Below are 1,143,012 nucleotides of genomic sequence, written 5' to 3' on the forward strand. Positions count from 1 at the left end.
TCTGTAAAGTAAGAATCTGTACCTGAACTGAATTATAGTGTTGGAAAAATTCCTTAAATTTAATGTGCGGCATTGCACACCCTATTTTTCAAATCATATCTGTAATTTATTCCAGAGTCTGCACCATGCAGATTGCTCATTATTGTAAATACATTCATCACCATTAATTCTGATAGAGCTTTACTGTCATCAGCAGAGTATTTTGGACCTCAGTTTGGAAGTCTTTTATAAAGCATAAATCAGAGAAAATCAGGATGAATTCAAACTGTTGCTAAATTTCTTCATGTAATTTAGTTGTATATATAATGCAGTGTGGAGAAAGGTCAATGGTAAACAAGCTGTACATTTGGTGGCCTGGCCAAGGAGAAGTAAAAGCAGGATCACAGATTTACTTGCATCATCCATGCCCAAAGGTACTACCTTTTAATTTATAGGCATATTTATGCATGTGGATCTCTAAATCCTTGGTATCTGTTAGGCTCCTTCCCAATGTTTACATTGTTGTAGGGTTTTTTTAATGTTTGAAAAGTAATCATGGGAAGTTGGCACACTAAAGAAAAACCAAACAAACAAACTAAAACACCAAGCCAGCTATAGTATTTCTTCTACTTCCAAAAAAGACTTTGAGCATAAGGGCACCAAAGACATTCTGTAAAAGAAAAAAATAAATGAGTGGTTGCATGCTAGGATAGTTTTTAAAACAATCCACTCCACCTGCCCTGTAAAAATGGGCAAAGGTCAACTGGGTTGGTAAAGAGCATTGGAAAGGGGCATTGGGTGAGAATATCGTTCATGATAAATTGATACTTTCTGAATGGCCACGACAGAAAGATTCCACATGGTAGAGGATACAGTATTTCAATGAACACTGTATTGTGAACACAATGAATACAATGAAAAAAAGGGCAGTCATTTCTGAGATTGCCTATGATGTGTTCTCAACATTCTGTACAGGTAGTCCTCACTTAATGACCATTTGTGTAGTGATGGTTCAGACTTACGATGGTGCTAAAAGACTAACTTACAACTGGTGCTCACACTTATGATCATTGCAGCATCTCCACAGTCACATGATCACGATTTGAGTGCTTGGCAACCAGTTTGCATTTATAACCATCACAGCATCCTGTGGTCATGTTACCACCATTTTTAGCCTTCTGGCAAGCAAAATCAAAGGGAAACCCGTTGATTCACTTAACAGACAAGTGGTTTGCTTAACAACTGCAGTTATTTGCTTAATGACCGCCACAAAAAGGTCATAAAATTGGGTCGGTTTCACTTAATGACCAATTTGCTTAGCAACCAAAATTTCAGTCTCAGTTGTGGTTGTTAAGCGAGCACTATCTGTACTCTAAATATTCCATGGAAGAACATAGGGCTTTAAGAGCATTGTGCCTACTAATCTTAGAAGAAAAAGATATGAAGTGAAATGGAAACTTAGTTTACTTCCTATTGGCCATGTGTTAGCTTAAAGGCTGTTTAAAAATGCAAAGCAGTATAAGAGTGCAGGATTGTAGCTTCTTCAGTCATTAAATACTTCATTTGTAGATCAAAAAGAGGCAAGGATGCTCTATTTCATCCTCTTTCATCCCAGAATCTGCAGGGCAACTCTCTTTGTGCAGACTTTCTAATCCTGCAAAGCAATTCAGCCTATCCAGACCTTCCCCAGCAACATGACCATGTAGAAATGTATCCCTAGATGAGCTGAAATATTTAATACCTGATGAGAGTTAATGCAGCCCATGACAATAATACTGATGTGATGCAATAATAAACATTACAAATACAATCTCTTACTTGAGATAATATATCTGATTCCATCCAAACTTGATTGTGTCAGCTAGAGTCCTTGGCTAGCATGTCATCAGACAGAATACCCAAGGCCACCTCAATCACAAGTCAAAAACAGCTCACTGCATAAAAGCAAAACAGTTCAAGCATTACAAGAACAACAGGAAAGCAAAAGTTTGCAATTTAGGTATTGCAATCTGGGCAGGTTAAAACCAGACTAATGCTAGCTGATTCAACTTAGATTATTTGCCATAACCTTGGAGGCAAATTCTGCCAAATGTCAGACAAAATCAAGCACAAAGCAGGGACACTTCTTGGACTCAAGTTCATACATTATATCTACAGCAGCACATGTAGACATCTTAGGCAAGCCATCGGAAGAAGGAGAAAAATTGTGGTGAGTACTGGTTTGTTATGTCATCAGTGTCCATAAATGTGTATTGTTTAACAATTGAAAACAGCAAAATATATTTTATCTTTGACTGCAGCAGTGTCTACGCATTTCTCCTTTCATCAGTCAACCACTGTCTGGTTTGACAGACAGACAAGCAAATAAATAATGAAAAGCAGGGCCATAAGGTAGATAAGAACTAATTTTACCTTAGTGAAATGCTACTAAATGTCATACCAGTTCCAATGGGATAATTGCAGATCCTCTGCCTGTGTGGTATAGATCTTTCAGGGTCTAGTCAGAACATAATTCAAAAACTGAATTGAACCACAGTTATACAGAATACAAAAATCAGTTGTGACCCAACTTTAGGGAGAAAAAGGCCATGAAGAGCTGCCAAGAGTGACAGAGGGTGCCAATATGCCCTTCTGACCCCCAAAGAAATGCATCATTCTTGCTTACAAAATTTCATAGACAGCCAATCCATATATTTCTTTAGTTTTTCTAGGTGCTGGAAAGCTCAGTGTTACTTTTCTTCAGTCACCTTTAGTGCCACATCAACAGGACAACAATAACTGATGGCAAGCTGATGAATTGCAGCTTGAAAGTCAAAGCCTTATAAAGGTGAAAAGATCCCATAAATATTGCACAGAAAATATTTTCCTCAGCTGAACAGACAGAGGTATTCCCTTCTCCTTGTCCTTCTCCTCCTCCTAGTTCTTCCTTGACTGATTTTACTTTTAGAGGGCTCAATCATTCAACCAATTCAGAGGGGATTTGTAATGGCATGTGGGAATGACCTTGGCAGACAGGAAGAAGATCCTCAGACTATACAAACCTCATGCAAAAGGTATCTCAGTCCATAGAAGCAGAGGGGGTGTGGGAAGTATTTCAGAACGGACCCTCCCTTGTCTTCTGCAGAGTAAAAGGAAAGGAGGGGAGTATCCCTTCTGAAATGCTTCCCCCACCCCTCTGCTTCTGTGGACTGAGATACCTTTTGCATGACAGTCTTCTATTCTGCAGATCTTCCTCCTGTCTCCCAAGGTCATTTCCACATACCACTACAAGATTACAGCTGCCTCAGCAGTAAACCATTTGAGTTCCATTGCTAGTTTTATAATTCAGCACTGCTAATGATTACTTATGATGGCATGGTTACACCAAAATAATTAAAATTGAATTTTAGTTCTGAAACAAAGTAAAAAGAGATGAAGTTTTGGAAAATGAGGAATATACTCCCAAACATTTGGACTGTATTTTTATTGGATGTATTGTTTTAGAAAAAAATGCATAATTTCCTCTCTTCCTCCCTTCCTCCCTTCCTCCCTTCTTCCCTTCCTCCCTTCCTCCTTTCCTCCTTTCCTCCCTTCCTTTTTTGTCATCATCAGCAGGCAGCTATCAACCATCATTTTTTTTTCTGCCAGAAAGCAACAGTATCAGTTCTGATTGAGGTAACCCCCCTCTTTTTTCCTTTCCACTGTTTCTGTTCACAGCAGTCAACAACAATCCACTGAGGAGTGAGGCTGGATCACTATGTCCCAATGTCCTTGAGATCTTGAACCATATAAATATTTGAAAATAAATGCAAACATATGGTACAAGGAGAAATATTATATTGAGATTGACTGTAATGGAGTGACTAAAATCATTAGAAAGTTCAAATGTTGTTAAAGTATTTGTAATCTACTGCATGCATTTGGATCAAATTGTTATGAATAAATGACACCATTTTGGTGGAACTTTGATTTCCGCAATAGAAAGCCGATTTCCAAATATATCAGAAAACAACTAAGGATGCAATGCTTTCCCATCCACTCATATATTTAAAATTCTGCACTTTGCAGACTCTCCTCAACTCCTGGTGTTCTGCTTTTTCCCACTTTCAACATAACCTTTACACCTCACTTAGTTAATTAAGCTGTTTTCCAAGCAATCTACCAACCCACCCTTGCAAATTAATATCAATGCCCAATATATTTATAGCCAGCTGCACAGTGAAAGTTGTTTTATCATGGGTGACATTGTTTCTTTCTGAATGTGGATTTAATACATTTTTATGCCATGATATTGGTCAGTGTTAGGTGTGTCCAGGCCGTTTCTCACATTTTAAAGAAGAAGAAGATGATTTAATAGCTGTTGCCAGATGTTCTTTTTCCCCTTGAATTACATACCATGCAGGGTACAGCAGGCTGACAGAAGCCTTTGCTGAAGAGAAAATGAGGGCATCAAGAAAATACTTTATAAGAAGGGCAAATTATCCTTCAAGAACTGAGAAAACCCATACAACTGAAAAGCATCTGTGTTGATTTTATAATTTAGTGTGGGCTGAACTCAATATATTTTGCTTATGAAACAGAGCCCTAGAAGTCCTTGAAGCAGCACTATCTGTAGACACTATGCAATGCTTAGCTTCCTCTCCAACAGTGGTAGAATGGGCTGTAAGCTCATAGAAATAAATATACAGAAAATATAACTTATTGACAGAAATATGAAATTTAGAGTTTAGTTTTCATGCAGAAGATGAAGTTAATGATGTCAAGAAGAATGCTTCTAATAAAGGTAAGAGTAAGAAAATGCAAACTCCTAACTTTATAATTAATGATAGTATGCATCCACTATACATTGGGTACACCATTCCTTGATGTTGTGTTTTGGGTGGTGGAGATAATACAGCTTCATTGCTTCACTTAACTCAGTGGGATGATGGGCTTGAGCAGGAGCCAATCCCTTTCAAGTACTAGCTTTGCATATGAACAATGCAAAGTGAACTATGCTATTTAGAGGCTGTGGGCCAAGATGTGAGCCCCTTTGCTTTTTAATTCTGCTTCAAGGAGACACCTTGCTTGATGTTTCATTGTCCTAATGTGGGGCTTTGAAGCTGCACACAATCCTGCAGTGTAGTTTCTTTCCTAACAGACTTTGATGAAGCTATCAACTCTTTACCTGAAGAATATCAACACTGGAAGAAGACTGGGAGTTCCTCAAAAGCAGTTCTGTTGGCATTTGATTGTTTTTTGCAAGGACCAAGCCATTGAGATTACTATGGTAACAAATCACTCTGGCAGGGTGAACAGTCAAACTTAAGTATCCTTAGTTTTGGGGGTGAAAAGGCATGACCATATAAGGTAAAGGCACCTTATTTGTCTGGAGGCAGCTTGCCTGGGCTTGTTAGTTTCAGTTTCCTTTCTACCTGCCTTCCTCCCCATCCTTTCTGAGCATGTGTGAATGCACAGCTTGAAAATATGTTTTTGTGCTTTCTGTAAATAAATGTGTTTTTATAGAAATGCCTGGTGTGTGATTTTTCTGATCTCTCGGGCCAAACGCTTTCCAGCACACTCTGACAAATTCCTCCTAAGACCCATGAGACTGATGAAATAGAAAGATTTCTATATACGGTAAGTTGTTGTTGTTTATTCGTTTAGTCGCTTCCGACTCTTCGTGACTTCATGGACCAGCCCACGCCAGAGCTTCCTGTCGGTCGTCAACACCCCCAGCTCCCCCAGGGACGAGTCCGTCACCTCTAGAATATATATACGGTAAGACAACTCATATAATACTTGTGCAATTATTGTTATTGATATATGCAGCCATAGCAAAAGGTACATTGGTTTGTATCTTGATATTTAATGGATTGATGAAGGATGAATTGGACATGGTTTTTGAACAACTAGAAAGTCACAGAAAACACAGCAAATAAATGCAAATAAGGAAAAAGCCAGATGAATAGGTACAGTAACCAGTACAGAAAGGATAAAATAAATGACCACCATCGCTATACTTGGGTATCAATCTTTCTCTTTCTCCCCTTATTGTTATTGTTATATGTATATATCTATTCCACCTTTATTCTATACAATTCAATGTGGTGTACATAATTTTGCCTCCTATTTTCCCCACAATGAACCTAGAAGCTGGTTTGGGCTGAGAGAAAGTGACTGGCTCAAAGTCACCAAGCTGCCTTTCATGCCTAAGTGAGGACGAGAACTCATGGTCTCCTAATTTCTAGTTCACCACCATAATGATTACACCAAACTGGTTCTTAACTGCAGGAATGTAAATAAGGAAATGGTTAGAAATATTTATGAGAAATAATAATAGAGAATGTCAACAAGCCAGGAGTTTCCATTTCTTTGGAAGTAACAGTATGTACTAAGAAAACCATGAGAAAACAGCAACAATGCAATCTTCTGTCAACAAAAGACAAGCTTTTTATAACAAAACACTACAAATTGTTCAGAGTAACAAGCCCAGTTTATTAGATAAGCTACTAATGAACCCTTTTTCATCTGTTGGCTGTTTATATCTTAGGTTCCTCCATTTGTTTCTCTGCCTCCTTATAATCTCTTGCACCATGTGAGGATAACTACAAACATTTAATAGGTTGAACATTTCTTAGCAGTGAAAGCACAGCACGTCTGTGCTATTTGTTAAAGCAGCCTGAACATGCCATTGTCAGCACTTCAAGGTGGGCCAGGTCAAGAAACAGACACTGGATCCCAGAATGCTGCTTCAGTGCTGTAGGGGATAATGATAGGAACTTGAAAGCTTCTATCTGTCTCATCTTATACTAAACAAAATTAAGGCTGAGTTATTTTGAGTTTCTTTCTCAAGGATGGTGTATTCTGATGTCCAAATCCATCCTTAATTACTCCTTACCATGCCAACATCAGCTTTGAATTCTTTACAGCTATTCACTTGAAGGTGGAAAATAGATTAAAATTGTATGTGCTCAAAAATAAGCATATTACAGCTTAAAAAATTCCAGTCAGTCCTCAAAACTCAGAACCACCCATGGGTGAAGTGGCTCCACTTCCATGTACAAATGGCCCCACTCACTTTGAGGTGCTCAATCTAACCCAAAACTAATTGTAGCAATAAAAAAATGTCCACCCTCGTATCATGACTTACCAGCTCTGAACATGCTTAGGTGCACTTACATCTATTACAGGCGTATCCAGTTATTTACAGTTTGAACTGCACACCTACATGCTAGCAGACAAGTTCTGTGGAATTGTCCGAGGATTGTAAATGAAGAAAACTTTTTTTAAAAAAATGAGGAAATATTCATATATAGAAAGAGAGGGGGAGAAATGGAATTGAACAAATTTCCACTAGAAAACAAAATAAATAACATTAATAATATGATTCTAGAATAATGGAAGCCAAGTGGTATAATCACATTTAGACCATCTGTCCTTTTTGTATAATTTATTGTTGTTTCTATCTATCACTCCCCATGTCTGCTTTGACTGGTTTCTCCCATTATCACAGTCAGGGCAATATCTCTGACAGATCAGAATAATATAATGAAGCCTTTTGAAATTCCAAACTATCCACCAAGTTATATATGGTGTATGTTGTTTTTCCTTAAGGGTCTTGATTGTGATTTTTAAATGGTGGAAAAGTAATTTACTGGCCTCACGAAAAGAGAAAAGAAAAGAAAAGAAAAGAAAAGAAAAAGTAATTTTACAGACCAAATTGAAGACTAAATGATGAAATCAGTATACTCCTTTTATATTTAACGAGATCCCACTTTATCTATTATGGATTTACAAACCATACTTTGCCTTGCTTATTTAGTTCCTTTGAAGCTGTTATCAGTGGGAGGTAATCTACTGTATTCTTACAGAATAGGCTGAAGGAATAGTGAAGATTGTAGTATTTATATATAAAAGCCACTTTTATATATAAAAGCCAAGTAGAAAGCTTGATTACAAGAAACAGCTTTATGTAGGTGCAAAAACGTTCTGCTTCAGAAATACAGCATTCTAGAAAACTCCAGACATCCCATTCCTCTTCTGGACCATTGCTGATATGAGAGGTTCAGCAGGTTTTTGGAAATAAATCCCCTGAAATAGAAAGGGCTTCATACCTCCAGCACTATAAATCACATTCTATTACAGATTATTTACTTCCAGAAAACTTTAGAGCACTTCCCAAAACAGCTGGAATTGTATGGTATGAAGGAAGCATGAACCATTCTACAGTTCCTCGGAATGCACTGTCTCTGAAACAGAGTTAAGCATTTTGCACATACAGTACCAAAACAGATGTGAAATTATAAGCAAATAAAAAAGTGGCAACAACTTCAGAAAGGAAATACTTTGTTATGTGACTTTTTTGTGCAAAAAGGTCAATCTAATTTGTAGAGAAATATCTTAAAACCCAGTCTATTCACCTGAATAAAATGTATCATAGAAGGTATATTAAAATCAGATTACTTGCAGTATAAGTCATGAATTCATATTGATTGCTTTGTGCTACACAACCACGGTTTTTGTAAGATGGAATTGTTGACTCAGGTTAGAAACTTATTCCTGCATAGAGTCTGAAACAGATGTTAGAAAACCATCACTGTATTTGGCTGCAATGCAAAGCACAGTAATGGTGGATGTCTTTAGCAGCAACAGAGAAAATATGTGCATCTTATGCATATACAGATGTCTATCTTCCCTTGTAGGGTCCAAAATGGATTGAATATGATATGTACATTCCAAGGCTATATCCCAATTTCTCTTAATATGCCAGGATTTCTGAGTTAGGATATGAAATCATTGCTTCCCACTGAGTTCAAAGTGACTATTTGTTCCATCTTTGCCTTGGAAGTTTCTAAATCTCAAGACTGCTAAGTGAGATTCTTTTAAACAGAATAACCTTTACAGGACATTTTCAATGGATTCATCTCAGGATCTGATTTACCCTCTCATCTAGTTCTCATTGGCTAAAAAAGCATTTTTGCCTACACATTTATGTTAGATAATATGAATTCTTTTAATAATTGCCAATGATAACAGTTCTTCATATACTATATTTTACTGACAGTTCACCAACAAATGTCACATTCATCTTCTAAGAATTTTTTTTACAAGTATGTATTCTTTACATATTCAGTTAATGAACAAAATGCAGTGTATGAATTGGTGAATTATGATGGAAGAAGCAAGAATGATTTGCAAGGATAGACATGTATAGAGAGGTATAATAAATGATGCTGGTGTAAACTAATTTGGCTTATTATTTCCTGGCTCTATGTATTATTCTACCTCTGTTGCTACATAATGTTGTTTGCCCTGAAAGGGAATAGCATTATAGGTCTGTATGTATCTATGTAAATATTCAGTGTCTGAGAAAGAATAAGACATATTTCATTTATTTTTTTTTCTCTTGCAAGTGGAAATGCTATTGCTTGTAGTGATTCTCAAAAGTTCAAAAGCCAAAGCGTGTCATGTCTGAGCTATTACACTATGATTCGTAACTGGCTAAAAAATTGCTCAGAATGTACCAACTGATATACAAGAGATTTGCTTATAGATTATGCAAAATTTCTTTCAGAGAAATCTTCTTCTCAATCTAAGTCGATGTCAATAATCCTTCTAATTTGATTGGAAATGTTCTGGTATATTTACCCATAAAATGTACTAGTTGGATTCATGAACAAAGGCATTCATTTTTAGGAGACTGTAAGAAAAAGAATATTTACTTTTGTAATCAGGATAAGTAAAGAATTCCAACAGTGGCATAAATCAGCGCAAACACTTCCTAATGTTTCAGTTAAATATTTTGCAAGCAATAAAAGATAGCAGCTGTCCCCTAGCAGAACAGAAGAAGAAAGAGATTCCCTAGCATCAGAGTAATTTTTCCTAGTTACTCAAATTCAAGAAACAATTTCTCTTGAATATGGAAATGTAGGTTTCAGTTGTTCATAGGAACAATATTCTGAAAACTAATAACCCTCCTTTCTAAATTGAATCGTGAAGTGGACAAAGTTAGTTTTCCACAGAGTAAACTTCCCTTTCCACAACATGTTAAGACTTTTAATCATATATCATCTAATGCCAGTGCCTACAAACACACACACACACATACACATACAAACACACATTCAAGTGTTCTCTAAACTTCATTTGGCAATTAGATATTCATTATATATCAAATTAGTTTGATTTGTTAATTCTGAGAACAGCTACCTTCATCACAAGAGCTTTAGGGTCACATTGTGTGAATTGCAAAGCAATTAGTTAAAATCCCCAAACAATTAATGTATATATTATATTCAGCAACTTTGTAAAACATGATGAGCATAGATGATTATGACAGAGTCAACTATTATTAACTCTTCAGAGATGCCATTTGTTTTAGGCAATTATAAGGGATATAAAGATCATTATATATTCATTTGATCTTTGTTAAATTATACAGCTTTATAAAATATCAAGTCCTGACATTTAAAGCTACAACAATCTGAAGATTTGATACATGTTGTTGTATACATGGGAAAAGAGTAAACTGGACTGTCATTTCTCCATCACCCATTCACATTGACTATATTTCATGAATAAAATATTTGCATGTGAAAAGATTTATATACTGGCTTTAAATTTATGACCATAAATCCTAAAAATAAAAATTTCTGAATAATAAAAAAAAGCCTTAACACAAAAGAAGAAAAGCAAAAATATGGAGAAAAGAGAGAAACAACCTTGTTCAATCATGAAGCCCTAATTAAAGAAATGTATTGCATTTAAATGAACTCTGGATCCAAAGGTGAAGCAGAGTAATTTAGACAATATTTTCAGGGTGTTGGCATATTGGAGCTAATCTAATTCTATTTTATTCCACATAGAAAACTCCAATTGCTGACTGTATTTCCCAAATGTAGGGATTAACTAGCAACACTCTTCTTAAAGTCTCTTTCTTAAATATGAGATAACAACAATGAAGAGATAATGGTTGGATTTCAGCAACTGAAAGTGTCTCATCATTTCAGAGCTTGCCTAACAAAACAGTTGAGCAGGGCTAACACAATCCTGAAGTAAAACAAAAAAGTAAGCCTGTTGCATTTCTCCCATGATAGATAGTGGGATGAATTAAGATTTGGTTTGACTATTTCATCTTTGAAATGAATGAATGTTGGCACAGAATCAGAATGTAAGAGTTGGAAGGAGCTTGGAGGTAATCCAGTCTTGCCTGCCTGCCAGAATCCACTATACAGGGTCATAACAGTTGCTCGTCCTGCCTCTGTTTCATATGCTTTCAGTGAAAGAAAGTCTATCACCTCCCCAGATTGTGTGTTTGACAACTGAACAACTCTTATCAAAATATTTTTTTTTCTGAACTTTTTTTCTGAACAATTCTGTCTCTTCTTCTGACAGCCATTCAGGTTTGAATAAGGAAATTTGTGATTGAGTTCATAGCAAAGCAGGCCAAAAAGCTTCCATACTGAATCTTCTGGGTGAATAGTTTTCATCAGGTTTGAATCCTAGGAAAAGACATAAGTAAGATGGATGTTTTTTAGAGCTGTGCACAAATCCGACACTTTATTTATGGACAAGAAATTGATGGACTATTTCACTCAATTTCAGAAGATCCTCTCCAACAGTTTTTGAGGATAAGGTGCACCTGCAGAGATGATATATCTATTTTCCCCCAGTGCTGTTTGTGCTTCAACACATAGCACCAGCAGCAGAGGCCAGACAACAGCTAAGAGGCAGAGACCAAAGTTGGTGGTGTGAAAAATGCTTTGAATCCAAAATCTCTCAAGTTTTAAACAGCTATTCTAATTTTATCAAGAGTGTCCTGTGCTGCTCCAACCACTCTGGAAGTGTTTTGAGCTTGAATAAGCTGCGTTTTGGGCAAAAACATGATTTTGGGATTCAAAATAGTGCTGTTTCAAGTTCAGACTATTTCTGAAATAGTTGGAACAAAACACTTCTAGTAAAGTCAATGAAGACTGTTTCAAAATTGAAAGCAGTGTTTAAAGCAATGCCGATTCCACAGCTCTTTTTAGTGGGCACATCTCTGTGTGTTTCTTAAAGATGGAAAGCATTTCTGAAACTTTTCAAGATCACAGAAGGCATAATTTTAAAAAATGAGGAACATCTATTCTGTTTCTTTAAAACCTGAAAAAAAGTCTTGAAGCATGTTTCTTATTATATATTCATTTCCTTTTTTAGTGCAGAGCTTATCAATTTTAATGGGATGTAGGAGTTTGTTAAAGGATGAACTGCTGTTTTTGTAACATTCAGCTATTTTGATATTTCTTCTTGGTTGTAGTGAGTGTTGAAATTTCATGTGAAGTTTCATCTAAAAATTTCTAGTGATTTCTCTCCAAGTGTTCAAATGTGACATCTACCTATTTCTCCTCTTCATTAAAGGACAGGGTACTTGCTTGATTAGTGAAAGTGAAAAGCCACAAAAAATGATCAAACATACTTTGAGAAATGCAAGTTTAGAGTTATGAGAAAATTAAATAATGAGAAGAAATGAGCAACCAATAACAAGGGGCCAGAAACAATGAGAGGAACCACTACATTTGTAGAGCTCCTCGTAATGAACGTATATCTAATGCGATTTATATTTTGGCATATCCAGTTTTTTCTAAGATTAGGAACCCATCAATAATATGTTTTATATGGAAACAAGCCTACCTTTGGATTTTTTCAACATAGAGGAATTTAGGAAACACAAAATACTATTTCAGTTCTAATTTGAAGAAGAAATGAAAGATGACAAACTGTTTTCAGTACATTGAACACTCAAAAAAGGTTGATAGGACGCAGTGAATTCAAACAATCACTTATCATTAAAATAATGTATTGGTTGTTTTAGAAGGAATAAGTGAGGATTTGGACTTGGAATTACATAAATCATTTTTTAAAGAACTAGACTGGTAAGTTATTGGAACAGAAAAGAAAATGAAACAAAATGTGTCACAGGGAAAGTGAATGAAGTTGACTAATTTCTTTACTGCCTTCTTGCTGCCCCAGCATGTAACAAGCAACAAACAGGCCCTAAACCAATTCTGCATGTTTTTTTCCTGCTCTTGTTTTTCTTGTTTTTTCTTTCCTATTTTGAAATCCATATATTTGAAATGATTGACATATTAAGGCTTTCAGCAAGCAAATCTTTTTCATGAGATATTCATCATGCTGCCTATGTGTGTCATGTAAATTCTCCAGTGTGATATTGCTATCAATATGTCAACTACTAAATTATGCTCTTGTTTATTTTAAACATGGGGGGTGTGGTGGCTCAGTGGTTAAGATGCCAGGCTTGTCGACCAGAAGGTTGCAAGTTTGGTGGTTCAAGACCTGAGCACTGCGTGACAGAGTGAGCTCCCGCACTCGCCCCAGCTCTTGCCAACCTAGCAATTCTAAAGCATGCAAATGCAAGGAGATAAATAGGTACCGCTTCGGTGGGAAGGTAACAGCGTTTCCATGATTGTCATGCTGGCCACATGATCTGGAAGTGTCCTTAGACAACGCTGGCTCTTCAGCCATGGAAACGGAGATGAGCATCGCCCCCTAGTGTGTCATTAGACATGACTAAATGGGGATCTTTACCTTTTTTTAATTTTTAACATAAATGTATAAAATTAATCTTTTATAAATAACAACTGCATCATATTCTGCATTGCTGTTGTTAATAATAATAATAATAATTTATTAAATTTATATGCTGCCTGACTCCCAGTGATTCTGGGTGGTTTACAATTGTTAAAAAAATTTTAAAAAACAAAGAACAATGCAGGAAACATAAAAACAACACAAGACAAAGGGACAACAATAGCAGATGGGAACAGAAAGGAAGAAAGAAAGGGACATCAATCAACCTCTCCAAAGGCCTGGGAGAAGAGTCAGGTCTTTAAGGCCCTTCAAAAATTCCAGTAGGGTCGGAGCCATTCAGATTTTGGGGGAAACCTCATTTCAGAATGCAGGTGCTGCTACAGAGAAGGCACGCTTCTGGGGTCCTGATAGATGGCATTGTTTAATCGCTTGAACCTGGAGCATGCCAACCCTGCCAGATCGAACCAGTCAGGCAGATACTATGGAAGGCAGTCCAAGTGACCAGGCTTTATGCCATGTAGGGCTTTATAGGTAGCAACCAGCACCTTGAATCACACCTGGAAGCAAACTGGCAACCAGTGCAGCTTGTGAAGCAGAGGTGTTACATGGGCATATCAAGGCATGCCCATTATTGTTTCTACCACTGCATTCTGGACCATCTGAAGCTTCTGGGCAGTGTTCAAGGGCAGCCCCATGTAGTGCTCATTTCAGTAGTCAAGCCCTGAGGTGACCAGGCTATGAATGACTGTCTGAAGGGCTCCCTGATCTAGGAAAGGATTACTAGAATTAATTAGAAATCTTTGCCGTATTGGTTTAGCTGATGGGTTTGCACTTTTTAATATAAATGCTATTCATTTCCTTATCGTGTTGTGGAAAAAATAGCAATCCACTATAATATGAACCAAAGGAATGGAGATCCAAAACAAAGTTCCTTTATTGAAATACCCTAAAACAATGATTACTGGTCCTCCAGTAATGACTGAGATCTCTGACGATAGATTTTTAAAGGATTATATAGGACATAGAAAAGATGCATCAACGATCACAAATAATTGATTATATTACATAAAGAGGAAGAGACCCCAACTCTATATCAGCAATAAGATAGTCAACCTGATTTAGCCTTGAGACTGGTGCCCTAGTCTTGTTGTCCATAATCTACATTCCTTTCTACTTCATGATAAGGTGACCCTTTTCTATTTATTATTTATTTATTTTATTTTATTTATTTATTATCCTGCCTTTATTATTTTTATAAATAACTCAAGGCAGCGAACATACATAATACTCCTTCCTCCTCCTATTTTCCCCACAACAACCACCCTGTGAGGTGAGTTGGGCTGAGAGAGAGTGACTGGTCACCCAGCCAGCTTTCACTCCTCAGGTGGGACTAAAACTCCCAGTCTCCTGGTTTCTAGCCCATTGCCTCAACCACTAGACCAAACTTCTTCCCAAACTGCAAGTTTGTTCCTTGTCATCTGGTTTCTGCTTTGTTCCTCAGGGTCACTATAAACCAAGCTAACAAGGGTATCCTGATTCCCAGCAAATGTGTTAGTTCTACTCAGTTTTCTACTGACACAAGAATTGTGATTTAAATATAAAAATTAATGTCTTAGCTAAAAAAAAGCTACTTTTAAAGAATTTTAACTTTTAAACTCCACGTTAGGCTAATTATGTAGTATGTTGCAATATAAATTATGTCATTGTGTTCATATGCATGCTGCATGCTCCTAGCAGAGCTAACCTATAGCTTAAATGTAGTAGTTGTAATTGTGTTGCTTTGTGGAAAGTAATCAGGATCAGCCCAAGCACATAGCATGAGAAAAGACAACTGTTTTACAGACAGATAAAGTGGGGCAATGAATTCTGCCATTTATTTCTCTGCAATCTTTCACAAAGCATTTTGCTCCCAAGAAAGATCTTTTCCAGCCCTAGAGGCGATTTGGGGTGGGCATATATTTAGCATACAGATGAAAAGCTGCAGGGATGTGGGGAAGGGATAGTGAATCTATCAATGTGCTGCTTTTGATAATATGGTTGAAACTCCATTCTTCATTGTGTAATTGGAAAGAAAATTGATTTTAGAACCGTAGATCTGTGTTACATGTAGCTTGAACCTGAAAGGGGGACAAAGTATCAATGAATCTAGTTTTTGAGAAACCCAACAAAACACTTTTAAAAGGGGATCTATATTTTAGTAGCTTAAAGGCAACTTTTAAATGTTTCCTATGCTTCTGCATAGTCAAAATAGTAAATTGATTGCTTTGGCTCTGTTTTTGTTCAGCTCTCTCATTCCTGGATAGCTACCATCCCAGCTGAAGAGGAATCATTAACCTAGGAAATTAAGCATAACAGGACTGGGAAGTGTCTCTTGCTAAGTATAGCTAGAAAAAAAGCTGCCGATTTTGAGTCAGCTGGAGCTGGAAGGCAAACAGCTGACCTAAGGAAGCATAAAATAACATATTCAACTTATTGAACATTTTGTTCTACCACTAATTGAGAGAATTGCATCAGAATACAAGACAAGACCAGCTGAATGAGGCCAAAGATATGCATGTCTATATTTTCACATTAATTAATCAGGTGACCTTGGAAAGTCCATAGCAAGATAGGAGTACAAGAATTACTTTCTGCTTGGCTTCCAAGCATACTGCCTTTGCTACTAGAAGTAGCATTATAACTATCATTAGACCTAACCAGTCACAACTGTATCTGCCATGATTTTGTTAGTCTTTTTCTAAAGCCATCCATACTGGATAGCCATTATATTATAGGAAAGCAAAGATGTGCTAAAAGTTTTCCACCACTGACCTTCCTTGAATGGCCCTGAAAGTTTTTCCCACCCAGGCTTAATATTATGCAATTTTAGGAATGTCCTCTTACTAACCTTTGTTGTAGCTAAAGAAAACCTTGTTAATGAGGAGTTTGCACCCAAGATCATTTGGTTAGCCTTCTTGCATTTTGTCAGTTGTATATTATTAGGTGCATTAGCTAGAAGTGTACATACATGCATACAACTATTGTGATCACATTATCAGTCTGCAAAGGCAATTATGAGATTGGCAGTGTTATGCATAAAATAGTTTCACATTACTGCATTACTTAGGGGTACAATTGAGGACTCTATTGATAATTGCTTGCTATAGAGAAAGAACATGGAGGATTTGAACATTGGTTCAGGATCAGCTAAGATATATAGGCTATAATTGTTCAACTTGTTTAACAGGTTGACATTACTCAAAGAAGGAATGTTATGTCACTTCTTATGCAGTTACTGGCATAGTTTAAATTGAATGGATATGACAGCACGTTCCAAAACATGAATGTTCCAATCCAGCAGATGGTCCAGGAGACATGAACCAGATCGATAAGGACCAATAATAGCACCTGGACCCTCTTGGAAGTAAAGCCAAGAGCTTATCAGGATGGATCATGTAATGCTCCTGAAAAGTTCCAAAAGGCCTTCATTCGAGTGAAAGAGAAATAGCCAATCCCAAGCTTGATCTTGGATGATGGGTTATGTAAACTATGCATCAGACCAATCAGCATCTAGATAGTCTGTATGAATCAGAGTCTTTAAAAGGCCTAAATGTTAACTATGATGCAGTTAAAATTTAGAGTGAACACCAAGAACAAAGGTACAGACCTTGGATGTTCCCCTCTTATCACTATAGAGTTATAATTTTGTCACTTTAGGTTTGATTACTTTAGGTTTCTCATTGTACTGTCCAACTAACTAGACTCTTCCACATGTGGGTAAAAATATTTGTATTCAGAAATATAAAAATACAAAAATATAAAACTAATTTCTGTACTCAGATACCTAATATTTTGGCCTTGCTTTTTGTAACACTTGCTTGCTCTTTGAAATAAAAACATTGGCAATTATTTTGGATTATGAATTTTCTCTTTCTGCAGATCACCAAATCCCACAAGAATATATGTGAGAGGGAAATGCATTAGAAAGAAGCAGCTGCAAAAATTAGAAAGAAGTGAAAGTGTATTTCACAGCAAAAGTTGTCCCTAGTTACATATTGGAAACATTCTAAGTATGCTTTAAGGTCAATTCCATCTGGAGAAAGGTGAAATTCTCATGAAGCACTCTCAGTGTTTTGATTAAGTTTATTTCTGGTCACAGAATAACATGTTGGTGTGCCCATCCTAGGTTTGCAAAGTGAAAGTTATTCAAAGAGACACTCAAATGATGAGTTGCCAATCCTTGGAGGTGTGACAATTGCAAATCTATTCATGTTTGTTAGGCCTTCCTTAGAAAATGTGCGATGCCTAAGTGACACAACCTAACTCATACCCAATTGGTTTGTTGGAAGAGAAAGAGTTCAAAATGGAAACCAAATCAAAAGAAGCAACACCTTTGGTGAAAACTTTGAATGACTTGTGGAATCCCTTTGCTGTGAAAATACTTGAAATGGAATCACAAAGCTTTAAATCCTTACAATTTCAAACAGCTATTTTAAGAGCATTGTGATAAAGAAGAGTCACAGATCATGGAAAGTTAGTTGCTTTTATTCACATGCACAGAATTTGGAAGAATGGTAGTGAAAATACCCTCTTTTGGGGGAGATGGGCGGTAATTAAATTTGAATCATAAAATAAATAAAAATATATTCAAGATGGGGCTGAAGGCTGAAGGAGAAATTAGTGGACCTAGATAAAATAGCATATAGAAAATTCCTAGACACTCAGGTTAAAATTGACAACTTAAATGGTATGTTGCTGATGACAAAAGCAGGAATTTTTCATGGTTGATGTACTTAAAAATTCTGGAAGAATAAGAAGTGATCTAGAGAAAGGAGGAACCTTGAGAAAGTTGGCACAATTTGGAGATAGTTAGATAGATAGATATTGAAATATGACACAGAAGTGGACCAAAACAACATATGATAAAATGGATGCAAAACTTCAAAGAAGTAATCACAGTACAACAAGGGGAAGACCTATGGGGAAAATAAAATTTATTCCAAGATACAATTTAAGGGGAAAAAAAGTGTGTGTGTGTGTGTGTATTACAGATGGCATAACAGATCATATAACAATAAATGTTGGAAATGCAACAACCAAAAAGGAACATTTTATAACATGTTGTGGTCATGTAAAAAAATGGAATGACTTAATAACTTTCAATGATCACTGTAAAGCACAAATGTTAGCAGTCGCACAACAATGAAAGAGAAGATGAGAAAGCATCACTAAAAAGTTTTTCTATATTTTTCTTACTCTATAGCTGTTTTTAATTACTTTGTGCTTTGTATTTTTAGCTGCCAAAAATTGTTTAAAGCTTAAATAATAATAATAGACACAAAAGTGGAGAATTGGGGATTAGTGAGGAGAGTGTAAATGATTCCAGATAAGCTGATGGAAGAAGATAAGCTGCTGCAGCACACAAATTTCAAAAGCTGCAGCAATTAGCTCAAACAACTGCCAGGGAAATTATGGATGCCAAGGTTCATATAGACAAATTGAAGAGGGAATTGTTGCAGGTAAATGTTGAAAACTGGGTATAAAAATGGTTTGTAATATTGTGATTCTCCCACACAAGGGGCTAAAGGAAAAGTTGCTGCCACAACCTATATAAATACAGCAGAGCTACCTGGGTACCAGCAACTCCACCAAGGGTCACTGAGGTGCAGTTCATAAAAAAAAAATTGCCGTGAAAAATCAAATCCCCCATCCCTGTGTTGATCCCTGGGACAAGGACACAGACTCTGCAACGTCCTGCCTCAGTTCTCAGAACTGTCAAGCATGAGGTTCAGAGATGCTTCCATTGTTGCCTCTGCTAAAAATTACAGAATAGCATTAGGAGAAGTGTGTGGGAAAGAGAGAAAATGGATTTGTGGGATGGCAAGCGCAGAAAATACAGACTAGCAGAACTCAAAGATCAGGCATGGAAATAGGCAGGGCGAGTTGTAAGATAGGACCTCAAGAATCCAATCTGGTGAGCCTAATTAAAAAGAGGATAGATATGGATTATTGGGGGATGCAAAGCCATTGAACAGTTGGTTAAGCAACTAAGAGAATTAGAAAGTATAGCTCAGGACAGGATAATGCAGGGAATACTGTATATTAGATACTAAAGGTATTTTCACTTCATTTTTGAGTAATAATCACCAACATGGTTCTTTATTCATTGATAGCAATTCACATTGGCTTAATATTTTCATTTGGTTATTTGTCAGTGAACCAGGATCCCATTGGCTGATCAGTCACCACTGACTCAGGACTCAAACTCCATCTGTATCAATCAGTTGCTGTCATATTCATATAGAAAAGGAGAAAGATAGATTATTTTTGCCCTAATATACATGACTTTATACTTAGAAGGATACAGTATATTGATCTTAGTCTTTTGAGTCTAGTGTCATGTTATGAATTCAATCATTTATGATTGTGACCTATAATCCCATGTGATAATGGATTTGTGGGTTCTTAAAGTACAGACTGTTATTTTAACTTTAATTTGTTTACATGCAGTAACACTTGCCATTGTAAGGTTCATTTTCCCACTTTGGAAATGTCACTTTGGACCTCTTTAAAAATCATTATGTATCTTTTTTTTTAACCATTTGGCCATGTCACCGCTTACTCTAACTGCAGATCATCTACTGTATGAATAAGCTAAAGAGCATTAGCCCCAATAGACTCAATAAGAACACTGTTTCTTCCCCACAACTATTTATGCCATAAGGTTTTGCAGAACTTTGGGTCTGGCCCTGACAAAGTGCTTCAGAACATGAGGATGCACAAATATAAGCATCTGCTTGAAACTTTTTAAAGCAGCTGTGTCCTTTCCAGGAGTACATTGCTGCCCTCAATAGCTAAAGCAGCTACAACGTAATCCCTAAAGATGACTGCAGGTCAGCTTTAAACCTCTTCATGAGAGATTGAAGACTGAAAGCAGTGGTGATGTGGGAGTGCTGTTACTTATCTTCAGACCTTTGGTTTTAGTACAATTAGCTAGCTAAAGGACAGTTTTTAAATTGCCAATTTTCTTATACAGTAAATTTCACCAGCCTTTTCAGCAAAACACTGCAATTTCAATTAAGCGTATTGTAACTAATGAAGAATAATCTTTGACGAACAACATATTCATGGTACTGAAATGACCGTCTCCTTATATGAGTGCTAGTTATAATTTGAAATAATTTTTGTCTTGCAAACTTTTGTGAGTGCAGATTTGAATTTCCTAGATCTAGAAAGTTCTAGGTGGTCTTTATAATTCATTGAGCACAAAAGCATATTGAACAAGTACCAACTGTAGAAGCAGAAAATGCTTATTACAAGTGACCGGCTTTTTTTGATTAGTGGGCACATTAGGAATTTTGAACATGCTATGAGCATTAGCACAAAAAACAAAAGCACATGGGTAGATGTGACTTGTTAGCAGATAGCAAACTGCTCCTTCTCTCTTGTTCTCAGTTTCTGCCAGCTCACTATATCTCTGACTTTTTTACCAGTAGGTGGGCAAATAAAGGATGTTGCCATTCCAAACAATTACATTTTTATTTTGTTTTTATTTTTTCTTTTCTAAAAAAAAAGTATTTGGATGATCTAGAAGCATTATGAGGAATAATGATGATGCATAAAACTGTTGCTTTGCTTTCTAGTATGCTAGCATTTTTATCTCTATCTACCTCTATCTCTATCTATCTATCTATCTATCTATCTATCTATCTATCTATCTATCTATCTAACTATCTATCTATCTGTACACTGAGCCTCCTGACTGGTAAAGGATGTAACTATGGTGCCAACAGGTTCATGTTGAAGATTCAGAACTATCAACTAGTAGCAGCAACTGTTTTCATGTTGACTTACCATATAAAGGAGGAATAGACTATTTTCTTTTAAAAATATACTCTTTCAGAGATGTCATTGAAAAGAAACCTACAGAAGTTGTTAATTATAACTAAAGAGGCTGAACCTGTGCCATTGGACAAATACCCCTGGTGCTTATAATCATTTGAATAAATTAATTGAAAATTATGCCTTGAATTGCTTCAAGTCTTGAACCTTTAATAAATCTTTGTATTTGTTGTTGTTTCAGTCTATCACCTTCAAATGTCTTTCTCAAAAAAGTATTCAGCACGAATATTCTTCTGTTCAGTAAAGCATTATTTTTCATGTGAAGCATTTATAGAAAGAAGGATCAAAAGTTGGCATAATAAACTCCTAAAACATGGATATACTCAAAGTGTTGCTTTTCCCAGTATTTCATATGGGACTGAGTTTTAAACGTTTAGTTTTTGCTGTGCATGTTAATAGCTTAGTAAATGTCACCTAGTTTCAAGGGTCTATGTTTATTATTGAGGACATCCCTTACTGAGATCACAGCCTAAATATTTAAAATATTTATGCCTCATTTTCAAACCTCTCAGTGTATTAAACACAACAACAGAAACTTGTGATTCGGACTGGGACTGATGTGGTGTGAATTGAAAGTGATATAAATAAAAAAAACAGTAGAACAGAGGTGAGCAATGTGTGGTCCTCCATATTTTGCTGAAATCAACTCTTGCCAGCATTGGCTATGAACTCTAGAAGTGCTTGTGAACATCTGAAGCATCAAAAGATTCCCATTCCTATAATAGAGCAGGACCATACAAAAATAAGAGTGGTCCAACAGAATCATTTGCACAGAATAAACAAACAAACAAACAAAACAAATATCATGTTTATTTTGTTCATTTGATTTAATTTATTGAAATGTTTTTTATTCTGGTATTCTACCTGAGAGCACTTAGATCAGTTCAAATATTACATGTACGAGATCATGAAGTAGGAAAGCTTCAGTTCTCATCTATTTAGCAGTCATGATAACTATATTTGCTTTGCAAAAATGGAACTTTTAATCATTAAAAGGTAGACCAAAATGTGGAAGAATTTGTCCACTGTTGCTGAGATTTAATTACAAATAGTTTCTTATCTCTATAGAAAGACAATCTAAACATTGGTGGAAAACCCAGGGATGACAATAGCCCCTCAAATATTTGGATGTGGCCCCAGAGCTACAATTGTTAGAAATAAAAACAAATGTGTTAAACCTTAGATAAGTTTAACATGTCTACAGTGGCAAGAAAGAAATCATAAAGGAAAATATCAGTGTTCATCCTTCTGATCACATTATTTTGCAACTCCAGGGAATACATTGCCCAATTGGAAGTAGTCCAAAACAACTTTATAAGGAAGATCTTGGGCCTCCCCCAGGGCACCCCTGCTGCCTATTTAAGGATGGAGGTAGGACTACCTTCCACCGCTGTTAGACTACACCTTGCATTGTTGGGCCACTATAAGAAATTAGAAAGCCTTCAAGAATCCCATCTTGCCAAACTCTGTTTTCTCCATTACACAGCTGGGAATCAGTGGAGGTAGGACTACCTTCCACCGCTGTTAGACTACACCTTGCATTGTTGGGCCACTATAAGAAATTAGAAAGCCTTCAAGAATCCCATCTTGCCAAACTCTGTTTTCTCCATTACACAGCTGGGAATCAGAGGACTAAACTTTTGTCACCCATTTTACAAATCTATTCCCTACCATCTTTGGGAGAACTTAAATCTTGGAATAGACAAAATATTAGAGATTGGCTTTTTGAAAGAGATGCTAATAAAGACACAACTGCCTTACAATCATCCACATTTTCATCCTGGTACCATCATTATGAAAAACACAGAAGCCTCTCCCAGTACCTGGTTAACATAACTGGTGCTTCACTGAGAAGGGCTTTAACATCCCTTTGCCTGCAGATCATGCCCTCCGCATATCTTGAAGGGAGGTTTTGTAAGCTCCCTGTCAAACGACGCCTCTGTCCTTGTGGTGTTGGTCAAGTGGAGGACATTATCCATTATGTCCTCCACTGCCCCATTTACAAAGAGATCAGATCCAAATTATTAATGGCAGATGAAATGAAGGGCTCTGACCTTGAAAAACTGATTTATCTTCTTGCAGATGTATTTCCAACTGTTGGCAACCAAGCTGCTACTTTTGCTCTGCTCTCACTTAAACTTAGGAAGAAATATTTAAGTTCGTAGTTGTAGCTCTGGCTCTATTTTGTTGTAACCTTTTTTATATTTAATGCTTCTTTTATTATTTTATTTTAAAATTTCATTATTTTATTGTTATTATATTTTACTGTATTTTATTGCATTCTTATGTTATGACCTGTGGTTACAACAATCAACTTTAAAAAAAAAAACTCTAGGGAATATAAAAATAAAATTGCTAACAGCAGTAACTACCACCACTCTTAGTCTAATATTGAAAGTGCAGTCCCTAGCTAAAAAAAACATTGCCACTCCTGGTCTAAACCTTTTGTGCACTATTACTGCTTTATACAAAATTCATCAATCAAGTTGCCATACTACTTTCAAAGAGCAAACCCTTTTGTACTATTTTGTACTATGACACAGGAGGTAATCTGCATCACCAGCTCTGCTTACAAGCTATATAAGAAGTAATATAAACCATCAGGAGTACTTTATATGAACAGGTCCCAAGCACTGTAAATTTAATTAACAGAGGTGTTAATTACCTCAAGTGTTAAGAGACTTGAAGGAATGGGAAAAAACAAGTAAGTATAATTCTGTCATGCTAATAGGGAAAAGTGTAACACTTTCAACAAAGGAAAGCAAGGCAGAATGTTTTTCACAATGAAGGAAAAATCCAATAGAGGAGATATCTGTAGCTCAGCGTTGAACTGTGGAGTCCTTGGTACTCTCTGAGCTTGGCTGTTTGCTTGCAGATGTTTCATTACCTGACTAGGTAACATCATCAGTGTTAGTGAGTGAGGGCTTTGCTCCCTGTTTATATACAGTAGCTTGCCCTGCCAGAGTTGGTGGGGGTGTGGTTTTCCCCTTGGTAGTTCCTTGATTGGGGTATTTTTTCCTTGATTGTCTGATGTTAATCCCTGTTTATCTGGGTGTTGGTTGCTGGAGAAGACGTGTTCTAGTCTTTTTGTTTCCTTCTTAGCTTTTTTACTGTCTCTTTTGAATGGTGTGCAATGCAGTTTATCTCTATGTGTCTGTTGATGGCTGATTTAACTGAATGCCAAGCTTCCAGGAATTCCCTAGTCTTTTTAGATTTAGCTTGTTCTAGGATGCTCACATTTTCCCAGTTGAAACTATGGTTGAGTCTGTCCATGTGTTATGAGATTATATCAACCTTAACCAAACACTGTCTTTGGAATTAGCTAAAAAGCCTCATGATTATAATGCAGATTCATGAAAAGATAGCCTAAGAATCAAGCTTTAATTATTAAGAATAAGGAGTTCAGCAATACCATTTCATATAAGCATTCAATTGGCTTTGTTCGCATGACACAAATGACCCAGTCAGTTTACTCAGATTGCTGTAAAGGGATGGCTAAGTCTTTTGTGTGGTGGGGTTTTTTTACAGACCATCCAGCAGAGTGATGGTGGTTGTGTGTCTGTCATGTTCTGCCTGATTTCTTTTTTGTTGTTTTTTGCTTTTCCTGCCGTAGGGAAAAAAATAAATAAAAAACTCAATAATGGCATAATGGGCAATACTATCCTGGAATAAGGCTGGTAAATTGTTCATTTCATAATGGCTGGGCTAACTGCTTTCTAAAGCTTAGGAAAAGCAGCTTGGAATCACCTGGATTTCTTAAATTTCAGGTCTGCACTTAATTTGGTCTGTTGTAGGGCTGTCTAAGAATATACATTACCATTTCTTGCCACATGCACTTTTGCAACTAGGCAGATTTTGCTAATTAACTTTAAGCTCTTGACAGAAACATATTAGTGCTATGCACATTTAAAAAAGGGATGCTTCACTTCAGCATAGTTTTATTTGAAGCATTTCTTGAAAGAATTTTCATAAACCAGCCCCACCATTTCCAAGAATAGAGGCAACCATATTTGCCAACCTCACAGATACATCAAGTTATGTTGAACTTCAACTCTCGTCAGCCTCAATCTATAGTACTTACCAAAGATAGATAATGTTGAAAGCTGGAGCCCAAATATCTGAGAGCATACATTTGCCTATTTCTGATATATTATATTGGATTTTCAAAAGGAATTCAAGATTTTCAAGATAATACTGCACACCTCTCTTGGCATGAACAGACCTTTCAAATCAAAATCAGAATATTCGTTTCTATGGAAGAGACCTTGTTACTCCCACAAAAGGCTAATTTGTTTCTGCATATATCATTAATGGAAGCAGTGCTATATCTCTTGTCCAGGCATTCTATAACATTGTTCCCACCAGCTTGGTTAATTCTGAGGTTTGAGACCTGTTGTACTCGGGTACACCTGAGTGTACTGAATTGCTTAAAATTACACCTCCAGGTTGCCCACAATCAAATTTAAAAGCTTTATGAAATCAGGTGTGATTCTTGACTGGGATGATAATGTGAGAAACTAACCTACTGCTTTTTCAGAGTACTAGGTCTATTGACATTGGTTTTGCCTCTGATTTCTATTGACGCGTGTAACACTCTTGGCAGAAGGAGCAGCAGAAAGTAAAGTCCCCTTTCAGGAGGAACTTCTTAAAATTTGATTTTGGAGGTGCATTAAGAGGAGCATGGCATTTGTGTATACAGATAGTCCTTGTTTAACAACCACAATTGGGACTGGCAATTTCATCGCTAAGCAACAGTCATTAAGTGAAACATCATATGACTGCGATGAGCTTATGACCTCACTTCCACTGCAGTCATTAAGCAAATCACCTGTGGCTGTTAAGCGAGATGTCACGTGACTGCGACTTGCAATTTTACTGCCAGCTTCTCCATTGACTCTGCTTGTCTCAAGCTGGCTGTGAAGTGTGCAAATGGTGATCACGTGACTGTGTGATGCTGTAATGGTCGTAAATGCCTGCCAGCTGCAGACAGCCTGAATCTCAACTGTGTGACCACAGCGACACTGTGACAGTTGTAAATGTGAGGACCTGTCATAAAGTTACTTTTTCAGTGCCATATCTTCAAACGGTCATAAAACAAGGCAGTTGTTAAGCAAGGTCTACCTGGAAGAACTACCCTGCTGCTACACCAAGCCAGGGGGTGGGGCATGGTTGGAAGACCAGCTGGTTCTGAGAGAGGATATGACTCTTCAGGTTCAGCCATTTTTTTTCCTCTAGAGTGAATAATTAAAACAACTATCACCACCATCACCTTGGGCTGTAAAAAGAGTGAATACTCTTGATCAGCGTATTGCTAATAATACTTAGTTTCAAGAAATGTACACACGCTCAGCCTCTGAACCGGCCCCCTGTTGATATAATGGAAAGTCTGGACAATATGATTCTGTGTGATCGAGGTCTAAAAGGGAACATAATTCTTTTGAAAAAATGTATGGCTGCAAGTTTGCTTGTCTGGCTTTTTATTTTGCTGGACTCGTATGTTTTATAGTTTTATGTTTTTCTTATTTTGGTAAAAAAATTCTATATGTTTTGTTCTCTATTGTGTATTAAAGCAATAAAACAGACAAACCCCACCTCCTCAGCAATGTGATAAAGTGGATCTAGAAACAAGAACAAAGGTGCAGGACCTCTGGGGGAAGACACCAGCTGAGCTTTGACTAGATTATTGGGACATTTCTGAGTCAGATGTGATAATGGCTTTCTAAAATTGAGAATTGTCATAAGTCCCAGATTTTTGAATAAAAGCTTTTATTCTCTCTCTCTACAACTAATATTAAAAACAGAAAATGTAAGTTTTCAGTGTAATGCAGGAATTAAACAACTACATCTAAAAGTGTACAGACCCATGACAACACACTTTATTCTAATACTAATACTTTTATCCCTTTTCTTGTTTAATATAAAAGCTGCCAAAGACACCACAGTTCTAATTTGCTTAATGACTTTCTGTTATGTTAGAAGGTACATCTAAATAAGAGAATGCTGTTCAGTAAGAACCACCAAAGCAATACAGAATATCATTAGTATTTTCTTCTGTGACCTTCAGAGTATGTTTATAAAGTACGTGAAGTGAGTGCTTCTTTATGAATTTATTTATTTTATTTTATTTATCAAATTTTATCACCGCCCATCTTCCCCTAAAAGGAAGGACTCTGGGCAGTTTACAATAAAAGCAAAATATAAAGTTCAATACAATTATAAACACCATCAATATAAATAAATAGACAATAAAAATATAAATGTGCTAAAATCCAGATGGCTAAAGATTCCATATCAATCCATGAGTCAAGGGCCATTCTAGGGGGCTAGCCATCCCCAAGAATGACTATTCCCCTTCCCGCTCCAGGCATGCTGTCAAAACCAGGTTTTTAGTTGTCTTCGAAAGTCCAGGAGCGAGGGGGCTTGTCTAACCTCTGGGGGAAGGATGTTCCAGAGGGTGGGGGCTACTGCAGAGAAGGCCTGCTTCCTGGACCCCACCAGGTAGAATTCTTTTATAGATGGGGTCTGTAACATGCCCTTTCTGCATGACCAGGTGGGACGGGTTGATGTGATAGGGATAAGACAGCCCCTCACATAACCTGGCCCTATGCCATGTAGGGCTTTAAAGGTCATAACCAATACCTTGACTTGGACCCGGAAGCAAACTGGCACCCAGTGCAGCTCATGTAGCAAAGGTGTTACATGTGCCAACCTTGGGGCACCTAGAATTGCCCACGTGGCTGCATTCTGGATCAGCTGTAGCTTCTGGATATTCTTCAAGGGTAGCCCCATGTAGAGCACATTACAGTAGTCTATATGGGAGATGACCAGGGCATGAGTGACTGTTCAAAGGGCCTCTCAGTCCAGGAAAGGGTGTAACTGGCACACAACATGAAGTTGAGCAAAGGATCTCCTTGCCACAACTGCTACCTGCTCTTCAAGCAGGAGTTGTGAATCCAAATTACACACCAGGCCCCCAAATTACATGCCAGGTCTGTCTGGGGCAGTGCAACCCCATCCAGAACCAAAGATGACAATTTCCCAGATACCATGGAGCCATTAATTCACAGCCACTCTGTCATGAGTGAGGATGGCGAGCAGGGGGGCTCCCATCCAGCTGTGAAGCGCATGCGTAGTACTGAGGAATTAGGTGGCCATTCAAAGAGACACAGATCAGGCCCACCTTAGTCTTTGGGGTTTATATGTCTGGGTTTTCCCATGCTTCTTCAGTTTGTTAAGATTCTCTGTTATGTAGCAGTAATAAAACACTAGAGACCTATTCCTTGTCTCAGCGTGGTTCCTGGCTGTTAGGACACACTCCATCTTACCAGGGTTCAGCTGAAGCCTGTTGTTCCCCATCCAGGCCCCCACAGGCCCCAGGCACCTGGAGAGGATGGGTCACAGCGTCACTTACTTCACCCAGGATGGAGATGTATAATTGGGTATCATCAGCATACTGAAGATACCTCATCCTGCGGTGATGGATGATCTCACCCAGCGGTTTCATGTAGATGTTAAAAGGAGCGGAGAGTACTGAGCCCTGCGGCACCCCACAAAGAAAAGACCGTGAGCCAGATCTCTCGCTCCCTATCAACACTGGTTGGGACCAGACTGGCCCTAGAGGAAGGAGGTGAACAAGCACAGAACTATGCTGCCCATCCCCAACTCCCTGAGCCAGCCTAAAAGGATGCCATTGTTGATGGTATTGAAAGCTGCTGAGAGGTCAAGAAGAGCCAGGATGGAGGCACTACCCCCATCCCGCTCCCACCAAAGATCATCCATAAGTGTGACCAATGCTGTTTCCATCCCATAACCAGGCCTGAAACCTGACTGAAAGTGGTCTAGATAATCCATTTCATCCAGAATCCTCTGGAGCTGCAACACCACCACTTTCTCTACCACTTTCCCCAAAAAGGGGAAGTGGGAGACTGGACGAAAATTGTCCAGTACAGTATGGTCCAGCAATGGTTTCTTGAGGAGGGGCCACACCAGTGCCTCCTTAAAGGCTGCCAGAAACACCTCCTCTGTCAAGGATTTATTTACTATCACATGGACCTAACCACACATCACCTCCTGAGTTGCCTTCACCAGCCAGGAGGGACATACATCTAATTGGCAAGTGGTGGCATTTACAGTCCAGAAGATCTTGTCCACTTCCTCGGGCCCAACAGGATCAAACTGTTCCCAGATAACTGGGTAAGTACATTCCCTGGGCATCTCCCCAGACCCTGTCAAACACTCAGAGTCCAACTTGGAACAGATCCAAGAGATTTTATCCTGCAGATGCCCAGAAAAATCCCTGTAGATGGATTTCTAAGTTCCCTTTCCCCAAAAGGGATTGGGTGATCTTAAACAGGGCCACTGGGCAGCATTCCATGGATGCAATAAAAGTGGAGAAATACTGATGTTTCGCTGCTCTTACTGCCACAAGGTAGGCCTTAATAGTGCCTTGTGTTCAGTTGGATTCGGTCTTTGTCTTCCTCCAGTAGCACTCTAGATGTATCCTATTTCTCTTCAGAACCCTTAGCTCTTCCTTAAACCAGAGGGAGTGTCAGGTCTGATGGGACAAGAGAGGCCTCACAGGCATGATCCTGTCCAAGGCCCCAGCTGCCCCCCTATTCCAGGCAGCAGCCAGGGCCTCTGCTGCTCCATGCAGCAGATTCTCGGGTATAACCCCCAGCTCCCTCTGGAACCCTACCGGGTCCATCAGTTGCTGGGGGCAGACCAATCGAATGGGTCCTGCCTCCCTGTGGAGGGGGGTGGCATAAGAGAATTTCAAGGTCACCAGGGTGTGATCTGACCATGACAAAGGGGATAGGTGTAACCCTCCTCTCAGATTACATTGCCACTGCTCTGACAAGAAGACTAAATCCGGCGTGAGGTCACTGTCTCAAGCTGCGTCCAGAATAATCTGAGACAGGCCCATGACCACCATGTTGGCCATGAACTCCTGAGCTGCTTCTGAGGCCCTCCCCAGGGAAGGCAGATTGAAGTCCCCCAGAACCATAAGTCTGGGGAACTCCACCACCAACCGCGAGACAGCTTCCAGCAGCTTAGGCAGGGAGGTTGCTACACAGCAGGGAGGCTGGTACAGCAGCAACAAATTGTTACCAACTGCCTATCTGTTAAGGTTTATTTTGCCTATTGTTAAGGTCACACAGCTACATTCTTGGGATAGAGCAATATACACACTTACCAAGCCAACAGTAAAAAAACATGGAGAAAAAAGTTTATCCTAGGAACATGTTAACCAAGTTCCATATGAAATTCCATGCCATTTATAACTTTGCCAATAGTAAAAGTGATAAAATGGCAAGGAATACGTAATACATAAAAGTGTATTCAATGTACCATGCCTGAGTTTAGAAATCTGTAGGGGGAAAAAAAAAACTGCCATCATGGATATTTGCAAGGGACATAATCACAGTTCTAAAATATCCTCAACAAAATTAGCTTTGAACTTAAAGAAAACTTAAAGTAATCTCAGGCAACAAAATTTTTATTCATCACTGTAAAATATTTAAGAATCAAATAGCTTTTACTTGTCCTTACTATATCGGAGGGAGCATAAAATCTACTCCATTTCTCAAGACTAGTTTTATATGCAATTAAAAGTTGATAAAAGTGAACTTTTCCTTCAATATGAACCAAATATTCTTCCATGAGTCCATCTTGGATGTGCACACAAAGACATAACCACATTCCCATAGTCTTTTTCTACCCCCTTTCTTCTTTATCTGATCTATGAATCAAGGGGACTTAAATGAAGCAGGTTTACCTAATCAACACATACTGTACACACTGTAGAAATATCAATACCTTTGCTAGTTTGGTTGTTGCTTATAATATTTGTTTTCCAATATTGGAACTACTGATCTTAAGTAATGGTGATGAGACAGGTGGAAGAAAAAGAGTTTCATTTTATTTTCAATAAATTCACTTTAAGTTAAAATTGTTTATGGTATACCATTATATTTTATACCACCCAATAAGTCATTTATACGCAACGTATGGACCACAAATCAAGCATGATTTTTTCAACATTAAGCATGTTTTTCTCAACAGCCACTACTAGTTCAAATCTACAGCTGAATTCTACAATCGTTTTTTGAAACTATCTTAGGAATGCAATGTTTGTTTATGGATTTTCTTGCTCTGAAGCTGTTTCAGAACTGGTGCCATTGGAACAATTTTTTTTTGCAACAGCTGAGATGCACAATTCTGTGAGCAGATTCAGATAAGATCTGAGATGCCAATTATATATTTAAACAGAAATAGAAATTCATTCATCTAAAGCAATTCAGAAGGTTGCTACCTACTACATGATCTTATTGCCAGATACATAAAAATAACCAGAAGAGCAGAACATTCAGTAAAGCAACCTAAAAACAGCAACGAGACATTCATTTCATAAATAATTACATCCAGTACATGAACTAGGCAACCTTTGGTTTAATCATTAGTAATAATAAAATGCCTGAATGACCATAGGAATAAAGAATTGCCCTTTAAGACCTGGGAGGACTGCGTGCAAATCTTAACATATCTGTAGATTCATTGGATAATCTTAGACAATTTGACATCTGCAAGGGGAAATTAAAAAACACACACAAATATCTGACATTTTCTGTTGAAATTTAGACATTTGAAACTGTAGACATTTGAAACTGCATAAAATGTTATTGATATTCTTATTAATAATAACTTATTTATGACATGTCTTTACTATACTATTTAACAAACATGAAATTTAATAAAACACCATGAAACAGGGAACACAAGAACATCTGCACTTATTTAAGTCAACAAGTTAAAATCCCAGGCAAAAATAGCAGGCCAACATTGTCACTAAAATTATAAGTTTGCTTGAATATGACTGTTTTAGCCAACTGCAAAGGGCCCAAGTACTCCTCTAGAGGCAAAGGTTTGCAAAAGGTTGCAGCTCCCCAGAAAAAGTCTGTGTTGTTCCACATTCCTCTAACCTCCAGTTGGACCAGGATCCTAAGCATCATTTCCCTCAATGATCATTCAGGGCAGAGTATAATTGGAAGAGACTGTTTCTAAAAGAATAATAATAACCTTGCTCATGTTAAAAATATTTTTATCTATGTAATGATTTGATTATCAGTTGCTGTTTCTAAGAATTTCCCTAAAAATCTATTTCAGGATTTGCTGTGCTTTAGGACAGGGGTGTTTGGAGGGTACATTTGTCAACAGCATCAAAATGGTAGGTGCAACTTGGTGATTGAAGCCTTACCTAATTTTTAACTTCCATTGATACATCACATACATATATAAAGGGAAGGGGCTCTGATCCCCCCAGCTGTGCCCCCCAATTCCAATGCTGTTGACTCCCTGTCTGAGGGTAGTCTGATTTAGATATGTTGGCAACTTTGGAGATTTCCTATAGCTTTCTTGATGGATTATGGACAGCAAGAGAAGGATGGTCAAGCAAAGTAGAGGTGGGACTTGCCAATAATATACTTAAATATTGCATTGAAAAATAAAGAAACAGATGCTTTAGTTTCCCACTATCACAGAACTTGGAATTTCCCATAAGGGTGAAAAGATTGATTTATACATATTCTGCCTAAAAGATGAGCACTGAGAATTTATCTTAACTCTACTTCCATTCTTACAGACATCTCTATATCATAGTCTAATCATACGAGATGTCGTATTGTGCTTTAGGTGTTTGAGAGTATATTTCATTCCCTCACTGACCCAGTATCTATTACTTGTCTATGAAACATATTTGGCCTGAACCTCCTATATTCAATAATAAAGAGGGGTGTAGATTAATCCTTACTGTGGAGTGCTTCCTAGGTCAAACAAAGATAGATGAAAATCTGCAGTCTGTGAAGAAATATTGGTTACCAGGAGTATAGCAAGTTAAACAAATAAGTAATATAGTGTTTTTATCAATCTACGACTACTGTTTGTATGATCAAAGTAATATATGTATTGGTGATATTTTTGGCCCTAGATGCCAGAGTTTTCAGTGCAATCCCCCAAATATCACACAATCTTAAACAGTTTTGCAGCAGTCCAGTGGGAGTCACTTTTATTTTAAGGGCTGCTAGCACTGTTTAAAGTGCTGGATGTTGCCCATCACTAATGAATATCCTCATGCTGACTTCTACAGTTTAATTATAGTAACTTCTAATCAAGATGGTGAAATAACAAAGTTCTCATTCAATTTGCTTTTTATGAAGTTGATTGCCACAGCAGGTTTTGGGTAATTTAATCTATTGTATAGAATCTACAAGACATGAACATTTCTAATTTTTCAAAAAAAGAAGTGGGGTTTAATATTTGTCACTATTCATAGCAGCTGCAAAGAGGCCTCGTGAACCTTGACAAAAACACATTAATAAAGTGAAAAGGTATATTTTCATCACAACTAATAAATTTTATCAGAAATCTACGCATGCAAAACATATTTAAGCCTGTAAGTATATTTCTGGCTGGGAAGTTTTAAAACTAACATAGTCTTTATAGTACTAAGTGCTGCATATAAGCCTAGTAGCATTTTCTAGTTTCAAGGACAAAAGAATAAATGTTATAGGTAGCTGTGACACCTCTTAAATGCATATCATATACAAATTTATGTATATACTTTTTACCCCGTTCAGTTTTCCTTGTGATGTAAAGAACACATATGTGCACTGAAATCTTGATTTCAGAATTTTGTGTTACTCTTTGGAACAAAAGAAAAAGGTGTGTAAGAAATGTGCTTGCAAAAAATTAGCATACAAGAAGTCTACAAAAATGCATACCTTACTATACATATGATTAAAAACACACTCATGTTATTGCAAATTTCCTCTCAAATTCAAAGGAAAATATATTTAAAAAGCACTTACAGCTGAAAATAATATTTTTCCTAGTGCTCAATGTACAGTATGTCAGCAGATGATTCCATCTGATCCTATGCACTTGTAATAACTCTGAAAGAAGTGCAAATGATAGGTGTGCAACTATTGGTACATGTATAGCATCTCATCTCTAATGTACATGCCCCTTTCTACATTACATGATAGCATTTAGAAAAGTGCAACAGAAACAATCTGAAGTGGCTTGAACAAGGTCAAACAGCAGGTTGATGCTTCAAGCTCTTTTTAAAAATGTTCTATTTATTCAAAAGGCTACAATGCATTTGATTACCGTCAATCATATTTATCTGTCCACAGCTCAGATGCTCCAAGTCCCTAAGCTCAGGATCTCGATAGAAATTTAATTAAGAAGTGTTATTAATCATGTGCACAAAACTTGATTTGCAAATTGTCCCCCAATGCATAACTTCTTAAATTCAATGAACTGAAAGGTAATGGTACACAGTAATGGCTACAGAGCATGATATTTTTGCCATACAGGAAAGGATGTTAGGCAACTATGGTTATTTTTATTTATTTATTTACAGTTGCCTACAGATGCACATGTGATCTGCAGCAAAACTCTCTGGCACAATGGTGTCTGGGCGATTTATGTGGCCTCTCTTTTCTATACCACATTTCTTGGGGGAATCTTTCCCATCCTATTTTGGAGTTAGTGTCTTCCTTACTAACAGATCTGCTGAACCTTTAATAAATCATATTCTTTGAAGTTTTGTGGTTTTATATAAGTGAACTTGTTTATTTCTAGGGGCATCTTCTGCCCCATAGCCCTAAAAGGATAAATTTGAAAAGCCATCCCATTATAAGGATGCTTAGGATAATCTCCATTAACATACTATTTAGAATTCTTATTCTATTCCTCAGGATTCACAGAACAAACAGTTCCAATTAGTGTGACAACAGGCCTTACAGTAGCATCATTAGGCAAAAGCACCCTCCTGTTCCAGTCTAGGGTCATGGTACTACCATCATTCAAGGTCAGTACTAAGGCCTTGTCATGTTCTGGTAAAAATTAAGATTTCCAGAAAGTCATACAAGACTTGGAAAGAAGACGTGGAAGTTACAAGGACAAGGGTCAATACTAGATGTTTTTACCACACAACAAAGTATAGCTGATGCTGGTAACACAACTAGTTGCAAAAAGTAGACTGCTTGGGAAAAATGATCTATTTCTGAGTAGATACTACTCCCAAGTTAATCATAGTTAGCTGAAAAAAACTGAAGAAAATTTAGCAAGAATATAATAAGATCTTCAAATTGAAGTAGTGTCTACAGTGTCCTTGTATCTTGCCTTAATTTTGAGGTGACCTCATCACTTCCCATTTGCTCTGTTCTTAGAAAGTGTAATACTTTAAACACAGATATATACAGTGCAGTTAAATCTGATAATCAGTGAATAATTACAGAAGGAAAATTAGGAGCATTCTAATAATTTTTCATACTGTATTTCTTAGAAGCCCAAGTTGACAGCAGATCCCTAACCACAAACCTTAGAATCACAGAAACAAACTCAGGATAAAGAGACTCCAGTCAGACAAATAACATGACTTCCACTGTTATTTTTATATTTGGAAATTCTTTTAGTCCATACATGTTATCTAGTAGGTAGCCATTACTTATGAACTTGTACATCTTGGATCCCTTTGGCAGTTGCAGTTGAATCTATCATTCATTCATTCATTCATTCATTCATTCATTCATTCACTTGTTTTTCTATCCTGCCTTTATTATTTTTATAAATAACTCAAGGTGGCGAACATACCAAATATAATTATTCTCAATTATATTACACCGAGAATAAATAAATAAATAAATAAATAAATAAATAAATATATCATGTGATTTTTAGGGTAGCCACAAGTATTATTAAGGGTGTCAGGATCAGAATGTCCAAATATTTGCATTTCTGTAAAATGAGGATAGCAAAATAGATGAAAGGGACCAGGCCCACAATTAGGGTCTGTGTCACCTGGGGCAAACATGGATTCTGCACCGCCCCATGGGTTGGTGAGGGAGGTGTTAGCAAGTTTTATTATTCTATTATACATTAAATTAATACAACTGATTTTAAATTCAGTATACAAATACTATTTTGTCATTTTGGTGCCTCCCCCCAGCATGGTGCCCAGGGCACATGCCCCACTTGCCCACCCCAGTTGCAGCCCTGAGAGGGACAGACTAGAAGGTCCTAGCAGGGCTGGTCCCAAAACATGTCTAACCTTGCCAGATTGTTCCAATGCTGTGTAAAACGGGTCTCTACATTCCTAGGAATTTTGAGAAATAATCATTTACTCCCTTTCTGTAAAAATGCCTACAGCTATATTGCGCTGAATTCAGAACTTGCTAAGTTGGGTTATCTTAATATAGGTTGGGTATCTCCGCACATATACATTTTAATCTTATTGGCATAGATATTTTTGCTAACTGAGGAGGAAGGTAAACATGTCTATAATTTTATCCTGTAGCACACTGCACATTCAAGTGAATGACTTTAATAGAATATGCCATGGGTGTCAGGATCAGAATACCCAAAAAACTTCATAATTACAGAGGCAAGATTTTCAACAAAACAGTAACAATTTTGCAAGTAGCACCTCTGATGCTTTACACAGGGTGCTGAGAATTGTTAGTAACTGCTTTCTCACAGAATAATGCAGTATTACTGATTGATATGCATTATTTATTTTCTTATATGTTTATGGCAACAGTGCTTCTATGCCTAATAGTACTTTAAGACAAACACTTCAACACAGATCCATTTGCTAGTCATTCTCTTTTTCCTACTGGGTTTTCAAAATTATAAGGACCATATCTTACAATATCAATCATCCCAAGAAGAACATCTTAAATGGTTTTTATGCACCATTTGACTGTGAATAAATTCAGTGAAATCCATCTGCAGTATTAAAAGGCATGACCTTGGACTTTCTGTTTCTTATAAAGGGCAGATTCCCATTGTCTTCAAAGACATTGCTGTTTTTGTAAAAGGAGAGGAGGAACAATTGCTGCATGCGATTCAAAGCTATTCATCTTGAAGTGTATTCTTTTTATAAGTATCTGACTTATGAAGTCCTAATTTCTAATGTTGTGGATGGCATAATGTGGTGTGAAAGTTGCTTTCATCTCTGTAAAACTTGAAAGGTTTATTATTTATTACCTTGAAGCACTTCAGAAGTGCAGTTCATGAAAAAGTTCATGAAACCGAGACAAATATAAGTCAGAGTCAGAGCAATGACAAGGTACTCTTGACATTTTGTTTATATGTTTGTTTTTATCTGATACTTAAAAGGAGAAGTGTGTAGTGACCAAATGATTAGGGAGCTTAGTATATTATACTTAGCTTGGGAGTACAAGAAGCCTACTCCTTAAAAAATGACAGTGGACTGTGGCCATACATTCAATTTTTCTCATACTGGAGGAAATGTGTTCATATTTGATAACTGTCTTATGACATGCCATGAGTGCCAAAACAGAAATGAGTGGAATTGCAAGCCCTGTCGTCTAGTCCAGCATTTTATTTTCAACATTGACTGCCAATCTAACTTATTCTTCCAGTGAATGTATTCTATTTAGTCCTAATTCCTGTTGATATAAATAGCTTTAGCAGTTTAGAAGCAAGAAATTTACTACATCTAATGGAGTTTACCAAGCTACTAAAGCCCGTCAAAATAACTTCCTACCAATGGCATCCACAGAGGGAGTCAAACTAGTCAGGCTGATAAAAGCAGTGGTATGTCATTACAACACAACTCCATCACTTTTGTGTGTGCACCATGACATCACATATACATTCAAAAGGGATGTAGCTTGTGACACAATACCAGTTTCATCACTATTCCACTTGTAATATCTGCAGATTTTTTTGTGAAACTTATTACATTTGTTTCGGAGAGGCTTATTGTTCATCCCCATGCAGCTTTATGCTGAAAGAAGTGCAGTTTTCATATTATCACTAATTCCACATGTTGAAGTAAACATGTACATCTTCTTTCCTGCATCTTCTTAAGTCTCTATGGTATGCAATTACCTTCTTTATAACAAATCACCCTTTGCTTTTCAACCATTACATAATATAGTCAGCCACATATGTGCTTTCTGGTTAGCTCTACACAATCAGAAACAAAAAGAATGATAGACCACAATATGATGTCTTCCATTAGTCAGTGATGAGGTTCACTATTAATTTTGAAGTTTGCTCAATCATGAAAGCTCCTCTAGTTGAACTGACATACTCCTTGGCCAATGAGAAGCAGACATGAGAACTAATCACTTAGGAAACAAGGCAAGTTAGACTTTTTAAAAAAACCTACAGATCTAAAAGTATACAGAGAATCAACAAAAGAGAAGACACATAGTCACAAATATTTGCAGCCAGTTTTGAAGAGGGTTATGATTTTGTGAGGTTTGTGTGTGTGTGTGTTACATTTTATTTTTTTGTTTTAGAGGGGAAAAAAAGTTAGAAATCTGCCCCATTTAGGAAATGTCACTGCTTCTTTAGGTTATTTGATCCAAACTCTTTGTCTTCTCTGTCCCTTCACTGCAAGAATGAATTTACAAGTCCAATAGTCCAGAACTGGGTCAAAAGGGTAAGAGGTCTTCACTCTGATGACAGGTAAGAGCAAACATCTTGAATTTTGGATACATTCTTGGCTCATTGGAAATCTTTGGCTCAGAGTTGGCTTTTAGCAAGACTTGCAACAATGTAAGACCAAGGTTCATGAAAGTATGGAATAAATATAAATCCAAAATCAAGTATATCTACTTAAAAAGAAATCATGCTATAGTCAGCTCTTTTTTCATTTAGTGATGATTGCTGATGAATGTGGCTTCATTTCAGAACTTGATGAACTTGTATATAGATCTGGATTACATTTCAAGGAAATGAAAGTTTAATACAAAGAGAGATGGCTTCAAATATTATATGTGCCTAATTGCCTACAAAGAGATGTTTAGAGGTAGAAGCCAAGAGCAGTTACTTAGCCTTTCCCATAGTCTTGAATTTGTCACTGGCACCATGCTGTCAGTGCTGATCATGAATCCCATTCATCCAGGTTGGGCTGTAAAAATAGAATAAGCATGTCTCAACAGGGCGGATTTTACTTAGTAAAAATGAAAGAGGGAGAGGGAGAGGGAGAGGGAGAGGGAGAGGGAGAGGGAGAGGGAGAGGGAGAGGGAGAGAGAGAGAGAGATCTTTTATCTTGCCAGCACTTCATCAAAATTCTGATCATATTGCCTTCATTTCAGACTGTTTCATTTTTCCCACTTTTATTCATTTCTTTCTCTTCTCCCCTTCTCCGATTGCATCTCTGTCTACTGCTCTCAGAAAATCACCTCCTTCATATTGCCAGCCAGCTCAGTATGTTTTGCAGTTGTTCTCAAAAGAAACAGCTTGTTGCCCCCTGCAAGAAGAAAGCAATTGAACATTCAAAATAGATTAACATTTTAGGATCAATTGAGGCGAAAGCTCCATATTGAATTTATTTTTCTCACAGGTTGTAGACCAAAGTGTTCTGTCAACTCTCCAGAGCTGCTGATCACCATTCTTTGCAATTCGAAGCTTGTTCTTTCTGTACGATGTGGATTATATTTATGGCTGCAGCCTTTCTCCATAAAGACATTTATTACAAGAGAATAATTAATGTGAAGCACTCATGGTGTGGGACAACTAATGTATTTGTGGGAATTTAAATTTCTACACAGAACTGACAAAAGTTTGTTTCAAAATGTTTATAGATTGTTGACAGCGAGTGGCTGGAATCCTTATTAAGCTGCATGAGGTCTCATAATTGGTTTATTCTCTTAAACTGTATGTTACTCAAAAGCTATGTGGCTAAAGGACAATACCCCATCACTAACTCTCTCTTGTTTCTTTAACAGGCCATAGAAACATTCAGAACTCTGTACAGCTATTTAAGACCTGATTTTCCTCAGCCTATTGATGCCTAAATTGAACCAATTCTTTTGTTCCATTGGCATATGGGCATATTTTATCATAAATGAGAGAATAATCAAACCAATAAACTGGTACAGCCACAGAATGGATAATGTCTCCATTTAAACTGGTAGCTGTATCAGTGGCTGTTTAAACAGCAAGTAGAAAGGCAAAATGTGCAAATGGGTGAGATTCCAGCTCATTTATAACTGGAGAGCTCATTCAAACTGATTCATTCAGATTTTAGGTGCACATTTTAATACGCTAAGTTATGCAAGTGTGGCACTATTTTTTATTGATACTAAAGATTTCTTTTTAGAAGAAATCTTGAAAGGGGTAGAAAAGGGGAACTGAAGGGGAGCATTTCCCCCTTACTGGCTCTCATTCAGTTTGAAAAAAAGAGATGTTTCTCTTAAAGAAGAAGAACATCCATGGGTGAAGTGTAACGTTCCTGCACTAGTTTCAGACTGGCTAAAGCATTGTATGAATGGCAATATGAAGAAAAAATTGAAAGAATGATCAAATACCATAACAATAAGGCAGAAAAATGGGTGCTTCTTTCACAGAAGAAACCTTTTGAAAAATTGCAAGGACTTGTTCCTGTCATTCCTATTCTTTATGGTAGGAGGGATTCTTCAACTGAGCAAGTTCTGTTAAATCATTATATGTAACTGATAGGTTTCTTAGGTTTTTTAAAATTATTATTATTATTTCTTACTGCCATTCTTCACATAGGGGCATTTTACCCATAGGTTCATGTTGTACAAACCTTTCCGGTTTAAATATAAGGTTTAACCACAAGCCTTTCTTCAGGAAAAGACTTGTAATAAGTATTTTATGGTAAATCTAATAAGTAAAACTATTTAAAAGGCCATTTTAAGTATAATACAGAACATCTCATAACTTCTTAGGGAGTACAGGACAGAGGCTGATGTATCTTATAAATGCCTCTTGAATCCTGTAAGGCATCATCCTTCAGGATAGAATTACTCCATACTGATGTTCTCCAGAAAAGAAGAATCTTAAATGAAAAGTAAAGTTCTGAATATTTGTTCTCTAGCTGCATTTTCCATTCTTTGTTGACAAGGAAATCAGAGACACTGATTAGAGTAAGGAATTAATAACCATTAAAGGTTGTTTTAAGGTTGCACAACTACTTTTTCCAGGTTAAACCATCCAGTATGAAGCACTCATATTGTCACAAGTATATGGACAAGTTTGATCAGAGGGGACAGTATTTTTGTTTATTGCTTCCCTCTCTCCCCATGAAACAGTCCCTGAGCTGGAAGATTAGAGAAGCACAGACATTGACATTGTTTCATAAAACTTTAAAACAATGAAAACAAATGCCACTTGGGCACCTGTGATTATGGGATTTGATACTGAGATCGTTTTTATTCATTCTTACTTAATGGATCGTTGCATCATAATTTATTTTGGTTTTATTATGTTTTGATATTCTGTGTTTTTATTGTTGTAAACTGCCAAAAGTAACAAGGTTTTGTTGTGTTTAAAGTAAATAAATAAGCAAGCAAGCTTTAGAATAGCTAAATTGATGTTACTATTTGCTTTTAAGCTTGATTTCAAGCAAAAGTGGGGTGTGGGGATACATATGTACAGTAAATATTGTTCCATGCAAATATACTAGGGGATGTTCATAATGGGTTGAACACATGTATAGCTGTTATTTACTTTGTCCCACTTGCCTGAAGTCAGTCTGCCTCTTAGGCCACAATAATTAATCATAATCCATATTTTTGAGACTATCAGCTTACTGGGCTTTGAGTCATACATTTGTTTTACCTATGATTGCTGTAAGAGGTTTGATCCCTCAGCTGGCAGTTTCCAAAAGTGTGCCCTAGTTGCAACATGACATCACACTGGCTATGTCCTAGTGACTTGCCTGCCAGGCATTGTTCTTCTGTCATGACATCATTGGTTCAAATGGAAAGAATCTAGTGCTGTCATGAGTACTGATGGTGAGCAGGAGGGGGCCTCTATTCAGGGGGGAAAACGCATGCGTAGTACTGAGGAATTAAGCAGCCATTCAAAGAGACACAGATCAGACCCGCCTTAACTTTTGGGGTTTATCTGTCTGGGTTTTTCCCACGCTTCTTCAGTTTGTTATGATTCTGTTTTATGTAGCAGTAATAAACACTAGAGACCTACTCCTCTTCTCAGCTTAATTTCTGACTGTTAGGACAAGTGCACAGCCTTCTTCATAAAATACAGAGCAAAAGGAAACAGCCATCCAGCCATCCCCACTCCAGAAAAGGAACAAGTTGCATATATTATGGAGCAACCATTGCATTTAGGGGAGCTTGTATCCCCACAATCACAGCTTTTTAATATCAAGTTACAAATAATTGAATCTGAAGAATTCTGCCTTACCTGAATGTCATTGTGACTTAACTATCAGGAGCCTGAAGAGTTGACTTAAGCTTTTTGTTGGAATCCCAGTGAATTTCCAGTGAATCCGGTATCTGGATGAAGGTGAACCCTCATTTCTATGTGGCAGCTATGTCCTGCTTACCAAAATGTCATAGTCTTCCTTGTAGTGGCCAAGTAGCTGAGTTGGGAGTTTGCTTTGAATATGATCAGTTTCAAGGGAGTGATCCAGTGTCGATTCATATGATAAAAATATATGGTTATAGGTGGCTATAATATGTAGCTATAACATGTAGCTATATTACATCACAGAAGCCCAGGTATGGATATACTTAAATAAAAAACCTGTACATATACATGCGCTGCTGGGAGAAGTCCTCGGTTACATGACATGTGGTATCACCAATACACTGATGATACCCAACTGCACATTGGCACCTAAGTACAGGTGTCAGGATTCTGCCCTAAATGTTAAAAGGCTGTGGGGTTCTTGGCAGGGAAGAACAGGCTTCAGCTCAAAGCTTAAAGACTGAGTGGCTGTGGGTTTTTGGGCCCCACAGGTCCAAGAACTGGAGAGTTTTCATCTTTGCCTCTGAGCAAGTGGCTCTGTCCCATTCAAAATTAATGTGTAATTTGGGGGTCCCCCTGGACTTACAGCTCCTCCTGGAAGAGCAGGTCACAGCTGTATCCAGGAGGCCCTTTGCACAATTTTATCTTGGGTGCCAATTGTGCCTGACGAGAGGTGGGGGGGGGGCTACTCCTGGTCACTCATGCCTTAGTTACCTCCTGACTGGATTATTACACTGTGTTCTATAGAAGCTGCCCTTTAAGACAATCTGGAAGCTTCAATTGGTCCAGAATACAGCAGTGTAGGTAGTTATGGGCATTCCTCATAAAGTCCATGTGATACCTCTACTCTGTGAGCTACAGTGGCTCCCAATGGGATTCTGGGTGTAGTTCAAAGTTTATATCACTTATAAAGCCCTACATGGTTTGGAATGTGTTATTTGCAGAACTGTCTTTCCCCTAGTGTATCTGCCTGTCCCTCCACCTCAACAGGGAAGGCATAGTCCAGGTCCCCCATTGAGACAGTCACCTTATGAGGCCTTGGAGGTGTGCCTTCTTGGTGGTAGCTACTGCTTTTTGGAATCATCTGACCCCCAGTATATGGTTGACTTTGAAAGTCTTTAGAAGGGCAATCAAGACCTGACTCTTTGCTTAGGCCTTTGAATCTAGATGAGTTCCAATTGTTGAGTTGCAGTGTAAAATACTTTGGTCAGTATTTTTTGGTATTAGAAGATTTTTAATGTATCATGATTTGAAGTGTATGGATGGGATTTGAATTTGTAGTTGACTTTTTATATGTTCCCAATAGTTATTTTGCTGAGTTGGGTACCATATAAATTATGTGATGTGACATGTGCATACATGTATGTGCACACACACACACACACAGTATATAGTCCATGTCTGCAACTCCTTAATCACAGAACTTGCTGCCCTTGTGGGCTACAGCTATGCAATCCCAGGAAAAGATACAATTGTTTTAAGGAGCTGCAAATAAATGCTACATATGTTCCAAACATTAGACGGATGTAAGAAGAACTAAGCAATTTAATCAATTTGAAACATCAACTGCTGATACTGAAAAAAATATTAAGATTGTTCTAAAGTTTGTTTACTAGCGTTTATATGTTCTTATTATGATCATAAGATTTAATTCAATTTTTGCTAGCCTATTTTGCCCAAGTGAAAAATCTGGATTATTTTTAAAGGGATGCACAATGTATACATAATCCCAATGAGAACACCAGAGTTTAGATAACTGAAACAAGGTCATTGCTTCCCTGATATCATTACAATTGGTATGTCAGCCTATGTCTACTTTCTTAGCAGCTAGTCCTAATAGATTTAATATGACTTACTCCCTAAAAGGTTTGGATCTAATTATGATTTAAGCCATAAATGCAATGTGATACAAGTATCCTAAGAAAGTCTTGGCTGCAGAGATATCCCAAAGCAACAGGTAATATTTGGTTAACAACCACTCGTTCAGCAACTGTTAAAAGTTACGATGGTTCTGAACGAGTGGTATATACGACCATTCCTCAAAGTTCCAGTCATCACAGCACTCCCGTGGTCATGTGATAGTGATCTGGGTGGTTGGCAAGTTGCTCACACTTATGACAGTTGCCATGTCTCATGGTCATGTCATCACCATTTGCAATCACCCCTGCCAGCTTCACCCAAGCAAAGTCAATGGGAAAGCTGGCAAGGAAGGTGACAAGTAACTCCTTTTACTCCTGTGGCTTTTCCTCCTGAGGAGTCCAGCTACCGTGTATTAGTATGAGCCTGCAGTGGCTCCCTGTGCACCTTCCCCCAGCCAGCAGCAGCCACCCCTGGCCCAGCCATGCTCCCACTGCACCACAGCAGCCACATACCTGCTCACTGGCCTGCTTGTGAGCTGCCTGGGACTTGTGACTTCCTGCCAGCTTCCCCATTGACTTTGCTTGTTAGAAGCCAGCAGGAAGTTGTGAGAATGTCCTCACTTAATGACCCATGATCCTTGCTTAACAATGGCAATTGGGACTGCTGAAATTGCCATAACTAAGCAATGCATTATGTGACGTGCTTTACAACCGCATCACTTAACAATGGAAATTCTGGTCCCAATTTCTGTCATTAAGCAAGGACTACCTATACTGAAATGTAATTTTTAACATGACAGGTAGATAAACAGTTATATACATGACTGGAGAATAATTATATTGGCAACATTTAATTTGAGTTGAATTTAAATGTAAATGAGTTGAAACCACAATTAAATTACTTCTGGCCAGGTACACTGTTGTGAAGTGTGGCCCCTGGCCTGCCTCTCAAAGGCCAAGTGAAGCCCTTGGCCTAAGCTGATAAATGACTGAGGCTACTTGCATATTTAGTAGAAAGCAACTAATTTCAGGCCATGACAAGTTTGAAAACATTGGTTCACAAATCTCTTCCATGTTTCCCCATTGATCTGCCTTTTAAAAAAAAGATCTGCTGGTCTATTTTTAACAAAAAAAATATTTCTTTTTTCTTGTTCTGAAATAGTATGCTATTTTTTAATGGTGTACATGTACCAAATTTCTTTAACATTTTACTTTATTTCCAGAAGATAACATAAGCAGAACTCATGACAGAATGAAATGATGGAATAGTAACCACCTATGATTCCTAAAGGAAACAACAAACTAACAATAAAAATAACAATGTTTTGTTACTTGAACAAAAGGCCTGAGGACAAGAGTCTTGTTGCTTTAAAACCTACACAGAGATAAAAGAAAAGTGTATTATATTACATTATATAGTATTTTACTTTCAATCAAACATAACAACATTTTAAAAACAAAAAGAGCAAACTGCTTCTACCTCTGCATTGCTTGGGGTTTTCCACAGAAGGAAGGGGAAAAGAAAGAGTTATTCTGGGATTTAAGAAACCCTCCAGATGCAATATGAAAACACTAATAACCAGGCCCAGCCAAATTACTCCAACTTAAGTTGCATGGCATTTAAGGCCAGTCTAGAACTGAAGAATCAGAATTTAACAGGTGTCCTTCTAGAAATATTAATCAATAAATTCTGGTGTTTATAATCTTCCAAACAAACTGCCTCATGCTCAGTTCAGCCCTGCATAATTTTTTTTTCTCACTTAAAGACAAACCTAATAAATTATGGCTTAGCTGCTGCACAAACAAATTGTTATTACTTCAGACAGGAGCAAGCAACCTTCATGGGGCTGGGGGCTGCATATCAAAAAGTAGATGGAGTGAGGCAGAGAAATATGAAAAAAAAATCATTCAATTTAAATGTTACTTAATGTGAAATAATTAATGCAGCTAACATGATTGCTGTTCATGTATAAAATAATTTCCCCCTCCTTCACATTAAAAATTATAATTAGGCAACAACTTTTGCCCAGGAACTCAGTGCGTGAAAGGTTCAAAACTTAAAATAGCTTCTGCCACTACTATTTTTATGAAAATGCCTAAATATGAGCATCAGGATCCCAGTCTTCTTTTATAAGGGTCAGCAGCCCACACATCACATTGTTTTCAAAAGCTCTCAATGCAATGTGCTGTGGCCCTGTGTAGTCTATTCGTCAACTGATCAGCAGGTTGTAGGGACTGTTGGTCAGTGAGAAGAAATGTTTTCTCTTTGGTTCAAACAAGGAAGGCATAAATCAGTTTGGGGGTTACTATTTGGCCACAACTTCATTTTGGGCAAGTTAACTAATAATAGAGTTGGTCCTGTGCTAAGAACAGTGGGTGCGAGTGATCAGCTTGGCCCAGCATGATAAGTTCTGCCACTTTCTGCTTCTCGACCAAGTGCCAGGAAATGGTATTTTCTTTTCTTTTCCTTACCTTTTTAATCTGATCCAGAAGAGCTAAAGAAGATGAAATCATCAGGCAGGAGCTATGGTAAATATGATCTAGACAGAACATCAAATCACCATGGCAAAAGGGAAAGGATAGCTTAAGTCAGCTTCATTTCTATCTGGTTGACATATGGGAGTTTAGCAGCTTAAGGTTACAGGGTTGAAAAGCCTTTAGTCTGAAATTGAAATTTCTTTTTCCCCCCAAAATCAAGCTCATATCTGACTCCATTTTCCAACAACAAAATCTGCATGGTATTTCAAATGCATTTTCCTATGCTGTACTTGACCAAAGGGCTCCCCAATGTAAGACGTGGCTAGTCTCCAGAATCTCACTATCACTTTATATGCAGGTGATCCTATTTATAGATTATATTTGTATCCCACCCTTTCTCTTGTAATCTTGTAAGCTTCATTCAGTTCTTCTTTCCCCATTTGATTCATTACCTGTCATCCAAATTTGTGATCATGAATATGGGAAAAAATTCTTTTTCAGCCTCCAGTAAGACAGCTGGCTGGCAATCTATGATAGTGCTGACATTAGTAGGTAGATGTTTTCTCTATGTTCACTTGAAAGGGAGGCCAATCCATAAGTGCCAGACCTCTATAGCCAAGGCGCCACATTCAGGAAAGCCCTCCCCTATTACTACTGTACATCCATAAAATAACTTATCTGGAAGATCCAATTATACAGGAAGGCCAATAGGAGAGGAAAAATTCCTCCAGGAATTTTAATTACAAGTTTTCCATCAATAAAGTTGAAAGAAAGAAAGACAATTAATATAATCAAGGAAGCTTAAAGCTTCTGTTCCAAATATCTTAAGATAACTTCTGAACAACCACAGTTCAGATATATCCCTCCTTCAACTACCATCAACTTTCATCTATCCATCCATCCATCCATCCACAGTAGTGCATAAACCTGTAATATCAGCCCAAATTCTGCCAGCTAACTTTTGCACCATCTGAAGCTTCCATGTCACCTAGGTGTGCCCATGTCAAGATCGTAACATTTTTTTCCTAGCAGAGATCTTGCATTTTCTTGCTTTATCTCAATAATTCAGCTGGTAAAATCTTTTTACTATTAATTTTGAGAAAAGCTTCACTTTTTGTGGCTGCTACATGACAGACTAGCCACGTGAAGAGTTTATAGCAGCCTCATTATATGAAGCAAAAGCTCCATCAGCACAGGAACCCTGATTGTAAACAAATAATAAATAAAATAAAATATAAATGGAAAGCATATTGATGGGAAGAATAAGAATCACTCAGGAATTCTTCTAAATTGATTGTAATTATGTTTCCTCAGAAGTTCCTTTGACATTTATTATTATTACACGTATTTGCCAATCAGTAGGTTTAAACCTGCAGCCTTCCCTTTCTCTCTCCTTTCTCTCTACTTCCCACACACATTTACTCATGTAGAAAGCATCCTTGGCTTTTCTATCTATATCTAGATATTGGGGGTGGAGGATAGAGAGGAGGGTGTGAATTTCCAACTGTAAAATTTAGCAGAGCAGTTGTTTAACTTTCTAAACATCTGCAAATGAGCCTATCTTTGGTGAAGTAATTAAAATTCCTAATTAGGTACACCTTGCAGCTTCTGTTAGTCTTAACTGGCAATAATGCAGCAAGAGTTTGTTACCTGTTTTTAGAATTGTAAAAGGGGTAGGAGAAAGAAGAGGGAGCGACTTTTAAAAAGAGAGTAAAGAAGGAAAGAGGTGGTTTGTTTTTGTTTTTTTTAAATCTTTGCTCCCACACAGTTCAGAGAGTTCACACAAAGAAGATCCCATGGCAACAGCGAGTCCCACAGTTTGCTCTATACAGAAACACACAAATCCAAGAATAGATAATGCATCATCGCTTTTTAAAACAACCCTTCACTAGAGAAATTTCTGGGGGAAGGCGGCTGATTAATGCCGAACTTCTACATCAAGCGTTTCCTCCCGGCGTTTTATCTTCGGCGTTCATTTCCACGGTACGGGATAGGGTGGGGCGAAGGACAAAGGAGCTGTTCGGATGATCTGTCCCCGAAACAAGTGGGTAGTAATGATTCTTTCTATGCCGTCCCTTTCCTCAACCCCCCTGCCTCTTCTCTATGAAGGCTTTGCAGAGAGGCAGTCTGGCGTCGATTGGCTAAGACTGAACTATCCATTGGGTGGCAGTAACAGTTTCTTTATGACTTGCAGCAAAGCAGAGGATGCATTCAGTCAAATGAGCCAATCTTGTAGAAACACTGGAATCATTTATGCATTGCATTGCAGTTTCTCTTCGTCCTCCTCTTTCTTTCTCTCTTGCACCCTCGTTTCATCCCTCCTTTGTCGCCTGCCTTAGGATATTCGGGGCGGGTTGACGTTTTTCATCACGACTTGCTCTTTTGGTTTGTTGATTTGTCATTTTCACCGAAGATTAGCATCATTCAAGGCAAACGGACAACTGTGGGGTTTTCTCCCTCCCGCTTTCCTCTTGGTTTTTTTTTTTTTTTTAAAAAGGCCTTCTGTCGATCGAGAGTTTTAGGACCCAGGAGACAACCTCGGAAACAGCAGGAGCTGTGTGCTTTCCACATAGCGGTATAGTGCAAGGAAAACCCCGTCGGATTCGTTATTGTAGGATACTTGTGAATATACCCGGGATTCTGGCTTCTTATGGCTGTATGGTTTGGAATTTTTACATGTGCTCTGAGAGGTTTTGAAAAGGCTCCATGCTCATAACCCAGGACTCCTTTTCTTGTCCTACAGCTCACAGACTTCTTCGCTCATCGATCTTTTCGTCTTCTTCACCCCCTTCTAGCAAGCTTTTCCGTCTCCTTTTGCCTTTCATCTTCTCGGCTAATTTTAATTTGGGCTTCTCACCTGGATTGTACCATCGGTGAACAACCTGGCCACTTTGAGGACAAGCAGGAAGCAAATCTTGCAAGGGATCTTTAGCTCTTCATGGAATTATCTGCTTGGATGGTGAACTTGGCGCTTGTAAATGGGCATCTCCTTTCCCTCCTTAATTGTTAGCATTAGAAGAAAAGAATCCAGAGGAGTTCTTAAACACCGTGGATTCCCTGACTACGTATTGTAATGATCAGTACTAATCTTACTGACTGATACCGGGAGAAGAATTTTTGCAAGACTGTGGTGGGTAAGATAATCTTCTCCTTCTCCCTCCCCCTCTCTCCCCCTCCCCCTGCCCCAACCTATGCAAAAACCAATCAGAGATATTGCTAAACTTGGCAGCTTGTAATTGAATTGACTACTTTCATGATTGCTGCATTTCACTTGCTGGTGTGTGTGTGTGTGTGTGTGTCAGAGGAAGATAGAGAGAGGGATTGCTCTGCTATTATTAGTTTAGTAGAAGAACTGCAGTCGGTATTTTGGAGAGTGCATGTTGTGATAAATCAAAGCATGGGCAAGCCAACTCACCACCTGATGTGGGAAATCAGCTTGAATGCAGTCTGAATAGACATTCTTCCACGTCCTTTCCACCTTCCTCCTCTACGTGACATATTTTGGAGCAGAACAGAATCTACAGCAGTCAAAGGAGCACTCAGTGATGGACCCTCTTTAATGTAAAATGGGTTATTATTTTATTTTTCCCCAAACCTCTGTGCAGTATTATCTTAGAACTGCAATAGACATTGACAGCCCTCGTTCTGATCAAGTTGCAGAAGTTTAAAGTGCCTAATCTGGATTCATTGGCATTATGAGGTAGTGGGGATTAATGCTGCTATGGAGACTGGCATTGCTGGTAAATCTGACAAATGGAACATGTTTTTTTTTTCTTTAAGGAAGGTACACAATGTTTCAGATGGTTCTCTGTTGCTTTGTATTCCCCCTGTTTGAGAAAACATTGCTATTTCTTGCCCACACAGTTAAGTTATGTCTTGATACCTTGAGACCCAGCCATGTGCAAGAGAGCTGGAGATCAGTAAGGAATGATATGACCTCAGCAGCTTTGCCCAAAGCTTACTGGGGCAAATGTGTCCAGGGCCTTGGTAGATCAGAAAGATATCAGAGCCAGTATTCCCTTGGTGTAAAGCAAGATCCATCGTTCGACCTTTTTCTCCATAATGCATTTTGATCATAGGAAGAGTGGAAAGACTGTGGGAATCAATAGTGATGACGTGGTACAATACACTGCACTGCAATGCTAAACTTATACAGGGTGTGCTAGAATGTACTCCCATGTACAGCTAATGGTTCGCCCTTAATGGATGTGGATGGTAAGATATATGCAGTTTGAAAAGGAAGATAGATTGCTATAGCTGAGCACAATGAACTATTACGTAACTTGAATGCATCTGATAACATCTTTAGTCTAGCTCTTAGTTGCCTTAACTTTGGAAGGCTACTGATAACTAAAGACAAGGAGAGTCAATTTGATATCAAGGAAAGTAAATGATTCCCACCCTCCCCGGCACAGTTCTCTCTGGGACGATGTCATGAAAAAGTAATTAGGACGTTACATTTATAACTCAACTACACCTGCTTTCAGGACAATACATAAAAATGTTCAGCCACACACAGAGACATATATAATCCGACCCATCTGTACTGCACATTTCAGTAGATTTCAGGCTGACTGAATTCTATTCAGAAAGGTTACATAGAATAATCAATGTAACCTGATTTTTGGGGTTAAGGTTAAGGACTTGACACACCCCAAACAAGACTAAATAAGACTCCAGTTAAGACAAGAGCCCTAGAATTGTTTGATGTAGTGGCATACAAATTTGACAACTAAATAAAACAAATATAAAAGCACCAAGTCTCCCCCACCCCAAGTCCCAGGATCCTTAGATCATTGTGGGAATAAAGGCATGGCCTGTCTTGGTGGCAAGAAAGATGCCCTAGAGCTTTAGCTGGTTATTAACCAAAAGCCTTGTGCAGCTTCTTTGCTGGTCAAGCACTCTAGCTAAGTCTTTAAGTTACAAAACAGAACCTTTTGTGACTTAAGGTCATGATAATGATGGATCTTCTAGATTATTGATAAATCTACAACTACATGAAATAAATAGCTAATTAACATAGTTGGGGTCCTTGCATATCCCATGTAGGCTAATTGTTAGATTGTCCCCCTTTATACAAAATGAATGCACTAAAGAATATATAATAGGGGCCAAGTAGAGTTTGAAAAACATTATCCACCTCAGGATGATGGTATATTCAATTCTTAGAAACTTTGCATATGATACACAAAGCTTCTTAGCAGCCTGGAGTCACATTCCTTCAAATACATTCTTTGTACATCTTTATTTTAAAGTGGCCCCCTGGGTCTATTCTTTCTTTTTTTCTAGGACAAGCTGAGACATATACTAATAAATTGAATTAATGCAGGCTAGAGATTGGGACTGATAGAATACACACACAAACATAATTAACTCCTGTTTCCATCCTTCAGGGGTCAGAATAACACTATGGCAACCCTTAAGGATTAGTGTGCCATTTTTCAGGAATGTTCCTAGCATTTTCAGAATTTTTCTCCAGCACACCTTACTATGTATATCCTAATTCTCAAATTACTTTAGGATTTCCTGCACTGCTTCGTCAGAACCACAGTTCTCTAGAGAACCTGTTACAAGCCAATATTTTGGTATGAGCAAGGATTCAAGAGGGCAGTTGTGGAGGTGGGGCTAAGATGAATCTATATATTGAAATCATAAATTGGTTTCATTGGATTTGATGAACTAACTAGGCATAGAATTGGATTAAACTACTTTCAAATTCATGTTGTTTCTTTTATTTATAATACGTATAAATATACTATTACATAATGTTGAGGTTTCTACCTGCTACAAAGAGTTAATATAAAATGTAAATTATTCTTCTGATAAGTGAATGCTTATATGGGAGCTTTCTCAGTTGCTGGAGCTTACAAATAGAAATCTTCAAACTTGTATTCACTAGGAGACAACTCAAGGCCGAGTAAATTCAATAGTAATTATGTCATCAGCATCAGCCTACAAAGAAAGAGTTCTTAATGTTTCTGAAATGGTAGACAGAAAGTCTGCTTTTTAAAAAAAGGTATTAAAAAAACTGTGGTGGATTTTTTTTTAATAAGCAAGTTTATTTCCCTGTTGTATAGCAAATTTGAACTATGGCTGATAATGTTTGATCTATAAATCACAGCCATCTGATTCACAGAAAATTCCATTAGGTAAATTTCTGATTAAACTTGTGGACAATAATCAGTTATTTTATGCTACAAATAATACCAATACTAGAGTAACATAGGTGTAATATGTTAAATGTTATAAAGTTTGACACTATTATAGAGCACAGCTAATTACTGAAAATATGTCTGATTTTCAATCTGCTTTCCAATATAGTGCTTTCTTTTTGACAGTCTCCCCACTTTTTTTACTTTATGACAAAGGAGACAACTCAACTTGGATTAATATGATTTAAAGAAAAACACCTCAAATTATCTGGTGGGGCTTAAATTATAAAGAACAATTATAACAACCAGACCATTTTCATAGCTACAGATAAGGGTTGTGTCAGCATTTTTATTCTTCTATAAATCTGGATTGGGTTGCTATCTCTCATGTTAGGGACCAAAGAAAGAAGTATTTACACTCAGGACTTCTAAAACCAGACAGTGAATCAAATTTTAGTGAATCAAATTAGTAAGCCATGCCTTTCAGGTTATACATACTGTAAAATCTTGGAAATCTGCCATGTATATTGGGGTGCCTGTGTCTGTGTGTGGGAATAAATCAATATAGTTCACCAATTCAATTATATATACATTTGACTTTTACAGTACAAATAAATCTAGATTAGAGATAGGCCACATGAGGTATGATGATATAATCAATGCCTTTATTGACTGGATGTGCTTTGATTAACAAAGTTGAGAGGACACTCAGTCTTCAGTATGAATCTTCAGATGAGATGTGAATATACCCTCTGAATACAGTCTAATAATACATTATCTTCTGATTCAGAAAAGACAGTGATCATCTGCAGTTTTAAGCACCTGATGCTTTCTGTTGTCTTGCTTGTCTTGGTCTGCTGGCTAATTATCTGCAATATAATTATAAAATCTGGCTAATGAGTGTTGTAATATACTTAGTCATTTCTAATATGTGTGTATGCAGTTGCACACACTGAATCGACACACTATCATCTTGTAATTTATTTCAGGTGGGAATTTAATACTGTAGACATAGAAAGCTTTGCCATCGATAACAGTATTACTGTATCTTACCAGAAATGTATGAACAGCTTCCTGGGTTACTTCAGAATTCACAGATTCTCAGTGCTGAAGACAGGGTTCTATTAAACTGAAAGCATTGGCTGTTACTGGCTAGGACAGCAGAATTTGAAATATGCAGGCTTTTCTTTCTGTTTTCATTCTCTGGATTTTACTAACATTCATCAAGCCTGGTAACCTGAAAAATGTTCACTTGTCATAGTATATCAGTCTTCTACAACCTGATGTCCTCTTAATGTCTTAGGCTTACCACATTAATTTTGACTAGAATTCTGGGAGTTGTAGTTACATTGTATTTTCACTAGTTGGTAAAGCTTCACTAGATCACACTGTCTTTGTTAATAAATTGTTTCCTCTGTAACTTGCAGGAACCTATGAAATGGCTGAAGATATCTCAGTGCTAGTAAATATACACAAAAGAGAAATCAGAATGATTATAGGGCTAAAGCAGCTCTTTAGAGAAGGAAAACTACAGCGTCTAAGGTTCTTTAGCTTGGGGAGAAGATGAGTAAGGGAAGACATGATAGATCATGTGTAGTATGGGAAAGGTGATATGTGTATTCTCCTCTTACAATGATATAAGACAAGGTCATCCATTAAAATAAAATATAGGTAGATTCAGGACTTGATCCAGTGCATAGTTGAACTGTGATTATGGCTACTAACTGACATGTTTTTAATACGGCACTAGATAGATTCATGAAGGATTGGGCTAACAATCTTGATAGCTATTTACTTCCTCTGGAATCACAGGTGGTATGCCTTGAATAACAGATGCTATATTCCTGATGTATTAAAAATTAATGCATATAATTCAGTCTGATCAGCCACAGGAAGAGGAAATTGGAAGTTTCAACATCTTCAGCCTACAAACAGCAGAATTTTCTTGAATGACTCATCTATTCTAGCCATCTACTCTTATGGATTATAATGAATCCATAAATAGCAAAAAAGGGGAAAAGCACTGGCTGATCAGTCAGCAAATGTGAACTCTGTAGTTGTTACGAAGTTACACAGAAGCAAACAGAGCATGTGAGCCAAAATGCCTTAACCAATTTAATATAAGGGTGACATATAGAAAAGGAGTCTATCATAAAGATGATGAAATGAATGTATATTTGCTTAAGAGGGCCTCAAAATTATTTTTTAAGGTTTTTTTAATTCTGTCTTTATTTTTATAAATAACTCAAGGTGGCGAACATACCTCATACTCCTTCCTCCTCCTATTTTCCCCACAACAACAACCCTGTGAGGTGAGTTGGGCTGATTGAGAGTGACTGGCCCAAGGTCACCCAGCCGGCTTTCATGCCTGTCTTGTGTTACTGCTAATAAATGTATACAGCAAAGCTTAAGACACCTTGAACTGAAAGACAAGATTGTGCTCTTCACACAGTAGCTTCTACAAGAGTTGGCTATTACTGTAACACTAGTGATGGGCAGACTATCTATTGAAGGTCTCTATCAAGCTTTAGAGCTAAGCAGCAGTTGTGCTCTTCCCACAGAACTCATCTGTCCAACACCTCACCATGACTCAACAGCTCCCTGAAATAGATGCTTACGTTTGACTAGTAGCACAGTAGCTATGAGCGTATGGTAAAAACATTACTTATTTGATGAAAATTGCATTTTTGAGCTGTACCAAAACATAATAGCTGAATTATTTGATTTAAAATATATCTTATTAAGTATTTTTCAGAAAAGACAAGGAAAAAATTAAAAAACAACAACAAAGCAAATAAGAAAATTACAGGCATCATAAAATTGGGTTAATTTTTAAAAATATTTCTTTCATTTTAAATAACTGAGCATATTATCATTTTAAAAACTACAGGTCATTATTAAAATCTAGGTGAGATAGAAATATGAACAGCAATAATCAGAACAGTGTAAATGATAAACTGAAATTAAGAATTACAGTGATTATTATTCAAGCAGTTGAAGAACTATTCTCATCTAGCAGATCATTGAAGATTAGAATATTAAGACTATCTTAAGAGAAATCAAATTTTGCATCGGCACAAATTTTGGACAAAAATTGTACAAGCCATATATAAAATTATAATCTAAAAATGGTTTTGAAACTAAGTTAAATGCTGTGTCAGATTTATTTTTGAAATTATTTTGGACATTGAAGCATACTTGTATAACATAATTAGCCATTCATTGGCAAAAGAACTATACATACATTCCAGTTGGAAGTGTAAAGTATTTTTGCAGTAGTTACAACTTCACTGAATTTTTAGAATTTCCATAGATCTAGAATATTGAAGGCTTATAAGGCTACACTGTCCAAAAATAGAAAGATTACTTCTCATGTTATTTCTTCATTTGGTTGCCACAAATTTTTTAATCACGAATCATTTTTGTTTAAAAGTTTTCATAATGAATGCATTAAATATATTCTAGGACTTCCTACTACATAAAAAAAATATTTTTTAAAAAATTAGTATTTAACTAGAAACATCTACCTTCATCCCTGTTCTTATCCATTTATTTATTTATTTATTTATTTATTTATCTAATGATTTTTTTTTCCTATTTAGCCTGAAAGATACAGTGCAACTCTCTTTTGTTTTTCCTTAGCAATCTGGGATTCAAATGCATTACTGTTTTCATTTAAAAAATAAAAATCTTATCCGACTTGTACGATATAAAGTGTGAATGCAGGAGTCCAGGTAATGCTTGACTGGTTCTGTTTTATGTTTACTTGTGAACTCTTTGTTAATTAAAGTGAAAATGACATTTTCTTCTGGGTGTGTTTGTGTGTGTGTGTGTGAGAGAGAGTTCATTGCTGCAGGTTTCAATAAACAACACTTTCCTCAGAACTTGAATATTCTGATTTAAAATAATTTAGTTTTAAGTTTTTTTTCCCAATACACCTTCTTGATTAACAGACTCCTTAAAAAAACCTTCTTAATTCTGAATTCCTTTTTAAAAGGATTACTGGGTATAAGATTCTATCCCCTTTTCTCCCAATGAATGACATTTTGCAGTTTATTTTACTGGCAAGAAGTAGGATTCCCATCTCCATCACCTTTCCCTACCTTTTAGTTCCTTAAATGTGTACCTTTAGTTAATTGCTTGTGCAGTATAACTAAGGGCTATAGAAATACTTTTGGATTTGAAAGATAAGACATTCTTTGTAATATAAAGATAATATAAAGATAACACATTCTTTGTAAATGGCCAAGAGTCCCTCCTTTTGGGGGGAGATGGGCAATAATAAAAATTTGATAAATAAATAAATAAATATGCAAAAAGCAGTGAGATTATTGAAGTTTATTTAATTGCTTTTGCCTTTGAGTGAGATTGTTATTATCTAGCAAGAAAGGAAATTCTGGAACTCTTGATATGGAAAATAACTGACAGCTGTGCATAATTTTGGCATTCTCTGCATTATGAATAGATTTTCAACCAAATCTATATTTTCCATTACGTAGAACTATATACTTGCACTAGATTATTTGCATATATAAATCTTATATAAATATTTATTGGGTGGCCATCACATAATTCTATCTAATGTCAATTTTAGACTTCTACATTTCCTTTGCTGGAGTCAGCCCTGCACCTGTATCAGTTTACTGAGGAAATATTAGTAAACTGAATTTGCGTTTTTGTAGAAAAACATTAATGTAGCATATGGGGGAAGGAGCGAAAAAGAATCCATTAATACAATTGAAACCTTACTATAAAAAGTAGCAATATATAGACCACAATTTATTAATTACAGCAACAACAGCCAGCTAGTTGATAACCACAGGGATGGTGAATTAAGTATGCCTGCCTTCTTGAGTGCAGTCATATGCGTAACTATCAATATTAGGGAGGGAAGGTCAAACTTCAAGTTCTTGAGTGGGTCAGCCCATGCTTCTCCCCATCTTGGCCACTGTTTGAGGGTGCCATGTTCTTTCCATTTGCTGACCACTGCCATGTATTCAGCCAAAGTTTCAAGCACATCCTGACCATACAAAACAACAATGCATCAAGAACATCTTTAGAGGATTGATGGGTGGGAATTCAAATGAAAAGGAATAATGGAATCTATTGGCAGCCCTGTTAATACACTGATGCCTTTAGAGCAGTTGCCCCTTACTTATCTTCAGCCAGGTCTTCAGGCTGAAAGGGGAGAAGTTCCTTTCCTGGCATATCAGGTTGAGGAACATATTTTCTTAACTTCAAAGAGATTCTGTGAGCATTGGTATGAACTTATAGTGAACTGAAAACAACTAAGGGAAAAGATGAGTGGAATGAATTGCTAATAGGAAATGGCTTTTGAGAAAATAAGTTTTTCCCTGCTTGACTATAGAGGGAAAACTGATGCAGGAACAGGAAAAGTTGTGTTCTACAATGAAGCAAAGTAAAACCAACAATGCAGATCAGGTTATAATATTATTTGGAGAAAAGGGTTCAACTGAAAAAAGCAGGATAGAAAAAAACAATAGAATATAAAGCAGAAAACTGAGCTGCAGAGTAAATATAGAAGTTTAACAAAGTAACAGTCAAGAATGATAAAAAAAAAAGCTGGCAAAAAGCTTTACTCAGAGCTTATAGGGAAGAAGAGCTTTGTGGTCCCATCCTTCTTTGCACTTGCTTGCACTTAACCATGAAACCATGAAAGAGTCATGCTGTGAAAATAGCAGTATGATTTCTTGTCCTTATAATGTTGCTTTTAGGTCAGCCCCCACCCATGAATAACATAGTCTTAAGACATCATTGGCAATACCAGCTTGGAAGTAGAATTTTTCCCTTATATGTGGCACATGCATCAACCAGGACAGCATGAGTTTGCAGTGAGTCTGAATAGATGCCAAAGATGCCAGATAGCGATTGGCAAAGGGGACAGCAGATTTTATCTGAAATTGTTATGTGCTAATTCAAGGTTGGCAAATAGCATTTTAAGTAGTGAGAAACTATTTTAGGTTTGGTCATCAGGAAGCTGATGGAACTAAGCAAAGAGGTCTGAAGGTTCTAGATTTGTTTAAATTCTCCTTTCTGTTGAAAGGAGATACAAGAGACTTGCAGTGATGATGTTACCTAGCTGGATAATGAAACATCTGCAAGCAAACAAGCTCAGAGAGCACCAAGAACAGTTCACCTCTGAGCTATATACACTCTTTTATATTGAAATAAGGTACATACAGTATGTTCTTTTGTGATCTTGACAGGCAAAACATGCTAGTTAAGTCGAGAAGTGAAGGATAGGAATGCATCTATTTGTTAAGTAAAGTAACATGCAACCATATCACAGGGGATTGGAAGCAAAACCCAGTTAGCCTCTAGCTAACTGTAATCTTAGGAGCCAACACTTGTTAGTATTTTAGAGAGCAGTAAGCTATGGTGAAATCATCCAGTAAAAACTCTTCATCCATTTTATATTTCCAGTTCAAGATTTTTTAGTAATGATTCAAGATGAAATCAGTATGAAAGTTTAATAAAATATAATCCTAAATTTGTCTTCAACAGTTACTTATTTTAAAATAAGTTAAGCAGTTACTAAATAACTTGGGTCTGTCTGTAGCTGTATGGTTTTCTTTTTTCTTTTTTAAATTTTATTAAGTTTCAAAACAAAGATAAAAGCTATACTTTAGCACATAATAAAAATAACTAAGTACAATTACTCCTCCCCCTTATATTAAAAAAAAATCATATAGACCTCCTAAACAACTTCCCCCCAAAGGATCACAAATATTTAATTATTCCCTTCCTATTACTATTCTATACATTTCTGTCTACTATAACAAAAATCAAATTAAAAAGCACATAACTTGTCTGCCATTATACTTAATAGTTAACATCAGTCAAACCCTAAAAGCAATCCAGATAAACATTCTTTAACCCTTATCCCACTTCAAAATAACCCAGAATGTTTACATTTCTCCACAATGTGCACAGAGCTTTTCTCTTGAAAAAATCAAACAGCCCAACTGCCCCCCTCAAAAATTCCAGCTTCTCCTCAAAAAAAACTCCCATACATAATGACACTTCTTTTCCATGGCATTCCACCAGGAAGTCGATTTCACTTATTGTTTGCAGATCTCTCTCTCCCTTTCTCCAACTCCACTATCCAATCTTCATCCAGCATTTCAACAGAAATCCCAATCTCATTCTTAAAAGAAACATTTCTATCACTGTTGGATTCCTCGATTCCATCCGCCACATCCTCAACCTGATGGCACATTTTAGATCTCATATTTTCCACGATGTCCTGAATATCTTGCATAAAAACTTGGTAGAAGTCAGAAGAAATCTGTTTAAAATCTTGGTGGAAGTCAGAAGAAATCTGTATAAAATCTTCCATGTCTCTTGCAGTAGATTATGGTACCCCCTAGGAGCTTAACCAGTGAAAGTTGAAGATATGGAAAAGTTCCAAAATGTATTTACACAAGTGAAAATGAGATAAGCAGACAGTTCCTGAGGGTAAGTAGGAACAGAAAGCTGAAGGCAAATCAGCTGATTCAGCATGTAGGAAAATGCTAATATCTTCAAATTTAATACAAAAATGATAACAGGAAGACAATTGTTACTCTCAATCCTGCTTTATACTTGGAAGGAAAATGAAGTCCAAAACCTAAAAAAGATTTTTTTAAAAAGTAATCCCAAAAATAACAATAAGCACCAAGAAAGCCAGCTTCTCCTTGATGTAGAAAGCCTCTCTTAGGGTGTGTGTGTGTGTGTGTGTGTGTGTGTGTATGTATATATATATGTGTGTGTGTGTGTGTCTGTGTGTGTGTGTGTTGGTGATTTAGAAATGGGGTGGCTGGTCTTAGTGTCCCTTTAAGGCTACAGCGTAGCTTGGAAAATGATGACGGCTCTGTCTCTCAGATAAAAGCTTTTACCTGTCGAACGTGAAATGCTGTTTGCGATCTTCTGGCTGCAAGCAGCAGTCCGGAGGACAAATGGGATGATTCAAGGCATTCTCCTTTATCCAGAGAATATTTCTGGGCTTCAGGAAAACCTGCCTGAGCCCCAAAAAAGTTGCTGCGTTGTCAGCTCCATCTGCTTAGCCCGTGGGCAGAGCTGCTGAGTTCACCATTGCCCACCGGAAGCCCTGTACCTGTATGCTTTTCAAAAGACTGCTTGCTGAGAAGCAGCAGAAATTCCCCAGGCAATGGAAACAGAAGGGGGGAAAGCATCATTCTTTTTTGTGCTGCTTTCAGGTGTGAATGGATGGGAAATAGATATTCTATATTAAAGCAGCAAAAAAAATGGGACATGTGTATAAAATAAATTGAAGATCATGTATATAGATGCTTAGAAGTACCAGTGATTATGAAAGAAGAGGTTCTTCTCTGGGATTCTTAATGTGTGGAGCGAAATACTATATCCTCTATAAATGTAAACGCTTAGGATACATCCAGCCTTTACTGTAATAATTGGATATAGCTGAAGAGACAAACAGGTTACACCCAACCTTAGGCATGGCATCCAGAACCTTTCCAAAATTGCTGCTAAATTATAATTCTTAGTGTAACAGAAAAGAAGTGATCATATCACCTGTAAAAAAAATTAAATTAGAGAAATTTGAAATAATAAAATCTAGCTTTTGGACTACTTCACCCTTTACCTTGGACCCTCCCACTTTGGGGAGTGAAGACCCTCATGTGCCAATCAGATACTAAATGTGGCACATCCCTTCTTTGAGGCAGCTTTCCCCAACCTGGGACATAACAAAAGTATGACAATTCCCAATCAGGATGACCAGAAAGGCTTTGTTTTTATTATTCAAGGCTTGTGTCAGGCTTTATGATTTCTTTCATGTTACTGTTACCTTTCTGTTTGTTTTATTTTACACTGTTAGCAGTTATTACAAATAAATAGATCACCTTAATTTTTTTTTAAGTCAGAAAACCAGGGGTCACCCAATGAAATTGAATCCTGGAAGAATCAAGACAGAAAAAAGGAAATATTTTTTTACACAACATGCAATTAACTTTGAAATTCACTGCTGCAAGATGTAGTGGTGGCTACTAGCTTGGCTGGCTTCAAAAAAGGGTTTGACCACTTCATGGAAGTCCTGGGGATAAATGGCTATTAGCCTGGATGGCAGTGGGACTGCTTCTGAGGGCCATCTGCTGGGAGACTAGTGGCTTCCTTGTGCAGTTGGTTGGCCACTGTGAGAATAGACTGCTGGACTAGATGGCCAGGGATCTGATCCAGCAGGGCACTGCTTATGTTCTTACATGCTTGAACTTTTAAATACATGGTCCTATTTAACAAAATGCATGCTTGATTTTACCAATAACAACCAGTAAAAGGTTTGCAATACTTAGAGTGATTTATTTTCCCCACCTCAAGGCAGAAATATTTTGTTCAGAAGAGGGATGTGTGTGTGGTTTTGGGGTCAAGTTGATTGTGCTACTGTACTGATTACGTTTGAGAACATATATTGGATGCTGTCACAAAATGACTGCAAGGAATGTTTCACAAAACACCAATTTTATCAAAAGATAAACTAGTGAGCTTGCTTTGTTTGCTTGCTTGCTTTGCTTTGTTCCCTCTCCTCTTCCCACAAAGATGCTCCAAACCTATCCAGCTACATTTTAGGAGGTATGTAGGCACATAGCTAGAGAACATGCAGCAGAAGTTATTTACCATTTTTATTTTCTCAAAAGGCCTACAAGGCCTATGCAGCAACCAAAAGCATCATTGGGAATAAAGATGATGCTAAAGGCTGGTACATCTTGCTAGCTTCCCATTTTATTTTAATTAAAGCCATCGTTTTTAAAAAATGAAAGTTTGGTATAGCAGGGAGCCTTGGAGATACCAACAGAGGTATCTGTGGACACTCTGGTGCTTATGGCTACCAACTTGCCTTTCTTTGACCTAGAAAGATTAAGCTGCGGAGAACTTGAGACAGGATCTTTTATGAGTAGCAATCTAATCATATGACTTCTTCCATAAGGAGAACAAATCTTTTATGTTTAAGATGGTCCATGAAGATTATAGCGTTTCAACAAGTTTTTCATGGTTTTAATCTTATTTTCTGATTTTAGTCTTATAAATTCAAATGAATTCAATCTTTAATACGGTCACAGACCAGAATTACAAATTAAAAAAAAAAAGAATACATTGAAATATGTTAAAATACATTAAAAATACATTAAATGAAATGAACAAAACTTGATAATATATTTACAGATTAATAGAGTCGTCAGTGGGCAGTTGAGGTCTGCCTAATTTGCAGACAGTATAGCAAAATTTAGCTACGTTTAGGGAAACTAAGTCATTCTGATCAGATAGCAACAACTGAACATAAAAGAGATCAGGATTTCCTGGATATTTTATCAAATGAGGGGTTATTAAGTGGGTTTGTGAATCCTTATAAAGAATATAGTATAGCAGGACATGTTCTATAGTTTCAATAGCCCCTTGTCCACAGGGGCACAGTCTCAACTCATATGGGACGTTTTTGTAGCGGCCCTCCAAAACTGCTGTGGGAAGCACATTACAGCGTGCCAAAGTAAGTGCCCTCTGAAATTTGGAGACAGTTATATGATTTAGGTATCTCGCTGGCTTATAAGAAAAGGCTTGATCGCCCAAAAAAACACTCTTAGGCAAAGCTGACTGGTCCTGCTGGATTTCCAGGTCTTTGATACACTGATAAATAGGTGATCGTCATCATTATCTGTTATTTTTCACATTTTATTGAAATTAAAATTAGGACATACATCTAAATAAAACAAAAATTCTGTGGATCTTTCTAATTAACCACAGCATAAACATGTCCTGCCAACACTGTTTTTTCTCCCATTTCTCCATGATGTTGCCTTTCTCTTGTCCCCAGGCTAAATCTGTTCTCAGTACACCAGGTTTAAAATAATTTGTTTTCTCCTTATTCCCACATTATCCAAGGACAGTCTGACAGTGTCTACCTTCCTACCTACCTATCTACCTTCATTACGTTGGAGGAAAGTTGGATGACTTGCAGTGACTGGGAACAAAGCCAGTCAAGACAGAATAGGGATCGGCAATGGGATCCACAAATTTCATGCCAGTGTTATTCTGAGTCAAGGATAGGTGCTCAGCTCACTGGTGGAGCAAGACCCTATCACTGTATTTGTGACATTGACACAGTTCATATCTATTAAGGCTAAGCATTTTTAAGTAACAGTGATATCAGTGGAACCTCACTGAACCTAACTGCACTGGATTTTGTCCAGAATGTCTTTTTCAAGTGTGCTATAGGACCTTGAATACATTCATAGAGATTTTAAGGCTAGGTGAAAATGAATGTCGTATTTTATTTTTTAGCCTGTTTATTCTAGTTCATAAAAGGGACGCGGTGGCGCTGCGGGTTAAACCGCTGAGCTGTCGATCGGAAGGTCGGCGGTTCGAAACCGCGGGGCGGGGTGAGCTCCCGTTGCTCGTCCCAGCTCCTGCACACCAAGCAGTTCGAAAACATGCAAATGTGAGTAGATTAATTGGTACCGCTTCGGCGGGAAGGTAACGGCGTTCCGTGAGTCATGCTGGCCACATGACCCGGAAGTGTCCTATGGACAACGCCGGCTCCAAGGCTTAGAAACGGAGATGAGCACCACCCCCTAGAGTCGGACACGACTGGACTTTACGTCAAGGGAAACCTTTACCTTTACCTATTCTAGTTCATAGGAAATTTTCTATAAAACCTGTGCAAAACGCACAAAGACTTTATTGGTAGATGATGTGTCACAACGTTTGAAGTTATTCAGCGTTCACTCCCAATTAGAGTGTTGTTTAGGCATTCACCATGCCCACAAATAGGCCTGCAGAATTCATTGGCTTTGCATTTATCAAATTGCAAGTGCTTGATCTATCATCCGTCATAGGCTAAGTAATGAATGTATAGCACTATTCGCGTTAACTTCCCCATATCATTTATAATCCGTGAATCTTGATCTTCCCATATTTTCCATGAAATAAAACAACAGAAGGTTTGGAGGTTTTGTCTCTGAGCTTGTTGAAGAGAAACCACAGTTAACTATAATGACTAAAAATGGCTTCTTCCCATGTTTTATTTAATTACCATTATAATATTGTAGACAATGTTATGATGCTCTTTTCATTTTAGTAGTGCTTCACTAATAATTTAGTGTAACTCAAAGAGCATTTTAGCAATTATTAAGTTTGCTTCCTTTGTTTGAATTTGTAAAGAAATTGAATGGCCCTCACTGCTAAGGTTGTGGTCGTATGCATTAAGCTTCAAGTGGCCTTTAAGAACATACCTCTGTTACAGTGGCATGCCATGTTCTCTGGGTAGATGGAGATAATGGGATGAACATGCAGAAGAAGTGCAATAACTTTAATAGTGGCAAAAATCGATTGCAATTCTGCTTGTAGCTTAGAGTGAGAGAGCAGCGATTACTAGTGCTGTAAGCCACCTGTCTAGAAGCAGCCATAATTTGCAAAGCTATATGTCTTTCATTAGAGATCTGTCAAGGGCATATCATCTTGCAAATGAACGGTCTTAAAAAGATGTATTTACCCCCAAACCAAAATACAATCTTGAGAGCCAAAGGCACTGCATCAGAATCAGAAAGTGGCCCATAATATAATTCTGTAATATTTTAGAGATATGCTTACTGAAATTGGCTGAGTTGCTTAGGGCATATTTCTGACAAAGCAGGCAAACTAAGATGAGGGATCCAGAACAGACTCTAGATCTTGCCAAGTAATTTGGAGTTCTGGAGTTTGAACACATTCAACTCTGTTTTCAACTGCTCATATAGAATAAATGGAAAGCTAAGACAGAATAACTGATACCATTTAAACACAATGAGTTTTTAAGGAGTACATCTATGTCCATGCTTTGAGGAGAGATATTCAACCTTTTTATTATGTCATGTTCAACCTGCTTTTTAAAGTCTGTAAAAAGCTGCATCGTAATGTTTTAAGGGCTTTGCTGGATCAGTGAAAGAAATTACTTGTTTTTGATTTGTTCCTTTTCCTGATATCTGATTCTAGTTGCAAAATGAAATCATATTCCCTGCTTGGGGACTCATTTGACTGAAAAATCGTGAATTTTATGTGATTGATCCCTGCAGCTAACTTTAACATAGAATATTTTTTCTGGCATAATAGTATTTGTGGAAGAATAATATAATCATGAGGTTTGGAAGGACCTTCAAGATCTTCTATTCTAATTCCTGCCCAAGGCAAGAACTCTCATGCCATCCCAGATAAATGGCTATCCAACCTTTGTTTGAAAGTCTCCAGTAACTCAGCACACACATTTTCAGGAAGTAGGCTTTTCCACTGCTTAATAATTTTTACTTTCAGGAATTCCTCCTAACTTTGAGTTTGGAACTCTGTAAGTTTCCACCCATTTGTGTCTTATCCTACCCTCAGGCACTATGGAAGATAAATCCACATCCTCTTCCCTGTTGACACCCCTTTAGGTCAGAAGACTGCTATCATGCTTCCTCTTGGTTTTCTCTTCTTTCAGGCCCAGCCCAAGAGTGACAAAGAATCAATCCAGCCAAACTTCAGTTCTTTATTTGCTCACATTGTATAGACAGAATCTTGCCAGACTAAAGCTACTCTACCTAACCTAAGGGGAAATAACCTGGGAAGGCTCTAGAGCGGGGCTCGCCCGGACCTCTTAGTCTTCCCACATCCCATCCCTGGACTGTGTTTTATCTTGCCCTCCTCCTTGGAATATGCTACCTCCTTCCTGAGAAACAACAGCATTACTAAAATCTACCATATCACCTCCTCCTTTGAAGATACATTCCATAACACCAGGTCTCTTCATCATTTTGCATAGGATTTAGACTCCAAGCCCATCACCATCTTTGTCACTCTTCTCTGCACACTGTCCAGTTCCACAATATCCTTCTTATATTGTTGAAACCCAAACTGGACACAGTTTTCCATGTGTAGTCTAACTAGTGCAGTATAGAGCATAACTATCAGTTCCTGTGACCTCGACATTATTCCTCTGTTGGTGCAGCCCAAAATTGCATTGGCCTTTTTGGCAGCTGTAACACACACTGCTGGCTCATGCTTAAAGAGTGGTCTACCAGGACACTCAGAAAAAGGTACTAATCAAGTAACATTACTGTAAAACATTAAACTTCTTGGTGCCAGCCAGAAAAAGGCATGACTATCCTCATTTGCATAATAAGCTGAGATGAAAGTTCATCCTGTGAGGGTTCTTCGTTTTCCATGGACTGGACACACCACAGTGTAGAAAATAACTGTAGAAAATAACTTTATTGTAGCACACACCTTTCCTGTTGCCCTGAGTTAACTCCACCCTCATAGGCTTTGCAAGTTGGTGTAGCCACATAAATACGTCTTTGATGGTTAGTCCTTAAAACAAATAAAAGTCTTAAAGGTTGTAAAGTGACATACAACCTTTGCCTCCCTCCAAAAGTTCTTGCACTTGTTGGGATTAGGTGCTACCTCAGCATGGCTGCCCCTCTTCTGGTTGCTACTGAGCTCCAGGCCAAGCTCTAAGCCAACCTCCAGGCAGGAATCACACCACAATAGGCTGCTTACTGTAGCTTGTGGTCCTGGCTGTAGACTGATAGTCCTCTTGCCTGCCTGTAATAGCCATACATTCCAGATTCACTTCCTGCTTCTTCATCTGTTGTTGTCTCTTTCTTTTCTCTCCTACACACTCACACTTTTATAGGCTAAGGGCCTGGTTTGGGTGAGGCTGTCTATGGATGTCGGCACGTTCCTAAAAACTCCAGGATGTGGTTCAATTAGCCTGATGCCTGAAACGCCAGCATGGATGTTTGTGAGTAAACTGTGACTGGGGAATGAATGAATGAATGAGCCCGCTTATCAAGTTTCTGGGGTGGTAAACTTTTACAGTTTCCCCTTTTGGGAAAAAGCATGAGCTGTGCTGAGCCTTGAGGAAGGTGGAGGTGGAAGTGGAAGGATTTCTGCCTGGCTGCAGCTGCTTTTCCCATGCGCAGGCAGCAACCCCATCTTCACTTCCTCAAACATCCTAGGAACATCAACACTCATAATATAATGACCCTAGTATAAATTAAAAGCAAAAGAATAGCTGCACAGTACTTGAATAGCATAATATCTACTCTGATCCTGCTCATTTTCCCGGTCAGTACATAAATGGTGCTTCCAGCGAATGTTTTACATGCTACTGTCCACCATTTATGCCATAGGTATTAAGTTTTTCCCTTTACTGTTCTTCACACATTTGCTATCTCTTTCTTCTTAACATGTTTTCTGTTAAGGAAAAAAAAAAAGAAGAAACAAAGGAAAAACACAAAAGGTCCCAAATGGAAGAAAATGATGTCTGGATATAACATTCAGAGGCTGTGGCAGTACTGTCATCCAATAAAAGTCTCATGTGAAAACATCTTAACCATGAATTTCCAAGTGCACTTACTGTCCTAATGAAATCAGCAGGACAATATTCAAGTTGAATAAGCTTGCATAGGAATATACGGTAAATTTCTCACATGACTGCTTAGAGAAACAAGATTTAATGGAATACCTATCATAAACCGATGCTGGTGTTACAGAGCAGTGTTGATTGAAAGGCCTTTATATGTCCTGGCTTTGGGGGGAAAAAACCTTTCCCTTTGGAACACAGCTTTTGTATAGTGGCATTTCCCTTTCTGCTCTTAAGTCTAAACCAAGTGTTACTACATGTTAAGGAATATATAATATTTGTGACATAGATGAGGTCTATGCCTATGCACGTGAGAAATGGACAGAAACAAACAAAAATAAGTTGAAATGATAATATAACTCCAATTTTAATGTACTCTGCTATAGAATATAGTGCCAGAAAACTGGAGCAAATCTTAGTCAACTGGCATCAGCTTGGCAATCAAATATTAAACAGTAAGCAGATGATAAGTTCAAAACAAACCCTTAGAAGATAACCCATAAGTTAAAAAGAATTATTAATGTGATATTTAGAGATTAAATGTTCACTTAAAGAGAACATCTCTAATTGAAGAAAGGGAGAATTGGAAGAGAAAGAGAAAACAGTAAGTATACTGTACATCTACTAAACCTGCATGGAAAAATTATATAGAACTCATCTCTATCTTTCAATCGTCAAGCCCAAGGACTCAGATGCTTGGCAGGAAAGAGGGAGAAAGGCTAGTGGTACCAGGTAGAGAACAAAATCAAGAGTAAAGCAGCAAGAGGGTGAGCATCCTCATGGTGCAATTAGATTTATGACCTAATATCAGAGCCAGTTTCATCAGTCCAGCCTCTTTAATCTTCCATTGAATTCTAATAGGATGCTGGGATTTTATTAATCATATCTTTGGAATTTATCTTACTGGAAAATTTACCAGGGACCTCTTAGAGTAAAATCATGTGGTCTTAGAACACAATCTATTTAACAATAGAGGTCACATCTTTTTGGCTGTGGCTAGAGTTTTCATGGATGCCTTTTGAACATATCTGTCCTGGTGAAGTATTCTTGGAACCAGCATTGATTTTGTCTTGGTCTTTGATTAATGAGATTAATGGGCCACTTACTTAGGATGGCTGGAATTTGGCTAATACAACTTCCGTCTGATTAGTCATGAAACCTAAACTCAACTCTTTTTTTCCAATGTGTCCAAGTCTGTAAGTCACATTAAAAACTATATTTTCTTTAGTTCTGCTTTTCCAAACAATATGCCCATATGAGGGATTGCTTCACTACGCAAGCCATCATATGACCCATGACAGCTGGAACAATTGCAAAGCATTAATGCTGAGATGGGCAGCTATAGAAATCAATCAATCAATCAATCAATCAATCAAATAAATAAATAAATAAATACATAAAGATAGATGATAGACAGACAGACAGACAGACCTTGGTCAACAAGTGACTTTAAGTTTTCTGATGACAATGTCCTGGCAGAGAGAATTGCTCTTGTATATTTCTACTTAAAAATAAAAATGAAGCTTTTTCACTGCTTAGTGAATTAAAAATGTGAGAAGACTGCTTCAGAATACTGGTGTCATGGTAACTGTGGCACCAAAGAAAAAGGGGAATGCACATCCCATTCCATCTCTACATAACAGAGCAGGGCTAGACAAAATTATCATGCTGTTGATCTGTTTAGCAAGACTCTGCTATTACTTACACTGAGATTGCAAGCAGACAATCAGCGCTTTGACAGATACTACCACTTTCTCTGTGGTTATTCATCTTTATTTATTTACAGCTTTTACCCTACTCTTCAACCAAAAAGCTCCCAGAGTGCCTTACGTAAAATCAATAACAAACAGCAAGACAGTCCCTGCCCTCTCCTTACAATACAAATGACGGGACAGAAATTGTAGGCAAAAAAACAATGAGAGACATTTACACAATTTAAGGTTTCCAGGAAATCCATTGCCTATCTAGACTGTAAAATTGCCTTCAGCATCTTGGCCTTATCTAGATGCATTAGATTACAACCCCTATCATTTGTGCTGTATTGGAATTATATTCTAACAATACAAAAGGCTTCAAAGTAGAAAAGGCTGTTGTAACATGATAAAGGAGTCTGAAAAACACTTTTTCAGACTAACACATTTTATTAAAAGACATAAGCTTTTTAATATGTTAGCCTGAAAAGATCCTACAGATGCCTTCTTATGTTTGGTTACCCTAAATGAACATGGTTCTCCTCCTACGAAGTCTCTAAAGTGATAAAAGTTTCATAAAGCATTGGCCAGCTAACAACCAGCTCTCTGTGAAAGTATCAATATATCTGTATCTATATCTGTCTATTTAATTACCCACTGTCTCTCATATTTACTTAGAAGTCTATATAGGAAGTATTCAAAGAAACTGAAGCGAGCCCACAAATATGTAACAAGGATAATTAGAAGACAAGAAGTTCTACAAGGAGATTGAAAGAACTGGGAAATGCTTGGCCTTAACAGAAGACAGAGCAGGGATGCGATATCATTCTCTGAACACCTGAAAAACATTACACAGAGGAAGAACTAGATTATTCTCTATTCTTTTAGCATGCCAGATATGAAATAATGGATTAAGTTTTAGGGGGCAGATTCTGGATGACTACTATGAATAACTTGGCAACAATAAGCACAGTACAACATGGAATTGCTTAAACAGAGAGGAGGTGATCTGGGTGAGTTCAAATAAAGAAGTGTTTCTCAACCTTGGCCGCTTGAAGATATTTGGACTTCAACTCCCAGAATTCCCCAGCCAGCATGGGGAGTTGAAGTTCACCCATCTTCAAGCGGCCAAGGTTGAGAAACTGAAATAGAGGCTAAGCAACCATTTGTCAGGGATGCTTTGATTTTCATTTCTGCACTGAGCAGGAGCTTGGACTGAATGGTCTAAATCGGAATTTCTTAACCTCATCAGCTTGCTGGCTGTGGAATTCTGGGAGTTGAAGTCCACACGTCTTCAAGTGGCCAAGGTTGAGAAACACTGTTCTAAATGGTCTCTTCCAGCTCTATGGTTCTTTGAATTAAGAAGCACCCACTAACCTTGAATCAAACACTAAAAACATTCCTCACAAATGCCTGTGCAACACCAGCTGTTTACACCTAATTGAGGAATGCATGAAGCCTTAAAGCAGAGAGAAAATGGGGTGTGCATGGTGGCCCTTCTCTCTGTCCCTCCCCCTACTCTTATACAGTTCCTACTTCCTTGAGTCACACTGATCCACAAGGCAATGCTTTGGGATGTAAAATAATTTTACTGATATATAAGTAGCTATTCTTCTTGACAATGGTTAAATAGAGACTGTTCTCAGACCCTGTTAGTCAGTGCAACCTACAGACATGCTTCAGAGTTTAGGAGCACAGTTCTGTCTTTCACCCCAATTTGGCCTTTACACATTTCTTTGAATGGTTAATTCATTTCTTTCTTACATTTCTGACGTTATAATAATTTAAAACCGTTTGAGTTCCACAATCAAAATGATTTTTAAGGCCAATCTGGACAGAGTTACAAAAATCCTTCTAAATTGATTCTAAATGAAACAAAGCAAGCATGAAGAAAAACTGGAGGGAATGGGGAGTATACCAGTGTCTTTTCCCCGTTAAGTCAGAAAATTTACATCCTTTTGAACAATTGTACTTTTGGGACATTTATGTGTTTTTCTGGTTTTATTAAAAGCAGACAATTTTTGGACCAAAGGTACTATGAATAGAAATGTAAAGCTCCTTGGCTCATTCCAGATAACAAGGACTGCTGTTAACATTTATCCTGAAACACCTTGTTGCCAAGATCCAGGGCACTGTATGAAATACTAACCTTAACAGAGATATTAATATTGCAATGTTTGTTAAGTGAGCAAACACACCATGTGAAACTGTCAGGCTCTTTTTCCCATCAATTTCATCATTAATATTCATGTTGAGTCTCTTGAAAAGCATTATTTCGTCATTTTGTTTATGTCAGCACCTTCTTTGTACTGGTTAGGATGCAATTCTATATACAAATACTTGGCAGCAAGTCTCAGTGAATTAAAGGGCTTTGCTTTGATGTAAACGCTATTTATACTATTTCAATTAAATGGCTACCTTGGCTTTCTCCCAAAGCAGTGTTAAAATGCAAAGTGATGTTAGGAATGTTTAATTAAAACAAAAAATCCTTCTGCCTTTTATGCAAACATTCATCAGGTTTGTAAAAAACTCTGAGAAGTAGCATGAAATGTTACTTTTGTTTTCTGAAATTACACTGGTTTTTTTCATAGAATTCTATTTTAATGTTGCCATTGTAAGGCTTCTTTTTCATTGTTTTTTTGTTGCTAGGCAATCTATATTTTTAATAATGATTTTACTTTTGTATTGTAGATTAAATGTGTGAATGTCTGTTTTGATCAAGATTTTATATTTATAGATGAAGGTACCTATATTGTAGTAGTAGCTTTTATTATTGTCATGGACCAGCTATCATAAAAATCAATATACATGACCCCACCATCCCCATTCCCCAAAAGTATATATACTACAATATATACTTTTAGTTTATTTAAAATTTATATTTTATCATCTATTCATCTATTATATTATATTATATTATATTATATTATATTATATTATATTATATTATATTATATTATATTATATTATATTATATTATATTATATTATATTATATTATATTATATTATATTATATTATATTATTACTGTATAGTATTTATCACATTGTGGTTAATTGTTTTTTTTACTGTAAACTGCCCAGAGTCCCTCCTTGAGGGGGAGATGGGCAATGATAAATTTGACAAACAAACAAATAAATAAATAAATGCTGTATTTAAATTGGAATGAGGTGGGAAGGGGGAGGGAAAGACAGATTTTGTTATGCAGATGCATGTTATATATCAGACAGATTACAAATACTTTTTTTTTTTCCTTTTTGGTGCTTTCTAGTTAGTCTTGACTCCAGGCAACTGCCTGGGCAAGCCCCTGAAGTTTTCTTCGCAAGATTTCAGAAGTGGTTTGCCCTTTCCTCCTTCCTAGAGCTGAGAAAGAGTGACTGGCCCAAGGTCACCCAGCTGGCTTCATGGCTAAAGCAGGACTAGAACTCACAGTCTCCCACTTTCTAGCCTGATGCCTTAAGCACTGCACTAAACTGGCTACATGGTTACATTATAGTTGCTAATTGTTAATTGAGAAGGTACTTATACTTTGTCCCACATATAACATGCCACTGCAAAACCAAACTGTCTTGCCCCCCTCTTTCCTCCCCACCCTACCTCGTCTTATTTTAAACCCTATATCACTCTGGCTATCCTAGGCATCTGATGAAGTGAGGTGCAGCTCATGAAAGTTCATGCCTTTTAATAAACTTTGTTAATCAGAAAAGGTGCTACCAGATTCTTTCTGGTGTTTTGTCCCATTAAACTTGTTTGTGTTGTGGAGAACAGAGCTGCACTGTCAGGGTATAAGAGGACAGTAATGGACTAGTAATTAGCCTTTCTTCCTTTTTGAGTGGGAATTGGCATATGAAGTTATTTATTTTAAATATATATGAAGTAATGGATGCAATCTTACATACCATTAAGAGCTCGCTTTGTTTTTATGTGTCATGTCCTTATGACATTGACCCTGCTTCATTCTCAGATTGCTGCAGAGGCTGACAAAAACTGTCTTTAGTTGTTCTATTATTAAGCTAATCTTTGCCCTCTTCTCTCAAACATTCATTTCATCCTAAGACAATCTACCATAAAGACCGCCTGGGCACTGTGCTCCATGCCTATTTTGGCTTGGATGGCATGGGATACTGTATATCTAGCTTACATACTCCTGTCCACATGGAAATTTTATTTCTGTTTTTGGTTTTACAATGGGAATCAATTCAGTACTACTGTGCCAATTGATGGCTGGTGGGGAATAGGAGAACATAGGATGAGTGGGAGGGAGCTCTGTTCATCCCTGTGTGAACTCTGTCTGTATAGTTTTATTCTTCTGAATTGGAAATGTTGATATTCCATCAGATAGATACATTCATGTTAAGAAAAACAAACAATATTGTTTGCTATGGTAAGTAGCCATAATTCCATCCTATTACAAATCTGTTGGGAAAGGCAGCATTGTGAAGAAATGAGGGAAAAAAAAGTATTTACCATTTCCCTTAAGAGAAAAGTATCCATTCAGATCCAAAGTGTGACCACCATAAGCCTTGGTGCCATTTCTTCAGTGGACTGTCAAGCCCACACAACTTGCTTCCAAGGAGAACTTGCTTAATTAGGTTCAGCCTCCCTACAAAACTGCATTGGGATGCACAAAATAAAAAAAACAAAAAACAAAGACATTCTGAATTAAGACAGAAGAGGCAGCAAAATCATTCAGGAGGTGGATAGACATGTGACTCCCCAAAAGACTGCCAATACATGCTTACTCATGAGTAAGTTGATTGTATTAATGATGAAATTTCTACTGAGTAAATATGCCTAGTCTCATAAATAAACTCCAAGGGTGCTTACCATACTGTAGAAATATATAGAGACTAACAAAATTCATCCATTTTTGAGACATTCAGTAAAATCTCCTAAAACTGTTTCTTTCCTGCATAATGAAAGCAGAAGTAATTCTAAATATTCTAAATATTAAAGAGGAATAAAAGAGGAAGAGAAGAGAAAAAGGCTTTTTTAAAAAAATTATTAACACAGGACTACCAATCTCTCAGGAAGTCAGTAGTCCCAGGTCAAAGCAAACAAACTGTATTCCAGATGACTGGCCAGGGGTCGTAAGAGGTCATGGACCCCAGTCAGGTTCCACCATGCATTCCTTAGAAACATTGGTGATTACTTATCCTGCTCTGGATGGTGCTGGGTAGGAATGGAAAGGAAGCTGGGAAATTTACCAGTTGGTGCTCTGAAACTACTCCACATTAAATACATAAGATAGAAATCACTGCCACCCCACTTCTGAGGCACAGTTGTGTTCAACCATGAGGCAGCACAGATTTGGTTAACATACTTTTCTGCCAACTCAAGGACAGAAAGAAAGCTTGTTAACAAAACTATTAGGAAGTACTCTAAGCCACTTCTGTAAAAACATGATTTATTAACAGACCCTAACAGTTTGATTTCCTTATAATACCACACCATAATGGGTGAATTTACACACAGTGCTAAAATGAAAACAAATAAATTTCATTAGTGGGATGTGTGAAATAGGAAAAATATCAGTTTTTCTTCTCACTATTTACAACTGCAAAACATGAAATGATTTCCTAGTTCAGAGCTTTGTTCCCCATATTATGAACTGCAGGAAAGAAAACATCAGCTTTGGCTGTTGCAAAAATACAATACAGCATCATCTACAGTTCTGGGAAAGAGCACGTGCACCTTCAGCACTGGTGTAAAAACAGCCATTAGTACTGAAACATTAGCGCATTTCTCAGCCATTTTGTGACATAGTGTCTGATCCTTTCTATCCTACAAACACATTTCTGTATAATGAAGCTTATTACAAAATCCAACAACTCTGCAAGCTATGACAGTTTTCAGTAGCATCTTAACTGGATGGAGAACTTCATTTACAGTCATCTTCCATGTGCTGCATCAATATTTATATAACATCTATGAACTGTTTGGAAATTAGAGCGGCAACACTAATGCTTACTGCAGGAGTAAAGCAACAGTGCATTTTTGTTGGATGGCAAAGTAGCAGGTGAAAATTATACTGACAGAAACTGCTGGTACTGCTCCCCCTTCAGGAGAGGGCCTTATGTTCAACACAAGCCACCATTTGCCCTGAGTCCCTAGAAAATATTATTTTTGCGAGCCCTTGGCATCTGAATAGATGGCTGTTCAGCCATTGGCTCCTGAACTGGGTGACTGATGTGGTTATATTCACTGTACATCTCAGATAATGTGTGTGCCCCAAAGGACAGATTTTTACCAAGCTTTCCATATCAGTCAAGGCAAGGCCTGATATGGAAAGCTTGGTGAGATAATTTTCTGACTGACATCTTACTTAGAAATGCAAATACAATTTGTATTTATTAATTGTTTCAGCAGAGATCTTCAATTGTAGTATTTTTGGGAAAAGGTATTAAAGCAATATGTTACAAGACAGCTTGGGGTTTCCCTTCTATTCTTATCCTATGTCTTTGGTTGGTACCTTGATTCTACCCAATTGGGGGCCATATAAACTGTCTCTCCCCACTTGTATCTATCTGTCCTCTTAGATCTGTCAGGAGAGGCGTACTTCGGGTCCTGTCTGTTTAGAGAGTGTCATCTGGCAGGACCCGGAATAAGAATCTTTACTGTTTTGGCACCCACCCTCTGGAATATCATTTCCCTGGAGATTAGACTCATCCTGACCTTGCTGGCTTTTCGTAAGACCTTGAAAACTCGGTTTTGTCATGGAACCTGAGCACCCAGATGTGTGGCTGAGCTCCATCATGATTGTGCTAATTGTTGTTTTTTCTTGGCTGATATAAGTTACTTATAATTCTGTTACGTGGTTTTTATCTTATTTTTAAGTATTGTTACTGACCAAAGTAATGGAGATGGGTTGCCATACAAATTGAATGAATGAATGAATGAATATAATGAGTGATGATGATAATAATCTCTTAAGAATGGGAATGTTAAATTATATTTGGTGTAAGATGTGAAGCCTGGGGAATGTAGCACATTTGGTACCTATTAGGAATACACTGGATGATTGTCCTTCTGCTCTGTTGTTAGAGGATGCTATATATGTATCAGCCTCACCTGGACTATTGCGCTTTCAGAGATTGCCAATCGAACAGAAAGTCAGAAACCTTTAAACTTTTAAAATTTGCCCTCCAGAAATTTTACTGGTTTTAAGGATATCAGTTTGCCCATATAATGTAGTTTCTCATCATAATCAATTTCCAACACAAAGTCCAATCTTGCTAGATTCTCTTTTTATATGTTCTAAAATTTGAAAGGAGTTTTTGATCTGACACAAGTACCTACTTATCAACAAATGAGGGCAAACGGGTGAAAGTCGGTCTTGATTGATTGATTGACTTCGTATGCTGCCTGATTCCTGATGACTCTGGGCAGCTCAGAACACCTAAAACAGAGAAATACAATTAATAACAAGTTAAAAATAAAAAGATTTTAATGACAAACTGGACTGGACTGACAAACTGAAGAATGACAAACTGGACTGGGTTGAAGCAAAGGGATTTCACTCTCCCTTGCCAAAGCCTTGGGTGAAGAACCAGGTCTTCATGGTCCTTCTAAACAACAGCAGGGTGGGCACCATCTGTATATTGGGGGGAACCACAGAAGAGGGCAGATACTGTTACAGAGAAGGTACTCTTCTGGAGTCTTCATAGATGACTTTGCTTAATTGAAGGAACCTGGAGTGCTCCAACCCTGCAAGAACAAATCAGCCAGGCAGATACTATGGGAGATCAGCAACATGTCAAGTAACCAGGCCCTATATATAGGTTTTGATGGGATTGGAATTTATCCTCATTAAAGAAAGAGGAAGACCTGGGGATATCTGTGGACTGGTGCTGTAAACTGGTGTATTTTTCATGCTGGTAAATAGATTAGGGTTTCTGTTTTCAGGTTCAAAGCCTAAATAAATTGGGCTTTTAAATTTCACTGATTTCATTGCATATAAGCAAGTTTAAGCTTGTGGCACTGTAGTAGAATTCATGCAGACAAATGTATTTCCAAATATGTGTTTATTATCACAGCTTTTATACTGAGTATTTCTCTAGAATAAAAATATACTGTATTTATAAAGATTTTCAACACCATATTACGGTAAGTACAATTTGGACTATCTTCCCAGTGCCATAGTTAAATAAATCCTAAAATTAAATTACAGAATGGAAGAATTGAAAAGGACCTTGGAGATCATCTGGTCCAACTCCATGTTGAGTGCAGGAATCCACTAGCAGCGTGTCCCTGACAGATGTCCAGCCAGCATTTGTTCAAACCTTTAGCAAATTATAATCCCCCATCTCCTGAGAAAGTCTGTTCCACTTTTAAATAGCAATTGTTATTAGAACATTTTTGCTGATGTCCAATTAAAATCTGTTTCCTTGTAATTTAAGCCCATTGTTCTATGTCTTCTGGAAAAACTTTGAACAAATCTGTTCCACTGCCACCTGACAAACCTTTATGTACTCAAAGAAAGTCATGTTTTCCCAGAATCTTTTTTTTTCCACTCTGAACATATCCATTATTTATAACTTCCTCCCATGTTTTTCTTTCAACGTCCTTATCATGTTGGTTTCTGTCCTCTGGACATGCTCCAATTTGTCAATGGCTTTCCTAAAATGTGGTGCCCAGGCCTAGATGCAAGATTCCTGGTATGATGCAGCTGAGATTCGTTTGCTTTTTTGCAGATTCATCACACTGTTGACTCATGTTCACTTCATGAACCATCAAAACACCCAGATCATTTTCACAGACACTGTTGTCCAATATAGTCCCTATGGTCTATACTGTTGTCTTTGATTTTTCCTACCCAAGTAAAGAAGGTTGCATTTGCTGAAGTTCATCTTGTAAGTTTCAGCCCATTATTCAAGCTTGTCAAGATCCTCCTGAATACTGATTATATCTTCCAAAGTGTTTCCTATCTCCCAATCTTTGAGTCATCCACAAATTTGAAAAACGTACTTTCTTACCTTTCACTCATGTAATTTATAAATACATTAATATTTGTTTTTATGTTTATAAATACGTTGAACAGTATATGTCCTGAAGTATGTCACTTGTTACCTTCTTCCACCTTGACCCAGAGCTGCAGAAGTATACTTGGTTAGGATTGTCTAACCAACTCCTTATCGATCTAAAAATGGTTCAGACCATACTTTGCCATCTTCTCTACTGATATTTCAGGTGAAATTTTAAGAGCTTTGCCAAAATTGAGGTATAGTGTACCCACTGCTGTTAACTAAAGTTATCATTCCTAAACTGATTCTGACTCCATCTAAGCCAGTGTTACTCAACCTTGGGAGACTGGCTGAGGAATTCTGGGAGTTGAAGTCCACACATCTTAAAATTTCCCAAGGTTGAGAAACACTGATCTAAGCACTGCCTTTTATTTTCCTAGTTTTAAATAGTTTTAGGGGAAAAGTATTTCTAAAGCCTGCTAAAGAAAAAAATAATAAAATTCTTCCAAATTATGTTAGTAGTTAATAAAAGGAAGTTGTACAGCTAATATATTAAATCATTTTCAAGAAATTGGGAAAAGAATGTAGAAAATTAAGCCCAGTCAAGAATGCTTGAACACCTTTGAGAGAGGTACTGTATTATAATAACGTGATAAAGTGAAGAGATGGGAGATTCATTCAGACCATACTTAACCTCTACAAGATGTATTCATATCTGCTAAATGGACAAATACAGGGAGAATAAAGCCATCAGGGGTTTCTTTTCACCATGGATATTTATTACCTTTAATATTGGAGGCAGTAAGTTTCTGTATATGAGTTTCTGGAAAATATGAGCAGGTAAGAAATATATCACTCATACCTTATTACAGGATCCCTAGAGAAATCTTTTTCACCACTCTTTGGCATTTGAAACTACATTAGACTGATCACAATGGTTGTTAGAGGATAGTATTAAAGTAATAAGTAGTCATCCTTTTGTGCATTCATCAAATTTGGAATGTTGACTAGAAAATAGGTAAAGTAAACTTCAGGAAAAAGTACAATTCCACTTTATTTTCCTTCTAAAGCAGTCTGACATAACATACCCTGTTAATCCTTAATTATATTTTTAAAATGATTTTAAGTGTTTTAAAAATGATTTCTCAATCTAATGCCTTTTCTTCTGCTATCGGTTCAGAATTTCACATTGTTTAATCTTGAATTATTTAGCAAAATCTCAGATACTGAACAGCTGTTTGTTGTTTTTTTGACCTGCAGCCTTTGAACAGCAGCAGCCTAAAGAGTACAGATTTTGGCAGCTATAAACTAGGTACAGCTGAACCGTGTTTGCAATTTATTATGTAGGTAGAAAATTGTATCTGCTTGTTTTCATTTCCCATTATCCCTTCACTAGTGCATCTTATTACAATCAGTAAAAGCTTCATGAAATCTAATAAATTAGTGAAATATTTTCAGAATAAGCTTTTTTAAAATAAAAAGTATATGCTGTTTACCCAACAGGAAAGTATAAAACACAACATCAATTTCATCTCGATATGAATACATATATAAAAAAAGCTTCAGGATAAAACTTTAGTAAAAATGGCTGCTTTTTAATGGCTGAAATCCAGGATCCAATTATATCAGCTCAGATCCAAATACACACAGATGTATAACAAACATACAATGTATAACTCAAAAGAGATTATAATCTATCATATTACATTTGAAGACCAACACATTCTGTTCTGCTTATTAATTACCGATTCACTTCTTTCAGTGATTTCTTTCCACCATCTCCTTTTAGTCATATCTATCAGGAGGTTTGTGGGGTATGTATCACAAGCAGAGGTTTCTACAGCTAACAGTTGCAGTTTAGGCAGTACAAGGGCAAATAGGCCTAACAAATTCATCTTTTGCGTATAGAAACTACATGCTTTGGAAGTATCTGAAGGTGACTAAATTCTATTTCTGTTCTATTTCTGGTCACCTCGTCCAGGAACCTAAGGATCTGTAAGGCCATACAAATCAAAGGAAATCAAGTAAATAAATAAATAAAATGTATGTTATCCTGCTTAGTCCAACAATAAGAAAACCAATGCAAGATGTATGTATGTGATCCTGAAAGAGCTTGCAATGAAAAATAGGAACCTTATCCATTTCATTCAGAAGAAGCTACTGGAAGTAATAATGGTGGTGACCATTTGGTCACTTAATGGCTTTGGTGGAAGAAGCCCCTTGTCCCCTTGGTGAAATGGTATGGAGTGACCATTCATTTCATTCTATTTTTTGGTTCATAGAGCAGTTAGTCCTTTAATTAATGGATGTCAGCCCTTTGAGGCTTACCAGGTCAGGAAGCAGATACCACAAAGACTACTTCAGTTTACCAACTTCTACATTATCATGCTTTATAGCAAGCCTATGGGCAGTCAGAAATCAGTATTATCTGATCTACTTTGTCATTGATTTTAAGGATTGTAAATGATAATGAGGTTGCAGGGAAAATCTAAAGAATGTATTCCATAGGTAAATATATTATGATGGCTTGTGACAACTTTGGACTCACCATCAATATTCAAAAGACTGAAGTCATGCACCAGCCTGCTCCTCATGCACCATACACAAAACCCGAAAATCACAATCAAAAGGCAGAAACTATAGGCAGTGGACCAGTTCAATTACCTTGGCAGCACCCTCTCCTGAGTAGTGACCATTCATACAGAAGTCAACTGCAGAATAGCAAAGACAAGTTCTGCATTTGGTAGATTGTGCTCCAATGTGTGGGAACATCGAGGAATTAGTCCAGCAACAAAATTTAAGGTCTATAGAGCTGTGGTACGCACTACACTTCTGTACGCCTGTGAAATGTGGACTGTGTATTGAAGGCACGCAAAACAGCTCAACCATTTCCACATGACTTGTCTTTGCAGAATATTAGGGATCAAATGGCTAGATAAAGTACCAGACACTAAAGTTCTCTCTAGACTGAGTCTACCATCAATTCACACACAGTTGATAGCACAGACCCAGTGGACAGATCACATCATCCATGTGCTGGATGAGTGCATACCCAAGCAGCTCCGTTTTGGAGAACTGTCTTCTAGAAAATGCTTGGAGGGCATGGAGGGCAGAAGAAACATTATAAAGATACATTAAAGGCCTCCTTGAAGTCTCTTGACATAGACATGACCACCTGGAAAATTCTGGCACAAAATCGCTGTACCTGGTGTTCCCTCAACCATAAGGGCTGTCTGTCATGGTTCCTGTTCCAATGTTCCTGTGAACATCATAACCAGTTCCCATGCCATGCTGGTGCTGACACGTGTCAGCAGGAGGGCGCTGCTCTTGTTCTTTGAACCGGGCACTGATGTAGAGACTTTGGAATGTCTATTTGGGTTATCTCGCCTTTTCAAGGACACTTTCCCGAAGACCGGCAGGAACCGTTAGGAACACCTGCAGGCTTCGGGGAGTGGATTCTTACTGACTCTGGGGGGAGGGATTGGAACTGTCTAAGCTTTAATTGTTTGAAAGACCCATGTTTTTGCCATTCTCAGCTTTGCTCTTGAACTTGAATACTATCCAGTAATAAATCAGATATCCATAAGCTTCTTGTGTGAGTCTGGTTGGAAACTTGGGTAGGCGTTCATCACACTGTCAAGCTTACGAAGTAAGATGCACCGCAGAAGCACAACATAAGCACAAACTATGCAAGTCTAGAGTCATCAGTGCAACAACTGCAGTGTCTACACATGTTTGCCCAACATATGCCAGGACATTCCATGCTCAAATTGGCCTGAACAGTCATCTTTGGACACCACATTTAGTTTTAACATGACTAATGGTGTCGAGGTCTTCATCTATGATGATTGATGATCAATATATTATGACTAAACTTTTTTGACTATTCCAAATTAGCACTGAAGTATATAGAGTAGAAGCTGACAGATAGTGAAATTGCTTTCCATCTTCTGCATTTTAAGATTTGGGATAAATTTTACTCAAAATTCACTTACATTGTCCCTCCGTATTTGCCAGATACCATGTTTTAATCCACATAATCCACTTAATAATTCTATATTAAAATGAGAAACCTCTGACCTATGCACCAGATATACTGCATGTGATTCTTCATCTGATCCAGCAATGTCTTTCCAGGGACCCTGACCTTTATAGAAAAATAAAAGCTTGCTTTTTCTATTAGCCATTTATTTATTTATTTATCAAATTTTATCACTGCCCATCTCCCCACAAAGGAGATCAGATAACACCTAGAGCTATGCTTGCTTTGAAAACAATTTGAAACAGGAGCTTTTGAACGTGTAGGTTATGAATGCAGCACCTCCTTGAAGTAGCTACATTTTCTTTTAGGCTTCTGCATGTTCTTGAAAAAAAGAGTCACATTAAAGTATGGCTGCATTAATGATTCAACTAATTCTTGAGAGACTTTTTAGGTTTGCATGAAAACCTTGGGAATGATGCAGCTGCTTTTAGGAGGTGCTGCACTTTGTTATGAATATTTTTCAAAGCATGATTAGCCTAATAATAGCTTTTCTCTGTTCTTCAGTCAGCTACAAGGAAGAATGTTGTATAGATGAATTGCTGCTAAAAATATTTTGTCAGAAAACTGCTCCATCTCTAAACATTTTGAACTCACTATACCCTCTTTGAATCATCTCTGATCTTCCTTCTTCCCACATTGAATCAGGCTTCTGTTGGTATCAGTAGATTTTGTTTTGAAGCCTAATATCTGTGCAACACAATTTTAGGGAGGGAGGAATATCATTTATTTGTAAATACAGTTGTATAAATGAATGGGTGTGCTTGTATTAATCTGTATGTGCATAATCACACTGGGGGCATGTGCCAGCAATTGAGTTCTAGCCAAATTTACAGTAGATGTGGCTAAATTTCTAGCCAAATTTAGATTGTTACATGTGGCCCCCAAAAAGCTTTTTCTAATACAATCTGATCTTTTGGGTGAAATCGGTACCAAATCCAGTATAATAATACAATTATAGTTAGGGACATTTTGCTGGAAAAAATGGTATTATTTTCAGTAGTTCTGCAATTATTAATGAATGTTGTACTCCACTGCCTTGAACTTTGCAATCTTTATAAAACCAAAGAAAAAATGCAATCCTACTTTTCACCCTGCCAGGAATGGAGATATTTGCTATAGCTCCAAAATGCTAATTCCTGTACAGTAAATGTTCTGCAATTCTCCATTAAAGAACACTATCTGGAAAATAGAATGGGTATGTACATCATTATAAAATTGCACCAAATGGGATAGCATATTGATACTTCAGTGATGTTTCACTCATATTTTAATCTTTGTATAGCTATTTTAATATATCCTTGGAGAAATTTGTGATTACCTTATTTCTATGGGTAGTATTTGAGAATTAGTCTATGACAGTATGACATGCATTGAAATATTAGTTAATTTGTTCCAGTTTTATGAAATATATTCTGTAATAAGAAGCAAGAAAAAAGTATTCTGCAATTTTACTGTTTTTCTGTACTATATGCATATCTTTTCTTAATATACATTTGTATTTTATTAAACTGTTCCAAATATAATACAGTTTATGGGAAGTCTAAAATTTAGGAAAGTACAAACTCTTTGACCAGAACAGCAGATTCCATGAATTATATACCCATTAACTGCATGACAAATAGTGTTTTGGCCTATCATGTCAATGCCCTTCAGGAAAGAAACTCTGGATTTATTTTAGTTTCCTACCAATGTCTGTCATGTTACTTGGATGAACTAGAAGCTTTGGATTGTTCAGATGCCTACACAAATGCCCCAATTCTATGGTACGAATGTGCTGCATGACTAGGTTTTCATGGCTAGCAACTTACAACAAAAGAAGAGATCTTTGCTTTATCTTGAAAAAGCAGCAACTGAAGCAGCAGTAACACTGAAGACTTGGGATGTTAGCATCTCCTGTTTTTCTCCAAAATCAATGATTGTCTTTCAGGATTATTCCAAGGAGTAACAGTACTCCCACCTTTACCTTCCTCATCTAACTGACTGGAGCTTTACAAAAAAAAAAGTCAGATAATATAGCCATATCCCTCTTACTCGAATTATATTTAAAGAAGCCTTATTTACTCCAGAACAATAGGCAGAATCCAATATAGCCAGGTACATAGGTACTGTAGACATCTCCAGCTTCCCAACTAACAGAATAACCTATCTTATTTTATTTTATTTTATTTTATTTTATTTTTAACCTAAATTATCACAGATTTCAGGAAGAAACACCAACATCTTGAGAGATGCATTGACCTGATATACTTTGGCCATTAGAAACTGATTGATTAATGCTTTTCATTTCATTTTGGAGTTCCATGGTGTGTCTTGTAGCATACTGAGTGTTCTGCAGTACATTGCTAATTGCAACTTATATAGAGACATTTTCAATGACTGTATAAAAGTGTGCATAAAAATAAAGTTGAGAATCACTGCTCTATCCTGTATGTGCTTGTTCTCCAAATAATACTTTACTATGTCAATTGTTTCCCTAACCTCATTGTTTTAGAGTTGTTGCTGCTGAAAATAATTATTCTGTGTTACTTATTTACTTAAAATGTTGTGTCCCATTTTTCCTACTTCAGAAGAACTCATTTGGGCGTTTTAATCCAATATTAACTGGTTTGGAGGTATTGGTATTACCAAGCAGGTAGAATTTTAACTATTTAAATACATATAATGTATTGAATAATGCAAGTCAATGCTGGCCTGAATACAAATAAATAATCAAAACATTATAAAACTGTGAAACATGTACACATATCTTGGATTATTTTTGTAAAATGCCACGAGGAATGGAATGTGAGTGAGAGAAAATCTCTATCTTCTTTATCCATTGCTAATTGTAGCTACTAAGTGGATAAAAAATAAAATATCTACAACTTGATATTTTATCAGGCTGCAACCAGTTGCACTTGATATTCAATTTAACTTTTAGGATGCTATCCTATTACTCAAAGCAAGGTTATTTCCAGGTCATCTCAAACACTAAAGAGAAATAGTGGAGAAAGAATTTTTGAGGATGGCAACTTGAAGAGATTTCAGCAGCTGCAGTGTCAAAACAAGGCTTACTTTATTATTGCCTTAATAAAGGCTATTGAGCCCAGAGTACATAGTATTTGCCTGGAGCCTCAGACTGTGTACAAGGAACATCCGATTTCCTCTTTGAAAGTTCTGTTTGGCTACTCTTGCCAAATCACTGGCCCATTTTTCCCATTATTTTTGTTGCTGTGACTTTTCACTGTATAGTCAACAAAATGGCTCATTACCTTAAATAACATAAAATAGCGACAAATAAATGGGTAGAGGACAAAATTCTACATAGCACTGAACAACTTTCATGCCTATTATGTCTGTGAAAGGAGACTGTGCAGCCAGACAGGACTTTCTGAAGGGCCGCAATAATGTATATTCCAGCCTTTCTTTTCATTTAATGAAACTTTCTCTTTAATATTTACATACATGACAAATGAAGACCGCCACCCTCAGTCATTCCTACATTTGGAAGGGGAGGGGAGGGAGCAGCTTTATTCATTAAAGAACATTATATATACTTGGCTCTGTGCTTTCCTAACATGTATAGGCTCAGAACCAGCGATCAGATTCCAAAGATTATACTTTGTATAAAAGGAAGTGGAATCTGTGCTAATTTTATACTAGTCTATACTTTATGCTATTTTAGTGGAAACACATATATATTTTACACACACACACACATATACTATAAATGTATTTGTCACTTATTGAGATGGGTGGCTATATAAACTGAATTATTCATACACACACACACATACATAGACACAAACACACACGTTAAAGTAATCCATATACATTTAGCTTTGTTTTCATACCTATTTGGGAAAAGAATCTGAAAAGCTATATACAGTTATTCTTAATTTTAGATAACACTGATGTTAGATAAAACACATATGCTATTTTAGAGGAAATTACTCATATACGGTATATTACAGACACACACTATAAATATAAATTTATTTGTAACTTGTTGAGATGGGTGGCTATACAATTATTATATATGAGAGCCAGCTTGGTGATGTGGTTAAGGCAATGGGCTAGAAACTGGGAGACTGTGAGTTCTAGTCCTGCCTTAGGCATGAAGCCAGCTGGGTGACCTTAGGCCAGTCACTTTCTCTCAGCCCTAGGAAGAAGATAGTGGCAAACCACTTCTGAAAAACCTGCCAAGAAAATTTCAATGACTTGTCCAGGCAGTCTCTGAGAATTGGAGATGATTGAATAGATAAAAACACACAGACACACACAGACACCAAAGTAATCATATATGTTTAGCTTTGTTTTCATAACTGGGAAAAAATCTGAAAAGCAAATATACATGTAAGTTACTTTTAATTTTAGATAACACTGATATGTTTAAGATATTAAAATATACATAAGGCATAATATTAATGTTTACTTTCTAGTCATCATGTGGCTAATTATATGGTGCAGCTTCAAAGGGGTAGCCTATGCAATAAAATTCAGATACAGGCTAATAGCAGTTGTTGAAGTATTAAATCCTAAACATTTATTTATCTTGGATTCTGTATGTTTAACTTCTTGAATGTTTGCTTGGGTATTATAAGGTCTGTCTTTCAGCTGCTTTATGACTCTGGTATAAAACATTATTATGGAAAATTTTGGAAAAAATGTATTTTAAAGTTGCACACACTTCTGCTTCTTATCAGAAAGAGATAATTCTCCAAATACCAAACGTTAGTCAGTTAACTATATGCCTTTGCAGTGTAACAGATGCTTGACACCATTACTGAAAGAAATTTCCATGCATTTATCAAGGTCTTACGGATGCATACATAAATAATGTAATGCCAGAATTAGCCTGCATTATGCCAGTGAAGAGCAGTGAATCATTTCTTTCTTCACTAAGCTTCGTTGAAAAAAAAGTGCATTTATAACTGAAGTAAGAAAAATCGAGTTAGTTTTGTTCCCCAGATCTGGTGTATGAAGGCTATTTTCCTGTGGTAGTAGAGGACCCCCAAACCATATTTCATACCAAAAAAGGCCCAACTTTTTTCAGCAGACAGTAGCATCAAACCTTGCAGTGGCATTAGAGAAGCAAACATTCAACATTAGGTAGGACCTGGATAAAACATGAAAACAAATCAATATGGACAGTCCCACATAACTTAATATTTGCTCTCATTTGCTCAATGTATATTAGAGTTTGGTGGCCAATTTTTCAGGACTCTGAGAACTGAACCCAGGACTTTGAAGACCACGAACCATGAAGTCTCAGATAATACACCTCTCATATACATACATACAAACATACATACATACATATGTTAGTTTATTGCCTATGTAAAAATTCTCCAAAGCAATGGTATCCACCAGATAAGGGAAACGATTTCCTGAGTTAGCTGTGGTTTTCACTCAGATCTATCCCTCACTTGGCCATTTGTACTAGAACAGAAATATATCTTGGCACAAACTTTGAAATACATATTTTCTCAGAAGTTTTGTTTTCTTTTGTTTAGGTAATAGTGACAAAATAGTGAATAGGCAATAGACAAAAATGACATTTATTGTCCTTGAAAATTTGCTGGCAGATTAGCAGTTTCTTCTGTTGTAAAGGTCTATTTTAAACTTTTCTTTCCAGTATGGAGGGTGATAAGTTTGAGTTGCTAGACTTCTAGGTATTGATTTTTTTTTATCTCTCTCTGCTTTAAAAGTGAATGAGGTATCTGTGATGAAAAGCAACATTATATATAAAAAAGAAGCTAATTTTAGAGACTGAGAATGATTTGAGATAGAAAAGTGGTCAATTGAGAATACACATTCTCTCTCCAGATTGGTAACTTAAAAAGTTTAATAATTTGAGGCCAGTATGAAAGTCAAGGAAAGGACATACTAAAGGACTCATTTTAATTGTTCAGTCCCCACGTATACCCACTTGAACATTAGCACTGATATTTTCACCCATATTTTTATAGTCAGCACTTAGGGGACTAAATATGTTACATTATTTTTAATCTGTAATTAATGTTATTTATGTCACTCACTATTTAGAGGTGGGTTTTTTTTTATGTTCTGCATCCTAGGAATATTTCTATGAAAACTGAGATGTAAGTATAACAACAAGAGCTTTGATATATACAGTATAACAGAAAACTTAAATGGATAAATACAATATTTTTTTCAGTATCCACATAACTGGATTTTGTATCTTTTGGCCAATAAGGCAGAAAAGATTTCTTTCTGTTTAAATGGAGAAAACCTTCAGTAGTCAAGACTAACACAATAGACAGAACTGGCAAACTATCTCTTTTGAAGAGTAATTGTTCTACATTGTTCATTCTACCCCATTTTGAAAGGCCATTAAAGTCACAAAACATTTTTCAACTGACCCCAGCAGACAGAAGATCCATTGCCATGGATGTCACTTTCATGGCTCCTTTGCAAAGGAGTACAGGCTGAAATCCTGAATTAATATACCCACTGAAATAGAGTGAGAGGAAAGATCGGTAGGATTTATTGGTAGACGTTGGGATGATTTTTAGTACATCAGCAAGGGCTTATGACTCAAATAGTTTAAGAATGGAAATTACAAGGTTTATTTATTTTATTAATTACATTGCTACACTTTCTGAAATCTAATTATTTAGGTGTAAATATATACTACTATTTGGAGGTCATATTCAGTGAACTGATTCAGGAAACTATAACAATCATAAGGGAATTGCATTAAATTATCTTATAGTAATCTTATTATTTTTGTTTTTGTTTTCAGTTTTTGCCTTTAGCAGATTGACAGTTATTTCCAAAGAGATTTATAGTTAAACTGCTGAAGGGGTCAAGGGAGCTATGCTGTAGTTTCTGAATTATAGCAATGTGAGCTATACCGCTAAAATGATGGTTCAGGATTCATTATGGGTTTCAACTTCTATTATGCTATGCTAAAACTTTCTTTTTCCTAGAATTTAGGGAAAATCCTGGCTTCATTCAAGCTGGATAACCCTGGCTTTAGAATTAGCTTCTGATATTTTTATTAGCTATAATTTATAAAATTAGAGCCAGTTTGGTGTAGTGGTTAAGGTGTCAGGCAAGAAACCGGGAGACCATGAGTTCTAGTCCCATCTTAGACACAAAGCCAGCTGTGTGACCTTGGGCCAGTCACTTTCTCTCAGCCCTGAGAAAAAGGCAATGGCAAACCACTTCTCAAAAACCTTGCCAAGAAAACAGCAGAGACTTGTCCAGGCAGTCCCTGAAAATCGGACATGATTGAACTGATTAAAAAAAAAAAAAAAGCCTATCACATACTATGTTTCTGTCAATCTCAATCTTAAATCCCACCCATTTACTCTTCTCTTTATAACTGCCTGGTAGAAAATACATCTTATTGTTGGAAACAATTGAGTTAGAGTTTTCTAACCCTGTCAAAATCTGCATTCCTGTAACTTAAATCCATTATTGGCCTACAATATCAGTGCAGATATAATTAATTCAAGAAATATAGAACAGTTCTCAATCACACATACCCCCCCCTTTTTTTTTTTGTCCCTTTGAGTCAATCTTGATTCCTGGCAACTACATGGATGAATCCATGCAGCTTTCTTAGCAACATTTTGAGAAGTGGTTTGTCACTACCTTCTTCCTAGGGCTCAGAGGGAGTGACTGGCCCCAATCACCTAGCTGGCTTTCAGGACTAGAACTCACAATCTCCCAGTTTTTTAGTCTAGTACCTTTAACCTCTACACCAAACTGGTTATTTCTGAATTTAAATTATTTTATTTAAATTACTTTAATTATTCTGAAACTCTCCAGTATTATTTTCACCAACAAAATAAACTTCCCTCTGAGGTCTCTCTCAAAATTATCATTCTGCTCTTTTAAGGCTATGTCAAACATTTCATGAGGGTTTCATATGGTTTGACCATAAGAAGAGCTATGGCCTATTAATTTGCTTTTGCAGAAAATAAAATTATTCTGAAACTACACAGATCCTTTTGGACTCCCAGTGCAAGTCCAATGCTCAGAGGTATGGCGAGGATTAATGTTGGATTGATCAGCATGATCATGAGTTGTGTCATTTTTGCAATATAAAGTTAGAGATGTAATACGTTAAATTACAGAAACAGTATAGTTCAAGATCCTTCTTAGAGCCATAAGCCATACTATGGCTGAGGAGCTGGAAAGGGAAATTTGGAGATTGAGCTGTACCAAAAATACAGAGTTAACTAACTAATATGTTCATTTGTGATATTATTTACTGCTATAGTATATTGTAGTAAATAATACTGCTACAGCATATTGCGTAGAGGGACGTGGTGGCGCTGCGGGTTAAACCGCTGAGCTGCTGAGCTTGCCAACCGGAAGGTTGGTGGTTCGAATCCGAGTGACGGGGTGAGCTCCCGTTGCTAGTCCCAGCTCCTGCCAACCTAGCAGTTTGAAAACATGCAAATGTGAGTAGATTAATAGGTACCACTTCGGTGGGCAGGTAACTGCGTTCCATGTAGTCATGCGGGCCACATGACAACAGAAGTGTCTACAGACAAATGCCGGCTCTTCGGCTTTGAAACGGAGATGAGCACCGCCCCCTAGAGTCAGACACAACTGGACTTAATGTCAAGGGAAACCTTTACCTTTACTATAGTATATTGTAAATTGTTAAAAATACACACTACAAGGTCTGAATCCATATTTTTAAGAAGCTATCCAAATGTTTACTCCCCACAGTAACATATAACTTGGAACAGAGTTATGGCTTGAATTCTGCATCAATAGGCAAAATTCCAGAGGTAATTCTGCCACTGTTGTTTCTTTCTCTCTTTAATCACCAGCATTCTGACACATTATATTATCTTCTGAAAGCCACTGAAACATTAGAGCAGCTAATGTTCTTTCTTTGTTTTATTATCTGAATTTCTTTATAAATCACTTTCTGCTTTCAGCTACTAAATGTGTCTCTTTCAATATTTAACAGCAAGGTTTTTCTGTTTTGCATCATTTACACACTTTTCTGAGATACCTATGGGTGATGCCATTTTGTCGCTTTTTACATTTCCATGAAAATTACATTGCCTGAAATGCAATGTACAAAGAGCCTTGAGTGACCATTTCTCTCTCTCTCTCTCTCAAGCTACTTTATGAAATTTCTGGACAGATGTATATTGAGATCAATGAAGTATCTATAAAGCAATGGGGAACTGCAGAGTTCTGCAAAAGAAAAGTAAAGCGTTATGTCTGGGAAGAATATAATCATGCTTCCAGGGTTCCCGGAGGAATCAGTTGCTCAGCAGGAGCTCTTGTGCACTTCCCACCGTAACCCTGTCAGCTGCCAACCTGTCCTTGCCACACCTCAATGTCTCTATTGTGAGTGATGAGCAGCAGAAGACCTCCCTCTGCCAATTATTTAGGCTACTCAGTTTCTTGCTAGCAGCTATGTTATGACTGTGACTACTGCCAGAGGGAGAAAAGCCTCATTATTCCCTTCTCTTTTGCACACTATTGAGATTGCCTAACAGAATTAGCCTATTAAAATGCATTTATGGTCTGAAAAGGGTTCATCCAAATCTATTCTGATGTTTATTTTCAATCTTCTCATATGTTGGAGTCAGCATTATTTATTACGACTACTACTTTTCCCCCCTGCGTTTTACACCCTCAAGTCCTGCAGAGCCTGCACAATGAAATAAATGTGAACTTGTTTCATTTCTTTTTTATCCCTTGCAAATAATGAACACAAGACTTATTATGCTTCAGTTGAAAGGTTTAATTTCTACTACTTTTAATTGAAAGCTGCTTTACCATTTTCATTGGTTTGCTCAGACTAAGTTCTGGGGGAGGTGGGTCATTATACCCTCCCTACATATGAGGAAATGAGACTGAGATATAACGGTTCACCAAGGCCAATTTTCCAATGTTTGGTTTAACTCCCCTGTTTACTGGAATTTTAATTTTTACAATACCATAGGATTCAATAGAACAACAATGTTGTAATAAAAGAAAGTCTGTAGTGGTGATCACAGCCAGAGAACTTTTCCACATTTGCTGCTGAGACCATAAAATTATGCTGAAACTAGTTTGAGAACTTATATGCAACCCTGCCTTGTATAAAGAAACAATTGCTGATCTCCACTCTGCACAAAAACTGTTGGATAAAAAGTAATTGATTAATTAACTCAAATCCAGATGATTGGGGATTAGGAAAATTCACTTTCCTGCTTCAGAAGCCTTGGGATACAGTGCCAATCATTTAGAACAGACTGAAGGATGTAAAACAGGGAAGGGGAAAAAAAGGCTTGCGACAGAATCTTAGAAGTTCACTTGTTCTAGGTCTATTTTGGGAGAATTGTGTTTCTGGTGTGGTTTTTTATGGGCTTAAATTTTCCTCTGACCTGGTAAGAACTGTAGAAATATTGCAGATGCACCCTTCAGTCTTTCAGATAAGAAAATATATATTGTTGATCGGCTTTGTTCAGATAGACAAGGGCAGAAGGAATCCTTGCCCAGTACCCAGTCTGAGGGCACAGTTTGTTCACCTTGCTCATTATCTGAAATGTCTTTACTGTTGTTGTTGTTTATTTGTTTAGTCGCTTCCGACTCTTCGTGACTTCATGGACCAGCCCACGCCAGAGCTTCCTGTCGGTCGTCAACACCCCCAGCTCCCCCAGGGACGAGTCCGTCACCTCTAGAATATCATCCATCCATCTTGCCCTTGGTCAGCCCCTCTTCCTTTTGCCTTCCACTCTCCCTAGCATCAGCATCTTCTCCAGGGTGTCCTGTCTTCTCATTAGGTGGCCAAAGAATTTCAGTTTTGCCTTTAATATCATTCCCTCAAGTGAGCAGTCTGGCTTTCTTTCCTGGAGGATGGACTGGTTTGATCTTCTTCAGTCCAAGGCACTCTCAGAATTTTCCTCCAACACCACAGTTCAAAAGGATTGATCTTCCTTCGCTCAGCCTTCCTTATGGTCCAGCTCTCGCAGCCATATGTTACTACAGGGAACACCATTGCTTTAACTATGCGGGCCTTTGTTGTCAGTGTGATGTATCTGCTCTTAACTATTTTATCGAGATTTGTCATTGCTCTTCTCCCAAGGATTAAGCGTCTTCTGATTTCCTGACTGCAGTCAGCATCTGCAGTAATCTTTGCACCTAGAAATACAAAGTCTTTCACTGCTTCTACATTTTCTCCCTCTATTTGCCAGTTATCAATCAAGCTGGTTGCCATAATCTTGGTTTTTTTGAGGGTTAGCTGCAAACAAGCTTTTGCACTTTCTTCTTTCACCTTCATCATAAGGCTCCTCAGTTCCACTTTGCTTTCAGCCATCAAAGTGGTATCATCTGCATATCTGAGATTGTTAATGTTTCTTCCAGAGATTTTAACTCCAGCCTTGGATTCCTCAAGGCCAGCTTGTTGCATGATGTGTTCTGCATACAAGTTGAATAGGTAAGGTGAGAGTATACAGCCCTGCCGTACTCCTTTCCCAATCTTAAACCAGTCCATTGTTCCGTGTCTGTTCTTACTCTTGCTACTTGGTCGTTATACAGATTCTTCAGGATGCAGACAAGATGACTTGGTATCCCATACCACTAAGAACTTGCCACAATTTGTTATGGTCCACACAGTCAAAGGCTTTAGAATAGTCAATAAAACAGAAATAGATGTTTTTCTGAAACTCCCTGGCTTTTCCCATTATCCAGCGGATATTGGCAATTTGGTCCCTAGTTCCTCTGCCTTTTCTAAAGCCAGCTTGTACATCTGGCAATTCTCGCTCCATGAACTGCTGAAGTCTACCTTGCAGGATCTTGAGCATTACCTTACTGGCATGTGAAATGAGTGCCACTGTTCGATAGTTTGAACATTCTTTAGTGTTTCCCTTTTTTGGTATGGGGATATAAGTTGATTTTTTCCAATCGGATGGCCATTCTTGTGTTTTCCAAATTTGCTGGCATATAGCATGCATTACCTTGACAGCATCATCTTGCAAGATTTTGAACAGTTCAGCTGGGATGCCGTCGTCTCCTGCTGCCTTGTTATTAGCAATGCTTCTTAAGGCCCACTCAACCTCACTCTTCAGGATGTCTGGCTCTAGCTCACTGACCACACCGTCAAAGCTATCCCCGATATTGTTATCCTTCCTATACAGCTCTTCTGTATATTCTTCCCACCTTTTCTTGATCTCTTCTTCTTCTGTTAGGTCCTTGCCATCTTTGTTTTTGATCATACCCATTTTTGCCTGGAATTTACCTCCAATGTTTCTAATTTTCTGGAAGAGGTCTCTTGTCCTTCCTATTCTATTGTTTTCTTCCACTTCCGCGCATTGCTTGTTTAAAAATAATTCCTTATCTCTTCTGGCTAACCTCTGGAATTTTGCATTTAATTGGGCATATCTCCCCCTATCACTGTTGCCTTTTGCTTTCCTTCTTTCTTGGGCTACTTCTAGTGTCTCAGCAGACAGCCATTTTGCCTTCTTGGTTTTCTCTTTCTTTGGGATGTATTTTGTTGCCGCCTCCTGAACAATGCTGCCAACTTCTGTCCAGAGTTCTTCCGGGACCCCATCTACTAAGTCCAGTCCCTTAAATCTATTCTTCACCTCCACTGCATATTCCTTAGGAATATTCGTGAGCTCATATCTAGCTGATCTGTGGGTCTTCCCTAATCTCTTTAGTCTGATCCTAAATTGTGCAAGAAGAAGTTCGTGATCTGAACTACAGTCAGCTCCAGGCCTTGTTTTTACTGACTGTACAGATGTCCGCCACCTTTGGCTGCAAAGGATGTAATCAATCTGATTTCGGTGTTGTCCATCTGGTGAAGTCCATGTATAAATCCGTCTCTTAGGTTGTTGGAAGAGTGTGTTTGTTATGCAGAGTGAATTGTCTTGGCAAAATTCTATCAGCCTATGTCCTGCTTCATTTTGTTCTCCCAGGCCATACTTACCTGTAATTCGAGGTGTCATTTGACTGCCCACCTTAGCATTCCAGTCTCCTGTGATGAAAATAACATCTCTTTTAGGCGTGTTTTCCAGTAGGTGCTGCAGCTCCTCATAGAACTGCTCTACTTCAGCTTCTTCAGCATTTGTGGTTGGGGCATATATTTGGATCACTGTGATGTTAGATGGCTTGCCCTAAATTCGAATTGAGATCATTCTGTCATTTTTGGCGTTGTATCCAAGCACTGCTTTAGCCACTTGACTATTAATTATGAAGGCTACTCCATTTCTTCTGTGGTTCTCTTGTCCACAGTAGTAGATCTGGTGGTCATTTGATGTGAAGTGGCCCATTCCAGTCCATTTCAGTTCACTGACGCCCAGAATGTCTATCTTTAATCTTGACATCTCACCAATAACTACATCCAATTTGCCCTGGCTCATAGATCTTACATTCCAGGTTCCAATGGTGTGTTGATCCTTAGAACATCGGATTCGCCATTCGCCACCAGCACCGTCGGCCGCTAGCCGTCCTTTCGGCTTTGAGCTAGCTGCGTCATCACGTCTGGGGCTAGTTGAGCTCATCCTCTGTTCCTCCCCAGTAGCATTTTGACCATCTTCTGACCTGGGGGTCTCATCTTCCGATGGTATACCGACATATCTCTGGTTGTACTGATCCATTTAGTTTTCACGGCAAGAATACTGGGGTGGGTTGCCATTACCTTCCCCAGGGATCGCATTTAGTCTGACCTCTCTGTCATGACCTTCCCGTCTTGGGTGACCCTTCACGGTTTAGCTCATGGCATCATTGAGGTGCTCAAGCTCCAGCACCACGACAAGGTAACGATCCTTTGCTGAAGGTCTTTAGTGTACTACCAGTATATTCATGAATGAAAATGGATCAAACTGGTCCATTTTGTTCTATCAAATTGGTCCACATCCAAACATACTTTTGGGTATGAAGAATCCTAATAAAAATCTTGCTCCCAGTTCAGAGATTCATTTAGGGAAAAAAATGTTTCGGCAAACCATTTAAATTAATAAATAAACGTAAAGTCATTCAGGAGTTGAAATATATTGAGAAGGGACAATACTGTGAAAAACAGAAGGTGAAATACAAACCAAGTTCACTCAGAAGAATACAATCTGAAGAAGTGGAAACTAGAGAAATTATATTATATTGGGAAGAGGACAGGAAATCCAAGAAAGGCTGTAGCAAAGGATGGCAAATTTCCAGAAAGATGGAGCAGGCTTAGAATTAGAGCTCAAGCTGAGAATGGAAGCAAACTCAAACAATTGCCCCTTTTTAGTCAAGCCTAAATCAAGGCAAAAGCTTTGGCTTTATATTCCCATCTTGATTAGACATGGACATATCCGTCCCATTGTTGTTCTAGCACATTCAGTTTTTTAAAAAATTCAAATTATTTTTTTCCCATTTATGAAGATCTTTGCAGACTGTGGTAAAAATAAGCTAAATTTTCACAGATCCACACTGACAAATTTAAAATGTACAGATGTTCCCAGAGTAGAGAGGACCATGATGTGTTTGCCTGATGAATAGCTGTTAAATATGAAATGCTTCTCAGGAAAGAAATGACAGTACCCATTTAGCACTGCCAGTCTAGTTAAATACATGAGGATATAACATAGACTTTAGAAATAAGTATTCAAAATCCTCTATTAGATTAAGATATTGTTTTTACTATCATATTTCTTTTTAAAAATCACATTCCTATTGTCCCGTTTGCAAGAAATTACAAAAAAGGAAAGAAAAAAAAAATCCAATTATAGCTTCAGCTAAGACATTTTTGCATCCCTCCATCTTCACACCCTAAATGAAATTATTCTGAATAATTTAGAAAACTGTGTGATTAAGTTTTAGATGTTCTTACTTTCCATTAATAGTAAATAGGCAGACAGACAAGGGGTTACTTATCTGAATTTCTGTACTGAAGTTAAAGGCTTCTCCATTGACATACAAGAACTTTGTTATATATCCAACATTCTGGAAGAACGTGCAGTGACTGAGGTGGCTCAAAACACTTGGTTTAACCTTTTGTAGCAGCACCTAACAAAGTGATGCTAATTTTGAAAAAGCTATGCTTTGTCAGACCTGCTGTATCTAGTGCTTGGATTCAAGACCATTCAGAAATCCCAGGGCTGTAGACTAGCCTGGAAAACATGTTTATGAAATCAGTAGGAGTCAGGCTTGACTTGAGGAAGTTTTTACTTTTACCATAATTAATTATTTTCCTTAATTTATAGTAATTAATTTTCTTTATTAATTAGCAAGGCTTGAAGCATATTTTAGTCAATGGTCTGTCAGTTTGAAGTAAAAAACAATTCATTATTCCATTTGCCTTTGAATTTCCACAAATAGCCTATTTTTTATCAAGAGGACCATAACACTTTTAACTGTATGCCATTTTCAATCAATGCACTCATTGATTTTTCTGTACTAGGTACATACTGTTTTGTTATAGCTATAATTTAAGTATATACTGTAGACAATACCATAAGCATCTGTTTTGGAGTATTATAAGCTATATGGACATTAACTCAACAATTATATGGTTCTTTCACTTCTTTCATCTCTCTCATCCCTTATTATTTAAGTAATTCATGCAATAAAGTTTATACCTAGCCTTTAGACCAATAACTAATACGTAGATGCAGAGCATCTCTGAAATGCAAGCATCTTGTATTAATCAATGTATTGTATTAGTTTCTTTTGAATCTAATTTTATGAAATAATGCTGAAGAATCTAAATAATATTGTAATGGTATGTGGGAAAGACCTTGGGAGACTGGGCAAAGAGATGCTGCCTAGGGAACAGTTAAGAGACAGCATAACCCACAACTGGATGCTGGGTGGGTCAAGAGGCTCAGAAGAGACCCTCCCTAGTTTCTCATGGTGTAAAGGAGATGGGGAGGATTGAAAAAAACGCAGCAAAGACCTGCTTTGACCACTCAAGCAATAAATAGAAAGGGCAAGAAATTTGTACTTTCAGACTTGCAAGATTGATGTCACCCCTCCCAGGTAAACCAGACAGGAAACATGCCTAGATGAATTATTTCTACTTTATTGTAAAGCTACATTAACAGAATCTTGCAAGTCTGAAAGTACAAATCTCCTGCCCTCCCTATTTATCACTTGAATGGTCAGGGCGGGTCTTTCCTAAATTTCTTCTTTAGATTGTTACCCTCTCATGGACTTGCTTTCTTTTTATCTGATAGTTGCCTAGGCAGCATCTCTTCCCTCTGCTTTCCCAGGCCGCCCTCCCATTCCATCACAGTTGCACTGCTCTCAGTAGACTTCTGGGTTCAATTCAAGGTGCTGGTTATTGCCTATAAAGCCCTATATGTTGTGGGGCTAGGTTGTTTGGGGAATCACATGTGTGTGCTCATCCCACTAGATCTGGTGGCATGCTCTGGGTCCCTTCTGTGAAACAATGCTATTTAATGGGACCCAGGAGACATGGCTTCTCTGCCAAAGTGCTTGCCCTTTGGAGCAGCATTCCCCTGAGATTCAGATGGCTCCAACTCTGTAAGCCTGTAGGAAGGCATTACAAATCTTGACAGTTCTCCCTGGTGCTGAGGCCAGAATGTTAGGCTAGTTCAAACTTTGTGGTTTGAGTGAGAAATGTTGTTATTGTATCATTTTTGTTATATGTCCTTTTGGATTTTGTTGCTGAGTTTCCTATCTTGGTTTTTAATGTGTTGTAGCTTCCCAGAGTATGAGAACAAGATGAGTAGCTGTATAAATTATATGAATGAATTATATTAAAGAGTGAACACATTTCTGTTAGTATGTTATTTTATTAGGTAAGTTTGCATTAGCATGTGAGATAAACAAATTTCTACTTCCCCAATTGGGGTTTGGAAGCAAAACATGGAAATTTAATCTTTCATTTAGCTGAATATTTGGGATATTGTATTAGTGCTAGGGCTTTGCATTTTTCTAGGTAAAAAAATGTAAGAATCACGGCAATTCCTACATTTAGAAACACATACAGTTTATAGTACATGAATTGATATTTATAAGTTTATTCAGGTAACAGATAGAAGCATTATTTGATAAACATGGATTCAAATCTTCTTCATATTATAAAGATGCCACTTTCCAGCTACATCACACTTTTCCCTTAATCATCAATAACAGTTTGAATGCTCTGGAGAGCCAGCATGCCATTAAACAAGTGCTTAGTATGAGAAAGTCAGCTGTTATGCTGCAGTAACATTGTGGGCCACAATTTTAAACCAGTATGACAGCAAATTTAATTGGACAAATATTTAGAAACAAGTATAAGGTAGAGAAAAGATTCAGGAAAATGCAAACAAAATATAAACTAGTGACATTTAAAGAAAAAAAAAACTTTATAAACTCTGATTAAAATGTCACATGAACAAAGTATTCATACAAACAAAAGTATTATGACAAATAATGACAAGAATAATTTTAAACACTAAACTAAATGAACCAAAACTCTATCTATCTATCTATCTATCTATCTATCTATCTATCTATCTATCTATCTATCTATCTATCTATCTATCTATCTATATCTTCTGTATCTAGGAATGATAGGTTCTTTTTGTGATAATCAGTAGTTCTCTTTAAAGCATTTGCCACTATTTCCTAACAAAACAGATGGATCAATAATTTTGACTTAATTCCATCTGTGCCATGCATCCCTGAGAAAGATACTACTGAGGATGAGCCTTTAGACTCAGAATCTTCTACAGAGTAGCTGGCTTTGTATAAGTCTGAGTTTGAAAATTACAGTGTGTCTAGATCTTCACACTGCTGGGGAGTGACTAATTGAATCAGAGGTAAAAGTCAAAGTATGGCTTAGTCCTAGTAAGAAGAGGTGCTTGAGGATTGAAATCCAGAGACCTGGTACATGACTAAAGGACAGACGGAAGGAATTATCTTTCTTGATCGAGTGATGGCTAGTAGCTGATGCTTGGGTGTTGTCAAACCGCAGTTCCTAAAAGTTAAGACTGAAACAATATTTGGATACTGGCCTTGGGCCCTCTCTTACTGTCATACTTTTTCTGTATGACTTGGCCTCTGCTTCTTGACCCTGGATTGTTTTGGAAGCTTGCATTATACTGTGAATCTGCCTGATGCTTGCCTCTATTGGAAACCTATTTTTGTCCTATGGCCTAATTTCTGACACTGCTTATAATTGACTTTGAGTGCTTTGCTCAGTCTGTAGCCTCTTGACCTAGCTTACTGCTAACTTGGTGTTCTGTGGCTCTGTGTGGCTCTGTTCTTACACAACAGGAGTAGAACACCTTGTTTCACCAGTAATAAAAATCTAATTGCTCAGATACAAGGGTCAAAGTATATTTACAGTAAACAATATGCTTTTATTCAGTGTATTAAACACAAGAACATATGCATTACAAATATGTTGTCATACAGGTTCGATTAAGCTACACACATTTTTACTATATATCTTACAAATAAATGCATATGCATTGTCCTCCAGTCAAGTCAACCCTTGACAGTGGAACTATCTTAACAGTAAAAGTATATGAATCAGAAAATTTCTAGAAACTCACTGAGACTTTTAATGAGACAATTTCAATCTTAGACACTTCAAAATATACCGACTTTGCTGGAGTTCTAAGGAGACAACCCAACCTACCCACCAATTTTCAAGGATTCTTTTTTTACTCCATCTCATCAAAATTCATCTTTCTAGCCTTGAAGGCCAGAAGGGATTTTTTAAATCTCACACATTCACATATACAGTAAATCAGTAATAAATTTATAGTACATTAAATGATGCACACTGTGGTGTTGTAAGAACAACCTTCCATTATTTTTCATAGATATTACATCTCCTATTTACATATCCCTTTAAACATATATAATTGATAGAGTACAATTGTCCTTATGGGTAGGCATTTAGTAATGATGGCTCATAAGGAATTGTAAGGTCTTAGCAAATATGACCATAGTAGATTGTAATTATGTACGGCTGGTATGTTCTTGAACTATCTTGCTCCTGTTTTCATGAAAAAGGAAAAGAAAGAAAAATGATCACAACCTCTATCTCCCTCCCAATGAATATACTTTGGTAATAGCTACTGTTGTCAGATGTGTTGGTCTTAGACAAACTTTTTGTTCCGTGGGAGCAATAATTTTGAGATAGTTATGCAATTGCAAAATGTAAGATGATGCCAATGAAATATTTTAAAAAGTATTTCATGTCAAAATCTGCTACAGTAATTTATAAGATCCCAACTATTTATATTGAAGCAAATACAAAATATGCCTTTGGATCTGCAGATTTCTTAGAATCAGGTCCTCTTTTGTTCATCATTTTTTAAATTTTGAATTTAGTCCCTGTTGGTGTATGGCTGGAAGTTAGTCTGGGAAAAGAAAAAGACTAATACAATAATTCTAAATGGATTTCTATTGGCACCCAACTTTGGCACCAGAAACTGTAGCAAAGGATCTCTGTAATAAATCACAGAAAAATGATACTTTCCACTTCAGTGGTATGTCATGGGGTGGGGGAGGGGAAGTGGTTAAAAAAAAACAGAGATGGTTTGGAGGGAGTTGAGGGTTGAGTCCTAAGAAGCTAATTATAATAGCCCAGTTGTTAGGGAGCTGAAGGATGAGGTCTAGTTTTACTTTAGCCAGTGGTCTACAAGGGACAGCAGAAAAATGAGATTATATAGCTGTTGGAAGCTGTTGGAAGAATTCTGTTAAACATTACTCACTTCACTTAAAGCCTTCTAAGAACCTTTTATCCAGAAGAACTCTGCTCTGATCAGCTATTGCTGTGCAAGTCCTTTCAAGAAATCTCACTGCCAGGAGGTTAAGAAAATTTGTCTGCTTAGACTCAAAATATTGTTTGCTGCCTGGTATCTCACATAAAGAGACTTCCAGTTTCTTCTTTGGATTTCCCTTCTTTCTCCTATGTTTTTCTATATCCCTTTTGATCTCATATGGCTAGACCTCAGCTATAAGCATTGGCCCTTAAAGGGATAATTGCAGATAAAGGCTAGGCCAAGTTACTTACTTCTTTTTATCTTTCTGTGAGCAACCACCACTTAGAGATTGCACACCTGGCCCCTTTACACAACAATGAGTGGCAGAGTGGCTTGGTCCTTGCAAAAACAATCAAATGCCAACACAATGTTCTTTGTGACAGTTACAATAAACATAGTCATCCATGAGTAAGTCAAAATCTGCATGATGTCAGGGTCACAATCAAAGCTGTGCCCTTTTTGTTGCTGTGAGAGGCTGTGAGAAACAGGCAGGGGAGGAGGAGCTCAGTGGGCATGAGAAGAGGCAGCCCAGGCCATAGGTGAATGAATATTTCAAAGAGACTGTTTTGCTATAAATCTGGCCAGGAACTTACTTTTACAATTTTCAAGGTTATGTTTTTACCTTGACTAGCACTAAAGATGCTTTCCTGAAATCAACATGGTCTTGCTTCTTGAGTTTGCCAGTTACATGTGGCTTGACAGGATATATGGCAATGTTGCATGCATGTACAAAAGGGTAGGGCTTCAAATGTGATCCTACGCTTACCATATTGCATGTTTTGACCTCTTCCCACAGACATCACTAATCATAAAGGTTTTGTCAGTTTTAATGTATTTGTGTTAAATACACACAAAGACATGAACACAAACACAAGTGTTAATACTCTATATATGGAGACATCTATCTTAGAAGCTTAAATCCAAAATTTTTAGAGCCATTCTCCATGTTTCTTGATAAACTGCAAATGCACTTCTCCAGCTGGCACTCAGCTATATCTCTCTTAAGGTTGTTTTGTGACTTAGATTACTTACATTCTGGTTAAAATAGATATTGTATGGTGAGCTTACACTCTTGGATAGTCACATATCTTTCTTGGAAAAACAAATAGATCCTGATTCAGTTTCCTGTAAGTTATCTCCACTAGTTATATGGTCATTGTGTCCAGATAAAGCCATGGAGATTCTTTGGGCTAAATGTCTTGGACCTAGATGTCCAAGAAGTAAAGAAATTCACACCTTCTCTACTGTGAGCTCATATATGCTTCTTTTGTTGCAACTAGATTTTTTGGTAACCTCCATGCCTGACAAAAAAGCATTTTTACTGCCTTGCCCTCAATGATCATAATAGGTAGATACAACAACATTGCCTACTAGGATCACTTCTACGTGTGCTCAGACACCAAAGCTGAGTTTGCGGCACAAAGGTTACTAATTTGCCACTCATATTACACCTGGCGTCTTGAATTTATTGAAACACTTGTTAGCAGGCATTCTCACCTCTCACAAACAGTAATAACAAATCATCTACTGCAAGACCGATACATTGAAATATCCAAGAAATTTATGAAAATTTTAACTGTAGTAATGCCTATCAAAGCCTAGGGTCTTGCTCTATAATTAGCTAAGTATGTTTTTTCTGTTTACTATTAAATTCTTTGATGGCATTGACTCTCTTTCTGCTTATATACTGTCTGCTAGCCATGACAATTTCTACTACTCTCTGTTGAGCTCCACTCATTTACACAACATTTGGTCTCCAATGTGTATTTCAGCTATCAAACTCAGTTGCTTACATGCTTTTCTTTCTGTCAGTTATAGTATACTCTTGACTGATTTTGAAATGGGAATTCGGCTAAAAAGTAAAAACATATATAGAATAAGCACTATATATTCATTGGAAAATAATGGTGGATTTTCCAGGAAAGTAAGATTTTACAGTGTTAGCATTAAAGGGGCACATTTATTGTGTGGATCAGCATCTGTTCATTGATTAGGATAGGATAGATATGCTTCACTTCTGAGCTAACAAAACTATTTGTTCATATGATGTGGCCCTCTTTTTTGCCTAAACATTTTTTCACATATTAAATGCTTTAGGTGACTTGGCAGTTTTTGCAGATGTTCATGTTCTTTTGAAATATAAAGGATGACAAAAGTAGGAAAGGGATAAAGGAAGCAGTCATTTTGCACTCTATGTTTGTGAAATGGTTGGCATTAACAGGATGGAAGGAACCCCTTTAAACTTCCCCCTCTTTCCATCCTTGAACAATCTGTTGCTTGGAATTTTTTGATTAGCTGACTATTCAGAAATTGGTCTGTGTACATAATTCTATATGTTTAATTGTCTGTATAGTTTTTCCTCTTTAAAATTTAGGCTGAATATAAACTAATTAAGTTCACAATATACGTACACAAAATGTGAGCTGATTAAATATTAGTTTAATTGAATGATGAATAGTCATGTCCATTCTTCTTTTTTTTTCTTTTTTCTTTCTTGAGAAGTAATAAGAATGTATTCAACCCAAACTGTAAATTCTGATAATTAACTTGAATATATCTAAAAAAGTAATGTGATTATTCTATATGTTCAGATTCAACAGTGAAGTTGAAAGTTTGCATATTTGCTTTTTCTGGAGGCCTTTCAGCTCCTTCAATCAAGTGCTTATTTTAAAGCAACTTATAAGTGCTCCCCAAGCATCTTTCTAACACAGCATTTGCTCTATCATGCAGCATGCAATCAATAATTTTATGTTTGAGCAGTACTGATATTTTTGCTTTGAAACAATTACAAGCTGGTCTTGCAATGTGTTTAAGATGGTGTGTTAATTATGGACATCAACAGAGTTAGAGATTGGAACACAATGTCCTTCTGTTACCACCATAGCACCCCAATGAGAAAATTCTAATATATTTGGTGTTGTCAATTAATGGGGAAATATATTTCAACAAAAGAAAATGGAGAAGGCAAGCTACTTCAGTCTAGTTTGTGCCTCTAAAGAACAGCCAAATAATTGCAGTATAAAAGCACAGAGATCATGTACAGCAATTAGAGTGAATGAAAATAAACTGTTACTGAAATGCAAAACATATAATCAGACTGAAGACAGCTTAAAAAATAAAAGACAAAGGAACTTGATATGAAGGATCCATTGTGCTAGTGGTGCTGGATTTTATGTGGACCTCAAGGTAGTACGTTGGTCCTTCATTTTCTCATAAGATAATCTACTATAAAACCCTTCTATGGATAATCTCCACCGAGAATTTCAGAGGGCAAATAGTAGAAATGCAGGATAGTACAATGACTTTTTTAAATTATTGAGTCAGCAAGTTCAATTTCTATACTTGGACATTGGAGGTTGAAGTAGCAAGGCACCAAATTAAATTTGGCATGTAGATTTACCATTCTTGTTTAAAGCTACGGTGAGCAAATTTATTTTTTGAGTAGCTGTTGCAGGATGAGTTCATTGATAGAAAAATTGAGTGCACTGATCTGATACCAGGCCCATTGAAGCTCAAGAATGCAATACAAATAAAATAACTGGGCGAAGTTATTAAACATGACACTATTTGGAGGTTTTTAAATAAATACTTCGTTACAAGCTTATTTTTCCAGCTAATGTAGCTACAAATGTTACTGGGGTCAAAAATATTTCACAATGTGATATACTAAGCTACCCAGTTTTATTTGGCTTTGCTTTTGGATATTGTTGCATTAATATTCAGAAATAATAGTTGCAAAAGTTTTTAAAAATGCAGTAATTATGAGTTATGACTTGCAGCTATAGCTACAGCAAGTCTCCCTTATTTCGTAATCATAAAAAGACCTAGGTACGTTCTAATTAACCTGGTAATTTTAAACTTGGATATAATGGAGTTATAGGGCTCCCTTTAGATGGCCAGGTTATGAAGCACATAATTACATTTTCTCTCTTCCCAGCAGAATTATGCTTTACAGCTGTTTCTACCTTTCTGCTGCATTAGAGGAAAAACAAAGAAAAACACTGCTTAGCAAGTCTTAGTTTAAAATATATACAATTTTGAATACCTATTGTCTTGCATTTTAAACTTTAGCCCATCCTATGGGCTAAATCCATTACCAAATCCACACTAAACACTTCATTTGCTTCCAAACTTCCAAACAAACTTCCAAATGTGTTTTATCAATATCCTCCTCTACACATTTATAATTAGATAATAAGTAAAGATTACTTATATTTAAGTACGTTTTCAAACCATTGGAAAATATCCCCGTCTTCTGCTTACAGGCCAATAAGATAAGATTATTTGATTAATGAAGGGTTACCTAAGGGATAAACCACACAACCAGGTTGCCTTAGTGTAATTACAGGTCAGGAACACCCAAACATAGTCCTTCACCCATCCCTAGCCCACTGAGAAGGCAACATACACATGTCTCTTCCTGCTATGTATCAAGCCTGTTTTATGACTTGGGTCAGATCAAGTCTGGTTGTGCCACCCAACTGGTTCACCTGCTGCTTTTCATTTCATTGTACACAATCTCTTCTATTTCAAATCACTACTGTGCACTATGATAGGAATGTCCCTTTCCTCTGTCACAGGTCATTTCCTTCTAAATCTGGACCGTAAAAAAAAAAAAAAAAGCAGGATCACCAGTGAAATGGCAAAAGGCTGCTCTTTTTTTTTTTTAAAGCAGGATCATCACTGAAAAGGTGAAACTGGATTTTTCTTGTTATTTAAAACAACAACAACAACAACAATAACAGGGTAAAAATGGTAAGAGTTCCTCCATCTTCCCTTTCCAGCAAGCAGACAGGAATAATGGTAAAACTAGTCAATAGATGCAAAAACTTTCAGGAAAGTCAATTGATGAGAGCTGATACAAAAGTTCTATCAAAGAAGTAGGGGAATCCACCAGTTGGGGCCCATGGTAAGTGCAGTCTGGACTGAATGGCAGGGTATCATCATGGCCAAAATAGAGGATAGGATTGAAATCTGGAAAGGAATATCTTAAGGCAGCTTCATTTCTAGCCAGTTTTGAATGGGAAACAAGTAGCTTAAGCCTGCTGTTGTGAAAGCCTTTGTTCTATCTATTTTATTTTTTATTAAATTTATAAGGCTGCCCAACTCACACATGGTGACTCCAGGCAGCTTACAGAATTAAAAACCATAAAAACCTAATAGACACACCACCACCACCACCACCACCACCACCACCACCTCCCACGGCACCAGACACATTCATACCAGCCACTTGATGGCTCTGAAGCAGCTTGAGGTCCCCAGGCCCATTGACAGAAGCATTCTTTATGACCTTCTGGAACAGGAGCAAGGAGGGGGCCAATCTTATATCCAGGGGAACGTTGTTCCAAAGGAAGGGAGCTACTACAGAGAAGGCCCTTTTCCTTGGTCCCACCAGATGTACAGTACCTCTCTAACTGACGGGACCTGCAACGTGCCCTGCCTCCCCACTCTGGTGGGCCAGGTAGATGTGACTGGGGAAAGGTGATCCTGCAAATGATTAGTTTAGTTTAGTCTAAAATCAGCCATTTCTGCATTTGTCCTGTTTTTTTTAATTCTCTACATATTCTCCCAAATAGAACTATATACAAATCTTAGATTTAGAATTCTAGAATTTAATAAAAAACTTCCAAGTGTGTTCTATCAATATCCTCCTCTACACATTTATAATTAGATAATAAGTAAAGTTTACTTATATTTTGTTTTCAAACCATTGGAAATTTTGCCCTTCTTCTGCTTACAGGCCAAGAAGATAAGATAATTTGATTCTATTACTGCTTTATTCCATTCAAAGTTTATGTTACTAACAAAGTTATACTTAATATAACAGTTTTAAAAAGCTGTAATAACATGAATATCTGTCCTAACAGCCAGGAACCACGCTGAGACAAGGAATAGGTCTCTAGTGTTTTATTACTGCTACATAACAGAAAATCCTAACAAACTGAAGAAGCATGGGAAAAACCCAGACATATAAACCCCGAAGACTAAGGCGGGCCCGATCTGTGTCTCTTTGAATGGCTACCTAATTCCTCAGTACTACGCATGTGCTTTACAGCCTGGATGGGAGCCCCCTGCTCGCCATCCTTACTCATGACAATATCAGACCACAATATATTGGGTGTTGTTCGGAGGAATATAACTAAGTTGTTTTGGGCTACTTGGCTGAAAAAAAAACAAAAAACATACAGGCACATTTCTCTTCTGTTGTGTGAACATGAGAACAATACTACAAGAGGAGGCTGTCACGAGGGCATACACATTTTATGAAGTACTTCTTACATGGAGGCTCTGTATACAGAATAAATTATAGCAATGATTACTATTCTCAGTACCCTATAGAGATGCAACTTCCTGTGGCACAATCATACATGGTGTTTCTGTCTCCCTAATGTAATCTGATCAACTATTAGGATTTGTTTAATAAAGTCCATAGACATTTTTGAACAAAATTTCATGCTGGTTACCATATCTCCCTCTGAACACACACAAGTTTGAATTTACAGTATTTCTGGAATATATTATTTTCTGCTCTGTTTCTTTGTTACAAACTGCCCTGTAAATCTAAAGATGCTTCCATGAATATTACTTGTAAAACATACAGCATGAAGTGACATAAATATAAAATGTGATCAGCTAGATCTAGAAATTTCTTTTTTATAGTTTTTTTTAATGTAAAGAATTGTGTTTTCTATATTAGAAAACAACTGTTCTGTGTGTTCAGTATGTTATGAGAACAAACCTGGCCACAAGCCAGTTTTAAGTATTTCCTGTTGCATCCAGCCACCTGTTTCTGATATTCAGAACATGTTGCAAGCAAATGTGACACCATATTTCCACATACAGAGAACTAGAATTAGGATTCTGATTTGTTCCCCCCTATTTTCTATGCTATTACTTCATAACAATGCTTTTATTATTAGGACTAGTGTTAGATGCAAAAACGATTTGGGTGTCCAGTGGACTGTAAAATGCATGTGAACCAATAATCAGATACAGTTGTAAAAAAAAAGCAAATGCAACTTAAAGCTTCATCAACAGTAGTATTAGTCACGAGAACTCATTGTTCCTCCCAATTCTGCACTGGTAAGACCACACAAAGAATATTTTTTAAAGTTTTCGTACCCTAAGAGAGACTTTCTACAGTAAGAAGAAGCGGACTCTCTTGGTGCTTATCACTATCTCTGGACTAAATTTTTAAAATATTTTAAAGTTTTGGCTTGTTTTCCCATTTAAAGACTAAGGAGAACTGAGAATAAATAATTGCCTCCCTGTTATTATTTTTGTGCTAAATTTGAAGGATTTAGTATTTTCCTACTCGTTGAATTTTCTGTTTTGAATCTCCAGCCTTCTGTTCACTTTCCCTGAGAGCTGCTTATTAGCACACTTTCTCTTGTTTCAATTTCATTCAGAAGCTTTTCATTAACTCATTAACTCCTATCTGCACAACTCAAGTTTATAGGGAGCACCATAATCTACTGCCTGAAACATGGAAGATTTCAAGGAGGCTTTTTCAGAGTTCCGTTGTGAGCATAAGCAGTCTTTCAAAGAGATCCTTGCAGAGTGCTGTCAAGCTGTTCTGCAAAATTTTCAGGACATTGGGGAGGAGATTATTTCTAAAGTGTGTCATCTGGCTGAAGATGTTATGGAAGAAGATGAGATTTTGGCAAGGATGGAGATGTTTCTACTAACAGCGAGACAAAAGTAATGCCAGGCAAAGACTACATTGTGGTGCTGAAGGGGTTAAAGTGACAGTCTGAGCTGCAAATTAGGGGTTAAAGTGACAGTCTGAGTCACCCTTCCGGGGGAGACAGGCAGTGACAGAAATGTGAAATATTAATTAATTAATTAATTAATTAATTAATTACAGAGGGAGTTGTTTTTCTGAGGGAATGTTATGGGAGAGAAGATAATCTGTTTTGTGGGAGTTTTTTTGCTGAGAAGTCTGAGTTTTTAAGGGGTCAGTTGGGCTGTTTGATTTTTGCAAGAAAAATGCCTTTGGTGTAATAGGGAGATATGTAAATGTCTTGGTATATTATGAATTGGGGTAAAATTTTAAGAATGTGTAATTGGATTAATAATGAGGTTATTATGATTCATTTCTCTTTAATTGTTTGGATTAAGATTTAGTGGACTTTTTAAAGGTTTGTTTGATTTGTAAGATTTATATGGTATAATAATACTAATATGGTTTTTAGGTTTAATAGGGTTAAGATTGCTGAAGTATTATTCCTTATAAAAGTAGATAATTTATATGTTTTTATAATTTGATTTTTATTATAGTAGACAGAAATATATAGAATAGTGGTAGGAAGGAAATAACTAAATAAATATTGTTTTTGGGGGGAGGGAAATTGATTTATACACACACACACACAGTGTATATATATATATATATATATGTGTATATACAGTATATATATACACAGTGTATATATGTATGTGTGTGTATATATATATATATATATATGTTTGTGTATGTATGTATATGTACATATATACACATACATACACAGTGTGTATATGTATGTATGTATATATATATATGTTTGCGTGTGTGTGTATGTGTGTGTGTGTGTATATATCTTTTTCATATATAAGGGGAAGGAGCAATTGCATTAGTGATTTGTATATGTGTTAATGGAAGTATTGGATTTATAGAAAAAAATGTGACCTTGGTTTGATATAGAGTAAGGGATTATGGAAAGTGCTTTATATTCTTGTTGTTGAAAGTCAGAAGTCACTTCTTTATGTAATCTTCAAAATACTTTTTTCTTGTGTTTACAAAAATGATGTCCAGGTAGCCCTTGTTTAACAACCATTGCACCATCCCCATAGTCATGTGATCACAATTCAGGTCCTTGGCGACTGGCTCACATTTGCAATCAATTGCAGTGTCCTGTGGTCACGTGATTGAGATTTGCAGCCTTCCCAGCCAGCTTCTAACCCAGCCAAATCAATAGGGAACTATTGATTCTCTTAATGACTATGGTAAAAGTGGTTGTAAAATTGGGTCTGTTCATCTGTTGCCTCACTTAACAACCACATTGCTTAGCAACCAAAATTCTGTTCCCAATTGTGGTCATTAAGTGAGGACTACCTGTATAAACTCCCATTCCCATCTAACTACATACTGAATGAAGACATCCAGATTCTTGAATAATCATATGCATTAAGAAATATCCAGGAATACATCTTATACAGATCCATTTATTAGGGCAGACAATTGGACTTTATTTTATTTAAAATATTTATATAGCCAGCCATCTTAAAAACAACTCTAGGTGACTTACAACCAATAAAACAGTATGATACAGCCAGATTTATGGTATAGCACCAGCTAAGATCCCAGGGCAGGGAAGGACGGGTGGCGGTTGTCATCTGGGAGACTCTAGTGGCCTTCGGGGCACTGCTCCACAAGTGGCCGGTTGTGGGACCCTGTTCTTCAAGTTGCGTTCCTGAGAACAGTTGGGAGTGTTGCTACTGTACCAGCCTCCCTGCTGTGTAGCAACCTCTCTGCCTGAGCTGCTGGAAGCTGTCTTGGGGTTGGTGGTAGAGTTTCCCAGACTTATGGTCATGGGGGACTTCAACCTGCCGTACCTGGGGCATGCCTCAGAGGCAGCTTGGGAGTTCAGGGCCACCATGGCAGCCATGGGCCTATTCCAGATTATTTGGGACCCAACTCAAAACAGTGGCCTCACACTGGACTTGGTTTTCTTGTCAGAGCAGTGGCAAGGTGATCTGAGGAGAGAGTTACACCTGTCCACCTTGTCATGGTCAGACCATGCCCTGGTAACCTTGAGATTCTCCTATTCTGCCCCCCTCCACAGGGAGGCAGGACCCATTCGATTGTTCCACCCTGGTGACTGATGGACCCGGTAGGGTTTCAGAGGATACTGGGGGTTATACCCAAGGATCTGCTGCATGGTCCAGCGGAGGCCCTGGCCAGTTTGGTTCCAGTTCCAATTCAAGGTTATGACCTTTAAAGCCCTACATGCCATGGGTCCAGGTTACCTGAGGAACTGCCTCACCCCTGCTACATTGACCCATCCCACCCGGTCAGGCAGAGAGGGCATGTTATGGACCCTGTCCATGAGGGATTGCCAATTGGCAGGACCCAGGAGAAGGGCCTTCTCTGCCATGGCACCTGCCCTTTGGAATAGGCTCCCACTCTCTCTGCCTTCTGGAAGGGGGTTAAGACATGGTTATGCCACCTTGCTTGGGATGGGAGGGGGGATAGCCATTCATGGGAGTGGTTGGCACCGTGATCGAGCCAAGGATAAGATCTTATTACCATATTTTATATATTCTGCATTTTTATTTTGTATCTGTATTTATGTGTATTCATACCTATATTTATATTATGTTGTAGTGTTTTTAGCAATTTGTCATTTTATTATCTGAAAGCTGCCCAGAGTCGTCATACGTGAGATGATCAGTAGAGAAATTTGACAAATAAATAAAATAAATAAATAAATAAAGCAATATAAAATAGCATAAAACCTTCAAGTATTATTACTTACCTATTAGTAATGGAAGAATATTTTCCTTAGCACAAATTAAAAGTGCTACCTCATTCTATAGATAACATGCATTAGCACCTACATATTAGGTTGTTATTCAAATATGTGAATAGTATATTTGCATTTTTAAAACATTTTGAAAAAGGTTTTGACAAATAGCTCTGGAACAGTTTTGGCAGAATCCAATTAATTACTTATGAATTATTTTGAATATTTGCTTCAGGTTTGAATATCTGAGGGACTGACTAAAATATATTTTGTAAGCAGAATCTTACTCGTTAGTATCTTGAAAAATTGTCTAATTTTTGTTTATGCAAGAGTGTGAAACCACCATTCCCAAACTGGTGCTTTCTGTATATACTGTACAGGTTGGGACTGATGGGAATTGTGTCTTCAGCACATCTGGAGGTTGGGAAGGGCTGTTACATTTTATTACAGCACCTTAAAACATTATATATTTAACTCAACTGAAATGAGTGAATTTTCCAAATACATGTTTAGCTTGTTGATAAAATCTTCCTAAATCACTTGCTTCAGTATTCTGAAAGCTGGATGTCAAGTGACATACTGTATGCTAAAAAATGTATGATTCATGTATGACTCATAGAGAATATGAAGAAATAATTATGATATTTAGACTTCCAAGGGGAAAAAATGAAACACATGATCAGAATTGTTTTCAATGTTTATCAGAAATATGTGGGATCTTGTTTAGAATTCTAAAATGTATCTAAAAAGATTAATACCTCATTTATTTATTTATTTATTTATTTGAAAGCACAAATTTCAAATGTTATTGGGAATTTGGAAAGCAATTAAAACCTGATTATGTCACCATGTCTTCAAGCAGGAGATGATTTGAGAGGAATTCCTCATGGATGAGAATATATGTTTATATGGTTTATGATTCCTCAGCATAGGAATATATTAATATGTATATTGTTTTGTTGTTGACTATTTTCACTATTTTAACCTTGTTTGCATATCACAGAATTATAAGCTGCTCAGAGTTGGTTGATCAGTATATAAGCCTAGTGAACAATCAATCAATCAATCAAGTCAGGATAAAAGAACAGCAGTAAAGAAAATAATAAAATACAATACATAAAAACATGTTTATCAGAAATTCTCTTCTCCCTCCCACCCATGGATAACATCATCCATTTTTATTTTATTTATTTATCTATAAGGCTTAAAAGCCACTCCAGTCAAAGCTGACTCTGAGTGCCATGCAATTCTCCACCTTCATAAAATCATATTAAAAGAAAATTAAGCATGACAATACAATGTTATAACAATATAATTATATAGGTGAAATCAGTAAGGAAAAAACAAAACTAAAAATGTAAAAAAAAAATCTGGGATTCACTGGACTAGCAATTAAAGCACAAATTATCTCCAGAGGGAGTAGTCATATTATTTGAGCCCCCTTGACCTAATGGAATAGTCATGTTTTAATGGAGTTCTGAAGGTCAGGAGAGAAGGAGCTGTTCTGATATTGGAGGATAAGCTATTCCAGCCAAGGGGCCACACTTATACAAAGAAATAGTGGGTTTTGGTATAGTCTGCTGTACCAACCTAGTCATAGTTTATAGAATCCCTGGGCATTTTTTGGCCTGGACACTGCAGAGGAGATTGTTAATGATATTGTGTCCCTAGGGCAGATGGGATCTGAAACCTTCTGTGGTTTCTTTATGTCTCGAAAGGGGAACGTTTAAGTGAAATAACACCTTAACATTCTTCGCAAATACTAAAACAAAACAAAAAACAAACATGCTACATTTTGGAGGATTTGAGGGCAATTTCTGACAATGGTATCTAGAATTGGCTCTGGCCTTGGTACTCTGAGGAAGTGGATAGGGTGCTTTATGGACAGATTCTGCCCATGTAGCCTACCCCTCCTGGCTCCTTGGGTGATTGGGAGAAATGGTGGCAGACTGTATTTACCTCACTGTTGTGAGGTGATGCCGGTAGCCTCAAGAGGCCCTCCTCGGACCCATTTGTATCTGATCACTCTCCCTTGGTCCCTAGTCTTATTTTTTAAGGATAAATTATTAAGACTATGATTGGTGATGTCAGGGAACCCTACAGGAACTGGATTATCTGTACCTGTGTTAGCTGGGATTCAGGATTGTATTTTTTTACCTTCAGGCATGTAATTGAGACAGTACTGACAGCTCTGTTCACTTATTTCTGATTGGGAGAGTGTACCCTTTCTGGTCCTTTCGGACATCCCCACAGCTTTCAATACATAAGTCATTAGTATCCTTCTCTACAGGGGTTAGAGGACTGTTTTGCAATGGTTCTGCTCTTTCTTCCACAGGTGGTTCCAGTCAGTGATAGTGTGGGAGGAGAGATCAGCCAAATGCCCCTTTTTTTGTGATGTGCCACAGTTATCTGCAAGATAGCAAGCTGGATACCTGCCACAGTCCAGAGATAGGCAACTCAGGCAGAACATTTAGAAGCAAAGAGTCCTTTTTACCTAAAGCTAAAGATGGCAACTGTAACATACGGTAATTGGCAAAGGTCGAGACCAGGAATCCAATAAACGAACACAAATCCAAATGAAAAGATGAGAGATGAGGTGAGGATGAGAAAAAAGGTGAGTTTAAATCATGGCATGACAAGGGAAACACGGCAGAGCTGAGGCTTGAGAAGTTGTTGTCAGCATTTTCTCTCAGGGAGGGAGGCCAAGAAATAAGACAAGCTGAGCCACCACCCAGATGCACAGCTGAAGAATGTTACTGATTAAGTCTACTCTCCTGCCAGCCTGTCAAACTTGCCCAGACAGAAGCTTCAATTAGTCCAGGATGTAGCAGCCTAATTATTGGCAGGGACGGCCAGTATGAGCATGTGACACTAATGTTCCAGGTCCTTCACTAGCTATCAGCTTCCATGTGCAATTTGAAGTTCGGTTTGACCACTAAAGCCCTATGTGGCTTGTGTCAGCCCCACTAAGTAGACTAGATAAGGAATCAACTCCACAGGAAAGCTAAGACTACTTTTATTGAGAGTGGCTCAATAAAATAATAACAGAATCTTGAAAGTCTGATTGTGCTGCACCTCTTCCCTTCTTAGGCCCTTGCAATTTAGGAAGGTGTCTGTCTGAGCCACTTCTACATATTTTCTGCTTGTTTTGGACTATGTTTTATTCCTTGTCACTTTGATAATGAAACTGTGTATCTCTGTCAAGATTATCTTCCATACTCTCTACAGCTTGGCACTGAACTGTCTCTAGGATTGTTTCCTCTATTCACTCTTGACCCACTCAGTACAAAGTTCCCTGGCAGAATCACCTAATAATGACTTATTAATACTATTTCCCTAAAAGTTTGATTATGAGGGTTAGAAGGCCTCAGTCCCTCATAATCCTTCAAATTATTGTTTTAATTGGAAGCTATCCAGAGAACAGTGACCTCAATGGCAATTTTCCTGAATATTTCAGAAGTCTCATTTTAGGGAGGACCAATCCCTAATCTTCATACATTTTATGGTTTTGAGTGTGCATACATGGGATATCTTATGAACTGAAAGAATATTAAAGAGCAGATATAAAGTATTATGTTATATAAAAGTTAGGAAAATAAATGGAAGAACTGGTTCATGACACAGAAATCAAACTTCTTACAAAGTCAAATGTCAAAGTCACCAGTCAAGCAGAAGTTAACTATGTTTATATTTGATTCATAGCATACAATGTTGCAAGTAATTTAAAACCTATGAGCAGTTCAATTTAATGGAAAATTTATTCCAAGTAAGTGTATATAAACTTGTATTCTCCATCAGCTTTGGCTGGATGGAGTTTAAATGTTCCTTTTCCTTCTGGGAGAATTTTTTTTTACTGCCTACAGAGGATTAGAGCATTGTTTATAATTTAGGCTTAAGTAATCAGTTAGTAGCTGTTACATTTAAACCTGTACCACAATAAAAATGATGTGGGAAGTAAGATATAGAATATCTGGCTATTCAAGTTGGATCCTTGTAAAATGCTATTCTTGTCTTAACAGAACCTAAGCCATTAGAACCTAATGTACTATTGAGAACAGGAATATGTTGAATTCTCTAGAGGATCAACAAATCTATTTCAAACTAGGCTATGGGTAAGATGTTCCTTTATTTCCATGGCTCTTTTCACTTTTCCTTTTCCCCTTGTTCTGCATACCTGAATAAACTCTGTGTTAATATGCCAGACATTTATTACATAAATGGAAAAGTGTATTTGTATTTATCTTCTATAATTATCTTTCTTCTGCACACCTAGCTAGCCAGAGAATATCTAACACATTTCCTCTCTGATTAGTTTGATAAAGAGTTTGTATGTCCAAATGCCATGATCACTTCCACCCTTCCCAACAGCTAGAATTGGCTATAAAGAGTTTTTGATATAATTGTCTACACCAGCAGAATTATAATATACTGGTCAAAACTGAACCACACAAATTACCCTGGCATCTGGCTTCTTCATATGAATACTCTGCAATCCTTAATAGTTCCAAAGATCACATAACAGGAGTAAAATGTTAATTGAATGACTTGATCCTAAGCATTGATTATGGACCAACAGCATTCATCACTCACTGCTTTCAATATATACAGTATATAGTATTGAAAGTACAGTGTGAATCACTTTATAATATACGTTGAAACCATATGAGCAGAGTTGTCAAATAAGCAGATGTGAACATAAAGATGTATGTTCCAGGTGGTGGGGGGAAGGAGTGTCCTTAAAGGTGGTAGTACCTCTCAATGAAGAAAATAATATCCTGGCAAACACAGCAACATCTAAAAGAAGTACATAGCATGGAATTACAGAATATAAATGGCAATATAATAGATTATGCTTTTCATCTTTTTTCCTTATGGTTAAAATTTGTCATTGGTTGGCAGACAGAATTCCTCCAAGGAACATATTTATTTAAATAAGAAAGCTTGCCTTCTCTCACTGAAGAACAATCAAAATGATAAATACATGCTTCATTAAAAAAGAAAAGAAGAAAAATCTAGGAAATATTAATCTGACAGAAATGTTCAGCTAATCAACAACTGTCCAATTTAGGCAACATATGAACAGTTCCACTTGTTTTTTTTTCTCCTTTCAAAAGCTGTAACTATTAGACTTTTAATTACTTAATTTTCATTTTCTATGTGCAATAGGAACAGTTTAACAACAACTGCAAAAGTGATTAATGAACCTGAGGAATAAATCAGATTATGGTTAAAAATACTAATGTATATATATGGAAGAAAATCTGCATACACACCCTTCCATATTGCAGTTTCCTGGGAAACATTTTCCAGCATATTAAGTGCCTGATTATTTGTGAATTAATTATGAATTAATTTAGCTCCACATTCTTCTTAATCAGTTGAACAAAGTAGATAGGCTTTTAAAAACTGGAATTAAAGGAAATACTGATAGCTTAAGGTTTGAAAATACAGGTCAGAATTAACAGTTTCCAAGTTATTTTATTTTTATGCAGATAACTCTTTGAAAGCAACTATTGTTAGCATGGCATATGCTTTGCTCATCTGGCAAATCCATTCTCTGAGTATGCACAGAGAACTGATGCTGCACCAGAAATTCAACAGTACATGTGATCCATGTAAGGATGCTGTATGAATGTGATTTTTATAAATTCATATTAATAGCATGTGAAGATCAGGACCTAGCCATCCAACCACGGTGTAATTCTGTGCAATTTAAATCATTAACTTTTTACTTGATCAGGAAATGTATGCACTTACAAACGTATTTTCTGAGAAAATGTTTTTTAAAAAAAGCAAATGCTACAATACAATTAAGAGAAAAAATACATGAAAATGGCATAGATCTGTCATAGGTTTGCCCAGCTTTCAAGTGGACAAATGAGGCTTGGAGCAAGCCTTTATGGTCCAGCTTCAGGAATGGGGGCAAATGCTGGAGCACTGAGCAGGCAGGATCAAGGCACAATGTGTGTAACTGCATAGAGGGCTTACTGAGAGTCAGTGTCAAGCATACTTTGGAATTATGCTCAGGTTGGAAATTAGCAGTAAGAAGATGGAGTGCAGAGCACAAGGAAGGTGTGTGTGCAGGCAGATTGAAAAATGTAACTCAAGAAAAGAAGAACAGTTATAGGGAAAGAGAGTGTGGGATCTGCATTTGCATGCCAAGTTTGCCAAGAGCCAAGGAGAGATGCAAGGCAAGGTTAAGTCATCTGGGTCAGAGGGTATAATGAAGTCTTGGAAAGCTGAGTGGGTAACTGGAGACATGTCAGAAGACAATCAAGGTTGGGAGGGTGGAAAGAGACAGGAAATACAGAGCATGAGGCAGATGCCAAAGTTGATTCCACTAAGACGTGCTAGCAGTGTTGTTTAAACCTTCTCCCAGTTGAGAGTGCACAGCTATAACTCCTTTTGCACATCTGGTGCCAATGATCAGGCAGACAGCCTACCTAGTCTGGGAGAGACTTGCCTCTTACTTACCAGTTTGTTTCCCTTATAAAGTGCAGGGGTATTGGTAAAATAAAAGACCCAGGTAGTCTGCCACATCTCCTGGTACCCACATTGCTGGGGGAGGCTGCTGTGTTAGCAAAGGAGGAGACTGGCCGCCCTGTGTCCAGGGAAACTGAGGGCTCCTCAGTGCAGTGCATCCAATCCACCAGTGTCTCTAGGCCTGCTCCTTGGACCATGACAGTAGGAAAGCTACAAGAAAGGACCTCTTCTACCTTCTGGTAAAGAGCTTCTGAAAATAAAGACATTTTTAAGTGGCTTTCTCCCGTGACATTCATATCTGGATAGGCTCATATCAAGATAGGATGTATCTCAGTAATCAGTTGAAAAGCAATTGCAATCAATATGCATACTTCATTTCCTCCAAAAGATGCAAATAAAATAAATCCAATTTAGATTAAATTGCATTTCTCTGGAGAAAGATAAGATTCTTTATAACCAATTCAACTCTAGTAATTTGGTTAATAAATCATGTGACTTTGATTAAACAATAAAAGTTTTTTTCTTCATTGAAAGTAATTTAAAATCATAAAGTTGGAAGCAGCCCTTAGTCCAAACTTGTTCAGTGAAGGAGTTTAAATAAAGCCATTCCTAGCAAATACTATGTATTTCCAGACTTTGCTTAAAGTATTGTAACATGACTCCATTATTCTGTGTCCTACATTCTGGGATAAAAGAGAAAGGCTCTTGGTCTTCTATGTGACATTCTTTAACTACTTTATTATCATATCCACCTTCAGTCTTTTATCAAGATTCAACATGTATAGTTCATTCTTTGTTTCCAATTCTCTCAATCGTTCTTGTTGACTTCCTTTGAACCTATTTGTCAGAATTCTTCTTAAGAGCTGGCTTAGTATTCATAGTGGGGGTTACAACAATGCAAACGTTAGCGAATGATTACTTCATGGTTTAGAAACTAAAGAAGGCTAAAATTGCCTTTTTGATTACCACATCACAATTATTACATATACTCACCCTTGTGATTAACTAGAATTTTCACATGCATGCACTAAGACCGAAATGTATATATGAAGTAGATAACTTAAATAAAAAAGTAATAACCAGTTAATGGATATAAATCACCTTTATAGAAAATACTCTGCATGAATCTGAATTAAATTAATAAAAATGTGACTATTCAAAAGGAGAAATAATCCCTTTTTGGTTAACAGAAATCTTACTTTGCTAAGTATGAACATTCTGAATGTTTTAAGTGGATAACTGTCCTAACTACCAGGAAACACACTGAAACAATGAACTGGTCTCTAATATTTATTACTAGTACTTAACAAGAATCCTAACAAACTGAAGAAGCGTGGGAAAAACCCAGACATATAACCCCCAAGGGTTAAGGCGGTCCCGATCTGTGTCTCTTTGAATGGCTGAACAGTTCCTCAGTGCTACACATGCGCTTGACAGTCTGGATGGGAGCCCCCTGCTCGCCATCCTTACTCATGACATCAACTGTCCCCACCCCCTTCTTCCTTTAGTTTTTAAAGTGATTTATTTGGGGAATCTATAGAAACACAGACATCTCCCATATGGAGGTATAGAGAATTTTGAATAAATGTCAGTCAGATCACATTCTAATACGTGATAATTTTGCTGGAAGCTTTTAATTATCTTTCAATTTCAATTTCAATTCTGTAGGAATTGATTCTACACTCAGTTTGGTTTCACACAATCTGCCTATTACACTTGGACAGATATTTTTTTTTCTCTTCAAATCTCTTCACTTTGTCCTTTCTGGGATAAAAGGTTGTGGCTGAGATAGAGGTATGCAATAAAATATATATTTATATTTCTAAATAGAGTAAGTTTAATGAAGGACTATGCTGATAAAATATGTAAAAAACAGCAGTCTGCTAGCTATTGGAGGAAATACTAGAAATATGATAATATAAAGTTGAAAATATGGTAATTTAAAGTTTTCAAAAACTGAAGAGTAGTCCATTACATATTCAGAAATATCTGATATTTTATTTCTCATATATTATTCTTTTATAATACCTAATAACAGGATATGGTAGAAAAAGTTCTGCTATTCAAAATCTCACTCTGAATTTATATATAATGAGGAAAACTGGGTCAGAAATCTATGAATAAATAAAATGTCTTTCCTATAGCAAGAATAGCTTCCTTTTATGTAGCAGTGGTACGACACACAAATACATCATCATCTTAGTAAATCCATCCTCTCCCCACCATATTATATAATTGTTTTACCCCTGTTTTCAGCCCCAAAGTCTCTTGGTCCCTACAGATATGTCTTGCCAGCAGGTTTTAAATCCAAAGACTTGTCATAGCAGAAGAAATGAGCAAAACATTCAAACTTAAGCACCATTTTCGAATATAACGAAGTTTTCATAATTATCACCTTGAATGAAAACTGCTGGACTCTCAACAGACCTCATAGCTCCACTTACATTTCCTACTTTACTGCCACTTGGTCATGCTTCTTACAAGCAAGTCACTGGTCCTTTTCCTTCCTAATTTCCCACATTCATAGAGAAGGTGACTAAAGAGAATATAACTGTGTTAAGATGAATATACAGTCTTCTGCAGTGTGAATCCTGATAGTGCAGGATTTGTGGCTGGGAAGGCTATGCAATCCACTCAGTGATGGTTGAAATTATAATGTTGCCATGAGTTAAGCATTATTCTGAAGTAGCTCCTTGAAACATTAAGGCAGTTGTGTCTTCTTGAAGGGTTAGACAATTTTTTTTAAGGAGAGTTGATGGTGGTCTGTACATGTATATGCATGTATGGAAGACACTTTTGCAAAGCACCTTTCAGATTGATTTGCAGAACCCTAGTAACTATGTTCCTCCTAAATCTTCAGCTATTGATTTTTCCCATTAACATGGACAATCAGAACACATTTTTGTTTTTTGTCTTTTTTATGCATTTTAATGCTTAAGATGGATATCCTCTATGTATAAGCCTTAATTTATGTTCATACTACAAAAAAAAAAGCTTTTCCTATTGAATATTTACGTGTCATGTAATTTTTATTTGTCATTTGTAATTTTTATTGTCATAACCATGTTCATTTTTGGTAGTCATTGCTTTGTTTAGTTCATACCATTCTTCTGATATTTCTATCTGCAGCAACATTCCAGGAACAGTACTTTTTCACTGGAGTGTTTGAAATATATATCCCCTTAATATATACTGGTTGTAAATGGGGTAGTTTTTGATAGTTGTTGATTTCTTGGGCATACCTGGGGAGGAAAAACTTGTGATAATTGGAAAAGTCCTTGACATGATACATCAAAGAATTTGACTGTCACCTTGGATACACAGTATAGACATACAATTTTCAAGAAATTCCTTATTTCTTCTGCAATTTATCTGGGCAATTACTTGGAAAAGTTTCCAAATTTATGTAGGTGAAATTTAAAGCCATCATCATCTTCACTTATATTTCTCATATAAACTTGACAGTTTGGGGAAATTCCATTTCACTGAAGGCTCATGTGGAGTACTTTTTTGAAGTAGCATCGTATAGCAAAATGTCTCTACTGAATCATTGAATAGCTACATTATTCACTTAGGGAAGGCCAGTTCTGGATATGGGAAGTACACTTTGAAATGTGAAGCATTTTGGTCAAATAAAAGATAGCATCTTTATTTCTGTGAGGTTTCAGCCTGCATCTGACTCCGAAAATGGAATTTATCCAGAGTCAGAGGGGGAAACCAAAACTGATCAGGAGAGGCTTGAGAAAGCAGAACCAGGAAGTGATTCAGCAGAGCAGGAGAAATGGCAACCGGGGATTGTACAAGCTCCAGTGGGGGATTTAAACTCTCCAATCAGCTTGCAAGACAGGAGAGCTGAGAAGTGTGTGAACCAAAAAGCAGCCCGATTGACTGCTGGAGAGAAAAGGCTTGGAAGGGATCAGCATAAAAGGCAGACGCACGAAGAGCAAGCTGCTGGAGACAACCGATCCTTCGAGCTTGCAGCCCTTGCAGAAGAGTCCTTACCTGCATCGGAAGCCTCGTCTGTGGCCAGATTGGAATCAGTGCCAGCATCTTCTACCGCCGAAGATTTGCCTTCTGCCCAAGCTGCTCCATAGGATCCTCTTCCTATCTTTCCAGCTGAGCACAGCTTCGCATCTAGCTCAGGATCTTGTCGCCATTTTCCAGTGCGAATCAGGTGTGCATCCAGCCCTGCTCCTAGCCCTCAGCCATGCCTAGGATCTCTAGTTTGGTCCAGTCCTGCTTCCAAGCTCCAGCCTTGTCCAGGATTTCCAGTCCAGTCCAGCCTCATTCCAAGCCCACAGCCTTGTCTAAAATCTTCAGTCCAGTCCAGTCTTTCTCCAAGTCTTCACCCTCGCCTAGGAACTCCAGTCCAGTCCAGCCTTGTTTCAAGTCTGCAGTCTTTCATCGAGTCTCCAGTCCAGTCCAGCCTTGCTTCCAGTTCTCAGTCTTACCTAGAATATCCAGTCAAGCCCAGCCTAGCCTCCAGAGCCAAGCCTCGTCCAGTGGTTCCAGTCCAGTCTCACCTAGCCTCCATGCATCAGTCCGGTTTTACCTACATGCCAGATCATGGATCCTTACCTCCAGTTTCTGCCTTTCCATGCTCTCTAGCTTCACCAAGTCTGCCAGCTTTGATCAGAGAGTTAGCCAAATTCTGCTTGCTGTTCTGCCACAGTCCGATCCTGCAGTCTTGCCTGTTCATCCATCATTGCCTGGGTGGTCTTGATTAGAAATATCTTGCGTTACTATTCACCAGAACTCTATTACTGTAAATAGTTGTTTTAAATGAAGAGTTTTGATAATAACTATGTCTGGCCACCTCACAGTCTGAACAGGACAATTTCTTTGTTTTGTGTCACCTCTGCAGTGTAAACTGTTGCATTGTTAGTTGTGCCCATATTATGTAGCCCTCTTTTATATCGGTAGCCATGATATAATTAATTGTTCAGATCATTATAATTAATCACTGTTAGTTTTGGAAAAAAATATGCTATGATACACTAGATAATGATGGAAAGAACTAAGGATCTGTTAAACTTGTATATCATAATATAAACGTGTTGGCTTATGATTAAACTATATATACTGTAAGAAATATAACATGTAGCACTTACTTCAGGGGACTTCTTTTGGCTTTAAGGCCAAATTGGCTCTGTGTGAAGATGATTGAACTGAGTGGCAGTAATGAGTAGTGGCATTTTGAAAATTTTACATCATAAAGCAAGTACACTTTCAACCGGTAATACATTTGATCTAGTGGTTAAGTCTCCAGGCTAGAAACCAAGAGATTGAGAGCATGCAAGCCGGCTGGATGACTTTGGACCAGTCTCTCTCTCTCAGCCCAACTCACCTCACAGGGTTGTTGTTGTGAGGAAAATATGAGGAGGAAGGAGTATTAGGTATGTTCCCTTCCTTGAGGTGTTCATGAAAATAATAAAGGCAGGATAAAAAAACAATCCAAATAAATAAATAAATAAAATATGTGTCTAAATAAACTGCCAAATCTAACCATATCTATCGAATAGCTAATTTTAAATTGATAAACTGCTTCTGTAGAATTGCAATAATGGCATTTCTAAAGATAGATATATGCATTTTTTTTGCCCTATGGTTTGGAAATTTTCTGTCAACGGTTTGTAGTAGCTGTTCATGAAAAGGCTGGCTAATTAACTGAAATTATATGACTTCTCATTGATATGAGGAGAAAGAAGTGAGAAATGTGAGCATTGCTAATAGTAACTCTAGTAATGTCTTTTGATGCTGGATGTCATATTTGACAATTGACCAAGAATATTCTAACAACCTGATTTATAGGGAATTTTCTCCTAAAATCTTTCTACAGACCATGTCAAAGGACACCCTCACACAATTTCCAGTCCTCAGTCCTTTGGAAACTACTTGGAATTCTCTTCCACAAATAGCAAAATTGCACAGAACTCACAGAAAATGACATTAATCAGAACTCACTGACTTTCCCTACAGCTGATTAGTTGGATGACATTCTTTACACTTCCTATCAGTGAGCCACACCATAAGTTACCACCAGATATGGAATAACTGACTTCCCTGCTCTACTTAGAAAGTAAACTTTCATTTCATCCCCTCCCTCCAGGCTGATGTAGCTGTGTGCATTTGTTGGCTGGTTTGCAAAGGAATGTCTGAATATCGCTGTAGTGGATACCCATAAGGGAAAAATTGTGTGTTTGCGTGTGTTTGCGTGTGTGTGTGTGTGTGTGTGTGTGTGTAAACTAAAAGAATTGAAATAATCCAGGGCTGCAATTCTTCTGTTGCATTTAAAATCTCATGTGAATGTGGAAGATGTGATGATAACATTTCATCAATTTTACTATCAGACACATATCTAACCACATGACAATGTTTCATGTCACCCCTATGTCTTCTTCAATATAGGAAGATACTAGTTCTAGAAACATACTATTGAACTAACATGGAATAAGGTTATGGAAGTAAGAGTAATAGCTGGCTTTAGTTCAGAGCTTAGAAGTAGGGTGAGGTAAGGCCTCCCACAAAGTCTGCATGATCTACAGCAATTCAAGGAAAAATACTGGCATAGTTTCAAATAACAAGCAAAGTCAAAAACAATTACAAAGTACAAATTAGTACAAATTACATTGTGAAATCAATCAGGACTGGAGCCAGTCCTATAGTTAAAACACTGGTGAAGAAGTACTCTCAGGACCATTTTTTTCTCTCTTTTTAAGAAATTAATAGCAAAATGTTCTTTTACTAGATTGAAACATACATGCATGCATGCATGCATGCGCATATATATATATATATATATATATATATATATATATATATATATATATATATATATATTGAGAATAAAATGGGAGGACTAGACATTAAGGTAAGATAATGGAATCTATCTACTTTATTTTATAAATGTACTGGCCTACTAGATAAGAGGTTTGCAGTTGACATAGCTTGTCTTCAGTAAAGCTCATATAATATCCGTATAAGAAAGCTTGAGTGTCTACAATGTACAATAATAGGTCACAAGCAGATTAACAAACAAGTCAAATCAACAATTTAGAACAGTCATCCATGTTCCAACTAGTTGGCCTATTGCTAGTACATACCTTTTTTACTAACTTGATTGAGATCAATTATTACATTATATGCAATATTCTCTCTATATTTGTATCATATGCTGATGTTGCACCAGAAGTTATGGCAGCAATCTTTTTTCAGATGCTGGGAACATTGTTTAAAAATGGCCCAAGTCTTTACAAGATTGCTAAATTTTATGAGAGTAAGCAATCTCACACCTAAGATTGTGATATCTCATCTAAATGCTAAAATTCTGGCAAGAACAGTAAAGTCTTATAACATTTGATATCTCAACAGATTTTAGCCTTGTTCAGTCCATTGAACATGTAGTTAGACTTTACAATAAGCTCCATTTTTCTATTGGAATAAAACTATAAAGAGATATATATGTCCTTAGCAATGGCTGCAAAAAAACAGGGTCCTATATCTGTGCTGCAAACACAGTGAAGAGATAAAGAGATACAGAATCTAATTCTTTGCTGTATCTAGTATTTGTATGAGATCCTGCAGTCCAGTTATGATGAGTCTAACAATAAATGACTTAAGAAGCAATAATATTTTAAAAGATTAATTTTTATGAAGCTATACAATGCATATTTTGAATCTACCATGCACCATGGATAATACTTCATAATTCCAGGCTATATCATTTTAATTTATTAAATTGTTTCTTTCATTTAAAATACAAGTTTAGTGAAGTTGATCTATTTCTAAACTCAGATTATAAGCAATTCTTGATTTGCTATAAAACATCTTCCATAGTGCAAGTTCATGACAGCAACTACTTTTGATTTTTGTCATCACCTTTTTAACAGTATGATGGTGAAAAGTAGAATATGGCATATCTGATCTGCTATGGTGGCATTTTGCTTACTTTAGTTTGAAAGGCCTAACTCAGCCGTGATCATTGTCATCTTTAACTTGTGTTTCCCAGGAAACTGGAGAACATTTTTATATTGTATTGGTTTGATTTTTCCCCACTCCTTTTTTATTTATGTATTGCTGGTTTGTTTTGTTTAAAAATCTATGGTATAAATCACCACCACTGTACTTTCATTCTTTTTTATAAATGCTTTTTTTAATAGAAATTTAATGCATACTAATTGTGTCTAATGCATACTAATTGTGTTTATTTTACTAACTTACTTACAAGCCTTAGAGATGAGCACAGGTATGCTAACTGCATGTGAATTGACTTCAAAGAAATTACACATTTCATTACAGTTTTAAAAGCCTAAAATGATTAACATTTAAATATTATTGTCTCTCTAATTCTGATTAATACTTTATCGAATATTTTTAATTTTTGATCTTCAAGTAACTATTTCACATAATCTGGGAATTATTTTATTAAATTAAATAAAATTACCTTCCACTATTTTTCCTGAATCCTGGCTGCCATTGTTCCTAAAAACTTCTGATGCTTTTTTTTTTTTTGAGTGGGGGAGAGATCAATAACTTTAATCCATTGTAAGGAATGTACTGAACATCATAGGTTACTTCATATTACATAGGTAATATTCCCATTTAGTGATTTATAGCATCACCTAAGATCATCCAACTATCATTCTGACAAAATAATAACAGTAATAAAGACAAGCTTTATATCACATCAATAATTGGGTGATGCTATGAAGACACTTTAAGTCAGTAATAGGAAAATGGCCATAGATACATAAGGATGGGTAACCTCACCAAGCTTTAGGCCAAAATGTTCCATATCCTCACTGTGGATAGCCAAATTATGCCAATAGGTTGTAATGTCATTAGGTGAAACTTCAGGACAGAAAAAAAAAAATCCTTTGTTCTTGTTCCTCCCATGAGCCAAAATGACATAGCTAGAGAGCATCATTGCTCTCTGCAGTGGAGAGCTACTTGCCTTTAATTCAGTGAAGGGCTGGGACTTTGGCTGAAAATGTGCAGACTGAATGGGGAAGCCATGTCTGATCTACAGCAACAATACCGGCAACATGGTAGCAGTTCCTAAACCCTGATTCTGAGATCTTATATTTGCTACAGTGTTCAGTTATGCTAAAATTAAAAAGAAAATGCCTTAGCTGACTATGTTTATCTATATAACAAGATCATTTTGGATAAATATGATGAGGATGGAATGTGTCCACTGTTGAAAAAACCCAGGGTGCTGCTGTCTGTCTTGTCAGACAGCAATGGTGATTTCATTTCCCATCAGTATTGTGCTTCCCATGCTTTATCAGTCTGTGTAAACTTGTCTTTAGCTATTTTCAGGAGAGGAAAGCAAAATGGGTAATCTCACACTTTTTTTTCTGTCAGAGATTGATGTTCTAAGCAGATGTCCCTGCTAACCATATAAAATAATGAAATGTGCTGTAACTGAATGTTGCCAATTAACTAATAAAGACCTAAATCAGAGAGAAGAATTGTACAGGGATTTAAAGAGAACATGCATTTCTGAATCTGTTCCAAAAAATAAAGAAGGGATTAATTTGTTCTTACCAAGTAATGTCGATAAGATGATGAAGTCACAATGCACTAAGAGAAATGCAGTATGTTCATGGAACTTTGCATGTATCTGATGCACTGGATTCATTTAAGGTTTTATCAGAAGCACAGTCAAATGAGCCAGTCTGGTCTAGTGGTTAAGGTGCTGGTCTAGACACCAGGAGTCTGTGAGTTCTAGTCCTGCCTTAGGCATGAAAGGTGAACTTGGGCCAGTCACTCTCTCTCAGCCCAACTCACCTCATAGGGTTGTTGTTGTGGGGAAAATAGAAGGAGGAAGTAGTATGTTCGCCGCCTTGAGGTATTTATAAAATAATAAAGGTGGGATAATAAATAAATAAATAAATAAATAATTCAGCTTAAAAGAGCAACTACTTTGATGTTTTTACCTTTGTACACCAAGCCAATAAATGTGAATTTCTTGTTTAAGACTACATACAGTAACTGTGTTAATGTTTTTATTATCACCTTTTCCTCCCAACTCCCTGGTAACAGTTGCATTGTTTGTTTAATCAAGTTCTGGTGGCCTCTTAGAAGAAACTAGTGTGCCAGACTAAGTGGAATGAGATATGCATCAAATGCAGATGACTACTAAGTGTGTGGAATTATGTTAATTTTAGTGAATACTCACATTTTGTATAAGTTAATTAATTCTATTTATTTATTGCAGAATGTAGGGTAGATATTCAAAGTACAGCTGAGTTTCAAGAAGAGAATCTAAAACTTAAAAGTGAATAAATAAAATTTTATAACGTATTGATCTATTAAATATTAATAAATCATTAGATGTTTCAAGATTTTCATTATTCAGGACAGAACTGGGGGGGGGGTGTTAACATCAAATACTAAATCACAAACTAGCAATCATATTTTACCCAAGTAGCAAAGTCAGTGTGCTTAGTTTTAAGTCACTGGGTGATGCACATTCATAAAATTTGTAAATTGAATGACCTATGCTGAAATTAACCAGGAAGAAGTATATCATGTAAAGACAGAAAATTCAAAGTAGGAAAGGTAATGGTAGCAAGTCTAGTACAAGCAGAGGTAATTCTAAATAGTTTCACAAATATCAGATGAAAGGTCTGGTTGGTCTTTATATTAAGTACCATGGATAGCACCCTTACAATAAAGTGGACTTGGAGCAATCTGATTATGAGTTTCCTGCTTAAACTCTGAGCCAAGATTTTGAAATTCCAGCCTTCTTTTATATAAACACCATTGCCTTTAAGAAAATGTAGATCTGCAGAGTGGTAGTAGTTGGCGATTTTCCACAGGGTGATATTGATCATATTACAGTTTCCTAGAGTTAAATGATAGCATGTGGCTTCCAGGTCGTACATTGCTGTCCTATTCTACTTCATGTTTCTATATCCTGGCATCACTTTCCAGGGGTTCTTGATTATGAGCATGATAAAAGGTATTCACTTAGCTTTTTAAAAAGTAAATTGTGAAATTACTGAATCACAAATAAGTATATTTTTTTTCCCTAAGCTCAGCCTCTGGGAAACATCACTTCATCTAAAGGTATCCAGAAAATTACTGGACAGTTAGTGTAATTAAAGATAACATAATCAAATATAAACCTTGCTGAATCAAAATGGCATATGCAACTCCTCTCACTATTGATTTTAGGAGATTTGCACAAGGTAGTGAAAGGGGTGATTTGTTAGACATTGTTCTTCTTAGCTTTAAAGATTATTCAAGAAGCTTTGTTCAAACATTACAAATACAGAAACTCAACATGTAAGAGCTCTGTGTAACTTTACTTGAATTTGTTTGGAATGTCTGTGATAAACAAGCTTCCCCAGATCAAACTGTGCCTAGGCTGGCTTTTAGAAAAGCAAGAACCTGCATTCTTAGCAAATTGGATTTTCTGGAAGCCAAGGCAAGCATGGTTGTACCTTTGAAGGCTTCTCTGCTGCAAACATTTGCACTTTCTGCAGGAAAAAAGATGTCACTGGAACAATTTTCCCAAGATAACAGGGGATATGCAGATCATTCATGTGTTCAGTGCTCTCATTAATGATGTCTGAATAGGGATAATGTATTTTACCATATTTGCCATAGTTGTGACAGATATGTACTAAGGCAATATAGGCACAGTACCTGAACAGTACTCCAGGAAAGGTGAATGCTGTTCACAGGCTTGCCCAATGTGAAAGAGAACATGGCGGGGAGGGCAGTCTTTTATGCCCCTAGCTAATACCTATAAATGTAAACCTGAGAGTAAGTGGGCAGCTTGTACTGCCTAGCATCTTCCCTTTGAGTCAATATGTATATGATGAGATTTTCCAAATGCTATAAGATAGAGACATTCTGTTTTGTGAGATTTGGCCTTCCCAGCATCAGGAAAGTCTCCCACACTTTGGAAAATGTTGCTGCTGGTGGCCAGTTAGCCACTAGGAGTGTGTGTTTAATTTGATTTGTCTCTCTTACTTTCACACTATTTTTCCCCTTGCATATATAGAATGAGAGGTGCTTTGAATAGTGTTACATTGGCTTTGATGGGGCATTTGTAAATGTGTACGGAGCAGTATGCATCATAGTAGATATTTTCTGTCACTGAACATCCATTATTGATGGATGTATCAGAATTGGTACAAGGGAGAATGATGATAAATGAAGCTTTGTATCTTCCATAGGATTTATTTACACCTATGGAGCAGAATATAAGTTGCATGTGAACAGATGTAATCGTGTGCTCCTGAGACTCGCAATGTATCTGACATATGTAGCTATTAATATTGATTGTTAGAAGATTTTTCTGTTGGACTTGTTTCATAATCAAGTAGTTTTTCTTTACTTTCCTTAGAACAACATTATGTGTGTAGGTAAACCAATAGTCATGGACATCTAAGCCTCTTTTGTGGAACAAAAGGGAATGAAAACAACATGGTTGCTTTAGAAACTGTATTGTTTAAAATGAGCAGTTTTGTTAGCGCTGCCATGGAAATTATAACTTGAAAGCCAATTTTTTCCCCAGAGCATTGTATGCTTTTATAAGCTTGTGCAAGCCTGAAAAATTCTGCATGTCCATGGAATATTTTTATTCAGATCAGTATCTCTTAATCTGTTACCTTGGATTTCTCAGTTCACATATCACATTGCTAGAGCCTTCACAACTGAGATGCTGGTATAAATTTGCTGAATAATTTTTGCTTTTCCTAAATCAGAATAAAAAAATATCAGAATAAAAATAATCTATATTTTAGATAATATAATTTTTAATCATAAAAACTTTTCTAACAAACCTCTGTCTCTTGGACAAATACACATCAGGTGCAATAGTGTGGACAGATGAGTGAAAAATTATTTTAAAAAGTTGCTCACTACCTAAAGAATTTCATAATCATAAAAAGCATAGAAAATTATTAGAAATACAAAAAGCATTCCAATCTATCAGTATCCTGAAAATGAATAATAGCTTTTAGGACTGAACTAGATATTAAGAAAACATATATAGTGTGATTAACAGTATCCTGGTTGAAAACAAGAATTTTTTGCACCATCTACCTTTTTTTTTCATTGATAATGCCAAGGATTTAACCTGGGCCTATACAGGTAATCCATGATTATATTTTCATAAACTATGGAGGAAAAATAATAGTCCCTGTAAATGTTTATGTATTTGCCTGAAAACTGTAATGGTTGCCTATTCTAAAACACTATCAGACTCATGAGCAGGAATTCAAAGATACCTGATTTATTAAAGAATAGTATGCAGGATCACAGAGAAAGCTGAGAATGATAAAAGCGCGCCAAATGCAAACTAAAAACCCTCGGAGTAAATGAGATCCCTCCCCCCATAGAATCTTCTCAAGTTCACAATCCCAGGTGCTCCTAACGGTTTTTGATGGTCTGCGGGAAAAGTCCTTGAACAGAGAACATAACCCAAACACATTCCATTGTAATGAACACAGATACAGAGCTTGGTACAAGGTTTCACAGCAGCTCCCTCCCAACAGAAACGTGCATCAGCGCCATGGCATGTGAAACATTATGATGTATACTATACATTGAAACAGTGAACATGACATACTGCCCCCCCAAAAGAAAGAAAACACTAAGCAGCAGGCTTCAAAGGATAAGCAAGGTGGAAACGGCAAACTAAATCAGGAGCGTGAACATGGACAGCAGACACCCATTCAGGACGAGGAAAATGTTTCCATCGGACCAGATACTGGAGAGCCTCGAAGCTTGCAAGAATCAATGATCTCGACCTCAAAGTGCTGTTGGCCATCAATCATGATCAGAACAGGAGGAGGAGGTTGGGAGGAGCGGTGGACAGGCTTGAGCAAGCTGCAATGGAAAACAGGGTGCAAGCTTTTCAAATTGTGAGGCAGGTCCAATTTAACAGTAACTGGATTGATAAGACCAACAATAGGGAAAGGACCAATGAACTTGGGAGCAAGTTTTTTAGAGGGTTGTGGTGACTTGATAAATTTGGTAGATAGATACACCTGATCCCCAATCTTGAAGTTGTGTTATCAGCCAAAGCTTGTTGAATCACCGGCCAGGAATCAGCCAGCTTAATAGCCCAGTCAGAGGCAGAACATGTTTGGGAAGTGGGTTGTGGCAGTTCAGGGATGGGAACAAAGTTGTGACCAGAAACTACACGAAAAGGGGTTTGCCCGGTACTTTGTTGTAAGCCACTTCAGCAAAAGGTAGTAACTCCACCCAATCGTCCTGATGGTAGTTAATGTATGCTCTGAGAAATGTTCAAGAATGGAATTCAAAATCTCAGAACCATCAGTATCAGGATGGGAAGACGTGGATAGCACTTGTTTGGTGCCAATCAATTTTAAAAAATGATTTCCAAAACTGGGAAGTAAACTGTGTCCTGCAGTCACTGACCAAATGGGAGGGGCTACTGTGGAGGTGGTAGATGTGGATGAGAAATAGGCGCACCAATTGTGGGGCTGACGGGATGGATGCACATGGAATGAAATGTGCTTGTTTGGAAAAAAAATATTTTACAACCCAAATGACAGTTTTCTTCTGACTGGGAGGAAGATCCACAATAGAATCCATAGAAATCTCATCCCAGAGATGGGACGGGCTGGCCACAGGCTGTAGAAGCCCCTGTAGTTTCCCCCCCCTTACATTTTGACATTGCACAAACAGGACAGGAAGCCACATAGTCTTTTACATTGCATCTCAAGGTAGGCCACCAGAATTGACGACGAACCAAATGTAATGTTTTGACAAAACCAAAGTGCCCAGCAAGTTTATCATCATGGGAGTGCTGTAAAATCTCAGCTCTTAAAGTTTCGGGTACATAAAGGCGGTGTTCGACCCATGCCAGACCGTTTTTGAAGGAAACAGTGTCTTTATTAGCTAGCAACCAAGTGTCAGATTTCAGTCCCTGGAGAAAGTCTTTCTGTAACTGACAAGGAACTTGTACCTTACGCTTCCCAGACTGGGCTGGGGGCGGGGTTGCTTGCGCACGGGTCTGGCTCCGAGTGACAGGAACCAAACCCAGTTGTGGTTCAGTGAGAACATCCCAACCACATCTGACCCCTGGTCAAAATCCTGAGGTAAACGCAAAAAAGCATCGGCCAGAAAGTTTTTCTTTCCTGGGATAAATTTTAACTGGAAGTTGAAACGACTGAAAAACTGAGCCCAGTGAATTTGTTTAGGACTGAGACACCAGGGGGTGTGGAGGGCTTGCAAATTCCTGTGATTGGTCCAAACCTCGAAAGGGCATTTAGCGTCTTCAAGGAGGTGACGCCAGGCTTCCAAAGCAGCTTTTACAGCAAACGCCTCCTTTTCCCAAACATGCCAATGGCGTTCGGTTTCAGAAAATTTTCTGGACAGATAAGCGCATGGTTTTAAGTGATTTTCAGAATCTCTCTGTAACAATATAGCCCCAACTGAGGAGTCAGAAGCATCAACTTGGATCACAAAGGGGCATTCAGGATCGGAGTGCTGTAGAATAGGCTCAGCAGTGAAAAGGGTTTTTAATTTCTCAAATGCTGCCTGGCATTCAGGTGTCCAATTCAACACTTCCCCAGGGTTTTTCACTTTGCATGGCTCCCCCAAGCCCTTGGTATGGAGTAAGTCAGTGAGGGGCAAAGCAATCTCAGCGAACCCCTGGATAAATTGGTGATAGTAATTACTGAACCCTAGGAAACGTTGCAATTGCCTCCAGGAGCGGGGACGTTCCCAACTTAAAATCGCCTGGATTTTTGCAGGGTCCATTTCAATGCACTTGTCAGACACCCGATAGCCCAGATAGTCAAGTTGGGTCTTGTGGAATTCACATTTGGAAAGTTTGGCATAGAGTTTGGCATTTCGTAACACCTGTTTGAGGAGGCCTTTGTGTTCCTCCTTGGTTTCAGTGTAAATGAGAACATCATCCAAATAAACCAGGACCCCTTTAAACAAATGATCATGTAATACTTCATTAATCAATTGCATGAAGACTCCGGGTGCCCCTGCCAACCCAAAAGGGAGGACTTTGTACTGAAATGAACCCAATGGGCAATTAAAAGCAGTTTTCCACTCATCTCCAGCTCTTATGCTGATGCAGAAATAGGCTTCACGAAGATCGAGCTTGGAGAAAATCTTGCCCTTAGACAAATGAGCTAACATGTCCTTCATGAGTGGAAGATGGTACTTGTTGAAAATTGAGATGGAATTTAACCCTCGATAGTCCGTACAGAGTCGAAGCATGCCATCTTTCTTTTCCTGGAATAGCACAGGGGCCCCAACTGGGGAATTTGCAGGTTCAATAAACCCCCTTGATAGATTTTTGTCAATAAAGTCCCGTAATGCCTCAAGCTCCTTCTGAGTCATCAGATAAATTTTTGGCTTGGGCAATTGAGCATTGGGAACCAACTCTATCGCACAGTCAGTTTTCTGATGGAGGGGTAGCTGATCTGCTTCCATTTCCCCAAATACGTCTGCAAAGTCTTGGTATCGATCGGGCAAGCCTTCTAAATGTGCCAAGTTAGGACGCGGCATGGCGATCGCAGCCCTTCCAACCCCCACACATGCAGCTCTCTCCGCTGTAGGAGCTTGGTAAAACCCATCTTTAAAAGTCACAGTTCTGTGTTCCCAGTTTATATATGGGCTTCGATAGGTCAACCGGGGGATCCCCAGAATTACCAAGGTATTGCCAACAGGTGCTACTACAAATTTTAAAGTCTCACAGTGGCTGCCCATTTGCATACGACAGTTCCAGTGAATTGGGTTGCTGCCTCCCCACCCCCCGCCGTTGAACCATCCAACTGTGTGAAGATCAAAGGCTGCTGGAGGGGGAAGCTAGGCAGGTCCAAAGCAGCAACCAGATCAGGGTGAATTAAACACCTGGAACACCCAGAGTCAACCAAAGCCCAGACCTCTGTAGTTTTTGTGCGGGAGCCCAATTTCACTTTTACTGCTAAAGTGGGACAGTCAGCACTCACCATCGCATCTTCACGCCCATCCTCCTCCACCTGCCCACAGGCCCTCTTCATGGCACGTGGCTGGCATTTCCCACCGGCTCCTTAGAGTCATCTTCAGCCTCTCCTGGGAAGTAGAATACTTCCTCAGTGTCGGCTGCACCTTGGCTGCTGCCATCCGCTGCAGGGGGGGTGCGATTTGGCCGGCTCAATCTCCAGCCTTGGCTTTTGGGCAATCAGCTGCTTGATGCCCTTCCTTTCCGCATCGGAGACACTGACCTCTCACGTAGTGCCGATCTCTCTCCTCATCCCAGGCTCCCCTCATGGTAGCTGGTGGTTTTTCAGGTCTTCTGGTTTGCATGAAGGTATGCTGAGCATGCTCAGCCTTGCCTGCCAGACAGATCCATTCATACAATGACTCTGGGTCATCCCTACCCAATGCCCACTGTAGGACGTCCTGGTTGAGTCCCTCTTTAAACCGTTCTATTAAGGTTGACTGAGACCAGTCGGGGATTTTCCCAGCTAGAGCCTTAAACTCCAGGGCATAATCAGCTACAGACAGTTGGCCCTGGGTAAGATCCTTCAGTGCTTTCTTAGCTCTTGCCTTGGCCAGAGAATCCTCAAAATGTAGCTTTAATGCCCACATGAAGTCCTCGAAATAATCAAGTGCAGGGGAGTCAGCATCACTTAATTGAACATACCAGTCAGCTGCTCGACCCTTCAACTTGGTGGCAATGGTAGTTATCTTAGCCTCTTTGGAAGGGAAGTATGCTCCAAACTGCCTCATGTAACTTTTAGCATTAGTTAGAAAGAAAGATAACTTGGTTGGATCCCCATCAAATTTGACAGAAATGTCTCTCACCCCCACTCCTGTTGGAGTGGAATTGGCGGCTGCTTGAGTGCTTGGGTCCCAGGTTACAGTAGCTCTCCCTCTTCGGGGTAGGGACACTGGTGGTCGAGCCCTGCGGGGTGGAGATTCATCCCGGAGCTGTCTCTGGCCCTGCTCTGCTGGCGGTCCGGATGGGAGGATGGGGGATGGTTGCGGGACGCTGGGATCTCCTCCGCGCCTCCGCTGCCCCCCCAATGACAGAGACAGGTTTCTTAGCATACACTCCATTGATTCTATTTTGGCCTCCATCACTCTTAGCCTTTCAGGGGTTTGAGATTCCTCCCTCCCTTGCGTGTTAGGCTGTCTCTCTGTTGATCCCGTGGTAGATTCTACGTCTGGGGTCAGCGGGAACCAATACTTCCAGGATGCCTGGGACGTCCCTGGCTGGGGTTCTCTCACTTCATCCCAGGTGATCAACTCTGCAGGCGATTCGCTGGGTGCCGGTTGCTCTGGTTCTCCCCCATCGTCAGATTCCTCTACCTCAGGACTGGAACTCGATTCCTCCCAGAAATCTGAAGGTTCTGGGGTGAGGCTCAGTTCTCCACTCTTGACCATTGACTCGGGCATCAAACTAGCCGTCTCCTCAAGTCCCCCGGTCATGAGCTTGGACTCGGCCATCGTTAACTATTTTCCCTCACAAGAAACTGATCTTGGTAGGAGCTAACAGTACGACTTTGGTGATTCTCAGCTTTATGTAATGGCTGCCTATTCTAAAACACTATCAGACTCATGAGCAGGAATTCAAAGATATCTGATTTCTTAAAGAATAGTATGCAGGATCTGTCATGAGTACTGATGGCGAGCAGGAGGGGGCCCCTATCCAGGGGGGGAAACACATGCGTTTCCCCCCCTGGATAGGGGCCCCCTCCTGCTCGCCATCAGTACTCATGACAGAATCACAGAGAAAGCTGAGAATGATAAAAGCGTGCCAAATGCAAACTAAAAACCCTTGGTGTAAATGAGATCCCTCCCCCCATAGAATCTTCCCAAGTTCACAATCCCAGGTGCTCCTAACAGTTTCTGATGGTCTGTGGGAAAAGTCCTTGAACAGAGAACATAACCCAAACACATTCCATTGTAATGAACACAGATACAGAGCTTGGTACAAGGTTTCACAGCAGCTCCTTCCCAACCAGAAACGTGCGTCAGCGCCATGGCATGTGAAACGTTACAATGTATAAACTACATTGAAACAGTGAACATGGCAAAAATATTGTTTTGAGGGAAAATAATTTAGATCTCTTCCTTGGCTTGTTTTTGTTTAAGGAATAAAAAATGGAGATAAAAAAAATGTGAAGCTTTGACATAATACAAAATTTGACTTCACAAACTGGGATTTTCAAATTCATTATGACCTATAACAATTCCATGTGAATTGTTTTTCATTTTTGTTTTCCATTTTTGCTCACAAGCTTATCTGGGCTTATAAGCTGTATAGCTGCTCATGAAACATAACTTGTCATGCCTATGGTGCATTTGATGGCTGGTTATTCAAGGGTTGTATTTGGCAATTTTTTTCAGTTCTGGCTGTTGAGGAACACTTGGTCTCAAGGAAGATTTCTACTAGGATGCTACTAAGTATCTTGTATTTGAAATAATGATATAGTTAATATTGGTTCCATGTACCAGGTGTAACTGCTGCATTTACCAGCACCTGAAACTTCTGATACTCTTTGTGGGTAGCCTTGTATTATATCCTGCTTTCTTCTCTGGCAAGCCCAAAGGCTGCTGAACATCAAGAATCCACATTGCAGAACTTTACCTTCCAGATATTAAAAGTTTAGAACTAATCCTTATATATGTTGATGGAATGTGAAAGGAACAGCCACTCTAATCAGATTACATCTTCAATTTAAAAATGTCTCTTCCACATGCAAAATTGCCTACATATGATTTAACTTGGTACCAGTATTTATTGCCGGATCCCAAATGTTCAAGAATGGTTGCAGTTGATGTGCTAACCATAATTGTGCAATTGTGTGCCTTACTACCACATTATTCCTACAGTATGTCCGATGCCTGTGCTAGATCAAAAAGCATGTCAAATTGTGAATCTTCTAAAACAGGTTGAATCTCAACCCTTCATTTTCTCCTGACCAAAAGGATTTCTCTTTTGTTTTGGGGATGGGGATATGCGATTACATTTTATAATAGTTACCACTTAATAAAGCATCTTTTTACTCTTATAGTGCTTGACAGCTTTGCAGCCTGCATCTTGCATGTACCTGTTTATTGATTCACAGGAATATATGTATCTATAACAGGGCTTTTGTGTCTATTTCTCATAAATTGCATTCTGACAAGTGCCAAGGAGCTACTTAATTTGGGGGATGTGTCTATGGGTCTGTGCGTGGGCTTGTTTTTTTCCCAAATGAGGTGTAATAGATGGTTGAAATGGTTTTCTAAATACTGATAGTTTGTCTTTATAGAAATGCTGGGCAGGAGTTGAAATATTGGCAGTGTACTTTATCCTTTGTTCTTGTGTCAAAATGTCTCATTGGACATGGCCAATAACCTTTCCTAATTCTCCTGAAGAATGGTGTACTGGTAGTAGTTTAGCAGTTGTGTAGTCAGCCTCGCTTTATACATAGATAGAGACTTTTACTATATGAGCCAAAATGTGGGTACTTGTTCTTTTTCTCTTTGTAGTCTGTCAAAGTGGTTCTACTTAGAATAAGAGCTACTTATTCACTGAGGCATGACTGATGATGCAAGGAAGAGGAAAATAAATAGACTTATGAAAAGAATCAACAAATCCAATGGATTCACACTGTTTTTCATCAAAATACATCTGAGGTAACAAGAAAATTAACCTAGCAATTAAGTTCCTCCTGTGTTCATAATCATTACATCATTAAAATTTATTTCATGTTCCTGATTTAAATAACATTTCACTTTCTGTGCTTACTGAACTAATTTTGGACTAAGCCCTTTAAGAAATCTGCAGCATTTCCCCACCTTAGTACTGTGATTTAATACAGGAAGATTGTTTGAAGTCACAGAACCAAGAACAGAACTTAGACACAGAACTTAGTCACAGAATTAAGCATGATGATTTTAGGTTTGAGTCTGACCCTGACTCTGAAAATAAAACTTACCTTGAGCCAGAAGGGGAAAGCAAAACCTATCAGGAAGGAATTGGGGAAATAGAAACCAGGAGTGACTCAGCAGAGCAGGAGAAATCGGAGACGCTGACTGGACAAACTTCGGAAGGAGGTTTTTATCCTCCAATCAGTGCTCAAGAGAGGAGAGCAGAGAAGCGTGTGAATCAAAAGGCAGCCTGATTGGCTGCAGAGGAGAAACAGTGCATAAAGGATCGCTTAAAAAGGCATGTGCTCCAAGAGCAAGCTGCTGGAGACAACTGATCCTTCAAGTTCACAGCATCTGTGGAAGAGTCCTTACTGGAGTCGGGAGCCTCACCTGAGGCCGATGCAAAATCAGAGCCAGCTCCTTCTGCCATCGCAGACCTGCTTTCTTCACATGCCGCTCCAGTCGAGCCTAGTCTTGCCGTTCCAGCAGAGCACAGTCTTGCTTTCAGTTCCAAGCCTCAGCTCGCTGTTCCAGCCAAGTTCAACCTTGCCTCCAGATTCAAGCCTTGTCTTGTTGCTGCAGCCAAGTCCAGCCTTGCTTCCAGTTCCAAGCCTTGTCTTGCAGATCCAGCCAAGCCAAGCCTTGAGTCCAGTTCCAAGCCTTGCCTCACCATTTTAGCCTCGTTGTCATGTGCGCCGTTTCAATGTATTTGATGCATCGTAACGTTTCGCATGTCATTAATTGGATGCGTGTTTCATTTGTCTAGGGAGGATGGGAACGCTTATATTTTGGCTTTGCTTTGGAATGTGTTTGTGTTATCTACTGCGCTCAAGGTTACTTTCCCAGGCTAGCAACTCTGACGATTGCTAGCACCTGTGCCGGGCGGGGCTGTTATGAGGGAGGCGGGATACGTTTGAAGCAAGGGTTTAAGTTTGTATTTGGCGCGCTTTTGCTCATTCTCAGCTTTCTCTGTATTTGCTTTTAGTACTCTAATAAATCAGATTTCATTTAGCATCCTCTTGTGAGTCTGAGTATTTGGGGCTGGGGCAATCATTACATAAAGCTGAGAATCTCAGTTCCTAACTCCGCTGGCCCCTGTCCAAGGAAGACAAGCGTCTAACTTGTGAGGGAGAGAGCCCGCGATGACCGAGCCCGAAATCGTGATGATGGAGGAAGGGGAACCGGACTCGACCGTGAGGCCGTCCGGCCGACCGTCCCAAGGAGGGGAGCTGTCCGCCATCAGAGAGGAGGCGAGCTCCGGGTCGGAGAGCGAAGCCGGGGGGCTGAAAACGGCCCCGGAGACCACCGTGAATTCTCCGGGTGAGCTGCTCACCTGGGATGAGACCCGAGGAGATGCCACAGCAGCGGGGGGCCCATCCTGGAGGCAGAGATACCCTTTATCCCCCAACGTGGTGCAGGTGCAGCCAACGGAGGGCTCACCCACTCCGGATCGAATCAGAGTGCTGGAGTCGAAAATGGATTCGTTGGAGGCTATTCTGAAACAGCTGAGCTTGGATGTAACCTCGATGCGAGAGCTCCGGGAAGAATCCAGCCAGAGGCATTCAACCCCTTCCTCCCAGGGGCTGACCCCGGAACGGCGACGGGTGGTGCGGAGGCGCGAAGGGGACCAGTCGGTCCAGATGGAAATCGCAGCAGCGCCCGGGCGATCGCCCCGGGGCCCCGTGCCGCTCCGAGTCAGGGAAGCACCAGCCGCAGCAGCCCCGGTGGTGGGGCGCAGCCCGGCGGGAGGCGGTATGCGAGACTTCCCTGTCAAGTTTGATGGGGACCCGACCAAACTCTCGTTCTTCCTGACTAATGCGAAAGCTTATATGGAAGAATGGGGGGCGGTTTTCCAATCGGAGAAGGCAAGAATCATCACCATTGCCACCAAACTGAAGGGGAGGGCGGCAGACTGGTATGTCCAGATGTGCCAGTCGGAAGCGCCTGAACTGGAAAATCTCAAGGAGTTCCTCTGGGCGTTGAAGCAACACTTCGAGGACCCCTTAGCAAAGGAGAGAGCAAAGCGAGCCCTGAAGGAACTCAAGCAGGGGTTCCGATCAGTGGCCGATTATGCTTTGGAGTTTAAAGCGCTAGCTGGGAAGGTGGATGACTGGTCCCAAGCAACCATTATCGAGCTCTTCAAAGATGGCTTGAATACCGAGGTGCTGCGCTGGTCCCTGGGGAGGGACGACCCATACACGCTGAATACCGAGGTGCTGCGCTGGTCCCTGGGGAGGGACGACCCATACACGCTGTATGAGTGGATCCTGCTAGCAGGAAGGGCTGAGCATGCCCAAGAGGTCTTTGCCCAGCGGAAAACTGTCAAGTCGGGGCGGGAGATGAAGCCCAGCCGCCCATCGACCACCGGGGGAAAACCGGGACAGCGACCCTGGGACGAGGAGCGTGAGAAGCGGTATGCCAAAGGATTGTGCCTGAGATGCGGTAAGGAGGGGCATCGAGTGGCAGCATGCCCGAAGGCAAAGGTGGAGGAACGGCCCGGAAAACCGCCGGCGAAGTCCCCTGCGTTGCCGAGGAAACAGAAAGCTGCGGTGGCTGAGACCGAGGGAGACGATGTGATGTTCTACGAAATTGAAGGGGAGACCGAAATCCCGCAACCGGCGGGAAACGCCAGCCACCTGCTCTAAAGGACGCCGCTGGGCAGGTGGTAGAAGACGGGCGCGAGCCTCCAGCGGTGAGTGGCACTTACCGCATACTCATGGTGAAATTGAAATTGGGTTCACAAGTCAAGACGGTGGAAGTATGGGCCATGATTGATTCGGGGTGTTCCCGGTGTCTGATGCACCCCGACGTGGTGGCGGCTTTGGAGCTCCCCACTTTTCCCCTACAAAGACCCATCGCATTTACTCAATTGGATGGGTCCATGGCAGGGGGCAAACCGGTCACCCATTTTACAGGGCGGGTAGCCTTGCAACTGGGCAGTCACCAGGAAGGGTTGTCTTTTGTCGTGGCTCCCGTAGGGGGCCCATTGGTGGTGTTGGGGGTACCATGGTTGGTGCAGCAAAACCCCCAAATAAACTGGGTCTACCGGACCATCACATTTAGGGATGGGTTTTATCAAGCGGCAGAGGGGAAGGGTGCCCCAGAGGAGATGGTGGGGGTTGCGGCAGCTGCGACTCCGCCTTACCCGGCCTCTCCTCTGGAGGGCTTGCCGGCCGAGTACAGGATGTTTGCTGATGTATTCGGTGAAAAGGAAGCTGACCAGTTGCCCCCCCATCGAAAGACGGACTGTGCCATAGAACTGTTGCCCAACACTCAATTGCCTAAACCTAAAATTTATTCCATGACGCAAAAGGAACTGACTTTGTTGAGGGAATTTGTGGACAAAAATTTGGCGCGCGGCTTCATTGAGCCGGCGAATTCACCCGTGGGATTAAATGCCGTCTCAATTTCCAACAAATATCCCTTGCCATTGATAAAGGACATGTTGTCACATCTGGCCAAAGGCAAGATCTTCTCTAAACTGGATTTAAGAGAAGCCTACTATCGTGTACGAATCAAGGAGGGTGATGAGTGGAAAACTGCATTCAATTGCCCGTTGGGAGCCTTCCAGTATAAGGTGTTGCCGTTTGGGTTAGCTGGGGCCCCTGGGGTATTTATGCAATTAATCAATGAAGTTTTGCATGAACATCTGTTTAAAGGTGTACTGGTGTATTTGGATGATGTATTGATTTATACGGAAACCATGAAAGAGCATGTAGCTCTGGTAAAGAAAGTCTTGTGTAAACTCAGATCTGCTGAATTGTATGCAAAGCTATCCAAATGTGCCTTTCATCAGACCCAAATTGACTACTTGGGGTATAGAATTTCTGATAAAGGTATAGAAATGGACCCTGCCAAGGTGCAGGCTATCATGGACTGGGAGAGTCCCCGTACCCGCAGGCAACTTCAAAGTTTCTTGGGGTTCAGCAACTATTACAGATTATTCATAAGGGGGTTCGCTGAGATTGCCTTGCCCCTAACGGACCTGCTTCGAACGAAAGGGGTGGGAGATACTAGACGAGTCAAGAATCCCGGAGCGTTGTTGAGGTGGACGCCTGCTTGTCAAACGGCGTTTGAGCGGCTGAAAGCAGCTTTCGTCAAAGAGCCCATTTTACAACACCCTGATCCCTCAAAGCCTTTTGTTGTACAGGCTGATGCCTCCGATTATTCTATTGGCGCATTGTTGATGCAAAAAGACGAGGCAGGATGCCTCAAGCCCTGTGCATATTTATCCCGCAAGTTCTCCGAAACTGAGAGGCGTTGGCATGTTTGGGAAAAGGAGGCATTTGCAGTGAAAGCTGCATTAGAAGCTTGGCGGCATCTGTTGGAAGGGGCTAATCACCCCTTTGAGGTATGGACTGATCATAAAAACTTGGAGGCACTTAGTACCCCTCGAAAACTGAGCCCTAAACAGGTTCGTTGGGCTCAATTTTTCAATCGATTCAATTTTCAGTTCAAGTTTATTCCAGGGAAAAAGAACTTCTTGGCTGATGCCTTGTCAAGGCAACCTCAAGACTCTGGGGCGGCGCCAGATGTGGTGAGCACCCTATGGTCGGCGCCCCAATTGGGCATGCAAGCTGTGACGCGTAGCCAAACGCGCGCGCAACAACCGCCTACCACAAGCGCTGCTCAGCCAAGCACTTTGTCAATTCCCTCCCAATTGCAACAAAAGTTTTTAAAAGAATTAAAAACGGATACTTGGTTGCTTGCGAATAAAGACAATGTTACTTTTGACAGAGGCTTCGCTTGGAAGTCCGACCGCCTCTACGTTCCTGAAAGCCTCCGAAAAGACGTGTTAACACGTTCACACGATGACAAACTCGCAGGTCACTTCGGGTTTGTAAAAACATTGCACCTCGTTCGGAGGCAATTCTGGTGGCCCACATTACGTGAAGATGTCAAAGACTACATTGCTTCCTGCACTGTTTGTGCAATGTCCAAGCGCAAGGTGGGCAAGCCCCAGGGGCTGCTGCAGCCAGTAGCAGCCCCCTCTTCCCCTTGGGAAAAAATCTCCATGGATTTTATTGTAGAGCTACCTCCCAGCCAACGCAAAACGGTCATTTGGGTGGTCAAAGATTATTTCTCCAAACAAGCCCACTTTATTCCCTGCGTGTCCATTCCGTCAGCGCGTCAATTAGCCCGCCTATTCCTTGTACACGTGTACAGGCTACACGGATGTCCCTCCCGCTTGATTTCAGACAGGGGTACACAATTTACCTCTCAATTTTGGCGGGCGTTTCTCAAGCTGTTAGGCACGAAGCAAGCCCTCTCCACGGCTTGGCATCCTCAAACGGACGGTTAACTCCACTCTAGAACAGTACCTGCGCGCTTTTGTGAATTATCAGCAGGACAATTGGGTAGACCTTCTACCATTTGCTGAAGTGGCTTACAACAATGCAGTGCATCAAAGCACTGGACAGACCCCGTTTCGGGTGGCTCTGGGTAAAGACTTTGTTCCTATCACTGATCTCCCACAACCTCCTGCAGGTGCGGTCAATACAGATGATTGGTCAACACAACTGGCTGACTCTTGGCCAATGATTCAAAATGCATTGGCTGATGCTCAAGCGGATTATAAATTGTATGCTGATCGAAAGCGGGCCCCCCAACCTGCATTCCAAGTTGGGGACTCAGTGTACCTTTCTACCAAGTTTATCAAGTCATCACAACCTTCAAAGAAACTTGCACCTAAGTTTGTGGGTCCTTTCCCAATTGTCGCTCAGATCAACCCTGTGACTTTTAAACTTGATTTGCCTCATAACCTGAAACGCTTACACCCTGTTTTTCATTGCAGCTTACTCAAACCGACTATTCCTTCTGATCGCTGGCATCGACAACCTCCACCTCCCACCCCCATCATGATTGATGGTCAGCAACACTTTGAAGTTAAAGAAATTTTGGACTCTAGACGCCTTCGCAATACTTTGCAATATTTAGTTCGCTGGAAGCATTTCCCTCATCCTGAGTGGGTCGCCGCATCAGATGTGGCTTCCCCAGTTCTAGTGGCCCGTTTCCACTCCGCTTATCCCTCGAAACCAGGTCCCTAGGGGTATTTTTGGAGGGCGGTATGTCATGTGCGCCGTTTCAATGTATTTGATGCATCGTAACGTTTCGCATGTCATTAATTGGATGCGTGTTTCATTTGTCTAGGGAGGATGGGAACGCTTATATTTTGGCTTTGCTTTGGAATGTGTTTGTGTTATCTACTGCGCTCAAGGTTACTTTCCCAGGCTAGCAACTCTGACGATTGCTAGCACCTGTGCCGGGCGGGGCTGTTATGAGGGAGGCGGGATACGTTTGAAGCAAGGGTTTAAGTTTGTATTTGGCGCGCTTTTGCTCATTCTCAGCTTTCTCTGTATTTGCTTTTAGTACTCTAATAAATCAGATTTCATTTAGCATCCTCTTGTGAGTCTGAGTATTTGGGGCTGGGGCAATCATTACACTCGTCCTGCCTTGTCTCCAGACCCAAGCCTCAGCTTGACGCTCCAGCCAAGTCCTCCCTTGTCTCCAGATCCGAGCCTTGCCTTGATGCTCCAGTCAAGACTTGCCTAGCCTCCATTGTCTAGCCTAGTCTAGCCTCCATGACCAGTCCAACACTTGTGCCTCCAGCCTCCTCCTTGCCACAAGAGTGACTCTGTGCAGCTGACATAGAATAAACATGCCTACACAACACATAATGAAAATATTAAGATCAAACATGAAAATTAATCTTACCAGGACCTGTTAGGGCCAAAGAATACTAAAGCCCACTACCGCTTCTGCCTTTGTGTTATATGAATTGCTATATCAACAACACAGGATTGGCTATTTTATAAAAAAAAATGACCAAAGTACAAAAAAGACAATTTTTTCTTTTTGTTTTGTTTGTTTCAAAGTTGTAATTCCAAAAGACTCAAAAGGCAGTGTATAACAATGATAACATGGCTCTCAGAAAGATCCCTAAGACCTCAGAACAAAAACATTAAATCACATTAACCAAAATCCATTAAAAACCTAATACAAGAAAGAAAGGGCAGCCCAGCACCCTCTTAACACCCCAAAGCATGCTGATAGATACATGGGCTTGTGAAATGATAATAGATTGGTGACCAAGCAAAGCTTGGGGTAAACTGCTCTATAATTTTGGGGCTGCTACCAAGAATGATTTCCTCTGAGATCCAATGCCCTTAACTTTCCATGGGTGGGATTGCTAAGCATCCCTTCCAAGATGAACACAAGGATGGAGCAGATAGTCCTTTTGGTACATGGGAGTGGAACCATACAGGGTTTTATGGATTAAAACTGTTACTTTGAATTGGACCTGAAAATCAGTTAGTAGCCAATGCTGTGACCAAAGAACTATCATGCTGCTAAAGTAGCTAAGTTCCACCAACAGCCAGGAGCTTTATTTTGGGCCAACTGCAGTTTTGAAACCTCAAAAGTAGTCGTAAGTCAAATGTGTTGTAATAGTCTAAATGCATGAGAATGAGAGCATGTCATGAGGGCTTCCCAGTCCATAAAAGGCTGAGCTGGTGCATCAGCCATGATCTTTCAGAACTTAATAATCCCTTATAGTAGCAAAGTCACATTATTCTTAATATAATGTAGATTATATCTTTGTGTGCTGATGGAGATATATACTGTACATCTTTACTTTAGATAATATTTGGTTCCTTATTAATTGTTGCTAAGGATACATGTTCTTTCAAATGCAAGCAAGAAAGGAAACAGAAAGAAGTATGTTATTGCAGTGATTATCAGCTTGAATTAGGGAAATGCTGTGACTTTTTCTTCAGATTCTAAAATAATCCAAGACAAAATTTCTTTCTTCCCCTCATTGCTTTCCCAGATGCACTCATTATTTTAAACCAGCATTTCTCTCTCTGATCAAGTCATACTGAGAAGTATAAAATGTCAGCCAGATAAGCACAGAACAATTAGTATATCATTTGATGGGGAAGAAATTCAAGAACATAAAACAGGATTCTGTTCCTTACTAAATCCATCCAATTGGAGCAGCTGAACGTTATGAATCCTTAGCTTTGTGAAAGGAAAAAGATAGTATTGTTGATTATTTCATGTAAGCAAGTTATTATTGCTTAGTGTCTGAACCCTACATTTTCTCTAAGCCAAATGCTTTACTGATCTTTTCACACGTCCCCACTATCATCACATGTTAAGTGAAATTGCAATGTCATTCATTTTGGCTGAGTGACTCAGGCAGAATTTAAAACTCTGTAAGGTTTAGAGATCTGTGCAAAACCTGTGAAAGAAAAGGTCCATTTGCTCTACAGGAATATAACTTCTGCCTCTTCTCTGGCTTCTCTGCAAGTAATATAATTTAATATCTGTATCAAAGGCCAGTTGATTGCATCTTTTATCAAGAACACTAAGGGCTGCTGTTTGAGTGTGGGTTGGCGTGTGTGTGTGTTTAAATGCATGGTCCATCTGTTCAGATGATATATAACTTCTAAGACTGATTCCAGGAGTGGTTTGCATTTTTCCACTTGTTATTCATTTTTTTTTTTCTATGTACTTCCTATTGGATCACGGATCCAAAAGGATGTCAGTGAAATCTTGAATCAAGACAAAATGTGATTTAAAAAATAACACTTCTTCAAAAATTTCTCCCTAATCTTTTTATAGAAGGTAAATAGTAGGGTGAAAGGAGGATGGAATGAAAGGCAGGGGTTTGTGACTGTCATTTCTAGCTTCTAATCACAGATAAGAGCTTTTCCTGGGATTTAAAATCACAGAGGTTTTTTTTTCTTTTTCTGAAATGTGTTGAAGTGACATATGACAGAACTGTTCCAGTGTTGCAGAACAGTGGGAAAGTGCTTTTAGAAACCTTTTCAGGGAAACTGGGGATACTGAAGTGACATTTGTTTGAACAATGCTGAATGTTCTAGGTTTTCTCCCTAGCTAATCTTATATTCATCATCCACTCATGCTACTGCACCCTCTAAGATGTGGCTGCCCATTGAATAGGGTAAGAACACTTTTTTTTTTCTTCATTCATTATAATAGAGTAGCCCCTGCACTGACTGGTAGAACTTCCCTCCCCTGTGCCCCATATGTCAACTTTATTAGATATTTTCCAGACTTGCATCTGTGCATAGATGCCATTATTAGGATAAGCCAGATCTGAATGTGAGACAATTCCCTTGTTGTGGAACTTTTTTAGCTTATCAGGACTGTTTCACCTATGGTATCTATATGGAGTTGCTTTTAAAGAGAGTTTGGAAACTTCAACAGATGCAAATGTGCCTTCCATGTTATAGAAATGGGTAGATGATCAAATCATGTGCTGTCGGTATTACATTGTATTGCATTGGTTAGGAATACAATTCCAGGCCACTTTTGATGGGCTATCATGGATGTCCACAGGAGGAGCAAATGATGACATATGCATGGTGCCATAATCATGAAAACCCCATATTTATGTACTTGTATACAGTATATGTTGTGATGCAACTGCAGCATTTACATAGTGACACCAACCTCAATGTGTCATTATTTTGATATCACCATGGTTTGTTATGGATGTTGCTGTTTGTTATGCTGTTTATCTTTGAAGTTTCAAGTAGTTCAGGACTTCATTACATTTATACTGGCCCTCTCTCATATCAGGCTGTCTGCATTTCTACAACAGCTGAGTCCTTATAACATGGCTGCCAGTATTCATATCTAGTAGTTTTCAAAGGTACTTTCACCTTTGTAAAATCCTGTGCCAATTATGCTATGAATAGAACCATCATGCTGCCCTTTGAACAAGTTCTATAAAATATTTGTTCCCTTTCCATTGCTTTTTCCTAAATGGATTTTATTGGGTTGCAAGATTATTATTTTATGTTTGTGTTGTTGTACTGGGTTAGCATTGGCATTTGAGTTTTTGAAAGGTACTATATTTCTATGTTGGAAGCTAGCTTGGAAACATTCTTTCCCTAAAAAGCAGTTTACACATATTTCCTTTACAAATTATAATTATTATAATTATTTTTAAAATATTTATAAAAACACTGAACAGAAGATCAACAACAGCCTTCCTTAGCTCTTAGAATTATTAATAAATGTTTTTCGGAGGTTCTGGTTGTTGATCCTGTTGTTGTTAGGATCCCCCCTTTCAACACGTATTGATGCATCTGATACAAGCAACTTGGGAAAAATTATCGGCAGTCCTCCATTGCCGATGGGGAGCTGTGTCTAACAGGATATGCTTCTCTGCTGTAGTCCCCATTCTGTGAAATAGTCTAGCCCTGACTCTTTTGGTTTTCTGGAAGCAGGCTAAAATGTAGTTGTTCCAAAGGACTTTTTAAAGACCTGGGGATAGTGCCCCTGGAACTGTGTATAGGTTGCTATGTTTAAATTAATGATAGCAGGTTTACTTTTATATTAATTATCACACTATTATACTGTGGACATTTTATTTTCTATAAAATACCAAGATTCATATTATTAAGGTGGTCTAAACATCAAACAAATAAATAAAACCGACAGTATCATAATAGGAACTAGATTTATGGTTGAAGCCTGAGATTTGAGACTGTACATTCTGAATCTGGAAAAAACATGTTTCCTACCAGATGATGATAATGGGGTTTTTTTGGTCTGGCACAGTAACTTTACTACCAACTATAACACAATGTCTTCATTGTGGGGAAATATATTTTGCATGAGAACTTCGTTGCAACACACCCAGTGGCTTTGTGTGAATGATGCCATCATAGCGTACCTTACAAAGCTCTTCCCACATAACTGGCAGCATTTCAGTTTTGTGAAAAAATGCCTACAAAGTTCTTCTGCTTCACAGAAAAGCAATTCCATCTCTTCTGGATATGAAGGACGTTAGAGTTGTCCTCCAACTGGTTTAAATCCATGCTGAAAAACTAGAGCAGATACTTTAAAAATAGATCAGGAAGCCATCTAATCGGAGACCCTTCTTTGAAAGTGGACAATTTGCCCTTTGTTTCTGGATCAAATGACAAGGCAATCCAGGCAGGTTGAATCAAATTGCAAAAAGAAGTTTGGCAATTTCTTTGCACTTAGCTATCCAATATTTGATATATTGCAATAATAGCATACAGTAAAATTATAGTATTGGGCACAGTGCAACCAGAAGCCGATTGAATTTAAGACAGCTTGGTTCAGAAAAAGGATTATTAAAAATTGCAGAACACATTTCTTTTTGTAGAGCCGTGCTTGCTGAAGATTATTTTTTCCTTTTGTATTCCCCAATGTTTTGTTAATTTTAGTAACACGAGCCTATTTGTTTGTTTGCTGCTTTTTTTTAACATGTGAGGGGAAGTTGAAAGCAGAATGTTTAATACCTTTTCTTTATAAAGTTCAGGTACTTTAAGGAAAAAAACAGTATAACTCAAGGAAAAGATTAAAAGGAATAAATAACACTAGCATAGGGTTATCTAGTTTTGGGTCAGGACGCATAAGATGTCTTCCTTTTTCACTTTCACTAGGATGACTTTGCACAGTGATAAACATTTAAAGCTTTAGTGGAACTGCAGGGGGTAAAGCTTTAAATGGTTTTTACTTTGGAAAGAAAAGTAATGCTGGTGAAAGTGGTGAAGAAATAAAGTTCCTTTTTTAAGGTTTGGCTCAATGTGTTCTGAACTCTATCACATAATTCTTCACAAAATTATCTTCTAAAGAGTATAAGGGCTTGCTGAATGGTGTGGTTTATAGCATTATGTCTAAATTTGGGTGAATATGTCATGCCCTTTATCACAAGCTAGCAGCGTTTCCGGATGCTAATAAAATGCTAGGGAGGGAAGAGCCTCTAGGTGATGAAGAAAGCTTTAGAGGCCTCTCTGTAATTGTCAGTTCACTCTTACATCTGGGCTAACATAAGGAAAACCATCCCCAGTGGACTTTCTAAAGGATAAACTGAAATCTTTGAATCTCTTCTCCACTTTCTCTTATGTTGTGTGAACAGAATATTACTAATCTGTTTTACAAAGCTGAAGGGTTACAGAGAATTACTGAGAAAGGATATACAGTACGTATGCTAGCTTCCCTAGCTAAGTGCTCTGTAGTATAATTCCCAGAATTCCTAAAACATTTGGAGGGTGCCAGGTTGTGGAAGGCAAGTATATGTGAAACTTATGAATGTATTTTTGGTTTTTTTGCATAATAATAAGAGCTCTTTTCTGAACCACAGTTGCATGATCATCTCTGAATTGTGTATCTAGAGGTGGCAATGCCAGGTCATGAATCTGTGTTTCTATAACACTTTTGGGGTTGTGAGTCTGTTCCACAAGAAGAGCTAGCTATTAAGCCTAAATCATCTTGGAAGAACTTAGTCTGATTCTATTGCCTTTTCTATAGAAATCTCTCTTCTGATTTTTAGTATACACCAACTTTTTTAGTTTGTAAATGTATCTCTGAAATCACCTGAGAAAAAAGTTGGTTAGATTGAAATATGAGTTGTCAAAGCTCATTATGTGCTTTTAGGACTGACGTATTTGATTATCTTCTTATATCTTGGTTACAGGCTGCAAGCTATATGTGCGCACCATGCATCCATCCACCAAAGTTCATTGTAACTGTTTTTAACAATAAAATGCTGATATGTCATAAGAAATGTTTTGGATGCAAATATGTAGCTGTGTACTTTTTAAAAAGGCTTAGTTCCCATAAATTTTTGTTTTCATCTTAATATCGAATGAATCTTCATGTATATAAAGATATTGTTAGATCCTAGCCCAGATGGATCTAAATATAGCCCATTCTGCAATCCTTAACTAAAGAGTGATTATGTATTTTTATCAAGTGTCAAAGAACCTTTGTAACATAGGTTGGACACAAATGTATACGAATGAGAAGCAAGAGGAGGGAAAAACAAAATAAAACGAAAACTAATAGAGCCTGAGATGATACTTTAACTCCAGTTTGAGAGAACATGCATGATGATTGGGAAAACAGAGGAAGAGTTACTATAGCAGTGCATGAGCAATGCAGGTGCAGAGCAGCAATAGAGAGGGGGGTGGGACAGAAAGAGAGAGACAGCGAAGAAACTTGGCGGGACAATGGATTTTATTAAAACCAATCCATCCCTTTTACTCCCGTCTGAACACTATAAAATTCTTGACTATGGGTTTGGAATTCTCCTTTATTGGAAAATATACACATTTTACAGTGGAACCAGTAGGTAGTTTCCTGCTTTATTTAACAATAATAATGTCACACTGTTCTGATTATAGCCAGAAGTTCCCTTGGGTTTTTTCTTTTCTCTTTCTTTTTAAATAGGCCCTTGCTGGTACAGTTTCCTTGGTGGACCTAGGGTTGGTTTTATCTTTGGTCATCTCCTTAGGGTGAGTGCAGTTGGGCTTATTTGATGTTTTAATAGAAGGTGAGCCAAACTCTATTTTTTTCAGCATGCTCAAATCTATTTTCTCCTTTGACCTGTGTGCCCAAATACACACATTTGTGTGTCCATGTGAGGGATTACTTCATTATACATCAAATCCCATTCAAAGTATTGAGCAGATCCAAATCAGATTTTTGTTTTGTTTTGCTTTGAGATCAGGCTAGGTTGCCAAGGTGCTGCCACTTGTAAAAATATAGGCAATTTCTAATTAGTGATATTTATTGATTCCCAAACAACCTCCTCAAGTTTCATTTTAGGCCAAAAGCATTTATTTCAAGTTAAATAATGCTTTAAAATGTTACACTTGCTAAGAACATGGCCTTTGACTCAAAAACCTTTGCAGTGCAATAACATGTGATGTAAAGTCTACATAATATTTTCCCTGTTTCCTTATCAATACATGATGGCTTTAAGTATGCAGCAACTGAATTTCAGTTTATCAATCAGCTATACAAAAGAGTAAAATAAATCTTCAGTGGGAATTGATTATATATTTCCTTTATAAACACTGTATATACATGCATTGTTTCAAGAATGTGTGTGCATGTGTGTGTGTCTGTGTCTGCGTGTTTTTCTCCCAGAATCCTCAGAACAGGAACCAGTCACCACCACAGTAGCAGACATCCAACAGCATGTCAAGAACATGAAGAGCTGGAGAGCACCTGGCTGGGACATGATCCACATCTACTGGCTAAAGAAACTAACAGCAGTGCATGAATGCCTAGCAGCACAGATGAACCAGCTGCTAGCAGCAGGCTCCCAACTAGACTGGCTAACACAAGGAAAGACAGTGCTGATCATGAAAGACCCCCACAAGGGAACAGCATCGTCCAACTACTGGCCAGTAACCTGCCTCCCCACAAAATGGAAAGTCCTATCAGGCATTGTAGCTGCCAAGCTACAGGACCATATGGGCCAGTACATGAGCACAGCTCAGAAGGGCATTGGGAACACCAGAGGCTGAAAACACCAGTTGTTCATAGATAGTTGCCCAAGACTCAAGGTCTAGACAAACCAATCTGAGCACAGCTTGAATTGACTACAGGAAAGCCTGTGACTCAATGCCACTCACATGGATCTGTGAATGCTAAGATCCTGTGGGACTTCCAGATCCAGACAGACAGGAAGGTACTGGCCAATCAACCAGACATCATAATAATAGACAAGGACCAGAAGACAGCAGTGGTGATAGATGTAGCAGTGCCAAGTGACAGCAGCATCAGGAATGTGAGAAGCTGGAGAAGTACCAGGGCCTGAAAGAGGAACTAGAGAGATTGTGGAAAGTGAAGGCCAAAGTGGTCCCAGTGGTGGTAGGAACACTCAGGGCTGTGACTCCTAAGCTGGGAGAGTGGCTCCAGCAGATTCCAGGAACGACATCAGAGCTCTCTGTCCAGAAGAGTGCAATGCTAGGATCAGATAAGATACTGTGCAGAACCCTCAAACTCCCAGGCCTCTGGTAGAGGACCCAAGTGTCAGCACCTGATCATTCGAGCATTCACACATACACAGTCAAGAAGCTGGATCTCTTTGAACTGTTTTAATGAAGCGTAATGAACGGCACAGAAGGCAAGCTGCAAATAAAGATTTCCCACTCAAACCTAATTTAAAACTACATTCCCTTATCTAGTCCCCTTTTCCACAAAGCATGTCACTCCCACTCCCATCCAGCTGGTATTCCTGTCATATCTCAACCCCGTGTCCTTGATGTGCTCCATAGCAGTAATAAACCATTTTACACTCCAACTTCACACACCCCTCCCATCTGGCAACATGAGAGAATGAAATGATGGGAGATGCCCTGATAAGGGTTTCTGTGAAACCTTGGATTGGGGGATCTGACATACTGCCCCCCCCAAGACAGATTAAAAAATAATCAAGCAATTGTTAAGTAAATGAAACAATAAGGCTAGGCAGGAGAGGGCTTAGAAGGATATTATCATGAAATTTTTTGGTTAACAGAGGAGCATTAACATGACATGCATTAACCCACTCAGGATCTGGAAAATGTTTCAATTGAATTAAGTACTGTAAAGTTTTGTGAAACAAACAAGAATCCAGTATGTCTTTAACTTCATAATGCTGGTGGCCATCGATCATGATGGGTGGAGGGGTTACTGCAGGCTGGTGCCACTTAGAACATTCTGGTGCAGGTTTAAGCAAGCTGCAATGAAAAACAGGGTGAAGTCTTTTTAGGGTGGGGGGTAATTGCAATTGAACAGTCACAGAGTTAATTATCTTAGTAGTGGGAAATGGCCCAACAAACTTGGGAGCAAGTTTCTTTGAAGGTTGTTGGGAGCACAAGAATTTGGTGGAGAGATAAACAAGGTCTCCCACTTTAAAATTCCACTCAGGGCATCTGTGGCAGTCAGCAAACCTTTTCTGAGTCTCATGAGTGTGATCTAATGCTTGGCGGATGACAGGCCAATTAGCTGAAATTTGCGCAGCCCAGTCTGCCACGGAGGAGTCAGGCAAGGACTGCAGCTGGAGTTCAGGTATTGGAACAAAGTCCTGGCCATAGACAATGTGGAAAGGAGAAAACCCAGTGCTTTGGTGAACAGCATTATTATGAGCAACCTCAGCAAAAGGCAGAAGGTCGACCCAGTCATCTTGTTGAAAACTAATGTAGCAGCGGAGGAATTGCTCTAGAGTAGATTGAGCTTGTTCAGTAGCCCCATCTGTGGCCGGATGGCTCGACAAGCTGAGAGATTGTTGGACCCCAATTAATTTCAAAAATGCACGCCAAAATTTGGAAGTAAATTGGACACCTCTGTCAGAAATTACGGGGTGGGACACCCAAGAATTTTATAGATGTGCGTAAGAAAGAGCTTGGCCAACTGCTGAGCTGTTGGGATTTTAGTGCAGGGTATAAAATGAGCCTGTTTGGAAAACAAGTCAATGAGAGTCCAAATTACAGTTTTATTCTTACTCTCAGGTAAATCCACAATAAAATCCATGGCTATTTCTTTCCAGGGAGCCTTTGGGGAGGCTACCAGTTGGAGCAGTCCTTGCGGTTTCCCCCCCTTCCTCTTTGCTTGGGCACAGACGTGGCATGATGTGACGTAGGATTGCACGTCAGCCCACAGGGGGGCCCACCAAAATTGGCGTGTCACCAAGTGCAAGGTTTTAGTAAAGGCAAAATGACTGGCAGATTTACTATCATGGGAGCACTGCAAAATTGTTTTGCGAAGAGACTCAGGAATGTAGATTTTGCCATTAGAGTACCAGATGTTGTCAATTTCAGTTAATTGGGCTTTGTTACATTGTAGCCAGGGATCCTTAGGCAGCGCCTGAAGCAGTTCCTCTTTTAGGTCAGCCTGCACTTTCACTTTCCCAGCTACTGCTTGTTTGCGTGTTACGCATGCCATCCCAAGCTGCTTTTGTGAGAAAACTGTGTCTACAACTTGTGTTTGTGCCTTGTGATATTGAGGGAGGTGAGAAAGCGCATCAGCCAAAAAGTTCCTTTTTCCCGGAAGGAAATTAAGGGTAAAATTGAAACGGTTAAAAAATTGAGCCCAACGAATCTGTTTGCCATTCAATTTCCTGGGGGTTTGCAAGGCTTGGAGGTTTTTATGATCAGTCCACACTTCAAAGGGACAAGTTTAACCTGGTCTTTGAAATTGTCAGAATAAATCAGAATGTCATCTAAGTAAACCAGGACCCCCTTGTACAAATGCTCATGAAGGACCTCTTCAAAGGGACAAAGGGCACCTTTTAATAGATGCCTCCAGTGTGTAAGAGCAGTTTTTACAGCAAAAGCCTCTTTTTCCCAAATTGGCCAGTTGCGCTCCAAGTCAGAAAACTTGTGTGACAGATAAGCGCAAGGACGGGGGAAGCCCGTTTCATCTTTTCGTACTAAAAGTGCCCCAATAGCTGAGTCAGAAGCATCTGCCTGTACAATAAAGGAGCAAGTTGGGTCTGGGTGGGCGAGAATGGGCTCTCTTGTGAAAAGCAGTTTCAAGTTGTCAAAAGCTGTCTGACATGCAGAAGTCCATGTGAGTTTGGCCCCAGGGGAGGTAACTTTGTGGGTTTCTCCCCTCCCCCTAGTTTTTGACAAGTCAGTGAGAGGCAAAGCAATTTGAGCAAATTGGGGGATAAAATTTCTATAGTAATTGGTGAAACTGAAAAAACTTTGAAGTTGCTGCTGGGTGCGTGGGGGTTCCCACCCCATGATGACTTGGACTTTAGCAGGATCCATTTCAACCCCCTTGGAGGAAATACGATAGCCCAAATAGTCTACTTGGGACTTATGAAACTCACATTTGGAAAGTTTGGCATACAGTTTAGCATCTCTCAGTTTGCTCAAAACCTTTTTTACAAGTTTAACCTGGTCTTTGAAATTGTCAGAATAAATCAGAATGTCGTCTAGGTAAACCAGGACCCCCTTGTACAAATGCTCATGAAGGACCTAATTGATATATTGCATAAACTCTCCAGGAGCTCCTGCCAACCCAAACGGGAGGACCTTATACTGATATGAACCAAGAGGGCAGTTAAACACTGTTTTCCATTCATCCCCCTCCCGAATCCAAATCCAGAAATAGGCTTCCCTGAGGTCAAGTTTGGTGAACCATTTTCCTTTCAATAGGTGCGGATGCATGTCCTTCATTAAGGGAAGAGGGTACTGATTAGTAATTGAGATGGCATTTATTCCACGGTAGTCCGTACAGAGTCTCAAAGAGCCATCTTTTTTCACTCGAAAAAACACAGGGGCAGCCAAAGGCGAATTGGCAGGCTCAATGAACCCACGCGCTAAGTTTTTGTCAATAAATTCCCTTAGGACGTTTTTTTCAGTCTCGGACATGGCATACATTTTAGGTTTGGGTAGTTTAGCCTTTGGGTCTATCTCAATGGCACAGTCGGTTTTTCTATGAGGAGGCAAGAGATCGCACTCTTTCTCATTGAAGACATCAATAAAGTCTGCATATTCAGGTGGAATGCCAGATTGTGGCAAAACTACAGGTGAGGATGAGTAGTTGAGTAGGGTGCCAGCTACCTCCCCACTCTGTTCTGACATTGATGACAAAGAAGACCCTTTGGTGAGTGATGATTGCCCCACCTTATTGGTGAAAGTAGAATTAAAAAAACTTAAGAACCTGACACAAAGCCTTTCTGGAGTCCAGAAAAGAGGTTTAACAACTCCTTTGTTAAACAATAAAGCACCTGAGTCCCAATCTATCTGTGGCTTTCTGCATTTTAACCACGGGAGTCCCAGTATGTTAGAGTAGTTGGCTATAGGGGCTACAATGAACTGCAAGGTTTCTTTATGCCCCCCCCCCCCAATCTCATGGCTAAAGTCTCTGTCCAGAATTCCACGGGACCCCCGTGGGCAACTGAGCCATCCATCTGTGTGAAAATAATGGGATTTTTAAGTCTCTTGGTTTTTAGGCTCAGAGGGTCAATGAGGGCAGGGTGTATTAAACATTTGGTGCACCCAGAGTCTGACATTGCTGTCAAAATGGCTTTGTGCCAGGTTCTTAAGTTTTTTTAATTCTACTTTCACCAATAAGGTGGGGCAATCATCACTCACCAAAGGGTCTTCTTTGTCATCAATGTCAGAAGTAGGCACGTTGTGCCCTGGAGTTGCCACCTGCTCATGGGCGCAATTTAGAACAGGTGAAACTCGTTTCCCGCCGGCTCCAGAACCTCTTGGTCGGAGTCTTCGCCTGAGTCCAGCTGAGCTTCCAATTCGGGTTCTTTTTGAGCCAGTGTGCTTGCAGCTGCTGCCTTGCATCTGGTTGGTGGGGTTTTAGTTGGTTTAGTTGCTCCTTTCATTGTTTCTGGGCATTCGGCTGCTCTGTGTGTGTCCTTCCCACACTTGAAACAGGCGCCTTTCTTCCCGGTTCTGTCTTTCTGCTCATCCCTATCACAGAATGGTCTTTGCTGGGAAAAGGAAGTTGACTTGGTGCTGCTGTATTTTCCCCATTGCTTGAGCTCGGAGCTGCCTGCAGAATTGGTACTGGGTGTTCTCTACCTCCCCTGCAAGGCAGATCCAATCCTTCAAAGTGTGTGTGGGGGGGTCTCCTCGGCAGAGTGCCCACCTTAGGATCTCTGGCTGCAACCCCCCCCCCCTTGAAATAGTCAATCTTAGTGGTTTCTGACCAGTCCATAACTTTTCCAGCATGTGCTTTGAAATCCATGGCATACTCCGCCACAGTTCTCCCCCCTTGCCTAAGCTGTTGGATACCTGTTTTCACTCTCATCTTATCCAGAGGGTCCTTGAACCGGTCTCTCAGGGCTCTCATGAACTTCCGCAGGCTACCCAGTTCTGGGGCACTAGCATTGTGCAGTTGCACAAACCACTCAGCAGCTGGGCCTCTGAGCCTGGCACCCACTTAGCTAACTGCCTTGTACTCAGTGGGGAAACAGGAACCGTACTCCCTCATGTATATGGAAATGGTGGTGAGGAAAAACGCCAACTGTTGTGGGTCGCCATCAAACTTGACCTGTATATCCTTTGGGGCTGTGTCTGGGTTGCCCCGCTGGCCAGCGCTTTCCCCCCATCTCCTTGGCTCTCTGGGTGGCCTCCACTCTGCCTGCGCCTCACTGGAGACTCGAAAATCCCGAGTTGGGGTTAGGGTACGCCATCTTCCTTGCACGACTGGCAACTCTGCTCTCGACAGCTGAGTTGATATTTCTGCCAAGGGGTATGCTGTGGTCTCCAGAGTTCTCGATACCTGCTGCAAGACCACTTCCATGGCAGACATCTTGGCTTCCAAATTGTGGATGTCTTGGGGAGTTCCAGTAGGATCTGGAATGGTCCCATGTGACCCCAGACTTCGAACTACTACTTGCGTGTCCACAGGTAGAGGAGGTCTTCCCTCTTCTTCTCTGGCACCGACCTGAAGGTGCCCCTGTGGTTCTTAAATAATAACACTCAGTATCTGAGGTTCTGTCACAAAATTTAGGGAGTGGAGGGCACTTTCCAACTCCATCTGGTTGAGCCAGGCTTCCACCTCGCACTCACTGTCGCCACTCCCCAAACTCTACTGTCTCAATTTTTTCTTCTGCCACTTTGGCATACAGCACGGTTCTCTCCGACGATGGCAGTGGCGATGGCTGCTTAGCCTGGGACTTTCTGTGTTTAGGCATGGTTTGTCAAGTCTCAGCTGACTGCTTGCTCAGGAAGAGTTTTCGAATTATGGATTTGCAGCTTAATATCAGCACCTGATCATTCAAGCATTCACACATACACAGTCAAGAAGCTGGATCTCTTTGAACTGTTTTAATGAAGCATAATGAATGATACAGAAGGCAAGCTGCAAATAAAGATTTCCCACTCAAACCTAATTTAAAACTACATTCCCTTATCTAGTCCCCTTTCCCACAAAGCATGTCACCCCCCCTCCCATCCAGATGGTATTCCTGTCGTATCTCAACCCTGTGTCCTTGATGTGCTCCATAGCCATAATAAACCATTTTACACTCCAACTTCACACACCCCTCCGATCTGGCCACATGAGAGAATGAAATGATGGGAGATGCCCTGATAAGGGTTTCTGTGAAAACTTTGATCGGGGGATCTGACACCAAGATTGAGGAAGACACATACCACCCATAGAGGTGAGAAGGGAATATATATCTTGATATATCTATCTCTACCTATATATTTATCTCTCCCTCCCTTCCCTGCGGTGTGTGTGTTTGTGTGTGTGTGTGTATGTGTTCAACATATTTCTTTGTTTATAAATACCTGTGTTAGCTAACAGGCTAGTTTAACGATTCTCTTAATATAGTTAATAGTATTAACTTTTAAAAAGTCTTCAAAAAATCCTTTCAAAATATGCTCACTAAATACTGTATAGATTAAACTTACAAACAAAAGGAAAAGGAGAGCCTCACAGGTTCTTAAATCAATCCCATTGTGTTTAATGATTGTATTTGTTATAGTAGTGCAAAATAAAGTGTTAGATTGCTCTGAATCTATTTGATCTTGTCTTCTATATTACAATAGGCAAAAGCATTCTGAATTATTGTTCTCTATAAAGAAAAGTATTTTTGAACCTACATAATACTAGGGATATTCCCCTACATTTTGCAATTAAGTCTATTCCTATAACTTAGTTTGGAATTCTACATACTGTAGCTCATTTATTCTTTACAGTTTATTTATGAGGAATAAAATAATACTTTTGCATACAGCTTTCATACAATGTGCTATGCTAAATGCAATGAAGTATATTAATTTACTGACATTAAGGAATTATTTTATGGGCAGAAATGCAAAATATAAATCATATAAATAAAACAATACATAAAATGGATTTTGGACTTCCACAAATGGGAAGTCAGATGGGATTAATGGAAATTAACACTGAAAATATAGTTTATTGCAAGTAAGAAAGCAATATACAAAATCCTAACTTTGTATGTATAATGATGGGCTTTGAGCTGGAAGTGACTATCTAGGCAAAATCTATTCTGAGAGTCATTAAGAAAAAGAAATGAACAGAAAACTGCCAATGTTATCATGCCTTTATGCAAATGTATGTGGTCACCACCAGTGCTGACTTTAGGTTAAGGCTAAGTATGCACTGGCCTAGCTTATGGGGTATCAATGCTACCTCTCCTTCTGAAAACAGAGGCCACAAGAAAAAATGTTTTCATTTTATCTACCTTTAAATAATCAACCTTTCATATTTTTAATACAGGATTTTAGGTATTTTTGCACTGAGGTTTAGCAGTTTTCAATTGACTATAATTGGCAGCCCTTTTCCAATGCAGTGGTGGATCCAGCTGTAGCTGCTAAGGTTAAGTCACATGGAGCAGATGTTAAATTAATCATTCTAACAATGTAAATCTTTGCATCGGTGGGATGTGGTGCCACCAGTCAATGTGGCCTAGGGGGGCCATATACCCTTGAACTCTGGTCACCATTCTTAGAATACTATGCCCAGTTCTGTTAACAGAACCATAGAAAAAATGGATAGAAAATGTTGACCCAAATGATCAACATCTTGGTCAGGAAAGCTTACATTGTTTGAGGTTTTCTTAGCTTATAAAAAATCAAATAACAATGTTGTTTATCTGTCAAATTTATATGGTCACCCATCTCACAAATGTGAGTCCGGGTGGCATACAATATAAACAGCAATTAAAACATTATGTTTGTTGTTTATTCATTTAGTCGCTTCCAACACTTCGTGACTTCATGGACCAGCCCGCGCCAGAGCTTCCTGTCAGTCATCAACACCCCCAGCTCCCCCAGGGATGAGTCCGTCACCTCTAGAATATCATCCATCCACCTTGCCCTTGGTCGGCCCCTCTTCCTTTTGCCTTCCACTCTCCCTAGCATCAGCATCTTCTCCAGGGTGTCCTGTCTTCTCATTATGTGGCCAAAGTATTTCAGTTTTGCCTTTAATATCATTCCCTCAAGTGAGCAGTCTGGCTTTATTTCCTGGGGTATGGACTGGTTTGATCTTCTTGCAGTCCAAGGCACTCTCAGAATTTTCCTCCAACACCACAGTTCAAAAGCATCAATCTTCCTTCGCTCAGCCTTCCTTATGGTCCAGCTCTCGCAGCCATATGTTACTAAGGGGAAAACCATTGCTTTAACTATGCGGACCTTTGTTGTCAGTGCGATGTCTCTGCTCTTAACTATTTTATTGAGATTTGTCATTGCTCTTCTCCCAAGGACTAAGCGACTTCTGATTTCCTGACTGCAGTCAGCATCTGCAGTAATCTTTGCACCTAGAAATACAAAGTCTTTCACTGCTTCTACATTTTCTCCCTCTATTTGCCAGTTATCAATCAAGCTGGTTGCCATAATCTTGGTTTTTTTTTTGAGGTTTAGCTGCAAGCCAGCTTTTGCACTTTCTTCTTTCACCTTCATCATAAGGCTCCTCAGTTCCTCTTTGCTTTCAGCCATCAAAGTGGTATCATCTGCATATCTGAGATGGTTAATGTTTCTTCCAGCAATTTTAACTCCAGCCTTGAATTCCTCAAGCCCAGCATGTCGCATGATGTGTTCTGTGTACAAGTTGAATAGGTAGGGTGAGAGTATACAGCCCTGCCATAGTCCTTTCCCAATCTTAAACCAGTCCGTTGTTCCGTGGTCTGTTCTTACTGTTGCTATTTCGTCGTTATACAGATTCTTCAGGAGGCAGACAAGATGACTTGGTATCCCCATACCACTAAGAAATTGCCACAATTTGTTGTGGTCCACACAGTCAAAGGCTTTAGAATAGTCAATAAAACAGAAATAGATGTTTTTCTAAAACTCTCTGGCTTTTTCCATTATCCAGCGGATATTGGCAATTTGGTCCCTAGTTCCTCTGCCTTTTCTAAACCCAGCTTGTGCATCTGGCAATTCTCCCTCCATGAATTGCTGAAGTCTACCTTGCAGGATCTTGAGCATTACCTTACTGACATGTGAAATGAGTGCCACTGTTCGATAGTTTGAACATTCTTTCGTGTTTCCCTTTTTTGGTATGGGGATATAAGTTGATTTTTTCCCATCTGATGGCCATTCTTGTGTTTTCCAAATTTGCTGGCATATAGCATGCATTACCTTGACAGCTAAAGGCAAAACTGAAATACTTTGGCCACATAATGAGAAGACAGGACACCCTGGAGAAGATGCTGTTGCTAGGGAGAGTGGAGGGCAAAAGGAAGAGGGGCCAACCAAGGGCAAGGTGGATGGATGTTATTCTAGAGGTGACGGACTCGTCCCTGGGGGAGCTGGGGGTGTTGACGACCGACAGGAAGCTCTGGCATGGGCTGGTCCATGAAATCACGAAGAGTCGGAAGTGACTAAACGAATAAACAACAACACCTTGACAGCATCATCTTGCAAGATTTTGAACAGTTCAGCTGGGATGCCGTCGTCTCTGGCTGCCTTGTTATTAGCAATGCTTCTTAAGGCCCATCCAACCTCACTCTTCAGGATGTCTGGCTCTACCTCACTGACCACAGCATCAAAGCTATCGCCGATATTGTTATCCTTCCTGTATAGGTCTTCTGTATATTCTTGCCACCTTTTCTTGATCTCTTCTTCTCCTGTTAGGTCCTTGCCATCTTTGTTTTTGATCATACCCATTTTTGCCTGGAATTTACCTCCAATGTTTCTAATTTTCTGGAAGAGGTCTCTTGTCCTTCCTATTCTATTGTCTTCCTCCACTTCCGCGCATTGCTTGTTTAAAAATAATTCCTTATCTCTTCTGGCTAACCTCTGGAATTTTGCATTTAATTGGGCATATCTCCCCCTATCACTGTTGCCTTTTGCTTTCCTTCTTTCTTGGGCTACTTCTAGTGTCTCAGCAGACAGCCACTTTGCCGTCTTGGTTTTCTCTTTCTTTGGGATGTATTTTGTTGCCGCCTCCTGAACAATGTTTCAAACTTCTGTCCAGAGTTCTTCCGGGACCCTATCTACTAAGTCCAGTCCCTTAAATCTATTCTTCACCTCCACTGCATATTCCTTAGGAATATTAGTGAGCTCCTATCTAGCTGATCTGTGGGTCTTCCCTAATCTCTTTAGTCTGATCCTAAATTGTGCAAGAAAAATTCGTGATCTGAACTACAGTCAGCTCCAGGTCTTGTTTTTACCCACTGTATAGATGTCCGCCACCTTTGGCTGCAAGGGATGTAGTCAATCTGATTTTGGTGTTGTCCATCTGGTGAAGTCCATGTATAAATCCATCTCTTAGGTTGTTGGAAGAGAGTGTTTGTTATGCAGAGAGAGTTGTCTTGGCAAAATTCTATCAGCCTATGTCCTGCTTTGTTTGTTCTCCCAGGCCATGCTTACCTGTAATTCCAGGTGTCATCTGACTGCCCACCTTAGCATTCCAGTCTCCTGTGATGAAAATAACATCTGTTTTAGGCGTGTTGTCCAGTAGGTGCTGCAGATCCTCATAGAACTGCTCTACCTCAGCTTCTTCAGCATCTGTGGTTGGGGCGTATATTTGGATCACTGTGATGCTAGATGGCTTGCCCTGAATTCAAATTGAGATCATTCTGTCATTTTTTGGATTGTATCCAAGCACTGCTTTAGCCGCTTTACTATTAATTATGAAGGCTACTCCATTTCCTCTGTGGTCCTCTTGTCCACAGTGGTAGATCTGGTGGTCATTTGATGTGAAGTGGCCCATTCCAGTCCATTCCAGTTCACTGACGCCCAAAATGTCTATCTTTAATCTTGACATCTCACCAATAACCACATCCAATTTGCCCTGGCTCATAGATCTTACATTCCAGGTTCCAATGGTGTGTTGATCCTTAGAACATCAGATTCACCGTTCACCATGAGCACCGTCGGCTGCTAGCCGTCCTTCCGGCTTTGAGCTAGCTGCGTCATCATGTCTGGGGCTAGTTGAGCTCATCCTCTGTTCCTCCCCAGTAGCATTTTGACCATCTTCCGACCTGGGGGTCTCATCTTCCGATGGTATACCGACATATCTCTGGTTGTACTGATCCATTTAGTTTTCATGGCAAGAATACTGGGGTGGGTTGCCATTACCTTCCCCAGGGATCACATTTAGTCTGACCTCTTTGTCATGACCTTCCCGTCTTGGGTGGCCCTTCACGGTTTAGCTCATGGCATCATTGAGGTGCTCAAGCTCCAGCACCACGACAAGGTAATGATCCTTTGCTGAAGAAAACATTATGTAGAAAACCATTAAAACAATTTGGCATAAATATAAACAAGATCACAAAGGAATGCACCAGAATCTTACACATAATACAACCAGCTCACAGGCTCCCTGTTACCCAGGGCTCCCCAGGTTTGCTGAAAAAAAAAATGATTTGAGAGATTTCTGGGGCTAATCTCACCTCAGAAGTGAGATAGGAAATAGAAATCTAAGGCAGAATATGCTTGCTCATGAAAATGACAATTACTGTTGGCTCTGAGTACCATCCTGTAAAAGATTATCCCCCCCCCAAAAAAAGGCAATTAAAATAATGAAGATATAGCGCAGCTTAAGTATAACAACTTCAGTTTTTGATAAGCAGCAGAAATCAATGAACAATTGGGGGATCAGATTGATGCTTTGATGCATTTATGATAAGGAGTTCAAAGAATATAGCCTAATACCTTGGCTTTAGGAGATGATTACCTTTATATAAATTTGTCTACTGCTTTAAGTTACAATACTATGCATTTAATAATGCATAAAACAGTTTAAATGCTTATGATATTGTTTTTTTAAAAAAATCTTTATTGTTTTATATTTACTAACAATGTTTCCTTTCAGGTTTTTTAAGATTTTATACCTTATATGTGTTGAAACAATTGCAAAAGAAGAAATGTATTTTTCTGTCAAGTCATATGTCTCCATTCATTTGCCAGACATTGAATACTTCTGTTTAATATTAACAATATTTATAGAAGTGATTCTTTTTCAATACAATGACAAACTGGCTATAAAGAAAAGTACTGGGGAATTCAAAACAACAGAATGTGTGATTAAATGCATCATGGTACTCTTAGGATTTCGATAAATAGCAAAAACAAATATGAAGACTTTTTAATAGTCTAATTTAACTATATAATATTCATATATTTTGAGAAAAAAAATTACCTCTATTGTATTAAGAGTTGATTTAGATGTTCCTGAAAGGTCATGTCTTGCTTTAATTTCAGTCCAAATTAAAGCAAAAATAAAGAAACTTATTCCACCATAGCACCATTGAATAAACTCTTAATAGATGGCCATGTTGATTTTCAAATATCGCATCTAATTTTACAGCCATTTCTCTATACAATTTCAATAAACTTCACAGGATAATTACAGACATTGTAAATCACTGATGCTTGAGTCCTTTACAAATTAATTAAATGATGGCAAAACCTTGTAGAAATTGTTCTGCTCTGAAATCTTACACAGTAGTGGCTGCCTCTAAGTACTAAGGTTGACTTGTCCTTGTACAGAACAATTATTTAGAGACTCTAAAATGCTTTGCTGCAAAACTAATTCTGCAATCTGTATTATGAGCAAAATTTTAATTCCATTAACAGTGGTTAATTTCTGGAACCTTGCAATACTTCACATTTGCTTCCATAAAGGTACTTGGAGCTTGTGGGGCTACGAATGTAGTATTGGTATCCTTTCAGGATTTGCATAGCTACTAAGTTAGGAACACCCCTTGTGTAGCATCAGATATTTGAGCCCTGGGATTCCCAGATCCCTAGACTGAGCTTCCCAGCTTCAGAAATATCTCTCATTCACCTAGAGAGCTTCAGGCAGAGGCAGATGAAAATAGGGTGTTCATTTCATATTGCTTTTAGAAGATTGGGCTGGTTTTGCTTCACAGAGCAGCATCAAAGGAGTGTTTCATTCAAAGTTTTGCTGAATTGTTTCTCTGAAGCTTCACACAGCCATGTCACTTAGGAAAGCGATATAATAGGTTAAATATAAAAACTATATTTCAGCTCAAGGCTTTTGGAGCTCACAAAATGTGAAACAGAGATAATCTGTAATACCACAGCCACTGGTGCCCAGTTCTCTGAAAGCATTATAGGATTTGGCATCAATTATCACTGATAAAACATAAATTATAAATGAATAAATTGCTTCACCATGACACAGAAGATCTGAAAGTGGCTTGAGGACAAGTTGACATGAATTGATTTAGTTACAGTGAATGCCAGCTGAGTGAATAAAATGATAGTGTCTTTGTATCAGAAGCTTCTATGAAGCTTTGTAAGAGATACCAAAAGCTAGTCAGCTGGAAAATCATGGATGTTTTGTGCAAAGATTTAGTAAGACATGCATAATGCTTCTCAAATCTCTTGCTATTGTCTAACATTTTATTAGATGTAAAGCAATGTTTCTGAACCTTGGCAACTTTAAAATGCATGGACTTCAACATCTAGAATTCAACCTCACTGGCTGGGGAATCCTGGGAGCTGAAGTCCACACATCTTAAAGTTTCCAAAATTGAGAAACACTGATGTAAAGAATCATTTAAAAAATATTAGATGTCTACTAGATATTATTGTTGTATTGTCTTGAAAATGGGTTGGAACATATGAAATTCAAACAGTGGCATTCCAAATTCATCTTAGACATTTAGTATTGCTTTATTTAATGTATTTACATTTTTAATATGAAATACTCTCCAGGATTTGGCAAACCACAGGTACCAGTTATCCATATTTCCAACTGCCAGGAAATTCAAGATGACCTCTCCCAATGACACCAAATTTCATAAAATTCTCATATTTGTGAGATTGTGAAAATGCTACCCCACACTATTCAATGAAAATATATAAGTCTAACAAGATTTAGTAATCCTGAAAAGTTGATCACTTTTTTGTAGTCCACCAATGATGGGATTCCATGTTATTGAACTTTACTAATCTTGTTTCGAAGTGGAACACATCTATTTTTTATCATCGGTATTTTTCCATTATTTGTTTAGTTCATAACTCAAATTCTACATAATAATTTTTAATAATGTTTATTAAAGTTTTAAACAAGATTAAAAACTAACACAAACTAATGTAAAGTAAGAAAGTAAGAAGGAAAGAAGGAAATCAAAGAAAAAGCAGAAAGTGCAAGAAAAGAAAAGAAAAGAAAAAAAGGTTAAAGAAAAATAGAAAGGCAAGAAAGGAAATATATAAGGAAGGAGCTTCCAATATTCTTCACAGCAGTTATAAGTACAATATATTTTAACCTCTCTCTCTAACAATACATCATATTACTCTTCTTTCCATAATCTGTCCTGTCTAATTATAAAAAACCATAAATCACAAGTTCATTTTTTTTCATTTTTATGCAAAATGTCCATAAGAGGCTTCCAGTCACCAATAAACGTAGATAATGTCTTTGCTTTAATCAAAGAAGTCAATTTATCAATTTCAGCAAAATCTGTCAAATTCGCCAACCATAGTGGGTAGTGTTGAATCTTTCCATCGCTGTGCATATAGTAATCTTGCTACAGTAATCTTATATTGAAACAATCTTCCATGTTTTTTTTTTCCTGTTTATCTATTAATCTTAAAAGGAAAAGTTCTGGTTTCAACTGAATATTTATCTTTAATATCCTCTGTATGAAAGTATGCATTTTTTAGCTTTTTTAGATGTCTATCAAGCAAGATAAAATGTCCCTTCATGATGTTCACATTTTCAACATACATTTGGAGTGCCTTTATACATTCTAGATAGTGTCATGTTGTCATGTACCAATGATAGATCATTTTATAAAAATTCTCTTTGAGATCATAACACAATGTAAATTTCAACCCTTTTAACCACATATTTTCCCATTGATCCATCTGCATATTATAATCAAAATTCTTAGCTCACTTTATCATACATTCTTTAACCCAGCATTTCTCAACCTTTTGACCCTGGAAGAACTCTTGAAATATTTTTCAAGTCTCAGGGAACCCCTGCACATTCAGGTTCTAATATAGGCCACAAGTTACAAAATTATTATATTTGTTTCATGTGTAGGCTTGTATATATGCATTAACAGTGTTCTTAAACTAAAAATAAAGAATGAATTGCCTCTTTAATGTGAAGTTGCCCAAATTTGCCCAAATTTGAAATATTTTTTTTAAAGTGTGACCTCCCAGGGAACCCTCATGACCTCTCATGGAACCCTAGGGTTCCATGGAACCCTGGTTGAGAAACCTAGCTTTAAGCTGTTCTTCCTCTGTTTCAAATTTCAATAAAAGTCTGTACATTTTAGCAAATACTGTACATGCTCATCATCAGTGTCAGGCCCAGCCCAAGAACAATGAAGAATCAGTCCATTCAAACTCCATTTCTTTATTTGCTCATACCATCTAGACCAAATCTTGCCAAACTAAAGCTACTCTGCCAAACCTAAGAGGAAATAACCTGGGAGATCTTTTGGGTAGGGCTGTTCTGAGCCTCTTCATTTTCCCACCATTGTCTCCCAGACTGTGCCTCCTTTTACCTCCTCCACCTCCTTGGAATGTGATCCCTCCTTCCTGAGAACCAGCAGCACCACCGAAATCCACCACAATCAGTACGTAATTGTATTTCAAATTCTGATTTACTTTGCATAAGTCTTTTTATCCATTTTAAATCTTTAAAGTAACAGTAAATGGGAAAACCATTGACAGCTACTGTATATCCTTCTGCTATGAGTTCTCTTGATTTAATTTTAAATTCCCCTTGGTAATTACATCAACCATTTATCTTTATGTGCCATTTCTTTTCTATAATATGCTTCTTGAGGTGAAATCCATAAAGGTGTTTTTGGCCACAGCCTGGGTTTATCTCTATTCCATATCCTCAATACGTCATTTCTAATAAAATGATTTTTAAAGTCCATATTAATTTTAACTTTATCATACCATAAATATCCATGCCATCCAAATCTCAGGTGGTGACTTTCTAACCGTAAAAGTCTCTTGTTTCTCAGCAACATCCATTCTTTCATCCAGACCAAACAACAAGCAGCGAAATTCAATTTCAAATCCAGAAGCCTCAAATTCTAGGTATAAAACATACAAAAAGAAGTGAAAATATGCACCAAGTGCATATCAGGATGTTCAAAACATATTGAGAAAATCACTTGGAAAATTGCATATGCTGGGAACAATGTGCACAGAAATTAATATTTTAGACTGAGTGTACCAATATACACTTAGGAGAAATTACCATAAAATTGCATAGATATGTTCCTTCAGACTTTATAAATTTGCAGATTGGTTATAATGAGCCAACATAAACTTTCTTTTGAATAAAGGAGAGTTTAAACAAAATCAAAACTGCCAGCTATTGTTCTGCATCAGAATTTTCTCAATATTTGTAAAGTCCAATTCATATAAAATATGTCCATGAATGAACGAACGAACGAATGAATGAATGAATAATAAATGTGTGTCTGTAGAGAGAGAATTCTACATTCATGGTAGGAAAGTTTTCATAAGACATCAACTGATATATCTTAAGTTTATTGGTCTGCTATGTCATCTGCCTCAATGAAGTAGTCTACATAGAAAAAAAAAAGTATACAGCATTCAATTCTTAAGCCAGATATTTTTTTTTCTTTAAAGAGCCATAGGAACATCCACAATCTAAATATGTGCATACAACATTGAGATGCACATGTAGGTTGACAAAATTGTCTAGTATATGGAATAGAACCCTCTGAAAAAATGCCAGAGAAAGCATAACCCTGAGAAAGCATAATCTTCTGAGAAAGTAGGCTATGTCAAATTATACAGTGATGATATATTTAAAATTATAAAATGCAGAATATTTCTTAAATACAACACTTTAAAATATAAAATCTCTCCTTTCTATAGACAAAATTTAAGTAACTGTAATGGTATGTGGGAATGACCTTGAGAGAGGAGGGGAAGAGATGCTGCTTAGGGAACAATCAGATAAAAGAGGGAGGAGCCTGCAGCTGCTTAATTGTCAGAGAAAGAAACTTTGGAAGGATCCGCCCTAATTGTTCAGGCTGTAAAAAGAGACAGCAGGAGATTTGTACTTTCAGACTTGCAAGATTCTGTTAAAGTAGCCTTACAATAAAGTAGAATTAGCTCAGCTAGTTGTTTTTCCTGTCTGGTTTACCTCGGAGGGCTGACAATAACATATATTATATAAAATAAATAACAGGATGGATGAAGCGGGGTGGTGAGTGGGTAGGTCAAGGAGCACTTTCAATAGTCAAAGGTATTAATCCCAGGGTAAGCTTATGTTACTTAATTGGGAAGACATGATCTGAGTGAAATACTTTATTCTATTTATTTATTCTATTTGTTTGTTTGTTTGTATTTCAAATTTCTGTCACCACCCATCTTCCCCAAAGGGGGACTCTAGGTGGACTGCAACAAAATAAACAAATCAAAACCATAAGACATACATTACAATACAAACCATCATTATAAATAGATAAATATAAGATCCATGTGGCGAAAAGCTCTCATTCAGTAGGGAGGGCACTATAATGCCAGCCATTCCCAGGAAGAGCTATTGCCCTTCCCATCCCAAGCAAGGCAGCAGAACCAGGTTTTCAAATTCTTCTGGAAGGCCGGGAGTGAAGGGGCCTGCCTCACCTCCAGGGGCAGAATGTTCCAAAGAGCGGGCACCACTGCAGAGAAGGCTCACCTCCTGGACCCCATTAGATGGAATTCCCTTGCTGACGGGGCCCTCTTTGCATGACCGGGTGGGATGGGATATTATATTACTTTTCTCATCTCAGAATTTTCCCCCGGTAAAATTGCCTAGAATCTCTCCAGTGGGAGGAGATGGGCGGTAACAAATTTGATAAATAAAATAAAAATAAAAAAATACTTTTTGGTCTTAACTTGTATTTCATTACTATACTATAGGTATGATTCAATGCAGTAAATGAGTAAATCCCATTTGTGCTAAAATCTGAGCAAACAGGAATAGGACTGAACCATGTCTGTGGGTATGCAACTGTGAGGTGATAAAGTCCAAACACCTTGAACTTACTATGAGTTATTTTCTGAATTTTAGCTCAAATTAAAGTGCCTCTTATGATTTTTATTTATTGTTATTTTAATTTGGTAAGATTTTTTTTTATAATGTTCCTGAGAGAAAAGCAGGGGTGCAAACATTAAAAAAAAACCCACACACAATAATTAATCTCTTCATCATTGAACTGTTAATTACCAGTGGGGATGGTCACTTCATTGTAAGAGTTTCAAGTTAATTAGCTTTATATTGCTTATTTTGCAGTAGTTCTTCATTTGTTAAAATATGAAAGTAGTTCTTTTCACACAGGGAATTTTTATTTATTCTTCTGGGGAGCACTATAGCATGAAAAATTTAACCCATGGGGGTTAAAAATGAGAGATAGATTTAATGCTTCATTAACGTAGTGCAAAGAGAATGCAACTTTACTTTCTCTGAAATGATGAAGACTGCTGGGGGACTGCCAGTGAACTGTCATATCTGAAGTGTCTCTTGCTGAAGTAGAATTGTCAAAGGACACTTTAGGACTACTGTATCTACTGTTACTTTATGATTGCAATATGCTGTAGTAAATTCTCCAGAGAAAATCTGGGATTTCCATTCACAAGCTCTCAGTGGTTTGAATAATAAAAAAAAGAGCTTCCAGTAGTCTATACTTTCTGAGGGCAGAAAATTGAACATCTAGGATTAAAATCCTGATCTCCACCATTTCAAACCATTTTGGCATTTTAATAACAGTCCAATGGAGTTTGTACTGTATTGAATATATGCTGTATCTGCCTTGTAAAATCTTTTTCAGTATAATGATATGCAAATATCATCTCAAGTCATACAAATATTTGATCATCCAAATACATTAAATATTTCAGGAGTTAGAGAGAGAGAAAGAGAGAGAGAAAGAGAGAAGGAAATGATTTTTCTTTAGGAGTTGACTTAAAACCTTGTTGTGATATGAGCTGATCTGATTCAATTTGAATTTAAGATTACTTACTGACCTCTAAAAATCTCACTGCAAGTTTGTAAAATACTTGACTTAGAATTTGTCATGTCAGAGACTAAGGTCTCTTATAGACCACCTTGATTCACTTCACCTTCTTAGGGAAGATTTATTTATTTGTCATATTTATATAGCTGCCCATCTTGCAATCAAGTGACTCTGGATGGCATACAAAGTTAAAAACAATTTATACAAGTTAATATTAATATTATTAATATTAAAAACTTTTAATTTATAAAAACCACAAAACTAAAACAGAATAAAAAAGAGATTGGATGAAGAGCAGCAGTTAATTTGATGGGAGTGATCTCAATATTTCTCCAGTCCCCTGGGGTCCTCAGGCCTGCTGACACAACCAGGTCTTGAGGGACCTCCAGAAAGTTAAAGGGGATGAGGCCAGCCTCACTTCAGGGGAAGGATGTTCCATAAAGCAGGAGCTGCAGCCAAGAAGGCCCACTGTCTAGAACCCACCAAATGATGCCCCTAGCCAATGGGACCTGCAGCATGCCCTCTCTGCTGAATCTGGTGCGACAAGTAAATGTAATTGGAGAGAGGTGTTCCCTCAGATAACCCAGTCCCATGCCATGTAGGGCTTTAAAGGTCAAAACCAGCACCTTGAATTGCACCCAGAAACAGACTGGTAATCAATGCAGCTTGCAAAGGAGAGGTGCAACATGTGTTCTGCTAGAAGCACATATAACTGCCTGCACTGCTGCATTCTGCACCAGCTGAAGCTTCCGAATACTCTTCAAGCCCCACATAGAGCACATTACAGTAGTATAACCAGGTGGTGACTAAGGCATGAATAACTGTGACTAGAGCCCACCGATCTAGGAATTGATGCAACTGATGCACAGTATGAAGTTGAGCAAAGGCCCTCCTAACCACAATGGCCACCTGTTCCTCGAGCAGGAGTCATGAGTCTAGGATAACACCCAGATTGCACACAGGGTCTGTTCAGCTGGGCAGTGAACCCCATCGAGCACCAAAGTATAGTATAGCCAGTCTTTGGATCCTGGCTTACATATTTGTTTCCCCACATCACTATAAGGACTAGTATTTGAGCATTCTCTGTAATCCAGACTTATACCAATGTGTTGGTCATGAACAGATGCGCATGAGCAATGAAAGGTGTCTCTATGCCTCCAGCACTGTTTGTGGGGAATGCTGCAGTATAGTCCTAGAACTGGACTATAAGCCCCCAAACCTAAAGCCACTCAGTCTTGCTAGGGTTCAGTTTAAACCTGTTGTTCCCCATCCAGACCCTCATAGTCTCCAGGTACCTGGATAAGATGCCCACAGGATTGCTTAGTTTGTCAGGGGCAGAGATGTGTAATTGGGTATCATCAGCATACTGATGAAACCTTACCCCTTGGTGACAGATGATCTCACCCAGTGGGCTCATGTAGATGTTAAATAGGAGCTAAGAGAGCACTGACCCCTGTGACACCCCACACAGTAGGAGCTGAGGGTGGGATCTCTCCTCCCCAATCACCACCGACTGGAATCAACCCCTAAGAAAGGAGGGGAACCAGCACAACACCGTGCTGCCAACCCACAATCCCCTGAGTCTACTCTGAAGGATACCTTGGTTGGTGGTATCGAAAGCTGTGAATAGGTCAAGTAGGGCAAGGATGGATGCACAACCGCTATCTCACCCACACCAGAGATCATTCAAAAGCATGACTAATGCCTTTTCCATCCCATACCCGGGTCTGAATCCTGACTGAAAAGGATCTAGATAATTTGTTTCATCCCGGATACTCTGAAGCTGTTGCACAAACACCTTCTCAAACACCTTACCCAGAAAGGGGAGGTTTGATACTAGATGAAAATTGTCTAGTATAGTGGGGCCCAGTGATGGTTTCTTGAGGAGGGGGCAAACCAAGGCCTCCTTAAGAGGTAATGGAACAACCCCCCTCACTCAAAGAACAATTTACTACTGCTAGAACCCACTCACATGACACCCCCAGGCCACCTGAACCAGCCAGGAGGTGTATGGGTCTAAAGAGCAGGTGGCTGGGCTCACAGTGCTAAGGACCCTGTGCACTTCATCTGGCCCAATAGGTTCAAACCGTTCCCAGATAACTGGGCAAGGCTGCTCCCCAGGCACTTTCTCCGGACCTGCAACAAGGCTAGCATCCAACTGTGAGAGAATTTGAGCAACTTTGTCTGACAGATGCTGGACAAATTCTTCCACACACCCCTGAAGAGGGCATGTGTCACCCACAGAATGGCTATCTGCAGATGCAATAAGGGTGGAGAAGTACTGATGCTTCTCCACCTTTACTGCAACAAGATAGGCCTTAATAGCATTTCTAACCTGTGTCTGATCAAGTTCGTCCCCTGTAGAATGCCAGCGATCCTCTAGATGTCTCTTTTCTCATTTCAACTCCCTTAGCTCCTCTGTGAACCAATGGGAATGCCAGGATCCACGAGACAGGAGAGTTGCATAGGCGCAATCTGACCCAAGGCCTCCGCTGCCCTCTTATTCCAAGTAGTGACCAAGGCTTGAGATGGACCATGCAGCCAGTATCAGCCATTCCCTCTTTTCAATTGTTTCAAAGGCTGGATTCACATATTGTGCTAAAGCACAGTTTGCCTTAATCATAGTTTGTTGAACAAGCCAATGTGGCCTGGTTTGTACATCACACCAGCTCATAAACCATACCTTAGAAACTATATCATGTGTGATATATGAGTCAGCCATTCTGTGGAGAAATCTCAAAGGAAATTTATTTCTCCTCTGCTTGGTGATACATTTCTACATGTGGGGAGGTGAAAACAGAGTAGGTTGTACATCATTAATTAACTGAATATTTTCTATAGTACACAATGGGCAGAATAGCAAAAATTGGCTAGCTTGTTCTTGTCAGCCCTTTTAACAAAATAAGATAAATCAAATCAAATTATTAAATTAAATTAAATTAAATTAAATTACAAGCCAAGACACTTACATCTAGGATAAATAAACACTGGACCTGCTTCACTGACTTTAAAAATCAGCTAAAACATATGGGTGAACTTGGGCCAGTCACTCACTCTCAGCCCAACTCACCTCACCAGGATTGCTGTTGTGGGGAAAATAGGAGGAGGAAGGAGTATTAGGTATGTTTGCCACTTTGAGTTATTTATAAAAATAATAAAGGTGGGATAATGAATGAATGAATGAATGTTGAGTATGCAAGGATTTTGCCTCACATACATCCTGTTTTTAAATTCTATATGGTGACCTGATATAATAATTTATCTCAAACTCCAAACTGCAAGGCATAATTAAAGAGGCATGTATCACACAGAGTTCAGTAATAAGTTTTAAAGCAAGTATTAGGAATAAGGTGCGGAATCTTGGAGGACTATGATAGGAGCCTCTGGGCTTCTTTTATTAGTTCATTAACTGTGTTTCTTTGGACATTTGAAGCTTTTCTTCCCAGGCTTTTTGCAGTCTGAACTGAAGGGCCATTTATGAAATAAGCTATTAACAAACCATTTTCCCAACTGTTCCTCCCATTTTTTTTTTCCTCAGCATCCTTAACATTTTTCACAGTGAAGTACTGCTTCTTATAGTTTGTAGATTTAGGACTCCTTCATCTTCCTTAATTACGAAGAAACTTGGACGGAGGTTTCCATTAGAAACCCTGCTATGTATAAACATATCAAATAAAACAATTATGTTGTTAGCCTTTATTACAGGGTCTTCTCAGTCAGTAAGTTGCAAGAAAAACATGCAGGTCAAGAAAAACTCTTCAACTTTTCAAGTTGAGAGTGATAAATAAAGCCAGAAAAAGTTAGCAATCACAAAGTAGATTGAAACATAAAAGAAGAGGTAGTAACTGTTGATTATTCTATAATGGTTAGATCCTACTAAACTCTGGCTTCACATTTTAAGACATATTCAGAGAAATAGGAAAGCAAGTACAACAATAGTGCACCAGTAGTGATAAAGGAATTAAGTCTTAAAGAGAAAGACCAGGGAAACTGGGGAGGGTTTAGCCTTGAAAAAAATGTCTAAGGGGAATATGATAACACTGTTTAAAGTCCTGAAGGGATATCACACAGAAGAAAGTCAAGCCCTGTCTCTGTTCTCCCAGAGTGCAGGCCATGGAATAATGGTCTTTATCAGAAAATTGATTCTGGTTGAATAATAGGAAAACTTTCTATCTGTAAGAGCAGTCTGATAATAGAACCAATCACCAAGGGAAGTATGTGTTACCTTTGCTGGATGTCTTCAAGCAGAGGCTGGATAGCCATTTATCAGGGATGCTTTAATTTGGGTTTCTGCATTAAGGAATTGGTTGGACCTGAAGGCCTAATGTTCCTTTCCAATACTATGATTCTTTGATTTTCTAAAAGATAGGTATGAAACTAAATGTTTAAGGAATGGTTGGAGGAGTTGCCCAGTGTTACAAAGTCAATAGGATCTGATGCTTTTATGAAAATTATGAAAGCAGTATCATGCCATCATTTTTTTAAAATAAGAATTTTATTAAGTTTGAAACAAAGATAAAAACTACAAAAAGAAAAAAAAACTACAAAAAGAAAAAAAAACTAAAAGTGTGAAACACAAGAAAAAAAAGTAACATATGAAGATAACATAAAGAGGTGGCTTCCAACTTTCAACAAGACTATACAGCAATTTCCATAATGAATCCCTTACTCTATCAAACCAAGATCACATTATTTCTGTAAATCATTCCATTAGCACATTATAAAGATCACTAAACACATTGTTCCTTCCCCTTATATTAAAAGAAAAAGAAATATATAAACCTCCAAATTAACTTCTCTCCACAAAAACATTTATTTAATTATTTCCTTCCTACCACTATTCCATATATTTATATAAAAACATTTAAATTGTTTATTTTTATAATTAATAATACTATCACAATCTTAACCCTATTAAACCAAAAACTAAACTATTATTATTATATCTTATAAATCTTAAAAATCAAACCTTAAAAAGCAATCCAGTAAATCTTAATCCAAATCATTAAAAAATGGAATCATGTAAGTCTTAAAGTCAATCCAAATAAACATTCTTAATTCTTTGTTGTTTATTCGTTTAGTCGCTTCCGACTCTTCGTGACTTCATGGACTAGCCCACGCCAGAGCTTCCTGTCAGTCGTCAACACCCCCAGCTCCCCCAGGGATGAGTCCGTCACCTCTAGAATATCATCCATCCACCTTGCCCGTGGTCGGCCCCTCTTCCTTTTGCCCTCCACTCTCCCTAGCATCAGCATCTTCTCCAGGGTGTCCTGTCTTCCATTATGTGGCCAACGTATTTCAGTTTTGCCTTTAATATCATTCCCTCAAGTGAGAAGTCTGGCTATATTTCCTGGAGGATGGACTGGTTTGATCTTCTTGCAGTCCAAGGCACTCTCAGAATTTTCCTCCAACACCACAGTTCAAAAGGATCTATCTTCCTTTGCTCAGCCTTCCTTATGATCCCGCTCTCGCAGCCATATGTTACTAAGGGGAACACCATTGCTTTAACTATGCGGACCTTTGTTGTCAGTGTGATGTCTCTGCTCTTAACTATTTTATTGAGATTTGTCATTGCTCTTCTCCCAAGGATTAAGTGTCTTCTGATTTCCTGACTGCAGTCAGCATCTGCAGTAATCTTCACACCTAGAAATACAAAGTCTTTCACTGCTTCTACATTTTCTCCCTCTATTTGCCAGTTATCAATCAAGCTGGTTGCCATAATTTTGGTTTTTTTGAGGTTTAGCTGCAAGCCAGCTTTTGCACTTTCTTCTTTCACCTTCATCATAAGACTTCTCAGTTCCTCTTTGCTTTCAGCCATCAAAGTGGTATCTTTGCATATCTGAGATTGTTAATGTTTCTTCCAGCGATTTTAACTCCAACCTTGGATTCCCTAAGCCCAGCATGTTACATGATGTGTTCTGCATACAAGTTGAATAGGTAGGGTGAGAGTATACAGCCCTGCCATACTCCTTTCCCAATCTTAAACCAGTCCATTCTTCTGTGGTCTGTTCTTACTGTTGCTACTTGGTCATTCTACAGATTCTTCAGCAGGCAGACAAGATGACTTGGTATCCCCATAGCACTAAGAACTTGCCACAATTTGTTATGGTCCACACAGTCAAAGGCTTTAGAATAGTCAATAAAACAGAAATAGATGTTTTTCTGAAATTCCCTGGCTTTTTCCCTTATCCAGCGGATATTGGCAATTTGGTCCCTAGTTCCTCTGCCTTTTCTAAACCCAGCTTGTACATCTGGCAATTCTTGCTCCATGAATTGCTGAAGTCTACCTTGCAGGTTCTTGAGCATTACCTTCCTGGCATGTGAAATGAGTGCCACTGTTTGATAGTTTGAACATTCTTTAGTGTTTCTCTTTTTTGGTATAGGGATATAAGTTGATTTTTTCCAGTCTGATGGCCATTCTTGTGTTTTCCAAATTTGCTGGCATATAGCATGCATTACCTTGACAGCATCATCTTGTAAGATTTTGAACAGTTCAGCTGGGATGCCGTTGTATCCTGCTGCCTTGTCATTAGCAATGCTACTTAAGGCCCATTCAACCTCACTCTTTAGGATGTCTGGCTCTAGCTCACTGACCACACCGTCAAAGCTATCCCCGATATTGTTATCCTTCCTATACAGGTGTTTTGTATATTCTTGCCACCTTTTCTTGATCTCTTCTCCTTGCCATCTTTGTTTTTGATCATACCCATTTTTGCCTGGAATTTACCTCCGATGTTTCTAGGTTTCTGGAAGAGATCTCTTGTCATTCCTATTCTATTGTCTTCTTCCACTTCCATGCATTGTTTGTTTAAAAATAATTCCTTATATCTTCTGGCTAACCTCTGGAATTTTGCATTTAATTGGGGATATCTCCCCCTATCACTGTTGCCTTTTGCTTTCCTTCTTTCTTGGGCTACTTCTAGTGTCTCAGCAGACAGCCATTTTGCCTTCTTGGTTTTCTCTTTCTTTGGGATGTATTTTGTTGCCGCCTCCTGAACAATGTGGCGAACTTCTGTCCATAGTTCTTCCGGAACCTTATCTACTAAGTCCAGTCCCTTAAATCGATTCTTCACCTCCGCTGCATATTCTTTAGGTATATTAGTGAGCTCATATCTAGCTGATCTGTGGGTCTTCCCTAATCTCTTTAGTCTGGTCCTAAATTGTGCAAGAAGAAGTTCGTGATCGGAACTACAGTCAGCTCCAGGTCTTGTTTTTACTGACTGTATAGATGTCTGCCTTCTTTGGCTGCAAGGGATGTAGTCAATCTGATTTCGGTGTTGTCCATCTGGTGAAGTCCATGTATAAATCCGCCTCTTAGGTTGTTGGAAGAGAGTGTTTGTTATGCAAAGTGAGCTATCTTGGCAAAATTCTATCAGCCTATGTCCTGCTTCGTTTTGTTCTCCCAGGCCATGCTTACCTGTAATTCCAGGTGTCATTTGACTGCCCACCTTAGCATTTCAGTCTCTTGTGATGAAAATAACATCTCTTTTAGGCGTGTTGTCCAGTAGGTGCTGCAGATCCTCATAGAACTGTTCTACTTCAGCTTCTTCAGCATCTGTGGTTGTCGCGTATATTTGGATCACTGTGATGTTAGATGGCTTGCCCTGAATTCGAATTGAGATCATTCTATCATTTTTTGGATTGTATCCAAGCACTGCTTTAGCCACTTTGCTATTAATTATGAAGACTACTCCATTTCCTCTGTGGTCTTGTCCACACTAGTAGATCTGGTGGTCATCTGATGTGAAGTGGCCCATTCCAGTCCATTTCAGTTCACTGACGCCCAAAATGTCTATCTTTAATCTTGACATCTCACCAATAACCACATCCAATTTGCCCTGGCTCATAGATCTTACATTCCAGGTTCCAATGGTGTGTTGATCCTTAGAACATCGGATTCGCCATTCACCACCAGCACCGTCGGCTGCTAGCCATCCTTTCGGCTTTGAGCTAGCTGCATCATCACATCTGGGGCTAGTTGAGCTCATCCTCTGTTCCTCCCCAGTAGCATTAATTAATTAATGCTTAATTCTTTAGCCTACCTCAAAATATACCAAAACATTTACATACCTCCATATTACAAACAAGACATTTTTCATACAGAAATCAAACAGCCCAACTGCCCCCTTAGCTAACTCAGACTTCTCAACAAAAAACTCCCACAGAACACAGTTTCTTCTTTACCCTAACATTCCATCAAAACAACAACTCAATTAGTAATTTACAACTCAGACTGTACCTTTAACCCCTTCAGCACCAAAATGTAATTGGCACATGGCAGTTCAACAAAAGCTTGAATCTTACTGTCAGTAGAAAGAGCTCTATCTTTGTTAAAATCTTCATCTTCTTCCACAACATCCTCAGCTAGATGACACATTTTTAAAACTGATATTTTCTGCAATGTCCTGAATATCTTGCAGAATAGCTTGACAGGTATCATAAAAGGTCTGTTTAAACTCACAGCAAAGCTCACAATGGAACTCTGAGAAAGTCTCCTTGAAATCCTCCATGTTTCAGGCAGTAGATTATTGCACTCTCTAGATACTTGACTAGAGAGAGTAGGAGTTAATGAGTTAATTGTTAATCTTCAAAAGTTGTTGACATAAGAGAAAGTATGCTAACAAGCAGCTCCCAGGGAAAGTGGAAACAGAAAGTTGAAGATTTAGAACAGCAGATTCAACATGTAGAAAAATATTAAATCCTTCAAATTCAATACAAAAATAATGACAGGGATACAATTATTTATTCTCAGTCCTCCTCAATATCCAAATGGGAAAACAAGCCAAAGCTTAAAAATATTTTTAAAAATTAATCCCAAATATAATGACAAGCACCAAGAGAGATTGTTTCTCCTTGCTGTAGAAAGTCTCTCTTAGGGTACATAGCATACATGCATGCATGCATGCATATATACATATATACATATACACATACACACACACACACACACATATATATATATAGGCTGATTTAGAAATGGGGTGGCTCAATCTAGTATCCCTTTAAGGCTACAGCGTGGCTTGGAAATGATGGCATCCCAGGTTCCTGGTGGCTCTTCCCAATCGGCATGAAAGCTGTTTGCAATTCTCAGGCTACAAGTCACCATTCTGGATGGCAGATTGGATGATTCTGAGTGTTTTCTTTGTCCATGAATGCACTCTTGGTCTTCAGGAAAAAGCCTGCCTGAGCCCCTCCCCCCCCCAAAAACCCCACCACTGTCAGTTCTGTCACGGAGCTCGCGGACACAGCTGTTCAGTCAGTCATGTCCCCACTGGAAGTCGACCAGGATTGTGCCATCAAAAATGCAAATTCTTCCCCTTTCATTTGTGCCTGAGACATCACAATGCATGTACAGAAGCACCTGTGTCACAATGGTACAACTCTGCTTCATCATTTTCCCCCTTACCCCACACCCTGATGCTTCTTCCCAAGATACAGTCTTCTAACCACATAGTCTTGAGCTGATGGTGGAAAGAAAATGCACAAAGTGGAAGTCAATAAACCAAAGTCACAGGCACTGTTTTTTAAAATTAAACATATAGTTTAAAATCACCCAGACCTGTATAAGAGATAGAAACATGTACAGTTAAGATAAGAAACACAAACATACATAAAAGTAAAAATAATTGAAAATATAGACAGATCTGCAGCAAAAATAGAATAGCGACAAAAGCTTGGGCAAAGAAATATATGAAATAGTTGATGAAATTGCAGTTGCACCAAAACGAAGGAAATTCCAGAGAAGGGGAACCAAGACAAGAAAGTCGCTTTTTGGGTAACTGACATTCTGGGTATTTTTCATTGCAAATATCTTTAAAGCCAGGTTGGTATATAACAACCTGGCTTAAAGATCTTATTCTTAGATATAATTAAGCTATAATTATCCCTTGAGATCTTACAAATTGTCAATAACAGTGCAACTGGCCAGGCAATGCAGGTTGCTGAGAACCCAGTCTTTAATTGCACAGGGTAATGAAATGCTTTAATTCTGCATCTGAAGCATCTGGATCATATTCAAAGACAGCTCCATCCAGAACATAATAGCAGTCTTTACATAAAGCTACTAAGTCCACACATCTTAAAGTTGCCAAGGTTGAGAAACCCTGTACAAAAGTATGGATCAGTTTGTCTAGGCTATTCTGGTCCAGAAAGGAGGTGGTGGGCATTCCTTGCCACTGAGGCTACCTGGCCTTCCAGTGATAAAGCTCAGTCAGGCTATGCACTTTCTCCTTCAGATAGTCATATACAGTCAGATACCAATAAAATTATCCTCAAAGATGCATAGCCTGTATCACTGCTGACAATACTGGACATAGAGGGTCTGGATCAAGGCTCAACCTTTCACAGAGCTTGCTGATGTCCAAATATTTTCACTATCTAATAATACAATAACTGAAAGTACCTTAAATCTCTCTTTTTAGGCTTACAACTTCAAAGCTTAAATAATGCTGCTTGATTTTTTATTTCTGGTATCAGTTAATAGTTGCTAACCTATAATTAGCCTGTATATAACATTTAGATAATTTATATGACAAAGTATTAAAGCCATCAGCTGAATATCATCATAATTAATTTATCACAACAAGCATTTATGAGTTTTGTCATTAGTATAAGCATGCCTTGAATTATCTTGACTGATGAAGTGACCTATACAAAAAACATTCATGAGACTTATTGGAAACATAAATATGTTCCGGTGAAATGTTTGCCTGTCACCTTTCATGTCTGGTTGGTGGTATATAATAATTGTGAACCAGTACTGCCTTGGTAGAAAGTATACTGTGAATAGGTAAAAAGATAAATTTTAAGATCTGCAAACAGAAGTAGAAAGATAGTAGCTTATGTGAATTGAAAGGAATGAATGTTTATCAAAAGAAGGAACAATAGTTGGGTGTAAGAAATAATTTTCCTCATCTTTTTATATGGAAGTGGAAGTTGGATATGTCAGGGGAAATGTTTGGTGATTCATTTTATAATTTGGTACTTTTGGTACCAATATTTTGTAATTTTGTGGGAGTTAGTAAGTGGGATGGGTTACTTAATTATGTGGAAGAATTGGGGCCAAGAATGAATGAGTACCAAGTTAATAAAGGTTGAAACAAAAGTGAATTATCAGAACAAAAGAAGTATGCTTTGGTCATATAAATGGAATTATAGAATTGCAAAACAAATATATGAAGTGAATGGGTCAAGATCAAGGTTGTGTTTGGATGGTATTTAAAGAATGAAAGACAGTGTATGGATTGGTATGAATGGACATAGTGGAAGCAAGGATAGTTTAAAAGGATTTTGGAAGAGTGTAGTGAATGGTATTAGTGTAAACCAGATCTAGTTAGCTTACTTTTTCTTTTCTTATCTCATGTCCCTAATTTCTTGGCCTTACTATTTATTAATAAGTACTTAAATACTTTTCCTAATGTTGCTTACCATGAAAAAAGAATAGTGACATGAATATGTAAGATACCTATTTTTTAAATGTTTCTTTCCTCATAAAATTGTTATGATTTGTCTTTCTGCACAAAGTAGTCTTCAAGAAAGAATCATGTAATGGATTAAAGGACATGTTATTAATTTTTTTATATACCTGATCATTTAGGGTCCCATGAGCAATAATGGGGAGGGAATAGTGAGTGAGAAAAGAGTGTTATATTCTTTAAAATAATATATTTATTTATTTTGTGATATATTTATGATATGCAAATTGTAAAGAACTTTCAGCCATCGTGGTTTTTATTATATTTATTGTATTATGTATTATAGCGTTTTATAGTTTTATATTTATATTTATGTTTTATTGTAAACCACCCAGAGTCCCTTTTGGGAGATGAGAGGTGATAAATTTGATTGATTGATTGATTGATTGATAGATTGATAGATTGATAGATTGATAGATAGATAGATAGATAGATAGATAGATAGATAGATAAATAAATAGGTTCAGTCTTTATTTTGAGGAGATACCCAGGGAACATACTTACCAGGTTATCTGGGACCAGTTTGATCCTGTTGAACCCAAGGAAGTGGACAGGATCCTTCAGACTATAAATGCTACCATGTGCCAATTAGACCCATGCCCCTCCTGGCTGGTGAAAGCAGCACAGGAGTTGACATGTGGCTGGGTCCAGGTGATGGTAAACACATCCTTGAGAGAGGGGGTGTTCCCAGCAGCCTTTAAGGAAGCGCTGGTGTGCCCCCTCCTCAAGACACCATCGCTGGACCCTACTATACTGGACAATTTTCGCCCAGTCTCCCACCTCTCTTTTTTGGGGAAGGTAGTTGAGAAAGTGGTGGCTTTGCAGCTCCAGAGGATTCTGGATGAAACAGATTATCTAGACCCCTTTCATTCAGGTTTCAGGTCCGGTTATGGGATGGAAACGGCATTGGTTGCACTTATGGATGACCTCTGGCAGGAGCGGGATGGAGGCAGTGCATCTATCCTTGCTCTTCTTGACCTCTCAGTGGCTTTCGATACCATTGACCATGGTATCCTTCTGGACTGACTTAGGGCATGGGCAGCGTGGTTCTGTGCTGGTTCACTTCCTTCCTCCAGGGTCGGTCCCAGTCGGTGTTGATAGGGAGCAAGAGATCCGGCCTGCGGCCCCTCCTTTGTCGGGTGCCACAGGGTTCAGTACTCTCTGCTCCTTTTTAACATCTACATGAAACCACTGGGCAAGATCATCCGTCACTATGGGGTGAGGTATCATCAATATGCAGATGATACCCAATTATACATCTGCATCCCAGGTGAAGTAAGTGATGCTGTGGCCACCCTTTCTGAGTGCCTGGGGGCTGTGGGGCCTGGATGGGGGACAACAGGTTGTGGCTAAACCTGGGGAAGACGGAGTGGCTGTGGATTAATAGCTCCTCAATTTCTGGGAAATTGTCATCTTTAGTTCTGGATGGGGTTACACTGCCCCAGACAGACCTGGTGCGTAACTTGGGGGTCCTCCTGGACTCACAGCTCCTGCTTGAAGAGCAGGTGGCAGCCGTGGCTAGGAGGGCCTTTGTGCAACTTCGTGTTGTGCGCCAGTTATGCCCCTTCCTGGAGTGAGAGGCCCTTCGAACAGTCACTCATGCCCTGGTTATCTCCCATATAGACTACAGGTGGATTGCAGGTTTTAAATGCTTATTGTGCATTTAAATGCCCATTTTTAAACTCCAATTCTTTGACTGGATATTCAGTGCAGATTCATTTCTAGTATTAGTTTAACTAGTCCTAATGTCACACTGCCATAGACATAATTTTCATTTACTTGATTTCTTTGTGCTTTTTAAAAAATGATGCTTCTTTTTCATGTCATAGCTGGCATGAGAGTTATGCATAGCAACTTTCACCCTTTGAATTGGCTCTTTACCAATGGTAAAAAAAAAGATCAGAAAAAAATGGTCATAAGAAACTGAATTATATAAATTTGTACAAAATTGTGACTATTATTTTGAAATTGAAGATAAGTAGGAAAATACTGCTTTTATTTATTTTTATTTTTCTTATTTGATTCTTCATACACATTTATGTTAATTCATTAGATTGTTCTATATAGATTTTAATATATTTGAACTTTTTGAATTGTATTCATGCATTTTGCATTTTTTATGTTTTTAAAGTTTAAGAAAATTAATAACTTAAAGATAATATATTATAGAATTCTGTGATTATTTTTCTTTCAGATCAAAGAGACATTAGAGCATGAAAAATATCTTAAAATGTAAACTGTGAATCCTGAGCAGCTTTTTACAGCATATAATTATGATTTTTAGAATGATATACATTTTTTGACAATTTTGTCAAGATCTTTAAAGAGTAAAACTGAGGCACAGAACTGAGTATAAATTCAGAGTTAATATGCTGATAACTCTGCCCAAACAGGGTTTTGTGTTCAAGCTGATAAGCCCATTTCTAAACAGCCCTATCGATTTATATGGTCTATTTGTAATAAGTGGAGAAAAGTTAATAATTAATAGTCAAATCCCAAACATTAAAAATTGCTACCTAGTAATGAAGGGGTAGGCAAAATTTAGCAAACAAAATTTAGCCATTTTGAAACCGTGTGTCTTCAAAGATACCTTTTATTGTTATTGTGCAGTATGTTCTGGCATTTGGAAATGGGAAAAGAGTTTAATCTCCTGGAATTTCCTTAATAAAAATATCCTGTTGTTAGAAGACGCCCAGTCACTTGTAGCCACCCAGAGTCACTTGTTGAGATGGGTGGCTATAAAAATTGAATAAATAAATAAATAAATAATATTTTTTTGCAACTCGCCAAGTATTCAAAAAAGTTTTACATGCTCCAGATTTAGTGTTAATCTTTTTGGGGAAAATTAGGTGTTACCTTGGAGAAGCACAGGAACTACCCAGAGTGACCAAATAATATAAGAACCTTAGGGTGGATGAATTGTAATTTATCAACTACATTTATTTACTATTTTTCCTTGCCTCTTCTGACTCCATACCTGTACTTCTGTTTTGCCAGTGCTTTATAGTTTTAAATTTCCTTCGGTTATAGGTAATGCTTTCTACCACAGCCAGACCTCAATGGCTGTGGTTGGCCCTTTTATCACAGTGAGACTTTATCCCTTGATCTTTAAATGCTATTTAAAAGTCAGTGATTCTTTTGGATAATATTTGTCAGGATCATGCAGAGCAAGGAAGTGATTCTCTCTAGTATCCTAGAGACTGAAGAGATCAGCATCAAGATTTCCTGAAGCATCACTTAGTGCAGTGACTGAAAAGATGGAACTTGACTTACAGAAACATTCAATTCAGGCCCTCAATAGTGTGGCATAGCTTTAGTTGCATCTGATCTGCTTTACTTCTGCATAGTTTTCTTTCATTTGTACACTTTAAAGTATTTATAAATTCTGAATATCAATCTAGGGCTCTATAAATCTGTTTTCAATAACTGATTTGTTTGTTTTCTGTTAACCTTTTCAACTCTTCCCTTCAAACTTTGTTGATGATGGCTAATTGGACCTTCTTAAGGTCTCAGAAGGAGATCCAATAAAACCAGTTACAAGCTTGTTTCGAAAGAACTGGTAGAAAGAGTGACTGTTTCCCAGAGTTTTATCCAGTTTTATAATGTTTGGAGGGTTAATACTTTAGTTCTTTCTAAAATAGCAACTGTGAGGTTGCATTAAAATATCTGAATTCTTCTTTGTGGCTAGATTTCTATTGTTGCTGCATTTCTATTCTTTCCATTTAAAATATGAAGATTGGTCAGCATGTGGTATTTCCATCTTTCTCTGTAAGGTGACTGCACAATTATTTTTTTCCCTTTTCTGTATTTGTTTCATATACTAAAGTCTAGCTGATACACATTTCCTGTTTCCTGAAACTTCCCCCACCCTCATGATACTTGTTTTTAATATCTGAAGCCAAAGGAGACTCAGGAACCTTTCAAATTCCTTTCAGATATGTTTGTTGAAATGTTTGAAGCAAAGAGGTTGAAAATACTGTTGGCGCTTTGGTCTGTCTTCTATTGCAGATGTCTCCATCAGTCTGCAACCATGCTGGCTGATCACTCTTCCTGATCAGAAAAAGTCTAAGGGGAAGAATGCTTTCTCTTGCAGTTTAATTGAAATGTGAGAAGCCAGAAAAGTTGCAGACTGCTGAACAAATGATATCAGTACATCATTCAGAGTTGCTGTGAGTTGGCCATTCAAGTTGAATGAATGAATGAATGAATGATTCAGTGAAAGATGGGATTCTCTCTCTCTCTCTCTCTCTCACACACACACATATAGCACAGTCTCCTTGTTAGTAAAAACAAACAAAGAAACAAACAGTCAGAAACTCACTTCAACCGTTTGACTATTAAAAGCAATTTCTTATCAAACTGAATGAGAATTGCCCAAAGAAATTCTGAAGATTTGGTACAGCACTACTAGAAATAAACATACAGCTACCAAAATTTAGATCAAGTCTACTCCCCTTAGCCAGCCTCTGTGTTCAAGATACTAACAGCATAGAAATGTACACATAATCGATACCCTTCAGTTTTGCAAAGGGAAGGTTTGGAGGGGATTCTGATTCTGTAACAGCCAGACATGGACCACCAGCTGTGATCCCAAGCCTTCTTTCTTTGTGTTAGATTCTAGATTTCACACATGTCAGGTGAAGAAGTGTTCCATAACCTGCCTCAATGTATTCCAGCCTCAGTGTTTGGGGGGGGGGCAGATATGGAAGTAAGTATTTAGACTATATTAGAATTATTTCACTGTATAATTCGAATAATAAGTTACTGTATGGGAATGTCACTTTCTTCAAATAAGAGCAACAATCTAAACATAAATTAGTATTTTGTTTCTAGGAAGGCACAGCTGAATAATGATGGCTTAAAAAGTCTGATTCACAGCCTTAGACTTGAATTACAGAAGTCTGCTGAAAAAAATAGCCATTTAAATAAAATATTGTGGACCATAATTCAACACAGAGTTAAGCATACTAGACTCCCATTGGTTGCGATATAATTACAATTAACTTTGTTAGATTGTGCTGTGCATTCTTCCTTTTAAGAAGTATAATTTCCTTCTCATATGTACATCTATATGAACATTTCTATTCCTCATAAGAATGAGATTTTACCACTTTTTTAAAGGACAATAGTATTTCTGGAACATGTTCATACATTGTTTGATAGTTTTAATTTGTAAGTCAACAGGTGGGAAGGAGGGTCTTTATTATTTTAAAATTAACTAAAAGTAATTTTAAAAATGATTAACATTCTTTAAATATATAGAGTATACTAAAGAGTGAATTGATAGTGTCATCACAGCATGTTTGTATCCTTTTACTTTTTTGACTCTTAAAGTTCTATGTAATCAAAAGCCAAGGAGATATTTCAATTATGTCTTGTTTTTGCTTTAGGGAACAGCCTTGGAAAACTAGAAGATGAAAATTCAAATTCCTCACTTAATGCTCTTCTATGCTGGTCTTGTTCAGAGTTTGAAGGTTGTGACCAAAAGGGGTTCAGGTAAGAAGACTGTTTTCTATTCTGCCAGAATGTATGGAATTGAATGTATATGTATAATGTGTGCACTTAAATGATCACAAAGGAAAAAAAATGGCTTTTTGTGGAAAAAAAGATTCTTCAACCTCTTACATTTGCTTTACACACAGTACTAAACATAATTTGTTAGAAATAACTTTCAGTGGGTTAATTGAAGACAAAGGATTGGATTCTAATCCATTCATGCTTATAACACACCTAAAGAAATTTAATAATAATAATAATCAAAATCCAATTGATTTTAGTGAGTCTGCTCAATTACTAAATCTGGAAACAAATTTTACAGATTATGGATGGTTAAAAACAAAGATCTATGTTATATAGTTTTGCTGATGATGTACATATTTTCTATTGAAGTAAAAGATTCAGTTTTGGAAATGAGGCTCATAATAAACCTTAAATTTGTACTTATTGGGTAGTAAGTGTTAAAAAGCATCATTATTAAATTCATGTTACTCTTATTGCATATTTAGTTTTTTATATGCTGCTTGCAAATTTTGTATTCAGTTGGTTGTTCAATTGTATGGTGGGTTCTATTATAGCTTTAATATATGGATTATATATATTATAACAAATGTTATATTACAATATATAACATACCTATTAGTTAATTATGAATTAATTATTTTTAACCAGATGTTCTGAGTTGGGTTAGATTCCAGTTTTTCAGCATATATCTATCAGTGGAATTTAGAACATTTATTTATTTTTTTAAAAGTAGTATATGTATCGTGAAAATCAGTGCTCAGTTAATCCAGATTATAAATGGAATCTATTGTTTGAAATGGTGTTTATAATCTATTAATTGGACTGTATATAAGTCATGATACTGTTCTTTACAAAGATATGTATTACACACAGATATTTTAGTGATGTAAATGAGCCTTAGCAAGCAGTTTTTATTTTTTTGAGAATATGCTTAATTCTCAGCATGGCTTTCTGATACTGATATCAGAAAATGCTACTGAAAAAATACACCTTGCAGATAGTAAGATACTTAATTTTCATAATAATTAAGATTCATGATAGGTATTATTCTTTCGTAGCAAATTTGCTTGTTTTATAGGTAACTTAACCTTTAAGTCAATGCTTCCCAAACCTTCTCCTTCATTACCCCAAACTGCTTATCAGAAAGTCTACATTTTTTTACCCAATGTAGATAAAACACTTTAATTCAATTTAAATGTCCCTGTTGTGATTGGGTAATAGGTTCATGTGCCATTGCTCAAAGACAAACTACTTTTACCCAATTTTGGGTAATTTACACAGGTTTGGGAAGCACTGCTTTAAGTTATCTCTTCATGCAACTCAAAAGTATAAGTGAATTTAGGCACCCAAGAATTCTTGTGTCAGAATGTCCATATTTATAAGCACCATTGCGTTCTAGCATTTTAAGGTAGTGACTAGTTCCTTACAGATATTTTGTAGGAAGTGCCTTATCAGCATCCATGACCCCTATAAAGTAAATATAGAAGCTCCTAGAATGAGATTTTTTTGTTGGAGAAACAGTCCATTAGGATGTACCGTTCATTTTTAACAATATCCTCTTGCCTGTTTCCAGGCAAGAATGAATTAATGGATTGACTGATTGATTGAATGAATTAATGATTGAATAATGGCATATTTATTAATACATAAATACATACATAAATAATTCTGGCTGAATGAGTTAGGAAACCCATTGTATACTTGCAATCTCCATGGGTTCTAGAAGGGAAAAACAAGTTTTAGCTAAAATTCATACAGCCTCAAATTCTTCATGATTTTGTTATTAAAATACCAAACCTACAGTATATCTACCTTTAGCTAGCTATCTTGTATATTAGAAAGGTCCCATCCTGGTCTAAATACCTGTATCTTTGTTCTACTTACATGATAACTTAAAAGGAAATTTATTCACCCATATCTTGATTTCTGCATGAAATGATCATTATATTTATCTCATTCAGATGATGAGCCAAGAGCTGGAGAAAAACATTGGATAATGTGACATTTCTGTATATTTTTTCCTCATTTCTATTTCATAAAAAGTTAAGTTCTTTGAAGCAATTCAAAACATACTCTTTGTTTTTTAAAACAGAAATTGTTGGTTCCTTCTTTATTAGTGTAAAGGGGTCTTTTTGGAACTGAGATAAAACAAAATATAATTGGATATACAGTATTTCTGTCTGTTATTTAATATTAAAGTTTGTTGTATTGTTATTAAAAAGAATCCACTGCCTACCTTAACTATTCTGTTGCCTAATACATTATTCTTTGGGGAGAAAATGGAGATAAAATTGTGCATTCATAACTTTGTGTATTGTTAATTAAACTATAATACATACCCTCACAAAAAAATAAAGTGTTATGTGCAGTCTTGAGGTGTAGATAGTACCTGTGCTTTATGGGCTATTATATTTATATTAACAAAAAGCACTGTTCTACATTTGCTACCCATTGCCAAAACATTCTGGAGTCTATATCTACTACTGTCCTTTCGGTGCCTCGTTAAAAATATTTCAACATAATTTTTGTGAAACAAAAGCTGTGAAAGTTCTAATATTGATTTTTACCCCTTTGATCTCCATAGAAGAAGAAGAGAAAAAGGAAAGGAAAAAAAGTACCTAATTTTGGTTTTGTTGACTGATGAAATCAGCACTTTTGTGGAAGTGTTACAGTGCCACTGACATTTGTCCTGATGGAGAGTGAATGTTAGAACTGGATTTGAAAGCATAAACTTATTTAGAATAACTGTTTTATTCTTATTTTTTGAATGGAATCCATTAAAAGAAAACAAAGCTGTAGCTGTGGAGGAAAAAAAGAAAATGATTCTAGAATGTTTCCTTGAGGGACATTTCAGCTATTTCATAGACATCTTTACCTTATAATTGCAGTAGGAAGATTTGTAACATCATCAATGTCTCCGTGGAAGAACGGTATTTGTAGCAATATTTCTAGCAGCACTGGAGATATTTCATTATTTTTTTTAATTGCTAACATTTATGGGGACTCTGTTTTAGTCCCTGGCCTTTCTGATTAGGGCTGAAATAATTATATTCCCTTGGAAAGAAGATTCCTGAATTTGCATCTCTTGGCGTTTGTTATTTCTAGAGATTAAACACGAATATTTACTGAGAAGTTAGTTCCTCAATATTCTATAGAATGTACCCTTGGAAAAGTACAGATGCAATTACAGGTGTAGAGTGCATATTGGGCATTGCTAATTGTATTGTGTGGGGTTTATTCTCAGGATTCCAAACTAGCTATGTAAACTTACACATGTCTAGGACTACCAGATCTGGTCTGCCAAAGTCAAAAGCATTATTAGGTGGCAACCATGAGAACACTCTGTTGAAAAGTGATGATAATAGCATTATGTTTAATTACAACAAAACTATTACAAAGTTGTATGTGAAGCATGCAAGGGGGTTAATGGGGAGCAGTGGGAAGATAAGAAATTAGTATTGCCACTGTAGTTGTCATTATGAAGATTCTTATATGGTGTCTAGATCAGCATACCATCGTAAGTTGACAGTATCATCAAGACTGGGCTAAACAATTGCTAGGTCTTCTATGAGCCCAATAAATGTGAGTTCCTATATTGAACTTTTGTTTACAGAGAGCTATTTAATAATGTATTGAAAGGAAACAAAGTGCTTTCTCTCTGATAATATTCTCTGTATATATTCTAAAACCCAAGAGTGTATTTCATCAGGTAATATGTAAATCAGTGATTATTTTATTCAGATTAACATGTGATGCTTGTTTCCCCCTTTTCCCATGTCTTTCTCTTTTTATAGATAAACTCTTGTCTTCATCAATTACAATATAAATAAATTTCCATTAATACCTTCTTCATAAGTAAGACTGCATGCAGATAGCTACCTCCTAGGTTATAATTGTTTTCAGGGTAAAAAAAGTTTTGTATTCTAGACTTTAGGGAAAAGCAGCATGCTCATTATTGAACTAACAACTAACTGGGTCTAACTCCAGTTAGATTATTATGACTTCAGAGGTTTAAATCGACTGGTGAGTCTGGGGGCAGGAACCTTTAGGGGTGAGGAGAAAAAAATGTTTCTGCTGTAGGAAGCATTATCCTCTCTCCAAGATCCAGACCAGGACAATCAGTGACGTGGTCCTTCTTTGAAGTGAATGCATCATGGATCCTTCTGTAATAGGCCAAGATATAAAATAGTAATTGATGAAATGTGCTGGTATAGGCATGCAAAGAAACATTTGGCTTGCAAATTACTGCTTCAAACTTTTTTTCAGTTTCTCATACAATACTAAAATTATCTATTCAAATAGTTTCTTAATGGCATACAAGGAAGTAGTTTTATATTGCTTATGAGGGTGGAACTATATACTTAATAGATATTGTTATAATATTTCCTAAATGACAGTACATAAAGGGGAATAATGGTGGGCTTTTCTTTTTGAAGTTGCACAACATTTATCAAGTTCAGAGTTCTAATCCATAGCTAATATCATTGCCTCTAATATTCTAGATATCAAGCTATCACTATTCTAGATATTGAGATATCAATATTCTAGATATCAGCTTGATAATTTTATCAAGTTCAGAGTTCTACTCCATGGATAATATTGCCAGTATTGGCAATGTTTTCCTTCTGCTCCTTCTCTCCTCTAGGTAGTGAAAGAACCTATTTTAAAAGCAGAAAAGAAGCCTGTGGTGGTTCCATTAGCAAGTAGCTATGCCTCTTATTTATGTTTAGCCAACTTTATTGAAGTGAGTTCTAAATAGCTTGGCTCCCATGGTTTCTCTGAAGGTATCTTGTTGAGCAGTTCAAATTAAACTGTAAGCCAAAATAAAAACAAATGTGCTTCTTGGTGGGCACGTATTTTACATCTCTACTAATTTACAAGAATTTGGTTAAACTCCGACATGGTAATTTCATCTTGATACATCTCAGAAAGAGTGGTTTATTAAATTTTATTATATTCCCCCCTCTGATTGAACCACTAGGTACCTATTATAGAGGACTAGGATTTGTTGATAATGGAGAGTTGACATGCTAATCAAATGTGAAGTAGACCAGAAAAAAAGGAAAAAATAAGCAATTTCTCTTAATTCTATCTATATCTATCTATAAGGAATGCTTAATAAAATAATTGAACACTACAATGCCATCTAGTGGTTTTGAAAAGATACTAAATAAACAAAACTAAAAACAAGGGAAGAAATATAGACAGGGGAGTAAAACAATATGGGGCACTTTATTAAGTTATTCTTTTCATATTGACTAGTCAGTATGTCAGTTATCGTTTAACCAATTAATTTAAAATGCACATTCCCAGTCTTAATTTCTTGCCACTGTGATGGCTTAAGTGGTAATTCTTAAAGCAAAATGTTAAAGTTATATTAGACTATTGTTATTAACTCAGTCTTCCTGAATAAGAGTTTCTTCACATAAAAACAGATTGTGTTGTTATTATAGGATTATATATTTTGGAAAACCTTTTCTTTTATGCCATAAATTTAAACTGTTAACAAGTTGATTATGAATTATATTGGACCTTTGTGTAAAGGCTTTTTAAAATATTTGTTGTGTTTAATTTTAAAATAGTACATCTGTGTGTGTTTGGGAGCATGGCACAGGACTTTGACTTCAAAGAAAACTGTTTGGTAGTTTTCAAATTTATCAACTGAAAACTGTAATAAAAAATGGAGGAATGCTTTGGAGAACATATTTTGATTTTCAGATATACTACCTATAGTGGTAGCCGGTATAGCCATTTCAAGGGCATATACTCCAGCAACATCTGAAGGAATGAAAATTCTGCATCCAGGCTTTATTCTTATTATTTTAATGGTTGCTAACAAGTGAGTAATAACGTCCATTTTATGTTATGTTATTTATTCTTCCATACAATTTCTGAGTATATCACTGACTCTTTTTTATGATTTCTATAGCATTGCTGCTTCTCTACTTTCTCGTGGCCTTCCCTTTCCATCTTTTTCTACTTTCATCATAGCAGCTTTTTTAGCTACCATGTTTTACTGAGCTTATTAGCCTTCACTATATTCTTTGCCTTCTTTCTATGTCAAGAAAATGGTAATTGTAAGCATGAGAATTAAGAGATTAATAAAGACTTTATTAATAATTGCAAATTATAATATTTTTTCTTACTATTCCTGAGCAGTAAGCACACAAATTGAAGGCAGCCGGTCTATCTCAACCACTTAGGGTTTTATGCCAAAATTGTACCTTTTTTTTAACCAGTTTTTAAAAAATACTTTACTCATTCAGAAGGAAACACTAATGAGTAGGTCTTTTTGGGAAAACAGACAAAATGTGCATGAAAATTACATAAGGAACATTTTAGCATTTCCAGTTTGCAGTAGGGGAAATTATTGATGCTTTTCCTCAAAGTAATTTTATTGCTATCACCTTTATGCAAAATAAGTATCTCCTATGTTTTAAACATGTCTTTTAATCTCCTTTTTGAAAAGGTCTCTTTCTCTATAGTTTCTAAGGCAATTACTGGCACAATCTGATATTTTAATGTATGTCTTGGCACAAAATATGCCTTCAGTCAGTCTATATTTTTACTGTAAAGATATGAATGCTGTTTTTTTTCCTTTAAATAAACCTTCCAGGTGAAGTGCTGTAGCAAAAAATCACAGCAAGTCACATAATTATTTGGATTTATTTAAAACAGCCTTCTTTAACTATGCCTTTCCGATATTTGGGCTGCAACTCCTATCATCTGCTAGCTGTAGTTCAAGCAAAGTTGTCCTTTCAGGGAAGTACAGTCCAAAATAAATATAAACCACTTTATCACCACAATCACAGTCAGTGAACAGGCTTGATATTGAACTTTCATTTTAGTTATTAGATCAGAGAGGAGATAACTTTTCCTTCATCTTTGCCTTGAGTCATCTTCCAATTAAAGTCCTTCTTCTCAGTTTAGGGAATGCAAATGAGCTTGACCACTGAAGAGCAATTGGGTTGACTTCCAATGGACACTTCAGAGTATTAACTATCCAGATCTGGAAGTTATTGGAATTATCCTGCAGAGAAAAATAGAGAACACTAACTGTGTCATGCAAAAGACAGCTCTCTGAACTAGCCCTCCTTTTTATCCAAAATGAAGTCAAGAATGAAGGAGATCTTGTTCTAACTACAATATTCATCAAGAGCAGCAGACCAGAAAACAAGCTCAGTTTGTTTGTTTTAAGTGAACAGTTATTCTAGGTGAAGAAGCCAGAAGAGGAAAGGAATAGAAGATATTTACTACCATCTCTTCTTACTTTACATGCATCCCTCACTGCAATATTTCTCACCACTTGTAACTACTATGAAAGGAGTCTCTTCACTTGTTCTGAGGTAGTAATCAAAAACATATTCATGTCCATCATTTTTAAAAACTTTATAATAAAATCCAAGTAGAAGCGGGTGAGGGGGAGAAGTGCTAGCTCACACCATGGAAACAGAAGGGAAAGCAGGAGAGAGATAAATCAAAAATGCTACCCCAACTTACCAACTGTTCCTAACAGAACTGTCTACATTTTTCTCCTCTGGATTTCTTGGCTAGGAACTGATTATTGCTTATTATTGATTGTTTCAAAATCATGCATGACTGTTTTAAAGTTTTGTTTTTGTTTTAATAATCATTTTTAAAATGTTTTCCACTGTTTCCTACTTAAAGACTCTGTAACTGGAAATACTTTATTCCAAAATGAGAAAATAAAAGTTCACTCACACAGCTTAAATGTTGGGCTTTTCTTCATGATACAGAATTTTCTATCTACCCAAAGTCCCTTCATGAAATTTCAAGGAACTTCTTCAGGTGTCTGATAGGGCTAAGGAAGTTTTCCAGAAATGTTGATGTAATGGAATAAGAAATTGACCACACTGAGTATGGCAGTAGGATGCCCTATTGCTTTTGTTGCTTGCTTGCTTGCTTCCTTCCTTCCTTTTTGCTTCTGCTCCCTCTACTGCATAGGTAGGTCTTTCTGCATCTGTCAGATTTTCAGAAGGCCACAGTGGTTATGGTTCTCCAGATGGTGCAACAAAAATGGGAGGTCTGTCAGTGAATTGTCTCATGGAGATAACTAGAAGAGGACTAAAGGATTCTTACTATGTTGAATCAACAAGTTGGCTGAGATTAATTATATGCCCCCAGAAAGCCCCAATTTCTTGAGGCAAAATTGAATTCGTAAAAAGATAGTTAATCGCATTTTAATATCTGATTCCCCTTAATTAAGATTATTTATGTTGTTCAGCTTTCCTTAGATACAAGGACAGCAAGGATTGCCCCTTATGATTTAAACTTATTTAATCTGCATATTGATTACATTGTAGTGAAATACACTGCAGGCTTCAGGATTACACTCTTTCCTAGTAGATTTTCATAAACAATGTATCATGAAGGTGAGATAAGAATTCTAGTATGAATACACTGATGAGTTTCTTTATGTGAGAAGCCACTTACCTGGGATAACATATGATGGCATGTTTTACAGCAGGGAATGACTCAACAAACACTTTCTGCCTTTTCTAAAATGGCTAATAAAACTATTATTTAGATATTAAGACCCTGGTTATTATTCTAAAGGTTTGTACAGTATACGGAGTAGATCATATGGATTTAAAGCTGACAAAATTTGCAGGAGCTCATGCCACCAAAGTTATGACTCATAATATTTTTCTTTCTGAAGGTGTTATATGAATAGAGAGGATTTCTGTACATAAACATATGACATATACTACAAATTTTATAAGAGATAGCTCTTACAGGTATAAGTCCTAGATAGATGATTTCTTTTAAAATGGTGCCATTGTATATTTTTCAACTTATTTATTTTATATTTCAGATTTTATCACTGCCAATCTTGCATGAAGTGACTCTGAGCGGTTTACAATCAAAGTCTATATAGACTTACATAGACTACAACTTAAAGTCAGAGTCTACATACAGTAGCTACTCAAGAATTAGTCAAACTTTCATTTAGACTGCAATTTTACAATTACTTATTTTAGAGTAAGGCCCACTGCACTAACCTGGGTCTTAGTTTGGAGCACAGAATGATAGTGTCAGTTAGTGGCATCTGTCAGGCAAACTCCAGTACACATTTGAAAACAAATCCTGTTGAATGCCATATGCATTTTCTTGGCCAATACATGTATCATTGTGTGTTACTACTTTGGATAAAATAATTTTTATAAGGAATTACCAACATTACATTTGTTTTGTTCTCAAAGTCTAAAGTGTATTTTGGTTTACAGTCAGAATACGTATTAAGTTATTCTGAATATTTCATTTTTAAAAAATAATAAAAAAATTAGTTGAAAGACCCTTCAACAATAATTGGAAATACATAGTCAATATGAAGCTATTGTTTGAGGTAATATTTAACTGAGTGCCTCATGTTTAGCCTCAAATGAAGGCAATACAGAGAAAGGCATGATCAAATTATTTTACCCTTCACCAAACTTTTAAAAAAGTAATTGTAGATAAAAGGGCATGATAATTAATCAAATTGTAGCCTTTCTCTCCTGCCTCCTTTTATGACAGCAAAAACTTTCTCCAACACCTGGAAGAACAAAGCATTGTAAGTAAATTGTTTAAACTCTGTTCAGATGCATTTTTTCCTACTGTGATAGGAAAACAGACTGCTTGAATCATACTGACCTGATTAATTTTGTACATATCTAAGACAGTGGGAGACTAGTATACTGAGTGGCATGTGGATTATGTGGAGTGATGCAAAGAGGTATAACTGTTGTGTGAAAATGTCATTTTAGTTTGGTACAATTGTAGGAAAACATTACATGAGTTATACCAAGCTAGCTAATTTTTCAAATAATCAGATTGGATGGGTTTTATTAATCCAGACAAGTTCTGTATGATTGGCATCTAATTACTCTATATTGCAGACAGACTATTAATGCCCGTATTGTCTTGTGGACACAGCATCTCACAAAGCTCACTCCTCACTGCTATTAATATTGGTGCAAACATTGACAGTACAGTCAGTGCCTTAGTATTTTGCTTATAGACCAATTTGTTATTGGGGGGAGGGGAAAACATTAGTCCTTTTATCTTATTGTAATGTGCTGAAAGGCTGCAGAAAATCTACTGAAATAGTTATCAAATATGTACTAGAAGTGTGCAAATTCAGAATGTTCTTATTATAATGGAAATGTTCTGATTATTCTGAACTTGAAATGCTTTGCACATTAATAAGATGTACTATATATAAACCACTGGGAATCTGTGTCCCAATTTTGTCAAACTCTAGTCCCTAGCACCCCCAACAATTATGGCTAATGGTGATGGATGCAATACCTAAAGGACCATAGATATTCATTTTGGTATGCAGTATAGAAAATCAGAAATGGTAATCTTGTTTAATGTCCTACAAGATAATGAATCAATAGGTTTGACTGGAAATCAAAAGTGAAAAGCACATGAATATCTCAAAGTCAAGAGATAGCATAAAGGATGAGGATGGAGATGATGATAATGATAATCCTGATTCCTTTTTTTTCTAAGATTTTTTCTGCCACAATTCTTTTTCTTTCCTTCCTGCTGCATTCAGAATGGAAACTTACATTTTTGAGAAGGTATTTTCAGCTTTATATGGCAAGTGACATTTTCACAGTTTAAGCCAGTTCACAAGTTTATTGGCTGAATCCCTGACCATATACAAGATAGAGAGGACAAGTGACAGCTCACCTCTAATAAACTAATGGGGTGAGCTTGGCTATCTCTCCTGTCTCCTGCAACTTTGGCCATTTTCAGTATTATAAAAAGGCTCAGACAGTTGTGGAGCACTATTTCTATTCTTCAACTTTTTTGTCAGTCCATTCTAATATACCTGGAATCTGTTTCACATTACTATTCCAAGTTAAAAACTAAAATTATATTAAACCTGAATAATTATTTCTGTAGTTTTTTGTTCAGTTATCCACCTATGTTTTCAGTGCAAAATCCACTAAATCATCCTGACAGATGGTAATACAACCCTCATTTGAAAGGAGGATTCATCCACCACTATTAAGATTATTGCATTGCTCAACAGCTCTTATTATTAGGAATTGTTCTGGTCATGAAACCCTTTTCTTCCCCTGTTTGAATTTTGGAATTATGTTTGTTCTTCTCTGGCCTTCTGACCCCTCACCAGTTCTTCAGGAGTTTTCAAAAATTATAGCTGATAGTTCTGAGATCACTGGTGCCAGCTTGTTCAATACTCTGGGATATACAGTCATGTGAAAAAGTAAATACACCCTATGTAAAGGTTTTTTTTTTTTTAACCATATGTAGATATATAGATATTTTAACTTCATTCAAACAGTTTATAAAGATAAAGGTGATGTAAATGAACAAAAAAACCATGAAAAAATGACTTTGCAATCATTTATTCAGCAAAAAATTAACAGACATGCCTTTTCCTTCTGTGGAACAAGTACACCTTTGCCTCTAATACCTGGTATTGCTTCCTCTGGCAGAAACAACCTCAGGTAGGCATTTCTTATACCTGTCTACCAGTCCCTGACATTGACTGGGATAATTTTTTTCCCACTCTTCCATGTAGAATGTTTTCAGCTGTGAGATGTTTGAGGGGTTTCTTTCAGGCACAGCCCGTTTCAAAGCACCCCATGGCATCTTGATGTGATTTAGATCTGGGCTTTGACTTGGCCATTCCAGAACCCTCCATTTCTTTTCTTTCTTTCTTTTTCAGCCATTCCTTGGTGGATTTACTGGAATGCTTAGGGTTATTGTCATATTGCAAGGTCCCCTTTCAATTGAACTTCAATCTTCTGACAGATGGTCTCATATTATCTTCAAGTTCCTCTGGTACAATGAATTCATAGTGGATTCTATGATGGTGAGCTGCCCAGGCCCTTAGGAAGCAAAGCACCCCAAACCATAACATTTCCACCACTGTGCTTTACAGTTTGTATCAGGTTCTTCTAGGGAAATGCTGTCTTTGGTTTTTGCCAAACATGTCTTTTGACATGGCCCATACTGTGGCCAAATAACTCTATTTTTGCCTCATATGTCCAGGGCATGTTTTCTGATTCCTGTGTTGCCAGCTAAGTTAGAATTTGCAGGACAGATTCCAAAGCATGCAGACATTAGAAGGGGTACCAGGACCAAAACAAACAGCATCATGTTTATTTAAATTGTCTCCATTATGTCAGCCTTTCAAGGCAGTCCAGACAAGAAACACCAACCATGAGTATTAACACTTCCTTTATTATAAGGTTACAGTAATGGAATCTTGCAAGTCTCAAAGTACCTCTCCCCTCCTATTTTTACTCTCCCGAAAACTAGAGAGGGTCCCTTCTGAGACACTTCCTTCACCCCCACCCATCCCTTAAATGACTCAGATTTCATTTATCAGACCACTGTCTAGGCTGCTGCTCTTCCTCCTGTCTCCCAAAGTCATTCCTACATACCATTACGTATTAATTACTTACAGCACCAGGGGCCCTTCCTCCACCTACCACAGTGAGCCCAAATAGCAAGGATGATCTCTGGAAATCAACTCACAAAGGTGTTGCATTAGTTGGGAACTTTTATAGCTCTACAACCTCCCTTTGCCTCTCCACCCCCAGAATAGCTTAGGCATCAGTAAAGGAAGGTTACATATTAATGAGGATTAAGTGTCTAGTAGGCACTGAGCACCTGCTACAACAAAAGAGGGAAATAATTATCTAATTGGAATTAGAGCAAAAATTTTGTTATCTCACAACCTGCAAGAGTGAAAAGGAAGAGCTAGTTTATCTAGGCATCCTCTTTTCCAGGTGTTAATTGCAAGATGCAGGTCAATCACAGGATGAAGCACATTGTTAGAAAAATCCTGGTCTTTGCCTAGGTGTTCACAAACAAACTTTAGTCTTGCCCTGATATTATTTTTGGACAGCAAAGGCTTCTTCCTGGCATACCTCCAATGTAGAACTAATTTATGCAGCTTCTTTCTGGTGATAGACTCATGTACTTTGGCATCAAAAGTGGCAAGAACTATCTGTAGGTCATGTGATGGAATTCTGTGGTTCTTATAGATTTCTTTCAGCATATTTCATTCCGCTTTCAGACTGAACTTGCTGGGATGGCCTCACCTGGCAAGCTGGCAGTTGCTTGAAATCTTCCGCACTTGTTGATGAACTTCCCGACAGCGGATGATTGATGTCCAATTGTTTGGCAATCTTTTAAAATCCCTTCCCAGATTCATAGGGAATATGAATCTATAACCTTCTTTCTGAAGGCCTCAAAGAGCTCTTTTGCCCTAGGATACCACACAGTTCAGAAACAAATAAAAAATCAAACTAAATGTCTGGTACTTAGATTAGTCAGATTTGTCCCAGATCCTCTCTAACAAAGTTCTAATCATTTGCACCTGCTCTGGTGCATCTGATTCTAATTTTAGGTATTTGAGGTAGTGATAAATATAAAGTACTTACTTTATGCACATGCAAAATTGCATTTATGTTTATTTAAATTACACAATGGACTACAAAATATAAATGGTGCATGATATTTGTTATTTTATATTCCTTTATCTATCAATATAGTTGAAATGAAGAGCAAAAATCTGTATGTTGAAATATGTTGGAAAAGTAAAAAAAAATCAGTGGGATGTAATTACTTTTTCACATGACTGTAAGGAATTTAGTTCTGTAGACTTAAATTTGTATAAAGTAGCAAAGTGGATTTTTATAATACCTTTATCAAACCAGCTTAGGAGGGAAGATTTCCCTCTTCTGAAAAAAGACAGTTACGAGAGATGTATGAAGTAGTTCCACCTCCTCTGCCATTATTAGTTTTATACCTTCCATGTGCAACAGACCAACAGCTTTCTTGACTACATTTGTACTTTGGAGATACAATATTCTATTTTGTATTCCTCATTGACTTCATTTATTATGAAGTTTGGCCTTCCTGACTCCATTATTCATGAGCTTTTTCATGACATTACAGTCATGAGCTACAGTCTGTCATCCTCCTTAGTTATTAGCCATGGCTTCTAATTCTCATACATCACCTTTTAGTCTGTCTGTCTTTCTTTCTTCCTTTCTTCCTTTCTTCCTTTCTCTCTCTCTCTCTCTTTCTCTCTCTCTCTCTTTCTCTCTTTCTCTTTTTCTTCTAATTCCCATATATCTCCTTAGGTTCCTTCCTTCCTTCCTTCTTTCCTTCCTTGTGAGCTCACATAAAAGCTATTGACAATGGGATTAAAATGCTAGCAGAATTAGGAAAAGGGAAAAAAAGGATATGTAATTAATATATATGTGTTTGTGTGTAATGATAATGATTTTAATTTTAATGACATTAATATGGTTGTATATGCTGTGTTTTATTTTATTCTGAAAAGCCATGTTAAGTGCTGACAAAAAAAGTCAGGATGTAAATTCATAAATGAAAATTCAGTGCTTTCCTAGTGAAATAGTGAGGCAGCACATTATTCAAACATTAAGGACTTAAGCTTGGATGTCAGGGCCCTAGGTTTAAGGAGCTAGGAATATGGGAGACAGCCTTTCCCTATTCTGTCCCAAGTTATAGAATCCATTCTCTCAAGAACTACATTTAATCCCATTCCTCCTGCTTTGAGGAAAGGAATCAAATCCTTCCACTTGAGCTAGACATTTTCAGTTTGAGTTAGTTAAAAAGATATATTGATTTTATGTTTTTTTTTAAACATTAGCCATCTTAAATGTTCTATGAGCAGAAATGTGGTATTAGTAACAGCAGTAACAGTGGTATTTATTATTATCATGATTATGATTATTTCATATACTCTGTGTTCACACAGAAAGGAAGGAATGCAATTTATCTGTGGTAAGAGAACGACAGAGTCCCCTACTAATTCCTGTGAGAAACTTCCTTTACAGAATCTTGGAGAACTATGAGAGGAACCTCCAACCTTCTTTTATTAGTGAAAACATTTAGGCAAAATATATTGGATATTTTGAATATCATCTTTCTGGGCTTTCTGAAAGCTGGATTAAGCTGCCATTTATAAGATAGATACTATTTAATTCTGCCATTTGTTGATTGTTAATGTCCAGAGCAACTTCAATCTATCTATCTATCTATCTATCTATCTATGTATCTATCTATCTATCTATCTATCTATCTAATTTTAAACACAAGAATAAGACTAATACAAACTAAAATAGAGAAAAAAAATAAAAAACCTAAAAATGCAAAAAGAAAAAGAGTAGCAGGAAAATAGAAAAGGAAGAAAAAAGATATAAAGAAGTGGCTTCCAATCTTCTTTACAGCAGTTATAAGTACAATTATAAATTGACCTCTTTCTCTAAAGTTAAATTGTGACTCTCTTCTTTCTATAATCTATCCTATCTAATCATCAACTTCAATCTCTTTCTCAGCCACCCGACCATCTCTCACAATACTGTTCATAAGGCAGAATGAGTATCTTCCACCCTCTTGGCTTGATGTCTCAGGCTGAGTAGTCCTAAAGAGAGGAATTGAGATTGTTCTCACATGGGAAATATTTTACAACACTGTTTGACTTATTTCAAGCTAATGTTTATGATTTACTGAGCATTTCTAAGAAAATCTGCCCCCTCGTGCCAAGAAAAAATAAGTTTGATCATTTTCTGGGAAAAAAGTATTTTAAATTATTTTTATATTATGCTATGTCCAAAATAATGTGAATCTGTGTCTATATGCTGTATTGTAAATACACCTTTACATAATGTTCACTTTTGTCCAAATCTAATGAAAATGTATAGCATTCCAATTAATTTCATCAGATAATATGTAAGATGGCTCCAAATATTTTATCACTTAATTTATTTTCCTTTGTGATTTTATTCCTTTATTCTTTCCATTCATTCAATACAGTCTAAGGAGACCATTCTCATAAAACTATATTACCAAGAGAATTAGAGACTTTTGATGTAGAATTTCATATTTTACTCTTGTTAGTGAAGAAGCTGTTCCTAATAAGTTTCTACTGTCAAGATAAGGAACATGCTTGAACTCCATATTGGTATCATTCTCCTACAGAGAAAAAAACCTCTGTTCTATATTCTACCTTCATTAATTCTGTCCTTACAGGTTATGAAAGTTATAGTATTTAGCTCTTCCAGAGTTCCTGGAATGATAACAATTTCTTATTCTTCCTATATATCTAAAAGAGTTGAGATAGCAAATAAAATATCTAGACAATGCAGTCACAGTTGATTAGATTATTGCAAGTTTCTTTCTATTATAAAATAATGTCTTTCCATAAAAGATAGAATAATCATGTCTGTTCTTTTGTTAGAATTCTATGCCATTCATATTAGTAAAAAAATGACATAAGGTGAAAAAGCAGTAACATTTAATGCATGTTAAAATGCTATTGAAATAAGCAGTAATGGATTCATTTGCCATTATTAATGAATTCAGCTAGTTGGTGTAAAATTATAACCTAAAACATGGAAACTGTACAATTTGACATTTATCGAAGACACAGACATGTTTCAGATTTTGTTTCTACTTGGTCTCAATCTTCCTTTGGATATTTTATATTTAATTAATTAATGTTAATTCATGTCAACATATTAATGTATTAATATATAGTAGTAAGAGTAGTAATTCAGATCCTATTTTCACCTAGATTTCTCCTAGGAGCCTGAAGTTCCATCTTAACCAGTCTCATTTCAGTAACGGTTTTATGTTTTATTTTATTGTCAGTTTTTATACTCAATATCCTACATTTCACATTTGCTATAATCTTTTTATTTCATAATTAGTGTATCATACTAGATTCATGATTCATTCTCCTTCAGCTCCTTGAATGACTAATGAAATTCCGATTTCCATAAGGAGTTTCTTGGGCTAAGCATTTGCTCTGTCCCTAAACAGTCTCTTTTCTTCAGAACAACTGAGAAACATGCCTCTGCCCTTAGCGTCTTCCATGCCATACTGTAGCACCACTAGCATGCATGTAATTATCAAACATAGCAGTTTTCAATATATGTATAGAGATCTCAGTTGCTGACTCCGATGCCCCACTAAGATATTTTTTGGCAAATATAAATTACTCTTTAAAACATTTGTGATGGTTTATGTACCTTATTAGAAAGAGACAATGTGTGTGCTGTGTTCATGTGGTTAAATTACCACAGCATTCTGTCATGTGTTGCTTTGTTTTTTAACTTGATAACAACATATAATCAACGTGCTGTTCTGATCATCTCACTGGTATGGATTAATGATCTTAAATTGTATCTGCTGTAGGCTAATCTGCTTAATTTGGCAAGCAGAGTTCAGTTAATCTCCATAACTGTAAACACAATATACTAAGATGGTATTAATCTTAAGAGATCCTGTTAGCCTTCTAAGAGAAGCAGAGTCATTGCTTACAGTATGAAAAGGCACGAATTGAAGGCGGCTTACTGACAGGTGCGTTCTCATTTTTGTGTATTTTCAAAGGTCACAGCTGTTGGACTTGTTACAATTGTATTAGAACCTTCCAATATCTACCTCTCTCTCTCTCTCTCTCCCCTAGTACACAATAGGATTGTGCATATCCTTCAACACATACTTCTGAATACACAAGAACACTTACAAAGCATATTTTTTTGAATTGTTAATTGGCTGTCTTTTTTTCCAGCCTTGTGCAATTAAGTCAGAAACTCATCCTGATTTTTTAATATGCATGTGCATCCACAGGCATATTAAGGAAAAATGAAGACTTACTGTAGTTGCTATTTTTTTAAGGTACTTCCACACTGCTATTGCAGTATGATCTGTAATTATAGTCAAACTTCCCAGTCTTGAAATGCTGCAAAAGAAGAGCAGAAGTCTTACGTGGAACTGCCTCAACCCAATTCCACACAAAAGGAACATAAAATAAATTGATTCAATGCCTTCCTCCCAAATTACTTCATGTTTGGTACATTTGTCTGGTCATTTGCAAACGGACCCTAAAAATTCCACTGATGGCAACTTGAAGAGTTGTTTTGCCAACTTTCTATATGGTAGAACAGGATGGTAGAGCAGGAATAGTTAACACTTGAACCTCCAGAGTCACTGGATTAAAAAACAAATAAAAGTGTGAAATTCATTTTAATATGTCTTAAAATAAAATGCAGCTGACAAAACATAATTTAGCTCAGTTCTCAAACACATTCATGTGAACTTATCAGTGCAAAGTCCTGATATAGAAATGCTCATAGTTCCCCATGTTGAATTGAAATGCTCTTTTACCACCAGCTGCTATTGTTCTCTTCCTCTAACAGATGAATACAGTGTTTTTATCATTTTAATAGAACACTGTGCTATTGGCTTCTAGGGAAACAAATTTTAGCCACTTTCAGTCTAAATGCATAGGAGAAAGGATGCTCTGTTTTTGTTTTAGTTTAGGAAAAGAAAAATACTGGAGTGTTGGTTTTTTTAAGCAAGGGAAAAAAAATTCACTCCTCCCCTGTGCAGTGTTTTATACAGCATCTCTTTTCTATTAGTCCAGCATTTAAAATTAACTATCTTATTCTACATTATGAAAGGCTTCCAAGTTCAATCCAGCACTTTGGATGGAGGCTAGAAATTAATTTAGAGCATGGGTAATTGGGGAAGGATAGGCACAACATGCTATAATGCTCAGACTCAGTTATCAGTGCTCCAGTTCTGCCACTGGAATAGTTTCAGAACTGTTTTCATAAGCATGAAATAATCTAACCCGAGCTTACAAAACATTAAAAGCAAGCAATGCACCAGCAAAGCTTGTAAAAGGCATCTCCAGAGACTGTGTCCAATTAATTTATTCTGAACCTGACACTTCCACTCCCAGTGCTAAGCCAGTTCACTTTACTGGTTTAGATGAAAAAGGGAAATAGACTTGGGTGTTATGTATATATTAATGGCTTCTCACCTGATGCATTTGGAACATCTCCAGATTAGAAATATAATGAGATAAAATCCCTGATTAATCACAGTAGATCATTAGTTCTATGATGTTATCCATCCTACATACATTCACAAGCGAAAACTGCACTGATCTGCTAGACATTACCAATATTTGGCAGCTATTTTTTTTTCCTGCTAAAAATTAGAATGAAAAGTCCTAATATTGTTTTTTTTTTAAAAACCCAACAATTGGTGAGGTTACTAATTTGTACCCAAAGCAATGTATAGTTAGGGATGTCAATCAAAATTACATTTCTGGCAATTTATTTTAGACAAATTTGAGTTATAATTGTACAATGATATTCAATAATATAATTAAATTCTAACTATATTAAAAATAATCCAAGTAATTTTATTACTGTTTTTAAAGATCCCCCTGCATTCATTTTTATATTCTTCATAAAAATTTCTTTTTCATTTACTGATAAAATTATCCATTACTAAAAGGTATTTGTTACCCTGTATCCAAAGATCTCAGAACTCAGTAAATCACAAACGAAATATAAGTATGTGCATGCACACACATACACACAGAGTGGTAAAGCATGACTTTAAAAGTAATTTAAAAGCAACAAAAACTGCTTTTAAACCATTTTAAGAAACCATAAAGATAAAACTATTTTAAAATTACATAACCACTGAAGCAGAAAGTACTGTAAAGGCTTGGGACAAGAAAAAATATGAGATTAAAAACATAACAGAATAGATTCCAAGGAGGGCTTTGTGTAAGGATATTTAATAGCTGGGGCTGAACAGAAACTTTTTGCATCACTTTTGAGAAAGGCCATCTAAATATGAGTGGAATCTCTACAATGTTGTACACTCAAGAGTTTCTCCAGAAGAGCACCATGATCAATAGCGAGCTATGGAAGCATTTGGAAAAAGTATATTAGCATGGGCAAGGCACCGCTCTTGAAAGTATTAAAGCAGCTATTCCTCTGAATGGCTTGCATGATGTCTATGTACTACTGCCTATTGAGTGGCAGTTTCAGCAGAGGTATTTTTTGTCTGTGTACAAACATAGATACAGGTACCCAGGAATAGCCTTGAAAACACTGTGCAAGCCTTCTAGAGCACACAGCTGCTTTTAACACAGCTCCTTTAGGTTCATGCTACTATATTGCTTTCAAATACTTCTCAAAGCATAATGTATACCTGTGCCCTGCAAAGCACAGATATATTATGCTCTGCATGTTTTAGAATTTGTAGAATTAAAATAATTCTTTTATGAAGTGCTCCAAGCTCAGAAATAAGATCTGTGTGCCTAGTGTTCACTTCTAAAAGTCGAAACTGAATATACAAACAAAAGCACTCAATATATTAATATGCACAGATAGCAGTTCTGAGCTTGTAACCATTGGTTTCCCTAGCAACTGATTATAACATCAGATACTTAATGCTATATCTACTAGAGATATCAGATACTGAATATGAAGTATTAAATATAGAATATAAGGCTATTTGCTTTAAATAATGACTATTAAATATCTGCTACTGCACATGAAATAGAAAATGCTATTAAATATGCTGGTGGTTTGACAGAGTGAAGGAGGGGAGTTGAGCAGGCAGATTAATCAGGTTTAGGGCAAACTAAACAAAGTCAGGGGCATCTTGAATATTATATTGAATATGCAATTACTATAAACTAAGAGAAACAACAATTCTGTTGACTGACAGCCAAAGCTACTAAAAGATGAACAATCAAGGTATCAAGATGCTGGATCAATCAATATTAATTAAAATATTTATCAAATTATTTATAATATTTTATCAAATCCTTCTTTTCTGCTTTCTTTCATCCTACTCTTTTATGCTGTGATTTTTTTTTTTTAATGAACTGATGAAACATTTTTCTCTGAGGTTCTCAATCACCCAGTGTTCACAATAAGAATTCTTAGCTTCTCTGTAATCCACATGCCACAGGACATGTTGCATTTCTAAAAGCAGAAGATGGTCTTCACTTTGAAGGAAGACAACTCAACAGTTGTTATGATTGTCATTTACTTTTATTGGTTTCTATAAATGTTTGGCAAGTTCTCCTTCTCTGGGTTGATCATAAGCTGAAGGATTTTATCTATTGCACAGGGCAGCATTAAGTTCTTCAACAGTGAAGGTAAAATAATATGGCTGAAGAGAGAGGTACTGTACTATACATATTATTTGAGCGATGTGTTACTGTAATATGACTATAATTTACTAGGCTTATGAAAAAGTTCTTGAACCATTAAACCTGGTTTATTATACTCTAAATGTTGCAGCTAGAAAACGGGAGAAATAAAGGACAGGTCAAACCTATTAACATGTCACAAAACAGACCCACGTTCACTGATACTTACTGTTCCATATTTATGTGAGGCAGTCACAGAAAACCATCCAGTTCTAGCAACACACTGACAGACTGCAGCTCATCTGGTGGTAACCCATTGCCAGAATATTGTATGCTGTTGTGCATAGCATGTTGTGCTGTGTATAGGTCTGGATGCATATTTTGACCAAGCAAAGTTTGTTAAATCTTCTTTTTTTTTTTGGTAATTCACTTTGTGGGTATTAGCTTTAGTCTTGCGGCCACATTCATCCATAATTTTAAAATTATGGATTTTAAAAATCCATAAGAAATAATTTTTTAAAAATAAATAATTTTAAAATTAAACATAATTGTTTTTATTCAAGTACATTTTTAAATGCATGTGCTTTTGAAATATACTGTATTTCAAAATGTGCCTTTTAAAATGTACTGCGATCCTTTCTGAGCCTAAAGCTGTATCAGAATGTTAGGAACACCCAACATTGACAGCAAATTGTCCCCTAAATTCTATTCTGCATCTTATAGAATTAATGATTAAATTTCTGTGAATATTAATAAAGGACAAAGTCCTCAAGTATCCCTATCTCTAACACACTTTATCAGGAAATCCATAGAGATTTCACAAGGAGATATCAATCCCATGCTCTGATCAGGGCCAAAATAAGGACACCATCCTGCCAAACATAGTTGCATGAATTACTTATAAAGAAGAAAACATTATTTTTTTGTCAAGTGAAGTTGTTTCTTGCTGCCTTGAAAACTTTTAATCATAACAGGAAATGAGAAAAAGGAAAAGGTACACTTAAATATTCTTCAACAATAAATAATAGTGTTGAATAAACCTTAAACACATCTCATGATGGCTTCTTTTTTTCAGAAGACATTCTGCAAAAGGTGGTGCATAGATGAATCATCACAGTACTTTCTCTTGTTCTCACTGATGTCATAATCAGCAAATAAACTTTGATGTTGCTTCTAAATATAAATAGAACTAAAACAAACAAACAAACTTGGCCAGAAAATAACCTTCATTGAAATTTCTTTCTTGTAATTTCAATGTATTTGTGTTTACTAATATGGGTAGTATTCATTATTTTATCATTTTAGTTTTTTATTGTGCCATCCATCCATCCATTGAAAATTTCAGTACACTTTTCAGAATATTTATTTGCTTGAAATTGAAATCTGTGCAATCATTTAAAGACAAGTCTTAACCCAGCTTTAAAAGTTCTATTGCATTTTGTCCTGCCTTCCACATTCTCAGTGAAGCAGTGAACTGAAAGCTGCAAACCTCAATGAACTAGCTAAAAATTGGCTAAAAATCTTCCATCTGCCATTTGGAAAGATTCCTTCTTGTATTTCACTTTCTAAATTACAGCAGATTGCAGGTGAACTCTTCCCGTGTTCAACTTTGCTGTCACAAATAATCACTGCTATTATCAGAGTAGTTTCAGAAAATAATCTGTACTTAATAATTTGAAATGCCAAAGCACAATGATATTTGCTTATGTCTGAAAAATGGTCCTGGGATTTATATTTTGCTAATATATTCTGCCTTTTTTTCCCAATATATATTCATTAGTCTGTTTCTTTTCTCTTTTTCTAATTTTAAAAGAAGCATACTGACTTTTGCTCAAGCAACTCATGTAAAAAAAAAAAACTTCCTGTTTTCCCCCTTTTAAGATGGAAATGACACTTACCTTGTGTTATTTATACTGCCTTCTTGGAAAACATGCAGAAATAAACAAACTTCAAACACTGAGATTTTCTTCTTTTCTTTCAAAGTGAGCCTTGGCATCAACAATGCCTTTTCTCCTTGTTTGTGCATTACTAGCAGTGCCTTCATACTGAAAGGAATTAACTTCTGATGACACTCACAGCAACAATGATTGGTCTTGGGCTACCAAACTGGAAATTCAGAAAGATGAAATAGGAGCTGCAACCATGACAGATTTCAAGTTTCATCTAATTCTGGTACCCTGATTGGCCTAAGAAAGACACTGAGAGCACTGGCTGATTACTATGTTTCAGAAGCTTTGGAAATTAATTGCAAGAAGACAAAGGTGGTGGTCTTTACAAAATGACCTAAAAGACATATTTGGAAATTAACAAATTATCCTCTTAAGCAGGTTAAATCATGTAAATGCCTAGGCATAGTCTTTCATGCTTATGACTTCATGCAAAATGCACAAGGAATATATAACGTAAAAAGCCCAGAGTGCTGCAGCAGCATTGCAATTGCTCTTCTCTCTCAAGGGACATTATTTATACCTACTGCACTCTGAGTGTATTCAGGTAAAGTTAGAGCACGGCTGTTATTCAGTGCCCAATTAAGCCCATACAATTTCTTTGCTTCTTTAGAAAGTATCCAGGCCAAATGTCTTAGGAACTTATTCTAGACTCCTTTCTGTGTCCCAAACATGATTGTTTGCCATGTCGTCAGCTTCCGTAGGATCAGGCCGAATGCTTAATTATATATTTTTACATACTGGTCCATAATACACTTTGCCCTTGTAGATTTGCACCTCAGATTCTTATTGGTAATTTTTTTCATCAATCCTGGTCAAAAGCAACAGACCAAAAAAAAAAAAAATCAGAGCTCCTTGGATTTTCCTAAACTCAACTCTGCACAGACAGGCATGAGTGTTCCAAAACTGCTTTGAGGCAGCGGATTAAGTACATTGATATCCAATTAGACCTGGCATCTCTTCCCAAGGTTATACTTTTGACTAGATCCTTCACCCTCCTTAGATTTGCTAGATATTTAAGGCAAATCAGAATCCTTAAATATGGGAGTACATTCTTCTGGGATACATACAGTAGATAGATCCCATTTTATGCTGTCAAATATTCAGAGTTGATAACTCCACATTTCAATAAATTTCTGGGTCATTCTGGCCAGTTTTATTTACAGTTTTTACTTTCAGTTACACACAATCTTGTTATTCTAAGTGTAGCTACCTTTTGTTATGTTACAGGTAAAATGCACAATCAGCTGATTGATAAATCTAGTTATATAGATTTACATTATTGAGTTTATTATGTAGTGGTCATTGACCACAATATAGATAATTGCTTCCTCCTTCCTGAAGGAGTATGACAAGAGCTCTATTCTCCCCCATCTAGTCAAAGTTTTCTTCTGAGATCCTTCCTCATGGATGGACCCAGAGGAATTAAGGGAACATTTGTTCATATAAGGTTAGTGACAAGGATGAGAAGGTGAAAAACTGAAGGCTGAAAAACCAATCCCTTTGAATTCTATATAAGTGTTGATTCCCAGCATCTGTTTCTTGTTACTATGGACTGATTAATTTCTATCACATTGCAAGAGATAAATATGGGGGAAAGGAAGGAAAGGAGAAGACTAAGGTAGTTTATGGGACAACTCACTTCAACAGGTCCTCATGCAAATAACTGTACTTCCTTCTCTAGAACCCCCACTCACTCCAGTGCTAGAGTCTTGTATCAGGTTCTTCCGGAAGCACCAATCACCAGCCAGTTTTCAATAGACAACACTGCCAGTCTCTGTTTTGTTTATTTAGTTTTTGTCAGCCATTCCTTCTTCCTCTTCTTTCTCCTAGAAGAAAGAATGTTCTTATAACAACATTCCTAAAACTGATTAAAGGAAGCTGGAATTTTAGAGTGGTCATTTATTATGAAGAAAAGAGCAAACATGCATTTTTGAAATTTCCTTTTCTAAAACTCACAAAGTTTTTATAGTGGTGTGCATATTGATTGTGTATTAAAATGGAATATTTGACTATCACAGATGTCATTATTTTATTGCATTTTAATACACAAAAACAATGAAATTAACTACAAAAATGCAAGAACAAATCATAAATAAAATAGACATAGGAAGTTTGGGAAGAACCTGGAAGAGGTGCCTGTTTGATTTGTTATAGGGTGTTAACTGGAACCTCCCATGAGACTTTGACCACTGCTGATACTGAATTTTCCATTATTTCTATTTTCAGTATTAGATGGGGCTATAGCTACCAGTTATCAGGGCTAGATATTTTCTTTCCCTGTCAGAGAAGTTGATATTGACTTCTGTGATTTAGCCTTCATCACAAGTTGGTTCTTTTAGTTCATTCCTTTCCTATAGTTTGTTTCCATCTGGATTTGGAGGGTGTTGGAGCCACCGAACAGTGTCTGTTGAGGGACAAGTAGAGGCTGGGCTGTTCCAGTCCTCAAAGGGGAGTCCTTTTAAAGCTTGTGATGGGGCTTTGACAGGCCAGTCCAGCTCAATAATTGGCAAGCCTATCATTCTTCCAGCTTACTGATGAGCTGAGACTTCTGATAAGTCAAGACTTCTGTCATTCATAATGTCACACTTCTTATGAACTGATAGTAAATTGAAAGCAGTTAGGATACCCAAAGATTAGTTCCTTGCTCCAATGCTACAGCAGACTCTGTATGCTCTATGGCATAATAAAACACCAAATTCTTTATCTCATTTGTAACTATTTTGCCTGTCATTTGCCACAGCTGGCACCATTACCTGTCTTCTATACAACATCTGTGGTCCAAAGTGCTACAAAAACAGAATCTTTTCAGTGCTAAAGGATATCTCTATCCATCGAGGAGTGAAAGTGAATGTTGCTGACTCCCTACCTCAAGACTGTCACATGGGCAATTTAAGCCTAATGCTTATAATTACAGTGCATGGTCTGAAAACACTGTACAACATACGTTACAAAACCATTCATTCAAAAGATTAATTAGCTTCACACAATTCTGAAGTTCAGCTAGAACTGATTATTCAAGGAATTGATAACATGCTCAACTGAAAATTGCTTGCATTGGAATTACTTGTGCTTGGATGACAAGAATGGGGTTGTATGTACATATGTTTTGGAGAGATTTCCCTTTCACAAGGCATTTAGCTGTCTTGCAACTATTAATCATCCCAGGTCCTAAAGCAGCTGTTTTCAGATTAATTAGAAAGAATCCAGGAAATAATTCAACTGAATGTAACTCTTGTGTAAGTCTGTTGAAAGCAATTAAGAGTAAGTATAGTCATTACTGAGGCTGCCAGAAAGTTTGCCAAAGGCTGAAAAGTTATAAACCACTCTCCTGACTCTCTTGTTATAACCATCTATCCTTAACAGTGATTGGAAAGACAGAGAGTTGGAATCCTCAAAATTGGGTTAAAAATTAGGCTATAGAATGGTAATAAGGAAAGAAGAACAAGAAGTTTTTCAAAGCAGGAATGGGAGAACAAGGAGAAAAGATACTGTGTGGTCTCTGAAGATTGTCATGTTTTTAGCCGCAGGCAGTACACCATACCTCTTCCTACAGTGTATTGGATTCTTTGGCCTGTATTAGATTCCTGTTTCAACAGAGCCATCTGTAGTAACCAGGAAAGGATAATTCATGGTTCAGGCAATGGAGAATGTGACTGGCTCACGTGACTCATTAAATCCAACAGCAGCAGAGCACCAGTTTGATCAGGGCAGCTGTTTGAATTAAGTAAATATGCTTGCATCTTTTCTATTTATTTTTCAAATAGTGAGCCCTGTTTAAACTCTGCAAGAAGATTGTTCATATTGATTAGCAGTATGACATTCCATTAACACTAGTTGTGAGAATTCAGAGTGGGGGTTTTTTGTGTGGGGAAGGGAACTTGGAATCTCATCCTTAAAATAGTATAAATATATGTTTTTAGCCACATATTCATATTCATATGTATTCCTTGGCCAGATTATGCTACTTCAGGACATTCACAAAGATCTACATAGAAAATAATAGGTCAAAGTGAAGCACTCATTGGATCCAACAAAGTCTTACAAAGTTCAATCTATTTCCCATAGAGGCAATAGTCTCCATCATACTCCAAAGCTAGAGGTTCATCATTCTTTGTAGCCACTGATAGAAAATCTTGAATTTGAGGACTTCTACCAGCCTTCATAAGGGACGCGGTGGCGCTGCGGGTTAAACCGCTGAGCTGTCGATCGGAAGGTCGGCGGTTCGAAACCGCGCGGCGGGGTGAGCTCCCGTTGCTCGTCCCAGCTTCTGCACACCAAGCAGTTCGAAAACATGCAAATGTGAGTAGATTAATTGGTACCGCTTTGGCGGGAAGGTAACGGCGTTCCGTGAGTCATGCTGGCCACATGACCCGGAAGTGTCTATGACAACGCCGGCTCCAAGGCTTTGAAACGGAGATGAGCACCGCCCCCTAGAGTCGGACACGACTGGACTTTACGTCAAGGGAAACCTTTACCTTTACCTTTACCTACCAGCCTTCATGGTAGCTTCCAATGTCTTTGCATATTGCTCTTTTTTTTTTCATAATGTGCAGTATGTGGTGAACAGAGGTAAGCTTTGTAGGGGTTCATGACTTATATACTAGCTTAACTTTCTCAGCAATGTTTTTTAAGGCAAGCCCATGTTGCACACATGGGGGAAACTTGAAGTAAAAATAACCAAGGACCTCCTGATGTTAGATGGAAAAGAACATCGTTCAAAGCCATGGAAGTTAAGTCTTGATGATTTTGTAAGTAATTTTCCAATCTTTATCATGTGCTATCTCATCCATACCCATGAGTTTCAAATGGATTTAATCATTATCTAAGCATAAGTCCAGAACTGTATGTGGCTGCTAGACATGAGTCCAAGGTCAAACACACTGAATCTAACAGAGTAAAAGATGACTGATTATCATCTCTTTGTTGGTCTTGGCCAAAGAAATATGTTTCAATAACTAACGCCTTGGAACAGAAAATTTACTGAGCTGTCAGAATCACAGCTGGCCCTTAGGTGCCAGCCATCAGAAATGCCTCTGCAGATTTCTTATTGTTGAGGAAGGTCTTACTTATTAATAGCCTGTTGACTCATAAGAACTTCAGTTTTTCAGTTTTCTTTGTACCTTTTGTCTTCTATTCTCCCTTTGACTGGAAATGATTTACCTTGTGAAACCACCTGTTCTGCCTAATGAATTCCAGAAGTAATTTGATTCTAGGCTTCCCTAACACAAAGAAATTGACATTTTCCTCAAGACATCCTGCAAGAATGAATGTACTGTTCAAAAGGCATTGTATTCTACCAGCTTTCTAGCAAGACCAGTCTGGTCAGGATGACAGCTTGGAGAAAGAGCAACAATTAGCACTCAGTAGACGGCCGAGTACCATTAAACTGTCCTAAATTTTTCTTTACAACTAACTATTTGCCAGTAAAGGACTTATTAACAAGTAAAAGGAAAGAACTAATTTGCTTCAAGTGACTTTTTTTGACTAAAGTGATGAAAACAGGACTAACTTTATGTATCGCACTATATTAAAGCAGTACCTCAAGATGCAACAGGTGACTTAAGAAAAATGCTTTTCTCATTTTACTGAATTTGATGGGTTCCTTGAGAAATGTTGAGAAAATATCTTTATGAGAACAATGCAGAAAAGGTTTAGTTTGTTGGGAAATGATATTCATCATTTTCATAGAATTGTACGTAACTCTCTTGAATGGACTGGATTTAGAAATTAAGCCATCACGGGATGTGTGATTGTGCGTGTATTAATTTCAAAATCAGCAGGGAGAGTCCACAGTTTATTTTCTAATCAAGCATATCTATTTTTTCCATAATAATGATTGTATTGAATAAGTATATAAAAACATACAGTTTTACCTCCACAGTTGATTTCAATAGTACTAAGTAGCTGAATTTCTTCTTTGGAACTTAATCTGATTTTGGTTCTCTTTCAATACCATGACCACATGCATGTCACTTTTCCATATGTCAGGCTTCACCCCAGGCCATGGTAGTATATTTCAGCCCTCTAGACATTTAGGTCCTTATTCAGCAACTGACTTAACTTGGCAAAAATATGGCTTATCTGCAATATTTATTGAAGGCAAGAATGAAGCCTTTAGTACAATTAATAACCTATGAAGTGCTGAAAAGGCAAAATATGTATGTTTGTTTGTTTATTTATTTATTTATTAATCAAATTTAGCCACCGCCCATCTCCCCCAAATATAGTTCTCTGTTTCAGAATTTAAACTCTAGGTTGCTTTAGTCCCACCTTTCTGGTTTAAGAAATACTTGGATATTCTTTTAATGACAGCTGAACTATGTTTGCATAATGGTTCTCTCTAGCTTGGCAGCTGCTGGTTGACTTCATGCAAGAATCAGTCCTTATACCATATTCTAATTCCATCAGAGAATGACTGTATCTAAAATACTTAATCAGCAAATATATTTTATGCCTATGTAGCACTCATGGCACTTAACTACACTTAAACTACATATTAACCAGAAGCACATAATACGCATAGCATCCTTTTCAGACTATAAGATGGCCAGGCAGATGTATTAATAAAATTCTTTATTGAATTAACTATTTACAATAGCAAAAGTTCTTGCAGTATATTAGACTGTATAAAACAATCAAGTTCACCCAGGTGGCAAGGAACACTCAGGCAACACTGCAGGGTCAGACCATGGCAAGACAGTGAGGCAGAACTTGGCCAATCTTCTGATTGAAGCTGCAAGACTGGAAGGAGCTAGAGTGCATGGCAAAGAAGAGGCTGAACATTCAGATTTGAACCCTGGCACGCAGGCTGGATCAGGCTGGTACATGGAGGCTAGACAAGGCTAGGCTTAAATATCTAGGCAAGGCTTGGTTCTGGAGGCAAGACTGGACTGGGCTGGAATGTCTAGGTAAGGCTTCATTCTGGAGACAAGGCTGGACTGGACAGGACCATCTAGGCGAGGCTTGGCTTGGAAGGCAAGGCTATACTAGACTGGGGGTCTAGGCAAGGCTCGGATCTGGACGCAAGGCTGGACTGGACTGGAGCATCTAGGCAATTTTATTCATGTGGTTTGTATGAGTTATGAGAATATTTGAAGTCTCTTGCCTTGACACATCCCTTGCCATGACCATACATATTTTATTTTTTTTCTCTTGTGATAAGTCATACATTGTATGTGGATACCAGAAAAAGGACCAGAAGTGTTTAGAGGATGAACATATTTTAATTTTTTAAAATAATTTTTATTGAAGCTTTTAATTACAATAGTAAAAGCAAATATAAACTAAACTCAGAAAAGGAGAGATAAGGGGAAAAAAAGAATAAAAAGTACAGGGAAAGAAAAAGAAAAAAAATATATTTAAAGTAACTTCCGATCCGTATTACAACAAGTATAAACAAACTTAACTCTTCATCCCTTATAAGTTACAAACAAATATTTCTTCTTCCCATAATCCATCCCTTATCCATATGCAAATCCATAAATCATCAACTTTTCAGTTCTGGTCTCAGCAAAAAGTCCATAAAGGGTTGCCAGAAAGGGTTATAGAAATTTACAGATTTATATTTTAACCTTGGTCAAACAAACCAACTTTATACTCCTTCCTTTTACTTCTAACAATCTTGATCTTTAATTCATTCAAATGTTGTAATAGGATTTGATCTCTGTTCAATTTTTATTTTTCCCACCCCAAAGGCTTCTTTGAGACTTTAGTAAACCTCTTTTGTAAATCTAATAAAAAGTCATTCAGGTCATTTCTTGATTTATCATTTGTATTTGCACTTTAATTTTTCAGGCTTTAACAGCTTCTTTTATATATCCATTAGAAAGTCCTCATTCGGGTTATTCTTTTGGCTTGTCATTTGTGTTTCCACTTTAGTTGTCTTTTCTGTCTTATAATCCACGCTTTTTTATTTTCCAATATTTCTGGTTCTAATATTTCTACATCAGACAAAGGTTGTTTTACCTCTTTATCTTGTAAATCTCTCTAAAGAAAAATATTTTCTTTCACATCTGTCATTCCTTCATTAGCATGTTTTGAACTTAATTTATCCATAGAAGCAGACATCATTGCTGACATGGTGGCTGCTAGTTTCTGACCCCATTCTTCAAAAATCTCCTGGAGTATTTCAGATGTCATAATGTTTTGTGTCATTTCGTAAATTTCAGTACTAACCAAAACCAAAAAGCAAGCTTTCATTTTTTTTTTCCTTTTCCTTTTCTGCCTAGAATCTTTAGTCCCCTCTAGCATCCAAATTCTGAAGTCATAAAGTCTAAAATTTCTGTTATGACTTAGGATGGACAAAACAATTTAGTTCCCATGAAAGGCTGTTTATTTATAGAACAGTTTACAAAATCTTATGGTAAATGTCCTAATATTCCAAACTTACCTGGTCTCTTAATTTGTTTATAACCTTCTTGGATTAGAGTCTTATTTAGCTTTTTACTGTTTATTTCCAATTCTTTAAATTCTTAAGCTTATAGTTATTTTTTTATTTTATTCAAGAATGAAGATAAACTCACCAGGAAGCTTTTTGAACTTGCCATTTTGAAGATCTCTATTAGCCTTTAGATAGTTAAATCAGTAATTTCTGAAAGTAAGCTTAGAAAGAGAGGTTAGCAAACCCAGAATCCTTTAAAAGGCTCTGCTATGGTTGAGAGCATGATGGCTTATCCCTTGTTTTGCAGTGCTCAAACCAATGGAAATCCACTGTCCTGCAGTCTCCTTGTGAGAAGCAACCATCCAGAGCACATGTAGGTAATCTCCCATCCCCTCCTTATCTGGAGAGGTTCTGTGGGACCAGTCTACTCACTGGCTCCTCAGTCTTTGCCGTGGTTGTCGTCTCTGCTCTTTCAGAGACATGCTAGTTCACCATTCCTCCCTCAGAAGTCTGCCAAACATATTTTAAATATGATGAAATAGTATAGATGTAGTTTTATTTGGTATGTCTGAGTATTTTTAATGCCTCAAGTTTCTGAACAGATATGCTATAAATCTTTTTTAATATCTATTGCATCAGTCAAGTGTGATATTAAATTTTCTATTAGCCTACATAAGAGACATATTTACTATTACTGTATTCATCCTCAGACATTTTATGAAGTTTAGAATTATGCAAGATTAGATAATTGCTTTATCTAACTGTGAGGTTTAAAAACTGTTTTATATTGAGAGTAAATACCTTCATGCTACATGTCAGCATGCTATCAAATTGCTTCTGTTATATAGTCACAGTTTAGCAAAGATCTTTGCTTCCTAGAGTCTGTGGAAAACAAAAATCTAAGCCATTACCTTGATTGATGATAGATAGATAGATAGATAGATAGATAGATAGATAGATAGATAGATAATATTGGACCCCCATTCAGAAGTTTTCTTCTGCAGCTCTAAATATCGGTACTCAAAATAGCTTTCTTCCCATCTATGTCTTTCATATGACATTGGTTGCTCATTCAGTACAAATACCGTATCTATAGTGGGAAAGATGTTCTGGCTTCCAGCTTGCTTAAAAGTTAAACATCCATATAGCTACAGTGTATGTGTGATCATTCACTGCCTCTTCTACATATAACTGTTGGGCTGATCTGATACTAGTCTTATATTAGGTCTTTTCAGGTGGAAGATTATTATTTTTTTATTCACTATTAAAAAAAAAAAAGGAAAGAAGAGTGAAGATGGTTTCTTGAGTTCATATTCTCCCATTAGCCAGTGGAGAATTGGTTGCTTGATGGAAAGATGGAATCCTGTGAAAGGGTAGCAATTAATATATTCAGTGAGGGGAAAAAAATGCTGCAGAGATACGAGGTACAAAATTTGGGCCTAGGTGAAATCATTAAAAAATCCTCCAATTGTTGGAACTGTGGAGAGGGCTCGAGATTACAAATGGCTGCATTGAGGTATAATGGAAATGTTTTCTTAAAAATGGTTAGCAGATCTGAATGTATGGTTTCCTCTTGTTTTAAAATCTTTCATGCAAGTGATTTTTTGTAGGATTTGAAGGTTTGGCCTGTAGCCTCACAAAACTTTGAATTAAATGTTACAATTCTTATGATGGTTTCTGAATAACTTGTAAGAATGGTGTGACTTTTATCTGCCGTTAATCTTAGAAACAACTGCTGTTTGGGAACCAATGTTAAAAAGCCCATTCTTAGGTGGTTATGCATACATACAGAGAGCATATTTAAATTCCCAGGATGATCTGAAAGCTATTGAAATCACTAGGATCCTGTCCAGGTATGAAGATGACCAGGAGAGGCCCTTTGAAATAAGCCAACAGTTCCAGAAGCCATCTCCAGCAACATGGGAGAGGGGTGCTTTTCTCTTACATCGCTGCTGAGCTATGGAATGTGCTACCTCAGAGGTTACACCTAGATAGCTGTTGCAACTATTTCCTCTTTCCAGAAAAGAGTCAAATCCTTCCTCTTCAGCTGCATTTTTGATTAGGGTAACAGTTTTAGCTAATTCGACTTGGTTTTAGACTATTAACCACTTTAAATGCAATACACATACATACAAGCACACACACAGCACACTGGGGATGTTACCCTAGACAGAATTATATGTTGCCCTGCAATATTGTTTACACAAAGAGTTAATTTCCAAATCAAATGTTACACGTTGACGCATTTAATATGTAAGAAAAGAATTAAAAATTGCTAGAAAAACAAAAATTACACCTGGTGCAGTTAATTCCTATCCCTAAAAATGCATGCTTTTCTTGCATATTTAAAGATATATAGCAGAAAAAAAATGCTTATGCCATGTGTTGTTCAAAGAAAAAGTACATATTTTATACTTTTTAATATATGTAAGTTATGAATAAAATGCTAGATAATTCAGCCCTCAACTGTTAATGCTGATTATGTTTTACTATAGTTAGACTACATTTTTTCCCCAAAAATCGCTGACTAAAGTAATTTTAAAGTGGTCATAGTTCAAAGATAAGGTAAATTTTATTTATTTATTTATTTCATTTTTATCCCACCTTTATTATTTTTATAAATAACTCAAGTAGCGAACATACATAATACTTTCCTCTTCCTATTTTTCCCACAACAACAACCCTGTGAGGTGAGCTGGGCTGAGAGAGAATGACTGGCCTAAGGTCACTCAGCCTAAGGCAGGACTGGAACTCTCAGTCTCCTGGTTTCTAGCTTGGAGCCTATCTTTGCTGCACATAAAGATAAAGTGGAAGTGTAAACTGAAATGATTAATCCAAAGTACAGATGTCTGTGGCCTAGAAATATCTCTAATTCATAAATATTTTAATAGCTTTTGCTTACAGATTTAATCTCATTAGAATTGCATAAGAATCCTAGAGTACTCCATAATAATTTTACATTATCAGCATTTGTTTATGAACTGTTAATTTATTTTAAATATGTAAAATATGAATCAGAACATAATCTGTTGGTTACTAAATCCATATTTGTATTTAGTACATGGATCCAGCTAATCTTGGAGAATTTTAACATGCGAATGCAGTGTCATCTAGATTCCAACTTCCTGCTCATAAGTTGCCTAATTGGATGATATACCAGCCATATTCAAATATTTTCTGGCAACCCCAGGCTTCCTAGAAGCATAACAGTTAGGGGATCAGTAATAGTGGGCCAGCTTTGGTGGAAAGCTGTTTGTGCGTCATGTTCTCCGTTTCAATGTCCTGTATACATCGTAACGTTTCACATGTCACTCTTCTAATCTGTGTTTCCCTGTTGGAAATTTCCAGCCCTGCCAGGCTGTAATCTCTGGAATGCATGTTTGGGTTGGTGACTCTATTCAAGGTTACTTTCCCAGGCCGGTGTATAACGATGGTTGACATCTGGGATGGGGTGGTTGCTACGATGAGGCACGGGGCGGAGTTGGCCTGAAGCAACAGTATTTGATTTGTATTTCACGCGCTTTTGGTTTATTCTCAGCTTTGTCTGTATCTGCACACTATTCCTTTAATAAATCAGTTATCTTAAAGCTCGGGCTTGTGAGACTGAGTATATTGGAGTAGGCAACCATTACATTGTGTTCAAATCTGCCCTCCTTTGCACAGAAACAGAAAAGTACAGAGCTTGTTCCAAGGTTTTACCAATTCATTGGAGCACCAGCATATATTTATAGGGGAAATCCTTGGTAGATGTTCAAGGTGCATTGGCGGAATGTGGATTTTTTTTTTTTTTTGCTAAAAGTAACAGTTCCAACAATTAAACTATCACATGCAATAATTTTGCACTGAGTTAACAGTATATGGAAAGTAGAAAATCTTATCACCAAGTAAGTCATTGGAACACATACTTAAAAACATGTGAGTAGATGCTATACTGAATAGTTTAGGACTTTGACCTTGGAAACCATAAAAATATATTTTTGTTTGATTATGTGCTATTCAAGTCAGTACTCACTCTTAGTATCCAGGTAGATGGATTTTCTCCAGACAATCTGTCCTCAACCTGGTCCTTTACCACCACTGTAACTGAGTCCATCCACCTTGTAATTAAAAACAAAACAAACAAACAAACAAAAAAAACACCAAGGTATAAATCTAATAATATATATGTTTAGTGGAATTGTTTGTGAGCATATTTGTTAAGCCACAAATCTGAATTTGGAATTGGATTATTAATAGGCTAGAACATTTTGTTTGGGACTGGGAAATAATACCTCAGGTACCAGATGGAATATATAGAAGCAAGTCCTTACAATGTCTGCAATTCCACAAGCATTGAAGACAGTATTTTATTAGTTGAGAGAGAAAAGAGTACAATCTTTATTCTGTAATGAGATCAAAATTGTCTTAATTAGTTATTTCAATTCTAAGCCATTAGTAGTTTAAAAAGAGAATCCAAGTCAGCAGAAGATATTTGCCTAATTATAATTATAGACCTCAGATATTACTGTGTAGTTCTATTTATTCTGGAGTGAAAAGCACCACACAACTCTATCCCCCTGTATACCAGCTCTCAACATATTTTTGACACCATTTTCTGACTGATTCAATTTCTGACTATAAAAAAATGATAGCTAACAAAGATGTTCTATAACACCATTTCACTGAAAGAAACGGTGAGATGTGACAAGATTATGGTGGTTTGGAGTAAACAGGAGAACTGAATTCTTTTAGCACGTCTTGTTGCTTGGCTCTCTTTCAGTCAGTCAACTCATTATCTAACCTATACAACTTTTATTCCACCTATATCTAAATATATATTCCCTTCCTTCTTTGGGCCTATTATTTCTTCCCCCATTTATCTGTATCTCAGTTTTCTCTTACATTAAAGCTCTATTCAGAAATTATACCTCTATGGGATACACTAACACAAGTAAGAGGAATGGGAGTCCATTTCTCTTAATGTCTGATCATGCCAGGTTGAATGGAGAGGTCTGAAACAAGCCCTAATTATAGTTGCTTGAAAAATGTTCCTACGACCAGAAGTTCTGATCAGTTTTCCCAGTGATTCATGAACTATAAATCAGTCCTGATTTAAACTGGAGATCTGTGATTCAGCAAGAGCATAATTTGATTCAAGTTTGTGATTTGAGATTTGAAGGTAAACCAATTCAGCTTGAGTCACCTTCTTTTGATTTTTAAAGATTAATCCATAGGTTATACTGGAGAAGGATCAAGACACATGCAACTGCTTCATTATTTTTCAGTAGGGATAAAAATATCCATAATTTATAGGACTATCTTAGCCAAGTGTCAGTTGGATATTTTTAAGGGTTTAACTGTAATAGCATGTGTAATATCCTCCCCGCCCCTGCACCTTTTTAAGGCAAAGATAGCAGGCATAAGGAAAAGACAGCACAGCAGCCTTGTCCAACAAAGAACCCAAATTCTGCTGACCTGGTACAGAAACTATCTCAATCTAGCTTAAAAGTGAAAACTTTCAAACTTTCTTTTTTAAAAGTTCTTATTTTCCACTGGCTTCTCTGAGGTCTCTCCAGGGACGCGGTGGCACTGCGGGTTAAACCGCTAAGCTGCTGAGCTTGCCGATCGGAAGGTCGGCGGTTCGAATCTGCGTGACAGGGTGAGCTCCCATTGCTAGTCCCAGCTCCTACCAACCTAGCAGTTCGAAAACATGCAAATGTGAGTAGATTAATAGGTACTGCTTCGGCGGGCAGGTAATGGCGTTCCGTGTAGTCATGCTGGCCACATGATCACGGAAGTGTCTATGGACAAAACGACGGCTCTTTGGCTTTGAAACGGAGATGAGCACTGCCCCCTAGAGTCAGACACGACTGGACTTCATGTCAAGGGAAACCTTTACCTTTACCCCTCTGAGGTACCATGCTTGGCATGATATCGCAGAATGTCCTTTCATGGAACATCTTCAAAGTCTCCTTTAATCAAGTCTTTAATGGTATCCTTTTAAGGCTTTATACAATCCTTGAGTATTTAAGTATGTATTTTCCTCTAAAAAATCCAATTACATTTGAGTTCACATATTTGTCCAGGGGGTATGTGTTAGGTAATTTTGTATATAGATTCATATAGATACCAAGTCATAGTGTGAAAATGAGATCTGAGTGCAGAAAGTAGGTTACAACTACAATTAAGAAGTGAGACTGAGATAATGCAGAAAACTTTTCCTCAATGCTCACTTTTTTTTCTTTCTTCAGAATAAGCATAGTTTATGAAGAACTTATGCTGAGAGAGAGAGAGAGAGAGAGAAGTGCAGAATCTGAAATCTTGGACTGTTCTATTTGTTCATTCTTTCTGATAGGCATGATTTGTTCCTAGTTCTTTTTTTCTTCTTTCTTTCTCTCTTTAAATATGATGTTAAAGTGAAAGATCCTAAAGAAACAGCTACAACACTTCAGTGTCACAAGAAGGTGACTGTGATTTTTAGTTTAACTAGAGGCAGCTTCATTGTGTTCTTGCTTCATTGTGCTACCTTATGCTTAACTGCCTTTGGGTGTTAAAAAATATACAAAACCATCTTCACTAGTGTGAAAGCTGTTGAATGCATTATTGAATTTGCAGCTTGAATCATTGCCTGAAATGTAGCATGAAGGAGAGTTACTTGAAATCAGTGTCTAGGTAAATGTGCCCTTCAGAGCTACTTTTCTCATGGTGACCATTGAAGAGGGTTAAAAAAAAAAAGCCTATGGGGATAAAAATTAATCAATAATGTCATGAGTACGGATGGTGAGCAGGAGGGGGCCCCTATCCAGGGGAGAAAATGCATGCGTAGTTTAGAGGCCTTGAACTGTCCTTCAAAGAAACTCAGAGCAGACCTGCCTTGAGTTTTGGGGTTTATCTGTGTGGGTTTCCCACGCATGTTCAGTTTGGTAGGATTGATGTCCTGACTTAAGCAAAAAACCATGGAATTAGTTTCTAGTGTTTATTATCTGCTCTAGTAGACAGAATATCTTACCAAACTGAAGGAGCGTGGGAAACCCACAGAGATATACCCCAAAACTCAAGGCGGGTCTGCTCTGGGTTTCTTTGAAGGACAGTTCAAGGCCTCTAAATTACGCATGCATTTTCTCCCCTGGATAGGGGCCCCCTCCTGCTCACCATCCGTACTCATGATGTATACTCTTCTAAGGTCTAGCCTTGGTTTCTTTCTTAAAAATATGCCAGAACCAAATATTTCAGTAATTATCAGGAAGTTACATTACAAAGCATTTGATTGACTGAGTGGACCTCGAAGAAATAAGGTCATTCAAACTGTCCTAAGGTGTGTCCTCAAAATAAGCATAAACCTAATAATAGTAACATGCCCTTACCAAGGTGGAATAATACCAGAAAAAGAATGTTCCATATAATAAAATTCATGGCAGCCAAACCAGTAAACAAATATTCACATGGAGGCAAATTAAATACAACATCCTTTCATAGTTAAAATATCTAGTGATCTGACTGACTATGTATACATCTGAAATTACTGTAAAACGGGGATTAACTCAGGGGGTGTCACAATTAATGAGAGCAGGATAGGATAAATAGGCCAAAAACAGAATCACTAAGGAAATAAAAATGGTAATTTAACCTTTTTAAAGTTGTCACATTTTCACATGATGCAGGAAGGAGGAAAGTGATTCCAGATGTGTTAGTCAGAAAAGGTGCTACCAGATTCCTTCTGATATTTAGCTACCATAGACTAATAAGGCTCTCCTCCTATAATGTCCACTATAAGGGGAATTCCTAAGGTTGATACTCATCATGCAATATTGCAAAAGTACAAGAAGACCCTCCCCCCAAAACTCAAGCACACAGGCAATTATGCTAGACAACAGTGTTCAGTGGACAAATGCTTGTCAGGTTCAAAGACACCGTCTTCAGAATCTGTTGTGGCTTGGCCACCAAAATATTCTGAATCCACAGAAATGCTGTATTAGCTGAATTGCCTGATGAATTACTGTTCTTTAATTAATAAAAGCCAAATAAAAGACAAATGAAAACTCAGTTGTGACAGGACAACTCTTTCCAGGACATCAGATAAAAAAAGAAGCAGAGATGTAGTTCAGTAACTTGAACACAAAGAGGCATTCAGGTACAGTTTCTTCATTAAAGGATGAAAAAGAACCTCCATAAAAGAATCTGGAAAAGTGATTAAAAAATAGTTTACAAGTTGGGTAATATAAGACATTAAAACAGGTAGAAGAATAGGATATAGGCAGGAAGAGTACTCTAAGGAGAAAGCTCCACTGTTTGTGAAACCTGAATCTCCAAAACAGAGATAAATATAAATGCATAGATAATAGGATAGAATAAAATGGATAGCACAGGAAGTTAGTGACAGCAAGAAAATGAACTATATTTACTACTTCATTAGAAAAAAAATTTCTTCCAAAATGTAAACTGAAAGGGTTCCTAGGGGACAGTGTATGTCCTGATCCAGTGGTGAATAGTGCTAATAGAGAATAAAACATGGAAAAAAGCTCGCCCAAGACTGAAAGAAATCCTGTATTGCATTTTGCAGGTGGCAGAAGTACTTATCAAAAGTGATGCTATCAGTATCCCAGCCTGGGGAAAGGGTGTTTCCCAAATGGCTTTCTAGCTATCTAATCAGGATCCTTTTCCAGCCCAGGAGAGTAGACATTCACGGTTTCAGGGTGGCCTTCAGCACATTTTAAATCAGAAGCAACCTGATCCAAAGTGACCTTGGTGGCATTAAAAAACAAGTCAGCTAAAGAAATGGTAGTAGTAGACCCTAAAGGAGAAGAAGAAGCAAGAGTAGACAAATTTGCAAGGCACAAAACTGAGATGCCTCTAAAGATACAGTTGAAAATGAATAATGTGAGACAAATAATCATGTCACGTATCATATAATATCAGCTAGATAGAAGTCACAATGGTGTCAGAGGTAGAGAATATATCAGTGAATGATCTGATAACCCAGAAGGCAGAGAAGGTACAATATGTGAAGATAACACCCAGTAAAAAGTTCTGCCTACCCCATATTTTGTTAAGATATGAGAAAAGAATGGAAAGAACTACCACATCACCACTACTTCCTACATTCCCAGACATTTTGGATACTTTCACGTGCAATCTCAGTCCTTGACACTACCTCTGAAGATAACTTATCACAAAAGCTGTTGTTGGTCTCTCAAATCATGAGCTGTGCTGATTTGTCATTCCCAACCAGTCATGCAAGTCACACATTGTAACCTTGTGCAAATACCTTCACATGAATGAAGCATAAAATAGTAAGCAGTGTTCCAAGACAAGGCTCACAGTTGAAATCATTAAGATATAATTGTAAAATAAAAATGATTTCAACTGCACAGTCTTGTCCATAAAATACACTTCCAGGTTTTAAATATCTTTACTACAATAATTTAAGGGGTTAGAAGCTGTTTTGTGTGTATGTGTGTTTTCTTCTGGATAGAGTGAGCTCACACTCTTTCAGCTTGGCTAGTCTAATAAGCTTCAAGGACACAAGACTACAGCTATGTACTCAGTCCACATTATCAGAAGCAACTGAGATAAAATTCTCTAAAACAAAACTGCCTTTACCAAGAAGACAACAAAATGGATCCAGACTTTTTTTAAAAAAAAAACAAAAACCTGCATTTGTAATCAGCTAAATATATAGTTAGACTCAACTGAACAGAAGAAAACAGATGGTTTGATTCCAGTAGCCTTCAATATTTTGGAACTCATAGGAAATGTTGAGAGCATATTATGGGCAATCTAAGAAAATATTGCCAAGATTGGCATAGCCAATCACAAGACCCTTCCATGCTAGAAGGCAACAGAGGTCTTTGATACAATGCTCCCACTTTAGTTTCTACAAATGCCTCTGTACTCTGTGTGGAAGCCCTAGGCATTATTAGAAATAAGGCTGTGCTTGAGTCAGAGCCTTGCTTTCTAGCACATCATATTCCCATTTTTTTTTTAAATTAAAAGAATCTTAAACATAAAATTACAGAGCTTGGAGAGTGCCAGTGGACACCCATCAGCTCTCTAAATAAGAAATGGGTAAGTCATTTGTTTAAATATTATAGCTTTTATTTGCATATCAGACAGTTCTCCCTGCATAATTTTATTTATTTATTTATTTGTTTGTTTGTTTGTTTATTTATTTATTTATTTATTTATTTTCTATCCCACCTTTATTATTTTTATAAATAACTCAAGGCGGTGAACATATCTAATACTCCTTCCTCCTCCTATTTCCCCACAACAACAACCCTGTGAGGTGGGTTAGGCTGAGAGAGAGTGACTGGCCCAAGGTCACCCAGCCGGATTTCATGCCTAAGGTGGGACTAGAACTCTCAGTCTCCTGGTTTCTAGCCCATTGCCTTAGCCACTAGACCAAACTGGCAAATAATTGACTATTTACCAATCGTAGTTGTACCTGTCTGCCTGATATTGTCCCTGGCAGTGTGAGAAATGTGTAATAGCATTGGACAGAGAAAATTATGCACCCACTGACCCAGTGAAGCTAGCTCTGGAAATATCACAGGAAGAATTTCTGAGTGACATAACTTAAGGAAATAATTTCTAATGTTGTATTTTGGAAATTAGTTTTATTTACTTTTGAAATATTGCAGACTAAATGCCACAAGTTAATCAACATCAGCTTATCATCTTGTCCTACTTGTGACAATGGCATGGGGATCATGATAATGATATGAATATCAGGTTAATGAAGTGCAAATTATAGTTGTAGCTGGGAATATTTAAGACGTGTGTAAATTCTTAATAAAACCTTTTTTAACTAATAGCAATGTAGGCATGATGTTTTATTAGACTTTTCTCACAGAGCATTGTTGCACCAAGATGTTTAAAGAAACACTGTGTTTCTGTTGTGGGTTGCTGAAATAATTATTCTCTATTATGCACTCCGGGAACTTTTCATTACTATCTATATGAGCTTAGTGAATTGAGGTCTAATAAGTGTAACCAAACCTTTGTTGTCCCTTTCTTATAATTTTGAATTTGGAAGGCAAGGATGGTAAAAGGACCTGAAGATTTTGGTACAATATGTTCCATTGCAATGTGGGACTGTCACACAAATGTAAATTATATAAATCGGTGACTAGTTCTTATTATTCTCTGAAGTAGGCATGTAACTAACAAAACACAATAAGAAAGTAAACTTTACTAATCTGGGATATTGCCAATGTATTTTTTTTCCTCAAATGTATTTCTACTGTATATGTATGTCTGTATTTTTAGATTCATACTACCATTTAGATGTATGGCCTTTTAAAAAATGTTTTTATAATCATCACGATTACCACCACCTCCTCCTCGTCCTCCTGCTCTAAATAATCAAGAGTTGTATTTCAAAACACCCCAATATATCAACATCTGTGGTATACTAGTCATATACTGTATATACTATGGGAATACTATGTTATTTAAAATGAAGAAATATAAATCAACTTTTGTATTTATTTATTTTCCTGTGAGAAAGGATAAGTGCCATGCAGCTAAAACACAAACAATAATTTTAACACTTGAACATGTACATATGCTTTAAAAAAATCTTTTAAATTTCTGTATTCTTTTAAAAGTTTAACTGAATTTGTACACTCTCTTAAATTTGTGTATTTGGCTAAGGTCATAGGATAGCCCTGAAATAGAATATCTAGATTTGCTTCCTTAATTATGGCTATACATGCTTATTATCAGTCTTTTCAGGAAAGCTTTTGAAAATGAGCTTCAGCAGGTAGTAGCATCTTGTTGACCTCATCCATATTTCAAAGCTAAGCATAGTCAGTTTAAGATAGTAGTTGGATGGGAAACTACCAGGTATCTAAGATAGACCAGAAGACTGAAATATATCTTGGCAAAAGATAATGATAAATCACTTTCATATAGTTGCCAAAAACTGCAGTCATTGGAAGTTGAGCTTGACTCAAAATAAGACTTTACTTTTGAAAATGAAGAAGGAAATTTTTGCTTGCTCCCCAGGTAATGATTCAGTCTCTTTTCCCAAGCTGTGTTGCACTCACTTTTTCCCTGAATTTTGTGAAGAGCTATAATAGAATTAAAAAGGGTTTGTGTTTTATCAATACTTCATTTATAAGTGTTTTCTTGTTATTTCTTTGGTTCAATTCTAGTTGGTCAATACTCTGTACAGTTCTGAGTTCTGCTGAGGTCTCTTTTAGATATTAGATAGCAAGAGTTACAGCCAAATTTAAGATTCTTGAGAATTGAGAGGCATTGAAAACTAGAAAAAGGTTTTCTAGAAGTATCCTATCCAAGCACAATTTAGAAATTTGCTTTTTATGTCCTTTATTCTCACTGACTGTCCGTTATGCTTCAATACAGAAACAATTTGCAGCTGAAATCTGTAAAAATCCATTGTCATGGACTGTTCAGAAAAACATCAGAATAATTAAATGATCAACTAATACCAATAGAAAAAAAAACAGTTTCCTTATCAAGGTTCTGATTACTAACCCAAGATGAGTGATTTTATATTAACATTCACTGAAACTTCAACATACAAAATAACATGTTTGATTGCAGGATTAATGGTGTCATCCATCACTTTCCATGAAACTCCTTCTCAATTTAACAATGTTTGTGAAGCAATAATGGGAAACCTGTACAAAGCTGATTTATGCAGATAAAGTGGTCTCTAAGTTAGGACCACTGAGCAGAAGACACATTGTTGATAATGTTACGGCTATGAATTTATTTTGACCAATCAAATTAAGATAACAGTACAGGGGCAAGTACTTCATTTTTTCTAAAGATCAGAAATAGGGCAGATATGTGCCTAAAACTTTAAAGAACCACAGCAAGCCAAAGTAAATAATAGTACAAATGAATATGCATTTAATATGTCTGTCCTGATATTTACAGATTTCTAGGTAACCAGATTTAGAATTTGAAGAGAGCAAAGGTGTACCACCTAGCTTAAAATGAAGAGAGATGGACCTTCATGGACTTCAGCCTGGCTCAGAGGGACACTTAGCCAGTCTCCTGGATCATATAGTTCAATGTTATTTTAAACAAAATGATAATATGACTCTGTACATTAAGTGACCTTGGCACTGAAAAAGCTTAGCAGAGTTGGGAGACACCAGGAGATTCCTGGAAGTGTGTTTGTTTTTAAATCACTCTAGAAGAATGCAGTTGCAAGCCACTTTAGTATCATTACTGAGAAAATAACATGGATATGTCCATAGAGCTATTAGGAGTTGACTCAAGGAAGATTTTTTGCATCTCTGAGAAAGAAGAATTAGAACAAAGATATATATTTTTTAAAAAAAAATTCTTGGCACTCTCCAAGAATTGGACACAATTGAATGGATAAAAAAAAGTACATTAATGTATTTGTCTTTCATTATGTGTTTCCCTCCCTCTCTCTCAGACAGACAAAAAATGATACACATGGCAGGAACTTAGTTACTTTGTCAAAAATCAGTAGCAACCACTGCACTTTTAGTGTAGGGGAGATACAAGTAGTTGCTTTTAAGTGGGCTTGCATTTGGGCAATGCATACAGAGCAATTGCTATCCGCCTTGTCAATGTGTGAATTCATTGCCATATATTTCTTCATTATCTGACAATGTTTAAATGTGTTCCATGGGGAAGGGGCAGAGGCATGGCAAATAAAGTACTTGATGCCTTGCTTCAGAGAATAGGAATATATAGACCATGATTTTGTTGGTTACAAGAAACATAGGTTTGGTGCAGTATGGGGCCCCTACCTGGATTCAGTGCACTGTGTATTAGCCTACTGATGGCAAAATCATATTCTCAGTTCACTGTCTGATAAGCACAGGGTTGGCATCATAAATAATCTGGTCTCCCTGTGAGACGTTTATGTGTTTACATCACATCTTGTGCTGGAAACTGGTGCAGCTCTGCCTGCTTCTAGTAACCTGTACCAGTGATTTCTGTATCTAAGATGCTCCGTTGCCACTAGTCAGTTTAAGTTATCTCAGTAGAAATGACCCTTTCAAGACTTACCATAGGCACATTTGTGACTGGATGACCACATAAGAATTGGATTAAATCCCTTCCCTTTTTTTGCAATATGCCTTCCCATTCTTGATCTCTCTTCTCTGCAAATGTTGCATTCAAGCTATTTTGATAATGCTATATAATGACATCACAGAAAGGTACAGTTTGGAGGGAAAACGCCATTCCAAGAAATGTACATCTTCTTTCAAAAATAAAATAGTTTGTATGGTTGTGTTAGAAACAACATCATCCTCAAGATCTTCAGCATCTTTGAAAAGACTAAACCTGTTAACTTTCATTTAGAAATTTATTCTCTCTCCCATTACCATACCTTCAGGCATTATGCAACAGAGCCTCTGCATGCCTTAATCTGTCTTTTAAGGCATCTTCATTTTTCATTCATATTTCTGTCTGATTTTCCCCCTAACATACCTTTGACTGCCTAGTCAAAAGAGGAACCATCATGGGCTGTGATGAAAAGCATAGCAGCCTGCATTACAATGACTGAACTGAGTACAGTTCTGGCAGCAGAATAACCCAAGAGTGATCGTTATTAGTTTAATACAGAGAATTAGTGCCTTGGTCCTAGACAACATGATGAAAATTCCTAAAGAAGCACATTTTATCAGGCTCCTCCTGGTTGTTGAAATTGTGCAATTTTTGGAGTTTGGGTTCAACTCTTTGTCACTCTCTAATGTAATTATGAAGACTACTGTACTTTCATTTGGAGTAATAGTTTAGCTTTTCATTGTATTCTGACTTGGCACACTGCCAAGCACACAGTGGTCTAAAGCATGAAGATCTTAGTAGCATTTAGGAATGAACAAGGGGATTTTATCCTTTTTTCCTTAAAGATTCCTAAATGTTTTTCTGTGAATTTTGGGTGGTTTGGATCACTTGGAGTTTGAGGAGAAAGGCAATTGCATGGGACATTGGTTTTCTGAATATAGATGATACTAACTTAAAAGAGCCCCCCCCCCCCAATATGAGGGGGAAACCATGTAGCATGCAGCTGCTCTTGTTTACTTCCTTCCTTCCTTCCTTAATATATACGTAGGATACTGTATATTAACTTTGAATAGTCTAATCTAGCCTGAGAGCACATACAATATATGGCGGAAAGTGTGTTAGAAAGAAGCTTAACCATTTTTCCTAGCCTCCCTGTTCGTTTGCTTTTTAAAACAATCAACCTTTTCTTCAGACATCTTAGCATACACAGAATGAATATGCATCAGAAGCAGAGCCTTTTGTGTATGTTGTATTTGGGAGAAACAATGTGAGCAATTGCCCTGGACACTATAGATTCCCAAAGTATGTTTCTATATTTGAAATCAAATGGAACACTATTTTTCCCTCAAGGCAGTCAGGGAAACTAATCAATTGAAATATAATTTCAGGATTTTGTATTCCTACCAAAATGGGTAACTTAGGCCATTAATTTGAAGGGAAGGAGAAGGAGAAGGAGAAGGAGAAGGAGAAGAAGGAGCAGCAATAATGGCATAGGATGAGGATTGTTTTCTCCCATGGAATATACTCCCATTATTCTTCCATTTTCAGGATGCTTTTAGAATTTCTTTTAAATTGTTCCATAATTTAAATAAGATCCAAGAGGAAAAGCTATTTTATTCTTTTTTTAAAAAAACTTAGGCTTTAATTAAAATACAAGGAAGCTGTGAGCTGTGGTTTCTTGGAGGATTGATAGAAGAGTGGAAGGTGGAAGACTCACATAAACATCTCATCTGTGTCATTAGGAGAAGGCCACCAAAAATGTTCTTCTCCATTAAAAACAATGGGACAAAGAATGGTTGGGAAAACACACACACACATGCATCCATGCATACACATATGAGATTATTACTAGGTATAACATAATTCCCTTGGGTTATTTCAACTTCTGTTTGATAAGTGATGAATGTAAGAAAATACAGTAACTGTCTAAACTTCAAGGCAAGGAAGCTTGTTGTTTTTTCCTGTCTATCTGATATGTGCTAGGTAAGGTGAGCTAGAAGTAAGTACTTTAATTTCAAATAGTTTTAAAATATTTTGTAGCAGATATTCCTCCAGCTGTATCTGAAAGTATGTTTATGCTATCATTATATACTTTTGACATAATATCTTATAACTGCAGCTTCTAGGATTTGGTTTATAGAAGAGAATGTAAAGTTGCTTTATGAATGTTGTGTAATAGCTTCAGATTTTGGCATGGTTTTTACCAGCAAAGTGTATTTATAATAGGATCAATGTTGTTTAGTTGTTCTAGTAAACTGAGCAATCCTCTCTAGACTGTGAAGGCACTAGAGAACATAGATTACTTTTAAAAGAATTGAAGCAATTATATAGGAAGCTTGGGGAGAGAAGCTAATCTCTTAATTGTACTTTCTGTAGGCACCCCTTGCATATTTACCATGTCTTTGAGGGCAGAACAGCCACTAGAATTAAAATACATTGTCAGTAATACTACTCACCAGTGACAGAAACAGCAAGGTCTAATTATCCAGAGGTTTACCTGCTGTATATAATGAACTGGTTCTCTAGTTTAAAACATATAAGACATCACTGAGATGATTATGATTTGTTAGGTATCAGCTTTTGATTCTGGTAGTTTTTGCTAATATTCTGTTGTGATTTCTTATAGAGATTTAAAAGGATATATATGCAGTAGATTGGGTTCAGCTTAAACTGGAACAGGGACTATTTTTTCCCTAATGTAAATGATGTTCCAAATGAAATCAAATGTTAAAATCATTTTATTTAAAAAATCATTTTATTTCATTCATTTTATTTCCTTCCATTTAATTAATGGGGTAATGTCCAATAATTTGTTCTGGCCCAGGCTATTAATTTATGATAGATAAAATTATTATTTATGGTGGTCAACTAGTTTGACTAGTATGAATGTGGCCTAAGGATGAGTAGGAGCAAAATCTCATCTTCCAACAGGCCTCCCAGAAACCTGCCCTCCATTTTGGATTATGAAATGACTGACAAGGGTAGTGCACGTGCTCGGTATCCCATAACCCATTGTACCCAATGCCCAAATTGAAATTGTTGGCATCAGCTAGCTGGATGTAATAAAAATAAATAGATGCATTTTTGTCTCAATATTTGTATTTGTGTGTATTTGTGTGTATTTGTGTGTATTTGTGTGTATTTGTGTGTATCCTACATAAGAAAGATAAGAAAAATAATAGCTTTCTTTCCTTTATTTCTTTCACAAAGATGTAAAATTATTTATTTATTTATTTTTCAAATATTTCAAATATTTCTGTCACCACCCATCTCCCCAAAAAGGGGACTCTGGGCGGTTAAAATTAGTATATAAAAACCTTTACTTTGCACATTTGTGTATCATATGCATCACAGTCAAATCTGTTGTAGACCATTCCAATGTCTACTGCTAGGCAGTATTTCTATTTTTGATGGGCTTCCAGACCTCTTTTTATATAATATATGAGGAAAAATATTTTTATCGTGAATAAAAATTGCCATCTTCTACTCTGAGGAAGAAGAATGGGGAAAAAAGCTTTATCTTTTTTTCAAATTTGGAATAGGTATGAGTGGAAATATTTACAATTCTGTTCTTATTTTGATGGCATGTACTATCTGTAATCTCTGCACAAAGGCAATAGAGTAGACCATAGTATGCAAATGTATGGTCTTTTTCTACAGCCCTCATTTCCTGGGGCAGAAAAAATTATACAACTGTCCCATTTGTAGAGAACCACAAAAATGGGATTGGCTTCTAGAATGGCTTGATTTGAAAATCCCACCTCCTGGACTTCCTTCTACCAAGAAGCCTTCTTTCTCAAAGTAGTAAATCCACTGATGTACCAATTTCGACCTCTTTTTATTTATTTTTAGTGGAAAGTTTTGTACAGATTTTTTTTAATCCATTCAATCATGTCCAATTGTTGGAGACTGCCTGGACAAGTCCCTGCAGTTTTCCTGGCAAGTTTTTTCAGAAGTGGTTTGCCATTGCTTTCTTCCTAGGGCTGAGAGAGAGTGACTGGCTCAAAGTCACCCAGATGGCTTTGTGCCTAAGGTGGGACTAGAACTCAAAGGCTCCTGGTTTCTAGCCTGATGCCTTAACCACTACACCAAACTGATTCTGGGGTAGACATTATGTTTGGGTTAATACCTGTGATTGGCTTTGTATGATTCTAAAGTAAGTTAGTATAATATATAATATATCCAATTGTAGGATTTGATGAAATTATTTACATGTTGTAGTTTGGGGGGTTGTTTTGTTTGTTTAATAGGTTATTATGTTCAGGCAAAGCATACATATTAACTGAAAAGAAAATTTTGGTAAATTGCAATAAATTGAGAAGTACATTCATTTGTAGGAAACCAAACGTTGCCATTCTTCTGGCATGATTTTTTTATTGTTAAAGATCTTCCCATGAAAAATGCTTAGCTTTAGCAGTTTTGCTAGAAAACATATAATATTCACCCATAATTAACAAGTCCAAAAAGAAAAAGTTAGGCTGAGATAAGAATCTGTAGGGTTCCATCATTCTTCATTTAATCATACTGTAATAATGCTTGTAAATTATTCATTCTAATCATGTACTGTCATTTTCCTGGCTGCATCCAAGATTAATACATCCTCCAGTGAGGGTTGATTTGTTTATGCTACTGTTTATTCATGGGATATTTACTCAAATGAACCACAGACATTATTGATTTTATTTATTTATTTTCAGGCAGAAGCTTTCAGACTCTAACAATACAATTTTGATTGTGAGCAAGGTTCCTGATATCTATAATGAAAAGTTTTGAATGTGTGGATATCCAAAGGATTGGTGAGGACTCAGAAATGTCATGTGCCATCATATTTTGTGTCCCCTTTGGGGAGCATAATAAAATAACAGAAAGCATATATATCAGACTAAAGCAAATTATGTAAATGACCTTTATAGTTAGAAAAGTACTAACATTAATATGGGTATGGTGTGTATAATGACATTTATAAAATTACTTGGTGACTATGTTTGTGCAAATACACATATATGAATAAGAAAAAAGACACAATGAAATTATATCTCTGGCATGAGGCTTATAGGTGTAGGCTGTGCATATCTGTTTTTAACCATCCTTTTACATGTAACATAATTATTCAATCCTTAAACATTATGCAAGGCTATTCCAAAATATGTACTGTACCATTATCGTTGTAGATACATATATTTTTCCCCTGGGCAGCCAGTCAGAATTATCTATAAGAAAAACATTTTCATATGATTTAAGCAGAAGAGCCCTGTTTAATTCAAGAGCCCTGTTCAATATGATTTAAGCAAGATGAGCCCTGTCAAGAAGAGCCCTGTTCACTAAAATTCAGGCATTTCTGTATCTTAGTTTTAAATATAAAGTGGGTGCAAAACAGAAGCTGCTGCTCTAAGACACTAATGTTGATCAATTTTATTGCCACTGATGAATTTTGCATTCAGTTTTAATAGGCTGTTGCCTAATCTAGTATTCTTTAAAGTATGTGATGCAGCAATTTTATATTAGAATTTAATTGTATTAGTGATTTGCCTGTAGCCACTTCAAAAAGGGTTTGCACTTTCATTAGAGTTATTACAATTTGCTAATATTCTTCTCTGTAAGATGTCTCTATATGCAAATGAGCCCCCCATTTAGATGCATTCACAGCCTATAAAATGCAGTCATCATCTTGAAATAAAAGGAGAATTGTAATATAATTTGACAGGTTTTTCTAGAGAAAGTAAAAATAAAGTGCCTTATTATTACTTAGAATTATTTATTATATTTAGTAACAACCTCAGTTCTTAAGATAACCTGCCGCAGCTGTAGATCAGATAATTATGGTTTTATGTCATGGCAAGGTACATAAGTTTAGATATCCTGAAGTTCACAATTAAAGATCAGCCCATTTGCACTTTATCAGCTATTGGTATTGTGATAGATGACCAATGAAATGAAAAATGTGAGATAATTATTTCTAAACTCCTACGTATGTCAAAGTGCTGGAATTCCTTGGATTAGATTTCAGAGTATCCCATTTGCAGTTTATCTTTACTTCAGTTTTCTCAATTTTCAGAAGACTTTGGTGGGCTTCAAAAGCTTTGACAGTGGTCTTTTCCAATTCAGTATAATGCCATGCAACTTTTTAAAATCAAGGAATTTGAAAAGGCCATTTGGGGCAATTAAGTTCAAGCCCCTGGCTTAGTACAAGAATCCAAATTAAAATATAGCCAACAAACAGCTGGCCAGTATCTGCTTGAACATATCCTGTGGAGGGAAAATCACCACTTCTCTAGGGAACTGGGTCTATTGTTGAACTGCTGATTCTGTTAGGAAATTTTCCTAACATTGAGTTAACATGAATCTCTGTAACATGAATACACTATTTCTTGTCTTATTCTCTTTGGAATGAGAGAGAAGATGCCTTTGTTCTTGGTTATATCTTTATAATGCAATCACATTTATTTATTTAGTTATTTATTTAAATTTATTGGTCGCCCAACTCCTGTGGATTTGGACATCACCTCCTCATTCTTCCCTTTTCAAGGCTAAACTTGCTGAGTTCCCCATGCCATCTTAGCCACTCTGATTAGCAACCAATCTTGCTAATCAGAATGACATGGGGGTAATTTGTCAAATTTTTTATTGAAGTCAAACTTCATTACGTCTCTAATATTAGCATCACCTTATTGTTGAAAAATGAGCATCTGCATTCACAGTCAGAAAACTGACAAAGTAGCTCTCTTCTGTCTGTCTGTCTGTCTGTCTCTGTTTTAGAGCTTTCAAGTATAGTACTCTCAAGTATTGGCTGATGAAGCAGCTTTCCAGCTTTTTATATTTACACACACATACACACACACACACTTATCTAGCTATCTATCTAGCTATTTACGAACTCTCTGGCAGATATGCAAATCATGTCCTTTCCTTCAAGGTAAGGGAAAGAACTTCAAGAAATAAGGTCTTGACACATTATGCTTGTAACTTTATTTTTCATTATCTTTTCATGGAGGAAATCAAGAGATATTTATAGCTGCTTCTGTGCCATAGCCAACACAATCTCCTTGTGTTCGTGTATTGCATTCATATTTTAAATAATACATGAATAGAGGTATTCCTTATGTTTACTATGTGAAAATGGGTAGCTTGATTATATGAAGCTAGTCCTTCTTTTGTACACATTTGAACGGGAATACCTGAGGGATCATGCCCACCACTACACTAACCTATATCTAGAATGAGAAGAAGAGACCATTCTGTGAGTTCTGCTTATGGTGGAAGAAAAGTAGAGATCAAGCTTTTTTTCTTTTGTTTTAAGTAAGAGTGGATGTATCTTTTTATAACTTAAAACTCCAGTTGTTCTTGTCCCATTTGTAAGGAAATTGGTGGTTTTGGGAAGTTCATATATAAAAAAATAACTACATTTGCAGCAGCTTAGAGAAATAAATATTATTTTTCTTGATGTTTTCTTCACAAGGGTTATCTTCTATTACCAAATATAATAAAGTTTTAACAAATACATTGAGGATGTTCTGAATGTTTTTGTGAACTTCACTTGAAGCTGTGCCTCAGAAGGCATATGGAATTCCTTGTTTAACATGTCATTCATGTTAATTCAGAAACAAGTATCTAAAATAATTATTTTGAAATAGGACATGTTCCTGTTTCTTGATTTAACTTAGAGAATTAGGTGAAAGAGATTTTTTTAGACGAAATAGTAGCTTTACAGAGCTTGGAAGATTGTTGATAATATACTTATTATTCTTCAGTATATTGTTAACTTACTTTAATAACATCACTATTTATTGTATTAATTTATTTGAAGATATTAACAACTTCTTTCATTGTAACTTATTCCAGGATGATACAAAATCATATTGAAGCCAGTTTGGTGCAGTAGTTAAAGTGCTAGCTTAGAAGGCAGGAGATCTCCCACAGACATGAAAGCCAGCTGGGTGACTTTGGACAAGTCACTCCCCTCAGTCCAACCCACCTCACAGCATAGTTGTTGTGGGGAAAATAGGAGGCAGGAATAATAGGTATGTTACCTCTGTGCGATGGAGGGAGGGAGGGAGGGAGGGAGGGAGGGATGTTGGGATAACAATCTAATAATAATGTACAAAATACTCAACATAATGCAAATAAAAGTAATGTAACATTCAAACACTGTTCAATAATGTAATTTTTAAGAAACAGTTTAGAGGCAACAAATCTATAACAAAACTTACTTAGGCAAAAACAAATTTAAAGTATTTCAGTGCAAAATTCCTTTGGAAACAGTTGCCAAGTTGGCTGTCACCAGAGGAAAAGATACATCCCTTGTACATTCACAATATACTATGAAAAATTATGTATTTCCCTTAGACCTCATAATGTATTTCTGATTAGGTAACGTATACTGTATATTGTGATCTAAAGAAGTGTTTGGAGGTTTGGAGGTTTGGAGGTTTAATATTAACTGTGCAATGGTATGCTGCAATATTTCACTAGAACAGAAACTAAATAATGTCAATAAGGTTGTCTTCAGTCTTAGTTAAAACTAAAGATCTTTTTGGAATAATTAAGAGAAATCTTAACAGAATACTTTTTAAAATTGTTATTTGACTAAATATTTTTGAATATATTAAGTAATTCAAGTTTTTATGCTATTAGAGGAATAAAATGCAGAAATATTTAGTTGGTGATAAGAGTGTTTAATATATTATTGTATTGTATTGTATTGTATTGTATTGTATTGTATTGTATTGTATTGTATTGTATTGTATTGTACTGTACTGTACTGTACTGTACTGTATTGTATGTCTCCGGTCAACTCCTCCCATCAGGGTACTCTGGGCAGTTTACAATAATTAATTAAAACAACAACCATAAAATAAAATAAAATATACAAATATAAAATTACTCTAATAAATAAATATAAATAAGAGTAAAAAAGTAAAAAAGTCCAACTGGCAGGAGAATCTAAAACAGCCCAAGTGTGGGAGGAGTGATCTATAGCAGCCATTCCCATGTAGATCTATTCCCCTCTCTGCCCCAAGCGAGGTGGCAGAGCCAGGTCTTCAGACTCCGCCGAAAGGCCAGGAGCGATGGGGCAATCTCACCTCCGGGGGAAGCATGTTCCACAGGGTGGGAGCTACTGCAGAGAAGGCCCGCTTCCTGGACCCCACCAGATGAAATTCCCTTACAGACGGGGTCCGCAGCATGCCCTCTCTGCACAATCGGGTGGGATGGGCTGATGTAATGGGAAAGAGGCAGTCCCTCAGGTAACCTGGCCCCATGCCATGTAGGGCTTTAAAGGTGACAACCAACACCTTAAATTGGACCCAGAAGCAAACTGGTACCCAATGCAGCTCGTGCAGCAGCGGTGTTACATGTGCCCTTCTAGGGGCACCAAAAACAGCCTGCACGGCTGCATTCTGGACCAGCTGAAGCTTCCGGATACTCTTCAAGGGTAGCCCCATGTAGAGTGAATTGCAATAGTCTATATGACAGATAACAAGGGCATGAGTGACTGTTTGAAGGGCCTCCTGATCCAGGAAGGGGTGTAATTGGTGCACAGCACGTAGCTGCACAAACCTTTTATATATATAAGGTTTGCCAGCAAATTAGATATATTGATAGATTGGAAGGGTAGTGTGGTAATTTCAAATATATCTGAATTGTGCTCAGTGGGTTTTAGAGGGGATATTACTAACATAAAATTTTTGAATTTGAGACTTTTGTTGTTGTTTTTCCTACTTGAAATTCACAAAAATAAAAAATCAGTTTTTCAGACTTCCCATTTTCTTATCCACAGACAAAAAAAGAGTAACAAAATATTAGTTTAAAGAAAAACATGCTAGAACAGACTATTTTTTAAAAAAAAATGGCTTATGAACTTTAGCTTATAAGTATACCTTTAGAATCAAGTTGCTTTTGATTTCCAATGTAAAATCAATGTGTAAGTTTCATATGAGGCTTTTATTCAGCCCCAAAATAGTCATTTAGAAATAGCCTTTGTTTCAAATTCCTCTCCTGAGATTTCATGATAAACTCCATTAAGGCTCTCATTTACTCTTTCAAACAGTGAGACAGCAAAGTTCTAACAACTATTTTTTAACATGATAAAATAATTGTCTGAAGGTTTTGGCAGAATGGGAAATGAGTATAACTTTGTAGAAGTGATATAAATTATTCTGTGACAAGAATTTAATCCTATTACTAAGCAAGGTCATAAAATCAGACAAGATGTACGGTGTCCATTCTACAGAATGTTAATAAATTTCTTCCAGATACCAGATGCCTTTCTCTTAATCCTTCAGAGCTATTCATCTTTGTATCAGCAATGACATTCAGTTTCTTCATTCTATTTATTTATTTATATATATATCTACGTTGCTTTAATAGAATGGTCATTGTGAAAGTTATGTACTTTTTTCATTCATGTCATGGAGCAATCCCCATGCTTCTGTCCCTGGCTTTATTTTTAATTTTACTTTAATTCTGTTAGAATAGGTTCTTCCATATATCTGACATTATTCTGTAATGCCTTCAAAAGGATATGTTCAACAACACCACAGGGGGGAAAAATGATTTCACACAAATTATGCTGTAGACCAGATCTCTTAAAAAAGAAATATTAAATATTACAGAATATATAGCAGATTGTAAGCCTCTTTCAACTGGATGCCTTCGAAATGTTTTGGATTAACTCCTATGTTGGATGGGTGTGATGGGAGTTGGAATCTGAAAGGTTTCAGTTTGGTGAAGTCAATTATATGTGATAAAAGTTGGACATAATCCTGAAACAAAGTAAAGAAAGATTATAAATAGTAAATACAAAAGATACAAATCCAAAATAAATCATATAGCAATCATTTGACAATTACATCTTTAAAAACACTTTACTTTTAAAATTTATTTATTTATGTACAATTTTGATAACCTACTCCAATCCAAGGACTCTGTACAATATGAGAGAGAGAGAGGGAAAGGAAATTAAGATAATTAAACTATCTCTACCCAATCCCAGTAGATACAGGTCCAAGACAATGAAATAAGATTCATAGCACGATAGAAAAAAAAAATGTTTTGCACCTTTATAAAATGCCAGGATGAACAGTGTTGCTGGACCTCAGGAAAAGCTAGTTACGGGGCAAGCTACTATGGGAAAGGCCTGCTATTTTCTATCTGCAGCCTTCTTGTGAGGGAAGGACATTATTCAGGCCTTAATAATAATAATAATAATAATAATAATAATAATAATAATAATAATAATAAGTGATTCACTGTGAAGCCCTTCCATGAAATGTTCTTATCAGATTGGCAGTTTCTATCCTGGTAAGGCAGTTCTTGTCCCAAAGCATTGGAAGGACCTACTAGATCTGATTCCAGATGATATAGGGAGTTGCAAGGAGGAGAAGGGAGAAAAATCCTGTGGTATGATTTTTTCATAATGTTGGCTATAATCCACATTTTCTTCAGTTACTGCCAGCTAATAATTAATAACCAGTAAAGGGAATGAGTGGGCATTACTATTCATAGCATGATTATTCATTCTGCATTACTAACAGCCTTTCCAGAAATATTAGAAATAATAGGAGAAACTTCAATAATGACAGCAATGCTTAAGAAGCATGCTTGGTGAAATAATTGTGCAGATGTAGCATTACAATAATTTTGTTCCATTTAATTAAAATGTCATTTTATTTCAGATAGTCTAGGGCCATAAAGATGTCTGCTTGTATATTTTCATAACCACAATTAACTTTCCATATCTATGATGTAATGATTGCCTAAACCCAAATACTCAGTCTCACAAGCTCGGGCTTAAAGATAACTGATTTATTAAAGGAATAGTATGCAAATACAGAGAAAGCTGAGAATGAGCAAAAGCGCGCCAAATACAAACTTAAAAGCCTTGCTTGTGGGCAGGTCCCGCCCCTTCGCCCGTCAGGACGCTCCCCCTCCCAGGTGCTGAATGCCGTGAGACGCGCCTGGGAACGTAACCTTGAACAGGAGCGCAAACCCAAACATGCATTCCAAGCCCTGAAAACAAGAGAGTGCAACAGAATGGAAAAACCCCGGGTGAAGGGATACGGAACAGAGAATGACATGTGAAACGTTACAATGTTAACCAGACATTAGAATGAGAACATGACATATTGCCCCCCCAAAAGAAATCAGGGAGCCGGTTTGTCAGGATAGGCAGAGTGAAATTGGGCTACAAGACGAGGAGAATGCACGTCTGGAGCAGCAACCCATTCAGGATGAGGGAAATGTTTCCAGCGAACGAGGTATTGTAGAGTAGAGCGCTGGCGTCTGGAATCGAGAATAGATGCCACCTCGAAGTGCTGCTGGTTGTCTATCATGAGGGGAGGTGGAGGAGTGGGTTGCGGATGCCAACGGTCCGATGACAGGCAGGGTTTGAGTAAGCTACAATGGAAAACAGGATGTAAACGTTTAAGGTTGTGAGGTAAGTCAAGTTTAAACGTAACAGGGTTGAGCTGAGCAACAATTGGAAAAGGACCGACAAATTTAGGACCAAGTTTTTTAGAGGGTTGTGGGGACTTGATAAATTTAGTTGATAAGTAGACTTTATCCCCGACTGCAAAGGATGGTTCTGGGGAACGCTTGGCATCAGCATGGCGTTTATAGGTAGCTTGGGCATGGTGGAGAGCGAGTAAAATATTAGACCATGAGTCTTTGAGAGAGTCTGCCCAGCCAGCGAGGGTGGCTGGGAGTGGTTGAGGATGAGGAAGTTCAGGAATAGGAACAAATTCACGTCCAAAAACTGTTTTAAAGGGAACTTGACCAGTGGTTTGATGAATGGAATTGTTGTAAGCGACCTCAGCAAATGGGAGTAGATCGACCCAGTTGTCTTGTTGGTAGTTAACAAAAGCTCTGAGGTATTGTTCTAATGTAGAATTAACCGCCTCTGTAGATCCGTCCGTTTCTGGATGCCAAGCAGTAGAAAGTGATTGTTTCGTACCCAAAAGTTTTAAAAATGCCCGCCAAAATTGTGACGTAAACTGTGTGCCTCTGTCACTCACCAAACGGGCGGGGATACCGTGGAGGCGGTACACGTGGATGAGGAAGAGGCGTGCCAGCTGTTGTGCGGTGGGGATAGAAGCGCATGGGATAAAGTGGGCTTGTTTGGAGAAAAAGTCTTTGACGACCCAAATGACAGTTTTTCGTTGACTAGGGGGTAGATCAACGATAAAATCCATGGAGATATCTTGCCAAGGGACAGACGGAGTGGCCACGGGTTGAAGGAGACCCTGGGGCTTGCCCGGTTTGCGCTTTATCGCCGCACATACAGGGCACGCAGTGACATATTCCTTTAAGTCTTTGAGTAAAGTGGGCCACCAGAATTGGCGGCGAACGAGGTGCAAAGTTTTCACGTAGCCGAAATGCCCCGCTAGTTTGTCATCGTGGCAGCGCTGGAGGATGGTTTTTCGCATTGCTTCGGGGACATAGAGACGATCGTTGCGCCAGGCAAGATCATCGGTGAAAGTTAACATGTGTCTGTTGGTTTGTAACCAAGTATCTGTTTTAAGGTGGGAGAGCAACTGTTGTTGCAAATCGGAGGGAATTGACAAGGGAGGCGAGCCGCTGGAAGGCGGAGCGGCTGGAGGCGGAGTCGATTGTGCTCGGGTCTGGCTGCGAGTCACCGCTGCCAGACTTAATTGTTTGTCGGTCCAGACGGTGCCTTGGACCGTTGGCCCTGGGCCAGCATCTTGGGGTCTACGCGAGAGTGCATCAGCCAAAAAGTTTTTCTTGCCTGGTATAAATTTAAGAGTGAAGTCAAAGCGGCTGAAGAACTCAGCCCAGCGCAGCTGTTTCGGACTGAGTTTTCGGCTGGTGCTTAGAGCTTCCAGGTTTTTATGGTCAGTCCAGACCTCAAAAGGGTTGGAAGTACCTTCCAATAGGTGTCGCCATGTCTCTAAAGCCGTTTTTACAGCAAAAGCCTCCTTTTCCCAAACGTGCCATCGTCTCTCTGTTTCAGTGAATTTGCGAGAGAGGTAGGCACAGGGTTTTAAATCGCCAGATTGGTCAGATTGTAACAAGATTGCGCCTATGGAAAAATCAGAAGCATCGACTTGTACCACGAAGGGTTTAGAGGGGTTTGGATGCTGTAAAATTGGTTCTGTGGTAAAAAGTTGTTTGAGCGTTTCAAACGCTAGCTGACAGGCTGGAGTCCATTTAAGGAGCGCGCCTGGGTTCTTCGAACGTCGCGTATCCCCCTGTCCTTTGGTTTTTAACAGTTCCGTAAGGGGGAGGGCGATTTCTGCAAAATTTTGGGCGAATGCCCGATAGAAATTAGAGAATCCAAGGAAACTTTGTAATTGTCTCCTGGTGCGAGGAGGCTCCCATGCCACAATAGCTTCTACTTTTGCAGGGTCCATTTCAATGCCCTGAGCTGAAATTCGGTAACCTAGGTAATCAATTTGCGATTGATGAAACGCACATTTTGACAGTTTGGCGTACAACTGTGCTTTTTCCAATTTAGCCAATACTTGACGCACCAAGTGGATATGTTCTGACATGGTTTCAGTATAAATCAATACATCATCCAAATATACCAGTACCCCTTTAAATAGGTGGTCATGCAAGACCTCATTGATTAACTGCATAAAAACCCCGGGTGCCCCAGATAAACCAAAAGGTAAGACTTTATATTGGAAAGCCCCAAGAGGACAGTTAAATGCTGTTTTCCACTCATCCCCTTTCCTTATGCGAATGCGAAAATAAGCTTCTCTCAAATCCAGTTTTGAGAAGATTTTGCCTCTGGCCAGATGTGATAACATATCTTTGATCAGGGGCAAAGGATATTTATTTAATATTGAGACCGCATTGAGCCCGCGAAAATCGGTACAAAGTCTTAATGACCCATCCTTTTTTGGCCGAAATAGGACAGGAGCTCCTACCGGGGAATTTGCCGGCTCAATGAAACCCCTAGCCAGGTTTTTGTCAATGAACTCCCTTAGCGTGGTAAGCTCTTTGGGAGACATGGGGTATATTTTTGGGTGAGGCAATTTTACATTTGGTAAAAACTCAATGGCACAGTCCGTTTTTCGGTGGGGTGGCAAGCGATCCGCTTCTTTTTCCCCAAATACTTCAGCAAAATCCTGATACTGATTGGGTAGTCCTTCAAGAGGGTGAAGCGTTTGCACAGTGGTATACGCTACCCCCCCACCCTCCATGTCCTCCAGTAAGTCCTTTTCGGGTACTTTGTAAAATCCATCTGCAAACGTTACAGTTCTATGGAGCCAGTTGATGAAAGGGTTTTGTTGCACAAACCAAGGCATTCCCAGGATTACTAGAGGGCCCCCCACTGGAGCTACCACAAATGGCAGCTTTTCTTGATGGGAGCCCATCTGCAAAGCGACCAGTCCCGTGGAAAGATTGACTGGTTTCCCTCCCGCCATAGTTCCATCCAACTGGGTGAAAATCATGGGTCTTGCCAAAGGGAACGTGGGCAGTTCGAGAGCTGCTACCACGTCAGGGTGCATTAGGGAACGGGAGCAACCCGAGTCTAGCATAGCCCATACTTCCACAGTTTTGGTTTTTGAGCTCAGTTTAACTTTAACAGTCAGTGTGGGGAAGTTTCCACTCACCGAATCATGGTTACGCCCGGTTTCTTCCACCTGCCCTAGGGCGCCCTTCAGGGCAGGTGGTAGGCTTTTCCCGCCGGCTGCTCGAATTGCAACTCTTCCTCCTCTTCTCCGAAGGATAGGTCGGGGGGGTCCAGTTCTGCGAGGGCCGCCTTCAGTTTTCGCGGTGGAGCAGGAGCAGGCATCTTTACCGTGGGTTTCGTCTGTCGTTCCTCAGGACGGCGTCTCGGGCACGACGTGGCTCGATGCCCGTCTTTCCCACATCTGAGGCACTGACCCTTGGAGAACCGTTGCTCCCTCTCCTCTTCCCAGGTTTTCGGTTTGGGGCGGCTGGCAAGTCCAGATGTGCGCGCTCCTCTAGCAAGACGTGTTTGTCTAAGCTCTTTGGTATGGGCGTAGGTTCGTAGGGCATTTTCTGCGCTTCCCGCCAACTGAATCCACCCATATAACGTTTTGGGATCGTCTCTGCCTAGCGCCCATCGAAGGATTTCGGGTTCTAGCCCCTGCTTGAACAATTCGATGATTGTTGGCTCAGACCAGTCTTCCACTTTTCCTGCTAAAGCTTTAAACTCCAACGCATATTTAGCAACTGAGAGGGACCCTTGGTAGAGTTTGCGCAGGTCATTTTTGGCCGTTTCTTGGGCTAGGGGGTCTTCGAAATGCTCCTTGAGTGCCCACAAAAATTCATCGAAGTCCTCTAACTCAGTTGCCTCAGCTTGGCATAGTTGCACATACCAATCCGCTGCCCTTCCTCTCAGCTTGTTGGCAATGAAATTGACCTTGCCATGTTCAGACTGAAAGTTCCGACCCCAATCTTCTATATAATGCTTGGCATTCGTAATAAAGAAGGAGAGCGTTGCGGGATCCCCATCAAACTTCACTCCAAATGGTGGGAAGGTTCTTACCGGCTCAGCTGGCTGTGGCGGTGCCGCGAATGACAGCGTACGCCGAGCCCCCACAAGTGGTCGATCCCTAGGGGGTCTTGCCTCTCGCTCTCCCCTTTGATGGGCTGATCGAGTCTTACTTCTCCCCCGGGTCGACAGGGTGCTGTGCCTGGGGTACTGTGACGGCTCTTCCTCCCAATCCTCCGGGGTGGGCTCTGCCACTCTGGGCTGATCCTCTCTGGGTAGATCCTTGAGGATCGTCACTATTAAATCCATTTTATCTTCCAATGCCCTCATACGGGCCGGAGTGACCGGCTCCTCCGGGGGTTGGTTGGTTATCACCACCTTCGGTGACAAGGGGACTTCGTGCTCCCAGGCCAATTGGGGAGACCCCCTCCCCGTGGTTCTTTCCATAACAGATCTCTGTTCACTCCTGAGACTCTCCTGTATGGATGTCAGCAGCTCGTCCAATTGGGTATCTCGCAACTCCCGACGTGCTGCTCTTTGCGCTCTCGAGGTTAGCGCTGGCCGGCTTTTGGCCACCTCCCGCTCCTCTTCGCCTCCCTCACATACGCGAAGTTGAGGTTCGGTCATCGCTGGCGTTCCCTCTTATCCAAGGATTGGATGGGGCCAGCGGAAAATGGAAAAATGAATTCTCAGCTTTATGTAATGATTGCCTAAACCCAAATACTCAGTCTCACAAGCTCGGGCTTAAAGATAACTGATTTATTAAAGGAATAGTATGCAAATACAGAGAAAGCTGAGAATGAGCAAAAGCGCGCCAAATACAAACTTAAAAGCCTTGCTTGTGGGCAGGTCCCGCCCCTTCGCCCGTCAGGACGCTCCCCCTCCCAGGTGCTGAATGCCGTGAGACGCGCCTGGGAACGTAACCTTGAACAGGAGCGCAAACCCAAACATGCATTCCAAGCCCTGAAAACAAGAGAGTGCAACAGAATGGAAAAACCCCGGGTGAAGGGATACGGAACAGAGAATGACATGTGAAACGTTACAATGTTAACCAGACATTAGAATGAGAACATGACATATGATAACTCTATATTCATTTCAATAATAGTTCAAAATTAGGAGCATTAGAACTGATGCTTCTATGGCCACATATATTTATTCACTACATAAAGTTAGAAAACGTAATAATCCATAAAAAGTTACATATAAGATTTGACAAGGATCCATAACTACAAATAAAATGCATTACATATTATTTCTCTAACACAAATTGGCTTTTTCAAGTAATAATTTTAATAGTCAGAGCTAGTTCTTGCTATGTTCTGTACCACCCACACAAGCCCAGTTTGCCTGAATTCATGTAAATTTACTGGAATTTTATATTTAAACAGGAAAATAAACTCACTCGTTATGAATTGCATAGCGTTTCTGATATAATGGATGTCTGAACTTCAGTATTATCACACCAGTCTGGTTTATGCATTCCTACAAAAAGACAAACATGGAGATGAATGCCCAGACTTCTGTAGATCCCTTATCTAAAACATATATTTTGAATCCTAAACTCTTCAATACACTAAATCTATATTAAGCATGCTCCAGGATGTCAGATAATGGAACAATTCACCGCTACCACACACAGCTCTAACCAAAATGTCCATATCAGAATAATGTTCATCTTTTTTTTTAATTTTACATCTAAAATCTAAGTCTATAGTGCAGAATGATGATCTTCACACAATTATACGCAATCTAGTTTGTTTCATTTGAAATTATTGTACAAGTAGTTGTTCAAAACTGTGCCAAAATCATGGTCAGTACAAAATGAAACTAACCTAATGGTTAAGAGGTTTTTTTTAACCATTCCTATATACTGCTCACCCCATTGCTTTTTTTTTTCTCTCCCCCACCCTGCCCCCAGAGGGTGATAGTGCTCTACTTATTCTTTCCTGCCTTGCATTCCTATTGCATCTCAGTGAGCTATAAGGAATGATGAGCCAGAAGATGCCTTTCTTCTCAGTGGTGTCCTCACACTGTGGAGTTCCATTCTCAGCAGGCAAGATGATAATTTCTGTGTTCGGTAGCAATTTAAGGGTTTTAAATGTTATATTTTCTTAAAAAAAATGCCCTAATATTTTAGATGCTGTTAAGGCTTGTATGCTGCTGTATTTCTGTGTAATTATTTTATAATATTTTACACTGTGGCTGCTTTTATTTGACATGAAGTTCTATTTTGGAAAAAAGTACTAATGAGGAACGAATCCTTTATAAATAATACAGTTCTGTATTTGGATCAAGTGCTTATTTTAGTTATACATAGAGTGCCAGTTTGATGTAGTGGTTAAGACACCAGGCTAGAAACTGGGAGACCTTGAGTTCTAGTCCCACCTTGGGCACAAAACCAGCTAGGTGACCTTGGGCCAGTCACTTTCTCTCAGCCCTAGGAAAGAGGCAATGGCAAATCACTTCTGAAAAACTTTGCAAAGAAAACTGCAAGGACTACTTCTACTTAGAGTTTCTTTAAGGTAAGGGCTTGTCTGCTTTTACTGTGTCCAATTTGGGCACTCATCTACTGCCTTACCCATGCCTACAGACATATACAAACCACTCCTTGTTGATCCATACTGGAATTTTCTCAGGCCTCCCAATACCTTGAAAAGCCACTCAAAAATTCTCTCCTTATTGGTATGACTAGGACTCTATCAGATGGTCCAAGTACCCTGAAATGCCTCTACAAATGTCACATTTTATTGAGCTGGGCCCATCAGTCACCCCACCATCCATTCTGTTAAACCAGGCTTAAAATATGATGGTACCTCTGTGAGATAAGTCCCTAAGAATTTCTGATTTTTGTTTCATGGATATCTCTCCAAGACTAGTCCTAAACTGTCACAGCAACACCCCTGTCAAGTTGGCCCCCAAGATAACTTATATATCTGATTCACTCACGTTCTACTCCCTCAGCATGGCTATGTCACAAACATTGAAGTTAAACCCCTTTAATGTTAATGTTAGAGTTGGGTGCATAAGGCTTGAGAATTAGATCAGGGTCAGATCATTCCTGGAAAATAAGGTTAGATTCTCCTTCTCCTTCTCCTTCTCCTTCTCCTTCTCCTTCTCCTTCTCCTTCTCCTTCTCCTTCTCCTTCTCCTTCTCCCTCTCCCTCTCCCTCTCCCTCTCCTGGAGTGCTTTCCCCCTTTTTAAAACTGAGGATGAATCACCCCATCACTTCATCCCTCATCTGTCTGATAGTTCATTTCATTCCTCTGTATCACATCCTCATTTTCTCTTTTGTATTTTGCTCAACATATTTTCATATCTACATGGGCATAGTGACAGTTGGTCGTCAGTATTTATTTTCTGCTTTAGCTATTTTAACCTTGTTGCGATTAGCTAGCATCTTGTAATTTACCTGCAAAATCTAAAGAGGGCAGAGTGGGGAGCAAACTGAATAGATTAGAGGCCCAAAGAACTTTTGTAAAATTATGTCAAAGCACAGCAAGACTCAGTGCTCTTGATACACTTTCTTTCATTTTGTACGTTGCTATCAGGAAAATAGATATTTTTATTTGAGACTTCCCAAGGAATCTCAAGAGAATCTGCATTTATTGCAATGAAAGGACCTTTTTAAAAACAATTCTTAAAGATATAGCTTTATTGACCATCTTTATATAATATTAAGCCCTGCTGGCATTTAATAGTATTTATGATCTTTATTCTCAGGCAGTTCAAAAGTTTCCCATCTGAAATCAATCCCTTCAATTCTTGTTTCGCTGTGTATAATCAAAATGCTGGAGAATATAGAACATCCCACTTCTGGGGGTACCTAGTCCTAGGTTTAGAAATATATTTTCACACACAATCAAGACTTCTCTATTGGTGAGTGGACCTTACTGCTTTATCAATTCCTGAAGTGTGGCTTATGCATAAGCATTCATTGTTCAGCAGGTTCTTTTAACATGACATTACTGCAGTTATTAGGATTAATGCACCATACTTATTGTACAGTTCTAAAATGAAATTATTTCTCAAAGCTTTCAGAATTTGTCAGATACCAGTGTTTAAGATGAATGCTCAAACTGAGGGGGAAAAATCTTACTATTTCTATACTGCCTGTATCGATCCACATATGCCAGGATATGGCAATATAAATGCAAGAACCAATAAGAGAAAAGTTTGTAAATCACCATGAGTTTTCATTGGCTAAGCACAGAATTTAGTATTTAACATATCTATGCATTTTCCCAACCTCCCTTTCCTCAAGAACAAAACTTTTTCTCAAGGTTTAAGCTGTCTGGTAGAGTGCCTCATAAACCTGTCTGAAGATGTTGACTCTGTTTCTTCTAATTATGGATTTCACTTCTGTTCTTTTGAAAAGCTTGCTGAGTCTCATTATCATTGTCACTAATATTTTCAGTATTATGGTCTTAGCTTTAAGCAGTATGATCTACCTTGTACTACGTTCTAGCATTGTCATATATTTGCCCCTTTGTAATTCCCTTCATATTTCATTTCTTTAGTTAGCATTCTGGAACCCATGGTAGAAGTCAAATTAAAACTCCATAGGTTAAAACTAAGCTTTAAGCCAGTATATATGATTTTATTTTGTTTTGGTTGGTTTGTTTTTAACATGATTTATGCTTATATTATAGACAGCACCACTGTTGCCATGTTAATAGGATAACTTTATTCATCACTGAAAGAAGATGAATAGTAATATGAAATATTAGTAATAGTAATTAGTAATAGTATTTATATTAGTAATATTAGTAATTAGTAATAGTAATATTGGATTGCACGTGAAGTTAGTTACTATTACATATGAAAAAAGTGAAAAATTGAGCATTGAATGAAAATAGTTGCAACTCCGTAAACTAAATTAAACCACACTGAAAATTGCATTTTTTTAAAGAAAAAGCTTTGCCTTATATGCTGTAATTTATCTCCAAATTAATTCTAATTTTCTTACTCTTTTTAATCTTGAACTTTGTTCATTTTTTGAAAGATAATGCTCCAAATCAGTGTAATTGCTTCAGCAATACTTTTTGATTCAGAGAATATTACTTTTGAAATAATTTTATAAATCATGAACCATATAATGACGTTATAGAAACAGCAATTCAGAAAATATTACTGCTAATAATGCAATCATTTAGATAATCGTATAATAGTTTTTTCAGTGAAATATGTTCAACTTTTTTAAAGCCGGTATAGCATTTCTTATCATAAGTACAAATGGATGCATAATCCCTTTTGAGAAGCATGATATAAAGGTCTCTGGAGTTGTCAAGTATATTGTCATACTATGTGGTGAATGATATGGATACATTGATTTTTTTCTCCTTCTATTTTTAATGAAAATGTCTAACAATCCTGAAATGTTGGAACATGGTTGTTGTTGATTATTGTCAACTTTTATAGGTATCAGACTGCTGATAATTTCTAAATCCATGTCTCTTCATAATTTTGGACCTAATGAACATTTGGACCTCCATAAAGTCCTTGTTAAACAGTTGTAGAAAGCAGAAATTCTATTACTTGGGTTAATTATAATGAAACAAAGAAACAATTTGTTCAAACTCAGGTATGTTGTGATAGATAAGTATATGTTTATCTCATTGTTTACAATTAATAAAGTATCTTCAAATGCCCATTTATATTCCAATCAAGCACACACATTAATTTTATTTCCCTTGGATTTGGCGGAATTGGAGAATGGCATGCCGAAAGGCAAGGTGGTGAGTGTGTCTGGGTGCTGGAGGTCACAGCAGCTGAAAGCCTTGGTGTGGTGAGCAGCAAGTGGTGAACCGCGAGCCTGGGGCAGGCCTGGGGGTTCCGCAGTGAGCAGCAAGCCTGAAGTGGAACAACATGGTGGCCAGTGAGGCGGCAAGCCTGGAACAGCCCTGGGGGAGTTCTGAGGCTGCAGATCAAGATGATGGGCAGTGAGCCTGGAGCAGCCCTGGGGGTTCCCCGAGGCCAAGGAACAGTGCAGTGACCTGAAGAGTAAGCAGTGGCTCGGCACCCCAGGAGCCAAAGTGGACGTTGAAGGGCATTTGGCCCCACGACTCAGCTCACTGGGAGTGACAGCAGACTGCACAGACTCAAGGAAATATTGGGGGAGACTAGTAAACTCCCATAGGGAGAAGTTGGTGTCCCTCCTATGTGGTGAGTAGGTGCTCCCTTCTGGGGGTGAGAGACAGGGAGGGAGCTGGAAAGTGGATGAGATGTGAGTGGATTCCTCCTTTCTTGAGTGAGAGTCCTTGGTGTTTGGTACTGGTGGTGTGTTCCAGCCCTTTGTGCTCAAACCCGGGCCCTGGACAGCAGACCCATCAAGGTCCTGGCTTTCAGCTGCTGCTTCTTAACACCAGGTCAGTCAACAAGAAGGCTCCCCTCATACATGATCTGATCATCGATGTGAGGGCAGACCTGGGGTGTATTACCGAGACCTGGCTGGGCCCTGAAGGGGGGGTGCCCCTTTCAGAAATGTGCCTGGTCAGGTTTATGGTATGGCACCAGCCGAGACCCCAGGGCAGGGGAGGAGGGGTGGCGGTTGTCATCCAGGAGTCTCTGGTGGCCTTCAGGGGTGCTGTTCCCCAAGTGGCTGGTTGTGAGACCGTTTTTCAAGTTGGGTTCCCAAGAACAGTTGGGAGTGTTGCTACTGTACCAGCCTCCTGCTGCATAGCCACCTCCCTGCCTGAGCTGCTGGAGACCATCTCAGGGTTCGTTGTGGAATTTCCAGACTCATGATTCAACCTGGTGTCCCTAGGGCATGTCTTAGAGGCAGTTCAGGAGTTCATGGCCACAATGGCAGCCATGGGCCTGTCCCAGATTACTTGGGGCTTGACTCAGGACAGTGGCCTCACACTGGACTTGGTTTTCTTGTCAGAGCAGTGGCAATGTGATCTGAGGGGACAGTTACAGCTGTCCCTATTGTTGTGATTAGATCACACCCTGGTGACCTTGAGATTCTCCTATGCCATCCCGCTCTGCAGGGAGGCAGGACCCATTCAATTGGTCTGTCCCTGGGAACTGATGGACCCAACAGGGTTTCAGGGGGAGCTGGGGGTTATACCCAAGGATCTGCTGCATGGACCAGCAGAGGCCCTGGTTGCTACCTGGAATAAGGAGGTGGCTGGGGCCTTGGACAAGATCACACCTGTGCAAACTGTCTTGTCTGATCAAACCTGACACTCCCCATGGTTTACAGAGTTGAGGGTTCTGAAGAGGATTAAGAGACATCTAGAGTGCCACTGGAGGAAGGCAAGGACTGATTCCAACTGAACACAAGCTACAGCCACTATTAAGGCCTACCTTGTGGTGATAAAAGTGGTGAAACATCAATATTGCTCTTTCTTATTGCATCCACAGAATGCCACCTGATGGCCCTGTTTAAGATCACCCAATCCCTTTTGGGGAAGGGGGATTTAGGAACCCATTTACAGGGCCAGGCTGAGGAGCTTGCTGTGCATCTGGAGGATAAAATTGCTCAGACTCATTCTAAGTTGGCTGCCAAGTGTGGAGCAGAGTGTGGGGAGATGCCTAGGGAGCGGACTTGCCCAGTTATCTGGGAACAGTTTGATCCTGTTGGGCCTGAGGAAGTGGACAGGGTTCTTGGATCTGTAAATGCCACCACTTGCCAATTAGATCCATGTCCCTTCTGGCTGGTAAAAGCAGCTTCGGAGGTGACATGTGGGTGGGTTCAGGCAATGGTGAATGCATCCTTGGGGGAGGGAGTGTTGTTGGTATATTGTTTTCTGCTACAGAAATTAATGTTATCATGATAATTGAGTACTTCCTTAAGTATCGGCAGGGTGAAGAGGTCAAATTTAATTGTCCTCTATTTGGGTGTTAAAAGCTGCATTGCCTGGGGGAGGAACCTTGCCAGGACTTGTTTTAGTTTGTTTCCTTTCTACACAGCCTCTCGGCTCACTCCTCTCTGAGCATATGTGTGAATGCACAGCTTGTAAAATGTGTTTTTGTGCTTTCTGTAAATACATTTATTTTTATCAAAATTCCTGGTGTGTGATTTTTCTGATCTCTGGCCAAATGCTTTCCAGCATTCTGCCACAGGTTATGGGCCCAGTAAGCAGTCCAGTGAACCCCCAAAGAGACCAGAGAGATCAGCTCCACACCTCATGCACATTTTAAAGGCAGACAACAAAGACCTGTGAAGATTTTCTTTGGAGCCACCTGGAGATTTTCCAGCTACTGCCAGTCTACAGGACAAAGAAGCCAGCTGAGGTGACTTGCAAAAGAAGGAAGAAGCCATGGCTACCTCCCAGTCCTCAACGATTCCTATTGAGTGCCTATCAGAGACCAACTACTTGAATTGGGCCCTGAAGATGGAGATGTATCTTCACAGAGAGAATCTTTGGCTGCCAATTGGTGAACAAACCCCCCAAAATCCCAGTGCTGAATGGCTGAGACAGGATGAGCAGGCTAGAGCCACCATTATCCTGGGAGTTGAGGACAATCAGCTAGTGCATGTGAGAGGTATGCAGTCTGCGAAGCAACTGTGGGATGCTTTGAGAGACTTGTATGTAAAGGCAACAGCAGGGAGTAAAATTACCCTGACAAAAACGCTGTACAAAGCCTACCTTGCAGAAGGAGATAGCCTTCCTGAGTATCTGCATTATATTCAGCAGCTGTTTGTTGAGTTGCAGGAGAGAGGGATGAAATTTACACCCCTCACAAAATTGTATATACTGCTGTCCTCATTGAATGAAACATGGGACATGCTGATTTGTACCCTGGAGGCTATGCCTGAAGCAGACCTCATCCTATCGTATGTAACACAGCACTTACTCGCTGAATGGGAGAAGAGAGAGGAACGATCCCCCTCCCATCTATTCTGGAAAGCTGCAGTACCAGAAAAGAAGGGAAAAGAAGGGAAAAGAAGGGAAAAGAAGCTGAGGCTACAGCACTAGCCAGCCAGCGATGCTTCACTTGCGGTTCAGCTGGACATTTGCAGAAAGACTGTGCCTTGAGACCCAAGAGTAGAAAGACAGAGAAGAAGAACACAAGGGCAACACAGAAGAAGGCTCTTCAGACAACCCAAATTGCACAGGTTTCTGAGAAGGGTAATTCTGATGTATGGGTATTAGATTCTGGGGCCAATTGTCATTTATGTCATTGTAAAAACTCTTCTGTGTCACTGTCTAAAACTGAAAGACAAAGTATGTCTTTGGCTGATGGGTCTATGACCAAAATTATGGGACAAGGTGACTTGTATTTATCCTGCTTGGGAGAAACTGTAAAAGGTGTGTTGTATGTTCCAAATCTACAGTCAAACATTTTATCGGTGGCACAATCGGTTGTAACAGGGTATATCATAGCATTTAAGAAAAATGGTTGTGAGATATGTAAAAATTGGAAATTGTGTGCTACTGGTATGTTAAAAGACTCCTTGTACATTGTGCAAAATGCAAGGAAGCCAAGCTGCAAGGCTGTAGTTGGCAACATGCCATATCATGACCAATGTGTACACCTGATGCACAGGAGATTTGGTCATGCTAATTTCAAGTATATAGCACAAATGCCACAGCTGTGTGCTGACCTAAAGATAAAACCCTGTGATAAATACTTAGACTATGTAGTTTGCAAAGAATGCAAAACACTAAAAGCTCCTGTGAGTAAGCACAGTGACAGAGTTACAACTAGACCTCTAGAAATTGTACACTCTGACATTCTTGGACAAGCCTTGGACAAGCAAGGTAGCAATGACCATCACTGATGATTTCTCAAGATACACATTTATCTACATCTTAAAACATAAAGATGAGGAGTTTGTGAAATTGAAAAGTTTTGTGACATGGGCAAATGGAAAATTCCCTAGGCCTGTATCTGCACTCCAATGTGATAGAGGAGGAAAGTACCTTTCTCACAAATTCAAAAGGTTCCTAGCAGAAAAGGGGATAGAACAAATTCTTTCTAACCCTTACACCCCTCAGCAAAATGGTGTTGCTGAAAGAAAGGGCAGAACCTTGCAAAATGCAATGGGATGCATGCTAAAAGATTCCAGTTTATCGTTTAAATATTGGGCAGAAGGAATATCCACTGCCTGTTACGTACAAAACAGATAGTATAACTCTGTGATTCAGGTCACCCCATTCCACTTATTTTTTGGTGTGAAACCAAAGATAAACCATCTTAGAGTGTTTGCCAGCACTGCAGGGGTTCATATATCAAAACAGCAGAGAAGGAAAGGAGGCCCCACAACAAAGAAAGCCATCTTTGTTGGCTATGAACAAAGCCAGAGGAGCTACAGGTTCATAATGGGAGAGAAATTAAAAATTAGCAAAAGCGCTTCTTTTGCTAAGCAAAACTGGGGGAGATTAAATTCTAGCTCTCCAGTTGATCTATCTACAACAGAACAGCAAGGAGTTGCTGATAGTGACCTTTGCCTGGGCATTAAACCAGAAAAGCAAACTGAAGATCTGTCTGATGAGATAGATGCTTCTCAGGAAAGTGATAGGAGTCAAAATTTAAGCCCTGTATTACCTTGTAGGTGTCAGAGGAGTAATAAAGGCGTTCCTCCATCACTTTTTCAGGCTGAAACAGTAAAGGATTTTCACATATTCACAGAACCTGAGTCCTTAGAACAAGTGAATGCTTTACCACCTGAGATTGCACAAAATTGGCATTCTGCCATGCAACAGGAATTAGCATCCTTGAAAGAAAATAAAACATGGAAACTGGTAAATCTACCTCCCAATGAAGGCTGTCTAGGTTGCAGGAGGGTTTTCAAACTGAAAAGAGATGCTGATGGAAAAATCCAAAAATATAAAGCAAGGTTGGTTGCAAAAGGGTTCACTCAAAGGAAAGATTTAGACTTTGACAAGACTTTTGCACCAGTTACTCAAGGTGAATCAATTAGATTACTGTTAAAAATTGCTGCACTCAAAGGAATGTCAGTTCATCACTATGACATTCAAACACATTTCTCTATGGTGATTTAGACCACAAATTATATATGCAGCAACCCCCTAGCTATGAAAAAGGAGAGAATCTGGTCTATAAACTGCAGAAGTCAATCTATGGATTAAAACAGGCTGCTAGATCCTCGAACCAAAAATCAGATGAAAAAGTGTAGAATTTTGGTTTTGAAAAAGGAAAAGCAGATCCATGTGTATATGTGAAGAAGGACAAACAAGGCTGTATCTATCTGTGCATTTATGTTGATGATTTGCTGCTGTTCACATCAATAGAAAAACAAAGGCTTGATTTTGAAGCCTGCATGAAAACCATTTCACATTAAAAAGCCTTGGAACAGTAACAAATTACCTAGGCTTGGAAATACACAGGGAGAAGGATGGTAGTTTTCTGTTAAGCCAAAGGGGAAATAATGTTAAATTATTGTGAATCAAAAGACATGATTGCTGATATTTTAAGCAAACCTCTTGTTCTACCAAAGAGTTAACAAAGCAAATTGGTCTGCATCTCATTCTGTCGCATAAAAAGGGGAGTGTTGGTACATTGTTTTCTGCTACAGAAATTAATGTTATCATGGTAATTGAGTACTTCCTTAAGTATCGGAAGGGTCAAGAGGTCAAACTTAATTGTCCTCAATTTGGGTGTTAAAAGCTGCTTTGCCTGGGGGACGAACCTTGCCTGGACTTGTTTCAGTTTCCTTCTTTCTACACAGCCTCTCAGCTTGGCCCACTCTGAGTGCATGTGTGAATGCACAGCTTGTAAAACATGTTTTTGTGCTTTCTGTAAATACATTTATTTTTATAGCAATGCCTGGTGTGTGATTTTTCTGATCTCTCAGGCCAAACGCTTTCCAGCATTCTGCCGCAAGTGTTCCCAGCAGCCTTTAAAGAGGCACTGTTGCATCCCCTCCTCAAGAACCCATCACTGGACCCTACCATTCTGGAGAATTTTTATCCAGTCTCCCACCTTCCCTTTCTAGGGAAGGTGGTTGAGAAAGTGGTGGCATTGCAGCTCCAGAGGGTCCTGGATGAAATGGATTATCTGGACCCTTTTCAGTCAGGATTCAGGCCTGGATATGGGATGGAAACAGCCTTGGGTGCACTAATGATCTCTGGCAGGAGCGGGATGGAGGCAGTGCATCAATCCTGGCTCTTCTTGACCTCTCAGTGGCTTTCGATACCATCGATCATGGTATCCTTTTGGGTCAGCTCAGGGAGTTGTGGGTGGGTGGTGTGGTTTTACACTGGTTCACCTCTTTCTTCCAGGCCTGGTCCCAATCGGTGTTGATAGGGAGCGAGAGATCTGGCCCGCGGCCCCTACTTTGTGGGGTGCTGCAGGGTTCGGTGCTCTCTCCACTCCTTTTTAACATCTACATGAAGCTGCTGGGTGAGATCATCCATCACCACAGGATGAGGTACCATCAGTACGCTGATGATACTCAACTATACATCTCCATCCCAGGTGACATGAGGCTGTTGCCACCCTCTTTCGGTGCCTGAAGGCTGTGGGAGTCTGGATGGGAAATAACAGGCTTCAGCTGAACCCTGGCAAGATGGAGTGGCTGTGGGTCAGGGGCTTCCGGGTATCTGGGAACTTACCACCTTTGGTTCTAGATGGAGTTGTCTGCCTCAGACAGACCTGGTGTTGAACCTGGGTGTTCTCCTGGACTCACGGCTCCTACTCAAAGAGCAGGTAGCAACTGTGGCCAGGGGAGCCTTTGCACAATCTCATGTTGTGCACCAGCTCCACCCCTTCCTGGATCAGGAGTCCCTCTGAATGGTCACTCATGCCCTGGTCACCTCCCACATAGACTACTGTAATGTGCTTTACATGGGACTACCCCTGAAGAGTATCCAGAAGCTGCAGCTGGTCCAGAATGCAGCCACATGGGCAGTCTTGGGAGCCCCAAGGAGGACACATATAACACCATTGCTGCGTGAGCTTCATTGTGTACCAGTTTGCTTCTGGGTCCAATTCACTGTGTTGGTTATCACCTTTAAAGCCCTACATGGCATGGGTCCAGGTTACCTGAGGAACCGCCTCACCCCCATCACATCAACCTATCCACTCAGTCAGGCAGAGAGGGCATGCTTCGGACCCTGTCCATAAGGGATTGCCAATTGTTGAAGGACCTCCAGGAGGAGGTCCTTCTCTGCTGTGGCACCTGCCCTGTGGAACAGCTTACCCCCAGAGGTAAGACAGGCCCCCACTCTCCTGGCCTTCCAGAAGGGGGTGAAAAGATGGCTATGCCACCTCACTTGGGATGGGAGGGGGGATAGCCATTCTTAGGGCTGGCTGGTAATGTGATCATGCCAAGTACAAAACCCTTGTGCCATCTTGAATTTTACATTTTATATCTGGTATTTTTATATTTTTATTGGTAAATTTATGTATATTTATATTGTATTGATTTTATATTGTACTGTTTTTATTGACTGTTATTTTATTATCTGTAAGCCACCCAGAGTCGTTGTGTACAAGATGGGTGGCAGAGAAATTTGATAAATAAATAAATGTAATTTAAATATCACAACTCTGTCAAAAGATATGTTAATCTTTAGACTATTTATTCTATCCAATGATTCTATCCATTAAAAACCCTAACTTCAGTTATATTATTCTTCCTTTTGTAGTTCTTCTTAATTAGTGGTAATATACAGTATTTTGTATATTTCACATCTATTATATGGGTTTTAAATATTATTTTATAATAGCATTCATTAGTATATGAAATTGCATGTTGCAAAAGATAAGAGACACAACAAAATGTAATTTTTGGAGATTTTAAGTAGTGTCTGAAGCAAATTGCAGTGACTCCAGATGTAGGACACTACACAGTGGCATTATCATGCAAGTGCTTCCATTACATCCTTGCATCCTAATACAAATATAAGTTATATCACTTGTGTGATGATGTCATCACTGTTTCATCATTTCTCCCTCCTTGTGGATATACTATCCTTGTGGATATCAGTGTTTGGCTTTTATTTAAGAGAAAATTTTTTTTGGCATTTTCAATTTTTTTTTTTCCAGTCTCATATCTTTTGTTCTAGAAAGATAAAATACATAAACTGGATCTCAGGTGTAGCAGCTTCTGGCAAAAGGAAAAGAGAATGAAAAGAAGCTCAGATAAGCTTGTCCTATCTAAGAAAGAACATTATTCTTCTACCTAATACATTACAGAGTGGAGTTTCTGTTAATTTTGTTCTCCCTTCTATAGAAAATTACTGTAGAATACATAAAACAACATGGAACAGTGAATGATTCCTAATGGAATTATTGCTTCACTTTAGGAGCAAGTTGTCACGGCATAGGTCTCAGACACTGAGTCTGAATCTGATTCTGAAGAAACTGCTCCAGCAGAACCTGTGGAATGACAGCCTCAAGAGACAAAAAGCCAGGAATCACCTGGGGCTGATCAGGCACAGACACCACCTGAACAGATGGAGTAGTCAGATGATGATGATGATGTCAGGTCTCCCAGCCCCACCCACCCAGTGAGTAAGGTGAAGAGCAGAGCGGTGGCATTCTATGAGGCTTCTTGCCAAGCAAGTAAATAAATATCTTGATTAAAGGCAGCTGGCTGCACAAAAGTGGCAGCCATGACCCATGATCCTACATGGGAAGCAACTGTCTGATCTTTGGCTCTTGTGTGGTGTTTATGTGGATTCTGCTCATGAAATTCTGACTTCTAGACTGTCTGATAGCCCTGACCTGGCTCTTGGAAACTTGGACTGAATTTGGTCTATTCTTCTGCATACTCCTGTTAAAAGCAAACCATCTGGGCAAGCTTCTTCTAAAGACTCTGTTCTGGTTTTCATTATTTGTTATGTCTTTGACCTTGAGTAAACTGCGAACTACCATAACAACTGAGTAGGTATTTGAAACTGGACAACACAAGTTGAAGCCTCTCAATATCAGAAGCAGCTTCTAAAAACATGAATGAGTTAAGAGAGATGTCTACAGTCAAAGCTCTGTCACCAGATCCAAGTGGAAGCATCCATCACCAATCACAAAGAAGAAAACAATGAAACAGATAGCTGAGGATGACTTCTTCCTGAGAGGCTGTAATTCCCATTTGTCATTGACTTTTCACCACCATACATATAATATTCTGTTTCCAGGTACGTATCTGATCCTGAGATGTGACAGAAAAACTGACAAGTCTGATCGGATTTCTGATCACCCTTCCTACTTAACCATGTGAGCACAATACCACTTAATACAAGATTTCCAGTGTGACTTCATGACTCTGGGCAAAGGGTCCTGGGGCTCAGGTAGTGTTTACATTGTAACTTCCTATTCAAGGCAAAACTCCAGCAATAGAAAGGAACATTTTTCAAGCGACCCCGGATTGCCTTTCTATTGTACACTGTTCTAATGTTCAACATCAGAAATACATATTTATGGCTCCAGTGACTCAGTGAATTGACTTATGACTAATGGATCAGTTGCTTCTAGATGTAGATTATGGGTGGATGGTTATAATGAAATAGAAACATACTTTATTGAAACTTTTCTATATGTATGTGTTTGTAATCTAGATAGGTAGATATGTCATGAGTACTGATGGTGAGCAGGAGGGGGCCTCTATCCAAGGGGGAAAATGCATACGTAGTACTGAGGAGTTAAGCAGCCATTCAAAGAGACACAGATCAGACCCGCCTTAACCTTTGGGGTTTATCTGTCTGGGTTTTTCCCATGCTTCTTCAGTTTGTTAGGATTTTCTGTCTAATGTAGCAGTAATAAAGCACTAGAGACCTATTCCTTGTCTCAGCGTGGTTCCTGGCTGTTAGGACAAGATAAGTAGGTAAACAGATAATTACATATTTATTGGAAGCCCTTATATATAGAATATTATTTCTGTAGTTGCATTCTTTTCTTTTCTTTTCCAGTTGTTTTATTCCTGATTGCAAAATGCAGCTACTGCAAGCTGACTATGTGACATAATTCTTGGTTGCATTAGAAATAAGGATTGAATGAGGGAGACATGTTACCAGCATTCAGGCACATTAAAGGCTGACATGGGGAAGATAGGTATTTCATTGCCAAAGAATGAACCAGTTTTCATGGCCAAGTGAAACCATTTTTCATTGCCAAAGAAACTAGGAGAAGAAGGGTTACAAGTTGTAGTTACCACATTTTGCATAAATATAGAGAAGAACTTCCTGACTGTAAGATACATACAATAATGGAAGTGTCTACTTTTGGGGATTGTGGGTTCTCCATTTCTTGAGTTTTTAACAAGAAGCTGGAGAGCCACCTCAGATTGTCTTCATTTTCTTGCACATTACAGAAGTTGAAGTAGATTATTTTTGTGGTCCAGTTTTATGATTCTGTGATCTAATCTTTTTTCCAATTAATGTCCATTAATCTCATAAATATGTGTGCTCAGTACAAAACATTAAAGTACCTCTCCCCCAGGCAGATTACTGGCTATACTTGAGAAGTGGGGGGGAGGGATGATTTACTTTAGTTTTCCCCTCTGAAGTTTGAGGTAGATCTGTGATTTCAGAGAATAAGATCTAACCTCAAAATATATTTATGTCCCTTGTGAAAGCTTTCAAGGCTGGTTCCTTTCAATACTGATACTACTATGTTGGAAATGGCAAATTGAAACATGTTGAAGTAAGTAAAATCAAGCATAGATTGGCTGTATATCTTCTGAATCTAAAGACATTCTGCCCTCTAGTTCACCTCTAAAACTATTCTAAGTCCTGAAGCTGATATAGCTTCCTTCTCCCCAATTTCAGCAGCACAGAATTCCTAGAAAAATCCAAGGAGGGTGGCCAGCAGCATAGATATTGCTTCTGCATCATTTACATCTTATTGAAATGGCTGTAATTTTGGTGTTCTTTTATATATTTTTGAAATACATATTTTCACTGAGAAGCATTTAAAATATTTTAAAAATTACTAAATGTTCTTTAACATGCTCATTTATAATCTGCTGTATAATTGTTTGATAAGTATTCACTAGCTAAAACAAGAGGGAAAATACTGCAGTTATTCATTTAAAATTTTCATTGCTTATATATTTTTGTGAGCTGGACTTTTTGTTCATTATGATTCTGCTTATTCTCCATCCCTACAAATGGTTCTAGAACATACTAGCAGTATCGGGAATTATGCCATATATTTTACATTCAAAATTATATTGAAATGAAGTAACGGGGCCATCTGTATCTATTTGAGAAATAAGACATCTAATTGAGCAATTTAAGCTCAATAAAGCCCCTGCTAATGACCTTATTGCCACTGAGGTTTTAAAAAATACCATTTACTGATGGGCCCCAATCTTCACAGAATTGTTCACATTTATTGAGACATATCCCAGAAGACTGGGGCACAGCTATCTTAAAAGACTGGGGCACAGCCATCATTGTTCCAATCTATAAAAAAGGACAAAAGAAAAATCCATCCGATTATCATCCAGGCTTTTGAATATAATCTGCAAAATCTATATTAAACATCTATTTGAGAAGCTCTCTGATTGAATTGAGCATAACAATATCTTAGCTGAAGAACAGGCTGGATTTAGGCCAGATCTACTATAGACCAAGTAGTAATATAGCACTTAGTAGAGAAATACACCTATATATCCAAAGGCTGTCTTCATGCAGCTTTTGTAGATCTTAAATCTGTTTTTGATTCCATATCAAGAAAACTATTGTGGAAGAAGTGTTGTCTACCAACATAGACAAAGAATTAATTTTATTAATATATAAATGTTATAGCAGTACCAACCTGAGGGTTAGATATGGTCCCCAAGGGCATATAACTAATTCATTCATTACAGCATTATGAGTAAAGCAAGGATGTATTCTTGTTCCGTTACTTTCTTTTACATAAATGAAGTTATAGAATGCATCAATAAAGGCAACTTTTGTCCTCCAAAACTAGCTGATAGATACATTTCAGTTCTCCTGCATGGTGATAAAATGGTTATTCTGTCATTGTCTGTGATGTGGATGTGAAGGGCCCTTAGATTCCTTTCTCAGTGTTGTGGAAAAGAAATATTGATGATAAATTATCAAAAAACACAAATTCTGACTTTTAACAAAAGACCTAAAATTCATAATTGGTGTACTAACAGCAATAACATAGAACAAGTGAAATGCTTTAATTACTTTGGAGTTAGTTTTCATTTATCAGGAAGTAGAGACCCACACCTAGCCCACATTTCACAGGTGACCCAGAGGAATGCTATAGCCATACTGTCATTTTATTCCTCTAAAGGTGGACACTAATTCCAGGTGCCCTAAAACTATTTGAGGTAAAAGTTGTGGCTTAACTACAGTACAATATGGGATTCAACTGGAGCCTTACACTAACATAACTGCAGCAAAGAAAACACAGTCCAAATTTTTAAGAACAATCCTGCAAGTCTCTGGATGCATGTCAAATGAAACTAAGGTTAGAACTAGGAATTATAAAGATAGAGGCCACAATATGGATTGTTATCTTTAACTACTGCCTAAAACAACAAATGGGCCTCACATTCCTGGTTAAGAGGGATAACTTCCTATCTACCTGGAAGTTAACCGTCAGAGAAAAACTAGCAGCCTATGGCTTCTCTAATGAGGCAATACAAAGGATGGGATACAACCAAACAAAAGGATCACTGAAGGAGAAGATCCTTGACACAGGATGGCAACAAGTTATTAGCTTAGTCTGCAGACAACATAAATCTTGGAAACTGTCTTTCATCATGAGTCCAGCTGATTACTGCCAATCCTTAATAAAAATAAATCATAGACATCACAGTTGCCTGGCTAGATTCAGTGTACTCCCTTTAGCAGTAAATGATGATAAATAAATAAATAAATCCTTTCCATGAACAACTTTGCCCCTGTTACTCCCATGCCATAGAGAATGTGCAGCATGTTCTGTTGAATTGTAATTCCTATTCAGATTGTATGATGTATTAATCTGGCCTTTTGTAAAGCAACTCCAAGGGAGAAATCACTGGTACATCACCTACTTCCTGGCAGATCATAAGATCACTATAACCCAAAATGTAGCCAAATTTTGCCTTGCTGCAAAAGAACAAGTCAGCAGATATTATCTAATAAAACAACATTTCTTTGATACCTTCAAAACGTTGTCTTCTCCCTCTCCCCCTCTTTATTTCTTCCCTTTTAACTCTTTTGGAGAACTTTGCGTAAATATGCACACTTGTACACATGCTGGTCTAGGACCATAAAAACTTCCTCTACCTACCTTTACTGACTGAGTTAATTTAAGAGAGAATATACTGTATTCTGCCCTTAGTGGGTTTGGGTGACAGACAGATATATAGATTTATAACTTTCCACTAACATTAAAAGCATAACAGATAAACCCAGAACTGAAGCAATAGAATATTAAAAGACCTGGGTAAATAAATATCCTTCCAGCTGCCTCCTAAGCACATGTGGCTTCCACACAAGTGATAATTTAGTTCACAATTAGTCCACAACAGTAAAAGCAGAATTTCCTGTTAATGTTAGCTGAACCCAAGATGGATTTGCAAAAGATGCCCAGATAACTTGAGAGTGTGGCATGGAAAGTCCACCAACTGGCAAATAATACTTTGGACAACTCCTATTGTGGAACCTGTTGATGAGGTCTGAATGGTGATCTCTTTTAGAGCTATGGAGCCAAGTTCCAAGTGCTCAATAGCCACAGGGAAAAACTCTATGATTGGCTGCTGATACCTGGTCTTGTTCTGTCTCTTGGTTGCTTACAGTATATGAGCAAAGTCATTTGAATTACCTGATTGGCATAGATATTCAGGAAAAGTCTGTTCTGTTAAGCAGCATCTCTGAAGGGTTTCAAGCACAAGTTTTCTTCAGCATTTTTACTTAACACCTTTTTTTAACTGAAAATGTTGGAAAGTGAACCTGGGAGTTTTTATATGCATATAATAGCTAATTATATAGCATTTAACATAGATTTACTTGCTTCATTGTGATTGCCTCACATTATCTATACCTGTTCAATTTGTTTCATACTATATATAAAGCAAAGTCAATGTTACAGCTCTTAAATTTATATAATACTCCAGATAATATTCTACAATTGTACAATTCCACCAATATAAATCTAACAAATAAATAGTTTCCACTCTGCTAGGTTCAGACATTGTCATAATGAAATATGTATCCAATTTAATTCTGCTTAGATCTACTTAAACCTGAATGGTTCTTTTCCAAACTAATGCTTGTCTGAAAGGTTCATATGTTTACATCTTAAACATATTTTTTACTCCATGTCTAAGTACACATTATCTTGAAATAAGTCTAGCCAGAATTAATGAAACATACTTCTAAGTTACCATATATAGGGTTGTGCTGCTAAATCTTTGAAAGGACTAAAATGTTCCCAATCACTCTCAGTCAGGGCAATCTTTTATGGCTGCTCAATGCTGGAGAGCAAGACTGGAATCTAGGAGAGCTTTGGATAAACCCACTACACTTCCTTTGCCCTTCTTCAGCATTGGACTTTCAACAGCAAATGGTAGAAAGAAACATTTAGAGGCTTATTTAGGAAGACATTTCCAGTATCAGGTTTTTCTCCTCCCAAGTCAGTTTGCTCTCTCCATGCTTCCAATTGCATTTTAAAGGCTAAAATAACTAAATATTCTATGGTACTTTCTGCGGAACAAGTAAATGATCATAAAATGATATTTGACAACATCATTATGGATGGACATTTCTCAAGTTATTAGTCTTCATTTCATTTTTCCCCACACTGACATATTGTTTTAAAATAGGGATTTTGTTTGAAATATTGTCTGCTTATCAAAAAAGAAAAAGTGCAGCCATGTAGCTGAATGTCTTTTATCATTAGCATTTGCTAGTCTACAGAGATGAATAAAGACAATAAATTATATCCATATCAATTTATGACCAGTGTATTTTACTTTATGTGTCTCCTGTGATCTTTTAGTAAGGAAATGTATGTGGTTAGTAAATATTTCAGAGTGCTAAATATATCAGCATTATTATGTTATGTGATTATTTTTTTCAGATCAGTATTACATAATCCATATATTATTTTTTTTAAAGGCTAGTATAACTCTGTAATTTCCCATTTGCCAGTCAGTGTTAGAAGATAATAATTGTAGTACTGATATACTCCTGTCATTCAGTGGGAAAGGATGTCATTAACTGAACATTTCTTGTGATTATTTAAATTGTTTACATTAACATAATTAAAGTTATAGTTCTCTTAATCCCTGTACCAAAATTACATAAAACAGAATTATCACCTTTTAAATAACATAAAATTAACTGGCATTAATGAGACTTAAATTGTCATGCCTCATATTATGTAGAATTAGTTAGCTAATGATCTATAAATTATAATTAAAAAAAACTAATCTGAAAGTCTAAAATGACAAAAAGATGTCACTTTGTGAGCAGTATTTAATTGTCTATTGTAATCAGGAGAATCCACAGTGATAGTTGCTGGCTACAAAATGGCAGGCATGAACATAAAAAGAGGTAGAAATTTGATTTCTTGGTCATGCCCACCATTTTAAAGCCAGGGACTCTCACTGCTGATGTCCCTGGTTGTAATAATAATAATGGTTAGTAAATTAAAAGATAGAAGGAATATTTTTCAGCAAGTCAAATCATAACTGAATGTTCTATAAGTGCCACCATTTGCAATTCCAAAGGAGAAGGGATATTTCATTTCAAGAACTATCAAATTCACCATTTCTGTCCATACTATTTGACCAAGATGTACATAATAGGAAAAAGCCACCTAATTGGTTAAGCTGCCTTAACAAGAAGGGATATAAGAAAGACAGCTGACTAAGAAAAGTAATATTTTTAATCTAGCCAGATCCTATTGAAGATCCAGGAAACCTAAGGCCGCTAGTGAAATGTGATGTAAATAAAATACAGTAATTATTACTTAAAAACAAACAAAGACAACATTTCTGGGAACCTTCCACAGGTTAGTTGGAGGTAATGGCCCTGTGGAAGGGGAGAGAAGAGTCCAGCTGAGCAGGCCTCTGTGGTCACCTTCCCTCCTCCCTCTTTCTTCAGAGATCCTTCCCACAGGTCAGTTGGTGCTAATGGTCCGGTGGGTGGGGGGAGAAAGAATTCCACTGAGCAGGCTTCTGTGGTAGTTCTTACATACCTCCCTCCCATCCATTTAGAATTATCCCTGGTCATATATCAAGCCACTGAATCCCATCTAGCATTTGGCAGAACTTACCAAAATAAGCTTTCCAAGGTACAATATTCATCTTTTACCCAAATTTTTCAGTGATATAATATACTAATACAATCTTTTGTCTAATTAAGATTAAATCAAGAGCAGAACATTTTTCTTTCTCAATTTCTGGAAGATCTTTCCAAGATTACCAGTTAGTTTCCCAAAAGATGTTAGAAAGGCCAAGGAAAAATGCATTTCAACCATCAATTTGATTTAGAGGTTCAAATCCAATTATGAAATTTAGTCAATTTGATTTGGATTTTAAAATTTATTCAGAAAAAGCCAAATTAAGAGTCAGGAGTATCTGATTAGCTGAAAGAATTGGGAGGCATATGATTCAATTTGACAATTTGATTTTACTTTTTTATTTAATTTGGAAAGTTTATTTGACTTGTTTCAATTGCATCATCTTCAAACTATATCTACAAATTAAATTTTGCCCTAATACTTATGTGTAGCAATTATTCATTCCTATTCTGATAACACCACTGTCCATGCACAGGCTCTGGTTGGCCATCATCTTTTTTCTGTCCTATGCTTCAAAAGCTTTGCTGAACTCAAAAACATACATTACATTCCCATGATTAACTAAAGTGATTACTCTTTCAAAACTGAAGGACAAATTAGTATGACATGTCTGGTTCTTGATAAAACCATGCTGGCTCATGACAAGTAATGCAATATTTTCTAAATGTTCACAAACTAATAGAATATTTTGCTGAATTAATCTAACATTAAGATCATAACAAACATACTTTATATTTATGAAATGACCTCCAGGGAATTCCATGAGAGACTGTGCTGATATCTAATCAGTTGCTAACTGCCAGTTGACAGCTTTCTCCTATTTAAATTTTTTGCATCTTTATACATCTTGTTTTTCTAATAATTTTGGGGAAATATCTGTTACCTTGTTCCTGTGTATTGACATAAGTCGGTACAGGATTGCTTCCTTCAGGACGGAGTTTAGTTTCCTTGGATCTAACACCAGAATTGCTTGCTCAAGGCTGTCCATTTCCCTCTTCACTGTTGGAGCCATGAGGAGATCTCTTTACCTTTAACTCAAACATGGGAAACTTTTCCTCTGATGTGGGTTGCAAAAGAAGTACTTGGGCCTTCTTCCAATCTCATAGTATAGGCACCAGTGTGGGATCTCTACCCTGTGCCAGAGTGGGTAAAATTACTGAAAGCCAACAAGACTGTGGATTACAGTATCAGTCAGGATCCTGAGATCTACCACCACTATAATACTTAAAGTGTTGCCTAGAAACTCAGGCACCCTGAGTGGTGTGGAGCTGAAGGAATCTATCCCTGAATCTGAGAGAAAAAAAAACAATTTAACCTTTGGAAAGGTGGCTTTTTCATCCACCCAAACATTTGAATCACCAAGTAATTTAGCCAAAGCAAAAAGCATTTATTAAGTGGGGGGGGGGGGTTCAAGTCTTTATATAGGGCACAGAAACAAATGATACATACATTCACTATATGTGATATGCCAGAAAGCAACTAATCAAACAATAAAAGACATTACATGTGGGAATTGAACAATAGAAAGGAGGGATTCCAGATAACATTCCACAAGTGGCAAATTTATGGGTTACATCATTCCCTTTCCCAGCCAGGTTTGTATCTTTCTTAAAACTTGTGAGTGTATTCAAGGACTTTCAGAATACACTCTCTATTGTTTAGTTGCTGAAAAGACTAGTTTGTGCACATAAAAGAAAGAAATGGTTTTGGCTATAAGGAAAACATGGTTTCCTGAACTTCAAAAGGAGGCATGGATGCCATGCTAACATCTTTATTAAAAGGCTAATAATGAAGCCTAAAATTCCAGGTAACAATTCCCCCATTTGTTTCTCAAACTATTAATAGTTTGCTAAACCATTTTTATACTTAGTGAGCAAGTGAGCAGTTAGTATTTGAAACTGCATAGAGTCTATGGTTGCAGCGTGTTGTGGAACAGATTTTAAAGAGTAATTGCAGCATTGGGTGGCAGGCAAACATAAAGAAGGAATGCATTGCATAAGACAACATCCAGGTACAAGAAGAAGAACCAATGTAGTAATAATAATGCCAAGTATTACTATATTGGTTTTCCTTGTTGTACTTGGATGTTTCTTGAAAATGTTTCTTGAAAATGTTCCCTCCCTCTAGTTAGGAACTATTCTAGCTAACTTCTGTTGTTGTGTAATTAAGCCTTCATGAAACATGCAGACAGCTTTGATTAATGTACATACAGACTCCCAATGCTCTACTAATAACTAATCTAAGGCCAGACTATTTTGTAATACTACGTTTCAGAGGAAGGATTTCATCCTGAAGCAGCTTATGGCTCTGTCAGGTGTCATTAATAAAGGCTTCAAAAATTACAGACAGATTTATAATAAATACAGCCAAATTATGAATGTCTTTATAGTTCATAGTTTATTCTGTAATTGCAATGCAGGAGCAATTGCCCTCCATGTTCTATAGTTATGTCTAAATGACTATTTAATATCTTGTGGTAAGACAAGATGAATCCCTCTTGACCATAGCCAAGAAATAGTACAAATTCCTTGCCAGGACTTCAGTAGATTCTTAAAACCATGAATGCTGCAAGTCTACCACAAACCATCAGGTGATCTGGTGCCTTCAGTGTTATATGTCAAGGTCCAAGCAACATTCTTTAATATTTAAGTGTCGTTTGGCTATTTGCCCTGTGCAGGTTTGCATTTTAACATTCCAAGGTGCTTCATAATTAGCTGGATTAATACAAGTATGGCAGGAACATCATTTCTGTATTCGAGCTATTAATGTCCTTTGAAAACAGATTGGGGCATTGGAGTGTTCCTGAACAACAGTTAAATCAAATGCAGTAATGTGATTTACCCACCAATCAGCACTTAGAGCACAGGAAAAAGAGGATATCCCTTATCTCCATGGAGTCTGCAAGGAGGAAATCCAACGATTTTATTTTACAGGCCAGCATTTTTGATTTCATGCAGCTTGGGCTGAACAAGAGTTTTGCTCTGCCAGTCTATCCCACCCCTATTTGCAGCATAAAAAGATTGCAAAAGAAGCAAAAGTCCAACAGAAATCATGGTTGCTTAAAAGTAATAAGTCCACAAAGATTTTTTTAAAAGTTCATCAAGCAAGTTTCCAAGAATATGACAGAGTCAGGAACAGTCCATTCTCTGCCTGTAAGGAATCCAGGAACCCTTTCCTTCCACAAGGACAGTGGCTTTGGGTAGTCAGCAAAATCTGAAATGGACCCTCCCAGGTTAGATCGAGACTCTTGCAATGGAACTTTTAAGCATCATAAATTCTCCTGGCTGGAATGAATGGAGGGTCACTCAGAGGAATTGTAGCCCCAACCACCTTCCAGAGATCTCTGTGCTGCTTCTGTAAGGAGAGAAACTGTTTGGCAGTTAGTTCACCGCCCCCAACTATGGATGCGCTGAGATGGCAGGGATGCTCCCCTTTGTGAGTCCTTGGCCTAGAAGAAGCTCCTGGAAGTTACCACATAGGTTCCAGGAGCAAGCCAGTCTACAATAGCTTGGGTACAGAGCCTTTATCTGTAATCTCAGGAAGCAGAGTGGCAGGATTCAACGTTGTACGCTGCTTCGAAATCACGTTTGAAGTAACTAGAAGCTCTGCTTCATAAGTGGCCAAATACTGATATGCAAAGGCTTGAGTCTGACACTGGAGGAGAATGGCAGCAACCTCATGAGGAACAAAAACAGTTAATGGAAAACCCATAACCGAGTCTTTTGATATCTGAACAGGAAGGAGAATAGCAGCCAAAGCTCTCAGGCACCCTACTGCGCCACAAGCAACAGGGTCCAGCTGCACAGAACAGGGGGCTACCAGTCACTCTTTAGTAGTCAGAGTCACAAAAAGTTTAGTCAGCTTGCCAAACCCTGGTATCCAAGGCTTTCAGAAACCTAGAGTTCCAAGTAAGGCTCTCACCTGGTGCTTGATAGAAGGCAGTAGCAATTGAAGAATAGCATCCATTCTGGCAGGGAAAAGTTCTCTTGTGCCCAGGTATGCAATATAGTCCAGGTAAGTGACTTTAGGCAAACAAAACTGTAGCTGGGCTGGTAAAGCTTTATGACCCCATTCTGTGAAACTAAAGAGTCAAATCCTTGGGTCTCGGTAGTAGGCTTCAGCAGGTTTTAAAAATATAGCATCAGTCTAGGACCATCCCCAGAGTGACTCAGGAACATCTGCAAGCTGAGGAGGTAATTGAAAAGGCTCTACTGACAATGTAAACAGAGAAGCTAACAGATAAGCCTGATGGTAAGGAAAAGTTTAGGCCAGCTGGGGTACAGTGGATAATGACTCTGTTTACAAATTTGTCAGGTAAAAGAAAGGCATGCTTTGAAAACAATGTATCAGTAGTGGTTGTTAATGCACAGATGTCCTCAACATCAAATGTTTTCCTCCCATTTCAATTATCCTTTCTAACCCCTGCAATTCAAAACCAGCTTTCCTAAGGTGCACAGCCAACAAAGAAGCAAACACCTGCAGTCTTTTCCTTCAATCTGTAATGTGACGTAAGGCTCACCTCTATCAGAATATTCAGTGGGCAACACTGCAGCTTCCTTAGCCACTTCCTTTCCCTTCTGGTCTGCTCATCTGGTACAGGGCTAACAAGCTGATGCTGCTGCATCGGAGGAGTTGGCAGTGGAGAAGGGAAGTTCTGGTAGTTTTTTTTTTTTTTTTAAATGTGGCCTGAAAAGAACTATAGCCACTGGAAACAAAGTCTTAATTCAACACAAATCAATTCTTCAGTCTCAAAAATGCAAGGATAAGGCAATCTCAATCTTACGTGGTTTGTACTCTGCACATGTAGAGAGAGACTGTGAAATCTTGGTGCAAATTCAAAGGATTGTATTTAATGTGTGTGAAAGTATTGCAAAAATCCTGAAAAGGGTGGGGGGGAGAAAGGGTTTTTTTTTTTTTTTTTTTTTGTGAGACCATATTGTATTCCCCCTCCTTCTGACCTTCAGTCAACGAAACAAGCAGGCAAGAGTCAGGCTGAAGGAGGGGGGCTTTGAGCCTGGGTGAGACTAAGGCAAATAGGGGGGAAAAAAAAACCTCTCATACACTTCAAACAATGAAGAATAAATGGCAGCAATAAACAACAGAAACCTCATCATGACAAGTATTAAAAATAATAATCGCTTCACCTCTTGATTAACAAATATAAAACTCTTCATTCCACAACCCACCTCATAGTAATAAATAAAACAACGCCGTATCCCTTCAGCAAAGGATCGTTACCTTGTCGTGGTGCTGGAGCTTGAGCACCTCAATGATGCCATGAGCTAAACCGTGAAGGGCCACCCAAGACGGGAAGGTCATGACAGAGAGGTCAGACTAAATATGATCCCTGGGGAAGGTAATGGCAACCCACCCCAGTATTCTTGCCGTGAACACTAAATGGATCAGTACAACCAGAGATATGTCGGTATACCATCGGAAGATGAGACCCCCAGGTCGGAAGATGGTCAAAATGCTACTGAGGAGGAACAGAGGATGAGTTCAACTAGCCCCAGACATGATGACACAGCTAGCCAAAAGGACGGCTAGCAGCCGACGGTGCTCATGGTGAACGGTGAATCTGATGTTCTAAGGATCAACACACCATTGGAACCTGGAATGTAAGATCTATGAGCCAGGGCAAATTGGATGTGGTTATTGGTGAGATGTCAAGATTAAAGATAGACATTCTGGGCATCAGTGAACTGAAATGGACTGGAATGGGCCACTTCACATCAAATGACCACCAGATCTACTACTGTGGACAAGACGACCACAGAAGAAATGGAGTAGCCTTCATAATTAATAGTAAAGTGGCTAAAGCAGTGCTCGGATACAATCCAAAAAATGATAGAATGATCTCAATTCGAATTCAGGGCAAGCCATCTAGCATCACAGTGATCCAAATATACGCCCCAACCACAGATGATGAAGAAGCTGAAGTAGAGCAGTTCTATGAGGATCTGCAGCATCTACTGGACAACATGCCTAAAAGAGATGTTATTTTCATCATGGGAGATTGGAATGCTAAGGTGGGCAGTCAAATGACACCTGGAATTACAAGTAAGCATGGCCTGGGTGAACAAAACGAAGCAGAAAATAGGCTGATAGAATTTTGCCAAGACAACTCAGTGTGCATAACAAACACTCTCTTCCTGCAACCTAAGAGACAGCTTTATACATGGACTTCCCCAGATGGACAACACGGAAACCAGATTGACTACATCCTTTGCAGCCAAAGGTGGCGGACATCTATACAGTGGGTAAAAACAAGACCTGGAGCTGACTGTAGTTCAGATCCCAAACTTCTTCTTGCACAATTTAGGATCAGACTAAAGAGATTAGGGAAGACCCACAGATCAGCTAGATATGAGCTCACTAATATTCCTAAGGAATATGCAGTGGAGGTGAAGAATAGATTTAAGGGACTGGACTTAGTAGATAGGGTCCCAGAAGAACTCTGGACAGAAGTTTGCAACATTGTTCAGGAGGCGGCAACAAAATACATCCCAAAGAAAGAGAAAACCAAGAAGGCAAAATGGCTGTCTGTTGAGACACTAGAAGTAGCCAAAGAAAGAAGGAAAGGAAAAGGCAACAGTGATAGGGGGAGATATGCTTAATTAAATGCAAAATTCCAGAGGTTAGCCAGAGGAGATAAGGAATTATTTTTAAACAAGCAATGTGTGGAAGTGGAAGAAGACAATAGAATAGGAAGGACAAGAGACCTCTTCCAGAAAATTAGAAACATTGGAGGTAAATTCCAGGCAAAAATGGGCATGATCAAAAACAAAGATGGCAAGGACCTAACAGAAGAAGAAGAGATCAAGAAAAGGTGGCAAGAATATATGGAAGACCTGTATAGGAAGGATAACAATATCGGGGATAGCTTTGACGGTGTGGTCAGTGAGCTAGAGCCAGACATCCTGAAGAGTGAGGTTGAATGGGCCTTAAGAAGCATTTCTAATAACAAGGCAGTAGGAGATGACGGCATCCCAGCTGAACTGTTCAAAATCTTGCAAGATGATGCTGTCAAGGTAATGCATGTTATATGCCAGGAAATTTGGAAAACACAAGAATGGCCATCAGATTGGAAAAAATCAACTTATATCCCTATACCAAAAAAGGGAAACACTAAAGAATGTTCAAGCTATCGAACAGTAGCACTCATTTCACATGCCAGTAAGGTAATGCTCAAGATCCTGCAGGGTAGACTTCAGCAATTCATGGAGCGAGAATTGCCAGATGTACAAGCTGGGTTTAGAAAAGGCAGAAGAACTAGGGACCAAATTGCCAATATCCACTGGATAATGGAAAAAGCCAGGGAGTTTCAGAAAAACACCTATTTCTGTTTTATTGACTATTCTAAAGCCTTTGACTGTGTGGACCATAACAAATTGTGGCAAGTTCTTAGTGGTATGGGGATACCAAGTCATCTTGCATGCCTCCTGAAGAATCTGTATAACGACCAAGTAGCAACAGTAAGAACAGACCACAGAACAATGGACTGGTTTAAGATTGGGAAAGGAGTACGGCAGGGCTGTATACTCTCACCCTACCTATTCAACTTGTACGCAGAACACATCATGCGACATGCTGGGCTTGAGGAATCCAAGGCTGGAGTTAAAATCTCTGGAAGAAACATTAACAATCTCAGATATGCAGATGATACCACTTTGATGGCTGAAAGCGAAGAGGAACTGAGGAGCCTTATGATGAAGGTGAAAGAAGAAAGTGCAAAAGGTGGCTTGCAGCTAAACCTCAAAAAAACGAAGATTATGGCAACCAGCTTGATTGATAACTGGCAAATAGAGGGAGAAAATGTAGAAGCAGTGAATGACTTGGTATTTCTAGGTGCGAAGATTACTGCAGATGCTGACTGCAGTCAGGAAATCAGAAGACGCTTAATCCTTGGGAGAAGAGCAATGACAAATCTTGATAAAATAGTTAAGAGCAGAGACCTCACACTGACAACAAAGGTCCACATAGTTAAAGCAATGGTGTTCCCCATAGTAACATATGGCTGCGAGAGCTGGACCATAAGGAAGGCTGAGAGAAGGAAGATAGATGCTTTTGAACTGTGGTGTTGGAGGAAAATTCTGAGTGCCTTGGACTGCAAGAAGATCAAACCAGTCCATCCTCCAGGAAATAAAGCCAGACTGCTCACTTGAGGGAATGGTATTAAAGGCAAAACTGAAATACTTTGGCCACATAATGAGAAGACAGGACACCCTGGAGAAGATGCTGATGCTAGGGAGAGTGGAAGGCAAAAGGAAGAGGGGCCGACCAAGGGCAAGGTGGATGGATGATATTCTAGAGGTTACAGACTCGTCCCTGGGGGAGCTGGGGGTGTTGACGACTGACAGGAAGCTCTGGCGTGGGCTCACGAAGTCACGAAGAGTCGGAAGCGACTAAACGAATAAACAACAAAACGTCTTATCCAATTATCAGCAAAAAGTTCAAGTATAAAATTAGTAATTAACAAATATAAAACTCAACTTTCTATGTTTCAACTTTTAGCTGTAAACAAAACCCGTTTAAAAGCTATAAAAGGGTCCCGATATCCTAGTATAAAGAAACCAAACCTAAAATTTAACCTAACAAAAAAGACCATTTCTCGCATTCCAAATGCCAGCCATTCCAGAGAAAACCACCCCAAATAGCAACATATCCCATCAAATAAACATCTGAACTTTAAACTATTCACAAATATAAAGTAATCCCAGCAATCTAATATAAAAAAGACTAGAATTTAACCTAACAAAAAGAGCTAGTTTCTCCTTTAAAAAAAAAATATCACACTTTAGACACAAAGCATTTAGATACTAAACAATTGGAATACAGAAAATAGCTATAAAGTAAATAAATAAATAAATAAATAAACACCAAATAAGCAAGTCCAGTATTCCACATATTTCCAGTCAAGATATCAGCAAATCCAAAAAGAACCACCCAGAACAACATGTCCCATTTTAACCCTGGTCAAATAAGCCAACTTCGTATTCCCCTTTTTAACATAGAACAGTCTTTCTTTGTAATAGTTGTTGATCCTTATTACAAATTTCTTCCATATTTTTTATTATTCCCATTGCTCTTTGGGTCTTTTTTATTTCCTTCTTAATTTTTAGAACCTCATACAGTTTTATCTTTGCATCTGATGACAGGTTATCATCCAAAGTTTCAGTCATGTTCTTCTCAAGTGGAATTTGTTGTATATCCTGTTCTATAACATCTTGTTCTGGAGACAGACTGTTCCCAAATACACATAACATAGCTGCCATAATTGGTTCGAAGTCTTGACACAGTCCTCAGTGGAGTTCCTCAAAGATATCTCTTAATAATTTATTTCCCATGAACATGCATTTATTCTTTAAAAATAATTTTAAAGTTAATATTCAAAATTCAATATTCAACATTTCTGATCCCTTAGTGTTTTAAAAACTTTCTGTAGCCAAAACTTTGTCTTGCTTTTTGCAGTTTATTTTAGATTCTTAAAAGTGATAAAAATGAATATTTCTTATAGTAAGGATTGAAGGCAATCACTCGCCTGGTATTTCCAGTCTTGTCCCTTTGGAAGTGTCTAATGTCTTTGAAACAATTAATGAGCAATTTCTGAAGGTAGTTAGCAAGTGAATTGCACAAACTTAGTGTGTCCTTTGAAAGGCTGCGTCTGTGGCTAGAGCAATTATGGGGAATTCCCCCATCTCCTGATTTCCTTCCTCACCTGAGATGGCTGTCTTCTGGTCTCTTCGTGAGGAAAAGGAGCATAAGGAGAAACAGCTTGGCCAATCTTGTGTCTCTCTCTTTTATCCAGAGAGGATGGAAAGAGCTAATCTACTAAACAGCTCCTTTAAAAAAATCTGCAAATATTGGCTCCGCTTTTTCATGGAGCTGTCTTCAGTCTGCCATCTTCCCTGGAAGTCCAGAAACCTCTTTCTTTCTTCTAATATGCACTCACAATGCACAATACATACACAAGACTTACATACACACCAGAATAAATGGTGGATGCAGGCATGGTCAGAGATTCAGCTTTTAAAGGGATACGCTCATAATTTCCAAACTTTCTCTCTGTAACATAACAGTTTCTCAACCTGACATTTGGTTTGATACACATGCACACACAAGTCTACATACACAAATGCTTATAGTCAGAAAATATTGCTGCCATCTCTCTTTCTCTGTCCAAAATAAAAAAGAAGAACAATCTATCACAGCCTTGTAGGGACACAGGAATTCTTCCTCCCTACTTCTCATCTGGGAGATAGAAATGCCTAGTCCTGGAGTAAAGGTGGGGAGGTTTGTGTGGAATTCAATCAAAGCATTCAATAGGGAGACAGGTAAAAACAAAGATATAGTTCTATTATTTACATATTAAATAAAACAAAGGCTGATTATTCTGACTGTAACGGCATGGTAGTAGTGTTTGGGTACCAAATCATCTATTTGCTTTGATGGTTTCAAATTATAGTCTTGCAATAATCACCCTAATGTTTCTAATTGGCTTATTACTCTATCTTGAGCAATATTTATAAGGAAAAAAAATACAAATGCCAGTGGCCAATTAATTCACAAAAAGAAAACGGCTATAGCTTTAAGATCTTTTTTCATTTTTAATACTAAGATGTGCATGCTTAAAAATTCTTTCAATGTTTGGTGTAAAACGCATCATGAGTTTCATCAGAGCTCTGAACAATTGGTTTCTTGTATTTCTTTGAGTACTCTTAATAGGGTTATGTTTGCTTCTTGGCTGAATTACAAGGAAAGGTCTCAAGACGGTGTTACAGGTGGCTTCTGGACTGCAGGGACAAATTTCATCCAATAGTTGTGCCCAACAATACCAGTAGTTCTGTTCTTCTCACCCTCCCAAAAAAGTTTCAAACATTTCAGTAGACAATAAAAATTTCCACATTCTGGCCAATTTGTCTACCATAATTTTCCAAAAATCTCTGTTTCTGTTTAGAAAAAAATAGCTTGTTTCTTATCTATTCCAAGTTGAACCGGGAGCTTTCTGGCATACCAAGCCTCTAGGAATTTTTCTTTAAGTAAGCTTTTAATATGATTCTGAGAGGAAACAGTCCAGCTTCTCCTGTGGTAGTGTCAGCTGCTTTCAGTTGTGCTAGCCTTTCTTGTTGTTTTTGTGATTCTGTTGTCTGCCATCTAGCTGATTTATTCACCAAGCAGGTAGCCCCAGAAGCTTCCCCCCCATGCCCAAACACTCCCAATCAGATACCCAATCTGCTCTGTCAGAGCTACTTACAGCGCCTCCTCCAAGTGTAGGACAGTTTTGCATACTAATCTAATTCAGGTACTGTAGCTAAGCATTTTTTCCCCATAATATTGAATAAGCTTACACAAATCACACCATTTCCTCTTACTTGTCATCCTCTTAAATACAAGAGGAGCCTAGTGGAAGTTTCTGCTTCCTGTGTAAGTAAGACCCAGTTTCTTTAACAGTATCTTGTTAAAAGTTTAACCAAGATGGCGACCGCAGGCAGACTCTGGGGGGGGGGGGTGAGTTTGAGATTGCCCGAACTGCAGCCGCAGCCTCCGTTTGCGGTTTGAGGTTTTTATGGGGGTTGAAGACAACAATCCAAGCCCAAATTGGGAGTTGGCGAAATCCCGCCCCCTGGACAGAGTGGTAGGAAGCGGTGGGCTCTGTTGCAACAGCCTCTTATTGGAGCCAGAGCGGGAGTCGCTCCTCCCTCCCCTCCTGTCCTTGCCTCCACTGGAGCCCCTGGTTGAAGTGGGTGAAGCAGCAAGCTGCCGGACAGCTGGCAGCGAGGCATTTGGGTGACTGGCAACCAGGCAGCTGGCAGTGTGCGGCAGGCAACCGGGCGGCTGGCATCGAGCGGTGGGCAACCGGGCGACTGGCAGTGAGCAGCAGGCAGCCTGGCAGCTGGCAAGCAGCAAACCTGGGAAGCTAGCCTGGCCTTGGCAGGGTGGCAGAACCAGGTGGTGCGGTGGACTCTGTTGGCCGGAAGAATCTGGCAGCGGTAGATCAACCAGCTGGCCAGGGGTGTTAGGACACAAGACAATGGACAATGAACAAGAGGCTAGAACTGAGAATCTGGCAGACTGGGAGTTTGAGGCACCGATGAACTGCAGCACGATAAAGCAAGCCGGGCAGTCTTGAGAAAATCGAGATAGAGATTATAGCAAATTAACTGACCATCCCTTCCTAACTGTCCCAGGATATAATTAGGCTATTAGGGATCCCGAAATGGTGAATGGTGGTCCCCTTCAGGTGTGAGAGACGTGAGAGGGTGCCAAGGTTTGGATGAGTAGTGCGAGAATACTCACCTTCTTGAGTGAGAGGCAAGAGGTGAGGAGTAGTGGTTGGGTAGCCCCCCTGCTGGCTAGTGCGAGAAGCTGAGTGGGGGCACAGTGTGTGAGTGTGGGCGGTGGTTGGGCTCAACCAGTGCTGAGAGCATGAGCTGGTGCACTAGGGGGGCCCACCATTGCCCTGTGATTTTGTGTGGTTGTGTGAACGAATGGAAGGGTCCCTATCCTTAACCAGCGATCTTAGGAGACCAAGAGTGGGGGCTAATGGACCTCGAGATCCCGGGGGTTGTAGGGTGGGGCAGGTGATTGAGGTGGTGACAGATAGGGGACAATATGATGGGAGCCAGAGGGCGGGTCATCATAGAGGAAGATGCCCTGGTGCTTGTTACCTGTGGCATGTTCTGGCCCTCTGTGCTCAAACCCAGGCCCTGGACAGCAGACTCGTGGTTGTCCTGACTTTTGGCTGCTGCTCTGTAACACCAGGTCAATAAACAACAAGGCCCCCCTCATATGTGACTTGATCACAGAAGAGGGGGCAGACCTGGCGTGTATTACTGAAACCTGGCTGGGCGTTGAAGAAGGCGTTGCTCTTTCAGAGATATGCCCGGCTGGGTTTCGAGTCTGGCAGTAGCCGCAACCTCACAGCAGGGGAGGAGGGGTGGCTGTTGTCATCTGAGAATCCCTAGCGGCCGTCAGGGGCCCTGCTCCACAAGTGGCCGGGTGTGAGACCCTGTTCTTCAAGCTGAGTTCTCGAGAACAGTTGGGAGTTCTGCTGCTGTACCAGCCTCCCTGCTGCATAGTGACCTCCCTGCCTGAGCTGCTGGAGGCCGTCTCAGGTTTGGCAGTGGAGTTCCCCAGGCTTATGGTGTTGGGGGACTTCAATCTGCCTTCCTTGGGGCTGGCCTCGGAAGCAGCCCGGGAGTTCATGGCTACCATGGCAGCCATGGGCCTGTTCCAGATTATTCAGGACCTGACTAGAGACAGTGGCCTCACTCTGGACCTAGTTTTCTTGTTGGAGCAGTGGGAAGACGATATGAGGGGAGAATTACGGCTTTCCCCTTTGTCATGGTTGGATCATGCCCTGGTGGCCTTGAGATTTTCTTGTGCCGCCCCACTCCGCAGGGAGGCAGGACCCATTCGATGGGTCCACCCCTGGCAACTGATGGACCCGGCTGGGTTTCAGAGGGAGCTGGTGGTTATGCCTGAGTCTCTCCTGCACGGTCCAGTGGAGGCCCTGGCTGCTGCCTGGAATAGGGAGGCAGCCAGAGCCTTGGACAGGATCGCGCCTGTGCGGCCTCTCTTGCCCACTCAAACCCGGCACTCCCCGTGGTTTATGGAGGAGCTCAGGGTTTTGAAGAGGGTTAAGAGATGCCTAGAGCACCACTGGTGGAAGACAAAAGCCGAACCTGACCAAACATAAGCTAAAGCCACGATTAAGGCCTACCTTGTGGCTGTAAGAGCGGTGAAGTGCCAGTACTTCTCCACTGTTATTGCATCTGCAGATTGCTGCCTGGCGGCCCTGTTTAAGATTACCCAATCCCTTTTAGGGAAAGGGGAGTCAGATTTCCATCTACAGGGCCATGCGGAAGAATTTTTGTGGCACCTGCAGGATAAAATCAGTTGGATCCGGACCGAGTTAGACTCCAAGCGTGAGACAGAGTCGGAGGAGATACCCAGGGAACGTACTTACCAGGTTATCTGGGATCAGTTCGATCCTGTTGAATCCAAGGAAGTGGACAGGATCCTTCAGACTATAAATGCTACCACATGCCAATTAGACCCATGCCCCTCCTGGTTGGTGAAAGCAGCTCGGGAGGTGACATGTGGCTGGGTCCAGGGGATGGTAAACACATCCTTGAGAGAGGGGTTGTTCCCAGCAGCCTTTAAGGAACCACTGGTGTGCCCCCTCCTCAAGAAACCATCGCTGGACCCTACTATACTGGACAATTTTCGCCCAGTCTCCCACCTGCCCTTTTTGGGGAAGGTGGTTGAGAAAGTGGTGGCTTTGCAGCTCCAGAGGATTCTGGATGAAACGGATTATCTAGACCCCTTTCAGTCAAGTTTCAGACCTGGTTATGGGATGGAAATGGCATTGGTTGCACTTATGGATGACCTCTGGCGGGAGCGAGATGGAGGCAGTGCATCCATCCTTGCTCTTCTTGACCTCTCAGTGGCTTTCGATACCATCGACCATTGTATCCTTCTGGACCGACTTAGGGAGTTGGGGGTGGGTGGCGTAGTTCTGCACTGGTTCACCTCCTTCCTCCAGGGTTGGTCCCAGTCAGTGTTGATAGGGAGCAAGAGATCCAGCCTGCAGCCCCTCCTTTGTGGGGTGCTGCAGGGTTCGGTACTCTCTCCGCTCCTTTTTAACATCTACATGAAGCCACTGGGTGAGATCATCGATCACTACGGGGTGAGGTATCATCAATATGCAGATGATACCCAATTATACATCTCCATCCCGGGTGAAGTAAGTGATGTGGTGGCCACCCTTTCTGAGTGCCTGGGGGCTGTGGGGGCCTGGATGGGGGACAACAGGTTGCAGCTGAACCCGGGGAAGATGGAGTGGTTGTGGATTAATGGCTCCTCAATTTCTGGGAAATTGTTATCTTTAATTCTGGATGGGGTTTCACTGGCCCAGACAGACCCTGTGTGTAACTTGGGGGTCCTCCTGGACTCATGGCTCCTGCTCAAAGAGCAGGTGGCAGCCGTGGCTAGGAGGGCCTTTGTGCAACTTGGTGTTGTGCACCAGTTATGCCTCTTCCTGGAGCGAGATTCCCTTCGAACGGTCACTCATGCTGTCATGAGTAAGGATGGCGAGAAGGGGGCTCCCATCTAGGCTGTAAAGCGCATGCGTAGTACTGAGGAATTAGGTAGCCATTCAAAGAGACACAGATCGGGCCCGCCTTAGCCTTTGGGGTTTATATGTCTGGGTTTTTCTTCAGTTTGTTAGGATTTTCTGTCATGTAACAGTAATAAAACACTAGAGACCTATTCTTGTCTCAGCGTGGTTCCTGGCTGTTAGGACACATGCCCTGGTTATCTCCCATATAGACTACTGCAATGCGCTCTACATGGAACTACCCTTGAAGAGTATCTGGAAGCTACAGCTGGTGCTGTAGTCACGAAGAGTCGGAAGCGACTAAACGAATAAACAACAACACAGCTGGTGCAAAATGCAGCTGCAGGGGCAATCTTGGGTTTCCCAAGATCAGCACACATCACTCCTTTGCTCCACAAGCTGCATTGGTTGCCAGTATGCTTCTGGGTCCAATTCAAGGTGTTGGTTATCACCTTTAAAGCCCTGCATGGCATGGGTCCAGGTTACCTCCTCCCCACCACATCAGCCCGTCCCACCCGGTCGTGTAGAGAGGGCATGCTATGGACCCCGTCTGCAAGAGAATTCCATCTGGCGGGGTCCAGGAGGTGGGCTTTCTCTGCAATAGCACCTGCCCTTTGGAATATCCTTCCCCCAGAAGTGAGATTAGCTCCCTCTCTCCTGAACTTTAGGAAACAGCTGGTTCTGTAATTATGCCTGGGATGGGAGGGAGAGTAGCTATTTCTGGGGATGGTTAGTTTCTTAGAAGGACCCAGTTCTGCCTGCAAATCATAAAGAACTTTTAACAGTCGAGGTTTTTTATTGTATTTATTGTATCTGTATCATAGGGTTTTATATTTTTATATTTTTATCTAACTTTTATTGTAAACCGCCCAGAGTCCCTTTTGGGAGATGGGCAGTGATAAATTTGATTAATAAATGAATAAATAAATAAAAAGTTTAAGGAAGCTCTAGGAATCACACCACACTTTTTAGGGAGCATAGGTCCCTTGAGCCATGAGTTCATCAGGACATCATTCACCATAGTTTCAAGAAACATTATCCCAATTCTACATCTCACAGGGACATTCAATTGGTTTAAAATCAGAAGTGGAAAAGACTGGATTCCTCTTGGGTCAAAAAAGGGGAAGGAAAAGGGAAACTGCTCAACCTCACAGGAGGTTGAAGTGTTTTCTGCCCAGTATGCCAGTAAAATACATGTGTTAATCATGTTTACATTTTATGGGCATGTAAAAATTAATAACAAAATATAATGTGTGGAACAGTCCTAAAGTAGGACTTTACTGAAGACAGGCAAGCCATTCACTTTCCAGCACAGCTACGGGGTGAATTAATTACACATTTCTTAATTTCATCTCATTATACACTATAGCAGATTGTAAACAACATTTAAATTACAGTGACAGTATTGAATGTTGGTAAGATATTTTTTCTTCTTCCCTGAAGAATTAGAAGCAGTGTTTTAAATTTAGCTGAGATCAGTTTGTACTGATTCCTTTGCACACAGGATGCAAATCATTCTTTTGATTTGGGCTATGTGTCTCTCATCAAACTGAAGGAAAAGATAAATATCTTCACCAAATGCAAAGAAAATTATATTCAAAGAAACACGTATTAAACCTTCCTCCTCTGGAGAAAAATGAAAAAAAACATTCATTTTATATGGTTTTCAGGAAATAGTTTTCATAAAAGTAAAATGAAAAACAATAAATTATAGGAAAGTGTAGCAATAATAACAAAGAAAGCTTGATGTTTAGCAGAAGGAAAAACAATGGAGAGTGTGATTTTGTCTTTAATTTCAGTGTTCGTTTAACTGGATTTGCTATTTTCCCTTCATGTGTAAACATAACTGTACTTCATATACAGTAGGATAAAAAATTAAGTAGATTCATAGAAAAAAAAATTATTTTAAAATGTGGTCTTGATTATATGGACATCTTAGCACTTAATTTATGTCTCCAAATGAATGTTTGAACCCAAGTATTTTATTGACAGTGGTATATCTGGCAGTAGTATAAAGTTCCCTAGAAGAACACAGGGTGCACATCAACTATATTCACTGTAGGGATGCATACATATGAGCCTTACTGTGTCCATTAAAATGATAAATAGCAGGGTTTCTATTTTATGTGCTTCTGATTAATACACTCTTATGTACTTAGTGAGAGGCCAAACACTACTCAGTCTTTGGAGGGCTTAATGATGGGAATAGTAGCAGGAGGCCTCCCATAAGCTAGCTACTTCTGTTCCCACACATGAAAAAATGGGCCAGAATCATGCTGGTGAACATTGGTAATTTAATTAAAGTGGTGTGATCCCAGAATAGATTAAATGACATAAATATAGGATAGGGATGGGGGTGAGGGGAGTGGTTATGAAGCACATAATGTGTTTCCCATCCCAGGTATAGAAGAAGGAATTAAATATTGAAATGTAAATGTATTTTAGAAATGAATGCCAAGCCAGGGATAACACCTTATATTTTTGGTACTGAAAATGTTATTTATATTTATGCAGAATATGCATAAGGTTTAGAGTTAGGATTTATAATGTCTGAGTCCGTAAGTTATTTGCAGTTTAACCTACTGTAATTAAATATGCTTAGGCATTTTTCCTTATCATGTTTATTTAAAGAACTGAAACTTGTGCTGCAGATTATCATAAATATATGTCTCAGGATTAAAAGCAGTAACAGTATTTTTAAGTTAATATAAGACCCTGTCCCATTCACAAATGATTATTTGGGAGGGGGGGTAGTTTTCCTAATGAATAAATACAGTAGATCCAGAAACTGTACTTCTAGTTATACTGAAGAGCTTTCATCTGTGCTAAGCTTTAAGTGGATGTTGATTTCTAGCACCTAATTGTTGTTTTTAAAAGAGAGTGATGGCTTTTGGTATTAAAGGCTAACTGTTCTCAAAGATTTCTCAAAGTAATCCATGGCAGAGCCATAACAGATCTGTAAAGTAAGTCTGATTTAAGGTCATTTTCATACAATAATTACTTAACATGAAAATCTGAGCTGTTACAACCACAAGAGATGTGCCACTAACCAGTACTAAATGATTAAATCTAATGTTAGATTTTCTGTCTGCCATGCAACCAGTCCAGCAGCCAGAACTGGAACTAATAGAGAAAGTTCTCAAGAAATCCATCGACTTCTGAGAAATAATTCTTGAAGAAAAATTAGGAAGACATCACTAAAGAAATTCAGTGGCTGTTTCAAACCCTCTTGTGCTTGATCGCTTCTTTTCAATTGGAGAATGCCATCTGCCTCTTGTTTTTGAAACAGTCAAATTTCCAGTGTGTTATTGTTCTTCACTGATTCTCAGAAAAGTAGTATTTTAGGGGTGCTCTATATGTTGTGGTAGGACTCTAAAATTCCACCGTATTATGCTGTGATTAAAGCCTATATTTGCCAGGTTGAAAGTGCAGTGTCCAAATAGACTATGCTTGCTTGAAACATAACTTGAAGAGAAAATTCGTTGTTTATTTGTTTAGTCGCTTCCGACTCTTCGTGACTTCATGGACCAGCCCACGCCAGACCTTCCTGTCAGTTGTCAACACCCCCAGCTCCCCTAGGGACGAGTCCGTCACCTCTAGAATATCATCCATCCACCTTGCCCTTGGTCAGCCCCTCTTCCTTTTGGCCTCCACTCTCCCTAGCATCAGCATCTTCTCCAGGGTGTCCTGTCTTCTCATGATGTGGCCAAAGTATTTCAGTTTTGCCTTTAATATCATTCCCTCAAGTGAACAGTCTGGCTTTATTTCCTGGAGGATGGACTGGTCTGATCTTCTGGCAGTCCACGGCACTCTCAGAATTTTCCTCCAACACCACAGTTCAAAAGCATCAATCTTCCTTCTCTCAGCCTTCCTTATGGTCCAGCTCTCGCAGCCATATGTTACTACGGGGAACACCATTGCTTTAACTATGCGGACCTTTGTTGTCAGTGTGATGTCTCTGCTCTTAACTATTTTATCGAGATTTGTCATTGCTCTTCTCCCAAGGATTAAGCATCTTCTGATTTCCTGACAGCAGTCAGCATCTGCAGTAATCTTCACACCTAGAAATACAAAGTCATTCACTGCTTCTACATTTTCTCCCTCAATTTGCCAGTTATCAATCAAGCTGGTTGCCATAATCTTGGTTTTTTTTGAGGTTTAGCTGCAAGCCAGCTTTTGCACTTTCTTCTTTCACCATCATCATAAGGCTCCTCAGTTCCTCTTTGCTTTCAGCCATCAAAGTGGTATCATCTGCATATCTGAGATTGCTAATGTTTCTTCCAGCGATTTTAACTCCAGCCTTGGATTCCTCAAGCCCAGCTTGTCACATGATGTGTTCTGCATACAAGTTGAATAGGTAGGGTGAGAGTATACCCTTTTTGGTAATATCTTTTTAAATACGAAGAAAGAAACCTGTTCCTAAGTTCAATGTACTCAAGCATTATGGGATATTCATTGTGAACATTAGTAGTACAGTGTACTCAAGCATTCTGGAACATAGTTCTTTTTAATGTTGTCTTCCGATCTCTTTCATTCCTAATACTATCTATTGAAGCCCAAAGTAGAATTATAGAATTGAGGTCATGCTGTTCCCAGCTATTGAATATGCTCTGAAAATGTGATAAAAGATGATTACCTTAAATTATCAAAATTTCGCAGTTTATAACTGCAGCAAAAACGCTGGAAACTACATATAACCATTGTACATATTAAGGTTATTTTAATACAAATTATACAACTCAGTCATTATACTTTTCTGAACACCAGAAACAATAGACCAAAAAGACCCAGCTATATTATTTAATATTAAAAGTAACTCTTCTTGAATATGCCTTTAGTTTTCAGGTCATAACAGTAAATTAACTTAAAATGCTATTGTTGAATCTGTATTTAAGTAGTGGAAAAGTTTGGACCTTGTGTGTGTGTGTGTGTGTGTGTGTGTGTGTGTTTGAAAGTTGTATGTATGTGATTTTATGAAGCTTTAAATTCAGAATTTGGCCTGTGGTAAAATGTTTGTAAACAGCTTATTTAGCAACATCTATACTCTTTCTAGATAAAATTATATACATAAATAATTATTTATTTCCGGAAGTCGATTGTCTTACATTCAATGTTATCTTCCTTCCAGAAATCTGAAAGTCTTTAATGTTTGATGGTTTTGTGTCATACTTTGGGATACTTCTAGTTCTATGAGATGGTCAAACCTATGGAAGGTCTTAGTTATTAAACTGCTTAGTATGTGTGGGCTGGTGTTTATGTGTATCAACTTCAAAATCAGTGGTGTAACCTTTGGATTACTGTATTGTCTATCTTTTACCTTTCTGACTAGAGGTTAAAAATATGATAATTGGGAAAAGCTTCAGAAATAAATTGTACCTACTTTTTCAAGTTCAACCTGATCTGCATGTAGCAAGACTTTAAATATCTAGGTGCATTTTTCAATCCTTTGCAATATGGGAAAATGAAATTAAAGCTATTTCAGTCTAGGCTTACAAGACAGCAGATGGAATTGTTTTGGGCTTAGGTTGCACTTTTCACCGCATCACTCTGGAAATGGATCTGGCTTATCCCCATCAAGGTCATCTTCTTTACTCTATACATGCAGTAAAGGAAATGATATTATAATTCAAAGCTCTGGCTGATAACTAATCCTGTGAATATTGCTTATTTCATCATGATTTAGTCCCATTGAATTCAGTGTAAGCTTTTCTAATAGGCATGTTATTTTAGTTCAAATACTGACATAATATTTCTAAGTAAGCCTTCTAGCTTCATTTATTGATATGTTAATAGTTGTCTGTAGTGGACAATTTCTTATTTATTGAATTTTAAAAGCATTAGAGTAAACTTTTCTTGGAAGACCTATATTAATAATAGGAAATGAATACACACACACACAAACACACACACTGTTGAACTATTATAAAATATTACATATTTATTTAACTTATAAATATATATAATACGTAATCTCACACAGTGATAGGTGGTTCACAACCACCAATAAAAACAATGATATCAGACCATTCTCACCAGGCACCAGACTATATATACTGTGGACCTCCTGACTTAGCCCCATCCTAGCCCAATCCTTGGGTGAAGAGCCAGATGTTATGGCCTTCCAGAAAGCTAGAATGTTACCCACCACTCAAATTTCAGGTGGAAGACTATTCCAAAAGGCCTGGAGCAGCTGTAGGGAATACATGCCTCCTGTTCTGTGTCTCTTTGAATAGCTGCTTAACTCCTCAGTACTACTCATGCATTTTCCCCCCTGGATAGGGGCCCCCTCCTGCTCACCATCAGTGCTCATGACACCTCCAAGGTCCTAGATGACAATGTTTGAAGGAAGGGACATGAAGCATGCCTACCCTATCTGAGCTGGAGGATAGGTAGATACCCTTGGGGAGAAGCAGAACTGCAAGTAGCCTGGCCCTCTGCCATATAGTGATTTAAAGGTGATATCCAGCACCTTGAACTGCACCTGGAAAGCAACTGGGAGCCAGTACAATTCATACAACAGTGGTGTAATATGAGCAAACTGTAGATTGCCCAGAATAGCATTCACCGCTGCATTATGGACCAGTTGCAGCTTCTGGAGGGTCTTCAAGGGCAGCCCCATGTAGAGCACATTGCAGTCATTCAGTTGGGAAGTATCTAAGACATGAATGACTGTGACCAAAGCCTTCCAATCCTAGAATGGGCACAGTTGGGTACAATTGCATAATTTAAGCAATTATGCTTACATGGTAAAACTAAACTAAACCAAACTAAGGAAAAATATCTTTAAAAATATTACAAGGAAACCAACAATTTTAGCCATTAACTTATCAATCTGCTATCAATCTGCTTAAAATATGAGAATGGACCAACATAGGCATTGCTGTTGTGTGTGTGTTTGTGTGTGTGTGTGTGTGTATTCATTTTCACCATACTGATTCTTTCCCACAAATATAAAGGTATCATTGGAGTAATAACTGAAGTATTCTATTCACCAGAAAGTATACTTTCATACAAATGTTATTCCCCAACTATTTAATCAATTCTGGATAATAAACAAAGCCTAATTTTTACCTACTGTACATCCTTTGGAAGCGTCTTACCAATAGACATAATATTAGACTGTGTGTTTTGTGTGTGTGTGAGATGCTTGATATACTTCCAGCAATATAGGATTTACTCCCTTCTTAATTTTTTTTTTTTGGGGGGGGCACAATTTTATAGTTATTCTATGATCCTGGGACTTACTAGATTTCATTATATCAACAGTGTCCTAAATTTCTGTTCTATTAGTAGTGCAGCTATTTCTCTAATTGTCTTCATTGTAATTCACACTTTTTTCCTGCCAGGAGGTAAAAAATATTAACTTATCACAAAGGAAAGTCGTAAATGTATCCTAAACAGTCCCCAAATGTGTTACTTTTTTTTTTCAAATAATTTGAAAGTTATCTTTAGTTGTTGTTCAGCAGAAAAAGCCTTCCAGCAAAGAACCGTTGAAGTACCACCTCCCACAAGTTGTTGCTGTTGTTGTTTTCTAAAACCAATGACATTACTACTGGTACATGATCCGAACTGAACCAATATTGTATTTCTCAACTAGGTTAACCATTGATCAAGATGTTGAAAAATAATTCAGTCTTGAATGTGTGCCATGTGGAATAGGTATACTCTTGCATTTCTGGATTAAACTATCTTTATATGTTCACTAGGGGACACAGTGGCGCTGCGGGTTAAACTGCTGAGCTGCCGAGCTTGCCGATCGGAAGGTTGGTGGTTCTAATCCACATGATAGGGTGAGCTCCTGTTGCTAGTCCCAGCTCCTGCCAACCTAGCAGTTCGAAAACATGCCAATGTGAGTAGATCAATAGGTACCACTTCGGCGGGCAGGTAATGGCGTTCCATTTAGTCATGCCAGCCACATGACCACGGAAGTGTCTACGGACAAACACCGGCTCTTTGGCTTTGAAACGGAGATGAGCACCGCCCCATAGAGTCAGACACAACTGGACTTCATGTCAAGGAAAACCTTTACCTTTACTATATGTTCACTAAGTTAAATTATATGATATCTTCATGAACAATATACCAATTCTCAGGCCTTCTTTCTAGTCCTCCTTATCTAAGAATAGTTGTATAGCTCAACAGGACTCAGTGCTGCTCACAGTTGTAATTGTGGGTCTGCTATGTTACAAATGCAAATGCAGCAAATGTTTTAACCACAAGCCCATTCAGCTAGAAAAGTCCCATTTCATTTTTTAAAAAAATTATAAATTATGATAGATTATTAATTACACTCATCTAAAGAATCATCTAGTCATTAACAGAGACTAGTTGCACTGGCAGGAGATAAGAATGTCCTTGGAATGCAGGTTAAAAAAACACCTTGGCTGAAAATTTTGTTATGTTGATATTTTCTGATCCTCTCCTAGTCCCACAGTGTCTCTATGTATTAAATTTGGTGTCTTGGAAGTTAAGAAATGTCCTCTTTCTTCCTATTCCCGAAACCCTTAGGGAGTTCCTCTATTATTGTCTCTCTAGTTGATACTGTAGACAATACTACTCATAATAAATTAGAGCTCCCATGTTTCTTACATTTATCCAATATATAGAGTGAACATTTGGACAAGTTTTTTTTTTTTTTGCTATGGTTCTGGATGTTAGAAAGAGGTTACTTTGGGCTCATATGTCATGATATCCAAGACTGCATACTATCCTCATTGGCCTTCATGGAAGGAATTATGTACAATGTTTGCTTTCTAGAGTTGTTCTAGCCTGGTCTGTACTAAGGATGTCAGCAAGTTCTTTTGATTCAAATCAAAAGAACTTGCTTCCAGTAGTTTGGAAACTACTTTAAGGGGCTCAATCAAAAGACAATTAAAACAAAAAATAGATACTTACTATCTAGTATAAATTAAAGCAGAATCCCTTGCAAATTGTTTCCATGCAGAAATGTTGCTGCTTATAAGGAAGGAGAGAAAGGAAGGTTAAGGAACTTTGGGAATCAGGGGGCTGACCATGAATGAGATTTTTTTTTTTTAAAGTTTTCTGATTGGTTTATGGAAATAATCCAGGATCTTGGAAGATTTCTCATCGTTTTTTAGTTAATCAAGGGTGAAACAGTTAACCCATCTGTACTTATTTTCTTTTCCAGTTGTTTATTTGGTCTATTTGCATATTGTTCATTTATAAAATTCTGTTCACATAGTAATCAGTTCATGAACAGTCTCATCTGAATATAGGTAGCAGGACCATCTATGAGGAAAGCTTGAAACGTTGGTTGATGCATGAGTTATTATTTGGGCTTCCTCTTGTATCCAAATTGTTTTGGACTTGTTTACAGTAGCCAGTCATCAAGTGAATAATTCACTCTGAGGTAACCACCTCCCAAGCAATCCCTGTGTAGTCCTGGTAAGTGTTCAGTCCCTTTTTAAAAAGCTATTAAAAAGGAATTAGCAGGACTCTTCTGAAGATGGTGATACCAATTAAAGTGATGCAAGCCTTCTCAAAGCAATTGTTCTGTGCTGATTGCTTAGCCTAAAATGAATTCACATTTAGTGTTATTACTCTGCAAAAAATTGTTAAATGAACTTCTTGCATCTATAGTCTTCTATATATGAGACAGAAGGAGTGACAAGATGTAATCTATTGGCCTATCTATCTTTTTTTTTTTTTTTTAGATTAGAGCTAAACTAAACCTGCATGTCTAGGCTGCAAAGATCTAGATGATCATCAGATGATGTAAAGAGATGCAGGAAATCTTAACCCTGGTGGTCACTTAGTGATCATATAGAATTAGAATCTAATGTGCCTTTAGATTAAAAGTGCAAAGATGATGAACTCCTTGTTTTGCAGGATAGATCAATTTGTCTATCAGCTTCAATATTTTGCTGAACTGTTTAAGCCTGAAAAAAATTCATCATTCTATATTTGAGGAAGCTGCAATAGTTTGCCAGAACTAGAACTTTGGTAAACTAGAATTTAGTTCAGCAGTGTTAACCTATGATTAAACATCTGCTAGAGCACATAGAGTTCTAGCATATGGAAGCTGGAGACATGGGGTTAAGCTTATGTGCATTCAATTCTGTCTAGAGATCAAAGATGTTTATGCTCATGCATCTATATGTTTCTGATGCCGAGAGTTCCATTTCTGGTATTTCTCTCCATATATGCTTCCATATTGATTGAGACAATCAAAGTAATAAAGTCATTATCCTTTTTCTGGTTGGTGAAAATAGTAATTGTTATAAGTTTCAGATTAGACCATGGCTAACTTGGCAGCATAAGGTAGCTGCTGAGGAGGCATATGCTGGGACAGTGTGGTAGAAGATAGGACCCTATATGTGTGATGGGACAATGTGGTGGGGAACAGGACAGGATGTGTGTGATCTATACCAAATCACATTCCCTTCAAGCTACCCTGTTGATCTCAGTTATAGTGAAGGATAGCACCTTCTGGTGATAGTAAAAGGCCAGCTTCAACTGAAAGTCCTCTTGGCTTCTGTTTATGAAGAGGAGAGTCTTGCATTTGGCTTAAGTAGAAAAAAAATACCTTGTTCAGGATTGGTATCCAGAAGTTCTCTTTTTGAGTTTATATGTTTATATTGTATGTGTGCGTGTATGTGTGTGTGTACACAGAGCATATGTAGCAGTCATGGTATCTGATTTTATGATTTAGTTTCTTTAATAAGAGCTGTATTTTAAATAACTCCCAACTCACTAGATGAGGTTAATGACATGTTGAAAATCCCCTCTCAGGAGATAAGATTCTGGAAATTCTATCGTCGTCATCATCATCATCACCATCATCATCTTGCTGAACAACATTTCTGAGACCTTTGAGAAGAAAATAATCCACAGAGAGTTCTTATAATACCATTTCCTGTTCTTAGATTAGGCATGGAGCATATATTCCTTGGCTGAAAAGGAAATAAACAAACATTGTTTATTGAAAAAATCTTCTCCCTGTGTGTTCCCCTATGTGTGAGAGCATAGAGAAGCATTTGTGGGGGAAATGAACAGCAAGGAAAGGAATCTTGTTTCCCTTTATTGAAAACTTTGAAGCGAGCCATTATTCGTTATACCTGATGGAAAAGAGCCAATATCCTCTATTAAATCCAAAAGAAAAAGATAGTTATGCACCAGGTTAAAGCTGGAGCTGTTGGGGTGGTGGGGTGGAGGCAGGGAATCATCCCTTATCTTCATTGTCCACAATATTCTCATTGCCTTGATGGTGGGATACAAGCACGACTTCTGGTATTTTGTTTGCTTTCCTAGGAAGATTGCTGACAAGCTGACAATCAATCTACTTTAAAGATCTTTCTTTTGAAGTGGAAGCAGCTGGAGGGCTCATGCCTTTCTTTATTTTAGAAGAATAATTTGACATGCATGGCACTTTGAGAACACAAATTTCAGCAAAGACATTTTTCACAGAAGACAAAAAGAGGACAAAACAAGCCCGCCCAATGAAGGAAAGCAAAACTCGCTTATGATCAATATTGTTGATAACCTTTTGCTAACATGTGTTAGAACTTCCCTTTCCAGGCCTTAATCAAAAATCAGTCTTTGCAAACTACGGGGCTGAAGCCATGAGCATTTGAACAACTTTTAGATGTCCAGAGGCTAGATTTTATTCAAGTTGCCTCTTCCTTCTCAATTGGAATTTTCCCATTTATGTCTATAGCTATATCACATTTATAAGCATTGCTAACATTTTAATTTCAGAGTCTCTTAAAATTAAAAGACAAAATGAATTTTGTTGAAGCATATTCATGCTTACTGCTTCACAGATTCAGTTACTTTTCTACTGCTTCTGATCCTGCCTCAAACAATATTCAACACCGGAAGCTCCCTTTCATTATTATTATTATTATTATTAATATTAATAATAATAATAATAATAATAATAATAATAATAATTTTATCCTGCCTTTTTATATATAACTCAAGGTGGTAAACATGCCTAATATTCCTGTCTCCTATTTTGCCCACAGCAACAACAACCCTGTGAGGTGGGTTGGGCTGAGACAGAGTGACTGGCCCAAGGTCACCCAGCTGGCTTTCATGCCTAAGGCAGGACTAGAACTCACAGACTCCTGGTCTCTAGGCCAGCACCTCAACCACTGCCCCAAATAAAAACAGAATGCCTAGGGAGGTTGAGGGGTGTGATGGGCTCTTTGACATTGGCATTAGCTGTTCAATGGTTATCACGTCATTACATTCTGCCTTTCTTTTGGATGGCAAAGTTAATTTTCCTTTGGGTTTCATTCACTTCTTAAGCTCACAACTTTAATGACACTAGCAACAAGCTTTGTTCTCACTTGTGCTGACGGAAAGTCCATGTTAGTTCTGCCCACACTTCTGGGAGTTCAGCTCAGCTATCAGCAATCTGAGTATGGGCTTAAGCCTGACTATCAGGTACAGATTCCTGGATCAAACCTTAGCTCTAAACTCTGTATGACTGGAACAGGTCTGAATGAATCCCAGGCTAATACTTATAGCCGATGGCTTTTAAGCAGTTTTTGAAAAGGGGACAGGAAGGCTAGAATCCATATTCTCTGTGGCTTGTTTATCTCTATAAACTTTGCCATGTTGTTCTGTTGCAACCTATCAAGCCAACAATGAGCAATGGCTTTCTCAAAGCTTAATAACCAGCTTTGAAACTTTTCATGGTATACCATAAAATCAGGGATTAGAGGTGGCAATATTATGTTACTCCACAAGTCAGTAGTCATTCTTCAGTATCATATCAAGCCAGGTACCTGACAAAAGCAAGAAGCAAAACAAGTTTTTAAAAAATTGACCTTTAATATTGAAGTAGGATACATTCTGTATTGGTTCAATCAGCACAATTTAGGCTTTTTGCTAGATAATTTGGAAGCTGCTGTACTTTCCTTTTCTCAACTGTATTATAGCTGCCTGAAAAGGTGCACAGGGAATATTTCAACCATTTATTGCAGTGAAGTCTTTTAACATGTCTAGCTGAAACATAGTGTCTAGCAGGATTCATGTAGTCTTATATTCACAGGGTACAATGGGGAAACATACTCTTTCATGCTATTCATCACATTCTGCCAAAACATGGAGCAGCTGCAGCATTTTGATAGTTCCCCATTGCATCCTATTAATGAAACTTTTTTTAAAAATCAAATCGTTTTATTCTTAAAGCAAATTCTTTAATTAAATAATATCTTCTTTGAATCTCAGATCTCCAGTCTGATTCAAATCAGGGCTGATTCAAACAGCCCTAAACATTTTCTCCCTTTTTTTTCCTCCCTTCTTTGGCGCTAAATTTAGATATGACAAATCAAAAACAATTTATTTCATAAGAGTGAGTTCAGATAATGTTGCCATTCTTAATTGTAGAGATCATTTGTGTCAGGGAATCAGCCAGAGCACATCAATCTTTCTCTCTCTTGTAACTCAACCCTGTACTCAGGAGTTGGCAGTGGAAAGAATCAGAGAACAGACTTGCATAGATGACTTACTTTTATAGCAGCAATAGTGAAGACCTAATAACAAAAAAGATGCTCGTAAAGTTCCAGGATTTAAAACTGACATCTCTTTCTCCTGCCCATAAATGCTAATTGACTATTTGCTGCTAGTTTCTTAAGCTTTGATATGGACATGCCTGGGCTCAGGCTTTTTACATGGAGCCTTGCCAGCTTCAGCCCTCATTCCACCTCCTCTGTTTTCTCCTCCCCATGCTTTGAAGATGCCAGGAACACCTTGCCTGGATATGTTTGTCATTGCCCATCCCATATCTCTGTATTGCTCCTTCCCCACACTATAGACAGTAGCTGTAATTAGCCTGAAATGGAAACATTTTAAAGGAGATGTGAAATGAAAGATCAATCAGAGGTAAAAGTTTACATGCTAATCATTTATATAGCAACAATGATACTGTTTCAAGGAAACATTTGTACACCCTTGCTATAACCAACTATCTAGTCTTAAAATGCTGTCCTGTTCACTCTACAATTTTGGTGAATAGCAGTTTAGTTGTCTAGGAAGAAAAAATAAGCCATGACTAAAAAGCATAGAAAATGAAAAAGACTGACAGAATACAAATCTAAGAAAGAAACAGGAAAAGCTAAACTGGTGCAGGAGTAAGCAAAAAGCATATCAGACCAGTGGTTTCTGAAAAAAAGAAAGAAAGAAAGAAAAAGAGCAAGTAAGGATATAATGGTAGTACAAGGATCACAAAAGAGAAAGGTTTCTATAATTAAAGGGTTGAGAAAATATTTATGCTAGCTATCCCTCAAATGTTATTTTTTGGCTGAAAGAACTAAAAAGAAAAATGTGCATTTTGCAAATGTATTTGGAGAGGGTATGAGATTGGTTGGTGTGTGGCAGGTTTTGTACACCGATTTTTTTCCCCCTTATACATCTACTATGAAATTTAAAGTTTAATATATAAGAAGTGCCTTTCTGGAGTATCAATAGCAGGAAAAAAAATAGAGACACATACTGCTTGTAAACATAATATAGTTTACAAAGAACAGAACAATTAGTATCCAATTACTTGCAATTCTTGATTTGTAGGTAACTTTAGTATTATGTTTTCAAGAGTTCACATTCTGGTGAACAAGGCTCCTTTAGTTAGCTGCATTTTCAAAACCTGACGTGTCTTAGCTCCAGTTTTAGAAAATCAAAGCAACTGGAAACTCTGCCAATACTTCTTTTTTATAGTAGGCGACAGAGATTTGTGTATCTTTTGCTTAGAGTTAACCTGAATGTGAAATCAAAATAAGGGACTTTGTTATTACCTCACAGAAAGAGTCTTTTATAGTCCTTAATTTGTTTTCTCAGAGATTTTCCCATTGATTTTAATTAAGCCAACCCTTAGCTTGCAAAACTACAGAACTTAAAAAGCAAGGAGGAAAACAACAGGGGTTCTTTTTTTCCCACCTAAGAATTCAGTAGAAGTGTATTTAAATATCTTTATGGTTGACATGCACTTATTTTGAAAAGTTAGCAATGTAATAAAAATGGTAATGCAATAGAAAATTAGCTGACATTAGTCTAAAATTAAACTTTTCACTATTGCAAAATCATCAGCATGATACCTAATTATGATATGGTAGAGCCAACAGTGTGATCAAGATCTAAATATATTTAGTTTTTAAATTAAGAACAAAATTAAAATATTATAAAATAAGTTTCATTTATCCACAGTCTTTAATTTACATCTTTTTAAATAAGATGTGTCATTTCATTTTTACTGAACTGTTTTGATTCAAAGCAGTGTACTATCGTTATCGAACACTGAGCAATATCTTCTTCTGAGCATTAATACAACAGAAAATTGGATGAAACTAGGTTCTAGGTTTATTAAAACTATAGCAAGGGATCTGCAAATGGTATAATCTATGTGGGTCTTAAATTGTTGCTGGGTACGTTGACCTGTCTCACTTGCAATCTCAGAAACATCCCAATATCCATCCACATTGAGACAATTGAAAACAATTGTATTGGGCTCCATAGAGAAAGCCTCATCCCAAGCATAATCTAGGATTTGAAATAATCAGATAGAGCAATACTTTTAAAGAATGTAAACTACCAATACTCATTTACTGTAACATTGATTTAATGAATAAAAGAACAATGTCAGTTATATTAACATGATGTACTGAAGGTGTTTGTATTATGGAAGAGCTCAGATGAACTGTAGAGAGCAGAGGGAATGGGCTTGAGGGACAGGAGGAAGAACTGCTACCAAGACAATGGTCAGAGAAAAGAAGACTGAGTCCAGGGCAGGAATGTAACCTGAGTAAACATCTCAGATAAGATCCCCCCTCCTCCAAGTTCTCACAAAGATAAAGGGAAGCACATTCAAACTTGTAAGATTCTGTTACTATAGCTTTCGATACAAGTAGTACTGACCTATATGACATTGGATTCCTAGTCTGATCTACTTTGAAGGGCTGATGAGCATTTTACACAGGATCTTTTAAGAATGTCAATAAGGTTCTGTCCCTGTCAGCCCTCCCAGGTAAACCAGGCAGGAATCACAACCAGATGAGCTAATTCTAGTTTATTGTAAGGCTACTTTAACAGAATCTTGCAAGTCTGAAAGTACGAATCTCCTGCTGTCTCTTTTTATAGCCTGAACAATTAGGGTGGATCCTTCCGAGGTTGGTTTTCTGACCGTTAAGCTGCTGCAGACTCCTCCCTCTTTTATCTGATCATTCCCTACACAGCATCTCTTCCCCTTATGCCTCCCACATACCATTACAATTCCTGACCTTTGAATATGTCTTGGATGATGACTTTCAATTCTTCCATGTTCTCAGTGCTGACTTAAGCGTGCCAAAGGGAGAATGGACTAAGAATCTTGAAAGAAGAGTAATCCATAGCAATTTGCTGGCAGTCCAATTTGTCCTTCTAAATGATAGGCACTACTGTTTCCATTACTAGAACAGGATAATTCACTGAATAATGATTGTAGCAGAACTGTGAGGGTTCTTTGCTTTCCAAGGACTGGACATACCACAGTGTAGCAAATCTGTACACAATGCTTTACTGCAGCACATACCTTCCCCAACAACAGGGTATTGTTTTACTCCACCCTTCTAGGACTTGCAAGTTGCTGTTGCCATGTAAATACGTCTTTCTTTAATACTCAGTCCTTTTGACTCAGTCTTTTAATACTTAGTTCAAAGAAAAGTCTCAAAATCTATAAAGTTGTATAAAACTTTTCCAAAAGTTCTTGCTCTAGTTGGAATGAGGTGCTGCCTCAGCGTGCTTGTTCCTTTTCTAGTTGCTGCTGAGCTCCGCACCATTCTCTAAGCTCTGCTCTTAACAGTGTTGCTTTTGAGCACTCCAGCTGAGCTCCCAAGCCAAGTTCCAGGTGGGAATCCCACCAGGATATGCTACTTACTGTCGCTTGTGGTCCTAGCGGTTGACTGATAGTTCTCTTGCCTACCTATAATAGCTGTCAGTCTCCAGACTCCACTTCCTGTTTCCTTGCCTGCTTGCCTGCTTGCCATTTTCCTATCTCCTTTTCTTCTACACATCTATACCCAGTCTTGTCTCAGTGTCTGCTTTTTGGAAGCTAAGGGCTTGGGTGGAGTGATGCTGCCTCTGGACATGGGCACATCCTTGAAAACACCAGGGTATGACTCAATTAGCCAGGCCACTGGAATGCCAGCTTGGATGCTTGTGAGTAAAGTTGTGAGTTAATGAATTAATGTATGAGGGAAATGGGGTGAAAAGCATTTCTGCCTGGCTGAGGCTACTTTTCCCAACTTCACTTCCCCACAAGAACAACTCGCTAATTTTGCATTGTAATGGCCATACTCTTTCCTCTAAACTATAGTTGGATAGCTATAACTATCTGAGAAATGCACTTAAGTGAAATTGGGTAGATTTTTTTTAATACATGGATATTAGTCACCTAGAAGAGCTAGCAAACTTCCAAGGGTCAGTCTTAATATGAACACAGTATATGAAAGGGGTAGATTTATTTATATATTATCTTGCCTTTAGTTTTGGTCAACTCAAGCTGGTGTCCATATTTAATGCTACCACCTCCTGTGATGAATGCCTACCCAAGTCTCCAACCAGACTCACACAAGGAGCTTATAGATATCTGATTTATTACTGGATAGTACGCAAGTTCAAGAGCAAAGCTGAGAATGGCAAAAGTCTGGGTCTTTCAAACAATTAAAGCTTAGACAGTTCCAATCCCTCCCCGCAGAGTCAGAAAGAGTCCACTCCCCGCAGCCTGCAGGTGTTCCTAATGATTCCTGCTGGTCTTCAGGAAAGTGTCCTTGAACAGGCGAGATAACCCAAATAGGCATTCCAAAGTCTCTACGTCAGTGCCCGGTTCAAAGAACAAGAGCAGCATCCTCCCAAACAGTAACACGTGTCAGCACTAGCATGGCATGGGAACTGGTTACAATGTTCACAGGAACATTGGAACAGGAACCATGACATTTCCTGCTTTTCCCCCAACAATAACCCTGTGAGGTAAGTAGCGCTGACAGAGAACGACTGGCCCAAAGTCACCCAGCCAACTTTCATGTTTAAGGAAGGACTAGAACTCATGGTCTCCCAGTTTCTAGCCCAACATTTTAGCCAGTACACCAAAATGGCTGACAGCCTTAGTCTGGTAACTAAAGTTCCTAATTAAACATATAGTCCATTTGGTTAAAAAGTGCTTGGAATAACACATTTTGTCTCTTTCATTGTAAATCTTGTGCAGACTTCTCCATGCCTCATGATGGAATGTAAATAACCATTTACCTTCCCCTTTGGTTCCTGATAAACTAAAATAGAACCATTTTTTAGATTAATAGTAGTATTCGTATTTAGATAGATAGACAGACAGACAGACATCTTCTTTCAATAAGTCTGGCATTTTACAGCTGCATCACACAATATTCAAACAACAAAACCTATAAATATTTCCATTGTGGGTATTCAGAATATACATGGGATCACTTATTTGAAATCACATCCTGCCTTCTCTAAGATAAGATCTACATGTAACTGATCTATTTGCTGTTTTCTGAGTGATACCTTTAGCTTTTGAATGAGCAATCCTTACACAAATTTAGTAGCAAAATAATCTAATTGTATGCTTCATATACTAATATCTATATCTATATCTATTAAAATAAGTTTGTTCACCATGTATGAGCTTATCTGGCCAGTATTTCATTTAGTATGATTGCAAGCCAAACTTTTGTATGGCTCTGCTAACATACAACAGCCAAACCAAAGAGTCCCAATGAATTCAGCTGGATATATCGCTACACTGTGGTAGTAATTTGAGATTACTAAATTGTACAAACTTCTGGCTGTCAGCTTCTGTGATTGTCACTTTTATTTATTACTTTGGAACATAATTGTTCTAACAGCTCACTATCATTAAAATTTACCTACACAGAGAGATAATACTATCTTAAATCATATGAAACCAAGAGAACAGATGACCATAAAATCATATTTTAAGCAAAGTAACACCATGGTACATTTAAAAGCAGTATCTTAAAATAGAAAATCTAAAAGCCTGTATTATTGGGAGAGAAAAAAAACAGGTATACAGTGAATGCTGAAAAGATATAAAAGTCAGTGAGAAGAGACAAGCATTCTGAGAAGATAATTTGAAGGAGCTTCTTTACTTAAAAAGCCTTATCCCATGTCACCATCAATTATTTCCTCTCTGAAGGAGAACAGATAAAATCTCCCAACAACATAATATGTAAATGAATGGGAAATTTTAAGGGCAATCCTTAAAACACATCTACAGCTTTATAGGTCAAACTAGCATTTTGAACTTTTGTCTAGAAATAGGTTACAAAATGCTAAAAGAATATTATAAACATGGATTGTATTCCATGTATCTGATCACAGCCTTTCATCTGGTATGTTGAATGTACTACAGTACTTGGAGAAATGTGTGCTTAAATTATGCAGTGCATTGCTGAGTGCATATGGTCAAACAACTATTGTCAACATTGGATAGCTCCTGTTTTGGAAAAGATTTTAGTGCTATGTTCTCAATTTAATAGACTACTAACATTTTTATATAATGTGATATGAGCTCCCTTCCCGTTTCATGCCTCAGTAACTTCCAAGTTATATTATATAATGAACATTATTATACATTTATGTATATTTGTTTCTTTTATTCAATTTATATATTCAATTTATATATTCAATTTATATTATTGAATAAAACAAACAGCTCATCTTTCATAAAAGACTCTGGATGGTGAACAGAGCTAAGATCATCATCATCATCATCATCATCATCATCTTAATTAAATAATAACTTTAAAAATACATTAAAAAAAAAGAATGGCTGCCAACAATAACCAAAATGTGAATGTCACTTTCCCTTTAAGTATTATTAAGAGTTATCTAAAATCACTGCAACTTTATAAGACCCTTGGTGGATTTTTTTTAAAAAAATCTTTATAGTTACATTGAACCAGTAACCAGGAGGAGCCATGTAACTAGTTTAATCCTGTTGGAACTTATTAGACATGGGTACTTTAATATTATTCTATGGGGCTCAAACCCTCTAATTGTATATTATTGTATACAATTCATTAGCGTTAACAGCTAACAAGGTCCTAAAACTATATGAAAAATATAGTTGGTCTATAGTGCAGTTGTAGATTTGCTTATTAGTACTCAGAGACTTAGCTGATATATAGAGCTTTTGCTTTGCATTCAAAATTGCTAGAAAGCTTCTACCATCAGTCTTGATGCTCAATTTTTAACTGACTGTATGTCATTTGGTCTTTGAGTGACATACTGGAAATGTCACCAAAAGTAGGTGATACCAGACAAGTGGTTATGGTCAAGACAAAAATGAAATGAAATAAAGTGAAATAAATTTAAACATCAAATAATCTAACACTGTAAATTTAGAGCAGTGATTTTGAGCAAATAATTTGTTATTTAAGTTATCTGTATAGTTAATTAACTATAAATTAATATTATTATTCTGTGTGTATTTTGTCTTATTCAAAATGGCAATTTGGCAGCAACATTTGGAGAAGCTTTGGGGAGTCACATACCAGGTTTTGGGGTGCAGCTCTGAGATCACAGTTTGTGCAGGTCTACTGTAGAGAACATTTTGCTCAGTGAATCTTTCAACTGACTTGGTATGAAATAGCTTTCTTAGTACCTAATACAAAATAATTTAGAAAACCCTTTGGTTTTAAATTTGTGCTGAATAAGCCTTTCCAGTATACATGACATTTTCAACAGGCATTACTAACCTTGCAAACAGTAACTTGTATAACAAAATTCTGTGCTCTACATTATTGATCCCAATTCACAGTATCATAATGATCATATATATTTCTGTAAAAATAACGACTAATCTATCAGGTCTGAAGGGTATCTGGTAGTCACTTAATAAGGCTGACCCAATGAAGCTTCAAAGATTGCTTACACATATCTCTTTCATTAATCTAGCAGAGTTGGCTACTACTTTTTCCTTTGTTTATTGGCATGATCTCTGGGCAAAATTTCATGTTTTCAAAACAATGTAATCAACATTAAGATATCCAGGGTCTCATGTTGTCTTTTCATTCTGTGGAACATTAGTAGCCATATTAGAAACATGAAGAATAATGTGAAACCCATGTTATGGAGAAAAATGTCCCTTCTACTGATCAGAATAAGTAATAATGAATACAGAAGGCTTACATTAAGTGTAATGATGGGGTAAGTTGACTCCAATGTTAATGCAGCATACACTTCATTAAATTAATGTGGCATTGAATGAGGAAAACTTGTATGTTGAATGTAAGCAATGTCTAAGGACAGGATAAAGGCAATTTGAAATGACACCTGGTTTGCTATAACATAATCCACAAATCTGCAACTATTACATTTAACTTAATTTCATTAAAAATATGCATTAGTCTGGACAGTGCAAATACTATCCATTTATATGGATTCTCACAGGAAGCTTCTGTATTGTCATTTAAAGTGTGAAAATATACCTGATTCAACTACAGTTTACTGTACTGATTAATAGTACAGTGCATAATGTTCTATATTAATTTGTGCAGGGTATTTTTACTTCTGGGAAGAGATATTCCTCATTGTGTGAAATAAAGTGCACAATTCTTCTAGTTTCAGGTTCTCCAGAACACCACTTTGGTAATTATAAACAACCATGATAGTAATTTCATTTTAAGTTATTACTTGTGTGACAATTTAACACTACCTCTTGTATTAACATCAAAGTATTTTGTGTTAATTTAAAAGTGTAATGATTTTTAATATTACCATCACATGTTAATAAATATCTTTTGGCACACAGCTGGAGTAGCTATAATTCCCTGAAAAGAGTCTACTTAGCTTTGCTACCTATGTGTGAAGTTTGGCTAAGTTGGGAAAGCAGATCTTGTGTCTATTTCTGGGCTTTGCATGGAATTATGTGGAACATACATTAAAAAAAAGAAAAAAAAGATTGCTCTCTTCTTGGAAAAGATTTTGAGTCTTAAATGGTTCAAAGGCTACTAGAAGCCATGCTGAAGGCTTCTGTGGGCTGCTTGTAGGCCTCTTGTTTTGTACTTAATTATTTATAATGTAATGCAATGTAATATAATTCATAATATACAGTATTACAATAGAAATCACAATTTATTCTTTAAATTATCAGAAGATATTCATGGGTATTATTTACAGATTCATAAGAGCATGTAGTCATAAATCAAGTACTGTACATTAAGCTCTCACTTAAAAAGAAAAAAAAGAGAGAGAGAAAGATTTAGAAATAGCAAATCTCCAATCTACGTTCTAGAACCTATTCTAGGTAGAGGATTACCTATTTACTTACTTACCTCTACCTATCTGGTGGAGGATTATAAAAATAATATTGCAAATCATTAAAGGGAGAAAGGAAAATACTAGCATTGATAGGAACAAACTACAGGATCCAAGTCTCATACAAGTAAAACAAGATGTACAGGTAGTCCTTGTTTAGTGACTGACTCATTTAGTGACCATTCTCACTTCAAAGAAAAACATCCAAGCCTGGTTACATTTTGAGAAAACCTACAGACATCAAGTCTGACAAAAGCTTGTGGGAAAATGTGTTATGGTCTGATGAGACCAAGATTGAACTTTTGGGCCCTCCTGTCCCTCAAAAGTATGTTTGCAACACTACACATCACCAAAGGTACACCACACCCACAGTGAAGCCTGGTGGTGGTAGCATTATGCTTTGGGGCTGCTTTTCTTCAGCCGGAACTGGGTCTTTAGTCAAGGTGGAGGGAATTATGAACAGTTCCAAATATCAGTCAATTTTGGCCCAAAACTTTCAGGCCTCAGCTAAAATGCTGAAGATGAAGAGGAATTTCACCTTTCAACATGACAATGACCCAAAGCATACCTCCAAAATACGTTTTGGCTTCACCAGAAGAAGATCAAAGTTTTGGAATAGCCAGCCATTCCAGACCTGAATCCAGTTGAAAATCTGTGGGGTGACCTGAAGAGTGCTGTGCCCAGGAGATGCCCTCGCAATCTGACAGATTTAGAGCGCTTCTGCAAGGAAGAGTGGGCAAAGATTCCCAAGGCAAGATATGTCGTGCTGATAGACTCCTACCACAAAAGACTGAATGCTGTCATAAAATCAGAAGGTGTTTCAACGAAGTATTAGTTTAAGGGTGTGCGCAGTTATGCAACCACGTTATTCTACTTATTTTTATTTTTTCAACCTAAAAGATTTCAGTTTGTTTTTCAGTTGAATTGTACAGCTTGTATGTTATATTAAAGGTGCAAAAAATTCTGAAGTGATCTATCTTAGTCTAATTTTTTTACATCTCAAAAATCTGGCATTTTAACAGGGGTGTGTAGACTTTTTATATCCACTGTACATATCTATCTATCTACAGTATCTATTTATCTATCTATCTACAGTATCTATTTATCTATCTATCTACAGTATCTATTTATCTATCTATCTATCTATCAATCATCTATCTAAAATAATTTGGAAAAATATATAAATATCATACAAGTTTGATCTTATGTTTTAATAAATATTTCTTAAAATAGTACACACCAGGATTTGTGAAAGTGTTTTGAATATGACCCAATTTGTATTAAGAAATAATTAGGTACCAGAGATGCCCTTTTCAGTATGCAAAATCTAGCAGAAAGCTGTAGAGATGTAATTATTGATGTTTATGCTTATTTTATTTAGTATGAACATGTATTGGATCAAGTGGAGCATAGCAAATTGCTAGATGTATTAAAAATTATAGGATTGGTGGTTAGAGCCATATGCATTGTTATGAATGCATACTAAAAGCAAACAACAGCTCTTAAAAAGGAGAAGAAAGTAAGTCAGATATTATGTGCAATATGATAAGGGTGCATTATCAGCCTTGCTTTTTAATATATTCCAAAGCTAGTATAAAGGCTTCTTTAGAGAAATGTCAAAAAAGGTATAAATATCGATAGCATAACAATATATAATTTAAGTTATGAAGATAACACCTTCCCATTAGCAAATGCAAGCAACATTCACAAGTTTTATTCAAGTATATTACTCAGTGAATATAAACCAAAGCAACAAAAATAATAGTTATCAGTAAAAATAAAAGCCCTGAGCTGAATATTATGCTAATAGGAAAACAAGCACAGAGTATGTGACAATATAAATACCTAGAATGCATTTTGAATGAAAGATGAAACATAACAGGGAAATAAGAAGGGTTGAATAGGCTTTTTGAAGAATAAAGACCTTGCTTGTGGTTGGGAGTCAAGACTAGAACTTTCTTGGTGGATCATTACTGTTATGTCTTATGAGTTCTTCTGAAAACCATGGGCAGTGACCTAATTGATAGAATAATAAAAGTCTACTTAATTATAAACAACCATAACATCCTACAAAATCCTTGCAAGTTTATTGTTGTAAAAATATTTATTTTATGAGGATGATACCTTTCCATTAGCAACACCACTTTCAATTAATGTCACTGGGAGAGGAACAAATTTTAAAACTTCCAATAGTCTATCATCTACTCCCAATTCATTAACAGCTTTTTGGCAGGTGTAAAATGTTTGTGTATCCTTGATGCAGGAGAAGTCTGCCCTTGGCACTCCAGCATAGAGAGATAATGACTATACATATAATGCTTGTGGGTTTTGGAGCTGAAAAGTTTGCCCACTGCAATATACATAAAACTACATATATAGTTACTAGTATACAGGTTATAAACCGATAAGAGAAATTCACAGCGAAGGGCTATAAATTAGTAGTATACAGTGGTAGCCCTTCTCTTTGAATTAGTCCTATAACTTTTTACAGAGGTCCAGGTTGGTGACCATTGCTACATGTTTTAAAAGCCAATTTCATAGTTTGCCAAGATACTGTGTGAAAGTCTATTTATTAGAAATAAATCTTATAAATCTTGTAACAGTTATTCAGTCTGTCTCCTTATGTTGTGTGTGTGTGTGTGTATGTGTCACACATCTGACAGAGAGGACACTATGTTATTATTTTTCCTTGAAATTCAAATCCAATTAATTAATTTTGAAATAGCTCTGATCTTCTCAAGGAACTGTTTATAGGTAATGTCTCTGTGCAAGCAAGGTTCTATGAGAGTCCCTTAAAACAGAAAAAAAAAAATAGATGCAGCTTCTACAGATGGGTTGTTATTGTTATTCATTCATAAGCTTCTTCCACAAATAATAAAGGAGTAATTAATTAATATGAGATGTACCCACATATATCACAATCAATCAATATTCTAATGATTCCCAAGACTGAATCATCTTCAGATCGGAATATTAGTATGAAATAATCAGACAATTCATTTTCCTAATACTGGAAGAAGATTTTCATTTAAAAACAAAAAACCTTCTATTCTTCATAATTATTCCAGAGCATTAAAATCAAATATGGTTGGAGGTGTTCATTAAGGTAAACACAAATACAAGGACCTGAAAGGAATTACTCTGTTTTCCATATAAGTTAAAATGTGGTTGTTCCCAAGGTATCATTAAGGACATACTCTGTTTTCTTTAAAAGAATTTATTGAAGCCGTGCGAGGTTATGCAAAGTTCATCTACTGACTTCTCTGAAGGTTAATTTTTATGAAAACTGAACCTAAGGGTGTACTGAAGAAATAAGAAAAAAACTCTATTACATTGCTTTCTCTTTGTTCAAAACATGTCCTTAATTGTATAATTTGTCAAACTCTTTGCATTAAGAAATAAAAATCCAATAAGAAAACAAAGGAAAATACAATAGAACTTTAAAAGCTAAGAAAATAAAGGTATGTTGGTTTCATAAAAGGTGAAAGGTATGTTAGTAAAGGTAAAGGTAATGTCAATGTTTCCCTTGACATTAAGTCCAATCATGTCCGACTCTAGGGGGCGGTGTTCATCTCCGTTTCAAAGCCGAAGAGCCGGCGTTTGTCCATAGATGCTTCTGTGGTCATGTGGCTGGCATGACTAAACAGAACGTCGTTACCTGCCCACCAAAGCGGTACCTATTAATCTACTCACATTGGCATGTTTTCGAACTGCTAGGTTGGCAGGAGCAGGGACTAGCAACGGGAGCTCACCCCATCACGCGGATTCGAACCGCTGACCTTCCGATCGGCAAGCTCAGGCACTAAAAAGGAGCTGAAGGAAGGAGTGATGGTTGTAATGGTTAGAAGTGTGCTACCTGTGATGACAGTAGGGAATTATTAGGGGTGGGGGAATGGTCAATAGAAAGATGTGGGTTGAAAAGGATGCTTTTTGTTTTGCTGATTCCACCCCATATCTATCATGCATTTGTCTGTACAAATTTTTTCCTTTTGTGAAGTGATTTCTTACAAGCTAGACCACAGTAGCCCTTTTCTAAATTGGAAACTCCCCCAATTTATGCCTGATTTTTTAAAAAAAAAATCTGTTCAATTGTCTACAAATCTTGGAGACTGCCTGGACAAGTCCCTGCAGTTTTCTTGGCAGGGTTTTTCAGAAGTGGTTTGCCATTGCCTTCTTCCTAGGGTAAAGAGAAAATGACTGGCTCAAGGTCACCCAGCTGGCTTCATGCTTAAAGCAGGACTAGAACTCATGGTCTTCCACTTTCTAGCCTGATGCCTTAACCACTACACCAAATTGTCTCTCCTACTGTATGCCTGATTAAGTCCAGAAAATTCCAGAGCTGTTCTGTAAATTAGGATGTCAAAATAGAAGACAGTGACAACCTTCTGTAAGTTTTCTGCCATGAAATCTTCATAGATGTTGTAACCAGTTGATCTAGTCATCATATAGTGCAGAGCATGAAATAAGACAGTTTAAAAAATCATGTAAATATAACCAAATATAATCAAGCCAATACTATATTTTGGGGAAAAGGAGTCTGCTGTGGAGATTTTCCCCTGCCTAAAAAAGAGTATTGGAGATTGTTTTTTTTTTTTTCCTGGTTTAATTCATTGTTAAAATATGTTAAGCTCTGCACCAAAAAAGAGGGGAGGGGGGAGAGAGACAGAGAGGGAGACATACAAAAGGAAGCTTTATCTTGAAATAGTTATTCATATATGCAAACCACAGCCAAGATTATTCAGTGGTTACTGCTACTTATAAGAAAGATTCTTTCATGTTTAGAAAGTCATCTTTTTCATTTGTTGTCAGAAAAAGAATAACAACTACCCTCTTATAAAGAGAAAATGACATGAAATATGAATGTGTTGCTTGTGTTTTTCTATGTCTATTAATAATAAGGGAACAAAATAGCGATTGGGTTTCTTTTGTTCATTTGCTTCTTTTACTAAAAGGGAACATTGTATGATGGTGTTTTGATTTTTGTTTGTATAATTTTATAAGTGCTATTGTATGTTTTTCTTCTTGTCATCCATGTTCATTTCAGGTAGGCAAGTTTACCCATAGACTAATGCAGCTTCATTTAACTGTTGGGTAGAATAGGCCGAGGAGATTTTCAGGGAGCCAGGTCCATATATTGCTAACACAGTTCCATGTTAAGCAGTAGGTAGATTGGACAACAGGGTAATTCTCAAAAGCAGAATTATCTGTGTGGTGAAGAATGCTGTTCTGTTTCCAGATAATTTTGTCAGTGGAAAGGGCTTCAACCACTTCCATGCCATTTTACAAGATTCCATCTTACTGAAGGTCCTCCAAATCTGGTATTGCATTGGGCAGCCACATTATTGCTGTTGTTATTGTTGTTGTTTTATTTTGGAAACAAATCGACCCTACCTGAAGTCTCTGGTATATAGATCCTTAAAGTCTCCATACACTTTTGGGCTTTCGGAGGCTTTGGGGCAGAGTGAAGGTTGAGCCCCTGTTGGATGGGTTATTTTGGTTATATGTAATCTGGGGAGCCACTCCTGATTCCTTTTTTCTCTTGTAATTTTCTATTTTACTTTTTAATAGTAAGATGTCCAGATTCATTGGGAGTTGGGTGGCCTGTAAATTGTATAAAATAAATAAAATCCTAAAACCATCTATTTCATAATGTTCAGTGCCATATTTGTTTAAAAAACATTTGTTTCCACAGACCATAGCATACCTGGATCTTTTACTCATACATATTATCCTGAATTGAAAAAATAATTAGGAGATATATATATATATATATATATATATATATACATACATACACATACATACACACACACACACACACACACACACATATACATACACACACAGACACTACTAGCCAAGTTACTACATGTGCTTTAATTGCAATTCTGAATACATTAATTATTGACACAATTCAAGTTTATTTTTAAATAATACCAGATAATGTCCTATGTTTAATTAGCCAAATTCATCATTATATAGTACATATTACCATTCCACCAAGTCATAGTAGAATTCTATGAAAGGAGCTATGAAAGTTAAATGGTTTATGTATCAGTGCTTTTACCATTATTTATGTGAGGAAATAATCGATAGCCCTACCACTCTAATCATTTGGTCAATGCATATTAAGATTGTATCAATATTAAAAAGGAAGCATCATCACAAAGCTGAAAATGGTCAAAGAAAGGTATATTTTAAGATGTTTTCTTGCTTTTATGATCCAGTTTGTGAAATACAGTAAGTAATGGTATTAAAATGGTCAAATGAATGATATATATTCTCATAGGGCTTTGTGGTCTTCTTTTTGTTAACCAGGGCAGAATTTGCTGAAGGTGCTGAATAGTAGTGTCGATGATGCCATTTTGCTGAGCTAGCACAGACTAGGCTAAATGAGAACACAAGAGCTATAAATTTAACAAAGTGTTCATTTTCTAAAGTGACTGCTTTATGCAGCTGCAAATGGAAGGAAACAGCATCTAACTCTCTGGCGCGTGCTCTCTCTTTTTCTCCTGCACAAATAAAAGCTTTAGCAGTGAAAGACTTCATTTAGTGCTTTTGAGCTCTTAGCCAGATCTCTGCTCTTAGCTCAAATATATTATGTAGATATGAGAATAGATTATTTAGGGATGTATCTGAGTACAGATTGCCTGTTGTTATTATTGTTTTCTTTAAAGCCTGTCTCTTTTAGCAGCAATCTAGCCTTCAAAGTGATTGGATTGCTATTATGTATTCCATATTAATGATTTAAGGTGTCTCACTACTACATATAGGTTGAGGTTTTTATAATTATTAATCTTTCTTTAGTAATGCTGGAATTTATGTATTTAATGGTTAAATGAAGCTATGAATTATGCCAAAGGACCTAAACACATTGCATTCCCAAACTGTGATTCTGTTCTTTCTAAGGGATTGTAACCTCATCAGAACACATTTCATCTTGCTTTCATCATTTCATCACGATCTGCCCATATCAGTAGAATCTAGCTTTTTTCCTTTCGAACAGCATCTCTGCTTTATTTGGAGATAGAACCCTGTGAAACATGATAGGTCAATAAAGTAGCTGTTGACCTTCTGGGTGTGCTTTCCAGAAAGACCAGAACAGTGCCCCCAAGGTTTAATCCTGCCAGGAATACAGATATCCTGTTCACATCATCAAGATGTTCAAGCTGAAACATTAACATTTACAGTACCAACGTGGATCTTAGAATGTCTAAGAAAATAAAAAAGATCTTCAGTTGGTGTGAAAAAGGCTATAAAACGGGTACCAGGAACTTCTCTGGGGAAAGTATTTTAGAGATACCATCACCAAATGGCCTTGTTTCTGCCTCATTGGATGGGCATCTGGAAAAAGGCCTCAAGTGAAGCTCTTAGAGTAGAAATGCATGATTTCTAGATTACTGTGTCTTTGCTAGGTATTTGGTGGAGGACACTGAATGGGAAATATGCATGAAATGGTTTAACAAATTTCAGAACTTTCAGAATCAGGATGAAATCCTTGTACTTGTGGTTTGCTTACCATTAAGATCAGACCATACAAGGCTTTAAATTAATGCCTGCCTGCCCACCTTCCTCAAAGCTTTGCCTCTTCTTTAACAGTGGCAGTACTGCAATGATCAGCCCATAATGGTAGTTCTTCAGCCTCATAAATAGGGTATTGAAAATAAACATGATGGCTGTTTCTGCTGATGGCAGACATGTCTCTAGGTGGAAAGAGCATTTCCAGTCCATAAAGATGATCAAGACTTTTAGACTAAAGAAAGAAAAGTATAGATATAGATTAGATATAGATATATAGATATAAATATAGATATATAGATAAAGATATAGATATAGATATAAAATTTGTACTCATAGTTTTTAGAGGTATGTAAATATTTTTGATATAAGGTTTGTAATTCAAGACTTCACACACAGAGTAATTGCTGGAAAGGGAGGGAGAGAAGGATGAAAGAAGGAAAATAGCTGAAAAGCAATCATCAGCTATTCTTTTTAGGCTAATACTTCCCCCCCCCCCCGCCACCCCTTTCCTTACCTTTTAAAGGTAGGGATTTATTTGGATAAAAGAGAAGTTAAATGCTTTTCAGATAACTCTAAGAAACTAAACTAGGCAAATGCTACAGGAATTTCTTTTCAATGCTGCATCATTACCAATAATAGCTGAAGTGCAATATCAACATACTAGGGAAAATATTCAAATTGGAAGAATATGCAGTAGTTTCACAACACACATGTGACAAAATCCAATATGAAATCATAAGACATGTCTGAGTATTAGAGAAAAGTACTGTGAAAAGTCTTGGAATGCCCCCTTCCTTCAAAAAGGAATTGGACAGGAAGCTCTGAATTGTATCAATACATGGAAGATGGCATCTAATGTAGGTCATTGAATAGAAGTGACCGAGTGATTCTACCACTCCATGGAAAAACGAATGGATTTATTTTTGCAAGCAAGAGAAGGAAAGGTACTTTTGTAAATAAGATGGAAAAGGGAAAGAGGCAGGTTTAGGGTAACAACATTTACATGATCTTACTGTTAGAATTTTGAGGACCCATGAGACCATAAGAAAAATAAGCCAAGCATAAGCCTCATACATCTAGCTAAAGGGGATAACATTTTGCCTGGAGAACTTACAGCTGGCCAAAGGAGATCTTTTCAGGACAGTTGTTCCTGTCTTAAATTACCTCAGGGCTTCCTGGATTAATTGGGAATTTGCCTCCTCCTAATTAATGTATGATTAACCAAACTGGGAATTGTTGGATGTGAGTAGGATGCATATAAGCTTCAACTATATGTCAAGGGAGAAAAGGTAAGCTAAAAAGACATGAAGTGTTAAATTAGTAGACAGTTCTAGGAAACTTAAAAACCCACTGAATAATGGTTTAAGACACTTGGATGATGATGATGAGGATGATAGTGATGATGATGATTTAGTTTTATCCAGTGGCCAAATGGTAATGGGGAAGGTGTTGTATTTTTGAGATGGGTCACAACCACAGATAATCCTCTGTCCAAATAATATAAAAGTTTTCAATGAACTTCTACGTAGATGATCCTTTTTTGATTGAAATAAGAATTAAGTGATTAGGTATCTATTTGTTAGGGTCACATCACTATGGCTGTTATACTAGATCTAAAAGTTTGGCACATCATCTGAGTTGGACACTCACTGATTAACCTTAATGGCCAGAACTATGACCGGTAGCTTAGCTCTCTTTATCATCCTTATCATCCTTATCTGTTCTTTCCCAGATTGTTGACTGCACTAATCATCCAATGACAGCCAGTTTGGTGTAGTGGTTAAGTCATCAGGCTAGAAATTGGAAACCTGTGAGTTCTAGTCCTGCCTTAGGCACAAAGCCAGCTGGGTGACTTTCTCTCAGCCCTAGGAAGGAGGCAATGGCAAACCACTTCTGAAAAACCTTTTCAAGGAAACTTCAGGGACTTGTCCAGGTAGTCTCTGAGAATTGAACATGATTGAACGGATTAAAAAAAAATCAATATGTGAGACAGATTCCAGAAGTCCCAATTCAGAGATCTTTAACTTAGAGGTCAATTTGTTTCAATGCAATTTATTATGATCAAAGATCAGCAAAAACTTGCAGGTCAAAAATCCAGGACTCCTTGATGCTAATCATGATGTCTTTTTATTAGAAGAAACAATTTTTGTTTGTTTTTTAAAAAAAGAATGTGTATACTATAAAAAAAACCCACAAAAACACAACATTCATTCATTCATTCATTCATTCATTCATTCATTCAGGTAAAGGTTATTAAGAATCACTTTGTGGATATAGTTAAAAACATGGAAAAAGTAGTCAAATATAACCATCTTTAACTGAGTTCTTCTTCAGTATCTTTATGTCATGTAACTTGTTCATCTGATTTCTCACATATTTTATTTTTTACAATATTTAAATACCCCGATCCAAAGAAATATATAATGATGAAGGTTTGTTCTATTTTTAGCCAGAGATATACCAACCTTTTTACTGCCTAAATATGATGCCACTTCTCTCCATTCCATGTACCAAAGTCTGAGAGATTGAAGCTGAATACTTTTGCAAGATTGGTAAATACATCTGAATATATTGGGCTGGGATGGGGGTTGAGCTGAGAGACTGTTTGGTCTGATGCCTGGGCAGAAAGTACTTCTGTTTTTGTCTTTTTATGGAAGTGCGAGGACTGGCTGTAAGTCACTTTTTTCAGCACTGTCATAACTTCGAATGGTCACTAAATGAATAGTCATAAGTTGAGGACTACCTGTATAATCTTTGAAAGTCTCAGTAGAACTGTTGCTTTCCCACACAAAGGAAGAAGCAAAAGTCAATCTGAATATTAAGAAAAAGGCAGTGGAGGAGAAGAGCTTTTTTATTAACTTGTTTCATAATAGGACTATGGATTAATGGTCCTATATCAAAAAGTGAAAACAAAAAGTATTATGCCTGACTAGCTGGTGGGGTGTAAGAGAGTGTGGAATGAAGCAGGAAGAAGACGTAGAGTTCACCACAACCTGCCTGCCATTACTTCTGAACAACTAAATTGGGTGGCAGAGAAAAGGGAGCTGAGGAATCCACTAATTTCCACCACAAACTGTCCCTCTTTAAAACTGTAAAGATAGAATCACTGACCAGTCTCATTGCTGATGTATAATTAAATTTAGCTATAGGGGTAGCACAATATATGCCTACTAATTCAAGGATTGGAGAAATGTACCTTGTGTAGAAGTGCCACAGTATGCTTGGTTTCTATTCTAGGAGTTGCAGAACAGGCTTTGGGTCTTTTCTATGGAGGAAGAAAATCCCTAAATTGTTCCAAGGAATTATTTGAGAATAATCACTGCTGACCTTCCCCAGCATTTGTCACCTAGGTTAGTTGCTTTACTGTCTCGTGGCAGGCCCTGCTCTGCTGTTCCCAACTCTGCCTAGCTAGTAGTAGTCTTATGGCTTTGGGTGGGTCCTCCATTAAAAAAGTTGCTCTGAGAGGGGCTCTGACATTTTCCATTATACAATTTAAAAACTAATACTGTTTGAAGAATGACAGAATGTTACCATAGAAATGCCCCTGCTGCTGATTGATGTGCTCCAGCATGACTTGTTCTTGTGGCAAAGATGAATGTTATTGATCGATGTAATGCTATAGTAAAAATAATCTGCTGTCAGCAACTGTAAGAAATGAGGAGAAAAGGATGTGATAGTATGTATATTGACTTGCAATTTAAGTTATGGGATCTTCAAGCAACCCAGTTTATTTATTTTTTATTATTCCCCTTAACCTACTCCAAAAAGGTATCTTACAATTGACAACTATATACAGAAAGAGATACAATTAATCAATATATTTAATATTGATTCCTTGTGTCTCTTTCAGGGTATAATTAAGCATAGCTTTTAAGTATATATCATTGTTTTCCAACTAAGTCACAGAATCTTTGGAATTCCTTAGATGCTCATTTACTCAGTAAAAAGATCACAAATGGACTGACCCTGAAAATAATTAGTCTTTTACGCTGTCTTCCGGAGAAGAAATGGCAGACTGAAGAAGGCTCCACAAAAAGCTGATGGAGGACAAGGAGGAGACTTGAGATTGCCCACAAGTGCTCCAGAAAGTTGCTCCTTGTAAGGAGACTGCAAGACAGTGGTGTCTGGCAGGTTTAGAGCTCTGGGAGATGAGGGAATAGCCATCTTGTTCAAACCGCAGTCGGTGCCTTTGAAAGGACACTGGGTTCACATACTTCCTTTTCTAATCACTTTCAGAATTGCTTGTTAACCGCTGTTCAGCTATTAGGAGCCTTTGGATCGACAAGTTTTATAGCACTGTGTGAGTCTCCTTCAATCGTTAGTGAAAGATGTTTTAAATACAAGTTTAAGGACTTCAAAAAAATTAGTTTTGGAATAAACAGCAAAAGGGTGATTAAAACTTTGATAAGGTTTTAATCAAGGGTCCAGATAAATTTGAAATAAGAGTTGGAATTAATTATGAAGAATCCTTCCCATGGGAAAATGCTTTTGTTTTGAATTCTTTTAAAATATATATAATAAGATAAAGAAAAGACTTTAAAAATTGTACACTAGAGGGAACTAGAAGGAACTAAAGATTACAATTAAAGGAGAAGAACATTCAAACTTGACTTACAAATTCAGAATGAAGCAAAATATTTTAACATTGGACATATTGAAGGATATTTTTAACAATGGACCCAGAAGTTAATTTTAAGAGTGTCTGTCATTAAAGATGGACTATGTTTAAAAGATGATATGGAAGAGGAACAAGTGTCACTTCACAAAATCAAGACTGATTTGAAAGTGGATTTTAAAATGACAGGCTACAAGAATGACATGGAGAAAGATGTTGCATTGGACATACAAAAGCAACTGGCTGATGTCCAACTAACTTGGTGGTCCAAGAGTAATAGGCAGCTCTGGGGGTAGTTGGTGACTTAAGACACTCTCTCCACCTTTTAGTTTCCCTCTTTTATATTCTGTTTTTTTTTTTTTTTTGCACTTTTTCTATTTTTATAATGGTTTTATAATTTTTACTTGTAAGCCACCCAGAGTCCCTTTTATAGTGAGATGGTGGTGTATAAATATAATAATAATAATAATAATAATAATAATAATAATGAAAAGGGATATAAAAATAACAAACCAAGAGAATGACCTGGATCATTTTCCTATGTTGGATTTATGAAAGAGTTTGTTAAACCTTTGAAGAATTTTGTGAGAAGGTACAAAGGAAGAAAATGAAAATAAATAAATAAATAAATCAACTTCTAGGACATTATTTGAAGGGACTAAAGATCAAGATTGTTAAAAGTAAAAGGAAGGAATGTAAAGTTGGTTTATCAAGGTTCAAGGTTAAAATAGATATGTAGTTATCTCTGGTAACTCTTAACGAACTTTTGCTGACATCAGGACTGAATGATGAGGTTTTAAGATTTTGTTTATAGTTAAGAGATGAGATGGGAAGAATAGATCATTTGTTGTATTTTAAGAGAAGGTGGTACTAAAATTGCTTATACTTGTGATGAACATGAAGTCATTTCTTATATATTTCTTTTCTTTTTCTTTAATATATTATTTTTCTTTCTTTTTTCTTTCTATTTTTCTATTTTTTTCTGTATCTTCTATTTTTATTTTATTTTTTAAAATTGTATTAGTTTTTATGTTGCAATTGTAATCTTTAATAAAATTACTATTAAAAAATAATTCTATTACTATCATTTTTGTCTTCCAAAGTTCAGAATATGGTCTTATATGTTTACCATGTGATATTTTCCAGAAGCATTGCATTATAACATCAACTGTAGTGGTCTTTCCTCTAGAGCAGTGTTGGAGCTGGGGAATGTGGGCTGGGAATTCTGGGAGCTGAAGTCCACACAGCTTAAAGCAGCCAAGGTTGAGAAACGCTGATCTAGATGATAGAAGCTGAGGTCCAACACTGGTTCAGAGAAGGCAGTTACAGAGCAGTGCTCCTCTCCTCATAGTCTGTTGGAAGCAGAGACATCAGTGTATCATAAGGAACTTCAAATAGTTCATGCTTGAGGAAATAAACTTGCAGCTATTCTGCTTCCAGTGAGGGACCTTCTGTTCTTCCATGAATTCAGTGAAGTAGCTTCAGTTGTTACTTTGAAATGTTGCAAGAAACAAGGAAAGTTAATTTCTTGATTCTGTCAAGATCGAACTCAGAAACTTTAATAGTATGATTGAAGAGATGTAGTATATAGAACATTGAGAATGGTTGTAGTCACTTCAGTTATATTTATATAGCTGTTCAAGAAAATGGAAAGAAAATGTGTTTGGGATTACATTATATACTATTTAGATCATCTTCAGGTACCATATCTTTCACAAAAAGTCTTTCAGAGAAGCTTAGGAACACTATATTCAGCCTTTTAAATCAAAAGATATTGTTCAGAGAAAAAGGACTGAAAAGAAGAGTGACCTGATAAATGGTTTCTGTTATTTACTTGCTTAAAATCTGTGTGGAAAATATAACTGGGAAATAAACTTACCTGCAAGAATTCCAAAATTGGTGAAGTGGGTAATTTGATAGTGCTGAATTTTTAAATAGTCAGAAGCTAGTTAAAACAGATTCTGCATGTTTAGAAGACAGGCTATATGGTTTTTATGTACTGGAAACCATTTATCAAAAGATTTCACTAAGCAATAGCTGAGATAACAAGTTACTGATGGTAGCAAAAATAACATGAAGTTCAGGAGGAACAAAATAATATCCTCAAATTTATCTGTACCATATATTTAAATAGCCACCAGGTGATAAAAAGTAGGTGGTTCTGAGTTACTTTTGATTTGTTTTCCTTTCAAAACAGAGAAAATTCCATGGAGTTTTATTAAGTTGTTATTAAATCACAATCGTCCACTCTTTATGAGACATATATGAAGCTAAGGGAATATGATCCATTATTGCTCATAACTTCTGCTAAGTAAGTTGGATCTGTTACACATGAATGAAATCTGTGCAGTTATTTGTTACTGAATATATATATCATCTCATTCTTCCACTCAGTTCATCAAAGAAACTATAATGTCATCTCCAAAAATACAAGAATAGTGATTTAGATGACTTACTGAATTAAAATAACATTGATCCATTCAATTCAATGGAGTTGTGCTATGCTATAGTTATAATTAATGAAGTGTTTAGTACAGCATCAGTAAACCGCAAGAAAACAATAGTGGTATCGTGCACTAAGTATCATTGCCGCTTCCTCCCTCAGAATGTAGTGTTTGGAATAAACTCATTGATTTCTAAGAAATATATTAATAGTGAGGAGGTCAGCTACAAATATTAAATGTCCCTCAGTTAGATTTATATCTGTTGCTTGGGTAAATTAGAAATAAATATTCCATAAATTTGTACAGGGCATCTGCTTTAATCATCAGTTTTTTGAATTATCAAACACCATTAGTCATTTGTCTTAATATCTTAGACATATATCTAAGGGCTCAATTTTAGCAACCTTTTATTAGACTTACTCAAAATTTAACAGAGAATTAGCTTGCATGAAAGCCATTAAAGCTGTGATTGGTGGTGATACAGTAAGAGCATGAAGTTCAGTTTATATCAGCTGCTTGTGTTTTTTGATATACACATCCTTTTTCATTCCCAAAATGAAGCATTTTCTAAAGTTCTTAATTAGAATATGTTTATTTAAGGGCATGATCAGCTGTTTTTTTTAATACCACTGATGCAATTAAAGGCACATATAGGTCTTTAGATCTCTCTCAGTGCAAATGTAATTCCTCAAATGTGATTGGAATTTAAATAAGGTTATTGCAGTGCATAGCAACTTATCAGTCACATTTTTTATCATCATCCTCATCATCATCATCATCACTTTTGATTAAATCACCCACAGATACAATTTCATTTATTTATTTTGTTCTGTAACCTTATTTGTAGGTTTCTTTTTAGTGTTGCCTTCATTTTGATGAACAGCAAAAATTGTTCATTATAAGGTGCCATGTATACTAGGAGTGCCATGAAAATCTGTATAATTTTTCAACAGCCTTTTTAAATCTCACATACAAAATATTTTAAACTTTTATTTATAGAAAATTGTCCTAATTCTATGACCAACTGCATGGAGGTCAGAGTATATAGGGTCAAGTATAAGGTTCCTAGAAATTCTGGATAACTGATTTTACCTTTCTCATGCTAAAACCAGACTATTGTTGAACAATTTCTTATGTGTTATGTATGGTAGTTGTGCTATGTTACAAAATATTGAGACATCACTGGTATAACAAAAATGCTGTAGCATGCCAAAAAAAAATGTAATTTAATGTAATTTAAAGTAGATAGTCCTTACCTCCAGTACGTCTTTGAACAAAAGTTAATAAAAGTCTCTTACAAAGGAGAATCTATAGCTCTTGTAAACCAGTGTAATAATTCTTTATAATTCCTTCGTTTTTTGTTTTTTTTTAAACTGTGTATTTACTTCAGAGGTATTATGCACACACAGTCAAAGACACAGAACATACATAGTGACTTACTTGCTTTTATACAAGTTTGGGAAATGAGAACAGACAAGTCCTGTACACTGGTTTCTTTCACAAGCTGCTCTTCTTGTTAGGCAATGGGAAAATTGTGTAACATCACAGGAATGCATTTTTTTTCAAAAACCAGTGAAAAGATTAATTTAGCAAAGTTGATTTCTGTCCAGCTACTGTGACTATTATTAGGAAACCATTTAATCATCAATGTCTATACTGCTGTTAGTGGAACTATTTGTCAGAAATGGCCATAAAATTGTACATTGCTAAAAGGAATAAAAAGTGGTTTATTCACTGCAACATCAAGTTAATGCACACAGTTGGGAAATATTAATGGAATAATCCAAAGTACTACAATAAAAGAGTGGTCAATGTAGAATCATGTGTTTGTTGTCATAGCAACACTCACAGAGAAATTAGTGGCCTTCCCTGAATCCCTGGAGCCTCCTCATCTGTCAGCAAGCATGAAGCAAACAGGAAAGAGTTTATCTATTCGTGATGTCAAGGTTAAAACATAGTAGTTGACACATGAAAATATCCAAGAAATACAAACTGACCTGCTATCTTTTTAATGTATTCAGATGACAACTGAGGCTGAGGTGTGTGCATATATCATTATGTTCTTGGATCTTCCATTTTCAAGTAGATAGTATGTGTGTGGGCTTTGTGTGTGTGTGTGTCTGTCTTTTTATCTGTAGGCATCAGTTTGCCCTACAAGATTTAATACAACCTTTAGCTTTAAAAAAAATATACTGTGAAATTCAGTGGAATTTTTTTATCTCTAATTTTATGAAAACTTCTACTTTCTTATGATTTGGGGCATAATGGGTGAGGGCTGCTGATATTCCCTGCCAATGACTTCTGGTTTTCTTTTTACAAATTGAAGAGAAGTCTTTTTTCCCTGAAGCTCCATGCATCCTCTGAAATCTCTTGAATTTGGATTATCCTCTGGAGGCTTGCATGAGTACCTTCCATTTCCACAACATCATCTTAAAATCCAAATAAGACTTACTGTCTTAAAATCCTTGGAGAACAAATGTCATTGTTTTTAAGATTGTTTAATTTTTTTTCTGTGCAAATAAGTATTATTTGAAGAATGGACAATATGCCACCATTATAAGGAAACCAATAGATTAATCAGAATCACGTACATACATGATGCCCTGTGGGCATTTCTATTATTTTTGTTATTCTAGATTTGACCAGTTCAACTAGGGATTTCCCTCTTCCAAATTAATCATACCCTATTAGTCACTAATGTCCACAGTTATTCAAGACATCTGTTTTTTTCCAAGGCTCCTGGACTGGTCCTACAATTGGCAGATGAGGTTGCTACTCCAGGTAATAAGAGTATTGGGGGTTCTCATATTTGTTGATAAAGCTATGCAATTCCAGGACATTAAAGATTGAACAACTACTTTTACTGGTTTGATTAACTGTGGTCAGCCCTCATTACCCTTGCTTTTGGTAGTAAAATATTGTGGGCCAGGCCCAGTGCTTGTTTACAGTTTAAAAATACAGGAAAATTTATGGCATCTGTTACTTCCTGCCTGATAACTATTGTTCACCTTATTGGTTACAAATTATGTAGGCTTGTTTTAAATGTTATTTATTATAAAGAGATATAGCAACTTACTTACTTTTCATAATCCATTAGTGCTGTGTATTTTTTATTAAAAAGTTAATCACTAACCATTTTCTAATTAGCGTTATGAATTTGGTTTTATATGCTTGTTACATTTTTCAGCTCACTTCATTTGCATCAAGTAATGAATATCATTAAAATTTTGATATAGAATTACATTACACTTCAAGTAAAGAAGGGCAAGAATATGAAAAAAGTTAATGAAGCACTTACTAGATTTTAAATGACTAGTTTTGTTATTATTTCATTATCAAACTCAAGATATTTTGTCGATTAAGTGAAAAACTGTACATTCTGCTTATTGTGTATTTAGAATTAAAGGATGTCAGCCATCTTTATGTCTCATTTTTGCTTTTCAGTTCCAATGTCTGTATATTTTTATTTTTACAGAAACTGTTAATGACCATAACAAATACCATTTCAAGTTTAGATAATGTCAAATGCCCTCAAAATTCCCTTTAATTTCCACTGCTACCTTTTACGTCAACCAAGTAACCTATATAGTAAATTTTGTAACTAGATAGATATTTGGAAATTCAGATTCATTTTCTTCTTTAGAAAAATCAGCTTCAGTCTCCATTTATATTTGACTATATCTGAGACCAGGTTACCTATATTTTTGCAGTGTGCTTGACTTTTTTTTTAAATCAGTTTCTCATTGCAGTGGTCAGAAGAAACACTTAGAATGGGCAAATTACATTATTCTTCATCATACTACCTTTCAGGATTGCAATAATCTCATTCACCACTCTTCAGCTGGTAACAGTGAGTCAATATATAATCAGCCATCATACTGTTCAGGTTACTTAAGAATAGGCCCTAAGTAAGAAATCAAATACTCAACTTATTCTTTTGATCAAACTGAACAATATTAGGTTATCTGGATTTTTTTCAGAATGGAAGTAAAATAGATCTGTGTGGTGATATTTCCGTTGCTAAAAATTCCTTCATTCCTCATGTATTCTGTTGTAGACAGCTTTTTCTTCTTACACTGACCACATTGCTCCTTCTACTAGAGATTACTCCTGTGAGTTGTATATCTTGAACAATAGTCACTTGAGAATTATAGACATTTGTTTTCATTCTTGGAAATGAAAATACCCATGCCTTGTTACAGATCATGTCATAAATCATATGCTTCAATAAACCTGGCACGTTTAGAGGATTTATGTCTGTAAGATTCAATGGTTTCAGGATGCTGATGAATTTCCATTTCATGTTTACATATGTCTCTTTTCTGCATTTATACTGTACATAAAGTGGCTACTTTTGGTATAAACACAGCCCATGAAATATCATCATGAGGTTACATATTTACAGTATATCTATAAAATATAAGTTCCAGTTAGGGAGAAGCCCCCTAAGATTTCAGGAATCTCCTCAATTTACCTTGCCATGTCAAACCATGATGTGAATCTTCTACATGCAAAGCATGTGGTCTTTGTCACTGAGCCATAGCTCCTTTTAAGTGAATTGTTGTTGTCCTCTGCTGAACTAATGTTTTAATATTAGACGTTTCTTTATAAAGGAAAAACGCAAAATCTGTTTCTGTGTGTGCTTTCCTTTATAATCCCTGGAGGCAGAACTAATATAGAGCAAAAAAATGAGGACACATTGTCCATACATTCTGTATAACCCCTAACAGAAATTACTTGCTTTGCATGTTTCAGTAATATATTTTATGAATATCAAGTATATAGCTGGATTTATTTTTACTTATGTATAATATGTAGCTATCAGGTATATGTTTAGATGAATACAGGCCCAGTTGTCACTTCACCATTCAATGTTTAAATATTTAGAGATGGGGGAAACTGATTCATAGCAAACATAACTCAGAAGAATATTAACATTTATCCTTGCAGTATTGCAGGTATTGCAGTCTGTCCCATTTATTCAAGACTGCTGTATTTATCTCCTGAGTATCTTCATTCAAAAGGGATTTCTGCTGAATTTGTTCATCATCTCCAACATCAATCACTTTGATTAGGGGTCTCACTTGACAAACCCAGCCACTTTTATTCCATGGCAGCTCCATATGTTTGGTACAGCTGTTCCTGCTTTTAGGTGGAAAGTGATTATGCTCTGCTTATAGTTTGTATCCCTGTCAGGATCCAGCAGAATAGTCCTTCCTGCCTGAATTTACCTCAGATTTGAATCACTTGAAATACTGCTCCTATTTAGGTCAGAAATAGCCTCACTGGCAAACTGAAATTTATCCAAAGGCTAAACAGAGCATTTGAAATAAAACCAAAACCAAAATCTGAAATAGCATAATTTAGTGGTTTTCATTATGTTGTAAAAAATTACCATGTCACATGGGGTCAGCAATTAGAGCTCCAGAAAAGGCCTGGATTACTTTGAGGTAGCCCAATCCAATTCAATCTCTGAATATGTCTCTACCCAAGATTTTTTTCAATCCAAGACATTAATAGCAACAACTACTATAATTGGAAGATAATTACACCTTCATTTAGGAGAGGGCCTGTTTATTAAATCTAATTCTATCTTTTTCTTCCCTTCCCACATGTTTTACAAAAACACCATAGTATAATTGAGGACTGTTGAAGGAGATTGGGAACAGAGCTTTTCCTATGATGCATGCAACTATAAATCTGTTTAAAATTACCCTGCTTCACCTTATGATCCAATCTTTAGCTGGATCCCATGCATACTCTATGTTAAATCCTCTTGTGCTTTTACAGTTTTGTTGTACTGTTCATAGGAATAGTTACATACATACATATATACAAGCTACAAGGCAATCATGGAGAACCTTTATGTCACTTCTTATTTTGCTCAGTCATTATATATCTAATTTTATAAAAAAAATAAACTGTTTGCAAAGGAATGCTCACTTTCTCAGCAGCATATGATATATAAATGGAACATATGATATGTAAACAGGAGCTATATGTAAAGTGAAGAGGAAATGGCCCTGAGGGACAGCAGGAAGAGCCACTACCAAGGCAGTGGTCAGATAAAAGAGGCCTGAGTCCAGAGCAAAAATGTAGTTTGAGTAAATGTCTTAGACAGGTCCCTCCCTAGTTCTCCCAAAGTTAAAGGGAGGGGAAAATAGCTTTCAGACTTGCAAGATTATGTTACTATAGTTCTACCATAAAGTATTGACCTATATGGCATTGGTTTCTTAGTCTGGTCTACTTGAAGTGCTGACATCATAATGAATTACAAATATCCATTAACATCATTGATTATAATTCAAGGTGTTTGGCATAGCTTAAGACTCAGATAGACAGCAGAATGTTAGCCAACTTTGTCATCCCTACTTACATGTTGTGATGATAATAATGACAGGAAAGGATCCTCAGATTCATCATAAAATTAATTAACATGTGATGATCCTGTAGATTTGGTTATATATAGCAGGTACCCCAGAATGAGGATCATCCTTTGAACCATCCCTTGAAATACTAGGAGTTTGCTCAGTAAGTTACATTGAGTTTAGTCCTTATATCAATGCAAGTGGATCCGACCCAATCCTTTTAGTGCAAATTGTGACATGATCTCAAATTCTGCTTGTAAAATCTTTCAGTGCTCAGGTACAACAGTGCTGATAGTATAGTGCTATAAAGAATCACTATTTTCAATGTAAAAATCAGTTCCCAGTTTTAACTTGGAAATGAAATAACTTGGAAAAAAATTAAAAATATTGTTAATGAAAAAAATATTCCTACAGGAGAAATAATAGCATTATACTTGCCTTTCTTTTGATATGCTTTGACAGAACTGACCCCATATTACTTACTTAACATTTATTTTTCCCAAACCAAGATCTATCCATCTTGTCTTTATGACAAATTAAACTTCATGTTGTTGTCATTTCCATTTCCAGGTGCAGTTTTAATTATAATCTGTTTAAATCTTGCATGCAGACAACACTGAAGACAACACTGTTCATAAAATATGCAGAAAATAATATTCCATAGTTCTTAGCAGTAACAAGATCTCTCTCCCTTCACAATCCTTTATTATATGTTAAATTGCACTGCAACATTAGGGTATGTTATCCTCTGTACACTGTTGTGTTACTTGTGTGTTTGTGATGGATTGTGTATAGCTGTAATATAATCTATATTGCTTGGATTTGCTAGCCTGCCTGTCGACGATACATGCAATTTGTATTGCTTAACAAGACTATGTCTTATAAAAGAAGACATATATGTAAGAGGAGGAAAATATTGTCTTCTTTGATAAACTGTGGAAGAGCTCAACAGTTCACCCTTCCAGTGGTTTTTACAATTTTCTGAGACAGGAATCATGCCAATCTGATCTTCTGCTCATGGGCTAAAACTGAATATATCTTAATATATGTGCATTTACTCAGTAACCCAAAATCCATTTTCTGTTTCTGATTTAATATTCATTTTCCTAACCAAGTGGTTCCAAATGTGGTGGACTTCATTTACCATAATTGATTATGCTGTAGCATATACTGTACATACCAAAAAATATGTGAAACAAAACCACCTAGATCAAACTTCAAAATCTTAAATGCTGTTTGGAGTAGTTCAATCGCTTTGGAGTTCTATCCCACTGGTAGTTCACTACCCTTTGGAGTAGTTCAATCAAATTATAATGCACCCAATCATCTTGGGTGGCTTCATCCAACTTCCTCTATACACTTTCAAGAAAATATTTAAATATTTAAATATTTAATTCTGTGTTCCTCAGATTGCATTTATTTGACATATTCTTCAACTGAATGATTTTGGAAAAGAGCTATCGAAACCAGACAACCAATTATCTATTGTCATGGTTTTCAGACAACAGTTATTCCTTTCCTCCTCCCTTTAAAAGTAAGAAACAGCATAAATCTTCATTAAATTGCCTTTGTTCCCAGTATATTTCCAGCTGCCTTCCTTAGATCAAGTTTTATTTAATTGCTGCTTTGAAAGGTTACTACTTCAGACCATCAATTTGAATCAGAAGCAATTAATACTATCTCATTGATAAATCTTCTGATTAACTTTGGTAGAAAGCAGTGAGGTAGGAAAGCATAATTTCCAATGCTCCCTGATAGTCTTGATTGTTTCAATGCCACTAACATTGGTAATAATAGTAATGATATAGTTGTATGAACACTTTTTAATTTATGCCAACTGATTTTTCATTTGAACAAATAAAGAACAGCAAATATTTTATTAATTTATTATTCACATTATCAATGCTTCTCAGTACACGAAAGGTTTATTTGAGAATATGTCTGTGAAACTGTTTTTTTTTTTGTCTTTTAGCTTTACTTTTGTTTTTTGTTTGTTTGTTTTTGACAGCATAGTCAATATAAAAAATGTATATACAGTAGGCTGAATTTTATTCTCTTGGTGTTATATTTTCTAATCTGTAAATCTGGTCTGAATATGCCAATAAGCAAAACTGAATATACACATATTCTTAATTCAGCACTACTAATATTAGAACATTGCCTCTGGCCTTCCATGTATTGCCATATTTCTAACTATCTTAAAAATAAGGACAACTCTCATGTTATAAACAGCTTATGAATTTTAATAATTTACACTTTATTCTGCAAGTTAGCTAGCTAGCTAGCAAGCTAACTAGATCTCAATTCCTGAGATTATTCTCGACTAAATAGTCAACAGTTGCTGTGTTACTTTTGATTTAGCACAAATTGAAGTAGGCTATTTTCTAAAGTACTGAGACTCAAACTACATTTTGTGATCAGTCCACATTTAATAATATATTAAAAGAAAAAAAAATGAAATATGAGTGATTATGCTTCCCATGGTCACCTATATAATTCATATCTCCCAATCCACCAACATATGAAATTATGTAATAGTTTAATCAGGTGTTTTGATTCAAATATTCTTTTCAGACACTTCTCATGTAAACAGCTTCTTCCAGTTTTCTCCACCTTTTCATAGAACTAAGTATCTTTCTGCAATCCTTAACATCCTTTCTTGGATCACATGGCTGCTCTCTGCAGGTGCAGCCTCAGAAAAAATATGCTTTTGGTTTAAACAGTTACTACATTTGAGCTACTACATCCTCACATTTCAAGCCACTCTTCTAAATATTAATATAATTTATAGGCTACCCGACCCCCAACAACTCTTGGCTAACAATTACAAGTTAAAAAAAATTACAAAGCACAAAAAGGAATCATGAATGGTCCCAGAAACAAGAAGAGGCGTTCCTTCCATATGGGAGATCTGGCACCTGAAATCTAAACATTATAGCTATGTTTATATGGTTTTCTTGGCAACAAACAGAAAAGGTTTGTCCTTATCTTCTTCAAGGTTCACTTTTGGAGTTTCTTTGCCTCAGCAGAATGGCTTCCTTCATTCCTGCAGAGTCCTACTGCTGGAGGCTGTTTCAGGGTTGGCAGTGGAGTTCCCCAGACTTATGGTTCTGGGGAACTTCAACCTCCCATCCCTGGGGCATGCCTTGGAGGCGGCTCGGTAGTTTCTGGCTACCATGGCAGCCATGGGCCTATTCCAGATTATTCGGGACCTGACTCAGGACAGTGGCCTCATACCAGATTTGGTTCTTCTTGTCGGAGCAGTGGCAATGTGATCTGGGGGGAGAGTTACATCTGTCCCCATTGTCATGGTCAGTTCACACCCTGGTGACCTTGAGATTCTCCTATACCAGCTCCACAGGGAGGCAGGACCCATTCAATTGGTCCACCCCTGGCAACTGATGGACCCAGCAGGGTTTCAGAGGGAGCTGTGGTTTATACCCGAGGATCTGCAGCACGGTCCAGCAGAGGCCCTGGCTGTTGCCTGGATCAGGGAAGCGGCTGCAGCCTTGGACAGGATTGCACCTGTGTGACCTCTCTTGCCCCATCAAACCTGACACTCCCTGTGGTTTATGGAGCAGTTAAGGGAACTGAAGAGGATTAAGAGAATCTAGAGTGCTGCTGGAGGAAGACAAAGACCAAATTGAACCAAACACAAGCTAGAGCTGCTATTAAGGCCTACCTTGTGATGGTAACAGCAGTGAAATGTCAATATTTCTCTGCTCTTATTGCATCTGCATAATGCTGCCTGACAGCCCTGTTTAAGATCACCCAATCCCTTTTGGGGAAGGTGGGCCCAGTGACCCACCTACAGGGCCATGCAGAGGAGTTTGGCAGAGTCCAGGAAACGGCCTTTTCTGCAGTAGCTCCCGCCATTTGAAACATGCTGGCCCCAGAAGTGAAGCAAGCTCCATCGTTCCTGACCTTCCAGAAGACCCTGAAGACCTGGCTCTGCAACCAAGCTTGGGATGGGGAGGGGAGCAGTTACTCCTGGGGATGGCTGGCATGTTAGAGTGCCTCTCACATACATATGATCTTTTATTGCGATCTGGATTTTTATTTTATATTTATATGTTTTATTTGTATTTCTAGTTATATTTTATATATTATTTATGATAATTGTTTTTAACTCGTTTTAATCTTGTTAGTTCTATTGTAAACCACCCAGAGTCTCTTTTCTGGGGGGAGATGGACGGTGGGTAAATTTAAATAAATAAATAAATAAAATAGAGTTATCTGAGCAAGGCACTGTTGTATATGGCTTTTCATGACAGCCGACCTGTCAGTAAGAACTTAAGGGAAACGGTCTTTTGTATTGCTGATTACCCTATCTTTTCCTACTTCAAGTCATTTCAACTTCAGCTGAATACACCAATTAAAAATAATACAAACCCACATGCCACTACTTTAAACAGATTAGAGAGCAGACAAGCAAAAAGAGTCAGAAGAAGAAAGTGTGATATAGTGAATGAAAAAGCAATCCAGATCATTACACAGAGTTACACCATATTTTGCAGTGGGTGAATGCTACATATTGCATAAGAGCTTCAATATTGATTAGTTTGTCTGCTTGTTTATTTATTTGCTTGACTGAGAACCTGTAAATAGAAGTTAACATGTGGAGAGAGAAGCATCAGTACTCTAATGAAGCATAATAAGACAACCCTTGGGACAGCACTAAAAGTTCTACCCCTAAAGAAATGGAAAGAATCCCTACATAAGGACTATGAAAGCTTTTTTCCATAACAAAAGGCTACAGTTTCAAAAGCTTCCAAGGGGCCAGTCTCCAAAAAGTCAGTGGCACCAGGTAAAAGTGAGCAGGATCAGCATAAAAAAAAAAAAAGTAAGTTCATTAAATTTAAATTTCCACTTCAGTATAATTAAATTCCTGTATATTTCAAAATTCACCACTTCTTTAAATTTAGAATTTCAGTTCAATATTAGTTTTTTTGCTCTAGGGCTGATCTGAAATTTGGTATATATTATGTTTGGACTCAGACTGTAACACTGTACCAGTCATGAAAGAAAATGTAAATATGATGGAACAGAATTATAACTATGTAGGTGAATATGAACCTGAATGCTTTGTATGATGTTCTAGGGGAATGTCATGAGTACTGATGGTGAGCAGGAGGGGGCCCCTATCCAGGGGGGAAAATGCATGCATACTACTGAGGAGTTAAGCAGCCATTCAAAGAGACACAGATCAGACCTGCCTTAATTTTGGGGTTTATCTGTCTGGGTTTTTCCCACGCTTCTTCAGTTTGTTAGGATTTTCTGTCTAATGTAGCAGTAATAAAACACTAGAGACCTATTCTTTGTCTCAGCGTGGTTCCTGGCTGTTAGGACAGGGAGGGGATTAAGTCACTTAAATATGAAACTTATTTCATGTACTATCCCCAACAGAATTACATAGTGAATATGGATAGTCAGTTAGATATGGACTGTGAAACCAAGGCAGTTAATCAAAACAGTCCTGTGAATACTCAATATTAAAAGTCAGTGCAAAAAGTATGCCGATGATACTCAATTGTATATCTCCCTCCTGGGTGAGGTAAGTGATGCTGTGACTGCCCTCTCTTGGTGCCTGGGGGCTGTAGGGGTCTGGATGGGGAACAACAGGCTTCAGCTGAACCCTGGTAAGATGGAGTGGCTGTAGGTTAAGGGTTCCTCCATATCCAGGACTTTGTCATCTTTAGTTCTGGATGGGGTTGCACTGCCCCAGACAGACCTGGTGTGTAACCTGGGGGTCCTCATGGACTCACGGCTCCTGCTGGAAGAGCAGGTGGCAGCCGTGACCGGAAGGCCCTTTGCACAGCTTTGTGTTGTGCACCAGTTGCGCCCTTTCCTGGATCAGGAAGCCCTTCGGACGGTCACTCATGCCCTTGTTATCTCCCATACAGACTACTGCAATGCGTTCTACATGGGGCTACCCTTGAAGAGTATCCGGAAGCTTCAGCTGGTCCAGAATGCAGCTGCGTGGGCTATTTTTGGTGCCCCTAGAAGGGCGCACATAACACCTCTGCTATGTGAGCTGCATTGGATACCAGTTTGCTTCCGGGTCCAATTCAAGGTGTTGGTTATCACCTTTAAAGCCCTACATGGCATGGGACTGGGTTACCTGAGGGACCGCCTCTTCCCCGTATCATCAGCCTGTCCCACCTGTTCATGCAGAGAGGGCATGCTGCGGACCCCGTCAATAAGAGAATTCCATCTGGTGGGGTCCAGGAGGCGGGCCTTCTCGGCAGCGCCCACCCTTTGGAACATCTTGCCCCCGGAGGTAAGATTAGCCGCATCACTTTTAGCCTTCCGGAGGAAGTTGAAGACCTGGCTCTGCCACCAGGCTTGGGGCAGGGAGGAGAATCGACATACTTGGGGTTGGCTGGTGCCTTGAAGTGCCCCTCCTACATGATGGTTGAAGAGTTCATAGCCATCTGGATTTTATGAACTGGGGTAGTTGGGAAATTGTTTTGGTTTTTAATGGGATTTTATTGGAATTTTACTGTGTTTTTATCTGAGTTTTTATTGTATATTTTTTCTGTGCTGTAAACCGCCCAGAGTCTCTCCAGTTGGAGGAGATGGGCGGTGACAAATTTGATAGATAGATAGATAGATAGATAGATAGATAGATAGATAGATAGATAGATAGATAGATAAAACAGTCCCGTGAATACTCAATATTAAAAGTCAGTGCAAAAAGTCCACTGATTCATCAAAAGGAAGAATTAGAATAACACAACTTCAGAAAATGAAATAATGCTTAAGATGGAAACAACTACTACCTTAGGCTTTAGCTTAAGTATATGGTTATAAAAGATTTCTTGTGTTTATGGAAGAGAAGTTCTTTCAGAATCTGCTAAAATGATCCACAAATGATCCACATATAATAAGGCATTTGTAGTTTATAGTGCAAAACAAGATGCTTCAGTGAATACATGGGGGTATCTTGCTGTTAATATGCAAAAGGAGGAATACAGATTAGATACACCTGACTGAACAAGAACACCAGTCTGAGTAATAGAAAAATCCTATAGATTATAAAAAGAAATAACACCACACATAAAAATGAATCTGACAAAATGAAATATAAGGCAGCTAGTTTGTAGTCACCTTTCTGAGCAAGTAAACTAAGAGGGATTAGCAGCAGAGGTTTGGTGGGACTTATTTTTTATTCTAGGTAGACAGTGACTTCTTTGTGAAACTGATACCAAAAATGTGTCATCCTTGCTTTTATCAGATCAGGAGGACTGGTCGGTTCATAGTTTGAAAACATGGATGAGAGTAACACACATATAGGTGGTAGAAAGGAATAATAGCAAGAAATAGGCCAGAATTACACAAAACAGTATAGAATAGGTCATAATGTGATACATCTATAAGCATCGTGAAACCAACATGAAATTTCAATGTATTGTTTACTTTTGATATGGTTGTACCATATCTAAAGACCATAATAAATAATCTGCCAACTTAAGATATTACTATTTTTCTGAAAGAAGGTCCTATTATTAAATATCTCTTTCATAATAGTTCATTTTATTATCTGAATGCTAATAGTGCCATATTAAGATAAATAGAGGTTTTGATATTCAGTATTATAAGAAAATCTGTGAACTGTAATATTCTTCTGTTACAATCAGTGGAAATTTTTTTAAATGAAAAATCAAAATTGCTGAATCTACATACAAAGTATTTTTTTTTATATTACAACAAGAGGCTGATTATTTGTTTTTATGGCACAATATATCCAAGTGCCATTGTATAAGACCAAACAGCTTTTTAGGAAATAGAGCCAGGATAATCAGCAGTGTGCTATGAAAAATACTATATTTGAAGAAAGATTCCCATCTACTCATGTTTAATTTCAGAACATTGCTGAGCTATATGGAAAGTCTCTTGTTGAAAAGTTATTTCACATGAGCTCTTGTTTCTAAATTTAATGGATGCAAGATAAAAATCATTTGGATATTTATTAAATGTTGAGGGTCCTTTTATCCACAGGTGGCACATTTTTCATGATATTTTGGTTAAAACTTCAAGGTTAAAAAATCATAGATGGGCTTATCCATGAGAATATACAGCAATCACTGCGGTAAACGCCAAAAGATTTTGAAAAGGACAACCAGGAAAAGATGTGGTTCATTAACAACAATATTTGATATTCATTAAAAAAAAATAGTCCAAAACCCAGGAGTATTTCTGAATTGTTCTCATGATAATTTCACAAATGTAATCTTCTTGATTAGATGTGTGACATCTTATGCTGACATATGGCATATGTGGTTAAAGGTCAGGATGAAATGAAATGCAGAAGATACAGAGAGTTCTAATATTTTTCACAGTAGACATTCATAAAGCAGTTGTGGGGTACCAGGCATCCTGCTGTTGATAAGCTGAAACAAATAGTGTAATTATTACATATATGTATAAAACAAAAGTTTAATGGCTGTTCAACCAGAAAAAAAGGAAAATATAATTGGCAAAATATAGTTAGGTATTTTACATTACAAAAGATCAAAGATTCTCAAACTATTTTATTGCGATCAAAGATTGGGTATATATATGCAAGAAGAAATACTCTGTTGTCATTGTCTGGACTAGGTACTAAGTATAATTAATGAGTATTAGGCTGTACCTAGTTTCAGTATACTTAGGGTAGTTTGCCATTTGTACAATTCTTGCACTGTAAGTAGAAATAGCTGCAGAATGCCAAATTTTAAGACCAAAGACTTGCCTATTTAAGAATTGCCTTGTAACTGGTACTTACTGAGCACATTTAATTTGCTATGTAAAATAATTAACTCTATTATATATTTTCAGTTTCATTTATGCATTTAATGGCACTATTAAATTGTGTCCTGTTTATTCGTTTACTCGCTTCCGACTTTTTGTGACTTCATGGACCAGCCCACGCCAGAGCTTCCTGTTGGTCGTCAACACTTCTAGAATATCATCTATCCACCTTGCCCTTGGTCGGCCCCTCTTTCTTTTGCCTTTCACTCTCCCTAGCACCAGCATCTTCTCCAGGGTGGTCCTGTCTTCTCATGATGTGGCCAAAGTATTTCAGTTTTGCCTTTAATATCATTCCCTCAAGTGAACAGTCTGGCTTTATTTCCTGGAGGATGGACTGGTCTGATCTTCTGGCAGTCCACGGCACTCTCAGAATATTCCTCCAACACCACAGTTCAAAAGCATCAATCTTCCTTCTCTCAGCCTTATTTATGGTCCAGCTCTCGCAGCCATATGTTACTACGGGGAACACCATTGCTTTAACTATGCGGACCTTTGTTGTCAGTGTGATGTCTCTGCTCTTAACTATTTTATCGAGATTTGTCATTGCTCTTCTCCCAAGGATTAAGTATCTTCTGATTTCCTGACTGCAGCCAGCAACTGCAGTAATCGTCACACCTAGAAATACAAAGTCATTCACTGCTTCTACATTTTCTCCCACTATTTGCCAGTTATCAATCAAGCTGGTTGCCATAATCTTGTTTTTTTTGAGGTTTAGCTGCAAGCCAGCTTTTGCACTTTCTTCTTTAACCTTCATCATAAGGCTCCTCAGTTCCTCTTTGCTTTCAGCCATCAAAGTGGTATCATCTGCATATCTGAGATTGTTAATGTTTCTTCCAGCGATTTTAACCCCAGCCTTGGATTCCTGAAGCCCAGCATGTCACATGATGTGTTCCGCGTACAAGTTGAATAGGTAGGGTGAGAGTATACAGCCCTGCCGTACTCCTTTCCCAACCTTAAACCAGTCCGTTGTTCCATGGTCTTTTCTTACCGTTGCTACTTGGTCGTTATACAGATTCTTAAGGAGGCATGCAGGATGACTTGGTATCCCCATAGCACTAAGAACTTGCCACAATTTGTTTTAGTCCACACAGTCTAAGGCTTTAGAATAGTCAATAAAACAGAAATAGATGTTTTTCTGAAACTCCCTGGCTTTTTCCATTATCCAGCAGATATTGGCAATTCAGTCCCTAGTTCCTCTGCCTTTTCTAAACCTAGCTTGCACATCTGGCAATTCTCGCTCCATGAATTGCTGAAGTCTACCTTGCAGGATCTTGAGCATTACCTTACTGGCATGTGAAATGAGTTCCACTGTTCAATAGTTTGAACATTCTTTAGTGTTTCCCTTTTTTTGTATGGGGATATAAGTTGATTTTTTCCAGTCTGATGGCCATTCTTGTGTTTTCCAAATTTGCTGGCATATAGCATGCATTACCTTGACAGCATCATCTTGCAAGATTTTGAACAGTTCAGCTGGGATGCCGTCGTCTCCTGCTGCCTTGTTATTAGCAATGCTTCTTAAGGCCCATTCAACCTCACTCTTCAGGATGTCTGGTTCTAGCTCACTGACCACACCATCAAAGCTATCCCCGATATTGTTATCCTTCCTATACAGCTCTTCTGTATATTCTTGCCACCTTTTCTTGATCTCTTCTTCTTCTGTTAGGTCCTTGCCATCTTTGTTTTTGATCATACCCATTTTTGCCTGGAATTTACCTCCTATGGTTCTAATTTTCTGGAAGAGGTCTCTTGTCCTTCCTATTCTATTGTCTTCTTCCACGTCCATGCATTGCTTGTTTAAAAATAATTCCTTATCTTTTCTGGCTAACCTCTGGAATTTTGCATTTAATTGGGCATATCTCTCCCCATCACTGTTGCCTTTTGCTTTCCTTCTTTCTTGGGCTACTTCTAGTGTCTCAGCAGACAGCCATTTTGCCTTCTTGGTTTTCTCTTTGTTTGGGATGTATTTTGTTGCCGCCTCCTGAACAATGTTGCAAACTTCTGTCCAGAGTTCTTCCAGGACCCTATCTACTAAGTCCAGTCCCTTAAATCGATTCTTCACCTCCACTGCATATTCCTTAGGAATATTAGTGAGCTCATATCTAGCTGATCTGTGGGTCATCCCTAATCTCTTTAGTCTGATCCTAAATTGTGCAAGAAAAAGTTTGTGATCTGAACTACAGTCAGCTCCAGGTCTTGTTTTTACCGACTGTACAGATGTCTGCCACCTTTGGCTGCAAAGGTTGTCGTCAATCCGATTTCGGTGTTGTCCATCTGGTGAAGTCCATGTATGAAGCCGTCTCTTACGTTGTTGGAACGGAGTGTTTCTTATGCAGAGTGAGTTGTCTTGGCAAAATTCTATCAGCCTATGTCCTGCTTCGTCTGTTCTCCCAGGCCATGCTTACCTGTAATTCCAGGTGTCATTTGACTGCCCACCTTAGCATTACAGTTTCCCGTGATGAAAATTACATCTCTTTTAGGCCTGTTGTCCAGTAGGTGCTGCAGATCCTCATAGAACTGCTCTACTTCAGCTTCTTCAGCATCTGTGGTTGGGGCATAGCATTTTGACCATCTTCTGACCTGGGGGTCTCATCTTCCGATGGTATACCGACATATCTCTGGTTGTACTGATCCATTTAGTTTTCACGGCAAGAATACTGGGGTGGGTTGCCATTACCTTCCCCAGGGATCGCATTTAGTCTGACCTCTCTGTCATGACCTTCCCGTCTTGGGTGGCCCTTCACGGTTTAGCTCATGGCATCACTGAGGTGCTCAAGCTCCAGCACCATGACAAGGTAACGATCCTTTGCCGAAGATTAAATTATGTGCTTTTATATATTTTTCTTACAAAAATATTTAATATATTTTATCACTTGAATAGTCAAGTTTTTTTTAAATGTTAATTGAAAATGATGTTGAAAATGCATTACTTGATTGTCTGATAATTCTGATCTTTGGGTTTTTTTGTGGCCATCGAGCTTTAAGCATTTCTGTGCAAAAGAGACACTTACCATAGTAAAACATTACTGACTACTCCCAAAATTTAATTTCTGCCTAGGATAAATAAATAGGAATATGAGCTATATAGACAGATGAGATTTCTTTTGAAACATGATGGATTTTTAAATCCAATACTTCAGTGCAATATTGGGTACATTTGTATTCTATAAAGGGAAGGAGAAGTTCTTATGAGAGTAGAGAAAGTAAACCTTCATTATTAGATTAAAATAATGCCATTGTTATTTATACAAAATGACTTCAAAGAAATTGAAGAGTTGATTCTCCTGGATGATTCGTATTAAATATAGCTATACAAGTAGTTTGATCAGTCCTAATAACTGCATTTCTTCAAAGACCACTCCTCATTTATAATGTGAGTAGGGAACCAGTGATTTTTCAAATCATTGTTGAACCACAAGCTTTAGTAGCCCTAGACATTATGATCTTAGTGAACGATCCTGACATTTATTCATGACCAAGTTCCAGAGGATCACAAATTCTCGAGGTTTGGTTTACAGGATACAACTCCCATGGATATATTATCAATGCTTTCATTTATGAAATTATCAGTAAAAAAATTAAAAATATTGTTTCCTGATGATACTTTTGATAGGAGACCAACTGAAACAAATAGGAAATAAGTTCATTATGATTGAAATAATTCTCATTTAGTGGTTTCCTTAGTAGCTTACTGTACACATATTACTAAGTCCAGATCTAACCTATTACATTCATTGGTACTGTCCTACAACTGTTAAATCACCATTAATGATGAATAATGACCAGGATTCCCTAGCCACTGAATTGGACTATGAGCCATGAGAGATAGATTCAAGTCCATCTTCAACTACTAAAGCTTACTTGGTGACTTTGGGCTAGTCATTATCTCTTAGCCCAAGCTCTTCACAGGGTTGTTGGGAAAAATGGTGGAAGAAGTACTAAATGTGGCACCTTGAACTCTCAGAGGAAAGTCCAGATATAAAAGTAGTAAAATAAAATGAAGTAAATAAATGTTGTGAATTCATTTTCAGCATAGTTACCTAATATATCTTTTATATACAGTAGGAATTTATGCTCCCTACCACATTTACTATAACTGAATTAGTGACCAAATGGATTTTCCTTACAATTTTATTAGGGCCTAAAGAAGTATTCTATTTGTGTTTTAATCATAGCAGGTCTCCTTTTTGTTTTCAACTGCATTATTGCTTTGAGCACATGTCATTGAATAATTTAATCCTGTACCATGAAAAGTTTATACTTAATTAAAAATAAGGTTGACATTCTAAATGAGAGAGAAAGAAAGGGCACAGCACAAAAGTCCAAAGTAATAATTAAGCAAGATTGTATTATGTAGTTGTTGGCATTATACTGTAAATACCATTTGCTTTTGAAACTGCAGAGGCAATACTGAACTCCACTGGCCGCAGAAGCACATAGGCCAGCCTGTCATCCTTCCTGTCTAAGTACTGCTTTTCTCCAATCAGCCAACTGATCAGCAGAGACTTGGCAAAAAGAAGCCAAGAAATAGAGCTGGGGTTTCTTCCCTTATTTAACTTTCAGAATAAAACTCATGTAAAAAGCTAAGCATCATGATTATTCTCATAAATTTCAATCTGCTATGGATCTTTTTCAGATAGCAAACAGAGTGTAAATCCAACACTGGTGTTTAAATATTTATGTCCAAAGTGTGCTTTACCCACATGTATGTATGTATGCTAGCAGATAATAGTTGTTGTGGGGGAATACTGTACAGAAATCTTTCTTCCAATTTCCTGAAAAAGTCCTTTCACTGTGAAAGAGGCTTTCTAATTCAGGATCTTTCTCACATTTTATACTTCACTGTTGACCATACAGGAGAATGCTGGTATTTTTGTTAAAGTATGGCCATATTATTTTTTTGTGCTCTCTCTCTCTCTCTCTACACACACACACACACACACAGTAGTACTGTATCTATATAACATCATTGCTCATAGAATTACCGGGTTGTAGCAGCAATTTTTACAAACTGTATCTGTCCTATTGCCTGATTATTGTTCTATCACAACAGATACTCTGTCCAAATTCTGTGTTACAACATGCATGATCAGGAAGATATTGGTTCTTACAAAATGTTAACAATAATTGTTTATCTCCTCTTTTTTTTTTTTTTTTGGTTTATTTCTTTTGGTTTTGGTAATAGTTAATTGCTTTTATATGTATTTTTTTTCAGTGATCACTTTAAAAAAGGCTTTGTTTGTTTATTTTGGAACATCAAAGGGAGTCATAATCTACTTTGCCAACTATTTAGTGTATAGTGTATGAGAACAAGTTGAATTAATACTTTATGATTTACACTTTAACTGCTATCAGTTGCAAAAGACTGTTTTGCTATAGTATACTTATCTAAACAAGATTAAATATACCTTACTTTATTATCTGTAGAGAGAGTCTGCCAATGAATTGTTAACAAAACATTGGTTTCTTCCCCCTCCCCAATTCATTTCATTTACTTGTGATTTTAAAATGTTTTTGAACTTCTCAACAAATTCTTTGTATCATTTATAAGTTAAGTACTGTATATTACACTCTACTTGTATAATGGTTTTAACTGATTTAGCAAAAGAAGTTAAAGGCTGGAATAAAGCATTTTGTGCCAATGTTTGAATGATTTTTTTTAAAACTTTAGAAAGTTAAAGTAAAGCTAAAATTAATCCCCAGTTCTGCACATTAACTTCTAATATGCAAAGAAATCAAAATCTTAAGATTGGAATTCGTTAACTGTAAATTAATTTTAAATGCAAATTACCATTTCAAAAATAGGTAAGCTTAATTTTAAGCAACTTTAACAACACAAAATGTTCTTTCTAACTCTATAGTAGATTTATTATACTGCATAAAGCAATAAGTCTTTTAAAAGATGTTGGGTGGATTAGTCAGTTAAGTTAGGTAATTATAAATACATTAAACAAAATTAGCCAGTAATGAATGAATAATTCTAACTATATTAAAATTAACTCTAAAATTATTAGAGTCGAGGCCTTTTTAAATATACCTATTACTATTTTATATGAGAAAAATATTACAAAAAATGCTTGGCTGTACTCATAATATAACTTGTATTTTATTACAAACAAAATACTGGAAGGATCTTTTCTTCCTTCCCTCCCTTCCCATGGTATAATACTTGGATTTAGAATCCTGCATTCTCTTTTTAAATAAATATGTGATTGCCCAAATACTTACATTCCAAAATCAAGAAAAAATATGATGAACTTATAACATAAATGTTATATAAACAAATTTCTTACGTATAACAGAAAGATGGGTATTTTTTCACATTTACTGCATCTTTCGGTTTGTGCTTTGAAGGTTGGATTTCCATCTCTCCCAAACAGTTTGATACAATTTTCCATTCAGATGGGAAGTTTTGGCAAAGACATCCATAGCAATCATATTTAGGTAGCTCTTGTGTAGTCTGCTTTCAGTAATACTCAGCCTCTGATAAAAATACCCATTGGAATAAAGTTAAATTATCAATGCTGCTCAATAAATCTATAATATAATTTCAAGAGACTATTCAACTTTTTTTTGCAAGCACTGGATATACTTACAAAATTCTAACTTCTGTTGCAGTAATATTCTTCCCCCTCCCCCACATACACACTTGCCTTCAAGCCTGCAGAAAACTTTCATAGAAATAACAAGGGCAAGATGGTTTACAGTGATCTATCTATCTATATAATATTGATATCCATATGCAGAGAGAGAGAGTGTGTGCAACAAGCAACCATTTATACAGTATTTTCCTCACTTTTCATTTCAACTACCAGGCAGTTTTCTTGCTTATATTTGAGATATATGACATTTGTAGATCATATTTCAAGAACGGTGTGTGTGGAACTTCTATAATAAAATTTCCGCTGATGCTTTAAATGATGATGATGCTAAACAACTATGCCAGGCTTAAAAGGATAGCATGCCACCTCCTATCTTAGCCAGCGTAGTCTGTGGGTTTATGGAATTGGAGAATGTTCTGCTGCTAGAGACACAAAAGAAATTACGTACTCATTTCTATGACAACAGTATCCATTCTGTCAAATGGAGTCCACCTCTGGGCATGAACAGCAGCTCTGAACAAATCCCATTATTGTCTCTCCTTTTCTGATAACTCCAGACCATAGGAAATTTGTTTCTGAGAAATAAATCTGAAAAAGGCATCCTTTTTCACTTTCCAATTATCTGTGCTTTTGCTCCCTCCCAGACATCCATTGTGCATTTCTGGCATTTCCCACTCCAACAATCCACTAATGCATATTTGACCTTTTGCTGTCCCACCTACCATGCCTGGTCTGATTCTCCTATCCAGTGAACATACTTGGCTTATCTCTAACTCACCCACCTACAACACATGTTCAGTCTTCTCCTGCTCCCACCTACTTACCAGTTGGTTTCCTATATCCACTGACTCATCATGTCTGCTTGAAATTAACATTCAATGATGTGAACTTTCATAGAAACACATAAAGTATGCCTGTATGTGTATGTATATGTTTGTGCATGTGTGCGCATATATATATATTCTGGCTTAACAGACTAGCAATTTGGCTTCAAAAATCTGCATTTTGTGTAGTAATCCTACTGGCAAGAACTACCAAAGTAAGGACAGGCTGCATTTTTGCAGATTGTTGACAGCTTCTGTTGAAATAGAAAATACAATATTTCAGCTTTCTCTATACTTGAAGCCAAATTTAGCCTTGCAAATTCAATCAGCAGTGACCTTCCATTTAGCATCAAACACCATTCTTATTACATTTTTTTTTTTTAGTTGTCATTCTAATATAACTTCCTGTATTGTTTTTCAGAAGGAAGTCAGGAAAGACAGTCCAGACTGGAAGGTATGGATAGGGTGCAGCGATTAATTCTTCTTTGCACAAACAGAAGTCTCTCCCCTTCTACCTGGCTAGATACTTTGAATTGTTGCTTAGCATCGTCCTGGCTTGTTGTTTCACTACACATCCAGTTTGTTTTTCTTTAAGAAGAAAGGAAGACAGGTTGCCTCACAGATATCCTTCAGTGAGGTGATTTGATCAAATCACCATTGAATGAAATAAGCTCATCACAGCTTTGTACCTTTAGATCCCTTTTTCCCATCAACATCTAGCAGCAGTTTAAACTTGTTAATTGTACCAAGTATCAAGCCACAGCTGTGAAGAGTCCCAGAGAACTATATGCTTTGCCATTCATTTCAGAGTAGCAAAGGCTATAAAAGATCCATCTAATTTCTAAATAGGAGGTAATGAATCTTGACTTATGATCCACAAGCAGAGCTCTTATTGGTAGAGCTGCTGATACTGGAACACAGGAAAAAGAATAGTTTGAGAATTGGCACAATTAACTATAATAGCCCCTTGGAGCTATTATGGTGTGTGTCTGGCTATCATTACAGGATTTAAAAATATATTATTCATTTCAATCTCTAATGATCTGGACATGAGCAAAGCCACTGCAATTTTTTTTTTAATGCAAAAGTACTTTCAGACAGCAAAGATTATTATTAATCCACAATTTAAATCCATCACTATTAAGGCTCAATCAGTCTATTGATGGTGAAAGAGAAATTCTTTGAGATGAGAGCCAGTGTGAAATGGTGGTTAAAGTGTTGGACCAGGACCTGGAAGCTCACCTACCTCATAGGATTATTGTAGGGAAAATTTAAAAGATAGAGTGCTATTTATGCTGCTTCTGTAGGGAAGGTGATGCATAAATCAATCAAAGAAGCAGAATGTTTGGTAAAAAAAACCTTTCCCAATTGTAGGTCTTCTTTTTTGGACCTGCATGTCTTAACACAAAAATGGCCGTTTATCCCTTGGTGCTAAATGCCCACTTTCTTCTATACTTGCCACTTTATGCCTGCAATATAAGAAATGGATCCAAACCACTATCTGGCAGTGGATCCTGACACAGCTCTTCAGGGTGAGCAATGCAGATTAGGGCACCAATACTGGCAATATATAAAAAGAGAACCTTTTACATCAACAAATTAATTATTCAACATGACCTGCCAATGTGTTGCAGAGATCTTTCCTTAGTCTACCTTAATGTCTTGCCCTCTGCGATTTTGGAGACAAGGTATAACAACATCTCTTCTGCAGATTGAAGCTGCCCCTATGGCCTAAAGAACCTAAATCTCTAGCACGTATATTTCTTAGGTGTCGTTTCTGTAGCAACTTGCACCCTACTCTTAAAACTCTGCATGCTAATAGTAGTTCCACTACCTCTCTGGACAACTTCACTTGCTTCCTATTGTTGGTCAGAAACCCAATTACCGCTAGGTAAGTCACAAAATTTCTTTCAGTTACCATTGTTAACACAGAAAATTATTTCCTGAACATTTAGGACTACTAATATACAATTCAATTTTTGTCTTTTTAAAATATAGTTTAGGTTTTCCTCTGACTTAAGTCTATGTTGTATTTTATCAGTCACTATCCCTAATAAGATTATATATTCATTTTACTGATTTTAGGAAAAGTCCTTCTGGAGCAATCTGTCTTTCAGACCATTTGTGTACAAATCATGCATTAGAGAGCATTCATATTGAGATATCTTTGTGGGATACAACACTGAACTGGTGATTGGTGGCATTACATGATAGTGTTCTGAAACCTTTTGATCTCCAGGGAACTATAATGTTAATCGGGCGCTCTATGCAGCAAAATCTTAGTATGATATTTTTAAAGATGAACATACTATCTGTTTATTTCCAAGGCAAAACAACTTATTTTAGCTCAAACTAGAATGATACATAGAAGTCAAGTTAAGTGCTACTTAAAGGAAATTCAAGAAATTTCAGGTTCTGGAATTCAGGCAGGGACATGGTGGACTGAACAGATGTGCCTGCAGGCTCAGGGGGCAGAACTGACACCGTGGCAGTTTTTTCGAGCTCAGGAAGGTTTTTCCTGAAGCCCAGGAGTGTTTTTATGGAAAAAGGAAAACACCTGGAATCACCCCATCAGTCCTCTGGATGGCTGCTTGCAGCCAGAAGATCACAAACAGCATTCACATTCAACTGGTAAGAGCTAGCCGGGAGGCTGGGACATCACCATTTTCCAAGCTGCGCTGTAGCCTTAAGGGGACACTAAGACCAGCCACCCCATTTCTAAATCACCCAATTTATATTTCTTTTAAGTACACATACCCTAAGAGAGGCTTTCTACAGCAGGGAGAAGCCGGTTCTCTTGGTGCTTATTGTTATTTTTGGGATTAATTTTTTTTTTAAAAAAATCTTTTTAAGTTTGGAGTTTGTTTCCCCTCCAAATATTAAGGAGGATTGAGAGTAAACAATTGTCTCCCTGTTGTTATTTTTGTACTAAATTTGAAGATACTAGCATTTTCCTACATGATGGATCAGCTTTGAACTTTCAGTTTTCTGCTTCTACTTTCCCTGGGGAACTATCTGCTATCTCACTTTCACTGTGTAAACTCATTCTGGAATTCTTTTATATCATCGGCTTTCACTGGTCAAGCTCCTAGGGGGCGCCATAATCTACTGCTTGAGACATGGAGGATTTTAAACAGACTTTCTCTGACTTCCAACAAGATTTTAGATAGATTCTTTTTGATTCCTACCAAGTTTTTATGCAAGGCATTCAAGATATTGTGGAAAATATGAGGTCTAAAATGTGTCATCTGGTTGGGGATGTCATGGATGAAATTGAGGAATTAACAGCGACAGAAATGTCTCTTCTAAGAGTGAGATTGGGACTTCTGTTGAAATGCTGGATGAAGATTGGATAGTTCAGTTGAAGATATTAAAGGGAGAGATCAAGTTGCAAGCCATAAGTGAAATTGATCTGCTGATGGAATGGCATGGAAAAGAAAGGGTTATTATGTATGGGAGGTCTCCTGGAGAGAAGTTTGAGTTTTTGCCGGGGGGCAGTTGGGCTGTTCGATTTTTTTAAGACATAAGCTCTGTGCATATTGTGGGGATATGTAAATGCCCTGGTTTATTTTGAAGTGAGATAAGTGTTTAAGAATATTTATCTGGATTCCTTTTAGGGTTTGGCTGATTTCATTTATCTTTAACAATTTGGATTAAGATTATTAAAGTATAATAAAAAATAATAAATGTCTGCTTTTGGGTTTCATATGATTAAGATTATTAAAATTGTTATGTTATCAAGTACAATGGCAGACTATTTATATGTTTTTTTAGATTGATCTGTTTTAGAGTAATGTATAGGAATGTATAGAATAGTATTAGGAAGGAAATAATTAAATAAATGTAACTTTGGGCGGAGAGTTGATTAGGAGGTATATATATACTCTGTGTGTGTGTGTGTGTATAATACATACATACATACATACATACATATATATATATATATATATATGGGGAAGGAGCAACTGCATTTAGCGATTTTTATAATGTGCCAAGGGAATGATTTTTAGAAATAATGTGAATAAGGGATTGATTATGGAAAAAAAAATTGTATATCCTTGCTGTTAAAAGTCAGAAGTTATCTCTTTTTGTAATTTTGAAAATTTTTCTCTTGTGTTTCTACACTTTTTTAGTTTTTTTTCTTTGTAGTTTTTTTTTTCCCTGTAGCTTTTATCTTTGCTTGGAACTTAATAAAATTCTTAAGAATACAGGTTCTTAGGACTGTATTCAGTGCTGTCTATTTTGCAACAAATCAGCATCCTTCAGTGTTCCCTCATCTTTTCAAGACTTTCAAATCTTCAGACTTTGTCCAATGTGTTAGAATAAATATCAGCAGTGAAGATTGATGCAGAGAGGAATTGGAGATGGCATTTTTCTATAGTTTGTCAGCAGACATTTTAATCAAGATGTTTATCAAACTTGAGTCACTTTCCATTTGTTGCATTTATTTATGTATTTATTTATGTCTTTGTTTATTTTTGAGAAAAAGGCACAAGGAAAGCATTTATTGGTGTGGCCAATACATACTGGAGCCCATTTTGGAGGAATCTGAGGAGTTTTCAATGCCCTTAATTTAATATAGAATATAGTTTCTTAAACACACTGGGTCACAGAATAAACACTTCTCATCAATCTTTGGCTGTTTGTACCTAACTTCAGCTTTGAGAAAGAAATTACAATTCTGTCCCTGATGCACTTTATTGTAGCTTAACAAGGCACTAAGAATGTAGTTTCCCCTGCTAATTCATTATGGTTCTTTTAAAATAAATTCCATGATTATTGTGATCATCTTTTGATTGGAAATCCTAGGCTAGACTTGTATAAGATTGAAAACTTTACCTCTCAGAGCTAATCATCGCTGATGAAATCTAGCAGCTTGGCAGGGGCTTTGCTGATTCTTTTGGGATAATCACTTCATAATTCTTTCCTGTCCATAACCTATCAAAAGAACTGCTACAGGTACAGGTAAAGTCAAGTCCTAAGAAAGGAGGCATATCTGTCCTAACTACCAGGAAACACACTGAGACAATGAACTGGTCTCTAATATTTATTACTAGTACTTAACAAGAATCCTAACAAACTGAAGAAGCGTGGGAAAAACCCAGACATATAACCCCCAAGGGTTAAGGCGGTCCCGATCTGTGTCTCTTTGAATGGCTGAACAGTTCCTCAGTGCTACGCATGCGCTTGACAGTCTGGATGGGAGCCCCCTGCTCGCCATCCTTACTCATGACAATATCATTTTCATAGGAAAAAAGCTATCAGGCACAGAAAGTGGGGAAGGGGATGTGAAAACCTGGGCGGGTGGGTAGGTAGGTAGGTAGATTACACATTACTTTCTAATTGCCCTTTCCATAATCTATTCGAAAGAACCATTAGCCATATATAAAATATATTTAGTAAACATTATTAAACTTAAATGCTGAATTTCTCCGCACTCAGAAAAGAAAAAGACAAAGAAAAATTATACTGAGAAGCATTGATACTTAATCCTGTTCTCTCTGTTCATTCTTCTCTTAGGTAGTGATATTGAGATTAGCAATAATTCTGGCATTAGGTCTGATTTTCCAAGGCAGAACATCAGAGTTCCTCTGTATACAGTTAAATATAGTAATAGTAGTAGACGTGGTAGTTAGTACATTTCTATCCATACTCAGCAACTTCGTTTTGGTTCAAGAAGACTATCTATATAGAGTGTTTCTTTGCTGTATTAATTAGTTCAACTGAGTTAAAACATAAAATTATAATGCATTATCATTCTTGGAAATTTAAATGGTTGGCTAATTCCCAGGTTAAACAAATGATGATATTTTAACTTACACTTTAGGTGAATCTAATATAAGTTTTTGAAAGTTGCTAAATTAATAAATGTTGTAATTAACTTAAGGCTATGAATGTTAGCATTGCAATGTTATTTTCATTATGGGTATTAAGCCAATTTAGTCTAGTGGTTAGGGCAACGGGCTAGTAACCAGGAGACTGAGAGTTCTAGTCCTGCCTTAGGCATGAAGGCCGGCTGGGTGACCTTGGGCCAGTCATTCTCTCAGCCCAACTTACCTCACAGGGTTGTTGTGGGGAAAAAAGGAAAAGGAAGGAGTATTAGGTATGTTTGCCACCTTGAGTTATTTATAAAAATAATAAAGGCGGGATAGAAAATAAATTTATAAAATAATAAAAAATCAATGGATTTATTTGCAATTATTTGTTCTGGATTCTAAAGTAAAAGCAGTAGCAAAAAATAAACATCTGCAAGTCTCCAATAGACCTTGTCTTTGAGATAATAGAGGTTTCCAAATGAGAGGTTTTAAACATTTTCATGTCAATATGATCTGCCTTCAACAGCCATTTTCAAGAGCATTTCAGGATATCCTTTGCTCGGAACACAGCACAAAAAAAGTCATTTCAAATTGTGTTCTTTGTTTAGTACTTTGAAAGTTGAAATACTGCAATTTGGCTGTTGTTTTTGGACTTGTGATTGGCTTACTTTTCTGAAGCATTTTTCAATACAGCAGAAAAAAACAGTCTTTTTTCTTTTTACCCCTTCCTTCCTTCCTTCCTTCCTTCCTTCCTTCCTTCCTTCCTTCCTTCCTTCCTTCCTTCCTTCCTTCCTTTGTTTTTTTCCCAATTTGGGAATTAGATAGCACACAGCATTTACTACTACCCCATCTAATTTTTTGCATTTGTTCTGATGGAACATGGAACACTCACAAACTTTTCTGAACATTTTGAGTGGGGCTGTTCTGTTCTGAGCTTGGATTTTTCTTCCATACACTACCCTATTTTCTATTTACAAATGTTGAAATAAGACTGGGGGTGGGGAGTCAGTACTGTGGCTTCACACCAAAACTTATGGCACTTCAAAGCAGATTTTCAGGAAATACGAGGTTGATCTTTTCATGACTTTCTCTTCAACTTTTTTCTCCCTTGAGTAGTATTTTTCCAATGCTAGTTGGAAAACTTGAAAAACTTGCAAAACTCAAACTGATACTGAAATGCCCTTTATTTGTTATTAGGTTCTTCCATGTGACTCAGTTCAGTTGTTTGTCTGTGCCATGTAAACGATGAATATCTCTCCAACACTGGATATATTGAATAATACTCCAGGTTCAGAAGGCTGAAACTCATTAGTTTTTTCATAAACTGGTTTCTCAATGGCCTGCAAATTGCTATTTTATAATATATGATCATATATCTGTGTGATATGCCTATATTAAAACAAGTTGCAGTAAACTCATTTAAAAAAAAACACACACAATCCCAAATGTAAATGTGAACTGTGTTATCTGTTGTAAAATTAATGAATAGAGTTTGTTTTCTGGTTAATAAAAACACATATACACATACATATGGGAAGAGAGAGAGAGATGCACTGTGGTTCTAATGGAACTAATTCAACTGACCTTTTAATAAGATTGCTTCTTATTTAACAACAATGCATGTGTTAATTTCCTGGAAATTCAAGCAACTGAATAAATTCTTTATCAGGTGTTAATGCTTTGTTATGATAGGGTAGGTTCCTCTGGCCTATATTTTATTACTGTGGAGTTTTGCATGTTTAAGCAATACAAACATGGACTTTGGTAAAATAAAGGGGTGGAAAATTCTTTTGGTAAAATTAAGGGGTGGAAAGAACACAACAGGCACTTCAAAGACAACAACAACAACAGTAATAATGTAATAGGTCCATGAGGCAAAGATCACTTAACTTGAGTGCATAATAAAGCAATAGTACTGTAGGAGGAGGTTCCTGGTTTAGATTATGTATACTGTATTTGAATCGCATAGGATCCAAATTAGGCTTTTAAATCTTTAATGTTCTTTGATTTTTTTTTTTAGTTTTCCTGAAATCTTTTTCTATACATGATAGTTGAAGTGATTATCTCTTATTTATTACCTTTCCAAATATTTTGAATAAGTAAGCATTCCAGTAGTTTTCTCCTATTAGCCCAAAATTGTCCTCCCCACCACCACAAATTCTATCTATTACTCTTACTAGTAATGAAAAGTTTAATGTATTAGCATTTGAAAAACTGTATTATAAAATATAGATTAGCAATTCCTTTCAAATACAAATGTATTTATCATCACCCCATTCAGAACTGTAGGTTTAACTTAGGTAAAGGTAAAGGTTTCCCTTGACATTAAGTCCAGTCATGTCCGACTCTAGGGGGCGGTGCTCATCTCCGTTTCAAAGCCGAAGAGCCGGCGTTTGTCCATAGACACTTCTGTGGTCATGTGGCCGGCATGACTACACGGAACACCGTTACCTGCCCACCGAAGCGGTACCTATTAATCTACTCACATTTGCATGTTTTCGAACTGCTAGGTTTAACTTAAAAGGCAACAATTGTAATCTAAATATTGATGTCATGTGGAGAAAAGAATCCGAGATAAGTTATTTAATCTGATCAATGGCTTTTTTGAGGGAGTTCAAGCTAGTAATGGCAGCTACTGTATTTTTTTGTGGTATAAATATTTAGCACCAGAAAGTTCTATTTTACATTATTCAAGTAGAGCAGAAGTAAAGAAATTCTAAATCATAAAAGCATACATTGACATTTTATCTGTACATTTATGATTTTGGTGCATTTTAATTTTCACTGTGATTTTTCTTTGTGCTGGTGGTATATATCTTGCTGAAAGTCACTTACTTTATTTATTAGTCATTTATTAATCCATTATTTAATTATTTAAGTTTTAAAAATCCTAGAACAACAGTAGCAAAAGAAATGTTATACTGAGATACCTTAAAGCAACAACAACAGAAGCAAAAATCAAGATAAGGAAACAAAATTATGCTAAACAGTCAAGAATTGGGACTCATTTAGGTTTATTTTGCATCAAAGTAACTTAGTCCAGTATTGGCCTGAGTCTCAAGAGATCCATTAGTAGAAAAAATGCTTTAAGTAACCATTCAAATATTTTTCACTTAGCACTTTTCATTCTTGCTGCCCCATAGTAATTTCTGCTTTTATTTTCCTGACCAGTTGGCAAACAATTTGTCTTGTAGTTATTTATTCATTTTAAGGATTTCAATTAATTAGTGAATGTGACCCTAATTAAGCTATTAGTGATCAGTATGGTTATAACATTAAAAATGAAATGATAAAACAACTATGGCAAAACTAAATAACCACAGTGGTATAACAGCTCCTTGTTACCTTTATTTAAATAAAACATTCTGCCTTTCTAAAAAAAAAAAAAAAAGCATGCAGGAATGGCTTCAACATATATCAGAAAAAGCTATAGAGGTTCTATTCCACATACTGGAAATTTTCTCATTTATGATATCCATTTTGAACAAGCAGACATGAATGCTCAGGGGAATATTCATGCCACTGCAATGAATTTACAATTTTGAGTTTGACCTCCTTTTAGGAAAAAGAGTGACCAGCTTGTGGGAGACATTTTAGCTCAGATACACACACACAAACACAAACACACACTACATTTTTAATCACCACAATCACATGGAAAGCTCATTTTAGTGTGGACTGTAAAAGGTTGTGTTTAATATGGCCCAAAATTCAGTTAATGTGATGCTAGTACATGCACAAGGCTTGCGTGTGTACAGTTGCTGTTGGGGTTTTAGATGCTGCTAATCTTCATGTGTACAAAATGGAGAAAAGGAAGATTCCATCAGAGGAAAACAGTACAAGTTTAAAAAAGAAGACACTTGTTAATACATTAGAGCAAAAATTTGATGGAATTGAACAACATGAACATGGTCATAGCAATGCTAAAATTAGACTAGATGTTGGGATGCCTGAATCTACAGTAAATTTTTTTGGTTTTTATTTTGCCTTCTATAACTATTCTGTGACTTTGTTAACCATGAATTTAAAGTATATTCTTTTTTATCCTTTACTGTAATATTTCATTCATATACATATAATCATTTATGTTTAACATTTTTCAGTGCCTATTTCCATTGAGCTGGAACCAATTACCATATCTTCCATAGATATATCACTCTGAACAGTGCAAGCTCAAATAATGCAACCATTTTGTGGGATTCATTAACCACACTAATTGAGGCCTACCTGTATTAACAGTCAAGAACTTTGGAAGCACATACACTTTTCAGAAGTATATAGGAACATGTTATACCAAATTAATACTGCATGTTCAAGTTAAGTTTATCATATTTGCCATCTGTATGCTTTTGTAATCCAGCTATTTTAGTTTTAGCTCAATGTCATAGCTCAAGTGTTTTTTTTTGGGGGGGGGGGTAGTAACAGACAATATAGGCAATACAGATAAAATTACGTTTTTCATCAGAAGAATGTGATGGAATGAAGTGATAATTATATTAAAACTCCCTTGTCATTTGAAAGAAGCAAGTATGAAATAATAGTAAAACCATTCTTAGATTGGCACTCAGCAAGTACCTGACCTGTGATCAATAAGAGGCAGGAAAAAGATTTCAGGAAAATGGTGCTTAACTGTAATAGAAAAGAAAAAAAGAATGATGGCTGTAATCCTAGCCAGCTTTGTGACAGGATTTGCAATGGCTCTTAGTTCTGAGCAAATTTGATCTTTTATCTTATAGTGGTGAAATTTCTGTAGGACAGTACCTGATTAGTAGCTTTACCATTAGCAGGAAGTGCTTCATGTGGCCTGGGTAGCACTGAAGCATGTATCCAAGTCTGCTCCTCTGTCACACTAAGAAGTATTCAGTAAGAACTTCAATGAGTAAATCCAAGATGAGAAACTGAGATCGGTATTTCTGGGTGGATCTGCTGATGAGCATAGCATATGGAATATAAGAAAAGCTCACAAATTAACAAATATATATTTTTTTTAGAAATTGATGTTGTTTGTATATGAAACTTAGAGAAAGAAAAATGATTGGATAGATAGGAATGAAGGTGTCCTGATATTGTGGAATGGGAATGCATGCAAGGAACTGAAAGTGTAGGTTTAATTATGAATGAGTGAATCAAAAATTGTCAGAATATATGAATTGATATAATCTTGATTGTTGTAGGTATGTGACAACTTCACTTATGAATATTTTTGTTCAAAGGGAAATAGATTGAGAAGAAAAACAAAAATGTGAATGCACTAAAAATCACAGAATACTTTGGGAGGATATGACACAAATAGGTTCAACCAACTTTTAACTGGTATGAATAATTACAACATTGTAATCTGGTCATTATATCTTGGCTTGTAATTTCTGTCATTCACTTTGGTATAAATCCCATCTATAAAAGATATTGTGGAAATACAGAAATTAATGAAAGTCTGCACTTGAATAGACAGTTTGATATGCATCTTTAAAATATCATACAGTATATCTCTGTTGTACATAGAGATCATGTATGAAAGCCAGTTTGGTCTAGTGCTTACAATGCTGGACTAGAAACCAGGATCACATGAGCTCTAGTCCTTCCTTAGGCATGAAAAACACTTGAATTATTTTTGGACACTCACAGTCTCTCAGCCCAGACCAGCTTACAGGATTGTTCTAGAAGTGAAAATAGGAGGCAGGAACATTGGGTACACTGCCTTGAGTTGTATAAAATAAAGGAAGGATATTCAAAGAAGGAGAAGAAGGTGTGAGTTTAATTATAAGTGAGTTAAAATTTAAATCAGAATATATGAATTGATGTCATCTTGGTTGTTATAGATGTGTATGAAACTAGGCTACAGTGAATGACACAAAGGTAAAGGATGCTGAATATAGCTCACATCAGTTTCTTGAGCTTCAGTGGCTGTTCCAAAGATGGACATGGAATGAAAGGAAAGAAAAGAAAGAAAATGAAAATAGAATGATTCTAGGAATATACTATGAGTCATTTACAAAAAAAACTTATTACAAAACAAATTAATCTCCCAATAGAATGATTAGAAAGGAGATGCAAGGAAAAAGGATGTGAAAGTTGCTTGGGACATTATTACATGGAGTTACTACATAGGAACTATGAAATGATATGTTTGGTTAAAAGAAACTAGTTCTATAACATTGCCAAGAAAATTTTAGGGATTCAGTCACCAGGAGTCAAACATGATTTTACCTCATTATCTACTTTGTGGGTTGCATGTGAAAATTCATCTGCATGAAATGAGATAAAACCCTATCAAATGGCAAAATTGGAATTTAAATTAAAGCAGAATTCAGAACATATTTATAAGATACCTCTAGTGTTTCCATCTCAAGATGTACACATACTAAATGAACATGAGAGAACAAAGCATTCGAAAGAAAAGAAAGCAAAGTGTAGAGTATCATGTATTGGACTGTAAAAAATGGCAATCATAGCCAAAACTGTGAACATCTAGAAATTGGACATATAAATCCATTGGCACATGAACCATGGTTTACTACTATAAAATGTTAATGACCAGGTATCAGAGTATATTTATTACATACTGTGTGTGTGTGTGTGTGTGTGTGTGTGTACACACACACACACACACATATGCTGAAGTACTAATGTCTTTACATAATATATACAATATACTGAAAATACCAAAAATAATATATTAAGACACTGAATATTCTGAGTTGTTAGTTTATAAATAAAATAACTGTAAAATACAGAAATAAAAATATAATAGTTATGTATTACATTTTACTTTTAGATTCAGCATATTAACATTAATTTGTTATTTAAATTCTGATTTAGGGTTCCTCCTCTCTTGTAGCATTATTTAATATTAACAAGGGTATATTTTGTCTATTAGGCTTTTCCCGCCACAAAATAATATACAACCCTTGCTTGTTGAAGCATTTGATGCATCAAACTAAGCATGACTGAAGTTAGACATATGTTTAAACTCTTACCACTGCATCTTGGCTTCATACCTTTTATAAACCTCACATTCATTATTAAATTCCCGGGTGAAATTAGCAAAAACAACGAAGACCCTTGAGATATGATATAATGGGCATCTCTAGTCAGATAAGGTTTTAAAGGAAGTTGCTGGATCGCATAATAGCTTTACTTCTAGTAAGGCAACTTGGTAGATGCATTTTATTTATTTTTTTATTCACATTTTTATCACTGCCCATCTCCCCCAAATTTGGCTAAATTCTGGTACAAGCGTATCTCTCTACTTCCCTTGAGGTTAACTAACCAGGAAGGAGCTTGCTAGAGGCTTTCATGTTCAACTCTCTCTAGAAAAAGAGCAATATTGTTCTGGAAAAAAGAAGGGGGGGAAAAGCCTTCATAAAAGGCAGAGTAAGAAGAAGAAAGAATGACACACGTGGACTAACAGTAGTAGTAAATTAGCAAGAGAGTACTACTTTACTTTCTTTTATTTTGCATGTGCTCAAAGTCTTGCCCAATTCCTTTAACACATATTTTGCCATGAGGTTTAATCTCTGTTTTGAATGAATTTATGTATTATTCCTTTGTTTATTCATTCATTTATTAGATTAACATCCCACCTTTCCTGCTGGAGTTCAAGCCAAGTTTACATGTGGAATTCCTTTATTTTATTCCCATATAAATAACCCTGTAAGGGAGGTTGGGCTGAGAAAGAGTGATGGGTTCAAAGTTATCAGTGATTTGTTATGGGTCTGGGTCTCCTGGTCCTGCCTATCACTTACTCTTTGAATCCTCTCCTTTTTTCTCTAAACCCAACATCTATCTGTATTTCTCTCTGATACTGTGTGTTTTCTAATAAAGTAAATGTTATTTTAAACAGACAATTTTAATGCCAGTTATAATCTGGTAATGTAACATAGACAGCCCATACCTCTGCAAACTGCTCATTGCGAAGAACATCAGGAGGTTATGCCAAGAGTCTATATTCCCAGCAGTCACCCAAGGTGTGAAGATCATCCCAGCTGCCCAGCTAAAGCAAGCAGGCACCTGTATTGGGCAGCAGTGGTATAGGAAGATGCCAGAAGCAGATGATCACTTTAGTGACAGTGGCAAGGGCATCAATTCATACTGTGTGGGAGAAGGCAATGGTAAAACAATCCTGTATTTTTACCAAGAAAACCACATGGATTGAACTCTATCTATATGGTCACTAGGAGTCGATAATGACTTGATAGCACATAATCAGTCAGAAAGAAGAATTTTTTTTCTTCTTTAGCCTTGCTCTACTATCCTTGACTAAGGGGAGAAAAAGAAAGGTGCAGTCACAACACTAGTGCAAGCAGTCCCAGTTGTATTCATCCTAGGCTGTCTAGGTTGAGTAGGGCAAGCCTGGTTGGTTAATTAGACCTCTTGCACATCATGAAACATATTGTCTATTCTGGTATAAGTTTTTCATTTCATGAATTATTTTTTTCTTTTATATACATAAGCACTCTTTGGGAGGGAGGGAGGGAGGGAGGGAGGGAGGATTGGGTGGTATCTTCTTACTTAGACAGAAAAACTTGGTAAGAAAGGTGTAATTCTGGTTGTTTAATTTTTGTACCCCTGGAAAGTTGCCATGCTGTTAATCCAAAGGCAATTACATCCTGGATTCAAATATACTATCCACACTGGGTCACATCATCTATTCCACTTCTTTCTCTCTCTCTCTCTCTTTCTCTCTCTTTTCTCATGAATAATACAGTATAACTACTAAGTTTTCTGCAAAATTCTCCTTGGCATTTTAAGAAGAAAAAAAAAAAAACACTTGCCCCAAGGGGAAAACGTAATCTGCTTTAGCTTTGGTCTGTTGTTTAACAGAAGAGAAATATCTGAAGGACATCAAGGAAAAGTAATAAACCAACTACAGTTAAATTATTTAATTGGGAGCTCATTAGGATGCTTACTATTGAGAATCATAAGCATATAAATAAATGCTGAGTAAAAATGGCTCAAAGTATAAAATAAAAATATCTAATTAACTTATTAGTATAATAATACTTGAAAGAAAATTACTAAATAAACTCCTTTAAGTAAAAGGTAGAAACAAACAATGAAACAATAAAACTAAGGAGAAGATGGAAAGATTTAAAATTGCACTGGCATCAGACTCTACTCTTGTATTAGCATGCTTTTTTCCTCTCCTGCTCACCCATCTCTTTAAAATCTGCATTGGAGAAGTTATAGAATCTATACCGTTTGAACATTTGCAGGGGAAGGGAGATAAGGCCCATCCCCATTCTACTGATGCTAATGATTACCCATGCTTATGATTTCAATCAATAAATCACTGGAAATGCACTACAAGGTCACAAACACTGCTTATTTCTCCTTAAAAAAAATCAGAGGTGTTTATCCTTTGTTTTTGCTGTGGTTGAAACTTGTGTTCATCCTGCTCATCCTAACCCTGTTTTCTTTTCCATTACACAAACTGATTGCCGTGTCTCCTACTTTGTTGTTTATTCGTTTAGTCGCTTCCGACTCTTTGTGACTTCATAGACCAGCCCACGTCAGAGCTTACTGTCGGTCGTCAACACCCCCAGCTCCCCCAGGGACAAATCCGTCACCTCTAGAATATCATCCATCCACCTTGCCCTTGGTCGGCCCCTCTTCCTTTTGCCTTCCACTCTCCCTAGCATCAGCATCTTCTCCAGGGTGTCCTGTCTTCTCACGATGTGGCCAAAGTATTTCAGTTTTGCCTTTAATATCATTCCCTCAAGTAAGCAGTCTGGCTTTATTTCCTGGAGGATGGACTGGTTTGATCTTCTTGCAGTCCAAGGCACTCTCAGATTTTTCCTCCAACACCACAGTTCAAAAGCATCTAACTTCCTTCTCTCAGCCTTCCTTATGGTCCAGGTCTATTAGCCATATGTTACTACAGGGAACACCATTGCTTTAACTACATGGACCTTTGTTGTCAGTGTGATGTCTCTGCACTTAACTATTTTATTGAGATTTGTCATTGCTCTTCTCCCAAGGATTAAGCGTCTTCTGATTTCCTGACTGCAGTCAGCATCTGCAGTAATCTTCGCACCTAGAAATACAAAGTCTTTTACTGCTTCTACATTTTCTCCCTCTATTTGCCAGTTATCAATCAAGCTGGTTGCCATAATCTTGGTTTTTTTGAGGTTTAGCTGCAAGCCAGCTTTTGCACTTTCTTCTTTCACATTCAACATAAGGCTCCTCAGTTCCTCTTCGCTTTCAGCCATCAAAGAGGTATCATCTGCATATCTGAGATGGTTAATGTTTCTTCCAGCAATTTTAACTCCAGCCGTGGATTCCTCAAGCCCAGCATGTCGCATGATGTGCTCTGCGTACAAGTTGAATAGGTAGGGTGAGAGTATACAGCCCTGCCGTACGCCTTTCTCAATCTTAAACCAGTCCGTTGTTCCATGGTCTGTTCTTACCGTTGCTACTTGGTCGTTATACAGATTCCTCAGGAGGCATACAAGATGACTTGGTATCCCCATATCGCTAAGGACTTGCCACAATTTGTTATGGTCCACACAGTCAAAGGCTTTAGAATAGTCAATAAAACAGAAATAGATGTTTTTCTGAAACTCCCTGGCTTTTTCCATTATCCAGCGGATATTGGCAATTTGGTCCCTAGTTCCTCTGCCTTTTCTAAACCCAGCTTGTACATCTGGCAATTCTCGCTTCATGAGTTGCTGAAGTCTACCTTGCAGGATCTTGAGCATTACCCTCCTGGCATGTGAAATGAGTGCCACTGTTCGATAGTTTGAACATTCTTTAGGGTTTCCCTTTTTTGGTATGGGGATATAAGTTGATTTTTTCCAATCGTATGGCCATTCTTGTGTTTTCCAAATTTGCTGGCATATAGCATGCATTACCTTGACAGCATAATCTTGCAAGATTTTGAACAGTTCAGCTGGGATGCCGTCATCTCCTGCTGCCTTGTTATTAGAAATGCTTCTTAAGGCCCACTCAACCTCACTCTTCAGGATGTCTGGCTCTAACTCACTGACTACACCGTCAAAGCTATCCCCAATATTGTTATCCTTCCTATACAGGTCTTCTGTATATTCTTGCCACCTTTTCTTGATCTCTTCTTCTTCTTTCAGGTCCTTGCCATCTTTGTTTTTGATCATACCCATTTTTGCCTGGAATTTACCTCCTATGGTTCTAATTTTCTGGAAGAGGTCTCTTGTCCTTCCTATTCTATTGTCTTCTTCCACGTCCACGCATTGCTTGTTTAAAAATAATTCCTTATCTTTTCTGGCTAACCTCTGGAATTTTGCATTTAATTGGGCATATCTCTCCCCATCACTGTTGCCTTTTGCTTTCCTTCTTTCTTGGGCTACTTCTAGTGTCTCAGCAGACAGCCATTTTGCCTTCTTGGTTTTCTCTTTGTTTGGGATGTATTTTGTTGCCGCCTCCTGAACAATGTTGCAAACTTCTGTCCAGAATTCTTCCAGGACCCTATCTACTAAGTCCAGTCCCTTAAATCGATTCTTCACCTCCACTGCATATTCCTTAGGAATATTAGTGAGCTCATATCTAGCTGATCTGTGGGTCATCCCTAATCTTTTTAGTCTGATCCTAAATTGTGCAAGAAGAAGTTCGTGATCGGAACTACAGTCAGCTCCAGGTCTTGTTTTTACCAACTGTACAGATGTCCGCCACCTTTGGCTGCAAAGGATGTAGTCAATCTGATTTCGGTGTTGTCCATCTGGTGAAGTCCATGTATAAAGCCATCTCTTAGGTTGTTGGAAGAGAGTGTTTCTTATGCAGAGTGAGTTGTCTTGGCAAAATTCTATCAGCCTATGTCCTGCTTCATTTTGTTCTCCCAGGCCATGCTTACCTGTAATTCCAGGTGTCATTTAACTGCCCACCTTAGCATTCCAGTCTCCCTTGATGAAAATAACATCTCTTTTAGGCGCGTTGTCCAGTAGGTGCTGCAGATCCTCATAGAACTGCTCTACTTCAGCTTCTTCAGCATCTGTGGTTGGGGCGTATATTTGGATCACTGTAATGTTAGATGGCTTGCCCTGAATTCGAATTGAGATCATTCTATCATTTTTTGGATTGTATCCAAGCACTGCTTTAGCCACTTTACTATTAATTATGAAGGCTACTCCATTTCTTCTGTGGTCCTCTTGTCCACAGTAGTAGATCTGGTGGTCATTTGATGTGAAGTGGCCCATTCCAGTCCATTTCAGTTCAGTGACACCCAAAATGTCTATCTTTAATCTTGACACAAGAATGGCCATCAGACTGGAAGAAATCAACTTATATCCCCATACCAAAAAAGGTGAACACTAAAGAATGTTCAAACGATCGAACAGTGGAACTCATTTCACATGCCAGTAAGGTAATGCTCACGATCCTGCAAGGTAGACTTCAGCAATTCATGGAGCGAGAATTGCCAGATATACAAGCTGGGTTTACAAAAGGCAGAGGAACTAGGGGCCAAATTGCCAATATCCACTGTATAATGGAAAAAGCCAAGGAGTTTCAGAAAAACATCTATTTCTGTTTTATTGACTATTCTAAAGCCTTTGGCTGTGTGGACCATAACAAATTGTGGCAAGTTCTTCATGGTATGGGGATACCAAGTCATCTTGTATGCCTCCTGAATAATCTGTATAACGACCAAGTAGCAACAGTAAGAACAGACCACGGAACAATGGATTGGTGTAAGAGTGGGAAAGGAGTACGGCAGGGCTGTGTACTCTCACCCTACCTATTCAACTTTTACGCAGAACACTTTTTGCGACATGCTGGGCTTGAGGAATCCAAGGCTGGATTTAAAATCGCTGGAAGAAACATTAACAATCTCAGATATGCAGATGTTACCACTTTGATGGCTGAAAGTGAAGAGGGACTGAGGAGCCTTATGATGAAGGTGAAAGAAGAAAGTGCAAAAGCTGGCTTGCAGCTAAACCTCAAAAAAACCCAGATTATGGCAACCAGCTTGATTGATAACTGGCAAATAGAGGGAGAAAATGTAGAAGCAGTGAAAGCCTTTGTATTTCTAGGTGCGAAGATTACTGCAGATGCTGACTGCAGTCAGGAAATCAGAAGACGCTTAATCCTTGGGAGAAGAGCAGTGATAAAATAGTCAAGAACAGACACAGCACACTGACAACAAAGGTCCGCATAGATAAAGCAATGGTGTTCCCCATAGTAACATATGGCTGCGAGAGCTGGACCATAAGGAAGACTGAGAGAAGGAAGATAGATGCTTTTGAACTGTGGTGTTGGAGGAAAATTCTGAGAGTGCCTTGGACTGCAAGAAGATCAAACCAGTCCGTTCTCCAGGAAATAAAGCCAGACTGCTCACTTGAGGGAATGATATTAAAGGCAAAACTGAAATACTTTGGCCACATCGTGAGAAGACAGGACACCCTGGAGAAGATGCTGATGCTAGGGAGAGTGGAAGGCAAAAGGAAGAGGGGCCGACCAAGGGCAAGGTGGATGGATGATATTCTAGAGGTGACGGATTTGTCCCTGGGGGAGCTGGGGGTGTTGACGACTGACAGGAAGCTCTGGCATGGGCTGGTCCATGAAGTCACGAAGAGTCTGAAGTGACTAAACGAATAAACAACAACAAGCCAGTGTGTTACAAAAGGGCAACAATCTGGGAAAAAAAGTAAAAATATTTTTAAAATGGGAAGAAAGATATAGTATTATAGTTATTTTAAACACTTCCACTTGTCCCAAAGTATTGCCTACACTGCACCAATCCAGTAATATTATTTCTGAACCATTTGTAATGGTTTATGTTTTTTTATGCATCTAAAAATTTCTGTCAAACCCTTCATTTCAATATATTACTTATGGCAGATGGCAACTTAGTATCACAGAATAATAACATACACTGTATTATCTAAAACAAAGCCGGAGCCGCAATCACATATTTTTAAAATGTTTAAATAATCAATATTCTCTCAGTATTTATGACTCCCTTTCACCATTTCTCCTTTGAACATCAACTGGTGTTTATTCTAAATCCACTTTTTAACATATCACTGCTGTTCTTTTATAAATATCTAAAATATGCATTCCACCTTTAGGTTCAGTTCCATCCCAAATCTTTTAATTACTTTTGTTTTTAATTCCATTCAGTCTGCTAGAAGATCCTTTAGCAATCACCACCTACTTTCAACACACATGATGATGATGATGATGATCAAAATCACCCTGTATTTTCTCTACCTCTTTGATTTTAACAATTCCTTGCTCTCTTTTTTACTACATTTTGTATTTTTCTTGCTATACTCTTGATGAGAAAGAAATAAAGAATTCTAGAATAAATAATCCACAGTTGGGAGAAGATTTAATTAGTAGTTTTCTTTATAAATGGCAGCTCAGTCTGGTTTGCAAGAAAAAAAAAGATTAAAATGTTCAAAGAGACACACATTAATGAACTCATTAGTAAAATAGGGCTATAAGTTACTAATTCTTACATAAGAACTCCTACTGAAGTCTGTGTGATTTTTCTTAATTGTGCCCTGAAGTATTGAGCTTGACAATGTCACAGATACACAACACATTATTTAATTGTTAATTATTGACACAGTACAATTGAATGTACATTTTTCTGTATACACACCCATATGCACACACACACACACACATATGGACATATATTCCTCCCACACACATATCTATAGCCACTCTGAGTTTTCTGTTAAAAACACAATGTATGGTAAATAAATATAAAATCCTCCAAATCTTTCCTCCTTAAAGATAGCTATTTTGGCCCATCCCCCTTTTGCATGGGCAAGCAAAACAAAATGACTCTCTTTTGCAAAAGGAGAGAGAGAGAGAGAAATTGCAAGACAGATACTGGTAGAGAAGTATAATGGAATGCTAGCAAGAATGGTAACCAGCACAGCATGCCATAATTAAGATGTATGTGGTCAAGCCAGTTTGGAAGCTGTAGAAACTAGTTTTCTTTGCCATTATTAAATAAGTTGCTCATGAACTTGCATTAAAGGCAGCACAAAAATTGTTTTTCAGGACGATGAAGGAGAAATAGCTGGAAATAGGCCATCTTTTTTGGTTCATAATTTTTGTCCATAAGACATCTTTCAGACACTCTATGACTGGAGGATTCTTAGAAATCAGAGTAACAGTTAAAATTGCACACATAGACATAGTCTCTGACCTGCTGGTCCTGTTTCCCTTTCATTTAATATGATACAGTGATATATCTTGATAATACTAATTTACTTTTTTTCATCCCATCATATTATTTATCTATCTATTTATTTATTTTCTATGCCGCCTTTATTATTTTTATAAATAACTCAAGGTGGTGAACATACCTATTACTCCTTCCTCCTCCTGTTTTTCCCACAACAACAACCCTGTGAGGTGGGTTGGGCTGAGAGAGTGATTGGCCCAAGGTCACCCAGCCGGCTTTCATGCCTCAGGCGGGACTAGAACTCTCAGTCTCCTGGTTTTTAGCCCGTTGCCTTAACCACTAGACCAAACTGGCTCTGTCATCCCATTATATTATCCTTACCTAATCCCCAAACCATGACTGAAACAGTCTTAGGTTATCATTAGATGTATTAGTTATAAAGTTGTGTTTCCTCCCTTAAACTGATGCTGTCCTACCACAGTGTCAAGGTTTGTAAAAGCTATTTTCTTGGAGGTGAGATCATTTTACCTATTGTTGAGTATGATAAGAGTTGAGTTGAAAGCTACAGATACACCCTCCTTTGGTCATTAGCCAGCTGCTGCCACAAATATCCCTCTCTTGATCGTTGCTTCTCCATTACTATTTGTTTTCTGGAGTTTGCTTCAACTTTTCACTTCCCTCCATTCTTAATTTTGTTACCAACCTCTGTCCAGGTTTCCAACAAGGTAAAGTACAGGAGATCAAAGTTCAATTATCTTATTTGGAGAAGAAAAATGGGCATTGTTGTATTATTCTACTTTATTCTGAAATATACTGTACCTTCAGATTCAGCAGCCCTGTTTTCTTCATTACTGGTTTCAGAAAATAATGAGGGATGCCAAAATGGATTTTGTTGCTTATTTGCTAACTTTCTATATTTGTCAGATATAAACTGACATATCTGTAAATAAACCATGTTTGAGTTTCTGAAATCAGGTCTTCTGGGACTCAAGTTTTCTGGAGAATTTTAATAGAGCAGTCATCCAATATTCTGGACTATAAAAAAATCAACAGGCTTCCCAGCCTGCAGCTGTAATATTATAAATATTTAACTAGGAGTAAATCTCACTGAACTCAGTAAAACTTACTTACAGTTACTTACTTACACTGTAAATTATCTTTCTGGTATAACTGTTGGAAGTTGATTTTTAGCAGACTGGTGTATTAAGTAATAAAAGCATTGGGATATATATATATATTTAATTATGCGAATTAAGGCTGCTTAACAGCACCACTTTCTATTTCAGGTATACAGGAATGACTAGTGAAACTAAAATTATTAATTATTGCCTTAACACTACATAAAATTGCTAAGATAAAAAAATATATATATTTGGATACCTGTGGGCTTCTGAAGATTCCTTGCTCAGTCATCTGATACCTCTTCCAGCCCCTGAGCTGACTGCCATATTGGAAAAGCGGTAGGAGAAGGAATATTCTGAATGGCTCAGAGACCTGACAAACCATGCAGCCATACACTGTAGCTGAAGGGAGGCTTACCAATTGCATGATGCAATATTGGTCTTTCTCCTACAACATAGGACCTCCCCTGAATATCAGTTCAAAAGAAATGTAAAATGCAGGAGGAAAGAGATGCCTGCTGCATCACATATGTACCAGCTGAAGGCTCATTTGGGTGCAGGGCCACAACTGTGTGGGGCAAGCAGGGCATGTGCCCCAGGCGCCACATTGGGGGAGTGCCAAAATGAGCTCTGGGGGGAACCAAAATGAGCACGGGGGTGCCAAAATGGGTGTGGAATCCATGTTTGCCTCATGTGACACAGATTGTAGTTGAGGGCCTGTTTGGGTGCAAGATATAGTGAAAAGGAAACTCCCTCTGCAGCAAAGAAGCTCACCGTATCCCCACTACTGCATCACACAACCTGTCAGTTGACTGTTAGCTATTACAGAAGAGAGACACTAAGGAAAAGTTGGCACACTGCAATTGCAGAGAGACCCTATTTGCATTGTACTATAAAACTCACAGTGCATTTGTTAGGCTACAGGGGCTGAAAACTCTTCTAAAGCTGTGCTTTAAAATATTCCACCCATCAGCTGCCAGGGGGATGGGTTGCACTGCAAGGTGGAAGTCAGCCTACTGCTATGCCATGAATCCCATTCATCCATACTATCAAGAGCTAGGTTGTTCTCTGTTTAAAAGCCAGCTCTAGGGGTGGAATGGCCCTGCAGAACATTGGGCAAAGAACAGAGGGAAGAAGAAATGCCCAGAGCAGCCGAAGTCACCAATAACATCCCAATTAAAATACCATGGATCGTCTGTGTTCTTGAGTATATCTTATAGAGCACAGTATAGAAATTAATGAATGAAGTGTTGGGGAAATCTTCATGATTTTTAAAAAAATGATTTTTCAAACCTTTGTATATTTCACTATACAAAGTCAAATTTCAATTATTCACTGAAAAAAATGCTTATATTTAGATGACTTTTAGGGCTCCAAAAGCTGGTTTTTCCTCAGTGATTGCTTTTTGCATGTTGAATAATAGGCATTTGCTTACCAAGTTTGGTGGAACATAACCCTAAAGACACAATTTATATCCCTTGATCTTAACCAAAAAGCTGAAAAGCTTTCCACTGGCATGTGGGAATGGGGTCAGAATATTGGACTAGATGGGACCTTCAGTCTGGTCCAGGAAGACTCATGTTACATTCTTATGGTTGCAGCAGATTTCAAAGTTGCACTCACTATACAACTTGCTTAATCAACAATTATTAAAGTATAGATAATAACATTCACTGAACTTGAGAAAAATAAAAATTCAGCTGTTTTCAATATTTCTCACTAGCATCTTTAATCATGAACCCACCTGGTGTCTCTTCTGTTACAGCACTTTGAGTAATGCACTCAGGATTCTAGTCAGATTTCTATTTAATAGAACATTACTTGATTTTTATTTTAAGTTTTACACTTTGATCCCATTAAGTTTAGAAGAATTTGGAGCCCATATATGGTTACTAAGAAGCCCTTGATTCAGAAAAAAGGTTCTGTGCAAGCAATCAAAACAATACTTAAAACAGCAACAACCATCTATTAATTTCATTTAAAAATATCTTTGCAATTATTTTATTTATTTATCAAATGCATATGGCTGCCCATATCACAAGAAGTGACTCCAGGTGGTGTACAGCAAAAAAATATAATACAATAAACATGTCAAAAACAGTCATATTAAAAAGTTAAAAAGCATGAAACACACAAGCATAAAAAAAGCATAAAACAAACAACAGATTAGATCAGCAAGGGAGCCACCTCAAGATCTCATCAGTTCCCCAGGCCTGATGACATAGCCAGGTCTTGAGGGATTTCTGAAAAATAAGGATGAAGATGACTTTACTGGGGGGGGGGGTGGATGCGGGGTGGAGAAGGTTCCATAAGGCAGGTGCCATGGCAGAGAAGGCCTGCTTCCTTGGGCTGCCAAGAGTAGTTCCCTGACAGACAGGACCCACAGCATGCCTCTCTTGCCAAATCTGATGGGAGAGGCAGATATAATCAGGGAGAGGCAGTCCCTCTAATAATTATATGGGAATTACATGGAAATCATTATGGCACCAGACCAATAAAGAAATCATTCTATATTTTGAGAACTTTAGCAACTCATATTAGGGCCATTTGTTGGTGATAACTTTGGTACTGTCCTGACAAGCAGGAACCACACCAAGACGAGGAATAAGTCTCTAGTATTTTATTACTGCTACAGTAGACAGAAAATCCTACCAAACTGAAGAAGCATGAGAAAACCCATGCAGATAAACCCCCAAAGTCAAGGCAGGTCTGTTCTGTGTCTCTTTGAATGACAGCTCAAATTCTCTCTACTACGCATGTGTCCCCCCCCCCCCTGGATAGGGGCCCCCTGCTGCTCACCATCAGTGCTCATGACAGGTACATAGTTCTCAAAAGCACAATATATCAATGGCATCTTTTCATCTTTATGAACTGCCTGAATACTACAATATTCTTTAACTTTGTTTTACATAATGCAGTAGTTCCCTCAAAATATGTATTATAATATCTTAGTGGACTATTAGGCTTCTCCAACATGTAGACCAGACAAATGTAAAGGCATAGTTTCCACCTTGATCAGTGTCTTGGCCTCTATTTTGGTCTGTAGCCATTTGTTAATTGAGAAATCAATCAATCAAATTGATTTTGGTCACTAACCAGTGATTTAACTAAGGAAGGATTTCCATTGCTTGGTTACCACTCTAAGGCTGAAGTTCTCACTTTGAACTCTGTGTCTACATTTTCTTCTTACTGTTATGGTTTGCTTGCTCCCAGAGTTCAAAATCATTGAATTCTTGTATATCTTACCTGCAAGATGAAGAAATGGCATCTTGAAGATTTGCAAAGTTGTTCCTGGAAAGCAGTTTGACTCCTCCTAGCCTATAATCCATTCCAGTCTGCCTGAACCTAAGCTTCCTAAGTAATTACCCTTCCTACCTCCTCCTCCTTCCTTTTCTGTTTGAAATGTTGAACATCATAACAGTTTGTTGCCAGTATAGGACACACAGTTGCTAAGATGCTTCCTTCTAAAGCCAATGATGGTTCTCACCATCATTTCCTGTGCCAACAGGGCTGGCTGCCAGGAAGCAAAGTAGCAGGCTATAAATTTGCCACATGGCAGAGATAAGTAAGCTCAGGTTCTGTCACAGCTAGCTGGGATAAAACAGCCTTTGAAAAAGTTCTTTTGCAGTACCTCTGAGGACTGAATATACTCATGGTCAAACAGGCAAGCATGGATCAACACCAGCAAACTCTTATTCAGGTGACAAATTCACAGAAGAAGCAAGAGATGAGGTCAGAGGAAATCCAAGGTTCAAAGCACAGCAACAGACGATATTCCCATCAAGAGCTAAGTTTTTGATAAGTTGTTCTTAGCACTGTCCAAAGGGACTGAGAACAATAAATAAACCATGCTGATTCTCCACCTGAGGCATGGCTAGGTCTTATCAAACAGTCCCTGCAGTGTCTGCTCTCCTGTTAGCACTCTCATGTTTTTGGCTAGCCTGTCATATCTGCAAAGTTCTGGGTCTTTATTAATTCATTAACATAGAACTAAACGACTGAACTTCTGAGTCTGAGTTACTGTCAGTGGTTATACTGTAAGGTGAAAGATCATATCCAAGTCAGATTAGGGTCACTGACTATAGTACTGATGGAATCTCCAGAGACAGGATTGCTGATACTTTTGGCTTCACTTCCTCCCAACCCTCCTTTTCTGAAGCCATATCCCCTTCGTGGTTCATAACACATCAGTCACCAGCCTGTACAAATATCATACATGATTGTGCTGGTATCATGAAATTTGGACTGATGTCCTTTCTGTACTATCACTCTTTTACTTCTCCAGTTCTCAGAAGCCATTGTAGTCAGACTGTGATTGTCTTCTTTTCTGCTGATTAATGCTGAAAACATGGAGTTATAGCCTTTTATGAGCTGTTGCAGTTTCTGCAGCAACAAAAAAGGAAAAGAAATAAAATACTGTAGGAAAAATATAGTAGTTTGGAACAATGCACTAATAAAGCCCTTGCCAATTTCAAGCCTACTTGTTTTGTATAGACCAGGGCCTGCCAAAGATATAGCTCAGTGCACCCCACAAGTGGGTGTGTATGGGGCTTTTGTTTTGTTTTGTTTAAACGGAGTTAGACCTCCATAGCTGGACAATGCCCAGCTTGGGCAAGGTTGTTTTAATAGTTTTAAAATAGTATTGAACTTAACAAAAAGTTCACTTTATAGGCACATTCAATTATTATTTAATGTTGTGAAGTTGAATTCTGCAATAATAATATTTTTTTAAAAAGCCACACAATTTCAAATGTGTGTTTAATTTACCCCGTAGAAGTCCCAAGTCTATATAAATTGTGCAATCAACTGCAAAATCTCCAAACCCTTGAAACATCCGTGTGTTGCTTGAATATCAGGGTCAATAACAGTGGTTTAAAATGCTGCTGTAGGATCCTATACATGGATAGATGGATGGGATCATCTTTTCTTGACAAGGCACCATAGTGGGAAGGGAAACCAGGCCTGGCTGTGAGACTGAAATGGGAAGAGATTTGTTCAATATGAAACAAAGTGAAAAAAGCTTTCTTTAGCCTTTCTTGGCTTTGTGAAAATACAGTTGTACTAAACAGAGCTTTAATATACTCCTCTTGCTTTAGTACTGAGTTCACATACAAACTGGGACTTTATTCATTCTGCTAAACTGTAAGATGAGAGCTACAGATGCCTGATCATTTTTGCAAACTGAGAAACAAAGGCACTAGAGGAAAATCATAGTGTCCTGATTGTACTATTGCAGAAAAAGTAATGCAGCTTAGTATTTGTTATGAACTACACACCCACAAATGCAGATGTCAAGAGCTTACATTAAGCTCCAAGTTATGAGAAAATGTAGGTAAAAACTCATTAAAATTAAGCAGGAAGGATATGTAAAGAAGCGTGTGGGATTTTTTTTTAATGAAAAATCTGCTTGTAATGCAACAATGATCACAGAAGAGCAGGGGAAAAATAGAATGATACATTTGCATATTCTTCTCCTTTGTTGTATGTTCCCAATAAGAATCAGCATGTAAATACTACAAAGCCATTTTATTTATTTATCTGAAGGGTGACAGAATCTCAGCAAATAATCACAGACAGAAACTATTAAGTTGTCATGTTTTTGATGTGTCCCATTGTGGCTTCATAAGTCACTGTCATCCAATACTGATACTACAGCCTGCTTACAAACAGTAAAATCCAGTGTCCTAAGTAGCAGAAATCTGCTGTTCTCATATGCCTCTCTCTAACTTAACTCAAAGCAATTCATTTTTATTTTTATTTTTTGGTTCTAGGCAGCTGAAATGAAGGGAGGTACCTCATTTGTCTTTGTCTCTTTCCTCTTCCCTGGACTCTTCAGTCTGTCTGGAGGGCTATGAAAGGAGTTTGGGGTGGGAGGGGAATATGAACAAAGCAAGATGTCAGTTTTTTGTATTTTAAAGCAGGGCACAATAGTTCAGGCTTGTAAATATCACATAGTCTTTAGGGCTTTTCTAAACTCTGAGTAAAGATCAACTATTTTGTAAACCTTGCTTTGTTCCAAATACATTCATGCGGAGAATGTACTTAACAATAATTTGTTACACATCATACTGGTCTAAAAATATCCAGAATGTCCAATATGAAATTAAATGGCACAACTCATAGAAGTCACCTTAGTTGTTTGGCTATATGTATTTTGACCCTGTTTTGTTTTTTATATATAACTATCTTGGCCCTCAGAGAGGCTTCATCTGGCTCTACAATTGCTGTCATTAAAAGGTGATTAATATGTGGAAAAGGGACTTGTTTTAATTGGTCACAGAGCTTGTGATTTTACTGTTATATGAAATTGCTTATTTAAAAATGTAAAGTAACTCAGAACCTAATCCTTTTATGGCAGCAAGTATATCTTAAAGATAATGTTTATCTCTCCTTTTGCTTTATTACTTCATATTGTGGTACCTACCAGTGTCAGTGTCAGTTAAGCCAGTTCCCTGGTTAATATTAATAAGTTGATTTTATGAAGTTACATAATTCAGATAATAAACAATAGGCACCATTTATTTATCCTCTAACAGATAAAACAACTGGCAAGGAAGCTGAAGTGAGAAAAAAAAATCAACTAGCAGGAAGGAGAAAAAGTAACATGCATCCCTGTTTTTACTCTTTTCTTGCTCAAAATAAATCTAGTCTTTAAATTAGTGGTCAGATTCAATAATTTTCTAGCTGTTTCAGTAACCATGAATAATTTCCTAGCTGTTTGAGTTATATCTCCCAATCAACTTCTTAAACTATATTTCAGGTTAAATAATTGATTTTTTTTTAAAAGGCAAGAGCTGTATAGATAAATGCTTTTTGCAGCTATTCTTTTGTTTCCAAACTAACAATGATCTGTTCAAAGAAAGACACGTCTTCAGCTTTCATTATTAAATGACTATTAATACAATAACTGTTAATTTCTATTTATTTGTGCATAACATTCAAATGTAGGCTTCATTCACATATATTCATTGTGTTTTCAATCTAGTTTTAAAAAGTGAAATTATTTGCATTGTACCTAAATTTATCATTTTATTGGGGGAAAATGCAAAATAGTGCTTCAAAACTCATGAGTATGGAATTTTCTCTAAAGAATAATCTTTGGAATCATCATAAAGGGGAGAGAAAGCAATGGAAACTGCAATATATCGGTCTTATGATACTCTTAACAGAGTCATTGGGGAAAAAAACAATAGATGTAGCTGATTCAGTTTGTATAGTTGCTGGGTGTAGGCGTTGCACAGCAGCACACAAGTGGAAAACAGGGGAGTCATGGCAGCATCCATGTTACTATAGCAACAGAAATTATGTTGCTGTCCCCCTTGAATGTGATGGATCATGCACCTGTACTGATTGCTTTAATAATGGAAATATAAAACTCTACTATGCCAGTATTCCAAACCTACCTTAATAGGATTTAGCATGTTTTATTTGATCATCTCTGATAGGGGTAAATAATATTCCTTCTACTTCTATTTACTTAGCATTTGCACACTATACTGTCTGATAATTAACACTGAATTATATTTCCAGCAGTTGTCTCATTTCAATTTCCATTCCATAGTACTATTGTTGATTGTATTTCAAAAAATGCATACTGAAGATTATTCCTCCTAGGTAACTGCTGACATAAAACTTGGTAAGGAAGTAATGCTGTAGTAATAATCCATGACTTTCTAGTACATATCAATCCTAACAAGAAAACTTGATTTAGTAGATAGCGCTTATTCCTCAGAGATATATTGTAAGCTTTTTGTCAAGGTTAGGGTGATATCTCCAAGTTGACCAAGATACGATGAAATTCTCTTGACAAGAAAAAATGATAGTATCTTCTCTGCAACAGAAAATATTTTGAAGGAAATATCAGTCCCAACAATATTAGCTATTACTTATTCTTTTCTGAAAGATGATATACTGCAAAAATTATTTAGTGGTGTTCATGCTATAGATCATTAGGTATTTTGTTTCAGATACTAAAACAACCAGATTTTAGTAGTCTTTTTTCAGTATTATATATTATAAAAAAATATACAATGCTCAAAATGTTTTAGGAACAATTATTTGTGATACTTCAAATATTTTTAAAATGAAGTAGCAGACCAGTTCTTTGATTTATTTTTATATGAAAGTGGCTGGATAACCAAATATTTTGTATATTGCAGCTGGATCTGTGTGAGTGAGATTAAAACTTTTATTGCATTTTGGAAAAGAATTACACTACACATCAGACTAAAAGGAGAAGATAGTTATGTTTCAAAAGAAAGGAAGCCTTAGTGACAAAACATGAGGCAAGTAAACATAAAAAAAGGAAAACAACAAAAGAATATGCAAAATTGCACTGTGATAGAAGTGAAGCAATGTATCCTGATCGATCATTGATCTCAGAAGACAAGACATGGAATTAAGATAGAGTGGCTAAGTCTCCCTTATAATGCTATTCTTTCAAAGCAGTTAACTAGTAAGTTTAATTTACTACATGTGTAACAATATAATTGCTTCTACATACTGTATTGTTTTATTATGTTTCCTTACACATTTAGGCTGAGCTTGGTAGCACTATCTACTAAGCTCAGCCTAAATGCAAATAAGACAGGTGTGCCTGGATCGTACTTGGATGAGAGCTCACCAAGAAATATTGAGGTGCATTAATTGGCAAGCCAATTAATCCAGGAATAAGGAAATGGCAAAGCATTTGTCTGTCTACTCTTCCAATTGGAATATGTTTGTTTTCTTACAATGAAATGAAGTGCAGCAGAAGAACTACAGAACCACTATGATGGCACAAGTCAAAGAACTTTGTTTTTGAATCATAGTATGAGAAGATAGGCAAATTTGCCTTCCAGAGGTCCTGCATATAGGTAGAGGGTGACACTATGTTTTCTTCCCTAAAATACCAAGCTATGTTTGCCTTGGAGCTACCTGGTTATGCAGATCAGTCTTAGATAAGCATTTTAACATCCTAACAAACCTTGAGTTACTTGTCATATAACTGAAAAAGTATTACTTCAGATAACATTCAGTTTCATTTGGGAAAAATCTGAACTTCTGCTTTATCTGATACAGCATGCGGGCTCTATTTGCAGTAGTTTTATGCTGCTTTACTATTATTTAACCTGATATCAGTAAAGCCAGTAAACTGTTGCACTCATTCCAACCCTCAGAATCTATTGCATCTCATCTCATCTACTCTACCTATGCCTTGCCATTCTGTCTACACATACTTTAGTGTGTATTGCTCAAAAGGTTATAAAGGAACCGATACTTGGTTATAAAGTCAAAGGATTCTCTGGGGGACACAAAATTGTATAAAAGTATTTCAATTCATTTCAAATCATTCCAGTCTGAGTAAAAAGCTGTTACTTTTAAGTATGAATCAGGCTGTTCTCTGCATCTTGGAAGATGTTTTGTGACACAGCTGTTTTAAGCCCCAAACATTTCCAAAATATTTTAAACATTCTATTTCTCATTCAAAACTATTTCACACCCAGAAGAGGGTGTTTAATGCTTGAAACAGTCCTGTTTCAAATTCAGAATGGTCAGATCTGAAATTTATTGCACATCAGCAATTGATGGTTATCTACCATTCCACATAGACTAAAAAGATGAAATATTCCCAATGTGCATATCATATCTCACTCAGTAGTGATTGTATGAGCACTTCTTCCTTATTCAAAAATAAGCTATTAGCAAAAAAAGATACTGTGGCTTCCAACATGTCATCAGCTGTACAAAGGCTGGGAAAGATAAATATACAGGGAAACGTATTCCTATGAGCAACTTACAAGAGGATTTCGGTGTTTCGATGGAGAAGTACTAACTGATTGCTTTGAAATATTGTTAAAAAGGAAAAAGATGAAATCACTGTGGATCTTAAGAATCCATTAACCAACTTGTGCCACTCCATAGAACCGCTCTCAACACACTAATCCCTGAAAGGGATTACTATCAAAATTGTTTTTATAACAATCAAAAAATGATTCAAGGACCCAGCAAGTTTTCCCTTCCTTTACACTAGAAACTTATTTTTCTCAGCAAATGCTCAGTCCAAGAAATAGAACTGGTTCAACTAGTAGAAAAAGAGAATATTAACTGTTTAGCAACTGATGTCAAAGAGTTGGAAAGTCGAGTGCAATAGAACTTCCCACACCACCTGATCACTGAAGGCAAGCTGCTAATATGCTTTGATCATGAAAAAGGCACTTGTGTGTTAATATGCCAACTGCTACAGTTCCTGATAACTGAATATGCAAAGAGACGTGTTGCATAAAGTTTATCTCCTAGAACATAGATAATAGGAGTATAGAGTTGGACAATAGCTTTGAGCAATATTTGAAGCCATCCATCCATACATCTATCCATCCAAATGATGTCCACATTATATTCCGCAAATGTTCCACAAAACAGGAGGCTTTTTGCTCTTGTGGACCAGAATAGGTAAAGGACATCAAATATCATGACGTACACGAACTCTTTTAGATGTGATCAGGAGAAAAAAGTGGGCCAGATTCCTGACAACTTCACTGGCTCTGAAGTAGAACATTTAATTATTTTTTTTGCTGGTAGAGGTGATCAAGTGGCCATTTTGTTCTGGTGTCTGTTACAACTAGAAAAAAATATGTAGCTGTTATACCTTATAGACCTCTGGCTAGGTTGTAATTTAGATTTATACAGTTTTTAGTCATATTAAAGTTGTAACTATGTAGATATTTATATTTAATCAATAGGGGAATTGTTTCAAGCTTTATATATTGTATACTATGTCTGTTCTATATAATTATAAGATTAATCTGGTTTCTCTACTTAAAACTTGCTACTTATCACTGTTGTTCATAGCTTTGTAAACCCAGAAATGACCCATGTTGGCTGACTTTTGGCCTGGTCTTGCTTTTTCCCTCTGTAGTTTAGTTCTTTTCCTTCTTTGGTAGGGAGAGTTTGACCCTTTTGCTTAAGTGAACATGCACACATGCAAATACCCATTTATACATGAGTTGTGTGCACACATATGGGTTTTTGATTGGGATGATATCTGGGGTTGGTTTTCAGCTAGTGCTGGGTCGAAAAGGTAGGGAAGATGGCACTGTACAGTTTTGTATGTCTGTATTTTATATATGCAGGCAAAAATATCTGTCTATGTAATCTTCGTGGGTAGTGCGAGTGGGGCAAAATAATCTTAATATTGCCTTTCTTTACATATTCCAGTCAAGCTCAACTGCGGTAATTTGCAGCCTTGGTTTTCCCTGGCAGTGTCTCATACCAGTACTAACCACACTTGACAATTCTTAACGCTAAAGGTCAGCTGCTTTATTATACCTACTGAGACCTGCTTAGCTGAATATATTCATGCAAAAGATCTGTGAGCTAAGAAAAGTTGCATATGAAAATACATGCAGATTATTTAAAAATAATTATGATTGGAATTCTGCTTTACTAGCACAGTTAATAAAGTGAACTGAATTATATGGATTTACATATCCCTAACACGGAGATGCCAGTGATGTGATTCATCACAGCTAGTTAAAAAATTCCCAGAGTGCAAGTTAGGGAAAAGTATGTAGTGTATGTATGTATGGTTTTTGTTGTTAGTTGCCATCAAGTCATTTACGACTCATGGCGACCTATGTATGTGTGCGTGTGTGTATGTGTGTGTGTATGTGTATGTATGTGTGAGTGTGTATGTATATGTATGTGTGTTTGTGTTTATGTGTTTGTGTTTACAGTATATATACTGTGTATATGTGTGTGTGTGTGTGTGTGTGTATAAAACTATATAACTATATATAGTCTTCCATTGTTCTTTTAAAATTAAAATACCTTCTGTTTTATTTAACAATTGTGCTGTATAAAAATAACAAGCAGAAAAACTGACAGCTCTAACTGTAGCATTTGATGCACACTGAAACAAAAGATCACATTAACAATATTCATAAAAACCACTTGTAGTCCTTATAAGTGTGAGTAATAAGCTAAACAAAAGAGGTTAGCTTCCTGTGGGCAGAGACTACTTATCTGCAGTAATGAACTTATCAGCATTACTAACAAAGAATGATTAATTCAGTAGCAATAGTATTTGAGAGGAACGGTATCATGCATGACCCATGATTGTTCATATGGAAGAAAGTCCTGCCTGCATTCAGTGGTGCTGTGTTACTGGTAATTATATGCAACAAAGTTCCCATTCATCTGATCATTCTCAAGGACAAAAATCTGTGATTTGGATTTTGAGTAGGAAACCTCTCAGAATGAAAATGTCAGATTTGCAGATATATGCACACCTATTGCCACTGTTCTTCCACACTAGTTGTCAAACCTTACATGATGGTTTATATTTTGCCTAGGCTTGAAAGTTAAGCAGGTTTAGGCTTGGTTAATATTTGGAGAAGAGACCGCTGTGGAATTCTGGAACCATAGCCTAGACTGGGAGGTAAAACAGAACCAAAACATCCTGGTAAAAGGCAATGACAAACCATTTTGCATTGTTTCCACATCTGATTTAAGAACATGTCCATAGCAAGGTCTCAAACCAACCCTGGCCAAAGCCTGTGAGAAAAGTCAGATCTTTTAAGTCCTTCTGGAATGCCATCAGGGTGGGAAGAAGATATATCTACAATGCATGTAAGTAAGATCATGTCTGTCATTTAAAATAAATTTTAAAAACCATTGTTATGTATTTAAGAGCATGGATTAGCCACATTAAAAAAAAATAAAGTACATGATTTGCCTTTAACACTGATATTTCAACAAACTTCTTTCCACCAACTGTGATTTAGACATAAAACATATAGTTGGTATGCAGGAACAATTATGAAGGCATGTTAAAAGACCAAAACCAAGACTATAATGGCTGGCTTTTATTTAAATCCTTGGAAATGTATGACATAGTAAATTGTCAGTATTTGATGAATCATAAGATTCTTTATTGTCAATGGAAACAGATTAACTGGGCTATCTTTTTAGAACTGTAATCCCAAGATGGGGCATGACCTATTGAATTTTAACTCCCAGTTGTCCCTGCCAGAACCGTCAATGGGCAAGGATGTTGTGAATTATAGTTCAAAATTGTATATGGCACCCCGTTTATTTGTAGAGAGAATAAATTATTTTCCATATTATAAAAAAAGAAAGAATTCTCCTGGGCATGGCAGACTGTGGGATCAGTTTGTGGTGTCTGAACCATGTGTGCAGAAAAATTTTAGTTGAATAATTGTGGAAGTAATGCTTCTTAATTTTCTAGGATTTTGTGCAATGGAAGAATTAATACAATTCAGTAGTGTTGCCTGATATGCAAGACATTTGGTTTGAAATGTGTTGCCTTTCTTCAGCAAAAACAAGAAATGTGGAACAAGTGTCAAGGGAAATAAATGGGCATATTTTGTGAACATTTGAGAAAACTGTGAGATTAAAAGGAAAGGAAAAGATTCTGGAACAGAAACACTGTTAACATAACAGAAAAACAGTGGTCTGCTGAAATGCAGAAATGTTTGAGAATGTTACTTGTAACATCTATTATGAAAAATAAGAAAACCGTATAGATATAAAAGAAAATATGCAAGAAATTGAATTTTAAAATATAATTCTTATGAATAGAAGAGATGGTTTAAACCCTTGGCTCACAGCCATTGAAGTTTTAGAATTCTTCACTCTAACATACACATTTAAAAATGAAATCAAATAATCCATACTGACCTTTTCCACCTGTGGCTAAAGGGGAAACATTTAACTTACCAAAATCTCATGTGTTTTCCAGCAATTAAGCAATAGATGCATACACACACACATCATTTACACAGAAGACATGCTGCAAGTATCTACAATTGTTGATTATGTTGGATTTAAGGCCAGTCACTTTCTCTCAGTAAAACCTACTTTACACTGTTTGGGAAAAAAATAGGAAGTGGGAATATTCTGCAAGTTGTATAAAATAAAGGCAGGATATAAATCTACTGTAAAATAAAATAAAAAACAATATGCCACATATTCCAAAGACAAATGGTTTTTCATTCAGACGTAGTTTCATAAATTCTTATGCAACTCAGAACTTCATAAATTACAGATGTGTGGCTCTTGGACAAAGAAAGCAGAGCAGAAAGATTGAACACACCCATTTATAATTAAATGTAGATCAGAGTTTTACTGAGTGTTTATCAGCTTTGACTAGATAAGTTTAAATAACTTGGCCCTCTAATAAATCTGATAACCATAATGAATGCATGGACATTTAGTATTCCTAAATTAGCATCCATTACTTACCTGAAGTTCAAATAGTTTTCAAATATTACTATTTAAAAGATTCATACAGTAGGCTGAAGATGTAAGCGAAAGTGTGAAAGAAACCTTTTTAAGTATCACTACAGTACTTTGAAGATATCTACATACCCATTGTTTGCCAATGAAATATTACTTCAATGACATGCAGCATCATGTTTTTTAATATGACAGTTGTACTCAAGAGTTCTTTAGAAATAATTGAAAAAAATGGCAAGTCTGCTTTTAATTGATCCTGATAATAAAGGATCCAAATTAAAATAAATCCAGTTTTATTAAAATTGATGGCATTAATGGGTGTGTGGGGGGGTGTCAATGAGTTTTTTACATTGTGGGTTTTAATTTGTAAGCCTCCTGGAATTACTGTGTGTGAGTTAGGCAGCCATATAAATTTATTAAATAAATACATATATTTCCATGAAAATTAACCATCTTTGTGGGAGCAAACCTTTATGGCCCTAATTTGCTCTGGTAAGATGTAACCTTTAAAACAAATTCATTCTTATCATTTTATGAGAGAGGTTTAAACTATAGTCACAAAAGTTACATTTTATCACATTCACATCTAAGTTAAGGGTAATTTCTATCTACTGTATAGTTTTCTTTATTGCAATATTTATTTGTTTGTTTGTTTGTTTGCCAAATTTGTCACAGACCATCTCCTCCCACCGGAGGGACTCTGGGCAGGAGGAATCCTCTATAAATGGATTCATTTATAGAGGTAGATATTTATCTTTCCATTTTTAAAAAAAAGCAATTTATCAACTACTTGGGCATATATAAATATAAAAATAATTATCAGGCATATGCTACTGAAATCAGTGTATACTTCTACAGCGCTTCTTCTGTAGAGAAAGTTCATTGAAGGTAAATAAAATTTTGTATAGGCATGCTTTTACTTTAAGTTCATGTACCTTCTTTGAACCTTCCTTTGTAAAAAAAAAAGATTTTGATGTGGTATTTGTTTTGATTTGGTATAGGAAAGTAGATGAAGAGGTAGAGAGACATTATTCTTTGTGGGAAGGAGAAGCATGAAAAAAAAAAACATAGTCTCAGATGATGAGTCTGTGGGAAACTAATGAGAAATTAGAGAAATTAGCGCCCGAAATAAAGAAAGAATGTTGACTCCAACAGTACCTTCTCCAGCCCAAGCAACATGTATGTATCTTCAGTTATCTCCTGCTAAGGATGATCTTATACAATGCTGCACTCCAGGGGCTATTTTAAGTACTCTTCCTTGGCCACTTCCACCAGCTTATAAAGTGAGGGCTGTGGGTGGGGCTCTCCAACCCCACCCTAGCATCACTGGCTTTGTCTGATGCCAGTCACTCCTAACACTGTTGCCTCTCTCAGAAATGTTCTGATGTTGAGTGGTTGACTCAGTATCCCCTGCATAAGGTTTTGGGTGGTGATGGTCTAGTTTGAAATCACCATGCCCCATGGACAACTTGTAATCATTGCAATATGATTTTGCAGTTCCCTAAGTCAAGATCTACAAAGTTTAAAAAGGGAATTGAAAACTACCTTTGGTGTTTATGATCAAACATATGCAGATGTTAACCAATTTTTTAATGCTATTTTAACCACAAATCAGGTGATTTGCCTTTAAACATATTAGTTACTAAGTAATACAAACCCCACAACCTGTAGACCTTGTACAACATTATACCAGCTTGTTAAATACCATTGATGAGATATTTCCTGGGCATTCTAATTGGGTTAAAATTAGCACCAATAAACAGGTTTTCTAGTTAAAATATCCAAAAGCATTATGAATAGTGTTTTAAAATGTTCAAACAACCTTCTGGCATTCCAACACCCTTACAAATGGCCCCATTGCCAGTTGTGAAAGCAAAATTTTTGGTTTGTAGAATGTAGGTACAAACCAACAACTTTGCTTTCAGTGTGGACAAATGAGACACCAAAAAGCCCAGTGCACCCAGAATTTTGTCCAGACTCATCAAAATTGTATTCCCTTTCACAACTGGCAGTGGGCCCTTGCCCAATATGGCTCCCTTGCAAGACCATTCTTTTCTCTTTTACCACTGGATTCTACTGCTTCTGTCTTTCTTTCAATAAATGGTGAACCTCTTCCTTTGTATTGGGCATTTGAATGTCAATGTCCATCTTTTCTGTTTCTTTCTACCAGCTCTTCCACTTAGTGTGACACTGCAGTGGGTATTGGTAATTATTTGTTACTATCTCATTGGCCATTTAAATCAGCCCATCACCTAAGAAACACATCTTCCTCCCTAATTATTCTTTACCCTTGACTCTTTTGCTATGAACACAATGGTATGGCCTCTGGTGCACTTGCCCAATTCCATGGCAAATTTCTTTGCCCAATGGCATACTGCAGGTGCAAGGTAGAAACAGTTGCAGCTGTCCTGTCTCCATGCTGTCCAAGCTGCTGACTTCTTAGTGGACAAATTCTCTGAATTTGTTATGGAACCTACCCTTGATGTATACGTTTCCCATGTGGTGATGCCTCTCCTGTCTCATTGCCTTGCCTTGCTCTCAACTTCCAAATGGCTGAACAATTTGGAAATGGCATTCTTAAACTCCCCAAATGTTACTATTCCTTATCTTTGCTCCCTTGATCCCTTCTGCCATTTAACCCTGTCTCCTGCTGATTTTTTTTTCTCCAGTTATGGTTGTCTTCTTTTATCTGTTGCTGAACTTCTCTCTCATGCAGGGAATTTCCATTGCAAATGCTGATTTTGAAATTTATACTTCTATAGAACTTCTTACCAAGTCCCTAATATGTATTATCTACTCCTTTTGAATGTATGGGATCTGTTTCTTTGTCTTCCTCTGTCTCTGCTTAAGCTACTGAGTTACATGCTGGGACTCAAATTTGTATTTTAGCCTTTGGTATCTCTATTAATATATATACTGTCAGCTGTTGTAGTTTTAGCAGTGTACATGACTATGGCCAATCATGGGTTTCTTACATCTGGTTCTGTGATTCAGAATGCTGACTTTGTTTCTGCTTTACTTGATGCTATTCTCCTGCCCTCTGCTGTTGCTGTCATTAAAGTAAAAAAGTGATTCTCATTTGCCTAGCAATGAACTTCTTGATTCTTGCTGCAATCCAGTCTCCTGAGGTTTCTATACAGAGTGCTACTTTACCTCTTTTTTATCTTCTTTGTTGACTGCTCAGTAACTAGACCCAGCCTGGAAAAACTGGATTTGAGCAAGGAGCTTTTTATGGTCTCCATGGAGTTTTTCAGGCTCTGGATGGTAGCCTGGTTGTTCTTTTCTCTTCACCCACTTAAGACCATTTAAAGGGACATGAGGGCAAAGGAGGAGATGCAAACTGAAATGGAAAAATATTGGTGGGCATCTGGGATCTGGACCTGCCCTAAATGTCAACAACACAACTTTGGGAAACCTTTATGGCCTCCCCTTTGTCCATCCCCTTGCTGGAAGGAACCTTTCTTAACATTCAAGTGGACTGTATTGCACCTGCCCAAGGTTATAAGTATGTGCTTGTTGTTGTTTGCATGTCTGGCAAGTGGCCTGAGGCTTACCCTTGCAGGAAAGCTGACATTGTTACTTCAGCCAAGAAGGTGGTAAAGGAACTGGTTGTGACTTCAGTATATGTGTCCATATAAATTCAACAGATTTTTCACATACTTTGTTAAATGCCATTATTACTACATAAGCAATGACATTTAAAATTAATTTTCAGTTTTACTGTGCTTATCATTGGGAGAGTTCCGGCTTAGTGGAATGTCTTAATACTGCAGTGAAAAGTGCAATCTCCAAGATTTGTATTTAGTGAAATCTAAAATCAGCTGAAGCTCTTCCCCTTGGTTTAATGTCTACGTGCATCTATTCTAACAGGAGCACTAGATTTCTCTGCATGTATTTCTTATGGGCCACTCTATGTTAGCCTCTGTTTTGCCACCAAAATCAAGTGGCTAGTTTTAACTGATGATGCACTTCCTACTGTCTGCAGTTATGCAGAGTAGCTACAGAAATGACTTGTAGCTACAGAAATGACTATTGAGTGAATGAAAATTCTATCGCAGTAAACATCGTCATAAATATGATTCCATTATATACATAAAGTGAGATGTTCTGGACTTATCTGCATCCCACAGAAAGTGAAGTTGTTACAGTTGCTACTAAGAAGCAATATATTTTAGCAAAGTGCAGTTTTAATATTTGTTTCTTTGATTGATTGATTGATTGATTGATTGATATCCCCCCCCCCGCATTCTTCTAGGAGTTGTAGGCAGCATACATAGCATTTCCTCTAATTTTTGCCAGCTTTTAAAAGCTACAAAAGGTGGGAGCTGATTAGTTCTTCAGTGGACCCACTAGGAAATTTGAATTCTGTGAACTAAAAGTGGAAAGTTAAAAAAAAGTCCCTAAGATGGTAAACCACTTCTGCAGTGATGAACACACAAACAAAACAGCAATCCAGTGGAGTAGGCTGGCTAACAAAAAGTAATTGAGTAACTTTCCATGACTGGGTCTTATACCTGGGTCTCCCTGGTCTTCATCCAACATTGTACCACTTTACCACATTGAGTATATCCATTTCTATCCCCTCAATGCTCATTTTATGAGCATCCTGGTAAAGAAGAAATGCAAGATACAGTAAAGTAGCATTTGCTATAATTCTTGTGATAGTTATTCATCATGTCTTTATTTCAAAAACTCTAAAGAAGCTACTGTGCTACTATCTGATTTAACTACTGCACTTAACCATATTGTCACTTGTTTAAATCATGGCTAATATATGATATGAATCCAGCCAATTGTGGTTTATTTAGTGAGCTATAATTAAAAAGATCAAGGTTTAATGTAACATGGAAACTCAGCCACAACACAGTTATATGCATATTTTCTCAGAATAATAATAATAAACCAGTAAGTTCCACTGTAACTTACTCCACGCAAGTACACACACAATAGCAGAATTAATATGGAAGCTACTACACTATTGCTGAAATATTATGTGCTTATTTATTAAGTGTTTATTATCCGTAATAAGGACATATGAAAAAGGCACATTAAATGACAATTTCCAATTGTTTTAAAGGACATTTTATTCTGGCATTCTATACAGATATTAAATAACAAATTTATACAATTTAAATTCACCACAGAGTTATATGGGGAAAAAAAATATGGCAACTGGTTGTGCAGGTTTTTAAATGTGTATTTTTACCCTAAAGATAAAACAAGAACATGGAGAAGCTCAGCCTGCATCCAATTTTGCCTTGATCAAAGGACTGGAAGTTTTGTTTTTATTTTCATTTTTCCTCCCTCCCTCCCTCTCTCTGTCTCTTAACTAGGATTGTAGCCAATACTGAAGACAACAACAGTCTGCAGTATTATCTGACATGGCAACCAAGTACTTTGCCTATGATTGATTCTAAGCTGGCTTAGCACATCATATGAATATGCCCAGGATAACACTTCATAATTTTTTTTCACATTCCAAATAATGTTTCACATCAGAATACTCACTGTTTTTTCTCTTGATTTGAGCCATTTGAGGCTATAGCCTAAGAGCAAACAGTAATTTTTAACCCAGGCAAGTACACATTTTTGCTATATTTATTGTGTCTAGTAGTAGCAGGCAGTATGTTTGATGATACGATGGCATCACTGACTGGGCGGGCTGGAACCATTTCACTTAAAAAACAACAACAAACAATCAAACAGGAAAAGCTAAACATGATTATGCCAAAAGATCTGCCATCTTTTTTTTTTTCCTTGTGACATTCTGGGATGCTCTGGGCTGCAAATGGAGCAGGGACCATATTTGCTTCTCTGCCTTTGAGTGCCAACCTGTGCTGGAGAAGAACCTGACTTAAACATTTGCTGCCTGAGCAGAGCATGATCCCCCACCCCCCTTTCTCAAGTCATGGTGCTGTGGCAGCCTGGGCCAGTTATTTCTTCAACTGAGTTAGAAAAAAAAAACATTACACATTTTCTTCTTGTTGCTCTCATTAAAATACCAAAACCACTACCACAAGAATACATCAAGAACTAGTAAGTCACTGCCCTTTTGACACTAAAAATCTGTTCTCTGAGACAGCCTCCTCCCTCTGCCAAAGGAAAGGCTAGCCCTGAGCTATACCCTATATACAACTTTTTTAGACATTTTTTCTTCTTTTTTGAATATTGCCAGGACAATAAACATGTGGTCAATTGATATTTGAATGAAGGCTAAATCTAGCAGTAGTCCATTGGACTTACTCTGTGTGCAGGTAATGTGCATTTCATTAGATCTCAGTTAACAATCCAGCCCAGTGTTTCCTCCCGGTTGAGAGAGGCTTTCAGTGTGGAAAAGCTCCTTTGGTGATTCCTGGCTCTTCCAGTTGTTTGCCACCTCACAAGCAGTTGAGAGAGTCCATAACTAAAAGGAAATTGGCTCTTTCACATACACACACCATGATCTCCTAAATATCATTAGGATAACATGTATCCTTTAACATTGTTGTCTGTCTCCCAGTGTGAGATGAAGCTGTGCTGGCAGAAGTAATTCAAGGCTGCTTGTACTGATTTTTTGAAGTGAATGGTGGGAGGACTTCACTTTGGTTAAGAAAATTAGGTCACTTTATGTTCTGAATCACTTTAGTGAAACAAATCTGTCTAACTTTGACCCATTTCACAAACACATACAGTATTTTACTTAGTTATTATGGAAAGGAGCCATATTCTCTAGTATTAATAAATAGCTAAGGACTTCAAGGCACCCATTTCATGACAAATTGATCAATGTGCCTAAACATAAAATATTAACCTCTTCCTCTTGTTTTTTGGCTGTATATTGATATATACACTCTCTTTCATTGTCCCATACTATAAAAATGGGGATGTTATCTCATCTGTCTTATTAAAAAATCTCTGATACTGCCAAAGGCTTTATCTATAACCATCTTTATTTAGTGTTCTGTACTTGACTGTCACTGCAGAAAAAAAAAATGCAGACTGTTGATGTGAAAACTATGATCTGAGGATATAGATGGTTACATTTCTTTTGATTCTTAGTCTGCTTTACGTGAGGGGTCTTATTATACTATGCCTTGCCAATCTGTGCTGCTCACGCCTGACAGGTTTACAAGACAACCTTCAATCTAGTCGACAGAAAAGGCCTTCATCTTGCGGTAGAATGACTGATCACCATTATTCTGTCATCATATTAATTGCAAGGACTTTAGTAACTCAACAGAGTGATTGTACTTGATGATTTAAAGGTCAACTGTTCAGTGTTTCAGCTTGACCCTTTCAATCTTGTTGACCTGGATCAGTCATGTAGTAGATAAGTAAACAGAGATGGAAACAAGATCAGACCTAAAAAGCTACTTATCTAATTCTAAAATGTTCAGGAGTAATCTGCAATTTTATTTTTTTTTAATATAAATTTAATCCCTACCATGAACAACAAAAGCATTCTGAAATGATCTTGGTCTGGCTCAAAGCAGCACCTTGAATCTCACTTGGATATTTTCTGGTACAGTGGATTTTCATCAGAACTTTTATCAGTCATGTGGTCTAGGAAGATGCTTATACTGTGGCCCTCATGAATATAAAATAAACATAAAATAAAGTAAAATTGTGCCTCTAAAAGAAAAAAAAAATCTGTCCACCCTTGGCTAGCTTATCCTAAGCTTCAACTCATTCTCTCAGGGAACCAATTTCCTATGTCCCATTAAACAATGTTTAAAATTACAGTTCACTTGCTTCAAATACTTAAGAGTTTATTTGAACTGTACCTTATGACAGTAGCTATAGACTTCACATTACCAAAGAAAAATGTTGAGGAAACAGGAAAACAAGTGCTCTGAGAGCACCCTTGAGCTTTTTGCAAGCCTTTATGCCAAACACTTTCAAAAGGTTTGAACTTTTGCAAGTATTCAGTTGAACACTCACTAAAGCTTAACTCTATAAGCATGAACTGCTCAATATTCATGTATCCATAGTTCATATGTAAATGACCAAGGACATAATAGGTTGTTCCAAGACTTTATAATGTTTTATCTGTCTTATAATTAGATGTTATTGCCTAATTGCATCCTGTGCAAATTGTATGTTGCTCCTTGAAGCCATGAAGCAGCTGAGTCACTTAAAGGCTCTTCAGTTTAGATGCCCAGAAGACTTTAGGAAGGCTTTGAAACAGCTGCACAAATGCTTTGATTGACTACAGATGCTTTGCAGCTTCAAGGAAGAAACCAAGGGGGCACACAAATGAATTACATGGGCCTTATAAAGAATTATCAGGTTCTCTTCGATAATTCCTAGCCTACATTACTTACTCTTGAAAAATCACACACACACACTCATTCCAATTTTAGAAAATGGGTAACAATGTATCACAGAGCTAAATGCACTTTAGCCCATTGATAGAAATTTCTTCCATGATTTTTCTTCTATTTGAAAAAAATAGTGTTTGTTATAAAGAAGTATCTTAGGCTTGTCAAAGAGAAATAATTATGTTTAGAGTTCAATACTGTACATTTGGATCAGATCAAATTATCCTACTTTGGACACATTATGCGAAGTCCCAGCTCTCTGGAAAGGACTCTAATGCTGCAAAAGGTGGAAGGAAAGAGAAGAGGATGACCAGTAGCAAGGTAGATGGACTCAGTTACAGTAGTGATGAATGCGCTGTTGGAAGACCTAAAAGACCAGGTTTGGGATAGACTGTCATAGAGAAAATCTATTTATGTGGTCACTAGGAGTCAAAAACAACTTGATAGCACATAATCAATCAATCAACATTTGGATACTTTACCAAGTAATTTGATATAGTGAAATCCAGGAATTTGACAAATCTTTTTGGAGTGGACATGTGCAGGCATGGAAAAGGATGAAGGAATTTGTGAGTGGCTTCTTTTGCCTGTTACTAAAGACACATACATAGGCTGAACAGAGGATTTTTTTTTTCAAACTTTATTATGCTTCAAATTTCCCCAATCCATGTGTTGGAGAAATACTGTATATTCTGGATCATTTGGAAAGAATTAACCTTGCTTTTCCAGTTACAGCCAGCTGGTTTAGCCAGATCACTAGGTCCATGGGCTTTGGTTTATTCAGCCCTTTCAGTTCTCAAATGTTCAGGGCTTAATTCTTTCCCCCTAGCAGGGTTGTGTGCCCACACTGGGGTCTGGTATAGTCTTAGTTTGATTGTCATAGAATCTTTTTTCTTTTTTTTTCACAACTGGCTGCCTTGAGCTGAAAGGCAGGTTTGCTGCCATACTCTAAGCTGAACAAGCTCCAAACAATATTTCAAACAGGTTTTCCTGGCAGCTGGATGTTTCAATCCTGTTATGCCTTGCTATCCTGTAGCAGTAATAGCTGTTGTTGTTAAAGACACTCCAACATGATTTTCACTTCTTCTGTCATAGCCTTTTTCCATTCTCTTCTGTTTGCTTCCTCCTCAGATAGGTCTCCTTCTAGCCTAAGGGCTTGGGTTGGATGAAGGGGGATAACCTGGCCAGCTATGCATGTAGTCAGTATCCTTCAAGAGGCCAGGATATGACTAAACTAGTCAGCTGCAGATGCAGCTGGATCCCCTAAAAAGCTAGTTTACTAACTGGCTGGCTGGGAATGCCAGCAGAGATGCGCAAGTGCTGGGGCAGGGTTGGCCAGGCTGCTCTGCTGAAGCTTTCATAGAAGGCTGGTTACTTTTTTCCAGCATGACTTTTGGAAGTGCAGAGAGGGGCAGGTAGGTTTGTCAGTTGCTATGTTGCTGGACCTGTTTCAGTGTAATACCTTTGAAGTTCAAAAAGGCCATTTGAGCCAACAGCAACAGCCATCTTATACTGAGGCACGATCCTTTTCTTCATCACAGAAGTTCTAGGAATTGATAAGAAATCCTACAAATAAAATGTCATAAAATGATCTATAATTCACCCTCTCCCCATGCCTGCCTAAAACAATTAACATTTATAGATTTAAGAATTCATTGGCAAGGATGAAGCAATATGAGCCACAGGACTTTTTAATGCTTTCATTGTACCTAAAACTGTGAATATTAAATAACATTGGTTATTTAATTTTACATCTAATTTTACTTTTTACTCTTATTTATATTATTTTATTATTATTTATTATTATTAATATATATTATTTTATAATATTATTATATTATTTATTACTGTAATTTTATATTGTATATTTTATTCATTGTATGATTGTTGTTTTAATTGATTACTGTAAACTACCCAGAGTCCCCCGAAGGGAGGAGATGGGTGGGGACAAATTGGATAAATAAACAGACAAACAAACATAATCTAAGATCTACCATCAAGACTTCCGGTGGGGACATGGTGGACTGAACAGCTGTGCCCGTGGGCTCAATGGGCAGAACTGACAATGTGGCAGTTTTTTGGGGCTCAGGCAGGTTTTTCCTGAAGGCCAGGAGTGGTTTTCCGGAAAAAGGAAAGCACCTGGAATCACCCCATCTGTCCCGGCTGCCTGCTTTAGCCAGAAGATCGCAAACAGTGTTCATGTTCAACTGGTAAGAGCTAGCTGGGAGCTGGGATGTCACCATTTTCCAAGCCGTGCTGTAGCCTTAAAGGGACACTAAGACCGGCCAACCCATTTTTAAATTACCTAATTTATATTTATTTTAAGTACATATACCTTAAGAAAGGCTTTCTACAGCAAGGAAAAGTGGGTTCTCTTGGTGCTTATCATTATTTTTGGGATATCTTTTTGTTTTGGACCTTGCTTTCCCTCCAAATATTAAGGAGGATTGAGAGTAAATAATTGTCTCCCTGTTATTATTTTTGTACTAAATTTGAAGATATTATCATTTACCTACATGTTGAATTGGCTGTTTTGAACTTTCAGTTTTCTGCTTCTACTTTCCCTGGGGAACTGTCTGCATATCTCACTTTTGTTTATGTAAACACATTCTGGAATTCTTTCATATCTTCAACATTTGCTGGTCAAGCAACTAGGGATGCCATAATCTACTGCGTGAGACATGAAGAATTTTAAACAGACTTTCTCTGACTTCCACCAAGATTCTGTCTGATTCCTATCACGTTTTTATGCAAGTTATTTAGGACATTGTGGAAAATATGAGGTCTAAAATGTGTCATCTGGTTGAGGATGTTATGGATGAAACGGAGGAATTTAACAGTGACAGAAATGTTTCTTCTAAGAGTGAGATCTGTTGAAATGCTGGATAAAGATTGGAAAGTTGAGTTGGAGAAATTTAAGGGAGAGAGTGAGTTGCAAGCCACAAGTGAAATTGAAGGAAAAGAAGGGGTTATTATGTATGGAAGGTCTCCTGAAGAGAAGTCGGAGTGTTTAAGGGGAGCCGTTGGACTGTTCAATTTTTTTTTTAAGAAACAAGCTCTGTGCGTATTGTGGGGATATTTAAATGCTCTGGTTTATTTTGAAGTGGGATAAGGGTTAAAGTATATTTATCTGGATTGCTTTTAGGGTTTGGCTGATTTCATTTATTTTTAACAATTTGGATTAAGATTATTAAGGTATAATAAAAATAATTAATGTCTGGTTTTGGATTTAATATGATTAAGATTATTAAACTTGTATTATCAATTACAATGGCAGACAATTTATATGTTTTTTTAGTTTGACCTTTATTATACTAGAGAGAAATGTATACAGTAGAATAGTATTAGGAAGGAAATAATTAAATACATGTTATCTGGGGGGAGTTGATTAGGAGTTTTATATAAATTTTTCTTTCTTTTTTTTAATGTAAGGGGAAGGAGTAACTGTATTTAGTGATTTTTACAATGTGCCAATGGAATAATTTATAGAAATAATGTGATTCTGGTTTAATAAAGAGTAGGAGATTGATTATGGAATCATTGCTGTTAAAAGTAGGAAGTCACCTCTTTTTTAACTTTTTTTGTCTTGTGTTTCTATACTTTTTTAGTTTTTTTTTTCTTTTTTTATTTGTAGAGTTTTGTTTTTCTGTAGTTTTTATCTTTGCTTGAAACTTAATTAAATTCTTATTAAAAAAAAAAAAGATCCATCATCAAATATTTTATCTGACATCTTTCTCATTATTATTATTTGTCTCTCTCTTTATCTGTCTCCCAGCTATAAGTTTCCTGGAAATGAGCTTTTCTCCAAAACCTTTACTTGCCAACTTTGAAATGGTAGTGAGAAGGCAGACTGTTCTTCATATTTAAAATTCAGCATACTTAATGTTAGGTAAATCAGAAGTGTGTGTGTGTGTTCACATTGATAAAAAATAAGAATTTGGTTAGCACAAAATCTACCCACAAAACAGTATCAGAAATGACCAGGGGTATGAAGGCTAAAATTAAAAGTTCTATATACTACTAAAACTCTTGTGTCTGTTTGAAACCTTTAATTAGGTGAAACAGTGGGTCATAGGGCAACAATTTTTGAACCAAGGTACCTCAAATGGGCTTACAGAATGTGTCCAAAATCCAGGACCCATGACTCCTGTGTGATTGAAATTTGGCAAACTTGTGGCCTCTTCAGTGCCACTGCACTGCCATGCCACCATGCTGCTGTGTTCAGCCAAGGTCATGTGAACATCCTTGCCCTCCTTCCCCTCTCCCTCTGGCCCCTGTGCCCAATCAGCTGATGGCAAAGTCCAATATATGAGTAGCGATTGGCTTCTTTGGAACCGAGGCTGAACTTTTTAACCTCTTAACAGCGGTGGGTGGCAAGGGAAGGATGAGGGAGCAACTCATGTGCCTGCTGGCAAGGTAGGGCTAGCTGGGGGGCACTGGCAGTCAATGGGTGACCCCTCTTCCTCCCCAGAGGGAGGTAGCCCTTGGGGACATGCTGGAATGGAGAGCAGGGATGCATTTTCCTCATGGTCTGTGGCTCCCTTTGTTCTCCTTCCCCACAGCAAATTGGCAGGCAGGGTCAGCTGAGGAGGAGGAGGAGAAGGAGGAGGAGGCAGCTTCACCGGGGCTCTGCTAAGGGTTATGAGGGGAGATTGAACAGCACCAGCGTATATTACTTGTGGAAAGAAGAATGCTTCCTGCCAGCTTCTCACAAGTCAATGGGGAAGCCGGCAGGAAGTGTGAACTCTTCTGAGGTGATGACGGCACTGTATACTCCAGGAAGTGAAATTTGGCAAAGTTGTGGCCAGGACCCATTACTGCCATGGGATTAAAATTTGACAAAGTCATTTCCAAAGCTCCCTGCCAGGTTCCACAAGGAAAGTCAATGGGGAAGCCGGCAGGAAGTCAGAAGTTACTCCCACTCCCACTGCTTTTTTCCCACCCATGGTCCTTCTGTTTCTCTGTTTAGGTAAGGAAATATCTCTGAAATGATGACCTGTCAAGTCACAGGTTGTCTAGTTTACCTATATAATTTGAACCACATCTCTACTACTACAAGCATTCAATTGTCAGAGGCATTTTAAACATAAGAGATACCACAGTACTCTAGTATATACTATAGTAGATATTGTAGTGCTATATCTTCAAAATGAAATATCAGCATTTACTTTAAAAAGGGTTTTCTCTATACTTTTGTGCACATGAGTTTGAATCAATGTTTATTTTTGCAAAATGTATTTGAATGAACTAAAGTTTGAAATAGGTCATTGTTTATATTGGAATTGATGCATAGTAAGCCATTCTCTAAAAAGGGTGTGGGAACAAGATATAATTCAGATGAAACCAGAATTTAGGGAAGAGTTGTGTTCTCCTTCCCTGATTAGAGGAAATGTGATAAACTTCTCTTTTTGCAGGGAGGAACTTCAGCACAATGTGAAGTTTTCATACCTCTTTGCTACTACAATAAAAAGAATAATATCACATTGTCTCTACAAGGCAAATCTTTGTTAAGGCGAATCTAAGTCACCTCATAGAGTAATACCAAAAAGTAATGCCTTTGAAGACAAATTGAAGAAATGTGGAGGTGTTTAGCTTTGAGAAGAGAAGAGAGAAGTGATAGCCCTCTTCAAGATCTGACCTGTTATCTATCATTCTACAGTGCTGGACACAGAATAATGGATTTAAGTTAAAGGAAAGCAGATTCTAGTTTAATGTTGTGGCGGAGGAAGGGGGAGAAACAATTTCCTGACAGTAAGAGCACTTTGACAGTGAAACCAATTACCCAGGGAGTTAATGAACTCCCTCTTGTGGATATGTTGAAGTGGAAACTTTTTTAACATTTGTCAGTGATAGCTTTAATTTGGATTTGTGCACTGAGCAGGAGGTTGAATTCAGTGCTCTAAATGGCCTCTTCCAAATTTATAAATCTGTTAGGGATCCTGGAACTCCAAACAATTTGGTAAGAAGCAGTTTTAAAAATACTCACTTGTCCCAGTTCAAAATACTTCATAGAAGCAATTTTTGTTGTTGTTGTTGAACATTACAATTATGACTTCAATTCCATTACTTCGTTCTTTGTGACATGCTGCATAATCAAGGAATGGAATGATTAATTCTGTAAGCCACCTGGAGTCACCATGTGTGAGTTGGGCGGCCTTATAAATCTATTTAATAAATAATAAATAATAAATAAATGAGACCAACGTGGAACCAACAGGTGTTATTCAGAGATAAAAATGTAGTTTGAAAAAGTTATTTTCCAAACAAATGAAAAACAAAAGGTTATTTCTAAATAAATAAATAACAACAACAACAAGAAAATAAAACATAACCCCCCAAAAATAGGAAAGAAAAGAAACGAGTCCCAGAAATTACAGTTAGATATGAGAAAAAAGTGCAAATAAGTGTGTTACCCCTTGCTGGAACTAAATTAACTCAGGAGAAATGAAGCCATATAGCCAGCAGTCAGTCAATGAAATAACATTATACAGTGTATATTATGTCTATACTTTGAAAACATATAAGCACACCGTACAAATATTTTATGAAAGCAATATGCCCATGTTAACTATGAAAATAATAAGCCCATATTAACTATGAAAATAAATCCGTTGCAAGTTGATTGCTTAACTGTTTGCCAAGACAAAAGGGAAGAGTCCTGTGAGTGCCACTGTGACCCTGTTGCAGCCATAAATTTGTGACTAGTTAAAAAATAGTAATCAAAGACTTTTATTCCTGTCATTTCCACTACCTGTTCCCAGCTGAGCAAGCTTTTTTAGAACAGAATGCAAAATCAGGTAGAACTCCTGAGCCAAAGTCCCTAGAATGTGTCAAATAAATGGCCAAATTTCCAAGCCTCTCTGTAACAGCAAGTCTATCATATTTACAATGTCTATGTATGAGAGGTCATTGACTTTTTTAGTAGTCTAGGGAAGTCATCCTACAACAGCAATAGTATAGGTAAAGGTAAAGGTTTCCCTTGACGTAAAGTCCAGTCGAATCCGACTCTAGGGGGCGGTGCTCATCTCCGTTTCTAAGCCTTGGAGCCGGCGTTGTCATAGACACTTCCGGGTCATGTGGCCAGCATGACAACTCGGAACGCCGTTACCTTCCCGCCGAAGCGGTACCTATTGATCTACTCACATTTGCATGTTTTCGAACTGCTAGGTGAGCAGGAGCTGGGATTAACAACGGGAGCTCACCCCGCCGCGCGGTTTCGAACCGCCGACCTTCCGATCGACAGCTCAGCGGTTTAACCCGCAGCGCCACCGCGTCCCTAGTATAGGTAAAGGTAAAGGTTTCCCTTGACGTAAAGTCATCCTACAACAGCAATAGTATATCTTCACTAATAAAAAAGAAATGCAAGTTTTTATTAAATTCTGTCTAATTATGGAATTTATCTAAAAGTGATTATATTTCTGCAAGTAGAGACAATGCAAGTAAAAACTACTGCAGCCTAGAAGCATTATAGCATGAATCCTTATGGAAATGAAGTCTTAAATAAGAGGAGAATCTGAATACTAATATGAAATTTAAAATCCATCTCACACTGAAGTTTGCATAAGATATTGAACAGCATTCCTTATAACGTAGGAGCAAAATCACTTTCTGAGTTGTTTTTACATCCTAGTTTAACAGTGAGGACATTTAAGAGCTATGCATCATTTCAGAAATATGCAATGATTGCTCCCTCCCAGCACAATAAATTATGAAGCATTTTGATCTTTGGTCCATTAAATAAAGCCACTTTTATATAACAAATTTTAACATAAACATTATATTTTGACATCAGAGAACAAAGTCATGAATTCAAGGGAAAAAAGGAGACCTTTCCAAATGTGAACTGTCATGATGTTCACAGAACAAAGGAATAATGGAATGTGCATTATTAAATGGTGAAAAAACAAGAAAGGTTTAGTTTTTTTAGTTTTTTATTTTATATAAATATAGTGTTCTGAATTAATAACAATGGCAAAATGTTTACTGAAATTAAACATATGACTCTCACAATGATATTCACTTGTTACTATCATGGACTATTAAGTTGATGATTATTTAGAGTAACCTGGATCCTATTAGGGAAAGATGCCCCAGAAGATCCACTTAGTCTTTGTTATAATGATCTGATTAGTTGTTTTGTGGATAAATTAGCTCATGTTCAATCTGAGCTGGAAGCAGATAGAGTCTGATTAATTGAAAGGGTGCCATCTTCTTTTGCTACTTGACAGTTTTTTGTGTCTGTGAATTTTAAGGATGTGAACAGGGTCTTTTATGATGTCGACATTCCACTTATGGGCTTCGCTCTTGCCCTTCCTTCCCTTGGTAATGGCTACCTGGGATGGGTCAGGGATCTGGGTCCTGCTAGTGGCCACTGCCTAAGTTTGGAGGAAGTCTTAGACCAATGGTCTTAGATAACAATTGCCTTAATGTATATCTGGCAAATATAAAGGCATCTGGAAGAAACGGATTACCTTTGCAACCCAGATTCATGCCTGGACATGGAACAGAAACTGTACTGGTCACTCTCATGGATGACTTATAATAGGACTTGAATGGGAAAAAAATGACCATCTTGGTTTGCTGGACTTCTCAGTGGCCTTTGATACCATTGGAATTGTCCTTCATGGTTGCTTACATAGCTTGGGAGCAGACAGCACTATGCTGCAGTGGTTCCACTCCCTCCTCAGTGGATGATTATGGTTATGGGGGAGAAAAGTTCATGCCCTCAAAGCTTCCAGTGTCAGTCCTCTCTTCCATTTTGTTTAACACTTACATAAAGCCACTGGTGATGTCATCGGTTACTATAGGATGAGAGATTGTCAGTATGTTGACTATATTCAAGTATACATCACCATTGTGAGCTAAAAGAATGTTGTAGTAGAAGTCCTGACCCAATGTCTGGAGGCTGTGACAGCCTGGAGCTTACAGACCAGATTTGATATTGTCATGCAATATTGTGCTGTGAAAGCTGCACTGGCTTTCAAGGTATTAGTTTTTATCCATAAATCCCTATGTGATTTAGGATCTGAGTATCTTTGAAGCTGCCTGTCTGGTTAAAACCTGCTTACCCGATATCTTTAGAAAGTGTCTACTGAAGATTGCAATCTATTGGAACATTCAGCAGTAGGGCAAGGAAACAACATTGTCTCTGGGGGTTTCCCTCCTAAGGAACAGTTTGCCTCCAGTGGCCCCTTTCAACATGACCCTTTGGAGATCTGTGACGACCTGGTCATTCCAAAAGACACTTGGAGATTAGTTTTATTATTCCAAGAGAGATGTGGCACTATGAATGCTGTACTAGATTTTGTTGTTATTATTACTATTTGCTGCATGTATTTCACTTATCGTACACCAGAGAGTCTGATAAGACTGAACTGGTATAATAGCTAAATAAATAAATAAATGGATGGATGGATGCAGCTTAGCTACAATATTAATTTCTGTTTTTTTTTTCTTAGATTTACAGCATGCCTTCCTTTTGGGAACTCAAGGCAGCATGTGTACAATTCCTTCCTTCCATTTTTCTCCCAAACAAGTTTGTTGGTTTGGGCTGAGACAAAGTGGCTGGTCCAATGCTTCCCAGTGAGCTTTCATGGCTAAGGGTCACTCAGATCCTTGGTTTCTCTGCTTCTAGTCAAACACCTTATCCATCACACCACATTAGCTCCAACTATGTAATAGACTACTGTAACTATATAACAATCATGTGGTTACACAGATGAAGGCTCCTCTCTGCCATAGCTATGGCTATTATTATTTCATTAAATCTAGCAATAAACCTAGCAATCCTTCATTACCCTAACAATAAGTTGTTTTCCTAGCAGTAACTTCTAGAAGCAACAACTAAAAGTTATTAACATGAAGTATCCAATTCAGAGCTATGGTCAGAAATATATTTCTTCTTTTTTTAAGCAGGTAGTCCAATATCTACCTCTAAGTACAAAATAGTCAGAATTGTCATGCTACAAACTTTATAAAATATTACTTTTAAACATGATGTTGCACATGGTAATAACGAGTTGGTTCTGGAAATCTAAGTTTCGTTATACCAAATATCATTTACAGCCCTAAAGCTGTTTATTATGAAGCAAGTTCAGCTTGATGGGACTTAAGTGACATCTGAGTAAGCATGCTGCATACTCTGAAAACTAAATACCTTCTCAAATATTGTTGCTTAATAAATGTAACAAGTATAACAGTTGTTTTAAGCATATGATCAGTAGTTGCATCATCACTCTCCTTAAAAAATGTATGGCTCAATGAGCCATTTTGCAAGTTGCTTGAATGCACCGATAATGTAGCAGTTTCAGTGTGATCTTTAAAAACCAAATAACAGTTCTGTTTGGGAGGGGAAAACATATTTCAATGGTGTAATAGGTGCTCTCTTACGAAGTACATTTTATGCAGTGTTACCATTTGCAATTTGAGAGATATTGTTATAATTTCAGTTTGCATATTTGAGGTCAAAATGATTGCACTCATTTTCTTTAGCTGCAGGTGCTATTTGTCTAAATCAGTACAGCTTTTCCTGCAGTTAAGTAACATTATATAACACTGTTTGTCTTCAGCATGGTATCTTGACCCATTTATACTTCGTCTGTATCTATTTGAGCAGAGAGTTTAGGAAAGTTACATAAAAATGTTAATTCAGTTGGAGTATTAGCCTGAAAGTACACAGTTGGGAATAAGTAATGGTTTATTTCAACCATCTGCATCACTGTTTCCCTTTGTTCTTAGTAGAAAACCCATTCAGTTCTTAAAGGAGAGGTAAGCCTTACAACTATGTAGTGAACCTTGGACACAATGACATTGAAGACTTTCCTTTAACTGTTCTCACCCTTGGACAAAAAAATCTCTTCCCATGCATTTTTCTTTTTATATTGATACAAACCAAGTGTGACCACAATTCAAGTTAATGAATGTTGTCAAAGTGATATAGTGTAAATCAAAACCAGGAGATGTTCTGGTTGCCAGTAATAAGCACATCCATTTGAGTTATTTGGTGAATGCACAAGATTGAATGCCAAGGACATTGCTACATTTTGCAGTTCCAGTAAGCCCGTGTGGACCAATCAGAAGGTCAACAATAATGTTCCCTGGCAGCATTACAACTTAATGAACTATTCAAGTCTGTGATTAAAAAGAAACCTAAGTCTGTTTTGACAAAAATTGTTGGATCCTGGAAGTCCTCTTATTTTCCCTTCACCAGAGGTGCAATGCTTTCTGCAGCTGTAATTTTTATGTGAGCAGATTGGTGTAATTGATAACCAGAGAAGCTCTGGGCAGAGATTCAGAATGACTTGGTAAAAGGCCAAGAGCCTTTCCATTTTAGGATTCTGGGAATGACTCAGCATTTTGTTCTTGGGAATTAGGTTTAATGATCTTGATAGTTATTGACATATTAGTCTTCTCAGCATCTTTTCTTTCTTTTATAATTAAATTGAAGTCTGGCACAGAGAAAAGTGGTGTCCTGACAGGTGGCATATATTTAACTTGCCTGTTAAAGGAAGACTTTATTCTGCTTTAACTGATCATGTTCAGGAGACCTGCTCTCACCAACAATCAAGTTATTCATTCATTGGAATACAATGAATAAAAAGAGTTAGTTTGTTTTGTTTTAAAATTCTGATTTGTTTGAGTAATGTGCTATTTGTTTATGTAAGTACATGCCTATATGGATGTGAAAATATGCACGTAAAAGGTAAAGTCTATGAATTAAACTCGATCTTGGTAACTTTGTGGAATAAAGAGTGGATTTGCCACCACCTGCCTCTCCTCTCCTCTCCTCTCCTCTCCTCTCCTCTCCTCTCCTCTCCTCTCCTCTCCTCTCCTCTCCTCTCCCTCTTCTTCTCCCTGTATGTATGTATGTATGTGTATACACACACACACACACACATCTACATCTACATCTACAGTATATACTGTATATGCCCAGTCTATTGTACAGTTCTGGAATTTCATGGTGCTCTTAGTGAACCTTGGCTGACCTTGAAAAATTAAATTGGGTTAATATTGGGATAGAATATTAACCCAATTTAATTTTTCAAGGTCAGCCAAGATTCACTAAGATATTGCAGCATTCATTTTAAGTCAAAAGAAGAGATGGGGACAAGTGACAGTGTCCTTCTTTTATTGATGATGACCATCTAATCTAACTACAACATATCCAAGTGTCTTTTCTTTGACTTCTAGGGGGTGGATATATTCATTTTCAGACTGGTATAGAAAGTAACAGCTGTTATTTTGGCATTATTCCAATTTGGATGCTAAATTTGGGAACTAGATTCTCCTCTTCTCCTTTCATCTGTCTCTTATTTTTCTCTTTTTGTTATAGTTATGGATATGGATTTATTATTAATAAAGCAATGCATTAAACAAAAGATGATGTAAATAGACCAGGAACAGCTGCAAAATCTCTTTAAATGAAAGCATTAAAAAAGCAAAAAGAGAGAGAGGGAGAGAAGAGAAAAAGTATAAGTGTTATAAAGTGAAATGATAATTTACAAAGTTCTCCACACAGACAAGAATAATATTGTCCCTGTAATATATTCTAGAGAGGAGAGTAAAAGCCTTTGAGTCATCATAATGAAAAGGAAAAAAAATGGAAACAATCAAATAAATCTGGGTTGTTATTGTTTTTTTTCCTTGAATGATCATCACGTTTATGTTTTTTGAACTCCAGGAATGAAGTGGAATGATATTAGCTGTGTCACTGGTTTCTTTTGTATGATGTCAAATCCTTTCTTTGCCTCATGACAAAGATAAGACAGTATTGAAGAGTAGAACATCTCAGCAGCTGACAGGTTATGTTTACAGACCATAAGGTTTGCACTAATATAGTCCTAGCTTCCTTTCTGTAATACTGCAACTTTATGCTAGTCATGCAACAGGTTACAAATGGAAAATTTTGAAAACTCCTGTTTGTAATCTGACAGGTCTCTCCACACAGAGTTTAAATTAAATTGCCTCAGTGTCTGAAATAGTGCCATTTAAACCATCTTACCTTGTTTTCCAGTTTTTAATGCCAATTGTCTTTAATGCTAACAAACTGAGAGGGAGATTGCAGATCTCACTTTATCAAAAATGTCTATTGTGGCTCAACCATCTGCCAGGTATCTTGACAAATCAAATCAATTAATGTAGGATAGGTTTATCAGTGACAATTAGTCATCACAGATAGAAACAGAAGTTCAGTTCTCATTATTGGATATTTGAAACAAAGAAGACTAACACTTCTTAGACTGCTTGTAAACTTATCTGGTCAACATTAGAAACATCAAGATGCAATTGTGGATCTTTGGCCTAATTTCCATGAGGATTTCTATGTTCTTATAGGGTCACATTTGGAAAAGAGAATAAAGAGAACACTGCATATGAAGGCCAAGTATAAAGGGAAAACAAGATTTTGGAGAGACATTATTATACAGAGTTCCAATGTACAGTCCCTCTGTATGCATTTCAGAACGTTTTGTTTAAATACAACTGAGAAAACAATACTTCACATTTTTATTCATTCCTGAGAAGCCTAAACTTGTCAAGAATTTGGTTAGTACTAGGAAGTTATTCTGAATTGGAAGAAGAAAAGACGAATTCTATTACTGCTCATGTACCTCTGTTATTGACTGAATTAAAAAGAGCAGAAAATGCTTTATTATGAATTGGACTGGAAGGAATTTCTCAAGAGAAACCAGTTATCTAACAAATGCCTATCTGAAAGTAGAACCATTTCGTCCAGTAAGGCAATGGGAGGAACTCTTAAATAAAATAGGCCATTCCTAAGAAAAATACTCCTTAAGAGAATCACCTTTAGCACAAATCACAAAGTTCAGAACACCACTAAAACAATTAGATGGTATTCAGTCACTTGCTTTCAAAGTTAATCATCTATATTTTGTTATAACAATCAAGTAATATCAGATATGCAGGAGATTTTCTCATTGTTCAAGATCTGTTTTTCCTGTTGTTATAAGACATTAATTTTAGCACAACTTATACATATTGAGTTCTTTGCAGATTTTTCATGAAATACATTAATTCCCTTTGCATTTCTATTTGCTAATGCTTTTTTCCCCTTTGCCTTTCTTTGTGCTTGCATTATATGGAATATTTACAGCAGCAAAGAACTGATCTGGATGCACTTGTTTTCCTGACTGTTCATCATGAGTTGGACTTCAGTAATGTCTGAAGTAATGTCAGCTTTAGGTTAAGGCCAAGTAGGCAATGGCCTATGGTGACAAAGCGGAGGAGGTGCCAACTCCACTCCTCATTCTGAATCATTCTAAAAGTGCAAATCTTTGCATTAGCAGGAGGTGGTACCATCAGTCAATCTGGCCTGGGATGCCATATACCCTTGTCCTGTCACTGCATACATTGTTGCTCTGTGTCAAAAAGTCTATTTGGGAGAAAAGGAGAACAAAATCATAACTCCCCATATGCATATATATTTCATTTATATGAAGGGATGGTATTGCTTCCAACATACATAGTATTATTTTATCTCAGCTGGGTTCCTTTATCAATAACAGCACACTCAATTTTTTTTGGATTCATGCTGTGAAATGTCTCTCTGTCTGTCTGTCTGTCTATCTATCTATCTATCTCCTAAATTTTAGTAATAAAAATATTCAGGAATCTTTCATCATAAGCAAATAATTTCATTTTTTAAAATTTGTTTTCCAGGAGTTTATTTGGTCCGAAGCAATTGATATAGGCCAGGTTTCAACAGTATCATTACAAGCTTTATGCTGAGTATTGGTTCCCCCCCACAACCCTACACTGTGTGTATGTGTGTGGGTCGGTATGTGTATATGGGTGTATATATTATCTTTTCCAAGCACTTAAATTTTCTTCTGTTTAATACTACACTAAATCTTTCTTTGGCTTTTATTTGTTGTTGTTTATTCGTTTAGTCGCTTCCGACTCTTTGTGACTTCATGGACCAGCCCACGCCAGAGCTTCCTGTCGGTCGTCAACACCCCCAGCTCCCCCAGGGACGAGTCCGTCACCTCTAGAATATCATCCATCCATCTTGCCCTTGGTCGGCCCCTCTTCCTTTTGCCTTCCACTCTCCCTAGCATCAGCATCTTCTCCAGGGTGTCCTGTCTTCTCATTATGTGGCCAAAGTATTTCAGTTTTGCCTTTAATATCATTCCCTCAAGTGAGCAGTCTGGCTTTATTTCCTGGAGGATGGACTGGTTTGATCTTCTGGCAGTCCAAGGCACTCTCAGAATTTTCCTCCAACACCACAGTTCAAAAGCATCGATCTTCCTTCGCTCAGCCTTCCTTATGGTCCAGCTCTCGCAGCCATATGTTACTACAGGGAACACCATTGCTTTAACTATGCGGACCTTTGTTGTCAGTGTGATGTCTCTGCTCTTCACTATTTTATCGAGATTGGTCATTGCTCTTCTCCCAAGGATTAAGCGTCTTCTGATTTCCTGACTGCAGTCAGCATCTGCAGTAATCTTTGCACCTAGGAATACAAAGTCTTTCACTGCTTCTACATTTTCTCCCTCTATTTGCCAGTTATCAATCAAGCTGGTTGCCATAATCTTGGTTTTTTTGAGGTTTAGCTGCAAACCAGCTTTTGCACTTTCTTCTTTCACCTTCATCATAAGGCTCCTCAGTTCCTCTTCACTTTCAGCCATCAAAGTGGTATCATCTGCATATCTGAGATTGTTAATGTTTCTTCCAGAGATTTTAACTCCAGCCTTGGATTCCTCAAGCCCAGCTTGTCGCATGATGTGTTCTGCATACAAGTTGAATAGGTAGGGTGAGAGTATACAGCCCTGCCGTACTCCTTTCCCAATCTTAAACCAGTCCGTTGTTCCGTGGTCTGTTCTTACTGTTGCTACTTGGTCGTTATACAGATTCTTCAGGAAGCAGACAAGATGACTTGGTATCCCCATACCACTAAGAACTTGCCACAATTTGTTATGGTCCACACAGTCAAAGGCTTTAGAGTAGTCAATAAAACAGAAATAGATGTTTTTCTGAAACTCCCTGGCTTTTTCCATTATCCAGCGGATATTGGCAATTTGGTCTCTAGTTCCTCTGCCTTTTCTAAACCCAGCTTGTACATCTGGCAATTCTCGCTCCATGAACTGCTGAAGTCTACCTTGCAGGATCTTGAGCATTACCTTACTGGCATGTGAAATGAGTGCCACTGTTCGATAGTTTGAACATTCTTTAGTGTTTCCCTTTTTTGGTATGGGGATATAAGTTGATTTTTTCCAATCTGATGGCCATTCTTGTGTTTTCCAAATTTGCTGGCATATAGCATGCATTACCTTGACAGCATCATCTTGCAAGATTTTGAACAGTTCAGCTGGGATGCCGTCGTCTCCTGCTGCCTTGTTATTAGCAATGCTTCTTAAGGCCCACTCAACCTCACTCTTCAGGATGTCTGGCTCTAGCTCACTGACCACACCGTCAAAGCTATCCCCGATATTGTTATCCTTCCTATACAGGTCTTCTGTATATTCTTGCCACCTTTTCTTGATCTCTTCTTCTTCTGTTAGGTCCTTGCCATCTTTGTTTTTGATCATGCCCATTTTGGCCTGGAATTTACCTCCGATGTTTCTAATTTTCTGGAAGAGGTCTCTTGTCCTTCCTATTCTATTGTCTTCTTCCACTTCCGCGCATTGCTTGTTTAAAAATAATTCCTTATCTCTTCTGGCTAACCTCTGGAATTTTGCATTTAATTGGGCATATCTCCCCCTATCACTGTTGCCTTTTGCTTTCCTTCTTTCTTGGGCTACTTCTAGTGTCTCAGCAGACAGCCATTTTGCCTTCTTGGTTTTCCCTGTCTTTGGGATGTATTTTGTTGCCGCCTCCTGAACAATGCTGCCAACTTCTGTCCAGAGTTCTTCCGGGACCCTATCTACTAAGTCCAGTCCCTTAAATCTATTCTTCACCTCCACTGCATATTCCTTAGGAATATTAGTGAGCTCATATCTAGCTGATCTGTGGGTCTTCCCTAATCTCTTTAGTCTGATCCTAAATTGTGCAAGAAGAAGTTCGTGATCGGAACTACAGTCAGCTCCAGGCCTTGTTTTTACCGACTGTACAGATGTCCGCCACCTTTGGCTGCAAAGGATGTAGTCAATCTGATTTCGGTGTTGTCCATCTGGTGAAGTCCATGTATAAAGCCGTCTCTTAGGTTGTTGGAAGAGAGTGTTTGTTATGCAGAGTGAATTGTCTTGGCAAAATTCTATCAGCCTATGTCCTGCTTCATTTTGTTCTCCTAGGCCATACTTACCTGTAATTCGAGGTGTCATTTGACTGCCCACCTTAGCATTCCAGTCTCCTGTGATGAAAATAACATCTCTTTTAGGCGTGTTGTCCAGTAGGTGCTGCAGATCCTCATAGAACTGCTCTACTTCAGCTTCTTCAGCATTTGTGGTTGGGGCGTATATTTGGATCACTGTGATGTTAGATGGCTTGCCCTGAATTCGAATTGAGATCATTCTATCGTTTTTTGGGTTGTATCCAAGCACTGCTTTAGCCACTTTACTATTAATTATGAAAGCTACTCCATTTCTTCTGTGGTCCTCTTGTCCACAGTAGTAGATCTGGTGGTCATTTGATGTGAAGTGGCCCATTCCAGTCCATTTCAGTTCACTGACGCCCAGAATGTCTATCTTTAATCTTGACATCTCACCAATAACCACATCCAATTTGCCCTGGCTCATAGATCTTACATTCCAGGTTCCAATGGTGTGTTGATCCTTAGAACATCGGATTCGCCGTTCACCACCAGCACCGTCGGCCGCTAGCCGTCCTTTCGGCTTTGAGCTAGCTGCGTCATCACGTCTGGGGCTAGTTGAGCTCATCCTCTGTTCCTCCCCAGTAGCATTTTGACCATCTTCCGACCTGGGGGTCTCATCTTCCGATGGTATACCGACATATCTCTGGTTGTACTGATCCATTTAGTTTTCACGGCAAGAATACTGGGGTGGGTTGCCATTACCTTCCCCAGGGATCGCATTTTGTCTGACCTCTCTGTCATGACCTTCCCGTCTTGGGTGGCCCTTCACGGTTTAGCTCATGGCATCATTGAGGTGCTCAAGCTCCAGCACCACGACAAGGTAACGATCCTTTGCTGAAGTGGCTTTTATTAATAGACACTTATTAAATAGGAATAAAGCAAAATTGTGACACTTAAAAAATTAAAATTACTAAATAATAACATAATATAGAAAGAATTAAAGAACTAGAGAAGCCTATTTCAAATCTTAACTTTTATTCAGGTTTTCTTTTTTAAAAAGTGTCAGGTAGTCACTGTGGCCTAACTTGAAAAACTTAGTTCTTAAGGTTAAATGTTGCTTAAATTTTGCTCTATAGTTCAGGTATATGTTGTTCAGGTTTTTGGTGCCCCAAGATCAGCAAATATAACACCTTTATTGCGTGAGCTGCACTGGGTGCCAGTTTGCTTCTGGGTCCAATTCAAGGTTTTGGTTATGACCTTTAAAGCCCTACATGGCATGGGGCCAGGTTACCTGAGGAACCGTCTCATCCCCATAACATCGACCCGTCCCACCCGGTCATGCAGAATGGGCATGCTACAGACCCTGCCGGTAAGAGAATTCCATCTGATGGGGTCCAGGAGGTGGGCCTTCTCTGCAGTGGCCCCCGCCCTTTGGAACATCTTGCCCCCAGAGGTGAGGCAGGCCCCTTCACTCCTGACCTTCCAGAAGGCCCTGAAGACTTGGTTCTGCTGTCTCACTTTGGGTGGGAAGGTGGATAGCCACTCTTGGTGGTGGTCACGCCTTAGAGCCCCTGCCACCAGATTGGAATTTTTATAGCCACTTGGATTCTATATTTGTTTATATTGTGTTTTATATTTGTAACTTGTTTTTATTTTTATGGGATTTTAACATTATTGTTATAGTATCAATTTTATTGTAAACTGCCCAGAGTCATTCTGTTGGGGGAGATGGGCGGTAACAAAATTTGAATAATAAATAAATAAATAATAAATAAATATGTCGCTCTATAATTCAGGCAGCATTCATTTGATAATAAAAAAACAAAGTAAATACAGCTACTATATATAACTTGTTGTGAGCCGCCCAGAGTCACTGGTTGAGATGGGCAGCTATAGAAATTGAATGAATGAATGAATGAATGAATGAATAAATAAATAAATAAATAAATAGATAGATAACTTAGCTATTGATACAATAACACTCTCAGTAGATGGGATTCCCATTCTCTCTTTGAAAACAATACTTATTTACCATATATTCTTTGGAAACAAATATGAAGAATTTATCATATGTTCATGCAAGAGTTGTACGCTTTTTCCATTAGTATGTAGAAATGTATTCAAAACTGTTCCTAGAAATGCAGTAGCAAATGGCACAAACTTTGTACAATATTGTAAATTGAATAGATAGAAATAAAAATAGCGGGGGGGGATCTTTTAGCCATATCATAAAATAAAGTAATGGGAAAAACCTTTTACCCATGGATAGCTATGGAAAAACATCTTTCATTTTTAGAGGATATGAAGGTAGGTGAAAAACGAGAGAATTTTTGCCCATTATTTTTGTAAAACTTCAGGTCAAACCTGGATTCACCAGATGAGACTAGCATTTTCTTTCATTCTTTGGTTATATTAAGACTGTGCAAACTATTTGACGGAGAGTTTTGTTACCAGAAGATCAGGATGGGATCTGTGCATTTGTTTGGATGGAGGTTCCAATACAAAAGGTTACATAATTACCTGTTAAAAGTTGGTATGGGTTGCTTTATTTTCATTTGTTACTTTTTCAAAAGTCATGCTTCAATTCCAAACAGTGACTTGGCTAACAGATTAACATAGCTAGAAGATGTCATTTTTAAAATGCAGAAAGGAAGTTTAAACAAACTACTACATGAAATTACTTTATTAAGCCTCTTCATAAACTATGAAGCTGGGAGCTAACAACTAGTTTTTAGCATGCTGAGAGGATTGCCACAGTCTAATAAAAGAAAAAGTGTATTCATAAGTGATCTGATCCTTAGGACCTTTAAATACACAAAAGCAATTTCCTCCAAATACCAGACACAATCATAACAACAACCAGGAAGTGGTTAACACTTTTAAGGGACCCAAGACATTTTGAGACAATCCAGCTTATACCATCTGTGGTAAATTAAATTTGCTTTTTTTATAAAAAAAAATCCTTTAAACACATTGTCTCTTGTTTGGCTGGATAGCTCAAGGTTCTAACTAACTTTCCTTACAGTTCTCTATTTCTGATCATCATAATTTTCCTTACTGACTGGGAGAATATGATTTCCATGTTTCCAGACTTGTGTATATGCACAGATGAGCACATGCAAAATTCTGCTTGTCTTGTTTCTGAAATCTTGAACTAGGGTCTGTAGTTGTACCCCTTTGTTCCAAATACAGGCATAGTAAAAGTTCCATCATAGCATGAGTAGACTCCCTGCCTTTTGGATTCATATTGTATTACTTGAAAACATGGAAAATCAGCTTCAAAGAAGCTAAGCTTTCCACTCCCCATCACGGAAAATAGAGTCTGCTATACACTAGGTAGTGATGTCCAGAGCAAGATAGCCGTGAGTCTGGTATCTCACTGACTATTTTATTATGTTTTCTTTTGGGGCTGGGTAAGCCCATTAAAAATTCTAAAGGCAGTCAAAGCTATCCTGAAAATGAGAAGAAATGAAGAAATATATTGTCAATTATGGCCAGAAAAACTGCCAACAGCATTCAAGTCCTAAATAAACTTTATTTTCACCTTTCTAATTAAAAAGGTTGGACTTTATTAATCCAATAGAGCTGATACATGATAAGCATATCAGATGAGGCTGGGGAAAAAAATATTCAGATTTTATATATGTATTATACTGAATTTTTGAGTGTTTATAAAATTAGCATGCTGGTAACAGTAATATTGACAGCCTGTTTGGTGTAGTGGTCGAGGCACCAGACTAGAAACCAGGAGACCAGATGTTCTAGTCCCACCTTATGCACAAAGCCAGCTTGGTGACCTTGGGCCAGTCACTCTCTTTCAGTCCTAGGGAGGAAGCAATGGCAAGGGACTTGTCCAGGCAGTCGCGGGTAGTCAATCCTGACTCAGGGGCACAATAATAATAACAATAAGAATAACAACAAGATCAAAAACTTCTTTTTTCAAATTAAAAGGTAGGTCTGGGACCACAAGGTCTCATTGAGTCTAATGTTATATTATTATATTAAAGTATTTTAATCCCAGTGTTTTATTTCAGAGGCTTGGCCTTAAAAATACATAAAATCTTTAGTATTAATATTAATGTTATAACTTTTCAGAAATCAAATCAAACAATAAATAGCCTAAGTTAATTAGGACGTAATTTGGAAAAATCAACGTTTAATATATTGGAACTCTTTGATTTTGGGTTAAAGCAAAATTCCATCTAGAAGAGTTTTCATCATAACAATTTCATAAATAGCTTGTATAAAATGTTCTGGGGTTTATTTTTGGTAGCAGCTTATCAGATTCTGTAAGGAACTAGTTTTTCATATTCTGTAGTATTTGAATTATTGCAATTTTAAAAATTTACACTGAGCAGTAGAGAAAAAGAGGGAAAATTGTGTTGTCAAAAAGAATAAATCCCATTTATTTATTGTTTATTATCATCATCACATTTATTACAGCCCTAAGGCCAGACACAATAAAACTATACAATAGTAACCATCTTACATTAATACATATATACATAAAAACAAAAGCAATTAATATACTACAATCCAAAATTAATTAAGAATGAAAATACTAAAATGAATTGAAATAAAATACTATGCTAAGAAATTCAAAATCTAAGTGATGGTGCGGTATAATGTGCAGATGTTAGCACAAAACTGGGCAACCTGGGAGGATATTTTTGAGTCTTTTTCCGAAAGAAGTAACATTAAATAGAAGTCACTCTCCCTGCCTGGAAATTTCTTCAAGAACGAATATATAAGGATCTGTCTAGAATCCTTATATAGGGAACAATATAACAACATATGGCTTAGGGTTTCTATTGAGCCATCACCACATGAACATAGTCGAAGAGTACCCTTAAAATGTCCAATGCTGAGGACAGTGCGTCCAGCCTGGCTAAAGTGAAAGCTTTACAAAATTTCAAAATTGTGATAGATGATAGATAAGAAGCTGGAACGAACCCTTCTGGAAGAAAATATAATATTGTTTATTATATACCACTGTAATCTGCTAAGGGCTCTCAGTTTTTCACAAAATAACAATACAGTAGTAAAAATATCCATGGTACAAATTAAAACTTCTGTAATAAACATTCAAAGTTAATTTAAAAACACACAAAATAATGGAGTGACTTTATTAATCATTCAAGTTCAGCAACCTGAGAATAAGCTTAGCAGCAATCTGGCCATGGTGACCTGGAGTGGGGCAAGTGTGAAAGAAGTTGTGATTGCCACAAAAATGTTGACTGCCGACTTCCAGTGGGGGATTGGCAACTTGAGATGTATCTCCGCGAGTTCCGTGGTTGACCTGGATCAGGCAGGATTTCTAGAGCCTAAAAGTGTTCTCTGGATTAAGGAGAACTCCAGGAATTACCCCATTTTTTCTCTGAACAGCTGGAAGCAGCCAGAACACTGCCAAACAGCATTTTGCAATTGACTGGTAAGCTAGCAGCTGGGTGGCAGGGTTTGTCATCATTTCCTAAGCTGTGTTGAAACCTTAAATGGACTAAAAACTGCCTACCCCATTTCTACAACACCATTTTTTTTTTCTTTTTAAATTATTATTAAGGAAAGGTTCTTTACAACAAAGAAATGAAGAATCTCTTGGTGGTTTTCGTTACTTTGGGAAATTATTAATTTGTTAATTTGGATGGAGATAGATAGATAGATGTATTCTCTTTTAAAATTGTATTGTTGGATTTAAAGACTTTTGTCTGGTTACTGTTACTTTATCAAAATCTGGATTACAAAAGAATTACCCACTCTGTTGAATTTGCAGAGCTGAGCTTTGATCTATCTCCTTTCCTGTGAGAAATGGCTTTGTTTACCTTTATTTTTCCACCTCCACTGATTAACACTTTCTTTCTGAAAGACAGCTTTTTGTCTAATATCCTGAAGCACTAGAGGGTACCATAACATTCTGGGATATGGAAGATTTTAAAGATATTTTTCAGGAGCTGTACCTCAAGGTTCTTCAGCAAAGGATCATTACCTTGCCATGGTGCTGGTGCTTGAGCACCTCAATGATGCCATGAGCTAAACCGTGAAGGGCCACCCAAGATGGGAAGGTCATGACAGAGAGGTCAGACTAAATGCAATCCCTGGGGAAGGTAATGGCAACCCACCCCAGTATTCTTGCCGTGAAAACTAAATGGATCAGTACAACCAGAGATATGTCGGTATACCATCGGAAGATGAAACTCCCAGGTCGGAAGATGGTCAAAATGCTACTGGGGAGGAACAGAGGATGAGTTCAACTAGCCTCAGATGTGATGACGCAGCTAGCTCAAAGCAGAAAGGACGGCTAGCGGCCGACGGTGCTGGTGGTGAACGGCGAATCCGATGTTCTAAGGATCAACACACCATCGGAACCTGGAATGTAAGATCTATGAGCCAGGGCAAATTGGATGTGGTTATTGGTGAGATGTCAAGATTAAAGATAGACATTCTGGGCGTCAGTGAACTGAAATGGACTGGAATGGGCCACTTCACATCAGATGACCACCAGATCTACTACTGTGGACAAGAGGACCACAGAAGAAATGGAGTAGCCTTCATAATTAATAGTAAAGTGGCTAAAGCAGTGCTTGGATACAATCCAAAAAATGATAGAATGATCTCAATTTGAATTCAGGGCAAGCCATCTAACATCACAGTGATCCAAATAAATGCCCCAACCACAGATGCTGAAGAAGCTGAAGTAGAGCAGTTCTATGAGGAGCTGCAGCACCTACTGGACAACACACCTAAAAGAGATGTTATTTTCATCACAGGAGACTGGAATGCTAAGGTGGGCAGTCAAATGACACCTGGAATTACAGGTAAGCATGGCCTGGGAGGTAGATTCCAGGCAAAAATGGGTATGATCAAAAACAAAGATGGCAAGGACCTAACACAAGAAGAAGAGATCAAGAGAAGGTGGCAAGAATATACAGAAGGCCTGTATAGGAAGGATAACAATATCGGGGATAGCTTTGATGGTGTGGTCAGTAAGCTAGAGCCAGACATCCTGAAGAGTGAGGTTGAATGGGCCTTAAGAAGCATTGCTAATAACAAGGCAGCAGGAGACGACGGCATCCCAGCTGAACTGTTCAAAATCTTGCAAGAGGATGCTATCAAGGTAATGCATGCTATATGCCAGCAAATTTGGAAAACACAAGAATGGCCATACGATTGGAAAAAATCAACTTATATCCCCATACCATAAAAGGGAAACACTAAAGAATGTTCAAACTATCAAACAGTGGCACTCATTTCACATCCCAGTAAGGTAATGCTCAAGATCCTGCAAGGTAGACTTCAGCAATTCATGGAGTGAGAATTGCCAGATGCACAAGCTGGGTTTAGAAAAGGCAGAGGAACTAGGGACCAAATTGCCAATATCCACTGGATAATGGAAAAAACCAGGGAGTTTCAGAAAAACATCTATTTCTGTTTTATTGACTATTCTAAAGCCTTTGACTGTGTGGACCATAACAAATTGTTGCATGTTCTTAGCGGTATGGGGATACCAAGTCATCTTGCATGCCTCCTGAAGAATCTGTTTAATGACCAAGTAGCAACAGTAAGAACAGACACGGAACAACGGGCTGGTTTAAGATTGGGAAAGGAGTACGGCAGGGCTGTATACTCTCACCCTACCTATTCAACTTGTACACAGAGTGGAAGGCAAAAGGAAGAGGGGCCGACCAAAGGCAAGATGGATGGATGATATTCTAGACATGACGGACTCATCCCTGGGGGAGCTAGGGGTGTTGATGGCCGACAGGAAGCTCTAGCGTGGGCTGGTCCATGAAGTCACGAAGAGTCGGAAGCGACTGAATGAATAAACAACAACATCTCAAGGTTACTTATACTTTGGACCATCTCTTAGACAATTATTGGAAAATAAGGCCCTGGTCTCAAAGAAAAAAATGAGGAGTAACATCCCAAAGCCAAAATGAAGGGGAAAAGATTCACCTCTGGAATGTTAATTTTGAAGAAGGAAAAGCTTTGGGTGTAAAAGGAACAGAAATGGCTGCATTCTTGGAATTTTGAGATTAAAGACAAGATTTAAGCTTCAAGGGACGGAAGGTCCTTGAAGATGAGTTGGACTTTACAATGCAAGTCGAGGGTTGCAAGGAGAAAGCTTTGTGTGAAATAGATATATATATCCCTTAGTTTACTTTGAACTGGGTTAACTGTTTAATTGTGTTTATTAGGATGGTCTTTTAAAGGTTTAGACAGATGCTTTTGCTTTTGGGATAATGAATTTACCTTGGGTAAAAGGATATTAATAAGGTTATTGTTTAAATATGTAATGGTGGAGATATAATGTTTAACTATATAAATGTTTTGGTTAGGAGTAAAATTGTAATGAGGAAGGATAAAATTTGATTATCTGTCTATTAAGGGGGAATTTTTTTTATGTTATAAAAATGTGTGTGTGTGTGTGTGTGTGTATCCATATCCATATCCATTTTAAGGGAAAAATAGTGTTTTACAGGAATGTTATATTGAGAATGGAAATGTTTTATAGAAGTAATGGTCATTCCAGTTTGAACTAGAGTAAGAGATTGACTTATTTATATCTTTGTTGTAGAAAGTCAGAAGTTAGTATGTATGTATTACGTTGTATGTAGTAGTCTTTTTTTTTGTATTTTCATGTTTTTAGTTCCTTTTTTCTCTTGTAGTATACTTCATTTCCTGTAGTTTTATGTATTTGTTGAAAAACATAATAAAGCTTTATTTAAAAAAAAAGTTGACTGCCATCCCTCTGAATAGTATATTGGGTGTCTCTCACCAAATCTTCCTCAATCTGTAACAACCAAAGTAACTTTTCCACACAACGTAGTTTACTTCTTCACATATCAGGGGACTCTGATCCCTGAAATACACCAGCTCACTCACAAACAGTTACCCATCCTTGGGGCAAGCAGTATGTTACCATACCAGTCCTCAAGCCTCAACACTTTTACACACCTCACTCCATTTCAATCCCTTCCCAGAAACTGCAAAGGGTACCCCACACACTTTTGAGCACCTCCTATTAGTGCTCAATCCCACCTTTGCTTGTCTTCCCATTCTGTGCAGAACCAACCTCAGGCTCCCCTCTAAACCTGAGGAGTGACTCCAACCTTCTGTTCCTGCTGGCACCACACTGGGAGACATCTCTGTAGCACTACCTTGACATTGAACTAAACATTAGGGATGTTGACTTCATCAAGACACCCCCCCCCCACTAGTGCTGCCTATCTTCAACACAAACATATTCTCAACCCCCTATTCTGCTACTATGCTCTCCCAGCCTGGCCTTGTGCTTATTGTTGTCCCTGTAAAGCTACTTCAGGCAAAAGGGTTCCAGCAGCCAGCTCCCTACCTTCTGTCAGGGCCAGGAGCTGCCTGTTACTACCATTGCCACTCTTGAAGCTATCTGTCCACTGAATTGGTACCAATGTCTTCCAGGTGATACAAGGTCTTCTTGATGCTTGCTTCAACCAACTAGGGATCTCACCACCATTTCCACTGGTGTACTTCCCCAAAACTGCCACTCAGAGTCACACCTTTTCCTCAACTCCAGCTCTGGTTCTAATTCTTAAGAGATACTCCACTACTAATGGAACCCCTTATACAGCTCCAACAATATTCTGCCACTAGCCATTATGCAGGGATTGATCTCACTCATCTGCTATGGATGCCACACTTCTAATAGCAATGCTGCTATAGCACAGAAGTGACACAGTCTCACCTCCAGATGCAGGCAATTCAAAATGCCTCTAATTTAGTAAGCATCCAGTGGAATTCACCCCCATCATTCCTCCTTATCCTCAATACTGAATACCTTTCAGTGCCATCTCCAACAATTCATTTCAAGACAGCCTCACCTAACCTTTCATCTAAGTATCTAAACTTCTACACTTTCCAACTGAGTCTCTTAACATTTCAGCCCCTAGAACATCATTCTAATATTATTCTGTATGCCTACCTGTTGAACCACCAAAGTCCATCTTAAAAAAAAAAAAAAAACAGAACAAAACACCACCAAAAGTTTCTTCTTAAAATCTGTATATATAAGCTTGCTTTCCTGCACTGTTATATAATGTAGAGAGAAAGAAAAAAGATATATATATATATATATATATATATATATATATAAATAAATATTTAAGGTAATTCATCTTGATAATCCACCTTATTTACAGTTTGCTGTGGAATATGTCATATTCATAGCTCATAACTTTTTTTTTATTTTGATTTAGAAAATTATTTTAAAATATATGCTTCAGTTTTAATTTCATTCATTTGAATATGTCAGTTCACATAATTAAACAAAAATATTGTTTTTTGTTAATAGTAAATTGCTGTCATGCCAATTGTATAGAAAATATTTGTTATGAAAATCAGTCAGTCATACAACTATATTTATGAAGATGAGTCCATAATCTTATTTAGGTTGAATCTGTTTTCCAGCCAATTACATTCTATATATCTATCTATATTTCAGAGGAGGGCATATTCTTTAATTTCCAAGGTCTGATTTCCTATTTGTCAACTGCAAAAATAAGTTTATAAAATCTGCACTCCATTAAAAATACAACCCCTCTTTTTTATTCAGCAACACGCAGATTCTGTGTGCACGTATTCAGGTCAGCATTAGTACTTACAATTTCCTCATTGTATGCCTCTAAGGAAGGCAACAATAAAAATGTTTTCCATTTTCTCATTCATTCTAGTTTCTCTGCTCTACAGAATAAGAACAATATAATGAATGTGCACATACTTTTCATTGCTATTTTAAGTGAAATGCTGACTTCATTTAAAAATAAAAAAAAACTATTGTTAATTTATTTCACTATACAAAATAATTCTTAAATTACAGGAAGGTAATAAACCCAAACACAGTAAAGCTAGGCAACTCACCTCTCTGATTGTCTTAGTGTTCTAAATATAGCTGGATATGTATACACATTTATAAATACCTATATCTTCCATATCCTCAGTTGATTTTTTTTTCTTTTTTCATGCTACTAAATAGTTTACTTGTGATAAAACATTTGTTTTGATTGAAGGGTGAAAAAAGTAATTTATTTCAGAATATTCTAGAAATAAAGCAGGCCTGCTTTTGTAATTGCATCTATAATTTTGTAATTGCATCTATGTTGGATTCTGTCAGCTGGAATGTTCACTGCATTCTATCAAATTCTAAATTCCAATATAAATTCAATAACTGTAGAGTAGTACTGTTGCTCCACATGGCTTTATGGAATTCTACAAAGCAACTGAGACTGAATTCTGGGATCATGCACAGTTGGGTATTTTGGAGGATTGCAGAAGGTAAATACAGGTAGTCCTCACTTACAGATGACTCATTCAATGATGATTCAGTTACAATGGCACTGAGTAAGGAGACTTACGATCAGTCCTCAGTTACAGCCATCACACATCCCCATGGTTGTGATTCGGGCACTTGGCAACCAGCACTTATTTATGACAGTCCTTTAATTTACAACACAGGGATGTATATTTGAATTATAATAAGTGAGCAGAAGATCCTTCTAAAATAATTTGTGCTAGGTTCCCGTTCTATAAAAATGCCAATTGTTGGTTTGGAATCAATGAATAAAAAACATCAAATAAATTATTTTCTCTAGTAAGAAATAGGAAATAGTTTATTCTTTTGGAACAGTGGCTAGCAATAGAAAAAAGTTATGAAGAGAAAAAAGGGTTCATAAACAAGCATTTTTAATACAACAGGAGAGCATTTACATAACTTTAAAAGGAGAGATGGGGAATTAATTCAAAGTAAAAAGTTATTTCCAACTTTTCAAGTTGTCTGTTTTCAATACTGATCTTTTTTTCCAAGTTTAGTATACGTACTACTGCCAAAATGGGTATGACTTTTTTTTTCTTGTTTTTATGTACGTCATATTTACTGGGCTTGATGAAATGTAATCTAAGGAATTAGTTTTATTTAGCATCAGTAGATATTTCAAAATAAAGCAGATGGGTAAAATGTATATTCCACTTCTCTCATTTTTGTCCACCTCAGCAGTGTGTTGTTTTGTTTAATGCTTGCTTTTTGTTCCAGAAATATTATCTAAGTCCATTCTAACCCTTGATTTAGAAATAAAAATCCTATGGAAAAATGTATAGTTCTACAAAGATATAAAGGCTTTTGTTCTTTTGGCATTGTCAAACATGACTTTTCTCTAATATCGATACAGTGAAAGCAAAACAAATTGTTCTGTATGAAAGCTACCTTTCTTTCTTTCTTTCTTTCTTTCTTTCTTTCTTTCTTTCTTTCTTTCTTTCTTTCTTTCTTTCTTTCTTTCTTATGAGATTTATATATAATTTTATTTTTTACAACTCAAGCTGTGTATATAATGCTCTATCTCCTTATTTCACCCACAGCAATGACCCTATAAGATGGGTTGGGCTAAGAGAGAATGACAGGCCAAAGTCACTCAGCTGGGCATGTATATATGTATATTCATGTTCACAAATGCTTGGAACCAGCAGTAGATTCCAAATGGATATGTGTAACACTAGGTATAAAATGCTTCCCTACACTTGCGTTATAAATGAAGCAAACATATGCTTTCAGATTTTATTTTTCAGAAATGGTGATGGAGTCCCCCATTGGGGGAGATGGGTGGTGACATAAATTTAATAAATAATAATAATAATAATAAAAATGGTAAGCGAGGGCCTCCCAGGAACATTACTCCAGATAGCAGTAGTAGTAATTTGCTAACAAAATGGAAGATGTTTTTTTGTTTATCAAATTTATACAGCCACCCATTTCACGAATGTGACTTTGGGCTGCATGCAGTTAAAAAAAAAGTCTTAACTGTTAAAAACAATAAAACATGGATGTCATAAGGCCACAGGAGAGTGTTTAAAAACCTCACACACAATAAAGCCATGCTAAATTATGTTCACTTGCGTATCTGTTCAGATCCAGAGATCTCTTGGGATTTACCTGGTTAGATGTACCCATTATAGAATATATAGAAAGAAAATAATAATCAGTCCAATATATTTGCAAATATCCACATGCTGGGTGCAGAACTTGAATTCTTTTATTTTAGTTTACTGTCCTCCAAAATATAAATCAAGGCATCCTGACTGCCTGAGCATAAGCTAGGTTAGAATCTCCAGTCACAAAATATTTGTACAGCTGTGTAATACCACAAACAGGCTACTGAATATTTCATCAACAGTTAAACAAAGATCTGACATTTAAAATACTCATGTTTCCTCAGTAAATTCCCAGATCCCTCTACAATAGACACCAAACATCTACAGTTGCTAATAAGATGCATCATTTTAATCTCTTATGGGTGAAAGGGGAAAACAAAGACCACTGTTCTTGGGCTGGGAGGCATTGTTTCACTCCTTTCAGTGCTTTAAGGGCAGTGTCTGTTTTTTTTGTGCTGATTTCTAAAAGGGAATGATGTTTCAAACATCCCTGGTTAAAAGAAAACATGAATATTCATGGAATAACTGAAAAAATATGAAGCATAACATTAAATATATTAGTGTGTGTGTGTGTGTATGTATGTATATATGTGTGTGTGTGTGTATATATATGTGTGTGTATGTGTGTGTATGTATGTATGTATGTATGTATGTGTGTGTGTGTGTGTGTGTGTATATATATATATATAATCAACAGTTCAACACTGGTTGGGGGTTTTCACTGTAGCATTAGAGCATACTGTCATTCTAGATCTAGTAAAATACATTCTATGCATTTTTGAAAGAGAAGTTTAAGTAAATTTCTTTTGACATGGGAGTTTTGCAATGATTAATTGTTTCTCCCCTCTGAGTGACTTTTTGTATGCCTCTTGCCTCCCTTAGATATTTCAAATCTGGACATAGCATGAATGGGGAGTATGCTTATAATTGTATCCTCAGAAAAAACATGCCTCTTCACATTCATTTAGCATTGTTTGGTAATGCTACACATCAGGGCATTTAATTAACAGGAAAATGTGAATTTGCCATTTTCATGTGTCTGATTCATCTTGCCAAATGGAAGCTATTTCATAGTTACAAAAATCTTTAAAAAGTTAAATTAAGAGGGAATAAATTTAAAAATATATATTCTCTGTCAATATATTATCTTAACCTTTACCTGCTTCTGGAGGTGGGGGTGGAAGAGAGACAGATGCTACACTGCTGTGATATTTAAAATGCATTACCCTGAGTTCTCATGTATGTGAATCACTGGGGTCCTTGATGCTTTTTGAGCTTGGTTGTTTGCTTGCAGACATTTAATTACCCAACTAGGTAACATCATCAGTGTTAGTGAGTGTGGGGTTTGCTCCCTGTTTATATACAGTGGTTTGCCCTCCTAGTGTTGGTGGGGGTGTGGTTTTCTCCTTTGTAGTTCCTTGATTACCCTAATTTCTTGATTGTCTTGATTATCCTAATAAACAACCAAGCTCAAAGAGCACCAAGGTCTCCATTGTTCAACCCTGAGCCACATATATTCTCTTCTATTGGAACATGAATCTTTTAAGTTTTTACCTGAGCTAGGGTGATAATTGACAACAGAGAACAGTAAGTGAAGTTGTTGAGATGAACACCAAGACACTTTGGGGATTTGCATTATAGCAAAACTATAACCAAATGTGGAACCAATTTAGCACAAAAAGTATGTATATAATCTCTTATATATCCACTGTGGTAATATTTTTTCTAGTAAAATAATATCCCTATAACATGCAAGCAATTGTGAGATTCTAGGACATAGATGTCCCCAGATCAAATATGTTATCACCACATTTTCAGCCTTGATACAACAAAACAAGCAATCACGTTGACTATATTTATTATTTAATTTTAATTACATTTGAATGTAAATTGGGTTTTTTTTTTCTTGAGCTTGCCTGCATTTTGGATTGCAGAACTGACTATCAAATGCCAAATGCAATCCTCAGCAGAATAGTCAGTGAAACCTGTCCTAAAATGTAAGTAGTACAGACAGAAATAGACAAGGAAATCTGTTATTATGTTCCATTATAAAAATGAATTGGTGTCTTTTTATTGCATTAAAAAAGTGCTTGGGGTTTAAAGAATGTATTATAAAAGGCATTCATTATCTTGGCACTGTCCATACACAATCATGTCTTCTATTATTTTATACTATTATTTTAAAAATATTAGGAATTGAAAATTATTGAGCATTAATTATTTCCAAATCCAATTCTGGGACACAGAACATCACAATGTTGTTGTTGTTGTTTTTTTACTTTTTTGAATTACAATAAATGTTAAAAAAGGAAGGAAATAGAAAGGAAGCTGTACTCAAACATTTGTATCTTTTCTAGAGGGTAGCAAACAACATATCAGAAAATATTTTCATTGAAATTTAAGCAAAAAGATTTATTAGGTTTGAGAAATGAAGTACTTGATAAAGTACAAATAATCTGAAGGAAAGCAAAATAAATGATCAAGCCACTGACTTGCATGTTCCTATTTATTTAGAAACTAACCTTTAGAAGTAAATGATAGTTTATTGCTTGGCTTCATGCCAAATATTTTCCTGTCAAAAGGTTTCACAAGTACTATATTATTCTTACATAGAGAGAAAAAAAATGATCATGGAATCTGACAAGCCTGCTATCAAGTACACCGAAAATTTATTATGACATTAGGCTTTATCCTTGGGTTGCAAGAAAAAGTGGAAATGTGGAAAATGTATACTATGAGACTCTTGCAATTCAGTTATTAACTAAAGAATGCTAGTCAAATTCACAGCCTCTGTCATTTTCCTGGAAGTGAAAGGGAGCAAGAAAGGAAATTCAACTATCAGAGGGTCAGGATTGTAGGACCGTATATTTATGCATTCTGAAATCTTGATAATGCAAACAAGGTAATAGGACAGGATTGCAGCCATAGAAAGCTAGAAAGAATAAGACAAATGTTTAGAAAGGTATTTGGACAATTTGTAAATTTCATGATTTCAAGTAGGAATCAGGGTTAAATTAATCATTATATTATTAAGTCCTTCCCCCAGTGATAGTTTTCTCGTTATATTTTGTAGAGAACCCAGTGTAATCCCTGTTGTGGGAAAAATCCTTGTATGAAATCATGGACAGTCATTGCTGAGCAATTTAGACAGCGCTGGTCTAGATAAACTAATGCTTTAATACAGCGTTAGGTCATGGAGCTTAACTGCCCCTGCACTCCTTTCCATCTTCAGGCAAACCTATGTGCCTTGGCACCTATAGTAAAACAATGAAACAAATGTTATAATGTTTTGTAGACTTAACACATATGTAGGATAGCATGCACAATAAACTAGGGAATTAGCTTGCAGAGTTAATATTTACTTTATAAAAATAAAAATGGTATAGATCAGATTGCACAAGAAAAGTTGCTTTTGAATATATATATATATATATATATATAAATACAAGTAGTCCTTGCTTATCAACACATATGTAGGATAGCATGCACAATAAACTAGGGAATTAGCTTGCAGAGTTAATATTTACTTTATAAAAATAAAAATGCTATAGATCAGATTGCACAAGAAAAGTTGCTTTTGAATATATATATATATATATATATATATATATATATATATATATATATATATATATATATAAATACAAGTAGTCCTTGCTTATCAACACATATGTAGGATAGCATGCACAATAAACTAGGGAATTAGCTTGCAGAGTTAATATTTACTTTATAAAAATAAAAATGCTATAGATCAGATTGCACAAGAAAAGTTGCTTTTGAATATATATATATATATATATATATATATATATATATATATATATAAATACAAGTAGTCCTTGCTTATCAATAGTAATTGGGACTGGGAACTCCATCACTAAGCAATGTGGCCATAAGGCCTGATGTCACATGGCCACACCAGCTACAACAGCAGTTCTGGCAGTCATACTTGCCATTGTTAGCCAAATCCTGCATAGTCGCAGTATCATTTGCGACTTCCTGCCAGTTTCCCCATTGACTTTGCTTGTTGGAAGCAGGCAGGGAAGGTTGTAAATGGCTATCACCTGGCCACAGGATGCTGCAAGGTCATATTTGTGAACCAGTCATCAAGATCCCAAACTGCAATGACGTGACCACAGGGACACTGCAACGGCCGCAATTACAAGGACCCATCGCAAGTACCCCACATTCAGCACCACTGTAACTCCAGTTTGAACAAGTAGATGGTAACTGAGGATTACTGTGCCTGTGTATACAAAACAAAGCATTGGTTTTAATATAATTGGTTAAGAAAAAAGGCCTAAAAAGACTGCAGCTAAAGGAGCATTTCAGTATTACTTCTTCCTTAAGGAAGATATATACCTTTTATAATTTTGATATTCTCAGTTCAAGTTAAACTTACTGGATATTCTAGAGTGCAGAATTAGTCGTAGTCTTCAAATAATTGTTCAAAAAGGGACAATCTAGAACATGAGAAAGTCATTTCCTTAGAATATTTCTTCATTTCATTTAAATTTCAAAATTGTTTTCCTTGTATCAGTGTTCTGCTGGAGCAGATTGGTATGATGTGTGAACCTTAAGTCTATTAGATGCTCCTTTCTCTTTGGATTCTTGGTAAATATTTAGTTAATTTATGGAAACTTTATCTCAAATGTCATTGGTGGGAACATAATCTTAATTGCCCAGAGCCATGAAAAGCTTTAAAGATTAGGGTTGCTAATCTATGTCCAACAAGAAAATTAACCAGTGTCAGGAGCTCTTTATTATGTTCCTATTTATTATAACAGCTGTTTCACTTCTAATAAGAAAACTTTAGTTGAGTTTTTCCTGTATATAATATTCATCTATATTCAGTAAATTGTCATGTTTGCTGACAGACCTTTGGGAGTTATACACAAAAACTCTCTGTAGCTGTTTATTTCTTTGATCTTGTTTCCTGCTCAGTATAATGTCCAGAGAGCATGACAAGAGTTTATTTGAGTTCATGGTCCATTCTCACAGCCTCACAGAATTACAAGGGAAATGAGCCAAGTTTATGGTAACAGAGGCCCTTTCTTTGGGTGGAAAGATCAGAGAGATTACCTTATGCACAGTTTGTTAATATGTTTTCTACTACAGATTAAGGTTACTATGGTAACTAATCATTTTGGCCAGGTGAAGAGGTTGAATTTAATTGTCCCCTTTTCACGTGTTAATGGTTGCATTGCCTAAGGGGAAGAACTTGCCTGGACTTGTTTTAGTTTCAGTTTCCCTTCTGTGTAGGCTTGCAGAAAGTATGCAGCTGAGAGAAATCTCTCCTCTCAGCAAACAGCCTTTAAATATCTTTGTTTTCTGTAAATAAAATTATTTTTATAGAAATGCCTCGTGTGTGACTTTTCTGATCTCTCCTGGGCCAAAGGCTTTCCTAGCAATCTGCCAATAGGTTATGGGCCCAGTAAGCAACCCAGTAAACCCAGTAAGAAGCCCAGTAAAACCCCAGAGAGAATAGAGAGATCAGCTCCACACCTCATGCACAATTAAAAGGCAGGTAGCAAAGACCTGTGAAGATTTTCTTTGGAGCCACCTGGAGATTTTCCAGTAACTGCCAGTCTACAGGACAAAGAAGCCAGCTGAGATGACTTGCAAAAGAAGGAAGAAGCCATGGCTACCTCCTAGCCCTCAGCGATGCCTCTGGACCACCTATCAAAAACCAACTATTTGAATTGGGCCCTGAAGATGGAGATGTATCTTCAGAGAGAGAATCTTTGGCTGCCAATTGGTGAGCAAACCCCCCAAAATCCCAGTGCTGAATGTCTTAGACAGGATGAGCGGGCTAGAGCCACCATTATCCTGGGAGTTGAGGACAATCAGCTAGTCCACGTGCGAGGCATGCAGTCTGCAAAGCAACTTTGGGACACTTTGAAAGACTTGTATGTAAAGGCAACAGCAGGGAGTAAAGTTACCCTGACAAAAAAGGTGTACAAAGCCTACTTTGCAGAAGGAGATAGCCTTCCTGAGCACCTGCATTATATTCAGCAGCTGTTTGTTGAGTTGCAGGAGAGAGGAATGGAATTTACACCTCTCACAAAATCCTATATCCTCCTGTCCTCACTGAATGAAATGTGGGACACGCTGATTTGTGCCCTGGAGGCTATGCCTGAAGCAGACGTCACCCCATTGTATGTTACACAGCGCTTACTCGCTGAATGGGAGAAGAGAGAGGAAAGATCCCCCCCCCATCTCTTCTGGAAAGCTGCAGTACCAGAAAACAAAGGAAAAGAACGGAACAGAAGCTGAGGCCACAGTGCTGGCCAGCCAGCGATGCTTCACTTGTGGTTCAGCTGGACATTTGCAGAAAGACTGTGCCTTGAGACCCAAGAGTAGAAAGACAGAGAAGAAGAACACAAGGCAACACAGAAGAAGGCTCTTCAGACAACCCAAATTGCACAGGTTGCTAAGAAGGGTAATTCTGATGTATGGGTGTTAGATTCTGGGGCCAATTGTCATTTATGTAATTGTAAAAGCTCTTTTGTGTCACTGTCTAAAACTGAAAGACACAGTGTATCTTTGGCTGATGGGTCTGTAACCAAAATTATGGGCAAGGTGACTTGTATTTATCCTGCTTGGGAGAAATTATAAAAGGTGTGTTGTATGTGCCAGATTTACAATCAAACCTTTTATCTGTGTCACAATCGGTTGTAACAGGGTATATCATAACATTTAAGAAAAATGGTTGTGCGATACGTAAAAATGGGAAATTGTGTGCTACTGGTATATTAAAAGACTCCTTGTACATTGTGGAAAATGCAAGGAAGCCAAGCTGCAAGGCTGCAGTTGGCAACACGCCATATCATGACCAATGTGGACACCTGATGCACAGGAGATTTGGTCATGCTAATTTCAAGTATATAGCGCAAATGCCACAGCTGTGTGCTGACCTAAAGATAAAACCCTGTGACAAATACTTAGATTGTGTAGTTTGCAAAGAATGCAAAACACTAAAAGCTCCTGTGAGTAAGCACAGTGACAGAGTTACAACTAGACGTTTGGAAATTGTACACTCTGACATTATTGGTCCTTTTGCTCCAAGTCTTGGACAAGCAAGGTATGCAATGATCATCATTGATGATTTCTCAAGGTACACATTTATCTACATTTTAAAACACAAAGATGAGGCATTTGAGAAATTTAAAAGTTTTGTGACATGGGCAAATAGAAAATTCCCTAGGCCTGTATCTGCACTCCAATGTGATAGAGGAGGAGAGTACCTTTCTCACAAATTCAAAAGGTTCCTAGTGGAAAAAGGGATAGAACAAATTCTTTCTAACCCTTAAAGCCCTCAGCAAAATGGTGTTGCTGAAAGAAAGGGCAGAACCTTGCAAAATGCGATGGGATGCATGCTAAAAGGTTCACATTTATCTTTAAGTATTGGGGAGAGGCAATATCTACTGCCTGTTTTGTACAAAACAGATTGTATAACTCTGTGATTCAGGACACTCCATTCCTGAAAGCCATCTTTGTTGGCTATGAACAAAGCCAAAGGAGCTACAGGTTCATAATGGGAGAGAAATTAATAATTAGCAAAAGCACTTATTTTGCTGAGGAAAACTGGGGGACATTAAATTCTAGCTCTCCAGTTGATCTGACCACCACAAGAGAACAGCAAGGACTTGCTGATGGTGATTTTTTGCCTGATGAGGGCATTAAACCAGAACAGCAAACTGAAGATCTGTCTGATGAGACAGATGCTTCTCAGGAAAGTGATAGGAGTCAAAATTTAAGCCCTGTATTACCTCACAGATCTCAGAGGAGTAATAAAGGTGTTCCTCCATCACTTTTTCAGGCTGAAACAGTAAAGGCTTTTCACATATTCACAGAAGCTGAGTCTTTAGAACAAGTGAATGCTTTACCACCTGAGATTGCACAAAATTGGCATTCTGCCATGCAACAGGAGTTAGCATCCTTGAGAGAAAATAAAACATGGAAACTGGTAAATCTACCTCCCAATGAAGGCTGTCTAGGTTGCAGGTGGGTTTTCAAACTGAAAAGGGATGCTGATGGCAAAATCCAAAAATATAAAGCAAGGTTAGTTGCAAAAGGGTTCACTCAAAGGAAAGATTTAGACTTTAACAAGACTTTTGCACCAGTTACTCAAGGTGAATCAATTAGATTACTGTTAAAAATTGCTGCACTCAAAGGAATGTCAGCTCACCACTATGACATTCAAACTGCATTTCTCTGTGGTGATTTAGACCACAAATTATACATGCAGCACCCCCCCTGGCTATGAAAAAGGGGAGAATCTAGTCTGTGAACTGCAGAAGTCAATCTATGGGTTAAAACAAGCTGCTAGATCCTGGAACCAAAAATTAGATGAAAAACTGCAGAATTTTGGTTTTGAAAAAGGAAAAGCAGATCCATGTGTACATATGAAGAAAGACAAACAAGGCTGTATGTATCTGTGCATTTATGTTGATGATTTGCTGCTGTTCACATCAACAGAAAAACAAAGGCTTGATTTTGAAGCCTGCATGAAAAGCCAGTTCACGTTAAAAAGCCTTGGAACTGTAACAAATTACCTAGGTTTGGAAATACACAGGGATGAGGATGGTAGCTTTCTATTAAACCAACGTAGTAAAATTCAAAAGCTCCTAGAGGATTTTAATATGCAAGACTGTAAACCAGTCTCTACTCCGATGATAACAGATTTTCAGAAAGATATAGGACAAACTCAGTTAACTGAGGCAGAGAAATATAGATCTTCAATTGGAAGTTTACTGTACATTGCAAATCACTCTCGCCCAGATATCTCAAATTCTGTGGCCATTTTAAGTAGACAGGTAGAGAAGCCTACATCTACTGGAAAAGCAGCATTGAAGAAGTTAATTTGCAAGGAACAAAGAATTATTGCCTGAAGCTAAATGCCTCTGGAACCGAGAAATTGCAGGCTTTTGCCGATTCTGACTGGGGAGCAGATGTCAGTGACAGGAAATCCACTTCTGGGATTTTAATTCAATTTGCTGGGTCTAGCTTAGGCTGGCATTCTAGAAAGCAAACACTTGTTGCTCTTTCCACTGCAGAAGCAGAGTTTTATTCTCTAACACAAACCTGTAATGAGGTTATATGGTTTAAACATTTGTTAAAAGACATAGGCATGGAAGTGAACCAGCCTATAACTGTTTATGAGGATAATCAAGCTTGCATTGCTATGGCAAAATCTGAAGCCTGAAAATCTAGGACAAAACATATAGATATTAGATATCAATATATCAAAGATATGATAAGCAAAGGAGAAATAATGTTGAAATATTGTGAATCAAAAGACATGATTGCTGATATTTTAACCAAACCTCTTGCTGTAGCAAGACACAAAGAGTTAACAAAGCAAATTGGTTTGCATCTTATTCTGTAGTATAAAAAGGGGAGTGTTAATATGTTTTCTACTACAGATTAAGGTTACTATGGTAACTAATCATTTTGGCCGAGTGAAGAGGTTGAACTTAATTGTCCCCTTTTCACATGTTAATGGTGCATTGCCTAAAGGGAAGAACTTGCCTGGACTTGTTTTAGTTTTAGTTTCCCTTCTGTGTAGGCTTGCAGAGAGTATGCAGCTGAGAGAAATCTCTCCTCTCAGCAAACTTTTCTGATCTCTCCTGGGCCAAAGGCTTTCCTAGCAATCTGCCAATACAGTTAATCATTTTTGGGTTGTGGAACCTCCAAAGAAATATGAGATCTGAAATACTGAAAACAACAAATGCAGGAAGAGGCTAATCAGGGACTGAAGGCAACAAACAGGAACAAGCTATATTGAGAATCTGAAAAATCCAGACTGTGCTTTTCATCCTCTAGAATAACACCCACCACCTTAAAATCGACAATGTCACAGCCTTAATACTTTCTGTGAGAAATTGTTCCATTGTCCAAAAATATAAATTATCAAGATCCACTGTATGGGGTCTTTTCAGGAAATCAAAACTCATTCTATTTTGCTTATAAGGAAACTGAGCTCCTTCTGTGGGTGGGCAAGTAGCACCTGTTTGTAACTCCTTGAAGAAGCTGTGTCTTTCCTGCAATCATGCAACACCCTCTCCAGCTACTGGTCAATCCCAGGACAAGAGTTGCCAAAGATGCTACATAAGTGCCCATAATTGCTCCAAATCCCATTCTAACCTGAAATGCTCTACATCCTCATAGACATATTCAATTTTCTTCTTTTGTCTAGCCATATTTATTTTAAAGAGGCATCAATCCTTCTCCAAAGGGTTTACAGCCTAAATCCCCTCAGAAACTTTCAATTAATTAGTAATTATACTAAAATGGCAAAGGATGACTGACAGCTTCTCCTACTTCACAGGTTAGAGGCACAGATGTGCATTTGCACATAAACATAAGTTTTCATGGATCAGAGCCCAGTTATTAACGCATGGGACATCATTGTACAACACACAGAGGAGACAGAGACAGAAACAGAGACAGAGACAGAGAGATAGATGCCAAGTAATATATTATAACTTAAATGTACATAAAACAATTGCAATGTGATTTGCAAATAATGCTGATAGTTTTCTTACTATCAGCATTATTTGCTGGTAGTACTTACTATTACGCAGCAAAAGAGATGTATTTACTCTCTTTTGTAAAAAAAAAATCATAATTATATTTATGTTTTAATCACATCTGTATTTTTTGCATTCATTTCTCTCTGACTGCTACATTCTGATTTTCCCCAAAACCTGGATTAGTATTGTCCAAACTGTAACCTTCCAGATGCATTGGACTGCATCCCAGACTCCCCAGGCATCTTCACTAAAAACCTATTAGGTGCCACTTTCAGCTTTAAAAGAAATAAAGAGCTAATGACAAGATAAACTTAAGAGGGTTTTTTTTTTCTATTTTGGTTTTTGTTTTGAGTTCAGATGTAGCCTTTCTTTCTTTAAAATGTCAATAACAGTGTTTTCTCTAGTATGTTACAACTGGCTATACTGATTAATACCTCTATGCTTTGTAAATGGAGCTATTTACAGTATATCAGTAACGCACATCCCAGGACAAAATCCTCGTTATACATTGTAGGTTATATTGATAGAACATGTTATTTAAATAAGAGACTTTCATAGGAAATGTAACTAAAACTAATACATTCAGGAGGAAGGAAAATCTATACATCGTAAAGAAACATCTAGGGCAGCCACTTACAAGATAGCTTTTCCCAGTGGTCCAATTTATTTCTTAGCTGGGTATTGTACTACTTTCTCCCATGACTAGACCCACTGATATATTCTGAATTTTACAGTGACCTTGTTTATATCACAGTCTCCACAATGGATAATAATTTACTGTCATCCAGTTATGATTAGCAATTCAGAGAATAACTGGATGACAGAAAATCTAACAAATAAGACAATCACTATTCTGCAGGATATGTATGTCTTTAAAATGTCTTTTAAAGTTGATCAATCTTTGCACTTGTAGTCATTTTTCTAAGTCATATGTGGTCAATCTGAGATCCACTAGTTCCACAGGTAGATTTGCAGGAATCCCTGCCCTGCTATTTGGTTAATTCTTCCCTTCTTCATTCCAGCATGTTCTGTGACCTAGATCTGACAGTTTTATTTTCTCTGCCATTTATATAACAGTAAAGTAAACATGAGAGAAAGCTGGGAGAAGAAGCTATGAAAAACTTCTTCTTTACATGCTGTCCTGTCCATTGTTTTTCTTTATCACTTCATCAGATATCTTAAACATGTGTTTTAGACAGTTTTTTTTTCACCCACTATTCTATATATTTGATAAATGTAATATTAACTTATAAATTAAACAAATCACGTTATTATGATCGCAAAAGCAAATATATACAAAGATGCAGTGGGATGATATGTGTACAATCATAAGTATAAGTTTTATGCTATTATTATAATTAGCTAACCCAGTTAGACTATATTGTATCTATTATTTGGGAAATTCATGTATACATCAAAATGAAGAGTAAGGCAAAATGATGGCTAACTTGTACATTATTCAAAGTGGCTGAAGTATGGTCTACTACTAAGTATAATTGCTTCTTGTATGTACTTAATGAGTCTTCTGAGCAGAAACCTGTATAACAGAGGCAGCATGAGATCAAATGAAAAGCAGACAACAGAATATGGGGACAGGTGGGAATTAGAACTAAGTAAGGCAGATTAATCTGGGTTTCACTACAATAAAGAAAATCTTATTTGCAAGTCGTGGTAGTTCACATATATTCTTATCTAAGATTTGTTTACTTATGCCTGCCTTTTAATTAATGCTCTATAATTCATACAGCTACTTCCTGAAGTTGTAAAATAAAACAAAAACAACAACAATAATAATAAAAACAACCTATCAGGTTATTGTTATCAAATGCAAAAGGTGTAATTTATAAAACATTAATTTTCCAAACATAAAACAGCTAAAACAATTATAAGATGACAAACAATGGGATAACAGTCTCAAGCAACAGTGCTAGAAAAGGAAGTCAGTGATCAAATAAAGCAATCTTGACTTGAAACTGAAAACTCAAATGAGGAAGAAAATTGAAGATATCTTCAAGGCAACAGTCTGTGCATTTCTGTCTCTTTCAAGAAGGATTTTGGAGTAGGAGGCTATCAAATTACGAGATAAGTTAGAAACTACCAAACAAGAATAGGACCACATTTTCTAGATGGCTGGTTTTTTACAGTTCTGCTTTTATGGTAGCTCTAACCTGAATCACAATGTAGTGGTAACAAGTCCCATGTTCAATGGGTTAGTCTTGTACCAAGTTGATGGAAGAAGGAAGCAACTGCTTTTACAGTAGTTCTTAACTTGTTAGCACAATGTTGTGGTAACAAGGCTAATATCATGAAATCATTTGCCATATGATATTTCATCTTCCTTTATACTCAGTCCAAACTTTTAGGATTATTGATAAATAAAAGTATTTGGGCTGCTTTTATTTTTCTTTTTGCTGTCATTGCTGTTCATGCTGAAGCACTCTTGGTATGAAAGCATCCAATCATGCTTTAAGAGAGCATTTCTGTAACTAATCCAAAAGGTCTGGTGTGCATAAACTCATTATATATTCTTGCTTAATGCTCAGGAATTTTATGAGTTTTCAACAAGTAATATATCTCCATGACAGGCTGCTGCAAGAAATCAAGCAAATGAAAATGTTGGTTTGCCAAAACTGTCAAAACAGGAATCACCTCATTCATATTTCCTGTTTATTTAATAAACTACAGGTAACTAACTGTATGTGTTGGGATCATGTCAATCTAAGAGAAAAATCTCATTTAGTTTACATTCAAGGTATCAGCAACTGGCCGCCATTTTGGAAAATTACTACAATATAGTTATATTGTAAAGGGTGCCCTTTATTTCTGGCGCTTTCACAAGAAACTTTAAGTTTTCCTCACTATAGCTAAAGCAGTGCTTCATCCAACAACTCTGCTCATGGAAACTCCTACTGTCCATTCACATATTTTTCATAGAATTTCTTTACTAATGTGAGTGAAAAAGCATTATCTGATTCACTTCAGCATCTTACTTATGTAACATTAAACAATATCTTAAGCTTCATCTCATAACACTGCAGGAGAAAACAAGTGACATTTGCATGCCATTTATTTCAAACTGTAAGATGCTTAAATTATTTTTAAACTATGTATTTAGATAATATGTTAATTGGATGGTTTCTAAATTGCTTCATATCCCCTCACAATTGCTTCAAAACTCACTATTTTATCATTATTGCACTGTTAACATTTCATGACAAGTTTATTACCTCTGCTGTTTCAGATTTCTTTTTAACCAGAAATAATTCTAGACAAAAATGAAATAACTGATTGAAACTTGTGGTTTAGTATTGTATCAAGTTGAGGGAAGAAGGAAGTAATTTTATTAAGAATCTGTGCTTTCCTCTGTCAAGTGTCAATCATCATACTGCACATGTAGGTTATCTTGGGAAAGTACTACAAAATTCCTAGGATGGATTCCTAAAAAAGAAAGTGAAAGCTTTAAAACATCTCCCACATTTGTTATAAATAAAGAAAAGCATCATGTGAGAAAAGAAAACATGGGGGCTAAACAAATATTTTACCATGGTTGGGTATCAAGATGTGATCCCTAGACACAAGAATTCGTTAAGATAGCTTTCTTTCCTTATAACTACAGAGAAATAAGCCAGTTTCCTTTCTAACTAGTTTTTAATTTTCCTTTTCATATTTCTAGACAACATAGTAGTCTCTTTGGTTGTAGTTATTTCTGAGGTCAGGTCAGCTCAAAGAAAACAAAAGTTAATAAGGTGCTTTTTGACTTTCTGCTTGTTCCCATATTAATACATGGGAATAATACATTCATGAGAAAGATAAGCTTAATCATTTTATCCCAGGAGGTTTTCCTCTCCAAATCTCTAGCCCTCTACAGTAAAAAGTGTTTCGTTTTGTTTTTCAAAGGTTTCCCTTGGCTTTATATAAAATTCACAAATTAAAGTAGTATGAAATAATACATTTGGGGAAAACTGGATATTTAGTTATTAGGGAATTGAAATCTATAGATGTTCCTTTTTATGAAATTGGGTCACTGAAATGCTTCCATTTTAAAAAGTTTGTAAAGATATTCAGTAGCATGTGGATATATTTAAAGAGGGGGAGGTGTGATTGCATTCCATCACACTAGCTCTGAGTTAGCAATCATGGCAGCTCTGTAAACAGGTCCATCAGAACAGTGAACATAGATTCTTACCTTCATGATTACATCTCTTCCCATGTTATATGAATGCAGGTGTTTCTTCTTGAAACCTGTTATTACCATACAGTTTATCCAAAAACAGCACAACTGTTAAATATAAGTTATTTATTTACTTAAAATATATACAGTATGTACAATTTCCCATAAAATATTTCAAACTATGTCAGTTTTCAGATAATTTCTATAAAACACATTAAAATGGATGGGAGACGGAGAAATAAAATAAAATATAAATCTGTCACTAACATTCATACTGAAGGTAGGAAGTTATATATGTGTAGAGACATAATATTAGAGCTTCTTCAAATATCATATGACAGCTACCCCTTAAATATTCTAAAAAAGCTGTATTGGCAACCAGCTTGATTGAATACTGGCAAATAGAGGGAGAAAATGTAGAAGCAGTGAAAGACTTTGTATTTCTAGGTGCGAAGATTACTGCAGATGCTGACTGCAGTCAGGAAATCAGAAGACACTTAATCCTTGGGAGAAGTGCAGTGACAAATCTCAATAAAATAGTTAAGAGCAGAGACATCATACTGACAACAAAGGTCCACATAGTTAAAGCAATGGTGTTCCCCGTAGTAACATATGGCTGTGAGAGCTGGGCCATAAGGAAGGCTGAGAGAAGGAAGATAGATGCTTTTGAACTGTGGTGTTGGAGGAAAATTCTGAGAGTGCCTTGGACTGCAAGAAGATCAAACCAGTCCATCCTCCAGGAAATAAAGCCAGACTGCTCACTTGAGGGAATGATATTAAAGGCAAAACTGAAATACTTTGGCCACATAATGAGAAGACAGGACACCCTGGAGAAGACGCTGATACTAGGGAGAGCGGAAGGCAAAAGGAAGAGGGGCCGACCAAGGGCAAGGTGGATGGATGATATTCTAGTGGTGACGGACTCGTCCCTGGGGAAGCTGGGGGTGTTGACGACTGACAGGAAGCTCTGGCGTGGGCTGGTCCATGAAGTCACGAAGAGTTGGAAGCGACTAAACGAATAATCAACAAAAAATTTGTTTAGGCAGCACTTTATATCATTTCAACAGTACCTTTCAAATTAATGCCTACAACTGGGAGAGCAAAGGAGGGCACTGCAACTGTCTTCTATATATTTATTTAAAAGCTTGCATGAATTCTTCAAGTATATATTTAGGTTATATGCCCATAATTAGAACCCTTCCCCCTCCCCTGGATTCTCACATTACAGAGCCTTATGTACGTATGTTATGTGTGCTATGAATGAATTGAGGTTTTATAATTTTTTTTACAATATGCTGCTCTAATCACCACCTTTCTGTGCAGTATAGAAAAAGAGCAAACTAAAAAGAGAATATCTCCAAAAAATTTAAAAACAATTATGATAGTTACTAATCATCATGATAGATATAATGCTATCACCCTAGGGTCTAAAGACCTTTTGAAACAAAATGTATTTAAGGACCTCCCTAAATGGGAGAACAATAGGGGCTATTTACACCTTCAGGGGCAGACTGTTCCATAGGATGCAGGCTACAAACCAAAGAAGACTGCCTTCTAGCCTAAGCTTCATTGACTTCAGGTGGGGTAAGATCATAGCAGATATTTCCTGTAAGTTCAGGCTGGACTGAAAGAGTCATACTTGCAAGTGGTTCCTAATATATCCCAAGCCACAGGGTCTATGGTCTAAGGCTTTGTAGGTAGTAACTGACATTTAGAATATTTTCACCACCAACAAGGAATGTTGTCCACTGTCCTAAAGGGATCAGAGCTTGGGGAATGATGATTTATAGAACCTTAGATTTCTGATACCTTCTTCTGATGTGCAACTTATGGACACAAATAATTGGATTACGAATGGTGTAAACCTGTGCTTTGCATAATTTATCTGCTGACATACAGATGCAACTGATGTCATACCACATTTCATTCTTCATGCCACCCTTCTTTCTTGAATTCATTGCCTTCCACTTTTATGAACATAGACATGTTAGATGATTGATAGATAGATAGATAGATATAATTTATCAAACCATTTAGTTTAGAGTTCACTGTCCCACAAAATTTACACTAGGATTTTTTTTTCAGAATCTAGGTACTATATATTATTAGAGTTCACAAAGAACTCTAATAATATATAGTTTCTGTTTTTGTTTTTTTTTACAGAATCAGGAAAGTTCATATAGATTCAGAAATAGGTGTTCTGCCTGTATCTTTATGAAATCTTTTAGTTTGAAGCCTTGGAATAGGGTAATGAATCCATTAAGCTATTATTCAAAGAAGCATTAAAATATTTAAAATGAATGTGTTCAATGTATTCAAGTCAGAAACTAGTTTCTAATTAGCAGAGTAATTAGTCAAACTTTTAGGTGAGTAAAGTCCTGCATCCAACCTAGTAGCCATTTGCTCAATTTTCAAAATTTCCTCAGACAAGTTGTCTAACTTGTCTTTCCCTTGTGTTATCTCCAAAACTAACTCTCTTGCTACTATTAAATTATTCAGCATCAATAAACAGAGAATTGAGGAGACCATTTTAAAACCACTTATTATTTACATAAAAACTTTGCATTGTATATGTCTGTATATCTGTATGTACGTGCACATACATATTCATCCAAAGATTCAGTAACAGAGAACAATGAAATATTTTCAATAGGTTGCCCCATCACCTAATAATTTTGTGAAACATTACGTTTGCCCATTTCTAGAAGGACATTAGCAGGGTCGCTGGCAAGTAGAAAGGTGAATAGCTAATTTAATTTTTCTTTTCAATAAACATCTATTAAGCCACTGAAGCAGATGAATTGGTTGTTTGACATCTATTAACTTTTCCCAATTGATTGTCCTCTAATGAACATAGATTTACACAAAATAAAATTTTACCAAGGACATTGAACTTATTTTAATTCTTGCCCCCTTGTAGTGAAAAAATGCCCTTGCGTTCAGTGCAAGGAATTTTCTGAAAATACTCTAGTTTGGATCATGAATTGGTGGCCTTGTACTGCAAAGGCTAATGCTACTCTGTTTTCACGGTCAAACACCACTACTCTGCAAGTTTCACTGGTTACCAGCAGGGCTGCAACTAGGGTCTGTGTCACCTGGGGCAAACATGGATTCCATACCCATTTTGGCACCCCCAGTGCTCATTTTGGCACACACACCCCCAGCACAGGACCCGAGGCATATGCCCTGCTTGCCCCCTCCAGTTGCAGCCCTAGTTACTAGTAGGCTTCCAAGTGCAATTCAAGGTGCTGGTAGTCAGCTATAAAGCTGTTCATGGTGTAGGGCTTGAATGTTTCCACAGTCACCTCTCCCCAATTGTTTCTGCCCGTCCCATAACATCTGACAACAGTTGGCATGTTCTGGGTTCTTTTGAGGTTTAGCTGCAAGCCAGCTTTTGCACTTCCAACTTTCACTTTCATCATAAGGCTCCTCAGTTCTTCTTCGCTTTCAGCCATCAAAGTGGTATCATCTGCATATCTGAGATTGTTAATGTTTCTTCCAGCAATTTTAACTCCAGCCTTGGATTCCTCAAGCCCAGCATGTTGCATGATGTGTTCTGCATACAAGTTGAATAGGTAGGGTGAGAGTATACAGCCCTGCCGTACTCCTTTCCCAATCTTAAACCAGTCCGTTGTTCCGTGTCTGTTCTTACTGTTGCTACTTGGTCATTAAACAGATTCTTCAGGAGGCATGCAATATGACTTGGTATCCCCATACCACGAAGAACTTGCCACAATTTGTTATGGTCCACACAGTCAAAGGCTTTAGAATAGTCAATAAAACAGAAATAGATGTTTTTCTGAAACTCCCTGGTTTTTTCCATTATCCATTGGATATTGGCAATTTGGTCCCTAGTTCCTCTGCCTTTTCTAAACCCAGCTTGTACATCTGGCAATTCTCGCTCCATGAATTGCTGAAGTCTACCTTGCAGGATCTTGAGCATTACCTTACTGGCATGTGAAATGAGTGCCACTGTTTGATAGTTTGAACATTCTTTAGTGTTTCCCTTTTTTGGTATGGGGATATAAGTTGATTTTTTCCAGTCTGACAGCCATTCTTGTGTTTTCCAAATTTGCTGGCATATAGCATGCATTACCTTGACAGCATCATCTTGCAAGATTTTGAACAATTCAGCTGGGATGCCATCATCTCCTGCTGCCTTGTTATTAGCAATGCTTCTTAAGGCCCATTCAACCTCACTCTTCAGGATGTCTGGCTCTAGCTCACTGACTACACTGTCAAAGCTATCCCCAATATTGTTATCCTTCCTATACAGGTCTTCTGTATATTCTTGCCACCTTTTCTTGATCTCTTCTTCTTGTGTTAGGTTCTTGCCATCTTTGTTTTTGATCATACCCATTTTGGCCTGGAATTTACCTCCAATGTTTCTAATTTTCTGGAAGAGGTCTCTTGTCCTTCCTATTCTATTGTCTTCTTCCACTTCCACACGTTGCTTATTCAAAAATAATTCCTTATCTCTTCTGGCTAACCTCTGGAATTTTGCATTTAATTGGGCATATCTCCCCCTATAACTGTTGCTTTTTGCATTCCTTCTTTCTTGGGCCTCTTCTAGTGTCTCAGCAGACAGCCATTTTGCCTTCTTGGTTTTCTCTTTGTTTGGGATGTATTTTGTTGCCACCTCCTGAACAATGTTGCAAACTTCTGTCCATAGTTCTTCCGGGACCCTATCTACTAAGCCCAGTCCCTTAAATCAATTCTTCAGCTCCACTGCATATTCCTTAGGAATATTAGTGAGCTCATATCTAGCTGATCTGTGGGTCTTCCCTAATCTCTTTAGTCTGATCCTAAATTGTGCAAGAAGAAGTTCATGCTCAGAACTACAGTCAGCTCCAGGTCTTGTTGTTACCGACTGTATAGATGTTTGCCACCTTTGGCTGCAAAGGATGCAGTCAATCTCATTTCGGTGTTGTCCATCTGGTGAAGTCCATGTATAAAGCCATCTCTTAGGTTGTTGGAAGAGAGTGTTTGTTATGCAGAGTGAGTTGTCTTGGCAAAATTCTATCAGTCTATGTCCTGCTTCGTTTTGTTCTCCCAGGCCATACTTACCTGTAATTCCAGGTGTCATTTGACTGCCTACCTTAGCATTCCAGTCTCCCGTGATGAAAATAACATCTCTTTTAGGCATGTTGTCCAGTAGGTGCTGCAGATCCTCATAGAATTGCTCTACTTCAGCTTCTTCAGCATCTGTAGTTGGGGCATATATTTGGATCACTGTGATGTTAGATGGCTTGCCCTGAATTCAAATTGAGATCATTCTATCGTTTTTTGGATTGTATCCAAGCACTGCTTTAGCCACTTTACTATTAATTATGAAGGCTACTCCATTTCTTCTGTGGTCCTCATGTCCACAGTAGTAGATCTGGTGGTCATTTGATGTGAAGTGGCCCATTCCAGTCCATTTCAGTTCACTGACGCCCAAAATGTCTATCTTTAATCCTGACATCTCACCAATAACCACATCCAATTTGCCCTGGCTCATAGATCTTACATTCCAGGTTCCAATGGTGTGTTGATTCTTAGAACATCGGATTCGCCGTTCACCACCAGCACCGTCGGCCGCTAGCTGTCCTTTCGGCTTTAAGCTAGCTGCGTCATCACATCTGGGGCTAGTTGAACTCATCTTCTGTTCCTCCCCAGTAGCATTTGACCATCTTCCGACCTGGGGGTCTCATCTTCCGATGGTATACCAACATATCTCTGGTTGTACTGATCCATTTAGTTTTCACGGCAAGAATACTGGGGTGGGTTGCCCTTACCTTCCCCAGGGATCGCATTTAGTCTGACCTCTCTGTCATGACCTTCCCGTCTTGGGTGGCCCTTCACTGTTTAGCTCATGGCATCATTGAGGTGCTTAAGCTCCAGCACCATGACAAGGTAACAATCCTTTGCTGAAGCCTAAACAAATTAGCTTCTCAATATCTGGCCAGAAGACAATTGTAATCAACATTTCATTTGGCTACTGGACCATTTTTATAAAATTCCTTGGAATTAGAATTCCAAAACTCTACTTCCTTTTTTCAGAGTGATGAGTTGTTGCGTCTTTTCCCAAAGCTGTCACTATTGTTCTTCCATTCTGGTAGACAACGAAAAGTTTCCCACAACTTCATGTTCAGTACTGTCACAAATTGTCTCAGCTGATGTTAACAAAAGTGTAAATTATTTTTGTTTGGTGTTTTATTCTCTTATACTTTTGGATGACTCCTAATGCAATTTCATTTATCTATCTTTAAGGCCATGAAAACAAAAATCTACCTAACAAATATGCAAATATGAATAAATATCCCATTTTTGTCTTTGTTCAGGTTGAAAAGTCTGATGAGGAATGCATGCTGTTAAATAAATATAAGAAAATGTTTTAATTATGTTCTTACCATACCTCTCTCTCTCTCTCTCTCTCTATATATATATATATATATATATGTGTGTGTGTGTGTGTGTGTGTGTAGTATATCTCTATATCTCTTTCTATCTATAGCAAAATAACATAATTGAATAAGGTCGCACTATTTTAAAATAAGATAATAACTTTCTTGATCCTTTATCAACTTTGCTTCAGAAAAAGGTCAAAAATAGCATTAACATTTACCTACTGGCTGGTCTAATTTTAAGCCAACGTATTTTACACACTGCCTTATTGTTAATATATTCCAAGAGAATATAGTCAGCAGAGAAAGAATAACTATCAGGCAATATAATAAGGTATTACTTTATCTCATTTTTATCTCATTACCTCTGACAACTTTACATATGATTGCATTTTTCCCTTTTCCCTTCTTATAGCAAAATACCAGTTATGGTACAATTTTCTAATTATTAAGAATTTTATGAAGCTTATTCAACTTTAGTTAAAATTAAACCATTTATTACCTCATGCAGTTATAAGGTATAGCAGAAAAGGCACAAAAGCAAAGTATGAAAAGCAAATGAAGAATAATAATTTTCTGTTGCTATTAGTTTAGTGCAGCTTGGAATGAAAAAATCTATAGCAGACCCGACAAAACTAGATAGAGGCAATTACAACCAATGCTTTCATCTGGATATGTTGTCTTCGTGTTCTTGGCCAATAATGGAAAATTATACAATGATATAAATAAATATATAGACAAAGAGTCAAACTTATTTTCTAAATGTTTAAAACTTGGTGAAAATGAAGTGTGTTTCCATTTATTTTTTCGTTGTTTAACAATTAACTTTTAATTACATCACTGCAAATAAAGGATTACTGCATTGCTTCAGTCAGACACTATCATGATGAAAGGGAACATGCTTAGGTCAGTGGCATATATGTTAATATGCTTAGCTCAGTGGCATATATGTAAGGGCTAGGCCTGATGAGGGCCTTCCAGACTAGTAAGAGTTTGCTCGGCTACAGATGGGCAATATGTAATGATATCCTTGAATATCCTATCCAAGACAACCAAGCAGCCACTAATATCTCTTTTTTTAGAAGGGCTAGATAGACAAAATCTACCACAACCAGTGGCTTTCACACAACTCTCAGCCCAAGACTGTGCAGCCATTTCTGAAGTAACTATAACAGCAGCAGTTCTCTAATGCCAAGTATTAGCTTCTTTGCCTAACAAATACATGGAAATCTAAGTCTTTTTCACTAAGTCTTCTTCACTTAAAATATTAATCTACCCAAGATGAGATGACTTTCCCACAAACTGAATTTATATAGGATTTATTATTTGTTTAATGTCTAAGAGAACTGTAAAATGTAAAAACACCTTTCATATTCAAAACAATGCAGACGTTGACAATTATGCTAATGTTATGGCATTCCTGAGAGCTAACTTCAAGGATTTAATCAAGCAAGTGACTACAAACTGTGAAGTCTGGATGAAACTGGATTTTGGATGAAACAGATTATCTAAACCCCTTTCAGTCAGGTTTCAGGCCAGGATATGGGACAGAGACTGCATTGGTCATGCTTATGGATGATTTCTTGCAGAAGTGGGATGGGGGTAGTGCATCCATCCTGGCTCTTCTTGACCTCTCAGATGTTCTATTCAACAACTACATGAAACCACTGGGTGAGATCATCTGTCACCACAGATTGAGGTATCATCAATATGCTGATGATACTCAGTTATGTATCTCCATCCGGGGTGAAGTAAGTGATGCTGTAACTGCCCTCGCTCAGTTCCTGGGGGCTGTAGGAGTCTGGATGGGGAACAAAAGTCTTCAGCTAAACCCTGGTAAGATGGAGGAGCTGTGGGTTGATGGCACTCCTGTATCCAGGAAGTTGTCATCTTTAGTTCTGGATGGGTTGCACTGCCCCAGACAGACCCAGTGCAGAATCTGGGGGTCCTTTTGAACTCATAAGTCCTGCTCAAAGAGCAGGGGGCAGTCGTGGCCAGAAGGGTCTTTGCACAACTTCATGTTGTGTGCCAGCTATACCCTTTCCTGGATTGAGAAGCCCTCTGAACAGTCACTTATGCCCTGGTCATCTCCCATATAGACTATTGCAATGTGCTGTACATGGGGCTACGCTTGAAGAGTATCCAGAAGCTTCAGCTGGTCCAGAATGCAGATGCATGGGCAATTACTGGTGCCTCAAGATCGGCACGTGTGACACCACTGTGTGCAAGCTGCACTGGGTGCCAGTTTGCTTCTGAGTCCAATTCAAGGTTTTGGTTATGATCTTTAAAGCCCTACACGGCATGGGTCCAGGTAACCTGGACCCATCCCCATGACATCAATCTGTCCTACCCAATCATGCAGAGACAGCATGCTATGTACCCCGTCAGTAAGAGAATTTCATTTGGCGGGGTCCAGGAAGTAGACCTTCTCTGCAGTGGCTCCCACCCTCTGGAACACTCTGCCCTGAAGGTGAGGAAGGCCCCTTTGCTCGTGGCCTTCCAGAAGAACTTGAAGACCTGGCTCTGCCACCTCACCTGGGGTTAGAAGGGGAGTAGTTCTTCCTGGGGGTGGCTGGCGCCTTAGAGCCTTCCTCACTGAATTAGATCTTATATCCACTTGGATTTTATACTTATTTTGATCTTCTATTTATATGGGCAATTTGTCTTTGCATTTTTGTATGTTCACAGTTTTAATGTTAGTTTAATTGTAAACCTCCCAGGGTCCCTCTTTTTGGGGGAGATGGGTGGTGATAAAATTTGAAAATAAATAAATAAAATAAAAAAAGTCTGTTGGCTATGTGAGGGCAAGCATTTGGTGCAGGAATAAGCTGCTGAATTTCAGCTACAGTATTAAATGGAATGAACATTAATTAACTGACTAGTTCAAAGAGGGACACACTCAATTATCAAGGCTCCTTAGAGACATGAAAATATTAATCCAGATCTGCTTGGACATAAATAGAAGACCAAAGCAATTGGTGTAGAAGAAAAGATGCCATATTCTCTTTCTTTCTCAGTCTCTCCTCTACCCTCCCCCCTTCAAACTTCAGTGGCTTCTGAAGTAGAACACATCTATCTGAACTCTACTATCAACCTGAGAAAAGTAGTGCTGATGGATATAAGGCCAATGTCTATATTGTGTCTATATTGTGGAAAACCTGGTCATTTTGAGTGTGGTTCCTCCCTTACCAAGGTCCCACTTCAAGAGTTTTAGTGACGTGTGGGGAAATGGGAAAATTTGGAAGCAGATGCGTAATGCTCAAAATCTAACAAGATGACATTACAATCTGCAGGCAAAATCTGCAGTAGTATATATTTTGGACAAACTAGAATATTTGATACTAATTCTGAGACTGAACAATGTTGGAAGGCAGCACATACAACACCTTCTTCAACGGTTCCATTTGCAGTACCCTCAAAAGCTCAAGCTGCCTAACTAGCCATGTAATATAGTTTCTAAGGGAGAAGGAACTTGATTAAAGAACGGGAGGGAAATAATTGTATGTCTAATGGCAGAGGTACATAGACTGCCCTTTCTCAAGATGATAGAAAGATTTCTAAAATGTGAAACATAGAGTTGGCACTAGTGGGACACCCTCTCTATTTGCATATGAGCAGATGAACAAGTGAGAAGCATTTAACACTTCAAGACTCACAGGGAGAGGATAAAAGGAAAACAGAGAAAGGTCTTTAAGAGATGAAGCTCATAAGATAGAGATCAGTGATTCCCAGACTAGAGATGGTTGTTCTGTAAATATATCTCAACTGCCTATGACCACCAAATGATCCAACAAGTATCTATTAATCTGGAAGGGTGAGAAGAAGCCTAGAAATACTTGAGAATATACAATATTTACAGTACAATGGAATCAACTGATATGTAAGACTTGTCTACAATAAAGATTTTAATCTAGCCAAGTAATATTTGTGAGTATTCTGCTTAGTGAACCCTTATGATTGAACTAGAAGGTTTAAGTCTCTGGAGAAGATGATTTATTATTGAGCCTGCATGTGAAGCCTGACATCCATAGCTAACATATCACCCTGGTTACAGTGGGTCTTCTTTAAGGGAGAATAACTCTGCCTCCAGTTTATTGGATATCTGAGTAACAGCAAGTTTCCACTCACATAATTCAACTTCCCTTCTCTTGGTAAAAATGTACAGTCTCATTATGTAGGTAGAAGTTTGTTATCATTCATGTATTCAACAAATGAAAGCCAGAATTAGTCTCGCTTTGTTGCATCCCAAATATGATCCATAGTTACCCCTAAACATCTGGAAAATATGGAAAAAGGTAAGGTGATATAGATTAAATGAAATAGATTTCATGCTGACAGCAAAGGTGTGTATTGTCAAGACTAAAGTTTCCCCCTGAGAAAACTAGATCATTCAAAAGGCTGAATAAATAAAAATGGATGCCTTTGATCTGTGAGGCTCTAAAAATAGTTAAGAATACCTTGGACCACAAGATGAACAAATAATTCAATAGTAGATGAAGTAAAACCAGACATTGACTGGAAACACTAATAAAGCTTAGACGGTGGACACATACTGCAAAGGCAAGAGTTACTGGAAAAGATGCATGGAGATGCATGGAAAAATCAAAGGGAATTGAAAAGGAGTCTGACAGAAGATAAGGGGACCTGATACTACCACAGATAACATGAGAAAAAGCAAGAATGTAAAAGGATCAGTTACTGATATTCAGGCCTGGTGAAATTTATTTGTTTGTTTGTCAAATTTTATTACCGCCCATCTCCCCCGCAAAGGAGGGACTCTGGGTGGTTTACAGAAACAAAATTTAAAATTCAATATCAATATAAATACAATAGTAAATAGACAATAAAAATATAAAATATAATAAAATATAATAAAATCCACAGGGCTAAAAGTTGTGTTCCAGTCCATGAGTATGAAAGATCATCCTAGGGCACTAGCCAACCCCATGAATGGCTGTTCCCCATCCTGCTCCAGGAATGATGGCAAAACCAGGTTTTTAACTTTTTGAGGAAGTCCAGTAGTGAGGGAGCTTGTCTCACCTCTGGGGGAAGAATGTTCCAGAGGGTGAGAGCTACTGCAGAAAAGGCCCGCTTCCTGGACCCTGTCAGATGGAATTCCTTTACAGATGGGGTATGTAACATGCCCTCTCTGCATGACTGGGTGGGATAGGTCAATGTAATGGGGATGACACGGTCCCTCAGGTAATCTGGCCCCATGCCATGTAGGGCTTTAAAGGTAATAACCAACACCTTGAATTGGACCCAGAAGCAAACTGGGAGCCAGTGCAGCTCGTGTAGCAAAGGTGTTACATGTGCCAGCCTTGGGGCACTTAAAATTGCCCGCATGGCTGCGTTCTGGACCAGTTGTAGCTTCCGAATATTCTTCAAGGGTAGCCCCATGTAGACTGCATTACAGTAGTCTATATGGGAGATGACCAGGGCATGAGTTACCATTCGAAGGGCCTATCAATCCAGGAAAAGACGTAACTGGCACACAACACAAAGTTCAGCAAATGCCCTCCTGGCCATGACTGCTACCTGCTCTTTGAGTAGGAGCCATGAGTCCAGAAGGACCCCCAGATTCCACACTGGGTCTGTCTGGGGCAGTGCAACCCCATCCAGAACCAAGGATGACAGTTTCCCAGATACAGAGGAGCCATTTATCCACAGCCACTCCCTCTTACCAGGGTTCAGCCGAAGCCTGTTGTTCCCCATCCAGGCCCCCACAGCCCCAGGCACCTGGAGAGGGTGGTCACAGCATCACTTACCTCACCTGGGATGGAGATGTATAACTGAGTATCATCAGCATATTGATGACACCTCATCCCATGGTGACGGATGATCTCACCCAGCAGTTTCATGTAGATGTTAAAAAGGAGCAGAGAGGGTACCGAGCCCTGCGGCACCCCACAGAGAAGGGGCCGCAGGCTGGATCTCTCACTCCCTATCACCAGCGATTGGGACTGGCCCTGGAGGAAAGAGCTGAACCAGCAAAAAACCACGCTGCCCACCCACAACTCCCTGAGCTGACCCAAAAGGATACCATGGTTGACAGTATCAAAAGCCTCTGAGAGGTCAAGAAGAGCAAGGATGGATGCACTGCCCCCATACTGCTTCCACCAAAGATCATCCATAGGTGCAACCAATGCCATTTCCATCCCATAATCGGGTCTGAAATCTGACTGAAAGGGATAATCCATTTCATTCAGAATCCTCTGGAGCTGTAACAACACCACTTTCTCAACCACCTTGCCCAAAAAGGGGAGGCGGGAGATTGGACGAAAATTGCCCAGGATAGTAGGTTCCAGTGATGGTTTCTTAAGGAGGGGGCATACCAGTGTCTCCTTAGTAAAGGTAAAGGTTTCCCTTGACGTAAAGTCCAGTCGTGTCCGACTCTAGGGGGCGGTGCTCATCTCCGTTTCAAAGCCTTGGAGCCGGCGTTGTCCATAGGACACTTCCGGGTCATGTGGCCAGCATGACTCACGGAACGCTGTTACCTTCCCGCCGAAGCGGTACCAATTAATCTACTCACATTTGCATGTTTTCGAACTGCTTGGTGTGCAGGAGCTGGGACGAGCAACGGGAGCTCACCCCGCCGCGCGGTTTCGAACCGCCGACCTTCCGATCGACAGCTCAGCGGTTTAACCCGCAGCGCCACCACGTCCCTTTAGTGTCTCCTTAAAGGCCACCAAAAACACTCCCTCTCTTAAAGATGTATTTACCATCATCTGGACCCAACCACATGTCACCTCCCGAGTTGCCTTCACTAGCCAGAAGCGACATGGATCTAATTGGCAAGTGGTGGAATTTACAGTCTGGAGGATCCTGTCCACTTCCTTGGGCCCAACAGGATCAAACTGTTCCCAGATAACTGGGTAAATACGTTCCCCAGGCATCTCCCCAGACCCTGTCTCACACTTGGGGTCCAATGTGGAATGGATCTGAGTCATTTTATCCTGTAGATGCCCAGAAAACTTCTCAGCACATCCCTGTAGATGGAGTTCTGACCCCCTTTTCCCCAGAAGGGATCAGGTGATTTTAAACAGGGCCACCAGGCAGCATTCCACGGATGCAGTAAGAGTGGAGAAACATGTTTTGCTGCTCTTACCACCACAATGTAGGCCTTAACAGTGGCTCTAGCTTGTGTTCAGTCAGATTTGGTCTTTGTCTTCCTCCAGTGGTGCTCCAGATGTCTCTTAATCCTCTTCAGAACCCTCAGCAACTCCATAAACCATGGGGAGTGTTGGGTTTGATGGGACAGGAGAAGCCACACAGGCACAATCCTGTTCAAGGCCCTGGCTGCCTTCCTATTCCAGGCTGCAGCCAGGGCCTCCACTGGACTGTGCAGCAGCTCCCTGGGGATAACCCCCAGCTCCCTCTGAAACCCAGCCAGGTCCATCAGTCTCTAGGGGTAGAGCAATTGAAATGGTTCTACCTCCCTGTGGAGGGGGGTGGCATAGGAGAATCTCAAGGTCATAATTAATATCATGATATTAATTGCCCATGATAATTTGTAAGTGACATCTACAAGGTGAATATAATCTTTTCTTTGGCAGATAAAATTTTATCAATTGAATGATACCACTGGTCACAACCCAGTGAATGAATTTCTACATAATATGATGTATGTGATGTGAATCCAGCTGTAAAACATGTTTGTAAACATGCCTTAGGGTTTAATGTGTTGGGCTAATGCAGCTAATGTTCAATAGTAGCATAGAATGTGTAAAGATCTTTCTGTAATATGTTTCTCTTCAATATATAATAGTATTCTAGCTTGCTGTTTAAAAAAATAAATAGAACACTCAGTGCTTTTCAATTCATGGATTTTTTACCCCAGCTTTTATTTGCATTAGTGTTCATAGACTGGCTGATATTTTAATTAGCACTTTTTTGATTATTTTCCCAAGATAATAATATGAATTCTTGTGGGTGTTTGAAATCCCACAAGTGTAATGATTGCCTTATCCCAACGAAGTCAGTCTCACCAGAGTTTAGTGAATAAAACTGATTTATTGAAAGGATAGTATGCAAATACGAAGAAAGCTGAGAATGAGCAAAAGCGCGCCAAATACAAACTAAAAATCCTCACCTTCAAGCCGATCCCGCCCCCACCCCCACCCCACCATCACAACCACCCCTTCCCAGGCCTGGCAAGCGTCACACATCTGCCTGGGAAAGTAACCTTGAATACATGTCATAACCCAAACACACATTCCTTCAGTGCAACAGGAAGATAACAGCCTGGCAGAGCTGAAATTCCCCACCCGCAGGTGATAGACACGGATTAGAGACATGACATGCGAAATGTTACAATGTATGCAACTCATTGGAACAATGAACATGACATATCGCCCCCCTTCAATAAAGGAAATGACCTCACGGAGCAGGCTTAGCGGGATAAGCAGCGTGGAAATGGGTAACTAGAATAGGGGAGTGAACATCATGGGCGGCAACCCACTCAGGATGAGGGAAATGTTTCCAGCGAACTAGGTATTGTAGGACAGAAAGACATCGTCGGGAATCCAGGATTTCTCGGACTTCAAAGTGTTGTTGACCATCAATCATAATAGGTGCAGGGCTTGGAGGCTGTGGATGCCAGCGGGCTGATTCGTGGAAAGACTTAAGCAGGCTGCAATGAAAGACAGGGTGTAAGTGTTTAAGATTTGCAGGCAAATCTAATTTAAAAGTAACAGGGTTAATTTGAGCAACAATAGGAAAAGGACCAATAAACTTAGGTGCCAACTTTTTTGAAGGTTGTGTAGACTTGATGAATTTGGTGGAAAGGTACACCTTATCACCCACTTGGAAAGGTGGTGAGTTGGATTGTTTGGAATCTGCATGTCGTTTGTAAGTGGCTTTAGCATCAGCAAGCGCCTGTTGTATTGTTGGCCAGGCAGCTGCCAGACGTGTAGCCCAATCAGCAGGTGAAGATGGGGGGGAGGCTGGCTGAGGCAGTTCTGGGATCGGGATAAAGTCACGGCCAAAAACGGTATGGAATGGCACCTGGCCAGTGCTTTGATGAACAGCATTGTTGTAGGCAACTTCTGCAAATGGGAGGAGGTCGACCCAATCATCTTGCTGATAATTGACAAAAGCACGCAGATATTGTTCAAGGGTAGAATTGACCGCCTCCGTATTTCCGTCAGTCTCTGGATGTGACACAGTTGACAATGCTTGATTAGTACCCAGTAATTTCATAAATTCCCGCCAAAACTTGGACATGAATTGTGTTCCTCTGTCCGTCACCAAGCAGGCGGGGCATCCATGAATTTTGTACACGTGTACAATGAAAAGGCGGCTAGCTGTTGGGCAGATGGGATGGAGGTACACGGGATGAAATGGGCTTGTTTAGAGAAAAAATATTTCACACCCAAATGACAGTTTTTCTTTGGCTAGGAGGTAAATCAACAATGAAGTCCATAGAGATCTCCTCCCAAGGGCGGGAAGGATTAGCCACTGGTTGTAACAAGCCCTGGGGCTTTCCCACTTTCCGTTTGGAAGCAGCACATACTGGGCAGGAATTGACGTATTCTTTGATGTCGCGCCGGAGCGTTGGCCACCAGAATTGGTGTCTAACCAGATGAAGGGTCTTTCCGAACCCAAAATGCCCAGCCATTCTGTCATCATGGGATCGTGACAGAATGGTTTTGCGCAACGTCTCAGGTACATAGAGACGATCAACCTTCCATGCAAAATCTTGTTTAAAAGTAACCTCGTTGAGGTTTGCTTGCAACCAAGTGTCAGTTTTTAGCTCGGAAAGAAACTGTTGTTGCAAGTCTGAGGGAACAGGCAGGCGAGGTAAAACTAAAGCGTCTGTGCGCTGCGCTCGGGTTTGGCTGAGAGTCACAGCTGCTAGACTCATTTGGGGCTCAGTCCAGAGAGTTCCCACTAGATCTGGCACCGTACTAGCATCCTGAGGCTGGCGCGAAAGCGCATCAGCCAGGAAGTTGGTTTTTCCAGGTATAAATTTCAGTTTAAAGTCAAAACGACTAAAGAATTGAGCCCACCTAATTTGTTCTGGGTTCAGTTTACAAGAGGCAGTCAGTGCCTCCAGGTTTTTATGATCAGTCCAAACTTCGAACGGGTGGGTAGCCCCCGCCAATAAGTGACACCAGCTTTCCAAAGCAGCTTTAACAGCAAAAGCCTCTTTCTCTCAAAAGAGCCATCTCCTTTCTGTCTCCGAAAATTTTCGGGAGAGGTAAGCACATGGTTTTAACTGTCCGAGATTGTCCCTTTGCATTAATAGAGCTCCAATTGAGAAATCAGAAGCATCCACCTGTACCACAAATGGTTTGTCAGGATCAGGATGCTGCAGGATGGGTTCGGACGTAAACAGCTGTTTAAGGGTCTGAAAAGCCCTCTGGCATGCGGGTGTCCACTTTAGCAGCGCTCCTGGATTTTTCACCTTCTGTGTGTCCCCCAAACCTTTAGTTTTGAGCAACTCAGTGAGGGGTAGCGCAATTTCCGTGAACCCCTGGATGAAGGGCCGATAAAAATTCGCGAATCCAAGGAGACTTTGGAGCTGCTTACGCATGCGTGGTGGCTCCCATGCCAAAATGGCTTCAATTTTAGCGGGATCCATTTCAATTCCTTTATCGGAAATCCTATAGCCTAGGTAATCAATTTGCGACTTATGAAATGCACATTTTGACAGTTTAGCATACAATTCTGCCTTTTTCAGTTTGCTGAGCACCTGTCTGACTAGATATATATGTTCCTCCATCGTTTCAGTATATATTAAAACATCATCTAAATACACCAATACCCCTTTAAATAGGTGGTCATGCAAGACCTCATTGATAAGTTGCATAAAAACCCCTGGCACCCCCGCCAATCCAAATGGTAGCACTTTATATTGAAAAGCACCCAAAGGACAATTAAACACAGTTTTCCATTCATCCCCCTCCCGTATGCGAATATGGAAATATGCCTCCCTCAAGTCCAGCTTAGATAATATTTTCCCCTTTGCCAGATGTGTTAGCATGTCCTTTATCAGGGGCAAAGGATATTTATTTAATATCGATACTGCATTGAGCCCACGGAAATCTGTACACAGTCTCAAAGTGCCATTCTTCTTTGGTCGAAACAGTACAGGTGTGCCTACTGGAGAGCTGGCAGGTTCAATGAAACCCCTAGCTAGATTTTTGTCAATGAACTCTCGTAGTGCTGCCAGCTCCTTCTGTGTCATAGAATAAATTTTCGGACTAGGCAATTTCACATTAGGAACAAATTCTATTGCACAGTCAGTTTTGCGATGAGGCGGTAGCCGATCCGCCTCTTTTTCACCAAAAACATCTGCAAAGTCCTGGTATTGCTCCAGCAGCCCTTCCAGCAGCTGGAGGACTTGCAGCGAAGTGGTTGCTGCCCGTCCCACCTCATTGTCGTCTAGCTGGTCTTTCGCAGGGGCTTTATAAAATCCATCTGCGAACGTCACCATTCGATGCACCTAGTTTATGGAGGGATTTTGCTGTACAAACCAGGGCATCCCCAAGATGACCAAAGGTCCCCCTACCAGTGCCACAATAAACGGTATTTTTTCCCAATGGCTGCCCATTTGCAAGGCAACCATCCTGGTAGAGTGGGTGACTGGTTTCCCCCCTGCCATGGTCCCGTCCAACTGGGTAAAGATCATTGGCCGCTTTAAAGGGAACGTGGGTAACCCCAACGCAGTAACCACGTCGGGGTGCATCAAGGACCGTGAGCACCCCGAATCAACCATGGCCCACAGTTCTATGGTTCGGGTGCTGGACCCCAACTTCACTCTAACAGTCAGGGTAGGGAAATCCCCACTCACCGAAACATGGTCGCGCCCATCTTCTGCGTCTTCCACCTGCCCCACGGCGCCCTTTAAAGCAGGTGGCTGGCGTTTCCCGCCGGCTCATCAGTCTCCTGTTCCCCCTCATCTCCAAAGAAAGGGATGCCCTCAGGTTCCACCTCAGCCAGAGCAGCTTTCATCTTCCTTGGTAGGGATGGTGATTTCCCAGCCGGTTTAGCTGGGCGATCCTCGGCTCGTCTTTTTGGGCACGCCGCCGCTCGGTGCCCTTCCTTCCCGCAGCGCAGACATTGCCCCTTTGCAAAGTGACGCTCCCTCTCCTCTTCCCACGCACGATGGCTGGGTCGTCCTGAAGAGATCGGAGCGTGGGCGCTTTTGATGGCTTTGCCTTGCTTCTCCACCTTACAATGTGTGAAGGTTTCCAGGGCTTTATGTAATGATTGCCTTATCCCAACGAAGTCAGTCTCACCAGAGTTTAGTGAATAAAACTGATTTATTGAAAGGATAGTATGCAAATACGAAGAAAGCTGAGAATGAGCAAAAGCATGCCAAATACAAACTAAAAACCCTCGCCTCCAAGCCGATCCTGCCCCCCCCCACCATCGCAACCACCCCCTCCCAGGCCTGGCAAGCGTCACACATTTGCCTGGGAAAGTAACCTTGAATACATGTCATAACCCAAACACACATTCCTTCAGTGCAACAGGAAGATAACAGCCTGGCAGAGCTGAAATTCCCCACCCCGCAGGTGATAGACACGGATTAGAGACATGACATGTGAAACGTTACGATGTATGCAACTCATTGGAACGATGAACATGACAACAAGAAACCAAAAAAGTATAAAAATAAAATTAATATAATATATAACTATTCTATGTTCTGAGCCAAAACTGCTCATATGCTTTCCTTGCCTGAAAATCCCTGAGTAGCTCTATGGTGACAGGGTTGGGGCAATATATAGAATACAAGTGGTTCTCACCTATTGACCATTTGTTCAGCGACTGTTGAAAGTTACGATGGTGCTGACAAAAAAAACTTTACGACCCATTTACAATTTGCAACCTTTGCAGCGTCCCTCAGTCATGTATCACCATTACTGTACAGTCAGTATGCATTATCTCATGCCTCACCTGTGGTTTTTTTATCCCCCCCTTGCAGAGTAGAGAGGTTGAAGAGAAAGGGACTTCAAGAAAGTAAACTATTTGCTCTTCTACATATCAAAAGCAATGCAATCACACCAGCAGCCCAGGGCTGGGAGCTGTAGGCACGCTATGCAAACAGCTTACAGTACTCTCTTGAAATCTCTTTCTCTCCAATCTCTCTGTTCTATGATATGGGGGGGGGGCAAGCAACTTCTGTAGGCAATCTCTCCTTTGCCTGACTCTCCCCCCCCCCCGACATACAGAGTGGAAAGATTGGAGGAAAAAGGACTGCAAGAGAGTAAACTGTTTGTTCTTCTACACATTAAAAGCAATGTGATCGTGCCGGTAGCAGAAAAGGGTCAGTTAAAGGAGATATTGACTTTTTTCTCCCCTCCCCACAGAGGACAGAGATTGGAGAGAAAGGGATTTCAAGAGAGTAAGCTGTTTGCATAACATGCCCGCAGTTCCCAGCCCTGGGTTATGGTGTGGTTACATTGCTTTTCCAGAATGAGTATGATTGTTAAGCAGGCACTTGAGCATTCCACAGGGTGGGGGAGTGGCTAGGAAGCAAACAAAAACCAAAGGTGTGAAACTGAGTAGTCTTATCTCTTTCCAGCCAGAAAGCATAGTTATAGTTTCCCACTTAGTGACTGCTTCACTTAGCAGTGAAGTTGCCGGTCCCAATTAGGGTTGTTAGGTGAGGACTACTTGTAATATACATTCAGGAACATAAAATGCAGGCATTTTGGAATGGAAGTTAGAAGGGAAGAATGCATAGCAGCTGCTTTGTGGAAATAATATTGTTTTGTTCACAATAGATTAATATGGACCTGACACCTTTTCATGTAATGGGAATTAAAGTTACATATTTTATTTGGAGAAAACAGGTAAATATATATCACTGAGGATTCATTTTTAGAATACAGTCCTTGAGGTTCTTGTTCTTAAGGTAAATATTTTTACCATGAACTGTTTAGCAATAGCTAAGCTTTATCTTTTCTGTTTACCATTTTAGTTTCTCTTACCGTAAAAATATGCTGCATTTTTATCAAGGATTTAACAGGGATTTCCATTTACTGCCTACAACACTTATTTTATGTGGTTTTCACATTTAAAATATACACCTTCTATTATGTATCAATTATTAACCTGTAATATCTTTGAATCAGGGATCGTTTTCTTGTATTTAATGAAGTGCCATGAATATTTATTTTTATTAATGTATTTTATTTCTATCCCACCTTATTATTTTTGGTTTTTTTATAAATAACTCAAGGTGGCAAACATACCTATTACTCCTTCCTCCTCCTATTTTCCCCACAACAACAACCCTATGAGGTGAGTTGGACTGAGAAAGAGTGACTGGCCTAAGGTCATCCAGCCGGCTTTCATGCCTAAGGCGGGACTAGAACTCACAGAGTCCTGGTTTCTAGCCAAACTAAAGACAATTTTAAAAATCAGCTGAAGGTCTACTTTCCAAAATATGACTACCACAGAGAAACCTAACCTATTCATTCTGGAAGAACAAAGACAAAATCCTCTCAAAGGTGAGCCTTTGGTTTTGGAAGCAAGTGGTGTCTTGAGGAAGCTTGGGATCAAGATCAGCTCCCTTGCAAGGCCTTGACCCCAAGTCAGATGGAGGACCTAAAACCCTACCAAACAGGAGGGACAGAAACATCTGAAGTTCAGGCACAAAGAGGCACTTTGTTCAATTTAGTTCTAAGATTTTTGTTGAATTTATAGTGCCTTAATGATACATAGATACATACAGGTTAATGTGTGAGATCTCTATCTCTATCATCTCTATCTCTATCATCTCTATCTTTATCTCTATCCCTTTTTTTAATTCGTGTGATCGTGTCTGATTCTCAGAGACTGCCTGGACAAGTCCCTGCAGTTTTCTTGGCAAGGTTTTTCAGAAGTGGTTTGCCGTTGCCTCCTTCCTAGGGCTGAGAGAAAGTGACTGGCCCAAGGTCACCCATCTGGCTTTGTGCCTAATGTGGGACTAGAACTCACAGTCTCCCAGTTTCTAGCCTGATACCTTAACCACTACACTAAACTGGCATTCTATCTGTCTGTATTCATATTCATATTCTAACATCTACATTTATGGATTAGTATACAAAAATATTGCAGTTAGCATTGCTTGTAAAATTAACTAGTTTTGTTATCAATCAACAGAACTAAGAGAATAATAAAATTATTATTAGTCCTTATAATTTTTAAGGTAAAAGGGTATATGTATTCCATTTTATAGTTATTACTTTATTATTTCTGATATTTTATATGCTTTGCCTTTATATGTAATTAATGAACTGATATGTTTCATTCTGAATGATAAATGTGAGAAGTGAGGGATCCTTGGAATTACAGCTAGAGAATTAAAATTATTAACATCTGTTTCATATTTGTTGCATCTGATAAGCGTCACTTGCAAATGTATTTTTTAGAACCAGCTTTTTCATGTCCATAATGTTGTTAACATAAATTTCCCTAATCATGTTTAAATACAGGTATTTGGAGCTGATTTGAAAGTTCTGTTCTGTGATGTTACTAATATAATAAATGTATTTGAAATGTGGTTCATTTCTAGAGCATTACTGATGCTACCATATGTTTTACTTTGTTAAGGGGAGCAGAATATATATAACTGGAAAGATTAATTAAATTCATTCACTTTCAAGTGATTCTCAAACAGCAGAAGAGCTAAATCAACAATAATTCTAAATCCATCAAAAATTATTCAGCCAGTTAGAGTATGTAGTTAAACCAGGATTACAACTTGGATACAGTTTGGTTCAGACTCATTAATAGCATAAAACATATTTTGAATACTAGGAGTCATATTTAGCATAGTTTCCTGGCACCCTGAGGCTCCCTGAACATGCATTGGAAACTCTAGCAGTTTCAGTCCTACTACTGCTGAAAGGCACTAGGTTTAAAACATGACAGTTAAAATCAACCCTTTACCTCCTTGTGGTATGCCTGAGACCAAGTATAATGTCTTGTTGTTTTCTTGAATACAAATCCCTATACCAATGTAAACACACAGGTTAAAACACTATTACTCAGCTGACTCAGTTGTTATTACTTTCTAGTTTCAAAGTTTAAAATTATGTTCCTTATGCCCACTAAGAATGCAGAGACATTCCAGATTTAATATATAATTATTATTTTACAAATCATGTTTAGAGCAATTTCTTTTTTTAAGTGCATGGAGATGGTACGGAAACTTCGAAGCCACAAAAAGGTTATGAAATTAATAGGAGAAAATGTCATAAAAATAATTTGTTTTATACTTAAAGTTTAAAACAAAAAATAAACAACCATCTTTTGAGGGATTCAGAAGCCAGACTGCTGCACTAGAAAAGAAGATCAGCTCATTTTTAAATAAAAAGTTGTATCCCTAAAGGCTTTAAAAGATCACTAAATACCAACATCCTCTTCTGCTTGTTTGAGTAAGAAATGCTCCATTGATATTATATCCTTATGTCACTGGACATAATACAAAAGTATTTCTCCTAAAAATTAGGTGCAAACTCAGCCTTTTCTAACCTGATGCTGTATAGTTTGATTCACAGGAAAAGAGCAACTCTGAAGGCCACCATGTTGGCAAAGCTGTTCTGATATGGTTGGCATTGCTCACACAAGACAGTAAGCAATAATGTAATTTGCTTGGTTTTGGTTGGGCAAAACAGCAGTTATGGTTTATAAACCCTCATTAATTGGATAGCATGTTGTGCAAATCCAGCTGTTAACCAGACCAGCACTTAGAGCACTCTGTCAATAGGTCACAGTCTTTTAGTCTGACCTTCTTCATGCATTTATTTGAAAAAAAGAAATATATCAAATGAACATAGAGGGACTCATGCATGATAACTATATCAAGACTGACATAATATTTAGGGAAGACAATAACTTATGTTTGGAAAAAATAACTTTAACTTTGGTTGATCTTAACCATACCAATGGGAATTACTGATAAACACATCGTAAGAATTTCTACAGTCCTGGCTTTTCTGCTGCATATTGTGATAAATTAGCATATGGTAGGGAAATTGAATAAAACAGAAATGTAAAAGAAATGTAAAAGAGATGTTACAATACAAGTTCCCTTGCTGTTTATACAGTTATGTGGTCATTTCATTTAGGAAAAAAGTGAGACTTTGACGAAGAAAAGTGTCACAGGAGTGACAAACATAAATATATTTTCTGTAGAAGATAATAAATATTTGCAAAAAAAAAAAAAAGTTGTGTTTTGAAAACTTATTGTGTTAAATCTGGAAAATGTATTCAATCAATGAAGTGTGAAATAGAATGATTTTAATCCTGTTTGAAGTGCAAATCTCAATGCGACTTTAGCTGTAGAACTTCTACCTAAGTCTTTGTAATATAAAATGTCATGTCATCCAGGAAATACTGATAACCATTTGATATTTGCCATATTTCACATGATTAAAAATGCAATTAATACTAAACCTTGAATTTTCACATTTACAAAAAGCCATATTATGATCTCCATTTTACCCCAACTCTGCAAAACCAAAGTTTATAAAATTTTGAAGGGTGATGAAAATCAAATAAGAGTCATTTGATTGAACTAATGAGCTATATCCAATAATTTGGTCTGTCATATGAATGAAATGTACATGCAGAGAGATGGAGAAACAATACATGTCAATGTGTTGGTGTCCTTTGTAAATCAATTAGGGACAAAAAAAAAAGCTTAGATGGCAAATATTCTCTTTTGCATATATTCTAATATATACATGCACACAGATATCTTGAAATATAAGGATTTCTTGATTGCACTGATTTTAAATACATATGGATATAAATAAGAATAAATGTGCAACTTTATTTTAAATGTAATGTGTTAAAATTGGAATACTGTCTCTGTTTTGTTTGTTTTTATTTCACTAAGCATATAAGTCACTGAAATCAAAGCCAACTCTGAGTGGCAAACAATTCCCATCTTGTAATTAAAGCAAACAAATAATTTAAACAATATAAACACTAATAGTACAACATATATAACAATCCATAGGGGAAAAAATATTCAAAAACCAGAAATACAACATTCACTGGCCCATTCCTCAACTGAGAGAAAGTCATATTTTAATTATTAAATCCTTATTGCTAGGGAAGAAACAGAATTATGTCCATGTGTTTGTTAATCATGCATAATACCAATATCACTTCTGTCTCCATGTTGAGCATGGACTTCTGAATAAAAAACATTATTCATGAACAGATTATTGCACTTTGGACTTTCACCTGATCTGGATAGTTAATATGGCAGAGAAAATATAAGTGTACATAAGTAAACTTGTTGTGTTGACTATTTAACTGAGGGGAATGAAAGGGATTCTCAAGGAAATTTCTATGTGATTGAATTTACATTAACTTAACAAAAACTTACTTGTCTAATATAATGATTATCATGATGTCCAGACAGAGTTTTAATGTGCTGGTGTATCTCATGGTTATTATGCTTCAGTATGGGACAAAGTCTCCAAGTTGGTTAAGGTAAAGGTAATTTCATGAATTGTATAACTGGAATAGTGGTTATTGGCATGTATTTGGAGTACCCAAACTTTACACATACTAATTAAACTGTAATAAAAGGACATGGTTCAATGAACAAAATATAAATTACAGGAAAAAAAAATGATTGTTAGCATTGAGAGTTCCTTACCACAGTTCCTTTACTGTTTTAGTCATGCAGACTTTCTTAGATTCACAATATGTATTGATAATAGGGCAGAGAGACTCCTCATAGATTGCTAAACAAACAAAAGATGATTTATCATTACCTTAGTATTTGTATAGCACTATTCCTGAACTCTCAAAGAATTTCATGTGCATATTATCTCATGAATATTATTTACAACTTTATCATCTTTATAAAGGTGATTGATGATGGATCATAAGGGAGCCTGCTTCAGTTGTTGTTCTGATCTGTTTTGTTATGGATAGAAGCTGATCTCTTTTTTTCTTAGAAGTGTGGAGAGTTATCAGAAGAGTGCTAAAGAAACTAAGAGAAGAAAATGAAAATGAAAAACGTATTTTCAGTGTATTCCTCATTTTTGTTTCTCTTTTCGCAACACCCCTTTCCCCTCCTCTTCCACAGGGGTCCAGGGCAGTCTTCCCTGGTTGTTTGGGGATTGTGTTAATTGAGGGAGCTCCATGAAAACCTTCACTTCCAGTCTGTTTTCCAACTCACATGCTGCTGGCAGATGCCTCACCCATCCAAAAAGGGCAAAAGGGAGGAGGAGGAGGTTTGCTGTCCTCTCTGCTCCATTTGGGGAAAACAAATAAGGAAGAAATAATCAAAATAACACCAGATCATATTTTCTTAAACAATAACCTCAAACAGCTTTATTTTTTCTGACCCAGTGAAAACTCCCTCCTCAAACCTCTTTCTATCCACATCAACAGCAGTTCCTCTTATAATAGGTCTTCTTGCTTACCTCATGATGTCTTTCCAGGGTGGTGCATTGCATTGCTCTCCATTATTGTTTTCAATATGACAATTTCCCCAAAGACAATTTCCCATGTCATTTTCCTTTTTCTTCATACTTCTCCACAGCCGAACCTTTTCTCTTTAGTCAAGTTTCTTTTCCTTCCTTCTCCTCTGTTCTTCTCTTTCCCTCCCTCCTGCTCTATCATTTCTATCTCCATGTGTATCTCCATCTCCATGTGTATCTCCATCTCCATCTATCTCTCTATATCTCAAAATTTGCCCTGAGAAAGACCTTTTTTTTTTTTTTAACTTCCTCCCAGAACTCTGGGATTAACATTTTGATTGATGGTGGGCTGTCCATCAATCTGATTGGTGGTGGGCTGAAAAACTCTAAGCAGCTATCTTCACTAGGGAATTAGTGCCTTTTAGACCCCTCCCATTGGATTGATTCCTATCTCCAGCACAATTTCAGGGGCTGATCCCCCCTTCCATTTGAGGGGAAATTCTACTGCACAGAAAATTCATAACAGAACCCAATGACTTCATTTATATTTATATTTATATAAATTATATTTGTCATTATTATCTTCTAGCAGATCTGCTGACTTGTGGCAAAGTATATAGTAGTATTGCTTTGGTGATTATCTTTTGAAGGGGGGGGTGGATCTTGTGGATATTCCATTCTTTTATATCCTTCCTGCATCAAGTAAATGGAAAGAACAAATGGGATCAAATTTGAGACATTTGTGGCATGAATCATTGAGTGAGATTAATTTATCTTCAGAAGCAATAGAAAGGTTGCTGATAATCACAGGGGAAAATGGCTGGCAGTTCCCATTTTATTGTTCACATTACATTTTTATGCAGCATTATTTGGGGACATTGAAGGGGGAAAATAATGTATTCCTATGGGAGATATCTAATTTCATCATAAAAATTCCTGAGAATGATGCTATATTTTGAGTAAACAAAATGGCAGCCATAAGAGAATAACCCTGTGTTTACACCTTCCATTTCCTGTCAGAACCAAAAAAGTCAATTTCTATCACACGTTTATGCACAGAGGTTGTTTTTTTTTAAGGGAGTCATTGAATAAAAACTGAAACATTTTGGCAACTATTTATTCATTTCCATAAACTCCAAACAGTTCTTAATGATACTGAAAAAGGATTAGAGAAAAAAGAATTCTGAGCAATCTGTTGCTTGGTGTTAAGAATTCTGAGGTATATGATAGAAGTAGGTCTTAGATTCACATATGACACTTCTTTGTTTAAGATTGTCAGGTAGCAAAATGTGTCAGAGATTTACCCAAAGTAAAATAATACATACATTTTCAGGTTGTACTATGAGTGAAGTAAAAAGAGTCTGAGAGAGATGTATCACTGAAAATTCTAAACAGTGATGTTGGCATTTTTTTTCTGCTCTTGGCTACCATGGTAATTAAATACTTCCTTAATCATTCTGGCCAGGTGAAGAGGTCAAAGTTAATTGTCCTCGGTTTAGGTGTTAATAGTTGCATTGCCTGAGGGGAAGGCAGCTTGCAGGACTTTTGTTTAGTTTTTAGCCTTGCAGCCTGAGTAAGCTTCCAGCTCTCTCTTCTCTGAGAGCATGTGTGAATGCACAAGCCTGTAAATATGTTTTTGTGCTTTCTGTAAATAAATTTATTTTTATAGAAATGCCTGGTGTGTGATTTTTCTGATCTCTCTGGGCCAAATGCTTTCCAGCGCTCTGCAAGAAGTGACAGATTTTTTTAAAAAAATATGATTCAATTCTCTGGCCTAATGATATGTATTCCATTTTATTTACATCAGTGCCTATGAAACAGACAAGATTGTAAGGGTAAGAAAGATCAAGTGGAGTGAAGAGTCACTCCATAATGCTGTCTCATAAAGATACCTAGGTAATAAGATTGTTCCACCAACAGTTCTAATTTCTTGACATTCTTGATAAAGTGGCTGCAATAGACAAATGTCACATACTTACTGTAAGACTTAAAAATTCACCCTCAGCTTTATGAGTATCTGGCTTCTGTCTGTTTAATTTGGATACACAGGAGGTAAGATTCATGCTACATTTTGTCAGAGTTGATAAGAAAAAAAAAAGGGCCTTACTGTAGCAGACCAAATTGCTATCCAAAAAAACTTCATTTCCTACAGCAGTCAAACTGATATCCATGGGAAAACCACAACCAGAATATTGAGTCCTTTCCTGTTGTTTCTCAGTGAGGGCTAATCTAAATCAGTATGTATCCTGCTTGCTTCTGAGCCATAAATAGTTTTATCCTCCATGAATTTTTCTAATCCTTTTTTAAGGTTGTTCATGTTGTTAACCATTATAGCTTATAATAACAATTACCATGCTGTAAAAACTTCCCTTTCTATATTCTAAATCTCTGTATGCATTTATTCTGTAATAAAGTCACAAATTGTAAAAGGCATGTTTTACCTTAAGTAGTTTTTGTTTAAACTATTCTTTTAATCATTATATTTTTGCTTAAAATAATTATTTCCATCAGCCTGATAAAGTGTGGAGACCAGTCAGTCAGAAAATCAAACAGATTCTAATTTTCCCTTTGTTTTTAAAATGTAAATGGTTTTTAAAATGTCAATGTTTTTTGAGATCACAGAAAAATGACCTCTTGTTGGACTCCCTTGCCAAGCAAGAGTAACAGCAGAAGAATAAGGGTAGATAAAGTCAGTGTGGATGTGCAGCAGTTCTTGACTAAATGTTTGTTTGAAATATCATGGTTATGTTTTTTCTCATATGTTTTAGGATACTTCTTTGTGATACTTGTCCCATTTTATAAATCTTCCAAGTTGTTTTGAAATCAGCTGTGAAACTGTCTTTTCAGACTACCCCAATACATACTTGAATTTCCTGATTGTCATTTGCCAATCAGCAACCCCTCCAGTTGACCAACAGGAGAGAAACAATAAAATGGTTTTTTTACCTCCATCAAGCCACTGCAGAAGCAATTGGCACCAATTGGCACCTCTCAATCCACAAATTCAAATACAGGTGTGCAGCTGTAGAAAGAGACATTGCATGGATGTGTGCCTTTATTATGTCAGTCTTCACTGTCCCAGTGAGAGGCACAATGATTGTGAAAAGAGAAGATGAATGTGGGAAACAGTTGGCAACCCACCAAAAGAAAAACAGACTACCTAGCTTCACCATTGCAAACATCCAGCTTTGCTTTGGTTTAAATACATTAGTACAAAGCAACTGAAATGCTGAGTCAGCTCTCCAAATTTATTTATTTGTTTGTTTGTTTGCTTGATTTATATAGCTCCCTATCTCACTTTTATGTGACTCTAGGCGGCTTACAGTGAAGCAAATAAAAACACAAAATACATAATATAAAACGAAAGTAAAAAGAGCAGTGGCCATGATCTAAAACAAATGCTGAAGTCATTACAGATTTGTTGCTGGGGTGGCACAAAGTGAAAGGCACATGGAGGAGCCCTATACAAACTTCAGTTTTCTACTCATTCCGGATTGACTTTTTTAATAGTATTGTTTTCAATGGAAATAAACTTGCTAGACTTGAGAAAAATCGGGGGAGCAGTAAGAACTCATTCAGTGTGTTCCTTATACATCATAAAATAGCTGTAGCATGTGTTAGATTTTTGCCACATGTGTGAATTGTTCTTCTTATCTTAAATCTCCCCATCTTAAATCTTTTTTACTTTTTCAAGAAGAGTCAGAATGGGGAAGAATAAATTGCCTGTATGTACTAACAATCAAATAAGCCTGAGCTGGGAATTTTATAGCAGCCAAAGGGAATTAGGCATGTACAGTAATTTCCACAAATCTTGATGTGATTTGAGTACTGAACTCTATTAACCTCTTTTGAAAATCATGACCTTTTTTTTTTTTACCAAACTTTGGTTATATCTAAAGCAATGTTTACTATGCCTTAAAACGTTTTTTTTATTGAAAAAGCAAGTATTATACTATAATAAAGATTTCCAATAAAGATTCAGTATTTATCTCTAGCTTTTCCTATTGAGATTACTTTTCCAATTCACTGTGTTTATCCCACTACTATATAGCACATGTGAATAAATTTTATAAAATTATATTGAACAATGGAATACATTTGTCATGATAAGTTCCCATGTGAAATATATGTACCTAAGATTTTAACCATGCTATCATCACCGTGCTTATTTTGAAATGTATTTCCCAGTTGCATTTTTGTCACAATAAATTGGAGAAATTGGAGGCTTGATCACATCAGTTTAAACAGAAGCACATAAAGATTCAAAGAAATTAATTTTGCAAAAGTTTAACATTTAAGCATTAAATGATGCACCTGCTTTCTAAGTTCATGCAGCACACTATGCCATAGAATGATTTTTTTAGTTTCGGCTTAAAGTGTTGTGATTCTTGCCATTTGTGGATTATTCAAAACATTATGATTAAAGAATTCATAAGATAGCAGGACTGCTGAAGCATGCCTGTTTTTCAACTAACTGATGCCATCTTGAAGTTCTCAAAGAGCCTAACAGCATCATTTGTATTTCTTATCCCAAATCAATAATGATTTCTTTCATGGCAATTTACCCAAAGATATATCTGTTTGACTATATCATATTAGCAGATATGTTAAATTCTGAAAGTTTTGAAGTAATGGTGGTGAGAGAATTATTTTTGGGTAAAAAAAAATGGGTAGTAAGTACAGACATTTTTTAACCCTGTGTATATGCAATTTTCTGATACTGGGAATAAAACGTGATGGTTCAAAACATTACAGAAGAAGAGATGGATATTTCTGGGATATCAAACAAGCAATGATTAAAACAAAATTCTATTACAAGGAAGGAAATAGGTGTATTGTCTCCCATCAGTAATTCTGCTATTAATTGCATAGTACCAAATGAGGACATATTCTATACTGAGCAGAAACTGTCTATGATTCTGCAGAATGCAACCTCTTAAATTCTTTTTTGCCTTTTTTCTCCTCTTTCAGCAGATGGATGTACTGACTGGTCAGTGGATTACAAAAAGTATCAAGTCTTAGTGGGAGAACCTGTTCGTATAAAATGTGCATTGTTTTATGGATATATAAGAGCAAATTACACCATAGCACAAAGTGCTGGACTCAGTTTAATGTGGTACAAAAGCTCTGGACCTGGAGATTTTGAGGAACCTATCGCTTTTGATGGAAATAGAATGAGCAAAGAGGAAGATGCTATCTGGTTTCGTCCAACAGTGGCACAAGACAGCGGACTTTATGCATGTGTCATAAGGTATGTTTTAACCTTTTTCAACAGCAAGAAGTCCATTAACAGTGTTCCTTTATTCTTTACTGCAGCTATTGATTTCACTTTTGATATTATTGTTATTATTACTTAATTAAAACCACAAGAAACCATGTAACAAAAGTAGCCTAATGATATTTAACATAGTTTACTAAAGTTACTACTGTTCTTATCCCGAAATCATTTTATCACCTAAATTATTTTTATTCCAAACAGTTTTTAAATTGCAACAATGTTTATGAATGTTTACTTTATATTTATTTATTTATTTGATTTTGATCCCGCCTTTATTGTTTTTATAAATAACGCAAGAGGGCGAACATACCTAATACTCCTTCCTCCTCCTATTTTCCCCACAACAGCAACCCTGTGAGGTGGGTTGGGCTGAGAGAGGGTGACTGGCCCAAGGTCACACAGCCGGCTTTCATGCCTAAGGTGGGACTAGAACTCTCAGACTCCTGGTTTCTAGCCCGTCATCTTAACCACTAGATAATGGAAAAAATAGTCTACACCTGCATTTGGTTTGTCTTCAACTAGATTTATTTTCTAGGAAGCATTCCCTATTGAGTTGCTTTGATAATCCTGTCTTTGAAATTCTTCTTTGTCAACAGAAGTGTGTATTGATATGCTGTATATGACTCTTAGCTGGTGGGGTATGGGCCACAGTATGTTGGTTTTCAAAGTAGTTTATATGTTACAAATCCTAGTTTGCATAGAATAGCATGAACATGCTTGTAACAAAAGTGGACTTCTGTTGTGGTTGTGGCACGTCAGCCCGAAAGTTCCAAAATTGATCAATATTGTCCTTACTGTTAAGGACATTTCTTATTTCTATGTCATTGGTGCACTTAAGGCTAGTAACCTAGTCTATACCTTTTCTATCTTATAAAAAGCATTATGTGAAAGCTTTCCTTTATGAAATCCATGATGGATTACAGAAGTCAACATTTATGGGCTAGTCACAACTATGGCAGTTGGAAGATTGCAGCTTGGAATCTAAGAGTAAAAAGTAAAGAATATGAATTAATGAAATGAAAGAAAAAAAAAATAGATGTGTTGTGTGTCTGTTAATCTAAGAGAAAGACAAAGGATGTACCAGATTTGAATAAGGAGTCTTTGATCTTGTGGGGTGAGTTGATGAAAACATGCAGAGAAGTTAAACTAAAGTATATAGTTAATTACAAATGGAAAGACTAAAATGTATGTTTAAGTATGAATTGGTGCCATCTAGGCTGTTATGAGTATGTATGAAAGTACAAGTATATAGATTAGTGACAGTTGTAAGTGAAGGGTCAATGGTGAACAGTGATAATGGAAGAACCAATAATGAGTTTATGCAAAATTCTGAATGAATGTTGTCTAGTTGGGCAAAAATATATATTCTTCTAAGTGACACAAACAGATTTTTTGGAATGAAATAAGAATGCTCAGAAACTTGAGTTAACCTTTTAATGACACATGTGCAGCTCCAGGATAATGCATCAATTTTTTTTACAGTTTCTGCTTTTGAAATGCATATTCCTCTGTTTCAGTTTATTCTCTATCACTAAAATTATTCATACTGAGATATACTTTTCTGCCTGTGGAGAAAACGGACACCATCTGGGCTCCCACTTAGATTTCAAAAATTATCAGAGAACATAGAATTAATTTAGAGAGAGGTTAAATGATGCACATAAAAAATGCAGGAAAAGTCTTGCAGAGAAAATGCACAGTTTATTGCTAAATGGCTTGAAACATTTTGCTTATTGCTCTTTGCAGAAAGACCATAAAAATCTGTGATAGCCCTTCATTGACACATATTGTAGATATGATGCAGTTACCTGCATATTGCAGGATCCATAACAAATTAAAGACCTAGAAGTATGTCTGGAAAAAGGCATACCCATTATTTAAATTGTCTGGTTTCATTACCACAATAAAATATAAACAGGGAAAAAAATTATACTATGCTATGTTTCTTACATATCTAGCTCTTTGTACAAATAATTTTAAAAATGCATTTTGTTCTGATTCCATCCAAGCACCAGGCATAGTTTTTGCCTCATTATGCACTTTATTATCCATAGAATAAATACGTATTAATTTTATATTTACTTTCAGATAGAAATACAATACATGAACAGAACTAAATGTAAATAATTGCTTAGGTTCAGGCATATATCCTAAAGGTATTAGGAGATAGATAATATTTATAGGGAATTTATCTGCAGTATATCTGTGCTTCCATAGTTTGTTGAAAGGGCTGAAAATGCTGTATAATTTCAATCATTTATTCATCACTTTGTAGTAAGTTTCAAGAAATGCTGAGCATTTTCAATCACCATTATATACTCTGAAAGGCCTCCTCCAGGCTCCTTTTCACATGTAAATTGCACTTCCAAGCCGTGAAATATGCGTGAGCTAACAGATTATCAATTGTTTGAATGCAAGACATAATTAAGAAAATTAACATGTTGAGCAAGCTATATTTATTAACAACTAGCAGGAAAATATTACACGCAGGACTCTTTGCAAGCTTAACCATCCTCATTTTCCAAATCTAAGCTAGCAGCCAAGATTTTTTTTCCAATTAATATATTATGAAATTACAAATGGTTAATATCCTAACATTCTTGCCATGTCTGTTCTTGGAATTAGTTTAGATGGCTTTGTTATAGCTGCCAATCTTATACATCCAAAAGAAAGGGGGATACTTAATGAAATAGCCCAATTGCTAATTTATGACTGAAATTGTTATTAGTGGCCATATTGCCATTTATCCATGTAGTTCGTAGCATAGCATGAACAAACAAACAAACAAAAGTCTTTGTGAAGATCAGTTTATGCTTTGCGAAGAGAGGAAGAATATGGGAGAAAGAAAAAGAAGTAATAGGGAAAGCATGAACTCTTGTTGCTTTTCAGGTTGAAAACTAGGTGCTGTGTGAAATTGTAATACTTGTCTTTTTTAATTTCTATTTAAATCCTATTTCATCAGGCCAACGCCATGGGAGCAATTCTGATTGAGTATATGTATCATTGTAATCCTATATAATTACTGCATTTCCGTTTCGTGCATTGGGCTCTACTAACGTTGCCTTAAAATTAAATGGAGACATTGCACCTAGGATGTTATGGAGCTAGGTGGGATTGAAATGCACAGAAGAAACCATAAAAGCTCTCAATCATTTTAGACACTTTTTTTAACCTGATGGACTTCTGTTTACTCTATGGAGAAAAGAAAATGAAACTATCAGGAGATAAAGGGAAGAGAATGTGTGGCCACTGAACATTTCTCTTAAATGAGAAATGTTTAGAAACCAGATTTCAGGATCCAAACTAGTCTCCAACTATCGGTGTTTTAAGACTGTTATTGATGAAACCATACCTGTATTAATATTAACTAGCATTTTTTCCATTACAAAATTCAGACATTGGTCCCATGCATGTGAATAGTATTGTGCATTGAAGTATCTAGGTTTAATCTTCAAAGAAAATTGACTGATAATGTCACTACTAATAATTACACACCACCTCTCTCTCAAACTGCTTAAATATAAGGAGAGGGGTTTTGCTGCTGTTGTTGTTATTCTCCTACAGTCATTTGGGCTTTGCATTCTTGTGATTTAAATTATCATTATTCTGGAAGTATGAAGAACAGGACTTAATCTTTTATACATCTTTTCAATGACTAAAGAGATATTTGCTGTTATAACCCCCTCTATTTTCCAACTCTAATATTCACAAACCTTTCAATCTCTTTTAATAGGAATTCTAGTTAGTTGTGATCATCCTAATTGTCCATCTCTGAATTTGTTCCACTTCATGTGAATCTTTCTTAAAGTCGGAACAGGATACATACTTAGGCTTAGGTTTGAACAATACAGAGAAAACTAGATTCATTACTGTTGGATACATCATCCTCATTCATAGTGAAGAAGAGGTATTACTGGTGTCCTCCTTCCCATCTCTATTTTGCTACTGCTAGGTACTATAAGGGAAAAAGCTAGAATAACCAAAGAGTTCTCCAGGACTCTTCATGATAATTATCCACAGTATTTTTTCCAGGGGCTCTGGAAAGTTCTGTGCTATACATACATACATACATATATACAGTACATATGTATAGCTATAGATACATAGATGATGATGATGACAACAATGATAATGATATTTTTATCTCACCTTTTAATATATTTTGGTCAACCCATTATATGTTTGTTTGTTTTTTTCCGTTCAATCATGTCTGATCCTCAGCGCCTGCCTGGACTAGTCCCTACAGTTTTCTTGGCTAGATTTCAGAAGTGGTTTGCCATTGCCTCCTTCCTAGGGCTGAGAGAAAGTGATTTGCCCAAAGTCACCCAGCTGGTTTCATGCCTAAGGCAGGACTAGAACTCACAGTCTCCTGGTTTCTAGCCCATTGCCTTAACCACTAGACCCAACTGGCTCTCTTAAATGGATAATGTAGATTGTTCTTAAGTCCTCTGCCCTTTTATCCCTTGCCTCTTATTTATTGTATATCTTTCTTTCCTTGTTTTACCTTGCATTTTGTCCCATTTTGCCAGTGATCTGTTTTTGATGTTTGCTAAAGTTTAATAAATATTAAGCAGTACTTAATGTTTTGGAGATTTTCTGGCTCTTTCTAAAGTGGATTCATTCTAGCTGAATAATATTTTGCATATGTTTACCAAGTTACATTTTGCCATCTCCTAGTTAATAGGCTTACAATATGGATAGACAAACTGTCAGTGTAGAAACAAACAAACAAACAAACAACAATAATAATAAAAACTCAAAGTGGAAAATGATTCTTTTATTCTACAAAAAAGAAAAAAGAACAATGTCCTTAAATCCTCTCAGCACGAGCTGAAGAAGTAGAGTGTCATGAACCATGACAAATGTTATTAGTTATTTCCTTCTTAAAGTCAGAATTTGTCTCATTTTGGTGACTAGACTATTCAGCTTAGGAATATTCAGATAATTTGAATAAGTTTTCCAACTGATGCAAATTAGATGTTTAATATAAGCTTGTTTTATCTATATAGGTGGGAAATACGTTTGTTACCCAGCATAAATGTAAGTTAATTATATGTTTTAGGATCATCCAACAGAATTTATGTTCCTGGACAGGTATGCTTTTGGAAGAGGAAAGTTCTTTAATAAGTGAGGAATTGTGTGTGAAGCAATTAGCATCTTTGTCTTGTGGAACATCACTTGCGTTATCAACAAACTGAATAGAGATCTTCAGGCAAATAGTCTTTAATTTACATTATTAATGGTAAATGGAAATAAACCATTAAAAAAGGATGAAGTACTAGCATAAGACCAAAACTATTAGGAAAAGTACTGCTGTCATGACAAACAGTGGGCACGAGTGATTAGAAGCTTTTTAAGATTAGCTCCCTGCTTATAATTTTAGTGGGTCTTTTTTTTTCTGGAGATATAGCTTCTAGGACTATGCAAATCCTTCAGAAGACATATTTCACAAGAGGTGGAAAGATGAATACCCACTTGATCCCTGACCTGGCCAGTTTATGACTCACATTTATTATCATAAATACAAATCATAGAACCATAGATTTGAAAGCACGGAGATGCAATGAATGTCTGAGTGATGTAAGCAGCATGCACTGTTGCAGTGCAAGGCCCACCTCTTTTTGGTATATGTTGTAGACCTTACAAGCCTGATTAAATGATCTTTCCAATGCAATAATCATATCAACGAAGTTGATATGTTTCATGACTATTCATCCTGCATAAAATTCTACTTTCTTGTAACGTTGTGAACATGAGGAAGTTCTTCTGTTCATGATCTTCGATGGATTGAGGATGAAGTATTTTCCTGCTTATAGAAATAGTTTGCATTGTTTTGAGGGTTTTTTTTTTATAATTAGTACAAGAAAACTAATACCTGTTCAGAGTTTAACTTGAATCTTTGTCTCTTGGATGCAATATCTTTTAAGAAAATATACCATTGACTAAAGAAGCTTCTGTATTTTAACTTCTAAACTTTTAATCTCTTTGCTTTGTATTAATTTTTAATACCTTTGTGGGAGAAAAGCAAGCTTTTACTTGGGAAAGAGAGAGAGAGAGAGGTAAAACAATTGTATAATTTAGGAGCATGAAAGGTTATTGTAGTTTTTTCTGTTTGTCTAATTGCAGGAATCAATTTCACTGAGTCATATGAAGCTATTTTAAATAGGCAATTAGTAATTCCTTTTTAGAACTGCTCCATCTGTTCAAAAAGGTAAAAAATTCCTTAACGTGTAAGCAAAGAGGGGAAAAAAACCCAGTTTCTGAAAAAGTATGATTTGTCATTGTAGCAACTATTCAGGAGATTCATTTTGTTTCTTTAAAAACATAAGATGATTGGGCTGGTTTACAAAATAACTATTTAAAGTATAATAATTTTAAAATGTAAAATGAATTTAAAACAGTATTGTTAATTCATTTGTTAGATTTGTATCCCGCCTTTCCTGCAACAGTTCAAGCTGGTATACATAACACTCTTTCTTCCAAATTTTCCTGCAACAACCCACCACTGAGATAAATAAGACTAAAAGGGAGTGACTTTCACAGTCATTCAGCGAGTTTCCATGGCTGATGGTGGACTTTTCTTGGACTTCTCCAGTCTTAGTCCACTATACCATGTTGGCTGGTAGAATATTATTTGTTTTAAAGCTTTAAGATATAAATATATTTGTGTATACATTGTATATATGAAAAGATGGTTGACAAGGTAGTGATATCATAACTGCAATAAAACTGGATAAAACTGATATCCTACCTCTATTTCAGTCTGGTTTTGGTCTGGATTATAGCACAAAAATGGCAATGGCCACTATGTTGGACAATCTGCCAAGTTTGTGGTTTTGTTCATGATTTTAGATAGTTATGATAGTTAGGTTTTATTTTCAACTATTTTTAATTTTTTTATTTGATTTTTATTTATTGTAGCTATTGTTAATAACTACAGTCTGGCCTGTAAACTGAGATGCATGCAATAAATAAATAAATAAATCCTCACACATTGGTTATTTTAAAAAAAACCTATGTTGATAAACAATTGTTTTCTGTTTGTTTTTTTCTCATCACAAACTCAGAAAATATTTATTTTTATACTGTATGTATAAACCTCGGGGTGGGGGGAGAAAGAGAGAGAGAATGACTGATTAGACTGCTGTATAGGCAATCTTTTGGAATAATTATAAAATTGCTTACATTCAGCCCCATCATTCTCAGATTTTCTTGAATGTGTAACAAATTTTAAAACCTGTAAGCATAAGTAGACACTATAGCATTTGACTTTAGCATTCATGAAAATTTAAATCTACAGTTGTTATACTGAATGGGCAATAAAAAAGAAGAAATAGATAATAAATCTGTTGAAATGGAAAATGTCAACAATAATTACATTAAAAATCCATATTCAATAAAGTTCAGCATGGATGGGATCATACTTTTAAAGAAAAGTGTATTGGTTGCACAGGAATAATTCCCTTGAATAAGAAACTTCATTGTCCCTTTCATATGATATACTGTAAATGCTACTAATAGGCCCAAAATTAATTTTAATGGGCTCCAGTATGAACTTGTAAAAAGTCCCTTCACAGGCCTTCCATACATACAATGTCAGTAGTTTCTGAAATTACATCCCCAAGGTGGGTTTTCCTGCAATACCACTTCTAGTTTGAGAAGAAGTGAAGAAATGAGGCAGCTTTGTTCCCTTTATTGTTCAGTCCTACTAATCTTGTTCCCATTTCATTTCTAGTCCCTATGGAAATACAAACTCTTTTCTGAGTTTAAGAAGCTTTGCAGAAGGAAAGCAAAATTATTCCTTTTTTCAAGAGATATGTGTTTGCTAGGAGATTTGGAGGAGAGAAAAATGTAATTTATGGTTTAAACAAAGCTTCAGAGAAAAATCTTTTGGAGAAGAAAATATAAAGAGGCAATAATTTTGCCTCTTTCAAATTCTTGGCAAGAATGGAAAGATAGAGAGACAGATCGAGCCTTTGAAAGAAGCTTTCAATGAAGGGAAGAAGTAGTCAGCATTTCTGCAGATTTTTTCTAAAGTTTTCAGTTAGCCAGAATTTTTCCCACCACCTCAGTGCCTCACTCCTTTCAAGTCTGAAGCTTGGATAAAGATGGGGAGAAAGAGGCTTCTGCCCAACTGCCAAATTTGTATCAATTGTTAGGGCCTCACTAGGAAACAAAGAAATGTCATTGTTGGTGACCAGGAGAATGAAGCTATTAATTCCTGCTCTTACTTAGATAGTCCTTGTTTAGCAAAATAAGGTTATAAGTACAGTTGCGGTTTCACTTAGTGACTGCTTTGCTTAACAACAGAGTTGCCGGCTAAACAAGAATGGAAAGGCAAAGAGATTATTTTGGTTCATAGCAACATCTTACAAAACAAATTTAAAAATACATAGTTGTATCTAAATTTATAGAAAGTATGAGAGTATCATCAGCTGAATTTCAGGTAGTTTTCATGCAATAGCTCTCCTTTCATTCTTTAACCATGCGTGTAACAATGAAATTAGATTTTAATAAACTCTTATAAGTCATTTACTCTACATTACGGAGAAAGTGAATGCCTGTTATCAATTGAATTTATCATTTCATAGCCCTAACTATGATTTTATTAAATAACTTAGTTTATGCAAATTCTAATATACCATAATACATTTCAAAGTTATGCTAGGAATGGAGGAAGTAAATTAAATGTCTTTTTCAATTATCTGTCTTTAGAAAGTTTGTAACATTATGATTTTAAATGCAGGCAATGGTTTCAGTACATATTTAAGTCATGAAGGACCACCAGAACTTAACCTTATTCAGAAAGTATTACTTTCTTCTAGTTTTGACCAGATGAATCTTTGGGTTTGATCCTTTCTGTTGACTGTCATTCTTAATTTTAAAGTTTTGCTGATGAAGTAAGTTTACCAAGGCACGTTGTTTTGTTTCTATCATTGCATCTATGTTTTGAAAAGTCATCAGCTTAACAGTGCATGCCAAAGGCAGGTAACCAAGATTTAAATTACTATGCCTAAATAACCAGGACAGTAGCCTGGGAAGGTTGTCTAAATTAGACAACAACTGGTTAGATCAAGAGAGGGACAAAGTCATATCAGGCCTTCAGAATGAAAAGTATCAAAGTAGTTAATACAGCAACATATAAACACATCTGTGTTATTTCATCAAAGATAAAAAGACCAAGTAATAAGAATAGTTCTCAAATGGTTGGGTACCATGAACTACTAAAACTTTAAATATGATTTACCTTTCTCATCACTTTGATATTACAAATTCAGGAATCTAAGTACTGTAATACAATATCACTGCTGAATCCCTTGAGAAATACAAGCGTTTGGGAAAGTAAGACTGACAAAAATATCTTGCATATATATAATACTATATGAGATGGATTTATTGACAATAAAAAGTAAGAGAAAATGGCTTGGTTGCTTTATTCAGAAAACTGAAAACTATAAAGAGAAATAACTTGATATTGACTTGAACGTGGATGATAAATGTATGAGTAATTATGGACAATTTTTTCCTTAATTAGTTCCCTCCCTATAAAAAATATTGCTGATATGGTACACAGATAATGAAAATAATTTTAAATCCTAATTGGGAGGCATCAGATGCAATCCTAAACTTACAGTGCCCACCGTTGCTTAGAGCTGAGTTGATATAATAGAATTTTGTGCCCAGTCCTACTGAACTAAATAGGCATCTATTTCATATATAAAACGTAATTATGCACATGAAGTCCTACTAAAAGGGAAAGATTAGAAGTTAAACTCTTCATTAAGTGCTTAGATCCCAATATTTTCAGTACAATTTAAACTAAGATATAAACTCATTTTTCCCCCTTTCTTGTACTTCCTGGACCAGCTGGCCTGGGCTCTGATTTTGCCTGCTGTTAGCCCAGCAAGGTAGTCCAGACAAGAAGTTCAACCAAGAGTACTAGCTCTATCTTTATTGCAAGGTTACATTAACAGAATCTTGCAAGACTGAAAGTATTTCTCCCTCCCTTTCCTTTAGGGAGGGTCCCTTCTGAAATGTTTCCCATGGCATACCCCTTCTGTGGGCTGAGATACCTATTACATCCTGGTTGTCCAGTCTGCAGCTCTACCTCCTGTCACCCAAGGTCATTCCCACCTTCCATTACACCTGCATATGCAAAGCATAATCCCAGTCAGGCACACTCCTGGCTTTCCTTCCTGCCCAGCTTGGACAAGAAAGGAAAATGTAAGTCTTCAGTGTAGTTGTAATGTGTGTAACAATTAAACAGCTGATTCTCATGAACTGAAACAAACTGATAATAGTGGTTACCTCCTTTAGGATTGGGGCTTTAGTGCTCAGGACAAGTCAAGTGTATAGTATTTTTTATTTGTTTATCCATTTATTGACACATTTCAATGGCCTGTATTTAGATCTTAAGACAGGACATTAAATTATATTGTAGCTTTTGAATAATAACACAGTGTAAATTTTTTCAATGTACATTTCTTTATTCTGAAGCATAATATATTCACATTCATATTAAGACTAAAAAGGTACAGAAGGATTGGCATGTGTAAAACCATTATATATAGATCTTGCATATATGAATGTATTACCTTTTATCACACTTATCCTAAGCTAAAATATGTAACTGTCCTAAGTGAATGCACCCTAAGGCAATTGTCATGAATCTAAACAACCACAGGAAAAACTGATCTGTTCTCCCTGTGCACAGTGAACAGTATCACTGGCTATTTAATAATAGTGGTCATAGTGCTAATGTAGTCTATATGCAACTGTGAAATTGTAAAGTAAGTCCATCGGGGTATATGCAGAAGCTAAGATTTTGTCAACATAATGGAAAGAAGCTCCACCTTTATATACTTGGGTCTAATGTCATGATACAAGTTCAAAAGTAACAAAATTTGCATCATCATGTCACAACAAGAAAATACAAGACAAGACAAAGCTTTTTTTCAAAAACTGGGTGTTGTCCAAATGAGGAAAATATACCCTTGAATTTGCAAAAAGAAATGCAAGAAAACACTAACAGCTTCAAAAAAAGAGGGAGAAAAACATTAGAATATATCTAATAACATTAAACCAATAATTAAATATATTAGCTTCAAGGAAATCATTGGATGACATGGACTACTGTAGAAAGATAAAACTGAAGCGGTACATACATATTTTTCTCCTTTGAATTTATTGTAGTAGATGTAAAGTCTAAATAACTGACAGCCCCGCCCCCCCAAAGTCCTACTGACCTGCCTCATTGTGGTGGTCGAGGGGTCTTCCTAGGAAAGATGAGTGAAGAATTGTGGGAATGTATGCCAAGAGTATATATTCCCAGCAAGGTCACCCAAGGCTGAAGGTCAACCCAGCTGCCCAGCTAAAGCAAGCAGGAATCTATATTGAGCTGCAGTGATATAGGAAGATGTTGGAAGCAGATGATCACTTTAGTGATTATGGCAAATGCATCAATTTGTACTGCATGGGAGAAAGGAATGGTAAACCACTCATGTATTTTTACCAAGAAAACCATGTGGATAAAAAATATAAAATACTTGATGATATAGTGCTGGATAATGGTTGGCACTCAAGTCAGATAACACTCAACATGCTACTGAGGATCTTGCAGGGTAGGAAACAGGACTGAATGAACACAGGAAAGCTCAGCACAGTGAAAGATGAAATGAAATGACTATGAACTGACAACTTAGGCATCAGCTAATTGAAATGGACTGGGATCAGACACTTCCAGTCAAAAGATCACACTGTTTACTACTCAGGACATGAAAAAAGGAAAAGAAAAAAGGCATTGCTCTTATAGTTAGGAAGGGTATAGCAAGAACAATACTTGGCTACAATGCAATCAGTTACCAACTAATATTGGTTAGACTTTGTGGACAACCCTTTAATATGATAATCATTCAAGTTTATGCTCCAACCACCAAAGCAGAAGAAGAGGAGGCTGATGAGTTTTATGACCAAGTTCAATTTGAAATTGACAGAACATGCAAGCAAGGTATGCTGCTTGTGATTGGAGGGTGGAAGGCCAAAGTAAGAAACATTAAAAAGGAAAATGTAGTTGGACTATATGGCTTAGGAAACCAAAATGAAGCAGGAGACAGACTATCAAAAATATATAGCATCCAATTAATTCTTCACTGCTAACACTGTCTTCAAACAATCCCAATGACATCTCTATATATGGGCATCGTAAGATGGAGTACATATAAATCAAATTGCCTATTTTAATGCTAAAAGGAGGAAGAGGAGCTCGATTATAGCCTCAAAGGCATGGCCAGGTGCTGACTGTGGTACAGATCACAAAATGCTCATATGCAAGCTCCAAGTTAAGCTAAAGAAGAAGAAGAAAACCAGTCAGTTTCCACGATATGATCATGAACATATACAGTACCCACCATTTTCAAGAACATTGGAAATCTCTTTGAATTCCTGAATCTCATTGATAGAGAAACAGAGAAATTATGGAATGAACTTAAAGAAGTCATTAAAGATGAATGTGAAAAGAGATTTCCAAAAATTAAGAATGAGAAGAAAACAAACTGGATTCAGACGAAACTTGAAATTGCCAAGAAGAGAAGAGAAGCCAAAGCCAAGAAAGACAAAAATCTCCAAAATGAGCTTAAAGAGTTTCAGAGATCTATTTAAAGAGACAAGAAGGAGTATTACAACAACATCTGTAAAGACACTGAAGATGGAAACAGACATGGAAAAACAAGGAAAGTCTTTCAAAAGATCTCTGAACTCAAAAGGAGGGTCCAACCTTGAATTGGTATGCTAAAGGATGTCAAATGACATCCAATTCAAAGGAGATCAAAGGAAGATGCAAGGAATATACTGAAACTATACTGAAACACTATACAGTAGAGATGTCAACATCCAAGATAACTTAGAATATATTCCTTATTTACAAGAACCTCTAGTACTAAAAGATGAAGTTAGATCAGTACTCTGGTCCTTACCAAGTCAGAAGGCTATAGGAACTGATGGAATACCCACTAAAATATGGCAAGCAACAAAAGATCAGTCAAGGTTCTAACCAATCTATGCCAGCAAATCTGGAGAACAACACAGTGGCCAACTGATTGGAAGATGTCAATCTACTTTCTGATGCCAAAAAAGGCAGACCTAATGGAGTGTGAAACTATCCTACAATATTGTTAATTTCACATGCTAGCAAAATAATGCTTAGGATCGTCCAACACAGATTAGAGCGCTACATTGGAAAAAGAGATGCCAAATGTTCATGATAGCTTTAGAAAAGGCCAAGGGACATGAGACATTATTGCCAATGCATGTTGGATAATTGAGAAAGCCAAAGAATACCAAAAATAAGTCAGTACGTGTTTCATTGATTGTAGAAAAACATTTGTGTCAATCAAGCTGTGGAAAGTGCTGAGAAAAATGGGAATGCCAGAACATTTTATTTTCCTCATGAGAAACTTACATACAGATCAGGAAGCCTCAGTTCAGACAAAACATGGTGAAACAGACTGGCCCCAAGTTGGCAAAGGAGTAAAACTGATGATGTTACCTAGTCGGGTAATGAAATGTCTGCAAGCAAACAATCAATTTCAGAGAACACCAAGGACCAGAGTGAGACAAGGCTTCATACACTTCCATTATTTTTTCAATCTATATGCTGAATATATATTAAAGGAAGCTGGATTGGAAGAAGATGAATGTGTTTGTTTTTTTTAAACTGGAGAAAGAAACATCAATAACTTGCACTATGCTGATGATACTACCCTAATAACCAGCCATGCAAAGGATCTGCAAGCCATAATACTAAAGGTCAAGGAGCACAGTGAAAAAATGGGACTAAAATTAAACATAAAGAAGACCAAACTAATGACAACAGGTAGAACAACCAGCCTTAGAATTGACAATGAGTATATCAAGGTGGTGGATAACTTCTGCCTTGTGGGTTCAACCATCAACAATAAAGGAACAAGTAGTCAAGAAATACACTGCAGACTAGCACTTGTATTTAAATGCTGTGATGTCTCTATACCTACAAAGATCAGAATTATGCAAGCTATGATATTCCTGTAAGAATCTATGGAAGCAAAAGTTGGATTTTGAAAAAGCAGGATAGGAAGCATATTGATGCTTTTGAACTTTGGTGTTGCAGAAGATTTGATATGATCAGATGACTAATCAATAAAGTTTCTTGGTGGTGGTGGTGGTAGAGAAGACTCCTGAGAATATTCTGGATAGCCAAGAAAACAAACCAATTGATAATCAAGCTAATCAACCCAGAGGCACAAATGACCAGTCTGAAATTAACCTACCTGGGATTTATTATGTGAAGACCCAGCTCTATGGAGAAGGCTGTAATGCTGGGAAAGGTGGAAGGAAAGAGAAGAAGGAGACAACCAGCAGCAAGGTGGGTGGACTTAAGTACAGTGGCAGTGAATGTACCACTGGAAGATCTGAAAGACCAAGTTAGGGACAGATCACCATGGGGAAGATCTATCTACAGTATGTGGTCACTAGGAGTCAAAATGACTTGAGGCAATCAATCAAATCATATCAATCAATCAATCAAAATAACTGAGGCAAATATTTTGTGACAAGAAATTTAGTTGTGGAAACTTTATTGGAAGAATGAAAATATATCACAAGGTCTATATGCTATCCCTCTAAAGGTCTTAAAGAACTTCAGCAAATGTGAATTTGCTAGTCTTCTATCAAAAATATATAGCATCCTAATAATTACTGTAATGCAAGATAGAAGCTAATAAGCTATTACTAAAACAAAACAAAACAAAATTATTGGAGAGTTATTATTGGATTCCTGGTTATTATAGGTTAACTTAACATTAGTTTTGGTTAAGTTGGTGAAAACTCTTAAAATAAATAAAATTATCAAGTGATAATAAATAAACATTTTATTATTTAAAGTAGAAAACAGAGTGAATTAATGGCACATATTTGCAACTGATGGATAGAAAATGAACTTTAACTTGTTCTTAAATGATTTCAAGTTAGCAGTTGAATAGTGTGTTGATCAAGACTGTTATTAATACTAAATTATTTAGCATAATTGAAATAAAAAGGTCACCACACAATTCCAGAAGTATACCTGCAGACTTGGAATGGATATTAAAATAGCAAATGTAGGTCAGTATAAGCAAGTATAAAATAATACACAGTTAAGCAAACATTACCCTAATTGTTGAATCAGGGCTGATCATGGCTTATCAAAAAGACTGTGGTAGAAATTGCTAATAAAGATATTAGCCCAGGGTGCAGCAAAAACATTATGAACGGAATAAAAATGATAATGTTGTTCTTATGAATCTATGGTGTGATGTTGGAATACTTAGCATAGTTCTGGTTACTGCATCTCAAAATGTTTAATAGCTCAGTCATAAGAAAGAGCAAATATGAAAGTATATAAAATTATACATCATTGTAGAGAGAGTGTATTTCTTTATAATAGAGAATATAAGTTGAATGATGCAAGATTCACCACAAACGTAGATGGAATTAAAAGAAGATTAGGAAGGTACATAGAGGATAGAGTTCTGAATGGGGAAACTCATGATAATTATTTAAATACATTCATGATCAGAGCCTATCAGTCTCTAGAGAACAAGAGCAGAAATGTTATTACCCTTGTATTCTGCTGGTGGGCTTTCAATTGGCATCTAATTGGCACCTGTGGGAACAAAATATAGGCCACATATTCTTTTGATCTTGTTCAAAATATTTTTTTCATATGATTGACAAAGTGAAAGGGAACATGGATGGATTTGCTTGACCTTAAGTATATTGCTGATATCAGCATTTTATAACCAATGATTTCTCTGAAATCTGAAGACAGAATGGGAGGTGGGAGGTGCTAAATAAGTGGCTGTAATTGTCTGAATGAACAACTCTGCAGGAAAATTGTTATATAACTCTATGCTCAGTAGATAAGGGAGAAATGAGGTTTTCAAGAATTTAAATGAAAGGGAAATATCAAAAAATGATAATATAGAGTATACAGTATAAAGTATAGAGATGCTTTTGGAATGAAAGGAGAAGAAAATTATTTTAACGTCTGTTATTTCAATCACATGAAGTGGGATGGGGAGGCAGAAAGATTCTATTATGCAGAATCTGAACTTTGATTGCCTGAAAAGAATTATTCGAAAATTACACATTGTCAAAAATCCTTGGTTGTTGGACCAAGCAGTATTAAATATTAAGGAATTGGAGTTGTATGGCCAAGAGTTTAAAGTATCACACAATGTCACAAGGATGTAGATAATTGTATAATCCATGTTACTATATTTTCTTGTGATATTCATTACTCTTACAGTATAAAGATGTTGCAATGGCTTAAGCATTCTATTAGATCATTTTCATCACTTTTCCCAACCTATTTTCCAGGTGATACATCTATCATAAATCTAAGTACTGTAACAATATTTTAAAAGTAGCTTTTCCCACAGACTTAACACTTTTGAAAAATGTTACAACAACTTTTGGTTATCACCTATAAAGCCCTACATGGTATGGGACTGGGTTACCTAAGGGACTGCCTCTTCCTCGTTTCATCAGCCTGTTTCATCAGCCCGTCCCACTCGATCGTGCAGAGAGGGCATGCTACGGACCCCATCAATAAGAGAATTCCATCTGGTGGGGTCCAGGAGGTGGGCCTTCTCTGCAGTAGCACCCACCCTCTGGAACATCTTGCCCGGAGGTGAGATTGGCCCCATCGCTCCTAGCCTTCCTGAGGAAGTTGAAGACCTGGCTCTGCCACCGGGCTTGGGGCAGGGAGGAGAATAGTCATACTTGGGGCTGGCTAGTACCTTGAAGTGCTCCTCCTATACAACAACTGAATGAGACCATAGCCATCCGGATTTTATTATATTTGGTAGCTCTACGAAATTGTTTCATAATGTGTTTTATATTGAAATTTTATTGTGTATTTATTGTTTTATATTGTAAACCACCCAGAGTTCCTCCACTCAGAGGAGATGGGCAGTGAAAAATAAATAAATAAATAAATAAACTTTACTATTATTAGTTTGTGCTCAAGCTTTTCTGTAAATATTAGGTGGTTTCACTAATTCTTGTTTGATTTTTTATTATAGACATATTTCTACATAAAATTCTAGTCTTTGTTGGTGAAAAGGCAGTGATATACACACACACAAACATGCATGCATGCACATTTCCCCTACATTAGCAACTTTTGTCATCTAGGTAGTTTGTTAAGCTTTTCACATGTATTTACTATTACGTAGTAAATTCTTCATATTTAACTAATAACCCTCTAACTCTCCTTTTCCATATCCATTTTCAAATATGTTTCTCACCTAGGACTGTAAAGTAGTCACTTCCTGAATATATATACATCTAGGATAAATGAATATTTTAAATCCATACTTTTCCAAGTTTCATAATACAGTGTTCAACAAAAAAGTGTGCATATTAAAATGCATTTATTGAAAACAATCACAAAACTATTTGAATGAGGGAAAGTGTGCACAAAACATCCTACATAAACTAGGGAAAGTTTGTACAAAAATGTGTGCATTCAAATAGATGTGGGAAAAATATATTTGAAATTTTTACAAGCCAATATAAAAATGGGTTATATTGCAACTAAATTTGTAAAAATTGAAAAATTAAACCCTTTCTAGTCATTATAGAAAGCAGAGACCATCTGTGCACATTCAGGAGGTATAAAGACAACTGTATTCTCATTGCACACTTGCACTGCCCTCTACCTGTACAGAAACAGTGTCTATAGTGAAGGCCTTCCATCCATGGGAATTGTCCACACAATTAAAAGTGCTGTTTTTCTAAAATCTACAATTGTGTGAAAATTGTCCATGGATAGGAAAGACTGACCTTCTAAGTATTGCAGCAATTCAAGGGAGCAAGGCTAAGCAAGTCTTCCTGAGGAGAAGTAGGTCACTGATTTGTTATAATGACTGTGGAAGGTCATCAAGCAAATCTAAAACAGAGCAATCTATATTCACTGCCCAGACTCTGGTTCTTAACTGGCATACATATTTTCTTTCAGGATGTCAGGCTCTGTTATCATAATTCTTCCACAATTTCTTGCCTAGGTGGGGCTTAGACATTCAACCAAACTACAGCAAAGCTAAGCTAGTCTTGTCTTGACTTAAAATAGTGTGTTCTAAAAATTGGATAACTTCAAAAAAAAAATTGTACTTTCTAGGTGTCTATGTGACACTTTGCATGATGCAGCTAAATTGGCAAAAAACATTAACTTGAAACTATTTTACAATTTTGTCCCAATAAGGGCATCTCACTCTGTCATACACAGTGTGTCTGTCTGTGTGAAAGATAGGCAGTATATGTATAAAATTTTAGAATGGATTTCTAGGCATCACTTAACATTCTATCTGGCATAACTATTTAATTCTGAATTCTTTGTATCTTTCAGTTCAAAATTCCCAAAGCATCTTAAAATAGCAACAATGATTTTAAATTTTATAACTAGCTTGGGATAGCAACATGTTTTGTGAAAAATCAGAAAACATGAGGGGGGGGTGGGAGCTGATAATTCCAATGGCAATGGAGTGCTGGAATAAACAAAAACAGCTAGTTTTTGAAAAAGATCACGGATAATAAGGTTGGTCAGCTAAACCACTGGGGGATATCTGGTATAGAAAAGACACCCATTTCAAATATTCCTTTCTAAAATGTGGTGAACTAAAGAGGCCAAAAAGGATTTTTTCTCTGCTCCCCTCTACCATTATTATAATGACATAAATAGGAATGTCAAAACAGTGCACAGTGTTCTCCATTTAAAAGACTTTCCCTCCATTATTCCACATCCTTTTTGCAGAGATTGTCTTTCTTTGCTTTCCATTCAGAGACAGAGAGTGATGCCACTACCAGTTCTTCTTGACCCCAATTATTAGTATTGCAAATAAGTGCTTGTTTGAAAATAGTATTGAGCAATGTAAGTGAAATATGCATCCTATTCTTTTTAAGAATATTTGTGAATTGAAGTGATAATACAAAGGTTTTTCAGCTTTCTGGAGTGTTCTCTCTTCTGTACTCTCACAGTGTAGGGTAGGTAGCCTCCAAAGGCCTAGACAGGAACTAGCTACAGATTCTTTGACAGCACAGTTGTTCTCTAAATTTTAAACTTCCAGCTCCAAAATGGTTGAGTATCATATACTGAAAAATATATATATTTTTTTAGTATTGCTTTTTGGCTTTTGGAACAGTCTTGCCACCTATGATTCATTTATCTGTTAAAATCTGATCAAAGAGTCAGGAAGAATGTGGGGAGGAAATCTGGTGGAATATCTTACATTATGAGCTCTGTTGATGCTGATTTTTATTTCCAGACACTTTGTCTTCCAGTTGCAGCAGCACAGAAGTATGGCCAAGTTCCTCTCCAATATTGGGCAAATTTGTGTGGCTCAACATGCCTGGGAATTATGTTCCAGGACTATTGTAAAATAAATAAATTAAATAAATAAATAAATAAATAAAATGGCACTGATAACCTAGGACATACTACTTACATTCAAAGCTGTTTTATTGATTATATTCTCCTCATTTAATTACTTTATATCTACTTTTCTCTGATGTTCATAGCAGCCTATAAAGTTTTACCCATCCTCTTTTAATTATCAAAATCCTGTAAGGTAGGTTTGAAATATAAACTGTCCCAAAATTATGGGACAATAATTAGATTTCTACATTATACTCAGCCATGGATTGTTAAATAATCCATGATGGTGTGATTTGTAAATCTACTAAACTGAAAACCTACAATTACTTTATGCAATGTGCGAACTTAGATGCTTGTTTATGAGCAAGTACATATTTGAACAGGAATCACCCAGTCTTTGTCCAAGACTGTAATCACTGCAGTTGTATTCCAATACCTTGCATTCAGAATACTGATTGTATCCTATAAGAGATAATTGAAAATTATTTAATTTAGTTGCCAAACATCATATAAGTTGATTGGATTTGCTCATTTCATTAAGGCATTCTCTGATTTGCTTGATTTTGTTTTAGAGCATTCTGACTCAAATCCACCAAGACCAAGTAGCTTTGATTATTAGGGCTGCCTAGATCTGGGGATCTTCCATCTTTACTCCTGGATGGGGTTGCACTTCCCCATTCAGAAATGGTGTGCAATCTGGAGATTCTTGTGAACTCATAGCTACTGCTAAAACAGCAGGTAGCAGCTGTGGCTAAGAAGGCTTTTGCACAGTTCTATCTGGTCTAACAGTTGCACCCCTTCCTGAATCAGACAGTCACTCAAACCTTTGTCACCTTGCAGCTTTACTACTGCTATATGCTCTATGTGGAACTACCCTTGAAGACCACTCAGAAGTTTCAACTGGTCTAGTGTCATGTTCCCCGTTGCAAGGCATCCATGCATCACAATGGGGAACATGCCTTTCAGGAAGGAGGAAAGGATAACCCTAATCCTTTAAACACTTAAACACTAAAAGCAATCACAAGGACAAAGGAGGCACACCTTTGCCCGGACCAGAGGAGCCATCAACATATCGCCGGAACTTCCACACATTACCCCGGGGGACACACCTGCACCGGACAAGGAAAGGAGACAGAGGAAACCAGCGGTGATCACTCTAATCGCCCATCAACAGACCAGTATCGCTTCCAGATCGCCCATCAAGGATCTGGATCCAGCTTGTGGGACAATGGAGGGTGGAGGGGGACAAGGTCTGCCACGCGGGTATATACGGGGTACCCCGCAACCATGCCCGCATTCCCGTCTTTTTGCGTGTATGCACTCTGTACCCAATAAATGGAAATCCTTAGCCCCATCTGAGTGAGTCCGTGTCTTATTGGGGAACGAGGCAGCCTGACATCTAGAATGTAGTGGCACAAGCAACAGTCGGCTTGCCTCAGCATTTCCATGTGACACCCCTGCTTTGTAAGCTGCACTGGTTATCATCTATAAAGGTAGCTGAGGGACCACCTATCTCCCATGGTTTCTGTCTGGTTAGTATGAACCAATTGAGTGGGCACACCCTGCATCCTCTTTTTAAATTTTATTTATTTATTTTATTTTAATTTTATTAAGAATTTTAATTACAATAATAAAAGCTAATGCAAACTAAATTTAGAGAAAGAGAAGAAAATGGAAAGAAGGAAGAAAAAAGAAAAATAATACAATAAAGAAAAAGAAAAGAAATATATAAAGAAGTAACTTCCAACTTTCATCACAAGTATAACAAATTTAATAACTATTTATCCATATAAGGTTAAGCAGATACCTCTTCATCCCATATCCCATCCCTTATCTAGAAGCAAATCCATAAAAGATCAACTTTTCAATTCTGGTGTCAGAAAAAAAGTCTATAATGGGTTGCCAGAAAATTGCAAAAAAAATGTCTTATTTTAACCTTGATCAATTTTTTTTATATTCTTTCCTTTTACTTCTAACAGTCTTAATCTTTAATTAAATCTAATATTGTCATAGGATTTGATTTTTCTTCCATTCTTCTTCATCCCACTGCACAGATTTATTCAAAGCTTTAACAAGCCTCTTTTGTAGATCCAATAAGAAAACCTTTTCTAGATCTTTCTCTTGGTTTATCCTTTGTATTTCCCTTTTAATTTTTAAAACTTCAGCCAGTTTCTTTTTGTATATTCAGTAAAGCATCCTTTTCCAAATCATTATCTTGGCCTGTCATTTGTAGTTCCACATTCTGCATTTCCTCTATGTTGTCAGATAAAATTTATTCTACATCTGTCATTCTTTCATTAACATATTTTAAACAGTCTACCCATAGAAGCAGACATCATTACTGACAGAGTTGATATTGTAGTTACTAATTTCTGGCTCCATTCTTCAAAGATCTCCTTTAATATTTCCAATGTTATACCATTTTTTGTCATCAAGAACAGGCTTGTATTTTTTTTTTCTTCTGCTTAAAATCTCTAGTCCCCTCTAGTGTACAGTTTCACTTACCTTTTTGTTATGACTTGCAATAGGCAGGATAGCCAGAATAAGTCTGTTTCCCATGAGAAGCTGTTTATTTTTTACAGCTAATTCCAAAACCTTACAGTAAAAATCAATATTCCAAATTTATCTGGACTCTTAATCCATTTATAACTTTCTTAGCTCAAAGTCTTATTTAGTTTTTTGCTGTTTATTTCAAATTCTTTAAATTCTTAAGCTTGTAATTAATTCTTCTTTTGTTCAGAGTTGAAGATAAACTTGCCTAACAAAGACTTCGGACTTATCATTCTGAAGGTCTCTAATAGATTTAAGATGGTTAACAGGCAATTTCCAAAAGTGATTAGAAAGTGAGGTTTGCAAACTTAATGTCCTTTAAAAGGCTTCCCCATGGTTGTGAGCAAGGTGGCTGATCCTGTCATCTCCTGGTGCTCAAACATGCAGAAAATCACTGTCCTATGGTCTCCTCACAAGAAGCAGCCATCTGGAACACGTATCCCATCCTCTCCTTATCCAGAGAGGTTCTGAAGAGCCAGTTTACTCACTGGTTTGCTGGTCTTTGCTGTGGCCATCGGCTTCATTTCCATGGAGCCATCTTTCTTTAGATTGCCACAGTGACTGCCGTCTGGAATGACATCTCACCAGAGATCTGGACAGCTCTCACCCTGATGGTATTCCAAAAGACATCTAGCTATTCTCTCAGGCCTTAGGGTAGGGTAGATGGAACCCCTTGTTAAATCTTTATACATTATGTTATTTCAGTAAAATGATATTTATATGATATAATTAGTAATTCTTGGCACTCTATTATTTTAGATAACTTAAGAATATTAGAAACAAAAGAAAAAAAGTAGATATTCTATCAATATTAACTACAATTTAGGATATCAATTTTAGGAGCATTAAAATTATTTGGCTTTTTCATTCAAAGTTAAGTATAACATTGGAAAGGAAAAAAATAAAAGATGAACACAGTGAGACTTGCATCAAAGCATTTCTTATATAATAAAGGTTTTGGCCTTAAGCTAAATTACTTAATATAAAATCTCCATTGTATTATTACTTGGTGTGTGTGTTTATGTGTGTATGTGTAAAAAATAGATGAGCAAAATACATTTTACAAAAATTAAAATACCAAAAAGTAAAAAAAAAGAAAAAAGAAAGAATAAAAAAGAGAATAAAAAAAATTAAAAGAGCTTTTATATTTCTGACTTCCTCCTTTTTACACATCTGCTAATTTGCAATATTTGTACACTTTTAGGCGTCCTTAAAAGCTGAAGAGTAGATGATTATATTTGCCATGTTGAGTGATGTGTTGTATGTATGGGGATCATTCTTGCTTACATCTTCTGTAAGTCCATCTAGTTCTTGAGCTGTGCTTTCTGTGCAGTTATTCAGATTTCAAAGTAAAGATAACATGCACATTGCAAAATTGGATACTGGATGACAATATGGCAGGCATACCTTAGGATTCATTTCTTACAGTGATTCTTTGCACTTCAAATTTGTGTGAAACGAAAAAAAAACAAAAAACCAGAAATATTTTCAGGTTTCAGAATCCCTCTTGTGTTAAGTTTTATGCCTACTCACAAGATAACTCCAGTCCAAAATTAATTAAAATATTTTATATGTAGAAGCACCAATGCATGTATGTGTGTGTTTTAATATGTACTATATAAATATTTGCAAGAAATTAAAAGGGAAACTTCTTATTGTATTAATTTTACAGTGTATATTCAGCAATAATGGTAACAAAAAAAAAGTATAACATATTTTATAAGATTCCAAACCTTTCCTCCCTTCCCACAGTTTCTTCAAAAATAAACTGTGGTCAAAGATTTCCCTTTTACTGTTACTTTTTGTGTAAACCATGTGCTCATGATAATAATTCCTCTAATCACCATTTTGTGTGATTTCTAAGGGAAGTATACTTCCCACCTGAGTCATCCTATGATTGTAATTAAGGCCTTTAGATTTTTGCCTCTCTGTGAGAACACTCTGCAATGGGTGACTTAAGTTCATTATGTACTTTTCATCGAATTATTCTTTATTATTTTCCTTGGCTGTAAGATTAGTCTCTCTTTTCTGATTAATGAATCAGATTATTCTGGGACTGAATAGGCCAAAACTAATGCTCCAAATGAATGGAAATCCATGGAAAATATCCAAAAATATAGTTCAGCTAACTAAAATAGTAACTGAGTCTTTATTGCAGATATCAGGCAGAGAAACTATCTACTATGAGGATCATGGTGTTCTGCTTTTCAGAAACAAACATGCCACCTTGCTGGATTATATCATCTGCCTTTTGCTCTTCAAATCTATTGCAATTCATTTTGGAATTAATCCTTTTCATGTTTTTCATTATGTTACCTGCCTGATTCCTTGATTGCCACTTTGGTAAGCAAAAGCATGCCTATCTTTTTTCCGCTGTTCACTTTTGACCTCTTCAACAAGCACCCTACAGACCTGATTGCAGAGATGGGCCTCATGCATTAAACCCTGATGGAAACATGTCATTTTTACTTTCATAGTTGATGACTTGGTGGCTTTTGGAAAATAACTTGCTGGTGCACACAATTATTTTATGATTCATTTTCATGGTCATTTATAAGGCTCTTTTATAAATTTTATACAGGTAGTCCTCACTTAACAATGCTAAGTGGGACCAGATCCTTACATTTTTATATCAAATATTGGACATGTTTTATAGCAAACTGATGCGAGTCTTCAAAATAAGTAATTTTGATCATTAATGACAGCACCATATCTAAAGCAATGATATGCAAATACCAATAAGAAATATGCGGTTTATTTTTGGTAGAGGAGTTCTTACCACCAAAGAACTCGTAACTTTTCAGTTTTAAAAATTTTATACAGGTAGTCCTCACTTAACGATGCTAAGTGGGACCAGAAACTCCATCGTTCAGTGACATGGTCGTAAGTCGAAAAACCATGTGACTGCACTTAGTGATGGCAGTTCTGGCAGTCCCAGTTACTGTTGTCAAGTGAAGACCATGCAAGTAATTAAGCAAGGACCTCATGTGATTGCGACTTGTGACTTTCTGCCAGCTTCCCCATTGACTTTGCTTGTCAGAAGCCAGCAGGGAAGGTTGCAAATTGTAATCATGTGACCACAGGGACACTGCAACAGCCATAAGTATGAAGACCAGTTGTAATTACCATTCATTCAGTGCTGCTGTAAGTTTGAAGGGTCACTGAACAAGTGGTTGTTAAATGAGGACCACCTGTAATGGGCAAATGAAATCAAACTCCACAGTTGTGCAAGATAGTTATATGCTATTTCTATCTCAAGATCCATCAGAAATGTTCTGCTTCAATGAAATCTAACCCTGGAATATTATCCCAAGTTAATATGAGTCTATGTTATCTACAATACCATGTTTTTCTCAAACTGATATTCCAGACAAATTATTATAGTGCAATCTGATAGGACTAGAATATAGCTGTGGTACCATAGTAGAAGCTATTGTTCCCAAAGTTTTACAAATAATCTATATAATCCAGATGCATCCTAACCTCTGTAGTTCTCAATATCCCAAACTCATGTGTACATAGCATTAAAAAAAAATCATCCTTAGGGAGGAAAAAAAAAATCAGCAATGCTATGCCATGACTTTTTTTTGCATTGGTTCATTAGTTCATTTAGTCACTTTCGTTTTTCTTATTCAGGATGTGAATGGGAGAATTATTCCTATTTCTCTACATTCATTCTGAAATGCGTTGACTGCCAACTCAAAATCCCACTTTGCACCTGCTGAAACACAGATAGTGTATCTGTATCTGGAAGTACTGAAAGCAGGAATATGCTGGTGACAAATGCCCCTATAATTAACTTAAACATATTTCATGGTTTAGAATTGATGTCACATAGAAATTACTAAATTGGATGGAATCTAGTTTGCTATCTAGCACTGAACCTGTTTATGATAATTATTCTTTAAAATGACACTATGTCATAAATGTTATAATAAATTAAAGACTAATATATTAGAGTATTGAATTTTCTAAAATATACACTGCTCAGATAATTTTAAATTATTATGTGTATTAATAAAAGGTGAGCAGACTTTTGTTTCCAGAAGTATTGCTGCTAAGTCTTTTTTATCATCTCTTTCTCTCTCTCTCTCTCTCTCTCTCTCTATCTCTCTAATATTCCTTATACAGCACAATTTCTATGCCAAATGTGATACTGATAAAATAGTCTTTTGTTCAAGCAGTAGAACTCCCATGATTTTAAGAAAACAATAGAGTACCTCTAATAAAAGAGCAGAAGATATGCATCATTGGTAAGCTCATTTACATAGCATAATGCATTTTAATAAGGGCAAATGTGAGACCATGTATCTAAACATAAAGATTAATGGCAAGATAGGAAGCTTTATCTATCCCAGAAAGCCATTACTCTAAAAAGGATTCATAAGTCATGAAGAGATAACCGATTAAATATGACCTTCCAGTACGGTGTTGTAGCTATGGCAAAAGAAATCTGTACATACAAATGCAAGTAGGATGGCTCAGCTGTATATACTGTAGTAACAGTAAGAAGATGCTAAAGGAATAAATTGTTGAATGATAATTTCTTCTTTTAACTTCTCACGCTAAATCACAAGAGACTTCTTGAAATAGATTGATCTATAGAATAAGTTTATGTAAAATATGTTTTCTATGATTTAGCTAAGGAGAACCTTTTTAAAAAAAGGTTATACTTATAGCTTTCTAGTGCTGTGATGAGATGCTTATTTTGTTGGAAAAATTCATTAGAAAATAATTAATTGAATTCTTTTTCTTTTATTTTTAGTTTTATGAATGGAATGGGAATATTTAAATTTATATAAAGCTTCTGTTCAAACTGTTGTATTGTTTTTTTAAAGGCATATAAAATAAATCATATACAATTAATTCATATGGATATTATTATTGTCTCAGAATATTAGAATGCTAGATTAAATGAATTGTCAGTAGATTCAGAAGGAGCAAAAGAACTTAATACTTTCAGAAAGCATAATTAAAGGATAAGCTAGACTTGAAAGCAGATAGGTTTGTTCCTTTACATTAATGCTAGCCATGGGGAACTATTTTTATTGGCATCTATCATAAAGTATAAGTAGGAGAGATTAACTCTTTGCTTGTAGCAGGCATATTTCATGAATATCCTTCTCTCACCTCGCATACTGTTAGTCTTGATGTAGTGCTGGTGGTTTTACTGGAATATTGGTGAAGATGAATTGGACAGTTGTGTGCACCTCTCTTTCTTAGGTAAATGGTACATAGAATGTTATGTTCCGTTGTATTGGTTAATATGTAATACAAAATTAAACAAGCATTTATTTTTAGTCAGTAAAGGCTTATATTTGCTATACTTTCTTTTATTCTGTCCTTGGTGGGCAACCTGTCTAGAGTAGGATGATATTTCTCATTATCAATTAAAAAACATTGAGAAACAGATACTCCTTAACTTGGAGGTGGTCTCATCACCACCTGATATAAGCAAATATTCCTTAAACTTGGTGGTCACATTTGAGAAGGAGTGTAAGTTTTGTTGTATTCTTGTATTCTTTTATAGCTGTCTTGTGTTATGTTACATTTTGCAGTATTCTTGATTATTCTTTGATTTCTATCTCATGTTGTGTTATTATGTTATTTTCTTATACTGTGCCTCTTTGGGATAAAGACTTAAGTACTCATAATGATGTGGTCATTGCTTCTGAATCCGAAAGAACCTGTGACACAACCCTGCTGGGCTGGAGACGGAGCTATATATTTGGAAATTCAAATGTAATAATAATATTTTTTTTAGAGATGAACATAAATGATATGTGCATGGTATGTTCATGGCCATGGTATATTTAACAGTTTCAGAGGGGCAGGAATAGAATCTCTTATCTCTTATCTCTGTGATTACAGAGTTAATTATCATTCTGTGCATTAGTTGTAAAATGCAGCTTAATGATAGTGTTAAATGCAGGATAAAAATATTGGAATGTTATGTATATCATATGTAATCAGCATCTCTGATGCAACATTCTACAGGATAAAAATCTATGCCAATAAAACTGTATGCACATTGATTTCCATATGAGCCATGAGACTGATCATGTACGATTCTGATTCATGTGGAAGCTATATGAAAACAGTGGAATCAAATGAATCAATATCATTTCAGTGATGTCAGTATGGAGTGGGGTTTGAAAAGATATATGGGTCAGACTTCAACTGAGCAGAATCTTGTGAGATGACTGAAGAAATGTCTTGAAGTCATTGCATTTCTTTTGTCCTTGGGAAGGAATAGAGTTCTCTGCAGCATAAGTTATAGATTTGGGAGGTAGTGGTTATCATGAAGAAGCATGTATGTCTGTTCCTAGAGAAGTAATCTCTTGACTCATTTGTATTAGACAACTTCTACCAAGACTCCAATCATCTCTTTCTTGGGAAGATTTTGAGAGCACTAGATAAGCTGTCAGGGCTGTGGCCTGGACATAGGTGGTAGTCATGGGTATGTATGTATGCATGTATGTATGTATGTATGTATATAAAACCCCATGTATATTATGGACATTTTTAGTTATTTTCTAAATGAGTAACATCAGTATTTTAGTTATTGCAATTATTTAATTGGCATTTTTATAATGATGGTTTTAAAAATACCAGATGATTTTGTTGAGCTTTTAGTGGCAATAGGCTGTATTGAGGCTTTCATTAATTTGGATTTTAATAGGATGACATCAGTTTCTTGGCTACAATTCATCTGGGAAAAGAGCAACCATTCATTGAAACAAACTATTGCATCAGTATTAAACTCTTCAATATTACTTTGTGAACTGCATTGCCTTTGGCTGTCTTAGGACAAGAGCTTTAAAGTTTTGCTGTCATAGTCTCACTTGGAAACAATGTTATTAAATTCTGAAAGTATAACAATATCTCCATAGATTTCCACTAAAATTGTGTCCCACTAATAATGAATATAGTTAGGTCAAATATATAAGTAATTACAGCACATACTCCTCTGTTGTGCTTGCAGCTTTGTTCACTATTCCTTAAATTTTTATATCAAATATTGGACATGTTTTATAGCAAACTGATACAAGTCTTCAAAATAAGTAATTCTGAACATTAATAACAGCACCATATCTAAAGCAATGATATGCAAATACCAGTAAGAAATATGTGGTTTATTTTTGGTACAGGAGTTCTTACCACCAAAGAACTCGTAACTTTTCAGTTTTAAAAATTGTACTGCTGCAGTTATAATTGTGAGTATATTTCTTCTGGTATCCCTTAATACATTTTTTTCAATTTTAATAACTTTATAGAGTTAATAGGTTTAGTTAATAGAGTTTAAGGAGCTGATTGATGGAAACAGTAAGTATTAGTAATGTTTTTGGATGAATGGGAGCAAAACACCATTGTGTGGTGGAAGATGGCAGGCAAGAGTCTAAGTCTATATAAGTCTAATCATTTTGTGTCCTGGGGGGAACTGTTTAGAGATGATGTAAACTAAGAAGCCTCTGAATATGGAATTCCTAAAACAAATCAGAGTAGCAATGGTGGATTATGGCACAACAATGAACAGATTATGAAACAAAGAGGACAGGGGGGTTTGTTCATTTGTTTGCAAAAAGAATCTGCAAGCTTGCATATATAACATTGGAATATAATGCTGATAATCAAAGAGTGATAAATTGATTTAATAATAATAATAATAATAATAATAATAGATACTCAGGTAAATAATTATATTATAGTGCCATTTTGCACAAGAAAGATTTATAGCCATATTAAACATTGCACAAATTTCTGTAAAACATTTATATAAATATGTATTTGAAGCACATGGTGGCATACATGGTACTCTGTTCTCCACCTCCCCCCACTTTAATTTGAAATAAAACAGGTTCAATCTCTTCAAAACAAATAGATACAGTTTCTATGAAGAAATATGTAAGGAACAAATCCTAATATCACTTGTTTGTTCTTTGCTTTAGCACAATGTCTGATACCAGCTATTGTGATTTTTAAGCAGTGGCTTGTAGAAGGGTCTAGAGTGGCTGCAACATTCCTTGTACCTCAGATGGAACAGCATTAAATGCCCAAAGATAAGATTGTCAAGTCTTGTTATCTTTAGGCAAGAACATTGGCTCCTAATTAGATTTGTACTTTGGATAAATGCCTTCTAGAACAGTTCAATTTTCAAGTGTTCTTATCCCATTGCTCTAAACTAATGTTTCACAACCTTGGGAACTTTAAGATGTGTAAACTTCAACTCCCAGAATTCTTCAGCCAGTTGAGAAACACTGCTGTAAACAAAAGGGTGTGTGTTTGTCCTAACAGTCAGGAACCACACTGAGATGAGGAATAAGTCTCTAGTGTTTTATTACTGCTACATTAGACAGAAAATCCTAACAAACTGAAGAAGCGTGAGAAAACCCATACAGATAAAGCCCAAAAGTCAAGGCGGGTCTGTTCTGTGTCTCTTCGAATGACTGCTCAACTCCTCACTACTACGCATGTGTTTTCCCCCCTGGATAGGGGCCTCCTCCTGCTCACCATCAGTGCTCATGACAGTGTTGATGAATTTGTCACAAATCATGCTAGTCTGTATCCTACTTTTTCCTTACTTACATTAGCTTTGATAGAGGATGTTTCAGAATGGCTGGACGTTTTAATGGGAGGAAAAGCAAAAACATTTAAAATATTTTATTTTGTATTCTATAAACCACAATGGCAATGGTAAGAGAGCCAGTTTGGTCTAGTGGTTAAGGTTCCAGGCTAGAGACCAGGAGAGTATGAGTTCTAGTCCTGCTGTAAAGAGATGGGGCTGCGGGGCAATTGTACTTTCAGACTTGCAAGATTGTTGTCAGCCTCACAAGGTAAACCAGATAGGAATCACAACCAGATGAGGTAATTCTACTTTATTGTAAAGCTACATTGACAGAATCTTGCAAGTCAGAAAGTACAATGCTCCCCTGTCCATCTCCTCTACAGCCTGAGAAACTAGGGAGGATCTCTTCTGAGCCTCTTCTCCCACCCACAATCTAGCTGTGGGCTATGCTGTCTCTTATCTGACTGTTCCTTAGGCAGCGTCCCTTTCCCCAGTCTCCCAAGGTCTTTCCCACATATCAGTACTTAATATTATTCAAATGTTTTTGTGCATATGCCCTAATCTGAAAATTCCTCTATACTCTGTATATATGTGTGCCTATGTGTGTTAGTAAAAGGGACGCGGTGGCGCTGCGGGTTAAACCGCTGAGCTGTCGATCAGAAGGTCAGCGGTTCAAAACCGTGCAGCGGGGTGAGTTCCCGTTGTTAATCCCAGCTCCTGCTCACCTAGCAGTTCGAAAACATGCAAATGTGAGTAGATCAATAGGTACTGCTTCGGCGGGAAGGTAACAGCGTTCCATGTCGTCATGCTGGCCACATGACCTGGAAGTGTCCCTAGGGACAACGCCGGCTCTAAGGCTTAGAAACGGAGATGAGCACTGCCCCCTAGAGTCGGACACGACTGGACTTTACGTCAAGGGAAACCTTTACCTTTACTATGTGTGTTAGTACATGTGTGTATGTGTGTGTGTAAGAAAGAATATAACTTTTTCAGCAAAATAAGGTTTAACAATAGAGCACAAATAAAGTTATGATTAAAAATATTAAAAACAAATTCATCGAAGCACATTTATTATATTTGTATCCCATATTTCATTCAAGAGTCTGGCAGCACAAATAGTGTTCTCTTCTTCCATTTCCTCAGAACAAACAAACCCTGTGAGGTAGGTTGGTCTGAGTGAATGTGAGAGAAGGTCTCCCAGGGTAGACTTGGATCTCCCCAGTGCTAATCCAAGACAACACCACACTGCAGATTAAAATTTCCTTCAGTTATCATGTTCACCTAAAATGGAAAAGTCTCTCTGAGTTATTAATGATCTCATAGCAGAGAACTGCAGAGGAAGAACTTCTTTTCTTCTCTGCCTCATATACAGAACGTAGCTGCTCCGAAGTCTGAACTCTATGCAGAAACAGACTAGCAGCCATATTAATTATACCCACTCTTTTCGAAAGGCTGTGGTTGTTAAATACAACCAAATATATACCAGATCAAGCAGCTCCTCTCTGAAGAAAAGTTACAGATTTGAGGTTTGTTTATGTCGGGAAAAAAAAGGAGCTGAATAAGCAGAAATGTAAATTTAATACCATTTTGTATGGTATGACATGAAAAATATTGACACTGTATTAGAATTTGAAGCCAACCATTGGTACTAAATGTAGGAAAGAAAAAAGTAAGCACACTTTACATAATCCATAGATAAACTAAAACTGCAGTATCTCTTTGCACCTACAAGCCTATTTTGACTACTGGGGAAAATGGCAAAAGATAAATAAGGGAAAGTGTCTTCTATTCCATCCCAGAGTCTGTTTCTCTCTTGGTCTATTGTTAATTAAATGAGTCTGTGTGTTCAGTGGCAAAAGGAATTTATTTATTTATCCGATTTGTATGGCCACCCATGTCAACAAGTGACTCTGGGCAGACAACAGAATGAAAATAAAATAAAAACAATTGCAACCATTATAAAAGTTAAAATACAGAACAGCTGGAAAAAAAAAAACAATCCCAAATCACTGACACAACCAAGAGGCAGGTCCCTGCACACACTCAGGACCCCAGGCCCAGGCTCAGAACCAGGCCTTTAGGGCCTTCTGAAGTCCACCAGGGTTTTTGATAGCCTTTTAAAGCTCATCTTTGCTTCCATATCAAGTGAATTCTGTAGCAATTTTGTTTACAATAGTATAAGCAACTTACTGGACCTTTGGAAATCTATAATGCAAATGAGTGCAATCCACAGAAAAAATAATAAGCCTGACCTATGGCAACACACCTATGGATCCTTTCCTAGTCATTTCCATAACCTACACCAATTATATTAAAGTTACAAAATCTATCTCACAAGGTTTTATTCCACCCATCTGACAACACATACTTAAGCCATAAAACTTTTGTAAAGCTATTTTTTGTTTGTTTGTTTTTAGTCTCTAAGATGCCAAAGAGTAATATGTTTACCTGGTTTGGAGACATGGATATGCACTTGTTCAAACCAGTGGGGAAGTTACTACAGGGGGAGTACAGCCATGCTTCCAAAGCTTTACTCAGCTGGGATGCAGAATGGTAATGAATTATTTTCTTCTTGCCTTCAATTTCAGGAATAGGACATACCTTCACAGTTTGTTTCTGCCTGAATAATTCCAGTTTTCTGTTAAAAGTGCTCTCATATACATAAGGGCCATTTTCCAAAATATATTTCAGATCTATGTCATTGCAGATGAGCCTGACATATTTGCTGACAGATGAATTTTGCAGGAAGCAATTTCAGTAAACTGAATATATCAAATATGTTAGTACTGCTGGTATCTGTGCTATTTCTACTTTAAAAACCAATAGAAGGTTATTAGGTTCCCATTCTGCAACTGCATTCTTTCCCACCCATTTTGAAGGAAATAATATTATTTATTTAAAAAGGAGCTATTTAGTTTTAAAATTGTTTTTTTTAAATATAAAAAAACTATCTCTGTGGGTGATTTCCATCCTACTAAATCATTCTTGGGATAATATAGTTCTCCTTCAAGATAGGTAGGCATGGGTTTCTACTTTTTTTGGCTGCAGAGGAAAAAAAAATCTTACAATATATATGCAAATCCTCTGACCTTTGTTCCTTATTTCTAAAGCTACTAGGAACAAGCTATTTAAGTACATATTCATTTTGTGACTTTGACATGCATGGCTCATCCATCTTTTTTATTATGCGCTCTAAAATACTGAACCAACAGTGAACACTACGGCTCCAACAAAATATTGATTAAAAATGAGACCCAAATTATGCATTCAGTAACACCCAATGGTTTGTTTAGAGATTCAAGTGGAATAGGCCTAGTTATTCCTTATGCTGCAGAAATGTTTAGTAGATAAAAAACTTCAGTTATACTGTAATATTCACAATGTCATCTAAATAATCAGTTGCTTGGAAAAGAGTGTATTTATAATCTTGTGGGTGCCCAGTACCACGAATATTCTGATAAAATTTGTCATCAGATAATGAAGATCATTACCTGTATTCTAGTAATAAAATTACATGGGTACATATATATAGGATATGCAAAGTACAGGAAGTTCTACTTAGAATTGCATGTTTACAGAAAGAAGACTCTGGAGGTAGTCCTTGTTTAGCAACTGCCATGGGCAGCCACCGTTCACATTTACATCAGTGATGAAAAATAACTTTGTGACTAATACCTGCATTTATGTCAGGGAAACAGGAGAAGAACCATGATGAGCTGAAGTTCCAACTCTAGTTTCTTTATTACTCTTGACATTAAACAGAATCTTGCCAGACTAAAGGTACTTTAATTGACCTATGGATAAATATTCAGCAATGGCTCTAAGGCAGAGTTACCTTGAACCTCTTAACTTTCCCACCAGCAGAACCCGGACTGAGCAATCTTTTACCTCTCTGTGCCCCCTCCCTCTTGGGATGGAGCGCCAGCTCTGACATCCACCATGTCATCCCCACTTCAGGAACACATTCTATCACATCACCCCCTTCTTCCAGGTCAGTCTGAGTTCTCAGGATAACTGGGCAGCGGTGGCAGGGATGAAAGCGAAGAAGTGATTTCCTCCTTTATGTCTGACGACTCCTTCAAGCCAGGTGGCTCTTCCTGCAAAACATGTTTTGAGATAGGAAAATTCTCCCCCCTTCCCATTGGGAACTGGAGGCCCAAAGTTGATGGCTGTTAAGGACATTGCTGGTGAAGGAGTGGGGGCCATCTCCTTCATCAGCAATGTCCATAACAATCACCAAGGCTCTTCTGCCTTGGTGACTCCTTGTCCCTGGGCCCCTTGCAGGGCAGAGGCTGCAAACTCACGAACTCCTCTGCCTACTCTGACAGCTAGGGAATGCTGGGGGCCATGTGAGGCTTGGGCTTGCCAGGGAATCACTGATGACACTGGCATAGCAATCTGGGAGCATGGACATCCCTCTCATTCTCTCATGAGCACTCAGCCTCTGAGTACCCCTTCCAGTGGATCAAATACTGAATCCCCCTTCCCTGCCATCTTGAGTCCAAAATCTCCTCAACTTCATAGTCTTCTTCCCCCTCTACAATCACCAGTGGTGGAGGAGACTCGTGGGGTTGCAGAGCACTTGGAGGCACTTCCTTGACTAGCAGGAAGTGATGAAAAACAGGAAGTACTTTCATGGAGGCTGGAAGCTGAAAACGATAAGCCACTGGGTTTACCTGCTTCGCTACGATGAAAAGGCCCATGAACTAAGAGACCAATTTCTTTGACGCTCTGCTGGAAGCTAAGAACTTGGTAGACAGCCATACTTTGTCCCCCTCTGAAATTGCTGGCCCCTCCTCTCTGTGAGCATCTGCAGCTTTTTTGTAAACTGCTTTCGCCCTTTACAGCTGGTCATTTAAAAGTTCCTGAGCTGCCTGCTGTTCCTGGAGAAAGTCTGCATCACCAGGAATTGCTCCTTGTTATGTGGGGGTAGGCAAAACTCATGGGCTGACTCCAACATTGCCTGAAATGGTGACATGCCAATTGATGAATGAACAGAATTGTTGTATGCAAACTCTGCCAAAGGGAGTAAGGCTCGACTGGATCTCCCAGGGTGTGAGTGACTGAGTATTTTGCATTAGCTCCAAATTCTTATGGTCCATGCAAACTTGTATAAGAAATTCTGCTCCTTCCAGCCAATACCTCCACTATTGGAAGGCTGCTTTGATTGCTAGTAACTCCTTATTAAATATATCATAGTTTCTTTCTGTGGGTGACAGCATGCAAGAGAAAAAGGCACACAGGAACAACCTAGCAAGCTGCTCTGAGTCACTTGCTGAGAAGGGTGGCTATAGAAATTGAATAAATAAATAAATATAAATAAATAAATAAATGACTTCTCCCTCTTCCTTTCACAGTCTGTAGTAAGACGTATCTTATAGCTACATCAGAGGCATCTGTCTGGAGCACAAACTGCTGTGAGGGGTCAGGGTGACAGAGGAGGGGCTGCAAAGCAAAAAGTTGCTTTAACTCTTGGAATGCCAACTGCTCATGCTCTGTCCAAGCAAACTCCTTTCCCTTCCTTAGAAGTTGCAAGAGGGGCTTTACCTTGCCAGCAAAATTAGGAATAAACTCTGTAAAAATTGGCAAATCCCAGGAAGTGTACATCTTTCATATTATGGGGGAGTGCCAAGACAACACTGCTTGGACCTTAGTTGGGTCCATCCTAAGCCCCTCTGTGGAGATTCTGTACCCCAAATAGTCCAATTGACTCAAATTGAAAGTGCATTTCTCCAATTTGGCAAAATGCTTGTTCTCTCTCAGCCTTCGCAACACATTCCTGACATGTGTAACATGAGAAGTTGCATCATCAGAATAGATTAAGATATCATCCAGATAAATCACCACATAATCATCTATTATATCAGAAAAAATCTGATTTGTGAACCTGGAAAACACTGCCCCACAATTAGCCAATCTGAATGGCATTACTGTATATTCAAAGTTTCTACACCTGGTATTGAAGGCAGTCAGGTACTCATGACCCTCTTTGACCTGAATGAGGTTGTAAGCATTTCTGAGGTCCAACTTTATAAAGATGTGTGCCCTCTGTAAATGATCCAATAGATCTGATATGAGAGGAAGTGGGTAATGGTCTCTGCCAGTAACTTTGTTGAGGTCTCTGTAGACATGGGCTGTGTGACTGGGAGCTCCCCTGCCCGCTCTCTGAGTGGAAGGTGCTTGTGGGTCCAGTTTCTTTGGAATGAAGAGAGTTGGAGCGGAGGCCAGGGACTTCAATGGCCTGATGAATCCCTTCTTGAAATTAATATCCAAGTACTCTTTCAGAATAGCTAGCTCCTTGGCCGACATTGGATACTGTTCTTTGGCTGGGATCTTTGCCCCTGGCTTCAGATAAATCATGCAATTGCACTCTCTGTGGGGGGAGGGAGAGTAGCTTCTTCTTCTTCCCCAAAGACGTCTGCAAATTCTGCATATTTGGTGGGCAGCTCTACTCCTCCTGCCTTGATGAGTGTCATAGGAGATGAAGAATGGTGGTTGTTTGCAATTTGTGGTGCTGGCAGTCTGTGGAAGGAAATGAGAGTGTTCCTGTTGCCCAATTTAGTAAAGGGTTATGAAGTTTTAGTCACGCAGTGCCCAGGACTATGGGTACCTGCAACAAAGCTGTTACATAAGGGGAAACAACTCTGTGTGGTCTCATCATTAGTTGTAATGGCTCTGTGCACTGCAGAATTGGTCCTGCTCTCAAGGGTTGGGCATCAATAGTTCCTATTTCTATGGGTCATGGTAACTGTATAGTAGGTAGCTTTAACTACTCCATTACATCTATGTCTATGAAGTTCGTGGTAGCCCCAGAAACAATAAGAGCTTCCAGCTCAGCAGCCTGAGTCTAAAGTCACTGTGACAGGGATGAATAAAAATGTCTTTGGAATGAGCTCTCTTTATTTGCTTAACGGCCCCCTCTTGTGAGCTCTGGAGAGGAAGGCTGGTGGAGTTTCCCTAGTTCATAGCTGTGGAAGATGCTGGGCACCTCTCGACATCTTGCTCCACTGCCTTAGCACCAGCTGCTGGATTTCTTTCTAGGCACACTCTCACTATATGCCCTGAAGCTCCACAATAAAAACAGAGAGTCAGATCTTGACACATCTGCCTGCTGCCACAGAGACTGACTTTCTTACAGCACCAATTTGCATTGGTTCCCTACTCTCTGGATATGAGGCCACAATAGGGACAGCATAAAATCTGTAAGTGCTGATCTGTAGCCAGCTCTGCCTCTAACTAGTCAACATTGCTTCAATTCTTTGAGCTAGGCATTGATCACTACGCAAAGCTGGTATAGTCCCTCCAATGTGGCTGGGGTCCCCTGCCTCACCAGCTCATCCTGAATATCGTCATTCAGCCCTTCTTTAAACTGGTCCTTCAGGGCACTCTCATTTCTGTCTACATCCCCAGCCAACAGCTTGAAATCTGCAGTGTAAAGTCCCACTTTCCTATTGCCCTGTTTGAGTCTCTGAATCTCCCGACTGGCTGTGACTCCTCTGAAGGGATCACCAAAGTGGCCTCTGAATCTCCCCATGAAGTTCTGGTAGCCATTCAGAATTGGGTCATTGTTTTCTATAATAGGAACGGCCCACTTTGCTGCTGACCCCTTTAACAGACTTAAAACAATGCTACCTTGGTGCAATCTGTTGGAAAATCAGCAGGTCTGCTGTCAATGGACATGCCACATTGAGTAACAAAAGTTCTTAATTGGTCAGCTTCTCCCCCAAACTTTTCCAGTAAGCTGCTATGGGTTCTTAGGAGCACTGGCAGTGCCACTGCTGCCAGCTGTGGTGTGTTCTGCCCAGGCTGTTTGAGTACCTGCATCATTGCTACTTGTAAGGTATTAATCTGGGCATCCACTTGTTGCTGATGTTGAAGTAAGGCTGCTGCCAAATGCTGTGGAGTATGCTGCTGTTCCTGGGGATCTGAACCCATGTCGCAAAATTTTTCCTCCCTCTTTCAATGGGAGTTTGAGTCTGGCAAGATTGATGTCAGTAAAACAGGCAAAGAACCACTGTGGGCCTAAGTTCCAACTCTGGTTTCTGTCTTGCTTTGCCTTTAAACTGAATCTTGCCAGACTAAAGGTATTCTAACTGACCTATCAGTAAATATTCAGCAATGACTCTAAGGCAGAGTTACCTTGAACCTCTTAACCTTCCCACCAGCAGAACCTGGACTGCAATCTTTTATCTCTCTGGAATGTGCCCCCTCCCTCTGGGATGGAGCACCAGCTCTGAAATCCACCACAATTTATGACCTTCACACATCTCTTAACGTAAAAGAAAGCTGAAGTAAAATTGTGATGTTTCATTTAGCAACCACTTCACTTAACAGCAAGTTGCCGGTCCCAATTGTGATTGCTAAATGAGGACTACCTGTATTTTCTCTAGTCTATGTCTTGTTTCATAGGAACATTCTCAAGATTCATTAAGCTATTAAAAGGCAACTTACTAAATTTGAAAAATAAGTCAAGTTAATACATCAACAGAAGAGTTATACAAATCTTAAGTTCTTTTATTGCATTTCCAGATCTTGCCATTACAGGTAGTCCTTGGCTTACAATGGCAATTGGGACTGGAATTGCTGTCACTAAGCAATGTGGTCATAAAGCATGATATCATGTGACCACATTGCATAGTGATGGCAATTCCAGCAGTCCCAATTGCCATCATTAAACAAGAACCGCATGGGTCATTAAGTAAGGACCACATGTGACTGCAACTTCCAACTTCCTGACAACTTCCTGACTTTGGTTGTAAGGAGCTGGCAGGAAACATTGGAAATTGTGATCATGTGACTGCAGCTCACTGTGACATCATAATCACAAGCCAGATGCCAAGCAACCAGATCAAAATCACATGACTGTGGGCACATTGTGATGGCCAGAACTATGAGGACCCATCATAAGTACCATTCATCCAGAACTGTTGTAACCTAGAACAGTTGCTGAACAAATGGTCTAACCCAGCCTTTCTCAACCATTTTAACCATGGAGGAACCCTTCAAATAGTTTTCAGGCTTCAGGAAACCCCTGCACATTCAGGCTCAAATATAGGCCACAAGTTACAGAAAGATTATGTTAATTTCATGTGTAGGCCTGTATATATGCATTAACAGTGTTCTTAAACTAAAAATAAGGAATGAAACTTACCTATTTACTGTGAAGTTGCCTGAATTTGAAATATTTTTTTAAATAAATTGTGATCTCCCAGGGAACTCCTAGCGACCTCTTGCAGAACCCTAGGGTTCCACGGAACTCTGGTTGAGAAACCCTGGTTTAGCCAGAGGACTAGATGTAGATGGATTGGGAAATCACTTTGGGAAAAAAACCTGCAAACAAAAATTGGAGAGGAGAATTGGAATAAGATTTGGGTTTTCAAGCCTATATTATTATCTGGTACACAAGAGAAAATTGTATCAAAATCATGTATTGATGTAACATGATTCTGGTAAAACTGGCATACTATATATGGCTAAAAATAAATCTACTATGATAGATAAATTTCAGTGACAAAGACACATATTTTATTATGAATATCTCAACAATTAGAAATCTGTGGGGGTTAGTATTTACAAAAAATAAGTAAATTCCTCAGTGGTATGGAAGATCTACAAAAAGAGAAGATTCTTCACTACAGAGAGTCCCCTGTTGCATAGTGAACATGATAGAGAGGTTCAGAGCTACTATGTTTAGACCACTTATAATCGTTTTACTATTTTTTTTTATCAGTTCAATTGTGTCCGATTCTCAGGGACTGCCTGGACAAGTCCCTGCAGTTTTCTTGGCAAGGTTTTTCAGAAGTGGTTTGCCATTGCCTCCTTCCTAGGGCTGAGAGAAAGTGACTGGCCCAGTGTCACCCAGCTGGCTTTGTGCCTAAGGTGGGACTAGAACTCATGGTCTCCTGGTTTCTAGCCTGGTGCCTTAACCACTACCCCAAACTGGCACTCCCTTACACTATATCCTTCTTTTAAAAATCCCTACCCTACTTTATGAGTAGGAAAAAATACCCATCAGCTTCTGAAACTACTTAAGCTTTACTTATGGGATATCAGCATCTTCCAGAAAGAGTTCAAAATTTGCACAGTCACCAACACTATTAGTTCCTATAAAGTTTTCAAGTATCAGTTAATTTATTGATTACTGATAAGTTTCTAATTTGTAGGATACCATCCATTAAACTTTGTGTTGAGAAGTTAAAACCCACATAGGAGATGAAACAATTCATGGGAAGAAAACTGTTTACATTAAAAAAATAAATCAGATGATTCATATATTTCATTATCTGTTATTGATTTGTTCCATTTTAAAATATTATATCCCTCTGGTGGTATATATAAACTATAAACTAAATAAACAATAACAATAAACTTACAATACAAGTACAATATAAAATAAAAAATATTAAAAACCCTATATATAAGAAGATAGCATAAGCATAAGCACAAAATTGCACAGAGCAATAAGTCTACAATAAATCACAATCACAATAGAATAGCAGATAAGATTTAACTTAGAAACTGGCAGTTTCCAAAACACCTGAGAAAATAAAATCTCCGATGGTCATCAATTTGCTGGTATTTGCATAGGCATCATGATAGGATGTTCTACTCATGAGTTGTCACTACTGAAAAGGCCCTTCCTTTTGGGAATACTTGGGATGAACATGTAACAATTTTGAAGTCACCTTGATGTAGATTTTTTCTGTCAAAAGTGCCATACTGAAAGAACAATAGCTATGACAGTTTTACAATGGCTAAATAAATAATTATCTCAATATGCCTTACCAGACTTTTTACATTATGTTACCTGCTCCTAAACAGCAGAGAGGAAAAAAATTGTAACTGTTCCCCAAATGTCCATTCTAAGTCTGATCCCAATCTCTATGAAAATAGAAGAGCTCTAAGTCACAAGGTTAGACTTCTAGGACCCTGTTATAACTTGTTTAGGACATTTGATAAAAATGAGCATATCATTTGCATTCATTACATCTATGTTGTATAATATGTACCTAAGTCAAAAGTACAAGGACATTAAAATTAATCTAGATATAGAACTACTTATTGAATACATTATTCAGCTGCTTTCTCCAATGAACAATAATTGTGTGCTGATCCCTGGGTTATCATTCACCTCTGCAAAAACAATTCAAAGGAAAGGTTGAGTGAGTTAAGGTCACTAGTGTGATTTCTGTATCTATGTCTCACTGGCCCTAGTCAATTGCTTAAGCAGATACTTCACAGCAGTCATTTGTAGATGTAGCAGATTTTAAGTGCTAGTTATTTTATCCCAGTAAGTTCTCCCAGTAATATGCTTGCATTTTTTTTTAAAAAAGCACACTTCTGTAACTGGTTGAATTGTTAACAGATTTCATATATTAGATTCCCTTTAGGTATAAATAAGAGCACTGTAGTATGCTTTTTATTAAAAATATTTGTTTATGTTCAGATTTTTGTACAGGTTCCTAAAGTTAGGTACCATTTTATTAGAACTGTGGTTTTCTTCAGTAGACAGGAACATACTGGTTGTGCTTAATTATGCCTATTTCCAAATCTTTTAATTAGAATTCAAGCTTAATGCTCTAGAATACTTTGGCTGATACAGGTATTTACATATTTCATATTTCATAAAGGTCATGCTTTTCTTGTAAATGAAAGAAGAGACCCTGGCAGGTTGGGGATAATTTATGGTACATGCATGCATCCTCTTCACTGAATGAATAGGAGCTTGGTGTGCAGATCAGAATGTCTATGGAGTGCCTGTTAATCCAAACAGGACTTCCCAATGAAGACCCAGGAGTAAATCACATATTTCTTGACACTTCACTGTGTAGCTCAACATCTTGGCACGCCTTAGCAGAAGACTCACAAATATGACTCAGGTAGATTAGAATCATTATTGCAGACAATAATGTACCTATAAAAAACATGATTACTGACTGCATAAATGTAAATTTATTTATTTATTTTGCTTGGCACTGGCCAACTCCAAGCTGACTCTGAGTGGCTCATAATATAGTAAACAATAAAATTGTAATACAAAACAAATAAACAAGATGGGAACAAATATATATATACACACACACACACACACACACACACACACATACAGAAATGCATCTATCAAGGTGCTCCATCCATCCTAACCCAAGGCCTGAGAGATCAACCAAGTCTTCACGGCCTTCTGTAATGCCAAAAGGGGAAATATAAATGGCTTTTATATCACTAGGAATTTAAACTCATGACTTCTTTGCCTTATCCTTTCAAATTAAAAGATACTTAGTACAGTGTTTGGTGGTACTGAAGTCAGGGAATCTGCAGAAGGTCAAAAAAGATGGCTGTTGTGACTGTGTGATTGAAATCCCCTTGTGTGTATGTGTGTGTGTAGGGCAGGGCTTCAATCAACTATTTTCATGGATGATGATGCTTGAAGCCAAGTGGGTTTTATATGTTTGATGATATATAGCCATCCATGGGAACAACTGGTTTCCTCCTCAATGCCTATAGCACTCATACTAAAGATCACAGAAACACCATACACTTCTTGATGTCAAGTTATTTCACTATGTACATTTATTACAACTCTTAATTCCTATTTTAAATTTTGGAGAGGATAATACAAAACTGCCTTACATTTATTCTTCTGAGCCCTCTGGTAAATGCTACTGCTTCCTGACATACTATAGTATTTTGCCATAAATTGCTTAAGTGTTTCTTTTACTGAGAAGTTTAAATTAGATTAAGATGGGAACATGCCAATGTAGTATTGATTTTCCTACATTCAGAATAATGGATGTGAATCCAACTTTTAATGAGAAGTAAATGAGTCAGGGTTGTTAATATCTTCTCCATCTTTTATATGCTAGGAGAGAGAGCAAGTTACATTTTGAATCCCCCTCCCCATGACTTAACCTAATAATTTCATTGAGGTTATAGTTAGGCAAATCTACCTACCCACCTATCTGACAACACCCCTCTCCTTCCCTTCTGGGGAGGAAAACGTTTCTTTCCATCCTGTGGAAAACAGCCAGATACTTCATCCAAGTCTGAATGCCCCTATTCAGAGTCCAGTGCAGAGGTGGCTTCCCAGAGCTGTAGCATTGGAAGAAGGCAAGGGATAAATATCCAAATCAGGGACTGAAGCAACTATCTCCTCTAACTGTTCAGCAACCTGTTCCAAAACTGCAAGCTAGGATTGAAGAGTTGAGGGCAACAACAAACAAACCATGTCCTGGTCTCTGAGTTCGAAATCACCACCATCTCTGTCAGAGTCCAATAACTCCATAAATGCCTCTGGTAGTCAGGGAGGCTTTGTCTTCTTTTGATACTGTGAAATTATTTAGCACAAAAAATAAAGTGCAGAAATATCATTTGCAGCTTCCCAGGATCTATCAATGTCATGGGAGCCTTTCAAATGAATCAGATATGCAAATATGCCTGTTCTGTATCTGGAATCCAAAATGCATTGTACCTGGAATTCTTCCTACCCATAGAAACAAGCAAAGGGGAAAGGTCCATGGAATACAAAGAGGAAAATTTCATTTGCAACTGCTGATCTTGATAAAAAATACATTTTCTTCAAGGTTGGCAGGTGTAAGTAAAATGCCACCAGGCTAATCCAAGCTGTTATAAGGAAGGTAACAATAACTTTGAATCCAGTTTCATGAAGGAATATAAGGATGTTCTTTTTAAAAAAAAATAGTGGAAACACTGATATAATCCGCAGCTGAAGGTAGGGGTTATTTCCTGTCAAATGAAAAGAAACATGCTTGTAAGAATCTTTGGCAAGATCCATATGTTCCTTTAGAAGTGGTTCTGCAACTTGCAGCTTTTGTAAACATTTCAAAGCCTCAAGAACAGAGGAGAGGAGGTAACTTTAGGTAAGTGTGACTACCATAAGAACCCTATAAGGGCAATATGACAGTATAAAAATGTACTGAATTGTTCTATGTAAATTAAGCCACAAGTTAAATTTGATCAGGCCAATTGTCCAGATGGTAGTTTACATACTCTAGAGTCAAATTAGTCTATTCTGTTTTACCATCCAACTTTGGTGAGGAGATAGAAGATGGATAAATCTTAACACTGAGTAACTGGAATAAGGCATTCCAGAAACTGCTTTAAATTGCATGCCTCTCTCTGAAATGAAATAATTAGCAATGCCCCTATACCAGAATACAATATCAATATTTTTTTAGTAGTTTCTGGTGTAGCTGGATGACCCTTACAAGGAACAAAGTGAGCTATTTTTGGAAACAAGTCCACAAGTATCAAAACTGTGGAACAGTCAACATTTGGGATGTCAGTAATAAACTTCAAACAGTTACTATGACAAGATCTTTTTGTGAGGATCCTTTTGAAGGGGGGTTATAACAATAAAGCTTATTTGGTACTTAAAGGTTGGTTTGGCAGCAAATGCAATAAGAAGAAACATATATTTTATATCTTCTCTGATGTAATTCCAAACCAAAAAGTGCATCCCATAAATGTATTGTCACAACAGAGGTTTAAGAGATTTGCCGGAGACTTGCCTGAGAATATGTAGACAACTATACCGGAGCAGTTGTATATCTAAGAAAAGGAGGAGAAATTATCATGAGGGTATCTGAAGGTCATCTGTCCAAACCTACACATTTGCATAATGAATGCAAACATGTTAATTAAAGTCAGCAATGTGTCTCCTTATCCCCAGGGTCTCAATAATTGAAATTGGAACAATGTAAGGGAAGCAAAATTCTCAGGTCTTAATATTGTGGCCAAAGGTGAGGCATGGAGAACAAAATATTTATGCATGAGAGATTATCATCTTGTGTGCTCGTTAAGCTAGGAATAGAGATAATGTAGAAATTAGAAAGAGAAAGAAATTGGGCCCACATAATTTGACTTTTTGAAAAGTCTGAAGATATTCTAGATTCTTATGATCAATCAAGAGTTAGATAAGGTGTGCTAAATGTTCCAAAAGATGTCTCCAGCATTGGAAAGCATCCATTATGGCCAAGAGTTCCTTATTTTAAAATGTATTAGTTTTGCTCAGCTGGTAAAAGCATCTAAAGGCAACAGATCTTTTCCATGGCAGCATGAAGAATGGTGTCTAATGGAAAGTTTGAAACATTTGTGCAAAAGAACAATTGGCATCTGGGTAACATATTAGAGGCTAGGAGTTGAAAGTCTGTTTCAAATCATGGAATAAGTTTATGACATCCACTTAAATGGATTCTCCCCCCTTTTTAAAATAAGTTGAGTGATAACTCTAATGAGTTCTGCAAAATTGCATGTATAATACATGTAAAAATTAGAAAATCCCCCCAAATGCTATATGTCTTTGATAGTCTTAGAGGTGTTAGGAGAAAATGAAGTCCAATAGAAGACAATATATGTAGGTTAGGGTTCGACTGTGGAGTCCTTGGTGCTCTCTGAGCTTGGTTGTTTGCTTGTAGACATTTCATTACCCAACTAGGTAACATCATCAGTGCTAGTGGGTGTGGGGTTTGCACCATGTTTATATACAGCAGCTTTCCCTGCCAGTGTTGGTGGAGTTGTGGTTGTCTCCTTGGAAGTTCCTTGATTAGGGTATTGTTTTCTGCTTAAATGAAGTCTACTTTAATAGGATCCATCTGAATGCCTTCTGAACAATTTGTATATCCAAATAGTCTAAGGAAGGGAGATCAAAAGCACCTTTTTTTTTAGCTTAGCATACAGCCTGAGTGAAATATTTTCAGAACATTTCTGACATATTCAGTATGGCCAGCTGGATTTTCAGAGCCAAAGGGTATCATCATGTATTCAAATTTTCCATTACACATGTCAAAGGCAGTTATTGTCATGTTCACTGATTCAATGTAGTTTATACATTGTAACGTTTCCCATGCCATGGCGCTGACACGCGTTTCTGTTTGGAAGGGAGCTGCTGTGAGACCTTGTACCAAGCACTGTATCTGAATTCATTACAATGGAATGTGTTTGGGTTATGTTCTCTGTTCAAGGCCCTTTCCCGCAGACCATCAGAAACTGTTAGGAGCACCTGGGATTGTGAACTTGAGAAGATTCTATGGGGGGAGGGATTTCATTTGTACCGAGGGTTTTTAGTTTGAATTTGGCGCGCTTTCATCATTCTCAGCTTCCTCTGTGATCCTGCATACTATTCTTTAATAAATCAGATATCTTTGAATTCCTGTTCATGAGTCTGACAGTGTTTTAGAATTGGCAACCACTACATAAAGCTGAGAATTCCCCAAAGTTGTACTGTTAGCTCCTACCGAGATCAGTTTCTTGCGAGGGAAAATAGTTAACGATGGCCGAGTCCAAACTCATGACCGGGGGACTTGAGGCGACGGTTAGCTTGATGCCTGAGTCGACGGTCAAGACCAGAGAACTGAACCTCACCCCAGAATCTTCAGACTCCCGGGATGGATCAAGTTCCAATTCTGATGTGGAGGAATCTAATGATGGGGAAGAGCCAGAGCAACCGGCACCCAGCGAATTGTTTGCAGAGTTGATCACCTTGGATGAAGTAGGGGAACGCCAGCCAGGGATGTCAGGGGCGCCCTGGAAGTATCGGTTCCCGCTAACCCCAGACAAATAACCTACTACAGTGTCAACAGAGAGAAAGCAGAACACGCAAGGGAGGGAGGACCTCTCAAACCCCTGAAAGACTAAGAGTGATGGAGGCCAAAATAGAATCGATAGGGTACATGCTAAGAAACCTGTCCCTGTCACTGGAGGGTCAGGGGAGGCGCGGAGGAGATCCCAGCTTCCCGCAACCACCCCCCATCCTCCCATCCGGACCACCAGCAGAGCGGGGCCGGAGACGGCTCCGGGATGAATCTCCACCCTGCAGGGCTTGATCACCAGTGTCCCCACCCTGAAGAGGGAAAGCTACTGTAACCTGGGGCCCAACCACTCAAGTGGCTGCTGATTCCACTCCACTGGAGTGGGGGTGAGAGACTTTTCTGTCAAGTTTGATGGGGATCCAACAAAGTTATCTTTCTTTTTAACTAATGCTAAAAGTTATATAAGGCAGTTTGGAGCATACTTCCCTTCTGAAGAGGCTAAGATAACTGCCATTGCCACCAAGGTGAAGGGTCAAGCAGGTGACTGGTATGTTCAATTAAGTTATGATGACTCCCCTGCACTGGATTATTTCGATGATTTCATGTGGGCATTAAAGCTGCATTTTGAGGATCCTCTGGCCAAGGCAAGAGCTAAGAAGGCACTGAAGGATCTTACCCAGGGCCAAATGTCCGTAGCTGATTACACCCTAGAGTTTAAGGCTCTAGCTGGGAAAATCCCTGACTGGTCTCAGTCAACCCTAATAGAACAGTTTAAAGAGGGACTCAACCAGGACGTCCTGCGGTGGGTGTTGTGTAGAGACGACCCAGAGTCATTGTATGACTGGATCTGTCTGGCAGGCAAGGCTGAGCATGCTCAGCATACCTTCATGCAAACTAGAAAATCTGAAAAACCACCCGCCACCATGAGGGGACCCCGAAGTGCTACGACTGCTGCCCGGCCAAGCTATAGAGCTTGGGATGAGGAGAGAGATCGGTGCTACACAAGGGGTCAGTGTCTCCGATGCAGAAAGGAGGGCCACTGAGCAGCTGATTGCCCAAAAGCCAAAGCTGGAGATCAAGCAGGGAAGCCACCGGCCAAATTGCCCCCACCCCCGCAGTGGAGGACAGCAGCCAAAGGGACAGCCGACACTGAGGAAGTAGTCTACTTCTCAGGAGAGGCTGAAGACGACTCTAAGGAGCCGGTGGGAAACGCCAGCCACCTGCCATGAAGAGCACCTGTGGGCAGGTGGAGGAGGATGGGCGTGAAGATGCTATGGTGAGTGCTGACTGTCCCACTTTAGCAGTAAAAGTGAAATTGGGTTCCCACACAAAAACTACAGAGGTACGGGCTTTAGTTGACACTGGGTGTTCCAGGTGTTTAATTCACCCTGATCTCGTTGCTGCTTTGGACCTGCCTAGCTTCCCCCTCCAGCAGCCTTTGATCTTCACACAGTTGGATGGTTCAATGGTGGCAGGGAGGGGGGGGGCAGCAACCCATTTCACTGGAACTGTGACAATGCAAATGGGCAGCCACCATGAGACTTTGAAATTCATTGTAGCACCTGTTGGCAATCCCTTGGTAATCCTGGGGATCTCCTGGTTGACCTATCAAAGCCCCTATATAAACTGGGAGCACAGAACTGTGACTTTTAAAGATGGATTTTACCAAGCTCCTACAGCGGAGATAGTTGCACGTGCAGGGGTTGGAAGGGCAGTGATCGCCATGCCACACCCTAACTTGCCACATTTAGAAGGCTTGCCTGATCAATACCAAGATTTTTCAGACGTATTTGGGGAGATGGAAGCAGATCAGCTATGCCCCCACCGGAAAACTGACTGTGCAATAGAATTGGTTCCCAATGCTCAATTGCCCAAGGCAAAAATTTATCCGATGACTCAGAAGGAGCTTGAGGCATTATGGGACTTCATTGACAAAAATCTGTCAAGGGGATTTATTGAACCTGCTAATTCCCCAGTTGGCGCCCCTGTGTTATTCCAGGAAAAGAAAGATGGCACGCTTCGACTCTGTACGGACTATCGACAGTTAAATTCCATCTCTATTGTCAACAAGTACCCTCTCCCTCTCATGAAGGACATGTTAGCTCATTTGTCAAAGGGCAAGATTTCTCCAAGCTCGATCTTCATGAAGCCTATTTCAGCATTCGCATAAGAGCTGGGGATGAGTGGAAAATTGCTTTTAATTGCCCACTAGGATCGTTTCAGTACAAAGTCCTCCCTTTTGGGTTAGCAGGGGTACCTGGAGTCTTCATGCAGCTGATTAAAGAAGTGTTACATGAACATTTGTTTAAAGGGGTCCTGGTTGACTTAGATGATGTTCTCATTTACACTGAAACCGAGGAGGAACACGAACACCTCCTCAAACAGGTGTTACGCAAACTTAGAGATGCCAAACTCTATGCCAAACTTTCCAAATGTGAATTTCACAAAACCCAGCTTGACTATCTGGGCTATCGGGTGTCTGATAAGGGTATAGAAATGGACCCTGCAAAAATTCAGGCGATTCTAAGTTGGGAACGTCCCCGCAGCTGGAGGCAATTGCAAAGTTTCCTAGGGTTCAGTAATTATTATCGCCAATTTATCCAGGGGTTCTCTGAGATTGCCTTGCCCCTCACTGATTTACTCCATACCAAGGGCATGGGGGAGACACGCAAAGTAAAACACCCTGGGGCCGTGCTGAATTGGATGCCTGAATGCCAGGCAGCATTTGAAAAGTTGAAAAGCCTTTTCACTGCTGAGCCTATTTACAGCACCCTGATCCTGAACGCCCCTTTGTGGTCCAAGTTGATGCTTCTGAGTCCTCAGTTGGGGCTATTTTGTTAGAGAGGGATTCTGAAAATCACTTAAAACCATGCATTTATCTGTCCAGGAAATTTTCTGAAACCGAACGCCATTGGCATGTTTGGGAGAAGGAGGAGTTTGCTGTAAAAGCTGCTTTGGAAATCTGGCATCACCTCCTTGATAGTGCTAAATGCCCTTCCGAGGTTTGGACCAATCACAGGAATTTGCAAGCCCTCTGCACCCCTGGCGTCTCAGCCCTAACCAAATTCACTGGGCTCAATTTTTCAGTCGCTTTAACTTCCAGTTAAAATTTATCCCGGGAAAGAAAAACTTTCTGGCCGATGCTTTGTCATGTTTACCTCAGGACCTTGACCAGGTGGCAGATGTGGTTGGGAATGTTCTCACTGAACCACAACTGGGCTTGGTTGCCGTCACTCAGAGCCAGACCTGTGCACAGGCAACCCCGCCCCCAGCCCAGTCTGGGAAGCGGAAAGTGCAAATTCCTTGTCAGTTACAGAAGGACTTTCTCCAGGCACTGAAATCTGACACTTGGTTGCTAGCTAATAGAGACAATGTTTCTTTTGAAAACGGTCTGGCGTGGGTGGAACACTGCCTTTATGTGCCTGAAACGTTAAGAGCTGATGTTTTGCAGCATTCCCATGATGACAAACTTGCTGGACACTTTGGTTTTGTCAAAACCTTGCATTTGCTTTGCCATCAATTTTGGTGACCAACCTTAAGACATGTTGTAACAGATTATGTTGCTTCCTGTCCTGTTTGTGCCATGTCAAAACGTAAAGGGGAGAAACCACAGGGGCTTCTACAACCTGTGGCCTGCCATCCCGCCCCTGGGATGAGATTTCTATGGATTTCATTGTGGACCTACCTCCCAGTCAGAAGAAAACTGTCATTTGGGTTGTAAAAGATTTTTTCTCTAAACAAGCTCATTTCATTCCATGTGCATACATCCCGTCAGCCCCACAATTGGCGCGCCTATTTCCCCACATCTACCACCTCCACGGTAGCCCCTCCCATTAGATCTCTGATTGCGGGACACAGTTTACTTCCCAATTTTGGAAATCATTTCTAAAATTGATTGGCACCAAACGAGCACTATCAACATCGTCCCATCCTCAGACTGACGGTTCTACTGAGATTTTAAACTCCACTCTTGAACAGTTTCTAAGAGCATACATTAACTATCATCAGGACGATTGGGTGGACTTATTACCTTTTGCTGAAGTTGCTTACAACAATGCTGTGCATCAAAGTACCAGAGAAACCCCTTTTCACGTGGTTTCTGGTCACGACTTTGTTCCCATCCCTGAACTGCCACAACCCCCTTCCCAAACATGTTCTGCCTCTGACTGGGCTGTTAAACTGTCTGATTCTTGGCCGGTAATTCAACAAGCTTTGGCTGATGCCCAGGCTGCTTACAAGTCGCAGACTGATAAGCATCGTTCTTTATAACACGACTTCAAAGTTGGGGATCAGGTGTGTCTATCTACTAAATTTATCAAATCACCTCAACCCCCTAAAAAACTTGCTCCCAAATTCATTGGTCTCTTTCCTATTGTTCAGCTTATCAATCCAGTTACTGTTAAATTGGACCTGCCTCACAATTTGAAACACTTGCACCCTGTTTTCCATTGCAGCGTGCTTAAACCTATGCACATCTCCTCACGCTGGCACCTTCAACCTCCTCCTCCTGCTCCAATCATGATTGACGGCCAACAACACTTTGAAGTCAAGGACATCATTGATTCCCACAAACTTTGAGGCACCCTGCAGTATCTCGTCTGATGGAAACATTTTCCTCATCCTGAATGGGTGTCTGCTCACCATGTTAACGCTCCTGATTTAGTTAACCGTTTCCACCTTGCTTATCCTTTAAGGCCTGCTGCTTGATGTAATCTTTATTTTGGAGGGGCAGTATGTCATGTTCACTGATTCAATGTAGTTTATACATCGTAACATTTCACATGCCATGGCGCTGACACGCATTTCTGTTTGGGAGGGAGCTGCTGTGAAACCTTGTACCAAGCTCTGTATCTGTATTCATTACAATGGAATGTGTTTGGGTTATGTTCTCTGTTCAAGGCCTTTTCCCACAGACCATCAGAAACCGTTAGGAGCACCTGGGATTGTGAACTTGAGAAGATTCTATGGGGGGAGGAATTTCATTTGTACCGAGGGTTTTTAGTTTGAATTTGGCGCGCTTTCATCATTCTCAGCTTTCTCTGTGATCCTGCATACTATTCTTTAATAAATCATATATCTTTGCATTCCTGTTCATGAGTCTGACAGTGTTTTAGAATAGGCAACCGCTACAGTTATTCATATTCTCCATTCAAATGAAATTGTTTGTAAGCCCCTCTCAAGTACAATTTAGTTTAAAAAGGTGACTTTTGCAGACCTTTCAAAAGTTCAGAAATAAATGGAAGTGAGCGGTGATCATTAATGGTTACAGAATTTAAAAATCTGAAGAAATGAACCAGTTCAGATTGCTATTCTTTCTTTTGACAAAAGTGTGGAAGCAGATGCAGGAAATGAAGATCTATGAACCCTTTTTGCAGATTGTGATCAATATTTCCCTTTAAACAAACCAATTCATCTGTAGATATAGAATATTGGTATTTAGTGGGGATCTGACTCCAGGAACCAAGGTAATAGCACAATCATAGGAGATAAAACGGGGTGGCCCTACCCTTTCCAAAAACATCTGTGAGTTCAGATAAAACATAAAGAATTATTTGTTGAACAGTGGTAATGGCATAATGAGGCTTGAAGCCTGCAAATGGTGATCTCAGCTATTCTGGGATGTAACTGACACAGTTCCTCTATTCCAGTTAATGTCAGTATTATAGGTCTGTAGCTAGTCTATCCTCAAGCCCATGAGAATATGCAAAGAAAAAGTCAATAGAATAATAAAGTTTCTAGATGTTCATCAATGATGAGGTAAAGGGAGTAAGTTCAATGATTTGGCCAGGTATAAAAAACTCTGTCATATGGTTTAGTCATCTGAGTAGGTAAGCAAATTGTGCAATTGCTTTGTCAATAAATTTTGCGTACTCCAGTAATGCATAAAGCTGTATTATCAGAACCATTTGGAGAATACAGTAACAGGCAGGATAAAATGTTGCTTCTGCAGTTTATGACTAAGCACCCTTTAGTTGCCTGATTGCCCTCAGTTTTCTCATCATGCTCCAGCTCTCCCATTTGCTGAATATTCAGGTTTGGAATATTTGGGACACTAATTAACAATATGACATTTGATTCCACAAATATGACAATTTATAGTTGACTCATGGTAAGGAGTTTAGGAGGGCAGGCAAGTTGCCACAATAAAGGCACATATCCAGTTAATGTCTACCTTGTCTCTGTACTTTACAAAGGGATGTATATTTGTTCCTGAATGTATGTGTTCAACTTCAGAAAGATTCAGCGGGTTAGGGGGAAAAGAGAAGATGGGTGTAGAAAGGATGCAAAACCTTCTCTTTTCTATCTCCAGTGAAATTCAGATTTTCTAGCCTTTTTTCTGTAGTCATAAAGCAGTGAAGCAACTGCTTTAAGGTGTCTGGTGTGTCTTGATTAACTAGAATATTTCAAAATTTATTAGAAAGGCTTTCTTTACATTTATCAGATAAAACTATATCATTCCAGCCCACATCTCTCAAATACATTTAAAAGTCTGTAAATATGCCTTTACTCTTCATTTATATTGTAACAATCTGCTATCTGATCAGTTATCTCTACCTCTTCTGGCAGGTTCATCAAAGGAAACATTGAACTTTTACATAAAATTGACATAGTTATCCATCATAGGATCATTATTGTCTATGATAAAAATTGCCTATTTGGCAGTCCATCTGTCAAGAGACTAAAATAAATCCCACTTGAACATAATCTATGGAAAACTAAGTTTGTCTCAAGGACATGTACAACTTTCATTTCATGATGAAAATCTTGAATTTGTCCAGGCAACCTTCATACTGGAAAAGGAAGTAACATGGTTGGAGGAACAGGAATAGGAGGGGATGCAACTATAGCAACCATAGCTGGTTGCTGTACATGACCTAATTGTTGCATCATTTGAGTAAAAGCATTAGCTAATTTATTGATTTGTACATTCACATGATTCTGATGTTGATTCTGATTTCAACATCAGAATAAGGAATTGGCAACCTGTTCAGTAGTAAGTGGTACTCTCAAAAGATAAGTTGTCATAGTCAAAGTGAAATTATTATCTTTGGGAGTAGTAATGAATTGTTGAAAATAATCCAGGTTCTTGGTAGCCAACTCAAACAAAATCAAAATTCCTACTAGTTTTGAGAGAAGGAGGGAGGAGGGGAGGGAGACAACGAGGGATAAGATTACAGAAATGTAAATTAATCAAAATTTATTTACAGTCCAAGACCAAACACAAGAAAAAGACCAGCAATACAATACAATAAATAACTATAAAAGGAGTACAATAAATAACTATAAAAAAGAATTTTAAAAAATTGTTTAAAATCCCCAAACAATTAACAGCTAACAATTAATAACATGAGGGAGGAACCAGATGGCTTCTAACAGCTATAACTACTGGCAATCTTGGAGGTTTCTGAAGAGTGGTCACCCACAAGAAGGATAATGGTCTTTCCCATTGCTGATGTGATCACATAGCTTTCAATGTGTAGAACAGCAAATAGATTACTCTCTTGAAATCCTTTCCTCTCCAATCTCACCACTCTGTGGGGTGGGGAAGAGTCAGGTGAAGGAGAGATTGCCTACAGAAGTCACTTGCTTTTTTTCTCTCCCCCACTTGTAGACCAGAGAGATTGGAGAGAAAGATTTCAAGAGAGTACTATAAGCTGTTTGCATAGCATGCCTGTTGCTGCCAGTCTGGGGCTGCAAGCACATTTGTATTGCTTTCTATGTGTATAAGAGCAAACAGCTTACTTTCTTGCAATCTCTTTCTGTCCAATCTCTCTGCTCTGCAAAGTGGGGGAAAAAAAAAAACAGGTCAGGCACAGGACAGTGCATACTGATTGTAATGGCAATCACATGACCGAGGGATGCTGAAAAGGTTGTAAATGGTCATAAAAAGGCTGTAAAGTTATTTTTTTTTTATTTAAAACTTTATTAATTTTTCAAAATATAGTTAAAATACAAAATACAGAATGTGGGAAAGATAGAGTGCAGAACTGAAAGAAAAAACAGAAAAAACTATAACAATGCAGAAATAGATAGAAAACATAAAGAAAAGGTAAGTTCTGACCCTATTCAACACATATATAAAAGCATATTATACAAAGTTAATCTCTTACCATTACTTAAACTTTTAGTAACATTATTTCTATAAAATCAAACCATTTAAACAACAAAACCCAAGATCAGAACTTCATTTTTTTCCAGATACAGGCAAACAGTCCAAAAGCAGTTTCCAAGTAGAAACAAATCCAGTCACAGTATTTTCTCTTATCAATGCTGTCAGTTTAGCCATTTGTGCCAGTTCCATTAATTATTAATTCTTCCATTGTGGGAATTTGTGGATCTTTCCATATTTGAGCATATAAAAGTCTTGCTGCTGTAATCATATATAAAAGCAAAGTCCCATGTTGCTTCTAGAGCTGTTTATCCATCAAACCCAGGATAAACTGTTCTAGTTTCAACTATATATCCACTTCAGGAATCTTTTGAATAGTAGCACATATCTGGTCCCAAAATTTCTTAGCTTTCTCAGAAGTCCACCAGAGATGATAAAAAGTTCCTTTACCATGAGAACATTTCCAACAAACATTTGATACCCCATTAAACTTATTTGACAACTTATCTGGTGTTAGGTACCAAAGATACATCATTTTGTAAAAGTTCTCTTTCAAATTATAGTTCAAAGTAAATTTCAGACCTTTGTTCCACATGTTCTCCCACTGTTCAAGCAAAATATTGTAGCCAAAATTCTTAGCCCATTTAATCATACAATCTTTAACATATTCATCTTATACATTCATTTGCAACATTTTATACATCTTTGTAATAGCATGTTCATCATTTGTACAAAGCTCCATTTCAATTTTTTTCATTAACAAAATTATAAGCTTTTTTATCCAAGTTAAATCATTCTGACAGTTGTGCAAAAGTAAACCAATGACAGGCATGACCTTCCAATTCTAATTGTTCCCTTGTTTTAAGTTTAAGTTCACTTTGCTATAAGTTCAACAAATCTTTGTATCTCAACCAGCTTGGTTTCTCTTCCCTCTCCCCCATTTCTCTTCTAAAAAAGCTTCTTGAGGTAACAACCACATAGGTGCATTAGGGGACAATCTTAATTTATATTTATTCCACACCCTCAGAATGGCACACCTAACAAAATGATTTTTGAAATCTTTATTAACTTTGGCTATCATACCACAAATAGATGTGCCACCCAAATCTGAGATCATGTCCTTCGAACTCCAATAACTTCTTGTCTTACAAAGTCACCCAGTCCTTCATCCAAAGCAAACAACAAGCATCAAAATACAATTTCAGGTCAGGTAAACCTAAACCCCCTCATTCTTTAGCATCTTGTAACAATTTGAACTTAATTCTTGGTTTCTTCCCTTGCCAAATGAACTTGGAGATGTCCTTCTGCTATTGTTTGAATGGCTGATCTGTTGTCAAGATTGGTATAATCTGAAACAAAAACAACATCCTAGGCAAAACGTTCATCTTAACCACAGATATCCAACCCATAATTGACAATTGTAATTTTTCCCACCTTAACAAATCTTTTGGCTGTAAAGTTATCTTTTCAGCACTGTCGTAACTTTGAATGGTTGCCAAATGAATTGTTTATAAGCGAGGACTACCTGTATGTTTATTTTAGAACCTAATTTATATTTCAGGATGGAGACACTCTCAATCTTTTCCTAACACTCTCTGACAACTGACAACAGGCTACCCTCTTATTGAAGAATGTGTAGAATGTTTTCAAAACTTTCTCCTGAATCTTTCTTCAGCTCTGAACAAACCATTGCATTTACTTGCATAATTTTTGAAATCAGCCCCATCACTCTCCAAAGTCAAAAAAAATAAGGGAGTTGGGGAAGTGAGGGAAGGAAAGGGAGGGAGGGAGGAAGAAGTCCTTTTTATGCTGTTCTTAGAAGAAACTTCATTTGCTAATTCTTGCTTTTCTTCTTTCTTCTTTGCATAAAGTATTGCCTGTTCCTTCTCTTATTCACAGACTTTTTTCAGGGTTTTTCTCTCGCACTGATTGCACTTCAGTCATTCTGTTAGCCTTTTGGGTTGAAGAGTGGAATAAAATTATTTTAATTTATCATTTTGGTAAGGCCTAGCATTGAAAACAGTGCTTATCCTTGGTTCAATTTCATTTATATAATCTCACGCAAAGATGGATGGATTTATTTTACCTTTTCTTAGTTTCTCATTTATAAAGCTAACATGAAGTCCTATAGCATACCAAAATAAAAGAGTCAAGATGAGTTATACTATCTAACATTTCCTGAATATGTACAATCTTTTGTTCATCTTGAAAAATATTTTTCACTCCTCCCCCATCTCAGATGTTTCAGTTGGATAACAAATAAATGAGAATCTTAGTAGGAGAAATGAAATCTAATTCATGAGCTTAGCATACTACTCTGATTGACATTTAAGCCTGGCATCATTTTCAAGAGAAGAGACCCTGAAAATCCATGACAATAATACCATAAAATTTGCCTATTTTACTTGAATGAGATATAATTTTAAAATAACTGCTTCCAAGAACTGAAGCATGTACTAAACCAGCTCAGTATTTCCCAGTGTGATTAATTCAGCTAAGCTAATTAAAACAAATACCTTGTGGTATTTTTTAATGTGCTTTTGTGGATGAGGTGTTAATCGAAATCTGTTTCACTGGCTTGAAAACTAGTTGTTTATCATTTAAAAGTTGATTTAATTTTAAAAGAAAGGAGACAAAGAAATCCCTTGTATATTACAATTAAAGTTTATTTGTTTCACAGTATAAGCCAAAGGTGATATTTATACAATTGTTATACTAGGTTAACATCTGCCGTACTCACATTAACTTCTGACTTATTTATTTATATGATCAAGGAATGAAATGAATCAAGAAAAAAATAAACAAATGAACAGAACCATTCTGGCAGTCTTGAAAGGCGAATTCAGGTGAATTAAGTGATCATATCATAATAGTAGACTGAATCACAGTATCTGCCAGTTCCCACTATCAAATGAGCAGAGGACTGTAATGGTTGCCTATTCTAAAACACTATCAGACTCATGAGCAGGAATTCAAAGATGTCTGATTTATTAAAGAATAGTATGCAGGATCACAGAGAAAGCTGAGAATGATGAAAGCACGCCAAATTCAAACTAAAAACCCTCGGTGCAAGTGAAATCCCTCCCCCCATAGAATCTTCTCAAGTTCACAATCCCAGGTGCTCCTAACGGTTTCTGATGGTCTGCGGGAAAAGGCCTTGAACAGATAACATAACCCAAACACATTCCATTGTAATGAATTCAGATACAGTACTTGGTACAAGGTCTCACAGCAGCTCCCTCCCAACCAGAAACAGTGCCATGACATGTGAAACGTTACGATGTATAAACTACATTGAAACAGTGAACATGACAAGGACATAGCCAGCAATTCTTCATCAGTGTGGATCATATATTCTAAATCAATTATGTTATTTCCTGCTTTTTTAAAGAAATGTTCTATTGCTCCTAAATAAATGGATTTTGGGCAACAGAATTAATATACATCCATATTATGCATTACTGGATTGGAAAGTTTCTCCCTGGGATGGAGATGTGATGTAGCAATCACACCTGTGCACATTAGCTCTTGCAGTCTTGTTCTTGCATTCATTCCACATTCTATTGTAAGAGCCCTGCTGCTACTGTTTGCATTATTTTATCTTTTATTTTGTAATACACTTAGTTAATAAGCTGACCCTTCATGGATTTGACAAAATGGTTTAGGTCGCCCCCAAACTTGATGAAACAGTATATTTGTTCTCTCATAAGATGCTACAAGACTGCTGGTTTAGCCTCTAAAATTTAAAGATAAAAACAAATTGTGACAGTTGTTATTCTAAATTGTTTAATAAACATATGCATTGGATAATGTCTGTATATAAATAACTATTACCCATGATCAAATAAAAATATTTTTTTTGTTTTCAAAGACAATATAAATGTCTTATTGCCACTTGGTGGAAATGTATCTAGGATAGATCTAGCTATCATGGCTTTTCTTGCTTCAGCATTTTCCTATGCAAATGTGTGTAGCCAGAAGCTCCATCAGAACTGATAGTGTAACATTCCCCTAAACATTCATATAAATTCACTGTTTGTTATTTTTATTATCCAGATTGTTGTAATTTTTATAACACAGATCTTTATTACACAGATCTATACAACATGTACAGACCATGTTGTCTTTTATGCTTTTAGCTTGTTCCAGAAATCAAATTATACTCAATTTGTAGTAGCTTCCATGTGAATTCAACTCAAGGTACCTCTGTAGTTGAAAGATATGTCTATTTCCAGTCTGTGTCTGTGCTGAGTCTGGTATCTATTTTATTTGTTTATGTATTTGTTTATTTGTCTTATATGGCTGCCCATCTTAAAAGATATAGCTCAGTGTGTCTCACAACAGCAGTAAAACCAATACACAATGAAAACAAAAACCTGGTGCCACAACCCTTCTGCATCTCCAGACTCCAACCACACCCTACCCCAGTGCTTGGGCATGGGATTGGGTGGGTTGTCCAGTCTTGTCCAGTTCCCTGTGATATAAACTACTTTCATACTCATGCTCATGTAGATTTAGAATTGCTGAATATTTGTGTAGGATCTCCCTCCCTCCAAAATCAATTTTTAAACTATCTTTGAACTTAACCGTACCTCACAAAATTAAGAGAAGTGTTGCTTTCCAGAATATAGTCCACCAAGTCTGAGCTATTTAACTTTGTTTAAAAATATAAATGGAATGATACTGGAGATACTCCTTATGCCCATGGTAATTTGGATGTGGTGGTATGGGGTAAAAATGACAGACAACATCCTAGACCATCTGGGCCAGAAATGCAACCCTGGAGGAATTACCCTGCATTCAGAGTTAAAATAGCCAAGTAGGACCTACAGCTCCCTCAGATTATATTAGCTTTGACTAATCTATAGTTTCACTGACCATAATTTGGTTTTGACTTGTTCCTCCATGTACTTAGTTTCAGCAAAAATAAATTCCCTAGGATGCATTTCCATTTTTATCACTCCTAATATATTCAGTTTTTCATATTTGCATAGTTTTGTAAACAGTTTTCCCTAACATTATACATGTTTGCTCTTTTCCCCTTTAAGACAAACATTTTTTATCCATTTTCGAGATTGCCAAACTCTGAGTAAAGTAGATTTGGGATTCCAAATGCTTTTTAGTTCATACACCAATCTGGATTAAATCCAGTCCCTCTCCATCCATATCCTCAATGTGCCAGGACTGGCTTGGGGATGGGAGATGGGAATCATGTGACCCCCTTGTTAAAATTTAATTTAAGCTGTCTGTGCTTCTTGTTTAAAAAAAGGAAGAAAACAGTTTCCTAATTAGAGAGTCTCATACTTCGGTTTGCCCCTTTTTGAAGTGACATGGCCCTGATTGTTTTGGTATGCCTGACCAACAGGACTCATCACCTGGATTCTACTGTATAGTTGTCAGTAGTCAGGCCCATTGTGGCAAGACTCCCCACCACAGACTATAAAGCAATCCAGCTTCCCTAGATTGTGGATAAAATTTGCAGTTTAAAATGGAAAAAAAAAATATCTGAAAATATATTTCATCAAATATATTTTAATTATTTGATTAAGTGCCTATGCTACCTTTTATGATTAGCAATAAACCTGCATCTGAAGGTGGCAATTTGGGTGGCTAGCAAAACCCAATGTGCAAGTTGTAAGCCCACTATCAGTTACTGAAGCCTAATGATAATGCTGCTGCCTGGATTGCTTGCATGCAACAATGAGAAAAACTAGGAGAAGAAGTGGTAAGTTATCTCCATCTAGACTTTTCTCTCTTGAATAGGAGTACATTAAGCCCAAGGGAGAAGCAAATTAGTGGTTAGCATCCAAAACTGTAAGAACAGAATGTATTGGAAAGGAAGCAGAAGCTTGTTAAGTGACTGCTTCCAACACAGAGCAGGCTTTGCTAATAATAAAACAACAACAAAAAGTAGTTATATAAAATCTTATGATTAACCATTTGGGTAAGGACAGCAAATGACAGCAGTACAAAATCTGGGGAAAGAAAATGGAGTCACATAGTACCTAATGGCAATAACACTGACACAAAGTGATCTTTCTCAAGAAGAGGATTTTATAATCCTCTTTCATCAGTTGCTGTCCTCCTCCTTCTTCCCCACCCACTTCTTTTGCCCGGGGCATCAGTGAGAACTTGGCCTCTGTGGATGTACTAAAGTAGTAGCATTAGCAGCAGTATCTTGTGACTGCATTCTCATTCAAAAGCGATCAAAATAGCGTTGCCAGCAGTATCAAGCTATCCATAGTTCATACATTGTTCTACTTAGAGAACTGGATACTGCAGGGGGAAAAATAACACTCGTGTGACACACTTAGAAGTCTTAATAACTCTCTTTCCCTGAAATCTATTATTTCAGCTATTGTTTGATGTATCACTGTAATAAATAATTTTAAATTGAAATATAATTATTAAATATAATTAAACCCTGATCATAGGCAGTCCACACTAGATTCCTAATCTGTCTCCCTATATTAATATTGTGTGTATTTTTATTCCACATTTGAAGTTTTTTAAACAGTAACTTTATCCTATCTTTTTTTCTATAACTAAGCCCTGTTAAGATATTGGAACATAGCTTAGCATTTAAGACAGTTGTCCTATTATACATCCATATTGTTAGTGAACAGTTCAACCATATTAATTCCTTTCTCCTCAATTTATAAACACAGGAAGCTAATAGGCTGGTTGAGTGTCTGCATTAGTAATGGTAAAATATTGAAAAGGGCACCGACTGTGAGGTTTGTACCAATTTTTAGTACACAATGAACGACCCACAGGGAATTCCCATTTGGATTGTAACCACTTGAATCAGAGCCTCCAATTAGCAGGAGGAAAATTGCTCATAATGATTCTTAATTTATTAAGCACTAGATGTTGTAACCATATTGTTCAGAAAATTGGATAAAATAGTAAGAAGATTAATACATGTATCTTTTACTCTTCCCCAGAAATCTATTGACTTTGGTATGGAATTAATTCAAGCATATTAATTTTTAGATAGAATCCAAGTATATAAATTTGCATCAATGGACAATATTTAAATATACACCACGATTTAAGTTTGCTAATATACTAGTCTGTCTACAACTTCCATTATAATAGTGAATCTCAAACACTCAGATGTTTCCTAACCAACTTCCTTTTGATTTTGGGTAGGCTACAAATAGTGAATATCAGAAGCTTACCCCAATGCAAGTGGAAGTGATATGCAGCATTATTTTTAAGTTATGTGAAAAATATAATTGGTAAATGTGGCACCAAATTAAGTCCATCCTTAATTCAATACACCCAAACAGAATGGACAATGGATTTCAGAGAAATAAGTATATTTCAGTATCTTATTCCCTACTGTTTAACCAATTCCCACAACACATAATAATGAGCTCCTCTGATCATGTAAAATAGCAATGACAGTCATACATATAGGAATAGGAAACTGTATTGAATCTCAGGTTAGATAATTTGCCTCTAGATAGTTCGATCATCTAACATTTATTTTTGTGCAACAAACCAAACCACAGAGCATATTCAGACAGGAAATAAAGACACATTTGAAGGCTGTTACAAAGAGAAGGATTTTCATGATTTCAGTGTTGTCTGACATTGCCTCTTTTCAAAGGGGTTGGGGGGAGGGCTATTATCTCCAGATATTGTAGATAAGCACAAATGCTACTGTATCATTTCCTTTACAGGCATTTCCTTATTTTTGAAAGTCAAGATCTACTGATTCTTCTTCCTTTACATTTTCTATTTATTTCACACATTGTAAAATATCACTGTACTGTCTATGGAAATCTTAGCACCTCTTTCTTATGGATCAAAGATATAAATTACAAACTATCTCAACTGATCATATATGAGAGGGTAGAATAATAAATGCACTTTATGTGCATTCATGGTTAGAAACATTTCAAACAGATCCGATTCTGGTACAGCAAAAAGAGTCATATACTGTAACAATGTATTTGTTGAAGGTGATTAACAAGATCTTGAACCACCAAAACAAAACAAAACATTTTCCATATGCATCTCTATCCCTAAGATTTCAGCACCATCTAACTGAGAGAAGCAAGATAAACTTCTCCTGATTATTTGTGAACATAATGAAACTGCATAAGTAGAAGTAAATGGTCACTTAGAAGATAAAGAAAATGGAGTTTTTGGCTGCATTCCTATGTATACTTACCAGAGAGTACTGTATACCTAAGCCACCTTAGCAGAACTGTCTTCAGAGTAAATAGGCACAAGAATTTTTAAAAACAAGCAGGTGGCTTTTCAACATGGCTGCAACTTAACACTGGCTGATATTAAATGTTATAGGAAGATTCCTTTTAATTATTGCTTCATTTGAAAAACTTAACATGATGAACAGATGGATTAACTTTCATGTTCATGGTACAAACCTTTAGGAAAATTTTGGAGGGTTGAAATAGGTTGCTATAAGCTGATTTGTTCAGCTGTAGGGGGTTGCTATAATCGTTTTTATCAGTATAGGAACATAAAGGTGTTTGCTTATTAATACTGATTAGTTAAAAACTAGCTTTTTAAATTGACCCTCTTCATGCAGGAAGTTGTCCTGTTATAATTAGAATTAAGGAATTCTGAGATGTAATATTTTAGGTTACAATGCAAAGTAAATGAAATGTACCAATTCTTCTAAATTAAATAAGAATTTAAAATTGGATGTTCAATCCTGTTTTATTATACTGATGAAGATTTCTGTACTACTTGTAAAACATGTTACTGCATTTAGGGGCATTAATGTTGTTTTTAACCATTTTATTATTATTTGTATTTTGTTCCATGACAGAAACTCAACCTATTGTATGAAGGTATCCATTTCACTGACAGTGGGTGAAAATGACACTAGCCTGTGCTACAATTCAAAGATGAAATATTTAGAAAAAGCTGAACTTAGCAAAAGCAAGGAAATTTCATGCCCTGATATACAGGATTTTTTAACATCTTATAGAGAGCCAGAAATCTTATGGTATAAGGTAAGAAATGTTAAAAGCCTTAACTGTCTTGAACAAAATATTGCATGTTATGTTCTGCTGCATTTCCAGGACCTGAATTTTTCATATGGATCTTATATAGAGCGTTATACAGATTTAGAAAACTGTAATTAGGAAAAGGTTAACTGAGAAGGAGAAAAAGAGAGAAGCCTGTGATATTTGATGGGCAAATTTCCAAATGCAGGAGGTCATTTTTTTAGGTTACTGAAAATGAAATTTTCTCTTTCATATTTTCAATTTTATACATAGCTGCTGCATTCTTTGTATATTACAAAATATGGTAACAGTCAGTCATTGTCATCATTGCAATTAGGTAATAGGCAAATTGATAATACATAGGGATCTAGTTTTAAATAACTCACTTCTTGGGTCTAACAAGACAGTTCTGTGTATAAATGAAAACAAAAATTAAAAGATGAGTAAAATAAATCATAATTACATTTTTAAAGTGAGGTTGCAAGGATTGGCATACTATGATATTCTATTTTAATGAATATGTCTCAGGCACTGATTCCTGCAGATGGCATTTAACACTGTACTTTTAAAACAATAAACTGAAAAGTTGTACCAACAACCTGCCTGACCCATAAATGAATGTGCCGTCCTCTCTAAATATATACTGTTATCCACTTGCCATATTCTGGAAAGTGAGACAGCTATTTTCTATAGAACAGGAAACAATCACATTATTTTAAAGAAACAACTTTGCCTCATTCTCTTAATACAGACAAACCCCACAAGGAAATACTTTCTAAATCTGTTACCAGGACGGCCCATGAGAAATCCCTAGACGCACAAGAAAAGCCACTAAAAAATGATCATGGTCACAAGTAGGGACACTGTAGCTTTAGGTACTTGTTCTTGCAAACAGATATAGTACTACTGGAACCAGTGATTCAACTGTAGGAGAATAAACCATGGGTACTTAAGCAATTCAAGAACACTGTAGCACCCAATGACTATTTTGTGAATGGCTATGGTATAGATGATCTCTCTATGCTTCTTGCATTTCCTTTCCTTTCCTTCCTTCCTGACCTTCTATGATCCTTCTTTCCCAACCATTAGTTTATAAATTCCATTTTTTAGGATAACAGTTCATGCTTCTGACCAAGTAGACAGGAGTATACAAGCATAAATGTGATGATATATGTGTTACCCTATCATTTTTCCCTGTTCTAATGGTTCAGAACAGGGAACAGTTAGGCTACAATAGCATAACACATTTAGCTTACTCTCCTTAGAGAGAGAACAGGTTAGACTTGTTCTCATTTACGCCTTCTTATTTCCTCTTTCATGTCCTGTATTGACTGAAAAGGAACAATCAACTGACCCTCAGTTATTTTTCTTTGATGGCCAGATACAATGTGATAAGCCCAGCATCCACATGGGAACTGTCTTTTTACATGTGAAGTAACTCGATCTCCTGAAAGGTATTCTTCATTGTGTTAGGGTTTTTTTTAATGTGGTACAAAACACAGACACTGTATTTGTTTTTCCCACACAAAACTGTTTTACTGTACAAAATTAACCTTCTAACTTATTCTACTGTCTTCTTATTACTATAAGTTTACTACTATTCTATTTCTATTCTTATTTAATCTATGCATTTCTATCTCTATATTCTATTTCTATGTTCAGATTCCTATGTTAGCACTATGTTTTCTTAACTATTTCTTCTTTAAATCTTCCTTTTCCCACAGGTTTTCAGGTCTTGTAGCCAATCTCAGTCCATTTGCATGTGAAAATAGACTCACAAGTCCTTTATAGACTGGCAAATGGGCTATTCCCCCCCCCCCCCAACACTCATGCTTTTCTGTTTCTGGAGCTGGATTGTAGAGCTCTGCACTTGGGCTGCTGCATGCAATGGGCTTGGTTTGGTTTGCAAACTCTGGTCAGGTTCTTTTCCTCTCAGTGGTCTTGCAGCTCCAAGAACTGAAGTTTTCTCTTGCTGTCTGAAGACTACTGCTGAGGTGCCTGCCTTTGGGTTGGTTTCTCTTCCCGCATCTCTGCTGTCCTCTGGGCTTGACTCTTCCTTGACATATCCACACACATGGTTGTTTTCAGTTCCCTTTTTTATAAAACAAACTTTCCAATTAAGGCGAGGGTGGGTCTCCCTTTCAGATAGCACCAAAAGGGTGGGGCTCCCTCCCAGATAGCACCAAAACTCTGGATCCCAGAGGGAAAAATCCCTGCTCACTCCAGCTGGTGAGTTCACTCTTCCACACATTGCTAGGTGCCCAAACCACCACTCCATTCCAGTGCCAAGGCTCATCTTATAATTGCTCAGCCACCGGACCTTACAACCCAAGCTAGCCTAAGCAAGGAATTTCCAGCCTCCAGGAATGGAGATGGTGTCTCTGCATTGTTAAGATGCAGCAGTCAGTTCACTTGTGATGGCTTCTTTGTGGCACAGCCATGACTTTGCTGGGTCCTGAAGCACTTCGCAGGAACTAGAAACTAAAGTGCGCTTTCTCTCTCTCTCATTCTCTGTCAGATTCACTGATCAAAGGTTTCACAGAAACCCTTATCAGGACATCTCCCATTGTGTCTTTCTCACAGGTTGCTGGATGAGAAGGAGTTGGAAGGGGGTTTGCGAAGTTGGAATGTAAGGGATTGTTTTGGCTATAAGCACATCAAGGACAGGAGATTGAGATACAGTAGAAATGCCATTTGGTTGGGAGGGGGAGTGACACGTTTCGTGGGAAAGGGAACTAGCTAAGGGAATGTAGTTTAAAGTAGGTTTTTGGCAGGAAGCCTTTATTCGCAGCTTGCCTTCTGTACCGTTCATTACACTTCAATAAACCAGTTCAAAGAACTCCGGTTTCTTGACTGTGTGTGTGAATGCATGAATGAGCAGGCACTGACATTCTCTCCCTCTCTCTCTCTCTCTCCCTTTCTCTCTCTCTCTATATATATATATATACACACACATACACTGTATGTATGTTTGTATATATGTGGTGTGTTCCTTGCTTAGGCTAGCTTGGGTAGTAGGTCCGGTGGCTGAGCAATTGTAAGATGAGCCTTGGCACTGGAATGGAGTGGTGGTTTTGGCACCTAGCAATGTGTGGAAGAGTGAACTCACCAGCTGGAGTGAGCAGGGTTTTTTCCCTCCTGGGATCCAGAGTTTTGGTGCTATCTAGGAGGAAGCCCCACCCTCGCCTGAAATAGAATGTAAAAATGATGCTCAGGTTTTAAAATTGTATATGTTTTTAAACTTGTATGTAATGTTATAGTATATCTTAATTTTCCAGGCTACTGAAATCAATATTTATATTTGGATTCCAAAAATAACTGCCAACTTTATTTCACACATTTATAAATTACAAATGATTTTTAAACTGTGACACATTTCTTTATTCAAACAGTTATCTATAAGTATTTAAATATAATAATATTATAAATAAGATTTAAGTATGTATTATACAACTATTTCTATAAAGAAAGAGTTGTTAAGAGGATATTCTATTGAGAATTTCTGTTTTTGTCTACATTTATTTATGTATTTTTATTTGTTTTCCTTAAGATTTATGTTACACTCTTTTTATAGCATTCCAGTGATAGTATCTGCATTGCTCACAGAAATTTGTCAGGTGAAGCCTTCTCTAATATGGAAAAACTGTTAGGAAAAGCTATTGGCCTTGTGTTTCTAGCACTGATCTGCCTGAATAAAACTGTCAAACCAGATTGCTGTCTATTGAACTGTTAACCATAATTCCCCTTTAATAAAGGAATCTCAATGTGAGGTTGATTGTACAAGGACAATTTAATAGAAATTGAACCTCCAACTAGAAACCATAATGGTTTAATTTCTCTGAGGTTTTCTATCTAATGCAAAAACTAAGGTAATATTTAGGGCAAGTTGGACAAATAATTAATAATTTCATCTATTTCTTACACTCTTTCAAAAAATAAAATCAATCTAATCTCTTTCAAACATTCAAATCAGTCTAAGGTAGCCACACTTTCACAAAAGTGTGCTGTTGCCACACAAAAAAGTTTCAAGGTTCTTTGAAATACTTGTTCCTTTTTGTTACCTTGAAACAGGGTATCTGTAAGTCTCAGAATAGCTGGGCTTGTTTGTCAAGCAACATTAGATGACATTACATTGAGCTGATATTAGTGTGGACCTGTTGCTATACCAATATCAGCCTTATCATTTCTGAAAAATGGCTTACCCTGACAAAGAGGCCAACTTTTTTTCCTAACAGTTCTCCACGTGCTTGAGAATTTATTTTTCATTTTTTCTTGATGAGATATTTGTGTTCATTTTATTGTTATAGATGGCATATAATATATAACAATATTTTTTATGTTACATTTTTTCCCACCGCATTAAAGCATTCCTAGCTTTAAAAATCCCATTTTGTCATAGGAAACTCATTTGATGTCTTTCCTTTGCACTTAATGGGAACGTAAGGAGCCGGAGAAGGGGGAGTCTCTAGAGGGATGTTTGCGTAATAAAAGATGGGATTCACATATACCCATATCACCTCATTCTATCCATGAGAAATTTGCCTTTCAAAGATACCTTTAAAAGCAAATTGTCTTTCACAGAATTACCAGTAGGAAAAGATGTGTTTTCTCCACGATGATATGAGAAGCAATTATTCTATTTCTGTGTTAGAAGAATATGGTTCCAGTGGGAAGAAAAGTTTATTCCCAAGTTCAGCAGTACTGATTTACATCCCAGCATGGCTGTTGAGAATTGGCAAAAAAGAAAGAGGAAAAAATCCTTGTGCCAGTAATGGATATATTTTTCTTCTGAATGTGTTTGAGAAAAAGGTATTTTCAAAGGTCTAAATATGATCTAAAATAGTTTCCTGTCAAGCAATGCAATGCACTTTGTACTGGTTTTGAGCCTCTTTTAAAAGCTTTTAAGATTACAGGTTTCGACTCAAACTGATGTGTCAAATAAAAGTACAAGGACTATACTTACTAAAATACTGTAATTATCTTTGCACAGGAATGCCAAGTCACAACCTGGAGACCAAGCATTTTGTTCAAAAAGGATACTCTTGTTATCCGGGAGGTCAGAGAAGATGACATTGGAAATTACACTTGTGAATTAAAGTATGGACTCTTTTCTGTCAGAAGAACTACAGAATTAACTGTTACAGGTAATTAGAGGTTTTAAGTACATAGTTTTGTTTTAGATCACAGCCTCTTTTCTTTTCTTTTTTATTGATGCTTTAGCAATTCACAAAGGTGTCCATTATTTTAAAAAGAAAATACTTTTTGTGCTAAACAGGACTGCAAGAATATACAACAGGTTGATCTTTTCAAGAGTTGCTGGCTACTTTAATCTGCAGTAAAGAGAGTTTCAAAGACTTGAAGGGCAACATGTCTGTATGACAGAACAACCTTGGGGCATCATTCTAGCTTATTCAAGTGGATAACTATTGTAGTGCTTGATGAAAGAATTCTGTCTGCATTAAACATTTGCTGTCTAATGAGAAAATTATCTGTGGGAAGATGGAAGAGAAGTTGATAACTTTCTTTTAAATCTTTTTTCCTGTAAAGAAGCTAATTTAGTTGTTCAGGAAAAAAGTTACTTACAAAATAATTGTCATTAATACTCCCCTGTCCCCCATATTTTATCTTTTATTTCTATTTATTTCTATTTATTTTATTATTTATTATTCAAATTTAATTACTGCCCATCTCCCCCAAGAGAATTTCAGGGAAACAGTGAGGAGACAAATATACATATAGCTATTATATTAGATGACATTTCTGATAGTTGTTTTCAATTTGTTTTTAAATAAGAAAGGGTTTAAGGAATAAAGTAGCCATAGTTTGTTATACAGAAAAAGGTTGCTGATAAATCATGACAATGGAAAGGCAAAAAAGAAGAAAATACAAAAGAAAACCCTCTCAATCCTGGTAATTTAAGATTTGCATTAAGGCCAGGTTTAAAAGAGTAGAATTGTTTCAGTTTAGGATCTATAAACTTAGTTACTCATGAGTATCCAACTAATGTTGAGGTCTGCATCTTGTGAAAACCATAGATTCTGTTTTATGCATTCGGAGAACTATTAATACAGCTGTATGTTAATCCATTTTGCTAATATGTGAGAATGATGTTTTACCAACTGATCCTATTATTTCCTTATTGGAAATACTGAAATGAAAATATGCATCATAAAGAGTTTTAAAAAATGACACTTTATCATGTTTATACTCATACAGTAAGTCTAGCAATGTGTGCTTTGCCCAGGACCTATCAAGAATCAATATTATAAGTATGTATTATTTAACATTTATACCCTGCTTTCCTTTGGATACTAAAATCAGTGAAAATGAGGTCTTCTTTTATTTCATTACCACAATAACAAGCCCATGAAGTAAGCTAAGTTGAAACTGGATAGTGGTTTACCAACATAGTTAGCTTGGAATATCTTCATTTTTTTATATATATATCAGGAAGACAGCCACCTTCCCTCTGAATCAAATGGTCATGGAGAAGAAAATTAAAAATTACCTGCCCTAGTAAACTTAGAAATGGTTACAGATATATTATATGCTAAAGTGAAAGTATTCAGTTGTGATTTGTGTAAAGTAATACCCTTTCCCTTTCAATAAATCTGATTAAAGAAAACTTTGCGAGAATCTTGTTTTTTCTTGCCAAGAGCTTCATATTAGGTAAGTTAGGCTGGTAAGCAATCAGATTTGTGATTCTGTAGGCATTTGGATTCCTATAGTTATTTAACCGCTGTGCCACATTTAATATTTGGAGATATACGCAGATAGTAGGGAGAAGCTTTCAACCATGTACTGTACCTTCCAGAGAGTCAAGGCTGCTTATTTTCAGAAATACCATGTTTGACTGAAAGAAACTTTCATGAATCCAGCAGTGGATTCCAGCACTGTTGGACGTATAGCTGAATATCTGCATATAGTGCCAAATGCATGTTTACTTTTCCAGCTGACCTGAATTTTTTCTTATTTGATTTATGTGCTGATTTAGATTTGTCCTTCCTCCAGATGCAGAATTTGTTGCGTAGTTTTCTGAAAAAGAACAGTTTGTAAATTGTGGCATTTTTCTTGTATAGTTCTGAGAGGGTTTTTCAAATGTCTTTTGCTCAGTCTAAATCCCACAAATGCACAATAATAGAGTCACTCACCACCAGGCAATTGATCCCAGCAGCTGCTCAGACACTTGCAGCTTTCCAGCCTCTTTGCTTCCGCCCTGCTTTTCTGGGTCCCTTCTTTTTGTTCATCACAAAAACTTTAGTGACATTTTGTTCCTGAATGATCAGAAAGGTAATTCTGGTCTCTCCAACATCTACCTAGGCTGAACTTTCCTGACAGTATTTGTTTAAGATTTCTGCTTTCCTCTCTAATCTTTAAATTGCTGCTTAGGAGACTCACATTTTCTCTTTCCTTTCTGGAAAGTCATTTTGCTTCAGTCACTGGTGCCAATAACCTTGTTGGAAGTTGAAGTGTTTTGTGTATAAAAGTAAGCATTCCTGAGAGCAAATAATTGATCTGAACAGTAATTAGTGAAGTAGATTTTGGAACTGTAATAGAGATGAGGTTTATTTACAAGAAACACCTCATATGGATAGGTAAAACCTAACACATCCTACCAGAAATGTTCCCACAACAATGTGATCTTCAGGTTGTTGTTCTTTTTTTTTTCTCCTGAAAATGTATAACGTTATGGGACATTTAGTGCAGCACATTTAAGCAATTTAATATGTAATAAGTAGAAAGTGACTTCAAAGTTCTTACAAGTTAAACCCAACTTTATCAAGCTGTGATTTATTGTTTCAAGATACTGCATTTTATTTTTTCCATTTATAGTTATGATAACTGTTTCTTGAGTGAGAACGTAATACTCCTTTAAACTAATGATGCAATTTATTATCAGCCAAGACATTTTGAGACAATCTGAATGTTATTATGCTTTCAATATATTTATATTAAAGGTATATTAACAGCATATTCCTGCAGACAAGTAGCAACATACAGCATTATTTATTTATTTATTTATATTTCAAATTTCAACTATTATATTTATATTTATATTTCAAATTTCTATCACCACCCATCTCTCCCGAAAAGGAGGATAAAATCTAGGAAAAAAGGAAGGACATTTCCCATTTGCAATGGCTCATTTTTAAATGACTCTCTTGTCGTAGGAAAGAGAGAAGAGAAACCAACCTCTTAGCTGCCTATCAACAGTGATAACTCACCTCAGCCCAATATAAGAAAAGGGCCAGAAGCACTTAGGACAATGAATGCCAAGGCAAGTTCATCACCAGGTGGTGGCTGTTTTGCTTCTGATTCAACATAGAGATTCTATAATTGAATTAGTATAAATCTATCATTTACTTGGAAAATGGAGAAAATACCACCTCAGCCAGGAGAGGCTCTATAAGATTCCATTGTACAGGGCTTCCGGTGGGAATGGCAGACTGAACAGCTGTGCCTGCTAGCTTGGTGGGAGGAACTGACAGTGCAGGGACTTTTTTTCGGGATCAGGCAGGTCTTCCTGAAGCCCCAAAACATTCTCTGGATTAAGGAGAATTCCTGGAATCATCCAATCTGTCCTCCAAATGGCTGATTGTAGCCAGAAGATTGCAAATTGAGCTTCGCATTCACCTGGTAAGATCAGCTGGGAGGTGCGGGATTTCATGATTTCCAAGCCATGCTGTAGCCTTAAAGAGACACTAAATCCAGCCACCCCATTTCTTAATCATCAATTTGTATTTTTTTTAAGTGTATGTACCCCAAGAGAGGCTTTCTACAGTGAGGAGAAGCTAGCTCTCTTGGTTCCTAATGTTATTTTTGGGTTTATCTCTAAATTTTAATATATATATATATATATTAAGCTTTGGGTTTCATTTTCCTTCCAAAGGAAACAAAGACTGAGACAAAATAATGGTCTTCTTGTTACTATTTTTGTGTTAAATTTGAAGATATTAGCATTTCCTACACATTGAATTGGCTATCTGAACCTTCAGTTTTCTGGTCACTTTCTCTTGAGAACATTCTGTTCACTCTCACTTCTTGTAAACAAGCAGTCAACTTTTGATTTTCACTGGTTAAGCTCCTAAGGGGCGCCATTACCTACTACATGAGACATGGAGGATCTTAAACAGATCTTTTCTGATTTTCACCAGGATTTTAAGCAGATTTCTTCTGACTTTTATTGTGCTTTTATGCAAGACATCCAGGACATTGTGGAAAATATGAAATCCAAAATGTGCCTTCAGGTTGGGGATGTGGTGGATGAAATTGAAGAATTTAAGAGCAATAAAAACATTTTTTTAAGACTGAGATTGGAACTATTATCAAGATTCTGGATGAAGATTGGATAAAGGACTTGGAAAAAAACAATGGAGAGTGATCTGCAAGCCATATGTAAAATTGATCCCCTTGTGGAATCCCATGAAAAGAATCTGGAATCTTTGAGGGGGGCTGGCTGATTTTTTAAAAAGGAAAGCTTTGTGCATACTGTGGGGATATGTAACTGATTTGGTTTATTATGAAGTGGGATATGGGCTGAAAAAAAATTATTTGGTTTGCTTTAAAGATTTGACTGATGCTATTTGCCTTAAAAGATTTGGATTTACTGTCTTGAATTGTTTTTTTATGGGCTTATCAAGATTATAATTACTAAAACTGTTGTATTAGGGTTAAAGAATGTTTATCTGGTTGTTATTATTAAAATTGCTGCAGTATTAAATATAATAGTAGATAACTTAAGATTTTTAATTTGATTCTTGTTATAGTAGACAGAGATGTATATAATAGTGGTAGGAATGGATTAATTAAATATGTTTTATTTTTTGAAGAGGAGAAAGAGGGTTAAGGTTTATATGATTTTTTCTTTATTTTAATATAAGGGGGAGGAGTAACTGTACTTAGTGATTTTTATTAAGTGTTAAAATGGAATGATTTATAGAAATAATGTGGTGTTTTGGGTTTAATACAGAGTAAGAGATTGATAGTAGAAAATTTTTTGTATATCCTTGCTATTTAAAGTCAGAAGCCACATTCATTGATGTGACCTGAAAAAAAAATATCTTTTGTGTTTTTCCACTTTCTTAGTTTGTTTTCTCTTCTTTGTAGGTTTTTTTTGTAGTTTTTATTTTTCTCTTTAAATCTAATAAAATTCATTTTTTAAAAAAGATTCCATTGCATATTAGGCAAATATGAGATGCCCAATTTAACAGTTAAAGATACCCTTATATTCTCCAGATCTACAGTTAATCTGCTTTCAGTAAAATTATCATAGAAGAAGGATGTGATGTAAGATATAAAGGCAATTCCTGTTATGCAACTGAAAATGGAGAATTGCCTCCAAAAATTGAACAATTTTGGTTAGACTGTGCATACAATAAAGCAAGGGAAGCAATTGTAATTGCAAGCACAAAAATTGTGTAACCAAATGGCACTCGACAGTGAGCCACAGAGACCAGATGCTCTGTGCAAATTGAAGAGCTTAGCCAAAGTAAGAAAGTTGCAGCTGTGTTTAAATCAGTCCAGGCATGCAGATTGTATAAAGGCGAAAGGCACTAAGCAGATAAATCTGTAGAGACAAAAAAAAAAAAAAGACTAAGAGAAGCCACTGGAGGGAATGCAGAAGTGACATTTCTAAGCCAGTACATGTCACCATGCCAGGTAGAAACAAATACTGTATACTTCACATTCATAGATGAATATACAAGATTCACATTTTGTAACTTGCTCAGTGAAAAAAGTCAAGTACTGGATAAGTGTAAAAAATATGTGGCTTTAATAAGCTTTGGGAGAAAGCCTCAAGTATTAAGCAGAGACAATGTGGTAAATATACAGCAGGCAATGGGTAAGGGTTCCTGAATGAGCAAGTGATTGTGCAGAAAACCACAGTGGAATATGCCAAAACAGAATGGAATGGCAGGAGAAAAATAATTTCTTGACTGAGAAAATGAGGTGCAGGATACAGGAGAAGAAGGTAATTAATGGGGAAAAACAGCACAGATGCAGCACTATATGAGCTACTGTATGGCACTGAAGGGAAGACCAAAAAATGTTTGATTCTAAAGAATATTCATATGTTCCAAAGAGAAAGAGAAGAAACAGAGATTAAAAAAAAAAAAGCTGAATGCAGATATGAATAAAGAGCTATGGTTGGATTCTGACAATATTGCAAATGATCCAGGATTCTAAACTCTGCCACACAAGCCATTAAAATATGCAGTATTTTTTTTAATGAAAGTAAAAAAGAAAGTATCCATGAGATGAGATGTCAGATGTTGTTACCCACCTCTAGGCAAATATAGAGCAAAAGCCATGAGCTTCAAAGAAAGTCCTTATCACATACCTGGAATTCAGGTTCATGTCAGAGTCAGAGGAGAATTAAGGCACCAGATGCTCCATGAGGTGCAACAAAGGAGTTCCATATAAAGGCTATCCTCTATTATTCAGGGGCAGGAAGAATTCTACACATGGAAGGATACTGGAAGGATATCAGCTGATGAAGATATCAAATAGAGAAGGCTGCAGAAAAGATAATTAAAACACTTCCCAAGAATGACAACTGGGAATTTGTCAAGGTAACCACAGGGAAGAAAACTCTGGGATGCAAATGGATACAGGAGATATTCAATACCATAATGCAAGCCTGGTGATCAAGGGTTATATTCAGAAATATGTTGAGGACTGCACTAAGACAGTTGCACCAGTAGTAAAACATATGCTCATGAGATAAATGCTCAACAAAGAAGCATAAAGACACACTGAGCTGCATCACTGATATAAAGACTGCATTTATGCATAGATAAGGAAAACATCTACAAGCAGCAGCCACCCAAATCTGAGGAACCAGGGAAGAAAGATCTAGTTATATAAGCTTTAGAAAAGCATATAACCCTGAAACAAGCAGCTGGAGCCTGGGCTGAGAAGTTGAAGCATGCAGTCTTAGCTATGTGGATAATTTGGTTATATGTTACCAAGACAAGAAGAATAGCCAAGAGTATATTTAAGGAAATCTATACAAGGAGATAAAGGCAACAGAGCTGGGAAGTGTCTCCTATTTCCTTGACCTCCAAATAGAAAGAGAAAAGGATTTCTCAATTTCCTCCTTAACCAGACATAAAATATATGCTTGAATTTTTAGGGCTAACTGAAGCTAATGAAGCCAGAATGCCTAAGGAAAATTACTTCCTAAAACAAACCACAGACAAATAAGCCTATCCCTGAACCTAACAAACACATAAACACTTAGAAAACACATGTACTTAAGCCTGGTAGCAAGGCCAGACATCGCTGCAGCAGCCAGATTACTGTGTACAAGAGTGAAGGCATCAAGCAAAGGAAACTGGATTGGAGTCCAGATACCTTAAAGGGCACTGCACACTTAGATAACTGATAGTCTTCATCAAAACAGACTGGGCAGAATATAGGACAGATCCAGAAGTCCCCAAGCAGACTGTTGTACATGTTTGAGAATGGAGTGATCAGCTGGGCAAGCAAAAAGCCACCAGGTGTTGCCTTATCATCCACTGAAGCAGAGTATGTATCTGTAACACCAATGTGACAAGAGGCTGTGTGACTACATAAACTTTTAATGGACTTTGGGTACATAAGCCAATGCCTACAATCTTGTTAGGGAACAATCAAGGAAGTATTCAATTCTAACAATTCAAGAAAAATATATCCAGTACAAAGATAGCAAGTCACTCTGTGTGAGATTCTCAAAAAGAGGACTGTGAGGTGAAACACTGCCCATCAGAAAAGCTGCTGGCAAATGTGCTCACTAAGCCTTTGTACAAAGATTGTCACAGAGAGATTATGAGAACCATAGATCAGCACACAAGCCAGTGAGAAGTGGCACTGGAAGTCCAAATCAATGATACTGTCACCTCTTGATCTACTTATTACAAAGGACAGTAGGGTACAGAATGCTAAGAATTTACTCTGTGTGCCTTTTAGCTATCACTTTTTTTCTAGGAAATTGCTAATATGTGGTCACTTACTTCTACCCTTCTTTTCTGGTGCACACACATATGAAGTACATGCCCTCTGACTCTCCTTCTGGTAGGATGTAGCAAGTTAGCTGCTAGGGTTTGCCTATCCTTATGATGTATTTCCTCTAAATAAGTCTCCTGTGTGTTACACAGTAGTTACAAAACTTGTTTCACAAATCATATGTTCTGGTCAAATTCCTGCCCTCAGGAATGTTCTTGCTCAACAATCATTTCATCTTTTTTTGTTATGAAAGCATTGTCTAGTAACAGTAGTTACATTGTATGACTAATTGATAGATACTTTATGGAAATTATAATTCTGGATTGGGTGCACCTAAATGTAAGCATGTTAAGATTCACAAGTATAAATAATTTTAATGATGAGGATTACATGCCATCAAGCCGTTATCGACCCTTAGTGACCACACAGATAGCTTTATACATAATTATAAAGAAATTATTAAATATCCACAAGAGCCAGTTGATGTAGTGGGTAAAATCTAGAAACCAGGAGACTGTGAGTTCTAGTTCTACCTCAGGTGAGAAGCCAGCTGGGTGATGTTGGCCCAGTCACTCTCTGAGCCCTAAGAATAAGGCAATGGCAAGCCACATCTGAAAATGTTGCGAAGAAAACACTGGACAGCAATGCTTGAGCATTGCAGAAGCCACAAAATGCTACTTAATATTAGATCAGGCAAGGATGGGTGGGAAGATAAATATGACAAAGAGACAGTTCAGATGATACATTTGCATCTAAGTGAATAGGAGCATGGATTAACACAGACATGGCCAAACTAACAGTTGCAAAAACCCTGTCCACTTCCTCATTCCATAGATAGATAGATAGATAGATAGATAGATAGATAGATAGATAGATAGATAGATAGATAGATAGATAGATAGATAGATAGGAATGATCTGGCATTGGCTTCCCTTCACTGAATGTTATTAAAATTAATAATTATACTGTTATTTTCAAATTAACATTCCTCTAGTTATTAGGAAAAATAGTAAGGGATATTGTCTTCCAATGTATTCTACTTCTGATCAGCTACAAATTGAACTACATTTAAATTATGTAGCCATTTACAAAGAGTAAATACCTTTGAACTTAGAAGTTAGTTCTATTGACTTCTATTGACTTCTATTCTATTCTATAGAGGTTAGTTCTATTGACTTCTACAACCTGTTTGATCGCAGATAATGTCTAAAGTATTGTATATCCAATCTGATTTTATCCTGTTGTCTTCGTCTATGCTTTTATAAAGCTTTCTCCCTGCAAGTCTGCACTTTCTGATAGCACCTTCACCTCATTACTGCCACCATATATAGCTAAGTATGAAGAATGTGCATAGTGTGCAAAGCGATTGACTATGGAATGGTGCAATGGTTAGATCACTTTTGGCAACTATGGTTTCTTTGTTTTGTACTGGTAGTACATTTCCCTATCTTGGGTTGCTTTGGGGAAGTACAGCATCTTTCTTTCATCATCATATATTCACCAGTATTGTTAGTGAAATGAATATTTTCAACAATGTTTACAAGGATGCGGGCTTCCTGGTTTTCATATTGATGGTAAATGATTTAAGGGCTTGTCTGAAGTCTTGGCAGGCAGAAACATGAGCTGTGCAGTAGGCTCTCTATTCAGTCCAAAAAACAGATCCACGCATGCTGGAAGAACATATATTACTACATAGTGAAGGCTCAAAGGGGATTAAAGAAAAAGAGGTCAAGCAACTACAATATTTCAAAATTTACAGCATGTTACACCTGTTTTGAAGCTGGAGATGTGTGATCAAAAGGAAGGTATCAAGTTGCAGAGTCAGAATATTCACCATATCTGATAGGCTCATTGAATTGCATTGTAAAACAGGCATACTGGATACAAATCTGAATTTCAAATGCAGTTTCATGAGAGAACAGGATTGAATACTTGCCCTCTGGATAGTACACAGTGCTTTCTCTACAGCCACTTGCTTTTATATTATTTATTTAAACAGTAGAAATTTTTAATTATATTTGCAGTGCTGAATATGTAGATATAGATTGAGAAGTCCTTTTTTTAAGATTGTAAATTATTTATTTTGACATTTCAACTCCTTTTCTTCAGTTTTAATATTTCTAAACATAAATGTTGGTAGCTTTTATTTCAAATTTTCATATTGCAAAGATGATATATTAAAAAGTGTTTAATATTTAATGTAATATTTTTAGTGTACGATAAGAAAAACATTAGCTTGGCCTTTAGGGGGACCATCATAACAATTCTTTGAATACAAAGATAAAATTACACTAGCAATGCACTTTTCATTCCTTTTCTATAATCTTCTCCCTGCCCTATAATTTGGTGTATTTAGTTCCTATAAAGATCTATATTAATTTTAAAATATTAGATAAGAATTCATGAAAATAAGATGGTTTTCCCAAACTTGTTCTGTTTGAATGAAGTTAAAAGATAATAATAATAATAATAATAATAATAATAATAATAATAATATATTAAATTTGCATGCCACCCAACTTTCAATGTCTCTGCAAATGCCAGTCAGTTTCCTTTCTCCTCTTTCCTCTATTTTTCTTCCACACTCTTGCTCAGCACTCACACCCTTGAGTAAGTTCAGGAAATTTCTACATGGGTCCAGGTGAAATATGCTTCCAAAAAATATTATCTGATGATCTAGATCAGTGATGGTGAACCTATGACGCATGTCAAAGATGACACGCCACAACGTTTTGGGTGACACACCAGCATTCACCAACACCCAACAACAACTGCTACATCCCAGGAAGCTGCAGCCACAGCTGCTCCAGCCCAGCCCAGCCCCACTTGCCCTCACCACCTCCGAGACCCCTGCAGCCATGCCCTCCACCGTCCCAGCTCACCTGGCCATCTTCTTGCTCCCTCTTGTGCGAAGCCGGTTCCTGCAGAAGCCGCTTGCAATTCTCTAGGAACCAGCTTTACACGAGGGGGCAATACTAATGCTAATAATATAAATATAATAATACTATAGTATTATTAATTATAATATTATTGATATTATTATTATTATTATTAGTAGTAGTAGTAGTAGTATTGCCCCCTTGCCCAAAGCCGGTTCCTAGAGAAGGCCTTATACATGACAATTGGCATTGTCTAAGGTAGCTTATAAATATTGAGTGTCCTATGTCATTGTGCTTGATATCCAAGAAATGCTCTATGGAGTATTCATTAACAGTAAATGCCTATCACTATAAATATTACCAACTCTATTACTACTGGAATTACTAGTAGAGATTACACAGGTTATTGACAAAGGCAGGTATAAAAAAATGCCATTGGTGACATTTCCTTATTGCTGAGAGAGAAAGTGAGAGAAAAAGAGCTAAGTACAAGGAAATGAATTTTAGATTCTGTTTTGTATCCACTTTTCTACTTCTCAATGTTAAGATTTCATATGGAATTATCAAACTTCAAGAGATTTATTGTTCATTTGGGGTATTCATAAAGTATAATAATTGCTTGGTTTTTAGGTTTAATAGGATTGAGATTGTTGTAGTATTATTAATTATAAAAATAGACAATTTACTGTATATGCTTTTACAATTTGATTTTTATTATAGTGGACAGAAATATATAGAATAGTGGTGGGAAGGAAATAATTAAATTAATATTGTTTTATGTCTATAAAAATAGACAATTTACTTTATATGCTTTTACAATTTGATTTTTATTATAGTGTACAGAAATATATAGAATAGTGGTGGGAAGGAAATAATTAAATTAATATTGTTTTATGGGGGAGGGAAATTGATTTAGAAATTGATATAATTGTATGTAAGTATGTATGTATGTATGTATGTATATTCTTTATATAAGAGGAAGGACCAATTGCATTAGTGATTTGTGTTTGTGTTAATGGAAGGATTTATAGAAATAATGTGATCTTGGTTTGATATAGAGTAAGGGATTGATTATGAAAATTGATGTACTGTATTCTTCCTGTTGAAAGTCAGAAATCACTTCTCTATGTAATCTTTAAAAATTCTTTCTTCTTGTGCTTCTCACTTTTTTAGTTTTTTTTTCCTTTTTGTAGTTTCTTTTTTTCTTTTTTGTAGTTTTATCTTTATTTTAAACTCAATAAAATTCTTTAATTTTTTTTAAAGAGTTCTTGTTCATTTGGGTTTTGTTTACTTTTCATTAATCTGCTGAAACAATTATTCCACATGCTGAATTTATTTTTATTTTATTTGGTGATGTATTTGGTCCTTCTTGTGGTTTAATATATGGAGTTAGTATGAATTATTGGGGGGGAAATCATCAGCTGTACTCATCAGTTTATTATTTATCTCAACTAATCAGACTTTGCATGTTTTCACTTTATTTATTAACACATTTTAACATGTACAGTACACGTTAATTATTTTTTTCCTATAATGGTTACTGAACAGGATAAACTCAAAGATTGCATACAACAACTGGTGCTGCAAAAAATAACCACTACAACATAACAGTGAAGTGTTCATTTGGCCTATGCAAATATTCGAAGCTTTAAATCTCTTCAGAATATAAAACTGATTTCACAAATCAAATTAATAGATTTTATTTCTTGAATCAAATTGAACGCATCTGAATCAATCTGAACCAATTCAGATACTTTCTATGCTTGCAAACATTTACCAAAATGGCTCAGCCATATGTTCAAATTGTGTCAGATCCAGTTCATGAATCATTTCTAACATAGCTATAGTTGTAAGTGCTTGTACCATTAGGAAAGTTGTAAGTGCTTGTACCATTAGGAAATTCTGTCTTAATGTTTAAGTAAAATAATTTATTATTAATTTATCTTAATGATAAAATAAATTATTCAAACTGATTCTTATCAGTTTGAATAATTCATTTCCTGATTTATTCAAACTGATTCTTCAGATTTAGTGCAGAACTTTTCTTTCTCTTAAAATTCATTTTGTTGATTTGTCAAGAGCATTTTTAATCTGGTTTGCTTCCTTAGGTATTAACTACTTCAAATTTGATCATCTCCTCTGCTGATTCAGCCAAATTGTTATATTAAATAACACTGAGTCAGAACAGAGTCCTGCAGCATGCCTATGCATATTTATCCAAGTTTAAGATAATCTGTTAATGAGCACTTCTGGCTATAGGCCATCAACCAGCTGCAAACCAATTGAATACTAGCATCCTCTGGCCCACATTTCACCAGTTTATCAGCAAGAACATCATGCTATGTTTATAGTATTTCTGTAATATACCAATGTTATTATTTTATTTTGTGTAAGGAAATAAAATTATTGTGAAAGCCATACTGGCTGGCTGGAATCACAGCATTTTTCCTAACTACTGAGAAGCAGATCAATGATTTGTTCTGCTATAGATATATTGATAATTGTCTAGATCATATTTGCTTCTTCTCCATTTTGGAGTTATGGCATCTTCCTCCCATGTTACTTCAGCTATATTTCAAGAATTTTCAGAAATTACAGACAGAAACCTGAAGTATAACTGCAAGTTGCTTTAATACTGCATGTTGCAATTTGATTTGTAAGAATATATATTATTTAGATGGTCCCATGCATCTTTTTATCTAAGTTGGTTACAGTTTCTTTTCTTCTTTTTTTTAATCTATTTTGTGCCTTGTCAAACATTTTATTTGTGAAAAAAGACTGCTGCAACAGTTCATTTTAAGTTGTCTGCTAACATATTTTTTCATCTTCTCACAGCAGACTTACTAGTTCCTTGCCCTTCTTTAAAAACTGAACATTGCAACAATAAATATCCTTTTTATTATTTCTCTCAAGTATAAGATCATTCTGAGCTTTAGCACTCCTGATATTCCCTCTACAATCTTCAGTGGTTCGCCCAACCACCCTTTTTCTATACATATTCTTTTAAAATTTCATTTTAATAGAAAACACTTAAGAAATCTCTTCTGCAGCCAATTCTATTTCTTTAGAACACTCTATTTTAATTTTGTGTCAATTTTTGGACTTCTTTGAAACTGTCATTCATATTATTTCCTTGTCTTCATTATTTTTACTATAGAATTTCTTCCATTATTTCTTAAGTCAATTTTCCTAATACCCCAGATTGCTCTGCTTTCTCCTTCTTCAGCATTGCAAATCTCTAAGTGATATGGTTACTTTCATCCTGAGTAGAAATCAGTAACTGGGTTACTCTGTCATGCAAAGTCTTTTGTTGTGACTATTACAAGAAAACAATAGGAGAATTTCGTTGAAAAGATCTGATAAGAATACTATTCAATAAGACAGAAAGAACCTTTTGGTCACCCTGAGCTCCACTTGCCCTGCTGCCCTGCCAGCCCCCCCCCCCCAGCTGACATTTGCTTCTTCTTCCTCCAGCTGTTGATGAGGCATGCCCTGCCTGGCCCTTGTCCAAATTTTAGCTTTCTTTTTTCTTCTTTTATGTATTATTTTTCTTTGTTTTTTGTATTTAGTTAATTTAAAAAAAAACTAGATTTGAAGTGTTAGACATCTGCTTGCAAGCATTACTTCACCACAAGTATCCCATTTTCAGAAATGTTGGGGGAATTTTAGTAGGACACCCAAAGGTAAAATGGCAAGGTTCTCCACAATACTGGACCTTTAGGATTAGACCAAAAGTTGCAACTTTGGTAGAATTGAGTATTATCAGCTCCCACTTATATGGGTTCAACTTCCAAAGTGTCTGATGTGCAGTGGAGAATGGGAATCTTGGAATTCAGAATAGAAGAGAATAGTGGTATCTTTCCTTCCATTCTATGCCATAATTCCTTTCATCAGTACTCCAGGATATCTGGATTAATGCTGACATAATCCCTAAGGTGCCGTGATGAATTTGTTCAGTATTTTTTATATCAGCACCTCTTTGAAGTGGTAAAGCATCTTCCATTCCAGTCCACATCCTGAGCTAACAGATGAAACTCAGCAGCATACTCCCTCAATGAAAACATACTGGTATGAAAGTGACCGATTTCATGTTAGTCATGTGTTTAAGAGGATGCCTGTAATTTGATTTTAGGCATGCCATAGCATTTGCATGGTTATTTAAATATGTGCTGTTGCCCACTTTACAGTTCTCTTAGTTATTAGATATTTATAAATCCTAGATGGGTTAAGTTGGTGCAAAAATAATCTAGTCCCAGGAAACAGTTGAACAAGAAAGCCAGTAAGTTTGCTTGGAGTTTCATGATATTTGTCAGACAAAGCAGCAACAGAAGGCTAAGGCTCCTAGAGGTCCATAAATTATGAACATCCATCAAAGGTTGTTAATTAATTTACAAGCTGTATGGTCATACATATACACACACACCAAAACAAAAAAAGTGCAAAAATTAACACAGACCGCATAAAAGCAATCTGACAATAGACAATGATCTGTTAATAAAGGGGAAAAAAAGATCTCTAATTAGGGCCAGCCTAAGCATTTGCAAGTAAGGGGCAATATTAGGTCTGAGAAAAGATTAGGTATTCTATAGAAGGCAGCTCAATAGTAAATGCTGAGAACATTTGCAATTGTTTCAACCTTGAATATGAGCACAAACATCGTCATTCTTGAAAAAAGGATGTTGTTAAGTCTCTCCTCCATCAATTTGAAGGTTGATTATCAAATTTTGTCAAAGTGAATATCTGCAGAGACTGTGTTCTAAAGTTTGGGTTGTTTACTGAAGCAGTGTTGTGAGATGGAATAATTTGTATATGTATGTAACAACAGTTCCCACAAGTAGAAAATCAATGGCAATCAAACTGTGCATTTTAGGGCCTTTAAGTATCTAAGCATCCATCTATCTATCTATCTATCTATCTATCTATCTATCTATCTATCTATCTATCTATCTATCTATCACATTTGTCACCACCCATCTCCTCCAAACGGAGGGACTCTGGTTGGTTTACAACATAAAACAATAACTATATAATAAAATCCCAATATAAAATATAGACTAAAACGATTTTAAAACATTCCCAATGTTCTTTTTTTTCTTTTTTCTTTTGTAAACATTCCATTTGAGATATTGCAATATGAGTACAAAAGTCTACTACACAATTAGATTGGCAAGATACAAGGGCTATATCTATGTTCCTGTAGCAGTCAAACTATTCAGAGTATTAAGCCTTCTGTTGCATGACAGATTGCTCTGAGTTTATAATGATATATCTGCTTTAGAAGTAATACAGTCCAGATTCTTAAGAACTGTGTACCATATCCAATACTCTGCAGCAAACATACTTTGGCTAAAGCTCAATTGTGCCTCTATAAAGACCCATATGAAGGTTGTCTGAAGCATTGGCTGAAATAAGTACTCGGGGGAGAGACCTGGCCTAGCAAATTCTGGAAGATCTATTCACTTGGAAGGCGTAAATAGCTTCTTATCTAACTCACTGTGGACTCCCTACCCATGCTTTAATTATGCTGGATCCAGAAAAAGCCATAGCCAGTGTCTTCAATTTAAATATACAAAACATCAGATCTAAAAGCTAAAATAATTGCTATTCAGATCTTGTTGGCATTCCTTATGCCATATTAGCAATTGCTGTTGGACCCTGATCCAGGATTGCTATGGGAATCATCAGTTGTGCTAGAGGCTGTTTTGTTTACTGGTTAGATGGTTCATCATCTTGGGAAATTGGTTCATGTGAGCTGCCATGTAGCAGGACATTGGGGATTTGGTTAATAGTTATTGGATTGCTAGAGAATCCAGATCCATAGTGCTATTCTTTGTCCTTAGTTAACAGTGCTCCTCCCACAATGGTGGGAGTAGGAGTGGACAATCACACAGTCAATGGTCACACCCAGACTCAACTGTCAATTATAGGTCTCCAGACACTTAACCCTTAGTTAATCTCTTGGCTAGACTTGGCAGAAGGCTACCAGATGTAATCTGGCCAAATCAATATTTATTGCAGACAAGAATGATGTTTCAAACAATAGTTTATTACCCCATTGCAATGCAAATAAATCAGGCCCACCTCCCCAAACACACACACACACACACACACACACACACACACCCTTCAGGGTTTAAATTCTAGGCTTATTTTTCCTACCTTTCCAAATGAATTAATTGGACCACTGGACCCTACTGTGTTGGGCAATTTCTGTCCTGTCTCCCACCTCCCCTTTTGGGGGAAGGTGGTTGAGAAAGTGGTGGTGTTACAACTCCAGAGGATTCTGGATGAAACAGATTATCTAGATCCCTTCCAGTCAGGTTTCAGGCCAGGTATGGAACAGAGACTGCATTGGTCACACCTATGGATGATCTCTGGTGAAAGCAGGATGGAGGGAGTGCATCCATCCTGGCTCTTCTTGACCTCTCAGCAGCTTTTGATACCATTGACCATGGTATCCTTTTAGGTCAGCTCAGGGAGTTGGGGGTGGGCAGCGTGGTTCTGTGCTTGTTTACCTCCTTCCTCCAGGGCCAGTCCCAATCGGTGGTGATAGGAGATGAGAGATCTGACCCTTGACCCTTCTTGTGTGGGTTCCTGCAGGTTCAGTTCTGTCCCCTCTCCTATTTAACATCTACATGAAACCACTGGGTGAGATCATCCATCACCACGGGATGAGGTATCATCAATATGCTGATAATACTCAGTTATATATCTCCATCACAGGTGAGGTAAGTCAGGGGTACCAGTCTGTGGCCTGTTAGGAACCAGGCTGTACAGCAGGAGGTGAGCAGTGAGTGAGCAAGCGAATTTACAGCCTGAGTATTTACAGCCACTCCCCATCACTCGCATTACTGCCTGAGCTCCGCCTCCTGTCAGAGAAAGCAAGCCCATTGGCTGCTATCTCCAAATGGCATGAAGAAAAAAGAATAAAAGGTCAGGAAAAAGAGGAAGTGCTTGAATCATCCCGAAACCACCACCACCCCGGTCTGTGGAAAAATTGTCTTCCACAAAACTGGTCCCTGGTACCAAAATGGTTGGGAACTGCTGAGGTAAGTGATGCAGTGACTGCCCTTTCTCAGTGCCTGGGCGATGTGGGGGTCTGGATGGGAACAACAGGCTTCAGCTCAACCCTTGTAAGATGGAGTGGCTGTGGGTTGACGGTTCTTCTGTATCTGGGAAGTTATCATCTTTAGTTTTGGATGGGGTTGCACTGCCCCATTCAGACCTGGTGCATAACTTGGGGGTTCTTCTGGACTCACGACTCCTGCTTGAAGAGCAGGTGGCAGTCATGGCCAGGAGGGCCTTTGCACAACTTCATGTTGTGCACCAGTTACGCCCGTTCCTGGATCGAGATGCCCTCTGAACAGTCACTCATGCCCTGGTCATCTTCCATATAGACTATTACAATGCACTCTACATGGGGCTATCCTTGAAGACTATCCGGAAGCTTCAGCTGGTCCAGAATGTGGCTGCACAGGCAGTTATTTGTGCCCCAAGATTGGCACATGTGATACCACTGCTACACGAGTTCACTGGATGCCAGTTTGCTTCTGGGTCCAATTCAAGGTATTGTTTATGACCTTTAAAGCCCTACATGGCATGGGTCCAGGTTACCTGAGGGACCGTCTCATCCCCTTAACATCGACCCGTCCCACCCAGTCATGCAGAGAGGGCATGCTGCGAACCCCACCGATAAGGGAATTCCCCTGGCGGGGTCCAGGAGGTGGGCCTTCTCTGCAGTAGCACCCACCCTCTGGAACATTCTGCCCCTGGAGGTGAAGCAGGCCCCTTTGCTCTCGGCCTTCCAGAAGAACTTGAAAACCTGGTTCTGCCGCCTCGCCTGGGGTGGGAGGGGCACCAGTTCTTCTTGGGGGTGGCTAGCACTGTAGATTTCTCCCCAACAAATACGAAATTTGCCCCTTGGATTTTGTATCTATTTTATTCTTATTTATTGGTTTATATATTGTAATTTATATTTTTATGGTTTTAATTCCTGATTTTATTGTAAACCACCCAGAGTCCCCCTTTTTGGGGGGAAATGGACGATAATAGAAATTTGAAATAAATTAATAAATACTTGGTAGATTGCTTAGTAGTAGTTGACATACTGTATTTTTGCAAACAGGCCCTGTAGACTGGGAATCATTGGTTCCAGCCTTGTCAGCCTCAGCCACTACAGGAAGATGAATTTATTTAATTTTCTTTCTCTTTGTCATTTTTCCCCCTGAAAAAGCTCTGAATACGTACCTTCTCATGCCAAGTATTCAGAATGCTCACTGATGCTTGAATGCAATTGATACCAATTTGAAAATTCTTCATTCTACAGTTTAGATTCTGTATGTGGATTAGTGTTTGAAGATATGAGTAATTGTTTTAATGGAAATTTCACCTCTCCACCACTTCTCTGTTGGTTCATTTTGAATATAATTAGGTCTGCCATAGTCATCTCTCTGTGAGCCTGTAGATAAGGCATAAAGTATTTCTTCCTCTATAACCCTTCTGCTTAAAGATGATAGGAAGGCACAAATGAATTTAATACCATTAATGTAATGCTACTCTGTGAACTGGAACCTTTTAAATTATAAGCTATCATACATTATCTTTCTTACTCAAATATTGATGATGTTTCACAATATATGGACATTTTTTTTAAAAGGAAAATGCTTCATAGAAGCCTCTTAGGTAAGAATATTCAGACTTTATATTTCTATATATGATGGCCATATACTGTCCTTTGTACAGATATAAATGCAATCTTTTGAAACTTAGTGTGGTTTATCAAAAAAAGTATCTCAGGAGTGAAAACAAGGGCCTTGAATATGCCCACCAACAGTAAGCTCAGGATAGCAGACAGAACAGATAACTGTATACAAGTCTGTTGGTCTGTGATGAAATGTACTGAATTTCCCTTTAAATTATTATAGCAATTATTTATTGAAGCATATATACACATATGTATTAGCACAAGCAAATACCAAGTAAATCTATGTTCCTTTTGTCTCCTCTTTATCAGAGTGTCTATTTTCTGTTTCAATGATGTGTAACTGGTGATCCCACATTTCCAAAGCGTGCAGATTCTTGACTTGTCCTTTGTCTTTCTGCTAAAGCTGACCATCAAGTGAAATGCGACCTAAGCATGTTTACTCAGAAACAAAACCTACAGAGTTTAATGAAATAACTTCTGTATAATATGTATAGACCCTCAGCCTTAAAGAATATGAACTATATTTATTAGATGTTCAAAAATTAATTGGGAACCTCATTTTTCAATTTCTAAAATCTAATTATATTGTAGATTACTATATTTCTATTTTTCAAATTTCCTGTATCACAAAATGGACATTTGTATTTTAATACTGCCCAGTTAGTGATAATAAGTAGAATCATAATTGTGGAGTCCTTGGTGCTCTCTGACTCATCTGCAACATACAGTGTAAGGATTGTAATAGCCACTGTGTAGGACAGGTAGCAGAAGACTAGCAGAGCACATCCATGAACACCAACCAGCAGTCAGAAGACAAGATGAAAACTCCTTAATTTCCATTTTCATGACTCAACCACAGTTTTAGCTTAGAAACTGCGAGCTTCCTAGACCAAACCAAATCCAAAAATGCTAGGGAATTCTTGGAAGTTTGGTACTCAGGCAAATCAGCCATCAATAGACACATAGAAATAAACCATATTTATACACCATTCAAAAGAGACAACAAAAAGCTAAAAAGGAAACAAAAAAGACCAGAACACATCCCCTTTAGTAGCCAATGCCGAGTTAAGCAGAGATTAAGACCAGAAAAACAATCAAGCAGAAAACAATACCCCAATCAAGGAACTACCAAGGACAAAACCCTACCCCCACCAACACTGGCAGGCAGGGCCACAACTGGTGGGGGGGGCAAGCGGGTCATGTGCCCTGGGCACTGCAATGGGGGGGTACCAAAACGAGTGCTGGGGGGTGCCAAAATGGGTGTGGAATCCATGTTTGCCCTGGGTGACACAGACCCTAGTTGCGGCCCTGCTGGTAGGATAAGCTACTGTACATAAACAGGGAGCAAGCCCCATCCTCACTAGTACTAATGATAGTTGGGTAATGAAAGGTCTACAATCAAACAACCAAGCTCAGAGAGCACCAAAGAAAACACAGTTCAACCCTGAGCTACATAGATTCTTTTCTATTATAGTTACAATTTTAGTTTTAGTATGGTATTTTAGATCAATATGGAATTGCTTCTTAGAATCACCTTTAGCTTATCAGTACTACAATGCAAAAATCACTTGAATTAACTGTAAAAATACAAACATTGGCTTACCTTTTTGGATATTCCTTTGAAATGATTATAATAGTAGAATCAGAGATGACTAAAAACAGAATGGAAACAGAATAAAGTATAGAGCTATTTTAAAACATTATTTTCCCTGCCTTATAGCAAAGTAATATAAGCTCTTTATTTAGAACAGAAGCCCATCTTACTAAGATAGCAAAATAGATGAATAATGAGGCTGCAGCTACTGTCTAAATCCAATATAAAATGGCAATTGTCTTTCCAATAAAATTCAAGATTTTTCTTTTGATTGCCATTGGTTTTGAGAAAAGCAGAAAGAAAATCTGCTTGCCTTTATACCAAGCAGCAATATATCCTGTAATCTATACTGTTTTCTTAAGATTGTCCCAGGGCAGTTTTAACAGTACAATAGGCATTCAATGAGGCTTTCATTAAAAAAAAAAAAAAAAAGGTGGGGGTGGGGATTTGTACTGAATACCTCTTTTCTTGTAGAAGTGTGGAAATGTGGATTTTACAGTAGAAATTGTGATTCAGTGTTTCTTTTATTAGACAAACAACACTAACAAAGTACAATGTACTAGAAATATAGAAAAATAGCTACAGGATAGTTTAATTTTGCAAAACTGAATATTTGCTATTCAGATTATTGGCCTAAAGTTTGGGGATATGTTAGCAGAATCATCTCCAAATTCTTATAATTTTAATTGTCATTGGAAATTATTATTCTTCCAATAAATTATTATTTACTGAATAAATAAATGAATAAATAAACTGATTCAGACATGTCTGATTCAGTTCCTCTCCAAAGCCAGACAATTTAAAAACATAGATGCATAAATTATAATAGAAAATATAAATATAATAATGCAGTAATCATTATAGTACTTCTGTATGGGAAATTTTGCCTCCCTGTTCTTAGAAAAACTAATTTTCTGTGCATGATGCATCCAAATTTATCTTGGTAGGTCCTCTGAAATCCTTGCAGATTGACCAAGTTTATAAATAGTGAATATGTAACAGTAAGAGTTTGCAACTATTCTTATATAATTATCCCTTTTCATCTCTAACTGCAACAGAAAGGAGGCTTCCATGCTAGATAGGAGGAAAGTATCTTTATGGTTTAGTGCTTCCCATTGTGTTGTGAATTCATACTTTTCATTCTCCCCCCCCCCTCCTCCAATCCATTTTGGCCAAGTCTTCTCCATTCCCCTGCACTTCTTTATCCAAAAATGATAGTGTGCATTTAACTGAGATGAAACCTTGACCAGATTGAGCTGATGCTCGTAGCCCATCGTACCCACAGATTTCTCATGATAAAAAGCAATATGTTATATACATTGCACTGAGCTATTGGAGAAACATTTTGATGTGAATCTAACCAAAAAAAACCCACTTCCAATAAATTAATCAATCAGTAAATAAAAAGAAATTGAACTTATAACTAGAGATTATTCTAGTAACAGACGTTGTGAAAAGTATGCTCAAATAATATGTTTCAGTAATATATTTCTATGGTTCAGTACTCTCCTAATCTTTTCTACCAGAAGTAGAAATGTTAAATGAGGTTGAGTAAAATCTGTGGAACTTTAGCACAGCATACTAGCTTGGAAATATTACATATGGAAATCTGTCTGCTTCTATTTATCCTGTGCCATCAACAGTTCTCGATGGTACCTGTGACAAATTAACAGAGAACATGCTCAAATCCATCCTTTTACATTTTTTCATGTTTCCTGTGTAGGGTCAAAAATATATATAACACCTTTTCAATATGTCTGAAATCGTGCATTTTTCTTTAATATATCCATTTCTGTCCCAAATATTTTCCTAACTATTAGGCAGAAAAAAACCATAAAGGGAGCAAATGAGTTCATTTTTGGAAACTCCCTACTAATACAAAATCCCTGAACCTATTCATCTGAAAGGGATTGTTCTATCAAAAAGTCATGGGATACAGTGATTAAGGTGTTGGACTAGGATTGGAAGATCAAGGTTCACATTCATCCTCAGCCATGAAATTCACTGAGTAACTATGGGTCTTTGTTATCTATCAACCATTCTATCTCACAGGGTTCTTTTGTGATGGAAAATTGAAAGTGCTGTCTATGCCACCTGCAGCTCCTAGACTAAAGGTGAGTTTGCTATCTAATAAATAACATAAATAAATATAAATACATGGCTGGCAAACTTCATCAACTTCTGTCAAATAGAAATAAGTTATAGGCAGCAGGTGGCATAGAAATATTTGAAAAGTAAATAAATAAATAAATGTTATTGATGTCCAATTATAGCTAATGTGAGGTATTGAGATAGAGATTCAGGCAGTGAATCAAATCAAATGGGCTCTGTATCAGCCTGAGATGAAACAAGCTGTTTTTATTGGCTATTTATTTATTATATTAAACTTGTATAATAATTTTTGGATCTGAAACATGAATCCAGTTTATTCTGGAAAGGATTTAAAGGGAAAGAACATGGAAAATCTGCATTCGTTTTAATGACTGACTAGAGTAGGCAGTATTCAGTGGCAGGCATAGGTGACCTGGTGTTTTTCAAATATTTTTGACTACCATTAATGACTGTCAGTGCTATCTGCACTGATCGGAATCATTTGCATCCAGAAAAAGCCATAATTGCATCATATGTGTCATGACATCACACTTCTGATATAAATCATGCAGTTTGTGTGATTTATATGATGGTATCATGATAGATCCGATTTGCTCCCCTTTCCTGCAGATCGCCATGAAAGGAATTGTAGAGCCAAATATATGAAGAATATCAGGTTGTCAGTCCTATTATGTGGTTATAAAATGAAAATATTCTTCAGACGCTGAAATATACTTTTTTCTTTCTAACATTATCTCATATTATGTACTCTAAATTGTCGTAATAATTTGACAGTATAAAGGCGGGTAGAAAAACTATACCATTTCCGCTCCATTTCTGCATTGTGGTTATAGGTCAAAATGCCTGTTTAAAAGAGAAAGAAGAGAATGAAAAGGGGAAAGAAATACAGAAGGTCAGCTGGGCGAACCTGGGCCAGTCACTCTCAGCTCAACTCACCTCACAGGGTTGTTGTTATGGGAAAAATAGGAGGAGGAAGGAGTATTAGGTATGTTAGCCGCCTTGAGGTATTTATAAAAATAATAAAGGCGGGATAGAAAACAAACAAACAAACAAATGAATACCATTTCCTCCCCATTTCTTCATTGTGATTATAGGTCAAAATGCCTGTTTAGAAGAGAAAGAAGTGAATGCAAAGGGGAAAGAAATACAGAACTACTGTTGGACTATTTGAAATAGATAGATAGAGTGGGTGTCATGATTTAGGAACCATATTAAAACATTCTTGGTAAAAATTGTGCAAAGACAAATAGGTCTAGAGCATTATTCATTGTAGCAATGCCATATAAATTGCTTCTTGCCTGCTTTATTTTAAAATGTATAGTCCCCAGGCATAGTATCAATAAAACAGTCAGCAACTATTGTTTGTATTGTTTGTATTGTTGTTATTGTTGCTATTCTTTTTGTTAATTTAATATAGACATCTATATTAAAAATTAAGAAAAAATCAAAACATTTAATATTTATTTTATGCCAGCAACTTAACAGTTGAACGATGGGCAACTATCATAAAAGTAGGAACAAAATTGATTTTTGAAGCATATGCATTTATATCATACTAGCCTTCCATAAGTTTTAATGATTCATTCATTACAAAAGAAAAGATGGAAAATTTGCCTAATGGTTCAAATCAATAGGACTTTAAAAAATTAATCAGACACATTGCAATTAATATTATAACCAATATTTCAACATCGTATATTTCCTTCACATATTGAAGGCTGGCATATTAATATAGTATTCAGCAATATATCAACTATCCAGCTGCCATTTTTCAAAGTGCTAATAATGTATCTAATAGAATCATTTATTTTAACTGAGCAAAGTTTTTCTCTTCCACATAAAGATATTAATCCATGCTGTAATTCTTTATCCTTAATAAAAGCTAAAATTTATGTATTCTAATTGCATAGATAAATATTGGTATAGGAAATGAAAATCTTCCAAAAATTGAGCTCAACTGGTTTGGGGCTGTGATCCCTATTACCCTATACAGCACTGCCAATGGTCCATTGTAATTCAAAATGTTTGAAAATAGGGTTGCCATTGCCTTCTTCAATTTTTCTTTTTAACTTCCAAGGATTTCCTGGTATTTCCATCAAAGTACTAAGTAGGCCTAATCTTCCTTACTTTTTCAAGCACAGCTGGGTACTGTTACCTGCTGTGTCATTTGACATATAAATGATTGCATTAATGTCATTACTAGATTACTAACATACAGATTTCAGGAAAGTATCTGTAAATATTACAATCTTGTGTTATTGTACTGAAGTTACTAAACTAATACTTTGGAAACTTTGCAGTAGTGATGCCAAGATACAAAGTCATAGATAATTGTCTTCAAGTCCAATCTGTTCCAGAAAGTTTGCAGCCAGCATACTCTGAGTAATTGTGCAAAGGCTCTCCCTGCTGCAGTTGTCATCTGCAAATCCAGTAAAAGTTAAGGATCAGGAAACATAAACTTTTAATAGCTAAATGATTAATCTTGGTATTAAATGTAATTTATGTGTTTAATTTTTTATATTGTATTTTTATATTGCTTTAAACTTGTTAAGTATCTTGAGTTCTTGCCAGAGTAGAAAAGTAGAATATTTGTTGTTTGTGTATGTAAAGACTAATAGTATTTAAAAATATGTATAATGTTATTTTCAGAATTGCTAAATGCTAACACAGGAGCAAATCTAGTATATTCCATAGTCTGGGTCCAATTCAGAACCATTTTTCCTCTTACTGGAAAGAGAGAGATGCCATCTCATCCTGTCTTGCAGTTTTTAGCAGCTACAGAATTTCACAATGGGAGAAATAGTACCCTTTAAGCCACTAAGGGCTGTAAAAGTCAGTCTCAAAACCTCATATTATGTCCACTAAGCAGTGGCAACGAGTGCAGATATTTCAGTTTAGGAAGAATATGAGCCAGTATCTTTCACTGGTTAGCAGCCTAGCTACCACATTTGTCACAAACTGCAACTTGCCTCCCATGGGGTTCAATATTTACACGAAACCACTGGGGCAGTCATCTGGAGCTTTAAAGTAGAGTGCCATCTCTACCACTCTTTATCATGCAACTCCCATAAAGCCACTGGACCTTGCATGTTGCTTAAGTTTGAAAAGAAGCTGAATGACAGAGAACAAACTATTGGTAAATAGGAGAGTAGCCTCATGCATTCAGGTCTGCTTTATTTTGGCTTGGTTTCTGCGGTGAAGCCATATTTACCATGGGACTCTTCTCTCCCCATTTCTTGGGCAGACAGAATCCCCAATGTGTTTTGTTGCCAAGGCAGAATAAAAGAGGGAAATGCAACTACAAGTTGTTTAAACAAGCATTCTTTTCTCCTGGCTCCTACACTAAATTTCACTGCTGCCATGCAAAAGGACCCTTAGTAAATATTCAGTGTTGCAGGGTTCAGCATGTGTGGCATTATGTATTTAGGGGAAAAATGAAATATGATAATTTCAAAATACTTGAACTTAGCTGGAATGTGTCCTGAAATAAGTAAAAAAAAATAACAAACCAAAATTCCTAAATAAATAATAAACAGAAAATTCATTGGTAGTTTCCGATTTGTTCTTGCATTGCTTTGCTTAGATTTTATCTGTGCTGTTACTTATGTAATATTTTCTTCTGTTTTGTGCTGTAAAATCTGTTCTGCCTGTAGTATCATTAGCAGTTCCATTGCTTATCCCAAAACAAGCTAAAATAGAAATTGATTACTGATGATAATTAGCATTGTGCTAACATCCAGTTTAGGTATTAGTCCTCATGGTTTACGTTAATAGATCTTGTATGCTGGATGAGCTAATATTTAGTTTATTGAACCATATTATGTGAATTAATGGCATCTCAAATGAATAAACCAATTATGTTTTCCTATTGCATCTGCAGAGAATTTTAATCCTTCTGCTACCAAATAGACACAGAGACCAGTGTCATCTTATGTTCCTTTAAATGTCTTATATTTATTGCTTAAATACTAACTCCCACACAAAAAATAATTTCAATGAGTTTCTAGGGACTTACTTCCAAGTAATGTATAGGACAGTAGTTCTTTATATAAATTGTTCCTTAAAGAATGTATTTTCTATTTGGTCATGTACAGGGTAGTCTTCTAGAAGTCTATCTGATCTGAGAGGTTCTTACTTTTGAGTAAACATTTGATGCTATTGTCAAATGAACATTTTAACTGCATTCGAGGTGTACAAACCATAAATAAAATATCATTAATTTTCTCTTTATTTGATAGTGTTTTAAATAGTGTCTGGATAGGGAGAAACCAGCTGTGACTCAACCCTAGCAAAGCAGACTGATTGTGGGTCAGAATTATTGACATTTCTGACTCTGGATGGGGTAACACTGCCCCAGACAGATCTGGTGCACAATTTGGAGGTTCTCCAGAACTTGCTGCTCCTGCTGAAAGTGTAGGTGGCAGCCATGGCCAGGGGCCCTTTGCACAAATTCATCTTGTGTTCCAGTTGCACCCATTCCTGGATCAAACTGGATTACTGCAATGGGGCTGCCCTTGAAGACCACCTAGAAGCTGCAACTTCATATACAGCAGCATGTGGTTTTAGGTACCCCATGGTTCACCTGAGTTACATCACTGCTGCATGAACTGCATTGGCTCCCAGTTGCATTCCTGGTGCAACTCAAGGTGCTGGTTATCACCTTTAAGCCCTACATAGCACAGAGCCAGGTTGTCTGCAGGACTGCCTCTCCCTGAGGGTATCTGTCTGTCCTACTAGGTTAGATGGGGTAGCTGTGCTCTGCCTATCTCTGCCTATTTGTATATCCTGTTTCTGCCATTCCTAAGCCAAAGGTTTGGGTAGACAGACACAATTGCTTTCAAGAAATCTTGTAATGCACATGGCAGTAAAGCTACTCACTGGTGTCTTGTTCCACCAATTTCTGCTCAATGTTCACAGTGTGTCAAAGTCCAAAGCACACCCTGCTTTTTCCTCCATGCCGACTGTCATTTCTTCAAATTCTGCACAGAGTATTTACTCCAATGACCATGGAAAAGATGGGACAGTACCACCCATGCCTCTTCGCTCTTTAGCTTTAAACAAGTTTATAAAACGATCTGCATTTCTTAAGAACAAAAATGTTAAACATAATCTCTATATATGGGACAATATGGAATGTGTCCATTTTACAGGTGATACACATTATTTCTGTGTTATAATTATTAAAAAATGATCAGACAATATATGGGATTGCTGGTTTTTTATTCTTAAGATTCAGGGTGGTAAACCAGTGCATGCATAAAATGTTGCTATGCTGTCTAGTCTGAAGCAATAATAGTGACTGAAGAAGAGAAGTCCCATTAGATCCCTAGACTGTTTCTTTGGATTGGATATTATACATTTAGGAAACATTCCCTGAATAATTTCTTCTCCTAAGGAATAAGTCTTTAAAGCAACCCTCTAGACAAAGTAACAGATTTAGTTTGCTTAGGAGGCTGTTTTTCAGGAAAAGAGATAATCACACAAGAGACTCTGAGAGAAGACAGATCAGGGTTTCCCCAGCCTCACTTATTTTCCTTCAAAATATTCCCTCTACACTAAATATTAAAATAAACATTCCGTTTTGAGGAGCTGCCTCTGTGAAAATTAGACAAAACAATCTCCACAGGGGATCTGTGCACTAAAGAAGGGAGAGTGTGAAGAGAACACATCTTTCAGGACCTTGACTGTCCGTGGAAATGAATAAATGAACACACGCACACACACACAATTCCTGATCTGTGAAATAAAATTATTTTCCAATTTAATCCAAGCAAATACCTGAGATTATCCAAGACAAGCAACTAATACACACACACAGTATATGCATAATGATATTGTTATATAAAATAAACTTATATAGAAAACTAAATGTAATGAAAAATAGTTGTTTATCTTCTCTATCTTCTCTACCTACATCTTTTCTATATAAATATGTTTCCCACACCCTGAAAGAGGAAAGGATTACATTTTTGAATCCCTATCAACAATTTGAACACTCCAGACCCACTGTAGTAATTTGTAAAAAGCATCTTACAATTCTAGAATTCTTACACCCAATGAAATTATTAGGTAATGAATCTTTAGGTTAGGGTTTTAGAGGATAGATTAAAATTGGGAATCCAGATAATCTTTAGCTCTTCAGCACTAAATATCAGAACTGCACTGATATTTCTTTCTTATAATTTAATTTCTGCTTGTGGACCCAGGAATTATTTTCTCATAACCAATATATTGGGTCATGAGGTCACAACAGAAAATGACTGTGCAGGTTCTATAATTTCAGAAGTATTGATTAAACTACTATGTAGCATGCCATTGAACTGAAGGCCAAGATGGCCCATTAAACATAAACACAATGAAACAAGAATCCTGATACATTTTGCTGAAGTAGATCCATCAAAACTACCAATTATTGACATTTCATGCAATTTACAGAAGGAAGTAGGTACAGAGGAAACAGTGTAGCCATTCCAGCTGATCTTTGCTCACTTTTATATCTAGAAACTGTATACTTCATGCCCTATAACTCTAACTAAATAGAAGTATTGCAGTAGTAGTTACTGGGAGAAATAGTTTTGGCAGTTTAGCCTGTGGGTTGTTGTGAAAAAGTTATAATGAGAAAAGGAAAGACCAAAAGTACCTAAGAGTTTAGTTATATGTTTGTGTGTGTGTATGTGTGTGTATTGTTGAATATACAGTATATATTCCTGATTTTGTTTGTTTGTTTTGCAACTATGTGTGGTTATATCTATCATATTTATCTTTGACAAGTTGATGAAGATTATATGTGGTGAATATGTCATGTCCAGTTTCACTAGCTCCTCATTTTTCCAACTTTAGGATAATTGCATTCCATTTATGAGTCAATTTGCATTTTTATATGTATCTACCAGGAATATTTTATATGGTATACAAATAAGTTTCTGTTTTATACTACATTTCTGTGTTCACTTTCCTTAATATATACTTTTGTGTATTCATATTTTTAGTTGTAAAGGTAAGATATTGTGCAGAGATAGGCAGCATATTCAGTATAGGTTTAAGAATTGGATACATTCATATTGAGTGTGAACCAACAAATGATTTCCCAAGCCCTAATGAATTCTTAGATAAGCTGGAGATGATATGCTTTCCACACTTGCAGTGATGTGCTTTCAACTTTCCAGAAATAGTGAGACAATGGTACCTCCGATAAATGTATCAAACTTACTGGAAATTTCAATGAACTCAGATTTGTTTGAAAATGAATATAGGGTGGAATGCTTATATAACTCTTTCATACATGCTGTGCCACATAATTGAATTTAATTGAAACTAGACACATGAAAAATAAATATTTTTAGGTATGTATTTAAGATTTGTTTCCACATTTCGATATTTACAATACCTTCATGGTGGGTCAGAAATATTTTTCATCAGAATGAACCAATATATGAATCTTGGTTTTGGAAAGTAATTATCATGAGCACTGATGGTGAGCAGGAGGGGGCCCCTATCCAGGGGGGAAAACGCATGCGTAGTACTGAGGAGTTAAGCAGCCATTCAAAGAGACACAGATCAGACCCGCCTTAATTTTGGAGTTTATCTGTCTGGGTTTTTCCCACGCTTCTTCAGTTTGTTAGGATTCTGTTTTATGTAGCAGTAATAAACACTAGAGATCTATTCCTTGTCTCAGCATGGTTTCCTGACTGTTAGGACAGTAATGATTGGCACTAATATAGAGATGTGTAATGCTTTCACAAAAGTTTTTGTATATAATATTAACTTCCAAGCTATTCAAAATTAAAATAAATAATTTTCTGCAGATATGAGTTAACATTATTGAATGGATAAAGTTGATCTCAATGCTGGAAATGCTGATGTTGCATCACACTGATGATATACCATGCCTTGACTGAAATGAACTGAGAATTTTACAATGAATTACAATACTGTTCATAAATAGACATGCATTTTAAGCACTTTCATTGTGATGTATTTAAAGTAAATGCTTTAAATGTGAACCCATTTTAGACATATCACATCTATGTCCATACAACAGAAATAGTATGTATATAACCGGTTTTCTAACTATTTCAGAGAATAGTTATATTTTCTATTATTACTTTTAAAAAAATATTCCTCCTGGCTAGATTTCGGTTGTCAAGGTGCTGTACTGTATCATATCATTATAATGTATTTATCTAGGGCTCTGATAAATTGCATATACTGGATATGCCAGTAATATAAATCTGTTTCACATATATGGTCTGCCACAGGCTTCTTTGACATTAGAGAAGCAGAATTGTTTGTTTATTTATTAGATTTGTATAGCTGCCCATCTCAACAACTAACTCTGGGCGGCAAACAATATTAAATAAAAACAAAAACAAATGCAATTATAAATACAAAAATTTAGAATGCATAGCAGCCAAGGAAATAACACAGTCAACAAATGGTAACAAAGTCAGGAGATCAGTCTCTTCACACATTTAGGGCCCCAAACCTGAGCACAGAACCAGGTCTTTAGCGCCTTACAAAGGCCAGCAGGGTCGAGGCCATTCTAATCTCTGGAAGGAGAATGTTCCATAGGGCAGGTGCTACAACAGAAAAGGCACACCTTCTGGTCCCCACCAACCAGCATTCCTTAGCCAACGGGACCTGAAGCAATAAAATTAATTACGATCCTGATATTTCTACTTTCATTTGAATGGGTGAGGTGATATTTATGTAGATCAGAGGTAGTATTCCTGCTTACTGTATATTAAATGCTATGTGCTTCAGGTCTTACTGAAGCACTGGGGCTGTTCAAGATCTGCAGACAAGAGGCAAATGTTTTTATTTTGTAAATTGCTAATACTCAGATGAAATAAAAGTGTAGCTGCCCACCAAATGTAAGGTTATATTTATAGCAGACACCCAGAGTTATCCCAAAAATACTTGTTCCATGAAAGAGTTGAGATGGAATTCTTAGGCTAGTTCAGCTTTATCTAAGCAACATAATCCTCCTGGGTTTTCATTTCTTTTATACTTTGATTATCCTTCAGTCTTGACTATTTCCTTCTTTCTCAATCTTAACATCTATTTGTTCTTCAGTTCTCATTTACAGCTTGCACATTATAATTTACTTTGTTCTCAACTTGGAAGTCTGGTTCAAAAGTCATAACCTCCAGATTATGTCAGGCCACTGTGTACAGTTTAACCTTGATAATCTCTTCAGCTGGGGGGTCACTGAATGTTCACATCAAAGACAACTAGGAAAGTTTCCCTGAAAGAGCCTGAGAAGCTCTTTGTGTGTGCTTGCATATGGGAGTATATAGCCCAAAATATTGTTTGACATAGCTTATTTATCAAAGAATACTAAAAATCCTCTGTCTAAAACATATAGGGCTAAATAATAAATGCTTATTTATTTATTATTAAATGTGTATGCCTCCCAACTCCCAGTGATTCTAGGCAGCTCACAGCTAAAAATAATCAGAAACAAAAATAAGAAATGATGACAAAAAAGGACTGAAATGGAAAAAAAAAAAAGAATCCAAGGGAGCTTCAGTCACCTTCACTAATGGTTTGAGAGAAGAGTGAGGTCTTCAGACTCCTTCAAAATACCAGTAGGGTGGGAGCCATCTGGATCTGAAATGCTTCACAGATATGTGTAGTGATCATTTCTCCATGTATATTTAGAGAAGATTTGTAACCTTAAAGTATTTTTTAAATTATTTTAACTATTTCCAAACAACTGTCTGCTTAGGTTATAGTTTTACAGCAAGTAGTGGTATTGTTATTGTTATTACTGTTATTTGGTTGAATGTTAATTTTTTAATGTTATTTCATGCTTAAATTTGTTACTGTTTGATATTGCTATAAGCTATATAGCAATAGATTATATTGCTATATAATCTATTGCTATATAGAGCTACTTTATAAATACAATTGTACAATTTATAAATACAATTGTATTTTCTTCCTGCAAATATTTTCTTATCCAGTCTCCTCCAGAACAAATGCTATGAGAAAGAACAGCTTCCACATTTGCTGAGTTACAAGAAAAATATAAAAGATTATTAAATAACAGATGTGCATTTGGGAATGAATAGAAGACACTTCATATTTCAGCTTCTCAGAAAATAGTAGTCTGAGGGGCTCAGGAAACAAATGGCAACAACAAGTAGATATAAAGCTACAGTATTTCAAGAAATGCAGGCAGACTATGTTTCTTCCTCAACCAGTACCTGAGTTTAAAAAGACTCTTCTTTTATGCCTATATTCTGAAAAAAAAATAGTATTGTTCTGGCAGTAGAACTGCCATTTTACATATTTTATAATGCATCAAATGTCAAGGAATCACAGTACATTAATGGAAGGGAAAAGACTACCATTCCCACTATCTATCACTTAGTAAATGGGGCATGGCTTACATGTCTTAGCATGCCTGGAAGAGGCTGCATCTGACTTTGACTTTTTAAAGTCCTGTGTGCTTTTAAAAAATTAAGGCCTATAATTTTGAAGATGGCAACCTCATACACCAAAGAGGAGTTTAAAGATGTTACAAAACTTTTTACATCATTGGAGATACCCTCCAACCATTGGAGCAACTCATGGTCATTTTCTCAGACCTTGCCAAGGTACAGCCTCCATAGAAAGAACAACCACTGATGACAAACGGCAATACAGTGTGTTGTATAAATGTTGCTGGACATTTATATGTCACAGAGTGACTGTGTCATATCTGTGACAGAGTCACAGAGGCTTTTAGAAATGGAGGTGTATTTTGGTTTGCAAGGGTGGCAGTTGACACAGAGAAACCAAGACAATGGAGACTTTTATGCTTTTTTACTATCTACAGTGAAACTATTTACAACAGGTATTTACAACAGGTATGTACAATATGATCCTCACTTTGACCTGGTGTCAGGTTTACTCCTACATCTTTCTCCCAGAGACTATTCCCCTCTAGCCTTCCTGCTAATTGCTTCACTTCCCCTTCATTCCATCTCCCTCCCCCCCATTTCTGGGCTTATCAAGAGAGAGTAAAAAGAAAATGTGCTGGATTTATGGCTAGTGTCGTCAGTGCCACCTGTCTGATCATCTTGTCCTCTGTTGGGGGAAGAACCTTTCTCAGGGTCTTCTGCCTAGTCCTACCCCAGAGATCAGGGCTTTACCAATGACAGCTGACTCCCTCCTTCCCATCTTGGGTCTTGGGAGAAGATGTCATCTCTCTGGGACTTCCCATCCTTCAGGGAAGCCACCCATGGACTTTTCTTCATTCTCCAACTTTTCTCTCCAACCACTCCATTTTACATGGCCATTTTCTCTCCTCTTCTTCTTTTTCTTTCCAATGTTGGGTAAGACCAGCAGCATATCCCCCAGCTACTGAGGAGGTGGGTGTCCCCCCTAGGGCTGTAGTCCCCAACACCTGTATACAAGGCTGGACCAATGGGAATGCTGTCTCTACATCTCCCCCAACAGTCCTGGCTAGCAGCCAGGTCAGTTTATCAGCCCTCATCACAGCACAGCAGCATCTGAAGGCTGGAATTGAGCTTTTTCTCTCTCCAATTTCTGACTCATGCCAGCACAACAGCAGGCCACTAAAAACCATATGCCACAAGTATTGATGAAGAAATACTCTAGACCAATTTTATCTGGCTGCCTTAAGCATTGTTTCAATTCTGGTGAAGCTGATGAGAAACAGGACAGAAAGGAGGTAATATGATGTCATATTAAACAGACAGCTTGTGAAAGGTAAACATTCCCCTTGAGATCCCTGAAAAAGTGCCCTGGTGAGTAAGTAATTGATTTTCATGTGAACACTAATGCCCGGGCATCATCCTAAATGATTTGATTTATATTTTGCAGTATTTGAATTAACACCACCTAGGCAGTTGTCAGTTCAAAGGAGGCTGCACTTATATTGCTGTGGTAACCACTGCTGTCACAAATCTCCTGAAGCTTTTTCTGATCTAGAATATGGCTTCAATTTCATTCTATCAGAGAGGTCATACTATTTGCACTGTGATCAAGACTGCTGTAATTCAAGTGAAAACTGGCCTGTTTGTGACTGCAGCTCTGATTTGTGGGACATGGATTGGCTGTGCATATTGTAAAATGGTGTGTTGTGATACTTCTTTTCCTGAAGATAATGATGAGGGATTTGCATAGAAACATGCCTCTTTATGTTATTTACTGATATTTACATAATCAATAAAATTATGTTTTAAGTTGGTATATGATCATCTCCCCAAAGTCCTTTGGTATGTTGGCATACATGCCAGGTATGTTGGTATGTTATTATATGCTTGGTCATGTAGGGAGTTATGGGGTATAAAATATTCCCTATTTCAAGAGGGCAGAAAACAAAATAAAAAGATCTCCAGGATCACATAAGAGTATCCTGACTGAGGGGGTGATTTGAAAAGGGTTATTAGCAAACCTACACAGATGAAATATTCATAATTAAAAACTGGGGACAAGAGGTGAAAGACTGGTGTATGGATTAAACAACTACCCAGATGAACTTGTTAAATGCTCTTTTTACTCCAAAGAGTTCTGAAAGGTCCCTCCTGACCAACAGCATGGGTACAGAATTGAAAAAGTGTTCAGAAAAAGAGGACAGGGAAAACATAGACATATTCAGTCAAATAGATTGTCTGGCCAGAGAAGTTTAGCAGTTGAGTAAAGGAGACTAAGGTACAGCATCTTGACTATGATCGGGTTTTACATCACCTTGCCCAGTAATGCATCAGCTGCAACTTTCCCAAAAAACCCAAAACTTTCAATTTTACTATTCCGTTAGTCAGTGCCCTGCAGCTTTCTGGACCATGGGAAAGTTTCTTGGTAGACGTGGCTTTTTGCTGTTTATTTCAGATTCTTTAAATTCTTAAGCTAATGGTTAAAATTTTCTTTCATTCAGGATTGATGGCAGACTCACCTGACATTTTCAGACTTGTAGCTCAGAAGGTCTCTAATAACTTAGAAGCAATTAATGAGCAATTTCTGAAAGTAATTAGAAAGTGAGGTTTGTGAACTTAGCATCCTTTAAACTCTGCCACAGTTGTGAGCAAGATGGCTTATCCCATCATCTCCCGCTGCCCAAACCTGCTGAAAGCTGCTGTCCTGCAGTCTCTTCATGAGGAGCAGCCATCTGGAACACATGTGGGTGAACACCCATCCTCTCCTTATCCAGAGAGGTTCCAAGGGACTGGTCTACTCACTGGTTCCTTGGTCTTTGCCATGCTTGCTGGCTCTGCTTTAACAGGGCCATCTCCAGTTTGCAGTACCTCCCCTGTAAGCCCTGTGATCATCCAAACTTTCTAAAGAAAAAAGAAAAATGACATAATAGGGGTTAGGGATGTTGGAAAGGAATTTGAAATTCTACCAATAATTATTTCTATGAAAATTGGTTATCCTTACATACCTTAATTCAGAAGATTTTAAAGGTTAAAGTACAACTGAAACCACAGACTTTTCTTTTGGGATTACTGGACAGGCAACTAGAAAAAAATTCATGGAACTTTTTTTCTATATATGACAATGGCAGCGAAACTTTTGTATTTTCAAAAGTAGAAAGGTTCGACGCTACCCGCAATGGAGAAATGGTTGGTGAAGATGATAGAATGTGCAGAAATGACCAGGATATTGAGAGTTCTGGTCCCACCTTAGGCCTGAAAGCCAGCTGGGTGACCTTGGGCCAGTCACTCTTGCTCGGCCCAATTCACCTCACAGGGTTGTTGTTGTGGGGAAAAAAGGAGGAGGAAGGAGTATTAGGTATGTTCCCTGCCTTGAGTTATTTCTAAAAATAATAAAGGTGGGATAAAAATAAATATTAATTAATTAATTAATTAATTAATTGACTTCTTTTATTAGAGGAAAAACAGTATCTACATTTATGGCTGACTGGAAACCCCTTATAGACTCTTTGCATAAAATGGAAAAAAATGCACTTAAGATTTGTGGTTTTGATGATTAGGAAAAAAAAATAGAAAAAAGTGAGCTTTTCTTTTTGTAATCATATAGTAAGAGTTGATTTTGTAGTTGTATTTATATTTGCTGCATAGGAAATTGGAAATTCTTTCTATTTCTTTTTATTCTTTCTTTTTTTCTGCACTTTCACTTTTTGCTTGCTTGCTTTGCTCTTTTTACTCTTTATTAGTTTGTGTTAGTTTTTATATTCTTTAGTAAAACTTTTAATAATATTTATTTTAAAAAAAGAAAATTGATTATCCTGATTACTTTCATCCTGTAGGCTTTCAGGCAATGTGAGTTTGCTATTTTGTTTTGAGGAAGGAAGGAAGGATCACAAATAGTATTTTTCAGTTAGCAAGGTTGCTTCTCAGAAAAAATTAGTCATAAAGTCCACTTGCTTTAATTGCTTCCATTCTAAAAAAAAGTTATTTTTAGTTGTGAAATGCTACAAGTATCTGGATGGCAGAAACCTCATATGGAAATAATCACATATGTTCCCGCCTTTATATCTAATCAAAGCTACATTCTCAACCATCTGCAGAATGTGTCAGACCCAGGAAGGTGGGTCACCTTGATTAAATTGTATCTGGCTGTTTTACAGTCTGGCATGTTTAAACAGGGTCAGCAAAAGAAATAAACAGATTTTGTTTTACATGTAAATATATCTTACCACAAATTTAATGGGAGAATGTTAATATCTTCTTGTAGTTGACAAGAGTAACAGTTTGACATTAAGCCTTTTCAGACAAGCAGGCAATTTAGCAGCAGTATTTAATACTACTAAAAGTGGATTAGAGTCCTCCTCAATGCTACATATGAACATTACCACTTCAACCAAAAGTCTAGAAAAGTCTATAGCAAAAGCTTTTTAACAAGCTCTGTTTTAATGCACATATCAGTTTGTTCACATAGGTAACCCATCAGACAATTATGGAGGGTTTTTATGATATAGTCTTGCTGAATCTGTTTCATGCTTACAGCTTGAGACCTCACTATTTCTAAAAATAACAAGAGAATTAGGATGCTGAGTTTAGAATTAACCTGAAGTACTATTTTTTTAAATCTTTATACTTGCCATTTTTTGCACTGTATAACTGTCAACCTTTTAAGATAGGCCAGGTCATAAAACAGACCTGACAAGGACTACGGCAACCCTACTTCATTGATGCAGTAACAAAAACTTGAAAGCCTAACGAAGATTCTTTCTCCCACCACTTATACCAAAGAGAATCAAAGTGGGGTAATCTCACTCCTTCCTCCCTTCCAAAACTAAGCTGGTATTTACCTAATGGCTGTTGAATTCCTTCTTCAAGGTCATCTCTCCACTTGTAATGGTATGTGGAAAAGACCTTAGGAGACTGGACAAAGAGATGCTGCCAAGGGAATGGTCAGATAAGAGACAGCATAGCCCGCAGCCAGAGAGTGGGTGGGGCAAGAGGCTCTGAAGAGACCCTCCCTAGTTTCTCGGGCTGTAAAGGATATGGAGCGGCAGGGGGGAGAATTGTACTTTCATACTTGCAAGATTCTGTCAATGTAGCTTTACAATCAAGTAGAATTAGCTCAATTGCTTGTGATAACGATCTGGTTTACCCCACAAAGCTGACAGTACTCTTCTACAATAACCTACTGTAACAAAGCAGCCTAACTCCATCCTGTGCATTCTCCTCAAAGAAACAAAGGACTTTGTTTTTGCTAGCCCTTTGCTCTGGAAACTCAGGGATCAATTTTCCATCACAGAAATCAGCTTCCATGTTGTATGAAAAAGAGCTCTGCTTCTGCCCAGCTGCGCAGAACATGTAACTAATGTATACTTTACTAAGTGACAGATGTTTACCTTCTCTGTACATGCCTAGAATAGTTATTGTGGACATCCCCAAACATGTAATTGAGTTTCCCTTGCAGGATATCCTTGAATATATCTGCAGTCATTGTGAAGGCATGTACACAGTGCCTCTGTTCAGCTGCAGACCTGTACTTAAACCTTTGTGCGCAGGAGCTTTTTTTTTTTTTTCCCCAGCCGTTATTTTCCTTCATAAAAGTTCAATTTAGGGTTTGCTATATGCATTTTTTTCATTGGTTGCTGGAGTAGAGTGTATGATTGTTTGTCTGTTTATGGTTAAACTTTGCAAACATGTTTGTATGAATTTAACTTTCATAAAACAGAGAAAAGCAGGCTGTACCTGCATTTAAGGTGGCATGTACTGTATATGTGTATTTCCAGTTAAGCTTTGCAAAAACATATACATTAATTAAAAGTCATTAATTAATGACTTTTTCAAAAGATAGAAAAACAAGATGTAGCTTAAAAAATACTTTTCTTCCAGGATTTAAGGTCCTGATTTTAAAAACTCAACAAAAATAAAACTTTATTAGGGCTTCATTTCTTTCAAAAGTGGTCAAAATAGAATTTGCTTCAAAATATAAACTTCCTATACAGTCAAGCTCTAAGATTATCAGAGGTCAATGCAATCAAGTGGAGAATTATATTAATCATTAAGAATCAGCTTTCGAAGCCTTTCCTGATGGGATTAGGTAACAGTAGGGTTCATGATATCTGCATCACTTGCATTTTGGTTATTTACTTTCATGATGTCACTGATTAAAACTACTGATAAGCTTCCATTATAAATATGCAGTATAACTACTGACAAAAGATCTGGGAGATTCACATGAGACAAGATTGTGACATAAAAATAGAACACATAACCTTTTCTTGCTGTTATTAAGCAAACTTGAATACTGCTAGTCATAAGATAGAAAACTGATTTCAGGCTTGCATAATCTTTCATCCAGTTTACTTATCCTGGGCAGAAGATAGTAAGTCTTGATATCTTGTTTTGACTTGATCAACAGAATACTTTGTGAGCCACTTATTACCATGCCAGCATAGAAGGAAGAACTTGAAAGGATGAAAGAATCAATGTGAAAGCTTAATACTATCAGCAGTATTGCCTGACAGTAAATCTATGGAGAAATCAATCATGTTAAGGTATACATTATTAATCATGTTACTGTATACATGAAACATAAAATCTACTGAAATAAGTTCCAGTATTCAACTCTGCCCCCCTCCAAGTCCTGCTATGCTATTTTATCATAGTGGTAGTGATGGGTGTTGGGAGGGATGAGTGCAGACCAACAGGAGTGTATGCCAAGAGTATATATTCGCAGCAGGGTCACCCAAGGCATGAAGGTCATCCCAGCAATAAGGCACCTACATTGGGCAGCAGTAATATAGGAATATGCTGGAGGCAGATGATCACTTTAGTGACAATGGCAAAGGCATTATTTCATACTGCACAGGAGAAGGCAATGGTAAACCACTCCTGTATTTTTACCAAGAAAACCATATGGAGAGAAAGTATAAAATGATTGATGATATAGTGCCAAATGATGGGCTTCTCAGGTCAGATGGCACTCAACATGCTACTGAGGAATTGCTGATGATCTTTCGGAGTACTAATGGTGTTTATGACGTGGCTAGATTAAAACCTTTGGGACATCTAGTTGCTGATGTTGCCATTCAGGAAAGAAAATCTGAAGTTGCAAAGAGAATTACAGTAGGAACATGGAACTTAAGAAACATGAACACAGGAAAGATCAACATTGTGAAAGATGAAATAACTAAAAAATGGCAACTTAGGCATCAATGAATTGAGATGGACTGGAATGGGACACTTTCAGTCAAAAGATCACACTCAGGACAAAAAAGAAACTGTGTTGCTTTCATAGTTAGGGCATAGCAAGAACAGTCCTTGGCTACAATGCAATCAGTGAGTGAATAATATCAATTAGAGTTTGTGGACAACGGTTTAATGTGATGATCATTCAGGTTATGGTCCAATCACTGATGCAGAAGAAGAAGAGGTTGATGACTTCTGTGACCAAGTTCAATTTGAAATCAATGGAACATACAAGCGAGATGTGCTGCTTGTGACTGGAGACTTGAATGCCAAAGTTGGAAACATTATAGAGTAAAATGTAGTTGGATTGTATGCTCAGGAAACCAAAATGAAGCAGGAGACCAACTTATCAATTTTTGCCACTCCAATGATTTCGTCATAGCTAACACTGTCTTCAGACAACCAAAACAATGCCTCTATACATGGACATCACCAGATGGACTATATAGAAATCAAATTGCCTATATTGTTGCCAAAAGGAGGTAGAGGAGCTCAATTATGGTATCAAAGACATGGCCAGGTGCTGACTGTGGAACAGATCACAAAATGTTCATATGCAAGCTCCAAGTTAAGCTAAGGAAGAAGAAGAAAGCCTGTCAGTTTCCACAATATGTTCCTGAACATATACCCACCATTTTCAAGGACAACATCAGGAATAGTTTTGAAGTCCTGAACTTCATTCATAGAGAATCAGAGGAATTATGGAATTAACTTAAAGAAGTCATTAAGGATGAAAGTGAAAAGAGACTTTAAAAATGAAGAAAGAGAAGAAAGCAAACTGAATATCAGAACAAACTTTGGAAATTGCCAAGAAGAATAGAGAAGCCAAAGCCAAGAAAGACAAAAATCTCAGAAAGGAACTTAACAAAGAGTTTCAGACAGCTGCTAGAAGAAAGAAGGAGCAGTATTATAATATCTGTAAAGAAAGTGAAGATGAAAACATATATGGAAAAACAAGGAAAGCCTTTCAAATGATCTGTGAACTCAGGAGGGTCCAACCTCGAATTGGTATGCTAAAGGACACCAAAGGATAGATTGTAACCAATTCAAGGAGATCAAAGAAAGATGGAAGGAATATACTGAAACACTATACAGTAGAGATGTCATTCAAGATACCTTAGCAGATATTCCCTATTTACAAAAACCTCCAGTACTAGAAGATGAAGTTAGATCAGCACTCCAGTCATTACAAAGTTGGAAGGCTACAGGAACTGATGGAATACCCACTGTAATATGGCAAGCAGCAGAAGAAAAACCAGTCAAGGTTCTAACCAAACTGTGCCAGCAAATCTGGAGAACAGCACAGTGGCTAACTGATTGTCAGAAGTCAATCTACAATCCAATACCAAAGAAAGGAGACATAACAGAGTGTGCAAACTATCCTACAATATTGTTAATTTCACATGCTAGCAAAATAATGCTTAGGATCATCCAACACAGATTAGATCTTCCTACTTGGAAGAAGAGATGCTAGATGATCAAGCTGGCTTTAGAAAAGATCGAGGAACATGAGACATTATTGCTGATGCATGCTGGATAATTGAGAAAGCCAAAGAATATGAAAAAGAAGTCAGTATGTGCTTCATTGATTATAGAAAAGCCTTTGATGTGCTGATCACATCAAGCTGTGGAAAGTGCTCAGAAAAATAAGAATCCCAGAATATCTCATTGTCCTCATGAGAAACTTATATACAGGCCAGGAAGACAAAGTACTAGCAGAACATGGTGAAGCAGATTGGCTACAGGTTGGCAAAGGAGTGCAACAAGGCTGTATATATTCCCCTCATTAATTCAACTTACTGTATATGCTGAATATATATTAAGGGAAGTTAGATTGGAAGGAGGTGAGCATAGATTTAACACTGGAGGAAGAAACATCAATAACCCGAGCTATGCTGATGACACTACCCTGATAGCTGAAAATGCAAAGGATCTGCAAGCCCTAGTACTAAAAGTCAAAGACCACAGTGAAAAAAACGGGACTAAAATTAAATATAAAGAAGACCAAACTAATGACAACAAGTAGAACAACCAGCCTTAGAACTGACAATGAAGATATTGAAGTGGTGGATAGTTTCTGCCTTTTAGGATCAATCATCAACAGTAAAGGAACAAGCAGTCTAGAAATATGCCACAAACTAGCACTTGGTAGACCAGCCATGAAGGCCTTGGAAAAGATGTTCAAATGCTGTGATGTGTCTATACCTACAAAGATCAGATCTGTGCAAGCCATGATATTCCCTGCAACGCTCTATGGAAGTGAAAGTTGGACTTTAAAGAAGCAGGATAGGAAGAGTATCGACACCTTTGAACTTTGGTGTTGGAGAAGACTCCTGAGAATACTGTGGACAGCCAAGAAAACAAACTGATTGATCATCGAACAAATCAGAATTCTCACTCAAGGCACAAATGACCAGGCTAAAATCCCACTAAATTATCCTACATTATGCGAAGTCCCAGCTCTCTGGAAAAAGGCTCTAATGCTGGGAAAAGTGGAAGGAAAGAGAAGAAGAGGAAAACAGCAGCAAGGTGGATGGACTCAGTTAAAGTGGCAATGAGTGCACCATTGGGAGACTTAAAAGAACAGGTTAAGGATAGATGCTCATGGAGAAAATCTATGTGGTTGCTAGGAAACGACTTGATGGCATATGGCATTGATCATTAATTCAACTCTGATGTATAATTCTATGTCTAGATAACAGAAATGTGGTAATCTTCAGTATAATGACATCAAAATATAATTGGTATGAGAACTAATGACAAAATGTTAATTTTATATAATTTATGCTGCAATCTAATTACACAAGGAAATAAAGAATGTACGAATAGGTTGGATTTACTTTTGAGAGAAGATGTCACAGTCCTGTGCAATGGTTTGTGATTTCATCCTAAAAGATTTACTCATTTATAACATTTGAATTGTTACATGTTTTATTATCTATTTTTTGTAGGGCTGAATAGTAGCCTGGTAAATATAATTGCAGTATCTTTCCCAAGCTCTTGTGTAGCAGATTGCTTCAAATGAGAGCTTCAGGTTAGCAAAGGGGATGTTGCTCCAAATTCTAAGGGACAACATGATTATGTCCCCACGATTAGGTGTAGAATATTTTATTGATGGGAAAATATGTAACTTCTATCTGTTATGAAGGATATGGTATTTATGCTACTTAATCTAAGGCAAGTGAAAGAGTTGAACATAGTTAAATTACCTTATTGGTTCACATAACAACATTGGTTCATAAAAATAATCTTAGACAGAAAATTAAATGTTATAAAAGAGAATATTACATTGTCTCTGTTTTTTTGTTTTTTTCTTCTAAGGAACTGCATATTTAACTTGCTAGCAGAGGGCAATTCTAAGCTGAGAATTGTCTGTTGATAGGAGATATGTTGATGGGAAATAACTTTGCAGAGATAAAATCTTATTGTTTCTGGGTGGCAGGTTAAAAATAGTAAATAGAGTGTGAGAGCTAAAAGTAAGGAAACAAAGTGTGAAGTAAAATGATTGACTATTTCCTATCTGCTAAATGCTATTCTTAAAGAAAAGCATTTGTTGGGTGAGGCCTAACAAGACCAAACTGGTTCTTTCTGTTCAGAAATACATCATGATGTCCAGCTGAAATATTCTTCCTAGTAATTTAAATCATTGTTTCTTTGTCTTGCCTTCCAGAATAAGTTTATCCTGTATTATACATGACATTCCTTCAGATATTTGAAGATAAATGTTGTGTCTTTCTGCAGTCTTCCCTTTTATAGGCTAAACCTACCCTTTATCTCTCACTCTTTCTCATGTGTTTTTATCTTCTATGCACTTACTATCTTAGATTACTGTCTTTTGGATACACTAGAGTTTGTCAATATTTTTTTCCCAAAACGTGGTGCATAGAAGTAGATGCAGTATAGATTTTCTCTGACCTATACAGAATAGAAAGGGAACACAGATATCTCTTGATTGTGACACTATAATTCCATTGAGTCAGCCTAGGAAGAAATTGTTTATTCTAAGCCCCACACTGTTCAACAACAACAATTACACAGAGTCACTGACATACACTTGAGGGGTTATGATTGTTTAACTAACTCTGTATATATTTGATGATATCATAGATCAGGTCATATTTTGCCACCAGATCCACTAGGATTTCATGGATGCTTTTATGAAATGCTTTGCTGAAATCAAGAGGCAGTATGTCTTCTGAATTCCTATGCTCAGTGCAACTGATTATATTAAGAAAAGTGGACTGTGTTGGTTTAATGTGGCCCTGGATTTAATCATTCATGATAGCCATGTGATAGTTATTAACTCTTTACTTACTTAGGTTGCTACTCCTTCCTTGTGGCAATTGTTCTGCTTAGGTCCATTTGAACACATTAGGGAAAACACCAAAGCAAAATAGAATTTGAGGAATTCTGTCTCTTTTTTGGTTTTAGCTTCATAGTGAGCCTAAATTCTTTTTGCATTTTAGCCTTTCTAACTTTCTTTTTGTATATATTTGCTATTTGCACTTCCTTAGTGATCATGCATCCTCACTTCTATCCTAAGCTGTCTAAGGCACCAGCCATCCCCAGGAATGACTCCGCCCCTCCCCACCCCAAGCACGGCAGCACAGTCAGGTCTTCAGGGACTTCCAGAAGGTCAGGAGGGATGGAGCTTGCCTGACCTCCGGGGGCAGAATGTTCCAGAGGGCGGGAACCACTTCAAAGAAGGCCCATTTCCTGGACCCCACCAAATGGAATTCTTTTACCGAAGGGGTCCGTAGCATGTCCTTTCTGCATGATCGGGTGCAATGGGTTGATGTAATGGGGATGAGACGGTCCCTCAGGTAACCTGGCTCCATGCCATGTAGGGCTTTAAAGGTGATAACCAACACCTTGAATTGGACCTGGAAGCAGACTGGCACCCAATGCAGCTCGCGCAGCAAAGATGTTACATTTGCCGATCTTGGGGCACCTGTGCGGCCGCATTCTGGACCAGCTGTAGCTTGCAGATACTCTTCAAGGGTAGCCTCGTGTACAGCGCATTGCAATAGTCTATATGGGAGATGACCAGGGCATGAGTGACTTTTTGGAGGGCTTCCCGATCCAGGAAATATTGGATATTTGGATATTCTTATCCAAATGCTGTTAACTGTACTCACATTCTCAGATTCCTGGATGACTACACATATGTGCACTTCCTTCACATATAATACCATTCCTCTTCCCCTTTTGTTTAAGTTATACCCTTTAATCCTAGCATTCTGCACAAAGGTTTCAGCAATTTAAACACTATATTTAGCATTCTTACTAAATCATATTTGCCTCCCTGTATTATGGGTCATCATTCTTTTGGTTCCCATACTCCATGAATTTGTATAGAGACTCTAGAATTATATACCTTGACCTATACCTTCCTATATTCCCATGCTCATTATTAGGTGCCTCCACATTCTAAATTCACTCTGGGTGCTGTTCTCAGTATTTAGTGTCACCCTAGTGTTGAGTTTGTCTTGTTCTTTCCCCACAGTATTCTGTTTAAAGTACTTTGGATCAGATCAGATCACTCTTTTCTTCACCCTCTGGAGGTGCAGACCACCTCTTGCTGGGCACCCCTCACCACAGAAATGCACTCCATGATAGAAGAATTCAAACTGTACTCATTGGCACTATCTGTTCACCTGCAATGTGGTTCTCTCTCTTTTTCTTGGGCAACATCTTTTCACTAGAACAGCCTTTCTCAACCTTTGGACACTCAAGGAACCCTTGAAATATTTTCCAGGTGTCAGGGAACCCCTGCACATGCAGGCTCAAACGTTACAAAATTATTATATTTGTTTCATGTGTAGGCCTGTATATATGCATTAACAGTTTTCTTAAACTAAATATAAAGAATGAATTGCCTCTTTAATGTGAAGTTGCCCAAATTTGCCCAAATTTGAAATATTTTTTTTTTAATAAATAAATTGTGATCTCCCAGGAAACCCCTAGTGACCTCTCATGGAACCCTTGAGTTCCATGGAACCTTGGTTGAGAAACCCTGCACTAGGTGTGAAGAGAACACCAGCTGTGTCTTCACAAGTTAGATCTAACCACATAAATTTAAAAAAATCATTAGCATACATGAATCCCATGAAAGGATTGCTGTCTCTGTCAGAAAATGAGGCAAAGAAGCTATACTAGTGAATCTTATTATTGTCACTTACAAGTGTGAGTTTTTTAAAATCATATTGCACCTTCTTTGGCTATTTAGGCTTTTCAGGTACTTAGTTCTTTCTTCTTCTTTCCCATGGATGGTTTGTTTAAAACTGGTTATTTGAGATAAGTAGCACATTAGTAATCAAAACATGGCCATAAAAAATTTACACTGGTGGCTTCTCAAGCATACATAAAAAGCATTGGAATCGTAAAGAATAAAATAATGCTTATATTAAAAAGCCACAGTCAAGGATGGAGCAAGAGCTAAATCAGTACAAGAACCATGTTGGGTGGAGGGGGAGGCAACCAAGGAAAAAAATAGAAAGAGATAATTGTCAGTGAGTTCACAAAGATTTGAGAGTATTTCCTAACATCTTCAGTGTGATGCTCAGATAGTTAGAGAGACAGACTGATTATCAAGCAGGGGGTTTGCTGCTTTTGATTTAAGAAACCGGAAAAATGTTCTTTTGGAAATGCTTTATACCAGAAAATAATTTTAAAACATTTATTTGTTTTAAAATAAAAAGTGGTCTTGGGGGTCATGCAAATGCCAGTTCAGTCTTGAGCTAAATGCTCACTAATGTGCTACATGTTTAGGTAGGAAAGTAAGTTGTAATTTACAGGGTTTCAACCAAAGGTACTTAACAGTGTTTGGAAAAAAACATGGCCTTGAAGCTACGTTTGAGATGAAGCAGCAAGATCAATCATCCATTCAATCATTCCATTCAAAGGAATGAAAATGAATTTCAGGGCCTTTATTTAGGTAACAATCCCATGCTAAGAGGGAAAAGAAAGTAAAAGGCGTATTTCAAAGGCTATTCTAGCCAACCTGATCTGACCTGCTTCAGAATTGGGCTATCTTCCAACAAAGCAAGGGGATTACCCTTTATGGGTCAGTTTATCAGAGGTCAAAGGGAAACTTGGGAGTCAGGTAGACATCTGCACAAGTTGGCAGTTCTTTGAGAACAAATCCTTAATGAGAAGACATGAAAAACTAAGACAACTAATCCTATGTAATGCACTTATATAAGGCATGAATTTTATTCCTAATAGTCTCCCAAGCCTCTACTTGAATTGTTTCTTCTCAAACAAAATAGATTCTTCTAAGATATCAGGGAAATGTCCACAGAACAATTCAAAGCACAGCTGCGCATAAACACAACAACAATATGGCTTGGTACCTCTGTTAAAAGGTTTTTTAAAAATGGGGGGGGGAGTTTTATGCAAAAAAGATAATGTTGAACAAGCCCCCAGACAGCATTAACTGCTTTATAACAGCCCCCTTTTAAGAGTAATAAAGATGAATTTAAAAATCTAGGTGTAGGCAAGACTTTTTCTGAACACAAGAATATTGTCTTAATTATTTAATCAATATCCTGCAAGGAGAATTGAGTCTATAGTTCTTTGTGCTTTCTAAAAAAATCAACAACTCTGAAATCTCCATTCACCTTCACCTCTGTTTGCCTAAAATCATTCAAATGCAGTCAGATATCATGTTTTGTGCTGGTCGCATTATGGAAATATATAATCTTGTCAATATTGCCTCTCTGATTGCTGCCTGACAACTGAAGTAATTTTGGTTCCTTGTTGACTTCCAAAAACATGTTTATTCTTTCATGGGGCTCTTTTCCATAACTCAGTTAAATTGCTCTGCTCCCATCTGGGGTCCAATAGAAACTACACTGGCATAGATTTACCTTCCCCATTACTAACCCCTATTGCCTCTCGTTTGGCTTGCAGCCAGGTAACAGTGTCCTGTCCTCAATTCCTGTGCAGGGTATGTTGCCCTTTCTCCTCTTCTCAACAGCATCACCTGGCAGCAAAACCAGCTATGCATTGTACTGCTCTGATGGGCAATGGTTTTGTAAGATGGCTAGACCTGCTGTTTAGCCATCTGTCAGAACCCACCCAACCTCTCGCCTGGCACTTCTCCCATTCTGGGGATCAGAATAACCTGCAGCAAACTGAGTACAACTTTAATGAATTAAACTCAGTTCAGTGTGCTTCTGCATTTGTGCATAAAGTTGTTTAATTAAAATCTACATATTTTTAGGTTCAATTGTTTTTTTCACCTATTTAATTAAAGGAAAATATCAAGACAAATCAACTACAAATCAAGTATTTTCTTTCTTTAAACTGCCCCCCCACCAAATATTTTGTTGTGGTTGTAATATCCAGAACATGCAGATTAACAGCAGATCAGCCACTATAACAGTATTAAGTCTTAGTCACAGGAATAACTGTTGTCCTTTCACAGCTCTATAGGCCCATGGAGCATTGTTAAAACAAGCAAATGTTATATGTTAATCTTTATTGGGCTGTGAATTTAATCATGCATAACCATGAAGAGTTGTTTTTTTAATTAAATAGCTCCCCATCCATTACTTATAATTTTCTCAAAGGAACAGTAGTAAAGAGGTCAAAGTCTGCTGTACGTCTTGCTGTTCATTTAAATTAACACATTTACTGAACTTAGCTGGATTTGCACTAAATGTGCATATTTCTGCATGTTTGAGAATGCAACCCAAAAGATAAAAATGAAGGGTTTCATGAAAACTCCTGAAATTCCTACCCAACTTTTTCCCAGTCAGATACATAATACAGTGTTTCTCAACCTTGGCAGCTTTACAGTGTGTGGGCCTCAACTCCCAGAATTCCCCAGCCAGCATTGCTGGCTGGGGAATTCTGGGAGTTGAAGTCCACATTTCTCAAAGCCAACAAGGTTGAGAAATGCTGCTATAATATAACCTGAATAGCATTCTGTTCAGTGAACATTATCGTCAAGAAGTTTTGCACATAGCTGCTTATTCCTTTACTAACTAAAGAGGGTTGTGGCATTTCCAGGAGGGTCACTTTTATCACAGCATTATTTCCTCTGTTCCAGTAACACAAGAAACATACCCTTGTGACAATCAACTTGGTGCATTCAGATCTTCCATATGGAATTACATGACAAGGAAACAATTTTCGCAGCATTTTGCATATTACCATGTCCATTTTTTTTCTGTTCTTAGTACCTATCTGTCACAACTTTGAAATAATTTCCAGTGATGATAGAAGCATCATTTAGAATTTTAAGCATTTAATTATAAGCTCTTTTAGCATACACATTAGACCTATTTGATATTTATAAAATTAATTGGTGATTTGAACTGTACATATTATTTTGCTTACTGCAGATATGGAGTGTTTAAATTATGGAATGTTGTGGAGGAGTTGTGTTAATTTGCTATCATGCACTACAAAATGAAGAAGCAACCATATCTGCTTCACTTCTTTAACAGATGTTAGGTACTTTTTAAAGAAATCTTAGAAAGATGCGGTATTTTCCATTCTTCAGCGAAGATATGTATTGGAAAATAAACTCTATATTCTGACAATGTCTTTAAAGACTGCTAATATAGCTCTATAAATACAAGACTGCTTTGAGGACTCCTGAAGGATGGGTTTACAGTTTGATTACTTTCAACCGTTAGAGAGAAGCAGCTGTAGAGCTGAATAGCAGTGTACTAATGAAGCTTTCAGAGTGGTGACCAAAAGTAGATTCTGTTTCAATTGTTTCCTTTGCTAAAGATAACTAGCTGTGCTGGTTCAGCAAAATGTGCATATTACAGCCAAAGAATTACATGTTCCAGTACTCTCTCTAGGTCCTTCTCAAAACAATACACCAGCTAATCATTCTCACACATGGCTTCTCAATGGCAAAAATATCAGTAAGTAATTACACTATATATTTGGCTCTGATTTATGCAGTTCTGCTAGGCTTTCTACAGTCTGTAGACATGTGAGCAACTCTGTGTACATATATAGGGATGGACAGATAATAAATCAGGCAAAGGTGGTACTTAAAAAAAATAATAAGAACCTAGTGAATATGCATATAAAAGGTAGCACCCAATCACCTATTATTATAATTATAATGATATTACTTTAAAGGTAACTAAGTAGGCAAATGTAGGATTCTCTGATTAGCATTTTATTTTATTATATTATAGTCTTTAAATTGTTTGGGGAAGGGTTATTTTGCCAACAATTATTACACTTAAGTAAAAGTATAACTGCAATGTAACTGAAACATATTTTAAAACATATAGCATCCATTATGCTGTCAACTTCAGTAATTGAAATCCACTTAAAGAAAAATGGTCCACTTGCCTAAATTTTAAACAGGGTCTTCCTGATGAGAAAGGAGTAGCCCGACTTCCTTTGACAATATGGCTTTGCCTTTAGAGATTCAAATTCCAAGACAGTTTGATTGAATCTCCAAATCACATTGACTCTCCAAGTCAAAGTGCTAAATTCAAATTGATTTTATCTAATCTAATTTTGTCTCAAACTTTTTGTATATATATGTTGGGGGGCATATTAGTGAAAAGTCATTTGATTTTAACATTAGGTTAAAACAGAAAATTCTGTTTTATTTAAACTGGATATTTGATCCTGGTGTCCAGGATACTTATGCTTAATAAGAATTGAGTGCAACTGCCTTGCTATTGGAGATGCAATTTGAAGTTGGAACATTAACTCAGGTGGTCTGGAATTTGTATTACTGCAAAATTTGAAGCTGAAGTAGAAGTGATTGTTATCATGGCTTTAGTCTGATTATTGCTGGTTAAGAATGCACATGTTGCTGGACTATCATTGCAGCATTTGATGTTATATTATTTTGCTAACAGTGAGTATGTATATGTGCATCCTTTTTGTATGCTGCAATAAACATATTTTTAACGTTTTGGGACTGTATACATTCTCCTAGGTCTGTATAAATGTTTGAAAGAAGTGTTTCCCAATGTGTAAGTCTACATACAGAATACTTGTTTTTGAATAAATAAACCATTTCTTTTTTTCCAGGTTTGTGCAGTTGCTAAGGAAGCTAGACCTGATTTGTTTCCATATACATGTGCATTCCTTGACTTGCTTTTTCCCAAATATATGAGAAGTCATCTAGGAGCAGCTTATGAAGCAGTTTGAGACAGAGAAAAAAAATGCAAGTGAACTTTGTACCCCTTGGCATCCACTGTGAAGCACCACCTTCAAGGATTTACATAGTCCCATATTGCTAATTCCCTAGCTCCCTAATTAATTTCCCATTATTTAATCTTTTATGGTACTGCTGGTAGTAAGTCAGCATATAAGTTTAATAAATTATTATTGTTATCCAAACAGAATGTTAAATAAAGCCAATAATATAAAATCTAAGAATGTTTAAAGCTACTAGACAATAAAGATAATTATCAGTACTAATAGTCTGATAATTATCAATACTAATATTCTGATAACTCTGCATGTCTGTTTCTAAGCAGGCATGCATGCATGCATACATATACGTATATATGGTTTGCCATTGCCTGCTTTCTAGGGCTGAGAGAGAGTGAGTGGCCAAAGGTCACCCAGTTGGCTTCATGGCTAAGGCAGGACTAGAAGTCCGGTTTGATGCCTTAACCACTACACTAACTGGCTATCTTTTGCTTCATATATACAGTACCTAAAGGTAAAAATAAGGCAAAGATGAGGAACCTGTGTTTGAACTACAGCTTTCACCATTGGCCAATCTTACCAGGATGATTGAAAATTATAAGTTAACATCAGTTAGTTGGTACAGGTTCTATAAACATGAAATAAGAATGAAAGAGTTCAATGGCTCATCCATCCTTTTCTTGGGTTTATGCCTGGCTGGTTTGCTGATCCTGGAGTCAATTTCTTTGTCCAAAGATACATTGCTTGAGATGATGCTTCCCAGGTATTTGAAGCTGTTTACATTTGTAAGCTGGGTGTCATCAACAGTGATTTTTGGTTCTATGGGGTTGGTATTTGCTATGGGCAGGTAAAGTACTTCTGTCTTGTTCAAGCTGACAGTCAGGCTGAAGAGCGTAGCAGCATCTTATAATTTGTTCAGCATCAACTGCAGATCACTGTTTTTGTGTGCTAGGAGCGTGCAGTCATCAGGAAAGAGGGTTTCTTGAATGACTGTATGGAGGCACTTCATCCAAGCATTCAAGTGTGGAAAGTCAAAGAGACAGCCATCCAATTGGTACCTGATGTACACTGCCCCCTTCAGACCCTGGATAGCATGTGACAACTTGCAAGTGAATAACAGATTGAACAGCATTGAGGCTAACACACAACCCTACTTCACCCCACTGGAAATGGCAAATGCAGCTGATGTATCAACCATTGTAAAGGACCTGTCCTGTCATTCCATTGTGGAGTAGCTGAATCAACTTCACAACTTTCCTTGAACATCCATAACATCTCAGGGTGGTCCAGAGAGCCTCCCTATTTTCACTGTCAAAAGCTTTTGTCAGATCAATGAAGGCAGAATAAAGAGGTTTGTTCTGCTCAGTGCACTTGTCCTGAACTTGTCTCACAGTAAATATCATGTCTGCTGTACTCCGTTCTGGCCAAAAGCCACACTGTGCCTCTGGGAGGCTCCCTTCCAAGACAGTGACAAGTCTTTTCAGGAGAATGCAAATTGTGGATGGCCTATTGAATAGATTGGAAAAGTGTTCAGCCCAGTAGTTGTTCAGTCCTTCCTGGTCTTTGATCAGGCTTGACCCATCAGATGACAGGAGGGGGAGCATCCTGATTTATAAGGACCATAAACTGACTTTATGGCACTGAAGAACTCTCTGGTGGCATGCATGTCTGCATAGCATTCTATCTGCTTGGACTTTCTCTACCACCAGTTGACAGAGCTGTGGTTATCCCTTCTCTCCCATATGGATGCAAGTCCTGGACTCTATATCAATGACACATCAAACAATTGGAGAAATTTCACATGTGCGCTCTCCACTCTGTCCGTGGCATTTGTTGGCAAGACCATGACTCCAAGCTGGAGGTCTTGGATAGCTCAAAGTCCACTAGCATTGAGTCTCTGATTATCAGAGCCCAGATGTGGTGGGTGAGACACATCGTCAGAATGGACGATCACCATATACCTCACCAGTTGCTCTATGGTGTAATGGAGACTGGGAAGAGACCTTGAGGTCATCCATGCAACTGCTAGAAAGATGCTGTGAAGGAATCCCTATGCCACAGTGACATCCAGCCAAGAAGATGTGGCTGCTGATGGAACCCACTGACAAGCCCTGTGTTACGAAGCCTCCACCAGCTTTGAAGACAGGTGCTACTAAAAACAGATAGAAAACTGTGAGTGGTGTCAAGAATAACACCCACAGTTATTACAACAACAGACTTCTAGTGCCCACATTGTGCTAGACTCTGTGCTTCCAGACTGGGACTGCAGAGCCATCTCCATGTCTGCAGATAAATGACATAACAGTGTGTCTTCTTCAAACCCAAAGGACTACCTATATACCTCCTAGTCTTTTTTCTGTCATTCTCATTTTCTGTTTTGTATGTCATGACATGACTAAGAACCACAAACTTAGTGAAATATATGACAGCTCTGAAGAAGGAATGGCTATTGCCATTCGCATCGAACTATTGAAGGGACTTCAAAATCAGCTATAATAAGCATCCTCAGGATTTCATTGTTGTGACATAAGCTTAACCCCTTTGTTTCGGCATGTGATGTCAGGATGCATATACAAAAGAGGTGCAGCTTGCATTTTTTGGCATCACACTATTTTGTCAACACCCCCTTTGCCCCTGCCACAGATGCTGCTGTCATCTAGTGATCTAGAAAACCTTGACAAGTGTTTTTTTCCTCATGATCTTACATAAATCTATATTTCTCCACTGCTACTCTCTGAAGGAAGTAGAAGTTCTATCAAAGGATGATGGCTTCTCAACACAAAGTTTGGGGTGAAGCTATTGGAACTCAATGTTTGTGTAAGCTATTTTTTACCTTTTCTAGAGGATTGCTTTCCATGGTATGGACTCCAAAATTCTGAATTTATTTTATATATCTCTGCTACCTAGTCAAGCCTTGAAGCTATTTGTTCCATTTGTTATATCAAATGCCTGTTTTGTTCTGTTGCCAAGCTGTCATTCACCTGGAGAACCAAAGCCTTGATGTAGCAGGACGTAATAGCTTTTCTTCTTTAATTTGCTATTCATTGTTTGTTCTGCCATTCCTACTTTATCTCCACTATCATTCACTCCTTAATTTCTTCTTCTTTACCTTGCTTCAGCCTTGTTCACTTATTTACAGGGAGCCTTCAGCACCCAGCACATATTAGATCAAACTGTAACAACTGTAACTAAAAAGCATATGAAGACAGTAACAGACCCAACATATGTGATATTAGAAACAAGAGGGAGATTTCAGGATAAAACAGAAATATTTTTTTTATAATTTTGAATAGATACACTCTTAAGAATGTTGAATGCCAAAGTGTTTTTTTTTTGTTTCAGTATCTTAGAGCTCTACTATCTGAACACATTTTAATGCCTAATAGTTATAGAAATAATTATTGCAGAAAAATGAAATTACTTCACAGTCATTAAAAAATTTCATAGAAATCATGGCAGCAGAAAAGTTGTGAGGGCAGTGCATATGCTCACTCCCTCTCTCTTCATTCTTCTCTCACTATCTTTCTTATGTCATATATCTGTTTAATCAATTTAGTTCCAGTTCACTGTAGTCTTGATGATTAAGTAATTTGTTGTACAGCAATAATCTTCTTTCCCAAGTTGAAACTGTTTTTGCACATAAACAGTGATAATATGAAGCCAAGAGAAACAGAGATCTGGGACAGAATGTTAAATTAAGATAAAGCTTCCAACCCGTAGCAATGGTTATAATTTTGTCTCATTATTTCTTTGTTCCCTGGCACAGTTGAAGTTAAGTGAAAAGTCTATCAGTCAGTTCATTAAACAATTTTTCTGACTGATTCCCCTCTGGGTTTAGGTGTTGCAGCACAAGCTTCTATTTGTGCCACAATAGCATTTAAACTTCTATATTCCTTACAATTACAGTGGCAATGTTAATTAGCAGCTGTGAATAGTCAACCTTTCTGCCCTACAGGGACTCTAGTCTGGTCTTGTTCTCACTGCAACAAATGCACTTTGCATGGTCATACACATCCAACTATAGATTTCTCAAGGGAACATACTTTGAGAAAATGTGGAGTCAACCAGAAATTAGCCTACATTTGCTTTCTTTACTGCATCAGGGCCCAATTACATAAAACATTAAATGTGCCATCTACAGTGTTCTGTAAGATTATACACACACAGACACACACTCTTACTGAGGGGAAGGAAGGAAGGAAGGAAGGAAGGAAGGAAGGAAGGAAGGAAGGAAGGAAGGAAGGAAGGAAGGAAGGAAGGAAGGAAGGAAGGAAGGAAGGAAGGAAGGAAGGAAATCTATTCTCAATTAGAATGAATGTCCAGATGGTGGCAGGAAAAGGCTGATGGTTCTGATGTCTCAGAGCTTACTACTAATTTTTTTTAAAAAAGCCTCCTCCAATGCTTGTTATCAGCAGTACATTTAATATTATTCACAACTGGGCTCCCCAGTCTATGCCAAATAGGCTGACCTTCTATTCATGCAACAAGGAACAGAAGAATGTTAAAAATATTATTCAGTCTGATGTAATAGAAACGTTAAAAATATTCTTTAGATTGATTGACAGTCTCCAAGTCAGCAAGCACAGCACTCATGCTGCTGAAAATGATTGCTTATTCTGCCTAAGCATTGTTCTATTGGTAATATATTGAAAGAAGGAATTAATGTTGCCAATAATGGTTCCGAAATACCTAGTTTTATATACAATAGTTTCAAACTATCCATTTTTAAGCGAGAATTTGAATGCCATCAAGCTTTTCCTAAGGCAGAATATTGAGCAACAGCAGGAGGAGTTTATGGGAAAATTTTGGGAAAGTTTTTCCATTACTTATTCCACATTCTTTATTAGAAGTATATTTTATCTCCTTCTGTTCTAAATTTTTGTTTAACATCATGTTTTAAAACCATGAAATTCAAAAATTAGGTCATCATTCCCTTGGCCTTTATAAATGAAATATTATATAACTGCTGCTTCTCATGTCAGCCTACTATTGACTTTAAACATACAGCATTTAAGTTATATTTATTTTCTTTGTGGCACCAAAATATTGAACTTTTGACTGCTCATTATACTCCACGCTTCTGAAAAGATCTGAACACACAACTGATACTGTGTATTTCTAGTCAGAATTAAATCTAAGTCAATTTACTTAGTCAAGGAGTAGTTTAAATTACTTAAGCAAGGGTTAGGGTTAGGGTTAGGGTTGATAGGAATACTCTTAGAATTTTCTAGTTGTTAGCTAAGCAGATACCATTTCTGCAATAGAAAAAACTTAAGTATTAAAATAACCTGAAATGTTTTTTATAATATTACAGTATTCTGGGCAGTACAGGAAAAGCCCAATTTATTTGCAAACAGAACAGACATGGTTTACAGTATTTGTTGTAGCAGCAGAAAAGCTGTATGCATGATTATTCAGGGAATATTATGCAGGTCAGAAGTTAGGTTCCAATAAATTATTTAAATCTTATGTTCACATAATTTAAGCTACAGGCTATGCCTGTAATCTTAAGTATAAAGAATGTGTTCATTTGTTTGAACCCTTTGTATAATGCTCCCCTGTCAATATAAACAGTTTACAAGAAAATCTTTTAACATTAACCTTACAATTAAAAAAAATGACCTACTTTGAGTAGACATATATACAATTATATAGTAGGGGTCCTTACTGTATGTCAGTCAGGGCTAAGCGATACTTGATCAACCATGCATGTACAGAAACACTGACAATGACCTTGGGAGAAATTGCACCATTAGTAAATCAAGGCAGAAAATCTTAATGAAATACCTCCATTTTCTTTTCAATAACAGCTAACAATTAAAGAATTAAAAATGAAATGCAGAATATGTATCTCCATTACTTTAGGGGCATGCTTGTCCTAACAACCAGGAAACACACTGAGACAATGAACTGGTCTCTAATATTTATTACTAGTACTTAACAAGAATCCTAACAAACTGAAGAAGCGTGGGAAAAACCCAGACATATAACCCCCAAGGGTTAAGGCGGTCCCGATCTGTGTCTCTTTGAATGGCTGAACAGTTCCTCAGTGCTACGCATGCGCTTGACAGTCTGGATGGGAGCCCCCTGCTCGCCATCCTTACTCATGACAATGCTAGATGTTACATAGCAAATTTGTGTAGCATTATCCTGATGGTTTACAACTTAAATATCAAAAGACTTTGTGAAAAGTCTATCAGCAGGAACAGAGTCTAGAAGCCTCTGTTGGGAACAAGTGAAATATCAGAGGTTTCTTTAAGGAATCTCCCTCCCTCCTTCCCTCTCTTATCTTTGTCCCAAAAAGTTTCTCTGTTGAAAATGACACATTTTCCATAAGGGTAGAAAGAGAGTGCAGAGGGGATAGTTAAAATTATAGTTAAAATAGGTGGAAAAGAAATAATTAAAGAGGCTCTCTGTTGCATTTCTTCCCCTTTCTCCTTCCATTTTTCCTCAAGCGCTTCAGATTATAGCATTCTGTTACCACTTTTAAGTTGTTGTTTTTTAATGTCAGAATAATCAGCCACGTATCTATCAGCCACGTAGATACATTGCAGATACATCTACAGTGTCCTTTGTAAAGTCTGGCTGCACAATTAACTGTTACTAAGTTGTTTTTTAATGTTTTTCTACACAATACTAATACTAATTGTACTGAGCTGCTGTATAATACAAATTATGAAACCAATGTGGACTGAATGCATGTGTTGAAGAAGTGTCTCCTAAAATCAAATCCTTAACTAACAGTCTAAGTACTTTTATTCCTCTGATTTTTGTACAATAATAGAAGTCTCAGGTTTAATTCGCAACATTCTGGAAAGACTGAGTTGATCAGCCAAGATTTAGTTGTCTCAGCCGCCACAAAAGAAGATGGGAAGCTATTATAGAACAAAGAGAAAATAAATAGTGAAAAGAAGGATAGACAAAAAGACAATATATACATGTATATATGAATGTGGAATTTTACATGACAGTTTCAGTAAATCAATCCATATTTCATTGTAATCATACATACATACAAGTTTGTAAGCAATTCATTCATAAGTCACAAGTAACATTTTATCTTCAATCATCAAGTGAACAATTGGGGCCTTTAATTTATCTTTCATTGTCGAAGGACTAATCTGTTAGCAATAAGAAAGGCGTGGAGAATTCATTTCCATTGTCCACCTATCAATTTTCATGTAATAGTATACAGTTGAAAAGAATATGGATGTCCAAAACTGTTAAACTTTGTCTTAAGATCAAATTAATGTAATTACTTCTTCCCAGAACCTAATAATTTACAACATCCAAAAAACATATTTTAATGAATAATTATTCTCATTGCATCTTCAACAAAACAATGATTTGCTTGTCCCTTTTTGGGAATTCATTCAATATGAAATAACATTTTTGCTGAATAAACCTTCATATAGGATATTTTGAAATTTTTGATACTAACAGTTAAGACAGTTTCCCATTACTTAGACAAAATGAGGATCTCTACTTCCTTATTCATTTGTTTATTGAAATTGAAGGTGATCAATAGATTAATCAAAACTAAAAACAGAAAAAACAATATCAAGTAGAATTGTACCTTTCACAAGTAAGGAGTACTAACAATATTACATAAGACAATTCATAAAATATTACAGACCACACAATCTAAATTGGTAGCAGTTAATTTGATATAACTGCTTATATTTATGAAAGCAGCAACAATATAGCTATATGTATGTGTATTTATGTGTGTTTGTGTGTGTGTGTGTCTATGTATGTGTGTGTGTGTGTGTCTGTGTATCTTGTCAAAATCAAAGAAGAGATAAGCAGCATAGTGGCCTCTTTTCCTATGTAGGAGTATGGGCAAAAATTGGGCAAAAAAATGTTCATGTTACTCTTATAAAAGCTATAATCCAGCAACACATATTCTATGGTTTCAACTACTCTGATTCACAAGTGTACAATCTTAATTCCAGAGGAATATTCTTAAAACAACCTTCCGTAAGAGCTGTGGGGTAGCAATTAAACTGAGCAGCAGAGTAGATTTTTCTATATTTAGGTATGGTTAACATAAGAAGGTAGCCTACAGGTTGTCCAATATTCTGCAATTTATCTGTTGTAATGTGAACAGCTGTATTAGCCTCTTTAGTGTTACTGTACCTGAAAATCAATATCCAGAAATACTCTGGTTTCTCCTCAGATCATATCAATTTTTCCTTATTCTGTTCAGCCTTTAAAATTTTCATATCAAATTGATTTATTAATAATGAATATTTTAATATAATTATGGGCTTGTTCTCTGATAGTATTTAATGATCTTCTAATAACTTAGGTGTCTCTCAATCTGAAAAATGCTGCTGGTCCAAATTGTGGTGTCAGTAAATATATATTTAGCCTACTATATTCTGAATCACAAACAATTCAAAGAACTAATGGTTCCATATATCAATATTTGAAAAGTGCCCAGAAAGATTAATTTACATGAAATATCCAAACTTTGATGCTAGTCAGAACATATGCACAATGGTATAATTCAAAATTCACTAACACTCCATCTTTAACTGACAATTGCAGCTTTTTCATATATATTTGACATCCAATCATGAATAGAATTGAGTTCTGAAAATATTTTCAAGATATATGTTAATATAGGAGCTTCATGCAAAATATAAAATACCTGGGTATTACATTCACAGAGTGTTTCCTGTATCCCAAAAGGTGATGCTTAAAGACTCCAGTTTATCAATATCCAATAAAACATTTTTGTATACCTTATTCATATTTAATTTTATTATTAAAATGCTACATGCAATAGGAATAAATAAATAAATAAATAATACATATAATATAATATACTGATAAATGATAATCACTTAATGTATGAATTAAATCAATTACAACTCAGACCTGCTGACCAAATACCCCATAATTCACCCAGATGTGTTAATCAAATGCATCAGAGATGTAACTGAAGTATGAGGCTCAGAATTAAATAATAAAATATGATTAGCATACTGTACCAATTCATATTCTAATCAATTATGTTTTGTCCTGGTAATTTAACAGCACAGGCTATAACAGAATTGGTAGATAAATCTAAATTAATGTTGCAGTTGTCATTTAGCTACCACAGATGTTACTAACATCCTTTGGAGGAAAGGTTTATTTACACATTTCCTCACTTCATTTTTAAATTGGCGACAATGAAACTATAAACAATGATCCAATGAGTAACCATGAAGAAGATGCAGCAGTCAAGCTAAACACTGCTAAGCTATTGATTAGTCTGCACATAACATGGCAGGAACAGAGAATAACTGAATTATCTGAGGCAGGACATACAAAAGGGAACAAAACAGACGCTACCAGTAGCAGAATAAATCCTATGAAGCAATAACCTCAACTTCTTCCAGCATGCAACTACCAACAGTTGCTGATAGACAACTGCTGAACATTTTCTTTGCATTCTGAACTGATTGTGTGGGACAGTGCTGATGATTCAGGATTGTTTGAAATAGCAGGAGAGATTGTTATTGATCAGAAAATCTGCACCTTGGATCAGAAGGACTCACCAGCTGATTCAAATGAAAAGTCAAGAGTCAATTCAGAATGGTAGAGTGTCCCATGAAGTGGGTCAATGTGTCATTTTAAAAGCTGTCCATCAACACATTGAAAAAGAAAAATGTATTACTGATTTCTCTCACATGATGTGATGCCTTCTGTTGCCAAATCTTTTTTCAGTGCTGTAGCAAGGGTCAGATTTGGTTCATTAAGGACACAGATGACTTGCTTTATCTTTGAAAGCTGTGATTGGTTGATTCATCTTTAAGCATGCCATTTAGAAGGTCTCCATACTGTAAGGGAAAGCAAAGTTATGCCAAAAATATGCTATGATTTCAAACTGTTTTTGGTCTTTGTAGAAAAAGTCAGACCTTTGCAAAGTAACTAATGCCCATAAGCAAAACTGCACCTTCAAAAGGTTAACAAGGTCAGCATATGACTTAGAACTTAATATATTTGGTGCAGGAAATGAGTGGACAAATGTTTAACCTAACATTCTCAAAGTTTTCATTTATGTGCTGGGCCATTTCATTAGCTTTCAGATCAAAAGCTAATGCATTTGAGTCCAATGAAACTGGCTGGCTCACATCAAATTATTCAATATGACCTAATGTAACTGTTCAATACAAACAGTAGCAGACTGACAAGAGGAGCCAGGCCTAGTCCCTGGTTTCTGTCATAAGTATTTGTTTTTGTTTTTAACTGACAGGAAAAATCCCATCCTTGTCACTGTACCGAAAAGTCTGCACACAAGATACCAGGAAGCTGTAGAGTGTAGGAAAAAGCATTTATTGATAATAGCACAGAAAGCAGATTAATGTTCTGCTTGAATCAAGTAACAGTCGAAGTACTTCCAAGCAAGTCTTAACTCTTCTCAGCATGCAATGACTAACAGATAGTGGCCTGTCTTAAAGCAACATAACCATAACTCCTTTTTTTCCTACAATACACAACATAAGCCCTGTTTGTAATGTACATTCCTAGATAAATAGCTTCCTACCAAACTCTTCCATATACTAGAAAGATCTTACTTAGATTTTACTCAGATTTTAGCTACACCTGCCACACTAAGGGCTCATCTGCACTTTGGAAGGCTATCTGTGTAGCCTTCCAAAATCTCTCTGCTTCAGTAGGTGGAGCTGGCAGGGGCCCAGTTTTCTCATATGATTTTAGCAAAAAACAATGATAAGATCATTTCATACTTTATTTGCATACAAGGTACCACCCAAGTTTTAGAAGATAAATAGTACCATAATGCAAATGTTTCTTTCTCATAAGCAAAAATGTAATTTCTATAGGGATGGTTTACATTAAGGGAAAGGGGATAAAGTTCCAAATAATATACATGACAGTGGCTGCAGAATACAAGCTACATATATTATTCCTGAAATTAGAACAGCAAGAAAAGCAATGTAAATTATAAAAAGCTTGTTGTAATGTGTTGGTATGCAGGAAAGTTTTAGGGAAGAATTCAAAAATGGTATTTGTAAGGTCACAATCTAGAACGGAATGCAAACAGACTACAGTGCTATACCTGACTGTTTTTCAAACTCTGATTATATTGTACATTTTATTTTGTTGGGTCTCTTTGGCCTCTGATGGTCAGGTGAGCTTGAAGAATGATGTTTCGAACTGCTGAAGAGAGTGTGGGTTAAAAAAGAAATGGAATTATAAAATGGATCCTCGAGAAGCATTCCTTCCCTAGCTACTTCATATTGCCACTGTTCCCAAGTATGTCACTCTGAAGACTCTCATTTATTTTTTTTTATTTTGCTTTTGTCACATATTTTGTCAATATATATTACTATTGATATATAAATATAACCACCAGAAATTTATAAAGGAAATGTTTAATATTCTGAATACAATAATAATTTTGCTCTAGCTCTGGAAGAATGTGCTCTTTTTAAAGTGTCATTTCAGAATTTGTATCTCCATTAATTCAGTTCATAGAAGATTATGGTTTTCAGGTGAATGGCATGTTAGCATCTTAGAAAATAACTATGGAAGTGTGAGTTGGCTGCTGAAAAGCTAAACTGTTTATCATAGCATTTTTCTATTCAAAATCCCAATGTGGAATAGAACTATTAAATCCCTTTATCAAATGCATGTTGAAAAGGAAAATATGTTCTATTTTTGTTCAGAATATATGCTTTCTAATAATTGTGTATTCCTAGATCAGTGGGAAGTAGGCGTTTAAAAATTCCAGTATGCAATGAAGTTATGCTGTTTTAAAAATAAATATAAATTAAGATATGCACATAAGTCTTGCTGAGTGGCTTAAATTTTTCTATGTACCTTATTTATGCTCCATTTTATTTTTATTTTTTTCTTCATTAGATATGGTTGGACTTTTCAAAAGCCTTTTCATTCCATTTATCCATTTCTAAAGCATAGGGCCTATGAATAGAATGCCAAATATAATTCAAGGTAGGGCAGAAATCAGGCATTTGGAACAGGATTTACACTCAAGACTGAATTCTGAATGATTTTTTTCTAGCTTTTATTTATTTATTTTAATGGTTTTAAAAAGGTGCCCTTTGCCTGACAGCACAAATGTAGCATATGGCAATAGAGATATAACACACACAAAAAAAACCATTAAGTAATCCAGTTCACAACTTGTTCCAGAAAGTTGGATAATATTGGCCACAATATGGTTACAGCTGATATGAAGTGTGGTACTGCCAGCTATAAACTCTCTCTCTCCACTTGGTCATTCAGTCCTATGCCCCAACTGTTAGTGCTGCCTGAGAATTTGACATTTTTTGATGTATAAATTAGTTGATGCATTCATTATCATAAAATAATAAGGCTGAATGGGTTGGAAATATGTTAAGTCCAAAAAGGAAGATGTTGCTTTGTCTATAAATCCTATTTATGCAGATTAATAATGTGATTATTATGCAGTTGTCTGCTAATCCAGTGTCCAACAGTTCTCCAGGTGACCCGTTCAACTGAACAGGCAGAAACATCTTTTCCCTGTTTGTTAATTTCAGGTAGACAGATTAACCACGTGACAGTTCCCATATTTATTTACATTTATAGGGCATACTTGCAAGCATCTTTGATTATAACCTTTATAGCATAATATACGTATGACTTCTCAAAAGTACATATATCCATTAAAATTCAGTGAGATTATTCTTAATAAGTGGGTATAATATTTTAGCCATATACTTTTTTTTTTGAGAGGGGCAGGAGGTATAGATGTATACCATTGCAAAACTGTGTGCCCAAGAACTACCCATGCCAGATGGCCTGAAGGATATCATGTTCAACGGTAATAAAACCCACTGGGATCCAGAAAACTAGCACAGTCACAATCTGCCCATCTAGTTTCTAGTGTAAGTCATCTTTCAAGGCCACCAAAACAGTACCATCACTAGATTCCAAATGAAACCCCAATTAAATTGGTTCAAGATAATTTGTTTAATGCATATGTATTTGGAGTATTTTTTTTAATTATTTCTTTTTATCCACCTTTCTTATTTTTACAAATAACTCAAGGGGGGAACATACCTAATATTTCTTCCTCCTCCTATTTTCCTCACAACCACCACCCTGTGAGGTGAGTTGGGCTGCGAGAGAGTGACTGGCCCAAAGTCACCCAGCCGGCTTTTCATGCCTAAGGCGGGACTACCTTTTCACCGCCTTTTCAATCACCATAACCAGAATCTGCAACCAGCCATTGTTAATATAGATTTTTTGGGGTCATAGGAAGGCTTTTTTCAAGAAATATCTTACTGAGACTTGAGCAAGCAAGTTGCTGCCCTCATTCCTCACATTCTTGTCCACATCCTTAAGTCTATATAAATAGGATATGTGGTTACCAAACAACTTCCCATGATCTCCCCCAACACTGGAGTCTATGTTGTGTCATATCTGATAAACTTAATTTGCAAAGAACAATGAAAATTGCTCACAGTCAGATTAACTCATAACCAGCTTCCAACCCATGATTTTGTTGGAGGAGGTGGCCTTGCAATATAGAAAAGCATTGCAGCTTGTTTTCTACAGCTGCAATGGAGGCAGAAAAGGAATCTCTCTTTTCTGCATTCACTGCCACAGAATAAGTTTTCAGATGGGCCTTGAAAAAGATTCCAACTGATTGGAATCCAATCCAATTGGATAGATTGATTGGATCTGAAAAAGGCTCCACTCTGTTGGGTCAGATAATTCTTTCATGTGAGCACCAGTCTTTTATCTGCTTCATTGTTCTCAGTGTCCTGGTGCTGATTTAGCTCTGCTACAAGGAACAGGACACTTGGGGATTATAGTGTCAACTACCTTGGCAAATATTAGCCAGGTTTTCAACCTATCATTGAAAGACCACCTGGGAAATTCCTTAAATGCATTTGGAAACTATGAATTCATCATTTCAGCTATTCTGCTAGCTCAGCTGAGGTTTATAGTAGCTACCAATCTAAAACTGATAAGAGAGTGATTGGCCCATCAGAACAATTACAGGCAGCTCCCCTACCTTCAGGTCACCAATCCTAGCTGGACAGAATACCACACTGATTGTAAGTAAGGATCAGAGTGCTAAGGAGAGAGCCCCTCATACCAGGCAAAGGCTTTTGGTAAACAAGGAAAGCTTCAAAGGCAAAACTCCATTAGGTGGGAGGTAGGGTTTCAAAATTTGAATCTTGAAATTACACATACATACGCATTGTATATAAGGAAGAATACTTGGCAACATATTTTTTTACAAATTTTCCCGCTGTTGTCTAATTTGCTGGGTTTCTAAGAGCCTTATTCTCCAATCTGTATGCTTAATATCTTGCATTTGTACTTTAGCTTTGAACTAACGTGTCTTATAGGCAATACGTCTCCAGCTGCATTTTGGTGTTTGAGTTTCAAAAGAGATCTCTCAACAAGTATTTCGTTTAAAATGTATTGTCAGAATATGCTTCGTTGCAGACCTTTCTAGTGACACATAATCAATAAAGTCAGAGAATAAGCAAACTAATTGCAGTGTGGTGGGCATGTAGGGTTTTGCTTGCTTTCTCCTCTGTTAATAATCAGTAGCAAAGAAGCTTATAGGAGTAGAATACACTTATGCTGCTTGTAAGGAAAACAAAGTATTTTATGAAGAAGAAAAGCACAACTAAGAAATAGCTATTTCCAACCACATGCCACTTTTTTTCCTCCCATCATGGTGCCAAAATGGATGCCTGTTTGGTAGGTTCAATTTGCTGGGAATTTTGAGGATGACATGGGTGGTATGTGGAGGTGTTTGGTGGTTCTAGATAGTTTGGTGGGAGGCCAGCAATGTTAGTACCAGCTACCTGGCCCAGAAGGAAGAATGGGAAGAGCAGCAGCAGCAGCAGCAGCAGCAGCAGCAGCGGAGGCAGCCAGTGCAGTGGCAGTGGACCAAACAGCTGGAAGGGGCCGGTGAAGCCCTATCAACATCTCCCTGGGTGGCAGCCAAGTGGGACTGCATCAGGCGGTGGCCCCTCCATTGTGGAGGCTCCTTGGTGAGTGGGAGGCAGGCAGCAGAGCTCAGCAATGCTATGGATCAGATGCCTTTGCTCTAGCTGATGGGTAGTACAGAACAGACTCTGGATGACATGGCAGCATGGCAGAGTGAGCAGCAACAAACTAGCAGCTTAGCCCCTATCCTCCATCTTGGGCCTGCCACCACAGAGAATATAAAGACAGGCTGTGCCGGCACAGGATGAGGAGGTGGTGGTGGCTACAGGGTCCTGGCTATCGGAGTCCCTGGTGGAGTGGAGGGCTCAGGTGGCCAGGCGGTTTGTGGCAGTGGGAGCAGGAACAAGGCAGTGAACCTGTGGGGGAGCTGCCTTGTGTCTTGCAGCTGCCACTCAAGTGGCCACATGGTAAAGCAGCCATTTTGATGGATTCCCTTGCCTGTCTGAGAGGACCTGGGACTGAAGTTGCTGTCACCCAGATTAAGGACATTTGTATGGACCAGGAGTTTTTATATGGTTTGGTAGTTGGAGTGGGGGCTGGGTGTGGCTGGGACCTTCTGGCTCCTCTCATGTGAGGTGGAGGTGCTACTGCCAGTCCCTTCTCAGCTGCCTGGGTGAGAGCGGGGGGTGGGGGAGGCAGGAGGATGAAAGAGGAAGGTTTGGTTTTGGGTGCTGGAGAGTTGTATGAAGAAAGGTTTAGATGAGATGCTTGGATAGAGGGTCTGCTGAGGTGAAGGAGCTGAGTGTGTTACAGAAATGCAGGAACCTGAGCAGAGCCTGTTTGTCTAGATCAGTGTTTTTGAACCTCAGCGACTTCAGGATGTGTGAACTTCAACCCCCAGAATTCCCCAGCCAGCAAGACTGGCTAAAGAATTCTGAGAGTTGAAGTCCACTCATCTTAAAGTTACCAAGGTTAAGAAACACTGGTCTAGATTATTTAGATTGGATTTGGATAGCTCCCAGTGACTTGGGGATGGGAGGCTGGAGGGGAAGGGGAGCCAGATAGGGAGAGAAGAGAGATGGTAGGAGAGGGAATTGCAGTAGTGATGGACATGGGGAGGTATGGTTGGAGACAGAGAGCAGGCCACTCTTGGGGAAGGCAGCCCCAGTGTTTAATACCAGTACAGCATTATGGTCCTGGACCTGGTTTCTGGAGCTTTGATGGCTCTGGTCTCCGGCTGCTGCTGCTTAATGCCAGGTCAACCTGCAGTAAAGCTTACCTCACCCATGATCTGATTGTGGATGGGAGAGCTGACCTGGCTTGTATCACCAAGACCTGTTTGGGCACTGAAGTGGGGGGGGGGGTGTTTCCCTCTGTGAAATGTGCCCTCCTGGGTTTTGCTCCTGGATTCTGTCTGAGTTGGCAGTGGAGTTCCCCAGGCTTATGGTTCTGGGAGATTTCAACTTGCCATCTCTGGGCCTGGGGTCTGAGGCAACACAGGAGTTCATGGCCACCATGGTAGCCATGGACCTGCTTCAACTTATTTATGGCCCGACTCACATGGGAGGGCCACACACTGGATTTGGCAGTGGTGTCATTATCTAAATTTGGGGGGGCATTAACATCATTCCCCTGCCATGGATAGACCACTCCCTATTGGCCCTAGAATGCTCAGCAGCTTTCCCTCACCACAGGGAGGTGGGGCCTATTAGATCAGCCTGCCCCTGGTGCCTGATGGACCCAATGCAGTTTTAGAGGGAACTTGGGGGTTTTCCTGAAGCTCTGGCATGCAGTTCAGCTGATGCCCTCATTCCTGCTTGGAATGAGAAGGCAACAGGGTGCTGGACCGAACTGTACCTATATGGATTCTCTGTGCAAATGAATCTCATAGAGTACCATGGTTTACTGAGCAGCTCTGAAAGATGAAGTGACACAAGAGATGCGTAGAGTGCTGCTGGAGGAAGACAAAGAATGAAGTCAACTGAGCACAAGTAAGAGCCTGTATTAGGACTTAGCTTGTGGCAATAAGGGCAGTGAAGCGTACTTACTTGTCCGCCATTATTGCATGTGCAATAACCTGTTTTGGGAGATCAGGTTCTTCCTGGATAAGGAGCTGGAGTAGCTCCTGCAGGGTCATTGTGAGGAATATTCTCAGCATCTCTTGGATAAAATCACTCATCATCACTTTGAGTTGGACTCTGGCTGGGCAGATCTTTGCAAGTGACTAAGACACGTTCCAGCCCTGTTATCTGGGAGGAGTTGGAGCCAGTTGATCCTGAGGAAATGGATAGGGTCCCCATAGCTGTGAGCTTGGCTGCCTGTGTTCTAGACCCATGCCCCTCCTGGTTGGTTAAGGACTCCCAGGAGATGGCATGTGGCTGGGCCAAGTGATGGTTAATGTCTTTTTGCAGGAGGGGGTGGCAAACCTCTTCTCAAGAGGCCATTCTTGGATCCAGCCATATTTGACACTTTCATTCAATCTTCAACCTTCCCCTTTTGGGGAAGGTTGTTGACAGGGTGGTTGGAATACAGCTTCAGAGGGCCCTGGATGAAGCGGATTATCTGGATCTTTTTCAGTCTGGGTTCAGGCCAGGGTATAGCACTGAGACAGCATTGGTCACACTTGCTGATGACCTTTGGAGGACTCAGAATGAGGGAGATGCAACTGTCCTGGCTCTCCTGGATCTCTTGGCAGCTTTCAGTACCATTGACCTTGGTATCCTTCTGGACGAGCTCTGGGGGTTGGGAGGCACTGTTTTGCAGTGGTTCTCCTCCTTTCTCCATGGCTGGTTCCAGTCAGAGTTCATGGACAAGGAGTAATCGAGCCCTAGTGCCCTGCAGTGTGGGGTGCCTCAGGGCTCAGGTCTCTCCCCTTTCCTCTTTAAGATCTACATGAAACTGCTGAGTGAGGTCATCTGACACACAGGTATGGTATCATCTGATGATACCTAGCTATACATCTCTACCCCTGGCTGGGCAGGTGATTCTGTTGTGGTGCTGATCAAGTGCCTGGAGGCTATAAGGGTCCTGGATGGGGTGAACCAACTTTGGCTTAACCCTGGCAAGACAGAGTGGCTCTGGGTTTTTGGCCCCCCAGGGTCTGGTGACTTGTCATCTTTGACTCTGGACAGGGTTGCACTGCTCCAGACTCAGCTGGTACACAATTTGGGGGTTCTCCTGGACTCATAACTCCTGCTTGATGAGCAGGTGACAGATGTAGCTAGGGGGACCTTTGCACAGATCCATCTTATGCACCAATTGCACCATTTCCTGGACCAGGAGGTCTTGCTCCCAGTCACCCACCCTTAGTCACTTCCCCTTTGGATTATTGTAATGTGCTTTACACGGGGCTGCCCTTGAAGACCACTGGGAAGTTACAACTGGTCCAGCATGCAGCAGCACACACAATATTGGGTGTTCATAGGTTTGCCTGTGTTACACCTCTATTGTGTGAGCTGCATATCCTGGGTGCAATTCAAGGTGCTGGTTATTACCTTTAAAGCCCTACATGGCATGGGACCTGGTTATTTGCAGGACCACCTCTCCCTAAGGGGAAGGTCCCAGTAGATCAGATAGGGTAGGCACACTCCAGTTCCCTCCCCTGAAATCCTGCCACCTAGCAGGGCATCAGAAATGTGCCAGTTCCATGGCTGTCGCTACCTTATGGTTCACCCTCCCCCTGGCAATTTGGCAGGCCCCCACCGTTTTAGCTTTCAGAATGCCATCAAGATATGGCTTTTTACTGAGGCACTGGGATAGGATAGAATGGAATGGAATGGAATGGAGAAAATTGGAGCTTGCTGGGGAGCATCCTAAGGGGTAATTAAGACACAGGGTTTTTGGTCCTGTTTGATCATTTTATTGTTTTATGGTTGTTTTATAGTTACTGGTTTACTGTTGTTGTGAGTCACCCAGAGTTGTTTAAGATGGGCAGCCACAGAACTCTTATACATACATACATACATACATACATACATACATACATACAGTACATACCATAGAGAGCATAAGGCAATGCAGGAGGTAGAAGGGAGGGAGGAAGAAACTGACAGAGTTCAGAAACAGCACATCAGACATCAGGTTCTTCTTCCATCTGTGGTTCTGGACATGCAGGGAATGCTTCCAAATAGCGCTGTTTGGAGTATTGCTATTTGTTTACCCTGGAGTATATGTGGGAATGCATACAAGAGTTTACTGAGCATGGGCATAAGAGACTGCACTGAAGGCTATTTCCTATTTTATTTCATTGCTGTTTGCACAGTAAGTGCTTAGAGGAAACCTGGCTGGTGTGTTTGTGTGTGTAGTTGTCCCTGTACTCAGTGAGCATTAGGGAAGCATGTTCAGTGCTGCTAGAAATACCATAATGCAATTTAAAATGTTGAGTGGGATTTTTCAAGCAGTCTTTCATTCCAGCTGTCCCATGCTCGCTCGCTCTCTCTCTTTCTCCCCCTCTTTTCTAGGACTAAATAGGCAAAATGGGAAATTCCTACAACACAGCTAATAGTTTCATTTAATCTTATGCAAGACCAGGGTCTATGAGGATAAATATAAACCCTCAGGATTTTTTTTTTGTATCACCTTAACCTCTTTTTAGTATTCCTATAATACAGGAACATTCTATTAACCTGGTTAACTGGTGTAGTGGGAACTAGTCCTATACTATGCTATGTTTCACATCTTTTCAGAATATATTACCTGAAATGATTATCTAAGGCATATATGTAAATTGTACTCTGATGTGAATATTAATCTTTTTCCCAATTATCTACTTTCCATTAAAAAATCAAGTGAACAATTTTGAGCCCACATGTATTCCTCCTGAAGAGAATTCTAATTTTAAACGGCTTGCTTAATAGCCATTCTCATTGTTACCATGGTTATTTAGGGACTTTTGACTAACTTCTCAGAGGATCGTTCAAATCTAAACACCTCAAAGTATTATGAAAGTGCACTGAGGAGATAGCAACGTCACTATCCTGTAGAACAATTTAATGTCTCTTATTTCCTCTACCAGGGATATAGAAGCAGCATAAGGAAACCAGACATGAATGTAAAAAATGTAGCTGTATGTCACCGTTAATGGCAAAGAAGTGAAGGTGCGGATAGTTTTGTTTTCTTGAACTCAGGAATAGATAAGGATCGGCAGTGTGTTAGAGGATGAAAGATAAATTTATCCTGTATAGAAAGACAATTACAAACTCAGGAATATCCTCTTACAAAATTTTGTCTTTGACAATGTAGATTAGAATGGAAAGCACTACAGCCAATTGTAATGAGTGCCTGTGAAAGCTGGACGCAGAGAAAATGCATGGAAAAGAACAGAGGTGCTTCTGCGTTATAGCTCTGGCTATTAATAGTACCACAGACTGCAAGAAGAACCAATCCATACAGAAACAAATAAAAACAGGCGATGATCAGCAAACAGAAATGTATGATGGGGATGTATGATGTGACCGACCATAAAAATTGTGTGGCGTGGTGAAGTAGAATAAGGGGAAGAAAATACAACACATAATGGAATGAATCAGATCAAAGAGATTATACAACTGTCCTTGGAAGAGTTGTTGGTCGTTGCTGAAGCTGTCAAACAAATGTATGGTCAAATACATTTATCCTGAGATGAATCTGACTCAATGGCACCTAAGCAACCTGAATCTGTTGTGCTGCTTTATAGTTTACCTGATGAAGATTCTGCTTTCTCCCCTAAAACATAGCCCTGGCCATGCGTTAACACATATGTTGCACTTATTATAGGAAAGCAATTGTATTTGTAAACTCTTTAGCCTGATACCTCTCTGGAGAACAGAGGCTGGAAAATGTATTCTACTGAAGAACACAATAAACATAGTGATTTAGGCTATTCACTTTAAATGCCTAAAAAAATTAGGCTTCAGGGTATACTTTAATTCAATGGCTTTAGTAAAACCAGAACAACAAATGACATAGTTAAAGGCAAGAAGAGAGATATAATATCTTCAGAGTTTGTAAATCACAAAATGGAACTGAATATTAAAGCCAGAACCAATTTGAAAAAAAAAAAAAAAATCCTCAGGCATTATTTTCTAGAACAATACAATTTTTTAAAAATCCAAAGCCTGTTGATCGGAAAGAGTGGTGGGGAATGATATGGAAACTGTTGATGCTCAGCATCATTGTTTAAAATTCATCAAAAAATTTAAAGCATAAATATTGGATGAAGTATATGAAGGGAAATTTTTGAAGAACATAGAAATTATTTCTGTTTGTTAAAAACATCATCTGTTGAAAAATATAAATTTATGTGGTAGTGGGAGGCAATGTATGGAAGTAGATTGCCATTGCCTTCAATCCTGGTAATCTCTGGTAATTTCTAATCCAAGTACTAACTAGCCTGCTTCTGATTAGCAAACCAATTTTTGGGAGACTAGCTATTTCTGTCCATGACATCGAATTTGTAAGAGGTGCTAAGATATGCTCTGAAACTTGTAGCAGTTCCTTGTTATTTGGGTATGGTAAAAGGAATTTTGGTGCAAGAAATGCAGTAATGATGTAAGACTTTGGTTCTACCAGTCAATCTACAGTTTCCCATGGCATTTTATTATCCCACCATAAACAGAAAATGGAATTAGAGTTCACAGTAAGCCAAGTCACTTGCAAAAGGAAGTGTATTTATTGTCCAGAATAGGTTAAACTAAGGGCTCCCCTCCCCCCACCCCCCCAAAAATCCCTCCCAAATCTTGTTTTAGCCAGTATTTCAGCCAGCACAGTCTCATTCTGGCTTCTAGCTCCATCCATAAGAATACATTTGCCACTAAGGAGGGTACTTGGTTCTCCAGAATTTTGACAGAATTGATTCTAATGTGTATTTTATCTTTATAAGAGCAAAACTGAGCCAATGGAAGAGGTATAGCCTTTTTGCTTTAATGGTTTGAGTGCTGCTGGGATACTCTTCTAGTCATTTAGCTTGCAAATTTAATTACTATATTAGTGGATTTTGTGTCTGAATGCAGAGGTTACTGATTTGGGATTTTCACAAAGTGGAAGAGTGAAAAAAAATGCATAGATATTTAAAGGTCTTAACCACTGATTTTGTAGCTGTTTATTGTCCAGCTATATATACTTGTTTTATAGCACTTAGAAAATACACCCACACTTTCTATGTAGTAAAATATTGCCAACACTCACAGACATTTAAAATAAACTTGCAGATCTTAATATATAATCATGACGACTTTCTTAACAAATAGAAAAGTGCCTTGTCCTGAATGCTATTCCTGTTCAAAAATGCAGTATCAAAAACACCAATCAGTTTCTACCAGTAGTAGGGACACCTTTGATTAATTTAGTATGAATTCCTTTGTTAAAAGAACAAAGTGTTCTTTTCAAGCCACCCCATAAATTATGCTTGTTTGTTTCATCCCAAACCATCAAATTAACTGGCTTGTATTTAACTATGCTGGATTACATCCCAGTATATTTGGGACCCCAGCATTCTTATGAAGCTCATATCAGTTTAATATAGTTTTGATATCTATCCATCCATCCATCCATCCATCCATCCATCCATCTATCATCTATCTCAACATGAAATCTGCCACAAGAGGAAAAATTCTTCTGAAAAAATAGTTCAACTCACTGGTAATATATTTATTAAACAACTGTATTCATTCAAGTATGGGTCATAGTTATCATCATATGTGGAACACCAAGAGTTTGTGACTGTATATTTCAAAGATTCTTTGTCTCTGTTGCCTCTTTGGGTATGAGACAATGACTATGGTGTCTGGGTCAGATATTGTATTAGTTCATCTTGAACAAACAGAAATCAATATTCCTAACTTATCAGCCTGCATCCTACATAAACCACTCAAGATGAAAGGGAAATGTCCTTATCAGTTTCTTCACCACCCATCGCTTTTAGTTAAGCTTCCTTAGCGGCTGAATTTGATTTAGGATCCCTTATATTGATTCACCTACTTTAGCTATTTTTAGAATATCTTTGTAATGTCTTTTGATGTTTTACATTATGGTACATTTTTAGAGATATATCTCAGCATATTGACTATGCTGTAACTGTTTTGCCATATGATAAAAGCTAAGGAAATAGGGAAATATTGCATTTTCTCTATTTTTCATTTTTGTATGACTGGAATTAATGTATTTATGTTGACAATCGAAAGGCACCACATTACTGGTTTCATCCTTATTGGGAATCATCAGGTGTGGGCAGTCAGGTATTATTTTATGGGATGACTATATGCAATAGTGCAATAGCTTCAAAAGCTATCCAGGTCCTGATACTAAATGGTTTGCAGGAAGGGATATATAGAGGTTCTTAGAATGGTATGTACAGTCCTTTAAGCTCTCAGATATTACATTATGACATGTACAGGGTTTTACATAGAGATTTCCTATATTTGATGGTAGTTCCATTAAACATAGAATTATTTCATATATTTCCATATACAAATACAAAATATGTACTATATATCAGTAGGGTGCTCTCCATAGTCATTGGAAAATAAACATGAAAATATTTTAGTTGACTTGTATATGTTTGAATTATTTTTATTTTCCAAATTGAACTAAAGAGTCTGAAATTGGAAGGATGTACCAAATTTGTCAAATAAAGAAATTCTGATTTTGTTTTAGTTTGTTTGCTTACTTTTCTCATTTCCATAAAAAACAGTTACATTTGCCCAGAAGGGAGGAAATTAGAGTTGCCCAAATGAGAAACAAAACTGTGTTTTGTTGAATAATAGAAAATCATATAAAACATATTTAAGATATATCTTTTTGAGATATAATAATAATTTGAGAAATTTTAAAGCATTGTCTCTCATGTGCAGAACAAGGACACTTGTTGGGAAGAGTAGCCAATTTATAGTTGATTTCTTTTGCATTATCCTGGCTCTGAAAGAAAGAAATGATGAATAGATAACTGAATTATGTAGACAGAGATTGTACAGTACATAAATAAGATGAGATGTACTGGCTGAGCTATCTTGCTTAAATTGTGTTCCCAAATATAGTGGCTGTACTAGTTCAGGTTAGTATTCCTAAACATCCTATGAAGAAAGCTGGCCTAAATTATTAGCTATACTCTATATTTTGAATGAGCAGCCATCCACATGCTGAAACACATTTTCCCATTTTTTACATATTTAAATGAATCTATTGAGTTGGTTACAATCTGTCACTGCGTATGGAAAACTCTGAATTTTCAAGGTGTAGCTTATATGTTTTTATACTGAACTGTTAGTTTTCATAAGCCATGTTCTTTTTCATCCATGATCCAAAATTGTACATATTCATATAGAATATTTACTTTCCAATTAACATGTTTTTTCTGTGCATACCGGTTAATTTTATTATAATAACCTTTGTTGTTGCTGGAATATTATACTGGACAGTAGCCATCCTACACATCTGTGTCATTCTGTAAATATTCATTAAAGAAACAAGTTCTGGAAGATTCCTTCATAAGTTGCTCTTATATTATGTATTTGTATCTAGTTCTAGTGCTATCAGTGTGGTTAAAATATTAAAAATAGTAGTAGCCTGTTTCTCTTATGTGAACAAAATCACTGTTATTGACTTGGAAGACAAACAAACCTGCAGCAATACCAAAAGAAAGATACCACTGACTTGTAACACTTCCTCCTGTGACTTCTATATATGGTGATGGAGTAGCTAACTGAAGCTATAGCAACAGCCCTAGACATACTCAATCATTTTTGTTTGTTGGCATAGATACAAGCATACTGGAAAGGAGGGATGAAAAAAAGAATTAAAGCTGCAAAAAAGCAAGAACAAGGCAAATGATAGATGGGGAAATAATATGAAGAATTATGACAAGCAGGTGGACAGGTTAAAAGACTGAAAAGATTTAGAGGGTGAAAGAGGGACAGCTACACTTCTTGTGAATTGCCCTCATATGTAAATACATGACCTGATTTTCTGGGGCAGTTTAAGAAGTTATTCATGTTGCAATTCACATTCTATTTGTGATTATGGCTGGCTACTGTTTGACAGCTTACTCTAAAGGGAAGTGACTCTTACTTTTGATTCAAGTGTACTGGTGATCTGTTGTGCTGCTTCTGACCTACCATTTATGCGGTATTTATTCCATGACTCATTTCCTTTGTTCCTACAAATGACAGACAACTACAGCAAGCCTAAATCTGCAGTTGCATAATTTATTACATTATTATAAACATGCTTATAGCTGGCATATACAGTGATTGATTCTATTCCAGACTAATTGAAAAAAAATATATAATATATGAATGCATTGTTGAATATTAAAAAAATTAATTCCTCTACTTTCTCTTATATTAACAGTTGTTGTGTTGTTTTTAGTTGCTGTCAAGTCATTTATGACTCATGACGACACTATGTACAACAGAGCAAAATGTTGTGCAGTCGTGCGCCATATGCCTGACTGTTCCAATGTTTGCATCCATTGTTGCTGTAACTGTATCAATCCATTGCACTGAAGGTCTTCCTCTTTTCTGCTGGCCCTCGACTTAACTATTAACAGTAAGATGTCATTATGTGGGAGAAATAAATTTGCCCCAATACACAAATCCTATTGGTTTGAATGCTTTCTCCCATGACCTGTGAAACCCATGAGTACAATCCAGGAACAATGACTCACAACAAGTCTCACTAGTTAAATTTATTGTGAAAAATGAAACTGAATAAGCCAAAACTCTGGCACTTATTTATTAGTGAATTAATTGGGAGGGAGGGATCTCAAAGCCATCTAAAGCTCTTTCTCCTAGAATGCAAGATCAGATGGGTAACTATTCTTTTCCCAAATAAGACTGACCCTGAAATATCCACCTGCTTGTTATTAATGATGATTTCAGATATTCCCATTTATTTCTACTGATGCCACATCTTATTCTTATATATATACAGTACATATACATATACATATACATATACATATATGCATGCATACATATGTACGTATCAGCGGAAAGTACATGCCATTATACAGTGTTCCTCCTGATGAGAAGGCTTCTTTTGTCTTAAAGTCATGAGGACTTTGTTCTCCTCCCCGTATGATTGGTAAAAAAAACTTTCCATATGAATCGGTTGATGTGTGAAAGTACTTTATAGCAATTTATATATGTAGCAGCTAACAAAGCATCTCTTTGCTGTAAAAGAGCTGCTGCCCATGCTGACATTTTTGTAATTTTGTTTCTGGTTCTTCTGTCCCTTTTTGCCACACAAATTCTGATTGATTTTTGCACACCTGCTACCATAGTGACACTTCCTGCCTACTTGTCTGTCACTGCTGATGGCTCCCTGCCTTTGCCAGCTAATTGCTTATAAAGTGGCATGATGGAAGCACCTTAGCTAAATGAACAAATGTGCCTTATTTAATAATAGCTGGAGTGATAGAATTGTCTAATATCAACTATGAAAGCATTCTTACAGAGTATTAGATAACAAAGGCAGTAAGGTTGTTTTCTGAAGTTCCCAAGTACTATAAATGCCTAACAACAAAACCATAAAACTGCAAGAAAACTAAAAGATTCAGTATAGCTGGAGACTGAAGTTAAAGCATTTCATTAGCTAGATCAGGGAGTCTTTCTTGCCTCTTATGGTTGATTCCCAATTCTTGCACATTAAAAGAACCCTGCATTTAATGTGGTATTATTTTCTAAATTAGATTTTCTGAGGGGTTTGATTAAATCCAATGAGCCCTAGAATATACGGGGAGAATCTCCAGGTTGAGTATGAGTTAAAAGACCTTGACAGTTGCTACATCATATCTCCAATTCTCAGAAAGCAGTAAATTAGGCATCCTAGCTATTGGACTGCTGCTCAGTGTCCAGAATTCACAGCTACAACACAGTATAAGCCTTTACATACCCAAAGAGTAAAGAGTTACTGTCCTAACAGCCAGGAACCACGCTGAGACAAGGAACTGGTCTCTAATGTTTATTGCTTGTACATAACAGGAATCCTAACAAACTGAAGAAGCGTGGGAAAAACCCAGACATATAAACCCCAAAGGTTAAGGCGGTCCCGATCTGTGTCTCTTGGAATGGCTGCCCAATTCCTCAGTGCTACGCATTCGCTTAACAGTCTGGATGGGAGCCCCCTGCTCGCCATCCTTACTCATGACAGTTACCCAGAGAAAACCCTCATTTCAGGATTAAATTCTTTTACATGTAGATTGAGAACTGGTCTCTAATTATCAGCTTTAGTGCTTAAAAATGTAATGATGGCGTTGCAGTTCTCTGGCATTTTGAGCAGAGGATATTTTATATACCTTCCAACTCCGAAAAGAATACAATACTTTTGCTTTAAAATATGAAACAGTTTATAGAATAACTATTATCTAACACAGGAGTGCACAACTTTCCATGTGGCCTCTCACCTGCCTGTAAGGAGCCACACTCTCATCTCACATATGTTCAATACAACAGAACTTCTGCTTGTATTGGAAGGTCCAAAAGTTGAATTTAGAAGAGGGCATCTTAAGGATCATTTTTGCATAGGCTTTAAGATTAATATATAAATATACACACACACACACACACACACACACACACACTAAAGGATAAATAATAAAGATGTGAAAGTTGGAAGGGGGTATTCTGGGAGAGTAATAGAAACACTGTTAGATATAAACAACCAAGAAATAGGAGGAGAGTTCATTGCAATTCATAAATGGGAGCTCAGTCCAGGTGGCAGGAAACTTAGGAAGAAACAATTGAAAACATTCCAAAAGACACTGTCTTAATAAAGTCAGTAATAAATGACGGTTGTAAATTCCACTTGCAGTTTCCAAGATTCTGTATTTATGCCTAATATTAGCATTTTTTTTAATCCATTCAATCATGTCCGATTCTCGAAGACTGCCTGGACAAGTCCCTGCAGTTCTTTTGGCAGGTTTGGATAACTGCTGCTCCTTCTTTATCATTAACCGTCCATCTTTTAAGATATTGCTGATAAACCAATCCTGTTATTTGAAAAAGTTGCAGTGTAAGTATCACTTAGCTAAAAATGCAGAGTAGAAGGATCTTCAGTTAAATTACTTTTTGATGTTTAGATATAGGCTGACAACCTTCAGAAACAAATCTCACTCTAGAAGATTTAACATGTTTTCCACAAAGTACTGAGCTTAAAATAGCCATTTATAGTTCTTAAAACACACTAAATTAGATGTTCAAAAGTGTGGATTTAGGATTTAAAATTCCTAATACACATACAGTAGTGGAAGATAATACACAGTTCTATAGATATAAAATTATTAAAATTATTTTATTTAATACACATAATAAGTACGCATTTACAGTATTGCCTTCTTATTATTCCTATTCCTTTTCTCAAATAATAATAATAACATATTTTTAGCTACTAATGCCTTCTGGAACAAAGTAAGATTTAATAGTAGTCTCAAACTGAGAAATCTTTTTTTGTTTTAAAGAAGAATGTGATTTTGTCCACTGTAGGCAAACTGATCCCCTCCAAATCACAAGAATCACTAAACATAATCAGTTTGATTTTTTTTCATCCAGGATACTCTTTATTCATTCTTGTTTCTCTGTATACGGAATAAATGTTTGTTTAAATCAGATTGGATAGTCTTGAGTTACGTTTCAAAGAAATTGTTGTTATACATCTACTAGATCTCCAAGTATCTTGGTCTTCCGAGGCCAAAATAAAATGTGTTGGAGTTAGAAGAGTTTGCAATTACAGCTGCAAGTTCTTTTCAGTGTTAGTGTGGAAACAGAGAAACTCAAACATTCAAACCTGCTTGCCTAAGGACAGTCGCTATTTTATAAGAAGGATTTTATTTTATTAAAGTATCTGTCCTGATACTGAACTCTGCAAGCCTCATATATATTTCTTTCACCTCTTTTATTGCACAGATAGTGTCAATAAGTGTCTGTCGAAACTACTATGAGAAACTGGACTATGACTTTTGCGCTGATTAAGGAATGCAATTTATATATAGTTACAGTTCCTCCACAATGTCTCTCCAGGCTGCTGTATTTGATTTTATTATTTAAGACCAGACTGATATATCCACAAAGAGACAGAGTTCTAACAAACAGGGTCTATCAAATTAGTCGTCCAAATACTGTGATCCAAAACACAACCTATGGAGGTTTAGAACACAACTTTCAAAACAGAACTGAATTGTTGTGGGAGCTTGAAGCTAAGAAATCTATTACCAGGTATTCCTTGTTCCCAGAAAGAAAAAAAAATCCCATTGTGGAGACCTACTCACATCATAAATTCTTTTGAAATACTTACTTTTTAAACAAATCAATGATTAATGATAAACATTTATTTTATTTATTATTCACATTTCTATCACCACCCATCTCCCCCCAAAAGGGGGAACTCTAAATTTATACAAATTTATACAAATTTAATCCAGTTGTTCCCAGCAAACAGCCTCTGAGTAAGATTAATGCATGACAGCTTCAGCATTTCCTCAGGGCTATTTCTTATCAAGTACATGGCTATCACATCACTGGAGTAACTGACATATTAAACCAATATGTATAAAAAGTATGTTGTTATTTTTAAAGGAGAGGGGTATCCATAACTTCATATGGATCTGTCAGTCAGGCGTTCTGTCACTTTCTTATATCCAATAATCTTTATCCTGTGTCTCCTGTTTCTTTAAGCTATCCTAATCTTGTAAATTCTATCCTATTTTCCTTAATTAGCTTAATCTTTTTTTTATCCTGTTATTCTTCTTCTGTTTTTTAACCTATTTCTATTATCCTGTCACTTAATTTAAAGTTCTGCTACCTGTTTCCTCTTCTCATCTTCTTTTTTTTTTTTACTTTCTATCTATAGCTCTCTAATATTAGACTTTACTTGCTTGTATCCTATAATCACCATAAAACATTTGATTCTACTTTTCTGCTCTATCTTAACTCTAACTATTCTGGCCACAGTCCCTGGCATTACCAATTCTCAAGTGGCTGTCTTTGTTCTTGGAGCTGATTGGTCTTGGCTGGGTTGGAGGATATGACTGCTGCTGTTGTCTGGTGTGATCATCAAGGCCACACACTTCTGACTATGGCTGTTCTGGCTCTGACTGTCTAATGGTAGTCCTTGGGCACTGGCTGTTTTGGTTTGATCTGCTCTAGCACTTGAGATTCCTGCACCTTTTGATGACAGCCGGCCCTCTCAGTAGGTGCAGGAATCAGCCGGCCCTCATAAACCCACTTTATGGAGTTCTCTTTTCCTCAAGATATATGCCTCCCAAACCCTCTGTCACGGTCCCACCCCAAGTAAGTAGCACTCCCATACAATCAGAGTTGGTCACAAGAGGCTTTATTGGCAGGTGACACAAGACGGATCAAAGATCCGAGTAAGTCATGAGTTACAAGCAGCTGTATAAGTACATTTCCCCCTCCGTCCCATTGAAAAAATCTGTCTCTCACTTTTGGTGCAAATCCCCTGATCGCACGGCCACCCGCTTTGATCTGTCCAAGATGCTGATTGCTGGTAATTCACATTTCCCCATATGCCACTTCCCTCCTGTCAGTCCCTCAATTTGCATTGAGGGACTGACGTGCGTTTCCTCTCGTGGTGCCGTGTGCGAACAAGTTGGTGGTGGAATTGGTGTCAGGATGGCACCGGGGGGGGGGGGGTTGCCCTCCTGACACCCTCCTTGCATTTCATAAGCAAATTAGGATTCCTCTTTCATAATGACTAAGTTCATTAGAGGAAGAGTCCCTTGTGTTTGTATTGCTTCTCAGTGAAGAACTTAGACAAAAGGGATCATGCAAGAGGAAACTGCCCATTTTTTTTACCAGTACATTGCAATAAGCATCCCCTGGGAGGAAGGATTCCAGAGGGTGAAATAAAGTCCTATTATCCTCTGACAGTCATACCCTACTGCATACCAAGAGCCTTTGACCCTAGTGAACAGGGCTATAGTAACAGAAAAAGAGTAGAAATTTTCCATGCTAACCATGTGGGGTTAGTTTTTAGTTTGTTTTAGCAAGTGCTGCATTTCTATTGGTCTACCATTTCAAATATGGTCACAAAAAGGATACTAATGAGAGTTGAATATTATCAATCTACAGTAGTTCCTGGGTGAGTTACAGTATTGCTGGGTGATTTTTATAAGAAACTTCTACATAAATTACTGCAAAGTAGAGAGTAGGCATATATTTTCTTTCATGCTCATTTATAGTATTAAAAAAAATCAGGTTATAATGATTGCCATTACTGTCAAATAGGCAAGTGGTGCTTTCAGATTATACTAAGTGCCTTTTCCTACAATTAGACATATAGACCATTTACTCGTTTACATACCCACACATAGATTCAGTGGTTTCTCTCTTGGTGATAATGGAGGATTATGTTTCAGAGCACACAGTAAAATCCATGTGTTTGTCAGCCTTGCGAGGTAGCCCAGACAAGAAGCACACCCAGAAGTACTAGCTTACTTTATTGTAATGCTACATTAAGAGAGTCTTGCAAAGTTAATTTCTCTCCCCCCCTCTCATTTACAGTCCAAGAAACTAGGGAGGGTCCCGTCTGAAATGTTTGCCGCACCGACATTCCTTCTGTGGGCTAAGCTGCCTCTTATCTGACAATTGCCCTGGCTGTGGCTCTTCCCCATCTCCCAAGGTCATTCCCACATACCATTATATCTAGTTCCATATTGAAACTATTAAAATATATTAAAATATATTTAATATTTATTTAATAAAATTAGGAATATATTAAAAGTTATTCCTAAACAAAACTGAAATTCCATTTTCAGGATCCAAAATCAGCACACTGCTTCATTAGCTATTATTAAAAAGAAGATATTAAGTGCTAGAGAACCAGTTTACCTACAGCCTCATTGTCATGAGTGGTTTTCTGTTAAACAGCTCCCCATTCTGATTGCAGAATCTCTCCAACCACATTATCACCCTTTACTTTCCAGCTTATACTTCCTCCATAAAGAGGTAAATATTCATTCTTTAAAAAGTAAACTTGTCATCCTTTGGAGTTTATAAATAATGAAATGCAGATACAGCAAAATATTACTATTGCTAATAATAATGCCACCTTCAATTATATTTTTATGGGGAAGATTAAATAATAAAGGCTCTAAAGACTTATTAGAATAAATGTACAAGCCTATAGAAGGCTAGTGACTTGCTCCATATGAAATACATTCTAATACATTTGCAAAGCTTTGTATTAGAATTACGCATGAAAGGGGTTTTTTATCATAGAAAGAAATAATAATTTATTATGTAAGATTGATATATAAGAAACAGAGATAAATTTGGGAGCAGAGGGACACATTAAAAAGATTTTGAATTTTGAAATCTTGGCTTGAAATGTTGACTTTTGAAAAGAGGTTTTCAAAGCAGTCATTTGGATTAGATTTTCAGTATAATAAGTAAAGTCTTCTTGGACCTGAACTCAACACTTGTGTCTTCATGGATACATGCACATATTTTTCTTGCAAACAATATGGAAAGCACTTGCCCTTCCCTTCTTCTAGGATCTTTTTTTGATGGTTCAGTCTACCCTACAGCCCAATATTCTCTACAGGTGTCCCATCTAAATGTTAACCATACTTGACCCTGCTGAAAATCTGAGCTGAGACAAAGCTGACCAGGTACTGCCACCTGCTAGAATTTCAATATATTATTCTCATAATTTATTGCTTGTCACAAAGATCATATAGTGTTGCTGACATTTAATTATGCTACAGAATGAATGTGATGTGAACAGTGTCTGTTGTAAGAAAAAAAAAATCACATCCAATCTAGAAAATTGTATTTAAAGTATGTGGTGTTGTATTGCTCTCCAACCTGTTGATGAATGAATGACAGTATATTACTCCCTTGCTTTCCAACGAGGCATAATGATCTGAAAATGTCTCATCTAGTGAAAACTATTCAGCTCTTCGGCTTAACCTTTTAAAAGTTTAATATACTGTGACTGGTGATAAGAAATCAATCATCAAATCCAAGACAACATTTGACAGTTTAAACATTCAACAAGATGCCTTAGGCCTCTATGTGCCGGTGGCTCTTTTAGCACCTTTAGGCAATGTTCTTCAAACATAAGAATGGCATCCCCATATGAATGTATATAAACAGACATATAGTTCTAGCTAGACACAAACTGTTGATATACCTCTAAACTTGGGCATTAGGTAGTCATGGTAGTGAGTTTATTGTTATTTCAGCATAATATAAAGACTCTCATGTTACTGAAGCATTCTTCTGACAGACTAGAAAAATCAACATTTCTGCAGCCATCTGCCCATAAAACACTTTGGGAACACACTATGAATCTTCAATATATTGAGCTATATAAGTCATAAGCAAATATTATTTCTTAATTTGTACATATGAAAATTCTCTTTTCAGGCCATTCAGTATATGAAATATTACACCAAAGCAACATTTTATTTTATTTTATTTTATTTTATTTTATTTTATTTTATTTTATTTTATTTTATTTTATTTTATTTTATTTTATTTTATTTTATTTATTTGTACACTGCATGACTCCTAATGACTTTGGGCAGTTCGAAAGAAACATAAAAAATATAAAACCAGAAAAACAATACAGCAATAATGAAGAAGCATGTAGGTGAAGAGTCCCTGTAAAATGCCAGTAGGATTGGAGCCTGCTGGATCTCAGTGGGAACTTTATTCCAGAGGACAGGTGCTGTGACAGAGAAGATATACTTCCGGAGTCCTGATAGATGGCATTGTTTAGTCAAAGAAACCTAGAGCATGCCAATCCTGCTGGACTGAAGCAGACTGGCAGATATTAGGGGAGATAGGCAGTCCCTCAAGTAGCCAGACCCTATGTCATGTAGGACTTTGGCTTTATAGGTAATGACCAGCACCTTGAATCATACCCAGAAACAAATTAGCTACCAGTGGATCTCACAAAGCAGAGGTATTAAATGGGCATACTGAAGCATACCTATTACTGCCCATGTTACTGCATTCTGGACCAGCTGAAGTTTCTGGGTGGTTCAAGGGCAGCCCCATGTAAAGCACATTGCAATAGTAAGGCTGTGAGATGAATGGATATAAGTAACTGTCTGAAGGGGCTCCTGACCTAGGAAGGGGTTGTGAGTTCAGGAAAACACCCACACTATTCTTGACTGAGGAAGTGCTATCCCATCCAAAGTTAAAGATCAAACAACCTCAGACCTGGCTTGGCTCAAATACCCACAGCCACTTAATCTTGGTAGGATTGAATCAGACAGTTCCTCATCATCCACATCCACACAACCTCTGGGTGCTGGGACAGTACCTCAACAGCCTCATTTGGCTGGCCCAGTGTCAAAAAATATAATTAAGTAACATCAGCATACTGATACCAAACCTCAAGATAGCAGATGACCTCAATCAGTGATTTCATGTGTATGTTTAATAAGAGGTGAAAGGGAGTAGAACTCTGCAGCACCTCACAGAGGAGGGACTTCCCCCAATCATCACAGCTTACATTGGTCCCAAAGAAAGGAAGAGAACCACCATAAAATTATGACCTTTATTCTCAGCCCACAGAGCCAGCTCAAAAAGATACCATGGTCAATGGTATCAAAAGCCACTGAGAGATCAAGGAACACAAGGATGGATGCACCACCACCTTCCTGGCTCCACCACAGCTCACTGACAAGTATGACCAAGCTGAATCAGTACTAAATTGAAGCCTGAAATCTGACTGATATGAGTCTAGCTAATCCACTTTCTCCAGGGTTCTCAATCAATTGCAGGTTGACCACTTTCTCAAGAACCTTCCCTGGAAATGGGCAATAGTTATCAAAATCTTTCGAGTCCAAGTGTGGCCTTAGACTGTCTGTATTTTAGTCTAAGATAAATGATTCTTTGAGTTATAGAAGGGCTCCTAAAAATACAATATATTCCTAGTCAAATCTTCTCTAAATAACAGATACAACTATTCAAAGGCCCTTTTTCTAGTAAATGAAACAGAACAAATTATGTGAAATATCTAGTAGATACACTACAGATGTAATAGCAGAAAGTTATAGCTAATATATATGACAGTGTTAGTATATGTTATATGCAATATTATTTAAAAGGATTCATAGATAATATAAAGGAGGTTGGTGTATAAAAACACAGCACAAGATGTTCTAAATATGATGTTCCTATATAGATCAATAAACAATAATGGCTTAAGGGTATGCTTTCATTTTCAGCCTTGTTCTTTGTAGGACACAACAGCTGTTAAAATGTTAGCATCTTTATTTATGAAGGAAATTGTCCTATAACTGGAATATATTGTAAAATACTTGCCCAACTTGGGAAGGAGTGTAATGTTTGATTCACTGAAAACAGATGGTAGAGAGAGATTGCTATTTAAGATTTTTGTGAACTATCCAGAATCATGAGGTTATGATGGTATAGAAATCATATAAATAAATAATACAGTATAGCACAGCTTCGTGTGGTGCAGAGTGGTAGGTGGCAGAATTGCAGCTGAAACTCTCCCCACAACCTGAGTTTGATCCCAGCAGAAGCTGGATTCTCAAGTAGCCAGCTCAGGTTGACTCAGCCTTCCATCCTTTCGAGGTCGGTAAAATGAGTACCTAGCTTGCTGGGGAAGGTGACAACTGAGGAAAGCAATGGCAAACCACCCTGCTATAGTCTGCTAAGAAAATGTTGCGAAAGAGGTGTCCCTCCAAAGGGTCAGACATGACTCAGTGCTTGCACAAGGACCTTTCACACCTTCTCCTCCAGTATAATAGGAGTATAATACAAAAGCATCCTTAGGAAGAGGGCAAAGAGAGGCAACAACCATTAGGTCATAGTACAAAAAATGTAATCTACAGTCTTGCAATACATTGGTAGTAAGTGATTCACAGTTTTTATGTCATTGTGACATGTGCCACTTTAATGTAATCTTTGGTGTGGGTACCTACAATAAGAAGTCAATGTAATTTTTGTATCAATTAACTGGAAAGTTTTCAAGGCTAAAAGTCTTCCCCAGTTTCATAGATTTAATTGTAATCCAAATTCCTTGGGAAAAAAAGAATGTGATTAATGAAATTCAAAACTAAACTAAACTAAACTAAAACCTGTGATAGATTCTTTTTAAGAATGTGAGACAACCAAACCTATATAATAATCTTTTGATGAGAAATTAGAGCTATTCAATTTGGAGGTTTTTTTTAAGTTGTTAATAAATCTAGAATCTATTCACTTCTCCACTATTAGACCTGCTAATTTGTGTAAGTCTAAAATGCAGTAGTCTATAGTAGACTTCTCCACAATTCTCAATACCAATGGCCTTATGCAATGGAACCATAAACCATGTTCAGTTTGTATTTAGCACGATCAGAGAATTAGCATCACTCAGGAGATGGATGGGAGGATCAAAAACTTAAGAGTTTGTGCCTTTAAAGCTATTGCTTAGGGATTTAACCTTGTTTCTTTAACCCCCAAGGGTATGTTGTAATAGAAGCTTGAACAGAAGCTGTACAACATATTTTAGCAGTGAAAATTATGAAACTGAAGCCCTGTTATTATTACTTTTTTTTAATCTACTATCTTTTAACATCTGCTTAATGAATTTTTCATCATTTAACAAAGTATGTCCAGGGACATATATATACACTGTTACAAACTCAGGTTTTCATTGTTATTGACAATAATGATATCATATCCATATGTTATACATATTTTTGTAAAGCATTTTTAAAAATTGTAATAATTAGGCAACTTCCATTTTTTTGAATTATCAAATATTTTAACCTTTTTTTTTTAACAAATTTCTTAAGATATCTCAGGCTTACTTTGAAGTAATTAAACTAAGAGTTTAGCTAGATAAAAAATATTTAAATAACATTTTATTATTATTGTTTCTTAACAAAACTATATCTAAGAAATAGACCCAAAACTAACGTTTTATTAAAGGTGAAGATAGACAGATAAGTGTGGTTTAATTTTTTTTTTTTCAATTTCTTTTGGTGAGCAATAGGAAAATTTCTATGCTAAAATGTTGATACATACACATGCACTCAAACACACACTAGAAGTATCTGTTTTGAACCAGGGTTCTTAAGTTATGTTTAAATACGGTTGTTAAAAGTGTGCCTTAATTGTATAAACTTGTACAGTGACAAGAGTATTACAGGGGAAGGTAAGGCCTCAGATTTTGACCTTTAACTAAACAAGCATGTCTTGTAATTGTAATTGCCTTGGGCTAGTGGATTCTACGATTGCATTCATTTCCAAAATAATTGTATACCTACCTGAAAGGACATGTCATGCATCATGGGTATCACCTTAAATAGATCTGCACAATTAAAACTAATTAAATCACATGGGAAAGTGCATTCAAATAATGTTAAGTATTTAAATGCAGAGCATAAAGTATGTGAATTACGTATAAGTATTTTGGCTCCTTCCTTCCTTCCTTCCTTCCTTCCTTCCTTCCTTCCTTCCTTCCTTCCTTCCTTCCTTCCTTCCTTCCTAGTTTGTGTTTAATCTATTATACTTTGCATACATCCTGGCTCAGCTTAAGTGTTCTTTGGCTTTTCTAAAACCTATGCTTTGGAAATTCACATCCATGGTTTATTAATCAAGGCAAGTGTCAAGAGTCTAGTTGTAAAGATTTATCAGTAGTATGGTCAGAGCAATAGCAGAGATCAGGAGATAATAGTAAGCTCAGGTTCAGGGATCTGTGGAAATGCAATTTAGTTTGCAGCAGATGTTATTCTAATGCCTGACTAGTTCTAGGCAGAGGCTTTTATGCAGCGAATTAGCAAGTCTTCACAAGACCCCATGGTTCAGCGGAGCCTTGCCCTGAAGTATGTTGCTGTGGTGTAGTTCTGTTTTTGGTTCCTCCATCTGACTTGGCAGAAGGAAGGGGACCAAATAAGATCTAGTTTTTTCAGTTTGAATGGAGTCTACAGTTTCAGAGCCATCATCCAGGACTCTTCCCACCTGAGATGAGGACTTGGTTAAGGAAGCAATGGAAACATAAAGTTCAGCCACATACTGACAACATATGCATGTATATTTTTTTCTACAGTCAGTGTTTCTGTGAAAACTGTTCTTTCCCATTTGTGAAACAGAATGCTTTTATCTCCATTCCTACAGGGTAGGATAGACTATTTATTTATTTTATATATTTATTTGTCAAATTTATATAGCCACCCATCTTACAAAATAAGTCACTATCCATTTTCCACTGTTTTATATATCAGAAATAAATATACTGTCACTTCTCAGGAAATAAATAACAAAAAATAAGTTAAACTTGGACTCAAGTTTATGCCCTGTACCAGTGGATAAAGGTAGGCCTGTTTTTCAGACATTTCATATAGGAACCAATAAACGAACAGTCTGCCATCTGGAACTATTTTTTTCAGACTAGGCCAAAGGAATAAGTTTCTGAGCAATTATTTTAACTTCATTAATTACATGATGTCTTTGTTTTAACCAAGAGAATCACACAGCATCTATGTGGCTAGTCTTTTAATTGATGGAAATCTAAATCCCATTGCACAAGCCTAACAGTTACACTCATTTTATTTTCATCACGCTGGAAAAAAAAGTAAGAGAGCTCTATTTATTGAACAAAGCTAGGCACTGATAGCCCGACTGAGTTAAATCTCCAGGATAGCCCATATTGGAATTGATGATTCCAAATCCCTTGATCAATACCAAAATACACTGATTGATCTTTTTAACTAATTCCTACTACAGAGCCTATATGCTATAATAAAGTAACAGAGCCCAATTTTATATTGTAACATCAAAGTCTACATATTTTATTTAATTAGACACTAGTGAAAGCATTACCTGAGAGTCCACGCGTATAGCAATCAGTAGAATAGCATTGCTTTAGTTTTGATTTATACTAATTGCTTTTTTTAATATTTAAAAAACACATAGCCAGGTAGAAAAATGTAGAAGTTCGTAAAAATCATTCCCAAACTGATTGTAAATGTGCCAGTACATCTTGCATTCATAAATAATTTATAAAAAGCTTGCATTCTGCCATGACAGCTGGCAGTGGATCTGTATTTTAATTATGAGGCTTATCAAGATAATTCAAATTATTAAAGTGGTTAAATGGAGATATGTTTGCTGTGAAAAATAGATCCTTGCACGCATTAATTAGTACTGAGATGCAATTATTCCTTCAGATTACTACCCTTTTTGGTATAATCCTTACCATCCTCTAGTCGCTTCATTCTTTGAATAAAATTTTATTCAGCCCAACATTTTGTTTTTTCTATTTCTGGCTGTTGCTCTTTTTTTATTCTAAAATAAAAAGAGAACCTATGCAACTTCTGTAGTTTTTCATGATAAATCATGGCATTCTAGTTTTCTTCAAGTGTGTGTTGGATCAAATATTCTCAGGAAAAATATTTAGCAAACACATATGACAGAAAGCATATTATTGTTAGTATTGAACTTGAATAGATTCTTTCTTATTCTCCTCTCTAATTTATTTTTGTACAACTCTCTAGTCACTTTATTCTTTAAATATCTTTTAGAAAGCTCAACATCTTGTTTTTCTACTTCTTGCTCTTGCTCTCCAGTTGTACCATATGCCTAAATGACTACCAGTTATTCATACCTGCCCTACTTCTCTGATGCATTTTAAATTATTGTTACTTTTTTTCCTGACCTACTTAGAATCTGCCTTTTTTTCCCTTTCCCCTTTTGGCTCATACTTAATTTTTAATTTTTCTTCTTATCACCCACTCTTCATATTATCTCTCCTTCTTAATTTCTATCTGTATTGATTGCAGTGTCTAGCTTTTCAAGTGCTTCATAAATTATAGCAACAGCTGAATGTAGGTAATTTGGCTTTGATCTTGATCAATGCAGCAATGACCCCAATTTCAATCCATCATTTCTGTCTAAAGGCACATTTGAATCTCAGAGTCATTTGTTTATCTAAGACTGTAGCTGTGACCTTCAGACTTAGTAGGCAGTTAGTGTGAATCATAAAGAAATCATAATTCTGAAGTTGTTGAGATTATCTTAATTTCTGCAGTATGTCCTGTTTAAACCTGTGTACAGCGGCAACCAATGAGACTGAGTAGTGCAACGTGTGCTGCTTTTCTGATTCAATTCTTTCAAATGGATGGTTCAAGGAGTATGTGATGAAGAGAAATCAGGATCTGCTGCTGTTGGCCTTGTGAAATAGTCCAGAAAGGAAGCATGCCCAGATGAACTAATTCTACTTTATTGTAAAGTTACCTTAACAGAATCTTGAAAGTACATTTTTCCCCATTACCTTTACAGCCCAATTAACTAAGGAGAGTCCTGTATGAGATACTTGCCATGCCTACATTCCATCTGCAGGCTAAGCTGCCTTATATCCAAACATTTCTCTGGTTGTGGCTCTTCCTGGTTTCCCAAGTCATTTCCACATACAATTATAACTACTCAGGTTTACTAGAGTCTAGACTGACCTCCCCAAGTCAGTAACAACAACATTTTTCTCATATACCCTATCTTCATGGCAATCTTCTTGGATTTATTTGTTTCTTAATTTTGATGCCATGTAGTTGAGTCCAGTGTATATGTGTGGCAATCATATTGGTAAGCTGATCCACAGCCTCCAAAATGCAGATAGAAGAGGGATACATATAAGGACAGAGAATCAATATTAAAGGATGACACTTTTGTATAACATTGGTGGGGGCTAGTAGGGAGATTCTTATAATTTTTTTAAAACAACAACTCTCAGTTTTGTTTATACACAGAACTGAATTCATAAAAATGCCTAATTAATTAGAGCATTGATGTTGGATGTAATTAATAACATGCAGTAGAACCCCTGAAGAACAATGCATGCAAAAAGTATCAATGAAAATGAAGTAATGCATAACTTGATTTTTCTCCTACCATTTTATCACAGCCTTTATAGGGTTTTGTACATTCCAAAAATTATTTCATTTTTTGCTAATATTACTTTGAAGTGTGTGCAAATTTCAACCATTATCTCCCCTAGAGTGAAAAATTTTCAGCCTTATGAGGTAGACCAGAGAGGAAACATGACTAGATGAGCTAATTTTACTTTATTGTAAAGTTACATTAACAGAAACTTGCAAATCTGAAAGTACTTCTCTCCCACATTCCCTTTATAGCCCCAAAACTAGGGAGGGTCTCTTCTGAGCCTCTTGCCCTTCCCACATTCCTGCTGTGGGCTAAGCTGCATTTTATCTGACTGTTCCCTTGGTTGAGTGTCATTGCCCTGTCTCCCAAGGTCATTCCCACATACCATTACAAAAATAGAATCAGACTGCTTGTATTCATTGATTGAATATTGAGATAATAAATAAACTTTTTTTATCATAAATACTTCCCTGTTTTCTAAATGAGCAAAAGGAGGGATAGTTAGATGATGCTGATGACTACTCACACTTTTGCATACTTAGGGAATACTGATTTTCACATGAATCATTTTGATATAGACCTTTGTACTGCTATCTTAAATATCAAAATAAATGATGAATAGTAAATGTTAAAATACACTATTAGTATTTGAAATATGTATTTTATCCAATGCATTTGAACAATAATTCAGTCAAACCATGTTACTGACATGCTTCTTGTTATTTTGCTTAGATACTGCAAACTAAATTGTGTTTATATTCCTTTTCAGACTGTCTCTCAGAACCAGATGAACTGCTTCCAGGCTGGGCAGCTTCAAGATTGCTTGTGATATGTGAGGTGGTTGACTTAGAGCATCCTTGTTGTGTGCTGAAGTTGTGCCAGGATCCACTACTCAGGCAATCCAGAAGCCATCCAGACTGGAAGCACTTCCACTTGCACTGGGGAGCAGGTTGAACAGAATCCACTGTCACAACACTGGCCTGAAGTGGTTCCAATTGCTTTGTTAATGAGAATCAGGAGGCCTCTTTGCTTCAGCACAATGACCCCTACAGATTGCTTTCACAGTCCAAATGACTATATTGAGGTCAGGCCACATTGTTTTGTATAAGGCAATTTGGAGCATTAGCAGATTATTAATGGTTGTTGCAATAGGAACCTATGCTCCATTGTAGAGCCTGTTGGCATTTCTTTGTTTTTACTTGGACCAAGCCACTAGGTTACCATAGTAATTGAGTACTTTCTTAAGTATTGGCAGGGTGAAGAGGTCAAACTTAATTGTCCTCAGTTTGGGTGTTAATAGCTGCATTGCCTGGGGGAGGAACTTGCCCAGACTTGTTTTAGTTTTGTTTTTGCAGCCTCTCTTCCCAATCCTCTCTGAGCGTGTGTGAATGCACAGCTTGTAAAATATGTTTTTGTGCTTTCTGTAAACGTATTTATTTTTATACAAATGCCTGGTGTGTGATTTTTCTGATCTCTCACGCCAAACACTTTCTAGCACTCTGACAGAGCCCTCTCAGAATAACTGCCAAACTTCTCCTAATGAAAGCTCCAAAGCAGAATGAAGCATTTAGTCATGAAAACAGAGGGGACCATGCTGGTTTATAAAGAAGCTTTGGTAAAGTGCTTAACTTGAGGCTTTATCAAAACAAAGCATCCCTTTTAAGCTTTGCACACCCTTAACTCTAAATATTGGCAGCAGTAGATAAGGGGTACCTTGGAGAAAAAATGAAGGGCAACTGTGGAAGACCAAAATGCAAGATATTGAGATCTAAGCTAAACACAAATCTAACCAAACTGATTGTGCCTTTTTTAAGAGGAAAAAAATCATTGTATTTAACATTTTGAACTGAAAATCATTGATGTCAATACAGCTTGTATGATTGATATCCAAGTAAGCATAATTATGATTACACTGAGTCTTCTGGTGAAACCGAGTTTCTTTACATCCAAGATCTTTTAAGCAGTTAAATAAAGAAAAAAGTTCCAAGACTAGAATTGCTGCCATGCATAATATTTATCTCTTTTCTTTCTGAAAATATATTTTTTTTCTCATAATAAAACAGGAAGCCCTGGAAGTAGCTTTCCAAATATTTACTGTTTCTACCCATATTTTGGTGATAAACATTTTCAAATAAATATATCTAGGAAACCACCTTTCTTTCAGCCACAGTGTGATGAGTTTCTTACAGATTTTTCCAGAAAATTTTCCCAGTAGTCATGATTCATAAATGCCACAAAATATGTAACACCTGTTTTTTCCCATAGCTAATGCCTTCTTAGAATTTACAGAAAAATAATTTTATTATTTTAATCCTACAATTAAAAAATAAAAATAAATTGTTATTGCTCTTTCCAGTAGCAAAGTGAAAGACTTCGTACTGAGAGAGTCCCTAAAGGAAGATGCTACCATGCATGGGTTTGCAGAAGTATAAACTATAGAATTGTAAGCTAATGTTTTGATTTATAATTTTGTTTTGATCTATTGTAGTCTACCTTGACAACTTTTAAGATAGCATGTGATATTAAAATAGTAAGTAAATAATTCTGTTCAGTGCAGTTGTCATCCTGTTTTGATGACAATTTTGTTTTGATTATAATGTCTGGTTTATGAGCATTTATAAACCAGCATTAAGGAAAAAATAAGCTAAAATGCAGGAAAGTCCTTTTCCCTATGCTGAAGGAGAAAAGTGAGAACAAGCCTGTGCACAGGAGGATTCATTTCATCTTGTATGTGAAGCACTGTAGCATTGTATTGATTAATCAGCCATTTTTTTAAACCACATATTAATTATCTTGATGTTAATTAACACTGACAATATCTTCCAGAGAGGTAAGTACTTAAGCAGATTTAATATTATAAAGAAGCCTCATAATGATTTACTTTTCAGAGACATTTCAGTTCAAACATTAGTAAAACATGGGAGGTTCATAGATTAATAACAAGAAGTAGAAGTCTTTCAAGAGTTGCTGTCAGGTTAAGCGGGTGCAATTTTGTGACTTGCCCAATTAATACTGCAACTATTACAGTATTTTTTCTTCTTAACTAAATTTTTTGCATAAATCTAGATGGCCATTCAAAACACGTTATATATTTGCATTCAAAACACGTTATATATTTGCATTTGATATGAAGTAGTAGCACATTTGTCATGCGCTGCCTACCTCCGAGTAATACACAGACGCTGATTCCGTGAAACAGGCTCTGGTTTATTCGCAGTGTAGATACAGTATAGGAAAAAAGCTGAGAGTGACAGGAGCGCGCCGGTGCGGGGTTTAAATACCCCGCGCCGGTCAGCGCCCCCTCACTCGCGGTTACGTCACCCCCCTTTGTCCAACACGCTGTCCTGCCGGTAGGTGAGGGGTTGCGAGGCCCCGCTGGCGTTCCGGGATCGCCCATCATCGGTTTCCCTATTCCTCCGGTGATTGCTGTCAGCTGGGCGATCTCCGTTGCGTTAGCGCTAACAGCTTGGGTGTGCCTCGCGATCCGTTTAGCCATTGTCTCTTGTCCTTCAGTCTTTGTAAGTTGATGGCTACTTATCTTGAGCCCCTTCCCCTGTTTCCTTGTTATTGTCATGTGTGCCATTGCGCTGATGTCTTCAGCTCAACGGCACTCATGACAACATTAAATAAATAGCTGCTACTATTTGGTGAGAATATCCCAAGATCTATAAAGGCATCTCTGTCAAATGACAGGATTTTCTATTTGGAGTTTCTATGAATAAGTTCCAAACAAATAAAATTTTCAAATATGTTAAAGCTTGTTGACAGGATCCTCAAGGTTTCCAAATAATTAACTTTATTACATTCACTTATAGAAGAGTTTATTGAACGAAACATAGATTGTAAGCAGTTTCCTAAAACAATACTTATAGTCTGAGAACATAATTAAAATAATTTAGAATTCTTTTAGAATATTTGATTTCTTCTAAGTTGGTGAGGTATCCTAAGGCTATATGTATATGTATATGTATATGTATATGTATATGTATATGTATATGTATATGTATATGTATATGTATATTGTTGTTTATTCGTTTAGTCGCTTCCGACTCTTCGTGACTTCATGGATCAGCCCACGCCAGAGCTTCCTGTCAGTCGTCAAAACCCCCAGCTCCCCCAGGGACAAATCCACCACCTCTAGAATATCATTCATCCATCTTGCCCTTGGTCGGCCCCTCTTCCTTTTGCCTTCTACTCTCCCTAGCATCAGCATCTTCTCCAGGGTGTCCTGTATTCTCATTATGTGGCCAAAGTATTTCAGTTTTGCCTTTAATATCATTCTCTCAAGTGAGCAGTCTGGCTTTATTTCCTGGAGTATGGACTGGTTTGATCTTCTTGTAGTCCAAGGCACTCTCAGAATTTTCCTCCAACACCACAGTTCAAAAGCATCTATCTCCCTTCTCTCAGCCTTCCTTATGGTCCAGTTCTCGCAGCCATATGTTACTACGGGGAACACCATTGCTTTAACTATGCGGACCTTTGTTGTCAGTGTGATGTCTCTGCTCTTAACTATTTTATCGAGATTTGTCACTGCACTTCTCCCAAGGATTAAGCATCTTCTGATTTCCTGACTGCAGTCAGCATCTGCAGTAATTTGCACCTAGAAATACAAAGTCTTTCACTGCTTCTACATTTTCTCCCTCTATTTTCCAGTTATCAATCAAGCTGGTTGCCATAATCTTGGGTTTTTTGAGGTTTAGATACAAGCCAGCTTTTGCATTTCCTTCTTTCACCATCATCATAAGGCTCCTCAGTTCCTCTTCGCTTTCAGCCATCAAAGTGCTATCATCTGCATATCTGAGATTGCTAATGTTTCTTTCAATGATTTTAACTCCAGCCTTGGATTCCTCAAGCCCAGCATGTCGCATGATGTGTTGCGTACAAGTTGAATAGGTAGGGTGAGAGTATACAGCCCTGCCGTACTCCTTTCCCAATCTTAAACCAGTCTGTTGTTCTGTGGTCTGTTCTTACTGTTGTTACTTGGTCATTATACAGATTCCTCAGGAGACATACAAGATGACTTGGTATCCCCATACCACTAAGAACTTGCCACAATTTGTTATGGTCCACACAATCAAAGGCTTTAGAATAGTCAATAAAACAGAAATAGATGTTTTTCTGAAACTCCCTGGGTTTTTCCATTATCCAGCGGATATTGGCAATTTGGTCCCTAGTTCCTCTGCCCTTTCTAAACTCAGCTTGCACATCTGGCAATTCTCGCTCCATGAATTGCTGAAGTCTACCTTTCAGGATCTTGAGCATTACCTTACTGGTATGTGAAATGAGTGCCACTGTTCGATAGTTTGAACATTATTTAGTGTTTCCCCTTTTTGGTATGGGGTATAAGTAGATTTTTTCCAATCGGATGGCCATTCTTGTGTTTTCCAAATTTGCTGGCATATAGCATGCATTACCTTGACAGCATCATCTTGCAAGATTTTGAACAGTTCAGCTGGGATGCCGTCGTCTCCTGCTGCCTTGTTATTAGCAATGCTTCTTAAGGCCCATTCAACCTCACTCTTCAGGATGTCTGGCTCTAGCTCACTGACCACACTGTCAAAGCTACCCCCGATATTGTTATCCTTCCTATACAGGTCTTCCGTATATTCTTGCCACCTTTTCTTGATCTCTTCTTCTTCTGTTAGGTCCTTGCCATCTTTGTTTTTGATCATACCCATTTTTGCCTGGAATTTTCCTCCAATGTTTCTAATTTTCTGGAAGAGGTCTCTTGTCCTTCCTATTTTATTGTCTTCTTCCACTTCCGTGCATTGCTTGTTTAAAAATAATCCCTTATCTCTTCTGGCTAACCTCTGGAATTTTGCATTTAATTGGGCATATCTCCCCCTATCACTGTTGCCTTTTGCTTTCCTTCTTTCTTGGGCTACTTCTAGTGTCTCAGCAGACAGCCATTTTGCCTTCTTGGTTTTCTCTTTCTTTGGGATGTATTTTGTTGCCGCCTCCTGAACAATGCTGCAAACTTCTGTCCATAGTTCTTCTGGGACCCTATCTACTAAGTCCAGTCCCTTAAATCTATTCTTCACCTCCACTGCATATTCCTTAGGAATATTAGTGAGGTCATATCTAGCTGATCTGTGGGTCTTCCCTAACCTTTTTAGTCTGATACTAAATTGTGCAATAAGAAATTTGTGATCTGAACTACAGTCAGCTCCAGGTCTTGTTTTTACTGACTGTATAGATGTTTGCCACCTTTGGCTGCAAAGGATGCAGTCAATCTCATTTCGGTGTTGTCCATCTGGTGAACTCCATGTATAAAGCTGTTTCTTAGGTTGTTAGAAGAGAGTGTTATGCAGAGTGAGTTGTCTTGGCAAAATTCTATCAGCCTATGTCCTGCTTCATTTTGTTCTCCCAGGCCATGCTTACCTGTAATTCCAGGTGTCATTTGACTGCCCACCTTAGCATTCCACTCTCCTGTGATGAAAATAACATCTCTTTTAGGCATGTTGTCCAGTAGGTGCTGCAGATCCTCATAGAACTGCTCTACTTCAGCTTCTTCAGCATCTGTGGTTGGGGCATATATTTGGATCACTGTGATGTTAGATGGCTTGCCCTGAATTCAAATTGAGATCATTCTATCATTTTTTGGATTGTATCCAAGCACTGCTTTAGCCACTTTACTATTAAGTATGAAGGCTACTCCATTTCTTCTGTGGTCCTCTTGTCCACAGTAGTAGATCTGGTGGTCATTTGATATGAAGTGGCCCATTCCAGTCCATTTCAGTTCACTGACGCCCAAAATGTCTATCTTTAATCTTGACATCTCACCAATAACCACATCCAATTTGCCCTGGCTCAAAGATCTTACATTCCAGGTTCCAATGGTGTGTTGAAGCCTAGAACATCAGATTCGCCATTCACCACCACTCCGTCAGCTGCTAGCTGTCCTTTCAGCTTTGAGCTAGCTGCGTCATCACGTCTGGGGCTAGTTGAACTCATCCTCTGTTCCTCCCCAGTAGCATTTTGACCATCTTCCGACCTGGTGGTCTCATCTTCCGATGGTATACCGACATATCTCTGGTTGTACTGATCCATTTAGTTTTCACAGCAAGAATACTGGGGTGGGTTGCCATTACCTTGCCCAGGGATCGCATTTAGTCTGACCTCTCTGTCATGACCTTCCTGTCTTGGGTGGCCCTTCACGGTTTAGCTCATGGCATCATTGAGGTGCTCAAGCTCCAGCACCAAGACAAGGTAACGATCCTTTGCTGAAGATAGATAGATAGATAGATAGATAGATAGATAGATAGATAGAACTTTTGAGACTTAACAAGCTTTGGTTGTCTATGGAACTCATGCTGTACGTTTAAGATCATGGGCTTTTAAATATATATTTTATTATATATCTACTATTTCTTCCTCTGTCACTTCCAATTTGAAAAGAACATTCACCAGAAGATGTTGAACTGCAATTCCCTTCCCTCTTCATCATTGGGAACTGGAATCATACTATATGGAGAGCTATTTCATGCCATTTGTTGAACTAATTGATGGATTATATTTGAGGCCATCTTGAAAAATATATACACACAAATACACACACACACACACACACAGATAATGTATATAATTCAGTTCCAAAGGACTTTGAGAAGTGTACATTAAACAAAACAGCAAAATAATAATTCTGTATTAAATCTAAATGAGTACTAAGAGCAAGATAATCCCAAAGAAAAACAAAGATAAAACCTCAAAGATATGAACTAAGAAAAACTTATCTATGGAAATTCTCATTGCACTTTGAAAAAGAGAGCTCTTGAAACGTTTTGCTACTTGAATACATTGCATTGTATTGTACTTAACATCTCTTTTCTCTGAAATTTACTTTATATTATTTTACACTATATTACTTTATACATATTACTTTGTTTTAGGGATCCTACCATTCCAGAGTGAACTTAATCAACCCAAAACTACTTGTAATCCAGTCTAGTCATTTTCCTGTCATTCTTGATTTATACAGAACCAGGAAAATCTACTATAATTAAGAAAACAAATGAATAGAATTTGCTATTAAAGCAAAACTCTTAGTTTATTTATACTTATATAATTAGAAAGCTATTGATACTGGATTGGTCATTGTGCTGAACAAATAGTGCTCCTGTTTCTGTAAAGAAATAATTGTGTGTTTGTGTGTCTGTGTGCATGCGTGCACACATATGCAGTCCTTTTTGGTCAGGGATTTCTTTTTAAGATAGCTCTTAATTTATGAAATTCCTCAGTACCTGTGACTGTTTCCAGTAATTACTCTGTCACAAATATACTATTCTATGTTCTGTTATTGTTAAAAGTTTTCCAGTTGGTTTTTGTCTGTAAATTACATTTTTAATTCAAATCCTGCAAGTTACTTAAACTTACACAGAATTATGCAAAAGTTTTCATTCATTGCCTATTTTCTTAAGTCATCAGGAAACTGGATGTCCTCTCCATCAGGTATAAGGCAACCAAATGAAACAGTGTAGGATAATGCCAATCCTGGTCACAAATAGTAGATTGGTGAAAACTGTAAACAGTATATATATAAATCTGCAAAAGCTTTTATTAATTTGAACTGATGCAATAAGAAACTGCAAACAAATCTGGATTGTAATACTTGAAGACATCCCTGACTTGGGCTCTGTGCCAGTAAATTAGACATGGTGTAGTCCCATAGGTTTTTGTATAATTCTGTTTTAGCTACAATCAATACAGCTATAAAGCTTTATTCTTAAATAAAGATGACATTTTGATCTCACTTACCTATCCTGGAGAGAAAGTTTGGGAAGACCATCATGGTAGAAATGTTTGAACCACATTTTAGTCTGCCTGAGCATTACAAATTGTGTGAAATTGTTCAAAGCAGACACAACTTTTAATGACTCACTTTTTTTTCTTAGGAGATAATCTGGGTATAATAGCTTTGAGTAAATCATCAATTACAAAATAGCAGTCAAGAAAGCAAAAATATGTCTCAATTTCTGATGGCACAAATCAGATAAAGGGAAAGGTGTTCAGAATACTGAGTAACTGTTCCAAAGAAACCTCATACTGTGTAGATGGGTGTTTTCAATTCTCATAAATGTTTACATAATGTCTTAGATGGGGCCAAATCAGGCTCAAATTCCCACACAACCCCACAGGTGCATATGAATAGGCAACTAATGAATTTTTGACATAGTCACTACACTGTCAAGTTTATTATGAGGATGAATAAGATACACATTTTAAAACCAATTTGTACATGAAAATTGTTAGAGAAGTCATAAACAGTACAGCTGTGTAATGTTTTGGGTTTCATTTGGCTTTGATTAAAAAGTGATTCACAGCATGTGAGGACAGAAACATACTGTAGCGCCTGCTTGCAACTTTTTAAAGTAGATATGCTTTTGCTAAGACTCTGAGGCTGCCGCACAATCTTCAGAGGCAGCCTCTTCACCATAGAAAAAGATGCTACTGTACTGCTTTAAACAATTGCAGATGTATAAATTTATACAATTTATAACCTGGTATAGTAGAAAGCATATTTTTTTTTTCCAAACTGAATCCAAAAAGCTGCACAATCCTGATAAATAAAGGTAATACATTGGGTATGGGAAGCTAATGATAAAAGTACAATTGTGGAGGTTTTTAAGAGCTGATCTTCAGAGAAAAACTTATAGGTTTCATAGGTTTCAATATATTAGTAAGCCTTATAGAATTTATCAGTATTCCAAAAATAGTACAGGACAGCATTAATGTTAGGAACTACAGCAATTTGGAATGAGTGTGAAATGGTTTACAAACTAAATTATATGCCTATATTTATGTACTACTATTTCTGCAACTTTGGTCATTTAATATATACCAGTTTATATATGATGAATTCCACTTCTAAAATTTAAAGAAATTGCATGTAATGTAGTATATAGTGTTTGACTTACTGTATCATCCTTTAAAATGAACATTTGGAAATTAGAAAGATACAGAGAATTTCATTCAATAGATTGGCATAACTCTCGTGGTAGCCGCTTTTGTTGTTCCTGTGACGAAGAGCTGTTTCTGTATTGCTTTAAAAGACACACAGATTCATATTATTTTCAGAGGTCTAGGTAAACAGCAGTTCAAACAGTTTTATTTTGGATTCAAATAAGGATCCAGATAATGTGTGTCTGTGTGTAACTGTACTGTGCATGTGTATATATGTTTTCTCTGTGTGTGTGCGTATTTATTAATAACTAGCAGAATAGTAATATTTGATCATTCAGCTGATCTGATATGAACAAAAAGATACTGCAACCAATCTGTCAATTATTCAATATTCAATATTCAATCAATCCATCTTCATTTCAGACTTTTATCAGCATAGGGTATAAGACAAAAGCTACAAAATTATCCAGAAAATATTTTTAGATATAACATAACAGCTATACATATAAACAGTACCAACCCTCCCCTCTTTATATTAAATGATAATAGCATGTCCACATACATATACTATATAATGATTATAAATAGCTTTATAATCTGTAGAACTAAATCTATCCATGGACACAAAATCAACAATCCTAAGCTGCCCTCTAGGTTTTCTCCTTTTCATTCCAGCTTCTGCTCCCAGTGTGCATTGAAGCTGGAATATTTCAAAATCTAGCATTTGCTTGTATTTGAGTGATGCCACGATTAAAACATTAAGAGGAGAGGTCTCACTATTTCCAGGTTGAATGAATTAAGAACACTCACAACATGAGTATTTCAGATAACCTTCTTCCACCCATGATGTTGCTCTAATAATATCAGTTTTCTTCTAGGCATTTGCACGTTCACTATAAATGTTTGCAATAGAGCCACAATTGACATCCATATGAGCCTATAAACTAAAGATGCATATGGCTATGCACACTAACTTTTCTCCTGCAGATAATAAGCTAAATGAGTGATATTCAGAGTCTTTTGGAGTGGGCGACTATAATAATAATAATAATAATAATAATAATAATAAATCATTCAGATGCATAATATCTGATGAGGGTTAAGCTCACCCATTTCCAATATTTGTGGAAGCATCTCAGTTAAAATATTGCTCCAAATAATACTGTTCTAAAAAAGGAAACAGTGTGCAAAAATACTGTCTATCCATCTGATGCCACTATCTTACTCCTGTGCATGTTCTGAAGGGCCTTAAAAGGCCTTTGGAGAGGATGACTGATTCTCCTTTCTTCCTTTCTGTTTCCCTCTGAGTTTATTTTCTTTGCCATTGTTGTGTTGTTTTTGTGTTTCTTTTCCATATTGTTCTTTGTTTTTAAACATTTTAACAATTGTACACTACCCAGAGTCACTGGGAGTTGGGTGGCATATAAATAACAACAACAACAACAACAACAACAACAATAATAATAATAATAATAATAATAATGTGATTATCTAAATCAGAGGTGAAGAACTTGGCATATGAATTCCAAAATGTATTTTGCAGCCTCAAGACTTCTTTCAGGTTGTATTTGGGACATTGGGTGGCAAAACCACTGATTTTCAATGTACATTTTTCCTTTTCTCTGGAAAGTAGTGGCAAAATCAGTCCTTTAAGCCTTCACTGTTTTAAACTACTCAATTAAAAAAAATACAGGCTGCAAATTTTGAACCAACTTCATTGACATCATTATGTCTTTGGCTGTATTGTTGTATCCCTAAGAAACTCCCTTTTTAATGTCATCCTGCAACACTCATGTAAATTGAAGTCTTTTTCTGTATGTTAGTCAGTAATTCTCTTCAAGGATGAATTTATGCTTCTTAAACGGGTAAGTGGATCAATTGTGCTTTATTTGCACACAATTATGACGTTATGAGTGCTGGTATTTCATGGTGGAAATGATACTGCAGGACCTGCTGATGATGGTTGTTTAATACAATAAATTTTGGCAATCATAGTGCTCTTGCCAGTCTTTATACTATAAACTGAGATGATGCAGTGCTTTCATTTCCAAATGTGTGATCTCATAACGCTGGTCAGTAATTTTAGTACAGCTCTAATAATCTGCAGTGATATGGAAGCTTGCTGAATTCTATAACAAGAAGCTTGTTGATAGCTTTGGAAGTACATTCAAAGCAATGGGTAACTTTCTCTTATTTACCAGGTAATAGCAGCTGCTATATGTAAATCCACCATGAGTTAAATACATTGTTAATTGTTGATTAATTTATCTGATTTTGTGATTTGGTGATATTTTTATGACTAAAAATGGATCAGCAGTGAAAGCCATGCTGAAATAATTCCTATGAAAGGCAATTTATACTTCGCTATTGCAGATATTTAGGTTTTGAGAGCCAAATTATAGATGACATTTCATTTGTGTCATCCATTATATGTTTGTATGTTTGTATGTATGTGTGTGTGTATATATACATGTATGTATGTACATGTGTGTGTGTGTGTGTGTGTGTGTGTATATATGCACACAAATACACACACATACAAACACACTGTATACTGTATATTCCCTTCTCATCCCTATGGGTGGTATCTGTCTTCCTCAACCTCAGGTCCTCTGCCAGAGGCCTGGGAGTTTGAGGGTTCAGCACAGGATCTTAGCTGTTCCTAGCACTTCACTCTCTGGACAGAGAGCTCCGATGTTGCTCCTGGGATATTTTGGAGCCACTCTCCCAGCTTGGGAGTCACAGCCCTGAGTGCCCCTACCACCACTTTGGCCTTCACTTTCCACATCCTCCCTAGTTCCTCCTTCAGGCCCTGCTACTTATCCAGTTTCTCATACTTCTTCTTCCTGATGTAGCTGTCACATGGCAAACCATACAGACTCTCTTTCTCTCTCTGTTATATACACACACACACACACACGCACATACATACATACATATACAGTACATATACATATACATATACATACATACACAGTATATACACAGTATGTTTCATATTCTGTTTGTATATAAACGTATTTCCAGTTTAGTTACATGAGTGCATCTGGTTGGTTGTTTTAAGGGTCACTGACTGTTAGGCATGATAGGGAGGAAGATATTTAAGAAGAGTTGTACAGATTTTGAAATGATGTACTTGACTATAAAGTTTATATCAAAAGAGTTGATGCAGTATTTAAACTGCTCCAACCTTTTCCTGAACTAAAATACATATCACTGCCATATTGCAATCATAGAAGTTATTTCTTTTTTTTTTCCTCTGGAAGGGTCGTTCAAGTTGTTTCTGTGTGGACTTTAGTACCTGGCACTGAAATTATACTGCACTTTTTATTGTCCCAGTTTTAATTCAACGTGAAACAGATTTTTAAAGAAATTATTTGAAAGTAGAAGATAATTTTGGAAAATTCTAATGGGTGGGGGATGGTATTCTTGTAGTTATGTTATTCTTGAAGTTAGTTGTGGTAAAGGGTATGTGTGAACATCCTGACATTTATTGTATGGTATCTTTGTAATTAAACCCCAGCAAAGATGTCATAAGGGAGTTTGAGCTTTTTCAATAGTGGTGCCACTATTGCCATTAAAGAGTAGTGTTCCCCTTACATAATTGCTGGAAAATTTCTCCTTCCTCTGAAGAAATATAGAGAAATTGACTCCCAGTTTCTATACCTATAAATTTAAAGGCCATTTGTGTCTAAATGTAATATATTTGCGTAAGGCATACATTTCCCTACAAGTATACCTCATCGCTGAAGGGAGCATTAAGGAATTCACTGAAAGCCTGAATCTATTCATTTTAAGGTATATAGCTGGAAGGTATGAATGGGGTGCATGTGTGTGTGTGTGTGTGATTACATAAAGGAAAACAGTTCTTTATGGCAATATTAAGTGTATATATTCAGTAATACATCATACTTGCTTCCCAGTAAACATGTTTAGGTTGTATCTTTAGTTTAAATTATTGTAGTAGATGCTTTTTACTCCTCGGTAAGTGAGCAGTTAAAATAATTTCCTTAAGTTCTTAGAGAAGATTGAAGAAACATGCTTCTGTTTCTGGTGGACAGAAACAAAATGCTTTGTGTGTGTTTCTAATACTATATATTATTTGTCATTAGAAAAGTTTGTTTGTTTATTTATTTAACAGATTTATAAGGCCACCCAACTCACACATGGTGACTCCAGGTGGCTTACAGAATTAAAAACCATAAAAACATAATAGACACCTCCCCCCAGCGGCAGCAAACACATTTATCCCGGCCACTTGATTGGCTCCGAAGCAGCTTGGGGTCCCCAGGCCTGTTGACAGAACTGTCTCCAGGGCCTTCCAGAACAGGAGCAAGGAGGGAGCCAATCTTATAACTGGGGGGATGTTGTTCCAAAGGAACAGAGCCTCTACAGAGAAGGCCCTTTTCCTTGGTCCCACTAGATGTGCCTCCCTAACTGAAGGGACCTGCAACGTGCCCTGCCTTTCTGCTCTGGTGGGCTTGGTAGATGTGACTGGGGAAAGGTGGTCCTGCAAATAACCTGGCTCCAATAGTATATATATTTATATATATTATACTATATTATTAATATACTATATTTTAATAGTATATATTGTCTGATGTTATTTTTTTTCTCCCATCAAGAAGCTGTTGCTTCTATTATTAGTAGTATTCAATTTAAATTTGTATGCTACCAAATCATTGTGATTCCCAGTTACTTACAACAAGATAAAATACAATAAATTACCTAGAAAAAGTTACAGTAAAGCAGAAAAAGAAAGAAAGAAAGTAAGAAAGAAGGAAATGTAGTCCATCACCCTAATAACACCAAACTTCCAAACAGTTAAAAAAAATTAAAACCAACAGTAGAAAGAAAATAATTAAAAACTCAATTATGATGACAAATCACACCAGTTCAAGGGTTTTAGCAATAATTCCAGTGTTTAGAATAAACTTAGTGAGTATTTTCTACTGACAGCTAGTTCCAGAGTCATTTTTGCAAAGGAAGTGTTTCACAGTTCCTAATCTCACCTTGTTGCCAAGTAACAGCAGAACAGAGCTGCACTCAAAATAGTATAAGAGCATTTGCTATATTAGTTCTAGTTTCATGGTAGCCAGACTCAATTGCTAAATGCTATATGTCCGCCTTTGGAGATTTAGCACTTTATTTTTTTTTTATTTTTTTTTTAGCATAATAAGTATTCTATAGAATCTATTGCAATACAGAACTGCCAATAAATTCAGAAAACAACCTTTCCTAAAAGACTTTCCAAAAGGTGTTTAGCTGAGGACTGTGCAGGGTTAAGGTATTCCTGGATGACTGCTTTGATAAGCCATGTGTGTATAAAACTGCAGTTATGATAAATTATGAGGACATGTGTTGCAATTTATCATTTACCTTTCTCTGCTTCATCTGCCATAATGAAGCTGATCCGTTTCTCTTGGAACTTAAGGTAACCTTCCAGGACACAGAACAGAAAACAGCGACCTTAATTTTACTGCAGTGTTTTAGCAATATAAACGTCACCAGCCAAAAAAGTAGATATTTTTACTGTGAACTACAGTACACGCTAATGCATAAGCATAATCTATGAACTTTTCTATGTTTCTATCTATGGCTAATCACTGCACACCAGAAAACTTCATAATTGTCCAATTAATTTTCAGAATTATATGCATACATGGACAAAAATTCTGCAAGTTATTAGACAATGAGATTTAAGGAGGGAATGCTGAGGGATTCCAATATTCCTATGCAAAATGCCCATCCACACTTCTTAAACAAATGTGTGCTAATCTGAATAGATTTCACATGTATCCAAAGGTTGTGATAGAACGCCTGGTTTTAAGTATCAACATATGCATATGAAGATATATTATGAAATAAGATTGTATTTCAATACCTGTATGATCAACATTTAAATATATACTTTAAAGGGGATTGTTTTAAACAGCACTGATTAATTTGGACATGAATGGAATTAATAAGGAATGAATGGAGTCACAATAATGATATAAATCATTATAGAGTAATAGAGTAATATGTCCCTCATTTTAAGCAATCCAGCTATGCAGAGTTGAAGATAGTCATTTAGATCAGGCAAATATCATCTTAGTACAGGTAGCCCTCACTTACTGACTACAATTGAGACTGGCCACTCTGTTGCTAAGAGGCATGGTTGTTAAGTGGAACATCACATGACCATGCCAACTTATGAGATCAGGTATGACATCACCACATGACCACAACTTACAACTTCCTGCTGACTTCCCCTTGACTTTGCTTGTCAGAAGTCAGCTGTGAAGTTTGCACATTGTGATCACATGACCAAGGGATGCTGCTACCAACATAAATGTGCACCTGTTGCCAAGTGCTTGTTGCCTAATCATGATCACATGACCACAGTGATGGCTGCAAGTCCTTTTTCAACATCATCGTAACTTCAAACAGTTGCTGAACAAGTGGTAAGCGAGGACTACCTGTACTGTTCATCCAGGAGGATATATTTCTTCTCAAACTATAAGCTGTATCACTTAGCAAATCACCTTTGAATTAGAGGAATCTTTCTCAATCACTTTGTAAAATGATGAGGGCTGTATATGTTGAAGCAGTAATGGTCAGTAGGCAATACTTCTTATAAAAAGGCTTTTGTTCACTGAAACACCAAATTATCAAGAACACACTGATAGGTGACATAGTACAGAGTAGCTTCCAGTGTTTTTGTTTGGATTCTTTACCCTAAATGAAGCCTGACCTTCCTTCCTTCCTTCCTTCCTTCCTTCCTTCCTTCCTTCCTTCCTTCCTTCCTTTCTTCCTTCCTTCCTTCCTTCCTTCATCTCCCTGGCATCAAAGCAGTTTAATATATCTGTGATAATAGATACTGTAGCAGACAGATTATACATAATAATTCTAATCTGATGAACTTTGCATATGCCTATTATTACTAATTGCCTAGCTGGACATATAAGAATCTCCGTTAGTGTCCTTAATTCCTCACTCCTCAAGAGTGTTCAGATGATACTGAACAACTATTCCTAGCAGTCCTCATTACAATCCATGCAGGTTGATGCTGCTGAGAAGTAGTTCAACAATGTCTGGAGGCTATAGAGTCCATGTCTGGGCCTTAATAAGTCATCCTTCATCTGACCATCTTCAATACTTAAAGAAAATCCAGGTTTTGGGGAGAGTGATATACAGATGGGTTTGCTCCACCACAATGCTTGTTGAATCTGCCTTCCAAAGCCCAAATAGCAGCCATCATATTCAGCAGCAATAGTAGGTAATTTTAGGCCTGTGGATCTTCAAAGGGATAATTTCCAAAGCGCTTTGATGAAATTGATGACTTCAAAAAAGCCACAAAGTAGAGCAAGTACCGCATATCTTTGCTGAAGCGGAATAGTCTTGGAGCTTCACTTGCTTGGTAATAGCAGCTTCTGCATATGCACAGTAGAATGGCTAATCAAGGAAGAGTGATTACTTTTAGCCATGGTAAATATGCATAGGATAGGAACCTCAAATGGTTTCATTTACTGTATTTTACAGTATTATATTTATATCAACCTTACTTCTAAGAATTCAGGGTAGTATACATTGCTGATTTGTTGGCTTATTTTTAGAACATCCTTCTGAAATTAGATGGGACACCAAGTTCACATATTGAGCTAAGATATGGCTTATTTTACAAATTGGCTTATTTTACAAAAATGCTAAACCAAACCAGCTAAGCCATGTTATGAGTAGCACAGTATGTGAGTCAAGTAAATTACTAACTGTGAGAAACCCCTAGTATCGTTATGGCATAAAAATATCCTGGAAATCATCTGATAACTTAAACCCAAGCTGAAATACCTGAGTTGATGGAACTCACCTTTGTTTTAATTAATTCATTAGTAAATATGCTTTCCCATATAATTCTACTGATTCTAAGGCACAGCAGTCTGTGCCTTTATAATTCTAACATGGGTATTTAGACAGCTAGGTTTAGCTTCTAGATAATTTCTGATTTGCTGTCTAGATCCAGCACTTGAAGATGGAACATTTTTTCCTGATTAGGGAAAGCAACACTCAGGCTCCATGAAGAAGCTGGTTTTTGCTTATCCTATAAAGCCAAGAGAATTTTTTTAAAAAAAAGTGCTAGTAGAAGGAACAAGGAGATTCTGCCTATGAACATCTCAGCAAGAGGTACAGGTGATCTCTCTCCATCCATCCTCTGAACTCTAAACATGTGTTGACAGGCAAGAGTTTATTCAACAGTATTCATTTTACTTAGAATTCTGTATGTGTGGTTGTTACCTTCCCTTGTTACGCTATGTTTCTCTTTTGCCAAACAAATTCCATTTTTTCTATCTAGAAAATTTAGAAGGATTTCTAATTAAAAAATTACCCAGATTCAAAATTGCAGAGCTACATAGTTACTCTTGAGTTTCAGGATTCACACAAGGTTTGTTTAAGTTCTGTATTGGACTGGAAGATCTAAAGCAGTGTTTCTCAACGCTAGCTGGGGAATTCTGGGAGTTGAAGTCCGCACATCTTAAAGTTGCCAAGTTTGAGAAACACTGCTTTAAAGCAACTTTCTAGTTTTTCTAGGGTTGGGTGAAAACAGAAGTCCCGCTAGAAAGGCTAAGAATTCTCCAGGTGAACAGACTAGGGATGTCAGGAGGTTCAGCCTGACTACTGATAACTGATCACACTTACTTTTTAATAGGTAACCTTTAGGAGACTTGCAAGAGGAGAGGGATAAATAATTTCCTTCTGCTTTTTAACTTCTGTCTAGTGTAATAATAGATTTCATAGCTGAGCAAAAAAGCATTTTCTCTCCTTTTTTCCTATAATATAATATACTTCATGCTTGTATGATGCGCAAGGAGTAAAATATGACTTTCAGCTTGTGCTGATGCTGAACAGACCATGCAATTCACAGAAATGTTCTGTAAAAGTGTCATGATCCTTCAAAAGAAACCTTAAAACATGGTGGCTCTTGCTGAATTGAATGCAGTTCAGGCCAAAATAACTAGATAATATCAGGCTACCTTTTCAATTACTTCCATTTTCTTTAGTTTGCAATTTTTTAAAAAAAATATCACTTATTTTTCCTGAAAATTGATAAAAAATGAATTGGTGATTTTGGGATTTACTGATTAAAAAGGGGTTGCTGATGGGAAGAATTTGGGAGGGTGGAGATGGTAACTATCATAACTGCTGCAAAGAAGATCAGAAGTCACTTCTTTAGATATCTTTTCTTTCTTTTTTTCAGTCTTAGTCTCTCACTTTTTATTTTATTCTTTTATATCTTTTCTTTTTTCTATTTTTCTGTTTAAATTTCTGTATTTTTTAAATGTTGTGTAAAATTCTCTTTCAATAAAAATTATATTAAAAATCACTTAGTCTGAAAGCTCCAAGTACAAAAAAGTAAGTCACTTGTTTTTGTTTTCTTTTTGAAAAAGAATAAAGTGAGTCACAGTTTGAGCCATTGGATATGCAAACTGTTAGTGTAAATGAATCTGCTTTTTATTATCAATCCTTCATTCAATTCACTTTCAAAATGCATGTTAATATGACTAGTGGAGGCCTAGTTGAACTAATTGTTATTGTTTGCCAATTTTTAATGGCATTAAGGGTGTCTCTATCTTTAAGAAAAATAATTGAGGTTAGACTAATAATTTATTTTTTATTTTATTTTATAAATGTAATAATTGTTTTAATTGCGTATTTTCTATTTCTTATCTAAATGCAATGTGATATGTGTCTCTTGGGAAGTTGAATGAAAAGTCTGAAAATAAACATGGCATGGATGGTGAAGTTAATGGAGTTGGCACAAATGGCAAAACTGACAGCACTGATAAGAGAAAATACTGTGACTGGATTTGTTTCTATTTGGAAACCACTTTTGGACTATTTTCTGGTAACAGAAAAAACAATGAAGGTTTGATTTTGGGTTTTGATTATTAAATTGTTCGTTTTTATTGAAATAATGTTAGTCAAGGTTTAACTAAAGGTAAGAGATTAAGTTAGTATAATAAGCATTTATATCTGTGTTGGAGAAGGTCAGAAGTCACTTTCTTCTTATATTTTCTTGCTAAAGTTCTTATAAAAAAGAGAATAAATGTAGCAGAGAACTCATCTGACAGCATGGTGAGATATACTGCAAATTTTCGTATGAAAGCTTTGATAGACACAATTTGCTATGAAAAGCAAGATTCATTATATTTGCAAGTGAATTGAAATGATTCTGTTGGCTTTCTTACATACCCTATTAGGGTAACACATATGTATGTTGTTTATTGTGCTTCCATGCTTTTTATCTAACTATTGAATCCTATTGTTTTATTTGCTAAGAAATGTTCTGTCCAATTATATGCAGAAGTTAAAAAAAGGATAAAAAGGTGTTAGGTGCCTTATACTTCCATATGGTTTTGAGAACTGGGCATGATATATGAACAGGATCCTTAAAAATCTACATTCTAATGGTCTCATCAAAAGTAAATAATTTTAAAGGCAACATGAACTCTGATGTGTGGGTTAATTTTAAGTGTGCAGAAATAACTGCAGTATTTGTTGACTCCACAGATTTCTAAAACTTCCCTTTAAGTGATCTCTCAGAATTATACAGTACAACGTAAGGAATGTCCATCTACTTTGGCAGAACAGTCATGCTTTTTTGAAGCAATTTGACATGAAGTTCTGCCACTTCTATATAATCCAGTTGTTCCTATTTCACGATAGAAATTAAGATACATAAAAATAATTTTACTATCCCATAGTAAAAACTAATACGTTACTATTTCAAATTCTATCGATATTTGCATTGGACTGGCATCGCCTGTTGACATAATCTGGAATGAGTGGTTGTTTAGTTTTGTGTTACTGTTAAGCAGCAGGCCAAGTTTTGCATTGTATTAGAAAACTTGAAGGTAATTTAAAAAAAGACCATCAGTAGACAAGGTACCCAGATAATATCATTGATGACAATAATGAGCCCACAAGAATTCAAAGATGCAGATTGTTGTTGGACAAACCTTACAAAATGATTTATAAGCAACAGAACAACTAAACAGCAACAACAAAAGTTCTGTTTATGCTAAAATCAAGTCTAGAAGATATTTAATTCTTGACAGCAGTATTTTTAGAGAGAGTTTATGGGTAAAGAAATTTATCAGGATAGCCTGATACACCAAACTTGATTTGCAGGCTGAGAATCGAAAGACTCCATTCAGAAGGCAAAATGTTTTATGGCAGCTTGGCATGAAGATATGCAGCTAATTCATATAAAGGTTTCTATTCTATATGATTATGATATTACAGGAAGGGGTTAGAAAATTATTAGATGGTGTAACATTAGTAGTATTGGTTGGAAAGTCCAAGGGTGAAGAAGGCAGTTGTATATGTAGATACCCAACTGGTATGAAAAAATGTAGATCTGGCTTTTTGAAGGGGGAAGGAAATAATGAAATGTTAATGGAGATGAAACAGCAACTCAGTTCTGAGAAAGTGGAAGCTTGAGAAAGAAACCCAAAATAAACCCATTGATTTTGTTTGGTATAAGACGAGGCAAAGAGAAACTCTGACAGACTTTCAGGCTTCTGTTATTCTACCCTACAACAATAAAGAACATTCCTGGAATTCCTGTTGCTTCTGTTTCTAAAGCTTGCCTACATTGAAGGGTTGACAATACCATTAGTATAACTAGCAGTGCAATTAATTTAGGTCTAATTTATGTCATTACTTTTTTACCTATGGAAATATTTATACCATATCTGAATTATACAATATTAGAATATACAAAGAACGAGCAGGAGTGGGGAAATTATGGTCTTGCAGACTTTAGTGAACTACAACTTCATAATCTCTCATATTGGCTATGCTAGTTAGAGATGATAGGACATAGGGTCCATCAACTTCTGTAGTCATAAGGCACAGTTTTTCAGTATCTTCTACCTTGTCTACTATTCCAAAAATGTGTCATTTTTATATTTTATTTTAAGAAAAGTCTTGTTGTCTCTGGTTGTCTTGAACTTGTATGATACAGACTGGGAAGACTTAGGTTCAAATATCATCTCACCTATAGCTCACTGGAAAGTCTTATGCCATTTGGAGATAATAAAATACAATGTTGTTCCACTTATAAATCAATGTGATTTTAGTAGTTAGTGGCATAATCAATTCAGACAAGCAAGGAAAAGAATAAATGTGTAACCTCCCAGGTCAAAACAATCCAGATCAGTTGTCTTATGTTATGGTCCATATTTACATATGAACTCTCTACCTTAACCTGAAGCTTTAAAGCTTCATTTTCTCTCTATTGTTATTTAAAAAAAACACCTATCTGTGAGGCCACCATTTTGATTGTTACAGCTTTGTCTTCCAACTGTTTGTTTTCCCCTTAGCAAGCCCTTGGGAATTGCGGTGAATGTTCAAGAAGCTTAATATAGAAAAGAAGCAGTATCTGCAGTTTCCCTTAGTTACTAGGCTGGCTCAAATTTTATGTCAGCTGCAATTAGAGATGAGCAGATAATGAGGAATCTCAACATCTGTTCGCACATGTGTTGTCCATTCAAATTTTCCCAAATTATTCATGGTCAGTAGGGGCCACATCATTTTAAAACTTTATGAACAGTCATTTGAAATATTTTAACCTACACTTACTTTGTATATTCCCTTCTCTTCTTTAATGCCATACACATTTGCATAGCAACACAGCTCTTCTTCAGTAAGATTCATATCCCCTATCTAAAATACTTCATTTTCAGCACTGCAGTCATTGTTGCTTACAGTGACAGAAAGTGGGGTTATTGCTTCAGAAAGCATGGGGAGAAAAGCAGGAACAGATGAAAGAAAAGGGAAAGGAAAAGAAAAAATGCACAAATATAATGACTATTTTTATTAAAAAAGAAAATACTTCTCTGATATATGAAGAAACATAAGATAAATTGGAGATAAATATATTTTATTCGCTGTGTTAATGATGTGTTAGCCATTTTAGATGGTTATGTTACATCTCACAGTGCTCTAGAATTTAATATACCATCTAAAAGAATTCTAAAATCTAGACAGTCATTCTTATTCTGAACTTTTAATATTTTGGAACATGAAAGAAGAGCAAATCGTATTATTTTAAAATGAAGTTGATAGTTTTTGTTGAATATCTAAGCCTAACTCTATTATATGGAGTTAAGAGGTATACTCTAAGATACCTGGAAGGCATTATGTCAGGAAAAGTTACTCTAGGAAGGCAGATATTTTCTCTCATATACGTAGGTTCAGGTATACAGCTGAATATACCAAGTTAATAAAATGATAGGTGATACAGAACTGGAAAATACCTTATTGGTTTGTAATGTGAAATATCACTATACATTCTTCTGTACTTTCCATATCTCCTCTGGTGACAAAAAGTGCCAGATAAATGGGAATGATGCAACTATTCAAATTCTTCCTAATCAAAGCTTATTTTCTGTAAGACTTGAAGGAAAGTATTTCAGATAACTGAATATCATATTAACTGAAGATGACTTAGTAATTTATGCAAAATCCTTATCTAAATATCAGATTCAGCTTGGTGATTCTATGATATATTTGTGATTCTAAGGAAATAGTATATTTTACAGTTTTATCATTATACTTGAATGCTCAGAGAAAAGTAGTATTTGTTATTTGTCAAGGCTTTACTATTAGACACCTGGTTTTATTCTGAGAGCAGAAATCATGCCTTGTGGTAGTTTATCTAAAAATCCAGTTATTTATGTATCTTAAATGTATAGCAGCTTAAAATGAAGTATCAGCATGAACTGTAATAGCATTTCTAGATCTGTTTAGTTCCCAAAATTAAGCTGGAAATCTTTCTGTAAAGAGCGCTAAGTAACATTACACATTAAATTATGACTTACTAAGTTATGGACAAAGTATTGATCCATGTAAGTAAATCTGTACTTATAAAGTTCTTTTTCAGTAAATGGTTGTATTCCACCAAGGAAAAGTTGGGGGGGCATCACATACCTGTGGTGGGTGAGCTTCAAATCTAAAATGACTTGAGGACATTTATAATACACAGTGAGTGAGGTGAAAATTTATCATTGCTTCTATATACCTTTATCCAGAAGTCTCATAGTCTTCAGTGGAGCTTCAACTGTAGGTACTGTAAATCTTTGTGGGTTGCAGCTTTTGTATGGAATAAAATGGAAGTGTTGATGCTACATTGAGGTAAATGTCCTTGTAAATCTGTATTAAAATAGGAAGAGGCAGTCTACTCACCAAACATATAGAAATGCCCTGGTGAAGTATACCAAGAAAACCAAGAACAGAATTTTAACATGTCCTTTCTTATTTTTTATGCTAATTTTATTAAACATTACAATTTAAAAAATAAAACTAATACAAACTAAAAGAATAAAAGAAAAAGTAGAGCAAAGAAAAAAGAAAAAGAAAAGAAAGAATAAGAATGTAGTAAAGAAAAAGAAAAGAAATATATAAAGAAATGATTTCCCCCTTCATCACAAGTATAAACAATTTTAGTAACTTATCACCTTCTTTTAAAATGATCTCTTCTTCCCATATCCCATCTCTTATCTACACTATAAACAAATCCTTAAAGCCTTGTCATTTCAGTCCTGATCAGTAAAAGTCCATTAAGGGTTACCAGATATAGCAACATATCTATTTTAACCTTGATCAAAGAAGCCAACTTTATATTCCTTCCTTGTACTTTTAACATTCTTGATCTTTAGCCCCTTCAAATAATGTCCTAGAACTTGATTTCTTTTCATTTTTTTCTTTGACCCTTCTCACAAATTTCTTCAAAGCTTTAACAAGTTTCTTTTGTAAGTCCAATATTGGAAAGTTATAAAGGTCATTATTTTGGTTTGTTATTTGTATATACCTTTTAATTATTAAGACATCAGCCAGTTTCATTTGTATACCCAGTGTAGCATCTTTTTCCATGTCATTCTTGTAGCCTGTCCACTTTCCACTTTAACACTTTCAGATCAGACTCAGTCTTGTCTGGTAAAACAAGCTCCTCTTCCATAACACCTTTTAAAGACGGTCTATCTATAATGGCAGATACTCTTAAAATTATATTCTGGCTCCATTGTTCACAAATATTGTTCAACGTGTCCAGTGTTAAAGTATTTTGCTCCATTCTGTATTAGTAAGTTAAATTTAAGTGTTTTTTTCCCCCTTTAATTGTAATATTTAGTTCCTTCTTGTTCCCTCTAGTGGCCAACCTTCAAAGTCCCATCCTATCATATTTTTTTAAGAATTCAAAACAACAGCATTTTCCCACAGGAAGGATTCTTTATAATTAATTTCAAAATCTTATTTCAAATCCCTCTGGACCCTTAGTCTAGTGGTAACTTTCCAAAACCAATGTTTTAATCACCCTTTTGCTATTTAAACTTAAACTTATACTTAAAACTTCTTTCACTAAGGAGTGAAGGAAACTCATCTGGTGCTGTAAAAAATTGTCATTCCAAAGGTTCCTAATAGCTGAAAAGCAGTTAACAAGCAATTTCCAAAAGCGATTAGAAAAGGAATTATGCGAACCCAGTGCCATAAAGGCGCTGACCACAGTTTGGGCAGAAATGGCATTTCCTTGACTCCCAGAGCTCTAAACTGTCACAGGTTCTTTGTTAAACTGTACCCAATTAGACTGACTGAGACTCAAAAGAGCCAAAAAAGCATTGGACCCTGGACAGTTTTTTTTTTTTTTCTTATCTCCCTCTATTGGGGAGATGTTTTATTTTGAAAAAAACAAGATATAAGAGCGAAATGTGAAACTTACAAATCTATGTGTGAATGCTTACTATTACAATATTTCCTCTATTCTATACCCTATAGTATAACTATTCTATTATTACCATTTAATTTCCATTGCCTCTATCCTATATTCTATTCTATTGCTATTATTTCTATATTACTATGCTAATTACTATTATTATAACAATTACTCTTTACTTTACTAATACTACACTCTATAGTATTACTATTAAATAGCAATGTTTTCGTCTTACAAATCCTGTTCTGCCTTCTGCCTTAATTCCTCTCTTGGATTTCTTCTGCTTTTTTTCTTGTTCTTCTCTGTTAATGGCCAGCCTGTAGAGTACTTGCAGTTTTCCATGTTGTGCTTTGCTTTGCTGTGACTCTATACTTCTTTTTCCTCTGACCATCTATTCCCTTTGAAGAAAAAACACCTTTTGTTTAGCTGCTGTACTCAGTTTGCTGGTGGCTGCAGAGCTTCCAAAACATGCCCAACTCCTCCCACACTTGTTTCAAAATGCAGCTTTATTGGCAACTCTGCTGTGCTGACGCTGGGGAAAATATCAGATGGGAGGGGAAGAAAGCAGCACATGTGCCTGCAATTTTTCTAAGCAGCCTGTTCTTCCACATAAGCCTGCTGGAGACCACCGTCTTGAAGTCTCCTTGTGAGGAGCAACTGTCTGAAGCACTTGTGGGTGATCCCGAGTCCTCTCCTTGTCTGGAGAGGAACCACAAAGAGTCGGTCCATCTGCTGGTACTTCATTCTGCTGCTGGTCTTCTCTCTTCCCCAGAAGTCAAATTGTAACACATCCTAAGTAGATGATGAAAATTGCACTTCATTCTTTGTAGAGGTCACAAAGGTCTAGGTCATGCAAACAAAACCTCAAGCCATTATTACATAAAGTAGCATACCTTACAGTGACAAGGTTGCTGTGAGGCAGATTGATGTTACAGATAAGATTTACCGCATAAGCTCTGTGACATGAACATTTCTAATCCCTTGCTGTTTAAAAACAGCATTATTTTTCACAAAGAAAGCTGCCACCTGAGGTCTATGGCCTCAAGTAAGTAATGTATCAGTTTGTAAAATAAATGGAACTTGTTTTTCCCTATCCTGCATGTCTTTTGTACTAGGATTATTAGAGCAGCTGCTCTACTTTTTAGAGACCATGATAGAGCTTTGCTTTGAAAGGAGTTAAGAGATTTAAAAGAAAAGTGTCTGCAAAAATACCATCTGATAAGGAATAATTGAGCTGAGACTGACATAAAAGACAAATCTACATTTTAATAGCATACTGGGCAGTGTCTGAAAGATGACTATATAGTGATAATGTGGAGACTTTCTAAGGAAGTTATGAAGAACCACTAGTTAAATTAATGGCATTTTAAAGAAAAAAAAAATCACACCTATTTCTCACTGATCCCACAAGCCATTTTTCCACCCAAACTTCCCTATTTTCATGAGATGCTATTGAAAAGCCCATCTGTCAAGTTATTTTTAATATATGCATCACACACTTTAACTCTCTATTTTATCAGGAAGGCAGGCTAAGAAGGATTACAGTTTGGTAGCAAGAAATAATTTTTATTTATATTTTATCACCTCTAACCTAATTAAATCAGCAGGGCCTTCACTCCGTGCTGTGCAAGGATAGGGATTCAGAAACTTGCAAATATATTTCTCTTTTCTGGTCCATTTTCATATTCAAACTACCAGCAGTAAATTATGGATTAATAAATCCATTCACTAGCAGTTGTTAACAGTCTATAATAGCTGATTATACATCTGTGATCAGCCAATTCCGTATCATTTTATGAGTGCCTCTTCCTTAAACAAGAATAGTAAATATGATAAATTCGAAGGGATTCCTTTGCATATTATTTATTTATTTGAATTTATTAGCCACCTAATTCCAGTGGACTCTTTGTCCTAGGAATAATCAACTATTCTTCTTAACTACAGATTTAAGATGTGTGTTTTCCCTAAACTCTTTTCTGTGCTGATTAAACATTTGAACAGTGGCACAATCTTCAGAACAGGTACATGTCCATACTTGAATATTCTTTTAGTACAGTGTATGGTGAAGCATACCTTTCCAATAAGAGGTGAAGCAGCAGGAAAGGGGATATATGTGAAGATATATGGCAAATTTTAAAAAATGAAATAAATGAATTTTAAAAAGAAATTAGTGGTAGGCTTTATTTCTGAGGTTATTTTTCTTGAGAAAAATGAGCTGAAGCAAATAGCACAGTCATATTAGCTATCTGGATTCTCAGGCTGTAGAGGGAAAAAATGGTAAATCAAAATTATAGCATTTCTTGAAAGAAAGTGGTATACCTGGGTGGCTTGGTACAGCTCAGCTCCAAAGTAAGAAATATTTCTTTAAAAAATATTATTAATTAAAATATGGGTAGTCAGCAATTCTTCCTTAATCACTTTGCCTTTATGTGTAGATAAGTAGAAAATAGGATGGCATCAGTTTTTTACTTTCCCTTTAGCCCTGCTGGGACGCGGTGGCACTGCGGGTTAAACCGCTGAGCTGTCGATTGGAAGGTTGGCGGTTCGAAACCGCGCGGCGGGGTGAGCTCCCGTTGCTCGTCCCAGCTCCTGCTCACCTAGCAGTTCGAAAACATGCAAATGTGAGTAGATCAATAGGTACCGCTTCGGCGGGAAGGTAACGGCGTTCCGAGTCGTCATGCTGGCCACATGACCCGGAAGTGTCTATGACAACACCGGCTCCAAGGCTTAGAAACGGAGATGAGCACCGCCCCCTAGAGTCGGACACGACTGGACTTTACGTCGAGGGAAACCTTTACCTTTACCTTTTAGCCCTGCTGGTGAGAATTGCAGAAACCAGGGAAAGATATGCTCATACTACTAGAATACTTACCATATGGATTGTGTAATGAAGATCAAATAATAAAATTATAAAACATTTTTTGTGGATGCATAGTTATAAAATCTTAATATTTATCCTCAATGATCAGAATTAATCCTTTGTATTCTTAGATGCTAGATGAAAAAAGCATAGAATGCTTTTTCGTGTTCCAGTTTGGCAATGTCCTTAAACTGTAGTACTCAGAACCGGACCCAGTAGTTGAGGGTCCAGCTTGTGACCTACAGAATCACCCAGATCCCTTTTATGTATGATGCTGTCTGACATATTCTCCTATATCCTATACGCATGCCTTCAACTGTTCCCATCCCAGTCTGCCCATTGTTCCAGCAAGATCCTTTTATATCTTGATATTCTCCTTTAAGGTATTTACTGCCACAACCACCACACAATCTTTGTATTGTCTGTATATTTGATAATTATGTTTAATAACCCAAGTCTGAGATCAGTTATTCCAGTCACTTTATCAAAAAAAAAAAAAAAAAGGAAAGGATAGGTTTCATATGATTTTATAAATCCATGTGGCCTTCAGCCAAACAATCAAGTCTTTTATAAATGCCCACAAACCAAATGCTTAATACATTTACCTCCTATTGATATCACACTGATACTTGTAGTTATCCAGGTCCTAGTTTCCACTATTTTGAAGATAGGAACACTTACCCTTCTCCAATCCTCTGGCTTTATGGCTGTTCTCCATAATTTTTTAAATATCACAGAAAGAGGCTGAGATGAAACTGCAGTCTCTTTCGGAGTCTCAGATGTAATTGGTCTGGTCCTGGAAACTTAAACTCTTTCATAATAGACAAGTGTTCCCTCACTTGTCTATTACAAGTTAGTTACATTGGATTTATCACTACCTCCTTGTGTCAGTTGTTCTCTTGGGACCGCTTAATCATAGTTTCTCCTTGAGAGAACATTGAAGCAAAGTGAGAGTTGAGGAGCTCTTCCCTCTTCCTGTCACCACCTACTGTCCTACCATCTTCTCCTAGCAGTAAGTCCATTGCTTACTTTTTCTATAGTTTACTACTGAGATTCCTATTTTTACTCTTTTTGCTTTTAGCTATTCTTGTGAGCCTCAGTTCTGCTTTAGTCTTTTTTACTTCCTTTCTGTAGATATTAGCTACTCAGCTGTGATTCCATGATGATTATGCCATTATTCCATCTCCTATACATCTCCTTTTAACTCTTTGTCCAATCAATATCTCCTTATGTGTACACATTGGTTTCCTAACTTGTCCACCATTTTCCTCTCTCATTGTAATAGAATGTGATTGTTCTTGTAATATCTTATTTTGAGAGGTTACCAATCCCATAGCTATAGCTATTAAGCCTATTGCTTAATAGCCCAATAGCCCAATTGTTAGAGCTATTATGCCAGTAAAGTCAGAGTAATTAGATTTCAGTTGCTTTAAAATATCTTCATTCATTACAGAAGAGCCAATAAAGTAGCAGTTCAAGTGAGTTATATGTTTGCTATTCCACATCACTCCGTCTAACAGCAAACTCAACTAGAGAATATTGACAGGCCTATAACTAATACAGGATATTGGGAACAAGGCATCAGCATGCTCAAGGGAACTTTAATGTTTTCAGAAGTACAACAAATATTTTGGGAAATTAAAACCAGAATAGGAAACATAAGACTAGTGATGGAATGGAGTATCTAGCAGGAACAAGGTGAGAATGACAAGCTATTCCATTAACCAGCAAGTTTTAACTAGCTATACCATTAAACCAGGAAAACGTGGGAGGAATATTCCATTCTGCTTTTGTGGTATAATTTGGCATCTTAGAAAATTGAGAAAGTATTTGGTGACTAAATCAAAGCAGATCTTTATTACAGTCATAGACCAGCATATTAGTCACCAAATACTAATATTTTTATTATCACTGGTTAATTTGGACTAGTCAGTCACCTGATCCTCTCTCAAAAGATACACATTGGTGCACTTTGCATATTGAAAGGAATGTCATCAAATAGTTCAGGCAGAGCAACTCCTTTCAGGTGGCATTGGAATCTTTGTGTTTGAAGGGGTTTTATTCCATCTACTCTCATCATGCAGACAAAAGCAGTGAAAAAGGTAAACACAAGTAATTGATAATTCTGCTTGTGCAGTTTTCAGGATATTGTTAGAACCAGCTTGCAGGTTATTCACCTTTACTGTTACTTAGGCCAGGTGTTGATAACTTCACAATTCCGAAATCCCCTAACAGTAATAAGTGAATTTGTGCAACAACCTTCCCCATGAATAAAACTGATGCTTTCATTATGATTAGAGCTTGGCATGAAATGCTTGTACAGAATTCTGGTCCCAATTGCCATTGTAACTTGAGGACTACCTGTATACAGCCACATATTGTAATAACTATCCTGGATCCTACAGTAAAAACAACAGGAACCCCAAAATCATAAAATAAAGTTTAATGAAGTCTATAAAAAATCAATAGAAACTCATGGTGTTCCAGGGCAGTACTCTCCCATGCATCTACACACCATCTTGCTGGGCTCCAGCCTTATCACACTGTACCTCAGTGCTTGTGGGAAGAGTCAGCTCTTCAAGGCCTTCTGGAAGGCAAGGAGGGTGGGCAACTGCTACAGAAGACACGCTTCTAGGTCCTTCTAGATGACAATACTAAAGGGAAGGAACCTGGAATGCATCAACCCTAACTTACCTGGTGGGACAGACAGATACCCTCAGGGAAAGGTGGTCCTGTAAGTAGCCTGGCCTCATGGCACTTAGGGCTTTAAAGGTGATAACCTTTGAATTGCACCTGAAAAGGACCTAGAAGCCACTGCAGGTCATACAGCAATGGTGTAATTTGGGCAAAACATGGAGTGCCCAGAACTGCATGTAACCTGTATTCTGAACCAGTTGTAGTTTCCACATTGTCTTCAAGGGTAGCCCCATGTAGAACACATTACGGTAATCCAACCAAGAAGTGATATAGGGTGATGCTGGTTCCTATATACACTGAAAGTGTGTTTATGCATTTATGCAAACATCTATCTTAATGTCTCCTTATCTGATTTAAATACTCTTTGTGCTGCCACTGATATATCAACAGTTTGGAATGGCTTTGCTAAAATTGTCTCTATCTGTTTGCAATTTCATTTCCTATTCATGCCCTCCCCCATATTTTCTACATCATTCTTCATTTCCTTTTTGACCTCTTCTTAGATCTGCTGTGTAGAAGCCTCTTGCCATTCCTCTTTTACAATAAAGTATTTTACAACTTTTACCTCTGGATAATTCTGACTCATTTAAAGCTGTTTAACATATACCAATTGAAATATTCTTGTTCAAGAATCTATGAAGAGAATATATATGTGTTTGTGTTTTTTTTTCCAGCCCCACTAACAGAAAAACCACCAAAGCTTTTGTATCCTTTGGAGAGTAAGCTGACAATTCAGGAGACACAGCTGGGTAAGTGGCATTCTGGAAGTGCTGATGTTGTCTGGTCTTAAAATTATTGAGAGGGATTTTTATACTTATTTTTTGCAGATTATTATAGTATTGGTTTATTTGCCTTAACTATACTGTACCTGCTCTGTAAGGTGTCCTATTCTTCCTTTAGTTTCTAGAAGTAAATAAATTGATGGACTGATGTTCAGTTGAAGGCCTACATAAAATAAGTGTTCCAGCTGATTAATTGTCCTGTTTACTAAGAAAACTGTATGATAAATTAGAAAATGGATTTAATCTGACCACCCTCCACAGAAAAAAATAAGTTTTCCTTAAAGCACTCTGCCAAAAATAATGTTTTGCATCTGCTTAATGTTGTATAATTCTGCTAAGATATACTTTCACACTTTCAAAACAGCTTTGCTGTACTATAGTCAGATTACTACAGAAATCAGTGGTCTGTCATTGTGAGACTTGACTTTTTGGTTCTTGGCAAACAGAAGGCTGCTATTGCTTCCATCCTTATTCTCTCATGATGACAGAGACAGGCTAGGCTAATGGACTTAATGAAGGGAGTTGTTTAGCTTTCCTCTGTTCCTGTGGAAATTACAAGTTACTGCTTATTTTAAGATTCATTGTCACATTTCTTTTTTTCTCATAGTAAAGTCCTTAGTTGATAAAATTTATCACTTCATAAAAGCATCTATTTTCACATATGGAAACATATGTGAAAATCCTTCTTTCCCCAGTGACTTAAAAGCTGAAATGTCACTAGTTTAGAGGCAATATTATATTAATATTACAACCTCTAGCCAGTATTTTACATTAGATGCTCTAAATGAGATATTCTCAGTTACCTCTGTATAAGGCCAATAATTTTGTTGAACATACTTTGATTTGAAACTTTGGAATCTTTGAATCCAAGTAATGTTTATTTAAATGCTAGCTGTGCATTGAATCATATCAATTGAATATCCTGAAAACCATCTTAATTTCCAGGGTGTAAGGTTATGCCCTTATAATTATTGCAGATGTTGTACATTCTTTTGTATTGCTTTCCAACTTGAATACCCACTACATACCCTTTTGTCCTATTTAATTATGATAAGGGTATCTCTTCTGAATTACTATCAAAAATCATAGCAGAATGTTGTGTGAATGTGACTCCTTATAATTTTTATTTGACTAGACCAACCACTATTCTAAACAACTCTAGGTGGCTTACAATCACCATCATCCTGTCCCAAGGCCTGGGAGAATAACCAGGTCTTCAATAATTTCCTGAATAACATGGCAGGGACAGGGCACACAATTCTTAAGAGAAAACCATTCCAGAGGACAGGAATTGCAGCAGAGTAGCTGTGCTTCCTGAGCTCCACAAGGTGACATTCTTAATTGATGGGACCTAGAGTGCATCCACCAAACTAGACAAACAGAGACAACTCGGCATAAGTGGTGCTCAGATATTCATGCCCTGTGCTGTGAACTGCTTTAAAGGTGATAATCAGTACCTTGAATTGCATCCAGAATCAAACTGCCAACCAGCACAGCTTATGAAACAGTGGAATCACACGCATATAACATGGTGCCCCCATCACTGCCTGCATTTCTTGACTGCTGGTTCCTTTACTGTTAATGGTTGATCCTAAAGGGCAGAAACTATCCACCATTTCAATATCTTCATTGTCAAAACTGAATATTTTAAACAAATAATTATTGTTATTAGGCTAATATAAATTTCTCAGTCCAGATAGTCTTGCAGTCTTGGAATGTTATTTGGCTCATTGGGATAAATGCTTCTCGGTCAACATAAAATTAGTTAGTCCATGCACTGAAAGCAATGTTGTTATAATATATTCAGAATATAAACAATAAAATAAAGTGGAATATTTGGAATTTAATTTTATTAGGATCTCATCCTAAAAGTTTTAATATACAGTATTTGTAGATGTTCAATGTGTATGCTTTGATGTTCAAAACTTATTTTACATAGGCACAAATCATGATACCATTTTGGAGATGGCTTTGAAACCAAGTATTGTCTTTCTAAATATTCTTAAATGTTCACTAGAAATATCATTTTCTTGGTATCAATAATCATGCTAAAGCTGCAGTAAAAATATTTGGGTTATTGGAAAAACTTCATTAGTCCCCAATATCTTGAACTTGCGGTACCATTTGGCAAATGATTTACATAGTCCTGGGCTTATTGGTTGGATATTCTTTTTAAGTTTGTGGCTTACTTTCTTTTAATCTATTTCACTTGTTTTGACTTGAATCATTCATAAGTAGGTAATAAGTGAAAGTATTTTGATAAATGATTTTCAAAACATTTTGAGTTACTTGGTAACTCTTTTTTTTTTTTTTTAATCATATGGCATAGCAGTTCGGCAAATTTCAGTTGTACCTAAATTGTTTAGTTTGCCTACAAGAAAATGAATTTTATGGTTTATCTACTGCCATTATTATATTGCTATTATTATTATTATTATTATTATTATTATTATTGACTGCCCAGCTCCAGAAGACTCTGGGCAGTTTACAATATACACAAAGGAAGACCAAACAAAACCATGTGTAATCAGAAGAGTAGAACAACTAACCATACCCAAAAGCAATGAAAAAAACTAACTAAGGCCTGTCCATCCACCCTAACCCTAGGCCTGGGAGCAAGTTCTTACGAGTTCTAGATCAGCTATAGAGTTGGAGCCATACAAATCTCCAGGGGGATACTGTTCCAGAGGACAGGCCTGCTACAGAAAAGGCATGCTGCCAAGGTCCTGATAGATTACATTGTTTCTTTGAGGTGACCTGGAGTGTGCTCACTCTGCTTAATCTCACTGGGCAGACAGAAACTATCAGAGACAGACTGACACTTACGTAGCTAGACACTGTGCTATACAGGACTTTATACGTGATAACCAAGACCTTGAATTGGACATGAAAACCAGCTGGCAACCAGTGCAGCTCACACAGCAGGATGATACATGGGACCAGATGTAATTTCCAAGTGGTCTTCAAGGATATCCCCATGTAGAGCACATTGCAGTACTGCAGTTGAGAGGTGACCAGGGCATGAGTGACTGTCTGAAGGGCCCCCCATTCTAGTAAAGGATGCAACTGGCACCCTAGATGGACTTGTGCAAAGGCTTTCCTGGCCATAGCTGTTATCTGCTCTTTGGGCAGGAGGTGTGAGTCCAGGAAAACCCTGGATTGTGCAGCACTTTTGAATGGGAATTTACAACCCCATTCAAGACCAAAGATGAAATATCCTCAGATCCAGAGGGCCCCAATAACATCTACTTGGTCTTGTCTGGATTGAGACTTAGCCTTTACTTCCCTACCCAGATCCAAACAACCTGCAAAAACTGGTTCAGGACATAGATAATGTTGCCTGGATGGCCCACGATTGATATATACAGTATTCTGAAGATACCATACCCCAAATAGATGGATTACTTCACCCACCGGTTTTCTGTAGATACAAAATTTGACTAAAAATGTAGCATTGCATAGAATTTCTATAGATTAAGAGAAAACACAGATATGCATAATTTTTTCCCTAAACATATTCTTTTTGAGCTAGTAGTATACCAACTGTATGCATAAATACATATTAATGACACAGACAGTTTGGATAAACTTAAAATGTCCAGATTGAAAATAAAACCTCTGGACATTCTTTTGCAAGAATGAAACAATATATTGCAACAATAAAACTACATACACACAGACACACAGACACACATATATACATACATATACATATATAAAATGTGTTTTATGTCTACTACATCAAATGTGAATCTTTTAATTAAAGCAGAAAAATGAATATATCAAAAATATAATTAAACTTATAGAATGTAGTAACTGCTGAACCGGATTCAAGGTTAACATGATATTTTACAGAAAACAATCAAGCAAAAATACTGTGTTTATATTTTCAGAATGTATTTACCATGCACATGGCATATTTCTGTTCATTACAGTTTAAAAGAGAATTAGAAGTCTACAGTGAATAAATAGATCTTCAAGTTATTCAGTTTTCTGTGGAAATCTATAATACTAACTGTTGATTTCTTATATTTATTTATTACTCCAAATTATGTGCTGCTGCAATCATCAGGACTCCAGTTTTCTAGATTCAAATTTAGCTTTTAGCAGAATTTTAGATATAACCCAATATATTTTTATTTTATTTCCCTTATTAAGACAGGATAGTAAAACAGTTGTGGCAGGCCAAACAACCAGCCTCCACCCACTCACCAGTGACATTTCTGTTTATAGAAACAAGACAGTTTCCCTTGGCAGAAGCTTTGCTTCAGATTAGAAGAGAAGGATCTTACTCTATCATCCTTAGGAAATAGACTCAGCTTTGCTTCAGAAAGAGATGTCAACAAATCTTTCCTGAATCAAAGGAGAAAGAAAATTAGATCTACTTTATCAGAGATTTCAAGAGACTAATCCAGAGCTTGTCTTAGTGCACATTTCTCTTTAAATGAAAAAACCTATTGGGATTATAGGTTTCATCATTTTTCAAGCTGCTCAGAGTCTTCTCAGAAACATTAGCTGAAGTCGAAATATGTTTTCCAAATACCCTTGGGTCCAGTTGCCAAGCATAGTGTATAGAACCAACATACACTGGGCTGAACCTACCCTAATTTTATACTATGAAAATTAAGTGAAGATTTGGTCTCTTTTATGCCAGAAGTGAATTTTAATTATTTTCAGTTATATTTTATAGGTAATCTGATCCCAAGGATGCAGGGTTTTTTCTTCAATGCTATTATTTTTTTAAAATATTTTTAAAGCAACAGTCAACTCTGTTATACAGTAGCCCAAAGATAATGTTATAATATCATGTTGCATCATGTAGCACTTTTTTCCATCGGGTCAGTGTTTGAAGGACAGAAAATCAATGTTTTTTCATCTATACTGTTTCTGGTTAACACCACTTGTTTGGTGGTTTAATGCTTTGCTATATTATCTCATTAATTTATTAATATATCATAGTTTTCTTCAAATGGTTTGATTTTTCATTTTCTGATTGATCATAGAATTAAGGATTAAAAAGAATCTTTAAGATAATTTTTAATCCTTAATTTTTTTTAACTTTAAGTCCACCCTTTTGCCCAGTTCTGCTGCAGAACCACCCAGCCTCTGTTTAACTTTCTTCAAAATCTGCTATTTCCTGAGGCAGGCTATTCCATTGTGGTACAGCTTTTATCACTAGTTTGTTTTTTGTTTTTTTTTTACATCTCAAACAAAAGTCTACTTTGTTTCAATTTAACCCAACTGTTTTTTGTCATCTTCTGGAACAGCTATGAGCAATTATATTCTATCATCTACCTGACAGCCCTTCAGATACTTGAAAAGAATTATTATGACTCCCCAACGTTTTATCTTCTCCTGCCATATCAAGGACCTCTAACTGTTCTTCACATTTTCCCCTTTCCAGTTCCTTTATTATCTTGGCTTCTTTCTTCTGTAGTGTTCCAGTTTGTAAACATCCTTCCAAAATTTACTGCCTGAAACTGAACACTCTATTCATAGGGGTGGTCAGACCAATGCAGAATAAAGAGGTCTTCTTGATACTGACATTTTACTTATGAAAGCTAGGAGTTCATTTTCTGCAGCTGTTTCAGACTGATGGGTCACATCTGTAGCTGTCCACTGAGTCCTACCATCCTGTATTCATGCTTTTCTTTATAATTTTGCTGAAATTTTAGTGAAATGGAAAACAAAATAGGGATATTATTATTTTAATTGTGTGAGATTTTCTACTCACACCTTTTTTGTTGTTTTTTGTCCCTTGACCCTTATATAAACTTCCAATTTTTTTCTTAGCAGTCTCCTGGAATAGCATAAGGACAGCAATGGAAGAAGAATACATAGTTGTTGTTGTTGTTGTTGATTCATTTAGTCCGACTCTTCATGACTTCATGGACCGGCCCACGCCAGAGCTTCTTGTCAGTCGTCAACACCCCCCGCTCCCCCAGGGATGAGTCCGTCACCTCTAGAATATCATCCATCCACCTTGCCCTTGGTCGGCCCCTCTTCCTTTTGCCTTCCACTCTCCCTAGCATCAGCATCTTCTCCAGGGTGTCCTGTCTTCTCATTATGTGGCCAAAGTATTTCAGTTTTGCCTTTAATATCATTCCCTCAAGTGAGCAGTCTGGCTTTATATCCTGGAGGATGGACTGGTTTGATCTTCTTGCAGTCCAAGGTACTCTCAGAATTTTCCTCCAACACCACAGTTCAAAAGCATCTATTTTCCTTCTCACAGCCTTCCTTATGGTCCAGCTCTCACAGCCATATGTTACTACGGGGAACACCATTGCTTTAACTATGCGGACCTTTGTTGTCAGTGTGATGTCTCTGCTCTTAACTATTTTATCGAGATTTGTCATTGCTCTTCTCCCAAGGATTAAGTATCTTCTGATTTCTTGACTGCAGTCAGCATCTGCAGTAATCTTCACACCTAGAAATACAAAGTCTTTCACTGCTTCTACATTTTCTCCCTCTATTTGCCAGTTATCAATCAAGCTGGTTGCCATAATCTTGGGTTTTTTGAGGTTTAGCTGCAAGCCAGCTTTTGCACTTTCTTCTTTCACCTTCATCATAAGGCTCCTCAGTTCCTCTTCGCTTTCAGCCATCAAAGTGGTATCATCTGCATATCTGAGATTGTTAATATTTCTTCCAGCGATTTTTTAACTCCAGCCTTGGATTCCTCAAGCCCAGGATGTCACATGAGGTGTTCTGCATACACGTAGAATAGGTAGGATGAGAGTATACAGGCCTGCCATACTCCTTTCCCAATCTTAAACCAGTCCATTGTTCCGTGGTCTGTTCTTACTGTTGTTACTTATTTGTTATACAGATTTCTCAGGAGGCATACAAGATGACTTGGTATCCCATACCACTAAGAACTTGCCACAATTTGTTATGGTCCACACAGTCAAAGGCTTTAGAATAGTCAATAAAACAAACAGATGTTTTTCTGAAACTCCCTGGCTTTTTCCATTATCCAGCGGATATTGGCAATTTGGTCCCGAGTTCCTCTGCCTTTTCTAAACCCAGCTTGCACATCTGGCAATTCTCGCTCCATGAATTGGTGAAGTCTACCTTGCAGGATCTTGAGCATTACCTCACTGGCATGTGAAATGAGTGCCACTGTTCGATAGTTTGAACATTCGTTAGTGTTTCCCTTTTTTGGTATCGGGATATAAGTTGATTTTTTCCACTCTGATGGCCATTCTTGTGTTTTCCAATTTTGCTGGCATATAGCATGCATTACCTTGACAGCATCATCTTGCAAGATTTTGAACAGTTCAGCTGGGATGCCGTCGTCTCCTGCTGCCTTGTTATTAGCAATGCTTCTTAAGGCCCATTCAACCTCACTCTTCAGGATGTCTGGCTCTAGCTCACTGACCACACTGTCAAAGTTATCCCCGATATCATTATCCTTCCTATACAGGTCTTCCGTATATTCTTGCCACCTTTTCTTGATCTCTTCTTCTTCTGATATGTCCTTGCCATCTTTGTTTTTGATCATACCCATTTTTGCCTGGAATTTACCTCCAATGTTTCTAATTTTCTGGAAGAGGTCTCTTGTCCTTCCTATTCTATTGTCTTCTTCCAGTTCCACACATTGCTTGTTTAAAAATAATCCCTTATCTCTTCTGGCTAACCTCTGGAACTTTGCATTTAATTCGGCATATCTCCCCCTATCACTGTTGCCTTTTGCTTTCCTTCTTTCTTGGGCTATTTCTAGTGTCTCAGCAGACAGCCATTTTGCCTTCTTGGTCTTCTCTTTCTTTGGGATGCATTTTGTTGCCGCCTCCTGAACAATGTTGCAAACTTCTGTCCAGAGTTCTTCCAGGACCCTATCTACTAAGGCCAGTCCCTTAAATCGATTCTTCACTTCCACTGCATATTCCTTAGGAATATTAGTGAGCTCATATCTAGCTGATCTGTGGGTCTTCCCTAATCTCTTTAGTCTAATCCTAAACTGTGCAAGAAGAAGTTCGTGATCTGAACTACAGTCAGCTCCAGGTCTTGTTTTTACCGACTGTATAGATGTGCGCCACCTTTGGTTACAAAGGATGTAGTTAATCTGATTTCGGTGTTGTCCATCTGGTGAACTCCATGTATAAAGCTGTCTCTTAGGTTGTTGGAAGAAAGTGTTTGTTATGCAGAGTGAGTTGTCTTGGCAAAATTCTATCATCCTATGTCCTGCTTCATTTTGTTCTCCCAGGCCATGCTTGCCTGTAATTCCAGGTGTCATTTGACTGCCCACCTTAGCATTCCAGTCTCCTGTGATGAAAATAACATCTCTTTTAGGCGTGTTGTCCAGTAGGTGCTGCAGATCCTCATAGAACTGCTCTACTTCAGCTTCTTCAGCATCTGTGGTTGGGGCGTATATTTGGATCACTGTGATGTTAGATGGCTTGCCCTGAATTCGAATTGAGATCATTCTGTCATTTTTTGGATTGTATCCAAGCACTGTTTTAGCACTTTACTATTAATTATGAAGGCTACTCCATTTCTTCTGTGGTCCCCTTGTCCACAGTAGTAGATCTGGTGGTCATTTGATATGAAGTGGCCCATTCCAGTCCATTTCAGTTCACTGACGCTCAAAATGTCTATCTTTAATCCTGACATCTCACCAATAACCACATCCAATTTGCCCTGGCTCAAAGATCTTACATTCCAGGTTCCAATGGTGTGTTGTTCCTTAGAACATTGGATTTGCCGTTCACCACCAGCACCGTCGGCCGCTAGCCGTACTTTCGGCTTTGAGCTAGCTGCGTCATCATGTCTGGGGCTAGTTGAACTCATCCTCTGTTCCTCCCCAGTAGCATTTTGACCATCTTCCGACCTGGTGGTCTCATCTTCCGATGGTATACCGACATATCTCTGGTTGTACTGATCCATTTAGTTTTCACAGCAAGAATACTGGGGTGGGTTGCCATTACCTTCCCCAGGGATCGCATTTAGTCTGACCTCTCTGTCATGACCTTCCTGTCTTGGGTGGCCCTTCACGGTTTAGCTCATGGCATCATTGAGGTGCTCGGTAACGATCCTTTTCTGAAGGAAGAATACATACTGCTGGCCAATTTTGACAGAGAAATGAGACCCTGTGTTTTCTTAAACTTTTTTCTGTTCTTGGGAAACAGAACAGAAACATTTTCAATACCATTTTGTGCTTAACTTGCATTGTTATTTTACTGGATACCTTGAAAAATTTGTCTTAACTCAGAGTTAAAGTGACAATATTCTCATATTTAGAACCTGAAGATAATAATAGTATAGTCATGGTTTTTACTAAGCATTTGAAGTAAATGCAGCACAAACACAGTATAATATAATTGATTCAATAAAATATTTCAATATATTATTACATCATAATATAAAATAAGGAGCCTTTATACTAAAAGTTCCATGACATATAATATTAACCTTTATACATTCAAGATAAGGAAATGGTTTTGTTGAGGTGTGCCATGCATTTGTCATATTAATATTTGAGCAGCAGCCTTTTATGTTAGATAAATACAGAATTAAGTGGAGCAGTGTACATGGGCGGTTTTTCTCCCTGATACCAAGTACATTTTTTGTCATTTGTACTGCTCTATTTATGAGTTGCGGAATTAAAAAATGATGAGCTGGCTCTTGAAAGTAGTCTTCAACATTTTTAAACCTAAAATATATTTCATTCTAATAGTACAAGATTACTGTGACTTAATCTTTTACCAGGACTCTTTCTGCTGTTCTTTTTCTCTGAATGTGGCCTCCCAGTGTCATAATCATGGCGACCACAGTGCCATTCATTATACTGCCCAAATCATGCATCAATATGTATTTATTTGGGCAACAGGCTAGAAACCAGGAGACTGAGAGTTCTAGTTCTAGTCCCGCCTTAGGCATGAAAGCCGGCTGGGTGACCTTGGGCCAGTCACTCTCACCCCTACTCACCTCACAAGGTGGTTGTTGCGGGGAAAAAAGGAGGAAGAAGGAGTAGTAGGTCTGTTTGCCGCCTTGAGTTATTTATAAAAATAAATAAAGGTGGGAGAGAAAATAAATAAACAAACAAACACACAAATAAATTTAGGAAGAGTGGGGATTCTTATTTCCACACTTACCAACATGAAAAAAAAACCCTAATTTTTATCTGGCTTCTTAATCAATGTTGGCCCTTTGGGGAGAGGGCGTGTTTGAGAGCATTTGGGGGAATACAAATGGGAAGCTCTGAGCAACAAATCACTCCCATTCCTTCACATAAAATACTCTTAAAACTCAAAATAACAGTCTAAAAGCAGCTTGGAAAAATATTTAAACAATGCCAACTTTTAAATCTCATAAGGAAACAAATCAGCTTATTTCTGTTACCCACCATGAGAAAATCTCTGGTTCCTTTTAGGCTGTGTAATATACAGTACATGTTCTTCAAAGATAAACAATTTGTAGACTGTACGTATTTCCATTTAACTCTACATAATTATTTAAAATAATTTTTATCAGAATTAACTTTATTTATGAAATTTATTTATGAAATTATGAAATGTATGAAGTTACCCTTACTTGTCAAAACCATGTATGACCTTGCCTTATACTTGTTTTTCTGTTATATTTCAACCCATTCCTATTTTTATTCTAATTTAGTTACAATCCTTTTCTATTCAAAGTTCTCCTAATCCCCAAAACAGCACTTCCATTTTTCCTTCACTGTCCCTTATGCCTCAGTCTAACCAGTTCTCTTACATACTTGTAATATCTCCTAAAATTCACATTTATTGGTTCCTAGTATTAAATTGTCACTAAGCCAAAGTAATTCTACATATTCTACCCTATTTACTCTAATCTCAATTTCTTGTTGTGGTACCTGCTTTTAGTGTGCATTCATGTTAGGCTTGTATCCTGTATGAAATGGAATGAAGTCAGATCTAGACAGCTAGTTTATATGGTCAGCTGGTGATACCCTCCATCACATTTCCTTAGAAATGCACTGCAACTTGAATTGTTGTCTAATCAGATTCTGTAGAGATACAGCTACTGTTTCCACTAAGTTTTATATTATTGTAGTAGCATTTCACAAGTAGCTGTGATGGCTGAAAGTGTAATTAACATTAGCTAAATAAATGTTCTGAACTCAGGTTCTGTACAACCATCTTCAACTGTTTTTTTTTAAAGCCTGTAGGCTGTTGATGTGAAGACTGGGAAATGTGGATGAGTGCCCTAGCTCTTTCCCTTTTCATCTTTTTACTTCTGAAATAGAGAAAACCATCTTGTCCACAGAAGTTCGCTACACAGCTGAACACTTTGGGAAAATCCTCAGTTGTATGAAGAGAGCCTTCAAATGATTTCTTCAGCACCTGGTGACAAGAACAGAAGTTACATGCTTTAAAAATGATCAAAAAATTAGTTCTGTTTCATGAAGTTAGATAAACCTGCTTGTTGCAGCATTGATTAAGGCAACCCTAACAAAATCTTCTAACAGAGACAAAGCAGATAGTTTGAAGACCCTAAAGGATAAGTTGTTCTTTGGCACAATGTTGATCCAGCTCCCTACTTAAGAAATAGATTTATAGTACTGGCATTGTCACATTTTGTATCTTTCTTTTATTTTTCAGTAAAGTCTTTCTCTAAGAAATGAAGCAAGGACCTTTCTTTTAAAGTATGACATTTAGAATGATACAGTATGTGGAAATTTAGAATGAATGAATGAAATGTGTATATAACATATTTCTCATGAGATAATTCAGAGCAATCAAAATCTTTGTTATATTGTTAATACTGTAGGAACTATCCAGATTTTAATTCCTTTTTCTGTAATTTTAAAATATTAATTCACTGTGATAAGTCATTGAAATATTTTAATGTATTCCCTAAGAAAACATTCTTGAGCAATACAGTAAACATGGTTCGGAAATATTTTGCTTTATGCAATCAGTTAATAAGCCACATCAACAAGTACATATTGTATTTGTTACAAATAGCTTATACTAGTTTATTTTTTTCAGCTTACAGAAAAAGGATTGAACCATAGTTATTATTTTATGGTTCCCTATACAGTCCAGGAAACTGTATACTATAGTAAAAGTAGATTTAACAGACTAATAGTGAAGATGACAAAAATGGATGTACTCTAGCCAGGAGATCCAGTATCCACTTATGGCTACTGACAGGGAATTGGCTATAAAAATTTTTCATCTCCTCAATTCCTGGAGGCAATCTTGTCAAAAAGCCTGCCCCCAGCATTGTCAAAGCCTACTCTGTATTACAACGAAGCCTCCTGCTTTTGATCAGCCATGGAGAATATGGTCAACTATCAATAGAGTATGTACTAATCATGGCAGGTGTGCATATTTCCTATATAAATGGGCTAAGATACCATCTCCAAAGTGTGACTGCAGGGCTGACAGGCAAACCATTAAACACATAATACAGGAATGTAAGACTAGAGACTATGACGGGAACTTTGCTGATTTCCTGATGGCAACTGATGATGCAAAAGACTATATTTGTAATCTTAATGTTTGTTTTTAGTTATAATTGCCCTATGACCAATGTATATTTTCTATATACCTTTTTATATTCCCATTTTTTAAAATATATTTGTAATATATATGATATGCTGCCATACGATAGATAGATAGATAAACAAACAGGCTAATAGGTAGAAGATAAAGCAGATTGTTCAGTCTGAATGAAATTTTACACAGAAAATATCTGATGTGATTTTCTGCATACTCTGAAACATAGACATGTGATTATTGACTTATTCATCAAGAAGACTCCATTTATCCTAAATTAACTATTCATCTCTAGTTTCAAAAATAATTTTGGTATAATTAATCAATTATATTCCACTCTCATTACATTGTTCAAATGGTATCCTTTAACCATTCATTTGGCTTCCACAATGTATAATTGGCCTATATATTCAGGAGATAGGTAGAGGCTACATATAACATATGCATTAACAGTAGGAGTTGTTTATCTACAGAAGATCTACTCAAAATATCCCATTTTGATTATCAAAATTAGCTGGCTAGTTAATACGGTATGCAAAAAAAGGGAGGTTAGTACTGTTGCTGACAGAGTTAGATTTGATTAGCTTGGATGGAATACAAAAATTGAGGGCTTTATCATATTTTTGTTGGTTGATGATAATTTTTACCTCTTTGCATGTGACTAGAAGCCACTAAGGTAATGAGGATAAAAGCATATCCATCACATCAAATGATAAAAAGCTTGAAAATCATATACCTGAGTATTAGAAGGAATGCTGCAATGCAATTAGGTAGCATTATTAGAGGGACATTTGTTATAATATGCCAAAATATATTGTCTTTTTTACTCCTTTAAAATGCAGATAAAGTCTGGTAAGTTTACCTTCTGTAAGGTAGTATAGCACTCCAATAATGTCATTTTAGCCGTGATGCAGGATTTACCAAAACACTTCCTAGAATGGTGCCTCTCTCCCCCGAAGTTAGACTAGTCTTTGTTCTCCTTATAAAAGGTTGGAGTTTGGCTACAAGTGCACAATAAACATCAAACATTTTATTATCTTGAGAGTCAGACATGCTCCAAAGAGCAGAGGGTCAAAAAGGAAGCTCTTCCTTGGAGTGAAACCATTGAGACATCTTATCTTCAAGGGAACCATTTCATCTGATTCCATCTTCCACTAGGCAATTTTAATGGGTCTTAGCTTGATTCCTGTTTGGGGCTGTATAAATTCAAGAAATTCAAAAGAGCTAAAGAACAATTAACACTTTTAGATCTGGGGGCTATGCCAAAGTCCCAGAGCCAGATCTCTGAAAATTATTAAGTAATCTATTGTAGGTAATTTATTGGTTGACCAAAATTTATATTGCCCAGAAAAAGAAACAAGCACTGATTACAGAGTCAGGTAGATTAGCCAGTTTAAAAGGCATACCAGCCTTAGGCCAGCTAAATTACGTTTTATACCCGTAAAGGATTTAAGCATAAATGGTGATTCAGTAACTTCTTCAAGAGAAAAAGCCTTAAAGTATATGTATAGAGTATGTATGTGCATGTATATTCATCATTGCAGCATATTCATCATTGCAACCAGCTCTTACTTTGAAATCCTCACCTATTAAAATAAATGGACAGGTAATTTATTCTGCAAAGAGCAAGGTAACAAAATAACCTGATTCCAGGTTTGGGTAACCTGCAAATGGAGCTGCTGAGTAGGAAATAAAATTATTACATAATAGGGAAAATTGGTCAAAAATTAACCAGGCAGTGAAATTAAACATCCCAAGGTTAATTGGGGATTCATGATCATTTTTCCCATCTGATATTTGTTATTAACCCTTGTAGAAAAAAATTAGATAATAGAATTGAGTCCTAACTAATCCCACCTCAGTTCAGTTATATTAGAATAATGCCATGTCTTATCTGGGTTTTTTAAAAAAAAATATATATATATATTAGTAGGTTGATTGAGAAGATGAGAGATGGATACAACAGTTAATGCCATAAGAAGTCTTTGGCTGATAGATGTCGCTGCAGTCCTGTCTGGCCATGACTCATAATCTTTCCATTACAGTGTCTCCCAATGAATAAAACTGCATTCATTGTTCATATTTACATTAGTAAAAATTGTGAAGACCAAGTGATATATGAGCAAGGGAAATAGCATCTTGCATGTATTTATTTTTTGATAGATTTATATGTGACCTTTCTCCAGGAGCTGTTTTTCCTCCTGGCCAACACTTTAACCTCTATATTACATGGCTTCTTCTGAGAACATTTTCTACTTTCTCTGGCTAAATAAATAAGGGAATTTATACTTGTCTACTATGTAAAAATAGGGGTTACTTTTTCCTATCCTTGCAGACTCTTTGGCAGTTATGAAACCTAGTTACTGCTTATATAACTAGCAGACATGTTGGAAAAATTGTTGTATAAAAGCACCATTTTGAAAGCTTTGTAATCAGTGCATTTTTATAGGGTGGTAATGACATGGAAGCTAAATATTTAACTACTCACTTCCTTTCCATTAATCACTTCTTTTCCATTAATGATTTTCATTTAGCTGTTCCCCTTACCCCCACAAAAGACTTTGACAGAGAAATATAGTGCAAAAGCAAAACTGAGCTATGTCAGAGCAATGTGTATCCAGTTGATCAGTGAATATCCTTGAATAATTTTATAAACTAAGGTACAACAAAATATTCACAGCACTATCTGCAGTAGATACCATCCAGGAAAGTTTATACCATAATACTTTCTTTATGATTCTCTAAGAATCATTCTTGAATTTACATTTTAAAATGCTCATAGGCATTATACAGAGTTATTGATCATTTTTATGGTGCAATTGCTAGAGTTTCTCAGTCCATTGCCAGTGATACTTCTAAAAAAAAAAAGATTCTTCTGAGAATATAACAGCAGAATTATAAATTAAAATAAATTTAGTGCATATGTGAATATATTGTACATGGTAAAATGTTATTGCCCTTTCATAGGCCTTTTGATGTGCTTTTTTTGATGGAAAAATAATTTGATGGAAAAATAATAAGCCTAGCACTAAATCCATGAAGTTGAATGCAATATTAAGGATCTTATCCTTATAAAAAAAAAAAAAGGAAACTGGATTATAAGACTTGTTTGCCTGTCTGATGATGTCACTTCCTCCTCTGCTCTTTCTCCTTCTCCTTCTAGCAAATCGTAAAGGAATTTGATACTTTTATGGAAGTGCAATCACTGATGACAAGCAGCATTATGTACTTGAAGTGTCAAAATTTCTAATAGTATATACCACATTTTAATACGATATATGAAAATCAGAAATCCCACCAATGGATATTTCTTGCAGAGATCAATAAATATTGAGTATCCCTTTCTTCCCCAGTGAAAAGCAATGTGAATTTATTTGTTTGTTTGTTTGTTTGTCAACTTTTACCACTGGCCATCTCCCCCCCCCCCCCCCATTTATGATGCAATATGTAGTTTAACCAGGGCCAGCTAGGCAGTAAGAGCCATCCCAGGCATCAAGTTGGGTATAATGAAAGGTCAGCAAAGGTCTAGTTATTTCATTTGTGGTGGTTGTAGATTATATTGCAACAAATGGACAAAGTTAATTATAGGATTTTTCTTCCTAAAACAAGTTGATAATTTGCCTAGTTGTATTTTGACTTGAAAGGGATTGCTGTTTGCTGCCTTAGCTCACCAAAAAATTTCATAACAAGTCTGAGATGAACACTGTACAGATTCTGATTATCTGAAAATGTTTCTGAAACACCTGCTAAAGATTCAGCTACACAGGATGTCCATTCGCCCATAAGGGGGCTTTCCCAGCAATACCAGGCAGTTTACAAGTAATCACTGCAATATCTCTGTATTTTGGTAAAAAGTTCATCAGCTACTGACTTTCTTTTTCAGATGTATAACTATTGAGATCAATGGAGCTAATGTGGGCTCCTGTGGGGAATGGCAGACTGAGAGGTACTGTTTTTTTAAGCAGTGTCGATGGCGCAGCATTCTCTGGGTGCAGGCTGGGTCCCTGCAGCATGAAGAATTCTCTGGGTAAGGAGAATCCAGGAAATCATCCCTTCTGTTCTCTGGACAGCATTTTCTTGCAGGGGGGTTGCGGAACAGAGTCCCTATGATCAACCCGTGATTGAGAATGCTGGGAGGCACAGATGTCATCAAGTTTGGGGCTCCACCAAAGCCGTAAAACTGACACTAAATCTTGCCACCCCACTTCTAAAACACCAAGGGGTTTTGTTTTGTTTTGTTTATTTGTTACTGAAGATAGGCCTTTTGCAACAAAGAAATGTGAAGCTCTTGGTGATTTTCATTATTTTTGGAATTTATTAATTTGGAAAGTTGGCTTTTTAATATTTAAATTCTAATATTGGGATTTAAAGATTTTGGCTGTTTTTGCCATTTTCTTAATGTTTTGAGGATTATAAAAGATTTATCTACTTTGTTGAATCTGTGGAGTTGAATTTTGAGCTATCTGCCGCTGTTTTCCTATGAGAATGGCTTTTGTTTACATCTTTTTTCTCCTGATAAAACACTGTGGAGAGACATGGAAGAAATGAAAGCAATCTTTAAAGAACTCTATCTTGACATCACCCAAGCCCTGGATCATCTCCTACAACTTGTGAAGTCTAAAGCCTACTAACAACCTGAAAAAGAAGACAAGAGTGAAAAATTCTTTGAGAGTAGTGCTCCTTCTTTAAAGAAGAAAATGAGGATTAATATTTCCAAGTCAAAAAGTGAAGAGAGAAAAATTGGACTGTGGAGAGTTAAGTGTGATTCTGAAGAAAGAAGAGTTTCGAGTACAAAGGGAAAGATACAGTTGGCTGTGTTCCTGGAAAATCAAGACCAAGAATCAAGGCTGACTGTTGAATTTGAGATGTGTAAGGGGAAAGCTTTGTGTGTAATACTGAGATATGTAAATGCCTTAGTCTATTTTGAACTTGGATAATTGTTAAAATGTGTTTATCTGGATGGTCTCTTAAAGGTTTAGACTGACTTTTTTGAGGTGGATAACCTTGGGTAGGTAATTTATCTTTTGTCATTTTAGTAGGCAGAGAGGGGTAAAATTTTAGTGAAGTAGGATAATATTTGAATATTTGCTTATTAGGCAAATAATTATGTTAGAAAAGGTTTTTTTATTTTTTTTAAGAGGGAGAGATAGTTTGTTTTAGAGGAGAATGTCATATAGAGATGGAAATGCTTTATAGAAATAATGTTCATTTTAGTTTAAATTAGAGCAAGAGATTGATACTGAGTTATATTTATCTTTGTTGTAGAAAGTCGGAAGCCACCATGTAATAGTCTTCTCTGTATTTTCGCACTTTTTTAGTTTTCTTCTTTCTTGTAGTATTCTTTGTTTCATTCTTTTTAGTTTTTAATGTATTTTATCTATATGTTGAAAAATTAATAAAGATTTATATATACTGTATATAAAAAAGAGATCAGTGGAACTAATGTGAAATTCAGTCGAAGAACAGAGATGGAAACACAGGATGCTAGATGGTCTTTTCAGTATTTTTGTCTTATTTATGAATTCAGAAAGATACTTGAGATTTTAATTACTATCTGCAATAGTAGAGAAGGTTGATGCCTTACATGAAAACAGTTTATTCCTTATTTCTCCAAGAGAGGCTGGCAAAATTCATCTTAGAAAGATATAGTCAAATTTGCCTGTATTGATATGAAATTTCTGACCTGCTCCAATATGGCAACCTGAGAAAATTAAGTCTTCTTGTTTTTGCCCTTTTATTTTCAATGAAAGCACTACAGAACTGAAAATTGTTTCTCAGAGGAATCCACAGTGAAGTCAATGGCTTCAAAGTGGCAGGTGCAAACAGGCAACTGAAACCTTGCTTCTTTTTATTTGTGTGCAATGTTTGTGAGGCAATTAAGAAGGAGCAGGGTTTTGATCGCTTGGTCATGCTCACCGTTTTGAAATCAGTGACCATCACTGTAAACATCCCTGTGGTTTCCAGTTAATTAAGGTCCCGATGAAACAGAAATAGGTAAAGGAAAAAAAAATGTTTCTTCATATTTTCCTATTGCTTTTGTGTTTATAATAGCATCCATCTCTTCACTTCTCCACTTTTCACTCCTCAGCTTGTTGTGATAAAGATTTCAACAAAGTATATAATTTCTACTATCTTAATGTATCCTCCGAGGGACGCGGTGGCGCTGCGGGTTAAACCGCTGAGCTGCCGATCGGAAGGTCAGCGGTTCGAAACCGTGCAGCGGGGTGAGCTCCCATTGCTAGTCCCAGCTCCTGCTCACCTAGCAGTTCGAAAACATGCAAATGTGAGTAGATGAATAGGTACCGCTTCGGCGGGAAGGTAACGGCGTTCCGTGTTGTCATGCTGGCCACATGACCCGGAAGTGTCTACGGACAACGCTGGCTCTAAGGCTTAGAAACGGAGATGAGCACCGCCCCCTAGAGTCGGACACGACTGGACTTTATGTCAAGGGAAACCTTTACCTTTACCTAATGTATCCTCCATTATAGCTATAATCTACTGGTTTAGAAAGGGCCTCTGTATTACAGCATCCTGTGCAATTTATTCAGTTTATCCAGTTTTCCAGAGGTAGACAATGTAGAGTCAGAAAAAAGGAACTCATGGTTTATTCATTTATTAAAGACCTCCATAATGTAGAAAAGTATATCTGCTAAGCAATTGTGTTTGTTGATACATAGATGACTGCTTAGCTAGATATGTGTTAAGTCCAAAGTAGGCCAGTGCTCCAGGGATCTTTTAGTAAGACAAGTATCTATCAACACTGCAGCTAAGATAATGGGAAGTGGATTGTCAAGCAAGGAAAAACCCTGATGCATCCTTAAAAAACACTCTTCTAGCTTCTTAATGCCTTGCAAGAATATGTACTGTACCTTAGATTATTGTTTAACTGGTGCACACAAACGTTACACAAGTTCCATATGCAAGTCATAGGGATTTTTTAAAATTGTTTATTTATTTCGGCATAGCTGATTTAGCAGCATTCATTTTGATGCTGACTCTTTGTGCATTTTCTACATTTGTAAATCTGGCATGCCAATAAGACAGTGTGATAACCATGCAGACTCCAAGTATTCTACCACTATCACGATCCCTTTAGAAGAGCATGTACTGTTGAGTTTTTCCTACTAACAGATTAAGCTGCTGTTGTACCTAATCATTTGGCCAGGTGAAAAGGTTGCAATTTGATTGTCTCCTCGCACGTGCTTCATGCAAATTGCCTGGGGGGAGGATCCTGCCCGGACTTGTTTCTTACTTCCTCTTTTTTCTCTGCCGGCAATGTAGGCAAGCAAGGCTTGCTCCAAAGGGAGCTAAGTCCTTTAAATGTGTTTTGTTTTTGTTTTGCTTTCTGTAAATAAATTATTTTTATAGAAATGCTTGGTGTGTGACTTTTTTGACCTCTCCTGGGCTAAAGGCTTTCCCAGCATCTGCCAACATGTACAAAGCTGATCTGAAGAACCAATTAAAACAATGGATCTAGAGCTTGATGTTGCACTTTTCCACTATGAATAAACGTGTGTGAAAGTTGGGAAATAGATGACTGATGGATAGGTCAATGCTGTATAGTGAAGGGAAGTATCTTTGGGGGTAATAGTCCATTTGGGAGTGAGTTTGGGTACTTCTTGTGGTGGGCTAGTCATTCAAGTGAGGTAGTTAAGTAGGGTAGAGATCTAAAGCAGGAGTGCATCACTGGTGCACAAATAGTTGAACAGCTTTTATTTCCTTGGATCTAATCAAGGTAATAGATAGTGAGCTCTCAGCTACCAAGAATGCACAGAAGAAAGTGTTAGAACTAGAGTTCTCATAATATTGATTTGAAATTCAAACCCTGGAACTACTTGTACCATTGTAATTGGTATGCATTGAGAGGCAAAGCTTCACCATAGAAAAAAGAATAAAGAATAAATGACCTCATTCTCTTTAAGTGTATATGCATTCAAATAATTACATATGCCCTACAATTTTTAGTAAATTCTGTAACATAATACTGCCTCTAATATAGCCACGTAGAAGTAAGAATCAGTAACAAATTGGGTCTGAGTAAATTTGCAGAAATGTTGGGTGTAGGCGGCTTAACCTGAAATTCAACATAGCCAATGGAAGCATCCAATTTTAACATTTGGATAAATGTTGGATGTTCTGATGGGAAATTCAAGATACTGTATATTCTTGAAAAACAGAATAGCGATGGATGCCAGAGAATAATAAACAGAATTAAAACTCATCTTTAAAAGTCTGATCTGAATACTGATGTAAGTTCCAATAATATGCAATGATTATTTAACTTTGCAAACTCACTTTTAGATTGTAAGTATTCTGCATATGCATATGGTTGTTTTTTGTGGGCAAATAGATGTAAGTTCAAAAGCCATGCTTTTTTGAAACATGTTTGATTAGTAAAATACAGCTGATTAAACATTTTAAGTAGGTTAATTATTTCTGGGTTATAATTATGTGCTAATGTACTTGCTTCCTTTATAATCTCACACTAGCTTGCTTTCTAAGCTCAGTGTTCATTTCATATAACCTGTCTTGGTTTCCTCTGTATCATAGTGTCTGATCATAAAAAGTAGATCATCCTATAAAACTTTGCTAACCTTGTTCGACTATATTTGCATGAAAAGTTTTCCTAGCCAAACATCCCTTTCCAGTTGGTCCTCTGCAATGGAACAGAATTTTAAGTTACTTCCTCTTGCTATAAAATTGTGCTACGCTTGAAAAGTCCCAGTTATACTCACAATATGAGCAAAATACTGTGAATTCTCATATGGTGTTGATCTATACTGGCCTTGGATTTTAATTTGAATAAATAATATTTGCATAAATAAAACATGCCAGGATGATATTAATAAACTGGTATCAACCACATGCATGTTGGAATACATCTTGACTTCCATGTGTTTACATTCCCATTGGCACAAGATCCTATACAACCAAAAGTATGTGGCATTTGTATCTCTTTAATATAAATCAAAGTGTTTCCATTTTGTCTTACAACTAAAACTCTATTTCTGGAAACAATCTAATCTTGCCCATATTGGTTTCCCAAATAACATCGGACAGACTGAACTCTATCCTCCAGCAGAGCAAGCCTGGTTGCAATAGGAAATGGCTGTATTGCACAATTGAGCCAAATTCATCTCATCTTTTATGCTCTTGAAGGACTTATTTCCTGAGCATAGAGAAGTAGTTTGCAGATGTGTCCCAAACTAGCAGGATTACTGCCCATGAAAGTTCATTTATACTTGCAGAAACAGTGAGCTTTACTCCTTTTAAGCCACCTCGATTGATTGTCAGAAATTTGTATGTCATTCACACAAAAGCATTGATTGCCAAATTGGGAGTTACATTCACTCCCATTCTCTCTCCTCCCTTGCAGTCTACAGAATTTTGCTTCTTTATAGCTGTTAATCCAGTGGCCCTGTTATAAACTGGCAATAAATTATACAAAATTATAAGAAGGTGCAGGTTTTTTATTGCAAAGCATTTCATCCTTCAGCCCAGATATAGGAAAAGGACAGATTCTAAGGGCTGAAGTTAAAGGAGAATAGCTGATATAGACTGTGGCAGATTATTCTCACTAAATAAATTACAAACAGGGATTCAAAATTGCTTAGTTTTTAAAATACTGTATTGGGAAAAAAATTATAAGATGCTCACATGCCAGAAGAGTTGAGACAGATTTGTTGTAGTTGTTGTTGTTGGGGTGGGGATTAGGCTTTAGGCCAATATTTTATTGCAGGAAGTAGGGAGATCCTTAAGTTTTTCAGTGCTTACTGGCCAAACACAAAAAAGTTTAGCATTTTATAAGGTCTCTATTCTAAATGCTTTGTTTGCTATTTTTTTTTAAAAAAAAGCTTCAGTGTTTTTGAAAAGTTAAGCTATAATTTGATTAAATGTGGATATTGACTAAACAACTTCATTGGCTTACATATCAAACAAGAAAATCCCATTACAGTGTAGCTTTTGCATGAATCCAGCTATAATGTGTGTTCAGCATTCTATATATTGGTTAAAATAGATACTGCATGAATATCCATTTCCCCTTAAATAGCAGAAAAACATTCAAAGCCCTGAGACAGCTTCCATAAAAGTCTCTCATAATTACATGCAAAAAAAATCCTTAGGCACTTAAGCATCCTTAGAGAATTTCCCAGAGTACTGTACTATATTTTGTCATAATATATTAGACACAGTAGCTAAATACTACAGACTCCACTTTCATACTAGCAAATGGGAAATTTTTCAGCATATGCATTAAGCTCAAATTAATCCTCCAAGTTGCTTCAGACAGTGTACTAGATTCAAGAACTGCCTAGGATAATATTGTAAACTATAGTAATTGTTATATTGCGTCAGATATAACACAACATGGGTTATGGCCAGGTACTAAAGAAAAAAGGGCTAGAACCCTGTAATTCTTGATAGAAAAGTAGGCATATTTGTGTTTTTCCTTTGGGCCAGGGAATACTAAATTTTAAATGATTCCATTATACTTGATTCTGATCAGTCAGTCAAGTTCTATGCTATGCAGTTCCATGAAAAAATTAAAAATTTCCTTCTTCATTATGGTATGAGCAATGAATTACTGTCCTTATTTTTGTTGGGATTATTGTTAAATGCCAATGGTCAAGTAGATTTCCAAATAGAAAATTATCTCAAAGTTGTCTTGGCAAATTACATTTCAGGGAATGAATAACATTGGTGGCTGTAGCTCATTCATCTCTGTTTCACTTGTACATTAGTGGGCATGTTCTGCCTTCTAGTAATGAGAGCCAGTTATTAAAGCAAAAGTCAGCAATACAAATTGAGTATGTTCCATTTTCTTTTAAGAAATAGTTTTAATGAATTAATATTATAGAAAACTTTCTGGACTTCCCATTCACCATGAACCCTCTTTATGATGAATCCTTTTATTATACTTGGTTGCTTAATTAAAAGATAGCTATGGAAACCTTTTTGTTAGTTTCATTTTTCAGTATACTTCACGCATACAGATACTGTTCCTCTTTCTTTCACGAATGCAAATATTTCAGGCTAAAGCAATTGTTTCTTTGAATACCGTTTTTAAAAATAGAGTGCTAAAGTTGTGTTATCGTACAGTTATGATTATGCAGTAGTAGGCATGTTTTTGAGACATTGGGAACCGGGTGGCCTACAAGTTTGATAAATAAATTAACAAGTTTTCATGGAGGAATTTTGCCATATGATGGTCACATTATTAATTGAAAGATTTTCTATCAAAGCATATCTGCTACAACTTATTGCTGTAATTATACCAGATGTTTCAATTATTTTGTGCCAAGCTATAGTAATAAGAGAAATTTCTTTGAAAGCTAGAAGTGTTTTTTGAAATGTTCTTTTACTCATTATTTATTTATTATGAAGATACATGATATGTAATGAAGAAATGAGAAAATAGATTAAAGCTCACATTCTGTATAAAGCCATAAATAAAAGTTTGATATTCTCATGACTGGCCATATAGGATCATTTTAAAGATAAGTATCCCATTATAGATATTTGAAAACCTGTGCCAGTAAGACACTCTGAATAAAAGAATAACATTGTCCATTTCAACTCCATATCGATTTATGTTCTGTAACTCCAGTGCAACCTTGTCTGTAATTTCATAAGTTTCAAAACGTGTATGGCTTCATACAATACAATAAGCCCAAACCAAATCATGTTGTGGTTTAGTGCAATGTGTGACCAAAACCTCATCATAAAACATCAGTAGGCTTGAATCAGGGGGCCAGGATCCTAATATTCTGTTTCACTGATAGACTGCTGGCCAGCCTGTTTCCTGCATTATAGCAGGAAAAAAATTGGAATTCTTTGGTCTTAAAGAATAAAAAGGAAGCCAAAAAGGCATACCTCTTTTATAAAAGTCCTCTTCTAGATTGACTTCTTCATCAACTACATTCTTCTAGTTTGGTAACCAGAAAGCTTCTGTAATCCACTTAACAATACAGGGTTTTGGTTTTTTCCCTTGCCATGATGAAGTTTTTTGAACTGGGCAGAAGATATTTCCTACCCTGCCCAGTCTCCCTAATTCAAAAGAATTTTGGTTATTTATTGGTGTTTATATTTTTATTTGTTTAGAAACAGAAATCAACCATTGATTGTCAGCCTTGCTTTAAAGTGTGTAGAAGTGATTATTTCATTGCTGTACTGGAAAAGGGCTAATTAGGTAATTGTCTCTAATAAAGTGATGTCTCAGTTGAAATCAAGAGAAAAGCCTTAAAAATGAAATGTACACATTATTCTGTTTTCATTGATTATAAAGATAATGTGCCATTTATTTAATGTTATGCTGATGTGCAAAACCTCATATGTTCTCCTGTCAGGTTTCTCCTGTCTCAAATAATTTATTTTGAAGTACTCCCATGAGGTCTGAAGTTCATATTCTTAATTTACTATAGATAAATTTGAAGATTTCATTTTACAGACTTCCATTTTATATGTGGCAGCAGAATTATATGATATAAATATCAAAGGATTATCTGGTTCACAGTCTCTGTCTAGGCAGGACAGACACAGAAAGAGAAAACAAATAACAATTAAAAAACCCATCAAATCTGAAGTAACCCAACCTGTCAGGTATACAAATATTCAAAGGAAAGACCCTTGTATCTTGTTAATTTTGTGACCTACAGTATATAGTGTTCATTTACATATATAAGCAGAATTATGGAACAACTAAATATAATAATTATATTTTTATTAGGCCTGACGTCTTACCCATTCCAGCAGGTGGCATAGAATGGCCAGAACACCTTGCTATGGGAACTCAGCCTGCAGAGGAATTGTGGTTAGTGGTGTCAGGGAGAGAGACAAGTGTAAGGTGATCAGTAAAGTATACAAATCCCAAGCCATAAAAGGCTTTATATAAAATGATTAAAATATTGACATATACCCTTAAAGTAAGTAGGAGCTAATTAAGTTTTGGAAGAATGATAGTGTTAGAGCAGAGCTTTGGAAACCCTCAAACAAACCATGCTGCTAAATTCTTCCTTGCTTGATTTGCTTCCTGGGATGTCCCACATCAATTACATTATTTCCACTTGGAATATGGAATATTTCCACTTGGAATATGACACACAGTCATAGAAAGGGCAGAAAAAGAAAAAAAAAACTTGATGGAGTTGCCTGAGCTCTGAACTACAGCACTGAGTAAATTGATATGAAAATGACTGGTCTAAAATGGTCTCAAGCTTTAGACTCAGTTGTTGACTGCACCACCAATCTCCTATGCCATTCTCTCAAGAACTTCCCCCATCTAACACCAGTAATCCAGTCTTATCAGCTTATCAACTGATTAGCTTCAGTTAGCTCATAGTCTGATTTATAATTATGTGCCCTAAAGTTGGTGTCAACATTTAGTTAGCACATAAATAGATTTTCTCCATGATGATCTGTCCCTAATCTGATTTTTCAGGTCTTCCAATGGCGTATTCATTGTCACTGTAGCTGAGTCCATCCACCTTACTTCTGGTCATCCTATTCTTGTCTTTCCTTTCATCTTTCCCAGCATTAGAATCTGAAATATGATAATTTGAGCCTGGTCATTTGTGCCTCAAGTTGGGACTCTGGGTTGATTTGTTCAATGGATCATTTGTTTGCTTTCTTGGCTGTCCACTGTATTCTCAGAAGCCTTCTCCAATACCAGAGTTCAAAAGGATCAATACTTTTCCTATCCTGCTTTCTCAAAGTCCAATTTTGCTTGCATAGAGTGTCACAGGGTTGCTTGCACAATTATGTGCAAAACACATCATGGCACTGAATATATTTTTCAAGGCTTTCACAGCTGCCTACCAAATGCTGGTCTGCTAAAACCACACTCATTGTCTTTCAACCAGTTCCCTTAATATATATTCAGCATATAGGCTAAATAAATAAGGAGAGAGTATTCAGTCTTGTCTCATTCCTTTGCAAACCAGGAGCCAATTTGTTTCACCATGTTCTGTCTGTACTGTGGCTTCCTGACCTGTGTAGAATTTTCTCATGAGGACAGTGAGATTTTCTGTGATTCCTGTTTTTCTAAGCACATTCCACAGCTTGACATGTTCAACACAAGGCCTTTCTATAATCAACGAAGCACAATGGTAGGGGGGAATGGTTCAAGAGATTAGTCTTTGGTCTCATTAAATATATGCCTCTCATTAAATATATGCCAATTCCCCAACTTCTCACAAATACTGGGTCCAATTATAAGCATCCTTTTGACAGGAAAATTCTACAGACAAGGCTGCTGTTTTCCTAGTTTGTTCTTGCCTTTCATCTGAGTTATCTAAATAATCAGACTCAGGACAGAAGGTTATCACTTGCATATTTATCAGCTGATGTTTTAAATTAAGTATAAATTGATTGGAAGTATTTGACCAAGATGGCACAGAAAAAAAGTTCAGTAAAGTAACTTTGCTATATATTTGAAATTAGTGACTCACAACCCATTGAATCTGGAGTTTTGAAGTATTGGAGATACATGTTATAAATTAGCAGAGAGCTTTCTCTGGTAAAATTAAGATTTACAGTTACTCCATCTGGGAAAGGAGATTTGAATGAGAAGGAATTTGTTAATCAGCTATCTGAATAAATACAGATGAATTCCATCTGCACCTATAGGTCATGTGTACCTGACAGATGTTTTTAGTGTAAGTTTGTCTATATAAAAGAGGACAAAAACATTGTTATGTATTCAGCACATTATTACAATGGTGTTTGACAACAGCAAAATATTAAAAAGTAATAAAGATTAAGTAGGAATTTTCCTTGACCTCCCTATGCATAACTTGTCAACATGTAAGCAGTGAACATATATATGGGGCAAGGAATGCAATTCATAAATCAAAGTTATAAACAATTTTTATATATATATTTAAACACTAGTCTTAGTAATACACTGTTGGAGACCTATCAGATTTCCCTCTTTTTGTACTTTCAATTAATTCTTATCAATCTGCTTCTTCTTTCCCATATTAGGCTTCACGTCACATTTTTGTTCCTTCATTTCCACTTCTTCCCCACAACACCTGCTCAGAGGAAGAGAGTTAGAAGAGAGTTTTCTTTTGTTTCTCTTTTGTGTTTTCTAATAGTGGTATGCAGCCATGCTGCAAAGCATCTTAAAACATGTTGTGTTGCTTTTAATTACTTCTATGTTGCTATGTGTACAGAGCTAGTCTGGTTCTTTACATGTTGCTGATAACCTCCTAGGATGATGGAAAGGGATGGTAGAATATACATTTTTTCCTTTGTCATTCCTACTCAGTTAAATAGAAATTCAAACTATATGCATGTGATCAATTGTTAATAATTTATTGAGTAACTGAAAAAAAAAAACAAGTATTAAAAAAACCTTCACTTTTTATTCTATAGTATAATACCTCCCTTTGCTTCTTCTCCTGATTGATAGTAGAAAGAGTTTCTGTGAAAATAATTAGACATGTTGTTGTTATGCTATGAATTGTTATGCTATGAATGCAAGCATATAATTTTGGGAATCAAGTAGATTTTGAAATTATAAAATTATAAAATAGTGGTTAAATTGACTGCAGGTGGAATGAAGCCAACCCATTCTAGTCATATAAAGGAGTGGTTTATCATTGCCTTCTCCTGCACAATAGGAATTGATGCCTTTGCCATTGTCACTAAAATGAACATCTCGCCTCCAGCATCTTGCTATATCACTGATGCCCAATCTAGGTGATTTCTTGCTTTACCTGGGAAGATGGATAACTTTCATGCTGTGGATGACCCTGCTGGGAATATATACTCTTGGCATACATTCCTGACATTCTTCACTCATTCCTCCCAGGAACATCATCCACAGAAGTTAGTAATAAATACTGTTGTAGCTCCCACTGATAATGTATATAGCATTAAATTTTCTAGGAATATTTTTCTAGGAATAAAATATGAAAAGTCTTAGTAATTTATGATTTGAGGTCTCAGCTAAACATAATTTCTGATAATCCCAAAATATGGTTTCCTTGTCAGTTACTGCTTTTGGGCTTTCCTCTTTATTTTATTCCTATGAAAGTTTGTTGGTACCTCATAGAATTCTAAAAAGTTACTGAAATAAAACATTGATTGTTCAACAGCAATATGTCTGTCTTTATGTGATAGCGGATTTTTTCTTTCCTGAAGTAATGCTTTCCAACAATTTTCTGCAGATTCTAATTTGGGGGGTGTTCTCTCTAAATCTTCCAAAATTATCTAGGAAAGAAATACCCAATACTTATTATTCAGCATTTCTATTACATATTACAGTTAGATTACATAGATTACACAGATTAATGGTACAGTTTTCAAGGTACTGCACATGTGATACTCTTTCAATAAATCATGAAAAGTCTTAGTCATTTATGGAAAAGATAAGAGATATAAATGGACTATGGATGGGCAACCAAATGAACAAGTGAAACATTTCAACTATTTAGGAAGTATATTCTAAATATCTCTTAGATGAACTAGGCATAGAGATTGTGCCTTATCAAATGCAGCTACTTTATCACTAGCTGTGGTATAATTCTTCAGTATAAAGAATGAAGATCTATCTCCTGAACTCTGATAGTGTGTAAAGTTAAGGTAATTACAATTTGGTGTTCAGCTCTGGTATCCAGGACTAAATAGAAGTATGTAAAAAAGTCCAGCCTAGGTTTCTGAGCATGACTTTGAGTCTACTCAGATGAACTAAGAATGTTGGACTGAGGCTGGGAACAGTCTTTCTAAGGTATAAGGTATAAGGTATATACCTTATACCTTAGCCTGTATATAGGCTCTGAACTTTTGGATTACACACATTGTATTTTAGCCTTAGAGAATTGCTTGGCCTTAGTGTAAAAAGGATGCTAATGTCTGATTTTGGCAGAAGAATTCAGTCAATGCTAATTCAGTCAATATCTCTATCTTTTATACGGAGTTATGATTGTATGAAAAGACAAATGAATGCTGAATATGGTTGTTCAGGTAACACTGCAAAGACAAAACATGATTATTCCTCACTAAAATGGGGCAAAGGGCAGAATGTTGGTCAACCTGAGGCTACCTCACATATAGAGCGAGAGTAATCTATGTAGCTATATCTATAGTAAGAGAGAGGGAAAAAATGGGTGTGTTTTCAAAAACATATTCTTTACTGATACTGTCATGAATCTTACAACTTAATTCTAATGTTTTAAAAGTAGCATGAGTAATCTATTAAATTAGTCATGCTACTTTTATTGAGGCAGTTAACCATTATGATTTCCATTGGGACTATTTTGTAAGTAACTGTGCAGAAGGGTGATTTTTTACTAAAGGTACAAGGGTTGCCCTTCATTTGTCCCGCAGCATATGACATCCTCTCCAAGGCACAAGGGAAAGTAATGGATCTCCTTTTTTTCCCTCTTCATCAGATTACATTAGATTATTTTTTCACCAAAGACTATTACATATCTGCAATTGCAAATGCTTGAAGCAGTACCTCAGAAATAATGTTGCTGGCTTCTTCCCACTCTGCACTTCTGCACAGGCTTACTAGACAGCAAACCTAAGATAAATGCTCCATATAGGTTCACACTGATATCATATTTAGGTAAGCAAAGAAGGCCTGATTTCTAAAACAGGCATCCATGAAAGGCATTCAGTCCACCAATATATCACTGTCTAATTACACTATAGCACTGAAAGAGAATTTATATGGAAGCCTGAATTACTGCTGCTCACAATTCCTGCTTGTTTTATGTTCTTGTTATTTTTCTTTGAAACCAACAATATTAATGTTGCAAGAATTTTTGTTGATCTGAGTAGTTACCTAAGAAAGATACCCCCAGTGCTTTATAGTGAGAAAAGTAATTAGCTCAGATTCCAAATATCATCTTTTAAATACCATCCCAAGCACCATTTGGATCAGCTGACCACATGGACCAGCAGAAAATGTACAGCTTATAATATATGATCTTATGCTTGACAAAATATTTTTTACAGTTTTAACAACTGTTTCAGATGTGAAAGGTTGATTCTTCTTGTAACATTATTGTCTTGTAATATGATCATTATCATATCATTGTAATATTTAGACTAAGGAGATACTTTTTTTTTTCTTTCCCCTGAATTTTGATGGGTGCTGGTAATCACAGATTTTGGCTTTGGTACCAAGCTGGAGTTCTATCACTTTTCACATGCCTGCTATCCTGAGAATCCTCTGATTGTGACACATGCACAAATGTATTTAAAAACAGATTGCACAATACGTCACTACTGAATGAACCCACAAGCTTTAACTTCAGTATTATTTATAAAGTGAATTACATTAGCTTCACAAAGTAGACAGTAATTGTTGAGCATCAAAAGTAGAACAGCTTCCCGATGGATATTTGGCTACATCCCTCCCTGCTGGTTTTTAGAAAAATGTTTAAATTGTTTTGGAGATCTTTTCTTTTTCTTAAGTTTATATTTGACACCATATTTTTTTTCTTTTTCTATTATTCCTAATTTGATTTGTTGCTCTTACATTTATAGGTTGTTGTTTATTTGATTTTGATGGGTTTTGGTTCAGGTTTTATGTTGTTATTGTTGTGATGGTGATTGGTTTTCATTCTGACCATGGATGTTTTAATGGTTAATTATGTAATCTGCCAAATTGTAATGGGGTACAAGTTTGATAAATAAATAAATATGGAATCAAAAGTAAAGGCTGCATTGATAAGATGTGGGCTTCTATAGCAGAATAATACAGTATTTTTGTTATTTTTTTTAATCACACTGTTGCACACAGCTGTGTTTTCTTCAGTTGTCATTGCACTGTTTCTTCTACCTGACATGGAATGGCTGTTGAAGTGTTTCTGGGAAGGTATTCTGAATACTAATATTCAGCTTCTGCCACAAACTGCTTTCCTGAGTACACTTTGACTCTCATATTTATAATAGATACACTAGATATATAGTACAGTATAGGGGTGGTGAACTGAAATGCCTCTAAGCTTACTTACTGTGTCGCCTACTTCTACAACCTTCTCAAATTAATGAAAATCCCTGAGGGACAAGAGGGTAAAGCAGCCAGATTCTTTTATTAAATTACTAACTGTTCTGCTTCAGTTTCATCCAATTTGTTTTTCTAAACATGTTTTATTACAATTAATGACTCCAGGCAACATCAGATTGCAAATTATATGATTATTAGCTAATAATCCCACAGAGCAGAATCTAGGTTTTAAACCAATGGTAAATGGATGTATCATCTTTGCTGAATATTCAGCTGTCTTGTCTCTTTCAAAAATGCATTTGATTTTTAATTACATGCCATGAATAAAGCGATACATTTCCCAAAATATGAGCAGATGTATTGAGTCAGGTAATAATTTTCTGTCTCTGGCCCCCTAAGAATGCTTTTTGACATCTGCATTGTTAGGACAAGCTGTTGGAAGCAAATATTCCTAAAAATAATTGTCGTTTTTCCTTTTCCTGCTTGTCCTCCCACTCCCATTAGCCCACATTCCTTCACTTTTCATAACCAAATTACTGAAAGCAAATCAAACATTTTTCATGACAAAGCTAACTAATAGAATAGTTGTATTCCAATGTGCCATGGAATACATTGTAGGACAAGCACTTAAAAATCAAATATTGCTAATAATTCGACATGAAAGTTTGCTACTAGGATTATTGACTTAAACATCATAATAAGATTCTGAGAATAAACCAGTGTGTATTGCATGTAAATCAGGCAAACAATAGTACTGCAAAATAGTGTGAATCTTATATTTAGAGCCATAAAATATAAAACATTTTATCCTCCAAAAGAATGGTAAGGCTGAGTTCCACTTCTTGAACAATAAATGGATATTTTGATAAGATTTTTTATAGGAGTTAAAATTATTTTATTAGCCAAATAATTGCTTTATCATCTCAAGGCAATCCATTGACTGTAAGAGAATATGAGTTTATTTCTGTCATTTAGGTCCTGAAGTTATACAGGCATCAATATCTGACACATTAAAATGATGGCCTTTGACACACCAGTATGAGTGTTTAAAAATGCTCTGTGACATGTAAAGAGTTTATCCCTACTGAGTTATGCATATAGTGGTGGAATTTACATATTTGTTTTAGTATGTGGCCAGTGCATGTAAAACCAATTTAATCTGATACAGTACTGTGACTCCCAATTATTGAAAGGGTTCATCTGAATTAGTCTTCCATTTAAATTAGATTGGCAAATGCCGTATAAATCAATGTCCTCTTATTTGTATTAGTGGCTATATTCTCCAGCATCAAAAAATATGTTGATCCTGTGACTTCACAAGCTATGCTTTTATTAGTTTTTTTTTTTTTAAATCAAGTAAATGTGCAATCCATAGTTCTTAAAATATTCAGTTATAATCAAAAATATAGTTATTATGTTTACATATCATGCTAAGCTACAATATATGTGTCTGCTTATAGCTTAGTATTATCAGTGAATACCACTGGAGTTAGAAACCATAGATATTATCTTAATACAATGCATAAACCTTGGATTATTCAAAAGCTATACTTAAGTAACCATAGATAGCAAGATGTATCAGCCTAATAATTGTGTACAGTATGTATATGTGTCTGTGGCCATACTTAACCAGTTTTGTTGTTTTTGCTAAAGTTTTTGTACTTGTTGAAGATATTTTTGTTTTTCCATTCTACTCAAAGGAGAAACCAATCAGTAGGCATCCCCATATCCTGATATAAGACCAGTTGGGGGCCATTCCCATACTCTGATATCCTGAGAATCTAAGGTGCTATGTAGGGACACATTCTTGCTCTTATAATCATTGCTTCTCCTTCTAATTCATATGGCTTTTTTGCTCCTAATGTTACCACCTTTCATAATATCCATACACACATACTTCTGTGGGAACCTTTGGTCTTTTCAAAATTATGGAGGATATTTTTAACAATTTTCTCTGGGGAATTAAAATTAGTACATTTAGGAAGAAGATAAAAATGCCCAACAATTAATCTTGCTCTTAAAATCTAATAATTTTATCTATCACCCTAGTAAGTATAAGAGAAGCATTGACTGAACCTATAGGATAGAAGTATATCAGTCTTAAACCTGTTCTCCCAGGGATAGGTATTTATATTCTGGATTCACCTTCTGCTTTGGGATTGCAACTAGGTATTTCCTGTTGTACCGCTGATTTTGCAGGGACATCTTACCTGGCATCTTTCCATAATTCTAGTTTGTGAGAGGAATAAGGCTCTCATACCCTTTGCTGATTTTCTCACAGTTAAAAGATATAAAAATGACCTCCTGGACAAAAAGCAAAGAGAAATGTAGCTAGACATTTCATCCCTTCCTTGAGAAGTAAGTTAATTTCAGAAGGGGGTAAATTTTCATAAAAAATTGTATCTACAGTATACACACATACAAAAACACTTTTTTTCTTTACTTTAGACATTCATCTTCTGCTTAGCTGTGGTTTGTTCTGGACGGAAGATGAATGTCTAAAGTTAAAAATGTCTAAAATAGAAAAAAAGAACCAAGCAAGAGACTGACTCTCGTCACCCTTTAAATGGATATGTTCCTCCAATTCCTCGACTTAAATCTAGAAAGAGCTTTATGGCAAGAACTAAAACCCTATAGGGGCCCAAAGAACAGAATCAAATAAGTAAATGGAGGAATGAGCTCACTGATTTAAGAATTCTGCTGAAAGAAAAAAATGGCTGCAGGAAGCATTCTTCCGTATACAGTTTGGAAGACAATGAATAGGATGAGGGTGGGGGTACCAAAGTGTGAGATGAATCTATTTAAGTGGGGGTTGCTGGCTGACGGCAATATATTATGTGAATGTGGAGAAATCCAAGATCCGGCACATCTGATGGTGTGCTGATTATTGCTGGACCCTTGTACGGTCAATGACCTACAGCAAGCTAATGACAAAGCTGTGGCTGTGGCTACATTTTGGCAAAGCAAAGTTTGATCTGGACATGAAATAAATAAATAAAAACTTTAGTCATTAAAATGTTAGCATTCCCTATTGAAGAAGTAAATACAGAGTTATTCATATCAGGGATTTACCAAAGAAAACACAATGCTCCAGGCAGACCACAAGATGGTACTAATCTGATGAAAATAGAAAAGAATTTACTGTAAAGAGTTTGGAATGGGATTTACAATTATTATTCAAATCACAAAATATCATAGAGAGCTCATTTCCTCATACACATCTTGAGATATGCATAATAAAAGGTTGACGATTACTGAGCTTGCACAAAGAAATAAAATCAGGAGTTTTTAACAGCACTGAGAAAGAAAGAAATTATGAAAATAAATTGTAGTGTAAATTCCTTCCCAGACTTGATACTATTTCCTTCAAAAATACCACCCAGATTAATTTTACTTTTCTTTTTTTCTGAAAATTCCAAATTTAAAAGGGCAAAAAAAAAAAAAAGGTTTCTTTCCCAGAAGAAAGGGTAGGGATGGGGTACTGCATTGTGTAGGTAACTGAAAGCATCTCTCCTCGGTGAAGATATGCCTTCTATAGCTACATGAAGTCTAGCTGACTCTGAATTTCAGGCCTACATAATTAGGCTGCCAGAGTTCTCTGCTAGAATATAACCTTGATAAATGCAACAACTATGCAGTGACTCTAAATATTCAGATAATATTTATTGAAACACAGAGGCCAACATAAACCAGTATGGGTTAGCTAAAGTTATGGTAAAGCTGAAACATCAAAACTGCTATGCCTCCTGTGCATCATTGGAAATCTTTGTATGGCACAACTCGTATAGCTAGATGGATGTAGTGTGAGCAACAAAATAAGAAGACTATGTAGACTTGCTCTTCAAGTACTTGTGCATATACAATCTGTTTCACAGCAAAAAATAGGATTTGGTTATATATAACTTTAGGATTTCATAAAATTGAGCATAATCAGAATTGGAAAGGCTATTATTAACTGCCCAGAGTCCCTCTTCTGGGAGGAGATGGGAGGTGGCAAAATTTGAAAAATAAATGAAAATAAATAAATAAATTATTATTAGTTACATAAGTATACATAGCAATTCTACTGAGTTGATCAGCCACTTCATGGTAATGAGTAGCTTTGCAGTTGTGACCCCCAAAATATGAGATCAAGCTCTAATCAGGTTTATTTGGCTTATGACTCCCAGCTGTCTCTCCACTGCATGGAGAAAATGTTCATCATACAGTATAATCCAGAAGTAGTTATGAGACTATGCCCAGGAAAAAAAAGAATGTTTAGATTGATATTTCCATACTTTTTCTTCTTATCAGTATTTAACTTCATGAAAAGTATTATTATAAGCAATCTAACCATCAAAGATAAAAAACATAGTTATCAAATTAATTTGTATTTATTCTTCATAAAGCATTCAGAGTATTACAGTTAAGTTATTCTGAACTGACTGATTTAAAATGTAGCGAAATTGATATGGAATTTTGTATGCAAACAAAATTGAGAAACTCCAAACAATCTAGTTGTAACTCTGGCAACATTTTCAGGTTGTACCAAAAGTCATATTGCTACTTATCAATAATCCTTACCCAAGAAGCTATCACTTTTTTTAAAATCTCAATAAATATAAGAATTAAAGACCATTAATTTATTGGATTACAATGCAGCAGTAAATGCTGCTTTAAAAAATGTGAAATCTTAAGCAAATGGTTGAGATGGGAAGTCTACCAATAATTTCTTAAGCAACATTAGTTTTGCAAGTTGGAGCAGAGCATATTATTGTGCTGATCATTTAAATTTCTCAAAGACTAATCATATTAATAACTTACAGTATATGAATTTTTCTGTTCATTGTCTCTGCCTGATTTATAGATGGCCTGTTCTAGTTTACAGAGAACAAATATATACAAGAATAATACTTTACTTTTCTTTCTCTGTGTTACTAAAGGTTAAATGAGTAATGAATAACAATATGATCTCACCTACAAACTAGCCAATTTTTGTTTGTTCATTCTTATAGAAACCATTGGAATATTCTAAAGAAATTGTCTAAACTGTAAATGAGATACTTTTTGCTGCATTTTAAATGTGCATCATTTGTGTAAAGATCCATGACAGCTGGTCTTAGATCATAATAAAGAATTGTATGCATGTAGCTTAGCATAATAGATTCTGTTATTGCTCAGGCAAATTATTTATTTCATTTAACCTACTGGTGTCCTGAATGAACTGAAGTACTTGGGAAGAAATCCTTCACAGCTCTGGGAAAACTTTAAATTGCTATGTTTATCATGAAAGGCAACAGCCGTTTAAATGAAAAGTATGAGTTTGATCCAAGAGCTTGTAAGCAGTATAGTTTGTATTAAGGAAACCGTGCATATGGGTCTACAAGGAAGTGATGATGGTGTAGCTGGTCCTATATTTGATAAGCTGATTCCTGAGGGTATTTCCCAGCAGCATCCCTTTCAGCTCTTGTTTTAATTACTCTAAATAAACCTGCTTCCAAGCCTTTAATCAACAGGCCTTGCCCTAATGGGATATTTCCTTCCTCCCTCTATGGCTCCAATAAGAAAATTACCAAACTCTGGTTAGGAACAGACAAAAACAACTTTACCACTTGTGTTGGAAAAACAATGACCAAAGAGATAATATTTTATAGATACAATAAGAACTTCAACAATATTCCTGAACTCAATAGGATGATTTTTCTGGTGTCCTGAAGAGAAGCATGATCTGACCTTGCAGTCTTTTTCACCCAATAGACTTCTTATAGGTGCAGTATCTGCAGTACATCAAAAGCACAGTACGTACTTAAACAAGCCAACTCTACTTGGCAAGAATGCCAGCAATCATCACTGCCTCTGCAAAAATTATTTATTTATTTATTTATTCTTTCATTCATTCAATTTATATTCCTGCCCATCTCAATCTAGTGACTCTGAGTGGCTAACAACAATAAAAACAGTCATGATATAAAACCATAAAAACGATAACAAAAATTAAAAATAAATATAAATATAAATACAGCTGAGTGATCTAAAAGCCATGGTGTTAACATAACCATGAAATGGGGCCCTTCCCACACTTGGGGCCCCAGGCCCAGGCACTAACCCAGGTTTTCAAGGCCTTCCAGAAAACCAATAGGGTCGGGGCCATCCTAATATCAGAACGGAGGAAGTTCCAGACGGCAGGCACCACAGCAGAAAAGGCACGGTTCCTAGTCCCTGCCAGCTGACATTCCTTGGCTGACGGGACCTGGAGCATGCCAATCCTGCTGGACCAGATTGGATGGGCAGAACTAACTGGGAAAAGACAGTCCCTAAAGTAACCTGGCCCCAAGCCATGAAGGGCTTTAAAGGTGACAACCAGCACCTTGAATTGCACCTGGAAACACACCGGTAACCAGTGAAGCTCCCGAAGCAGAGGTGTTACGTATGCCAAGTAGCCAACACAATTTACAACCTGGGCAGCTGCATTTTGTACCAGCTGAAGCCTCCAAATGCTCTTTAAGGGCAGCCCCATGTAGAGCACATTGCATTAGTCCAAACGGGAGGTCACAAGGGCATGAGTGACAGTGAGTAGTGCCTCCCGGTCCAGGAATGGGTACAACTGGCACACAATCCAAAGGTGTGCAAAGGCCCTCTTAGCCACAGCTGCCACCTGCTCTTCCAGCAGCAGCCGTGTGTCCAAGAGGACCCCAAAATTGCACACTGGGTCCATCTGGGGCAGTGCCATCCCATGCAGGACCAAAGATGGAAGAATCTTTGGGAACACCCAAAGCCACTCTTTCTTGCTTGGGTTGAGCCAGAGCCCATTGCACCCCATCCAGGCCCTCACAGCCTCCAGGCACTGAGATAGGACATCCACGGCATCACTCAGACAGCCTGAGGTGGAGAAATAAAGCTGGGTATCATCAGTATGCTGATGATACTGATGATACCTCACCCCAAACTGTCAGATCACCTTGCCCAGTGGCCTCATGTAGATGTTAAATAAGAGAACCGAGCCCTACAGCACTCCACACAGTAGGGGCCGTGGACTGGACCTCTCCCCTTCCACCAACACTGACTGGAACTGACCCCGGAGAAAGGAGGAGAACCAGCACAACACAGTGCTACCGACCCCCAACTCCCGAAGTCGGTCTAGAAGGATACTGTGACCAATGGTATCGAAGGCTGCCAAGAGGTCAAGGAAAGCAAGGATGGTCACACTGCCCCCATCCTGCTCCCACTAGAGGTCATACAAGAGCATGATCAATGCCGTCTCAGTCCCATATTCTGGCCCAAATCCTGACTGAAAGGGGTCCAGATAACCTGCTTCATCCAGAGCCCTTTGAAGCTGCTGTACGACCACTTTCTCAACAACCTTTCCTAGAAAGGGGAGGTTGGAGACTGGACAAAAACTATCCAGATTGGTTGGGTATCAAGGGAGATGGACTGCTACAAATATCATGTAGCAGTCTATCTCCCTTGGCTGTTAGATCCCTCATGGATTTCCACCATTCTGGCTCGTCTGCATCCAGTCTGATTTTCTTCCAATTGGCTCTGTCACCCACAAACCTTTCTAAGCTAAACGACTTGGTGAAACTCTTGCTGGTGAAACTTGTGACCCTCTCTATCCAGGTGTGTTGTCCTGAATCATTTGTACCCTAAAGGTACTCACTCCCCTTTTATACTGCACAAAGGAAAGTGTTATACTTTTTCTTTTTACCTTTTACTCATAAATAGTCTTCTGTTGCTCTCTCTTTCGGTCTTATATTCCTTTTATCTCCACCAATTATTATTTCTAGGGCTCCACATTATCTGCCAAGAAACCCCCTATCTCCTCCAATGACATCTCTTTATTTACTTTATCATCAAGGTAAAAAGAAAACTGACGTTGCGTCTGACTTTCCCCAGCTGCAGCCAGATCGCTCGCACTCAAGTTAACTTTCTTAGTTTCCCTAGCAATTCTCCACCAGCTTGCACCAAGTTTCTTTATTTTCTAACTCCTGTGCAACTCTCCAGGTTACATTATGTTCAGGAAAGAAAAGCATTAAAATTAAAAATTAAGGCTCATATTTCACAGTTAAAAACAAAAAACTCATTAGTATTTCCTGTTTTCCCTGCCGAGTCCAACAACTCTATCAGAGCTGAGGGGACATGAAAAACTTTAATGGGAGGATTACATTAAACAAGCTATATAAGAGACATAGATCTGAGTCTGTTCAAGGAGTGGAATTCTTTCCTATACCTTTTGTAATTTGGCAAAACTTAGATTCTGAAACTTAGAAAAAATATAGTAATGAATTAAATCATATTAAATTATAAATTATAGTAAAGAATGAATATTCATATTAAATATTTCGTTATGAATTGAAATGTATCTGGAACTGGCATATCACATTACTTCATCTTCACTACAGGAATACTGCTTTGTGTTCTGTTCACATGGAAAAGGAAACCATTTTGGGGCAAACATTCGTTTGGGATATGGCTTCAATTATGAAATAATATGAAAATAAGGAATTGAAGATGATGAGTCCCCTTTTCTATTTCAGGAATGTCTGAGTATTAATGTATAGGCACAATGTAAAACAAACAAAATTTGGCCAACAAGGAGAGAATACTGACATTGTATCTAAAAGCACTCAAAATGAAAAAATACAATTATATCAGCCATGTTATTGTTAAACATGGATCAGCTGGCTCAGCTTCTTGCTAAAATGGCATATGGATGCTTTAAGGCAGACATACTGTACTTTGACTCAAACCAGGAATACAAAAGTCCTTGCAAAAAGGCATGAAAAAACCATTATCTGTGGGTAGCCCAAACAGTGGACAGTGCGTTTGTCTCAGTAATAGTATAAATAAATATATCAACCTGTGTGTTAAGTTTGTCATTACATTGTCACTCTTCTCTGTCATAAAAGTTGGTTTTTATTTACAACATCTATTTACAGAACTATTTACAAGATGCCTAGGCTTCTTCTTTTCTGTTACATGTGTAATTATAATTAGGCAGGTGACATAATTAAATAAGAAATACAACTGTGTCTGAACTCATATAGATGAATCAACAAGTTATACATCACATTAATTACATAGCATTTCAGACAACTCTAGACAATCACAGTGGGCATTAATTGGAATCACTGTTGCCATCTCTACTGGGATCTCTTATCTCCCCACAAGTTTCATTTCTAAATTTTTCCTACTACCACAATAATGCAGAGTTGTCTAAAAAATAAATAAATAAACACTTCAACTGCTACCAGTGGAGATCCTTTTTGTAGGAACTTCACAGGATATAGAAAAGAGACACTTTTCCTAGCTGTGTATCATGGTTCCAATCCCTGCATATGTATTCTCGAGTAAGCAAAATCCAGTATCAGTTGCATCTACAGAATTAATAATTCAAGGTTTGATCCTAAAATACCAAAGCCATGTTATATTTTCACCAAATCTTTAGGATCCTTTTACCCTTATTATTACCAACGGCAACAATTTTTTGAGTTGCAACAGCAACAGTTGAACTAGAGCATCAAATCCTTTCATTAAATTCTCATTTTCAAACTGACATATGACTTCTCTTGGTGCTTCAAGGTTCTACATATATATCAGTCTGTTCTTGTGATGATGCAAAAGGAACTTCACTGAGCCTAACTTGCCTCCATGGTTTTTAAAACAACTTCAGCCCTATCCACTTGAAACCTGTAAAACTGTTATGTATGATGCCAGTGGGAACTTGTAAATAGAGGTCTTTATCAATCTGACTTCCCAAAGAAAAACATGAACTACAGGGTCCCTGGTTTGAATTCAGCAGAAGCTACCACAACGTTGAATGGTGCGTAATATTTACAGTATTTCATACTACAGTAAAGCCACTTTAAGCATTTGATTACCTTCTGTCAATGTGAGAATTCACTCCTTTTTATATTTACACTTATTTTTCCTGCTTTCCCACAGCTTAATAGACACCTTGCTTTGAGTTTCTCAGGTTTGGTGCAAGATAGCAATTGATTGTTGATATAGCTGACATTCTGCTCTGCAAAACCCTAGCACTCAGTGTAACTTACACGTTAACTGCCTCTGTTTATGAAGGAGCCGGAGCCTTCCTGCAGGGATTTCATGAGGTGTAAATGATTTTGGAACGATTATGTTCGTTGGGAGAATAAGTCTAGATGCTGAAGCTCACAGTTCTCTTATGCAAATTTCTATAATTGCTTTTCATTTGTCCTTGTTGATTTTTGTGAATATCATTTTCACATTTCTTTTCTCAGTTTGGTGCTTGTTTTTGTTTATAGGAAGCAAGCCCTGTTGATTTAGATGCATAAAGGCTGACTGTACAAGCTGCTGATATTTCAGATTCAAATTATAGCAATACATTACTTAAGTGAAGTAATAATTGTGGGCCTTGACCATTTTGACACTGCATGCCTGCTGAGAATAGAGTCCAATCTGCTAGTAAATAGCTGGGTGCCATCTCATTTGCTGACATTTCTACTGCACGTGCACTGCAGTTAGCAGGACCTATTTCTTCTGCTTGAATGATGAAGTGTATAACTTATGCTAAATGCAAGACTATTTTATTCTGCAAAAAGCAGAAAAATATCAGACCCTAGGAGATACAGTTTATTACACCAAAACCAAATTAACTGGCTATTTATGCATGTTCTGTGGATCTGAATATTTTTCACTGACTTTCAAAATAATTACTGTTCATTTTGTATGCATTTACATTCAAATCTTTCGTATATCACTTTAGAAGTAAGAAAAGAACCCACATTCTCATAATTTTGATGTTAATTTTTTCCCCTAAAATAAATGAAAAGGTCTCTAGATGTAGAAAAGATATCAGATGCAGTCATTTTAGGCTAAATAATCTACTGTATATACTCATGGATAAACTCATCCGTGGATAAACCGACCCTCAAACCTTTAACCAAAATACCATGAAAAATACACCACCTGTGGATAATCCAACCATCTAAATTTTTGTATGTTTGAATTTTCAAAGTTGGCCTTATCTGTGGGTGGCACATTTTTAAAGATATTTTGGTTAAGAAGTTGACCAAAGAATAAGCTTATACACAAGTATATATGGGATATACAGGTACTTTAAAAAAGTATTACCGTATATACTCGTAGATAAGCCCATCTGCAGGTAAGCCAAACCCAATTTCTTAGGTGTAGTTCGGTAACTGCAATACTCAGCTTATCTGCAAGTATATACATTTATTGAGGGATGTGTAATCAAAATGCCTTCATGATGAAATATGTTTCATTGAAAGATTTGGTCTAAGATGCTGATGCTTGAACCAAGCAAAGGCTTTCTTTTTAACCAAATCGATCTGGCCCTAGAAGCTGTTTGCATCAGAACATATGCTTGATGGTGCGAACTTCAAACTGAACATTTATTAAATAAACTTTATTCAATTATTTATTTATTTATTCAATTTGTCCCCACCCATCATCTCTGATCGGGGGCAGTTTACAATAATTGATTAAAACAACAGCCATACAATAAAATAAAATATACAAATATAAAATTATTCTAATAAATAATATAAATAGGCATAAAAAAGTAAAAAAGTCCAAGTGGCAGGAGAATCTAAAACAGTCCATATGTGGGAGGAGTGGTCTATAGCTGCCATCCCCATGTAGATCTATTCCCTTCTCCACCCCAAGCAAGGTGGCAGAGCCAGGTCTTCAGACTCCTCCAGAAGGCCAGGAATGACGGGGCCAACCTCACCTCTGGGGGCAGCATGTTCCACAGGGCAGGAGCTACTGCAGAGAGGGCCCACCTCCTGGACCCTGCCAAATGGAGTTCTCTTACAGACAGGGTCCGCAGCATGCCTCTCTGCACGATCAGGTGGGACGGACTGATGTAATGGGGAAGACGCAGTCCCTCAGGTAACCTGGCTCCATGCCATATTGGGCTTTAAAGGTGATAACCAACACCTTGAATTGGACCCAGAAGCAAACTGGTACCCAAAGCAGCTCACACAGCAGCGATGTTACATGTGCCCTTCTAGGGGCACCAAAAACAGCCCACATGGCTGCATTCTGCGCCAGCTGAAGATCAGAATACTTTTCAAGGGTAGCCCCATATAGAGTGCATTGCAATAGTCTATATGAGAGCTAACAAGGGCATGAGTGACTGTTCAAAGGGCCTCCCGATCCAGGAAGGGGCATAACTGGTACACAGCACATAGCTGCACAAAGGCTCTCCTGGCCATGGCTGCCACCTGCTCTTTGAGCAGGAGCTGTGAGTCCAGGAGGACCCCCAGATTACACACTGGGTCTGTCTGGGACAGCGCAACCCCGTCCAGAACCAAAGATGACAATGTCCCAGATATGGAAGAGCCATTAACCTGCAGCCACTCCATCTTACCAGGGTTCAGCTGAAGCCTGTTGTTCTCCATCCAGACCCCTACAGCCCCCAGACATTGCAAAAGGGCAGTCACAGCATCACTTATCTCACCCAGGATGGAGATGTACAATTGAGTATCATCCACATATTGATGATACCTCACTCCATGGTGACAGATGATCTCACCCAGCAGTTTCATGTAGATGTTGAAAAGGAACGGAGAGAGTACTGAACCCTGCGGCATCCCACAAAGAAGGGGCCGAGGGTCAGATCTCTTGCTCCCAATCACCACCAATTGGGACTGGCCCTGGATGAAGGAGGCAAACCAGAGTAAAACCACACCACCTGCCCCCAACTCCCTGAGCTACCCCAAAAGGATACCATGGTTGATGGTATCGAAAGCCACTGAGAGATCAAGAAGAGCAAGGATGGATGCACTTCCTCCATCCCGCTCCCACCAGAGATCATCCATAAGTGCAACCAATGCCATTTCTGTCCCATAACTGGGCCTAAAACTTGACTGAAAGGGGTCTAGATAATCCGTTTCCTCCAGGACCCTCTGGAGCTACAAAGCCACCACTTTATCAACCACCTTCCCCAAAAAGGGAAGGTGGGACACTGGATGAAAATTGTCCAGAACAGTATGGTCCAGCAATGGCTTTTTGAGGAGGGGGTGCACCAACACCTCTTTAAAGGCAGCTAGGAACACCCCCTCTCCCAAAGATGTATTAGCCATCGCCTGGACGCAACCACGTCACATCCTGGGCTGCTTTTATCAGCCAGGAGGGGCATGGGTCTAGATGACATGTGGTGGCATTTACTGTCCATAGGATCCTGTCCACTTCCTCAGGTCCAACAGGATCAAACTCTTCCCAGATAACTGGGTAAGCATGTTCCCCTGGTATCTCTCCAGACCATGCCTCACGCTTGGAGTCTAACTTGGAGCAGATCCAAGCGATTTTGTCCTGCAGATGCTCAGCAAATTCCTCTGCACAGCCCTGTAGGTGGGTCACTACCTACCTACACCACATATACAGTATCATGTTTCCAGCACACATATCATGTTTCCTGTTTCTTTTTTACTCAAAGTACGAAAAAGAATCAGTGCAAGTTAGTTTGATGAAGGAAGTCCTGTATTATGTGAAAGCATCACATTAAACATTTAATTAATTAATTAAGCTTTTAACTTGTAGTTGAATTCAGCTCTAGGCATGCAAAGGCAGTGTTAATTTGACAGCCCTTGAGCTTGCTAAATAGCATTATTCCCTCATCAATAATAAAATATGTCTTCAGGTGCTATAATACAAGCCAGGATAGGCTGATGAATAGGTTGGAATGTCATCAGATGTATATTGAAACCAAGGTTTAAACCACATTTCCTTTAAATTACAATTCAGGTTTTAGCTATGATTAATGAGTAGCACAAACAAACCACTTGTTAAATTCTGGCTTACATAGAATAATGAGTACAACAATGTTCACTGTTATTACATGTGGTATCCATACCAATGCCTTAAAAAGTGATTAGATACGGTCCCAAAATATAAGGATGGCAATTGCTACTACTCAAGATCAATGCTTCAACTAGGTAATTTAGGACCCAACAACTTTTAATGGTCTCAACAGGAGAAATACATGCTTTAAGCAATAAGGCGTATTCAGATAGAGCTCAACATCATTTTCTTCCTTGACACAAAGAACAAGATTTTCTGTCTGCCCACTCCATCTGATGCTAATCTAGGATACAGGTCACATGGCCCACCATTGCTTCTTCTTACCACATATTTGGAATGTGCTGAATGGACAACAATCAGACCTGGTCTAAGGCAGCTACCTGCATATTCTGGTTGGGGCCAGTAACAGGTATCCATTGAACTTAGCCAGGACAGTACTTAAAAAAAAATAAACTATTTAGAAATATAATTCTACTACTATTTTACATGGATACTCAGTTATAGAGGATTATTACTTTCAGATTAAAAACAGTGGTGCAAGGCTATAGATAAGGGCAATTCTTCATCATCACTATTTGCCTCTCCAGTCTCTCAAATGGTGAAGCCACCCTTTCCTCACTTTTACTGCTGCTGACTTCAAATGATTGACAAAAACATGAGCCAACCAGTTCCTTCCTTTCAGCTATTCAATAAAGGAATGGGAAAAGCAGGATTCAATCTGTATCAAAACTTCATCCATGTTGGTAGTTTATGTGTATGTATGTGCTGAATTATCTTTCCACAAAATGAACAGTGACCACAAAGAAAACTTGAAAAGCCACCAAAACACTATTTCTCACATTTTTAAAAAGTATGTATTATCAAGTCAGTGTCAACTCTTAGTGACTGCCTAGAGAGTCCTACTCCTGTTGATCTGTCCCCAACCTGATCCTTCAGTCTCCAAGAGTACACCCATCACTGTTGCAATCAAATCCACCCACTCTGTTTCTGGTCATCCTCCTCTTTGCTTTTTTTCTACCTTTCCCACTATTATGGACTTCTCAAGTGATATCTTGTATTAATAGTGTTTATTGATATAGTATAATTTTACATGAAGTTACAGCAACTGTGCCAAACTTTTATGAGGAAAAAAGAAAGACTGGCAATTTAAACAGTTGTCCTTAGTCCCTTTTGCTTTGTTATTTCAGCATACTTCATCAGAATATTGCCATTAGATTCCATTCACTTAATCCTCACTGTTTGCCATTGATATGTACTCTTCATTCAAGTTTTGAATTCTTATCCAGGTTTCCTTTTGTTTAAGACCTATTTTATTAGATCCATTCCAAATTGTTAAAGGTTTTTTTTCCAACTCTAGACATATTACTGCTGCCTTCTTTTTCTTAATGTTGATGACTTCTAGTGAATTTATGATAAACCTGCTGTTACCTTTCATCTTCCTTTTTTGAATGTAACTGGGAGTGTTCCCACTGCTTTTAAAGAGGCACTGGGTGCACCCCCTCCTCAAGAAACCATCTTTGGATCCCACTATGCTGGACAATTTTCATCCAGTCTCCCACCTCCCCTTTTAGGGAAAGTGGTAGAGAAAGTGGTGGTGTTGCAGCCCCAGAGGATCCTGGATGAAACGGATTATCTAGACCCTTTTCAGTTGGGTTTCAGGCCTGGATATGAGACAGAAACAGCATTGGTTGTGCTTATGGATGATCTCTGGCAGGAGCAGGATGGAGGTAGTGCATCCATCCTGGCTGTTCTTGACCTCTCAGCAGCTTTTGATATCATCTTAGGTCGGCTCAGGGAGTTGGGGGTGAGCAGAGTGGTTCTTTGCTTGTTCACCTCCTTCCTCCAGGGCCGGTCCCAATTGGTGGTAATAGGGAGTGAGAGATCAGGCCAGCAGCCCCTCCTTTGTGGGTTGCCACAGGGTTTGGTACTCTCTCCTCTCCTCTTTAACATCTACATGAAACCGCGGGGTGAGATCATCCATCACCAGGGAGTGAGGTATCAATATGTTGATGATAGCCAATTATATATCTCCATCTGAGGTGACTTAAGTGAAGCTGTGGCCACCCTCTCTCAGTGCCTGGAGGCTGTGGGGGTCTGGATGGGGAACAACAGGCTTCAGCTGAACCCTGGTAAAATGGAGTAGCTGTGGGTTGGGGGTTCCTTGGTATCCAGGAACTTACCCTCTTTGGTTTTGGATGGGGTTGCACTGCTCCAGACAGACCTGGTACATAACTTGGGGATTCTCCTGGACTCACAGCTCCTGCTCAAAGAGCAGGTGGCAGCCGTGGCCAGGGGAGCCTTTGCCCAACTTTGTGTTGTATGCCAGTTATGCCCTTTCCTGGATCAGGAGTCCCTCCGGGTTTCATGCCCTGGTCATCTCCCGTATAGACTATTGCAATGTGCTCTACATGGGGCTACCCTTGAAGAGTATCCAGAAGCTACAGCTGGTCCAGAATGCAGTCACATTAGCAGTTTTGGGAGCCCCAAAGGCGACCCATATAACACCTTTGCTGCACGAGCTGCATTGGGTACCAGTTTGCTTCTGGGTCCAATTCAAGGTGTTGGTTATCACCTTTAAAGCCCTACATGGCATGGGCCCAGCTTACCTGAGGAACCGCGTCACCCCCATTAGATTGACGTGTTCCACCTGGTCAGGCAGAAAGGGCATGTTGCGGACCCTGTCCATGAGAGAGTGTTGATTGGCAGGGTCCAGGAGAAGGGCCTTCTCTGCATAGTTCCCGCCCTTTGGAATAAGCTTCCCCCAGCGATAAGCAAGCCCCTACCCTCCTGGCCTTCCAGAAGGAGCTTAAGATGTGGCTGTGCCACCTCACTTGGGGTGGAAGTGGGGATAGTTCACTGTGGGGGTGGCTGGCACCGTAATATGGTCCCAGGGAATTTGAACATCTTCCATCTTGGGTTTTAGCTTTTTACCTTATATATTTTATAATACTTATATATTTTTAGAGTTTTTATATTGTATATTTATATTGTATAATGTTTTTAATTGATATGAACCATTGTTGTTTTAATGTATTGTAAGCTGCCCAGAGTCGTGTTTGAGATGGACGGTGGAAAACTGTGGTAAATAAATAAAACCTGACTGATCTGTATGTATACTTTGCAAAGGCACTTCCTCATACGTTCAGCTAAAATAGTAAATCAACATTTAGTAAATAAATTCATCTATATGATTGGGTTTCTTTGGATCATTCCTTTCTCTGTCTTTGTGCCATATAATAACAGAATTCAGTTAATGCTTAAAATGTCTTTTTTATTATTATTACTTTAAAACTTTTCACTATGAAGAAGTATTTTTCTCTCTATACTGATAGCATCAGATAAAGGTGGCATCTAATTAGACACTGCATCATGGATGTTCAGCCCTGTTTAATCCCCTAACGCAGAGCCAGAAATAGCAAAATAATTCAGTTGTCCTTAAGCTGTGAAATCTTCTAGGAATGAATGTATAAATTCTAACAAAAAATGAGATTGATGTTTCCCGTTCAAAAAAAAAGTTGAGAGTTCCAATGATTCATCTGCATTCTTCCTTTTTTTAGCTTTTTCAGCTCATGTGCTTTGAGTTCATACTCATTACGTACTATTTCTCCAGTGACTAATTTCCTAGGTCTGATTAGTGCTTTCTAGTACCCGTTTAGACCACATTTGAATTGGTTTAAGGAATTTTATGGATCATTTACATGGAAAAAAAAATCTGAGTACATAACTCAATACCCATCATCAGAATTCTTGCTGACAGTCACCTTTTTCTTGTCCTCTCCCACATGTCTCCATCATCAACTAGCACTATTCTCAAACAGTTTTTGAAGGAAAAAAAGTATACTCAGTGAGACATTATGTTTCCAAGTGGTGTATACTCCCAAAATGTTGCTCGTACAGCTGAATTTGCTGGGTGAGGCTTCCATCTCCTGAAAATGAAGAAAAAGTTCTTATCTGGTAATATCTGACTGGAAATTGATCATGAGCTCATCTCTCAAAATCTTGCATTTCAGATTCACTGCTTTCAGGTTTCCTCCCTGATAAGCTGGAGAAAACACAGCTGTGGGTCTTCCAGCTGTGACTTCCTTTCCTAATTTCAACTGAGGGTCCATGTTCTACTACAGACTTTTGGCTTTAATTGAACTTATTAATTTTTTAGCTTAACTTCTGACTTGGCTATCCACCTTCTTTACTAAATGAATCTAGTTAAAACTTCGCACCCTTGATCCTACAGCTGAAAGTTAATTTCTAAGGTAGTTCCATTTTATGCCTAGAAATTTAAAAGCTTGAGTGAGTGTACAAGTTGTTAGAAGCTGCATGTTTTTCTTTCATTCTAAACTCAAATATCTTCTGGCCAACATTAGATCAACCACTGATTGCAGTTTTAATATGTATAGAAGGCGTAAGGCTGTTGTGACTCTATTGGAAACATAAAAGGTGAAATAAAAGATGGTCATTCAAAATGGCTGCGAGAGCTGGACCATAAGGAAGGCTGAGCAAAGGAAGATCGATGCTTTTGAACTGTGGTGTTGGAGGAAAATTCTGAGAGTGCCTTGGACTGCAAGAAGATCCAACCAGTCCATCCTCCAGGAAATAAAGCCAGACTGCTCACTTGAGGGAATGATATTAAAGGCAAAACTGAAATACTTTGGCCACATAATGAGAAGACAGGACACCCTGGAGAAGATGCTGCTGCTAGGGAGAGTGGAAGGCAAAAGGAAGAGGGGCCGACCAAGGGCAAGATGGATGGATGATATTCTAGAGGTGACGGACTCGTCCCTGGGGGAGCTGGGGGTGTTGACGACCGACAGGAAGCTCTGGCGTCGGCTGGTCCATGAAGTCACGAAGAGTCGGAAGCGACTAAACGAATAAACAACAACAACATTCAAAATGGAATGTCAACCAACAGTAAAATCAGTCACTGAACTCCCATCGAAACAGAACCAATTTGACACATCCAAAGCAGGGAAATGCTACAGAGAAGGATTTCTTTGAATATATGTCCTTTCAATTCTTGACAGGGCGGGCCTGAACATATGGGATGCCTGAACATATGGGAAGGGCAAATTCTGCCTGAGGATATGGTGATTAAGAATTCTTATAGCAATTTTGTTGGGTTAAGCTTAGAGTAGATAGATTTGTGTGAACAAACAGGTTCATTAAAACTCATTCCAAGGTTCCTTCTGAAAGATGCTACCCAGGGAGTGGTCCAGACCATTTGCATTGTCTTTTGATGAACAAAACACACACATACAAGTTTCTTGAGACAGGTGGGAACCAACTATAGTAGGAATCTATAAAGTTGTTTTGCCTAATATATCTTTCAGCTCTGATACAGCTGAAAGAAGTATCTCACTTGGGGAAACATAGCATTTTCCTTTCTTTCAAGGATGAATACTGAGAGATCTGTGATGGCAGCTGAACTGATCCTTAGCTTGGCACTCAATTTTCTTTTTAAAAAATTACAGACATTTTCTTTTTAAAAAATTACAGACATTCCTAAAATAGTTTAGCTTCTGCCTCTGTTGCTACTCTGAGTCTCTAGAGCTCCTAGTAGTAATATCCAGGCCTGCCAACATGAGAGTTCATAACAGATTTCAGCTTGAGATTTCTGATACCTAGTCTAATGACTACATAATGCTGGATACATACAGTAGAAATAAGTTCTTTTTAATTTAAACGTTTACTGCTATTCCCTCCCCCGCAAAAAAAAAAAAATGTCTAGAAAGAGGTCCTGTGTGTTCAAGTACTTGAGTCTTAATTTGGCATAATTTCTAAAATTGCAGTATTTTGGTATTGCCTGTTAGATCATCCTTTTTTCTCTTAAGTACATTTAAATGAATAGCTGCCAAGTAAAGGAAATAAAGCTAGTCTAAGAGATGAAGCTTTTGTCCTTTAGCTTCAAAGCAGTCTTCCTTTTATGCAGGTATAAAACACGTCTCAGTTGTTTCTAAGGTTAGCGTTAATAGTAGTAATTACATGGTCCTTTATCAACATTTTCTTAATTGCCATGTCCGTTATTTACACGTGAGTACAGAAACAGCATTTTACTAGCTGGCAGACAGCTGGGGTGATGTCACCAGCATAATTTATAAGATGACTAATTAAAACGAATGAGCTTGCTATAATGTCTTCAGCATTTGTGGATGAATGTTATTAAAATATTCAGTACAGCAACAATAAACTCTCTGTGCAAAATATGGGATCTATTAAATATGCTGCGCATAATTGTCCATAGTTGATCTAGAGATAATCTGCTTCCTGCCAAAATTGAAACTATTTAATGTGGTTCTATTCTGTGGTTTACATATTATAAAAATATTCATAAGGAAACTGTGACATTTTATGAACTTCTCAAAAACTGAGTAAACACTTGCACAAATAGGACTTTTTCTCATAAGCAGATTTGATCCAATGGAGCCAGAGAGAACTTTCTGTTTTATTCTAGATAAAGATTGGATTGATTTGGTTCTCAATCTCAGTGATTTTAGTCCTGGCAGTAATGTAGAGTTTTAATGTTGTATTCTGTCAAGTGCTATTGTAATGCTCTTTTCTCTTTTTCCATTGGCTGAAATCAATATAGCAGTAAGTGGTATCAGAAGAAAAAAACATGATACTAACAAAAATGTGCATGAAAAGCATTTACTACATTAATAATCATTATTTATGTTATTTATATTTATATTTATATTATTAACCATACTATTGCATCAGGTATATGTTTATGTAATTTATGTGATCCTAGAATCTGTCCAGACTGGGACAGGCATAGAGCCTGTTAATCAAATAAATAAATCATCAACCAACCAACATATCACAGTAAGGGTATATCCTTATAGCTTTCCTGCTGTGGAAATACACCCGATATAGACAGCACAGAGATGCTTTGGTAACTCTTCATGTCATAAGGACATGTTCTTGAGGGACGTCCTTATGACATTGCTTCCATCTCATTCCTAGCCCACTACTAAGCTGCCTAGAGCTGTTTTTGCTTCTTTATTTTCTCTGGTCAATTTTCTACCAACCTCGGTCAAAAGAGTTTTCAAGAGCTACACTGATACTGATAAAATGCTACAAATTCATATTAAATAAACAATACAGGTAGTCCTCAGTTAATTACCGTAACTGGGACTGGGAATTCTATCACTAAGTGATATGGTTGTAAAGCAAAGAAATCACATGTCTGCACCAACTTACAATGGCATTTCCAGCAATTCCAGTTGTGCTCATTAAGCAAATTGTGTGTGATCATCACATGACTGTGACTTCCGACTTCTGCCAGCTTCCCCATTGACTTCGCTGAAGGTCAATGAAGGTCACAAACAGTGAGCACGTGACCATGGGACTCTGCAACCATTGTAATTGCACGCTGGTTGCCAAGCACCGTAATCATGATTATGTGACTGTGGGGGTGCTGTGACAGCTGCAACTTTGAAGACTAGCCCTAGGTCTTCTCATTCAGCAATGGTGTAACTTCAAACAGGCACTGAGCAAGTGGTCACTAAGTGAGACTACCTGTATTGTGAAATGTTAAAATGTTGGCTGCTCTGTGATTGAAATAATAATTACAGAAACAGCCAACCAATAACAAAAGAAAGTAAATGGTGTCATTATAAATTCAAAAATCTCTTTAAACATTCTGTTTATAGAAATTTCCTGAATCCAGTAGTTCCACAGTTCTGTCACTGTCAGGGAGAAACAATGCCTGTAGGCCTCCATCCCCTTTCCAAACCAACACTTTGAATTTCACCCAGTAACTTATAGAAAGCCAGTACATATTGCAATATGCTTGTGTTGTTGAGCATCCAACTAAAACTGGGACTAATTGAAGCTTTCTAGTGGTCTTCTGGGCCAACTACATGCATAGAACATTACAGTACTCAAAATAAGCAATGATGAGGGTATGAGTCACTGATTTTCCAGTTTGGAAATAATGTTTTCCTCCTTCTGAAACAAAACTTACTTTCTAGATGATCTAGAGTGTTTTCAGACTAGTCTGGGAATTCATACTCAGGGCAGCAATCTGCTGGACTTCAATTGACCAGGCTAGTCTACTGTGGAAATGCCTCCTCAATATCTAGTTCCTGGGCACTGTAATTCCATGGCCATTCTGGCTTTGGCGGCAAGTGAGCTGGGCATTTTCTATTTACAGTGGAATATCAAACTCCCTGGAGATCATCAGATCAACCCACCAGGCATCCTGTATGTGTGTTTGTGTGTGTGTGTGTCTATGTGGGTATGCAAGAACTCAGGAGATTGTAAAGTGTATGACACACATTCACACCCACACACAAACGTAGATTACAGGCAGGTAGTGAGAAGAGCCTCTTTTCCTGACTACAACTTTTTGTAGGGAAAACTGGTTTCAAGAAGGAGAAAGGAAATGAAGATCCAGCAGGAATAGTATAAATGAGAGCTCTCTGGTTCAGACTTCTCTGCTTTGTTTCCAAATTTGCTCTTCTGGTCACTCAGGCAGACTTTGCGGGGAGGAAGGATGGCAAAGGTATATTGATAATCTATTTCTTTGACAGCCTCTGTCAAAAGAAGCAATCAGTCTCTGTCAGAAGAAGCACATAGTAAGTAATAAAAAATAAAGCTAAACAAATAATAACAAGTAAAGTTTGAACCCCCAGTCCCACACTCAGGAAAGTGATTTGTATAGATTTTCACTCCTTTTAGTGTTGCTGGCTGGAAAGGTAAATGATGGCAGGAACCCACCAGTTGTTTCCCTGAAACTAACCTGCATTGAATCGTCTGAATGACTGCCTGGATTCATTGCTGAGGCACAGGAAAAATATGCCGTGGGGACAGCACATTTTATGTCAATGTACTTTTTCCCTGTACTTCTCCCCTGACTCAAAGATGGGAACAAATCACATCAGTGTGGCCCTGAAGCGGAGCCCTAAGGGCAATTCTGCATTGCGGTCTAAGCTGCTTCTCTCCCAAGTTATTCCTAGCTATTTATTAAGCCAACTTCAGAAATTCCAGCCTAGATTGTAGTGGGTTGGCAAGTGTCCAGCTTGGTGCTCAGTCCAGATTATGATCACTGATAGACCTGACTGGTCATTCTCCTGCTTCTGTCCCTTCTCTTCTATGCAGGGAAGTCAAGGCTTTTTGGCTGGCTCCTGTGTGGACCAGTCTACTTGTCAGCCTTACCAGGTAGACCAGACAAGAAACACAACCAGATAAGCGAATTCTATGTTATTGTAAAGCTACATTAAGAGAATCTTGCAAGTCTGAAAGTGCAAATCTCCTGCCATCACCTTTACAGCCCGGTAACATAGGAAGGGTCCCTCCTGAGCCTCTTGCCCTGCCCACTATCCAGCTGCAGGCTATGCTGGTCTTATCTGACCGTTTCCTACGAAGCATCTCTTCATCCCATTTCTCACATACCATTATGCCACCAGTGCCTGCCTTTTCATTTTAGGGACTGTTGTCTCCTTACTAGTCACCATGCCTTTCTTTGCTTCTCCAGATGTTGGCACACATGGATGCTTTCACATGCCATGTCCTTTGGCACCAGACCCTTTCTTTTGTTTTTCCCCCTTGTTGTAGTAGTTGCTCTGAGTCTCTAATAATTAGTGCAACAGGTAAACAGGTTGTTCTGTTGTTCCTTCATGAGTACAAAAAAAAAGTGGGGGGGTGGAAGGGGAAGGAGACTTTCCTGTACTGTGAGCAAAGGGTGAAAAAATAAGGGAAGCAGGCTTTACACAGCCTGGGCAGAAACTGAAAGGATGCTCACTAGCAGATGAAGGGATAAATGAAGCATGACATTCTTGATGTAAGGATACTTCACTGACTTAACAGGCCATTGTTGGATCAACTGCAAGATTATTTGAAAAATGCAGAGTGCATAGAAGCCTGGCAGCCCAGATCAAAATGGTTGCACAAGGCAGTGACCAGCACTGGGGATGAGGGTGGGGTTTGTCAGCCCTGCAGCACATTGAAGCTAGGACTGCTGCTAATTTAGAACAAAGGGCTGAAAACCACCCACTCTGAAGGATTTAAGTTGCCTCTGGTCAGAAAACAGTTTTGATTCTAAGTTGGAAAACTGGGCAAGTGGTGAATTTGCAGTGGGTTGGGGATTGGAGGAAGACAATCTCATCCAATCCCATACTTAGGAAATGGTGGTCCAACACAAAGTGCAGCTCTAATCCCAATCTTTCCAAAATAAATACAAATACATTGCATTAATTAATTGTTAAGCCCTTCATATAGTTAACTTCAGGTTTGCCATAGAAAATGAAACCATAAATTTGGTTTCTAGTCTGGGTACCATAATCCAGTCACAAAAAGAATATTTTTTTTTTACTCATTGTACTTTAATTAAAACCAGCCAATTTCAAATCCTTTTCTGTGTGGTGGTGATGGCATAGATCAGTAAAGGACCGTAAAGGACAGTAAAGCCACTTCAGTCTTAAGTCAGCCATAGATACCAAGTCTTTGCATGAAAAGAAGCAATATCAATTTAAAATGTATGTGTGTTTGTAAGCTACCTAGATCAGTGTTTCTCAAACTTGGCAACTGTAAGATGTGTGGACTTCACCTCCCAGAATTTCTCAGCCAGTTCCCATTCCATTTCAGTATTTTAAATAACCTGTTCCATAATTCTGGAGAATTCTTAACAGTTTGGAATTTGATCTGGGTAATGCTTGCCTGCCATGATGTTTCAGTCTGATCCATTAGATCTATCCTTTTGGTTAGTTGCTTGCTTGGTTTTTTGGCAATCACGTTCTGTTGCTTATTCTGTCCATAGAAGCTTCAGCAATTGCTTCTTTGGTAGGAGTCAATAAATTGGCAACTGGAAGAGCAGCAGAGAAGCAGACAAAAGCAAGTATGCCAGAACCTTTCAGTCTTTTCACGTTTTAAGAAAAGTCTTTAAGGAGCCTTTTATGTCCCACCCAATGTACAAGGAAGGGATGGTTCTGCAACATATACTGTTCACGTTGGGAAGCTCAGCCAGGAGTCAGTCAACCTGGAGACCTTGTCAGATTTTGCTTCTTTGAAAACTATTACAAAAGAGTCCCCCACTAAGTTCTATGTCATGTTGACTCTGTATTCATGCATCTGAATGTACTGATCTCTCTTATGTTGCCTTGGTTACTAGGTACCAGTTAATATCAAGGAAGTTTTTAATTTCAGCTGCACACTCAAACAAGCTTGTAGCTGTCAGCATTTACTATGTGCTCTGACATTATTTTTAAACGTTTTTGCAAAGAGCTGTGGGTTATTTTGAGGAAGTTACCATAATGATTTCACGATCACAAGTCACAAGTGCATTGCCCTCTTTTATAACAGTCAGTGAAGGGGGCAGAAAGTTCAAACCTGCTGACAGAAGTCACTGTCACAACCAGGCCTGGAAGGTTACACTTTAATAAATGCCTCTTGTTCACTTCTTCTAAATATACACTGCTGCTGTGTGATCATTTTTAGTAGTACAAAAGCACCAAACTAATTAGCAACATCAGAGATGCAAATGATGCTGTTCATTTTAAAGAACTTTGCATAATACCCCTGTGATTAGTAAGGCAATTACAATATCAATTGCATGTCATTATTAATCATTTTAATAACTTCTATATACTAAATTTAGCTTATTTGAAAACCCTAAATCAAGATATTTCTTTCTATTATGGTCATCACACACCTCAGATTCCCCTTTTTCTCCTCAGTGTTATGTTTCTTTGTTCTACTTTTTCCTCCTTTAGTTAAATGGCTTTAGTTTTATAATTGTTTTAAAATTTAGGCTCTGAATTGCAGCTGGTAGCTGAGCAATTACTAGTGCATTGGGCTTTTTAAAAAAGAATATGGATTTTTTTCATGATTTATTCAATGTGATGTAAGAGTAACAGGTATTTCTCATAGTACATTTTAAGTAGAGAAGGAAGGTCCTAAAATGAAAGCTAAAGCTGTAAATGCTGTAGCTGATATTTCACCACGTATATCAAACTCCCATTTATACAGCTCAATCCAAAACAGCAAACAAACAGGCAAATTAAAAAAAAAAAGTTGAGGCTTAATATTTCTGAGGCAAATCCCTTTCATTGCTGTGTCTGCAGGGCTACATTAAGAAGACAAAATGTATTTTCCCAAAGAGCTCTGTGGAGAAGTATCTAGGGAGACTTGCTAGCAGCATCAGGCTTTTCAGCAAACTGTGTGTGCAGTCTCCTCCGTGCTCTGCATATTGATAAGCTTAAGTTACTGATTTTCTTTTGACACTTCAGAAATGTAAAATAAATGCCAACTTTCAGGAGAGAGAAACCATGGTATTCACTCTTCTTTTTTACTTATATCCTCCACTTGTGTGAGCTATGGAGCAGATCTGGGAAGAAGCAGCCAAAAAAAAAAAAAGATACCATCTGGCTATAGAAATATTCATCTTGGTCTTTTCACTGGGTGGTGCCACATTAAGAAATATGATAGATAGTGACCAGAAAGAGAGCCTCTGTCACTAAGATATGACTTCTTTTCCAGCTGGTATATACAATGGGATCTCTGTATCATTGTGGTACCAATTTTTCCTTTTGTTTTTATTTTCCAGACATTTCTGGGGTAATGGTTACATCTCTGCGATGTTCCCATATGTTCTCTTCTTAACTGGTGCATTTTAGATTGCTGCTTTGTGGTGTTGTGGAGATGATGTTGTTGATGATGCCCATTTTGGCATGGTTTACACAAATAGCAATTACGTTCCATTAAACCATAAAGTATGATTCAGCATGTATGCACCAAATCAATTTTTATTTATTCTAAAACTAAACATAGCACTCCAGTCTTATGCTAAAAACACACTTAGGATAGCATTTGTTCTCTTGAACAGAGTAAAACCACTTATTTCCATTGTCATATTTACATGTCAGTCATACTAAACTAGTATGACTGACATTTAAATGGTTCAGAAACATGCTTTATATAGAAGTTTTTTTCCTATAATTACAATGAGGTTATTAAATATGAGAAAACTTTTATTATGCTATTTATATACTTTAAGAGAACATCTTTCAGATGTTTCTACAAACCTTATTTGCACACAGACAATAATTATATTATATTGTTGTTTTATAAATATTCTACATTGATTTGCAATCTAGAAAGAAAAAAAGATTTTAACTAATGTTATTTTTATGACTTTGTCCTTTTCTAATAGAGAAGAATAGAGAAGAGCTACAGATCAAAGCCAGTAGTTACAATATTTTGTTCCATAAGTAATACTATGTGGGATCTAATTAAATACTTTTGCTGACCAGAATTGCTGACCTCAGTGGGATGGAAAGATCTTCCCCCTCACCTTTCATGTGCTTTCAGAATTAGCACTGCAGGGCTCAAATGGGTAGGATTAGAGAGCAGACTTGCATCATGTTTAATGTACCTGCACATGCCAGACACTAGCCATAATTTATTTATTTATGTATTTATCAAACTTTATCACCACCCATCTCCCGCCACCCCCCAAGGAGGGACTCTGGGTGGTTTACAATAAAAACTAATTAAAATTATTAAAGTTATCTGAATAAAGTTATTCAGATAATTGCCAGACGTATATCAATATTAGTGTTCAAGGAAGTTGGAAGACTGTCTGCAACAATCTAATGGAAGCAGATTATAAATCCTGTTGTATAACTAGAAATCCACTTACATAAAATTGAATATATGGTAGCTAATTACATATGTATATACAAGCACATATAAATACAGAGTCAGAAACTTGTTCAGTATATTGTTATATTTTACAACTGAGAGATTATTGTGGGGAAAAAATGAAGCAGTACAATGGAGTAGGCCTTTGGGAAAGGGTTTTTACTCCATGTCCCAGAAGCTGAATGAATTGTCTGATAGGCCAAGGAATATAAATTCCAGAAACAGAAAATATCTTTAATAAGATCTCCACTCATTTTAACTTCAGTGATTGCTACAATACTTTGATACAACCATAACATTAAGAAATGTTCATATTTGCTACAGGAAAGTAAATACTGGACACCACAGACTTTGGTTTGTGAATGCAATAATAATCTATTTATTTCCTTCTTTTCCTATTAAGAGCAACACTAAACATGAGGGAATTTTTTTCTGCAAAAAATTAATTACATATGAAACAAATATATAAATGCACATATTTTCTCATCTTACGTATAGAGCGTATTTTACTTTCTGACTTTTCTGCATTTGATGCAGAAAATGTTAGCATCATGTTATTTCTTGCAGCAGTTGCAATATATGTGCTGGCACAGGTTCCACTAAAACAAGGATGAGTGTTTTTGTAATTCTTGCATCTAACACGTATTTTTTTTTATTCCTGGAGTTCTGATCAGTAGCTCAAGGTCATCAGCTCAATTAATCATACAGTCTGCATGAGAAATCAGTATACAGTGTCAGCCCAAGACATTTCACTACGTGAAGCAGAGCTCAGATGACACTTCTCCCTAATTAGAGCCAGCACTTAAAATAGTCCGGCTGCACCATTCATACTCCAGTTCCTGCATTTGCTGATCTCCACCTACACACCATCACTGATAATACTATCTAAGCAAGCCTCTTTACTCCGTTGAGTGACAGGGCTGTCCCAGGAAATACAATTCTTTAGAAATTTCAAATGCACATACAGTTCAGTCACAGTGCTCTCTCTTTTTTCTCTGCAGTTGAGAAAAAGAACCTGTACAGGAGACCAAGGAAGATTTCATTGTTTGGCACATGCTGCTATCAAAGTGCCATGCAGTGCGAGGTTTGGGGAGCAGATTTTCTCACAATGGCAATAAGCCTTTTCAAAACATTTTGCAAGGAAACAGACTCTGATGCAGTCTTCTTTTGATGTTGATTATCAGTGATGGCCTTCAATCTTACTCTTTTCTTAAGCTTTTTCCACCTATGGAATGTGGTCTGGTAATTTGCTGGAACGCCAGATTTCTAGATAGATTCGTCCAATCCTTTGGTCTTGGAGAATCTGGTGTAGCAGGAACATCAGACAGGAAGAGCATACAACAAAAATAGTATGCATCGTTCTGGCTTTTTGAGTACATAAGCTATGGCTATTCTACTTTTTTTCCAGTTGGAATTTTACAAATGGACAAATATTGACTTTTGTTTTCACTCTCTCTGGAGAGCATGAAGTTTTGTTTTTTTTTAAACTTGCTGAGCTCTATACAGTACAATGAAATTCCTCAGAGCAGGCTACCACCTGGAATGGTCTCACAGTCCTAGATCATCTAGATTTATTCAGCAGCAGTTGTTTCTTGCACCTGCACCACACTTTTCTACGATCTATACCTTTCTTCAGAAATGTTCATTGTTACATTATCTGAGATGGAGATGTAGATACCGCACTAATGGCCAACTCACCTGCACTTAACTAAATGGAAGACTAGACACCACTCTCATTCTCACTGGGCTATCTGCAAATATCTATAATATATGCATCTCCAGAAAGATTCCTTCCCACTTAGATAAATAAACTTCCTTTGTTTTCTTTCTCTTTATAATAGTGGCCCAGAGACTCTAATCCATTTTTCACTCCTGATTGTGAAATATAGTGGTTCTCAAAGCTTGATTGAAGGACACACATAAGAAGCCTGGTACTAGGGCCTGAGTGAGGGAAGATACCAGTCTCTTGTGTTGCTCATTTATAAAGAGGCAATCATAGAAGGGGTGAACTGGCTGTGTTCATTAAGATCAGCTTGGATTCACCCCTCACCTGGAATAAAAAGGAACTGAATATTTTATCTATCTATCTATCTATCTATCTATCTATCTATCTATCTATCTATCTATCTACCTACCTACCTACCTACCTACCTACCTACCTACCTATCAAATTTCTGTTACCAGCCATCTCTCCCAAAAGGGAACTCTGGGTGATTTACAACAAAATCAAAAAATTTAAAAGCATATAAATTACAATATCACAAACCAATAAATAAAGAGAAAATAGATATAAAATCCAAAAGATCTTATTCATTGCGGAGAGATCTATGGTACTAGCCACCCCCAAGAAGAACTGGTGCCCCTCCCACCCCAGGAGAGGCGGCAAAACCAGGTTTTCAAGTTCTTCCAGAAGGCCGGGATTGAAGGGGCCTGCCTCACCTCCAGGGGAAGAAGGGTGGGAGCCACTGCAGAGAAGGCCCACCTCCTGGACCCCGCCAGATGGAATTCCCTTACCGGTGGGATTGTAGCATGCCTTCTCTGCATGACCGGGTGGGACGGGTCGATGTTAAGGGGATGAGATGGTCCCTCAGGTAACCTGGCCCCATGCCATGTGGGGCTTTAAGGGTCATAACCAACACCTTGAATTGGACCCAGAAGCAGATTGGCACCCAATGCAGCTCACACAGCAATGGTGTCACATGTGCCAATCTTGGGGCACCAGTAACTGCTCGCGCAGCTGCATTCTGGACCAGCTGAAGCTTCTGGATACTATTCAAGGGTAGCCCCATGTAGTGTGTATTGCAGTAGTCTATGTGGAAGATGACCAGGGCATGAGTGACTGTTCAGAGGGCCTCTCAATCCAGGAAAGGGCATAACTGGTGCACAACACGGAGAATATATTGCAAGATGTCATTATCCCCCATAATGTGGGTCTTTTGAATCATACCAACTGCCTCATATTACAAACAAAATGTCTGATAGTATCCCCTCTAAGCCAGGGTTTCTCAACCGAGGTTTCATGGAACCCTAGGGTTCCCTGAGAGGTCACTAGGGGTTCCCTGGGAGATCATGATTTATTTAAAAAAATATTTCATATTCAGGCAACTTTATATTAAAGAGGTATGTTTCATTCTTTATTTTTAGCTTAAGAACACTGTTAATGCATATATACAGGCCTACACATGAAACAAATATAGTAATTTTGTAACTTCTGGCCTATATTTGAGCCTGAATGTTCCCCGAGGTGTTCCCCGAGGCTGGAAAAATATTTCAAGGGTTCCTCCAGGTTCAAAAGGTTGAGAAAGTCTGGTCTAATCAATGTTCCTGCTGCTTTCTGGAATTCCTGCTAGCCTGTTACATCTATTGATCCTTCCTTCCTTCCTTCCTTCCTTCCTTCCTTCCTTCCTTCCTTCCTTCCTTCCTTCCTTCCTTCCTTCCTTCCTTCCTTCCTTCCTTCCTTCCTTCCATCTAGAACAGAAATAATACATATGCACCACTAACAGGCATAACTGTCTATACTCTGGGTCCTAGGATACTCTCTTCCTCTGCCAAGTCTGATATTTGGGGCAGCTGTTTAGTTCTTCTTGTGGTAATATTGGAAATATATGCCAGAAATTGGTGCTTTGCTTTGTAGATGTATAGTTTATTTTGCTTTTTAACCATCATTCACACATTCTGCTAAAAAATGTACTCAGACTTTCTTATACCACCTTGGAATATTAAAGAGCATTTATTCCAGGATTAAATTTGTTCCAGCTAAAGATACAGAATTTTATATTATCCCTCCCACTTCTTTTTTATGATGTGATTTTTCAGTAAAACAAAGACCATGCATGTCAATTTTATAAAACATATAAACAGTGGTATTTATTGGGAGTATTCCATTAGAGAGTAGTGTGAATAAAGTTACGTAGAATCCCTAGACATATTCTGCAGTGTCATCTTTTCCTTCAAATGTGATACAAAACGTAGAAAATTCTTAAGTCTCTTGACTCAAGCAATTTTTTAGCACTGAAATATATTTAATGGCCAATTTGGACGTTTGCTACCAAACCACCCACTATCTAAGCAGTTCATATTCTGTTGAAGATGCTATTGCAGTTTTACATAATTCAGTTTAAGTTTTATTTCAGTGCTTTCAGTATTTGTCATGCCTTCATATTTGGGAAATGTAGAATTTTTAGCATAGGGAAAATACAGCAAGATTGTAACAGTGTTGGTGATTTTTTGAAGCAAAAAAACAAAAGACACACATACATACACACTAAACAATCCATGTTTGAAAACTTTGTAGTTATTATAATTAATTCCATTGTCCTGGTAAATTGTTCATCTAATTTGGTAAATAGAGATTAATGTAGTTTCCCCCAATCTGATGTTCATTAATTATTCCCAGTTTCCAGCTGTCTGAGATTTTTACACACCCAGCATATCTGGAAAGCACCAAGTTGTATAACCGTGCTTTAAGTGGTGTAGCAATGAGTGGTACTTTAGCCAAGGTATGATTTAAATTAAAATTAGAATTTTAGACTAATGTTCTGTTTCTGTTTCAATAAAGGTGACTATCCAGTGTTAGCAGATATTATTAGATTCCCTCCCCACACCCAATATTTGGTGACTCAGAGGCATATTATGGATATTCAAGATAACACTGAGATAAATTCAGATGTATCATTGTGAAATAACCCAGTTTCTAATTCTTGAGAAATACTGTAATTAATAGCTATTTATTCTAAAACATGCTCATGAATGTTATAGGTAACTCTCAATAAACAGCTTCATTGCTTCTCTGTGGGGTGCTATTGGTGTGGTCACTGTATTGTTGTCGTATGTGACAATGTCCTAATTCCCAGATCACTCTGTGTTTTTCTCTACTTTTTAATCGACTCAAATGGAATGCTTTATTAGATGCCACTCTATAATAACAACCAATTAATCTTTACCTTAAAGCCCAAAGGCAAATTTTCATGGATCATAAACTTTCACTTTCCTACTAATAATATTCATAGTGCCTTTTGCTTTGTCCCACTGACTGATTCTAGATGAGGCTAAATTGCTTGAAATAAAGCCTAGTCCCTTATTCTCAAGTATAGCTGAGCAGGGCTTCTGCAACTTTTAACATATTTCTCTTCTTGCATTTCGCATTCCAAAATAGATCTCCCCATTGTCTTCTTCAGCTATAAACTTCCAAGAATGCATTGCTTTTTTAAATTAGAAAATGATATCATGACATTTGAGTAGGTTCTCTCCCAGATCAGAAAGGCCTAAGAGTGAGGAAAACTGCTCATCCTACAAATTTCAGTCATGACTCCTAGCTCATTCCTAGCACCATTTTATATTAAATTGTGAAAAGACTTATACTTGAATGTAGTTTTCCCTAAGATTATAATTTAGGAAATACTGGCATAAAGTTCCTTCTCTGTTCCTTCACAGCTGTGCATTGATAGTATATTGCATAAGGAACTCTTTCAAAAAGGTACTTTTATATTGTTTTATATTGCTCTTAATTTCTGTGTGGCACAGATTCAGTGGATCTGAGGGAGGGCGGGACAATGAAGACCTGCCCCTTCTGTACATCCATCACAATGCTGGATGCACATATGAAAGAAGTAGAGTTTGTGGTGCAGCCCCACTATAGTGCTTTCATCATTCTGACAAAAGTAGCAAACCACTCCTGATGCCACTATGCAGATAGTCACACTTATATATTTATAAATCAGGTTCTGATAATGCTCGTTGTATTCATCTTTTATTGATTTATCTATAATTATATAAGCAGTTTATATAGACCAGGACTACTGAGATTCCTTGTGTGAAAGGTCCCCTGTGCAAGCACTGAGTCATGTCTGACCCTTTGGGGGGATGCCGCTTTCATGATGTTTTCTTGGCAGACTATAGCACGGTGGTCTGCCATTGCCTTCCCCAGTCATCACCTTCCCCAGCAAGCTGGGTACTCATTTTACCGACCTTGGAAAGATGGAAGGCTGAGTCGACCAGAGCCGGCTACCCAAGAATCCATCTTCCACTGGGAACAAACCCAGGTCGTGGGGAGAGTTTCGGCTGCAACACTGCCGCCTGCCACTCTGCGCCACATAAGGCTCCCTGAGATTTCTTACTGTGATTAATATTGATATCCCCTTTTTAATTAACAGATTATCTTATACAGAAATTGTTAACAATTATAATTCCATATTCTTGAGAACTTTCTGCCATCTGTATCTCAGGTGCCTCAGACTCACTCAGAAATAAAACATTCAGCTTCTACAGTAATATAGCTTTATAAAATGCACTGCATGTTGTACTAACTCATATAGAAAAGAAGGGAAGTTACACAGTCATGTGATACTGTTTAAAAAAACAATCAGATTTTTATGTAGTGACCATCAATGGATGTGACAAAGACTGAGACTCCAGATACAAGCTCATGTTTTTACTTAAAGAATCCAAGAGTTAAAGCAAGGAAAATTTTGAAGAATCTACAATATCTGAATGTATCTTATTGGACATCATCCAGTTATGCAATACTATATATCCTGTTCAGACTAAGAGATGGCCAGGCAGAATTACAAAAGGAAGTTCTTTATTAACAACCAACTATTTACAACAGAAGAAAGTCCTTATTAGATTAGACAGTACAGTTTAATCAAGTCCACCCAGGCAGTGGAGGAGATAAAGGCAAGACTGCAAGATCAGGAGTAGAAGGGGTCCATGGCAACACAGCCAGGCAGAACTCTGCTAACTCTCAGTGAAGCAGTAAGACTGGGTTTGGCTATAGCACATGGCAAGGAGGAAGCTTGAGGTTTGACTGCAGGACGCGGCACGGAGGCAAGGCGAGGCTTGGCGACGTAGGCTAGGCAAGGCTCTGCTGGATCCACAAGACAAGGTTCGGATCTGGAGACAAGGCTGGGCTCAGCTGGAACGGCAAGACGAGGCTTGGAACTGGAAGCAAGGCTGGGGTCGGCGAAACGGCAAGACGAGGCTTGGAACTGGAGGCAAGGCTGGGCTCAGCTGGAACAGCAAGAGGAGGCTTGTAACTGAAAACAAGGCTGGGCTCAGCTGGAACAGCAAGAGGAGGCTTGTAACTGAAAACAAGGCTGGACTCAGCTGGAACTGCAGGGCAAGGCTTGGCTCTGGAAACAAGGCTGGACTTGGCTGGAACAGCAAGATGAGGCTCAGCTAGAGTGCTAGGACAAGGGTTGACTGCAGAGGCAAGACAGAACTTGGCTGGATCGGGATGTGAAGGAAGTAGGTCCACGTTGGTAGTAGGAGCTGGCACTGATTCCTTGTCAGCTACAGGCAAGGCTCTGGGTTCCGGCAAGGACAGTCCTATAAAAGCTATTAGCTCAATGGATCAGTTTTCTATGGCAGCTTGCTCTTTGTGCTGGTGCCTTTTTATACTATCCTTTTCACACCATTTCTTCTCTGTTGCCAATTGGGCTGCCTTTTGCTTGGCGTGCTTCTCAGCTCTCATTTCTTGAGCATTAATTGGAAGATTCAAACCTCCTTCCAGATTCTGCCCAATCAGCATCTCCAAATTTTCCCGCTCTGCTGAGTCAATCCTGGTTTCTATTTCCCCAATTCCTTCCAGATAAGTTTTGTTTTCCCCTTCTGACTCAGCATAGGTTTTGCTTTCAGAGTCAGCGTCAGACTCAAACCTCACACTATAACTGAGAATCAGCATTTACTAAACTTGAAATAGGATAATATCTGGAATCTATGTACAATATTTATTTAAGAAAGGTAAACATTTTCTTTTTGCTATGACTATACAAATTAGAATTTGGGATTACAGATATTAAACTTCTTATTAACCACTGCAGTGAAGCCAATAGGTATAGATGAGAAGACAGTAAATATGTGCTGGCTTAACTCCATAGTTTAGTTTAATAAAAGTAGATAACAGACAGTTCTGACATGCTTAAATGTACTCCAAAACTGACTTCTTGGTTGATAAAGATTTATTTGTCCAAAGGAGTAATTAAGATCCATGTAATTTACTAAACAGTATATCAGTGTAGGACATCTCTACTTACAGCTCAGTACCATTAAAAGCTTACTATGCACCAGCAGATCAGATGTTTCATGAAAGCAAATTTTATTTTTAAAGATATTTTTCACTGTAAGAATAATGGTCTCTACTGAATAATAGTAAAAGTTGTATAACACAATAAGAAGCAACTACTAAGCATAGATAAGGACATACATAAAAACCTTAGGAAAAGCTTTCTAGTAACGCATTCTCCCCTTCTCTTTCATTTATTTCTCTAGCAGCTGACAAAAAACTAAATATTTATTCTTTACATTAAACATTGAATATTATTGCTAGTATCCATTTAATTTTTTTATCTATTATTTTTATTGATCTAATAAGTTTCTTCCTAAAAACATATTCCAACTATCTAAATTTGCCATGCTGTGCAATGTATAGCATATATGGGAACCATTCTTGCTTAATTTAGTTAGACTTCTATTGTGGATATATACAGGTTGTCTTTGGTTAGTGAGGGTAATTGGGGCCGGGAACTCCATCACTAAGTGACTCAGTTGTAAAGCGTGACATCATATGACTGGGCCAACTTACAACAGTAGTTCTGGCAGTTCCAGTTGCAGTCATTATGCCAGTAGTTCTGGCAGTTCCATGCAGGCACAACATCACGTGATCACCATTTATGATTTTCTACTGGTTTCCCTGTTGACTCTGCTTTTTTTGAAGCCAGCAGTGAAGGTCGCAAATGGCAATCATGTGTCAGAACCAAGCTTGCCTCTGACTCAGAAAGTGAAATTATTTCTGAGTCAGAGGAGGAATTGGAAACTTATCAGGCTGGAATTGGAGAAACGAAACTCCAGCATGACTCAGCAGAGCGGGAAGCATCCACAGTGCTGATTGGGTGAGATCCGGAGGAGCGTTTGAATATGCCAATCAGCGCACGCCAGAGACAGGCTGAAAAGCGTGCAAAGGAGAAGGCAGCCCAATTGGCTACAGGAGACTCCAAGCGTGCCAAAGATCAGAATAAAAGGCAGCCATGCAGAGAGCGAGCTGCCAGAGACAACCGATCCTCTAAGCCTGCAGCTTTGGAAGAGGAGTCCTTACCAGCATCCGAGTCAGCGTCTGTGGCTGAAGAGGAACCAGCATTTGAGCTCCACTCTGAAGATGAATTGAATCCTTCATCTGCTGCCAGTGAGGAATCAGCATCAGCTGTGCCCAGCAGCCTTCACCTTGTTTCCAGCCGTGAAACTCTGAGATCTCAGCAGCGTGGGCAAACCTTGACATTCCAGTGTCACCATTTGCCTTCAGTCCTGCGCAACTGCACTTCGTATGCTCCATTGTGTTCAGGAATTTCACACCTATCGTGTTCAGGATCTGGTTGCCAGCTTAGTCCGGGGCTTCCAGCTGAGTCCAGCTGAGTTCCAAGTTCCAAGCCTTGCTCCCAGTCTCAACCCGGAGAATCCAGCCTAGTCCAGGGCTTCCAGCTGAGTCCAGCTGAGTTCCAAGTTCCAAGCCTTGCTCCAAGTCTCCAGTCCAGAGGATCCAGCCTAGTCCAGGACTGCCAATTGAGTCTAGCCTAGCTCCAAGTTCCAAGCCTTGCTCCAAGCCTCCAGTCCAGAGAATCCAGTGTAGTCTGGGGCTTTCAGCTGAGTCCAGCCTTGCTCCAGTTTCAAGCCTTGTCTTCAAGTCTTCAGTTCAGAGTACCCAGCCTAGTCTAGAATCCCCAGCTGAGTCTAACCTTGCTCTGAGTTCGAGTCCTGCTCCAAGTCTTCAGTTCATCCCTGTCTGTTGTTCGTAGTCCTGATCCCAGACCCAGTGAGTCAGAGATTCAGCGTCAGCATCATTCCAGTACTGTTCCAGTTCAAGAACTGTTGCCTGTAGCCTTTGTGTTCCACTCAGATCCAGTCATCCCAGTTGGGTTTGCTTAACCCAGTCTTGCATATCAAGGACTTAATTATTGTAAATAGTTATTTAATAAAGAACATTCTTTGAGAACCTGTCTGGTGGTTAGTCTGAACAGGACATCATGTGACCATGGGACTCTGTGACCATCGTAATTGCGAGCAGGTTGCCAAGCACCCAAATTATGATCACATGACTGCAGGAATCTGTGGTGGCCACAACTTTGAGGACCAGCTGTAAGTCTCCTTGTTTGGCACTGTCATAACTTTGAACAGTCACTGAACTAATGATTGTTAACCAAGGACTACCTATACTCTCGATTTTGCCATATTCTCCAATTTTTTGTTGGCATAAAAGGAAATTCTTGAAGACCAGTTATTGCCTATTTTCAGGAAAGAGTAACCCTCTTTCAGACAGGTTGTGTCCACAGGTTCTCATGTAATTGCTTATATTGAGACCCACTTCCTTTCTATTGGTAAGAATCAGTCCTGTTTTCAGAATCAGCACAAATCTAGAACTCAGTATTTTTACACAGCACCTTCTGATTCTTGGTGTAAAATTCTTTATTTATTTTGCTTTATTGCCTATTTTTTATTTCTTTATATTTTCAAAATACAGATTAAAGTAACAGTTCAAAATACAGGTACAAAGTGATGAAACACTAAATACACTAAACACCCCACCACAAATGAGACCCTGTGGAAACTTAATGAAAAAAAATCAATAAAAACAAAAGGAAAGAAAAGAAAAAGATTTTTAAAAACCCAGACTAAAGAAGAAAAAAAATCTACCTATATATTAAATTTATCAATAGTCACTGGTTTACTAATAAATTTCATACATTACTACAATCTATTCAATACAAAATACTACTGTAAAATATAATATACTGCATATCACATGGCTCAATCAATACTAACATTTTTTTACACCTACTGCTTCAGACAGATCCAGTACACAATCTGGGGATCCTCCTGGACTCACTGCTCCTGCTCAAAGAGCAGGTGGCAGCCGTTTCCAGAAAGGCCTTTGCACATCTTTGGGTTGTGTGCCAGTTGCACGCGTTCCTGGACAGGGAGGCCCTGCTCACTGTCACTCATGCCCCTGTGATCTCCCATCAGGACCACTGCGGTGCACTGTACATGGGGCTGCCCTTGAAGAGCATGCAGAATGTGGCAGCATGGGTCCTCAATGGTGCCAGTTATTTGGCACATGTAACACCTCAACTCCATGAACTACATTGGCTGCCAATGTGCTTTCAGGTGCAATTCAAAGTGTTGGTTGTCACCTTTAAAGCCCTTCATGGCTTGCGACCAAGTTATTTGAGGGACTGTCTCTTCTCAGTTGTTTCTACCTGTCTGATCCAGTCAGGAAGGATGGGCATGTTTTGGATCCTGTTGGACAAAGAGTGTCATTTGGCAGGGCCTGGAAGACATGCCTTCTCTGCTGTAGTGCTTGCCTGATGGAATATTCTGCCTCCGGAGATCAGGATGGCCCTGATCCTGCTGGCTTTTCATGTCCTTGAAGACCTGGCTCTTTGCCCGGGTCTGGGGACCCTAGTGTGCACAGGGACCCATTGCATGGTTAATTTAGTCATTATTATGATAGATGCATTATTCTCAGCTGTGATGTATTTTAATGTTTGTATTATTTTAATTGTTTTTATTTTAAAAATTTTGTGCACCACCCAGAGTCACTTGATGATATGGGCAGCCATACAAATGAAACAAATGAACAAACAAACATTTTTTTTAAGAAAATGAAGCCATTGATGGAACATTATCAGAGACTCCATTTCTTTAGTCCATGTTCCAAGTGTCCCAGAAATGTCCACTTTAAAAATATTCTTAAGCTTTTGACAGAGATATAGGTTTTACTTCTGTCATGGATTCCATAAAATACGAAGGTATCTCAGGTGCTTTTGAAGTGGCCAGAGAATCTGGCCTATGCTGGTCCATTAAGTCCATTATGCTTAAGTTGAAGTTACCACCGCTGTTGCAAACTGGGAACACCAAATTCAGTTTGGAATCAGGAGAAATCCTCAAAACAGACATTGCATAATAATTGGTTTAAAGTCATAATTTCAGCTTTCACCCAAAATTTCCAGTTGAACATTTTACCACTTATTCTCCAAGTAGAATTTTTCCAGAGTCAAATATTCATGAATCCCAGTCTCATCAAAACCCAGTCTAGACTCCAATATGGCGCACAGTTTTCTCACTGCACATACTTCTGATTCTTGGTGTATAACTCACTTTGACTTTAGATATTGCCTTTGTAATCTTTTTTATAACCAAGATCTTCAGCCGGTTTTATCTTACTCAAACACATCCATACCTTCTCACTTATTATGGAAGCATAAGATGAAGTGGGTAAGATCAGAACATGAAACTCTGGTCAATAGCACATGGAATATGCAGGCATATGTGTCTTCTCCAATCAGTCCTAATATAAGTCCTAGCTAATAAGATTTGGAATTCCATCACATAGTGAGTAAGTTTAACTTCCATCCTCCATAGTGCAAATTAACCCCTTCCCAACAGATTTTTAAGGTAGCAAAGTTCTGCATGTTAGCTGCCTTACATTTTCAAGGAAACAAGGCCTGATCAATTTAAGCTCCATTTGTAAAAGGAAAATGCATGCATTCAGAAGCTTTGATTGAATTGCCAGTGATTGCTTTAAATATTTCTTTTGTATGGCAACTGTTCAGATACTTTTCATATACATACAAAGGTTCTAATTATCCTCATATCAGAATTTTGCCAATATCTTATCAAACTGAAAGTTGGTGGAATGGAAACAAGAAATAACAACTTCTTCATTAGTGTTCAGATGAAAAGCATTTCTATCAAGCTGATTGTAAGAATTATACAAAATGAGAAAACCAAAGAGTGAGCAGAGTGAATCAGAGATATATAAAGGCATGAGATGAATAGATTTAATATAGTAGTTTGTGAGTTAGTTGGTAAGTCTTACTTTAAACATCTATTACATTCTGCTCAGCTTTTTTAGTGCTCTGCTGCACATAGCAAATGCGAAAAAGTAAATTAACATAACAAACCTTTTAGATAATTGTACTTGTCAAGCTTCTATGCGTAGGCAAAGATTGCTTGTTAATGAAGATTCTCAAAAGATAATTATCATATCTTTCCAAATTGTACCATTGGTGGTAATCATCTTTTACTTTCAGAATTGTTCCCAAGTATGCAGATGTTTTTGTGTGTTTTTGAGTTTGACTTTTATATTGCTAGAAGGACTTGATATACCAAACAGCTATTTTTAAAAAAATCATCTGAATATCCCACAATATTAGAAATTCAAATTTAAAGGAAATGTGTAGTCTATGTATATTAATCTCCCATTTTGCTTATAAAACAACTTTTATAATGAGTTAACTATACATCCGTTAGGCTATATTGTATTCAGTAGAACACGCGTAATACATTCCTATGGCAGGACTGATTCTCCCCTCCGGCATTGGAGGACACCTTTTAAATGCTTCAAAAGAAGAAGCAATGGAAATTGGACAGGGGAATGGCCCTAAATAAGCAAGTAACCTGGAAGTTGGGAGACTGTAAGGAATGGAATGCATATGGAAATATATTATTTTCCCCAAATGTATCTGCACAATACTGGGATGTTTCAAGAGAAAGGAAAAGGAACACCTTTTGTTTTTCCCACTCTCCAAGATCCTTTTCCGGCCTTATAATAATATATCAAATAGCATGAGTCTGGAGGAACCAACCAGCAATCGTATTGTATAAGAGACTAAGACTTTGAGAATATGTCTAAAGAATAGTTCCTTTTAGACACAGGTTGGCATTGTAGCACCTGTCACACTCCTAGATAATGCCTAACAACTCCCACCATTTCATTTAAAAAAAAATAAAAATGGCCCCAAAGCGATGCTTTTCACAGACTTTCTTGATATTTTGGCCACTTTTGTTTTTTACTTATTATTATGCAAAATTGTGAACTGATGTGAACCTTCTTGAAAAGGGTGGTTACCCTTGTTTTAGAAATTGGGGAAATACACCATAGTGTTAGTAGCCTTCCTCAAAGAGTTTCCACAGGTGAAAGATTTCTTCCTTTGGCATGAAGGAAGAAGGGCATCATATCAAGAGTCAGTTTTAGGAAACTTCACCTTAACATTGAATCTAATAATGTTTGAGCTGTAAGCTACAACGTAAGGAAAAATTGAGACAATTCTACAGATTTGTAGGTCTGATATGAAGTTTCCATATAATGAGTTCAATCCAGAAAGAATCTATAACTTGCTCAACAAATGATTTTAGACTGAGCAATCAATGTCTTCCTTGCAGGTGCAGAAATTTTGTTTTCCGTTTTCTGATTGAAGGTTATAATCTATATTGCTTTCTAATGAAGGATTGTAGATATATTTCAGACAAAAAATATCAATGTTGTTACATTTTTCAAGTCAATAATAAAGCCAGATTTTTAAAACCTGGGTTTATTTCCCTCACTGCTTCTAATCAAATCAAGAGTAAAAACATCAGACAGTATCCAAAAAGCTGCTATATTATCCTTTTCTATTTTGCTTCAAAATCCACTGTTTTATCTAGATGAGATAGTGATTTATGTGATCTGCAGTTCTGTCAGAATCTGGACTGATTTTTTTCCATGTAATTATTCAATACATTTTTGTCCATTGTTCCTGCATGTAGTTAGGACAATTACAGAAAAAAGTTCATTCCCCTTCAAGACAAAGAACTACCCATTTCTGCAGCATTCAACTTCAGGACACATGGAAGCATTTTTTTATGTTGTTGCTTTAATGTCTGTGTGTGGGTTTGTTTGTTTGTTTTAAGATCTATAAATATTGTTCTCATGTCACCATTAATAGGATTTTTTTTTTCCTGGTGACCAGGGCCATGTTATCAATTGACTTTCTATGCTCACTGCTTTTATATCTTTTAGGCACCTGTTGTAAACATACCTTCAGACTCATGTAACCTGTTCTGTATGAATGTTGGATGAGTGATTTTGTTTTTTGCTTTTGTCAATTTATTTACTTTTATTTAGAGGGAGAGTTTCATTATTGTTATTAGCAGCCAGGCACTATGTTAAAATGCAGTACAGCAGACTTTCATTCACAAGAAAAGTATGCAAATGTGTTGCCCTGACTTCTGAACTCTTTGCTGCTTTAGTAAGAAGCCAGATTTTCTTACAGTTTTAATGTGGGACAAGTTAAGAAAGGTGGTTGATGGATTCCCTGGCATCATTTCTCCTCTCACCAGGTGTTACCTGCTGGTAGAAAAATCACCATCAATAAATTTAATGTATAATGGGACAGGCTAAGGGAATGTTTGGGCTGGTGAGCTGAACACCACTTGTCAACCTGGTGAGGTAGTCCAGAATAAGAAGCACACCCAGGAGTATTAGTTCTATTTTGTAAGGTTGCATTAACAGAATCTTGCAAGTCTGTAAGTACATCTATTCCCCTCTATCTGCCTTTATAGTCCAAGAAACTAGTGACTATAGATATTTGCCCTGCCCCCATTCTTTCTGTGGGCTCAGCTGCCTTTTATCTGACAATTGCCTAGTCTGCCGCTCTTCATCCTGTGTCCTAAGGTCATTCCCACATACCATTACATCACTCAGGTTGCTGAATTTAGGGGTCCTATGTTTACACTACACCCTTCAAGCCTATGTATGTCAGCCAGGCTAGTTTTGGATATAGGTTTAATGCTCTTTTAAGCATGCTATGCCCCTGCTTAGAAATAGCCCAACTAACAGGTCCTGAGCATATGGAAGGATTGCAAGGAACATCAGGAGTTCTTTCTCTCACATAGTGCTTTTCCTTTGCACCTGTGACATGTCATTCAGGCTAACAGGGTGCAAGGGTGAAATCAGAGGAAGCAATAAAGAGCAATCAAGCTCAATGCTTTACAAGGGCTGCAAGGGCACAGCCGCACTGGCAATAAGCGGCGGTGGCCAGCAGCATTAGAAGTAGCCCATGGAATATGCAAAAAAGTACTGTCAAGAGTCTTTTCCCCACCCCCACTAATAAAAGCAGTATTGTCATATGAATGCCCCACAGAGTGAGGGAAAACCTTTAAGGTACAATAGTGAAAAAAGCAGCAACACACACTTGGCAGGACCTGCCCTATTTCTTGGTTAAAATTGACCTGTGTAGCACAGGATTGACACTTTCTCAAGAAAGCATTAGTCCTATTAATATAAAAACACACACACACACAGAGTATATACAGTATATACATATACATACATACATATATATACACACACACACACACACATATATATATACATACACGTATGTATGTATGTGTGTGTGTGTGTATATGTGTGTGTGTGTAATTTTTTCAAAGAACTCTACACTCATGAGCCTGCACAGCTCTTGATAAGTCTTAGGGCAGTTGGCAGATCTCAGCTGGGCAGTTCCTAGCTTCTAACCAGAATGTCAACCCCATCAGTGAAACATGCTAGATTATGTCAGTAGCTGAAAAACAACAAAACACAACAAAACCTGTGTCAGAACAGGAGAGAAAATGCTATCTTAAAACTAAAACAGCTAAAGATGACTTTAAGCTACTTAGCTATGGTCTGGGAATGAGAGCAAGACAGACATATAATATAGAAGCATGGTCATCTGATGATTAGGCTATTGTGTAATTTGTAAATTGTATAGGTTTGTGTGTGGGTGTGAGTGGGTGTGAATGTGTATATGAATGAATGAGTATGTATGTATGTATATCTCCAAGACTTCAGAGATGGGGAAAAGTGCTGTTTAACTATAGTAACAGACAAGAGTTAAACACTTGTTCCTCACCAGATGTTGCACAGAACGGTCAACCTATAATTTTCACTGATTTTTGAAAGCACTTGGAAATAGTGAAAATGTTTCTATTACTTTCTCAGCTGAACTTCAGTGAGACAGGACTTCAGAGGGCTTCCAATCCCTAAGTAAATACAACATACGTTTTGAAAGATTCTTGGGGCCCAGCACAAAATTGTATGGGCTGTGGAAACAGAGAGTGAGGGGAGACAAATATAGTTAGTGAAAAGGGTTGATTAAACTATGCAATTGGAGTAATAAGGATTATGAGCATTGCAGTCCAAAAAAACTAGGGCCTTTGTTGTCTATCATGGGTAAGAATGCTAACACTGGACCCTAAGATGGGCAAACTTCACTGATATATTCAGAAAATAGGATTATATTCTTCTAGTTACTGGTCATCTGCACACACATACTCATGCTCCCTATTAATACATATTCATGGTCACTGATTTATGTACTTCAAGAATACACACACATGTTCACTCACACAAATGTTACAGCTATTTGCAAAGAGGCTGCATAAGGTACTGTCAGGGTGTTGAAAGCTTCCATTAAGGACTACTGACAAAACTACTTGAAAGGTAGTTTTGACCTGATTCAATAAAGCTGCCAAATTTTCAAAGAGACATCATGCAAAGCCTGGCACAATCCATTAAACCCTACTCTTCTGTGTGGGCTTCAATGATGCTAAGGAAACAGTGCCTAGAGGATAAAGATTATGCAGTTCTGGGAACATATGGGTTCTTGGATGGTATTCTGCATAATCCTCCTGTTAAAAGGAAGCATTCTAGCAGCAGTATAGAATCTGCTGTTCCTCTAGCCATCCTCAGTGAATTGTATTTTAACAGACTACTGTGCAGCAAGATTAATACTAATAGTAAGTCTTCATTTTCTTTGTCTTATTGTTGTTCATTTGCATTGTCCTTAAGAAATAATCAGTATTATTTCACGCAACATTACATCAAACCGATTTTCTTGCATCATGTTTCTCTTATTTCAATTTATGGAAATATTTTGTAAAATTTCGGTTTGTTGGACTGCTTTTTTATGTGACATAGTCTGATAAATTAATGTTTCCAGGAAGGGTATTGGGTACTTACCATTTTGGAAAAGATAATTAAATTCAGTTCTGCTTTCTCAGTTCTGCTGAGAAAGTTCTGCTCAGAGAAGGAAGAGCAGCTGCTATGAACTGATTGCTTGGTCATCTGTCATGTAAAATACCATCTATATCCTTTCTTTCTTCTTTATCTTCCACTGTCTTCCTTACTTTCCTATTTGCCTGACTGAAAACAGAACATTCAATATTCAGTAATTACACAGATGTCCAAAATAACAATATAAAAGTGACAGTTTATTTATTCTAAACTTTTTTTCCTTCATAAAGCTCAGTATGTTTTAAACATACTGAGCTTTATTATACTTCTTCTCTTTAATTTCTATTGTTATTTACTACCGGGAAAAGTCTACCATTGCTAAAGAAGGAAAAAAGAAAATCACTGCAACTATGCTGCCATCCAACATTTCCTCACATATGGAAACCAGCCACAGGTGGCAGAATTCAAAACATAAGGAATCCTTTCCATATCTGCAAGGTCAATATGATCAAAAGATAACTTTAAGAGCTTACCAGTTATGTCTTCGTTTCTGCCAATATAGAGTCCAGCTCCAACTAAATCTGAGGCACTTTTATCAATAAAATGCCTTCCCAGGCTGTTACAGCAGCCCAGGGGGAGATCTACTGTTCCACCCTGCCCTAACATGGTGTCGGTCACCTTATACAAGACTGCTGGATGGCATTCTGCATCCACCCAACCCATTCCTTACCACCAACTAGCCCTCCATTCTCATTCCAGGAATATTCCCCTTTCTCCCAAGGTCAAGGAGCCTTCTTACAATATCATAAAATCTTTCTTAAAGGAAGAAAAGGTAGAAAATACAAGTGATGAATGTAACAATTAGCATTTTCTAGCAAGCTTGTAGCATCATTTTGCTACATGACTTGTCTCAATTCATATTAATGCAAATACCTTTTTGTTAGTATCCTGTTCTCTTATCTCACATACATACCTTACTATTCTTTGCCTTACTCTGTTGCATTATGCTACTGGCAACATACTGTATATGTTCATTTTCATCTCAAAGCATCGGAGCATATTGTTTCAGCTAATTCTGGTTCTGTTGTGGGCAACAAGGCCTTTTAAAATGATGAACCAGAACAACCATCATGGTAATGCTAGAAATATGAATCTAAGATAAGGAACGCTGGTGTATTTTACAATATTTCAAGTTCACATCAAAGCAGATTGAAATGAATAAATATGGTGCTTTTTTTTTTGCAGCTTATAGCATTTCTCATTATCTTTGCTTTTTTAAAAAAAAGTAGGATCTCCAACAGAGAAAAGCAGTTGAGAAAAACATTTCGTTACAGTTAGTTAATTCTTCCCTACATGTGCTGTATTCAGTGTATCAATTTTAAAAGCAAATGAGGCATTTCTTCTTGTATTCCCAGCAAACACTAGCTGTGCCAATTTAGATTGTGCTCCTCTCTATGGAAATAATATTTTCTAATCTTGATTATATATTGAAATGTTTTTAAAAGTTGGAAAATAGGCCAATATTAAGAAGCAAAGGGGCTTAAGAGAGCCAGATTTGTCTGGTACAACTCCAAGACCAAATTCAAGTGATGTTTTTCTTTCTCTCTCTCCTGCCCGTTTTTAAATGAAGCAATTAATGCATGAACATCTACAGTATGTGCAAAATGGCCCTGGAGGTGTTTTTCTCAATAAAAGCACATTAAGATCATCAATCTTTGAGAAGGATGCTATTCACTTGAACCAGTATGTAGTGAACTTTAGCCCAGGCTATGAAGTAGAAATACAGCTGGGGCTGATATGAAGCCACCCCCATAATCACAGCATAAATATTTGCACATAGGGTTGAGTGAAGGCTCATATCTTGAACATGTCCTCTTTGGGCTTGGGAGCCGCATTGTTCTTTCCAGTTTCAGTCTGCACCTGTATGATAAGCTTCAGTGTTTATCTCTGGATTTCACAAAGTATTCATGTGAAGCTGTAGTTTATTCTATATATTGTAGCTAAAAATAATGTTTATATTTTATTCTATGTCTTTCTTTTCATTCTTTATTAATATACATTTTGCCATTAAAGATACCTGTATTTATTTGTTTTCTCTTTCTTTTAAAACACTTGCAGTTACCTAGGTGAGAAGTGACATCTTCTAGTGTTTTCTTTGGGTCAACTTGTTCTCTCCATCAGAAAGAGGAACTAATTTTACTGTGTGTATTCAAGGTTATATTTTTAAATCGATTACAAATATTGCCATATTATGAGCACATGTACCAGAGTTCTTTAGATATGCTCTTACTGGTACACATTCTATGCACATGTTCCGTTAAGGAAATCTATTTCAAATAGATTATTATAGGCTATTTTTGGATATATACGCACCTTACTGAGGCTCAGTTCTACAGTTTACCAGGAGAAAGAAGTACACCAGTCATAATCTTTGCCTGTGGGTTCTTTTATGAAGGGCCTAATTAAAGTATCACAGAAGTCTCTAGAAATTGCAATACAGTCGAATATGTTATACATCCTCTGTGGCATGGGAGCACATGGACAGAGGTGTTCATTAAAGGGAAATTTTTGATTATTAATAGCTGCAGAGGGTAGTGCATCAAATGTTGCTCATCAGTATACAGAAGAGTTGAAAGATGTCTGTCAGCTAGGAGGACAAAAATTAGTTTTGTTAAGATATTTTACAGTTTATATAAAGATTAAAGAGTAGTGGTGACAGAACACATCCTTGTTTTATACTCCATGCTGTAGACATTGAATCTGTTAGCTGCCCATGGACGACACATCTGACCCTCAAGCTGGTGTTGCTATAAACTTTATACATCAGTAGCAGCAGTCATTTATCAATATTAGTAGGCAGTAGTTTCTTCCATAACATCTCTTTGTATATAGAATCAAAAGCAGATTTAAGGTCTACAAAAGCTGCATAAAGTAAATACAGTATTTGATTGATTGATTGATTGATTATGTGCCATAAGTTGTTTCCGACTCCTAGCAACCACATTGATAGATTTTATCCAAGATAATCAATTCCTAACCTGTTATTTCATGTCTCCCAGTGGTGTACACATCGCTTTTCCATCCACCTTGCTGCTGGTCATCCTCTTCTTCTCTTTCCTTCTACCTTTCCCAGTATTAGAGCCTTTTCCAGAGAGCTGGGTTTTTTGCATAATGTATCCAAAGTAGGATAATTTGAGCCTGGTCATTTGTACCTCAAGTGAGAACTCTGGGTTGATTTGTTCATTGGCTAGTTTTCTTGGCTATCCACAATATTCTCAGGAGTCTTTTCCAATGCTAAAGTTCAAAAGCATCAATACTCTTCCTGTCCTGCTTCTTTAAAGTCCAACTTTCACTTCCATAGAGTGTCACAGGGACACATGGTTTGCAGGATTCTGATCATTGTAGACATAGACACATCAGAGCATTTTAATATCTTTTCCAAGGCCTTCATGGCTGCTCAGCCAAGTGTGAGTCTGTGGTATATTTCTTGACTGCTAGTTCTGTTATAGTTTATGGTTGATCCTAAAAGGCAGAAACTATCCAACACTTTGATACCTTCATTGTCAATTTTAAGGCTGGTTGTTCTACCAGTTGTCATTAATTTATATTATAAACTTCTTTATGTTTAATTTTAGTCCCATTTTTTCACTGTGCTCTTTGACTTTTAGTCCTAGGACTTGCAGATCCTTTGCATTTTTGGCTATCCAGGTAGTGCCATCAGCATAGCACAAGTTATTGATGTTTTTTTCCTCCAATTTTAAAACCACGTTCATCTTCTTGCAATCCAGCTTCCTTAATATATTCTGCATATAGGTTGAATAAATAAGTGGTGAGTATGCAGCCTTGTCACAGTCCTTTGCCAACCTGGAGCCATGTTCTGTCCATACTGTGGCTTCCTCACTTGTATATATATTTCTCATGAGGACAATGAGATGTTCTGGGATTCCCATTTTTCTGAGCACATTCCACGGCTTGACATGATCAACACAATCAAAGGCTTTTGTATACTCAGAAGTACATACAGACTTCTTTCTGGTATTCTTTGGCTTTTTCAATTATCCAGCATGCATTGGCAATAATGTCTCATGTTCCTCAGCTTGAACATCTGGCATCTCTTTTTCCATGTAGGGCTCTAATCTGCATTGGATGATCCTAAGCATTATTTTGCTAACATATGAAATTAAGGGTATTGTACGATAGTTTGCACACTCTGTTAACTCTTCTTTTTTTGGTATTGGAATGTAGGTTGACCTCTTCCATTCAGTTGGCCACTGTGTCATTTTCCAGATTTGCAGACATAGCTTGGTTATAAACTTTACTGATTCTTCTTTTGTTACTTGCCATATTTAGTTGGTATTCCAGCAGTTCCTGTAGCTTTCCGACTTGGTAATGACTGGAGTGCTGATTCCAGTATTAGAAGTTCTTGTAAGTAGGGAATATCTTCTAAAGTATCTTGGATGTTGACATCTCTACTATATAGTATTTCAGTATACTCCTTCCATCTTCCTTTGATCTCCTTTGAATTGATTATTATCTGTCCATTGACATTCTTTAGCATGCTAATTTAAGCTTAGAACTGTCTTCTGAGTTCAGAGATCTTTTGAAAGACTTTCCTTGTTTTTCCACGTTTGTTTCCTTCTTCAATATCTTTGTAGTTGTTGTTATAATACTATTTCTTGTCTCTTCTAACAGCTCTCTGAAACTCTTTGTTAAGTTCCTTTCTGAGATTTTTGTCTTCCTTGGCTTTGGCTTCTCTTCTCTTCTCGGCAATTTCCAGTTTCGTCTGAATCCAGTTTGCTTTCTTCTCATTCTTAATTTTTGGAAATCTCTTTTCACATTCATCTTTAACAACCACTTTAAGTTCATTCCATAATTCCTCTGGTTCTATATCAATGAGGTCCAGGACTTCAAAGCAATTCCTGATATTCTACTTGAAAATGGTAGGTATATGTTCAAGATCATATCATGGAAACTGACTGGCTTTCTTCTTCTTCTTTAGCTTAACTTGGAGCTTGCACATGAGCAACTAGACATCCCAAAAGCTTTAATCCAGCCATGTGATAAACACCTTTAGTACTCCAAAAGATCATCAGCCTTTCCTCAGTACCTGGCACTATATCATCAATAATTTCATATTTTCCATCCATGGGGTTTTCTTGGTAAAATTTGGGGAGGGCGGTTGAATCTTTAGATCCATGAATATACTTCTCAAATAGATGTAATAACATTTCATGATCTACTGTATAATTAATCTTCCTGTCCTAAATCCTGCTTGTTCTTCTATAAGGATATCATTGTTCTTAATCTAATCATAAAGTTTCCCATATAAGTGTTTAGCATATATTTTTCTAATTATATTCAGGAGACTTCTTATTATATCCAGGGTTTTTCTTTTGCTTTTTTAATAGATTGGATTGCAATGTTCTGGGATATAAGTGATATTAACAATATATGAAACTGCTGTCGGTACTGGGGTCCAACAATCAGTATTGTTTTTTAAAGATCACTGTCAAGGGATTTATAAGACATAAGTTGCTCAATTGTTTGTTTCATTTTCCAGATAGATACAGTTGATCAGTGTGGAAACATCTGAGGAATTATTGTGGTCTCCAATGAGATGATAGATTCTGTGTTGTCCTGTGGAGCATATAACAAATGAAAGCAGGCTGCTCAGGCGGTTGCTGATACATAGCATTCAAGTTTTGCCCCTGGTTTTGTGACACATGATGCCAAAATGTGCAAGAATCTTTCAATTTTGCAGCCTCAATTAGCTGAGCCAACTTTCTCTGATTGCTTCCCTTTTTAAACTAAGATTACACATATAGGTTGCTTGTTTGTTTATTTATGAGGGCATATAAGGCCAGTGTTATTATAGCTATGGACAAGTTTTAATTTTGCCTGCATGAACTCCTTATTATACTATGGTTTAGAATTTGCCATCCTAGGGTGCCTACCTTTCCTTCCTTTTTTTCATTAGAAATCACCAAAATTTCCTAATAAGATTTCCAAGCTCTATCAGTTTGGTCTCACTGGCAACTGTATTAGATCAAATTTGTTGCATTTGTTCTAACTGGATAACAGCATTGCTTATCGTATCAATCCATTTTGTTTTCCTATTACTCATTCCTAAGCTATTTGTTTGGGGATGATTTGGCCAAAACCCATAGTTGATGGGCGGTCAGTAGGAAAGCTGTTTAAATAATTCCCGCAACATTATATATGTATCTGAGCAGGAGTATAAATCATAATGGTTGCTTCACAATAATTTATTCTACACTTATCATGTTATTACATCATGCCTTAATAAATGAAATTAGGCAAGCTTTGTGCTTGAATAGCAGATCAATATATTTTCAGAGATATATCCAAATAGGTCAGTAAGATTTCCCTGTCATGCTGAAAATGTATACATGCATACACCTGTGTTGGCCTACTAGTTTAAGAATGCTTTGATCAAACTGAGAAGTGCCACAAAGGTTACTGAATCTGCTGGATCAAAGAAGACAGATTTAAAATACATGTATGTGTGAGTAATGTCACTTCATATTTAATTGGCGCTGCGGGTTAAACTGCTGAGCTGCCAATCGGAAGGTCGGCGGTTCGAAACCACGCGGCGGGGTGAGCTCCCGTTGCTAGTCCCAGCTCCTGCTCACCTAGCAGTTTGAAAACATGCAAATGTGAGTAGATCAATAGGTACCGCTTCGGCGGGAAGGTAACGGCGTTCCGTGTCATCATGCTGGCCACATGACCCAGAAGTGTCTACCGACAATGCCGGCTTTAAGGCTTAGAAACGGAGATGAGCACCACCCCCTAGAGTCGGACACGACTGGACTTTACGTCAAGGGAAACCTTTACCTTTACCTATGTGTGAGTAATGTCACTTCATATTTAATGCAATATAACAGCATATTGTATCTTGATTAATTTCTTATGACTGTATCTGCATGTTTTATATAAATGTCAATCTGTTACTTTTTGAAAGGCAAATGAGAGTTCACAAGCAACATACACACTCTGTGTTAATTCCATGAGATAATTTGTGTCATACTTCATTTGTTAATGTTTGTTGCTGTTATTGATTTTCCTTTTGTATGTGCTTTGGAGCTGGGCATGGTTAATATAGCTGCTGTTAACAACAGAAATGAGGGGAGTTGTTGTATGGTTCTAGTTAATGGTATAATATGGTTCAGCAGCCATTCCTCATCTTGTTTTTTTTTTCCTTCCTGAGCTGTTGTTCTATATTCAGTTTGTGACTTTCTGTTTGGATCTGAAGAAAAAGATGGATAAGATGACATACTGTAAATTAAGAAGCATTCTATTCCTCAAAACTTGATTCTGTCAAAATGTATTTTCTTATTCATTTCCAAACCCAGGACTAAAGTCTAAACCATCTCCTATGCTTCTTTATCAAAATCTGTTTCTACTCAGAAATGTTGCAAAACTGAAGTTGTGTTCCTTTCAGTAGATTTCCTAAAATACTTGTCAGGTGATCCCTGCAGTGGCCTAGGGGATGGAGTGTAGAAAAACACAGAAGAAGAAAGGGAAAGGATGACAGTACCTGAAATCTGACAATAACATGAATTTGTTGTACAATTATTCTTTGTTCAAGTAAGTAGCTCAGAGTACTTCTAGCCTGGGAGCTTTTGCCTACTATTTTACTTAAGGTCATATTATAATAATAATAATATTATTAATTTAGATTGAGGGAGTTTTTATTCAACAAATTTGTTAAGCTATTTTGGCACCTGCTATCATTCCAGATTAGATAATATAAAATTATTGTGTAATTAGCTCTGAAAGCTCAAAGATTCTTTCCACCTTCTAGTTAGTGTGTCTCAAAATGTCTGAAAATGACTTTTGATTCTATATCACTCATTTACATTTCACATGTGAAACAAATTCACTTGTTAGAAAATGCTTTTCCTGACAATAACTATAACAAACAATAACAGTACTGGACTATTCACTATGCATTACATCAAACTCATGACTATTCGCTATGCATTACATCCTCACAGTAATATTGACAGATTATACCTGCCCTGTAGAAATGGAGGCAGAGGTTTACTTCAAGTCAAACAAACTGTTGAAGAAGAAAAGCATGCATTGGCTGATTATGTAACAGACAGCCAAGAATAAGCATTGATGCAAGTTAAAAACTGGAACTTACTGAATGTACGGGAAACAAAACATGAATATCGAAATGATGTTAACAAAAACATGAACACAATGCTGGCAAAGAAAAACATTATATGGTCAATTTCTACAAAATATCAAGGGGAAAGTGGATAAAAATAAAACCTGGCAATGGCTTACAAGTGGAAAATTAAAAAAAAGAAACTGAAGCCTTGATATTGGCTGCTCAAGAGCAAGCTATTTGAACTAATCAAGGCCAGAATTGAAAAATCATCAAAGTGAAGATTGTGCAAAGAAGCAGAAGAAACAGTAGATCATGTACTCAACCTGTGGAAGAAGATCGCACAAACTGACTATAAACAATGACATTACACAGTCACCAAAATAATTCAGTGGACCATCTGTAAAAATTATCATTTGTCAGTAATAAAAAATTGGTGGGAACATGAAAAAGTAGTTGAAAATGAACAGGTTAAAATATTGTGGGATTTCCAAATGCAAACTGATAAAGTCTTGGCATATAACACACCATATTTAACTGTGGTTGAAAAGAAGAAAGTATGGATAATTGATGTGGCAATACCAGGGAAATAGTAAAATAGAAGACAAAGAACTGGAAAATATTGTAAAGTATCAAGATCTGAAAATTGAAGTTGAAAGATTATGGCATAAACTGGCAGTGGTAGTCCCAGTGGTTATCAGCACACTGGGTGCCATTCCAAAAAACCTTGGATCGCACTTAGAAAATCTGTGCATTGACAAAATTTTCATCTGTCAATTACAAAAGGCCACACTGTTTGGATCCACACATATACTACACCGACACATTACAACATCCCAGATTCTTGGGAAGAACTCAGTGTGAATGAAGGCCAATGCCAGCTAAAGAACTGGCAGCTGTGATTTCATGTTGCTGTGTATAATAATAATGGATTGTATGAAAGAGTAGAGCTGGACTTTTAAAGTTACTTTTGAAGTTTTCTAATCAGAATGTCATTATTCAACATTTTTGATGGATGCATAGTGAAATCTGACAATAACACAAATTTGATGTACAATTATTCTTTGTTCAAGTAAGTAGCTCAGAGTACTTCTAGCCTGGGAGCTTTTGCCTACTATTTTACTTAAGGTCATATTATTATAATAATAATATTATTAATTTAGATTGAGGGAGTTTTTATTCAACAAATTTGTTAAGCTGTTTTGGCACCTGCTATCATTCCAGATTAGATCATATAAAATTATTAAAAAGGAACATTGTTTGATACATTTCCTGATTGTTTTAAAACATTATTTAAGTCAATATTGTAGTGACAACTGCAGGGCGAAAAAGGCAAGAAAAAAGTAAAGTTATCTGTAAATGTCTAGAAATGGTGTGAGAAAAGGTAAAAGATCAATAGCAAAATGAGACAACCCTATGGGTTTCACTGCATCTTTCATTTTAAGTTTAAGCAATTTTTGAATAATAAATGGTTATGTGGAGAATGAATTTCAGCTCTGAAGCACCCCAGCTTACAGATCAGGGCTGGACACCTATTATATCAGTTGCTGAGTTTAGAACAACAAGATATACAGCTCCAGTCATTCACACGTATACATCATGTTAACCTTTTGTTCTTCCCTTTTCTCATTCCATCCCAGAAATACTTAGATAAATCACTAGAAAGCTTGACGGGAGGAATGAGGAATGAAACCATCTCCAGTGAAGCTGCTTATATATAGCAAATTTCCCACTGGCCTATATTCTCAATGTCTAACTACAGCCAAAGTCCCTTGGATTTTTGTTTTTGTTTTGGTCTAGTTTTATGTATGCAAACTCAAGAGATTTGAAATATCACCATCCTTTAGTCCTGCACATTTTGTACAAACTATTTTCTATGTTGGAGGTATAAAAAATTTGAGGGTCACTTACCCATATGATATGGTCATGTGATCATTTGATATCTTTTTCAAACAGTGTGTTTAGGTATACAGGTAGTCCTTATTTAACGACCACAATTGGGACCGGCAACTCCATCGCTGAGTGAAGTGGTTGCTTAGTGGGAATCACATGATAGCAACTGTTTTTCTGGGTCAAAACTGACAAGACTAATCAGTTTCACATCTTCAGCTTTTATTTACCTCCTAACCACTTCCCTGCCCTTTGCAATGCTCACCCCAGCTCTGGGATAATTAACACGAAGGGAATTAATGTTTGTATTTACATTCATTAGAGGGGATGGGATTAATAGAGAGTAAGCAGGCACACAATGGGGAATACAAATTTAAAGCAGTGTGCTGGCACTGGCAGCTTCGAGCATGTTATGCAAACAGCCCAGTATATTCCCCATTGTGTCTCTGCTTAATCTTTTATAATCCCTTCCTCTCCAATCTCTCCACTCTATGAGGGAAGGGGGAAAATGGGTCAAACACAGGAGAGATTGCCTACAGAAATTACTTATTTTTTCTCCCCCTCCCCTACTGTGTGCCTGCTTACTCTCTGTTAATCTCTTCCTCTCCAACCTCTCTGCAAGGGAAGGGAGAAAAAGAATAACAACAGGTCAGGCTGTGGTGGATTTCAGTGGTACCACTGGTTCTCAGGAAGGAGGTGACACATTCCAAGGAGATGGAGGAGATAAGCAGAGGCACAGTCTAGGAGGCAATGGTGAAAAAACAAAGAGGTTCAGGATAGCCCCACCCTAGAGTCTCCCAGGTTATTACCCCTTAGGTTAGGTAGAATAGCTTTAGTCTGGCAAGATTCTGTCAATACGATGTGAGCAAATAAAGAATTGGAGTTTGAATGGACTGACTCTTCATTGTTCTTGGGCTGGGCCTGACACAGACACAGGACAACACGTACTGACTGTAATGGTGATCATGTGACTGTGGGACAGCACTGTTGTAACTTTGAATGTTTGCTGAACAAGGCAGTCGGAAAGTGAGGACTACCTGTATCAAAAAAAAATTGATATGATGTTGAACTATATAACAAAGCTTTGGAATCTGACAGTTTATCAGGAATCATGATTGCATCAAGCATTGGAGGAGGGGAGCTAAAACAATCATATTGATAAATTGGAAAAGTGATATTATTCCAAATGTTAAGGAATAGTTGTTGGAAATACATGATCTCTCTGTTTTGGAAAAGGCAAAATTTTCTACTAATCAAAGGATGCAGCCATATATGTTGCTATGGCAGAGATTTTGTGATATTTTACAATAATATTTTGTATTACTCATAGTAGTATATTACCAATTAGTAACCAGTTACTATTGGTAAGTATAACATATAAGTTAGATTTTTTTCTCTTTGGGGTTGATTTTTTTCTAATTTATTTTATTTTGGATTGGTTTCTATTGTTTTTCTTTCTTCAAGTTTAAAGATTATTTGGTTAATTGTGTATGTTAAGAATAAAATAAAAATTAAAATAAGTTGTTTTTTAAATATACAGTATGTTTTATATAAATTTTGAATATTTTCTATATTTTCTATTTATATTTTTATAATGTACATGTTTTTATGATTTTGATCTCTGTTATTTTAATTGAATTGTAAACTGCCCAGAATCACTTGCGAGATGGGTAACGCAGAAATGTGAGAAATAAATAAATAAATAAATAAATAAAATCTTTTTCCTGACAATAAGTCCCCCGGGGAAGCTGTCGTGCCATTGGTGAAGTGCAGGTTCTCTATTTCACAACCCGACCATTTCACTTTCCATGAATTTTATGACTTCGTTTGCCTAATCAAGCAGTGAACCCATTCCCTGAAAATGCATCCCCGAACTGTTATTCCACTACGTTGAAGCACATTGTACTTGTCAGTATATAAAAACAAGGGATGTGGATAGATTCTTTTTAGGGAAAATAACACTAGCAGGACAAGTTGGACTATGCATCATGTAGAGTTAAGCAATCAATATACAAATGAATTTTAATATCAGTATGGATCCATGTTTATGAGCCATTGAACTGGGCATTTCTTGCTTCTGATTTTGCAGGCTCAGCATTTGCATTCCAAAGTGCAACAAACAAACAAACAAACCCCTATATGAGAAAGTTTCCTTCTTTTTCTATGAGTTCCCTGGGGGTGGGGGATGAGAATGTGGGGGGAAATCAGTTGCTGGGTGTTTTTTAGCATATAGATATGTATTCCTCCTATGGATGAGGAGGTGTTTCTCTCTTTCTCTCTGTCTCTCTGTCTCTAAATAACAAAAAGTCTGATATGTTTGGATTTTGTTTTAAATTTCTGAGAAAGTAGGCATGAATCAACGTAACCCAAGGCAATATGCTGTTTGCATGTTAGCAAAAAAAAATGATTATGTTTAAAATATTTTTTTTCCTTTCACTTATTCTTGATTTGAATATACAGCATAATGTATGTAGTCAATACATGTAGGTAAAGCTTTAAAATATCCTAGAAAAGAGAGGTTCTTTGCTATGATTTTGAAGAAATAAATATGTATCTGCTAGAATTCATTGCTATAATATCTCGCCATTCTACCTGTGCACGAACTAAAGTAGTGCCATTGGGTTTGACTCTCCTTGTATGATAGATTTCTGTGTGGCTTACTGAAATCACCTTTTGGAAGTTAGGCTCCAAAATTATGAATTCTCTCAGAGGCAGTCTTCACACAATGATTAGAATAAGCAAGCAAGGAATAAGAGATATAGACCTTCAGTTGGAGGTCTCATTGGTTTGAAGTTACTGTAATTTGAATAGAATCAATTGTTCTCAGAAGCAAGCATATTATCTCTTTAACATATCAATTCACAACTATAGAAGGACCTTCTATAATTGTAGGCAGTTCTATTTGGCAAACATATAAACATTTCATAGGAAGGATTTGGCTTTGTAGCTCTGGAAGTTGAATCAATAGAACATGTCCTTCCAAGCTGTGTATTTCATAAAGCTATAGAAAAGTTGGATGAAAAGAAATGCCTCCAAAAGTATAAGTTGCAAAAAACATCAGTACTGATACACCAAAAACTTTGACATTTTCTTTAGCATTCTTTAGCACTTCAATGAACTTCATTCATCTGGTGAGAAGTTGCTGTGAGAAAAAGTTGTGTTGCTGTTGTTTGTGAAATGGGAGCACTGAGTACTTACAGTATCAGTGCACTTTAAGCAATGCACCGTGATTGAATTTTTGGCTGTCAAAGGAGATGCTTCAATTTCAATTCAACACCAAATGCTGGTTGTTTATGGTGGTGACTGTGTTGACATGAGTACTATGTGACACTTGGCCAAAAAATGGTGAACCAGAAAGAGCTGAGTTGTGTGATCAAGAATAAAAGATGGCATATAACAGCAACTGATGAATATGAGGAATTTCTTCACAAAATTGAGACAGTCAGCGAAACGTGGCTCATTATTATGACCCAGAAATTGGTGTTCTCTGAGCTAGCTTTGCTCCTTGCAGTGAAACTTCAAGCAATGGAATAAAGACCCAACAGTTTAACCCTGAGCCACACGTATTTTCCACTATTGCATATATTTTATTCATACTTGAAAAATTATGAAAATTTTATATGTGCATAATCCTGCTTTACCTATAAAATGCTGTAATACATCCTATATAAAATGGCCTATATAAAATATTCTAAGGAAACAGACCAATGCCATCTAGAAGATGGATTAACAATTATTAATATTTACTTATGTTATCTTCCAATTTTAATTTATGAGTTAGGAAGTATGAAAAAAGCCATAATAATAAATTCTACAAAAGCTAATACCATTATTTCTTTGGTATTCTTAATTACAATAGTTGAAATTGAAAATCCTTTCTTAATAATCTAAAGTGCTTCTTGCTTGTTATGAATCTGTAACATCCTACACTGAAGGATATTGCATTGAATCATACATTCAAGTATATTGAAGTAGTCCATGATGATCTATGAATTTTCCTATTTCTAAATAAAGACACTTAGGATAATTATTTTATATCACCAAATCATATACAGTTCTGCCCTTGGGGGATTACTTTCCATATTTGTTTCAACTATTCACTAAAATACTAGAAATGCAAAATGGCATAGATAGTATTCTACTATTTATGTTTTTTTACAAATAAATAATATATTCATATTTCATAGAAGACAATTGCTTTAGGTAGACAAGTAAGAGGTTCATGCAGTTACCTTATATACCAGATGTAGAAAATCAATACAAAATAAAGAGAACAAAAGGTTACACGACAGTTGCCCTGTAGCTTTAGGCCTTAACTAAAAATAGGCATTATTCCTGCACTGCTCCAAGGTATATTATGGATTCCAACAGGTATTATCCTCATTCCTACCCACCCCTTTCAGCTTTCAAGAAGCATCTGGCTGTTTGTTTGTTTGTTTGTTTTCCTAGCCAACTCAAGTTCCTTATCTGCATAAGATGAGGTATAACTTTATATAAATAAATAAGGAAAAATTGGCTTGGTGACAAAGTGAAATCCTAAAATCTGATTTTTTATCTTAAGATGCACATGAAGAATAAAAAAGGATAAATACTTTTTTGAGTAGATAGAAACCAAATATAGTCTACTGTAATATTTAATACTCCCTCGGTACTGTCACTCAGTTATTTATCAGAAAGCCAACTTCTGACTCAAAACCTAAAATGGGCTTTAATTAACACTTGGTGCATAAGTGTCAGCCCTTCAGTGAAGTTCAGACAGGAAACCGAAGCCATGAGAATGAATACTACCTTTATTTTAGGGTTACAGTAACAAAATCTTGCAAGTCTGAAAGCACTTCCACCCTCCCCTGTCTTGACTTTCCAGAGAACTAGGGAGGGTCCCTTCTGAGATGCTTTCTCCAGCCCCACTCTCCTTTGGACTCAGATTTCATTTATCAGTCTGTGGTTCTTCCTCCTGTCCCCAAGGTTATTCTCACAGCCCATTACATCAAGCTAGCAGGCATCTATTAGTTGTTTTTTGTTTGTTTTTTCAGTATTGCAGATATGCAGCAATGAATGCTTTCGAATTGCTACATTAAAGCAATAGTTTACTGCTACTGATGTTGTATTTTAATTTTACTATGTTTCCTGTATACCATTTCTGGTCCTGGTCAATAAAGTTAACTTTTATTTAATTAAATGTGGATTCTTCCACACTGTCTTCCTTTTGGCTTCTGCATATGGAACAAGTAAATTTAGGTTAGGTGTATTAGGCATGATTGTTTGTGTGTGTCTCCAAAAAAAATGACCTACCATGATGTTAAAACCAAAATTTCAAGTTAAGAAAGCATTTCTAACACTAGCAGGACAAGTTGGACTATGCATCATGTTGAGTAAAGCAATCAATATACAAATGGATTTTAATATCAGTGTGGATCCTTGTTTATGAGTCATTGGACTGGGCATTTCTTGGTTCTGATTTCTCAGGCTTATATAAATATTTATGGCAAGTATAGTGAAAAATTATTATGGCACGTTTACTTTCTCCTTTTGTCAGCTGTACATACATTGTTTTCTAAAAGTTCAGAAGAATGGGTTGCAATAAAATTGTGTTTTCTTGCAAGAACGTATGAAGCTCTCCATTAGTAAAAGGAATATCCAAGTTTTTCTAAACAGGATTTTTAAAAAAATGTACAGTACATCTTATCTGAAAAATGTAATGTAATCTGTTATGAAACTGTGATGAAAGACAAAAAGGGGCAGGATTGCTTTAACAAATATCAGTAAAATTCTGGTTATTAACAAAGCTTGTTTTGAAACTTTTAATACTTAACCCAAGATAGGAAACACAGACTCGCCATGTAACATGTCATCTCCAACTGACAGCTTTTCACCAGGCTTTCAGATGATATTTTTCTAAATCTTCCAGGAGATGCCAGAGTTTTTATGAGCAAAAACAAATCTACCCCTCCCTCTCCCCAGATATTAAGTGTGAATCATTTATTTGTTTATTTAATTCAGAGCAAATTACTACCAAGGAGCCATGTTCTAGATAAAGTTATGGCTCTTTTGCCTATGCTACTAGAAAGGCAACTAGAAAATACATATATTATAATGCAAACTACCAGGCAGTTACAAAAATGGAATAAATAAAGTGAAAGCTCTCCAGTTATACAAAAGGTTTGATTCTGTTTATAATCCATTTTCTTAGTGCGATCCTAATGAAACTTATTTAGGGAAGTAAGTACATTTCAACTTACCTCCAAGAAATTTATTTCTATCAATGTGAAGGAGAGGTAGCTTACTTTATGCAGTTTTATTTCCATTGTTTTGGGATTTTGTTTTTATCTTTTTTTGTGAATGTCCAGGAGTCTTGTTTCACTGGGTAGTATAAAAATACTTGTAAATATCACATTGAACAAACAAACAAATAAATAAACTGCATTTTAGAACCAAGACAAGAATAAGAAGGGGCAAACAAGTATGTCTTCTATTAAAAGCCTGAATGGACAAATGCATTTTCAACTGGCATTGAAAGCTTACAAATGTTGCACCAGTCGTATCTGAACAGAGATGAAACTCTACAGTCAGTGCTTACATGGTTCTCTAATGTAAGGATGTATTCTCTCAGGTGGCCAAAAGAAGATCTATCTATCTATCTATCTATCTATCTATCTATCTATCTATCTATCTATCTAATTTTGCCACTGCCCATCTCCTCCCAAATTCCTGGCTAATGGATCATAATCAAAAGGGCATCCCTCCTAGGGTGGTAGATAAGGGAGAAGATGTTGCATCTGATATCTAAGTCTAAGTTATCTACTACAACTTGAATTTATCTTGGTAGCAATGTTTTTGGAAGAGCTATAACAGGTTCAGAGTCAGTTTCATCGGCTATAGCATTCTAGACCACTGGAGCTTCCAGGCCCCTCTCAAAGGCAAGTCCACATAAAGTGCATTGGCATAATACAATCTCCTCAGGTCTATAGAACTTCCAGACCATCTCTGTCATAGCCTGTTTCTTAAAACAAACTGTTTTGATTAGACGTTACCATGAAATCTGTGATTCTTCCCTAATGAAATATAGAAAACAGATTCCTCAGAAGGCTGCACTAATCTCATTGCTTTGTTGACAATAAATATCAAATATTACACATAAAAAAAACCTTGCCTCCTCATTGAGAAAATGAATTCTGTAATTCAGCCATGGCCTGAACTAATTGTATCTCATAGAGCAAGCTAATGTGACAAGTGAAAGCATTCATATTAATATGGTTATTTACTTCTTAATTAAAAAAAACAAAATAATTAAGAATAGATTTAACTCCCTACACTGTTGAAACAGCTTATTCAGTAAAAACGCTCTAACCAGACATCTATTGTTCTGTTACTGTTTATTCCATATATTTCTGTTATTTAACATGAAATTTAGGCAATTCTACTGACTGCTGACAATTATCAGTTTCAAAATACTTTCATCACTATGCACATATGCTCATATATATAATTTAAAACCCACTTGACTGTTCAGCAGGAAAGTGCTCATGAATTAAGTAGTAATTTAAATTACAACATTACATCACCAAATAAAAGCCTGCAGCTAGGGACAAAAAAAATGACAGCACAGTAACTTCTTTTGTTTCTTGTTTCTGTTTTCAGACACAGTGACAGAAATTTAATTTGGATCAGTACCAAACTAAGCAATGAATAGTGCACAAAACAGCATTCAGTCTTGGCACAAAGTCTGAAAAAATAGCTAAAAATTTGAATTGGTACAAGTAGAACAGAAATAGAAGAGTTTTTTTGACTCTTGGGCAGTCTGGACACAGTAATTTTGATTCTGATCCTGGAATTTCAGAAATTTGTAATGTGCAGTCATCCAGTTGCAACTGGATTTCAACCTTATGATCAGTCAACATTATTTTTTTAATTAGGTATGTTGGAAGTTTTGAGTTTAGTAACATCTGGATTACTATACTGTACATTACATATTCCTGTTATAAAGTTCCCTTTCCTTTCGGCAAAAATTGTGGTTCTATCTTTCTATCTTTTTTCTCATTCATTTTTTTTTTGTGATATACACAAAACCAAACCAAAGTTGGAGTGTGACATTTTATCAAGTGAAAAGAATGGAAAGCAAAAAAAAAAAAAGGTAATTTTCCCCCCTAAGATTCATATTCTCCATGGAACCACAGTTTCAACCATTATTTAGAAAGTTTCAAAGCAAGATCTCTGTCAAGGTACTCTTGAAAAGTTTCCAGAAGTTGCAGCTGGTGCAAAATGTGGCAGCAAGGCTGCTAATCACTGCAAATTATAGGGAACATGTGATGCCTGTACAGAAATATCTGCATTGCTTGCCAGTTCTTCACTGGATACAATTTTATGTGTTGATAGGATCTAAGTAGCTGAAACACACTTTCTCCCATTTCAAATCTGCATGTTAAGATCTCCAGATAGGCGACTCTGAAGATACACCCCCCTCCCACATCAGAGTCCCATCTTTCTGGCATGCAGAAGAGGGTTGCCTTTGACTGAGGAAGTCTACAGAATGCCTCCCTTGGAAAAATTGCATTTGGCTACAGAATGCCTCCCTTGGAAAAATTGCATTTGGCTCCTGCTTTCTCAGTATTTAGAAAATCTGTAGAATTTCTCACTTTAATTGTTAGATGCTTTTAATATTTTATCCTTACATTTTAATCTGTATTAGCTTTTTATATTTTGTTTTGCTTTTAAACTTTAGTTAATCTTTTAAAAGATTAATTACAACTGGGGAAGAGAATGGCAAACCAGCCTGCTATAGTCTGCCAAGAAAACATCGCGAAAGCGGCGTCCCCCCAAAGGGTCAGACATGACTTGGTGCTTTCACCTTTCACACAATCTTTTAAAAACTAATTCATTGATAAAAAATACATAATTTTGATGACATATTTGCCGTATTAACCTCATCCATATGGCAAATGCTCTTAAAGGAGAGAAAGGCATAGAAAAATATCTTGTTTCCTCATCCCTTTGTATTCTATCTGGTCCAAACATATTCTCAGTTTTAACATATGAATTTGCAGTTTAGTAGCTTCCGTGCAAGTGCCTTTTCTGTTCATAAAAATGTCCATTATATACTCCAAATGTAAACTAAATTTCCAAGTATATAAAATCATAGCCCAGCTAAGTAGCAGCACCTACCCAATCTTGGCTGAACTTGAGAAACTAATCAGGTCAGACCTGGTTTCTGCTTGGATAGAAAACCATCAGAAATATTAAACTGCTAGGCAAAGAAATTGAACAAATATCCCAGAAGGTGATAATGGCAACCTACTTCATTACTCTTGCCAACAAAGCAACATGAACATGTCTATGAAGTCACCACAAGTCAAGTTCAGCTTGGAGACTTTACCTTCTGTATATAAAGTTGGAATGTGTAAAACAATTTTGAGATGGTTGAAATAGAAAAAAATGAGTTAAATTCATCAGGAGTCCAGTATATGAAGAAGAGCAAAGGTCACTATGGATTACTGAACCGATTTTTTGAAGACTTTTAAAAGATATGCTATACGAACACTGTCTTTGAGGGTAAAATCTATTTCCAAGAAGTACACATAAAATCCTTGACATTTAGAAATGACACACTATGGTCAGTATGTGGTTACTCAGAAAAAAATCCAGTTAAGATGGAGTAAGATTTTGTTGTTTCATGTTTTTTTAAAATATTATTATTCAACTTGGTATCATTTTTTGCCATTAGTATTGAGATATACCACTACTATTCCTTTCATATACAAATACCTCAATCCAAACCCTTCATATATGTACCCTTACATCTTATAATAAGCACTTATAAAACATTAAATGTTCATCTTAAAGGTTCATGACAATGTTTAAAACTAACCAGAATTATAATTGATGAGCATTGTCATTTTGTATTATCTGTTCTAGGTTTAATTCCTTTAAAATAATTTAAATGGGATTTCTGAGGTATGATTTGAATATATATTCTCTCAGACTAGACAAGAAGAGGTATCCATCATGACCTAATCCCAATGCAGATTGTATATTTATCAATATTTATTAATATTCTTTCAAATATACTGGGACAATGAATTTTTGGGGGAAATAGCACTTTTATTTACAACAGAGTTTTTCAGTTTGGTAACATTCAGTTGTGTAGATTACACTTTCCCAAGCATCAGTGAAACATGGTCCAAGTCAATTCACATAAATAATTGGTGTTTTAGTGTAACTAGTTCTTCATGTATTGCACTATAAATTGATATGAAACATTATTTTAGAAACAAAAGAGCTCAGGGGATGGATGGATGGATAAACACACATGTTTTTTATAGTGAAGTACCATATCTCCTGTTGAGGGAAACAAAACAAAAGTGTAGGAGAAGAGCCATGCAGTCTATGGTGGCAAAAACCCAGAAGGGATACAGTAACATCTTGTTTGTCTAACAAATTTAATTTAAAAACATTACCATCAGATGGAAGTTTGCCTTTCAAAGAAACTTGTTAACTGGAAAAGGGGCTACCAGACTTCTTCTAAAACAAGAAAGCATGTCCTTTAACTTTATTTATTTATTTATTTATTTATTTACAATCTCAAGTTAGAGGCTCCTGAGTCTTCCAAATAAAACATTAAAAGAAAACAGAATATATCACGAGAAAGAAAATAACTGGAACACAGAACCAAAAAGACCAAATACAGATAGTCCTTGCTTACTGACTGCTTCTTTAGTGACCTTTCAAAGTTGCAATCAAGTAAAAAAAAAATAGCTTTGTGACCAATCCTCGCAGTTATGACTATTGCAGCAATCTGCGGTCATGTTATTGCCATTTGTGTGCTTCACAACTGGCTTGCAACAAGCAGAGTTAATAGAGAAGGCAGAAGTAAAATTGTAAGTTGCAGTCATGTGGTGCTTTGCTTAACAACTGAAGCGGAAGTGAGGTCATAAGCCCATCATGGTCACATGATATTCTGCTTAGCATCCACAGCGCTTAGTGACAGAGTTGCTGATCCCAACTGTGGTTGCTAAATGAGGACTACCTATAGCCAAAAACCAAACCAAAAAGGCTCAACCACCATTCAAGGCCTGCAAAGCCAAATATACTTTATATCCTTAAATTTTCTAAGATTAAATAGATAGCTATTTTAAACCTAATTATTATTCATGAACTATATGCTGTGACAGTTTCATAATTTTCACAAAAAAATATACATGCCCCATATCCCATAATCTCTTCCAAAGCTAGATAAATAGAGAGCAAGTGACAAGAGAAAAGAAAATGTGGCCTTATATCTGTTCATTGTTAGGTCTCTAATTATATATTTCGAATGCTCGAAGACTGTCTCTAAACAAATTCTTAACTTTGAATTAACAGTGATGCTAATCATTTCATGAAATTATGTTCCAGAAGTCTTTGTTACTTAATTCACTTTTCAAACTAGTAGCTTAGAACAGTGCCTAAAACTTTTAATAGCAATCAATGTTTCCAGGCTTAATAAAGTAAAAGGTTTTCCCTGCAGTTGGGTTCAACAAAGTTGTAAATGGCCCAACTCAAATATCCATCTAATTCACAAACAGTTACTTAGATATTACATTTCTTTATATCTTCTAGTATATGACATTGATATTATATGACCATGGCAACTGTTAGCCAGAATAGCTCCACTCTCCTCCACCTGTTTTCTTAAGAAAACTCACTGGATCAGCTTGGGCCTGCAATAGTTTACTTTTGAATGGAAAGACTTTGATCAGTTATCTTCCACTGACTGCCCCTGTATGATATATATCACACAGGAGATGCTGAGAAATATTTCCTCATGTCAACTGGATTACTTTTTGTGTGCGCATGTGCCTTTGAGTCAGTTTTTGACTCCCGGTGACTGCCTGGACAAGTTGCTGCAGTTTTCTTGGCAAGAAGTGCTTTGCTGTTTTCTCCTTCCTAGGGCTGAGCGAGAGTGCCTGGCCCAAGGTCTCCCAGCTGGCTTTGTGCCTAAGGCAGGACTAGAATTCACAGTCCCAGTTTCTAGCCTGATACCTTAACCACTACACCATATTGGCTGTCTAACTGGATTAGTACTAGGTGTTTTTTGTTTTGTTTTTTCTCCACATATTTATGCAGAAATCAAACCATTTCCCTATAAACCTCTGGTTGATTAGATACCAACCACTCACATATCTTGCCTGGAAAAAAGAATGTTTGGAAAGAACAGATAGAGTATCATAGTTTCAAGGTCGTTGGCATACAGGGAAGTATTTTCTATTTACATACGTATTCAGCTGATGCTTTCCAGCAGGTCCATGCTAGTTATGACAGAAAATGGTCAAGGTTACATGAACTGGGCTGAGTATCCTAAGTGTCTTATCCAAATCATCAGCTTCAGCTGTTAAAACAGTGGCAACCAGATTCCTTATTATATAACAAGGATCTGCTAATAATCATTCCAGTCATTCAATTATTAGTTCTTTGATGAGTGTCTCACTGATTTTACATCTGAGACATTAATATTATAATTCCTAAGTAATTCCTAAACTTTTTTTTCCCCAAAGATCAGCTTTGGCTGAATTTCAAAGTTGAAATAATATCGGGTTTTGATGGTAATTTTATAATCATCTTGTGATGATAAATAGCTACTTTTTAGAATTGATGTATTTCCATTCACTTTGAAAGTGAACTTTCACAGCCTAATGTGTCTTGCTGCATGATACATATTAAGTAAAAGAAAGTGATACCATCTTTTATATTTTATTGGTTATAACATTGTTCTGACCATGGTTTGTTATCTTTAGAGTTATTTAGATGAACAGAACTTCTTTAAAAACAGTTTCAAATATTAACCTTTAAAGAACAGTTTTGAACTATTCACTCTTATGTAGGATGTGACAAGGTTACATTCTAAAGTTTGACATGTTCATTGCTAAAATTTTGTCATTCTCTATCCGTACTTGAATTGAATATGAATTAATTAGAGATGGGTAAATAAAAAATTGATTCTCTCTCTAAGTTAATATCACAATGAATTTTCTAAATCATTTCCAGGTTATACCTTCCTCCCCATGGGTTCAATTATCTTTGTCATATTTTTTTTTAATACAGAACCTTTAACCATTTCTCAAAGATTAATTTAACCATAAAGCAGTTAACATCATATTTTAAAGGAAATGATGGATTGCCTTTTAACCTTTTTGATATTTTTTCCAGATTAAATACTACAATATTCATAGATAGAACCTTAATAATTAAGAGATGGAAAAGAAAACAAAAATATGGATTTAACCTTGAAAACTGACATCAGACAAAAACTGCATGCTTGTTTTCCATGCATTAGAGAGAATTCATGTATTTAACTGTTCAGAAGGAAATACTTTATTACTCCCATAATTCAAGACCCTGGGTCCACTGACATATGTATTCAAAGACAAAAAATATATGCATAGTTATTTGAAGCTGTACTTTCTGTTTCTGTACTTGTACTGTCATAAAAGAGATAAAGATTTTTAAAAAGTGGAGAGGAAACTGGAAGCAAAATTCAACGTAACATATTCTGTATTACTCACACGGATGCAACAAAATTCTGTATTACTCACACGGATGCACAGTCCCTTCATCCCGGCCAAGGTAAAAATACAAGGGTGTTGTGGGGAGAGGATGTAGAGAGTATGGAAGGTAACTTTGACAGAGATAGGCCAGATCCATTACCAGAGTGACAAGGAGAACAACACAGCTAAAGTCCAAAACAGACAGAAGGTCTGTGTAAGCAGCTCAGACACCTCCCTAATTTACACAGGTATAAGAAAGGGATGGGATACAGCATAATCAGACGTGCAAGATTCTTAACCTTCCTGTGGAGTTGATTGGTCTATCTACTTCCTTGGGGCTGATGGCGGAAGGTGAATCAAGAGCATGTTTGTAACTGCATGATCAAAGCCCTGCCACTTTTTTTACATGTGATGCACTTCTGTCTAACGTAGTTTTAATTTCAGCTAGGCCATGCAGTCCATGCTGAACTAGGAAATATGGACCAAATTAATCTACTGGTCCCTTGTAATTTGTGTGTGTGTGCATGTGTGCACACCTTTAAATCATTGTTGACTCCTGGTGATTGCCTGGAGAAGTTCTTCAGTTTTATTGGCAAGATCTCAGAAGTGATTTGCCATTGCCTCCTTCCTAGGGCTGACAGAGAGTAGCCCAACATCACCCAGCTGGCTTCATACCTAAGGCAGGACTAGAACTCATGGTCTCCAGTTTTTAGCCCAGAGCCTTAACCATTACACCAAACTGGCTCACCCTTGTAATCAGATAGTAATAATTAATAGAATATAGTATCATTAACATACCAAAACCCCTTATTCCAAAATTCCAGTTGACCATTCGTAAAAGTCTTCTCTAGATCAGTGTTTCTTAGTCTCAGCAACTTTAAAATTGTGGACATCAATTCCCAGAATGCTGGTTGGGAATTCTGGGAGTTGAAGTCCGCACATCTTAAAAGTTGCTGAGATTGAGAAACACTGGTCTGGATAATGAACAGTAAAGGGTCAAAGAGCACCCTATGGCCAGACAACCTAGGAGTCGAGCACTATTCCACTGCACTACCTCCTGGACTCACTGTGAAAGGAAACACAAAGATGTACTGTATTTGAAAGAGTAACTCCAAGGCCTCCACAAAGTAGCCCAAAAGCATACCATGGTCAATGATATCAGAAGCCACCTGGAGATCCAAGTGCACCACATTCTTTCATGCTTTTCCTATCAAAGTTCATCCTGCAAGGTGACTACTAAGGTTTCAGTACCAATCCCAAAACTCATTTCAATGGTTTCAGATATCCAAAGTATTCAAAATCTTAAGTCATGAAGCCACCACTTTCTCAATCACCTTACATAGGAATGGTACATTTCAGTCTGGCCGATAGTTTCCCAATCCCAGCTATTCTTTATCAAGAAAAAAATATTAGTAAAAGTCTTATCATTATCTCCTCTAATTTTCACAAGGAATAATTAATCACCTGCCTTAACCTGGGAACCAATTCATCCTAGACTGATTTAATTACTAGAAGAGTTAAAAGAGGGCAGTGTTCCTCCCTTTTTCAGCACTGCCTGAATCCTGAAGATCCATAAGCTGAAAAGAATTTGAAATATCAACCTGCAATGTGCTGATGTTGAAGTCCATGACATTGTCACATTATTCCATCCAATAAAATTAATTCACAACTCAGCAACCAATCCAGTATAACCAATAATATAAAAACAAACTTTTTTTTTCTTTTTTTGTGCCTTCAAGGCAGTGTTGACTTATGGCAATTGCCTGGATAAGTTCTGCAGTTTTCTTGGCAAGGCTTTTCAGAAGTGGTTTGCCGTTGCTTCCTTTCTGGGGCTGAGAGAGAGTGACTGGCCCAAGGTCACCTAGGCTTCATGCCTAAGGTGGGACTAGAATTCAAGGTCTCCTGGTTTCTAGCCTGGTGCCTTTAACCACTACACCAAACTGGCTCTCAAATCAAACAACACAACCATAACTCATAAAAGAATGCCCTGTGCTAGAATTACCTACAGTCTAAGTCAAAACATACAGTTTGAAGTGGGCTCTGACTTGAGTAGGGAGTCAGTGAAGAGCCCTATGATATGGGAATGAGAAAATAATGGAAAGTCCAGTAAGCCTAAAAGGCATTGTTCTAGAATAGGATCAGGGAAAAGAGCCAGGAGCACCTGCCAGGAGACTATAGCAGTAATCTAAGCATGAAGAAACCAAAGGATATGCCAATAAAGTTGCAGCATGCCCCGCTGCATCCCCCAAATCTTACAAATGCTGTGATACTGAAAACTCTGATCATCATTAGGACATCCAAGGGAAGACAAGAAAGAATAAGCAAAATAAAACTCTGAGTGCCTTCTTCTAGCCCACCCATGCCAATAAGGGGAAACCCCTGGGATCATAGTTTACATCCAATGTTGCAAAAAAAAAAAAAAAAGATTTGAACCACTTAAGTGGTCAGCCATTGAAGCCAGAGACTGTAACCTAGGAAACAAGAGCTGGTGGTCAAGTGTTCATCTGTTGGTATCAGATCCAAAAATTATGTGTTAATTTAAGGTGCTGGGTCTTAACCAGAATATCATTCAGAATTTGACAACATGTCATTTCAGTTGAATGCCTCAAACCTTGATTAACATGAACTGAGAAGGCCGTTCCAAGACAAATAAGAATCAATGTATGTATGGGGCAGACAAATAAGAATCAGAGTTGTATGGGGCAACTCTGTCAAGAATTCTGGATAAAAAAGGAAGCAGAAGCACAAGCTGGTCACTTGAACACAAATAGAGATCCAAGGAAGATTTTTTTGTTTGTTTTTTTCAACAAAGGATAACGAAGGAATGATTGAAATAAAATGGGAAAATGCTGGTGAACAAAGAACAATTCACCAGGTTGGGTTATATAGGAAAAAAAAATAGAATGGGGAGGGGAAGAAGGAGAGGAAAGGATCAGCTAGGAGGTGATAATAGGTGGGATTTTCTACAATTTGTTAAATCTATTCCATTGAAACAGAGAGGAATAAATTCAAATACTGAGATAGTAGAAGATAAACTGGACAGAATAAGAGGAATGGAAGGAATAAATAGTATTTAACATTTTATTAGAGAAAATTACTCCCAAGCTCTCAACTGAGAGAATAGAGCCAGGACATAGCACATTTCCCATTATACTGTAGTGGTAGATGATTCAAAAGAGAATAAAAGTTGGAGACAATCTAACAAGGAATCTTAGCCTAAAAGTGAATAACTTAAAGAAAGATTACATTGCCTCTTGCAGACGGTAAAAAGTTGTTCTGTCTGTATTCACAGCCTGGGGAAAGGGAGCACCCACGAGGCAGCTTTCTAACCATCTAACTGAAAACTTTTGCTTCTTAGATCTATAGACATCCATAGTCAATGAGGCCAGTAATTGATTAGACTATAGACTGATGTAGCAGCCCAGTCAGTAACCTTATATTGCTACTGATATTTCATGGGATACAAAGTTACTCCTTTCCAATCATGTTTATGATTCTGGCTTAGTGCTTAAGGTTTTTCTTGGAAAACAAAATTCCTGCTCTATTTTGATAAGTTTGCACTTATAAACTGCAGGAATGCAACTTAGCAATAATGGCATCATTCTTCAACAGATTTATTTGTATCTACATTTTCACATCAAAGAAATGAAATCAATTGCCAAAATAAGTGTTGTTATTTCTAGACAGCAACTGTTTAGAACTGCTGAACATAAGGCAATATTTCATAGCAGAAATATTTCATTTTTCCTTGTTCCCTATTTCTAATATTAATATTTTTAATGGCACTATTTTTTTTTGTCACACAGATGATGAGGAGTGGGGTCTTCCTTTTAATCATAGGGAAGTATTGTTTAACTGAAATTGCTTTCTTACTAGACTCTTATTCTTGCAAAGGACAAATAACTCTTGCAAAAAACTTAAGTGGAGAAATATATGTAAGTGGTGATTACAAATGTGCTCATTTATAATTTTTTAAAAAAGACTTTTAAATTACTAGAGTTTCAAGCTGATAGCTTAATAAGAAATATCTGATGAAAAATGTCTCATTGGGATAGCAGAATACTGAATTTAGATAATGCAACTACAAACTCTTCAGAATTCATAAGTAATTATTTAAAATATTTGCAGCGTCAATGGTTGCATACTAGTTGAATAGTATATGAATCAGACTGTAGATATGGTCCAGTTGGTAACATACCTTCACACATTATACTGTTGTATTTGTAATGCAGTTTTCACTTAGTGGATATATGTCATTCTATTAAGCATGGCCAACATGAATATATTTTCCATTCTTTTACACACACACAGAAGTTAGATTATTTCATGTTATTCTTTGGTATATAGAGTTTAGGGAAGCAATAAAAAGACTCTATTTCAGACTATGATCCTGCAAATAACTTTTTTTTAATGGTCATACATACCACATCATGAACATGCTTGGAATATAAACAGACTTTAGTTAACATACTGCCAAAAATGTAGCAAAGCGGACTGGTGTTATCTTTTCCTTTAACAGGAAAAACTTCATGTGGCATAGGTATGACTAGGCTGGTAACATTAATATTTTACTAAATAGCTTTATGTGAAATCCTTGATTACCCATAGCCATGGATGGAGGTCAATATGTGTTCATAGCCATAGCATATGGAAACATATGATGAGTAAATGGGAAGGAAATGGGAAAGGAAAGGAAAACTGAACAATTTCTTAGTTATGCATAAATGGGAAAAAAACTCAAGCAAATAAAAGAATGTGGGTACTTTGGTAAAATGCGGATGTGGATGGATAAAACTTAAAACATGCAAATGCTGGTAGGAAAATTGTGGGCAATAGTGTTCTGTTGCAAATAATGATTCTGTTGTTGTTGAAAGAAGCAAAAATGGTATGTGTAAGAGCATGATTATACTTAAACTGTTATATGAAACTAAGAGGTGTGTCAAGACAAACATAAAAGTTTAATAGAGTGAGATATAGTACTAAAGAAGTATAAATGGTAAAACAAAACAAGGCAAAGTCAAGAAAGAGTAAGTCCTGAATAATGTGGACTGAACACAAACATAAATGACCAGTATAAAAGTTGATTGTTGTTGTGATTTAAGCACAAAGAGAATGAATGAATCCCAAAACAAAAATATGAAGGAAGAGTGGAAGAGATGACTAAGAAAGTCATGGTTAGATGGAATTGACAATATCCTCAAAAAGAAGAGGTGAAAAGTTTAAATAACAAAATATAATATGTGAAACCTTGACTGGATGATATAGAAGCAAGATTGCCTCACTGTTTCTAAATCCTTTTCTGCACTTTGTAGACTGTTACTCTCCATACTGTTACTTAGTTGTAATAATGAGCATGAACGATGTTTTTATAAACCCGTGGAACAAAACCTTAGAAAATGTGAAATTAATTTATTTTGATCTTAAAATGAGGTTAATACAACAGAAAATTCTACTTTATGTTTACCATATATCTCAGAGAATGTTTAATGGGAAATGGATTGCTTTGATTTTGAAGATCAGTTTAGTGATTGGAATAATAATTCCTCTTGTCTGGACTTGTTTTACTGATACCGCTTTTGGGACTGCAATCCAGGGATTGCTTATGTGGTAATATCAGGATAAGGATACAAATGCCACATTCCCCAAAATCTATCTATCATCAAAAGCTATTTTTATGCATGGGGGGTGGCCAAAATAATTATTGTACAATCTGAGCCACCATTTTCATATCAATGAATTGCTGGCAGTTTTTAAAGAGCTTTACCACCGAGGCAAAAAAAACAACAACCTATGGTTTCAGCCTTTTTCCATTGGTTACATGCAGTTTTTCATATCTATGCTATCCAGGATTTCCATTCAATCTGTTTTATGTCTGTGTGTTTATACAGCCAATTTGACATAGTGTGTATGCATTTGCGTAGATCCAGCTAGTGTAGTGGTTAAAGAAACCAGGCAAGAAACCAGGAGGCAAAGCCAGCTGGGTGACTGGGCCATCATTCTCTTTCAACCCTGGGAAGAAGAGGGCAATGGCAAACCACTTCTAGACATGGAAAAGCATTCAAAAGACATATGCATGCATATATATGTACAGAAAGAACTTAACAATGGAGCACTAATATTTAAGACATTTTGTATGCATTCACTTACTCTTGTTCGTTCTGCGAACTTTAAATGTTTCCTGAAAAATAAAGGAAGCTTGACATTAAAATATGCCACATCAAAGCCTGTCTTTGTATGACTGCTAGTAGCCTAATAGCTACAATTACCCATATTCATGGATATCCAAAGTAGAGCTGTCTAATTGCTACATAATATCTATTTTCAAATGATTTCTTCAATCCTTTTATAAGTTTCATCTGGCTGAACTAGTATGCTTATTTCCCCATGATAATTCTTTTTCAAACCTTCCTCAATATACTTTGCTCATTGTTTAATTCACCAATAATTTATGATAACTATCTTTTTTCATATTATTTAATATTTTTCACAGCTGCTTTATGTGTAGCATACACAGCAAAAAAAAAAAAAAACTAATAAAGATTTATCAGCAGTAGGTTCCACAACAAGTTCATATCATGTATTGTGTTTGCTCAATAAGTTCAGATAAGATGCGTTGTTGGTGGAAAAGGAATCTGTGTAATCAATATCACTATCACCACTCTAATCCAATGAGTCCGCAGCTAAGTGAAATCGATTGGGGTGTTCACTATTAGGAAAGCAGGAGCGCCACGGTTATTATTTATTGCATTTTACCAACTTTTCAAAGAACTATTGTGGGAGGAGAACTGAAGCTTAGCAAGAGGATAGCAATTTAATGCAGACATGAAACTGCCTTCAGCTGCCTTCAAGAGCATGAACAGAGGAAGGCTAAGAATAGGAGGACATGTGGGGAAAGATTCTGAAAGAATTGAAATGGGACTGTGCATAAATTTTGTAACATCTTTCCCACCCACTCAGGGATTATCTATTAATTATCTGTTATCCAGAATCACAGTAAAAACATAATTCCTAGCCATATTCATCCATGTTTCTGAGGAGGTATTGCCTATTTCATGCCTGTGTCAAGGGAAGCTATCACTGTCTCCTAAAATGATGTAGAACAGTATAAAAGGGAGGATTATCAACTGAATTAGATGGTTGGGTTCATACATTATATTAAATCAGCAAGTTTTACCCATTGTTGAACAAGCCACATACTACACTGTAGACTATGACTTATATACTACATTGTCTGAGTTCTTACAACACGCAAAGTCAAATGAAAGAAGGAATTTTATGGCTTAATGTATGACAGAAATCACAATTTTATTTTATTTTATTAAAGATAACTACTGGATGTAAACTAAAACAGTAAAAATCTGGGGAATCACGTTTGAGAAGCATATATTAAATATGATTGTTCAGCTGCACAGTTCAGTGAAATGGACCCTCTCCTAATGAAATGAAGGAGCTGGTCTCTATTTCTACTCAGTTGTGACCACGCAATTTCTAGTGGTACTGAGAATACTAAGATACTTTTGTATAAACATGAAACAAATAATTTAGTATGCAGATTTGCTGGTTCACTTCTGAAATATTTTTAACCTGGATATTTGTGTTAGAGACAAGAATGACTTGTTACCAACACTGGTAAGAACTACCATCCCATCTTATTTTAAATTTTGAACACAAAACCACACTGGCTTCTGTCATACAGAAGGGATGAAGCAAACAGCTTTGGGCAAAAACATACTTGAACTTCTTCCTTCAAGATGGAAACTTCGGTAAACCTTGTATTTATGCACAGACACACACACACACAACAACAACAACCAAATGGGCAGACTGTTATTTTATATGGAATAAACCAATGAGATATGATATTTCTGCACTGTGTTACATGCATTGTGTAACATGCTAAGTGATATGGCACCTTCTAAATGGAAAGATACCAAATGTGAAGGAAGTGTGGACTTAAAGTGGGGCACAGACAGTCTGTAGTGTACACTGATTCTTTTTACTTTATTGCTTTCTCAGAAGTGAGGATTCTTTGATTTGATTAGGGTTGGGGGAAAATGAACATGCCAAATCAAAAGTTGTGGAAATGTCCAGACAGGTTATAAAATGAACTGAAGAATGTCTTGTAAAGAATGATAGCAAAGAAACACAAAGCCAACTTTTGCAACAGTACTAGTATGGAGGAATGGACAGACTTGTAAGAAGTTATTTAACCAGAAAGTTCTGTGAGAATATCTTTTTCCCTCCTTAAAATGAAAGATGTTGAACAACAGCATTCAGAATTATACAGAAAATGTGGATTTTCCATAGATTTTGTTGGAAAGTTTACTACACTATAATCCCTATCATATAATTTGCCTTTTTATAGCTGTCACACACTAAACTGACATCATAGAGCTATAAAACCAATATCTTTTTTTCCTGTGTAGTTACAGACTCCATCACTACATATATAAAATCTAGGGTTTTTTTTGCCTAGTGTGAATCACTCTGTTGTATTCATGCCTAATAGCACTTGCCATATGGTTAACATTTATCCAGTTATTCTGGATTTTTTTGTAATCATTCTCTTTCCTTTTTACATTCTGAATAGCTTAGTATCATCTCAGACTTACCCCTAAGGCAAATCATTGTTTTGAACCATGCATGTATGTAGAACATGCATAACACATTGTATTGAACAAGCATGAATCAACAGGCTTGGTTTTCAAAATGCATCCATCTATTTCTTCATTTAAACATAAATATAATTTTTACTTTCATTTTTTAATGATAGAGAACTCTACCCATTAGTGCTCACACTTTTGGAAAATCCTTATCAGAAGCAGAAAACAAAGTTGATGACAATAGCTAAATATAGCCTGCCTGATTTCTAATCCATATTTAGGTGAACTGTGTTCAGCTAAATAATAATTTGTATTTGCATTAATAGTTCTTTTTCTTTCTTTCTTGACCTTCTATAACTATTGTAAAGCATCGCTTTTATATTTCAGCACAGATGCAGACTAGACAAGCACATTTATAGATAAAAGAAAACACAAAATAAGTTAACCTATATTTCCAAGTCAAATGTTTTCCAATTTAAAGCTACAATTAGTTCTTGTTCTTTTTTAATATTTAAATCAGTTTTAGATATGCCATTGTGTACAGAAAAAACAACCAACTATCTAAAAGTCATTAGTAATAATTAACAAAAGTCCTTCACATACTATGCCACCCTTTTTTTCACAGCATAGATTCACTGAATAATATTTTATTTATTTTGCAATTTGGAATTGACTGTCAGGTCTTAAAAATAGCCATTAAAAAGCTTAATGTTACCACAGGAAAATAGTAAATTGACTTGTTCCTTTTCAGCCTGTAGCATTTTCCAGACCTTAGTGTTCTCTAATACATTGCCTTATTGAAAACTGTTGAAAGCATATATGAAAGCCCCAAGACCATTCTAAGCAGAATGCTTACGGCTACCCTTAATTAATTATATAAACATATATGTATTTTTCATCAGGAAAGTGGTACTAATAACACTGTTACATTGTGAATATATAAGATACAGCTCCATATTATATCATAAGCAGGTACAATTATAAAAGGAGTAGACGATGAAGTACCTGCTCACAAAGCTGCAATTTTAACTGGTAATTAAACTCAAGTGCTTCATTTTCCCAGTCAGCTCATCAGTGACACTAGAAAATAAATGATCTGAAAGTGAAATCCTTTGGGGGGAAACAAGAGTAATTAATTACATTTCTCAAGGGAGCAAGTACTCCTAAATCTTGTTTCTGGGCAACCTCTTGAGCAACAAACATTGTAATATACAGATGTGGGTGGAAGGGAGTCATAAGAATAGCTGGAAAAAAACAATAATTTAATCTGAATGTTTGTGGAGGCTTCAGCACTGTTAAAGCTTTATATCTGCCACAATGTCTTGTTTTCTAGCAAACTTAAATTCAATATATAGATTAGTTGGTGCAAAATACCTCCAAAAATAATTGAACAAATCTCATGACTATCCATGAAGATAGGAAGCATTTTTTCTAATAGTCATGTTTAAGTTAATTTAGAGGTTAATAAATGAGAAAGGCCTTGTAGAAATAGGACACTATTGCAATGTGTTATTTGCCCCCAAGAGCATTCGATTCTTCTTTTCTCAGATTGGTTTTAAATTAGCATAGTGATAGGATTTCTTCTAGTGTTCTATGACAACAAATATATCACAGTTTCAAATGTTTACCATATGCTTGGAATTCTTCCAATTAGCTTCATTGAATGTACTAAGTGCTACTTCAGAACAAATTCTTTAAGGCTAACTTTGTAGAATATTGTAGTGACATGTAATACAACCCTATGCATGTTGCCCAGTGGTATAAAATTCAGGGAGAATTTCTCCTAGTTAAGGGGTAAGAGATTGCAGTGGTGTTAGTAATGACAATCACACAGAAGAAAAGAGTACTATAAAGATATTGGATGCTTTCTCTTTATCTTACCGCACAGAGTTGTTGTGTGGGATAACAATGGGAAGCAACAATGAATAACACTGTAGGGGAAAGACAGGTATAAAAATATAATAATAAATAGTAACAGTATGATGTCAATACTGGGAATGGACAATATAAGAATGTCTGCTTATTCAAAGTTATTGTGATATGAGTGTAACAAATGTCATACATCGTGTTCAGTTATAGTTTGTTTGGTTTTAACTAAATGTATTGTGTGAATGAAATAATTCTGGCTTCTATGCCATGGTTTATGACTTAGCATGAAGTTGGGTCAAATGTCTTTTCAAAGTAAATTGAGTAGACAATTGACCTGATTTTTTTTAATTTATTTTTTTTTTTGCAAAGGAAAGAGAAATGCTCCAACAATTTCTTAAGGAATAGATTCCACTTAAACAGGGACAAATGAATTGAAAAAGCCCAATACTCATCATGTCATTCCCTTTAAGCAATGCTGTACAGAGTAAGAAATAAGCTAAAAAAGTAAAGCACATGAGATAAGAAAAGTAAAAATAAACAGCAAAATTAACACCCTACAATTATCTCTTCATATCTTTCTTCAGTGCAAACCAAACTTGCTTTCACCACATTTTTACATTGTTTCATTCATTTTTTGAACTTTCTAATTTCTTTCTGTTTCAGGAATTTATCAATTCCATCCAGCCGTGACTTTCTAGATTTTCCCCCTCCTATCAACCCATTCACTCTTCACTCATGTACTGTATCTTTTTTGCAGTTTAACCACCTCAACATATACTGGCTACTCACTTTCATATTCAGTCCACTTTCATTCAAGACCCATTTATTCTTGATCTACCTGTTTTTGTTTTACCACACTCCTATATGGCCTTTCTCATGAAACTTTCAGTTATCTATTCAAAAACAAAAATGTCCTTTTGTTAATTAGGTGTTATAAGTTCTACATTCTGTCAATTACAAAACCCTGAACTATGTGATGAGAATTGACATTCTGTCAATTACAAGACCCTGAACTTAAAATGCTCAGCTGCTGATACACGCACACACACACAGACACACACACATACCATATAGTTACAGTACTTAACTTATTATTATGCAGCTCTCACTTCCATAAAACAAAAGGGACAGAAGCATGCTCTTATAAACAGTTTATAAACAGTGTTTTTTTAGCAAACATTCATTCCTCACAACAGGACACACTTTTTTTTTTAAACCAGCATTTGTATATCTTGAAATTTCTTCTCCATTTCCTGATATTAGCAAACATTCTCTCAAATTTATCTACTTGTTCTTCTCTTTCTTATATATGTATAACTCTTCTCTTATATATGTATAACCTGCAATCATTCATTCCATTTGCTGTGTACAGGTAGTCCTCACTTAATGACCATAATTTGGGCTGGAATTTTGGTTGCTAAGCAAAGCGTTCATTAAGCAAATCCGTCCCAATTTTATGACCTTTTTTGCAGTGGCTGTTAAGTGAATCACCATGAGCATTAAGTGAACCACATGGTCATTAAGTGAATCATTGTTTTTGCTTGCCAGAAACCAGCTAGGAAGGTCAAAAATAGCAATCACATGACCACAGGACACTGAGATGGTCATAAATCTGAACTGTTTGCCGAGCACCCAAATTGTGATCATATGACCACAGGGATGCTGCAATGGTCATAAGTGTGAGGACTGGTTGTAAGTCATTTTTTTCAGCACCTTTGTAAGTTTGAACCATCACTAAAGGAATGGTTGTTAAGCAAGGACTACCTGTAAAAAAATTATCTTGGTATATGATAAATTTTCAGGTTCAAATTCCTTATGCCATCATACAGTATATCTGATGTTCACTGAAAAGCATTTGGGTTCTCATCCAAGAACACCTGTCTATATCTGCCTACAAAAATATATGTATATTCATATCCCCAGCCAACACAACTCTAACATCACTATAAGCATTAAATCACCAAGGGGACATCACACATTATTGTCTTACTCCCTATTCAATGTTCACTAACTGTTCCATTTATTCCATTCATTTTACTCATGCTTTGCTAATACAAAAAACTTTCTTATTCAGCCTTCTATTCTATGTTTGTGCAAAGCATTCCATCTAATAAATAGTTAGACTAAATGGAACCAGAGCTCAATTGTTAATATGTCTGATTCATGCTTTGCACTTATAAGGAAAGTCTAAATTCAGGTGTAACCTATTGAGCTAGTACTAAATGCTAAAGTTTAGATGTTACTCATAAAGAACTCTGAGTCCATAAAGTAGTTTGTGACATGTTCTAGCTTGTGCAATTAAAACTTCATACATTTCAGATTTCAAGGAAATTGGTTTCCTTCATTGATTCACTAAAAATTAATAGCCTTCTTTTCTTACATTCACCTAAGAAAAGGAAAGTTAGAGTAACATGACAGATGACTATCTCAAGTTTTAAAATGTTGATAGCCATTCTTATGTAAGAAGGTAATAATTGCATGACAATCTCAAAATAACTATTTTAAATGTTCCTACCCTTTGTTCTGATGCCAAAGAAGGCATACTGAAGATTTTCAATGTATGATATTGTGACTTTTAAGTAACCTTTGTTATTTTAATTTAATAACAATTGCTAAATTATCATACTTATCAAAGGAAGATAAGACTAAAAATTTAAGGCAAAGTTTCACTGAATAAATGGTTTTCTTCCTTTTATTTTAACAGTCAGTACTGTCAGTTGTAAGAAGTGTATCACTGGATGCAAACTCTTGCAGCATACGTATGTACAGAGATGCAACTTGGCTACTTTGCTTGTCATCCAAAGTAGGAGATAGTGCAGAATATTTTACCTTCTGTATATATTTAGTCACTTATAAATAAATTCATACAGAAATAGCAGCTTCAGGCCTGAAGATCTTATTGATGGTCCTCGAAAATCAACCCTGTTTCACTGTATCTTTGTCAATGCATCTTTCTCAATATAATGCTATCCTTGATCCTGTTTCTTGATAAATTCTAGTATATCACAGAACCTATGCATGAGAGAAAGACTTTTCTCTCCTCTTATTGTCATAGCAAGTTCACTAATAGATATTCTGTTGTTATAAAATGTTATGTAGTATTAAATAATGAGACATGTTAAAATATAACTTATGCATATCTATTTCATGTAACAGATCAGAACTTTTTTAAGAAAAAAAAAATTAAGACCTGGTACAATGTAGTAAACTATAGTTGACTCTGTAGATTTTTCTGCACTAAAGGACTACTTTAGTTCCATTTAGCATTGAGCTGTAATTATATTAACTTTTAAAATCTCAATAACATATAAAGAGTAATGCCTGAATACTTTATCTATTCCTTTTGGTTTTCCAGATACTTTCAAGTCTGAAGTAATACCAGTAATCCTTTGTGGGCTAAAAGCTTTTGACCCTTGTAATCTTATTTCTCGTGCTCATTTCTGCAAAGAAGTGAGAGTAGCCTATATATACATAGTGTATGTGGGTATCAGAGTATTCCTCCTTCTCAACAAATGGAGCAACAGATAGGAACTCTTGTTTGGGAGTTTACAGAAAATCTGGAAAGTCTCTATAGACAGAGGAGTGAATTCCTCCAGATTTCTTTGCTCTGTGCAACTTTGTTCCTCACCATTTCATAAATACGCTCTACATGGAGCTGCCCTTGAAGAGTCTCCAGAAGCTTCAGCTGGTGCAAAATGCAGCAGTGCAGGCAGTTATGTGCTCCCCTAGATTGGCACATGTTACACTTCTGCTCCGCTCTGCAAGTGGCATTGGTTGCCAGTTTGCTTCCAGGTCCAGTTCAAGATGCTGGTTTTAACCTTTAAAGCCCTTCTTGGCATGGGGCCGAGTTATCTGAGTGAACAGGCCTGCAACTAGGGTCTGTGTCACCCAGGGCCAACATGGATTCTGCACCCACTTTGGCGCCACCCAGCACTCATTCCCCGCCTCCAGTGCTCATTTTGGCACCCTCCCAGCACGGCACCCAGGGCACATGCCCTTGTTTCCTCCTCCCCCAGTTGTGGCTCTGTGAGTGACCAGCTCTCCCTGATTATATCTGCCCTTCCCACCAGACCTGGCAGATAGGCCATGCTGCGGGTCCTGCCCGTCAGGGAACTACACTTGGTGGGTGTCAGAAGGTGGGCCTTCTCTGCAATGGCACCCACCTTATGGAATCTGCTCCCCACAGAAGTGAGGTTAGCTCCATCCCTCTTAACATTCTGCAGGTCTTTAAAACCTGGCTATGCCTTCAGGCCTGGAGGTCCCAGGGGATGATCTTGCAATGGCTCCCTTACATCAGCTAACATCATCCTCTCTTGTTCTTGTGCTTTTTATAGTTTTTAATAATGAATGTTTTTATATATTTATTGGTTTTTTAATCAAGTGTTGTATGCCACCCAGAGTAACTTTTTTGTGAGATGGGCAGCCACACAAATTCGATAAATAAAACCAAATAAATAAATAAATAAATAAAATCCATAATGTTCCTATATCCATATTGAGAGATTAAAAAAATTCCTGCTTCTTGGCCCATCTGGAAAGTTGAGAATTTTTTATAGATAGACAGCAATTTCATTACTTTAACTGTTATTCGAAGAGAGATGATGGAGTTCTGATTGAATAAAATAAACATACATTTGTAGTACAGATATCAGAACAGGATGCAACCTAGCATTCTTTGTATTATCCTTAAGCCATTGCAACTTCAAAAACCACTGCAAATAATATTTAATGAATCAGAAGAACAACATTATGAAATGCATGGAGGACAGAAGGGTAATAGTAACTAATTAATATTAAATTTAGTTTTTTTTCCTATTCTATTCAGTCTTTGCAGTGAAGTTCCTAAGATGCTAAAAATAGTGTGGGCTATCTTTTTTAACTACCACTTGAAAAGCAATGTTTTCACCAAATCCTGGTAAAATTGTGGTTATGAAGGTACCATGTTTTGATCAAGGTGGATGAACCTTTTCTTTCTGTCACAACTAGTCCATAATTCCAAGTGGAAATAATTGGTTTTCCTTTGCACAACACAAGTGAAGCACAGATGAGACTTATGTGATGCTGGTCATTATCTAAAAAGCCCCATCTGGCTTGGCACTAATGTTCTTGAGGACCACTTCCTCAGCTGAAACTGACTGGCCCAAACACATGCAAACTTCAGGGAAAACTGATTTCTGCTAAATAGGTGGGGTCAAGTTTTGTTGGCACTTCTTTTCAGTGATGGCACCTTCAGAATAGAATACCTTCCCCCTTAGCAATTAGACTGGCCCTTACAGTTTTAACCTTCCAGAAGCCTGTAGAAATTGAGTAAGAGGATGCCAAGGGGTTTTTGATATTATTTACAGTTGTGGCTTTCAAAGTTTTATGTATATTAGTCCTACCATGGATATTTTAATTTTTCAGTGAGTTTATTCTGTTGTTGCTCTTAATTACTGCAAATTGCTGAGAGTCTAGTTGACTGCAGAGGGCATACATTTGACAAATAAATGAATAAATAGGTTGCTAGTAATGTCTTGCATTAAAAACATGTTTCAGGTTTGATTTAAACAAATGCTATAAAATGTACACAATAAAACAATAAATGCACAGGAATGAATGATAGTTTGTTTTTGTTCAATATGCCCTGTTTTATAAGCAATAGCTAAAATATTATAAGCAGTCTTCAAAAGTATGATAATGAGGAAGAACAAGGAAGTATTTAATAGTAAGTATTTTTCCTGAAAATTATACATAAACTAATACTCACTTTATTTATGTGATTATTTATATCACCTACAGTTTCTCAAATATCTTTTTTATTATAAAAACAGCTCACATTATTTATTTTAGAATGTTTCACTCCCAGACCCATTTATTTATTTATTTTAATTTAATTTTGCCTTTATTATTTTTTATAAATAACTCAAGGCAACGAACATACCTAATACTTCTTCCTCCTCCTACTTTGAATAGGGTAAATGGTTAGAGGATAGAAATGTCAGTATTACTAACTGAAACAAATTATGCACATTTATTGCAACAAATTTGTGCTCATAAGGATTAAAATGCATTTGTTAGGTCATTGCTCCTGGAATTGGTAGTGTCTACAGATAAAAATTTACACAAAATCCTAAAGCAACCTTCCAGCCTGATCTTCTAGCAATGGCTTCAGTGGCAAGAACAATGATAATGCCAGATGAATTTATTTAGTTACTTATACAAAAATTATAACTTGCTGTCTTGGTGCTTATTCTCCAGAGAAAGTAGAGGTAGAAAATAACAATTAAAAGTGGACAAAGGCCTGCAGTAAAGCAAATGCAGTGATATAAACTTGCTTATCAAATGCCTGACTAAATACTACAAAAGGAGGCCAGCCAAATATTCTGGATCAGAGTTAGACAATTCAATTGCACTGACAAAGAAGCACTTTTATTTTCTCCTTACCAATCAGTGGTAATAATAATAATAAGCATAAGCATAAGCAAATATCTCTAATATATTATGCCTTTCCAGTTACTCAAAAACATAATGGCAGGTTTGGGCTTCCCCTAAGCATCTGGTTGCTGACCATGAGAAAGAAAAAAATCTTACCTTAGAATCTCTGATTCAATATGGCTTTCCCATTTTTAAAGTCTAGCAGACATGGTTGATGGTGTACTAGAACACAGGTCTCTTGGCACACAGTCCAACACCTTAATTTTCCAGCTCTTCCTGAGCTGTCTTAAAAAAAATCCATTCCAGATTTCAATAGTCTGACAACAGGGCCAGGCTGGTGCTCACTCTGGACTTTGGCCACTACAGGCCCTGATTGGTCATCCCTTTTTTTCTTGTCCTTTCCCATATATACAGGGAAGGCAAGCCTCACTGGTGAGCAGGTCTACCAGTGCCTGATTTTCCTTTCAGGGATTGGTCCCTCCTACTAGGCTTTATTCTTTTGAATGCCTTTACATACCCCTCGTCATGTTGTTCTTTGACACTAATGCAGACCATTTCTTTTTCTCTATCCTTTATTCTACCATCATTGATGCCACAATGTTTAAAGCAAAGGGAACACATTGTTCATTTGTTCCACTGTGGGTCCATTGAATCTGTGAGGCTAGGAAGAACTAACGACTCAGCTCCAAAGAAGTAAAGTAGTATTCAGTGAAACTGTAGCTTCATTCCAACTTGTGTACAATGCAACCTACAGTCTTTTTTTAAAGGAACAAGAATCATAGTAGTTGAATGGGCACACAAGATGGGAAAGCAAGGATAGCATGCTTTACTACTCTAGGCAAGTGAAGCCCAGACTGTCCACTGGAAGACATAAAGGATGGGCAAAACATGGTGGCTAGGAGACTTCACTGAACTCCATGGTCTTTATAGGCTATTTATTGGCTATTGTTGGATCAACTGTAAGAAGAAAAAAAAAAGGAAACTGCTGACCAGCTGAAAACATAGCCCAAATCAGAATTAATAACCACAGAGGACAGAAACCAACTGCTGCATGGGGGGGGGGGGGCGTTACCAGGCACTGTAGCCAGTGAAAGTTGCGGCCATCACTAGACTGGAATGAAGCATGGAAGCAAAGTTCCTTATCCAGAGATTTATCAGGAGAGAAAAGAATACTTTTAAAGTGGAGCTTAATTACATGGGTGGTGTTGTATTTATGGAGAGCCAGAATGCATTCAGGAAATGGTGAGCAGCCTGTACTGTTAATGGACATGCAGAAAGTGCAGATCTGGCCTGTTTCTTGGAAGATCCTGTTGACTATAGGTTCAAGAAGCTGGAGAATTTGTGGAGTAGAGGGGAGACATTTTATTCTATATTTTAAGAGGTTTAGGAGGAGTAAGTTGTTGGTTGACTGGCTGGAGCTGTGGAAAAAAGTCCTGTTCAATTTGAAGTGAATCTACTAAAACTCATCTGGCTCCTAGGCTGCCTAAAACTTTCCAAGAAATTGACCTGGAAGAAATCCTGTTTGAGTTTTCTTGAAAACATCAAAGGAAACCTTTTGGTGAAGTAAGTTGGCTTCCCTGAGCAGAGTCATGAAACAGTATTTGCTAGTATGCTGCTCCTTGAAATGTCAGGTGCCAAGCATTGCTCCTGGTGCAGACTTACTTCTTTTATATGGGGAAGATTGAAGCTTCAGGAAGGTGGTATTTAAAGTAGTGAGTGAAAATAAAAGCATTTTCAACCCTCCTTCCTTCCTTCCTTCCTTCCTTCCTTCCTTCCTTCCTTCCTTCCTTCCTTCCTTCCTTCCTTCCTTCCTTCCTTTCTTTCTTTCTTCCTTGAGTTGTCCTCTGGGAACCTTTGAACCTACAACTCAGGCAGCCACTCCATTCACCTACGAGGGTCTTTGCTAACAGGTACTTGTATGAATACGTAAACATTTCAAACTGACTAGAGGATAAGGCCTACAGACTGGCCACATCATCTGCTCCTTGACTGTCGCATGTTTAGTTGAGAGATACTCCCATTTGTGTGAATGTAAGTATAAATGCACAATCTGGGATCCTAATAAAGTAGGCTTAGATCATGTGAAGAGCTGTACTTGACATCCAAACCAATGCAAGTCCAGGTCTGTTTCAAACCTTCTGGATAAAAGAGTGGAGACTGAAGAGAGAAATGGCTAGGGCAGGATATATCACCCTATCCTCTACCCACTAAATAATCCTCACATTCCAGGCAAATATCTGAAGAGGATTTCCTGCATTTAACTTTATTAAATATTAAACTATATGTACAGATTTGCAATATTTGCCATGCTGATTTTTAAAGACATGGATTTATGTATTATTTACATGCACACCTAACATTTCCCCAAACTTTCATGAAATATTGAATCTGAAACAAAACTACACATAATGATACATACAAATACCAATATACCAATTTAGTGCACTCTTTTCCTGAACAGGATTAAAGGTCTACAATCATGTTATTTCTCTCCTGATACATTTGACAATATTAATGCACATTAGTTATGTCTTTGGTACAGTTTATTGATTTATAAATGCATGATGCTAAACCATTTACCAAAGTGTCATGAATAGAATAACAAGAAAAATATCCTCCTGTTGGATTAAGCACATTGTGAAATAAATTAGATAAAAAGCAATAGCTACACTACAAAATTGTGTGCCACTGAATTTAGAAAATAGCAAGGTAATCCTAGAGTTGAGTCATTATTAAAATATTCTCTAAACTGGGTGTAAAATCTGATGTGTTCTTGTAGCAGTAGGTTCACAAGCAAGTTGAAACCAGAACAGATTGTTTCCATTCAAAGCACAAGGATATTAGAAGCTCTAATTGATAACAACTTTATTAAAACTTTATAATAGAAATCAAACTTTATTGGCTGTCTGTTCACATTCTACATTTTAAAAATCCGTAAAGCAGCCTTTCACAATCTGTGTGCTTTCCAGATGTATTAATATAGGCACCCAAGCTTTTCAGTGAACTTCTCCATTAGCTCATCTTGGATGGGAGTTTTGGGAACTGCTGTCCCAACACATCTGGATGGCAGCAGATTGGAAAATGTTGTTTTAGAGGCATAAGACTATTTCAGAAGCCAAGGGATTAGGTGGGAAGTGAGTTAGACCTCGCATTGACATAAATAAAATTTGATCCCCATTGTGTCTCACATTCCTGATATGGTTTTCAGTCTTCTTTTTCCTAGCAAGCTAAAAGAAGTTATATGAATGTTATCCTGAAGAATGTAGTACCAGTGCCTTTAAAATTTATAGTCCACATATTGAGGAATGAATGGAGTGGAATGCAGGAATGAACAACAAATATCCATTTGCAATACCCCAACACCGCAATACTGCACTGTCGAAATTCAGCAGCAAAATTGCTGAGTGTTGGAAACGCTATTTTTTAAATGTTTTTTTTTCACTAAAATTAAGAGTTAATGTAGTGAGAATGAAATGCAGTGCATTATACTGGAATAGAAGAAAGCAGAGTGTGGAATTTGCAATTTCTACTCATTTTCAATCAAGCAAGAGGAAAGTGAATAGATATTGGGCATGACTTAAGCCAGATAATAATGGGTGGAGCTATCTTAATGTGAAAGAGAAAGCCAAGCAAGTTAACTGAACATAGATAATCTTTCATCTATCTGAAATTTAGAGATTTATACATTAGGTTCAACAGCTGTTCAAAAGGAGGAACCTTTTAGTGTGTATGCACCTGTCATCCCAAATTGTGATCCAAAAACTCTCATCATTCTAATCAAACTATTTATAGCTTCAATTTTGCACTAGATACATCTAATAAAATTATATGATATAAATAAATTATAATTAAGGGAGAAAAAGATGTATCTGCATACTGTAGGCTTATATCATCTACAAATGAACAATCTTGATTTTTAAAAAAGCTGGGAAAATGGCAATGTGTTATCTGGATAAAATGAAAGAAAAAAAGGGAGGAAAAGAACGTCAATGAGACATTTTTAACTTTTACACTGACCTAGTATTATACCATTGTCAGCACTAAAAGAAATAACATATGTATTGAAATAATGTGGAATCCTGCAGAGACCTCCTTGATGCAGTTGGCCTCCAGTTCAGTGCTCTATTACAGGCTATCATTTTTTAATTACTATTACATATACCATTTAGCAAGTCAGGGAAATTGAAGGTTTCTGCCACAATAATGTCCTATTAAGGTACAAATGACAATGTAATTCTTCCAGACAAAAAGTATCCTAACCATTTATATCTTGTGAAGGAACATCTTTGCTCATCATGGAAATAAATGCCGTTATTTCCAAAAATGTTATAACCCTAGTATATTTGAATCTATGCTACGAAACAGCATTGATCATTACTCTTGTTTGAATATCTGATGTCACTTCAGATATCATGTAATCTCTCCAATTATATTTATACTTGCTGTTCATATAAAAACCTTTTCCCTTTCTTCAGCAGTGGGAATGAGCAAATTGAGTCTAGAATGAGTATTGATCCAAGCTATTTTGCCACATAAAGCAATCAATCCTAACAGGTATTTGTACAGTTTAATGGTTTTAAAGGTAATTAAAATATCATTTCACAGAAGAATCTCTCTGTTTTTTTTTTAAACTTAAAAGTTAAAAAATCCTTAAAAGTTGAAAATCAGCACAATCATTTCTGTAGGAAAGCATGCATATTGTATTTTCTGAACAAATGATGCATTATTTGGTGTCCCGTGTTCCTTTTTTTCTTCCATTAATTTGAAGCACAAACTAGCATGGGGCAATTTAGTGGAAGAGAGAAATTCCTCATCCTTTTTCATTCTGATACTTTCCACCTCCAAATTTCTTTCCCAAACTGTCGCTTCTGCTTTTGAGAAAGGGGGAGAGCACCAGGGCTTACCTTCAGAGCTGGAGCAGTGAGGTTGTCTGCAACTAAAATACTGTAGCTCCTTTCTCTGGTAAGAGAGTGAAGAGATATGACAGTTTTCTAGTTTGACTACCTTACATTAAGAGATACATCACAAAATTAGAAACTTAATAAAGCAGAAGCTGAACTGTTTACTTTTCCTTTGATGATGCTAATTTTTTTCTTCCTAGCGTTTTTTCCACAGGTGCAGGGTCTGCTTTTTGGATCAACCAAATGTTGGTCTGTTGGTTGCGATAGGAGTTGACCAACTGGCTTGTCACCCGAGCCTGATGTTGTGGGCTGAAGAAAGCGACTGGTCCCAGGTCACCCAGCCGGCTTTCATGCCTAAGGCGGAACTAGAACTCACAGTCTCCTGGTTCCTAGTCTGGAGCTACTAGACCAAACTGGCTCTCAAAATATGATGATGCTCATACTTCCTCATATATTTGATGTGCCATTTTATTAATGATTTGTTTTTGTGTGACTGTAGCTGCTTCTATGTACTACAGGGACATAACTATAGAGTTGTTAGGATGATATCTGCAGTGCAGAAACTGCCCATACAGGGATGGAGATAGATAGATAGATAGATAGATAGATAGATAGATAGATAGATAGATAGATAGATAGACAGACAGACAGACAGACAGACAGACAGACAGACAGACAGATTTACACTTTTTGGATAATTTTTAGTTGAATCATCCTATCAGCCTGATTATAAATAAATGCCGTTATGTCAAATAAATGAGGGAAATAAACTTTTGCAATTATCACAGACATTTACTGGCACTCTGGTCCTTACTACCTTCCAATTCATAAATCATATAATGAAGTACTCACTTCAGCTATTGAAAGGTACAACTTCTATCCCAAATGTACATTTCTACTTCTATTATATTAAATAGGTGTTTCTCCATTTTTATTTATTTGTTTGTGTGTCTGTGTGTATACCAACAAGACTAGGGTCACAAACAGTGCATATTCAATTGTTATCAGTTCCATATACGAAGTAAAACAGGAGGTTTTGTAGAGTTTTCACTCTGGATATGCAAAACCATCAGGGATGCTTCACTTTAGGGATCTTCTGAGTGAATTATTATAGCTGTTTCACAAAGCACTGTACAACTCCTACTCAGTTTTTCTTCATAAAGGCAAATCCAAGCTGGCTTGTACAGGGCTGTTCTTTACACCTGTATCATGATACCTGATCTTTTTTTTTTCTAGCCAAAAATGAATAACAAGAACATGCAGGCTTGTACCTGAATTAACTTTCATTTTTAAAAGACAGATTTCGAACAATAAAATAGAATTGGGTAAATATATACAGATCTATAAATCTATTGTTTTTGTCTGCAGATTTGCAATCATGCCAAATGCTTTATAGCATGCATTTTGTGTCAGAGAAACATTGTTTCGATTCTTTTCTTTTCTTTTGGGCCTAAAGTGGAAGAGTTTCAAAAGAAACTAGACAACCCGTGACCTGTTGGATCATCCTTTGAGAGAAAGGTAGTGCAGTTTGATGTGACCAGAATGAACATTGAATTTTAGGCTATACTTTTTTTACCCCAATACTGGATGGTCTGGTGATCATCAAAGAAGATTATATCTCATAAATAGAAAAATAATTGTAGTGGAAAACGACCTTCAATAATAAGTCAGTATTTCCTTACCTAAACAGAGAAACAGAATGATCATGGGTGGGCAAAAAAGCAGTGGCAGCGGAAGTGACTTCCTGCCAGCTTCCCTATTGACTTTGCTTGTGAGAAGCTGGCAGGGAGCATCGGAAATCACAATCACACCACCACAGCCCCAGCTTTGCAAATAAAACTGGTCTGAACATTGTGGAAATTTCAATTTCACAGGAGTAAGGGGTCCTGGATTTTTTACACATTCTTTAAGTTAGCAGATTTTAGGAAACTTGATTCAAAAATTGTTGTGATATAATGCACAGTTTGGGCTAACTTGAGGGTACAAACAGATAAAGACAATGAGAATTTTACTAGTGTTAGGCTTGCTTTATTAAGTTTATGAGGTGAATAAAGATTCCCTTTCATATTTTTTAAGATTGCAGTATTGTAGGCCTTCTCATAGAGAGGTTACCTGTCCTAACAGTCAGGAACCATGCTGAGACAAGAAATAGGTCTCTAGTGTTTTATTACTGCTACATTAGACAGAAAATCCTAACAAACTGAAGAAGCATGGGAAAAACTCAGACAGATAAATCCCAAAGTCAAGGCGGGTCTGATCTGTGTTTCTTTGAATGGCTGCTTAACTCCTCAGTACTACGCATGCATTTCCCCCCCTGGATAGGGGCCCCCTCCTGCTCACCATCAGTACTCATGACATCACCTCTTCACATGGACATTCCTGGAAGACTCCAGAAAGAAAGAGTTATCATGCATGGAGCTTTCTTGCAGTAACACTGACCTTTTCTGATAACTGTTTCTATTCTTCCTCTTCAACAGGACTTCCTAGTGTGCCAAAGCACACATACAACATTACATGTTTAATAAAGTAAGTGTGACCTCAGCCCCTCCCCATGAGAGTATCTTTTCCTGCAAATATGTTTTTGTGGACTCTTGATTAGGGAATAACTAAAGTAGTGGATATCACTGCCAATGTTTGTGTTATTGCAGAGCCTGCTTGGAGAATAAGCTTGTTTTCCAGTAAATTTCATGCCACAATGTATGTATGTATTTATTTATTTATAAGTTAGTGGCAAGGGATTGAGGAAGAGACCAGACCAGCTCAGTTCAGAAAAATAAAATATATGTTTGTGAACAAACCCCTTCTCAGTAATTGCCTAATGCTTTCAGAGGCACTCCTTCCAGACAGGAGAAGCCTAACATCTTTTAACTGATGGTTTTAATGTTAGTTGTCATTGTTTTATACTGTGGATTTTAAAAATTTTGATATACAAAGTATTCATATTGAGTTCATATTTTATTATAAATTATCAAGAGACCCTGGTATATTTAATTATTGGAATAAATACATGTTGATCATTATGTTGATTATTAGATATAGCTGAGTCTGAATGATATTGTGAGCAAGTACTATTAGTGTGATAAACAGACATAAATGCTTAGAAAGTGGCCCAGATATTTACTGCTTAGAAGCTTCTTAAATTGCATTATTCATGTGACTACACATACATATTCTGAAAATGCAGAATGCTTCTCAAATATGCTTGTGAAATGGGTCATTTTAAGTGGGCATGTCCATGCTGGCCTAAAGAATATGAAAAAAGAGATAAAAGCAGGAATAAAAATAAATCTACTAAACATGAAAAAATACTCTGAAGTTTCTGTGTTGTAAAGTCAAATTATGCAGCATTTTGTACATAGGTAAAAAAAAGAATACACATTTATTCATTGGATAATGTTCCTTTGTACTATCTGAAAATGTGTCAGTTCCTTCAGGTATGAAATGGAAAGCTACAGAATAGTATAAAATGTGATGGATTATTTAGGTGACTGCATTCAACTGTGAGCTATAAATGCTGAGCTTGACTAAATGCAAAACACCAGTAATTTACTAGCAATTTAAAGCACACAGATTTGTAATGCATGAGGCCTTCAGACCCATCACTTCTCTTCCGTAGTGAGAAACAATATTTTGGTGAAAAATAGCATATTTATTTTTAACTTTATGCTGTAAACCACAACACCGTATGCTGAGAGCTCTCTCCTCTTGATGAAATAAGTTTATGACATTTATTCAAATATACAATCAGTTTTATTGTAAAATTTTTGCCTTACCTCTGATTCTCTATAAGATGTGATTCTGCCAGGCCTCTGGGAAAGACCCATATGAGCAGGTTTGCCTATCTACCTGGAAACATTGAAATGTTATGCCATAGGATAAAAGGCATAGAAAATGTCCCTCTGGGAGAAGGATACCAGTTTCAAATCTTCCTTCATCCACAAAGTTCACTATATGACCTTGACTTAGTCATCATTTTCTCACTGAAACCTACCTCAGAAGGTTGTCCTGAAATGAAGGTAAAGAGAAATTTATGTATGTTTCCTTGAGCTCTTGAAGGAAAAGTAGAATGCAAATTAAAGAAAGTAAATAAAAGTTCTCTTAGTACCATGCTTATAGAGCGAAGACGATAACAAAAAAACCTCTCCAATCTATCACGGTAGCAGATTAATGACCATGTATATATCACGAAATGCAGGAAACAGATGTGTGGAGAATGGATACAATGTAAATGTGGGTAGAAATGAAAGGAGTGTAAGTAGTAAATTGAATCAGGAATCTGAAAATGGATGAGGAACAGAAGGAAGTGAATGGGCTTGTGAAAAAGGTTGAAAAATAATCTAAGTTGGAATGGGCAGGGGGAAGAAAGTAATTGTATGCAGAGAAGCATGAAAGCCAGCTGGGTGACTTTGGGCCAGTCACTCTCTCTCAGCCCAATTCAGCTCAAAGAGTTGTTATTACGAGGAAAATAAGGAGGAGGAAGGAGTATTAGGTACGTTCCCCACCTTGAGTTATTTATAAAAATAACAAAGGCAGGATAAAAAAAAAATCTCTCTCTGCTCTCTCTCTCTCTCTCTCACAGAGAGGAAGGGAGGGAGTTAAAAGGCCTCTCTTGCTGGATGACAAAAAAATGATCGTTTTGAGATTTTTGATGTAGCATTAGCAATAAAGAGATACAGAGGTAGAATTGCTGATGAGATTAATGTTCAGGACTTAGATCAGCATGCCCTAGGTGTTGGTTCTGCATGTGGACATAAGAATATATGGCTAATAGGACAATCATGGGTTTATCTCAGTTGATAACTGGCTCGTGACATTCAGGCAGACAAATGCTGGATCTAGTCTTTTCCATGGAACAGTTGACTCATGATCTGAAACTGCTTTGAATTGTTTGTCTTGGTCAGATAATTGTTTAAACAATTTGCATTTAGTTATCACCACTAACTTCTTCAGGATTGGAGGATTGATTAAGCCAATCCACCCTTGACATCTTTTGGATTCAGTTGGTTTTTAGTTGGTACTTGGACTTTTCCCAGAAATATGATGGGTAGTTCTGCCACAAGCCTCATTGAGATCTGGAATTAAGAGGCAATTAACATATTTAACAGGGTTGCCCTACAATGGCTTCTTCTGTATGTTGTCACTCATGATTTACCAAAAAGCAATGGGAGATGAATCAGTAGAAACAACACATATAGCACAGTGGCATAAAATGAGAGGTGAATAATACACCCAAAGATAGATGTACTGGCATTACAGTATTTCTTCGCTTTTACTGCATTGGTGGCATGTTGTTCAGCAGCACTATTTAAGATGACCCATTCTGTTTTGGGAAACATGGGCACATACACTTCTGTAGGCTGGTGTACATTTTTTCTGCATTTCATAGAAAGAATTGTGCTATTTTTTACTTCACTTGAACTCCATCCTGAGCAGATCCAGGAATGATAACTGACATTTTTCTCTGGTTTCTTCTTTTAGTGCCTTTTTAATGGAAGTTGGTGATCATCAGTGCTGTTTCTTCTTTTGATGTTGATGTACTAAACAAGGAAGTTGTATCTTTGCTAAAGTATGCATATAGATTTTTCAGCCATGATATGTATCACCTGCAAGTGATGTGTTTTCCTTAAATCTTTCATGTTATGTATTTGAAGTATATGCATACTTTAAGAAATCAGAATATGTTGGCATTTCCTGCAATATGAATATGTATTATTTCTGATACTGTAGGTGAAAACTTGATTAAATATTTCGTGAAATACATCACACATGGCTTTTTAAAAATGTCTTTGTTTTCTTTCTTGTTGCTTTCCATATTAGCTTTGTTTGTTCCATGTGGTTTTAATAAACTCTTAATTTATTACTGGTGGTCTCCATGGGCGAAACAATGAAAGTCATAGTTTCTTTCCTTTAATAGCAAATCCTTTTAACCAGAAGCAGGTGAACCTTTCCAGAATCAAAGGTTGAACACTGGGAGGAAATGGCTGCATATAACTGTACTAAGTTACATACTTTGGATTCTGGTGGCACTTTAAAACTATTCTTTACTTTTTCATTGGAGGAATTGCTCTACAGTTCTTAATTTTTTTTTTTTTACTTGCATTTATTACTCAGTTTCTTCAGCAGTATCACAAGTTCAGGATTTCAGAAAGGATTTAGACCACATATCTTCTTCCACAATGACAGCTGAAGTAATTCTATATGACATAGTAAATAGCATGGACATAATGCAGCAATTTTATACCTTTTATGTTTCATGGTTTTGGGAGAGGGAGAGAGAGTGTGTGTGTTTCAGCAATACTTTTTCTTCCAAGAGAGGGTAAAACAGTAGAGGTTTCCAAGTATTGTTTTTTTTTTTTTTTAATGACTCAAATATCTCTGCAATTTTTTTTTCTAAATCAATGGTGGAAAAAGCTGTTGCCCTCCAGATACTCCTGAACTAGTATATCCAGCATTCCTTCCAACTGACCTTATTTTCTGGGACTACTAAGAATTGCACCTCAGCAGCATCTGGAAGACTACAGATTCCACCCCTTGACACACTCTAAATGGAACTGTTTGTTGTTTATAAATGAAGCAATGAAACAGAAAAGAATAGTATTAATGTTAATGAGCAATTTAACCTATCCCTGTTCTTGCTGAACCCTGGTAATTTTTTGTTTTCTGTTTTTTCAATGTAATCTTTAATTATGGTTTGCTTCCACAAGTAGTATGAAAAGAGAATTAAACCACATACTATCAACTAAATAAAAATAGATTTGTTCATAGAAGTAATGACAATAAATTCTTTCTCAACCTTACATCAGTTGGCATCCAGTTCCACAAGCTCAGTCATACAGTTTATTTCTCCCCAGGAATTGTTTTTGGACCAAACTGTAGCAATGTAGATGATGTCTTGAGCACCTGCCTGGAGAACAGGGTTTTGTAGTTCTTAGTAGGTCTAAAAGGAGATTCTAATTTTCCTTCTCATTAGCAGTGTCACGGGATAATAGAGAAAGTATCCACATGTTGGCCAACCATGCAGAACATTAAAAATATTTTCATCAAAATCAAAATCTAGTTATGTGAATAAAATTAAGTGAATATGAGAACTGTCTTGAAGGCTCCATTGGTATAATAAGTGTGGGTCTATGACTCATCCTCATGGTGTCCTAACTAAAGGATGATCATGTCCCTATACCTTTTTTTTTTATGCCATGTTCTCATGATGTCACTTTTATGTATCCCCAGGCCACAACTAAGGTATCTTAAAGTCTTAAAGCTATTCAAATTGATGTCTCCTTTCCTGACATAATTCTTGGATGAGGTGGTTGCTGCCACAGTCAGGGGTAGGATCTGGCTAACTTTTATTGGCCACTCTAGGCTGCTGTGGGCATGCCCTTTCCCATATGTTTTCCATGGCCATTTTGACTTGGGCTCCAGAAAGACTGGACACCAGGCTTCTGCTGAGGCAAATGCCTGCATAATGTCTGACTTGCATTTACAAATCCACTGTCAGGTCATAAAATGGGCTCCTTTTAAATACAAGTTTAGCATTGTTTGTTTGTTTTTTTTAAAAAAAGAGTTCTCTTAAGATCAATTTAAACAAGAAAAAGACCAGGTTCTACCAGATTTGGTTACAGGTCTTACAGGTTTTTACAGGTTTTCCTCCACAAACAACAAGGGATCTCATGTACCTTTACTGTTTTAATATTCTTTTTGATTTGGAGGGAATGCTGTTTCAGACTCCCTGTCTGACCATGGAATACTTCCAAGTGCTGGCAGCCACAAGGACAGAACTAGACTCACTGCTATCACTGCCATCCCATCGCAGTGCTAGCCAAGTATGAAACTGGACTATTTTTAGACTTGGGTTGAGTCATGTCATTACTGCCTCTTTACTGTGGCAGAATAGAGCTGGGCCATCAAAAAAGCAAGTCTTCTGCTAGCATACTTTACCTCTGGCTCAAGGATTGGTGGATAGCAATGTAACACAGCTATTTGGCTATGCCCTATTTGTCTGTACTGTTATGTGTGTATGAAAGAGATGGACCATATTAACAATAGAAGGGCTGGTTGACAAAAAAATTAGATTTCCCCAACAATGATGCTGCACTTAAATACAGGGAAACCCTGCATTTTCTTTTCTTGCAAGAGGAACTCTTTGAAAAATACCTAGTTTTCTTTGTCAAAAAAAGTTTGGATCTCAGGTAACATATTAAAAATGGTTCTATATCTCATGCTTTAAACTCATCTCATGATTCCCTGGGCATTTGCAGGGTAACAAATGACAACCTATGCATCATGATAGCATCAAATACTTTTGTCAGATATCATGACACAAGTACATAATCACATCATGTGTGAGATGAGGCCATAACTCACATGATATCAATTTGACATCATTGTGGCTTACTACCAATGCTTCAGATTCTTCACACTGAGTGGATCTATTAAAATTGTGACTTTCCCTGACCCTACTCCTCTGCCCCACCCTGCTTCCCCTGCCCCAGCAGCAGGACCTCCTGCTAGGTTGGAATTCATCTACAGAAAGAAACATTGGTAAAAACGTGTCCTGAAAACATCTGGAAAATGTTCAGGGCTGGACAACAATGTGATACCTGTCAGATCTGTTCTACTTCAGCCCCAAACCACCCCAGCCAACATGACAAATGGCAAGGGATAATGGAAGCTATATTCCAAAATATCTAAAGGACAACTCAATTTTGAAACTGTATTGTCAGAAAATAGCTTCCTTGAAATTTATTTGAAGAGGGTTTTTTTTTGGAATTTCTGAAGAGTAGTAATTGCATAGAAATATACTTGAAGACTAGATGAGTGGTATCTCACACTGTTATCTATTGTATGAATATGTGCAGCATTTCATATCTCAAAAGGCAATGCAGTCTCCACCATGAGAATCCATCTTATCAGTTTCCAATTACAACATCTCTCAGGAACTTTTATGTTTCACTCCTGCAACTTAACATGGCAAGTGTTTGTGGCAGCACAAGTCCTATAAAATGTTTCCCTTTGTGGTATGCCAGGCCCCAATGCTGACTAGTTTCATACCAACTTCTTATGTTGTATTTCCCTGGCCATTAGGTTCGTGGGAGATTCATGTTTAAATGGATTGAGTAAAAACTTTTTTTACCCTCTTCTTACCCTGTTTCTATTCAGAAAAAAATATTACTGTAAACTAAAAACCATTTTATGGTTTTCTATTGTGAAAAGAATGTTTTGTTGTGCATACTTTGATGCAGACAGAACCTTTTCATTTTCTTTCATCTTTACTGACACACTTTCCTGGGGAATAATTCTGGTCTCTAGGGAATTTCTGATCATAGAGGCACTGATACACTTTGGCCCACTAACTGGGACTATCAGTGGCTTGCCTAAAAGGTTTATTGTTGTCAATGACAGATTGGAAATCTTCTCCCCTTAAAAGGGAATTTCCATCTTTTTGTCCTTTAATCTGGCATGGCTTGCCACAGATACATTCAGACTTCACTCAGACTTAAAAGTTAGTTCTTTTAGTTCTTTAAGTTCTTGAGGTAGAAGGTGTACATGAGGCTTAAAAATCAGATCAGGTTTGTTTTTGATATTTCTTTAACTAAAGCTTAAGGTATTATTATAAAAGGTCAAATACTGTTTCTTCTACATAGCTTGATAAATTGTTACAAAATTAAATGTCTAAAATTTGGCAATAATTGCAAAGTTCAGCATTCTAGTCTAGGACAAGAGGGAAACAGGGCAGGAGGAATAGCCTCTTAAAATCTTCCTGATGTATTCAAACTGTCTCACCATCCATTATATTTCTTACCATCCATTTCTGATTGATCTCTCAAAGACAGGTGTGCTGGAAAAATGGAAACCAGTAGGATTATCTTGGAGGTAACATGTAGGCATTTTTGTCAGTGTCACCCTTAAAATACATAGTATTTGACACCACCTTTTCTTCTATTTTGGCCATCACTCTCATTTGTTCCTTACTCTACTTCTCCATATAAATAAGTTGACCTTATCATCCCCCCTTCCATTTCTCCTTTGTATCATATTACATGTCACCTTCTGGTTTGTGAATAGATACTATCTGATATTTTAGTATCAGGTTAGATGCAAAATCTTAAGTCGTGAGGAAGAAGGGCAGTGTGTTTTAAAATGCGGGGGGGGGGGGCAGAAGGAGCTATATTTCAACAAAGTACGCTTTTTCAGAAAAAAAAAAACTTATATCCAAGTGAGGTAACAATGAATGGCATGGCTCCTTTTATTCCATATATTAATATAGAAATAGATTTAATAAATAAATATGAGGAAACATTTTAAAGATAGCTGGGAAATTTCAGTTAATTCAAAGTAGTGTTTCAGGGAATAAATTTATTCTGGCTGACATTATCATTAACACCACTTGTATGAGAACTTAGAGAAAAACTAAATTTCACTCGCCCAAAATGGCCTCCTACCATATTCTCCTATACTGCCAAGTATAACAATCTCAGTTTAGATGGCAAAGCCTAGAAAGTCTAGTCTTATCATTGAAAGTACCATTGAAAATGAAGTGGGCCTCTTAAAAAGTAGCTTAGCATCTGCAACATTCTGGATAGATTCCTTGGCAGGAGGGTGAACAGAAACAGTTCACTGGCTGTAAGAAATGTTAAAGTCTTGCCCTGACTTTGCAGTCATTTCAGGCTTCTCCATTACCATGGATATTTTCACGTTATTATTATTCCAGGAATATTTATGGTAGCTCTATTGGGAAGAACTCTGTCTTTTTAGATGTATATTCTCCATCTGAATACAGCTCTATTAAAAGTTTGTACAGAAGTACAAAGTTTTCAAGACATTCTGGAGTAATATATCATGATTGAAGTTTAAAAACAACAAAATAATATCAACACTTAGTATTAATAATATCTAATAATTGGGATTGATTCTATAATTGGGAATCTATTGAATTAATGTATTATTTTTACTGATTAATGACTGGGATTGCTGAGCACAATCCGAAAGTCGCTTTTATTATTTACCTATATATTATTTACATTTCTAAAATTGGAATATATCAGATACCCAATCCATTAGGTCCTCAGACGAACATTAAAAAAAAAAAACTCATAAAAAATGTTAATGTGGTTTCTTGACACAACTGTAATTATGGGACTTGAGTCAGTTTGTCTTCAGGTTCCATTATGTAATTGTTATTTTATTTTTGTTTATTCTTTTCTTTTTTGTCATTTTTGTTTTAATCCTTGGTTTAAAACCCAGCTTTGGTATATAAATCCATTAAATAAATAGAAAACAGAAGAAAAATATAAAAAAAGAACCCACTCTCCCAAAGTCTCCTGATGAACTATATGACTGATTGAAAACTTGAATCTAAGTCTCCTTAATCCAGTGGTTCAGCTTAACCAGTACATCAAACCACAGGCAACTGCCAGAAACCATGATGTCACATGTGTGAATATATTATAATGCCAATGATGCAGATTAAAATTGTTTATGATGTACCAATTATTTATGATATTTATGATGTAAATCACATCATTTGAACTATGATAACATGATATATGGGACATTACTGTCCCCGTCCTCCACAGACATTCATGCACCACACTTCTGACGTATGGTTTAGATAGGCCTACATGTATTAGAATGTTGTAATCAAAATCTAGAGCAAAGCTGTTTCATGAAGGTAACTTGCTCTGAGAAGGGGAAATAGAATGTTATCTCCTCCCACCCCTTAATTCAGCTCCCTGTCTGAGGAGACAAACACAAATTTGATACGACAGCTGGAAAAAAGCAACTTCACACAATTTGGAAAAGCAGAAAAGTTGGGTTGAGGAAGAGTTGAGCTTCATACTTCATTCCATGTACATTTTCTCTAGGAAAGCAAGGTTTGGATTTTTGTGCATAATGTGTAGTCAGATCTTTTCTAGGTACCTTAAATTGTTTTATCTCACTGTTCTGGAGTTATCAGCACAATTCTGATTATCTGCCATAAAGGGAGATAAGAATGCAATAATATTCCACTAATGTTTCTTGATTGTTAGAAATTGCAGAATTACAATATTATATTTATTAAATATTCTGGCTACATTGTGAGCATTAATAATTACAACTCTGGATAAATAACAACCCTGCTGAAAGTCAAATTATATATTATGTGAGAGTATAATTGCTTGTAGACATTAAAAATATCACTATTCATTGAACATTTTCTTTCAGATGAGATAATTTGGAAAAAAATACTTTTACTATGCCTATACCCAATTATACTTCAGTTATTTCTCTCCTTAGTTCAGATATGAATCTTAAATGTTCTCAATGACAGTATGTTGATATTTCTGAACTTGCCTATGTTGCATATTGAGTCATAGAAAGATATGAAAACTTGCACAGTTTTATTCCATAAGGCCATTACCAAATTAGATTTCAATTTCAATTTCAGTTCCAGCAGTTTCCTCTCACAGTGGCCAACTAAATGCACAAGGAAGCCCACTAGTCTCCTGGCATGGTGTAGCTTGAGGGAACAGGGAATGGCCTTGAAGGATAGAATGAAAAGCTGCCACCAAGGCAATGATCAGACAAGCAAGGCTTGAACCCATTCCAATAAACTAATTTGAATAAACATCTCTGAGAGTTCCCCCCACTTCACACCAAGATAAAGAGAGGGAGGGGGCAAGCACATTTAAACTTGCAAGATTCTCTTACTGTTACAGTAAAACTAACACTGACCCATATGACATTGGTTTCTTAGTCTGGTCTACTTTAAAGGGCTAACACTGTCTAGTAAGAACATACTTTCATTCTGTTACAAATCATCTTTCCCCAGGAAAGTCTTCAATTTACACTCATTTCCTAACCATCCTATTTTTTTTGAATATGATGGTTAAATGTTTATGGTCAGTTCTCAGTAAATGCCAAGGATGGGAAATGGGAAGATACACACTGAGATACAGCCAGAACTGGAAATGGAATTCCAAGATGCACAAACCTGCATGTGTATGCCTAAAGAGTGCTGTTTTCAGTCCATTGCCTCCTCCTGAAGTTATTGGTTTTTTTTACAAAAGATTTAATGACTGTTTGGTAAAGTGGGAATCCAGAAAGTGAGATTCAGGTTTGACAATTTAATGGTAAACATTTTATCATAGTGTTGTGTTGCCTCAAAATATCCTCTAAACTACCTTTATAGAGTTGAAAGTGGATTTGTATTCCATTTTTTAGAGAAAAAGTATGGGCAAATTAGCAGCTTCTATTATAGTTCACTGATTATTTGTATAATTATGAGAACACTTTTATGTAGGTCAGAAATGGCACTTTGGTGGTCTCTAATGGCCAAAGCCAGACTGCTCGCTTGAGGGAATGATATTAAAGGCAAAACTGAAATACTTTGGCCACATAATGAGAAGACAGGACACCCTGGAGAAGATGCTGATGCTAGGGAGAATGGAAGGCAAAAGGAAGAGGGGCCGACCAAGGGCAAGATGGATGGATAATATTCTAGAGGTGACGGACTCGTTCCTGGGGGAGCTGGGGGTGTTGACAACCGACAGGAAGCTCTGGTGTGGGCTGGTCCATGAAGTCATGAAGAGTTGGAAGCGAACTCTTAAATGAATAAACAACAATGGCCAAAGCAAAGCAAAACAGGGTTAAACCCAGGGACATTTTAGTGCCCCTTCTTTCCATATTAATTCTATTATTCCAGCTTTCTCTAAAATAAATTTATACATTTTGATCCTGGCAAATAGACTGTGTATGTATTATTTTGTATACCAATGTCTGTCTACAACTCTGGGCTTATAGTGGAGAATTTCTGCCTTTACTCCATATTGTAGTAAGGATGGTCATCAGATGCTGTAAAACAAAAGTAGTATTGTTTACTAAAAGGCATGCAAATTGTAATCATAGGCTGATAATTAACATTATTATTATAAAACAAATGAAGGACTTGGAGTTAGTTTTCAATCATCTGTCATGGAAGAAACAAATCAAAGATGGCTCTGTTTGGGTCCATAAAACTGCTAATGCAATCTTAGATTTGATTGCATTAGTAGCAGCTGGGATAATTGTGTTCTTGCTGTCCTTTTGCTTTATGGTTTGCAGATTTGCCACTATAAATATTAAAAATCTGTCCAGGTAGCACAATCCAAGTTCATAAGAACTATTAATCAAATCCATCAGTGCATTTTTATGCTTAAAATCTGTACTAGTCTCAGTAGCAGCTTGCTTGAGATACTTCACCTAAAGTTCTTGTTAAAACCGGCCCTTTAGGAGGTTCTTTGGCATTTCTAAATCCTTTACAACAATTACACAATCTCTTGGAAGGAAGAAAAATATGTAAATCTTAGATACTGTGTTATTTCAGTCCAATATCTTTTCTTAATAAGAACCGAGAGCTGAAACAATGGAGTTTTCATTTGGGTCTACTGAAAGATCAGAATATATCCACCCACCCATTACAAGCATAGTTTATTTAGGACCTTTTACCCTTGCCAATTATTTTATAAACATTTTTTTTGTTCTGCATAATAATTGGCCAGGATTAATGTTTTCATTTTTAGAGTTTTAGAAGGAAGATATAATAACATCCTAATTCTAGATCTGTTGTTCCTTTCTGTGTTTGAGTTACTCATCCAAATTTTACTACAGTGGCCATTTTATCAAACTTGTCATTTTGATTCAATAATGCTTCTGCTAGTCATCTGTCCAGACACCACTGAATGAAGAGAATGCAACCTTTCCTTTAACTAATCTGTCAAAAACCTCAAAAGGGTAGCTAAATTTGGCTTGACTCTTAACACTGTAAGAAAGCTAATGGTTTCTGATTTGTTAATTAGAAGAATATACTTATCTGTGGCTGGGTCTTGGATTGGTTTTTTTTGTTGTTAATTTTTAATTTAATTTTAATTTTGTTTTTCAGGTTTTTTTCCCCCTTTTAAGCTGCTTATGGAGGGAATTCCTCAATTGGCCTCTGACTGTAAATACAAGTCAGAGTTGTATGTGGGTTTTTCCATAATATAGGATAGCTCCCCATTTTGTAATGTGGGAAGGCATCCATCAGGTGACATGACTTAATCAACCCCTTTTGAGAAAGAAAGGACCTAGAAGAGGTTAATTAGGGCTGTCACATGCAATAATATAAAGCTATTATTACCATACTAATAATATGCCACCATTACCATGTCCATGTGAGCAGTGCATAGCAGAAGGCAAAGGAGTATTAAGCTGTGGATGAGTTAGATGAATATATTGAATAAAAATCAAGACTATTTCCCCTGGAATTTTGCTGAGTCTGCAGTTGAAATGCCAGGCTGTCTAGCATGAAAAAGGACACCTAGTCAGTCTAAATGCCTTCTAGGATGTAACCATAAAATATGGAATAATATGGAAGCAGCTTTAACGTTGTGCAAGTTCTCTGGCCTTCTTGTTCCCTGGGGCTGCCTTCAAATCATCTTTCTTCCTTTATTTTTCTACTCTTAAATAAAAAAGTAACTGAGAGTGACAGTATGTCACAACTATGCTAGAATTAAAGACACTTGGTTCAACGAGTCCAGCTCCTTGCTCAGTACAGGCATCTAAACTGAAGCATTCCTAGCTGACACTGTCTAATCTCTGCTTACCCATGTCCCATGAAAGAAAGGCCATCTCCTGTCTAGGTAACTGGTCCTGCTGTCAAGCTGTTTTTATTTTGAGGAAGACATTGCTAATATTCAGTCAGAATCTACCTCCTTGTAACTTAACTCTAATCAAGATCATATTTTGACCTAGGTTATATACCTTCAGGACTTTGAATTGTGCTATAATAGTGCCTCTCAATCTTCTTTTTAGGCTAAATGTGCAAACATTTCTCTTCATAGGGCTTAGTTTCCTGACCTCTTATCGTCCTCAGTGCTCTTCTGTGAACCTGTTTAAGTTTGCCTACATCCTTCTTAAAGTATAGATTGGAAAAAGATAACATACTACAGATGGGTCTGACATCTGCAGATTTGCACTGTATTCTTGATGCAGCTTAAAACTGTGTTTGCTTTTTTTTTGCAATCATATTCCACTGCTGAATCATATTGAGCATCTGATTAACCATAAATCCAATCACTACAGTCCTTCTCACAAGTACTGTTGGCAAGCCAATTATTCTCTGTAGGACTGGTTAGCTCTTTGTTTTTATTATAATATGAGCCTTCAGGAGTCTTTAGTGAAAGAACCAACCTCTGCAGTCAGGAGGACATAGTGAGCAACTATGACACAGGTAATGGTTCCAGATCACAGCACGCTTGCCTCTTTTGTGACTCCTCCATTCCACACAAATTTTCCAGAGATATCCACAGCTGATCACACTATTTTCTCAGTGAGGAAAGCAGACAAGCATGTCTCCTAATTAGGGAGAGATACTAGGGTGGTGGTGGTGCTGCTGCCGCTGATGATGATGATGGTGATGAACCTTTTAAAGAGGTTGCAGGCTCAGGTTAGTATTGATTAGTACAAAAGAGGTAAACACAAGTATTTCACTCAAAGCAATGGATTTGTTAGTGTTGTTCCCCAATCACCCTTAGTATTCCTGTTCCTGTGATATCTGGGTCAATATGATCATGGGGTCAGGGATGGGGCCAAGTCACAAAACTAATCCTGATCTCTGACAATTACACTGCAAAGCCAGGCTGGGCAAGTCACCACTTAAATCTTACCAGAGTTGCAATAAATTCTTAGGCATGAGACAAGTCTTCTTGCTTGCCTCCAGTTTATTATGGTCAATTTCTGGTGGAATCATAAACCCCAGAACTTGTGGGTATGTCTTGCTCATCAACTCCTATGGGACTATGGTTACCTCTCCTGTAACCCATTTTCGATCACATAAAACCGCAAAACATGGTTCCTTATAATAGTTATTTTTCATTTATTAGTGTTCATAAATTATTCATATAGAGAAATAATCACCCTTACAACACTAAAGCCAATGCATAATTGTCTTTACTTTAGGACGATTAAAATAACAAGGAATCCTCCCAGTGTAATATAAGAAGAACTGATAGTGAATTCTCTCTTTACTCATCAAGATAAAAGTTGATGAGAAGAGATTAGATGCTACGGTAAATAAATAAATAAATTGAAAAAGCTTGAAGTCTGAGAAGCAATGCACATCTGATATGTGCAAAGCATATTCTTATGGCAAGTTTTCAGCATCTTTTATTTTCTCACAATGTTCAAAGATCCCTCCCCTCCACTACTTTAATTGGTTCTAGCCTTTTGCTGTTTTGAATCCTATTTCAGGATTGGATCCCCTGAACAAGCTATCCAATGTGCGGGCCATTAGAATTGGTTTACACGAGTCCTGCTTAATAGTTGAAAGTGCTGTTTTCCCAGAACTGGAACAACTTTTACTATTTTATTTATTTTATTTTTATCCCGCCTTTATTATTTTTATGAATAACTCTAGGGGCGAACATACCTAATACTCCTTCCTCCTCCTATTTTCCTCACAACAACCATCCTGTGAGGTGAGTTGGGCTGAGAGAGAGTGACTGGCCCAAGGTCACCCAGCAAGCTTTCATGCCTAATGTGGGACTAGAACTCTCAGTCTCCTGGTTTCTAGTCCAGCACCTTAACCACTAGACCAAACTGGCTCTATGATTTGTTTATAAGTATGTAATATATACTGTGATTTGTTTATAACCTCCATCCTTTTAGCATTATCATTTCTTTTGCTTTCATAGCATCAGGGTTTATGGCACAGGCAATAAAAGATCAGAGAAAACAATATACAAATCTCTCACCATCCCAACAAATGTAATGTAAAAATGCTAGACAGAATGACAAATGCCAGCCACACAGTATTTTTCTTGTCCTCCACTACATTTTAAAAACTACAGCTGTGTATTCATTTTTTCCTAAGATACTACCATTAGGTTTTGTGTCCCATAGAATATAAGAATACATGTTTTCCTCTTTTGCTTCCATCTGCAAATATTTACATTATATACTGTTGTATACTGATTCTTGATCTAGCTAAACAAATTTTGTACCATGTCTGACAATATCCTTTTTCAAATCATCCAACAATGTCACTCCAAGCCTGATTTACTTCAGTGAGATCTGCTATAGCATAATTATTGTCTCTTAATATACTCTCAGAGATATTAATTTTTTGACATTATGAAAATTGTCCTATTTAATCTTATTCGTGTGTTCCTGACCTTTGAGCTGGTTTTGCTAACATAATAAATAATTCAACATGAAGAGCAGATACATTATTTGTAATGGATTTGTGTGATAAATTTCCTGAATTATTTTCTGAAAGTTTATGAATTGGCATTAACCAATAATCTTTCATTTGGAAAAATTGTTTGTCCTGGTCTATATAGTTCCATTTTTCTCAGCAAGAAACTGAATTTTCTTGGCTCATTTTCTATGTTCTGACAAATCTTCATCTGCATTCTCTATTGTGATTTCTTGCTCATATCAGCATGCTGTATCTTTAACTATAGTACAGAAGTATAGATTTTTATCAGCCAAGATGCTTGAACAATATCAAATGTATAAGCCTTTTTCTTCTATTAGACCATCTGTTTCATAACAAGGCAGTTAGGTTATTACTGTTTGTGTAACTACTAGAAAATGGATATAAATTTGTAATCTCATTAAAAACAGTAAGTAAGAGGAAAAATTAAGTCAATTAAGATTAATCTAACTTAAATTTAGATAACAGCTCCTAAGGATAAGTCAGCAGTATGACATTTGCTTTCATCTAGTTGGCATCATTCCACTGAGGGAATACCTTTCACCTAGCAGAGGTTTTGTCAGCAAATGGGAGAAGGCAATTTCCCATAATACCTCCTCCAGACCTATATTACCTCTGTATTCTTCCGAAGAATCACCCAAATGCTGCAGTAAATTTGGGAGAAGTAGGGGGCAGTTGATGAATATGTTTTCTTTTCTCCTTTTGAATTAATGAACATTCTGCTGGTGCAATTATGCCAACACAATGGCAATTTCTTATTTCATAGAAATTGCAAGTCTGTATCCTGCTATACATACAGCTTTTGACTTTATTTAGGAAAAGGAAACGAAGGATGAAAATGCATTGTTACAGTTCTGCATTTGTTAAGTCACATTTTTTAAATGCAAATTTGAAAGAATTTTTTGCTCTATTTATGTCCAACAAAGGGTGATCAACACTGTAAGGAGACTGGAAAACTATTCCTGCAAGGAATAGTTAAGAATTCCTTCTATCTTGCAGGACTTCTGGTGGGGACATGGCGGACTGAACAGTTATGCCAACTGGCTCAGTGGCAGAACTGACAACGCAGCAGTTTTTTCAGGCTCAGGCAAGTTTTCCTGAAGCTCAGGAGTGTTTTTATGGAAAAACGAAAACATCTAGAATCACCCCATCTGTCCTCTGGATGGCTGCTTGCAGCCAGAATATCTCAAACAGCATTCACGTTCGACTGGTAAGAGCTAGTCCGGAAGCTGGGACATCACCATTTCCCAATCAGCACTGTAGCCTTAAAGGGAAACTAAGACAAGCCACCCCATTTCTAAATCACCCAAATTATATTTCTTTTCAGTATGCATACCCTAAGAGAGGCTTTCTACAGCAAGGAGAAACCCGTTCTCTTGGTGTTTATCATTATTTTGGGATCTATTTTTTAAAAATTCTTTTTAAGTTTTTGGACTTTGTTTTCCATACAAATATTAAAGAGGATTGAGGGTAAATAATTGTCTCTCTGTTATTATTTTTGTACTAAATTTGAAGATATTAATATTTTCCTACACATTGAATCAGCTGTTTTGAACTTTCAGTTTTCTGCTTCTACTTTCCCTGGGGAACTGTCCGCATATCTCACTTTCACTTATGTAAACACATTCCGGAATTCTTTAATATCTTTGACTTTTGCTGGTTAAGCTCCTAGGGGCACTATAACCTACTGCTTGAGACATGGAGGATTTTAAACAGACTTTCCAATTTGTATGCAAGGCATTCAGGACATTGTGGAAAATATGAGGTCTTAAATGTATCATCTGGTTGGGGATGTCGTGGATGAAACTGAGGAATTTAACAGTGACAGAAATGTCTCTTCTAAGAGTGCGAATGGGACTTCTGTTGAAATGCTGGATGAAGATTGGATAGTTGAATTGAAGAAATTAAAGGGAGAGATTGAGTTGCAAGCCGTAAGTGAAATGGAACACCATGGAAAAGAAGGGCCTATTATGTATAGGAGGTTTTCTGAAGAGAAGTCAGAGTTTTTGAGGGGGGCAGTTGGGCTGTTTGATTTTTTCAAGAGAAAAGCTCTGTGTGCATTGTGGAGATATGTAAATGCTCTGGTTTATTTTGAAGTGGGATAAGTGTTTAAGAATTTTTATCTGGATTGCTTTTAATGTTTGGCTGATTTCATTTATCTTTAATGATCTGGATTAAGATTATTCAGGTATAATAAATAAATGTCTGGTTTTGGGTTTAATATGATTAAGATTATTAAAATTGATGTATTATCAACTACAATGGCAGACAATTTATGTTTTTTAGTTTGATCTTTATTATAGTAGACAGGAATGTATAGAATAGTAGTAGGAAGGAAATAATTAAATAAATGTTATCTTTGGAGAAAGTTGATTAGGAGGTGTATGTATGAATGTCTGTGTGTGTGTGTGTGTGTGTATGTGTGTGTGTGTGTGTGTGTGTGTGTGTGTATAAATAATTTTAATATAAGGGGAGGGAGCAACTGTATTTAGTGATTTTTATAATGTGCCAATGGAATGATTTTTAGAAATAATGTGATTTGGGTTTAATGTAGAGTAAGGGATTGATTATGGAATATTGTTGTATATCCATGCTGTTACAAGTCAGAAGTCGCCTTTTTTTGTAATTTTGAAAAAAAATTCTCTTGTATTTCCACACTTCTTTAGTTTTTTCTTTTCTTCTTTGTAATTTTTTGTTTTTCTGTAGCTTTGATGTTTGCTTGAAACTTAATAAAATTCTTATAAAAATTCTTTCTATCATGCATAAAGAAGAGTAAGATCAGACTTCGTAACAGTTTTTTTTTAATATATGAGAGATTGTTATTCAGAAGATGGAGCACATTTGTTCTTTGTTGTTCTACATGAAAGATCCAGAAGCAATGGATTGTGATTGCAGGGAAGTGTGGTAGTTCTCATAAAATCCACTCTCCCTCAGAGAAAGGGCAGCTTGCAAGTCTGACAGGAATGAGAGATTAAGGATCACAGTGAAGCTGTCAAAAAGTAAAATATCAGTATTTATTATGTTCTTTAAACTGTATTTCTTTGTTAACAAATGTGAAAAACAACTTATTTTTGCTGCTTCTGTCTTCGATTTCCAAAAAGAAAGAAATACTTATGTTAAAAAGGATATAGATGTTAGTTCATTGTATCGTAACACTGACAGATGTGTCCTTAAATGTTGTCCAGGGTTTTCATTTTATAAAGTGGGGTCACATTACAAGGTTTTTTTTCGAATTAGATATCCTTGCATGGTGGTTATGGGACTCTACTTTCAGGTTTATTTAATTGTGCAGATCATGCTACCAAAGCATGCATATTAGAAGCCTGTGGTCCAATGAAATAATCTGCCTTATATATTGTTTTATTAATCTAAGTTCAAGATCAAATATTGAATTGGAGCAGTAATTGGAAGGCAATCATTGACTGAAGAATATATGCAGATTAATATAATAATAAAATTTAAGGTAATCAAACAACAGACAAACAAAAATATATCAAATTAGGCAAGAGGAAGACAAGCTATTAATTAGGCAAGGCAACAGCCCATTATCCAGCATATTATACATTTATGTATAATGTAAAATGTAAAATTTACATTTTCACTTTCTGTCGCATCTGTTTATAGCTACATTTTGGGAAGAAGATAATATTATCAGAAGGCAGAGGAACAGTAGTACACAGATGCTGTGCTTAAGCCCTGGAGGGAAAGAACTAGAGCAATAATTTCCAGGAAATATTTTTTTCTTACTAGTTCAGTCATATGATTTTTCATTGTTAAAACTACTGTCCTAAATTAGACTTACTGAACTGCATCTGACTGATTTTCAATGGACTATAATTCTATTTTCAAAACCATTGGACTGATGACCCCTATGGTTCACTAAAGGATCCATCTGGGAAAGCTGCAGGAACTTGCTCTTTAAGCACTGCAGATTATTTTTTTTTATAGAAGGCAAATCCTGAGATCTTCTGGTATGCAGATCCTCAGATGTATGAAAGAAAACTATGTAGGTTTAAAACTGATGTGAATTAAAAAGTAAACATAATGAAATGAACTGGCAACAGATTTAATCAAAGTCTTACTACATCTATGCCAGTGAATGATAACCACCAGCACTGAGATAACTCAGTCCTGATTCCTTTTATACTACTTTAGGAGCAGATCTTCTGCCTTAGCCAGACTTTTCAATTTGAATTCATTGTGATTTTAAGTGTTTCTATTAGATTGTACCCATTTATGTTTTATAATCAGTTGTTTTGAGTGGCTTTTGGGCAGAAAAAAAGAGGTTACAAATTGAAATGGCAACTATAGCACAGTAATAACAATAGGAACACAGAATCAGTTACCAAATTTTGTCTCTGTATATGTGTGTGCATATACACACAAACTGTTAACTTTAATAGGGAGTTCCTATTATTCTACAAAGAGTTGAGTAATAATGCTCATTTCATTTCTTCCTGCCATCTACCTTCACATGATTTTTTTTTTAAATAAAGTGTGCAGGACAGGGGAAGCTGGCCAGTAGATCAGTAGAAGTGTGACGCTGCATGAAGCATTTATGTAATGTCTGTTCACTGCTTCATATGTGGTAACCAATATCCTCATAAGGAAGTATATTAATGCTCAGGAACACGAGTGACTCAATGGACCTGTGCAAAAATAGTTGCTGCACTCATAACCTAGCACTAGTGCAAGAATACTAGGTAATATAAATAACCTATGTGTAACAGTAAGCTACACAAAAGGAGGAAGCAGAATTTGATTCAGGAGTAACTAACAACTTGGCTGGTCAACTGCATAGAAGAGCCTCATTTCTATTATAGGCTATATAGTACAAGTGTATAGGTTTCCAAAGGAAATGAAGCACAATGCTGAAACTCTACACTACTTCTAAACTTTAAGCTTCACATCAGAATTGGGTATGAAAATAAGAGTTTTGGTAAATTGTCAAGGGAATCTGGCATAGTAGACAGAGCTATACTACCAAGTAACTGAATTCAGCAATTGCTGTATTAAAAAAAACCATTATAGAACTTTAATTCCTAAGTTATTGCATAGGATTAGTGCAAACAAAGCAGGACCAAAAGAAAGGATCAAAAGTAAATAGAATAGGATGTAAAAATCACAGCAAGGCTATCAGGAAACCAGAATGTCTCACTGCCACCCAACAAACTCAGGATATATTTTCTGGCTAATTTTCCTTTTTAAAAACGACCTGTGTAGAGGCTAGATATGACATTTGCATATATTGAAAAAAGATTAAAGTTAAAACATAAATATGTATGAAGTTCATAGCTGGCAATCATTACATATATGTTATACATGGCCATATAGTAAAAGTTATATGATATTATGAAGAATTCAGACTTCTTGAATCTGAGTCTGATAGCCACAATCATAAAATATTTATCCGTAAATATGGTGCATAATTCTTTCTAGATTAAGTCCAAGATTAAGTCCCAAGCATCCATAATTCCAGGGGAAACCATTTTCTCCCACCAGTCAAAGGAATTTTAATCACAAAAGGAATCTGTTCTTTCAACTCAGGATCCATTTGATATCTGCATCAATGGAAGAAGGGTGTATTTATAAACAAGTTTTCATGAAGTCATCTGTGGTTGTGTGTATGTGTGTGGTTGTTTGGTTGTGTGTGTGTGTGTGTGTAAGATTTTTTTTTCCTGTGATAGGAAGAACAATAATTATCTGAATAAGTAAGTAGTAACCTTTTTTTCTTGGTCACTGTAGAGAATCATTTAGAAAATCAGTTTTCAGGATTTTAATTGTTTGTTGATTGCTCTACCTAATTTTCCACTCCCATAAATGCATTTCAGCTTACAAGAAAGGAGAATGGCAAAATAACCTCCCTGCCAGGATAAAAGCAGTGGGTCAATGCAAGAGGAAATAATCACTGTAAGAAATAAAATATTTCTGATTAGCACACTGTCAAGTAAATTTGTTGTTGAAACCCAAACAAGAATCACCACTTAAGAAGACAGGGCTTTATTCCAAATGGTTTTGACATGCTTATTTTTCGTAAGGAAGCAAGAAGGTCCAGATCTTCAGTGTCTGAGTGGAAGTTGTTAATAAAAGTTGACAATTTATTGATATCCATTGCATATGATATGGTATGTATGCACACTTTGAATAAAATACTTTATCAGAGAAGCCCATTTGGAAAAGTTAAAAAAATACACGGTATTCTGACGGTTCCCTCTAATTTATAATTTAAAATTTAAAATAAAATTATGATGCCAGAGATTAAATATTATGCAAACATGGCATGATTTTTGAGTTTAATACACAACAATATTTCATTAAAGTAGATTTTACCTTCTTCATAAGAATTGTAATTTCTCCAAATACATTAAACTTGTCTTCTTTGCAATTATCATAATAGCTGTTAAAAATAGTATTATCAGTGTTAAGAAACCCATTTTCCTAGGAAAAGATAGTATTTTAAAGTTGTGATTCTATTCATATTTTGACCATGAAATTGTACAAAAATATATTGTACATACTTACATAGAGGTAAATTCCATTAAAGGCAGTGATCAATTCTGAGAAATTACTCAGGATTTCATTATTTATTTTAATTTTATTTTTAAAAGATATATACTGACCATTGCAGTTTATAGCTTTATTCAGCCTACGAACATTTATAAACAATGCAGATTATTAAAACCTAGCTAAAACTAAAAGGCCTGAAAAATAAATAAAATAAAAAGTAAAATAAATAAAACAAAACAAAACAAAATAAAGCTCCTCCTAAACAGTAAGGATGTCCGCAGCAAATAGTTCAGGCAGAATTAGTTGCTGATGTTAAGTATATCCATGGCCTGCATAAGGTATCCCTTTACATTTCTACAAGTGTAGGGTGGATTGTATGAGTATGAATGGTCCTGCATATTGATTGACTGACTGCACTTGAATACTGCCATAATCAAGAACCAAATCTAGCCATTTAGAATCAGATAAAACCACAAAGCGTAACTGTATAATCAGAAAGGAGACCCATTATTATTTTTCCTCACTGCTTTCAAGGGCATGGACTTGTGCTATAATTGTACAAACTGCCTTCCTTTCACAATGTTATCTCCTACAATCACTCAATTTACCGTGGAGCATCAGAGGTTCTGATATGAGGAATGAGGCTCTTAGAAGCCATCCTATCAAACACCTGGGAGGATTGGTTGTTCCACCTCTTCAGCAAATCATTAATTGTTACCAACTAGATTTGAAAAAATAACCTGGTGAGGATTCTCACAGCTATTTGCAGCTATTCATCAAGCAGTGATTCAGCCAGAGCAATTTTATTTGAAGTCTAGATGTATTGCTCTTTCCCCTTCAGGCCAAAAAAACAAATTAAGGATATGATCTATCTCAAAGGTAAATGCAAAAATGATCTGGCTAGATGCCATGGTAGCCATGGAGATAATGAAATTCTGTCAAAACAGCTTCAACCTATTGAAATACCCAGACCCAAAAGCCTTTGGCTCTCAACCTATGAACTGCTGAATTTAGTTAAGCCAGGAATTTGGTTGGGCACCAGTGCAGTCAGTATAGAAACATAATCCCTGCTTTTAGGTAACTATTCAAAACACGGCACATGCCTTTGAAAGTATCAAAGTCCCAGAGATGGAACCAGGAGATGTAAATAAAATCCTTCAGACTACAGCACACTTCCTTCCTGATCAGTAGGTCAGAATTACTCCCACAGAGTGTTCCCAGCTGACAGCCAATAGACACATGTAGATCACTCCGCCTTATTCTGCCAGTTTTCCCTAATGTCCACCAGATCAACTGATGATGATGATGATGATGATGATGATGATGATGAATCAACTGTTGTTCAACAGGAGCAGAATTAGTGACATTTCATTTGGCTGTCAGGTTCCTTTGGTCAGTAGAGGAAATAGAGGTAAAGTGGCAATGATTAAAAATATATTTCTCCTATGTACAATTTTGACTCTTCCTCTTTGACTGTATCTGCTACACTACTTGAATATGAACAAAAGAGCTCTAGAAAAGGCAAAACCATGTAGGTTGCAACTTCCACTAAAACTATTCCTTCACACCAATAAGTATATGGAGCACACAGAGAGAGGAGCAAGAGACTCATATAGAAAAAGACTCCCATCACCTGAAAGAGAAGGAAAGAACGGGGAGAGGGGGGCCTTCTATTCAAGATTCACAACAGAAATTATTATTAAAGCTGAAATGACTCAGTCTTTTCTTCCCCCAGCAGAATCCTTTTCTCATCCTCCAGCATGCAGTACTGTGTCTCCTATCATTCTCTTGCTCCAGCTCAGCCCTTTGACTTTTAAAGCCAGCTCCAGCTATTCCCAGTCAAGATAGCTTATTTCACACACCATCTGTCTGGTCCTGGAGCTCACACAGTGTTGTCTAATAAAAAATGGCAGACTTATCTTCAGAGATGGACCAGGGACAGGTATTTATTGCCAAGAAGCCTTTCATTTCCCCAGAGTTGCAGAACATGCCCTGTGCAGCTGAAGTGGGAGGGTAGCTGGTAAAAATCCACAATTCATTTTCCTTCTCTTGTCGCTCTGCACAATAAGACTATTATCAGAAACATACTTATTAGGGAGAAGCATCATTGAGCACAATGGGACATTTCTGAATATACTTAGGTAGGATTTCCAGATTTATATCACAGAAGAGTCGTTTGTCAAATTAAATGCCAGCATGGATATGGTTTCTGCTACATAAAAGTCTATGCTTGAATCAATTTTTTCCTTTAAAAATTCATAATGAATGATACAGGCAGAAACCAAATTTTGTTATAGATAAGTAAATGGCAAGACAGAAAGTGCAATGCCATGGGTTAGCTTACTATGTTCTATTAATATCTGATATAGAATCAGATATCTATAGGTAGTCTTTCTAGCAAAGCCAGAATTATTTGCATGAGATTTTCTCGTTCTCTGCTACCTAACAATAGTTCAGAAAACTACCTCACACCATTTCCAGTGCAGGGAAAATCAGACATGCAGCATTCTGGCTTTAGCTGTGTTCATGGAATTGTGAGAGGCCCTTTGAAGAGAAGAGCCCAGCTCTGCTGCAGGAAGTACAGGCAAGAATATATTGGATGCTAAGGGACTGGACAACCCAACCCCCCAACTCTGTCTTTCATTATGAAAATCGGAGTACTTGAATATAAGGCTTATATGTTTGTATACATGACAGAATAACATCTTAGGAAGACCCTGGTGCCAGGACTATGACCTGTTTTTAGGGCTTAATCTGAGGATCCAAAGTAGCCTGTTCTAACACTTAGCAGTTCAGCACTTGTCCATTACAAGGCGTAGGATTTATGCTTGTTTTTCTAGAGGAATTTTCTTTAGACTGTTAAAAAGAACCTATTCTTTTCAGAGGTTTGATCTCTTCTGTTCTTTCACTGAACAGCCAGGCTCCCTTTTTAATTGCTACTTCCTAGACTAGTCCATAATTTCTCTATAGAAATTTTGTACAGAGCTCAGTCTTGACTTCTCAAGTATTTTCCACCACATGACCATGCAGGGCCTACAACAAGTACCAAGATGATAATAGGCATCTTTGGGGGTTCTGATTTTGCCAATTTGTTCAGTTTCTACCTAAGATCAAGTCAGCACATTTGCACAATCCTCTGTTTGACTAATAATCATACTGTTCTCTGGCCCCTGCTCTGAATAACTACCCATTAGCTATGCGATCTTACCACCTATCCAAAGAGCTATGACTGAACTTGCCAGTGATGTTTGATGGAAAGAGTTATTCAATCTGAGAACACAGCTGATGGTCCACTATTCCAACTTTGGTGAATTGCTCTAGGCCACTTTGGATCTAGTTTCAAACTGGAACACAACTATATCTATGTCCCTTATTCCCCTAGTGCAAGGAAGGATGAATGAAGGAATAACTGGCTATTTTATCTTTCTGTCCAAGTTACTCCAAGTGTCTTCCAAAAATTAATATATATATTGGAGTAGGAGAATAGGCAGAAGTTGGACATTTTGCAGCTTCTAATTTTAGTGAATTGGAAGAGTAACATGATGCTGGAAGTCACTGTAGGAAACATACATGGTTTAAAAATGTAAATGTAATAGAGAAAAGCCAGATAACTACAAAAAGATTTTGTCCTTTAAATTAAAGTCCAGAAAGCCAAGGTTAGAATCATAAAATCTGGCTATCAGGTAGTTTAAATAAAAGTTCAGGATCCTGAATGTGTTATAATTCTAATGGATTAAAGATGAAAGCAATGGTAAGATCAATATATTTAAAAGAGATAGCTTTCTTGTATGTCTATCCAAATCAATTCCTGAGAGAAGTTTCTCTAAATTACTGACGCATTTTCATTTTGCAGGCAGAGTATTTTAAGAGAAGAGAAGTTGCTCTTGGCATATTTTCCTGAGGCTAAGAATGAACTGGCTAGAGCAGTGTTTCTCAACCTTGGCAACTTTAAGATGTGTGAACATGGCTGGATGGGGAATTCTGAGAGTTGAAGTCCACACATCCTAAAGTTGCAGAGTTTGACACACACTGGGCTACAGTGCATCATAATGAGGCATATCACTGTGTAAATCAGCAAATTAATACTCCTTGCCATATGTTGGACAATGCCTTTAGAGCAGTTGTAGAATGCCTGGTCATTAGAGACATACATTGCTCAAATTTTGGACACTAGCAATAAAGCCAGGAACCACATCAAGGACCTTCTCTTGAATGGATAAGAAATCCTCATTGTAAAGCAAATCATAAACTGGAGAAGAATGAAAAATTAAAATAGGCAGAGATCTGGTAGAGATCCCAGACCCTTCTTTTTCCAAATACACCAAATGGTTATCTCCTTGACATCTACACTTCCTATCAACCACCTCTTCCAGTACCTAAATGTATTTTCTTCTATGAGTTCATTTCTAAGACTAATAAGCTGATGTCCACACACACCATCATATCTGGTAAAGATTCCAGGAAGATAAGAAATAGACATGAAAGTCAATTCAACTAGCATTTAGTTCCACTTTCCCCAGGGTTGTCAACAGACCTATGAGAAGGATTGAAGCAAAAAGATGTTCATGGAAGTGTGGATATTAATAAGAAATAGTATTATCCTGATTATTATTTTCATGATCCTCATGATCATCATTATCCTAATAACTGATATCATTATGATTAGTGTCATTATTATTACTATCACCAGTTGTCTATTTGTATCGTAACCTTACCACTAATATTGTAATCATAATTATTCTTAGCATGATTAATATTCACTTTAAAGTATTTCTATGATTCCCATGTCTGAAATTGTAGTTCTGTGTGTCATGTTGAAAGGAAGGAAAGGCAAATAACTTGTAAATGGAATAATTTATTTTTATTTTTAGGAGATAAACTTTGTGGCTTATTTGATTTGGAGAGAGACTTCATTTAGCCATTTAATGTTTGGCTCAAACTAAACACCGTCTATGGAAGGTATAAAACTTGTCACCCTTTCAGCCAATACTTTATAATACTTTGACTGAAATAACAGCTTCCCAATGTGTCATATATGCAGCTAAGAGTTTTCTTATTCTTGATTCTGAATTTCTTATCCCACTCTTCCATGCATTACTCTTTTAGATTAAAAATATTCTTAAGACTGCTTGCATGCACTGCAAGTTTGAAATCACTGCACAATATTTAAGTCTGGGGTCTATGAAGGCCATCCCCAAACCTTTGTCTTGCCTTGCCTTGTCCGTCTGTCCATCTTCCTTCCTTCCTTCCTTCCTTCCTTCCTTCCTTCCTTCCTTCCTTCCTTCCTTCCTTCCTTCCTTCCTTCCTCCCTCCCTCCCTCCCTCCCTCCCTCCCTTCCTTCCTTCCTTCCTTTTTGCTGTAAATACTTCTGTAGAGAGTAAGAAAGTTGACCTTGATGGAAGAATGCAAGAACCGTTACCTAGGTGAAAGGGGCATTTTTTACAGTAAGTGTAGAGCAATGAGATACATTTGGAAGTGGCTCAGGCAGAAGCCTCCCTAATTCACTGGAGTGTAAAAAGGGGAACAGGTATAACATACAGTTGCAAGATTTTGTTATTATAGCCCATCTCAATAAAAGTAATTTTAACCTTCCTGTGAAGTTGATTTCCAAGTCTGGTAAACCAAGTGGAGCTAACAACTTCATAGTTGATGTAGAGATACATTTCAGATCATGTGGCATCATTTTTTTATTATTATTATTTCAGACAATATAGATTGGTCAATGCAATCTGAGAGGGGTGAGCGCTGTATGCTTATAAAAAATTGACAAATATATTAATAAATATTCAGCTGGCAAGAAGTCATTAACTCCACTTTCCTAAGTAGACAGTAATGGGCCTGTTTGTTTAATTTACTGTAACAGCTTTGCCTTGGTACTTTAGCACACTGCCTCATGTAGATGAGTAGAACCAAGTTATCTCCTTGGGGAATGCATTCCATAGACTGAAAGCCACACATGAGAAGGCTCTCTCCTATGTGCCAGATAGACAAGCTTCTGGGAATGGGAAGCAAAATCTTCTGCTGATGTAAGTAGTCAGGCACATCAGCAATAGGAGAGGAAGTTCCTCAGATAGGCAGGCCCTAAGCCAGTTAAGGTTTTAAAGGTCAATACCAATACCTAACCGGCGCCAACAACCGACGTTCCAAGCGGGGGATATGGTCTACCTATCCACCAAATTCCTAAAGTCACCCCAACCCTCGAAAAAACTGGGGCCTAAGTACATCGGGCCGTTCCGAGTCACGCAAATAGTGAACCCGGTAGCAATACGCTTGGACCTGCCACACAACCTACGGAGACTCCACCCGGTGTTCCACACCAGCCTCCTGAAACCGGCAACCACCTCTCGATGGCACCCAAGCACGCCACAGCCCTCACCGGTGATGATCGACGGGCAACATCACTTTGAGATAAGGGACATACTCGACTCCCGCAAGCAACGAGGAACTCTACACTATTTAATCAGGTGGAAATACTTCCCCCACCCGGAATGGGTGGCGGCGCACAACGTTAACGCGCCTGACCTGACCCGGGCATTTCACCGGGCATACCCCGACAAGCCACAACCAAGGTTAGCAAGCCGTCCCCTGCAAAACCCCCCCCGCTGGCCCCCCCGCCTACCGTGCCCCAAGGGAAAGGGCCCCCCCAAGCCCGTGACATGGGTGGACCTCCCCCCCCGGGACTCCCCCCGCCCCGGGCCCATGAGGCAGTGACAAGCGTTCGCCAGCACCCTCCCCCCACCCCCGGCCACGGGGGAGCGGCAAGCAAGTCAACAGGGCAACCTGGGGGCAACGCCCAGGACCACAAATAACAAAGGCGACGCACTTTAAATAAAAAAAGAAGGGCCCTACCTGGAGCTGATAAGCACCCGACCAGCCACGCCTCTCTCCTCGCCGAACTGAGCCAAACAAACAGGGTGTGGCTGGAGCATGCGCACGCCAGGGCGTGACCCGGGCATGCGCACTAAGGACACACCCTGGGAAGGCACGTGGTAGAGGGAGGAGCAAAGGGAGGGGCGACAACTACTCCGGCGGGAATTTCAAAAAAAAAAAAAAAGTGCCGTTTGACAGCTCCACCGAGAAAAAGGAAAAAACCAGAAAACCGGGGGGGAGCACTATTCGGACAGGGGGCAGTATGTCATGAGTGCCATTGAGCTGAAGCCATCAGCGCAATGGCACACATGACAATAGCAAGGAAACAGGAGAAGGGGCTCAAGATAAGTAGCCATCAACTCACAACGACTAACGGCCAACAAACAATAGCTAAACGGATCACGGAGCACACCCAAGCCATCAGCGCTAATACAACGGAGATCGCCCAGCTGACAGCAATCACCGGATGAATGGAAAACCCGATGATGGGCGATCCCGGAACGCCAGCGGGACCTCGCAACCCCTCACCCACCGGCAGGGCAACATATTGGACAAAGGGGGGTGACGTGACCGCGAGTGAGGGGGCGCTGACCGGCGCGGGGTATTTAAACCCCGCACCGGCGCGCTCCTGTCACTCTCAGCTTTTTTCCCGACGCTGTACCTGCGCTGTGAATAAACCAGAGCCTGATCCACCGAACCAGTGTCTGAGCATTATTCAACGGGAGGCAGCGCATGACACAGATATTGGCAATTTGGTCCCTAGTTCCTCTGCCTTTTCTAAACCCAGCTTGTACATCTGGCAATTCTCGCTCCATGAATTGCTGAAGTCTACCTTGCATGATCTTGAGCATTACCTTGCTGGCATGTGAGATGAGTGCCACTGTTAGATAGTTTGAACATTCTTTAGTGTTTCCCTTTTTTGGTATGGGGATATAAGTAGATTTTTTTCCAATTGTATGGCCATTCTTGTGTTTTCCAAATTTGCTGGCATATAGCATGCATTACCTTGACAGCATCATGTTGCAAGATTTTGAACAGCTGGGATGCCATCGTCTCCTGCTGCCTTGTTATTAGCAATGCTTCTTAAGGCTCACTCAACCTCACTCTTCAGGATGTCTGGCTCTAGCTCACTGACCACACCATCAAAGCTATCCCCGATATTGTTATCCTTCCTATACAGGTCTTCCGTATATTCTTGCCACCTTTTCTTGATCTCTTCTTCTTCTGTTAGGTCCTTGCCATCTTTGTTTTTGATCATACCCATTTTTGCCTGGAATTTACCTCCAATGTTTCTAATTTTCTGGAAGAGGTCTCTTGTCCTTCCTATTCTATTGTCTTCTTCCACTTCCACGCATTGCTTGTTTAAAAATAATTCCTTATCTCTTCTGGCTAACCTCTGGAATTTTGCATTTAATTGGGCATATCTCCCCCTAGCACTGTTGCCTTTTGCTTTCCTTCTTTCTTGGGCTACTTCTAGTGTCTTAACAGACAGCCATTTTGCCTTCTTGGTTTTCTCTTTCTTTGGGAGGTATTTTGTTGCCGCCTCCTGAACAATGTTGCAAACTTCTGTCCATAGTTCTTCTGGGACCATATCTACTAAGTCCACTCCCTTAAATCCATTCTTCACCTCCACTGCATATTCCTTAGGAATATTAGTGAGCTCATATCTAGCTGATCTGTGGGTCTTCCCTAATCTCTTTAGTCTGATCCTAAATTGTGCAAGAAGAAGTTCGTGATCTGAACTACAGTCAGCTCCAGGTCTTGTTTTTACCGACTGTATAGATGTCTGCCACCTTTGGCTGCAAAGAATGTAGTCAATCTGATTTCAGTGTTGTCCATCTGGGGAAGGCCATGTATAAAGCCATCTCTTAGGTTGTTGGAAGAGAGTGTTTGTTATGCAGAGTGAGTTGTCTTGGCAAAATTCTATCAGCCTATGTCCTGCTTCGTTTTGTTCTCCCAGGCCATGCTTACCTGTAATTCCAGGTGTCATTTGACTGCCCACCTTAGCATTCCAGTCTCCCGTGATGAAAATAACATCTCTTTTAGGCGTGTTTTCCAGTAGGTGCTGCAGATCCTCATAGAACCGCTCTACCTCAGCTTCTTCAGCATCTGTGGTTGGGGCGTATATTTGGATCACTGTGATGTTAGATGGCTTGCCCTGAATTTGAATTGAGATCATTCTGTCATTTTTTGGATTGTATCCAAGCACTGCTTTAGCCACTTTACTATTAAGTATGAAGGCTACTCCATTTCTTCTGTGGTCCTCTTGTCCACAGTAGTAGATCTGGTGGTCATTTGATGTGAAGTGGCCCATTCCAGTCCATTTCAGTTCACTGATGCCAAAAAGGTCTATCTTTAATCTTGACATCTCACCCATAACCACATCCAATTTGCCCTGGCTCATAGATCTTACATTCCAGGTTCCAATGGTGTGTTGATCCTTAGAACATCGGATTCGCCGTTCACCACCAGCACCGTCGGCCATAGCCATCCTTTCGGCTTTGAGCTAGCTGCGTCATCACGTCTGGGGCTAGTTGAACTCATCCTCTGTTCCTCCCCAGTAGCATTTTGACCATCTTCTGACCTGGGGGTCTCATCTTCCGATGGTATACCGACATATCTCTGCTTGTACTGATCCATTTAGTTTTCACGGCAAGAATACTTGGGTGGGTTGCCATTACCTTCCCCAGGGATCGCATTTAGTCTGACCTCTCTGTCATGACCTTCCTGTCTTGGGTGGCCCTTCACGGTTTAGCTCATGGCATCATTGAGGTGCTCAAGCTCCAGCACCACGACAAAGTAATGATCCTTTGCTGAAGGTGGCTTTAATAGCAGCAGCTATTTTGAATCTGAATCTATTAACAACTGCACATAATTAGTAAGTATCATTCAAATTTGCAAAAAGATCTGTTTAACTTTGCGTTACATAGAGTCAGCTTCTATTACTTAGAGATTCATTGAAATTCACAATTTGACCAGAAACACCTAAAAGTTTGCGTGGAACTGTAAATTAGGGTATGATAGAATCAAAAGCTCTATATGTTGCCCCCACCCACCCAACCTTACTGACCTTAGGAATGCAGTGAAGACCTGACTTATCTCGAGGTCCTTGGGCCAGGGGGTTGATGGAGCTTCCATGGTGAAAATGCAGGAAGGGGGGAGTCAATGTTGTTTAAAATGTTTTTTGCTCACTTGTTTGTTTGTTCAATATATATTGTGGTTTTGATTCTTCTTCACTGCCCAGAGTTCCTTCTGATAGATGGGTAGCTATCCAAGTTTGTTTAATAAATAAATAAAATGTTAAGGAAAGTTGTACATGAAAATCATACAAGTACAATATATGAAATCTGAGGCTGAAATTGGAGACTGAACATAAAACTAATCTAACAATATGTTTCCAAATCTTTGCTGTATTTGCGTTTGAATGTTGGTTATTGTTTTGGGAATTGCGATGTGAAAAACCATGTTGAGAACTTTACAGTAGCTCCATTAGTTTCTGGGTTAGTCCAGTAATGTTTTGTCTCTGTCTGGACAAGAGGAGAAATTTTGGCTTCACTACCTATGCCTGAATTTCATGAACTCAGTTAATGCTTCACTGAAGTTATCCTATGAAATATTATGTTTTATCAACATTGAAGATTGACAGTGCTATGCAGTCTTGCATCCTCTAGTGTAATTGACTTCTTCTAAATGATGTCAGACTGTCATGAGATTCAGCCCATGGGAAAGCCACTATCACCACCACTCCAAAAAGACTTTTAAATGAATGTTAACATGCATCTAGTAGGCCACCAGGTGAGATGTAATGCCAGCTATATAGGCCTAGGCCTGATCCAACAAGGCTAGTCTCATGTTTCACATTCTCAAGAGATCATTATGATTAACAGGTAGAAAGCAACTGAATATCCCTCTCCCTGTAACGGTCAAATGGCAGTGTCTTTAACCCTAACTGAAAGATTAAAAGTAAAAAATGCTTTGGAAAGCCGTTATTGTTATTGCTATCAGTAATGAGAGAGAGAGATAATCTGAGTAATTATGTGGGAGGTAAAAGTTCAGTCTTGTTCGCCATTATTCTATCTTGTTTTATTATTCTAGTAATCAGCTATTGCCAATAGAAATGACATCCACTTTGTCTTAACATCTGTGCTATAAATATATAGTGGTCCATTGATTATTCTAGTCAAATGATTTTTAAATTATATTTCCCCCAATACTTTCAGAATTTGATGGCAGCACCCAGCCAACTTTGGCTGACCTTAGAAGTTAGGCTGGGACCGCCCTGATTTGTACTTGGATAGGAGACTTCTTGGGAATTTTAGGGCTGTGGGCTATTCTGGGCAGTTGAAAAAGCATCCTGGAAGAAGGTAGTGGCAAGCCACTGCCAAGAAAATGGCACAGATACAGTCACCAGAAAGCAAACTTGATTTGAGGACATTTTAGGCTGTTAACTCAGAATAAGATTATCCAGCATGAAAAACTTGAAAAATAAATTTGAGGATTTTTTTTTAAATGACATTTTGATTATATATTCTGCTAATTATTGTCACTTTCAGGAGAAACAAACATCTGCCAGTGATGAATCATCACTAATAAGAAACTAACATGGATTTCATTGCAAGATATTGTAACATGTATGACTAAATGGTGCAAATATAATTTAGGCTGTTCATACGAGGTGACATTTTACTCAGGCTCAAAACATTCACTATTTGCTAATTGCAACTAGCAGGTTATTCGAATGCTGATGTTTTTAATTAGAGTTTATACACCAGGCAATTTCTTTAGATTAAAAATAAATGGCTTCCTCCTTCTAAAGATAGATACTGTCCTCTAGTGGAGAAAAGAAGCCACAGCACAGCTTGAAAACCCCCAGCTCTTCACTAATTGCAGAAACGCAGCACTGAGATCAAACATTGACAGTCCTGATCCCACTGGCTATTTTTCTGATGCTGTTCTCACATTCCCTTCATTTGAAACTAACCCTCAGAACAAGGATGATTCCCATTTTAGAGTTTTTTTGTCCCCCTTTCATTTCAAAGAGCCTTTATCCAAACCCAAATTATTAAAAAGCACAAGCACACCTTCATTTTTCAAGTTTCAATTCATATAGTGATTTGCTGGCACTGATATCAGTTGTAAAGCAACTATTTCACCCCAAACATAACTGATTTCATCAGGTCAAGTGTTGTTGTTGTTTATTCGTTCAGTCGCTTCTGACTCTTCGTGACTTCATGGACCAGCCCACGCCAGAACTTCCTGTCAGTTGTCAACACCCCCAGCTCCCCAGGGACGGGTCCGTCACCTCTAGAATATCATCCATCCACCTTGCCCTTGGTCGGCCCCTCTTCCTTTTGCCTTCCACTCTCCCTAGCATCATCATCTTCTCCAGGGTGTCCTGTCTTCTCATTATGTGGCCAAAGTATTTCAGTTTTGCCTTTAATATCATTCCCTCAAGTGAGCAGTCTGGCTTTATTTCCTGGAGGATGGACTGGTTTGATCTTCTGGCAGTCCAAGGCACTCTCAGAATTTTCCTCCAACACTACAGTTCAAAAGCATCTATCTTCCTTCTCTCAGCCTTCCTTATGGTCCAGCTCTCGCAGCCATATGTTACTACAGGCAACACCATTGCTTTGTAAAACTAATATGGAAAACTTGTATTAATCAGTTCTCTGCATTCTCTAATATGTATATTTTATTTGGGGCAATGTTATCTGGTTAGGAAATGGATTCGGGAACATCTACAGTAGACTCACATAGTGAGTGGATATTTCATGCAGTGGTGCACCAGAGTACTGAGAGACAATGCCCTTGTTATAAAACATTACACTCTTCACAAGAATATAAATGATATCTAATGGCATTACACCTACATAACGTGAAAATGTGTGTGATCACAGAAACATATTTCTAGTCATCTCAATTGCAGTTTAGCCAGATGATGAAAATTTAACCAAACATAATGTTCTTGTGGAAGCAATAATTGCTTCAAGCTATTTGAGAATAATCTGCTTCCTAAAGTGTCTAAAACATAAAGGAATGAACTATTTATTTAGTTAGTTATTTACAAATTATTTTTGCCACTTCAGTCAAAACAAAACTAAGCAATTTACAAAAGCAATACACCATAGGCAACCATATCCTCACTTGTACTCCCCAAATTGTACTCCCCTTTCCTGGCTGGAGAGTTCTGCAAGGAGAAAAGCCTCCTGCTTTTTCTCTTTAACCTCTTATTAATCATATTTCTCTTAATTTGGAAACTCTCCTTTGATATTCCAAAGGTATCTATGACTAGGCTAAAAATTTCCTCTTATATATATATTCCCAGTGTGAAGAAAGAAGCAGCTACAGCAAGAAGGCACCTATATTGGGCAGCAGCGATATAGCAAAGTGCTGATGGCAGATGATCACTTTAGTAACAATGGCAAAGATTCATACTGTGCAGGAGAAGGCAATGGTAAACCACTCCTGTAATTTTACCAAAAAAACGACATGGATAGAAAGGATAAAATGATGGATGATAAAGTGTTGGATGATGGGCCCCTCAGGTCAGATGGCACTCAACATGCCACTGAGGGACAGCTGAGGATCTTTTGGAGTTTTTATGACATGGCTAGATTAAAGCCTTTGAGATGTCTATTTGCTGTTGTTGACATAAAGGAAAAGAAAATATGAAGCTGCTAAGATAGAATTACAGTAGGAACATAGAATGTAAGAAGCATGGACACAGAAAATCTTAACACAGTGAAAGATCATTCAAGTTTATGGCCCAACCACCAATGCAGAAGAAGAGGAAGTTAATGATCTCTATGATCAAGTTCAATTTGAAGTCGACAGAACATGCAAGCAAGATGTTTGACTATATTATTGCTAAAAGAATGTGGAGGAGCTCAATTATATATCAGACATGGCCAGGTGCTGACTGTGGAACAGATCACAAACTGCTCATGTGCAAGTTAAGCTAAAGAAGAAGAATAAAGTCCATCAGTTTCCATGATATGATCTTGAACATATATTTTCAAGGAGAACACCAGGAATGGCTCCGAAGTCCTGAACTTCACTGACCAGAGGAATAATGGAATGAACTTAAAGTTGTTAAGGATGAATGTGAAAAGAGACTGGCAAAAATGAAGAAAGAGAAGAAAGCAAACTAGATATCTGAACAACCTATGGAAATTGCCAAGAAGAGAAGAGAAGCCAAAGCCAAGAAAGACAAATTTCAGAAAGGAACTTAACAAAGAGTTTTGGAGAGCTGTTAGTAGACACAAGAAGCAGTAAAATAACAACTTCTATAAAGACATTGAAAATGGAAACAGACATGGAAAAACAAGGAAAGTCTTTGAAAAGACCTCTGAACTCAAAAGGAGGTTCCAGGAATCTCAGAAGGAAGTTCAAATTGGTATGCTAAAGAACACAAATGAACAGATAATAACTGATTCAAAGGAGATCAAAAGAATATGGAAAGAATATACTGAAACACTGTATAGTAGAAATGTCAACATCCAATAAGATACTCCCTACTTACAAGAACCTCTAGTATTAGAAGATGAAGTTAGATCAGCACTCAGGTCATTACCAAATCAGAAGGCTACAGGAACTGATGGAATACCCACTGAAATATGGCAAGCAATGAAAGAAGAGTAGAGGTTCTAACTAAGCTTTGCCTGAAAACCTGGAGAATAACACAGTGGCCTACCAATTAAAAGAGTTCAGTCTACATTCCAATACCAAAAAAAGGAGACTTAACATAGTGTGCAAACTATCCTACAATATTCTTAATTTCACATGCTAACAAAGTAATGCTTAGGATCATCCAACACAGATTAGAGCCCTACATAGAAAAAGACTCCCCCCCCTCCCAGTTGTTCAAGCTGACTTTAGAAAAGGCCAAGGAACACGAGACATCATTGCTGATGCATGTTGAATAATTGAGAAAACCAAAGTATACCAAAAAATATCACTGCATGCTTCATTGATTATAGAAAGGCCTTCAGTTGTGTTGATCATGACAAGCTGTGGAAAGTGCTCAGAAAAATGGAAATCCCAGAACATCTCATTGTCCTCATTAGAAACTTATATACAGGTCAGGAAGCCACAGAACAGACAGAACATGGTGAAACAGACTGGCTCCAGACTGGCAAAGGAGAGCAACAAGACTGCATACTGTAAAATATATATTAAGGGAAGCTGAATTGGAAGAAGATGAGTGTGGTTTTTAAACTGGAGGAGGAAATAGCATTAACCCGAGCTATGCTGATGACACTACACTGATAGCTGAAAATGCAGAGGATCTGTAAGCCCTAGTACTAAAAGTCAAAGAGCACAGTGAAAAAATGGGGCTAAAATTAAATATAAAGAAGACCAAACTAATGACAACAGGTAGAACAACCAGCCTTAGAATTGGCAGTGGAGATACTGAAGTGGTAGATAGTTTCTGCCTTTTAGGATCAATGAACAGTAAAGGAACCAGCTGTCAAGAAATATGCCACAGACTAGCACTTGAGAGAACAGCCATGAAGGCCTAGGGACAGATATTCCAATATTGTGATATGTCTATACCTACAAAGATCAGAACTGTGCAAGCCATGGTATTTCCTGTGACACTCTATGAAAATGAAAGCTGGACTTCGAAGAAGCAGGATAGGAAGAGTATTGACACCTTTGAATTTTGGTGTTGGAGAAGACTCCTGAGAATACCGTGGACAGCCAAAAAAACAAACATATGGATTATCAAACAAATCAACCTTGAGTGCTCACTCAAGGTAGAAATGACCAGGCTCAAATTATCCTACATTGGACACATTATGCAAAGACCTAGCACTCTGGAAAAGGCTGTAATGCTGGGAAACGTGGAAGGGAAGAGAAGAAGAGGACCACCAGCAGCAAGATGGATGGACTCAGTTACAGTGAACAAGTATGCCATTGGGGAAAACCTGAAAGACCAGGTTAGGAATAGACCTTATGGAGAAAATCTATCTTTGTGGTTGCTAGGACTCAAAAACAACTTGATGGCACATAATCAACCTTTCTATCCTGTCAGTTCTGAAGGTGTGTGGTTTCCTCTTTGGTGGTTCCTTGATTGTTTTCTGCCTGATTGTACGTCTGGTGTTGATCCCTGTTTATCTGAGCATTGGCTGCTGGAGGGAATGTCTTTTTGTTTCTTCCTAGGTTTTTATTCTCTCTTCTTAGGCCAGAAAGAAGGTGAGCAATAGTCTAGCATTCTTATATACTTTTGTCAGGCTGATACTGCCTTCTTGAAGTACTTGCTTGAATAGAACCCGATGACAGTACTTCCTTTAGCAATGTGTGGAGTAAGAATTGCAGTGGAAAATGAACCCTAGCACTGCCCTTTAGCTCTACAGTCTCAAGGCAACAGCCAAAATTAGCTGAGTATTTTATCTGGCAGGCTAGGCAGCTTTCAGTAGCAGCTTCTTGTCTTGCTGATTTGAAGGAGATACAATACTTATCCAATATTTTTTTTTAAGTCTGTTCATAATATAAAATGAATAATTTAGGGCTCTAAATAGAACTATTTGTCAGATTTACACACTTTGCAGATCAGTCTGATGCACATAAAAGTAATATCTACTCAATTTAGTACTAGGTGCACCTTTCTATAGTAAATAGGCATAGGATGCAATCTCAAAAATCTAAGTGCCTCAGTTTTGTTCAAGTACATTTGTGATTATAAGGTATAGAGTTGTAGCGGCATAAAATTAGAAGGGGCACTTGGCCTACTGAATCTGCCTGCCTACTCAGGGCAGTAATCCAATTAAAACACCACTGACAAAGGTCAATCCAGAACCTTCATGATGTTAAGAAAGAGAAATAAAGATTTCCAAAACTATAGAATCTACGTATTCAACCTTAGAGCCATCCCTGGACTTAGAGGATAATGGGTCATGAGCAAAACACACAAAGCTCCTGTTGTGAATTACAATTGGTTGCTTGCTTCTTCTGGTGATCTTGATTAGGCTTTGTTTATTGTTGTCTTTAAAGACAGATACACACTGTGCACTATTTATTCATTCTATTAATGTATTCATTTTAAATAAATGAGTGGTGAATGAGGAATGGAGAGGGTGAAGTATTCAAGAGGTCAGTAATCCAAGGAAAAATCAGTCTGAAGCAGATGCTTAGTGATAGAGGAGGAAATAAAAATATTTGGGAAATTTACTGAGAGAGATAAAAATTTAACCCTTTGTAATTCATGTCTCTCTAGGGAAGCAGAACATGCTTGAAAATAGTTGCTTCATGTTTTAGGGATCAGACCTCTCTTCTGGATTTGCTTGAGTTCTTCAGCAAACTACTTCTCTCCAATTTTTATTTCTGTGTAATAAATTCTTGTGGTTAACCATCCAAAGCATGTTACTTACATATTTCTTTAATATTTTCATACTTGAGCACTGGCAGTGCAGTGAACATTTATTCTCGTTCTAAAATATATGGTCCAAATGATGATCTACCAAATACATTTTTTTAAATTATGCATTTATTTATTAACCAGATTTAGTGGATGTGGCCTCCCATTTATCCATGAAATTCTGGTGGTGAACATAAGAAAATACATCATCAAACCAACACCAACCCCCCCCCCAAGTTATTCTCCCCCCCTTGAGAATCTCAAAATACACATGTCAAATGCATCCATGCCAGTGATCCAGTAACCAACATCCCAGACCCAATGCTGGTCATCATAGCTGTTCTGAAAAACCAGTAGGGTTGAGATTGTCCATATCTTTGAGGGGAGGCTATTCCAAAGGACAGGCACTATGACAGGCACACTTCCTGGGGCTCATCAGGTGACACTATTTCACCAAGTGTACCCAGACCATTCTCACTCTGCCAAATTTGGTGGGATGGACAGAAGCCATCAGGGGAGTACTGCAAGTAACCTAGCTCCATGCCATGTAGGGCTTTAAAGGTGAAATCCAGCACTCTGAATTGCAGCACCTTGACTTTAAATAAATAATTGGACAGTCATTATTATTGTTGTTGTTACTGTTACATTTACAGTTGTATACAAAATCAGAAAACAAACTGGTCTTTTTTGAATAATTACAATGATTTTTAAAAAATATTTGAAAAATGTTGTTCTGCATGTTTAAAAATGTACAGTTTTGACATGTGTGATGCAATTCCTGCTGTGGCATTTGCATTAGTAGAAATCACTTGTGTGAGTAAGCATGGATAACTTCAGGAAGTAAGAAATGAAATAAGAGCTAACAATTCCTGTTCTTTTTATCCCTCTAAGTAGTAATTCACTAGCAAGGTCATTAGTAAGAACAGAAGCAACTAGTCACAAAGATAGTGACTAGTTAAATAATTTCCAATAGTGCACAGTTAAATTCAGGCAGGCTGGAAAGTACAGATTATATAGGAACAGCACCCTCGGTATTAATTTATAGCAGAACAGCTGGCATATTAATGTAGGGTGCTAAGCAGTAATCTGTACTATATTTCTAGGATAAGGTGCTTCTTTTCTAATTTATTTTCTATGAGGAAATATTTCAAGCTGAATAGAAATACTGGCTTTTGTATTTAAAAATACCCTTAAATATTGGGGGGTGGGGAGAAGAATCTCTAAGGATTTATGGAGAACAATCCTAGCTTTAAAAGAGGTTTAGCTTTTTAAAGTTCCCCTCACATTCCATGAAGATTTAAGATAAACATGTTACATTAATATACACCCAAAACGGTCTCTATTGTTAAGTTTAAGATGGATTCATAATAATATGATCAATATTTATTAAATATAATAAAGTGAAAGATACTTCTACAAGCAGTTGTAGAAAGAGAGCTGTGTTAGTCTATGATAGCAAAAACACCAGGAGTCTGGTAGGACCTTTTCCAATGAACGTATTTTATTACAAAGCATACATTTTCATGACCTGCAGCTTACTTCATTAGATTCATAGAGGAACTAGACTGATGTAGGATTTAAATTGGAGTGAGGTGGAGGGAAGATGGTGGGGAAGGAGATAGTGCAAGTTTCATGTGAGACGGATTATCAGTACCTTATCAATTAAGAGTTGTGATAAAAACCCATTATGTTTGTTGAGATCTTCTGAGATTGCCTGAAACTTTTTGACATATGTGAGTTTAACAATTTCTCACTCAATGGTGTTATTAAACTCCTGTTTTTCCAAAACAGTCACTTTGAAGACTAGTCTGGGTGTCCTGGGAAGTTGAAACACTCTGATATTAGTTGGTCCTTGTTTTGAATCCTCATGTCAAGCATGTTTCCATTAATTGGTTTGTGCAAAGTTTGTCCCATTTGTCCTATATAGAAGCCAGAGGGGTTATACTGGCAGATGGTGACCTACATCATTTTGGAGAAAAAGCATATGAATGCATCTCTAATGTTGTGTGTGTATTTGTTGGGGCCTGTGATAGAACTGTTGGATATAAATGTGGGGGCAGAGTAGACATCTGGGTTTGTTGCAGGGTCTGGTTTCCATACTGGCATCATTGTCCTGTTGTTGCTTGTGAGAATCTGCTTCAGGTTGGGTAGTTGTCTGTATGTAAGTATTGGCCTGCTACCCAGTGCCTGAGAGAGTGCAGTGTCATTGTCCAGTAGTGACTGTAGCTTATTAATAATAAGTTTGACTGACGTGAGCTGTGAGCTGCAGGTGACAGCTATTTCCTGTTGTTGTGTTTCTATGGTCTGTCTTTTAGTAAGTGCTCCTGGGAATTGATCTGGTTCTACTGGTTAGTCTATTTATTTCATGGTGTGGATATAATTATGGGTGGGTATGCATGGTTTAATTCCATCAATTGAGCATCTCTGTTAAGTGGGTCAGAACAAATATGGTTATTGCACAGACTCTGGGTATAGATGATTTAGTGGTGTGTTCTAGGTGGAAGCTGGAAGAATGTAGGTATGCATAACAATCTGAAGGTTTCCTGTGTAATATAGTGGTTATGTGTCGCTCATGTAGTTTTATGGTGATATCATGGAAGTAGATTTGTTCTGAAAATAGGTCTAGGCTGTGGTTAATGGTGGGATGGAAGTTATTGAAGTCATGATGGAATTGGATGTATTAATTTCCATGGGTCCAAATAATGCAATGTCACCAAAGAATCTCTCAATTAAAGGAGGGGCTTCAGGGGATCAGAGTTAAGAAAGCATCATTCAAGATCAGCCAGGAAGATGATGGCATATTGAGGAGGCATGCATATGCCTGAGGCTATGCCACTGATTTGCAGGTACATGTTATTGCTAAAGATGAAGTAGTAATGGATAAGTACGAAGTCCCACAATTTGGTGGCAAGTGTTGGTATATAGTGTCTCAACATCCATGGTGGCTAAAATAATGTTGATAGGCAATCATCTATGGAGTCCAGTTCTTGGTAAGTCTGAGGTTTTGTTTTGTTTTTTAATGTTTCTGGGAATGCTGATGTGTGGAAAAAAGCTATGGCACTGATAGTACAAGGTTTGTGACAGATTTATTTCCTGGGCTAGCCCTTCTTTAGGCATAGTAAAGCAATTATCTCAAGTAACAGGTGCCACAGGAGCATCAGCAGTCACATCCATTCCTTCAAAACTCCCCTGCATGTCTAGTTAAGCATATCTACTTAACTTTATCTGCATTCCATGTACTCAGGTCTGAGCTCAGATATGGTGAAGGAATCTACTCCATTGTTGAATTAACAAGATTAAATTGCTGTTTTTTCACTCAGGCCAAGTTTTATAAATCTGGATTAAGTATAGTTGAAACTTGGTGCAAAAAGTGCAGATGAGACCACATGCAGCTCACTAGTATTTCTTTTGTAGCCACAGCCCCAGCATGCAAACAGGTGGATTCATAGCACTTTTAAATTAACAGAAGTTCTCATTGTCTCCAATGTTCTTCTGGGTCTATCCATACCTTGACTATTCTGCCGCTCTGAACTGGACCCACAGCCTCTCAGTTCTTTGGGGGATTGGTTCCTTCAGATAATGAAAAGATTTGCCGTCTACAGTATCTCCTGACACATGTCTTGCCCTCTCAGCTGGACAAATGGCACTTCCTTACTTTTTCATCTGATACTTCAGTTTTGTTTTCCAGGCAAGAGACACAGAGCAAATGGACACCTGACTCTTGAATCTACATCTAGTTATATTCTAAGAGTTATAACTTGAATTGCTATTGCCCTAGTTGCATGCTTAGTTCAGTAAATAAAGAACAGAGTACTTAAATGTATTCTTTGCTTTTGTCCTGCTATTTAATACTGCACTAAGGTATTTATAGAAGGGAAATTTTATTTATTTCTATACGAATGTGAGTATTCATGAAACCATGTTCTGGTTTTGGGAATTCACAGCTCTTCATAGTGTTTGTGAGTCACAGAAACAACCTGATATCAGCTCTGGGCCCCAAGATAATCTGTCTTACATGTCATCTTGCATAAATGTTATTAGCAGAAGGCACACAGTATGAAGTCAGCCTATCAGAAAACTTGATTCTTATTTTTATGATTGATTGGCAATAAACTCTGCAAACCTCTCCAGACCTAACAGGATTCTGACAATTATTATAGCCAACTAGCAAACATTCTTAGCATTTATCCCATAATTTTCACAAATGCAACTACACTAAATAATAATTATTTCTATACTTCCTTCATATTTTTATTTTTGAAGGACCAAAAGAAGTACTCAGTTCTTTCTGCAAGGCCCTGATGATTGAGTCTAGAAATAAAAATTCTCAATTCTCTCTACTAACTTGAGAATACCCATTTCTGGGGAAAAAACCCAGTATTCTTCAGTTCCTTCCAGAAGTGTTTTTCTAGCTCTTCCTTAAAAAAAAAATAAGACTATAAGTAGCAACTCGATATAGTTGACTCTGCTCCCTGCAGTTGCAACATGGCTGTGCACCACATACTGTTGCCAGCTGTTACCGAATATGATATCTAATGTCTTGCAGATAAATGGTGTCTTTCACATTCATGTGTATCTTCTTCCCTCATTATTGAATAATTTTAATTCATCAGAGTATATGCTGGTGTGAACTCTGTGAGTATGTATGTGTTGTTGTGTGTACACTTTGACATGTATGACTATGCATCTTTTGTATTATTCAACTATTCCAAATCTAATAATGGTTCTAGTGACATTGTTGGTTACACACTATAATGCTGATAAGGTTTGATCGTACAGAACTGGAGCTCACAATTATCTGGGATGGAGTTGAATCTAAGGAAATGAAAAGCTGACTTCCTATACTCTTCCCATAAAACCTGACACTCAGATGGCAGCAAGTAAATAAAGCAAATGAAGTGAAATACACAATGACATTTCAGAAAATGACATGTTCTAGGGCAAAAGTGATCAATGTGTGGTACTCCACATGTTGCTGAACTACAGCTGACTACATTTACAGACTTTGGATTAACCAACCACATGCTACAGCAAGCATTTTTGCTTCATAATAATAAATAATATTGTTCCAGTAATGCACAACTACGTGATCTTGAGTGACTACTATGTTGATTTCTTGATTTTTGAATTCTGTGGACTATGGACCCTTCTGACAACACATAAAATGGTTTTTAAAAGAAAACCAAATAACTAATTTGCTTCTGATTATTTTTCATTAAAATAATGAACTATTCTTTAGTTGTTCAGTGGGGGCATATTCAATAGAAATGATGTATTGTTTTGATACATTCATATATTGCTTTGAAATTGTCAATTAGATATTTGGTCATAGGCTGCAAATATCTTTCAACTAATACATAAGAATTTCCATATCTTATTTATTTTATCAGATGTATCCTCAAGTACATTAAACATGCTTGGGACATTTGTTAAATGTATGTTTGGGAATGACCCTGATGTTTACTCTTTTCTTCCCTTCTTCCCTCCTTGCTCCCTTCCTACTCCTGAGCATGTATTATGCACATAATTGAGTCAAAAATGTTTCTAAGAAGGTATGAATGCTAAAGTTCATTTTCATGTAATATTCTCTTAGATTTATATGATAAAGCATTGCTTTATTGTTAGTCTTGAAATACATTATTTTTGCCAGTTTTGGTCTAATGTATTTTCTTTATTAATTCTATTCTACAGGTCATTCTGCTAATCTAACTTGTCGAGCATTCTTTGGATACAGTGGAGATGTCAGTCCTTTAATGTATTGGATGAAAGGCGAAAAGTTTATTGAGGATTTGGATGAAAGTCGGGTTTGGGAGAGTGATATTAGGTAAAAAATATATTCATATGTTTTGTCAAGACTATTATCTTGTTCTGTGAAATGAATAAAATACTGTTTAAAACAAAGCAATGGACATGAATAAAATACTATTTAAATAAAATATTTTAAATAAAATACTAAATTTAAAACAAAGCAACAGACATGATTAAAGTGCACAAAATCATCTGAGCCTTGCTTTTGTGCCAGATGAGTACTGAGAATGGCATAGAAAATTGTTCTTTCACATATATACAATTATTCCTACAACTCCTACTGTAAGAGTCTATTGTTAAAGCAAGAATGGTAATTCTGCAACTGTAACATTGTCTGGAAATCTACATCTCTCTCTCTCTCTTGTCCCAGGTCAATGCTACATTGGGCAGTAAGAAATAGATAATAAGAAATCTACATAAGTAAAATATAAAATACTAACCAAAATATTGATGATACACAGTCACTCCTATTAGTAGGACTCATGAACATGTAAAAACAAAAGTCAGTGAAATGGTGCATTAAGACTAATGTAATTTCTAAACCTTCCTTGGTCCTATCTGTCATGAATCTACTGCCTGAGAATGTCATGAGTGAGGATGGTGAGCAGGGGGCTCCCATCCAGGCTGTAAAGCGCATGCGTAGTACTGAGGAATTAGGTGGCCATTCAAAGAGACACAGATCGGGCCCGCCTTAGTCTTTGGGGTTTATATGTCTGGGTTTTCCCACGCTTCTTCAGTTTGTTAGGATTCTCTGTTATGTAGCAGTAATAAAACACTAGAGACCTACTCCTTGTCTCAGCGCGGTTCCTGGCTGTTAGGACAGAGAATGCTGACTTTGCATCGAAGCAAAATAAATCAAATTAGAGGGGAAAGTCCAGTGTCACAGGGTTTGTTTATTTGTGGGTATGTGTTGTTTAAGTATTATGAGCATAAAGAAATATATTATGCTTGAAATTGCAAAGAAAAATCAAGAATAATAGGTTATCATTCCTCAAAGTATGTAACTCAAAGAACTCCATTCATCTTCTGTGGATATTAATATATGTTAGTTGACTGGAAAAATGGGGATTATCTAGAAGTAAAATTCATTTTAAAACGACAGAACATATTTTATTATACTTGCAAAGAAGTAAAGTTATTTAGTATTTAGATTGTCCTAACTGCCAGGAAACACGCTGAGACAAGGAACTGGTCTCTAATGTTTTATTGCTTGTACATAACAGAAATCCTAACAAACTGAAGAAGCGTGGGAAAACCCCAGCCATATAAACCCCAAAGGTTAAGGCGGTTCCGATCTGTGTCTCTTTGAATGGCTACCTAATTCCTCAGTGCTACGCATGCGCTTAACAGTCTGGATGGGAGCCCCCTGCTCGCCATCCTTACTCATGACATAGATACACATTTTCACAGAACTTGTTCTATTTGACTTTTTTTTTACTTTAAAAAGATTTTTAAAAGATGTTCATGGAATGAGAACAACTCCTGATATTTTAGCAAAAAAACATGTTTAAAAACATCCATATAATTCCAGATTTTATTGGTGTATACAAACAGGTGTATTAATATATTTTTATAGATAGATAGATAGATAGATAGATAGATAGATAGATAGATAGATACTGTATATATATTAATATATAGTATTAGTATAAGAGTCTCGTGTGGCACAGAGTGGTCGGTGGCAGTATTGCAACCAAAAACTCTCCCCACGACCCCAGTTTGATCCCAGCGGAAGCTGGATTCTTGGGTAACCAACTTGGGTCAACTCAGCCTTCCATCCTTCCAAGGTCAGTAAAATGAGTACCCAGTTTGCTGGGGAAGGTGATGACTGGGGAAGGCAATGGCAAACCACCCCACTGTAGTCTGCCAAGAAAATGTCGCGAAAGTGGTGTCCCCCAAAGGGTCAGACATGACTCGGTGCTTGCACAGGGGACCTTTCACCTTTCACCTTCACAGTATATATATAATATATACTGGTATATTATACTAGTATTATATATATATATATTTAAAGTAAACTAGTGCTTTAATTACATCTACACTACTACTTATTTGTTTATATATATATATATATATATATATATATATATATATATAAAGATCATATTAAGATTCTTTCCATGAAATATTATTTTTCAACAATTATGGATATATAGAACATTTTTTCTTTTACCAGGGTCCTTAAAGAACATCTTGGAGAACAAGAAGTTTCCATCTCATTAATTCTTGATTCAGTGGAAGAAGGGGATCTTGGAAATTACTCATGCTATGTTGAAAATGGATATGGCCGCAGACATGCTACAGTTATTCTACTTAAGAGGGGTGAATATATACATATATTTTAATTAATGTTTAAATTCTATGTTATATAAAGTCACTTTCTTATTTATTTTTATCTTTGTGTTCCTGAGAGAAAATATAAATTATTTTTCATTTTCTCTGGGATGGCCATTTTAAATAAATAATAAGCAAACCCATCATTAAATATGGTTGTCTGTTGAAGAAATACAGTTCAATAACTTTTTAATAATGTTTATATAGGAAATGAATTTAACAAGTGGAAAATGAACTAATAAATATTTTCTGGTAGGAAGTTATTGCTAATAGAATTTTAATGCCTACAATAATACAAAAAAGAAATCCAGTAGTCTTAAATATATCTTGAAAGTGGACATAAACAACCAAGGGAGAAACTTCATATTTGTGCTTATAGCTTGACAAATATTTTATTTTTAGCTCTGTTCTAATTTAAAACTTGCTATTTATTGGGAATGGAATTATAGCTTGACAAATATTTTATGTTTAGCTCTGTTCTAATTTAAAACTTGCTATTTATTGGAACTGGAATTTAAGTACCTTCTTTTGTTTTGTTTTGTTTTGTTTTGTCTCTTTGCCAAAATTGGAGGGCTATCATCTACCCTACACCAACAGTAACATTTATCTAATTTTCGAGGTTGCATTAAGCTACCTCTCCTGACTGACAGCATGCAGTTGCTCATACATTTAATGGCCAAAGGACATTAAAAAGACAGAATGGTCCTCTCTAGTAATTTAATGCAAGCGTGATTCTACTCAAATGCATTGAATAAGTATGCCAGCCAATTGTTAAAGATATCAGTTTGGAATGACCACAGTGTTTCTTGATGACTGACCCATGCTTGCGGATAATGAATTCTTTTTATCAGCCCTCATATTCTAGCAGCACAGCATTTATCTATCAATCAATCAATCAATCAAATTCATACGGCTGCCCTCACAAAAAGTGACTCTGGGTGGCATACAGAAAAAAAGTATAAAAACAATAAATATGACAAACACAGTCATGTTTTAAAAGTCTTTTTAAACACACACACACACACACACATGATTCAGTCAGCCAGTTCCCTGAGACCTCCAGGCCTGATGACAAAGATGACTGATTGCACTTCAGGGGGAAAATATTTCATAATGCAGGCACCACAGCAGAGAAGGCCAGCCTCAGTGGGCCCAAGTGTAGTTCCCTGAGAGATGAGACCCACAGCATGCCTCTCTTGCCAGATCTGATGGGATGGGCAGATGCAATTGGGAAGAGGTGGTCCTCAAATAACCCAGTGCCATGCCAGGAAGGGCTTTAAAGGTCAAAAACAGCACTTTGAATTGGACCTGGAAGCAGATTGGCAACCAATGCAGCTCACAGAGCAGAGGCATAACATGTGCTGTTTTAGAAACACATATAACTGCCTGCGCCACTGCATTTTGCAGCAGCTGTAGCTTCTGGATACTCTTCAAGGGCAGCCCCATGTAGACAGCATTACCTTAATCCAATCGAGAGGTGACTAGGGCATGGTAACTGTGAGCAGAGCCCCTGATCCAGGAATGGGTATAACTGGTGCACAACACAAAGCTGTGCAATGGCCCTCCTAGCCATGACTGCCACCTGCTCTTTGAGCAGGAATTGTGAGTCCAGAAGGACCCCCAGATTGTGCACTGGGTCTGTCTGTGGCTGTACAGTCCCATCCAGCACCAAAGATGGCATAGTCCTAGAACCGGCAGGCCCCAAAACCCAAAGCCACTTAGTCCTGCCAGGGTTCAACTGAAGCCTGTTGTTCCTCATGCAGATCCTCACAGTCTCCAAACACCCAGATAAAACATTCATAGCATTGCTTAATTCGCCTGGGGCAGAAATGTATAATTGGCATACTGATGATACCTTACCACATGGTGACGGATGATCTCACCCAACAGCCTCATGTAGATGTTGAATAGGGATGGAAAGAGCACCAAACCCGGCAGCATCCCACCCAGTAGGGGCAGGGGGTGGGATCTTTCCTCCCTAATCACCACCGACTGGAACTGATGCTGGAGAAAGGAGGTGAACCAGCACAACACACTGCTGCCCACTCCCAATCCCCTGAGCTGATCCAGAAGGATACCATGGTTGATGGTGTCAAAAGCTACAGATACTCCAGTACGGCAAGGATAGATGCACAACCTCTATCCCGCTGTTGTCAGAGATCATCTAAAAGCGTGACCAAAGCCATTTCTGTCCCGTACCCAGGTCTAAATCCCAACTGAAAGGGATCCAGATAATCCACTCCATCCAAGGTCCTCTGTAGCTGCTATGCAACCACCTTCTCAACCACCTTCAAAGGGGAGGTTAGATACTGGGAAAAAAATTGTCCAGTATAGTGGGATCCAGTGATGGCTTCTTGAGGAGGGACTGTTTTCATCTCCCTTAGCTCCTTCATGAACCATGGGGAGCAACGGGATCCATGGCAGAAGGGAGGTCACATGGGTGGAATCCAATCCAATGACTTGGTCATTGTCCTATTCCAAACAGTGACCAAGGCTTCAGATGGACTGTTCAGCAGACCAGCAGGGACAACCCCCAGCTCCCTCTGAAACCCATCAGTTGCTATGGGCACACCAATCTAGTGAGTCCAGCCTTTCTGCAGTGGACAGTGGAACTAGAGAATTCCATAGCAATCTGGGCAGGATCTGACCATGACAAAAGAGACACTGAGAGCTCCCACAGTTTCCAATCATATAGCCACTGTTCCAACAGAAACACCAGATCAGGTATATAACCATTGTCCCGTGTTGGGCTCTGGATGATCTGGGATAGGCCCATGGCTGTCATGGTGGCCATGAACTCCTGAGCCATCTCAGACCCACTCCCAGAGAAAGCAGATTAAAGTCCCCCAAAACCGTAAGTCTAGGGAAATCTACCATCAACCCAGAAATGGAGTCAAGGAGTTCAGGCAGGGAGGTTGCTATGCAGCAGGTACAACAGCAACAATCCCAACTGATTCCTGGACCCCAACTTAATGAACAGGAACTCACATCAGGTGACCTATAGATCAACACCCCTGAAAGCTGTAAGGGACTCCCGGATGAGAATTGGCATACCTCCATGCCTGCCCTGGAGTCTCGGCTGATGCCATACTCAGAACCCAGCTGGGCATATCTCCAAAAGGGCAACATCCCCTTCTGGGCCCAGCCAGATCTCAGTAATACATGCCAGCTCAGCCTTCTCATTGATGATTAGATTACAGATGAGGGAGGCTGACCTTGCATTTAAAAGCAGCATCCAGAAACTATAGCCTCTGAAGATCTGCTGACTGAATACAGGAGGTGAGACCAGGAAGGTAGAACGCAAAACTGACATAATTCAACAGCCCTACCTTCTCCGAGAATGGTCTGTTCCCTGTCTCCCACTATATCTCCCCATGCCAGAGCACCATAATATTTTGGCCCACCTCTACCCCACCAAAAGGCAGCAATAGGGGCCCCCGGTTCCTGAGGCTGGAGACCTCCCACTGTCCTCCATTCCATTAATCCAAGAAATGCATTCCTGCACAAGCTGGGACTATGGGCATTGCGATTCTTGTGTGCATCCCACTCTAGAGACAGTAATGCATATTTTCCCAATGACAAGTATTTTTTGAGATTATGGATTTTATCATGTTTATAGAGTAAAAAATAAACTAAGTATCACAGAAAAAAAGCTTATAGCTATACCAGGACAATTATTCTCATTTTCTCTCTCTGTCTCTGTCTCTCTCACTTTAACAATAATAATAGAAATTAATCAAAATGTCAATTTGCTGCTAGGAAAACAGGGATATGATTTAAAAAATTCTCAGAACTGATGCAAATGGACAAGTTAGAAAAACAGAGGATCTCAATTGTTGGTGAAGTTGGTGAAGTTATTTGATTAGGTCTGTGAAATATGAAAGATACCTAGATATACTCAATATACTTTGCATTTTGACATTTTCTGTAAATTGAGAAATTAGCCATGAAAGATTTATTTTAAAAAATCAAACAAGTTTTCAAACTGGAAAAGCTCTGTATAGTTGCTGGCTTTAAAAAATTATCTCACCATAGCAACATTTCTTAATGGTATTTCTCTGCTTGGACTTCCATCTGTATTATGTAAAAGATTTGTTAGGTGTGAATTCTGTTTTGGTAATTCTGGGGCATATATTACATGCAATTAGGCTTTCATCAGTTTAGTCATTCCTGTTATTTGATAAAATTGCAAGTTAAGCTGTAATTATATATTATTTTCTTACAAATAAGAAAGTCCCACAAGTTCAATGGGTCATTTTTATTTTCATTTTTTTATAGGCATGCATAGGCATCAAATTGCCTGGTTAGTTATGCTTATGTCATGGAATATGAAGTGAATATATTTTTTTCCTTAAATGTTAACGTATATATTAATAGTGAGAACTTTTTAATCCATTTTTTGACCTATGCTATCAATGTGCCTAGCAAATATAAAAATAACATATTAAAATCACAACAATTATAAAATAAGCAAAAATTCTAAAAGAAAGATAAAACTAAAAGACTGAAAAAAGAACAATCCAATATAATATATATAAATGTTTAGTTAATTATTTACTGAGTTAGAACATACAAACTATATTATCTGGCAGGTCACCATTGTAACCTACAAGTATTTGCTAGTTTTCTCAAAAATCAAAATATTTTGTAAAATAGTATTTCCATTTGAAGAAGCATTGATCCTGCTTTTTCACTCCGATTTGTTCTTTTTCACAGTACTAACATTATCAAGATTAAGCAATGTTTAATCATTGTAGGCAGAGATTTTAGGCAACTTTTGGAAATATAGATAACTATTTTATTCCATTTTATGCATTTGCACAAAATCAACTTATATCCCCATACCAAAAAAGGGAAACACTAAAGAATGTTCAAACGATCGAACAGTGGCACTCATTTCACATGCCAGTAAGGTAATGCTCAAGATCCTGCAAGGTAGACTTCAGCAATTCATGGACCGAGAATTGCCAGATGTATAAGCTGGGTTTAGAAAAGGCAAAGGAACTCGGGACCAAATTGCCAATATCCGCTGGATAATGGAAAAAGCCAGGCAGTTTCAGAAAAAGATCTATTTCTGTTTTATTGACTATTCTAAAGCCTTTGACTGTGTGGACCATAACAAATTGTGGCAAGTTCTTAGCAGTACGGGGATACCAAGTCATCTTGTATGCCTCTTGAGGAATCTGTATAATGACCAAGTAGCGACGGTACGAACAGACCATGGAACAACAGACTGGTTTAAGATTGGGAAAGGAGTACGGCAGGGCTGTATACTCTCACCCTACCTATTCAACTTGTACGCAGAACACATCATGCAACATGCTGGGCTTGAGGAATCCAAGGCTGGAGTTAAAATTGCTGGAAGAAACATTAACAATCTCAGATATGCAGATGATACCACTTTGATGGCTGAAAGCAAAGAGGAACTGAGGAGCCTTATGATCAAGTGAAAGAAGAAAGTGCAAAAGCTGGCTTGCAGCTAAACATCAAAAAAACAAGATTATGGCAACCAGCTTGATTGAAAACTGGCAAATAGAGGGAGAAAATGTAGAAGCAGTGAAAGACTTTGTATTTCTAGGTGCAAAGATTATTGCAGATGCTGACTGCAGTCAGGAAATCAGAAGACACTTAATCCTTGGGAGAAGAGCAATGAGAAATCTTGATAAAATAGTTAAGAGCAGAGACATCACACTGACAACAAAGGTCCGCATAGTTAAAACAATGGTGTTCCCCGTAGTAACATATGGCTGCGAGAACTGGACCATAAGGAAGGCTGAGGGAAGGAAAATCAATGCTTTTGAACTGTGGTGTTGGAGGAAAATTCTGAGTGTGCCTTGGACTGCCAGAAGATCAAACCAGTCCATCCTCCAGGAAATAAAGCCAGACTGCTCACTTGAGGGATATTAAAGGCAAAACTGAAATACTTTGGCCACATAATGAGAAGACAGGACACCCTGGAGAAGATGCTGATGCTAGGGAGAGTGGAAGGCAAAAGGAAGAGGGGCCGACCAAGGGCAAGATGGATGGATGATATTCTAGAGGTGACGGACTTGTCCCTGGGGGAGCTGGGGGTGTTGATGACCGACAGGAAGCTCTGGCGTGGGCTGGTCCATGAAGTCACAAAGAGTCGGAAGCAACTGAACGAATAAACAACAGTTATGCAAATGACCTAAGTCCTTTGCCATTTCAACTTGTAACAGATATACTAGAATAATATAGTCATTTTCTAAAGCTAGAATTATATGAATACAATCTAACCCATCTTGTCTTCAAATGTATGAGCTACAGCTTCTATAATCTCCCAGCCAACATGGAAATTATAGTGGTTGCAGTTCAACATAACTGGATGTAGAAGCTTTACATATACAGAGACTACATGTTGTACAGCTTTATAGTAGAGAAAGAGAGTAGTAGAAGGAGATGAAAGCTCATGTTTTATTAATATAATAGCTCTTAATAATTCAATATAATATAATAGTAAATGAAGAGAACATATACATTTACTGGTACTGCTGTAATATGAGACTTTTTCACAACATGGAACTTACCTCCTGTAGTCTTATTTAATTACAGAGCAACTTGAAATTGCAAAGGAACTTCTGATGTCATAATTACTTCTTAGAATTTTTCAACTTGAATTTTAAGCTATGGTTCTTTTCAAAGATATGGAACGTTTTCTATAAAATCCAGCATTTTATTTATTTGCTTATTTTGTAACCTATCGACAGGAAGCTCTGGTGTGGGCTGGTCCATGAAGTTACAAAGAGTCGGAAGCGACTAAACAAATAAACAACAACAACAATTTTGTAACCAGTTCTATATCATCAGTGATTCTTGCATACTGTGTACAAAATGTCTTTCTTGCTTATTCATTATCTACTAATGAAAAGGAATAATTCCCATATTCTTTCTCTTTTTATGATCTCCTGTGTTTATTCCTCCATTACAGTAAAAAAATACAGCAATTGTCAACTTTTTTTTTTCTGAAATGAGCCCTAAATATATGAAGATATTTTCTTCCCTCTCCTATAACATGCCACTTTTAATCCTAACTCTTTATATAATCCCAGTTAATAATATTTTCCTATTATTGTCCTCCAAAAGAACAAATGAATGACTTGCTGTTGATTTTGTTGGAAATTATGGTCTGTTGGCAATGAACCTGATTCTTTGGTCCCTATTTTTTCTATTCATTATTACAGAAAATACTCACTGAATTGTAGATGGCTTCTATGTATGTAGCTTCTTTTTTCTAACATTCTGATTCATTTTTGTATAAAACATAAGCTAATTAATGAGCTAATAAATCCACTTCATGAAACAATAATAATTTGCTCTGAAAACTATTTATTTATCTAAATTTTTACAATAAATTAGTTATTTGGTAAAACTCCAAGTATGACATTGAAGATGAATAGGAAAAATATAATAGATGTTTTGAAACTCATTTATCTCTTAATTTATAAACGTTTAATAGTGACATATGTCCTGATCAGCTACATCTGAAATTGTATATTCTGTGATTTTTTCCTCATAAAATTCCTGTTTTGATTAAACTTCATACTCCATGACCAATGCAGTTCACCCAAGTGATTACAGAAATTTATCCCTTAGAAACCAAGTTTTTATCTAGAATTTTCTCCAGAAAGCTATATTTACCTGATAGATACTTAGTAAACTTACTATGGCCTATTTCTTTTATTAATGCCTTCTCAATTTTTCCTTGCTCATCCTAGAGATTGTTCTTTCTCCCAAGTTTAATGTTTTGGTTACACAAAGTTCCAGTCAACTCACTGTAATTCACTGTCCCTTCACACAACAAACCAGCAATACCTTCCAACCAGGGTCAGCTTTAGGCTAAGGCCCAGTAGGCACTGGCCTATGGCACAAAGCTTAGGAGGCACCAGTGCTGCTCCGCCTTCCAAATCATTCTAAAAATGCTAATCTTCACATCAGTGGGAGGTTGTACCATCAGACAATGTGCCCTAGGGGTGCCCCTGGGGGACTTCAACATTTATACTGATGTTGTATTATACCTAGTAGATCTGGGTCATGATTTCATAGTCCCAGTTCAATACAGAGAAAGAGGACACTATTTAGTTTGCCTCAATATTAGGGGTATTTAAAAAGTGGAGGAAAGTTTTATCTTTTCATACTCTATAATACAAAAAACTAGGCTGAGACAATCAAACAGAACAAATCGAGGAATTTTGGAGTTGAAAAGAGCCATTTAAAACTTTAGAAAGAGAGGTTAAAATGTATTTGTATTTGTAACTGCTGTGAAGAATATCAGAAGCCACTTCTTTATATCTTTTTTCTTTCTTTTTCTTTCTTTCCCCTACTTTATATTAGTTGTGTTTTTATATTCTTGTTTAAAAGTTTAATTCATATTATACACACACACACACACACACTGTTTATCTGTGTGTGAGAGAGAGAGAGAGGGAGGGAGAGAAAAAGAGAAAAAATAGCCATTTAGGCCAATCTTCTGCTCAGAGCAGGAATCCAAATTAAAGCATGCTGGACTAAGAGCTGCATAGCCTGTCCTTGAACATATTCAGTTTCAATAAAGGGGAACCTACCACCACTAGGAGTAGCTGGTTCCACTGTCACTGCTCTTATTTATTTGTTTGTTTGTTTGTTTGTTTGTTTATTTTCTCCTAATGGTGAGTCACAAATCTGAGATCCTGTAACTTAAATCCATTATTTTGTGTTCTGCCTTCTAGTTAGACACAGAAGAGGTCTTCACCTTCTTCAGTACAAGCCTTTCAAGTACTCAAAGAGTGCTATCATGTCTCTACTCACTGAACAATCCCAGCTCTATCAACCTTTCTTTTCATGATTTTTTTTACTAGTCTGATCACCTCTGTTGCCATTCTCCACCAGGAAGTTACAACAGTTCCAGAATGAGACGGTGCACATAGTGTTGAGTGCCTCTAGGTTCATCCATATTACACCTCTTCTGCAAAAGCTGCACTGGCTCCCACTTTCCTTCCAGGTGCAATTCTAGGTGCTCGTTATTGCCTTTAAAGTCCTGTACGGCATGGGACCAGGTTATTTGTGGGACTGCCCTTCCCTAAGGACATCTGCTGTCATACCAGATTGGATAGGGTGGGCACATTCCTAGTCCCCTCCCTTAAATGTAGGAAGCATACCTTTTCCATGGCAGCCCCTGCCCTTTGGAACACCCATCTCCCTGAAATTCAGCAGGACCCCACTCTTTTAACCTTCAGAAAACCACTTAAGACTTGGCTTTTCCTCCATGCACTGGGAGAAGATGAGATTGTGAGATATACTTATGAGCTGCGTGGAAGTTTAGCTAGGTCCTTAGGTTTTAATTTTTTGGTTTTAATATTTTTTATTGTAAACAGATGTTATTTTAACTCTTAGTTGTAAGCCATCCAGAGATTGGTAAAAGATGGGCAGCTATATAAATGTTTGAAATAAATAAATAAATATCCTCAGAAGTTGTTATAATTTCTATGAATCTCTGTGATGGCCAGTACTGAACACAATACTTGAGATGGCTCCTGACCAAAGCAGAAGAGAGTAGAAAATTTATTGTACTTTTTGTGATTTGGAAATTATTCTCTTCTGATGGAGTTTAAAGTGTCCTTTGCCTTCTTTACCACCATATCATGTTACTGCCTCATATTCATTTTCTAATCAATTATTACTCCTAGATTTATTTATTTTTTTGCAGGTATAATCAGGCATCCCTATCCTATACTGTACATTTCATTTTTGTTTCCCACATGAATAACTTTGCAGCTGTGTCTGTTAACTTTTATTCTGTGGCTTTCAACCCATTCCTCCAGTTATTCAAACTAAATAATTTATTTTGAATTTTATTTCTATTTTCTTGTATATTAGCTGTCCCAATTTTGTGACCCCTACAAGTTTTATAAGCATTCCTCCTATTTCACATTAATGAAGATGGCAGAGGACCCAGGGTTGATCCTTCTGGCACTGCATAATATATTCCTTCATTCTATTGAGAGAATGATGGAAACCCATCTGCTTTTTTACTCCTAGAGGTGTCTATTTGCCAAACAAAGAAATTGGATGTTGAATTAACTAGCCTTGATCTGATATCTCAGACTTTTTGCTTTGTAATTATGACTCATGCAACTGATGCTGGTCTCTTTTCCAATAAAAAAATGACTGTGTTGTTTAAATAAATGGTATTTAAATGACCAGTATTATATTTCAAGAAATAAATGGCACTTAGATTTCTGAATAAATAAATCACTTTCTACTGAACCCTGCATCTTGCAAAGAAAATGGAGGAATGATTCATCCATTCTGTAAAACCATGTGTCTATTTTTATATCAATATTCAATTGCTTCTATTATTTATTATTATGTTTACCCAGGGCGCATCTGCAGAATCTGTTTCCATGTTCAGGGATAAGCCCTTCATGAACATGGACACTGAGCAATTTAATTCAAATATTATATGAGGCAACTATTTCCCGCTTCAACTCTAGCTCTGTTCTGAAGGATAAGCTCCATCTGTCTGGTAAAGCTGAATCTCAACTAGCACATTTTTAACCAAATCATAGCACTATAAAATGTGAATAATGAGCTGTGTAGTCAGGATAGCAGGACACTAATTTAATATCATCTTAATAAGCATTTTTATTAAGAGATTCCTAAAAGCAACTGAGGGTTACTTATGGCAATTATTTTAATTTAGAAATAGCTCTTAAAATCTTCCTATGGGTTTCTGGAAGCATTTCAATAGTTAAGCGGTGAATCTCCCACCTGACCCAGGAAAGCATGAACATCTGGGAGTTTACAATCTTTTTACTGGGAAAAAAAAATTGAAACAATGCATTTTAAAGCAAAGCAAATAATAGGCAGAATATTTAGCAGGTCCAGATTTATAGCACCTGGCACTATAGGAAAGTTTTGGAGAAGAAATCTTGGTGTTTTGATGGCTATTAGTCAAACAACTATCACCATTTTAAACAAGGAAAAGGCTGATAATTAATTTTATTTCCATAATTTTCTCTTAATCTTTCTATTGTCACTGTGATCAAGAAGAAAAAGCTTTGGCACTTCTGCATTATTAAGCTAAGTTTCCATTTCCAGCCCAGAATTTGCATGTCTAATGAAGCAGCCAAACAAATTGCATGAAAACTTGTGTGTTTGTAAAAGTAAGATAAATGATTCTCTGTCTAAAATGTGTTTAGACAGAGCTGTGAAAAAGCTGTCAAGTGTAAGTTTTCATGGAACAGTGATTTAGGAAGCCATGCAAAATAACATGTTGTGGGAGCAGTGAAAAACATACTGGATAAAATCAATACTTTTTGACATAATATAACAAAATTAAAAATATTGTTTTGCCTTGTATCTATGGTGAACCAAGGGAAGTATCTTCATGATAGTGATTTCATGATGAATTTCAGAACTAGCTTTTGTACTTAGAGATTGGTCTTTCAAAGAGACACAGTTTCTAGTTTAGCATCCCTTTTAAGTAAGTTAAGTGCTTAGTCTTTAAACAAAATAAACTCTGATATAATTTATTAATTATCTACCTCTGTTATAGGAAATCAGCACAGCTGTTTCTGTAAGAATGGAAAAAAAATGAATGCAACGCATGAAACAACTGGAGGAAATATTTGAAAAAATCATATATAAATACTGTGCAGTTGAGAATCATATATTTATTTCAACATATTAATTAATAATTCTTTAAAAATGTGACATTCAGTGCACAGTTATATGTGATAGAAATATAGCATATCACAACAGATCATTAAGTTTGAAGCCTATAAAAGCAAAATATATGGTGGATGAATGTTCTGGGAACATTCTTTCATTATTTACTTCTCTGTGCAAAAGCAGTTAATGATAAGCAAATTACCTGTGTGTCATTGCTGAGGAAATTCATCAGAAATTAAAAACAGGTGCAGATGAAAGATATAGCCCATAAATGTGACTGATAATTATGGCAGAATTTTTATCAAATAAATGCATCTATCATTCATGATGCCATTCAATGAGTCCAGAAAATATGAACATTTTATTTTAATTAGTGTTCTTTCACTGAGGTTGGTGATTTAATTATCCAGATAAGAGAACAGATCTATGCTTTGATCACACTGCTTATAGGAAATTGAAACAATTTATTATTATTTAAACAACCAACCCCTACTCCCCAAAAACATACTTCAGTTGCTACTAATGGATTTTCTCTTAAAGTAAATTTAGACTTGTGCTGCCAAAAGAATATTGTTAACTGCTGAATGATTGCTTTGTCCCCAGATGTAGCTATTTGACACTCATTTATTTGCTGTGCTTGTCATAATGCTATTTCCCATAGGAAATGTCTGGTAATTTTCATTGAGAGTTTTTAGAGTTCTGATTCCTCAAAAAGGACAGGACCTGTAGTTTAATATTAAAACACAAGAGCAAAATAGGCATGCTTGATTTGAACTGCAGTTGTTTTCCCCCACCCTTTTTAAAAAATAATGCATCTCACATTGCAAGGAACTTGAGTAGTAAAAGAAATCTTTTTAAAAAGGTTTAAATTTAAATTAAAAATGTAATGTAATGTTAGATCTCTAATAATAATACAACATGTTATATATTTATAACACTTATATATCTGTGTTTTGCTTCCTTGTTTACATTCCATATAGACTTAAGACCATTATGCTTTTCATTTGTACTGATTTCATCCAGTAAATTCCCAAAGTAGAGGGGGGAACAGGTTCCTGTATTGAATTAATGGATTCCAAAGGCTAAATTTTATGGTGGGCATCTGCCACACACACATAGGACCTTACATTGCCTCTAAAATGACTGGAATCCACAACAATTACAGGAACTTTTCCTATAATGCCCAATAAAGAGTCAGTTTGGTCTAGTGGTTAAGGCTCCAGGCTAGAAACCAGGAGACTGAGAATTCTTGTCCCGCCTTAGGCATGAAAGCCGGCTGGGTGACCTTGGGCCAGTCACTCTCTCTCAGTCCGACTCACCTCACAGGGTTGCTGTTGTGGGGAAAATAGGAGGAGGAAGGAGTATTTGGTATGTTCACCACCTTGAGTTATTTATAAAAATAATAAAAGGGGGAATAAAAACATCCTAAAAAATAAGTAAATCATGCATGCATTGCCAAGCCTCTGTGCAGCTTCCTTTTCTGTTGATCCATTTATTGTGGTTAAATTAGATTTAGGGCTTATCCACATTTAATGTTTAAGCTGCTCCTGTCTTGTGCTCATGCCAGCTTAACTCTAAATTGGCTTAAGAAAATTTTGTTCAGACTGAGAGACTTTGGCAACAGCTTGCAACATATTCAGTCTGGACTGTAGGTACCACAACCTCTCATTGTACAATTCTACTGCTGCTCTGTTTACTCTTTTCTGTTCCAGGAAAGCAATAGCCAATTATTTTCCTTCATATAAGTTGGTCTTTCTGCACATAAACATATATATTTTTATAGGTGTAATACAGTACATTACATGTACGCAACATGTATATATATACATACTATACACAGAATGCTAAATTGAATTTGTATATCCAAGCATAAAAATGTACATATGTGCAGGCACAATAAGCAAGTTTTTTTAAAAAAAAAATCTTATTGTCCTATTTCTTTTGAATGTCTTTTAGAGCTACTCTTTCCAAGAGTTCTCTAACAGCATAATGGCTAAAATTCGTGGTTTCTAAACAAAGGTTGCTGGCTCAATCCCCAAGATAATTGCTTTATTACCTTTTTTATTTTACCAAGCTTTCTATTTTTCCCTGTGCTTTTTTCCTAAAAGAAGAGGAGTGGTACACCATTTCACCCTTTTTCCAGTGACCTGAGGTGGAAGGGTTTCACTTCAAGCTCCCAAATAGCCTATAGTTTTTTGAGTTTGGGGAGCTCAGGGCTTATAGTTTAAAAGTTTATAAGCCAGATAGGGATGGCTGGGCTTCCCCACAGAAATTTCAGTCCAAACTAGATTGTGAGGAATGCTGTGGACAGCAACTACAGATTGCATACCAAATCAGGGAATGAGGACATGGACCATGAACATTTAAACAAAATTATATCACACTCTTTTGTACTGAAACAAACAAATGTATTTGCTATAGGGATTTGACAGCTGTAACAATGAAACCTTTTTAAAGGTTCCAAATGAGGTGTTTTTAGGAGCATGTACATTTGGCAACACACATTATACTTGCTGACAAAAAATTCTATGAAATCATTCAGGTTTAGTCTGATAATGCTAGGGTAGGTTTTTTTATGCTGATATTTTCTCCTTGCTTTGATGCATCATTATTACTGAAGGGACATAAATGGTGCCGTTTGAATTTAGCAACCTAGCACATTAAACTCCCATCTTCTGTTTACTGCTGAACAGCTGCATCACCTGTGACAGAAACTGATAAAAAGAATTATGGTAAGGCTATGCTGTATAATTTCTATTTCCATTTCATTTCTACTCCATTTTATAGTGATTTTAATTTAACTGTTCTGGGTTTATTTATTTTTCCTGTAGATAAGAAATATGTCAAATATGTGGAGCTAAAAACTTTAGAATATAAAGGAAATTATACCACAGTTTTGAAGAGAACAGTATGAACAATAAACTCTTTAAAGAACAAAAATCATATATAATTACATTTTATTTCCTGCTAGAGGATTCTGAAGCTTTTATAGCAGCTGCATGCATCTCCATAATAGAAGTATAAACATACCTAAGCACAGAAAATAAATATTGTTGCTTATGTTTTTCCTTCTATGTTTGCCATCTTCTAACTGAAATATATGGCGCTGTGCACCAGTAGGCACTCTGAACTAAATCCTACGTAACAACCAGGATAAAGATCTTGTAGAGTTGCTCATGCTAGACATGCTAGACTCTTTCAAGAAAAGAGTAAGGGTCCTGTAGCATCTTAAAGATCAATGTATTTACTGTGACATAAGATTTTTATCAGATTCTTGAGCTAACAAGCACAAAATAATAATATTCCTAAAGCTAACAACCTATGTATTCTGAATGTCAGTGTCATCAATTGCATTAAACTTGTGTTCACATTGTGTTCCCCAGCCATAACAACATTCATGGAACCTCTGCAAACTTTACAGTACTGAGGGTCCAAATGAATCCTGCACAGATATAACTGATGGTTATGCTATTCTCTTTCAATATATTTCCATGACACACCACTTAGATCTGTAGAATGAAGCATGGGTGCACAGTCAATTTTTTATAAGTTTAATCAGATTTATAGCCAGTTATAAAAAAAATCCCTTCTCACCCTTGTGGGTGGAATGTGTCTTCCTCAACCTCAAGTCCTCTACCAGAAGCCTGACAGTTTGAGGGTTCTTTGAGTATCTTAGCTGTTCCTAGCATTGCACTCTTCTGACAGAAAGTTGTGATGTTGCTCGTGGGATCTGTTGGAGCCACTCTCCCAGCTTTGAAGTCACAGCCCCGAGTGCTCCTACCACCACAGGGATGACTTTGGCCTCCACTTTCCACATCCTCTCTAGTTCCTCCTTCAGGCCCTGGTACTTCTCCAGTTTCTCATGCTCCTTCTTCCTGATGTTGCTGTCACTTGACACTGCTACATCTATCACCACTGCTGTCTTCTGGTCCTTGTCTACTACCACAATGTCTGGTTGATTGGCTAGTACCTGCCTGTCCATCTGGATCTGGAAGTCCCACAGGATTTTAGCTTTGTCATTCTCCACGACCTTCTGTGGAATCTCCCATCTGGACTTGGGAGGGTCTAGCCCATACACCGTGCAGATGTTCCTGTACACAATGCCAGCTACTTGGTTGTGCCATTCAGTGTATGCTGTTCCTGCCTGCATCTTACACCCTGCCATTATGAGCTGGACTGTCTCTGAGGCCTCTCTGCACAGTCTGCACCTCGGTCCTGTCTAGTGTGGTAGACCCCTGCTTCTAAGGATCTGGTGCTTAGTGCCTGTGTGTGTGTGTGCACATGCACTCGTGCACGTGTATGTACTCTGTGTGTGTGTGTGTGTGTATGCATGTAGTTAGCAGGGAGTACAAGCATAATTGTTTCAGTCTACATTCTTCTATTAGTCTTGTTTTTTACTCCAGCCACAACTCATTTTTATTTATTTTTATTTATTTATTTATTTATCGTATTTTTATCACCACCCATCTCCTTCATATGGGGGACTCTGGGCGGTTAAAGGTAAATCCTACACAAATTACTATCCAAGCTATTTTTAATGCTTTTTAGAATGATATACAGTTCTTCTTCATTAGTGATAATTCACTAATTATCAAAATCCTAATGACACTGAAATCATGTACAAAGAAATCAAATCTTTATTGGCATTATTTAAAGGGAAATGGTCTGGAACTGCAGCTTTATTAGTAGTTTTTCATCCACCATAGACAAACACAAATACTGTTGCCTCCAAAGGGAAATGTGCATGTCTTTACCTGCTTGGCAAATGTGAAGGCAATGACCAATGATGATGTTACCATTTACTGTGATAATCTCATAGATTATATAACCACACAGATTACTGTTGATAGACAGATTTAACCACATTTGCTCAAGCCTTTTCTTCTTTCTAAACTAAACTGACAGTGATTTCAATCAATCATACAATCTCCCATGGTTCAATGCAACACAATAAAGTGGTAACGTTTCACCTCTTGGGCTTCCTGTGGGGAATGGCAGACTGAGAGGTACTGCTTGTTTAAGCAGTGCTAACGGCACAGCATTTTCTGGGCACAGGCTGGGTCCCTGCAGCCTGAAGAATTCCCAGGGTAAGGAGAATCCAGGAAATCATCCCTTCTGTTCTCTGGGCAAGCATTTTCTTGAGGGGGGGGGCGGGTTGCAGAATGGAGTCCCCATGATCAATCTGTGATTGAGAATGCTGGGAAGTGCAGATGTCATCAGATTCGGGGCTGCACCGAAGCCGTAAAACAAACACTAAATCTTGCCACCCCATTTCTAAAACACCAAGGGTTTTTTTGTTTTGTTTTGTTTCTTTGTTACTGAAGATAGCCCTTTTGCAACAAAGAAATGCAAAGCTCTTGGTGATTTTCATTATTTTTGGAATTTATTAATTTGGAAAGTTGGCTTTTTAATATTTAAATTCTAATATTGCGATTTTAAAGATTTTGGCTGTTTTGTTGCCATTTTCTTAATGTTTTGAGGATTATAAAAGATTTATCTACTTTGCTGAATCGGTGGAGTTGAATTTTGAGCTATCTGTCTCTGTTTCCCTGTGAGAACGGCTTTTGTTTACATCTTTTTTCTCCTGATAACACACTGTGGAGAAACATGGAAGAAATGAAAACAATCTTTAAAGAACTCTATCTTGACATCTGCCCATCTCCTACAACTTTTTGGGGGGAGATGGGCAGTAATAGAAATATGAATAATAAATTAATAAATAAACTTGTGGAATCTAAAGCCTACCAACAGCCTGAAAAAGAAGACGAGTGAAAACTACTTTGAGGATAGTGCTCCTTCGTTAAAGAAGAAAATGAGGATTAATGTTTCCAAGTCAAAAAGTGAAAGGAGAAAAATTGGACTGTGGAGAGTTAAGTGTGATTTTGAAAAAAGAAGAGTTTCAGGTGCAAAGGGAGAGATACTGTACAATTGGCTGTGTTCCTGGAAAATTGAGACCAAGAATCAAAGCTGGCTGCTGAATTTGAGACCTGTAAGGGGAAGCTTTGTGTGTAATACTGAGATATGTACAAGAAATGCCTTAGTCTGTTTTGAAGTCAGATAATTGTTTAGATGTGTTTATCAGGATGGTCTCTTAAAGGTTTAGACTGATGTTTTCATTTTGGGGATAATGATTTTACTGTCTTGTTCACACTATGCAACCAGGCAGAGTAATATCAAAAATACTCTTTATTAAATAACTATTTACAGTAAATAAGTCCTTGCTATACAAAAACTTGGTTCAATGAATCCAACTGGAACACAAGGCAGTGGACAGGACTTCTGGCTGGAACTGGAAGCTGAGACTGGAACGCAAGGTACTGAAGACAACAGTTCTCGAACTGGAACAGTACTGGAACTGCTCTGGCACTGGAGCACTGGGTAGCTGCAGACGTGCACTGGACTGAAAGCAGCAACTGGAACCTCGAAGCAGGACTAGGAATTGGGAACAAGGCAGGACTTGACTAGAGACTCTGAACTGGGTTGAAGACTTGAAGCAAGACTGGAACTCAAAGCAAGGCTAGACTCAATTGGGAGCCCTGAATTAGGCTGAATTCTCTGGACTGGAGACCTGGAACGTGACTGGAAATTGATGCAAGACTGGACTCAGCTGGAAGCCCCGGACTAGGCTGGATTCTCTGGACTGGAGACTTGGAGCAAGGCTGGGAACTCAGAGCAAGACTGGACTTGGCTGGAAGCCCCAGACTGGGCTGGATGCCAGATCCTGAACAAGAAAGGTGTGAAACGCTTCAACACAACTGAGCACATAAAGCATGGTTGGCTGGGACTGAAGACATGTGGCTGCACTGGAGTTTTAAGGCATGAAGAAGCCACTTGGAAAATTTCAGAGTTTCAAGACTGGAAGCAAAACTGAGACTGCTGAGCTTGGCAATCAAAGGATCCTTGATGGCAGCAGCAGCAGGATTCAAGTCCTCTTAGAGCGTAGCAAAGGCACTGATTCCTCTTTGGTCACAGATGCTGTCTCCAACACAGGTAAGGACTCTTCCAAAATTGCTGGAGGCTTGGAGGATCGGTTATCTTCAGCAGGTCACTCTTCACGTGACTGCCTTTTATCCCGATCTTTGGTGTGCTTGGACCCTCCTGAAGCCAATCAGGCTGCCGTCTCCTTCATTCACTTTTCAGCCCATCGTTGGCACGCGCTGATTGGAGGATTTGAAGTCTTGCCCAATCAGTGCCAGGGATTCTTCCTGAGCTGCTGACTCAGCCTGGAGTTTCGTTTTCCGGGTTTCAGCCTAGTAAGTTTCCAATTCCTCCTCTGACTCTGAAAGAGTTTCACTTTCTGAATCAGAGGCAAGCTTGGTTCTGACATTTACCTTGGGAAAAAGGACATTAACCAAATGTAGATGGTTTATTTGTTTGTTTGTTTTTTTAGTAGGCAGAGAGGAGTAAAATTTTAGTGAAGTGGAATAATATTTGAATATTTGCTTATTAGGTGAATAATTATGTTACAAAATATTTTTTTTTAAGAGGGAGAGATAGTTTGTTTTAGAGGAGAATGTCATATAGAGATGGAAATGCTTTATAGAAATAATGTTCATCTTAGTTTAAATTAGAGTAAGAGATTGATAATGAGTTATATATATCTTTGTTGTAGAAAGTCGGAAGCCACCATTTAATAGTCTTCTCTGTATTTTCGCACTTTTTTCGTTTTCTTTTTTCTTGTAGTATTCTTTGTTTCATTCTTTTTAGTTGTATTTTATGTATACGTTGAAAAAATTAATAAAGCTTTATAAAAAAAAAAGAAAGTGGTAATGTTTCACCTCTTAATGTCAGAATGTCAGAAATGACAAATTGTGATATTTTCAACTTTTTTAAAAATCAAGCCTATTTCTATATAGTAGAAGAAAGATTATGAATTGTATAGCACCAGGGAAGGGGGGAGACATTAAAACACCAATGTACTTTAAAAAAGGGAATAGTAAAATTGTCTTTGAGTTCTTAAACTAAGAAAAGGGCTGATACTTAGCTTCATCCTTGGTGAATTACATATGTCATATACCAGCTGTACTCCACAAAAATACTACTGTCTACTGTATGTGTGTGTAAATATACCAACAAACTAGAAAAACACTTTGTTTCTGCTTTCAGAAAACAAAACTCCTTACCCCAAGATTTGATAATAAATGACCGCTTTTAGTTCAGAATGTGATGGTTATTAGGTTTTATTCTTTTTTCAGAGCTGATGTATACAGTTGAGCTTGCTGGAGGGCTTGGCGCTATTCTGCTGCTACTTGTTTGTTTAGTGACTATTTACAAGTGCTACAAGATAGAAATTATGCTATTCTACAGGAACCATTTTGGTGCAGAAGAACTAGATGGAGGTAAGCAAACATGCTTCTCCCTATGCTTGGTTTGAATGTGGAAGTTTTGAAAGAGTGAAAAATGCAAGTAGTAAAAAGCTGGAATACATTAACAGCACGTGATCACTAATCAACATAAAAATAAATTCATTGATTTCTGTCTTCTACAATTTTATAGCAATAGCCAATGAATCACTTCAACTTCCCAATGTCAGAAATAACATACATACAATTTGTTGAAAATGTAATTTAAGGACAATATAAAGTAAGATTAAAGTCATAAATTTGGATCAGAATAATAAAATGTTTCCATTGATTTAGCAGAACCTATCACGCCAGCAAGTAATCACTAGTCTTCAAATATTTTTTCCCTTGGGTTTGTGAAGTGTCAAAGCATCTTTAGATTCCATAGGTATTTTTTTTTCCAAACTAAATAGCTTAAATTGTCTAATTTGGAAATTTCATTACATTTAAGTGAAAGCACCAAAGACATCTAAAGCATGTTTCAGAATTGAATAGCAAAATATATGAAAAGTCTTTCAGCTTGAAAGTTTCACAGATTCATTGGCCAGTGTGATGTAATAATATCTGTGGCAGCTGGCACAATGTAGAAATAAATAACCATACAGGTTTTGCATGAGATAACAGATAACAGGCTCTATTACTATGATGGTTATATTTTCTCCACCAACTGAAAAAAAATAGATTTAAAATAATTTGCTTACCATGCTAATTGTTCTGTTCCAAAGTTTAATACCACCATTGTTGAGAAACCTAAATTCTATCTGTTATAACAAAATGAAACAAAACCAAACCAGAACAACTGATTTTCATTAAAAAAAAAAAACACTTCAGGCAGATTTTTCAATTTCTTCAAAAAGTAAAATATAATATAACCAATCAGTGCTGCAATTGAATCAACCTAAACCTTCATCTGAATTAATTATGTTGGATACAACATTAAAATGATGGAAAGATGGATGTGGGTAAGAGTTTCAATATCTCTTCTAAATAAACTGTTGTTAGAAATTTGTTGGGAGACAGCTTATACATGTGATGATACACAATTATACTATATTGCCATATGTTCTTTCCTTTTAGTGAAGCCTGTTCCTTTTTCTCAGAAGGAAAAGTTTTTTATTATGATTATTTTAAAGTAATAGTTACAGCAAACTCCATCTGTTGTTTCTTACTTTCTTACTTTAATTCTGCATGGTAATTAGTACCCTAGGCAACTGTGAATTTTTGGATAATTATTTATTATTTAACCAGTTGAAATATTTGCCTCACTGATATAATGAAGAGCATAATCGTACAGGAGAAAATTTGTTTTCTGACAGTTTTCTGACTGTTAAAGAGATCAGACAGGGAACTGAGCAGTGACCTGTGGGAAAAAAGTAACAAATCTTCATCTGAGCATGTGTGGCACACATGAAGTTTCATGTACATGTCTGAAAGTCTGCCAAGTAGTTAGTTCAAATATAAATGTGTGAATAATAATTTTATTTTAAGTGAATGAACCATGTTCTTGAAAAATCTTCATCTTTACATGGAACTTCAAAATATAATAAATTCCAAGTCAAATCATATCAAGGATATTCAAAGGAGATGCTCTTCATCACAAAATGGAATTCAGAGAAGCAATAACAATATTTTCTTTCATTGAATTTTGAAATTAAGCATTCATTCTTAGGATTATTAAATTGTTCAAGTATGTTTTTTTATATTTTGATAGATAGATGATAGATAGACATAGATATATAATGGATGGATGGATGGATGGATGGATGGATGGATATAGAGAACCTAGATAGATAGAACCTTAGGTCTTCAGGACTAGAGATGCAACATGCAGCATTCTTAAACTAATAGCAATCTTTAATATTTTATACTGAAATGAAAGCCAGTGATAACCTTTAATAAGGCTAAAGGTTTCTTTCTGGTAACTCTTAAAATAAATTCTTCTATGTAGAACTTCTAAAATTCTGTTTGTATAGACATAACACAACTTGTTGTAGTTTGCCTCTGTTTCACTGAATACTGCATCCTATTGTTTCCATTTTATTAATTTCTAAGTAGGAGTGAGTTGTTCATATCTTTTAATATTTGTATGAATATTTATGTCATCTCATATATACACTAACAACTTAATATCTTTTATTCTTATTAATTGCTTAAGAACAAAAACAATGGTAAATCTGTGCCCCTGAATTTACATTTAGTTTACATTGCTTCTGGGAATAATTACAGAATTTATTGTACAAGGTTTAGCCTATAAAGCTTTTCATGGGTTCATCCTCTATGGCTAAAATACTATTTCATTTTGTATCTTGATCAGGGTACCTAAAATGAATCAATACATTGGCTTAGCTAACAATATTAATTTTTGGTATATCCAACCAAGTTATCTCACAGCTTTTGCCTACCTCTGCATTATCCCTCAAATTGCCTGAAAGTATTTATACATATTGCCATTTGGCTTACATTTTAGCAGATGGGCTAAAGTAGGAATTTCAAAAATCTCTATTAATCTTTTTGAGATCTATGATACATTTCTGACTTCCTGACGCTGCCACTGAAGTCTACAGATCTAGACAACCAGAATTTTATTGTGTGCTCCAAATTTAGTTTTTATAGTTTCTTAGCTCATGTGCAAGCTATAAATAAATACAATATTTGTGGCAGCTGTAGCCCTTTAATCTTAATATGATCCTAATTCCTTTTAGTACATATAGAAACAAAGCCAAAGAGGGCAGTATTAGAAGAACCACAAGGTCTGTAGACATTCCAAAGAAAAACACAATTAGCAAGATTCCGTTACCATAACCGTACAATAAAAATAGTATTGGCCTGCATGACTTTGGTTTCCTAGTCATGGTCTACCATGAAGGGCTGACATCAGTCTTGAAAGTCCAATGCACTTCCCCCACTCTCCCTTTATCTTCATGAGCACTAGGGAGGGTCTTGTCTGAGTCATTTTCTCAGACTCAGGTTTCCTTTATCTGACCCTCATGTTGGTAACAGATCTTCCTCCTGTTCCTTGAGGTTATTTGTTCTGCCCATTACAGTTCCAGCAGCTCAGACAGCTTTGAGGGCCAGGATTGGGGGGTGGGGGAACCAAACAAGAATTCTCTTGAGCAATAGGACACTTTCATACAAAGCTGGAACAGCAGTCAATAGTACACACACAAGCTGAGACAGGAAGTTCTTTGCTTTTCAGAAGTTTGGAAAAATTGACCAAGTTGTTTCCCCACCCATTTGGGCAGTTTAATATTAGTGAACAGCCACACAAAAATCTAAAACATATGAAAATAAATGCCAATTGCTACATGTTTACCTTTACCCATCATGAAAAATGATTTTTTATTAAGTCTGCCATCTTGAATTCATCTACTGATGAATTCAATTAAAAATGATTATTTTTGACACATTATAATTAACCTTAAGTATTTTATAAAAATTAAAATCCATTCTACAACTGTCAGATGTAGAATAGATTCTATCATCTCTTTATATTTTGATTGCTGACAAGCTCCAATTGATTAAGGATGTTGAAAGAGATAATTTATTTATTATTCAAACAGTTTTGAATCAGAAAAGGGTTTTTAAAAAATTAAGCATTAATTTGCATCTTATATCTCTTTCCTAGTCCTGCTTCCAGTTATGTCTAAATAAACTTGATTTAACCAATAAAAGTTTAAGTCTTATGTTAAACACTAAAGAGCTATAGATATCCTTGGTGTACGAGGAGGAGGAGGAGGAGGAGGAGGGGGAGGAGGAGGGGGAGGGGATTTATGATAAACTTTGACAATGCCTGCTTCATTAAGCAATGAACACTGCAGTTATTTTGCCATTCTTGCTCTGCAGTGCAAGGCAACCAAATGCCTTTTGGTATTTTAATACCAGGAACATAAATATCAGCTCTAGCTTCATGTTATTCTTACATGATATTATCAAGATTTTCAAATTACTCGTATAATTTCAGTACTTCAACTTTCCTATTAGATGAGCCTTGGAACATTTTAGTAGGTTTTCCTCATTTTGTAGTATTTTTCTTCAATTGATTTTGATCTTTTCATTATCTGAATATTAAACCATTGCAATAAACAGACCCGTGAGAAGCATTTGAAAAAAGTGCTAATATGAACAAAGCATCTCTCTTCATTAAAATAGCCAGGCCTTTTTCCAGGCATGTGTTGCTGCTTTGGAAGTTGTTCCTGGCTGTGTCTGATGCACACAACTTCTCAGGGTGCCAAGCACCTTGTTGAAATACTTTCAACATTAGCCACTCATTATTTAATTGACATAAAATATCATGAAAAGCTAGTTATAGAGTCAGTTAATCATAATTAATATGTTTGAACACTAATATAAATATACAGTTAGGTTGCAAAATAAGTTCTTTAATCCATATTTCATACATTCCGTTATTTAAATGGAATTCAATATTATTTATTTATTTATTTGATTTCTATAGCTGCTCATCTCAACAAGTGACTCTGGGTGGCATTGTGTTGTTGTTAGTTGCCGTCGAGTCGTTTACAACTCATGGTGACCCTATGTATGACAGAACAAAATGCCATTCAGTCTTAAGCCATTTGGCTGACTTACAATCATTTTAAAAAAACATAAAACAATTAAAACAATACAAAATAAATATATATGGTCACCAAGTAAACAAATGGCACAGCTGTTAATATAGACAAGAAACAGGGCCCTTAACACACTCAAGGCCCCAGGCCTTGGCACATAACCAGGTCTTCATGGCTGTATGGAAGACCAACAAGGTCGGGGCCATTCTGATCTCTGAAGGGAGAATGTTCCAGAGGTCAGGCACTATGGTAGAGAAGGCATGCCTCCTAGTCCCCACCAGCCAACATTCCTTGGCTGACAGGACTCATAGCATGCCCAACCTGCCGGACCAAACTGGACAGGTAGAAACAACCTATGGTCCTGTGGGTAACCTGGTCCCAAGCCATGAAGGGCTTTAAAGATCACAACCACCACCTTGAATTGGACCCGGAAGCACACCAGCAACCAATGGAGCTCACACAGTGGTGTTACATGTATCGAATATCCGACAACATTTACTACCCATGCAGCCATATTCTGCACCAGTTGAAGCTTCCAAATGTTCTTCAAGGGCAGCCCCATGTAGATCACATTGCAGTAACCCAGATGGGAGGTCACGAGGGCATGAGTGACTGTGAGCAAAGCCTCCTGGCCCAGGAACGGGTACAACTGATGCACAACCAGAAGGTATACAAAGGCTCTCCTAGCCAGGCACCCAAAATTGCTCACGCAGCCACATTTTGAACCAGTTGTAGCTTCTGGATACTCTTCAAGGGTATCCCCATGTAAAGCACATTGCAATAGTCTACAGTATACAGGAGATGACTAGGGCATGAGTGACTGACTGGATGACTTCCTGATGCAGGAAGGAGTGTATCTGGTGCACAACACAAAGTTGAGCAAAGGTCCTCCTGGCCATGACTGCCACCTCCTCTTCAAGCAGGAGCCATGAGTCCGTGAGAACCCCCATATTGCGCACAGGATCTGTCTGGGTCACTGCCACCCCATCCAGGACCAACAGTAGAAAAACCTTGTCACCAGAAGGCCCAAATACCCAAAGCCTCTCAATCTTGCTTGGGTTGAGTCAAAGCCCATTGCACCCCTTCCAGGCGCTTACAGCCTCCAGGCATTGGGACAGGACATCCATGGCATCACTCATATCACTCATCACTCAATATATTCATATGAGTAATAAAAAATATAATGTGCTCTCTACTTTCCATAATGTCAATCCAATTTCTGTACCTCTAATTACATCTTAAGGCAGATACAGCCTTAGACAAAATAACAACCAATTTAGGTGAACAAAAGTATCATTGTATTAGATAAATAGCATGGTCTTTTGGCTTACATCAGTTGGAATCAGTTCTGCTTCACAACTGATTTTAAAATGTTGCCTATAACATAGATATGCCCCTGGCTCAAACTGCCATTTGAACTGCTGCTCATGTGTGCATCACTTTTGCTTATGATATTTAAATAAAGCTTTCTTCCAAGGACCTGAAGACTGAAACTATTTCTCCTCATGGTGTTTTATTGCCAGAGCAAGCCTGTGGGATGTATTAGACCCATATGAAGTAAATGGCCCAAGGTTATCCAGACAGCTCAAAGCTAAGTTACTAATCTAATCCCTTCTAAAAAGATTGTACATACATGGTATCAGGTCTCTGTGGTTTCGCTCTTTCCCAGTTCTGCTACCTGAGATTCTTTAATTGGGATTTCTGGGGATTGAAACTAGGACTTTCTGCCAATGAACCATTCTCCTGTTGCATCTATTCGGACAACTACATCTGACTTTCTGACTTTCCCTTATGTTAACTTGTATATGACATCTGTTGTATTTACTTTCCATGCTCCTGGAGCTTGCTTTTTTATGCTTTACTTATAGAGCTGGGAAAAGTGCTGCAATTAATTGTTGGCTTTCAAGCTGCTGATAGAAATGCCTTTCTGCCTTCTCTTGAATAACAGCAAATTTCCATTTATATGAATTAACATTTTGTTCATATACTATACATAGTGAAGGCAGTTCCATTACAGCAGATGGGCACTGCCCACCATGTTCCATGCAGTCAGTGAATCACCTTATTTATCACACATACTGTTTTGTAAATATCATGTGTTAGTTATCATAGGATGACAAGATCAATGCTGAAATACACCAAAAACTCCTAGGGTAGCAAAGAAAGTTTTGTATCTTTTTTGCCTTCTAGTAATAGTCTAGGTTCTGCTGCCCAGATCGGTAGCCCTAAGTTGTAGTTCCTTGAGTCAATCTTTCTATCCTATCTTTGTGGAACTCAGCAAGCAAGTTCCTCCCCATAGCAAAGCAGAAGTATGCATGTGTTGTTTCTCCTTAAACAGAGAAGAGTGGAGCAGATGTCTCTGTCCATGAAGAAATAATGGAGGAAACAGAGCAACTGCCATGGAGAGTTTGATTGGCCAATTAATGAAGTCTTATAGAGCCCATTGACCAATGATGGATTCAAAGATCCATTACAATCACTTTCAGCCCAAGGAACTATGCCAGGATGGAGCTGGATAAATAGGTGTAGTTTGGCCTAGGCTGCTATTGCTGTAGTTGGTTTTAAATCCTATATGACCTGGATTGTGCTACACTTAAGGATTTTGAAAAGAATAAATGCTGCAGTGTGTGGGATGAAATTGATGAAACAGAACTAGGCAAATAGCCAAGTCCAGTTTTTTTGTTTTTGTTTTGATCTGGGAATTTATTTTTTGTTCTTTAGTTGTATTACATCTTTGTTGAAAAATAGTGGGAAATCATTTTTCAACAACAAATAACAATGCTGAAAATCAGCAATTTAGTGAGAAGGCTCTTGGGAACCATAAAAATGTTGCTCAGGGACCACATGAAATTCTAAGATTTGGATATTTTTTCTTCTGTGCTCCAGTGAGAATCTGAGAAGAACCAGGAACTTTATTTTATTTTATTTGGCCAATCAGCTATGTAGAAAAGGGGGTATGTGTCTTAAGGTCTCTGTATTTGTTAATTTTTTGGGAGGGTAGTAGAAGAAAAACTCTAAATATGTTACAGGGCCAAAGAGATATTCAACTCTTTATTTCTTTTCTTTTTGAGGGTGTGGGGAATTATAAAGTCTTAATCCTGAAAATAGATCTTTATGTAAAAAAGTTATGGGAGAGCCCATTTTGTTTTTTGTTTTTGTTTTACTTTCAGTATATGCATGCATGTGTTTCAGAGAGAGAGAGAAAGCACTGACTGAATGGGATTGTTAAAAATTAATTATCAAGAAATCTGGAAAGATCATTAGGCAACCTTTTGCAAGAGTATCACAACAGCCTTTCAGGCCAAAACTCAAATTTTAGGCCTAGAGTTATATTCCGATGGGGAAGAATAAGGGTAAACAGAAAATCCGTAATCTCCAATTGTTTCTGACTGGCTGGTAAGGTCAAGCAGGTGGGTGTGTTCTGGTCCCATCAATCAAACAGTGTTACCTTGTGGGGCCCAGGAACCTCACTATGTTGCAGTGCCGCCTTCTGGAGAAATCCCTACAGAGACTCATATGGTTCCCACCATTATGATGTTTAGGAAACTGTTAAAACCCTGGCTGTTCTCCCAGGCCTTGGAAAAGGGTAATTGTTAGCTATATTTACTTATAGTTGCCTATAGCTGGAAATATGGTTCTTCTGGTCATTACAGATCTTTTTTATTTATATTTTTATATATTCTTTTTTCTTTTTTATCTGTAAGCCACCCAGAGTCATCAGTCAGAGGGCCCTGAAACTGGATAATAAATAAATATTGAAATGCCATTGTTTCCAATAAATAAATAATGAAATAATGAAATAAATAAATAATGAAATAGCATTGTTTCCAAAACAAATCTTACAAGATTTGGATTTCCACTGAATTGAATTTTCATAGAGAACCTTAACAATTATGTTAAAATATTTTATTTGGGTTTTCTTGATATTAATAAGCTTTACCAACCAAAGTCCTCTATCTGTCAAGCTTACCCCAGTCTTCCTTCTTTCCCAAGTAAATATGAATATATAAAAATACAAGAGGCTGAAAATGGGTTTGTTCTTTATTCATTTAGTCACTTCCAATTCTTCGTGACTTCATGGACCAGCCCATGCCAGAGCTTCCTGTCAGTCATCAACACCCCCAGCTCCCCCAGGGATGAGTCTGTCACCTCTAGAATATCATCTATCCATCTTGCCCTTGGTCGGCCCCTCTTCCTTTTGCCTTCCACTCTCCCTAGCATCAGCATCTTCTCCAGGGTGTCCTGTCTTCTCATTATGTGGTCAAACTATTTCAGTTTTGCCTTTAATATCATTCCCTCAAGTGAGCAGTCTGGCTTTATTTCCTGGAGGATGGACTGGTTTGATCTTCTGGCAGTCCAAGGCACTCTCAGAATTTTCCTCCAACACCACAGTTCCAAAGCATCGATCTTCCTTCTCTCAGCCTTCCTTATGGTCCAGCTCTCGCAGCCATATGTTACTACGGGGAACACCATTGCTTTAACTATGCGGACCTTTGTTTTCAGTGTGATGTCTCTGCTCTTAACTATTTTATCGAGATTTGTCATTGCTCTTCTCCCAAGGATTAAGCGTCTTCTGATTTCCTGACTGCAGTCAGCATCTGCAGTAATCTTTGCACCTAGAAATACAAAGTCTTTCACTGCTTCTACATGTTCTCCCTCTATTTGCCAGTTATCAATCAAGCTCGTTGCCATAACCTTGGTTTTTTTGAGGTTTAGCTGCAAGCCAGCTTTTGCACTTTCTTCTTTCACCTTCATCATAAGGCTACTCAGTTCCTCTTCGCTTTCAGCCATCAAAGTGGTATCGTCTGCATATCTGAGATTGTTAATGTTTCTTCCAGTGATTTTAACTCCAGCCTTGGATTCCTCAAGCCCAGCATGTTGCATGATGTGTTCTGCATACAAGTTGAATAGGTAGGGTGAGAGTATACAGCCCTGCCATACTCCTTTCCCAATCTTAAACCAGTCTGTTGTTCCCTGGTCTGTTCTTACTGTTGCTACTTGGTCGTTATACAGATTCTTCAGGAGGCAGACAAGAGGACTTGGTATCCCCATACCAGTAAGAACTTGCCAGAACTTGTTATGGTCCACACAGTCAAAGGCTTTAGAATAGTCAATAAAACAGAAATAGATGTTTTTCTGAAACTCCCTGGCTTTTTCCATTATCCAGCAGATATTGGCAATTTGGTCCCTAGTTCCTCTGCCTTTTCTAAACCCAGCTTGTACATCTGGCAATTCTCACTCCATGAATTACTGAAGTCTACCTTGCATGATCTTGAGCATTACCTTGCTGGCATGTGAGATGAGTGCCACTGTTCGATAGTTTGAACATTCTTTAGTGTTTCCCTTTTTTGGTATGGGGATATAAGTTGATTTTTTCCACTCTGATGGCCATTCTTGTGTTTTCCAAATTTGCTGGCATATAGCATGCATTACCTTGACAGCATCATCTTGCAAGATTTTGAACAGTTCAGCTGGGATGCCGTCATCTCCTGCTGCCTTGTTATTAGCAAGGCTTCTTAAGGCCCATTCAACCTCACTCTTCAGGATATCTGGCTCTAGCTCACTGAACACACCATCAAAGCTATCCCCGATATTGTTATCCTTCCTATACAGGTCTTCCATATATTCTTGCCATCTTTTCTTGATCCCTTCTTCTTCTGTTAGGTCCTTGCCATCTATGTTTTTGATCATACCCATTTTTGCCTGGAATTTACCTCCAATGTTTCTAATGTTCTGGAAGAGGTCTCTTGTCCTTCCTATTCCATTGTCTTCTTCTACTTCTGCGCATTGCTTGTTTAAAAATAATTCCTTATCTCTTCTGGCTAACCTCTGGAATTTTGCATTCCCCTATCACTGTTGCCCTTTGCTTTCCTTCTTTCTTGGGCTACTTCTAGTGTCTCAGCAGACAGCCATTTTGCCTTCTTGCTTTTCTTTTTCTTTGGGATGTATTTTGTTGCTCCTTCCTGAACAATGTTGAGAACTTCTGTCCATAGTTCTTCCGGGACCCTATCTACTAAATCTAGTCTCTTAAATCTATTCTTCACCTCCACTGCATATTCCTTAGGAATATTAGTGAGCTCATATCTAGCTGATCTGTGGGTCTTCCCTAATCTCTTTAGTCTGATCCTAAATTGTGCAAGAAGTTCGTGATCTGAACTACAGTCAGCTCCAGGTCTTGTTTTTACCGACTGTATAGATGTCCGCCACCTTTGGCTGCAAAGGATGTAGTCAATCTGATTTCAGTGTTGTCCATCTGGTGAACTCCATGTATAAAGCTGTTTCTTAGGTTGTTGGAAGAGAGTGTTTGTTATGCAGAGTGAGTTGTCTTGGCAAAATTCTATCAGCCTATGTCCTGCTTCATTTTGTTCTCCCAGGCCATGCTTACCTGTAATTCCAGGTGTCATTTGACTGCCCACCTTAGCATTCCAGTCTCCTGTGATGAAAATAACGTCTCTTTTAGGCATGTTTTCCAGTAGGTGCTGCAGATCCTCATAGAACTGCTCTACTTCAGCTTCTTCAGCATCTGTGGTTGGGGCGTATATTTGGATCACTGTGATGTTAGATGGCTTGCCCTGAATTCGAATTGAGATCATTCCATCGTTTTTTGGATTGTATCCAAGCACTGCTTTAGCCACTTTACTATTAATTATGAAGGCTACTCCATTTCTTCTGTGGTCCTCTTGTCCACAGTAGTAGATCTGGTGGTCATTTGATGTGAAGTGGCCCATTCCAGTCCATTTCAGTTCACTGATGCCCAAAATGTCTATCTTTAATCTTGACATCTCACCAATAACCACATCCAATTTGCCCTGGCTCATAGATCTTACATTCCAGGTTCCAATGGTGTGTTGAAGCCTAGAACATCAGATTCGCCATTCACCACCACTCCGTCAGCTGCTAGCCATCCTTTTGGCTTTGAGCTAGCTGCGTCATCACGTCTGGGGCTAGTTGAACTCATCCTCTGTTCCTCCCCAGTAGCATTTTGACCATCTTCCGACCTGGGGGTCTCATCTTCCGATGGTATACCGACATATCTCTGGTTGTACTGATCCATTTAGTTTTCACGGCAAGAATACTGGGGTGGGTTGCCATTACCTTCCCCAGGGATCGCATTTAGTCTGACCTCTCTGTCATGATCTTCCTGTCTTGAGTGGCCCTTCATGGTTTAGCTCATGGCATCATTGAGGTGCTCAAGCTCCAGCACCACAACAAGGTAACGATACTTTGCTGACTGAAAATGGTACCAATTCATTTTATCTTCATTTTACAGAACATAGAAATGCCATTCTATGTACATTTCAGGATTATGATTCTGGTATAATCTCTGTATATGTGGAAGATCGGAAGGACAAAATGGAGCATGCAGTTGTGTTATTTTACCCCTAAGGCTATCATTCATTACTCTGGAAATAACAGTACTTCAGGATGAGTGGTACACAAGAGAGATCATGCTCTTTTTACCAACAGTATGCCAAGTATGGTAACACATATGTCTACTGAATCAAGACAGGTTTTTCTTGATGAATTGTATTTCATTGCCTAAGGATTCTTAGCATCATTTCAAGTAATTGTTTATGCTATCATGACCCATTATAATTTTTGTTCTGGTCTTACCAAAGTTATTAGCAGATGCAGAGAGATGATTTAGATTTACATTAAAAGACACTGGAGGAAAAAAATGTACTTCCTTCATGTTCCCTTGTCTTTGAAGCCTTCAGTATTACACTTGCATTCTGTTGCAGAAAATGGGGTTTCCTCTGGAAAAGGAGGGAATTGGATGGAATAAATTGGGAAGGAATCAAAATTCCTTTCTCACCAACTTCCATCAGTATGAAGCTTCTCTGGATCCACTTCCATGAACATTAAAAAGAAAAACCTTCTATCCACAGAGGGCCTAGTTTGTAGTTTACATCCAACCCACAGAATGTCATGTAGTAAAGTGGTAAGCTTTATAACAGCATTTCGCTATTTTTGATTCCTTGGACATCTAGCTATTGTTTATTCCGTTTGTCTTATTCTTTTGGGTGTACAAGTCAGATAAATATCCCACAGAACAGAGAGAATATTTATACTTTAGCCTGTTTGCAATGACTTTTTAACTTTTCTGTATCACTCTAGTTGACTCCTAAGAGAATGTTTAGAATTTTCTTTTATAAATATTGCCTTAGCAGAATTTAATTTAAATAAGTCATGCAAAGAAAAGAACTATTAAGCATTTTTAAAGTTATTTGATTGAAACTGAGCAAATATTTGACAAGAGATCATTCAGTTTGAAGCTATTTCCATAGCATTTCATCTAGTATTTCCATCAGTGCCAAATCTTATAGTTAACAAATGAAACTCAGTAAAAGAATAAGTGACAAACCAATATTGTTATTGTTTTGGAAATTATATTATACTATTTGTGGAGTATATCTCTCATTAATATTTTGCAAATTGTAAGGTAACATAAGATTTGGAAAATCATTTTAATAAGCTTGTCACAGAATTTATTATACATCTAAGAGTTCTAAACTTTAAGAAATGTTCTTTTAATATAAAGATAGCAAGTGATTTTTAAAAAGTTCGATTCATATATACTACTGTTTTTCTCACACTGAAGCTAATGCATATGTTAGAATAATAATCATTATAATACAAATTTGCTGGGATGGAAGCTGAGTTTGCTTAATATCAAGCACTGTAGTGGCACTTCCCATTCCAATAAAATGTAGTTAGAGTTATTTTATAGACAACTGATAAGATTTGAGTAAGTAGCCATTATAGATGACTGAGATTTCAGAACTCAGGTTTTGTCTTTAACCTGTATGCCAGTTCATAAGACTCTAGTTAATACTTTTTGCTTTCTGTATTTTATGTATTCAAGAGGAGATGTTGTTTTTCTTTCTAGGGTAGAAATATAAAGAGCTGTGTGTTGATCACTAAATCACATTGCCCTGACAAAAAGCAGATCTTTCAAATGGCATATTCAAAACCCAAAGCCAAAGTGTAAGCCAAAGTGTAATGAAATCAATCACATTTTCATTTGAAGAATCATTGATACAGAAACTTGAGTTGCACTTTTTTCAAACATTCAAGAATAAGCAGGAAGTTCTTATCAAAAAGCAGAGCGGAGTCCACAATTTTTGCTTATGTTTTAATACTCTGTACTTTTTAATGCCAATACTGCAAGAAATGTGTAAAATATCATGAAAAGCATTGGGGTTAAATTCAGAGAAAGCATGCCACTTCAACATACAAAAATGTATGTATGGCCTACCAAAAAGTGACCATGAATAGGCTTTAAAGGGAAAAAAAAATGAATTAGGTTTGGAATGAAATAAGGTGTTAATGCAATTTAACATGGTTTAGTCTAAATAAACCAGCTGTATTCAAATAATATTCAGATACAGCTGAGTCTCATTAACATAGTGATGACGATGTAGTCTAAATCCCTCATCAGCTAGAGGTGAATTTTAAGCACTAAGACAAGATGTATGGCAAAAGACAAGATGAAGGAGGAAAAAGGGGCTGGCCATGCCAGCTGGAAAATCACCAAGAACATTCAGTAATTCCTGGATTTCATAAACGTTTTGGTGACAATTATCTTAATAAGTTCAGTATTCAAGATACGAAAAACCTTTGCCAACCTAAATTTCACCAGGAAATTATTTGTGTATTTTAAATAGCTTTCTATTTACAAGTTACTTTTTTTATTTCTGTCCCTAGTTTACTGATTATGCTACATTTTTATTTTTTAATGCTAATTTTATATTTTATTATAAGTCTATATATCTTATAATCATTGTCCATCTATTATTTTATGGGGGGGGGGGCGTTCCCAGCAGTGAGATTATATTGTCTGTTAGTTTTTGAAGAACACCATCCTATGCAGCATTCATAGTTCAAAGATAGGCTTATTATTTAATATTATATATTTTGAAAAATAATATGGAAGTTTCTGTGCAAAACTTTCAGAGATCTCTGTTACTTAATTATAAATATATAATGGTTATTTACCAGTTCCTATCATTCTTGCATATAATATCTATGGATTCAGTGCCCTTGTCTGCAAAGGAAGGGTTTCCACAGTAGAGAAAAGCCTTTAAAATTTCCTTTTGCAGACAAGTGAAATAGCCAACCAGAAGCACTGCTAGAGCATTATTTTTAAAGCTGTGACTGAAGTGTAAGATAGAGTAGAGAAAAAGACATCCTGTTAGTAAGCACTGAATCAATATAACATTACTCATAGTAGGATATTTAATCAGGTTTCTTTCAGGAACAACTGATAGTATCTATAGTCTTTGCATATGTTGTCTGGAGAGTTAGAGGAATGTTAATATTTCATTATTCTTGCCATTGATTTCTCCTGCTTTCTTCACAACAACAATCAAAATGTGACCTTATTTTCTACTGAATTAGTTCCAGAATATTTGGCATTATTGACCCTTTAATGAAAATTAATTATGGCTGCCTTCATTCAACCTTACAGGTTAGCACACTGAATGCATCGACTTAAAGGATTATATTAATTAATCATTAGAGGAGAAATACCATTATATAGAAAACAAAGCCACCTTCATGAAATGAACTGAGTTAATTTAAAGTTGAATAAATAAAAAATCATGGTTTTCACTATGATATTCATGACTTTTTTTACTCCTATTTATTGTTCCATTCATGAAATGAATTATGTTATACAGTATAACTGGCCTTTCTTCTATCTACAAAAATCTGATTTTCAGATGGTGCTTTATTTAAGGGAAAAGGATACAAACATTCCAAAGTTATATACTGTTACTCGCATCTGTGAGCAAAATATTTTTATAGTATTTAAATTTAGGTTTGTTTTTGTATTTTTGCAAACTATGGAGTGTTTTTTTTAAAGATTATTAATTACTTTGTTACTACATTCCATTTATAAACTAAAATTACAGAGCATGCATTTCAGGACAGCCATTCTGACAAATACTTGGGGTCTCAAGCCATTCAGAGTCAAAGCCAGTTTTTGAAGTTGCTTATTAATTTATTTCAGCTTTTAAGGATATTATCCTGTCTTTTGAAACAATCTTCCTAATGGAACTTACATTGGGGGAAAAATACAGTATAATTTAAAAGCAAAGACATTAAAGACATATGTCTCCCATAAATCGGTTGGTGGTAATGGCCTAGTGGATTAGAAAAGAGAGAGAGCAGATTCTAACTAATCATGCTTCTGTGGTGGTGCTTGCCTACCTTCTTCTCTTTTCATAGACCGGTTTAGAGGAATGGTCTTGAATGGAGGCGGAAAGTGTCTACTCAATATGTTTCTGTGGTGTCACTTGTTCTCTCTCTCTCTTTGCCTTCTGATAACTTTTCCAGGGCTTATTGTGAAAATTAATTCTTCTTTTTTCCTCTGGTTTAAAATGGGCATGTGTCTCTCACTGTTGATGTTGTCTGGCTGCATTTCTTAAGCCCCAAGGCAATAAAAAGCATTAGGATCTTAGTAAGATTAAATTGCTGCAGCTGCTATGAATATTGCAAACAACATTTTTGTGAAGGCTGTAGGTAAAGAGATGAAGAAGGAATCTAGTTTTCAGTTTGACATGAGAATCTAGTAAAATGACTTTTATAATCATGAAAATACTATACAGAAGATGGAGCACCAGCAGCTACGTGGCCAAATAGGAAAAGGTGAAGAATAAATAAGAAAGATTGCAGAATTATATACACAGGCATATGAAATAGGGCATTGGGAAAATCATTATGAAATCAAATACGGCTTTTTCATCTGTCTCCCTTTCCTGTCCCTTTATATTTACAGATAACAAAGATTATGATGCATATCTGTCATACACCAAAGTGGATCCTGACCAGTGGAATCAGGAAACTGGGGAAGAAGAACGATTTGCTCTTGAGATCTTACCAGATATGCTTGAAAAGCATTATGGGTACAAACTATTCATTCCCGACAGAGATTTAATTCCAACTGGAAGTAAGTTTTTACACACACACTAATACACACATGCATAATCACACTCATTTTGTTAGCATTAGTAATGTGTTAATTGTTTACCTATATTTTAATGCAATATTGTTTTGTTATACATTCCAATAAGATAAATGACAGTACATCAAAGCATATTAATAATAAGTAACATGATACTAAAACTAAAAACAATAAACATTGTATATGTATTTTATACTAGCTTTTATTAACATAAGAAGGTAGGATATATAGCAACGGAAAATAAATGTTTTTTGAAAAGTTCATAGCATACGATAAAAAAATATCCCAACTTAACAGCCTGACAAAGAATTGGAATGTGCCCACCCTCACAAGGTGAAAGAAAGAAAAAATAAAAATGTTGTCTTATATCTTCTTGCATGTACAAGAATAAAATCTTCCAAAAAATTTAACAACATAGAAACAGATGCAAAAAACAAATAAATCAGACTGCGTCATCAGTCTTCTAAATTAATAGAGTTCTAGAATATATAGAGATTATGTGAGATAGTGTTTGAATGGTTTCCTGTGCTACCGGCATTCTCTGCTTGCTTCCTGGAAAAGGGGCAGAGACCACTCTGCCAACAGCTTTTGTAGCACAGCTCCTGAGGGAGCTATTTCTCTTCCTATTCCTAGAATCAAGAATGGGATCTCATCTAGGAACAATACTGCTTAACAGAGATGAACAGGTGAATAGTTCTTTGCAAATTTAAATTGAATAAAATTTTAATACATAAATTAAAAGGACTTCTTTAAGATATGCATACAATGCACAGTTCAGGTATAGTTTTGTCTGATCTTGAGTTCCTCTTTTGCTTATCAGCCTACATAGAAGATGTGGCAAGATGTGTAGACCAAAGCAAGCGATTGATCATTGTCATGACTCCAAATTATGTGGTAAGAAGAGGCTGGAGCATCTTTGAATTGGAAACAAGACTTAGGAACATGCTTGTTACAGGAGAAATTAAAGTGATCCTCATTGAATGCAGTGAACTGCGGGGAATTATGAACTACCAGGAAGTTGAGGCCCTGAAACATACCATCAAGCTTCTAACTGTTATTAAATGGCATGGACCAAAATGCAACAAGTTGAATTCCAAATTCTGGAAACGTTTACAGTACGAAATGCCTTTTAAGAGGATAGAACCCATTACACATGAGCAGGTTTTAGATGTTAGTGAGCAGGGGCCCTTTGGGGAACTGCAGACGGTCTCAGCAATTTCAATGGCTGCTGCTACCTCCACTGCTCTCGCCACTGCCCACCCTGATCTACGCTCCACTTTTCATAACACGTATCATTCACAGATGCGCCAGAAACACTATTATCGAAGCTATGAATACGACGTACCTCCTACTGGCACCCTGCCTCTTACCTCAATAGGTAACCAGCATACTTATTGCAACATCCCGATGACACTTATTAATGGACAGAGGCCACAGACAAAAACTAACCGAGAGCAGAATCCTGATGAAGCTCATACAAACAGTGCAATCCTGCCCCTCTTACCACGGGAAACGAGTATCTCCAGTGTCATCTGGTGACATCCGTGCAAGGGGGAAGTCAGCTCCCTTGTTCAGAAGCAAGGTCTGCAGTCTGGTGCCTGGAACTACATCCTCGACTGCTGCTGTTAAACATGCATTACAATCTATGAAATATGAGGAAAAACAGGGTCTTGTACATATGTTTTTGCAAATTTCTTTGTAGCATCAGTCTTCCTGTTTTACCCATGTCTTTACCATTCACATGTTGACTTTGTTTTATATGTCATTGAGATTTGTATATTTACATTTTTAAAAAAAAGATAAATGAAGAGACTGCTGTATAGATAGGATTTTTTTTTTTGTTTCATTAGTATAGTTTGAGTGTGTGTGTGTGTGTGTTTTAAACATTTCTTGGGAATGCTTGGACAAAGCTGTTTTGAATCTAGAAGCAGTATCCATTCTTTTGGTCTGCCTAGCCCAATACTCAGAGCCATGCTTGAAGCAATTCACCACTGTATGTGTGTGTGCGTGCATGCACGCGCATGCTTGTGCATGTATGTGAAAACACTTAGGAGGTCCCCACAAATGTTTCATAATCCTTTCTCCATATTTTTATCACACTGCTACACTCTGCCCTTTTCTCGTCACCTTTTTAAAGCAGCACACTGAGTGAAATTAAAGATGGTCTAATTGTCTAATATTTCACGTAGTAAATAGTTGTGGAACAACAACAGTGAAAAACCCAGTCTGTATTACTTGCTTCACAATAACCACTATAACCACTATGGAATCTATAGAAAGAATAATAGATTTTTCTGTTTGATTTTATGAGTTGTTTGTATTCCTTTTATATAGAAATAACATGCCAACTCTAATCATTCACTTCCTGGGAAAGTGTTGGATGTGTTGTAACTCCCGCTACCTATTTTGTTTGCTTGCTTGCTTGCTTGAAATCAATGGTTTCTTTTCTTTGTTACATTCTTCAAATGAGATTATTTACATCTGCCAAGTAAGTAAGGCAGTAGGCACTGAAGTTCATTAAATCCTGCAGAGATTTCCAATGATGGCTTCCAAACCAAACTAGAAAAGAAGGACAATATCTAAAATGGTTTGTCACATTGTATCACACAAAATGCTGTCTTTTAAGAAATATGGAACATACTTTTTCAGCCAAGTTTGGAGCATATGTATATTCAAGTTTGGTCATCACCTTTTCTTTTCGCTGAAACATCCAGAATTTAGCATTCTTTATTATTCATTATTATCTTTCCTTAAGCTTGTAATAACACTACATTTTTTTTAATTCCAAGGTTGTTTAAAGGAGATCTCAGGAGGTTGCAAAAAGTAAATACCAACAAACATGAATATTTTATAAAATATTAATATTTAAATCAGAAGGAGAAATGTTGGAAATAATGTTATTGAATAAAATAAACTAGTTTTATTTTAAATGTATTATTTCATCTTTAAAGAGTTAAAGAAAGAGCATGTATTTTGGCTTTGCAATTATTCTCTGCATAAATCTAAGGACTGGATTTTGCCTATATGGATTTAATAAGAATTTGTCATAAATATTAACAGATTTAACTTCTCATTTACCTAGTGTTAACACAATGAGCACTACTATCCATATGTCTACCTACCGATGCAATAGTCACCTTTCATGTAAGAACAATGGGCAGCCAACAGTAGATTATATGACTATTATAGCACTAGACTAGTAGGAGCACATTTCTTACAGCATAAACTGATGCAGTGGATTACTGATGTTAATTAACATGCCAGAGGAGAATATAACATTTTTATTTTTCATTCAAAATGCTACAATTTAACAGCAACAATCATGTGAAACTTCAGATTTTTTCTTCATTGGAAAGAAAATGAGGGAGCTTTCTACATAGTTAACGAGACATGGCCAATATAATGGATGTGTTGTGTGTTTATTTTGCCTGCCATCATAAAAAAGGCCTATATTTTGGTTCAAATAACAAGTTAGCAACCAATTGGTAACCTGCAGTCTAGATGTGTGGGTTCCATTGATACATGAAAAATTACCAGCATCATGGTATAGCTAGTCAAGGAACCATCTGAAAGCTGAATTAGGATTTCTAGGATGTATTTTGACATCGTTTGACTAACAGTATTCATTTCTGTGACTGTTCACTCAGGTCCTTTTCTAATAGTCTGCTGTTTTGCTAGTCTGTACCCTCACCACAAAAAAATGTGGACATGTGCCAAATAAATCACACCAAGCATATAAAGCTGCCAGCTAGGATATGGAAATTCATATTCTTTGAAAGTTCATTCTTTGAAAAATTAAAATAGTTATTACTGATTATAGACACCTGCGAGGCACTAGTGGAATTAATTACCTTTGATAAGATTGCAAATCTCTGAATTCCAAATATCAACAAAAGATGCAACAGCCCTTTCTTTTATATTTTTAAGCTTACATTTGGGTTGTGGAGTAATGTAAAGCATTGCAATCTGACCACAGTTCACACTGTAGGTTCTAGCAGGATAGTATTCTTTTAAATTTTTTCCCACGAGGAACACCTTTGTCCTCTGTTTTTAATGTAGATTGAAGCACTTTGAATAGCATGATTCAGGGATTGATGGATACTATTTGATATTCACACCACTTAAAGAAAAAAAATTCTTATAATGCTTTGTCGTATTATTTCAGAAAGAAATGATAGAATTTGTTCAGGAAAAAGACACAAAACAGATGGAAAATGCCATTACTGGCTTGAGAAACATTCCACCCAAGTTATTCCTTTTCTATAAACAGCTCTGTTTGAGAAACAATAAAGGAACTGTCATATGTTCACAACGCATATTTAATGTTTGACTAAAGTTCTGTTAGAACACAAAATAAAAAGAAAAAAATTATTTGCCCTAATTCTTGGGCTCCATTCTTCTTTATTGGGGAAAGAGGAGGGAGGAAAATATGTTCTAATTTTGCAGTGTTTGCATGCAAAGCCAAATTTCAGGGGCATCCTTAAAAATGGAATACATGTAAAGAAAGTTCAAAGTTTCATGCAAATGTTAGCAGGTATAATTCTCATTTCAAGGCTACTGGAATAAAATTGAAAGCCTAATTGGTAGGAAAAGGATGCTTCTCTATTACTAATTTTAAGGCTGTATAACCTCAATAGCTATGCTTGTAAGTTTTTTAGTGCCTCACATTTGTTAATGCTGAGTTACAATTCTCTGACACCTTTGGACCTTCACTGTCGTTTTTTATTTTTATAACTAAGAAGTTCAAAACTAAGAAAGCAGTAAATGGATAACTAAAGAGACTATTTAAAAAAAATCCATGAAGACATCAGCAGTATGGCTTGACTAAGAATTCTAACGTTAAGAATTTATATATATTTATTTATATATCACATTTATGCACCACCCATCTTACTCAGAAAGTGACTGTGGGTAGCTTACATAAAATAGAAATAAAACAGTTAAAATACAATAAAACACTACAATAAAACAATCTTCTTAATAAATAATATGTTCCAAGAGGAGATGGTAAAAAGTTCTTAATTTAATTTCCAGGGAATGTCTTTAGGTGCTAACCATCCCCATGGTTGGTTACCCTACTTCATGCCCAGTGCGAGATGGCAGAGTCTTCACTCCTTTCTGGAAGGCTGGGAGAGTGGCGGCTTGCATTGTGTAACTGGTCCACAACACAAAGTTGAGCAAAGGTCCTCCTGCCCACAACTGCCACCTGCTCCATAAGCAGGAGTTGTGAGTCTAGGAACACCCCCATATTCCATACCAGGTCTGTCTGAGGCAGTGCAACCCCATCCAGAACCAAAGATAGAAAACTCCCAGATACAGAGGAGCCCTCAATTAAGAAATAATGCAGATTTTCACAAACTCCTTCTAGTCGCAGTTGAAAAACTAGTCCAAACAATGTTATATAATCTCCAGAATAGCACTGGAAATGACGTTAGGGGAAAGTATGTGGTTCCACAAAGATTATCTCAATTTTTTATCTTCTGAAAATCTTTGCTGAAAGTATTTCCTTCCACAAATGAAACAAGTAGAAGCATCAGTCTGGATCCAATACACAGTCCTGGAAACAATTTCCTAGAACTTTGTTAGGATATGTTATCTTTTTATTCCACACCTCAGCAGTGGCTTGCACAATATTTTATCAGATAAAATCTAGACAAGTCAGTTCATGAAGATTCTTCCAGTTGTGAAATAACCACAGTACTGAAGGATATTGAATTCTTACAGTATTGCCTTTACAAGCTGACTAGGCATGGATATATTTATTAATATCCAGTGTGTGAAATCAACAGGGCTTCTTTGCCCTCTGTGTCAGTATTATAGAGAAAAAGTTCCTATCTTGTCTTTGGTATTGAGACAAAAAAGGAGCATAGCCCACCTGCTGGAAAAGTGGCATTCATACATCCAATCATCTCCCTGGAAGAACAGCAGTGGATGCAAGTATACCTGATGCTTTCAGGTGTCACTCATGTCCATGCTAGTCAATATAAATAGGGACCTTGCTAGTGATACTATTGATGCACCTTTTTAGTCAGGCACTGGAATTCTCCTACCACCCCTTTGAAGTATTTTTGTTAATGGATACAAATTCTGCCTAAATTATTTTATACAAATCCACAAGTTAATTCTATTATCATGAACAGAGGTCCTCTTAAGGAGCCAAGAAAGGGACAAAGTACAAGATCCATTACAGCTCAAGGGCCAAGAACTGATCTCTCCCACCCAAACAATGGCAAGAATTATATAATTGGCTTACACAACTGATATCGCCAGAAATTCTCAGCTGCTGACTCAGAAGGGTTAAATAGTCAGCTGGCCATGCAGAGAATATGGACCTTTTACTGTACCAAAGTATCATATTATCTGTAAGCCATACAATTGTAGCCAATATTTTCACACTTATAAAATGGTCTGTCATGTCTTATTGCAGTGTAACCACTTAGCCCACCCACCCCCATCCCAAGTCCCATATGCTGCATTTGCTGGCTGAACTGGAAAGAACTATTATATTTCATTAATGTGAAGTAAAGAAAAATATATAAATATATTTAGACATGGGTGATACTAAAAGAATAGGACTGACAAAGTCTGCATTTATTTCCCCTTCCTTTATTTAAAGCAGCTGTATCCATGTGAAAAACAGAATGTTTATATTTCTGTGGTGATATAGATATATGGGCACACTCTTTGGAAAAAATAAATGGCAATGAAAAAGAAACTGCCTGGCTTTCATAAGCTAGCTAACTTAGCTAAACTTGGCTGATCATATAACCAGTGTCAGCCCTGGTTAGTATTTTGATGGGAGATAACCTGGGGATCCAGCGTTCTAGATAATATTGTAAAGTCCAAAAAACTGTTGGGGGTCTAAATTGAATGGTACTCACTGTCCAGTATAATCAACTGACCACAAGGCATTAGTAGGGAATAGATAAAGAATTAAATATTTATTCTGTATCCCTTCTTTGTCTATTATGCAGCATGTTCTTTATATATTTCCTTCTATCTTTCTTACTGGGGCACACACATACAGTACATAGAACATGGATATAAGGTAATCTCCCATCCTTAGATTTCTCGGCTGCATTGAGATCATGAAGATTTTGGTATGCACATTTCTGGAAGTACATGTAGCTTTATCCACCAACACATTCACACCCAAAGGGTAATGAATTATGAAAGTAATAAAAATGAACTGGAAAAAGTTCAACATTCTTCAGGTGCCTAAATATGGCATTCAGTAAAACCAAATCATTTATTTTTATAAAAATTAAAGAATATTTACTTAGCTGACTGCCAGATCTAACCAACAGATACAAGTAGTCCTTGGTTAATGATGGTAACTGGGACCAGAATTCCCATTGCTAAGCAATGCAGTTGTAAGCACAATATTACGTGACCGCATCGCTTAGCAACAGCAATCCCAGCAGTCCCTGTCATTAAGCGAGGATTGTGGGTTGTTAAGTGAGAATTTCCTCACAACTTTCTGTTGGCTTCCCATAAACAAAGTCGGTGAGGAAGCCGCAGGAAGTTGCAAGTCCCAGGCAGCTCGCAAGCAGGCCAACAGGCAGGTAAGTCGCTGCTACAGGGATGGGGAGGGTGTGCAGGTGACCAGCAAGGTGCAGCACAAGCACATTGGGGCTGGGGGTGACTGCTGCTGGGGCTGGGAGACTTATTGGAGTGACTTGTAACCTTCCCTGCCAGCTTCCCTATTGACTTTTCTTGTGGGAAGCCGGTAGGGAAGGTTGCAAATGGTGATAACGTGACTGTGGGATGCTGCAACCATCGTAAGTGTGAGCTGGTTGCCAAGTGCCCAGATTGCAATCATGTGACCATGAGAGTTCTGGGATGGCCGGAACTTCAAGGACTGGTCATAAGTACCACTCATTGAGTGCTATTGTAACTTTGAAGGGTTGCTGAAGGAGTAGTCGCTAACCTCGGTCGCTAACTGAGGATTACCAATATCCTAATATTTTGCCTTTCAGGATGTAAAGTTTATATTTCCTAAGCTTCATCTTACATATTCAAAAAGGCTAATTTCATGTATATTTTACATTATCTCTCTCATTCTTTGTTAACTGACAATGGGCATAATTTAACACATAATGAAGATCAAATACTAATTGACAGGGTCTAGGCTAGAATCAATTTAAATAATTAAACTTTCAAAAATGCAGCATCAAAGCTGATCATTCAACATTTTTTAAATAGACTATTGTTCAGCACTTTAAGAAATTACTGTTACTTCTTTTTTTTACCCTTAAAATAATAGGTGCCAAATATATATATATAGAGAGAGAGAGACAGAGAGACAGAGAGACAGACAGAGACAGAGACAGAGAAAGCATATAATGCCTCTTATAAAAACATACTTTGTCAAAATGAACGAAATATTTCCTGTGCAGTATATAAATGAATACTATTCTCTATTGAGAATACATTGACAAATTCCAGTGAGAGTGGATATAATCACTCTGAAACTAACAGTCATTGGCAAAGAAATTCCTAGCCTCTTCTGAATTGATTCTAGAACAAGATTTATAAGAGCCCTTTGCCACTTGATTAAACATCAGCATTTTCAGCACAAAGAAATCCCAGACCTAAAGCTTTATCTCAAGGATATGAAATTTATTTATTCATTTATTCATTCATTCATTCATTCATTCATTCATTCATTTAATTAATTTTATTTTGTTTTATTTTATTTTATTTTATTTTATTTATTCTTCAAACTTCTATTACCACCCATCTTCCCCAAGAAAGGGGGACTCTGGGCGGTAACGAACTTAAGGATCAAGAATCTGAAATGAACTTAAAGATCAAGAATCTGAAATGAAGATCAAGAATCTTATAGCCCCTTAGGATATGCACCGATACTGATACTGACATTGAAGTTACTAACATTTCAGTGAATATGATCTAAAGGCATGACGTGTATTCCCACACACACACACAAAGTGTAAGCGGAATTAAAAACTTGAGTAAAGTTACAAGCTATTGCACAGATCTTAGCTGAAATTTAAATATGATTGTCATGGCTCAATTTTGTTGTATTGTCACATCAACTTTTTGCATACACAGATGAGAGGGAGAGAGAGAGCTTGAAACTGTGATTATACTGGGTACATAAAATTACATACAATTGGCCGCAACAGTTGTGAAATGTAGTAGACCTGTTGTCAACTTCCACATATAAATGTACACATATACACACAAAGAGACATATATTGGCCCTTGCTCTAATAATTCTACTTCCAAAGAATAATAAAAGGTTAATTGGGCACAGACTCATAATGAAGGCTTAAAAAAAAGCATAAAAGAAATGTGGATTAAAACATATCAAGAGCTTATGAACAATGAAAATCAAAGAATTTTCAAAGTCTATATCATACTGATTTTTAAAAAGTTTAATTAAGCTTTGGGTTTAGAAATAGAATTTTAAAATGTTATTATTGTGTATTATTATTTTCTTAATAATGAAGAGTTTTCTTTTTTAAAGGAAAAATATGTTCCTATTGTGACAAGCCTGAAGCTGCTATTGTTTTGGTGCTCACTGGTCCAATGGTCCACAGCCATTCAGATTCTGGAGGGGCTGCTGAGAGGCAGGAAAATAGTCTGGACAACCACATCTTTCTACGGTTGTACTTTCTTTTGCTGATAGCTTACTGAAACTAGGAAGTAATTGAGATTCTTACAGTATAGGACATCATTCTAATAGAAGAAGTAGGTTGTTGGCAAAAAAGAAGAAGATAATTTTAAAATACCTGACATTACATGTTAAGGTCAGATATACTGTAGTTCTGGGGAGAAGGAGCTTAGTAATGGAGGATCTGGCTGGCAGCTAAATGTGCTAAATGGTTAACATGGATTAAATAGTTCCAATGGCTCCTGAATGTAGGCTATTGGTCTGTTGTTTCCTATCCAGAATAAGGTCAGCCTGTCAACCTAAAATAGACTGAGCAATTTACCTTAATAAGGATTTATGGGATGCTGAGTAACCAGGAAAAGACTCACAAAAGCATTTGAGGGCACAATCTGGGGAAGAATATAAATATTTTAAAAAATCTTATATATATATATATAAATCAAAAGAGTACTGAAGATGATATGCACCATAGAACATTCTACTAGAAGGCCATGGGGAGATGATAGATGGAAGAAAATAAAATAAAAGGTTTCTCTGTCAGAAGATTACCAGTGGATCCAAGGACAGCTGTCAGATTTGTGTACTGTGAGGGATGGTAAATTGCAACCTGATTTTGGAAGCACCTATCTTAAACCTAGATGGATAGATAGGAACTGTCCTAGTAATTAGTGACATAGAAGGGTTCTTACATGCTAGCAATTATGTATGTTAGGCTCATATTATTATGAGTAAGGCATGATACAGTATGTCTGTAGAACATAGAATGCCTCTTCCCTATACACCCAGAATAGCATGAGGAAATAGCAGAAAAGAATATATAAATATAAATTTTCTCAAGAACGCTACAGCAGATAACTTATATTACTTCAGTGTAATTTATCATTCATATTTATAGAGAGAAGATATTCAGTGAAAAATAAAAAGGAACAATTGCTCATAATATTCTTGGTATTTTTTGTCTAGGCTGAAACTGAATATTATTATAGGTCATAGACCCACAAAGCATATCAAAATAAAAACAATAAAGTAAAATACATTAGAGTTCTAAAATGAGCAGAAAGACCAAAAAAAGATATAGTAAGCTAAAATTAGCTAATAATAATAATAATACAACACTCTAAAGCTCTACACAATACTCTACTCAACACATTGTAACCTAAGTCAGTTTGCCATTAGTAAAGCATAAGTTCTACATGCTGCAAATGCAAACTTATGGCTTATGTTCCTAGGGTCTATCTGCCAGAAGGAGATTTACTTAGAATTCATCTGGTCAACTGTGGAATGGCTATTAAGAGCTCACTACCCATATCATGATAGAAGTTAGAATAGAGTAACACATGGGCTGTGATTCAGCTTTCTCAGACTGACAGAAACAAGTCCTTTCTGCCCAGGTTTTTATCTGAAACTTGCCCTCCAGTACAGCTGATGGCAAGATGTCAAAATGAAGTAAAGACCCTTTGGAATTTACTAAGATACTAAGCCAGTTTGAAGTGAAACTTACTATATACCAATTGTATTCCAGTGGGTTATTTTGCTGTATTTAGTTTGCAGTTCTGTATCCACACTGTTTTGTCTAAGAACTGCCATAGCCTGACCATGTTCCAATGTCAGCAGCACTTTGGGGCAAAACCAAATTTCTGAACAATGTCTCCAATTTGCTGCTTCCAAGTGGTTTCCCATTTGTTTAGCAAAAATCTTCAAACCTAGGGTTGAAATTAAGCATTAACTAATATTTGAAAATATGTAGCCATGTCCTTGCTTCAGCCCTCAACAGCCCTGTCTCCAGCCATAGGGCTGCATTAGGGACCTACAGTGTCTTGCCATCTGGAACAGTTTCCGGAAGAAATTAGTTTATACTCTTTTAAGTTTAGTGTAACTGATACCTAGATTTAGCTTAGCCTGATATAGTTGGTCACAAATATCCACGGCTCAGCTCTAATGATCTGCTCCTCTAGAGAAAAAGATGGTAAGAATTGCTGCTGAGCTTCTCTGGGCATTAAGGACAATCTGAATGGTATACTCCTGTGTATTGCACTACAAATCCCAAACACAGAAACCAAGATACTTGTTTGATAAGTTTCCTATCTCTTGGACAGTTTTTTGTTTACCCTTGCAACATGCATGATTTTGTTTTGCTGTATTGCATTTCACCGTCAGTCATGCATTCCTGCGAAGTGCATAAAGTAGGATGAGGTTATATCTGTTATTCTATCTATTAATTGTATAGGATTTAAGTTTGTGGCAAACAGTTTCCATGGATATTAAATCAAAAACCTGCTTGAGGTCTACAGAGTGAACAGAACTAAGAAGCTGATTTTTCAATCAGGTGGGATACTATCAAACACTTATCTCGCACAGAGTGACTCACTCTAAACTCTGCCTGTTCCTTTGCTTTCAGAATCTCATCTTCTGGCCAGTCCAGAAGTTTCCAGTAATTATGCCTGGCATAGATCTTATTAATTATACTAAAGAGGCTCATCGGGCAATAATTGACAGGGTCAGCTTTCTTCTCTTTCTTAAATAAAGGGATAATTATAGCCAAGTCCAGTAACTAGGGATACAAGCTGTTTTATCCAATATAAGTAAAGAGATGCCGGCACAGGAGCCAACCATTCATTCTTAGATAACAGCTCAGCAGAGATCAAATCCACCCCTGGAGCTTCCCTGATTTTAACTGTCTAATTAGTTTGTGGACCTCTGAGATAGTAACTGGCAAACCACTCAGGCAAAGGTTTATCTCATAGTTCCAGCTCAGGGGTTTGCAAATTTAGCCCTTCATTTTGACTTTGGAAGTAGGATTCCCAAGTGACTGCTGGAATATTATGCTATCCTCACCACAAGTTATTATTCAAACATCAATAATTTGCCTCCAGAATTTGGCAGGTTCTTGCCCATGTGCTGCCATTAAGAGTTGGGTCTAGGATTCATCAAAAGCTTCTCATTTTCTGGTGCTATTGGGGATTTATAGTGCTTCTGCTGAAGCAAAACCTTTGAATATGGGATATGTAAATGATTCTGTCTGTAAGCCCCTGGAATATAGCACTTCCTTCTTTTTTTAGCATTTGGGTATTCCTGATCAAATCAGTGCTTCCATCTACACTGATTGCTTAGCCTGTGGACAGAATATTAACCTTAACCTGGGACAGAATATTGTCTGTTTACAAGAACGGATCATTTAGCCATGAAGCCTGAGTGTTGTTTCATCAGGAGGGTTTGGGAAAATATTGATATAGATCTGTCTTAGTTGGACTGAATAGTGGTGTTCAGTTTTGCTGACCAACTTACGAGAAAAGAGCAAGGGTTCCTGTGTATTATGTTAGTAAGATCAGTCATTATGCTTTTGTATAATTAACTTTTGATACATCTCTGCTATTTATGTATGCCCTGCCTTGCACCATAGCTGTGACAATAAAGTGAGTCTTAAAAATTGCCACCGACATTTAAAGTGGAGAGTATGGGAAGGCATACATAAATGCAACAATAATCATCTTATTTGCCCAACATTTTGCTCTTAAAGATCAAAATGGAGAGAGGGAGAACTTCTCTGATTGGGTGGTCCTAACATTTCCTGAATGAGTTTTCTGTGTACTATAATTGCAAAATGTTTGAGACATAAGGTAACTTTGTGCAGTAAAGTATGTCACAGAGAATTGTACTGATTATGCTGATATGTCAATCCACCAATCTGCATGCTAGCTACACACCAAAACTATGTATAAGAGGACAAAATGGGCTGAAAGAAGTTGCTTTTGAAAAGTATATTTTCAAAGAACAAAACTAAGATAACACATAGATGCCCAAGAGAGTTGAGCAAACACGGACTTTACAGAAATTATTTCTAAAATGATTTAATTATACGTTTAGTCAGAAAATGAACAATTCTGGAGCTTCTGGTGAGGATTCATGGTGAACTAGACATCCCTGAAGAAGTGGGAATGGCATTGCGGTGGAGATCGGTGGCCAGAAGTTGAATTCTGGTCGGTGAAGTCTCTCTGGAAAAAGGAGAGATCATGAGATCGCCCACTTGCACGCCGGACAGCTGCTGCTTGTGAGTAGAAAAATTCCACTTGGTGAGTTATTCTTTCTGGATTACAAAGGAATAAATTTAAAAAGTTTTAAATATTTAAAAACTTTTGGCAAAAAGCTTACCAAGGAGTCAATGCAAGAAAGATTAAAATGGATAAAGGGGATAGTTATTTTGAAAGATTATTTTTTTGTGAAAGTGCTTATAAATAAATTGGAATTAAATTAGACAAATGAACTGGACCTTTGTGGGAATTTTTTTGTTTACTATTAAAGAATGCAGACAATTTGTCAATATTGCAAAACAAAATATAAAGGTAATATGAGCCAGACTGTGATGCTGACTGTAACTATGGAGATGTTGACTGTGATGCTGACTGTATTGTGAGATATTAAATTTTTGTCAAGAGAAATATAAAATAAAATCAAGACAAGAACTTGTCAGTGGTTCTTTTACTTACAATTATTAAAAATATTTAAAGTAGAAAAAAGAATTTATGGTTTTGAAGATTGTAAGACTGAGTTTGAAATAGATTTTTTAATAAGAATTTTATTAAGTTTCAAGCAAAGATAAAAGCTACAGAAAAACAAAAAACAACAAAGAAAAAAGAAAAAACTAAAAAAGTGTAGAAACACAAGAGGAATTTTTTTCAAAATTACAAAAAGAGGCGACTTCTGACTTGTAACAGCACAGATATACGACAATATTCCATAATCAATCCCTTACTCTATATTAAACCAAAATCACATTATTTCTATAAATTATTCCATTGCCACATTATAAAAATAACTAAATACAGTTGCTCCCTCCCCTTATATTAAAAGATATTTATGTTTATGTTTATATTTAATATAAGGGGAGGAAACAGCTGTATTTAGTTATACACACACACACACACATAAACACACACACACACACATACACAGGCACAGAGTGTGTGTCTGGGTGTTTGTGTATACACACATATACATTTCCTAATCAACTTCCTCCCACAAATATAACATTTATTTAATTATTTCCTTCCTACTACTATTCTATAGATTCCTGTCAGCTATAATAAAGATCAAACTAAAAAAGCATATAAATTGTCTGCCATTGTACTTGATAATACAACAATTTTAATAATATTATTCATATTAAAACCAAAATCAGACATTTATTATTTTATTATACCTTAATAATCTTAATCCAAATAGTTAAAAATAAATGAAATCAGCCAAACCCTAAAAGCAATCCAGATAAATATTCTTAAACCCTTATCCCGCTTCAAAATAAACCAGAGCATTTATATATCCCCACAATACGCACAGAGCTTTTTTCTTTAAAAGTTGAACAGCCCAACTGCCCCCCTCAAAAACTCCGGCTTCTCTCCAGAAGACCTCCCATACATAATAACCCCTTCTTTTCTATGGCATTCCATCAGAAGATCAATTTCACTTATGGCTTGCAACTCAATTTCTCCCTTTAATTTCCTCAACTCAACTATCCAATCTTCATCCAGCATTTCAACAGAAGTCCCAATCTCATTCTAAGAAGAGACATTTCTGTCACTGTTAAATTCCTCAGTTTCATCCATGACATCCCCAACCAGGTGACACATTTTAGACCTCATATTTTCCACAATGTCCTGAATGCCTTGTATAAAATCTTGGTAGGAATCAGAAAGAATCTGTTTGAAATCTTGGTGAAAGTGAAAGTCTGTTTAAATCCTCTGTGTCTCAAACAGTAGATTATGGCATCCCCTAGGAGCTTAAACAGTGAAAGTCAAAGATATGAAAGAATTCTGAAATGTGTTTACATATGTGAAAGTGAGATATGCGGACAGTTCCCCAGGGAAAGTAAGAGCAGAAAACTAAAAGTTCAAAACAGCCAAATCCACATGTAGGAAAATGGTAATATCTTCAAATTTAGTACAAAAATAATAACAGGGACACATTATTTACTCTCAATCCTCCTTAATATTTGGATGGAAAACAAAGTCCAAAACTTAAAAATAATGTTTAAATAATTAATCCCAAAAATAATGATAAGCACCAAGAGAACCCGCTTCTCCTTGCTGTAGAAAGCCTTTCTTAGGGTACACGTACTTAAAATAAATATAAATTGGGTGATTTAGAAATGGGGTGGCTTGTCTTAGTGTCCCTTTAAATCTACAGCACAGCTTGGAAATGGTGACATCCCAGTCTCCCAGCTAGCTCTTACCAGTTGAGTGCAAACGCTGTTTGCGATCTTCTGGCTGCAAGCAGCTGTCCAGAGGACAGATGGGGTGATTCCAGGTGCTTTTCTTTTTCCAGAAAAACACTCCTGGCCTTCAGGAAAATCCTGTCTGAACCCAAAAAAACTGCTGTGTTATCAGTTCTGCCCACTGAACCCCCAGGCACAGCTGTTCAGTCCACCATGTTCCCATTGGAAGTCTGAGTTTGAAACAGAATTGTGTACAAATGATAAATTGCTAAAATGTATAAAGTTTTATTGACATTTGAAACAGAAGAAGAACAAGTGAAAGAATGTATGATAAAGTGGGCTGAAAATTTTGGCTATGATATACAAATGGATCAATGGGAAAATATGTGGCTGAACTGAAATTTTTACTATGCTATAATTTTAAACAGAAATTTTATAAAATGATGTTCCATTGGTATACATCACCAGAGAAACTGTCTAGAAAGTATAAAGGCACTTCAAATTTATGTTGGAAATGTGAACAACAAAAAGGGACTGTAATGACCATGTTACTCAATTTACTATTAAGTTCGATTCATACATGATTTTAGTAGAAATCTCTTTAATGGAAAGTAGCACACAGAACAGTGAAAAAGTTATGAATGAAAGTTCCCACATTTTCTCCAAGTTAAAAGACCCAATGAGTACAAGCCCCCTCCCTCTGTCAGGCATGCAGCCCCCCTCTTTGGGCCAGTCAGCTCGACTCCACACAGATGTCTCAAATGGTTCAGTAGCTTGACCTTGGATACAAAAGATAGTCCAAACAAGATGTTTTCACACTCCTGGCATGTTTCCCCTCTTCTGACCCTCAAGTCCCAACACGTGTTAAGTCCATTCATGCATGCAAGTCCAATCAGATGTTCTGGGAAATTGTGATCGGGGAGCACAACAGGAACATTTTATCATGTTTGGTGGACATGTAAAAAAGCTAGAAAATTCTGATTCAAATACACACACTGATTCAGAGGATGTTAAAGATTAATATACAAATGAGACCAGAAGTTTTTCTTTTGGGATTGATGGACAAACAGTTGGAAAAAAGTCATGGAACTTTTTGTACGTGATAACTGCAGCAAGATTATTGTATGCACAAAGACAGAAAGATTTGGCACTACCCACAATGGAGGAATGGTTGGTGAAGATGATGGAACTTGCTGAGATGGCTAAATTGACTTCTTTGATCAGAGAAAAGACAGTATCTATGATTATTGCTGACTGGAAACCCCTTATGGACTTTTTGCATAAAACAGAAAAAAATGAACCCATGATTTATGGTTTTGATGATTAGACAGGATAGGTTATAGAAGGAAGAGAGTTATGTTGTAACCATAGGGTAAGATTTATAAGTACATTTATAATTGTACTTATAACTGCTTCAAAGAAGATCAGAAGACACTTCTTTGTATCTTTTTTCTTTCTTTTCTATTTTTCTTTTACTTTTTTCTCCTTACTTGTACTTTTAGCTTTCTATTTTATTACTTTCTTTTTCTTTTCTTTTTCTTAGTTTATATTACTTTGTATTAGTTTTTATCTTCCTTTTTAAAAATTGTTAATAAAAATTATTTAAAGAAAAGAAAATGAGCAATTCTATACAACTGTTTAGTCAAGACTTCTTACCACTAAATACATATTTATGCAGTGTACAAAGAAGGATTTCAAGAAATGTGTTTATTTGGTTTTAAATATGCTGCAATGACTGATTTAATGTCCTGGGCAAATATTATGTTTTATCATTTTAATTAAAATGGAAGTAGGTAGACATTATTTAAAACAATATAATTGATCTAGTTTAATTCTCTAAGTTTTAAAACAATTCTCTAGTAGCAAAAGTGGGGAAAACAGCAAGAAGATTATCTGTGCAAAAGATATGAATGCAAACTTTTTATGGAAAAAAGGATTAAGCATCAGTTCCTAATATCTGCAAGTATGAATAGAAAAACTTACTATTTACATAGAAATACGCACACACCTTTCTGTATATGTACATATTTCTAACTCTATTGCTATTTCTATCTCTCTATTGTTCTCCACTCAGAGTAAATCTGCAGTACCAGTATGATCATCAGACTGACACTCTTTGAAATACTGACGGTCAAATTTGAAATTGAAAAAATAACACAGAGCAGTTAAAGTTTCTGACCTGTTCCAGAATCAATTATTTATACCATATGAAATTAATAGAAATGGGAGTTATTGCTTTAGTATTTCTTCTTTGTAAAAATTAATGTAGAAAAGAAACACAAAGAAAGATGGATGAGATGACAACCAGATTTTATAATTTCATGTCTTCTGTCAGACTAAAGAAACCTTAAAATAAAATTATTTTCCAAAGGCAGATAAATAAAACAGAGATAAAAGGACTTCCCCTTATTTATAATTTCTGTGTCTTATGTTTATATGGATTGAAGGTAATGACACTTGAATGCACTAACATTTGTGCATACTCATATGACATTGTTGCTATCATGTGCATATTAGACATATTGACAAGGAACTTCAATATTTTCCAGAGAAAGTTACATTACCTGTGAATATGAGTACTGCATTCACTGCATTCAAAAATGTGCTAGGTCTTCAAGTGGAGAATAAAATAGAATAAATAAGGCCAGACTATGTGTATATCAAATTAAGTGTGATCTCTTCATTTTGGAAGCTGCACTCCAGAATCTTCAAGAGAGATCTGATTCTTATAACTTAAAGTGCCAAAGACTGAACTCAAGATCTTCTGAAGATGGGCTTGGTTCCAGGACAGACTGCACAGAAGATGTGTGCTAGAAATGGTTCAGATTTAAATTATAGAAGTCAGCATGAAATAGTCAAAATTTTGAAGATATTTTGAAAATCCTGCACACATACTTAGAATGCTTTTGTTGCCCCAAAGATTATGTAGTGACATGTTTTTCAAAGTTCAAGGTTGAAATGTTCAGAGTAGCAGTCAAGTCAAGTCAAGTCAAGTCAAGTCAAGTCAAGTCAAGTCAAGTCAAGTCAAGTCAAGTCAAGTCAAGTCAAGTCAAGTCAAGTCTGGACAGAAGTGGTACAAATCTATATTCTAAACTCTGATGGCTTACATCACTCAGAGCAAAATATTGGTAATGGTTGATTTCAGATTTTATTTTACCACACAAGTTTCAGGTCAAATGAAGAGCCATGGATAGGGTCCTGTGAGCTAAAAATGCGGCTTTGGATCCAGTGAATACAATGTTGATACTGCTCTTTTTCCATACTACATTTTCAGTGCCTTGGTCAAGTCCTTCCACCAACTCTTACTGGTACTTTTGGTGGGGGTGGGACCAGTTTTGGAGGTGTGGTTTTCCCCTTGGTTGTTTCTCTTTAAGAAATCCCTAATACTATAAAATCGCCACATACTATTAATATTTTGTTTTATGATGGAGACTCTGTAAACCCTTCTCAATGTGTATAAATGAAATTTTAATTTAATTTTGACGTGGAATTTTTATCTTAATACTCTCCTAAGAGGAATGCCCAAACAGCTTTCACAATTATGTGGCCAGTTTATACACAAGATGGCTAAGATGCTAACAGTTTTCTTTCTGAGAATGTCTCTAGACATTGAACCGACAAACTTTACTTAAATCTTATCTTTGTTTGTGTAAGTTAGTTCCTCTGTGCAGAAAGGGTTCCTATTCTTTATGATTCTCTTCCACAAAAAAGATTTTGAAAAATACATGGGAGAGGGAAAGGAGAAATGTTATACAAAATTAAGCAGCATGTTTTCAAGGACTGAATGCATTTTCTTTGTTTAAGTATATAACTCCTAAAATATATTTATGAGGGAAAACTATGGTATGATGTCTGTCAGATGTAAAACACATAGAAAGCATAAAGTTCTATCATGTATATAAAAACTCCAGTGAAATTACTAGGTTATTTACATGTTAAGACTACTTATGTGCAGGACTCCTAACTGCAAATAAATATTTTCCCTAGAAGTGGCTGGAGAGGAATTTAAGCAAATATGTAAACATTTTGAATTTTACATCTCAAAATCTCCATAACATTTTTTTACCAATATTGGTATTTAACTGACTCATAACTAACCTACTTATGTGGTAATAAGGTTACTCCATGCGAGAATGTCCCTTATATTACCTATTTACATGACAAGTCTTCAAACAAGCTGATTAAAAATCCAGAAACTGATCCCATGGTAGGTGCCTCCTGCATTTCTATTAGTGCTGAATGACCCTGAAATGTAGTTGAAATTGATAATTACTATCAAAATATTGCATTATAAATAATATGTAAGCGATCATATGAATTAAACTAGGGCTATGGGAAATATTCTACATATTAAAATCTGTAATTAGGGCCATTTGATAAATATGGAGAACACATAATCCTTATTTGCATGTTATGTATAGGCAGCTCTGCTATATATGCTTACAGCTATATGAAATCATATACCGCTGCCTATGCATCTGTAATCCTGCTCACCTCCAGTTCCCATATGTAGAACCATACCATAGGCTATGGATTCAAGGGGACAGTGCCCATGAATTTTGTTTTCTGCACTAAACAACAGAAGAGCATTTGATGCCAGTATAGATTTTGCACTGTAGGGTGGTAGTTTGCCATTTCATTTCTGCTTTTCCATTTTCATATCCAGTTCTCACTTGTCAGAAATGGAGTTAAAAAAATTCGTTTTGCTTTGTGCTTTCATGGCTATTAATTGTTTCACTGTGAATGGCTATTCTTTACTCAATTCCAATCAATGGGGAACTCTGGAATCCTGAAAAATGGCTCCTATCAATCTAGAAGGCAATTTCCCAAAACCTGGGCTGCAAAACAAACAGAATATAGGAACTGAATTGCAAAGTGTTTGAAATCTGCTCCAAACTAGTAGTGTGAAGACTTCAGTCAGAGCTGCACTGAACAGATGCATTGAAAAACCAGCTTAAACCAAAAGAAAATGTGCAGCTATGGCCACCTCAGCTATCTGTCAATGCTACATCCCATGTATCAATGTCAGCCACTTCAGCTATCTGTCAATGCTACATCCCATGCAGGGTCTTGTCTTGCCATGGTACTTCCTCTGCTTGCTCTTCCTTCTATGTCTGCTACTGCCTCAGGCATTCTCTCAGCAGGTCATCTTTGGGTGCCATCTTACTGATGTACTCCTGGATGCTCTGGGTTTCATCCAGGACAATGGTTTTGACATTCACCAGACCCTGCCTGCCCTCTTTCTGGCTGGTGTGCAATCTCTGGATGTTGGACTTGGGTTGGAAACCTCCATACGTTGTAAGGAGCTTCCAGGTCTTCACATCAGCAGCCTCCATGTCCTCCTTTGGTCAGCTCACTATACTGGCAAGGTATCTGATGACTGGCAGAGTGGTGACTGGCAGGGTATCTGATAACCAGCAGGGTGGCTGCAGGTGGAGAGAGAGAGAGAGAGACATAGATAGATCTTAATTGAAGATCATAGACAAAATTCTGTGTCTTAAGAGTAAAGATGCTAATAATAGTCTCCTTACAGGTGATAGCTTGGATGCAAAAACTTCTTTCATCCTTTTTATCTACTGCTGTCTCCCTTTTTGGAATGCCCCTCAATTACAGAGAAAAGCTAAGTACTTCATTTCTAATAGAAGAGAATACATGTAGCTCAGGGTTGAACTGTGGAGTCCTTGGTGCTCTCTGAGCTTGATTGTTTGCTTGCAGATGTTTCATTACCCAACTAGCACTGATGATGTTACCTAGTCAAGTAATGAAATGTCTACAAGCAAACAATGAAGCTCAGAGAGCACCAAGAACTCCATACTTCATTTCTATCCTGTTACATCTAATTGGAACAAAGATCAGATAAATATTAGTTTCTTGTTCTGCCTTTGCAACTATTGGTCCTTGCAAGATCCATTAAATACAGGAACAATTCCATGTGTTTAAATGGTCTCTCTCCAAGCTATAATGAAAATTGAGAGGTTCTCATTTAGTACCACTAAATTCAACCTAGGAGTGTCTGTCATGTATACAAAAAAGCTTGTGCATCTGTGCACCCTTTCTCCAACTCTGATGTAGAAAGATGGCTTTATTTATCTGTGAAGCCAATAGGTATTCCACTCTTAGACCAAATACTAGAAAGGGCAGACCTCCCTGTCTTCAAGTCAAGATATGGAACATATTTTGTTACAAATATACACTTGTATTATTAGAGTTATATCAATGCCAGTCCTAAGCATATAAAACTGAAATTTGGCAGGCTACCTTCTAATTCCATCTTTGTAGGAGCTTGGAGTCAACTTATTTTTTTATTATTTATTTATTATCCTGCTGTTATTATTTTTATAAATAACTCAAGGCAGAGAACATACCTAGTACTCCTTTCTCCTCCTATTTTCCCCACAACAAGAACCCTGTGAAGTGGGTTGGGCTGAGAGAAAGTGACTAGGCCAAGGTCACCCAGCTGGCTTTCATTCCTAAGGCAGGACTAGAACTCTCAGTCTCCTGGCTTCTAGCCCATTGCCTTAACCACTACACCAAACTAGCTCTCTATTTGCTAGAACCATGCCCCTCTCTTGTATCTTGTGGCCACAGAGCTGCATGAAACTACTGGCACATATCTTTACAGCACATAGAGCCTTCTGTTACACCTCTCTTGCTGTGGGGGGAGTAGTGAACAAGATGATCCATGCCTTCATTTACTGCACTTACATGCTCCCAACTCCTGAAAAAGTTAAGCATAAGATATAAAGCCAGAATCAATACAAGAAGAGAAGAGAAGAGAAGAGCCATTCTGTGTTAGCACAAACCCTACAGGTAATTAATATTAATTTTCAAAACAGGACTACTGTGGTAGTTTTCAAGATACTCTCAATTTCAATTGATTTTATTACGGTCACTGACCAGTACAAGATACAATTCTATAAAAATATGCACATTAGCCATTAGTCACAAAATATGAGCCATCTAAATTAAAATAATTTTAAATTTGAGTTTACAAGTTCCAATTAAGTGTTAAAATACGTTTGGATCACAATGTAAGTGAGCCCTTAATCAAGTTTAAAAACAATCTTATTAATTTGCATTATCATGACTAATATTCTATCAGGTATAAGTGTCTATAAAAATATATGTAAAATATTAACAGGAGTGATAAAAAGAGTAAAATATCATATATAAAATGTGTTATATAGACCACAAAGTTATTACAAGGGATACATTACTACATTTTTCCAATCATAATCTGATGTATCTTCATAGCAGCTGCGCAGAATCTGGCTACTTGCACCGTGACAGTTGGATATTCATCTATAAGTAACATTTGCATACAATCTATATCTTTCCATCTAGGGCATTCACTAATCAAAGGTAATATTAGTTTACTCCTGAGCTCTTTATAAAAAGGACAATGGAGAAGCACATGGTCTGCACGTGATACTCTCTTTGAAATGGATTCAGGTTGGAAAGATCTTGTGAATCCTCAACTTTCATCTATACTTGTAAAGAGCTTTTGGTGTGTTCTTCCCCCATACAATAAAGATTGCATGAGAGAAAGCAGGGCTCTTTTTCTGGTTTCATCTTGTCATTCAGCACATTTGCCTGCAAGAAAAGTGCTATACTGTAGTAGAAATGCAGGCTTTAAGTAATCTGGAATTAAGTTAAAGTTTCCACACCACAGGGTATGTTAAGACTGCACATCAAGAGCATGAACATTTTTGGTACTTTTTCTTCCCTCCATGTCTGACTATTGAAGAACTGAACCCATTTTTTTTTCTGTTTTGCTCAAGATAACAGACATACCTTTGGAGTGTTATACTTCTGGACATACCAGATCAGCTGGCTCTACATACACAGCCTTCATACTATGCGCAGTATGTTTTATAACCCTAAGGTCCACAGTCCTGTCCCAGCATGTCTAATTAGGTAGTATTGGGTATCTTGTGGCCACAGAGCTGCATAAAACTCCTGTCACATATCTTTACAGCACATAGAGCCTTCTGTGACACCTGTCGCTGAAAATTGGGAACACAGGTTCTCACCATTTTGAGCAAACACATTTTAAAATCCAACACTCCCCCATTTTTTTCCACTATGGTACTGAAAAGGATCTTAGAGAGCTGTTGCAAATTAAAATAATGGCTAATGAATTAATACTTTCTATGATCATCATAAAAAGAGTCAATCACAGAATACTTTACTTTACACCTGTCCCTTTATGTCTCTGTAATTAATGTTGTGTGTTATATTACTGTTAAGAAGTTCTTTTTTATTTTTGAAAATCAGTGATGGCTATACATGGAAATAATGATTTCAAACAATCATTTTAATTGTAATATAAAATTTAACCATTATATTTTTTTTAAAAAGGAACAAAATGAAATTTTATTTTAAAGCTTAGGCTAAACCCTATATCTCTAGTTATGAAATGCATCTTCAAAATAATATATTATTCGTTTTACTCAAGCCAATAATTCTTCAAATTATACCAACATTTGCAACAATACCTCTATCAATTAAAAATAATCCTGTGAAGCCACTATTAATTAAAATGCATTTAAATGCAAAATTAAAGCAAATTCTTGCAACCTTGAATGGTGAAAGCATTTTTTTAAATCTTTGTGAAAGTGTGGACTTAATTATTTATTGTAGACATATTCTTTATTTTAAAAAAGTAATGATATTATTTGTGCAAAGTTTCTTACTGTTCATTCCTGCAGTTCTCATGCTGTGAAAATGCTTTGTTTCATTTCTTTATTTATCTCTTGGTGACAAAATGATGGCATGCTTGTCATCAATCATTCCTGATTCCTAAAGAATATGGCATTGGAGAAGTTAAAAATAAGCTTGAAGGGTTTTTTGTTTTTGTTTTTTGGCAGGGGGGAGTATCCAACCAGTATGCAGTATTTGGAAGTACAATCAAAAATACAATTCTACATAGTGACAGATTGTTGTATATAAATTTTATTTATTTCTGTGGTTCTTATTCCTAGAATCTAGATTCATATTTTTTTCTTCTTGCTATGGTTGTTAGGAATATAGGCAGTGTCTTATCTGTTTCTTTACATCATCAGCCATAACTACAATTCAGCAATAAAATTAATGGTATACAAGATGAAATAGAATTTACTTTCCAAACTAGGTTTGTTCTTTGGGTTTCTATCCAATGCAGAGTAACATAAATTATTCTGTTACTTATTAATATTGAAAGCAAACTTGATATGCATTCAGTTTTCCACTGGAGAGAATCATAAAAATGTGTCCCTACATCAATATTTGTATATTGTTGCTTTAGCTTTAGTTAACAAAGTTAACTAACAATGAAAAGGAAACAACAAGGAAAAATCACTGGAATGATACATGTTCAGAAGACATTATTGGGTGAAATGGAGAATTAGGCTGCTTAGAGACAACTTCCAGAATCATTAAAAAACAATGAGAAACTGAGATCTTTTTAGTTTCCTGGGCTGATGAAGCTTTTTGACTAGTCTACAGAAAATATCATCAGAATGGTAGTCTTAACTTACTTGGGAAAGGAATCTTTAAGTGGATAAATCATTTGGGATCCTTTTTTCCCCCCAATAACAAAGTGATAATGTTTATATAATGTTTAACTGTACCTTAATCTAAACTGAAGCCTTACATATAACGTTCATTACATTTTTATTAAAATTACTCTATACATTCCTATTTCCATTTTAAAAATTCAGACAAGAAATTATGAAACAGGCATGATTATATTCCCCAGTTTGAAACATTGGTGAATATCAACATGAGTCATTCCTCTATCTATGCTAATATGATTGCGCTGAAGTTTAAAAAGGAATATTCATGAAATTCAACTGATTGGCCATTGTTCTAAGTACCCAGAACATGCACTTATTAAAAGACTGGAACAGCATTGATGGCCACATGCATTGTTTTGCCTGAAAATATGGTAGATTACATGAATTATATTTATGCTGAGAGCAGCAGACTTTAACCACTCCTATAGGCTACAGTTCCCAAATTAGAAACATTTGACACTTGGCTATATTTGTGAAAAATAATTCCTCTTTTGAAAAGAAAAATGTATGCATCATAGGGTAGGGAGGATAGGTTGATATTACAGAATTTAGTGCACCACATGTTGCCAATTTCATTTCATTCAGTATATAAGAACATCAAATGAAATAGCTGAAAAGGAGTGCAGAGCCTTTTATTCTTCCTATAGCACTTGAGACTACCCAAGCGCACTCATGAAGAATATCCTATGATTGTGCCAACAGTGTGGGGGGAAATCACTCTTCTAGAATATTTTATTGTTTAATGTTGCATGAAATGATTGTTGTTTTAACTTGTAAATAATTAGGTTTTTTTTATTATTATCATTGGTGTTACATGAAGATCTTTCTGAGTATCAAAGCACCAGCCCAAGGGCAGTTCTACATGTGAAAAAGACATGGGTTTTACATAATATTTTACTATTTATGTTTACACATACTATTTTTATTAACTATAAGCAAGAAAAGGTGGTGGATGAAAGAAAAGCACATGTCAGAGAATACTGACTGCTGCAAAAAGTGAAGGTGAAAGATTCTTCATAACATCTATATTGAGCAAAACATTCTTATAAAGGAACTAGCCAAAGAGAGCAAGGAACTGGTAACATCAATAGAAACAGTTGGAAATAAAAATAATGCTTTGAAAGTGCTGAAAAGGCCAAAAAAGATACTGTACTTCCAGCAATATAAATGGGATGTTCAAAAGATAGTTATGTATCTTTTAAAAATAGATACATACAAAGAATAGAATAGAAATGATGAAAAGGAAGCCATAAATTCTGAGAGAATATTGAAAAACAGTAAGGCTGCAGATGTAGATGGTATACCTGGAAAAATGTCAAAATATGGATGATGTTAAAATATGGGCGATTATTTTTTTTAAAGCATACCTTCGGAGATATTTGGTAAAATTCTGATTGACAGGATACAAGACAAAGAACAAAATTTATGAAATGCAATTTAGCTTTATGCCAGTACAGAGTTTGGACAGTTATCTGTCTGTTGCTTTTATTCGGTTCATATCTAAGAAGGAAAGTTGTTGTGTGTTTGTTGATTTATGTAAATCACATGGGAAAGCAAAATGTCTTGAATTATGGAACATTTTGCATAAATATGAAGTTTGATTGCTGAATTCACGTATCAGAGTGATACATGATGGAAATAAAATGTGTATGAGACTAAATGAAATGTTTAACAAAAGCATTGAGCAGGCAATAAGACAAAGATGTGTGATATTTCTTAGGATGTTTGATGGATTTATGCATTAAATACAGTAGTGATGTTAGAAGATAGTAAAGAATGCTTGTAGTGTTGTTAGAAGTGTGATGATCAGGGATATGAAAATGTTGGTATTTTTTATGCAGGTGATGCCATACTGTTGGTTGAAGACATGAGTAATTTGCAACCAATGTTTAATAGATGATATGATTCAACAATGAATATATATTTGAAAAATAATAGATCAAATATTAGTCTGTTGTTTAACAGAGAAAACTGAATGCTCATAGAAAAATAATGGGTGGTATTTGGTTTGTTGAGAGGACTATAAGTTTACCAAAATAAGTGAAAATGGCTGTTAAATAGCAATGAGAGATGGAAGAAACATAAAACTGTGTTGAATGATGTGGGAATAGTTTCCTTAAGCAGTATATGGCAAAATGAAAAATTTAATGGATAGAATAGAGTGAATACCCTGAGGTAATTGGTCAATTGGAAAGACCGAACAAGACTAAACTGCAATACAACATATGAAGGAAAAATCAATAAGTTGAGAGGAAAAGAAAGACCAAGGAAGCCATAGCTCCACAAAGTTGAGATCCTAAAAGAGATGGGAGATGTTTAGAAAACAAAAAGCAGTGCATGAGTGAAATGCAAGGAAGATTAAGAAAGGCTTCTCTGGGTTCTGTTATATAATTTTAAGATACGTATACTTTAACTTCTAGAATTCCAGCCAGAAATCTGGGAGTTGAAGTCCACACATCTTAAAATTGCTGAGGTTGAGAAACACTGCAATAGATAATAAATCTCATTCCTCATGCTTTACTATGTAATGATAGATTTAGTTTGCTAGCCATCACAAATGTGTTTTAGCTCAATCTAAAATACCTACATACATTAATCTTGTTATCTGTGACTGCAATCCAGGTTTCTCCATCCTGAAAAAATAATCTGGAAGGCAGGAAGTGAAGCCACTGTCTCCAGTTGCAAAGCAAAAGGTTGGAGACACCCAGAGCAACTGCCTGTTTGATCCTCTCCTCTCCTTCCTTTACAGTACTTTACTATTTAGTTTCTGCTAAATAGACATAAAGCTGATGTTACATTTATAGAAGAATATCATTTCAGAGACAATGAAATATCTTTTCATGTGAAAATGGATGGTCAGGTTTTTTATATATTTTCGTATATTAGCAGAAATAGTACTAATGCAGCTGGAATTAAGTTGCTAGTTAAGAACAAGGTTCACATAGTAGCAACACAAATATTGATCCTTATGGACATTTTATTACTATTATTTTGAGGATATTAAAAGTAGATAAATGGCAGTCAAATGACACCTGGAATTACAGGTAAGCATGGCCTGGGAGAACAAAACGAAGCAGGACATAGGCTGATAGAATTTTGCCAAGACAATTCACTCTGCATAACAAACACTCTCTTCCAACAACCTAAGAGACAGCTGTATACATGGACTTCCCCAGATGGACAACACCGAAATCAGACTGACTACATCCTTTGCAGCCAAAGGTGGCGGACATCTATACAGTCAATAAAAACAAGACCTGGAGCTGACTGTAGTTCAGATCACAAACTTCTTCTTGCACAATTTAGGATCAGACTAAAGAGATTAGGGAAGACCCACAGATCAGCTAGATATGAGCTCACTAATATTCCTAAGGAATATGCAGTGGAGGTGAAGAATAGATTTAAGGGACTGGACTTAGTAGATAGGGTCCCGGAAGAACTATGGACAGAAGTTCTCAACATTGTTCAGGAGGGAGCAACAAAATACATCCCAAAGAAAGAGAAAACCAAGAAGGCAAAGTGGCTGTCTGCTGAGACACTAGAAGTAGCCCAAGAAAGAAGGAAAGCAAAAGGCAACAGTGATAGGGGGAGATATGCCCAATTAAATGCAAAACTCCAGAGGTTAGCCAGAAGAGATAAGGAATTATTTTAAAACAAGCAATGTGCGGATGTGGAAGAAGACAAGGGAATAGGAAGGACAAGAGACCTCTTCCAGAACATTAGAAACATTGGAGGTAAATTCCAGGCCAAAATGGGTATGATCAAAAACAAAGATGGCAAGGACCTAACAGAAGAAGAAGAGATCAAGAACAGGTGGCAAGAATATACGGAAGACCTTTATAGGAAGGAGAATAATATCGGGGATAGCTTTGACAGTGTGGTCAGTGAACTAGAGCCAGACATCCTGAAGAGTGAGGTTGAATGGGCCTTAAGAAGCATTGCTAATAACAAGGCAGCAGGAGACAATGGCATCCCAGCTGAACTGTTCAAAATCTTGCAACATGATGCTGTCAAGGTAATGCATGCTATATGCCAGCAAATTTGGAAAACACAAGAATGGCCATCAGATTGGAAAAAATCAACTTATATCCCCATACCAAAAAAGGGAAACACTAAAGAATGTTCAAACTATCGAACAGTGACACTCATTTCACATGCCAGTAAGGTAATGCTCAAGATCCTGCAAGGTAGACTTCAGCAGTTCATGGAGCGAGAATTGCCAGATGTACAGGCTGGGTTTAGAAAAGGCAGAGGAACTAGAGACCAAATTGCCAATATCCGCTGGATAATGGAAAAAGCCAGGGAGTTTCAGAAAAACATCTATTTCTGTTTTATTGACTATTCTAAAGCCTTTGACTGTGTGGACCATAACAAATTGTGGCAAGTTCTTAGTGGTATGGGGATACCAAGTCATCTTGTATGCCTCCTGAAGAATCTGTATAACGACCAAGTAGCAACAGTAAGAACAGACCACGGAACAACGGACTGGTTTAAGATTGGAAAGGAGTACGGCAGGGCTGTATACTCTCACCCTACCTATTCAACTTGTATGCAGAACACATCATGCGACAAGCTGGTCTTGAGGAATCCAAGGCTGGAGTTAAAATCTCTGGAAGAAACATTAACAATCTCAGATATGCAGATGATACCACTTTGATGGCTGAAAGTGAAGAGGAACTGAGGAGCCTTATGATGAAGGTGAAAGAAGAAAGTGCAAAAGCTGGCTTGCAGCTAAACCTCAAAAAAACCAAGATTATGGCAACCAGCTTGATTGATAACTGGCAAATAGAGGGAGAAAATGTAGAAGCAGTGAAAGACTTTGTATTCCTAGGTGCAAAGATTACTGCAGATGCTGACTGCAGTCAGGAAATCAGAAGACGCTTAATCCTTGGGAGAAGAGCAATGACAAATCTCGATAAAATAGTTAAGAGCAGAGACATCACACTGACAACAAAGGCCCGCATAGTTAAAGCAATGGTGTTCCCTGTAGTAACATATGGCTGCGAGAGCTGGACCATAAGGAAGGCTGAGCGAAGGAAGATCGATGCTTTTGAACTGTGGTGTTGGAGGAAAATTCTGAGAGTGCCTTGGACTGCAAGAAGATCAAACCAGTCCATCCTCCAGGAAATAAAGCCAGACTGCTCACTTGAGGGAATGATATTAAAGGCAAAACTGAAATACTTTGGCCACATAATGAGAAGACAGGACACCCTGGAGAAGATGCTGATGCTAGGGAGAGTGGAAGGCAAAAGGAAGAGGGGCCGACCAAGGGCAAGATGGATGGATGATATTCTAGAGGTGACGGACTCGTCCCTGGGGGAGCTGGGGATGTTGACGACCGACAGGAAGCTCTGGCGTGGGCTGGTCCATGAAGTCACGAAGAGTCGGAAGCGACTAAACGAATAAACAACAACAAAGAATGTTCAAACTATCAAACAGTGGCACTCATTTCACATGCCAGGAAGGTAATGCTCAAGATCCTGCAAGGTAGACTTCAGCAATTCATGGAGCGAGAATTGCCAGATGTACAAGCTGGGTTTAGAAAAGGCAGAGGAACTAGGGACCAAATTGCCAATATCCGATGGATAATGGAAAAAGCCAGGCAGTTTCAGAAAAACATCTATTTCTGTTTTATTGACTATTCTAAAGCCTTTGGCTGTGTGGACCATAACAAATTGTGGCAAGTTCTTAGCGGTATGGGGATACCAAGTCATCTTGTCTGCCTCCTGAAGAATCTGTATAACGACCAAGTAGCAACAGTAAGAACAGACCATGTAACAACGGACTGGTTTAAGATTGGGAAAGGAGTATGGCAGGGCTGTGTACTCTCACCCTACCTATTCAACTTGTATGCAGAACACATCATGCGACATGCTGGGCTTGAGGAATCTAAGGCTGGGGTTAAAATCGCTGGAAGAAACATTAACAATCTCAGATATGCAGATGATACCACTTTGATGGCTGAAAGCAAAGAGGAACTGAAGAGCCTTATGATCAAGTGAAAGAAGAAAGTGCAAAAGCTGGCTTGCAGCTAAACCTCAAAAAAACAAGATTATGGCAACCAGCTTGATTGATAACTGGCAAATAGAGGGACAAAATGTAGAAGCAGTGAAAGACTTTGTATTTCTAGGTGTGAAGATTACTGCAGATGCTGACTGCAGTCAGGAAATCAGAAGACGCTTAATCCTTGGAAGAAGAGCAATGACAAATCTCGATAAAATAGTTAAGAGCAGAGACATCACACTGACAACAAAGGTCCATATAGTTAAAGCAATGGTGTTCCCAGTAGTAACATATGGCTGTGAGAGCTGGACCATAAGGAAGGCTGAGAGAAGGAAGATAGATGCTTTTGAACTGTGGTGTTGGAGGAAATTTCTGAGAGTGCCTTGGACTGCAAGAAGATCAAACCAGTCCATACTCCAGGAAATAAAGCCAGACTTGAGGGAATGATATTAAAGGCAAAACTGAAATACTTTGGCCACATCATGAGAAGACAGGACACCCTGGAGAAGGTGCTGATGCTAGGGAGAGTGGGAGGCAAAAGGAAGAGGGGCCGACCAAGGGCAAGATGGATGGATGATATTCTAGAGGTGACGAACTCGTCCCTGAGGGAGCTGGGGGTGTTGACGACTGACAGGAAGCTCTGGCGTCGGCTGGTCCATGAAGTCACGAAGAGTCGGAAGCAACTGAACCAATAAACAACAACAAAAGTAGATATAGTTCTTGTTAATTTTTATGGGCCTATAAAAACAATCCTAAAATATTTCATAGATGTATGGCAAGAATATGTGAATTAGTATTTGACTCTGATTTTTGGAGGTGGTCTAAACCTTTGGATGAATTTAGAAATGGATAGGAATATTCATCCTAAAAAGTATAGTTATGATCAAAACTGGAAAGTATTCCAGGCTTTCAAACAGGAGTTTCATCTGACAGATGTATAGTGTTCAGTCTACCCCCAGGATAGGAATTATACATTTACAGTACTTCTTATGCTGATAGAATGGGCTCCCCATTAGATTATTATTATTTATTTCATCTTCTTTAATGGGATTTGTTTTAGACTCTTCTGTTCATCCTATTGTTATATCTGACTGTGTTCCTATTATATTTCCCCTTCGATTTAAAAAGTTTTGATATATGATTATATATTATATAATACAATAATATATTATATTGTTATAAAAAAGTATTGATATACTATTGATAACATCATGACAGCCTATGGAAGGTGGTACTTTAATACTTCTTTGTTACAACAGAAGGGTTCTTAAGTTATATTTGACATTTAACTTATTTTTTTTCTTTGAAATTAGAAAATGAAATGCCAAGGGGCATGTACTTGATAACAAGTGTTCCTTTATTTTATTTTATTTTACTATAAAATGATATCTTAGTTTTTAGGAATGCCACTAGAATTTACGACGACTATAAAAACTGCAGATTAATTTAATGTCTCTTTCAAAACCCTGTTCTATAAGCTGCTGCCCCACTTCTAATAGAATTATCTACACAAGAAAGGAGAATATCTGCTTCGATTGCTACTTGCCATCACCATGTAAGCTTGTGCTGGAAAGCATCAGGATGGCACTAGAGGTAACTGGAGAACATCTTGTCCAGAATCCTTTCAGACTTGATGCAGACTAAGTATTTCAGTCACTGGAAAACCATAGAAGCTTATGATATTTTATAAAACACTGATCAAAAAGAGTTAAAAACAAGCCACTATATTCCTTTAAAATAAGGACTTACATTTGAAAGTGTTAACGTTCTTAAAAAGAATGTAGACCTTTCTAGCAACAAAATATTAGACTCTTGAATCATCTAGAGAAGGAGGAGCTGACAAGGTAGCCATTTAGAAGCAAGCTACATTAGATAGATGAAATAATAGTGGCAAGCAGTGAAACACAAATCCTTGTTTTTGCTAAAGAAATTAAAAATAGGTTAGATGTGGGTTAGTGGGAATTATTCAAATACCCCAGGCTGTGCCAATAAAAGCTTATAACTAAGCACCATTGTTTCATAACAGTACAAATTTGCATCGTTCCTCTATCAATTTTTAACTGTTCTAGTTAAATCTTAATAATACAGGACAGAGCTTACAGTATATCCTGAAACTGACAGAACGACACCAGATAGCTGGGTATAAATATTAGCAAAGCTGCAGATTAAAAATGGGGGAGAAAAATAAAAGCACTTCATAACGGAGGAATTCATAAACCATAAACCTTTACAGGTATTTATTTTCTAGTTAACTATTGATAACATCATGACTTTTCCCCATATATTTTCCCACACACATTTAATAGGTTATTCTAACGGTAGAGAATCATTATTGTATACATACAGAAATTACTACTTCCTTTTACAGATAGAATTATGAAACATCTATAGATACTTTCCTCTATTTCAGAGCACAATGCCTTTTTTAAAAATTCATATAAGAAAGCAATTGGCTTCTTCAAAAAATACTCTTATATTTCTTGCTTTCTTTCCTTCCCTTCCCTGTAATGCTCATCATGGCCAATGTTCCAATTTCAGAGTAACTGAAATTAGAATCTAGGCATATGAAACTGGCAGAAATATTGTGAGGTCTGAGGGCAGAATCCACAGTAAGTGGAATTAATTTAATATTAGTAGTGCCCATCTAATTCTACAGCCTGGGTCAATTTAACAGTAACAGTTTAAAACATGAAACATGGAAAAAGAAAGAGAACAGAGTAAGAGGATAAGACAACTGACTGTGGATGTCTTAATAACCCCAGATTCAGCACTGAGTATGCCCCTGTCTTCCTTCTATTCCTCAGAAGAATTGGCATTTTGTGAGTTCTCTACATGTTACTGTTAACACAGCATGGTTCATTCTCTTGCATGACTAGTTTTCTGGTGATATTTCTTCTACCCACAACATGAAAAACAAACAAACAATATTACTTACATATCACAGCTTGGTATTTAATTAATTATCGTTGTTGTTGCTAGGAATACTATTGTTAGCTAAATAAATTAATAATACATAGAATCATAAAAACACAGGCTGGGGAGTCAGTGAATTCATAGTATTAAAGAGATCCTGAAGGGGAGGAAGTCATATTGTTGCCTTTTAAAAAGATGGTGAAATGTACCTCTATTCAAGCTTACGTTTAATAGCTGAAGTCTAGCATTTATGAAGAACAGCAGGAAACAAATAATAAATAAATTTTAATCCAGTTTTCCTTATAGTTTTATTTTACATGTTAGCTTTAGGTTAAAGCATATATAAAATCAATCACATAGAATGCTAAAATGTATGGTATCTATTTACCTCTCACTCCTAATGGAGGAAACAACCCCTTCAGAGTTATGGCTCTATCTGATTTTGAAGATTAGCCATAAATGTATGAGATAAGCATTAAATCACTGCTACCCCACCAACATCATTGCTAATATTTATTTATCTATACTATTAAAACTACAGGTTAACCATCTGGAACTGTTGTAATGATTGCCTATCCTAACATACTCAGACTCACAAGCAAGAGCTTAATAATATCTGATTTATTAAAGAATAGTGTGCAAATACAGAGAAAGCTGAGAATCAGCAAAAGTGCGCCAAATACAAACTAAAAATCCTCGGTGCAAACGTAATCCCTCCCCTCGCCCAACTGTTTCAAATTCCCCACCCCAGGTGCTGGTAATGAGTTCTGCTGATCTCCTGGAAAGAAAACCTTGAACACACTGGATAACCCAAACACATTCCATTCCACTGAATATAGATAACAACCCCAGCAGAAGGAGTCCATGCAGCCGCTCCCAAACAGAACACGCGTCAGCAACTTGACATGCGAAACATTACGATGTACAATGCACATTGAAATGGTGAACATGACATACCGCCCCCCCAAAACAAGTTAAAATATCAAGGAGCAGGCTTCAAAGGGTAAGCTAAATGAAAGCATCTAACTAAAACAGGAACGTTAACGTTGCGAGCAGACACCCATTCAGGGTGCGCGAAGTGCTTCCAGCAGATAAGATACTGAAGTGTGCCACAAAGCCTGCAGGAATCAAGGATGTCCTTCACTTCAAAATGCTGCTGCCCATCAATCATGATTGGAGCAGCAGGGGGAGGCTGGGCATGCCAATGGGAAGAGTGGCTGACAGCCTTGAGCAAACTGCAATGAAAAACAGGATGCAAACGTTTCAAATTGTGAGGTAAATCCAACTTAAAAGTGACCAGATTTACAATGCCAATAATGGGGAAAGGTCCAACAAATTTTGGGGCTAATTTTTGTGGTGGCTGTGGGGATTTTATGAACTTGGTGGACAGATATACCTGATCGCCAACTTTAAAATCAGGCGGAACATCTCTGAGCTTGTCCACCTGCAATTTGTAAGCAGACTGGGCATCAGCCAAAGCCTGCTGAATCACCGGCCATGAATCAGCCAGTTGAGCAGCCCAATCAGAAGCAGAACAGGGCTGGGTAGGAGGTTGTGGCAACTCAGGGATGGGCACGAAGTCCCGTCCCAAAACCACACGAAAAGGGGTGTGCCCCGTGCTCTGATGTACGGCATTGTTGTAAGCCACTTCAGCAAAAGGGAGCAAATCAACCCAATTGTCCTGTTGGTAGTTTATAAACACCCTTAAAAATTGTTCAAGGGTTGAATTTAAAACCTCCGTAGATCTGTCAGTCTCAGGATGCGACGCAGTGGACAATGCCTGCTTGGTGCCAATCAATTTCAAAAATGATTTCCAAAATTGGGAAGTGAACTGTGTCCCGCGGTCTGTGACCAAACAGGAGGAGCTACCGTGGAGCCTATAGATGTGAATTAGGAAAAAGCGTGCCAATTGTGGGGCAGAAGGAATAGAAGCACATGGAATGAAATGGGCTTGCTTGGAAAAGTAATCCTTGACTACCCAAATTACTGTCTTCTTCTGGCTGGGCGGAAGGTCAACAATCAAATCCATAGAAATCTCCTCCCACGGGCGGGATGGGCTCGCCACCGACTGCAGGAGCCCTTGCTTCTTACCCCCTTTTCGTTTTGACATGGCACACACAGGACAGGAAGCGACATAGTCTTTCACATCGCACCTCAGAGTGGGCCACCAAAACTGGCACCTAACCAGGTGCAACGTTTTCACAAACGCAAAGTGCCCAGCCACCTTATCATCATGAGAACAGGTTAGAATTTCAGCCCGCAACTGTTCAGGCACATAGAGGCGATTTTGCTTCCAAGCTAACCCACTGTCAAAGGAAACATTGTCTCTGTTCCCCTGCAACCAAGTATCAGATTTCAATGTCTGGAGAAACTGCTGTTTCAATTGAGAGGGAATCTGTGTCCTCCTCCCTGCCAGTGCAACCAGGGTCTGAGGCAGCTGTGCCCGGGTTTGGCTGCGTGTTACAGCCTGTAGACCCAGCTGTGGCTCCATCCACACAGTACCCACAATCTCAGTTGCGTGGACAGAATCTTGGGGTAACCGTGAGAGAGCATCAGCAAGGAAGTTTTTCTTACCCGGAATAAACTTCAGCTGGAAATCGAAACGACTAAAAAATTGAGCCCAGAGAATTTGTTTAGGACTGAGTCTCCAGGGGGTGCGAAGCGCTTCTAAATTTTTATGGTCAGTCCAAACTTGAAAAGGACATTTAGCCCCCTCTAAGAGGTGGTGCCAGGCTTCTAGAGCTGCCTTTACTGCAAAAGCCTCCTTCTCCCAAACATGCCACCTCCTTTCGGTCTCAGAAAACTTCCTGGACAAATAAGCACAAGGCTTCAAGTGATTGTCAGAATCTTTTTGCAGCAGAAGTGCCCCAATTGAAAAATCAGAAGCATCCACTTGAACCACATGTGGGATCAGGGTGCTGCAAAATGGGTTCAGCAGTGAAAAGTCTTTTAAGTTTTTCAAAAGCTGCCTGGCATTCAGGTGTCCAATTGAGTACTGCCCCCGGGTTCTTCACCTTGTGGGTGTCTCCCAACCCCTTGGTACGTAATAAATCAGTAAGGGGCAAGGCAATTTCAGCGAACCCCTGGATAAACTGGTGGTAATAGTTGCTAAATCTGAGGAAAGTTTGTAGTTGCCTTCTGGTACTTGGGCGTTCCCACCCCAATATCACTTGAATTTTAACAGGGTCCATCTCAATTCCCTTGTCAGATATCCTATACCCCAGATAGTCAAGTTGAGTTTTGTGGAACTCACATTTGGACAGTTTGGCATAAAGTTTGGCACTCCTAAGCTTGCTAAGCACCTGCCTAATGAGGCGTTTGTGCTCTTCCTCAGTCTCCATGTAAATCAAAACATCATCTAGATACACCAGTACCCCTTTAAACAAATGGTCATGTAACCATTAATCAGTTGCATAAACACCCCGGGTGCTCCCGCCAACCCAAAAGGTAGGACTTTGTACTGGGAGGAACCCAATGGACAATTAAAAGCAGTCTTCCACTCATCCCCCTCTCGAATGCAGATGCGGAAATAGGCTTCCCGCAAATCCAGCTTGGAGAAAATTTTGCCCTTTGACAGATGTGCTAACATATCTTTTATTAACGGCAAAGGGTACTTGTTTGATATTGAGACTGCATTTAACCCCCAGTAGTCTGTACAGAGTCTTAGCGTGTCATCCTTTTTGTCCCGGAACAGCACGGGGGCTCCAACTGGAGAATTCGCTGGTTCGATAAATCCCCTGGCCATGTTTTTATCAACAAAGTCCTGTAGCGCCTCAAGCTCTTTTTGAGTCATTGCATAAATCTTCGGCTTGGGCAGTTGAGCGTTGGGGACCAACTCTATCGCACAGTCAGTTTTTCGATGAGGAGGGAGTTGGTCCGCTTCCATCTCCCCAAACACATCAGCAAACTCCTGGTATCTATCCGGTAAGCCCTCCAGAGGTGTCACAGAGAAATGTTGTGTTGCCGCCGCAGCCCTCCCCACTGCAGCACAAGGAACTCGGTCCGCCGTAGGGGCTTGGTAAAAGCCATCTGAAAAAGTTAGAGTCCTGTGCTCCCAGTTTATGTAGGGGTTTCTTTGGACCAACCAGGGAATCCCTAAGATGACTAAGGGATGACCAACAGGTGCCACTACAAACTTTAGCCCTTCATGGTGGCTACCTAATTGCAACGCCACCGTTCCTGTGAAATGGGTCACTGCCCCCCCTCGCTTCTGAACCATCCAGTTGGGTGAAAACCATGGGGTGCTGAAGGGGAAAGCTGGGTAGTTCCAAAGCAACAACCATGTCTGGGTGCATTAAGCACCGTGAACACCCCGAGTCAATTAACGCCCAAACCTCAACAGTCTTCATGCGGGAGCCCAATTTTACCTTCACATTCAGAGTGGGACAGTTAGCACTCACCAAAAGATCTTCACGCCCGTCCTCCTCCACCCGCCCACTGGCACTTTTCAGAGCAGGTGGCTGGTGTTTCCCGCTGGTTCTTTAGGATCATTTTCCTCCTCTCCGCCGAAGTAGGTACCTCATCAACTTCGGTCTCTCCCTTGGCTGCCATCATTTTCCTGGTCAGCGATGGCGATTTGCCTACTGCTTTTCCCGACCGACCCACTGCCTTGGCTTTCGGGCAAGCAGCCGCCCTGTGGCCCTCTTTCCCACACCGGAGGCATTGCCCTTTGGCGTAACGTCACTCCCTCTCCTCCTCCTAGGCTCGATGCCCAGGCTTCACAGCCGCTGCCACGGTTCGGGGTCCTTGACAATTGCCGCTTGCCTTGCCACTCTCTGGGTTTGCAAGAAGGTCTCATGGGCATGTTCAGCCTTCCCAGCCAGATGTATCCATCCATACAGGGTGTCTCTGCCCAACACCCACCTCAGGACCTCCATATTCAGACCTTCTTTGAATCGCTCTATTAAGGTAGTCTGGGACCAATCATCAACCTTCCCAGCCAGAGCCTTAAACTCCAGGGCGTAGTCTGCTACCGACCGTTGCCCCTGGCTGAGAGCCTTTAAAGTCCTTTTTGCTCTTTCCTTGGCTAATGGGTCTACAAAGTGCAACTTCAATGCCCACAAGAATTCTTCGAACTCATCAAGCTCTGGAGCTTCTACCTCGCTTAGCTGAACATACCAGTCAGCTGCCCTCTCCTTCAACTTGTTGGCAATGGCATTTATCTTGGCCCTTTTGGAATGGAAATACAGTCCAAATTCATCCATATAATTCTTTGCATTGGTGAGGAAGAGAGACAACTTAGTTGGATCCCCACTGCAAAGTCTTTCACTCCCACTCCAGGCGGCCCCCGTGCAACATCTGGTCGGCCGGTCTTGCCCCTGATTTCTGGGGATCTCCGTTCTCGGGGAGGGGATTCTGCGAGATGAACTCTGTGAGGTCTTGGCTCAGCCCTTGTCATGAGTAAGGATGGCAAGCAGGGGGCTCCCATCCAGGCTGTAAAGCACATTCATAGTACTGAGGAATTAGGTAGCAGTTCAAAGAGACACAGATTGGGCCTGCCTTAGCCTTTGGGGTTTATATGTCTGGGTTTTTCCCACGCTTCTTCAGTTTGTTAGGATTTTCTGTTTATGTAACAGTAATAAAACACTGGAGACCTATTCCTTGTCTCAGTGTGGTTCCTGGCTGTTAGGACATCAATCCTAACAAACTCCTACTCCCATCGAAAGAGGGAGGAACAAAGAATTTAAAGGGGAGACATTTGGAAATGTCTTCAGAAAACCAAGAAATTCGGCTCACCATCCAACAATTAGCAGCAGCCCTGCAAGAACACCAACAACAGGTAGATCTACAGGTCAGCACATTACAAGCTGCCATACTACAGCAGTTACAACAACCAGTTCCGATTAACCCACAACCGGTGCCAGCAGCAGCAGCAGCAGCATCAGCAGCTCCACCAATAGTCTTGAGATCCCAGGGCAGTCTACCAGAGAAGTTTGGAGGAGAAGCAGGACAGCTGAGAACCTTTCTCACACAGTGCACAATGTTTTTCGACAGCAGACCGGCAGAGTTTCCCACAGACAGAACCAGAGTCACCTTCATCCTAAGTCTGCTAAAGGGACCAGCAACCAAATGGGCTATTCCCATGGTGAAGAACAACAACCTGATTCTCAACGACTACCAGAACTTTTTGGCAGGGTTCTGAGCACACTTTGATGACCCGATCAGAGAGGTCACTGCCAGCCAGGAAATTCAGAAGCTCAAGCAAGGTAACAAGAGGGTGGGAATCTACATTGCTGATTTCAAGTTGTTAGCAGGAGATCTGGACTGGAATGAGAGTGCATTAAAAGACCAATTCAAACAGGGGCTGGATGAGGAAATTAAGAATGAATTAGTGTGCCAGGGAACACCAGCTACCCTAGAAGCCTTATATCAGTTGTCTGTGGTCATAGATGCCAGGCTAGAAGAGCTCAGACAGATGCAGCTGGGGAGAAACAGGACCCTCAGAGTGCTTCCAGGATTTCCAGCTCTCTCCGTAGCATCTACTCACTCAGGACCAGAGGAGCCGATGCAGATCAGGGCGAGCAGGAGGCTTATTTCCGAGGCTGAGAGGCAGAGAAGGAGAGAGAGAGCCCTCTGTTTTTACTGTGGAGCCCAGGGGCACATGGTGAGAGCTTGCCCAGCGAGAAGCCAAGCAACTTCAGTAAGACCCCCAGGGCAGCTGAAACAAAAGCCATCTCCGCCTCTGCTTCCAACCAGGGAAACTCCGTCGGTCTCCCTCCACAGAGCTCAGCAGGGAGACCATCAATCAATTAAGGAGGGCTCGTTCCGAGGATTCCAGCAATCCTTTTACTACTTACCAGTAATAATGCACGTCAACCCAGAGCACCAGGTCAAGCTAGAGGCCCTCGTAGATTCTGGAGCTTCAACCAATTTTATTGATGTGCAGACCGTACAAGACTTCAACATCCCAACCATAGAATTACCATGTCCCATAGAAGTGGAGACCATTGACGGCCAGCCCCTCAAGGCAGGGCCGATTAGAAGGTTCACAGAACCGGTGCAACTGACAATGGGAGACCACACTGAGTGGATCCAGCTTTATGTTACTGCATCGCTTAATGTGCCTGTAATCCTAGGCATGCCTTGGCTGAGGATCCACAACCCATTGCTGAACTGGACTATGGGAGCAATCTCCTTCCCAGCTAAGGAATGCCAGCACCACAAGATTCAAGCCGCTCTCCGCTCTCCAGCAACCAACGCAGTCACGGAAGCAGGGGGGGTCCAGTTGCCAGCCAAGTATGCAGATTTCGCAGACGTTTTCAGCGAACAAGAGGCCACAGCACTACCCCCCCCCCCATAGGGACTGTGATTGCACCATTGAGTTGATACCAGGAGCCAAGATTCCAGCAAGGAAACAATATCCCATGTCTTCCAAGGAACTAGCCACCTTAAAGGATTACTTGGACTCTAATCTCCAAAAGGGTTTCATCCGACCATCTACTTCCCCAGCGTCTGCTCCTACCTTCTTTGTACCAAAGAAGCCTGACCCGTTGGCACCTGCAAACCAGGAGACACCCATGAGAGTGGTCCACGATTTCAGTTTTTTTAAATAAACTCACAAAAAAAGAAACTTATCCACTGCCTCTAATCTCTGATCTGCTGAATCGCTTACAGAAAGCATGCATTTTTACTAGGTTGGATCTCAGGAATGCGTACAATCTGATCCGGATGAAAGAGGGGCACGAATATCTAACTGCCTTCGACACCAGGTTTGGTAAATTTGAGCGCTTGATTCCCCTTCACTCCTCACTTGGGGGCCCCCTGCCATTGACCATGTCTTAAACATATACTCCATCGACTCCACTTTTGCCTCCAGTACTCTTATCCTTTCAGGGGGTTGGGAGTCCTCCATCCCTCGTCCGTCCCATGGCTTCCCCTCCATCCTTACGGTGATTGGGGATAACGGGTACCGCTGCTTCCAGGACGTCCTGGACATCCCTGGTAGGGGTCCCTGCACCTCATTCCAGGTGATCAGCTCACCTGGCAACTCTCCAGCGGTTTCGGGTGCTCTTTGTTCTCCAACCTCCTCTTCCTCCAGGCTGGAGCTCGAACCCTCCTGTACCCATGAGGGTTCTGGAGTAGGGTTCCTCTCTGTTCGCCTAACCGTGGAATTGGGCACCCTGTCGCCTGCCTCCTTGCTTCCACCGGTCTTGGGTTTGGGTTCGGTCATCGCTAGCTCTACTCCCTCACAAGATCAAATCTGGAAAGGGGCTAACGGTAAAACTTTTAGTTTCTCAGCTTTATGTAATGATTGCCTATCCTAACATACTCAGACTCACAAGCAAGAGCTTAATAATATCTGATTTATTAAAGAATAGTGTGCAAATACAGAGAAAGCTGAGAATGAGCAAAAGCACACCAAATACAAACTAAAAACCCTCGGTGCAAACGTAATCCCTCCCCTCGCCCAACTGTTTCAAATTCCCCACCCCAGGTGCTGGTAATGAGTTCTGCTGATCTCCTGGGAAGAAAACCTTGAACACACTGGATAACCCAAACACATTCCATTCCACTGAATATAGATAACAACCCCAGCAGAAGGAGTCCATGCAGCCGCTCCCAAACAGAACACGCGTCAGCAACTTGACATGCGAAACGTTACGATGTACAATGCACATTGAAATGGTGAACATGACAACTGTACAATACCATTGCACAGTTCCGGATGCTTAAACTGTAGTTGCAAATAGTATAGATAAATAAATATTAGCTAACTAATATTTAAACTATGGTCTGCAAATCTTTCTGTTCCATCATACCAAAGCAGTGTAAGGTGGTTATAGCAAAGACCAGGGGCAGGCTGAGAAAGTACATCAAGTAGATCATATGTGAAGCAATGGATTAAAATATATTGGCTTGTTCATTTATACAAACCACATCCAGAACCAAGAATCCATTTTCTTTCCTTTCACATCTGTGGCAAGAGCAGTAGATTATATAGCAGCAGATGGCTGGTGGAGCCAATATGAAATTAGTGCCATTTGTCTTTAGATGACAGGAAGGTATCCCTGCAAAACACCTATTTTCATACAGAGATCCTGTATGTTCTTGATCCCTTTAATTTATAGTGTTGCACACAAGAACTTCTGCATTATGCAAAATGATGGGCTTGTCTGTGGAATTCACTTCTCAGGTGGATCAGAGTCTGCGAACTATGCTATCCTGTTAGGTAAAAAATGTACAATACGTAATTGCATGATAATTATATGAATTGTCTGCACACTAACTACTGTATATACTAATTATCTGGATGCATTTGTGGATTTTTGCCCCCATTCTCATGAGGAACACAACCACACTATTGACATTTGAACTGTGGTTCCAAGAATAATAATCCCCTTTTCTATTACCACAATGCAGGAATCTACAATGCAGTACCAAGCACTGAATATTGAAGCAATAGGTAACAGAAACCTGAAAGAGAGATGACAACTAGTCTCAGCACACCAGCCTGAGTTCATTATCTTGAGTAGCTGCTGCTGGAGAACTATACAGATGGAATTGCTGCTGCTGATGGAAAACTGGGGAGGAGAAGTCTTGTGGAACTGGAGGCTGTAATCAGTTGTTTTCATCTGCTGGAAAAATGCTGGAAATCTGTCAGAGACCAGACATCAACTCCCAGACCGGCTGGGGTGTAAGCCTCTCATCTCTCTGGTATAGCTGCTCCCTTCTGGAATCTAGATGTGCATAAGGAAGACCTTCACCTCCACCCTCCATGCCTTTCAGTGTTCTTTTCCAGTATGCATATTATTGGCAAAGAGATTATGGGTCCTGTTCCCAGTCTCCATTATTTTTCTTCTCAGTTTCCTGGGATTGGGTTATTTGTCATCCAGTGTTTCATCAATACCAGGATTCTTTTTCCTTTTTTTTTTGCCCTAAGAAAGTAACAAAGGAAAAAGCAAACAGCAATTTTTCTTAGCCACCTTTCTCTCTTAAAGATGGATGGTGTCTGAATCATTTTCCATGTTTAAGTCTCACAGTTTAAATATCATCTTTGTGAACCCTCTTCACATTTTCCAGCATTCTTTCTTATTGTATTTTGTACTTTGCATTACACTTGGATACTTTATATGCTGTATGTCTTCTTAATGGCACTTCTTAACTTGTGTCTATGCTGTTTCCTTCACAACCAAAATGATCATCAATATGTTTAATAGCTTCAGCATAGCACTCCTTTCCAGGCATATTCAGTCTTTTCTCATAGTTATCTCTGAATAAAGATCCATTAACATTTTTAACTGACTTACTGCTATAGTCCTTGCAACTATTATTATTTTCCATTATGAACTAGCCCTCTCTTTCTCTCTCTTCACACCCTCCTGCCTTCCACTCTTGGCCCTGCTGCATTTTAAATTTCTGAAATCATCCTCCAGTGTCATTTCTGATACATCCCAAACTGTTGAAAACAAACAAATTGCCATATGTGCTATTTTTCCCTATTTCTGTTATGACAACTTTTTCCATTCTTAAGAAAGGAGAAGGGGGAAGGATGCTATGTAATGTTTTAACCCCATATCACATTTTTCCCATTTTCCTGTTTGCAGCTGGCTAATATGCTATAATATACGTACATTTGTGAAAGAATACAGTTTCCATCTGAGCTAAATATATTTTGAAGTTTTTTCACCTAGATATTTTCTTCCTCTGACTGTGCACATTTATCAACTCTATCAATTCAATGCCTCTAACATATTTAATGTAGATAGGAAAGGATAAGAAAACATACAATGCCAATAAGTAGGATCTCTGCACTACACAATTAGATCCAGCATTTCTGCAAATTAGAATTTTGTACTACCGATGTAAGTCCTTCAGGTCATATGTTGGGCTATCATATGTTTTAGCAGCATAGGAGCCAGACTGGCATCCATGTAGTGCTGAGCAACTTTCAAGATACATTCATTTTCCTTCTAGTAGAAAAAAGTATTATGCATCTGTGATTAATAACATTAAATTCATGTAAACAAATAAATGGCATATAAACACTTCTTCTAAATATTTTACATTTGTCAGTAGTCAATGTGAGCCAAGTGACTCTTGGAAGAATTTTGATGCTATTTTATATAATGTACGTCCCAGCTGAATAGAATCCATAAATACAGAACAGACATTTTCTCTTCTATTGCATGTAGCTATATACAGTAGAAGCTACACTTTGGAGTTTACAGGGGAGTCCACTTGGAATCTAATCATCATTTAATGCTAAAATTCATTAATTAATAGAAAGTATTTACTTTAAAACTATATCCAACCTAAAATCTTTCAGACCATTTCCTTCTATACAGGGTACCAAATGAGTTATGAAAGTTACAACAACAACAAAATCTTGGTTGATTTTTCAACCCAAAGGGACTGAACAAAACTGGTTGATCTTGTCCCTACCTGTTTGTGATCATTAACATTAAGCCACTATGCATAAAATGGAGAAACATGATGTGTTATTTCTGTATCACCTAGTTTACCTCTTCAAATAACAAAAAGTGAGAGGCAAATATTTTAATGCACAAGTTCATAAATGTTAGAAACTACACTTGCACCAAGCATCTTCTTTGTTGAAATGGATTCCAAATTCCCAGAGTCCTTTCTACCTTATTAGAGTGTTTTCTTAAATAGTTAAAACATGAAAGTACCTGAACATGCATTGCCCTGTGCATATGAACTTTAGGGAAAGACTGTATGACCACTGTTCTATGTACCAAATCTTTTCCATTGTAGTTTGTAATGCACAGCACATTCTCATTCTGTAACTGCTAATGTTCTCTTTGTTCAACATTAAGACATTAGGTGACATCAGGGAATATATGAATTCAAAATCAATACATTATTGTTGGGTTCTTGGTGCTCTCTGAACTTGGTGGTTTTCTTACTGACATGTCATTAGAGGTGGAATAACATCATCAGCAAGATGGAGAGTGGGATTTTCGCTCACTCGCTCTGTCTGTGTGTGTGTGTGTATCAGGTTACTGCAGTGTCTTTGTGCTGTCTGAATAATGTTTTTACACAGTTCCCCTTGTGAGTCAAGTTTATTGAAAAACAATTCACACTAATCAAGTGGTAAGCTACCAAAGCAACATCCCAACTCAACAAAAAGCTGTTTAAAGAACATTATTCAGATTAGCATAATCACACTTCAGTAACCTAGAACACCAACAAGAGGAAATAAACTGCCTATGTAACATTTTCCAACATAATGGATACCCATGCAACTTCCTCAAAAATTACCTGACTACACAACCCACTATGACAAAACCAATGCAACCTATGAAAAGGATAATGCATCGAAAACATTTCAGAGACTACAACCACATGGCATCACCATAGTGCACAAACCAACAAAATCCTTCCAAAAACATCTTAAGTAAAGCAAAACAGTAATGAAAGAAGACACACAGTTCAATTCTGAGCTACATATATTGTCTTCTGTTGGTATTACATTATTAAATTATTTGAATATTTATTAAAACTTTTATATGGAAACATACAAATATACAGACTACCTTGGATTTAACTATTATTTAGGATTGGATGAGCCAAATAGGATTGTGAGCTGGATAAGATGGTGAGAGCAGTAGAAGCACACATCTAGAAGATACCATTTCTAAGCATTCATTTTCCATTCAAACTCCCACCTACAACCTTTTGGTTGTAAAATCTTTACTGAAACCTAAACACCTCTGTTTAAAACTCAGCTTCTGTTAAGTTTTCAGAAACTCTTTAAGTAATAGAGGCACTAAATGATAACTTCTGCAATTATGCTGTCTCCTGCTTTTGTTCATTGCTTTCAGCATGTCATTTATGACTGCTATTTACTCTGATTCCTACCAGTTTTTAAGTTGCTTTCTAAGATTCTTCTAGCTTTCTGAGCTACAGCAATATAAAGTAGATCAGTTGTATAGATTTGTTAATGTTGAATCCCTGCTGTATTTAATATCACTGCTAACTCTTGGGGAGGGAAGTTGCTTTATCCTCCAGCTTGTCTATTATGCTGTTTAATAGTTTCATTGGGGGAAAACACCAATAATTTTGAAATGAAATGCACTTGGGAGGGGGGAGATTAAATAGTGCTATAATTTCCTGAGTTATTTTAATCACATTCTATTACATATAAAAATAAATGCCTACTACAATATGAATAGCTTATTCCATTTGATAATAGGAGGATTAGGGTGTTTACTTTTAAAGCACAGCACTTTAGCAGAAGAGAGGGAGAGGGAAGGAGAGGGTGATAGAGAGAAAGGGAGAAAGTCCTTCAAACTAGAACACTAGCAATAAAAATAGTTAGTAGATTCCATATTTAGTTTTATTTTGTACTATCCATTCATTTTTCATGATCCAGTTGTCAACTTGATTTATATTTGAGAGTATTGGAGTTAATTCTTAGAAATACCTAAGGTAGAACTTCTGATTGAAGATAGGTCTGCATATAGCCCCATTTCATATCATATCACTAACACTTCAACATTCAAGTATGCAGGAACATGGAAAAAAAGATTGCACACCTATCACAGCTCTAAATGTGACCATTTTCCATGAACTATCTGAGAAAGTTTAATATACTACTGCTTGGGAATAAATGTTCAGTTCTTTCCAGTTCAGACATGAACACATGTTGAATGTACACATTTTTCAACACTCCCTCCTAGATTGCAATCCCCTATTTCCTTCTTTACTCTCTGGTATGAACTTGCTTTTTTAGGAAAAAGAGAGGGCATATTGTTTTTGATATCTTTTTAGAGAAAGCTATGTGGTGATATTCTCAAATGATGTGCTTGCAACGACTAGATATAAAAGCACTTGCTGTGAATGTCAAACAACAGGATCAGAGAAACAGGAAAGGAATACATTAAAAAATTCTGCACAGTGTTAGATGTTACAATAAAGCTTACATATATGCAAACTACAGTATTTCCCTTTCATACCAGAAATTGTAAACACATGTGAATTATATGAAATCCATCCCCATACAGATGTTCCTCTCCCCAAATGGATAAGCTGTGAGACATTGTAATCCCTATCTCTCTATAACTCTGGTCCTTGTCAGAAACTATTCAGACTGGGCCACAGAAAACTGGCAAGACTACCAAGTGGGATTCATGTCTTTTTGCAGCTTGTGCACAGATGTAATATATAATTTTGTTTTCTTCTGTTACTGTGATTTCTTCTCAGTACATAGGAGAAAATTAATAGGGACATCTGCATAACTCGGGTGACTACTGAGTGTAAATTTCAATTGTATACATAGAGAAGGACCTACCTATAAAGGTAAAGCATTATGATAATTTCACATTACCCATCATTAGGAGGACAACTCCCAGTTCAGTTATTGGACTTTCAGTTTAATGGTTTTACACACTTTGGAGTAATTTCCAATGTTCAGCCAATGATTTAGACATTTTCACAGTTCTCTAGGGGCACCTAATGGCTTATAAGTCTATTGTATTGCTCTTGTGATTTACTAGCCTGGACTGGGCAGTCTGCTGTTTAACCACTTCCTTGGTGAATATCTGATACCCAAGCCTGGATGGATGATCAGACTATCAGAAATCCTGTAGACAAATATCAATATTTTCCAAGGCATTGGATTAAGCCTCAGTTTGTACCAAATAAAAGTTCATAGTGGAGTATTCAAGGTGCCTGTTTTGCACTTAAGAATTTGGAGCATTCAGAGAACTCTTCCAGAATTATGTTAAGTAGCAGACCACAACTTGAGTTGCCCTTTAAGCCAAGTGTGTTACTAGGACAATGACTGTGAATTACAAACATCTTGCTTTTCTCCTTCCTTCCTTCCTTCCTTCCTTCCTTCCTTCCTTCCTTCCTTCCTTCCTTCCTTCCTTCCTTCCTTCCTTCCTTCCTTCCTTCCTTCCTTCCTTCCTTCCTTCCTTCCTTCCTTCCTTCCTTCCTTCCTTCCTTCCTTCCTTCCTTCCTTCCTTCCTTCCTTCCTTCCTTCCTTCCTTCCTTCCTTCCTTCCTTCCTTCCTTCCTTCCTTCCTTCCTTCCTCTGGATTATCCCAGCAGTGTCCTACTTCATGGCTTATGTGGGGAGAAAACAATAACCCAGACTGCTTTTAATCTTGAACATCCTTTACTTAGTTTCAGGCAAGCAGTTTTACACAAGGTAAAAACACTGTCTTAAACCTAAAATTTCAGAAGACTTTTACCAATACACGTTCCAGCTGGATAGCTAGTTGAGAGAGAGAGAGAGAGAGAGAGAGAGAGAGATTCAGGAAGCACTGAGTGGGTGAACTCAGGTCAGACTGTATTGACAGTAGAGCTCTCTAAACTTTTCCACTGAAGTCCAGGCCCTTTATCCCCCAGACTGCCTTGTCCCTTCTCCATCTGACTGGTCACCCTCTTCAGCAATCCACCATTTCTGGGGGTTGACTGATCTTGTTTTTTTTTAATCTTCTGGTATGCATTGATATGAAAAATGTAAGAGGAAGGTAGGCACTGCAGTAGGGCAAAAAAAGAAGGATGCAAGAATCTCAAATGCTAGTAAAATTGTTTTATTAAAGTCCAATGCATTATGAAAATGTATTCTTTTTTTAGGGTCTCTTAAAAACAATGCAGAAGAAAGTACTGATATAATAAATGGTTTATGACATACACTACATACAGTATAACAATATTATTAGAATAGGGTATTCTACTGATATAGCCGAGAGCCAGTTTGCTAGTGGTTAAGGCTCCAGGCTAGAAACCAGGGGACTGTGAGTTCTAGTCCTGCCTTAGGCATGAAAACCGGCTGGGTAACCTTGGGCCAGTCCCTCTCTCTTAGTCCAGCTCACCTCACAGGGTTGCTGTTGTGGGGAAAAGAGGAGGAGGAAGGAATATTAGGTATGTTGCCTGCCTTGGTTATTTGTAAAAATAATAAAGGTGGGATGAAAAATAGAATAATAAAAAAATAAAAAAATATAACCCTGACTGATTCAGTGAGTATCAGAAATAGGATAGCCTCAAGTTGTAAATATAAACAGTTGAACAACTATAATTATATAAAAAAGAAAACATTCTTTTATATGTTCATTTGCTTATATGTCACAGACAATAAGGTTACTGTAATAAGTACAAAGGTAAATATCCACAAGGAACAGGGCCATTCTTAAAACATATTGTGTGTGCTTATCTATGCTGTAGATAAAAAGTAGAAGCAAAACATCTTCTATGAAGCCAAAATTATCACAGTGATAATTTGCATCATGCAGCAATACAACCATTGGTTCAATACATACAAAATGTATTCTATGTGAGACTCCAATAGAAAGAAACTTACTTGAAATTAGCTGGCCCTAAGTTTACTATTAACTTTTTATTGGGAATTGAGGTGATCTATCATAAAGAAGAAAATAAAAATAGAAACAGGTTAGAGGGAAGTTGGAATCAAGTGAAGTTGGAATCTGATATTCCCCTTTTAAGAATAAATCAATAGGATGTATTTCTAAATAGACACATACAGTACAGAATTGGATTTAATGTCACATTACCGCTCGTATTATATACAAATAAATCTGTATGTGTGGTGTGTGATTGTGTATGTGATTGTGTGTGTGATTGTTACGATACTTATAAATCTCACTCCTTGTATAAGGAGTAGAAGAAGAGGATCAGCAACTAGTAGCATAAACAGGCTGCAAGAGAGCAGCATGGAGGTAAGAAGGGGTAGACATCTAGCAGAAAAGCAGTGGATCACAGGGAAGAACCAGAAGGTTCAAGGGTATTATTAGCAGACCCCTCCTCCAACTATGGCAATGTGAATGATTGTAATGTAGCCAGTAATGATGCCAGCTTGGCTAAGCCAGCAAAGCCGCATACACCAGGGCAGCTTCCCAAATACAGCAGTGCAGCAAACAGACCACAGTAGCAGCCCAGCAGCATCCAGAAGCACAAGTCAACCATACAATGCCAGAAGCAGTAACAGGCTTTGTATAGACAAAGAAGGCCAGCAACAAGACAGTTAAAGAAATGATAACAGAAAGCACCTGGGAACAGAACAAGTGGAAAAATGACTTAGTTTCTCCCAATTTCCAAAGTTTGAGTTGTGTCAGCAAGGGATGCTGAAAGATGTTGTAGGAACAAGGAAATGGAAAATAACTCAGAAGTAACTAGAAGTAATGCACTTCATAGTTAAAAAGATAAGTAATTATTAGACTCTACGACTTTAAATATAGACTGTACATACTGTATAATACAACATTTGAATAATAAATAAATAAGCATACAGAACAAGAAAACAGTCTGCAAAGAAGTATAGAGAGATAACAGTGAAGGAAATAAATTCAATATAGAAACTACAGAACTTTGAAATCATAATCACTCTATGTGCAGTGTGTTGCAGTAATCAAGACATGGATGATAAGGGCGTGAGTCATTATCACTAAGCCTTCCAGTTCCAGGTAGAATCATGACTGGGCAAAATTTCTGCTGGCCATGGCTTCCACTTGTTCATGCAGAAGCTGTCAGTCTAGACTTGCTTCTCTATGGAAGATGCAACTCACCTAGAGCCACAGCTGGAACAGATGCCAAGATCTTTACAAACACCAGCTGTTTCTTGTCAAGACTTAATCTGTCTACCCAGCCACCCTTCAAAGCTATCACATACCAGCTCAAGACTTCTACAGTATTTTGCATCTTGACCTGGAGCAGTGATGTAAAATTAAGTATCATCAGCATACTGATACCAGCTCGCCCTCAGCTGACAGATGCTTTCTCCAGATTGCTTCATATAGATGTTAATAATATGGAAGAGAGGACCGAACTCAATTGAATGCTACATTGAGCAACTACAGGTTCAACTGCTCTTCCTTCACAACTATCAGCTGGAAATTTCCATTCAGGTAGGAGCAGGAACACTATAAAACAGTACTTCTAATTTGCAACCTTCCAGGACGCCTATATACTGTCTCACTAACCCTAATGCCAACTAACTGCAAAATCCCAACAAAAGGATTCACAGCATAGTATTGGTTGTAATAAAATAGTATGTTCCGTTCTGTAGACTTACATTGAATGAAATGTCAAGCATAACCCTGGCCTTTTGTTACATATTTATGATATTGTTTGCTGTTCCAGTAGAAGAAAAGAAAGCTACAGAATATAGAATTCTAAACAAGAAATTATAGAAGCTTGGGACTTTGAAGTGAATATAATGAAAATGTGGTGAATTGAATTGGTCTTCAGTCTTAGAATTTAATTAAAATTTCTTTGAGATTTGCACATTTCATTAATACTACTGCCTGTGTAGTACTGATGGTCAATTGACAAATAGTACTCTGACTTAAAAGATATTTTAAGTTCAGTAAGAACAATTTACAGTTCTTAGAACTTTTCTGTCAGAAATACATACATACCAAGTAACAGAGGCACTTAGGCTCTGTAATTACTTTTGAAGCCAGAGGTGCAAAACTGAATTAAAGAGATTAAATGATAATTCAAATTGTCATAAGAACAATTTGCACATCCATAATGGAATAATTGCTTAAACATACCTTAGGGACAGTGGCTATGGGCAATATACTGCCTCAATGAACTAACCTAAAATTGTCTATACTTACCATTTGGAATAACAGGGCACTCCTTCTCAGCATTTGGGGCAATAAACAGATGCATGTCACTAGTGATTATTCTCATTAAAGAGATCATCTTCCATGCCATTACAGTATTTAACTTCTGTAAACTGATCACAGTTATAACTTTTGGTGTTTTACAACTAATAATTGTAGAGAGAGCACATGCATGACCAAATTACACTGGAATATTTAATTACATTGATGTTACAAGGTCATATTTGACTCTCATTTAAAAATATGTATGTTTTTCCATGGTAACATTCTTTGTTTAATATCATTATTACATAAGCATTAATTGAGTGTAACGTAGATAATTTTCTGGTTCTTAACTATTCATTGTAATTGTAATGAATGTTCTTTTACATTGTAATACCCATTGTAATCCCATTGTCATTATACAATCACCATTTCAACTGTAATATACTTTTTAATATAATGAAAAGATATAGTATGTGAGTCCCTTACTCTATATTAAACCAAATCACATTATTTCTATAAATCGTTCCATTGGCACATTATAAAAATCACTAAGTACAGTTGCTCCATCTGAAATACACACACACACACAGACCTCCTAATCAACTTCCCCCCAAAAGATAACATACATGTAATTATTTCCTTCCTACTACTATTCTACACATTCCTGTCTACTACAATAAAAATCAAACTAAAAAGCATAATCGCCTGCCATTGTAATTAATAATACAACAATTATAATAATCTTAATCATATTAAGCCTAAAACCAAGCATTTATTATTATACCTTGTTAATCTTAATCCAAATCGTTAAAGATGAATTCTAACCAGCCCTAGAAGCAATTCAAATAAATATTCCTAAGCCCTTTGTTGTTGTGTATTCATCTAGTCGCTTCCGACTCTTCGTGACTTCATCGATCAGCCCACGCCAGAGCTTCCTGTCGGTCGTCAACACCCCCAGCTTCCCCAAGGTTGAGTCCATCACCTCTGGAATATCATCCATCCATCTTGCCCTTGGTCGGCCCCTCTTCCTTTTGCCTTCCACTTTCCCTAACATCAGCATCTTCTCCAGGGTATCCTGTCTTCTCATTATGTGGCCAAAGTATTTCAATTTTGCCTTTAATATCATTCCCTCAAGTCTGGCTTTATTTCCTGGAGTACGGACTGGTTTGATCTTCTTGCAGTCCAAGGCACTCTCAGAATTTTCCTCCAACACCACAGTTCCAAAGCATCTATCTTCCTTCGCTCAGCTTTCCTTATGGTCCAGCTCTCGCAGCCATATGTTACTATGGGGAATACCCTTGCTTTAACTATGCGGATCTTTATTGTCTCTGCTCTTAACTATTTTATTGAGATTTGTTATTGCTCTTCTCCCAAGAATTAAGTGTTCAGATTTCCTGGCTGCAGTCATCATCTGCAGTGATCTTTGCACCTAGAAATACAAAGTCTGTCACTGCCTCTATCTTTTCTTCCTCTATTTCCCAGTTATTAATCAAGCTGGTTGCCATAATCTTGGTTTTCATAATCTTCTAAAATCTTCAAAGTTAGACCAAAAATAATAGCAGGGAGATGATTATATACCCTCAATCTACCTTAACATTTGGATGGAAAGCAAAATCCAAAACTTAAAAAAAAAAAAATTAAGAAATTAATCCCCAGAATACAATAGGCACCAAGAGAGTGTGTTTCTCCTTGCTCTAGAATGCCTCTCTTACAGTATATAAACTTAAAAGAAAAATAAATTGGGTGATTTGGAAATGGGGTGCCCAGTATTAATGTCCGTTTAAGGACACAGTATGGCTTGGAAATGATGACACCCAAGCCTCCCAGCTGCTCTTACCAGTCGATCTGAATGCTGTTTGTGATTTTCTGGCTGCAAGCAGCCTTCCTAAGGACAGATGGGGTAATTCTGAGTGTTTTCTTTTCTACAGAAAAATGCTCCTGGACTTCAGGAAAAAACCTAACTGAGCCTGAAAATTGCCATGCTGTCAGTTCTGCTCACAGAGCCCGCAAGGACAGCTGTTCAAACCACCATGTTCCCATCGGAAGCCACCGAAAGTCCAGGAGTGATAGGGCCAATCTCACCTCCGGGGGCAGCATGTTCCACAGGGCAGGAGCTACTGCAGAGAGGGCCCATTTCCTGGACCCCACCAGATGAAATTATCTTACAGACGGGGTCTGCAGCATGCCCTCTCTGCACGATTGGGTGGGATGGGTTGATGTAATGGGGAAGAGGTGGTCCCTCAGGTAACCTGGCCCCATGCCATGTAGGGCTTTAAAGGTAATAACCAACACCTTGAATTGGACCTGGAAGTAAACTGGTACCCAATGCAGCTCGCGCAGCAGTGGTGTTACATGTGCCCTTCTAGGGGTACCAAAAAGAGCTCACGCAGCTGCATTCTGGACCAGCTAGAGCTTTCAGATAATTTTCAAGGGTAGCCCCATGTAGAGCACATTGCAATAGTCTATATGAGAGATAACGAGGTCATGAGTGACTGTTCAAAGGGCCTCCTGGTCCAGGAAGGGGCATAACTGGTGCACAGCACGTAGCTGCACAAAGGCTCTCCTGGCCACGGCTGCCACCTGCTCTTCGAGCAGGAGCCGTGAGTCCAGGAGGACCCCCAAGTTTTTCTTCCTTTTTTTCTTACTCGAGAAATCTCCCATCCACAAGGATACAGCTGATAGACTGTTTAGAAGCACCAAGAGAGACATGGGAGGGAGATGGCCAGTGATAAAAATTTGATAGATAGATAGATAAATAAATAAATAAAAATCTTTTTGACAAATTCACATGCTAAACACAGAGTGTTTCAACTTTTCTGTGAATATAAACCCCAAACCAGATTTTAAGCTCTGGCTGCAGAATCACATATTATTCTTTTATATTGCTTCTTTTTCCTGTTCTAAGTCTTGTCACAGCTCAATATTTCATTCCCTACAATGATCTTCCAAAAAGTATTTTCCTTACAGAATGTCATTTTTGTCATAATAGTGTAATTCTGTGTATAACCATGGACCACCTCTCTTGTACACTTTCTATTTTCCTTGTTCAGAGGTACTTCTATCATCTGGGTTTCTTCTGTAGTGCGCGGATATGGTTTACATGAAGAAGTTTTAAACTTTTAGTCTCATGGTAACCATTTTGCTGATTGTTCTAAATTGGCCCTTTCAAAAAGTGTTGCTAGTGTTTCTCCACCCATGACAGAATTAGCCTCTGCCAGAATAGTCAATATCAAAGGCAATTGTGCTGTATGGCTTATTAACTAGTAGATTTGCTATATGAGGAAAATCAGATATTACTATGCAGCAAGGAGGTAGGAAAAAAACTTTGGAAGTAGTCTTATGTATATGAACACACATGTTTTTAAGTATGTATACTTGGACATTTGTGTCACTTGCTATCTTTTGCCTTAGGCAGAAGTGCATATTAGGAAACAACAACAGGAATCCAAACTCCATGTTTATCGCAGAATGTTAAGCAGGGACACAAACAAGAGAGGATATTAATCTTTTCCTCTACTTAATGATTTTCTCTTAAAGGCTGTGAAATCATTTTAACACATTTTTCTCTCGGTCAGGTTCTAAAAACATAAATCATCTTAATTAGGAGAAAATTAACCAAGGGTAAAAGAGGTAATACTCCGCACTTTCAGCAGGCCCTTTCTTAAAAGCCAATCCTCTCCATCCCACTGGGCTTTGGAAAGCTGGGCATCACAGACTAGCTCACTGCAGTGGAAAGGAGCCCACAGTCCCAATTTTTCCAGAAAATTACATAATACTGTAAATCTACAATATATGGTTCAGGCTATAATAAACTAAAGGGACAAGTACTAATAAAGGGAGTAGAATAAACAACTACTCTAAAATCAGCCTGGTCATCTGCAGTCAGGGTCAACCACCCAGAGTCCCTCTGGTAGGAGGAGATGGGCAGTGACAAATTTGATAAATAAATAAAAATGTCAGACAAGACCGGGCAATCAAAATACCAGTCCTTTTTAACATGTGTCACATGCATTGCATACACATAAAAAGGACAGGATTTTGGTTGCCTGGTCACACTGCTGTTTTTAAGCCAGTAGACCATTGCTGTAGATGACTCCCGCAAACAGCTTTCAATCCAGTTTCAAATGTCATTGCAACTATTCATAACTATAGTCCAAACTAGTTGGTCTATGACTACTCAGCTTGCATTTATGTATCCAATTTACTTTTCTTAATTCCAGGTGTATATAAGGACAATTTTTATAGAACATGCAGTTAAAGGAAGATTGTTTTGTTTTACACACAACCATAATCTAATTCAATTTGTCTACTCTAGCCCCACCACTCTATTTAGGAAAGTATTCATACTGGGCCAGTAGCAAAGGGAAGAGAAGATATAATTTTATAGAGTGATCTGTATTAGCACCAGATTATAAGAAACTGCTGAATCAGTTGTCTGAAGACTTTATGTGACATACCAGTGAGACTTTCCTTGACTATATGACGTAGATAACAAGTTTTGAAAGATACTTATGAAAAGCAAACTCTATGACAGAAATGACTATTTTGTTTGACATCTGTCTGAAAGCACAAGAACGTGTACTTTCCCTTCCATATTTTAATCCTATAATCAACTTTTAATTCCATTAATTCTGCACATATAGAGAAGGAATGCAAATAGCACAAAAGGTAATTCCACTGAATAAGAAAATCTCCTTTTTACTTTCATGGACATCAGGGAAATAAAAGCCATATCCATTCCATTGTTCATAAAATGACTAATAAAAGGCCATTTTCGGTGTCACACATCATTGCACAATATAGGTTAGATTGCAAAAATCTCACCAGTTCCTAATTTGGATATATGATACACGAAAAAAAGAAGATAAATATCTGTGGAATGTATGAGAACTTTTTGTTGTTGTTGTTAATGGTGGATATCTTTTTTTTTTCCTTGTGAAATGGTCAAAATACTGAATAAAAACTATGGCAAAAACAAGTTTTTAGATTGCCATGTTAAAATTACATTACACATTCCCAGTTTGCTAGCACATGTAGAATGGAGACCTCTGGATAGAATAGGGTATATTTCTATCAACAGCTTTCCTGAAATTAGACCTGCCATGCTGAGAAACTTGTGATCTTGAAAATGACTTCAAGGTGAAGATCAACTTAAGTACAATTGATCAGGAGAGGTGCTTATTCTTAATATGCTGGTACTGCATTTTCAGCAGTACTTACTATTGACCTGTTATTCAGAATAATTATTACAAAATGCATAGGCACATATTTTTGTGCTTTTTAAGATTCTAATATAGTACCATTACAGTTATCACCAGTGTAGACTTTTAAAAATCTAGATGATCGCAGGGTGTTAGGATAAGCAAAGTTCTTTCTGAGGGTCAGCAGCTCTGACTAATCTGAGAAGTCAGATTGTCAAAAGTATGACCTCTTCCAAAAAAATTCCCCAAAACTCTATAAATTCAGATTTAGAAGTATACCCATTTCTGTTAAAGTCTAATGACTTTTGGTTCAATGGAAGCTAAATATTCATCTCATATTCAGTAGAATATTCAGTAGTTCCCTAGTTAACTTATCTGTATAAAGCTTCCATAAACAGATTCATCTATTGAAAATATTTTAAATCCACCTAGAACACATTTCTGTGCACTTTTACAGCAATTATAAAATTGTAGGGGGGAAAAAAGACTCAAAATGGCCAGGAAAAAAACCTCAATAAAAGCAGTAATGATATGTAAAAGACTGAAATGGCAATTTGATTAAACACTGAATGCTCTGTTAGAGCAGTCTTCACTAGCTTCTGAAATATTCTTAATGAGCGAGAGGAACCTCCCTTCATAAGGAGCTCAAGAGACTCTGGACAGCTTTGTGTCTTCCTAGTCTTACCAGATGGATTTTAAGAGTTGTTGCAAATACAAGAGGACCTGTGAGGATTATCTCAGCAGATGCACAAGTTCATAGAAGGTAGACCTTTAAATGTTATGTTCCTAATCCACTCAAAATTTAAGGGACAATAACCAGCAATTAAAACTGTATCTGGAAACAACTGAAAGTCAACACAGCTATTTCAGTGACAGAGTCACACATTTTAATATATGCAGCACTTGTCACAAACAGGCTGCGGCATTCTAAATCAGCCGTATTCTCCAAATACTGTTCAAAGTCATCTCTATATAGAGCACATCGCAGCAATTCAAAGAAGATGTCATTAAGGCTTATGTACCATGATTAGATCTACCTTCTGCAAGAATGGATATAATTGATGGGCCAGAGACAATTAGGCAAAGGAATACCACTAACTTCCAAGACCCAGGATCAAGGCCCGGGGTAAAAAGTTACAAATTACAAAGTTACATTTAAGTAATATTGACTGCTCTAATTCTGTGTTTCTGTGTAACATATACCAGTCCATGAAACCTTTCTGACATTACAGCTGCAAAATCTATTTGCAAACAAAGAATAGGTTGAGGTGTAGTATAACTAAATATTGCTTCTCCATAATAGCAAAGTAAAAACAGAAGTGTCAGAAAATATAACATGCTTTCCTTCAACAGAAAAAATATAGAGCATTGCAAATGCATTAATATATTTCATCTTTGCCACCAATGCGTTTCAGGGTTCAGAAAAATTGATTCAAAAAGAAACAATGCAAAGTGGCATTCCAGGATTTTTTTTCCCAACCTCACCAAAAACTCAGCAAAAGCAGTTTTGTTTCTTCAACCTCAAACTTTGCAAATGCAATTTATAGCTTTTTACTGTGGGACATACCAAAGCAAACAGTTCCCTCTCCTCTTCCATATAAGTCAATATTTCAAAAATATAAGTGAATACTATTTTTTTCTTCTGAACTCCAACTTTTGACTCTAAGGCCATATATGTGTACATATTATGCTCAAAGCTTAACATATGCATGCACTATTCTAACTACGGCCCTATCTCCTCTTTCTAGTTCTAGAGTTAAGGAAGGCTTTACAGCCTCCCCACCAATCAAAATAGCAGCTACCCTTGATCCTTTTACAAGTAAAACTCAGACCGGATCAGACATGATTTTGATTTGGGGATTAACCACCTGAAGATAACTGGCTTTTCTCCTGGAGATGCTCACATGGTGCCTTACTTCTAGGTGCTATGGAAATACTTTTATTTCTTCAGCACTTAAGCTATTTTTATCCAGAGGTTTTCAAAAACGTTATTGTCGCTGTTGTTTTAATCTAACTGAAATTTACCTATTTATTGTTAAATTATAAACAGAGACAATGTTTCATATAATTAAAAATGAAAGCCAGAATGAAGGCTAGAATATGTATCCTTACAAATAAAGGATTTATTTGTAAGGATTCATATTCTATAGATACACTTCAAGGTGTCTATAACACTTGGGTTACAGTAATTCTTCAGCAAACTGGAGGAAGTCACTATAGCAATATTTATCTTTCTTTTTGAAATGACTTTCATTCCAATACCTATTTATGGTATACCTTTACATATAATGTTTAGAAATGGAATTTTTTAATTAATTCAACAAAAGTTTCCATTAATTAATTATATAGCTACTTTTTCTATTTTTAGATGCAGTATCCATCACTTTGTAAGAGCTTTGTCTTCAACAATATAATCATTTGAGCTTAACATGTTTATCACTGAGCCCCTAGATTCAGCAGGAAAATGATTAGAGGCAATGTTTATCTAAAATGGCTTTGTTGCCTTGAAAATAAATCTGTATCAAAGGAAAAATTATCATTTAATTATAGAGAACTGGTATAAAAAAGGATATTAACATCTAGTATTAAAACGTATTTCATATCTTCTAATCACAATTACAACAACAAAATACCCTAATAAGACACCATTGTGTGAAGACACATGCATTTTATTAAATTTACATGAGCCAATATAGCCTTTATGCATCAAGAAGAAATAAATATTCTGTTTGGGCATTTCTAAGAACTGATAAAAGGTATATTCTCACAAGTTTTTGAAGGAGAAAGTACTAACACCATTTCTTTTCAGCCTAATCTATAACGAATTGTTGTAAAAATAAAATGGGATATAATAACTATCAGTGAAATATTGATATCCTAGTGGTACAAGATACAGATCTGGTAAATAACCAAAACAAAAACAAAACAAAACAACACTACTTCAGGATTCCTGCTGGAGATTTGGACTTCTGAAGGAAGAATGACAGATGGAAGATGGCTCCGCAAAAAACAGAGCCGATGACCACAGTGAAGAATGAAGAGCCAGCGAGTATATCAGCTGTTCAAACCTGTCTGGACAAAGGAGAGGACTAGGGATTGCCCACAAGTGCTCCAGACAATTGCTCCTCATGAGGAGACTGCAATACAGTGATCTCTGAGGGGTTGTAGCACTGGGAGATGAGGAAATAGCCACCTTGCTCAAACCATGGTTAGCACATTTGAAAGGACACTAAGTTGGCATACTTCCTTTTCTAATCACAGATTTCAGAAATTTCTTATAACTACTGTTCAGCTGCTAGAAACCTTTGGGTTGACAAGTCCACTTTCAATCCTTAATGAAATAAAATTTTAACTACAAGTTTAAGAACTTAAAAATTAAAAAAAAATAGCAAAAGTTTTATTAAAACTTTGATTTTAGAAAGCTACAAACAGACTAAGGGTCCAGATAAATTTGAAATAAGATATTGATATTAATTATAAAGAATACTTCTGGTGGGAAAATGCTTTTGTTTTGAATTTTAAAAAATAATCATAAGATAAGGTTTTAAAAATTGGACACTAGAGGGAACTAAAAAATTCAGTTAAAGGAGAAGAACACATAAACTTGACTAATAGTAACAGAATGGAGCAAAATATTCTAACACTGGAATATTGAAAGATACTTTTTAAAAATGGAGCCAGAAATTAATATTAACAATGTCAACAACAATATCTGCCTCTATGGATAGACTGTGTCTAAAAGATGTTATGGAAGAGGAACAAGTTTTATCTAACAAAACAGAGATGAAAGTGGTCTTACAAATCACAGGCTAGAAGAATGACATGGAAAAAATGTGACACTGGACATACAATAAAAACCAGCTGATGTTTAAATAATTAAAAGGCATAGACAAACTAATCAAGTGACCTGGATTATTTTTCTATATTGGGCTTACAAAACAGACGTCTTAAAGCTCTGAAGAATCTCATGAGAAAGGACAAAGAATAAATGAAAAGAAATCAAGTCCTATGACATTATTTGAATGGACTACAGATTAAGTTTTTTAGAAGTAAAATAAAGGAATATAAATTTGATCAAGATTAAAATAGATATGTTGTTATTTCTGGTAACGCTTAAAGGACTTTTGCTGATACCAGGACTGAAATGACGATGGTTTATGAGTTTGTTTATAGTTAAGAGATGGGATATGGGAAGAAGAGATCATTTGTTGTAATTTGGCGCTGCGGGTTAAACCGCTGAGCTGTCGATCGGAAGGTCGGCGGTTCGAAACCACGCGGCGGGGTGAGCTCCCGTTGCTCGTCCCAGCTTCTGCACACCAAGCAGTTCGAAAACATGCAAATGTGAGTAGATTAATTGGTACCGCTTCGGCGGGAAGGTAACGGCGTTCCGTGAGTCATGCTGGCCACATGACCCGGAAGTGTCCTATGGACAACGCCGGCTCCAAGGCTTTTAAACGGAGATGAGCACCGCCCCCTAGAGTCGGACACGACTGGACTTTACGTCAAGGGAAACCTTTACCTTTACCTAAGAGGAGGTGAAAAGTCACCAAAATTGTTTATATTTGTGATGAAGGTTGGGAGTCACTTCGTTACATGTTTATTTTCTTTTTCTTTACTATATTCTTACTTTTCTTTTTTTTAATTTATATTCTTTATTACTTTCCTATTTTTCCCCTTGCGTCTGTTACTCTTTCTTTCTAGTTTTCTGTCTTTCTTTTAGTTTGTATTAGTTTTTACTATTATAATTATAATCTTTAATAAAATTACTTTTTAAAAAATGATTCAGGCTAGAGATTTCTGTCATCCTTTTTTCCAAGCAGGCTGATTCAAAAACCCACATCATGCTAAATTGAATATGTGATGGCAGCTTTGCCACAAATAACATAGTTAAAAATAGATAGAACTGAGGACGTATAATAGTTAACTTGGGAGCAATAAGCCACATGAACAGACACTAGGTTTCTTAACACAACTTAGCCTTATCCTCAGATGTTAAGCAAATGAGAAAGGCAGCCTAGCACTGCAGGTCTGAAAGATCCCCAAGAGGACAACCCTGCTGCATGGAAAATACTTACAATGAAAAATCACTTCCTTTATTTTTACAAATGATCATCAGTGCAAAATATAGTATTAATATATGGTGCTCATTCCTGAAGGCTCTGAGCAGCTCTTCAGCTTCTTTTATTGCATTGTTTTGAAAAATAAAATGTTATTCCAAATTCCTAGCCTAAGTGAGAGAGATTTATTCAAAAAAAATATTTGTTCAAAGTAATTCTACTACTTTCCCCATCTGCTCAGTGAGAAAATGCTTGATTGTAACTTGAAAATACAATATTTAGAAAAAGGAAAATCTAATGAACAATCTCAGACATATATTATCTAGTTCCACAACAGTTGGTAGATAAGACAGTTACAGGTAGGCTTAATTAACAATGGTAAATAGGATTGGAATTTCCATTGCTAAGCAATGAGGTCATAGAGCGCAATGTAACATGACTGCACCACTTAGCAATGGCAGTTCCAGCAGTCCCTTCTTACCATTGTTAAGCAAAACACTGTGGGGTCATTAAGTGAGAACCTCACATGAACACAGCTTCTGACTTCCTGCCAGCTTCCCCATTGACTTTGCTTGTGAGAAGCTGGCAGGAAAGTGCAAATCATGATCACATGATGCAGGACGCTGTGATGGTCGGAACTTTGAAGACTGGTCATAAGTATCATTTGTTCAGTGCTGTCGCAAGTTTGAACATTGCTTATGAGTGGTTGTTAACTGAGGACCACCTGTATAGCATTTTTAAAATCCTTATGGCTCTGTATTCCTAACCTTTTGTACAACAAAATAAAAACTGTGCTTCATAGACTTAAGACTGTCTGACTGATCATGGAGGGCCAGCACTGCTCTATTTTATTATTTTATTTTATTAGCATTAAATCATTCTGTAGCAATTAATCACTGGTCTTTAGGGGTTTTTTTCCCCTCTGAATGCATAACCAACCAATCTGCCCATCTACCCTCTTAATTATAGTTGGGGAGAAATCACCATAATGAAAAAAAAATGATTCATTATAGAACCTCATGGTCCCCTTTCCTCATTGGCAGGCATTTATTAGAATATTATTGAAATCTCAGCAAAGTTAAAGGTAGCCTAAAAGATTCTGTATACAGAGCTGTGAGTCTGTTTTTCAGCTATATTGTGTTGTCTAACAGTATTGGAGCAGACTTACCAGATTAAAGCTTAATGTCTTTGCTATTATTTTGTTCAAAAATCTAGTGAAACATAGGATAAAACTACCATAAGGGAATATTCAAAAAAGTTGCTTCTGACAAAGTAAGATTGATTTCCTCACTTTGTCTCTCTTGTCTTGTTCTAATTTGGCAGATCTTACTTGCAGCAAACCTCAGTTCTTGACAAAGTTTTGATTTTTTTTTCTTTTCCATGATAAAAAGTGGAGCTTATTATCTTCTCATATACTTCAGCACTAAATTGTATCATGAGAGGACATGCTGATATGAAAGGTCTTGTCATTTGCAATTGAAGAGGATCTGCAAGTCGGCATTTTATCATAGTCTAGGACAAAACCATAACGGATTTCATTAAATTTAATATAGATAATATTACTTCCAAGTTATTTATAAAATTTCATCTTCTGAGACATTGCAAAATCCTAATTCAATGCCTGCTTTGGAGGACACAAGAGGCTGCCCGCCAAGCTTTGGGAGCTTTCTCTGGCCCGAAGTCTCTGGCTATGCATTTCTGCTCTACAAGAATTTATCAGGAATGATTTGATAAATGGTGTAGATGTCAGATATAAGAAGTATGCTATATAATTTATTGCACTACCTAAACAGTGGCATACTTTCTCATACTTCACAATTTGGCTGAATTTAATTAGTAGTCCAAGATGTTGCATAATTCAATATGCTTGTTGCAATTTTGTCCTTATCAAGGTTAAAATGCACACAGCTCCTTCTATCTTCTTCTCCTTTTCCTCCTCCTCCCATTTTATTTTATTTTAACAAATTATTTAAAAACACAGCCAAGAAAAGGAAAAATGAAAATGAAAACAAAACAAAACAAAAAAAGAAACAATAAGTGATTTACAAGCAGCTTCTTCATACTTTTCATAACTTAAGCTCTTGTCTATTTGCAAATATTTGCATGCAGTATTTACCATTTTTGAAAGGTAGATTTTCATAAGAATAGAGGTTAACAGTTAAATAAAATGCCTACAGATTAAGATATTGAAAAATATCATGTTCCATTCCATATCAGAATAAAATGAGGGTCTAAATATAACTCTTTGGGCTATTGGAGAAATTAGAAGAATTATAAGAAAATAAATAAAGTGCCAGTGTTAGTGATTATGAGAAAAGAGAATATATGGTAGAAAAAACCAAAAACACACAAGAAGGGTGGTGGAATGTTTTATTAGTTTCTTTTAAAGAACATCAACATCTGTCTGAACTGTGAGAACATACTGAACCATTACTGCTCTGAGGAAGAACTTTTCCAAGACACTTTGCTTCCAGAGGCAATGGAAGATGGGATCCATCCTAGCTAACCAGTCAGTTTGCTGGATTTTTTCTATACTGATGGAGTGTAAGGCAGCAAGTTTACTTTCTGTGTGTTTGTGTATGCTTGAAGTCAGTCTTAACTCTCAACAACTGTCTGGACATGCAGTTTTCTGGGCAAGATTTTCAGAAGTGGAAATTGTTGCTTTCTTCCTAGGGTGAGAAAGAGTGACCAACCCAAGGTCACCCAGCTGTCTTTGTGCCTAATGCAGGACTAGAACTCACTGTCCTGTCTCAGGCCACATACCCACAAACACACAGAGAGGTGGTTGCAAACTTTACTGAGAAGTTTGTAATGCAAATAAACAAGCAGCAACAGAAATGTGAATGCAAATGCACACGTGCACACACTAGAGAAATCAGGTCCCCAAAAGTCCAGCAAGCTTGCCTTGAGAGAGTTCTAAAACCAAAACAGCAGGCACAAAACTGGTCAAGCGAGGCCCAAGGGTCCAAGCACTGTAGAAGAGTGATCAGCCGGTCCAGGTCCAGAGTCAAAGTCACAAGGTTTCAAGTTGGGAGTCAAGGCACATGGAGTCTGTGTAAACAAACAGCTGTGCCAATGGAGAGGCTTGAGCTTGCTGCTCTTCTTAAATAGAAGCAATCCCCATGTTGTTCATTAGGAAGGGTGGGGTTTCTTTCTTGCAAAGAGCCTTGTGGAGTGACTTTGCTCTGCTCTTCTCTGCACGGTGAGCCCTTGCACTGGAATGGGGTGGCATCTCAGACTCCTCATTTCAGACACCAGTGGCAGCTGTGTCTCCTAGTTACCTGGTGGTGCAGCCTCCTCTGCCTGCAGCTGCTCAGGCAGTGGTTTTTCTAGCAACTCTGCAGCTGGCTGCTCATTGTTGGTCTCCTTGTCAGAGTCTCAGCTGGCCATGACACTGACAGCCTCCAGTTTGTAACCTGTACACCAAACTGGCTCTCTGGCTTCACTAAGGAGATGCAAAGTAATCTGTTTCAACTACATTACTCCCCAACTCTGTGCTGCTACTTCCCACCTTCTAGAGTTGGGTTTGTTTTACTTTCTCTGAATAGAACTGACACTATCCTAAGCAAGCTACTGAAAAATATTTTAAAAGGTGTATTGCAGCAATGGATGCAGGAATATATCTTTAATTTGTATCAACAGAACAAGTCAGCAATTAAGAACAAATCTATAGCTACCACTGAAAGCACAGAAAAGCTACCGATATGATTTAGATTTCTACAACTTAAGCCCCATACTTGTTTTACAGCATTGTCCATGCATTGTTTGGTTACTCACTTTTTTTAATACCATGTGTTGCAGTGAAATTAAAATCTCTTAAAAATAATAGTTGTAGATTAATATTGAAATAAACTGGAGATTTATTTCTTCCCCTTTCTCCTTTTTTGACAAGGTAAGAATACATAAATATATTCTATATGCCAATAACTGTGTTTCTCATTTTTTTTAACTTGTAAAGTAGATTAGAGAAGCTAGAGATGTAAGAAAATTATAGACAAATGACACATATATTTTCCAATAAATTAAAAAGATCCATCTGATGTTTAACCTACATTTTGTGGAGTCCTTGGTGCTCTCTGAGCCTTGTTGTTTTCTTTGCCAGGCTAGGCAACATCTTCAGTGCGAAAAGGGAGTGGGGTTTGCTCTCTGTTTATATACAGCGTTTTGCCCTGCTTGTATTGGTGGGGATGTTGTTCTCTCCTTGGGAGGTCCTTGATTGGGCCGTTGTTTGCTGCTTGGTTGATTGATTGAGTTAATAGTTCTGTGTTTAGAGTATTGTGTAACGTTTGATTGTTCATCTGGTGTTAATCCTGGTGTTAAACTTTGCATATCTGGGTGTTGATTGTTGGCGAGGAGGTGTTCTGGTCTTCTAGCTTTTCTACAGCTTAATCCTGAGATACAAATATTCTCTTCGATTGGAACTCACATTTTACAAGCAAAGTCTATTAGCCAATTGTTTTAGATAAGGCAATGGTGGCTGGCAAATGCTATGTTGACTAGGAGGTTTGTGAACATATTTACAGGGCACCAGGTCAGGAGATAAATCTAGTTTAATTGGCATAGGGGAGAAATTGGAATATGTCTGAATCCAGGGCCAATGGACTGCATCTACTGAAGGAACTTGCTGAACATCTGACAACATAGTATCATTGAAAAAATCCTGAGGAAATCCTGGAAAACTGTTTATCAGTCAGTCTGACATTGATACCTGTTGTTGTTTATTCGTTTAGTCGCTTCCGGCTCTTCATGACTTCATGGACCAGCCCACGCCAGAGCTTCCTGTCGGTCGTCAACACCCCCAGCTCCCCGAGGGACGAGTCCGTCACCTCTAGAATATCATCCATCCATTTTGCCCTTGGTCGGCCCCTCTTCCTTTTGCCTTCCACTCTCCCTAGCATCAGCATCTTCTCCAGGGTGTCCTGTCTTCTCATTATGTGGCCAAAGTACTTCAGTTTTGCCTTTAATATCATTCCCTCAAGTGAGCAGTCTGGCTTTATTTCCTGGAGGATGGACTGGTTTGATCTTCTGGCAGTCCAAGGCACTCTCAGAATTTTCCTCCAACACCACAGTTCAAAAGCATCTATCTTCCTTCGCTCAGCCTTCCTTATGGTCCAGCTCTCGCAGCCATATGTTACTACAGGGAACACCATTGCTTTAACTATGCGGGCCTTTGTTTTCAGTGTGACGTCTCTGCTCTTAACTATTTTATCGAGATTTGTCATTGCTCTTCTCCCAAGGATTAAGCGTCTTCTGATTTCCTGACTGCAGTCAGCATCTGCAGTAATCTTTGCACCTAGGAATACAAAGTCTTTCACTGCTTCTACATTTTCTCCCTCTATTTGCCAGTTATCAATCAAGCTGGTTGCCATAATCTTGGTTTTTTTGAGGTTTAGCTGCAAACCAGCTTTTGCACTTTCTTCTTTCACCTTCATCATAAGGCTCCTCAGTTCCTCTTCGCTTTCAGCCATCAAAGTGGTATCATCTGCATATCTGAGATTGTTAATGTTTCTTCCAGAGATTTTAACTCCAGCCTTGGATTCCTCAAGCCCAGCTTGTCACATGATGTGTTCTGCATACAAGTTGAATAGGTAGGGTGAGAGTATACAGCCCTGCCGTACTCCTTTCCCAATCTTAAACCAGTCCGTTGTTCCGTGGTCTGTTCTTACTGTTGCTACTTGGTCATTATACAGATTCTTCAGGAGGCAGACAAGATGACTTGGTATCCCCATACCACTAAGAACTTGCCACAATTTGTTATGGTCCACACAGTCAAAGGCTTTAGAATAGTCAATAAAACAGAAATAGATGTTTTTCTGAAACTCCCTGGCTTTTTCCATTATCCATTGGATATTGGCAATTTGGTCTCTAGTTCCTCTGGCTTTTCTAAACCCAGCTTGTACATCTGTCAATTCTTGCTCCATGAACTGCTGAAGTCTACCTTGCAGGATCTTGAGCATTACCTTACTGGCATGTGAAATGAGTGCCACTGTTCGATAGTTTGAACATTCTTTATTGTTTCCCTTTTTTGGTATGGGGATATAAATTGATTTTTTCCAATCTGATGGCCATTCTTGTGTTTTCCAAATTTGCTGGCATATAGCATGCATTACCTTGACAGCATCATCTCGCAAGATTTTGAACAGTTCAGCTGGGATGCCGTTGTCTCCTGCTGCCTTTTTATTAGCAATGCTTCTTAAGGCCCACTCAACCTCACTCTTCAGGATGTATGGCTCTAGTTCACTGACCACACCGTCAAAGCTATCCCCGATATTGTTATCCTTCCTATACAGGTCTTCTGTATATTCTTGCCACCTTTTCTTGATCTCTTCTTCTTCCGTTAGGTCCTTGCCATCTTTGTTTTTGATCATACCCATTTTGGCCTGGAATTTACCTCCAATGTTTCTAATTTTCTGGAAGAGGTCTCTTGTCCTTCCTATTCTATTGTCTTCTTCCACTTCCGCGCATTGCTTGTTTAAAAATAATTCCTTATCTCTTCTGGCTAACCTCTGGAATTTTGCATTTAATTGGGCGTATCTCCCCCTATCGCTGTTGCCTTTTGCTTTCCTTCTTTCTTGGGCTACTTCTAGTGTCTCAGCAGACAGCCATTTTGCCTTCTTGGTTTTCTCTTTCTTTGGGATGTATTTTGTTGCCGCCTCCTGAACAATGCTGCCAACTTCTGTCCAGAGTTCTTCCGGGACCCTATCTACTAAGTCCAGTCCCTTAAATCTATTCTTCACCTCCACTGCATATTCCTTAGGAATATTAGTGAGCTCATATCTAGCTGATCTGTGGGTCTTCCCTAATCTCTTTAGTCTGATCCTAAATTGTGCAATAAGAAGTTCGTGATCGGAACTACAGTCAGCTCCAGGCCTTGTTTTTACCGACTGTACAGATGTCTGCCACCTTTGGCTGCAAAGGATGTAATCAATCTGATTTCGGTGTTGTCCATCTGGGGAAGTCCATGTATAAAGCCATCTCTTAGGTTGTTGGAAGAGAGTGTTTGTTATGCAGAGTGAATTGTCTTGGCAAAATTCTATCAGCCTATGTCCTGCTTGATTTTGTTCTCCCAGGCCATGCTTACCTGTAATTCCAGGTGTCATTTGACTGCCCACCTTAGCATTCCAGTCTCCTGTGATGAAAATAGCATCTCTTTTAGGCGTGTTGTCCAGTAGGTGCTGCAGATCCTCATAGAACTACTCTACTTCAGCTTCTTCAGAATTTGTGGTTGGGGCGTATATTTGGATCACTGTGATGTTAGATGGCTTGCCCTGAATTCGAATTGAGATCATTCTGTCGTTTTTTGGGTTGTATCCAAGCACTGCTTTAGCCACTTTACTATTAATTATGAAGGCTACTCCATTTCTTCTGTGGTCGTCTTGTTCACAGTAGTAGATCTGGTGGTCATTTGATGTGAAGTGGCCCATTCCAGTCCATTTCAGTTCACTGACGCCCAGAATGTCTATCTTTAATCTTGACATCTCACCAGTAACCACATCCAATTTGCCCTGGCTCATAGATCTTACATTCCAGGTTCCAATGGTGTGTTGATCCTTAGAACATCGGATTCGCCGTTCTCCACCAGCACCGTTGGCCGCTAGCCATCCTTTCGGCTTTGAGCTAGCTGCGTCATCACGTCTGGGGCTAGTTGAACTCATCCTCTGTTCCTCCCCAGTAGCATTTTGACCATCTTCCGACCTGGGGGTCTCATCTTACGATGGTATACCAACATATCTCTGGTTGTACTGATCCATTTAGTTTTCACGGCAAGAATACTGGGGTGGGTTGCCATTACCTTCCCCAGGGATCGCATTTAGTCTGACCTCTCTGTCATGACCTTCCCGTCTTGGGTGGCCCTTCACGGTTTAGCTCATGGCATCATTGAGGTGCTCAAGCTCCAGCACCACGACAAGGTAACGATCCTTTGCTGAAGATTAATATCTGAGAAGATTCTAAATCAGGTGATAAATATATAGATTTTTAAGCACTTTGAAAACAATATTGTAATTACCGGATGACAGAATGGATTTAGCAAGAACAGGTTTTGCCAAACTAACCTTGCCTCTTTTTTTTTAATCACAGAACTTCCTTCATAAATTATGGGAATTCTATACACATAATATATCATGATTTAACAAAACCATTAAGAAAGTACTCCATGATGTTTTGATAAGTAAGATAGTTAAATTTGGACAAGACAGCAGGCATTCGGTCTTTTCCCAGCCTTGCAGCTGACCTGCTCTGGATTAGGCCCAGGTAGAGATATGCCAGGTGCAACTCCAGAACCTCTTGACACAAAGGAGCTGTACTCCAGCCCGGCACTGTGCTGAAAAGTGGCTCCCAACAGGCCTCTTCACCAATCTCCCTCCCCCTCCAAGAAAGGTTTAAAGTTAAAGTTTTGGGCCACACAAAGTCCATTATCATTGTTACTTTTATAAAACATTCAATTTCAAAATTAATATTACATTTTAAATAAGTTCAGGATACACTCAGAGAAGAAAGAAAGGAAGAGTGGGAGCAAATTAAAATAGAGGGGGCTATCTGAATGCTTCTTGCTATAATGCTTTTTCTTTGAAAGAAAGAAAGAAAGAAAGAAAGAAAGAAAGAAAGAAAGAAAGAAAGAAAGAAAGTTTTAAAGCTTGCAAAATATTGATTGCAACTATCATCACTGACTAGCAAGTTTATATTATAGTTTGTAAGCATGTATATGAAGAGCCAGTTTGGTGTAGTGGTTAAGGCACCAGGCTAGACACTAGGAGACTGTGAGTTTTAGTCCTGCCTTAGGCACAAAGCCAGCTGGGTGACCTTGGGCCAGTCCCTCTCTCTCAGCCCTAGGAAGGAGGCAAGGGCAAACCACTTCTGAAAAACCTTGCCAAGAAGACTGCAGAGGGCAGTTGCCAGGAGTCAAACGACTTGAAGATGCAACTTTTAAGCACATATGTGGCATACTGTTATGCTTTCTAGTTTCTATACTTTAACAAAGAAATGTAAACATTTTAATATGTCACTATTACATGTATTTGCTCGTATACTCATACTGTGATGCACAAATTTGTACTCAGTTTGAGAAAAACCTTACAATTTTTTATGCACCTGGCATGTTAGAAATTAGAGGAAACATTGGATGGAATAACTACTACCTCAGAAGACAGAAATAAAATGCAAAGCAACCTGGAATAGTTCAAGAAAGGGACTGAAAGTAAAAGAATGAGAGACACTTAAGAGAAACAAAAAAATTAAACACAGTAATACATTGGGGAGAATCTAGCTTGGTAATATTACTTCTGAAAGTGTGCTTGTAATAATAGGTGATGATAATCTGAATATGAACTAATTGGGTGATTGCAAAAAATACAAATAGACATTTAGAATTTATGTATAGAACTATTCTTTCCAAATTATAGAAAATAATAGTTTCATTTTACTCTGATTAGACAGAACCCTATCTTCCATTCTGGGATTCATAGGAATCCTTTAGGAAGGATTCAGACAAACTGGATCATGTTTGAAGAAGGGTAATGAAGAGGATCAAAGAATTATGAAGACAGATTGGAGGAAATGGATATGTTTAACCTTGAGAAGAATAGATTGAAAGGAAATATGATAGTCTTCAAATATTTAAAAGGATATCATACAGAAGATAGTCATTCCAGAGTACAGGACAGAGAATCATAGATTTAAGGAACAGGAAGGCAGGATATTATCGAATATTAGTAAAAACAGTTTGATGGTGGAAACAATGATCCAAAGAAATTCTGGGTTACCTTTTCCAGGATAAGTTCAAACAGAGAGTAGAGAACTATCTGTTGGAAATGTTTAAATTTAGACTCCTGGAGTAAGCAGAGTTGTACTCAATGGTCTAAATGGTATCTTCCAAATCTGGGAGTCTATTTTCATGTTCTTTCCCTGCTGATAAGGACCTACAATCAACTCAGTGTGCTGGACATTATCTGCAATGGTTGTAATTTTCAATGGCCAATTTGCTCATACTTCCTTCCCTCAAAGTAATTGTTGATATAGGAATAAATGAAAAATATAAGAACTAGCCCTAAAATTATAGTGATTAGCCCATATCTTTTAAAGAACCATATGGAGTAAAATAGACTATTGTAAAGCAATAAGATTTCATTTAACATGTGGTTTATAGAAAAAAAATAACAGGAAGATAGGTATCAAATTATTAAACTGAAGAGTCTATGTAACATGGCAGAGTTACAAGGCAGAAAAATCATTCAGGATCAGTTTTATAGAAGTGTTTCTCAGTATGGCAAGTAGTCAAATAACAGATACTGCATGCATTGATATTCTCTTATGTTAAGCATCTCTCCCAGGGTAATAGGAAATTGTTTTCTTTGTTCTCTAGAAGTGACATCTTTTCTTTTTTTAATATAATTTTACTGAAGAATTTTTTAACAAAATAAAAACAATACAAATATTAGAAAAAAAACAAAATAAAAATAGTGAATAAGTAAGAAAGAAAATAGAAAAGGAAAAAGAAAAAGAAAAGATGGTAAAGAAATGGCTTCCAATTTTTTTTACTATGGTTATAAATGCATTTATATTTTATCCTCTCTCTCTCTGAGGTTACATCATAATTTCCTTCTTTCCATAAGCTACCCCTTATGGGGTAATCTTATCTTCAAATCCATAAATCACAAGTTCATTTTTCTCTTTTTTCAGCAAAAAGTCCATAATGGGTTTCTACTCACTAACAATGTAGTTATTGATCTTTCTATAATCAAACAAGTCAATTTTGCCATCTTAGCAGTGACATCTTAAGCAGTTAACTTTGCAACGGAGTTCCAGGATATTTACTCTAGTAAGTGGCCATAGGATTGCAGCCTAAGCCTCTAACTATTCATTCCTATTTATAATGAAATATGATTATATGGAGAGAGCCAGTCTGGTGTAGTGGTTAAGGCACCTAGAAACTGGGACACCATGACTTATAGTCCCACCTTAGGCACAAAGCCAGCTGGGTGACCTTGGACCAGTCACTTTCAGCCCTAGGAAGGAGGCAATGGCAAACCATTTCCAAAACTCTTGTGAAGAAAACTGCAGGGACTTTTCTAGGCAGTCTCTGAGAATTGGACACGATTGAATGGTTTAAAAAAAGTGATTATATGGAGACTGATCTTTGACTCATCTTCCTAGCATTTTCCCGCTATTGTGGGGCCTGATTTTCGGATCCAGAAACGCCACTTTGCCTGATCATCTGCATCCTCAGGGTGCAGGCCCTGGATTTGCATGTCCTTATTGATGGTGTCTTGCCATCTCTGTTTTGGTCACCCACGTGGTCGCCGGCCATCGATTTTAAGATGGTAAACTATTTTGGCAACAGTGGAAGTTTCCGCTCTAAGGACTAAGGATCATCTTCAATAATATTCTTGTATAAGTTCCAGCCTTTATAATATTATGGCATGCAAAGTACAACTTTTATAAGGAGTTTATGTTTTTGCATAGAAAGTCATTACACACAAACAGCTTCTGCTCTGAAAAAATCAACATGAATTTCTATGACCATTTTCAAAGTGTAAGACTTTTTAGTGAAGTTTTATCCAAACTGATCCACAGAAGACTTTTTAAGTTGTCAGTACTTTACCTGTAGAAGTAGTTATTTATCTGACACTCTTATGCCATTCCAGAAACTGGTAAAAACATTTGTATTTCATTTTGCTTTTCTGAAGAGTATCTTTTCATATGTTGTTATTATTTCCATTTTTATATGACTATTTAGCCTATGATTTTGAAAATGCTTTAGTTTATTATTTTGCATAGGGCTTTAGACCCAACATCTGAAAAGAGGAATGACAATATATAAATGGTCAGATGGGATATCAAATAACATTCTCTTAACAAAATAGTCTCATTAAGGCTTATTAACTCTCAAAGCATCCACTAATGTTCAAATCTTTTTGTCACATAGTTCATTAGAGGATGAAAAGATAGATTGCATAAATGAACAATTGTCATTTATTTGTCATAAAAGAAAACACTATGATCATGATTATCTAAACTAGCAGCCCATTAGCTTATATCAGTATTTGAAATTATTCCCAGACTTCTGGGATAATCTAAAATTCAACTTGTTTTAGTAAAAAGCTGCAGTGACCCAGAATCCTGCCTTTCTATTTTTAAAGTTACAGTCCTTCTAGTTCTTAAACTTTCCTAAATGTTGTTTCATCTCTCCCTCTCCCTCTCTCCCTCTCTCTCTCTTTCTCTCTCTCTCTTTTAGTCCTGGTCTTTAACTAAAGGAGGTTTCTTTTAGCTTCTGAATTTAGTCTTAGTGTCTCATTTGTTTTCTCTCAGCATGTAATCGTTGTTCTTCCTCACTCAACTAGTAATTTCCACCAAACTAACTACTTTGCCTTATCTCATAGAAGCTGTACTGCTATAATTTACAACATTAATTAATGAACAATTCAGGCATTCTTCTTTTATTCTTAATAGAATGTATGGTAAAAAGTGTTAATATGTTTTCTACTACAGATTAAGGTTACTATGGTAACTAATCATTTTGGCCATGTGAAGGGGTTGAATTTAATTGTCCTCTTTTCGGTTGTTAATTTTTGCACCTGGGGGAAGAACTTGCCTGGACTTGTTTTAGTTTCAGTTTCCCTTCTGTGTAGGCATGTAGAGAGTTAAGCAGCTCTCACTGAGAGCCTGTAAATAAGTTTGCTTTCTGTAAATAAAATTATTTTTATAGAAATGCCTGGTGTGTGACTTTTCTGATCTCTCCTGGGCCAAAGGCTTTCCTAGCAATCTGCTAACAAAAAGTGCTATATAACTTAAGTAATATATTCAAAAAAATCTATTGTAAACTTGTCATCACTGACTCATCAGTTTAAATGCCACTCCCCGGTATTACCTGAAATGTAGTATTTTTCTCTAAATACCATGAAAATGAATGTGTCATTGCCAGGAGGTGAAAAGATAGGAAAGCAATGATAGGGAAGGGTAAATTCTTAAGGATCAAGTTAGCATTTGCAGACTCTTTGAAAGGTAGAAATAAGTCACATTTCTGTATGTTAGATTGTGATTTTAATTGTTCTGTGATATCTTCAAAATGTTCCCCTAAACTAAAATGTCAGCCAGTGATATTTATCAGAATTAAGGATAGAACTAATACATAGGTCTCTTTTTTTTATTAAAAATGATGCTATTTAATTTATAGACTTGCAGAAGTAGTTAAAATTAAAAATGTAATGGTAGCAAGGATTTTGCTTATGTGGAATGCTTTTATTCAGTTTTGTTTTGTTTTGTTTGTTTCCAAGCCAAAAGATTTGTATAACACTTGAAAAGACATCAGAGGGAGCTGTGCCATTTTGTCCCATGTTAACAGCCCCAGTTTACTGAAGTATAATTATACTTTGTCATCAACTTTAGAACTGCTGACCTTGACATTATTTACATAAGAAGGAAAGTAATTGCAAAGATTTTATAAAGACTTTGCAATAATACATAAATAAGGCTTAGAACAATGGATTAACACATAAACAGTAAAATGCATGTTTAGCGTAGCTTAAAAGCTGTTACTCTTAAGCTATGCTAAACATGCATTTTAATGTTTTATGTTATAATAAACAGTCCATTACATAAATGTTACTCAGAAGAAAGTATAACTTTCTTATACAGTTAATTCTATATAAGTTAACAGTATTAGATAACTCTTGAAATGAAGCCTTTAATCAAAAAGATTACAGTTATCAAAAGGCTACACTTTTTAGAGAATCAGAAAATTTCTCGAGCAACATTTCTTATAGGATGCAAAAATTAATGGTTATGATGTGAAACATTTGCTAACGTTAGACTGTTAGTTTATCACTCTGTTATCCTTAATATCCTTTGGTATGAAAAACAAAGACAGCCATATCTATCTTTTGTCAGACAAATGTATCATTTGTCAGACAATAAGCATTTCTGAACCAAATACAATTATCTCTAAGGAAGTTCAATTATTCATTTTATTTTATTTTATTAATCAAAATTATCACCGCCCATCTCCCCGGAGAAGGGACTCTCGGTGGTTTACAGTAAAACAGATAAAAAGCCATATAAAACTATAAAATAAATATAATATATAATAAAATATAAATATGGTGGGAACCCGATGGCTAAAAGTTCTCTATAACCTGCAAGCCAAACATGGCCACTCTAAGACTAGCCATCCCCAGAAATGACTATTCTCCCTCCCGCCCCAGGCATAGTGACAAAACCAGGTCTTTAATTGTTTTCTGAAGTCCAGGAGGGAGGGGGTCAGCCTCACTTCCGGGGGAAGGATATTTCAAAGGGCGGGAGCTGTTGCAACAAAGGCCTGCCTCCTGGACTGCACCAGATGGAGTTCTCTTGCAGACAAGGTCCATAGCATGTCCTCTCTGTGTGACCGGGTGAGTTTTTTTTCTCTTTTTTGTAGTTTTTTGTTTTTTTGTAGTTTTTATCTTTGCTTGTAACACAGTGAAGATGACAAAAATGGATGTTCTCTAGCAGGAGATCCATAGAATTATCTGGCTGCCTCATATATGATAGACCAGTTAGCCACTCCCAAAAGTGCTGGTATATTGCTGCTTTGTCTCTTTTGGCACAATTAATTGATTCTTACTGTCAGTGAATTCAGGAAGCTATGCATCTGAGACATAAAGAGTCAAGGACCTGGAGGCACTAAATTCACCTCCTGGAAGTTTAGCGACCTCATTGGGGCTATAACTGCAAGTTCAGCTCAGTGGTTGGGCTGGCTGGGCTCAAGTCCAGTTCAAAAACATGGCTTCAGATAATTCAGATGTTCCTGGGCTAGACAAAACTTTCAAGGAGTCGAATGTTTCAGAGATGGCTAACTAGCTGCTACAGTTCTCCTTTGATTAATTTTAGCTACTATACATATAGAAAAAATATTTTAAAACAGGGAGGATAATTTTTACAGTATTTATCCAGAGTTAGTTGCTCAGAGGGGTTGCTGAATCATCCACTCATCCAGGGTTAAGCAAGGAAATGTCTCCATTCCTGTTACCTAAATATATAATTATTCTATTAGACGTATGGATAATCAGTTAGAAAAGACTTAGGACAACTGATTTTATATATGATAATGGCAGCAAGGTTATTATATAGGATTATGATATTAACCCCAAATAATAAAAAATGGAAGAATATAGAAATACCTAGAATGGAGAAATGGATGGTGAAGATGGCTGAATTTGCAGAGATGGCTAAACTGACTTACTTGATTAGGGAAGGAACAACTACTACTTTTATGAAAGATTGGAAACCCTTTATGGACTTTTTGCTGAAAATGGATAAAAATGAACCGATGATTTCTGGATTTACTGGTTAATAAGGGCAGAATATGGGGAGAAGGGAACCATGTCATATAATTTTTAAGGGGAGAAATGGTTTTAAATATGTTTATAACTGCTGTGAAGATCCAAAGCTGCTACCTTAAATATCTTTATGTTTTCTTTTTCTATTTTTTCTCTCTCTTTATTGCTTTAACCCTTTTTTATTTAACTTTTCTTGTTTCTAACTCTCTTTTTATATTGTTTTGTTTTTATCTTTTTAACTTTGTAAAGAAGTATTCATTAAAACTAAATATATGGTTATTTAGGATTAATATCATAATCCTAATATGCCATATAGGCATATTACAGCATAAAAAATTACTTTAAAATGTTGTGACAACATATTGTGAAATAAAAATATTCTCCTTCATTTATAAATGGTAACATTGCCAAAGGACATGAGAATTCTCTCTGGTTAAAAAACAAAGTTAGTCACAAAGGTGACTGACTACGTTTTCTTCTTCCTTAGCCAGCATTTATAGCATTGTTTTCTGTATTAAGGTCTTCTGTCAGAACTGGCTGGAGTTATAATTTCTACCAAGTTGGAAGCCATGAAAAAGAATGGATTTCTCTGCCTTTAAAAAAAAACTTTATAGATCCACATTATCTTTTTTTCCTTTAGAAATATAATACGTATTAAATTATCTGTTTAACTTTTGTTGTAAATGGAGCTACAAGCTACTGAAGTCTGTACACTGCAAAATGAGAGCCGTTATTATTTCTCTAATAGATATATATGAAGCTGTTTGATGATCAGGAAGAAAATATGCAATATCCAGATACTATTAAGTACAGCCTTAAAGCCTGTCATCCCTTGTAGAAATTTTCTGAATTTGTATTAGTCTTCTATATGCTGAAGGACATTGTAACCAGAATAAATGGACAGTCATGGAACATGAATAATTGTGTTAATTATACATTTCCTTATCTCAAGAAAATGCCAAGCATTGAGACAGCAAAGGTCATTTGGGCCAATGGAGGCTATTGTCAGCTAGGTGGTTCTGTCACTTGTTAATAAATTGTGCTTGCTGTATATATTTGTTTAGCACAGGAAACAGTGGGTGAAATTATAGAAAAAGCAAACCATTTTTACAAACAAGAAATAAGATACAGAAGGCAATGCAGCTTCAATATTGGACATCTGAAGTATCTTAAATAAACATGGCTATTGAGCAATGAAATATCCAGAACATTAAAATAATTGATTTCTTGATTATTTTTCTTGGTCAGGTAAACTCTGAAAATGGGTTAGAGGGGGCAATCGGTATTTGAAGGGGTTTTCCCCAGGGGTATCTCAGTAAGTCTGGCCAAGCTAGAAGGAGGGTTTTCTCAGAAACCATGGACTTTCTGAGGATAGAGCATGCCTCCTTGATGGGAAGGCACTGGATGTTTCAGAGGAAAGTAAAAAGGAAGAAAGCCAATCAAGGTTCTAGAAAAGGCAACAGTCTGGAGTTGAGCTGTAAAAGAATTCCACACTAAAAATGTCAGCGGAAGCAAATGTTGGTATTCGCCGTCATTTATTTTCAATAGCAAATAAAAACTGCCATTGGTCACTATTTTCCAATAAAATCTTACTGAATATTGCATGCAAATACAGGCTGATTAAAAAAAAAACTTACCCTGGAAGACTTTCCATTTTAAAAGCTTGCACTAAGGAACGTTGCCAGTAAAAGAATTAATGCAGGAGATTGCATTTTGGAAAAAAAGGTTCTTGGGCAATATAAAAGTTACATATATTAGGAGTGGACCTCAGTATATTACAAGATCTTGTGGGCAAATATAGTTGTGATTTGAACATCTGTAGTCAGGAGGAAGAAGAAGTGAACTTCTGCCCTCAAGGGATTGCCACGGCCAAGATGGGCACACATGGTACATGCATCAAATTTCTACTGTGTTATTATTAACAGTTAATTTATGACAATACATTGTATAGACCACGTGTTATATTTTATTCCACCTGTGTCTGAACATAAAATATTGGAAATACAGACTCTTACTCCAATATCAGATTAAATATTCATCTTTCTAAAATATACTACATTTACCCTGAATTTAAAGTGTGATACTAAACCAAAGATCAAAACAAGTGACAGAATCACCTACTGTAGCTGACAATAGCCTCCATTGGCCCAGGTCACCTTTGCTGTCTCAATGCTTGGCATTTTCTTGAGATAAGGAAATGTATAATTAACACAATTTCCCATGACATGGGATTCAATGAGTTTTAATGAGGATGGTACATTCTTACAAAACAAATTTATGAAATCACACCATTCTTAACATTTGTCTATAGAGGCAAATGGTACCAACCTTATAACAGAAACATAGCAAAAAATATGGAGTACTAACAGCCTTATGGATATTTACTAATAAGTTCCCAAGATCATTTTCCTAAGGATGAAAGGTAGAGAGTACTAGCCAAATGAACCAACTGAGGATCTTTATGTATGCATTGTTCCCATTGGCTAATTTAAAAATGGTAACATTAAAGAATATAAACCAAAATACATTGAAAATGATCACATAGTAATAGAATAGTCATGGGTGAATATGTTGCTGATCTAAAATAATGCATACAGAATTTTTCCAGTGCCAGATGGTAAATAATTATGTTGCATGGGTAAGAGAGAAATGATCAATCCAAGTGAATATTTGTAGCTCAGGGTTGAACTGTGGAGTCTTTGGTGCTCTCTGAGCCTTGTTGTTTTCTTGCAGGTGTTTCATTGCCAGACTAGGCAACATCTTCAGTGCGAAGAGGGAGTGGGCCTTGCTCTCAGTTTATATACCATGGCTTGCCCTGCTTGTGTTGGTAGACACATAGAGGTAAACAACATTTACATACCATTCAAAAGACACAATAGAAAAGCCAAAAGACCAGTACACTTCCTTGCCAGCAATCAACACCCAGATATGCAAAAATCAACACTAGGATTAACAGCACAATACATCCTAATCAAGTAACTATTAACTCAGGCAATCAACCAAGCAGCAAACAAAAGCCCAATCAAAGAACTCCCAAGGAGAGAACAACACCCCTACCAATACATATGGACCATAAGGAAGGCTGAGAGAAAGAAGATAGATGCTTTTGAGCTGTGGTGTTGGAGGAAAATTCTGAGAGTGCCTTGGACTGCAAGAAGATCAAACCAGTCCATCCTCCAGGAAAGAAAGCCAGACTGCTCACTTGAGGGAATGATATTAAAGGCAAAACTGAAATACTTTGGCCACATAATGAGAAGACAGGACACCCTGGAAAACATGCTGATGCTAGGGAGAGTGGAGGGCAAAAGGAAGAGGGGCCGACCAAGGGCAAGATGGATTGATATTCTAGAGGTGATGGACTCGTCCCTGGGGGAGCTGGGGATGTTGACGACCAACAGGAAGCTCTGGCGTGGGCTGGTCCATGAAGTCACGAAGAGTCGGAAGCGACTAAACGAATAAACAACAACAAGGAAATAATTAGGCAATAGATTGGACATAAAAATGAGTTGAGATGTTTAACAAAGATCTCCCAACCTCAGAGAGAAATATAGAGACTTGCACTTGCAGAGTATTTTATGCTTTTACTTATTCCAATTATAGATGGGACTTTTCCAGGACTCATTTTAATATTTTCCCTTCAGCCATCCTGGAAGGCAGATTCCACAAATTGCAGAGGTAATACCCATGTGAGTCAGATGCGATTGAATCCACGGATCATGTTTTTTTAGACTATGCCTCTTACTCCAATTTAAGACAGTAGCTACTGCAGCTATTTTTAAAAATTCTTGCTACTCATTCTGAAGAATTGTATATAGGCTATCTTATAGCTGACAGAAATCCTGAAGTCACTTATCCTATGGCAAAATTTTGCCACTTAGTGATATAGATATGCTATGATAAGGTTTCCATTTCAGGGCAGAATGATAATCTACAGCAGCAGCTTTGTTTGAATATCAAAATTGTTGAATGTTTTATTTAATTTATTCTCATGGGTTTCTGGGAAATGAACTTAATAAAGTTCTGATTTGATGCTTTATAAGACTTACTAAAGCAAATACCAGGTTTCTGGACATGTGTTGATTACCGTAACTGAATAATATCAAGAACCAACAAGGAAGTCAGTCTATCCAGCATATAGACAAGAATCAGAAGAAATATGTGTTCTGAAAATATTTTCAAAGATGGAAAGACAGAGGCCTATAAAACTTTGGGTCTTACATTGAAAATGGATGATCTGCAACTCCCATGGAAGTTATATACCTGCTCATCTTTTCTATCTTACCTTGTAGCTTGCTTTGGGCAACTCCCCTAAATGGTGGTGACGTAAATATGAGGAATGAGTAAGTGAGGAACTTCCAACTCTATGGTTGTATGATTTCTTACTAGATCCCATGTAAATCTTTATTTTTACTCTTCTTGTTTCCGCCTTCTTAATTGCTATTCTGCAATCAGTTTAGCCAAGGATGGTCTTCTTAGAAGATTTACTTTCAAGAAATTTTATCTTGCAAAATTCATTAGTAGATTTCTCTATACAATGTCTTATTTTATTCCTTCTTATAGTGTACAGATGGGAAATTAATAACTATTATATTTTTATTAATTCTGTTTCCTGATGACAATATTTATGCATACTTATTCTCATAGGTTTGAGATTAAGTTTCAACTAGTGCTTTATTTTACAGTTTGGTGCTATGAGGAAGGGAAAGGGGGGTGAGAGAGAGAGAGAGAGAGAGAGCATCTGCTCATCTGGGAATAAGTTCTACCTTCACATTTGGCTGTTAAAGAAGCTGCCAAATATAAGATGGTAAACCCTGGGTAAATGCTATTTAAAGGCTACAGAGATTGTTGCAGAAGAAGCTGTCAGTATTAAAAAGAACAGTGCTCACCTCATCTGCCAAGTAATACTGAAGGGTTAAGAAAACATTAGAGCTGAGGAATCAAAAGACAGAGTGAAAAGTATTCTGAGAGAAAAGGAATAGATAAGACATTTCACTGTAATTATCTGACTTGTATAGTTGTACACCTTTCTGTTCTGGCTCCATTCCTCTTATTCTGCAGGATCCTACACATAATTTCAGTATGGAAAAAGGCATTTTAAAGGATAAAGGAAGTGCCCAATATTCAGATAAATGTCAATTATGATAAGGTCTGTAAATGACTTGTAAGAACTGCATCTCATTATTTAAGTAGGGAGTGCATATTTTGAAGCCCTAAGACTGCCTGTATTTCTCAGGTCTTTGATGTGTGATCCCCACAATCTTCTAAAAAATCCCACATGTCTGTACACGTTTACACAAACCTGTAAATTATGAGACAGAGGGAGAGAGACAGAATAATCATATTAACTGTATTTAATAATTTTATTTTAATTTTATTTACATTATCTAAAATGTAGGTCTGTTTCTGCCCCTCTCCCTATTTGAAGTGCAGCCTTCAAATTCCAAACGTAATCCCTGGTGGAAAAAGAGTGATGCATCCCAAGTATAGAGAAGTGAAACCTTTACTTCAGATATGTGAAAATGTAACTGAGAAGTTGCTGTCAGCAGAAAATACTGGCTGTTATATGTATGACCCCATGGACAATGTGTAAATTGCTTCCTAAGTCTTTCATTTATTTAGCCTTCATTCAAATATTAAAAGTCATATTAATATTTAAAAAAACAATCTCCATCATTTTGCAAGAATAAATTTTAGATGGATCATACACTTTTTACTATGGAAGGTGAGCATGCTGCATTTTAAAACTCTTATCATTTAATGGGAGACAAAGAGTTAATATAACTGCTGCAGTTTTACACATACACAAGCAAGTGATCGTGTACTCCCCTATACAAAGGCTAGAAGTAAAGGAATTTTTAGAAAACTCCTAAAATAGTAGCGTGAACTGTGCAATATGCTTCTCCTTCTTGTGAAGAACATGCAATTGTCATGTCTGATATTAAAAAAGATTACAGCAAGTGAAGAGTGCCATCTACAGGTTGTATCTCTGCATCGATGAATAACAGCAAAGGAAAAAACCAGCTTTTTCTTCACATCTTTCCTGTCAATAATGTGCACATTTGTTCAGACCCAATTCACTGACTTGTGAAAGAGACCAAGATTTGGAAACTCTTTGGTCTGACTTAGAGCCAAATTTTAAATGAGATTTGGAAAGCATATTTTTTAGGCCTCTACTAACTATTATGGGAAATCCACAAACTGCTGAAATGTTTTTTTTTTTTAATTCCTTAACAGAATTGGACAAAATCTGCTATGTGATAGATGTATCTGTCAAATTTCATACAAACGGATTCAAGAGGTTTGCTGCTTCATTCCTTTACATTTTGATTTGCTTGGTAAGTACTAATAACCTGTTTATCTTTCACATAATTGGTTGCCCTATATTGGAAATAAAGCTTCTCAGACTTCATAAAAGTAGATGAAAGCTTTTCAGCAGAACGAATATTTTATTATTTTGAGGAAATAAATAAATAAAGGTTCTGTTATACATCACTTTGTATGAGCATTTTATCGCAAAGGAAAAAAAATATTTCGGGGCAGCCATTTGAAGGACAGGAGGAAGAAGCCATATGTTTACATCTCCAATAGTATACAAAGCTTTTTATATCTTTGCACAATCAATAAGCAATTAACAGTGGACAATTAACCATGGCTTAGGGCCTGGTTAGTTGAGGAATCACCTGTTTCCCATATAAACTGCCTGGCCAGTTTGATCTGGCAAGGTTGGCGTACTCTGGGTTCCATCGAATAAACAATACCAGCTATCAGGACCGCAGAAGCACACCTTCTCTGTAGCAGCACCTGTCCCCTGGAATGAGGTTCTCATCTGGGATTTGAATAACCCTACTCATATTTAAATAACTCCTACTCATATTTCAAAGGGCCCTGAAGACAAGACTCTTTGCCCAGGCCTTTGGCAAGCATGATTTACATGCCTTTTCTTCCTTTTCCTTATTCCCATCCAGGTTTGTTTTCTTGACATCATTGTTCCTTTGTTTTGTGTTGTTTTTCTTCTTTTGTACTGGTACTTATATTTAAACATTTTAACAATGTGTAAACCACCCAGAATTGCTAGGAGCCAGGTGGCATATAAACGTAATTTATTAATAAATTAAACAGCTTCCAGCAAGAAGTGGCAAGACTTGTTTGGTAAATAAAGGACTGGGCAAAATACAGGGCAAAAGGTAAAAGTGTGAAAAATAATCTGGTGAGAACCATTTTTTTAACTATAGGGATTTAATTGTAATAGACAGGATATTATACTTAGTTACAGGAGGAAATATACTTTATCATGTAGTAAAAGGATCTGATAACAGATATACTCAAAGATTTATGTAATCATCAATACTTTTGTTGTAATGATGACTGACTACATTTGGACTACCCCAGAAAAAAAAATAGCAAATAAAAATGTTAAATGTCCTGTCACTGGCATAAGCCAACTTTAATAGGTATATTCTTATATTTTGATGAGAATGTTCTATTTTCTCATCAAACTGCTGTCAAATTGAAGTTGCTAATAGAGCAGCTACTCATAAAAGTTAAAGAATGAAAAGGCTGTCCAATCTGCTAACTGACTTTAATTGTTAAGCACTACTGAAGAAATAATCTTTATATGTTGCTAGTTTTTCACACTTTTAAGCTTTCCAGCCAATTCAACAGGTTACCAAACAGCAGCAGGAACTCAATAGCACAGTAAGTAACTCTTTCAAAGTGCCCTTCACTATTGAATTCACCTGCCCTTTCCTATAAGTGGTTTCAAGAGAATTGAAGAAGCAGTGAATGTAAAGATAACACTAAGAAGCAACTTGGAAAGACCACTTCTAGACCTGATGCAGTTTACAAAATTTCAAATGCTTCTGTGAAGACTCAGTACATGAAGAATGTAGCATTCTTCAAAACTGAGTTCAGGAGTCACAATTAGGGATAGAATCAAACCAAGAGGATTGTCATCAGTACTCATGACAGGGATCCTGTTGATTTTGGAAAGTTAAAAATGGACTAAGGGTCCAGAGGGATTTGAAATAAGACTTTGAAATTAATTATAAGAATCCGTCCTGTGGGAAATTGCTGTTGTTTGGATTCCTTAGAATAATAATAATAATAATAATAATAATAATAATAATAATAATAAACATGATAGACAGGACTTTGAAGGTTGGACACTAGAGAGAACTAGAAGAAACTAAAGATTACAATCAAACAAGAAGAATACTTTAAGTTGACTCATTAACACAGAATGGAGCAAAATATTGGAACATTGAATGTTTTGAAGGATATTTGTGAACAATGTACTCAGAAATTAATTTTAAGAATGTCTGTCATCACAGATAGATGGCGTGTAAATGATGTTACAGAAGAGGAACAAGCTCTACTGAACAAGACTGAAACTGATTTGAACTTAAAAATTAACAATGATATGGAAAAAGATGATGTACTGGATATACAAATGAAGCCAGCTGACGTTTTAATAATTAAAATGGACATAAAAATAACAAACCAGAAGAGTGATTTGAATAACTCTTCTATGCTGGATTTACAAAAGAGACCTGTTAAAGTTTTGAAGAATTTTCTGAGAAGGGACAAAGAAAAAAAGAAATCAAGTTCTAGGACATTATTTGAAGGGATTAAAAATCAAGATTGTTAAAAGTACATGGAAGGAATTTAAAGTTAGCTTATTTGATCAAGGTTAAAATAGATATGTAGTTATCTCTGGTAACCTTTAATGGATTGTTGCTGACCAGGAGTGAATGATGAGATTTTAAGATTTTGTTTATAGTTAAGAGATGAGATATGGAAAAAAGAGAGCATTTGTTGTATTTTAAGAGAAGGTGATAAAGTTACTAAAATTGTTTATACTTGTTGTGATGAAGGGGGAAGTGATATGTATATGTATGTGTGTGTTTGTGTGTGTGTGTGTGTGTGTGTGTGTGTGTGTGTATCCTTTTTTTCTTTTCTATTTTTCTTTTATTTTTTCTGCACTTTCTAATTTTTCTTTTTTTTTTTTTAATTTTTATCTTTCAACTTTAATCTTTAAATACACACACACACACACACACACACACACATATACACCAATTTTAATTCCTGCTATATTATTGGCATTTTTAAAAGTTGGGTAAAGAAGTGCAGTGCTGCTTTTAAGTACTTGTGTATTTGTTTATGATAGCCTTGGAATACAAAAGAAACATTAAGGGTAGAGAAAACTCTTAAATTATTGTGTGGGATAATATCCATGCAATACAGTGATGATATTTAGCAAAAAAAAAAGTGTGAAATATAACTGATAGCTGAATGGGGAGCCTATTGAACTAGTTAATTCTTTCACTTATTTAGAAGTGGCTTTTACAAACACAGGGTCATGGGTAAATCATTTTAAAAGAAGCTCAGCGAGGGCTGAGACAAGTACCAAACAATTATATAAACTATTTAATTATAATTACCCAGGTACCTTGACCTCCACATTGAAAGTGCTTAGAACAAAAATAGTCCCAATGCTGAGCTATGATGTGGAATTGTGGGATCTTACAAAAGCTGCTGCACTTGAACAAGTCCAGATCCACTTTTTAAGAAGCATACTGGAAACTCCCAAGAACATGTCAGCCTCCACGGTCAGGGCAGAAACAGGCATCCACTCCATACACAGCCACTCAATAATTAAAGTCTTTACCTATTAGCAGAGGATCCATTCAATGGACCCTAAAATACGTTTAGCTGAACAGGTAAGTGTCACTCACCTCACCTTCTGTGTAAGCCGACTTACCAAAGTTATTTCACAGCATGTATTTTCCACCCAATATTTATTCTCAACTGCCTCCCAGGCAAAAGAAATTTTTAAAAGAGAGTCCTAGATATCAGTACCCAAACAGACATGGTATTATTGACAAAATATAGATCTTTAAATTGGCTGGCTAAGAACAGAACCATCTTCCAATTTGAAAAATACCTGTCAATGAGTTTGACACAATTAGAAGGGCCTGTTCTAGAGTAAGATTCGAGTTGCTGGATTCCATGGCCAAATGTGGGCACTTCTGTCACCTGCCATATCATGAGAAGACATGCATATGAGGTGCCCCAGCCATCGAAGATATCGCTATTATGCTCCTTTTAGGCTTAGATATGTAACATCCCTACTTGAAAGAACAGTCCTCTGGGACCTGAATTGCAGATTGTCCTGTTTCCTCCTGGGCTCTCACACATACATTGTGAGCAGAACTGCCAAGTTTACAGACAAGTCAGTTCAGCTAAGAACTCATTATATCAAACAGATCAGGGTATCATGTAAAGGTGATGCATTTAACTGACTGCTGATTCTTTGTATTTACCACATATGTATTTTATTATTATCTTCTTTTATCTATTTTACCCTGGAATTAGATCCTGTACTTTATTTTCTTTGATATGGTCATAAGATTAATCAATTAATTAAATAATAATAATACATGCTATAGTTGATGTAATGGCAGCTGAGGCACTGACACACAAAGCTAATGTGTATGTAAAGGCAAAAAACTGATCATTAGCAATTAGGATGTTCCATAATTTGAACGAATCTCATCATTTTTTATTTAATTTGATATTTGTGCCACCTAACTCCAGAGTGACTCATGGATCAAACTGTTAGGTGGGGTTTATTGTCAGATTGTATTGTGGGACAGATCGACTCAGGTTAACTCAGCAACTTTTTTCTTTTGCAGGCAGGGTAAGGATTTCTTCTTCTTTTTCTTCAGGCTGTAAAATTATAAACACTCCAATTTGGTACCATGTAAATATAGTTGTCAACTCCTGGAGTGTTCTGAGAACAGGGTACCATGACATTCGGGATTAATACAAAAAAATATATGTCTGGTTAGTGGATTGGCTGACAGGTTAATAAAGTAATAAAGAACTATACCTTGGGAATAGTTTCAGTGCAAATGAAATTGGATTAGTTTCTAAAACAAGCAGTAGCTATAAAGACACACACACAGACACAAAACAAGTTTAAAATAAAAACAAAGCATTCTTGAGGTTAAAACATTTAACAGTAAAAATATTTTCATATCACTCAATGGAAAAAAATATTTGCCTGTAATTGATCTGTGAATCCTATACTTGGACTCGTAGAGGTCTGAATAGAAAGTTAAGTTAGTTGTTACTTCTTACTACAACTGGAGCAGGAGGCTTCTGCATGGTGGGTATTGGGTCAAAGACTGATTTGACTTTCCAGCAATCTTGCTGGAATTTCTCCACATTTTTAATTTATTTATTTTTTGTCACAGGAGATCAAATTACCCTGAGCAAGTATACATAAAGAGAACAGAGGAGTTTGCTGCCATGACACCAGTTCTAGCTACTGCTGATAACTATAGCCCAAAAGTGTCTGCAAGACAATCTCTTGAAATATCCTTAGTCAAAAGGAGAGAAGCTGGATTTTTCATTCACAAGGATAAGCAACAAGATCAAGCAATATGTATTTATTACCAGTGAATTTAAATGTGCAGATGAATTACATCCTACAAGTATGAAGGGACTTGCTGATAGAAATAGAAATTTGGGGTTTTATTGTTAATTTTTGTTCTTGTTTTAACTGTATTGTTGTTTGTAGGCCTCCAAGAGTCACAATTTTTCAAGTTGGGCAGCCATATAAATTAAATAGACAGACAGACAGACAGATGATAGAGAGAAGACAGACAGACAGACAGACTTTGAAAATAATGCAGTAATTACCAAATGTCAGCATTGCCTAATGATAGATTAAATGTATCTTGTTTTTTATAAAACAGTTTACCCAATAGATTGTGGGGATGTCCCAGGCGTAAAATGCCTTGATTTAAAAAGTATTTTAAAAAATAGACCTGACATTCAGATGAACATGCTAATTTAACTGCCAATTAGATTGCTGGAAAATTAAGGTGATACATAACTGCCTCAAAAATTGTACTCAAAGAATATTCACCAGTGTTTCCTGCTTTAACTAAAGTGGGATATTGCAGAGTTTGGTCCTGAGCTTTAACTCTTCAACATTTTTATTACTGACTTGGACAAAGGAAATGATTATTAACTTACATAGGACACAAAATTGGGCAAGGTAGCTAATATCTTAGAAATAAAATTCAAACAATCTTGATAGGTTAGAGAAATGGGCTGAAAGTGATAGAATGAAATTTACATAGACAAATCCACAGTTCCTTACATAGGAAACAGAAATAATACATAGAATTAGGGTTAGGGATACAGGATTTTGTAATACTACTTGTAAAACAGATCTTGATATAGTAATTGATTTAAACTGAATATGAGTCAGCATTTTATTTATGTATTTATTTGTTGACTCATTACATTTATATCCTGCCTTTCCTCTAGGAGTTCAAGCAAAGTGTATGCGATGTGATGATTATAGTACCCCTTTTAGACTGCAATGCCTATTCTCTATCATCAAGGACACTTCTCTATTACTATAGAACATGAAATAATGGATTTATGTCACAGGAAGGGATATTCCAAGTGAATAGGAAAAAAATTCTTAGGAGTAAGAGCAATTCAGTCATGGAACCACTAACCTATGTCTTGTTCATAAACTATGTGATGGATACAAAATACATCACCACTTTTGAATGTTGCTTTAATTTGGATTCATGCACTGGGCAAGCAGGAGATTGGACTTGATAGCCTAAACACTGCCTTCCTATTTAATAATAATATACAATCGTTTTGTTTTTTTTATTCAAGGGATAAGTGTATTCTCAGTATTGTTAAATTCAAATACCCATAAGCTCTAAAAAGCATGGTCATTGGTTGGGAATGTTCAAAATTACAGTCTAATGATTCCCAATGTTGCTTCCTGCTACTTTAATATTTTGATATAGTTATGGATTTCATTATTTCTATTATATATCATTCTCATCTGTGACTTTCTACATTCACTATAATGAAATATAAAAACAGTATGATTTCTTGATTGGAAAAAAAACTTGTATATCTTGCTTTATATAGCTAATTAGATCAGTAATGGAGTTTTGTTTTAAACAGAAAGGAAGGAAATGAATATTGAAGGAACTAACACCTACATGAAAACAGGATGAATATCTAGAGTTTGGAGATAATTTTAAAAACTGGACTATTCAGCAACCATACTAATTGTTCTGTATTTCAGAACCTGCAGCTTTGTGTTGTTTTGTATAAAAAGTGAAATGGAAATATGAAGAAAAAAATAACAAAGGACTTCACAGGGTACTTCCTCTCACTATATGTTCTGATCATTGTCTGAAACACTGCTTTGTATACCCTCATGCATAGGGATTATGCATGAAGACAATAAGTATAGAATGTTTTAGTGGTTAGACTATTGTGGAAGACTCTGTCTACAAAGATTGACAGTGCCCTAAAATTGTATTCATTTCTGTGACAGATAAAACCTGATTCTTTCAGAAAGCATTAGATCAAGATTAAGAGCTCTTACATTGTTTTAGCTTTTGAGCTTCTTTAAAATGTTCCTTTAAAAATTGTTGAATGTCTTCAGAATATTAAGTTCCACCTTGAAGATTAGGTGTGATCTATGGGTTTTTATTAAATAAATAAATGAATGAATGAATGAATAATAGAATCTACTTGCTTCCTTTAGGAATGGATTATTTACCAGCATTTTTATGAGACTTTAGTTCCAACTCTCACTATTATTGGTTCTAAAAAAATATTTTTGGGGGTAATCTTCTGCATGTTCACTCCAATTACAATTCTAACATTCCATAGAATCAATAACTATATGTAGCAGGATGTGCAAAGAAACAAAAAATTAACCAAATACATAAAGTGAAATAACAACATGGTCCAGTAAATATAAATATGGTGGGCCACAAGTTAAAATACACAATACTATTTACTAATATATTATGCAGAATTATAAAAACATATATAAAAATACACCAAAAACAGTGAAAATCCCAAAACATTTATAAATCAATAACCAACACAAATATTCCAACTGGAATGCTCGCTAACATATAATGCTGACTATACACGTTTTGGCTTATTAGCCTTCATTAGTAGTCAAAAGCATAACTAACAGACTGAATGTAGTTCTGGACAAGTTAATACCAAGATAGTCAAGCTGTGAAAATGATAGAAAAATAAGCAAAGAGATTTGTTAAAATGGTCACATAACTGGAGGATGTTATAAACATAAAATAATTATTGCAAATATAGATTACATAAAAATTCTCTCTCTCTCTCACACACACACGCACACACAAACAAACACATTCACTCACTCTTTTTCTCTTTTCTCTTCTTGATTGCAAGTATCCTTAAAATACAAGCATGAACTCTTTTTGAAGTAAAAGGTCTGCAATAATTATTGTATTTAACTACAGATTTAAAGTGTGTACTTTGAACATGCAGCAAACAAAAGAGATTTAGCTGTTCTTGTTGAGAATTCATCTCTGAATACTAATCTCTACTTGAACTGATACTAGAAAGGTGCTGGGCTCTTTTAAAAAGTCTTTGAAAAGAATTAACTTGAAATGCTAAATTCAATGATTCAGGTTTTGTGTGTAAAAAGAATGCGTATCTAGGAAAAGAAGTCTAAAGCTGTCAATAACACCATGATGTATATTGTAAGGTAATGACAGAATGTACTATATCTATCATTAAGCCTGAACAATTAGAAAAGTCACTGTATCTAGTCATTTCACCCCTCTGATTAACTAGAAATATAATATTTGACAGGGAGAGATTGTATGTTGCTCTGTATTTTCAGGTTACTACTTGTACTTTAAATAACTATCTGCCAAATCTAAGCAAATATAAAGGTTCAACTTGCCTAATGAGGTAATTAAATAATAAATATACAATATATGATTTATTATTCCTAGATATATATCTTGGCCGCATACATTCCGTAGGAATATGAGAATCTATATCTGGCAATCTGGCAAGCATTTCATATCATAAGCATGGGCAACAATTAACCTATAATATTAATAATATATCAAAGGGAGAATGGTTCTGTCTCTTAACACTTGCTTTTATTATTTTTATTAGAAAAAGTATGTCAGTGTAACAATGTGACAACATTTTGGACAACAAAGGTAATGTTCCTGGATGTGACATTCCTCATGTGTGCTGCCAGTGAACACCGAGAGGTATGCACAAGGTTTACCCATCAGAATTCAGAAGAAAGGAACCAAAGAAAACTTGAACATTAACACTACTAAGGAATTTCAGAGATCTGTGTAGTGTTGAGCTATGTGCTATTGTTGGATAGCTGGTGGTTTTCAGTAAACTACTGTCTGGATCTTTTTATCCCACGGCTTTCCTGAGTTTTGGCACATTCTTGTATACTTGATTATTCTTGGGACAAACATTTTGTTTGTTGTAAAGTTCTGCCTTTTTCTTCAAATCACTAGTTCTGGTTTGCCTGCAGCAGAATGCAACATGGTGCATTCTCTACCATACTAGATTCCTTGCATCATACTTGTTTCTTGTGGTCTATTCCTGGATAGACTAACCAAACTAAGGGTTAGATCTTTTTCATCTTCTTTCATGCCATAGTTCACTATACTTAAGGGAACCAGTTTAGCTCATATAGTCCTGAACAGATTACAAGGTATAACATACTGTATAGCTCTATTTGGCGCTTCTCAGCATATGTTTGAGATGGCCATCCCATTCTGCCTAATGGAAAGGCTGCTCCTACTTTGTATGCATTTTTAAATGGAATTTCTGTTCCTATATCTTTTTAATTATATGTATTGTTCCTAATGACTAAGGAATAATTTTCATGTTCTGCTTGCTGTGGCACAAAGATGTCTTAATAACCATTTTTTGAGGGATCTTCCACTGGTAATTCAACTTCAAAGTTTGCTCCCTGAAATTCTATGGGGTACTTATTCCCATGGAGTCCAATCCTGGGTCCTAGGAAACTTAAATCTGCTCTTGGTCCCAGCAAAATCCAAGCCTTTTGGGATAAGTGGGTAATGGCTCATGATTAAAGGATTGCAGCTTGCCTTCTGAGCATCCAAAATAAGAGACTTGCTACAGAGAGCTTTCAAAGATACTACAAACAGTTCCTCCAGAAAAACAACAAGACCACTTACAGAAGTTGGAAGAAGTTGGGAACAATGGCAGTATTGTTGCTGCTTCTAAGCATATGGCAGCACCACAGTTGCCTCAGTACCAACTCAAATCAAATCTTTATTATGGTGATAGACCGGCATAGAGTACCAACATAATACAAAATGCAGCAGCCAAGGCAGTGTGTGTGAGCTGGAATACTACTAAGGTGCCATTCAGCCCCTTCCCAGATGTTCCTACTCAGTGAGGAACGGGTGATGTCTGAATCTTCCAGGAGAGGCACTCTGCTGATAGAAGTTGCCTGCTTCTGATAGTCTGGGGTTTTTCCCCCTCCCTGCCACACAAGCTGATGAGGCCTGAATTTACCTGAATGAAGTGAGTCTGCTTTCACCAAACTTATTGTACAAAACAGGTTGGGGAACCCTGGGGGTTAAGAGCTTGCAGGCATGGCCTTGTTCCAGGCACAGGGGCAAGGGAGTTGGCCTAGAGTTCAGATGTTGGCGGGTTAAGCTCAAGTATAATTATACTTTAGGCTTTGACATTATCAGATGGATTCATCTGTTTCACTCAATATGGCACAATGATCTGTAAAAGAGAAGAGGTTTAGATTTCAGGCTTAGACCAAGCTTGCTATTTCTGGTCTCCTTTCCCTCACCAGGATGCTGACGGGGTGGATGCCGGGTGACAGGGAGGATGATCTTGTGCTTCTTTTGTCTGGTGAGTCCCATAAAGGTCAGGCAAAGGGAGGTAACTTACCCCCTGCCTGCAGCTTCAGCCAGGGCCCCAAGGTGTGGTAAGTATGGAAAAGATTAATGTCCTCCCCATTGAACAATGGTACCCACAATTCCCTGGCTTTGGTTATGATGCTGGGGATAAAGGGAGCTGAGTCTCCAATGCTAGCCTTATCCTAAATCATTCTGCCAGCTGGGCAACAGGATGATGTTCCTGCTTTCCTGCCCAGGGGAAAGCACTAGGCAAGAGATTCCTGGGTCTCTGGGCTTCTGCTGGTATCAGCACAGAGTGGCTTGGCTTTGGCAGCACACAAACACAGATACCCACATCTACAGTGCAGCGACTGCCTTTTAAGGTCTTCTAGCTGCTGCAAAGGATATCATGAAACAAAGCCATGGTAGGCCACAATCTTTGCCTTTGCAGTTGGCTATTCATCCAGAAGTGACAGAAGACACTCCAAGCCACATATAACTTGTGTTGGTAAAGATATTCTCCTTCTTTCCTTTCCTTTTTTTCTTTTCTCATTTAATTTAATTAAATACAATTAGCCTCAGAAGTTTTCTCCAAGGAATTTTGATGAAATTGTTATATATGTTAGATGATGTTTAAGATACATGTTCATGGAATATAGTGAAGTTGCACTTAGTTACAAGGTGGCCAAGGCATGTATGAAAAAGTTTAGTTTAGACTTTTACTGTGTAATCATACCCCAAGTGGTCTGCAGCCTCTCATTTTTCCATATTTCTATTAATTCTGCAAGGAACAAATCATGGGCAAAATCTTCCTACCTAGCTTTTTCATTAAATGTACCACTAAGAAGGAATAATGTCTGGGAGAAAACCTTCAACAATTTCTCTTTCTTCTGGAAAAAAGTGGTGCCAAATTTATGGAACTTCTAAGTTAGCTTTAGAACCGGGAGAACCCCTTCCAGAGGAACAGAATGGCCAACAGTCTAGATCAATTTGCCCACTTTTTTTTCAATACTATTGCCATTAATTTTGAGATTTCACAATTGTGGTTATTTACGCTTTCATTTATATCATATAATTTTATCAGGACAGAAATATTTTAAGTTGCCTGCACTTTTCTTCAAGTATAATTTGTTTATAATTTACATTGTATAGTGCCTGCTTTCCAAGTATTCAGTTTAATTTAAAATTTAACACACCTGATTTTTAACATTATTTCACCACAGGAAGTTCTTTCTTTCTCCCTCACTTACTTCCTCTCTGAGCTATGATAGCCTGATACTTCATATTCTTTTTAACATGAATATTTTTAAAAGATAAGGTGTAATTCAATAAATGGTTTCAGCAATACATCGACAGTAATAGCCTATTTCATTAGATGGAATAGAAAAACATACAATATGTTTGCATGAACAGCAATACCTAAAATAGCCACTAGATGAAGCATTCTTATTCTCAGACACACAGAAAAAAATTGTGCCATTTATTTGTGTTTTTTATCGTTATACTATTAAAAAGGGATTTAATAACTCAAAAGCTTTGATAATGAAACATTTAATATGTTATGCTCGCTTAAATTTTGATATTTGGCCAGGAAATGTTGAATTATCTTTACCATTTAATAGAAATCCTAGAGATTATTAGACAACTTCTGGAATTAGTTTAAAAAGCTGAATGCCTGACCATTTTTTAAACAATTTTTCTATTTTGAAAACCTCACATTTCTTAATGAAAATGCAATGCCAGAAATAGTTCCATTGATCAACAATAAAAACGTATAATGAAAGATGGAACAAATCCAGCTCTGGAAACCATAATTTGCACAAAATTAACAGCAGCTGCTTTCTGATAAAAGCTGTAGCTACTGGGATAGTTAAGGAAACATTTGATAATATCACTTTTACCTAAGAAAACCCTGCACTGAGGTTTTCAGACTATTTACAGAAAAAAATGGTACAGAATACAAATAGGAAAATGTGTGCTGTACATGGTCAGTGTCAGCAGCATTAGTTCTCTGGGATCCTTGTTGCACCGTGCTGGCTCCTGACCCTAGCTTGGAGCTGTGTAATTCTTCCATTCATTTTTTCTCCATATTACAGTGACAGGTCTATAGCTGCAAAAATATACTCTCACTGCCCTCTGTCTTTTGATTTGGCAGCCTTATAAAATTAAAAAATGACTATTGAAATACCCCATCAAGGGGCGTGGCACATGATGATTTGCCATTTTCAGCCTGTGTCCGTTTCTTCTTTTCCTGATTGCCGATATGCGTATGTACACAGTAATATTTTCATTAAATAACAGTTATCATGTAATAGGTCCATTTTTCACTGATTCCACTGGCCGCACTGACTGATGATGAGGAAAGTTGGAATAGAGATAGATAGGCGGAAAGCAGTAGGTTGGAGTAAGCTTTAGTAAACAATTCAAAAATAACCAGAAGGCAGACTCGGCCCATCAGCTTTTTGAAATGGAAATTTCATCAAATAGCGATCATGCTTATATTCTTCTTTGAACTGAAATATTACTACTCAGAGCACCAAAGAAAACAGAGCAGGATTTCCGCTGCTTTGTATGTTGAGTGGCTTCCCCTTGCTCCTTAGCAACCAGAAGCTGTGCTTTCAAGATAAAGGATATGATGTGCAGGATTTAAATTCTACATTTTAGATCATACAAGAAACAAAAAGTAGATGAGATAAACTGGGCAAGAAAAGAAAAAAAGTAAAAAGAAATTAAAGTGTGGGAGAAGATGCAAAAAGGGTCAAAAAGAGGAGAAGGGAAAACATTTAGTGGAGAAGCTGTTTCTATTAACAGGGATATGTTATAAATTTATAAACTGATGTTAAAGGAGTAATTATCGTATGGCAGGAATGCATTTTTAAAACTTATCAATACAGCCCCGTATAATCATTTAAAATAATTTACTATTAAGATGCCCTTTGCCTATAAATTGCAATTAAAGATGAAAACTGTAATCCAAACCATGCATACCTGGAATTAATTCAATTAGTGAACTTATTTCTACGTGGACCAGCCTTTCTTTTCATTGGATTGTACTGAGAGTAACCATAGAGTTTAAGTACTTACAAAATTGGTTAAATTTAAATAGCACGTTTTAAATTTGCTTGCTGGACCTTTCGTTGCTTTTATTTGTTGTCTGCTGTTATTGTAGTCTACAGCTTAAAACACTCATTAAATGGGTTTTCATTACTGTTTGTATTTACAAAGGACAACTGTGGATTGTTGTTTTTCATAATACTAAACTTCATGGATATCAGCTGGATATTTCCCTTTGAAAAGAAAAAAATTCAACAAAACTGAACAATTTAATATATGGCATTCTTTTAAACTACATGACAGACCATGAGAATAATCAGAAAGCAGGTTAAGTTCCCATGCACAATTCACCCTTTTGGATTCCAGCAAAAATGATACTGCAGTTACCACTGTGCATCTTTACATTTGCTATCTACAGAACTGCAGGTTGTGTCATATGCCTCTCATCTCAAGTTTTAAGGAATATGCTAAATACTAGATATAAAGCTTCTAATCCATCATCATGAACCCAGGGACATTCTGTATACCCATTCCAGTTTCGCATCAGATTGAAGTATGAAAGTCAGCAAAAGCACCTAAGTCAGATTCATTACTGGGTCCGTTAATCTGAATTTAGATCAACAAAAACTGGTAATTTCTAATCCATACGTAATAAAATGTCACATTCCACCAATGGTATGATTCATTATATACATGGAAATATGTTAACTACTATTTTTTATGTGACAATGACTCTTTTAGAGGAAGCACACCAATTGGCAAAATTTAGAATTAATTCCATAGAATTGAAGCTATTTTGGATTTTTGCGTATAATAATGCAGAATGAATATTGTGCAGAATAAAAACAATACTTATGTTTTCACTTTAAATGAAATTTGCCTTCTTCTTACAATTTTAAATTTTAATGGGGCATGTACAGCTTTTTATCTATGCAGTGTACTATTCACATGTAACAAATTTTTAGTGTAAATCCCAATTATGCAAGCTTCATCTAAACGTTTTAATGTGTCTCATACAATTTGAAATCACGTCTTTTTCTTAATTGATCATTTTATACTATGGCAGTGCATACTAATGTATAGTTACTTACATATTATTTTTTCCAGTTTTTCTTTTTCCCCACTGTGACTTATTTTGAGAGTGCATCAAAAGATTGTACTGTACATATAGTTCATGTGCTTACAGTATTGGAAAAAATACTATCTAGCACTGTAAGTTTAAAAGACAATGTTCTTATTAAACTTTTAAGAAGGCCAAGAATTAAGGTTGCACAATTGCCAAGTCTTAAGAGTGTCTCCAGACATTCTCAAAAATAGATCATACTTCAGCAGAATAGCAATAGTTGCTGAAACATTCTTTATTCCCCATCCATTGGTTCATCAGTAACTGCACTCACTGTAACTTAACACTGATTTTGTTCTGCAAAGTAGCAAATGGAATTTGAAAGTTAAGAAAATGTATAATTATTTTGGGCTATATGCGTTAATATTTTTATATTTCCTCCCTTTTTATTTTCTGTTAAAAGCAGCCATATGAAGTATGCAAGTTCAAGTAATTACAAAAATAAAGGAAAGGTGTTTGGAAAGAGAAAGCAAAACCTGATGTTTTTACGACAAAGTTAGAGATTTGTATCAGGTTCCCATTCTAATCCCTCTAACAAGAGATGGAGGTTAATATAATCCATTACAAGAATACTTGTGATCAGATTCACAGCTTTGAATCCACATATTTTATTTTACCCAAGATTTTAAAAAGTGAATTGTTTGCAATTACTGATGATTCTGATTACTTTACAGGACTGAGTTTGTTTCAAATTCAAATATACCTCTTATTCATTCTCTTAGAATTGACACTGCAGAACCAAAAGTTTGTATTTGTGGGTGTGCATGTGTCTTCTGTCTGTCTATCTAGAAATAAACACTTTTTTCACTCCAGCCCATTTATAGTGTTGTTCTCGAGATTGAGAACTTCTGACATGAGGTATGTTCTAAATCTTGTCAAGTGAATTTGCTCAATCTAAATTAATGGACAAACAGAGATATGAGATGCAAGACAAAATATTGCATTCTCCTTGATCGAACAGGTGCTTTAAAAATATAGAACTGTAACAGAACTTTATGCATACATGCTACACAGATCAGTCTAGGTTTTAATTTTGTAAACCACAGAATACTTTGAAAACAAAGCCAAAATTGCAGTCCTATACACTCTTGTCTTACAAAAAAGTCATTGAACCCTGCAGAACTCCTACATATGCATAGAAATGTTCTTTTATTTTTCAAGGAAATTTAGATGTGCTGATGAAATGCTTTAAGATACTTCTAATTAATAAAACAGAGTGGACTCAAAGAGTATTCCATTGCTGAATACAAAAATATTGCCACTTTAAAAACAATAAGTTAGTTTATTTTACAATACTGTACACTATTTTGTTGTCAGACTTTTCACGTTGAACTGTCATGCCTCATTCACATATGATTTCATAATTTTGCACAAAGCATCTCCAACAACATGTCATCCATATTTACTGTTCCAATGATGGGCCTAAAAAAGAGTTCTGCAATAACACTGCCATTAATTGATCGGAGCAAGGAAAGAGCCACATTCAGTTTGGCAAATCTGTCCTGGTCTTCTCTGTGAATCAGTCTGACGTGTTCATTTAGGGCTTGTTGTGCTTCTTGCTGCAGTCCTTGGATGTACTGCACACAGTGCAGCCCTGGCAACTCTAGAAGGAGGGGAGGTGGGAAGAAGGACAGGACATAAGCATCATGTTATCTCTTGATATTATCTTTCACTTGTAATATAAATGTTTTACATCCGGTCAATTTGCTATTAATAATATAGCAGATTCCTCCGAACTATCTGCCTAAGGTTGCACACTCAAACAAGTAGTCCAAAAGAGTATTCATGCCAATAGATTGATATAAAAACCGACCGTTACATGGATCCCGATCTATTCTCCTCCAAAGAGATACTAATAAATTGGCATGGAAGTAACATTTTGAATACACAGAAAATTCTAAAGTATTAGTTTAACTTGCACCTGATGAATAACACAGAAATTGACATGAGTGTTTTTCTCTTATCGCTCTTCTTAAGAAGTAGCATTATTTATACTGTTTTAATAATGAATAACTGACTGGTATCTCACCTAGCTCGGATGGTTTAAGAATATAACTAGCAATATTATTCAAAGTATTTTTTTTTTCAGATTAAATTGTTATTCAGTCCCTAATCTCTTTATGATAAATGTACACATTATGTAATTTATCCAGGTTTAAATTATATCCTTCCACACCACATATTTTAAAATGTTATTGACTAACTAATCAAAACAAACGTTTGTTGTCTTTTTTTATAGATTAAATCCTAAAATGAGATATGCTTTGGCAAAGGTACCCCTAATTTTATAACACGATTTTGAGCTAAGTCCATCATTTATTTTTTGTTTTTCTTGACATAGAGAACAATATTGCACACGGAATCTTGTTTCTCATTTAGTTTTCAAAATCCAATTCTAACATGTTTTACTGGACTACTACCTATAGTTTCCCAAGTGGTGAGAAGCAAGTAGAGTTTTGACTTTTCCTTTTCTTGCAGTCTGCATGCAACCCTTGTGAACTGAAATTTGCTTCCACATCAACTATTATCAGAAGGCTTTTCAGATTAGTATTTTTTCTAACATTTCAGTTCACAAAATTCTAATCCATACTATATCACCTGCTATGAAACCACAAAGCAGAATTACTTATTATTATATTATTATTATTAGGCATTTAGTTTAGTAATATTTTAAAAATACAACTCAGAAACCAGCAGTCTCATCCCCAGTCACTGTATTCCCACACCTCCTGGTCAAAGCTAAGTATTAATGTCCAGTTACTGAGCAAGACATACCATTTTCGTATTTTGTTCTGTTTTTCAAAAAAGATGCTTTGGCCAGCATGGAAGCATGGGCAAAGCTTGACCAGTCGAATTTCCTCCCAAGGTGCAGAGGAATACTATCAAAAGGACAGGCCCCCGAGCCAATCTTCCACAACCAGATGTCTTCCAGATGAGTTGGAATCCCCGATGGGAGTTGAAGGCCAACACATCTGGAGGTCCCCAACTTTGAGGCCTGTCCCGAATCGAACCCAGGCACTACCCAAACGGCTGGCTTACCCGGATTGAAGAGCACCGTCCCCTTGAGGTAGGCGTACTCCTTGGTGCTTATGTCCAAACTCCAGCATTTGGCCAGGAAACCTTTGATGCTTTGGATCTCTGCCGCCGACGGTAGCTTGGCGTTGCTGCTGCCGCTGCCGCTGCCGCTGCCACTTCCATTCCCACAGCTCTGCTCCAACTCCTCCTGGGTCTCGCGGAGCAGCGGGAGTTGCCTGCGCCGCCGGTGCTCTTCATCGCAGCGCTTGTTAGTCAGTATCTTGTGCAGCATGCTGGGTTCCGTGGTCTCTACAGTCTCGAAGTGCACGCGATCCTGCGCCAGCCCCAACACGAGCAGGGGAGCCCAACAGCTGCGCACCAGCACCAGCTGCTCGTCCAGAGGCAGCTCCTGAAAGCAGGGGACGTTCTTGACAAAGCGCAGCGTCTTCACCAAGACGGCCGAAGCTGCCTTGCACGCAACCTGCGGGTTCTTGAGGGCCACTCGCCGCTGCGTGCCACACGAGCACCCGGGCGCCGGCGTGTAGGGCTCCTGCCCCGGCTGGGGCGCGGGCTGCTGCCCGCTCCTCGTCTCCTGCTGCTGCTCCTCGCTCTTCAGTATGTTGTAGAGAATGCTGCTCTGCCGTCGGTAGTCCGAGCAGCACCGACATCTGTCCATGCACGCCATGTCTCCAAGGGGAGGCAGCTGCGGAGTCGGAGGGAGGAAGAGCGGGGTCGCGGCGCTCCTCCGGTCCCACTCAAAGGCGCTGCCCGGCCGCCTCTGCTTGGCCCTTAACTTTTATTTATAGCGCGCGGGTAGCCGCGCTCTGCAGCGCCAGACTTCAAAAGCGCAGACTCTCGTTACTGGTTGAGAGGAAAGGACGGGGCGGAAAAACCAGAAGAAAAGCAAGCGTTAAAAACTCCACCTTCTCCCCTCCCCTCTTCCTGGCTACAGAGGAGGAGAGCGCCTATATTTGTCTTTGTGCTAAGCTTGCAATGTGCTGCTGTCGTTGCTGAGGCAAAATATTTACTGACAGCACCGCGTCGCCTCACAGCCCTCCCCCAGTTAAAATAGCTTCTAGGGCAAGGCGAAAAGGGCAAAAAATGCAGATCCTTCTACTGTATCATCCCTGTATGCTGTTCTTCAGTTGGAGAATTGAAGCTTAGGAAAGCTAAAATAAAAGATGAACAAAGTTCAGGGCATTAAATTGGGTTCAACTAGTCTGTTCGATGAATTAACCAAATGCTTTGGGCTTTGTAGAAAGCCATCAGATGAATATTTTCCTGGATTTGCAGGAGACAGTTGTAATGCCTGACTTTTCAACTAGAGCAGTCTAATGAACTAAATATTTTACAGATCTAATTTCAATGTATTTGTACCTCCCCCCAACATGCTTTGAAAATAGCACTGTTGATTTAGGAAAATACTTTTTTTCAAATGCATGTAAACTTATGTCACAGAATATTGCTTTATTATACACCCCATTCTCTTTTCTTTCAGCTGATTAGCTATGTGTTCTAGGATTGTTGAGGCTTTACATATTTTCTATTATGCAGCTTGTTTTTTTAAAAAACAAACAACATTCTGGGCATGCACAAGTCCAATTCACAAACCAAATAAACAATGCAATATTAGAGTTGGGAGGCCTTATGCATTTATAAAATAAATATTTAGATTGAAGCTAATTTAACACACTGATTTACAAGTACTTCATGATGGCGAAGCTGCTAACAAAATAAAGAAGATGTTGTGATACCTACCCAACTTAACCATTTTTCATTATTTCATTCTTGTTAAGAGGTATTTTATTTCCCTCCCTAAAAAAAGTTGAGTGACACTCTTAACATAAAGCATATTACATTCTCATTCTCTTCATAAACTATATGATCAACTTCTGATGTCTGTTTCTATTCAGTATTTCCAGGATCCATATCTTCATTCCTCTTCTCCTTTCCTGCTGGCTTCTTCATTGTCACGTTCCCCCCCTTAGTCTGAGTGATTGGATCTGGTTGGTCCTTTATTAGAACCAACCAGGCAAGTTGTTACAACAACATAATAAGCAAGGAAGGATGTCTTAAAACATCTTGCCTAAGTTTGTGGAGATAGATATAGATAGATGAAAGATAGAGAGGTAGAGGTAGAGATATTTCATTCTTTCCTGATAGCTGTTTTGTGTTGTTGTTTTTACATCTTGCTTGATGAAAAGTTCTGGAAACTTTAAAACACACATGCGCACATAGCCTTTTGTGTTATTTTGTTTGCCCCTAACAAAAGTATCATCCAGCTTTGACATTTTAATTTTTTTTTAATGGAAAGATATGGCTATGATTATTTTTATGTACCTATTTTTAGATGTCATCCTTTCCTGTTCAATAAAGATTTCATATTTATTGTTTATTTTATTTGTTTATTTTTTTACTACAAATGCTTGTATGCTGCCTGCTTATACAACTCTTAAGAGCTTACAATATACATGCATTAAAACTTCCATTAAAAAATTAATCCAACATTAAAACAATATCCATTGCTATACTTGGTTAGAATATTCTTCACCGAATGGCTAGGTGAGAGTTCCCAGACTCTCTCAGTTCATACCACCCTTACTGTCTCAGTAATTTTTCATGGCACCCCAGCAGTTTCCAAACTGTGTACCACAGTGCATCAAACTTACTAACAGTTCCAGTTCTAGGTCAGACGTGTCACAACATCTTGTAATATTTTTTCCAAGGCCTGCCTTCATTGCTACCCTACCAAATGCTGATCTGTGGCATATTTTTTGACTGCTTGTTCCTTTACTGTTGATGGTTAATCCTAAAAGGCAGCAGCTATCCACCACTTTGATATCTTCATTGTCAATTCTAAGGCTGGTTATTGTAGGTGTCATTAGTGTGGTCTTCTTTAAATTTAATCTTATCCTGATTTTTTTCACTGTGCTGCTTGACTTCCATTAGTAGAGCTCGCAGACAGTTTGCATTTTCAGCTAGCTGAGTAGTGTTATCAGGACAGTGTAGTTTGATAAACCCTCCAAGTTTAAACCTTGTCCATCTTCTTTCAGTCTATCCTCCATCAAAATATATTTAGCATATAAGCTGAATGAATAAATAAATAGAGAGGATCAGGCTTTGTCTCACTACTTTGCCAACCAAGAGCCAATCTGTTTCACCATGTTCTATCCAGACTGTGGTTTCCTGACTTGTGTATAGGTTTTGCATGAGAACAATAAAATATTTATTTATTTATTCATTCATTCATTCCAATTTATTATAGCCCCCAATTCCAATAGACTCTGAATTGCATACCAAACCAAAAAATCCATTAAAGCAATTAAAACATAAAACCACACAGACAACCCAGACTAAAACAATCTTATAAACAACACAAATCAAACAAAACAGGGCCCCCAGAAATACAATAGTATACATCAATCCCAGGCCTGGGACCAAAGCCAGGTTTTATGAGCTTTCCAGAACCCTAGGAGAGAGGACGCAATCCTTATCTCTGGGAGGATGTTCTGGGATTCCTATTTTCCTGAGTACATATGATAGTTTGATATTATTGACACAGTGAAAGACTTTGTATTTCTAGGTGCAAAGATTACTGCAGATGCTGACAGCAGCCAAGAAATCAGAAGACGTTTAAACCTTGGGAGAAGAGCAATGACAAATCTTGATAAAATAGTTAAGAGCAGAGACATCACACTGACAACAAAGGCCCGCATAGTTAAAGCAATGGTATTCCCAGTAGTAACAAATGGCTGCGAGAGCTGGACAATAAGGAAGGCTGAGAGAAGGAAGAGAGATGCTTTGGAACTGTGATGTTGGAGGAAAATTCTGAGAGTGCCTTGGACTGCAAGAAGATCAAACCAGTCCATCCTCCAGGAAATAAAGCCAGACTGCTCACTTGAGGGAATGATATTAAAGGAAAAACTGAAATACTTTGGCCACATAATGAGAAGGCAGGGCACCCTGGAGAAGATGCTGATGCTAGAGAAAGTGGAAGGCAAAAGGAAGAGGGGCCGACCAAGGGCAAGATGGATAGATGATATTCTAGAGGTGATGGACTCGACCTTGAGGGAGCTGGGGGTGTTGACGACCAACAGGAAGCTCTGGTGTGGTCTGGTCCATGAAGTCACAAAGAATTGGAAGTGACTGAACAAATAAACAACAAAACAAAAAGGCATTTCTACAATCAATGAAGGACTTATTAACTTCCTTTGGGTAATCTTTAGCTTTTTCAATTATCCAATAATCATCTGCAATGTTTCTTATTCCTCAGCCTTTTCTAAAACCAGTTTGAACATCTGGCATCTCCCTTTCCCTGTAAGGTTCTAATTTGTGTTGAATGATCCTAAGAATTATTTTGCCATGTGAATTTAAGGATATTGTGAATTTAAGGATATTATATGATAGTTTGCACACTCTGTTAAGACACCTGTCTTTGGTATTAGTATGAAGACTGACCTTTTTCAATCTGCTGGCCACTGTGTTATTCTCCAGGTTTGCTGGTATAGTTTGGTTAGAATCTTTACAGATTCTTTTTCTGTTCCTTGATATATTTCTGTAGAGATTCCATTAATTTCATTTATTTGTAAGCCACCCAGAGTCACTTTTATAGTGAAATGGTTAGTGTATAAATATAACAATAACAATAATAATTCCTGTAGCTTTCCAACGTGGCAATGACTGGAGTGCTGATCTAACTTCATCTACCAGTACTGGAATTTTTTTGTAAATAGGGAATATCTTTTAAGTTATTTTGGATGTTGACATCTCTACATAATTTCAATATACTCCTTCCATCTTTGATATTCTTTAAATAGTTACCATCTGTCTACTAGCAAAATACCAATTTGAGGTTGAAATCTCTTTCTGACTTTGGTGATCTTTTGGAAGACTTTCCTTGTTTTTCAGTATTTGATCATTGACTCCATTGTACCAAAGTACTGTCTTTGCTATATCCCTCCTGACTATGAAAGTAACACCATTCCTTTTTGTTTTACATGTCCTGGGTAATAAATAGTATAATCTTCTGATGAAAATATTAGGTGAGACTAAGAAAGGACTGGAAAGCCAGTTTGGTGTAGTGGTTAAAACATCAAGCTAGAAATCAGAGTGTGGGTTCTAGTCCCACCTTAGGCACAAAGCCAGCTGGGTGACCTTGGGCCAGCCACTTTCGATCAGCCCTAGGAAGGAAGCAATGGCAAACCACTTCTGAAAAACCTTGCCAAGAAAACTTCAGGGACTTGTCCAGGCAGCCTCTGAGAATCAGACACAATTGAATGGATTAAAAAAGAAAGAATGGACCAAGTGTTGGAAGAGACTTTCCCTCACACAAGTGATGTGGGAAGCAGCCAGCCCAGTCCACACCATTTGCTGAGAGTGAAGATTAGCAGCTGAGGAGCTATTATGCCCTGAATTTAAGTACTTGGCACATAATGACAGTGATATCTAGACACATCAGCATAACACCCAGTTCCCACTCCAACTAAAGGGAGCATGTTTTAGGTCCAAGGGCGTCATGGTATGAGAGTACTTCCAGGTTGCTCTTGAAGATTTATGCTGTGCTATCTGCAGTTACTGCAGTTTTTAGGCCAGAAGGAGGAAGGACACCAAATATTTTTATGCCTCAGGGATGCAATCATCTGAGTGTCATTTCACTCTGCCAGTACAAGACAACTTGTGTTGCAACTAGGAGCAAGGCACGTGCTCTCAAACAAGGCTGCCTGGACAGTGGCTGAAGGTGCCATAATGTGGCAAATGGCAGGGTGGTCCAAAGATATCATAGATGATGATGATGATGATGATGATGATGATGATGATGATGATGATGATGATATGAGCGCCACCCATTGCTGAAGGCTCTGAGCAGCTAATAAATAGCAGTACCATAAAAGCAAGAAAAGCCAGTAATAATAAATATGACCACCTAAAAATGGCAAAAATCCCCCCCCCCAAAGTTACATATTGGTCAGTTCACCTTCACCCCAACAACTGCAATATGCCTTCCTCTCAAATTAAATGGAGTAGCCAGATCTTAACTGCTTTCCTGAAATACAGGCAATAATGGGTATGCTAGATCTCCATAGTAAGTTCCAAAGCTTGGGGTCAGTGATCTGTGGTCCTGTCAGATGACATTCTCAACAGGACCTGGAAGGTATTAATCACCTTCAATCTGATTGGGCAGGCAGATGAATACAGGAGAAGGGAGTTCCACAGATAACCAAGTCCAGATCTATGTAGTGCCTTGAAGGTCACAACCAGCACTTTGATTCAGACCCTGAAGCCAACGGGCAGACAACTCAGCTCCTGTACTAGTAGCATCACCTGAGTATAACAACTATATGCACACAACATTAAGTTTTTCAAAAACCTTTCTGCCTACAGCTATCATCTGCTGTTCAAGCAGGAGCTGTGAGTCCAGGAATCACCCCAAGTTGTGGACCTCATCACAACGGGGCAGTAAAATCCCATTTAGGGTCAGAGATGATGGTACCCTAGAATAATTTGGCCCACAAACTCTCCATTTGAGAATTTATCTGTTCCTCTATATCTAGACCCTGACAGCCTCAGACACTGGGTCAGCACTTCTCCTACATCCCTTATTTAGACCAGAGCCAAGGTATATAACTGGGCATTCTGGGATAACTGATCCAGTGCTGGCAGATGAACACCTCCAGTACTTTCTTGTAGGTGTTACAGAGAAGTGGGGAGAGTTGGGAGCCCTGTGGTAGCCTCCAAAGTAGAAATCTCCAAGCAGCTCTCATATTCTACCCAGACCCACTGGAACCCCTACCAGAAAGTAAGACACATTTCAGCATGATAACATGGTGGATGAGGTTGAAAGCTGCTCAGAGATTAACAATTGCATTCCCCTGATCCCACTCTCTTCAGAGGTCATAAATAATTACAACCAATCCCCTTTCCATGATGACCTGGCCTGAGACCCAATTGCCATTGGCCCAGATAATCTGCTTCTTCAACTGTCCTCTGCATTTGCAACACAACCATTTTCTTTACAACCTTCCCTAAAAATTGAAGCTGGAAACTAATCGAAAGTTGTCCAAAATAGTTGGATCTATTGGACATATAATGGGTTTGGATGATCAGCCATCCACCATGGTAAAGTGTGCTGGATACCAGTCCCTTTTCCATTTGGTTGCCTTTGACTATTGGATTTCCCCAAGGATTTACCTTTCAGAAGGTAAATGATTCCCTCCCTGGTTAATTGATACAGAGAGGAAGTGCCAGGACTATTAGCAGTCTCACAGTTTATGTCCATTTCACCTCAGACATTTGATCCAGTTGAATTGGATTGAACATTGCACATTTATGGGGTTTCAAAGACTTTGCTTCATCCAGACTGGCAGCTCAGAATGGGGGCAACAGAACATCAAGAAGGCAATGTTTTTATTACCTGTATTGCATTCAATACAAAACACATTTTCTGTACTTTGGACCACTTATGTCCAAAACATACAGGCCAAGAAATTTGTTTGACTGAGACCAAGTACTGAAGTAAAACCTTGAAAGTGACACAGGGCTATAAACAACACCATCAAAGACACCCATGAAGACTTTTCTGACCAGTTATGAATCTCTAGATATAGAGTTTTCCTGAAGACAGCTTATAGGTTCTTCTGTCATTTCTACCTTCTCTAGAATCTAATCCAATTCTAGAAATATTAGTTCTATTAAACAAGGGATTCCTTATATATTCAGAATATAGTTCCCAGATCGTTCTACATTAGGTTCCAGGTAGAGCATCAAGAGGACAAAATGCAACAATGATCTAAAGACAATAAGCTGTTTAGAAAGTAAATACTAAATAGTTCCATTCCAGGGTGTGACAATAATAAACATAAAAACCTATATCTTCATTAATTATGCATCAATATTTTACTCATTAGAATTATGTTCTGCCTTTTTTGAGCAGGACTAATGTGGATACTTAAGGTTGTCAGGCAATTTTTCATACTAGTCATATCAGCTAAGTTCCAGAAATATTGTGTATTTGGAATCATCAACTTAGATTTCTAATATGGAAATATATTGATTTTCATATGTCAATACAAATAAATCCCAATATCTAAAGAAATATATATGAAATGAATAAATGTATTAATATTACCATCATATTCTTTATCATGTTTTTGCTTTTTATACTATACCGGGTATTTTTTATGTAGTAAAAAGTTACCATGACTCGACTCTCAATTTCCTTTTATAAATTGCATGCAATATATTTCATTTATAGTCATCAATTGTGTGCTCATAATTCAGCCCCAAATGGGAGTTTCTATAATAAACTGTTTTGTTGGCTTATTCAGTAAACTGGTAGAGGCATGTTCCAATTTTATGAGATTTATTACCTGTGTTGCTGGATGACCTTAGCATCTTGTTCTCTTTCTCCTGGTGATGAGAATTAAGAGTTATTACCAAGTGCAATGGAGACTTCTGATGCTTCAGATAGTTTAATGCTGAGACATAGAAGACATTCACCCTGTTGCAAAGAGAAAAACTAATTTCTTTGATTTGAATAGGCAGTTGAGAAAGGTTAACATTCTTTTAAATCTTGTAAACATCTTTCCTTTTCTCATTTTTTAAAAAGATCAATAGGTTCCTTTTATTACTAACTGCACAGCCACATTATACAAGAAGCTGAAGCATTTCACTACGCAAAGCTGTTTCACTGTCACATGACCCTTGATTTGTATTGTTTAATATTTGTTTAAAAAAAGTTTGCTCTGTACTCTGTTGATTGATCAATCAATCAATCTGACCCCCAAGCAAGTCTAGATGTACACATTATAAATCAACTTTAAAATTTGGTTTCAATATGGATACTTATCTGCTAGATTATTTAGAAAAAATTAGGAAAGGTTGAACGGTTATTACTGTCTGTTTATAGGTGTAATTGGAAATAAAATTGATCACAACATATGAACTGCAACCTCCCACAGCACAGAATGTAAAAACAGCAGTAACTATGAGTTAGACATACAGTCATAGCTGTGATTTCTAACCTGCACAAGCTATACATCAATCAGCTACTAACATCAGTTCAGTCGGGGAGGATATCTTCAAGGAAGCTTTGTATGTACAGTTGTAAATTTAAATTCTGCTACCTCACTATCAGCATTATACTCAAGATTTTTCTTTGGCAAACCTACTTGCTTAAATTACATGTCATCGGTGTAATTTTGGAGGTAGGCTTTAATCCCTGTCAATCATATGGTGAGCAACCCTTTTTCTACTGTCTTCAATTAAGAGTATCAATTACAATTTCAGATAGAAGTGAATATTTTTCATAAGAAAAATTGCACCATAAATGATTTTCATTGTACATGATTTTCTTAACTTCCAATGATATTTAAGCATATGTCAATTGTGTTCTTAATTCATAGAGATCATTTATGTTAGAGAGATGTAAATCACTTTTTGATGGTCAGAAATGAATTTAGAAACAATGAAAATATGACAAACTAGGATCATACTTTTAAAGTTAAACTTCTAAGGCTGAATCACAGTCTTTTGTCGCAAATGACATCTATGTATTTCTTTGCTGCATTTGGTTTTGAGAGACAGAAAGAAAAAAGCTATGACAATTTTTTTCGTATATTACTCTTCGAAAAGTATCTAGGATCTAAATTTGTAATCTCATTATAATACTGGTAAAATGAAATTATCTCTTTTATTTCTATGATTTAGAAATGAATGAATAAAGTCACCTTAGAAACAGAGCTTTATGATTTATGAACAATAGCTCTTTTCTGATGTTGACCTTCCCATGAACTTTTTGAATTATGTTCAGTGGAAACAGGACCATATATAACCTTGATTTCATGAGATCCTTGGTCTTGTCTACCCCTTTAGTAGTCTACTGAAACAATAAGCTAAAACAATAAGTTGCCAATGCAATTCTGAAGCTTTAGTAGTTTAGATTTCCCAGTCTGTGTAGGCTTTATTTATTTATTTAATTAATTAATATCCCATCAGAATCAAAATTAACTCTTGACAGGGTTAAGAAGCTTTTAAGATGCTTTGAACATTACAGTGTAAAGATGGTGGAATCTGTAATACAGTAGGCAGAAACAATAGGCACATTCCTACCATTTCCTTAATTACATCTCTTAAAGGAGGCAGAAATCCACTATAATTAGTATTTCCAGAATAGCTTAAAAGAAATCCCTTCCCAGTTAAGAATTCCACGTATAGTTTTAGAAAAAATGTAATGAATTTAACTAAGGGGTTTGAGAAAGATAAACAATGTAAAGATAATAGCTAGAAAAATTAAATATAAGAATATTAGAAGCAAAACTGAACATCAGAATATTAGTCAGTGATCATCATAAATAATCCATTACATAATAAAAACTAAATAATTATTTGCAAAAATATCTCAGGTATTGTGCATAACAATCACTTATGCCATCAAAATTCAATACATATTGGACACTTATTTTATATTAACTATTTTAAAAAACCGAACTTCAGCAATATTACATAAGTCATAGTCTCAGATCCTTCTGTTAACTCTGTAGTTTAGATGTTTACTGTTCAGGTTAATGAACTAGAAAATTATGATGGGTCTCACCTGACTTCTTGAGTTTCTTCTCAGTGCTAAATTCTAGCTAAAACTTCCTTCCTCTACTCCAAATTTTAAAATACTTGCCATTCAGATGGCATTTTATGGTCTGACTTTGTTACTTGACATTTTTCAATGAGTAGAAGAAAATATACTGTTAGTTGTTTTGTTTTGTTTTTCTTGCATGTTACAGTCTATCTTACTTTGTTTTTTCCTGTCCCCAAATTGCTCTGACTGATCAGGTTACAAGGGATCCACACATGAATGACTGAAAGTCCATGAAATTAAATGATCTTGGAAAACACAGAATTTTTAAATCCTGTGGTTATTAATGTGGAGCCTATAAAACTGTAAACTTCTGTTATGTTCTCTTTAATTCCCTAGTTGCCATTCAGGCTCTGACTAGGGTGACAGAAAATCCAGGGATACATTAATTTATTGAAATTTAGTATTTATTCATGTTAATCCATACTTCAATTTTCTAACAGTCTTGGGCAAAAAAAAATGTTTTATATCTATCTATCATCTATCTATCTATCGGAATATCAGAAGGCAATGGCAAACCATCCCACTATAGCCTGCCAAGAAAACATCGGGAAAGCAGCGTCCCTCCAAAGGGTCAGACATGACTCAGTGCTTGCACAGGCCTTTCACTCACCATCTATCTATCCTTTTATATTGTGTGCAGAATGATTTCCAAGTGAAACCAAATTAACAGCAATAGACCCCTGTATCTATCAATCAGGAAATGGAGAACAGAGCAAATAAGCTCACTATCGACATATCCTATTTAATCAGAATGAACCCCCAAATTTGATCCCATCAATACAGCCTGAAAAAATCCAGTGTTCCATGAACACTAGATGGAAGCAATGGGTTATTATATTCTATGCCTCTTTCTACTGCCTTCTAATGGAGATAAGCATTATTTTCCTTCCTTTCAAGAAAAAGTGAATATGATTTAAATAACAGTATTTACTTCCATTTAAGATATGGATGAATCATGGCCTTGAGCAGAACAGAGTTCTAGGAATGTCTGACATGAACCGAAAGAAGCAGATGATGGGAAAATAAGATCCTGTGTAAAACAGAATTGCCCACTAGGTTCAGATTACTAATAATATCATAAAGATATAAAGAAACTCCATTATACCTTGATATACTGACTGGGATACCAGTCATACTTAGGAAGAAAATTATGCTTGCAGCATATTATGGCAATTGTCCAACCTCTGGGGAAGATGTCTTCTTACCATGGGAATCCTAGGCCCACTTTATTCCCATGAACCATTTTCTTGTGAACATGCATGCTTCTGAAATTGGTTTTTCAGATTTCAGGCACGTTCTATGCCATTTCAGTATATTCATCAGTCTCCAGCATTCTCAGTATAAGCAAATATTTCTTTTGTCCTTCACCTCATAGGGAGAAAAATGCTATTGCTCAAACGTAACAGACCATCACCCTAGCTGCCTTTTAAAATAGCCCTTCTCTATTTAATGTGTGAGAAAGACCAAATTGGTTAGTGACAGCAGTTTTATAGTACACAGAAGGGCCATACAACTTGACATATAACAGCTGATCACTGTCACAGTAGTATTTGTTATCTTTACTATGCAGGCCATAATTTATTAGGGGTTTCTTTTTCCTTCTTCCTGAAGAACCTTCATTAAAACCATCAAGGTCATTTCAAAACCGTCTACAGTAGACATTCTTATCTTAGATTAAAAATAATTCAGATTTCTTGCCATTGCTTTCATGGCATACTTTCCTAGCCTCAAGAAACCAAGTAAATTATGACATAATAAAGTTGAAGAGCTCAACTGAACCAAATGATTCCAGGCCATTCTTGAGGTATATATAGCATTAACATCTCTAAAATTCTCTATAGGAGAAAGCCCATTTATATATCTATAAGCAACTAAATTAAAGCTGATATATGCTTAGAGCAAAAACAACCTGTTTTGTTTTATTTTTTATTGCTAACACTATTAAAATGTGTTCCACTAAAAGGCCATTGCTTGTTTATATTTAATTAATGCACATACAGTAATTGTTTTTATTGGTATAAACATATCCTTTTTGTTTGTTTGTTTATATTTAGTTATTTTCATTGCCAAGTATACATTCCTTTTCATCACATTCAAAGCTTTACCATATTCAGTCCTGACCCACTTGTAACTATTTTCAGGACATCATTTATCATTGAACACTGAAATATTCTTAAACTGGAAAAACTGAAAAAGGAAAGGAAATATTTTTCAGAGATTGTCACCAGTCTTTCTTGCTTTACAGTCATGTAAAAAAGCAAAAGAAAAGAACTAGGTTATGCCTTTACTTGTCTTTAAACTAACCAAGACAGTGTAGATGAATCCAGAAGAGAGTCAGGATCTGCTGTCTTTCAACCAGGTTTTGGCCTAGTTACAGTGATGCTGCTTTATCATTTTGCATTCAGACAAGCATAATGAATACCCAATGCCAAAAAAATCAATTTGTTCCTTCTGTTGTCTTAGTAGTTCAGTCCTGTATATATCTCCCTATGTTGTTATTAGACAGTTCTAACAACCAATTTGCTTTTCATTCCATTGTCATGTGTTTCCAAAGCAATAGGCAACCTTTTGTATGTATGCTAAGATAACTTCAGGGTAACGATAATAACTTCCAATATAAAAATGAGTTACTATTATCTTTTCTCAAGTTGTTTTTGCTGTTTCCCAGTCCACCATGCAGCTGAGTATTTCCTAGTGGTCTCCCACCTAAGGACTAGCTGAGTGGAAACTGCTGAGCATTTGGAATTAGCCAAGGTTAGCTAGGTGCTGCCATCAATTATGATATTTAAAGAACCAAACACTACTCAGACTTCAATACACTATAGTGATTTTTCATACTATTGTGTTATAATTATTGTTCTTATTTAGTTGCTACCTATATATGGCATTTTTTGAAGTTTAAAAAGAGATCATGTAAATTAATTCAAAATAATAGCTACAAATAGAGCCAGTTTGGTCTAGTAGTTAAGGCTAGAAACCAGGAGCCTGAGAGTTCTAGTCCCGCCTTAGGCATGAACGCCGGCTGGGTGACCTAGGCCAGTCACTCTTTCTCAGCCCAACTCACCGCACAGGATTGCTGTTGCGGGGAAAATAGGAGGAAGAAAGAGTATTAGGTATGTTCCTCCCTTGAGTTATGTATAAAAATAATAAAGGTGGGATTAAAAAAATCTTTAAAATGCATATCAAAGGCATTTGTTTCACCAAGTCCTTGAAAAAGCATACTTTTAGCTGATTTATAAAGTGTAAAGTCTCTTAGGTCTCAGTTCAGGATTTTCTTCCCTGCATTATCAGTAATTTGATTAATTCCCATATCTAGATTATAAATATGACACATTTAGACTGCAAAAGAGATTGTTCTCTGTACTTTTAGAAAATAATAGCTGCTTCCTCAATCTTTATGTTCTGCAAGAGCATGAAAATAATAATTACTCACAAAAGAACCAGCTGTACAATTATGTGAATGTAATGTGACAGCCAAACTGTTACTACATATGTTATTGTTCAATTTTATGTTACACACTTTTAGCTGGCATGTATTTAATGCAATTTATTTTTGTTCTAATCAGTTTATGTTCCTCCTTGCTGAAGCTTTAAAATTCTGCTTCACTGCTCCAACTGTTACTTTAATGAGAGAAACTTTATGAGAGCTTTTTAATCTCATTTCCTTGAAAGTCCACCCTTTCACTCCAGATTTATAATAGTTTTTGGACAAGACTACTTAACCTGAAAGTAGGCATGTGAGCTGTAGGGACAGGAAAAGTGAGAGGAGTTTTAATTCTCAGTTATGAGGTAATGTTTCAGTACATTAAGTTACACACTGAAGAAGAGTGTGTATATACAACAGCAAACTATCAGAGAAACAGAAGGCACAAACATTTCTAACAATGAATATAAGTGTAATGATTCCTTGCAGATTTGTGGATTCTATGTAAAATCACATCTTTCTATAATGAAGCCACATTGTTGCCATTTTCTTAAACGCAGCAGAGGTTAACATTTTAAAAAAAATAAGGGTTCCAATAGGAATTCTGATAGAGTTGAGCACTGCAGTCCTCTTTCAAGATTAATCTATTTTGAATATGCTGTTGCCCTGGTAAGACGGAGTGACTGTGGATTAATAGCTCCTCGGTATCTGGAAAATTGTCATCTTTGGTTCTGGATGGGGTTGCACTGCCCCAGACAGACCTGCAGGGCCGCAACTAGGGTCTGGGTCACCCGGGGCAAACATGGATTCTGCACCCATTTTGATGCCCCCCCCCAGTGCTCATTTTGGCACCCCACCAGCATGGCACCCGGGGCACATGCCCCGGTTCCCCCACCCAGTTGTGGCCCTGCAGACCCGGTGCGTAACATGAAAGTCCTCCTGGACTCACAACCGTTGCTTGAAGAACAGGTGGCAGTCGTGGCCAGGAGGGCCTTTGCCCAACTTCGTGTTGTGTGCCAGTTACACCCTTTCCTGGATCAAGAGGCCCTTTGAACGGTCACTCATGCCCTGGTCATCTCCTATATAGACTACTATAATGTGGTCTACATGGGGCTAACCTTGAAGAATATCCGGAAGCTACAACTGGTTCAGAATGCAGCCTCACAGGCAATTTTAGGTGCCCTAAGGTGAGCACGTGCAACACCTTTGCTACATGAGCTGTACTGGCTCCCAGTTTGCTTCTGGGTCCAATTCAAGGTGGTGGTTATCACCTTTAAAGCCCTACATGGCATGGGGCCAGGTTACCTGAGGGACCATCTCATCCTCATCACATCAGCTCACCCCACCCGGTCATCGGAGAGGGCATGTTACAAACCCCATCTGTAAAAGAATTCCATCTGGTGGGGTCCAGGAAACGGGCCTTCTCTGCGGTAGCTCCCACCCTCTGGAACATGCTTCCCCCAGAGGTGAGACAAGCCCCTTCTTTACTTCCATAAACAACAAAAAATCTGGTTCCGTCATCATCCCTGGAGCAGGAAAGGGGACAGTCACACGTGGGGATGGCTAGTGCCCTAGAAGAGCCTTATACTCACAGATTGAAATATAACCTTTAGCCATCTGGATTTTTATTATGTTTTATATTTTTTACTGTCTATCTATATTATATTGTATTTATAAGGTTATTGAATTTTAAATTTTGTTTTATTTTGAGCCGTCTGGAGTCCCTCCTTTGAGGGGGAGATAGGCAGTGGTAAAATTTAATTAATTAATTAATTGATTAACAGACAAGGTAATTTAATATCTGTTGCCACACAACTGCTAGGAGTTGTTTTGCTTAATTAGACATTGAAAATCAGTATTTTGAAACATATTTTGGATAGAAATCCAATGGGCGGTCTTCTAAATACTTTGGAGCTGTTTATCTACTCTATGTACTGAAAAGGGATTTGATCCTGAATTTAATAGCCCCAATACTTCACATTGCTTGAAAAGGATATCATGCTTGATAAAGTCGAGGGCCAGTAGAAAAGTGGAAGACCTTCAGTGTGATGGATTGATAACAATTACAGCAACAATGGATGCAAACATTGGAATAGTCAGGCATATGGCGCAAGACCGAACAGCATTTCATTCTGTAATACATAGGGTCGCCATGAGTTGTAAATGACTCGATGGCAACTAACAACAACAACATATCTCGCACACACCCAAAAAGGTTGAAAACGCAGTCATAACTTGTATATTGCCCATCTTCCTTGCCAACTTGAGTTTTTAACTTTCAAACTTTTTTTCCTTAACAGAAGGAACTTGTTTATAGATATGTGCATTTGTGTGTGTGTGGAAGGAGGGAGGGAGAGAGAGACCTGGATATGTACTGTATAAACACAGTGGACAGAGATCACAATTTTAAAAAAAAAAGATATGTTTGGGACAAATATTTCATTGAATTAATTGTCTAAGCTAAGGCATCCGATTGTAAAATTGAATATTTTGTGCATCTATGTTCAGAAACCATCATCTCATGCAGAAACTATTCTGCACAGACACAGACACAGTATCTAAATGCATAGAAAGTAAGACTGCTAAATTCTGGCGTTTGGGCATAAATCTATGAATACTACTCTGTAGTAGCTAAGTTCATTGCCCCTTACATCTAGTAAATACATGTACGCTGTTGTTATTTATTTTATTTAAAAAAATTATATGGCTGCCCAACTTATACAATGCGAGTTTGCAAGTAATGACCCTTCTAAAAACAACAATCAACAGAAATGATCAATAATACTCAATCTGACTCACCTTCTCCCAGTGGAAAATTACTCCTCTCAGCCCAAAGGCTCAGAGAAACAACCATGTTCATAAGGCTTTTCCAAAGGCTAGCATTGTCATGTGCTAGTGATGAATCTGTTAAGCCCAGTTACTCAGTATAAGCTGTGATGGAAAATAGGGAATATATTCTTGAATTATTGCTTTTTCTCCCTTCTTTTTGCAAAAGGAAATGGGTCAAAAAGCCTTTTGCTAGATTGCAAGCACAAGGAAACTTAGATGCTTATTCTGTAATGAATCATTGAGCTCAATTGCCCTCACCCTCAGATAAGTATGCTTAAGACTAATCTTTCTCCTTCAGCATTTGAACCCATTCTCCTCTCCTTTCCCTCAGCTGCCTCTATCTGTGGATCATTTTCCATTGTGTTATCATTCATTTTCTATCTCGAAAGGGTGACAAGAGGAGGGCACTGCCGCTATGCCTGTCCTCACACCCCTTAAAGCAGTTTCCTCTTTTTCTGCTCCACTTCAGCTGCCTTTTTCTCCCAGCCATTCACTCAGCAGCTTCTTCTGTTGTAATCTTAGCAAATGTCATTGGAAGCATTCTCAACACACTTCAGATTAGAAATGGTCCAGAGTATCACCTTGCTTTCCTAAGAAAAAACATTATTGTGCTGAATTATATATGACTTTTTCCTCATATAGTAGCAAAAGGTTTAACCCTGATGTAGAGCTTTTTAAAAAATGTTTTAAACATGACCTTGTTGTTTATAATAATATTTATCACTGTATATATTTCCAAATAACTCCTGATGAGGACACAGATGTGATCTCATATACAGTAAATGTTTATCATTAAATCATTTTTCCTGAAATTTCTATTGCTCATAAAATATTAAACTATCCATTCCAATACTATGAGATTCAGTATATATGTAGCATGCACTAACTGTGTCCACCTTTGATAAAGATCAGAATAGATTTGGCAGAGGTAAAAAGCATACTAACTGCTGAAACACATAACAGGTGGAGAAAACCTAGTTTTGATCATATTTTTGATAATTACAACTGCTTTTCAAAATTCTGGATAAGTTTGACTTTTGTGAATTCTTTAAAAAAATCCAGGTAAGTGTAAAGCTACTAAAGAGAGTAATAAATTCCTTTAATGAGCAAAAGAACAATGACCAATGCAGAATTGATTGGAGCATGCCTTTAGTAGATTTGTTCATCTGTCTGTCCATTATTATATACTGCCCCAATCATATGATTCTGGCTGTGCCCAACAAATAAAAAAAACAAAATAAATTCAGACTCATAAATTAGTAATATTGTCAATAACCCAGTAGGTGGCCAAACCTCAATATGAGCCAAAGAGTTGTTGAAATAATGCAATTTTCAGATTTTCCTTAAGATCAGGACAGTTGGAGCCAATCATTTTCAGGAGCAGTGTATTCCAAAGTATGGGGACTGCTACCAAGAAGCTCTGAAACCTTCTCTAGGCCCCATACTTCCTGTGAGGGAAGGACACTTAATGGGACTTCTTTCAATAAGCATCCATGACAGTCAGAACAATGTTTGATACTTTTTGGTTAAGAAGATTCTTTTTTATCATTATAGTGACAAATGCCACACTGGAACTCAACATTAAAATCACTATGTAAAACTTCAAAAGCCTATTAGGTGATACCTTCTTTTGTTCACTCCAGTGTAAGAGGAATGGTGAACCCGCCCTTTCCTGGTCATGCTGGCTGCTTCCTTGGCTGAGTCAATGATTATCATGACCTCTAACATCTTCTAGAGCTAGTTTTAACAATAGTTCTGTAATAGTATAGCAATTCTAACATTTTCCTAACAAAATTGTGTATGTGTGTGTGTATGTGTTTGCGTGTGTGTGTGTGTGTGTGTGTGTACACACACACAAACACACACAGTAAGACCTGCCCAGAAGAAGGAAAGATATTGGCATAGCAGCAGAAGATTTGGCCAATGGATAGGTTTGGGAGCAGCATTAGCTTGCCAAAATGTCTTGGTTCAGACAGGATTTTCTTAAGCCAGTTTAGAGAGAAGCTGGCATAAGCACAGGACAGAGACAATCTAAAGGTGCATTGCAGATGTGTCTAAATCTAACTCTCTAAAAACAGATAATCAGCTATTTGAAAGAGCCTAATTATATAAATCTGTTTTTATAAATGGGAACAGAAGTTGAGATATATTTCTCGTAAATTAAAGTGATTATTCTGAAATCCCAGTGGCAGCATTTTGACACAGGTTAAATTATTAGGCATAGGCGACTCTAGAAGATAGTTTTTGAAAAATCAAGAAAACTGCTAGAATGAGGAATGAAGATTCTTTATTCAGAATAGCTCCAGCCCATTGTTCTTCTGAGCTGATCTCAGAAGCCTTTTTGTACCTCCTTCTTTAGATTGTTTTCAGCACAAAAGATATTCTGTAGTTTCTACAAATACTCATACAATCTCTCATTAAACTAACAGGAGACCATTAATTTAAAATGAGATTAGGAACTGAAGTTTCATCAGCCAAATACTTTGCCAGTTTCTCACTATATCTGAGTGTATTACGAAGCAGTTTTTCAACATCCTGAAATCACTGATGAAATTAGCTACTGGGCTATGATACAGATATTTCCAGTTTGGACTTAGGTTATAATTAAATTCTCCTTCAGCATGATTTGGGGTTCTCAAAGTTATATTATTTGTGTCAAACACAATAGAAAACATACAAATATTCTAAATGTCTATTACTTAATTTGATTTTTTTTTTGCAAGTATAAAGTGCTGATATCAAATATTTGTAAACAGATTCAAGTATTCAGTAATCTTCCAAAGAATGTTCTTATTAGTTCAATGCATTACAGACTGATTTCAGTTATCCTAACATAATAAAAATGCTGGCTAAATGAGAATTTAGTTTATTAGGAGAGTTTAAAATTCTAACATAGTTGAAGACAGAAGTGATGTCACTTGGGTCAAATGCAATTTTAGGAAATTAAGACCTAATGTGTCTACAAATGTTCAGATCACTCTTGCTGTAGCAAAGCTCTGATAGTACAATGCTCAATGGGATTTTCTATTATTTAAAATCTAACAAAAAGTGAAGAAATATTTGTATTACTGTTATTCAGGATGGAATCCAAGCATAGTCAAATGAAGTAATTCTTGCAATAAACAGAATTGTTGAAGCAAGTGAAAATTGCTAAACTATTGCAAAACTCACTTATGTCTCGAAGCTACAGATTTATCGAATCTTACTTTTTTCAGATAACTATTTTTTCAAATACCTTGGACCAGTCTTATAAGCATAATTCTTATAGAATTCTAGAATAGTTACCTTGCTGCAACTAAAAATAAAAGCACTATTTTTCAGTCATCATATTATGGATGCATTTTAGTTGGTCAAGAAAAATTGGCATAAGTGATTCAATTTAAAATCATGCATTTTGAATTAAAAGCATGAAATTTGTTACACTTGCTATAGAAAGACCAACTGCAAATATTCTAGTATGGTTCCCAGAAAACATATCATCTCCTCCATTGAGCAGAATATGGTTAACGGTTACATTGTTGTTATTTTTATTTTATTTTATTTATTTTAAATATTCTTACCCCAGCAATAACACTAACATACTAACAGATTTCTAAAATCTGAAAGAACCAGGTTTTCATTTTGCTGTTGAAGATAAACCATCAGAGGGAGAGCAGGTTTTAGAGGAGACCATGACATTGAATCAGCTCACCTCTTCATTTAGTACAAGACATTTTCTCTGGCTAAGAAAGATTTTTAAAAATAAAAGGTTGGTACTCATTAAATGTATTTCCAGAAATCACAGCTGTATTTCCAATACCGGAAAAAGCAGTAACATATACCCTTCACTATCAAGGACTACTAACATTTTGTACGATCTCTGTGTGAAAGGTTGGGCAAAGTCAATGAAGCAAAGTAACATCTATTTTCAAGAAGGTCATGAAACTATTTCAACAACATATACATATCTCTCATTGTGTACATCTATCAGGAAATTAAATACGGAAAGAAGAATTTCAAAGGGTTTCAAAGAATCAAAGATAAGTGCTGCAAACTGTAGTTGAGGCAGGAAACGTGATAATCAATAGCAAGTAAGGTGGACAATTTGGGACTAGGTTCTGTGAATCAATAACTGCATGACAAATCTATGCAAGTGTTAAACTTGCACTGTGTTACTCTTTAACAAAAGAAAACTGTTTTGGGATAATTTAACTCAAATTATATTAGTGACATTATGGACTTTACAGAATGAATGTACTCAATAAACTGATAGAAATTTGAAGAATAAATAAATAAATAAATAAATAAATATGTAAATAAATATGTAAATTTCAGCTTGCAGTTTATCTGTTTATTAGATTTATATTATTTTCTTTAAAAAATATATCAGGGCTGAAGGCAATATATGTAGTGTTCCCTTCTGCTATTATTCCTTACACAACACCCCTGTCAGGTTTGGCTGAGAGAGAGTGATTGACCTAAAGTCATCCAGTGAGCTTCTGTGGTTGAGGGTAGACTAGAACCTGGTTCTTCCCACCCATAATCCGGAACATAAGCATTACACCACACTGTATTTTCTTTTGATAACTTTTTTTTTTTAAAAAATGGTACAAGATCCTTACATCATCTTAATTAGAATTACAATATGTATAGATAACCAACAAGTCTACAAGTTCACTTTTGATTATTCATGCATGTTGTTGGCACCAACTGAAGTAGTTATTTCACTGTATAGGATAAGCCACTTAATATTGTGCCGCCCTAAAAGAGGAAGAAGGAAAAGCAGAGAAAGGAAGGGGGGAGAGAGAGAGAAAGAGAAATGCTTATGAGATTTTCTTCTTTATATGGAAAAATAAGGCATGGAATCACTGGTTGGCATTTGCTCAGGAAGCAAATCTTCTCTTGCTGGATATATCAATCCAGTGGATTTCCATCCACCGTACCTCCTATACATACAAATCTCAAATTCCATAGTCTGTTACTATATAGTACTCATTTTCTTCTATGCAAATGTTCCCATTTGGGGACATTTCTACAGTCCTTAAGCACACACAAGTGTAGAATACATATAATTCTCACACAGTGGAATTATAAATTTGTGAAGAAGAAAATGGTCAGGGGTTATATCATTTCAAGGACTGGCCCTTATTTATTTAGTATTGTAATTGTTCATGTCCCTAATATGCCTAGAGGCTAGGCTGGCTTTGTTAGCAGGGTTATGCTTTAGCAATTGGTTTTCTTTCAATGACTAAATAATGAAGTAATTTTAGCTTGTCTACTTCCTAATCAAATATAGCTCTTTTATACTGCCATTTCCATGGGTTGCATATTCTTATCATTCAATGAGTTGCACATAAACTTAGATTAAAACCCCACTGCAAGCAGAAATTTCTGTCAAGAGTCACCTGTTCCCCATTCTGTTACTCACATATATAATGTCAATAAACTCTCTAGGGTGTATTTTTCATGAAGGTCATACGAAGCTGATGCTTTCAGTTTGATAGTAAATTAGTATAGCTATAACATCGGGTGTTGTCTGCTGTTGGTGACCTTAAATTCAGTCATTCTTTTCTCTCCTCCCCCACCCCCCATCTGAAGAAATAAAGAACATAAATTAATTTTAAGTTTGTTTTATGGGGAAAAAAAGCCAATTCCCTAGTAGCAACTGTTTAACATTCTTTTTAATTTTATGTGGTTGATTCCCTAAGTTTATGCTGGATGTAAAATTTAAAGACTATACAGTTAACATTCCAGAGATTAGCTTGAGGCAGATTAGTTTACACTAGTTACACCAGTTATTTATTCACATGAAATAATAATTCATTATTTATCCTCACAGATCAGTGAAATAAACTTGCCTGAGAAGCAGTAACTGAAGGTTAACATCCTTTGTGACTAAACTCTATGCCTATTCAACACGCTTGACTAGTGCATACGCGACATGAGCTGTTATACTCACTCATGATGTTTAAAAGCACAAATATGCTTTGTAGCCTGTGCTACTTTTGTTAACAAGGCAAAGCAGCTAATCACCAGCTGTTGTTGGTAAAGAAAAAAGATGAAATCATAAAGTACTAACATGAACAGGAAATCACATGGACTAGAGAAAGGAGTCCCTGTTGCTCTCTCACTAGCTCCTCCCATATTTGTTGGATAGCGTAGGAAGAACTTCTCATGCCGTTGCTGCCCCTCCCTCTGCCCAGTGCTACACAGAATGGTCATGGATGACAACTCATCTGCTTATGCATTCCTTTTGCAGAATGCAGTGGTGATATTTGCCCAGTGAACAAACTTTCCCTGCTCTACTGTGTCTGAGAGAGGCCAAGCATTCAGGTAACCTACCTACACCCTATTTTTGCCTCCCCGCAACCCCTTGAAGACATCCTTGGTCTCATAGTGCTCCTTTAGGAAACAGCCATTGTGTCCTTTTATTTTTCAGCTCTGAATCCTGAAAATATGCTAAAGAAATTAGATTTTGTCATAAGTACTAGCCAGTCAGAGCACATCACTTTTAATGCATGTTGCTTTTTTTTTTTTTAAGTAAAGTATACTATATAACCTATTTTGTCCTTTCAAGACTGTTTTCCAAAATATCTGAGACAGGCTGAACTGGGTAAATATGTTTACATAATGAGAATTGGGCTCATTCCATGCAGAATTCCATGCGATGTTTATACAGCAGACACTAAAAGGATCTTTTGAATCTTATCAGGGGGGTCAGAGTCATCCAGTCTCTGTCGCTGACTTGTAATCCCTTGGCAATTCCTGCACTTCTGAATAGTCATGATCTGCCTTGGGCTTACATGTGAGCCTTTACACATAACATAAGCCTGGAGAAAAAGCATCTTCTGGATACAAACTGGTAGAAAAAAAGTCAATTTTCATAGAAATCTTGTTAATATCCTTGTTGTTTATTCATTTAGTCGCTTCCAACTCTTCGTGACTTCATGGACCAGCTCACGCCAGAGCTTCCTGTCAGTCGTCAACACTCCCAGCTCCCCCAGGGACGAGCCCGTCACCTCTAGAATATGATCTATCCAACTTGCCCTTGGTCGGCCCCTCTTCCTTTTGCTAAGAACTTTACACATCTTCAGTGGGAATAGCATGGTGCAGCCAGCTTTGGAACTATTATCATGAGGTGAGGTGTTAACTGTCCACTTATATGAGTGAATTAGAGGAGAACAGTGCTGAAATGTTCTGTGGTAAAAACTAGTGACATTCACCAGGAAAGACACACCTAACTTGAAAAACTTAGGTACTGGTTTATTGTCACTGGAAATTTTTGCTTAATTATCTTCTTTTTAGTGGCCACTTTATAACAATGAGAGGAAAACAGGACAAAAGTCATTTGCACAAGAACCACTTTACCAGAATGAATGTTAGAAGTAGCTCACCCCCTACTCTGTGTCAAAGCATTGATCTACTTGCATTTTCACCATCCTGTGTGTAAAGCTTCATTCTGAAGAGAATTTGCTGTATGTAAAAAAAAATCTGAAGACAGACTCTTGACTTCAAGCCTTACATATACTCTGGAAATTGTTGTAACTGTTTTTATCCATTATAATATAACTTGACATATTGTATTTATGGTTCTAACTCAGCAATGTGCAACTTTTCTCAACAAAGCACTGCACTTAAAGTTTGAGTGGCACACTGAAGGGTAGGACTAACACCCAAACTAAATTTTACTGTATTTAGATTTAATTAAATATCACATGTTACAAGTTATCACGTTTAAATATTATATGTTAAAAATTATCATGTGGCCTTAGGATGTAGGATTGTCCACTTCTAACTGGCCGATAGTGACTGGTTAAACTGGTGTAATAGTTTTGAATGTCCAGAACATGCCACTTGTTTGGCTGTCAGAATATCCATCAAGCAGAGATGGAAAAGCTCTTTGGATTTGAATAAACATGACATGATAAAGTATACATGACAAGTCATGCAGCATGGGAAGTGTTGATATAGAGAGTTTTTCTATATGCCCTCTAGTTATAGAAACTCTGGGCCATTCACTGAAAATAAATGTGGGGAGATTGAGCTCTGATAAAAGAAGGATGTTCTCTATATAATGCGTAATTAGACTATAGAATCTACTGCCATGAGATATGGTGATGGTCACCAGTTTAGAAGTCTTAAAAAAAGACGGGGAAATTTCATAAAGGAACAGGCCACATCTGGCTACTTTGTGGTATTTATTGTTAGTATATCATGTATATAAGATTTATTGTTAACAATAAAGTTACTATTTGCTATAGTCCATCTTTTAAATACCAGTCATAGCCAAGAGCCCACTGCCAAAATTCCAAGTCCAACAATAACACTGAACTCATTATACATTAGTCTTGTGAACTAACATCTGATTTGTAGACATCAAATCTTAGATTCCACTTGCAGGGGAATCATGGTGGAAGAAGGCTTTCTCTCTCATATCTTTGCCTGTGTTCTTTTTGAATACATCTGGGTGAGTTTCTGGAGTAGATACTGTAAGTCTTGGACTTGAATAAGCAAGGCTCAAGTAATCATCTAAATTGTGTGATTGAATTATGTGACTGAAAAATCCTGACCCATGATTTAGGTGAACTGCCTAGGAACTGGCAATATTTAATTTGCTTCTGGAAATTAGTTTTGATACTGGATTGTAATAGAAATGGGTGAAATATCTGAAATATTTTCCTGCATATACAAGCGAATCACTGTACTAAACAGGAACAAAATAGGAACCTTTTAGAAATATATTGTGTATCCATATCTTTTAATATATATTCTTTCTTATCTTAAATATATTTTGTTCACTCATTTTAAGAATTATAAAAAATATATAATACGTTTTAAAGCCTTTTTCTTAGATACTGAACGTTGCTGTATTCACTATGGGTTGTATACAAATTGCTTTGTTGAAAAAAAATAAATCAGAGTCTTAGAGCCTTTGAGTAGGAAAAAAGTGTTCTGGCCTTGAAATTTAGAATTACAAAGATTACATATAAATGAAGATTTATATGGCCATGTATTGTTATGATCATGCTGAATTGCCACACTTTGAAAAAAATTGTGCAAAATTGTGCAAAATGGGAATTGTAAAAGCTGAGCTGCTATTGTTTGTCACTATTGAAAGCAGCATAATAAATCTTTCCTACCATAAAGAATTATCTGTAGATCCTTAAAGAGTTTATTTCTCATCCACTTGACTCACCTACAGTATACTACAATTCTGAACATGGACAGACTTAACCGCAGTGTCAGCTGGGAAACTGTGAGCATCCTAGACCAAACTAAATCCAAAAACACTATGGAATTCCTGGAAGCTTCAGACAAATCAGCATCAATAGACACATAGAGATAAACCACCAGTCAAAAGAGACAATAACAAAGCTAAGAAGGAAACAAAAATACCAGAAATGTCCTCTCTAGCAGCCTACACCCAGATGAGCAAGTTATTATTACCAGACAAACAATCAAGGAGAAAACAATACCCTAATCAAGGAACTACCAAGAAGAAACCATATGCCCACCAACACTGGCAGGAAGCTACTGTATATAAACAGGCAGCAAACACCACACTCACTAGCACTGATGATGTTACCCGGTGGTCATGAAATGTCTGCAAGCAAACAACCAAGCTCAGAGAGCACCAAAGACTCCACAGAACATTATAGTACCCTTTATATTTCTAGAGATGCAACTGTGCCCAGACCCAGTAATGTTTGCAACAGAATAATACATACCTGTATTATAATCATACATCTATTCTTTCCATGATTATTAACCATGCCAACTTAATAGCACCTATTTCTTAATGAGGAAGAGTTGCTTAGATTTATTGAGGACTGATTTTGGAGAAGGGTTCATTTTAATTTCTTGAAAAAGTAAAAGCATTATCTATGTGAAAGTTCTACATGGACTTGTCAACTTGTCTTGTTAGTTCAGCCATCACAACTAATGCAATAATACAAATAATGTACTATTAACTGCTGATTACATCATGTATGAACCGTCCAAAGGAAAGTTTTCTATATCAGCAACTGATTCCCTTTTGAGGTCCTTTTCTCCCATAAGAGGTTCCAAATGTTTGGAATCCTAATATGAATGTGAAGGTTGGTGCTCCCTTTTCATTTGGTGGAAGACAGTGATAGATACCAATGGCAGTTGGTTCTCAATCTGCCATCTGATCCAAGGGCTTATCTGAGCTCATGGTCAGGCCTATCCAGGCTTTTCATCATTAGCAGCACTACACCGTTGAGAACATGTGAAATTGTAAGATTTGATACACTTTCCACCTCTTTTCATAAATCAAATTGTTTCTTTGGAGTGAAACAGTCTCTGCAGCAAACACTTGCAGCTTTTGGCCCACATGTTCCTTTTGTGGGCTCTGAATGGTTACTCAATATGCCACCCTACTGCCAAATTTCTTCCTCTCTGTTGATATGATTTTTTTTTTTTTTGAGATTTCTGGGATGGGCATTGTCGTAAGACTGACTCAAGGATGTCATCCAGTGCATTTAAACTAAGCACCTCTCTCTTGGCTCAGGTAATTGAGATTAGAAAACAAGAGACATTATGTGATTTCAAAGTATGGATATTGGAGGTTCAAACCTCCCTATCCCTGCATGTTCTGAAAGGCAAGAAGAGAGCAAGAAAAGAATGTGACTGCCCTTTATATGCATCATGTCTGGATTGTATGTCTGGCCTTAACTTGTATTTGCATACAGCATGTTAATCCATGGTTAACTAAACCACAGTTTTCTGAATTAATCAAATTAAGTTCATTCAAAAGAGTGGATGACAAACCAACTACATTGCCTGAAAGTGCATAACACGCAGGCCACTAGCCAATAAACCACATTTTAGTCTGGCGTGTCTGTGAATCTAACCTTTGTGCCTCAAGTATGGGGGCCTTGTGCTTGTGTGTGTGTGTCAGAGTAAGCTAGAGAAAGGCAAAGTGTAACACAGAATGACAGTCTGATATAGGGAAATGAACTGTGTATGTGTTCCATTTCCGCTTTTTAAGCTAAATCATACCAACATGTATATAGATCTCCATCTGATCTGGAAACTGCAAAAACTTCAGTCCACAGAAGGATAAGGGGCAAAAAGAGAGATGAAAAAACATACAATATCTACCGCTTAAAGCCCTGTTTTTGTCATTCTCATTTCACATGAAGATAATGGTCTGGGAGTGGGACAAAACCTTTATGCATGCTTGTTAGAAGGACCATGTATGAAAGATCTGAAGTGTATCAATGAAACATCCTCATGATGGAAATTGATATTATGAACTACAGCTTTTATCTTCATTCTGGATCATGACATTTTTTTAGAAAACAGAAAGAACACCAAATTCTTCCAAATGCACACAGAAGGAATAACTATGTCAAATCCTTGCCCTTTTAATTTCCTTCTATTTTTTTCTACTCTCATTGTGAAGTACAGATGAAAACCTGAGTTTATTATTGCATACTCCATTTGTATTATCAATAATAATAAGAAATTAATGTGGAGTCAAGGTGAAATGCTATCCTGTTATGAATTAATGTGAGATGATTAAAAAAATGCAACTGTCAGTTAATTCATTCATTCAAGCGTACTTATTTGTAATCTTTGGATAGATGTTGTTTATTTGTTTAGTCGCTTCCGACTCTTCGTGACTTCATGGACCAGCCCACGCCAGAGCTTCCTGTCGGTCATCAACACCCCCAGCTCCCCCAGGGATGAGTCCGTCACCTCTAGAATATCATCCATCCACCTTGCCCTTGGTCGGCCCCTCTTCCTTTTGCCTTCCACTCTCCCTAGCATCAGCATCTTCTCCAGGGTGTCCCGTCTTCTCATTAGGTGGCCAAAGTATTTCAGTTTTGCCTTTAATATCATTCCCGCAAGTGAGCAGTCTGGCTTTATTTCCTGGAGGATGGACTGGTTTGATCTTCTTGCAGTCCAAGGCACTCTCAGAATTTTCCTCCAACACCACAGTTCAAAAGCATCGATCTTCCTTCTCTCAGCCTTCCTTATGGTCCAGTTCTCCAGCCATATGTTACTACGGGGAACACCATTGCTTTAACTATGCAGACCTTTGTTGTCAGTGTGATGTCTCTGCTCTTAACTATTTTATCGAGATTTGTCATTGCTCTTCTCCCAAGGATTAAGCGTCTTCTGATTTCCTGACTGCAGTCAGCATCTGCAGTAATCTTTGCACCTAGAAATACAAAGTCTTTCACTGCTTCTACATTTTCTCCCTCTATTTGCCAGTTATCAATCAAGCTGGTTGCCATAATCTGGGTTTTTTTGAGGTTTACCTGCAAGCCAGCTTTGGCACTTTCTTCTTTCACCTTCATTATAAGGCTCCTCAGTTCCTCTTCGCTTTCACCATCAAAGTGCTATCATCTGCATATCTGAGATTGTTAATGTTTCTTCCAGCGATTTTGACTCCAGCCTTGGATTCCTCAAGCCCAGCATGTCGCATGATGTGTTCTGCGTACAAATTGAATAGGTAGGGTGAGAGTATACAGCCCTGCCTTACTCCTTTCCCAACCTTGAACCAGTCCGTTGTTCCATGGTCTGTTCTTACTGTTGCTACTTGGTCGTTATACAGGTTCTTCAGGAGGCATACAAGATGACTTGGTATCCCCATACCACTAAGAACTTGCCACAATTTGTTATGGTCCACACAGTCAAAGGCTTTAGAATAGTCAATAAAACAGAAATAGATGTTTTTCTGAAACTCCCTGGCTTTTTCCATTATCCAGCGGATATTGGCAATTTGGTCCCTAGTTCCTCTGCCTTTTCTAAACCCAGCTTGTACATCCGGCAATTCTCGCTCCATGAATTGCTGAAGTCTACCTTGCAGAATCTTGAGCATTACCTTACTGGCATGTGAAATGAGTGCCACTGTTCGATAGTTTGAACATTCTTTAGTGTTTCCCTGTTTTGGTATGGGGATATAAGTTGATTTTTTCCAATCTGATGGCCATTCTTGTGTTTTCCAAATTTGCTGGCATATAGCATGCATTACCTTGACAGCATCATCTTGCAAGATTTTGAACAGTTCAGCTGGGATGCCGTCGTCTCCTGCTGCCTTGTTATTAGCAATGCTTCTTAAGGCCCATTCAACCTTAGTCTTCAGGATGTCTGGCTCTAGCTCATTGACCACACCATCAAAGCTGTCCCTGATATTCTTATCCTTCCTATACAGGCCTTCTGTACATTCTTGCCATCTTTTCTTGATCTCTTCTTCTGTTAGGTCCTTGCCATCTTTGTTTTTGATCATACCCATTTTTGCCTGGAATTTACCTCCAATGTTTCTAATTTTCTGGAAGAGGTCTCTTGTCCTTCCTATTCTATTGTCTTCTTCCACTTCCTCACTTTGCTTGTTTAAAAATAATCTCTTCTGGCTAACCTTTGGAATTTTGCATTTAATTGGGCATATCTCCCCCTATTGCTGTTGCCTTTTGCTTTCCTTCTTTCTTGGGCTACTTCTAGTGTCTCAGCAGACAGCCATTTTGCCTTCTTGGTTTTCTCTTTCTTTGGGATGTATTTTGTTGCCGCCTCTTGAACATTGTTGCGGACTTCTGTCCATAGTTCTTCCGGGACCCTATCTACTAAGTCCAGTCCCTTAAATCTATTCTTCACCTCCACTGCATATTCCTTAGGAATATTAGTGAGCTCATATCTAGCTGATATGTGGGTCTTCCCTAATCTCTTTAGTCTGATATTAAATTGTGCAATAAGAAGTTTGTGATCGGAACTACAGTCAGCTCCAGGTCTTGTTTTTACCAACTGTATAGATGTCCGCCACCTTTGGCTGCAAAGGATGTAGTCAATCTGATTTCGGTGTTGTCCATCTGGGGAAGTCCATGTATAAAGCCGTCTCTTAGGTTTCTGGAAGAGAGTGTTTGTTATGCAGAGTGAGTTGTCTTGGCAAAATTCTATCAGCCTATGTCCTGCTTTATTTTGTTCTCCCAGGCCATGCTTACCTGTAATTCCAGGTGTAATTTGACTGCCCACCTTAGCATTCCAGTCTCCCGTGATGAAAATAACATCTCTTTTAGGCGTGTTGTCCAGTAGGTGCTGCAGATCCTCATAGAACTGCTCTACTTCAGCTTCTTCAGCATTTGTGGTTGGGGCGTATATTTCGATCACTGTGATGTTAGATGGCTTGCCCTGAATTCGAATTGAGATCATTCTATCGTTTTTTGGGTTGTATCCAAGCACTGCTTTAGCCACTTTACTATTAATTATGAAGGCTATTCCATTTCTTCTGTGGTCCTCTTGTCCACAGTAGTAGATCTGGTGGTCATTTGATGTGAAGTGGCCTATTCCAGTCCATTTCAGTTCACTGATGCCCAAAATGTCTATCTTTAACCTTGACACCTCACCAATAACCACATCCAATTTGCCCTGGCTCATAGATCTTACATTCCAGGTTCCAATGGTGTGTTGATCCTTAGAACATCGGAGTCGTCGTTCACCACCAGCACCTTCGGCCGCTAGCCATCCTTTCAACTTTGAGCTAGCTGCATCATCACATCTGGGGCTAGTTGAACTCATCCTCTGTTCCTCCCCAGTAGCATTTTGACCATCTTCCGACCTGGGGGTCTCATCTTCCGATGGTATACTGACAGATCTCTGGTTGTACTGATCCATTTAGTTTTCACGGCAAGAATACTGGGGTGGGTTGCCATTACCTTCCCCAGGGATCGCATTTAGTCTGACCTCTCTGTCATGACCTTCCCGTCTTGGGTGGCCCTTCACGGTTTAGCTCATGGCATCATTGAGGTACTCAAGTTCCAGCACCACGACAAGGTAACAATCCTTTGCTGAAGATTGGATAGATAGTAATTGCTATATTTGTTCAAGGGAATTATTATAATCTTTGCATAGAGGGTAATGATGTATTGCTTCTATGAACCTGCAGATATTATGCTGTCTGTCAGAATACATTATAAGCTGTGGTCTTCCAGATATTGTTAATCTGTAGCTCTTAATGATTCTAGTCAACATTGTCAGTGGTGAAGGATTCTAGGAACTGTAATCCAGGAACAGGTAGTAGACCACAGATCCCATATTGCTGTTACATAGGCACTCTCAGGCAGCCATAAGGACACCAAAATGATGAGAAATGTGTCATGACATCACAATGCAATATCAACCCATTCATACTTGTATCATGTCGCAAGCAAATGTGTAAAGGGCAGAGTTTGCACTACATGTTTTATTACTTGCCTCCCTGTGAGTAACCATGCTGTTATATATATTTTAGCCATAATCACACTTAGGAAAGAAATAGTGGACATTTCAATGGCTCAGTTTTTACTGCATTTCCGATTCCCAATCCTTGACAAACCAGTTTAAAGACAACCTTTGATTATTTTCTCTTCTGCCTGTCTTGAAATGCAGAGTATGGGCACAAAACATCATGAGTCAATTGGTTCTTCTTCCAGCTGTGTAATAGGAGAGTTCTAAAAATGGGTCTCACAGAACATCCTGCCCCAGAACATCTGGAGTAACAAAAATCTCTTTGCCCTATTCCACACAAAATAAAGTTTAAAACCGCATTACCTTTTCACTATTTTAGGTACACGTTGTGTATATTTGTATGGAGAAAGAAAGAAAGAAAGAAAGAAAGAAAGAAAGAAAGAAGGAAGGAAGGAAGGAAGGAAGGAAGGAAGGAAGGAAGGAAGGAAGGAAAGTTGTTAAGAGGGAAGCTACTCTGCTGTCAAAGTGTAGTTCTTTTTGTTTGTATTAAAAATGTCTCTTTTGAAAGTTAATGGCTGTGCTTTTGCAACCAGGCCCTTTTCATAACCTCTCACATGATGATAGTATAGTTTATATGCACAGCTGTGTATCTGTGTGTGAGGTGTGAGAGTAATGCCTAGCTGGAGCCTAGAGGCTGATAGCATCTCCCACTTACATCTACACCACAACAGAAAGATGCCTTAGCCATCTCTCTCTCTCTCTCTCTCTCTTTTTATGTTGTTACCTGTGATGTTGCCTTTATCTTTTCTGCACTGCATGATAAGATAGTTTTAAGTTATTGGTACTGTACCAGGGTTTTCTCCTTAATAGTCTTTTCTCAGAGGAAGGAAGGAAGGAAAGAAGATCTAAAATCTATTTGGTTTTGTCCCCATATCTTTGGAGAGAAGCCAGATGAATTGCAGTGACTGGGAACAAAGGCTATAGAGGCATGACAGGGGTTGCCAGAAGGAACAGCAAATTTCACTCCAGCATAATTTTTTGTGAATTCAAGAATGGGTGGCTAGCACTTTAACTTGGCAGTGGGGAAAGGCCCTGGGAAGTGAACTGGGAGAAGAGTTTGATATATACTACTTATATAAACAGAGAAAATGAAGCTGGGAATTTCACCTCCCTCCACCCAGAAATTACAAAACCAATTAGAAGCTATAACCATTAGTTTAGAAACTGATGAAAAGGATTCAGATGAGGTTCAGTTCTAAAACTGCCTATCTTCCTTTGCTATAGGAAGGTTGCAGTGGACACTGAACAAAGGCTTGCTTGTGACCAAGACATGGGGGATGAGATGAAGCAAGGTCAAAGGAGAAGGAGGAAACTGGCCCAAGCTTCAGCTTGAAAAAGAGAACAAAACAAACAACAAGCCTCCTCCCAAAACAAAAAGCTTCAGCTTTTGTCCTTTTCAGATGTGAAAAACAAAAATACAAAACCTTCCAATTCATTCCTTGAAACAATATGACATCCTGGAGATAGGCAAGTTTGGAGCTTGATCCAGGAAGCAGCACGCACACACAATTATTGGCTATGGGTAGCTTACAAAATAAAACAATGAAAGAAACCCAACTCAAAGAATATACATTATCTAAAAAAAGAGAGCCCAGAAAAAAGAAATACAGCCTAATAAATCAAACCATCACACAAGGGATGTCTCATCCACTCAGGGCCGCAACTGGGAGGGGCAAGCAGGGCATTTGCCCCGGGAGCCATGCTAGGGACTCCAAAATGAGCACAGGGGGGGGCACAAAATGGGTGCGGAATCCATGTTTGCCCTGGGTGACACAGACCCTAGTTGCGGGCCTGCACCCACTCTAGCCTGGGGGAAAAGCTAGGTTATTCTAGAGGGCAGGCACCATGACATGTGTACAGAAGAGCCTTGTCTTTATATAAGCAAATGTATATGCAACAGCTCTTGTATTTTTAGACGATAAACAGGCTGCTGGGGATATGATAGCTGGCCACCCTTCCTGATAGTGATTTTTAAAAATATTTATCATTGACTTTTCTGCTCCCCTAATTTGGGAGCAAAGAGTTTATTCAAGATGCTTTGGCCTTTCATTGTAACAGGCCACATTTAAAGAATCAAAGAATGGCACCAAAGGAAGTATCTTTCAGCTCCTAGTATTGGATCTAAAAATCATGCCTTTTACTTTAGGAAATCAGATCCTACTGTAGATGTCTCAAGATTTCCCATTCCACATAACCTTTTTCAAGACTTCCCATTTCTTTTTGTTATTCCACTTTTGGAAACCTGCTCTCCAGGTAACATATAAAAGAGGTTGCAAAGAGCCTTTCTGCCCATTCCCTTGAGTCTTTCTGACACAGCTGCTTCATCATTGTTGCTTATGCCCTTGCTCTGCCAGCAATTGGTGTTAATTTTGTTCTAAGTACAGTTCATCTTCTATCTCTACCTTCAAGCCATATAGGCAATCTATTGTAATTGTAGCTTTTATATCATCTTGAAGATGCCCTTCACCTTGGCTTTACCCATATTTCTTTGTTCATCCTGTTTTCCCATGTGATACCAACTTAATATCTTTCTAACACTGCTATGCAGTTCAAAGCTTGTGCTTTTTTCTTATCTCGGCAAGCGGGAAAGACATTTAATCTATCTCTAGCTTATATACAAGATTGACACAACACAATCCAAAGTGGCTTCTTGAAACAAAGGACAGGAAATGCATAGCTATTGATATATTGCTGAATAGTCCTACATTATAATGAGGTGGGCAGCTTTTATTATGTGGAAAGGCACAAGCTGACCCCTTCATATAGATAGTTCTATAGATCTAACTGCTACCCCTGTTATTTTTAATTTTAAAGATGGCTTTTCAGTCAATACTCATTTGTAATCAAAACAATGAAAAATAACAAGAGCCTTCTGGCACCCAGAAGACATACAAAATTATTATTGCTTAAGTTTTTCTTTATCACAGTCCCTGAGAAAGAAGCACTGTATATACATGACCCTTGTGTTGGAGGAGGGCAGAAAAGTAAAGGTGGGAGTGATGAAAGAAGAGGTAAGAGGCAGAATTACTTATAGGCAGCGGCTACTGGCAACACCGAAGTTAGGTGTGATGTTTTCTTGCACTGATGAGCTACATAATGCAGGTAGTTCAATAAGAAATGTTGTTCTCTATTTAATCGATGAAGAAAACTTGTTAAAAATTTCTTATGAATTCTAATACTGATGTTTTGCAATGAAATTCTTTTTTCAGAAAAGGACACTCTTGGCTCAGTGTTTTGTGGAACTGAAATATTTCCCCACTGATTTTTGGACATTGCCATTTCTGATTTGTCCATTTATTCTTTTATGTAGAGATTGGGCATGTTTCCAATGTAAAATAAAGTTGTATGATGACATCTGTCACATTGGACAATATGCAAAAGGATACTATGGCCGTCTGATGTTGTGGATATAGGTCCTGTAATAGTGTTGCTAGAGTAGATACGGGAATAGCGCTGGCATCCAGGTCTATTGTAGTTTGGTTTTTGAGTTGTATCACTGTGAGCTCAGTTCACATTTCAGCACAAACATGCTACGCTGCTCTTTTTTAAATGAAATGTCCTTATGGAATTCATTTCATCCTCAGCCTACAGTGGAGGCAGTTAAAAATCATATTTAACTGTTGCAGTTTTAAAGTAATGTTTCCTCTCTTCTCCTGACACAATTTTTTCAGTGAACATGATCTACAGTGTTTCCTTGACAATGTAGCTGATATCACATTAAGAGGCTGAGATTTACCCTATACTTTTTGGCAAGTTTAGGCTGATGCAGATATATCCCTTCCTTCTAGTTACTGGTCATAGCCTTCTACAGCAGTTTTGACTTGGGGCTACAGTAGATTACTGGTTCTGCAGATGCAGCTGTCTGCTTGATTTATGTTTTAGAAGGTTCTGGTCTGACGTTACCCAAGCTCCTTGGGTATTATTATTTCAAAAGAATGCTAGACCTATCTTTATAAATAAACTTCCTAAGAGGGTGTAGGTGTAAAGCATCACTTATCTGTGAGTCTGAGACGTGCAACTTCATAGGTTATTCCAAGCACCTGTGAATACTCACCCACCCCACCCCATCCCATCAATTTTAAGGAGAGTAGTTTGGTTGTTTCTCTGCTACAGATGATATTCAGTGGGAGAGAAATGAAGCTGGGTGAATTTTGCTTAACCTCTCTGTATTAGAATTGGAAGGACAATACCACTTACTGACCTTTTTATTAAAGCAGAATAGTCCTCAACCATCAAGGAAGAGCAATTTTGCAAGCATACTGTCAACCTTCCCAGGTAGACCAGACAGGAAACATAACCAGATGAGCTAATTCTACTTTATTGTAAGGCTACATTAACAGGATCTTGCAAGTCTGAAAGTACAAATTTCCTGCCATATCCTTTACAGCCTGAGAAGTTAGGGAGTGTCCCTTCTGAGTCTCTTTCTCCACCCATTATGCAGCTGCAGGCTATGCCCTCATCTGACCATTCCCTAGGCAGCATCTTTTCACCCTGTCTTTCAAGGTCTTTCTCACATTATATTACACATACTTTATCAACCCAAGGACTGGAGGTTATAACACTGTCATGGCCATGAGAAGAGTCCTGGAATAGTATTACTGTGGAATGATATGGTGTTGTTGATTAGTATTTATTTAGGTGTAATGACAACTTGGAAACTTATATGATTTTACTATCTAAGGTATGGTAAGATACAGTAACTGTAAATTTCCAAGGATGGGCTATACATCACTGATAATATCTCTGAGAACTGTTAGCTATATATGTCAATAAATGTTCCACTTTTTTTCCCCCTTTTGGCTGTATTTATTTATTTATTTGCCATATCTATAGACTGCTGCAATCCTGAATGACTTTCAAGAATATACAAGATAAGATACACAATAAACAATATGAATAAAAACATATATACCAATAAAAGGTCCACAAACCAATTAAATGTAGAATAAAATCAATTAACAAAATCAAACTATAACCCAGTGAAAATGGAAGCATAGTCCAAACACCTTCTGGAAAACTTTGTTTTGAACCACTTCAGGTAAGAGGTCAGCTTGGGAGCCAACTGGCTGTCCCCTGGAAGATGATTCCAAATGTCCAGTGCCAAAAGATGTTACAGTAGATTTCAAGTATCTTATATTATAGATTCCAATCCAATCATTTATTTTATGTTACAGATTTCGATCCAAAACGTTTCAGTTTGGGCACAATACATTTATAAAGAAAATAAGAGCAAAGGCATCCTGCCATTGCTTCAAGGATGGTGTGTGTGATGCTCACTGCTGATTGACTACGGAGAAGGTTTAGGGCAACAGCATGATCCTGACCAGTCACTGCAGAGGGTGGGCTGTTGTTGTTTCCCCCCCCCCCCCCATCTTCTTGGCACATATATCTGAAATATTACAGAAATCTTGCCAAGACTCAGCATGCCTACTGCTCATTCTCCCTTGTTTACTTGGGTGGGGAAAAAAAGCATGGCCATAAAACAGAAAAAAATATGCAATTTTCAATGTATTTTAATTGATCATGAAGCTCTGAACAGGAAAATGGCCATTGGCCAGAATTGGCAAATGTTTTGCACCTTTCTGTTAGCCATTGCCTATGAAGGTTTCATGGAGATTTGGAATTTTTGGATCTAGCCCATGCTTCCATGATGAAGATTTTTGGTAAGTCCTTCATTACAAAGACTGGAAAAATGTGTTTGGCAGGAGTCTTAGAAACCTAATCAAATGCATCTTCAACTACAGCTTTCAGGAACAAATTTTAAACCTCCTAGCATACAGCATGGCAAAATGTACTTAGAATAGGAAAAAGAGTTAAACTATGATTGTGCTGCAAGTTGATTAATATACAAGAAAAACTTTAAGAGACCAGAATAATATAACCCATGGTTTTGATATCCCCTAAGTAATGTATTGAATATATAAAACAAGGATAAATGTGAACTTGAACTCTTAGAACAAGAACATACATGTGATTTAATAGGCATAACTAGAACTTATGGAAGAGTGGCAGGGATAATGTTATTCAAAAGAAACAGAGCAAACAGGAAGGGAGGGATAAATGTACAGTAAAGGATTATATACATGCAAATAAAGCCATGAATATTTCCACACTAGCAATTTATGGCATAATCCTGTTATCATCATGGTGACATATCACTAATGAAGATAGGCTTTGCATTGCTACTGTGGTTTGCTGATGCTATAAATCACTTAAAGAAAATGCTAGATGAGCATGAACGTCAACTTGAAGCATTTGAATAAAAGTAAAAAGGTGGGAGATAGTAATAATGCCATCACTGAAGGAATCAGTGAAAGAATTTGCAGCAGATTCTTCAAATCATGTAAATCATGCCAAGCAGAAGACTTGATGTTTCCAGCAAAGGATATTATTAAACTTTTAAAGAAAGTACAGTATTTCATTGGTTAAGATGTTGGACTAGAATTGGGGAGATTCAGCTTTGAGTCCATCTTTAGTCATAGAAATTCACTAGGTTACTTTGCACCATTTACAATTTTTCAGACTATCCTAACTTGTGAGTTATGGTTGTGAGGGGAAAAAAATGAAGGAGGGAGTGTTTATTTCAGTGATGGTGAAACTTTTGGGCTCGGCATGTCAAAAATTCAGTAAATGCCTAACTTGACCCTGTTGGTGTGTCACTCCCCCCCTGAACAAGAGAGAAACAATTCTTTACATATTCATTTCTTCTTTTAAAAAATATTGTTATTGCCCCTTCGCACAAAGTCAGTTCCTGGAGAAGCCAGCAAAAGCATGCCCCTTCACTCAAAGGCACCCCTTTGTGACCCTTCATGCAAATTGCAAATTATTATTATTAGTGTTGCCCCTTTGCGCAAAGCTGGTTCCTGGAGAAGCCGCCTGCAAGTTGCAAGCGGCTTCTGCAGGAACCGGCTTCATGCAAGAGGGAGCAAGAAGGCAGCAAGGTGAGCTGGGAGGTGGAGGGCAGGGCTGCAGGGTCTCGGGGGGGGGGGGGGCAAGACAACTGCAGCTGGGACTGGACTGGGGTGGCTGCAGCTTCTTGGGGTGTGGCAAGCAGCTCCAGAACCACCTGGTTCTGGGGCTACTTGCCGCCCTGCAAGGCAGAGTGCAGGGAGGCCAGAAGGGCAGAGATGGGGGGAGTTGTGATGTCTTTTGTTCATTTAGTTTCTTTGGTAACTCAAACAAGGAGAATAGTTGTTGTCAGGTATTGGTGAACACTGGCATGTCACTTGAAACATGGTGTGTGTCATGTTCATCGTTCCAATGGTTTGAATACATCGTAACGTTTCACATGTCACTTTCCTGTTCCATGTCTGTCATTTGCGGGGAGGGGAATTTCAGCCGTGCCAGGCTGTAATCTCCTTGCTGTTCTGCAGGAATGTATGTTTGGGTTATGACATGTATTCAAGGTTGCTTTCCCAGGCCGATGTGTGACGGTTGCCAACACCTGGGAGGGGGTGGTTACTATGGTGGGGTGAGGGGCGGGATTGGGTTTGAAGCGAGGGTATTTAGTTTGTATTTCGCGTGCTTTGGCTCATTCTCAGCTTTCTCTGTATTTGCATACTATTCCTTTAATAAATCAGTTATCTTTAAGCCCGAGCTTGTGAGACTGAGTATTTGGGATTAGGCAACCATTACATTAAGCTGAGAATCATAATGAAATTTTCCGCTAGCCCCCATCCAAGCCTTTGGTGAAGGGGAGAGCTAGCAATGACTTTAACAATAGATGGAGGAATCGGGGTCCAACAGCGCTCCAGCGGGGACGGCGTGGCAGAAGCTCGGTTGGGGCTAGCTCATGCCACCTGGAAACCCCAATACCCCATGTTTCCGGAGGTGGAATTCGCTGATCGGCGGGTCAGGCCGCAACGGGCAGAGTCGCGGGGGAGCAACCTCAGCGCGGTGGCCGGTAGCGATGGTCCGGAGTTGGGGATGGGCTTGGAGGTGGAGAGCGGCACCCCGGTGTGGTCCCCGGAGTGGCTGGCATCCTTGATGGCCCGGGCTGGGACGCGGCGTGGCTGCATGGTTCCGGAGAAGGAGGGCGGCACGTTGGCATTTTCATCGGAGTGGTGGGTGTTCCTGCTGACCGAAGCCGAGCTGCGGTGCAAGCGCTCGAAGGCGCAGCGGGACCGGATGAGGAACTTCCTGTGGCTGGAGATGGCGCTGCTCCACGGGATGCAAGCGCAGCGGGAGAAAGCCATCGTTCCCGCCTGCATCAGCGCCAAGAAGGGTGCGGCCCCGAGGGGCCTGGGCTGCGTGGAGAGCAGCGGCGGCCAGGCGGGATGCAGCGGAGAGGCCGAGGTGAGACAGCCCACCTTGGGGCCCAAGAAAGAAGGCGACGCATTCATCGCACTGAGGGCGGAGGAGGTGGACCCACCGGGTGAGGCTGGCGATCAGCGAGAAATCCTGGATTTCGGGCGAGATAGGGGTGGGCTTCAGGGCTTTGTTTGCTGGAAGCATGTCCCTCCGGACTGAGTGGAGGAGCGGGGCTCTGTGGTTTGCTTTAGCATTATCATGCTGTTTAGCCTTTTGCATTTATATGCTGTTTAACCTCTGTAACCTGTTCCTTGCGTTTTGTCATGATCGCAATTTTCAGTGCTAATATATGCATCACAAATAGTTTCATGCCAATGCTTAGATTTTGTGTAGAGATGAATTGGAGCGTTTCACATGTGAATTCTTTGATGCGCGTCTTCCTATGTATAGTTGCTGATGCGTGTCCCACACTGTAAAATCACTTCGCCCATCTTTATTCTGCCTAGCCGCATGAACCTGCTGCTTAGTTTAGTTTCTTTAAGGGGGGCGATATGTCATGTTCATCGTTCAAATGGTTTGAATACATCGTAACGTTTCACATGTCACTTTCCTGTTCCATGTCTGTCATTTGCGGGGAGGGGAATTTCAGCCGTGCCAGGCTGTAATCTCCTTGCTGTTCTGCAGGAATGTATGTTTGGGTTATGACATGTATTCAAGGTTGCTTTCCCAGGCCGATGTGTGACGGTTGCCAACACCTGGGAGGGGGTGGTTACTATGGTGGGGTGAGGGGCGGGATTGGGTTTGAAGCGAGGGTATTTAGTTTGTATTTCACGCGCTTTGGCTCATTCTCAGCTTTCTCTGTATTTGCATACTATTCCTTTAATAAATCAGTTATCTTTAAGCCCGAGCTTGTGAGACTGAGTATTTGGGATTAGGCAACCATTACAGTGTGTAACCTTTGACATGCTTGTCATAGGTTCGCCATCATTGATGTATATTGTCTTAAATTTCTGGTGGAAATACATGATTTAAATCTAAAAGATTATTTAATGAATAAGTAAAAAGAGAGACAGAGTGATGGTGCAATTCATATACATTAAGTAATATGCTATCTATTGGAAATTGGACTCTGCTAAAAACAAGTTCCTAATACGTCTGCTGATATTTTCACTTTCCAGAAAGTAGCTAAAGAATACAGTACCCTAGACACAACATTTATTTATTTATTTGTCGATCAAATTTCTAGGCCACCTGACATTCAAATGACTCTGGATGCTTAACACTTACAGAAACAATAAAATCAGTACTCAAACAAAATACAGTAGATAGTGTCACCTGACTAGATTAAGGTAGGTTGAACAGACTAAGAAACAAAAGCTATATAGGTCAGGAGTACCTTTATCATAACAGCTATAGTAACAGAATCTTGCAAGTCTGAATGTGCTTCCCCCTCCCTCACTTTGTGTGAACTATGGAAGGGATTATCTAAGAGGTTTTCTCAAGTTATTTTCTTGACCCACTTATATGACCATTGCCTTGGTATTGGCTCTTCCTTCTGCTGGGAAAGGTGGAAGGAAAGATGAAAAGAGGATAATCAGCAACAGGTGGATGGACTCATTAATAGTAGCAATGGGTACACCATTGGAAGATCTGAAGGACCAGGTTGGGGACAGATCATCTTAGAGAAAATCTTTGTGGTTGCTAAGAGTTGACACCAACTTAACAGCACATAATCAGTCAACCAAGGTGGGGAACATATGAAAATCTGGGGTATTCTACTATGGCTTTATGATTATGGAGTGGAGCATATAGCAAAAAAGTGAAGAAGCTAATTAAATAGCAGAGATGTTGAACAGAGATGGTGTCATGTTCACTGTTTCAATGTGCACTGTACATTGTAACGTTTCACATGCCATGGTGCTGACGCGCGTTTCTGTTGGGGGGGAGCTGCTGGGAAACCTTGTGCCAAGCTCTGTATCTAGGTTCATTTCAATGGAATGTGTTTGGGTTATGTGCTCTGCTCAAGGACTTTTCCCGCAGACCAGCAGAAGCCATTAGGAGCACCTGGGATTGTGAGCCTGGGAAGATTCTACGGGGGGAGGGATCTCGTTTGTACCGAGGGTTTTTTAGTTTGCATTTGGCGCACTTTTTCCATTCTCAGCTTTCTTTGTGATCCTGCATACTATTCTTTAATAAATCAGATATCTTTATGAACCTGTTCATGAGTCTGATGGTGTTTTAGGATAAGCAATCATTACAGATAGTCATCAGAAGCTGGAGTAAGATCTTTTATAACTATCCTTCTAGTGGATCACTTAGGGTCAATAAAAGTGGCAGACACAGTATTTTAAAATAGAGTATTAGTGATACTATGGCTTTGAAGTAACATGGTATGGCTTTGTATATGGAGAACATCTGATAGAGAAGTCTGCTACTTATAGCCAGGGAAGTATAAGGTGTGAAGGTCAGAACCAGAGCTTTCCAGATGAGGCAGAACTATTGTATAAACAATGAGCAACTGCCTCCCTAGCTCAAGGTCATAAAGGAAACAGTTAATTTTTCATGCCCTTCTTGCCTTTTGAAAAAGTATAAGAAAAATCCCTAGAATTTAAACCTTGGAACATACATATGCTGCATATAGGCCTTGAGCTTTGTAAATTGCAGTAGGCATATCTTTGAATGTATAAACCTTTATTATTTTCTGTAATAAAGTAACTAATCTATCCATGTTGTGTCTTTGAGCTTCTGCTAAAAGCAAGTTCCTGAATTAGGGAATAAGTGTCTGGGGAGTTGAAATTTATTGTTAGAACTGGCAAGAGGTCTGACAGTAAGATCTGCCCACTCTTACACCCAGCACTGTAGGAAAAGAGCCCGTACCTCAAGACCAAGATTATACAATGGCTACAAATCATCTTGCAAACTGCTAACAGTTGATCAATTTGCCAAGATTTTTTTTTCTATATCAGAATCAATTTGTGGCCTATATGGATTGGTAAGCCCACAAGAAGGGATATAATCAATCACAACTTGCAATTTTCATATAAGTTCCAACTAAGAGCTATCAGATGTTGCTGGAGCAGTTGGAGTACTCTACTGAATATCCCCTTACCTCCCAGACAAATAATATAGGGAACATAGTGAATTTATCACCTTACTCAGTAGAATGATAAATTGACCTGAGGCTTTTCATACTGACCAATTTTAAGTAAGGTTTATAATTGGACTGATGTTCAGAAGAAGGGAACATTCAGTCCCAGCCTCTAAGTCTCTGCAGAATAGTTTCTGCATGAGATCATGGATTCTGTACATAGATGCACAAAATATTCAATTTTACAATGGGATGCCTTAGCTTAAACAATTAATCTGAATCAGCACATTATTTCAACGAAATTCTTGTCCCAAACCTACCTTTTTTTAAAATTGTGATCTTGTATATACATACCATGTATCTCTCTCCCTCCTTCCCTCCAACCACACAGAAAAGCACATATACATAAATGAAAAAAAGTTTGGAAATTAAAAACTCAAGTCGGCAAGGAAGATGGGCAATATACAAGATATGACCATGTGTTTAACCTTTTTGGGGGGCAGTTAGATATGGGGGCTGTTAAATTCAAAGTCAAATCCCTTTTCAGTAGGTAGAGTAGATTAAACAACTCCAAAGTATTAAGATGATTACCCTTTGGATTTCTATCCAAAATCTGTTTCAAAATACAATTTTGAAACAATACTTAAACAAAACAACTCTTAGCAGTTGTGTGGCAAGAGATATTAAATTACCTTGTCTATTAATCAGGCAACAGCATATTTAAAATAGATTAATCTTGAAAGAGGACTCATGACCCAAAGGCCTCACCTCTCACTGATCATCACTCTGCAGCAGAACCTCAGACCTTACTTTCCAGATATGTGGACTATGTTGAATGTAAAAAATGCAGATCCTGCCTCCCCAGCAATTCCATGACCACATTATCAGCATAGCCCCCACAAAATTATGCTATCCAATGAAGAATTTATCAATGAGAACTCATATAAAAGTTTATGCATCTGTTTTCTCTACCACAAATTGTCCTAATCTTTTTCATTAAGAGGGAAGACTCTTATTTAATCCACTATTTCAGGCTCCTGAATGTGCAACCATTAAGAATCACTATTCTCTTCTCATTTCTGAACTCTTTGAACAGCTGAAGAAGGCACACATTTTTACCAAATTAGATCTGGGATGGTTGGAGCTACAATGTGATTTGCATGAAACATAATGGTGAATATTTAATTGTTTTTGATTCTTGTTGGAAATCTGAATAAACAGTAATAGCTTTTCAACTAATCAGAACTGATCAGTTGAACTGATCAACTTTAGGCAGGGAGGAGATAGAGATCCACTCTTCCCACCATCCTCATTCAATAGCTTTGAAAAGGGTAAGATATTATCAGTTCCAGTTGATGAAAAAATGGCCTGTAGTCACCCAAACCAAAACTGGGAGAGGAAGTCACGTGACACCTAGAAAGGGTGAAGCCTAGAAAGGAAGAAAGAGATAGTGAGGAAGGTGATATAATGGATGAAGCAGGTGAAGCAGGTTCTCAGGTGAGACAAATGTGTTATAAACAACAAGCAGGTGGCTTCCAGCTTCCAGGCTGTTGACTGCAAAAGGCAAGAGGAAAAGACCTAGAATTTAAACCTTGGAGAAGACATCATTATATGTCTTGAGTTCTGTTTACTGAAGCTCCTGAACATTTGTAGAGTCTACACTTATTTCTGTAGCTGAAAAGAAATCTGGCTAGGAAGGGATGGCAAATACACTCTGGTTAAAATGTTGTTTGGACTTCTAAGCATGTCCAAACTTAGGGAAATAACTATCTTCTCTGTTTTGCTTTGCTCATTTGCAATAATAACTGAGGTCACTACAATTTAAGGAGTTATTGAGAGGACTAAACATAATAATATGATAGCTATCTTAAAATATTCAAAATTATACTGTGTAAATTGGGGTGGACAATCTGAGGCCACAGAATGACAATATGGGCCTCAAACACTTGTGTGTGTGTGTGTGTTTCCTTGAAACTTGGAATTGTCTAAACACAATTAGTGAATAGTTGCATCATGTTTGCCATTTCAGGCAGGAGTTACAAAAAATGTCAACTTCTTGCCATTTGAGGCAGGAAATACATAAAAATTATGTTGCTAAACTTAAAATAGATTTAACATACACAAAAAGGCAAAGGAACCCTCTATTGCTACATCCCCACTCTTCCAAAAACTAAGGGAAAAAATGAAAATCTGAGTACAAGGACAAAAAGACAAAGATCAAGGTCTGTATTTTTGCATTAAAAAAGGCCACTGTCAATTTTCATCTTAAGAATTGACTATTATATATAGTAGTTAAACTTGAGGGAGGAAAACTGATACAACTGCTTTCTAGCACAAGGAACATCAATTTATTTCACCAATTTATAAACAAGATAAAAGAACTCCAAGATAAAAAGAATATATATGTGTTACAAATGTAATGAAGGTACTATCATTTTGACCTTTGAAAAAAATGGTCAGCTACCCTAGTACATTATGTAGTTGAGTACAGCTGAACACAGTTCAACATTTTTATCATATTATAGATAAGACATTATAGTCTGTAGCCTTGACCAGATCATTCATAAAGAATGTGACAAAAAAGATTGAGGGCCTGTCATCCTTGCATTCTTTATTGTACATTGTTCTTCCATCAAACCAGAGCTCATAAATGTATTATATTATGTAGACTAAAAAGGTAAAAAGTCATATCACGTACATTAATTATTCAGGCTAAAGGGGCAAAATACTTTTGATTAAAATAGCTGACATGTATAACATGTATCTATAACATGCTTGGAAATCTAAAAGCCATCTACACCCTTACAGAATATGCTGTTATCACAAATATAAAATAGTTTCACTGATATTTATAATTTAATGTCATCTCTCATTACAGGTTTAAGTACCTAAATACATAGCTAGGTAATCACCTGCTAGCCAGAAGATAAGTCACTTCCCAACATGGCCCATTTTCGACATTAGTGGAGTTTACCCCACTCCAGCACAACACATGTAACACCGATCCAATCAGTTCATCAGTCAATCAGTAAATATTCTTAACAAAATTATACTTCTAGGTGTTGGCTGTATGACCCAGGGTCATACAAAGTGGATAAAATAGATTGCACAGTCAATTTAGGTTCTCATTTCACCAGTATCTGATAACAATGCCAATGATTAATCACTGATAGTAGGAAATCAAATAGTTGGGCTCTGAATCAAAGAAGCCCAACTATTCAAAATCATATTTTTAAACAGCTGGCAAAAGTTTCAAAAAAGGTAGAACAAATGTAACAATACAGTAGGTTTGCAATGTTGTTCTTTGCTCATAGATTTTGCACTGAAGCTTATTTAGTTGCTTTGCTAGATGCTCAGTTTTATGAGCAGAATGCTGTAAACTTTCAAAGGGTCTGAAATTATTTATTTATTTAATTTTATATCTTGCCTTTATTATTTTTATAAATAACTCAAGGCGGCAAACATATCTAATACTCCTTCCTCCTCCTATTTTCCCCACAACAGCAACCCTGTGAGGTGAATTGGGCTGAGAGAGAATGACTGGCCCAAGGTCACCCAGCCGGCTTTCATGCCTAAGGTGGCACTAGAAGTCACAGCCTCCTGGTTTCTAGAAGTAACAGCCTCGTTGCCTTAACCACTAGACCAAACTGGGTCTCTCAAATGATAAAGTTAAAAGCAACCAAAAGTAGTTTCACAAGCCTAAAGGAATTCCTGTTACATCCCAACAATTGACCTAAAGTGCAGTAGGCTTCAAAACCTCATTTCGAAATGAATGAGACATTCTGCGTCAAAAGTCAGCAATTAAGCATGTCACACCTGCTACTTTTGCAACCCCAGACTAGACCATAAATGGTGAATGACTTGCTTCAAGAAATGTAATAATTACTTTGTCTTTCCATCTGAAGTAAGTTGAAGAAATAACTGTACTGTAAGAAATAACTAAACTGTATTAAATAAAGGAGTGCATGTTCTGAAGCTAGACAACACCAGCTTAATTATTTGATTATTACTTTATGACAATAAAGATCAAGGCTTGAATATATTAATAATTTGTTTTATTACTAGTTTTTTTAGCAGGCAAGATTCATTATAACAAATATATCCCATATTTACTGTGATGCAGCAACAAATGAAAGGTTAATCAAAAATGCTAGCTTTGGCTACTTTCTGTTGGGAGTTTCAATTCCATTCCTATATATTGTAATATATTTTCAGTAGTATTACTTCACTTTTTTCTTAGTATTGCCATACTCACATCTATGCCAATGAACTATGAGAAGTTCAAAATTAACAATTCTTTACATTTCTTTGGAGGAGATCACTGGAAGTTTACAGTACTTTATATTGGTCCCACTCATTTATTTAAATGTGTTTTGGCTGCAATTCTATATTCTCTCATATTTACTGCTCAGTAAACATGAATATGAATGCCCTGTCTATCATGTATTATTTTATGCACCTGCATATACTAAAATACATGCCATTTTCTCTGCAATTTTCCCCATAACAATGTTTTTGTTTTTCATTTGAAAGAGAGTATGGTCCACTGGCTATGTAACAATTGCAGCAGTTCCTGGATCTCAACAGCAATAGCATCCATTAGTTTTGCAGTTTATGATTTGTATACTTTTGGACATCTATTTCTGTTTTGTTGACTATTCTAAAGCCTTTGACTGTGTGGACTATAACAAATTGTGGCAAGTTCTTAGTGGTATGGGGATACCAAGTCATCTTGTATGCCTCCTGAAGAACCTGTATAACGACCAAGTAGCAACAGTAAGAACAGACCATGGAACAACGGACTGGTTCAAGGCTGGGAAAGGAGTAAGGCAGGGCTGTATACTCTCACCCTACCTATTCAATTTGTACGCAGAACACATCATGCGACATGCTGGGCTTGAGGAATCCAAGGCTGGAGTCAAAATCGCTGGAAGAAACATTAACAATCTCAGATATGCAGATGATAGCACTTTGATGGCTGAAAGTGAAGAGGAACTGAGGAGCCTTATGATGAAGGTGAAAGAAGAAAGTGCAAAAGCTGGCTTGCAGGTGAACCTCAAAAAAACCAAGATTATGGCAACCAGCTTGATTGATAACTGACAAATAGAGGGAGAAAATGTAGAAGCAGTGAAAGACTTTGTATTTCTAGGTGCCAAGATTACTGCAGATGCTGACTGCAGTCAGGAAATCAGAAGACGCTTAATCCTTGGGAGAAGAGCAATGACAAATCTCGATAAAATAGTTAAGAGCAGAGACATCACACTGACAACAAAGGTCCGCATAGTTAAAGCAATGGTGTTCCCCATAGTAACATATGGCTGTGAGAACTGGACCATAAGGAAGGCTGAGAGAAGGAAGATCGATGCTTTTGAACTGTGGTGTTGGAGGAAAATTCTGAGAGTGCCTTGGAGTGCAAGAAGATCAAACCAGTCCATCCTCCATGAAATAAAGCCAGACTGCTCACTTGTGGGAATGATATTAAAGGCAAAACTGAAATACTTTGGCCACCTAATGAGAAGACGGGACACCCTGGAGAAGATGCTGATGCTAGGGAGAGTGGAGGGCAAAAGGAAGAGGGGCCGACCAAGGGCAAGGTGGATGGATGATATTCTAGAGGTGACGGACTCATCCCTGGGGGAGCTGGGGGTGTTGATGACCGACAGGAAGCTCTGGCGTGGGCTGGTCCATGAAGTCACAAAGAGTCGGAAGCGACTAAACAAATAAACAACATCTATCCAAAGATTACAATAAGTACGCTTGAATGAATGAATTAACTGACAGTTGCATTTTTTTAATCATCTCACATTAATTCATAACAGGATAGCATTTCACCTTGACTCCACATTAATTTCTTATTATTATTGATAATACAAATGGAGTATGCAATAATAAACTCAGGTTTTCATCTGTACTTCACAATGAGAGTAGAAAAAAATAGAAGGAAATTAAAAGGGCAAGGATTTGACATAGTTATTCCTTCTGTGTGCATTTGGAAGAATTTGGTGTTCTTTCTGTTTTCTAAAAAAATGTCATGATACAGAATGAAGATAAAAGCTATAGTTCATAATATCAATTTCCATCATGAGGATGTTTCATTGATACACTTCAGATCTTTCATACATGGTCCTTCTAACAAGCATGCATAAAGGTTTTGTCCCAGTCCCAGACCATTATCTTCATGTGAAATGAGAATGACAAAAACAGGGCTTTAAGCGGTAGATATTGTATGTTTTTTCATCTCTCTTTTTGCCCCTTATCCTTCTGTGGACTGAAGTTTTTGCAGTTTCCAGATCAGATGGAGATCTATATACATGTTGGTATGATTTAGCTTAAAAAGCGGAAATGGAACACATACACAGTTCATTTCCCTATATCAGACTGTCATTCTGTGTTACACTTTGCCTTTCTCTAGCTTACTCTGACACACACACACAAGCACAAGGCCCCCATACTTGAGGCACAAAGGTTAGATTCACAAACACGCCAGACTAAAATGTGGTTTATTGGCTAGTGGCCTGCGTGTTATGCACTTTCAGGCAATGTAGTTGGTTTGTCATCCACTCTTTTGAATGAACTTAATTTGATTAATTCAGAAAACTGTGGTTTAGTTAACCATGGATTAACATGCTGTATGCAAATACAAGTTAAGGCCAGACATACAATCCAGACATGATGCATATAAAGGGCAGTCACATTCTTTTCTTGCTCTCTTCTTGCCTTTCAGAACATGCAGGGATAGGGAGGTTTGAACCTCCAATATCCATACTTTGAAATCACATCATGTCTCTCGTTTTCTAATCTCAATTACCTGAGCCAAGAGAGAGGTGCTTAGTTTAAATGCACTGGATGACATCCTTGAGTCAGTCTTACGACAATGCCCATCCCAGAAATCTCAAAAAAAAAAAAAATCATATCAACAGAGAGGAAGAAATTTGGCAGTAGGGTGGCATATTGAGTAACCATTCAGAACCCACAAAAGGAACATGTGGGCCAAAAGCTGCAAGTGTTTGCTGCAGAGACTGTTTCACTCCAAAGAAACAATTTGATTTATGAAAAGAGGTGGAAAGTGTATCAAATCTTACAATTTCACATGTTCTCAACGGTGTAGTGCTGCTAATGATGAAAAGCCTGGATAGGCCTGACCATGAGCTCAGATAAGCCCTTGGATCAGATGGCAGATTGAGAACCAACTGCCATTGGTATCTATCACTGTCTTCCACCAAATGAAAAGGGAGCACCAACCTTCACATTCATATTAGGATTCCAAACATTTGGAACCTCTTATGGGAGAAAAGGACCTCAAAAGGGAATCAGTTGCTGATATAGAAAACTTTCCTTTGGACGGTTCATACATGATGTAATCAGCAGTTAATAGTACATTATTTGTATTATTGCATTAGTTGTGATGGCTGTACTAACAAGACAAGTTGACAAGTCCATGTAGAACTTTCACATAGATAATGCTTTTACTTTTTCAAGAAATTAAAATGAACCCTTCTCCAAAATCAGTCCTCAATAAACCTAAGCAACTCTTCCTCAGTAAGAAATAGGTGCTATTAAGTTGGCAAGGTTAATAATCATGGAAAGAATAGATGTATGATTATAATACAGGTATGTATTATTCTGTTGCAAACATTACTGGGTCTGGGCACAGTTGCATCTCTAGAAATATAAAGGGTACTATAATGTTCTGTGGAGTCTTTGGTGCTCTCTGAGCTTGGTTGTTTGCTTGCAGACATTTCATGACCCCACCGGGTAACATCATCAGTGCTAGTGAGTGTGGTGTTTGCTTCCTGTTTATATACAGTAGCTTCCTGCCAGTATTGGTGGGCATATGGTTTCTCCTTGGTAGTTCCTTGATTAGGGTATTGTTTTCTCCTTGATTGTTTGTCTGGTAATAATAACTTGCTCATCTGGGTGTAGGCTGCTAGAGAGGACATTTCTGGTATTTTTGTTTCCTTCTTAGCTTTGTTATTGTCTCTTTTGACTGGTGGTTTATCTCTATGTGTCTATTGATGCTGATTTGTCTGAAGCTTCCAGGAATTCCATAGTGTTTTTGGATTTAGTTTGGTCTAGGATGCTCACAGTTTCCCAGCTGACACTGCGGTTAAGTCTGTCCATGTTCAGAATTGTAGTATACTGTAGGTGAGTCAAGTGGATGAGAAATAAACTCTTTAAGGATCTACAGATAATTCTTTATGGTAGGAAAGATTTATTATGCTGCTTTCAATAGTGACAAACAATAGCAGCTCAGCTTTTACAATTCCCATTTTGCACAATTTTGCACAATTTTTTTCAAAGTGTGGCAATTCAGCATGATCATAACAATACATGGCCATATAAATCTTCATTTATATGTAACCTTTGTAATTCTAAATTTCAAGGCCAGAACACTTTTTTCCTACTCAAAGGCTCTAAGACTCTGATTTATTTTTTTTCAACAAAGCAATTTGTATACAACCCATAGTGAATACAGCAACGTTCAGTATCTAAGAAAAAGGCTTTAAAACGTATTATATATTTTTTATAATTCTTAAAATGAGTGAACAAAATATATTTAAGATAAGAAAGAATATATATTAAAAGATATGGATAAACAATATATTTCTAAAAGGTTCCTATTTTGTTCCTGTTTAGTACAGTAATTCGCTTGTATATGCAGGAAAATATTTCAGATATTTCACCCATTTCTATTACAATCCAGTATCAAAACTAATTTCCAGAAGCAAATTAAATATTGCCAGTTCCTAGGCAGTTCACCTAAATCATGGGTCAGGATTTTTCAGTCACATAATTCAATCACACAATTTAGATGATTACTTGAGCCTTGCTTATTCAAGTCCAAGACTTACAGTATCTACTCCAGAAACCCACCCAGATGTATTCAAAAAGAACACAGGCAAAGATATGAGAGAGAAAGCCTTCTTCCACCATGATTCCCCTGCAAGTGGAATCTAAGATTTTATGTCTACAAATCAGATGTTAGTTCACAAGACTAATGTATAATGAGTTCAGTGTTATTGTTGGACTTGGAATTTTGGCAGTGGGCTCTTGGCTATGACTGGTATTTAAAAGATGGACTATAGCAAATAGTAACTTTATTGTTAACAATAAATCTTATATACATGATATACTAACAATAAATACCACAAAGTAGCCAGACGTGGCCTGTTCCTTTATGAAATTTCCCCGTCTTTTTTTAAGACTTCTAAACTGGTGACCATCACCATATCTCATGGCAGTAGATTCTATAGTCTAATTACACATTATATAGAGAACATCCTTCTTTTATCAGAGCTCAATCTCCCCACATTTATTTTCAGTGAATGGCCCAGAGTTTCTATAACAAGAGGGCACATAGAAAAACTCTCTATATCAACACTTCCCATGCTGCATGACTTGTCATGTATACTTTATCATGTCATGTTTATTCAAATCCAAAGAGCTTTTCCATCTCTGCTTGATGGATATTCTGACAGCCAAACAAGTGGCATGTTCTGGACATTCAAAACTATTACACCAGTTTAACCAGTCACTATCGGCCAGTTAGAAGTGGACAATCCTACATCCTAAGGCCACATGATAATTTTTAACATATAATATTTAAACGTGATAACTTGTAACATGTGATATTTAATTAAATCTAAATACAGTAAAATTTAGTTTGGGTGTTAGTCCTACCCTTCAGTGTGCCACTCAAACTTTAAGTGCAGTGCTTTGTTGAGAAAAGTTGCACATTGCTGAGTTAGAACCATAAATACAATATGTCAAGTTATATTATAATGGATAAAAACAGTTACAACAATTTCCAGAGTATATGTAAGGCTTGAAGTCAAGAGTCTGTCTTCAGATATTTTTTACATACAGCAAGATCTCTTCAGAATGAAGCTTTACACACAGGATGGTGAAAATGCAAGTAGATCAATGCTTTGACACAGAGACACTGATTGCTGTCAGAAAATTATCCAACCCATTTGACCATAGTTTGGAGAGTTCTAGGCTTGCTCATTCCCGTGTCCTATCATGGTCTTTGTTAAAGTGTTTTCTATCTTTATCAAGCCATGGTTTGCTCTTAGGACAGAATTAGCCAATTCTGGTTTGAATGATCTTTCAGACTAAGATTTGTAAACTAGAATTATGCAGGCTGTTTAATTCACTGGGTGTTTATTCTGACCTATTAACTGCTCTCATTCAGATTAATGGGTTCATTTATTTTTCGTAGCTATTTTTTCATTGATTTCTATTTAAATTAATAGCATCTGGGTGCAATCCTACACACAAATCTAGGAGAAATTAATAGTAAAGCTAGTGGGATTTTTTTCCTGGGTATACACATATAAGGGTCTGGATTCAATGTCCTTAGATGATCCTCCTCCCCCTCCCCCTCCTCCTCCTTCATTCTGCAGACCAGAGGGGGAAAATGCCACTTGTCAGGGTATGCAAGTCTCTTTGCATCTCTCTGTTTCTGCTTCTGATATTTGTCACGTCAAAACTTCAAAATCTCAGTCATAAATGAGCAAAGGGGACATTTTTTATTACAACCAGCTTTACATTTGTTTTCTACCATCTTGTATTATTTATAACAAATACAATGGTTAACTGTTCTTTATAATATAGTATATAACATTCCTTAGCGGTTACTGTTCCATATTTTCAGGGATTTTTACATCCTATAAAATTTCTAGCCAAACAAGTGGCTTATCTACATCTTGCATGCTGTTATTCAAGTTCTAATGTAAAACACCATGCCAGTTCTGAGTCTTCTATCCTTGTATTTGTAAATCATGTTTCATGTTATTTTTATATGAATACACATATTTGTGACAATTCTTCATTAATCGCTTGTTTAAACATTGAGAGGAAAGGAACAAAATCATTACACTCCTTTCTGCATTGGACACATCTGCCATCTCCCTCTCTGACTTCTTAATTGATTAAAGAATCTATTTGAGATTTGAGATATTATAACTGTATGATACTGCTAACTGTTACCATTAGACAGGGATGATCATGGAACAGATTCTCTCCTTCCTTTCCTTTCTCTCTTTTACACACACACACATACACACACTAGCATAAGGGAAGGAAAGGAGATTGCCTTATCTTTTTCAGGCAATCTTCTCTAGCTTTTAGAGATTTAGGAAAGACATGCAAAACCTGAGGATCAAATGGCCTGTTAGTGTTCATATCAAATTATTATTTTCCATATGACAGAAGATGACAATATTAAATACATCACTTGAAAGCAGTCATATTTCTATTTAAGTCATTATATTCATTGTATGCAACTTTAATTTAAATGCAAATGACATTTACATTTAAATTACATTTAGTTTTCCATTCTAATCCTCTATTACATTTTGAAGTATAATCCCAGCACACCACTCAAAGACTAACTGTGGCCCTTGATTTATAAAAAAGTTGTGCATTTCTGTTTAGCTGGAATTTGGATTGACTGGATTAAGTTCCAATGTGATGATCTTTGAAGCTTCAGCAATGTACACTTCCCCCTTCTACAAATAAATTCACAGACAGGAACACTGAGCTTGTAGGGCCTTTGCTTAGCAATGTACCATGAAGGCAAATGCATGTCTATAAGCAGATAAAGCATTCCATTGCTTAGAGATCGCTGAATGCTGGCCTTTCTCAAGAGCTATTTACACCCACAATTCTGCTGATTTGAGCTAGATACATTCAGCAGGGTTCAAAAATATCTGGTATTCTCTTCTTTCAACTTGCCTCTAAGTTCCTCCAAACTTTGATGTGTCATACCTTGCAATATTCACTAAATAGCCACAGTTATCAAGGACCCTCTTCCTATCTTTAGCTTCATTGATACAAAATTATAATGAATCAACAATGTGGCTTTTTTTATCAAACAGAAACAAAAAACAGCCAACCAACAACCATTCCATTTCATTTATACAAAATTTGCTTGGTTTGAAATAATTTCAGTTGTTCTGGGATTATGAAAAAGGATGTGGATTAACATATAACCCAGAATTGAAGGTTTACATCTAACTGAAAGTTCTTAGTGATATTAAAATAGACAGTGCTCCTATATTAGGACCTAGAAAAACATGTAATCCCAAGTGTTCTTCTGTGTGGAATGACTAAAGCATTCATTTTCATTAATGAATATTTTCAGCAAACTTAGTGGCAAAGTAGATATGATTGTGAGAAAAAAAAAAACATTCAGTCAGTTCATAATTCACTATTATTGGTCCAGTCCCATGGATGTTCAGGTTTTAAAGAAACCAACCAGAGTTATTATTCAAAGCCACTTTTAAAAATAGGCTGACGAGAGAAGCTTGTTGATAAAATTATAAGTAATGAAGTAGCCCAAGGAAGAATGTCAGACAGAACAGGAGATCTTGATGTGAAGACCTAGCTTCCTAATTGTTATTATGCTTACAAGGACATCCTGTAAAAAGAAAAATGAGAGCCTTGTTGAACACCTGCTGTAAAAAGATACTAGAATTCTGGAACCAGCTTAAATCATTTTTTGCCTGAAACAAACTGCCAGACAAGCCTTAGGCCATTTAATTTCCAAATACCAATAATTAAAATGAGTCACATCATCAGCGTTTGGCAGGGCTACAGCCTTCTTCTGCTCTTTTCATTTTCACATAAATTTTAGTGAAGGTCAGAGTTTGGAGGGACAGAGAAGAACCTGCCTGCTTTGAGCTCAGGGGAGACTAAAATATGGCTTGTTCACAATGTCCCTCACAGTTCAGGACTTAATGGTCCTTGACGATGATAACCTAGAAGTTAATTTCATTCTGTGTCCCCAGAGCAGCCATTGTTATCACAATTTGAATACGCTGAAGGGTACAGTTTTTCTCATGATCAAAAATGACCAATGAGTAACAATATAAACTACAGAATGAATGTTTATTGATTGCTTTTTTTGCTGTTGTTAGAGGTGACAAAAAGTCTACTCCCCTATTACTATTTAGCTTTATAATATTCTTTTCCCCCCAGTAGCATTGCCATTCTTGATTACTTTGATGATATAAAGCCCCTGAGGGAATAATTGCATCACTAATTGCATTGTATAACCTCAGTGTAAATGGTCATTTAATCACTTGCTCAGTCTGGCAGGAACAGGACACAACCCTTCACTCATTGATGGTAGGTACATAAGGAATTAGAATCCAAAATCCAATAGAAAACTTAACTAAATTATAACTGAATATTTGACAAGAAATACAGTGTTAATGCATTTTGAATAGCCTATTCCATGTATGCACAGCATGTAGACAAAAATTAGGAGGCCGATAATATGGGCTTTCTCTGTCCTTCTGCCAAATTCCTTATAAAAGAAGGTATATAGAATGACACTGAAATACTACACATCCTACAGTTTCCTTCTAGCAGACATGACCAAACACTTAGTTTAATAGGAATCCTAGCAAATTTGCCCTCCAGTAGGGACAAGAATTTCCTTCATAGGTTGTTACCTTGTAGCAGTGAACAGCTATATTCACTGGTTCAATGCCAACTCAATTTAGTTTTGTGTCTAGAAAACTAAATGGATATTCACAACCAGAACAAAATTAGCATTATATGAGATATGGGTCATATCTGCAATATGAGTCTCCCAGGCTGAAATATATCAACAGATTATTGGGGAATGGGCAGTACTGGGCATTTTTGCATGACTCATTATACAAAGGCCTTGGATGTATAGACCACAGTCAATTGTGATAGCCCTTGAAATCATGGATGTACCAGGATATCTCATTGTTCAATAATTTGTCCTGGAAACAGCAGTTCTTGTCCAGAAGGACAGAACAGTCAATAATTAAATAAGTTGGGGTGGTTACAGATTTTATCTTTCTAGTCTCAAAAATCATTGGAATTGTAATTATAGCCATTAAATAAATAGATGTTTATTATTTAGAAGAAGGACTTAAATATTATTTAAACAGAATATTGAAGTGCAGAGACATCACACTGACAACAAAGGTACATATTGTAAAGGCCATCAGTTGTAACATGGTGTGAAATCTGGACCATCAGAAAGGCTGAATAAAGAAAAAGCAATGCCTTTGCAGCTGTGATGCAGAAGAAGATGGCTGAGAATAGCTTGGCCCATAAGAAGAAGAAATCATTCAGTAGTAGATGAAAGTGGCATCTGTGGCCAGGCGGGCCTTTGCATAGCTTCATCTGGTGCACCAGTTGCACCCTTTCCTTGATCTGGAAACCCTTCAGACATTCACTCACACCTAGCCATGTCATGGCTTGATTACTGCAACATGCTCTACAGAGAGCTGTCCTTGAAGACCACCCAGAAGATTCAACTGGTCAAGAATGTAGTGACATGAGCAGTGATGGCATGCCTTGGTATCCCAGGTAACACCTCTGCTTCAGCGGTTGCCAGTTTGCTTCTGGGTGCAATTCAAGGTGCTTCTTGTTATCTCTAAAGCACTTCATGGCATAGACCCTGGTTAGCTGAGGGACTGCCTGTCTCCCATAGTATGCTGGCCAATTCAATCTGGCAGAGTTGGTGCAGTCTGGTTTCCTTTGATTAAGCAATGCCATCTATCAGGACCTTGGAAGCACATCTTCTCTATAGCAGTGCCTGCCCTCTGGGATCAGGTTCCCCCTGAGATTCGAACGGCCCCCATCCTACTAGTGTTTCAAAGGCCCTGAAAACCTGGCTTTTCCACCAGGCCTTTGGCAAGGACAAATGAAGCTCTCTTGGATTGTGTGGGTTTTGGTTCTTTTTTTCATTCCTGTAGTTTTTATCATTTTTGTCTTATTTGCCTATTATTTTTGTTACTTACTGTATTTCTTTAAAAATGTTTTTACTTATAAGTCCCCCAGAGTCATTGGAATTAAGATGGCATTAAAATTTAATAAATAAATAAAAGTAAATTCAGAGTGCTCGCCGGAAGCAGTAAGAAATAAGCTAAATCTTAAATACTTCGGACATACAATGAGAAAGCAAACATTCTTGGAAAAGACCTGATGTGTGGAACTGAATGACAAATTCAGTTTGACAAATTCAGAAGGTAATAAGATAGAAAAAGACCAACAGAAGATAAGGTGGCTAGATACTATCACTAATAACATTGGACAATTGTCATGGGCCTATAGTCCCTATAAGTAAAAAAGTCAAAATGATAAAGTACTTGCAGAGTATTTGACTCTGAATACCTTGAATCCTTTAATGTAGTTGCCATCTCTTGCAAAGAGAACATTCAGGAGTTCCTAGCATGTTTTCTGTGGCTGGCCTAATTTGAGCACTTCAAATGCTAGAAGAATGAAATACGATTTCACTTATTTAAAGGATCTGACCTGCCCAATCTGAATTCTGTTCACACCTTAATGTTTATGCATCCTAAGTATTTTTGGTAAAAGACATAACTCTGAAGACAAAATCCTTCTACTCTGCATCAGTTGTCTGCAAACTGGACCTAATGATACAGATGAAAATTTGAAATAAAGAATGTGAGTATACAATCTCTATTCCAGTCTGTTCCATGCCCTGCTGATAATTACTTGTTATTTATTATATTCCTTGCAAATAAACCCATTGAAAACTTAACATCCACATAATACTTGTCCCAAAGTATGGATACTATTTACTAGAAGAGCATCACTTTTACCCAATTGCTGCTAAAAATGGCTGTTCTCTCCTTTAAGCAAGGTGGCTTGAGATTTCTCTGCAGAAGATCTTCTGGAATGAGACACATTCTCCAGCAATTCTTGCAAGGCAGAAAATCTTTCAGCTACAAGGAATTCAGTTTGTAGAATAATGGAATCATAGAATTGTGGTGTGGCCACAAGGGTCAATCCTCTGCAATATTCAGGAAAACTAATTAACAAATCATCAAGAGTTGCTTTTCGGGAAAACTCCATAAATGAGTACTTATAATGTCCATTGGTAGACAGTTCCACTGTTGTACAGATCTTACCATTAGGAAGCTTTTCCTTATATTCAAGCAAGATCTAGGTAACCACAATTTGTACCCATTATTTCTGATCCTAGTTTCTCTGGCATAATAGTTCCTGACCACCTTCCCCAAGGCACCTTTTCTGTCATCTCTTCCCTAAGTCCTATTTTCTCCAGACTATACATCTTAAATTCTACTTGTCTTCATGGGACACATCCTGCATTATCTTTGGCATCTCCTACTGCACCTGTTTCAACCTGTCAGTACCCTTTTGAAAATGTGGTGCCCAGTACTGTGCATTGTACTCCAGGTATGGTCTCACTAAAGGTAAAGGTTTTCTGTGACATTAAGTCCAGTCGTGTCCGACTCTAGGGGACGGTGCTCATCTCCATTTCAAAGCCAAAGAGCCGGCCTTTGTCCATAGACACTTCCGTGGTCATGTGGCTGGAATGACTACATGGAACACCATTACCTGCCCGCTGAAGCGGTACCTATTAATCTACTCACATTTGCATGTTTTTCAACTGCTAGGTTGGCAGGAGCTGGGACTAGCAATGGGAGCTCACCCCATCACGTGGATTCAAACTGCTGACCTTCTGATCAGCAAGCTCAGCAGCTCAGCGGTTTAACCTGCAGCACCACTGCATCCCCTTATGGTCTCACTAGTATAGAGAAAAAAGAGTAAAGACTTAATATGCCTTTGACACAGTGTTTTTTTTCTAATACAGCCCAGAACTCCATTAGCCTTGCAGCAACTGCCTTACCTGCTGATTCATGTTCATCTTGTTGTCAATGATCACATTCAAGTTGCTATATTTCTCCCTGTTGAAAGACATTTTATTCCTCTTAGTCATCCTCCAACTTGTCTAGATTAGATTGCAATCTTATAATATGAGTCATATAAGTCCCAATTTTATGTTATCTGCAAATCTGATGAGCAGCCCATTATTCCATTATCTAGGTCATTAATAAAAATGTTAAATAATATAGAGCTCAGGAGATATCCCACTAATTACTGCTTTCCAACTTGATGTAGGGCCATCAATGTTAACTCTCTGAGTGCAGTTAGCCAACCAATGGTGGACCCACCTCTTTTTTCCTTTCTTGAAGAGGGGATTACTTTTGCTTTTGTTGATTCTGTTGCACCTCTGCAGTTCTCCTTAAGATAATCGACTGGGATTTCAACAGCAAGTTCCTTCAGTGTTTTAGGGTGCATTTAATTAGGGTCTGGGAATGAAATCCCCAGCATTCAAATCAGCTATCCATTCTTTTATCACATCCTTACTAGTCTTCACCGTTCCCTAATGCATTTGTTTTCAGTCTGTGCTACTCAAATTACCATTTCCTTTGGATGTAAAGACAGAGGTAACATAGGACCTGAGTTCCTCTGCTTTCTCTTGGTCTTTTCCCAAAGTAAGCAATGAGCCCCTGCCTCCTTTGTCTTCCTCCTACTGCTGAGAGATTTTAAACTTCCCTCGCCAACCTCAGCACATTTCCCACCTTTGTTTCCTGATCTCATTCCTACAGCTCTCAGCTAAAGTTTGGTAATCAGCTTTTCCTTCCATTTCCATTAAGCATACTTCTTTAGTCTGAACTCCTTTGTAAGTTGCCTGTTCAACCACATAAGCTTCTTTAGATGTCTGCTATTTTTTTTCCTCACTGATAATGTTTGAAACTATCCTTAAGTGCTATCTTTGATTTCCTTTTTAAGAAGTCACAGTCATCTACAACACCTTTGCCTTTAAGGGTCTCGTCCTAAGGTATCCTCTTTATTATTTCCCTTAGTTTATTAAAATTGGCCTTTCAAAATCCATGGCTTGTATTTGCTGGTTTTTGTTGTTGTTGTTTTATTTAACTTTAAATCAATAACTCTATTAATGCACCCAAAGTTCCCACCACCCTAATTTTTTCAGTCAACTCCTTCATGTTAGTAAGGTAGCAGATTTCCTAGTGCTATTCTTGAAAGAGAAAGTTATGATGAACACAAGCCCAATCAAATCAAAATTTATTATGGTCACTGATGAGAATACAAGTCAAGAATTCATATGATATTTTGTGTTTGGCAGACACAGTCTTCCAACATATGTTTGACAGGGTGAAATCTTCCATCACAACCACTTTATAAGGTTTTTGTGGGAGACGGGAATCTTGAGTTATTTGCATAAGTGAAAGACTGACTCAAAGGTGCATGTACACACACACACACACACACACACACACACACCTCTCTCTATCTGGTGCATCTGGTGACCTGTACTAGACTCCTAACAAGTTAGCTTGCTTCCATTAGCTTGCTTTTATCTTAATCCAGATGTTTTCAACAATTGTGTTATTATCAGCCTGGGAACTTTTGTAGTGGTAAGTTCATTGTACTGATATACAATGCTACCTTCTCTCTTGTGTTGATAGTTACCTTGAAGCAAGGTATATTTATCAAGCTCAGTGTTCCACTGGTGGGATTCATCCCACCATGCTTCTGTAATCCCTGTTGTATTACATTTGTCTTTTGCCTCCTTGCATCCAGTTCATCTTACTTGTTATCCATACTTTGTGCATTACTGCAAAGACATTTACGATTATGGGTTCTCCTTCTTCTTCTCCATCTCCATCTCCTTGTTCTTCTTTTTCTTCTTTAAATTATATGCCACTCAACTCCCAGTGATTCTGGTGGTTAGGTTCCATGTGTTCAGTCTTCCTTTTCCTTTATGTCTATATTTCCACTTTTTTTTTTTTTTTGGTTAAAGTCAAGCAAGAAAAAGGATATTTTTTCCAAATTTCCAAAACTTTCTTTTGCTGCTGTATTTAATTCATTACTTCCTAATTCATACTTAGTAATTGTCTTATGAATCTTACCACCTACTCTAGTTTAAAGACCTCCTGACCATCTTAGCCAACTGTTGTGCAAAGATATACTTTCCCTCCTTAGTGAGATGAATTTCATCTCTGAAAAGCTGCCATTCATACCTTAAGTTTATGCCACTGTTCAAATGTCTGAAATTCTGTTGCTTGCACTGCGTCAAAAACAGGAATGCACTTTAAGAAAAAAAAGAGATCCTTTTTCTTGCTTGACTTTTTTGTTCAGCAGGAAGTACTAATTAAAACACAACCTGACCTTCATCCTTACAGTATCATTTATGCCCACATGTCTGAGACGGTAAAGTCTGTAATCAGCAGGTGTGATGAGTCTTGCCAGTCTTTCTTTCACTTTTGGATTCAGTCACCTGGGAGACAGCATACATATTGAAATGAAAGATCTGGGTGATGAACAGCAACTTTTGTTCCTTTCAAGAGGAAGTCGCCTACAGTCACAATCTTCCTTTTTTTATTTCTTGTTGATTGATAATGATTGCTAATTATTCATTTCCATTTGGATCTGGCCACAGAACTTCAGCTGTGGAGGTTTTTTGTAGATCACTCATATCTGTAGAAGCTTCCTTGGAAGCGAGAGGTTAGAATTCATTGCCAAGGACCACAGAAGTGATCTGCTTTGTTATTGTTTTGTTTCTACATTTTGCCTTCTGCCTTCATTCTTGTCTTTTGGTGAAACCGTAAATTTCACATTGCACTCCTGTTTTGGGCAAGCACTGGCATCCTTGCTTCTATTTATGAAGTCCTTGAGGGGTTGGGTTGTTGCTCTGCTCTCCAGTTCACTAATCTTTGCTTTCAGAAATTATTCCAGCTGACACATGGTATATATGATGTTCATTTTGTCTTCTGGGAAAAGGGCAAATATGGCACATCTGCTTCAGTGACTGCCCAAATCCTATACCTGGCCATTAGGTAAGAAGGGATGAAAAAAGCAAGAAGATTTGCTGGACACAGGTCACTGGCTTGAGTGGTCAAAAAAAGTGTAACTCTTCTGCTGCTTGTGATGACTTCCACTCCCATCCCAGAATGGCTCAGGAACATGTAAAGTATCCCCTTATATATCAGATATCAGTTAAGTTCTATATTGAGAAGGGTGTTTTCCTCTAGATATATTTTCTCCAGTAGAAATAAAGTAAATTGATAGGAAATTACAGTTCCATTATAAAGAAATAATTTTAGCTGGTGTGAAAGTAGTAACAGCTGCAAATTGCACATAATTGCAGATTAACTGTTTGATAGGCCTGGGACACTTATCCAAATATCTGTAGAAGCCAGGAGACTACTGGAGAAAGGGAAGATAAGGGGAGTCAGGCTGGGCAAGGCACAGCATGGTATTTTCTATGCTGAATATTTTCCAGGAAAAATGTAAAATGCCTTTTAGTTCAGAATTTTAGAATATACCAAATGCCATTCTGTTCCATTCTGCATCTTGTGTCTCCCCTTTTTAGGTCTCTCTTACATTGAATTTCACTGTTGCAAGATTCTGTATCTACCTGCTTCCTGTTTTCTGCTCCTGACAGTATGTTGTGCAAAGTTGGGTCAAACAAGCTACCAGTATTCTATGGATTGTATTCAGCAGTATCTGTCTAGTTGCAAAACTGCTTTGGACGATGTCCTAGGCTTTCTTCAGGTATCCCACTATCATGGCTTTCTTACCGGTAGTGTCTGTAATGGGATTCTTTCTCAGCTTTGCTGGTAACTCAACTGTTCCCTGTTATTTCATTCTTCTTCACCTAACGTTTTGAAGGGGGTGATAGTTTTCATAATTCAAGTGTGAATTTGTATACACATTCACACATACAGAGATGAGTGTACATTAAAATGCTTTCTTGAAAAAGTTCTTACAATTTTATACAGTTATGGGACTAAGCGATCCTAAGTGTCTATAGTTACTTTCATAAGCCAGTTTGAGTTCTAATCAATTTCCAACTCTTTCTTTTTCTTTTTTGTTTTTTTAATATTTATTAAATTTTTATCCCACTTTTATTTTTGTTCAACTCTAGGCATGTACTTTCCCCAGAATAACAATCCTCTGAGACCTGTTGGATTGAAAGAGAGTGACTAGCCCAAGTCACCCAGCCAGCTTTTATGCCTAAGGGAGAACTAGAAGTCACAATCTCCTGGTTTCTAGCCCAATATCTTAAGCCGCTGCATCAAATAGGCTCTCACATTTCTGGATCAGTTTAACAATCAGGTTGTAAAACTACAAAATGTTGTTTTATCTTTAACCTTAATTTCTACTTACCTTTGAAGGAATTATTTTGAATTTATAACACCTAATTTGATTAGGTAGGAGCACAATTATTCTTCCAATTATTAAGATCATATTTTATATAGCCAAGAACAAGTCTGCCAAGGTAGGTAGCACCTTGCTGATTTGGTTGATTGCAAAAAGCTATGAAGGATTAGACTGGTTAGCATTTGAATGGAAGACCACTGGAAAATTCCAGGGATCTAGAGTAGATAAAGAAATTTGGGGGAGGGGGTACAAAAGTTAATGGCAAACTACTTCTGTGCTGTTGCAAAGAAATCTACTATAAGTAATATAGTGAATCCCATTGCATCTGAAAGGGATCATCATGATGAATCTAGTTAAAAGCAAAAGCAAAATTCAATAAAGGAAGAGAGAAAAAACTTTTTAAAAGTGCCTTATAAAGAATCGTTTTGTTTGCCCAGGGACAAATTTTGGATTGACAATGAGAGTGAAAGCCTCTCACCCTTGGAAGGTATTAGGGTACTTCTTTATTGAAACATGTTACCCTAGTAACCAATGGCAGATGATCTTGTGACCGTTGTCATGGTCACACCCTGGTAACCCTGAGATTCTACTTTGCTGCCCCACTCTGCAGGGATGCAGGACCCATTTGATTGGTCTGCCCCCAGTGACTGATGGACCCTGTAGGGTTTCAGAGGGAGCAGGGGGTTATTCCTGAGGATCTGCTGCATGGTCCAGTGGAGGTCCTGGCTGTGGCCTGGAATAGGGCTGCAGCTGGGGCCTTGGACAGGATTGCACCTGTGTGACCTCTCTTGCCTCATTTGACCTGTCGCTCCCCATGGTTTACGGAGGAGCTGAGGGTTTTGAAGAGGGTTAAGAGACATCTGGAGCGCTGCTGGAGAAAGATGTTGAAAGCAGTTTAGATTGTCTACCTGAAAGTCATTTGGTTTTAGTTATGTTCCAAGCAACTTCTTCTTATGCAAAACATTTTGAGGATTTAACATACCATTTCGGATGACCACTATCACTGTCATAAAATGCCCTTAAGCAAGGGTATTCCACAGAATGAAATCATTGGTCCCTCTGGCTCAGTGCTGTCTCCACAGGAATGACTGGCTTCATTCATCTGGGCTTCAGACTACAGGCTTCCCTATCTGGAGACCCCATACCTGCAGAGGCCAGGAACTAATGCTGGAAACCTTTTTTTACAAACCATGTGCTCTGCCTTTTAGCTATGGTCCTTTCTGGATTGTCCAAATAAAATATGAAAGACACTTGCTTGAAAAATAATGTTTCACGGTGAACAAATCATTTACACGATCAAATTAGAATGTTAGTTGGCACAATAAATCCAAGCAGAGGTAAGCATGTGATATGTTTATGTGATTGCTTCATCACAGTTTTACTTAGCATTCATGGCATATATGTATACCATGAATGCTATACATATAATATCTGTTTGATATTATATGATGACTCATAACTTTGAGAAAACTAAGTTCCAGTGCAATCATAACTTTCATAGTGAATACATAAAGAATCATTACCTGCCCATAGTATTTGGGCAGGAAATGTGGGACAGGCTATCCGATCGAGGTAGTGACGGGCCAGGGATGTTATGACGGGACTCGGAGGGCAGGCCATCATCAGGGAAGATGCCCCCGGTGCTTATTACTGGTGGCGTGTTCCAGCCCTCTGTGGTCACACCCAGGACCTGGACAGCAGATCCTTGAGGGCCCCAGTCTCCGGCTGCTGCTTCTCAATGCCAGGTCAGTGAACAGCCCCCCTCATATGTGACTTGATCACAGAGGAGGGGGCAGACCTGGCATGTATCACCGAGACCTGGCTGGGCTCAGATGGGGGAGTAGCCCTTTCTGAGATGTGCCCAGCCAGGTTCCAGGTGTGGCACCAGCCGAGACACCAGGGCAGGAGAAGAGGGGTGGCAGTTGTCATCAGATAATCTTTAGTGGCTTTCAGGGGCACTGCTTTACATGTGGCTGGCTGTGAGACCCTGGTTTTCAAGCTGGGTTCCCAAGAACAGTTGGGGGTGTTGCTACTGTACCAGCCTCCCTGCTGTGTAGCAACCTCCCTGCCTGGGCTGCTGGAGGCCTTCTCGGGTTTGGCGGTGGAGTTTCCCAGACTTATGGTTCTGGGGAACTTCAACCTACCATCACTGGGATGGGCCTTGGAGGCGGCCTGGGAATTCATGGCTACCATGGCAGCCATGGGCCTGTCCCAGATTATTTGGGACCCAACTCGAGACAGTGGTCTCACCCTGGACTTGGTTTTCTTGTCTGAGTAGTGGCAATGTGATCTGAGGGGAGTGTTAGATCTATCCCCGTTGTCATGGTCACACCCTGGTAACCCTGAGATTCTACTTTGCTGCCCCACTCTGCAGGGATGCAGGACCCATTTGATTGGTCTGCCCCCAGTGACTGATGGACCCTGTAGGGTTTCAGAGGGAGCAGGGGGTTATTCCTGAGGATCTGCTGCATGGTCCAGTGGAGGTCCTGGCTGTGGCCTGGAATAGGGCTGCAGCTGGGGCCTTGGACAGGATTGCACCTGTGTGACCTCTCTTGCCTCATTTGACCTGTCGCTCCCCATGGTTTACGGAGGAGCTGAGGGTTTTGAAGAGGGTTAAGAGACATCTGGAGCGCTGCTGGAGAAAGATGAAGACTGAATCTGACCAAACACAGGTTAGAGCCACTATTAAGGCCTACCTTGTGGCAGTAAGAGTGGCTAAACATGAGTATTTCTCCGCTCTTATTGCATCCACAGAATGCTGCCTGATGGCCCTGTTTAAGATCACTTGATTTCTTTTGGGTGAGGTAGATTCAGTGACCCACTTACAGGGCCATTTGGAAGAGTTTTCGAAGCATCTGCAGGATAAAATTGCTCAGATCCATTCTGAGTTGGACTCTAAGCATGAAGCGGAGTCTGAGGAGATGCCAAGGGAGCGTACTTGCCCTGTTATATGGGAACAGTTTGATCCTGTTGGGCCTGAGAAAGTGGACAGGATCCTCCAGACTGTTAATATAACCACATGCCACCTTGACCCATGCCCTTCCTGCTGGTAACATCAGCCCAGGAGGTGACTTGTGGTTGGGTCCAGGCAATGGTTAATGCAACCTTGAAGGAGGGGGTATTTCCGGCTGCCTTTAAGGAGGTGCTGGTGCACCCCCTCCTCAAGAAGCCATCCCTGGACCCTACTATACTGGGCAATTTTTGCCCTGTCTCCCACCTTCCCTTTTTGGGAAAGGTGGTTGAGAAAGTGGTTGCGTTGCAGCTCCAGAGGATTCTGGATGAAACGGATTATCTAGACCCCTTTCAGTCAGGTTTCAGGCCAGGATATGGGATAGAGACCGCATTGGTCACACTTATGGATGATCTCTGGTGGGAGCAGGATGGAAGGAGTGCATCCTGTTGGCAGAGTGCTAGAAAGCATTTGGCCCAGGAGAGATCAGAAAAGTCACACACCAGGCATTTCTATAAAAATCATTTTATTTACAGAAATTTAAAGCTGTTTGCTGAGAGGAGAGATTTCTCTCAGCTGCATATTCTCTGCAAGCCTACACAGAAGGGAAACAAACTAAAACAAGTTCAGGCAAGTTCCTCCCTTAGGCAATGCAACCATTAACAGGTGAAAAAGGGGACAATTAAATTCAACCTCTTCACCCGGCAAAATGATAAGTTACCATAGTAACCTTAATCTGTAGTAGAAAACATATTAACACTCCCCTTTTTATACTACAGAATAAGATGCAAACCAATTTTCTTTGACAACTCTGTATGTCTTTCCATTCACAATATTTTAACATTATCTCCCCTTTGGTTTAACAGAAAGCTACCATCCTTCTTCCTGTGTATTTCCAAACCTAGGTAATTTGTTACAGTTCCAAGGCTTTTTAATGTGAAATGGCTTTTCATGCAGGCTTCAGAATCAAGCCTTTGTTTTTCTGTTGGTGTGAAGAGCAGCAAATCATTAACATAAATGCACAGATACATACAGCCTTGTTTGTCTTTCTTCATATATACACATGGATCTGCTTTTCCTTTTTCAAAACCAAAATTCTGCAGTTTTTCATCTAATTTTTGGTTCCAGGATCTAGCAGCTTGTTTTAACCCATAGATTGACTTCTGCAGTTCACAGACTAGATTCTCCCCTTTTTCATAGCCAGGAGGTTGCTGCATGTATAATTTGTGGTCTAAATCACCATAGAAAAATGCAGTTTGAATGTCATAGTGGTGAACTGACATTCCTTTGAGTGCAGCAATTTTAACAGTAATCTAATTGATTCACCTTTAGTAACTGGTGCAAAAGTCTTGTCAAAGTCTAAATCTTTCCTTTGAGTGAACCCTTTTGCAACCAACCTTGCTTTATATTTTTGGATTTTGCCATCAGCATCCCTTTTCAGTTTGAAAACCCACCTACAACCCAGACAGCGTTCATTGGGAGGTAGATTTACCAGTTTCCATGTTTTATTTTCTCTCAAGGATGCTAACTCCTCTTGCATGGCGGAATGCCAATTTTGTGCAATCTCACGTGGTAAAGCATTCACTTGTTCTAAAGACTCAGCTTCTGTGAATATGTGAAAAGCCTTTACTGTTTCAGCCTGAAAACGTGATGGAGGAACGCCTTTATTACTCCTCTGAGATCTGCGAGGTAATACAGGGCTTAAATTTTGACTCCTATCACTTTCCTGAGAAGCATCTGTCTCATCAGACAGATCTTCAGTTTGCTTTTCTGGTTTAATGTCCTCATCAGGCAAAAGATCACCATCAGCAAGTCCTTGCTGTTCTCTTGTGGTGGTCAGATCAACTGGAGAGCTAGAGTTTAATCTCCCCCAGTTTTGTTCAGCAAAAGAAGCACTTTTGCTAATTATTAGTTTCTCTCCCATTATGAACCTGTAGCTCCTCTGGCTTTGTTCATAGCCAACAAAGATGGCTTTCTTTGTTGTGGGACCTCCTTTCCTTCTCTGTTGTTTTGGAATATGAACCCAAGCAGTGCTACCAAACACTCTAAGATGGTTTACCTTTGGTTTCACGCCATAAAACAAATGGAATGGAGTGTCCTGAATCACAGAGTTATACAATCTGTTTTGTACATAACAGGCAGTAGATATTGCCTCTCCCCAATACTTAAAAGATAAATGTGAACCTTTTAGCATGCATCCCATTGCATTTTGCAAGGTTCTGCCCTTTCTTTCAGCAACACCATTTTGCTGAGGGGTGTAAGGGTTCGAAAGAATTTGTTCTATCCCCTTTTCCACTAGGAACCTTTTGAATTTGTGAGAAAGGTACTCTCCTCTTCTATCACATTGGAGTGCAGATACAGGCCTAGGGAATTTTCCATCTGCTCATGTCACAAAACTTCTAAATTTCTCAGATGCCTCATCTTTGTTTTAAGATGTAGATAAATATGTATCTTGAGAAATCATCAGTGATGGTCATTGCATACCTTGCTTGTCCAAGACTTGGAGCAAAAGGACCAATAATGTCAGAGTGTACAATTTCCAAAGATGTAGTTGTAACTCTGTCACTGTGCTTACTCACAGGAGCTTTTAGTGTTTTGCATTCTTTGCAAACTACACAATCTAAGTATTTGTCACAGGGTTTTATCTTTAGGTCAGCACACAGGTGTGGCATTTCTGCTATATACTTGAAATTAGCATGACCAAATCTCCTGTGCATCAGGTGTACACATTGGTCATGATATGGCGTGTCGCCAACTGCAGCCTTGCAGCTTGGCTTCCTTGCATTTTGCACAATGTACAAGGAGTCTTTTAATATACCAGTAGCACACAATTTTCCATTTTTACGTATCTCACAACCATTTTTCTCAAATGTTATGATATACCCTGTTGCAGCCAATTGTGCCACAGATAAAATGTTTGATTGTAAATTTGGCACACACAACACACCTTTTACAGTTTCTCCCAAGCAGGATAAATACAAGTCACCTTGTCCCATAATTCTGGTGACAGACCCATCATCCAAAGATACACTTTGTCTTTCAGTTTTACACAGTGACATAAAAGAGCTTTTACAATTACATAAATGACAATTGGCCCCAGAATCTAACACCCATACATCAGAATTACCCTTCTCTATCTTCGGGTAGATTTGGGTTGTCTGAAGAGCCTTCTTCTGTGTTGCCCTTGTGTTCTTCTTCTCTGTCTTTCTACTCTTGGGTCTCAAGGCACAGTCTTTCTGCAAATGTCCAGCTGAACCCCAGGTGAAGCATCGCTGGCTGGCTAGTGCTGTGGCCTCAGCTTCCTTTCCCTTCTTTTCTCTTGTTTTCTGGTACTGCAGATTTCCAGAAGAGATGGGGGGAGGGATCTTTCCTCTCTCTTCTCCCATTCAGTGAGTAAGCGCTGTGTAACATACAATGGGGTGAGGTCTGCTTCAGGCATAGCCTCCAGGGTACAAATCAGCGTGTCCCACATTTCATTCAGTGAGGACAGGAGGATATAGGATTTTGTGAGAGATGTAAATTCCATTTCCCTCTCCTACAACTCAACAAACAGCTGCTGAACATAATGCAGATGCTCAGGAAGGCTATCTCCTTCTGCAAGGTAGGCTTTGTACAGCTTTTTTGTCAGGGTAACTTTACTCCCTGCTGTTGCCTTTACATACAAGTCTCTCAAAGCATCCCAAAGTTGCTTTGCAGACTGCATACCTCGTACGTGGACTAGCTGATTGTCCTCAACTCCCAGGATAATGGTGGCTCTAGCCTGCTTATCCTGTCTAAGCCATTCAGCACTGGGATTTTGGGGGTTTTGCTCACCAATTGGCAGCCAAAGATTCTCTCTGCAAAGATACATCTCCATCTTCAGGGCCCAATTCAAATAGTTGGTCTCTGATAGGCACTCCAGAGGCATCGCTGAGGGCTGGGAGGTAGCCATGGCTTCTTCCTTCTTTTGCAAGTCACCTCAGCTGGCTTCTTTGTCCTGTAGGCCGGCAGTTGCTGGAAAATCTCCAGGTAGCTCCAAAGAAAATCTTCACAGGTCTTTGCTACCTGCCTTTAAATTGTGCATGAGGTGTGGAGCTGATCTCTCTATTCTCTCTGGGTTTTACTGGGCTTACTGGGTTTACTGGGCTGCTTACTGGGCCCATAACCTGTTGGCAGAGTGCTAGAAAGCATTTGGCCCAGGAGAGATCAGAAGAGTCACACACCAGGCATTTCTATAAAAATAATTTTATTTATGGAAAACAAACATATTTAAAGGCTGTTTGCTGAGAGGAGAGATTTCTCTCAGCTGCATATTCTCTGCAAACCTACACAGAAGAGAAACCGAAACTAAAACAAGTTCAGGCAAGTTCCTCCCTTAGGCAATGCAACCATTAACAGGTGAAAAAAGGGACAATTAAATTCAGCCTCTTCACCAGGCCAAAATGATTAGTTACCATAGTAACCTTAATCTATAGTAGAAAACATATTAACACATCCATCCTGGCTCTCTTGGATCTCAGCAGCTTTCGATACCATTGAACATGGTATCCTTTTGGGGTGGCTCAGGGAGTTGGGGGTGGGTGGTGTAGCTTTGTGCTGGTTTACCTCCTTCCTCCAGGGCCATTCCCAATTGGTTGTGATAGGAGAGGAGAGATCCGCCCCTCGACCCCTCTGTTGCGGGGTGCCGCAGTGTTAGGTTCTCTCTCCTCTCCTATTCAACATCTATATGAAACCACTGGGCAAGATTATCCATCACCACGGGATGAGGTATCATCAATATGCTGATGTTACCCAGTTATATATCTCCATCCCGGGTGAAGTAGGTGTTGCTGTCTCCACCATCTCTAAGTGCCTGGGGGCTATAGGGATCTGGATGGGGAACAACAGGCTTCAACTGAAGGCTAGAAAGATGGAGTGGCTGTGGATTGATGGCCCCTTGGTTCCCAGGAAGCTGTCATCTTTGGTTCTGGATGGGGTGGCACTGCCGCATTCAGAACCAGTGAGGAACCTGGGGGTCCTCCTGGACTCGCAACTCCTGCTTGAAGAGCAGGTGGAAGTTGCAGCCAGGAGGGCCTTTGCACACCTTCAGGTGGTGCGCAAGCTCCGCCCATTCCTGGATCAAGATGCCCTCCGAACAGTCAGTCATACCTTTGTCGTCTCCCACATAGACTATTGCAATGCACTCTACATGAGGCTACCCTTGAAGAGTATCTGGAAGCTTCAGCTGGTCCAGAATGCGGCGGTGCAGACAGTTATTGGTGCTGTGAAATTGGCACATGTGACACCACTATTATGCGAGCTGTATTGGGTACCAGTTTGCTTCCGAGTCCAATTCAAGGTGTTGGTTATCAGCTTTAAAGCCCTGCATGGCATGGGATCAGGCTACCTGAGGGACCACTTCATCCCCATGACATCGACCCACCCCACCCGGTCAGGCAGGGAACGCATGCTACAGACCCCATCAACAAAGGAATTACATCTGGCGGGGTCCAGGAGGCGGGCCTTCTCTGCAGTGGCACCCGCCCTTTGGAATATCATGCCCCTGGAGTTGAGATGGGTTTCCTCACTCCCGGCCTTCCAGAAGAAACTGAAGACCTGGTTCTGCCGCCTTGCATGGGATGGGGCGGGTAACAGCTCCACCTGGGGGTGGTTGGTGCCATAGCACCCCCTATTGATTGGGATTCCATCTCCTCTTGGATTTTATATTTATATTTATTATATTATTTATGTTTTTAAAGTGTGATTAAGCTTAGATGTTTTTATTATTGCTTTTATTGTAAACCGCCCAGAGTCGCCCATTGGGGGAGATGGGCGGTAATATAAATTTAATAAATTAATAAATAATAATAAAATGATTCTTGTTATTAATTAAATACTGCTGCTATATACAATGCTTTCCAGATGTAGTAAACTATTAGCTTCTTGGCAGTTGTAGTCCAACCCATTTAGAAAACATCAGACTGAGGAAGCTGAAACGCTATCTTAAGTTTTAAAACTAGTAACTACCTTTTCCAAATCAAAGCCACAGTAGGCCAGTGATGGGTTTATCCCTTCCACTCTGTCTATAAGGAAACATTTCTCTCCCCAAACGTATCATACAAAAGATGTTACGGTGGAGAAAATTCTCTCCGTCCTATGGTTATTGCTGGTAGGTAGAGTGGGGTTTACGCTGGTGTTTACAAAAATAGATTAAAGAGTCAAGAAACTGAAATTGCAGAATCTAGCAGCATTTTTGATTCAGCAGTCTCTGGACTCATGGGTGATGGTGAAGAGGGAAATGATAAAAGCAGTGTCACCATTGACAGGACACAATCTCATATCAACTGTTGTATGTGTGCCATTTTTACAAAAGCAGTGGATACTGTGGATACCTCTACTTCCGTTTCCATTCTCCTGTCTGGTTTGTCTTGGCCATTTGATATAATCTTGGATCCTAAGATTTCAGAAGAATTCCTTTCATTTCACATCATTTTCCCTGCTCCCACCAACCCCATTCTAATCTTAGCAACATCCCACCTTTAGTATATGTGCTGCTGAATTTGCCTGAAATACTGATTTAAATTGCTATTTTTTATAACATTTTAGACTCCCTGATCCTAAAGGACAATTTTATGAAAGACTGGCATTCTTACAGATATATAATACTAAGGACTCTTAACCCGCTCCTTGACCTTTCTTGATCCTGAGGGAGCCTGGTCTGAGCTGAAGCAAAAGATGCTTGATATTAATATCCAGAATGACCTATCTTAAATGCCAACCATGTATATAGCAGACCTAGCTGGAAAGCCATTCTCCCATGCTAAGTATTTAGCAAATGTTCCCTGCCTGTATCATGGAAGGGTATTTACTCTTACCCACTACAATGTTTTGCCTTCCATACTATTAGATAAGAGATTTCATAACATCCCTGCATAGGAGTGTGCGCCCCTGCTTGTTGGAAGACATGGAAACAGACTCCTGTTTTCAAACTGCCTTTCTACATTATTGGCTTAATAAATCCTGTCTATCCTACTTTGTGAAGGACAGTACTCTTCGGCTTTTAACTGACAGGTCGCCAAACATTTCTAGAAAAATCTTAAAATTAGTATCACTATCAGATGTCAGCTGTTTAGCACTTGGGACATAAAGTACAAACATATATTTCTATTTTCTATCAGTGAATTAGAAGACACTGTTTTTTCTATGTGGCAATACTAGCAGAGCTACTACACCTGGGAAGCTATATAGTTACAGAGTTGCTTTTGCCTGAGCGACACTTGAAAAAATAGTGTTAAAATCTCAGGAAGGACAACTGTTCCCTGTGGAGATAGAGTCACTTCCTTTCACTGTAGCTGAAATTAAGCACATTCAGATTAAGCAAAATTCCGGTAGGAAGTATTAGCTCTCATCTATTAATCAATTCTTTTCTTTTTAATTTATTATTCAAATTTCTGTCACCACCCATCTTCCCCCCCCCCAAACAGAGGGACTCTGTTTTTTATACTGAAAACCAATACTTTTGGTTTTATTAGTAGCATAAATAAATGTGTATCAGCTAGCACAACGTGGTAATTTCACTAAGCTAGCTTCTTTTAAGTATAGTGCTTTACTTCATTCTGAAAAGGTTGGAAAGCATATAAGAATGTGTTCTGCCAAGCATGCATGCCCAAGTCAAAGTGCTGCACATGATTTAAAGGAGAATGGACTGCAAATGGTTCATAATTACGATTCTATGCATACAGTATGTCTGCCAATTTCCACATACAGTATAATCATCTGCTGTTTTTTCAAGATTATGAACTCCCTTCATTGGATAATCAGTTAAATCTTAGGATAGGTGAGTTGAAAGCCCACATAAGATTATGGCCAGTACTTGATATGGACACTTGCTGCATAATATATACATTATATTTTTCTATTGCAGTGTTTGAACTATGGCTATGAGAGAGACTTCTAAGAAGACATGTTTCAAATTACTTCAGAATGCAGTACAGTTTTCAATTTGCAGCCATAGCCATCTCTGCTACTTATATGTTAGAAAATGTGCAAATAATCTGGGTTGAACGAACTGGTGTTACACATTTTGAACATAAATTGCTAAAGGATTCTGAAAGTCCTGCACAGCATCACATTTAAATGTCCTCTAGACTTGAAGTTGTCTTGTTTCAAGTTTTAACTCTGACCTTGTTCACCTAGATACCATAGAAAACAGCCCCATTATTTTTGCACTCTGCCAAATATGTCAAGGCCACATTTAATCAAATGAAAACATGAAGAGGCTTAGAACTAAGTCTTCTTATAAGGAAGATTACATTTTCTGGCACTTTATTATTTCACTACTCTACATTATATATTTAACTCAATATAACCTTTTTCTCATGCTTCTGTAAAACTCAGCTTTGGGAAGAATCAGTTTTGTATTGATAGTATTTGTTTTTAATTGCAAATGTTATTTGACCTGAAGTTATTGTTGTTTACAGTATGTTGCAGTAGTACCCAAATATTTTGCTTTGTCCAAGTTCAGTTCATTTACCCAAAGATATAGTTAAATAAATTGATGTCTTAAAATATAATCAACATTTAATTCCATCTATATCAGGAATATTTTTTTTTTAATTTTTTATTGTCATTTTTAAAATTTAGAAGAGCAACCTTCAACTGACTCATAAGTAATATCAGAATGGTAGCAAATACTCCATCATTCATATTACACTTCTAACCATAATAAGCACTGCTACAACATCACCTTATGATTTGCAAAGCAGTTAAAATTCAATACTCTTTAAAGCCAACTTCCTTTGGCCTCAACATCGGCATATTCAACATGTTTTCTACAGAAAGTCCATAGGTTGGAGAATCTTGGGCTCCAGAGGGCACTTTCAGCCCTTAATTACACAACTGAACCCAGAGAATGTAACCCAACTGATGTTCTTTCTCTGTGCTGAAACTTGCCAATTGCTGAGTTTACTGCTTCTGTCCTGCCCAACCTTGAGCTTTGAGTGCTTTGTGGATACATAAGCAACCTTTCTTTCCTCCTTGCTAGAAGGACAAGCAAATAAATTTCTACCTGCCCCCAGGTCCAGGGGAGAAAAAAACCTCTGATTTTTCAAGGCTGGTGAGTAAGAAGAATGGAATATTTCAAAGTTTGCAAATAGGCCTTCTTTGCTTTGTTGTTGATGTCTTGTAGCTGTCAGTGTGCATGTTGTTTGAGACATTTGAAAACATTGTGTGATTGGGCTCAGTGAAATGTTAAATAGAATTGGAAATAAAATAAATCAATTAACATTGCAATCATTTTAGATTACTTAGAAGTGCTACTGGTGGTGTTTTTCTTCTCTCATTTTTATCATTTATTCTCTTATTGTCAAACAAGTTTTGTGATTAATTGTGGATAATTACAATGGAGGATTACTGTATAAATCCACATTTTAATAATGAAACTACTATCATATTTTACTAAATATCAGCAATCGCAAATTGCAGTGAAGAGCACTACACATTTTCTAGCTGATCACTAGCATGTGCTGATTTTGAATTTTTGTGAAGAATGCTGAATTAAATGCTTGTTTCTTAAGCCACAGGACACTAAGCATTATTTTAAATGAATTTATGATAATTTCACAGTTATAGAGAATTTCACATCTGTATTTCTTGCCTTAGAAATGACAAACAGACAGAAAATGGGGAAGCCAGAAAATAATATTTTTTAAAAGGACAGACAATATGAAAGAAGAATGACAACATGAATGATGGAAATGAGAAATTAATGTGACCAAATACAGGTGATAACTCATTGAAAGGTCCATTATCATTTTATATCACTGGTAGCTGGAAATAATACATGTTGAGAGGCATCTGATGTTGTTTTTATTATTACTGATATATTTGAAGTTTCCTTGCTGTAATATCTGGCAAAGTACAAATTGATTGATAATGCTCAATCCAGTCTCCTCTGCTTCAAAATAATATTTTAATAAAGATATACTTTAAAAAGCACATTCTATTTTTAGAGAATAAATATCCCTACAATAGAATACTGTACTAGTTATTATTACAAAATTAGTATTATCAAATGAATCAATGGCTAAGCACTCATTTCAATTATGTTTGCATAGAAGCAGTAATCCAGTGGACAATGGGCAAGTTTTTACAACCTAAACTATATGCATTGCTTTTATTGAAGCAGATGATAGATAGAGATAGAGATAGAGATAGAGATAGAGATATCCATGCAGCCATGTAGCCATGCAGCCATACAGCCATCCATCCAGATTTAGTTCATGATCAAACCTATTTTAAAAAATATTTTTCAGTATAATGGTACCTGACACCCAGTGTGCTTTACTGAAATGTATATCACTTTAGTGCTATTGTCAAAAGTATTTCTAAAATCATTTTTGTACCATTAATGGGTAGCATATGTTTCTGTGCCCAGCAATTTTAGACTTTTCAGATTTTTAAAAGTATTTACCGTGCAAGTTCTAGCAAAGGTAAGTGTTTTAATTGACTGATAGATAGATTGATTACATGCTATCAAGTCAGCGCCCACTATTAGCAACTACATAGACTGACTTTTCCTGAATGATTGCTCCCTAATCTGCCAGGTTTTTCAGTGGTGCACCCATCACTGCTGTTACTGCAGCTGGTTGTCCTCATTTCTTTTCTTTCACCCTTCCTGGCATTCTGGACTTTTCCAAGGAAGCTGGATCATTGCATAACATGCCCAGAATATGATGGTTTGAGTCTGGTCATTTGTGCCATGAATAAGAATTCTGGGTGAATGGTTCTATGATCAATTTGTATGTTTTTTGGGGGCTACCCATAGTATTCTCAGGAGCCTTCTCCAAAACCAGAGTTCAAAAGCATCAATACTCTTTCTATCCTGCTTTTTCAAACTTTTGCTTCCATAGAGTGTCACAGGGAAAACTACTGCCTGCATAGTTCTGATCTTTGTAGGTATATACATGTCACAGCATCTAAGTTCTAAATAAATGTAAGGTACAGATAAGCACTTAGATTCTCCCAATGAAATCACCATGACTTAAATACACATAATTTTGGTTTAATTGTGACTTATTTTTACTGGACACTTTTAAATTAAGAAAGTCAGTAAAGTGATTAGCACTAGAGTATCATTATTTTTATGGGACGCGGTGGCGCTGTGGGTTAAACCGCTGAGCTGCTGAGCTTGCCGATCAGAAGGTTGGTGGTTCAAATCCGCGTGACGGGGTGAGCTCCCGTTGCTAGTCCCAGCTCCTGCCAACCTAGCAGTTTGAAAACATGCAAATGTGAGTAGGTTAATAGGTACCACTTCGGCGGGCAGGTAACGGCATTCCATTTAGTCATGCCGGCCACATGACCACAGAAGTGTCTACGGACAAATGCCGGCTCTTTGGCTTTGAAACAGAGATGAGCACCGCCCCCTAGAGTCGGACATGACTGGACTTAATGTCAAGGGAAACCTTTACCTTTACTATCATTATTCTTAACTCTTTAAAACAGAAAGGAATAAGAGTGCCCATGCCTTCAGCAATGCCTTGCCATTTTAATATATTTCGAAGAGGATAAGGAACATTGCATGTCAGTCCTGCAGCCCTATTTATTCATGCATCTTGGTTTGGTTGCCATTCAGTGTATGCTGTTCCTGCCTGTATCTTACACCCTGCCTCTATGTGTTGGAATATCTCTGAGGCCTCTCTGCAGAGTCTGCACCTTGGGTCCTGTCTAGTGTGGTAGACCCCTGCTCCTATGGATCTGGTGCTTAGTGCCTGTTCTTGTGCTGCTAGATCAGTGCCTCAGTGCTGTCTTTTAGTCCAGCCCTTTCCAGCCACTGGTAGTATTTCCCAAGATCAGCCACCTCAGCTATATATCGATGGTACATCCCATGCAAGGTCTTGTCTTGCCACAGCACTTCTTCTGCTTTTTCTTCCTTCCATGTCTGCTGCTGCCTCAGGCATTCTCTCAGCAGCTCATCTATACATGCCATCTTACTGATGTACTCCTGGATGTTCTGGGTCTCATCCAGGACAGTGACTTTGACACTCACCAGACCCTGCTCACCCTCTTTCTGGCTGGTGTACAGCCTCTGGTTGTTGGACTTGGGGTCGAAGCCTCTGTACATTGTGAGGAGCTTCCGAGTCTTCACATCAGCAGCCTCCATGTCCTCCTTTGGCCAGCTCACTATATTGGCAGGATATCTGATGACTGGCAGGGCATACAGGTTGATGGCATGGATCTTGTTCTTTCCATTGAGCTGGCTCTTCAGGACCTGTCTTATCCTTTGGTGGTACTTGGATGTTGCTGTCTTCCTTGCCTCCTCATTGTGGTTCACATGTGACTGTGGGATACCAAGGTACTTGTAGTTGGTCTGTATGTCTGCTATGTAGCCCGTTGGTAGTTCCACCCCATCAGCTTTAAGTATCTTCCCTCTCTTTACTACCACCTGGCCACACTTCTCTAGTCCAAATGACATCTCAGTGTCCTCACTGTAGATCTACTGTATGTTAGGTGGATCAGTGAGTTGATGTCTTGTTCACTCTCAGCATACAGCTTGATGTCACCCAGGTAGAGGAGGTAGCTGATGGTAGTTCCACTCTTGAACTTGTATCTGTATCCAGTCCTTGTGATTATCAGGCTGAGAGGGTTCAGGCCTATTCAGAACAGCAGCAGGGACAATGCATCTCCTTGGTATATGCCTCACTTGATTACCACTTGTGCGAGCTATCTTGAATTGACTTCCAGTGTTGTCTTCCACAGTCCCATTGAGTTCTTGAGGAAGGTCCTTAGTGTCCTGTTAGCACTAGGCTATACAAATCCATGTGTATGGCATTGAGTCATAGGCTTTCCTGTAGTCAAGCCAGGCTGTACTCAGATTGGTCTGTCTAGACCTTGAGTCTCAGGCAACTGCTCTATCTATGAGCAACTGGTGTTATTCCTAATGCCTTCTGAGCTGTGCTCATGTACTGGTCCATATGGCCCTGCAGCTTGGCACTATGATGCCTGATAGGACTTTCCATGTTGTGAGGAGGCAGGTTATTGGCTGGTAGTTGGATGGTGCTGTTCCCTTGTGGGGGTCTTTCATGATCAGCACTGTCCTACCTTGTGTTAGCCAGTCTGGGTGGGAGACTGCTGCTAGCAGCTGATTCATCTGTGCTGCTAGGCGTTCATGCACTGCTGTTAGTTTCTTTAGCCAGTAGGTGTGGATCATGTCCAGGCCAGGTACTGTCCAGGTCTTCATGTTCTTCACCCCCTGTTGGATGTCTGCTACTGTGATGATGACTGGTTCCTGTTCTGGGAGATTGCTGAGGTCTGATATCAGGTCCTGCAGCTACTTTGCGCTGGTGTTATGTGTCTTTTGGTTCTTCCAGAAGTTCTTCTCCCAGACATTCTTCCAGTACTGTTCAGTTTCTGCTGTTGGTGGCTCTGCCGTTACTATGTTGTTGCACTACAGTTGGGAGTACACCTTGGATGGTTCTTTGGTGAACAGGGCATTATCTTCTTGGCCTCTGCTCTCTAGTGTATTTCCTTAACCTGGTAGCCAGTGCTGTGAGGCTTTGTTTAGCAGTCTCTTGCATTTTTTTCAGTAGCCAAGTCTTATCCTTAATCTCCACACCCTTCTGTAGTTCCACCAGCTGACTAACCTCTCTCTAAGTTGCCTAGATTTTAGCCTCCAACCTCATTTTCCGGCGGGGTATGTACTGCTCTTCTTCTTGATCATGTAGCCAAGCATCTCCAGATTACAACGGCTGTAGCATATACCAGTTCATTGGTTTGAGTTATGGTGGTAGTAGGGATTGTCTCTGTTGGCATCTTCTAGCATACTATCTGATGGTATTTCTCCACTGATCCTTGGTAAGCAGTCTCAGGAGTTGACTATAGCTAGTTTATCCATGATCTTTTGCATCATACGAGCTGTTGTGCTCTGTAATGGAGGGGGTGGCAGTGACGTTCCAGCTTCAGGTGTTGGCTGCAACTCCAGTTGTTCTTCTGGGTCTTCTTGAGTCTGGGATGTAATTCATAGTTGGTCTATCTCAAGTTGTAAGAGCTGCTTCCTCTTCACTATGTTGAACCGTTGGGTAACTATCTGTTTCTCAGTTAGTGTGGATGCAGGTCTTCTGTCCATCCATAGTTCCCTCATACACTTCATATATCCCCTTTCATTAGGTCTACTGTTGTGATAGCATTCCATCAATTCCAGGTTCTCTTGTCTCGTCCATGTATGGTTTGTTCCAGTAGCCCACTTATCGTCAGATTGTCCTAGTTCATCAATATCTGATGCGGACCCTGTTAATCCCGGCAACGTCTGAGCCAGCATGACTCTCTTAGTTTGTGTCACTCTCATATTTTTGAGGTAGGTAGGTGAAGCGTTAAGGGGCCTTTGCCCAGGACCCCTACTGATAAGGTAGGAACCAGCCAGACTTTGAACCCTGGTCTCCTGCTCCAAAGGCGACTCTCTAACCGCTATGCTATCCAGACTTTATGTATATACATACATATATAGACACATATACACTGTTATTTTGTTTTTTCCTGTCTTCTTTTTTCTTTGTCTCTTCCTTCCTTTTTTCTTTTTTACATTTACTATATTTTTCCTTTGAATGTATTTCTTATTATATACATAAAATCTTTTAACAAAATCTATTTAAAAAAAAAGGAATCCAGTTTAGGTTAGAAGTTGCCTTTTTCAATTTTTGCTCTTTTCCTTTTTTCCCTTAAAATCAGTATATTTATTAATATGTAACATTTAGTTATCCATAGTTCTAATCCCACTTATTTGGGGAAAAGTCCCATTGAAATTCATTGAAATATTTTTAGCAGTCTGGCAGCATAGGACTATACACTCTTAACCTGTCTGTTGAACATTATTTTTCTCTTCTCTCTCTCTGTTTAAAAGAAAGGAAAAAAGAAATAAAGAGGCTTCTTAGAAATTCAGATACTGCTTCTGCTCAAGTCTACTATTTTGACACTTTGAGATTTGAGAGTGTCTAGATTAATAGGTCAGTGTCATTTAGAACCAGTGATTTTTTTAACTGAGGACGGAAGGAGATACGGCCTTTAATACCAATAAAGAATTTGACATAGCAGAAAGCACATTTTGTTATTATCTAATGATACACTTAGCCTCCCACCTGCTGTACTTGCTTACATGGTAATCAGAATTAAAGACAGAAAAAATATACTGTCTATCACAAAGAAAAGAACACACGGCTATGAGGCCAAAACAGTGCAGCGTGACCCACAGCATCTTATCACTAAAAAATGCATCTCCCTTACGCAGTGACATCACACACATTTTCAACACCTTTCAGAATGTACACAGATTTACTGGCCTTTGAGTTGGTATGTTTAATGAAAGATATTTCACAAGACATACAATCAAATAAATTAAAAAGCAAGAGACTATCTTTACCACTCCTTAGTTTCCTTTTGTGTAGCAAAAAAGCCAATTTAAAATGTCCACCAGCATTGTTAACATGTTTCAGAAGAGAACTTCCATTTCTACTAAAATGCTTATTAAAAGTATTTAATAAATATAAAGTATAAAGCTTTGATTTTTTTAAAAAAAAATGATAATAGAGGCAGGATAACAAACCAGAAAGTAAATGTTGTACTTTAATCAGTCTTGTCTTAGAAACAAGAAACACATGTAGCTAATGGAAGTGACAATATAGGACCTTCACACAACCTTGTATGCCTGAAGTTGCCTGTGAGACCTGACTCTACAGAGAATCAAATAACCAAGAAATGTGGTGTCAGTGTCTGAACCTATTCTTTGAGATACACAGGTAAGAATGAACTACAGTAGGTCTTCTCTGTTTATTTGTATGCTTTTGGAACTATATTTGAAGTCAGCACGTTTCTCCAATCTTAAAAAAAGACTGCCAAAGCAAATAAAGGCAGATTGGATAACACCTTTTTACATGTGCAAACTGGCTGACAGACTACTTCCAGGTTTGCATAACTTCTTCAAAGTCTGACATGCTAATAGCAGCACCAAATATCTTGGAAAGGAGTCATTCCCCCTCCTGGATGGACCATGTGACCACAATATAATATTGCATGATTACATTACTATTTTAGGAAACACCAAAGAAGATGCTTCTAGTCTGCAGAGATCTTTACATTCCTATAAGTATGCCTGGCTTTTAAAAAGTGACGTGTTAAAACGATACCCTGGTCACGTTCTCAATTTTAGAAACTGAGCACACACAGACAGACTCTTTGATCTCACCATAGGGAATTTGTTTTGGGTTTTTGTTTGTTTGTTTTTGTTTTCCTGGGGAAGAATTGATGTAAATGGGACTTTGTTCCCTCTAAAGCAGTGTTTCTCAACCTTGGCAACTTTAAGATGCATGGACTTCAACTCCCAGAATTCCCCAGCCAGCCATGCTGGCTGGGGAATTCTGGAAGTTGAAGTCCATGCATCTTAAAGTTGCCAAGGTTGAGAAACACTGCTCTAGAGGGATTTGCTTGGAGCAAAACAGACAAACTCATTTATAGTAGAATAAGCGACAGAATTCATTTTAGCTCAGCTTGTTTGGGGTGGGGATTATGTATGGAAAATAGTCATTTATTCACACCTATTTTATACTGACTTCCAATAATCCTAGGATCAGTGCCCCTAATTATTTCAGTGCTCTGTTCCTCTTACCGGCTATTCTCACCATGTGTTTATGCACAAGGTTGGGATGGGATAACTCCCTTAAGGTGTAACATAAGAAAAGTTTTTTTAAAAAAAAGACTAGAAGCTAGGTACTGAAACTCCCTTAAGGTGTAACATAAGAAAAGTTAAAAAAAAAAAAAAAACACTAGAAGCTAGGGTACTGAAATGCATCCTTTACTCTTAAGCCTTCGGTTGTACAGCTAAATTCATTCCAGGAACCAAGACAGAAAGATTATCAGGGCGGGGGAGAAGCAAAGGCTGAATGTGAAAGGATGTTTCCCCTTCCTTAGTTGAGCTACTACTTTTTTTTTCTTTTCCTTTCTCCTGCTCTGTTTGATATAATTTCAAGCTACAGATGATTCAAGGATGGGAAAATAAATCAAAGTTGCATTTAATAAAGTTTTAAGTAGTTTGAATCTGGAAACAAAAATCTAAACAAATCCAAATGTGATTTGTCCAACAGGGTTATGATATGCATGAACGAAGTCAACTGGTAGTTATATTGTCAAATATTGCACAAAACCAATATTCAAGAATATTTTCATTCAAACGCCTTTACAAACTGTAGTCAGTTCTAGAGTGCAGTTCAAATGAAAAATCAGCTCAGTGTAATAATCTCTAATAGTGTGATTCTTTTTTCTCCAAGAATTTTTAAAAGTGTACTTGATATGCCTACAGGAGATGATATACATAATTTCAATAAGATGGTAAGACTGGAGAGCTCAGACTGGAAAGTAATTGACTTCTGCAAGCTCTCAGATTGCAATAAACTGCTAATAAGTCAGACACAAAGGAATTTGTAATTCAAATTAAAAGCTTTGCTGCAAATAAAAGACACAATTTGTTGTTGCAGAAACCTAAGGTTGATGGTTTAAACTATGATGTGCCATCCAATTTTTCCAGGTGTGATAAATGTGCAATATAGCTCAAATAAATTATGATAGCATGCCAGCCTGATTATTGAGGGCTAGGGAATGATTGCCTGTTTCTCATTGCTGCATTCTTTTTTAAAATTATATTAGGGAAAGTTTGCATGTTAAAAATGTTCACTCAATGTTTCACTCCTGGCCAGGACTTCTTATAGTTTTATTCTTTGTTACTTTCTAAAACAGAATGCTAGATGAATGGACAGATTCAAGAACTGGTTTCATGTAACCTGAACTTGTTTTCAGAATCCAGTCAGATACATAGAAGGATAGATTTCTTCATATAACTGGCTCCAACAATTTAGGGTTTAATATAAATACTAGCACAATGAATTAGTCAGGGATGGTCACTGTATTAGTAAGAAGCCATATTGCAGATTGCAAAAGGTTGATAATAGATTCTTTAAATCAACAAGGCCAACTGCATTCCAGCCATCACGTTGGATTCAAGAGCATTGCCAAATGAGCCTGAGCCCTTATATCTGTTCTCTTTTTTGAAGAAGAAAGCAAGAACTCATTCATTTTCTCCTCCTAAATAGAGGAACTTTGGAGAAAGTGGTGACATTTTCTGAGAGGGATATTCCAGAAGGTAGGTGATTACACCTGAGCTTTGAGAAGATAGACAGAGAGGCCTTGCAGACTACATTCAGCACATGAAACAGGTGCTTACTAATGCAGTTTTAGGCAAAACAGAGTCCCGTATAAAACAGGTTGCTAAGAATATAAACCCACTAGCAGTACTTTTGTCTTGTCTGGATTGAGTCTTGATTTAGTAATTATCTCCAGACAATCCCAATGATTCTTTAAATGTTTGTATCTACACAACAAATACAATTAAACACTTTAAAAAAATGCTCAGTGACATAATACGTAGCAATACAGATTCTGAAGAATTTGTGTCATATTCTTTTCTTTATATAGCAGTGTTTGATTTGTCATTAAAGGTAAGACACATTTGTAACCAAGCTAGAATCTTCATGAACAGATACTAGATGTTTGAAAGATGCTACCTTTAAACAAAATGAGATCACCTTCACTTTTCCAGGAGATAGTAGAGGAAATTATTGTGACCCAAGAAATCACAACCAGCTGCTTCAGAGGGTTCAGTTCTTTTATACAGAGGGAACATTGTGAGCAGAAGCCAATGAGCCAAGGTGTTTTTAAAAACTGAAAAAGAAGAAAGCTAAAAAACAAGGCTAAAGATGTTAAAATGTTCCTACACCTGAAAGGAAATGTAGTAGATTTATTCATTTTTCTAAAGTTCATTTTCATTTGAAATTCTAAGGGTTGCAATCCTCTGAATCTATTTTATTTTTCCTATTTCCTTGCTGAAAATAATACCTTAAAAAAGCAGAGTCTGAAGCAATTATATTAATAATAAAATGCAAATTATAATGTTCTTTTAAAGGCAATAGGGTTGAGGGGTTGCAACTTTTTTTTTCTGAAAGGGGCTTTTATAGGCAGAAAGTAACACTTTCCATCATTCTCTAATATTTTTCTGCCACACTGGGAAAAAAACTCTACATTTGGTCTTGCCTGCATCTGTTAAAAAACCAGAACCATTCTTAAGAGAGGGGACAGGGCAAGGCAGGGTACAGACACAAACTGTATATTTGCTCCCCTGAGTAGGCAATCTGAAGCACTAGTTTGAGGGGTTTTAATTCATTAAAAATAAATTTATCAGTAGCTCAGTTAGAATCCCAGCGGAAAAGAACTGCCCATGTAGTATTTACCCGCTCTTTGCTCCAAGGGAGCTATCTACTGAAGGTAGGCTAAAGTACAAATACAGCAAAGATTATTGTGCTAAATCCAAAATGCAGAAGGTTGTATTTGATCATGGAACAGTTGTTTCCTTTCCACTATGCTCCCTGCAGAGATTTATACAAATCCCCAATCTTTTCCAGTGGGGCTACAGGGTCATCAGGAATTTGACCAATTAGTGCCTCTGGAAGAAAGATTCAATTTGATAGAATACTAACTGGCAGCATCCTGTGATCCTTTTAACTGGAAATACCAGGAAGTGAAACAGCGATTTTCTGTATGTAAAGAATTGGTGAACTACTCTTGTCTTGCTAAGTAATTCTGAAAGGGGCTTGAGAAATCCTTATTTGGTGTACTTGGGAGATGAGGGGGAAATTATTCCCCCTCAGGGAGTGGAGAAATCATGACATGATATACTGCTGGAGTTATTTTAAAGAAGCAAAAGGAAAAGTAGAGAGCTTAAAGAAAAAAAAAGTCACTGAAAAAAAAACATTTCTGCAACCCTTGTATTATCAGACAAGAGTTACAATCATTGTGCTATTATAGAATTCTTGTTATGTCATGCTATTAAACAAAACTGTAGTAAAAAGGATTTTTTTCCCTTTTAAGCTACTCATGTGCATGCTTTAGCTCTATATGTATAGATTCAATGTAACTTTGTATGTACATAGTATGTGTTTGTGTGTGATGTATATATGTGTATGAGTGTGTAAATACATCCAGTAAGACCCCTCTTCCCCCCTTAATAAAGAAAGTGATTGGCAATTGCTTCCTGGAATAGAAAAGTGGGAGCACACACAGCAGGGGAATTGTCCAGTTGGAAAAGGTCAAGCCAGCATGAGCACAGAACAGGAGCAGATCAAAATGTAAATGTGTATGCTCATAGTATGGAACATATTCGAAGGTCAGTGAACCATGTGGAGTTTTGGACTATAGCCATTGAGATTTGTGATAGAAAGTTTCATATTTTCCAACCAGCTATGCAGTATATGAGAGGGCTTTGGAAAGAGGCATTTGTTCTCTTTTTACCATGGGATGTAATGAGATCAATATTTGTGGTTCTGTGATATAAATGTAGAGAGTATGTCTAACAATAAAATAAAAATGGTACTCCTTTTTCTTTTGGCTTTGTGCTACACCAAAAGGTAATTGACAGTGAGACACTACACTAAATCGTATGATGTATCCATCAAGTGTATTATTTACTCTGAAGGTTCTTTGTGTGGAAGGTTACACAAAAAACTGTCAAAGCAATTATTTCCCTTGCAATATTTAGTTTATCACTTCGATTATTTTCAAATAGCAAACTCTATTGTAGGAATCATCTTTCAAAGAGATCCAGTAAGCAAACACAGACTAGTTTCCCAAGATTCAGAAAGTTCATTCATATAAGCTTTCAAACTGTAGAATTGAACAAACTTAACAAAGCTTATGAGTTTAAGAGAACTGATCCATGAGTCCTGCTACACGGCCTTCACAAATTGACTGTATGTATTATCTAGCATTTCAGAATCTCTAGGTCACTAACTCCTCCCATTGCTCCATTCAGGGTCAAGGAGCAGAGCTTAATACTGCACCTACATATTAGAGGATAAGCATAGGACCTTTTGGGGAACTCATGGACTGCTTAGAAGAAGACATTAATATAACAACATATATAAATCTATTTTAGGCTATTTTAAAAGAATCAAGCAATATAATAATAAACATAATATATTACTTTTAATTAAACCATCTAATACCAATCTAGTGTTTATCAACAGACAAAATCTGTACATAAAGCTCCCTGAGCATATTTGTAAAGGTATCATTTTGGTTACTAGGATACAAGCTGTATGCTAGACTTACAAATATGATAAATAAAGCTACAAGGCCATAAACAAACTGGAGCAAGAAAAGGACAGAAAGAAGCGGAAGAGATAGGCAGAAATCAAGGACAAAGTGGTAAAAGTTGGAATCTTGTATTTATTTATTTGTTTGTTTGTTTGTTTGTTTATATTTCAAATTTCCATCACTGCCCATCTCCTCCGAAAACGGGACTCTGGGTGGTTTACAATCAAAATTAAAAGACATAAATTACAATATAAATAACTCTATAAAAATAAAATAAATATAGAATATAAAATATAAAATATAAAATATAAAATCCAGCAGTGCAGATCTTGTCTGTTGGGGAGAAATCTATAATAGCCAACCCCAAGATGAACTGGTGCCCCTCCCACCCCAAGTGAGGCAGCAGAACCAGGTTGTTAGGTTCTTCCGGAAGTCCTGGAGCGAATAGGCCTGTCTCACCTCTAGGGGCAGAATATTCCAGAGGGCAGGTGCCACTGCAGAGAAGACCTGCCTTCTGAACCCAGCCAGGTGAAATTCCTTTACCGGCGGGGTTCGTAGCATGCCCTCTCTGCACGATCAGGTGGGACGGGTTGATGTAATGGGGAAGAGATGGTCCCTCAGGTAGCCTGGCCCCATGCCATGTAGGGCTTTAAAGGTCATAACCAAAGCCTTGAATTAGACCCTGAAGCAAACTGGTACCCAGTGCAGCTCGTGCAGCAGTGGTGTCACATGTGCCAATCTTGGGGCACCAATAACTGCTCTTGTGGCCGCATCCTGGACCAGTTGAAGCTTCCAAATACTCTTCAAGGGTAGTCCCACGTAGAGCACATTGCAATAGTCTATGTGGGAGATGACCAGGGCATGAGTGACCTTGTATCCCTTTAAATCATGAATTCATCTACATTTCCAGGATACTAGACGACCAAATGGCTCTAACCAAAGTTTGAGGATTTTTTAAAAGCATTTGCAGACCTGCATATTATTAGAGTTGACGTAACTCCTGCCTCTGATGCATTTAATAGCTCTGATTGCCTGTGATTGACAACTGACAGCCTGATGGACATGAAAAGAAACTGCTGTTAGAATTCTAAAAAATACAGTCACAAAAATGTCAGGAAGATAGAGTATGTGAAAGAAGAAATGTGTATTATAATCACAAATTTACACAATTTACATAGATAATATACAGTCATGTAATACTACAGTATAATATGGATGGTACATTAAAAAAATAGTTGCTCAGAACCAAACTAGTTTGCAGTGATGTCCTTGTTTTGTTTTATAATAAAAACTAATGCAAATAAGCTAACCGGGATTTGTATTCCAGCTTTCATCCTTTATCCTCCTTACAAGTGACCCCAATCAGAACTGGAGACTGGGGGAATATTATACAGTATCTGCAATTTACACTGGTATAAAGTCTCCTAGGCCTTTGATCGATCTACCACTAATCACCAGGGAATAAACCAGTCTCCAAGAAAGTAGCTTTTCTGCTCATCGTGTTCTGCTTCACTTGAAGTAACAGTTCACTTGTATGCTAAACAAAACAAGGATCCCAGATATTTTGTGTAACAATGCTAGAGAGTTAGAATGGTCTGCAGAGCAGTTTAAAATCCTATGAAATATTGGTCACAAACTTGTTCTGTAGGATCCCTACTGTCAAAGGAAGGTATCTGCAGGCTTTGGGGAAAAATCTTAAATTTTAAGACTTACAAATATATATTTTAGACAAGGAGATAAGTTAAAAAAAAACTTTGATGTAATATGTCTGTTGTGAGGGGGAAAAAGTTGAGAAAACTATGAAACAAGAAAAAAGCAATGGTTGAGTATACTCAGCATAAATTTGTTTGAACGCTCAAAGTAAATTTGTCTCACCAATTGAATTGCAAGGGCAATACAAAATTTCATATTCCATATAACTCTTTCACAAACAGATGGCTTGCTGTGATAATTGGATTAAATGGAAAAAGAGCAGTGAATGCAGAGGTAATATGTCACTGTCTTTAAATGCTAGAGACATTCTCTATTCCAATCCCTGTCCCTGGTAATAATTCCTGCACTGTATTTTTCCTTAATGTTGGCCTTTTCTTGTATCACTTGATGAAGTCTATTCCTTGTTAGATTTGTCAAAAAAATGTGTCTGTAGAAATACATAGTCTTCCTAACATATATATAACTTTAATGATTTCCCATGCTAGATTTTCTTGCATAAGTACAAGAAGAAAATGCCTTCTGGTATTACACAGCACAAGGCCAACAACTGTAACTAAGTCACCAAAATAGATAGAAGAAATCCTTCAACCCTACATAAAAGACTGGGTAGGAGGCAAGGGCAACACACTGTCATTTAAATACATAGGAGTTACTAGTTTGTCTTAATATAATTTGTAAAATATTGGGGCATTTAGAAATTCTCTGAAAGAATGAATACATACCTTAAAATGCATATTACAGATGTTGCTGTGCTACCATTGCAGCAGCTGTCTATTAAAGGTGGGCAAGAAAATAGTGGGTGCTACTGTCCAAGTGTGAACAAATGACACACCTGTATCAAAAGTTTAAAAACCAAAACTTCCATTCCGGAATAGTGGAGTTTGTGACTTAGTTTTTGTGATGGAACCATTAGTCCCTATGTTATATTTCTTGCAGATTCAGAGTCTTGGATCCTTATATTGATATTCAGTTCTTGCCACCACCGATAAAACATGCTTCAAGGGACTGATTAATACTGACCACAGGTAATATTTGTAGCCACATCATCACCCCAGGGGTGCCTTGACACTTTCCTGACCCTTATTTTTCTGGTCTACCTCACCATCATTATCGGTATTACTCTTTCTGAAGAAAGAGTAAGAGTCTGGTCCCTGAAGAAACACCATCGTAGCAAGTCCAAACAAGATATCTGATGTATGCAACGGATCACTTTATTGCCCATAAGGTACAGAAGGGTTTGGTGAGGGGAAATAATAGAGCTACTATATTTGCCTTAATGACAGGAATTTCTTGAGCTTTTTATTTAAACCTAATGACAAACTCAAGGATATTTAAGCAAAACAATATATACAAGGTCATCCACAAGCTAATTTCATTCTAAAGTAATAAAAACATGAAGAAGCAGGTATGTAGTAGTGGTTTGGCAGTGCCACCTTTCCTAATGCCTTAAAGTGCAATATTGGAATTGCTTTTAAAATTATCACTGTTAATTCTTCGTAGTTCACTAAGAACCCTGATCCAGATCTGGGTGCCTCACTAGTAGAACAAGTATATCATATATTTCTGGACAATTTGTTTTCTTACAGCTGAGAAATAGCTGTGACCAAATAGTTTCATGGCATTTCTAACCAACACATTGTTCAATGATAGATTTCATTCAGACTCGTCAACTCAAAGCATATATAATGTGTGTATGTGTGTGTGTGTGTGTTTGTATATACACACACACACACACAGACCCACATATACACACACAGTGGTACTTAAAAGTTTGCAAACCCTTTTGAAAGTTCAGTATTTCTGCATAAATCTGACCTAAAATGTGACCTGTTCTCCATGCAAGTCCTTCTCCACAAAACTTGATAAAGAGAATCCAGTTAAACAAATGAGTCAAAAACATTATAGTTGTTCATTTATTCACTGAGGAAACTGATCCAGAACTATGATGTGAGAGTTCCTTGTTTAAGATGAAGCCTTGACTAAAATATGATATGCTTTGGTTTAATGAACTAGATTAGTCAATTAACAACTTATGAATGTCTGATGCAACAATATTTTTATTTTTAGCATTAAATCCAGAGTTGCTTCAGCATGTCCCTCACAATGTCACATTGCCTTCCTGAATTCTTCTCAAACCTTTGGAAGCAGAAGAAAAGCACTACTAATTTCTGGAAGAAAATAACAATCAATTTGTAGGATTATGGATGTTGGTTAATAATTAGGATATTCACATATAACAACTGTCTAGGAGATCAGTACAGTATAATATGACTGATATTCAGTACTGGTAAAAATACAATGGGGAGAAAGCCATAAAAAATATGACATATATATATATATATATATATATATATATATATATATATATAATTTATTTATCAAATTTATCACCGCCCATCTCCCAAAAGGGACTCTGGGTGGATATATATATATAGGACAAGTGTTCTAGGAGGGGAAATCTATGTTAAAAAAAAAATGACACTATTGGTTTGATCAACTTACAATTATTCAAACAATTATTGCAAAATCACTATTAAGCCTGCAATCATTTTTAAATGGAAAACATTACAAAATATTTGTATGATGCAGCAACTCTTATCTGTATGATGCAGCAACTCTGATTGGACTTGGATTAAAAAGATATCTGGTCAAATTATGCCTTAGCTAAGAAATCAGTGAGCAATTGTGAGAAAATTAGTCTCTCAAGGATAGCATCCAATTAACATCATGGGACCCGTAGTGATGCAATACTTTCCACAGAATGAAGATAATTTCAAAAAACACATTCTACACAAATGCAATGAATATGTTAATATTCAACAGCTTAATAACATAAAAAGGGGTAAAAACTGGTCCAAATGACAACAAATACCTGTCATGAAGAAACCATCATTCTTCACATGGTTTATATAAACCAATCTAAAGGGAGCATATCAGCCTTGTACAAGGTTTGAGGGAAGATGGAGCTTCCTAATTATTTCCTACAGATAAACAGAGTCCAATAGCTTGTACTGTACTTCTTAAAGGCAAAGAACTGTGCTAGAAGAAACAAGGGCAAGCGGCACAATTTTGTACATAATTGAATGCTGGTCCATTGTCTTTACAATTTTGCTGATACTGAAACATAAAAGGAAGTATTGAACTTTAATACTTAATATATAACTTTAATATAAATGACATAATAGAAGGCAATACTTCAGTCTGCGTGTTTGTGTGTGTGGGGATCTTATTGTACTTTAATTATATAATCAGTTACTAAAATTCACTATATCTGACAGAAAAACAAGATGTCATCATTTCAACCTAAAGCTAATTAATTGAAATAATTCGTACTTGAAAAAAGCAAAATGTTCTATACAGTAATTTTGTTTTTTTCAAGTACAAATTGTTTCAATTAATTAGCTTTAGGTTGAAATGTAAACATCTTGTTTTTCTGTCAGATGTAGTACATAATCTTTAGGAAAAAAACCAACAAAGATAACATGTACCATTTACTTCCTTTTTCAAGCCTAGAATTAGAGTAGGAAAACAGGTATTGTACTACATAGGTCAATCTGTACTTCCAGAGTGTAAAACTTGTAAAAAATATTAGAGGTGTTTAAAAAGCAACAAAAAGAAAGTGTGTGTGTCCGTGTGTGTGTCCTGTTTTGCTGCATCTGGTTTCTGTCAGAATGAATCTTGTTCATCTTGGTTTCAAGGTTTCTATTCTGTGTGTGTTTTAAACCAAGGTCAAGCAGTAGGCAGCACAGAGACCTTGAAGGTGTCATTGACAAGGAATATATAAGCTTTATAGCTACAACACTAATTATTTAACGTTTATAGAAAGGATATAGGTGGGCATGAGATGCTTTTTTCCCTGTACCTATGTCTCTGTGCACAAATATTTGATAGATTCATAGAATGCCAAATGTATGTGCACAAATATAAGTAAATGTTTATTTGTACCCAGCTACATTTGTATAAAATGTACTATGTATACAAAGAGCAAAACAAATTAGTCTGAAACACAAATAATAAATATAGTTTGCCAGGAACTTGCAGATTATTTCCTGATGTATTGCACAGAGAAACTGTTCATGCATAAAAGCATAGTCAGCATTTCTTACTAATGGTATATTTTTGGATAGGAGATAAATTTTTAAAATCATCTGATTTGGGGGGATGGGGCTGCTGTAAGAGCCAATCATGAAATGGGGTTTTCTGCATGTACTTTTATTCTCCAAATGAAGAGCTTGTCATCCTTTTTGCCTTTAAGTAAGATAAAGATCAGTCAAATAACAGGGTAACCCTCTTTGCAGCGGCATCAGGTAGGCTGGGAAAGCAGTTACCATTCGTCCTGCTACATTTGCCACTATCCTGTACCAACAGATGGTTCATCATAGTTATGACAATAAATCAAAGACAACATCAATTAATCTGTAAACATTAGAACATTACACAAAACTGTTGTGCTGCCACAATTGGAATAAGGCATACATTTCTGATCACTAAGTTGCAAGATGGAAATGGAAGAACTGAAAGGTGCAGGAAAGATCAATCAAAGATCAATCAAATGGATCAAGAAAAATATTGCAACATCTACAACTGTTAGCTTAGAGGATGAGGAAGAGGGGCATATAGGAAGCATGGGGGAAAAATGCTTGTTTTTCATTTGTCTCTTAATACTATGTTTTTAATCTAATAGCATGATTAAAATACGAACACAAGAAGAGGCCTCTGGATCAAGCTACCATCAACTAATCTGGTCCAGCATTTCTTTCAGATGCTTTTTTTTTATCCCACCTTTATTATTTTTATAAATAACTCAAGGTGGCAAACATACCTAACACTCCTTACTCCTATTTTCCCCACAACAACAACCCTGTGAGGTGGGTTGGGCTGAGAGAGAGTTGCTGGCCCACCAACCCTTTCATGCCTAAGGTGGGGCTAGAACTCATTGGTTTCTAACCTGGTGCCTTAACCACTAGACCAAATGTTCACTGTTGTTTCCTAGCGTATTTAGTGTCTATGAAAAGGAGAGTTAACAGCCATAAAAAGTGTTACCCATTGATAGTCCAATGTTCCATAAATTTGTCCATCTAAATTTCCCATCTAAATTGGTAGACATCATCACAGCTTATGGTAGCAAACTTAAGATCATTTTATTTTTACTCTTTACTAATACTTCAGTGACTGCTATACTCTACTGCATCAGAGTTAGCTTCCTTTTTCAACTCTGTCTTTTGTTTCTCCATTCCTCAATCCATTTCCCAAGTATATATCTGACACCATCCAAACCATTTCACCACACACTGTCCCCCGAAAATTGTAAATAAAATGCCACACTCTACAGCTGGATAGATCGATAGATGTTAGAAGGACAGGACAGGACAGAAACACAAACACATTATGCACAAGTCGCCCACATCCAAACACTATCTTTCCTCAACACAGACGATGTTTTGATTGTGCCATGAACACTGGCACAGCAAAGAGAAGCAGGAGGAGCTATTCCCTTTCCCTATACTGATTCTTGCTTTTTCTTTTTTACCCCAAGAAAGAAAAGGAAAGACACTCATATTATAAATTTTCAAATTATTTCAAACTGGAACTAGATAATAAGTTTTGTCTAACACTTTTTGGAGTGCCATTAAGTACTCAAATATTTTATATGAAAATGGGAACTTTGAATTATTTAGAACTTTAGGGACTCAAAGAACACATCAACCAAATTGTAGATCCTTAAGCTTTTTCAATATAAATATTGTAGATATAGCAAAACTAATTTCAATCAGATTCACATTTTCACAGATATCTGCCTTCCTCAAAGTTATATGGCACTTTTGCAAAATCTGTTGTAATTATCTTTATTCAAACAAATACAAGCAAAAAACTATTTAAAAAGAAAAAAGTCTCCCCCCCCCAAATACAACTGCTATGAATTTAGCCTTTGGATAAATGAAGAAAAATAGTGCTCTGCTGACAGAGACAAAATGTTATTAATGAAGATTTGTGTTTTAAAATTGTTTAAAATAAGGAACATGCCTTCTTTATTTTCATTATTTGCACTAAACACCATAAAGGATATCTGAACAGCAGTGTTGCTTCTATGCTGGCATAACATAAGCAGTAATTTACATGCCATTAGTCTACAAAACAATAATAATGAAAACATTTTTGACAGTAGAGAAAGGTGAATTATAAGTAAATAATAACTATTCACATCTACATCGAAGAAACTGAGAAAAAATCATTGCCAGAAAGGATAATGTGGTAGAGGAAAAGTTCTGTTTTCAAGGAAGGAAGAAGTGAGGGGGAGGGGGAAGAGAGAGAGATTTCTGTCATTTGCAATATTGGAGGAGCAACTAAGCAACTAAGCAATAGCTATTACTTATAATAGCTCACTTGATATAATTACTTATAATAGCTCACTTGAGGGAATGATATTAAAGGCAAAACTGAAATACTTTGGCCACATAATGAGAAGACAGGACACCCTAGAGAAGATGCTGATGCTAGGGAGAGTGGAGGGCAAAAGGAAGAGGGGCCGACCAAGGGCAAGGTGGATGGATGATATTCGAGAGGTGACAGACTCGTCCCTGGGGGAGCTGGGGGTGTTGGCGACCGACAGGAAGCTCTGGAGAGGGCTGGTCCATGAAGTCACGAAGAGTCGGAAGCAACTAAATGAATAAACGAACAAACATTACTTATTTACCTCAACTTATCTCCAACAACACTAAAAACATGCAGGCAAAATTTGGCAAGAAAATTCTTTGCTGAGATGTAGAGGGCAGTTTAGTCCTGCTCCAGCTTTTTCTTGTTTGTTGTGTTTCAGCACACAACATTACTCATAGGGAATTCATGTTCAAACCCTTGGTTTTGATCCATGGGATTTGTTGTTTCCCCTTGCACTGTTCAGTTTCAATATTAGAATTAGGCAACCTACAAACCAGAGCTGTATCATCCCTGAACCCTATAGGACTTAATTGCTAAAAAATTAGCAGCATTGTTTCTGATCATTTTCATACTGTAAATTCTAAAGTAGGTAAAAATTCCCACTGCAAAAAAGAAAAAAAATAGAACAGTTTCAGTCCCAGCCTTATTCACTATAGTGCACACTATAGTTCCCCAAATAGGATAGCCATCCAGAAAGTTGCCCCATTATGTCCTGCATGAAGCCATTGATAGAAACCATCCAACCAATGATAGCTTCATTATTTCTTTACAATGTATTTCTGGATATGCTGTTGAAATTATTAATTGCTGTTATTAGAATCAGTGATGGATTGGACGAAAGTGAAGAAAATGAAATTAAATTTGGATAAGAGACGTACTTTTGATTAGGAAACTTAACAATCCATGAGCAAAATGTTACAGCAAAATATCTGGTAGACAGCATCACCATTTTCCTGGAAACCACTTTTGTTATTAGATAATTAAGCATTGGCTGTGGCTAAGAATGTTCTTAATCAGCATTACATGGTATATGGTAGCCTCCATTCCTGGTATCTTTATATCTGGCTATGATTTCAAATGAAAGAGTTTCAAGTGAAGTTGACAATTGTAATGGGAACTTTATGGGGCTGGCCCTGAAAACCATTTAGAATCAACTACAGCAAAATGCTGCTGCTAGAATATTGACGATGCAAAGTGTTGGAGTCATGTCATCCTTTGGCTACATCAGTGTTCCAGTTCATTTCAAATACAATTCAAGTTACTGGCTATGTTGTAGGATCAAGTACCAGAAGGGTTGTGTTAATCCTTTAAGATCAACTGTGTACTCTTCTTGCATATTCCATTGCCTTCAGCACCACAGTTCATGTAGTGACACACAAGGGATTTTCTCAGTAGCTGTATCACATATGTGGACATTCCTGCCCCCAAATTGTAGTTCACCTTCTTTCTTACCCCTCAGCAAATGTACAGTTCTTTGTAATCCAGCATTAGACTGTGCTTTTAGTTTCTTAAGCATTTTTTTTTAAAAATTAATGTTACCTTGAGCATTTTCTTTTTAAGGAGAGAATTGTAGGATATAAATAAAGAAATAATAAGCATTTTGAACTCTTTTTGTTGGGAGTTTTTAGCTGTTATAACATCTCTGGTGATAGCCTTTGAATTGGGTCTCCTCATTCTTTTCCTTTCCAGATATAAATTTGAAAAGGGATCAAAACACTGTTCAGTGCTTTATAGGATATATACTTTATGCTACTGGTTGAACAGAAATCTGGCTTGTGATTTATGTGTGATGGCTAGCAAGCATTGATGTATCAATTTGTTTGTACATATCTGAATGTTACAATGCCTGGTATCCTCCCATCTAAAACTGCAATCCCAAACATATTGCAGTGGTTACTCAGCAGTAAGAAACATGAGTAACCGGTGGAATTAAAAACAGGTTCTGTCTGATACTAAGCTTTGTTGAGCCAAGGATCAAAACCATAATGCTTTGTTATGGCTAAAAGATTTAGTTTGCCTTATTTGGCATGGTGTTGCAAAATTGAAAAAAAAAATTATTAACAGAAGGTAAGTTCACTGAATCCCAAGAATATTTTACTCTGAAATCCACTGTGTTAATGGGCTTTTTATCCTTAGATTTTCTAATAGTGTATTAGACCTTTTGCATGATCCAAGAATGTGGAATCATCTTAGGAGATAAAGAGAATAGAAGTCATCAGATTTAGCCATATTTATTGACAATTGTGATTCAGGTTTTCTAAAGCAAGTAGAAGTGGGCTTTCTTGGTGCTTATCATTATTTGGGAGATTACTTTTTTAAGTTTTGAAATTCATTTCCCTTCCAAATATAAAGGAGGATTGAGAGTAAATAATTGTCTTCCTGTTATTCTTTTGGTATTAAATTTGAAGATATTAGCATTTTCCTACATGTTGAACTGGCTAATTTAAACCCTCAGCTTTCTGTTTCTACTTTCCCTTGGGAACTGTCTGCTTATCTCACTTTCATTTTGTTGTAAACATACTTCAGAACTTTTTCATATCTTTGACTTTCACTGGTTAAGCTCCTAGGGTGTGCCATAATCTACTGCATGAGACATGGAGGATTTTAAACAGATTTTTTCTGACTTCCATCAAGATTTTAAACAGATCTTTTCTGACTCCTATCAAGTTTTTATACAAGACATTCAGGACATTGTGGAAAGTAGGAATTTTAAAATGTGTCATCTGGTTGGGAATGTAGTGGATGAAACTGAGGAATTCAACAGTGATAGAAATGTTTCTTCGAAGAATGAGATTAGAATTTCTGTTGAGATGCTGGATGAAGATTGGATAGTGGAATTGGAGAAATTCAACAGAGAGAGGGATCTGCAAGCAATAAGTAAAAGTAAACTTTTGGTGAAATGCCATGAAAAAGAAGGAATTGTATATGAGAGGTTTTCTAAGAGAAGTTGAAATTTTTGAGGGGGGCAGTTGGGCTGTTTGATTTTTTCAAGAGAAAAGCTCTGTGTACATTGTGGGGATATGTAAATGCTTTGGTTTATTTTGAAGCGGGATAAGGAGTAAAGAATGTTTATCTGGATTGCTTTTAGGTTTGACTGATATTTGTTTTGAAGGATATGGATTAAGATTATTAGGGTATTAAAAATGTTTATTTAGATGGTTATAAGAATTTGATTTAAGGTCATTTTTTCAAATTGCTTTTCTTTTTTGGGTTTATTAAGATTACAATTATTAAAACTGTTGCATTATTTAATATAATTGCAGACAATTTATGTGCTTTTTAGTTTGACTTTTATTATAGTAATCAGAAATGTATATAGTAGTAGTAGGAAGGGAATAATTAAATAAGCATTATTTTGAGGGGGGGAGTTGTTAAGGAGGTTTATATGATTTTTTTCTTTATTTTAATATAAAGGGAGGGAGTAACTTAGTGATTTTTATAATACGCTAAAGGGGAATGATTTATAGAAATAATGTGATTTTGGTTTAATGTAGAGTAAGAGATTGATTATGGAAAATTTTTGTATATCCTTGCTGTTAAAAGTCAGAAGTCACATCTTTCTGTAATGTTGAAAAAATTTTATTTTGTGTTTTCACACCCTTTTAGTATTTCTTTTCTTTTTTTGTAGTTTTTTTTTCTTTTTTTGTAGGTCTTATCTTTAAACTTAATAAAATTCATAATAAAAAAATTAAGTGGGATCACCAATGGGAATGAGTGTTTTTAGTGTTTTTGATCATTTTATTGTTTCTGGTTGTGGATGTGTAAGTTCTCCTTTTTTTAAAAAAAAGCAAAATTTGAGTCCAAGAATGTTAGATTAGTCAAAAGTCCATCCATTATGGCATGCATTCAGGTCAAATTTTCTAGAATATTTAAAAAATAATTTGCAACTATTGTCATACATAAGTTTTCATAATATATGAAATATATTATGATAATATATATTAACCCTCCTTAATATATATACTATGTATGCAATTTTCCTAATATATCTAGTTTAAAAACTTTACTTTCTAAAGCATGCATATTTTTGTATCCAACTTTCCAAAATGTGTGTTCTTATATGCAAATTATAGGAGGGGAGGAGTTGTACTCAATCCTGTAGAGAATGAGGAAGATGATGGAGATAATGCAGGAACCATTACCTAGATAAAAGTGGCTGAAACATTTTTTAAGGCCAGAACAACAAGATAACATTTGTATTGTCTGGTCTGGCCTACCTAGTGGGGCTAATGATTATCTATATTAACTATATCTATGTCATCTATATTAATATCAATATCTATCTATTTATGTGAAATATTTGAACCAAGAAATATTTTGGGAAGGATGCCATAGATACTGCTATTTATGCACCATTTTTCTGTATTTGTGAAAGTAGCCAGAAGAGTTTTCTCAATAGTCAGAAGTATAGAGATTACAGTGTTAAAACATGCTTTCTGGCATTTATTTGTTTGTTTGTTTATTTTTCAAATTTTGCCACTGCCCATCTCCCCGCAGAAGATGCCTTTGAACATATTCAGAAATGTCAGCATGACAGTGGTCATACTGACATCTCCCCACTTATGATCACGCTGGTTTCAAACTATCCCTTTTTTCACTGAGTATAAACCTACAGAGTTTAGGTTTACATAAGGTTTTTGAAAGTTTAGTTAAGCCAAGATGGGAGACACTTGCAAAAATACTCATCTGAAATTTGAGACTGGGTACTATTAGTATGCTGATGGTATCTAAATCTCTTTATCTATAAGAAGAGCAAGTATGCATTTTGGGAGTCTTGATATGCAGCTGCATCACTTTATGGAAGAAAGACCTTTAAATTGCTTGTACCACACTGTAAAACTTGACTTAAGCTTTTATTTCTGACAAATTAGAAAACTTCAGAAAGCTATAGAACTCAGAAAGCAAAAAGAGAAATCAGAAAGCTGAAGAATTCAGCTGGCAGGCTGGTCTCTGAAAAACATAGATGCCATATTACATGTATGCTACATAATGTTTTCATCAATATTGAAATATTAACCATATATTCTTTTATAAGGCTGAATGTTATTGTTTTGACTTTTCAGAGCTGAGGACCATTTTATCTTGGCATGGTTTGCATTCCAAGCCCCTCCTTTTTGTATGTGTGTTGGCACTGCAGCATGTCTACAAGATGGAGCTTCAGGTGAGATGCTAGGATCACCATTTTCCCTGTTTGGATGCAGCTGCCTGAGCCTTCAGGTTGTGCACCTTTGCTCTATGGGTATTTACTTGAGCTTAATTTCCTAGAAGATTAGTGAGAATTATACATAGTACTCTCAGTTATGAGAGCCAGTTTGGTGTAGTGGTTAAGGCACTGGGCTAGAAACCGAGAGACCGTGAGTTCTGGTCCCACCTTAGGCATAAAGCCAGCTGGTTGACCTTGGGCCAGTCGCTCTCTCTCAGCCCTAGGAAGATCTTGCCAAGAAAATTGCAGTGACTTGTCCAGGCAGTCTCCACGAATCAGACACGATTGAATGGATTTTTTTTTAAAAAACCTCTCAGTTATAGGCCATGCTATAAACCAGCCTTCAGGCTAATATGCAGAGGGCAAGCCAATTCACCCATAGCAAATGGGCATGAATAGTAGCAAGGACAAACTACCCTGATGCTTTCAAAACCAAGAAGATTCCACCTGCCTCCCACGTTCTCCCACCATAGTTTCAGAGGACTGTTGGAACATTCCAGATACGAAGGGAGGAGATGTCTTCTGCGTCATACATTAGGAAAAGAACTTAACTATTCGATATCAGCAAATAAAAGTAGGTAATAAAGAATGTTTAGTCAAGGCTGCTGACTTGTCAAAAGTGAACTGAATTTTGCCAAGTCCTGAAAGGGAGTGCTTATATGAAATGGTGCTAATCAGTATTTGTCAGCTTAATACTGAAGGAAGTAGGAAAAAGAGAGAAAAGTAGAGATTCAGCCAAAATTAAAGCTGATTAGTGGATGTTGAAAGCAATTTAACTTAATGTTTCTTAAATGTCAGATTGACTTTCCTAGAACATTTGAATAGGAAATACTGGTTGTAATGAGGTACAATTCTGAACTTAATCAGAGAGAGGGTACATTCACATACACAAACATATAGCCAGGCTACCTCCAAAATAATATGAAAACTCAGGAGTATTGTGAAGCTTAGTTCTTAAAGGGAGATTTCTATTTTTGGTCAAAATAGCATGCTCCCAGGAAAAAAAGGAGCATTTAAAGAAAACTGGGAGATACATACAAAAATAATACAGTTTACTGTTTGCAAATCTTTATTTTTCATTAATTTGAAAGTAACTTTCCCACTAAAACATTTCTAATAAAATATATATTTTCCATGTCCTAAAATTGAGTTTGTCTATTCTACTTCTTTTCTCAGAGATTTTCATACTGAAACCCCTGAGGGGTTCTTCAGTGATCAATCAAATCACGGGAAAGGAGCTTGCTGGTCATTACTGATTTTTCTTTTGATCTGTAATTATTGGCAGTCTAATTTGCTGCACAACTGACTTAAAACTCAATATACTTGCATTGCTGAATTTTCTGCAACTTGCTAGAATTCTGTGACAGCTGCTCTATGTCCTTAGTCAGGCATTGTTTCAACAGGTAGCAAGAGGCAACAGACACCCTCCTCCACAAAATAGATCCTTGCCCCCCATTCACCTGACTGGATCCTTCAGTGTAGTGTCAAACAGTACAGCCATGTTCCTCTTTGTCGAACTAATTATTTTAGTCGGCTGCTGTTTTTAAAGAAGCATTATTCACTTCAGACCAGGTAGCAGAACCTGGTAGATAGGGTGTAAGGGGTAACTGGTAGAAGGGGGTGTAAGATGCAGGAAGAGACTCTCCCTGCATTTCAGATTCCTCCAGCTTGCTAATGTGGTGGGAGCCTCTCCCATCCATGCCACAGCCTAAGGTGTCAGATTACTTTTATATAGAACTTTTTTTTACTTTTATGCTTTCATTCAAAAGAGCATTAAATGCATATTTTAAAACATCACCCAATGCATCCCTCTGGAAGAGACAAGTGGGTCCATTTTCCTTTTAGCAAACATATAGATATAGGCACATACATGTATAGGTGTGCCAAATAGACATCCTTACTGTATGGGGTTAGGGTTACTTTCAACTGGAGTTAACAATCCTAAATTGAGAAAGTGCAGAAGTGCAGGATTTTTGTCAGTATTTCTTTTTTTCCCTCCCTTTTTGCAGGATTATCTTATATTCAGGATCATTCCTTTCAAGTGAGTATGGCATATACAGATTTCATCACTCTGTGTAATTTCAAAGAATAAAAGATTCTATTTTGTTACTAGATGCAATTCTACATATAGGTTATCACTAAGAAAAATAATTCCAATTCCCTCCCTCCCTCCCTCCCTCCCTCTCTCTCACACACAAACACATACACACACAGAGATAGATACACACAACACACAAAGTAATTCTCTCTGTGAATCTGTACCAGCTGTAGATAAACATAGCAAAGCTTCACAGCATGCTGTATCTCATGTGTCTTTCACACACATATTCAAGCATAATTTGTCAATGAGAAAACTCAAGTGTAGAACTGGAACACAGTGGGCATTTAAGCCACTTACAGAGAACTCATTAACCCAGTCACAGTTGGGGAAATCATTAGCAGAGGTGATAGTGACCTTCGGTAGCCTTGGGCAGAAGCTTTTAGAAAGCTCTAAAGATGATTATATTACTGCTGAGACTCAAAGGTATGAGTCATGTATTGTCTATCACTAACACATTGCTACTAGTACAGCTGAAAACATTGGCTTTGTGAACTCTGATTTATAATTAAACATTCAGCTATATTACAAAGTTTACAGCAGTTTAAAACTAAGGAAAACAATGAGGGGACACCATTAAGAGCCCACTTTGATGCCCTCCCCTCAGCAGTGCTGGCATGAAGATTTCATGGGACTTCTTTTTCACAGAGACCTTGCCCTTGTGGATCCAGGCAGGTAGAAACTCTTGCCCATGTCCTCGTATGGTGTCCTTTTCATGATGCCCCAAGATGTGCCATACAGTTATGCAAAATTTTTAACTAGATATATTGTTTTACTATTTTATTGTTTTCTTTTCTTCTGACAATGAAATGGTGAATTAAACCAATTTTATTTTCTTTTTATTGTAAAGGCTGGTCAAAGACCATAATAACGTATTACATTACAATACACCATTACAAAAAAACGTTTAGCAATAAAGAACAATAAAGTGCACACTTATTAATAGACTAGGTTGTCAGGGTTGGAAAAGAAGGAATGAACAGTGGGCATCTGATACTAGATGCTAAGTTTTTAAAGTTAATTATTAATTATAAATCGTATTACACAATACTATACATGAACTACTTTAAAGAGATGCTGTGCTCACGTTCTGAAGCGTTTTTCTTAATCTTTTTTGAATCATGCATAGCTCAGGCTTGAACACAGTTCAAGACAACCCCAAGTATCTGGTATGTATATTATTGTATATATCTACAAGCATAATGAGAAGCATAAATAAGTTCTGGTTGTTGCTGTTTAAAAAGCAGATATATTTTAACTTGACTGGCATGCTCTTTAGGAATCAGGAAAGTGAAGAATTCATTCTGAAGAAATACAGAAGAAAGGCCCCATGTAATGTCTTGTCTGTGAATATTTTTTGATAATCTGTTTTTTAAAAAACTTTCCTCTCCCCTCTTTGTGCATAAAGTCCATTATAAAAAGGAAGTGTGGAAATAACAGTCTTAAAATGTTCTGTTTTTTCATTAATTCATCAATTTCAAATATGACAATCTTCAAGAAATAACTGAAAAATATCTCAACAATCTGGAAATTCATTGGTTTTCAAAATCAAATGGATTCTTGTTTAAAGATTTTTCTTTGGTTGCTTCTTGAGGATAAAAAGTCATATGGTAAAAAAACATACTGGTTTTTCTTTCTTTAAGAGGTTGAAGCATTCTTAGGTGCATGTGAACTGGGCTGAAGGAAGTGACTTCAAATTAATAATCCTTGACCATATTAACAATGACCAGGGTTTCCCAAAGTGGCCAGTATCGACCCTCAAAAGTCAATGGGATTATCCAAAGGGTGGTTAAATGGCTGGGTTCAAAAATGGGTGAGTAAATGGCTGGGGGTCAATAGGTGGTTGATAAATGATGGAAGCTCAATTGGGGTCAGTTAATCTTCTGGGGTCTCTGTAGAGCTCCATGCCAGTCCCTAATCCTAAAGGTGACATGGCTAGTGGCAAGACAGTGTTACCCAGGGTTGGATGGTCAGCTGCCAGTAAGAATATCGTTGACTTGTCTCTATTGTTATTATTATTCATAGTACAATTAGTTAAAGTTATATTTATTAAATTATAATAAAAGTTTGGGGACTGATGAACAGTTTGAAACTTCATGAAGGGGTCGATAAGCTGAAGAGTCTGAGGAGCCCTGCCTTAGACCAAGATGTGGCAGAATGCTAATCAAAGAAGGGACACAGAGTAAATCTGTAATTTTACCTACACCTACTGCCACCTTGTGGTTAGGAGGTCATGAGATGCTAAAGAATCAATTTCATTGCATTTGGATCTGCAGTATCTGCTTTTGATTATAGTCCTATCCAGGGCCACAACTAGGGTCTGTGTCACCTGGAGCAAACATGGATTCTGCGCCCACTTTGGCGCCCCCCCAGTGCTCATTTTGGTGCCCCCTCAGCGCAGTGCCCAGGGCACATGCTCCGGTTGCCCCCACCAGTTGCCGCCCTGGTCCTATTAAAGTATATTTAACTGAATTAAAAGTTCTGGATACCCTGACATACATTTTGGCATAGCATTAGCCACTAATAGTACTTATTTTGATTCCAAGAGGAAAGAGGGTGATGAAAGGTATGGGGCCATATTCAGTGATTAAAGCTTTTTTCTTTACAGAAAAAGCTGCTCAAACTGCAGAGTCAAGCTTGCCAACTGAAAGGTAAAGCTTTTATATCATAAAATACATGCTATCAGTGCCTGTGAGTCTTAATGGCTACATTTTACCTTCAGAAGCAGAAGCAGCATGTTTCTGAATACAGGTTTCTGGATACAAGAGTGGGATAGAGTTATTGCGCATCAGTCCTGTTTCCTGTTAAGTAGCTGATTACCCATTATGGGGAACAGGATGCTGGTCTACACAGAACTGCAAAATCCAGCAAGGTTTTTATGGTCTTATTCCTGCCTGTGCCTCAGCTTGCATGCTCTTCTGGAATGCAAGAAAAAATTAGTTTCAATGTCCTACTGCCAGTTCTAGTTTGATGTTCCCAAGGGAAAGGCTTCTCAAATACACAATCTCTGTCATGAGTAAGGACGGCGAGCAGGGGGCTCCCATCCAGACTGTTAAGCACATGCGTAGCACTGAGGAATTAGGTAGCCATTCAAAGAGACATAGATCGGGACCGCCTTAACCTTTGGGGTTTATATGGCTGGGTTTTTCCCACACTTCTTCAGTTTGTTAGGATTCCTGTTATGTACAAGCAATAAAACATTAGAGACCAGTTCCTTGTCTCAGCGTGTTTCCTGGCAGTTAGGACAATCTCATCTGTATTGAGAGTTCCAGGTGAGTAAACAGTTAAAATTAACTTTATTGGCTTTCCATCTTGTTGATGTCCTATTTTCCACCTCTACTGATCAGGGGTGGACAATTTGCTTGTGATCAAGGCAATATAGCAATGTGGAGACATCACCAGAGCAGCACTCTAGTAAATATTTGGAGCCTAGTTGGTTTGGTAAAAGTGGGAAGATTTAAAGAGAAATAAATGTTTTCAGATTGACAATTGCTTAGCTCACCTACTTAAGTTTTCATTTTTACAAAAGGAAAGGAAAGAAAAACTTAAAATCTGCACCATCAGCCATCCCATTTCACTAGCCTGATTATGTGAGTTTCCATGGGCAATAAAAATCTGGCTGGAAATAATGGTGATAGTTTTATGAGACTCATCTATGCTTCCTCTTCCAGCCTTGGGGAGCTTCTTTCTTCTTTGATCTGCTTTTCCTGATGCCATCAAAGAAGAAAGAAGAGGAATTTGCTAAACAATTCCACCAGATGTTGCTTAAAATTCAGCAGGTGGCATAGCACTATGGATATGTTGATGGATGCCAAATTAAGATCTGTCTTTCTATGTTTCCTCTTCTGTGATGACTTGTTCCACACTGCCTAAGCTCAGTAATTTGGAAACACTTTAAGGTTTCTTTTGTACTGCCCACAGCTCTTTTTCTCCAAGGTCCGACTCTGTTTTTCTGCTATTGTTTTTGCTACTCTTTCTCTCTCTGCTTCTATTCTGTTCAATTTCTTAGCCTTTGGTTGTTTCTTCACCTTGCCTCCACATCTGAGGCCAGCTACACTGGCTTTTCTAGCCTGTCTGCAAACTCAAGGCAACCAAGGTAACATGATCAATGAGTATTCTCGTTCATGGTAAAGTCAGTTTGGCTCCATCATAAGATTAAGAAAGATATGCCAACAAGTCCAGCACCTTATTACAATGATTCACAATCATTTCCTGACAACTTGAATAAATCAGAACTTACTGATTTCTACATCCATATTTTTTACAAAGGTTTAAATTATCAATAAAGTTTATGCTTTATATAAGAAAGCTGCACAGGTCAATGATTGTCTAAGAAAAATAGTTTAGTTCTGAATGTACAAAGAATAAACAAAATTAGATATTTCAGCTATGACAAAAGAAAGGTTTTTTTAAAAACTTGGAAGCCAGAAATGACTTTTTATTAATAACTTTCATGCATATGGAACTTTATAAAAAAAGAGGCCCTAGGTTGTGACATAGGGCAAGCAAGAAAGAAAAGGAATTAAATTATAGTGTAAGTGGTTAATACAACACAAGAATTCAACTTAGTACTAGGTTATGACACAATAGCTATACTAGACTATTATGCCAAAAGGCTTAACAGAAAAAGAGGATTTTGAAAATAGCATTAATGAAAATAACTCATAAGAGAGGTGACATCATGCAGCATTTCCAAATATAGGAAAGGATGTATGAGTTTTAGGCAGAGAAATATTTTAAGTTAGTTGGTGGTAGAACCTTCACTGCAAAGATTATAGAATATGTAAGAATGGAGATTAAGGCTAAGACATGAAAATCTTTGGAGTAAGGATGAAGGGTTTCAACCTGAAATCCAGATCATATAGAAAGAAAAACCTGAGAGGGAAATTATGTGGGCATTAGCTGGTAAAACAGAACTTATGAGAGAGGGAAAATCAAGAAATGAACAGCAAAGTGTGAATCAGCTTTTATTAGCAAGTGGGGCATTTGGGGGATATTATATTATGAAAAAACATGATTTGGAAAAGCATTAATATAGGGTGCAGAAAGAGATTAACATTCTGCATCTAATCAAAAGAACAGCTGGTAGTGTTTTCATTCAACAATAATACAAAGTCAAAGTTTAAGAGAAAAAAATAGGAATCTTCTATATTTGAGAAAATCATGAAGCATCCAGTATATGGGGAAACAGAATGTAAATTTGGGTGCAAGAGGGTGTATATACAGTCTATGTTACATACTGGGTTAGTAGAAAAACAATGGAGGTTCTCAAGGACCCCAATAAAAAGATAAAATATTGTAAGAGCTACTGGACAAAAAGAAATAGAACCATCTGGGAACAAGATAATGAGTCATGAAAAGGAAATGATCTGATGTATTGAAGGCAGGAGAAAGGTTAAGAATGATTAGGCTGTTTTTTGGTGTTTTTTTTTATTAAAACTGTTTCAGGGTGTCCAGGGCACAAGCCAAACTAGAGAGGGTCAAGAGCACAGTTAGAAGATAAATGCTGAGGCAGTAGGAAAGAATACTGTAGGCTTGAAAGAAATCAGATGGTAGTTAAAGTTGGAGCATAAGATGGATCAAGGTTAGGCTTTTTAAAAAAGGAAAATACTGAAGCATATTTAAATATACAAGGAGAACCAGATGAAGAAGATGGCTTGATTACATGAAAGAGCAGAGGGGAAATGGTGGTATTAATGTCAAGAAAATTCAGAATAAAGTAGCATTAAGAAAATATGGATTTAAAAGAGGAATGAATACAAGGAAACATGAAATTTATATAAGCATATGTTTATCATACTGAAATAAATGTGCTATTGAAAAAGTAAAAGACAACATGATATGGAAATATTTGTTCCAGTCCCATTCTTTTATTCAAAATTGAATACTGAAAAAAGAATACTGTACAGTATGTGCAAATGGTATGCCCTTTCCAAATAACTTACATTGTTAAGCATGAACAATAAATCAGTTTTCAGTTCAAATCTGTTCTACACAAAATGTCTAGGCTTAAGTCTTTTCCATATTATATTATTTCATAAATCTGTGTTTTAAAAATCTATGAAATTTCAAATAGAAGTTGCATTTATTTTGTCATAAAATATGCACCACTGAAGACAAGTTTTCAATGTGTGTGTGTGTGTTTAGTATTTTAAAGCCAAAAGCTGCATTGCAAATTTGGATAAGTGTTAAATCAGGATCAGCATTCAGTGCAGCAAATGCATACCATGTCAATTTGCCTCCAGATATCGACCAAACTGTATTTTCAACAGCCCTCATTTTAAATCATTCAGTGAAGCCTGTCTCTTATTTTCTAGATTCTTCATATAAGTTCCTAAGGTGACAATTTATAAGACTTACCAAAATCTGAAGATACCGTTTTGAAAAGTTTCATTTTTTGAACTATTCTGTCACCATGTGAGTATGGAGACATGCTGATTATGGCATGCACCAAGAACTGAATTCAACAACTATTGACAGACATTTTAGTATAAGAAATAATGATGGGAAAGAAAAGTAAAGAAGAATAATTTGTCCAAGGGGTTTAATGTTCAGTTGGCATCTAAAATGTATGCATGATTTTTTCCCACTTCCCCTTTTTTTTCCTCCTATGGGCCTTTTGAAGCCTTTCCTGTGAGTGTTCTGAGTGTTTGGTATATCTGTTTCTTACCCACAGGATTCTATTTTTTAATTCATACAGTTTCTGTTCATAGCATCCTAAGTGACTCAACTAATGTTATTGTATAGTCCTTTAGAAATGTTTCCAGATTTTTCTATCCAGCTGCTATGTTATAGAGAAAATGAATGAAAGGTACCTTTGCCCACTACAGAAAAAGTCATATCATCATTCAGTGCTGATTGAAATAGCTACTTGCATATTTTAGAAGGGACAAAGTATTGTTTCTAAGTATAGGTAGCTAAGTTTATGACAAAAATAGTTTACAGCTGTGTAATCATAGTGCTTACTTACTCAGTCTTGACTAGGTATCCTTTTATGATCCTATTGACAATTATTGTTAATTTAAATCAGACTTAATTTGTTCCCTATATCAGGGGTTTCAAGCTTTTTGAAGCTGTGGAATCTGTAAATTAAAAAAAAAAAATCTGGAACCTGATCCACAAACTGGCAGCTGTAGCATTTTTTCACAAAAGAACAAGACCTACCCTTTCTGCCATGTCTTAGAAAAATTGCTATGGTGCCCACATGGGTCTGGTCTTGTCATCTTTTTGTCCTTCAGTCTCACAGAACCCCAACAAGTTCTCACAGAACCCTAGGTTTCTGTGGAACACAGTTTGAAAAACCCTGTTCTATGCCACCCTTCAAGACAATGTAAAATGGAATTCAGCTATATGTGAATCCAGCTCCTGCTTTAGGGTAATGTTGAGAATCAGTGCCTCGTTCATCCCTTCATGCCTGCCTGCCTGCCTGCTGTATCTTCTAGATTATGCTATTGACTTTACTGTAAATTGTTATATCATTTTTCCTGAAGAGCTATTTGGCTGATGAACAATATTAAAATGGTTTAGTTAAATGTATTATTTGCATTGGAAAGAATTATAGTTAAATGATAGCTGGCTGAAAATAACTAAATATTTGATTTCATCTTTGAAGAGTTCCTTTATCCCCCACTATATACTTTGAGGTAATGTCCCTCTGGGCACATTGGAAGGTCTTAAGAAGACAAGAAAGGTGCCTGAAGCTCAATTTCCTTGTAGGCTTTAAATGATCTGAAGACTCCTACAAGATGATAGTTCTAGGCTGGCTAGCATCCTGAATTATTTATCAAGAAGAAAGCTTAAAAGCCAACATTTGGTTAAAAATTGCCACTTGTAAACCTATGTTTCACTAAAATGCTCATGTATATATTTTCCAAAATACAGCCAATTCATTTTAATAGTTAATTGCTTACTTTATTGATTGGATTTCTATCCTACTTCTTTCATATTGGCTCTTGATGCTATACATAGAAATTATTGTCCAATTTTAGTCCCATAACATCTTGGTGATGCAGGTTAAGCTGGGGAGTTGGTGAGTGTCCATAAAATCCAGTGAACTTCTCTGGCTGAATGAAAACTTGGACCTGCTCTTCTCAGATCCTACTCTCACTAGAGGGCCACACAGGCTCTTTTCTTGTTCTGTGTTAGATTTTATTATAACACTAACCCTCTTGATTTTTGTAAACCTGTTTCTGCAGAGTTTTGTTTGTACTTAATATTACAGCTATATTTTGAAGCTGTATTAAGCTTTCATGAAGTCTTCTCTTAAGATTCTAATTAACAATGAGTAGCCAGAGTAGCAACAAGAATGAGAACTTTTACACCCACATTTTTGTCCTTACAAGCGCTTTCTACTTTGCCAAAGCAAAGTGGTTGCTATAGTTGTTTGGAAAAAGCAATTCTCCATAGCAACTGGCAGCTTTTTGTGGTATATAAACAGTGCACAGACACATGAGCACACACAATTCTTAACCTGCATCTCAAAGCTAGTTCTAATTCCAACTTGAAAGCAAGATGTTTCCCATCTTCAGTTGCAGGCAGGTATAATTAAATGTGGTCTTCCAGGCCACTCAGCACCACATCATTTTCCAAAGATTAAAACCAACCCTTTAAATTGGGCTTAGAAATGCACCAGCAACTAGTACAGCTGGTGCTTTGTAGATATCACATGAATCAACAGCACAGCTCCCTTTCTAAAAATCAGAGAGTGCTGAAAACAGTGTTAAGGGGAGTTTAGTTCCCTCTATGTCCTCTGGGAGGCTGGAAAAATCTGTAAAAATGGAGCTGACTTACTGTAGGTAAGTTGTTTCTATGGGAGAAAATGTTCTCCCCTCTTGGTACAGTGTGTGTGTGTGAGAGAGAGAGAACTGGAGACTAAAAGGAAGTGGAAATGACCAAATTCCCCTATTAGAGACTGCAGAATTTTTAGACCATTTTTTATAATACTGCCCCCACCCCCACCCCAATAAATAAAGGAAAAACAACGGAAATTACAGCCACTACATTTTAAAGTTACTGACTAACAGACTTATACTCTGGACAATTAGTTAAGTACTGACCTAAGAGTTGTGAACACCCCTAATTAGCAGAACTGGAGAGGAAAGGCTGGATGCAATAAGTGGCAAACATTGTGTAAGCGCCAGAATTTACCAGCAGTGCTTACTACAGTATCATCAGCCAGTACCTGAACCAGATGTTAGCCAGAAGTTCTATAAACTTCTTGAATGCAAAGAGGCTTTTGCTGTTACTAGAAGGTGTGATGTAATGTTGTAATGGTTAGAAAAGAAGTTAACTGACATTTCCTGTACAGTCACAGAGAAAAAACGATTGTGTCATATTCTGTGGCTAATTCTAATGTTGCTGACCATAAATCCCTATTCCACTAGAACAATTTATTACAACAAAGTTTACACTCATGCATAGGTCTCATCCTCAAATCACCATAACTATAACACCAACACATCCTGGTAACTATTTTGATATCATATCACATAGCCTCAAGATATTGTCCTTCCTTCATCTCCAGCCCTCCAGAGCCAATGTAAAGTTGTTTTTAGCAGATTTAGTTTTAACGTTTTTTCCTCCCCCAGCAATTTTTTTGTCATGGATCAGCCATTAACAATACCAGTGATGATACATTCAGGGGATGGGATTTGCCCAGCTCCAATTGGCTCCTTAAGGCCAGTGTTTCTCAACCTCAGCAACTTTGAGATGTCTGGACTTCAACTCCAAGAATCCTCCAGGCAGCATGCTGGCTGGGGAATTCTGGGAATTGAAGTCCACACATCTTAAAGCAGCTGAGGTTGCGAAACACTGCTTTAGACTGTTGCAGACATGTTTCCTCCCCCACCACCCGGTCATTGTCTTCCATAGGCATTTTGGTTTTACCTGCAGGAGAGATTGGACACCTGGAATCTGCTAGGGCATCTGCCCAGAAAACAGTTGACCAACACTTTCTGAAGCACTTCTCAGGTCATTAATGGGCTCTGTATATACAAGACCTTAGCACTTTTTTGAACCATTTGATCTGTACAATTAGTTCTGCACAGATTAATTTAAGCTAGGAATGAGGGCCAGGTTCTGCCAGCTATGTGCTGCTGGTCCAGCTGGCAAAAGAGTTTTGGCTGGCCATATTTTTTACTGTTTTGGTTTTTTTTAACATGGGAAAGCAGCACAATTTTGCCTACCTCCATGCCATTCTGCCCACTCCATCCGCTACTTCCAGGAGCTGCTGGTCACAGTCACTTGCTACAAGCACTAGCACCCCTTTGCAGCACTATCTGAAGACAGACCTTGTTATTATCAGTCACTTTCTCCTGCTCCACAACCCTTGTTTATCAGGCTAATCCTGGGCTGCTTCAGTGTTTTTTTCAGAAGAGAGGGCAACTTCCCAGGTGATTAAATGTGCCATTCCAAACATCTACCTCCACTTCCCTGTCCTGGCCCACTCATGCTAGGCAAAGTGAGAGGTGGCTGTTTTCCTGCTGGCAGGTGTTGATTGATTGATTAAATTGTGCCACCGCCCATCTCCCCCCAAAGGGGGGACTCTGGGTGGTTTACAATAAAGGTGTTGTTTGGCAGGAAGAGAAACAAAACCAGGCAACCCCACCAATTACTTTCTTTGGCTTGTTCTATGTTAGAACAATAAGGACAGCACCAGTCACCAATTCTCATAACTGAGAAGAAAAGGCTAAACAATTGAGGAAGCACAGTTTAGGCCAACATGTTTTTGTGCTTGCTCAAGGACAGGTGGATAGGGCTTTAACACAGCCATCTAGCTGCCTGTAGTGGCATACCAAAATTATTAAACACAGCAACTATTCACATAAATTTCTTATCCTTTGTCTGGGAATATGAGTTGCATAAGCCAGAGTCATATTTACTTTCTCATCCCAAAAAGACAAGAGATCAGTGGCTTTAAGTAATGTTGATTTTCAAATATGAATGCTTATGCCAAGGAGCCCTTGCTTAACGGTTAATTTTGTCTTGTACTTAACCTTGATAAATAAGAAGGACACCGTCTGTTCTTTTGTAGCATCTCTATTTAGGTAATACCAGAGTGCACAATACTGGAGCAGCAAGGTCACAGTACTTGCCCATTTGAAAGTGCATGAAAATATCAGCATAATGTCAGTTATAAAGTTCAAAAAAGAAATGAAAAAAAATCAGCCCAAAGTAGGTGACAAACGTGTTGCCCACAACGCTGACATTTGTCTGGACAAGTAAGGTGTTATTCATTTGTATTTAACATCAAATAAAAAGCCTGGGGGCAGAAGAAGAGCAAATTAAATTTCTTAGGTATGTTCTTATTGTCTGCTTCCAAAGATCAGAATAAACAGCTTACCATCTAAGGCTCCTTTAGTGTATTATGAGATGCCGCAATGCTTCCTTCTGATTTGTCCTTAGCGGTTTGCCACTTTCCTAGTTCCTCATGCCACTAACCTGGTATAATCGATCTGCATATACCTTAAAGAAGCTGTTATACCCAAAAAAGTAGTGACTGTAAAATGGCTTGAAGCATAATGCTAAATTGGTGGTACAGTGACATCCAGTGACAGAAGTTGGATATTGCAACAATATAAAGTGTCCACTCCCAGCCACCCACCCACCCACCCACCCCCAGCAATCTAAAGCTGGGAAGTATTTTACCTGGTGGAATTTGTATTGTTATTGCTAGTGTTTGGGTAGTGAAGCCTTTTCTTCTGTCAATACGATAGTTACTAATGAATAACAATGGAACATTAATTATCTTCTAATTCTACTGAACCATTGTTCTAAAAATCTCAGTCCTCTAATCATGCTCCTATTTTATCTTCAGAACAGCCTTGTAAAATAGACTAGGAACTTAGTTTCAGTATCAGCTTTACCCTGGTTCACCAAACTGCTTATGTTAGGAAACAGTTCCAGTATAGGTAGTTAAGGCATTGTTTAAAAAAATCTATCTTCTATCTTCTGTTTTCTGTTCTTGTACTATATTAACAATTACAGTTAATTAAAATGTTTACGGCATTGCTTAGCAATGTAACTACTATTACGAAATGAATTATTTGGAATTCATTATACTCTTATGTAGTTTAGGAGCACAACATTGTCATTTCTTTAATCAAAACGGTGGAAGACATACAAATATGACTCATAACCATTGTCAGCTGTAACCGCACTTCCAAGATTGTAGGAAGTGAGGATAATGACAAAGAAATATTTCTTCCCCTTTACTGGATACTTCCTCTATCCAGTAAAAGGGAAACAGAAAGAATAATTCACTGCTTGGGCTATTATCTCCTTGCTTTTGCACCTGTTGTCTCAAGCTGGTGCCATTTGTTATAGTCTTGGTTTCTTTAAAGTCTAGCTGATTTGTTTATTAGCTTTTTACAGTAAGAATGGAATCCATATTTAGGCCACAGCCAGATGGTTACATTAAAGGGCTCTTTACTAGTTCTTCACCCAATGGAAAAGTATGACAGCATAACATTTCCTGGCCCAATTGCTGAGCCCTCTTGACCAAAGTACAAGGCTGGTGATTGGTACTGTTCCTATAGTTTCAATGAGCAGCAAATTAAGGAAAGGAATTAGTATATTATCCCAGCTTTGTTTCCCATCTAACCAAGCATTGTTTGCTGGTAGGAAAACCATTTGTTATAGTCTTGGTTTCTTTAAAGACTAGCTGATTTGTTTATTAGCTTTTTACAGTAAGAATGGAATCCATATTTAGGCCACAGCCAGATAGTTACATTCAAGGGCTCATTGCTACTCATTGCTACAGTAACTAAGTCAATGGATCACTGAACAAATCAATCCAGAGTTCTCACTAGAGGCACAAATGACCAAGCTAAAATTATACTGCTTCAGACACATTATGTGAAGACCCAGCTGTCTGGAAAAGGCTCTAATGCTGGGAAAAGTGAAAGGAAAGAGAAGAAGATGACCAGCAGCAAGGTGGATGGACTTAGTTGCAGTAGCAATGAGTAAACCATTGGAAGATCTGAAGGACCAGATTAAGGACAGGTGGTCATGGAAAAAAATCTATCTATGTGGTCACTATGAGGTGATGCTGAATTGATGGGACACAATCATCATAATCATCAAGTTGCTTAACTGGTCACATTTGTAACCTATCCGAAAATGGCTTTTTCTGGGTATATATTGATATTCTGTGCAATGAAGAAATAGTACTCTCTCAAGAGAGTGCTAGTCTTATATTTTTAAACACAATTATAGTACCCTTTCAAAAAAGCACTAAACCTATATTGTAAGAGTCTGTGTGTTACCTTTCAAGCATTTTGGACACTTCTGGTCAAACATTACATGGTTACATGCGTCTGCAGAAGCCAGGTGTCTGGTCCTTCCTATAGTCCAAGCCAAAATGACCATGAAGATCACTTTCCAGTAACCTCAAATGGTCATTAGAAACTGGGATTCCACCCCTGCCTGTGTCAACCACTACATTTTAAATAAATGTAGATCAGACTAGATCATGAATAAAACTGTATTCTAAAAAATGGAAAGCACTATTTTAAAACTGGAAAAATGAAATATCACCTTAAGCTACCAAAGCTGTGGTTTGGGGTCAGGGCATTGTGGGGAGAAAAGTCACACTCTAAAGAATAGGCATAAAAAATGATAGCTGGACCACATTCATGCTGCTGTTAAGGGGAATGAGCCCTTATTGGTAACTATTTTGTATTCTGTGTGATGTGAAAGGTCCCCTGTCCAAGCACTGAGTCATGTCTGACCCTTTGGGGGGATGCCGCTTTTGCAACGTTTTGTATTCTACAAAATAGAATACTATTTTGTATTCTACCATGTCATATTGCTAGCATGAAAGTAATTCAGTTCTAGGATGTTCAGGTGACAAGTAACAAAGCAAACTCCATAATAATATACAGTATATGGGATGCACATTCTAGACAGAAAAGTAATATTTAAAAAAAGAAGAAAAAGGTGGTATATCTAGCTCCTGGTTCATCTGCCATTAAAAAGAATTCAATGTTTTCAACAAGAATCAATTTATTCTAATTGATGGTGAACAATAGGCAAAAAAAATATCTTTTGAATTGCCATTCTGAAAATTACAAAATAAATCTTAAATAGTTTTCACCTGTAACATTAGACAACAAATAAGTCAAATATACTGGCTGAGGCATATGACTAATAGCACACTTACTTAGATGTGATGCTAAGAAAATTGCTTTTCCTGTTAGAGAGGAAGACACACAAACCAGTTATTGCAAAATCTAATGATGCATAAATTGCTTGCTGCAAGCAGCAAACATCAAGGAATTCATGGTGCTTTTTTAACAGCCACCATGATACAATAGAATCTGCATCATGTTTGAAAAAAGATTACATTCTTCTCCTGCTGTGTGGTTCTTATGAAACCTGTAGATGACAAAACCCCATTTTCAAAATCACTGTTAACTGTACACCCATGTGAATGAGTTTGACTATGTAGATACAGTTTATTATAGGGCTGGATAACCCCATGGAAAGGCTTCTGATGCACAGCTGTAATGAACACACTCTGTTTGAATCATTAAGAAGATAGATTTTTTTTCAAAGTTCATGCTTGGGAAGGTACTCCAACTGTCTCAGCATGCATAGCCACTCACTTCATCTTTTTCTCCAGAAAAGTAAAATCATTTTGTGTACTCACACAAGGGAGAGTGCCAGAAAAAGCATCCAAAAATCCCCCCCACAACCCCACCCCCATATAAGCCTGGAGATGGAAAGGGTAAAATGGAAAGCGTGCTTGCTGGGAGATGTAATTGCTTATGGAACATGAGCTTCTAGGGTTAATAATAATTCACTACCTTGACAGGCCATCACTGATCAACTACAAGAAAAAGTCAGCAGCAGGGATTTGCCAGGCCCTGCAGCCAATTGGAGCTGGGTCAGTTTTTAGAATGAACATCCACTCTGAGAGGCTTAAGATGACTTGGATCAGAAACAGCAGTGTTGAGTTGAAGCTGGAAAACACGTCACAGGGTACATTTGCAATGGGCTGGGAGTGGGAGAGCATGACATTATCTATTCTTGCACTCAGAAAGCAGGGAGTGGCAGTACTGGCAATGGGCCAAGCAAAACGTAGATCCGTCCTATGTCACACTATGAACGTGAATGAAAACATCATTTCAAGGATGTTCAAGTGCCAAGTAGAAAAACGAACTCCAAAATAATGTATGGGATGACCATCCTAGGTGGAGATGAGATGAAGATGATGTCAGGGGGGCCGTGGCAGAGAAAAGCAGTTACATGTTCTGGCTGTTGTTGGGGCAAGTGAAGAAGAGCTCTAAGACAGCAGATGGGGAAGACTCTTGGAGGAGTAGCTTCTGTTAAAATGACCTTTCAAATAGAGGCTTTAAGCTTTCTAAGTAAGCAATCAAATTCTTCTTTTGAAGACAATAGAAATCATCATATTACAAATGACAGTTATGTGCTCCTCAACTGCAACAGCAGCTCTGTGTGAGAAAAAAAGCATCCTGGTGTTTTTTCCTCCCAGTTCTAATTAGCATTTTCATACCAACCTTCAGTGCTGAGGAGTTTTTTTCAGAGCCACCTGGATGGAGGGAAGAAGAGCAATGAAACTGCAACCCTCAGGAAGAGGAGGGAGATTTAGACTTTCCAGTATGTGAACCATGAGTTGAGGGTAGGGAGAACAGTAAGTAGGTGTTATATTATATATATGTGTACATCTAAGTGCCAGTCACTACTACATATGGTCCCCTTGAGAGCCTAGGTTAACCAGTCTTGCTGTAAATAATTTCTACGTTAATTGCCTATGCTTGGAGAAATAGTGGAGACTTTTAAATGCATTTTAGCATATGAAATAAATGAACTGCAAGTGAAGCTCCTTTTGCCCACATTTTTACAACTGATTCACTGCAGCTCTAGCCAAAGTGAAGTCCTAAGGAAGAAAAAGATGACTTCTTTCATCTCCATGGACTGCCTTGAACTAATATCTGAAGCAGAATAGTTCAGCAGTTATGACTCAACCATACTCAGAGAAAGAGGGATATGTGAAAAAGTTTGAATCTCTGGCAAAGCACTGCTGATAACACCACACACCTTTCCCAACTGGCATAGCTTAGATTTCTAATTTCTTTTCAAGATACCTCAAGCAGGGCAGACAGAATGCTAAAGAAGAAATACCATGATTTACTAGCATTTTCCTCTATCCAGTCAATCCTATCCAGTGTTTTTTTTTTTTTCCCCCTACTTTGAAGAACTGTGACAACATTGTCTCCTGTGCTTCCTGGATAATGAAATATTTTACTGTCGTACTCTATACAGTGAGATTTTGGCTCCATTTAATCTCAAAAAGAAAAAGAAAAGAAAGAAATAAAGGAGGGAATGGAAATTACAAGAGATTTTAAGATGCTTGCTGACTAGAAAAGAAGAAACAGTTATCTAGCTGGAATCAACAAAATGAGATTAAAAACTCTTTCTTGCCATAATGCACATCAGGACTCAACTGAAATTAAGAAAATCTACAACATATTAACAGAAATAAAACATTGTTATTGGCATCACTGTTGATTGAATTATCATTCCAATTCAGTGTAAACTAATAACAGTATAGTAGTATATTACTATCTGGGAGTATAGCATTTTACCTGCTATCTCTGAAGCATACGGAGTCCGTTTGGTGACATCAGAGCTAAAACATATCAGCATTTGAAGGAATATGGTCATTTGAGATATAAATTACTTGCCACATATATTCTGGTATCATCAGGCAACTAAGATAAACAAGAAATCATGCAGCTGCACTTTCCATGTGGATTTTATATTTCCAGTGATACTAATATCAATGAAACAGTCACATGCTTTTATAAAACAATAAATATCTAAGCAACCCACAATAGAACAGAATACAGGATAGTTAAAAACTGTAGCAGGGATCTGTGGCAAAGAAATACTCTTCAGTTGTTGCTACTCAGATGCTGTGGCCCCTTGATTTGTTTTCCCCTTTCCCCAGCAACTGTTTTTGTTAAAATACCTCTGAATATTTTATGTCATGTGTGTCTCACAGGGACAAAACCCAAGGGGAGAAAACATTGCCTTTTATTAGGGGCTGAAATCTGGAGAAGGATAAATGACCTTAGCTCCAGCTCTAAAACCATAAGGGAAAAATATGTTGCTAAATGAATTTTATGTGAAAGGTCCCCTGTGCCAGCACCGAGTCATGTCTGACCCTTTGTATATGTTTGAGAATATTTATGGACTTTTTCTCTGCATACTGTCTAAATCTGAAATACACTACAGCCAAAGAGAGGCAAAGTTATGAAGAAGAGCAAGAATCTGAATAGTGAGCACTGATTCAGAATTTTCTTTAGGATAATGACAGAGTGTACAATTGAACAAGGGCTTCTTACACTTATGTAACATACTGTAGTCATATAGTTCCTTAGGCAAAGACAGGAAGAAGGAACTGGAAGTTGTTACAGGTGTTAAATAGATATGAGGAAATAGGTTGTTCTTTTTCTCATGCACCTGAACTACCATGTCTGACTAAAACCTTTTTTTTTTAAGTTAATTGAAGGGAACTGAAAGTTGTTAAAGGATCCAATCAACCCTCCTCTTTGTGCCATGGGCAAGCATGGTTAAACCACTTAGTTATTGTGCCAACTGATTGTTATTTTACGAAGAGTCAGAGGTGCCTTCAGGATATAGTAAAACGAGTTACAATGGCAGCTATGATGATGGGATCAAACCTCTGCATGTGTATTTTTATTGAATATTAAAATTCATACAGAAGATGTAGCATGCAGTTATTTTCCCTATCTTAGCAACCTCCTAAATGGTTCCCTCCAAATGGCACTGATGGCACATAGAGATGTCATTAAAAATTTTAGCCCAGTTTCAGAAATATGTATACACATTGGTTTTTGGCCCAAAACATGATTTTAAAATTATAGAGTTGAAAGAGATAGATTTTGAATCCAACCTAGAAATAAAACTTATCTTGTCTACGTAACTGTACAGCATAAATTACATGCGTCAATACACACACATATTAAGTATATACTAATGAAAATGCTGACCACCTAGATATAAAAACGTCTTTAGTGCTTAATAGTAAGAGTTAATGAGCAGCACTAATACTCCTTTGCCACTGTTTGATGCATCCTCCATGATGTTATCTAACAGACTATTAAACTAATTTATTCCGTTTATTTAAAAATTATATCTTTATACTCGAATACTGTACTATGTAAGATGGAGAAAAATTGAGAGGGAATCATTCTATTTTCACTATGCACGATTTTATAAACTTCTGCTGCATTGTTAATAAGACTCTATTGTAATATTCAAAAGTTATTTGTCTTGTTCAAGGTAACTCATAAAACAATGCAGTTTTGACTATACTTGATTATACTTGTCAATTATGGTACACACTGTTCATTGTTGTCATCCAAGGGTGAGCACACAAATGCATAGAGTAGAGGTGTGTGGTGCAGTGTCAAATTATTATTCAAAAAACATCCACCTGATTATTAGAATAGGACTTGGTGATTTCAATTCTATGTTTAATCAGGGATTTCCAGTTCTTTTTATTTTGTGGCAGTAAATACAGAAGACGGCTTGGTCATACTGAATCCATAATCTAGCCCTTGTTTTTATTTCCCTCATCATTCTATATTTGTTGTTAAAAGAAAATGAAATGGAACTCTTGATAGAAAATCACCTCAGTGAATGGAAGCAAAAGTTGGACTTTAAAGAAGCAGGATAGGAAGAGTATTGAACTTTGGTGTTGGAGAAGACTCCTGAGAATATTGTGGGTAGTCAAGAAAACAAACTGATGGATCATTGAACAAATCAACCCAGAGTTCTCATTCGAGGCACAAATGACCAGGCTCAAATTATCCTACTTCAGACAACTATGCAAAGACCCAGTTCTCTGGAAAAGGCTCTAATGCTGGGAAAGGAAGAATGAAAGAGAAGAAGAGATGACCAACAGCAAGGTGGATGGACTCAGTTACAGAGGTGATGAGTGCACCATTGAGATACATGAAAGAACAGGTTAGGGATAGATCATCTTGGAGAAAACCTATCTATGTGGTTGCTAGGAGTCAAAAACAACTTATGGCACATAATCAATCGATTAATCAATATGCTGATGTATCATCCTTTGTTTAGCATTACCTTAATGTTTTATAAATAATAATCTGTGGTCCATCATGTAGTCAGAAATAAACAACTGAGATGAGAGATCATTTGAATCTCTATAGAAGAAACAGATAAATCATTTTCTTGTAATCATACTGGTCTCAAGGACACTGAAAACATTTACATTCACATCTTACGATAATCGGAATTTAAATGGAAGGACTCTAAATACCCCCTACCTTCCTGCAATTGCTATTAGTCTTTAAACACAGATCCTTTAAAGGAATGAAGTGTGTAATGACTCTTGTAATGTATTTAATAGAGACTGGGCTGCAATTCACTGAGGCATGCACAAATATCACTAGGAAAAAAAAATAAAGTCATTATAAAGTAATCTTGTCCCTACCTTTAAAATAGTATACTCTTCTTCAAGTAGGACAGAGATTTCTGCATATCATTAATAGCATCAACTCAGTTTAATGAATAATTCCACATTTAAATCTCATCCAATTCTTTTGAATATATATTAATGATTAAGCTATTCTGTATAAAATCAATGTATCAAGAATTTCACCTGGAGTTTGCTTGAGTAAAGATATAAGCGCATGTAACTCCAATAAAACTGTTGTGACATGAAACATTTTTATTGGAATTACACATGCTTAGATCTTTAGCCTTACCTTGTTGAATCAAAAGAATTCTTTACAATACAAGTTGCTGTTGTTTACATCCCTAACTCAAGAATGTAGATATTTGTAAAAATAAAGTGTTTAAGATATTTTTATTTATATGGTTCTGAAAAATATGTATCTTTTTTGGATTTAACATAAGCCTTGAAGCAGACATTAACTACGAAGAATAATACTTTCTCAATAACTCTTGAAGTGAGCTTTCCATATTAAAACATCAAAAGTACAGGATGCCCACTGTACAAATTTGTGAAACAGCCTCCATAAGCATCTCACTATGGTCTCAAATTTGTGCAAAGAGAAAAAGAAAGATCTTATATCACTTGTTACCTGCTAAGAACTATAGAAAAGGAGTATGCCTATCATACTATTTCTTTATGGTGTAATCAGTGTTATACCAACATAGAAAAAAAGATATAGTAATCCAAATAAAGGTATGAGATAAGAAAAAGAAAAGAAAATACAGATAAATATATTTTATATCATTATATTACTCCAGCCCTTACTGTCACTGCAACCTGTTCTTGTTTACCTCACATCCATACACAGCTGCATACACACCCCTTTACCCTTTAAACTTTCCCCCTTTTACTTTATATGAAAAAGTAGAAGAGAGGAAAGGTAGAACATCAGAATAGTCTATATATGGAGAAGTGTGTTGAAGAACTAATAATAAGATGGATTGAGGCATCAGGAAAGATGATGTCATATCCCAAAGGTTTTAAGGAAAGACATACCATGAAAAAGGTTGTTAGCCTCCCAAAGCCTTGGTTCCTGTTTTATCCAGCACCCTCTCTCCATTCAAACACATGCCAAAGAAATCAAAGACTACCATATATGGTGAAAGATAAGCAACAGATGTACTTAAAGTCTCCTGGGAAGATCTGTAAGAACTTGTCCTGTTCAGACCGTGCACCAAACCAATTCTCAATAAAACTCTTTATTAAGAACTATTTACAATCAATAAGTTCTTGGAATAAGGAGACTGGATTAATGAAGGCTAGACGATGTAGTAAGGCAGCACTAGGTATTATCTGGGAGTGAGACTGGATCCAAATGGAACACGATGACTGAGGACAGCAGATCTCAAACTGGAATAAACCTGGAGCAACACGACATGGGATGGCTGGTTCAATGAATCTGGATGCAAGGCTACAATCAGCAAACTGAAATACGCAGAATCTTGGGCACAGGACTCAAAATCAGAGCAAGGTTGGACTCGGCTGGAATCACTGGACTGGACTGGATCTCTGAAAAAGACAAGTTGGAGCAAGACTTGGAACTTAGCGCTGGGCAAGGCTCAGCTGGGAGCCCCAGCCAAGGCTGGATTCTCTGGGCAAGAGACTCGAAGCAAGGCTTGGAACTCAGAACTCGACTCGACTCAGCCAGAAACCCCGGACAGGATTGGATTCACTGGACAGGAGACCTGGAACAAGGCTTGGGACTCGGGATTTGATTTAACTTGGCTGGAAGCCCTGGACTAGACTGGATTCACTGGGCAGGAGGCTTGGAACAGGTCTTGGAACACGGAACTAGGCTGGGTTTGGCTGGAAGCACCATGTGTGCCACAAACACAGATCCTGCACAAGGCAAGCAACAACCCCAAAATTTGCAGGCATTTGTGAAGAACGGTTGCAGTAAACTGCTGATGGGCGGCAGTGTGAAAAACTTCGGCTCAGTTGCGGTGCTGAGAGCAATGCAAGCTCTCAAAGCTGGAGGCAAGGCACTGGCTGCCGGGCTCGGGCAACACTGGTTCCTCAAATGCAGTGGGCGCAAAGATCCCTTCCTCAGAATTCAAGTCTGGCGCTGCTTCTTCTTCAATTGCAGACACCATTTCTGATGTTGATAGGGAATCTTCTGAAGCTGCAGGTCTAGAGGATCGGTTGTCTCCAGCAGCACGGTGTCTGCACTGCTGCCTTTTAGCCCGTTCCTTGGCGCGCCTGGAGTCTCCTGCAGCCAATCGGGCTGCCTTCTCCTTCGCGTGCTTTTCAGCGCATCTCTGGGACGTGCTGATTGGCATATTCAAATGGCCAGAAAGATCCTCCGGATCTCACAAAATCAGTGTCGTGGATTCTTCCCACTCTGCTGAGTCGTACTGGAGTTTCGTTTCTCTAATTCCAGCACAATAAGTTTCTAATTCCTCCTCTGACTCGGAAAATGAAACTAATCCAAGCCAGAAGCAGGCCTGGTCCTGACAGAACTTTCCCTAATCCCTGTCTTCTTCTTTTCTTCCTCCTTTCCCTTATCTTCCCTTTCATCTTCCCAGTTTTATATTAGGAGATGAATTTTGTAATCAAGTGGCAATTTTCAACGTTAAATTATAATCTCTTGTTTTGTTGTTTATTCGTTTAGACGCTTCCGACTCTTCGTGACTTCATGGACCAGCCCACGCCAGAGCTTCCTGTCGGTCGTCAACACCCCCAGCTCCCCCAGGGACGAGTCCGTCACCTCTAGAATATCATCCATCCATCTTGCCCTTGGTCGGCCCCTCTTCCTTTTGCCTTCCACTCTCCCTAGCATCAGCATCTTCTCCAGGGTGTCCTGTCTTCTCATGATGTGGCCAAAGTATTTCAGTTTTGCCTTTAATATCATTCCCTCAAGTGAGCAGTCTGGCTTTATTTCCTGGAGGATGGACTGGTTGGATCTTCTTGCAGTCCAAGGCACTCTCAGAATTTTCCTCCAACACCAGAGTTCAAAAGCATCGATCTTCCTTCGCTCAGCCTTCCTTATGGTCCAGCTCTCGCAGCCATATGTTACTACAGGGAACACCATTGCTTTAACTATGCGGGCCTTTGTTGTCAGTGTGATGTCTCTGCTCTTAACTATTTTATCGAGATTTGTCATTGCTCTTCTTCCAAGGATTAAGCGTCTTCTGATTTCCTGACTGCAGTCAGCATCTGCAGTAATCTTTGCACCTAGGAATACAAAGTCTTTCACTGCTTCTACATTTTCTCCCTCTATTTGCCAGTTATCAATCAAGCTGGTTGCCATAATCTTGGTTTTTTTTAGGTTTAGCTGCAAACCAGCTTTTGCACTTTCTTCTTTCACCTTCATCATAAGGCTCCTCAGTTCCTCTTCACTTTCAGCCATCAAAGTGGTATCATCTGCATATCTGAGATTGTTAATGTTTCTTCCAGAGATTTTAACTCCAGCCTTGGATTCCTCAAGGCCAGCTTGTCGCATGATGTGTTCTGCATACAAGTTGAATAGGTAGGGTGAGAGTATACAGCCCTGCCGTACTCCTTTCCCAATCTTAAACCAGTCCGTTGTTCCATGGTCTGTTCTTACTGTTGCTACTTGGTCGTTATACAGATTCTTCAGGAGGCATACAAGATGACTTGGTATCCCCATACCACTAAGAACTTGCCAGAATTTGTTATGGTCCACAGAGTCAAAGGCTTTAGAATAGTCAATAAAACAGAAATAGATGTTTTTCTGAAACTCCCTGGCTTTTTCCATTATCCATCGGATATTGGCAATTTGGTCTCTAGTTCCTCTGCCTTTTCTAAACCCAGCTTGTACGTCTGGCAATTCTCGCTCCATGAACTGCTGAAGTCTACCTTGCAGGATCTTGAGCATTACCTTACTGGCATGTGAAATGAGTGCCACTGTTCGATAGTTTGAACATTCTTTAGTGTTTCCCTTTTTTGGTATGGGGATATAAGTTGATTTTTTCCAGTCTGATGGCCATTCTTGTGTTTTCCAAATTTGCTGGCATATAGCATGCATTACCTTGACAGCATCATCTTGCAAGATTTTGAACAGTTCAGCTGGGATGCCATCGTCTCCTGTTGCCTTGTTATTAGCAATGCTTCTTAAGGCCCACTCAACCTCACTCTTCAGGATGTCTGGCTCTAGCTCACCGACCACACTGTCAAAGCTATCCCCGATATTGTTATCCTTCCTATACAGGTTTTCTGTATATTCTTGCCACCTTTTCTTGATCTCTTCTTCTTCTGTTAGGTCCTTGCCATCTTTGTTTTTGATCATACCCATTTTTGCCTGGAATTTACCTCCAATGTTTCTAATTTTCTGGAAGAGGTCTCTTGTCCTTCCTATTCTATTGTCTTCTTCCACTTCCGCGCATTGCTTGTTTAAAAATAATTCCTTATCTCTTCTGGCTAACCTCTGGAATTTTGCATTTAATTGGGCATATCTCCCCCTATCACTGTTGCCTTTTGCTTTCCTTCTTTCTTGGGCTACTTCTAGTGTCTCAGCAGACAGCCATTTTGCCTTCTTGGTTTTCTCTTTCTTTGGGATGTATTTTGTTGCCGCCTCCTGAACAATGCTGCCAACTTCTGTCCAGAGTTCTTCCGGGACCCTATCTACTAAGTCCAGTCCCTTAAATCTATTCTTCACCTCCACTGCATATTCCTTAGGAATATTAGTGAGCTCATATCTAGCTGATCTGTGGGTCTTCCCTAATCTCTTTAGTCTGATCCTAAATTGTGCAAGAAGAAGTTCGTGATCGGAACTACAGTCAGCTCCAGGCCTTGTTTTTACCGACTGTACAGATGTCCGCCACCTTTGGCTGCAAAGGATGTAATCAATCTGATTTCGGTGTTGTCCATCTGGTGAAGTCCATGTATAAAGCCGTCTCTTAGGTTGTTGGAAGAGAGTGTTTGTTATGCAGAGTGAATTGTCTTGGCAAAATTCTATCAGCCTGTGTCCTGCTTCGTTTTGTTCTCCCAGGCCATACTTACCTGTAATTCGAGGTGTCATTTGACTGCCCACCTTAGCATTCCAGTCTCCTGTGATGAAAATAACATCTCTTTTAGGCGTGTTGTCCAGTAGGTGCTGCAGATCCTCATAGAACTGCTCTACTTCAGCTTCTTCAGCATTTGTGGTTGGGGCGTATATTTGGATCACTGTGATGTTAGATGGCTTGCCCTGAATTCGAATTGAGATCATTCTATCATTTTTTGGGTTGTATCCAAGCACTGCTTTAGCCACTTTACTATTAATTATGAAGGCTACTCCATTTCTTCTGTGGTCCTCTTGTCCGCAGTAGTAGATCTGGTGGTCATTTGATGTGAAGTGGCCCATTCCAGTCCATTTCAGTTCACTGACGCCCAGAATGTCTATCTTTAATCTCTTGTTTAAACAAGTAAAAAAAACAAGAGTTCAAACTGGTCTGATTCCTCAACGTTCTGCTCAGAGCTTACCCACATGAACCAGGAAAATAATTGTGTTTTGCATGGCCATGCCTGAGACAATGAAATTGATGATCCAGTGAGATAAAAACCAAATGAATGCAGGCTACCTGGGAGGAGATATTCCTGAAGTCAAGAACTGACTGACAAGTCCAACTGCTAAATGAGTAGCCCAAGTAGTAATGTCAGAGTGGACATCAATGGTAAAAGTTGGTAATCTAGGTAGTGTATAACCTACTGAAGGGTTATAGTATATGTGGGAAGGCATTTGCTGAGTTAATGGCTGGTTCATAAACCCACAGTAAAATACCTGAAAAAGAGATTCCTAGAGAGTGGACTGATGGTCTCATGTTAATGTGTGAGGAAAATGAAGTTATTTGAAAATACATACACAACACAAAGTTGGGCATAACATTTCACCCAGATCCATTACCTCCTTCCCCTTTCTCTTAGTTTCACAGACACAGTATCTATTTTTTCTTCTTTTCTTATGTTTGTTAATTAATATTTACTCCTGTTATATTCCAAATCACAATTGTCCATATACCATGGTTATCAACAGATGGGTCCACAGATATGGACCTCTACCATCTATCATGTAATTGGTCAATCAAGGCTTTCACATAGGACTTTGTGGTAGCAAAGAGAAGGTGTAAAGAGTTATTCCACCATTCTAAGAAAATAGCATAATTAAGCAATCCTCAAAATAAGCAGAATAGTAATTATGAGTCATGTGATTGTTAGACAATTAAAACTTTCTTAACTGATACGATTCCAGAATACATTGAGATTTTTGAAATGTCTGACAATATTTTTTTAAAAAATGGTATTGCCTACTACCTTCAACACAATGTAAATTTCAGGGAGACTTTTCTGGGTCCATCTTTCTGGACATTTAAATGTATATGTCATTTCTTTATAAGACATTAGTCACTATCTGTCACCTACCTTAGCAATAGATAAAGTTCTCTTCCTCTTCCACCAGCTTGCTAGCGGGGGAAAAGCTGCAAAGCACAACAACAACAACAACAACAAAAAGTACAGAAAAGGAAAAATATAATGTTCTTGTTTAATCTACAGGAATTTATAACATTGACTAAACAAATGTCTATTTAAAATATAGAAATAGAAAACTCTGTAATACTCAGTGAAATTGGTTTTATGCCTTTCGACCATAAATAATATTCACTTAATACATAGTAAGCGTGAGAAAAGTTGGTCATTTCAAAAAAATATTTGGAGACTGAGGACTGTGTGGTTGGTTAATTTCTGGATGGCTGAAGGTACAAGGATTCATATTGCTTATTTTATAACTGTTGGATTTAGTATATGATGTTTGCTTTATTATTGTCCAAGTATTGTATTTGTTTTATGGACATTTGTTGTTTATTGCATTTTTGTGGTGAGCTTTTTAGAGTCCAAATGGTTGAAGAGGCATAAATATCTATAATAAATAAATGAATATGCAAGTGTTGGTTTTCTTAATTAGACATTTCACTATGTCAAAGGAGAAACAGCAATGCATTTTTTTTCTTTTTTTGCTCTATTTAATAAATGGATCAGCAGACTCAGATAGTGTAAAAATTAGGGCTACCATATCTGGCCTGCAGAAAGTTTTCTGTATATTTTTGATGCCATTTATTGACCATCTAGAATTTTGCAGCCCAGCTATGGTAGGCCTAGTCAAAGTGTCACATAAGGACTGTGGAATCAGAAGGTCATAACCAGACAGGATCCATGTTGGAAAAACCATACTGGAGAAAAAAGGTAGAAAAGTAGCAATAGCAATACATATCCATTTCCTTGATTATTTATTAAATTATATTTTGCCTTTCATTCTAGAACATAACTCAAGGCATCATATATAGCACGGCCTTTTTCCCCCACAACAACAAAACCACTTTTCAAACCTTGAAATGAGCATTGCAACTGAAAGTCCAATACATCTACATTCTTGAACTGTTCTCTGGGCTGACATGTTAGAACCATGGATCAATTCTTTACCTATAAAGAGCTTTTAGAAGGATTTAGTATGGTAAATCAGAGGTAAGAAGTATGAAAATATATTTTCAAGTATGTTGAAAACCGAAGTACAATGTTCTGACCACAAAGAGGAAACGACGACAGGAAATGAAACATATCACTGTAAATGGATTTATTAAGAGAACAATTCATACTAATTATCTTTATTGTTATTAGACATAATGAATTTACCTTCAGTTCAGACATTTTATCTCATTTACTGTTCTATAAGTCTGCTATTAAAAGTTAGTTGTTTAGATGTTAACGGCACCTTAAATAATATTGTGTAATGAATATATGTGTGTCTAAAATCTCATATATTAACACCTGAGACAGTCATTACCCAATCCAGTATACAGATTCTAATATATATATATATATATACATACACATACATATACACACACACACACACACACACACACACACACATACATATGAGTCTATATACATCCAAATAATATCCCACATACACAAGAGGAAGCTTTTAGCCAGTTCAGAAGAGACCAATGTTTAGTTAATTTTAGCAAAAAATAACTTCAGGAAAACTTTCAGGTGCCATCAAAAAGTCCATTATTAACTGAGCTTTTGACAGACACAGAAAGCTGTTTGGTAGGGGATGAGGAGAAAGAAAAAATACAAAATCAAAAGAATGAGGGGAAATTAAATATCCTGGAAACAGAACAACTATTGCAGAAAGAATATGGACAGTACACTAATATTGTTTAAAGGCTCAAAATATTGGGAATGAGAAGATGAAAAAGACAAAAAGACAATGTTAAGATATAGATTCAGAACCAAATTTTCATAATGTTAATTTTAATGATCAATTTAGCTGGCATTAAAACTTATGAATCCTATTCCACTTTCTATTTTATTACCTTGTGCACACTTCAAAAATGATTTGGAGATAATTTTGATAAACATAGCACTTCTCAGCCATTCATTAAGACGGCTTAACTTTTTCAGGCTTCCACATGGGCCAGAAAAAAAAAAAGTTGTGGCTGCTTTAAGGAGATAGCTCATTAAAGTTAATGTGACTCTTAAGGCAACCACTACTTTTTTTCAGTCTCACATGGAAAACTGGGGGAAAAAAATCATGCTGCTTTGATAAATAGCAGGATGATGTTGTGTTCACAGTCACAAGATATCCAAAGGACTTCTTTTGAATCATTTTTGAGATACAGCTTGCCCTGACCTACCTACCTATCTATGCTCTTTTTATGCTTTTTTACAAAAAGCTTAGGAGCAAATGCAATTAAAGCAACGCTGAAACTTTTTAAGTCGGAAGGGAAACACCAAGGTCACCCTGACAGAGAAAAATGATACATGAACGATATCATAAAATGTAGAGAAAAGCAGAAGGAAACATGATTCCTGAGGGTAGGATTTGAGAGTTGGGTGAACTTTCTAAGATTTGTGTATGAGAGCCTAGTTAGAATAGAACTTCCTAATTTTCAACATACTACTTAGGGGTTGAAGTTGAATGCATATGGAAACCATAGAGTGAAAAGATTGTACATGGTTTTCAAACCAGTCTTTTTTGAAAGCGTTTACATGTGAAATAATTAAGATTTGGCACGTCAACTGTATCCTGGTAGCATTATAATGCAGAAATTGAACTGATTTCTACATTTCAAGGTAACAGTGAAACTGCATCTTTATTTAATACTGAACTGGGAAATTTGGAGACTGGGAGTGCTCATTTCAGTGGACACCTTTCCACTAGCTAATTGCAGCAGGCAGTTAATAACCATATCTTTGGCTCTTGTGGTCTTCAAGTTCGTCTCTTGTGATAACTTCATGCTGATTTGATCTACGTTGGTCATTATGAACTCTGAAGCCAAGATCTGAGTGGGAGATCTGCTGCCCATCACATCCATGATATACTGCTTATATAGCTCTACTACTTTCTCCTCCAAATAATTATTCAGAATTGAATTAGAGAGAGGCTGTTGGTGTTGCATGATGCTGGCCACCCGCCAGCATGATGAATTTCTTTGGGATGCCTTCCGTGGGACTTCAGCAGGTAACATTGGAACCGAGTCTATTGGCAATGGAATCTCTGATGATTCCAGGAATGGGCATATCCCACTGTCATAAGTAACATCTCTTTTAACTGAATTCATTGGTAGCACCTGATCACCAGCAATATGCAGGTCATTGTAGTTCTTACAAATGCTTTTACAAGAAGAAGGGACGAGGTAAGCGTCTTTGCTTATGGATGATCCCACATAGATTTCCACAGCTTCAGATGTTTGCCTTTCAAATACTGGATGCTGAATAGTCTGGGCCAATGTGTCTTTCTGCTGTTTACTATTTTTGTTTTTTTGGGAAGAAACAGAAATCATAAATTCATCCATGGATCTATAATTCCAAAATAAACTTCTAGTTTGCATTTGCTCTGTTGATTCATAAGTGATACCATTTAATGACTTCAACTCATGTATTGCCTCTTCTGTTTCTGTACCATAGAGCTTGTAATTCAAGAGTTCGTGATAAGGGATTTTACAGAGATACCCCTCAGACAACATTCTTTGGAGGGAAAAAAGAAAGGAAAAATATCAGAACATAGACCAACTTGCTAAATGTTATCATTAATAAAATTGTCAGAGCTGACCTGTGAGTTAACTAGCTGAACCTGACATGGTTATTTGATCAAATATAATGTGCTCACCTTGAAATGGGCATGGTATCTAAAGTCATTCTTAATTAATCATCATAATCCCTGTTTCAAAGCTCATGCAATTTAAAATAAACCAGCCATTCCAGCCAGGTAACATCCATATGTAGGGATTTATTTATAAATCAGGGGCCAAATGCTATTAAGGTAGCTGCATCCTTTGTTTCTCCCTATGAACGTTGTGACAAAGGGATATCAACCCAGTCCTTTCCATTAATCAGACAAGTAACAGCTGTGGGAAATTTGCTGACCCACTCACCACCTGATAAAGAACCCTACTTTTGCTAATCTGGAAAGTACAAGGGCAGGATTACTCTGCTGCATTCATCAGCTACAGCAATTTTAACCACAGTCTTGGCCTTGGGAATTCTAATCAAAAGAAACAAAGATCAAGAATTGCTCTTCAAAAACCTCAGCAAAAGAATATGAAATGATAGTATATTGCAAATCACATTTTTTACCTTAATGAAATTGTCTGATCTTCCTTTTTTTCCCATTCCTCATCCTGTTTTTTTTAAATGTGAGCCTGAAAAAAGGGCTTTCCCTGTCTTTTGAATTGATTGTATTTGAATATATGCTGCTTTGGAAGACAATTCCTGGAAAATGTTTTTTTTAAGCTATATAATTTCCAACACATCTGGACAGCAGTAGTTTGGTTAATATTGGTTATAATTGTGGCTGTCCTTCAGAAGCAACATAGATGTGCATGGTTCAAGCTTAAAATATTAAGGTTCTCAAAATTATTTGGAAAATGATAAATATTTTGAAATAATCAGACCCAAATATAGAAAATATAAATTAATCAAGTGTTTCTTTAATAGCATTTATTCACTTAAAATAAGTTCCAATAGAAGAGAATATCTGCAGCTCAGGCTTGAACTGTGGAGTTCTTGGTGCTCTCTTAGCTTGGTTGTTTGCTAGCAGATGTTTCATTACATTTACTAGAGGTAACATCATCAGTGCTAGTGAGCGTGGGGTTGCTCCCTGTTTATAAGCAGTAGCTTGCCCTGCCAGTTTTGATGGAGGTATAGTTTTCTCTTTGGTGGTTGTTATAAACCTGGTTACAAACAGGATAGAAGATCAGCATTGGATTTGCTGAGAAAGTTGGGTATATTCCTTTCCTGGCATAGTGTCAGGTTTTACCCAACAGGCAGGACTGGGACCAAATAGGCAAGCTCATGGGAATGCAAGAATTCCTGGTAAGTTATCTTTATTAATAAAGAGTTAGGAAACCATAACAAAAGTATTCCAGTGACTGTTATGTTTCAAGAGTAAACCTTATATGTAGAAACAATAATCAAAGCCTTTAGCATCTTCTTCTCTTTGATGCCTATGTAACAGGCTAGCTGGCCTCCTCTTTTACAGGGGTGGTCCAGTTTTCTTCCATCATTTATTTTTGCAGTAGTCTGATTTGCTCTCATAATTGTATGAGAATTAACTCACAGAGTTAGGTTGCAGTGGAAGATGAGTAGGTCTTGTTTGTGTTCAAAGGTGAAAGGTACAGTAAAGCAACAGCAAAGCAAATACTAAAACAGACTGTCCTGAAGCCGTAGCATTTAAAAAAAGAAAGAAAGAAAAAGTCTAGCTTTGCTCTGGGTTCAAGTAAACTGGCACAAAGTCAGAGAAACAAAATTCAGCCTTGAAACAAACCAAAATCATGGAGCTGATCTGAGAATGATACAATGCATGCATGTGGAAAGCCAGAAGAAAAAACTTAACTAAATTACAAATTTGGTGTCATAAGATGTATCGATGGCTGCCAACTTTCAAAGGGCTTAGATGTGTTATTGGAATGTTATTGACACTGGATTGCTTTCTGTCAACATGTCTCTGAATACCAATTAGTAGAAGACAAATGGAAAGAGTTGTAGAACCTTATTGCATTGATAAGTATTATTGAGCATATCTAGATAGCTTAGTACACACTAAGCATAGCTATCTTAAATTAGCAGCAATGAATGGGTATTATTTGAGCACTCATTTAATTTTTTAAAAATAATTCTGTATTCACAGCTGGTAGGTACTGCTCTTAAGTAAACCATTCTCACTTGTTTTTCCCAATAATAGGTGATCAGAAAGGAAATGAAACTATTACTTTTATTAATCTGGTTTAAAACAGCAGTGCCACATCCACTTGACAGAATAGATACGTGACCCACTAGTAATCCAGCATGATCATTTTAAAAAAAAAAAATAAACGTTATCTTTTCCAAGTCTTTGCAAAGTGGCTATCAAGTCAGAGCTAAACTGAAGTTGCTGGAGTAAGAATAATTATCTGAAACAGAGGAAAGAGAAGCATTAAAACAGATGAATAACAAAACACTTAGCAGCCTTGTTATCCTTATGAGAAGCAGCTCTCCAGAGTTCTCGAAATAAACTTTTGAGCCCAATTTGGAAATGCTATGGATTGGGTTTAGGAACTTCTGTCACTGAATTATGACTGTTTCCAAGGAAGGTAGTAAAGAGCTTAAATGTGAAGGAAAATAGAAGAGAGCAATAAAAAAGAACATATAAGTAAGTTACAAGAGAGACGGCAAAGCTGAATCCTACTATATTTTTCACAATCATAGCACACTGTTTATAAGAAAATGACAACCAGAAGGGCCACCAAGTTCAGCAGCAGAAACTGTTAAAAATATTGTGTTTTTCTGTTCAAGAATGTGTCTCTTTTAGCTTACAGATTTTTGATGAGCCTGCAGAGAAATCTCAGCAGACCTGCTGTTGGCAGTTGAATGTTATGCTTCAACTATTTCTTTATATCACTATATTTGTGCCTGTCCTAAAGGAACTTAAATAAATTGTAAGGCCATTGGAGAGGAAAACACAATTGGTTTCAGAAAAATGGCAGAGAACATTCACATCATTTTACAAGTAAACAGAACTGAAAAACATTCCTGGCTTTTAATGAATAACCATTAAATGAATGGTTATAATGAATATGAAACTGCCAGCCATGATAGATTTCAGCTGTACTTCATCCAACAGTCAAAGGGTTAATGTTATGCACATAAAGTATAATCCAAACATTTACATTCATTGTCGACAGCTGCACCTTTCAGAGACTGTGAGTTTCTACACTAGGAAGATTGAATAGGGAAAGGAGAAACATCACATTTCCAATACAGCTTGTGTGAAATGAACTAAAAAAAAAAGTCATCCTATCACTCAAGCATGTTGCCATAGTCTAGACAGAATGTGACCAAGGCTTCGATAACTTGCTCAGGAATTATTATAGCTCACACAAAAGTGACCTGAAAATTCATTAAAAACTGAGGCTTAAAGAAAATACCCTGGATGTGGTCCTACTCTTTCATGCAGATGGCAAGCCCATTCAAAACAGGCTGAACCTTATTGTTTCAATCTGATTTCTTACTGACCAACACCACATCTGTCTTGTCTGAATTTAACTACAGCTTGTTCTTATCCACCTGATTAGTGAGCTTAGGTAATGTTCAAGATGCTGATTTAGATAGTAAAGTAGTATGTTAGGTGTCATCAACATACTGATGACATCCAATCCCAATGTTCCAAATGATGTTCCCAAACATGCTTCACATGCACATTGAACAAGATGACAAGATGAAGGATGTAGGACCACAGATCAACAGCCTAGGTGTCAAACAGTAATTGTCTAGTATTTCCTTCAGAACATGATCTGACAAGAAAACAGTACAGTGCCTCTAAGGCCAATTCCATCAGATGATCTGAAAGGATGCTGAAATTGATGGCACTGAAAGTTATTAAGTAGTTCATGAAAACCAGCAGGGCTGCATTGCCCACATCTAATTTCTAATTCAGGTCATCTACCTAGACTACTACAAAGGTCCCAGTAACCTATCCCAGCTGAAAGCCCAATAAAAATGACTCCGTTAATTATCTTACTGCAGAATTAATCAGCTAAAGACAGCGAAGGCACAATATTTCTCTATAATCTGCATATTTATGTGGTAGATAATAAATGTTCTATTATACTATATATAAATGTAGCATATTGTCCTGGTTTTGTTGTTGAATATACTTGTTCAGTTAACACATTTTTGGCATGGTAATGTCATCACAATGTGATTTCTGTCATTTCGCAGTTGGCACCCATTTCTCAATACAACAGATGAATTCACCACTAGTTTCTTGAACTATTTTATTTTAGACTGTATTTAAAATCCTTACAAATTTAGGATTTATTTATTGAAATTATGCTGGCACTGTCAGAAACCAGTATTTTCATAGGGATAGATTCCATGTTCAGGTCTTCTGTTTATAAAAAAAAAAGTATATTCCAGTCCTCACTTACCTTCAAGAATTAAACTTCTCCTTTAAGGCAAGATCAGTGCCCAGTGTGTAATGATGAAAAGAAATGTGGCACAGAGCTTTGGATGTCTTATATCTATGCAACACATTTATTTCCGTTAATACTGTGGTCAAAAGGTTTCTGTGCCATGACATTCCCCCATACCCTCCCCACCCCACTCCAATTCTTGACTGCATTGCTCATGAATGGAAATCCCCTGAGCAGGTTGAAGGAGGAAATTTACAAATCAACCTCTGGTGTCACACTACGAATAGTCCTTTCTTCCTCTTTTCATTTCCATATGAAACCTTTTGGTGGAACAGTATGTTATTAAAATAGTTTGTCATGTGGTAAATATTTACAACTTGGCCAATATTTCTAACCCCCAGTCACTAAGAATAAGAAACTCTGTAGGATGGGACAACAGAAGGCAAAACTGAAAGAACGTTGGCTTAAAACGAAAATGTGAATATGACCAGATGAAACTATTGCCTTCTAATAACGTTATTTATTAGAAACTGCTTCTAATGTTATTTATAAAATTTTCTGTGGCATATCCAATTCATGATCAGAACCACTGTGACTGATAAATACATAGGCAAAAAATAATTTCTTTTCCTTTGAGGAACCAGCAGTAGCTTTCTGATAGAATTCATACAAAAGATCCCAATTCTATGGCTTCTACAGATAAGATTAGGAACAAGTAACTGGAGAGCTGCTTCTTGTCAGTGTTTTGCAAAACTTGGTCTAAGTCATATAATCATTATATTGAGTCTGTTATTTGAATTGGTCAATGTATCTGCATTTAAGTCAAAAGAATCTAATAGCACCCTGTGGGATAGTATCATGAAGTCTATGTGGTCCCAATTCCACTGTTGTTCAACATAGCTGTTTCAACATATGCAATGATACAGGGATCTCATTTCTTCAGTCTTAATCTTTCTTTCCCTAATAGAGTAAGACAGAGTTTTGTTGTTTGCTGCTGTTTCCTACTTGTTTGGGTATTTTAGTATGTTGCACATTGACTCCAGTTGCTTGGATGATTATGGTGCTTTATAAAATGAAGGGATGAATGAATAAAGCTACTTACCTTGTTTTTCCAAGTTGCAATGTTTGTAATGCATTAACATATTTAAAGTAGTTAACTAGCATGACTTCCGTTGCTGTTTAGAAGACTGTGGAGGGAGTCAGTTCCATTCTTGAATGGGAATTAGCAAGTACATTCAACTGAGCCTGGATGTAACCTTTTCCCTTGAATTCTGTTGAAATCTATGATCTATCCATTTGTATTATCCACTCAACATTTTCTCCCAGACTAAGGCATTGGCTAATGACACTTCACTCCATTGCCCTCAGGGTGAAATGTTCTCAACTGAACTCTTATGTAAGAGCCATTCTTCTACACACTTCAGTTGCTCAAAATATGTATTTAATTATCACTAGTGAACTGCACTGAGCAATTATAATTCTGCCAGAAGTTTTTGTTGCCGGTAAAGAGAGGGGCATTGAGTTTGTTTATTCAGATATAAAGCTTCTGCTGACAGGTTTGTTAACTTAAGTTGTCCTTGTAAGGGTGTTTTTAAACTTAGTTGTCAACCAGGTTATTAGGAGTTTTCAAACTTTGCAATCTCATGACTCTTAAAATGAAAAACTTGTACAAGCCTCTCCTATGAATAAAACTAATGATTAAATTGGATCAAGCAAGAAATGTACTACTTACTTTAGTAATTAAAGTTTATTTTATATATAAGATAAAACAAAGATGGAGCAATTATATTTTATAAAACAAATTCACAACTAAAAATGTTTCATTATAAATGGTAGAAAATTCAATAAAATTGAAAACAATATTTCCGGTGTGAAGGATAAGCTTACTTACACTGGGATAATTCCTGGAATCTTGGTTTCATTCTGAAAATTGCTATTCTCATTCACCAGTGTCAGGAAAAAAGAAAAAAAAAAGTATTTCCCTACCTTAAATCAGCTTCTCTTAAATTGCTATTAAAAATACTGTTTGAAAACCCCTGGCAGGTTTTCAATTGCAATTCAATTAATTGCTTTTGGTGCTATCTCCTAGCAAAGCTGCACTGGGATAACAATCACAATCCTCATCTCTCCTCCCATTCCCTCCTTCAGAATTCCCGCTGTAGACTAAGCATCTGTCAATGAACAAAGTGCTACATATATGCCTCATGCCATCCAGGTGTGGTTACTCCTCCTCTGAAAGGCAAATATAAGAGCCCACATTAGAAACTTTGTTGTAGAGGTAATATTGGCAACTTCTCTGCTGTTACTGCATCTGCTAAGAGCAAACCAGCAGCCCTTTTTCAGGTGGCCTGGTCCTTGTTGGGGAAGAAGGACTTCATGACCATCTGTTGAATTGCTATGTTATAGGCCTATAGTGGATAATATTCAAGGCATCTAGAAGATAAAGTCACTTGGATTCACTCAGCACTGAATTATGAGTGGGCTGACCCAGCTGAGATGATGGAGGCATGGTCTTGCTCAAGTAGCTGGGAAGACTTTGATCCTGTAATTTCTGATATGGTAGACAAAATCCTCAAGAGTGGAAAGTTGGCTTCCTGTTTGATAGATCATTGTCCTTTCTGGATGATGAAAGCCACTTGGTGATATGTAGTTGGGTCCATTAATTGGTATCAGGCTTTCTCAGTAATGGGGAGATTCTGCCTTGAAGCTATAGCTGGACCCCACCATTCTCGGCAATTCCTGTCCAATTTTCTCTTTTGGAGGAAGGCTGTAGAGAAGATAGGATGCAGAGGGAAAGGGGGCAGGGGGGCCAGAAAAAGATTGAATCTGAAGCTCCTGCTTTGTGGAGTGCCATAGCCCTTGAAACTCTTACTGCTCCTGTTTTATATCTATATGAGGCCACTGGGGAAAGTCATTCCTTGGTTCATATCAGGTATCAGCACACAGATGATACTCAGTTGTAGATCTTGACCCTTGCCTAGCCAAGTAATGCCATCAAAGTCTTGTCTCAGTGCCTGGAAGCTGTTGGGGTCTTGATTTAAAGGAACAAGCTCAAACCTAGCAAGATAGAGTGGCTGTGGATGCTTGGTTCTCCTAACTCTGGGGGTCTCCTTGGATTCTCCACTCCTGCTTGAGGAGAAGATGGTAGCTGTGGCCAGGAACAGCTTTCCACAATTCCAATTTGTGCATCCAGTTGTCCCCATTCCTGGGCTGAAAGGCCCTTCTTAAAGTCACTCATGCTTTGGTTATCTCATTAGCAGACTACTGCAATATGCTGTACATGGGAATTTCTTTGAAGTATACTCAGAAACTACAGCTGAAACTTACAGCAGTGGCATAAGTGGTGATGGATAAGTTCACTCTTACTATGTGAGGTGCATTTGTTACCAGTAAGTTTCTAAGTGCAATTCAAGGTGCTGGTTATTTCCCATAAAGCCCTATATGGCATAGGGCCTACCCACCTAGAGAACCATCTCTCTCCCATAGGATCTGCCTACTGTGTAGCATCAGACAGAGTTGGCTTGCTTCAAGTCCTCTGATTAAGCAGTGGCATCTAGTGAGACCCAAGAAGCAGGTTTTCTCTGTTGCAGCACCTGCCCTCTGGAGCAGCATGTTCCTCCACCACTGAGATTTGTTTCACTTTCACCCTACTTGCCCTTTTACCAAGCTCTAAAAATAAGGCTTTTCCTTCAAGGATTAGGGTGTCTGGCAGGCTTCTTTAGCTGGGGGTGATGTGGGATATTTTTTTTTTAAATTTGTTCTCTTAAGAAGATAGTGTGTGCATGTATGTAAGAGAGAGATGGTTATTTCTTTCTGTTTTTAATGTTGTTACCACCCAGAGCCATTTTCAGAGTTGGGTGGACTAGAAATTGGTTTTAAAAAACAGGTAAGTTATCTAATAATCCTCCTGGGGATCATGACTGCAGTAACTTATTACTAACCAATTAGCTAGCAGAATAATTATTAGTGATTTCTACTAAAAAAAACTGATCACAGGGTGGCTGAGAAGCACCAGGTACAATTATGGATGACTCTCAAAAACAATATTATTAGTACATAGTATTAAGGGTTGACTGATGTAGAAGACACTGAACTAACACTATCTTTACTACCTCACCTTAACAATGGAGGGGGAGCACTATTACTCAGAAGAATAGCCTGTACATAAACGTCTCGTAACAGGTAGGTTTAATCACAATAGAAAATTGCTAAATGCTTGAACCTGTTTCTGTAATTGCAGAAAAACTTGGCTGGAGAGGGTCTGTGTCCCATTCCCTCCTCCCCCCAGCACTAGGACTACAGCAGCAGAAAATTCCATCCAGGCAGCAAGCATTCCTCTGATCTCTTAGGATGGTGCTTTTGGGGCAGGCTAAGAAGCACTGACTCTCAGAAGGTGGCAGCATATGGTCAACATTGTTGGGTCTTGGTTAGTATTTGGAAGAAAGACCTCCAGGGAGTATCAGAGCTGAAAACTAGACTGGGAAAGTGGGGGGGGGGGAACATCCTGGAAGGAAGCACTGACAGACTTCTTATATGAGCCAGGAAGCTTAGATCCTTACAGGAGAAAATTAAATACTTGGTTAACCTTTTATGCAAGAATGAAAAAGATTTTCCATTTCCTCTACACATTAACTTAACAAATATTAAACTACTACTGCAAGCAAAATGTTATTGCATTGTACTAGGCAGATAAACTGCTTATCAAACATGCTTATTTTCTTCTTTGCTATATCCACAATTTGGAAAACATTAAGATGGCATAAAAACAAAAACCCAAACCAGCCCTTTGTGCATGAAGAGGGTTATAGCAGCCAAAAGTATACTAACCCAACCTTTTAAGGTAATTTTGGATGTAATTTTGGAAGCACCATGGATTAGCATCAGTATTACATTTGGGGAAGTGGGATCATCATCATCATCAACCGCGACGTCACCACTATCATTATCTCAGACCAGTTAAAATGCCTCTTAATTTCTGTGATTGTGATTTATGGTATGACTTAATGGTTTTAAAGACTTTTTAAAATTACTTAAATTCTTTTATTTACTTAATTACTGTTTATTTTGGTTTATTTTACACTGCCCTGGGTTTATTTGAGAAACTGTGAGGAGTCTGAGAAAGAAACATGAATAATAGATGTGTCTATGTTAGACATAGACAACCTTCAAAGGGAAGATGAATTTATCCCATAAATAGGAGGACAAAGAAACTTTGAGTGAACTCACTAATAAAAGAGGGCCTGAAGTTCCTACCCTACCAGTTTCCAGGATTCTGTACTTCATCTCAATCCTTGTATTAAACATCTTATTAAAGCCTGTTTAATTCTTGAATATTTGATTTCATGCTCAGTTGCATAGTCAGACAGACAGTCTGTGTGTTGGGGAGAAGGGGAATGTAAAATCATCGACATATGGAAAATATAGCAGAAAAGCAAGATGGAATTTCAAGCTGCTGCTTTTTTGCTGATACACTCCAATCAATATTTCCCATAGGTCTATGTGTTTTGGACATTCTACCTTGAGAAATAACTGTTGGCAGATTGCTGGGAAAGCCTTTGGCCCAGGAGAGATCAGAAAAGTCACACACACCAGGCATTTCTATAAAAATAATTTTTATTTGCAGAAAGCAAAACATATTTAAAGGCTTCTGCATTCCTGCAGGCTCTTAGTGAGAGCTACATGCCCACACAGAAAGGAAACAGAAACTAAAACAAGTCCAGGCAAGTTTTTTCCCCCAGGTGCAAAAATCAACATCTGAAAAGGGAACAGTTGAATTCAACCTAACCTTAATCTGTAGTACAAAACATTAACACTCCCCTTTTTATACTACAGAATAAGATGCAAACCAAATTGCTTTGTTAACTCTGTTTTCCATTCACATTATTTTAACATTATCTCCCCTTTGGTTTAACAGAAAGCTACCATCCTTCTTCCTGTGTATTTCTAAACCTAGGTTGTTACAATTCGAAGGCTTTTTAATGTGAAATGGCTTTTCATGCAGGCTTCAAAATCAAGCCTTTGTTTTTCTGTTGGTGTGAACAGCAGCAAATCATCAACATAAATGCACAGATACATACAGCCTTGTTTGTCTTTCTTCATATATACACATGGATCTCCTTTTCCAAAACCAAAATTCTGCAGTTTTTCATCTAATTTTTGGTTCCAGGATCTAGCAGCTTGTTTTAACCCATAGATTGACTTCTGCAGTTCACAGACTAGATTCTCCCCTTTTTCATAGCCAGGGGGTTGCTGCATGTATAATCTGTGGTCTAAATCACCATAGAGAAATGCAGTTTGAATGTCATAGTGGTGAACTGACATTCCTTTCAGTGCAGCAACTTTTAACAGTAATCTAATTGATTCACCTTTAGTAACTGGTGCAAAAGTCTTGTCAAAGTCTAAATCTTTCCTTTGAGTGAACCCTTTTGCAACCAACCTTGCTTTATATTTTTGGATTTTGCCATCAGCATCCCTTTTTGGTTGAAAAACCCATCTACAACCTAGACAGCGTTCACCAGTTTCCATGTTTACCAGTTTCCATGTTTTATTTTCTCTCAAGGATGCTAACTCCTCTTGCATGGCAGAATGCCAATTTTGTGCAATCTCAGGTGGTAAAGCATTCACTTGTTCTAAAGACTCAGCTTCTGTGAATATGTGAAAAGCCTTTACTGTTTCAGCCTGAAAACGTGATGGAGGAACACCTTTATTACTTCTCTGAGGTCTGCGAGGTAATACAGGGCTTAAATTTTGACTCCTATCACTTTCCTTTCTCATCAGACAGATCTTCAGTTTGCTTTTCTGGTTTAATGTCCTCATCAGGCAAAAGATCACCATCAGCAAGTCCTTGCTGTTCTCTTGTGGTGGTCAGATCAACTGGAGAGCTAGAATTTAATCTCCCCCAGTTTTGTTCAGCAAAAGAAGCACTTTTGCTAATTATCAATTTCTCTCCCATTATGAACCTGTAGCTCCTTTGGCTTTGTTCATAGCCAACAAAGATGGCTTTCTTTGTTGTGGGGCCTCCTTTCCTTCTCTGTTGTTTTGGAATATGAACCCATGCAGTGCTACCAAACACTCTAAGATGGTTTACCTTTGGTTTCACGCCATAAAACAAATGGAATGGAGTGTCCTGAATCACAGAGTTGTACAATCTGTTTTGTACATAACAGGCAGTAGATATTGCCTCTCCCCAATACTTAAAAGATAAATGTGAATCTTTTAGCATGCATCCCATCGCATTTTGCAAGGTTCTGCCCTTTCCTTCAGCAACACCATTTTGCTGAGGGGTGTAAGGGTTAGAAAGAATTTGTTCTATCCCCTTTTCCACTAGGAACCTTTTGAATTTGTGAGAAAGGTACTCTCCTCCTCTATCACATTGGAGTGCAGATACAGGCCTGGGGAATTTTCCATTTGCCCATGTCACAAAACTTTTAAATTTCTCAAATGCCTCATCTTTATGTTTTAAGATGTAGATAAATGTGTATATTGAGAAATCATCAACGATGGTCATTGCATACCTTGCTTGTCCAAGACTTGGAGCAAAAGGACCAATAATGTCAGAGTGTACAATTTCCAAAGGTCTAGTTGTAACTCTGTCACTGTGCTTACTCACAGGAGCTTTTAGTGTTTTGCATTCTTTGCAAACTACAGTCTAAGTACTTGTCATAGGGTTTTATCTTTAGGTTAGCACACAGCTGTGGCATTTGTGCTATATACTTGAAATTAGCATGACCAAATCTCCTGTGCATCAGGTGTACACATTGGTCATGATATGGTGTGTTGCCAACTGCAGCCTTGCAGCTTGGCTTCCTTGCATTTTGCACAATGTACAAGGAGTCTTTTAATATACCAGTAGCACACAATTTTCCATTTTTACGTATCTCACAACCATTTTTCTCAAATGTTATGATATACCCTGTTGCAGCCAATTGTCCCACAGGTAAAAGGTTTGATTGTAAATTTGGCACATACAACACACCTTTTACAGTTTCTCCCAAGCAGGATAAATACAAGTCACCTTGTCCCATAATTTTGGTCACAGACCCATCAGCCAAAGATACACTTTGTCTTTCAGTTTTAGACAGTGACACAAAAGAGCTTTTACAATTACATAAATGACAATTGGCCCCAGAATCTAACACCCATACATCAGAATTACCCTTCTCAGCAACCTGTGCAATTTGGGTTGTCTGAAGAGCCTTCTTCTGTGTTGCCCTTGTGTTCTTCTTCTCTGTCTTTCTACTCTTGGGTCTCAAGGCACAGTCTTTCTGCAAATGTCCAGCTGAACCACAAGTGAAGCATCGCTGGCTGGCTAGCGCTGTGGCCTCAGGTTCCTTTCCCTTCTTTTCCCTTGTTTTCTGGTACTGCAGCTTTCTAGAAGAGATGGGGGGGGATCTTTCCTCTCTCTTCTCCCATTCGAGTAAGCACTGTGTAACATATGATGGGGTGAGGTCTGTTTCAGGCATAGCCTCCAGGGTACAAATCAGCATGTCCCACGTTTCATTCAGTGAGGACAGGAGGATATAGGATTTTGTGAGAGGTGTAAATTCCATTCCTCTCTCCTGCAACTCAACAAACAGCTGCTGAATATAATGCAGGTGCTCAGGAAGGCTATCTTCTTCTGCAAGGTAGGCTTTGTACAGCTTTTTTGTCAGGGTAACTTTACTCCCTGCTGTTGCCTTTACATATAAGTCTCTCAAAGCGTCCCAAAGTTGCTTTGCTGACTGCATACCTCGCACGTGGACTAGCTGATTGTCCTCAACTCCCAGGATAATGGTGGCTCTAGCCCGCTCATCCTGTCTCAGCCATTCAGCACTGGGATTTTGGGGGGTTTGCTCACCAATTGGCAGCCAAAGATTCTCTCTGCGAAGATACATCTCCATCTTCAGGGCCCAATTCAAATAGTTGGTCTCTGATAGGCGCTCCAGAGGCATCGCTGAGGGCTGGGAGGTAGCCATGGCTTCTTCCTTCTTTTGCAGGTCACCTCAGCTTGCTTCTTTGTCCTGTAGACAGGCAGTTGCTGGAAAATCTCCAGGAGGCTCCAAAGAAAATCTTCACAGGTCTTTGCTACCTGCCTTTAAATTGTGCATGAGGTGTGGAGCTGATCTCTCTATTCTCTCTGGGTTTTACTGGACTTACTGGGCTGTTTACTGGGCCCATAACCTGTTGGAAGATTGCTGGGAAAGCCTTTGGCCCAGGAGAGATCAGAAAAGTCACACACACCAGGCATTTCTATAAAAATATTTTTTATTTACAGAAAGCAAAACATATTTAAAGGCTTCTGCATTCCTGCAGGCTCTTAGTGAGAGCTTCATGCCTACACAGAAAGGAAACAGAAACTAAAACAAGTCCAGGCAAGTTTTTTCCCCCAGGTGCAAAAATCAACATCTGAAAAGGGGACAGATGGGACAACCATCTGCACCCGGCCCCACAAAAGGGAACAACCTCTGCACCCGGCCAAAATGATTAGTTACCATAGTAACCTTAATCTGTAGTAGAAAACATTAACAGTAACCATGCAGAAACTAGGAATAGGAGGGAACGTTTGTTGGCTTCACATTTTAAGGTAAATTTACCCGGTTACCCTACTGACCAGGAGTAGACAATCTTTGGTGGCCAGCACATTTCACCAAAAAGAGGTTTTGGTAGCCAAGACAGTCAAATACGATTTATTCATCCCTAGCTGGCTTAGACTGTTGGAGTTGAATTTATGTTGCCATTGCTTTACATAAAAAAAGAGAGAGAGAGAGGAAGGAATCTCAAGTACCAGTAAAAAAAAAAAAAAAAGCCAAGCACTTTTCAGAAAATCTATTCCTTTTTCAAGGGCGCTTCTGGAATAGCTACTTGACCAGTGTGTTTAGCAAACTTTTTTTATTGGCATTATTCCTTCATTTCTTTTGTTTAGTTCAGTGGCTGCCCTCCTCTTGCATTGCTTTGTGCAAAAACTATCCCAAGATTGTATTTTACAAAAAATCTTTATATTCTTTTAAAGATATAGACAGTGGGACTTCCAGATACGGCTACAATATGCATAGTTTCTGCAGATGCCTTTCCCATTGCCTTTCCAGGGTTCTTGGGATATGTATCAATATGCATTCAAGTGTATAGCCATAGGTATTTTGCAGAAGTGCAATGGAATGGACACGGAGATGCACAACATCAACACAAAGAAACATTCTTGAATGTCTGCTGAATATACAAATTGATTTTTTGTCAGGTTCATTAAATTAAAATCCCAAGACTTCCTTAAGGAATCTCATGACTGCTACAAAATGTCTTTAATATATAAAACAAGCTCCTAGTGGATATAAGAAATGTTGTTGAATTTCCCCACCTGGCATTATTTATTTATCTATCTATCTATTTAATTAATCAATTTGTATGGCTGCCCAACTCAACAGTTGCAAATATGGGTGGCTAATATCAGATTAAATATAAATAAAAGAAAAAAAGAAAAAAATCACATCCAAGGCCAACTGCATCTGTTATCTTAACCCTTATAGTACAGGGTCATCTAATGCCCAAGCTCAATATGGAGGGGAGGAGACAGGTTTTCAAAACATTACAAAAGGCCACCAGGGTCCAAGCCACTCCCATCTCAGCGAGTATGCTGTTTCACAGGGCAGATGCTGTGACAGAGAAGGCACATAATCTGCCCTGTACATCTCACTACATCAGATGGTACTTAGGAGACGTGACCATGCCCATCCTGCTGGATCTTATGGGAAAGGCAGAAATGATCAGATATATCTGGTCCCACAAATAATCCAGCACTGTATTATAATGGGCTTTTTAGATGATAGTCAGCACTTTAATTGTATGCAGTAGCCTACTGAGAGGACAGTGCCGCTCATGAAGTACTGGTTTTGCATAGACTTACCATGGTATACCCATAACTACCTGCACTGCTGCATTCTGGCCCAGTGGTAACTTCCAAGTGGTCTTCAAATGCAGCCTCACGAAAAGCACATTATAATAGTCCAGATGGGAAGTGACCAAGGCATGAGTAACTGTGACCAGGGCTTCCCAATCCAGGAATATGCACCATTGGTGCACGAGACCGATTTATGCAAAGGCACTCCTGATCATGGCTGCCACCTGCTCTTTGAGCAAAATCCAAGAGTCCAAGGGGGCCTCCAAGTTGTACACTAGTTCTGTCTCATGGAATACTACCCCATCCAGAATTAATGATGAAAATTCCCAGATCTGGTAGTTCTTAAAATCCATAGCTTGAATAGGGTTGCTGTTGCTAGGATTAAGTCAAAGCTTGATCTTCTCCATCCAGACCTGCACAGCCTCCAGACACTGGAAAAGAATATTGGTAGCATTACTTGGTAAGCCAAGGGTAGAAATATACAACTGAGTATCATCAGCATATTGATAATAGTTTAATTCCATGCTAATATATGACCTTGTCCTGTGGCTTCATATACTGTAGATGTTCCATATGATTAGGGAAAGTAACCTCCACCTCTAGATCACATTGCCACTGTCCCAAGACCCAAACCAGATGTGTCTTCTGCTATGTGTTGGGCCCTCAATAATCTGGGTCAGGTCAATGGTTGCCATAGTGACCATGAATTCCTTAGCCACCTCTGACTTTGTAACCAGGGAGGACAGACTTGAATGTAGAATATGTATTTCTTCCAGAATGTACTGTTAAACATAACAGGAAATAAACAGAAATATATTCAGTATATAAACAAAGTTAATTTTTAAATGGTATGTATTAAATTAATTGTAAATAAATGCATGAAACATTGGTCTAGCATGATAACTGATTATAAGTATATATTATGAGAAGATAACTAGATGACTGGGGCCACCTAGTGATAAACAAAATATGTGCTCTTAGTTTTACATTTACTACTGTACTGATTTGTTTTCATACATACATACATACATACATACATCAAACCATTCCTTTTCAAGTTAAACAGTATTATGCAAAGCACAGCATAAGAATAATAAACACTAAGCCAACTAAATTAAATGTATGATTTTTTTAAAAAAGTAAATTTAGTCTACACCACCATTCACTATACTTTTCCATATATTTCTACCCTTACAAACCATCTTGGCTTCCAGCATGTCCATATACTGTTTCATGAATTACCTTCTATTCTTTAAACTTCTCACCACTCTTTTGAGGATTTGATTAACTCCCTCTAACTATAACTTACTTGGCCTTCCCCTTCATCTGAACCAACTCACTCTTCCCTAATATATTTGTTCTGTGATTCCATCACATTCATTTTCTCTTTTTGATCTCAACATACTTCTTTCATACCAGTCATTCACTTTTGTACTTAATATTCCTTTATCACCCATTCATTTTTCATTCTAAACCCTTTTTTTTTTACTACACAAGTATTCCATTCCTGCTATATTCAAGTTACTTTTATGTGCCTCCTGAAATAACATAACTAAGTGGGCAGAAGAATGTTGTCATGTACAAGTATCAATGTAATGACGTTGGCAGAAGTATACTCTTATAAACCATTATTTTGCTTCTTTCATTAAACATTTATTTGAATAACAGACAATACACTACCTATTATCTTTCTATCAGCATTAAACAATCTGGGGGTCTTCTTGGAATCACAGCTCCTGGTCAATGAGCAGGGGGCAACTTTTGACAAAAAAGGCCTTTGCACAGCTTCATCTGGTACATCAATTATGCCCTTTCCTAGATCAGGAGGCCCTTCAAACAGTCACTCATGCCCTAGTCTCCTCACCGCTTGACTATTGCAATGTGTTCTACGTGAGGCTGCCCTTTCAGATCACTCAGAAGTTTCAACTGATCCAAAATGCAGTGGTGCATGCCCATGTGAAACCTCTGCTCCATGAGCTGCATTGGCTACCAGTCTGCTTCCAGGTGCAGTTCAAGGCCTATAAAGCCCTACATGGCATAGGACTATGTCCCATGGTGTCTGCCAAGCCAATACAGGGTTAGCATGCTTAGGATCTCTTCAATTAAACAGTGTCATATTTCAGGATGCAGGAGGTGCATCTCCTCTGTCATAGTGCCTGCCCTCTGGAATGAAGTCCCCCCTGAAATCTGGATGGCTCCCAGACTGATAGCATTCCAGAGGGCCTTGAAGGCCTGGCTCTTTTCTCAGGCCTTGGGTCAGAGTGGTTGGAATTCCTTGTGGGTTTTGTTTTTGGCCAGATCCATCATTTTGAGGATTTCTTTGCTTTCTTATCTTTTGCTGGTTGTTTTTGAATTGTATTGTATTAAATTATTTTGTTGTATTCTGAGTCACCCAGAGCCATTTGAACTCCAATGGCACCTAAATCAAATTAAAGGAAATTGATCGTATTAATATTTCTCTATCCATTTTCCCATCATTAGTAAATATTCCATCAAGGTACACAAATCCATCCACTTGTTCTGGTTTTTTGTTTTATTTTTTGTTTTATTTACATATAATTGGTAATCATTCATTCCATTTTCCCTGTCAAACACAACTATCTTGAATTCTGATATGTTAACTTTCATTTCCATACTTGTTGCACAACACAGTCTATGTAACATTCATTGCAAATATCATGGTATCATCTGCATATAAAAGTACAAAAGCATTTGCCCTCCCTAACATTACCATAAGCATTTAGTAATGTTTGGTAATGTAATTGCCCATAAATACAATGAATATCTCACATCCATTCCCTGTTCAGTATTGAATCATTTGTTAATATTCCTGTTGATTCTCATATATATTTATTCCCATCCTATATTACTCTTATCACATTCAGCAACTAACCTTCACATCCATTTTGTATAATGCACACAATAATTAAAATCTATTAATTTTATAATATGCTTTTGTAAATCAAGAAATGTACAATAAACTTTGTCACATTCATATATTTCTCAATGACATGTTGAAAAACAAAATCTGGTCTGCACATTCCTTGTCTGGTATAAAACCACATTGCACTTTTTGCAACCTATACCTGCAGCATGGTCTAGTGGTTAAGGCAAAGGGCTAGAAAGCAGACGACCATGAGTTCTAGTCCCACCTTAGGCATGTAAGCCGGCTGGGTGACCTTGGGCCAGTCACTCTCCCTCAGCCCAACTCACCTCACAGGGTTGTGGTGGGGAAAATAGGAGGAGGAAGCAGGATTTCATATGTATGCCACCTTGAGTTTTTTATAAAAATAATAAAGGTGATATATAAAATAAATAAATAAAATAAACAAATATATTTCCAATAATTATGAATAGAGGTAGTCTTTCTAAAGATCTAAAACTTGTTCTCTACTTACTTTGTATCTTATCAGTTCTTAGATCACAACAACTCCACTTAAGCGTTACCATTTTTCTAACCTTGTCACATTTATGACTTCCTTTTCTTCCATTTTTTTCTTATTTATTTATATATAAAATACATCTCAAGGCCACACAACTCCTTAATAACTCTGAGTAGTTTACAAATTTAAAAAGAGAGAAGCTGCCCAGTATCAAGAAAGACAATAGTTACCCAGAGGGAACAATAAAAACTCTCTTTCCCATACTATTCCTAGACTAAAAGGGTTCAACAACCAGTCTAGCCCAAGGCCTGGGGTAAAACCAGGTTTTCTTAGTTTGTTTAAAGGAAGGCAGGGTAGGAGCAGCTTGAATGTCTGAGGGACTGTTCTAGAGGGCATGCAACAGAGAACACACATTTCCTGGATCCTGCTAGATGAGATTGTTTAATTAATTGATGGGACCCATAGCATGTCAATTCTAACCATACATCTTGGGTAGAAACCATGGGAGAAATATGTTCCCTTAGATAAACAGGCTCTATGCCATGAAGGCTTTATAGATAACAATTTTTTTTTCTTGAACACTATCATATATTGCATTTATTTCAATCCTTAATATGCCATGGTTGCAGTCCAGGATTAACCACTTAATATGTGGTTTATGGAGGAGCTGAGGGAGATGAAATGGCAGAAGAGAAATCTAGTGTGCCACTGGAGGCCAACAAAGGATAATCTTAACTGAACACAGGTGAGAACTGCTATTAAGGCCTACCATGTAGCAGTAAGGATGGTGAAGTGTCAATACTTCTCTGTCCTTATTGCGTCCACGGATTGCCACCCATCGACCTTGTTCTCAGTGACCTAAGCCCTTTTGGGCCAGGGGGACCCAGAGATCCATCTACAAGGCTGCACAGAATAATTTTCAGAGCATCTGTCGGACAAAATTGCTCAAATTCATTCCCAGTTAAGACTCCAACCTTGATGCAGGTCCAGGCATTGTCCAGCCTGGAGCACAGTCTTGTCCTGTTATCTGGGAACATTATCCTGAGGAAGTTGGCAGGGTCCTCATGACTGTGAGCTCAGCCACCTGCTCTTTAGACCCATGTCCCTCCTGGTTGGCCAAGGCTGACAGAAGGGTGACATGTGGGTGAGTTCTAGTGGTCCATACCTTGAGAGAGTGGGTTGTCCCTTTGCTGCTTTAGGAGGCATTCGTCTACACCCTCCTCAAGAAGTCATACTAAATAACTTTTGACCAGTGTCTAACCTCTCTTTTTTAGGGAAAGTTGTGGAGAAAGTGGTTGTGCAGCTGCTTCAACAGACCCTGGATGAAGCAGATTATTTGGACTCCTTTCAGTCTGAATTCAGGCCTAGACATGTACAGAAATGGCATTGGTCATACTTTTTGGATGATCTCTGGTAGGATCAGAATGGGGGTAGTGCATCCATCCTGACTTTTCTTGACCCCTTGGCATCTTTTGATATCATTAACCATGGTAGCCTTCTGGATTGACTTCAGGGATTGGGAGTGGGTGGCACTGTATCATGCTGGTTCACTTCCTTCCTACAGGGCTGCTACCAGTCAGTGTTGATCGGGAATGAGAGATCCCACCTCAGCCCCTACTATGTGGAGCGCAATAGGGTTTGGTGCTCTTTCCACTCCTGTTTAACATCTGCATGCATGAACCAGGCAGATCATAGAGAAGAGGGCCTCTAAAGTAGTTTATAGCCAAGCTTTATGTTTAGACCAGCACTCCAAAACCTACTGATAACCAATACAGCTGCTGAAAAATTGATGTTGGGGCTGTTCATTATCTAATTAGAAGATGTCTGTCATTCAGCACTTCAATAAACCAGCTTTGTAACACTGCAATTCTCTTTACACATCTGAATAAATCCTAATGAATGCATGACAATAATTTATGAGTATATAGGAAAAGAACTGAATTAGAAAGTGTTGGCAGATTGCTAGGAAAGCCTTTAGCCCAGGAGAGATCAGAAAAGTCACACACCAGGCATTTCTATAAAAATAATTTTATTTACAGAAAGCAAAACATCTTTAAAGGCTTCTGCATCCTTACAGGCTCTCAGTGAGAGCTGTTTTACTCTACATGCCTACACAGAAGGGAAACAGAAACTAAAACAAGTCCAGGCAAGTTCTTTCCCCCCAGGTGCAAAAAATTAACATTCGAAAAGGGGACAGTTGAATTCAACCTCTTCACCCAGCCAAAATGATTAGTTACCATAGTAACCTTAATCTGTAGTAGAAAACATTAACAGAAAGCACTTTTCCACTTCTTGTAGATCATATTTTGTTCTTTTAGCTGACTGTTGGAGAAATAACCTCAGATAGCCTGGTTATTAGAAGTAAGCCATCCTCAAAAACTGTTGAAAGAAATGGAGAACATCTACATTGCTTGCGTTGCTATCCTATTGTGTTGTTTGGAATATTCAACTTTCCCCAAGCTCTCACTCTGACTACAGCCTACCATAACCCTGAGTGCACCATTGTAGAATGGCCAGAGCTAATCTGTGTATTTCTCAGAAAATAAGCCTCAAAATTCTGGAGATGGCTCTAATGTTGGGAAAGAATGAAAGAGAAGAGGATGACCAATAGCAAGGTGAATGGACTCAGTTACAGTGGCAATGAGGGCACTGTTGGGAGACCTCGGAAAACAGATTCGGGATAGATCATCATGGAGAAACTATCTATGTGGTTGTTAGGAGTTAAAAAGGACTTGATAGCACATAATCAATCAATCAATCAATCAATCAATCATAATACAGTCCCTGTATTATGAAATTGAATTCTAAGTTGCTTCAGCACTCATTTGATAACAGATAAAAGATAAAGCAATTTTTTAAATTCTCTGTTCTGTTACAATTCAAGTGGCATTTCTAAGGCATTTAGTATTTCTGATCTTTTCAAATTTTAGCCTAATTGAACAAGAATTCTGAATTACTAACAACATCTGCAGTTTTAAAAAACAATTTTACACTATGTTTTATCATATATTAGTTTTAATTAATATTATAGTTGGGCAGCAGTTCAAATCTGATCAGTTTCAAAGAATAAGAAATGAATTGGGAAAAATAATACATGAAGCAAGGTATTCTGGAGCAAAGGTCATACAGCTATTATCACCAGCTCTCTGTGCAAGTAGATTTAACTGAGATCACAGTTAAATAACTTTTATCTCAGATGTATATTGTTAATGACTGTGTAAGTTTGTCCACACCCTTTTAAAGCAAGGAAAAGTATTGCAACAGTGCATTCAACTTTTGTTACTCTATCAATGGAAATTGACAATCTATCAACATATCTCATTGAACAGGTATTTTTGTAAGATCAAGAACACAAACATTTATCCTTTTATTTGGAAGTAAGCATAAGTCAGTCGGATTTAATTATTTCAATATTTACAAGACTGGACTGCATATGTACAGGGAATGCAGACAGTCCAGCTGGATCAGTCTAAAGATCTAGTTCAGCTTTACTATGAAGCACTGGCCAAACAAATTAATCAGTTTGATGCACCTCTTATCCTTTTTTGACACAACCCTAATAGCATTCAAAAGCAAGTAGTACTATAAGCAGTAGAACTCCTAGTGAATAAAATAATGTATTCTCTAGCTTAATGTATTCCAGATATACTGAACTACAATTTCTGGACACTGGAAACTGGCTAGAAATTTTTAATACAGATGGAACATGGTTATTAAATAAGATGGTATGCATATTTCTTCCCTCAGCAGTAGTCACAACCACCTTATGATGAGCTAAAGGTTTCAAAGTTGTACAAATCCCAAATAAGCTTCCCCTTATAAAAACTACTAATCCATGAATTTTTTTCAGCTGTTTTTTAGCTGAGACTTGTATTTTCTTCCTGTCATCGGAACCTTGCACATCTTCCAGGTCCTCCACATCCTGCCATCCAAAAGATGTATCTCCATTGTATTATTTCAATAAATTGTTGGATCATTTCCCTCCTCTATATATTGTTAAATTGCTATAAAATGTGGACACTCACAGAGTTTTTTGCATGCTATTCAATAAGTCTGGGGTCTGTTCTCCAGAACCAGACTTCCCAATAAAGGTAATATATTTAATAAGCATATAACACTAAAGAAATATTAGAAACAGAGCTTTTCTGTCTGTCATTCAATTAGGATAAGAGTCAAAAGCATAGCAGGAGGCCAGACAAAAGTGACAGAAGAGAACTGTAGAATGGGGAAAGCAAGGAAAAACACTAATAGCCAGAGAGAAGGAACATGTACAGGAAAATAATTTATTGTAAGTTGAACAACAGGGTAACACATTATTTTGTAAATTAAAGAATGACTGGGGGGAAAAGATTGAGATACCTTGACAAATTAGTCTAGACTGCAATTTAAATCAATATGCTATATATTGTTCATTGTGGTGTCATGTTCACTGTTTCAATGTACACTGTACATCGTAACGTTTCACATGCCATGGTGCTGATGCACGTTTCTGTTGGGAGGGAGCTGCTGGGAAACCTTGTGCCAAGCTCTGTATCTATGTTCATTTCAATGGAATGTGTTTGGGTTATGTGCTCTGCTCAAGGACTTTCCCCGCGGACCATCAGAAGCCGCTAGGAGCACCTGGGATTGTGAGCCTGGGAAGATTCTACGGAAGGAGGGATCTTGTTTGTACCGAGGGGTTTTTAGTTTGCATTTGGCGCGCTTTTCCCATTCTCAGCTTTCTTTGTGATCCTGCATACTATTCTTTAATAAATCAGATATCTTTATGAACCTGTTCAGGAGTCTGATGGTGTTTTAGGGTAGGCAATCATTACATAAAGCTGAGAATCAAAAAAAAGTTATACCGTTAGCTCCTACCAAGAAAAGTTCTTGTGAGGGAAAATAGTTAACAATGGCCAAGCCAACGGGTAAGAGCAGAGAACTGAACCTCACCCCAGAACCCTCGGGTTTCAGGCAGGATCCAAGTTCCAGCCCTGCGGTGGAGGAGTCCGATGATGGGAGAGAACCAGAGCCGCCATCACCCAACAAATCGCCCGCAGAGTCGATCGCCTGGGAGGCAGTGAGAAACTTGCATCGGTTCCCGCTGACCCCAGATGTAGAGTTTACCATGGTGTCAATGGGGAGACAGCCTAACACGCAGGGGGGGGGGGAGGAATCTCAAACCCCTGAAAGGCTAAGAGTGGTAGAGGCAAAATTAGAATCGATGGAGTACATGCTAAGAACCTTGTATCTAGCATGGGGGGGGGGGGGGCAGCTGAGGCACGAATGAGATTCCAGCTCCGTGCAATCATCCCCCATCTCCCCGCCCGGACTGCCGGCGGAGCAGGGACAAAGACAGCCCCGGGATGAATCCCCACCCCACAGAGTTCAACCACCAGTGCCCCCACCTCGTGGAGGGAGAAGTACGGTAACCGGGGCCACAACCACTTAAGCAGCAGCTGATTCAGCTCCAACAGGAGTGGGGGTGAAAGATTTTTCCGTTAAGTTTGATGGGGATCCAACCAGATTATCTTTCTTCCTCACTAATGCTAAAAGTTACATGAAGCAGTTTGGACCATGCTTCCCTTCTGAAGAGGCTAAAATAACGGCCATTGCCACCAAGTTGAAGGGACGAGCGGCTGACTGGTTCAATTAAGTGAGTGTAATGATTGCCTGAACCCAAATAAAATGCTCAGACTCAAAATCAAAGTTTAAGTTCTGATTTTATTTAGAATAGAGTGCAAACAGAAAGAAAGCTAAGAATGAGAAAAGCGCGCCTAAAGTTAAACTAAATAGCCCTGTTACAAACAGCGTCCCACCCACCCCCTTCAATCATACCAACCCCACATTCCCAGGTGCTCCTAACGAGCTCTGCTGATCAACAGGCAAAAAGACCTTGACATTAAAAAGATAACCCAAACACATTCCTGCATGGCATAGAGAGATACAGCTTTCAGTACAAGGTTTATCAGCAGCACCCTCCCAGCCAGGAACGCGCGTCAACACTCTGGCATGCGAACCGTTACGATGTACAAACACATTGAAACGATGAACATGACATACCACCCCCCCAAAAAAAAATTAAGCAGCAGGCTTTGAAGGGTAGGCAACATGAAAACGGTGAACTAAATCAGGAGCAACCACATCCCAAGCAGAGACCCACTCAGGATGGGAAAAATGCTTCCAACGAACTAAATATTGCAGAGTGCCACGAAGCTTGCAAGAGTCGAGAACCTCCTTGACCTCGAAGTGCTGCTGTCCATCAATCATGACAGGCGCAGGGGGCGAGGTCGCGGATGCCAACGAGAGGAGTCATGGGCAGGCTTAAGCAAACTGCAATGTAGAACAGGGTGCAAATGGTTCAAATTATGGGGTAAATCCAAACAAACAGTGACAGGATTAATAAGTTCAGTGACAGGAAAAGGACCAATGAACTTAGGAGCAAGCTTCTTGGATGGTTGAGGAGACTTGATAAATTTGGTAGAAAGATAAACCAGGTCCCCAATCCGAAAAGCCAGCTGCTTGGCTCGGTGCTTGGCAGCGTGAAGCTTATAAGAAGCTTGAGCATCAGTGAGAGCCTTCTTAATGACTGGCCACGAATCAGCAAGCCGAGAACCCCAATCACAGGCAGACAGAGCTGGGGCAGGAGGCTGGGGAAATTCGGGAATGGGAACAAAATCCCGCCCCGAAATGACCCGAAAGGGGGTTTGACCAGTGCTTTGGTGCACAGCATTGTTATACACAACCTCAGCAAACGGGAGCAAATCAACCCAATCATCCTGGTGGTAATTAATATAAGATCTGAGAAACTGCTCAAGGGTGGCATTAAGGATCTCAGTAGATCCGTCCGTCTGGGGATGCAAAGAGGTTGACAGTGGCTGCTCAGTCCCAATAAGCTTCAAAAAAGCCCGCCAAAACTTTGAGGTAAATTGTGTCCCTCTGTCGGTCACCAAACAAGAGGGGCATCCATGTGGGCGGTAGATGTGCACCAAGAAGAGCTTGGCAAGCTGCTGTGCAGAGGGAATGGGCTTGCTTAGAGAAATAATCTTTGACCACCCAAATGACAGTTTTCTTCTGACTGGGGGGCAAATCCACAATAAAATCCATAGAAATCTCATCCCAAGGGCGAGAAGGGTCAGCCACAGGCTGAAGAAGCCCCTGGGGCTTACCCGATTGTCTTTTAGTCATAGCACAGACAGGGCAAGAAGCAACATAATCCTTTACGTCCCTCCGCAAGGAGGGCCACCAAAATTGCCGTCGGATTAAATGGAGGGACTTGAGAAACCCAAAATGACCAGCTTGCTTGCTGTCATGGGAACGTGCCAGTACAGCAGCCCTTTGAGATTCAGGGACATACAAACGGTTACCAACCCAAGCTAAGTCATGCTCAAAAGAAACCTTGTCAGGATTAGCAAGGAGCCAAGGATCAGATTTCAAAGCGGAGATAAAATCAGCATGCAACCGACCAGGCATGTGAGGTTGCCTGCGCCCCGAAGGGCTCGCTGCCGGAACCGCTTGTGAGGAGGAAGGATGCTGCCCACGAGCCCGACTCCGGGTGACTGCCACTAACCCCAATTGTGGTTCAGTGAGCACAGTGCCAATGACATCGGAGACCGGCCCCGCGTCCTGGGGCAAACGGGAGAGAGCATCAGCTAAAAAAATTTTCTTCCCCGGGATAAATTTGAGCTGGAAATTGAAGCGGCTAAAGAACTGAGCCCAGCGGATCTGTTTTGGGCTGAGACACCTGGGCGTACGGAGTGTGAGGTTGCGGTGATCCATCCAAACCTCGAAAGGGAAGTCGCCCCCTCCAAAATGTGGCGCCAGGCTTCTAACGCAGCCTTAACGGCAAAAGCCTCCTTCTCCCAAACATGCCAGCGCCACTCCGTTTCAGAAAACTTACAGGAGAGATAGGCACAAGGCTTTAAGAGCCCGCAGGAATCCTTCTGCAACAAAATTGCTCCAATAGAAAAATCAGATGCATCAACTTGGACCACAAAGGGTCGTTCAGGGTCAGGGTGGGACAAAATGGGCTCAGCTGTAAACAGAGATTTTAACTTATCAAAAGCAGCCTGACAGGCAGGAGTCCAGTTGAGCATGGCCCCTGGGTTTTTTTACTTTGCACGTCTCCCCAAGCCCCTTGGTGCGCAACAAATCCGCGAGGGGCAGCGCAATCTCTGCGAACCCCTGGACAAAGGACCGGTAAAAGTTGGCAAACCCCAGAAAACTCTGAAGCTGACATTGAGTTCGAGGGCGTTCCCAGTTGAGAACAGCCTGAACTTTTGCAGGATCCATTTCAATACCTTTATCCGAGACCCTGTACCCCAGGTAATCCAGTTGAGTCTTATGAAATTCACATTTAGAAAGCTTTGCATAAAGCTTAGCTTTCCTGAGCTTGGTCAGGACTTGTCTGACAAGCCGCTCGTGTTCCTTTTCCATTTTTGTATAGATGAGCACATCATCCAAATAAACTAAGACCCCCTCAAACAAATGATCATGTAACACTTCATTGATTAGTTGCATGAAAACACCTGGGGCACCCGCCAAACCAAAAGGGAGGACTTTATACTGAAACGAGCCCAACGGACAGTTAAATGCTGTTTTCCACTCATCCCCCTCCCAAATGCGAATGCAGTAGTATGCTTCGCGCAGGTCAAGTTTGGAAAAGACTTTACCAGTACACAAATGTGCCAACATGTCTTTTACAAGAGGCAAAGGGTACTTGTTGGAAATTGAGACTGAATTTAACCCACGATAGTCTGTGCAAAGTCTAAGGGTGCCATCCTTTTCGCGGAACAAAACAGGAGCTCCAACCAGCGAGTTAGCCGGTTCGATGAAACCCCTTGCAAGGTTTTTATCAATGAACTCCCGTAAGGCAGCCAGTTCTTTTTGGGTAATGGCATAGATTTTCGGTTTGGGCAATGGAATGTCCGGAAGAAGTTCAATGGCACAGTCAGTCTTGCGGTGGGGGGGTAATTGGTCTGCTTCCACTTCCCCGAAGACATCCGCAAAGTCTTGGTCTTTGGCAGGCAGACCCTCCGCGGGCAGACCGGGAGGCTGGGGATCGACAATTTCAGCCCGCCCCACCCCCACAGTGATGGACTTCCCCACCACAGGAGCCTGGTAAAACCCATCGTGAAACGTAATAGTACGGTTTTTCCAGTTGATGTATGGGTTGCGGCTAGTCAGCCAGGAGACACCCAGCACAAGTGGGTTACCCACTGGTGTGACAATGAAGTTCAGGACTTCCATGTGACTCCCCATCTGCAATGTGACGTCCCCCGTGAACTGGGTGGCTGCCCCCCCCCCCGCCGTGGAACCATCCAATTGTTGAAAAACTAGTGGCTGTGAAAGGGGGAAACAAGGCAGCTCCAATGCAGCCACTAAGTCAGGGTGGATTAAACATCTGGAACACCCCGAGTCGATCAAAGCCCAGACTTCAATGGTTCTGGAGCGGGAGCCCAACTTGATCTTTACAGCTAGGATGGGGCAATCAGCACTCACCATGTTGGTTTCGTGCCCATTCTCCACCACCTGTCCAGCAGCACTGTTTAAGACAGGTGGAAGTCGTTTCCCACTGGTTGCTTGAGGGCAGTAAGAGCATCTCCCATGAGGTAGACATCTTCCTCCTCCTCCACTGATACCTTGGCCCCTGTCAGCCGACGGGGAGGGTTAGGTGTCTTCTGCAGTGCTTTCGATAGGCGTTCAGCAGTTTTGCCCTTCTGGCATTCCGCAGCCCGGTGACCGGTCTTGCCACATTTGATGCATTGCCCACGGGCAAAACGACGCTGTTTTTCATCATCCCATGCCGTGGCGGATCCCTGTCTTGGGCCCTTTCCACCTGAGGGAGGCTGACTCCCCTGAGCTTCAACACTTTGAAGACTTCATGGGGGTGTTAAAGCTGCATTTTGAGGATCCTCTAGCCAGGGCAAGAGCTAAAAAGGCGTTGAAGGATCTTACCCAGGGGCGTTTGTCTCTAGCTGATTCCAGCCCTGGAATTTAGGGCTTTAGCTGGGAAAATCCCTGACTGGTCGCAGTCAACCTTAATAGAACAGTTTAAAGAGGGGCTCAACCGGGACGTCCTGCGGTGGACATTGGGTAGAGACGACCCAGAAACATTGCACAAATGGATCTGGCTGGCTGGCAAGGCTAAACTTTAAATAAATAAATAAATAAATAAATAAATGTATATCTATATCTATATCTATATCTATATCTATATCTATATCTATATCCCACCCTATTAAAACACATTTATTGCTGTTCAAAATCTGATGATTAACAATAGTTCTCTATTCCTTACTCAAGAATCTTCTACATTTCAACTTAATCATTGCCTTGTTCTATTGTTCCTTTACAATAAAACATGAGATTTCAAATCTGACATGACATTATTACATCCCACAAGTAGAATTTATTTCCATATTTTCATTTCTATTATTTTAATTCCTTCGGCTGGAAGAAATAAAATTATATATCAAAATGTAATGACCTTATTATCCGTTTTAATAGCTCTCCAGTGTTTTCCCCAACATGAGTGAAATAGAATTAAGGCAAGAAAGTGAGTGCCCAGAGGTTAAGCTGAAGCTGAAAACAGTATAGGGTATAAGATAATATAGTGGTTTTATTACTTCAAGGGAAGAAAGTAAAGGAATGAGCTGTAACTTTGATTCTTATTTCTGCAGTAATGAATTACTATGAATTCTTCTTCAATATGAAATATTTTATCACACTTTTTACAACAGATAAGGGAAGAGAGTTCATTTTCAGAAATTCCATATTAGTGACATTGAAGGATTGTGTTTAATGACAGCAGAAAAATGAGAATATAACTATAGTTGCTATCTACTTCACATGCACATTTTATTTTATGACACTGAAAAAAAGACTTTGAAATATACTCTATCTGGTTAGTAAGTTCACTCTGAAATATAGAATGAACTATACTCTATACCTGGTTAGTAGGTTTGTAAAAATAACTGTAAAAGAAGTAGCTTTAAAGTAAAGAATGTGTGAAATATCTGCTTAAAGTTGTCCCAAATGTCTTGAATATATTATTTCCTCAAGTTTGCTCTTATTCTATAGTACAAGAATTTTATCAGGTCCCTGAACTGGCTACTTACTTTCTGTATGCTACGTGAAGCAGATAAATTAATCCCTCTCCATTACACGGTTGTGCTCAACTTGGGGCTGGATGTGGGTTTCTGCACAATCACACTTTCTTCACTCACACACACACGCTCTGCAACCATCAATCGTAATTTGGCATCCTACACTGTCAGCCAACCATTCATTTTGGGGACATCTTTTCGACATTTTGCTACTTTAACCCATCAGTAGGTCCCACTCCTATAATGAGTTCTAACATTTAACTCCTTTAATCTGTCAGTAGGTTATACACTGGGATCAGCACTCAGGCTACCAACATCACCACTGTTATCCACCTAATATCCACATTTAGCAGCTGTACTTGTCAGTCAGTCCTCAATTCCAGGAGTAGCTGTTCCTGGGCATTCTGAATTTTTTTGGATATTTAACAAAATGTTGGTATTTATTATTTTTTTTAATGAATTAATTGTCAAGGTCATACCATCAGAGACATCTGTGCTTGGCACGCCTGACTGTTGGAATTAGATAGGAAGAGATATAAGGGGGAAGCGGGGAGTCTGCTAACTTTTAATTAGGTAGTTTAGGCGGGAATCTTCAATCGCTTTTCTCTTGATCTGTACACATTTGAGTAAACTGTGAGCATACAGTTTACAAATTAGAGCAAGTTAAACTCTTTTACTTTTTTTACTTGGTTAAGTAAGAAATTACAGTTAAGCATTGAAAGTTGTCACTTGATACACATCCTGATCTAAAATTGGGAAGAAGGGGAAAATAAGGGAAAGGGAAAAGGAAAGAGGAAGACAGGAAAAGTTAGGAAAAGTTCTTAGAGATCTTCCTAGGAGACGTTAAGTACAAAGTCTCAACGTAGTAATCTTGATCTTTTCTTTCAGATGTTATGGGTAGAGATAATTTGCTGGATAGAACCAACAGGTTAAGCAGGCTTCAGGAGGCTAACAAACTTTTTATGGATACAACTCTTCTTAAACCTTTGGGATATAGCTTCCTCTCTTCTTTTGCCTCAACCCAATTAGTCCTTCACCACAATTATCTATATATAGACCCCTCTGTTCTTCCTTTGCCCTCTTTTTCCACTTCTCCATTTGCACACACATGGGGTGCTACTTTTCCCTACTGGTAATTGGTGGTTGACTATAGTTTCCTTTCTGGAATATTTTCTGGGTCTGATATCATCTTCTACATTTATTATTGTCTGTAATTAACTATCAACTGGAGAACTTTATTCTCCTGAAAAATTTAAAGAAAGGGTGAAATGTGAAGATTTAAAGATGATAAGGAAAGGAAGGAGTTCTGCTCTCTAAAAATTATGCTAAAACAAAACAGTATTTCAGGTTTAACATTGAGGCTGTTAGCGTAAGTCATTGGCATATTGTAAGAAACTGACACTTTGGACCCCAATAATGACATGACTCATGAACAATTGAAATATGCAGAATTCAGATTTATTGAGAATGTGTACAGATCAAGAGAAAAGCTGCAATTGAAGATTCCCACCTAAACAACCTAATTAAAAGTTAGCAGACACCCCGCTACCCCCTTACTTCTCTTCCCACCTAATTCCAATGGTCAGGCATGCCAAGCACAGATGTCTCTGATGTTATGACCTTGACTTTCCCCCTTAGCCCAAACAGAATAGTTTCACACTCCTTGGTGTTCCCCCTCCCAACTGGTTCTTGACACACGTTGACCCATCATGGCAGACAAAAACAATCAGATGATTCATCAATCATTTGATTGTGAAGTCTGACAAATATCACAATACCAGCACAAAACAAGAGTAAGTTATAGCAATGGTTCTATCTTCTTTTTTCTGACGTAAGTCCTTGGGCATATGAAAAAAAATGGGCCAGCATCAAAACTAAAGTATTAATGTTTCTTACTTTTTGTGACTCTCCAAGGTCTTGAATTATGTAGGAAATCTGTTACTTCATTTCACAAATCAAATATAAGTCATCATTAAGAAAGAATGTACAGTAAATGTATACTACCTAAATCACTGGTATTATGAATAAGTATGTAGATAGCTAGAAGTTCTTCCAACAACCTTAAGATTTACAGTGAAATATTTTCTCAATTATGAACCCAAAAATGGACTGCAGATTTACTAAAAGCCTTCATTTCCAAGGCTATCAAATATAGTGGATTATCTTTATCCCTGGTACCCAAGAAACATTCCAGTCTGGAAACATTTTATATATTATGTACGTATGTATGTATCCATTCAATCATGTCCAATTCTTGAAGAGTGCCTGGACAAGTCCATGTGGTTTTCTTGGCAAGGTTTTTCAGAAGTGGTTTGCCATTGCCTCTTTCCTAGAACTGAGAGAAGGGAGGACTCCCTTTATATTAAAATAAAGTATGTATGTATGTATGTATGTGTGTATGTATGTATGTATGTATGTATATATATACACACACACACACACATATACATATACATACATACACACACACACACATACACACACACACCCTAATCAACTTCCCCCCAAAGATAAGATTTCCTTCCTACTACTATTCTATACATTTCTGTCTACTATAATAAAGATCAAATAAACCATCCAAATAAACATTTATTTTTTTTATTATACCTTAAAATCTTAAACCAAATCATTAAAAATAAATGGAATTGGCCAAACCCTAGAAGCAATCCAGATAAATATTCTTAAACTCTTATCCCACTTCAAAATAAAACAGAGCATTTACATAATGTGCACAGAGCAATGTGCACAGAGCTTTTCTCTTGAAAAAATCAAACAGCCAAACTGCCCCCCTCAAAAACTCCAACTTTTCTTCAAGAGACCTGCCATACATAATAACCTCTTCTTTTCCATGGTGTTCCACCAGAAGATCAATTTTACTTAGGGCATGCAAATCGATCTCTCCCTTAAATTTCTCCAACTCGACTATGCAACTATGTTGAAATCCAGCATTTCAACAGAAATCCTGATCTCATTCTTAGAAAAAACATTTCTGTCACTATTAAATTCCTCATTTTCATTCATGACTTCCCCAGCCAGATGACACATTTTAGACCTCATATTTTGCACAATTTCCTGAATGCCTTGCATAAAACTTGGTAGGAATCAGAAAGTATCTTTAAAATCTTGGCGGAAGTCAGAGAAAGTCCACGTCTCACGGAGATTATGGCGCCCCCTAGGAGCTTAACCAAAGAAAGTCAAAGATATGAAAGAATTCCAGAATGTGTTTACAGAAGTGAAAGTGAGATAGCAGACAGTTCCCAAAGGAAAGTAGAAGCAGAAAACTGAAAGTTCAAAACAGCCAATTCAACATGTAGGAAAATGCTACTATCTTCAAATTAAGTACAAAAATAATAACAGGGAGACAATTATTTATTCTCAATCCTCCTTAATATTTGGAGGGAAAACGAAGTCCAAAACTTAAAAAGATTTTTTTTTAAAAAAAAATTCCAAAAATAACGATAAGCACCAAGAGACTCGACTTCTCCTTGCTGTAGAAAGCTTTTCTTAAGATACGTGTACTTGTATGTATGTGTGTGTGTGTATGTATGTATATGTGTATGTGTGTGTGTATGTGTGTGTATGTGTGTTTATGTATATATGTATATGTATACGTATATGTATGTATGTATGTATGTATATGTGTGTGTGTGTGTGTGTGTATATATATATATATATATATATGACTAAACTAATGACAACAGGTACAGCAACCAGCTTTATAACTAACAATGAAGACACTGAAGTACTGGATATCTTCTGCCTTTTTACAATCAATTATCAACAGTAAAGGAACCACTAGTCAAGAAATACTTGACTCACATGTTTTTGTCTTGCTCTGTAATAGCTTTGACTTGGTTTCAAATCAACACAAGGTTAATCTAATTTTCTGAAGAAATATTATATTTAAGAATCTCAAATTATATCCCTAAAACATGGAATTTGTCATCTCATGAAGAGTTTTGGTTCTATCACACCTGGGAGCAAAGACGATAATCCTATGTGATTGGGAAGAAAGTCACTCTCTTGATTTTAAGGATGTAAAACACAAGTTTGTTACCCAGTTTTGAAAAGCCTTTGTGGTCTAAAAATCAGAAGATGGCACATTATGTTGCTATATGGTTTAGATTTAATGATCAGTTTTACAACTGAATTAATTCCATATTGGTATTTATGCTTA

The 1,143,012-nt window shown here is 37.5% G+C and overlaps 3 protein-coding genes across 3 annotated transcripts; 1 reads left to right on the forward strand and 2 right to left on the reverse strand.

Annotated features, from left to right (window-relative positions):
- Positions 1–49,615: 49,615 nt before the first annotated feature.
- IL1RAPL1 (interleukin 1 receptor accessory protein like 1) lies at positions 49,616–876,058 on the forward strand. Its single transcript, XM_063305201.1, has 11 exons — positions 49,616–50,161; positions 191,387–191,492; positions 470,232–470,511; positions 534,571–534,757; positions 539,742–539,895; positions 664,442–664,516; positions 834,186–834,318; positions 836,479–836,624; positions 856,502–856,645; positions 872,999–873,169; positions 874,005–876,058. The coding sequence occupies exons 2-11, from the start codon at positions 191,411–191,413 to the stop codon at positions 874,721–874,723; spliced, it is 2,091 nt and encodes a 696-aa protein (XP_063161271.1). The 5' UTR covers positions 49,616–50,161; positions 191,387–191,410; the 3' UTR covers positions 874,724–876,058.
- Positions 876,059–973,634: 97,576 nt separating this feature from the next.
- NR0B1 (nuclear receptor subfamily 0 group B member 1) lies at positions 973,635–976,449 on the reverse strand. The gene is made up of 2 exons (XM_063304389.1): positions 975,589–976,449; positions 973,635–974,152 (listed from the first exon to the last, which is right to left on the reverse strand). Exons 1-2 carry the CDS (start codon positions 976,247–976,249, stop codon positions 973,908–973,910), a joined length of 906 nt encoding a protein of 301 aa, XP_063160459.1. The 5' UTR covers positions 976,250–976,449; the 3' UTR covers positions 973,635–973,907.
- Positions 976,450–1,107,352: 130,903 nt separating this feature from the next.
- On the reverse strand, positions 1,107,353–1,113,662 carry TASL (TLR adaptor interacting with endolysosomal SLC15A4). Its single transcript, XM_063304390.1, has 2 exons — positions 1,113,511–1,113,662; positions 1,107,353–1,109,071 (listed from the first exon to the last, which is right to left on the reverse strand). The coding sequence occupies exon 2, from the start codon at positions 1,109,068–1,109,070 to the stop codon at positions 1,108,198–1,108,200; it is 873 nt and encodes a 290-aa protein (XP_063160460.1). The 5' UTR covers position 1,109,071; positions 1,113,511–1,113,662; the 3' UTR covers positions 1,107,353–1,108,197.
- Between the last annotated feature and the right edge of the window lie 29,350 nt (positions 1,113,663–1,143,012).

The sequence above is a fragment of the Candoia aspera genome, chromosome 5, assembly GCF_035149785.1.
Source record: "Candoia aspera isolate rCanAsp1 chromosome 5, rCanAsp1.hap2, whole genome shotgun sequence".
Classification (NCBI taxonomy): Eukaryota; Metazoa; Chordata; class Lepidosauria; order Squamata; family Boidae; genus Candoia; species Candoia aspera.

Coding starts and splice junctions, on each gene's coding strand:
- IL1RAPL1 (XM_063305201.1), top strand. CDS start 191,411: ATGAAAATTCAAATTCCTCACTTAATGCTCTTCTATGCTGGTCTTGTT. Junction 834,319..836,478: donor GTTTGGGAGAGTGATATTAG/GTAAAAAATATA, acceptor TTCTTTTACCAG/GGTCCTTAAAGAACATCTTG. Junction 856,646..872,998: donor TGCAGAAGAACTAGATGGAG/GTAAGCAAACAT, acceptor TTATATTTACAG/ATAACAAAGATTATGATGCA.
- NR0B1 (XM_063304389.1), bottom strand. CDS start 976,249: ATGGCGTGCATGGACAGATGTCGGTGCTGCTCGGACTACCGACGGCAG. Junction 974,153..975,588: donor GACGGTGCTCTTCAATCCGG/GTAAGCCAGCCG, acceptor CCCTCCTTCTAG/AGTTGCCAGGGCTGCACTGT.
- TASL (XM_063304390.1), bottom strand. CDS start 1,109,070: ATGTTGTCTGAGGGGTATCTCTGTAAAATCCCTTATCACGAACTCTTG.